Raw genomic sequence first — 975,175 nt, 5'->3', positions numbered from 1 at the left:
GAATTGTTCACGGGAATGTTCACTTGCCTTTCTAACTTTTATATCTGTTTACCTATTTGTTATACTGTATGTTTATGTATGTTTCTTTACATTAGTCTCATGTAAGAGTAATGTCTTTTGTATAGAAAGAGTTCTAGTTACCATATGAATACAGACATTACTGTACAGTTTGTTATTTTTCCTCTTGTAAAATATTCTACAGGAGAAATAACTACAAAATATTCTTGAATACTTCCTGGTTAAAATGACACAGCAATGAGTCATGGCAGAAGAATCAAATTTTGTAACAGTAATCCATAATGTACCATTAGTACTGCAGGACACTTTTGCTTGCCTCATTTTATGAAGCATAAGAACTTGAGCTGGGGGTGTTGTGATTCAGGTTTGCCTTCATGTGTCACCGCTCCAACCAGGTATCTAAGCTACCAATAATATTGATGGAGGTTTCGTGTATGATTCATGGGCCCACATGTGAATGTCTAGATCTCTCTGAGTTGAGGACAGGAATCTCAGAAACTTCAAGAAAGGGAAATTCCAAATCCTCCTCCTGGGGTGGAATGACCCCATATACCTGTACAGGTTGTGCCTTCTGGGTGAAAAGCAGCTTTGCAGAGAAGGACCTTGTGATCTCAGTGGACACCAAGCTGAAAAAGAGCCCACACTGTGCTCTTTTGTCTTGCAGCAAAGACAACCAACTACCTTCCAGGCTGAATCAGGAAAAATGTCAGTAGGTCATAGAAAGCGATCTTTCCCCTCTGTTCTGCACTTGTGAGACACATCTACAGTGTCTGGGCTCTCAAAGACAATGGCAAGAGAGACATGCACATAGTGAATGCATTCCTGCAAAGGGCCTTGGGGATTTTTAAGGTATGGGAACAAATCTTATACAAGGAGTGGCTGAGGCAGCTGGGTCCATTTTGCCTGGAGAAGATGCAGAGCAGAATCTTTTGAAAATGTATAAATTCCTGATAAAGGGAGGAAAGAAGATGGAGCCAATCTCTTGTCCATGGTGCCATGACAGGACTCAATGGGCACAATGGGCAAGGGGCACAAATTGAAAGACAATAGCTAAAAACTGTCTGCTAGCAGTGCTCAAGCACTGGAACAGTTAGCCCAGGGAGTCAGTGGAGTCTCCATCCTTGGAGACATTCCAATACAAACCAAACTTGACCTTAGGAAACTTGCATGCAGTGAGTCTGCTATGAGCACAGGGTTGGTCTAGATGATCTTCAGGGACCTGGTCAAACTTGGTAACACTCTATTTTTTTTTACAAATTGCTTTTAAGACAATTATCATAAACAACTTATTTTCAACATAAAGTATTAAAAAAGAAAACACAACCTTTTATGACTGTACATGTGTTTAAAAAAAACACTGGTAAAATATTACACAAAACTCTTTGTTAATCTTGAGGGCTACAATCAGTGGTTGATCTTATACAAGATACTGTAAATATTGCTATATTCACCAGATCCCTTATTCCAGGCTTGTGAGTGGGGATAAATAGATGACAATGAGACACATATACCAAGCCAGAAATAAGCAGTTACCAAAGACTGAGAAACAGTGTTACCAAACTGATCAGCATAAATGTCATATAATCGGCCATTGCTGTACATCCTGCTCCAGCTGTGCCTAAAGTGCTGCCATCGTTGATTTGATGGATTTGCTTTACGTCACTGAGGTTCCTCTTGTCTGGCATCCCTGCTGAGACAAATAAGAAAATACAGTATGATGCATGCCTTGTCACTGCTGGCAACATACTATAGCTAGAAAAAATTTAAATATCCTCAGCACACAGACTGTCACAGTTTGGTTTCTAATTCTCGTGTTACTGCCAAATTCAAATGCTTTATAATTGCATCTAGAAATATGCACTATACTATATGGCTATTCATAGTTGAAAGCACTTCTGAGGTCTGCCAGTTCTGAACAAAGTTGCTTTTGTAGAAATATATCTCAACAAACATTTGCAGGCTGAAGTGAACAGTTTTGCAAGTCCCAGTAGTACCTAAAAGTCCACTGCTCACATATTTCTTGGATTTGAAGAAAAAAGAAAATAATTGAATGTGAAATTTCTTGTGTCTGGGTCCCAATATTATTGCAAAATAATGTATAACTCAGAAATGCAGAAAAACATAGGTGTTGCTATATAAAACCTCCATTTTGGCACAATTTAAACAGACTTTACAACACTGTAAGAAAAAATTCTAGAACTAACTAACTTTAAACAGGAACCCTTTTACTGAGTTCCCAGCTGAATATTTGTACTTTTTTTTTTTTTTTTTTTTTTACCAGAGTAAATATTTTTCAAACTCAAAACAGTACTCTTATGTCTTGCAGACACACTGAAATTTGGTAGCATTGTCAGCTGCTTGTATCTGCTATGCATGCTTGTAGACTGTCTTATCCCATATAATAACTTGTGGCATGCCACTATCAATCAAAATTAACGAGTCTAAATTCAGTGTTATTACACACAACAAATATTGACATTGTAATTACACTGAGACTGAAAAAAGCTTCATATAAAGCAAAGTCAATATTTATGTAATTAGGTCAATACATATATAATTCAGAAGGTAAACTCTACTGCTGCATTAGAAAGAAGCTCAGCTCTACTGAACTGATATATTGATTTTACAGTCTGAGTTTCTGCATCAGTATTCATTGTTTAGGTGCTTCTTTCTTTTCTGTATCATTAGGAAAGATGAATAAACGAGTGAACTTTTTATTTATTATTCAAAATGACTATAACAAAGTATAAATATTTTAGTCATGGTGTTATCTTCTTTGTTAAGCTGGTTTAACAGAAGCTGCAGAGGACAGTCACTCTTAAAAAGGACAATTTTTTGGGGGGGTGCTTGCATTAAAAGTATTCTTTTCTCTAAATGCAGTTTGAAAGCTGCTTTTTGTGAACTTCTGGTCTATGTACTCAAATATCCTTCCTGCAGCCTTGGAAAAAAAAGCATTAAGGGAAGAGTCAGCAAAAGTCAAACATGCTGTCTGAAAAAACCTGCTGGGTGGTTTTTGAAAAAAACCTACTAGAATGAATTAATCTTCTCTGCTGCTATACTAAGCAGTGTACCCTGCTACTTCGTGTGGATTTATCAGTCCTATTCTCTTTCCTGGAATTTCTCAAAATTAGCTGTATGAGTACAATGCAAGTGGACATACAAGAAGGAGAAGTCAGTGACACAACAGATATTGAGAAGAAGGGAATACAACTTTTCCTCATCGTGGACTTTCAGTAACCTGTGTGGAAAAACATCAGTCAACCAATGCTTCACTGAAATTATTCTGAGTGGACAATCACTATCACTGCATATCAAGGGGTTTTTTTCAAGGAAGGTTTTTAAGTAAAGCAAAAGCAAAAAAAAATTGTTTTCATAATTTCTTCAGGGTTTTAGTGAAGTCTTCTCATATTTAAAAAGACTAACTTCAGCAGACAGTGAAAAATTCATCACTCGCCTACACAACAAAGCAGTTCATCAGGTACTATAGGTAGCACAGCAAGTATAACAAAGTAGATTTTTCCATGTATTCACAGATATGCTATCAGAGTAGTGAAAGATTGAGCCTTTTGCAAAACATAAATTATAAAATGTAATGAATATAAAAATGAAAAATATTCTTAGATCTTGCACTTGAAGAAAGAACCAGCTTCCACTGAATGTGTTTTGAATCTAAAGAAAATATGACTAGATAATAATCAATGACTGGACAGTCAGGTGTAATTTCTAGTGAAAATTTAATTTACAATACTATGGAAAATAGAGATTTCTTTTGATGGGGATTTTTTTTCTTTTCTTTCCACCCTCAAATGAAAACTGCAGAGTTTGGAAGTTCCCATGAAAGCAGTGTTGTTAAAAAAATGATCAAACCTACCTGCATATTTTCCTTTGATCAATCAGAATGCCATAAATCATTATGTATAATCTCTGATCTTAAATACACTGTTAGAATTGTAGTGCAATCATACAGCAAGCCTGTCACCTATTCAGCCCCATAAGTCTATGCTACACTTTGACTTTATTGAAATAAGAAGTCCAAAAATATGTATATCATCTGGTGAAAAAATCACTGAAAAGAAAAACACTCCTTTAAAATAGCCTATTTGAAGAAAGTAGTGCTATGTTGCTGGAGTTTTTTTAGGTAGTTCTAATAAATATAACTATAGATTTAATTCCTGCACCTAGGCTATCTTTTTTTTCTTTTAAATTGTTAGGTTCTGTTGCCCATTATGGATCAGGATTTAAATATATATGACACCTTTCATATATCATAATCTGTAACATAGTTCATAGTTGAAATGAGAGATGTCCAACCATTTTTAGCAGAAGGACCGAAATAAAACAAACTTTTTTGGTTTTAGACTCCTCACATGTCTGAAGCTGTAATTAAGTTACAGAAAAGGGATTTAAATTTCCCAAGTATTTCAAATTATCTCTAATAAATGTCTAGTTTAGTCATAGACTCATACTAGACCTAATATTTTGACTAGAAAATGCTAAAATTCAGAAGTCTCATCTGGGATTCAGAGGGATTTTTTCTGATGAAATTTATAATTTCAGCAGAGCAGAAGATAAATAGCTTGGGAATTAAAATTCACATACCATGTTTGCATAAGTCTACATAAAGCAAAGCTGACAAGTATCACAGACATGTCCCCAGCATCAGCTCTGAAACTGTGTAAATAGCTGCAATTTAAAGTATTTTCCTGCTCTGGTTTAGAAAAAAAATCAGCAAAAGAATTTCTGCAAACATTGTGATTAATATTACAGCATCTCATTATTGTATAACAGTTGCGGAGCATTTCTAAATCTTTTTAACATGTTCTAAACATATTTAAATATGTGAGAGGCAAGGGTACTGCCAGCTTTGAGAGCTGACCTGTCATGTTCTCCAGAATACCTACAGCAACAAGAGTATTTCCTTCCAATATTCAGCAAGAACCTTTAGCCTTGATTTGAAAAGTCAAATCTATAGTCATGGGAGGTTTGCGTTTGATACAGAAGTTTTCTACTGAAGTTGTCAAAATATTACAATAATGGGCCATGACTTTGGAGCAGTAGATGCTTGCCTAGCAAGGCCCATGTAGGGACTTCAAGAATTTTAAAGGTTTTAGATGGAACATCCTCTGACAATGGGCTACTTTGAAACCAAACCAGATGATGTTTATGTGAGAATAATCTAACCCTAACAACCCTCCTGTGTTATCTTCTGTCTGCTGAGCAACACAGAACTATCACAGGTTTTCAAGGAAAACTGGAGGTGCCAAATGAGCCTCTGTCAACATGACCTTGGACACCCAGAGAAGATTTAGAGAAGAGGAAGAACTGTATTTCTCTTTGTGCAACATTCTTATGATATTCTGGAAGATTCAAAATAGGGCATTTGTGGAATCAGATTTTCCTATGAGCCTCAAATATGAGGAAAAAATTGTTTTTAATGAATGGGATAGTATTTTAGATGGGAAAATTGTAATATTCCTTTTGAAAGACAGCACAGTGAAGTTTTAGGCAAAATTCTTCTTAGAAGAAAATAATTATTTAAATAATATGTAATATAAATGTCAGGATTTTTTAAAGGATAAACTGTGGAGTAAAATACTGATAACTGGATGAAGTTCGGTTCCTAAATTTATGAGATGGATCATAAGGAAGCATTAATTCATTAAAAAAAGGGAGAAAAATAAGCATTTACTTTGCATTAGCTTGCATTTCCATGTTACAAATTAATATGGCATATTAGTTCCCAAAACTTTTTTTTTGATTGGTCAATATTTTGCCCTCTGGAATTTTTAAAGCTTCTAATGGATGTCCCCTTGTCTCCTCCTTTTATTTCATGGGAATTTTTTCACTAGGTTTTATTTGTAACTACCCACTATCATAAAAATGTTTCAAAACATAGCCATGCTAACTAAATCACAGAGCTGTGCTTAAATACCTCAGAAATACTATAATTTATAGACAGTGCTTCCTATGAAAACTTCCATGTGTTACTTTAAGAAATATTTATATATATTCCTCTATGGAACAGTAGCTATAGGAAAGAAAAAAACCACTGAGTGTATGTCAGAACATTCTCCAGCTAGTCATTTTAAGCCATTGCTCTTAAATATGTCACAAAATACTTATGAGTATCCAGTGCTTAGAAAGAAAAGTAGAAACAATGGACTAGCTCTATTATTATTATTCAATGACTCTTTCATGTGAAGTTCATGTGATGTTGGCCACAAAGTCTTAATGAGGGGAGGAAAAGATGTGTGAAAACTCACTCATGAAGGGTACCTGGAAAAGGACTAATTTCTGGAGGCTGCCTTCATGTTTTTATGACTGCATCTATACTTGGGAAACCCAGGGGATGTCCCTAAAAGGAAAACATATGCTATATGCCCTTTTTATAAGACACACAGAGCAGTGTGTTTATTCACCGTCTTTGGGAAATATGTTTTTATGATTTAATGCTTTTTTTTTCCTTTCAGTTACACAGTTTAGGTGAAATGGAAAAGAGCAGTATCAGAATGGATGACAGCAGAGATTCCTACCAATCTCAACAATTATGTGATTCTACAAGTGTTAAATGTTTCACAATTCAGCACTAGTCACAAAAAATAAAAAAACCCACTGGATTTCATTAACACATAGTACAGAAGGAATGCACCTACATCGCATTGCCATTCTGTGACTACATAGTGGGAAATATGTGAGATATTTCTGCTGAGAATTGAGTCAGGAATCAATCTAGTGAGAAGTGTATCTTTATTTTATATAGTTTTCATTTAATCAAGGAGAATTTAACAGTTGATCCCCAAAAGTTAAAGAAATGTCAGATATCCAAGCATTTTTTTGATGAGATTTTGGGGATCTTTATGTCTTAATATTAAATAAGAATTACATTATATAGCATTACACATATGTTTGTCATACATGAATTATAAATCGGCTTACTCAGGTGAATTTCTTAATGCTTCAGACTTGTCCTTCAGTGAAGCTCCATTTGCTACCAGATTCATAACAAAAGAGGATTCAAGTTTATTAATTTAGAAAAATAACACTTTTTTCCTTATGCAACCTACTGTTACATGAACATACACGTAAGTGTTGCCCCATCAATCCCCTAATAATGAAACCAATGAACTACACAGAAAACAGCCGTCACTGATACTGAAATTGCATGATGTAAGATGATGTTTATTCCTATCAACTTATGTCTTTCTCGTAGGTCCAAAGTCTTAGTTTAGGTGCAGTCTCATTGCGTCAAAGGTTTGAAAACAAAATTAATGGATTTTGACAAAACAATGATGTCTCTGCTTCACTATTTCTGTCTACCTGTGATAGTTGCCTGATGTTTTGAGGTGGGAGGAAAATAAACATAGTGAAAAATTAAAATAATCAGCCCATTGGGACCTCTAACTTATAACATCCAATGATTAATGTTTGTTTTGGACCATAGGGAAATTGATTATCTTCTTAAAGTAGAGTGAATACTTCCCACAATATCTTCTACAGCCTCTTTACCTTATGCAAGAAGAAACCAAGCCAAAAGAAACAAAAAACCAAAATTAAAAGGCAACCCAACAAGCTAAAATGTGCTTACATTTTCTCAGTTGTATGATCACTTTTAAATATGAAAGCCAGAGTCCTTAAAATACATACATTAAAAACAATTCAGTACACTTTTTTTAAAACCATGCTTAACTTCATACTTTGGCAGAGCAAAATTTCATCTGTTTGCTGTGTTGTTTACACAGCTCAGTTTGTGTCAGAAATGTTAAGCAAGAGTGAGCACCACCCCAAAAGCAGCATAAAGTAGCTTCATATTGATTCTGTAGTGATAAGCTTAAGAAGATAGTAAGAGATGATATGTAAGGGGCTAATAATTACACTTAGTTCTTGGTATCTTGTCTACATTTACACTTTGGGTTCATTTGGTTAAACTTAAGCTGCCTACAGGCATTTTAGGCTGTAGGGAAGAGAGGCACATTTGGCATACAGCTGCTTGTCCAAAAGCAGCCTGATTCTTATAAAACTCTTTAACGATGTCTTGGACATCTTAGAGCATCTCCAGTGACTTTTGACCCTTCTAATTAGACAACTGAATCAAAGTTACTCACAGCTTGTAGTACAGTGAATGCAGAGAAATAGGGAAACACAGAAGAAGGAGGTGGAATACTCAGATATTTGGTCTGAACTTGAGCAGACAAACCCTACACATTGTTACATAACAGGTTCAACACCGAGTGACCAGTGAGTGTTTTCCAATATCTCTCCTGCCATCATGCTTTATATCTTTGATGGAAAACTAAATGTTGAATCAGGTAGTTGTGTCAAATGGATTACCTTTCAGAAATTCTAGGCAGGAAAATAAATAATAAATAATAAAAAAGTGAAATACTGATCAAGTTCATATTTTTTCACCTCTACTAGTACATTTTCACTTTTGTACCTAAACTCTTGCCTTTAATCAATTTGGTTTCAGTATCTGGTGTTGAAGGGCAGGATGGAGGGCTGCATACTGCCATGAAAATAGCCAATATCTGCTGTGTGCAAACATTTATGAGAAGCCAGTGCTTCATGAAAGTGTTTCCTGTTAAAGTACAGAAAACATCATTGCAGGCACATTTGCATAGTTAAATATGTGTCCCAGAAGGAGATCCTTCAGGCAAAGTGCTGTCGAGTGGCTTATGCCTGCTGTGCTCAGGGACAGCAATACCTAGAAGAAACTGCCAAACAAACCTCCTCTACATGGTACAATGCCTTGCATGTCTTTTAAGCCCCACACAGAGATCTCCCAGGCTCAGAGATCCAGTTATCATTTTGTTTGTTTTTAATTCAAAGTGTCCGAAATAAATATGAGGGCTGTGCTGCAACCCACCAGGTGGTGTTTTTATAACATGAAACTGAAGGAACGAGTTACAAGCTCTGGGACATGATATCCAGGCAAGGGAAAGTGTTTGAAAAGAAAAACCCTGCTGTTGAGGGACTCTGCAGGGCAGAGAAACCCAAGCCTTCAGCCGTCTGGTTTGTGTTGCCTCTTGGAAGCACTCAGTCCCTGGAATGAAGTATCCACAGAACCTGAAGTTTATTTTGGAGTGACCAAGATAATTTTCCTTAATGCTCAGCCATGGAGTGAACAAACGTCCATGGGATGTGGGTAAGAAGAGCTGAACCAGGACACAACTCACAAGCTAAGTTGCTTGAAAATATAGACACAGCTAGTGAAATCACTTAAATTTGGAGTGTTGCTTAGTATTATAGGAAGGTTCTATAATGTGATCTAAAACCTAGCAAATTCTGAGAAGCAAAATTCTCAATGCCTTCATGTCTCACCTCTGCAATTGGCCAGTCTATTCTTTCAGTGAAATGCAGTTATTGAGTTTTCATTGCTGTTCCTATTAAATAGCATATGCAGCCTGTATTAGATCCCAAGGAGAACTCTGAGTACCCAAAAGCTGAACCTGAGCTGCATGCCACAAGGTGATATGGAACAGAGAGATCATGCTCACTTAGAAACCAAGCCATCTGCATAAATACTGAAGAAATTTTCTGTAATATATAATAGGTACTTATTTGGAGGAAATAATTTGACCTAAAAGCCTCCTTTTTTTGGCATTGTATATTCTAACAATCATTGTAATAATACACAAATCGACACAAATAGCAATTTTAACTGTACAAGGAATATCAAAGATGCAAGTAATCTCACATACAAACAAAGTAATAGTATTACTGTTATTGTTAGAAACCAATTAAAAAACCTGCCTAATGGTATTAGCTAAGAAAATTCTGCATGGTTAACAATGTATTAGGAAATGAATCCAACATATCATATTTAACTGTGCATATTTTATGAAATCTGCATGCACAAGAAATAGAGTGTAACCAATGATCTTGCCATAAGTCTGGCAAGTCATTTTAACTACAAGAGCAGCAGACATTAAGTCTCTAGTCCAGTACTTGAAAGTTTTCTTTCAAAGTTGACAGTAGCATTTGTTTCACATTATACATTAATGAACTCAGTATTTCCATTGAGAAAACAAAGCTTTTATGAGTTAATGTAACACAAACAAATGGTGTCACAAACCAAAGCATTTCCATTTGTTTCACATTCTTAAGAACCAGAAAGTGATAACATCATTTGTTGAAATAACTAATACGTACTTTTTAAACTTGTAGGTCAGTTTTAGCATAAATAACATATATGTTAAAACTATATTGTTAAAATAGCAAGTCTTAGGTGTCTAAAAGACTTGGGTTTATTTTCTATACAGAAATCAAAAATAACTATATCTGAAGTAGACAGAACCTAGTAACCTAACCAGTAACCTTCATTAGATCTATTCCTATTGCTTTCTTGGGCCATAGTTTCTAAATCCATGTTCATTATAAGACGTGTTCATTATAAGTTCAAGGCTCTAGGGTGCTGGAATCAGCATTGCCAATAATGCCTGTTTTAAATGAAGAAATCCATCTTTTCAATCCTTTTCACTATTGAAGGAGTTTTAACCTTTATCATTAACCTATGCAAAGGCTTTGCAATCAATACAAAATTAAAATAAGGCTAAAGTTCCATAAATCAGTCTGTGTAAAAGTAAGCAAATTCTTCATTCTCTGAATTTTCATCTGATTAGTACTGGTTTCCTTCCTACAAGTCAGATGTCCAGATGTCCTCTATAAATTACTGTCCCTTGAAACAGTTTATCCATTATTCTTTTTTTTCTTTTTTTTTTTTCATTTTGCTGTGGGAGATTTATAATCAACAATCCTGGTTTATACAAAACTACCATACAGAAGAATAGAAGAAAGAGATGCATTTGAACTGCAACTCGTGAAATTAATGTGTGAACTTGGTTTGAGGAAGAATGTTACCAGTCATGGTCACTAAAAAATTGAAATGTTTTTCATTTTTTTAATCATTCAGATTCCCCTGGCCCAATTTCACTGTAGCAGTTCATTACTCTACTGTTTGTCTGTATGCTGTTTCTAAAGTGAAAGTAGCAAAAAAAACCCCACAAAAAACAAACAAAAAAAACCCCCCAAAAACCCAAACAAACAAAAACCAAAAAACCCCAAACCAAACTATTTTCTGGAAAATAATTCTGAACTAAAACAATTTCCATTGCCAAGATGTTGAAGTAACTTGTTATTTTTTTCAAGTCCGTCTACCTAGAATTCCAGTCATTCCACTCTGTTAAAAGAAACATAGTCTGTAGAGTATATTAATCTCCAAACTACTGATACATTAAGTAGTTCTTAAGTTTTCCTGAAAAGCAAATTTAATGACATATTGCCACAGTTTATAACTATTTAAGGCAGAACTTTTTACAGTCATTTCCTTATCATGCCTGCAGATGGGAGATATTAAACTCACCTGTTGCCATGCAGTGGCACATTTAAGACCCTGTCGTGGTTGCGGGGGAGGTGAATTTTTTCCAGGGGGATGTGGGCAGGCCAGTCAGTGATCAGCTTTTCTGCTGGCACCTGGATTGGTCACTCGGAGGTTTGGACACGCCTCTGAGGACACAAAGAGTTAAAAGCAGGACGCCAAGGGGGTTCGGCTCTTTTCAGATCCTGGTTTCAGCAGAGGGACGTGTGAGGCCTCCTTCCCCTGCCCAGCCACGAGGCTGGGTGGGGGAGGGGAAACACGTGGTCGGCTCAGGTAAGCCGGAGCCCTGGGGGAAGAGAAGAGAGTGGACTGGACTGGAACTGAACTGCCCCGTCCAGGATGGAGGGGTGGAAAACTGTGGAAGTGCCTTCTGTGTGTGCTCACCCCCCCCTTCCCCCCCCAAACTCCGGGAGAAAGTGCCCAGCCACGTGGGAGTTGAGGAGCCTGGGAGTGCCTGTGTCTGCACCCTGCCGAGAAAAAACTGTTAACCCTTGCTTGGCAGAAAGAAACTTTTCTTAGACATTGATTCTCATGACTGGTGATTTTGGAAATAAGGAGAAGGAAGCGGCCTGGGACCGAGATGATAAAGCATGATTGGAAGGAACCCGATGGGAGAATGAGAGGAGTAGCCTTGGAGCTGGACTTCTCTTGCATAATGTCAGCCATAGACTGAACTTAAGTCTCTTTTGAACATAAACTGCATTTTTGGGTGGATGCAGCTGCCCCTGCTTTTGCTACAGTGACTGGCACTTGAAGAGTGGAGCGAGCAGAGAAAAGAGGGGGAGGGTGAGGTGGTGCCCTCTGCCCTCAGGGCAGACCTGCTCCTGGAACCCTGGCCCCTGGGTGAAAAGGGGAGAGCTCGGCATGCAGCATCCTTAAAAAGCCCTGTATGCAGTTTTGGCCTATGAGACAGCGGTGAGAGCGCTGGACATAGGAAAAAGAGAGAGTCACCCTGGCAGACTTCTCCGTGCGGTGCCACGAGTGACATGGGAACACATAAGGAGTAGACCTGTGTGTTCTGGAGAACAGTCTGTGGTGCCAGAGAGACTCCTCTCTCCCTTGCTGAATTGAAGATGAGTTTGTTTTTGAGTGGTGATTGTTTAATCTAAAACCCAAAAGTTGGTCTGTGAAGAGTGATGTGTGGGGAGGTAGAGACTGGGAGAAGAAATGTTCTAAAAAGTTTTTATTTCTGTCTCTGTGTGTGTTTAAGAGTATTTCTGTCCCTGTTCTTATGTAATGTAATAAAGTTTTGGTAGGTTTTTTTTGTTTTCAAGATTTAAGCCTGCTCTGCTCTGTTCCTGATCACATCCCACAGTAGCTGTTAGGAAAAAAAAAACATATTCATGGGTGCATTAACATCTGGCCAGTGCCAACCCATGACAGACCCCCTTTGTGAACCTGTTCCCAAAGGTGAGTGATCAGATCTGTGATTTTTCTTGATGATGTTTTACTGTATCTTGAGCCTACTTTTAGAACCACCCCACTGTGGGATCTAGTATGTGTTGGGAAGAGGAAGAAGAAACATGCTGTTATAACTTGGAAAAGAATTTAAGCTGTCAGCTAATCATGTCATTGTATTGCACCCAGAAACAGACTGAGAAAATACAAAATCTGCTGTTGATATCTGACTCAATCCCACATCAAAGACTGGATTACTGACTAAAAAAGGAAGTGTGGAGCAGTAAAGTAGATGTTCTTGTCTCCATTCCTGCACTGTAAACAAAAGCACAGCTTGTCTCCTTACAAATAAAAATGCAACACAGAGATTCTCTTCAGTTGCTGCTTTCTCTTCCTCTCTAGGCTTACTTTTGATACCACAAGTTTTAACTCAGCTACTATGCTGAAAATATATCAAAAGCATAGAACTGAAAAAAAATTTCCAGTATTTTCTCAGAAATGCATTTTCTAATCAGATTATGAAGTTTTAAAAAATACAACTTTTCATAGAAATTATTCCTCTCTGATTTTCATTTCTGAGACAGTTCTTTCTGGCAGGACATTTCAACTTCTTTCAGGCAAGATGAATGTCAGTGATAAACTCTGTGGTGCTTACCAATGATGAATATTGAGCTACATCCCTCAGTGTGTTTAGTGTTATGAAATGCCATAGGAAGTCTTGTGTCTCGGTGCATCCCACAGGTACAAGAGCTTCGATCTGAAGCCACTAAACATAAATAGCTAAACATCAAAATATGTGTCTTCTTTAAGTTCAGACGTAACTGCTGGGGGATTCAAAGAACCAGCCTGATATCTGCAGCAGTTTAACCTCTCCCTAGGAAAGCTGGCCTTGCAGAATTCATATAAATGTGTAAGTTTCATAAATATACAGCTCCAATCCAGCAACCCATGAATAGTGCTGCTTCTGTTTTGAACCCAAGCATCCATCCCTGAACAGAAAATAACTGCTGATCACCCAGTGCTCCCACAGCCTAGCAAGGCTGACCACTGATTTGATGTGGCTGTGGTTGACTGGCTGGATGAAAGTAGTTACCAACAAAAGCAAGATATCAGTCTCCGGGCTAGCAGCAATGCGAGTAATGCAATAACAGGTCTAAACATAACATGTCAGAAAGAGGAAAAGAAATATTGAGGGAAAAAGATTATTTCTTTGTTTCCCAGATTGGTAGTGTGGACATTCAGGAAGCCAAAATGAAAAGCAAACCTGTATGACTTCAAGAGTTTCTTCTCAAAGGTATGGAAGTCATGCCTGATCCTCTCTTCTAACTGAGTGCCCATCTACATTACCTCACTTAATTAACCTAAATATAAACAAAGAAACAGAACTGCTATTTCTGGTTAATTTGAAAATTTAGATATATTTTCAAAACAGGATTTTAGTCACAACACAGCTCTTCAAAGAGAACAGGAACACAGATGGATGAGAAACAGCTGAACTTTCACAGTTTAAGTTTTTAGCCTGAAGATATTGATCCAAGAGAGAAAGAATTGAGTAAATAATGGATGAGGGCTGAAAAGCGAAGAGAAGAGAGAAAGGTGACCTCTATTTAAAGTAATTCTGTGTGGACTGTAAGTTAAAGACACTGAGTTTGCACTTAAGTTGAGCTGTACCATTGTCAGTGAGAAGGTATGTCAAAGTGCAAAAACTGCTTTTTCCATGCACGGGTGAGTCATGGGAGCTGAGGGCATACACTGTATCCACAGACCAACACCACCTTCTCCACCACACTCCTGTTTCCTGTGAAGCATCAGCATGTGGCAAAAGAACGGGAGATGATAACAATGACCTTGGCAGACAACACACTCACCTTTTTCTTCTTCTAGATGAAGAGAAGGAAGATTGGATCCAGATCCCACAGACAGTGCAGCTGAGAAAGGTTTGCCAGAAGCCTCAACCCAAAAGTCTACAAATGTATGCCAGATTACCTGAGAAAAATAATTGATGTCCCAGAGTTTGTTACCCTCAGTTTTATTTAGGTTGATGTGCCTGCCTTAGCAGAAGCATGATTTCTTGGGAGCTAGTAGGAAGGGAAATCATTCCAGTGGAGTAAATCCTGGATATGAGGCAGTTTAAAGCACGATAGCTCTTTGTGCCCTGAAAATGCTTTGTTTTTAAATAGTCCTCTTCCAGAAAAATGCAGCTGAATAATGAGATGTCTGTTTTACAGGCCGCCACAGATTTGCTTTTGAGTCTGATACCAAGGATTTGTGATTTCATGGAGACATTAAAGGTTATGGCATAGGGTTGGGTGATCTAAATGGAGATAACAAAACCTGGTTCAAATTCTATTTCTAGCAACACAAACAGTTCTGAAGTAAGGTATCTTCTCAGAGCAGTTGCATCTTTCTCTGTTGAGGAGCTCCAAATGGCAATTTCTATCTTTCTCTGAAGAAAATTAGCATATCTGTAAGGTGAAGAATCGGAGCGTCTGGTTCCTAAAGTGAAAAAATATAGGCTCAGTCTATGGGGAAAAAAAGCCTGCTTCTTAAAAAAAAGTGAATTAATTACCTAGATCTTCTCTTGCACACTCAAGTGTTAATATAATTTCTTGTTTAGCATTGGATTTTGGGAAGTTAGGTTTAGCCATGTTAGGGTTTTTTTTTTAATTTTATTTTACTATTTATATACATACCCATATATTTAAAAGCTTTTGGCACATTTGGCCACAACTTAAGGTAAAGCAGAAATGGAAATATTAAGAAAAGTAGGCTACTGAACTACTATCATCAATATCTACAACCAGTGTAAGAAGACCAAGACTGAACTTACACAAACTAGATATTTGGCATAAAAAGATGGAAATAATTACATGACTAAAGAGGCAGAACTGGAACACAATGAATGAATATATTCAAAAGCTAATGTAAGTTAAACAACAAAGGAAATTCTCCAAAAATAGTTCAGGAGCATAAGCAGATGAGATAAACTGCTGAAAATGCTGATGTAGGTTTATAAGTCAATAAAACTAAATATCTGGGCATGTCATGTAAGCTTAAGTGGTAATCATGACATCTCTTCCCTTGTGGTGTGCCCTCTTCCTAAGTGCCCCCTCTTTTTCCTTCAGCCTCATGGATGAGTTATATCATGTCATGCTTCTCCTCCACACAGGAGGAGTTCCAGGACATGCTCAGCACACTCCAGTCATGCTCCAGCAGTTTCCACAGTCAGCAGGGAATTAGGGAGCAGCAGAGACTCTCAATTTTCATAGCAGGGAGAAAAGTATCAAATTGCAACACCCTCCCAGACATCAGATCAAGATGGTATCTCCTCACTTTGCTGAGAAAATACCAATTAACAGCTCTGATTTTGGGAGCAGAGCTGTAGAAAGGGGAAAGATGGGATTAACGCTAAAAATGGGTTTACTGCTCTGCCTACCTGGGCTCTGAGGGCGACCCTAGCACAGGCCATGATGGTGCCTGTGGGGTGCCATCCTTAGCACGTGAGAAGTCCTGGGTTGGTGACTGAAGCAGTTTCTGAGCACTGCTCAATCATACGAAGGCAAATTGAAGTATTAAATCAAAGTCCACGGTCCATCCAGTCAGCAGCAAGAGCTGGAAATCAGGCCAGAAAAAGGACTGGAGAAGAGGTTTCCTTCAACATTGGCTTGGGGCCATTCTGGGGACAGGACTAGAGATGATTGTACCTACAGCACAGCTCAGGAAAGGTCTAGGTGCACAGGACAGAGCTGCCCTGGTGCTCTTGGGCCAAGAAGGCATGCGTGGAAACCACAGGGGAGGCCACTCAGGACCATCAAGGCTTGGAATAGGGAACATGGTTAAATCCCAGTAGAGATGTCTGAAATTAGTTCTTAATCTGTATGATTTCCTCAGCACCCTCATCTTTCACCCTGACATCTCATCTACTTTCCAGAGGATTGCCTGATGCTATAAAAGGTTTTTGTTCCACTTGTGCCTCTGAATAGGGCACAGGCAACACAGTTTGGATGAGCAGTTGGTACAGTGCCCCTCACACAGCAGAAGCCTCCCTCCACTCCTCATGGTGCAGGCAGCCATCCCAGCCCTCTCCCTCTGCATTATGGGCTTGAGGAAAGAGACAGGAAGTCATAAAGACAGACCCAGGGAATTCCTGCTGCATTTGGGAGTTCATGCCGGCAGCTGGTAGGGCACTCTCTGAGGAGGAACCTACAGAGTCTGGACACTGATTCCACCAAATGGGCAAAAGAACACAATCTTCTAGGAAGATGCCTCTCCATTTGAGCAAAACCACTGTAATTCCTCACATTTATGCCTAACAAGAGATGATTTCAATAACCTATTTAGTCAAATGCATGCTGATATTGTCACTAAACTGTGCACCTGCCACTTGATCCAATCATCCCTTGCTGTAGTCTTTGCATTCCTCAAGCTTCTCTTTAAACTATTCAGTCTACATCTGGCTTGTAGTATGACATATCTTTCATTGAGATTAAAGACAGATGAATGTGTTGTAAATAATATAATACCTCTTGCTTGATTAGTCCTAGTCTATTCCATGGGAACCTATTCCTTAGTTCAAATCTTAAATTTCCTATTAAAAAATAAATGATTGAGATGAGACTCCACAGGCTTCTACAGGTAATGTTTTACCACACTAGCATCAAGCATAAAGTTAATGATAAACAAAATAAAACAAAAAATCTCAATTTTCAAAAAAATATAATCAGGAATTACATCCCTGTTACAATTTTTGGTTGGTGGAAAAAAAAATCTTAATAATATTATTATATCTTAAAAAAATTAGGTACTAAATTACTTTAAAATTACTTTTCCTGGGAAAAATCATATCTGAAAGACTGACTATTTTAAACAAATTGTGTAAGTTTTCTGCATTCTCAGGGATGTTTTCTTGCTTTCTATGACATATTAAATATTACAAATTTACTAATAATGTAGTCAGTTTTCCAGAGCAAAAAAAGAAAGGTGTGGCATTCATAATGCTTGAAAATATCAAATGGTGTACACAGAGGGAACAAAATTGCTAGATGTTACTGAAAGCAGAGTGATAGCTTGCTGTTTAAACCTTTCCTTGTCACAGTGATCAACTTGCCAGATGCAAACTATTTTTAGTGGCTTTCCCTGCGTATGGAATGTGGAAGCATAAATAAAGGAGATTTTCTCTGTGCAGGTGGTCTGATTTATAAATAGACAGTGAATAACTAATATAGTTAACACCATATATCAATAAAAATCTAAAGGAAATATGATTAGGCATTGTTACAAAATTGTAATTTTAAGGACTAATTTAATTCTAAATGTAAAAAGCCCAGTATTTTACTTCTATATTTAGTGAATTTTAACCTTGGTATTGTTTTAAACCCATCAGTAAAAGAGATTTTTTAATTTAATCGGGCATATAGAAGCTTCAATAATAAAGTATTATAGATGCGCTCTATTTTGACTGTTATTTAAAACTGCTTCTTCTTTTACACTTAAACTGCACCACCAAAAATAGCATGTTAGAGGCAGTGAGTTGGTCTCATTCAAATTTTTTGTTTGACATGAAAAGGAGTTGTAGATGGGAAAATGGAGACACACTGACATAAATAATTATACATTCCCAAGCATATTTTCAGAGGACACATCTGGGCTGTGTATGGATATCTTGATATACTAAAATTCAATGGCCTGCACTATGCACAAATCAGACTAAATGATCAAAATGGAATCCTTTAGCTGTAGACTTAATAAGTTATGTGCAGATTGAAATCCTCTTGAACTGGAATTAATACTTATTAGCCAGACTTTCATATTATATCTTCATCTGAAAACTCTCTAATTATAGGGAATCAGATATAAATGCTGACAAACAGGATAGCCTGAATCAGTGAACTTGATTTGACCAGAGTCATGACGGTAATTTTTAATTCCTGGATTATTTTGAAATTTGTTTCTTTTTTAAAACTGAAAGGAATGCAACATTTTCAATATTTTTTTAAACATAAATTTCTTACATTTACATATTTTGCCATATTTTGTTGAACTTTTATAATTTTCAAGTGACAGTCATCTTTGATTATTGACATATTTTGATTGTTTTTACATATATATAATATATTTAAAATATATGTAATATTTATATTTATATATTTTCTATCACTTTTATTGGTGATCTATTTCTTATCACAAGAGACTATTTTTTCAGGAGAACTTTTGCATTAAAATGAATTCATAACTTCTAAAGAGATCAGTTCCTGAAAATAGGGCTTTACTAGCTGAATGCTGACAGACATTTACCTGAAGCATTACACTCAGCACTGACCAAGTCCCCAAGCACCACCTAAGCACTAGAAATTCTGTACCTTGTCTTTTCCCTACGCTTTGTATTCAGATGAAATTTTTCAATGTGTTCCTCTGTGCAAATACTTTCCCTGGAAAGATATTGTACCTCTGGGAGTGCAGGTGATTTTTGTGTGTTCTTTATTGGTGATAAGAACCTGAGAAACAGATAATTAAATATGAGAAGCCTTCCTCCATGACTATTGTGTCACTGTTCTACACTTTCCTGTATATTGTTAAAGGAGTATCTTAAAATAGTTCATGGTCTAAATGTTCAAAAACAGCATTAAAATTACAGCTAGGTTGTGCTCAGCATTTTTGCCCTGTGAAGTGATTATGAAGGAAGAAAACACATCTACTCAAATCTGCATCTCCTACACCACATTTTCAGCTTGTATAACAGAAGGTATGTAAGTTATTATTATTTTTTAAGTATCTTTTTCAGTATACTGTGGTCCCAGCATAACCATGATTTATAACCTATCATCCCAGGTTTTCTGAAACATTTGGTTTACATCGAAATGCAACTAGAGGTGATCGTTTGGCTTAAGAAAACTCTTTATGCTAATATGTAATTAATTATTTTGGATTTCCCAGGCATATTTCCAGATATTTTTGAAGGAGAAAGAAACAACTACCTCATTTATTAAAAAAAAAAAAAAAGAAAAAAAAAGGCTATAATATCAAGGTTAACATTAATATTAATATTAGAGAAGTTATATATTGAGAAGGTGCAAGGTTAGCATGATAACTGTTTGCTCATGTTCACACTAATTGGTTTAATTATAGCCACCCCCTACAACACTCTCCCCACAGAGAAGCAGTACAGCTATTTAGGGACGTACTGCCCAAACATGTTTGCATGACTATCAGGAGACTGAAAACCCAGAAATCCTAGCCCAGTGGTCCCTCTGCAGCCACAGAAAGACCAGGAAAGTAAAGCATGTGCCACTAAGTCTGCTATAAGATGGATTATATCCACTTTTGAGTCCAGCAGTGATGGCAAGACTGGATTTACAAGGTCAAAGATACACTGGCTATGCCCAAGCATTAAATGTGAAAATGCTGAAATTTTAGCAAAGCTTGCTTGAGGAAACAGAAAAATTATTTTTTCAAGAGAATTAAAAAAAAAATCTCTATTGAATTTATTTTGTAGTTCCTTGGCAAATTTATTCTTTTTTTTTGCGCAACAATGCTTAGCTGATGTACAAGAATTATTAACAGATGGTATTTGTTTATTTACTTATTTAGAGACTGAGTGTTTGCATTTTGTTTTGTATTGAAATCTAAACAAGAGAATATCCTGACTGTATTGTTTCTGTTAAATGTAAAGAAAAGCTGAAAAGTTACATTAAGAAAGCTTTTATTTATATGCACCATTTATGTAATTATTTATGAATGGACAATATAGAAAACAAGTGTATTAAAAAGAACAGTTGCCCTGAATATCTGTTCATGAAATATTTCCAGCATCAGTAGAAAGCTGACTTCTCTCCAAGACTGGAATTCTTTTGTGATCTTTTAAAAACAGTAAAATGTAGTAAAAATCAGTAATGTTTGGAGGCTTTCAGAACCCACTTAATTATTCAGAGAACAATTGTTTCAAAAATGTTTAGATTATATCAAGTCTGCACTAATAATATCTAGCTCGAGACAGTATTTTGTCTCTCTTTTACTAATGCTATCCAAACCACTAAAGCATCCCAAAGGGAGAAGAACTGGAAGAATTCAAAACTGTCATGAAGCTATTACTGCTGGGCAGACTGCTTCATATCCATGTGTTCAGCACATCTATTTCAATTTGTTTCTGGCAAGAAGGAATATAAAATTAAGGATTCACACAGAGGAAGAAACAGGAATAGTGTTCAATGATTTCAAAGTAGGCAATAAACCAATTTATCCAACAGTACAACTACAGATACTTTCAACTGAATGTAATTATGTCAGAGCATCTGGAGGAACATTCTCAGGGCAAGAGGGATTTCTAATATTTAATACAGGTAATTGTGTAAATCTATGTATAACTTGCCTTCTGGGAGTACACGTACATTAGGCAAATTATATACCTATCTGAAAGTTAATATATTTGGGTGAAGCTTTTTTCCATTTGTTTCAACTCTGAATGAAAGTAGATAGAAACCCCACTTCAACTAGAATACAAATGTCATAGTTTTTCAGCTTAAAAAAGTGTTACATTTTTGATTGGTTCGAGGCTGGGTTTTTGGCTGGTTGGTTGGTTTTGTTTTGGGGGGTTTTCTTGTTTGTTTGTGTGTCCTTGAGGAAGATAGGCTTTCAAATACTTACAGAAGAAAACTGATAAGGTGCCTGTGTGCTGTGCTTGCTGCTGAGCTGCTCTGCCCAGATGCAATCAGAGGAGGCTGCTGGGGGCTGGCTACCCAGTCAGAGCACGAATGGCCCCAGCCAAAACCCCTGCCTGTGCCAGGTTTATAATGGGGACAGGAGCCCATCCATACTACAAAAATTCTACAGTTGAGGGGAGACGGATGAACAATCAAAAGGTTCAGAGTTTCAGATCTTCAAAATTATCCCAAATGATGGGTTCAATTTTTCCTGAGCATTGAGGGCAGCTTTACAGTCAGTAATGAAGGTAGTCTGAACAGTAAAGCTGCCTTGGAGCCTTGACTATAGGCCACTGTTGCTGAATAAAATACAGGCCTTGCAGGCTAAGGTGGACAAATTTCCAATAGAAGGCCCTGTAACAGAGCAAAAATAATAAATTGAAGCTTTTCAGCTGGAAGATGTGTTCATCTACAAAAAAGCCCAGCTTTATGTGCATAACTTCTAGCCTCCAACATCCAAAGGTCTATCCCATGACACATGTAATTCCTGCATTTCCAGAAAAGCACATCCAACCCTGTACCCTTGAATATACTGGAAAAGTTTGGTACAGGGTAACTATATTTTAACTACTGTTCAAACAATTTATCAATGCTGATCTCCGAATTCCACTGCCCTGATTACTGTTGATTTTGCTGGGTGTCCAAGAATCCAGATGAGAAAGCAGCTTCTTGAAGCTTTTCTTAGTGCATGAGGGGTTTTTTTATCATCCCTCAGATTTATAGAGACACTAGGGAAAGGTCATGATGGCCAGTCAATGTAAGAAGAAGAAATGGAGTGTGAGCATATGCAGAAGTAAAGCAAAGTGCCTCAATAAGAAGGAAATCCTCATTCAAGTAAACACATTTTTGTGAGCATATCTGGGGCTGAATAGAGTGAAATAATAGCTCAGAAAAAGGGAAATGATTGACAAGTGAAGCAGGTTTTGGTTGAAAATATTTTAGATTAATAGAATCTTCAGAAATTATTTTAAGCTTTTGCAACCGGTGTGGCTGTTCTCATATCCTGATGCCAAAGTGTAGGATGTACCTTTCTGTCAGACCTCTCCAGTAACAAGAGCTTTCAGCTCTCAAAATTCCTGAACAAAGATACTAGACTTGGTGCTTTTAAGCAATCTCTTGGTGATTCATCCATTTGAACCTGAATATGGTACATGCTTTATATTTGTACATCTACTCCATTTCTGATATTTCCCTACAATTCATTGCTAGGTGGTTTTGTGGTTGTTTGGGGGTTTTTTTTCTCTCTCTTTTTTTTTTTTCTGGTACATGTGCTTGTACACTCACTCCCTGGCATATCATGAGTGAGTACTGATATTTCATAAGCAATTCCTTAATTTTTCCAAGCAGCCTATTTCAGTTAGAAAGAATGGTGATGGATTTGATGGGACATGGATTCTGAATGGAACTCAGAAGAGAAACAAACAGATTATGGATTTCCACATTACTTGGCCTTTTGCAATAGAGGCCTTGATGCACAGACCAGCAAGCTACTTACAGTGGGAAGCCTTTCTCACAGTACTGTAGAAAATTCCTGGCATGTAGAATGACACTTCATGGGAGAAGCTAGTGCAAGGGATAAATTCCCTTATGGAATAAACAAGTTCCTAAGGCCTTGCTGATATTCTGTGCATTTCAACTGTGGAACCACTTGTCTGGCAGAATAGCAAAAGCACTCATCTCCTGAATGTGGACACATATATGATTCAGTTGCCCACATACATTTAGTCAGGACTGTTTCAGGCACTGCAGGTATCCTGCTTAGCTACTGACTGCCAGTCGAGAAGAATGGTGACTTTCTGAGATCTGTGTTTACCTCTTGGCCTCCTATCTTGGATACTTTTGTAGACCTTGCAAGATGTTATGTGCCTATCAGTACAGATGTAGAAGAATCCCACTGTTTTTTTCTTCCACTCTGGTGTCAATCAAAATTGGTTTGGGTTGTCATCTTGACATGGTCCATCTCTGCCTACCAGTATTTAGAGGTATTATAAGTATTCCTGGTCTTTGACATGATAAGTTTGCAATTAGGCTTGCTCTTTGCCTGTGGACAAATCAATTTCTTTGAATGACAGCTTGAAATTGAAACAAAGCTGTGTCTCATCCAGATGAATATCCAGATAAACATTTATCAGAAGCAAAATATTTCTAAATGTCTTCCAAGTCTATCAGTTCCAGTATCAGTCAGGGAGAATGTGCAGTTCTGGTGATTGTCTGACAGCTGCTGTACTTGACTTTCATAAATGGGATTATAATTGATGTTGGTGGAGCATTTGAAAAGTCATGAAAGAAAATAATATGCTGGTTGTCTGAAAGTGCTAAGGTGGGTTCCTATTTTTCTTCATTTTTCAGATTGTTTCATAATTTGAAGATATTCACCTGCATTCATAAGAAAGTGTGTGGTGGTGTGGTGGTTAGGTTTTTCCCATTTACTGTATGTTTTTCCCTTTGAACCCCCCAGAGAGAGCTAGACTGTGAGAGAAGGAAAGGCAAGTGATCTGAAGGAATGGGACAAGGAAAAGAAGGTCAGAAGAGAGAGACGATTTAGTGAGAGATTTAAGAAAGAAGGAGAGGGTGCTGAGAGAAGGATATAAGAGAGAGAGAGTTTGAGGCAGAAAAAAAGATGAAGGACATAGGAGTGGTTTACTAAGTGGTGTGGATTTAGTAGTGTAATAGTTGGGAAAATTTTAAAATGATGGGTTCTATATTGTATGTTCTTTGTACTCCCTCCCCTAATTGTTATGCATAAGTTGATACATCCTCCCTACAAGCTCCTATTTTTAGCCCCTCTCAGTTACATGTAACTTTACCCCCTTTTCCTGCCGTTGTGTTACCCCTCCCCTTGTTCCCGATTGGCCCGAAGGTTGCAACTCCTCCCCTTGTCTCCCTAGTGATATTTACTGATTGGATACCACAAAGAGGGAACTCCCATTTCTCCTCCCCTTCCCCAGGGTTTTATAAGCTGTTGCACTCCTTTGTTCGGGGCTCAGCTCAGCTCTGCTCAGTCTAGCCCTCAGTTGCTGTTGGTGAAGTAAAGTTTCTGTTCGACTGCTGACTGACTGAGCCCTCCTTTCTTACACTCCGCTCCGTCGCTTGGGACATCTAGCTGAGGTTCAGGCTTCTCCCAGGCAAAAGAACCTGCGGAGTTGACCTCTCCGATCGCTGCGAGGGGCAACTCTTCTAACACTTGCTCCGGTGCCTGGGCTGGCACGGGGTGAGGCCGAGGGGCTTCATAATCAGCACCGCGACAAAAGTGTGTACAAGAAGACTGAATATCTAATGTTTCATACATAACAAAACCATTCTCTTTCATATCTTTTTAGCTCATATTTTTCTCAGTCTTGGATTGCAATGACTGCATATAAATTTTCATGTCTACAGTTTATGATCCGTTGCTATAAATCACACATCACACAGGTACAGTTATTCACTGGTATTAGTTAGAAACTCGGGTTTTGTTGCCACTTCCAAAGTGGTGTGTGATGACAATAGAATGAAAATGACATTATGATGTACATATGTTACTGACATCTGGGTTTTATCCCAATACCATTACCTGTTAAGTATTTTCTTTCTAGACAGCTATATTGTGTCTAGTCAGCATAGAAGTACATGAAGACATAATTTTAGGCACAATAATCGGGGACTGGTCATTCCATCTCTAACTGAAATTAATTCCAAAAAGTCTGGAAAATAATGAGATATTTGAAAGACGTCCTTTCATTTTAGTGTTAATCAAAATAAACTGATACTTAACAGAATTAGCACTGACTGTTTCTACCAAAAAAAAAAAATCCAAGAACTGTTAAGACCTGCATCTTGATCATAATGACCTTCAATTAAAGTGACTTTCAGTTGCAGAGAACTGGATAATGGATACTAGTGCATCCATTATCCAGTGCATCAGTACAGCTCTACCATTCCTACAGTACATTAGTGCTACATTCGTCTCCTTCTGCAGGTTGTACCTTTCAAAACATAAAAAGAACATTTCTTTTACAGGTCTTTTCAATCTCCTTTTTTTCATGAGAACCTGTCTAGTTTAAACCATCCTATTTCATGAAAGTTCAGAACATATGTTGTAAAGACATGACTGTGCTCTTTAATCTACACATCATTACACATTCTTTGATAGTTTTATTATTCTTTTGAATTTTATACCTGCACAAGGAACATCTGTTTCTCTTTTTCCTTCTTTTTTTTTAACTACATTGTGATACATCTATTACAGTAACCAATTTACTTCCTGCTTTCTTCCTCTATACTGCATGTAAAAATATTTTGTGCATCAAGAACAATGGCTAGTAGGACTATGAGGAGCAAAGTGAGCATCTTGTTTAATTTCTGCTCCAATTGCTTTTACATACAGGTCAAACCTGTGCTTATAGTATTTTCTTCAATATTTCCTGTAAATTTAATCTCTGCAGGGGGTGAAATTTATTTCATTTTCCACTGTTTTGCACACTATTTTACTAGAATCATGCTGATTTTAAGTGTATATGACATTTCAAGTTCAATGGAATGCCTTTATTGGAATATCAAAATTCATATATTTATTAAATCTGAGGAAAAGTTTCTTTTTTGAATACTTATCAAATAAGACTGTGTATTCTGAATAATTCAAGAATGGAAATACATATCTTGAAAGGAGCTTAATATTCTTTGCCATTAGGATATTCGTTGGTATTGTCATTGTCTTCTGTAATTAAGGATTTCTGGACTCGTCATTAACAGTGACAAGATTCATTCTTTCCAGAATTGGGTTATTTATACTCAAGGATCTCTGAGTATTTACTGTAGAATGAAGTCAGATTCAATTATTTATTTTTAAATATTCAGACAAAATTATTTGAATATGTGTGAAAGAGACACACATAAAGATATAAGTTGATTCCCAAACATTTTCACTTTTTCATTTACATCTTCTATTGTGGGATCATTAGTTAAGTTTGATTATGAAAGGGTTTGAATTTTCTTATTCCAAGACTATGAGACTAGGAAAGGAGAAGGAAGATCTTAGAACACAAAGAAAATGTAGGGTGGACTGGAAACTTTGTCTGGAAAAAGGCATTCAGTTCAAAAGAAGAAAGTGACAAGGTGGATGGTGGGTGTGACACGAAAATCAGATTTGTGACTGAAGGAAGCAGCTGAGCAAACAATGATAGAGTGGAATCTGATGAAAAGGAGTAGATCAGCTGGTGGGACAAACTGACCTTGACATGAAGCTAGAAAGGAAGAGGTGAAAGAATGGGAACAAGATGGAAACTAGAAGTTTCTTTAAAGAACATACTTTAAAAAAGAGTTAATTTTTGAAACTGCGGGAAATTATTCAAAAGAGAGATCAATCAAAATCAGTTACCATTGAGTTAAATAAGTACCAAAAACCAACAGGAAGAAGGAGATTTGTATTTAGGAATTGGAGACACAGTGGAATTGTGCACAGAATGACAGCTGCTATAGAGAATTTGTTTACTTCATTCTCTTCATTTTATCTTTTAGTTGAAACAGCAGAGTTTTTGCAGACCCACTTCAAGACTTACTTCAAGACCCACTGATAGTCATCGTAAGTACTTGTATGAAAAATGAGGGAAAAAAGCAACAGGATTTCTTTTTGTTCTGGACTGCTTTCTTCAACTTATTAAAAATAAAAAAAAGAGCAAAATACATAAACCAAAAAATGTTAGAGCATTAATATCTGGCTGGAAAGTCAACCAGTTTAAAAAATTAAAAGTAAGAATCAAAGTCACTTCTACTGAATCAAACTGTATTTTTCATTGCATCTTTATTTCTAATAAAGCACTGTGAGGGAGTATTTTACCCTACTGAAAGGAGACTTGTAATTCTAAATTGTCAGAATGGTCTTTAACCAATAGTCTCTCCAAACCCATTTCCAATCACAGGCTGTAAGGTATTATGAAGCAGACACATGTAAGCAAATTGTCATTTTGGGTCTGGTCACCCTGTCTTGGAGGGAAAGAGGGCTTAAATTTTTCTGCCCTGTTGGCTTTAGTACTATTTAAAAGTCCAGTGCACATTATGGATATAGACAAATCCTTATTATCTAACCCAAGAGTTTTTTTAAGTTCAAATTCACATGCTGTTCTTTTTCTCTCTGCACAAATTCAGTTTAAATTGTCCATTACAATGATAAGTAATACTACCAATCCTAAATAAGTCATCACTTGTATACACAAATTTCCACAAAGGTGCTTCTAGAGTTTTCATTGCTAATCAATAATTCCAGTTTATTTTTGATAATGAAACATGCTCAGAAATGAAGGAAACTGTATTTACGTTAGTATTGATCCAACTAGTTTGTCAGATGTGCATGCCAAGTATGAAGAATACCAAAGACTTAGATGTTGGATCAGATTTGAAATTTGGAAGTTCCTTTATAGCCCTAAGAATTAATCTCCTCCTCTCTTATGTGCTTTTGTAACAGTTCCTTATGTGTCATTGCAAGGTGACAATTAATGACACCGATCTGCCTGAAAAAAATACACCCAGTTTGAATGCTTGTAACAGTGACAGAAAGCATGGATTAGACACTGTCTGCCAACAGCAGAAATTGGACAAGAGCCTTTTTCTAGACTCAGTGAGGAGGAATAATTGCTCATTGCTATCCAACTGAGTCTGTTACTTTAGGAGAAAAGAAGTCTAAGGTTTATAAAATACGCAGTAACTCTCCCCTACAGACACAACAGACCTAAGCCAACTAAATATCTTTAAAAAATCTGGCTAAACACTCAAGATGGACAAAAAATTGAATAGGGCAGTCTCTACCACTAGAAGATTCTTTTGTTTAAAAAAAAAATCCAGATTTATGTATTTTTCTTTATACTGTTACAGGAAAAAAAAAAAAATAAAAAGGTTTTAGGGCCAAGACCAATTGTATGGGCCAAGAGCTGGGCCTTTCCCCTGAGTCACAACAATCCAATGCAATGCTGCAGGTTTTGGACAGAGTGGCTGGGAAGTGGCCCAGCAGAAAAGGACCTGGGGGTATTGGTTGACAGCCACTGACCGTGAGCCAGTGTGTGCCCGGGTGGCCAAGAGGGCTGGTGGCATCCTGGCTTGTATGAGAAATGTGTGGCCAGCAGGACCAGGGCAGTGATTTTTCCCCTGTACTCAGCACTGGTGAGGCCACACCTCAAGTCCTATGTCCAGTTTTGGATCCCTCACCACAAGTAGGACACTGAGGTGCTGGAGAGTGTCCAGAGAAGGGCAATGGAGCTGGGGAAGGGTCTGGAGGGTAAGTCCTATAACAAGAACCTGAGGGAGTTGGGGTTGCTTAACCTGAAGGAGTCTCAGAGGAGATCTTACCATTCCCTACAACTACCTGAAAAGAGGTGGTAGCCAGGCAGGGGCCATCCTCTTCTCCCAGCTCATGACAGACCAAGAAGACATAAATCCCACCTGGGTCAGGGGAGGTTCAGGTTGAGCATCAGAAGACATTTCCTCACAAAAAGGCTTGTTAAGCATTGGAACAAACTGCCCAGGGTGGGGTGGAGTCACCGTCCCTGGAGCTGTCCAAGAAAAAATTGGCCATGGCGCTTACTGTGAGGGTGTCATTGACAAGATGGTGATCAGACAAAGAAAGGTTGGATTGGATGATCTTAGAGGTCTTTTCTAAACAGAATGATTCTGTGGTTACCTAAAAGGTAATGGAGGTCAGTCTCATCTCCTAGGTTATAAGTGCTAGGACAAGAGAAAACAGCCTCCAGTTGCACCAGGTGGTTGAGATTGGATACTAGAAAAAAATTCTTCACAGAAAGGGTTGTCAAGCATTGGAACAGGTTGCCCAGGGGAGTAGTTGAGTCGCCATTGCTGGGGGTATTTAATGGACATGTAGATGTGTTGCCATGAGACATGGTTTAGTGGTGGATTTGGCAGTGCTGGGTTAACTGGACTCAATAAACTTAATGGTCTTTCTCCAAGATAAAAAATTCTATGACTCTTGGTTATTTGATTCTATGCTTTTTTTTGTAGCTGTTGTTTTTCCACAAAAATACAGCAAGTCCATAAATGCCAGAACAAATATAAACAGGTAGATTGTTTGAAAAGAGGTAAAGTTCAAATGTCTGCCCTAAATACAATGGAGACTTGAAGATTAGCATCCATCAGCCTCTACAGAGTCCTAATCTGTATGATTTTGTTCCCATTTCTGTTTTTCTTCTAAACCATTATGAAAACTCCAGTGATACAGTTCCTATCATATTTTCAACAATAACATTTACTGTGGAAAATATCTTTATCACAACCAAGCCAATGAGGCAAATCTTAAAACACTCTTTTCAGGAAGTAATAAGGACGATAAACTTAGATTTCCAGAAAAATTATCAGAGGTATTGTACTTTCATAAATAAATCACCTAGTTTCTGATATTGATTACAGCTTGAGGAATGCTTAATTTCTTAAGTAAAGTTTTAAATAAAACAAAATCAGAAGAAATATTTGAATTATATGTTTCATAAAATTAAACAATGTTTTTCATGCCCTTTTAAATTGGTTTGTGGGTTTTACATTGCTCTTCAAAAGTAGTGGTATGAAACATGCCTCAACATAGAAAAATGTGAGTTCTCATATGTGAACTACCATTTCCCCTGTCACATTGAGTGATATTTTTCCAGAGAGAGAGGTAATAATTTTTCATCTTCATAACTGGTCAGCCTGTCTTGTAAACAAGTCATAGGCTGAAATATCATCTCATTTGAAAGAAACTAGATTATGATTACATTTCCCTCAGGAACAGAGAGGTAAAACAGTCAACATGAGCAAATCTGTTGCAGCTAAACCTCATAGAGGAATAGATTCCTATTCCTAACATCTTAACATTCATAAAGAAATTACAGGGATTAGTTCTCATAGACTTGCACAGGATTCTTTTCCATGGCTTTAGAATAATGGAATCATACTTTGTCACATCTCTAATGCTACAGAAATTAAAAAAAAAAGACAAAGATTGTCCCAGATGGAGAACTGGAAAAAAAATAATGCTGCACGAATTTTCTTTTTCCATACTCTAGTCCAGCTTCATGGAACAGTAATAATAAGTGTTCAAAAATTTAGTGGGATTTGATGTATTACTCTCAATTAATACAACTTCATCTCTTGTGAGAATGAAAAGCACACAGAACTTTCATGGAAGGAAACGTGCATTTACAATGAAGGTTTCCCTAAATCTGCGTGAGTTATCTACTTGTTATTGTCTTAGTATTCAGAAGATGAAATAGAAGGATATAGGAATAACAGGTGACTGGAAGAACTCCTAATTTAATCTTTATAAATACACTGTGGCTTAAATACTTAGTGTTTTGGAAAAGTACAGATTTTTTAAAAATCAATATTTTCCATTCTGAAAGTCTAAATTAATTTTCAAACTGCCCCAATCATATCCTTGAATGGAGGAACCTCTACTATTTATCAAATATTTCAAGCTGTTGCTGCCAACTTTCTCTACTCATTTACTGAGGGTACTCTTCAAAAGTATGGCTAATCACAATTCTGTGTCATTGAAGACAAAAATACCCCAAATGGAACAGAAAACAGGTTTTTTACATACAGGTTTTTATATTTTGCAGCTGCACAGAGTTCCTATGATTTACTGGGTTTTTTTAATCTTGTCCTAGACATATGAAAATTACATTTACTCTTTTTTAGTCATCCAGAAGTATCAGATTTGCATGTGGAAATTGAAAGCAAAATATTTCTAGTTAAAGTGAACTAAATTTTTCCAGGTAAATTTAGTCATTTATGTGAAAGAAAAGTGTTTACATTGATTTCAGTGCAACAACAAGCAGAATATTAGATGACAAATCTATTCAACATTGGTCAAGAGAGTATCTCATTTGAGACGAAAAGACTGATTCATTACAATTGTTGTACATTATTTTCTGAAATGTTTTAGTTCACAATGCCAAGCAAGATCCATCTCTAAGGCTGTCTTTCTCCTCATGGGAAAGAGTACTTCTTGGGAAGGGCCCTTAGTATTCTCCAAATTTTTATGCAGCAGAGGAAGGTGAATGAAAAAATTACACAGATTTAATAAAAAGACTCCTTTTTGTCTCTGTTGGCAAGGAGATTTTTTTGTACCTACCTAGCTACTTATCTATATGTACATAAATACATATGTATATATGTACGTGTATGCATGTACATGTAGCTACGTATATTTATATGTACATATTTATATACATGGCACTTACTCTTTATGTTTCATTGGGTTTTTTTTCTTTAGGCAACACAAAGTTACACAATTTCACGTGGTATTTTTAATTTGAAAAATATTTTATTCTTTTTATGGTTTGTGTGTGTTTTTGTTTTTTTTGTTTTTTTTTTTAAATCTGTATACAAGAACATGAATGAACTGTCTCTGTGCTCATTGCAATATTTCAGATACTTAGAAAATATGTGCTCTGGCAGCCAAGATGGAAAGCCTCATCCTGGGGTGCATCAAACACAGCATGACCAGATGGTCAGAAGAAATTATCATCCCTCTGTATTCAATATTGATGTGGCCTCACCTGGAGTGCCAGTGCAGGGCCCCACCATTTAAAAAGAATGTGAAGGTCCTTGAAAGTGTCCAGAAGAAGTCAGCAAAACTGGTGAAAGGGCTGGAAAGAATATCCTGTGAGGAGTAGCTGAGAAGTTTGGGCTTGTCCAGTTTGGACAGAAGGAGGTTGAGGAGTGACCTCATTGCTGTCTACAGCTTCCTGAGGAGGGGGAGTGGAGAAAGAAGTGCTGATGATCTATTTAGGTCCTTCCAAACTGAAATAGTCTATTCTAAATATATTTTTTTGAGTTTGAAGTATACGCATCCAAAACACAGCATGAATTCTTACTAAATCTGTACAAAACTTGGCAGATTTAACCAAAATTTTAACCTCTCTTTTTCCTCTTCATAACAGGTTGCATGGTTTAAAAGTTCAAATTTTGCTTTGAGTTTTCTAATTACCTGAAAACAAACCTTCATAAGCATTATAAATGCCTTGCCCAAGTTAATTTCACTAATTTTTCTCTCCAGAATATGGAGAGAAATATTTTCAATCAAAAAGATCATCTCTTGATCTCAAGGTATATGCTTCTTTAAGAGCCAGAACAAAATGTTTTGGTTAGTTTGAATTTCCATAAAAGATGCACAGTTTCCAAAAATTTTATTTAACTTATGCCAAATTTTTTAGTCAAAACTCAATTTTAATTGATTTTCAGTTTAATTTAAAGTGTGTTTCCATCTTGGACACTTGTAAATATAATGAAGTTAAAAAAAAAATACAGCAATAGAACAGAATTGGACAAAGAAAACATATTGGTTGAGAAGACCAGCAATTTGGGCATCATTTCAGAAAAGCACTTAAATGTGTGTTTAAAAGGAAAGTAGCTTCATTCGAGGCAGACAGTAGACAGTGCGTGAGAAAATGTAGAAGACTGTCTCAAAAAGTAAAAGATCCCAAGGCAGTTACAATTTGGCAAGACAAGAAAGCCTCAAAATCAAGCAGCGGGAAATTGACCAAGACTGAATAAGCAGAGTGTTTGGACAACTAAGTTATATGGAAAGTTGCAATTGAACTTGCAAGATGTGCTTCAAAGTTTATTAAAAATTTGTGTCTGAGATGTACTAGATGTGGTTATCGTTGTGTATCCCTACTAGCTGGAGAGATCACTAGACAATAAAGCAATCTATAAAATTATTATCAATTGAATAGAATGCAAAGGTTCAATATTCCTGCTGAAGAAGAGGTTTTAGATGCAAAATGTAGTAAGAAGTAACAGAAACAAAACCAAAACCTAGCAAACAAACAAAACAAAAAGAAAGTATATAATCTCCTTTCAAAAAAAGAAGTATATAATTTCACACAAAACATACATGCCACGGGATGTTGTGGACTTGATGAATTACTTAAGTTCAAGAAGTTTTCAGCAGGAAAATCCAGCTGGAACACTAATAAAAAAAAAACCCTCGAAATTTAGGGTTGTTTCAGGCACCCTAAAAACTTGTACGTGGATGTTAAACCTGAAAGACACCTTTCTGTTTTATTGATAGAGCTGGTGAGATAAACTTGGGTACTTCAAGTTACATCAGGCATTCACGCTTATGCATCGGATGTTTACTTCAGCATGAACTGAATCTCTCTTGAGGTTCTATTGACTGTCTGGACTAGGCAGTTCATTAACTATATTTCAGTGCATTACCTATAATTAAAGCTTAGACATGTAGCTCACAGCTAAGCAGTTGCATGGAGACACCCAAATGAAAGTGTATTAATGTTTAGCTAAATACTGAAAGCAGCTACTTCCGAATCAAGAAAGCCCTGAGTAGCAGACTGACAAGAACTGGAAAAATATTCCAGGAAATGATCAATGACTGTTTTAGTTTTTGTAAATTCTTTTCTTTAAGCAGCTACTATTAGTCAATGGAGACAGATGGTAAGTTGTGGGGCTGACATTGGTATGAATTTAGGCTGTGTGAAAGGCAAGTGAGCAACTTTCTCATGTTAGCCTGAGAAATCTTAAGGAGGAATTCAAACAAACCTTGGGAAGTGAGAAACCATCTGCAGGTGGTGGTTTTTCCAACATGTTTACTGGCAAAAGAAATGTTTATAAAAGAGTGTAGAAGCTGAATAACCATGTTCTTTGTACCAAATTACTCTATAAAAGTAGAATTTAGAAGAATAAAGTTTGCTCTCATCTTTACCGTCATAGAGAGTGATCTTATTTCTGTGCCATCTGAAAATCATAACATCAAGTAAAGTACATGAGGCTGAGGGACCCTGAACTGTCTCAGTACAGCAACATAGATGTGCTTGTGTTGTTCTCTGGGAAAACACTATGTTGTGTACTGTTAGGAGTTAAAGGCACGTCAGCATAGCAAAGGAAAAAAAAGGGATTATCAAGAAATCCAATGAAATGCAGGTGAGATCAGTAGAGAAGAAAAGGTTTTTAATATCTGCTGTATGAAACAAACCTTTTCATCTGAAAGGACTGGAAGTTTGTTAAAATAAATATCTTTCTTGCTTGAGGTAGTATGTTGAATATTGTGATCTACTTTATATAAAGGCAGTAACATATATTGAATATCAAGGTGCTACTAAGTCTAAATGTCTGAAACAGATTTTTTTTTCCCATTCTGTGTCATCAGTTATCTCTATACTGAAAACTTTTGTGTCTTTGTCTCACTTCCCTTACCTGATCTAGTAATCTTCCTTATTCTCCCACACTTTCTTTACATGATGCCCCCAACGCTGTTTGTAGCAGCAATTTATACAGACCAAAAGCACAGGTCTGCTCACTGACATCCAGCTACCTGTCCTCAGTAATGGCTAACACACTCCACAGTATGATTTCCATCCACATTTCCAGACAGAACCTAGAAGTCATTTGAATGAGACAACAGAGTGCTCACAACACGAGGGATGATTAACAACTTTTATTGCAGGACTGAAAAGGAGGAGGAGTTTGCTCATCTGACTTTACAATACCTAGATATTTATCTTCTAATCAGACCTGTCAAGTTTAATTTACTAATACAGATGTAACTGAATGGGGCTTTTCGATGCTTTGGTTTTATATTTTTTTTCTCTCCCAGAAATTGTTTAAACCACTCCTCAGCCAAAGCTCCAAGCTACCAGGATACCAGAACATTATCATTTTACACATTTATTGTCCTTTTCTCTTTTACTTTTGTGCTTTCCTTGTGCTTATTTTTACATTTATGTTTTAACTACTATGTGTGTCTGACCCTTCCATGATTTCAGATGGTTAGTGTCCATATTTCACCTCACCATGTTTTCTGTGAAGCAGGTAGTTAAGGCAGTGATCCTACAGATTCTGTTACTGTAATCCTCTCTCTACAGAGCCAGGTTTTAGGAACAGCTGCATCACAGTGGAATAAAAAGACAAACTATTTCCTGTAAATAATGCATGGATTCTTAGAAAAGTCTGCACCAAGAAAAATTATAGCTTTATCTGTAGAAGTGTAAAACCCCAAAACCTTTGGGGAAACAAGATATTTTTATTCTTCTCTCATAAATTACCTAATCCACTGATGTCCACTAGAATGGAGATGAAATAAATTCATGCAGTCATGTATTACAATGCCAAAATGTACAGTGGGTCCTATGCACTAATACATATGTTACAGATAAAAATCTGATAATTGATCTGTTAAATAGACTGCAATTGTCTATGAACACTTAGATTTTTGCAATCATCACCAGCATATCTGATTGTTGCGGTGTGTTTTATGATGCAAGATTTCATTCCTGTTAATGTTTTTTCCCAGTTTGGGCCAGTTCTCCCTTTTCCCCAGACTCCCAGAACTTTCTACACCCCTCCCCACAGACATGTCCATCAACAAAAGGGGCTTTACGCCCTCGGAGGAATTCCGGAGAGAGGCGTCGAGTGATAGGAGAAAAACAAAGCAAGTTCCCCCCCCAGAAGAACACTGGCTCACCTGAATGTCCTTCTACCTGAATTGTCTCCTCCCCTGCCCTCTCGTTGGTGAGCTCCTCGCCCCTTGCTCGCACTCCTCCCCCCAATAAAAAGGACCCCAGGCCGCCTGTTCTGGGTCAGCCGGGTCAGTTGGACTGGTCGTGAGCTGATGGTGGGACTCAAGCTTTGGACTAAGAAAATCCCCCTGCCGTCCGGCTCCTGTCCTTTTCGTCTCATCCAGTTTCTCGGCAAGTAAACACCAAGGAAAGCGGTGTCCTTTCCCTGGGTTCCCGAGGGTCTGCATCTACTGCGTCTGTTCTCGGTCTGGGACAAGTCGGGACTTGGACCAACACAGCTGTAACAGGTCTCAGCTACTGAGCCAAGAGAGGGATCTCTGCAAGTAATTGCAGCAGCTGTCTCTGGGCATCAGCTGGACTCGACAGCCTGTGGAGGTCGGGTTGCGTGGCCGGGCTAGAAACCCCGCATTTCTGGCACCCGGCCGTGCGGTACACGCGACCCCGCGTCCCACCGGGCCCCATTGGACTGCACAGACCGCAGAGAGACTGCGACAGCTATATCTGCTCTCTCGGCAGAAACGATTAGATACCCATTGCAACCGCTTTTGGATTTCTAATCACAGGTTTCGCGGAAGTCCTGCACCTTCTGAGAAAGTAGAACCCCTTCGGCAACTGCGTTCTCTAGGAGGAGGGGTAGCGTAGCTTCTTCGCCCCCCCCGAAGAAGTCCTGCCCGGCGAAAAGAAACGCCCGCTAACCAACACATCTGAACAACCCCGGAAAAGGGTGAGAATTCCCGCTCTGTTTGGGGGGGTGGGAGTACTCAAATTCGCTCTTAATAGAGCATGGGAAGGCTGCCCAGCCCCGTGGGAAGCGGTAGCGAAAGAGCACATGCAGCACAGCTGTTTAGTGTGAGTTTGTCCCCTTTAAAACACGCGGCCCGCAGCAGCAGCAGCGGCGGCGCTGCGGAGCGAGGGAGCGGCGCGGCGACGAAAGCCCCAGCTCGGCTTGCGGCGGTGAGCTCCGCTCGCCCCTCCCGCCCCGGCGCGGCGAGGAAAGCCCCAGCTCGGCTTGCGGCGGTGAGCTCCGCTCGCCCTTCCCGCCCCGGCGCGGCGTGCCGCGGAGCCGCCAGCCCTGCCTGCCCCCTCAGCGCGCTGCGTGGCCCGGGAGCCCCGCGGAGCGGCGGCTCCGAGCGGCGGCGGCGGCAGCCGGGCGAGCAGAGAGCTCTCCCCTCCCCGGCACCCCACGCTCGGCTCAGAGCGGCTCGGCGGCGTGGCGCGAGATTTAAAGGCGACAGTGCCGTGTGAAAAGCTAAGAGCCACCTGGTTCAGCTTCCTACCCGCGGTTCTGGAAATCCGGTTGCAAGTTTAGTGTGCTTTTAGTTAGCGTGAGCATCAGGCTGTGCTTTTAACATCTGGAATGGGGCCTAAATTAAATACAGCACAAAAGGGAATCTATTAGCAAATATTAGGATTTTGATAAATGAAAATGTATCATTCTCTAAAAGAAAAAGAAATTCATACAGTGGCTTTTCCTGCACTTCCCCCAAATTTCTGCAGAGCTAGTCCATAACACCCAGTTTTGGAACACTGTTGGGCACGAATTAATAAAGTTAGAAAAATCAAGAGACAGTCTTATAAGGCAGATTTGTATTTTAGAGTTTGCAAGTTCGGTCCGCTTTGTTTAAACAAAGAGAAGTGAAGGAAAAGCCAAATAACAATGGATGTACCCCTACTCCCCGAGTTTCTCTCCATCCCAGTTCCGAACCTACCCCAAAACTTGGCATTTTAAAAAGAGACCACGGGAAAGTCGACTCCCAGAGCACCTTAAAACGGTCGAGATTCCTTGTCCACAAAGTCCTGGCCAGAAGCCCCCAACCCCCGTGTCCCCAGCTCAGAAACCCCGAGCACGTGGCAGTTCCTCTGAGAGCAGTAACCCCCAAAACTGCTCCCAGTCCCCAAAAAGCCAGGAAAATGGCCGATGACACATGGCACACACGTGGCACCATGCCCTGCCTGGTCACCTCCTTCCCATCATTACCCTCAGCATTCCAAAAACCTCTTCCTGCCCCTTGCCCCTCCTGACCTTCTTGACACATTCCCTCCCCCCACCCTGTCACGCCCTCAGCACCGCCCCTCTACCCCTCCCCGGGGGCGTCTACCGACATGATGTCACCAGATGTCCCCTCTTCCCAGGGTGTCCCCGCCCCCTCTCCCCGTTCCCACGGTGGGAACACGCTCACTGCTGGTTTCCATACCCCTGCAATAGATTCCAATGCTTCTAATTAAGACGAAGAGCAAGAAATCAGAGATCCAATGGACAATCAAGATGTCAGAGCAGTCGCAGAGCTGTCCAGAAGGCCCTCCGCCCCCGCCCGTCGCAACATCGACAGACCAAAGCCAACAGACAGATGAGACATACCAGAAGCCTCCAGCGATACTGTCAGGAGTTCCTCAAGATGCGCTAAGAAAAGCGACCTTCCTGGTACTGTCAAGCGAAGCAACAGGCTGGGAAGATGTTGATGCCACACTTGTACAAGGCAGTGGAGAAGGCAAAGAAACCAGTAAGGAACATCCACCAAGCGACAAGAGCACTGATGAAGAGGCAAGCACCAATATAACAAGGTTGAATGCAAAACTTGATTTGCTGATTTCTAATCACACTACCTTAAAAAATTTTATTACAAAGAAATTCACAGAATTAAATGAAAAGCTTGACAAACTACAAATTGATGTGGCGTTTCTAGGTGCAAGGGCTGCACAAGGCAGACCTCTTACATCAACTATTTATCCATTTGGAAAAGCAACGGTTCCTGCTCAATCATCAGAAATGTTGACAGTGGCCTCTGACACCTCATCAGACTAACTTGGTCTGTAACCAGTATGTTAACATACTAATTTCTGTTAATAAATGCACATTACATAATTTTCACTTTCAAAGTCTGTTTCAATAAACAGTAATTTTTTAGCACAATTACTAACCGAAAAGAAATAAAACTTAAAAAAAAAAGTGTGGAATTGTATTCTGTTTAAATGGTATGCTCTGTCTCACCCCTCAAAAGTGTACCCTAGTCTGTAGCCTCCCCTGCAGTATTGTGTATCTGTAGTCCCATTGGCCTGAGGAGCAATCTGCGCCCACTTCAAATGTCCCTATTAAGGGTGCAGAGGAAGAGGCTCGCTCTCTTGCTCTGGAGGCTCTGCCCTCTCCTGTCCTCCCCTCCTTCCCCCCTCTCCCTCAGTGACCATGCTGCCTTCCCGGGGTCAGACTCCAAATAAGTCCTCATCTCATCAGCACCTCACCAGCCGTTTAAAGTCTTCTTGCCTGTCTGCATGCAAATACCAGCAAATACGGGGCCTGGAGGGCCCCCAGGGGAACCCCCCAAATCTGAACTGCAGTATTTGATAGTAGCAAAGAAACCTTTAGATGCCCAACAAGACTTAAAATTCGTATAAAGAGTTAAAGTCTTGAAAACGTGACATAATGGAAGTAATTTCTGGGCTTGCTACTACAACTCTTCTTAAATGCACACTAAGGAACCTATTGTGTGCTCATTTCATTTTTTAGTAAATTGTCTTTTGAAAGTTCTCAACAACATGCAATTGCTTCTACGGCTTTCTGTACCTTAAAGGAGAAATGTTAACAGGATCAATACTTATTTTCTCTGCTTTTGCCCATAGTTACTTAAGCTACACTCAGTTTTTAATTCAGCAAGGTCTACAAGTCCATGCAAAGTAAAAACTGAAAGCAGGCAAAACTGACATTCTAAGAAAATTTTAGTGAATTACAAGTTGAATTTCATTTACACTAGTGGAATAATTATTTTCCATGAGAAATTGAGTGGCTGGACTAGTGAAGTACACTTTTAGATCCACAGGGAACATGCGTCCTTTAACAGAATCAAACATTTTCAGTGAGGCTTAGTACTTCTTTGTGAAAGTCATATTATGAAAAAGCAAATTTCAAAAAAAGTGTAGAAAAATAACTAAGTGGTATTTCCTCCACACAATATTTTGTCCCAAATAAAATAACAGGAAATTTAAATGTAGGGAACATTGATCCGAATATTTGTTTATATTATTGTCACAGCTGACACGTAGGCAGTACACAATCTTTTTCTACCTCCAAATCAACAGACGAACCAGACCTAAAGTGAGCTGGAGATGAATTTCAAAGGCGGTAGCTGTAATTTCTAACAAGGTTTAGCAGAGTATATTCTTTTTTGTTTTACTGCAAAATATAAATAGGCAAAATATAGAAAGTTGGAGATGAAATTAATTAGTCTGCCATATGTTTACATAGAGATCTAGATGTTAATCAAAAACGACTTGGGAGGGTAAAGTAATCAGTGAAAACTGATGGTATGTATGCATGTTCCAAATTAACAGTGTTATAAACTTACTGTTCTTTGATATGCATATTTATCAATATGCAGAAATATTTAAATATTATACATAGTCTCAATTTAAAAATAGATTTTTAAAACTTTTTAAAGGAGGATAGACCTTATTTGTGAATATACTGCATATTGTTTTTTCCATGTGCTGTACTGATGTCCTATTCAGTATGTGAAATTAGGACATTTTAGAAACAACAACAGTCTGAACCTTCAAACAGAACTGTCTAGAAGTATATGGGCACAATAGATAAAAAGTTTATAACGTTAAAATTTAATTCCTCTCTGAAAGTTGCAGGAAATTACTACACCTAAAAAAAATCACACGTAATAAACATTGTGTAATTCTCATCTCAGATGCATAGAGGGGACTTCTATCCTACAATTCCCAGATATGTGTCAATACTGCCTGCAGAATGCTCAGAGGTGCAGAAGGCCACTAGAAAGAATTTGGGCTGTACTGTTTGCTTCTGCTCAAACTTTTTTGGGGGGATGTATAAAATTACTTATACTTTGTCTCCCATGTGAGTGAAAAGAAAGAGCTTTTTGCCAAGGGGTTTTTGCCTCCTTTGTCTTTTTTGTAATGAACAATTGTTTGCAGAACACTGCTTTATTCCACTTGTCACCGCAGGGCAGTTTAGGGTGTTAAGGTAAAGACCTTCCTTCTGGCAAAAGAACAATTCTTCAACACACCTAATTTTTTCTTAAAAAGAGTTAGAAATACAGAAATACTTGCTTCAATGAATTATATTTATAGTAAAGCAGCTTGGTAGAAACTCTGAAGATATGTCTGTACAATTAAGTAAAAGGCCTAGTCCCTGACTATTCATGTTATTTAACCATTTCTAACCATTTCTAACATGGTTTCTGTCAGTGGTTTTGGTTGTTTCCACCTATTACAGTTCCAAATGATGCCTGGATTATAGCTCCAGTAATTTGGGCACATCCACCATCTCTTTGGGGTGTAAAAAGATTTAGCTGTGTGGATGTGAGCCAAGCTATACCTGTGATTTTGTATGTTCCTCTTAGTTTGTTTCAATCTTTGCACCCTGAAGAAAGAACAGCTAAATGTAAGATATCTCTTGAATATATTTGAGTTAGGTGGAGTACTGCATCTGGCTGAGATAAAGGTAGCTTACTTCATGGCAGCTCCTGTGTTGCTGTGATTTGGATTCATGACCGAAACAGTGCTGATCACACCCCAGTGTTTTAGATATTGCTGATCAGTGTCTGCATGGGTTGATGCTTTCTCTGTTTGTCCCTCTGTCCCCAGCAAGGAGTGGGCTAACAGTGGGCAGAGGTTAGTAAGGGACACAGCTGGGTCATCTGACCCCAACTGACCAAAGGGATATCCCACACACTGGGGTATTGCTATCATCAATAAAACTCAGTGGGTGTCAGGCAGGGACAATGTCTGAATTGCTCAAGAGACCAAATGGATATTGGTCTGCTGGTGGGAGGTGGTGAGTGATTACCCTTGCATCACTTGCTGGTTTTTGAGGTTGCCCATGCTCCCCGTTCATTTTCATTCCCTTATTAAACCCACAAGTTATTCTCAGTTTTACCCTTCTTTTTTCTCTACCCCACTGCAAGGTGAATGGGTGAGCAATTGGGTCAGGGCTTTAGCTTCCACACAGGGCCAGCCCATAACACCTGGTTTTCAAACCTTGCAATGATAGAGTTGTATTGTAGTGGTGTGTAATGAGTTCTTTATAGTTTCTAAGTTTTTCTAAGTTCTTTGTAAGATCATTTTGTTCCTTGTACCCCCATTTTGCCTTCCTGATAGCTGTCCCTGGTAATCCCCCAGTAACTGTTGGGTGTCAATCCTTTTCCCCTCCTCCCTGGAGCCTGCCTGTCACCTCAGAGCCCTGCCTCAGAGCTGGAAAGTTCTGTGAGGGGCATCGAGGGATAGGCTCGGTTCGGGGAAAATTCCCTCCTCTCCCTTGGGTGTGGTCCTCGTTTGTGTCAGTCACCTTCCTGGCCCCTCCTGTATTGAGCCCAATTGGTTGTACTGTCCTCACCACCCCCCCGATAAAAGGGGGTCTCAAAAGCCAAAATCGGTTTCAGCAAGTCCTTGGCAGGTGGGGAGGCTTCTCCTGACCCCTCAACTAAATTTACTTGGCCGGCCCTCCCTTCATTCTCCCACGTTTGTCTGCCGCTTGCCCCCTGTGCCCTCGGCGTTTCTCGGGCACCGAGCCCCGCTGGATCGGCCGGGCCTGCGCTGCTCGCCGGCCACGCCTGCTGCTGGCCCCGTGCCTGAGCCGGCCTGGGCAGGGCGGGACCGCCTCCTGAAAGGCACCTCGACATTGTATAACTCCACTAGCAATCTAGATTAGGGCTGCCTTTTTAGAAAGTTTTGGGTTTTTCCCTGATGTTTAGTTTAACTCTTCCTCCTGCAACTTAAAGCCCATCAATTCTTGCCCTGTCCATGGTGAGTATAAGTGCAACTTTACTACTACCTGTTGTAAAGGTTTTTTGAAGGGAAATATGGATGTTATGAGTGAAGTATGATTGGAAATATGTGTTTGAAAAAGAACAAAAGAAACTGCACATCAGAGTTGCAAGAATGGCCTGTATTGATAACAGATGTCTCATCATTGAAGAACCTGCACACAAGATCCAGGAGGATGCCAACAAGGTTACAGCCTATCATAGATATCAGTCCTTTCCTTTTTAGCCCATCAGAAAACCTTGGTGTACAAAGAAAGAGAAAACATGCAATAGGCAGCAAAGTAGCCTAAGAAGGGAAAGTAAGTTAAGCAACATTCTGGGAAAAATGACCATCCCCCTTTTTCCTCCTACAGTCCATGAAAGATCTGTCAAAAAATTGGTTTGTTGCCACCAAATAGAGAAAAACAAAGATAGGACATGGACTTGTACCCTGCTCTCTTTTGCACACATGCAATCCTGAACAGACCACTTAGGAATGACAACATGTTGAATGAATAAACTTTATGAAAGCAAAAGTGTGAAAAATAAATCTGTTAACATATTTGGGGGATGGGGAGGACAGAGGTAGAGGGGTGGAAGTCACCTTCATTTTCTAGAATGGTTTTGAATTTGATAATCCTTCTTTCATTACAATTTCTCTGTGGGCTACCGTAACGCTTTGGGAAGGCTGTTATTAGAGCAATTTCCAGGCTTTGCGTCTCTGACTTTGCAACCCAAATATTTAATTTTTTGCCTTAGGCCCTTTTTTCTAGAGCTTGTTGGTTTCCAGTATTTCCAAGCCCATCTGCTTGTTTGTTCCTAAAATTGCACCTCATTGGGTTCAGAATAGTGAAAATCCAGATCAATTAAAAAATATGCCTGGATAACTGGGCTGATGGGTCACACCGCACCTGGTAAGGCAGAGAGTCTGAGCAGAAGGTTCAACTACAGCTTCCTTCTAATCTGAACTCTGTTTCTTTGGATCATTGCTCAAAGGAAATAATTGGAAGGGGAGTAAAGAAAGTGAAAGTTATTTTTAAAAAGTTTGTGTAGATTTGTGGATTGTATGGTCAAACAGAGAACCAATTTCTTTACAATACCACAAAAAATTGTTGGCAAATATTCATTTTCTAGTCCGTAACAACCCTCAGGTCCTTCTCTGCAAAACATTTCCTGGTTTGCATTTGTATCATAAGATTTCCCTGCCACCATACAATCCTTTCCTTCCCCTGAGTTATATTTTACTTAAGCACATTACTTAAAAGAGATAATTTTTTCTTAAAAAAATCTTATTTTCCAAAGTATTTGCACACTTGGAGCTTCATAGCATCTGAAGATTTAATAAAGAAGTTTTATTCCTCTATCATGTGTCAAAAATGTTGCAGAGCCTTGGATAGACTTTTGTGACACCACAACAAACGTTTTTTCACTCTGATAAGGAGTCATAGGTAATTCTTTCCTAAAATAGTTTTCCAGTAATTTTATGTCTATATTACAGTTGTTTAATCTGGACAATATTTCCATTATTTGTTTATAAGACTACCATGTGATAACTTCCAAAATCCTTCTAAAATAGAGGTGCAACAACACCGCTCTCCCTCTTTCCACAGGATACATTAAAAGTTAATAGATGTTTAATTGGAGAGTTCCAGTTTCTGTCCATATCTATATTGTTACCAATTACAGAGTGGCAGAGTTCAGTATTTCTGAAAATTCATGCCTTCTCGAGGTATATAATTGAATCCTAAATTTCACTATTATTAGCTACGGTAAAGATTACTAGAAATTACTGCCTGTCTCTTTGAATTAAAAACTATTCAGCAGTACAGACCGCTGACACCACTTTAATTCTCTTTAACCATCTGAAATTCAACAAAGGCAAATGCACAACTGATGAGCTGTGCTTTTTTCAGAAGTGAAAAATTTTTGTTGTGCGGAGTGCTGAGACTAAAGATGACCAATAATTTCTACTGGCACTATGTTGATATTGGCACACAGGGATAAACTCCACTTATATTAGAGACACTCTAAGAAAAGTAAAAATAAAGAAGGCAGACTTCCCATAAAATCATTTAACTGCAGAATCTTTGACTACAGGTCCGAAACAACTTCCTTCTATTACACTAAATCCTGAATTATTTTCTCAAAGAGTGCAATGTCATATTTTGTCAGTGGTGAAGCCCTATGTGTCATTTTCCCCAGCTACATGAATATTTCTGAAGATTCAAAGACATCATATGCCATAGCACTCGATGTCCATTAGCTGCCATGCTTGTTAGTGCTCAGAAGCAGCTGGAAGAAAGAGCAGGAGAGTGCTTCAGGCTTTTGCTTAAATATTTTTCCACCACTGGGAGCAGTCACAGAGGAACGGGAGCTGCTTTGCAATTCATTTCACTTAAAAAACCCCCCAAAAACCATAATATTTAAGTAACACAAAAGATACTGTAAGTTAGATGGTGACTTTGAGCAGGGCCACAGGTAGTGGGTGAGTAAAACTGCATCATTACTATGCTTCGGAGAGACTGCTGGGGCTTTTCTTTCCCCTGCTCAAACTTTGGCACAGGAAAGGAGCAAGGAAGATATTTGCTGTTGGATTAAAATAAGGGGCAGAAAGAACAGAGCCTGGTGATTATTCCCTTGATTCCCTGGCCTTTTCCATATCTCTTTGATAGTGATCAAAGAACATATGAGTATAGCCTGGCACTACATTCCCAGCTGCAGATGCCACAATGAGCTGACCCTCAGCAGTGCCACTGGTGCATTTTCCCATATCTGCAACTCTGCTCAAGTCACCTGCATCTTACCAGAGTGGTGTCCTATCCTTTTCTGACAGAGTTTCAAATACTACACAGACATAAAATACAAAGGGTATTGGCAGGTTGGCAAGTGAGGTAAAACTCCTTACCTACCTGCCCAAGCATACCCAAATGAGAATTTAATGCTTTCAAAAAGCTTTCTGAGGCAAACTGCCACCACAAAACAGGATGAAAATGTTGCAGCTTACAACTGGTGATAATCTAACTTATCTGATAACACAGGATTTACCACACGTTTAATGGAGACTAGGCTTGCCTCTGCAGTAATGAAAAATGTGACAAGCTGCACACTAAACATAAGCAACATTTTAGAAAAATATTGAGAGTTATGCTGGTAAAAATACCAAAATGAATGGCTTCTTTTTGACACTGTTAAAAAATAACATGTGAAAGACCAGTTAATTTTTATTCTTGTTTTCAATCTGTTTCTATTTAAGAGTTGGCAGGCACAGAAATACAGTTGGGTTTTTGGTTCAAGAACAGAGATACTTCTCTGTTTATTTCCTCATAAGTAAAACTGATCCCACAAGAAAGGAAAAAATGCTCTTTTCACCTAATTTTCAATGAAAGGCTTCCTGTTGCTTTGCACGGAATAGGTCAATACCTGCCCCAGGAAGCCCAGTCTCACAGTGCAAGAAACATGAATCTGAACAAGGTGAGTAACATGAGCAAAGGTACCTGAAAGAGTGTATTTTTCTGCTGCTCATGGGATGCATTTTGCAGCTCAGCATTCACACATCATAGGGTGCTGACTCCTATAGGAATTCGGTTAATGATGTGAGGGTTTTTTAATCTTCTCACTGGTAGAGACAAATATATACTCAATAAAAAATTGAGAATTACTATAAAAAACCCTGTTCTTGATTAAAAAAAATAAAAATAAGAAGAAAATAAAAATGAGCTAGAGATATAGATCAACTTTGTACTGTTCAGTTTCCCTGTTAACAAGAAAATGGAGAATGCCCTCATTTCATCCTTGTTAGGACTTCACTGATCAGCTGCAGCAGCTGTAAGCATTTGATAGTATAGATTGGAAATAATCATTCAGAACCACTTACATTTTTTCTGAAAACTTTTTTGAGAAGGTGAGGAGTTTTCCCTAGTGGATTCTTCTCCCGTCCAAAACCTTACTATATTTCTGACATTTCAGAAACTGGAAAATCTCTGAAATCTGTGTAAAGATCTGAAACCAGATCCATCCAATCAGTGGTCAGGTACTTCTGTGCATTCCTTCCACAGAATTCTCATTCACCTCTAAGGATCACAGGCAAGATCCAGCTCTATGAGCTGCCTACTGTCTTCCTGCTTTATAGTTTAGGGAAAGCAAGATCCATAGCAGGAAAACAATGAAGCTGTGGCACTACATTGCATCACATGGTGGTTTTGGCAACAGTTTTTAAAACCAGACTGGAATTTTCAAGGCCATATGGTGTAGTACAGTTGTGTCCAGATAATATTTCAAGACAGAGCATTAAGCAGACCACCCCACCATTCAATATCCATACCAAAATTGCTAATTGAGTCACACAAAACATAAGCAGTGCAACTGAACCAAAAGTAATGGGGTTTTTTAAACTTAAATACTTAGTGCAACCAGTCCTGGGCTCCCTAGTAGAAGAAAGCCATGGAGCCATTTGAATGATTTCAGAGAAGGGCCACAAGAAGGAATCAGAGGGCTGGAATACATATTCTGTGCAGACAGGCTGAGAGAGTTGGGATTGCTCAGCCTCAGGTTGAGGACCCTCCATGGAGACTTTGGAGCAGCCTTCCAATAGTTAAAAGGAGCTAACAGGAAAGCTGGAAAGGGACTTTTGGTAAGGGTGTGTAGTGGTAGGACAAGGGGATATGGTTTTAAGCTGAAAGAGGATTGATTTAAATTGCACATAAGGATTTTTTAGGATAAGGATGGTAATAAACTACAACAGGTTGCCCAGAGAAGTATTGGGTGCTCCATCTCTGGAAGCATTCAAGGCCATGATGGATGAGGCTTTGAGCAACCTTATCTACTGAAAGATGTCCTTCTCCATGGCAAGAAAGGATTAGATTAGGTGACCTTTAAACATTTTGTTCAATTTGAACTACTTGATTCTATGATTCTATAAACATGAATTTATAGACATGCTTCAAGAATGCAGTATAAAACACGTATTATACCTCCAGAAACTCCCAGTGTCTTAAGTTATACTATTTTCACCCATATAATTTTAAGCTTGCAGGAAATAAACTGTCTTGAAACAACATCTGATAAAGAAGAACAAAGTGAAGAGTTTGTAGACAATGGTCAATGGGGAAAGACTGAAAAAGATAATAGATATTATCATTGAACTTGTTAACTTTCTCTATATACCTGAACACTAAAGAATGCTTCTTAGCAAAGTAAACTTAAAGTTCAAGGACACCAGTTTAGTGACAATGAAATGCCTTGATATCCAGATAGCTTAATCAGCTTGCTCACCCAAGAAAAGGTGGGAATAACAGAACAATGTTCCATTTAAAAAGCAGATTAATCTCCTTGTAGGCAGATGTGGCAGAAAACACCAGGTGGGTTGTCTCAAGTGTGGCCAGCAGTGAGGATGCTGCACAACTGAGGTTTGACTCCTGCTCCCAATTACACAGAAAAACCTCTCCAGAACAGTTCACAGCTGCTGTTAGCTGAATTTAGCTGAATCAGGCTGAATTTGCTGAGACTTGAGCCATCATTATTTTATTGCTAGTTCTACTCTACTGGAATCTTCAGCTTTTTTTTTTTTTTTTTTTATGTGGCTCTCAAAATCACAGGACAATTTTGAGATAACAGAGAACTCTGGAGGTTAGCACTGTCTAAGGAATTGATACTTCCTCCCATAAAACAAGGATAAAACCTTCCAAAGATCGATTTTAGACTGCCTTCTAAGAGGAAGTGTTTGTCCCTTTTAAATTATTTGTCATTTATCAATTGATTTCTTTGGATTTATGTCCCAGGATATCCCTTCCTCACTAGCAGAACCTTTCAAAGAACTGTTTGGTCAGATTGTATAAAATTATTAATTTGATCTAGGATCATTAATGTTGGATATTGTAGAAGTGAGACCATAGATGTATTTTGGAAGCTGTGACTTTCCTTCAGAGACATAGTAGTTTTGCTCCAGGAAATTGTTCACAGCGTGGTGAGCTTTTCCTGAAGCTTCCAGGGAAGACTGCTTACATACTTTTAAATAACAAATGAACTTTTGTAAAAATTGACACTATGTATTTATCATTTAATAGTCAAATGGCGTCTGAAACACCCAAGAAAGGGCTTTAACCTGTCTAGCTAAATGTTTTATAAATTATAGATGTTTTGTTCAATCAAGATGAACTCTCTTTTTTCTTAAACCTTTCATCCTTTGCTCTTATGTCTAGTCTGATGAAAACTGTTTATTTTAAACTAAACCTTGAAGTGATTGCTCAACATTCAGATCAATTACTTTTAGTTTTAAAGTCAGGAGAAAGCTTTTTTCAGCACCACAAGGAAAAATTGAGTTTTGCTTTCCCCAACACAGAGGCCAAATAAGTTTTTTTCTGCTCTTCTTGGGAAAAAAAGTACAAATCTCTGGCAGCAGACAAGGTGTAGAGTTCAAGTGAGACTCCAATAGTGAGGGGTGGCTAAAAGGAGCCGCACAGATTTTGAGAAGTGTTTGGCCAGGCTGAGAAGCTGCTGTGAAGAGTAAGGATGTTCATGTCAATGAAAGTAGGCACTGGGTCTCTGAGAACACCAAGCCACCCCTGGGACCTCTGTCCATAGCCCAGGGGCTATCAGGGGCTCAGTCTTGATCCCTGATTCTTGAGAGTTCAAGACACCCATGAAGACCCTTCTGTACTGCCCTTGAAAGCAGCAGCAGCAAAAGTAAAGGACTACACCAATGGGAAACGGAGAACAGCTTTTTAGACACATTTCTAAAATTTCTGATGTATGAAGCTTCCAATAAAGGGAGGTGAAAAGAATCTTGCTTTCATGCAAGATTCCTGCTATTGACGGTGCATGTGTCTTGGATTCAGCTAAATGAATATAACTAGCAGAAAATCAACACTTCCAAAAGATTATTGTTTCCTATGTTCATATTTGAAACAGAGGTTGGCAGAGGGAAAGAGTGGACTCAGAACTTAAAAAAAAATTAACAGGTTTAGTGGTGATTGATGTATTTGATGGCAGAACACTTCAATATATTCTACTTGTTTTCCTGGGGATAATTCTCTGAAGGCAGAAGATTTGGACCAATGTTCCATATAAAGAGTGTTCTCTTAATCAGTCTTTTGCTGGTGGGGGAGTATGGGCAATGCAGGGAGGGGGAAAATATTGCCTACTTTAAGGCAAACAGCAGAATTTCAGAGAGCACAAAAAACAAATACCAATCCAATTAATACTAGGAAAATGAAGCAAGAAATCATGCCCAAAGTCAACAAAGGCAGTTAACTCTGCACAATCTCAAGGTGAATCCACTCAGAGTATCCTTAATTACACATCGTATCCTAGAGCTGTTAACTCAAAACAAATATATAATGTTGAAGTAGGTGTGTTATATTGCAAGAAATGCTTTTTGGCTAATTGATTTACACAATGTAGTATTCAAATTGTACTGATAAAACCAAGATTCTATAAATATACCACTCGTGTAGGAAGATGAATCCTAGGTATAATTTCCTGAGTGTAGGACTTGAGGAGCTGTCCTTGTTATTTATGCTTGCTGACCACCGAGGACAGGGCTAAAAGGTAAGAGCCGGCAATCCCTTGCCAGTCACTTCTGGCATCTTCTCTGAAGGTTCACTTGATCTTCTTCCTGACTGAGACTGTGAAGGAGATCTTTCTGTTGCTGTATTGCTTCTGGTCTTCTCTCAATGTGGTCTGCATGTCCTCTCCAAATTTGTGGCTTCTGCTCACTTCCAAATTACGTAAACATACTAAAGATTTCATTGGATGCTCAGCCGCATTCTGCAGCATTTTGATATTTGCTTTTTTTCCCTCATGTTTTAACGTCAATTCCACCATTTTAACACTTTCTCTGGCTCTGCAGTGCTCACTGCATCACTTGTGATGCTTTCATCTTACTGCCCTGGCCTCTCTCTCATTCTCAAGCACTTGCCAAAACCTTGTATGGCTCCATGGACTGAACTGCTTCCCTGTCTCCTTTTGAGATTCCCAACAGTGATGTGTAAGTGCTCTATATGCGTCATAGTCTCAAATATCTCAAAGCACATTACCAGTTCCATGTACTTGACTGCTTTGATCTGATTCATGTCACCTATTTGTGGCACGTAACAAAAATCCCTAAGGCAGCAATGTAGTCACCCATGGCTTCATTTATAGTTAATGGGAAGTAGCAAAGACCTCAACAGTGCAAATTAGGATGTCATAAAAGAGGCTTTTAGGCAACAACTCCTTTTCTTTCTTCACTGCCTATCTAAGAACCTAATGTGACTGCAACCCTAAGTGAAATCCCAGCAGTGCAGTGGTATGAATGCAATAGTTACTGCTTGATTTGGATTTTCTTCTGATTTATCTTCTCACAGTGAGGACAGACCTTTATGTCCCCAGCCCTAAGGTATATATTCATGAGGATGACTGTGCCTGTTTGGTTGCTAGGAGTTTACTTTCCATATGTCATGACATTACTTATTCCTACTTGCATTACTATTAGAACTTGTATCCATATTTGTCTTATAATTAAAAATAAAAAAAACCCCACAACTAAAATCATGGGATTATTATATTGCTACAAAAGAGGTAAAAAAAACCCAAAACATATAGCACGGATTTATGCTTTATTTTTGTACTGCAAATGTCTTTTAACAGAAGCTGACTCAACCTAAACTATAACATTTTCAGGTACATTAATGCCAGATATTAAAGTCACAATAGTTTATACACTATTATCTGGGAGAATTTACCTGAATATATGTTTCCTGAAGCAATCTCACCATATTGCAATATTTTGACCATTCAGTCAGGTGCTTGTATGTGAAATATATTTAATAATGTATAATGCCATTGTTTTTCAAAATTACAAGGCTGGACAAATGGAAAAGGAAAATGAGCTCCCTGGTTCGTATACATAGGAAGACTTATTTTATATAAACTACAGAAACTTAGGAAATAATGTATATGTGTGCACACAGGGATACCTGTGTGAAATGAACCTTGGTTCATTCATTCACCTGTGTGAAATACAAATGAACCTTGGTTCATTTCCTTCTTTTCAGTTCCATTTATGAATTTATATTTTATTTTGCTAAAAGCAAGATAGTTACCCCAAACTGCCAGGCTAAATGTGGAGTGTAGTTCGACATTTGCTTTGTTTCACTGACTGACAGTGAATACTGGAGCCCATCCTCTCTTATCCAAAGCATTGATTTGTATTCAGGAAGTATGTGAGTCATCTTAGGCTGCTAGACTTAGGAATGTAGCTCTTCTTTTCTAGATAGATATGTTTGGCAATTTACAAGCAGCCTAGAAATATCTTCTTAGTCAAAAATATTTGTCAAGGGTAAGTTCAAATCCCCAGCCAGAATGTCATTAATGCTGTTCAGTGAGAGTGGCAGAGGCTTACAAAGAAATGAGCAGTCCAGCAAAATGTGCAGCCTGTTCAGTTCCTTTTGAATGAGGTGCAAGTTACAAATATTCAACACATAACAGATGAAGCCCAAATGAAAGCATTTTCAATGGTCTGGTAACTCATTTTACTTCTGCTGAGACGGCTTGTTTCTTGGTACTCTGCAAATGAGGTTCCAAAAAAGCAGAGAACACTCCCAGGATAATTAGTAATCAGCACCACAAAGCTTTTTAGAAAATGTATAAATGAGTACTTGTGATCTTTTGCCAATCTATTAATTCCCCAATTAAAAAAAAAAAAAAAAAAAAAAAAGAAAGGGTGATGCCTCATTAGAACTTAAAAGAAGTGAAGAAAAAACCCCTGCAAAACAAACAAATAAACAAAAAGTACCTTGCCTTGAAAATCAAAGACAAAACAATAAAGTACTTTTGTAAAATAACGTTAATGTTCACGAAATATGTTTAAAGTGTAAATTGCTTTGGGAAGTTGGGAAATGTTCACGTAGTGCTGGATGTCACATGGAAGATGCAAAGCACAACACAGTTAAAAAAGACTAAATGAGTCAAATGCAGAATTAAAGTGAGCAGAGTATTAAAAGAATGTGGGAAAAAAATCTTAAAAAGGTTTTTCCATTTTCAGTAGTTAGTTGCCAGACTTTTTGACCTTTCTCAAAAAAAAAAAAAAAATCTCATATTACTCATATTTAACTTATGTAATAGGCAGATGATGTTGTTTGCATGTCCAGATTCACTAGGATTCAGTGAAATAACTAAACCCATGAACTGAGGGTAGCTTCTGTCTTCTGGATACTTTTCCTCAAGGGTAGCATCTGGCATAATAACAGATATTCCCCTACAGCCTTTCTTGCGTTTATGTTTATATGACACCAGCTGAAACACTACCATTAGGAAATATTATTGTTCCAAGGAAGTGATTCAGATCCTCCATGTTATATGCTATTTGGCCAGCAGAAAGCAACAACACTGACATAATTTCTCCAACTGAGCATTGCTTTTAGCACTTGAGGCCAAAGGTGTTTTAAACTCTCCCAGGGAACACCTGCCCTACCAGTCCCTGGCTGGATCATCTCTGTAGTGGAGTTTTGGCCCATGAGACTGGATATCCCTCAGGAATGACTGTGAGGAGGGAAAGCTCAAGTTGCCTGCTCCTAGAGCAACTTGGGTGCAGCAACCTGATAAAAAGCTATATGGGATGTGACACACCATTGCACTTAGGTATGATCTAGGTGTCATCCAGAGGCAGAAAAAGCAAGCATGAGTCTAGCTAGGACTATGGCTCTATGAAGAGCCTCCAAGTTTCCATAAGAATAATAAGAATCCCCATTCTTCCCACCAGGAAATCCACTCTGAATTGACGCATGCTGTTTTTAGAATAACAATCTCTCTCATGTGTACAGTGCACAGCGCACTGTGAGACAAACTTCTGAAATGTACTTGTAGATGAATACACTGTGCCACCTGCAGTTTTAATAAACCAAACCGAATTATTTTCTCTCCATCTCATATAACTTTATTTATGAATAAAGGACTCAGATTTTGAGCAAGAGTTTACTTCCATGAATCAGGAATTAATGAATAGATTTGCAACTGCTCTGAGAAAGGCTCATTGGCTCATCATAAATCACTACTAACTCTGTAATTTGTCAGTATATTTTGTATGCTGGAAAAAGGAGGAAAAAAAAGAGGTAGAGATGGGTGCAAGTACACTACACAAGTGGGTCTTTCAGAATATTTTCAGATGCCAATATTTTGGGTTAAGACTCACAAGAACTACTGCTGCAGAGAAATCCATAACAATTGTCATTTGGGGAATTTTCACTCCTTCTCCCTTTCACTTGTGCCTGCCTTAACAGCTATTCTGGCTCTTTTACAGCTTTACTGCATCTTTAGAATTCTGTCTGGCTCAAGTACATTTAAATAGATAAGTCCGAGGTTGAGGTATTGCTATGTTTCTCCCGGTGCAATTGCCTTTCTTTAGGGAACACTTACTCCTTTTTTCCTGACTTTTTATCTGGAGAAACTACTAACTGACACCAGAAGAATTCTGTGGTGAAAGTGTGCCTATAGGTTTTTATTTTACATAGAAAGAGCAAACGTCTCTGCTACAGTAAAAGTACTTGTACTTTAACAACAGAGAATGTAGCAAGTACAAAAAGGTGAGAATATAAATCACATTCCTTTCCTTATAACAAACAGAATATGTCCATTTTTGTCACCTGAAGAAAGACTCCTACTTTAGCAATATGAGCAGCTCTTGAAATAGATAAAGGCTTTTCAAGATAAGAGTTTCTAGCTGAAACTGGAAGAAATTTGTCTATTCAGAAAATAATATGGCTTTCAGCTTTGCCTATCTAGTAAACAAAGAAAAAAAAAAGGAAAAAAAAATGCTACACAACTTCTGAGGATGAACAAGCATGAGGCAATATATTCTTGACAATGCTATGAGAACAACAACAAAAAAATCTCACTTGGCCTGTCAGTCCACATATTCTATTCTTTTTTCTCCTTGTGAAAGCCAAATTACTACTAGTGTCATTATATTTGGAAGAAAATTAAAAACCCATACAAGCTGGATTTTCCTTTTTTTTTTCCTACCAGAATAGTAGGTTAACTTACATGAAATTTTACTTATGTATACAGCTTGAAGAAGGGAACAAAACTTACCCACTGAATTGCTGTGTGTGTACAAGAGTTTTCAACACAATCCCCTGCTTCGACTATAACCCAGTATTAAATCAGGCTAGTTAGCCAGCTGTGTGGGTTGCCAGATGAAATCTTATGTTTACTGATAGGGATATGTTACCATGAGTTTTCTTAGTTTTCTGAGCATTCGTATTAAAGTAGAAGTTTTCACTTCTCACGCTCTGGTCATGTAAACAAGAGATTGTTTTTGTAAATACTGTCATTGTTTTGGCAAATACAGTCATTGTTTTCGCATTCTTCTTGATGAGAGGAGAGTGCCAATTGACAGTCTCTTTGACCAATGTGCTGGGAGGTGGGAATTCCACCCTCCAATACACACTCACCTTTCTAAAAGTATATAATGGATGAAATAAACAAATCAGGGCTTTTGCCCCTGCTCGTCTTTCTCCAAAGTTCCATGAGTCTGTGTGGTCATTTCAGCATGGCAAACACTGGGATATACTGTATCCACTATCCAAAGCCTTGGTTTTGGTTTTCCTTTTTGTTCAATGCTGTGCTAGTCCTTGACCTTGAGTCTGACTCATCGTTCTTGGTCTCTGGTTCTGAACTGTATTGGTGTAGCGAGGCAGAACTACCCCGTGGGGTAACTGTTTATGACATATGCCAAGTACAGAAGCCTGGACTTTGGGATCTGAGCACCATTTTCTTCCTACAAGGCAACTACAGTCTGCTTTCCTAACAGAATTCCTTGCATCCTCTACAATGTCTGGATAGATGATCTGGTATAGTTTTCCAAAGATAGTAATTTTCAGTAAAGTTTGTTTGTTTGTTTGTTTTAATTTCCTTTTATTTGAATTGCAACTTAAATGGAGATCATCAAAAGAAGAGCAGGCTGCAAGTAAGAAGAGTTAGACATAGGCCAGGAGAAGTATGCCATGGCTACTACTGCTGTCTTTGCAGATGATTATCTGGGAAATGTAAGAAGAAAATTACTTCAGATATTAAAAATTACCAAAGTGTATCTGGAAGCCTTGAAAGGGTGTGAAACATCACAGATGATAAAAAGATGTGCATGGATTCAAGATCACTCCATAGAACAATGAAGAAGAGATTCTGCTTTATTCCCAGCTGTACTGAAGACTTGGTCTCTGATCATATTTTGGACAATAGCTCAGTAATATTACATAGCAGAGAAACTCTGGCTTACATGGGCCTCAAAGGAAAAGTAACATCTACAGGATATGAAGGGAATGCAGTGGGCAGCAAAGATGCCAATCTATCCCTCACACATCTGAAGCAAATCCTGAGGCAGCTAGCGCATGTTGCTGCAATCCAAAAATATGAACAAAAAGCTAAGGAAGTCAAAACAAAAGTACCAGTCCTGAAATCTTACATCCTTCCAATACAATGCCAGGCAGCTGGAAGTGGCTTAGAAAGCAGTATACAAGTACTCCCAAATTAAAAAGCCTGTAGCCCTTAGCAATTATTTCAGCAACCTCCTGCACATACAGGGAACATTTTCACCAACAGAGGTGGTCATGCCCTGGGCTCACCTCTGGTAGGCACTGCGTCACAAGGCAGAGTGAGAGAAAGTCCTTGGAAAACACCAGGATGAAGCCACTGCTAAGGTCACGTGAGCTGATCCAGCTCTGGAACTGAAGACCTACAGTCTGAGGGACAGAGGCCAGGGAAGTCAGCAGTGATGGCAAATACACTGTGTAGGCTGTTTTCTTCCACAGCATTAAACTGGTAACTCTGCAGAACAAGCAGAACTCTGACAACATGCTACAACGAATTCCCACCTTTATTGCATGGCAGGCAATCCAGAGAAGCACCTAGAAAGCAAGAGTTCAAGGCTGGTCAAATGGTTGGGACCAAAAGAGATGAGGGATGATGGATGTGTATAGGATTGGATTTTGCTAAAAAGTTGCTGAGGAGGAATCTCATTGGATTTAAGAGGAGACAGTTGCATTCCAGGTGAAATACAGGCTTGTAGGTAGGTCTGAGTGAGGTGTCTCGCAGTCTGCCGAGATGACATGCACAGGTTTGTTTCATTTATCTTTGAAAGGAACAAAGTGACGAAGAAGGGAGTTCCCATTTTGTCTGCTTTGAGCATCTTCCAGTGGTCCAGAGCACACTGCACTTTGGAGCCCCACAGTCTGGGCTCCACCTTCCTTTGGTTTCTCCCTTCATTCTTTATTTTCTTATATTTGGCTCCTTTTGAGCCACCCAGAGCCAGCAGGAAGTGAGAGCTCTCGGTTGTGCTCACCTGGGACCACATGTGCAGCTCTAGGATGCTGTCTCTGCTAAGATATGGCTCCTCAGTTAGGCTTGGTGAATTTCTGCTGCTATTTTCTAACAGTAGTCTGCAAAATACTTTCTGTGTTTTCAAGGAAATATGTGCAATTTTTAAATCTCCACCTGTAGACAAAAATAGGTGGAGCAATCAATTTAATGGTTAGATATCATGGGTGGAAAACCACTTTCCATCACTGTTGTGCAAACCTCTATTTCCTCCTGTCACAAAGCATCAATAATAATTTTTTCATGCAAAGGGCTTAAATTAAATTAACTTTTTCAGCTGAAAAGAAAGCATTGTTTTTATCAGGTACATTTAACAGAAAAGAATGGTTTTGACAATTGATTAAGCAAGATATTGTCTTTTTTATTTTAAACACCATTTATTACCTGTAGATTTTAGTAGTTTCAAAAATAAAATCAGAAATACCATTTAAGTTCTCCTTGCCTCCTGCTATTCACTTCATGTTATTTTCTCTGGTGTAAGACTGAAAAACCATTAAGCAATTACTGAAAGGATTTGTTTTCATTTTGAAACAAAAACCAAATTTATGGACGTGAAAATATGGGAAATCTCACCCATATTTTATTAAAGAACGTGTTAATATGTCTTCTTCAGGGATTTTCTCAGTGTGAAAAATAAGCAAATTCCATTACTTATAAAAGCACAAAGGGAATTTGATGTACACTGATAAAAAAGTAAAGCCTTTCAGAAAATAACGGGCAGCTCACTGGGGCATCACTGACCTATTCCTTTCTCACTTATTAAACGAATCTGAGGACCGTTTCGGGGCTGTATTGATCGTGTTTTCAAAATGACAGGTGACCTCCAAGTCAGTTCACAGGCCAGTGTCTCTTAGTGAAGCACAGAGCTGCTTGTCAATGGTGCCCTCAGAATTGAAACAGACATTGATGGACAGGACCTTCAACTGGCTGTTTAAAACATGCAGATTTCCCAGATTAGACTGGCCTTTTTGTTGGGTTTTTGTTGGCGTTGCTGTTGCTTGGGAATATTTAATGGGCTTTTATTGATTCCGTGTTTAGCGTTACAGTGTTAAAAGGATGTGTGCAATACCGTAGTTAGGAATTGGTATTCACCAATTTTGTAGTACAAAGGTTTTGTTGTAGCTTTATAAAAAGAATTATGTTTTTAGATATAAATATATGCTCTAGTAAAAATACTAAGTGTACAAGCTTGACTCTTATTTCTGTTTTGAAAAAGGTTATGTGAAATTTCTGTAAGTTAAGCAGGCTGTTCTGTTAAAATGCTATGAGTATTTGCTACTTATGACACAACTCAGTGAGATTAGTGCTACAGGTGTCAGTATATTTGTAGTACCTCAACATTTGCTACAGATTTTTAGTGTTAGAAAGATGAAAAGAAACGATTTATTTTTTATTCAATATCTCCAATATTGTTACAAGGGCATGCATGTCTTATCAAATGCATGCATGTCTTATCAAATGCAGCAACAGTGTAAAAGAAGTACTGTCTTTGGAAAAGATGGGTGTTACATGTATTTTCTCAGAGCCTGATTTTGCTCTTGCGGTATCCATTGTCTGTCTACATTGTCTTTATTCGTTAATAGGTCTTATTCATTATAAGGTATTATTCAGAAAATGAAACATTGATCAGAATTGCAACAAGTGTTTATTACATATGAGTGAAGGAAGAAAAAAAAATCAGATTATGTATAATCATTCCATCCTTCCTGACTTACTCTGCAAAGTTTTTGTGGTTTTGATTTTCCTTTAAGAGAAGAGAAGAGCAAATGTTATGAATGTTATAAATTTCTAATTGAATCTAAGTTCAAACACATTAGCAATTCCTACAGCTCACCAAGATGATAACTTTCGGAAGTTCTTCCATTGAAAGCATTTACCTCAAAAGTATTTGCAATTTCCTCTCCAGTTTTTCCCTCTTTGAATTAGATTACTCTCCTCTGTGTTTCACCCCTCAAAAATGCTGATTAAGATAATCCTGGACCAAAAGCAGAGTGCTCTGTGAGGTCATAGCATATCACTTTCTATCTTAACAATTTTAATGTAACAATAATATTCCATCTGATTTTGCCTAATGTCACTTTCACATACCTGGTTTTTCATATTGTAGAAAAATTTGGACCCTTTCAATACCTTTACCCCTATTTTACAGTTGGGGAACTTTATCAACTCTCATGATTCCTCAATGAAATTATTCACAGTATTTGGCAGGAATCCCATTTATCCTTTCCCAAATCCCATATTTTTAAAAGTTTAAGTGAAGCCATAGATGTCACATATTAATTCCCACACAGGGAAGAATTCAATCTGAAATCTCTAAAGGTAACATTAAGAATATCATATTCTGCCCAAGTGTAGTGCAGGCAGACTTCAGACACATTTGTCTTGGTTAGGATGGACACGAGCCTCTCTCTCTGCAATTTGAGCTGAAGAACCATGGCCCAGCTCAGAAGTCATAGTTGCATTTATCCTGCCCCTGAGACAAAGCTTCTTGCCGTGCAGTAAAGAACATACACTCTGTTGCTGTCAGTGTGTGTGGAGCATGAGCCATACCCAGCTGAAGTTCAACCAGCTTGGAAAAATTTACTTTGCCTAAATTGAGAGCTGTAGGATGTAAGTCAGATTACTTATTTTTCAGGCATCACCATTAAAAAACTGTTTTTAGAAGTATCCCCAGACCAATTGGTTCAGGTGAACACTCTAGACACAGAAAATTGTGTTCTGCCTCACTTTCTCTCAGCTTGGGAGAATTTGTATTCATGGTCACTGAGGATGCATTAAACTGCCTGTGCAGAGCCCAAATACTTGCCTTTACTTATTCCAGACAGGCATTATTTCAGTCTGGGAGGGGTGGGCAACCATAAATAAGGAGCCTGATTCTGTCACCTGATGATTAAGACACGTTATTTACAGGAGGACAGCACCAGGTCCAGGCCCTTGTGCACTTTTGTGCATTTTCCTTCACCATTGGCAGGTAAAAGAGATTTTGAACATGAATTGGAAATATAGCATTCCTTCTCCATATTCTACTAGAAAATACAACCATCTCTGGGTGATCTGAAAAGGTTATTTTTTTAAGTGAGAGAAAATCACAAGAGTATCAGAAAACATATGTTACAGTAAAGTCAATGATTCAATACCTCAGTATTATTTGCAATACGTTGTTGCACCATTAGCAATCTGTAAAAATCTTACTAATCTCATAATAAAAGCCGACAAACAGATTTTGAAGGTTAGAGTGGCTCTGAAATCAAATTGCTCATAAACTCAACAATATTAAAAAGGGAAAATATACAAGAAAATAGGTACCTCAAAATCCTTCAAGCAGTACCCACAGTGTTGGAAAATCTGTGTCATCAGAGTGCCAAAATGCTGGCCCAGAAAAAGTGGTCAGACAAAGATTTTTAAAAGCATGTTTTTTAAATCTTTCTAGTAATAAGAAATTGATATTTTAGAATTCTAAGGAAAGTGAAACCATTAATTGTCAGATTTCTTTCTATTGTTTTCAGGGCATGAAATAGTTGGAAAATTAACTGGGAAATTAACTGGGAAATTAACTGAAAAAATAGGTTTCAATTAAAAGAAAAAGAGAAATAAAACCAGCTTTTCATGACTATGTTTATTTTCACAATCATTCTGTATACAGTTTTAGAATTTGCTCTTGCATTTTTTCTTGAGCAAAGAGCTTAATGCAAGTTCTTGACAGAGGTTGAGAAGTTTATGCTATGTTCTGTTTCATTCTAAGGTAGTGACCAAAGAGCAAAGACACTGAATTTTTACACAAAAAGGGGAACTCACAATGGAATTTTGTAAGTAAATTAATTTTAATGGCTACTCCATCTCTTATTACAAGTTATTCCCACACTGTATGATATTATGTACCTTGGGGGGAAGGGTTGTGCCTTAAATTAAATCTGTGCAGTTATTCTCATGAGTGTAAAGTGTTAATCAAAGTTGCTGTTTCTAGTGACAAAATGACTTCATTCTAACTAATCTTTGCAAGTGAAGGGATGCTAACTATTGAAGTTGTAAAATGTTCAGTACAAGTACATATTCAGAAAAGTTCCTATCAAAGTCCAGATGCTGTACAAATACATCTTAGACATATTTATGAGATCACAATTAAATTAGGGAAAGAGACAAAGAGATTTCCTAGTTGCCTTTGTTACATGTGAATAAAATTTTAAAGGGCTTACTAGCCAAGACACTTATAAATAAAGCAGGGCTTGGGGCCAAAGGCAATCCATGGAAAAGGCAAGTTTTCTGGTAGGTGACTGTGGCTTCACAAGCTTACAGGACAAAAAGAATCAACAATCTAAGGCAAAAGTAATAACTATTCAATTTTTAATTTTAGAAGAAAATGTATTTAAATATCCCATTCTTTGGGCTACAGTAGAGCATCTAAGGAAAAACAATGGGAAACTAAGGAAGCTGATCAAAATTTGTAGCTTCTGAGCTACATGCTCATACTCTTCATATAATAAAGTAACAGCATTATTGTACATGGTAGGGTTGTTCTCTTGGGTTGTCCTTCTGATTGTAACCCTCATATTTACTAATCTGAAGCACACTTGTAATGAAAATGTATTTAATAAATAAATCAGGTAATTTCCCACAGCAAAACCTTTGGGATGAAATCCTACACCTATGTATCCAACAGGAAAATGTCCATTAATCATAAAGCAGGTAGTATTTTACCCTTTATCTTTCAAAACCCTCATGTTATGAAAGCATAATGAGAAGCCGGTTTACTAGTGCCATTAATAACACAAGCCTCTATTAGAGCTTTATACTAATACTGAGCTTCACTCTTGAGGTTTCCTCCCATTTCAGTGAAGCAAAATAGTCTACCTATAATAATATAACATATTCTAATTGCGATGGTGGAAAATGAAACATGCTCCTGTTATTTCATGGATCCAAGCACCTTTAAATTATTCTGTAAATACAGTGGGTGCATTATTTGAATGGAGTCTGTCTTGAATGGTGCACTAAGCCTTTACATACCACTTTCTGTCTTCAAAGTTTTGAGCTAACACTGACGGAGTACAATAGGTATGCTCATAAATTTGAATTAAGTGAAGGAATGGCTTTTCTGTCAAGGACTAGGAAGGAAAATTGTCATGGTAGTGTGAGCTTAAGGGTCAAAAATGAAGATGGAGAAATTGACTGTAGAAGAGGAAAGAAAAAAATCCAGAAAAAACCGATTTTAATATAGACTAAAAAACTAGTGAAAAAATAAATGTGAGAGTACTTTCAGCAACCAGGGAAAAAATACTGTTTAGACTTTCAATATTCCTGTTCATAAAAAAAACCCCTGCTAACACATCTGAGTGCATTAATTTCAATTTCCTCACTCATTTTACACTTCTAGCTAATAATGTGTCTTTGTTTACTTTGCTTATTTTTATTTGGCACACCAAATGTTATGGGTCTCACCAGGAAAATCTTTCATCACAGCTTTATTGCAGCTTCTTATTGACAACCTCAAACATTCAAAAACAGAGAATGTGGCACAAAAATCATAACATTTTCTTTAAATGGTGAAGAAGTGACACAAATCGATGTGAGGTCTCTGTGTAAGCTGCCATCTCATTTCTAAGTTGTTAAATTACACTTGCTTTATCATCAGGCTGTGTATTTGGAAAATAAAAAAAAAAAGAAAAAAAGAATCTTAGACTTCTGCATCAGCAGCTAAGGTTTGATCAAAATTATTTAGTTTTATTTGCACATTAAAATTATGCATGTGGATATTATAGATTACTGAAAGACTTATCTACTCCTGGGTATTTCTTTAAGATATGGAAGATTTTCAAAGATCAAGAAAATTTAAAGACTTCAGCTAACAACTAGACAATAATATTTCAAAGGATCAAAGTCAACATGTACTGCTAAAAGTATCTTTTCCTGAAGTTACTGTACAACTATAAATAATTTCATTCAGGTTATTACTGAATATTATATACTGAGATTAATTATTTTAGAATGAAATGCTACAATAGTATCTATTTTGTTGCATTTTCAAACTACCTCTTCCAGGATACAAAAGAACTAGAACAAGCTGTGCTAAGTGATTTAGTGATTTCCCCAATGTCCCAGTGTGCTTTGTTTACAGCTAGGCATTGCAACTATCAAAGCTTTTTATTTCCCTTTTTTTCTTCCTTGTACAAAACCACTACAAATATTCAGCATTAAGAGAAGATCAGAAGGCATCCTGCAGTCCAGGTTATAAAATTTCTTCATCCATTTACATTTTATGGAGTTCAATAAAATTGGTTACCAGTTGTAAAATGTAAGTCCTGAGTTCTCTTGTGATGGAAACGGCATATTTATGCAATGCATAGCATTGATCCACATTAAGCATCTGTCTATTCACTTATTTGTTTGTTTACATAGTCATACACATGGATTTGGACAATTAGTTGTGTAACCTATGCTAGTTAAAAAGTAAAAACCATAACTTCCATCAAATTTCCATAAAACTTATTGGAAATCTATCCAGAATCTCAGGGTGGTGCATGCGGCAGCAACCTGCCAGAATTCTGAAGTCCATGAACAACATTCACCAGACAGTGGTTTCCTGAGCGTAGCTGAAATTTTTGAGTGTGTCCTGTAAATCCATAAGGGGCTGGCATTTGCCATTTCACAGCTTTCTCCTTTCTTCTGGTGAAAATGCCACAGACAGTTTAAACAATCACAGGCAAGCTTGTTTATACTTGCTAGAAAAGCATGTTCTGTAAAAAGGACTGGTTCACTTGGCATATTTCTTAGCACAGTCTGACACTTTTTTTCCAATCAAAACCAAAAATATCTTTTGAATTTCAGTAACTGTGCAAGCAACGGAATGTGGGATTTTCTGTTTATGAGTGAAACACAAATACCAATTATAAACTATGCTCAAATTCTTGGAAGAAAGACCAACAAAGGAAGGGTTCTCATCTCTCTTTTGATGCACTCATCTCTTTTATGTTCTCTCTCCTTTGGCTGAATGTACCAAATGGTTCTGGTAGTACTGTGGCAGCACAGCTTGAACTTTTTTTTTATGCATCTTTAAAGTTTTTTGAATTTAATTTACTTTTGTAATTTTTACATAACTTCTTATATTTTTAAATTTATATTTAATCCATGATGATAAGCATATCTCTAATTCTGAACAATATCACATTTATTTACCCACAGTAGGACTTTCATTTTGATAGTAAATGCACTGGAACATTCCTCTATAATATAATTCTATTTTCAGTCATTCTTTGAAGTACTATATGGTTATTCAATTTAGCAGCACAGAAGGCAAGTACTGTAAACACCACAATCTATTTATGAAAAGTAAAAATAATTCATGGAGTTTCTAATCTAAGAAAGCAAGCTATGAGTGACCAAATGGAACTGCAGACTAAGACTTATCTACCATAGGTCATGTTGTGTTAAAGATTTACTGTTAAAAAAAAAAAAAAAGGAAATTAGAAAAAAAAAAAAAAGAAAGGTGGTTTAAATATTAGTTACTGGTCTCCTCAAACAATCTTTCTGCCAGGAAATTTGTCTGGGGAAGTTGAACACTTTCCCAGTTAAGCTATATGGGCACAATTCCTATCTTTTGAAATAAATCATCTATAGAAGTGTCTTTGCAGAAAAAAATCTTTACCATGATTAAAATGTAATTGCTCACTGGGAACTTGTTGCATAATTCAGTATCTGTCTCTATAATGGGAACAAACTGTATGGCTTGAGCAAGCTTTTAGATGCAGATTGAGCTCTTTTCTATCTCCAAGATGAAAAGAAGCCTTGGACTTCTCTGATAACTGCATTTGATTTTAGAATGAAAGAAGACAGACAAATTGTGAAAGTAAAATTTTAAGATCAAAGCTCCATCACAGAATCTTTTACAAGCCTGAGAAACAGAATACAATGGTTAGGGTGCTTTTATTCAAAGGTGTATCAAAAGTGGATGCTTGATTTTCGAGACAGTTTTTCTTTATTCTTGGACTAGCACAGAGTGGATGCAACCTAGAAGTCAGAAAAACTAGATTAGAGGAGAAAAATAGCTGCGTTCAGGAAAACCTTTTGCTTGCCCATTCCTGAGGTCACTGAAGTAAACTTCAAAACAAGGTATTCATATCCCTTATACTTTAATATATTAGTCTTGCCTTTGTAATTTATCTGCCAAGCATGATGAAAAGGTAAACCCCAGCAGTGTTCAAAGTAATTTCACTTAAAAAAAACCCAAACCCCTAGCATTTTATTAGTCTTGGTCTCAGTCTAACTACCCTATTTTCTATTCCAAGGCCTTAGAAAAGTAGAAAAATGTGAAGGGGAAAGGTAAGAGATCACCAATAATCCTTTTTCATTTAGTTCATCCATACAATGATTAAACCAGTGTTTAGACCACCTTAACCACTCACTTTTCCTACTACTATTTCCTTCTTAGGTAGTCCCAGTGAACATAAGATAATTTTTTTGTTCATATAAAAATCAAATTGAGAACTAAAATTTCAGAGAAAGAAATGGTCAAGATCCTCAGCATCATATACAGACCATGTAAGTATATAGATCATAGCCTGCTGAACCCAGTACCCTTGTAATATTCCCAGCTTCTCAGAAATACTCTCAGACCACTAATATATAGACTAAACCCCATAACTTTGCATCTACAAAGGTGATGTTGTCACTTTGGCTTTACCACGATCAGTCAGAATGGGGTCTCAAAAAGCTAACTCACCAGGTGTAGTGTCTCTCCCACAGCTCTGGGAGTTCTGACTGCATACCTCACCTCTGTCATATTTCAGTATTCTGAGAAAAGATAGGTAAGACAATTGGGAGTGTTTGCAGTTGCTGATTCATGTGGCGACAGGACATGCCATAAATTGGGAAGCAGGTGGTGTTTCCCACAGTTTGATGTTTGGTGCCCAGGTATGCTGCATTGTCTTAGTCCAGATGGCAAAACACATATATCTGAGAGCAGGATATGGCTTGCTAGGCTTGGAGCAACTGGATATAATGCATTCTTATGACTGCTGATGTCCCTCAGAGAGCAATCCAGCAGCTCTCCCAACCTAATTAATCGTGGCCATGAGGCACCTGGCTGTAGCTGCAAGAACATCTAAGTATTTTCTGCACTTGTCACACCTGCCCTTTTTACCTCCAGTATCAGCTTCTTGACTTCTTCATCTGGGAGCTGGTAACTGGTAAGGACTGAATTATTTTGATGGTGTTGGGGTTTTTTTTTGTGAAAAACAGAGAGAGAGTATCTGTGGTGTGTGAGATGCTCGCACTGGAGGCCACAATACCTCATAATACAAGTTCCTAAGACATTAATGTTAATGTATTGTATTGTTAATACATTAACAGTGCATGTTAGCTGTTACACAGATCAGACACAGTGTCCAGTGGTGCTGCCTCTGCCACCAAGGCAGATGTGTTCATGTTTCTGAATATAAACCTGTGAAGGTACAGAGACTCTTTAAGAAGATGAAGAATAAATACAGCACTTGGTGTGTTCTGAACAGAAAAGATTTGAATATCAGCTTGCAAAGGGAAGTCACTGAGCCTATGAAATAGGCCTGGAAGAAAGCAAGCAGGGAAATCAGTTGACTTTACCTCTTTCATCATAGATGAGGACATTTAACAAAAGAATATATAACCTCAGCATAGGAAACATGATTCAAGCAAGCCAGAGGGAAAGGAAAAATGTGAGAAATGTGGAACCATAGCAATAGGCACCTTCCCAGAGGATTTATTTTTTTTCTGCTAAATGTTTCAAGGCAATTGATGGCTAGTTGTTCAGGTCACTTACTGTCAATTTTTTACAGCTCTGAAAAAACATCCTGATGTAATTATCCTGTGACTTTCCAAATGTCAGTGCAGTAAAGGAAATGTTGGGGCTAGGAGAGCTTCAGAGAAAAAAAATCATAGTTAGTTTTTGGCTTAATAAAATGAACAATTTACTCAGTCAAACAGAACATGTTTTGCACAATGCAGAATGTGTGGTAAACAATATAAGAAATCAGAGGTGGATTTTTTTCCTAAAACAAAAATTTCATTACATTTTGACTAAATCTCAGTTTGAAGTGTCCTGTTTACCCAAATGCCTCCTCTTTTCATGGTTTTACTCCTTTCCATGTAACAATAACAATTTGAGTCACAGCTGCTTCACTGGAAAAAACATTCTCCATTTCAATGCAAAGGAGTAAATCTGTTTAAGAAAGCTCCAGTGTTAGATTAAACTAATCTATTTCACTTTGCACAAAAATGCACTGGAAATTAACATGATCAGTTATGGTGTCTCAGCTGCAAGGCTGGTAACAAGCAGTTGTGAAGGATAATTTCATAAACTATTTCATCCAGAAGCGTAAGAGCATTTCTATTTGTGCCCTGATAAATTGAGAAGTCCTGTAAATTCTTAGTGCATGGGATAGTTATAGGGAATATGAGTTTGTTTACATCTGCTTGTAATTAACAAACAAATCACCACAAACATTTTGTGAAAGTAGATTACACCTTGCAAATGACTGTGGATATTTGGTTACTTAAGACCTTCTGTGCTTAACTGCATCTGGACTCAAATAAAGAAAAGTCAAGAAAGAAGAGTCTAAGTGGCAAGAAACAAGATTTTTTTTCTTTTTTTAGAAAAAAAACGCAAAACCACTATAAACAAAGTAAAAACTGTTAGAATAAGCAGAGTGATAGTGTGAAGCACAAAAAGCAGAACTCAGCAAGTGATTTTCTATCAGCTGTGGAAATCACCATTTGACTGTTGTTTGCCAACCTTGTGGTAAAATGAAGACCTAAAAAGGCATGTCTCAGTTATCGTGGGATAATTGGTGTCTAACCACAGATGTCTGATGCTTTGAGATGCCTTAAGATATCCTCACTGGCTTTTCAGCTGCTCCTTTCAAAGGGTTCAGAATTCCAGTGACTCATGCAATTTTTGCCAGGCTTGTGTAGATGTCTTAGAAATGCTGCAGCATCTCAAGTGGTAGGTGACATATCCATTTAGGAAAAAAGAATATTTGCTTAAACATTTGGCACCTATTCCAGTGTTCTAATAATGCTGTTTAGGAATTATTTTTTCAGTAAGCATATCATAGCTTCAAAAATCTTGTATTCAGTACTTGCACCAGTGGATCTCTACCTTAAATGACCTCTACCATCCTCACATTTGATGAGAAAATTTTGAAAGAAACACCTATACTTAGAGGATAGCTGTATTATTTTAGAAAATATCAGTCTTGAAACCATATGATTTAATACATGTATTTTAAACCAGTTGAGACATACTGGATTGAAGCCTTGAGTGCCACATAATTATCAACTACTATTGTCCAACATTTTACCTTGAGAATTGAAGGTTCAGATGTATTGAAATGTTGCTGTGACAGCAGGACATTGCATAGACAAAACAGTATTAACTCAGAATATAAGGTATTATAAAAATCACAATGAAAACTGTGTTTGAAGAGGGATAAGTCAACAAAGTTTTCCAGAAGGAGGTCTTGTCTAAAAAAATCATAGAAATGAATATTAACATCATACATTTCAAATTTCAGGGCATCCTAGAAAGGACAATAAAAACCCAAATCAAACAAAACAGAAAACTGAACCAAACAGAAAACTCCTAATTATACCAGTCACAGTGGATAAAAAAATTTGGAAAAAACCCCATAAAATAAGCAGGTTTTTCCCAATAGAAGGGACTCAAATAAGAGCCCTCTTTCTCCTAGTATGTGTTGGTCAGCATACTCATTATTATCTGAAAGATAAGGTAAATAGTGAGAATAAAATTTGCTGATAATATTTAATTATTCAGGATTATAGAAGTAAAAAAAATAATAAAAATAGAAGTAATGATGTGCAGAAGGGTGTTCAAATATTGACTGACTATGTAATAAAGTGGTAAATTAAATTCAGCATTGATTAGTGTGAATTAGCACATGTGGGAAAACAAACCAAACTGAGTACAATGACTGATTCTAACCAGCTTCTGCCACAGAGGGCTGGGAGTTATGGTTTACTAAAGATGGTTATATGAACATTTTGATCTCATGTTCATTGCTTAAAAAAGGAAATTTTAAGAACAATTGGATAATAAACACAAAACCAGATGAAATTCACCCTTACAAAATAATGTGTTGAATGTTTAATATCTGGACTTCTGATTCCTCCTTGTGAAAAGAGTACGGTAGAACTCGTAAAGATAGAGAAAGTAAGTTTTATTGGAGCTTTCTATACAATGATTTCTGTGCAAAGAGAAATTAAATATACTAGAACTCATTGAAAGAAGGAGCTGGAGAATAATGTGAAATAAAATCACCTACATGAGAAATTAAATTGGAAGTCCTTATTCTGTGGAGGAAGTTGGATCAACATGATTTTTGACATGATAGTGGACTTTTAAAATATATATGTATATACACACACACCTAACTGAACCATTGCACCCATCATTACCAAGTAGATGTTAAATAATTGTTAAACTTGTGAAAGAAAAACACATTATCTGCCATTAAATATTAAGAAACAACATTGGACTGCTTCAGATGATCCAAAGTGCAGACTCTTTCATGCAGGCAAGCATGACTGTGCATCCTGGTTCTCCACTTGTTGGCTAAACTTTGCAAAGGGGACCCTTTCAAGAGATAATCACTGGAGTAGATGGGCAAGGTAATGACCTGAGTGGTATGCCTGGAGAAACTCTTGTACTCTCACATGTGCATTCAGAAAATAATTCAGTGCTGGACATGGTAGGATTGGACCAAAGTTCCATCCATCAGAACATTCTTTCTTTGAGGAAGAAGTTTCAGGGAAGGGATGCTGATGATAAAGAGACCACTTTTAGTTAATCTGTTTTGTCCCAACTCTGAGTGGATCCCGCTCCCTGGAAGGCCTAAGAGGAGTGAAAGGCAGCTCTGTTCAGTGTCAATCTCAGCCTCCCTGTTTTATGCTTTTCCTTCCTTGATCATCATCCCTTTTTCATTTTAGGACACAACTGATTTTAAGCTGCCTTCACATCCCAGTACCCAGGTCTGAAAGCATATCCAGCACATCTGAGGCCAGCTATAGAGCATGAGGACATCCTCCAACATCCAAGCCAGTGCTGAGATGTGGAGTGTTGCACAGCCTGACACTGCTGGCCACATGTAATGGGAGCAGAGCTCTCAATAAAAGGCTTTACTAGACCTTTTTATGAACACAAACAAAAATACCAAAGTGCTTTGGCTGCAAAAGGTTCTCCTTTTCAGAAAGATACCAGAATGCATGTTAGAGATTGGACATAATGACCTCTACTTCTTTGGTGAATGACAGGGTTTGCAGAAAGGAGACAATTAGAGCCTGCCCACTGGAAGCCTCCCAAACTATAGTAGCAATGATTTTGTAGCAAACACAACAGAAAGCAGACTGCAAACATAGAGAGAAGCTTCTTCTATATTTGGTGCTGGTTATTTTAACAAAAACTTTTTTTTTTCAGAAAGAATGAGTCCTCACACATTATTAACCAGCAGGTGGTAGATACGGGAGCACTGCAGTCCAGGAATGGGGAGACAAATGTCATTTTCCTTGCTTTTTAAAGGCAACTGATGGATCTTCCTTTATGCCTGAATTTAAACTAGAAAAATATCTTAATTCAAAATTGCTTTCACCATGCTTATTACAGGCAGAAACCAGAACAGGAAGCTTTACTTTTGCTTCTGTTTTAAATCTACCAACTAATTCCTCTATTTCACTGACTGAATTGTTATGTTTATTATACAAATACTCTTTTACTTCAACATTAATTATGCTCCATTTCCCTACTTTTCCATTTTAGGATTTTTTTCTATATACGTTGGATTGTATAAATAAATATGCGGATATATACAATGAAACATTCCCAAATGAAACTCCAGATAGTGAAATCCATGCCTGTATTTGATAAATGTCCTATTTTGGAATACTTCTTCAACAGCGCTGCAGTAGAGAACTGGCCTTGTATTGGATGAACTGATTTTAGAGACTAAATTCTATTACTTGTCTATTTCAGAGATGAAAATTCCTAGGAAAGTACCTAAAAAAAATCCCCCTTTTTTGGTAGAAACAACTTACAAAAAATGTCCCTTTGGAACAAACAGTTTCTTAAGGACAATATAATCTGAATTTACAGTAATTTTGCACTGAGGCTGGGTACAACAGTTTCATGTGACATTTCTGTTTGGACCAATTGGTTTATAGTCTTACTGGCAAAAGCAGAGAAAGCATCCTGGAGTGAGAATATAAAATCAAACTGTTGCTCTGTGAGCCAATTTTCATTGAAATATAGGCTCATGTTAAATGCAACATGCTCATTGACATGATAGTAGGCTGGTGTAGTGCCCAGGTACTATTGGATTCAGTGTATTTACGAGGGTGCAACAACAGGCTGGTACAGCCAGCACACATTTAAGGTGCTTGCTGCTAAGGCTACCTGGTAACACTGAGCCTAAAAAATTCAGTCAGGTCTGTGTTAGCTCAGCTGCTCTTGCACTGAACTCTACTATACAGTGTAAGCATGGATGATGGTTTTTTCCCAACAAACTAGATTTGCTTGTTTTTAAAATAAAAGATAATGTACTTTCACATTCTTGGGGTTTTGCACCATCTTGCATTTATGCTTATGTTCCAGCTTTGCATCCTACCATAAAACCTGTTTGTGTTATGAACCCTTTTTACACACCAAATTTATTTTTTATACATCGTTGGTGGTGCTCCTTTAATAGGAAAAGGTTTATTTTTAAAGCTCTTTTCAATGTTACAATATGAAACTGGTTCTGATATTCTATACTTAATATACTCTTAGTTCAGCTATGCATGCAATATTTCTGTAATTGAATCTCCTGTACTGATAGGGCACTATGAAACCACAAACACTCTGTAAAGTGTAAGACAAGAATAATATGTTAAACAAATTGTGCAGAGAAATGTTGCTATGTGAAAAAAAGAGGATTGAAATATTAAGAAGAAAATCAATATATCTTCAACGCTAAAACCAAATTATTTGAAGAAGGTGATACTTTATGTAGTTAATCTTCTATCTCTACATTCTATAGTGTTAAAAAACTTGGGCAATATTACACATTCATGGCAAAAAACCAATTAAGCCCAGGAAGGAGCATAAACTCTTACTTTTTTGTCTCCTATTTTTCAAGAACTATCACTCAGAACCTGAACATATATAAACCCTCTTCTAGGGATAGCAGCTCTATGTCCAAACATAAAGAGCCTGATATTTTCTATCTACTTCATTCTCAAGGTTGTATAATCATGACCATCTCACTTTTCATTGCAATAAACACCTGACTTGCATGTGACACAGTCTCTTACATCGAGGAATATTTTAATGAGAATTGTTTTCATGCTAAAGTTTGTGAGAACCTAATCCATGGTTATGGTATACTATATTGTCAAGTTAACAGTTTCTGTATGTCCCCTGTGTTGTCTATTTCGTTTTTTAATTTGGCATTAGTCATTAGAAACTAAAGCTACTGCTGTATTTTAATTTGAATACAAGTCCCTGTGCTGATACAGTCTGTGGAAGCCAAACTTTGTCTCAAGAGAAATTTTACAGCTGAGTTGCTTGCAAACCTCTCATTTGTTTCTGATGAAGTAGCATGGTACATGCATAACAAAACTTGGAATGACTTAAAAAAAAGGATAATCTTGTCACAGTAATAATTTGCATTAATGAAATGAAATTTCCTAGTCCATGAACTACTGTTGTCCCAAAAGGGCAAGATATTCCAGTTATTTGGAAACTCCAGAATAATTAGGTAATTATTAACTCAAATCTAGCAAAAAGAAAAAGTGTTGCATACTCTTTATGTACATTCTCCATCAGAAAGGCACTAAAACTCAGAAAACGAGCCTGATGCTGGTTGTTAACATTATTTTGAATCAAATATGGAGTAGGCAGTTACATCTATGACTTGTCAAATTCTCTAGCAAAGCTTTTCAAGAGTTTGAGGAAAAAGAGACATCTGTTTTTCTCAGAATAATGATAGCTGGAAAGCAGAACTTTTAGACAATAATGCCTCAGAAGAACGGCAGATTTCTTGAGCAAGATGTAAATCTATACAGCTGTTCCCTCTTTAAATGCTGGGCAGCTTGCAGTGGTGCTCTATGCTTGACCAATAAAAGCAGTGGAGTGTGAATAAAAACACCACTGGCTAGTCTTTTCTCAAAGTGGACTGTATCTACTTTTAAAACCAGTTAATTCCATATACTCATCTTTGGTATTTTCAATGCTATTGATTTACAGGGAACATTAATTTCTTGAGAAAAACTCTCTGTGACTATCTTACTCTAGCTGACTGTGAACTATTAAAATGTGCTTATCAGAGTTTTATGGGGAATAGTGCTGGAGGTTAACTTCATGTAATGCTCTGATAAGTCCTGAAATTTGGCTTGTCTTTCAACCAAAAATTAAGTAAGCTGGCATTAAAAAGCAGGATTTAAACAGATCTATGTCCAAGTCTGATTCATCATTGTTCTTATATATAAGAATATATATATATTATATATATGCTGCTTATATATAAATAAGCAGCAGAGGGTGAGTAAACAGTATACTCCACTCTGTTTGCTTGCTTGTGCAGCAGACATTTGAAATGGCTGTGTCTTAGTGCAAGGTATTTCTGCTTGTTTGCTGAAAGAAAAGAAGATTTGTAAAGGGAAAAGGCAATTGGCTCATGATGCAATCTTTTCCCTTAGTCCACAGGAGAGATGCAAAAGGGTGTCAGCCTTCCTGGCGCTCAAAGCATTCCAGCAGAGATCGTGGCACACAGACCTGGAAAAACCTGTGCTTATAAACCGTATTCCTTCAATCACAGTGAGGTGGCTGACTGTTTTATGTCCAATAAACTGTGACACAGTTTCCTGCCTTTATTTCCCAATGTGATAAAAGGTTTTTCATAATGCACCACATAGAGTAAGTGCAGGCTCTACCACTATGTTCTGTATTTTGCATCCTGGAATGAACTCCGGCAAATGGAAGCAAAGAAAACAAGCAAACAAAACCTCTTTGTATCCTCTTGTCTTCTTCCTTTAATAGAACATAAATGCCACCTTTTATTCAAGCAAAACCAAACAACGCTGTCACTAAAAGATGGTGTCTGTTGTAAAGCTCATGGTGTTTTGAGCTGAGCAAAAGGACAATTAAACCCAATAAAGTAGTAAAGGAAGCCATGGGGAAATTTAACATGAAAGTAAAAGGCAATCCAAAATCCTGAATATAAGATTTGTAATGTAGTTTTCTCTCTTAGGGGAAATAAAATTAGTTATATAAAAATTTTTCACAATATTTTGAAGTTCCTCTTTGCAAAGATGCAGGAATTACAAGTGTCTTACTCAGTACAGAAACATCTGAGGCTATCAGAAGTCTCTAAAACTGTGCTTAGCTTTGGCAGCATAATTTCAGTTATCTATTAACAGATACAAAAATGGTCAATGAAAAATTTATTATTGATTCCATGATCAGTGCAGCCTCCTCTAACAAAAAACTACAACTTCAGCAAAGATGGTCCTTGTTTGAAATGCCTACATGAATCTGTTCTCAGGACTGCCAAGTATTGTAGTTCTCATGAAGAATAAAATAGCAACATACACCGTTCTGGTTGAAATAACTTGTGGATGTGATAATAGAAATATACATGTGAGGTGAAGGTGCAGATAGAGTTACAGTAAATCAATGAAGTTTTAAAATCTAAAGGAAAACATCTAAATTTGCAAGATGTGGCTCAGGCAGACACCACTTAGTGGCAGATTGCAGAGCAAAGCTCCAAGTTCATAGAGACAAATGAGCAAAAGAGATGCTGTACCAGCAGATTCAATTGCTTTGCCTAACCAAAGATGCCTAGAGCTGTTTGATCCACCCTGGGCAATACTCCTGGACCCTTGTTTGCAACTCCAGAACATTGGCCTTCTCTGTATCACATGTGCCACCCCTGTGTGGTGTCCAGGATGCCTTAGGTTATGTCAAATAGCACCAGCGTCCTCTATGGGGTCAATTGGTACCTTCATTGTTCAGAGTACATTTTAATACATGCAGTTTCAGTTTGTATTTCTTAGTATTTATATGATAGCATAGAAAACTTGAATTTTTTCCTTCTTGACTAGTTCTAAATTCTTTACCCCACCCCCTCTTCCTTCCAACTGGTACTACACTAAGGATTAAATAATACAGGAACAGAAGCTTGAAAATAGAACAAATCACTCAACAAAAAATACTAATTACATAGATTAGACCAAAGTTCATGTAGTGTGTTACATGAACCAAAGTTCATTATCATTCACCTGATAACACTTTATAGATGATGTTTAGGAGAAAAAATTGCAAGTGTGATAGGTTTTTTTCAGGCTATTTTCCCAGCTTTAGACAATCTGCACTACAGGGACTTCCTGAAGCATAAGTGATATCTTTGTGTTGATACATTTGTCTTCCACAGCTATCAGAGGTCAACCAATCATTTATTCCAAGTGACTGACTTGATTGTTTTCAAGGAGTTTATTGACAAGAAAGTAAAATTTGCTGTTAGGGTTGAGAATGAAGTAATTGGGCAGTGCATGTGATTTAACCAGTTTCTGGCTAGTTCCTTTAAAGAAAAAAAATAGAATTTCCTGTTTCTCATTCATAATGAGCTTATACAATGTGACTTGGAATGTGTAATTTCAAATGTCAAGGTGCAATTGCAGCAAAATGTGCTTTATATTGGTTTCACAATCAAAACCAGAATCAGTTGCACTTTATCAAAAGGAACACCAATGTCAGGAAGAAGAATGACAATATTTGTTCCAGTGTAGGCCCAGCAAAGAAAAAACTTCAAAAAATCATTTGAAAGTGTTATACAATGTAGTTGAAAGACAAATTTGTAGTAAGAAAATGTCTTTTTTTCATTTTGTCAGAACAAAGTTTCCTGTTTATTAAAGAGAGATAGATATCAAAAGAGGATTTAAATCCAGGATCAGTTCTGCCTCACAGAATATATCAATATCTTGAAACTCATATGGAGTGATAATATGTGATAAACTCTTTGTTTTACATATAATCTACAGGATCATCTAGCAAAATCACACCTTTTTTTAATTTATACTATATACAAATGATAGATATATTTACTAATTTTTACTAATTACACTAATTTTTTACATTCTGAAATCCTTCTGAGAATCTGAAATCCTTACAAACACATTATGAAAAGTTTATGACTTCCATGTAAGTCAGGGAAAAATATTGTTAGTTCATTTTAGTTGAATCCTGTTGTTCATGGGTAAAATCTCACTTTTCCACTTCTTTCCCCAAGGAGAAGCCTAATGTGTAGTTTTTACCAATCTAGCTTCCTCACTATCATTAAAGCTGAAAGGAAGAATGAGAGGAAGTCCACTGTGCTTTTCCATAATCACGAACCAGTGTATTGTTTATTCCATATGGCTTACAGCCCTATCTCAGGATCATACACCTTGTATTGACCTCTGGGTGATCTAAGATTAAGTGGTTACAGGAAAAAAATAGGTAACAAAGGCCAGCTTAAAGCTAAGTGTGCTCCAGGCAGGGAGATAGAAGGCCTTGTTGCACATGCAGTCTAAATAAGCTGGCTGAATAAACCTTCCATGGAGCAAACTGGTGGCACCTTTCCCTTCCCTTGCAGCCAACCACATAAACTTCCCATCCCTCCTGCGGATGCTGTGCTCGTAAGCAAATGAGCTCTTGAAATGTTTCAGGCTTTTTACTGACAGAAATTCCTCAGAATATTTATGCAGAGAATATACACTCTGTTTTAAATGCTCTCCTGGAAAACAGCACAAAACCATCATGGGGTTTGCTCCAGACCTTGCTAGCTTGCTTCCACTGATGAGTGAGTAAGGACAAGTCCTTGAAAGTCTCACCAGAGAACAATGATTACATTTCAGGACCTCTGTGCTTGAAATATATGTCATAGAAAGAAATGAGAATGCTTTTACTGTTGGATTTTAGTTTATAAAATTTTTTGTCCCAGCATGTTTTGGAGAACATAGAGTGGTGTCTGAGTGTCTAGATGCCCCTCAGAGTTATAGCTTAAGATGAGCAAGAGACTGTGTTTGTGGTCTGGGTTTTTATTTTTCCTTTAAAAATTTAATTGTTTCAATGTCTGAATTATTTCTGTACTTATCTCTTTATCTTCCACCTTTTTTTTTTCTTGTAGATTCCTATTCTCCTTTTTTTTTCTCTTGTAGATTCCTATTCTCCTTTTTTTCCTGTGTCTTCTTTTTGTTTTTCTTTCTGATGCTCCAAAGGAACATGAAGTGAAGCTGGTAAATAAAAACAGAAAAAGTATTCTTTGGTTTAAAAAAAGAGTTAATGTTTTATTTTTGGTAATTTTTATTCCTGGATTACAATGCAACAAAATTTTTTCAGCAAGCTATAGTCACTGTCTCATTTTTTTTCAATCTCATAGGATGTGGAATTTTTGTTGTGCTCGAATGACTTTGGAAATAGATAAAGTTCTTAAGCCTCTATCTTTCAAAAACCTGAAAGTATCCAAAGATAATCTGAATTTATGACCACAGCATGAAATATTATCTTGTAGAATATAGTCGTTCAGGATCATCTTTCCCTTCTTTTATGTGAACAGCAATCTATGGAAGATGGGACAGAGTAAAGGGAAAAGTCAAGCCAACACTCTTTGTCTGAAATAGAGTGGATGTTGAATCTGTAAGTGAAATGCTGGCACCATGGAGAGTATGGCAAAACTCTATCTGATTTCAGCAGAGTGGAGCTTTACCACCACTCTAATCAGACAAGTAAAGAGAACTACATGAAATGTATCTTTTTTAAAAAAATAAATGCAGGCTTCAGACTCAGTTTTACATATCAGTGTTTAACCTATCCTTGTTTTATCATCTTTGAATGTGTTTCAATGATGGCAGTACTGAAAAGGAGCCTAAAATATTGTGTGGATCACAAAATCAGAGAGAAAAGTAATATTTGAATTTGAATAAACACTAATTTTTTTATAAAGTTCTATTCCCATTTTTTTTCTTATATCTCTGATCATGATACCAAACTGTGTTTATTTTATGATAGCTTCATAAGTGTTAGTAAATAGGCATGAATTACAGTGACCTTAAGGAATACACTCCCATGCCACTTGATTTTCGTATTGCAGCAGTGAAGGATGCTACCAACTCACAGTATATTTTTCCTTTGTTCATTTTTTTAACAAACTTGCACAGTGTTGTCATCCTTCATGCTGTTGCTATAATTCTTTTAATAGCTAATGTTTTACATAAGTATCTACCTCTTGAAAGTGATGATTACGTAAATAATTTCAGATTTCATTAAAAGCATGTCTAGTGCTTAATCTTTACAGCTCTGAAGACCTAAGTAGTCCCCATCTTACAAGGATGCATTAGAGCCTTTTTCTAGCATTCAAATATCATGACTGTTAGACCTTTGGGATCAGGAATTATGAACCTTTGGGCAGTCTTCCCTATATCATAAGTCTTCCCCTGTTTCAGTCAGACTCTGACTTAATTCTTAATTCCTGTAAGTCTTTTCTCTCTGCTTACTCATTTTTTTTTTCTCTCCCTACACCATTTTCCTTTAGTAACACTTAAAACTTGATGAGGTGCCAGTATCTACTTCCACAGAATTATTCATCTTCCATCCATGCTGATGGACATGATAAGATCATGTCACGTGAGACCACCATTCAGAGAGAAACTCTGAATCCAAACTCCTTTTCTCTCTCTGTCTTTTCAGTGTATTGGTACTCCAGCTCCATTGCTCAAAAGAGATATTTTTTTTCTAATTTTCAGTATGTCTTGTACTTCAAACGTGATTAGATCCTCTCTAACCAATAAACCAATAAACTAATAAGCTGTTTTCTGTTCTTTTAAATTAATGATTGCAGACTTTATTCCCTATAGAAACATGCTTAAAATGTACATAGCAAATAAAGATTAATAGGTAAGTCTTTAAAATTTAGGGTGTAAGAAAGATAATAATAATGTCATCTAAAAATCTGTTGTACTTTTTCTTCAGTTGTCTGTGTGTATAAATCAACAAAAAGAAAAAAGCAATTCAGTAGGAGAGAACTTGCAACACACAGTATTACATCAGTATCATCTTACTGTAGATTTTATTGGCAATAAAAATGGAATAAAACTCAATAAAAAGGAAAATGTGTTAAAAATATAAAACCTTATGGGTTTTTTCTGTGTGTTATCTTATGCAGTAGCATAAGAATTTTCATTTCTAGACAACTATAATGAGTAAGGAAAATTTCATTTTCTTTTGGGTCAACACTTTTTTGTCCTTATGTTGTTCTGGTTTTATATAATATCTCCTAGCCATTTTACTACTAGGTAGAATATCTAGACTCTTATGGAGATAGGGCTTCTGTTTTGCTAAATAATATACTTAAGCAAACAAAGGAGCAATCTCTCATTGCTATTATAAGTGCATACATACATATATATATATATACACACACTCATATGTGTATACATATAGATATATTTATATGCACCCAAATGTGTATAAACACAGATGCTCTTTTTCTCAATGGCATTTCAAGGCATTGTTCTGGGAAGATTGTTTTCTTTACCCTTGACTTGTGTTAAATATTCCACTCAGGTTATGGAAGATGGTTGTCTGATTGCTTGCCCTATTTTTCTTTGCCAGAACAGATAGACTATGCTTATCTATTAAAAGCACTCTGGAGCTACATTAAGCTTGGATACCTGTGGAGCTTGTCAGCACAGGTTCTCACACAGGTCACTGGTTGCTGGGGCAGCCTCAAGAACAGAATAACAAGCACTATTTGATATGGGAAACACACATCTGTGTTTTTTCTTATCACCATGCTGATGAGAAATCCTTTGGATAATGAAACAGAAAAGCTCTCTAGGTAATTTTGGTGCTTTTTTTTTTGCTTTTATGACTCTTGTTGTCTCTGGTGCAACTATTTTTGTTCTTGAATCACAGAAAGATATAACACCTTTGTAGTGGTAGGGGTACTTATGCATCACTTCCAGTTCTTGGAGAGATGTCTCGGTTCAGAAAAGAGATCACAAACACAGATAAGTAGCTGACCACCTGAAAAAACAGAAGGAATGGAAATAAGATCCATCAGAGATGATTTGGCATAAAATTATATGACTATGATATGATTTTAGGGACTGTATTCAGTTTTGCAGGCATAAGTGTCCACCATAAGTGTCCCAGTGGGACATCTGAGGATGCTGTTTATATATTTACTAAATCCCAAGTTGGGAGCCATAGGAGATCTACAATTTTCTAGGGGTGGAAACTAGGTGTGACAACTCTCAACACATAAAAATGCACAAGACACTTACATTCAGAAAAATAACTTATGTTCCATTAAGTTTTGCTTTTTCTTATTGTATTACTATTTAATGTCTTAACCCTGGGCTCAGTTCAGGTGCCCACGCAGAGGTAATGGTTAAAGGTGTGATTAACAGCGATAGTCTGCCCAGCTTTAGATGACCCTGCCATAGGTAGGTTTTCATACAGATCCTGTGTCACAGCTGATAAACCTGTCTCCCCTTCCTGGAGCATCTCAGATTTCACCAGAGACTCGTGCATGGACAGCTGCTTCAAATTTCTGTGTACACCTATCTGTAAGTTTTCCATAGACAAAACACATATTGTGAAGCTACTGGTAAATTTTTTCAGTATTGTACAGGAAGATACTCTCTACAATTCTCAACCATTCTTGCATAATAATAGGTGTCAGATATTGCACTCAATTTCCATGATTCTGGAACTTTTAAATTCCTTTTGAACTGAATGCTTTTATTACAGTTTTGTGCATAATATCAGCCAGGACAGCCAGAGCTGCTGTTTCATCATGTAAAGACCAGTGTACGTGGTGTTTCTATTTTCAGGATATACGAAATACCATAATATTTTTGTTTCATATATGCCTGCTGTTTTAAACCCTTGACCTTTTAAAGCAAAAAATAGCTATAAATTCACCCATTAATGTATTTTCTGGCACTTTCCTTTTAACATAGAACTCTTACTTCAATACTGTTCCTGTTTCAGAGTGTACCAGAATTTACTGTAGATAAATATTTATCTGTATAGCTGTAAACCACAGCAGATGTGCTATCAGTTTATGCTGCATAACCCTGGTCTTACACAATTGTCTAAAAGAGATTCAGTGACTCTCCAGAACACGTCATGCAATGCCTGGTTATTGTCTGAATGACAATCCTTCATTTTATGTGTCTGTTTGATTCAGTAAAAAATCTTAAGGAAACATTTCACAAATTAGAATTCCATTAAGCAGATAATGAAAAAATTATCATAAAATAGAAGCAAGCAAAATTTCATTATCATAATTTTGTATTACTTCATTTATTTTTTATAACTTTTTTTTTATATTAAAGAACTATCCAATTTGACTCTTTTCCTCTCTCCCTTGCAAACTGAGCTCTGCTGAAGTTCTAGCCTTATTTCTAAATTTTGAACATAAATATATATATTGGATGGCTGTACCATATCATTTTTGGAATTAAAAGTTTCTGTCTTATTTTAGACACTAAATTAGAGACAGACATCTTTTGACCATAGATCTATCTTCAGGCAAGATTGCTCAGTAAGTTCTGTTTGTGACGTGAATAGGTGACTGAGATCACCTAGCCTTCAGGTGTTTTCAAGCTGCAACTGTGCTTAGGGATCTGGAGAGATTCTGTCTGTCCCACTAAACAGGAAAGGGGGCAGATATGAGTCCTTAACCTTGGAGTCAAGTGCAACAGGCTTGACACATCTGTACTACTCTCTTCCACCTAAACTACTTAGACCTATTGTCTTCTAAACCAATTTTTTCTTCTAAGATCTAGGTCAGAGTGGTTCAAACTAAATATAGAGGAAACTACCAGTTAAGCAGCAGGTTCAATTGAGCGTCCAATCCTCAATTTCACTCCTTTAGCAGCATAAGTGAATGCAGCCATGAGGGAACTGAAGGTACCACAGTTTTATGTCAAAGCTTTCAGTGAAGAAAAAAAAAAAAGAAAAAAAAAGAAAAAAAAAGAAAAAAAAAGAAAAAAAATTCTTTTCATGTAACTCCCCTATTTGTGAATATATGATTTTTGAGCTTTTGTGGAAGTGATGTCTTAGGGAACCTCTTGGTTTCTTTCCTAGTCCTAATTTGTGTGAAGATACTATTTTAAATTTCACAACAGTGTTTCACTATTTTGTATTAAGCAAATATCATGTGCTGGACATAGTATCTGGAAATGCAAAGGAAGAACTCTATCACACTAATATTTACAATCAACTTTTTAATAAACTAATTTAGAATTAACAGATAGCTAGTAACTAGTAGGAAAAAAGCTTCAGAGCAAGAGTAATGTGTAGAATGACCCAGAGAGAACACAAATGTTAGAGGGGCAGTTCTACTTTGTCCTGTACTAAAGATTCTTGCTGTACTTCATAAAGATTTTGCTGTATCCCTCTACTTCTCTACAGTTTTTCCTCCTAGCTGGAAGACTCACAGGTCAACTGGAGGTTAGTAACTTTCTAAACAGTACGTGAGGTAGCTTTTCTGGAACAGTGTTTACTGTGGTGAATTAAGGACATCTGATGCTTTTCCTATACACTAATACAATACATCAACTAATATAAGTTAAAAATATTTAAATATGCTTAGGAAAGCAAGTTTTTTAATCTTACTTATCAATACAATAGGAAATTTCAAATTTAAGGTCATTAAGTCACCATGGGCTTTTCAGGTCATCAAGTCACTGGATTTTTCAATTCCACTTTTCACACAGTAATTGGATTTTGAGAACAGCTTCTTGCAGTGTATTTTCTTTTTTTAAATTTTGTGCTGTGGTTGTTTTTTTAACTTTTCCTTCCATGCCCACACCTAAATGATCAGTCCAGTAAGTAAGATTTGTGAGACCCAAGTTTGTTTTGATAGGTAAAGGAGCTTCTGAAGTGTGCACTATGAAATGTGGGAGCTTATAGAGTAGTCACATGACAATAATGTTCTATCCAAATAGCACATTCATTAATTGATAACAAACATTTAACTCTGGGGAAATATAGCTACTATAAGAATGTACAGATATAAAAATCAGCAGCCCAATTCACCAGCTTCCCCAATATATGCACCTTCAGCAAAGTAGAGGCAAGATACTACCAAACCAGAGGAGTAGGAACAATTGCTCTGGGAATATCCCCAGAAGCAAGAGGTTAGTCTACTAATGGGCATGTGGCTAACAGGCTCTGTGCCTTAACTGAAAAAGCAAATGAAGAAACTGTTGGGATAGTGGAGAGACATCTATTAAGAGATTTCTAACATTATTTTTGAGAGTCTTAATCCTGCGTGAGTGGATTTGATCTCAAAAATGTTATGTAAATACTTATATGAACCTATTAACAAAGTTAATATTTTTAGTCATAAGTCTGTTTTTTTCTTCTGAAGTATATATTCTTGATTCTTTGGAACCTGTGTTTTATAAAGGTCAGGTCAGTTTCCAGTATCCTGATATCAGAAAAGTGTTCACCTTCTGTGATACTATTCCAAAATGCTTTGCACTCAGCTAGAACAGTGTTGATATTGAATTGGAGGTGATGAATAATTCATACAATCTGACTGAATGTTTTTTTCCTTGACATTAGATGATAATTTAGCATAGGGTGCAATTAAGGATTTCTAAGATACTGACATTTAAGGTTGTGCTTGGTAACACCTAGAAAATGTACAAAAAACATGCTTTCACAATTAATTTAAAGCAGTAGCTACTCTTTGTCACTCTTATGCTGTACAGGATTGTACTGCATGTGTTTATGGCTTCCCTAGATATTTAGAATGCACTCACTAATGCGAGCATGGAAATATAAGATGAAAGGTTTCTTAGTATCCCATCATCAGGTTTTGACAACCTTGGCATTTCCACACTGGCTTTGGGAAGACTTCCAGACCCATAATTCACTTTATGTCTATGTACACTGCCTTTCCCTTTTTGCATTATGATTTTTGATACTATGTCATAAGCAAGCTAAAATCAAGACCCAAGACTGAACTGAGGCGATTGATTATGAAATACTAATAATAGTGTTATTAAAGATGATTGATCTTTGCCACTGTTTAAAAATCTGTCAAGATTTCAATCCTTTTTTCTGGATTCTGCCATAGATTTTATATCAAATTTTGGGGAAGCATCTTGAGGTCAATCTTTCCATATTGGATCTGTAGGTACGTGCCTATTGTGCCTGTTTCTCTTGAGTAAAATATTTATAATTCCTTGTACCCTAGAAGCCAAGAGACCTTGGATGTTTAACATTTGTTGACATCAAACTGAACTGGGGAATCAGAAAGTATGATGGCTTGTGATGGTACCTCTTTTTCTGGGAAGCAGAAAAGCCTGTGGCAGGGACAAAACCTGATGCAGGTTCTCATAGGCTGCTGTGAGATTGCATTTTCATCTGCAGGTTGGTTGTCCCTGCTGCAAGGGCACACTAAGTGCATGTCTATGAGCAGCTTGGTGGTAACTCCTTCAGGTGGCCCAATGTTTTTATGACACTAAAATGTTTGTCAACTAGGCTGTGTTGTCACTTTTGCCAAATATGAAATTACACTTTTTTATTTTTGCTGTTGTTCTTTTATTTTGGGGTTTTTGTTGTTGTTGTTGTTGGAGGGGGGGATGTTTTTGTTTTGTGTTTGTGTTTTTCCCAGAATACTTAGCACAGCCTTTGCAGTAGATACTTGGAAAAAACAGATTAAAGTTCTTGTAGAATACTTATTGTCAGCAAGTTCCGACAACCTTGAGATTCAATGACAGCTTTACTCCCACAGTTTTAAACCCATTGCAGTTATCTGATTTTCATGTTGCTGCTAATGAATCCCACCGGCAGAGTGTACCTTAAAATACACTTTTTAATCATTCCCTGAAACTTTCTGTTGTGGGAGGTGGCAGTGGACAGTAAATTTGAAGAACAATACGTGTCGTGTTGCATAGGTCAGACAACCATATTGGTTCAGGGAGTGTCACTGATGCTCATTTTTTTTATTTCTGAAGACTCATTTATCTTCTAGGAGTCAGCAAATTTCTGAGCTAGAATCAGCCCATTAGTGATTGTCATCAGAATGCTGCTGAGCTAGCACAGGTTGGATAACTTTTTGTTTTACAAAATATGATGAATGAAATGTATGTCACAACAGTAAGTCTAATGATTTAGAGCCAGAATTGCTTTGGAGGTTTCAAAAAAAATTTCTTAGTAAGTTGACCTACACTATTATAAGCTATGAAATCCCAGAATTTATTTTGTGACAAATTCTGTAGTCTTTATTCTACTCTCAAGCAAAATGGTGAAATACCACAATTCTTACTTCTCTGGTTGGGCTAATTAGAATAAAATTATTTATATTAGAATGGATTCTAAGAGGACAACAGCTTAAAAATATTGTTTCTGTTTAGATAATAAATGAAATTATGTTAACTTGGAAATCATAACTTCTAGCACTTAGTTTGATATAGAACCAGTTTGATTCAACACTTTCTTTTCTAAAAAAAAAAATAAACATAAATGCTGACATAAGAGGAGATTAGGTTAGATTAAAATCATTATTCATTAATGTTTCCTTTTCCTTCATTTTGAGAAAGTCCTTATCCTACCTTAGTGTTTAGAGTATGAATATATTTAAAATGTTGCATGAATATTTTTTTTAAACCAAACCAACACACGGCTGGGTGGGAAACGGCAAAATTAACCTTGAAAGATGCACAGTGCATTATTTGAGTATTTTTTGGCTTAGAAGACGCTATTTGTACCCTAACATAGGAGCAACATGTTTTTGGAGTAAAATGTGTTTTGGGAAACTTTGCCTGGTTAGGCCTGAGAGAGTCAGTTTCAGTACTCAAAGTACCCACCTCCTAAATTTCCTATATTTACAAATATCACAACATGCCTAATTTATGAGCTTATTTGCTTTATCATTCTCTCTCTTGCCACAGTAGAGACACGGGTATTTTGAGTGATTTAGAACTTATTTGGATTATTTCTCTCCACTGTCTGCAGAATGAAATGTTATTACATCAAGTGAAAGGCTTAGTGCTGTAGGCAGTGCTTATATGCACTTTGCAGCTGCACTAACAAGCTGCACTACTACTTGTGGTGTGGACAAACACATCTTTAGGTTGGTATAGCTACAAAGAAAGACAATTTGGGTGATCCAGAAGACTGGATGTCTAGATGAGAACTAAAATAATTTAGTTTATCTAGACTAACAAAAAAACCCATAAGCAATATTTGTTGTCTATAGATGTTTTGGAATTCAAAAGAAGCAAGATCTTTAGAGAAAATTTACTTTAGTTGAACATGAACTTTAGAAGTTGAACTTTAGAAGAACATGAGGAGAACTGGACTATGCATAAGATATATTCAAAGAGGAAATCAGAAAAAGCTTTTTAACCACTAGAGTACTGTGATTGTGTTACAACTTTCCAGTAAACCTTCTATTGTCTTTCAGATGAGAAATACAGGCAGATATTCCTGTAACTGCGTTTGAAACTCATATGCACTATTTTGGCACAGTTTCAGTACTATCTGCCCTATAATCCAAAAATCTATAACTTTGTGTTAAGCTGGGTATTTAAAAAAACTAATCAATTTTTTTCCATTGGCAAATTGATTTGTGATTCAAAATGTAATCATTAGGCAATATAATTGTATCTTTTATCAGCTACAACTTATATTATGTGTATGATACATAATTAATTAAAATATATTAAAATGCACTTTTAATATAGTAGATATACAATTTTTTCTGAAGTGTTAGAAAACATTTTTTCTGGATTCTTTTGAAAGCATATTCACATATGTATGTATACACATATACACATATATAAACTTATTTTTTACACAGTCCTTCAACCTTCCTGATTTTAGTTTCCATAATTTTAGATCACCAGCACAAGAAAAATTATCATAGTTTCTTTCCCTGCTGTTTCCCCTCTTATGCTGCCTAACAAGCTGAACCAGATCCACTGGAAAAACAGAAAAGAAAACTGATTATTGGAGTGCAGAAGATGCTTAAGAAGGAAGACCCATGTTAATTTGCAAGGGATTTTGAAGAAGTTCTACACTTCTTTTTCTTTTTTGAATCCATGGGAATTTGTTTAAAATGTAGATAACTGTGGCAGTGTGTTAATTTAATCGGTTAGGCTTTCTATACTTTTGTACTTGTTGGGTTCCCTGTACCCCACCCCTCGATTGTTCCTTTGTTCACATGACTCACATGACTTCGGCACCTGCCATGCGACACACACGGTTAGCTGCCTGTCATGTCTCCCGCCTTTGTAAATCCCTCCTATTTTTCCCCTGATTAGTCCAAGCGATGTTCTGTTACACCTGTATCCCCTGGCAACCTGCCCCGGTTGGCTGGCCACCCCCTTTGTCCCCCCTCCAAATCCTTTGGACAAAAACCCCCCGCACCCCTCTCCCCCGGAGCAGTTTCGGGCTGAGGAGGTGTTTGCAATAAACCCTCTGTTCGTCTGAAATTGTTTCCTCCTTTCTTCCCACTGCCCGTCGGATCTCCATCGCTCGCATAAGCCTCTGCCAGGCAAAGAACCCACAGGGTCAGTACTGCTTGCGAGCTTGCAGACTGACCCCATAACACTCTGTCGCTGTGTCTGGGCCAGCGGTGACAGAGCCCGTTGGCTCTCTGTGAGCACACCGACGGAGATAACAAGTTAAAATGAAGGGATAGAATGAATCATGTCAAAAGCAAAAGAAATAACTAAAACATTTACCAGCCAAAATAGTTGTTGAAGATCTTGAACACTTCCTAATATTATGTATTTCCAATGACTGGCTAGAACTTTGATAGGTTTATAAACTTCAGTTTTGGACCAGCTCAAGTTTGTTCCCATTTAACTGTTTAGGAGTTACAGTGTCAAAGCCTTCTAGGTGCAGGGTAGAAATTACTTGGGGGGAATTAATATAAATAAATTTGACCGGAGTTCGTGTTGGGATTCATTATGTTAAATCACATCAAGTGAAACTAAGTTGAGTTACACAAGTGGACAGAGAAGATAGTTGCTCCTTGTTTGAATGACTTACTCACACAGCATATGTCGCTGTTTGCCATTCTTAAATGACCACACAGACCCTTGGAAAGTTGAGACAGAGAAGGGTGGAAAGCCCTGATTTGTTTATTTCATCCTATTATATACTTTTAGAAAAGTGACCATGGATTGGAGGGTGGAATTCCCACCTCTCAACCACACTGGTCAATAGGACTGCCATTCAACACCCTCCTCTCCTCCAGAAGAATGCAAAAAACAATGACAGTATTTACAAAAATCAATCTCTTGTTTACATGAACAAAGTGTGAGAAGTAAGAACTTCTACTTTAATATGAATGCTCAGAAAACTAGGAAAACTCATGGTGACAAGCATATAGTCATGCCCCTGCTAAACTGCAGGTCAGAAAGTCAGTGAGAGAGAAACTTTTAAATCAGTGTGGTTTTGATCACATCATCCTCATTTACTTTAATAGGACTTGGACTCTCAACCCAATCGACACTGCAGACAGTGGTAAGAGATGGGCTGCATTGAGAATTTCTCCTTTATAACTTGCCTGCTTCCTCTATTTCAGGTGAAAAGTAAAAAGTAACTAAAGTAGCTCAGTGAGTATCATGAAGAATATTTCACATGCTGGTGAGCTTCATATATTCCAGAGCCTAATAGAAGGTGTAAGAAGGGCAAAAATGTATTATAGATAAGGAAATCTGATCAAAATAGAAGCTATGGGTTCATTTTTGTGAGGCCTTCTTTGTGCCTACTGCAGAGAATATTTTGAGTTATTCTATACATTTAAAATTACAAAATGGTTTTTACTGCTTTTTTTCCTCATTCAGCAGAGGTCTCAAAATATGCTCTGTGTATCCACTCAGAAGGCTATTCTTGCTGTCCTGGCAACTTCCCAGTGTAGCTGCTCCTTTTCCCAATGGATGGGGAAAAAAAGATGTAGGCACAAATACAGCAAGACTTCTTCAAGGCATGTCTCATAACAATACAGATTGACAGTGTGAAAGGCAAATGACTGAAAGAATCCCCCAGTCGATTGGAAGTCTTCCTAGGCAAGCTGCTCTATCTGAATACAGCTTGTGAATGAAGCCTGCCTAAAATTAATTCTGATGTAACAACAGGAGAAGTGAATTGTAGAAGTCTAGGGCTTTGCTCTAAGGAGAATGTGTCACCTGCCCCATGACATTTAAACTAAATATAGAGGCTGTCACTGTAAATGTCTCAGTTGATGTCAACTACTGATATAAAACAAAGAAGACAGAGCAGGTTTTTAAGATACTTAGGAGTCAAAAGGTAAAAGGTTTTATGGGCAAAATACCATAACTTGAACTGTACTTGAAAAAAAAATCAGAAGACGCAGAAAATGTTACCTGACTGCTGCAATAGTTCTTTGCACATACAACAGTACTGCAGAGCAAGCATAGTTTTTCATAAATACATTTTCTGAGTGGTTTTCAGATGAAGAATTCACTTCAGTTGTATACATCTGTAAGTGGTCCACTGGTGACTCTGGCAGCATTTGTAAATAAAAAATCTCCAACACTTACTTGCATAAAGACCATAGGCATTCTGATAGAAAGTGAGTCAAATACTGGAGGTACTTCAAGTCATAAGGCAAACTGAGAAGAATTATTCTTTTGTATTCTTTTGTAATTAGATATATGACTTCTATGTGTTTCTGGGGCAAGATCAAGGTATTTTTATTACATCTATATAAATCTCCTGTCTGTTTCATTTGTATTACTGCAGACATGTTATCATGTTGTAATAAGGGACCAGATACATAAAAAACTCTGATGTCCAAATATTTACATAACTGTATTCATTCACCCCTCTAAAAATCCATGACAAATATCACACATAAAAAACCCCAAAACATTTTAAATCTCATAGAATTATTTATTTAAGAAATCAAGCAAAGAGAAGACAAATATATAACTTGTCCTTCAGAACCCTTTACATGCTAAATATAATTATAACTTACTGCTGATTAGCTGTAGAAATATCTTCTTTTTAACTGAATCTTTTAAATACCCACTTTACTGCTTAGTGTATATTTATCTGTTGCAATTATTTTTTTCTGCAGACACATTTTGACAAAATGTCTGAATCTTAGAAAAAACCCTAAATAAAATTAGCTCTCATTTTGGTGATCAAATGCTGGTATCAGCTAGTGCACTAGAAAGAAGAGTCCTAGATTTTCTGAATATTCTTCAAGTGCATACCTTGAAAATGAAACTATTTCCTCTAGAATTCCTTAGCATGCTAAATAGCGCTCATTTTTCAATGCATTGCATTTTTCATTAGTATGTGCTTAAAAAAACGTTTATGAATGAACATCCTAATTTTTCAAACAAGAAACTTAAAGTGCAGAAAAACTCTCATCAAGTGTCCCATTTCATTGGCATAAAAAGGAAAATAAAATTTCTCACATGTATCTTAAATTATGTTCTCTTAGCCTAAATAAAAACCCTTTTTTTTTCTCCTTTACAAGTACCTCAGTGAGTAACAATAACTAAAATGAATTAGCAGATTTTTTCAAACTTCAGTACACTGCAGTAGCAAATTTAAAAGAAATTCATGTGTAAGAATTGTTTAAAAGTTTTTTTTTTTCCTGATCTCTTAGTGAGTGAGTCCAGGTTGTTGATTATCTCTGCTCATTTTACTTAGGTGACTAGAGGTCAGTGCAATGTTTCTTTCCTCCAAAAAATAATGTTGTCTCCATAGAGTATCATGGTCATGTGGCTTTTAAATCCATTAATTAAATTAATGAGACTTCACTCCTTTCACCCATGCACCCTTAATTAAAAAACCTGAGAATGAGAAACACAAAAAAGTAACATATGGCATTATCAGTGTTGTGCCCAAGAGAATTATTTAATAACAGCTCAAGATAATTTATTGTTAATAAAACCTAGTCACTCTCTCAAAATGCATATGATAACATGGAAAATCTGTGAATATTCCAACTTATAGGATCTATTCACTTTTCTCTGCATCAGTCTTGATGACTAATGCTTCATACTTCCAGTAGCAGCAAGGTGGAATATTCAACTGCAAATCTGAATTTGATTGTATCAGAACATATTTGATGAGAAGTTGTAACTGCTCTTCTGCTGATGAGTTTTTTGGGTAGCTAAAACTCTGTGTCAGAGGAGTTTAGCATGTTTTCTTGACAGATCTGCCTGAAGTCTACTGAACAAAATATTTACTCAGCATATGAATTACTTTGTTTTTTACTGGGTCATTTTCTGAGGCTGTTGATGGAGCCTAGATGAAACACTAAATCTTAGAGATCAAAGGAAAAAGCTAAAACTAAAAAGTAGACACTTTGCCATGCAAACAATAAGCAAGTGAGTGTATCTGGAATAAAACAAATGGTGCCTGGAGGTTCCAATAAAGTGAAATTATTTTCTTCTCCTAAGTTAGTGGCTTAGTACACACCAATTTTCATAGTCTTAAGAGAAACTAATTAGGGTTCTGCACAAGCTCTATTTTCCAATATGCAGGTCACCATCCCAAACAGCTCCTGCTGGGAATCCACAGGCAGCTGGCATTGAACCCCTGCCTGAGGTACCCTTCAAGGTGCCTTGAGCAGAGCAGCAGGGAAAAGACAAAAGAGGAGCAACCCTGAAATTACTCAGATAACCAAAGGAATAGGGACAGAAAACAAACAGATAGAAATGGCAAGTCTTTTGCTTACAAACATCTAAATTATCTGAATTTGCCAGTGGTTCCCTCCATGCAACTGCAACTAAAGAAATGTTCAAATTTTATTCACAGGAAAAACTCTTAATTCTTGCCATCTCAAAGATGTATAATAGAGCTATAAGTCCTTCCTTTCAAGGACAGCACAATCAGTCATTTCTCAGTTGCCTTCCTTCACACAGAATCATCTGACTCCCTCTTGGTAGGAGTTCCCAGGTTTCCCCTTTAGGAACAAAATTAATGCTCTGCAGATGGATTTTAATGGCTGAATTCCAAGCTCTTTGTGTTCATTGGCAATCCATTACATCAGTATATATCCAGAATAATTTAGTTCAACTCCATGACTAGTTTTCACTGAATGCTTTAAATACTCAGTGCTGTATTACATTTCCACTAATAAGAAATGGGTGCAAGCTGTTCTCATAATATAAATATGTTAATGCACAGAACTGGGAAGACTTATTTTAACTAAACAAATCTCTACATGAAAACAAATAATAACAGTTATAATAATTAATAATAAATGCAATGGTCTCTGTAGTGTAGGATGTTTTTAAAGTTTTTTTCTTAATTTTTTTTATTTTTAAAAAATGTCTTTATTAATAATATAAAGATATAGTTAATGGCAGTTTTAGAACCTAGTGATTGTTCCTAATTTCAATTCCTCCACCAGTTTCCTAGTGGTGGAAAATATCTAGATCTTGCTTACTATTTTTCATCTTTTCTCTAAATAAAAGTTAATAAAAATGGTGAAAAAGCATGTTATTTTTCCCCAATACCAACCATGTGGGATTTTTCTCCACATAATCTTTACATTTGCTTTTTCAAGTTTAATGTATCCTGTATGACAAGGCTTGCTAAAGACAATATGTGTCAGTAATTAATTCTAGGTGTTTTAATAAAACTAAACCATAATTTAATTCATTGGATTATTCCAAGATGATCTTCCTGCTTCCCAACACTTTGTTTATCATTCTGGCCTTTCACAGTGTGTTCTTTTTCCACCCAGAGACTGGCTTTCTTCTAGTTTGATTCTCTGAAATATCCTCAACTAAGGACTAAGGAGTGTCAGAGACTGCAAAGCAGAGTCAGAAATGCAAGAACAAGTACTGGGGGGGAAGAAGCAATTGCAGCAGTACAACTTTAAATAATCTTAAATTTGCTAGTACTGTACTTCCAGTTGATACAAATTACTGTATTATATGTATTTTATATGCCTTTTTCATTGGCATCTGGAGAAGCTAAACACATAAAGCCATTTTATTTCTTTGTTCTGCATGTGTTTCTTTCAAATCCTTAACCAAGTCATGGTTCTTGAAATATGATTTTGGTGGTTTTTTTCAGCAATGACTGCTTCCATTAGAAATATTCACAACTAGGGAATTTCCTGCACAGAGACTTACTAATACATGTCCAATCCCTGGCTAATTTGAACAACATTCAAAACAGATCTCCTCATCTCTTGTGTGTTTACGGTGAATTCTTTGAAAAATATTAAGAAAGCAAAAGAGAGAATGACAACATAATTGAATTTGGTCTCCACCACTTTGCATCAAAAAAGAGAGTGATATTATGCCTATATTACTCCTGATTTTTTATTTGATCACTTTCCTGACAAAAAGGATTTTAGTTACACACCTACAACATTTTAACGTGGATTTTTTTTACCACCCCTATTCAAACATCTGGTTTGGAATAATATTTATTACTTAATGTGAAACAAAATTATTGAGAGCCTACAACCAAAGGTTTGGTGATACCATCTGCTTTGGAGACAGTTGTTTTTGGAAAGAACTCATGCTGCACTCTGGAAACCCAGAATAATCTTGCTGGCAAACGTACAAGGTTCACACTGTGCAATATATAGGTAAGACAGCAGCCATTTCCAGCAAACACCTTGAGCAAATCAGTTGGACAGTACCAGATTTACCTCCTGCTTTACCATGGAAGCAAGCCAGGGTCCTGCTACTGAGCCACCTCCCTTTTCTCTCTCGTAAAACTCAGAGCCAGCAGCTCTCTGTCACCCTAACTTCCACTAGCAAAATTTATTTGCCAAATAAAATGGAAGATTTTCCCCAAATTCTGGTATCTTGAAGCTCTGTCTTGACTTATTTGGCAGGAGACAAGCTTGGTTTCATGCAGTATGCATGGGGAAAAAAAAGTCAGTGAAAGAGATTTTAATGTTTCACTGGTAAAGAGCCAAAATACAGGGAGCCATAAGGAAAATAAAGACTAGGATATTAAATACCAAAGTGTTCCCTTCTCTACTGGTTTCTGTCTGGGCTATGAGAAATGTTTGTTGTCTATATGTTTTCTTAGAGCTGATCTACAAGTGGCAAAACTTGTGCTCCAGGTGTTTCTTCTCTTAAGAGTTCAAGTACCCCACTCCTTGGTATGATGAAGATTTAAATGAGACTATTTTTAAGCCTTTTGCTTCAGCTGAAAGACTGTACAAAAATAAACATCATATGCACAAATCCAGGGATATAATAAATAAGTGCAGATTTGCCTCTACATCTCAGTTGAAAAAAAAAAATCTGTTTTCTGTTCTATGTTCCACAAGCTCTGTTTTATTTAAGAATAATAAACACATAAACAATATTTGCAGCACAGAACAGCATGTAAAGAATAAAAATATGTTGTAAAGACAGATCAAAAGTTTAATGATGTCAACAAATCCTTTTTCCACTGTTTGTTTTCTGAGATTTTGAGCTAGATCCTACAAAAGGATTCAGTTTCCATGATCTTTTTCATCTCAGATGTTCCAAGTGTTCATATCAAAATATACTGCTATATACATGGATGAACTGACAATTTTGGTGTTTAAATATATAAAGATATGGGTTTTAGTCCTTTTTCCTTGTGCTGGTCTTAAATTGAGTCATTTATGTAGCCATTCATTTATCTTTTATACGGAACTCTTTGGTTTTCAGACAATTCAGGTGTTAATTTTGCATTTAAAAGGTAATTTTGATATTATGAATCCCTGATGCATTATTTTCCCCTACCTGAAGATCATAAAAAGCAGAGAGTGGGGAACTGCAGAACTTAATTTTTTTAATTAAAAACTCAGCAGGTCACCTTCTAATAGATTTACCTATGCAAAGGGATTTATATATATTCAGTAAGGCATAAAAGTATAGATGGCAATTAGGAACTGTCCTATGGGATATTATCATATACAGCCTTCTTTCCCCATTTATATAAAGCTAAGTGTTTCCTATCAGATGTCAAACACCTGAGAACCACAGCCAGAAGGTGTTGAAGGAAAAAATCAGTTTTTAAGGCATGCACAGCTCCATGCAGGATTGAACCCCAGATATGAAGAATAGTCTTAGGTTTCAAAGTATAACTGTCATCATACAAAGAAAGCAGAGGTGTAGATAATTTTGTTCCTCTACATATGGGCAAAAGTCAGAACTGTTGATAACCCCATGGAAATTCAGCCCTGGAACACTCCCATCCAGGGAGTTGATTAGAAGGAGAGAACTGATAAAGAATCAAGATAGCCTAGGATAAGTCATTCAGTAAATGAAGATGCTCAAAACTTCAAATTGTTTTTTTTCTTAAAATACAAACTGATAACTGTAAAGTATTAAATATGATGTCTAGGATAGAGCATGAGAATCTCATATTTTGTTAGGACCATTGGCCACCTTTCAGATTAGTGCTAGGGGAGGCAAAATCTTCCTCAGAACAAGGCAGAATAGAAGTCCATTTTATTGTATATTTAGCCTTTTAGAAGCAGTTTTTTAATTTGCCCTTTGCAAGAATTTTGCATAATATGTCAGAGAGGGAGAGACAAGCAGTGACTTTTGAAACAATGCTTGTTTCAAAAAACACAAATGAAGCTATCCAGTAAAGCAGTGCTCTTAGGCTGAGAATTAGTCTGACCTTTATGAAAATTGCCATGACCAAGCCTTCATCTTGTAATTACAGGAACAGTTGAAGAATTAGCCCTTATAAGAAAAGTCATAATTCCTTTAATCACCGGTCTTCAAAGTCAACAGTGCTCTTTAGAATTAAGAAGGAAAATAATAATTATTGAAATACAAGTTTATTATTAAAATGCTAATGAACTCAAAGTGGGGACAATCACAGTTGACAAGAGTGATCTTGCAATATTATTTACCTCAATTTCCTAGCTTTAGGGGTTGTATTCATTATAATTTAGGAATATTTAAATACTTGATTTGAATGATATCCATAACAATATGTTTGATGTGTTGGTTGCCTCACTATCTTTAAAATGTCTTACACACATGACAACCTTCTATGAGGTTTTTTTCCTCTTTTCACTAGAGCCAGGATACTTTTATTCAAAAAGGCACCTAAAGTAATCCTGAACAGTAAATAGTTGTACAAGGAGCTAATAAAGAACTGTGAAGAGGAGCACAGATATAATAAAAGATTATATCACAATAGATAAAAGGTACTATGGTGTTTTTCTCACAGGGATTTTGAAAAGGACTTGAGTTCAATTACAATGTTAGGTACTTGAATCCTCATTCTCTATTTGCTATAAATAAATCAGAACAAAATTTATTAATGAATAGCATTCATTATTTTACAGTACATTAACCCCCAAAGTTCTTCAGGGTACCAATGACTCATCTCAATAAGTCATGCCCAACTGAGGCCATTTCTAAGAGCTTCAGAGCTTCATAAAAAGGCATCCATGTACTTGCACATAGAATATTCTCTGTTTATATTTACACTGAGAATAAAGGACCCTTTCTTTGTTCCATATTTCTTTTTTAAAAATTAAATCTTTCCTACTTTAACTACAAAGGATTTTTTTATTCATGTCTTATCAGATTTACTGTCATTACTTTCAGTACTTAGCTAAGGTAATGATGTTTGGGGTCTAAAATTGTCTTAGAGTACTCTTGTTGTTGCTGAGAGAGGTAGCAACCTCTGGAACGTCACTTTGAGTGTCCTCTTGAATTTTCTTGTGGAGATACAGGTATAGTAATGTCAGTGTCTAGTACGTAAAATAAAGTGAAAAGAGTTCTGGGCTCCACAGCACAAGGGAGACATGGAGTTCCTGGAGCAGGTCCAGCAGAGGGCTAACAAATTGGTCAAGGGTCTGGAGAATGTCTCTTACAAGGAAAGGCTGAGGGAGCTGGGCCTGTTTAGCCTCAAGAAGAGGCAACTCAGAGAGGTCCTTTCTCTAAATATCTAAAGCATAGGTGTGAAGAGGATGGAGCCAGGCCCTTCTTGATGGTGCCCAGCAACAGGGCAAGAGGCAATGGGCAGAAACTGATGCACAGGAAGTTCCACCTGAACATAAGGAAGAACTTCTTTACTGTGTGAGTGACCATGCACTGGAACAGACTATCCAGAGAGGTTGTGGAGTCTCCCTCCCACAAGTGGAATTATTCAAGTACTGTTTGGATGCAATCTTGTGCCATGTGTTCCAGGATGACTCTGCTTGAACAGGGAGGTTGGACCATTTGACTCAATTTGGTCACTTCCAACCTGGCCCATTCTGTGTTTCTGTGATTCTGTGAGTCCATATCACAATGGCTCACATGAAAATTTGTTTTGATTCCTCAACACACTCTGTTTTGATTCTTCAGGAGAACTCAACCTCCCCTTACGACTTGAAGTGGTGGATTCCACAGGTTCTTATTGCTCACAACCTGTCATGCTACCTGTGAGGGAAAAGCAGGCCTAACCTAAAAAACAGGCTTTAAGACAAGTGAGAGAAGAACACTCCTCCAGGATTACTGGACATCAATGACCTGGCCTGAGCAATAGTTACAACTATGATCAGTGGACAAGAGTTTAAATGTTCTGAATAACAGACTGCTGAGCATATGCAATCACTGCAATGCATCCAGAACACATAAAGCATACTGTATTTGTTCTGGCCATCTGTGCAGCTCACAGGCAGTCGCTCAAGTGAATCCCAGTGTGTCAGGCTAACTGTGTGTGCCTCGTACATAACATACTCCCAGGTTTCCTGAAAGCAACGCACAAAAAGCAGAAACAGAAGAGATGCATGTCATAGAATGCCCGTGTTACAATCCCCTTGTCTCAGCTAGGTTGCTCCTTGCCAGATATTGTTTCATCACCATGAGAAAGGGGCAAACACAAAGAATGCGATATGACCCAAAATGTGCCGAGTAATACATTCAGGTTACTTCTCCTAAGTTAAATAGTCAAAATGACTTAAATATTTTCTGCCTCAGAATCCTTTGTATCTTTCTAAATCTTTCTATCTATAGATTCTTTTTGAAAGCTCACACTCCAAAGAGCTCCAGAAAGGTGAATTGTCATGGAATGAGATCCTGTTTTTCAGAACAGATTACTGTCTTGTTCTCAGCAGAGTCATTTGGCTGTAGACTCTGACTACCGGGGCAACCCTTTTGGTGGTGCAGTTGTGAAAAGCCTGAGAATAAGAAGACAATACATCATTAATGTGTCTTGTAGAGGGTACTGTTAGTTTCTGGATCGATTCAGAATGAAGCCTTTGGGTGTTACTCGAGTTGATTTGTGTAACACTTCTTCTCCTCCCCTCAGAGAGATTCCCACTAGGCTCACATCCAGAGCAGGGCTGTAAATGTGTTGCATACATATGGCTACCACAAGGCATGGGGGAGACAGGTAAATATTCTCCTGAGACCAAGATGTGGGTACCCACTGCAGGCACTGTAATCAGTGGTAAGATGCTGGAAGCACATATTCAAATGACAAAAGCTAATTTACTGACAGATACATGAAAACAAGCTCTTTAAAATGGTACGGCAAACGTGAAAGAAGACTTATTTCTCATGTTACAACTCTTCCCTCCTCTGTGACTGAGATATTTTTTTCAGCTATGAAATTTGGTGGTCAGCAAAATTTTATAAAATAAGAAGGCTTTACCCACAAATACTGTATAACAAATGAATGTAGTGTGCAAAATAAAATGACTAAAATTTCATGCTGCTTGCTTACCAGAACCTTACTGTCTTCAAGCTGTTTGTGGTTCTCATCCTAGAGCATTGGTTCCAGTACTGCAGAAATGGAAGTCACATGTGTGGGACTCATGTGTCCATTCTGTTCACTTCTTTCTATTTTTAGAAAGAAAAAGAAAAAGGAGACTACCTATCTGTGCCTTTAGATTTTTGCTACTGCTCCTCATTATCCATGATTCCTCAGAAATAAAATCATAAAACCACAGAATAGCCCACTCTCTGAAGAGACCTTCGAAAACCATCTGGTCCAACCTTCCATGGAAAAGGGGGCTTAGTTGAGATTATTTAGCATCCTCTCTAGTCATGTCTTGAAAATCTCCAGTGATGAGGACCTCACCAAATCCCTAGGGAAGTTGTTCCAGTGATTGATTGTTGTCAGTGTAAAAAATTTCCATATTACATCAAGATGAAAACTCTCTTAATGAAACTTCTACCCATGCTCCCTGTCTACTCCCTATGGCTCCTTGTGAAGACAGAGCCTCTGTCATCTTTGTAGGTGCCCTTTAAGTACTTGAAATTGTGATATGACCTTCCTGGACCTCTTCTTCTCTAGGATGAAAAGACAACTGGTGTGGCATTTAGTGACCATAGCAAAACATGGAGTCATGAGGCTCTTGACTGTCACTGACTTGCAGAGAGTAGGACACTGTCCTTCATAGCTTTGAAAATCTCTTCCACCTCTTCAACAGAAACATCAACATTTTGGGCATCTCAGCTGACTGATTTGCACATGTTCAACTTTACTGGCAATTTTCCTTGCGAATTACTCATATTACTTCTTTTCTGAAGAATATTTTCTAATAGAAATAACATGGCAGCATTTTTTACCATTTATTTAATTGCCTGCACTACTTTATTCTTTTAATAGATCTACTTTCTCCTCAGTAATTCTTTCACCACTGATGTATTTGTACAAGACTACCTCTTTCCCATTGACCTTTATGGTTAGCCTCAACATTCTTTGATTTTTTGCTGCCTCTCTCTTATCCTCAATACCAATAATATGCATATTATTACCCCTACATCCAGATAGCATAATTACCATCACAAGTCAATGAATGCTTTCACCTTAGATAATAGTTTTGCTGGGGAGTAAATTCAAAGTTAAGTGTGTTAAAAATGCATAAATTATTTTGCTTGAAGCCTCAGCAGGTACTGAGTCACAACCCATTAATCTTTTCATATACTTCTCAGCACGAACAATCACTATCCCAATATAATGAGTATATAAAATAAGTCTAGTGATGTGAAATGTTAAAATTTAGAACAAGCAGATAATCAGAATTTTAAAGAGTACTCAGCGTCTGTTAAGTATTGTTAGATAGAGCTAAAATCAGTTTAATACATATACACAGAATCTTACCATTAATAGGAGAGAATGCATTTTCAACTATGAATACTATCCCATAAGGTCTAAATTAAAAATGCAAATATAATTCATGCTGGTGATAAACTAGATTTATACTGATACAACTTCATTTACAGCACCAAGGATATGTCTGCATAAACCTAGAATAATGCACTATTTTGTTATTCCTTTTACTTGCAATGGATGCAGATATCTACACAGCCACTGGTTCCCTTGTAGAAAACAGAACAATAGAAAAATCATATTCATAAAGATGATTTAATGTTACAAAGCATAATGACTACCTTATAAAAAACCTCATAACAACCATTGCTGCACTTTTCATAAAATCCTGTGTGGGTCAACAGACCCTTTTCTATAAAATATTGTTGGATAATTTGGGTTAGCTACTGTTGACAAAATAAATTTATATATTGTGAAGTGTCTATGAATTTACAAACCTTAGTGAACACTTTCTTTAATTATGTCCATAAAAAAATCAACCTCTGTCACTATATGAAATTGAAACATAAATCTGTCTGTTGGTGTGCAGCAGCAGAACTATTGGAAAACATACTCTGGAATTAAAGGTAGCCACTTACCCTTATGACATTGAAGTATATTGAACTTTTGAAAAACAGGAAATTGGATTTTGTCTTCTCTAATTTTGTCTCTTAATTGAACTCACAGTAAATAGATATCAACATGAGCAAGGAGTTCCAATGCTTGGAGGCTGATTTGTAACAATCAAAGATCAGGGTTTTTTCAACAACTGTAAGAAACTCAGTAGTTACAGCACTCGGTTTTCAAAGACAGAGATCCTTAAAGAAAAGCTCCATCCCTTTTCTATGAGCAAATGAGTCAAACACTTAAATTTATTTCTTAATGTTCATTAGTTTTCAATTGTAGTAGAAAAGGCCATAACAAATAAAATGAGGACTAAACACTAATAAGGAAAACAATGCTTTTAGTTAAGATAAATTTCTACTTGAAGCCTTTCATCTTCTTTGTAAGCTCTTGCTGTGCAGGAAAATAGAAGCTGAGTTCCAGTTCAATGAGTTTTCTTCAATTATGTCTGGATTGTCATTAAAGTCATGTTAAAAGATTTAATATAGCATCATAAGGCTTTAGATCAAGCCTACATTAAGGAATGAAAGACTGCTTTTTTCTCTCACGTAATTTGCTGAAGTTCTCTCTCCTATGATTTAGGGATGAATATGTGTAGCCTTTGGAAGATACATTTGTCCTCCCATGTGGCATTCCTGAATGACCCAGCTTCTCTGTAAGCTTTATGAAAGCCATGCTACAGGAGCTTTATTTATTGGAGCAATATGAAAACTAAACTTACATTTGAATATAGATGAACTCCTCTAGAAGAATCTGCAAGGAAAACAAGTTTATCTTATCTATTGTGGGTTTAGGAAAAAAGAGTCAAACACACCACGGATATTACTTATCCTATTCTTGCAGCCTCAAACAACTGAGACCACGTTAAGCCTTTCTGTAGAACAGGGGGAAAAGGTCTTCCATTCATTTCACAGAAATGCACTTAAAATGCATCTAAACATCAAATTTAACTCAGGTGTAGAGAAAAGTACAAGGCAACCCAGGTCATCTTGGGAAATATCCATAAGAGAAATTAAATACCTTGGATGCTTTGGAATTGCTCTTTCTGTTAGCTGTAGAAGCTGAGGCAATCCAGACATCTAAAGTTAGGTGAAATGAATCATACAAAAATCAACAATCTCTGGAAAATTATAAAATTTTGTTCTTGAAAGCAAAATGTACTTACAGAAAAAGAATAACAAGACATTGTATTAAAAATGTATGGTTTGCTAAGTTTCTTTTTCCTAACAATAAAGTTCTTGTTTCAACAGTCTGTGAACATATGACTTTAATCAAATTAAAGTTTGGCATATTAAGTTATTAGATGAGTAACTCACAAAATATATTCAACAAGTGTCACCATTTTGCTATATGAATCATTTGTACTTTTTTAAAGATATAAATTATCAGAAATAATTACAAAAAATAGAATATGATTCTTTTTATCATTTGTGGGAGTTTCAACAAGTTTATGAGTTATTTTGAATAGATTAGGTAGATCTCATGGACTATTTCTATTCTCTGATGAGATGAATCATGATGAGATCTGATGTGTTATATGAATATGAATTGGAAGTGCATTTCTTGCTTGATTTATATAAAAGAGGTAATTGAGAGAAACATGTCTGAAAGCATTTGTTAAAATAGACATAAAATTCAAAGCACTCTTGCTTTTGAATTTGTTTTAATGGGCTGGGCTCACGGTATTTTTTCCTTACACATATCACACAAAAAAAGTAGCAAAAATAGAAATAAGTTCTGGTCCAGAATAGATATAGAAACACACAGAGCTTGGCCTATAAGTGCTGCAGAGTACTCTCTGAGTACTTCTCTTATTGTCTCTTTCTTTTTACCTCCCTACCTTTTAAATACTTTACTGTCCACAGCTAGCTGCTGGTTGCAGCATCCCTCTGGGAAATTCGAGCACCCAACCTCCTCTTCCCAAATCAATGCTGTCATCACATCAGTTTGGCAATAGGAGAGGTTTGTGACTTCTGTCTCCATCAGAGAAGCTGAAGCCTTGTCACCAGTTCCATAGATGGGTGGCTGCAGCTGTGGTGAAGAGCCTGGGTCAGCCCCATGTCAGAGGTTTTCTTACTCTGCTGTTGTAGACCCATGGTGACTACACACAAGTGAATCATTTTTTGGAGGTTCCCGCTTCTCTGTGTTAATCATTTGACAAGAGCAGCTTTATGTCACTGTGCTCTGCTAGATCCACCTATTTATGGAGATTATGGTTCTTGACAAGTCATCTGACAACATAATCATAATTACAGATTATTATCAGTGCTGAATTTTTTATTTCAGTTCTACAATGGAATGAATTTCTGAGAAGCCACATCGTAAGAGTCTTCAATTAAAAAAAGCTGAGAGATAGTCATAAACCAGCAAGACACAGAGAAGAGAGGTACAATACCAAGAATTTGGATGCTCCTCAGCAAACCTCTCTCTGCCTGCATTATCTTCCCCTCAATTACCAAAAGTAAGAAAGCCAAACCTCCTTATCTGTGGCAGTCAATGAAACTAAATTCAATGGAATATTTTGTGTACATTACAGGTGAGACTATGAGTCATGCACTTTTATTTTCTTATAGCTTTTTCTTTGGTCAACATGTCTTAATTAATTTCTAAGTGGAATTTAATTTTGAGTTTAAAAAACCTAAAGATTTTATGCTAATGCAAAATGATACATACAGAATTAAGTAGGACTGCATGAATCAATTCCATATACCACATGGTTAAATTGTATAAGTTTATTAAGCACAAAAACTGCCTGAAAACTGTTGATTTATTTTAAGAATTTTTAATACTCATTTAGCTCCTGCCTATTCATCTGTTTTAGCTCTAGTTTCAACCTTTTTTGCAAGATTTCTTTCATCTTCAGGCAAAATTAAAACCAATATTAGGAGTTACTTAATGACTGTATATAGCATAGGGCTCATAAAATAAGAAGTGAAAATTAAACAAAAAATCTTTTCTATATTAAATCACACATTTCAGAAATATTTCACTTGAAAATTGGATAGATAGCTGCTTTTAAATATCTACCAACAAAAAAAACCCCTTTATTTTTCTGTCATTTCAAATTCTCTTACAAATTGTAACTCATAACAAGGGTACACAGATAAAGATCATGGTATCCTACTGAGCACTTAGCAGAATTTGAATTGGACTTTGAAAACTAAACTAAAATAAAACTTACAGCTTGCAAGCATACTTCTTTCAACATTTCTATATTTTTATCTGTCATTCAACTGGTAGTTGAGTTGAAATAATCTGATTTTCTAAGTGATCCTCACTTTTAAGGAAATGACCATCAAGATGCAAAAATTAAGCTTTGCATTATACATAATGACTTCTGTCAAGACAGAGCATATTACATCTCAATTTATGCTCTCCAGGAAAGCCCTTTGCCCAGTGAAACGGGAAACCTTCAGTGGTGTTTTTTGTGATTTTTCAGATAATTTTCCTAGTTCTTTTTTGTGAGTCAATTCACACTGCTATCTCATGCAAAATACACGATATCTATAGGCAGGAAATTTCATGCAAGTGCTAAAAGTGCACAGCTGGAACAGATGTTATAGTCCTCAGCAAGGCTCTGTTCATGCATGTTGACAATGCCATGTGGAGCAGAGATCATTACTGAACCTCTAGAAAGGCAGGCAAAGGCACAAGCAGAAAGAAAATTAGCAGGCCTGTCTGCTGCTGTCCAAAACATTTGTGATAGCAACAGAGAAACCTGCCTCTATGCTCAGGCCAGATTCCTGAACAAGGGAAAGGGAAAGCATGATGCTCCAGCAGAATCATACATTCCCGGGGGAAAGAGATCCAAAAATACATGCAGAAAGCCCAGCCAATTCAATGAACACACTGTGCAAAATGGCTGTGATTAGTTGAGGTCACGAGGAGAGGCTGGAAAATGGTTAAGAAAGTGGAAAGCTGTGTCATTCATACACACTTGGCTGGTTACAACAGTACTGAAACGTTCTGTTCATCATCTTGCTCAGGATCCCTTGGATTCTTCAAGACTACAAGCTGTCCTCCCAAGCACTTTGCTTTCTCAGGTACTGGCATAGCATTCCTAGCAATGTGTCCATACTTCCCAACCTCCTCAAGTGTAGGATCAAGTCACAGGTGCTCTTTTTTTCCTATGTTGGTTTGCATTTTAGTCTACTCAGACAGATCTTCTTCCAATCCTGAGTGGCATCAAAAATCAGTATTTTTTCCTCAGTTGGGTCTCTATAGCAGCAATACCAGGCTTTTCAATCAGCTGGTGCTGCTCCGGATGCTGCTGGCTCTGATCTAAAACATATAAATTGATTAATCCTGGGATTAATCCTGGGTAGGAAACCCACAGAAAGGGCAGCACACAGGTGGGGCATTGAAGGAACAAGCAAGAATAAAGGTTGTGGGCAAAATGTTTAACCAGAAATATCTCCTGCTAACTTAAGATTGAAGATTTACAGCTCATGTGGACTTTTTTTTTTTTTTTAAATGAAAGCTCAAATCATTTTGCCAAAAAGGAGAGGAAATGCAAAAAGTTTAATTACCGTCTCCCAATACAATAGGCAGAAATGTTGGGCCAGTGTTTAGGTCTTCTGAATTGCTGTTCACTGGTCACAGTGGATTGCTTTAGCAATGGCAAAGAAAAGAGATATATGAGATATATGCTAATTGGTTCTTTAAAGAAACTTATCCCCAGGAGCTAATTTCACTACTTTTAAACTAAGGATAATAATAACTGCAGCTCAGTTCTGACATATGTAACAGCATTACACTTAAGAGAGATTCATTTGGCTGGTATTATCATGTTAAATGGTGTGTGGTCATTGGTAAACAGATGTAAAATTTCCAGACTTTAAGTTGTAAAATGAAAATGGAGAAATAAAGATAAAATTAAGTGAACAGGATATTTAACTCCTGTGACCTTACTTCTGAAGTGATGTAAATGCAAGATATATTTAAACTTTTCAAATCAGGACATTCCATTAAATGGAAAAAACAGTGACTGTGAGGAATCCATTATATAGTGATATAAAAGTTAGTACCAGACAGCACTTACAGCACAAAAGAAAGTTAAAAAAATCACTTAACATATGTTCTCAGTGTAAGCTGTGCAGCTAAAGGAAAAAAATGGGGACATATGTTAACTGTCTTTTGAATATGGTAAAAGTAAGTTGAAATAACTCCGGACTGAGATGGTGGGAAGTCCCATGAGAAGCCAGGCGTTTTAATTCCTTGTTTCACCCCTTTCCTCTTGCCACTGCTTTTAGCTCAAGCGCACAATATATGTGAACTCTATGGGAGTTTCTTTAGTGGAGGTATAATTTAGTATAATGACTTTAAAGGATGTTTTATACTGTCAAAATAAGTCCTAAAGAGGGAAAAGCTGAAAATCTGAGGCTTCCATTGTAAGGAGGTTGCAATTTATAAATACTTTTGTTGAAAGAAGTATGTTAATTCAATAAACAAATCGCCCTAGAAATGCTCTGACTTTGTGGCATCATTTCTTCCCCCCACACAAATATCCTCAGCAAAGAAACAACTACATCCAGCATATGGACTTCAGATGCTGGAATTTATATATAGACAGTATCAGCTTGCTTTCATGACAACAAAAGAAAGCAGAACAAGCCATTGTGTGTGTTATTATGAGAACAATTTGAATGCAAGTGGCAGTGGGAGGCCCCTTTGAGGGCTTAGTAGGGTTTTACCAGCTGTACCTGCTTTCTAGTTTTGCAAGAAATGTATGTGAGTGTGTTTCAGCATATGGAGAGGCATCCAAAGCATACTGTCTTACACATGGGCCAACACACTAGGAAGAGCAAATAGCCTTTGACCTGTATGGAACTTTTATCCCCTCTTCTTCACTCCTTAGATGAACAGACATATTTTTAGATCATAATGCCATCTGCTTCCACTGAGGAAGGAAAATGATTAAGTGAAAAACCAGACAGCCTATCTGTACTTAGCATTTTTTCTGTGTTAAGAAATATAGAAGCACTCTACCTTGTCGAGAAGAAGCAGTGAAGGCAATATGGAAATAATGCATTCTTCATTGTTCCCTCAAAAAGGTTTTGTGAGCAAAATGAAAATAAGCTGTAAGAAAGCAAGTCCAAGTTTGTCTAAAGACATTGCATGAGAACAGTGATGTCTTCTACAGAAAGTGTTGTACTTTTCTAACTGCTCTGATCAGTAAAAAGCCCAAACCCTCCAATTATTTGCTAATTATATGGTTGTAGAAAAAATGTTGAAGGCATCTGAAGAGTCCATGTCCCAAAGACCTTCCAAATCAAAATAACTTGTGACCTCATGAAACAAATACTAGGATAAATGTGTTCTCTGCTGCTGGCTTACACTTTAGGCAGCTGCTCTTGAGCTGTGGACTGCACAGACAGTAATAAAGATATGACATATATAGCTTATCCACAAAAAATCAAAACCTTTTACTAGTCTCCATTAAAGCAATATAAATAGAATCTGTAGTGAAAAAGTTGAGAGCTCACCCCCACATTTAAAAAACATAGTGTATTAGTGAGGCTACTAAATACTTTTTCTTCAGTGTTTATGTTGATATTTTTAGAAAACAAGATTGACTGTATAGTTTGCTGCAAAATTTTCTTATAGCCAGATGCTCTTTTGAGACCAGAGTCCTGCTGACTGGCACAAGAAGCATCTGGCCAGCTGTCAGGATTGATTTGGCTCAGTAGAAACTGGCAGCAATAACAGAATGGAGGAAGGTGGCAATTACACTAGACAGTAACCCCTCCAATTCCAATAGCTGAGAGCATAACCAAATACCCTTGACATCTGGCAAAAAAAAAGAGCTGATATAATGTTTGGTTCCTGGATTAGTGAAAAAATGCATATAGTTACACCAGCATCACCTTGTCAGCACACTAAAAAATCCTGCAGGAGTTAAAAGTGGAAACCTGAGAAGAAGGATGAGAGAGAGAATGAAAAACAACCTGTGCTTCCTCCCTAATCGTTTTCACTAGCTCCCTCCTGCTTTAACCTTCACATATTTTATTCTGTGTGCATTAATGACTCAGACATGCATTGTCTTTGTAAAACATTCTTTTGGAACTTTTTGAACATTACTTAAAGTACTTGAATCCTCACAGAACAGAAACCCCATACTTTAACGAGAAGTAGGCTGGAAGGATTCTTTCTTCTGCCTTCAGTGAGAGCTGGCACCAGCTGCAGTCAGCTGGCACACGGTGACTGCATGGCAGCAGGTGTGTGTCACTTGTTTGTTGTCAGCTCACACTGACACTACCAGACTGCAAGGTGAGAAGATACAAGGGGAGAGGGGAAAGAAGAATATATCCTCAAAACCTTCGTCTGCCATCTTATTCAGCTTTTTCTGTTCGTACCTGAAGGCCACCCTATTCTCTGGTATTGAGAACACTTGTATAAATACATGATTATTTCATCTGTAAAAATGCAAGATGTTGGGAGGATTTAAAATAACAGAGCTCCTGAAGACAGCAGGAATGTAAAATACCACCATATTGTCTTTAAGAAATCTAGGTCCACCACACAAGATAAAATGAACTGTTTCATACTTAGCCAGGTTTCAGTCTGTTGCAGAGCCAATAGCAGCATAATAACCTCATTGAGAACATGTAGTAAAGTGCAAGAGAGTGCAAACTTCTTGTCTTACAGGAAGGGAGTATAATTTTTTCAGTGGAAATTGTCCTTTTTTTTTTATTTTCCCTGAGTAATGTAGCCTGGAGGTTGTTAAATTCCTTTTAGAGCAAGCAAAATTTTAAAACTCACAGAAAACTTAGATAAATACGAAACTTGGGTAAAGAATAAGATTTTCGCCTCTAAAGAGCAAATTTACATATTTTTAAAAAATAGCTTTCAAACCATACATATTTTATGGTAGAACTATTTCCTCACTGTTGTGTATGTGAACTGTTTTAGTCTAATAGATGTATCTCTGTTATGTAAACAAGCACACATCTCATACATCTCCAGTGAATGTGTAATTAGCACACTAGTTTTACTCTTGGCTGCTAATTGAATATTGCTTTTCATTAGAATAGCCTGAAATTAGCTTAAACAGTCTTTCTTTACACATATAGATACCTCATTCTTTGACAGTCATGGTGGAACAACTGCTTAAAAAGTCATCAATAAAGGTGGTGAGCCAGCCTGCATCCCTGAGATCTTGTTAATGGAGACAGTGAGCTTTTCTAGTTCTACTGCCATTGTCATAAAGACTTGGTGTTTTCCATGGCTAAGCATGAAAGGAGTTAGATACTACTCAAAACCTCATTACTGTTATTTATTGCTACTAAAAAGTCAAAGAAAAATTACACCTGTCTTGTTTAATGTCACCTCTTACTATGCTTGTTTACTTTAGCTGCTAAAATGCTCATGGCAGGAAGCTTCATTGCATTTCTTTCCAGGGCAGAGCAAACTAAAAGTTTGGATTGACTCTGCTATGTATCATAACTCATGTGGAAACCACAAAGGCTTCTCCACAGTGATAAAAATTAGTGTTATCTTAAATGAATGGGATCTCTGAACATTCTTAAAATAAAATTTACATGCTTCGATTACAAAGGACTGAATTTTCATTAACTCTTTCACTGAATTAAAAAAAGGTTAAGGTTGGAGGAGATCTCTGCAGGTCACCTGGACCAATCCTGTTCTCAAGCTGGGCCACTGAGAGATGGTTGCCCAGGACCATGCCCAGGAGGCTTTTGAAGATCCCCAAGAATGGAGAGTGCACAACCTATGTAGGCAAGCTGTGCAAGTGATCAATCAATCAATCAATCACCCTCATGATGAAAATTGTTTCCTGATGTTCAAAGGGAATCTCCTGTGTTTCTGATTCTGCCCATGACTCTGGTCCTGTCACTGGGCACCACTGAAGAAAGCCTGTCTATTGTTTTCACACCCTCCTTTCACGTTTTTGTACATATTTATGACATATTCCCTAAGCCTTCTCTTCTCCAGGGTGAGCAGTCTAGCTGTCTCTGACTTTCCTCACAAATGAGATGCTTCTGACCTTTAATCACCTTTGTAGCCCTTCACTGCAGTCTCTCCAGAATGATCATGTCTTGTGTAGCATACAGGCTGTATGAAAAGTTCAGCAGGTTTTCAGTATGTAGTCATATTTAGGATATTAATATCATTGCAAAAATGTTATATATGAATTTTTAAAATCTGAATAAATTACTTGGAGATTAACAGAGAAAAACAAATTAAACCAAAATACATAGCAGCTAGATGTTCTGTAATCTGCTTTTGGACTTAAGTTTTACAGAAAAAAAAAAAAAAGGTGTAGAAGAGGACAGAATACTATGTCCTATTTTTTCTAGAATGGATTCTATTAAGCAAAGAATAAAAGTGTCCGTTCTCACCCTCTTAATGGATTTAAACCATTGGATCAATAGTAAGGGATAAACTAAACCACTTAAGAAGGTATTGCATTAATAAAATCCTTTGCACCTGTCTCTGTAAAAGAGGCTAAACAGAGCAGAGTTTCAGGGGGTGATTAAGAGAGCATCAGGTTGCAATGAAAGGCTTAAAGGGGACAAATTAGCCTTTGCTGTACATGGAGATAAGGCACAGGGCTGCAAGACTGAGCTACACATTACAAGCTTTTACAAGCAGATTAAAAGGTTTTGGGTTTTTTAAAGATGCCACGGGGATATCACATGACAGAATATCTTGAGGCTGTTTATATAACTAATAAAAAAGATGGTAAACTACTGTGCTGGAGCTACCCTTAGGGCTGCTTGTTGATCTTATTTATTGCAGCCAGAATTATACTTGATTCATAGCTGTTCTTGTATTCATTCTGTAGAAAGCCTTCTGGGAACATGTGGGGAAAATGTGAGGATTCAGTGTGATTTTATTGCACTTTAATATTAAAATGTACTAGTTGTAATACTTTTATGAGCTTGTTAGTTTATAAATACAATCTAGCCACAGTCACAGAATCCCCTATGTTCATGCTCTTCACATTCTTATTCATTCTGAGATGGCAGCTGTCTTCAGAGTTTCACAGAGCTGTAGGCCAAGGAAAATATTTTATCACCTAGTTTTACTTAGAGGTGGATACACACAGAGTTTTACCCCTGTGTTGTCACAGCTAACTTTCTGGGGTTATAACAAGCAAGTGCTGAAGAAGATCTGGCTCACTTCATGTATCACAAAAGTTTATTAGGTAAACTACAGACCAACAGGTCTTGGTAAATATTAAAGATGGTTCTAAAAAAGAATGAGAAAATGGCAATAAATGGCCAGTTTTCACTGTGGGTGGAGCACGTCAAAGATATTGCATAGGACTTTGTATTGGGCCCCATTATCATTCAAGATATGCATAAATGACCTAGAAAAGAGGTGAAAAGTGAAGCAAAAATATTGATGATGTTACTAAGCCATTTGGGATAGCAAAGACCAGGGTCTACTATGAGGAATCCAAGAAAGCATCTTAGGGGAAAAAGCTAGCAAAATGCAGCCAGTGTAAATAAATATAAGGTGATGTTCATGGTAAAGAATCACTTTCCCTTTTGAATTTTGAGTCAATTTCTATCAATCAAACAAATGATCTTGAAGTTATACCAGAGAAAATCGTTAAGATATTAGGTAAATCTCAGTAACAATAACTACTGAGATTTTAGAAATGAAGCATAGAATAAAACAATGTTATTATAAAGGAGTATAAAGCATTTTGCTTACTGTCTGTACTCTAAGTACCCAGAAAACACTGGATAAGGTTAAGAGAAGGACAACAAAGAATACGAGAAGTATGAAACAGTGTCTTTACAAGGAATAAATAAGTAGTCTGGGACTCTTCTGCTTGAAGAAGAAATGACTGAGGGGGAAATGATAGAGCATGTAGAGAACTGATCTACTGTTCTCTGCCCCTTGACAGTAAAGGCACTAGTAGGCATCAAATGAAGCTGTCAGCTGTCAGGTTCAAAACATGGTTACAGATAGAGTGTGTATCACCTTGACATAGAGTATTGTGGATGATAAAAATGTAAATGGGCTTGTAGGAAGACTAGACAAATTCATGTCAGAAAAATCCATACAAACCTTTTCTGCCTCAGGAAATCTTGTAGGCTTGAAGAAGTATTACCATATGCTGTTGGGTTTTTTTCTCTGAGCATTTACTTTCAGTACATTCTTGTACTAAAAAACTCTTATGCCAACTTAATCTTTGGTTAATCTTTTTTGATGTCCTTGTATCAATTGCCACTGTTATGCTGAAATCTACAAACCTAACAAAACAGCTAGGAACAAAGAATGTAGACAGTGGTTGCATATATTGTAAACAAAAGAGTAGAACTCATCTCTCTCTTTTGAATTGTCTTGAGTGAGCTGTTTCACCTAGAGTTATCTCCAAATTACTTTACACCTATAAGATTGCTTTAGGGATAAAATTCGGTAGTCTAATATAGGTAGTCACTCTTACCCAATTCTCAGCCAATTTTTTAGTCAAATACATTGTATGGTAGGCATTTGAGAAATTAATGATAACCTCATATTTATTCATGGGACAAAGAAATCAAACATCTTCTGACTTCAACTCCAGGTGATGTGACAGAGTAATCATAGAAAAATGACTCAGTGGTAAGCAGTGGGCGTGAGGTTAAACCTGACCTACCATTAAGAGTAAAGATGTTTAAACATGAGCTATAGGTATCTAAATTACCATATAAGTGTCTACATTACCACTATATTCAACAGAGACTCAAGAAATACCTCAGTGAGGAGTAAGGGAATGATTGAATGACTGGGATATTCAGATACATAAGCCAAAGAACATCAGACCATTTTAAATACCCAGGAGCATTTTCTCAGATATTACAGATATTATGCTAGACCTACAACAGAATTCTTCTGTACTCTTCTGGACTCACAGCTGGAGGATTGGCAGCATGTGTGAAAGCATTTCTAATGTTTAACCAACTTAAACACATCCTGTATGTTTCCCTGATGATGATGTGATCATTCTCTACACTTCATCAGCAGTATCAACTATAATTTCATTCGTTTAGAATAGCATAGCATATAATAGAACAACTGGAATAGTTAAACACTGGGGCATTGTCCATCAGCCTAGGATGCCTGTTCCAGGGTCTGACCATTCCCACACATCGTGCCATTACATCCCAGGGAGGAGAGATCAGCTCCTCCCTCTCCACTGCACCTCCCCAAGAAGCTGTAGAGAGCAAAGAGGTGACACCTCAGCCTCCTTTTCTCCAAACTAGGCAAGACCAGAGTACTCAGCCACTCCTCACAGGACATGATTTCCAGCCCTCTCACCAGCTGCTGCCCTCCTTCTGATGCATTCAAAGACCTCAACATCCATCCTAAATTGTGTGCCCAGCACTGCACACTGCACTCTGGGTGAGGCTGCACCAGTGCTGAATACAGAGGGATGATCCCCTCTCTTGACAGGCTGGTGGTGCTGCATTTGATGCACCCTGGGATGGGATCTGCCCTTCCAGCTGCCAGGACACTTGGCTGACTCACACTGATCCTGCTGCTGACCACTACCCCCAGAACCCTTTCTGCAGGGCTGCTCTCCAGCCACTCCTCTCCCAATTTATACTTGTTCCCAGCATTACTCTGTCCTAGGCACAGAATCCAGCATATGGACTTGTTAAATTTCATCCCAATGCTCCAATGTATCCCGATCACTGTGCAAGATCTTTTGTCCCTCGAGAGCATCAACAGCAGCTCCCAGTTTGGTATTGTCAGAAAACTTCCTAATGGCATGTTCATATCCTGCATCCAGATTGTTGACTGAAGAGGCCCAAAGACTGAGCTCTGAGGAATGCCACTGGTAACTGGTAACCAGCCAGATGTACCTCCACCCACTACAACCCTTTGGACTCTTTGGACTACAACCCTTTGCCCTTCAGCCAGTCCCTCTCATATCAGTTACAGTGTTAGTAACATGTATACATTCACAAATGGATAGAAAAATAGACAAACCCATAAAAACTATAATTCTAAACATCTACAGTGCACCTATGGTTGACACAAAATCCCACTGTGATAACATAAAATGTATTTTCATATTTCAAAACTCATTGTAAATACTTTAAATACACTTAGAAGCAATGTGTAATGAAAACAGCATTTTCTGAAAGTGAAGTAAGGATAGTTGTGGTAGTTGCTGGTGGGCTAGAATAAACCTTAACACATTCAAAATGAAATAAAAAGGTATAAAAGCTATCTCATAATTTAGTAAGCCATTTATAATGAAATAGACATATTTTAAATAAAGAGAATGCATTAGCAGTAGTTAATGTGTTAAAATTATTCCTTTCTCTAAACCTGTTGTAAGTTATGCATGCTTATAAATGTATTAACTTTTCCTAAGTCATTGACAGACAAGCCTTTAGTACACTTTGAGATATATATTTTTGATTTAAGCCCTTTATCTTCTGCAGTTAAATCAAGACTGTTTTTAGTATAACATTTTAAAATGGCAAAATTCTTTGAAATTAACACTCCTTATTTAAAAAATATTAAGTATGACACTTAGAACACATTTTTTATTTGTTTGTAATAAAGAAGATCGTGCAGTTGTACTTTGAAATCAAATAAATTTTGTTATAATTTTCATGGTATGAGTCAAATTTTCCATTTCTGAAGGATACACATAATGTTGTTAAATTTTGAGATCCTGATATCAAGATGCTCTGGCATACTTCCTTCTTATTCCTTGTAAAAACACATAATGTTTGCAATGTTCTCTTTTTGAACATACAGTCTTCACTTGCCAAAGTAATAAAACCTCAACATTTATAAAGCTGCCTTGAGAACCTTGGAAAATGATATAGAAATCTGGAATATGTCACTTTTTATTAGGTGACTTTGCTGAATATACCCACAAGTTCCTGTCTCCTTTTACAGCACATTATAATTTATGGCTTTTACACTTTGGTATAGATATTGTATATTAGTAGGACTGGAAGTCTTTTGTGGATTAAGGCAGACGCAGAATTTCAGGAACTGGATGTTGTGAAAATGCTTCAGGACTCTATTTCTGTGACAGGATTGCCTGCTGTGGTAGACAGATTGATCTTCATTCTGCCCAAGCCCTTGAAGTGTTGAGATGCAGTTTGTGAGGCCCCTCTTGCACAGCTCTGCAGAGACGCTTGTCTGACAGGGCAGATTTGCCACTGCTTGACAGGAGCATCTCAGAATTAAGAGCAAGGAACTTGTAGGAGCACAGAGAGGGGCAAATGCTGCACCACATGCGCTCTATGTTTGCTGTATGGAAGAATAACACTGCTGAGTGAGTTGGATTTTCATGCTATTTTCCATCTTCTACTTCCTGGCTAAAGCCTGTTTTATGTGTGTCTCTGGTACTGCAGGATAAAAGGCACAACAAGCCAAAGAAGAAAAGGAAGGCTTCTTTGCTTTACATTTGATTTGAGAAAGGTGTTGAGGTTGTGTGGAATAAAAATCACAGCTTCATTTATAGAAAAGAGGTATTGCAAAAATGTGATATGCATTCTTTTTCATAATGCTGATACTTTTCAGCCCTATTACTTGTTAAACTATCCTAGACCTGGCATATTACTGTGTTTATATATTTAAGTAATTTTTAATAGCAAGAATTGCATACAGAAAGAGCACCCTTTGTGTTCTTCATTTCTAGTTTCCTTTTATAAATTGCACTTCTGATTTTGCTCATCATACATTAAGTCAAAATTATGTCTTCCTGATTTTGTTCTTCCTGCCTCAAAGGCCACTGAAGAATATGCAGGCACTTCATAACTTTCCTGTTGCTGAAAAGTGCACAGGAACTGACATTAGTATTTATCTCCTGTAATATATTGAAGAATCAGGGAAGTAACTTTCCTCTCAGCCTTCCCACAGTAGAAGACTTCAAATTAAATTACAGCAAAGGGATACCCATCCAATTTTGTTACCAGTTTCACCAGTCCAATATTTGCATAAGAACTTAGAATTAATTTTGTTTATGACAACGATTTGGGAAAATAATTCCACAATTTTTTATCTCTTTAGACAGCTTGGACTGGCTATATATCTCTAAGTTACGAATAATGGGGGTTTTACCTACAATGCTCTTTCCAACGGAAAGATAAAATAAATGCCAAAAATGCACATTTGTCTTATCTAGGTCTGTAGGTACTTGAATCTTAAAGAATGAAGGGAATTAGTGTTATTTTGGGTGATCTTAATTATGGCATAATTTCACGCTGAACTGCCATAATGTCAGCACTGCTGTGACAACATTACAGTTCTCTTACGGTATCTGTGTGGTGAAAGGTGGTAAAAAAGAGCAGGTACTTCTTTTTATTTCAAGTGATTGTTTTTCAGGGGTGGAAGAATTTGAGAAGTACAGATTAGCTGAACTGCTCTATAATGCAGATGACCAAGAATTTTTTGAAGGATGTGAAGGATGTTCACCTCTACCAACTGTATACATCATAATGAGACTAAAAGTTTAAAAGAAGAAGATAAGAAAACAGGGAAGGGTGGGATTAATCTTATCCAACCTCAAAATACATATTATATGTCATTGACATCTACATATGAATGAATTGTGTTGATTCCACCTATATTCTTTAAAAAAAGGACTGGTTACAGTTCAGTTATGCTATGATAATAAACTCACTTGACATCTCAGGCTAGATAATGTGAGTCCCATTCAATCAGTTACATCAAAAATTTTAGTGGTCACTACATCTAGTTTAAGAGGAACAAAAATATGGATATGGTTAATAAGTCTATAAAGCTGTAAATAAACAAATAATCTAAATTATTCTCAGGAGCATTCTCTACATGTTTTTCCCTAGCATGTGTTGGAGTTTGCAAACCTGAGCCAAACCTGATGAGAAGCAGGCAAATAATGAAGTTATATGGACAATCATTGGACAGAGTTTCAGCCTGTTCACAGGCCCTGATTTATGCACAGTACAGATGTGTCTAATGATCCCTCCAGACTAGAGCTAGACTCCAGAGTGTTTCCAAATACATTGATAAAAAAGAGAGATTTTGAAGTTAGGACACTGAAAAAATCTGTAACAAACCACACCTTATACAGATGTGGAGCAGCCTGTGCCCTATTTTCAGGTTATGGATGGTTCCCTTAAGAGCACACAAAAATTCCTTCATAACATTCCATTACTTGAGTTTTTCTTATGAAGGGTGAGAGTTTAACAGATTTCTGTTACAGATTGATTATTCTGGTTAATCTGAGGTACAGATCACTGTGATCATAAACCAACATAGGGGGAAACCACAATTGCAACACATAGATAGGTTCAGTCAGGTCTTGTCTGCCCTATCCCAAAGGGAGTTTCAAGGGATAACAACCTGGGCAAATCTTGGTCATCTTTTTCTTGACTGGGCAAGGCAGACTGAATGGCTGTGCACAACCTGGCTCAGTATGTGTAGAGAGAGGAGAAAAAGGGTTTAATTTCATGATGCATATATGTCAATTGCTCATTTTTAGGTCTCTTAGTGAAAAGGTCTTACCTTTTAGAAAAGGACTCAGCTAAATCTAGCTATGTGAATATCACGGTCTTAACTCATTCTTTTGGATGCCTTTGATACAAAGATATTCCATTCCATTTCATTGACCTTATTTTGCAATTAGCTTTCTTTACATATGCACTCTCATTAAAAAGAAACCAGATACATATTTGGCAAATGTTAATAACTAAATGATATTTCTATTTGCTCAATTCTGAAAAGTAGATAAGGAAGAAATAGAGCTAGAGATAATTACCAAATTTCAATATTTAGAGAAACCAGGCACTTGTGTAGATAATAAGACAATTCTCAATGTGCTTTGATGATGATGAAGTGCCAGTTTTCTGTAAATATTGAAATAAGGTAATTATCACTTGAACTATTCATTATTTATCTGGTTTCAAATCACAATGAACACAGACAAATTGCCATTTTTTCATAGGGATGTGAAGCTAAAAAAAGTATTGTGTTAACCTTTTATATACTTTCTTTTTGGAAGTAGTTTGAAAAGTGTTTTACAGGATGTAATGAAGGAGAATCTCTATCTACATAAGGAAGGACAAATTTTTAAATTTAGTTTTTAAGTTAAGACAGCATCCTAAAAATGTAAAAACTTCCAACAAGTATTAAATTTTTGATCCTACAAACACTAAGAAAAATAAATCTATTAACCATATATGTGCACAAGTCTAATAAACAAGAGCAAAGGACGTGTCCTGAGTGGTTGAGTTCTCTACTTTATATGCCTACAAATACATTAGTCAATCTGAAAAGCATTTAGACTCTTTTTAAACCAACTGCCTTTGTTGTTTCTGCTAATTTTATGAGAAGGCTGTTTCAGAGTCTACTTTTTCAGAAAGACAAATTTTAATTTATCCTTGAATATAATCCAGACTACTTGATAAATATTTATTCTCATGCAAGTTTTACTCAACACATATGTAGACATTTGAAAGAATAAATCTTGGCTTGTACTGTTCAAGGACTATATATTAGTTTCATTCTTCATACAGCTTTAATTACAAAAATAAATAAATAAAATGTAATTTTCATAGATAACAAGACACTATAGCACTGTCTAAATGTATTTATTTTCAGGATTTCTTATAATGTATTGAGTGACACACAGAACCACCTGCAGATAATAATTTGGAAACAAAATAATAAGAGAAGTATTGAAATGCAAATTAGCACCAAACAAAAATTTCACTTATGATAAAATGATGCCTACAAAATATTAACCTTTGTATTATTTTAGTGTCTGAGCATACTGCACTCAGAATTATATTCTATTAAAACCATACATAGTACATTTATTTAGGTCCAGATCCAAAAAAGTATTTTGCCCAAAGATTGGAGGAAAGTAAATATCACCCCTTGTCTTCAAGGGCAGAAAGAAGGACTCAAGGAACTCAAACTGGTAAGTCTCACCTTGTTCTCAGGGGAGATGATGGAGTAACTAATTCTGGAAACAATTTCCAGGCACATTAACAAAAGGAAAATCATCAGGAGTAGTCAGTCATGGATTCACCAAGTTGAAGTCATGCTTGACCAACTTAATAAACTTGTATGATGAAGTTACTGGCCTGGTAGAAGAGGGGAGAGTGGTGGGTACTACTTGGACTTCAGTTACATCTTTGACACTGACTACCATGAGATGCACATAAAGAGGCTCTTCATGGACTGGCTGAACAAGCAGACTGTGAGACTGAAAATTGACCTCGTGTCTGAGTCTAAACAGTGGGGATTGGCAATACAAAGTCCAGTTGGACACCAATTATAGTGGTGTTCACCAGGAGACGATACTGGGTACAGTCCTGTTTGACATCCATAGTGATCCAGAAGATGGTAAGAATGTATGCTCAGCAAGTCTGTTAATGACATCAGACTGGGAGAAGGGGCTAATTTGTCATAGACACATGCTGCCAGCCAGAGGGACTTGGACAGGATAGAGAAATGGAACAACAAGAACCTCATAGAGTTCGACAAGGGGAAGCACAAAGTTCTGCACCTGGGGAGGAACAGCTCCAGGCACTGGTACATGCTGGAACAGCCAGAAAGCAGCTTGGCAGAAAAAGACCTAGGTGTCCTTCTGCCCATTAGGCTAAACATGAGCCAGGAATGCGTCCTTGTGACACAAAAGGCCAGTGGTACCCTGGGCTGCCTAAGGATGAGTGATGCCAGCAGTTTAAGGCAGGTGATCCTGTCCTTACACTCAGCACTGTGCAGCCACACCCGAAGTCCTGTTTTCAGTTCTGGGGTTCCCAGTACAAGAGAGACATGGACAAAACAAAGACAGCCCAGCAAAGGGCCATGAAGATGATGACAATGAGGCTGGAGTATTTCTCTATGAATAAAGGCTGAGAGAGCTGAGACTGTATAGACTAGAGAATAGAAGGCCTGTGGGTGGATCTGATTAATGTTTTCAGTGGTGCCAGTGACAAGACCAGAGGCAATGGGCCCACAGGGAAAGACAGGTGGTTACCTCTGAACATCAGAAAATGCTTTGGGGTCGTGAAGGTGACTGAGAACTGGCATGGGCTTTCCAGAGATATTGTGGAGATATTCAGAATTTGTCTGCACAGGATCCTGGGCAAGCATCTCTAAATGGCCCTGCTTGAGCAGGAACGTTGGTCCAGATTATCTCCAGAGGTCTGTTCCAACCTCAACCATTCTGTGATTCTGTTTCTGTGATTCTTAAGCAAGTAAGTGGACCAGTCTTCTGTCATACCAGATAAAATGACAAGATGTTTCCCTCCACTGAAAATCAAATAAGTTTTTGTTTAAAAAAATATGATCATGATCTCTTAAGATATGGTTCTTCAAAGTTAAATTTGCAGCAAAAGGAAGGAGTGGCTGAAGGCTGGATGTCCAGGAGTGCTCTCTCAAGAAGGCATTTATCTGTCATAGGCCCTGCACTACTCAGAGTGCTGCCTCCGCAGGGGTTGTGCATCAGCAGATTTTGCCGCGTTGTGAACTCTTCTGAACTCAACAATATTTCTTTTTTCTGAAAAGTATGCTATCCCTCCTCAGATTCTGAAGAACGTCAGTGTGAGAGTCTCACTATCAGTAGGTCCCTTGAAAGCACAGTTAGGTGAGATGTGGCTACATGAGGCTTGGAACATTGAACAGCCTTGATCTAGCATTTAAAGCAAAGGTGTCAGTCTAATATGCATAAAGAGGACTTGAAATATTTTTCCTCTTTTTTCCATGAAAGCTGCAAAATTTTATAAGAGAATTTTTCAGAAATAGAGAAAGACTAATTTGCCAGACAAAATCTTTCAAGTCAATAAGATATTTCATTGAAGGACACTTAAAATAAATAAATCATGCCTACAAGTTCAGGGTCATAAGATCAATTTCTTTTGAAGAAAAACTGTGTTTTTGTTCAAATTAGCAAATTGGTAGACTCTATAGCTGAATCCTATGAGATTCTTTGGACACTGGCTTTTTTTTGTTTCTGGCTAAACAGGGCAGGAATTTTGAAGACACAGGTGGGATTCATGCATCTAAACATAGGCTGGTAACCCCATACTACCCAAAATATCTGCCCAAAGCTGGTTTAATGACAGGGACACAATCTGCTCACTCCAAAAAAATGAATGAGTTTAAACGATGTACAGGAGACAGAACTAAAATACTGTGGTTATTATATGTAAGTGGTGGCAACTTTCTCGTAAAAAAAAAAAAAAAAGACCAAACAAAACAAGAATCAGAGTAGTAGAATAACATTATCACATCTTCAGCACTTAAAAAACTGAGAGCTTCAAGTGATTTATCCTAAGCATTACTATAATATTTTTACAATAACTATCAGATTTTTAATATATACTGAAAAGTAAAAATTACTAGTTAAGAAATCTGTGGGGTGATGTGAAAAATTACATCTCCAAGAAAGCTTACACTTTTTTTTATCTCCAGTCTTACACAATTTTTCTAAGGCTATATGGATTCTTAATAGCTTTCTCATTTCTGCCTTGTAAATGCATGTGCCATGGCTCATAGGCACATGTTGGCATGCATGATGTTATGTACAGCTACTTAAATTTTCACAGGGGAAAAAAAGTATAAATATGTGTATATTCAGGTGGGGGTAGCGTAACAATACTGCAATGATGTGCACTTCAATTCCAGAAGGAAAGAAGGCAGAAGGGGAGTGACTCAATACTGATGAAGACGTGAACATACTCATGTAACAGGCAGTTATATACTAGCATTAGCTCTGCAATGCTACAAATAGGAAACAATTCTTACTCCTGTTTAACTGGTTAAAATCCTGGTTCCACATGGGCTGCCTACAGCTGGTATTTGTCAGATCTCACCAACTTCAGACAAGGATCATGACAGTTCACAGCATGTTTGCAGCACTATAGCTTACTACAGCATGTATATTATTAAAGAACACGTAGAGCATACCATACATAACAAGAATCAGAATCATTATTTTTACAGCATCTTGCTTTTAACTACAGTAAGACAAACAGGATAGGTATGAATAACGACATTAAAGCAGACAGGTAGTGTTCTTTGTTCTTATGTATGCTTCATTGCTAAGAAATTTTGATTTAATATCTTTGCAATTATTTCAAGCCTTACAGGTGTCTATCTGCTTTTCTAACTTAGAAAATGCAAAGCTTAAGAGTCCGTAGAATAGTACCACACTGTGACTTGGGAGTTTCCATAACGCTGAGGAGAAAATATATTTTTTTAACAAAGTATCCCCAAGTTGCATATTATTTAGATGGATCCAAGCTGCTAAATTTACATTACTTTCATTTGCCAGATGTATACTTGACCTTTTGTGTTTGTTCATGTGCATATGTTACATCCAAATATATTAATTTTTCTAAGCATGCTCATGAGGCACGAATAATAGGCAATATTTCTCTGGGTTCAGTCATAGGCACCAGAGAAACATTCTGGCTCAGTTCCCCCCCTTTCTACATTAACAAATCTAGACACCACCATCATATTGGCCTAAGAAGTGAAAGGGCCCCTCTCTTTCCCCTGTTTGTAGGTGAAGAAGCAAGATAAGGCAGATTCAATGTGCACCATCTGATGGAGCTGACTGAGCATGCAGTCTTGCTACAGACAGACTTCAAAAGAGGTATCTATATGATCTGCAAATTAAATAGGTTTAAAAGAGTGGTTATGTCTCTATAGCAACATCAATGTCTGAAAATTAAAGCAGAAATAGCTATTGATAAGCAAATCTTACATCAACATTTTCTGCATCTAATTTATTGCAACAGAAATGTTGCAGGTATTATATTCTATATTTTAATATAAAATAAATTATACTTATTGATTTTTCAAGGTTATGTTATAATTGTATGATTTTTTTTAAGAATAAGTGCGTTTTAAGGAATCAAAATTTTCTCCTTGCTTTCTTCACTGAAGACACATGAAGTTGAATTACTCGTGGCTTGGTTTTGTATTTTTTCTGCATAATAATTCAGCGAATCAACAGAATTATGTATCTTTACCGAGAATTTAAAAATTCAGTCCCACTGAATCAGGTGATCTATTCCCTGCAAACCTCTCTTTAGCCTATGCACACTATGACAGTTAAAGGTCACACTACCAATTTATGTATTCAGATCATGCTGTCTAAAAAGGGAGCAATACTTCCAAAAGGGAGCGTAATTATTTCTGAAAGAGCCACACATACATTCCAGAACTTTTGTAACAAAACTTTGAGCTGACTTTTAAAAATAGTTAGTAAAAAAAGAAAGGTAATTTGTGGATTCTTACAGGTAATGATATGGACTCAAATACCTACTGAACAACAAAAATGCAGTTGTTGAGAAAGCTGAGGGCGTATTAGTAACAAGAATAAACTGAGTAAATTAAGGCACAGAAGAGTGGTGCGGTAAAGAATTCAGGGAGGAAAACCATTTTTGCTGTTCCTCTTACACCCTTTCTAGGGAACCTTCATGCTTCATTACCTATCTGAAATGCCTGTACACAAATGCATGAGGAATAAACAAGAAGAAGTAGAAATCTATGTGGGGTCAGGCACAGCAATCGCAGAGACGTGGTGGGACAGCTCATGGGACTAGAATGCTGCCATGGATGGCCATGAAAAGGACATCCTTTTCAGGACCCCCTGAAAAGGACATGCCAGAGAGGTGAGGGGGTGGAGTGTCTCTTTATAGGAGAGAACAACTAGAATGTATCAAGCTCTACCCAGGCACAGACCAAGGAGATAACAGCTTATGGGTAAGAATTCAGGGACATGCCAATATGAGTGACACTGTGTGGGTTTTCACTGCAGTCCACCTGATCACGAGGAGGAGGTTGATGAGGCTTCTTGTGGACAGCTGGAAATAGCTTTGTGTTCATGGGCCCTGGTTCTCCTGGGGGACTTCAACCACTCTCATATTTGTCAGAGGAACAAGAAGGCTTGATACACAAGGAAAATTACTGCAGATAATTGAAGAAAACTTTTTGGTGGAAGTGGTGAAGGCACCAGTGAAGAAGATGTGTTGCTGGATCTTATACTAACAAGCCAGGGGGGACTGGTTGAAGATGTGAAGGTTGACACAGTTTTGGCTATTGTGACCATGAGATTGTGGAATTCAGGATCCTGGTTGGAAGAAGCAAAGCACTAAACAGGTCTAGAAACCTAAATTTGCAGAGAGCTGACTTTGTTCTCTTCAAAGACCTACCTAGAATAATGGCCATGACCTAAAAGACAAAAAGTCTCACCTCAAGTGAAGAAAAATTTCTTTAGATTGAGGGTGGAAGAGCACTCGAACAGGCTGTCAAGACTCTGTGGGTCACCAAGTCTCCCTCTTTGGATATATTCAAAACCCACCTGGATGCATTCCTGTGTCTCCTGCTCTAGGTGACCCTGCCTTGGCAGAGGTTTTGGACTGGATGCTCTCCAGAGGTCTCTTCCAATCCTAACGTTTATGTGATTCTGTGTTAATATATTCAAATGAAAACCAGTAGAGTTCTATGTGACTTGACAGATTTAATTTTATTATAAGGGCAAAGGCAGCCAAAATCTCATTTGAAAATTTGCATATATGGCCAGGAGGTTGTAACCAAAACATTTCCCTTGGATAACTCATGTATGGGAAGAAAGATCAAACGAGATGAATAGCTCATTTTCTGAGCTGGTGCTTGCTGTGGTCTGTTTGGCATCTCCTATAAAATTCTAATTGTAAATCAAATTAATCCAATAGCGTGTTCAGTTGCCTAAGAATAGGTTTTGACTGCAATTTTAGAGATTTTAGGCTGTCCACATGGCTTCCAGCTGTGTCTCTGGAGGAATATGAAAGAAAGTTCATAGTCACCACAGGGGAAAGCTAAAATGGAAACTGGCTATTTTCAAGCCTATTTGGCCCTTTTTAATGTTTATGAAAAGGAAACCAAATACCAGGAGCTTCTTAGATACACATAGACATCTCTCATCTTATATTGTGTGGAGTATACTGTCCTACATGGCTTACTTTGATTTACATAAATTTCTGGAATTGTCATGCCCAGACTCAGGACCATGTTTAGTAACTTGGGCATCTCCTAGTCAGAATTGTCCCAGGCATCATAGCTGTATTGACAATATAGATAAGGGGTTTGAAACATGGTATAAAAATAAACAGCTTCCTTGACATTTAGCCTGCTAGTTGTAATAGTTGAATTAGACAAAATGTAAATACAGTCTTGCTTGCCTCAATGTAAAATAGGGTATATTATAAAATCTACTCATTCCCATCTGATTTTTATGAAAAAAATAAAACAAGTTTGTCAATATCATAATGTTTCTTACATTCATAATTTACATACATCTTGGGGACACTTCAGAGAGGTGGAAAATTTTATGCAAATACTATTCCTTACAGTCAATGAAGAAAGACAATTCTAGAGACTCTGAATAGAAAACTATTGTAAAAATTATTAACTCCTTCTTCATTAATCAAAAGAGGAGCCTGAAGGATCAGCTGCTTGAGATTGGTCCTGACCTTTTTAGTCATGTCTGTATACTCATACATAAAAGAGGAAGGAGGAACATCAAGCAGGGACTCTGCCAAAGTTCCCAGCTTAGTTCTGGTCCTCACAATCATGCTTCTGGGCAATGCTCAGACACAGTTCAAAGGAATCTATTTGGCAGAAATTACCATCTATGGGCAGTTTTGGTCAAAACTGGTATCCTGTCACCATTACAAGTCTTCCAAACCTATTATAGTAGTCTTTGCAGCTTCAGCTGTTCCAATGTCTCATGCCATGTTCAGAACATCCTCCACGTGTCTACTCTGCCCTCAGTTCCATGTTGTAAAAAATCTCACTGTGGTGAGCTACAAGAGAGTATTCATATTACCTTTTTAAAAACAGTACACCCAAAAAATAATTGTAATTTTTGGAGTCAGAGGCAGTCCAGGGCTAGATGCTATGAATGGAGAACACAACAAGTATGTTTTTCTTCCTTCTTCAAGACCAGAAAAAAAGCTTATGTGCTTTACCTATCAGCATTGTGCTCAAATGCTGTTAATACCCTCCTTTAGCTTCCAGGCTACTCTATTCATGATAAAGTAGATGATTTGTGTCATGCTTTCTCTCCTTGTTTATAATGCAAATCAAAACACTTGTGCTGCACTGATTTCAGACCTTGTGAGCGTGTTTGTAGTGCCATGTCCAAAAATACTGCTCTCAGTTCTTCCCAAAAAGTTCATTTGAAGCTACCTTCTCCAGAAGGCTGGACTTAGTCCCTGAATTATTTCACTGAAGAACATGGATATTCATGGTATCTCAGGTTTCTATTTGGAGAATAAATATATACAGGTATCTATTAAAAATTAGTAACAGAAATGTCATGTCTTATCAAAATTATTTTTAAAATATAGACATGCACTTCTTTCCCTTTTGCCTTCACAAAGTCTCTTTTCCTTTTAGCATATTTATTTCTTTAAAGCACAGAACCTTTCTTGAAGTTTTGCATGTTTACTGCCAAAATATATCTATGAGGGGACAACATTGTCAACCTTCCTTATTGGATTTTTATGAAATAATAACCATACTACACTGATAGAGGTGAGACATACGTTGTGCCCTGAAGTTCTTCCAACACCCTCTTTATTCTTTATTTCCCTCTGAAATCTTCTCTTCAGGACATAAACATATCAATATCAGTAATCCTATTAAACTGAGTGCGGTTCATGCATAACAATCTCTTCATTGTCTCGCTTCTATTTGAGATTTCTTACCCTGGATTCATCTGAAACTTAATTTCAGTTTGTAATTTAAAAGAATGTTCCCACTTTAATACTCTTCCCAATATCAAACATTGCTTTGTCTTAGATGTTTTTTCCAAAACAACCTTTGAATAAACAAAAAATAAGGTGTTTTCTTTTTTCCTTTTTAAGTAAAATGGAAGGAGTTTGCTAAGTTTTAAAGACAGAATTTTAAGTGTTTTATGCATACACAGTCAGATTTGACTGGCAAAACATTATTTGAAACAAGATCCTAATAGAATGAAATTACTGCTATTGGAGATACAAGTGAAGATGGGATGAAGAGGTATGACAATCATTTTATTTTATTTTATTTTATTTTTTTGTAGATCAAATATCAGATAAATACATATTTGTTCTTTGGAATTTTTGTGCACTTTGAAGTGCTGGAGTTGTTGCTATGTTCTTTTATTGTCACACTGTTGCAGTTTTACAAAACTTTACCAGAGGTCCGACTGCTCATTTGTTTTGCAAGACTTTCTGATAAGAGAATGGTTCTGCAGGGTAAGTAACAGCAGGAACTGTATTTTTACTATTTGTGAAGTACCACTTCCTTGCCAGAACAGATTGAATTTCAAAGCCTGACTAAAAACACCATACGCAGTTTATTTGTTTGGGAGATATAAAAAATAAAAGCCAGAGCTAGGGTTGCTACAGTGGTATTTCAAATAAATGATAGTGACAGCCAAGTATTTGTCAAAGGCTGAATACGCTTTTTATCAGCCAAACAATTTCTCTGTTCCTGAACTTAGTAATTGATCGCTAACTTAACTGTTTTATTGATGCTCAAGCTGTCACACTGTATCCAGAGTTCAAAAAACCAAAAAAAAAAAAAAAAAAATTATGGATCTATTCCATCTTTTAGGGTTTTTTTAATACTCAGTGTTTGTAATGGTTGCCTAATCATAAATTCTAGTCAGACTCTTTTAATTGGTTTTTGACCTACATTCTATTATGGGCCTGATTAACAATTCCCTAATCAAAGTTGCAAAACATTCTTCTTTGTGTTCAATAATTTAGATATCCATGTGGGAGTTCTATTGTTGCTCTTAGTCTCACTGTGAATTTAGTTCATTCTGTGCATGTAGTCTTGAGAGTCACTTGAGCAAAAATAATTTCAAACTCAAAAAAACCCCTAATACATCAAAGAATTCAATGAGTCTCCAAACTGTACTTTTTCATTGGGAAAGACACCTACAAATGTAATCACTGTGGATTTTGCTAATTAGCAAAACGGCATATTTGTTCTACCAGAAGCTCCCAGGATCAAGTGTTAGGATGATTGCCTTTAACCATATTGCCAGAATGCTTCTGGAGCTATCAAGATGTTAACAGGCAGGTTTAGGAAGGTTGTTCCCCTTCATGAACAAGGCAGAGATGACACATAATGCCTCCCTTTAGCACCCTCCTTCTCTAGTGCCAGTAAAACAGGAGGAATGTGATGTGGAAATATTTCCTGGGCACAAAATACTGCAGCATTGTGATTAAAGGTTTTACGGCCAAAGGTCTGCCCATAACCCATTGCCCTGTAAATTTCATCATTCCTGTAGCCTCCAGAAAACAAGAGAGTGATGTGGACATCTTCAAGACCAAAAAGTCTTTTCCCAGAGGAACAAATGCCCTTTCAGAGAGGTATAGCTTAAAGTACAGGTGAGGACAAAGGACGAAGCCTGGAAAGCAGCTCACTGGTCTTAACAGACCTCAGTGACTTCTGCCCTGTTGTGTACTTCTTGGTCTAGTCTTCCTATATCAGGGACCCTGCCATGGCAATATCCCCCTGCTTACCCTCCAGTCTTTTTCCTTTGTCCTTTATTCACACAGAAAATTTCTGGCTGGTTTCAGAAGTGTTTTATGTTTAGGGAACTATTTCAAAACACATCTCAGTTGAGTTGCAGCTTATTCCCTATTCAAATTAAACACAGACAAGAATTATATATCTGATCACCATTCTCTTGGTGATTCATTCAAACAGTTGGACAAAGACTTTCACAACTTAATGTGGAAAAAATCCCCAAACCCTTTGTTGTAGCCTAGACTGCCCCTGAGTGTACTGAAAAGAGGAGTTTGGCCAAACATTTTCTCAGAAGGTGCACAAGGCTAAACCCAATGTATTTCAACTAATTTGCTGATGACCTTAGTTAGCTGCCTGGTGAATTAAAGTAATACTGAAACCTTAGAATTACCTTATGAGCATTCTAAGACTAAAGATGAGGGAATAAGATCCCTTGTCAATAAACCTGTGACATATTCTTCACAGCCAGGGAATTTTATCTATTAGAGTAGACTTTTTAAGGAATAGAAAATCTACCTTACATGCATATTTAGTCTGATGCATGATGCTTTGCCAGGCAGTTTTTCCTCAGAGAACTGTGTTGAAATCCATTATAAATATTCAGTGTCTGACATGTCTGCAGATAAATTAATACAATCCAGTAGGTAATACCTTTTTTGCAAGAAACAGACAAACTATTTTCATCACCAAGACACAGAAGTGTTTTTAAAATATATGCCTCCGGAAAGGTGCTTGAGCTGCAGCACAATAGGACTGAATTTCTTTTAAATAGATCCTAGGGAAGAACATCAAAGTTGAAGAGATTTTGTGTCTTAAATTGCTTTATAGTCTTAATTTTTTGCAAAGTTTTAAAGTGTAATGAGTTTGTGTACTTCCGTACACAAACATATCCACTTACTATTATGAAAATGCGTTTGGTCCTGTTATAGGTTAACACAGCTTGGTTTGGTTTAAGTTAGGTTTTGGGTCTGCTTTGCTTTTCTCCTAATCCTATCTCACAGCAGAAAAAGAGTAAATAATGCTAGCAGACACTTAAACCACTACACTAATTCTGGGAAACAGGAATTGGGGATTGTGAAACTGCTACGGTCCTTAATGTTATTTCTCTACACTATGAGAGAAGTAAAATCTGTCAGATTTTTAACAAAACTAAAACTCACATTTTACGTGGCTCCAGGGGTTCTAACGCTATTTATGTAATCAACAAGGATACAAAATAAATACAAGATGAAATTTAGGGTAAATCCTAAACTCAGCAGAAGGATTAAACTAATAAAATTTAAATCATATCAGGTAGGCATTATCAACATAAAGTTTATCAGGAAGTTGATTGTTTGTACTAAAACTCCCAAATTGCATGCAAATGATAGAAAATGTTAGAAAAGACAAGAGAAAACCCCAGCATGACATAATTTTATTTCAAGATTATAAAATCTACTCATTTATGTACCATATTCACTGTGTCTGCAATAAATTAGACAGCATACAATTTAAACTAAAGCACACTTTATGATTTCTGAAGATAATGAAGGATCTGGAAAAGAAACTTCAGAGAGCACACACAAAAATTGCCAGGAAAACACTAGGGGTCTTAAACTACAGAAGGAAGTGAACTGTAATTGCTTAAAATCTTTATCTAAATGTTTAGCTAAGATAAATGATAGAGACCACATGCTCAGAGGACATTTCTTCCTGTTGGGTTTAAAGGGAGTTTTAGATACCAACAGAGCAGGGCATGATCACTTTGGAATAGCAACAATAATGATACATTCTGTGAAATTACATACTGAGAAAACACTGAGAATGTGTCAAGTTCCAGTTTTGGAACACGAATGCTATTGAACTCTTCACAGTGTAATCCTTCATGGAAGAAAGTTTCAAAATTGTCAGACCCTAGAAACACAAAAAAGGACCAAAAAATATTTGCTGACGAGAAAGATGAGCATCTGAATTACACCACAGAATGTGACTTTATGGAGTTTAATGTTGAATATTTTGGGAAAAAAAACCCCAACCCTACTCCCGAAACCAAAGCATCAGAAAAATATACTTATTTTCTCATGATTGTACTAAAATAATAATTGTCCCATCTTCCTTGTTTTATGAGGAACTAAATGATAAAACATTCAGAGTTTTAAAAGATTTGTTGCTCTTTGAATGAATACAGAGAATATATATCTTCATCTGTATTACTATATATTCTTTATTCTTCCTGAGTATTCTAAATTTCCAGTAAATATTGTAACAAAGTGACGGTAAATTTGTACAGATGCAACAAGTTATCATCTATTTCTGATTCTGTTTTGGAAGTATATTACTGTTTTTATAGATGGAGAGATGACAGAAGAAAAAAAAGATAAGGTAGGTACAATATAACACAGATCATCCTACCTTGAGGCATGATTGCCACTTGCAGAACTACCTTTGCAAGGACACATGGTATCAGTATTGATCAGTGTTGAAATTATAGAAATATTTCACTGGGTTCTCCAAGAGCTCAATATCCAGTATTATTCCTCTGTTTTACCTGAAAAATGATGGATTTTGCAGGTAATGGCATCCTTGATAGTATCTATGTCAGAGATGGTTCAAACTCATTTAAAGTTCAGACATGCTTCCAAACCTGGCCAGTTAGAGACATCAGCCCCACAGCTTCTGAAAAATGGCAGTTCAGAATTCACCTCTTGTAACTTAGCCAGTGCTGCCTGACATCCCTCTTTGAGACTGTAAGAGACAATCTAAACTGCCATGCTACATCTGGGTGTGGGCCATTTTACAATGGAGTATGTCTAGATCACAAAATCATAGAAGGATTTGGGCTGAAGGGACCTTAAAGATCATCTAGTTTTAACCCTTCTGTCACAGGAAGGGAATTTTTCCAGGTTCAGGTTAATCAGGTGCAACCTGAGCCCGAACACTTCCAGTGATAAGGTATTCACCCCTTCCAGTGTCCCACCATCCTTATAGTAAAATAATGTCTTCCTTTTGTCCATTCATTCAGTTGAAAACCACTGCCCATTCTCCTATCACTATGCTCCAGGACACAGATACCCTTCCCCTCTTACCCACAGCCTCTTAATGTACTGGAAGGTTGTGATCAGGCCTCCTCAGCACTGTCTCCTCTAGGCTGAACAAACCTAAATGCCTCAGTCTTCATAGAGCAGAGGTTCCAACTCCTGATCCCCTTTTTCAGCCTCCTCTAGACCCAGTGGGGCAGGTCCTTGTCTTTCTTATCCTGAGGGCCCTAGAGGTAGATGCAGTACTCCAGGTGGATCGTCACAAGAGCAGAGCAGAAGGAGAGAACCCCCTCTCTTGACCTGATACCTACTTCTCTTTTGATGTGGCCCAGGATATGATTTACCTTTTGGGCTGTGAGCAGACATTTCTGGCTCATACTCAGTTTTTAATGCATCCATACCCTCAAGAACTTCTCTTCAGGGTTGCTGTCAATTCCAGCATCACTAAGCGTTTATTCATATTTGTGAATCTCTAAGCCAGGAACAGGACCTTGCAGTTGGCCTTATTGAACTCCATGAGGTTTAAATAGGCCTGCCTCTCAAGTCTGTCCAGGTTCTCCTTGATGACATTTATTTTATGTATGTCTCCTATTTTATTCTTATTCTTTTTAAATTTTATTTTTGAGAGCTAGAACATTCTTCACTTTTCCCTTCTGCTCCTCTTCAGGCATTCAAAACCTGTTTTGTAGATTCACTGTTAAAAAAAGGGTAATGTTGAAGTCTATTCTAAATGAAAGAAATCTAGGTTTATGCATTTGGGAAATAAAAGTTCATGTGGTATTTACATTAAAACTTAGGTGACTGGTCTCTGAAAATCAGTTTGTGAATAGAAGTAACATGGAAATATATTAGAACTAGTGCTTGGGGAAGCAAAAAGGCTTTGTTGTTGCTTTGTTTTTAGAATCAATAACTGGACTTTCACAAAAACTGAGGGAATAAAATATTTACTGCTCAGTCCAGCTATTTCACTTTTGCCCTGGTACTGCAATTCCCCTTGATTTAGCACGAAAAGCTGTCAAATTTCATAGAAGTATAGAAATGAAGAACAAAAATCTTCTAGCTTTCAGGAAGATTAAATCATAACTCTGCTTAGACTGGTTTTTAGTTCCACCTATTTCATGCTAATGGGTATGATTTCTGAACTCCCAATAGTCCAGATGGGACACCTCATACCACTGAGATGAAATTGAACATTGACTCTATTTGCAGAATTTTTTTCTGTTTTGGATTGGTAGGCACTACATTTTTCATAAATCACACATAGATCATGCTGATTTTTTTTCCCTGTGCTTCAAATATTTTTCCTTAAAATTTGCATCTCTTGGACTCTGAAAAGAAGACATCAGCATCATATGTTTAAGTGAGATAAAAAAAGAGATACCATCAAAATTCTGAACGAACTGTCTGAAGGTCTGTTTATAGCTTGATGAAAATGATACTGGGTTTATTATAATGGCACAATAAAAACATTTCCCACTGAAGTTTATATCATAAAGTGGTATCAGAGAGTTCAAATGGGAAAAGAATTGTGAGACATTTACCTCATGAATTTAACTAATGTTTTGTATTTTATATTGCAGATTGAAGAGTTGTGCAAAAGCCATTTATATTAAAAGAATTTGGGTTCCCTGCATAACTAAATTCAATTCCTTGTATCAGATAACTGTTGTTCAGAATTAGCAAATTGCCAACACTAGCTCTGTGAGCAATTTTAAATTACAAATCTAATGTGTATGAGTTTGTATCAGTGCACTCTTCTTAGTTTTGACAATTATTTAGGTCACCGAGAAAGATATGCTTTCTTATACCATTTCATAAACATTTCATACAAGTTTATGATAAATAAAAGCATATAAGAAATATATGCTTTCTTATACATTTCATAAAATGTTATCTTTTTTTAATGTTAGCATATACCAACATTTTGACACTAAGGTATGACTACTTCATGCTAGATGCACAGGTAAGCTAGATCCTTCATGCTAGATACAGGTAAGTAGAAAATTGTTCAAAGCAATATCTTGCCTAATTGAAATTTCTGGCAAGAAGTACATTTCAAGTGTTGAGAAACCACTGAAGAAGCATGGGTTATAAAGTTTAATTCTTTAAACATTAAAGGAAAAGTTGTTCAATTTCAAATTTTATTGACATTTGATCATAAAGTACTTTAATTGCTGTACTGTTATATAACTGGGAACATGTCTCACTACAATATGCAGTAGTATTTTCAGTAATACATTCCAAAATAGAAAGACCTCTGAATGTCAGAAAATTTCACATCCAGTGACTTTTAAATGGACAAATACTTTTTGCAGCAAATCTTCCCATCTATTGAGAGAACTGTCTATGTGTTGTGGGCAGAAGACAGGATAGGAACACAACTCACAGAAAGACATGCATATGTTTGCTTCAGAAAAAGAAAAGGTCTTCAAAATTTTTCATTTAGAAACAATCTCTCTTCTCCCCTTCCACCAGGATAGGTTTCATGAATTTAGTCTAGTTAGCCTAACTGGTAGCATAAAGGTGTGTACCAACACTTTTATGTAGTAGAAGTAAGCAAAATATAACAATCCATCTGTTCCAAACAGCAGAATATTTGCTTTGTGAGTTCAATTAGATAGCCAAACTACAAAAGCAACCTGTTGATCATCACATGCACACGTCCTGGAATGTCCATAACAAATAGACAATAGTGACAGCAAACTGGGAAAAAAATGCAATTTGATCAGACTAATCATCAATGAGATCTTTTCTACCTGACCTTACAAATGAGGACATTCAGGAATAGTCAGAGAAGACAGAGAAAAAGATTCCAGCTGGGATACAGAACAAGGAGATCCTGTGAAACTCTGATGGGAGTGCATGACCCTGAAGCATGATTTGGGACCCTGACTCCAGCACCTCAGACCCTGCACATCCCATGGCTTTGATTGCAGCACTAACCTGCACGACTTCAAAACTGCACTGTCTCTCCAATGGAACATGGGCATTGTGTAATTCATAAAGTTACATATATCTATGATCAAATTATTTTGGTATCCACAGCCATTTAGTATTCATGTTGTGATTTGGTCTTAAACCACAAGAATCAGGTTTCTGTTGCTCTTGGGTTTTTTTTCACACTAATGAAAAAATTGGATGGGAGTTTTAAAAAGTAATGGTTCAAGACTTCCTGCTTTCCTGCTCTATTATGAAATATATATTTTAAGTTCTAGAGAGCTGCTGCTCTTAAGACCTTCTTTAGATGTTGAAGAAGCAAGACTGAGTAGGATCACAGTATGCAGAGCCACTCACTAGAGCACTCTGAATGGTTACAGCTTCTGCACCTCTTCTATGCTACAAGCAGTAGACAGTACACAGCCTTAACCTTGCAGAAAATATCCTAGTATCCTGCTCAGGACTAGGTACTTCTCTGTCAACCAGCACTTTTCCTTTGGAGGCTTCAAATATAATAATAATATTTCTGTGTACTTCTCCAAGTGCTGTGTTGCTCTGGGAGCAGTGTGATGAAGCTTGCCAAGCTAGGTTTTACTGTGTGAAACAGGGGATATGAAGGAAACACTAGGGATATGACATGAGGACATACTACCTATTTTGCAGGCCTAGAGGTATTCTGTGAAAGCCAGAGGACATCAGTCAGAGCTGTCTTAATCCTTTTTAGGGTAGAATAATCTGAGGAACAAAATATCCTCAAACTGTTTTGGTGCTTTGAATCTGTGAAAAAATAGTCTGAGAAAATGAGCAGTTCAATGCCAAAGATTTTTCTAGGGACCTAGTTATGCAACACATCCAATTTTGCCAGAACAGTCTAGAATTGAATAGTCATAATGGCATTTTATGTTAATCATAAATCCTAGAGACTGTGTCTCTGCAGGCGTAGCACATGATTTCTCTCTGCTAAAAAGCACAGCTGATCTCATTACCACAGAACCATATCTAAACACATCTAATATTATTAAAATCTGGCATGCCTGGTGTGCTCAGGCTATATCTTACAGCAGTCATGCATGACTACAAGGTTAACATGTTAAATAATTCTCTTTCAATTTGAGAGTAGTATTAGCCATTCCAGGCCACAACTAAACTGTCACTATCCACACTCTTTAGTAGTTTATAGATTATAACTCGCTTCCTCAGATAAAAAAGATAAGTCATATCCTACCTCATTGATAAATCCTTGTTTCCTTTTACAGCAGGCTAAATTTTTTAAAAGAATTCATCTAAAAGTTGAGGCAAACATATCCACACACACACACACAAAAAGCCAAACAAACCCGCCCCCCCCTATATTTTATATTAGCAATCTGGTTATATTGAAAAAAATGTCATCCAGTGAACTGAGGGGTCACAAAAAACCATGTACATTGGGAATGTAAATGTGAAGGTAACTACTATTTTTCCAACAGATTTGACATTTTAAAATATTATTTAAATTACATAAATATCCACAAGAAAGTAATTTGAATATGCCAGAATTATGCTTTTTGTATTTAGCAGCACACTGAAGGAGCTAGTGCTACTAGAACGAGCTATAATCAGATTTCTAGAGGAAACTTTTATTAAATAGATTGTACAATAAAAGAAGCGATGAGTTTAGAATTACATTCCATAGATATATATTTTGCATCTACTCATGACCATATAATTGTTAAGTAGAAAATAAAACACCCACATTTACCTTAGCTGAAACTTTACTGACATATGTAGCATTATGTCAAGGAATTTAGATTGATAGCTACAAAATATCAAGGCTGGAACACAATTATTTGGGATGCTGTAAGTTTTTCTATTTAACTATCAAACGAGATAAAAAAAAAAAATTACCTTTAAGAAAATGCATAAGACACAGAAGGCTTCTATTCCATGGTCTGATTGGCACTTAATTGCAAAATTATCCTAAAACAAAAGTCTCAATTCTTTGAAAGCTGAAAATTAAAACTGCATGTATTTGTGAAACACGAGTTTTCTTTCCTAATTTCTTAAACAAGGTACAAAACTTGTGTAAAATAGAAAACTTCGACCTGAAGAAACTGCCTTCTCTGAGAGCAGAGATAAAGATTTCAACCTGATTAAACAGACTGAAAAGCCACTTAAATTTATCTATTTAAATTTGCAAGGGATGCACTCACTAGCAGTGAAGGTGACTTGATTTCTTATTTTTCTGTCTCTCTCACATTTCTTACCATCTACATAGCCAACATTCCAGTTTACAGGACAGGGATACTGTACAGTGGCCCAGCAAAAATACAAACAAAAGCTTATGCCAACTGTGCAGAGACAATGTCCTGACCTTTGAAGCAGGGTACCAACTTATTATAAGAGGTGTCTGTGTGAATTTGAGCTTGGTACCAGGTGTCTCTTGTTATGATGTCGAGTTTAAGCTTGGGATAATAGTAAGTGCCTTGAAAATGTATTGGAAAACAGAGGACCTAGACTTGCAAACAATCCCCAGATGGTCAGTTAATTACTGGTCACTGAAGATGTACAGCACTGACTATGGGGAAAAGCTCTTTTCAGCATACTAAAGAAGGTAAGCAGGTAAGCAAAACAAACGCCAAAAAACAGTTGAGCAACAGGATAAGGCACCTGCCTGTGAGAGTAACATCTCAGTGCATATTGCAGTCTTGTCAGTAGAGGCTAAAGGCTGAAACTGCCAAGAAGCACAAACATTGTGTAAAATGACAAGACTTGGAATGGGGGTACGGAAGAAGTATTTATGACAGGAATTGCTTCAGCAGAATTGGTGAGATCTCTGGAGTAGTGAGGGAGCTGCATTCTTTTGCTGCCTGCTCCAAGAGCAGCAGCTCTCGCTCTCTCTGCCTGTTGCAAAAGCCTTTCATTCTTTTGACCTGCAGTTGTTCAGGATTGCGTGAGGGAGGGTGTGCATGTGCACTCATGTTTGGGTGTCTCTGTCTTTCCTTGCAATTTCTATGTATTTTTTCCCCGTAACACTCTAACTTGCTAGTTAATCCCTATTGCACATAAACAGTTCTGTTGTTTCCTCAGCTGCCCTTTACCTTACTTGGTTCTCTTCATGTAGCCTCCTATAATATTGTTTGACAGTGCCTGGACTATTTCACAACCCAGAATATATTTTTTTCTTGAATCCAAGCACTCATTCAAAATAATCTGCATGCTGTGTGCCAGGAACACATTAGGAAGGGGTGACTACGTATATTGGCCAGTCACTTTGGTATTTCCTAGCCAGTGGCCTAGTAATGTGTGTAACTACTATCCTCATCCATGCCCCTGATCCATTAATTTGAAAAATAACAACTTGTGGTCTTGCTTATGGAATTTTGTTCCCTCCTTGGGGGATAGGAAGATAATGTCTCATAAAGGTGATAATGTCTTGGTATGGTAATTTGTCTTAAATCCCTTCTCACTGTTTCTAGTAAATCTGACTTAACTAAATTTGGTGATTATGTGGCTATTTCAGCACTTCATTTTCAAGGGCAAGTCAATCTTGCAACTACAATTAAGAAATGCAAAATGAGAGCTAACTGATACAGCCAAAGGGAACAGGTAGGATTTGCCTTTATCTTAAGAAAATTAAAATTAATAAAAATGCAACAGCAGGTTTCATATCACAGGAAATCAAAATAGTATCATAGAAGTAATGAGATTTTTAGAGATGTAACACCCCTGGTTTTTAGAGAGCCCTGTTGCTAGCTTCTAGCCCACAAATATTTTTGCTTCAGCTATGTTTTTCCTCTTTCCTGTTTCAGAGAAGGTGAAATATTTTACTGCAATTGAATAGGGTAAAGAATCCCAATAGTGAAATCTATTACATGGTGACACAGTCTCCAAAGGAAAGTAGTAGAAGCTTTATTGCTCAATACACTTAAGTCTAGATGAGACAAAGCACTGGAAAATATTCTTTAGGGAACAATCTGGTGACTACATGAAATAGAAAACCAAATAGCTATTTTCAGCTTTAATTTCTACTACTAACATCCATGTTATAGTATGATTTGAAGATTATTCAAAGATTGATGTGTTACAGAGCTGCTAGATGACATTAATAATATAAAAAAATCTGCATATCACAACATTTTGCACATTGCTGTAGATTCCAGGGGTAGTAATTTAACCACACTTAAAGCATACAATAACAAGGGCTGAGCTGTAGCCAAAAATAGCCATCTGATTTTAAGTGGTTGCTTTTCACACAGCAACTAGAAAATCTCACCTCTGACTGAGCTTTTCCTCATAATGGTAGATGCTGCCTGGGAATAACAATTCAAATAGAATGTCAATGGATACAGCTGTTAGTGTCCATTAGGCTAAAATGGACAACCAAGACAGATATAAAATGCTTTTGAATAAAAACATGCTGATATATCAAGATTATCAAGATGATCCTTTACTGATGCAACTAAAATGCTAGTCTGTATTAATTACAGGGGTGGTGGTCAAAGGATATGGAAAGACTTCTCTCAGAATATATATAGATCTCATCCAGAGGAAACAATGTTTACAATTTACCTTACAATAGGAACTTTAACATTATTACATTATTATTGTTGTTAGATTTACCTTCCTATTTGTTTCTTTGTTTGTTTTCTTTTTTCTTATGATTTGGGACTGGGAATGAAGTTACTAAAATGATTCGGTATTTATAAATTATACTATCTAAATGTAATAAATGGAAATGTGTAGGAGGACAAAGCATTGGAAGTTTGCTAGCTCTACAATCCTGGTACATAGAAATGTGTCAGATACTAGCCCAGATGCTCTCTCACTCCCATTCCTCAACAGGACAGTGGGAGAAAATAGTATGTAAGATAAACAAACGAATATTGCCTACCAATGGCAGAATAGACTTCATTTGAGGAAGGGTCCATGAAAATTATCAGAAGGCTGGAACACTTCTGCTTTGAAGGAAGACTGAGAGGGTTTGGGCTGTTTAGGCTGGAGAATAGAAGGCTCCATGGTGACCTCATAGCAACCTTCCAGCACTTCAAGGAGGCTTATAAGAAAGACAAAGAGAGATTTTGTACAAGGGCCTGTAGTGACTGGACAAGGTTCGGTGATTTTAAGTTAAAAGAGAATAAACTTAGCTTGAACACAATGAAGACATTTTTTGCAGTTAGAGTGGTGGAACATTGAAACAGGTGGTTGCACTGTCAATGGATGTGTTCACAATCAGGTTGGATGAGGATTTGACTAACCTGAACTAGTAGAAGTTTGCCCTACCCATGGCAGATGAGTCAGACTACATCATTTTTAAAAGTCCTTTCCAACCCAAACCATTCTATGATCTAGGCACACTTGGTTTGTGCCAAATCTCTGGAAAAAGATGGAGCACAGCACTACAAGATGCCATATTAGTGTCCAACAGGCCTGTTGAGTGGGATTGGCTATATTACCAAAGGTGACTTCTCAGTTTATTTTTAAAATTAATGGAATTTATTAGCAATTAAAATTAATTTGGATAGTGAGAAGTAAAGGCAAATTTTAAAATATTTGCCCCCCATCTATTTCCAAGATCCAACTGCACTTGTTCACTCCCAACTCCTATACCTTCCCCTGCTTCATGTGGCACAGGGAGATGAGGAATGGGGCATCATGATCAGTCAACAGCACCTCTCTGCCCATCCATCTTCATCACACCTTTCCCCCATTTATAAGGGGTATTTCCAGGTTCTTCAGGAAATGTCCATGTGTTCTGGCATGGGGTTGTCCCCTAGTCACACTGTGGATGTCTGTTCCAGCACAGTTCTCCATGGGTTGAAGTAGGACAACCTTCTTCACTGTGTTCTCCCTCCCTGCCTGTGGGGGAATCTCCAGGTGCCTGGAGCACCTTCTCCTCCACTCCTTCTCTGACCTTGACATTTTCACTGTTGTTTCTCCCTTTTTTACCCCCATCACACTGCTCTTTGTCTGGCAGTTTTTCCCTTTCTTAAATGTGTTTTCAGAAGCACCACACTCCTGGCTGATGGGCTCAGTTGTGTCCTGCAGTGGGTGTTTTGTGGAGCCAGCTGGAAACAGCTGTGTCTGCCACAGGGTAGCCCCTGGTCTTGCAGAGCCTACCTGCTGCTAAAACCTTGCTGCCCACATCCACTACAGAGCTGTACAACATCAGGTAACCAGTCCAAACTTCTGACCAAGCATATGTTTTAAAGCTCTCTTTAAACCAGTTTTATTGTCTTTACCCTCTACTGGTCGGAGAAGTCACCTTGTGAAGTCCATTGCTTTAAAAGGATACCAGAGACTTTCAAGGTCTATTGACTTCTCAGAGCTCTGTTTCTCAGAATACACATTCCTGATCTGCCTCACCTATGGACAGACAGAGCTGCAAGGAAGGCAAACACTGACATTTGTGGTGTTGCCAGCACTATTTGTTTAAATACTGGGAATGCACATGTATGTGCCTTTTCCTGAGAAGGAAGGACTGGAATACTGAAAGATACCTGCAGATAGAACTTTACTCCATATTTCTCAAGGATATAATGCACCAGCACCTAAAAACATTCCTGAACTCTTTACGATTCAAGTCGTCAACTTGAGACACCAGAGACAGTGTATCTCTATTCAATACCCCTACTAGGGATTTTTTATCCTGTTGGATATCATTACGAAGGAAAAGCAGTATGAATATCATTCAGCCAGAAGTTTGTAATATTCCTCATCACGTGATTGTGAAAAGAAAGTTTTATGTTTCTTCCCTGCCTAAATATTCTTTTTCTGTTCATATGTTTGAAGCTCTTTTGAGTTCAGAAAAAAAACCTTGAAATATGTTATCTCCCAACTCATTTGCAAAAACAACATCACCCCCCCCAAAAAAAAAAAAAAAAAAAAGGAAAGCTGGCTTTTAGCTCTCAAGAACAATGTAGGAAAAGAAGTAAAATTCATACATTTATATCTGCATACATTACAATAACATTCCAAACCATATCTGTTATCATTTTGCTTCACCTTTCATAGAATGAGATTGTATATTTGTTTTGGTGCTTGAAATATTATTAAGATAACCATTCATCTTTTTGGCATAATGAAAGATGAACGCTTAATGTAAGAAGTTAGGGAAATAGATGTTTCTTGGGAACATCTAGTTCTTTTATAGTAATTTGAACATGTACAGTCAAGCTCCTTATCTAAGTGTTAAGATTTATGTTGAAACTGATCTTTCAATGAGATAATGAAAGGATGAGGTAAACCAATGAGATATTATTTCAGAAAGAAAATATTCTCTCTGTACCACTTTAGCAATACAATTATAAAATGAAATGCTCAGTTAGACTGCTTTTTCACTCTGTTCTCTTCAGCTTTGCATGACCATGAGTTTTGTGTGAAAAACTTTTTGCTGAGCTTGATATAATTTTTCATTTACTTTTTGGACTATAGAGTCCAGGCACTTCCAGAATATTTAAATTTGTTCTCTGATACTGAAGGAAACTACTTAAAGGCAAGCCAAACCCAGAAAATATAGGAGTAGTTTTTCTTTGTTGTTGTTGCTGTTATTTTAAGAAAGCCATTAATCTAAATTTATGCAAGCAATCTGGATAAAACCTTATTGTTATCCTTAACATTATTCTGAAGGAATAATTAACATTATTCCTTCAGAAGCACTTTTTAATAAACTTATATTATTAAATGGTAGCTCATTTGACAGGAATCATGTCTGTTGTCTATTTTGTTGCTAATTATTTCACAGTCCTTGGAATATTTGCAAATATCCATTTAAATCTTTCTAGGAATGATAGGAACACTATGCTACAAATTCCCTAATACTAGAACTATGAATATAACCTAATGAAATATGCTTCTGCCTGTGTTTTATAGCTTGACCTGGTTTAGCTCTTCTATTAGAGTTCAGATATTACTAGTGAGAGACATTAGGCTTTTCCTTCCTAAACTCATGTATTTAGAGACATTCCAGCCAAACAAACAAAACTATTAATAAAAAGCTTTTAAACATGAGATTGGTAACTGTTAAAACAGAGCTCATTTAAATGAGAAAAAAAAATTAATAGAATTAAATCAGAAATTATTGAGAAAAACTTCCTTTAGTAGGAAAAAAAAAAAAAAAAGAGAGAGCGAAAAGAGAGAGAGAGTCATACCAGAAAAAAATTATGTGGAAATCACAGATTGGGTATTTCTAAACTAAATTATTTCTCAGATCCTGAGCTAAAATTATCAGGTGGAATATATATACCATCATACTTTTATTACTATAAGAGCAGGAAGAGTAAAGTACAGCACCACTGAGCAGTAGGCCATGACGGTGTGCATGGAAGAATATAAGACAGGATGTGCACAGGGCTTGCCTTGCTATTTCCTCTTCTAGAAAACTACAGCCTGTGCCTTCTACAGCTGGAACATCTATTTGATATGTGGTGTCTGATGGCCACCAGACAAACAATTTCTCTGTAAGCTTGTTGAAACCATTTTGGACTCTTTAGAAAGTCTTTTTTTGAGTGGAAAAACTATTACAGTTGTTTATTTTAAACCTGTTACCTGAGAAATTTTTTAGATATTTCCACATTCTCATATTGTATGATACAGTCCTTATTAACCTCCATGATTTATAACACTCTTATACACCACCCAGGGTCATGTAATGGTTTCTAAAGGATATGTAGAAGAGAAATACAGTATAATAGTTGCAAAGGGGAGGCTTTTAACTCAATCAAATGAAGATGCTTCACTGTAAGTCTTTTTTAGACTCCCTGTTTAAAGAATAAGTTGCAGCATGCAAATCCTTGCCAGCATTCTTTCCTATTTTGCAATTTTGTTATTGTGGAAAGGTCCCTTAAAGAAAGAAACCCAACCAACCAACCAAAAAAACCTAAGCAAGCCAAAATCAAAGAGCTGTTTAGCGTGCAATCTCTGCAAGAACTTTTAAATTCTTACTCTTTTTACTTAGTATCACTATGTGAACTTCCATCTCCTGAGTCTGTTTGCCATCTCTTACTCTCTTCACTGTAAGATACTGCACTTTGTGTTTAGAAATCACTCTGTATTTTTTCTGATTTATTTGTCCTAGAAATAAAACAATCTTTTCCTCATCCTCCAATATTTTCTCTGTTATCAGCTTTATAAGAGTCCATTGCTATCCACCTGCATTTGTCTGTACTGAAGTCACTCTCAAATTTTCATCATTACTCCCATGCATCTCAGATACCTTCAGAGATCTGTGATTTTCCTCTTGCAGCCTTTTCTTGACTTCTCATCAATTTCTTAATTTCTATTTCCTGGAATTTCCATGTCTTCTGACTGCATCATTTTGCATGATATTATCTCTCCTTTGTCAAGTACTTCAAGTACTTGTCAAGTACTTTCTTTAAGCAGAGAGTAATACAGATATTTTGAAAACATTACTCCTATTTTATTCTCAAGCTTCAGCTAGAGAGAGTGTAAATATTATGCTGCAGTTCATCCTTTTAAAAGGCATACCAAGTGTCTTAACACAAGGAATGAACAAAAGTATCTTATTTTTATGGCAGGTTTCAGAGTCTCCCTTCAATTTCTAAAATACTGAGTCACTTAATTTTATATATTCAATTTGTCATTATTTTATGTTGTGAGATGGAGTCAATGTAAACGAGCAACATGCTATTATTCCCTTGTTACAAAAGTTAATTTAAAGTACTGCGGGAAAAGAGTTGAAAAATCCAATAATAAATACTAAAATAGAAATTCAGGTTTAGTGGTGTGCCACACTTTGGGGCTCGCTTTGGAAGAATGTTTGAGACATGCTAGTACAACAGCCACAAAAAGTTTCTTAAAGGGATTTTTCTTTTCAAGCACGTCTCAATTCTTTGGAATTGTGTAGGTACACCATACTGCAAAGGCACTTTCTGCTTTACAGTTCTGCACAGAGTGACAGTATTTTGTTTGATTGGTTTGGTTTATTTTCTTGTCCCTAAAGAAAACTAGAATAAAGATTTCTTGGTTCGCATATTAATAACTGCTTGAAATACTTATATAACACACAATAACAGTGCAAAAGTACTCCTTCCCCATCCCTCCCCCTTCTTAGCTGTGTACTCAGTCTCAGGTCACCATTTTGCAAACAAGAGTTGAATTATTTCAAGTTTAATTCTGTCTTGATTTTTTTTTTTCCTATACTGACAGTAAACTTCTGTCCTAGTTGTGAAAAGCATTATCATATAACTCAACAATATGAAAGCAAAAAAATTTCCTCTGTTTTGCAACTAAACATGGGAAAAAATAGTCCCTTGTAAAATTTACTGAATGAAATCCTGCCATTCCCATTTTCACTGAAAGGTCCCTTATGTTTCAGTAAGCCCTAGCAGTGGAAATCTTACCAAAGCATTTAAAACAACTGCAGCAATAGGAAATGAGCTCCAGATGAGTAATGCTATCACAAGACACACTAAATTAATTAATCAGTGGTTGGACACATTTTCTACACATCTTGAACTCACTATAGGATATTTCAGCTGAATCAAAAAATGGAACTTCTGGAATGCTCATTTAACTTATGGAGGGATCAACCCCCATCTTCAGTTATCAGCTATGGAGAAGCATATAAATTAAAACTTGTAGCACCTGTAAGCCAAACAGCATCTGTATTTCTCAGTGAAGAAGACAATGAAAGAATAGAGTGCTTTTTGAGACATTGTGAATGGTAGAGAGAAAAATCAGTTAGAAGCATCACCTTGGAATTTTCCTTCAATGGGGAATGATTGAGAAAACAGGAATTTCTAATTAATCTACTTCTACTCTTTATAGGTGTGGCCATAAGAAGAGCAGCTGGAGCCTCATGGGTAAAGAATGCCATGCTTTTCAGCTGTGCTTTGAAGCTGGAGATATTTGACCTACTTTCAGCTTGTAGAAAAAAAGTTTGTGTAGGTCAGTTGCCTTACCCTGTCTTTAATGTGTAGGAAAAACATAGCAGAAAGATAATAGTAATTATATAGTCCTGAACAAAACATCCTTCATGCAACACCACTAGAAGGGAAGGTAAAATGGTAAGTTATCTAAGAATACATTTTAGTACTCCACCAACAGACAAGTATTTTTGAAACTTCAGATCTTATCTGCAATTGTCGATATATAAAATCCATTAATTCCCAAAAGCAGGCATGCTATCCTATATCAGCTTTCTGTAAAGAATTTTTACCAGACATTTATTGTTCTCTACCTTCACCCCAGTATTAATAAGACAGTATTTAGCAAATTAGAGAAGTTGTCTATGGTGGAAGAGGATAATTTTTCAAAAGGTTGTAGGCAGAAACAAGATCTTTGGAGCCTTCCATTAGCTAGGGACCAAATTACAGTCAAGCTGTGTATTGTAATGTGTGTATTGTACAACAATTATGGTAGGGATAGAAGAGAATGTGTGGGTGTTTACCATGTCTCCCTCAAGAAGATTGGTGTGAACAAGGACTAAGAAGCAATCTAAATAGCCTTGAAAACAAGCAAAAATCTCATTAGATGCCTCAAAGGAACTGTTTCTAACATTGTTTAGCATAGAGATTGTATGTTTTTATTGATCAGTAAAGTAAAGGGTGAATAAACAAGCCTAAAGACTGCAAATTAGAACAATAACAACAAAAATTAAATCAGAAACCAGATAAAAGAAGCCTGGTTTGAAAGTTTAGACAAACTAGTCCTTAGCACTCCCCAGCTGAAGCCCACTGTAGCATGATGTGCAAAGTATAGAATAACTCCATGTTACATAAAAAAATAAAGGATTTTCTTAGGTACCCGGATGCAAATTAGTTACCTAAACACAAATTATTCATTAGAATCATTTACTATAAAAATAATACATTTATTTTTAAAAACATAATTTCTATCTACTGTTTTAAGGTCTCACTGTGATTTGATGAATATTGTGAAGAAAACTACATTCAATGTACAAGCTGAATGTTTTTACCACTTAAATAAAAAAGACCTTTTAAGTAAATTTACATTTTCCTATTTATTTTTTACTACTACAATTACCACTAAAATATGTGGTAATTGTAGTAGTAAAAAAATGAATAGAGCCAGATAACAGAGATTAAGCTCAATTATCTGGCTCTATTATAAGTCTATAAAGGAATTTCTCTTTAAATAGGAGTATTACAAAAAGTATTACAAAATTTTTACAAAAATTTCAAACCTATGTCTTTGCCAAGTCGATTAGACATTCACTACACACTATCACTTTTCCAAGCTGTTTTAGTGCCAAATAATTCCAAATTTACTATAGCATTTTTTGTCATGGGAACCGCTACTTATCTTTCAGTTTGACATAATTTAATTAAAATGATATTTTCTTCTAAATTGTCTAAAACAGAAGATACAAATAAGCCATTGCCAAATAAATAGGTAATGCTAGACCAAAACACCAGATATTTCTTGATAATGAGGACACCCAAGAATTCTCCAGGTCATTTGTGACACAAAGTAATTTTCTTATTGAACAAGCAGGGAATCTGTTTCACGCAAATTGATTGACACTGCTCAAAGGGGAGATATTGACTTTTATTAGCCTCTTTTTAACTTTTTCTTTTACTCTCAAAGTCTTCAAATAAATTGTTTCAATTGACCCACACACAAAGAAATAACACTCCTCTGCTTTGTGTTAGAGCCTGGGCTACAAAGAGCAACATTCACTGCAGTCTTATCGCAGAAACTCCAACTGAGGAATAATTCACATTGAATTATCCTTTCCAAAGCACCCTGAAAATTAAAAAATACAAATGAAAAATATAGAAAGAAACACGGAGAAAATGGAGCCCTTACTGGATATCTGGAGAGTTTTAAATAGCATTTCCACTTTTTTTCCTAACACAGAAGCAAAACAATACAAAAAAACCACAACTTTTTTTTTTCCCCTAAAGCACGCAGTTTAGTGGATGTGTGTATAAAGACTAAAGAAGTAAAGAAGTGACTTTCAAGTAGCTGCCTTTCTTAATCTGCAGCTGGCTCAGGTTTCTGTTATTTTTATGGTGCAGTGGGCATATTGGCAACAACAGCCTGCTTTCTGACCATTTAGAATTGCTTCCTTAAAAATGAAAAGCCTACAAAACAAGGTTAAAGGTATTTTTTTGGGTGTGTTTGTTTGTTTGTTTTCTAATTAAGGATATGAAGTTGTTTCAGAACAAATGACAGATGTGTAAGGACCATATTTTTATACTTACTGATAATGAAAGCCATCTTTACTTCAGTGATTTTTTTTCACTGACACCGTTTACCGAGGGCAACGCTACTTAGCATGGAAAAGTGTTAAAACTTGCTGAGGTGAGTTTGTAAATGTGTGTAAATACTTTTTTTCCCTAAAATATACACAATTATGAAGGATATTTGGAATAACACTTCTTCTTGGTTGGTTTCAAGTGCATCTGTTTTCCTCCTATTCATACTAAACCCTATGCCCTATGGTTTAATAGCGATGAAACAAAAAACAGGTCTGGTTATCTTTTATCATTTAAAGCAAGCCAAAAAGATCAGAATGTGACAGGATGATATCTTGGGTAGATATGCAAGAAGAACTGTATGCTGATGTATTTCTTGCTGGCTTTTTTATAAGTTTGAATGCTTTCCCTGTTGCTATAAGAATCTCTGATAAAATTCTGAGAATATGAGTGGAGGCAGAAGAGGTGGCCTGGTGCAGTGAAGAGTCCTGGGTAGAGACCTTACATTCAGCTCTAGTTAGTCTATTTCCTAGCATCTCCTGCAATTAAAAGGTTCCAAAGGAAATCTGAAATAATGCATTTCAAAACATAGTAACTTTTTAGTCTAATACTTGGTTGCAATCCCTTTTTTCCTCTCTCTTTTTCTTGGCTGAAGAAACGGAAGATGCAACACTGGAAACATGCATGTTCTGTGACATAAGAAACCATATCTGCTGATATTCCTATGCTGTCCTTTCAAACATCTCCTTTTGAAGAAGAATGATAATTTCTTTCCTATAATAGTGACTATTTTCTAACATTTAACTGAAGGTCAATTCCCCAAACATGAATCTTATATAAAATAATTGACATTACATGTGACACTTCACAGATATCCTGTCTGTATTCTGCTGTTAGACTATGGAAATATATGTTCCATATTCTAACAAGAGACTGAGGCATGTTTAATAAGAACTCAAGAAATGAAACATTTTGATGAAAGTGTTCTCCCTTCTATCAAAATATTTCACAAAGTTGTCACAAGTCTGTTAAAACTCAATGTAAAAATGTCATGTGCTGCTTTCTTTCCTTTTCTGTATTTTTGATTTGAAATTTCTCCCTTAATAATTTCTGAAGATAGTTTTTCATTGTTAACTTATGTATGGGATTTAAAGCTATAAACAAGGTTTAAAATGTTTGCCAGATGCTGTCATAAATGATAAATTACCATTAGTTCTACTTTCTAAATATTTTTTTCAGCACTGGGAAGAGCTGGGTTTCCTTTTTTCATTGATGTTAGAGTCTCTTTCTGGATAAATTTAGCCTGTCATTATCAGAGCAACGTAAAGCTCCAAAAATATTGTTGTATAACTTCTTTTGTAACATAATAAATACCTTGGCACTGTAAAAAGAGTATCTTGGAACTGTAAAAGAGAGAAAAGTGTTTATATCAGAGTAAGTGACCAATATCACTCAGAGTGATCACAGGAACCTACAAAATGGCAGCAAAGGAAACTGTGCAGGCAGTGGTTTGCAATTTCAATTAAGAACATATGTATATATAGGTTAGGATTTCTCTAAAACAAATTAAAAAATCCCACTAGAGGTTAGTTTCATTATGTACTTTTGTAAACCCTTCCTTTGTTCCTTGTTTTCTTAGGTTACAGCTGTCCTAGCCTCATCTTCCTTCTTTCATGCAACTCCTACTCTGAAATGTTGAAGGACAAGGTTGAGTTCACCTACTGTAGTTGTGTGATTTTTCCTTTGTTCTGATTCTTCCCATGAGCTTTAAATCCAATTCTAGACAAAACTCAACTTCACCAATAATTTACCCCAGTGTTGATCCTCATAAAGAGATGTATATTTTAAAAATGAGTTAACAGACCAAGTCCAGCTACAAAAAACAGGAGATAAAAGAAATGAAATGCAAATATTTTGTGTTCTTGTACTGCAGAGAAGAATTTTGAATCAGGTTATAGACTATGAAGTTTCTCATTCAACAGACATTTTTGGTGGTTGTGTGGTTTTGTGGTTTTTTTTGTTAAGATTCCCCATATCATTCCATAATTAGAAAAATTGATATTACAATGACAAGGAAGTTGCAGCTATAATTTTAAAGTTAACACTGTTCCTTGGCGACAGCCACAAAACTACAATGGAAGAAAGGTCTTTTCATTCAAACTTTTCTTCTTTTACAGTATTAATTTTGGACCATTCTTAAACTTTAAACCTAGACCCCCAAACTATGAGTTTCAAAACAAGAAGGTAATATTATAAAAAAATATGCTTCGTATTAAACACTGTAAAGTTGTGTCTGTTCAAGAGATAATAGAGTTTCTTGTGGATGTATAGAGCAGTTGACACGCCTGACCTCTTCCAGAGCTGTCGCAGCTTGCAATGTAAATATGCATGAGATTCACATTTTTAAGCTGATAAAAGGCAAATTCAACATATTTGAAAAGTAGAGCTCAAAGGTAAGTGCTGAATCAATGAAAAGGCAAAGATCATCACAAAGCACAATGAGAACAGAAGAGGCCTAGAGTCTGTTCAAGGACAAACTTTTAGATAAAATGAAGGACCTTATAGTGGCTGTGGCTAATTATGAAAAGCTATAAAGAGCACATGTTGCCTTCTAATTTTATATATTCACAAAATATTCTTTCTGTTGCTCAAAGTCATATTAGCAGAGAGTCTGAAAACATGAACAAGAAGTTATCCCAACACTGACAGCCCGACAAGAAAAGTACTGTAATCAGAGGAATTAAGCAATATTAACCTAATTATTGCTGGTTCCTGCTGAATTTATGCATTATGACATTGCCTTTTCTAAGTGCTATCTGAGTAGAATCTCAGTGGCATAGCAGGTGGAAGGGGCAGTACCAACGTAGGATTTTTATTGGTGTAGTTTTTTCTAATACAGAAACTGCAATAAGGGAAGTAAAACTTCAGGAATGTTGTTATAAACATTAGCAACATCAGCAAACAAAGTACAGTCACAGTCCTAAAAACACACGAGAAAGATAAGCAGATGAAGAATAAAGGCAGCAAGAGACTTATATAGACACAACAGCCCAAGCAAAAAGTGGAAATAGCGCTCTCTTTTTTTTTTTTTTTTCTCTTTTGTCTTTGTCTTTTTTTCCTCTATCTGTGAAACAAAACAGAGAAGAAGTAATGGAAGAAAGGGAAACTGTAAAATATGATTAGTTGTTAGAGAAAAGATAAAAAATAACAAAGAATGAAGAAAGGGATTTAGTGATTTAGAAGGGAAACCATTAAGATGTTAAGAAATGCAATAGGTATAGATTCTGATTTTTGCCATGGAAAAATCAATGGTACAAAATTATCATCGTTAAAACAAATTATATATAACATAATAATAAAGAACCATGATATTGAATCAGGGCAAAAATCATTCTTTGTTCAGTTAAAGATATGTAGATTTAGAATATATGACATAGGGCAAGTATAAATTGAACTGTCACTAGCTGAAGAAGGAGTATTCAGTAACAGTTTCATGCAACAAGCTATGTGCCTGATATCATTGTTGTGAAAGGGGCTGCTGCTTTTGTGATCCCAAACAATGGGGAGAAAATGAGCAGGAAAAGGGTCAATGCAAATCTTTTTCTCTAGCTCTTCTTCCTTCTTCTATACTTCAATTTTAAATCACAAAGCACAACTAGAAACTGACTGCCGGAGAATGATCAGAAGTGACGTGCAAGTTTTGCACTGGCAAGGGAGCCCAAGATATGAAAAGAAACCAATGGGCATGGGATCCATTTGGATATTGTACCCAGGAGCACTTGGTCTATTTTTTATAAACCAGTTCCTCAGCCCACTACCCTAATGAAATATAAACTTCCCTAAATTACTTTTGATGTACGTGATTATATAATTTTGCTGAATCTGTGACTACTGGATGATGTTCCCTGAATATCTGCCTTAGTGAGTAAAAAATCAGAGTTGGATTTGGCAGAGCCCACAAAATTAAAACTATTTTTATCCATGTTTTATAATGATTTCCCATGTGCAAATCTGTAAATTTCTTTCACTCGGTTTTCATTTAGCAATTTAACCTTTTAGAAATCTGCTTTCTATTCTCAAAACACATATCCTCTATTGTAAAGATAAATTGTTCACGATATTTGCAGAACCAGAAGATATGGTACATTTTGAGAAAATCCAGAAAAAAACCCATAACAATGACAGAGCTCTAGCTCCTATGGCTTAGTAAGAGAGTTTTCATAAGAAGAGTTGTTGTAGCCTGAAGAGTAAACTGAAGACGTGATAACTGCCTTAATGTACGTAAAATCTTCTGTTCTTAATGTCCATAGTGGTAAAGTCAAAAAGTATCAGACTTAAAATGAAGTAGGAAAGCTTTAGGCTAGACTTTGAGAAAGATTTTCTATCAGAAGGACTTCTAAGAACTAAACAGGTTACTGAACTAAATTGTAGAGACACAAGATTGGCAGCCATTAAGAATAGATCTGACAAAATCTGTCAGGAATGACCTTCCTGGAGTTGATAAAGATTAACTCAATAAAGCGGAAGGATATGCCTGCAACTGCTGTAACTCCAGTTGTAGCTCATTATTTCACCTGGGAGTAGATTTCACATGCCTATTAAGAAACAGGGAAAAATGGTGTTAAGGAAGGCTCAAAAGACATTAATGCTTAAACACTTTAATTCAGCTTTCACAAAAGAGAATGAATCTATTTACATGGGGATAAGCCTTTTATCCTATGAGCATTAAAAAAATACCCAGTCTCTTTGAAAAGAAACCGCTATTTGTAAACAGGCTGATGTTCTAGCAAATTTATGGAATGGGAGTAATAATTACTGTATGACAAGAAAATCCACTTGCACTTGTGGACTACCAGTGTGTCAGGGCTGTGCCTGTGCTCATGACCAGCACATTCAGTCATTGGTTTCTGTTGTGGCCCAGAACGTCACAGTGATTGTGAGCAAAGATGAGACAAGGGACTGAAGTGAGACGGGGGCTGACTGAGCTGCTATCTGGTTCAAAGAATACCTTCAACAAACTATCACAGAACCTCTTCAGGTGGGAATTTCAGACAGCCTAGGAAAATCACAGAAACTGTCTCAGACAGGTCCTTCTGCTTGTGCCTAAGAAATTTCTAAATAGTCAGTAGAATCTTTTCTGGCAGATATGGAATTGTTCATTTCGCAGAATCTCAGAATGGGTACGACTGGAAGGGACCACAGTGGGTATCTTGGTCCAACATCTGTGCTCAAGAAGGGTCATCCTGGAGCACAGGGCACAGATCTGAATATCTCTGGTGAGGGACACCCCACAGCCTCTCTGGGCAGACTGTTCTTTACCCTTGCAGTAAACAATTTCTTCCTGATATTTAACCTGCTGTGTTGGCCTTTGTCACAAACAGGACGGGACTGCTGGGAGATGCTCCTTGATCTTTGTTGCAACATCAGCCTCATTACAGGGTGAGACAATTAACAGATGGCAACAGCTCACATCTTGCCAACAGCAGCCAAAGATCTCTTTGTTCCAGGGCATTTTAAAAGCTTTCCAGCCAATAGCATATTGCTAAAGCTTACAGACAATTGTTCCAGCCAATCACTAAAAGCACACTTACACGTGCTTCAAACAATGCTTGCTTGTATGCTTTTTATTAACAATACATAATACTCCAACATTAAGCTTAAAACCTTCTACAACCTTGCTTAGCATATTTTTCTGCAGTCTTAGGGTCTATCTTAGCCAAACCTAAAAGCTCAAACTTTTGTTTCATGTCCTTGCTTGCTATATCATTGCATCTTCTCTACTTTCTGGCTTTGCAGCTGCAGCTAGCTCTAAGTTCTCTGCTCCTTCTGTTTCTGAAGCCTGCTTTCACAGCTTCTGAAAGTCTTCTTACCTTTATTATTCTCTACAACCTGCCATCTTCTGATCTTTCTGGTGGGCAGCTTTTGCTTTACCTATAAAACTGTCTTTACCCCAATCTATGAGCCCCCTCACTTTTACCCTTCTGCTTCTCTCCTGCATTCCACTGCAGGGCGGTGAGTGAGTGAGTGTCTGTGCAGGGCTTACCTGACTATGGGGCTTAATCCACCATGTCTAATAATAAAAAACAAATAAAAGTAAACAAAATATTCACTTTTATGACAGGCATATGTATGGGTGCAATTATGCATGTATAACAACCTACCCTATTTTGACCAAAAATATGTTGGAGAAATTCTTGAGTTCCTAGACTAACCCCATTTCTTTGTATGAATTATCTTAGCATATTTATATTCACATTTTAATCTCTTATTTGATTTTTTAAATAGTGAAAATATGGCTTTTGCACTTATAAAAACTAATGTTATTTTTGAAGTATTTCAAATATTGCAGTAACATATTTTGTAATATGTATTTCATATCTTTTAATGTAGCTCTTGTGACTGTTCTATTTTAAACTTTTAATTTTTTTATTTAACCCTGTTAGGCTGTATCAAACCACATCCTTGTTCTTACATAAAATATTCACGTGCTTAACTTTGAGCACAAGTAACTTCATAAAAACCAATGACTTAAGCAGATGTTTAAAATTAATCATGACAATAAATCTTTGGAGACTAGAGACTTTTAAATTATATGTACCAAAAGTAGTATAGTAATTTTCAAGGAACGACAAGAATTTTTATCAAAAAAATATCATTAGCATCAAATTACCACTTGTGTGTATATATTACTGAGTAATAACTTTGGGCATTACTTTTTCCCTTAAAAATCAAAATCCTAGGCCAAACAAAATTGAGTTTGTAATTTCTAGAAAGAAGAGCCCTAATTAAGAAGCATATGTGGTGCAGGGAGGAAAGCAAAAGGGAATAGCACTCAGAAGTCATAAATAACTTTAAAATAATTTCTGAGCCCAATATTATTCAGAAGTATTTTAGAGCTAGATTCAATATTGTGTTATGATCATGAAGTGCAACTTATGTGAAATTTAACACTAAAAATGTGATCCAGATGCCTTCAACTACATTTTGTTTGAGTTTTTGCAGGTGCTTCAATTCCTACTGTGTCAAATTACTTACATTGCACAAACGAGTCACAAGACAAAATTCATAAATGGATTAAAAGAAACAGTCACAACACTGGACCTTTTCTTGTTCCTGGTATGCCCACAAGGCCTGTCTTCAGTGAAATATTTACGCTTTCTTTTTCTTTTTTTTTTCTTTGCTGGTCCAGACTTTCATGCCTTTATTGGTTGTGCAATATGGCCCACCTTCCCCTGTCTGTATTCTGGGTGGAGAGGTAGGATTTGCAGATTTGGGTCAAGGAAGGCATGGGACTCGACCTTTTGATCGCTCCTCTGTGGCCACACAGTGAATCTGGAGACCCATCTGTCAGTATCTAAAAGGATTATCTGAAGTACGTCGGTATGACTCAAGCTAACTTAACATGACAGGCGCCCAGACTGGCAGAAGACAAGCTATTTTCAGTCTGGAAATGGCTTGCAGCTGCACTCTTGCAGGTGATAGCCACAACAGGGACTTATTAAGGCCAGCCTGATTGTTCTATATGCAGGCATAGGCTTGATGTAAGACCTGGTTTTGGACTGGGTGTACCTTATAATCAGTCTCCTCATAGTGTGAGTGGAGACCATGGGTCACGCCTCTGCCTCTCTGTGCTAGTATGTCATGAGGTGTCAGAGTTACCTAGTTACAGTGAGTCTTCCTGGGCAAGGATTTTGAGAAATGTATCTGCTTTCATGGATCCCACTCCAGGCTCCTAAATACTATATGTTGGGACAGTATTTTGTTATACATAAACTGCTGGGCTTCAATTTCTTATTACTTAATCAAAAGGATTTTTCCTGATCAGATATAATTAGGAATTTTTTTGAGGCCACGTGTATGAGACAAAGTTTTCACTTCTTCATACTTGGAAAATTTTTCTAAATAAACAACTCTAGAGAAAACAAATTAGAAAATATCAGTCAAAATTAGAGAAGTGAACAAGCTGTGAATTATAAATGGACTGCCAATCCTGGAAAGACAATTTTTGTCCTCTAAACTTGGACCACAAAAGTTATTATGGCAATGAATATAGTGCCTTTAAGATTATTCTGTTTTGAATTTCAGGGTGGCAAGTCTTTCTTCTACCCTTCCAACTCCTCCTTTTATGGCAAAAGTCATAGTAACGCTGGCATTAATCCCTCAAATAAATCAACAGGTCAGCCTTTGCTATTAGGTAGTGTGATGTTAATTCCTACAATCTGGAGATAAATAGGTATGTTTGAAAAGGAACATTAGGAAAGCAATTTCAAATTCACAGAGTGCGATTTGTTCTTTTCCACTGTCAAGGCAAACCTGATAACTTTAAGATGTTTGCTACTGCCCTGCTAATCTGTTTTTACGAAGAGCTGTCCATCCTCTAATCCTTCTCAATTTAGTGCAGGCATTCTGCTTCTTCACTGCAAGAATTGCACTATACACAGAACTTCTAGAACAAAACAAAGTTCTTGCTACTTTCCTTCTGCCTTTTCAGCAAATTCTGGTCATAATCATACCTACATGGTTATACTCAAACCTAACACTCTTTGACCAGTTTATTAGACTTTACTTGACTAATGCATTTTCATATAATTCATGCCCAGTTTCCTTATTGTGTAACTATATACTTGTACAGGGACCATACAAAACACCTTGCATAATGTGATGAAAATGAGAGAAATTTCTTGATATCCAAGGTCTCTGTGACAGAACCCAGTGCCAAGGTTAAGTCTGTCAAGTACTTTAAGTTCCCATCTCCATGATAAAAATTACTCAGGTATTCCCGGCTGTATTAGACATGTTTACTTCTGAAATCTTATAAGTAGTTCATCTGGCGTACTTATCCAAAATTATTTTTCTAGCTGGTCTGCCTAGATCTGGTCACAATCCAGAATTTTGGGATTGCATAGATCAGAAACTTGTATTAGCCACACATCACCAAAGCCTAAAAAAAAAAAAAGATATTGAGTTTCTGATTTAGGGTAGCTAAGCAAGGATATAGCCAAGAATGACTTCAGAGGATTATTACAAAATCCATGGAAGTAAATATGGTAACAACATGCAGGAACGAATACATTTTGGGCTCAGCAAATTGATTTTCTGCTAAAAGTTGTCTCAGAAAATACCCAGTTAGTTCTGTTTGTTACAGAACTCATCATGAAGGTCTATACCTCCTAGTCATGAGATACAAAACGGATAAGTCTATATAAAAGTATGTAATGCATGATATGTGCATCGGACACATTTATCCTTTTATTACAGTTGCATACAGGCTTTAATGCAAGAGAATATGTCCCAGATATGGAACTTCCAGTCAGTAGGAACAAACACACACATATAAAGGTGAATATATGTAAGCGGTATGTTCAATTAGGAACAAAAATAACAAGTAATCAGAATTCTGAAACAAGCCTAGCATCTTCAAAAAAGGTAATGAGGTTCCAATTGATAAAAAGTATTTAAATGCTTAGCCCTACTTGCTCAGCATTAATCTATTCATCCATGAGCTTTGCCCTGAAATAAGCCCTTTCCTATGTTGTTCATTATTTTCAAAGGGGTTGATTTTTTTTTAGTATGAGATTTAAAGGCACAAAAAGGATCTCTGAAGTAAGCACATGTTCTAATGAAGTACCATTAGGCACAGAAAATAAGCTGAAAATTATTTCAAAAATATTATTTGCTGAAAAATCAATCTACTCAAATACCATTCTGGATGATCAGCTGAAAGAAAAATTGGGTGATTTTTATGACCCATCAGATAAGTCTTGACACAAGGTGAACAACAAAATTGGCACAGTGTGCAGGCTGTAGTTGGCAGAGGAGAAATTCTGTTCTCCTCTGTTCAGAGGAGCATATTCTGTTTACATTAAAAGTGATATAAAGCACAAGCACAGTGCTCAAAATCACTCTGTGAAAGGTATCAATTGCACCACAGAATTTCTGAGGGATTCTGGAAGGGCACAGTGGGCACGGTCCTTGTCTTTTCTTGCAGGGTAGTATCCTGATCCAAGACCTTAATGATCACAGAATCATAGAATGGTTTGTGTTAGAAGGGACCTTAAAGACCATCTAGTTCACAGAATCACAGAGGTAGGCTGGAAAAAAACCCTGAAATCATCAAGTCAAACCTATGACCAAACACCACCTTGTCAACTAGACCATGACACTGAGTGCCACATCCAGTCTTTCCTTAAACACCTCCAAGGATGGTGATTCCACCACCTCCCTGGGCAGGCCATTCCAAGCCCCCTACCATAAGCAGGGGCATTGTCCACTAGACCAGGTTTTTCAAAGACCCATTCAACCCAGTCTTGAACACTCCAAGGTACAGGGCACCCCCAGCCTCTCTGGGCAACCTGTTCCAGTGTCTCTCCACCCTCACAGCAAAAAATGTCTTCCTAGTAAAGAATTTCTTACAATGTTGATGTTGTTTAATTTCTAAGCAATCAGGGCAGCAGTGGAGATGTATTTCCTGGAGGCCCCTGAACTTGACTTTCTGGGAATGGTGCAGGAAACAAGAACTCTGTAAGAAGCTGAAAAAAAACAAATGAAAAACATGCACGATTCACTGAATTGTGAAATGCCTACCTTAAAGTTTCCCTCCTGAATAAAAGGCGTAAATGGTAGTGGGCCCTATAGCCTCAGAGACTAATCTTTCTGCCAATTGCTTAAAAATAGCATACAAGAAACAGACTCCTACTTAAAAAAGGACAAAAACCAGACTGTGATTTAAGCTAAAGTCTTAAATATTAATATTTGGTTTTCATGATATTACTAGCTCTCTGTCGGAAATACCTATCACAGACTTCATTAACAAAAACTAATTCAGTGACCTCCTTATTCAGTTTTAGAAGGGAAGACAAGTCTACTTAATAATGTATTCATTTTTTAAATTACCATCTGCAGTCAGTTATACCAGATTATTGCTTGTGTATAGTGCTCTCTCGGAAATGTTTCGAGCAGAAATGCCATTCATTTATATGATTATTATCAGACTCTTCCTCTGTGCCTCTTTCAGGAAGGAAGTCCAGGGAGTTTCCTCCCATCTGTTTAGCAAAATGCAAAGCACAGGTGAAATCTGTCAGCATTCAAGGGATTTTCGGTTACCCAGACTGATATACAGATTCAGAGTTGAAAGACACATGTTCTGGCATGTCCTATTAGTACCCTTATACAGCTATGAGGGCTTATAAAACACTTCTTTTAACCGTGATACAGCAAACTTGAACCACCAGATCTCACCCAGCAAATCTGCTGATTAGCCATTTAAAACACATAATGATAGGAAGCACAAAGGCATAGATTCCAAAATTAGTATAAACCACAACAATGTTATAGATTCATAACAACTATAGACTCATAAGTGTATGTTATAGAATTTTAATTATATGTACAGAGTAGATAACCTACTTTGAGTCAATCTATGAAAGAAAAGGAGAAAATTCAGGTTTCAGATAAAATTCAGACTGATTTCCATGTTATCCATGTAAGTTCAGCCAAGGATAATAAATCCTTCACAAACTGTAAAAGCATGCATAAGCTTACTTTAGTGAGAAGAATATTATTCCTACTTGTCATAACAGAGGAACATCATAGATTTGTTTTCTTCTGGAAGCCTTTGTATATGCATTGCAACCAGGCCTCTGTATGCTTAAGGACAGGATGAACCTCTTAGAGCAAGTTGCAACATCTGCAATGGCTAAAAAATTTTTAAAACTGTAAGTATTTTTTCTGTTAAATAAATAAATATCTCACATCAACTCAAATCTGTTCCACTTCTGTTAGCTAATTAGGAAATGACTTAAATTAATTACAATGAATAGTTTTCTAGGCTCTAGAATTAAGTTGCAAGCATTGCTCACAGTCTGAAAAATGTTTTTATTAAATTGTCATTTCCAAGATATTACAACCATTAGCAAACTGTTGTGTTAAGCCATAATATATAAAGTACCTAAGAAAAATCTTTCTTTTTCTTACTGTAACATTCTTCCAACTACAGAAATCGCTTTTTCCCTCTAGAGTGGTCTCCATGAATGACATTTGAGTCTTCACTATTTGCTTATGTAAAGAGAAATAATAATAGAAAATGTTATTCCTCATTCAATTCTTATGTCAAATAACTGATTTCTATAACTCCTCCATATAGTCATTATGAAGTCCATGCTTTAATGCTCTAGCTTCAGGGTAACTTAAGAACACTCAATACAACAATTAATGGTGTGTAAGTAGGTAGTACAAATATAATGTTTCAACTGTCTATTTCTTCTTCAAATGGTTATGAGGCGAACTGATTCCACCATCATAGCAATGTATCTTCCTTTTCAGGACATCTAAAGAACAAACTGTTCTGTTGATGTGCATTTTATTCCATGAAGCAGGTCTCATGTATCTCTAGAAATGGAGGGTTTGAAGCTTGGCTCTCAAACTAGCCAGTAACTGTGAAGTTAAAACTGTTATCAGGTAGGAATATCAAGTTCACTGTTCTATCATTTTGATGCTCAGAAGAGAGAAAAGTTTCAAAACATCATAAATTTGAATATTAATTGCCCCGTTTACTTGCAGGGAAAACTTGATCCAATGAAGAATTCACATTACTTTGATCATCTGTAAAAATTCACCACTAGAGAAATGGAACACACATTTTAGAAAACCTGGGAAATAAATTGAACATGTAAGTTTTCTACTCAAATTTTATTAGGTTTGTTAGTCAGACTAGCACTGCATATAGGTAAAACCTTATAAAATAAGGGCCTTGATACCCTTGTAAAACCATGGCTCAGGCCTGCTGCTTAGGCTAAGTAGAAGGGAACTATGGGAGAGTGACTCAGCTGGAATAGGGGTAGAGAGACGTGAGAGACGTGAGATATGTGCTGTGTGACTGCTGCATGTCCACATCGTGGTGTATGGTGGTTGGTTGACTTGGGCTTGTTCTCCCTTAAAACTATGTAAACTGATAACCAGCTAACTGCTGAAAAAGGCCTGGGTTTTTTTGGAGCAAAGCAGCTCTCCTTTGCACCTGCCGGGGGACTCTGTGTCGCTCTGCATCGTCACAGACTAGCCAGGTTGTTCCAGGCAAATGTACAGCGATGAAATAGTCTGACCACTCAAAGGGGTGTCCGGGTAACGATATATCACACACTACCAGGGTTGTGAACAGATCTGTTGATTACAAACATCTGTAATTAGACATTTAGATTACAGTGCCTTCTGTTTTCTGTCCTTACTTTTCCTACTAGCTGACACCTGTTCCCAGGCAGTATTTCTTTGCCAGCAGATTTTGCTGCACCCAGAGAAGTCTTACATTTGTTTTTCCAATTCTTTGGAAATAATAGAGTATGTGACTGTAGAATCACATTTTCCAGAGAAAAAACTGCCAGCAAGACTTTTGAGAAAATTCGTGGTCCGGCTAAACACAGCATTCATATTGTGTTTTTATCTTCTGGAAATATCTGATTCTCATCCCACTTCCAAATTCAGGTACAGTGAACAACGATTATATCTAGAACTATACAACCAGAGTGAACTCATTGTTAAAAGAATCAGTATATCAATGGAAGATCTAGTTAATTTAGAGTGGAGAAAGCGGCATACTCAGTACCTTCCAAATTACATTATTCAAATGCATGTGCTCTTAAAAACAATCTACAAAATTGTCTTTAAACCTTTGCCTTATTGTGTGTTTTAAGACTACAAGACCACAAAATTGACGATGTGCCTTAAAAAATTATTTTCTCCATCCCTTCTTCAGAATATTTCTGAAATTGTCATACAATTCTCCAGATTCTGATGTAGCAACTACTGCTTTTATATGCATTTCTATGGAACAGCTGGTCTATACAACTTTTTGCTTCTGTTTTGATATTAGATTACAAGCACATCTGCAAAGCCTGTCTATAAACCACAGTGTTAGAACAAAAGAAGATCCAGTCAAAATATATTAGTTCATTTCACTTAATTGCTCTTATCAAAAAGTACTTAAAGTAGTTCATTGAATAAAGAAGATTTTTACCTTCATACAACTTGCAAGAGTTTACAGGGGGCAAGTTCTCAAATAGCAACAGACTAGCAGTAGAAATTTAGCATGCAGAAACTGTGAAAGAAGACCTTGTCAAGATCTTTATCCACAGATCTCTAATATGTTAATATATAATTTTTCTGCAGTTCCCTGGCTCTGTTCTGCCTCCTCTCACTCCTAACAGCAGCCTTCTGACTCTTTCCTTGACTTATAATTGCACACTGGCCTCTGTGTCTTCCAGTCTGTTTACTGACCAACAGTACGTGTTGGCATTTTGCGGCTTTTGAATTTGCTTTGTGAAAATATTTGCAAATATTCCTGCATTAGTGTTGCATAACCAACTATGTGAAGAATTATTTTCATTTACAGGAAGAAAAATTATTTAACTTGTAACCTTTCCAGCTCGTCTCTTCTACATATTAATTAAGACCATTAATCATTTCTCCCACCTCCCCTCTTTTTTTAAAGGTCACATTTGGTTTCAAATTGAAAAAGACCCTTTCTTAAATTTATATATGTGTGTGTGTGTGTATAAATATATATATTTGCATATATAAAATTTGTCAAAATCTGTAAGTTACATGTTTTATGTCATCAACTTCGCTAGCAGACCAAGCAGTATTTATTTACCTTTCCTCTGTTACTCAGACCATAAACCTTTTACAACTAATTTCACGGTCTGTGTGACCTTATTCACAGTCACAGTAAAGAATGACTGGAATATCCAGTAAGACAGATTTTACAAATCAGGTGAAAAATTAGGTACATATACAGATAACATTTCAAAAGTTTTGGAAGCCTGAAGGATCTCTAAAATATGTGCATTATGCTTGTATTAGGACTTTTTTTTTTTTCCATTAGGGTTAAAAAGAATCCAGTTCATGTGTATATTTCCATACACAGTATTAATACATTCTCTTAGCTGTTACGTTTTACACTTTTTTTCCTTCAATCTCCTTTGCCTGTGTTCTTCTTAACTGAAGTGCCTAATTCACAGTCTTAATTACCAAGGTTTTCCTCTCTAGCCAGTCACTCCTCAAAGGAATAATTTAGTAGACCTAAAATCTCTGGAGTGGTTTATCACTTCCAATCAGCTATTGAGGCAGCTGAAAGAAGAAACTTTCCTAAATTACATGCACGGTATAATGAGTAGCACCAGTTCATGCCTTCACATTAAAAGGAAAACATGAACCACTTTGCTCTTTGAAAAAGCTTTGTGGCACAACTTTCACCTTAAGTTCTTCCTTGCCAGATGGAGGTAGGAACCTTTCTGTTGTCAATAATATTTCTTTTTATTTTTACTACACTAACTGCTAAAACATGCCTCAGGTGAGTCAGAACAATTCAGGAAACTTAATCTAGACTTCCAGAACCTCTTCTAGTGGTGTTTTTTTCCTTTCCCATTGACTGGAGCCTACATTTGCAAATCTTGTGACTGAGCACATGAGAAGGCATTAAACTTCTGACACTTAAATTTGGGAGTCTCAGTTTAGTCACTCAGTATATTCCCTGTCTTAAAAGAATGCCAACTTTAAGCATTTGTCTTTGGGAACAGATCTGCCAGATTTCTAGATGTCAGAGGATGTCTGGTGTCTAGGTTTCCAGTGGAATCAAGGCAAGCAGGTCCCAAATAACCTCTAATGAAAGGACATGGTGCAGAGATGGAGAAGGAATTTTATGCTATTCAGAGACATTGATGTTAACTCACTGTAAATGTGACAGTCAGTTTTTCTAGAGAGGTTTATTGTATTGTCATAGCTCACAGTATACCCTGAGCTGGAAGGGACAAACAAGAATCACCAAAATCCAACTCCTGTCCCTGCACAGGACAGCTCCAAGAGTCACACCATGTGCCTGAGAGCATTGTCCAAACATTTCTTGGACTCTGTCAGGCTGGTGCTGTGACCATTTTCCTGAGGAGCCTGTTCCAGTGCCCAGCCACCCTCTGGTGAAGAACCTTTTCCCAATATCCAACCCAAACCTCCCCTGACAAAACCTCAGGCCATTCCCTCAGCCCTGTCACTGTCACCACAGAGCAGAGATCAGCGCCTGCCCCTCCCCTTCCCCTCATGAGGAAGTTGTGACTGCAGTGGGGTCTCCCCTCAGTCTCCTTCAGGCTAAACTGATCAAGTGATCTCAGCAGCTCCTCACACGGCTTCCCCTCTAGACTCTTCACCATCTTTGTTGCCCTCCTTTGGATGCTGTCTAACAGCTTTACATTTTTCTTATATTGTGGTGCCCAAAACTGCGCATGAGATGCTATGTGAGGGCACAGCAGCATGAGGTAAAGCAGGACAATCCCGTTCCTTGACCAGTTTGTGATGCTTTTGTAGACACTGAGTGCCAAAGATGCTGCAGATCTACTGTATTTCCCCTTGCCAGTGTTGGGATGACAGAGGTGAGTGCTAGTTTGCACAACAAGGTGTCCTTGTCTGTCTTAGAGAGACACATTGCTGAAATCTGGTTAACCATTAATTAATGTGTTTTAGAAGTTTTCACACTGAGAACCCACCCAGCATTTGATATGTTTATAAACTTACTAGTGTTGTTTCCAAATAGAAAGTTATGATTTCAAAAGTATTGTATGCTTGTAAATTTCTTTTAAATTTAAAATCATAAATTAGAAATTGGGATCTTACAGAGTAAATTATTCTGGATTCTGTGCTGGGCTGAGCAAAATAGTAAATGTGAGGTAAGAATATGTTTTATGGTTCCTGTTAAAAAAATAAAGAATACTTGATATTTTTCAAAGTATTAGAACTCTTTCTACCACTTTTTTCAGTTTTGTTTTACTGCTTTTCTCAATATTAAGTAGAACTGGAAACAAGAAGTTGCAACAGAAATTTAAGAAGCGTGACAGTTGTCATGCAGGTTTTAGGTTAACTATAAAATTTCAAAAGATTGAATTTTCAAATGTGCTTAGCACCATCAATCATGCAAAATCCCCAATGTCCCTCACTCCATCATTTGCTTTGGGTATGATGCACATAGAAGCCCAAGGAAAATCTTCCAGTTCCAATTAAGGGAATAAATGGGAAAAAGAAGACAGCTTAGATCTTTGAAAACACACCCAAACCAGCTTTAAAAATTTGCTACTGTGTTTAAGATCTGGTGTGCAGGGTCTTTTGCAATTTTATGTTACATATGATAAAGATAGAAGCTATTTTTTTATATTGCTGGTAAGGGACAATATTAAAAATTAAGGCAGTGCTAAGAACATGGTTTCTAATGACAAAGTTAGCCATTATCACTTTTTTATCCTTGAGAAATGGCTCATAGATGGTACTAACTGGAGTCAATTACTACCCAGTATCTTGTGCTGACAGATAGCCATTCTGCTCTGGAGGGCACTTGCAGAGAGCAGAATTATTTTTAGTTGTAGATACTTGGGAGCTTCAAGTCATTTCCTATGAATCATGTCACATTATATACCTGCGGCAAGCTGCCACCTCTGACAAACTCCTTACCATGACCCATGAGTACATGCACAATTAATATCAGACTGTACATCATTAAATTTTACTGTCTGACTGAGTTCTGCCCTACAGGCACAGAAAGAAGAAACAACAATGATCCTGCTTACCTGCCCAGGAACAGCTAACTTTTGATATGTCTTCCCCCATGACTCATAAAAAGACTGTTAATTACATTGCTGATATATCATTATACTTTTTTTTTTCCTAATAGAGATTTCAGTAAAAATTTACAGCTATTTATATCAAATATTACTTCTTCCATCACTGACTTAAATTTATGTAATTTAATTAACTTTGGTGATATAATATCGGTGATATTTTGAAAATGAAGTAGCTCTGAAGTAGCCATTGAATGGGACTTAATTGATATTCTATCAGAGTATACTGCACCAAAGATCTCATTCTCTCAATAAAATGACACTCTCAATATATAAAAAAGGAGGAAAATTGGACCTTTCTACTTAGTATGAAAAGAGCATGCAGTTCAGATACCCTAGCAAAGCAATTGTGCTGAAGAGGAAAGACTGATGGAAAACCAAAGTTTACTTAAGGGTAGGTGTCTTCTAGAGAGGGAGCTCCCATTGACAGTGGAAATGCTGTATATTTTGCGTATTCAGTCTCTCTCAGAATTCTCTCAGGGTGCTACAATTAATTCTCATTCTTTTTGGCACCTGTTCAACACAGCTGGTTTCCTTCTTATTCATCTACAGACAGCAGACAAAATAATATTTTCAATTTTCATATTTCTTTAAAACTTGCTCTTTTATTTATCTAAATGCAAACCTAGCTGTCTAGGCAGCATCTGCACTTTTTCTTCTAGCTAGTGATCTAAACTTCCTTTATATTCACCTAGTCATACAGAGCTTTTCTCTGAAGTTAAAAGTGACTGTGTATGAGTCTAGATAATGACTGCAAAATCAAACTTTATGAAAATTAATGGACTAAAAGTTAATTTTTAGTTTTTTATTTTATTAGATAAAATAAGTCCTTGTTTACATGAAAACATTTTCTGTAATTTTAAACTGGCATGTTTCAGAGACTCCTTCAAATAAAATCGTGAGTTTTTTATAGCAAGGGAAGCAAATTACATTACCTTTTACACAGGCAATTAAATATTTCCCACATTAATATAACTTTTAATAGTTTCAGAACATAATATGAGATCCTGATTAGGCAGATACATATATAAGCAGAAGAAATTTTTTTTTCTCTGGTGAAGATAAATATTTCAGGGAAGGAAAAGTATTATTGCCATTATAGTGAATATTTGTGTGATGGATACAGTGTGTAGTCTTTTCACTTAAAAAAAAGCCCTTAGTCAATACAGATTTCTATATTAATAATAATATTCAATATACATCTACTAATTCAGGTAGAAAAGGAACATGTACACTACATGCAAATTAAAGCTCCCTTTTCTATTCTTTTATCACTAAACATCTGTAGAGTCCCATCAAAAGGAAAATTCCACTTAACTTATTTTTTATGATTTTAAGTGATTATTTTATTGATTGCCTGAAAACAGTACATAGCCATGCAGAAGCAGCCATTTTGGATGTTCCTACAATATATCAATTCTACTTGACCTACATCAATATTTATCTATAAAATAGATAAATAATTTGCTTACAGACAGCATACAGCATGGACTAATGCAGCCAAAGCCTTCTGCTGCCATGATTCAGTCAGGCTATTGCTTCTTCTCTTTGTCATCAAGAAGAATATGTTGCATGGTTAAAAGAAAGCAATTGCTCTCTGATTTTTTTAAAAAAGGATGAGTTTGTATTAGGCACTTTCTTGAATCAGGTCTCACAATTTGTGACAGATGCAGAGTGGTAAAAATGGTAGTTATGACTATTATAAGAACTGCAAGTACTGCTGTTTCTATCTCCAGTGAGAATTTTTCTGTGGCCTTTTCATCTAAAGACTATGTTGAAAAAGTTAACACAAGGGGAATCTGTTTTTTGTCCCCTTCACACCAGGGAGAGAAAATACGGCACCCTTTAAGCTTTGTCACAGGAATTTAATGTATTTTTTTAAACAGTAATATTATTAATGGTTGAATTTTCAAAATATGGAGAATACAGCATATAAGAGTTTCTTAAAATCAGGCCTGGACTGGAGATAAGCTTTATGTGGGCCAAGTGTGGGCCATATGCAGCAGATAGAATATCACCTGGTGTGAACAGGCCTTGATGTTACTCTGCTTCTTGGCACCAACTTTATTCCCTGTTGAGGTCATTTCAGTCCATTTGATAAGCAGGAAAGGGCAGCTTCCCTTTATATTTGCAAGCAGAATTAACAAAGTCTATTGCAAAGGTATTGGAGCCAGCTTGGCCATGGGAGGAAATAAAACATTAAGTCATTTCTGATATGACTCAGTTTATAGATAATTGGTAGTTACCCTCTAAACTACCTGGCACTCAAAAGATAACATATTCTAAATTTCTGGCAGCCATTAGAATGCTAATGTTTAAGGTTGGCATAAATTAGACTTACTTGAGCCAATCCATTACACACTACTCTTACATACTTCAGCTGAATTGCTCATGTTTTTGTTACTCTGGATTGCCTCTTTTTCCTTTATTGCTGTGCTCAGACACAGATGCATTTTGTTTTAATTAAGTCATTACTGCTATCTTGCAGATCTGCTTAGCACTTTCAATGTTCAGCTGTTATCTACATCTGTAATCCTCATCTCTATAATTAATGTTATTTTTATGATATTTTAATGTGAAATCACTTTGAGAAAGACAGCTTTTAGCTGCTAATATAAGCTTTAAAGAGATAAAGCTCCAAAGACTGGAAATGGCTGTGATCTTCAAGGCTTATTAATGACAGCAACACACTTACACCTATGCTTACATATTCAAATATTTTCAGATATTTCAAATTGAGTATCAATGCTGTACAAATTTGCCTAAGTGGTTCAAATTTCCAAAAGCTCTCAAAAAACAGGTAGCTTTTTGGAATAATGTTGACTTAGAGTGGCACATGTGGGACAATGTTGAAGAATGAAACAATGGTCAGGCTTAGATTTTGAAACAGGATAGAGTGGAGGAGGGAGACAAATTGGTGACATAGGATCTGAAAAAAAAAATGAACTTTTGCTTCTGGGACCAAAACCTTCTTCACATAACCACCAAATAATTTATTCAATTATTTCTGATTCACACTTTCTTCCCAATTATGCAGCTGAAATTCACTGAAAGTATGTATAAAATGACAAGAAATGGGATGCAATCTGTGCATGTGTTCACTGTCCCAAGTATAAATGATGCAAAATTGTGTTTACCTTCTGCAGTTAGTTCTTTTGACTCCTTCATGTTTCTTCACAAAAGTAATTTTCTCTGTCATTTACTTAGCCCCATATGCCTAAGGATCTTTTCCACTCCCTCCGAGCTGCTGAAAATTTGTAAAAAAATATTCCCTGGCTCAGATACCTTTTGATTCTATTAACTATAAAGCAGATTGAGCATTAAAACTGGTATATAACATCTGAATTCATTACGTATGTTATGTGGAAATGTAATTTCAACTGATTTTATACTGTAGCTGTCCTAGAAGCTTTAATCAGATTTCCCCGTTCCACTTCTAATATAAAACTGTCTATTAAAAAATAAAATAAGACAAAAATACAGCAACTTAAGATCACACAGAGAAACTCTTTGCAACCAGCCTATTATTTTTGAAACAATAGAAAAGTATCTCATCTTAGGGAAGACATCTTTTTATTTCCTGCTGGCAACTGTTTCAGTGTACATTAAATTGCATCTTCTTGTAAGAAAAAGCCCTTGAAGAGAGAAAGTAGGGTATTTTCTTCTGAGATTAAAGGAGGCATTTTCTAGGCCACTGCACAACTGATATTAATATACATTTATTTTAAAACTTTATATTGCTGTATACTTTTGCCATTATTCTTTATATGTACATTTCACTTTGGAATCTAAACATTATGAATAAATAGATGACGGTTTATTAATATATCAGTGAGGGGGAAACTGTTTCAAGTTAAAATGGAAATGAACACTTTGAAAAAATATGACTCTTGTCTTTCAAAAATTATTAATTGATAGTATTTACAGTTTATTTTGAAATTAAATTTTAAATTTACTAGACGATAATTTACTGAACTGTAAACACAGAAAGCATTATGAGCTGTATCTCAATAAATGTTTTCAACTGGTTATCTAATTTTTTTTTAATGATGACATGAGGAAGGTCAACTGTCTCCTCAATGGAACACCTTTCCAACACTTAATTTCTCTATTAAGCTTCCAAAGGAGGAGCTAAGTAATGCAACAGCCTTTGTAATTGTTCTCTGTGCAAAAACAAAGCCATATAATTATTATCTTCAGAGGTTGTAAAAAACAACAAACAAAGCAAATAAAGAAACCCAAATAACCTGCATTCCTTCATAAGAAATCAAAGTGGAATTTAAATTTCACTGAAATGCACTATTGAAATGCACTATTTTTACTATCACAAAAGCAATTTCCCAACATGAGAGCACACTTCATTGTATTAATTAGTAATAACCATGTAACTGCTTTGTACTATTACTTAACAGTTTTCATTCTGAGTATAGTAAAAAGTAGTAGATGTTTTGAAAGTTAGGTGTCTCTGTGTGCCTGACAAACATTTAGATGGATAGACCTATTTTAGTCTATCTGAACAGGAAGCCAGGTCACTCAGTAAAGAATGGTCAATAAAAATGGTGAAATAGGTTTTCTCCCAAGGACTGATAGCTGGATAATTTGAGAAAACGATGGAGAAGAATCATGAAATACCTCTAGATCGATGGCTATTAATTTAAGAGCAGCACATTTCCTGGAATGAAATAGTTGATGTTGTTGTGTGGAACAATTACCATTTTCAATTAACTGACATTTCACACAGCTTTGAGACTAGAGGAAGACAATAACCCTCAGCACCTAATCTCAGCTCTGCTGTTAGGTGAGCCTTTTGTCAATAGTTCTCTGCTTTTATTTCAAAGGCAAACCCAATATACTATGAGAAGTTACTTTCTTTATCCTCAAACACTACGAACTGCAGACACAGTTCAGGCACAGTTCAGATCCAATGAGTATGGAGACAACTGTACTAATGTATATCTATATCTGTATATAGCTATTTATATATAAAAACAAATGTGTATGGGTTTGTTTGTGTGTATGGTTTTAAATAACTGTATATGTGCACTTCTTTTGCCATTTCATTAACATGAGCACCTCTGTTAGCTTTGATGGTTGTTATGGTGTGTCACAAAATAAAAAAAAAAACCAAAACAAAACAACAGTGATACAGCAAGCTTTGAATGTAATGAACTAGTCTGCTCATCATCACTACGTTTCATATCCTGCTATACAAATCTCCATTTAATTTCCTAGGCTAAATTCTTGCCACAGTTTGGGAGATTCAGATAAGCCTCTATAATGACAGAGTCCTTTTAAACTGACTTCAGATCTCCATAGAGTCAAAAATTCAAGAGCAGACAAGAGCAAAGAGAAGAGCAACCAGAAAGAGCCAGATGCAGATGGAGACTATAGCTGCAGCTGTTGTAATTTTGCACTAACCAAAATGTCAAGTATGAGTTGATATATCTTTTCTGGAACTCAATTCAGTTATCATAGGTTCTTTCTGAGTCCCAAATTCTGGGTTTTTTTATGTCACTGAACACAAGACAGGTAAATTAAGGGCCCAGCAAACCCCAAAGCCAGGTCAAGAGGGAAGGTGGAAAATGAATAAGAGATGCAGCAGATGGGACTGCAGCAGCCAGTGCAGCATCAGTTTAGGCTGCTGTGGAAACACAGGATTAGTAACATATTAGTTAAATGATACATCTAGAAAAAAACCACAGCATTGTGCTAAATTCTTTCATTTATTTCTGGTTTCTGTCAACTGACTGTTTAGAATGAAAAGAATAAACAGTCCAAAGATCAAGCCAAGAGCACTGAGTGGTTCTTTGTAATTTCAGCCCTTTGAGAAACACTGTATACTTTCATAATTAAAGACTCAAAAAAAGTTAAAATAAATCAGAAATTTATTTCCAGTAACAAAATGGAGGACAAAAATCAAACCCCAAACCAATCATGTTACCAAATGATAAAAATAATTTTCTGATTTGAAATATAATTAACTGGGCTGTGAAACTACAAAAGTGTGTGTGAACTCATCCTTTTAGCTTCTGAATACTCCTGAGAAATGGAGGTATCCATTGATACAAGGCTTTACAACCAAGAGATAAGCAATTAATTCTATGATGTAACAGAAGAACTTATATGTCCTTTTAATATATTGGACTGATCTATAACTTGTAAAAACATTAACCCTTGGTGCAGTATAGAAATTGCATTTGGTGAAAAATAACACCAGAAAATAAATAAAATAAAAATATTAAAAATAAAAAGGAATATCAATAAACATGCCACTACTTCCCTAACAATATAAATGTTTTTAGTTTTGACCTCCTTCACTGAGTAAAATTAAATTATAATTCTAATCTTGGATCTTCTAGAAAATCAAAAAATCCACCCCTAAACCCTGAAAGTATTTTTATTTCTTTATATATGTAAAATAAATTTTAAAAGTAATGGTTTGGTACAGAATTGCCAGAAAGTATTGCAAGTATTTATTTAGACTGTGTATAGTACTTGAAAGAAATTGTCTGAATATTAAACTAATTTTCATATAAGTCCATTAATCAGCATTATCCTAATGGTATGTGGCCATTGATTTGAAAAAATATTTATTGAGCAGTAATAACAAAACCTTTTCTACACTGTGTATATTCCTACTTAAAAAATACTTTTTTCTTTGCATCACTGTGTGTTCAATAGTGTTCTAAGTGATCGTATTAACACCTGTCCCAAAGGTGTTGTTCACAGGCGTGGTCTCTCATCCTCTCTTTTAAGGAGAACACACATGCTGCTTGTTTTGATTGTTTCCAGTTTCGTGTCTCTTCCACTTCAGCCAGACAAATACACTTTTACATTGGAGAAGTTATGCTGGGTTGCAGCTGCGTTTCATTTAAAGGAAAGAGTAACATAATTTGTGATGAGGTGTAGCTCCACCAAGATTTAGTACCAGAATGCCTGGAAATTTTATACCCAGAAGAAATTATTTTGTTTTTTGAAAGGTTTCTGAGTGTCAGAATTGTGCAAACATCAGCCTTGGTTTTCAACCTGGAATTCTTAGATATCATTAGATTGGTCCATTGAACAAATCTTGAATACCATTCAACACTTGCAACAGAAAATGGTTTCAATAAGTAAAAGATGTGCTAGATACCCTGAAATTCATGTAAGGTATATAATCTTTGTAATAAAGTCCTTGGCAGATATTTCTTGCTGCAGGTAATGAAAAAGAATGATGATCTTAAGGTTGTTTGCTTCCCTCACCATGGATGTAGTGCTGTTCCTGGGAATTTGGTACAACTCACAGGCTTTCAGAGCAAAATCAATATGTCAGTTGCATGAGAATTGGAAGACCTCTCTTCAGCGTTCAAGACAGCATATACACTGTGGTTTAATAAATACTGAGCACTAAGCTGAATGAAAATTTGTTCCTGCATGGTAATCTTCATCCCAGTTTCCAAATCCTATGTTCCATTCCCTCTCTGAATTTGAGAAAGAAAAATAGTCTGAAGCAAACTGCTAGAAGATGCTTTGTTTTCAAATGTAAAGCCAAACATCTTGATGGCACTCTGTTTTCTTAGTCATTGCTAGTTTTCTGACCCCCCAATTTTGTTGCTATCCAGCCAGCCAATGCAAGAGAAATAGGGGAATTCTCCTTGAGAATTCTTTGAGTTGTGTGAAAACTGTACTATATAAAGTTACTTTCAAGTTATTTGTTTAAGTAACCTTTACTGCAATTACTTCATAAAATGTCAAAGAAGCATCACTGATAGATTTTTCAGATTCTTGAATTGGAAATGCTGTTATGTAATTGCATTAAAATTATTCCAAAGTAAAACTAAATTAATATCACAAGTAAATAAAGATATTATCTGCAACACTTAAAACACATCAGAATTTTACAAACATATATGAAAGGCACTCTCTTTCACCTTTATCCATCTGACTTCCTAGAGTATTCATGGCTTGGAGGCATTCCCTCTTTCTGCACTAACACTTTTTGAATTAACTATAGATTAGATTTTCTTGCTGAATTGTGGTAACCAATCTCACTTTTGAAATTCTCCAAGGGTCCAGACAAATTTAATCTTTCTACCTGAAACTTTTATTTCCACCTTATTCAAGAGACAGTTTGCTTATTCTTCTTAATTAAAGTAAGCATTATTTTCCTCGCTTAGGGATATCTCTTTGTTAGATTAGATAACATCTCCTGTAATTTATTGACTAATTAATATTTCCTCAATGAGTTGTAAAAAAAAATCTCATTTCTCCTTCTACTTTGCCAACGAATACTATTTACAAAATAGGTTCAAAAAAGGTTCTGACTTCATATACATAAGACTAGGTACATGAGATACTGACAACAAAAGAGGAAGAACTGTTCCTGCTTCCTGAAACCAGTTCCTTTTTTCTAGTCTTTGTCCCTCTCTCTCTTCCATTCTGCTCCCTTTTCCTTTTCCTTTTCCTTTTCCTTTTCCTTTTCCTTTTCCTCTTCAGCCACTGTATCTGACCTGCTTTGGACTCCTCTGTGCATTTTCTTAACTCTCTAAATCAATTGAAAACTGAAGTGGAAAATCAAAACTGGATTTTTTTTTTTCAGCTGAATTAGTAATTTTGAGCAAATCCTGGCAGTGGCTGCATATACTTGGCATGGAGGAAAAGATGAAACTGCAAAAGCAGAAGAGAAAGTGGAAGGACACAGCTGCAAGGAAAAAGAGAGGAGGAGCAAGAGTGATTGACCCATTGAAGCACAGCTTTATTTTGCCTGTTTCAGGAGTGACTCTTGCACTGAATACTATTTTCAGTATCTTCTGGACATTAATGAAATACATCATATAAACACCCAAGTAGGATAAGCATGTGCAACAGAGATTGCTCTTGCCTAAGATCACGCACAATCGATTTGAGGTGCTTGTTCCTCATCGTTTGTCTTCTAAGCTTTTTCTATAACTCTTTGTACGATTTGTCTTGCTTTAATGTACATGTCCACACTGTAGGCACCTGTGTAATAGTGAGCTTATTTCAGACAGTTAATCATTGGTATCTAGCAGTCTGAAGTAATGTATTTTGTCTGAGGTATTCACAGACAGCACAAAAGACATTAAGACCTATGGAAGTCATGCCCATACACCAAGATGCTAAAAGTGGTACTAGTGACCTACACTTAGATAGCTAAATCTCATCTCCCACCCCATGATTTGAACACTTTCTTGAAGCGTATAAATTCAATCTTCATTTTAGAAATTCCAACTTTTTAGGCCCATCTAAATCTTCTCTTCCTCATAAACAGGAGGGAATTAAGTGTCAAAGATGGGTAAGAGATGCTTGTTAGCTGTGATTCTATAACATGGGGTTTTTTTAACTGACTGGGAAACATTTTAGCTCAGGACATGCATTTATGAACATAAATATACCTTCAACATTGTCATGGGTTAGCACTGGCCAGATGTTAGTGCACCCATGAATATATGTTTTTCCTCTAACAACTCCTGTGGGATGTGATCAGGAACAGAGCAGAGCAGGCTTAAATCTTGAAAACAAAAAAAAACCCACCAAAACTCTATTAATTGCATAAGAACAGGGACAGAAATACTCTTAAACACACACAGAGACAGAAATAAAAACTTCTTAGAACATTTCTTCTCCCAGTTTCTACCTCCCCACCCATCACTCTTCACAGACCAACTCTTGGGTTTTAGATCAAACAATCATCACTCAAAAACAAACTAATCTTCAATTCAGCAAGGGAGAGAGGAGTCTCTCTCGCACCACAGACTGTTCCTCAGAAAACACGGGTCCACCCCTTATGTGTTCCCATGTCACCCGTGGCACCGCCCAGAAAGGTCTGCCAGGGTGACACTCTCTTTTTTCCTATGTCCAGCGCTCTCACCGCTGTCCACAGGCTGAAAACTGCATACAGGGCTCTTTTAAGGATACTTGCATGCCGAGCTCTCCCCTTTTTACCCAGGGGCCAGGGTTCCAGGAGCAGGTCTGCCCTGAGGGCAGAGGGTGCCACCTCACCCTCCCCCTCTCTTCTCTGCTCGCTACTCACTTCAAGTGCCAGTCACTGTAGCAAAAGCAGGGCAGCTGTATCCACACAAAAATGCAGTTTATTTTCAAAAAGAGACTCAAGTTCAGTCCATGGCTGACATTATGCAAGAAAAGTCCAGCTCCAAGGCTACTCCTCTCATTCTTCCATCGAGTTCCTTCCAATCATGCTTTATCATCTCGGTCCCAGGCCGCTGCCCTCTCTCCGAAAACCACCAGTCATGAGAATCAATGTCTAAGAAAAGTTTCTTTCTGCCAAGCAAGGGTTAACAGTTTCTTCTCAGCAGGGTGCAGGCTCAGGCACTCCCAGGCTCGGCAACCCCCACGTGGCTGGGCACCTTCTCCCGGAGTTTGGGGGGGGAGGAGGGGGGTGAGCACACACAGAAGGCACTTCCACAGTTTTCCACCCCTCCATCCTGGACGGGGCAGCTCAGTTCCAGTCCTGTCCCCTCTCTTCTCCCCCCACCGGGGGCTCCGACTTACCTGAGCCGACCACGTGTTTCCCCTCCCCCACCCAGCCTCGTGGCTGGGCAGGGGAAGGAGGCCTCACACGTCCCTCTGCTGAAACCAGGATCTGAAAAGAGGCCGAGCCCCCCAGACTCTTGCTTTTAACTCTTTGTGTCCGCAGAGGCGTGTCCAAACCTCCGAGTGACCAATCCAGGTGCTAGCAGAGAAGCTGATCACTGATTGGACTGCCCACATCTCCCTGGAAAAATTCACCTCCCCCCCTAACCACGACAAACATATATTATATATAAATGCATTGTGCCAAATCTTAACTAAGAACCTGTCCTACTGTACTCATTCAGGTTTTTATGTGACATACACACATTGGTGTGTTTATATGCAGCATGAGTGATTATATGCTTAAAGCTAATCATGTGTGTAATATGTTGCAAAACTGAGATTGCAATGAACACTACTGTTTCAGAATCTGTTTTGTTGAAATCTAAATTAGGATAAAGAATCTAGTAGATTGAACTATAGGTCTAAAAAGCAACATTTCACATAAATTTCATGTTCAGTGATGGGGTCAGAGTTCTTCATGATATACTAAAATTTATCTCCTTTTACCATCCAATGCACATGCAAATTCCACATGAGACAAAACCAGTCACCTATTCTATTTCTTGATGCAAATTTCAATTTCTTGATGCTTTAATAATATTAGGTAAGCTTAGAAGCTAAAGTATTTTCAAAGTTTTACATATTTCTAGAAGAGATGAATACCTTAGCAAGTCAGACACCTACTCCTGAGTTAATTTGTCAGGATGATCTGATGTTCTTTGTAAATCATCGTTTCTGTGAGGATGAATAATAATCTTTCTTCCTGCTATGATATTTCAATTCTTCATTGTTTCTCTAACTAAACATTATAATTGTTTCGATGAATGTTACTTTGAAATGTTTCCTCTTTATTAAAACTCATACTCTTAAGTCTTTATGAAATTCCTGGTTGAAGACTATATATATATCACCATAATGTTATGTCACAAAGGTCCTGATCCTATCAGGAATTCCTCATGGAGTTAACAGAGTGACAAATGTTCTGTTATTTAATTGTCTTTTCTCAAATTTATTTTTACAGGAACAGATGTTATTATTTCCAAGTATACACTTAGGGCTAAATCTTCCATTGGGGCCAAATCAACCCAAAGGTTACTACACAGTGTGAAAGAAAATATTTCCAAGGCACTAAATAACAGTGTAGTGAATCTCAACATCAACAGAATTGAATGCTGTATACACAAATGGTTCCAATAAAAATGTGGATACATTTTTGTTATCAGAAGCAGTTACATTTAGCTGCATGAACTTCTCTAAGATGATGTATTTTTACTGTTGGAACAGAGCCCTATCTAATGTTACAAATGCACTCCAGGTGTTAGAAGTAAAATTCTGCTCAGGAATTTACCCAGAACTACTAGAAACAAGAGGAGATGGATAATTTCCTCTATTACTTGGACAGATGTTTAGGCCTGGCTGTTCTGGAAGCTTAAGATTTTCATTTGTGTCCCCACAAAAGCTATATCTTCAAGGGTACACAAGGAATTGCCAGTCAACATCCAGGAGAAATTAATTTATCAGGTCAGAGCTCCATAGTGAGAATTAAGTGCAAAATGGGTGAATCTAATATCTAGGCCCTTTATAGAAAAGATCAGCTACAACAAAGAGCTTTCTCACTGCAGAATTATTTGGAGAAAAAAATTGCAGACATGAAACAAAAACAAAGGGAGTTCAATCTATTATTTTAATACACTTGTGATTTGGGGAAACAGACTCTCCCCTCACTTTTGTAAGATAGTTTTGGGTATTTTGGAAAAAAAAATGCACTATTTGCAGAATACAGTTATGCAAGTCAAGACTTGTTTCAGCATTCTGCCAGTAGATTGGAGGTGGCAAAATACACAGCCACAAAATATTAATTGATCATCAATTGCTCATATTTTCTTACAGGGATAGCTAACCTGTGGCAACAAACAGTCCAAAACCACACTGCAGCTCCAGTTCATAAGGGTTACTAAAATACAATAGGCAGAGAAAATTTGTGTGGTTCAACTTATTGTGCAAGTGCACACATATAAGGCACACCATCATGAACAGACTGGCATGGCAACTGTAATTTATTGCGAGTCTTAGTATTCTTACAAGGAACTGAGCCTTTGAAGAAACCATCCAAAAGGACCTGATCTATAAAAAGTCAGTGTTCTATCATCAAACTCTCAAGTAACTGCCAGAGGAAGAAGCTGATACCCTTATTCATATTTTAAGAGGACAAAACATCCTACTTGATACAATAATAAAATTTATAGTTAAAGCTGTGCTTTATGTGAGCCTCCTGTTTTCACTTGTATGTAATTTCCTCATATTTTCTTCCTCAGTGACTGAGACTTTTCGTATCAGTTTCTGTATTTTGGAAATACAGCCAGTCAAGGACATCAATACCTAAAATCAAGATCTCATATTTTAGGCAGTCACCTAGAATCCTGCAGTAGCCAGTAAACTCCTGCTGTAGTGTATTGAGAGAGTAAGGCACAGCTAATAAAAGCATTAGTAAGAATTGAATCCAAAACTGTATCCAAAACAAGTCTCACAAGAAAAACTCTCTATTTACTACTTCCCTGAACTCCCTAGGAAACTTGGAGTTATGCTTATGAGCATGCTCTGAGCTGTCCCAATTTAAAAATCTCACTATTTGTTTCCCATCTAAATGGATTCCATCAAGATGTAGCAATGGGGAGAGGAATATTGCCTAACTTGTTCCTTGATTTTAGGGGCTTAAGACTAGGCCGAAGACAATTATTCATACCTTTCACATTCAGTCTAATGGCTTCTCTTTAATGCTTCCAGAGGGAGGATTTTTTCTCCTGGCTTGGTTTTCTAATGTTAGATGGACTGGATCTTATTTTGGGAATGACTTACCTATCATCATCTTTACATATATATATATATATATATGTATTTTATAAGGTGATGAACTCTGTCTTAGACCAACATATTTCTTCCTATTAATAGCAAAGACAGCTTCAGGTAACCGACTTTGATGCAGATACCTGCTCTATAAATTTGGTCAATGAATATCACCTTAGATGCTATTCTTCCTCTGTCTCTTCAGAGGGCCCAATACACATCAGCAACAGTGTCCTGTAGCTTGGACATTTTCTGTCATCGGGAAAGGCAGAAGGGATGTTTCACCCTGTCATAATTAGCAATATAAATTGCCATATCTGGAATAAGTGCCACAAGAGCTCCCTAATGGCAATACTGAATCTCTTTGGCTACCATAATGTTTCATAATTCATGAAACATACATACCCACATATATATACCCTAAAGTGGATGGATGGAGAGTGCACCATGATCAGTTGGAGGTCAGGGCACAGTGGCAGGAATCAGGAGATCCAACTACATACTGAAGACCATGGTGAAGCTGAGAGCTTTCCTTTTCTCTTTCCACCTTTATGAAAAAAGAAAAGCAGGAACTGCAACATTTTCTGGAACTTGATGCTGTCAGTCTGCATTAGGCATCCTCAGCATAAGAAACATGTAAAGCTGGAGCAGAAAAGCTAATGATTCAGACCCTAAACTTATTTCTTGACATATTCCTTTCCATGTGAAAGGCTGATGTTTAAATATAGCAATATCTGAGAAATCTGTGAGTTTTCAAGATATCCACTTAAGCCTACCAGGTTTTGCTGAGATTGTATGGGCCATTCTTTGACTTTTTTCAGGTGAAGACTGCAGGTTACCTAAGGTCACCCTAAGGGCTAATAGGCTAACTCAGGATATCTCAGCTGCAAAAGGATACCACAACTGAGGCTACTTCATTAAATTGTAGACTTCCATTGATTTTGACACGTGGTTTGCATGTGTACACCTAAATCTTGGTATCTTACCCTGGCATTCAGAAGCAAGGAAAGGAATGGTGTTATTTTCAAATGTAGATAACGTCCATCCAGGCTTGCACCAAGTCTAATCCTAGATTCTTGTATCTTAGGCTTTACATATAATACAGATTCTGTTTTGAGTTACATTTTCTTTTTAATTTGGTCTTTATATTTAATTTGGTGTTTATATTAAATTGGTCTTAGTACCACACATGATGTGTGAATTCATTAGGGAAACAATGCAAAAGAAGCTGGACAGTCACAGATTGTCGTGGGAGCCCAAGAGGCCCTCCAGGAGAGTAGCACTCTCTCTTGAAGGGAAAGTATGCTGTGAGCCAACAGTGTTCCCCTTTGGGGAGTCTCCCTTGTTCATGTTCAACTTGTTACGGTGACCTCCCCAGAGCAAAACCCATGATTCCTTTCCCCTATGTTAATTGCTTCTTCCCTATTGGTCCAAGTTACATTTCCCTGTCATCCCGCACCCTGATTGGTGCACTTTTGGATCCTTCCCCTGATTGGCCAAGTTCTCAATCCCTGTTCTGATTGGCCCGAGTGGCTGGCCCTGCCCCCTTTAGTCCCTATATAAGCAGGGCACTTAGAGCCCTCGGGGTTCTTCGGAGGTCGCCGGTTCCAGAATAAAGAAGGCCCTGGAGGATCCATCTGACTCTTGCCTCTCCTTTCTGCGCCGCCTGAGGAAGAAGATCTGCCCGGCTGAGCAGTTCCACCGGCTCCCCCTCAGAGGGCACTGCTGGCCTCCGAGCTCGGGTGCCCCGGCAACCGTGCTTCACAACTGAGCTGAATCACTGGGGAGTGCCTGTGCCTCTGAGGCAAGGAGCGTCCTTTGAAGGACGACTCGCCGCGGAAGGACGCGGCACCCCGAAGACCTGCAGCAGCTGACCAGAGGGGGTCAGTGGCCTTCGGAGGACACCGCCAGGCCGCGTCAGATTGTAATTCTAGGTGGAGAACTTCCCTTAAAATATATGGCCTCAGCACATTCTTCTTAATCTTGGCAACTGTATCATCATAGGGGCTTTCTATCAAATCAGTTAGGTTTCAATTTATCATACTTTCCCTAACTCAGCTTTTGCACTGACCTTTGAGAAAAGTTAATTCATCATGGCCTTTGCACACTCTTTTTCTGTCTTTATCTCAGGGTTAACTCCACTAAAATCTGGTGAGAACTGGGCTATGACAATATATTGCCCAGCCCTTATTTTCATGGGAATTGACAAATTTTCATTTTCACTTTCTTCCGTTGTGGGGAAAGGGCCATAATGGTTTTCTGAGCAAAAAAATAAAATAGCTTTCCTGCTTCAGACTTTAACTCTTGTTCCCCTTGTAAAAAGAAAAGCATTAAAACTGAAAATAGTGTTAAACCAATGGTGTTATTAACACTATAGCACAATGTTTAACGTGTTAGGCATTTCATTAACTCACTTTCTACTAAAATTAATTAAAATTTGGCAATGTGTGTTAGATTAGGAGAGTGAAGAACATTTTTCACACCTCACTTTAAAACTCTGTTGTTATTCCTCCACTTTATATTCTGATTTAGGTTATGTGGACCAAATCCTGGTTGTAGACTCAAGTACTTCCTCAAAACCGTCCTTTGACAATAATAAAACCTAACTCCATTTATCAGATAGGATTTAAATATCAGGACTAGAGCCAAACCAGCAGAATTCTTATTTGTTATTCCAGATGTGCAGCTTCTCAGAGAGCTTTCTCTTTATCTGCTTTTGTCTGCAGGTATTTACAAGTTTTTATCAGTAATAATTTTTAGAGCTAGAATGCAATGGGAAGGAAGGCTTATATTTTATTTGATAAGATTTCATTTGTCTACCTTCTTGAGAATTCTTGATAAATAAATAAATAAATTTCATAACACAAGGAATGCTCCTTCTAGGAAATGAATAATCAGCAAGAAATTCTTGACACATTGGTAGGTCTCTATGACAAACATATGAGACTTCTAAAATTTCAACATTATCAAGTGTTTGCAAACATCTTTCATGGAATTGGATTGCTTTAGCACTTGTCTTTCCCAGAAGTTTTCTATTTAACTGAGAAGTTACTGTTTAACTGAGTATTTGATTTAGAACTCACAGCTGTTCTTGTAAATTGAGAAATCTGCATCTAAGTAATAAATGGTGAAATTGAGTAAATATCCACAATATGCACTCCACCACTCCAGTCAATATCAGAAGCATCTCTAATTTAAACATAATCAAGTGTTTCTTTTCTTGTCTTTGTGTTAGAAAGCCTAAAATCAATTTTATCCAGAAATGGGACAGTGAAGAATTTCATCTGGACAATTTGATAGTAGATTAACTTCTTAATTTTGTTTGTTTGTTTGTTTGTTTGTTTTTGTGTGTGTGTTTTTGTGTTTTTTTGGTTTTTTGTTGTTGTTGTTGTTGTTTTTTTGTTGTTGTTGTTTTTGTTTTTGTTTTTGTTTTTTTTTGAATAAGCATAAGAAAAATCTGTCTCTAGACTCTATACCTCCTGCAGGAACTTTCTCTGCCAAAGATGACTACATACCCATTTTTTTAAGCCAGTAAGATACCAGAATTTGCATGGTCCATTGTACTCCGTTTCTTTGTATTGCTCAGCTGTATGACCAGTGTTCTGGATGGAGCAATGTTAAGTTTTTTTGTTTAGACGTATATGTGAAGTTTTTTACCTGAAAAATTCAGGAATAGTATAAAAAGGGAGGGAAGTATTTGATCACAATGATACACATTCTAGTTTTTTCACCCAGTTTTAAAGACTGGTGTCATACAGAAACTAAGTATATACAGTTATGCTCTGTGTGTGTGTGTATGTTTATGTAAAACTCTTGTGCTGTCCTCAGTAAATGTTTAATTCCAATCCTAGTGTCAACAAAAAATGTTGAAAAGGTTCTTAAAAAGGTATCTTTTCTGTATTTTGTAAATGTAGGAAATGGAAAAAGGAGGAAGAGCTTCCCTGACAGAAAAGCTGAGACATGCAAAAATACCTTCTTCATGAATGTTCATACCTTAGGTACCTTAGGTACATCTCAGTACCAGGATCTCTGATGCACAGAGATCATCTGGTGCACATAACCCTGGCATTCTGATTCCCTGGTCATGGGAGCTCTTTGGGATGCATAAGAAGATTTCATCTGTGTGGATGACAGTGTGAAGAGAGCACATAGCCCTGACAGAGGCTGATGATGAACCCAGGCCTGCAGTCTTTGAGGCCCTCTTGGCTGGTGGATCAGATGTCACCTAGACACAGCCAGAGAGACATTATAAATACATCAGCCAATAATGGAAGTCTATCAACCACAAATACAGAATTATAGGATTAGGCTTCATCTAATGCTCACGGACAAGAAAATTGCCTTTGTGAGAAGTTTAGTATTTTTGCTTTTATAAAAACTTGGGATTTCTCTCTGTGTTGTTCAGGCCTTTGTCATGTGAAAGGGACAGCTTTACTTGAAATGCATAGCAAGCAGCATTATGTTAGAAGTATACCTTTGCTAAAACGTGGCACAGTTCTACACTTTCTGCATAAAATATTTTCCCCCTCTTAAATGTTCAGTCCTTTCTGTCTGTTCACTGCCTTTTGTGGCAACAAGCTTAAACAAGTATCCCCTGCAGTTTTATGTATAAAATATGCATAATGTGAAGAAACATTTTAATTCTCTTAAGGATATTTTCCTTTTGGCTCTTTAAATAGGTACCAAGTTTCTATTCTTGTGCTAAAATAGTTAGGTCAGTTAAGAAACTTAATTGCTAACATCCCTGCTATACAAAACAAAGGCAGCTCTTTTTTCTGTAGTAGATAGAACAAAGGATTACAATAACTATATAATCTGTGATAGCAATATAAAACCAAATTAAGTCTGCCTATGCTGTCTATATTCTTTAGACCACACACAAAACATTTTGAATTTTTTGCTTCCTGGTTTTCATGTAGATATTTATTTTGATTAGAGATGAATCATTTTCTAACAAACTGACATTCTGTTTATTACTTTGCATGACCACCATCAATGCATTATTTCCATGTTTCCCAAACATTACTCCATTTATTGTTACAAAATTCAATGGTGACAGAAAAGTATTATCTCCGTTTCTACAGTTGTGGCCAAAGACCACACAGTTAAGGATACATCAGACCCTGGAACTGGACCAAAAACTCAAAGTCCCAGCCCAGCACCTTCCTGGTAAGACTAACCTTATAAATTTCCCTGCAGGCTCCCTTCGTTTCAAGCAACACTCTACAACATGAAGTGATAATTATGTAACCACATTTACAGCCCATCAAGAATTGCCACAACTTGAAACAAGGAGCAATATTTTGTTTGGTATAAGGGAAACCCATGTCAGATGTTTTCATCTCTCTTAGAAGTTAGGTAAAAATGCTTTCAGTATTGGTGTGTGATACCAGTCCAATAGAGCTGACTATCTGGAGTGTGTGTATCATGACATGACTTGTAATACAAAGAGAAGGGGGCATTTTAGTAGATGGGCCATTTGATATAGCCACAGGTACTCTTATTTCTCAAAGCCTCTTAAAACCTATCCTCGTGTGATTGCATTTGATCCAAAGATCTGTGTTGTGAGACTATTAAGACAAGGTCTTTATTAGGAAAAGAATTTAAGAAAGCATACCTGAAATACACCCTTTTGTTTTTTTCTTTCCTATTTAAAGTTTATATGATTTTTACTGAAAGAATTAGATTTTTATCTATTAGCTATTTCCAATAAATTAAATGTTAATAATATGTATAATCATACATATATACTCATATATATAATTATGTACTAATAATTATGTATTAATATATATCTAATAATAAGATGTTTAAGTCTGAATAAGTTGATAATGACCAATTTTACAGTCAATGGAGAAGAATTTTCAGTCAATTATTCATTTTCTCTTCCTTGGAAAGAAATTTACTCTTGAAATTACTGTATCTTTCTGCTGAGAAAATAAAAATACTTTTGAAGACTACAGTTTTGATACCTTAAGAGGCCTAAATTGGGACAGATTAACTCTATCCATATCTGTAAGAATAGATATGTCTGATCCAAAAGAAATATTCTCATGTTTTTCCACTTCACTGCTATTTTGCAGAATAATATGTATTTGATCATTGATTAGAAGAGCCTTTTTTTTTGAACTCTACTGCTTGGTTGCATAAAAGCACTTTATTTTAGAAACAAAACAAAGGTATTTTTTAGCTATTTCAAAATTTTCATACAATGTGTACAATAGTTTAATTAATTCTTCTGTTTATAAGTCAAGAAAATTCTTTTCATTCAGTCCAAAAGATTATAGCACATCAGAAGTTAGCTTTAAGAAAGATTGTCCTCCAAATTGCATGTATCATATAATGTAGATAATTTCATAATTACCTATTTCAAGAAAACTAAAGAATAGAAACCCTTTAAAGAATGTCCTTTAGAGAGAGAGGACATTAGACAGAAACACTGGGTTTACATTTCATTATCTTTATGTGAGAATAAGAAATATTTGGTAATTCATTACTTGGTTCTATCTGTCAGGCAATACTGAAAGGCAGCCCAGATTGTTGGGACACTTCACCACATTAAGATGCAAGTCATCCAAGGAGATATGGTTTATTCCTCAAAATTGGAATGGAACCCCCTCACACCTCTCAGTAACTCTTGATAGAAAATGATTTTTAAAATATTATCCACAGGACTGGAGTTGTATTTATAGTTTAGACAATATATCTAAAATTACCAGAGCACCACCAAGGTAATTTAAATAAATGCATCTTATTTGCAAAGCAATAGACCAGTAAGAAACCCACACTTGGCAACAGGAACATCAGTGATCAGGAGATGCAATTTAATTGTTTTAACAAAACCACAGTAACCTGCCCAGAGCCTAAGGTAGGAGAGCATATATGCAAACTGGAAATGGAAACTCAGTCCTGTCTGGCATTTTTGGAGCATTGCTACAGGAACAAAAAAATGTCTATGACAATCCCTTGAGTACTTTATTTTCAGTGCTGTAGAGCATTCAGCACATTGGACTCTCAAAACCGAAAAACATAAACAGAAATTATCCATTACTAGTCAGTATCACCTTTTTTATCTTCTTCTGGACCTGTGCAGATACCAAAATACTCCAGTGGGAGAAACAAGAGGTAAAAATATAAAGAGGATATTTTTCTCTCTTGAAGGCAAATCTGAGAGTAATTGTGACCATGAAAAACCTCTCCAGTGTTCACAGGCATTATAAGAAGCTGTGCATGTATTTCACCTTGACTCCTTATATTGTAAAACTGATTTGTTTCCAGTCTACTACATGTGGCTACAGTGCTGCCTTTCAACCAGTAAAAGAAAAGTATTTATTAAAAGTATTTGACCAAAATTTGGAATGGCCAGATGTGTGTTGGATATTTTCTTTATTAAGGTGTCGCTAGGGTACATATACTATAAGCAATATATCCAGTGTTATGTTATCTTAGTAATCAGATACTCTTAATTTACTTTTTGATCAACTTTCAAATGCTGTTTTATACAAAATTTGTGTTGTATTTTTAGGCTTTCTGCATATTGAATAAAGTTATACCTGATTTAAACACTTGGTGTCTGGGCTAGTTATTATTAATAAGTATATATATATAACTATAAAGTGTAATTAAGGCTGTTTATTGCTTGGACTTTTTTCCTTTGACTCAGCAGTCCTTAGAAACCAGTAAATAAACTAAATACTTCTCAAATACACTTAAAACTAATATGGTGTCTGATAAAGACAGCTATTTCCAGCTATCACTGTATATACAATATGTGCCCTGAATGCACACCTCTAAACTGATTTTACAAATGGCATTTGTACTTGTGTTATGCTTTCTGAATATCATTGCCAAGTAAATTATGAAATTAGTTTAAGTTTACAAACTCTGTAATTTTTTAGATTATATTCACATTGACTACAAAAGAAACCCTGAACCAAAACCAAATGAACAAAGCAACTTAATTGACTGCAAATATTTTAAAATCTACACTTTCAGCTCTAAAGTTTGCATCTTCTAAGACTTATTTTTCAGTTATCTAAATACTATCAAGCAATACACAGCATCTGCCATGGTGTACCTGCAGCCTTAATTTTTTATGTAGAAGATGTTCCTTCCCCAGCTCTCTTAAGCCATTTATGTTAAGGAGCTTTATAGATCTGTTACATTTGGGAGCCACATAACTCTAAGCCAATTCAGCCTTATGTTAAAGTATTTTATCTCTTTGCACTATCTGTCATAAGGTAGAACTCCATAAAGGAAGGTGACTGTGCAATTCCCAGGGATTTCAAGGGCACTTAGGGTTCTAAATAACTGAAGGCAGTTGTGTCTTGGTAAAGCATTTTCGGATGTACTTGAGCATTCTGCTGAATCAATACCTAATGTCTGACTTTTGCCTATTCGTTTTTTGCCATTTAATTGTCAAAAGAAAGAATGAACAAGGTAATTCCAGCTTTAAGCAAGCTTTTTGTCAAATAAGGACAGCACAGAAGGAGACAGGCTCCTGTAACTTAAGTGTCAAAATTTGGGTAGGATGAAGTTTCATGAATGTCAAGCAGTAGGGATCTGCTGAGTTTGTATCTTTAAGTAACACCTTCATCAATAGAAATAAGCAATTTCGGTTTGACAAAAGCAAGTAAATGACCCTGTACTTTTAAATTTTTTTTTCACATAAAACTAAGCTATCATTTTAAGTAAGGAAGCAAAAAAGCAACAAAACCCACTTAGAAATGTTGAGCTCCATAAAGAAAATTTTTAGTTAGCTAGTTAGTTATTTTAGTTACTTCTTTCCAGAATAATTTGTCTTTAAGTAGGTTAATTTTAGTAGAAATTTGCTTTGAATACTTTTCTGCTAAGTGATATTTTATTCAACATATTCATTTATCCTCCTCAATTTCATCAGCCTACAGAGTAATAAATACCAGATTATTTTTCCTCTGTATAGCACACATGTAATTATTTTTCATTTACAGTTTGCTAACAATATAGGTTTTTAATGCAGCCTCCAAAGACCAGCTTTGGCAGTTTTTCTAGGAAGATCAGTATACATAGCACGACAGTAATCTTGGTTATTTTAAAATTAGCCTTTCATTAAAAAGCTTAATTCCTGTAAACAGCATGTATTAAGAATATTTTAGAATAATCTATGTTAATTTAAATGGTGGCAAGGCAAGGACTGCAGACATACTGGAATACTATAAAATAAATATTAAGGTTTACTGTCTTCTGAGAATAAGAAATCAGAAAAGCTTTTATAAACTATTAAAATGGTCATTATTTGGTTCAAAACCTAATATTACACTCAGCAAAGGTTTTATCTTCCAGTATCTGAACTGTGATGAAGTCATTGTGGTACTCTTAACATCAATATTTATTATGCTACAGATCTAACAACATACATAAAATTTAATTGAAAGGGGTAATTTTTCTATATGTTTATTGTGAAAATAGGCTTTTAAATGATCTTACAGATTGCTGAACAGTTCCTTTGTGTTACAGGTACACCCATCAAAAATCTGTCTGGCATTACATGGAAAAGAATTAGATTTCCAGTTGCTTCTGCTTCTACTGCAAGGGTATACTGGAATTTTGCCTCCACATCACCGAAAAGCCATCTCCTAAAATTCCAGACTAAATTTATTCTTGATCAGTGACAAATGCCTGTTCTGGTTCAACATTACCCTTTAGCTTAACATCTTCCTCTCTCCCCAGTCCTTATTGTCCCAATGTCTTTCTAATGTAACTATATTTCTTCTCCTAACCTCAAATTTGGTAGGATTGGTAAATTAAATTCATTTACTCTCACAAAATAAAATTTTCTTCATTCTCCTTATTTTGTTAAAAGTCATTTCTACATCTCTTCCTTTTAAAATTAAACTTTTTTAAGTAAGAATGAGCAGGAGAACACACAGGACTCTAGATGATACCTTATGAGTACAATGCCTTGTATTGCAGTGTTTAACAGAAATACAAGATTTTAATACGATTCTTTCCTCTAATAACTTTCAGATTGCACTTTGCTATTCTTCAGATTAATCTTCATGCCAAATCTTTTTCTGACTTTTTCATTTCCAGCTGAAAAGTCCCAGTTTATAGCAAAGCGTGCTGCTTGTAGATGTGTCCCAGTCCTGTGTTCGACATCATTAAGTTTCATGACATTGTCATTGCTCCAGTCCTCAGGGAAAGTAATATTCCAATTGTCTCATATGTAAATGGTGCTTCCAACTTAGGCAGAAGTTTTCTCAGAGTTTTCCTGTATAAAGTATTTAAATTCTTACTGAAAAAAATGTGTAAGCTTAGTCTCAAGGGTAATCGTAAGAAACCCCACTGTTAAATCCACAGTTAACATTTCAGCTCTGTATTTCTCCTGATGGACCAGTTGCTATACCTATTATTTTCAGCTCTTTACCAATTTCATAATATTTTAATTAATCTCCATTTTTCCACCTTGAGATGTGAACTCTCATGTGGCACCAATATATCATATTGCTGACATCCAGATGATAAGGTTTGCTGCATTTTCTTGTTTTAGAGGCTGAGCTGAGATAGATTTTGTTATAGATATATGATATAGCTATATATATGAGAAACATAATGGTATATTAAAAAATCTAGACTATTCTAGCATTATTTATATTTGTAAATCAATGCAGTATTTTGTTCTTTCCTTCCTAATGTAATCTTAATCTTATGGAGAAGAGCCTAGTGAGATTGTCTGCATTGCTTTTCTTGACTTTTTAAGCATTTTCTATTCTTAAGACATATGATAAAACTCCAGATTTTAAAATTATTCTATTCAAACTTCTTTTGATTTCAAATGTCACTTGTGTCAGAATAGTCATCAAGATACAATTCACTTTTCTGGAGAAAACTGAATTTACTGCAATGCACTTATTCCGTTTTATTTCTGTGTTAGCACTGATAATTTTAATTTCTATACATTTATTCCTCTTAACTTTGTTGCCTTTGTTTCCATATCTAACATCAACTCCTTGGAGAAGAACTAGGAATATATGGGCACTGATTTCCAGATTACACAGCATATATCAGATGCAAGCCACCCAAGTAATAAGAAAAAGGAAATTGAATAAATGAAAAGTGGAGGATACTGAAGCACATAGAATTCTGACCAAAGGAAGACCATGACAGAAGGAAGAAAGCAGCAGGAAAGAATGAATGAAGAAATACACATTTAGGAAATATGAAAATTGGCTGATACAAAGACCAACATAGACATTTGTTTGGTTTGCACAAGGAGGAGAGATTTTCTGACATTAAGAATAATCTTACAAAGACCTGTTTCTAGATTTGGCCTTGGGTACAGAAAATAGCCTTACAGTAATAAGTATTCACTTTAGATAAGACATTTTAAAAGCAAGGAAATAACATCAAACCAATTACTCTAAAAGAAAAGACAATGTCCCTGTTGTTAGAATCTATCAAAAATAACACATTTTAAATGACTTTCAGATTTTAGTTTCTTTAATTGTGAACAATGTTTGACATGTTGCATCCCCTGAACAATAGCTTGACAAATTATTTGTGTTTTAAATATTTACCCTAAGGTGTTTTTATTTCAGAAATTGAATGGTTATAATACACTGCAGGTGTTTTCTTTGCTTGCTTGTTTTTTCTTTGCCTAGTAATAATATTGTGCTTCAAGCATTAGCAAGGCTATTTTGTACAATATGTGCTTCTTTGTATTTTCTCACTTATATGTCTTTTGGTCCAATCATCAAATAACAGCCATTCAGCTTTTTGTAGATTTTAAGGGAGGATGTTTGTACCTGGGCAAGTTCTCTACAGAGAATGTAAATTGCATTCTTGAGCTGCATTTTCCTGATACATAACAGGTACCTTGTTCAAGATAAAACAGATTTTTTTTCCTAAAATATACCTTCCTATTTCTTATAGAGCTAACAGGAGTAATTTGCCCCCATATTTTCACCTCCTGTGTTTCAGTACATATGTGCAACATTTTCATGTTTGCTGTCTAATCTTTCTTTAGGGTAATAGATATTTATTCAGGAATACAGCCTCAATGGTGCTGAGGTGAAGAAAAATCTAGTTGTTCTCTTCAGAATAAACCAAATAACTTCTATTTTTGCTCATACTTTAGGCTGCTTTGCATAGGTATTTATAATCCTGAGAAAAAACTAGCCCTGAATGACTATTGGTCATGTATATCCAATGAGGTACCTTCATGCAAAAGTGCATCAGTTTTTCTTTGATATAATAACATTATTCAGTCATTTTTGTGTCAACCTGTTGCAGAAATAACAAGATGGAAGAAAAAAAAGAAACATTATCAGCAGGTCAAAGTGTGTGGAGTGCCCACAACAAACCCTTAGTGTCAGTGTCAAGCCTGAATTTCAGGGTTTGGATTTTATTTTTATGTCCTGAATAAACAAATGTGAACTGCATACCTGCTTTGACAGAACTAAAGCCTACAGAATCATGGAATCACAGAATGATATTGGAAGAGGCCTCTGTAGGTCACCTGGTCCAGCTGCAATTTATGAAAAAATAATGGAAAAGGAGGAAGCCTTATTAGGTTAAATAAACTTTTTTTTTTTAAGACATGAAAAATGGAACCTCCTACTCAAAGCATTATCTCTTGCCCAACTTCTCCCTCAGCACTGAAGCAGGACACTATTTTAGCAAGAGCTAAAAGTCATCTGTTAATTTTTGTGGCAGTAGGAAAATGTTCTCTGGCAGCAGAAACCAGGGAGTGTGGTGGGATTCTGGGTTTCAGAGCTGATCTCCAACTGCTCAAGTATCTAGAGCAGGCAGTATTTATTTTAGTACTTTTCCTTCCACATTGCTATGGCCAGGCTCTGGGCCATGAGAGTAAAAATCCCACATGACAATCCAGGCTCAGATTCTGGAATTACTTTCTATTCTTTTATGTTTCTTAAGGTTAAAACAAATATGTCAAGTTCTTTCAAAATCATTTTTAGAGCACAATCTCCTCATGCATTTGGCTCCCACGTTATCAGTAATAAAATGTAATTCAACAGCAGTTGAATTTTATGTCTGATTGCCAGAGGGATTTACTCATTTGAGATTTATTAATTTGGAATAATTTATTCAAGATCTCTCTTCTCTCCTAGTATTCTTGCTTCTACTCTCCTCACCATGGATTTTCCATCTATATCCCTATTTTTGTACATTTTATCCTGATGTAATGCATTAGTTTTAAATCTTTGATTTTGTCTGGACTCCAGAAAAAGATACTTTCAAGCACTGGGTGCTTGGACATGGATCAGACTACCTTAGCATAAAGTTAAATTCATGCTTTTAAAAGGCAAATATAAGGTTAAGATCCATAGTACAAGTAAATAATAATGAAACCTTGTATAAGTAACAGCCAAAGCAACATCAGAAGAGTATAACTGAAGAATCCTGACTTGAAGATGTTTTGGGGTGAGGTGTGGGGTTAGTGGTTGCTTTGTTTTGTTTTCCAGAACAGGAAGCATTTCACTAGGACAAAGTTGTAACAATCAAACACAAATTCCCTTCATAAGCCATGGAATTTTAACCTATAGAGGGATTAAATAAGGATTGCCTCTATCCCTGTTTGGATCAGAAATCTTGAGTTGTAAATTAATATGAAAATAGATAGGTGTTACACTATATAATATATGAGAGAAGCTGAGGGTCTTGGAAGATAAGGTTAATGAAATATGCATTTAAGATGTAAAGCATATTATCCATTTAAAGAAACAATTTATTATCTCTTCATTGGATGTAAGTATATTAATTATTATGAGATGAGAGCATTTTTGAAATAATCATGGAAAATAACACATATGCACTGAAAATAATTTCATTGTTATAGAAAAATAAAATAACTACAAAGTTTGTCAGATCGTGACAACATTTTATCAGTTCCTTGGGAAGTGAGAAAAAAGAAAAAAACCCAAGAAAATAATTTCCAGTATCAGAAGAGATATTCTAAAATAGAAGTAAAATGCACTTTCGATAAGTCTAAGGATTTCAAACTAAAATGGCCCCTTACATCCCTAGCAAAAAAACAACTCCTGAATGTTCCCATTTGGAGGTCTTTTAGGCCACAGCATATTTTCAAAATACATACGTTGGAGCTTTTTCCAGAAGTAATAAGTTGTCAAAAGAACATGAATGAAGAACAGCTGAGTGTGCAGAGTACCTAAATGGAGTAGAGGACAACTCTAAAACCTTTCAGACATTTTCAGAAGATTTTATTTGGAATAACAATAACATTTTAGCAGCCTGTACAAAAATGTAAATAATATACAGATGAGGGAGCTTATAACAGCTAAAGTTCTGAAAGTCTCACATGGGCTATCAGGATGTTTCCCCATCAAGGAATGCTATTGCTCCCCTCGGCTTTGCGTTTGGCTAATAGTTTTTCCCTGATAGGAAAAGAAAATTGTCTTCAATTTATTTTAGTAAATACAATTCCCTTGACCTCTAGTGTTTCAGGAGGGAGCAATTGTATCGATTTCAGAAACTGAATTAATGATAACAATTTATATGCATAACTATCCTTTAGTGCATTTCAGCACAACATTGCCATTTTTGTTCGATGTGTTTGCAGTGTCCCCTGCCCCGTGTGTTAAGCTTCAGCACAGAACGTATGCAGCAAGGAATTGGCTGGAAAAATATTTCATGTTTCTTGGATAATACTTGTTGTTAAGTAGTTGTTTTATTTGGGAGCTCATTCTCAGGATGCTGATTAGAAAATTAAACATGCTTTGCTTCATCTAGCAATGTATACCAAGTATGTATTCATATATAGAGATAGATATTCTATTCTATTCTATAGATATATATTGTATATATATATTAAAAATATAATATTTCTATATTTATTTATGTAAACCAAATATATATATATAAAGTTTATATATATAAACACACCAATATATATCAAGTTAACATCTTTCTGCATTTACAAGAATGTTTCTGTAATAAAAAATAGTCAGATGATAAGGATTGACAATGTGTCTTTCTTTCAACAGTAGAATGTATCTATATATTTATATGACTAAAAGAATAGGAAGAAAATATTGACATAGCCTGAGGGTATTATGGAGAAAAACACAAGCTTGCACATTCTTCAGGTCATCCCGTGTTCAAAGCTGAATAAAAACCTATTTCATTTTAGCTGACACAAACAGTTGCTTTAATATTCAAATAATTGAGATATCGCATTCCTTCTTTTTCATGTTTTTCTCTCACTGGAAAAATCATAAGGATTTTCTGTAATGAACAATTAGAAGTCAGCATAAATTACAATATATGGTAACACAAACTGTCATATATTTTGTGAATGAGACAGGTCCTTCCTCAGAATTTCAGTCTTTCTTGTTCTCTCCTTTTGCTGGTTCATCGCGTACCAACTTGAGTGTTCTAATGCTCTTCACATGGTTTTATAAACCTAATCATCTCATATGTTTGTAAGTCTATACCCATCAAAATCCTATCTGAATTCCTACTCTTTTCAAAACCTAAGGCCTTCTTATCAGTGCTTGTCTATTTTCCAAAAATTTGCAATGTAATAGAGGAGGTTTTTCTTCCCACAGATTCCTAGCATCCTTTCTGAGTTCCCTAATATGTGCCTTTTGTCTTAGAAGTGTTGCTCAGGTATTCAAATCCCTGTAGAAGAGGTTATTTGCACCAGTGATTACTTTTAAAAAGAGATTCAATATTGGTCCTTAAAATCATGTTACAACTTAGAGTTTCTTGGAGGGAAAGGAGCCAAAAAATCTCATAGCCACTGGCCACTGCCCAGAAGAAAATCATTAAAAATTCAATGTTAAGCTGAGATCAAACTCTCCACAATGACCAAGAATAGACAACAGGCAGCTTTGGAAGAAGCATGAATACTTTGTCAAAACATTTACATATTTCAGCCCAGCACTGAATTCCACAGAATAAGGATTATATTTCATTAGGTATCATATCCAGATTAATTCTTCCTAGTTCTAGATTTATGGCTAAGGTGACTGATTGAGGAGATAAGTTACCTGAACTACGGTTACTGAGAGATAGGCACTCTTTATTAAAATAAACACCTTCCCAAAGGATTCAGAAGTACAAGGAATGTACAGATATGCATAGATTGTTTCCAAATAGTGCCTCAAGACAAAATGAGTCAGAACTCTAGGGATCATCATGCACAAGCACTCTGAGTTTAAAATACAGATTAATTTTTAACATAGCCTCCAAAAATTTCATTTGTGCTAAAAACAGACAATTTAAAATAATGTGCATATGTCAGCTACAATACTGCGAAGAAACCAATTGAAACAGGAATTAGAATGGTATATAAAAATACAAGATATTCCAGCTCTAAAATAAAGTATTTAAATAGATATTTAATCAGGGCAGTTAACCAGTAATGACACCAATTAATCAAGAAGTGGAAGCACATTCACCTTGTAACCCCTCCCCCACACCAAACCCATTACATTTTGAGAGAGATTGATTGTGTTTATTTAAAAAGTCAACAGTGTAATTTAATTATTATAAGACAATGTCAAAGAGCTTGTGAATTCTGTGAGCATCAGAACTTTCTCTATGGCCCTTCTGTACAAACGGTACAAAAGTCTTGTACAGTTTGTAGACATTTTACTGTATAAGGAGTACAGGATTGGCCACTACATGAAATGTAGGAGCTGCATATTAGGGTAGAAAGAGATAGAAAAACAGCAATTTCCAATGTCTAACCTCCCCACTCCCCCAGGAAAATAGAGAGTTTTAAGGTCTTAAATTTTCTTTTTCAAGTATTCTAAAAACCATGCCACATAAAACTTAAACTTCTGTACTTGCCCAGACAGCTCTCACCCTGACACTCATTTTTACACAGATAATCCAAAGAAGTTTTACGTCAAAGCAAGAACAACTTTTCTGAGTCAAATATGTTACGAGATGGAGAAAGCTAGGATTAAAAAAAAAAGTTTGCTAATGAGTCAGTTAAGAAAATAGACCTACCTATAAAAATACAGTAGGACCACCTGCCTCTGACAGAAAACATGAAACCACGCTAGTGGTAAGCATAATTTTTAAATTCCAGTTTACTACTTCTATTGGTTGACATTTAATAAATCAGGATTATGTATTTATTTGCTTATATCTTTCTTTGTCAGAAAAACACTGTGATGACTGCTTAGCTCCTTCTGCTGTGTTTAATTTTTTTTTTTTACAGGCACTTATAATCACAGTGTATTCCTGTAACACCAGAAAAAATAAGCAGCACAAAAACTCATACAGGATTCTGACAGACAGAAATATTCAGGACCAGACAAGAAAGAAAAAATACAGTCAGATAACATGAGCTTGACATACTGGTATGAGAAAAAGAAAATCCGAGTCCAAAAGAAAGACTGAATTATCCTCTTCTCTCTTTAGAATCTTTCTGTAATGTTTTATAGCTTCTAACATTATAGTCACAGATATACCTGACTAGCAGTGCTTTTTAGAAAGAGGAAGCAGGTAAGCAATTGATATTTACAGCAGAAGTAAAGAAGATATGCATGCTTCACAAGAGGATCACTGGCTTCAATGTAAACTGTATTTAGCACCTCAAAAAATCCTAGTATTTGTTTTTGTAATTGGTCTGTATGGCTAAAAAACTAACGAGGAAGAAAGCCAGAGGGCTAATTGTGTCCTGGGGTGCATCACCCATGGCACTGCCAGCCAGCGGAGGGAGGTGATTGTCCCACTCTGTCCTCTACTGGGGTGGCTGCACCTCAAGTTCTGTGTGCAGTTCTGTGTGACACAATGTAAGAAGGACAGTAAAGTGTGTCCAGAGGAGGGCAAACAAAGTGTGAAAGGTCTCTAGGGCAAAAGTTATGAGGATCAGCTGACTTGTTCGTCTTGGAGAAGAAAAGGCTGAAGGATGAAGTTATTGGAGGCCGTGACTTGCTGTTAGGAGGGCAGCAGAGCAGGAGGTGCTGAGCTCCTCTCTGGTGATCAGGGAGAGGACACAAGGAAATGGATTGAAGCTACATCAGGGAAAGTTCAAGTTGGACCTTAGGGAAAGGTTTTTCATTGAGAGGGTGATTGGTCTCCTGAACAGGCTTCTCAGGGAAGTGGTCAGGGCATCAAATCTGTCAGACTCCAAGGAACACCTGGATGATGCTCTTAGTCATGATTTTAGGTAGTCCTGACAGGAGAAGGGAATTGGATACAATGATCCTCATGGGTCCCTTCTACCTTGGATGTTCTATAATTGTATGGCTTGACTTTGAACAATTTTGGATTCGAATTTCCCTGTGGAACAAAAGATATTTCCTATTCTACCTAGCTGAACACGTGCTATTGCACACCACAAAACAAATGAATAATTTTTTTTGATAATAATTGATAACAATTTTTTAAATTGATAATAAGGATGCAGAAGAAGCCCTTTGAATACAGTCTGACATAGAGTAAGCTCTAAAAACTGCCTCAGGAAAAAAATTAAGAGAGACTGAGCAGGCTGAATGGCTCTTTCAACCCTTTAAGCAACTGGACTGCAGCTAAATTTAAGATCATTTGAAGTCTAATAGCTCTTGGCAAGAAGTTTGACATATTCTTCAGCAATTACAGTAATTTAATTGTAGTTATCTTATAGTATTAAAGTGTATTAGGCAATTTCCTGTAATAAGCTTGATTAAGATACCTCTCATATATCTACTGTCAGTTTTAAGTCTGCTTTAGAATGTGAATCATGCCCCATAGAACCTGTTTCTTTTCATTGCCTGTAAAGATGACCAGCTCTTTGGTAGTAAGACTACTTTGTACAGAGATACATTTGGCCAGTTGAAGATTATTCTTCATGTCTACAATACTTGTTTGTACAAGAATGAATCTCAGACTTTGAACTAATACTTTGCCTTTTTTCTATGTAAGAAAAATCAGTACTACACTTTAATATGATTTCCTTAAGTAGGAACTTCTCTTGCAAACATAGCACTTCAAGCCCCAGAATGATAAGGTAAGAAAGTAGTTTACAAGCCACAAAGAAAGAAACACAAAGTCACACTTCAAGGGATGGTGACTCCACCAGTTTCTTGGCATGTCTCTTCCAATGGTTTAGAATACTTTCCTGTAAAGAAATTTTTTTAATATATAATCTAAACTTCCCCTGGTGAACCTGATGCCATTTTCTCTCATCCTTTCCCTTGTACGTGGGAAAAGAGATTGATATCCACCTCACTAAAAGCTCTTTTCAGACTGTGAAGTCTCCCCTTGGGTTTCTTTACTCCAGACTAAAAATTACCAGCTCCTTCATTGTTCCTCATAAGACTGGTGCTGTAGCCCTTCCACCAGATTTGTTGCCCTTCTCTGGATTCCCTGTAGCATCTCAATGCCTTTCTTATAGTGAGGGGTGCAAAACACAGTACTTGAAAGGTGGAAAGTCAGTTTCTAACTGCTTTAATTAACAGCTAAACCACAGCAAACTTCCAGTCTTGACAATACCAAGGATACTATTTCTCTTTATAAAAGCATCTATGTAAAAACAAATAAATAAATAAAAGTTTCAGTGTTCTTCTTACAAATCCCTTTCTCTGTCTATCCAACACAGTTAGAGTCTCTATAGTAAGCAGAATGTCTTTGTTGAGATCATCTTTGAATTTTGTGTTGATGCTGTTTTTAGCTCTCTGAGTTGCAAATCATTAGACAACCTTCTTCGAAATGTCCAGGCTCTTTGTTGTTAAGGTCCTGTGATCTTAAGGTGCTCTTCTTTCATTGATTTAGACTGAGTGAAAAAGATGTATATTGAACTCTTGAAAAACATTTCCTGTATTAAACCAGCTGTCAGTACAGGAAGCAGACTTTTGTTAAGATTCTTTCAGGTTTTAATATCTTTGAGACTGAAGTGAAACTTGACCTTGTCAAAGGTCAGTTTCCTGCCCATCAACTCATGAAGTTACATGGATATTCCTGAAATTCTATTTCTTGTCTTTCTCATATTGTTATCAATTTTATCAGTTTTCTAACTGCTGCAGTTTTGTTTCACATTTTCTTTCCAGAGGGACAGTCCTTTGAAAAAACATTGATATCCTTAATACATGGAATGGGAATAAAGGAGTGAGGCAAAGGCTGGGTTTGATCACTATACTATACATTTATATTTTACATTTATGATAACAAACCACTGAAAATCTAGAAACACAAACTGTTGCTACTAGAGACATGTAGCATATTAGGAAAAGTGACAGAAAATAATTGATAGGCACTCATAAGCAGCAATTCAAGAACTGATATGGTTCATAAGTACCCATGACAAATGGCATTGATCTAGTTAGTAATGCTCATTGCTTTCTTTGGATGTTTAACAGACATGGCACAATTATTCTCTGATGTTTCAGTCTTCTCTGGAAATAAAATTATGATCTGTTATAGCCCTGAAAGCCTTGTGGCTCATCTGCTCCAGGATTATTCTCTTCTAGCATAAAACCAACAGAAAATCATGAAAGAAATAAAGAAACAAACAACCCAAAAATTTCAACACAGCAAACTAATCCTTTTGTTCTTTCAGCTATTAAAGATGGCCCATCACCTCTTCTGGTATCGGTGCAAATTTGGTATACCAAGGCTTTGACAGCTTTAGACTGTGTGTTGTTCATGCAAATTGTAAGAGCTAGACTGAGACCTCTTTAGGGTTTGCTACAAAATTAAAGAAAATTATCTTTTACAAGTGAACTACTTTACTATATAAAATTTGTTTACTTCTTGCTTAGCTGTATTAGCAAGATTTTTTTCTATTACTTGAGTTTTTAAACTGATTGTTTATAGCATGTTGTCATCATGGATAAAAGCATGGACTACAAAGGACCATGTGACAAGATATTTGAAAAAGAAGCACAAAGAAATTAACTTTAAGGAAAGCAAGACATGTTTTTCCTCTGGGAAATGCTTTGTTTTACTACAGATCAGCCCCACATTTCATTGCAGTGTATTTACTAATCACATGTGAAGAGGACACACCATAGTTTTGATTGTCTAGCTGCCTTTATGAATCCTGTGTAGACATTTGCAATGGGAATATGGGGAGAAGTTCCTTACTACACCCATCCAGTGGGTTTACACAAGATCCTTGAGGACATTTTCTGCTTTTTACTCCATTCACTTCATAATTATTGTTCATTTCCACTGAGAACTGCTAGGTTCAAAATGCTGCCTATAAAAATCTTAAGATCAAATTCCTGAGTAATATCACCATTTATTGAGTACTGTGTGGTAATTTTGCATGTGTAACCATGAGCATATTTTTTTTGTTACTAATAAATGTGTTCAATACTCATGCTTTTATTGAAACCTTTTATTATGATGAGCAGCATGGGATATCCACATCCAGATCCATAACTACCTCCTCATCTAGATAAACTAATCATTTGTTCCCTACATTTTTTGTTCTTTTAAAAACTTCATTCCTAAACTTTTTACAAGTCTTTAGCAAGGACTAGTCAGCTTTTTCTTTTTAAATCCAAGAGCACTCTAATGGATATTATGAATCATGGGTTCATTTTACAAAAGGCATTTCAGCTCTTTGTCAATGTATTACATTGTCTGCCTGCTAGTTAACCCACTCTTCTAAACAGTCTCTACATCTTTCTTAACAAACTCATCAGGCTTTTTTTTTCCTTAGGATTTCTTTTGACGTTCCCTTTAAAAATTGGCAGTTGCCACTTTTGTAGCAGCACCTTGGAAACTGCCAGGATCATTTCAAGCAAAAGAGACCATGTCTATTTTTTCAATTAAATGCTTAAAAATGTTAGGTGATTAGTATGTGGTCCTGGTAATTTGTTGCAGTTAATTTGTCAGTCTGTTGTGCAGTGTCTTCCAGTGACATTTTTCAATTTGAGACAAAATCTCTTCTGTTTTTCGCATCTCATTTGGGACCCCCTCCAAGCTTCTCTATGTGAATCAAGAAATAGACAACAAAATTTCTTTTATGCTATAGCTATGGATTGTTTGAGTCTGCCCTCATACTTTTACAGTGATCCTAAAAAAACCCCACATGTTGGGAAGGATGATTATTTGCAAGTGAAATTTGTAATTCTTTGATTTAGAAAAGATAAAAATATATGTAAATTATTGGAATACTGTGATAACATAATTATTTTTATAAGGCATGTTCTGGTTTCACCATGAAGGTTAAAAATGGGACATTTTCTGTTAAACTGTATCTGATACTTCACATAGCAGTTAACATTGCAGTCCAGTACCCACAAAGTAGCATTTTGTGATTCAAACAGTTTTGGTGAAGATGAAAAATTGTGCATCTCTACATCTTACATCCATCCCTAAAGAACCTACCAACCAGAAATCGTCTGTCAAAAATGCATTAAAAGGACATTCCTGGAGATGAAAATTCAGCAGAATATGCAAAGAAAACATCAGAGCAAGCCCTCTCACTTTTTGACCCACCTTTCAGTCCCATCTCATGTAAACAAAGCTGGATGTAGGTCAAAACATTGAAAATCCCACTCTGAGTAAGCTTCACTCGGATAAATAGGATAATGAATACTTGAATACTTCTGTTATTTTTCCCTCATGTAGTATGCTTTCTCAACATGTAAATATATATGTGTATTTTTTAACAAAGGTGATATGGATGTATTTATTTCAGCTAAAAAAATGTTCTGGTGTTATTTGAATACGCACACTCTTCAAGGTAGTAGTAATATAAACTGTCTTTCTTACCTTTATTATTGTAAAAATTTCTTTTCTAGTAATTCTTCTCCTTTCACAATGTGAGCAAAGCTGGGACTATATTCTAGCAACAGATGCTTCAGCTCCTTTATAGTGCCAGGTAACATAAAAATCTCTGTGCACAAATATGTCAAACATTGCTATTTTCAATAATATAATGGGAAAGAAGAACAAAGAGTCTCCAGTGAACTTGTGTATGCATAAGCCAATTTTCAGAAGTGCTAGTCCTAAGAATTGCAGTTTGACAGACCTACTTATCTGAATGAAGTAAATATTTATTTATCAAAGATAAATTGTGAATGTGTGATTCCTGACAATGGATGTGCTACAGTTCAAAAACAATTTCCCACAGGATCTTTTTCACTGCATTCAGACTAATAAGCTTCTTCACAGAAATGCTTCTTTCTACCTATGGCAGTAGAAAAGAAGGTGGTAAAAACAGAGCTTGCCCTGTATTCAGAAAGTACTGTTTGTGACTACATTACAAGACCATCTTTAGTTCACATATCTATGACACAGATACATGAGCTTTAAAAGATATTGAAGTCAATTAATTTAAAACAATTTTAATTAAAATTTGATTGGTTGTGGTAGGCAAGTGGAAAGTCAATTTTTCATCTCTATGATTTTCCCTCAGAGACTACAGCAATTCTACTATGCTTCATTATAACTTTGAACCCCACTGCTGTTTGATCAGATCAAACAGAATGACACAGAATAAAACAGAACATTCTGAGATGCAATGTAGCTCAATAAACTAGCAAAACTTTTTATATAATTTTCAAATTATTTTAAAAGTGAATGGGAAAGCTACCAACCAGTGCTTCAAATGGGTTTTTTTACAGCATTGACATATTATTCCAAGAAATCAACTTTCTTCTTTTTTTTGCGTATAGACAAAAAATTAAATGTTAATTATTTTTTCTAAGATTCCATAGAACTATAGAAGTAGTTTTCACCTTAGCAGATGAGTGTTTTGTAAGGTACTGCCTGAATTTAAAGCGTGAAAGGTACTCTGATAATAGTTTAAAACAATAATTGGTACTGAGGCAATATTTGAGGTTCATCTCACCAAATTTTCAACAATTAACTAATTGGCCTACCTTTCTCTAGTGTCTATAGAGACATCTGAACTTTTTGCATTCCTCTGAATGTCAAGGAGAAAAACCATCCTTGTGTGACATGGGGGCTGACACTGCTTTGAGCAGGTTGGACTGGGGAGCTCCTGAGGTTCTTCTAAACTGAACAATTCCATGATTCCGATCAAAGAATGATAATCTAAACCACATTGTGTGAGGTCCCTTTTAACATGGTATTTATTATGTTTCTGTTTCGATTTTTCACCCTGAAGATGGTCCTGTTGCACCACAGCCCCATGAACATCAGGATGAAAGGTAGGTCCTTTAAAATTGGAGTTATTACAGCAACACACCAATGTGTGTATTAGAAACAAACACAGAGTAGAATGGGAGGGCTCTGGGGTGAAACAGCTTTTAAGCCATCACATACTGGGACCATATTGAAAATTATTATAAGCAGAGGCTTTGAGTGTTTTTTTTCTCTTCTACATATTGCACAGTTGTAATTGCTCTTAATTCGGAAAAGTTTTGTTCCTTGGATTCTGAAAACAAGGTAAATATCCTAGAGATTGTTCATGAAGTAATCAGAAATACCTAAAAATATGCAGTTAAATGCTTAGTGATATGATAATCTGGTTTTAAAAAATGTGCAGCTATTTTGATGCTGCCTACAAACATGTATCACTCCGGTTCTCAGAAGACACATTAAAATCTTATAATGTCTGTTTAAATGAATGCCTGTGTACAAAACAGTGTGGTGCACCTTATGACAAATTTTTCCCTGCTAGGCAATAATTCATTGTGTCTATTTGTTTTAAACAACTACCTCTGAAGGAAATGAGTGATAAACAATTTATGTGAAGGGGACCTGATAGCTATCATGGTCCTCTGGAAAGTATGCTTTAATCACAGGTTTGTTTAACAGTTGTAGTTTATAAGTTCATAAAATGAAAGCAAAGTATTCTAAAACAAAATAAAAGGCTGTTATACAAACCCATTCTTCTTAAATTCTTCCACTGTGATTCACATCACATTCATATTCACATTTAGCTAACTTTCAAATATTACTATGTTATACCAGATTTTAACTGGTTTAGACCTACAGAGTTTTTTTCTTTTTCAAAAGGTTTTTAAGATGGAAAATAACATATATATGTTGTATGTATATATATGTCATATGTAATATGAAGTATATGTTTTTTCTCCAGCCCATTACTCCTTATTTGTAATAGTTCAGCCATTGTGTTAGTTTCCAGGTACAGAGGCTGTTTATGTCAGCAATTTACATCATGCACTTTATATTACTAAAAATTATGAAGTTACCATATTAAGCATTAAATTTAAAGTGTGTTTCCTCTGTCTACGTCCTTCTTTCTGCTTTAGCAAAACAGAAACACTGAGAGAAAGGTACACTATATCATAGGCACTCTAAAGAAGTTTGAAGCACAGGAGAGGACCTTCCACAAAACTGCATGAAGCAAAATGGATTGGAGGTTCACTATGGCTAATGATAAAGGAATATTCAGAAAATTCAAAAATTTGTATTTCTTGGTATCTGAAATTCTCCAACTTTATCCCCAAAATTACAGCATAAATTTAGGAGAAAAAGCTTTCTTTCCCCATCTACACAGAGAACTACACATTCAAGCTGTGCCAAAGAGAAACATAACAAATCTCTAGGTTTTTCCATTTTCCCCAAAACCTATCTCACACACAGCTGCTTTCCCAATTGTCACAGTGAGACTCTCAGATTGCTTCTCACTCAATCCTTCCTTGACAGAGCAGACACTTAAAATCTGTCTTCTTGCCATAAGACTGAGAAGAAAAAACACCATACTTTTTTCTTTGAATGGATGATGGAGAGAAGTTATTTGTGAAGAAAAGAATTAAAATATCTCCAAAACGAAGAAAATTAAAATAATAGCTTATGCTTTCGTGCCACAAACCACACATGCCATCAGTGGCATAAATCATTAAGACACACTTATCTGTACTTGATTTTTATGGCTGACTGCATTGATAATAGTTTTTGTGATTAGCTGAAATGCTGTGTACTGGTGAAAGCAGAATTGTTCTCTAGAAGGCTATCAGTCCCTTGAAAAGACAGTGGTTGCTACTTCTAAAGAACTTGCCTTCTGAAACTCCTGTTCTCCACTTCCTCCAGATTTTTAAACAAATAAACAAATAAATCCAGTCTCTGAATTTTATACTGTCACACACAGGACTATCAAGAGGACGAGACAGAGCAGGGGATGACTATAGTGAAAATTTTACAGGTGTTACAGAATGCCAGTTCATTTAAGCTCCATTTATGCTCAAAGTACTTACCAAGAAACTAGAAGTGAACAAGCCCTGCAGGGCCTATTCAAGAGCATTAGCAATAAACCAGCCCCCACTGTGTCACTTAAAAGTTACCAGTTGTAAGTTCATGTGGGAGTTATCTGGAAAGTTTGTCTCTACTAAGATGATATCAGCCTGATTTCATTCCCCTTGTCATACAAAAATCTATCTTTTTTTTTTCATGCATAATTGACACACATTGTGGGGCTGTCTCTAATCTGCACAATTATCTACCTTCACCAATTTTCAATTAAAGGATCACAGTGCACATGGCGATAGCATATTCTTGAAAGGCCACAGCCTCTATATGCAAGCTAAGAGTTTTGCTATCAGAAAAAGGGTATGCACTGGTTTTTACCTGACATTTTGCCTTTGGTGTAGCTCAGCATGTACAAGAAATATGAAAAGCAATCCTCGGTCTCTTTCACTGACAAATATTTAACAGAACAGCAGGGGCTGAAAGTGTTGGTGGCCTTGGCTCTGAATTGAAATGTCAGTGGTAGCACTATAATGCAGTGTCTATCTGTTCACACACTTCAGAGAATGAAATCTGAGTGCTATCCTTATAGCAAGACAATTTAACATTTACCAGTGTACACATGGACACAGCAAAGAAACAAATGGCACAAAAAATTTCTGAATTATTGCAAGGGGTTTTGTGATATATTATGAGCTACATTTTCAAAGGTCAAAAAGCTCTGAGTTCTGAACATGGAATTAAAGACCATACAGTACTACACGTTAGCTAATTAAAGTGGTTTTAATAATAGATATTTTGTCTTTCCACAGATGAAGGCCATATTCTAGAAACTAAGTAATTTTATTTTGGAGGAAAAAGAAAAGTAATGTTGCTAAATTTTTATTCAGGAAAAAATGCTGCTAAATTTTTATAAGTCTAGCTAAAAGAAGGTATTCCAAACAAGCAGACATTGGTTCAGTGCCACCTTGTTTTTGGCTTGTGTCTTCATCTTGAAGACAAATCACATTTTTCTTTATGACATCCAGCTCAAGAGTTACTTACTTTTGATATCACTTGACTAAAAAGACCAAGAAAACCTTGCCTTACCTGCAATCAGCACAGCCCAATTCAATCCATGAAGAGACTCTGTATGAATCCTCAGGGAAGATTGTCTGGAATCCCATCTATTTAGTCTTTTGGGTAATAACAAAGACATAAGCACTGTCTTCTATTCTCTCCTCTCTGTTTTAGCAACTCATCTACATGGTAATTTTCTTGCCTAATTCACTCTTGTGTACATGTAATTAATAACTTCCTAGGTTTTCATTTTCACTGAAGAAAACCCTTCCTGTAATTTCAGTTTCCCTGTATTTTCTCCTCACAGTCATATGCTTTGCAGCTTACTTCTGTTTCTGTTGTCCAGTGTATCATACATTTTCATCTTGCATTCGAGCTTTAATGTTTTATCTGCTTCACATCACCTGTAAAAATCTCCTCCTCCTTCTTTCTATGTAATCTGTGTAAAAATCACATGCCTTTTGAAAAAAAAATTAATATAATTTTTCTATTTGGTTTATCTGTCATGAAGATATGAGTTAATTCTGCCATGACCCCTGTACACACTTCTTTTTCCAGCTGTGTTGTTGAGATCTTTTAATAAATTAGCTTATTTCCTCTGTCTACTCCTTCACAATTCTCTCATAAAATTTCCTGATTTTCTGTTCTCCTACCTATACATTTAGCATGGACTTGCTCTAGGAAAAAGAGAAGCAGTCCAGTAAATTTTACTTTCCCATTAGATCACCTTCACCTATTACCTATGTCAATGCTTCTCATCTGGCTTTTAAAAGAGATTTTATTTTGTTCATCTGAATTAAAGTAAAAGATTTCAATGCACTGTTAAACAAAGGGCAGATGTTTTGAATAGTCTTCCCTTACAAATCTTAGTAGTAAATTCTAATGTATTAATTTAGTATCACTCTGTGGCCCAGAGAACAGACATAGATTATGCAGATAAAATATGCATAGTTATCATGTCATCCTCTGCAGGTTTCCCCCCCCCAATTTATTATGCTGTATAAATTCTCATATATCAGCACACAATGAAAAAAGAGTGCTATGAGTTTCTCCTTGTAGAGGCCTTAGCAAAGTGGTTTTTAAACCTCATAATTAATTCTAGATTTTCTCTCCATAAAACTAGTATTAAATAATGAAAAACAATCCAAAGCCAGTTCTTTGTCCTAGATGAATAGTGAGTATGTACAAGGTTAGATTCAATTCTGTGCATTCAACATCTAAGTGCCTGGAGGTTGACTATACACTAATTATCTCTGCATCTATCACAGTCAAAGGGCATCTAGGGATCCATTCCATTTCTTTAATCGAGCCACACTGTGTAATTTGCCATGCTTGACTGTCACCACAGCTTCTTTTTCATATCTGAGGTCTGGCACTGTACCACAGCATCCAGGCTCATTGGCTCGAAAGACTCCAACAACTCCATGTTCAGGTGACCTACTTTAGGGATGAAGGAGTAGCTCTCCAAACTGTACTGTGCACAGTTAATATTCTCTTAGGTTCCACCAAAAAAGTGCCCCAGTATCATAGGAAGAGGGGGAATGGGTAAGGAAAGCAGGATATGATACACATGGCAGCAGAGGTATGGCATACTCCTCTAGAGAAATAGCAGGGTCCAGGTTAGATACTTTAGGGCACCTCAAATGGAACATTCTGGTAATTAAATCCCACCTTATATTGTTGATCTTCATTGACTGCAGTAGGGTAGGGTGGATTGACCCTGGCCAGCAGCTTGCTCAGTCCTCTTGTTCCCATCCCCAGCAAGATGGGGAAGAGATTCAGAAGAGCAAGAGCAAGAAAAAAATATTGGATTGACATAAGAATAGTTGGAAGGAAGGAAGGAAGGAAGGAAGGAAGGAAGGAAGGAAGGAAGGAAGGAAGGAAGGAAGGAAGGAAGGAAGGAAGGAAGGAAGGAAGGAAGGAAGGAAGGAAGGAAGGAAGGAAGGAAGGAAGGAAGGAAGGAAGGAAGGAAGGAAGGAAGGAAGGAAGGAAGGAAGGAAGGAAGGAAGGAAGGAAGGAAGGAAGGAAGGAAGGAAGGAAGGAAGGAAGGAAGGAAGGAAGGAAGGAAGGAAGGAAGGAAGGAAGGAAGGAAGGAAGGAAGACTAGATTTGGCTAGACTGAAAAATGGTACCTTAGTATTCTATTCTGACCAAAAAAAAAAGAAAAAAAAAAGAAATATACAAAAAAAGAATTTTTTTTTTTGCTTTTGCCTCTAATACCTTGAAAAAGAAGCAGTGTTTAAAAGACCTGTTATAAAAAAAATCATGAGAATGAAAAATGCTAAGGAAATAATCAATTTATCTAGCAACATCTATACTCTTGTCTCATGGTGGGTTTTTTTGACTCTGCACATGGAATTTTCAAGACACTACTCCAAGTTTTCTTGCTTTTCTTGTGTGGTTAAAGATGAGTGACAAGAGTTTTCTGGGAAAATCTATGCTGCTCCATGTCAAGGGGGGATGAGAAGAAAAAAAATCAACACACACTTTGCAGAGTTATTATTGCACGCTTAGTTTGAGAGGATTTGAAAACTGAGCAAGAATAGTGGGGGAAGGAAAAGTCATTATTTATGTAACTGAGTGATAGGTGAACATATTTACAGCTTTCTTTGTCTTTAGAAAACCTTGTATGTTTCTTATATTTGATAGGACTTACCTTAGATAAATGTAGCTGTCAAAAAAGTAAATGATTATGCTACCATTAGCTTCCGTGTAGATACAGTGGGAAGAGTAGATGTTTCCAGCTGAAGGAGACTATTCTTAACTCAGCAGGATCCCAGTATAAACAAGTCTGTCTTTAGTAGATGCTTGCCTATATAATTCACACCATTACCACTGCCAGAACATAGCTGACATTTCTGTCCCTTCCGTGTGACATTTACATTTGATTCCTTGGTAAGTGCTCACTCAAAACCCAGGAATTCTTTTAAAATAAATATTCTTTATTTGCTGTTTTTAAATATCATGGGTTTGTACCTTAATTTCCTGATGAGTGCTGCAGTGTGGTTACAGATCACTATCTCTCTCACATCTTAGAGTTTTGTGACCAAGCTCTTGGATGTGTATCTATAGCAAGTGTGATGAATGATCACTTGATAAAACTATATGGGTTAGTGAACATGACTTTTTTGCAGAGTGTCACTTTTAAATATGATAAAGATATATTCACTATAACAACATAACTATAATTAATTATGTATTTTAAAAGTGTCTTTACATATTTCTAATTTTTCTCCTCCATACAGAGAACTGCAGAGATACAAATATTGTTATGTAAAGTTAAAAGTACAAAAATCCTACAATTCACATGAGAAGTTGTCCCAAAAACCATATGCACACACACACAAAATAAAAATACTCAAAGGTATACAAATGCAGCAATGAAGAGGCCAAGGTCATAACAAAAGCTTGCTATGTTTTTGCCTTAAGAAAATAATGGCTGACTATAAGTTTTTAGAACTGGGTATAAAACTGTTGTGAAAAGTTGAGAAGTTTGAAATCTAAAGGAATCAGACAGTGCTGTTATAAGTATCTGTGATACAACAGAAATTACAACTAAATATATATTTTTAAGTTTATGTTTCTTAGAAAGGGCTTTGTAATCAGTTCTTGAATGAAAGATGACTTCATCTTTTCAAGTGATGAAGTTGGAAAATCTATGTTTTCATCATCACTAGAACTCTAAAGCCAACATTTATTGACAGGTACTAACTTTTTTAACATTCACGTCTTTTTGCAGAATATAGTCTGTGGGTTCATTTTGACTTCCAGCTGACATGTGGTGGCCCAAGTAATCTTTCTAATCTGCATGTAACAACAGGGTTGCAAACAGATTTTTGATATAATGACTCTTATCTGGGCTTATTTTACCTTTGCGGGAATTTATCCCAAACATATTTAGTTGCTGAAATATTAACCCACTTTAATCCCATCATTGGGCTATTCAAATTTTATAAAAAACCAGAGATACACTTTCAGTGTGATTCATCCAATCCGAAGATAAATATCTAAAATAATTGGGAAGAATAATCACTCTCTGAAAGGGGCTATTTTGTCCCTCTGACTGCCAAGCAAGCCTATATGACTGTGAAAGGAATGAGACAGTGGAAGCAATTCTGCTGATTGACATTCAAGTGTAAGTGTACAGCATAACTCAAGGAAGAACACACTGAAATAACTGAGTAACACAGCATGGTATTTATGTCCATGTATAACTATCTGTTCCAAAATGAATGTCTAGGTTTGCTGGGTAGACAAAGCTACTGGGAATTTCCATGGCTCACTTCTAGGGTAGTGTTTCATGAGATGAAAGTGTTTCACAATGCGAAAGTGCTAAAACCAATGACCGTCTCCGAGTAATATTGAAATATGGGTATTCAAAATCATGCTGCTATGGACTTAACACCCAGGGGACTGCTTTGTCTTCCAGATTGTCCAGCTAATACTTACCATGACCAGTGATAGGACTGGAGGAAACAGCATGAAGCTGTGTCAGGAGAGCTTTAGACTGGATATTAGAAAAAGGTTCTTCACCCAGAGGATGGTTGGGTACTGGAAGAGGCTCCCCAGGGCAGGGGTCACTGCATCAACTGACAGTACAAGAAGTGCTTGAACAATGCTTTTGGACACATGGTGTGACTCTTGGAAATGTTCTATGCAGGGCTGAGTTGGACTCAATGTTCCTTGCGGGTCCCTTCCAACTCAGGTTATTCTATGTTTCTATGATTCGAAGTACCAAGAGTAAAATGTTCTTGGCATAGATTGGTTTTCTTCATCCCCAAGTCAGTACCTATCCATGATTTCGTCCTTCGTCTTTGAGGAAAAGTAAGCAGTATCAGTGGTGCAGCACTCTAACAAACTTACATCAATTTAGACTGATGCTACCTTTCAGTTACTTTAATTAACATTAAATTTATTACAATAATTTTAAATAGAACTGTGAAAAATAGATCCCTTACGCCATTTTCTAGAGTAAAATAGGCCTAGGTCTAGGTCTAGGTCTAGGTGTAAGCGGAGGTGTAGGCATGTCAGGCTTTTCATTGTCTGACTCATAGTTAAGTACTTTTACACACACACATGCACACACTGTCAAGTCACAGTTTAACAGAATTTTAAACTGTGACCTGAACATTAAGTACTCCATGTGAATACCCTGTGTACTAGATAATTCAAGACAATGATTGTCCTTAAAGCACCTTTCATCACCACTCAAAGAAATTTTAAATAATTTTCTTTTGATTCTTCACAGCACAGCTTAGAAAACTAAACCCAAAAACCTGAAAATACAAAAATCTAATAAACATAACCAAGACTGAATCCTTATTTAAATCACATTAGCTAATCTCATTTCTTCAAATAGCCAGCTGAGTGTAACACAAAAAGAAATTCCAAAACTGTATACTTTTATATGAAGTGAGTTTTTCAGTCATGGAAAATAGTTCTAGCTAATGAAATATTTGTTAACTCTTTGTAAATCCAGTGAGTAGAACAAAATATCAAGAGTAAACAGTGCAGCAATTAAATATTAGTCTTAGGGCTTATGTATGAAAAACATTCTTAAAAGAAAATTCAAGATCTAAGAGAAAGAAGTAACTACTATGAGTATGTGCAGCTTTTGAGCAGTTACAACATTAATTGTTTATAACTAAAACAGACATGTTGTATCATTAACAAACAAAACATCAACAGCACTTCTAAGGAAATGTCTGTAAATTAAGGTCTGTGGATTAATGTGTATCCATGGTGCTTCACTGTTAGGGAAGTGCCCAGCTTATCACCCAGCAGATCCACCACAGAAATAATAATGAAAAAAATCTGCTATTTGAAAACAGAAAAAACCCAAAAAGAAACAAACCCCAAAACCTTTTGCAATTTAGTTTGAGAAGGTGTCTTAAGCTAATCTCACAGCAGTGGTAAAGGAGAAAGTGCTCATTTTCCTATGACAGCTTCATGCGATCTTTTGAACTGCATAACCAATTATCAATTTTTACCCTCTATGGTGCCTGGATGAAGAGGCAGACACATTGATCAAAATGTTACTAAAGCATCAATTGGCAAGAGATGTCTGGATGCTATTTCAACACTTTGCCCTTTTCATCAGATTCAGGGGCAGGTGGAAAAAGAAAGGAGTTTCCTACCAGAGCATATATTTTCTGAAATAAACAAATGTATTCATATTCAATTCTTCATATATAAGCCAAAATGTAGTTTTCAAAAATAGAATCTATTATTTGCAATGTAAAATCTTACAGGATTTATATAAGAAAGTAAAAAATTTAAACAGGCCTGTACTATTTTGTACTTCAAAAAGTTGTGAACTGAAAGGTAGTTTTAAAAATATGAATTACAGGTGATTAAACAGCAAGAAACATGTAATGTGACTTTTTCCATTGCAGTGACTTCAGTGTTAGAAGCCAAATAGAAAATATGAGACAGCCTTCTGATAATGTCAGACTCTGCAGCCTTGCAGGGTCCAAAAGGGGTCCTCTCTTTATTAGCAGCCTTCAAGGCAGTTAGAGCTGGTTATTGCCCAAATTGTTTTAGCTTTAGCTTAGCTTTGTACATACATGTGGCACAATGTTTTTTGTCAGAATAATTTTGGTACATTTCTGTACCAAACCAATTGTTAAAAACAGTATTTATTCTTTGTAGTTATAACACCTTGAACTGGTAGAGTAGTATGTCAACAACCCCCAGTTACAGCTGGGCATATCTGACTTATGGAGTCATACCTCCTGTGACATTTCTTCACTTTTTGCTCTGCATCTTGTTGTTGGAGGACAGAAAATAAGGCAAATTTCCTGTCCTGTTTTGATAGGGAACATCCAAATAGATTGGAGGGACTTCCAGTATCCACTAGGAACAAAGCAGTAACTACTCCCAGTTGTTTGTTGATACAATACAAACGCAACAACCAATACATTGAGGGAAAGAAAACAAAAACAAAAACAAAAACACCTAAAAATACAGGCATCAGACAATTCATTCCCTGATATAGAAAAACTGCTCTTAACAGCAATAAGTTCCAACAAATTTATAACTTTCAGGTAATAAAGCAGGTCCTCAGTATGCCTTATCTCATTTACCAATATAGTTTTTAAAACTACCGTAGATCACAGATTACCAAAGAACAGAATTTTGAAGTTATTTCTGGTTTTGCAAATGCATATGTAAAATACACATGGAATCAAAACGTAGTTGCTATAAAATAATAGTGCTATTCTTTGGGGTTCTAGTGCTTTCCCAAGAGATAAGGAAATAATTTTGTGTGTCTTGATTTTATTATCTCACCTGCTTCTTCTTAATTTCATTCTATTTCTTTTCTCTTTTTTATTATGTATTAGAAAAAAGTAATTCCCTTTGTAATATGTGCCCAGAACATTAACAATGCATTCAGAACTCTTTTTATAGCACCTTAAGGATTTGAGAGTGTTTTATTCCTATTTTAAAAACAATTCTTTCAATATCTGGCAGATATTCTGCTGATCAAATTCCAACAAGATGAATAAAAATATTCCCTCTGTTGCAATGACTTACAAGTTTTATCTCCTAACTCAATAAACTCAGAATATATCCTGTATCTTACTGAACATCAGTGAACAGTATGCTATGAAACGTTTTCTCCCAGCTAGTTTTCTATTATCCAGTTTAGAGACACAAAATGTCCAGTTTTACCAACCTGTTGATTTTTACTTTATTTAAACTAAACACTATACTTGAGAAGTATAATGTTGGAAAATTTGGAGACCTACTTTTAAAGACCAACAGTAACCTACAAAGTTGTAAGTAAAATGGGAAAGAGGTTTGACATACTAAAAATGCTTTTCTATCTGTCTATCTATCTATCTATCTATCTATCTATCTATCTATCTATCTATCTATCTATCTATCTATCTATCTATTTATCTATCTGTCTATCTATCTATCTATCTATCTATCTATCTATCTATCTATCTATCTATCTATCTTTCTTTCTATCCATCCATATTTGTGAATATCTACATCTATATCGAGAGATCATTGTGTGGTGGGTTCTAAACCTAATCACAGACCACTATTTTAATTTCAAATATAATCCCCCTTAAAAATCTTCTTAGGAAGTGATATTTTGTGATAACTCAGTATGCTAAATTAGTTCACAAAATGATGGATTTTCATGTAGACACATTTTTTAAATTGAACTGTTTCACTTGGCACCTGCATTAGGACAATTAACTTGTTCAGCTTTATCTATGAAACACTTGTTTATATTCCTGAAAATAGTAGCACCTCAACAGAAATCTGTCAGTTATGTAAGAGCCAGGAAATCTGGATGCCTTGACTTCAATTTCCAGCTGTATCGAGTCTCTAAGTTTGATTGCTGGGTTCTCATCCATTGTCCATTATGGAAAAAAAAAAAACCAAACCCAAGAAACAGTTCAATAAACTCATTAATTTCCTATTTCAGAGAAATTATGTTAATAAAAATTACAGGTCGGCAAGACCCACTTTAATCCCTGGGGAGGTGTGCCAACAACTAATCCTGGAAACCAATCAGAGAACTTTCTATGATGAAGTTACTGGCTGTTAAATGGTCACAAACTAAAATATGGGATATTCTCTCTGAGCATCAGGAAACACTTTTTCACTGTGGAGGTGACCAAGCACTGGCACAGGTTGCCCAGGGAGGTTGTGGAATCTTCATCCCTAAAGATATTCAGAAGCTGTTTGAACATGGTCCTGGACAGCTGAGTGTAGGTGGCTCTGCTTCAGCAAGGGGATTGGTCCATCTGACCTCCACAGGTCCCTTCCAGTTTCAACCGTTCTGTGACAAAACAGTCTGGTCTAGTGGAAAAAATCAGTTTATACTAACTTATTTCTCTCAAACCAGTGGATCTCCTTGTTACAGCCAGCCCTATTTCAGTCCATCAAGATTTCTGTAAAGATGGGTGTATCTGGAACACAGTGTTTATACCACAAAATGCATTTGTAAGTCTTCCTTTCATTCAGGTCTGTCCATTTTTACAATTAGATTTTGTCAGAAATTGGACAGTTTTCCTAACCTTCCTAGTTGAGGGTTAGCAGAAGAGTTCTGACATCTAGCATATCTGACTTGTTTTTCCTTCTCACTCTTTCACTGTGAGATGAAGGATGAGATGATATTCCAGATACCTGAGAGATTGGTTACTATTAGCTTTTGGGTTTTTTCAAACCCCTTTCACTTGAATTCAAGTCAGGATGGAACTGCATTGGAGGAGGCATTAGACAAGTGCACCTAGTGCACTCCAACAGTTAATCACATAACAAAAACAACAACAATAATAAAAATTAAAAAACTAGACTGGAGCTAGACTTCATTAAAACCCCGCATATATTTATAATGCTGGTCCTGAAAAACAAGTGTTTTTCTCTACAAATCTCACCAAGCCACACTACTTGTTCCAATTCAAAGTAGTACTTCAAAAGGGTCAAAAGAGTGGTTGCTGTTAGACACAGAATAAAGGTTAGATGGCAGATTATTTACTCATTTTGTAAGAGCTCCTAAATAAACATATTTTATACTAAAGTTCTAGAAATGAAGCTTAAGTACGTTTTCCTTTTATATAAATTTACATACTTAACCACTGCTGACCTGGACTGGATTTCATGAAGAGTCCTCCAGATAGTGCCAGCACATTCTCTCATTATTGGCCTCTTGGATCACCCAAGGAGTCTACTTCTCCTAAACCACAATAGTCCAAAAGATCTCCTAATCCAATTTTAGATTTCTGTAAATAAATAATATTTTTTCTATTGGAAACAGATGAGTGTCTGCTTATTCTCATATGTGAAATTCTTAACTGTACCCATTACTTGACCGCACACTTGAATTCATCTGTGAAAATATAGTGATGCTATTTACCCAAGAGAACCATTTATCCTACTCTCCCTAAAATAAACATTACAGGAAGATCCCTGGTGTTTTCTCACTGAGAAACTTACCTCATTTATGACATATGTGTTTTCTATATGATAAGGTACTGTATACAAGATGGATCAAAACTGAAATAATAATGAATTATTTTACACCTGAAGATTCAATGACTGCTCAAATGCAGAAAAATAAATCCATGATAAACTGTTTACTTGTATGTTTTATTTAGGTGTGCTCAAGTTTATTATTTGACATTAATGTCATCTGTCAATCTATTCTATGACCATCAATGCAGAAATATACTGTTAATTTTCTGGTTTATTCTCTGCTCTGCTCTGCTCTGTTCTGTGCTGGGGTGGCCTCACCCAAGTGCTGAGGGCAGTTTTGGGCACCACAATGTAAAAAAAAGACATTAAGCTGTAGACAGTGTTCAAAGGGGGGCAATGAGGATGGTGATGGGTCAGGAGGGGAAGCTGAATAAGGAGTGGCTGAGGTCACTTGGTCTGTTCAGTCTGGAGGAGACTGAGAAAAGACCTTATTGTGATCTTCAACATTTTCACAAGGGGAAGAGGATGGGAAGCTACTGATCTATTCACTCTCATGATCAATGAACTCCAGGAAATAGCCTAAAGCTGTGTCAGGGGAGGTTTAGGTTGTATACTAGGAAAAGGTTTTGATCCAGAGAGAGGCTGGGCACTGGAATGGGCTCCCCAGTGAAGTCATCAAAGCAAGAGTCTGTCTGAGTTCAAGAAGCATTTGATTAACTCTTAGGCACATGGAGTAATTCTTGGGGTTTCTTGCACAGGACCAGCAGTTGGACCCAATGACCCTGATTGGTCCCTTCTAACTCAGCATATTCTATGATTCTATAATTGAAGTATTACTTCAGAGCACACACAATAATAAAATAAATAATTCAATAAATAAATAAATAGATAAATAAATATTGACTCTGAAGTTCTTGTACCAAAGTATTGCCCTATTTCAGAAATTACATTTATGGATTTCAAAATACAGACTATATATAGTCCTTTTACATTAATCCTCCCCCTCCACCTCCACCCTCATTCTTTCTAGTGGATAACTAAATTGCACATAATATACTTTTCATTTGAAAGTATATGCCTGTCTAGGAACAGGTAACTGTAACAAATACTTGATATGTATTCAGCCTCCTAGACATTGCTGTTGTTATCTCATTCCTATTTTCCTCTATAGTCACAACAAACAGAAGAGCAATGCATCCTAATTTTTGGTAAAAGAAGCATGATCTCAGCACTCTTTTAAATCCTCATCACTGTAAGAAACTTGCTCCTTCCACTGAAAGACAATGCACAACTTTACAATCTTTCCTTTGTGTGCAATAAGGGGAATGTGGCACACAATCAATGCTTTTGCTTAATATCAACAGAAGCTCCCAGAACTAGCGCTAACAAATTTGCAAAAGAATAATACATTAAAAAATCACACTGAATCTGCTTTTCTCCTTGTAATTCTTGTACTTCCTTGGACAAAGACTTATTATCATCTCAGTGATCCTTTTCCTAGTCCTTTCAGTAGCCCTGCATACCTGAGATAAACACCATTTTTCATGTAGCTGAATAGTGTAGGTTACAAAATGTATTTATTCTCCTTCCACGGGCACTGAAAAGTAATCCATGTGTGTCAATATTTTATATTATATCAAATATCTGACTGCAGAGAATGGTATGATTTGATCAATTCCCGTTACCAAAAAATCCCCCAATCCCACCCCCCAGGGAACCCTGAAAAAAGGCTTTGGACTGGATTTAGCAGTGGTAATGTACTTCATGCTGATAGAAAGCCCAGTTGGGAAGGATTCATCAGGGGCTGGCAGAAGTCCTGTTTCCAGTTCCAGAAAGAGGTTAATGGGAGCAGAGAGCTGTGCTGTCCTAAAGACTGAGTTTTACTTAGTCTCATGATTAGCCTTAAGAATGTAGGAGTGTCAGTAGTCAAACTTGATTATCTTGGAGTAAATATACTTGATTACCTTTACAACCTTGATTCAGTGGTTGGATGACCTGTGAGAACTTAGCAGGACACTCAGGAGCAGAGTGGGTCAAGTACTGTCAGCCAACAAAGTGGGTGTTATTAGCAGACAAATGCACTGTGCATGATGACTGCCTAGACTTGAGCACAGTTTTCAGTGTTGCTTCTCCTGGTGGTGCCTGTAACAGGGACACTGAAGAACCAGGGGATCTGCTACAGGGTCAAAGATGAAAGAAGTAAATAGACCTGAAATCTTCCACTCTTCCTCATGATTTTCAGATTATTAACAGGAGATTGCTGCAAGGTTTTCCATCATCTCTGTGGCTGGCATCATCCAGCCAGTGATGTTCATCAGGTACTTCCACAATAAAAGAAGATGAATTTTCCCTGCACAATCTCAAGAGAAGTATTTTCAATTCAATTCAAAATCACCATTCTTAAACCAAAATATGCATGTGATGGATCCTTTTTAGCCCAAAAGATTTTAAAATATTCATTGAGGCTTAAATCAAAAGACCTTGAGGTTACCACAATAAAAAAGAATGACAGAGCAAAGAGAATCCTTCAGAGCTATACTTTCTTCATGTTTACATGTTTCCCTAGGCATTTTATTTTGGCTGTTAGAACAGGCTATAGAAGTAAAGTAACAAGAGTAACTTTGCAAGCTATCTGTAATTGTAAAACTTAGAAAATTACTTACTGTCTGTCTCTTTGCACTATTTTTATCTTGTTAAAATTTTCTTGCTGTTCTTGATAGATCACATGTATTTATCCCTTCTGGAGTTCACCTTAAGATTGTACTGCATTTTTTAGCCTAGTATTATACTGAAATGTACTGGATATTAATGAGTTATCATCATTCATTCAAACAGAGCTGATATTATTGCAACATCTAAATTGTTCTATCTTTGCACCACATTCTTTTTTTTCCCATTAAAATTCTATGAGCCTACGATTATCAAAAAATGTTAAACTGGGATCATGGTCCTAGAATAATAACTCTGAATGATTTTAGAGGTTTATAGCCTAATCTCTTCTTTAACATTCAAATTATATAAAATGCACAGAGGAATAATGGTGAAAACATTACGTCTTGTAGAGAACAGCTGGAAGTCCTAATTCCCAGCTGAAGAAACGTGTTGCCTCATGAAGCTTTCTCCAGGGTGTTGTGAATCTGAACTTCCTGTATGCAAAGAAGTCTGGCTTCAATGGGAAATAAAGAAGCAACTCCCATCCACACCACCCTAAACTATAGCAGGAGTTTCCAACTGATTTAGGCTCTTGAAAAACTGCCATATCTACAGTTACTACACAACAATTTGGCAATGTAAGGACCAAAAGGTGCCTTTTGAATGAAAAACACAAGAGTCAGGGAATGTAGCTATCTAAATAAAGGAGTGAGTTTCAGAAATTTGCAATTGTAAATTCAGAGCATAAATCCAAGCGAGCCTCCATTTCAAAAAAACTCTCTACTGTCCCTGGTGCATCCATCTCTGTACCATGAGGGCTGTGAGCATAGTCCTTGGAACTCCATTTTCCTGGTTATATGCAATATGTTGAATATAAGATTGAAATTTAATTTAACATTTTTCACAACCAGCATCTTACATGGACTTTGATAGTATAAAAGAAAGGGAATCAGGAGGAGCAGAAAAGGAACTGATGGTCTTGTGAAAGACATGTTCTAGACATGTGAGGCCTGATTATCTTTCAGATATTGAAATGGGGTAAATGGGACATCAGTGAAGTACGGAATTAAGGCACCCTTTAAAAAAATGTTTTGATCACTGCTCAACATTAGAAACTATGCTGAGGCTCTTCCTTCCACCAATAAATATCAAAATTATTTTGAAGAGATACTGATTTTTGACTCAAGAGTCATACTGTGTGCTTCAATGCTTACTTGATACAGTTATGGTAACAGGCCAGACTTCTTAGACTACTTAACATCTACTCTGGCTTGAAATTTTCTATTATCACACCCAGGAAAAAATCAGAAATACAGTTCAATAGGAAGACAAATGGTGGTGATAAGGCCAAAAGACCATCAATCAGCAGTTTGTTTACATGCATGTGGATACCTTTATGTCCTCTCCTCCCATATACATTGTCCTCAGTCTACCTTGACCTCTCCTGTACCTTGCCTTTGGCTTTTCCCATAAGCATTCCATTGTAAAGGTTCGTTCAATCTAACAGACCCCTTCCCATATCCCGGGACAGTTTTTTATGAGACTGCTTATCACCAGTCAAAAATTTGTGGTTGGACATCCTCAAGGATTTGGATGACTCCTTCTAAGGTCTATCAGTCAGTGACCTGAGAGCTCTGGACTTTTCCAGTGTCTCTGTAATGTCCTGGTACTTAGCTTGTGTATCTGGCTGCCGAATTTATTACTCCATAACAAATGGTTCTTCATAGTGAGCAGCCTGTTCACAAGCTGCCTCGTAATGTCCTTATGTTGCCCTTACATACCCTCACACTCTGAGCATGCAGATCTCTCTATTCAGATGCAGAGACTTGATTGTAACTCAAATCACTTAACACGGGACAGGGTTCAAAGAAAATTCCAATTTAAATAAACCAAAGCCAAGAAAGTTAGTGAAATAAGCAACAGTTTTAATAGGCCCAAGACCAATGCAACATGAGAAACCAACCACAGAAAGGTTCCCAGGAGTGAGTACCAATTAATTTGTTAATATCTAAAAGATGTTTTTGGAAAGAAAAGCATTGACTGTTTTGTCAATGACCATTTGGCCAGAAAACCTATGTAACAGGTCACCAATAAACTTTTCTATTTCATCAATAAAGAGAATTATTGTTTTGTTTATGTATATTTTTATTGGACATTTATTTTTAGTATGTATCACTTTTGTGTAGAATAATAGCAGTGGAAAAAACACTATTTTTCCATTTATAAAAAGAAGAAAAGAAAATGTCTTTTAAAGGAACAACACTTTTAACGAAATGTACCCCTTCTATGAGAGTCTGAAATTTAAATATCTATTTTAAAATGAAACAAGATAAATAACAATAAAGGCACTGCAAAAGGCAAAAATAGAATATTACAACCTTCAGACAAAGGTTTATAGAATATAATAAATTTCCAAAATATAATCTGTCTTTAAATATGGTGACCTTGTGGAATGTGCTGTTTGGTTTTAGCAGCAGTGCTTAGGCTTTTTCACTAAAGTTGTAAATGCAAAGACATGCTCCTCCACAATGAGAATTATTTATTAAATCAGTTTTTTCTTTAAAAGAACATATATCAGGTTAGAATTGTACAATCATAGAACCACAGAATTCCACTTGGGTTGGAAGGGACCTTAAAGATCATTTAGTTCCAACCCTCTGCCACGGGCAGGGACACCTTTCACTAGACCAGGTTACTCAATGCCCTGTCCAACATGGTCTTGGATATTTCCAGAGATGGGGGAGATGAGGAGTTCTTGTTTGAAGAACCTGTTCCAGTGTCTCACCACCCTTGAAGAATTTTTTCCTAATATCTAATCTAAACATACCCTCTTTGAGTTTACAGTTGTTGTTAATTTTAAACAGTCTTTGTGCTTATTCATGCTTTAGCAACTCAAGACTTGGACTCTTCTCATGGTGTCTCTGCTGTAACTACTGTAGCAGATATTTTGGTGACCCACTGGGGACCCTCACCTGTTCTGGACTGAAAATGTTCAGGTTACACCTGTGCTCCCTGGTAGTGATTGAAGGCTGGTTATCAGGACACTTCTGGGGCAGCAAGTAGATATCTTCTGGTAGGTGCTCAAAGGGTTGGGTGCTGCTACAAAGTAAGTAGAATGAAGTGGTGGCTGGGACTCAAATGGATATTTAGTTTTCCAGCATGCAGGTCATGCAGGATTTAAGGGAACCAGTTTTAGTCCTTCCCTCCTGTATTAATAAGTAGAAAAACCATCCCACAACTTCAGTTTTTCACTTTAGCTTCAACACTTAAAATGAGCTTTGGTTTTTTTGGGGGGCTTGGGTTTGTGTGTGCATGTGTGAGTGGCAGCCTCTAGAGGAACTAGAGCACTGGCTTCAGGCTAATCTGGCTGCTGATCACACACCATTACTCGGTGAGTGACTGCATGAGGGGCCTTTCCTCTGATTAAGGAGGGATCCAAGACAATGTGGTTTCATGTGTGTCAAGGGTCAACATAAAAGAAAAAGCTTCTTACAGTACCCAAGCTGTTACTCATTACAACCCTAACAAAATGCTTATGAGAGAGAAAAAAGTATTCAAGTAAAGGGTACATTTCCACATTCTTTTCAATAATCAGGCTAAAACATGCAACATGGTTTAGTGGTAATATGGAGGAAATTCTAAGGAAGGAAAATTAGCTAGAAAAAACAGATATACAAAATTTACCTGTCTCCCTGAAGGCATGTCTACAGAGATTAAGGCAAACCCAATGTGCTATATTACAGACAAAATATTTAGTAAATGCTCATATTTAAATATTTGAATGTTCAATTTATGTATTTTGTTTTTTCATCTTTGATAGCACTTCTTCCATGAAAAAATGAATCTGCTAAATTTTTGACTGTATTAGAAGCTCTTCAAAGCTCTGTTCCTGCTGGCAGTTTGGAGAGGAAAAATAATATCATGAGATACCAGCCTTTCCTCATACCTGGAAGGAATTGCTTTGACTCTCAGCAAGAAAAAGTCTGAATGATTCTGTCTCTAATCCAGCTGTAATCAAGTTCATTTACTCTATGCAGCCTTGACTTGGAGAAACACTTTTTTGATGAAGAGCACAGCTAATTACATTGGAATTAAACCTTAATATTTCCACCTACTAAAGAACTGTAATTCAAATTGAAGTGAGAAAAATTGGCAGATTAAGTAAAATAAACCTGATGTGGTTCTCTGGGCTGGAAAGCAGAATGTTGATGGGCAGCTATAATCACTTTTTATAATGGTAATTAATCTTAAGAAGGGTAATCCTTAACATCCCATTTTTTAACTAGATATGTTCTGAACATATGAAAGTCATTATTTTAAGGCCAACGAAGCACTACAGATTTATATGTGTTTCTGAGATTTCAAAAACATGGAAAAACAAGGAGAATGTTTAATAGCTGTATTCAGGACAGTGATAATTGCTATGACATCTATAAAGATGTGGAAAGAATGGTACATGAAAAGAGAAACTCATTTGTTTACAATGACAATTCTGGAGTACCATTAATGGTTATACTGCAGGTTTATCTGAGGAAATGAGTTCTTTGATTTTTTTAGTATGTATTTGATCTTAACTCACACAGGAACTGCATCTTGTCCAAAGGAAATTGCAATATAAGTAGTTTGGACATTCTTTTCCCTGCATTTAATGTGCTATTATTTGGAACATTAAAAAAAAGGTCAATTAGACACTAAAAAAGGAGAAAGGGCTCTGAGAAGAAACACTTATCAGGCATTTAGATGGTAAGCTGAAAATACTTGGAGTTCAGACTGGATGGGAATTTATGTTCGAAAATATTTTAAACATCATATATTGAGGAAACCCTGTACTTCAACTTCTATATATTTCCTTTACTGGAGCTTTTATAGAAAGAAAAAAAACCCCTTTTTATAAATGTATCACTACTCCATATTTTGTTTTAACATTTTGCTTTGGATTCCCTTTAAACTTGTTTATTCATTCAAATATAATTTAGCTCAGTTTATCTTACATAAGAACCCTTTTTTTTCCTTAGAGTTTGCTATTTTCTGTCTTTAAGCTAACAAATGAGAAATGTTGTTCTTCCTTGTTCTTCCACAGCTGTTCATTGAGAAGCTTCTTTTTAATCAATGTCCAAAATCTAAGGATTTTGGTTGCATTTCTGGGATATCATTTCAAACCTATTTTTGCTGTTTCTGGCAACATAAAGTTATCTGCAAGTAGAAGCAAACAGATTATGAATATCATACCTTGCTAAATTAAGGGTTCTGACAAGGAAAGAAAACTATATTTTCAAAAGGTTAAAACAATGGTTAAAAACACTATCTCAATATTAGAAGAGAATGAAGACAGTTAAGCTCATATTTTTCAAAGTTAGCACAAGTATTGAAGAAAAACCCCATAAACTGTAGAAAGACTATATATGAGAAGATACAATAAATAGGAATAAAAAATAATACCTCAATTTGTGATGCGGTATCACAGTAATTGGTTATATTGTGTGAAGTATTAAAACTTAGATAGATGGAATTGATTGATCACAGAGAAATTGAACCACTACTAGATTTTCACTGCTAAATAAAAGATTGCCATGTATCTTCCCTCTCTTACTTTTGCAGTCTAAATGCACACAGAGAGTCAGAAACTTGGTTTAAACCAGTCAAAATAAGACATCATAACCAAATCTTTGTCAGTATCTTTTTCATGTGCTGAAAAGATATGAAGTTCAGTGAGCAATGCGTACAGGAAAAAGTCTGCCTAACTAAATTGCTGTAAACCATTTATTATTACTGCAGTAACTAAGAAAAAGAAACACCAAATGTAAAAGTATTACATTTAGTATTAAATCATGTCCCTTCACACTACATAAGATCTAAGTATGACATGAAAATCGAGGTTTTATGAAACATTTGCAACTTCAACTCTTGGTAGTAGTGCACTGCCATTTCTTACAGGAAACCAGACAGTGGTCAGTATAAGAAGTATTGAAATGAACAGGCTGGGAATGCCTGGGAAACTTCTAGTTGGAAAATGCCGAGTTTCTTAGTTGTGGGAGCAAAGTCTAGTTAAAATTACTGAACACAGACTGGGAAGGGCAAAAGAGGGAGGCTAGCACACTCTCCCAAGTGTTGTAAGCTTTTGGATTTTTGGTATCACATCTCCAGCACCGGCTGAGGAAACAAGAGTGCTTCCAGTACCTTATGTCTCACCAACTTTTTTGATGCAGTTTTAAAATAAAATATTCTCCTCCTCTGAAAAGGCTCAAAGGCTTACACTCAGGCAAGGAATAAGAGCTATATATTATCTGCTGAATCAGGTCCCTGGAGAGATGCTGCAAACACTCCTGTCACCATCCTCAAAATTTCTAATAAACTCATTTCTACAGCTCACTGCTCTGTGTTGGATATTGTTAATATTATTCTAACAAGTTCCAAAGGCACAGGCAACTCTGCAGCTGCTGCACCCTTCTAGTTTGCATGTGGGAGTGAAGGCAATCTTCTGCTGTTTGACCTTGGTGCAGAGTAGACACATACCATGGAAAAACAGATGTGAGGCCCAGATATAGAGTGAATGATTCTTTCTAAGGCAATTGCTGACGGCTATTCTCCTGAAGTTCCTGTGGTGGTGATAATGCATCTCTAAACTGTGGGAAGGTCCTGCTTGGCTAAAACACAGGGATTTAAAACTACTTATTACAGAAAATTCTTAAAGAATAAGCATAAGCTCTTAACAGTCTTAAACCAAGGTATTCTAAAATGTTCTGGAAGTTATGATGAAAATTGTTTTATCTTATATTATTCTACAGCAAGAATTTTTAGCTAAGTTTTGTTTGAAAACTTTGTTTTCACTTGCAACACACTTTTCAATAATCTTCTCATCCACTGGGCAGTATCAGTTGCCCATTAACAAGCATCTATGATAAACAGCTGCACTTGAAAACTGAGCTGGATTTGAAACTAGAGAAGTGGGATTACTGCATTCAGTCTGCAGAAAATAGAAAGGAATATTGCCAAGTTTTCTGCTGAAAGATGTTAAAACAACTTACAATTTTTTGCCTAAACTCAGTAAATAAATACGAGTAGCTTATCTCAGCAGACATCAGAATTTTCACCCTTCTCAAACTATTTTACATATACTTGCATTTTTCCTAGAACATTGATTACAATTAATTATGATTCCTTCAAAACAACAAATTTAAACAATAATGGTAATTTTTTAATAGAAGCTTGCAGGAAATTTTATTTAAAGACTATTAGCCAAAGGCTGTGTAGTCTGAATATAACTGTTATATTCCAACTTGAAGTTTGTTTCTACCTTTCTGGATTAATTCAATTTGGATTAATTATGATATGGATTAATGAAGGTACTTGAAAAATTAAATTAAAAAACATATCACAAAAGCCTTCTGTCATATTCCTTTTTCTTATTCTATCACTTAGATTATATCAGACCTAGGGAGAGTGCAAACTGTGATGAACCTTGCCTTTTGGAATCTAGAATGCAGTGGCTTTGCAATCAGTTTGAAGGCCTGATAAAGGTTTCGCATCTGAAACTGTTCCAAAATGTTGAGAATTTGTAATTGCATCTGTCTGAAAGTATTATTATATTGCCAACTGAATTATGTTGATCCAAGTTAGATTTCAGGCCCCTTTTACTTTGGAAAAAAACTAGAGATACTAAATATAATTGTTAAAGAATATAATTAAATAAGCAAATAATTAGATGTCTCCATAGACTCAGTTAATTGAATTGAAACATTCCATGTTGAAAAAATATGTAAAAGTATCGGTCATTACAGAAAATTTTTAAAACTTGCCTCACTATATTGCTGAAAGCTTTATGAATTTTACCAGTTTAAACTTCTAAGCAGAGAACACACAAAATTTTACCCTGAATTTGCAAACCTGCTCAATGTTTACATAATGATTTCTCTTCAAAGATGAAAGAATGAATGAGGAATAAATAAATTGTGACCTTCCTGCAAAACACCTTTAAAGATGGATCATGTAGGGTGATGCTTCACTGCATCCAATACATTAATAGTTATTAAGCTGACAGAAAGTCAATTTCACCATAACTTATTCTGTACCAGAAAGTAACAGTAAAATGAAGAAAAATAAAAGGAGGACATTCAATCCATGCTTCCTGTAAATGTCAGTGTACATTTTAATAGAAAAAAAAGTCTTCATAGACATTAATGAATAAGCTGTACATAAAACTTTAAAAACCCAAACCCTATATATGCATTCTTATCATGTACTGGTTTAGGTGTTGACTGATTTTGAAGTGCAATGATCCTTTGAAGTCATGCAGGACAAGTGTCTTCAATAGCCAACAGTGCCTGATAGGAGTATGATTTCTGCCACTCCTAAAGCAGTACTGGGAGAACATGAAATCATGCAGTCATCACTACTACACAGGTGTTTAGAAACAAATTATTATAAAGGGTAGCTAATATAATCTGCCATGCCAGTAAGTTATTGCATACTAATAAGGTTATATGAAATAAATAACATTTGACACAAAACAAAAGATGAAGTTTTAAAGACAGCAAAAAGTTGCAAATTAAAATGCTAAAAATATACCCCAGAAATGTAGAAAAAGGGCATTTTGGATTCTGGAAATGAAAAATATCAGGCAGATTTACACAAGGATTGCTTTATCTTACTTTTACTGTCCTGAGATTAATGTGAGTATATACTCAATATATTTCCAGCAGCTCAGTTATTTTAAATAACTGAACATATGCAGTGCAAAAAGAAACTGTTGCATGACATGGTCATCCAATTATCTTGTGTATTATACTGAGCTACAGTCGCATATTAAGAAGGCATTACAATTAAATGACAGCTCGAATCAGGCACTGAAATTCTAATCCCACTTTAACTCTGCCTTAAATGATAATCTGAAACTAATCCTCTGTGCCTGATAGTGAAATTCCAGTGTTTTCGCAACTCGGCCAAACATCTCAGAGTTGTTTGCTTCTAATGAGATGAGTAACACAAGCTGTTCACAGAGATCATAAGAGCTGAGCTTTTCCATGTGGAAACTTTAATGCGCAATCTAAATGCACCTTGGTGAACACTGGTGTTGCAGGGGGTCCAAAAATGCCTTACAGAGAAGGGATAAAGCACTCCATAAATCTTTCTTTTGTTCACAGAGCACAGGCATTTCTAGAGATTGAGTTAAAGTGATAAACACTGTCCTAAATGTTTTTCATAATATTTTAATGTTACCTAAAGCTTTACTCTTTCAAGATTGCTTTTTTTTGTGCAGACTTTAAATTGTTTATATATTAGAGATAGATCATTATTTGGCAACTTACATTAACAGAGATTTGTAATTTTTTTAGGCAAAAAAATACAGTGCAATGGAGTGACTTGCAAACAGAATAACACTGGACATAATAAAGCAGATAAATAAGAAGTTCACTGAGACAAATGGCACTTAAAATCCTGCAAAAACTAAGGAAAGTGAAAAATTCTCTGGCCTTTATATGACAAAAAAGGGACAAACAATTATTTTAAATAATCAAACAAAACAGGCTTGTTTTCTTTCAAATGTTATTTATTTCATACACCCTTGTAAACGTGTAGTAACTTACTGTAGAGAACCACACTTCAGCATGGTTTGTCTCAAACATTCAGAGTTTTGCTACAGCAGAGGTGATCTAAAGTGAGGGTCCCATGGAGGAGAGGCAGGGCTGTTCTGAGCCAGCTTCCTGCTCTTCCTTGAGGCTGGTGCTCAGTCCCACCCTCCCAACTCATTTCCTGGAGAAGGGCTGGCTGTGCATGATACAGAGAACACGTCAAAAGTCTAATTTACACAAGAAGCATGCACCAGGTTAACTATAAAACATGCAGATTAGAAAGATGTTTCCTTGCTGTTTTTCATCCCTGGCATCTCTTTTTTCTTCTCTTCTCTTCTCTTCTCTTCTCTTCTCTTCTCTTCTCTTCTCTTCTCTTCTCTTCTCTTCTCTTCTCTTCTCTTCTCTTCTCTTCTCTTCTCTTCTCTTCTCTCTCTTCTCTTCTCTTCTCTTCTCTTCTCTTCTCTTCTCTTCTCTTCTCTTCTCTTCTCTTCTCTTCTCTTCTCTTCTCTTCTCTTCTCTTCTCTTCTCTTCTCTTCTCTTCTCTTCTCTTCTCTTCTCCTCTCTTCTCTTCTCTTCTCTCTCTCTCCTCTCCTCTCCTCTCCTCTCTTCCCTCTCCTCTCCTCTCCTCTCCTCTCCTCTCCTCTCCTCTCCTCTCCTCTCCTCTCCTCTCTCCTCTCCTCTCCTCTCCTCTCCTCTCCTCTCCTCTCCTCTCCTCTCCTCTCCTCTCCTCTCCTCTCCTCTCCTCTCCTCTCCTCTCTCTCTCCTCTCCTCTCCTCTCCTCTCCTCTCCTCTCCTCTCCTCTCCTCTCCTCTCCTCTCCTCTCCTCTCCTCTCCTCTCCTCTCCTCTCCTCTCCTCTCCTCTCCTCTCCTCTCCTCTCCTCTCCTCTCCTCTCCTCTCCTCTCCTCTCCTCTCCTCTCCTCTCCTCTCCTCTCCTCTATCCTCTCCTCTCCTCTCCTCTCCTCTCCTCTCCTCTCCTCTCCTCTACTCTCCTCTCCTCTCCTCCCCTCCCCTCCCCTCCCCTCCCTCCCCTCCCCTCCCCTCCCCTCCCTCCTCTCCTCGAATCTCCTCGAATCTCCTCTCCTCGAATCTCGTCTTCTCTTCTCTTCTCCTTGAATCTCCTCTCTTTCTCTTTTGTTTTCTTCATCTCATTGCTTGTCCCAGCTCAGGATCATCCACACAGCAGCACCTATGCAGGATCTAAGGACTAATGATATTCTTTGTTTTTTTCCCTTGCTTTGCCTCAGCAAAGCACAACTATCATATTCTATTCCATACTCCACATTAGCCTCTGCTGTGGGAGTGGGGAGTACACTGCTTGTGCAATGGTGTGTTGTGGCTTGTGAGCCAGACCTGTGAGGAGTTTCTGGTGGGAGTTGAGAATTTTTGCAGGGTACTGGACAAAATAAAGGGCTTGCTATCTGTCACTTGTGGAAGTCCATCGTATGAATTTACGAGCTTGTTAGCCAACACCTTTTCAGTCTAAATAGTGGGCTGGTTGCCAGAGTTTGGTGACTGTAAAATAAAACAAACCTTCCCTGACAAATGATCTGGTGTCTTTGTTCAGCCTCATGAGAATTTATAAGGAACACCACAGTCCCCACCAGTGGGTGGTGACACTTACTGGTATGACAAATGATGTTAGCTGCTTATTTATAACGGGAATTATTGATACAGTTTTATAACATTGTATTAGGTATGAGATTTGCTAGAAGAGGAAAGCCTGTAAAGGGGCTAGAAAGAACACCTGTTCTAATAGAAAGTTCAGAAAGATGCCACAAAAGTGAGACTAATTTAGGAATTCCACAGTAGTAGGTGCAATTGTCTTACTTAAAGAAACACTTTGGTATGGGGTCTAATATGAATCAAAATGTTTCTAAAGCACTGCTAGTGTGTAGATTTGAATATAAACTTATTTGATGGGAACCCTGGAAAAAGACAGTGAGTTATTTTCACACTGAAATGAGTGCAGCTAATATTTCCCCTTTTTAAACTTAGCAAAAGCACAACATATTTCTGACAGCAATTCAGCACTTTGTATCTGATCTGGTTTTCCTTTACACTTGAACAGCCCAGGTAGAAATGTGCACAGTACATACAGCCCCTCAGGATTTCTCTGTGTTTTCACCTACTCTCTGCAACACCATGAAGTTATGATGCTGAAAATCATTCATTAAAGGAGAATTTAACTACAGCCTCAAGTTTTCATTCTACAGTGGGACTTAATTAAAAATCTATTATTGCCAATTTATTGGAAATATGAGTACTACCATTTTTCTTTTTAATTTCATTTGATTTATCTAAACAGGCAGATTACATGTCAAGAAGACAACTGATTTCCAAAGAAGATTTCCATACACATGCAAATCTTTGCCTACAGGGAATTGTTTGGTTAAATTTCCCAGCAACCATCCTTATGCTTGAAGACATTTAGCATTTTTGATTAAATGACCTTGGTACAAAGACCAGGACCATATTCATGAGGTCTACTGATGACAATCTCATCACTATGGAGAAGGACTGGAATTTCTCACAGGAACAACTGGAAGTTTTTGATGTATGAATAACAGTAACTGGATGAAAATCACCAATGGTCTACTGACTGAAATACTAAGGGACTGAAGAGGAACAAAAAAGAAATATTTCTTGAGTTGGTTAACTGCAAAATGACTACAAGCCATCAAGATAAGGCAATGATGTAGAACAGCACTGTGCTAGCTGCATCACATAAAGTATTTTTAGCATAGTTCTACAGGACTTCTGTAAAACCACATATTTAAAGATAAAAATCATTACTTCAGACTGGACTTCATACAAAGACAAATGAAAAAAATCTGGTACTACCAGTCTACCAGTAGAGGTGGTGGATGAATTTGCATTATAAAACCAATGCATTGTAAATGGAATATAAGGTAGCCTTTTATTGTCCTCATTGTCCCCAGCTGATTCCCTACTTATGAGGAAATCTGGTTTCCTCAACATTTTAAGGGTGCTGTTGGGAAAAATGTGTGTTTATACACACAATTAACTGTATATACAGTTAATTTAGAACAGCGAAGGCTTTCAGGTAGATAGAAAATATAGGCTTTTTAAAATACAGATAAATTAAATAAAATACATGCTATTCTGCACAATAGTAGTATTTTCTTTATTTTTGCTCATGGAATAAAATATTATTACCAAGAAGAATATTACCTGTGGTAGGGAAAGTATTATTAAGCTGACTTTCATAAAAGTGAATGCTAATTATAGCTGCTAATCCAATGAGACACATTTCAGAGGTGTGCATAATCACTACAAATTTCACCTTTCTGTGAATATATAATGAAGCATGAGAGACTTATTTCTAAGCATATCAACTTCTGTCAAGAGATTTTCATTACATCAAACATTGATTAAACTAAACTTAGGTCTACTATGCAAAAGATGGCTTTGAAGTGCTGGTAGGCATCATTTAAAATGTATCTTTGCAGAGACCTCTATTACAGTGTGTGAAAAGGAAAGACGGGAATATTGTCAACTTGCATAATATACTTGAAAATTACAAAGTGGAAAGTTTTTGTGATTTTTGTTAATTTAAATCTGGAGACTGTGGAGCAGCAAAGGAGAAGCAATGGAGGTAATTATAATTAATGCCTTTGATGGTTATTGTTCTTACTCACAGAAAACTTCTGTTAACAATCTGGGATAAACTATTAGGATCTATGTGGGATCTTGTGTGTGGTAACAACAGCTGAAACATATACATATCCTGTATATGTAGAAGAACATATACACACTGTGCATATACTTACTCTGATACAGGGGAATTCTTCCCTTTAAAGAGAAAATCTTCTGTATTTTATGCCAGTTTTATATTACAGACATAGACAAATGCTGTCCTAATAAACTGGTCTCATTTAACCCCTGTGCCATAGTGTGTGCATTTCTTTCACAGCAATTTCTGCTTATTCATTTGCTTAATAAAACACATGAATGCATGTATTCCAACAAGCTGCACTGTACCGTCATCTGGTCCTGCCAAAATGAAGAGTAGCACATTCCCAGGACTGTGCTATGTATGTAGTATTATCTTTCTGTTTTACATAGGCTGGTTTTGGGTGGGACAGAGCTGATTTTCCTCATTGTAACTGGGATGGGGCTGCTTCGGATTTGTGTCACAAACAGTGTTGGTAACTCAGGGATGTTTTAGCTGTTGCTGAGCAGCATTTGCACAGAATCAGGGCCTTTTCTGCTCCTCACCCCAACCCCACCAGTGAGCAGTCTGTGGGTGTGTGGGGACACTGGGAGGGGGCACAGCTGGGGCAGCTGATCCCAGCTGATGAAAGGAATATCTAACTCCATATAGTGTCATGATTAGCACATAAAAATGGGGTAAGAAGAAAAAAGGGCACATTTTGAGTGATAATGTTTGTCTTTCCAAGTCACCATGATGCATGATGAAGCTAGGCTTTCCTGGAGATAGCTGAATATCTGCCTGCCCATGGTGAGTAGGAAATGAATTATTCAGTTTACAGTAGATTTTACTGTTGTAGTCAGTATAAGTACCCAAAGAATACAAAAGTGGTACTCAATATTTCATTAATGCCCAGAGAGCCTCCTGTCTTCAAATGCAATAAATCTTTTGAAAGAAACAGAGTAATTCCTCAGTTTGTAGGAGGATCCTGTGGTAAGTTAAGCTCATTTCTCACAGCACTGAGACACCATCTTTTTTCACTGTTTCTAATAGCAGTTTAGGACACTATATCTTCTAGGAGCCATTGCTCCAAATTTTATTAAAAGCCTTTTTAACACAGTGCTGTGCTCTGAGGAGTCTTATAGTTCTCAGTACCGTCAAGGGAAAAACGAGGTGCTCAAAATAAAGCCCTTAAAGCAGTTATTATCAGGATGTGGCCTCACGTATTATTTTCTACAATTAATAAGATTACGATTTTCTAGCCTTTCACTGTCACTGTCCTGCTGAACCCCCACATCACCACTTTATAAAACCCCATACAAAATTTTTCAAGTACTTGGTCCTTTTCAGGTTCCTGTTGTAGCCCAGCCCCTGATGCTCTTACAGTCCTGATCAGCTGTCAGGGAGAAATGCAAGGGTAACTCTGAAGAATGCAAAGGCTGTAACTGAGGAGTTGCATACTCTAGGTTAACCCCAAGTCCAGTAGTGTTAAGTAGGGTCATTTTGCAGCTTCCAAGGGGATTCATGGGATGAAATACACATCCAAACTGACTCCAAAGGCTCCTTCCACAGAAAATGGAGAGAAGTGTGCTCAACTAGGAAATTATTCACCTCTGTTCCAGGGATTCAGTTACTTTGTGTAAACAAGTCTACTGAAATTTGGGCTAGGATATGCCACATGGTCTTCCATTGATGCGCCAAAAAATTCTTTTGCAGAACCTATTATATTTGGGGCCGGGTGTTTTTTGGAACTGTCAGGAGAGCAGTTTCAAACATCTGCCAAACCCTAAGTTTTGGATGCCTTAAAGCATCTCAAATATCTGTAAAGACCTCAAATTAGCCCTAGATGTCTATATCAGAATAAGATGTGCCCTAGCAATGCTTATTCCTTTCCTTAGCAAAGATATTCAAGGGTAATTAGATCAGATACTGATGACTGGAGTCAAGTGAGATGAATACCACTCTCAGTGGTAATTAGACACTGCTTTGAAACACACCAACTGCAAAATGTATAGGAGTGTTTCTATTACTCCTCTCCCACCCTGCCCCTGCAGCTATGCTGTAGCAACTGAAACTGCACAACTTCCAGGTCTTTGTGCTGGGGAAATCATGGGGTGTCTGAATACTCTGGCTTGGGGGCAATTTGCCTCTGATATGGTGCATTTCATAATAGTCATACTTTAAGTGGCATAAATCATACCCATTTTCTTTCTTGGGAAAAGGTTCTATAGAGCAAACTATATTTGCAGATATGCAAGGATGGTGTAGATGTGTTATTGTTATTATTATAGCAATAACAAGGCTATAAAAAATTCAGTCATAACATCCCTTTTTCTTTTTCACCCTTTTAAATTTAACCGTAAATCAGTAGTAAATACAACGCTCTTCACTGCTGCTTTGAATTAGCATTGTAGTTTATTGCAATGTCATTGATCTAACAAGATTGTCTGGCCAGCTATCAACAAACAGCATAGACAGGAGGAAGAAGGGAAATTGAAATTAAGTCAAACAGACACCATTTAAAAGCATTAATTAGGATGTTTATAGATAATGCTGTAATTTTTGGTTTTCTACTATTTTCAAGATCATATTAAAACATGTAAAGGGCCTTTGGTGTCTAGGGACACATTAGAGGGTGACCTGGAATGGTACATTCATCAAGTCTGTTTGTGCACCTCTGTGAGACAGGAAATGCTTCAGAAACTGAAGTGCGCCAGCTGAGCACTGTAATGGAATTCCATGACCTGTATTATGTTTTGGGGATGTAATTTCAGTTTATGAAGTCTGAATGGAAGACCAGATTACTGGGAGAGGTAATGTCTGCTCCACGAAGTGGTGCCAGAGCTGAGAGAAGGCTGTTCAAAGTATCTTCAAATAAGAAAGTCTCCTGTTTGGCAGGACAGATTCCATCACACTAGAACTGCTGCACATGATCTGCAAGGGCAAAATCAAGAGACTTTCAAAAGAAATTTCCAAAGAGTCTTTATTTTCTTGGATATTTGGAACTGGCATATCTATATGAAATACTGTAAATTCTTTTTTAAATTATGCTCCTAATGTGGGGAGATTGCAGTTGTATCCTTAGTAATATTTGCTCATGAAAGTTTTGCTGATTAATTGCTTGCTTATTTCTGTCTTCAGTGCTGAAAATCATGATCTGAAATAAGCATGTATCTATTTTTTATTGAAATCTAAAAACAATGTGAAATGAAAATAATCACATAATTTCCTTCAGTATACCAATAATACACTATTTTACTAGGATTCAAAGTACAATTAAACTGCTGAAAAGTCTACTACACAGTAAACCACATTTTTTCTCTAACTGAGAGCCAATACCTTAGAGGATAATATCCCTGTTAACAAAAAAAGAAAGGGAGATAATTAAAACCTTTATAAAGCATCTGTCATCTAGCTATACTCATTAGGGATTGTAAAAACCACACATTTATTATAAAACATTAAAAAAGAAGTGTAAATCTGAAGTTCCCCACAAAATAAAACAGAAATATTAGAGAAAAAATATTCTTTCTAACCTTTGCATAAAAGTACAGATATATTAAACCAAAAAACCCCAAACCCCAAGCCTATAACTTTGAATACAGTTCCTATGTGTAAACAAAACAATCACTATGTAACATTTGCTGAGAAAGAAACAGAATGACGAGATAGAGTGTGGATCACAGATTATTGCACTTTAATTTCTAAATGAGCTTAGACATCTGTGAAATTAAAACCCCAGGGCGGACAATTTATGTGACACTACGTTGAGAAAGGAACAAAGCTTTGAGATGCAAATTCCAGCTTTCCATTGCGTCAGAGCAGGTAACCTTGCAAACAACCTTCACACAGACCAGTCCTCTCCACTCTGACTGATGTCTCCCATATGTATCTGTTTCTCCTCTCCGTTTTCCAATCAAGTTGACAGCAATTCCCAGATCATTTTCTAAAGAGACTGATAAAAGCCAGGCTGGACCTGTACCTGTTATTAACCTCCCTTGTACCATTATTACTTATTTTTCTCCTTTGAGATAAGTGGCTACATTGCACTTGCTGATCTTTGCATGTGATGTGTTATTACATAAAAACGGTACTGCAAATGTCAGCCTGTTACTGGGTCATTAAAGTCAGGTCATGATATTTGAAAATTTGATGTTCTTAACCTTTTCAGGAATTAACCAACATATATTACGGGATTATTTATCTTTGTTTGTTGTTTTTGTCATGGTTGTTGTTGCTTACATCAATTATTCATGAACACAAGGGCATATATTATGCTATAAAAAGCCATGAAGTCTAATTGATTTATTCATATTATTGAAACGATGATTTAATCATTTATAGTATTTACATAATTATTTTCACTGGCCAGTTTGAGTCTCCTTCATCATCGTGAAAGAAATAATTTTGAGCTCTGTATGTGCACAAACAGTCACTCAAATGTCTTTTATACATATACATAATAATGTGAGATAGACCAAGATGGAAAATGACCTCAAGGTGCAGGAGGGGAGGTTTACTTGAATATGAGGAAAAATTTCTTCACCAAAATGTGGAAACAGGCTGCCCAAGGAAATGGTGGAGTCATCTTCCCTTGAGGTATTTAAAAAATGAGTAGATATGGCACCTTGTGGACATGGTTTGGTGGTGGACTTGCAGTGCTGGGTTAATGGTTGAATTTGATCTTAAAGGTATTTTCCAGCTTAAATGATTCTATGAATCTATTATTCTGTGATACCCTCTGTTTTCCAAATGAAAAAAGGCTTTTTGGCCTATCATTGGTATTCCTGAATCATCTTCAGCTATGTACACATTCCTATTTGTTATAAAACAAGGCTAAATGATGGATATTTCTCATTTTCAATTGTAAACTAAAATATTTGATAAAGTATGTGTTTGATAATGGGACACCTTGATATTTTGCAGATAGGAACGAACTGCAAATCTCAGATAATGCTTGAAATGCATCACATGATAGGCATTCTAAGATGCCAGAAATTATGACACTTTCTTATATAACTGCAGCCCCCAAAGACAAAAATCTCTGAAGTTCATTAGTTTTTGCTGTCCCATTTTGTGCCAAGAGCTGAGGAAAAAAAAATTATGTTGAAATATTTACTATGTTTGCTTTGAATTGGAACCAAAACTCTTCTGAGAAGCCTTTCAGAGCAGACTGTATGAACCCAGACTCTATCTTCTAGTCACATAGATTTATTCTCTAAATAAATCAATTCAAGATTTTTTCTTGACTTCTTTACCTTCCTTTTGGGTATCACATTAAAATTATTCTTAAATAAACAACATAAAAATAATATTTTTGCTACGGCTCTGCCTAAAATTTTACTACATTTAAATAAAATTTTATTCATTTATTCCATATACTTGAAGAAAAGATGTCATGTAGAAAGTCATCTATGAGAACCTTCTTTGGTTGCTAGAATTATAATTTGAGGAAAGTTACTAAACAGCTCTGTGGAGGTACCTTTTTCTAGACTTTCATACATGCACTTGTAGAGCAATGGCATGCTGGCCATCTGCTGTCCAGCTTTAAGAAGTGAATTGTCATTCTTCAACACCAAAAGAATATCTTTTTTTTCCTGATGCTTCCTTCATGGATAAATCCTCTTAAAAATTTAGGACAACTCCTGAAGGAACAAATAATTTTTAACAGTTACATTATTAAAATTCATTTAAATCATGCAGTTTACAGTTCCATACTAGAGAAAAGTATTTGTGTGTCTTTTTCACACTCCTGAGAACCCCTACTAAAACAGGGCCATTTTATAAAACATGATTAAAACAATCAGCAGTTTTAAAACTCAAAATATGAACTGTAAGAATGTGTCCTGTTATAGCAATCACTCTTGTTTAGGAGAAAAAATGGCACAAAGCTGTCATAACTTGTAAGCAAAACAAGCTTAAAAAAAAAAAAAAAATCAGAGTAATGATTCTAGCAGTCATGAAGATGTAAGCTCCAGAAGTGATTTATTACCTTTCTGGGGAGGTGAATGGGGAAAAGTATGATAAACTAATTGCAAGCATGAATATTTTTAAGGAAAGCTTTTGCTTCATGTTAACTCAGTAAGCTGTTTCCTCAGTTGCTGATGTGACACTACCAACCAGGAATAGAGATGCATCAAAAGGCCATTCACAGAGGGAGGTGTATTATTCTTACTGGTAGTCCCATGGTGGAGAAGCTGACTCCAAAATGTTAGCAATATGGCCCTTCAGAGAAAGTAGAATATGCCTTCACTCATTTTTCTGACTCATTTATTATAGTAAACTTCTTTTGCCTTTTGTTATTGTGTTATTACTACCAGTGCAATCTAAAATCAGTGGGATGCTCATTAGAGGGTTTTTTTTTTTGTTTGGTTTAGTTTGGTTTGGATTTTTTGTTTAGTTTTTTTTAAGAATTTTTCATTCTTTCATGATTTTTCTTAGATCTATGGACCAAGGCTATATATTTCACGTGTGGTTTGATCCCATCCATCTACAACATCTTTTAAACCTTTGAATTTCTTTTTAAGACAGTGTGTATCTTCACCATTTTTAGGGCAGGGAAGCATAAGTGACCTTTACTTTTGAAATAAACATTTCTCCAGAGATTTGACCATTTCTTCAGGGAAATATTCCCAGACACACTTGAGAGATAAATTGTCTAAATGAACTTTCTAATAACTTTTTACACAGTATCTAATTGTGGACTAACCTAGCAGGCAGCCTCAGCAGGTGCATTTCTATCAAAATAATTTCACTGCATTTTCTATATAATTGAATTGACTAAGTTCTGCTGCATCATGGTGTCTTCTCTCATTATAATGACAGCTGTAATATATTACAAGTTAGTTCTTGAGGAAAAGAAAAAAGCAAGAAGAAAAAATATATATTTCAACCGTAATTCTTCAAACCAATCATCTAAGGGAGAAAAAAAAATCAAATGACAAATCATTAACCTCAAGATAGGTAGCAAATAATCTGAATGGCAAATATTTTTTTGTTCCAGAACTATCAAGACTTTTTTTGGAACATTCACCATATTAAGAGTGAAAAAAAAAATTATTTTAACATTAGTATGTGCCTTCAAAATATCATTCCTTGTGGTAGAAGATAAAAAATATTAAAACCTTAGAGAAACTCATGGTGTTCTTCAGTTTCTTAGCAGTGAAACTAGCTTGGAAATACTTCCTGGTGGTGTAATAAGGCTTTCTTGCACTTTTCTCACCAGTAACACCCAATCAATAAATATAAGCAGAATATATATTAATCATCTGAGTGTCGTACTGTAACTGCAATTTGCAGCCATTAGGAAAGTGCCCTGAGAATAACTTACTCTTTAAAAGAGGAAGCTTATTGACTAAAAGAAAAAAAACCTAAAATTATTCTGTATCTACATCTGTTTTCAAAAAAGTACAAGGAGTAATTTGCTGACATTGGGAATAGTGACCACAGAACTAAAAGTAGCTTTTATAATCCACTGTGTTGAAGGTATTCAATTTTCTAATAGTCAGAAATAAAATTCCATGAAGAGGACTTATTTTACTACCATAATTGTGACTTCTTAGCCTGAATAATACTTTATCTTTGCATATGTAAACATATGTGGCACAACATATAAGGAATTAATAAAATTATTGGGCTATTGAGTAACTAATTACTTTCTCATTACTAGTTCTCAAAGATCTTGCCTATTTAATCTCAACTGAGAAATTGCTATTGTTCCAAGCAGCTTTTTAATGTTCATTGGAAGAAACATTTTATTATTACTTTATACCCCCTCAAAACATGTTGCCTCTGTCAAAACCTTTTACATACACTTAACTACTATTTTTCACTACTCATTGCAGTACTTTTGAGAAACAGAAAGAATGATGGAATGAGTCACTTAAGGGAAAAATTCAGTTGTGGCAGAAAGGCAGGCCCAAGGAAGAAAAATGTAAATTAGTTGTGTTTATTTGAGGCAATGCCTTACACTTCACACGGCAGAGTGTGTAGTGTAGTGTTCTTTTATAGTCCTTCATCTGAATGACATGCAGATCATATGCACTTCTCAGTGGTCAACAGCCTGTTCCCAGCTCTAAAGTGCTCCCCTTTGCCTCAAGTGTCAGCTAAAGGTTCAGGCATGAGATGGTAGAATGCAAGAGAAAGCTCTCAGGAAATAGAAAATGCATACTTGTAGGGAGATTTTTTGCCCCAAGGGTAACTACTCAGATTTACTGCTTATTCACTACACAGACTGATTTTTTAAAAAAAGATGACAGCAGGAATGGGCTTTAACATTCAGCCTTCATTACTGCCTTTAGTGGCAAAGCCCAGTCCATTATCCAGCAGAACTACCAGGAGTTCTGTTCCTTGGTTTCAGATTTGCCCCTTGCACCTCGTGTTGCTGGTTGTGCAATGGCACAGCTTTAACAGGAAGACATTGTGCCTGTGCACTCTCTACTTGAGAACAGTCAGACTCTCATGAGGATAAAACTTTAAAGCCCCCAGGGAAAAGAACAAAGAGCTCCAGATATTCCAGTCCTGAAGCTCTACTTCACCACTCAGAAAACAACTTTTTGTTGAGAAAATTTTGGCATGTCAGCATATGCTAAAGTGTCTCCTAAAATGCAAATTATGTCATAGAAAGTCAGATGCTGATGAAACTCCCTGATTTGAGATAGTAACAGGCTCATCTATGTGACCCTATCAATGTATCTTAAAAGCTGATGTGCCATTTCTTTTCACATTTTGCCACAGACCAGATGTGCTTTGATATGCAACATGTTTGAACAGTTAATTAATATTTAAAAGTGTCATTCTGGCATAATCTGTATAAACACACATTTGGAATTCACAACATCCTGTCAAATACAATTTTTAAAAATTCAGTATTCAGTAAAATGGTTATGAATGCCTATATGGGTTGCATCTGACACAAATATTTCTGACTTTATTGAAGAAACCATAGGATTTTTTCTGTAATTTTTCCTATTCCATCAAAAAATAAAATTCACCTTCAAATATTTAAACACAGGGAAAACATATTCCCAATTAACAGCCTTTTGAAAAATATCCATTATATCTATTTTCTTAAAAGTAGTAGGTTTCTTCTTCAGTCAGAAGTCATTAACAAAACCTTCCTTAGAATAGTTTCAATGTTTTAATTTAAATATAAATTTTAAGATTAAATAATCTCTTACTGAAAAAAAGGAATGAAGTAATTATATAGTTTTGTAGAAAAAAGAAACAAAATTATGTCTTAACTTCCAAAAGAATACCTAGTTTGAATATATATTTAATACTTATATGATTATATTTAGAGTAAACTATAGCCAAATAAAGATTTATGCATTTAAAATGCCAGTGGTACTATTTTCTTAAGAAGTGCTCGTCAGAAGCGTTCTATCTTCCTCAGTGCTCAATGGTTGCCTTTTGAGCTTTACCAGCTCTTTAACTGCTTTCTTTAAGAATTATCTGACTAGAAGAATGTGGATGTTCAAAAACTCCTGAAGTTTTACAGCCAACATCTTCAGGAGCTTTTCTGCAACATTGGTTGGGGTACAGCTACAATCAAAGAAGACCGACCACAACATTTCCTTTTTAACCAAATAGCTGACACTGAATGTAAGCCACATATGGTGCTGTAACTTTTCTCAGACAGCTATATTAAACATTTAAGAAAACAGAATAAATGTATCTGTAAGTATAAGTGTAATCATAAATAGCTTTTCTAGCAGCAACTAAGTCGAGAAAATACTTTTTTTATCCAATTGTACCAATACCAGTAAACCAAAAAAAATCAGTAAGATAAGGCACCTACTAACTTTTCATTAAATCAGGACAGCTTGTGGAGTTTAATAACTTATCTTTAACCACAAAATGATACTTTGCTAGAGTATTTAATGCAACGGTGATAATACATGGCAAATTTTACAAAAATAATAAACAGTAAGCAGTGGTGTTTTGCATAATAACAGTTGAGGGTACAAGTAATCTGGCACACATCATACATATAGGAAATTTAGATCTTTGCTCCCAAGAACTGGTTTAAAACTTGGTCTTTATCATAAGATGTTAAATATGTCAGATGAATAATTCCCTAAAATACTTATTTATTCCCATATGTTACAAAATAACATCGTTTATTTAAAATATAGATGTTCTATATTGCAGAAATTAGGGTAGACAAAATCATAATCAATTTTATCTGATAGTGAGTCTTACATAATCAAAGCTTTACATTTTATTTTGGTTAGATTTAGCTTTGTAATCAGGTATTGCCTGAGATCTTGAAATCAAGCATGCCCCATTCTCAGCCTGACTTCATACTTTCCCAAGCTCTACTTTAAGTAGGTTGGCTGGTTTATAATTGTGTGAAGCCACTAAAAGCTATGTTGTTGTGCATAGTATTCCAAGCGTATTTTAAAATTAAATTTTCCTACACAAAATGTAATGCATTTAATCAAGTTTGGGTGACTTCTCTATTTAATAAAGAAGGACTTATGCATGGCATGCAATAGTTAACAGCGCAATGTTGATTCATTAGGAATTAAGTTATATTATCTGTATGATAAAGTATCAACTATAGATATTTAATTATTAATGTAGCCATGGTTTAAAATAATTTTTTAGGATGCATAATCCTAATAATTACTACATACCAGTATTTTTTTAGTAAGTTTTTGTTGTTTTTTAAAACTCACAGATCACTTTGGTAAAAGCTTCACATCCCAGGTCACCAAGGGCTTATTCATGATCTTCATGTTCTGTAATTTGTGTATTTCACGTGTTTTTCCGTGAAAAGGAAAGGAAGGGAGGAAACAGCTGACATACCTCAATCTATGCTTTGGGGGCTTTTTCATACAGTACATCAGTTGGAAAACTTCCAACAAAAGAAATGAGGACATTTTTCTCCATGTAGAGAAAAAAAAAAGCTATATTTTTGGTATATACATGCTTGGGCACATCCAGCATGAATGATAAATATATAGTTTTATAGATATATGAGTAAAGTAAACAGCACCAGTCAAATAAATTCTTTTAAGTGGCACAACTCTATTTTCTTACTGGCTCTAGGAGCTCCAGGTATGAATTGACTCTAAACTACAAATTAATAAATAAATAAAGTGGAATCACCCCTTTTTAAGAAAAACAAAACATGATAAAGGAAGAGATGTTGACATTCAGTAGACTCTTTTCTCTCTGAACCTGCTGTTAGAGCAATGTAAATTATAGCATTAGCTCATGAACTGTTTCAAGAGCAGACTTTCAAAGGCGATCACTTGAGTTTATTAAGGACATTTCCGCTGTTCTCAAAATGTGTCATTGAAACAACTTTGTGTTTTCTCTAGTAAATAGTTATGTATTGCTGGATTGCTGTGTTGAAAAGTTTAAACCTTTCATCTTTTATACACTTGCATTTCAGAGAAACATGAACTCTATTTATCATATGAAGCTTCTAAAGTCTTTCCCTGTGGAAGACAGACTGTACATAAACATAAGATGCTGCATCACAAAATTGAAGAAATCTTCCTTTATTCATATTCTGCTCATATTTCTGTTCATCCTGACTACTAATGAAGTAAATGGGAATGTTGCCATTGACTTTGTTAGATCTGGAATTTGACTCCTCCAATTTGTTTCCTCTCACCTTCAAAAATCCCAAAGCATTCTTACCCCTTTTTCTTAGACTCCTTCTTTGCTTATAGATCCTTCCCTCACAAATTGCCCCTCAGGTACAAAGAAGTGTATTTTCAAACTAATTTTGTTACGGTGTTTCCTTTACGGTCTAGACCACAAGGCACTTGTGGTCACTGCTTGTTTGTATCACATATAACCCTCAGGTTCCTTCTTTCAATTACTTACAGCCCTCAGGTAGCATTTGACTTAAAACCTTTTTTCTTGATTTTATGTCTAAATTGTTCCTTTTGCTCTATCAATTTTGATTAAAAGCTTCCTTAACATGAAGAGCATTCTAATTTTTTTACATCATCACTTTGAAAATGCTTCATCTGAACAACTGTGTCTCTATTACATTATCTCTGTGATGGTTCTCTGTACAGTTCACGGACAGAAACAGAGATTGCTGGAGTCCAGTTCACTCTTCAACAGATGTCTGAACTGGGTTGCATGAGTTAAGGAGTCTGTACCAGACTAGGTAAGGTAAAGGCGAGGAATTGTAGAATACACCAAAGAGTAGAGTGGGGATGTGATTTGCTCAGTCCTGTTATTTTAGAGCTCCCCTAGCAGCTACTTGCAGGTCTGTAGCTTACTCTGAAGTGAAGTCTTAAGGTTGTACAAGTATGGAGAGGATTCTCAAAATACCTGGAGTGTGTCACACATTCTAACATGGCAGCATTACTCACCACTTTACCAAGAGATGTGCAATAGGTAGGCAAGGGCAAAGCCCAGTTCTCTTTTGCGTCTTCACTTATCCAATATCACTGCAGCCACATGTATTATGAAGCCATGAGTCATATTAAATTTCAGTTAAGTTATTAGCCTCTAAGTTCATGTTATAAAAGAAAGATTAAGATCCAAGAGATGTTATAAATGACAATTTACTGCATATATCTGGTAACTTGGAAAAGCCTGTGAGCGATAGGGGCTACACTGAAAAGGAAACCATTTGTGTTCCTCTGCCACTGGACTCAAACTGAATGCCTGGATTTGATAGTGGGATACTGTGAAGCTAAACTGACAATGAATTCAATGAACTTTCAGCTCCAAAGAACATTAACCACTTCAGGCTCTTGAAATATAAAAGAGATTACTTTTGTTGTAAAGCAAAGAACAAATCTGTTTTTAAATTCCTGCAGTCTATGAATTCTAACTGCATTACAATCTTTGCCTCTTGATTTTAGAGCAAGTACTCCCAATAAACTCCCATTCAAGTTGCTATAGTGAAATCCCTGTTAAAAGAAGGAGTAGACAAACTAATTTAGATGAAATGGATAAGTAAAGATGCTGGATAAAATACATGCTTGATATTCTTCCTTCCATTATGTCCTTTACTACATTTTGTGATATCAATAACCTAATAATATATGAGTAAATCCCTCTCTACAGTGTACTATTCAACTGTAAAAATAAAACTTGAATTTGTTTTCAAAATATTGTAAAACAGACATGTGACTGTTATAAAGAAATTAATCAGAAAAATTTTTATGATAGATGTGTATTTAAAACAAAGCCATTTTTCTGAGAATAAATTGTTTTTCAATTCTATCCATTACTCATTTATTTTCACCCATTTTTTCCACTGCCACTTAACCCTTCTAATAATTCCAGAATTTTCCATATTTTTATCCTAAATATTTAAACCTTTAAATACAGACTGCAATCCTGAAATTGAACTAGCCTACCTTATTTGTCTGGCCTGCTCCTATGAGCCTAAATATCCACTGGCATCTGGTAGCAAGTGAGTTTGCAGCACTGGAACAGAAAATGCTATGAAATTGTAGTAGTGAAGATATAATTTAATGTTGGCCATATGCACAATCCACTGTGCAAGTTCTTTAAACAAAATAATCACCATGTCACAGGTGGACAGAAATATGCACCAAGATTTTTGAAGCATTTAATCTCAGCAGACTCTTCTTTCCTGGCTTTTGCTTATTTAGGTTCTGTTTTCCAATCCTCAAGTCCTAATACATCTCACTAACTTAACTGTAGTGTACAAAAAGATTTTGTGCCATGGAAAATAAATTCTTCTTACTTCAACTTGCATATCATATCTGTTTTATTCATAGGTGAGTGGTTATTAGAAGATATAGACTGATAATTTATTCAGGAACATATAAATATATATGAATCATGAAGAGAGGAAGGGAAATTGTTCCCATTTCCACACTTCCAATACAGATAATATTTTATCAGATTTTATAAATCGAAGCTGCTCCATGTTTTATTTCTTCTCAACAATTCATATTTTCCTTGAATTAAGTTTTTATTTATATATGAACCTCATAGCAAGTTTTGTTATCTTACAAAAATAAGGGTTGCCATATACCTTCATAAACAGAACATTTATTTGCTTTTATTAGCTTGCTGCATCAACACAGAGCAGATTGTTTTTGAAAGATGAAGTTTCATACTGCCAAAGAAGCTCCAGAAAAGAATGTATCATTTCAAAACTAAAGTCTATTTCATGAGGAGCTATATTTAAATGAAGTTTCATTACATAGGGCCAACTGCAATATCAAGACTACAATCTGGGGCTCCACCCTACCTTTTTAAATTTTTTTTCAAACAGCAATATAACTGGAAAAACATGAAATCATTGTAGTAATAAGCATATTGGAAATTATAGTAACAAGCATACTGAACTCTATCTGTTTCCTTTTCTGTTGCTCTACACTTTTATTTGCAATGTTTTAAATACTGATTTCAAGCTCTTCATATCCTGGAAGTTACAGAAGGTTGCTCAATAAAGCATCAAAATAGATACAAGGATATGCATTTGAAATGTTTCTATATTCTATTCTAGATATTTCTAACAGCTAGATTAGATTTTCAGTGACCTGGCTGATATTTATCTGTTCAGAATGCAACAACTCATAAAACAAAACAAAGCTTCAATTCTGTCTGGATTCAAAAATATTCTAATCTCATTCTCACAGGTAAATAGTGATAAACTGTTAATGTCATTTAGCATACTGAACTGATAATTTCAATTTATATTCCAGTACACAGGGCAATATTTTCTTCATTATTTTTGTTTCTTTGTACAGTGTCATTTTGGTTAATAACAGCAAGGTAATTCAAACTTGAATGAGGAAGGCAAGATACACCCTATTATCATTCCTCATAACACCTTATTGTTGACATAAATTTCTATGTTGCTTAAAAATCATTGAAATGCTATTCTTTTTTTTTTTTTCTTATTATTTTTAAGTAATCATAAAATTAGAGTACAAGAATTAGAATGCTGAAAGCTCAGGGGTAATTATATTTGTTACGCTGGCTGCACTGGTATAGAAGTACCATGAAAAATCACAAGTAATAAGTTTTAAAGATTCTCAATGCATATGAATTAAACAGCAGCAAGACAATTTAACAGACTATTCAGTAAAATATCCTTACAGAAAAGGAATCTTCACATCATACCATTATCATGGTGAATAAACTATACACCAGACACTGAAAATTTTAGTGTCGTCATTTAATGAAAAGATAAGAATTAGTGTACCAAATTTTCTTTAATTAAGATGAATTAATTTAAAAATCAATAATGAAAAGTAATGTAATAAACTTGAAATGTAGTGGAAAATAGCTTCTTCTAACCAGAGATTTTATAAATTAGCATTTTCTGAACATTTAACTGAAGAGGGTTTTGGGAATTTAAAAATATATATGTAACACTAAACAAAACGCTGATCTTAGTTTAAGGAGACAAAACACTATTTTTTAGCTATTGAAATTAAGCATTAGGCATTACACCATGTTCAGAGTTAGTGAATAATTCAAAATTTTGGTCTGGAAGAATATCTATTTTTATTGAGCCTCTAGAAGTAATATCAAGATCAATTAGATATATTAGTGCTAACAACAAACACTTAGCATATTACTGGCACATTTTGACTTTACAAAGCTGGGAAATCAGAATTCTCTAGATGTATACCAGCTGCCCCAAAAACATAGGCTTGCTCTCCGTGGTAGTTTGAATAGCTGCCCCTTACTCTCGTCTGCTTAGCCAGGTGAAGTACCCTGCATTCACCTGGAAAAGCTGTGTGGTTGAATAGAAGAATAAATCATTTGAAAGTTTATTTGAATGGTTGTCATTTCAGACAAGTCAGTTTCCCAGTCTTGATTTCTGCTCAGCTGCACAAGTGACCATGCAAGAACAGACCTGATGCAGGGGCAGGAAGAGGCAGCTGGGGTGGAACAGAGATTCACAGGATGGAAAGACACCAAGAAAAAGTTAATGATGAGTTACAGTTGAAATCACATGAAAGCCTCATTAACATTGCAATAAATTACGGCTGCTAATTTAGACATCTGAGTGAAATACATACAGACATGTAGTGACAGCATTCCTGCCCTTTCCTTCCCAAAGCATATGTTTAATGTCAGTAAAAAGGTGAAAGCCAAGAAACAATCTAAAATTGTCACCACTTGTAGGAACTAAGAATTCTACTTTTAAGATGCACTCCAGAGAAATTAAAGGAATGTTGTCAGGTATATCTACCAGCAGGACTTAAAACAAAAAAGCAATTTCTTTTCTTTTTAATACCATTTTTAGAAGTGATGCCTTTTTTTCCTTTCCTTTTCAGCCTGATGATGAAGCTCATTTTCCCATTTCTTTCTAAAAAGCATCAAATAAGAACTCAGTAACATTTTTCTCCATTTACTGCAATGTTTCTTGGGACATTAACCACAAACCTTGTACTTAGACCTTCGCCTCACAGTTCTAGTATGAAAGTCTTCCATGTTTTGCATGGAGATTCTCTATGACAGAGATGCCATTTTCTCAATTATATTTTCAGCTTCTTCTAACCTGCAAACAGTTAAATTGCTGTCTTTTTTCCCTAGTCCCTGTACTAATAGAAAAGGTACCTGTATGCCAAGCAATGTCAAATACATAATTTAGGGATTCAATTTGTGTTTCCAATAAAACAATAGTAACTATGCCTAATAAACTAGCAACTCAAAGGGAGAGTAGCAAGGCATAAATGGAACAATGTGCTCTTTCCAAATGCCACAGGTCACAGTCAGTTTTTATGCAGATTTTGGGAAGCTGGAAATCCTTTACATCTCAGGTCAGAGAAAAAGAAACTTAGGACAAACTGAAACTTTCTTCTGACCATCTTTTTTCAGTTTCTAGGATAGTCCTTTAATTCAGATACATAAATGGCAGATTAACGTTGCTGTTATATATGTGAAAGCAATGTGGTCTGTAGGGCAAGAAGGTTCTTAAATTACACATAGGGAATATTTACTATTTTCCTGAAGGAGTAAGTGTTAAGAAATTGCCCTGAAATTCTACATTATAAAAGCTTGCAGCACAGGGTATTAAGTTCCACAGGATCATTTCCACAGGATCCTAGTACATTCAAGCTCATTCAAGCACATAGGACAAAAATTAAGGTCCACCTCTATTATTCCCTAACTTCCAGGTGCTTGACTTTGAAAATCTCAATTAAATTATTTTAATTTGTTTCTAAATGCAATACAGTATAAAGGAAGCAACTGGATCAGGAAGGCACTAATAACTACACTGAAACTTGTTTGCTTCTGGGCACTCTTTGCATGTAAAAATGGAAATAGTTTAATTTAATTTTCTTTTCATTATGGCACGAGGGACAGCTTACCCTTATACTGAATGAATCCCGCTATTGATGAACAATTTAATTGATTAAGTAATCATGCAAGCATTTTTTTACCATTTTACCATGGATATTTGAAGAAGGAAACTTTCTGTCCTCACCAAGCAAGAAAATTGCAATGTCTGGCTAGGTATTAGCTTCTATAAATCTGAAACAGCTACACTGGAAACACAGCAGGTTGGAAGTCAGTAGGTTTTATATCAGCCACATGTAAAGTAATTCATAATTTACAAAATAGATCTAATTAAAGACTTTATATATACCTACAAATCTGTCTTTCTTACACACTTAGATCATTCATTATCACTTGTAACAAAACTACACCCCAGAGATAAGTGTTGATTGAACTAAGCCTGGATGACAGCAATCAAACAGGTTATATTCTGGGCCCAAGATAAGTAATGCAGAAACTTTTTTTTTTTTTTTTTTTTTAATCCAGTTTGATCAACAAGCAAGTGGGTTAATTTTATGTCTCCCTGTGTTTGGGGGAAGGTATCAGGAACCACCTGAATTCTGGACTTCCTGGAAGAGAAAGTAGAAACATGCAATAATAAATCTATGGTCAATTCTGGTTACTCCTTTAAAATATGGGCTACAAGTAATTTATATTTTAAAACAATGTATGATTAAATAAATCTCCTCAAAAGAACCCAAATTATTTAATTTAAATTGATTTAATTTAATGAAAAGCTATTTCAAAGGCCCTATGGCTGAAAAATGATGAAATGGAAAAATACAGTTCATAGTAAGGAAAAGGACAGATAAAGCCAGCATGTCTGTGCTTTAGCACGCTTCTGAAACAAAAGCACAGGATCATCTTTAACTTACTTTTTTCCAATTCTGCAGCTAAAAATTCTTGCTGAGTTCTCTTAATTTTGTGGAATGAGAAGTCCAGATTCCAAGCTCCATTGTAGTAATTTGTCACAGGTAACTATTCTGTTTTCCATGGTTATTTTTAACCTTCTAACTTGCTGTCCTTCTAATCTTTCTTTTCATTCTGCTGCTTTCTCTTCCACTGATGACTTCAGTTGTTATTTATGTGAGGAAATAATAGAGTATTTGATTCATGGCTATTAAGGCTTTGACAAGAAAACCTCTGAAATGAGAGATTATGTTATGATGGACTAGATATTCAAGTAAAATTAAAATGAAGTGGCTGTTGAAAATGCAAATACCTATCGTTTTCAAGTAAGTTTTCTATTTAAGAAACCTCAAAATCTCCACTCCATGTTTAAGACAGACAGAGATATTAAGCTCTATGGGGGCACCTGGGAAAATATCTTATATTGGAGTAGTGTAGAACAGGAATGCATATATAGGTAAAGTGTAATTCTGCCCACACGTCCCCTGCAGGGGAATACCTCTTATTTATCCATCCCTACAGGGACAGATAAATATGAGGTATCATCCACCAGGTGTTCTTGAAGGAAATCACTGCAGTAATTTAAAAGTAATTACACACTGTATTCAGGAAAACTAGGAACGAGGATTCAAGCCTGAAAGAAGAAAGTAGATTGTCTGGGGTTTGGAACCAAAATGTCAGCAGAATTAAATGAGCATTTAACACATTTGTTTCCTCCAGAAAGCCCCCTAGTGAAATAGGGTCATAACTGAGAATATTTTCTTCTCTGTACATTATAAGTAAATATGCTGATGTCCCAGAACTGGAAACATTGACGGAAAGCAGAATTTTCTCAATGAATTTTGTTTGGCTTTGAAAAGAAATAGAATCAACAGATCTTCCAAAGTATTTTGAACAAGTGTCTTCACTTCAGAAGCAGTGCGGTTAAGAAATGAGAAATGCCTCTGCAACATTTATAAAATGGGAGATGGTATCTTGCCTACCTTGTCAAATGAAATAAGACGAGCATTTAATGAGTAGTAAAAGTGAGAATGCAAATATAATTATCTTATCTTGTCTCCTGTTCTGGTCTCCTGCTTCAAATCCAACAAGTATTCCCCTAGAAAAGAAATTGTAAGTATTTCTACTCAAGCTGCACCACGCTCTGTGCGGAGAATTATCATTGCACTAACATACATTTTAACAGCACACTGCCAGGAAAATCATGCTACTGTGTTGAGATTTACCACTTAGGGACTCAATAGGTTTTCAGGGTTTAGTGTTTCAAATAGGTCAGATCTGGACACACTGAATTTGCTGATAATCAATACATGAACTGCTTCAAATTGTAGAATTCCTCACAGACTTTTTTAATGGAACAACAAGCAGGAAAAAATTCTCTTATTTTTTCTATGTTTTGTAAATGACTGAGATAATTGTTTTTCCTTCAGATTTCCACACACAGATAAATAAACCTTAATCAGAGAAGTAAAATATTTGGCCAATCAATAAACAGGGAAGAGCAGTGATTCATAAGAGAAATTAATACATCGCCTTGATTACCTGTGATTTGCAATAAGTGAAAACTATGGAGATTTTTAAATAATCAAAGTTAATAACCTGTCTTCCTCCTCTTCCCTTAACACATTCTGAATGAGTACAAATTAGAAGTAAAATTATTTTAGAAAGTTAAAAACAGCAATCTTAACTTGTCTGGATAGGACAGATCTTTGATTTTGACTAGCACCTTCTGCTATAAATCCCTAAAATCCATGGGATTATGGTGGATTTAATGACTGTTCAGGGTAAGGCTGGCAGAACTGGGTCCTCGGAGATTTCCTGTGCTATGCAATGATCCGTGAAGAGAAGGAGTAGGAATTACACTACTAAAATTATTAAAGCCAAATGGGATTTATCATTTAACATATAGTTTAAGAAACATTTCTACACTAACATGAAGTCATAGAAGATGACATGGAACTACATGTTTTACTTGTGTCTAATTTTTCACTTTCAACTTAGTTTTTGACAAAGGTATTTCTGTTTAATTTTATTTTTAAATCTGAGAAAGAATAATTATTTCTATTGCTTGAATATATTAAAATTATCGGCTCATAAAATAAACCCATTTACAGAAGGGTTTTTTCATTGCTTCTTTTCATTTGGAGTTTTTGGTTCTTTTTATTTTTAGGATGGAGAGAAGCAGGAGAATACAAAACTATGGCCTATGGAATGGGAAAAAGTAGAAACTGAGAAATTATATTGTGATTTATTTCATGAAAAGAAAATACAACTCCTCATTGTACACTGAAAATGAGACATTTGAGACACTGCACGAAATGAATTTGCTTAATACAATGCATCAACTGAGAAATAGCAAATGCAATACTTGATATTGCATCCCCATCCACTGTAAATATTATCCTTTTATCTTATCTGCTTCTGCTGTACATTTTCTTTCCAAAAAGTAGCAGTATTCAAAAAGTATTCAAAGTGTTTTCTATAAGATTTTTAGGAGAACAAATGAAGCATAGTAAGTGTGCATCAAAAGCACTCAGGAGACCTTTGAAATCGTAAATAATCTACAAAATTGTCTGTCATCCTGAGTTCGTTCATATAATTAAAAGACACAGAAAGATACGTTGTAATCTGAGATATCTGACAATGGCAAGAATCTAAGGGATGGAAAGTTCTCTTATTCTTGTCTTCTCTTATTTACTTTTCATTTATGTTACTCCTTTTGTTTTGGGATTTTCACTGTTACTGTTTAAATTAGCTTATTAATTTTTGAGACTCTTACGAGTCTCTATAGTAATATGTAAAACATAATCCATAAGAACATACTAGTCCACTTTTAAATATGAGGTGGTGTTGAAAGGCAGCATTTCTGGAACCACTGTATCCCTTGATCCTATGATGTGACTGGAGAAGTGGAATCTGTTTACGTGAGGAGCAAGGAGACTGTTGAGTTTAATGGCAGATGTTTCTTCAATAAATACAATTACACTGAAGAAGGACAAAGTTACCTAAGTAGGAAAAGTTAACGTCAAATCACTTTTGATTTTTCTTCAATTTCCTTAATTCATCTTGGACTAACTTAGGTCTTTTGTTGTTGTTGTTTTTGTTTTAAACAAAATAAAAATATTTACATCTAATGGAAGGAGATTTGTGTAAGAGAAATACCTATTTCTTTGTATCTGTCCTATGATTGATCATGTGTGTCAAAACAAGCTCAAATCATCTGGCAGAAAAGACGTTCTCCAGACCCAATGATTTTGGAATGAATATATAGAAAAACATTAAGGACATTAGTTCTGATTTTACTTCCAAGACTGATTAATAGGGTCTCCAAAATCTACCACTCATCATAGTTAATTTCTTTTAATTTTCCTTTCTTTCCCCAACTCAGACACCTTACTGACCCTACAGTTCCCTCCAGAACTGTTCTGACACTGTTCTCATTTTCCTTTCCTCTCAAATTTTTGTTTAATAAAATAACTATAATTTTAGAATAACTATTTTGGATCAAGACAAATTGATTAACATAATAATTTGCCTTAAATTACTCAAGTTACCATCTGTAAGTTTTTTTTCTCATGTCCCATAAAGGTAAGAACCACAGACATGTTGGGGTATTCTTACCAAGTAAGGAGATGTAAAGAATTCAAAGAATTCTCATTATATAGAATAACAATTTACTTTTGGTCAAAACATACAAGGTTAACAATTTGGAGGAATAATTAACAGGAAAGAATATAAGGAAGGTTATAGTTGAAACAAAGATATTGCTGCAGTTTAGAAGACCATTAAATTCATAATCTTAGCCCATAGTCCTCTGTCTGCTGCCTTTACAAATGTCTTAGGAAGTCCTTGAAGTATTTTCATTGTGAATAAAATAACTATTAAATTGTTCATGCTGCTGTAGCTAACATTGCATCAGCAGTTTTACTCTAGCCTTGGTTCCACAGGTTCGTAACTCTGTGGTAAACATGTTCTTCAGTCTGAAGCTCAGCATAGAAAAGAGAAATCATGAAAAGAGTAATTCAACTATCAAGAAAAATATGTTCATTCAGTGTTGGATTTTTGAAAGAATAATGAGTATGAATAATTAAGTATGGTATTCTAAAAATTATTTTACACTTTGGAAACTAATAAATACATAAATATCCTGTATGCCATTTCATGGTTGTCCTGCTTTTGAATGAAAATAGGTTCATCCTGACAGACTGATGTTATTTCAAAATTGTCAGAAGTATTTTAAATTATCCATAGTCTTCAAACGTGTCCACAATTTTATGTCAGCAAATCTGCAGTGACTTTCGGTCTTTAAAAACATGTCCATGTGTGCAAAGGGTATTTTTTAAAGGTTGACTATTAGAGCCTTCAGTTCCTATCATATCAACCACTAAAAAAAATGGAATAACAACACTATTATTATATAATCATAAAAGGTAGAGATAAAGATGTAACACTTTACAGAAGGAATAATGGTTTTTCAGAATTAATACTGTTGTTTTGCAGTACTGATCCTCACAGACCTCCTGAAGGTTCACCCAATGTGGCAGAATAACTGTACTGTATACCATAACAGAGATGAGAACTCAACACAAATAAAGTGAATTATTACCTTAAAAGGAGTTAAATATGGCCTGAAACGCTCAATGAGTCCAAGGAGGGGATGCTTCAACTTCACTAGAAGGCTTCCATTGGGCCGGAGGGAAGATAAAGGATCTCATCCTATTTTGTAGTCTCCTAAAATCTTTGTTAAGAGACCTCTTCTGTTGCAAAGAACATATTTTGCCAAAGCAAAATGCTCAGTAAATTCTCTGTTGTGAACACTTGCACCAGGGAGTTCTTTCAAAGTGATGCACCTCTGTCCTGCTGTTAATATGATAGTTCAGAGAGTCTGTGGCTTTTATTTAAACATGTGCTGCAGGATTTCCTATCAATCCCAAGGTGTTTTTCCCACAGCTAGAAGTCCTGTATTCTGTAAGGAGGACAGTGATTTCTATTGGGATGTCATATCACCACAGTCATTGCATCCTCAATGAGATGTACATTGCACAGTCCCCAAAGAAATATGGGGCTTCACAATTATAAACTGGCTACTTTCAGTTTATTTATTCATTGTATAAGAGCAAAGAATATTGCAAGCACCTCACAAATACCGAAGAGGGGCATTGCTTAGAGCAATTCTTATTTTCAGGCTATTTTATACATTTGCATTTGAATTACTGCATTAAACTCACTGTAAAAAAAATCACCCAAAAGAAAAGTCACAAGATTTACTTTCTGCTATGAATACAGACAAAAAAAAAAGTTGCAAAATACAAAGTTGAAAGGACACTAGTAGGATAAAAGTCATAATTTTTTAGTGGATGTCATTTCCTTAGCTACTAATAACATTAGATTTATATGACTGAGAAAGGAAAAAGTAATTTAATTTTCTCCATTTGTGTTGTATATTGCCAAAGGTCAGCCTCTTCATAGCACAGTATCTACCTGCATTTGATAGTATGTAAATCAATTCACAAACAACTCCAGAAAAAGAAAAATGGCATTAAAAGATAATCTAATGGCACAATTTATAAGGGATAGGAGAGATGTGATTTGTAAAGTATTGAGCTTTGGAGCGATACAAAGCAACCATACTGAGTACAGGGCACATCTCCACAAGGAACCAGCAGGGCTATGTGCTTAGTATTAGGGAAATTGCCAAAATTTTCATCTCAGCAGAGTTTCTGCAGCAAAAGAACTACTCCAGTGAAAGAATTCTTCCATTTTCTCACAGCAGCTGGAGGTCTTCAGACAGTTTAGAAATCCTAGATTAATGATCACTACTTCACCTTAAATTATCTTCTCTGATTACAATAAATGGATTTGGGCTTAAAAGAAATCTTATTGCTGTGTGACTACTTATTATTATTAGTGTTGCAGTATGTAGATGATAGCAACTAAATGCAAAGAAAATAGTTCCCTTTGTTGTTCAATGCTTAAATAGTGACCCTGAAAAGAGCGAACAAAATCTATTATAGCAAACCTCTGATCTGTGTTGTGCCTCAGATCATTGTTGAGAAGTGTCAGAGTACTCTAACATTAAATATTCCCTTCTCTACTGAAGAGTTACAGCAGTCAATACAAGTAGTGGGAAAGATGACAGCACAACAAGACAGTTATAAGAGCTCTTGGCAGCAGATGCACTTGGCTATAAAAATGGAAAGAATGAACACAGAGACCAATGCTGCTGGAGTGCAGCATGAGTACGTAAGCAAGGCACAAGCACATTACAGTGGTTCACAGTGTCATTGCAAAGCACAGCTGGATCAAGACAGAACGAGAGGCACCAGAACAGAACTAATCCTAAAAGAGGAATACAGAAGATAACACACTGTGCTAAAGAGACAACAAGCTAAAAGTCTGGTGCTCCATATCCTTTCTTCACTTTTACAGAGCACTAGTGCTTCTGGGAATAATTATATCTACTATAGGCCACTACTGGAAAGAATGGGCAGTTCAAGCCACTTGAACAGACTCTTATATTAGAATCATAGACTATCCTGAGCTGGAAGGGACTCAAAAGGGTCACTGAAATCCAGCTCCTGGCTCAGCCCCAAGAATCACACCATGTGCCTGACAACACTTCTTGGACTCTGTCAGGCTGGTGCTGTGACCATTTCCCTGGGGAGCCTGTTCCAGGGCCCAACCACCTTCACCAGGGTGAAGAACCTTTTTCTAATATCCAGCCTAAACCTCCCCTGACACAACTCCAGGCCATTCCCTCAGTCCTGTCACTGTCACCACAGAGAAGACACCAGTGAAGACATCAGCACCTAACTTTAAAACAGAATACCTGAGCAAAGTGCCAAAACTTAGACTTAGAAAAATACATAGAAAGAGAGAGTAGCACCCATCCAGAAAGACAATGTTGAAAACCTTTGCAAATGCAATAAAAATAAAGCTTCTGTCCAAAAGACACATTTGATTCTAAACAAAGAGTCCAATTGCTGGTTACAGGGCAAAGGCAAAAGAAATACAACTAACATTTAATTGATACCTAAGAATGTTCTTAGTCTCCCAATCTCATAGCATTATCTGATATTTTGCTTTTAAATAGATATTTTAATAGGAAAGCAATTTCAAAAATGAAAAATTACATATTACTGCTTTGCAAAACTTAATGCAAACATTATTGAGACACTGTAGGTTCATAATGTCTATGTAAGTAGAGAAAAGATTTCACCAGAGGCTAAGGTTTGTAATCAACAAAAACTTAGTTAAAAAATACATGACAGTAAATTAAATACTGTGGAAAAATAAACACATTTTAAGAGTTTATTTCTTTCATAGTTCAATTAATTCATGTTATTCACAGAAGGCATGTTTCTTTCCACAGCTTCTATTGCATGTCCTCAGTCTTAAGATGAGACAGCTGTTTTCTTTGAGGAACTGTTTTAGACAGTTAAAAGTCTGCAGATAATTGACTGGTCAAATCTGCAGGAGTCCCTTAGAGGTTGTAAAACACTCTTCTACATTTGTAATATTAATACCTAGTTTATCCTTGCAAAGCAGCAAAGACTGTTTCCTGCTTAAGTTAGAAATCTCTTTTGTAATCAGTTATGTGAGTATTTCAAGTTCTGAGCAGGGTCCAGGATAAAAAATGGAACAGAGGGGATTAGGTTTATTAGGTTCTTGTAATAATTGTTCGTACTGGAACAGACAGAAAACATGTATGTTTATACTGTGGGACTAGAAATGAAAAATTATACCAATAGTATGAAGAAAATTACATGGAGCCATTATTATACTACATTAAACAGTCTCAAGATATTAATAATTTTCCATCTGTTTACTTATGTTCTTAGAATTTTCCTCATGAATGTACTTGAGATTTAGCTCTCCAGGGTTGCTAAGAAAATTTACCTAAACACTGAGTTCTCAAAGGACTTCTCAGATGTTAGTAATGAAAACTTGGCCAAGATCCCCACTATCAGAGTTTGATAAAGTAAATACAAACATAGTTATTTTTAAAAAAAGCAAGACTGAAATCTTATATGCATAGTTATATAATGCACTGCATGCAAGTTGTTATAGTCATTATTTTTTAAATATGAGAATTTCCTTTGGTGGAAAAGTTTTGGTTATTACTAGCTGTCATTCTTGAACCAGTAAAATAGTACTTTACAAGCAGGTAGTTTTTTCACCAACATCAACTTCTTTGACAAGAAAAAAATGCTAAACCAACCAAAAACAGTAAGCAAAAAGTAGTCATATGTATTGATACATATTGCTAGCCTCTCCACACACTTGGAAGTTCAAATCTCCCAATTATTTTCTCAAAATGCATTCTATGTTACATAACTATAATCTGTTTATCAGTCGAACTCAGCCCTTTTGCAGGTTAAGGTTTTCTTAATGCTTCTGGTTCATCAGAAATCAAAACATATTATTTCCGGTGTTTTCTATTAATTTACTGTACAGTACTTTTCATTTTCTGAGTGATCTAGAGTCTCTCTTGTCATTATGAAAAGATTGCTACATATGGGGAAAAAATAATCCAGGTTTTATTAATTGCATAGTTTTTGATCAAGAAAACTTTATTTGGAATGATCCGATTTTCTTGATGTAATATAAAGTGAATCTAGATTACTCTAGATTTAGGAACCAATCTTTAAATTTGGACCAATCTCATTTTATATCACTTATATTCATTGTTTGAACAAGAAAAGAATTTTTAAAAAATCTGTATTTCTTTCCCACTTTTTTTATACTTGAACTAAAAGTTAATTATATATAAGCTGGCTAATGAAATTTGGACTGCATTTCACTTATGTATTTGAGAAAAAGATTAATAAAAATGTTGATGAGTGGGAAAAAATCAATTTTCTCTGAGCATAAAATCCTAGGAGCCTTTATAGTATGATGCATTGTAACTTTGGATGTTGTTTTTACAGCACAGGGAAAAAATCTTTTTTTATATTGCAGGCATTCATGAGAACATAATAACTTACAGTGGCTACACAGAGTTAAATTCTAGAGTGATATAACACATGGTTTATTTATTTAGTAAGCCAAATAAAAGCTGCAAGAAAATTATCTTTTCCCTGAAACCAAAGACATAGAATAACATTAGGCAGGATCTTAAGTCACTCTTTAATAAGAACTCAGGGTTCATTATAATAAGAAAAGAATCACATGATAATATGTCATGGTCCTGCAAAACGTGTCAGAATTTTTCTTGTGGAGCAAATGACACACAAGAAGAATACACAGTAGAATTAAAAAAAAAAAAAAAAAAAAAAAAAAGGAAATGTCATTGGAATGGTTTTTAGATATTCTGTGGCATTTATAACTGGTGTGTATAGGTGTAATTATCTCAAAATGTATATGTGGCGGGCTAACCTCAGTGACAGCCAAACCCCTTCCAAGACTCTCACTTTGCCACAATACAGAGAGGAAATAGAAGAAAGGCAAGAAGGCTCAGGGTTCAAGGCAATTACAATATATGAAACTGTTTTTTTAAAACATGTCTGTACAAGTCTACATGACTATCTAGTCATAAAACTGACTTTTTCTTATTTCAGCTTCTATGCTCACTATCAGAAAAAAATGACAGCAACTAAAAGCTGGAAAAAAACATGACTATTATAATAAAGTGACAAATACTGAACTACTCAAGAGCCAGAAAACTGTTCTAGGAAGGATTTATTTTTATTTAATTCAGAAATATTTCTTTTATATGAAAAGTAGATTTTCAAATATATTTACATTATTTTGGTTTCTTTGCAAGTTAATGGTGCTTAAGGACCTGTGTAAATATAATAAAATATGTAACCAGTTTGTTCAAAGACAAGGATTTAGAAAAGAATCCTGACAGAGATTAAGCAGCAAATAGAAAATTCTCTGTAATAGAATCTGAGACAATTATAGCACCAGTGACTGAATAACCTATTCATTTACCCTTTCAAAGGACCAAAAGAAAGAAAAGAATTTTACAAGCTGAAAATTTTTAGATATTAAATGCAGCATATTAAATTAAGATCTTCCCTTTCAGGCTGTAAAATTCCTGCAGCAAATGTTCCATCTCATACATATTTAAATTATATGAGTTTATAGCAACCTTACAAAAAGTCAGAATTAATTTTGGTTTTTTTAATGTTTGCAAAATGCAGGTTATATCAAGGTCCGCAAGTCTACTAAATCTACAGATCAGTATGGATCCAAGTGAGAAGAAATCTATCTATAGCAAACTTTGCAACTGAAAATACAAAATTCTTTCACTGACTTCAGTTTGACATATATTTCTGAGTCTGCTATTACACAGTCTTTCCTTTTGGATTAGTACCTGTAGCTAATAGACTTTATGTTGAACTCATAGCAAAATGGAAACAAATGCAAAAAATAAATACCATGTCTTAAATAAACTTACAAAATTTTTATCTTAATCTGTGTCCTTGTACTTAAAAAAAATCACTGAGTTATCAACTCTTGAGCACAAAGAAGAGTATTGTCTATCTATATTTCAGATTTGTCTAATAATCCTCTTAAAACAGAAGAAAAACCCTACAAACTAAAAGACAAAAATTTCCCCATTTATGTTTTTTTTCTGATAGACAAATACAAAATATACTTAAATTTATATTTATTTGTAGATTTTAATACACTTGTTTATATCATTTATAATAAGATAATTTAATGATTATTTAATTTTTAGTTTTATTTTGATGCACTTCTTATATTCAATTAAAATGGAAAGAAAAAAAAAGAATATATAATGCTCTTCAAGTTATAATGCATAATAGGACTATTTTGATTACAGTTTTGAACATTTAGAATGTTTCTTTTCAAATATTTCATAGTTGTATAAATATAAATACAAGCTTTGAGATTATCCATGCTCATGTAATTGTTTCATTCTAAAAATAAGGTTTTTTATACTTGTTGATACAGTTGTTCAAGTATGTGTTTTTTTCTCTCTGGAATTTGATACTTTAGAAAAAAGCATGTTAGTGGCACTGTGTACACTGAGAATTAATTCACGATTTCAATAACTTTATTTGCTTGAAGACCTTCCCCTGGGATGTGGATAGGTTTAAAAAGTTCTGTAAGGACAAAGCCATGCCAGAATACACAAAAATAAGATAAACTCATTTACTTACATTATGGAGATTTCTGTTGCCCTCAAACTGATCTGTCTAATACTCTTTAGATTTGATGATGGACAAGATGATTTTACCATCATAAATATATATATTCAATCAGAACATTTTTAAATATTCAAGGTATTAATCCTAAATCTTGGTCTACGGAAAAAACTTATTTACACTCACTTAATATTTATTACCAAATACATTGTGTGGAGGGTCTTTCTGTATTTTAATTATGCAGTATATAGGCAGGTATGACAATGTTCTAGATCAACTTTTCAGAAATTACAGAAGTAAAATACAGTTACTGAAGCTCACTATATGTGCCTTTAAGAATTATAAAAATACATAAAAATTAATTTATCTAATCATAAATTTGAAGAAAAGGTGTTTTTCAGCAGTGGTTCTATTCCTTTATATGTTAGTTCTCATTAATTACCAAAGGCTTACTTCCTTCCTATGATTTTCCATATGCTTTAGCAGAATAAAAATGTCAGAAGGCCAAAAGCACAACAGTCACCACAGCAAAACATAAAACTCCAAGATAAAACAAATGGGAACAGATTCAGGAGAAGCCTTTCAAGAGAGTTTAAGAATAAGGGCTATTTTGAAGAGTAATCTGGAATATAGGAGAGGATGCTACAGAAAAGGAAGATATAGGAGTAAAAGCCAGGAAATCAGACAGCTATTTATTAAGGATAAGGCAGAGTAAGATAAGCGATGCAAGGCTTTGAAGCATTAGGTGATTTATTGAAGTTTAAAGTAGGAAATGTGATTTAATACCATGGGAGTACAAGGCTGGCACTGTTCTACTCCACTTGAAGTAAAACAAAGGGGTAACAGAAAAGGAAGTACATTATTTAATTTCTAGTTTGGATGTATTCATGTGTGTATGCACAACAGTCTCTGAAGAACCAACATCGATACTGGAATTACAGGTGAGATGGTAAGATCCATAAAGTGATTTACTACTAGAAAAAGCCTGTATTCTGACTAGAATGTTTTTCACAACATTGAAGCACTTGTTCGAGTGAGCTGTTGCACATTCTGTGTTACATAAATGGACAGAAAAAGCCCAAACAAATAAAACAATAAATAAAAGAGGAAAAGCATAGAGACTAGATAATGAAAAGTTATTGCATTCTCTAGAAAAAGCAAAGATTCCTCCTAAAAAGCCAGGATTCCTCTTCTTTGGAACCATTCCTTATTGGTAGCAGATCCACCTGGAAGATTCCTTCTTAACTTAAAAAGATGATGTGCCAGAGGAAGGATGTTTCTGAAATTAGTCTAAGTTTAAAACAAGTTATACTGTCTTGTACCTGGGAAGGGCTTACAGCCTACTCTAAAAAATACCTGCAAAGACTCAGATGTGAAGTGATAATATGTCAAGTCCCTAAAACTCAATTATGGCTTATAAATGACACTAAAAGAAAAGATGTATGCTGATTTGGATAAAAAAAATCTACCACTTACTAATTTAACATCTTCTGTTTCTGCATTTTCCTTTGTAGACATTTTATTTCAATTATTCACCACGGAAAGATCAGCTCTTAATTTTGTAGGCAATGAATGTTAACACTTTGGAAGGGAAGATTTGAAAATCTCTACAGATCTTATAAGAAAAGATAAAAATAAATCTAAAAGATATTATTCAAAACTGTATTTCTTTAAATATGTATGTTAGACAATGTCATACCACACTGCATTTGAGGGATTTGGTTTGGTTTGGTTTTAAATAGGAAACTCACTGGCAGAAACAGTCTTCTCTGAAATAACTTAGTGTGGCCATAATACTTCCGCATATCCATTTTTCCCATTCTCATTTCTAATGATCTCATCTGAATGTAGTTTTTTCGCCAATTGTTTTTCTGATATGCAAGAGTTTAAAACTATCTAGGTATCTTCTCTTTTGATGTTAAACTGTATACTGAGCTTTACACAGTAATGTGAAGAGGTAATGGATAGCAAGCTTAGTATCCCTCAAACTTTTTTTATTTTAAGCACTGCATACATACAGTGTGGATAAGTATAATTTCATATATATATTAAAGAGCTGTGGAAAATAAACTGAGACCAATGTAATTACTTAGGGAGTAAATAGATGAAGATATTTACAGGTGTGTGGTCTAACCCTGGCCAGAAAACACAGCCCCACACAGATCCTAGCTCACCCCTCCCCAGTGAGACAATGGAGAGAATCAGAGGGGTTACAGTGAGAAAACTTGTGGATCCAGATAAAGATAATTTAACAGAAAGAGTGAAAGCCGTGCACACATGCAAAGCAAAACAAGGAACTCATTCACCACTTCCCATGGGCAGACAGGGTTCAGCCATCTCCAGGAAAGCAGGATTCCATGCAGCAGTAGGAAGACAAACACCATCACTCTGACCATCCCTCCCACCTCCTGCTTCTTTCACCCTCCACAGCTCTCATTGCTCAGCCTGGCACCATAACAGTGTGGGACATCCCTTTGTCACTTGGCATCCTCAGCTCCAGGGTGATGGGACACTGTGAAAAGCAGGAAAGGCCTTGATGCTTGACAGCTAATACATTGCTGTGTTATTAATATAGGTTTGGTCACAAATCCAAAACACAGCACCTTATGGAGTATTATGAAGAAAATTGATTCTATCCCAGCCCAAAAGAGCACAACAGATAACTCGTTTAATTCTGTGCAGGGGGAGAGCTGTTAGAAGAAAATATGCAGTTCTAGTCTGGCACCTCAGTAACATCAGTCTTACTGACATCCTTAGCCAACTGGATAAAGGGCATCAGGAGCCCTCACTCTTCAGATGTGAGACACAATTCTTTGACCTTGGTTTGCAGAGAATAAAAAATTCTGGTGTATACACATAGTTCATTCATGAAAAGATAAGGGAAAAGCAACCATGATGTGACAGACTGTGCCATGTTACTTAAGATTATTGTTGACCCTGTGATAACCATGATATTGGAATCTTAGTATAAGCTAAAAGAATAATAAGCTTTCCTTTCAATAATCAGCTAGTAAAAAAGAATAATCTTTTATGTATTTTTTCATCATTTTTCCCTTATGTAGTTTCATCAGACAGCATATGACTTTAAATGATTCACATAATTTTAAAGTACAGAAAAAGCCACTCTTGTTTTCAGTCTTTGACTGTATTCTCTTAAAAAATACATTCCTGTTCAGTGTGGATCTAGTTCATGTAAAAAAGGCATTGTCTTACTTTTATTATGTGGCATCATACTGTGTGTTTAATTAAGCTGTAAAAAGCAAAAAGGATGTATGTTGTTAGTCGGCGCATGCTATCGCATGTATGCTGCAAAACCACTGTTATAAATAGGACATTAATTTCAATGTAAAGAATAAAATAATTCCAATACAGTTGATTCAATTAAATCTTTAGTAGTTTATTGATTTATATTTTTACTGGGCCTCATAATTAAAGAATAAGAGCCTGGTAGTTTAAATTAATTTAGTGGAGGAATCAATATTTGATATTATATGTGCTAAAAAAATAATTTGATTGCTTTTCGAAAAGGAAAGACTACTCAGACCAGATAACCCAACAATTTTCATTCTGCACACTGTGTGGCTCAGCTAAATACGTATAAGAGAAAAATACGAGATCCGAGCATTTTTAAAAAACAGTCTCCAGCCGCTGAAAGTATGAAATAAGGAGCAGAAATCCTTTAGCTGTTTCTTCAGTTTTTAAACTTCTTGGCAGAAAACTTTTTTCATTTATACAGGTTAAGAGAAGAAAGAGAGCAGATATCTCTGTTCTATATTCACTGACTTCAACAACATGATCAATATAATAATTTTTAGACCAATATTTACTGAAGCTAGAGATGGTGTCTTTGGCTTAGGAATGGGGTTCTTGCCCACACATAAATACATGGTAATACCACAGTATGTAATATCCCCTTCCTCCTTTCTCGTCCTTACTCTCACTGACTGTAAAGGTAAACTTGAGAATAGGAATGGATAAAGTAAGGGTTATGACCAGGGCTGTATTTCTCTCTGCTCCCAAAGCCTGTTGAAAGGATTAAGGCAGCTAAAGTTGTGTCAGCTGTCTCAAATGATCAGTTTCTGGATATTTGCTGCCCTTGTAAAGGCAGCGCTTCATGAGTCATGGGGTTACAGGAAGATGGCCTTTGATATATTTTTAGCATTGCTTATTGTTGTGGAGGAAATTTGAAGATTTTAAATTATTATAACAATAAAAATTGAATAAAAGGAAACAAAATGCATTAAAATACTCAGGAGGAAATTCAAACCTATTCAAAATCCAATTTTTGAGCTGTTAATTTTTGCAATGTATATTCAGTGAAACCTTGTTAAAGCAGCATGAGGGATTCCTTATGCATAACATGACAGCACTGAGATTATGCCCAGACCAAAGGAGAGCTAGTAGTTGGCTTCAGATAGACGGGTGAAACTGAAATTTTCTGTGCCAAGAACAGTCAGAGAAGACAGTAGGAATGCAAAGGATATGGTGAGGAAAGATACTGCTAATATACTTCAGAAAAAAGAACCAAGGGACAGAGCACTTTCAAGACAGATGTTCTCAATTATGGACAAAGAAATCTGGTATTTGTTTCTTACTGTACTCAGGAAAATATTGAGACATGTATTTCCATTAATTAAAAAACCAGGTTATTTCAGCGTCAGTTTGTATTCCATGTGAAAGTGTACACAAACCTGAAGAAAGACTCACTAAATACTTAGGCAACAGTAGAAATGAATCACAGATAATATAAGGAAAATTAACATGTTAATGATTGCAAGTTTTCTGTGATAAGAAAAAAAAAATCCATATTTCATGCAAGAATACATAAGAGAAAACACTTTTCTTTAATATTTTAGTATGAGAATGGCCATTCTCAAGATTGAGGATTACATAAGCTACTACTTGAGAAATCTTCTAGTATGCTAAATATACTATTCATTAAAAAAATTGATATTTACAGTTTTAAATATTGACTAAATGACTGGATTAAAAAAACCTGCATACAGTCTAAGAATGCATTTACAGGATATCTTTCAGTCCAAAGAAAAATTCAAATGAAAAAGGTATTGTTGGTAAATATTGAACTTTTAAAAACAAACAAGGAAAAAAAGGGAGAAAGATCACAGTCTGAAAAAGCAGCATGTTTCCACACATGATGCTGTGAGATATTGCCTCACACAATCTTAATAAAATATGCTATATGGCCATACTTCAGTCCTGTATGTAAAGTACTGGTTTAGCTGATTATCAAAATCAGTTCCCAAACATGCTAAGAAAGTTATCCTAAAGTACATTCACGTTGTCTTGCTTTCTGCCTTATATTTCTGATATATTTTAATAAAATATTTGTATATGTTGAATTTGCATCACCAGGGCTTGGTAGCAGGGAGCCTACAGGGGTGGGTACTGTAAGATTCTGGCAGAAACTTCCCCCGCTGCCTGACAGAGACAATGGGAGCTGGTTCCAAGGCAGCCAAGGCAGAGCCCATCAGCAGCAGGGCCAGCACCTCTGGGATAATGTTATTTAAAAAGGGTGAAAAAAAGGGCAGCCAGAGAGAAGAGGGAGATTAGGTGAGAGAAACAGCCCTGCAGACACCAAGGTCAGTGCAGGAGGATGGGCAGGAGGTGCTCCAGGTGCCAGAGCTGAGATTCCCCTTCTGCACCCCATGGTGCAGACCCTGCGAGCCAGGCCGTGCCCCTGCAGCCTGTGGAGGTCATGGTGGAACAGCAGATATCCACTGGCAGCACCTGGAACACCCCACACCAGAACAGAGGGATACCTAAAGGAGGTGATGGTCCTGGCAGGACCTGCGGCCTCATGGAGAAAGGAGTCCCTGTTGGAGAAGGTTTACTGGCAGGACTTGTGATCCCATGGGGGATCCATGCTGGAGCAGTCTGTTTGTAAAGGAATCCGCCCCATGGAAGGGACCCACGAATGGAAGGGAGCAGGGGAAGTCTGAGGAGTCCTTCCTCTGGGGAGAAAGGAGTGGCAGAGACGTGATGAACTGATCACAACCCCCATTCCTGGTGCCCCTGCACTGCTGAAAGGAGAGGTAGAGAAAATAAGGAATGAAGTTGAGCCCAGGAAGAAAGGAGGAGTGGAGCAGTGGTGTTTTAAAGGTTGGGTTCATTTCTTATCACCCTATTCTGATTTCATTGATATTAAGTTTTAATAGTATCTCCAAATCAAGTCCATTTTGCCCCTGATGGTAACCAGTGAGTGACCTATCCCTCTCCTTATCTCAACCTACAAGATTTTCCTTTTATTTTCTCTCTCCTGTCCTGATGAGGAGAGAAATAATAGAGTGACTTTGGCGGGCACATGGCATCCAGGCACAGTCAACTCACTACACAGTTAAATTTAGATTATTTCATAAAAAAGAATGCTCAGAAGTGGTCCATAAAAGTCTTTAATTTTAATTACTTTCAACACTTTATCATAATATTTACCAGTGATGTTTTCCAAGAAGAGATGTGGGCACAGATGTGACTAAATGCTTCATCACAAATGATTTTGGATCCATCAAACTTTTTTATAAATAAAGATGAATTCAGTGCAGCAAAACAGAAATAAGCATTTTGTTGTTGCAACACTGATGTGCACAGTGACATAATATTCACTGCCTATATCAATGGCCCTACCTATGAGTCATAAAAAAATTCTCTATTGCATACTAAACGCCTCAGCCACATTGTGCTTTGCCTCTCATCTAATATTTGGTGCTTCTGAATAATGGATGTGAACATCAGTAAACACAAAACATAGGAACTGTGATAGAAATTGAGTTAGTTTTTGCTAAAATCAAAATTAGGTTTTATGTAATTCCAAATTACATAAACCTATTCTATTTAATTCCAAATAAACCTTTATTCACAGTTATTTTTAGCTGTCTGTAAGGTAGAATAAGTCCTACTTTCCAGATAAAATTGTTGTAATTACTGGTGAAAAAACCCTACATTTGTAACAGATGGGATACAAATTTTATATACTTTAGCTTCTTTGCCAAAAATGCACTCTGCAGATGCATTTAACATGCACTTTCACCTTTTAATTATACAATTATAAGTTAAAAATACAAGTGCTCAACTTTAGGGTGTATTTTAGTATTCACAAAACAAAAAGATGCAAAAAGAGATGCTATGGAGAAGTAATAAAGAAAGTTTTACAATGATACTAAGCAAAACAAAATGTCTCAAGGAGTAATTACTATATAACATTTTATTACTGGCTCCAGTAAGAACACTATCAGTCCATAGGACTGACCATTTGCTATTACTAGACCAATTTCATAGGTGTATTCAAGTAATTTGATTATTTCAGAAAAACTTTTGATAGATGTCTAATCAAAAATAGTCAATAGGCAGGTATGTGAGTGGTTTTGCCTCGTAGTAATCAACTCCACAATAATCTGTCCCTTGACTAAATATCCTTTCTCGTTCCTCCCTACATACTTGAGAAATTCAAAAGAAGGGACACAATGATCAGCTAGTGTTCCATGAAGATAAGTAAAAAGGCATAAATTTCAGTGTAAAAGACATCCCCAATTTCCCCACCCCATGGTGGAGCTCAATGTGCTTTTCAAAGCCACAGCACAGAGACCAGGCTTTTAGTCTGTATGGTAACTTATGAATTCTGGTGACAAATGCTGTTGTTTCACTAAAGAGATGATTACTAACAGAGGAGCTACTGAGTACAGTCAGCAGGCTGAATAGATGTGGATGTGGATGTGGAAACAAATCACTTTTGACCAGTAGACAAAAGGAAGGCAGTAAACATGGGTGTTTGGGATTTTAGAAAAGCTTTTGATACTATCTCTCACAGAATTTTTGTGAATAAAGTATCCATCATACATCTAGACATGCAAACAACATGATGGGTGAACAATTTGCTGAGGGGTCAGGCTCAAAGGCTTATAGTAAATGAGGTAACACCTCTCTGGTGGCCAGACACTAGAACTGCAAAATTCTTAAGTCCAGCTGACAAACCTGCTTGATCTCAGGACATGAGGTCTTTAAATATTAACTGAAAAAAGAGAATATTGATAATACATGGCATAGAATTTGCATTGTGCAGCACTTGTGAGTAATTTTTCCATCTTTTGTGGCAGAAGAACCTGCACAATTTAAATTCCACAACAACATTCTGATTGTCTATTTGATGACAGTCACATTTGACAGTGGATTGCAGTGTCCTTTTGGAAAACTTAAGTGCACACACACTTTGCTCACTTTCTTATGTAGGCACCTTGAGGACCAACAATTAATTAAAGGAGAGCTTGTTCAAAGGAAGTGCTTTTAAAGGGCTTCTTCCGATTGTAATTCTTTATAGATTATCAATTTGAACCTTTTTTGACCATCACAGAGTTGCACAGTAACCTTCCTTACTCTTCTTCCCTGTCACTAGCAAGTAGCATGGCTTTCAAGAGGTAAAATGTTCAAATTGTTCCTAAAATAAAATAAATCAAAATAAAATAAAACATTATTTTAGGTAGGCCTTTTGGGGAAATATTTTCTGGCTTCTTTATTTCTTTATCACCTGGGGGAAAACCTAGTTTCTAACGCTGGTGATGGACTGCTCACTACAAGAATTTTTAAAGTATTTAAAAAAAAAAAAAAAAGGCCCATGACACTGAAGTAGACAGATGATCTCAAACCTCTCTGCGATTAAGTGGATACAGAAGAAAATGAAATAGCAACCTAAGAACACTATTTTTTCAAAGTGATTTATATGGTATATTAAACAGCGGGAAAATCCTTTCTAGAAAAATCCTTTGGAGAAAGAACATGTACTCATATTAGTGTTTGGTACACTTCTGCAGCACATAAATATCCAAGGCAGAAAATACAGGACTAGGACTGCAGTTAATGAAATTATGCCATAAAATAACTATTTCCCTTCATTCCCTATATGCAGTTGTTCTTATGATTTTTAAAAAAAAAAATAAATAAACACTGCAGAATCTCATTCTCTCACCAGATTAAGACCCTGCACTTTTAGGATACTCACAGTAACACCTTCACAGGTGCAATCAGTCAAGATGCTGTATCTGATAATATTCATGTCCTTCTCACCTGTCAGCAGCCTTTACTGTGTGTAAGAGAGTGCTACAGTGGCATCTTCTGGCATACAGAAGAATTAATTGCCTTCTTTCTCTGAAAGAACACTGCTATTTGAAAAGGTAAGTTAAGAAACAAAACTAAGGAACTGAAAAAAAAAGCACCTGCTGCTCTTCAATAATTCTGTTTAGAGAAATTGAAATAGTAATGAATGGTGAGAAATTAAAATCCACTTCTTTGCTAAGTGGCCGTTTGGACATAAGAGTTTATGTGTGAGGCAACTGCTTCTAAGGCTATCAGTATCCTACATAATGACTTACAATTATGTCAGTTGGCATAAAATGACAAATGATAGTTAATTAGAAAAAGGAAGGAGCAATAAAAGAGGAAGAGAAAAGGCAATAGACAGCACTAACTAGAAGAGAAATAAAATCTGATTGTTCTCCTTTTGAATCTAGATCTAAACACTTTCTCTTACATTTTATGATATAGATTTCTTAGAAATTGCTATACAGTAAAATAAATTAATTTTTATGGATTCAAGGATGACGAGAGTTGTTAATGAACTGAATATTACATCTGAAATTTTACTAGAAAACTACTTTATAACTTCATAAAAATGTTACTGAGCTCACAGCTTTTAATCACAATCTCTTTAATTATATATTTTCCTTTTCCATGATATAGTCTATGTCATTATGCATCACACGTCTTGCTTGGTGCATTCAAATAAAAAGTGAGTCTGGCAACTCCTCAGTCAACTTGTAAGAGCCCAAAAGGACACATAGGTTCTGAACACAGGTCATGAGAAGTTACATTTTTTTCTACCATATACTGAATTTTTCCCTTTTTGTGAAAGTTATGTACACCAGTATCAATCACTGGGCCATTTTGCACAATGTAAAGCTACTGGGATTTTGGTAGTTAGTGACCATCTCAAAGGATCTAATCCTGAGTCTATCAAAATACTTGGTAGAGGAGCAGGAGCAGCTGATGTCCTGAGTGTACGTAAGCAGATCTACAAGCAAACACTTGGTAACTCACTGCAGAGAGACCTGTAGAAAAACTAACAGATGTTGCCCTCCACAGGGCAAACCTGTGTGTGTGTGTGCAGCAGCAGACTCTCTGCTGAGTCCACAGGGTTGCCCAGAGAGCTGGCTCATGACCATAGTGAATGATCAAGCTCAGCCTGGCCCCTTGGCCGTACTTCCAAAAGTGACTCCCTCTTGACAGAGACAGGACTCCCCTGTGTTATCTGACACACCAGTGCCCAATGTGCAACCGCACTGGGTTTATATGTCCCAGTGCTGGCAGTGGGGGCTGTAGGGCTGCCATCTGTGAGGACAGACTGGGATGCCTCCTGTGTCACACCGGCATTTTCAGCGGGATTCAGCAGATCCGGCACAGGGCACAGCTTAGCCCCACCTGTCAGGACTGTGGTGCCTCAGGAAAATGTATTTAAAAATGGGCCAAAATTCTCCTTATCACTGAGAAGAAGGAGCTGAGGGTGGTGGAAGTGGGAGAAACCAAGAGGAGCAACCTTCTGAACAACAAGGTGAGAGAAGAAGGAGAGGGAAGAGGTGCTCCAGGCACCACAGCAAATGCTCCCCTGCAGCACTTAGGGAGCAGCTGGATACCACACTGCAGCCTGAGGAGGACTTCGTGTTGGAGCAGGTGAATATGCCCTGAAGGAAGCTGGAGCTTTTGGAGAGCTTCCCACGTGGCACAGGGAAGTAAATGCAAGGAGAAAAGGCAGCAGAAAGGAACTGTTACGAACTGGCTGCAACCAATCCTCTCTCCTTGTCACCCCTGCAACACTTGGTGTCAGGAGGAGGTAAAGGAGCTGGGAATGAAGCAGTAACATAGATTGAAAAGAAGTGGGTGATGTGATTGAAAAGATGGGGGTGAAGCTGTTTGGTTTTTACCACGTGACTCTATTTTAATTGGCAAGAAATTAACTTTCTTCAAGTTGAGCCTTTTCATTTTTGTGATGTTAATTGGTAAGTGATCTTTCTGATTTTATCGTAACACAAGAAAGCTTTTGTCTTATCACACTCTTTTTTTTTTTTATTATTTGTTGAGGACAGGGAGTTGGAGAAGAGCTGAGTGACTATCTGGCAATCAACCAAATCAACCCTGCATGTCTATATTAATGTATAGCAGAAGCACATTCCATTTGCCTCAAAGTTTTGATCTGTATTAAACAGCATCATTTGTGGTTCAACTATAGTGAAGAAGAGATACAGCTCCAGAGGGTGGGCAAGGTGGGCAACAGAGACCACTTTCTCAGCTAAATTAATTTGCAAATTATAGTCTATACTCTTAATCTGCCTGTATTTGAGGTGTGTCTAGGTGCCTTACTTGTCTAAGTCTTGGAACTACCAGAGATAAGCAAATTTTAACCTGGAAACAAACCTATTCAAGTTCTTTATTATCTTTATTTAAATATATGAGTAGGCATTTTCAGTTATTGAAAACAAAATCCCTGATGTGCACTTTTAATTAGCAAGCTGTCAACAAACAATAAATTTTTAAAGAAATCTCAAGGTCGTCTGCAAGCCACAATATATGATCAATATTTTTGTCTATAGCTAGCTTTTGCTGCACAATTTTATTAGGAAATAACTAATAGTTCCTTCCTTTTTTTTTTCTTATTTGCTAATGACTGTGTTTATATATATAAGGCAACAACACAAAATGTAGTAAATTATTATTTTGCAGCCATTTAGCTCATATGTAGCTGCTTCCTTTTAGAACAACTCCCACATTCTGGTTTTGCTCCCTGACATTTCAGAAGTAGTTTTTTTAACAGCTAGCTAGTCCCCACTCTAGCAACTGACATATTTTCCAAATGTCACTGTTACAATACATAAGATTCTCTTAAGAGTATTGTACTTTCTACATCACTATCAGCTGTGCAAGTGCCATAAACTGCGTTTGTCACATCCCAAAGCTGGTCACAGGATCCTTGGCCTCAGAGATGAAGATTACATTTATGAACATTTCTATTTAAGACTATGAACATTGGGGAAAAAATTGAAAAACAGTGGAAGAGACATGGTAAAGGTAGTACAAACACATTTGTACTACCATTTACACATTTGCAAAGGTACAAACACATTTCTGCATTTCTCTCTTACCTCCTTCTCTATTCAGACTTGTTCTCATTCAGACATCTCAATCAAACATTTTCCTCAAAAAAATCCTCTCTTTGCAGAAAGAGAGGCTTATGCCACAGCTCAATAGGCACAGACTCCATCTTATTCTTAGACATTTTATTTCATCCTATCCCTGTTATCAAGGCTACATTTTTGCTTCTCCAGGTTCGGCCTCAGAGACATTTTGGCCCTGAATTAGAATGACATTGATTGATTTATGTCCATAATCCTGATAGCATAAGTGATAATAAAAACAAAGGTTTCATGACCTTTCTAGAAATCTGATATCTCTATCCATATGGTCTTTCCATGTTTATTACAAGCTCAAATCATATGCCTGCATGAGAAATGTAGCAGCTACTCAGGAGGCCCTAAATTCAGCCTGTGCTGTAAAAGCATTTACTTAGGGATGACTGCAGGCAGCATGAACTTGAGAAAGGAATCCAAATGGGATTCATCCATTCATCCAAAATGTTTCAGAGGCATAATGTGGTTGACATAAAAAATGCTAGTGACTACATGGTTCCACAAAAGATACTTTGATGGAGTCTGTGCCTATTGAGCTGTGGCATAAGCCTCTCTTTCTGCAACTGGGTATATCAAAATGAAGCAAGAGATTTTTCCCTTCCTTAAGCACACCTACTGGCCTTGAGAAGTGTCTGTTTAATGAGGCTCTAAGTATGGAAAATAACTCATTTTAAGCATGTCTAACCTCTCTGCTACTGGCCAATATCTGGAGAAGTTGTTCTAGTTAGCCAACCTTTGAAAATCCAACAACTGGAATTTATGTCCAGTTTATTTCATCTAAATGTAGGTATCTAGAGTATAAGGTTTAATAAATCTGAGCTATCTTCTGCTACAGACACTGGAAGCAGAGTTTATATAATCAAAATAAACCAATGATGACAGAAATGGACTCCTGAAATGTTCTGCTAAAATGTCTCAGCAACAGAGTCCCACCCCTCTAATTAGGTGTCTGCTCTAATTTTTGTCTCACAAAAAACTTTTCCATGCAGCCTTGCAAAATCCTTTTCTGTACATTTCATTCCAGAAACTTAAAATCAGTACTAGTGCCTATTACTGGACTGTAAAAATGAGACATCACAATCCTAAACCAGATTGAAATTATACCAAACCACTTCCTTTTAAAATAACAAAAGAAAAGTCCACTTGCTTCCTTCCAGTTACATTATTTTACAGAATACAGGTCATAACTGAGTATTTTGAATAGTTTCACTCTTTTTTAGGGAACTTCTGATGATTTATGTAAGTGTGTATATGTATGTATATATATATAATCACACAAATTTCGCAGATTTTAAGATCTAGATCTTCCTCAGGCTTGTATCTCCCTTACATATTGTTTCTTGGGGAAAAAAAAAGATAGTGCTAAGTTTCTGTAACAAACAAAAATTAATTGATTCTCTTTTATTTAAAAGTTAGCAAATGGTTTGAACATGAATTACTGAGAAGCAGATTAGTCAAGGCATTGGAGTTATAATCATTAATAGTGGAAGACGCAAATATGAAACTAATCTAATTTAAGTCTCTGTGCAGGTTGCAAAGGGAACTCTCAGGAGATCACACACACTTTGATTTTCTAAAAGAATATAATAAAGACTGGAGATGCATGACAGGCTGAAGAGCTACCTTTGACTATAAATCACCTTTAAGCAAATCAAAGTGTGACATTTATCACGGGTACAGTCTGTTTAAGAAATAGAAAGGTAACAGGTTGATATGATTCACAACTTTGAAAAAGGACAGATTCTTTCATAAGTAGATTTAAAAAGTGTTTTACAATTCCTTTTTGATTCAGTGAAATAATTCCTTATTCATGTAATGGCTATGAAAGTTTTGGGTGGTTGTAGTTTTACATTTAGTTTTGTGTTCAAAATCTCAAAGACAAACAGGTCAAAAAGATACTAAGACAGTTTGATAACAAAACACACCATGGGATTTACAGATATTCCCACTTCTTTTTTCACCAGTAGCTATTTTCTCCATCACAGACGATGGAAAATAGGAATGATTTCTTTTCCCAGCAAACTAGGGCTTTGAGACAACATTAATTCTGTTTTACAGGTCTTATTAGCTGTATTTGCAAGTGCCCCCTCTATTTTTTACTGCAAAAAGTCATTAGTGATACTGACAATAAGACTGTGAAGTACACTGAAAGGTCTTTAACCCTTATCTAAAAATAAAAATCAATATTAAATCAGAACCAGAGTGAATGCAAAAGAACCTAACTTCAGGAAGGCATTTTCTATCTAACTTTAGATCTCTGTACTTAAGCAACTGAAGTTTGTCCTTTTACAACCAGTTGAAAGAAATAAGGATTGAGGGCACAATTCTCAACATATATGCTTAATGTTGGCCTAATAAACTGTGACCTCATGTGTTTACTCATTTTCAGTGATACATGTTTGTTTCTTTACAGTAACTATAAAAGTCTGCATTTTTAGCTCATGAAGAAAAGTCCTGTCTCTGTGTTTATTGTTATTAAAGTAGGATTGCATTCCAAGGGAAAAAAAAACAAAACAACACAGTAGGCTATAGCTGTCCTAAAATATTCATGTTTAGATTTTGGATGGTTACAGGTAACATTTTTACGATAAACTTGAAGTAGCTAATCTGATCATTGAAAGCAATTATTGCTAGAATATGATAATAGTTTCAAACTACATAGAGGCTAGCTTTATATTTTCTCTCACTCAAAGAAATAAAACTGGTTAATTTCTACAGAAAAAAAGGCAACTCATTTTGAAGCTTTTGGTCAGTAGTAGAAGTAAACTGGAATCATCTTAAGTGGATAACGAAAGCTATCACAGGCAGTATGGGAAATGGAACATCAAGAGTGAGGTGCTCCTCTTCCCCTCCTCCTGCCAGAAATAATTTAAACATGGACAGATTTAAAATGAAAACTTCAAAATTATGAAGAATTTCTTATATAAAGATCTCCTAGGCACAATAAAATCAGTCATAAGGTTAACTGGAGATGAAAGTGACTATTCAAAAGGTCTGTTTTTTAAAAATACATTGACTTTTGAGGGCTTATTTGAAGTAAAATCTCAGGTCATTGAGGATTAGACATCACCACTTAGAAAAAAGGATTGATTTTAAATAAAATTGATTAAAAGTAATGTATTTTTGCAGGAAAACACCTGCTCATTTTTGTTTTGTATAAAGGAAAACAATACAAATTCTCATCCGCTGAATTAATGGAAGTATTTGATAGAACAGTAAAGGTGGTTTGAATACAGTGATCAAGAGTTATAAAAAAATTTTCCCTTTGTATCCTTAATACACTATTATGAAACACACTTCAAAGAACACATCAGCAAATAAAAAATATTTATTTATAGAAATATAATCAATGACTAATAATGAATTATTAAAATATAATTGTGACATTGGTTCAATGAAATAATATATGCATTAAAAGGGTCCAACTTTCTGGTAACTTCAGAAGCAGTGGTATTATTATACGGTAATGCCTTTAAAAATACAATTGGAACTTTGTAACTCAAACTAAACTTATTATGTGGTCTCCCTGGAAAATACAAACTCATACAAAGTCAGTGAAATGATGACTACTCAGGAAGAAGTCAATCAGAACTAATCTAAGTTCTAACTAATCTGACATATTAGCCTTATTCTTTTCCAATTAACCATATTTTGCATAAACTAGTAGTGTATTTTGCCTTAATTTTGCATATATCAGATGCACATGCAAAAATAAATAGTCCATAACTTAATATAGAATAGTAAGGAATTTTAATGTCTTGTACAAAAAAAAAAAAAAAAAAAAAAAGGGTTACAGTTATTTTTTCAAGAGTTGTTCCCTTGATGAAATTTTCAAAGTTTCTTCTCTGTTAATGGGATGAATCATAAAACTTTAAAAGTTTTCTTAGGAAAAACGAAAAGACCTAAGTTCAGGTCAGATATTAGTGAAGTGGGTATTCTGGTTTTAGTCTATATGCCAGCTGAATGGCATTAATTGTAGCTGTAGAGACTTAGCTTGATTATTATCTCCTACTCTAGCCAAAACACTAAACAGTCTGTGCACCAGAGAGAGACACTTACAATAGGTAAAGGTGGGAAACAATGTACTTGGGACAGTATGCTGCTTTTTGAAGGGTTAGCCTTAACCAGTTTTCCACTGGCTCATTTGAGGGGATTGGCTTAGTAAATAACACAACTTCCATGTTACACAAAACATTTGCATTTGTACTCACATTCTGTTCTGTGTTTCTGGAACAGATGTGGTTAACCATTTCTTGCTTAGCTAGAGGAACTGGCATTTAGTGATTGTTCTTGACGCATTTTAAAGAATTTAAGGTCAGCTTTCCTTAACCTTAGGAATCTATCGAGAAAAAGTCTGCTTGTAGTCCCCATCTCAAAATTCTGTTTATTGCTGGTGGCTTTTCTTTGAGACATGTCTGAAAGGTCCTTGTAGAGGAGGAGTGGGAAATGAGGGAACTCACAAAACAATCCAACCCATTTTGAAAGAGGGAATACAGCTTTGGCTTATATAGGGCAAAAATATTCACACAGGAGGTGTTTTTGCTCTCCACTTTCTTAGGACTACCATTCAGAATTAAATCTTATAGTCCACAGTAGGAAACTTGACATTCACTGTCAGTTCAATTTGAGCAAGGACTGTATCTGTACTTGGCTTTCTGTACCTCTGTAATTGCTTCTGTGCTTTTGGGCATAACACTTAGGTGAAATAAGGAAATGGTACATTAGTTCTTCATTCAGCCCGTAACTTGTTGATTGAAAGCTTTTAAGTGTTTACATATCTGGAAGACCAATCACAAGAATTTGGGGTTTTTTTCCCCTCTCTCTGTCCAAGGAAATAGCCCGAAGGATGTCCATGCTGGTGAAAAGCTAGAAGAAAATGTGTAAATCCGTGGAGAGGGGTTAATTGGAGCCTTAGTGTTCTCTAGGCTGATAAATTACTCTTTTATTAATCCATTACCACAGAAAGTGTCTGTCTCCACAAAGATCCCAACTGTATTCTGACGTGTAGATACCAGTTCAGATGATACACAACCTGCATGATTCCTTGATCACACAACACCATATTCCCTATTCTGTATTTCTCTGATTATTCCGAAAAGGAGCTCTTGAAGAGCTATAGTCTTCACAGGAGAATCTAGAGCAGAGAAGGACATACTGGAGTATATCCTCTGTGCTCAAGTTTGGGAGGCATAAAGCAGTAGGCAGGAAGGGGATTTCGGAAGTTTTTAAAAAAACAAGGAAGTAATAAACAGGCAGGTGCTGTACAATAGCAGTTCTGTAAGAATGACACTTTTCATTCTACTGCTGTGGAAATAAAAAAAAGCATTTAGAACATTCTTTATCCTGATAGGTAGCTATGACATCTATTATCTTATTAATTTTCCTCAGTAAATGAAAAAGAATGGATGAGAAAGCAATTAACACTAGTACTTTGCCAGAAGTTTGTTTGTTTACTGGTAACCATGAGTGCAAATATTTATACATTCATTCAATGAACTAATACATGTAGTAAAAGGCTCCAGATTTTTGATAACTTCAGAATTAGTGGTATCATTACAAGGTAATTCCCAGCAAAATATAACCCCATGTTATTAATGCAGGTCGTTTGTAGTAATTGCACTGCTCTGATGTGCTGTTTTAGACCAGTCAGTTTGCTCATTAAACACTATGATAACTTAAAACCTATGAAGAGCAATTGTGCTTCTTTGTTTGTTTGCTAGCTGCTGTCATAAAAATCTTCACGGGGATGTAACATGTTAATACAAGGCAAAAAATACACTCTTGCAAAATATGAAATTTTATATTATTTGACTTTATTTCTGTCTCTTTGTAAATCCCCCCAGCAAATTTTACATAACCCTTCCCCTTATTTGTTTTTGAATCAAACCTGACAGTACAGCTTCAATCCATTACTCAGGTTAAATTCATCCCTCAAGAAGTACAAATGTTGACTCATGAGAAAACGTGTTGAGAGAGAGAAATTACACTCTTTAAATAGAAAACAACCAAAAACTGAAATATCATCTTTTATTTTTTCCAATGCATAATATCATTATGCAGGTCACACTTTCTGCAAAATACTGCATAAGAAAATTGTATTGTAACTTTTCTCAATTTTTACAAGGCATTTTAAATGGAATACTTTTGGGGTTTTTTTCACTGCTTGTATTGGTTCTGGCTGAGCTGGAGTTCATTTTCCCATTGCAGCCCTCACAGTGCTGTGCAGTTTGATGGCACCTGGCATCTGGCACCTGTCAACCCACCACAGTGCTTTACATTGTGGCATGAAGGTGTTCATACATCTGGAAACTTTACCTGTTCAGACTTCATTGGCGGTTGAAAGTCTATCCTTAGAAATCCAAAGGTCGTTGGGGTAACTTTTTTTTTTTTTTTTTTTTTTTTTTTTTTTTTTTTTTTTTTTTTGTGGGAATTATTGGAACTTGTTCATCCTTTGACTTTGTTTATGCTTCAATAATTTATATCATCAAGTATTTTTGTGCAAAACTCAGTCATGCACACAGAAAAATCTTTGAACGTCATATGTGTAGACGATGTGTGTCTTCTTCTGGAAATGCAAAATTTTCACACAAATGTACTAATTGCGATAAATCTTTCTCCTCAAAAGATTTTCAGCTCCACAAAAGACAAGAATATGAGAGAAAAGAGCTCCAATTATGGCAGTCTTTATGTGAAAAGGAAGGGTGAGATTCCCCCTAGCCTCTCAATCAACAGTAGACTATGAGAATGTTATTGTTAAAAAATAGTGCAATATTTAGACCAAGGCTGGCATTCACAGCAAGAACTTTTATTTTTCTTATTCATTTTTAATAGAATTGAGATGTTCTGAACTGAGTGAACTATGAACAGTGAAGTCATGTAGTCCTTCCAAAGACACCTGAATAACACCTCACATTAACATCCAGGAATTAGGGAGAATACTCTTGTGTGTAAATAAAACCTGAAATCCTACTCAGACATAAGGGATGTCTTACTTTACTGAAGCAGCAGAATGTAGATGAGAGTTTAAAAGAATTTAACAGATGGCAAACATCATAATGGAGATTTTATTGCCAGCTTTAAAGAGTTTTGGTCCCAGAATATGCCACCAGAATCAGATTTAACAATGAATAAAGCAACTATACTGAAATGGGTGAAGGAGCAGGAAGAAGAGAAAGGGTGTTTGAGACTTGAGAATGCAGTATAATGTCAGGCAAGAGACGTAGACTGGTTTATTTGTATAGAGATCACAACATAAAGCCTTTTCTAAGGTATTTTACCTCTACAGCATGATCTGAACAAGAAAATAATAATCTACAGATTAAGAAGCCTGAGAAGTAAAACATTTTAGAGACTTCTTTCTTCAAAGAGGATGACCATCAGGTGAGTTTTAAAAAAAAACAAAAAGTGGGAGACAAAGTTTGCCCATATATATTCATTGTCTTAAGCACAAAGATATCCTCAATATTTCTGCATATTTGAACCCTGAACTAGGAGATCTCTGGCTGCAGTAAAGAAACGTGTGTGTTGCATGTTAAAACGTGCAAAGAAAGACAAACTAGTGGTAGGGCACTTTTCAGAGAATCGGTGGTCTGGCTAGAAGTATTATGAGAATTTTGATAGATGGTATTGAGAACCTCAGTGGAGTGGTATTGGGATCAGTCGTTTCTCACAGAGCTATTTGAAAACAGATGCAAATCAATATGTAGGTGATAAGTATTTGTTGTTATTACTGCTGCATTCTGCAGGGGGCTTCGAATAGGTAATTCATTGTGACTCATGAAATAGTCCTGTGGGAGCTCCCGGGTTAGAGGAGAATAAAACTAGCAAATGAAGTGTCAAGGCTTTATACTACTGTTTATTTTATACATTTAAAGTACACTATCCTTTCTAGTACCATTTCTTCAAATAACTGCACCAATTTACCGTATTTTAAAAGTACTTATGAAAGAGCAAACTAGTCAGCACAGTTGCAGCACTTTGAAACACTGAATATAATGTAATGATTGACTGATAGGAAAACTAGATTTTTTCAAAATAGAGCACATTTTAAACATTTTTGTAATGCAAGGCTATTGCTTCTGTGTTACAAATACCAGATCACTTCACTGGCCTTCTAAAGCCTAAAGGCTGTCACCACACATTTGTCAGTCTTCTACACCAAATGAAATCAATTCTTACATCTCTAGTACTGAGTGTGGAAACAAGCAATCTTTCATTCCTCAAGCTACGTGTGCACATAAAATTGGAACAAGTTTGTTTTGGCAGAAGTATATCCCCTCCCTTCCTCTCTGCTCCTTCTTGGTCTGAGTATCAGACACATGTCCAAAAGGCAATGGCATGCCATCAAAATAAATAAATAAATAAACGAATAAATAAATAAATAAAAAGTGGATGTATCTTTATACTTTATACTATTACTATATATAGTAATAAAAGGGGCTGGTTCTGTATCATACTTTAACAACTTATTAATATCGTTAATTTGTTGCCCATAGGATTATCCCCTCGGTGAAAATGTCTGCAGAAGCTACCAAAATGGGCTATGGCTAGGACCTCTAGACTCAACTACAGAAAGAAATATGTAACACACCCCCTTTCCTTCCTGGCTGGTTATGAGAAAAAGCAAAATTGTCCAGAAGTAAAAGAATGCAGAAAGTTTTCTTGATAAGGAAAAATAAGTGTATGACTCCACAGAGAAGCTAATGCTGAGGATCAAACATTCTGGGCTCAATTTATAGCCTTACCTGAATTTCAGACATACTTTTCAAGGAGCTGTAAGCAATATCATCACAGTGAATCTAACTTTTCAGTATAAAAACAAGGAGTTTAAAATCTTATTTAGCTTTTAATTGATATCAGTCACTCAAAGCTAAGAAAATTACACAAAACTATGTATATTGTATAAAATATCTATATATTATTATATATTATATATCTATACATGTAAAATATAGATATTAAAAATATAAGTCTAAATTCTTATGTTTACATTTTTAACTCTAGTTCTTCACACAAAATCTTAAATCTTGAGAAGATAGGTTTTTTCCTTACTAAAATATATTTTTTTTACTTTAAATCTAATTTTAAATTCCCGAAGTCTTACTCATATATCACAGTGATGCAATAGAAGAATTTTTCAAAAAACTCTTTCATTTACCTTAAACATACACTTCAACATATACTTAAAGACACGAGTGATTTCTGAAAAAATATTTTCTTGACCTGCATTGTAATAAAATTTTACAAAATGGAATGTTTTAACTGTTCTGCTGGACAATCCATATGTGATGCCTCAGAACAAAGTAGGACTCTTTTTGGTACACTTTAAAGACAATTTTAAGTTGAATTCCAGAAAGGAAATGCATGCCAGCATAAATCCATGAAATCACAATAGCTCATGGAAGGTACTAGCAGCTCAAGATTTATGCACAAGTCAAAATATCAAACAGTATGGATTCACATTTTTGTTCTATAATATCTTAGAAAAAGTTCAAAAGAAACAGAATTACATGCAAATTTCACTATGTCTAACACATAGCTTACAATTCTAGCAATTTAGAAGTTGTAATATAAAGAGAATATGAAGGCTAATTATAATTTTGACATTTTGAAAAGATTGCACTAAATATATCAATATGAAGAAAATTCTAATGCAGTAGAAGAGAGTGAAATAAAATATACTGTACTTGAAATTCTTTTGTCATTTAATACTTTCTTAATAGCTCTAGTCACATTATTAGACTATTTTACAGTCCTTCAATACCACAGTGTGTCATTATCAAATAGATATAAGATATATTCAGTATTACAAAGAACATGTGGTTTTAAATATTTGAACTCCTAACTTCTTTCTCCAAAGTTAAACCTCCAAGGGCACTCTAAGGAAGTAAGTGCCTAAACTTTTTTGGATATTGCTCAAAATCCCATGTAGACTTCTAGCAGGACTTGAAAATGTATAGACTAAGTGTCAGTGCAAGAGGATCTCAGGCTGATTCCAAGCTGACTTGTTAAAGCATGCCCCGGAATGTTCTGTCACAGTTTTCCAGCAGCTCAAAGAGAAATGGGAAACTACAGGTTCTCTACAGCCACATTTCTAAATTGCCTCTTTACTGTCAAGTCAAAAAGGACCTGAGGTTCACATTATCTAAGCCTCAAAACGTGCAGCACCCTCAAATTCAGTGAATATACATAATGCAAAATGCAGGAAAAAAAATTGCAAAATGTAGAAACGGAGTTTAAATGAAAAAATTCATCTATTGCCACCATCTCTGCCTATATTTCTACAATGGGAAGAGAAATAAGACATGCTGGAAAATGTCCTGATTCAGAGAAGCAGTAACTTACTTTGCTTATGGTTGGAGTTCTATGCCATTCAAGTCCACAAACACAGGAATATTTGTAATAAGTTTTAATGAAACTTATTACAAATCTGTTTCAGCTAATAAATAAAACAAAAATAAAATGCAAGCAAACAAAACCCCAAACTACATAAAAACAAAACTGTAAGAGAAGTGGAAAGATTAATAAGAAACAGCACTGGCATTATTTTTGAATGCTTTAGTACATTGATTCCAATAGTTCTCCATGAAATGCAGCTGCCTGGATCAAACCTCATGGTTTGCCACAGTTCCACCCAAAATTAGTACAGCTTCTCTTTTTAACTGCCAAATCTCTTATGTTAATGTAATATCTCAAAGGGACATGCCACTTTACACCTATTATATTACTAAAATACCGTGTTAAGTCTATATTATGCCAAGTATATTTTAACATGTGTTATGATGAAACTGATACTCATATTGATACTGTGCTCACAAAAGTCCTATAATTACTGGCCTACTCCTGTAAATCTTGGAAACACTACATGGACAACTTTTCACATCTTTTCTGAGATAATTCAGTGGTATGTATTAGTGGAAAATATGCCAATTCACTTTTTAAATGCAGGAAGGAAACAGAATCATGGACTCACGGTCTGTAATTTTCAGGACTCTCTTGAATTCTCCACTTCCAGATCCTCCGCAACCATCTTCATCATCACAATCACCACTGATTTGTTCATCTACACCTCCACCACTGCCTGTTTGTTGGAGATCCCATCTTGGAAATGATTTGCCCTGCAACTGCTGAAGACAAGATATAGCATGCAAGTTAGCAGTACATATGGAGAACTTCAGTGAGTACCAAAAATTTTGTATACATTCCTAGTAATTACCTGATTTGAAAAGAAAAATTCAGAATGAGAATTCTGATTTTGTTAAAAATTTGTCTTTTAACCCTGACTTAGAGATAGACTTAAAAGTGTGGTATTTGAAGATCTATAGTTTAGTTTTAATTAAAAATCTACTAAATATCTTTATAACTATAAAACAAAATCAGGCACCAATTTCTGGCCCAGAGGTCAAGTCGAATGGATAAGTGCATAGAATCATAGAAAAGTTTGTGTTGGAAGGGACCTTTAAAGTCCATCTAGTCCAAATTCCTCTGCAATGAGCAGGGACATCTTCAACTAGACCAGGTTGCTCAGAGCCCCACCCAACCTTCCTGGGAAACCCATTCCAGTGTCTCATCACCCTCATTACAAAAAAAGTTCTTCCTTATCTTAATCAAACCTCCTTCAGTTTAAAATTGTTGCCCTTATTTCTACCACAACAGACCCCACTAAAATGTTTGTTGCCCCTTTCCTGTTTGTTTCCTGTTTCCTATTTGTTGCCCACTTAGAGCAGACAGCATCTATGGTACTTAACATGCTGGACCTGGATCTTTTAAAGACCCATACGGTGTCTACAGAGACTTAAGATACATTTATTATTTTATGTGAATTTTTCACATTTGAAATATCTGAAATAGTATGACAGCTGTGTTGCAGCTATATATTTGTGAATCCAAAACCTACTTGTCTACTCTGGGTGTGTCACATGGAAATCTGGTAGAAGCTGGAGGAAAAAAAAAAGTGTTGGGGTGATATCAAATGCTTGACCAAGGAACAGCAGACCAAACTAGTACAGTCAGAGGCAGGGCTAGCATGGAGAGAGTTATTTCCAAAGGACCTCCAGGCCTTACTTTGGTAGAACTAACAAAAGTGAGGCAAAATAAAACAAATGGATAGCTGATACTGGCCTAAGCAGAGTGCATGATTTGGCTCCAGTAAATAAGATTGTTCTCTGGCTTCTTTTTATTTCTAACTACAGAGATGGCCAATGATATCTGCATGGTTTATAAGAACAGTAGAAATCTGTTTAACATATCTGTCCACTCAGCTGAGCAGGGCTGAGCAATCACCTGAATAATGTTAATCTCTCTCATTTATCAAATGTACAAGTGCTGCCATACAGTTTTTAAATACTAGGTGGTACAACTGTCACATATACACGAACAATGTGCCCTCTTCCCCATTCAGATTCAGTTCAGTTTATATGTCAGATAAATATAAACATCAAAACCTACAAAAACCCACGTTCTTAAAAATGTTAATAATTCTTATAACCTCATCTCACCCAAAATACTAGTTTGCACAGGTTTGTGCATTACTCATGTTTCAGTCTAGGACGACTTCTTTACACTGGCAAAAACCTCACTATCTCAGATTCTTTAATAATCAGATAGCACTTCCTCCTTAAAGAAAATATTAAATAGTTCAAAACAGACTCAGTTGTTTTATACCTTCAAAAATGTGTTACTTTGTTGTTGAACAAGACATTGGATTCATATTTTCAACCTATAAACTGAGTTTATTTTCAGGTTATGGAGTCACTTCTCAGATGACTTAATTTTTAAGTGCTGTACTGTTAAAAAAAAAAAAAAAAAAATAAATTAATCACTACTACAATGAGATCATTCAGATAATTCTCAATGCTTCTATAAAATCCACTTGCTCCTCTGTGTAAGAACAGGAGAATGCCACTCACCACTCAATTAGCAAAACCAATTTATGCAGCACTTTTAATTCAAAAGTTTTATTAGGCATTTATATGCTACCTGAAAGACAAACTACCTAGCTAAGAGGGAAAAAAGCTCCTTGGTACTGCTGCTCTGCTCTGTGTTCATTGTGTAATCCATGCCATATTTCTACAAAATAGTATTTATTGAAACAAAACACGGACTGTTTAATGGACTACACTCAGTTAAAGAGCACACTTATTTTTCTCCTCAATTCATACTGTGACACATTCCCAGGGCCAGTTGTATGATAAGGATCTTTATCCCTGAGATCTGTGGCATAAATACGGGCAGGAACTTCCAGCAAGACAGTTTTTCAAACAAAATGTGCTGCCAAATTTTCTGCAGTATACACCATATATACCATATATATCTGGTGTATGTATATATATATATACCTCTGTGTGTGTGGTTTTATATATATAAATATATACACACATTTTTTCAGCCTGAGAACATGCATCCTCCTCTATATCTCTGTCTCAGAAATACAGTGACTTGATAAGGTTTCATATTTTGTTGCTTCTTTAAATTCCAGTGCAACTTAGTTATTTCTCTTTCCTCTTTTTTTCTTCATGTTTTTAATTATTATGCATTATTGACTTATGACTTGAAAGCTAAAAATACAGATGATCCCACTTAATTTCTTTAAAGGTAGGTTCACCATTGAATAAGTATTCTAACTTTTTCCAAACTTTTCACTGTACTTGAAAAAGTAGATATTAAATAATGAGTAAGCTCATTTGTTATTTGGATTTTGTTATTCTCTTTCAACTCCTTAATTGTACAAGAAGAAATATTGTCTCCATATAAGTGCACAAGTCTCAGTGCTGGTTCTCTACTAAGCAAGACTTGGACCTAGTATAAATTCTTTATTAAACAGAAATCCATGTAGTTTTTCAACGCTAAATTGATTCACATTATAAATAAAGATAAAAGTTGTTTAAAAGAATTGCTCTCTTCTGCTGTACTTTTTGAAAAGCTATTCTTTAAGAGGAAAATAAGTACATGTCATAACTGGGACATTTTGGTTTATATGCTTACTGGGTCTCCCAGTTGAATGAGGAGGGTTACTAGCTGTATACTATCTGCCCCTCAGAAAAGTACAATGACAGTTTTCCTGTTGTGTCATAGTGTAAAATAGTGTCTTTTATTTTTGTTTTGTCCAAAGGTTTTTCCATTCTATCAATTTTTTTTGTCTCAAAAAGCCCCAAAACCCATGAGTTTAATCACACATTATTGTCTTTCAAGTTCAATGGAAGAGGCAGCAAATATTATTGGCAACTATGTTAATTTGAATGATTTATGGCAAGAATTAGTTCACCGCTGTTCTGAGACTGCAGTAGATACACCAGTATTCCAGATTCGCTGGTTCTTAATGTTGATGAAGTTTATTGAACTAAGACTTTGGTATCAAAAGCATGTCCTCTGCTGGTGGCATTTTATTTTCCCAGAAAATTTGTGCACCACTGCTATGGTACACGTGCATGGGAGAATGATTTGGGTGTAAATCAACTGTAATATCCTTGCGAGTCTTCAGCTTCAGAGCTTCCTTACATAGCTTTGGGAAGTTTGGCCTACCCCTTAGATCTTTTAATGCCCAGTTATCAAAATACCCCTCAGGACTTTCACTGATGGCTTAGGGGACTGCTGTCTTTGACCCAAAAGCAATTCTGAACAAGGTTATAATACCAAAAAGTACCATTAATAAACTTTGTGAAGTTTCACCTTTTAGAATGAAAATATTTGCATTACAGAAGTTACATTGTTGTATTAAATTATTTCCAGGGTTCTGTAAATATATGACTCACTGCTCTGTAGTATTTTGGTAAGAAAATAAACTGTTTGCAGCAGCAAGCTACAGAGGCACCTTATGAGAGTACATGAAGTTTCTCAACAAATCTCAGAGTCTAAGCATTATTAGGAAAATTATCACTAAGGACATGTGATTATTGTACAGTCCTATAGGACTTTATAGTCTTTCAAGATTATTTAAAACTCTTGTCAATGATCTGGAAAGCAAAATGAAAAACAAAGTGGTAATGATAAATCTTCTACTGCCATGAGAACTGGAGAACTACTAAATAACAAAAAGAAGTGACAAACTAAGAAAATCTCATCTGGCAAGTGAAGCAATTGAGTGAATTTTAAAACACATACTATAATAAAATACAGACAAAAGTAAATTTGCAAGTCTAAATATTGTATTACATGCATATTAAAAGACAAAATATTCTGTTTCATAAATTAATTGTGGGTGTCCTGGGTAGCCAGCAGAATATGAATTACCCAGGGCAGTGTTCTAGACAAAGATTTTAATGGGATATCTTTGGGGACAGAAATCGGAATACTAAGTCAGATTAGGGGTGTTATATTACTCCTAAATCTCATTCCCATTGCCTTGATTCAGAAATGATGGCCCAGAAGTGAATTCCATTACAGCGATTAAAATGGAACCAAAAATCCTTTTGTTTTAACCACAGAGCTCATCTTTTAGTACACTCAAAAAACCCCTTGATCTCAAGAATTTATTTAACCAGCCTTATAAGCCTTGTAAATGCCTGTATGGCAAATAGAGATTTAACAGATTCGGTAGGCCAAAGCATATGAAAATAGGAAATAAATAATTTTTTTATATTTAAACATTCAAAGTGAATAAAAATCTATCCTACCATAATCATACATTTAAGAAACATTCAGGTTAGTCCATATAAAAATACTTTTTTAATAATAAACAGTAATTATCATCAGTTGTGGTAAGGTTTTGTTTGTTTTTTCAGGGGGTTTTGGGGTTTTTCGTTTGGTTGTTGATTTTTGGGGGGTTTTTTTTGTTTGTTTGTTTATTTTGTTTCTTGTGTTTCAAACAGGTTTTGGTCTTAAAGCATTAATTAATTTAGAGATTCAAAGACATGGTATGTATGAGGTTCAGGTGAAAAACTAAAATGGTCCCTTCTGCCTCTCAAAACTGTATTAATTCATATAAGTAAATCTGAAATGGCAAGAGCGTACTCTATTTTGTATTTTTCTGCTTGCAGAAAGTTACAAGTGATTCAATTCTCTGTTGCTGTTTAACTCGGCAGGAACACCAGCCAGCCATTCATTCACTCCCCCTCAGTGGGATGAGGGAGAGAATCGGCAAAATGGTAAAACTCATGGGTTGGGATAAAAACAGTGTAGTAGAACATGAAATGAATGGCAAATACTGATAGTAAGGATGACGAAAAGATGTGCAAAGCAAGCGATGCACAATGCAGTTTCTCACCACCCTCTAACCGATGGCCTGAGCAGTGGGCCACCAGCCCCTGGCCAGCTCTCCCCAGTTTACATGCTGAGTGTGATTTTGTATGGCAAGGGATAGCTCTTGGGTCATTTGGGGTCAGCTGTCACATCTGTGTCCCCTCCCATCTTCTTGCACAGCCCCAGCCTGCTCGCCGGCAGGGCAGTAAGAGAAAACAATATAAGTATCACCATGGAGGCCTAGCCAGAAAACAGACTGGGGACACAGATCTGGGTGCATCAACAGCAGCAGGGCAGAAGACCTGGTTCATTTTTACCATTATATACCTGTGGCAAGGTGACCATGGATTGGAGAAGGGTATCGCCACCTCTCCTGCCACATTGGTCCAGGAGGCTGTCATTCAACCTCCCCTTGTCTTGGAGAAAGAGTTCATAACATTGCCAATATTTACAAAACATGGTCCTGTGTTTACAATTCACCAGCGTGAGAAACTGCACATTTCTCCTTTAATATGAACGCTCAGCAAACCAGGAAAAACTCATGGCAACAAATAAGTCCTTGACAGAGTAAGCACTGCTCAACAACAATTAAAATGTTACTGTGTTATTAACATTATTCTTGCCCTAAATCCAAAACACAGCATAATACCAGCTGCTAAGGTGAAGATTAACTCTATCCCTGCGGAAACAAGGACAATGTCTAATGAATGATGAACACTGAAAGGTAATAAAATTTATATTTATACAATTGCAACTGTTGTGATACAGAAATCTAGTATCCGATCCACTTATTCCACATCATAAACCTTCATGGTAAATATGGATTTTCTATAAATTTTATTGTATTGTATTTCACTGAAAATATCTTGATGCTCTATTGCAGTTCAATGTAAACTAAGCTCAGCCACAGTATTTCCTCTCTTTCATTTTTGTGCACATCATAAATACTTCTGGAGGGAATCTTAAATGAGACCAACAGTGAATCCAATTTAGCTAATCAAGTCAAATCCAGAAGAACTATTTCTAGAAGTATTCCTACCTTGAACTCTGTCAAATGAGAGAAATAAACTGCTAATTTATTTACCTGTGCTTAGCATTACATACTCAACTACTTAGAAATCAACATTTCCTTTGGTGACTTCTAAAAAAAGCCTATTCATACATCTGTAAGCCAGCATATACTGCAGGGTTTCATTTCCTTAACAAAACTGTGCATTTCAAATTAGAAGTCCAGTTTATATTGGAGACTGGTATTTAGATCACTACTATGGCAATTCATAATCCCTTATGATAGTGTGGGGATTTTTTTTAATAAAAAGCTGTAGCTTTGTGTGAAGTACATCAACTCCTTTCTTTTTATTTTTTAATTATATTTCCAAAAAAAGAATGAGATTTCTAATCAGCTATAGCCTTTATATCCTTGAGATGATACACAAAGTACAAGCAATACATACAGTGCAATGTCAAACCTACAGCTCCTTTTCTGCAGAGATCCAGGGCTACAGCTCTGTGTTTCAAGTTTGAAAACTCATTCTTCTCCATAAAATCACCAGTAGCCTGAAATTCTGATTGAAATAACACAATATTTCTCTTAAGTCCAAGCTAACTTGGCTGAACAAAGAAAGAAATAGCCATTCATTCTGCTTACTGAACTGCAAAAATTAGAAAGGTGGCTAAATGCCAGCACTGCACAACACAGCTTTAACCCACCCTTTGTGCTTTCTTGATATACATTTACTACCTCAGGATGAAATCAGTTGCTGCCTGAATAGTGGAAATAAGAATCACCCCAGTTTATTATTCCACAACTACTTCAAAATCCAGACTTTTCTTCTCAGTAGTTATTTATGTAGCATTCAAAACCACTCAGTAAGAGAACAAAATTTTAAACGAAAGCTAATTGCTCAATTGGATAGCACTGACAAGCAATTTTCATTGAAGGTACAATTCCTCACAGTGAGACTATGGGTTCAAGCACAAGCACACACTGTACATTTTGCTCTATCCTTAGCATGCTTCCTGACCACCACAAAGTTGAACTGACTTAACTAGCACTCTCCACAACATGCTTGACCCCAATTTGAGCCTTAGCATAGTCTACAGACTATTCTGAGTAGGCAGCCTGGATATGATTATTCTGCTGTAGGAAACAGGATGGGAGCAGTCCCTGAACATTTTTATTTAATATAATAGATGCAGGTTTTTTGGGATGCCTACAGTGCCAAATAAAAGAGAACTGGGCAATAAGGTACAGTGATAGATACCGAATTTCTCAGTCTTTGTAACTTACATCTGTTCACCCACCAGTTCTCCCTAAGGTAAATCACTTATTAAGAGGCTATTTGTAAGTACTGGGGATGTGGAACAGTGTGTTCTCACCCTTCATCCTCTTTTTAGCAAATACAGATACAGCTCCTAAATGGAGTTGTCTGTTTAAAAATACCCTTTTCCTAATTTGTTACTTATTGAAATCTTGCTTTATATCTGGGTGTGCATTTTACAGCTGAAACCCACAAACTCAGGTTCCCACTTGAGTTCTGTCATGGATTCTTTCCAGTTGTTACTGGTTCAGAGTGAATACAGGAGCAAAAGCTTGGGTCTTATCGCTTGGTGCAGTCCCTGCCACCACCGTTATGCACACCATCAATTTGATTTGTTTAAAAATATTTAGGTATTTAATCCATAAAAATGCATGTCTTGCCAATGTTTCAATGCAGGTTTAAATCATCCTCACAAAATTAAGAAAATGAGTTAGACATTTATAAGATAACAAATGCAAGCAAAATTAAACCCCACAACAATAGCATGTACTCTTACTTCTGTCTAGCAGTTGAAATAACAGAACAAAGTCACATTTTATATGATTAATATTTAGAGACTAATATTCTTTGTCTGTTTCACCCACCCATGCATATGCTTGTATTTTTCTGGTCACTGTTATTTTCTATTCATCTGTCTCCTTTTATTCATTTGAAGGTTAATGGTTATAATCCCCTTCACTAGATATTATTATATATTTTTCAGATAATTTGAAAATTATTTTATCCTTTAAATTGTCCTCATCTGAATTTTTCAACCTTTCTGCCTTGGCAAGGGTTGATATAGATAGACATATATGACATGTATTAGATAGTTTTCTTTGGTCCTAACAGTAGACTGAAATTCTGTCTTTCCAGAAGAGAATACGTGAATCACTAGACAGCTTAGTATCGAGTGCTTTAATGAATGATTAATGGTGTCTAACCAAAAGAGAAAGGATTGATTTTAATAACATGGCATACTGTGATCAGATAAAACTCATTTGAACAAACAGAGCCAGGATTTTGGGTGGGGTTGAGCTTCAAAATCATACACCTCAGTGTAGATATCAAAAAATGTACATATTTCTCTGTAAGTGAAGTGTCTAAGGTCCTCAGTAGTAATCTGCATGTCAGAAATTTGATTCAGTTTTGTGGACATGGTTGTCTAGTGCTTTTTGATATTACCTAGAGTATCTGGGGCACTATGCAGTGAGAGAGGAGTGACAGAGCATTTGCAGAAGAATTTGCTTCTTGAGCAACAGCTGGAGGCCAAGGAACACCGAGCAGCTGGAATGGTTCCAGGCATCTGAGCACATGCAACTGAACCATAATCCTAGTTAAAGCTGGGAATTATTCAGCTAAGCAAAGGCTGGAGTCCAAACAGATTTATAGAAAAGAAATAACAAAAAAAAGTTTTCAAAGAGGATTCTTAATTCTTTTAGCCAGGCAGTGCAAGTTTTGTTTGTTTGGTAGCAACACAGCTCGTAGCACAAGGCCAACTGGAGAAAAGCACAGCGGGATCCCAACCATTTATCTAGATACTATAGATATAAAATTCACTGTTTCTCTCTATGTTCCCTCTCTACATAAATAGCAAGAAAAAGATCAAATTATTTGTGAGGAAATATGCTAATTACAACTTAAGAATTAAATTTTCTCAAAGAAAGTTTCAAACCAAACATTTTCAGTGGTAACAAGTAGAACTTGGAAAATCATATGGAGAATTAATTGGAATTACAGCCATTTTCAATAATCCCATGACTATCATTACACAGGACAGTTTTTCAAATAAAATAAGAAACCAATGCATACCAATGAAGAACAGAGAGAATTCACCAACCTGCAAGATTCATATATACGAACATGAGTACATGATCATTAACTCATTATCATGCACTGACTTCTACTGATAGTGACATCAATCTGTTATTAGTATGGCCATTGCTCAGAAATAAAAAATCATGACATTAGCAAAGTGTAAATATTCAATTTTATTTTTTTAAGGATAAAATTTATTCCATGTCTCAACATGTTCATATTGAATTGCTACTGAAAAATAAGCTACAAATGTGTTCTACAGCAAATTATCTATACTACATCAGTGGTGTGTATTTCTGTTTCTATTACCTATCTATAGTATCTATTCTGTGGCAATTTGGAGCTTATGTCTACAAAAGCAGAACTTTGTTTTACTTCTTTGACACAGTTTTTTACTTAAGAGTTAATAATCTGTAAACCCTAGTTTCCTGTCATTATCAGTGGAAACAGAAGTCTGATGTTATAGCTGAAGTAAATTAAACATCATGATAGATAATGAAAATTGCAGACATGCTGTTTCAGATTTCAATTTCTTCAATTTCTTCTTATACTTCACAGATCTGCAAGTGAAAGGGCATAATATTAAGCCATTTAGAAGAAGGACTTTCTGGAACACTTTTCACTTTATATATACTACTTGACATTTCTTCTGGAGGGCCATTCAGAAGACATTATAGAAAAAGCTGCATTGAAATAATCTTTGATGCCATCATGAGCAAAATTGTGACTATACGGTTATCCACCAGCAGCAAGATAAAGCTAGTTTCATCTTTTACTTGGTGACATTTCCAGCCCTCATATCAGTGGACTCAAGCGAGTGAGGAAAAGCAACAGCTGCTGTGTAAAATTCATGAAGACTAAGCTGACAGCAAAGCCAATATTGTGTAACTTCATAAAACTAGTATGCTCCTATCTACATTTGAAAGCAAGTTAAATACAAAAATAAAATAGAAGGAAGCCTTTATTTTTGCATTAGCCATTGCTCTGTAGATAATGCAAGTGAAAAATTGTCCCATATACTCAAAAAATTGAAACATTAAAAATACATTTCCCTCTTCAGCAGCTGCATATGTACTTTTTCCTTAAATCAGAGCATTCTAAATTGATCTAGAATATGATATGACAGTAGGCACCTATAAAATTTAATGCAGAATTCAGTATGAAACGAAATCCTTCAGTATTCATTTATCTCATAACAGACCCTAAAATGTCTATAGAACAGGTTTCGTGAAGAGGGATTCTCTGTGCAAAAGTATTGTCATATCCCATCTCCCCTCTACCCTCCCCCCATAACACGCAAGTTATTATGCAGAACCTCAATATAACTAATATAACTAATAGCCAGGAATCTCCTTACATTAGTGAGACCAAGTATCAATCACAAAACCATACCTCCAGTCCTGATTTGTGACATTGTTTGGCTTCATCCTATAAGAGACTGCCACAAAAGATACTACAGAAAAAACACAGATCCAGAATCTTCTGCATGATTTACCAAGTTTTTCTTAAGGTCCAATATATACTCTTTTCATTTCCAGAATATATCTTTCAGGCAGAATGCCAGTATAAAGTCTAGTACATCATTTATGTCACACTTAAGTCTTACACTGAAAGTTTTCCAGTTGCTGAGATTGCACTCTCCACAAGGTGAGTAAATTCTTAATGAGGTTAAAACAAGGCCACAATTTGCCCCTTGTCCCCATTCTTGACTCATCATTTATTTTCATGATTTCTGCATAACTATACTTCTCTGGTTATATTTGTGTAGTAAGGCTGCTTTGGATAAATAGAGACTTATAAGATATGAAGGACTGTGTTTTTAAATCCTCTTTGCCTCCAAACTATTCTTAAAATAGTTCCCAATGCCTACTCTTGTCAAAATGCATCATGCCTGTTTTTCAACATCTTCAGGAGAATTAAGGCATCCTTGAAATATGAAAGTGTTGGAGGAGCAGACATGCACATTACTTGAGAACAGGTCTCTTGGTGCATAAAGAAGTGGACCATTTACAATCGGAGTCTTCTCAGAAAGATTTGGTAGAGCAATCCTTTAGATCCCATTGGGTCTCTGTATGTGTGATAAGATTACAACTTTTCTCAGAAAAGCTAGCTTCAAGTTCAAGTAGCTGCTTATGCTATTTCTCCACAGCATTACTTATTCAGATGCAATCAAATACCATGGAGAATATTATAAAATAGAAGAAGCCTTTTTTTGAAATTCCTGAGAAAGCCTGGCTCATGCATTTTGCAGCTGTAATATGTGCGCAATAGTCTAATTATAGTAATCCTAATCTATGCAGACTATGTTATTAAATGTGACATATATTTTAATTGTTGACAGATGGCTTTGAACCATGTATAAATATTTATAAAGTCACATTTATTCCTATAGCTAGCACACACAAAAATTCCAGGTATATTAGTCTGTCTTTTCTGAATCATTTTATACGCACATGCAAACTCAGGATTTCCATTTTAATAACTATTTTATTGTTTAGGTTATCTCAAGACATAAAAGGATCATTTTCTTTTTAAAGTGAAATGAATATTGCATAGATTACAGACAGTTTTGGTTACTGTGAAAATCAGAGTACTTTGTCATCAGTATATTGTATTGTGTTAGCACATGTGCTCCCAGTTATTAAATATTGCCATTGTGCTGCTTATTCATAATCACCCATCTTCTCTCTTCACTATAGGGAAGATATCAATAGAAACCTTAAAATCTCCACAAACAGTGCATATAAACAGGCTCAATCCAGCAACATTATTCATTAACAAAATGAACCTAAATCATGTCTTCTTATTTAGAACTCAGAAATCCTCACTTAAATCACATGTAGTGAAAAAGTTGGTTATTAACAAAACACCCAGAACAAGTAGAAAATAGGCAGCATTTACAAGAACTACCATACAGGAAATACATTATCTGAGCTTTTCAGAGATGTCCAAGGGCAGGCTTAAACTAATGAATAAGGTGAAGACTGAGAGATCCCACAAGACAGAATAATTGCTTACACATCTTTTCTGCTCTTAGGGTGGGAGTCACTTCACGTAGCTTTAGCAATCTAAACTTAGGCATCTGTCTGTGCAGAAAGACAGGCAAGTCCAGTGGGTAATTCATCTCAGCCTAAAGTTATCTGTAAGATGTTTACTGAAGTCAAAAAGTCAGATTCTTTGCTGATACGCAGTTTTGCAAAAAATCCCAACCCACCAACCAACCAACCAACCAACCAACAGCAACCAAACCAACAAAAACAAAACTTGTGCAGGTTTATTTTTTCCCCCCCACTGTAGGACATTTCTATTCAACTTTAAAACCTCCAGGCTATTTAAGTGGTACTAATTACCTTTTAGAGTCACTAGAGCTTTTAGAGTCAATGAAAAGAAACAAACATCTTCAAAAGCTTGACCTCATCCTAAAATAAATCATGCACAGAAATATGCATTACTGATTTTGGAAAAGCATTATATGGTACTACATATTCCAAAGAAATTAATTTTTTTTCTGGCTGGATTCTTGCACTAAAAGCTCATTCTGGAACAAACTACTTGCCTGCAGAAAATGGAGGGAGGATGCAGCTATTTAGAACAACAAAGTGAAAATTAGAAACCTTAGGATTTAACTTCAAAAACTGTAGCCATGAAGTAATAGGATACTAAGTACTTTCAAGAAGGTGTGATAATTTCTTCCTTGAAAGTCTGGTGAAGGGATAAATCAGCAAGGAAGGAAAGAAAATAGACATCAGCCATTTGATGTCAGTCTTCCTACTGTCTCAAAGGTAGAGAAAAAGTATTTTAAAAAATTTCAGAGTAAATTATAAAGCTATTTGTTAAATACAATTTCCTTACACTTAATGCAAATTTTTATGGCAAGTTTTTATGCATTTTTAGCATAGTGATGGTAAGCTTTCAATCTTTTCCTTTTATCAAAAATATTTCACATACAATATGCCAACGACCAAACATCAGAAACAGATGAATCAGCATTCTAAGGCTTTTATGAAATACAAAAATGTCTTGGATTCCTTTGAGATGAGCCATATTTGTATTTTATTTTCTCTCATACAGAGCATGTTACTGGGTAAATACTGCAAACTCTTATTCAATGAAGTTATAAATTTTTCATTTTATTAGAAGTATGAATTTCTACCATTAAAAACTTTCATACTGCTTTTTTAAAAAAAATCGTTGTTAAAGCCAAGAATAAATATCATATACTCTTTGTAAGGCACTTTGGGTATTTCTCAATTTCTCATAATCCAATTATGTATGTGCATTTCTTAACTTCTCTGGAGATAACGTATGACAGATGGAGTCTGAATTTTGTTTCAAATGCTAGTAAAATTTATATATTGTACTTAACCTGACACAGATTTTGTTATTGCAATGTGTTCATTTCTGCATGGTTTTGTAATGTAAATTTATGTAGAAATGGGAATCACTAAGAGATCAAGTATTAATGGCAGAAAATACAGAAAGCCTTTGATAAAATATGAGACACAATATAAAAAATGTTAAGTCTGAGGTTTATTTTCTAGAGTTTGGTGTTCCCATTTCTCTTTATATCTTTCAAAAATTGAATGTATAGTAAGTTGCAATCCTAGAAGCTGTTCAAGCCAAGACTTTTACATACAATAAACTGGATATGCACACTATAAATGTTAGTAACATATAGTTGTGATTGTAATAACAGAGCTTCAATTCATCACATATAAAATAATTTGACTTTTTTTTTGTTCTATTGTAGTGTTCTTTTCAGGCAGGGGTGGGCTATGCTGCTCTATGAATTGCAAAGAAAGCAAAGCAGTTCTAGTACACTACAGTGCAATACTGGGGGCTGCCAGCTCCTGTGCTCCAGCCTGGGAGAAAAATTCCCCCTAATCATGGAATCATGGAATGGTTTGGGCTGGGAGGGACCTTACAGGTCAGTTAGTTCCAATCCTCCTGCCGTGGGCAGTGACACCTTTCACCAGAGCAAGTTGCTGAGAACCCTATCCAACCTGGACTGGAACACTTCTAAGGATAGGACATCTACCGCAAGAGGCAAAAAATTATTTGTACAAGCACAGTCTTAAGGAAGAAGGTATGGCTCAGAAATCAATTTACATGCCTCACCCTATGTTAAAACTCTGTCAACAGAGAACAGATATCACTTATTTTCTTTCCTATAATAACTTATTTATTACGGTTATCATGCAAAAAATGAGATACACAGACTGAAACCCACACCCTGTTCACAGTGAATCATATCCTTAATTTCTACCTATTATCCTTTTATACTATAGTCTAGTTTCATTAAGAAAGACATGTTCTCAAGATGTTCTTACAAAAAAATATATCAGTGAAGAATGAATTCTTAATATTTTATGGACTCAAAGCACTAAAGAGAAATCAGAGATTTGTAACCTCTTAGTTAAAGACCTGAAACCTATATTAACTGAAGAATAAAATTCTTCCTCCTCAAAGATCCTGTAGTTTTGATGCTGAGGCACTCTCTGTGTAACAAGCTGAACTAGAATTTCTCAACTTGTACTTCAATCATCAAACCATTATTTGAAGGGAAAGAAAGAAAAAAGCAGCAGTTTCTTCTCTTAGATCAAAGTTTAAAGGCTGTCCTGTTTAGATTAAATTATCATCTCTGCCAATATGAAGGAGCACACAGACAAAATGGCTGGAGGGGAACCAAAATAAGCCAGATAGAGATGAGCCCCTGTCCCAGCCATCCCATAAAAGCTTCAACAGTTGGGCTGGGGTTTATATGTCTTCCAGATTCTATGGGGAAGGATCTCTATGGATCATTAATACACTGAAGGAATTATTTCCTAGGAAATGGGAGACATTTCTAGGATGCAGGAGAAGAGCATTCTGAGATTGTACAAAGCCTCATATGAGATGCTTAGAGGCAGAACCAAAGACGGGGAACGGTGGAGATCAAAGGATTCTGAAGAGGAATAAGCATGGGAAAATACAGGGGTAAAGACATGAAAAGGGCCAGTCAGTTTTAAGCAACTGGCTGTGCTCTATCTATGACCTGCAGAGCCTGCCCTGTGCTCTGTTCATCTCCATCTCTAGGTGTTATTTGGGCTGTGTTGATATGTTGCATGTATAAACACAACACTCTGTTGTGTGTTTATACACATTGGCTTATTGGGAATACGTGCTCAGCCTCGCTACTGACTGAACCTGGGAACACGATGTTGTCAAGCAGATTTGACAAGCCCTAATAAGGCATTCATGTTTTTGTTAAGGACACCTCACACTTGGCCCATGTGTGTTCAGAAATCTTTGAAAATGATTGCTAAAATGGGCTTTCCAGGACAGCTGCACAGAGAGACATTGTATTATTTCTGTATCTATAATTTGTGCTTGTCATGAAGTTCTTCTGGGTAAGACAACTTCACACACACAGAAAGCTTCATTTTGGAAATTTCAATTTAGATTTTCACCTTCTGGGGTTTGGGGTTTTAGGTGGTGTTTTTTTGTTTGTTTGTTTTGTTTTTGTTTTTTGGGGGTTTTTTTGTGGGTGGTTTTTGGTTGTTTCTCTATTTGTTTGTGTCTTTTGTTTTGTTTTGTTTTTTTCAGGGTTATGGGAGGTCTATCTGCCCTTTAAAGAAGATGAAAAGACTCCTGAAGAATGGCTGTGATCACAATCATTACTCCTATCTGGTCAGTGGGCTGTACAAGTTCCACATTCTGTTAGAGCCCTGTGTATATTGGTGAATAAAAGACAGCAGTACAAAGTCAACATAATTTAAAAATTAATATTCCCTGTGAGCCACATGACCCTCCTGGCTTCACCTTCATTCCACAGAGCAATTATTTTCAATGCTTGGTGTTGAAATTAAAAATCAATTTTTTTTTTTTTCCCCCCACAAATAAGTAAAAGCATCAGGCCTGAACCTCAAGATAAAAGACATATACAAAATTTTATTTATGAAAAGTTCCTGCAAGCTGTTAACAATACAAACATATATCAAGGGCTGTAGGTCGTCTAGTCCCTGATATTCTTCAGTATACTTCTATTGTTTTAAACTGGTTTTGATCACTCCTGTTGTTCTACAGCATAAATGAATACTAGAGGTCTAAAAGCTTTTTATTCCCTTAGAACACATTTTCACCATTGTCTGCCTACTTAAAAAGCCAAATCTAGACTATGCACTGTTTGGTACATATCAAAAATCAACACAAATTAGGGTTACTATCTGGCCAAATAAGACATAGAATGAATAACTTATTTGATATGCCATTTTGAGAAGACCCATCACCCAACTAATTAAAATGTAAACATCGGCAGAGTAGATTACGTATCTATGCAGGTCCCAGAGACACATTTGTGTTCCTGCCTATAGTTCAGCCTCACTTATCTGAAATTAACCTTTTCATAGTTCTTTTTAACCTGAAAAAAAATCATAGATTGCATGATTTGTTAATGCAAATTTCCAGATTTTCTTCCCTTGACTTGCAAAAGTTGGCACAATTTGGAGGGAAGTAAAATTAGTTTTGCATATGTATATTTTACTGCATTTAAACAAAAAACCTTTACCCTCCAATTTATACTCACAAAACACTGTGAGGATACACACTGTATAATACACTATTTTATATAAATCCATTCAAATACTCAGCTCCAAGAAGATAATCAGAAGTGTTGCAAAAAATGCAGCTTGCAGTAGCTCACCATATTTTGAGATAAAATGTATTCTCAGTAATAAAACCCATCCGCTTTCACTCTTTTGCTACTTCCATTATTTCATTGAGTCACTGTCTCTTTTACCAGATCACTTCTCTCTGATTCACAGCTTGTAAGCAGCATTAAGTCAGGACTGTTGAAATGAGGGCCAGCTATTATAGCAGATATATTTTCTATCAAGAGAATTCAGAGCAATAAATGATCCAAGAGAACATAATTTCACCTATATGGTTTGGACACTGAGGCCTAATTTTCAATATTCAATTATCCTGTTTAGTTATTACAGTTCTAAGTGTTTTGTGATAATCAGCAGAAACTAATTAGACATAAAACTATAAGACATTCATTTTCAAACACTTAATTACATTGTGAATGCTGATATCAGCAGATTACATGGGATTTTGTTTGGTTGCTTCATTAAATAATTGTTACAGAATGCTCAAAAAGCAGTAACATTTGCCCACCAAAGTCCATAGTAGATGCAGACTATTGAAGGAAAGATACAAATTATGTACATTTACTGTCAAACACACTGGACAGATGAACAACCACTACTTACATTCACAAAGTTGCAGAGTGATGTCAGAACTGCTTTTTGTCAGTAGGAACTGCAAAGCATTCCTGGACATGAATGAATTAGCAGAAATGGGTCTAGCACATTAGCTCAGAATTGTAAACCGTCATCACCACAAAAAAAAAAAAAAAACAAACCCAAAAGAAACAAACAAAAAATCTACAAAAACCAAACAAAAACCAACCAACCAAGCCCAAACATCACAAACAAACAAAAACAACCCTGAAGAGAATGCTAAACTAGGGGAAAAAAAAAAATCCTAACAGCAGCCAAACACATGGGTGGAACAATTCTTTCAATGAAGATAGTACTTCTTCGAGGCCAAATGCTCCAATATCTGAAAGAATATATATTTTAATTTTATTCTGTAAAGTACCACCAAATATATTAGCATGACACGCTACTGGAACAAAACATATAGAGAACCTTGGCTTAACCCTTGCAAACACTCCTGTAGAGTGCAAAATACTGTGTTTGTTCCAGGAGTCTGATTTAATAGCAGAAAAAGCTCCTGAGAAGCAAAACAAAATAAAAAACAGCTGGCTGCATTCCTGCCAGGCACTTTCACAGTTCATAAACCGCCAAAACACAAATGAAATACATTAACATCCAGCAATTCTTAGATTTCAACAAAAATCTTTAACTTCACAGCTGAAAGATATAGCATAATCTAATTTTTCCTGAAACTGACTCACACTCGATTGAAAGTCTGCAAAAGAATCAGCATGCTGAGAGATTCAACAACAATAAAAAAGTAAGTACAGGACTAATTTGCTTCTTCCAGGAAGTCAGGGGAAAATATTAAAGACTTCAGCTTAGTTCAGAGCTACTGTATTTTCTCTGCTTTGAAGGCAGGCCATGTAAATGAATTATTACATTTTCATATGAGACAAAAAGAGAAAGTATAGACAATGACAACGTGTATAGGATGCTATGAAAAGTTAGTGTCTGAACACAGATACTAAGCACTTGTATTATATCCCTTTCCAAATTTGCATGAAACTTGACCACATATTGACAAAGCTGAATTTTACTTGTACCAATGGAATATTAAGTAGTCTACACACTGAGGACTTATTTTAATGCTGGCGCAGATAATAAGCAGAACTCTTTCAAAGACAGCCATGGAAACTATAAAATACATTTTTCTAAAACAAATAAAGCCTGAAAAATTTGTATGGCCTAGCAAAAAATGCTTGGAGGACTGAGAATAGGTGTTGTCTTGATGCCTAATTCACTTTTGACTCTCAGAATTTTCTCTCAAGTCAGGGTCTTGCGAAGTTTTACTTGTGCAATTTATTTACATTCTGAAGACCATACAAAGGTGTCTATGTCATTTAATAAACAAATTGTGGCCATTGCTCAGTTCTCAGCCATAATCATCCCTACTTGCCCCAAAATGCTGCAGAATATCCTCTAGCCTGTATCAGCTGGCAAGGGCCACGACTTCCAAACAAGATAAAAATATTTAAATTGTAGTTGGTCTAAAGTGACACTTCAGGTGTCCCATACAACTTCCTAGTGTGTTTACAGCCATCCAATCTAGCAGGTTGAATACTTTGTGTATCAACATGAATCCCTTATTATAAAAGCAATATTGACAAACAGATGACTGAGATTTTGAGTGGTTATCACATAGCTGTGAAACCCAGAACTAGACCTCCCAGTTTCCAACCTCAAATTCACAGAAAAGGAGATATGTTCAATTTGAACAGCAACTCCAAGTGTTGATACTCTTTATTGCAATAATTAGCCTCATTGAAGTTCCACTCCTAAAAAATTAAAAGCAAAGAGCTTAATATACTTTTTTTTTAAATCAATAAGAAGACTTTATCTGGTTACTGAGGCCTATGAATCAAATTTCAATTGCATGAAACAGGTGTAGTCCAACAAAGTGAAAATTTTAAGTAGAAGAGCATAATTGTTTTAAATCTATCCTCTGTAAAAGCACATGAACGATTTCCTATGCAAAGCTCAGACTAGAAGTAATTGTCAGAAAGAAAAATCAATAATACCAGAAGTATCACAGAGAGACACACATTACATTAAAAACACTTAACAATCTCCTCAGACAAAATTTGAAAATTGAGTTATGTCAAATTTTTCATGCAAAACACAAGGATATAACAGGGAGTTCACTTTCAAGTAAGCTTTTTTTCTCTTTTGAATTCATTGTTTGGCTCCAGGTAAGCCACAGTACAAGCCAGCCTGGAATTCAAGATTCATATTGTTCTCAGTGAAGTATTTCCCAACCAGCCATTATTGCCTACAGGTATGAAGACAAAGAAATCAGCAGAGTAGAATGTATTTTTATATTATTTTTTATCAGTGAAGTTAATACCAGAACCTTTAAACCATCTGCTATATTTAAAGAAAAAGTGTGGACAATTGGCAATTTTGCTACTGAAAAAATTATTTAGACGAAAAACATATGTTCCAATGGCAATTTCCCCCCTGAGTGCAGAGCAAAAGAGGCAAACAACATGTAAGCTCCATAGTTACTGTTCCAGACTTCTGCATATTCTGATTTGCATTCTAAGACATTCAGTTTTGTTTTTTTCTACACCTGCTGATGCTCAAGGGAGCACAAGGGACAGAGTAAGCAACCAAATTGTCTTATGATGTATGCACAGTTCAAAGTGAACACACAAGGATTCCAATGCTGATGACTGAACCAACTATCTGATCACTCGGACACATTCTGGATAAACACCCTGGAAATTAACCTGGCAAAGAGAAAATTGGTTTAGTGTAGATACAAATTTTAAACTTAACCTCCATCTCTGCTACTTTTACTATTTCCTGGTTCATCAGCACGTTAGGAATAACCAGTTAGAAGTACTGTATAAGGCCCAAGGCATTGGAAGAGGGCACAGGGTGTTTGTCAAGGCTGACAATTATTTTCTACCCCATTTGGAACTGAACCCTTCTGAAGCACTGCAGTATCATAACTGTGATAGCTTGCCTTGCCAGCATCTTAGTTGCAATTATTTCCCTTCCTCCCCTATGTTACTGTGACTAAAAAAGATAGACCCCTTCACCTGAGCTTGTGCTAAAGCCTGTCTTTTCACAGGGCACACGAAAAAGCAGAGAAAGATCTCCCAACTGATTAAAAAACTATCTGAGAGATATGTCTATGACACTGGCAACGCTTATTAGCTGATGACAAAGAACCAAACCTTTCTGAGCTTCATATTGCTGTAAGCAAGCTCTGACTCTAAGGCACAACAATTCTTTCATGGGAGTTTTTTAACTTCTGTGTTCAGAAAGAACACAGCTGTGCCAGCCCATCAGATATGTGGGGTTTATGCACTAAAAAGTAAATAAATGGGGCAACTTTTCTGGTTGTGGCATGTGACTGTGTGGTGGTGCCTGGTGGTGCAAAGCCTCCTGAGGCACTGCTGAAAGTCTGCAGAGCCAAATGTAGCTGAATCACAGGACTACCTAAACAAAACTCTCCCTAGAGTGAAGCAATCTTGAATGATGTATTGGACAAAGACTGGGCTTTACATTTGTAAAACATACATTCATGAAAATAGCATTTGCACATATATTTGCTGTGTTTTACAGTCCTCACAGAAAACATTTATTATAAATCAGGACAATGCAGTACACGTCTGAGTACAAGTCATTTAGAGGCCATCCATGTGAAAGGAAGACATCATGAATAGCTTGTGTAGAGAACACAGCTGTTACTTCTTAGTTAGCAAAACTGACCTGAGATGACTGCACATCCTGTTAGGGTTTACATATGACATCAGAATTCCCTTACAGTTTCTTGTACTCAGCAGGCATCACATGCAGTGCTTAAGGAAAAATATTCTTTAGAAAGGATTTTGAAGGAAAATGTAATCAGAATTCCAGTTGCAAAAAAATATTTCTGAAAATTGCTAAGGAATATGATACTTTCAAAATTAAATCTCTCAGCAGAATGAAAATTAATTGGGATTCTATACTCTTGCCTGAAATACAAAGCTGGAAATATGTATCTGTAGAAGTGATATGTGGGAGGTTCTAATGGGCAACATGCCTATATCAAAAGGGAGAGACAGGAATGTCTTCTAAGAATTTTAACACAACTATGTGAGTGCAAGTAGAATACAAGAGAAATAGAGCACAGATTATTACCAGGATCACATTTTCCCTTAATGATATCTCCTAGTGCTACTGTAAGAGTAAGAGTATTGAACCCAATGGACCCCTAATCTAAATGGAAAGGACTTTTCTGGTGTTCATCATCACTTGACACTGAAGGAATAGCCATTTGGGAGGAGTCAGCATAACAGAATACCCTTTACATAGGATTACCTAATAGTGTATTAGTTTGTGGTAAAGGAAAAAAAAAAAAAAAGAAAAAAACCCCAACTTTAACAGGTAGCTGAATTGCTCTGATCTAGGCTAAAATAAGTATGATGCTATGTTCTAATATATGTTTATGTTTTGCATTTATCAGTAAAGATAACCTATTTCTGACTAACATAACATTCTGGTTTTTAGCCTGGGGATACAAACAGACTCACTACACTGTGTTTTTCCAAATACATACAGCATCTGATGACATAGATATCATTGAGTATAAGCACCTTACTGAGCTCCAGACATATGAATTATAAGCTCATGGGGACACAAATACAAGGCAAACATTTGCACAGAAGTGGCTCAGTAGGAACATTTGTATTTGAAATAGCTTTTGAGCATTTGGATTAAAAACCAAAGCTGAGTGGGAGGGATGAAGACAGACCAGACACAGATGTCTTTCAGTAATATGCCTTGAGATGCATAACCACAACGTCTGTGAATTTACACTGGAGACTTTACCTGGTAAGAAAACTGGAAGAAAACACCAGGTCTTAGGAATTACTTCATTTGTCATCATATTAATTTGTCCACATTCAGCTTTTAAACTGAAGTTTTAAGAAACAATAAATCTTATTGTACAACAGTCAAACTGCATTAATTAGGAGAAATGTTTTCAAGAAAATATTATTCATTTATATCTTCAGACATCTACAATACACAAAAAGTCTGAATTAAATACCAGAAGAAACTGGATAAGGGTTAAGTTGATTACATTTTTTGAACAGTTAGATCCACTGGTGTTATTCTAACAAATTTCTGATTAGTCATACTGAAAAAACCAGTCATATTTCATTTTCTACATGCCTGTCATTATTTAGTGTAATGCAAAAATGAAGGAAAGAAGAATCCCTGCATTCCTCTGGATTGGGAGGTTCATGATGGTTCATGCACTCCTTTCTGCAAACAACTTCTTCTCGATGATTCAGCTACTTGGCTGCATGACCATGCACACTACAGATGATTTAGAAGTATATATCCTAAGATTTATTATTGCTAAGTATAATGCAGTGCTTCAACAAGAATAAAACCTAGCAAAATGGGTCAAAATATTAAAATCCTGATTTTGGACATTCTTTGTTTTGCTGTTGGTCACTAGCTTGACATACATACACTAAATACAGTAACTAACAAAACAAAACTCCATTTGGGTATAAAAGTGAAGTTTTTGCAGCTGTATATCAGCTGTGGTAATATCTGTAAGGGATGACCAAAAATTCTGTATAGGATAACCTCTGATATTGGTTGCAATATTAAAAATGCAGACGGAACACGCTGCTAGCATTTAGGACAAAGTGCTGTTTTAAGTTCAAATAGATTTTTCAAACAGGTCTACTCCTGGGTGGCGGGGCTTGACATGCAAGACAGGAAATATAGTTATGCTTTTGTTAAAATATATCTGGCATTCATAAATGAAAATATTTTCACCAACAAATATCTTTTCAGTAATGTTAGAGTGGTAGTTGTCAGAGGGTCTAGGAATATGACTAATGGAAAGAAAGAGAGAAAAAGAGAGAGAGAGAGAGAAAGAAGGAAAGAAAGAGAAAAAAAGAAGGAAAGAAAGGAGAGAGTAAAAATGCCCCACCTGCCTTTTCCCAAAACAACACAAATGTTAATCCAGATTCCACAACCAAGCTTCCATAGCTTTTAATGACACATAATGGGGTCCTCAGTCATAGAAAGACAGTCACATTTCTGTGTGGCACCAAGAACCCATTTACACTGAGGAAAGAAATCGCCACCTAAAACTAAAAGTTTTTCTGTATAATAGTTTCTTATGAAAAAGACATATGACCCAATTTCATTTTGACAGAAATGGTGCAGTGAAATGGCCATCTGAGGTAAAATGCTCCCATTAAAATTCATTTGTGCTGTGAGCTTTAATTCTTAATAGAATTTGGGCCATACAGAATTTAGGTACAAATGCAGTTATTAACTCATGCAGAACTTAGCACAAAAGTTTTACTTACATCTTGAGTCCTTCACTTAGAGGAAGAAATTGCCTACCGTGACATTTGCTGTAGTTAAAACATGACTGAAAGGTAAAATCCTTCCAGGCAGAAAAGGGGACAAGTCCAGAAGAAAACAGTAACTCATTGGTTTTTCAAAAGTTTTGATTTTAAGCAGGCTGACTACATGCCCTACCTTTCTACATGCTTAGCTGCTTGAATATTTCCATCAAAGTCAATGAGACAGTTGAAGTACTTGCAGGATGAAATAAGCATTTGAACCCTTTATACCACTGAAAAATCAGTATGAGCAAAGAATAGCCTAAACACTGTGAACCTTATTCTCAGTAAGTACAAATTCCTATTATCCCCTGAGTTTGTTTTAACTCCATGGGCTTACAGCCATTGATGATGTAGGGGCATATAAATTGTTTAAATGCAACTTCTTGGAAGAGGTGCAACCACTTCATCATTATTTTATCTCTAACAAAGTGGAAAGATAATTTAGAAAGTTATAAATAAGGCTTCACTTATACAGTTACTTGTAATAATATTCCATTCATTTATAGCATATCAGGTAAATAATCTATTAAAAGTGAGTAATAGATTCTGTAAATGTTATAATATAGTAAGATCAAGAAAAAGAGTTAAGCTTTTTACAAATAGCCTATTACAGTTTTGCACAAAGACCCAAAAGCATTAAAGATATGAAAGATTATAAAATACAAAAATCAAAGAAAAAGGATTTGAAAACTACATTATTTAAGCATTGAAATGAATTGTGTGCAAAACCTAGAGAATACAATCTGTTCTGAATTTATTTCTTCTTTATTTTGTGATTAAATATAAGAACTGGCCTCTCCTGACATTTTAAAATGCTACTTTTAGAGTCATGTCATGCTTTAAATAATTCCAGTTTGAAATAATTGATTCATGAGCAGTTTATCTGATTTACTTCACTACCAGATGGCACAAAAACGTTCTGTGTCATGCTGTGCTACTGGATCTGGCTAAAAGATTGGATTACTTTCTGCATTGCACCTGTAGGTGCTTTAAGTAATGAGAGCCCTGGAAATTATCTCAATAAATGAATTTGACATTTATCTTTCAATAATCACTGTTTTTTAGACTACAGGAAAAGAAAAATGTTTCTGGATTTGTCTTAGCAGCTATGGTACAACAAGTTCCCTCCTAGGTATCATGAACCTTGAACAGTCTCATTTAGTGTGATCAAATCCAGAAATGCAAGCAAAACCCTCATTAATGGTTTCCCCCATGGGATATGTAGACTCTGAAAAGTGAAAAAGATTACAATATTAAAAAAAAAAGTATCTTTCTCAAATTCTGTATTTCAATATTCAAATTGAAAGGAAAATTATTCTGCTCTCAGTTTTTGGACCATCACAAAGTGCGATATAAAACTTTATCAAAATCAACTTCCATAGGACACAGTAATGCTTTAAAATAATAACTATATCCAAAACTGGATGTAGTGAACACCTAAACTTCATATAGAAGCATACAGTTAAATTCTTTCTCTTTCATTGCATAATGCCACATAAAAATTTATGAGGTGAATATAGGAAACACAGAATCAGGAACTGTAACTTAGAGAAAACACACCACTTTATCTATTCAAAACATCAAAGAAACACACATCACTGAACATCTTGCTGGCAACAAGGTAAACACACTAGAATTATGCCACCAGTCACCTAAGCAGGAAAAGGATGCTGCAGTCATGAAAATCCCCTCCTGGAAAGTTGAAGAACAAACTCGTTTGCAAAGCTGATTTACTAAAAATCCCCATTGGCATCTGCCAAAACAGAATGGCAGCAGCTTTTAAATCTAAACTGTCACACACAGATAGTGAAAGAGAAAAACTGACAAAGTGTTTATGCCCAGAGCTGCCACTAGAGTTGGGAGAGTATTCTGTCCTTTAGAAATATAACACTATTTACAGTGTTAAATAAGCCGATAGAAGGTATGCAAAAAATTTTGAGGTAGATTCACCCATATGAAAATTGAGTTCTGTAATCATAAATTTTATCTAGATCAGGTGTGGTTTGCATTGTGAGCTATCTGTTATGGCCTTGGGTTTGTGGGTTGTTGTGTTTTTTTTAATTTTTAATCTGAAAATAAAAGCAGCAACTGCAAAGAAAAATATTTTTGTTGGCGCCTCACCTATAACCTGAGAGCTGTGGAATAAGTAACAAGCTGAGACCAGGGATGAACATAAAAGATGCAAATATGGCAACCCACAACCTGATGTTTCCCAAAAAGGTAACCAAGTAAAAAACAGAAGCTGGAGGCAAAGAAAGCAACAGATGGAAGTTATTCAGAGAGGAATTACCTTGTGAAAACCACATCAGGCATGAAGAATTGATACTTCACCTTTGAAGTTTGGAAATATCAGTCACTCTATCTCAAATCGAGCAGGCAAATTTCCACTAAGATCTACCAGTGGTGGAGCAGCTAGAGAGCAATGCAGGGAACAGAGAGACATGGACACACCACCTTGTAATACTGCTGACCAGACAATGAAGAAGTGGCACATGGAAAGCAGGGCCTGAACCATCTTGTCAGATTCCCTGCTTGGGCATTTGCTGGGGAGGAGCCCTGGCTGGCTCCAGGGACCAGGGTACCTGGTGGTACCATTTTGGACAGATTCCTGAGGAACTTCTCAGGGGGATGGAGGAAAGCTGAAGGACTGTCACTCATCCCTTCACCACTGATGAAAAGCATACACTTCTGACATCAAAGAACGGAGAAGTAAACTCCGTGAAATGGAAATGTTAAGCATTGGAAAATGCTCTGAGGCATGTCCTCCTCTTAAAACTGCTGGAGCAACAACAAGAATAAGCAGTGATAGAAAGCACCAACAAAGTTATGATTATTGAGTGACAGCTACTTAAGAAGGCATTCCAACTAGGTGTTTCAGATGTTTGTTTATATGCAAAGAGGGTAGACTTTCTCCATGTCAGTATACATGCTTGTCTTCAAGAAATGGTATGATGTGCTCTCTCAGCAGTTGAACATTGTAGATCTTTATTTTTTAATAACTTAGAGAATTTTGACCTATTCTTTATCAGATAAACAAGCTGAAGAGAACAAAACTGTTTTATTTATTTTATCTACTCAGCACAGTCTGCAGACTTTTAGAGTATATTAAGACTACGTAATGTGGGAACACTTCTGATTTGCTGGACTCAAGCATTAACACCATCCATACTGCCTCTATCCTTGGGGATGAAAAGGGATGATATGTGATGTTGACCTCATCCTACAGGTGAAGGAAAACCTTTGTACAGCATATAAAAACACGCTTGATTTTATTCTGCTTTTAGACAAAGGATTCTGAACCAATGCAGGTGACGCTGCTGCTGTTCATGCACAGTAACAATACCCTCAGTGGAGCACGCTTGTGCTTACAGTCTTCCACATGCCATTGAACATGTATTTATTTTAACAACATACATCTTCCAGATATCTTGCTTGAAACTGCAGATATAGTCAATTTCAGTAGAGAATAGTTTCCATATTTCATTGGCAGATTTCAAATTTAATCTTCCTGATATGTGGATTTAGTTCAGGGATCTCCCAAGCACCATACATCAGGATTTTATTTCTATACATTACATCTTATTTTAAGCTTCAAATAATCCCTATGATTAAAAAACTGAATTTCTGACAATATGTTTCTGATTCTACTTGCTCCTTGGGGCTCTTCAACGCTGTGAGGTATAGGTCAATAGAAAAGTTCATATAATCATGTTGATCACCATTTAGAAGATCACTAAGTCTAATTCTTAAGAAATCTAAAATGATCCATTATCCAGTTGCATAACTTTTCCTCTATCAAACAAAGTACCTTTTTCTTTCTAAACTATTTTTACTACCAGTACCTTCAAAGAAATGGTCTGTTAATTCACTTTATGTATAAAACTGCCTTGTGCAACAGATAACACACCTGTGAATTTTAATTGATTTAGTCTGCTGTACTACCAGAAGACTAACACCATTATACAGGTACTTTGAGCAATCCATCAGCCAGCGCTCCAAGGGAGCAGAAGCTGAGCTTTGGAACCTTTCCCCAGCACGATCACAGCTTCTGAGCTTCTGAATGAAAAAAGTTTTCTTGCTGCTTCTTTCGAACAAAATTAAAAATAAAAATAAAATATAGAATACAAAAAGAAAATCAAACTCCATCCCAGCTGGAGGAAAGGGAGGAGAAAAAGCCAGCAGATTATTCACTGAGGTTCTCTCACCTATTTTTGCTCTGAACAACGTAATCACTCTCTGCATTACCATATTAATTATTTACATTTTCCCATTTGACTGATTTTCAGATGGAATCACTGTCACATAAGAGCACTAGGCAGAATTACTGTGTCTCTCCTGCTAGCTACCACATTACATTTATAGTTCAATATCTAGTGTTCATTTTCTTTTCCCTTTTTACATCCTTATTTTACCTTGTCTCTGACCAGTGTCATCCCTATTCCTAATTACACTCAAGACTTTGCCCACACTTGAAGATGGATTTTCATTTTTTATCAGCAGTTTATCTCCTAAGTGCTTATAATGTACAAGGTAGCTTCACAGTACACTTCATATGGGAATATGCATGTAGGAGTAATAACACTCTTTGAAGTGTTTTCTTCATGTTGTGTTCCAAATCTAACTCCCTATGACATGTTTGCTCCTTTAGTCTGGATTCAGGACATGAAATAGATAAGGCTATTATTACCACAGTTTTTGAGAAATTCCTCTTATTTCATGAATAACAGTTGAAACAGTTGGGCTCAGAATAGCATTTATAAAGTTACCAGCAATTTTTTACAATCATTTGGCTTATTCTGCTTTGTTAGCAAAACTGAAAACATCAAGGATTAAATATCAGAATGTCAGAAATTTCAGATGCCAATCATGAAACAATCAAAAAAGCTATAAAAACAAGGCCTGCTAGAATAAATAACTCAATAAATAAATGACACGTTTCCAAGTTTTTCTGTATATTATGAGCCTACAGTAAACACTACAGTCTTCCTACGCAACACTGGTGCTCACAGCTCATGGTACCGGGATATTCAGAGTATATGGGTCCCAGACCAGCTCCTTTTCCCACATATAAGAAAACCATAGCCTTCATGCCCTGCACTCTCTAACTGCACTATAACCCTCCATTTTACAGTCTCCAACCAGGAGTATAACACCATGTCACTCCCTTTTCCTACCACTCCTTCAAACAGATACCCAATCCACGCATTTACCTTCTGCCACCTCCTTGTTCCTGATAGCTGTAATCATGTCTGGGAAGGCATGTAATCCCACAGCCAGAAGTCAGCACCTCCAGACAGTCAGTTATTACTCTGAGATTGCTAAGTGTCAGAGATTTAGGTTTAAGAACTCCACAGAGGCAATCACTGATCTGTTAATCACTGATATCTCTATTATCTAAGGGATATAGCCTGCAACTAAGGTGAGCTTCTCCATACAGGCAGTGGAATCATATGGATCTGTTCCCCGTAATAACATTTCAAGGTTTACGTGCACTAGGAAGTCTATAGGGCGGCCGAAGTATTAGCTTTTATAAAAGATTTATAAATCAGTGGTTTCATGTGTTTTTGTCATTTCCTAGAATTTTGTAATCTAATCAGGATACTGTTCCTGAGAATCAGGACCTGTCCAATCCAGAATAATATATGAAAATAATTGTTTGCAAGCATTTTTTCAGGGAAATATATTTACATACATCAATTTTTTCCCAGGCTCTGGAGAGCTTAAGTTTTATTTTGTCCCAGAAGAAAAAAAATGAGATTGTGTTGTTTCATTGTCTGCCAGAAAAGCCATAAAAATTTTTTAAAGAATTAGTGAATTCCAGACAAATTTCATAGATGGACTGTCATCTACATTTTTATAGATATCTTTGGGAATCAGTGACAAACAGACATTTCAAAACAGAAGGGAAAGATTAGTTGTATTTGATTAACTGATTAGTTAATTAGCTGTGGAATCAGCAACCTAACACCACAGATGTTAGGGGAAGGAAGTGGAAGTGTCCAGTGAACAGGTGTGCACAATACACTAGTAATGTGCCCGTGATGCTAGTGTGCTGCAACTGTGACTGATTAAAAGTTCATCTGGACCAAATAAAAAATAATCAAAGTCTGTAGCCAATCTAATGAACTAGTGTAGTTTATTCCTTTCGTACCTTTAAATTTGAATTTGAAATTATAAATTAAGCTCTGTTGTTTGCTTTAATTTTGCCATTCAATTTAGTGTTTAGTAACTGAGAAACATCTAGAAATGGTGAAGCGAAAGCAAGACTATTATTTGAGAAGGGGCAGATCTGTTTTTAAAAATCCAGGTGGATTACAAGGTTTTCTCAAAGAGTTTTGTTATTCAAAAACCTGCTGGAATCTAGCAGGAAGAAAAATAAAATTTATGTTGAGAAGCCACAATTCAAGTAAAATTTTTTAATTTTTTAAAATTAGTAATACCGGTCAGTACTGAAAGAATATTTTGTCTTGAATTAAATACAAAAGCACTCCGACTAGAAAAGGTTCACACAGCTTTATTAGGCATTGATGCCACCTACTGGAAACCCATAAAGGCAGAAACCCCAACTCAGCAGTGCTCAAATACTCAAAGGAAAATGAGTGAATTGCTGTCACACACAATCACTAAACATATAAGCCTGGTGTCAAACATGTGGACAAGCTCACTGAAAAAATTAAAATCATGGCACTGTGTAGATGAGTAACTAAAAAGAGTGCTGGCAATTGCTTATACCAAAACAAAGAAATCAGTCACTTCTGAACTTTGAATTCTAAGCTAAAACCCAGAAGTCCTTACAGATTTATGAAGTTTTAAGGGGTTTTTTTGTATAAGGGACAGTCATACAAAATATGTGATCATATGAGCTATTTCCCTCTAGTTTTAAGGCAAAGACAATCTCTTTGTTGAGAGTTGAAACAGAGCTTCCAATTATATTTGAATGCATAACAATATATTTCTGTGATAATTTGAAAAATCATGTGTCTGCCAGTTGTAAAATGAAGTCACCATATTACATCACAACCAGAATAAGGAGAGTCTCTAGCCTATCCTTAAACAGAAATTAGATCAAAATACAAAATTTCTTTAATATTATTTATTGGTTTGAATGGGAGCTGGTATAGCCACCTAACAATATATGTTCTAAAGCAAAAAGTTTAACATTCCTGCTCAGGCAATAATATCTTTTATTCTTTTTTCCTCTCACACACACAGAGCATCATGGGCATATGTATTTTGTGTTAGTTCAGAGTTTCTGAGACATCAAGACATTCCAGGCATCCTCAAACTATATATTACATTTTGATCCTAATATTATAGCCCAGAAATCAGTGCCATGCACAACCCAACTACAAGCATGAGAACAGTTTTTTATGACAAAGAAAACTGTAAAAGTACAAATTATAATGGGAAAAAATTATCATAGAATCATAGAGTCACAGAATTATAGAATATGCAGATTTGGAAGGGATCCATCAGGATCATCAAGGCCAATTCTAGCCCTGCACAGGACACCCTGAAAGTTACACCATGTCCCTGAGAGTATTGTCCAAATGTTTCTTGAACTCTGTCAGGCTGGTGCTGTGACCACTTCCCTGGGGAGCCGGTTCCAATGACCCAACAGCCTGTTCCCTGTCCCAGCAACCCTCTGGGTGAAAAGCCTTTTCCTGATATCCAACCTAAACCTCCTCTGACTCAGATTGATGCAAATTTCTTGAATCCTTTCGCTAGTCATGAGATGGAAGAAGTTAGTACCCATCCCTCCTCTTCCCTCATGAGGAATTTGGAAACTGCAATGGGGTCTTCCTTCAGTCTCCTTCAGGCTGAACAAAGAAATTACCTCAGCCATTCCTCATAGGACCTCTACTCAATGCTTTCACCATCCTCATGGCCATCCTTCGGATACTCTCTAGTAGCTTAATGCCATTTTTATATTGTGTCACCCAAAGCTACCCCCAGCACTCGAGATGAGGCTGCCCCAGTGCAGAGCAGAGGGGAACAATCCCCTCCCTTGCCCAGCTGGTGCTGCTGTGCCTGATGCAGCCCAGGAATGTTTGTCCCTCCTGGCTGCCAGGGCACTGCTGACTCACATCTGTCTGGCCATTAACCATGACCCCAGGGCTGGGGGTCATGAGCAGCAGGGCTGCTCTCTGGCCTTTGGTTCCCTGGTCTACACAGACAACCTGGGTTGCTCCATCCCAGGAGCAGAATCCAGCACTTGGCCCTATTAAATGTCATGCTGTTGGTGGTTGCTCAGCTCTCTTATTTATTGAGGTCTCTCTCCATGGCCTCTTTGCCCTTGAGGCAGTCAAGAGCTCCTCCTAGTTTCGTGTTAGTGGCAAACTTACTTAGATTCTCTTCAAGTCCCACATCCAAGTCCTTCATGAAGATGTCGAAGAGCACTGGGCTGAGGACGGAGCCCTGTGGGACCCCACCAGTGACTGGATGCCAGCCTGATGTCATTCCATTCCCTACAACCCTTTGTGCCCAACCTGTGAGCCAGCTGCTCACTCATTGTGTGACACCCTTATTCAGATGAGTGCTGTATATTTTGTCCATAAGGATATTGCAAGAGACATCAAAAGCTTTGCTGATGTCCAAAATTATTATATCTACTGCCTTTCCTAGAACAAGTACATGGGTTACCCTGTTGTAGGAAGAAATCAGGTTTGACAAGCAGGGCTTTCCCCTTGTGAAGCCATGTGGATCTTAGATATTCTTAAAAGAAATAAATTTGGAGTCATTGCTTCTAAATTGTTCCTAAAATAATGGTTTCTGGTTTTGTGTATTACACTCTTTTCAACAAAAATAAAACATAAAAGGTCATGTTGGTTCTTAGTGTCTCAACTGCTCTAACTATTACAGATAAACAAATGCAATACTCTAGACAGAAATAGAAATGGCAGAAACAAGAAAGGGCTTGGATAGTGTAAATTTGCTAAAATAACTCTATAGAAATATAGAATTATAAAGACAGAAAAGTAGTAAAACATGATAAGAAGAAATCCTGCATCAGATGCTAAGTCAATTAAGAGTTAAATTTATTTTAATATTGCTCTAGAGCTCAAAATTAAATAAAAGAGTACCTTCATTGTATGATAATTCCTTACTAACCTCATACAGAGACTTCTTCTCAGACAAGACTTAGTTAATTTAATACATTATATATTTCAAGAAATAAAAACTTATCCCAAAAAGAACTCTTCTTGCCTTAGTCTCATAAAATTTCAGCATTTTTGCAGTGCCACTGGCAAGGGTAGCAGTAAAATGCAGGGAAAGATTTTAAAATTGATAGTATCCTGCTAAGTTATAAGCCCATTTAGTGGTTATGGCACAGGAAAAAAGCCTTATGAAAGGCTGCAAAAGACAGATATATGCTGAAACCAAAGTGCAAAACTGAGTAAATCTGGTCCTAAAACGATGCAGGATATACTTTAAAATTACTAACTGATCTCATATATGCAGTGACAGTGTATTCCTTTCAACATAAGAGATCATGTACCCAATTTCCATAATCTCAGCATAGTTAAAGCAAGTGCAGAGCTAAAGTCCTTTTCTCTCCAGTGCTGCTTATTCCACATCAATTCTCACTGATCTCAGAAAGAATTTTAGAAATGAGTATGGCAAAGCCCAGCCTCATGTTTCCTGATATTATTTTTTCAAGTAATACAGATGAGTAGAATAGGTCTGACAAAGTACAGGTGTAACTGAATGTAGAGGACTTTGAGGCAGTAAGATCCCTGCAGTTAGGAAATACAAAAAGACAAATAGATCTGCAAAAGGAAAAGAGATAGGAAAATTTAAACAAATAAAAATATGCAACTTTTGGAGTGGAAGAAAAGTTGACCATTCCTTGCCCTCAAGCTAGGGACACTAAGCTCAAACTTACAGCTCCCCCACACAAGCACTTCCATCTCCTTGGATTTTATAAACCATATGTAAGGCTTAATGCCAAACTCATAAAACCTTAGCTACTGGGACAAAATCACTACTAAAATAATTAAAACAATCAAGTTATTCGGATTTCAATGTGGAACTTAAAAATTAAACCCTGTGATCGTTAATGAGCAGGTAACTACAGTATTTAGGTAAAATGTGGACTGAGGTTCCAGACTTCTCTGAGATGAGCAGGGCACAAACAGGAAAATAAAATGGGGAATCCTATTAAATGATTTGTTTTTATTGCAGTACAAAAAGAGAAATTTTGATGTTGAAAATTAACCTTGGTTATTTTTCACTAAGGTGTAGATTACTGATAACTTTCACTTTCCTCTTGGACATTTTATTAACTATTAATTAAATTAATTAAATATTTCTGCTCCAGTAGGTCTATATTTGCCATAGGACCACAGTACTTGGACTGAATTCTCCTTTTCAGTCCCCAACAACATCCACAGAGGTGTTTGTCACACAGTCCTGCTTTGGTGCTATCTGTAGATTGTTTTCATTGAGCTATGCTGTTCTGACAGCATGCAATTTCTAAGTCTAGCCTGTTGTCACTCTTTAATGCTGCTACTCCCAAGAATGGGACATATGTTCAGTTATATTTAGAGCATAATTCAACAAAATATTTAAGTGTATGTTTAAATCTATTGCTATGAGTTATGTACTTAGATAACTTATAGGATATGGGCTTTAAAGTATTTCTCAGGTTTTATAGACAGTATTCTTCACCTTGTGTGTGAAATTCTTTTTTTAAAAAAATATGTATTTATCTTGTCCTTTCAGTTAGCATTGTTTAAAAGAAAGTGTGAAATAGAAATACTGACTGACATACAAATTACAGCCAAAACCTGTATTTTTTAATCTCTAAGAAGTCAACACACAAACACTGAACCATGACTAACCATAAAAAAAAAGGAATATATGATTTAATTAAGTTTAAACCTTGATAACTATTAATTGCATTTTACTCTCATCTATAGCCATCATGATTGATCTTTCATTTTGATACATATGACAAGGAATTAACAGGTTCCTATAAAAAATAATTGGAAGTATTGGTGAAATTATAGAAAAAAAATCTTTTCAGTGTGTTCATCTGATTTATTAGGAATGAAGCTCTGGAAAAGACATCTAGAGCCAAATCCAGCAAAGGTCTCTATGCCTCCAGCTGAATCAATGCCAGCTTGGGTAACAGGGCTCTCTATACTGCTCACAACAATAATGATGTTTCTTTAATACTAAACATGGAGATATCCTTTGGCAGAAGATGCAGCTCATAGAGAAAATGTGCAGAGAAAAGCAGGAGTCCAAAATACCATTTTTTTCCCCAGAGTTTAAGGATTCCATCACTAGGAATCAGAACCATTCTTTTAGATAATTAACCAAAGGACCCACCCTCTCGTAGGCTATGACTTTGATAACACATCCTATATGTATGGTGCTCCTCAGTCTCCTGTTGGAACTGCTAAGCAAAGAATTCAATGAACAAGGTGAGTAAACACATGAAAAAGCCACTTTGGCAGCCTAGTAATTATGCCTGAGAAATACTTGGCATGTGCACTTGCTATGTGTACCTGCTACAAAGGCTGTGTTTTTATGTGGTGGTGTTTAAAATGAGGCTTAATCATTCCTGAAATAATATGCCAAGTTGAGTTTATGTTATGGTCCTGATGAAAAGCCCCTGTGTTAGATTTGACACCTATAATTACAGCCCAATTCATGAATGTGAAAGAGAAATTCATCTTTATTTTGTTTACTGCTTTCAATATTGAGCAACCTGGTCTAGTGGAAGGTGTCCCTGCCCATAGGAGTGGGGTTGAACTAGATGATCATTAATGTCCCTTCCAACCCAAGTCACTCTATGATTCCATGGTATCACCACTGTTGTTATTATAACTATCTTATGAATTACAGATAATTGAAATGCCACACTAATCATAAAATGATGGCTAAACCTAGTTTGTCACAGACAAATGTCCACCTTCCCATATGTTTCCTCTGCCTATTTTCATTGAAATAAAACAAGATCTTACCTTCATCCTATCATTGAAACAACCCCACAGCAATTCTTCAGTTCTCCTCTAGCAGTTCCCAATTCAACAGTAATGACAGATTCTTCCAACATCTCTATCACCTGCTTGTCATAATTTAGCAGACTCTCATCACAAAATCCTCCCTAAAATCCCCTCAGTTTCCCCTAGCAGTCAGTACTCCTCTAGTAGTACTAGATCCCTTTCTCCCTTTTTGGTACATGGATAAATTGAGTCAAAATCACTGCAATGATCCCACTGCTGAGTGATATCTATTCCTTTGTTGAATGTGGATGAAGAAGGGTAAAAGGCACAGAAGTTATCAGGAGCATCGATAAACTTATCACCACTGCACAGGATTTAGTTTCTTAGGAGGCTGAAAAGATGTTTACATCTGATTAGCAAATACATCTTATTGGAGAAGACAACATTTAGATAGTCATGTTTTTCTAGGCAAAACCTATTTCATGTTGCAAAGGTAACTGAACTCATGGTACAAACTGATTTATTCAAAATATTTTGCTGCAGTGCTGCTGGGAAAATGTTTAACATGTCATACTAAACTACATCTATGCCGGGCCAATATCTGTACTGTAGTAAGAAATATATATATATATATTTATTTATTTATTTATTTATTTATTTAATTCCAGCCACAATATGTTGTATGGAACAATATTTATATATCTTACATATACGAATGCATGTTGGTAATGCATATTCAGTTTCCACACTGCAGGGATGCACACTACAGGCAATTCAGTTTTAAAAGCAAAAAAAATTAACAGATTGGCTCCCTCTTGAATCTAAAGTGGTACTCAGACATGTTAGTCAAGCTAGTAACGATGCCTGCTGTTCAAGTTCATCTTGCAATGTGGTTTTGTGGAATTTTAAACCACATCTTTCTCTCATTTGAATAGCCAATTTCTTTATCTAGAAATAAATTACTTTTGGAAGTATTTTAGTGAGAGAAAAAAGTTTCCAGGCATTTCTCATACATAGAATATATCAAGTCCATGTGAAACGCCTCAAACAGAACACTCATCTTGTAGCAGAGACTTTCAATTTTACTTTTTATTCTCTGTAATAGTTACAAGCCATTTCTCCCTTCTTTTCAGTATTTGAATGGTATATTTCATTTCACACATCCATTCCTTTCTGCCCAGCACTGTAATTCAGCTAAAGGAAAAAGCTTAGTATTTGAAAATGTCACCTGCCCAAAAGATATTTAGAAGTCTGTGAATGTTAACCTTTCCAACATTTGCTTAAAGCCATCTGAAATTAATTTTCCTCTCTGCCTTTCCATATCTGAATAAGGAGAAAGAACTACTCTAAGATGCCTATTTAAGCAGAAACTGATACAAGGTGTATGATCTCTGGGGAAAACAGGCCTCCTAATATATGTAAATAACTCCCATTCGCATTACCATAACTGCAGAGGAACAGATTTTCTCCCAAGATTTTTATTCAGTAAATTAAATTCATGTTCACCTCTCTCAGTTCCTCTTACTTATTCTCATAAAAATTATTTTTTCTGATGATCTGTGCACACCTTTCTCATCAGTTCACTGTACATAAAATTAAATTAATAGCGATATACAAGAAGCTTTAAATAATCTTAGTGCTGAGGATATTTGTTTTAACCATTGATTATCAATTCATCAAGCCAAGATCACTAGCAAACACATAAATCCTGAAGTAAGCTTTGAAATTATTATCAATTCAAATAAGACTTCACTGCTTAACCACAAAATATCACAGAACTGCAGAGTAAAATGCCTCAAGTTGCTGGATCATCATTAATGTGAATGTGACACTGTCTATTATATGTTTGATTGCATCCTCTCAACACAAAGTAAAATGAAACTGCAGATCTGATTAAAAATAACACACTATGTAGTCATTTCAAAGCAACACAACAGCTAAAATTGTTTGTAAAGAAAAAATAATGATCTTAAAATGATTTATGCTTGAAGCAAATAGCTTCTTGCTATTGACACAGTTTGTTTTCTATATCACAACAAGGTTTTTAAAACTATATTCCCCAAAATAAATAGTACATACTTGACACTAATAGGTCCCATTCGGATAAAACAATATGAGTTTACAGAGGCAAATCTGAATTTTTCACTTTTTTTTCTTCCCTCTGTGATACTGAGAAAAGGAAAAGTTGCACTCTTTCCTGCTGATGTGCAACCAGAGCCTCCTGCAGAAAAACTACTCTGGGCCACATAAATGGAAAATGACCATGGCAACCAGAAGAAATATTAGACAAGGTGAGGCCACAACCAAAACTTACGTAAAGCCCTACTTTTTACTTTTAAAATACTTAGCTTCTCCTTTTTATTTTAAAATTACATCTGAGCTCCATCTAAAATCCACATCATTCATTATTCATCTACAGTATTATCTTCCAAAAAAATGCTAGAGCTTGATGTCTAACATCCCATACCAAGTGTCCTACCACATCCTTCTCCTTATCCCATGACAGATAAATCCCAAGCCTACCCCAAGAGACAGAGTTTCCCTTTTGCACAGCAGAGTTTCCCTTTTGCACCCTTTCTGTCAATAACTCCCTCTATTTTTGACAGGGTATTTGGCACAAGAGACATCTGTACCTAGATCTGTCCTAAGATGTAGGATCTTATCTTGTGCTGCTGTTCCAAGAAGAACATCAATTTCAAGGCCTTAAATGAGGAAAAGCAGCATTCAAGGTCCTTCCTTAGGAGTCAATACATATTCTTCAGCATTCCAAGAACACCTGATTAGAGAGAAGATGCTCCCCCCACTGTTGCAAACTGTCAGGTGTTCATCTCCTAATTCAATATTAACTGTTGTTAATCAAAGTCTAAAAAAAATGTTCTTCATTACTCCAGACTTCCATGGCTTGCATGAACCACTTCCACAGCATCAGACAGCTTGGTTCAAGCTGAGATCCTCAACTCTTATTAGGGTATTTATGCACACAATCTACAACCAGATTCAAGAGATCTGGTTTCCTTCAGCATTTAGGTCTTCCAACAGAGATTTGTCTGCTTCCATCATCTCCCTCAAAATCCATCAGTCTCTGTGTTACTAGACCGCCAGTGTGCACCCTCCTGCTGTTTTGAGCCATATATCCTTGTCGGCATACCTGCAATTTTCAGCCACTACTGAATCCTGTGAGGCTAAAGATGGATATATACCTTCAGGCAAATTACTCCATGCTGAAGGACTTCTATGGATAGTTTAGAAACCTGCATCCCTGAAACCACGAGGGTATCATGGTTTATTGCACCTTGCATTATTTCTGAGAGAACTCTGAAGAACCACACCATGCACACAAGTTCAAAACACCTAGTTCAGCTTAATAAAGACTGAGCAAACTGCTGCCATCTCCCTAGTACTCAGGAAGGGAAACAAATTAATGTCCCATGAAATATATGAATGTTGAGTCCTAAGGGCTTACACCTTCCCAGAAGACTGCCCGTCCATGCAGAGAAATATAATTGTAGGGAGAGAAAGAGATGAACCACACTATTTTCCAGAGAAGAAAAGACAGCACAGCATGCAGTATCCAAATGCAAACTGATTAATAATAAACCATTCTAAAAGGATAGTGTATCTTAAAATGAAGGCACTAATTGATCTGTTGTTGACTTGCAGGATCAGCCAGTCTGAGAAAAAAATAAGGGAAGGGAAGGGGAAAGAAGGCACAGTCTTCCAACATGCTGCAGACATGATGTATCAGCTTGACTGCCAAAATGAGGTGACAGTATCTGCCTGTCTTGCCTATGAAACTTCATTTATATCTAGTTGTTTAGAGGCTTTGGTAGGGCTTTGGCAATGATTTTACAGTCAAAGGCCTGACAAAAGTCAGTATAGCATATCTACTTAGCAATACCAGACAGCAATTTTCAGAGGTTTTTTTTTTTCCTCCACCCCTAAATTTCTATGGATTTGAGTTGGAATACCTTGTCCCTTGGACAGTGGCCACCAGAGCTGAGCCTTCCAGATGCCAGGAAATAGTCATGAAGCCTGGAGAAGCATTAGAATTCATCCTGTAGAAACCACTGCCTTGGACCTCCGTACTTGCTTCCTGCCAAAGCACTGTTAAGTAAAATTCTCCTCTGTGCCCACAGTGTTGGAACTAAAGAACTAGTCCAGACTGAAGCAAGGGAAGAACACTAAAATAATTTCAGGGCGAATGACTTTAGCCCCATGTCAGGCAGAGAAGTATCCAGCAAGTATCCACCAAGTAAAGCAGAAAATGATCCAGCTAAGGTAATTATTCTCAAACCTTTGGCCACTTAACCTGAAAATCCACAGAAAAGGCTGGTGTGTAAGCCTCAACTTGAGCTAAGTCTGACATAATAAAGTCCCTGAGATGTAGGACTTATCAGAAAAAAAAGAAAATAAACGCATCATCTTATGCAGCTTTATCTTTCCTTCCCTGCCACATTTTTTCTCTCCCAATATAGCTAGCTCTTCTGAACATATTGCTAGTTGTTTTTTTTTTTTTTTTCTTTTTTTTTTGTTTTTTTTTTTTTTAAGTGGAGTTTCAAATGATGCTGTCTAGGATAAATATTGTAATTCTGTTTCTGGTTATTTGCAAAGCAAATGGTGTTTAATCATTGCCAGAGATGATTTGACATGACATTTTCAAAACTGAATTATTGTATTTTTTACACTAAAACCTGACCAGTTTTAATCTCAAATATGCAAAAACCCATGATTGGGATAGCGATTATGATCACAGAGTCTACACAGTACAGTCTACTCTGCTTTATGAAATTAGAATTTATCACCCATTTCTCAGAGAAATGACATCCTCAGGAAGTTTCTCTTCACCAAGATCCTCTATATAACCTGCATGTATAAATTCAGTAAAAGTCTTAAACTGACACAGTATGTAAAAATTCATCCTGTCAAAATTGCTAAAGCTGTAGACAGCAAGGAACTGATAAATCACTTCCTTTATTCTTTACAAAGTTGAAAAAACATCTGCACTGGAACCTAAAGAGTGTTAAGAGATGTATTTTTTGTTTGTTTGTATCTAGTCCCTGTAAACACATGTAGTCAAAAGTCATATAAAAAGACAGTATTTCAACATAATATTTAGAGGTACAAAATCATCAGTCACCTTTGCTTGAAATAAAGACATTGGCCTTTCTATGAAATGAAAACATAGAAGTTTTAAGATAGCTCTTTAAGTGATTGTTATCTGCTCCTTGTAGACAGTTGTACTCATTATATCTGTTATGATTACTGAACTTATAAAACTTAGTTTAGATGGGACAGTTTTGTTGTCTACTGAGTAGCTTCAAGGTTTATGGTTGTATTTATATAGCACTGGATGAAGTCTACACGTTCAATTGTGTACGTGACACCAAGTTAATTTTTCATTTCAGAATTAGTATCTGTTTTTCTCTTTCCTCCAAGACTCAAAATAAGAAAGGTGAAGACACATCTGAGCTCTTGGCTTGCTCTAAAGAAAGAAAGAATATCTAAAAAGCCGTGGTCCTACACTGACCCTTCCTCTCTGCTTTCAGATGTTTATTCTACCTTTTTGTTGATTTTGCAACTCACTGTGTCCCAACACAAATTGATTTAACTGTCTATTCAGTAAAATGCAAGAGGAAAGAAAGTGATATTAATACAGATCCTTTGTGCTGATACTAATATCACAAGCACTTCAATCATTATCATCTTGCATTGCTACTAAAAATTGCCACCTTGCCTCTGACATGTCTGTGACTTCCCCAATTTTTTTTTTCCCTCACAGAGCTTATGCAGCCAGGCAGGGAGTTGAATCTGAAAATTAACTACTGCTAAAAGAAATCCTCCAAATATGTCAAGTTTCACTTGTGTTAGTTGCTGTTCCTGTTCACCACGTGGTCATGTTAACATGCCTGCAGGTGAAAAGCATCCAGCTGTACAGGACAGGGAAGAGTTAAAACTGTCTATCTCAGAAGCCATTTCAGTTGACAGCAACCTAAGATGTGACAGCCCAATGAAAGGTGGGATAAGAGGTATAGCAGTCATAATTTTTTAAATAGTAATTATTTAGGCTACATATCCAAGAGGTGTAAGAAAATGTGGTTGGGAATCAGCCCCTCATTGCAAGCCTAAGAAAGAGCCAAATGTAAGTTACCAGTGTGAAAATCTGTTCAGTCTATTGGAAATTATATAGTTAATCATTCTGAAACACCATTATACTAATAAGATCAAATGTAATGCTTATTTTGATGACTAAATAACAGAGACTGTTATGGGCATTGGAAAACCTCTAAGGTCTACCTAAAAGATATCTGAAAGAATGGTGGAAGCCAAACAACCTTTTATCAATTGATTGCCTTTGCTTTGAACAGTGGACTGATAATAGCAGCATCAAGATGTTTAGAATACTACCATCTTTCCTGCATTTTAATGATAAAAATAGATAACTTCGGGACACGTTGTTATTGTTGTTGTTGTAACATGTAATTAAAAAGTTCTGAAATCCTTCACTAAACTGATTTGTTCCAGAAATTCTCTCAAAGATTTTTTCATCCAAGATACCAACAAAAAAATATAATTTTGCATCCTCTCAAGTATACCTATTTTATGGCAAAATTTCTATCACCAGGCCTTGCCTTCAAACACTTCATACACAGCTCCCATCTGAATTTAGAGCATGTTCTTCTGACAGACCAATCCAATGAAACTTCTTTGAATAAGAACTGTGTACTTGTGAAACAAATTTTAAATGGAAGTATTATAACTGAATAACAGTTTTAATGTGATGGGAGGTGTGTGACTTGAAGATAAAGTCAGTTTACAGTGAAAATGCTTTAAAAACTGCTGAATAAAAGAACCTGGAAGAGTGTGCAGAGCTCTTTGAAATCTACTTGCATGGACAAACTGAAATGGTCCACACAATTTTGTTAAAGTTGTTAAAATTTACGAGATTTTGTTAAAATTAATAAAATTAACTAGTAAAAGTTCTCACCAGAACATGCACTATAACATAAAGCTGCATGATTTCTATTATTTAGTTACCAAAAAGGAAGACAAGCATCAGAAGATGTAAGAAGTGCGTTGCCTGAATAAACAGAGACTTTCAGTCAATTATAAGAAGCCCACTCCCCTTCCAGAGGTTAGGGAATTATAGTTTTTTGTTTCTAATGATTGAATAGTGCTACTCTCATCAGAATTTTTGGGAAGAAAACATTTACTTCTCATATGGTGTTATGGTCTCATGTGGAGTGGAATGAATGGTCTGTGAGGTCTCCTAACTCAGACATCTGTTGCATGGTTGTGGACTGAGGGCACCAGAACTCTGTGACCCATGATACCTTCTTAGCTTATATTTTCATACAGAAATGATGTTGTATAGTTAAAGTTGTATAGTTAAAGACTGAACAAATATGCAGGTAATAGTACTGAAGTTTCTGTTGATGCCAAAAAGATTCAATTTTTGTAATGTTAGCTATCAACAGGGAATGGAATAGAGTTCATATATGAAAGACCTGTAATGCTTTAAATTAGTATATATAGAAGAGATTTACTTGCAAATCATCATGGTTTAGTAATGATTCTCCACAATTCAGTGCCCCCACTGAGACTACAAAACCACAGGATGCTTTCTCTCCCTCACCTGTTTTACCCTCCCCCTTCCCACTGCAGCGGGATGGAGTTGAGAACTGGAGGCACAAAAGGCAAAAATCGGGGGTTGAGATGAGATCAATTTACTGGAAACCACAATGAGATAAGAAAAAAAACAGTAGCAGGAGAAATACTAATAACAGAAGGGAAAAGAACAAAAAGTCAAGAAACTATTCACATGTGAAAAAACCTCCAATACCAGACAGCTTCCTGCACCATGTTTTCTTGGACTGGGAGGAACCATTCCTCCATGGAAGAGAGTTCCTATTCCCTGCCCCTGTCAAGATGTAGATGGTATAGAATAACCTCTGTGTCCTAACCATGCTCCCTTGGGCTATTGAAAAAATTGATCCTGTCCTGGCTGGAACCAGACAAAACATCTGCTCTGACTTTCAGCTTTTGTATAATATAACTGGGACACAGAAATTTGGCAAAAGAAACTAAACCAAACTTCTCACAAAATATAACTTCCTTCCACTTCTCACTTTTCAATTCATCTTTTACCATCACAAAGTCTTAGTGTAAAAGTTTATGAAAACATCGAACCACATATTTTGCATTATCACCTCTGGAACTGTGCAAATGAAATTATAAGAGAGTGATGTTGAATTATTTAAGTCGTAATCCGTTTTCAATCTATGTTAGTATGCAAAAATTATTTTTACGATAGACTTTTTCATAAAGAAAAAATACTTCAGTGTGAATAGGCACAGCAACTAAAAGATTGTAACTGAATCATTGGGGAATCATAGTCTTTCTATTGAAGTAATTGCAGGTATTCATATCAGCTAAGCTTTATTTGGAAAACAATTTAATTTGATTGTGATATATGAAAGTGCATTACAGAAGTTACCTGATATATTTACTTACAATTAAGGTGTTTAGTTAAACCCTGATAATTTAATAGGCAAATTCTCTTGACTTCATTGAGTCTGCACTAAAGGAAATAAAGGGATATAATTGGCATTTACAGGTGTGATTGCACATCTACACTTAACAATAGGAAAATTAGGCTAATTGCTAAATAATATATAGCATTTATTTGGTTAGTATTAACAATGAATTTTTCATTATTATTGTTTTAGATAAATTCTATTTTTGTCATGCCAAACTTCAGACTACAAAATACTACAATTTTGTTTTAAACTAGTAGGAATAAAAAAGAAAATCTAGGGACATACCTAGCAATTGAGGATGTGACTTTTCAGGATGAAACCAGCTACTTACAGCATAATTTGAACTGACCTCCTAAGACCCATAGCCTTCAAATCTGTTCTACAATATCAGCCTATAAATACGAAAATGTAAAATTCCTTAATCACAAAGAAGCTAAATGCAGGATGACATTAAAGAGCAGCAATTGGTGTGCTGGGGGCCAGAGAGAAATGTCACAGCTAATCTTCTGAATTCTTACTCTTTCTCCTTACTAACTATTTTGTAACTTCACTACAGTTATGTGCTTTATCCTTGCAGACTTCTTAATGGTTTAAAGTTCAGTTTAGATTACCACATGCTGGTACTTGTAATATCCACGGGCTTCACATCTGTTTTAAGATGTGAAGTAGTCACAGATGACAGTAGTCAGAGACCATCATGTCTCTGTGATGGCAGTGGAGGTAAAAGCCAACCTGTTGGATATTTCACAGGCCAAGCAAGCCTCACATTCCAGGTGTACGTTGGAAGAAAGGCTTCAGTTATTTCTATTGTAGAATTCTCCTGCCTGGTGTCTTTTTTAAAATCTGTTTGGAGAATCAAAGCAACAAAAAAAAACAACCATGAAAAATCCCAGTTTGCTGGTTAGGTTACAAAACTTGTTTTTCCTTCTTTAAATGACAGCTAACAACAAATAAATCCTAACATTTCCCCTAAAAACAATTTGTGCAGTGAAGCAGTCATCTACAACAACCCCTTAGCTACAGACAGCTCGGACCCAGTCTCAACAGTTTTAATTAATCAATTAGCAAATATTGCATAAAAATATTAAAGAGATCTCTCAAAATTAAAAGGATTGCATTTATTTGGTGGCAAAAGCTTCATATTTATCATTAGAGAGATTTTTTCTAAGTTAGTACACTAAAGACACTATAAAAATCTTACAATGTTAAAAAATGCAAAAAATATTGTGTCCCAGTTACTTGCAGGAGCTTTTTGCACAAATGAAATCTGCTTATAAGGAAGAAATAGGCATAGCATATGGTAGCTTTTAGAATGGGTACAAGAAGAGATCACCAAGTATCCCTGGCAAAATTTCAAATACAGAGGTGTCTCCAGAATAAGTAGCCCTTCAAGACATTTAATTCTGTGAACACTGAAGCAATAGCTAGTCCTGACAAAGGGCATGTGCCTTCTGACTAGAGAAAAAAAATGAAAAAGTACTGATGTAATGCTCAAAAGAGCAAATCAAAATGTTGACAGCCACTAACTAGTCTTGACATTTTACTCCAAATTTAATAATTTTGACAAACTTACAAAACCAGATATTACATGGCTTTTTCAAAATCAGACTATGGGAATTTCAGTCCCAGTGAAAGTCAGTGGTGTGCTTTTCAGGCATTTAGATAACTTTATGGAAAATCTTCCCTTAGTGTACATATGTATCTCCTGCTATATCTATTATTTTCTACAGTTATGGAAGAATGGTTTTGGCCATCACTCTGTTCAACATGCTGCAGCTGTAGATCACCAGCAAAATTGTGCTTATATCCATTGTTTTAAAGGAAAATTAAACCTTGGTTTTATAAATACAGGGTAGAACTTTATAGTTTTATTTAAGATTTTCATGTTGCCAATTCACTGAAATCACCTGAGACAGAGAAACTGAGAGACAAATACATAGTCTTAATAAAAATAAAATAAATATTTCTGGGATTTGAGCTCAGTATTTTCTGCAAATGAACTAAGACATGGTGCTGTGAACAGACCTGAAATCACCATTATCAATTCCTGAAGGTAAATTAATCTGGCAAAGAAAGTACTCCCTTCTACCCCTCTCCAAGACCAGAGAGAACAGTCTTTTTTTTTTTAAATAGCATTTATACAATGTGCAAAATACCTTTCCTGCTCTCTTAAAATTGGCAACTTTATTCCTTTTGGTGTAGATTTTTTTTATGAGTTGTTGTAGTCTCTGTAAATTCGAAGACAGAATGATAGCTCTCCATATCTATCTCACTGAAATGTCAATGAATCATACCAAATCTTCTAACAATGATAGTTTTGACCTCAGGCTATTCCAGTTTTCTGCAGAGACCTCTTCTACGCAGCATGTTTCTTCTAGAGGCCTTGACATATAAGTAGAAGTTATAGCCAGAAGCCTTTTTTTTTCCTCCTTAAACACTTTTTTAAAAAAGACAAAAATGTAGTAAGTAAAAAGACACACAGAAGAGTGCTGTGCTTCTTTGTATTTAAGTACCAGCCTAGTTAAAAAAACACCCAACAAACAAATAATAATTTAAAAAAATCATCAAAACAAACTAGTGAACCAACAACTCCCACACAGGCACACTTGTAATTAAATCTCTGCCCCTTTCAAGCAGTGGCATTAAAAAGGCTTATTCTATAAAATCACACTGTGTATAATAGCTATTTTTAAGAATGATAACTTACAGTCTGTGTGGTAAGTTTGATGATATTTTCAAAGTCAACTACAAGTATAATGCAGAAACTTCATGCTACCACTTAGCACTCAGTCTTTGCAATAAAACCAAAGCTACAATGAGATGAAACAATGTAGTCAGATTTTAAATTCAAATGTCTTCTCAAAGGTAGACTTTACATATCAGAACTGGAACTCTCTTGCGTTACAGACATAAAAATGAAATACATACTCTGCAGAAGTCCTGCCTCAAATAGTATAAAATATGTGCAATGAAAAAAATAGGAAAAAACCTCTGCTGTGCACATTTCAGAATCCTGAATTTAGACCTAATTAGATTAGGTCAGCCAAACATTTACTAGAATAAGATATGGTGGAGTACTCCTATCAGTAAGTACATGTGAAAGATCAATCATCCTCACCTAAAGGACTGATCCATAAAGATCCTTAAGCATTGGTGTACTGAATTCCATGACTTCTTCCTCAACAGGCATTAGACTCTCAGGATACTGGAAATCACTAAAAACTCTCTGTGCCATAGAAATCAGCCACAAAGAAATGTTGAAGATTTATCTAAAGTGGCATCTTTTTGTGGGGTCTAGGTTCTTAAGACATGCCTGTTGCAAGGACTCCTATCAGAATAATCTGGATTTACGTGTTTAGACTGATCTAAGCTACATTTGAGGTTTTCAAGCCTTTGTCAATGTGAATTTCAACACTGGTAATTCATGTTTCTTGAAGGCCAGAAAAGTAATTCAACCACTAAATCTCTACTTTTTAGTATAAAGCCTTAGTTTTGCAGATAATAGATGCACTGATGTTGAGTCTTTGATGCTCATGATCCATTAAAAGTTGCATAATTTTTCTCTATGTATATAAGCATATCTTATTAAGCAATTGCCTCCCTAAAAGACAAGTATTAGTTTAGGTTTTATGAGGTAAATGCATCATGGAAAATTTTAAGGAAGAAAGGCTACCTTTGTATCTTTCTGAGACATCTCATCAGTTCATTAATTGAATTGGACGAAGGAAGGCAGAGAACAAAAAGCTCACCATAAATGGTTACACTGTTGTTTTTTTTGTATGGCCATTAACAGTTCTTTTATAAGAATGCTTTCCTCCCCTGAGATGTATTCAAAATGAACCAGTCAGAACCAAGCCCACAGGTCTGCAGGATCATTAAGTGAATTTAGCATGATAAATAAGCCAACTATAGAAAATTTGCAATAGACCACAGAGCAGGCACAAAACCCCACAACATCCCCAAACCAAGCACACAACGGAGGTGGCAACAGCAGGCTTTGTAAAAAATTACCATAAAGTTATAGTTTTAACAACTGCATTGGGCTGAACATGTCTTCATCAGTAATCTTTCACTAGTGGCTGTATGTTTTCTGCCTGTACAGGGGAAAAATGAAAGATTTTTTTTTTAATTTGTGTAAAAATACTACTTCATTTAAAAAAAGCAATGTTTAGGGATTACCCAAATAAATGTGTGCTTGCTATTTAGCTCATTAGTTTATCTCTTCCTCTCGTAATTTTCTCAAATAATAACTATATCTGAACAAACAAACAAACATTCCCCTCCCCCTATTTATTTTTCTATAGAGTTTCTCTTAAATGCAATTGCTGGGAGTAAATTTTCTGTTCTCTTGGAAGAAAAATCAAAATCAGTATGAAGAAACTATTTAACTGTGTTGCTTTTAATTAGAGAGAGGCAGATCTCATTAGCAATTTTGAACTATTATTCAACTATGAAAGAGGAAAAAAAAAACCAACAACAAACCAGCAGTGATTCATTCTTAATATTCAAAGGCAGAATAAGTGTGTATTCCCAAGACATCCAAGATTCGGCCGATTCTCTCTTTATACCTGGAAGACAAACTGGATTTTCCTTCTTTCAGGTAAAAGGATGCCTAGGCTTTTTAAAACTCAGTGTTTACTTCTAAAGAAAAAGCAATCTTTTTTCAAGATTTTTTTAAACTGTGGTTCAATTATGCAACTGTTCTTTAGCTAAACATGTATAGAAACAGAAGACCATTTAGTATCTTTTTACTGTTATTATTAATGGTTAAAAATTGTCTTTCTATGTGTAAGTACATTTTCTTTGCAAAAATGCATACTACACTCATAAGTTATAAAATTAACTGTTAGCAAACAATCAGAAGAGCAATTCATTTATATAAAATTTAATATAGGATTGGAAGCATGTGTAACCTTTAAAACTTGAAAGTACATCAAATTTTCATTTTAAAACACAAATAATAATATAATTTGAAAAAAGGAGTATTGAAAATTGGAGTCAGTTAATTTGATTAACATAGGGAGGATATATTATTTTTAAAGTATTGTGTGGTTAAGTACATTAAGCTAAGAAATGCCAAAATATCAAGTATTAAAATATTCAGTTGTCACATTTCTTCAACTCTTCGAAGAAAACTCAACGAACCAAAACCATGAAGAATTTCATATGTGTTGAAGATGGTGACTGATCAGGGGAATTAAATGTCTAAAGTGTTGAAAAATACCAAATGAAAAAAAAAAAAAAATAAAAGCAAGCTGCTCCTAAATCAGTCGGGATCTATATTAGCTTTTAACACACAGAAAAATGATGGTAGAGTGATTATGAATAGACTGATTCTTGAACTCAACAAGACAAACAGAATGATGGAATTGTTAGAAAATTACAAGGAAAAAATATTGCTGAAGAATCACAGAATCATGGAAGGGTTGTGGTTAAAAGGGAGCACTGGAGTTCAACTGGCCCATCTCTCTGCTCAAGCAGGTGACGGAGAATAGGTTTCCCAAGGACCAGGTTGAGAAAATCTTTAATACATCCAAGGATGGGAATTCTATCACCTCCTGGGTAACTTGTGCCAGAGCTCAATCATCCTCACAGTACAAACGCATATCCTGATTTTAAGAGGGAAACTCCTACGTCCTCCAGATGGCAAGGACTAAAACTAGAGACAACTGAGAGATTATATTCACATAACAGAATTTCTAATTATATAGAAATTACAGGGTAAAATACAGTTGCTCCCTGGATGGAATGCCGTTGGCATGTTCCCTTATGATCCCCCATACAACCATAAGCACCTGCTAAGGGAAATGGAATGGAGAAAAGAGCAAAGTAGAGGAAACTGTGGCCAAGAATTGGTTGAAATCCTTGCAAGGATGGGAACTCAAAGGTACTTTGCAGCAGAGAAACTGCATAGCACCTGTCAACCAGGGAAGATAGGAGATATCTTGTTGCTGAGTTAAAGAATGAGGTGAAATCATTCTTCTCAGGTAAACTTGATAGATTTTAGCCTAGTTTTAATATTTATGCACACCTTTATCCCAAAGTTATCTGCTTCCAAGGTGTGACCACCCTTCACTGGGTGTGCCCACCCTTCACTGGGTGTGCCCTATTTTTTTTTTTTTAATCTATCTTTAAAAGCATAACAAATTTACACCAATCAGTAACAAAGGTATGCATGACTAGAGTCAGTCAAGCTCCACCTCAAAACAAAGAAATAACATAAAAGTAAGACAAGAATGGGGGGAAAGTTAGGGGAGACTCCATCATAACTGCTGGGATCAGTCAATGAGCTGAACCTATCCTGTCCCTCACTGGGATGCCTGCTGGGTAAGAACCATATTCTGTGCATACTGAGTGCTTTTATTGGGGATTAATACACAGAGCTGGTCTGCATATTGCTTTGAATATGTCTGTGCAGTCAGATGCTTTCACTGACAATCCTCAAATCTTAACCTGTCACACTTTTACAACAAACAGTGTTATTCTGTAAACTCTTAGTGTGAGTCCTTCAAGGGTGGTGGCAGTCACTGTCAGTGAGAGATATACTTGAATAAAGTGGGAAGACCCTCTGAGGGCTCATGAAGTGATGTGGGAGGTGGTGTGTGTCCCCAGGTCAAACTGCCCTCTGACCCAGAAGGACTGTTCAGGGAAGGACCTCTGACAGACTGGTTAGACACAAGGCTCTTGGCTTTTCTGGAGAGCTGGCAGATAAACTGAGCGTTAAGGGTTGAGAAGTTCTCCCCTTTCTTAATATGAGAACTCTGAGTTCTTTCATATCTATCTGTTTTCATAAGGCCTTCCCCCAGCATGCACTAATGTATGGGGTTATTCTTTGCCAGGGAGAGGACTCTGTGTTTCCCCTTGTTAGGGGTCTGTCAGTCCATCTCTGCAGACTGCTGAGGTCCTCCAGAATGGCAGCACAAACACAATGTAAAACTTGCAATTGTCATTTAGTTGGATAGAAAGAATGATCTTCAAATCAGAAAGCAAACATGCCATTGGCATAAACAGTATTCACTGCAATCTACAGAGCAAACAAATTTTTCTGTTTAGGTACGTGGATTACACTACTCAAATAAAATCAAAGTGAGTTTTGGCCTTATCATCTCCTGCACTTTTGTTTGATTTTGTATGATGGTTTTCTAGTGTTAATAACTTTGGCAAATGTCAATCCTTCAGACTAAAACTCTGCAGATTGCAGTCAATATTGCAAATATAAATTATAAAAATGCCCAATACCAATAGCAGATTATCACAATAAGTCTTACAAATCATCAGGTATTTTAAAATTTAAATCATGAATACTTAACCGCCTTCTAATTTTCAATTTTTCTGCAAATAATTTTGCAGGTTCTACACTGATAAAGAAAATGCTACACTTTGTACAACATCACACCTTCACCTGGCCTTTCTTTAGGCTTCCTCTCTTTCCACAGCTGGGTATATTCTCATTTCCCATTGTATAAATGACAGCTTGGTGTGTAAGGACAGAACAAAGGAAGCTGGCAATGAAAGAACATCATGTGTCTGGATCATTTTTCATAAGATGGAAAAATGGAAAATGAAAAGAACCATACTGCTCCATTTCAGCATTTTTACCTTTTTTTTTTTTTTTTTGGTCAAAAACCTGCATTGCTTCTAAAAGATGAGTTTCACTCTATAGGTGATCTGCTTTTTTCTACAAAGTGAGGTTAAAAAAAAAAAGGATGCTCAAAGAGTGTTTACCTCTTGACAGTTTAGAGGCCTTGTTCAGATTTCTCAGATCTGCTGTGATTTGATGACAGAAGTCATTTGAGGCCCTGATAACTACTACATACAGAGTGCTCCAAGTGAAAAGGGAGTGAGAACATCTGTGGCCTTTGTTTCACCTGATACAACGCTTTTGTTCTGTCCTGCAATGTCCTTACAGCCACTCAGCAGCAGATTACTTTTCTCACACTACTCTTCCAGAGATCTGCTTCTCCTCCATAAATCTCAGCTCAAACTGGGATTTCTCTCTATAACTATTCCTCTGCTTCACAGCTCGCTCATTAACTTTGAAATCATTTAGCAAAACCTATGTCTTATAAGCATGTGGAGAGGGCCTACCATCTATTTCTGTCACATATGTAGCTCACTACATGAGAGGCTAAAAGCAGACATAGAGAATCTAACATTGTTAATCTGAGGTGGTTTCAAGGAAATTACAAATGGAGCTGGTTTTGTTTCCCTTTTCAAAAAAATGTTGCAAAGAAACTTTTTCAAGAACAGAAAAAGCAAGGTAATTCAGGCTTGACACCTTAATTGCAAATAGCAGCCTGCCAAAGTGCCATAAAGACAAGTGGTGTCTGCAAATAGGGGATTTAATGTGGCAATTTGTTTGGATGGAGATTTGTCAAGATTAGAGGTAAAATTACAGATAATTTCTCCTTGTAAACACATAATAGGCAACTTAGGTGTAATCATGTCTTCTTCATATCTCCCCTGTTATCAGTGAGTTGTGCAAATCCCAGATAACGCCTCATGATTCTGATTCTGTGACTATGTAGCTCTCCATCTACATTCTAGATTAATGTTTCCCTACTTCCCAACACATTTCTAGTATATATTACTCAGTACAAGATGCTAATTTTTGACAATAACTTCTTTCCTGTTAGACAGCATTTCAAAATGTCCCCAGTAACATTCAAAACTGATTATTTGCTGCTAGTGTGGCTTGGGGTTTATCTTTTTTTTTAGAAGATATATAAGCAGGTGAATATGTGTCACTTTTTTTTTACATACTTATTGAGGACATACATAATTTGTCTCAAAGTCTCATTCCACTCCTTGAAACACACAGAATTTTCTTTGGAGAGGTATCAAATGTTGATAGCTACCATCTACCTCAGCTACCAAGGATGATTATAGTGTATAAAATCCAGGAAGTTGTCACAGACATTGTCAATGAGGAAAGAACACGATATTGAAAAGCACTCATGTGGAGGGCAGAGGGAAACTTAACGTTATAGCTGGTTACGTTAAGCTCTGAACTGTGCTGTAAAAAACATCACAAAAGAAGCAGCAAAAGGCTCTACATGAGATGCTTTAATCCTTTAGACCTGAGGTGAAGAACAAGCTCAAGCACTCCTTACTCAAGAGGGTTAGTAAACACACTGATAAATCTCCATCAGACACACAGATTTCAAGTAAAACTGGTAGGAAAACCAAATTACTTGGCACTGGGTTATTTGGCTCTGCAGCAATATCACAAAAAAAGCCACTGAACAGTGATGGAACCTTTTCCTTCTTTTTAAACCAAATACAAATTTGATATTATAATAATTTGTTATCCTAATCTGAAGATGATATGCAAAAAAAAAAAAAAAAAAAAAAAGGCAAGCAGTTGTAGCTAAGGAAGGTTTGGGGATTGTAAGACTCCACACCATAAAGTATCCATTGAACAACATGCAGTAATCAATCAGCAGAACAAAAATTTGCTCCTAGCCTTTGGTTCCTGGTATTTTTCCTCAACTTCAGACACCATGTCATCTCTGAGAATCTGGGAAGCAGGCATCGTTCAAGCCACATCTCTGACTACTTTTTTGAAAGAAAATGTCACCACTGTCTCTACCTTAGCATGTAAATCCTGTATTGGGCATGTGTAACAAAACCTTCTCCAGTAGGGAGACTAATCTCCTAAAATATGCCAAGATCCTTTTGAAGACCATTTTTCAGTCAAAACCAACTAATTTCTCAAAATTCAAACCAGAAACTTAATTTTTTTCCATTTTCTATATCCAATCTCAGTATTTCAAGTCTTTGTCTAGTCTCAGTATCTGGACAATCCTCTATTGCACCTAATTTATGTTTTTGAAAAGTATTGGTGCAATGTTACAAATTTGTCCTCTTCTTTCAGTACAAAAATGTGCTTTTAACATAATTCTCATTTTTTCACTCACAGCATGTGTTCCCATCCTCATCATATTCACTATGTATTTCTGAAGGCTATCTTTAAACTCACTAACATGTTATGACCTGTGATTTTCATTAATTTCTTCTTTTTGTTCTTTTTATATATTTATACCCAATTGTACATACATACAGAGCATTTGAACTCAAACTTCAAAATGCTGTATAGAATAATCATGTCACCAGAGGACAAAAGAAAATAATAAATGATTGTCTATCCCATTGTGGCTCAGGTGATTGCAAGTGTTACATGGCAATCACACATTCATATAGCTCATATAGACCTAAGTTTGATCATGCTAAAAGTTTTATTTTTATCTCTTATTGGCTGAATTTGATTAATTTTTTTAGGGGAATAAGCTATCTTGCCTGAAAAAAAAAATGTAACCTCTTGTCACATAATACAGTTCTGTTAAATTAAAACAAATATATCTTTTCTTGATCAATTTTCATTTCACAACTTTGACTTGTGTTTTAGAATCTGAAGATAGAAGAGCCTAATCTGTTAAAGTGCTGTACTTCTATGCTGAAAATGCATTTCATGTTTTTCTGTTGATTAAAAAAGCATATGACAAATACAAAAGAAAAAAAAATGTCCACAACCTCCCAACACTCAAAGAAGAAAAATTTAACTGTTTTAATCAACAGAAAAAATGCTTTTCCGTGTGGTTGAATGAGTGAAATACACAGAGGAGATTTATTTTACACTGGAGGCAAGGGTGAGGAATGACACCTCGGCTACACACTTGCATATATATCCACCTAACCAACGTGCAATCGTTTCAGATGCTGGTTGCCCTTCTCTTGGTCTATTTGCTTTGTTTTGTGCAGGTGAAGGAAACCATGGAGAAGATGTTTAATTAAACTCTGGTGTGGTGGACAGACACAGAGAAAGCAGAATGGCTCCAGCTTTCACTTACAAATTACACAAAATCCTCAGGGATCTTTAACCAGTAGACATTTGGAGGAAATTTAAAGCTAATGCGTGCAGTTGTACTTTTTACATGCACAGACATCAAATGTATGAAGGCACTAACTTCTCTTCTGTTGCAGCAAATCTATAATAAATGCACAAGGTATAAGGTTAAATCTTATGAAGTAAGGTAAGAACTCGGTACCAAATCATGCACTTGCAATATAACATGAGCCTAGACATTTTCAGACTTGAACTGTTTAAATAAATGCCAGACACTTTTTTTATGTGCAAAAATATGGCTCCACTGTAGAATTAGAGAAGGTCCTTGTTGAATACTACCATGTGAATTATGCCCAGGAGAATACAGTAAATGATGTTCTGGGATAGCATTAGAGCTCTTATGCATAATCTTTCAATACCTCTATCCAGAGAAGAAAAATGCTTTAAACATTTCCCACTTAAGACTTCAGCAACTCAGGAGAAAAAGTATGTACAAGTATGGCTCAGGGTGAGTGCTAGTCACTTATGAAAGCTCATGTTCATATTCTTCTTTTTTGTAGATTATGACAAATGTGTGCATGTGTATAAAGGACAAATTAGGATGTTATGATGTTTGTTTTGTTACTGCCCTAAGCTGTCAGAAAGATGGTGTCTTTAGGAGACAGCAGTGTGTAAACAGTCAATTGAAGAGGTAATTTGGAAAAATGGTCTGAGAAAATACTGGATGATCGCATAAATGGACTTTTAGAAATCAGTCAGGAGCTAATATATGAATAGTTGATGAATTATATCAAATATATGCTTTAAAAATACAAGGGGAAACAATGAAATTTAAAAGGGAAAGGTTGATTTTGTGGGTTTGGATGATACCAAAGAACAAAAAATTCCATCTGTTCCCTTAGATGTTATATGTTGGGTTAATATATATAAATATATAAATATTGGGTTCTAGATGAACACCTTGCTGAGTTGTTCCTTTAGATTAAAGGGTACCTTAAAAAAGGAATTGTGAGACCTAAATGTTATCTATATCTGAAAAAGGCTCGTTTTGTAGTTAGTGAAGAGAAATAGCTATTGTAAAGACAACTGGGGTTACTGATGTTTAAGTCTCTAATACTAATGGAATGAATTGAAATGGAATTATAATACTGGGATGAATTGTGTCTCAAGTTCTTACCAACACTAATGATGGGCATTACTGTTTTGCTTGTCACAGTTAACATAAGTGTCGTGGTTGCGGGGGGAGGTCAATTTTTCCAGGGGGATGTGGGCAGGCCAGTCAGTGATCAGCTTTTCTGCTGGTACCTGGATTGGTCACTCGGAGGTTTGGACACGCCTCTGAGGACACAAAGAGTTAAAGCAGGACTCCAGGTGGGTTTGGCCTCTTTTGGGTTCCGGTTTCAGCAGTGGGAACATCTCCTCTCCCCTGCTCAGCTCTGGGCTGAGTGGGGGAGGGGAGCCACGTGGCCGGGCTCAGGACAACCACGTGGTGGAACTAAAGTAAGCTGGGCCCCGGGGGGAGAAGAGAGTGGACAGGACTGGAACTGAGCTGCCCCAGCCAGGATGGAGGGGTGGAAAACTGTGGAAGTGCCTTCTGTGTGTGCTCACCCTCCTTCCCCCCCGAACTCCGGGAGAAGGTGCCCAGCCACGTCGGAGTTGCCCAGCCTGGGAGTGCCTGAGCCTGCACCCTGCTGGGAGATAGAAGCTGTTAACCCTTGCTTGGCAGAAAGAAACTTTTCTTAGACATTGATTCTCATGACTGGTGGTTTCGGAGGAGAGAGAGAAACAGCCTGGGACCGAGATGATAAAGCACGATTGAAAAGAACCCGATGGGCAGGGAATTGAAGAAGAGTGGCTTCTGAGCTGGACTTTTCTTGCATAATGTTAGCCATAGACTGAACTCAAGCCTCCTTTGAGCATAAACTGCATTTGGGTGGATACAGCTGCCCTTGCTTTTGCTACAGTGACTGGCACTTGAAGAGTGGAGCGAGCAGAGGAGAGAGGGGGAGGGTGTGGTAGCACCCTCTGCCCTCAGGGGAGACCTGCTCCTAGAACCCCGGCCCCTGGGTAAAAAGGGGAGAGCTCGGCATGCAAGTATCCTTAAAAAAGCCCTGTATGCAGCTTTGGCCCAAAAGAGAGTGTCACCCTGGCAGACTTCTCCGGGCGGTGCCACGAGTGACATGGGAACACATAAGGGGTTGACCCGTGTTTTCTGAGGAACAGTCTGTGGTGCGAGAGAGACTCCTCTCTCCCTTGCTGAATTGAAGATTGGTTTTTTTGAGTGGTGATTGTTTGATTTAAAACCCAAAGGTTTGGTCTATGGAGAGTAATGTGTGGGGAGTGGAAACTGGAAGAAGAGAAGAAATGTTCTGAGAAGTTTTTATTTCTGTCTCTGTGTGTGTTTAAGAGCTTTCTGTCTCTGTTCTTATGTAATGTAATAAAGTTTTGGTTTTTTTGTTTTCAAGATTTAAGCCTGCTCTGCTCTGTTCCTGATCACATCCCACAGTAGTTGTTAGGGAAAAAACATATATTCATGGGTGCATTAACATCTGGCCAGTGCTAACCCGTGACAATAAGTTAGACCTGACTGAAAGTGTTTGTGGATGATCTTTAATTGATGCTATAAGAGATGTAAGATAAGAGAGCAATATAGAATATAGAGAGGTATTTGAGCCTAGTAGAAAAGATGGACAGAGATGGGATTTGTTTGGAACTGCAGATATATACACTACACAAAATTTACTACAGTTTAAACTATCTAATCTTCAACAGATTCTCATACAGCTAGCTTTAAGACAGTATACACAGATCTACAGTTTCACCTACACAGCTTACTCAGCAGCTCCCATTCAAGGTGCATATCTTTCCTACTTATATTTCTTACCTACACATCCTGTACTTTGTAGACCTGCCATCACCAACCTGAAATTTACAGAAGCAATATGGATAAAGGTTAAGTGTTTCAAAGTTGAAGTTCTTTTTGAATCAAATCTTTTGCAAGTATTAAAAAAAATTAAATAGAAACTTATAGCAGTGGCCTTGTAAGAATATTGAACAGTCTGATAAAGCAGTACTTGTGGGGGATAAAAATTGCAACAAATGGAACTGTAAAAGAGCATTATCTGAAAAAACACCCAACTCAAACCCCCAAAAAACCTTCCCCACAGTTGTAATAATCAATATAAATCTTCTGCACTTCCAACATGTTTCCATACTGGTATATGAAAAACCAAATTTTGGTTAATTTTGTCTTTTGATTTACAGGAATGTGAGATCACAGTATGATTTCTCTCTAATAAAGCAAGAAGGTATTCAGATTCTAATGCTTTTTGTATATTTTTGTCTGTAATGGAGTAGAGAGAATGTAGTAATTTATTCTATGTTCAGAATTCTAAATCTGTAATGAAGAGGAGCAACTCATTTCAGGAAAACAAACCCTAAAAATTCTTTTTTAAAACTTCAAAAAGATGGAATAGTTTTACATTTTAAAAATCTTAATGTGTTTAATATTGAAAATACTACAAAAAATTAATTTTAACTTGTATCATCTGTATTTCTTAAATTATTTTTTCATGACATTTTGATAAAATGATCAGATATGTTGCCCAGATGACCTTATAAAACAGTTTTCACCTCAGCAATCCCTATAGCCTCAAAAACATAGAAAAATTCTTACTGCGTTTAAACCATATTTCTCATATCAAAGTATGCAAATACCTAATGGGGATGAGTAAAAAAGATGTTGTCAGACATTTCTTGGTACCACCCCATAACAGGTGAGGGACTATAAGCACAAAGTAAAATTCAGTTACTTCCATCTAATTTCAAGAAAAAAACCACATTTAATAGTGACACTGATCAAAGGCTGGAGGAGGTTGCCCAGAAAGGTTTGGAGTACCCATCCTTATAGATATTTTAAACCCAACTGAACAAAGGTCTGGGCAACCTGTTCTAATTGGCTCTGCTTTGTGCAGGCCTGTCAGCTTAGATGATTCCATTGATTCCTTCCAACCTCAGCTACTTGTCATTCTTCGAATAAAAAGGCAATAAAGCAGTAAAAGTGTTAATCCAGATATTTATATGAAACAAACAAACAACCCCCCAAAACAACAGATTACAATCAAGACATGTTATACTACTGAAAAGAGTTTCCTAACACAGATGATCACACCAAACACTGTCTCACTGGAGCACATTTCATTAAATCAGAGCAGAAACTAATACAGTCCAAATTTTTTGTTTCTATAACTATGCTTTGGAAGAATGAGGACAGTTCTGACTGTGGTACAAAGAGAGAGAGAGAGAGAGAATTACAACACTTTTGACTGGCCAAAAATTGTCTTTGGCTTAGTGATGGCACATCTTTTATTCCAGCCTCTCACTCCTGCTGTTGCCAGGCTTAGTTTCTTGCAGTGCCTAGAAACAGAACCCTCAAGGCAGCCATTGTTCTTTTTGGTCTTCTTTAGTAATAAAACACTCCGTTTCTGGAAGTGTCTTTTTTTTTTTCCTAATGGGTTCAGAATTTAGGATTACAAGGCAGTAGGAAAGCATTTCTTAGTTCTAGTACTAGATATGCTAGCAAAACTGAAGCTTTTTTTTCACATAGATGACATGGAAAAAGGTACGCAAAAATCAAAGCACACCAATTGAGAAAGCAAACTGCAAAACACACCTTTTTCTTTACCTTGTATTAACACAAAGGAACATTTTCCTTAGCAACTGCAATACTGAGGGGCAATGCTCCTCCACTGTATTTCAAGTCAGTAATTCTGATAATGGTTTCAAGAAACCAAGTGAGCAGCAAGACTGAATGCATTTTAATTTTTTTTTAAGAATACTCTTGATATTGTCTGCAAGTTACATCTCCCACTGCATTAGGCTAAGCTCCAACTCCCTCCCATCAGGTAGTTTTAAAATACTAGACTGCTTTAATAAAATTAGAAGACTCACATTATTTTAATATCTAACTCTAGTACATAGTAAGAATACTGCAGACCATCTCTTATGCTCTTTATGTAATTAGATCTTCCACAATTATGAACTTGGAAAGTAGTATCCATTTGAAGAACATAAGTGAGTTTTCCAAAAATCCAAAGGAAAACAGAAAGGCTTGGTGAGTTTCTTTGATACCAAAGTGTCTTTTTGTTCACTGAAAAGCATTTGCTTTCTTAAAAGTTCCCAAACATCCCTCCCTCCACAATAAATAAATTATTTAATACTTTAATTCTTGAGTAATTATTTTCACACAATCATGCTGACTTGTGCCTTCATGGGAGCTGATATGCCAGCCAGATGGTTGGAAGTTATCCAATGGCTACTTAGCAGAACACAGACAAGATTTATGAAAAACTATTGCTCACAGCACAATGTTCATTCTTGTGAAATGTCAGGGAGTTAACTGGCTTATATCAGAAAAGTGAAAATCTTATTGCCAGTCATAGCACATATCAGTTATAGTTACAGCCATACTGACATCCACCATCATTCATTTTCTGGTCAGACATATATGCATTTACTTTTGTTTAGGGATCTTACTTCCCACACTGGTTGTCAGTTACTGAAGGAAAGTTAAAAAAAAATGCTGAGGCATCATGAATTTTTGGTAGTTCACATACAGTCTAATTACTCTTTCTAGGAACTTATGATACCAACTTATTGCAAACACAGCTGTACAGGGTACAAAGAGTATTCTCAAGACCCTCCCATTTCAGGATTTTCTCTTTCATGAAGTACTCAAAAAAAATCTAGGACTCAAGACATAGAGGAGCTGTGTGAATTATTCTTTAACTGCTAGCTCTGAAAAGAATACACATTTCTCTGGACAAAAGAATTAATATTTATGACTGCAGAAGCATAGTCACTCTCTTGAGTTTGCATGCCAGATATGCAAAGATGAGTAATTCCATTGAAATGCATATGATTAAAATGCAGATAGGCTAAATGTACCTTTTCATCCTTGCAGGTTGCAATGTGTTTTGTAAACCAGAGGATTAAATAATAACTTTGCCTACATCTCCCCACAGGAGACCAAATTGTCTTTTAGAAGAAAGAAAGGATCATTTCGCTTTCTTGACTTGAAAGACAGGATAAGCATTATCTCCAGGGCAGACTTAAAACCCATAAATATGGTTCCCTAGGCTGTGAGAAAGACCAGACTAAAACCACAGTACTGTCAGTGTACATATTCTGCTCTAGGTAGTTTGAGGCACTCTAGCCTCTGTGCTGCATATAATAGATCTTGTTCTGAGGCACCTAAGTATTCACAGGATATATATTTTGCTTAAGGTACAATGACATAAAATTTAGGAGTTGCAGCATCAGCTCAGAATTCCCCTTCCAAACCACAAGGAAATGAATCTTTCCTTTCAAAATCCTCGGTTTGATACAGCTTGTTTCATTTGAATCAAACTCAACATTTTCTACCTTTGGGAAAATATCCCAGTTATAAAATCATGGAGCTCTCTTTCCTTTCTGTTTGGTGTTCCTTCCCTCATCTGCAAGAGAGATGTTGATTTTTGTGTTTGTGGCTAGGTAAATGATTAAACTTCTGTGTTGCACAACTTTCTCTACCTTTCTGATCCAAGGCTTGTATTTGGGGTAGATACACATACATTTACTGATATAATTTCTTATTCCTTTCCCCCAAGATTCCTATAGGAACAAGCTCCTCCAAAAATAAATCTAAAATTTATAGAGAAAAGAAATTTATATATCTAAATGAATTTATAGCATAAAAATGTCACCCTGGATTTATCTGTGCCTTTTTTTTTAATGTATAAGCTTTGCTGACTGTAGGTACTTTTCATGCTATTAGCTGTCAGTATTAGGAAGAAAGCTATGACCAACTCTGATTTGGGGACCTACACCTTCTTACAGGACTTTGCACAGTGCTTTATCAACAGCTTTATCATCTGACTCAGAGATCTTTGAAAAAAATTGCAGAGATTTTGCTGTTCACTTCAGGAAAAAAAAAAAAAAAAAAAAAAAAAGTGCTCCTCTCAGTCTTTAGAACTGCAAGCAGAACTGGCCCTGACAAAAGGAGATGAGCTATGGCTGAAGAAGGGGTAAGGGAAAACACAGGGAGCAGATTCTGCTTGTGATACTGCCTGAGCAGAAGTATCACAGAGAGGCTTTATGTACAGAGTGGCACTGCACAGTAGTTGTGCTGTTATGACTGGGGCTAAGAATTGGAATTTATGGATACAGTTGAAGTAACTTGTGGATTCAGCAAAATATACTGACATGGAAAAAAGTCCTGTGCCAGTTTGTTCTGTGTGTGCATATAGATGGGGGTGCGTGTATATATATAAATAACATTTTAATTGCTTTTAATTAAAACAATTTTACATTTACCTAAACTACACTGGAAAGAGTGTAAAGAATAAATTGCATACTTCAAAGAAATAGCATTTTTCAGCATCTTGGGTAAACTAGCCTTCAGCTATTATGAATGCTTGTCTCTCTTGTGCTGGGGAGCCCAGAACTGGACACAGGACTCCAGGGGTGGCCTCACTTCTGAGGGAAAGAATTACATCCCTCAACCTGATGGTAACACTCATCCTAATATGGCCCAGGATACCATCTTTGCAACAAGGACACATTGCTGGCTTATATACAATTTGGTGTCCACCAGGACCCATAGGGCCTTTTCTACCAGGCTTTCTATATTTTTTCTATATAATGTGCTGGTGGTCTATGTTCTTAATGACTTTTTTGCTTGGTGTTGTTAGAATAAATTCTTTTACAAAATATACCTAAAATGGCATAAAAGAGTAGTGTTGTTGAATCCAGTGATTTCGGCTCAACTACCTAAATTAAGTGTCCCATGCTATTTAAGAAGTCCCAGGGTACCCACGACACACAAATTGAGATGAAATTAATGACACAAGAAGAAAATGAAACTTGCAACCTATTGCAGATCATTCCAAATGAAAGCCATCACTGTGCAGAACCTAAGACTTCATTTACAAGAAAATACATTAAAAGCTATTTCCTCTCTCTTTTATACCTGGCCTTTCTTTTTTCCCCCCTTCTGGTAATGTGCTTCACATTGTCTGAAATGCAGTTGGTAGTACTAATAACAGTTATTTAAAGTTTCTACTTTCTCCAGTATGTTTCCCATTTTGTTTGCTAACCTGCTCCAAAGTTCCTTACTTTGCCCTGTCCATTTCCCATTTTGCTTGCTAACCTGCTTTAAACTGCTTTGTTCTCCACCATTTATGGCACAACTATGATTTCAGTCAATAGTTTTACAGAGGTTGCATTCTGTTTAGTCTTAATGACAAGGAACCACCACCAACATATATCACCAATGGAAAAAGGAAGAAGTTGACAGCCATGTGTATACATTTGCAACTGGGAAATATAAGAAATTGCTAAAGGGAACTAAACATATTCATGGAAGTTCTAAGGCCAAATTTAAAGCCAAAAAGAAGTACATGACACTGGAAATAAAATATTCTAACACAGGGATGTGACTTGAATTTAGCACAGATGGCCAGTTCATCATCAGTCATAATACAGTGTTTCAAAACAGTATAGGAATATTTCTGTATTTGGAGCAAAGCCAGCTGGAATATCTCACTGTAAGTGAAAACACTTTCTATCACATCAGTAAACAAAATTATTTCAAATGACACCTGATAAATATTTTAAATGCTGTTTAGATCCTATTTAAAAAAAATAAAATTTGGCGGTTGAATTCCACTATGTTGCAAACTGAAAGCCTGTAGTAGACAAGTCAGAATATATATGCAAGGTAATCCAAATAACTTGTAGGGAAGAACACTGAAATTGTGGATCAGGAAACAGTCTGGATGACTGGTGTTGATACTTCAATAAATGGTAGACTACAGGGTAAGGCCTGGGGAATTTTGACCAGCTAATGTTCTCCCCAACATTTTGAAACTGGAATTGGTGGACAAAGGTAAGCATAGCTCTGTTAGTTCCACATCAATTTCATTAAAAGAACCCTCAAAAAACAATGCACATCCCATCAAAAAACCAAACAAATGCAAGAAAAATGTATATGTGATATGATCTCCAATTATTTAACAGATGGCAGGGAAATAATTGCAAGTTTAGCACTGCTTTTATATATATATGTCTTCTCAAACACGAATTATACATATATAGGTATTCTAATACTCACTCATGTTTATGTGTGCACATATGATCACTTATAAGGGTGTATATATTAATATGCATAATTATCACTCAACAGAAAGAAAATTACTCATAAAATGAGATTTCCCAGGAATAAAGCACTCCAGTTTTAGAGGTATTTATTAACCAACCTACTTTTCATTTCAGCCTTACATGGCATAATATTAAAAAGCTTACATTAAATCATTCTTTTGTCATCTTAAAATATCTGAATCATCTATTCAAACAAAGCAATAAGAAGTTACAAATTTTTATGTTGATATCTCAGTGAGGAAACTGGTTTAACTTCTTCTAAGACTAAGGAAAAAACTCCTATGTGATACTAATATGGAGCTTTTTTCTTTCTTAGGGAAAAAAGGTGTGTCAGGCCTCTGCTTCCTTCTTTTTTCCTATTTTCTTTCATAGAATAAAAAATAAAGTGCAAACATGACAAATTAATATTTTCACCATTTGCTGTTAGAAAAAAATCTTTAAGAGCTTTGTAGATGCTAAACATTATTTACTTGCCAGAGAGTTAATACTGCTGTGGCTTTTGGGATTCCTTGCCCAGAACTAAGTGAAGTAGGAACAGGAAATAAAGGTTGTGCGTCCAAGTGAAAACCTTGATTATAACGAAGCACCTAGATAACAGAGTTTAGGTAGAACTACAGGGAATGCAGACAACAAAGTATGCAGATCATAACAAAATAAGGAGAAAGAGTATCAACTCTAGAGAAATAAATATATGCTGACTACCCAGCAGTGGTTCTCTGCAGCAAAGACTGTGCAAGAGGAAGGTTCTAATTTCCTTCTCATTAGGATTCCTCTAAATCCTGAATTAGATCTATATCCTCATTTAGATAAATGTTGGGTTCACTTGTTTCTCACTCTCACTATGTCCCTTCCTGTAGTTTCACTCAAGTACTTACCAAATTTGCCTTCCATTTAGAACAAGTCTGACCAAAAAATTTCAGTAGAAAAAAAGCGCAGTCTAAGTGCCTTATGTAAAGATCAACAAAGTGATTTTGCCATTATATGCTTTCTCTCAGAGTAAGTTTTGGGTTCAGTTCATTTTTCCTTTTTTTAAAGCGAATATTTAGAAGTCAAAAAGCATTGCTTCATACCTAGAATCTATGAATTACATGAGGAAAAATGCACTAATATGACATAAACCTGCAAAAGCCTATCATGCACATTGCAAAAGGTTCTTTTTATTCCTTAAGATCTCATATAGAATACTATAATTTGTTTCACAATGAACAAGTGGTGAAGCATCTTGCATAATGGATCAGTCTGCCTCAAAATTTTTTTTTTGATAGAATTGAGGGACTGATCTGTGAAGGTCCTTTATGAGAATACACTTACTCATAACAGCAGGACAGATAATCTTTTCAATTTTCCCCTTTACCACCAACAGCTATTTATAAAAACAGAAAGGCTTGTTTTTGTTGTGTACATGCAGCTGTTTTTCTTTTTTTTCCTCCCTATTTTTAGATAAAATGTAGATATGACTTTTACAATCTTTCATAAACAAATTGGCAAAACAAGTCTACTGAACAGTATATTAAGCTGTGGCATGGTATAATTGCCCCTTCTACAGCACACTTCAATATTCTGACCCAAAAATCTGTGGAGAAAAAAAGTAAAGCATCATAGAGTGACAGTTCCAAGCATGTTCTCAGTCTATCATGTTGAACATTAATCTCACATAGCACATCTTTCACAACTTCATATTACTCTTAAATAGAAAACAAGTCCAGTTCTTCAACTCATTCAACACTGAAAAATAGTATTTACATTTAAAGGCAAGTGTGTCTAGTCTTGTTAACACTCTTTTGGTTTGTCCACAACTTCTTATGCAAAAATCAATTCCCTCCAGTTGAAGTACTAGGTTTATCATTTTAGTAGTTTTTTATTAAATCCACTTATCTTAAATAAATACTAATTTTCACTTTGGTTTTCATGGATTTTTAGCATCTTTGGCCTCATCTGTTGTTGCAGCAGCCCTCTTGTTAGAGGGTAGAAATGAGCCAAGACACAGACTTCTCGTTTATCACAGCATGGAAAGGGTCCAGGTTTATTCCTCTTTACAGCTCAGCCACCCAGACTCCAACAATTCACTGACTCTGGCTACAGCAAGCTCTTATTCTAGGTTTCCCTTGCAGTCTCTGACTGCAGGTATTGGTTTGCAGACTGTGACTGCAGGTTCCAACAACAGGCTCCAACTGCAGGTTCCAACTGCAGGTTCCAACTGCAGACCCACACTGACCTCACAGCAGTGATTCTCTCTCCCTAGGATTCTTCATCATTCTTCCTCACTAGCTAACCCCCTCCCTTTTATTACACTTTTCTTTATTGGCTCTAGCTGTGATCCATCAGGGGTGAGGCTGTACTGGGTAATTAACACAACTGTTACTGATCGAGGTGAGGTCACCTGTATTCCCTCCTCCTACAATCTGTATTTTCCTTAGAACCTGTATAGACTCATCTCTTTTTCTGCTGCTCAGTAGTTACAAACTGTTCCCATACTAAGCATTGCTAAACTCCTCTATGGCTACAACTCTCCAGGACCAGAAATTATCCTTGGCTTGATACCTTAGCTATCATATAGACCTACCCATCTCCAAGCTATTCAATGCCTTCCACATGCCCTCCATAGTGCTTTTCTATTCCATAAATGCAAAAAAGATGTGCCAGTTTTTAGATTTTCAGGTTTTGTTTCCATGAGCATAGCCTGGGGCTATCTTCAAGATATAGAGTTGAACTGTCAGCACCTGTTAGCACCACCATAATAACCCCTAACCATATCTCCAAGTGTCATGTTCAGAGGCCTCTTGAACATTTCCAGACTTCACCACATACCTGAGCAACTTATTCCAATGCCCAAGACTCTCACAGTGAAAATAATTTCTAATTTTAAATCAGAACTTCTCCTGATGAATCTTCATGCCATTTCTCTCATCATTTCACCATGGATGTGGCAGAAGAGACCAGCCCCCACCTGACTAAAACCTCCTGACAGGAACTTGTAGAGAAAAATGAGGTCCTCTCTCTGGGCTTTTTTTCTCCAGGATAAGCGGCTCCAGCTTCCTCTACCACTTCCCACAGAATGTTTTCTGACCCTTCAGTAGCTTTGTAGCCCTTGTTTGGACATGCTGCGTCCTTTTTGAAGTGAACGGCCCAAAACTGAACACAGAACTCAAGGATCAGTCTCACATAGTCAGAGATTTTTCTCTGTAGTCATCTCTTTCCTATCTCTCTGCTACGCCTATATATATCTTTAGCATGAAGTCAGACTAAGGAAATTACAGTTCTTTCCATATCATGCACTAGTTTCAAATCAATTGCAATTGCCTCTAGGGCAACAGAGGTGCATATTAAACATAGCCCACTCTGTGTCTCTTAGTTTTTCATTTGGTTTTTTGAGAATCTGTAATTTCTTCTACCCAAGTTTCTTATTTTTTTAGTTTGCTTTCTTTTTCTCCCCCACCTTTCTTTCCTTTCACTCCAAACCTTTAAGAGAGATAAAAAATTCCTGCTTTTGACAGACCGGATCTAGATTCCATCACCTCAAAGCCTACCCAGCATTCAGCAGTAGTCAGAAGCTCCTTCTAAGACAACTTGCTTTTTCTTACCAAGCAAGTAGCTTTAAAAAAACTTGAAAAAATACCCCAACAGACTTGACACAGGATTTAAGTAAAAGATTTTCTCATGGTAAAAAATCCTTTTTATCGAAGGCAGGTGATAACTTTGATGTTTTATATCTATGTTGTCTTTCTTGTTTTTGTAATTACCAAACTCTGCCAAAAAATAATTAAAAAATTTTAAAAAGGAATTTTTTTTTAAAGGAAATAAAAAATACAAGTGATTCACCATATTGTCATTCATGCTAACTTTATTCTTTCAACTTTCATTCCCAGAGTGTGGAGACAATGGAGAGAAATATTAGTCTGCTGGTGGTAGTTCATATCTTTAAGACATATGTTCTACCACTCTCAAAAAGGTTTCCCATTTCTTCCATTTGTTATAGAAAAAAAGCTGGGAGGTGGTGCTCCACGATGTGATTCTTGGACATTTAATGTTATAGGATAAAAATTCGCCCAAATATATTTTTCATTAGTTTGTATTCTGCAATCAATAATATATTCTGTGGGTAAAGATATTTAATTATATAGTTAATTTTGAGATTTAACATGTATTACAGAGTTCAAACATTTTGTTCACATTTGCAATTTAAAGCAGCATTCCTAGCACAATCTGACAAGATATTTGTTTTACAAATAAAAAAACCCCAAACAATTATTTATTGCATCAGCTAAGCGAAAAAGGAAAGGAGACAACTTCCATGAGAAATCTATATAGCTTGTTGCCATTTTATACGGTGTCATTGATAGTATGGGGGTTTTATTAATTAGCATCATTACAAAAGTGAAGTTTGAAATAACATTTGGACTGATCTGTTCAGTATTGTGTTCATTACAGGTCAAGGTAGAGACCCAAAGTCTGTTCTTAAGTATATCACATTTTGAAGAAACTGACAGGTGGTTCATTAAAGTGCTCTTTTATATCAGATTTATAAAGAGGATAATTAAAATACTAGTGACTATATCAGTATATTCTAATTTTTCTCCACATAGTCTTATACATAGAGCTATTTGGGAGATTTTATTTCACAGACATTCTTGTAAAAAGGTGATTTACAGCCAGTTTTGGCAATGTCAGTTCAGTCTTTGCATATTGTGAATGTTACCAAAGACAAAATAAAATGATCCAGTTTGATGCAGATTTCTGTATCAAAAAGATTTTAATTATATGAAATTCACATAGTAGTTTCTCAAAATTCATATAATAGTATTTTGTCACCATTAAACCACCACACAAGAACTCAAACTTGCAAGTCTTAATAAAAATATTTTTTCATTTTTCAAAAGCACATAAACTTTTGCCTATGTATAAAAAACAAAACGAAAGGCATTAAAAATAAATGTACAATATTTTACTGTTCACACATAAAAAGACCCCAAAATATTTTTTTCTTCTCTCCCCGCCCTTTTTTTTTTTTGTTTGTTTGTTTCTTTGTTTGAGTTTGTTTTGTTTTGTTTTGTTCTTTTACAGAGGTGTGGGGGAATGTTCAGTAGAACAATGATGGGGAGAAAAAACATCACAGATCCATAAAAATGAGAAATTTAGTAAATGATCCATACTTGTGGACAATTTCTTTATTGTATTGGTTATAGACAAAGACTAAGAGGTGGCCATGCAATAACAAATATAAATTCTCAAAGGAAGTCTCATTACCCTTAAGTAAATGGTCAAGATCACTGTGCTACAAGGACAAAAACCTTCATTGGCAGCTTAGGAACACTTTCCAGTACTGTTTACTGGAAAAGGGAATATGCACTTTCAATAGACAGAATGTGAAAGAATTCACAAAACCTCTATAATTTTTCAAGGGAGTTTTAAACTTTTTTTAAAAAGTATGTGAAAAAAATGTTCATAAATGAATAGTGGTATTGTAGACCATTAATTTGCCGGTTCCTTTATTGATAAAGTGAAAAATCAGCCCAATTAAGCATTGCAATATTTATGCTAAGTAATGTAATATTTTATTCACTGCACATTGTGCTCAACCACTTTATCACTAATTATTCCCTTTTTACTTTTCAATAAGCATAGTGTTTTTTAATAATGCAAAATTAACCTGAATTGCAAACAGTTACACCTTTCAACTAGACACTACTTAATCATGTCACTGATCAAATCATCACTTGATTTCAGGCTCACCTGATGGAGGACTCTTAGATACACTGGGGCTTGCAGTGAGTGTTAACCTGAGACTGTCTGAATTTAGGGAAATAGAGATTGATATTTTAAAAGTACCACCCTCTGCATATAGCTTTTCTGGTTTTCACAAGATTCTTAATAACCTCCAGAAAGTCCATAAGTCAGATGGATCTGAAACCATTCAAGTCCACAGGAAAAGCTTAGCTAACATCATTGAGCTCAAATCAACCTCTGGATAAGAACAGTAAGACCTTTTCCCCAAGTGTTGCTTCTAAATTCAGCAACATGAAAAAGAATTAAAAATTAATTAAAACTACTATACAAGCATATAATTATGACAATAAAATTATTTTTTTAAAAAGAAATCTTACAGAAAAATAAAGAGAGGTTTTTTGATAGTGTGTCTTTAACCAATGCTTTCACCTCACTGAGTTTCAATATGCTGCACTTTGTTAACAGGTAGCTAGATCTTTTCCCTGTTATAGCAAATCAATAGAAAATGTATCATTGATTTCAGGTAGAAGTGAGAAATAGCAGGAAGTCAAGTCATAAAAGGGCAAAAAAGAGATTTAAACACATTTGTTTTATTGATTACTTTTGCCCATATCTTCAAACCCATGAACAACTTGATTATAAAAGAAGGGGCCTTCATTTTCTCCTTTGTTGGACAAAAATACAAAGAGTACATGGGAAAAAACTGCATGAGGCAGTTACAGAAATGAAAGTGAGGTGAAATGTTGACAGAACTCTCAGGTGCAGTTGAGAAATGACTATCAGTAAGCTAGTGAAACAGCTCATGAGAAGAAATATTTTCTTTATCAGCACTGCCTAACATACATCTCTTCTGCATGAAGAATTACTGATAATATCATAGTATTTCAGTAGTTTAATTAATCTAAATATTAACGAACGTAACTTCTCTACACATAAGTAGAAATGAATGGTTGAAGAGACACACTTTTCCAGAGCGTGTACACCTAATTTCAAGGCTCTGCCATAAAATATAGGATTCTATGTCACAAAATGAGCTGCTAAGCTTAGTGGACAAGAATCTTGCTCTGGTTTTCTCAGAAAAGGTAAGACAAAGCATCAAATATATCCTTAATGGAAAAAGCTGGGGTTGAAAACCTTATAGTTCATAAGCACTTGCTGTCATGGTACACAGTCACCTGTCCTAAGCACAGCCACAGTTGTACAGCTGTGCCTACTTATGTCTGAGCAGAGTCTGTCCTGAACAAATGACACTAGAAAGTGTGAGAATACAGGAGGGATTTTAAATCCACAATGGAAAATCTAGCCTTTCCCAGTGCTAAACAAAAGACACCTTAAGCACAAAAGACCAGAACTTCCAAAATATATACACAGGAAGATACTCTGAATAATCCCCCTCTGGACTGTTCTCCTCAATACCTGGGACAACAGGCAGTATTACTTCACTTGTTTGCAACATTCTCATCTGCTGCACCCCATGTAATCTTGCTTCTATTGTGCCATGATATAGAGAATTATATGGTAGGGACCAGAAAAGCAAAAGTGACTTATTTCACTTGGCATGGCTGAGGGAATAAATAGGTATAAGGGAGGTTTATGTTCCCATAGATTCTGAGGATGCCTGAAGGCAGCTCACTCCACCACTAACCTGAGCAGTGACAAGTCTTCAGATTTACAGTACCCAATGATAATTCTCCAGACACTGTTGTAGCTGCTAGAAATTCCCAAGGCACAGCCAGATATTGCCTATATACCTTCCTTTTCTGAGAAAATCAGAGGAACAAAAACAGCATCACAAAATCACTAACCTAGCCCTAAGCCCAAACATACCTATTATCATTTTGGCAGTGCTTCCAGTCATTGTGTTCTTGCATTATTTCACAGGACTTGTACATAAAATAAAAAGTTTCATCAGTCTGCCTTTATGCACATTGCTAGTCCCCTATGTGAACAGCTCTAAGAGTGCCAGCACAGAGATATACTCAATGTCACGTATCAAAGGAAAGAATGAAGCCTGGTGTTGTGCACACATGATGCGCACAGAGACACCTAAGGTGCATAATGAGCATAATTTTGTGACATAGGCTGAACAATGAGGCAATTACAGCAGCCATCCTGCATTTCACAATCACCACTTCAGAAAACATTTTGTGTACACAGTCATGCTGTTTGGGAAAGAACTTACTCTCAGAAGAGATAAGAGCTGATTGATTGAATTCTCTGCTGAGAGTATTTTAACCAAGCATGCTTTATTACAGTTTACTGCACTTTAGTTCATGTTTATGAACATGCAATGCTGAACACGCCTTGATAGACAATGATGTCTCTGCATGACATGACTGTTATGATGCTGTGACTTTATTAGCAAGTAAATATTATTCCATTACACTTTTTGGATCGTAGTCAATTCTGAAGCAACTCAAATGGTTTCACTAAGCAAAGAGCCAAAACAGAGAGTTTTGCAGTCTTGTGTGATGTTAGTATAAAATTAAGTAAAAAATCTTAAAATGGGTTATTTTCTAGTGCTGAAATCAATCTACTTGTAAAACGTAACTTGAATTTAAATTTATCTTAATTATCAAATTCACTTCCAGTTAATTATATTTAAATCCATTTAATATTCTGTAATAAATGTTATGCTTGTAATGAATAGTCTCAGCACATTAAAAAAATATTTTTTTTATTAGTGAGGTGAGGCCAATTGAAAAGAAAATTAATCTGTGGAAGGAATAAGGATTAAATTCCAATGGTCTAATATCTCAAACATAATACAATCTTACCAAGAGTACCTCCATCAGTATGCAGCATATTATTCTGCAGTACAAAGTACACTGACTTGGAGAGTCTTGTATTCTATTACTAGGGACCCCAAACACTTGCTTTGGCTTTCTATAGAATAATTGTCTACATAAATTGATATTTTAACATAAAAACCAGAAGACAAAACTGAAATCTCAAACCTGAGAAGTTCATTTTGGAAACAATGGTTTTTAATTTCAAAAAGTTCCACTAGAAAATGACAGCCAGCTCTGGACCTCCACATAATTTATGTCCACATTTTCAAGTAAAGCTTGTGTTTTCTATTATATTTGCAGCACAATGAACCTGAAGTTGCAATTTTGTAAGGAAGTTGTAATTTTTGGCTATTTTTTATGTAGGAATCAATCCTTTTTTTTTTTTCCTGACAAATTTCCAGACTCTCTGGAAAAAATGCTAAAATAATTCACTTATCATTCTTGCTAGTTCAGGAATTGTCTCAGTAACAATAGATTGCAAAGTTAAATAAATATTCTGCATACAGGAATCTGCATTTGTACTACCTAGCTCTTCTCTGGAGCTAGCAGTCAGTATTCCATTTGTTCTTAGAGTTGGTATTGTATATAAAAACATATATTATAAACCTTATTTAAAAGTTACAGTTACACAATCAAGCAGAATTAAGGCTGCCACAGTCACATAGTTCATTTTCTTACTTCTATTATAATAATCTGTTAAAATTAAAAAGAGAATCCATGAAATGGCCAAGCAGACATCTCTGTAATACAGGATTTCTGTTCTATACTTTCAACACCAAAGAACAGTATTTCTTCTCCTGAAACCCTCTGTCTCACTCACTATGGCCTGTTGCTCATCTTCAGCCCTGTCTTTGAACAATGTCCTATTCACTGAGTCTCCCAGAAGACACTGTTGTCCTACTGTTGAATTCCACCCTAAAGCCCTTAGCTGGATTTTGGTTAAGCATTTTATTTTCAAAAGAAAATATTACTTTCATTCAGAGCAAATCAGCAGCACAGAATGACTGCTTGTATGAAAGAGAGTATGTGCCCCATTTTTATCCTAAATCCACAGTTTAAGTGAAGAACTCCTCCAAAACACTGGAAAACGTTGAGACATATTCTTTTTCATCTTATGGCTTTAAATGCACATTTCTTCTAAGAATGTTTAAACCTAACAATCAGGTTTAAGCATTTGGGGTGGAAGGGAAGGTACCTATATCCTTTACATGTGAAGCTCATCCTCCACACTTTAACATACAAACACAAATATGTATTAGGTTAGAAAAACCGTGATTCTTGTTTCTTACTGATTAACACACTGAAGGGAGGACATTTCTGAGTCTGTTGTTTAAGTTAATTTTCTTGTTTAAAGCTAATTTATTTAATGGTAAAGACTATATTATTGCTTGTTATATGCATTTAAAGTACTAATTCCATCCTAATCGTGCTCTTTTCCATTCCTCTTCTCTTTTGATCTTACTCATAGGTAAAGCTACCAGATAGCCCACATAATGCAAATTATCTACTCACCATAAATAGAAGTTTTAGATCATGCATCTTAATTCCCATACAAATACAAAGGAGAGGAAATTAGGACTCATTTTTAGTTCTCTCCTCTTATATTAGGCAGTAATAGAGCTTAGTTAATAAAACATGTCTACTATTAGGGCATTGGACAACTACAAATTATCCCAAACTTATTTAACTCAAGTTTTGTAGAGTCACAGTTCTCCAAGTAGAACCTAAATATTGTTTTGATGTGCTTCTTTGTTAGTACTTACTTGGTCATTTAAAATGGGGTTGCTATAAATATTTCCATTACAGCAAGTACATGAGTATTAGGAAGACAACCAGATTACAAAGTACAATGTTCTACCTGTTCACCATTGGGGTTTCTGCCACTGTTCAGACTTTCTTTTTCTTTGTTCTTACAGTCTTTAAAATGTCAACAAGAGACACATTTCTTTCTATGCCAGAACAACTGCTCTATACTAGAGAGAATATATTACTTGGATAGCAGAAATAGAGCTAGAACATGTTTCTCCAGAATTCACTTTAAATCAGATCTTTTATGGTAGGTTATCACCAGGTCTTATTTGATGTGTTTATGCTGTGTTCAATTAGTAACTGTGTTACAGATTTTTAGTGCTACAGATATAGATCACTTTTATTACTGAAGAACATTGCTGAAAAAATCAATTAAAAATAATCACAAGCTTTAATTACATGTCAGACACCTTCCTAAAAAAGGCAAACAAACTCCTCCTATTTTCACTTTTAGTCGCATACAATTCATGTGTGTATTTTGATGTCTCTTTCTGAACTGTGGTATTTTTGCTATAGGAAAATGCCATGGGATTCCTGCAGTCATGGATCAAGTCTGCATGAAAAAAAAAATGGTGAGCAGTAGTCACTGTGGCTCCCTCCCGCAGAGATGATAGAGGTACCAATATTCTAATAGATCCCATGACTTGTGAGACTTTTTGGTTAGGGCCAAGATTAGTGAAGCTCCTTGCAGTCCCTCTGCAAGGCTTCTCAGCCTGTGGGAAGTTACCTCTTCCTCACCACAGGCACCAATCATACTGCCAGCAGTAACCTGGAGTATACTGGGAGCCTCTACGGAGCTCTGGAGTGGAAAGATGTGGGCCTAGGTGTTGTTCTCCCTAAACTTCTCACTGAGTCAGGAAAGGCTTAAACAGAGATGGACTAAACCCACTGGTCAGCACACAACTGTGCAATGTCACAAGCAGAGCTCTGGATTTTCTGACTATGGGACCATCTTTGAAGAACTGTAACTGAGCTGGCATGGGCTGGATCTAAAGGAACAAAACAGCCAAGAAGGGTGTTTTAATTTCATCCCAGGGTGCATCAAACACAGCTCAACCAACTGTGACAGCTCAACAGTCAGAAGAGGTGGTTATGACTCTCTGTTCAATTTTGGTGCAGCCTCATCTGGAGTACCATGCATAGTTCTGGGCCCCACAATTTAAGACGTACACTCAGGCCCTTGGATGTGTCCAGAGTAGAGCAGCAAAGCTGCTGAAAGGGCTGGAAGACATGTCTCATGAAGAACAGCTCCAGGCTTGCCTAATTTGGAGAGAAAGAGAGGGAGACCTCATTGCTCTCTACAGCTTGAGGAGAGATAGTGGAGAGGGAGACGCTCATCTCTTCTCCCTGGGATCCCGTGATAGTGATAGGCAACAAGAGGATGTGTGGAAATGGTCAAAGTTGCCTAGTTCAGGTAACTGGAGAATGTATCTGAGTCCTTGATACTCATGGATGACTTTTAACAACCATGACATCTGCTAGAAGGACAATATGAGTGAGTGGAAGCAATCCAGGAGGCGTTTGTAAGATGTAATGTATGTAAGAAAAATTATTGATGCAGGGAACCAATGAACTGAATGGGGGAGATTTTTTGCTGGGCCTGATAACCACAAACAAGGAAAACTTCATTCAAGTGATCAAGATAAAACAGCAACCTTGCCTGTGCCAACCACGAGACTGTGGAATATAGGTTCCTGAGAGGAATGAGCAAGACAAAGCAGCAGAATTACAAACTTGGACATCAAAAGAGAAGCTTGTAGCCCTTTCAGGAGCCTGTTTGGTAGAATCATTAGAGGAATGGTCCCAGAAAGCAGAAAGGCTCAGAAGAGCTTACTAATCTTCAAGGACAACTTTATCAGAGTACAAATCCAGTTCATTTTAAGGTATAGATAGCATATGTATGTGTATGTCTATGTGTAAATAAATGTGTTCACATTTATTTTGCACTTGCAAAATTACCTAGTGTGCTGCACCCAGTTTTCTACTCCCCAGAGCTGGAAGGACGTGGATGTATTGGCTCAGCAGTCAGGTGTCTCTGGCCACCAACATGGACAGGAAATTGAATAACATGACATTCCAGGGGAGACCCCAGCTCAGAGAAAGGAAGGCCCAGGGAAGACCTTACTGTTTACAGATACCTGATCAGAGGATTCAGAGGCAATGCAATTTCTTCAAGGTGCCTGGAGACAGGTAAAGAGGCTATGGACAGAAGTTGAAACACAGTAAATTTTTATTAAGTACAAAGTATTAAAATTGTTGTGGGGACATTTAAATACTGGCTCAGATTGCATGGAGAGCTTGTGGTATCTCTGTCCTTGTAAGTACTCAGGACTCCAGTAGCTGTTACTCTGAGCTATCACATCTAACAATACCTGCTGTGAGAAGGCAGCTGAACAAATTGACCTCTGGAGAACCCTGCCAACCCAAGTTATGGTTATGGTTTTCAGTGTCATTATGAAAACATGCCTTGAAAAGAACATGGGAATGAAAGATGAAGGATTGTTCACGTTATAAAGTTACTCAGAGTAATAAAGTCAAGGCTCAGCTGTGACGAGTACCTTATGAGTGGCTTGCCACTAAAATAACTCCTGGAATTTAATACAAAAAATATAAATTGTTTCATATTGTGGAAGAAGAATAATTCTAACAATATCTAGGACGAAAGTGTTTGATATGATCATTACCAGTTAAGGACATTTGGCTTATGACAGCTATTTCCACCAAAATACCAAACTAATAAATAGAATATCTCAGAAATACTTACCAAATGCTAGAAATAATTAAGAATTTATTAAAAAGAGAAACCACAATGAATCTAGGAGAACATTGTTCCATATATCAAAATTCAGAAGTCACACTCACATTTAGACCTGTGCAGAATTTGGCTCATTCTTATCTGAAAAAAAAAAGAAAACCTCCAAAACAACAAAAGATTTTTGATGAAAAGTAAGTAAAGATTTTTGTACTTTGAGCAATTTAGAAGGCATTTTCAATAAAGAAAATCTATAATGTCAGGGGAGATGATACTGTAGAGATTCAAAAAATGACTGGCTTAAATATGGTGGATTGAAACAAACTATTCTTTATCTTTTCAAAAGGAAGAAACAAGAACATCAAATAAAGTCAACTGAAGTCAGTGTCAGAAACAAGCAAAAGCGGTACTTTGTGGAATGAGGCACAGAATTGTAAAACTAATTGATATATAGTGCTGTGAATGCCACACGGATTTAGAAGAAAAACATGACCTGTTAACAAAATCTAAGGGTTATTGAATATGTAAAAATGACCCTGCAACTGAATGTGTTAAGAAAATGCTCTTCTTCAGGCATTTGTTTTAGGTAATACTGGAGATGGGAACATGGGATTTCACAGATCTTCCAGTCTGACCTGGGATAGCCATACTGAGTTTTGTGATACAGTTCATCTGTGTTTCAGAATCATAGAACCATAGAATGGTTTGGGTTGGAAAAGACCTCAAAGATCACCCAGTTCCAACTCCCCTGCCATGGGCAGGGACTCCTTACACCAGACCAGGTTACTCAGGACCTCGTCCAGCTTGGCCTTGAAAATCTCCAGAGACAGGGCATCCACAGGTTCTTTGAGGAACCTGTTTCATTATCTCACCACCCTTATACTAAAGATTTTTTTTCCTAATATCCAACCTAAACCTACCCTCTTTCAGTTTAAATCAATCCCAGCTTGTACTTGTAAAAGGTCCACCTCCAGGTCTCTCTGCAGATTTTGTGTAGTTACCATTTAAGTACTGAAAAGCTTAAGACTCCTCTAAGGTGTGCTTGATCCATATGCTACAAGTGAGCTTATCAAATAATACATAAAAAATGAAAGCACATCAGTCAAAAGCAATTACTGTGTTTACTTTTCTTTTTATATTGCAACATAATGAATAAGAAACAAAAAATTCAGATACATTATTTTGTGCTGGATTACCAAGGGATGATTACAAAATCACTGTAATTTAAAATAAAGCACTGTGGTACTCTGGTTTGATTTACTTAAAAATCCTACTTATTTTACAACTAAAAATTCCCAATGCTTTTACAATGGAAGGGAATAATTTCCCTGTAATACATGCAAGGATAAATAAGAGCTGACAGATGGTATAATATACAATAAAAGTTTCTATTAGGTTCATAATACATATTACACGAACACAGTCCTTATGCTCATATATTCCCCTTGGCTTTGGTCTAGGTCTTAGTGAAATCAACGAGACTATTTCCATTAAATATGCTGTATAGCATAAGAAATTTAACTGTTTTCCAGTCATTTCACATTATTAATAAAAAATAAACAAAAATTTATTGCTTGTATAGAGTATTGAGATGCATTGATTTTAATAATTTATGATCCCTCTGTGTTTATGTTCTGCAGCCTGAAACCACACAATTAAGCTAACTATATGCATAGTTAAGACAGCAAGAATATATAAAGTAAATGTAGCAATATCAAAAGTAAATGGTGTTTTCCTTTTAGTTTTATTCTTTTGGCATGCATTCACTCCATGATGCCCAGAGGAAACTCAAAAGCTGTGGATCAATAAAAGAACAAAGAAATTAGGTAAAGCCAACCATGACAAAAATAATAAAGACAAAAAAAGGTATAGTTTTAGTTTTTGATAAATGTTCTAGCTCTAAGAATATCAACTGCCTAGAGAATTTAACCTATTAGTACCACATGTTCTATTCTTTTGGGGTTCTGTTTTAGCTGGTTAACTGTAAACTACATTTGATTAAGCAATGAAAACTTGGAAGATTTTACACATGGCAAAAAGATACATGAAACTGTCCTTTCTCTTTCTATGTCAAAAGTAACCCTAGCCCCTCTAGGACTTATTCTGGCTATAAACCTAAAAGACAATACAAAATGTTTCTATAAATACATTAATAACAAAGGATGGGCTAAGGATAATCCCTCGCCTTTGTTGAATGTGGAGGGAAACAGTGGCAAAGAAGGAAAAGGCTGAGGTACTTCATGCCTTTTTTGTCTCAGTCTTTAATACTAAGGCCAACTGCTCTCTGGGTACCCAGCCCTCTGACCTGGAAGACAGGGATGAGAGCAGAATGGAGACTCCATAATCCAAGACAAAATTATCAGTGACCTGCTGCACCATTTAGGCACACACAGTTCTAAGGGTCTAAATGGGAAATATAGCCTATATTTTAGAAATATAGACTCATTATGCCTTGAAGAGATTGTGTCCAACTATTGAACCTTTCATAGACAGTGTGGGTTTACAAAAGGCAGGTCTTACTTGAATAACCTAGTCCCTTCTATGACAAGATGACCCACTCAGAGGATGAGGAAAAGGCTGTGGATAGTGTCTTTCTGGACTTTAGTAACCCATGTGACACCACTTCCCAGAGAATTCTCCTGAAGAAACTGGAGTGATGGTGAACAGAGTTACAACCAGTTGGCAGAAAGTCACAAGTGGTGCTCCCCAGGGCTCAGTACTGGCAACAGCCCTGTTAATTAGCTTGTTTGCAGATGCTACCAAGCTGATCTGCTAGAGGACAGGAAGGCTCTGTAGAAGCTTCTGGACATGCTGGATCTAGGCTTAGGGCAATGTTATGAAGTTCAGCAAGGTGAAGTGCTGGGTCTTGTAGTTAGGCCACAACCCCATGAAGTGCTACAGGCTGGTGAAAGAGAGGCTGAAAAGCTGCTTGGCAGAAGAGGACCTGGGGGTGCTGGTCAACAGACATGAACAAGAAACAGTGAATGTCCAGGTGGTCAAGAAGGCCAATGGCATCCTGGCCTGTGTCAGCAACAGTCTGGCCAGGAGGACCAGGTCAGTAATCACCCCCCTGTACTCACTGGTGATGCTGTAGCTGAGGGAACTGTAGTTGTTTAGCCCGAAGAAATTAAGGTTCATGTGGGGCCATCACCTTCTACCACTACCTGTCAGGAGGTTGTACTGAGGTGGAGGTCAGTCCCTTCTCTCAGGTAACAAGCAATAAAACAAGAAGAAATCACCTCACGTTGGGTCAAGGCAGGTTTAGATTCAAAATTAAAAGTATTTTTTGCATGGATAGGGAGGTCAAGCACTGGAATAGCTTGCTCAAGGAAGTGGCTCAGTTACTGTTTATGGATGTATTTAAAAGATATGCTGATGTAGCATTCAGGGACATGGTTTAGTGATGGACTTGGCAGTGAGGGTTAACAGTTGGACACGGTGATCTTAAAGATCTTTTCTAACCTAAACAAATCTATGATTTATAAGTGATAGCTGTGATAGAAAAAGAAAGATTTCTTTTGGATTTTTTTTTCCCAAGAAAATTGCTTTCTTTTGAAAAATGAACACAGAAACAAAAAGTAGGATATCCCAGGAAACAAAAAAGAATACTTTATCGTTGGAACACCTTTACAGTTTGGTTATATTATAATCATTCAGTTGATATGCTGAATAAATGAGAAATTACAAAAAGTTGTCTTCACAAAGTCTTTGAATGGGTGACAGACACCATACATATAGATTTTCCCTTTTATTTACCTCTTTCCTTAGTTTTTTTTCAAAAAGCAGGAGAACCATTAGGAAAATGAAATGGTTTGATCTGAGAAGTTTAACAACATGAAATTTCTAACTCTGTGTCAGAACGCAGCTATTGTTTTTGTTGTAGTGTGCAGTTAGCTGTGGATATGAAAAGCCTTAATGAAAAACCATTCCCTTGTAGTCAAACAGAATGAACTCCCAAGGGCACTGTCTTATGTGTCATCCACATTGTGCTTTTTGATCTGATCAAATTGAATCTTTCATGCTTGCTGAATACACAGGTGGTGTCTTATAAAGTTGCCGGCTCCTTGGATTTTCCATAGCTATTTCTAAAATTTATGTTTTCATGTTCTCAGTGACCCCTGGGGCAAACAGAGCTACACCTACTTTAAATTATTTTTGAAACTTAAAGTATTTTTTCAGTATCTAACTATTTTTATGTTTTTTTTTTTTTTACATATTTTCCAAACCACCATTTTTGTGCATTTTATAGACTAACAGGGAGAACTTGGGAGGCCAGTAGTTTCGAATGACACTCAAATCTAGCCCACTTATCTGAGCGTTAAGTGCAAGCTCATGTAGTACATAGAAGAGAAACTGAGTGTATGACAAAACCTTGAAGCCAGAGAGAAGGGAATGTTAGAAAAGTGGGATTTGTCAAAAGTGGTGGTTGAGAGTAAATTTTCCCTTTTTTTTCACCGCTGAACAAAATAGGTGAGTGATTACAAATACAATAACTATGAAGTAAGGAAGGGAGGAATACTAGCTAGTTTTACAAATATTAATTGACAGTACAAAAGGTAAAAGAGGAAAAGTAAAAGTTTACATATCATGGTAACTACAGACAAAGGAATATTGGACTTTGAAATTGCCAGAAAAAGAACTGTTAAAAATTTTTCAGAGGTCCTGGCAATGTTTTGGAAAGTGCTGTGACAGGCTTTCAGAGGGTGGAGGGTGAGGGGGTAAAGGCAGGAGAGGTTTATATTTTACATTAAATATTTGACAAACAATTCTAACAATATTTTGGGAAGAAAATAACAAATGAGTGAACAAATAACAAGAAAATAACAAGCTAACAAATTCAGAATCTCTGATTCTCACTGCTTAGGCTTTTAGATTAACCTTTCAGGAGACCCTGACTTTTTAGCTATTGCACTTCATTTAGAAAGCCCCAACCCAAAAACCACAGACCTCAAAATACCTGTTAAAAATTGAGAAATCAAAAGGATTTAGCAATAGGATAATGACGGAAAATTCTTGGATAATGAGCCAACACTGCTGAGAGAACTGAAGTGCAAGGAAAGGAAACTTCGGTAAAACAAAGACAGAGAATATCTCTTTGGATGAGTTATTTCACAATGTATTTCTAAAGTTTTAACAACCAATAGTTATAGCACCCAAATCCATAATCCATAGCTTTACAGTTAAAAAAAATCTGTTTAACCAGGCTTTTAAGAATCATCCACTTGAGCTTGGAATAAACCTACCATGGTGTGACTGAAGCATACAATGCAAAAATAAATTTAGTCACTACTTCCTGATCTCACAGCATGAAGGATTAGTCTTAAAATTATTGCACTGGCCAACCACCTTTACTAGTAATTTTTTTTTTTCCTCAAACATGTCTAACTGCTTTCTCTCATCATTATTTTTCATAAAATTCAGATTAAAACTGAATTACCAGATTTTCCTTCTGAAAATTATTATAAACCAGGAAAATAATTCCCAAACCATCCTCCATATTCTTTTTTGCTTTCAATAGCAGACTAAACATGCTTAAATAGCAGGTTCTGACTGAGAGTTATCTTTTCCAAGTATAATAGCTTTCTCTGTATCTTCTGTATGTTTCCACACTCCTTTAAAACATTGAGTTCAACTGTGCATTGTAGTATTGGTCTCCTCAAGGACATATTTAAATGAAAAATAGTGTTTCCTGTCTCTACTGTACAGACTTTTGTTTAACCTTTCAAGGATGGCAATAAACGTGCCTACACTTATTGTAATCTCAGACTACTAAACATTTTCCAGGACCACCACTTGTGAAGGCATGGCCACAGTTTCTGTGGGAATGGACTACCCACAAAGCATAGTTATATGCACGGCTTTTTTGCTTTTTTTCTTTTTTTCTTTTTTTCTTTTTTTCTTTTTCTCTTTTTTTCTTTTTTTTTTGGCAACATAAAAGTGAGACACTGACCTGAATTTTTAGTTTCTTTAATAGTACTGAAGCCAGTTCATGTCAGTGCATGGTTTAGGAGTTTTCTACTACTAGCAATGAATAAAACAACCTTAGCTAGTGAAAACACTGCAATTCATTTTCACTCACAGATTATTTGTAGCAGTAATATATAAAGACATAGGTTTTAAGGCTAATGGCCTAATAACTCACCTTTTTGCAGCTTCTTAAGATTAATTTAACTCAGTTCTCTTTGGGAGTGGTAGTTGCATATATTATCATTCAGGCCACTACATCATTTTAAAAACAAACAAACAAAAACCCAAACAAAAAAACTTCAGCTGCAAGTTAATGCACAACAAATTTTTTGTGTTTCCTAGGGAAAGGAAAACGAAGGAGGGGATAGAAAGAAATATTTAACCCACATCTTCCAGCTTCTTGCCACAGAATCATTAACAATCCCAGATCACAAATGAGATTTTTTTCAAGATGCTTAATTTAAACAAAAAGATTTTGTGTGCCAGAAGCCCTGCTTGTGCTACAGCATGGAGCAAAAGATGAAGACTGACATGAGAAACCAGTGTGCGGCATAGCTAAAGAAATATTCTTTCTCACTCCATTTTCTACATGAGAAAATACACTTATGCAAGGATCCTGATGTAGCTAAAAACGCACGTGCCACAGGCATGTATTTATCTCTAAGATAGGAATCTAAACTATCATCACCGTCAGTGAAGATCCACTAAATACAGTCAATAGAGTCTACAGAGCTATTTGTGTCACTCTAAAACCAGACACTGACATTTGATCTGCTGGTTCTCTAGACACTGTTGGTGTGCTGACAAGAGGCTCAATCCACTTGACCGCAGGTATTGATTTAGTGTTGTCTGAGGCAGCAAAGTCTATCCTGCAGGGCCTCCAGCTCTTACTCCTCTGACATCTGTGGGTCCTGTGGCATATTTGCCAGCCCCATGCAGGAGACAGGCTAAGACATTTCCAAGAAGTGTGTCTTTGAGCAAGTGGAGCTGAGCTCCACAGTCTCAATGTTTGAATTGAGAAGAAGGTGAATTCCATGGCTGTCAGGACTAAAAGAATGCAGTTAAAATCTCTCAGCTCACTGTCAAAAGAGTTTCCACAAGATAAACCACCACCATAGGCACAGACTTAAAAGAGGAAGGCATTAATTTCAGGCCTAAACAGAGGTGAAAGGTTTGGAATTAGCACACCAAACAAAATACCACTGTTCAGACTGTGAGAAAAGTGCAGATGGCAGCAAAAGGAAGATGCCAGGCCTCATGAAGCAGATCTAGGTAACTTATCCAGAAAGAAATTCCAGCCATGGCAAACTGTGAGAAAAGGTGATTGTGAGGAAAGATAACTCTCAGTCAGAACCAGCTATTTAAGCAAGTTTAGCCTGCTACTGAAAGCAAAAAAAAATATGGAGGATGGTTTGGGAATTATCTTCCTGGTTTATAATGCTTACACACATGCCATCTCAAGTTATGGGAATGGCACATACACCTCATGGATACCCAGGACTTTGACTGTGTAAGAGCAGTACCTCAAGTAGAGCATTTGGGGACCCCCACCACTGAGCAGACCAGGGTAAAGAAGGGGCAGCAGGAAGCTGCAGGAACCCAGGTGGTGATGATATCTTTTGCTTAATAGCTCTCTCTTACTCCTCCTCTTTCTCTTCCCTGCTTTCTTCCGACTTCTATCTGTCTCTACCTCATATTTACTTTTCAATAAAATACATACTAATGGTCTCATTTGCACCTTAATTTGGGTGGAGGCATCTTTTAATAGTTGGACCCTAACATTATTTCATTGTGTATCACATTATTTTGGTGTCAAAAGTGGGATCTGAACAATGGCATGCCCAGGCTTCCCCTCACACTTTCTCCCCATCATCTAGAGCAAAAGATTTGGGGACCCAATGAAGCTCCTTCATTATCAAGTACCATTATCAAATCAGGGTTTGGGAGGCAAGGAAAAAAACATTTATTCAGATTACAGTCACAAACCATAGTCTATAGTATAAACCATTTAACTAACATTATTTGATACAGCCTTAGATATCAGTCAGTGATACTATTCACACTATTCACACTTAATCTGAGCACTCTTTTAGCACATTAATTGTGATGCAGAAATATCAAATACAGGTGATTAAGCCATAGACAAGACTGACATAAAGTCAATGCAAAAATTACGCATTTTTATTTCTTCAGGTAAATCAGTTTTTTCTACTAGTTTTACACTAAATATTTGCAGTGTGATTTAGAACAGACAGAAGTGAGATTTTAGCTATTTATATTTGGGAATTATATTGTACACACTCCATGACGCAGCCTTTAATCTTTTACAGCTGGGAAGCTTCAGTAAGTTAAGAACTATGAGATGGGTATAAATTAATATGATAGCAAATTTTTATTTAGAGGATTTAAAAAAGGCAAATTTCAATTGTAAATTTCATAACTTTGAATGTCTAAGCTTTACGTGTATTTTGAGTATTGATTTAAAAATAGAAAAACAAGATTCAATCAGTCTGCTTTCCCAAACACCCCCTAAAACCTCCTTATTATTAGATTTAACAATATCTAATACTAAAAAGCACTTAGATTATTAGAAATTAATTTCAGAAGCCTTATTAATTTTTCAGTAATAATGTAATTTGTCTTTCACTTATTTATGACAATAAAACCAAACTAAGTAGCCAATTTATTTTTTGTATGTTTGAGTCTTTTAATTACTAGCTTTGTGTCTCACTTTAGGCTGCAAAATGGAATTAGAAAAAATAATCAAAGTATTTGGAGTTGTGGGTCCAAAACGATACTTTTTTAATGCAAGCACTGTATTTATCTATAAATTAACAAAAAAAATAGAGTTTAATATGTTTTTTCGAAATATTTTCTATTTTGATCATACAAAAGCAGGAGCAGATTTTACAGAAGAGTCAGAAATTCCTTTTTTAAAAAAAAATCTTAAATAGATGTCTTTCTACTCATATTAAGAAAGTTACCATCAAACTGTAGTATTAATTCTAAAAGGTTGCTGGGTGTTTATTCAGGGAAGATTGTGGTGCTGAGCATTACCAAGATAAAAGAATTATGAATATGTTAAGAATGTATTGGAGAAAATAGAAGTTTAGCATAAAGACCCTATTAACCAGCTATACAGAAACATAAATGAATAATCACATATTTAATTTTATTTATGTCATTTTTCATTTACTTACTGTTAATTTGTGCACTGTGCACTGTTACAATGGAATTTACTGGAAAAGCAGCCAAGATTTTTAGACACCTAAGGTATGTGTAAAACTTCATCAACTATTATTCATGCTGAACTAAAAATGGATGATATATTTGTGATGCCTTAATCGCTTCTTTCTGCAGTACACATATTTGAACTAGTGTCAGCAACATTTTACATCTTCAAAAAAACCTCTGCTTTTACTGCTTCTTAGCCTTTATGAACAAAAGTGGGGTAATTCTGTAAGCACCAAGGTTGCCTCTTTTGCTTCCCTTCTCCAAGTTTTTGTGGTTTTTTGGGGGGTTGCCTGTTTTGGGGGGTAAGGGATTACGGTTAATGAAACTGTCATTAAGCTCTGCTAACTGAGCAGAACTTGTACTTGCAATGATCCTGTCTCTTGTGAAATTCTCTTTAAAATATCAGCTGAATTACTGAATTTTCAGTTCAGTGAACTGCTTATCTTAGCATTTGGACTAATGCCTACTTCCTCTACTCTACAAATTAAATCCATTACTTTTCCTTATCACAATATAAGTGGCTTCTGAATCCCCCTCTAGCATATTGACATCAGAGCTGTATTTGTAACATTCTCAGGCATTAGTTTCCATCTTCTTCACTCATCACTGCATTCCTTGCTGGTTCACTCTGCAACAAAAATGTTTACCACACTCTTAATGATTTTTTTTGTTTATCTTAAGATGTATATCCATTTTGAATTAGCTGTCTACAGTTAGTAAGTCCCCATTAGTACCAGATTATATGAGAGATCTTCCAAATCAGGATTTTTTTTTTTTCCTAATGACCATCATTTGGCTAGGCAACTTAAAACATGGTTAGATCCAGATCATATATTGTGAACATGTATGTGGACAAGACATCTTGGTCAGTCTTCTTAGTTCCAATACTAAAAACTTGCTTCACGGAACACAAAATCCTCATTTTATCAGTTTTGATTTTTATCAGTATAACTTGCTTCAAACATTCTATGTTCTCTTTCTCAGAACTTGTGGGGTTTGGCCAAGTTCTTCTGCTTGCAACTATGAAGATAACAAATTGGTTCAAACAGTAAATCTTACCTATGTATTTGGTCTGACTCAATTTTTCATCGTAAAATCAATTTCCTTTTTGACCTTCACCTCTAAGATTTGTTCTCCCAGTAATTTCTCAGTTCTCTAAGTCCCTGACACAGAATATATATACCAGGAAATACACTGGTTTCCTGGTTGACATTGGTGAAGCAATGAGTGTCCTGAAGTGACTAGAATTTTACAACTATGCTTCATTGATGCTTCAATGAAGATTTCATCTCTGACTTTAAGTTACCTACTACAATTCTCCCAGCCAAGTTTTGATTGGACTGATTGGAATAATTTCTCCCCCAGGCTTTATCTATTCTTGTGCAACAGATTACCATTCCTAAATTACTGGCAATTAAAGACTGTGTGCTGGCTGTTCAGGCATTCAAATTCACAGCCTGGCACATTCATTTCCTATGCCACTGGTCTTACTTTAAATAAAAATAGCAATCCACCAGCTGGGAATAGCTGGCATGTACTTGTTTCTAATAACCTTGGTTTTATTTGGAGAATGACTATTTACACGAGCATGCAGTGACAGGACAAGGAGAAACGGTTTTAAACAGAAAGACAGTAGATTTAGTTTAGATATCACAAAGAAATTCTTTACTGTGGGAGGGGTGAGGCATTGGAACAGGTTGCCCAGGAACTTGTGTGTGTGCCATCCCTGGAAGTGTTTAAGGTCAGGTTGGATGGACTCTAGCAACCTAGTGTAGTGGAAGGTGTCCTTGGCCTCAGCAGGGGAGTTGGAGATAGATGATCTTCAAGGTCTAAACAAAACCATTCCATGATTCTATAACTCTATGATTCAGACAACTTCTGAAGAAAGACACAGCAGAAGAGATGACGGACACATTTTCCTTCATTGTGTGAAGAATGAATTTGTCAAGAGTTATTGCCACCTTCTAGAAAAATACATAGACATTGCTTTAATTCCTTTTGTGAGGCTTTTAGCTAACTTTCACTCTTATTTAAAATTTTCTGGGACATATTTGAATTTTTCATCCTCCATTTTCTGCTTCACTTTTGTTTAGCAAGGTACAAGTGTATGCACTGTCTCCATGGAAACTGAATCCTACGATTGTCATCTGTACTGTCTTTTTTGGCTACTTGGTTACCCAAACATTTGGACTGTGTTGGGACAAACAGTCTCCATGCAAACTAGTTCATTTACAAAGAAAAAACAATAAATCTCTTTCAGGCCACACTTGGTCCAATATTTTTCTTATTTAGTTTTCTCCATGTTGCAATCTTTTTGGCTTTTCTCTCCTTTTCTTCTGTCCTTCCTTTTTTTCTTTTCTTCTTTTTTCTTTTTCTCTGCAAATAAATGCTCAAAGACAATTTTCTTCCATGAGTGCCTGCCTGTGTGTTTATTCTGGGAAGTGATACCAATTTGGTGTTGAGGGCAAGCCTTTTATTGTTGCAGTTAACTAGCTCTGTAGAAGCTTCTATCAAATCAGGAAAGAGGTTCATATCCAGCCTCAGTGAGGCTGAATCTGGCCCATAATAGTTTCAGTAGTCATGGAATCATACTGATTTCTAGGCCAGTTTGCATGATGACATTACAAAACTTAGTTAAACTAAGTTTTCCTTTATCTGCCATAAAATTTATATCTTTCTTCTGACCCATCTGCTATAAGAAAAGCTCCTGAGGTTATGCTAGAGTAATACAATCTTCAGTGAATGGAAACTTAAAAATAATCTTGTTCCAGTAGAGCTAAACAACTTACTTGCTTTGCAATTATGTATTTAAAACAGGGAACTAGCAAAATTGTGAAAAATCTCCACAGCTTTTCTCTAGACACAGCTAGATGATCACTCTGACAGATTCCATTCTTTTGGTGCTTGGTTTTCTGTTAGAGAAGTTTGTAATATCTTATTAAAATTCTCTTAGGGTGTAGAGATGTTTCAAGGAGCTTATTTCTTTCCACTAATGTCTAGCTGCCTGATTATCAGTTCATTTATGCTTTCCAAGGATTCATTTATTTTTTTGAGACAGTGTAATTTTTGTGCAAGCCTGACTGTTATCTCATTTGCTTGCAAAGTGACAATTAATTCCTGATATATAGCCTGTAGTGTACAGCCTGTGTCAGCTGCACAATGAAATATTCAGTCACTGATCTTGAAATCTGTAGGAAAACATACTGAAACTTGTATAAGGTTTAGGGAAGATTTGTTTGGTTTAGGTTTTTTCTATAGAAATTAAATTAATGTTGACACATATGAACACATATGATCTGCTCCAATGCAGTTTTATGAATTGCATTTAAAACTACACTACTCTGCATCTGATTCTCTTGTTATTTCATTTTATTTTGAAATTTTCCAGAAGACTGATATTTTAGACAGAAAGTCCCCCTGTGCACTTCCTTTAGATGCTTGCCATTTAGATGCTTTTAGATGAAAAACTAGCTAGCATCTAGTGAGACCATTTATTAGAGTTTGAAAATTATTTTCAAGCAAAAAATTTCAGCAAGAATATTTAAAAATGCATAGGAAATTCTCCTCAACCACTTAATCACTGGTTAAGAAAATTATTTAGAATGCGTACTTCTATGAGAGGTTAACAGGACTTTTGCCTTGACATCGGTGAAAATCTTGTTCAGAAAAATCTGGAATCTAAGAGAAAATCAGCTAACACATCAGATGTCTTTAAATGGATGGTGTGACTGATAAACTTTATGGACTGGGTGATGTGAAGTGTAAAAAATAATTTTTAACTGAGGAAAGAAATTGAGGAAGCAGATGGAAACAGCCTGAAAAAACTTTAGCACAGTATTTAGGGTTAAAAGTATGTGAAGTGCAACATAGGTTTCAATTAAATTTACACACTTGAACCAGTGGGGATAGTCCAGATTTGAAAAGACAAAGAAAAGCACACAACATCATTCTGCAAGCCTGAACAGAACTTTATTCCCATCCTCATACCTGCCTTAGCTTTTCCTCTAATGTTTACACAGATTTAATTTCTTTTGTCTTTAAGTAAGAACAAAACAATCTGCTAAGTACATATATTTTTAAAAATATTTTCCATTAAGGTTAATATAGTCTTCATAGCACTAGTATAAGAGGTCCCATTCCATTCCTGCTGAAGTAGCAGTAAATTTCAAAGTATTTTTAATTAATGCTGTCTACATTAATGAATGTTTAACCAATGTAATACATCTATCCCCTTATCTGCAAAAACGGACTCCAGGAGCAAGAAGACAAGGAAGAAAAACTATACAGTGTTAAAAGATAAGACAAGAATAAGTCCAGAGCTAACATATATTATTTACCAGTCACAGACTGCAATCCAAAGCTTGGAGCAAGAAAAAGAAAATTTTGATTTGATATTGCTGAGCTTAGCATGGCTACCTACGACAATACCATCACTAAATTACAACTGCAAAGATTCATGTGATCCTTTGTCCAAGATTTTTTTCTTTAAAGCTCCTAACCAGTTCCATTTTTTACAAAGTTATGCTCTTACAGAAACTACATGGAACTATATCTGAAGTTCACAAATATAAAATGTCAGAACATCAAAATACCCGGATGTGTGAAAACATTTGGCAGAACAAGTTTATCTATAAGCTCTATCAGGCAATTGCATGAGGACATTGTATGAGGACAGTCTTCAAAAAGTGCAGGAAGGAGGATCCAGGTAACTACGTGCCAGTCAGCCTCATCTCTATCCACATGGATGAAAGAAGGAGAACAGGAAGAGTCAGCATGGATTCACTACAGGTAAATCGTGCTTGACCAACTTAACTGCCTTCTATTCTATGATGAGAAAACTACCTGGATGGATTTGGGAAGAGCAGTGGGTATTGTCTGTCTTGACTTCAGCGAGGCTTTCAACACTGTCTCTCACAATATCCTCATTGATGAACTGAGGAAGTGTGGATGGAATGGGCAGTGGACAGTGAGGTGGAGTGAGGTGGACTGGCTGAATGACAGATCCCAGAGGGTAGTGATCAGTGGCACAGGATCTAGTTGGAGGCCTGTCAAAAATGGTGTCCCTCAAGGTTCCATACTGGGTCCAGTATTGTTTAACTTATAGATGTTTAACATGGATGAAGGGACAGATGCCTCCTCAGCAAGTTCTCTGGTGACACAAGCCTGTGAGGAGTGGTCAATACCCCAGAGGGCTGTGCAGCCCTTTAGAGGGACCCGACAGACAGCAGGATGGGCAGAGAAGAATCATCTGAAATTCAACAAAGGCAAATGCAGAGTCCTACACCTGGAGAAGAATAATCCCATGCAGCAGCACAGGCTGGGGGCCAACCTGCTGGACAGCAGCTCTGCAGAGAAGGACCTGAGTGTCCTGGTGGACAACAAGCTGTCCATGAGCCAGCAGCGCCAGCAGTGTGTCCTTGTCACCAAGAAGGCCAGTGGTGTCCTGGGGTGCATTAGGAAAAGCTTTGCCAGTAGATCAAGGGACTACTCAGCCCCAGTGAGGCCACATGTGAGGTATCATGTCCAGTTCTGGGTTGTTTAGTACAAGAGGAACATGGAAATCCTGGAAGAGATCCAGTGGATGGCAATGGAGATGGCTGCAATGGGCAAAGGACTGGAGCCTCTCTTTTATGAGGAAAGGCTGAGGAAGCTGGGCCTGTTAAGCCTCAAGAAGAAACATCTGAGAGGGGATCTCATCAATATCTACAAGTATCTGAAGGGAGGGTGACAAGATGGTATTTCCAGGCTCTGTTGGTGGCGCTGAGCAATACAACAAGAGGCCATGGGCAGAAACTGATGCACAAGAAGTTCCACCTGAATATGAGGAAGAACTTCTTTACTGTGCGGGTGACCACGCATTGGAAGAGATTGTCGAGAGATTGTAGAGTCTCCCTCGCTGAGGACATTCAAGAACAGTCTGGACACAGTCTTCTGACAGGTGGTCTAGGATGACCCTGCTCGAGCAAGGAGGTTGAGCAACGTGACTCATTGTGGTGCCTTCCAACCTGACCCATTCTGTGATTCTGTGATATTAAGAACTTTAACTATATACAGTCATAGCTGATACCATGAGATGACATGTGTATGTACATATACATAGACTTCATGTAACTAGGAAATTTTACACCTCTAGATATATGCACATAGAGTAATACTATTCCTTTCTTGCTTTCCTTGCTTCTCTTTTTAGCCAAACTCCCTCCTTTGTTTGTTTATTTTCTTTTTTTTCTTTCTTTTTTTTTTCTGGGGCATAGATTGTCTTTCATTTTTTCCAATGTTTTTTTTTCTTGCTTGTCTTTCTCCATTAAATATTTACTAGTATATATCTCATATTTCTGTTTTCTCCCCCAAGACCTGTTGTTGTATTTTTCCACGCTTTTTATCTGCACTTCGGTGACTATTTTCCACTTCTATTCATCTTCACTCTTTTCCAGTTCCTTTGTGGGGTGTTTTGTTTGTTTGTTTGTTTTCTTTTCTTTTTTCTTGTTGTTGTTTCTCCTCCATTCAGCTATTTAGTTATTATTATTCAGCTTTCCATTTGTAATATTCATCTTTAGGTCACACTCTACCTGTGTAGTTTTAGACTGCATGCAGCACACACATGAGCATCGCATTACAGTTTTAGGATGTGTTTCTATGCAAAGCTTAAGTTACATTTCAATTCATTTAAATATGACAGCAATAGATGTGAGTGGGCAGAAAAAAATGTCTGCTTCAGCATATTTGGGAGATGTAGTGAGGGGAGCTATTACTTTAATAAACTATGTATTTCATTCAGTTTCAAGCTTGTTTTAAAACAGGCTCCATTGCCATTCTGCTCATACTCTGCCCAATATAGCACTTCCTGTTGATCTAAAGACAGTCAATAAGAACTACTGCAGCATTACACAGACCTTCTCTGTCTTTTGTTTTCTGCATAGATATCAATTTGTTAAACAATCTGAATCTTTGAGGACTTACAAAACAAGTTCAGCTAATGGTCCATGCTTTAATGCATCTTAGAAGCAGCAAACATCTGCCTAAAAATGGCTGTGCTTTCATGACTGTCAGGCTCTAGGGGAAATGTGAAGATAGATGTCATTTTGCTGATCAGATTTAAAACAAGGACTGAAAGATAAAAGACTCCTTGTTCTAAGCAGCAACTCCATGTAAATAATTTATAGTCCAAAAATAATATGCTATTCAACACTTAGAGGAAGGAATCTTCTTTCTGTGTCTATTTTATAATCATTCCTTTAGAATTCTTCCAATTAATATTCAAAGATTATCAATTTTCTATGTATAAATGAGTTGCTTATTAATAATACATAAGCTGTTCTTCTTTCTTCTGATGAGGCAGAGCACAACATGCTGCAAAGAGTATTGACAGGGAAATACATGGTGATACTGAAGTGATTTACCATTTATGAAATAACTTACTAATAATAGTTGGCTGCTTATGAAAACTCAAATGTCAAGGTTTTAACAGGGCACAGAGATCAAAATCGACTAGTAATAAATGGCCTAGAACTGAATTCTTTTTTATACAGCTGCTTAGAACAAAGTGGTCAATTTAATTTGCACGTGCATGTGCAACACATGCAAGACTTCTAGCTTGTTGGAAAATTCAGCAAAGAAATATGACAAGCAAAAAAAAAAAAGGTTGTAAATACCTTATTTACTGGCCATAGATATCAATAAATAACAACAGGGGGAAAAAAAGGACCTTTACATCAGTGTGCCTTTGAGGGGAATTATTCATAAAATCAAAGAATCAAAGAATATGCTAAGTTGGAAGGGACCCATCAGGATTGTTGACTCCAAGTCCTGGCCCTGCACAGGATACCCCAAGAGTCACACCATATGCCTGAGAATATTGACCAAACAATGCCTTAGCTCAGTGGACAAAAGCTAAGTAAAAGTTGCTTTCCACATCCAACATCAATTTAAAATGTGTACAAATCAAACACAATAACAATAACTGTAGAGCAGTGATGTACTAAATGAAACTTCCTAACTACATGCTGATCATTTTGACATGTTCAGCTGTTTAATATCATGCCTGAAGGCTCCTTTATGGCTGATGATTTTTTTCTGTTAAATATGAAAAGTCTAAATAAATTTGAACCCAAGTGAATTGAAACACTGATTTATTTAATTTGGCTAAAATCGCATCTGTACAAACTGAATTAATGGTTTTACTATTGCTAATTCAATGGTAGAAAATTACAGCTATCTAAGAATTCATCTAATTGTTGCATATTCCATAATTCTACTGCACAAGCATATGTATAGATCTTGTAAGATCTATAAGACAGTCAGACTCTATTCGTCACTGGAGGGACCCAAGACATTCTATGGCCAAGACAATTTTCTTTTTTGCTAGTAGTAGTAAATAGGTCTGGAGGCCAGTGCACCTCCTAAACCAGAGCACCTGAGGCTCCCTTAGAGAGATGTCCCTTAATTGGGACAAATCCCTTCATATTAGGAGGAGAAGAAGCTGCCTCCTCCCAGAGTTCTTTAGTTGTTATTCAAATGTCCCCCAGGTCTGCTCTCCCGGTTGGCCCTTTGGCCTCCCTGCCCCTTCCTTCCTAATATGTTCTTCCCCTCAAATGTTCTCCCTTCTCCGAGGCTCCACTGGCCCTGATTTGGTGCAATCCTTCGCCCACATTCCACCCCTGTTCTCCCATTGGTTCTCGTTGTATGTTGCTCCACCTCTGCACCACTGTCTCCCTCACCCATTGGACCCTGTTCCCAACTCCGCCCCATATATAAACTCTGGTCCCTAACTCATTCCCTTGTCTTTGACCCCTTCACAAGAAAATGGAATAAAACCTCTCCATGGAACTCTAGATGAAGACCCTTCCCTTTCCTACTGCTAAGGGACTTATCACAGCTATCTGATGTGAGTGTTGAGTGATTGTGTCAGTGTGCCTGTGACTCCTGGCGGCTCTTCACTTGGGGTCACTTCCAGAAGGCTGTGTCACCTTTCTACCTCCACCCACCACAACAAATAGGGAAGCCAAGACTTTGCTGGCTCTTAAAAGAAATTTGAAACAGGTTTATATATAGTAAATGTGGCATCATATTGATCAAAGGAGCTAGTATATTAGTAACATTGGAATAATGTTTCTTAAAGGACAAAAAAGGATTGCACACAAATGAGTAGTCTGCTCAGACAGCATCACTACGCCATACCAAGATCTAGTTAGTATTGAGAAAACTAAAATTAATCAGCATAACACTGAGATGGGAAGGAAAATATTAATGAGATTTTGTCTACTTTATAAAATAAACATCAGTGACTAGTTTATTTTTCTTAGGAGATGGCTAGTTTATTTTTCTTAGGAGAATCTCTGCAATGGCCCTGCCTTAAAAAAAGAGCTAGAGTTGGAATAAATTTAATAACAGTCCATCTCTATTTTTCCTTGGATTAAAAGTTTTCCACAGCAATAGCTAGGCACACAGATAGGAAAAAACACATTGCTCTCAAATGACTTTGCACAGTTTTTCTTACATATGTGACATACATACTTGTCTCTTTATAATTTCATCATATCACTTTCTATATTTCCTCTAAATATTGGAAAATGCTGACTGAAAAAAAACCGCAGCAGTCATAATAAATAAGGAACTGTGAAAGACAAAACTCAAGGTACAAGAAATCTAGGAGATAGAATTTGTGTGAAGAAAAAAAAAAGAAAAAGCACTCTTTCTTGAGAGGGAATTATTACTTAAGTTTTCAAACCTACATCAATATCGGTGCAAAGACAGTACACGAAACAAACAAAACAAAAAAACCACCAAAGCCCCCCTCCCCCCAAATAGATGCAAAAATGAAAAAAAGGAATAAATCATTCATGTTTCAATTTACCAAAAAAGCACTAAATTACAATTTATATGGAAAATCAGCTTCTTGTTTTTTCTCTCAGAATTTGTCAAGGAAAAGAAAAGGATAGCAATGTCTTACTGAAGTCTCTATTTCCTGCTAATTTGTGCCTCTTAGAATCCAAAAGGCCAATTGGAGTCTGATAAGAATAAATTGCAATGAAATTGAATATCTGATAGGAAGTCTTGTAGGAAGATCGGAAGGATCTTATTGTTTGAGTTTAAAAGTTAGTTTTCCAAAATAAGCATGACTAACTGCACTGAATTCTATGCTTTCTGTTTAAAACACAAAGATCTAAAATGTGAGTCAAGTGCTGCCTGAGTATCTGCTGCCTTGAATATGAATGTGAACATAGGAACATACAGTTTCAGTGAAATAAATTTCAGTAAAATAGCTTCTGGATAGGGAAGAAAAGCTGCCATCCTCACTGGAGTAATGCCGGTAGGGACACAGAGTTGCAAATCTAGAAATTTAATTTCTGAACACCTAGAGCAGAAGCAGCAGCCATGACCAAGTTCTGTGTAGCAGAAGAAGAACCACATTGACGTGCTAAGGAGGAAGCAGAGGATGACAACACTAATAAATCCATTCCTGAGCTGCTTAAATTCAGTTTCTGCAAGAGTTTGCTCCTTTGGCCCCAAGAATTTTCCTCTCTTGCCCTGCAAGTGATTCTGTCAGAATAAGAGAGAAACTGTTTACTCACAGTTGCCTATTCCCACCCTCCTGCAATAAAAGGAGATAGTAATCATTTTTTAAAAAATTAAATATAATCATATTATATCAATATTTTATTGATCTCTATAATAAAATCCAATATAATAGAATGATAATGATTATAGGCAAGGATGCTGGATGTGTTTATTTGAAAACAAAAAACTTGGGTTTAGCATGCTGGAAGGAACTTCACTGTCTAAGATCTCAACTTGTTTGCTAGTTGAAAGGTGTTAGCGTAAGATGATTTCAGATACACATAAGACTCTGTATATAAAAATAAGAAGCCCCAAAGTCTGTGCAACTGCACAAAGAGATTTCTGAAGTTTTGGTAAGGTCGTTTTATTGCAGCAGGATGGTCAGACATGATTTACTTCTGGTAAGGAAATGGCAAGATTTTCCCAAGGAATGAGGTAAGACAAGCCTGTAGTTCCTTGGGTTGACCTTCAGGCTTCTACTTCTTTCCAGTCACCATGTACCTGCTCAGATCTCCATGATGTTCCAAAGACCACAGTGAGCAACCTTGCAAGGACATCAGACAACTTTCTTAATTCTCTTGGTTGCTGCCCCAAAGTTCGTATGCTGCTACTGCCCTTCGCTGCTTTATTCAGGATACTGAACTCCATGATTTTATGGTGATTGCAGCCAAAGCCACTGCCAAGTGACATATCCCTAGGAAGTTCCTATTACTGAATATCAGTTTTGTCTGAGAGCCTTCATGTACAGAAGCAATAAAAATACTTTCACAAAATTAAGAGCAATGTAGCTATTGAAGTAAATTAAACTGGAAAACGTGAACAAGATTGAAAATTAAAAAACACAAAAAAAATAGGGTCAAACCCTAAGATTTTACCAACCGTAACAGTTTTTGATAAATCTCTAGCTTAAGTAAATGCAAACTTTTATTTTGGTAAAATATTGCATCTTAAAAATAAATTCAGTTTTCATTGATTTTGAAAGTAACACTTGCAAGTATGAATGTAATAGCTTTTTGATTGATTCAGTCAGAAGGAGTTAAGCTTTGTGAATAAAAGGGAAATTAATCAGTAAGGGTTGATTTAGGGCCTCTTTCATTATATGGATTTCCATTTTTGTGTGTCATTGTTCTGTTGTTAAAAACCTGATGGACTGTTTGCACTGAGGTGAATGATTAGATGTCTGTAACTAGAAGTGACTGAAAAGTGAGGCCATCTTTAAAGAATTAAAGCGTTCCTGAAATTAAAAGCAACAATCAAACCTAACATAAGAAAGTCTGCAGGAACCTATAAAGTAAACAAGCAGAAATTATCACATTTTCCATTTCAGATCGAGCAGCTCAGAAAAGAGAACTATTGCAGAAATTAACTTTCAGCAAGTGAAAAAATTGTTTAGGGGGTAATAAAGAAATGAATTGAGGTATTTGTGACAGGCATTCAGGAAATGAAACACTTCCACTGTACACAGGACTAGTCTGACAAGAATCACCACATAAAGTTGTTCCCTACTGGCGTTTGAGTTCCTTTTTTTTTTCCCCTATGTAGATAAATGGTATTTCAGCAAGGGCCAAAACATTATTAGACTTGTTAAGTAAAGCTGTGATTGAAATGGAGGTTATTGGATAGTGAGCTGAACAAGTAGTTTTTCAACTTTTTCCCCTACTAAAAATAATTATTCAGGAAATGTTGGACTACAGGAGCAGATACAAGTTTTGTGCCAAAATTTCTGTAAACTAATTTACTTTCATGCCATTGGACTGGAACAGAACAGAACCCCAAATAAAATTCCAAACATTGCTCATTTCTTTTCCTTTACAGACAAGACAAAAGAGACCCATATTATCTGCCAACTTCAAGCAGAGGACAATTCCACCATAGCTATTTTTCTCTAGTCACACAACCAGACAGATGATACAGGATATTTCAGTGATTATGTATAAAGATGCTTTCTGTATGTTTATGTGTAAGTGTATACATTCATATAACTTGTTAAAAGGACAAAATTGGTAAGAAAGCCTATACAGAACCAGACATTATTAGATTTTATGTTTTTATATATTATCATGTATTTTTCCCATAATTATCTATGAGATAACTAATTGAAATGAAAGAGAATATAACGATCATGGAATAGATTTGTATCATAAGGCCTCATTAATAATAGCACATATGGTAATGACTCATGAACTCATAGCTTACAAATTGGTATTTCATCTATTTCGTGGAACTGATTTAACTGATGATGATCAGCTAGCCACTTTTAGAAATTACTATTTTTTAAAGACAACATAGTTTAAAAAAACCTAGTAAAATATTACTTCAAAACCTTGAGTAGCAATACTGTGACATAAGAGCACGTGAACCAAAACTTGATCCTGGTAAACAATCTGCACCACACTCAGAAAACAATCAGTGTATGCATACTTTAGAGTAAAGTAAGAAAGATGAATGAATATAATTATTCAGTTGTTTGTGTTGGGTGCAACAAGTATGCTTGTTGCTTTTCCAGATTGCTTTATGGTTACTACAAGTTTTCCCTACTACATTCTGTTAATAAGGTTGTGATTAGGCATGGGAGGAAGCCAATTGTTTATGCTGATTGCTGTGTTCCAGGTCAGCCAGATATATAGATAATAGCACAGTCTAGTGAAACAAGATCAATATGCAGTTAGATTCATAAGCAAGCACAAACAATGGCATGAGACTTTTCTAGACAATTCTTCCCTGCTTCCTGTGTTCCAAAGAGGGAAAAATCATAAATACCAAGCACCTCACTGTATTACCATAAGAAAACTACAAAAAAAGGCAAAGAGAACCCTGTGTAGTTCTTCACACAGAAGTACATGGTCCTGCAGGCAATCACCCATACAATAATGAAAATGGTTCCTTTTTCCCTTGAGCATGGCAGATAAATGCCAAATTTACCATAATTTGTATTTGGCACCATGGACAGCCTATTTAGAGCAATTTTGGGGTAAAACAACAATAAAATTATTGTAACTTCTTTCCCAGAAAACCTCTAGAACTCTTCGAAGTTCATAGTTTGCTTTACTCTACACTGCCACTGTATTTTATACAGTGACTTGTTCCAGTTGGCTAAACTAGTTGGAAAAAACTATGTATAGACTACATTATGGATGGAAATACAAAAGTTCTAGAGTGCAGGTGGGTAAGTCAGAGGAATCAATTAAAGGTCTAACAAAGCTCTTGCAGAGAGCAGATATCTGGTATTTTGGCAAACTATGAGGAGACATCAGCTGAGGAAAGTCTTGCATAGTCTAAGAGACCTTCCAAACTTTAAATCAAAGAGCATGGCTGGCAGGCTGGCAAATGCTATTTGGACAGGCACTCCTTTTCCCACCCCTCAATGTTCTCTCACCTCTGTTTCCCATGACTTTATGCTGTGCAGTGTTGCTATGGTTTTCGGACGGCACAGAAATAACAACATGACTCTCCATGATGGTAAAGATGAGAGCAAACTTTATTCTTCTAAATTCTACTTTTATAGAGTAGTTCGGTACAAAGAACATGATTGGTTATTCAGCGTCTACACTCTTTTGTAAATATTTCTTTCCAGTAAACATGTTGGAAAAACACCACCTGCAGATAGTTTCTCACTTCCCAAGGTTTGTTTGAATTCCTCTTTAAGATTTCTCAGGCTAACATGAGAAAGTTGCTCGCTTGCCTTTCACACAGACAGTGGCAGAGCCTGAAGCCTAAATTCAGACCAATGTCAGGCCCACATCTCCCCCTTTTAGTTTTTGCTGAGGGCGGCGTCTGTGTCTGTGTCCTCTCCTGCAGGGCCCTTGCAAGAGAAAAAAAAGACAAACATGACACCAGAAGTCCCATTAGTAATCAACCAATTACTAAACAGAACTTTCATTGGGCACCAACTTAAATGGTCAGGGAAGTTCTGTGGCATTTGGTGTTGACCCTTCATAACCATGTCCATGCACCAGCGTCAAGCTTACCTATTTACTAATTCTAATGCAGAAAAAAACAAAACATCATTAGCCTGCTCAAAAATGGCAGTCTAATTTGTCAAGATCCATCACTCTAGGAATCATCCTTTCAGATAACAAGGGCTTTTTCTGCCTTTTAGCAAAGGACAGTGGTCCTTGCATTACACCTGCAACCGCAAACTGATTTAATTTTCCAATTATTTGGACAACCTGAGTTGACCCTTTTTTTTTTTTTTTTTTTTTTTTTTTTTTTTTTTTTTTTTTTTTTTTAATGCAAAAATGCATGCGATGTTTGAAAGGGCAGAGACCCATTGCAGGATGTGCAGTATTGGACCATCGTTCACTCAATTGGCCCATGATATCTGTAGGATGTCACCTAGAAAGAAAAAAAGAATAATAAAATTAATAAAAACATCAATAAAAAGATATCTGACTCCAAAAAAAATCTACATGATCCCAAAGACCAGAAAGGCAAAAACCACAAAGTGAAATAACAGCCCTTAATAACTACAAAACATACACCGAAGGCACCTGAAATATTACCTAAAATACAACTACATCTATGTAGGAAACTTAAATGAAACAACATCTACTATAAAATTAAAACACATGAAAAGAAAATGTCCATTGAGACAAGATGTTGATCCTTAGCATCACTGGATGTCTTCTTGAAGCCTGGAGCAGGGAGTGACTCGAGGAAGATCGATGAAAACAGGACCATGCTGCTGACACAGGACTTCTGTTGTCTCCATAACTTCCAACCACATGGTCATCTTTGCAGTCTATATGACAGCCACTAAGGCTATGCAATGTCCCTTTTCACTCCTCAGAGGTGATGGGTAAAACGACTGCTGAACCTGCTAATGATAAAACACAGGCACATCTTCCCCTTAAATTAACAAACTTGTCAGACTCCACTGCCCTAAATTTATAACTTGTCAGACTCCATTGTCTAAATTCAACATCCAGGTTTCAGAATTACTTTTTCTTCAGGTTCATAACATAAATGTTACATTGTTGCATGTTATCTTTTTGATAATAAATTTGATCATCCCAGGAACTGCAAAAGCTGAAGTGCTTCTTTACCAGTGAGATCCTGTTCATCCTTCCCGGGCAGGAATTCCAGGTTCACCTCAAAGATCAATTCAGCTATTATATTTAAAGGTCAAATTGTTGAGTCAAATAACTCATGTAATTTCTTGCTAAAACATCTGGGCAAATAGGCAATTCCCATCCAGAGAGAGCCAAGGCATGGCCAGTGCCCAGCTCTAACTGCAGAGGAATCCCTCACACCAATTTTAAAAACAAGCTTCTTAAAAATCTTATAATAAAAACTAATATGGTAATTGACACCTCCTAAATTTGTCAGGGTAGAGATGCTCTGAGCTCAGCAGGCTCCTGAGATGTTCTGTGACCAGGATTGGAACTGCATCCCAAACAGTCAGGACAGAGGAGGCATTCTTACAAACTCAGATAACCTTGTCTGGAAATCTGAAAATATTTAGAAAATCATGAATGCAAAACTAGCATAGACAGCTAGAAAACAAGGAAAAATTCTTGGGTGACACGTGTCTTACAGGCAATTATAGACAAATAGCAAAGTACATGAGAAGAAGAAGCAGAAGCAGCAGCAGTAGCAGCAGCCGGCTGTAGAACTGTAATAACTTTATCATATCAGTGAATTCACATCAAATATCTTAAAAACTGAGATAACACTTAAAACTCATAACCAATGGTTATACTGTAGAATTATTAATAATACTTGTGTTATCTGCAAAAGGCAACAAAGGTTGCTTATTTGTTTTTTGTATTTCTTGTCATTTTTCTTCTATTATGAACAGGCATTTAAGGCTCCAATTCTGTTCACAGAGACGCCTTGAGAAGAAATGTTTTGAGGGAGGGGGGAAGGGAAAAACCCAAACAAAAATCAACTGTCCCTCTAAAAGGAAAAGCTTCTGCTCACCTCAAAAGCGGCGAAGCTATTTGGCCCTCCCTGAGTGGGGCTTTGGGGGCTCAAGAGCCCCAGGGCCACCCCGCAGAGCTGGGGGAAATCCAAACAAACGTGGCCCCCATTTTTCTGTAAAGGAAAAAGCTTCTGCCTGCCTTAAAGGCGGTGAAGCTATTTGGCCCTGCCCTGAGTGGGGCTTTGGGGGCTCAATGGCCCCAGGGCCGCTCCGCAGAGCTGGGGGAAATCCAAACAAACGTGGCCCCCATTTCTATGTAAAAAAAAAAAAAAAAAAAAATTCAAGCGAAGCAACTCCTACAGCATTATCCGCTGTCTAGAGGAACGGCAAGTTCCTCGTGCCCTATTCGCAGTCGCCGCTCGGCCCGCAGGGAAGGAGTGGGGGAGCGAACCCCGCCGCTCATGGCGGGGGGAAGGGGGAAAAGGAGCGAGGAGACCGCTCCTCGGTTCCTATGACGACTTGCTGTGCAAATTCACGTGGGAAGGAAATGAAAACAGCGATGAAGTGTGTGCCGGCGGGGCAGTGGCCGCTGGCCCCTGCTCTCATCGCCACTGCACACGGCGGGAGAAAACCTCCGCCGGGGGGGAAACGGGGAAGGGACAACGGAGCGGTGCTCGGCGGAGCTCAGCCCGCCGCCGCCCTGCCGCCGCCTGTCTCAAGCGGAGAGCCGGTGGCCCCCCTCACCGCCCTGGGGGGAAGGGGGGGGGGAAACGAAGAGGCAAAGCTGCTCCAAGCCGCCCGTCTCAGCGGCACCGCGCGGGGAAGGGATCTGCGCGCCCGCCCGACCCGCGCGCCTGTGGGGAGGGGGGAAAACCGAGTACGGAAAAACGAGAGAGAGAGAGATTTTGCAGCCGCTGCAGCGCCCTGGAGCAGGGCAGGAGAAAAACCGAGCGAGAGAGAGAGAAGGCAGGGAGATCACATCCGTGCTGCCATGCCTGTCTCACCGCACCCCCCAACCCCGCACAAGGGAAAGAACAAAGTTAAAACACAGAGACACAAAGAAAGACAAGCCCTAAACTCACACAGGCAATCATAAAAACAAGCACAGGTAACGTTAAAAGCATAAAACACTCATAAAGTGAACTTTTCGCCCTGAACACACTGAAGGATACAGAGGGATCAAAGGTTTTCGATCCCAGTCCCGTCCGCAGGCCAGATGCTGGGCCACGCCGACGAGGAAAGGATCGTTGTGTCACACTCCGGGTCGGAATCTGACCAGCTGTATCTTGGACGGGCTAGCATCTTTTAAAGTCATGGTACAGACTAGTCGCAGTGGATGATAGCGCAGGAACCACTGCCAGCCATCCGTGGTATGAAGAAAGGAGAAGGAAAAGCCAAGGAAGCGCCGTCTCTGCCGGCCGGGAGAGGCTTACAGACGCTCGCTTTGATCTCGGCCAGACAGAACCGAAAGAGGTCGGGGGAGCGCTGGGCAAGCTGTCGGCAGCGAAGAATTCCAGCTGCTCTTGTCAGGAAAGGCAGAAGCTGTCCTCTCTCAGGAGAGGGGTTCCCCAGGTTTTTCTGGAACCTCTGCCCGGCTGTCTTTTCTAGAAATTAAAGTCCAGCTGTGCTGGGTGCCGTCCGACCTGCTGTCTTTTGGCAGGATTGATCTTTTTCCATGGTCAGCAGGACCAGCATTCTTTAGAAAAAATGTGGAGATACTTCGCTTACCTCTCTGAGGAGGCAGGTAGAATTTTCAAGCTTTGCTGCATGAATCAGTCCTGGCTGTGCTGAACTTCTTCGAAAACGTCGGGTCACCAGATGTTGCTATGGTTTTCGGACGGCACAGAAATAACAACATGACTCTCCATGATGGTAAAGATGAGAGCAAACTTTATTCTTCTAAATTCTACTTTTATAGAGTAGTTCGGTACAAAGAACATGATTGGTTATTCAGCGTCTACACTCTTTTGTAAATATTTCTTTCCAGTAAACATGTTGGAAAAACACCACCTGCAGATAGTTTCTCACTTCCCAAGGTTTGTTTGAATTCCTCTTTAAGATTTCTCAGGCTAACATGAGAAAGTTGCTCGCTTGCCTTTCACACAGACAGTGGCAGAGCCTGAAGCCTAAATTCAGACCAATGTCAGGCCCACAGTGCAGTACTCCATGGACAGTAGGCTTTATTGGGAACATCATGGCCTTATCCTTGTAGATAGTCTGCAAGCTGCTACTGATGCCAATAGCTTGGTTAGTTTGGGTACGTCCTCAGTATTTACCAATGCTTGGTTTCCCATTAACAACTTAGATAAAATGAGAGATACATTTTGAGTGCTTTCAGAAATATTATAAAAACCCCATAAAAAACAGTGCTAAAAATAATAGAAAAGTGGCATGACGGCAATCAAATGCTCTTCTTTTGCTGAAACAGATGTATATGTTATGAAAATTTCAGAGCATGAAGTATTGAATTAATGATTTTTCAGGTGGAATACTTTCAAAGGTCTTTTGATAATAGCTTCACTTTCTTACTTATTTGCTACCTTTCATTTTACTCTATTTTTTTCTTGCTAATACAGCAACAGGCTGGTCTCTCTGGTCACTGTAATAAAGGATTTTTTAAGATAGCAATTTAATTTCATTTGGATATTTCTAGGAGAAAACTGTGCTATAAACACTTATTAATAATTTTTTTGCCTCTTCATGTCAGATAGCATATTGCAGAGACAACTGTTATACTAAACACTTCTGGAGGACACTCTCAGTATTGTCTATTACTATTGCACTGGAAATTGGATATTTTTGTTTTCTTCTACTTGGGAGAGCAATAGACTGGAGAGTTGGAATTGCAATTTTTATGAACAGTTTTGGAGTTTAAAGGTTGAAGATTGATCTAAATAATTTTCTCTTTGAAGGCATAGTATCTATAGTCACCATTTCCCAAGAATTTTTATATACATTTTGAGTGAGTTACATTTTTTGTTCAAGTACGTTATTTATTTCCAAGTGCACAGATTCATTTGCAATAATATAGTGCAATGAAACATGTTGCCAAGACATGCCCATATGAACCCATGAATTTAGAGCAATACATGGGTCCAAAGTATGTATCAAAGGTAGAGTTATTAAAAACACAAACAAACAAAAAATCCTACACCTGGGGAGGAATAAATCCAGGCACAAGTAAAGGCTGGGGACCACACAGTTGAAAAGCAACTGAGCAGAAAAGGACCTGAGGGTACTGGTGGACACCAAGCTGAACACAAGCCAATGATGTGCCCCTGGGGCAAAGACCACCAGTAGTCTTCTGGCCTACTTTACAAGTTTTGCCACCAGGTCAGGGTAGCTCATCCTGGAGAAAATCCAGCATAGGGTAACTAAGGTGATTAAGTGACTGGACTATACTTTGTGTAAGAAGTGCCTATGAGAGCTGAGGCTGTTTAGCCTAAAGAAGGCTCTAGGATCTCATGAATGTCTATGAATACCTGAATGGTATAAAGAATAGGGACCCAGGCTCTTTTCGATGGTGCCCAGTGGCAGCCCATGGGCACGCTCTGGAACTGATGAGGAACCCAGGATGCACTTTGTTCCTGGGAGGGTGACCACACACTGGCATGGGTTGCCTGAAGTGTTTGTGGAGTCTCCATCTCAGAGGTATTCCAAAACTGTATGGAGATGGTCCTGGGCAATTCAGGAGCAGAGGGGTTGGGCCATACAATCACCAGACGTCCTGTCCAGCCTCAGCCGCTCGATGATTCTGTGATAATTTGTCTTCAGGCTCCAATGCTATCAGCCTGAATTGCGCTTGGATTGTGTGTCTTGCTGTGCAGCTGCAACACTGTTTGCAGGATGGCTGTGGTAAGACCCTACTGTTGGTTTGTAGTTTTCATTTCTCGTAACTTGTAGTTGTGCATTTCTGTACCCGAGCAGGTGTTTCCATATAAGGAAGTTAAGCTAGAATTTTCTATACCCTGCTCGCTGCAATTGGCTCAGTCCCAGCACAGACACAGTGATAGGGCTTTGGAAGTGCACCTCAAAGCCTAGTGTCCATCTCATTGGGCAAGGAGCCAAATAATCCCACCTAGACCATCGAGTACTAAAGGGCCTGCATAGAGGGTGCACGAGGCTTTTTGGGAGTGCCTTAGCCTGTGTAACTGTGCTTGGTACACTGTGCTCGGCTTATCTCTTTTCATTTTGTAATGTTTATTATTTTTGTTGTTATTAAAACCTTTATTTTACAAAGCATATCCTGGGAAGCCGTCTCGCTATTTTCTTAAGCCATGACTCCGCTGGCTGGACCCTCGGAGTTATCAAGAGAAATCTCGATAAATGGCGCCTTTGAACTTGGACCTTACATTAAGATACCGAATCGGAGTTTGCTGACAGAGCCCTCACGTTCAGCTAGGCCGTTTTGCTCTTGGTTTTCGTTTTTTTAAAAGCGAGCTCGTGGTGGTTTTTTTGGTCGTGAAAATAAAACCACATTTTTGGGTCAAAAAGGCTGAGAGGGAGCCTTTTGACTGAACCCCTATACTGGTGAGAAGGGGTCTTTGCCAAACACCGATTCTAGTACAAGGTGGATTACTCTTCAAAGAGAGAAGCTGCAGTCTAGCAGAGCTGGAGACAGAACAGCTAATCACCGAGTGACCGCAGAGAGTCGGAGACAAACCAAGAGCTGCTGGGGGATCACAAGAGCCATTCTGGTGAGTGATAATGGGGACCCGGCAATCCGTAGAACAGCGAGACACCTTTTGTTATTTTAATTATAAACTGACTATTCAAGACTATAAGTTTGAGAGGAAAGAGCTTAAAAAACTTGTGAAATGGGTCTATAAAAAGTTTCCGGACACTAATACAGCTGAAACAGTAACAGTAGAATTTTGGGACAAAATAGGATTGAAGTTGTATAATTCAAAGAAAAAATCTGTGTTAAAATTAAGACCCATCTTTAAAACTGTGTTAGACTTTGTAACAGAAGAAGGTGAAAGGCTCAGCAGTGAAAAAACACTTGAAACTGCAGAAAGAGAAACCTGGGGAAAAGCTTTTAAAAGCAACCATAAAAAAGGAGCCCAGAAAGTAAAATGCAAAAAGGCTCCTGCTCACCTTAGACATGAAGATAAAAATCCAAGTTCTGATTCCCCCAAGTCCCAGAAAAAACCGGTTTGATTTACTCCCGAGGAGTAGGCACGGGGCAGCTCAAAGCCCTCCCCCGAGCCCTCCTCAGTCCCCCAGAGTGGGACCTGTGCCAGCTCTGGCCACGCAGGCTAAGGTTCCATTCTGAACGGCTCCCCCACCCCCTCAGTCACCCAGTACGAGATTCGGGCGATCCCGGACCGTTAATTTTGAGTGCGCAAGTTTTGAACAACGCCCTGAAAGCGTGGGCTCACAGAACAATGAAAAACGTGGAACTCTTCCCATCTCTGAGGCAGAAACTGAAGTTCCATGTGGGCGGGCTCAGTACAGCCCGACCCTGCGGCACGCCCAGTCCGATGTGTCACTCAGCTCCTCCCACTCCAGCATGGGAGGCTCCCCCTCCATGGGCAGTCCCAAGCCTCAGGCACCACCATGGGTTGAGGAGCGTGAGAACCGGATGTGACATCTCGGAACTCGCCACCCCCAAGATGGCAGCGCCCATGCCGGAGAAATGTAAACAAACTGATGAAAAATGAGAAGGTTTCCCACACATCCTGCAGCTTCTCTGATGATTCGGAGGATTCATCAGCCAGCATAGATCCCTGGCACAAGATAAGGAAGGAAGCAGCACAAGATGGGGAGTGGGATATCCTTTCAAAACTCAAAGTTTTCCCAGTCCGATATAACAGAGCAGGGTTAAATCCCCAGAGGGAACAAATAAGTTTCTCTGAAATTAAAGAACTTTGCAAAACTGCAAAGTTATATGGAAGAGACTCTACCTTTTTTAGAAGTCTATTGCAAGCCACCTTTGCTGCCAATGTACTAACACCTCATGATCTAAAACAAATAATGACATCTCTCCTGTTTCCTACTGAATATTCTTTATGGGAATTGGCATGGAAGCGTGCTTTAAATCAGCTTTTAAGAGACTATGCCACAAATCCAGCCACTGCAGCCTTAACACTTGAGCAGCTTGTAGGGGAAGGAGTGAATGTAGATCCACAAAGACAAGTGCAAACCCTCACAAGGCCAGTTCTAAATGATATCAAAGAAATGGCCAAGACAGCATTGTTACAGGTACCTGATGGCAATAAGCCTGACTTAGATTTTTCTGAAGTAAAGCAAGGTCCTGATGAACCCTATATCAGGTTCCTAGACCACTAGAAATTAGCTCTGGACAAACAAGTAGCTTTAGAGCGAGCACGAGAAGAACTATTAAAATGCTTAGCAATTTCTAATGCAAATGCAAGCTGCAAAAAAATACTACGTGCTCTTCCCCAAGATCCGGAGCCAACAATAGCCCAGCTAGTTGAAGCATGTAACCGCTTAAATACCCCTGAACATGCAGCAGCACTGCAAGCTGAAGTTCTAGCCAACGCTATCACCATAGCACAAGGAAACATCCTAAAACAACAAGAAAAGGTTGCAGAGCTTCAAGCACAGACTCTAGCAGAAGCCCTTGCTGCATTTAAAGGAGTTGTAGATAATCAGCAGAGTAAAAAAGGGGTTTGCCACTTTTGTGGGAGAAAAGGACACTTCAGAAACAGTTGCCCACAGCTTCAGAGGAAGCCACCCTTAAAACACTGTAATTGTAAGAATCATTTGCAAAATGCTAACAGTTCTCGTCCAGCACAGGATTTCAAATGGCAGAGTTCGGGAAACGGGCAGAGGAGCGCGAGACAGTGGAGCGCTCAGACACAAGAAACCCTGTCCAGCATGCCAGAAAACACCTCAGACCACCAAGTCCACAGCTGCAGCAACTCATATCCGAGTTACCAACCACAATGCCCCCAGGTACCCGACTGGAGCTGTGCACAGCCCACCCAGTAATGCTAACAAACTGTATTCACCATACAATTTCTACAGGACAGTTAGGACCTCTACCACAATCCTGTGAATTTTTAATAATGGGAGTAAGTAAAAATAATGCTGAAGGTTTTTATGTATTACCAACCGTACTGTCTGTAACATCCTCACAAGAAATGACTGTTTTAGTTATCTGTCCTGACCCCCCATGTTTCTTACCCAAAGGACTAATCATAGCGCAAGCTTTTCTCCTACCAGAATCTCTCAGCAACACATCCCTCATCGCTTGGACAAGAGAGATCAGCCGCGGGCGTCCATATCTCAGCTGAACCCTCAAGCACCTCGGGAAGACCATCACCCTCACAGGTCTGATCGACACGGGCACGGATGTTTCGCTGATTTCGAGAGACCTCTAGCCGCAAGACTGGGCCATTGTACCTACGCTGGATCAGCTGGCAGGTATTGGAGGTCACTGTGACGGCTTTCGCAGCTTGCACCCAGTGACATTTGAGGGCCCCGAGGGTCGCACTGCAACCACCAAACCATTCATTGTAAGAGCAGATATAGTGCTGTGGGGAAGAGACATCCTGTCAAAATGGGGTCTGAGGATAGAGACAAATTTCTAAAACGGGCTGTAGATGAAAAAGACACTTTAAAACTAACATGGACTTCTGACACACCTATCTGGGAAAACCAATGGCCTTTGCCAGCAAACAAACTTGCAGTTCTAGAACAGTTAGTACAACAACAATTAGAAAAAGGACACCTAGTCCCAACTACTAGCCCATGGAACACCCCCGTTTTTGTAATTAGAAAGCCAAACAGTGAAAAATGGAGGTTGTTACATGATCTTCGAAAGATTAACGAAATTATTGTTGAAATGGGGTCGTTGCAACCAGGTTTACCATCACCTGTCATGATCCCTAAGGACTGGACTTTAACTGTTATTGATTTAAAAGACTGTTTTTTTAGTATTCGTTTGCATCCTGATGACGCACAACGGTTTGCTTTCTCCATTCCATCTATCAATCAACAAGCTCCGTTAAAAAGATATCATTGGAGAGTCTTGCCGCAAGGAATGCGGAACTCACCCAGCATATGTCAATGGTTTGTTGCAAAAATACTCTCTCCAGTTTGTGCACAACATCCACATTCCCTCATACTGCACTACATGGATGACATTTTGATAGCAGCTGAAGAAGAAACATCTATGAAAGAAACATCAGATCATGTCATCTCAGCAGTGCAGAAAGCAGGATTTACTATAGTCCAAGAAAAAATACAACTCCCTCCATGGAGGTATTTAGGTTACACAATTACTGAACAGACCATTACACCACAAAGACTCCAGCTACTTTGCAATCCAAAAACTCTTAATGAGATGCAACAACTCATAGGAACTATCAACTGGATCAGACCTCTGTTAGGTATCACAAATCGAGACTTAATCCCTTTATTTGATTTATTAAAAGGAGACACAGCATTAAACTCCCCACGGGAACTCACCAAAGAAGCTCAGAATGCTTTAGAAAAAGTGTTTGAGGCCATTCAGTCGCATCAAGCACACCGTTATAATCCTAACCTCTCTTTTTTATTTGTAGTTTTAGGAGAAAGCCCCCAACTTCATGGATTAATGTTCCAATGGGATTTGGCAAAGAAAGACCACCTGGTAATACTACAATGGGTCTTTTTGTCCCGACAGATGAGTAAAACCATAACAACATGCCCTGAAATTATGTCTCAACTCATAATGAAAGCCCGATCTCGAATGTTTTCTCCTTCAGGCAAAGATTTTTCAGAAATATTTTTGCCAGTCAAATCCATATACTTAGAATGGTTGATTCAAAACTCAGAAGTCTTGCAAATTGCGCTTGCAGACTTTGCAGGAAAAATTTTGAGTCACTACCCAAAACACAAAGTATTGAACTCACCTTTAAAATTAATTGAAAAACCTCTAAGGAGTTATACACCCTTAGAGGCAATCACCTTTTTTACAGATGGCTCAGGGAAATCCCAGAAATCTGTAATTACCTGGCAAGATCCTAACACCAAAGAATGGGAATCGGACATTGAGAAAACAGAAGGCTCCACCCAGATAGTGGAGCTAGCAGCTGTTGTGCGTGTGTTTTCTAAGTTTAGGTTTCCATTTAACTTAGTAACTGACTCTTTCTATGTTGCAGGTGTGGTAGAAAGAGCAGAGGGATCTCTGCTCAAAGAAGTTTTAAATGATCAGTTATACTGTTTACTTAAGAAACTAATCTTTCTTCTCTCATCCCGACAGCAGCCGTATTTTATCACACATATTAGGTCACACACTATCCTCCCAGGTTTTATGGCAGAAGGTAATGCAGTCACAGACCATCTAGCAATGACAATACAGAACACATTGACTAATGTTATTGAACAAGCCCGAATAAGCCACGCGTTCTTTCATCAGAACGCATCTGCACTGACAAAGATGTTTGGTATCTCACAAAACCAAGCAAAAGCAATTGTTCAGACATGTTCAGACTGTCAAAAATTAGAAATCCCAGCCATAGCAACAGGAGTAAATCCCAGAGGCTTGAATAGCCTCCAACTATGGCAAACTGATGAAACACAATATCAGTCTTTTGGCAAATTCAAACATATACATTTATCCATAGACACCTTTTCCGGAGCAATTTATGCTTCAGCACATAATGGTGAAAAAAGCAGAGATGCAATCAAACACTTTCTTCAAGCATTTGCTACACTAGGCATCCCACAAGAAATTAAGACAGATAATGGACCAGCATATATATCCCAGAAACTACACCAGTTTCTCAACATTTGGGGAGTCAAACATACTAGAGGAATACCTCACTCATCAACAGGTCAGTCTATAGTAGAAAGAGCACACAGGTCACTGAAAACACTTTTAGAAAAACAGAGGGGAGGAGTAGAAGTGCTCTCTACTGTAGAAAGGCTAAATAAAGCTGTATATGTATTTAATTTTTTAAATAACTCATTTATGGAACAGATGCCCCCAGTTTTCAGACACTTTAGTAACACTACACAAGCAAAACCTAAGGAGCGGCCACTGGTGTTCATCAAAGACCCTGAAACGGGAAACGTTTCAGGACCTCATCCCCTCATAACTTGGGGGAGAGGCTTTGCGTGTGTTTCCACAGATGCTGGCCCCAAATGGATCCCTGCAAAGAATGTGAAACCGCAATTGCAGCAGATAAAAGAGCAGCAGAGCACACCTGAAGAAGAACACACCAAAGATGCTAGATGACCGCGGATGGTGTCTTCAAAAAGACTTCTGCATTCTGACACAGCCCAGCACTATAGACACTGAAATACGTTTGAAGCAGAGACTTAAGTTTTATAAAAGTTGCACTGTTAAATTTTTGAAGTTATTGTCATGTCAAAATTGTTTCTTGTTGTATGTTAAAAGTTATTATCAAATCCTTATGCAGAAGAAAAAGAAAATATAGTTCACTTGAAAAAATCTCCCCAAACAAAAAAGTAAAATAAGATTCATATGTAATTTGAGACTAAATATTAATTTTAAAATATTGGCTAACAAAAAGAAAGTACCAAATTTAAAATTTTGTAATCCATAAAACTACAGCTTAACTATAAATCAAATCAAATTATTGTTAAATAACAATAAGTTATTGACACAATCACAATTATCAACAAAAGTGAGAATTTTTTCAAAGTAACTATTTCTCTTTTTTTTTCTTTTTTTAATATGATTTTACAGGGTGAGATGTAGTCGTGCATTTCTGTACCCGAGCAGGTGTTTCCATATAAGGAAGTTAAGCTAGAATTTTCTATACCCTGCTCGCTGCAATTGGCTCAGTCCCAGCACAGACACAGTGATAGGACTTTGGAAGTGCACCTCAAAGCCCAGTGTCCATCTCATTGGGCCAAGAGCCAAATAATCCTACCTAGACCATCGAGTACTAAAGGGCCTGCATAAGGGTACACGAGGCTTTTTGCGAGTGCCTTAGCCTGTGTAACTGTGCTTGGTACACTGTGCTCAGCTTATCTCTTTTCATTTTGTAATGTTTATTATTTTTGCTGTTATTAAAACCTTTATTTTACAAAGCATATCCTGGGAAGCCGTCTCGCTATTTTCTTAAGCCATTACTCCGCTGGCTGGACCCTCGGAGTTATCGAGAGAAATCTCGATAGTAACTCTTCTTGAGTCTGATCTAACAGTGTCTCACTAGCGTCTATATGCCCACCTTTAATATAAAGCACAGGAGAAAAAAAAAGGCTTATCTTTTTTTCCAAACAACGTTGTCATCACTTTATCTACTACATGTTAATGGAGTAATTGTTTTCCGAATTTTAATACCATCCGTAACAAAATCCCCAAGAGAAATTCAAACTGCAATAAGACAGAATTCACAACACAAGATTTAATATTCTGAAGAGCACCTTAGAATAACAAACCAACCAAGGGAAGGAGAAACATGTATTCGTGTAAAGCATTTTGCAGTAAGCACCATATACATTTAAGCTAATTTATGGCACTTAAAGAACCAATCTTAAATTAAAATTTATGGATAAAGAAAGCAAAACGTAACAGACAGACAATAAACAAATTTCACAAACCATTAGGAACGTATAATTTCCCATCTTCCAGATCTCATTAAGAAAACTGTCCTTTATGGTTTCTTCCTAACACATACATAATGTTGTCTTACTGAATACACTTTAAATCAAAGTCACATTAAAATCAGAAATTAAAGAGAAATGCTGAATTTGTTCTTATCAGTAGACAGTTAATTGTAATAAAAAGAAAATGTCGTGCCTTTTCACAAATAATCGGTTCACTGTCAAAATTTTAAAGATACAAAATTATATTAATTTTATTATCTAATAATGACTTGTATTAAAGTGAAATAAAAAATAATATTTCTTAAGAAAAAATAGGATAAAGGCGATGTGATTATACAGATCCATCTGAGTAAATCTTATTCCAGTGGAAGTAACAATATGTGCAAGCAAATCAGGACTTAGCAAAAAAAAAATTAAATAACAAAAAGGTTTTAATTTTTTTCTTTTTTTTTAAATTTTAGATTCAGAAGTCTTCTTGAGAGTAGTGTGCAAAATCACTCATTTTATGTTAATGCTATGTAAATTGTCCAAACCCCTATCTTGGTAACTAGCAAAGTGGCAAAGGAATTTCTGAATGAAGTTTCAGCACTTTTTTAAACAAAAATTTCATCAGCAGTTTAAAAAAAAACATAAAAATACAAACACTAAAAATATTTTTGGCAAAAATAATTATCACTTATAAATGCAGATACTTGTGTAAATCTATGTCTAAAGAAAAAATGACACTAAATCAAAACAAAGAATACTGCTAATTTTTTTTTTACAGTATTCATAATAATGAATTAATTTTCAAAAGTTTAATAATTCATCATTCAAAACTATTCTTTCAGAATTGACATTTAAATATTTTTCTGTAAAATTAATTAATGAGTAGCATTATACAAGCTTTTTAAAAAAAGTTAAATCCAGATTTACATTAATCATAATACACAGAAAAAGAATACCTGAATGCCATATGTTCTATGCCAATAATGGAAGTAGATACTTTAGTCAACAATTTTCATTACTATTATTAAACTCTCTAAAGTAGGGGAGAAAAGACTTTGATCAAATCTGATATGAATGAAAAAGACACAATTGATAAATATTTAAACATCTTTTTCAAAGCCTGTTTCTACTTTTTCTTATCTCAAAACTGTTTCACCAAAAAATTAGGTGTTGGAAAGTATCTTAAGACTTCAAGAGTTGTTTTTTTCCTAAGAGAGTAACTTTATTTCTACAATGAAAAAAAAGAAAAAAAAAACCAAGAGGGTTTTTATTTACAAGCTTTTTTGCAGTATCCAGATAGAGGGAAAAAATTGGCTTACCTGGACATGGCATAAAAGCAAGATAAATTTTTCTCTTTTTGTTTTGCAAAGACTCATGTGACTAAAAGAGTTTTACATTAAACATGGCTCAAATTTCACCACTTCTGCAGTCTAAATTGTTCATAGTCATCTGGATAGAAAAGCAAAGAAATGTTCTCAAAACACTTCCATGAAATTTTTTTGATTGCAGTTATTTCCTATGGAAAATTCAATGCATAGAGAAGTTCTTTATGTTTCACTCTTACCTTTTTTAAATTATGTAAATGTGAAATTAGATGTAGAAATATCAATAGAGCAGAAAATGGTGAAAATGAATCTACAACTATTAAGAGAGTAGCAGATATTCAATGTTAATAAAATTTAATATATTATAGTGAAGTGTATGGAGTTTGGAAATACTCTGAGCTGTTTTGTTCTACTGAGTTTACTAATAGTAGGATTATTGATCCTGTCAAGGCAATAAACTGTGAAATAAAATCACTTCATCAACTGATGCACTGATGATTAGTGCATCTCAGAAGCATTCAATAGAAAGTGGAAGATACTACTATAGTAATTTTTAAAGTAGTGTTGCTTTTTCTCTAAGTCCTAGCCATTATCTACTTGGTTTCATTAAAAGCTCATCAAAACAACACATCCTCATATTCTAAAAAATACCCAACATTTTTTTACATTGCTAGTACTGAAAAAGCAGTTAAGAGATGTTGAATCGCTTATTTTCTAGAATCAGGCTATGATATCCAACTTTAGAATAGAAGAGTTTAAAATTTATAGATGGTTTAGAAATATTTAAGTGTTTATGAGAAGCAGAAAGAAAATATAGTGAAAATATAAATTCTCACTATCATATTTCCCTTGTGATAATGTGAAACACGAAAATTAAATATGGAGTTTGAAAAGAAATTAGGAAATGTTGACTATAATACCATAGTGCAACTGGATTAATGAAATAAACAGTTAATATATTTATCCAAAGGCTCACCCATCATACTGAAATATACTGTTATACTAATACCATTATTTGGCTTTTATAGAATAAGTTTTAAAAATAAAAATCTACAGAACTAGCGCATAGAATTTGTAAGAAAAAACCCGCAAATTTCATTTTCAATTTGTTTGTAATTCAAGAAGAATATGTAAACTTGAAATAGCTTTTTATAAACCAAAACAATAAAGCCCAGGTACATTCCACCATTCCCTGAGTGCATATGTCACCATATTTAAATACTGTATAGAAAATAATTGGGAAGAAGATGAATGTGTGATAAGAAACTGTTTCTGGACCTAGAGCTGTGAAAAAAATAATAAGCCTTCTAGGAATCCAAATTACTGGGAAATGTAGGTGGCTCAAATTCATCTTTTGATCAGTTACCAGATTTGGGTGTCCCCATTTGCCTCCAGCTATTTCAACCTCATAGAATTTCTTGATTGTAATGGGAAGCCTGTCTAGCAAAAGCTCTCACTTCACATTTTTGTACTTCATTCTATTTCTATTGTTCTGGCCTTCAGTCATGTCTATGTTTCCTCACTTTTCTTCAGATTGCCAAATCTGGTCATTTCCTAAAGTGGTGTAAAACACCACCTTTTTAAGCCAAGATCATTTAGTACTGGCTGCAATGCCAACCTCTGAGGAACTATTCTAGTAGTTTTTCTGCAGTCAAATAATGGCTCTTTAAACATAGATGGTGACACTTTTTCTCTTCCTACTTTTTGTCTTTTTAACTTAATTTCTAAACTACAAACTCTATAATCCTTATTCTTCCAAGTAGGTCAAACTTAATTCATATAACATTTTAGCAACCAGCTTACTGACACTCAGAAATTTTTCAGTGATACTCCTTCAAGCAAAGATTCTACATGATGTTTGAATGCTATATTGACAAGCTATTATACTGCTGACAAGATATTATATTGCTCTATCACAGGTTCTCTGTAAACACATGTTGTCTCTTAGCACATTTTCTGCTTTTTCCTTTCCTCCTTATTTTCTCCTAAATTGATTCATGGTTGTGTGGTCCATCTTTTGGTATATAGAAGCATGAAGTGAAACTTAAATTTTTTTACTTGAACTTGATCATCTCCATTTTATTTCCAAAATCTCATTCCCATCAACCACCCTTTAGATTCCATGATGTTTATATTTGTCAGTTAAATAGAAGAACAGAAGCTCAGTTCTCTCAAAGAGATTTTTTACTTTTCTAGCTGAAGATTTTTTGTTACTATTTATTTTGCTCTTGCCCATGAGTTTAAATCAGCATGGCTTCTGGAAATTTAATGTAATCCCTGCTCTTTCTAATACCTTTCCATGGAGTTTCTTATTTTCACTAGGACTTTCTATTTTTGCTTATCAATTTTGATTTGGATCCTCATTTCATTATATTATTTTCCCTCTGGTTTTTTGATACTTAAACTTGAGTTTCTACAATTCAGATACATCTTGTACTCAAAATTATTACCTTAGCAAAGTTGTTCTCATATCCCTAATTTTATACTGCAAACAGATCAGAGCTGGATAAAAGAAATCCTCCAAATCACCCCAAAGCAGCCTATAGAAAACTCTGAAAACAAGAATAAGCAAAAGAGCACTGAGATGTTTATCAGATGGGTATCATGAAGATTGGCATTTCTGCTAAAATTTTGTGTCATGAAACTATATCCTGACTTAACCATGGTCATTCAAATTACTCCCAAGAAATTAGTTTTTCAGGGGGTTTAAATGAAGTTTATATGTCTGGGGAGTTTCTAATAGGTTTTAGAAACACACAGGATTTTTGTGGTGCAGAAAAGCAGTCAATCTGTTCTTGAAAGACACCTGCCTTAGGTCCATATGAACAAATGCAAACAGAATTCAGTATTGCCCACAATGAAGCAAATTCCTTATCCTTGGCAAAATACATCTAACAACGGTACCTCAGTTTGGACTGTGGTTATTCTACAATGACAAAATAGAAAAAATGAGACATTCTAGAGTATGATTCACACCATCTCAAGCCTGAAGTGTCTCTAGAGGTGTCTTTTTCCCTTTCCTGCAGAGAAAGCAATCAATTCAGAGGATTTAAGATTTAAATGTTAGCGTTTTGAGCCCAGGCTACAATGTTCAATATCAAAGTAGTGATAGATATTCATGTTACTCTGTATTTTTCTACAAATACAAACAATACCAATATACTGTTTTCCTATCCTGAAGGAACTTGCATATATCACAGCCTGAATAATGAAACTGTCATACAACTTAGAAAGCAATAAAGGCAAGACTCAAAAATAATCATTGCGGTGCTTGAAACTTATTATTATTTTAAATGTATGGGAAAAGAAAAGAGAGACAGCAAGAAAAAGGGGAAAAGAGAAAAAAAGTTGAGCAGCATCAAAACCAAAAGAATTTTATAAAATTAAGTCTTCATCTGAGCCACCCATTCCTATAAAATATAGAAATACAGAGGAAAAGAGCACAATCTTGGGGGGCACAGATGAAATTCCTTGTTGATCTATAATAGCAAAATGTCTTAAGCAAAATTGACTTGAAATAATCAAAAGAGGCTATAGTTCTCCATATGATGCAATTTTTTAAATTAAAATTTTTCAAATAAGTCTTTTAAAACTGAATATGGAAACAAAAATCAAAAGAATGGCTGAGGGGAAAGATTTTTAATAGAGACTGTTATACAAATGAAAATAAAATAGAATTAATATATTCAAAGCTTCTTTTTTGTTCCTATATTTCGATTATTACCATTTTATCTTATTTTTTGTTCTCTTAAATAATTTATTTCGACTTCATGGTGAAAAACAGTTTTAGGAAAAAATTAAAAATTGAATGAAATAGGAAATATAAGAAGGAATGAAAAGAATATGAAACGAATACTTTTCCTCTTTTAGAACGTCCAAATCAATGCTTCCTCAAAATTCCCCCAGACTGTCTATTTTATTGCTTGCTATGTTTTCATACACCATTATTTCTTGATAAAACTTCTGTCACACAAAACTTTCTAATTGAGAAGATTTCCTCCTTGATAGGAAGATACACATCTTTTTACTGATGTGCATGAAAAAAAAAAATCTTAAACTTGATGTTTTATGAGTTGACCTCTTCACATATAAGCCCCCAAGATATATCAAGCTGACTATTTTATGAGGTTTAATTTTACTTACACCAAAAATACAAGCATCTGTTTGCAAAACCCACGGAGTTTAACTGTGGCTATCCAGCAGAAAAATACACTTAAATCTGCCCAACCCATTGGTCTGGGATTGTAAAAGGAGACAAGTCTGTTCCTTGATTATTATGGTATCTTCTAAAAAGTATCTAAATGGATATGTCCACACTTCACCAGCTAGATCCTAACTTTGCACTCTGATGTTAGCACATTCCTCATACGAGACTTCCTTAAAAGGGCTGAAGGAAAATCAACTGGTTTGCCAGTGTAAGCAATAAAAGCAATAACAAATGCACATTTAATTACATGTAGTAACTAAAGAAATCACAGTACCTGGCTATTCTGAACCCTGTAAATTGCGTAGATAAAATATGTAATAATTTTTGGATAAGAAGAAGTATTAAGTGTACATGTAGATTTATAAAAAAACAATCAAAAAAGCTCTGAACACAACATTTAAGCTGTTAGGAAGAAAATTGAAGAGAAGCCCTCCATAGTAGCATTTACTGACATAGTTTCAGAATCCCACGTCTCCAAAAACAGAAGTAGAGGAACAATATTAATCTAAAATTGAAGAAAAAGTGCAAGGAAAGAACTCTGATTAATTAAAAACAGTAGACACAAGAAATTAAAAGAGCTTTTACAGGAGGAACTAATTGCAGCTGAACTGTAAAGGAACCAGATGGCTAGCATTTCAAGGCTTCAAATAGGTTGCAAAAGAGTTTTCTTAAATAGAAGAATGGGGGAAAACTGACAGCTATGAGAAAATACATACTAGGTATGTAATGTTGAACTGTGGCACGGAGATTTAGAGGAGGACTTCTAATGAATGAAATGATAGATAACAATAGTCAAATGGAAAGTGGAAAAAAACCAAATGAATGGATTAAATTATTACAGTAAATAATAAACTTCCTGAAGTGCTTCCATGCAACTATTGAGTGCCATCCTTCATGGTTATGATGCTACCTGATTCTTCAAAATCTGTATGAGACTTACTTGGAAGGCAGATTGTTACGTTTTTGTATATGACAAGAGTGTTAAATCAGGGAATGAAAAAATAAAGAAATTAATGGTGGATAGCTTTATAAACAGTGACCTTCTGTGGTACAGGTCTGGTAAAGGAGTTTGCATATTCTCACTAAAAAGTAATGTTTTTATATTTATTGATGTATATGCAGCAGTTTTTTGTTTGCCCAGATCTGTGTGCTTTGATAAATTTAGCATAGACATGAGTAAATAGTTCTGTTGTAAGGCAGGGTTAGGGCAAGTCAGCTGCATTAAGAAGGAAATTACAGTTCAAAGTAACCGAATTGGAATTTTGTAGCCTCTTTCAATCTTATCACTGTGTTTTTTATCATAGTCATTCACTCTTTGCACTTTAAAATGCCTCCCTATCTTTCATCACAATCAAGACAAAGTTGTCACAGAGGCCATAATACACTTCTCTCCTACTTTCCTGCATGACTAGTTAGTAGCTATCAGTAAGACCTTAACTCAGATATTTAAAACTAACTTTTTCAGTTATAGTCCTGACTGACTGGGAAACAACATTCTTGCTTTTGAGCTGGGTTGTCATTGTTCCAGACCTGTGTATTAGGTTCCAGACCTGCGTAAAGGGAACATAGAAGGTCAGATACCTGTTACAAGAAATGTTCAATTAGACCAGGAAGTATTTTATGGAATGAGATGAAAACCATGTGACTATTTGAAAGAAGAAGAGGAACTGGGGAGGGTCAGGAAGCAGAAATAGGAAGCTGTCAAGGGAAAACTGGATCTGGCAAAATAATGCTTAAAGGATTGTAGAAGAAGGATAAGACAGCTCTGTATTCACTGCAAATATACATCCAATTAACAGGCAGAAAATAAAGGAAAACACTTTTATCTAAAGTTAGCTTGCAGTACTTCTATCAGCAAAAGCCTTTAGTCCTCACAAAATTTCATCATTTGCACAGCCTGGACTATGGGTAAGTGTACCAATGAGAAGATTTATACATGTAATTACATGTCAAGTAAACTAGGTGAGCATAGCGATTACTTTAAATGATTTTGCTCAACTAAAGTGACAAACAAATTACAAGAAGTTTCTAATCAAAACATTATCATACATAAAAAACTGGGGTCTGTACATTTTTTTAGGAATTTACAGATATAGGCTTGGCTTAGGGTCCTCTTTAGAGATCCAATTAGTTGTTCATTGCTTGGGGGTTTTTTATCCTACGGTTTTTACATCAGTGCACTGAGGAAGTCCATAGTTCAAGCTAAATGACTCACTGAGAAAAAAGAAAGTGCAGGAAAAAGAGGGAGCAGAGGTGCCCCACCAATATCCCACTACCAGAACCGCACTTGCTGCAATTATCACCGGTTCCAGAGTAGAAATGAGATGGAGACGTCTCCATTTGCTCTACAAAGTATGACCTACAAGGATAGAGCTTTGCAAACAAGTTAGGGGGGCTATTTAGCAGCAGAATGTTTAGATCTTCAAAGCTTTCTTCTGTCTGCTCTTAAAGATGAAGCTTATCAGACACAGACAAGTGTTAAAATGGCCAAAACACAGCATTAAGGAACTGGTAAGTATACTGGATTTAAGACAACAAATAAGATAATATTACTTTTAAGATGTAAGGTTTTGAAAAGTAATTTAAAGAAATGAACACGTTAAAGAATTTAAATTAGACTGCACAGTCTGTTTTGTAAAGTATATTGAGATTAGTTTGTGTTTTTAAAGATGAAATTTGAAAAGTATTTTTCCAAAGTAATAGCTAACCTGTCTTATAAAGAAATATATAAATGTCTATTCAATCAGGTTTGTATCAAAGTTATTTTTTCGATCTTGATAAGTTTTCTTCTGTGAATGTATTTTTTATTATATGCTTGTTTTAGAAGGAATTTAGGATCAGCATATTTATCAGGCTTCTTTTGGTTTTTGTTTTTAAATGTATCAGTCATTTAAACACAGAGCAGTGTAATATTTCTGTACTGGAGAGAAGCTAAGAAACTTACCCACAAACCTAGCACATAACCATAGTCTGCCAGGATATATTTGTATTTTTCTGTGTTCTCTCTTGAAACAAAAATTGCTTTAAAAAATGCACAGCTTGTTTCTGACACTTCCTTTTAATCCATAGTCCTGAACAGCTTTGCTAAGACTTCATGCAAATTAAATACTTCACCTTTGGTACTGATTCTTCAACTGCTTGCTGACTGGCTCTCTCAAGACAAAAGCACGGTTGTGCTGAGCAAAATTTGTGACCCTAAACTATATAGTACAGTTTCAAATATGGTTTGTGTTATCCACATGGATGTCAGACCCACAGGGTTCAAAAGCAGTTGAATGGTCCATGCTGTGCTGCTGCTTTCCACAGTTTCCAAAACTTCCAGAGAGCAGATAAGTTCTTCAGGCAACACACCGCCCTCACAGATAATATGAGATTTCTGTTTATAAGATTTCAAAGCAACAGATTGCTTTCTAGACTGATATTTCTTGTGCCTACAGAACACATTGCTTATTTTACAAACTGACAAGGAGAACAAATTATAATGATGCTTGCAGCAAATGACTTGCTCTGTATTGCTCTCCACAGGTCACTGCCTCCAAGGGTTTCTCAGGACTGAGGCCAAAAGGAAATAGCCTGTCTCAAATAGGAAACATTCAACATGCTCCAAAAGGATGCATGACTTTTTAGGCCAGAAATTCTGTGACCAGCAACTTTTTCCCCTTAACAGTTAACCTCTAAATGCTTCTGCCTTTTTAGTTGTTTTGTGTTGTTGTGGTACCTGTTTTGGTTTAGATATCACAGTTTTGCATAATGACCATTGCTCATATTCTAAGAAATGGCCTTATGATCACTGATGATAAAGAACCCTGTTTCCTTCATGCTTTCTGTTTTATAATTGTTGACAACATTTTTTCATGTCTATAGTATTTATGACAGCTCTTCCCGTGTGTATTACCTGGTGTTAATAGCACGTGAGTTCACACAGTATAGTCATGGAGTCAATAGACTCCTAGAATAGTTTGGCTTGGGAGGGACCTTTAAAGGTCTTCCAGCCCAAGCCTCAACCCCCCCTTAGCATTCTGCTCAGCTGTGACACTTGGACTGACAAAAGGCAATGGATTCCCATCAACATTTTCAGAACTGCTGCTATATTTGAACACTCTCTGCTCCTGTACACAATCCACAGCCAGGAAACCAAGGTGGGACATGGCGCTCAGCCAGCACCAGCACACAAATGGACACACAGCACAGCCATCCTGCTTATTGCCTTGACGTGTCAGCCTAGAGGAACCACTCACATGGAATGTCCATGGTATTGAGGAATATAAAATAAAAAAAAAAAATCGACCTCTACAACTTTATACAAAACTTTGGATGCAGCAGATTGATGGAAAAAGATCTTCCATTCAGTGCTAGATACCTGGCTACAGTAAAATAATTACAAGGCAATAAATGTTCTATTTAATATTAAATACCTTTTCTAGATTAAAAAAACAAACAAAGAAGGGATTTTGTTTAAATTCGGGTACTGGGAGTCTTTCCAGACATGGGACGTAAGATGGCACTTACATCTTAGTAGTACCTGCTGTTAACTGCAGCTACTGTCCCACTCCTCTTTTTCCTTTTTAGTGTATTTGCTTCGATACAAAGTATTTTCTCAATGTTACTGAGATGTTGACAGATTACATCTGTCATTAATTAGTACTAACAGGAACAGTAAGTGGCTTCTCAAATTTTTGTTGATACTTTCCATCCCAATGTGATATTCTATCTAGCTGCTGAGCTTAAGCCACTGTCAATTAAGATAACTATGGCAAAGCTTTGTGATGTGTGTCAGATTTATTAAGTTAGAGCCACTATTTGATTTTCACTTCTGACTAGACAGTTGATATATCCCACTTAACTTTAATCTTTTAAAGCTGTATTTGATACCTCTCTACATTTCACTTCCCTTTTTACCAAACATGCTGTTCCAGGCACGGCAGTTAGAGACTATTCCTCTATCTATTATTAATGAAATAAGAATATTGATTTCAGAAGTACATATTACAACAGTGGGTGGTGTGGTGGTCTCTATGAGGAGCAGTTGGAGCTACCTCAGGCTCTTCCAAGATCTCAAAACTCTCTTTCCTTTAATACTGTTCTTAAAAACGAGAAGGTAGAACAATGGTCCTGTTTTGCTAAAAAACCTAACACAAGCAATTTTCACCAGCTACAACAGTAAACAATTTAGGTGCAAAATAGACTTTTGTAGATAGGATCTGCACCATAATGAATACTTCAGTTAGTGTTACTATCCACCTAAGTAGCTAGAAAAGGCTGTTTTATTTTCTCTGCCACTATTTTCTTCACAAAATGGATAAGAATAGACGGTATCTCTCCACTGCATCAACAAATAAGTTTTCTTGCTGTGCACTGTGCAAGGCTTTATAAGAAATGCAAGGAGAAAAATAACAAAAAATCAAATGTTAAGGATTTTTTTATTAGTCCATTATTAAGACTATTACAGAAATTTGAATGCAAACAATTTCAGAAAGCTCTGTGCAGTGTACACTCCTCATTTCAGCATAAATCCTATTTTAAAAAGGTACTTCACAAAAAAAAAAAAGTTCTAAATGAACAGGACTTTTGTTAGCCCTTAATAACTCTGATAATCTAGTTAGTGAAAAACAAAGTAAGCCAGAGAACCTATTACTGGTGTTTTAATTAAATTACTGATCAGAAGGACTATGTGGCTGGTGACTGTTTTTCTCAATTTACCTCCTAAGCATCCCAGCAGTGGGAAATGCATCAGCTAAACTGCATGCCCTCCTAATCACTTTTTTTTCCTGTCTTTTACCTGTAAACCATATGTAGGTTTTAGTTTACACATAATTTTCCAAGACATACAGTCGTCTCAGAAGGTTCGTATAACTTTTAGTGTTTGACTTACAAATAAAGACCACCTGTGTGAACAACAAAAAGGGTTTATATCTTAATTATCATCACAGAACTGCAAAGAAACCCCTTTCACTCTCAAGGAATACAAAAGCATCAGCAATCCTGCACTCCTTTGTGTACTTTTGAGGCTGGAATTTGAAGTATCTTTTAAAAGGGAGGAGTATGAAACTCAGAAAATAATTTCTCACCTCATTTCTAGCTGCTTAATATTTTTACAGGAATTCTGCCAATATTTTACATGCAGTGGTAATAACTAAGCACTTAGCATATTGTTGGCACCAGCCAGCAGTCAGAGGCAGCTCTCCATAGAGGGGATAAAAGACTGGAACAGCTCACACAACAAATATGAAATAGAATTCTCTGTCAAGTAGGAATATCTCAATGTCCCTACATCACTAGCACTCTACTATCATGCCTTGCCAAAAGCAGAATTTTTTCAAGGGTTTCATTTCAAAAATGTAGTGTTGTATTACTTCCAGTAGTAAAAAAAAAAATAAATTTAAAAAGCAGTGCCACCTAATCATTGGGGAAAAAAATAACACAATCAACATACTGAGTGATTCTTTACCTGCGGGTTTGTTCTAACTTTGGATAAAACCAAAAAGTGTAAAAAAAACCCCAATAAAAAGAAAATTTAAGGCAAAATGAACATTTAGATGCGCATTTGTAATATGAAATACAAAGCATACTCATGAGGAAGTCTTTCCTAGTGCAACAAAAAATAAATAGGCAGTTTAGGAGCAAACACAGCTGAAAGCAATTCTAATACCAGTGAAAGTTGAATGGCTGCTGCATAAAGTGCCCTGAAATTTCTCTTCTCACTTACCCATTATTGAAAGGTGCAAACTGAAGGTTATGTTATATCAACAAAAAGCATTTAAGGAGAGAAAGGCAAAGAAAAGTTTAGAAAGTGAGTCTCCAAGAGCATGCTACCAAAGAGTGTGTCAAACTATGTATCTGTCTAATGCTGTAGTCTTGAGAATTCCCTCATTCCATGAGAATTTCATTTCAGTCATTAAAAAAGTCATCAAAATGTCAAATTTGTGACATTTATACAGCTGTTGGGACTAGTTTATGAGGCAGAGGGGTTTTAGCTATTAGATGGTTATCTTGCTACAGTAAGTAGGCAAAACTGCAAGTGCCACACTTTGTGTATGAATAATTTCAAAACATGGTTATTTGTATAAGCAGGTGAGGATTCAGATAATATATTCCATCCCCATTTCCAATCCATACTTGAACAGCTCTTACAAAAACACGTATTAACTTAACTGTGCTAAGGTACATTGATAAAAGCTTTAAAAAATACAGATGGAAAATTTAGTTGTTAGCATGCAAAATCAGTGTCAAAACAAAGTCTCATCTCACTATTTTTGCAACCTTTTTGAGACAGGTAAATGAGCAAATGGCAGCATGGTGAAACAGTGCTCACCATGCAATAATGACAAGTAGTAAAGGAAAAATGAGACTGTCACTGGCATTTAATATCATATGAAGAACTGGCATTTACTCCTTTAAGTAATGTAAGCATCAATTCCATTAGGGATGGTTTGCAGCCCTTTGTGGAGAAGGTAAATATTATTTTATGCATATCAGCTAGCACTCTAGTGGTATAACAGTGCAAGATGGGATCTTTTCCAAATAAGTTCAGACATGCCTTTTGCTGCACCTAGAAACTGGAAATAATTTACCCTGATAGAAGCATTTAAATTTCCAGTATAGTCACTAATGGTAGGTGTCTCTGGAGATCTCTAGGGGGAGATTGGGTCTGCCTAGTTTAGACAGCCAGACATAGGAATATCTTCTGGTATGGCAAGGTTTCCTAAAATGAGGAAGACTTTATTTAACCTGTAAATACAAGCTCCAAGTAATGTCTACTACTTTCAAAAGCAGTATCTTTTTGAGATTGTCTTCTGAAAGAAGAAACACACTGAAAAGACCAAGGTCCAGTTGCCTGTAATCACAGCTCCAAAGTATCACATTTACTTCATAACCTTGGTATTTGTACTTGCAGGAATGATGAATTAATCGTGGTTTTAAATTATTGAGGAAGAAAGAAAAATAATTCCCAGTTCTATTTATGCCATATAAACCTGACTTTGCTTATCTTGATTAACTATTAGAGTGATTGTTGCAGTTTGCAGTACATAAAATGATATGCACTGAACCCGTAATTTGCCTGTCGTGATGATAAATGAATGTAGAAGAGTCCATCACTTCAAACTCTCCAAATTACCAGTCTGTACAAGTAAGGAGTTTTACAGAAGAAGGTGACTTTTTCAAGCCATATTCAACACTGACTGGTTCAGCAGAGTTCATATCAGTTCCTCTAATTGCACTTTGTTGTTGTGAATATGAGCTTGCAGAGTCCAAGGCACAGATTACAGCTGTAACAGAATCAAAAATTTCTATTGATTTTTTGGTAAATCCACTATTTACAGAAAAAGGAGGATTACTGTGAGTCTCTCACAAAGGAGAACTGCCCAGAAAACACAGCCTGCTGAAAAGAGATACTGTCACTTATGCAAAAGGAGTTGATTTTAGGGGTTTAAAGTTTTTAACAGGAGAGAACTTCAAAACGTTTAAGCATTGTATATTTACATATTTTAAACCTACTTCTTTCCTTTGCATTTTTGTGCCTTTGTACATCCAAGAGGAAAAAATAGAGGAGATGCTAAGAAATCTGTCATTTTCTGTATGCAGGGCAAAATGGTCTTGATCTGTTTTCCTAAGCTAACATTAAATATGAGCAGAAAGGGATCTCAAAAAATATCTGCCCTTTTGCTATTTTCATTCTAAAGATGAATTAAAGCACATAGTTTTGTAAATTTAAGGCAAGATTAGTTTTGAAAAACTTGACGAATATGTTTTGTATCTACTAAGTTAGCTATTTAAAATTTTGAAGTTCAGTAATACAGCTTGGGAAGTGTGTTAGGTTTAAGTATGACTCTGTCTGTCTCTGAGGCATCACTACAATCCACTAAGCTCCCCTTATTTTCTGCCCATTGTAAGCTTAGTATGTGATTCATCTTTTTCCATATCACACAAGACATTGATAAGATCACAAGATCACAAAAAGGTTATCTTTTGTATCTGAATCTCTAATTTACACTCCTCATCTTCCTTTTCCAAGCAGTAAAAGCTGAAGAAGAAAGCTTTTTTGCAGCTTCTTCCGCCCCATTTTTTTTTCCTGGGGAAAAGCAGTTATATGTCAGGTCTCTAAGGATTTTGGTGCTCTCTTTGTCCCCTGACCCTATTTTCGTGCTCAGAGCTAGACGGAAAGAAACTATCCCACACAAAGAAAATATACTTGGAGTTTAGTAAGCATTTCAGTATGTAAATTATATGTCCTTTTCCCCAAGATCCACTCAAGTGTTTAGGGACAAGGCCAAGTAAGCTCTCAAAATGAAATACTTTAAAATGGAAATATTCTATTCCACTCTTTTAGGTACTCACTCAAGGAGAAAACAACACAACTTCAAGTCTCTAGAGGAAACCAACACAATAAACTATACAGACAGTTTTAATATAAAAGGAGGAAAGCATTCCTGATAGATGAAAGACCTTGGAACTTACGAAGTAATATTTGCAAGGTTTATCTTTGTATAGTATTTTGTAGTTATTAATTAAATCATGGCATCTCTTGTAGGGAAAATTGCATTGATTTTCCCACCATTGTAGATGCCATTTTAATAAAGAAGAGAGACAAAAGCATGATGCTGAAGCTGGAGGGATAAAAAAGATATTTCTTTTAAGAAGCAAAGAATAATGATTGCCTTTGAACCTCAAAACTAATGCCACTTCTCCCAGAAAACAATACGACTGATGGAAATAAAATTTTTCTGTTTTTTTTTTTTCTTTTTCCTATTTCATTATTCTTTGTTTTGTTGTCAGAGAAGAGTTATTGTTCACAATTAGAAATGTAAGAACCAAGAGGGTTTACTGGGAGGGAAGCTATCGGTAATATTTCAACTCCAGAAACCATGTGGGAAACTGTATTTAAAAGCTGTCAAGAAGATGTAAAAACAGAATTAAAGCAACTCCTTAGAAGGATCTAAATGCACTAGGAAAGGAGAAGATATTTAATATCTCTAATTCTCTTTTTTGGGGAATGGAATAGAGAAGGGGACACAATAAAAGTGAGAAGCTTCATAGTATCCCTAAGTAGCCTCTCCTTTTACCAGTGCAGAGAAGAGGATACTGGGTTAAATGGGTCATAGACAAGAAATGCCTGTAAAACATTTCTGGTCACTGAGCCTTCAGATCAGAGTGAAAATTTGTACTTTTAAACTGAAATACAGAGCTGTTGGGAAAACAACTGTTGCCTTCAACCGAATTATGTTTCTGTCCTCTAGTTCTGGCTATCTGTGCTTATAAATGTGGCATGTATCCAGGGATACCTGTAATCCTGTAAACTTACAGGATATTATTATGACAGTATTATGACTGTATAGTACCATATTGGAATTGACTGCAATGTAAGCCTTAAATTTAGTAAATCACAGATATCTACATCAGGTAACAAACACCAGCTTGTTTGGCAAGCATGTGATTTTCATTCAAACTTCCTAGTTTTTCTATTTGGCACCTAAACAAAAAAACCTCGCAGCAATATAAGTTAAGAAAGAACCTAGATTTAGTGAAGAAGGAAGAGGGAATTATGTTGTATTGTTATTTAAACACATGCACCCAGTTAATATCCCTAAATCATACTGTTTGTGCTTCTGTATGCTCACTACAATGCTAAGCTGTGGTGATTGCAGGTACAGATGGCCCGGCTGCCAGAGCCTCACTTCCTACTCTTATCTACCATATGCAAGCCTTTCAAATTAAATCATTTTTAATAACTGAAGTGAGACAGAAAGCAACTAGTGTTTTGCTGTGGATGTGCACTCAGCAGAAACTTGAATTAACCTTCATGGTGCAGTAAATTAATGCTTTGATTACTAGAGTGGTAGTTAGAACTATACTGTATCCATAGGAAAAAGCATCTTACCTGAATAATATGTTTCAGCTTGTCAATAATTTGACTTATTACAGGATCTGTTCCCTTCACCTGTACTTCTGGATTTGCAGACTGAGCTTTGATTCCACTGCCAACCACAGGATGTGTATAGCTGGTTTGAAACAGAAACACACATAAAAATGGTTTAGTAACTTACTCTGCTCTCCAAGAGTCATCTTCTATTTTGTATTATCTCTCATGGAACCAACATACCTCTTTAATGAGATGTATTAATTTTGTACACGTATTTTTCACAAAAAAGAAATACAACTAAATATAATTACTACATTCCACAAAGTTCTGATATTTATTAGCATTTTAAGTTTACTGCAAACTTTAATAAGGAAAGTTATCTACATTCTGTAGCATGAAACATCAGCCCTGTGCATGTCTTTTTGTATGTGTGCATAAAGACTGTGCCCCATTTTGATTTTGCTAAATCCAACAACATCATGATTGCCTAAACATGTGATATTTCAGGTTTTTAAAACACAATCCAGATTCCATACATGCTGTATGTTCAGAAATAAACCTGAAGTTTTCTAGTGTTTTTGTGAGTGCATGCGCAGACAGAATATTTATTGAAAGAAAACAGCCACATTGTGCATAAATTATTTAGCATTACATAAATTATATAAGAGTAGGCCAAAATGTACTTGGTAGATAGATACATGTAACAAGAAGAAGTAAAAAACAGATATAAGCTGATTCAAAAAAGAGCTGCATGAGTGAGTAGAACATTGTTTATAAAAAGTACCAAAGTACAGTATATACATCAAAATACAATATACATCAAAATACATCAAAATTCAAAATACAGTAAATAAACCAGCCACCAAGCAGGATTCTGTAGCTTATTAAGAAGCAATTCTTCATTCAACTTACATATTATATGTAATACTCAAATTATGCAAGAAAAACTGAATATCTACCTTCTCATCACAGATATTGTACATTATGCAAATACTCTCCATATGCTATATTTTTTCAGTGTACTCTACAAGAGGATAGCTCTATATGTCTCTGTCTCAAAAGTATTCTGCCAGCTGTTATGCTGGAAGAAAAAGAAAGGAAATGGCCTTATCAGAGTAAAAAAATGTCTAATTCCTTTCTGTTAGATCCACATCTAAGTGCAGATAACACAGCATATTCAAATTTTGCAGAATTTCTTCTATAAAAAACATTACAAGTCCTCTTAGCTCTGCCGAAAAGCTTGCATATATGCTAAACAATGAATGCAGTTCAATAAAACAAGGTTGCCACATAATCACAATATTTTGTCCTTGATCTTTACTTAAATATCACCCTAAATGAGATTTAGGATATTCCCAAGGAAGTGTACACACTGAATAAATGAATGGCTCATATTCTTGAAAAGGTGTGATTTTGATTTACTGCAGACAGCTTTTTGTACTGTCTTGTAGCACTGGAGCCGTTTGCCAGCTTGAAGTGCTGGGGGAAAGGGTGTATAGGGTTGTGTACAATATCTGCAGTCTGCCTGCTAGTCTTGGGCCATTGTTTAATGATGCAATTTGGGCTGGGTCAACAAATCTTCTGGTAATTCTAAGTGTGAAAAAAATAAACATGCAAACATTCAAAATATTATTTGGCAGTCACTTGTATAAAATAAAATATATAAATAAATAAGGAAATAATTCCAGCTGAACAATGCTGTAGTGACCACAAAAAACAACTGGTTTAACTCAACATACTAGTTTAATGCAACACCAAAATTTCTCTTCACACCATAAAACTATAAAAAATCTTGAAAGTTATGTCTATCCTTTCTTTCCAGTGGTCTTGTTCTGTTTCACAGCATGCAAAATCTGTGTTCTCACTTTCTGTCATTCAGAATTCTTCAATTAACACCTTTTTTTCAAATGCTGCAAACCCAACTATTGCACATTTGCCTGTGAACTGCACAACTGTGAAAAAGAATACCCTTTCTCTTTTTTTTTTTTTTTTTAATTCAATTATACTCGTTTCTCTAACCATGCAGGAAGAAATAAATCATGCAGAAGCTGAAACTTCCCTAGACTACAATTTATTAGTTTAAATCACCTGGGAATTATTTGGCAATGACTCATTCAAGACTGACTATCATTTCTTTTTCAGCTATTTCTACAATGAAATCAGAAGCCTTGCACAGCTGGTATTTACTGTCAGACTGACTCTCTTCTTTCATGTGAGAGAAAGTAACTGGAAAAGTAATGCTGTCTTGTGAGTGCGCCTGGTATTAGGAGTTTAAATAATTTCTCTAACCTCTTCAGAGTCAGCATTGCCTAAATTCTTCTTCACTTTTTTCACTTGAGAGTGGGGAAGGGTAAGAAGCTGAATCAGAGGTGATGTGCATGAAACAGTGACAAGTATCTCACTAGTGCTTGTGATAGCACCACATCTTTAAGTCTATTAGCATTGAACAAACATTTGGATCAATAGGTACTGGTAGTAACAACGTTGGTATTACTTTTTCTTAATTCCTCTGAGCTGTTTAGCACCTTTCCACCTTCTTTTTCACTACTGACCTTTCTCTCACCAATGGCTGGCATGATCCTGTCTCTTACAGAATGAATTTGTCATTTGCCCTGCTTTCTGCTGCCTGCAGGCTTCCTTATTGTCCACAACATTTCCAAACAGAACAGTACACCTTTCCACCTAAAACCTTCACAAATACACTGATTACCCCCAAACTCTTCAAACCTTGCTTTGTGAAAACTGACACATTTCATCCTATTCTCCTGACATTTTTGTCTGTTACAGGCTCCAGAAGATACCAATTAACATACAAGTTTATGTCAATAGAAAAAATACCAATCCTTATATACCAGCTCTTTGGACCCAGTATTGGTATAATCACTAGACATTCCAAAGTTTTCTGGTTCATCAAATTTACTAGATATACACCACATTCTCACCTTGACTCTTAAAGGAGTTGATATTTCTGTAAAAAAATCCTTATACTTTTGAAGTGATGTGTTATTATTCAAGCTTTGGAAAGTTTTTACTCATTTGAGGGTTTTTAATTTTGTATTCCATGATTTGAGTCTTGAAATTAATCCTCCAGGTTCTGGATGTGAGTTCTCCAGGAACAAACTGGGAGTAACCATCACATATGGAAAATGAAGAGCTAAATTTCAAAAATTAAGATTAATTTAAATGGAATTTGATTTGGAAGAATATTTTGCCTAAAATGTATTTGGTTTGCTTGGCAAAAACAAATCCCAGGGGAGGCTGCAGGAGTGGCTTCTGGGACAAGATGTCAAGATATTTTCCCAATGTCCAGCAGAGCCAATGCTAGCCATCTCCAAGACATACCCACTGCTGGCCAAGCCCAAGCCCACCAGTGATGGTGGTAGTACTCCACCTACAGTGTACACAGTACACTGTGACAACAGATTTAAAATGGAGAAAAAACTACTGAGCAAGAGGAGGTGGACAAGATGAATTGAGAATATGAAAGCAACAGCCCTGCAGACCCATGGAGAGAGGAGTCGGTGCTGGAGCAGGTTTGCTGGCAGCTGACCCTTGGAAGGACCCACACTGGAGGAGCCTTCTCCTGATGTCCTCCACCCTGTGGCAAAGACCCATGCTGGAGCAGTTTGTGAAAAACTGCAGCCTGTAAGAAGGACCTGCATTAGGGAAGTTCATGGACAACTGATTCCCACAGGATAAACTCCATGATGGAGCAGGGGAAGAGTGTGAAAGACAGTGTAATGAATGCCCAAATGTGAGTGTACTCAATGTACTGAAGTAAATTAATATATATATTTGCGTTTTTCTTGTTTTGGAAATCCTAACTGATATTAAATTTGCTTTCACTGCAAGGTGATCAAGCTTAGACCAACTGACATTAAAAACTCTCATTTAACTTTGAGTTTGTTGTAATTATATGCTCTGAAAAGTCATGAGGCAGATTGAAAACCTTTTTTCTTTCTTCAAGAATAGAATAAGGCATTGACAAAATCTTATGAAATATTGCTTTATTGATTCTTATCATAAAAGTAAGATTATGAAAGCCAACATATTTTTGTTTAATCTACCCTTTATCTGCTTGAAATGTATCTTTTGCCTACAAAAATTATAAATTACTTATAAGTTGTTGTTTCATATTCCATATAATTGTGTTTAACTAACAAATGTCTGTAAATCTAACATCTTCAAATATTCTAATGTAAATTAAATGATCTGTCGAAGCTAAACAGGCTATTGGGAATCTGAGCGTGGTACACAAAACTTCATCCCTGTAGACTCACATTTACATGCAAAATTTGTTTCATTTTATTTGGGGGTGGGGGGAAATATAAAAATCTCAGACTCTTGGTTTGAGAGACTTCATTCATTTTAAAGTTTTAATATGGCATTAATCACTTTCTGTTTCTCTAACTCCTAATGTACAAGTAATGGGAAAAATATTTTAAGGATCCCCACAGAGACAGTCTAACTTAAGCAAGTGTTTCTTGGATTTGAATACTGGGGGAAAAAATGACTAATTTCTTGCTAGAGAAATAATAGACTCGCCATCTGTGCTCATTTCTGTACAAGCATGGTAATGTATCACACCAGTTTAATAGGCAGACTTGGTCCTCAAGTACTATTCATTTTCATCAGCATTAGGAAAAAAACCCCAAGAACCAATATATTTGTACTCTATAAACATGTTTTAAAGTGATGAATAACAAGGTGCCCATTTTCTGAGCTCAATATATGAATATTCATATAAATTACCTATTACTCTCTGTTGTATTTATGAATACAATTGGTGGGGTTTACTTTTGATTCTCTCAAGATCTCTGATAAAAGAGAAAATCATGCTTTATTTGCTATCACCAATTTCTTGGTACATGCAGTTGGAAAAGCCACTAGAAGTAACAAATACATAAATTTTTGTATGACTCTGCCATTATGCATGTGGTGCTTCAGGAAGATCTGTACATGTATATCCCTCCAGCACAAAATAATCTGTAATATCTTGTGATGACAACTAATACAGCATATTTATGGTCAACAATCGACTATGATTTTCAAGCTACTTTTAGGCACTTTGACCATGTTTTAAGTTGGAGGTTAAAGTAACAAAAGGTGTACTATGACAGAAAAGCTATTGTCCAGAACATCCCTAAGTGCACTGGCAGTCAAGCTTCTCCCAAGGGACCTGATGGTATTTTAAACTTTAGCAAGTTTAGTTGGTCACCCCATCCTGATGTATCTCTTTCAGCTGCTACCATCACCACCTGTCACTACCTTCTGGTCACCAGTGGTGTTCCCTAGGAATCAGTACTGGGGTCCATCCTGTTGGATATCTTTATTGATGGTTTGGAGAAGCGGCTCAAATACAGCCTCAGTCAGTTCACAGATGACACCAAATAAGGTGGAAGTGTTGATCTGCTGGAGGGTAGGAAGGCTCCACAGAGAGATCTGGAAAGATTCAAACAATGGGCTGAGGACAATGGCATCAGGTTCAGCTAGGCCAAGTGCCGAGTCCTGCACTTGGTTCAGAGCAACCTCATGCAGCACCATAGGGTCAAGGAAGGGCGGCTTGAGAGCTGATCAGCAGAAAGGAACTTGGGGGTGCTGACTGATGCACAGCTGGACATGAACCAGCATGTGCACAGGTGGTCAAGCACTGATTGTCCCTCTGTACAGAGTTCTGCATTGGTGATGCCTCACGTCAAATCCTATGTTCAGTTTTGGGTGGTCATGTCTAAAAGGACATTGAGGTGCTAGAATATGTCCTGAAAAGGGCAACAAGGCTTATGAAGGGTCTAGAAACTATGTCCTATAAGGAGCTGCTGGGGAAACTGGGCTTGTTTAGTCTGGAGGAGAATGGAGGGTACCTCATTGCTCGCTACAACTGCCTGAAAGGAGGCTGCAGTGAGAGTTTCTTTGCCATGCCTGAAGTGAGCAAGAAGAAATGGCCTTAAGGGGTCCCAAGAGAGGTTCCGATTAGATATTAAAAAAATCATATCACTGAAAGAGTGGTCAGGCATTGGAATTAGTTGCCCAGGGAGGTAGTGGAGTCACAACCTCTGGAAGTGTTTGAGAGGAGGCTAAACGTGTCATTGGGGGATATGGTTTATGGTGATAATGCTGCTAGTTTGATGGTGGGACTAGATGATCTTAAAGGTCTCTTCCAACCTTGATTATGATTCTGTGTGATTCCTGTGCTTTTCAGTGCTTGGGCCAATTGCCACTATCAAGAGCTACTCAGGAATCTCTGCATTAGGTTGTCAAGTTACAGGGTAATGAAATTGAGACAACTGTTCTGGTTGTGAAAGGCTTACGCTGAGGTACATTACTTTACCCCTGAAATTCTGGTGTGTGCCAGGTAGTCACACAGCTGTAGGATGTTCGGTGAGGCCACAGCTACTGCAACTGTACAGAGACACTCCCTGACAAGGCTCGTTTTGTTAATCACTTTGTGGCACTAGGATTCTCAATCTTCATTTGTAATATTTCATCTCAAATGAGATCTTACTGCATTAGAGTAGTCTCCATGACAGTAAACAGAAATCAACCACAAACTCCTCATCTGGTAACAATGGAGAAGTCTCTCTCCATCCACCTAATTTTCTGCATTTGAAACCAATTTGGTGTAAAATACACTTTTCATCTGACTGCTTGAAGTAAGCAGTGAAATGCAAGGGAACTCATTTTAAAAATAACAGTTTGCTTCCGCTGGGTTCTTTGGGAAGATAGATGATGAGAATATAATGTTCAAGAGACCAAACAACTTTTAAAATAATATATTTATTTACTGTATTTACTTTCCTTGTTTTCAGCTCCTTTAACTGCCATTGACACAGTAACCAAACTGCAACTTCTGCAGAATGTTCTCTCCTTCATGAAATGGATTTTCTTTTTTCGTATCCTCTAGTTTTTAAAAGTAAGCCTTCATGTACTGGCCTTGTTAAGGGATTTGTTTTGTTCAGCTTCTCACATTAATTTAACTCTAAATTACTTCAGAACTTGAGTTGTTGGCATTTACAAGTTTCAGGCAAGCACCTGTATTTATATAGTCTCACTGTGTTTAAGAACGATAAAATAGCACAGTGTGCCCATTACATTTTATTTCAGACATGGGATATGATTTTTAATAACTCCTTCTCAGCTTGTTCGCTTTATGATTGCTGATAATTACTGCTTTACACCTGCTATTGCTAGCATCTTCATCATGGCTGGGCATTTCAAAATTCTGGGTAATGTTAACTGAGAAATTAACAATTACCCGAATACTAGTAAAAAATAAACATAAGCAGCAACAAATGAGTAAGAGTGTGTGCTGGTTTTGCACGGAAGTGATTTCTCTGGGAAGAGCTATAGCAAACCAAATCAGTGACTAAGTTTGAATACTGACGTCTGGTGAAGCCAGTAGTAAGGTGATACGCCTCTGCAAAAACACAGGTTAAAAATCTGGGAAAATCCCGGAGAGCTCTCTTTCCTTCTGGTCTGGAAAGAGGTAAGAGGGGCTGGTGGGGTCGGCCCCACTCCGCTGTGTGGCCCCTGGGCCTGGCGCAGCCCGGCCGGGCCCTGCCTCTCCTGCAGCCCTGGCAGGGCCAGGCCTGGCAGCTGCCGGGCAGGGGCAGGGGAGGAGAGAAGCCCCATCCTGGCTGGACTGGGCCCGGCAGCTGTTAACATCCTGTCGCTCCTCCATTGCCGCACCGCGAGGCCTCGCTGGGCCAGGTGGGCCCTGCCGAGGGGTCGGACAGCCCTGCTGCCCCGTGGCTGCCGGGCAGAGGAAAAAGGGAAGCACCATCCGCAGGCATGCTGCTGCGAGATCCTAGCCACCGCTACCGAGACCCCTTGCAGAGGGAGAGGCCCAGCCACCGGAGAGATCCTGGCCCAGCCCCGGCACGGCCTGACCATATCCACCTTCGGCCACTGCCCAGAAGAACCATCACGCCCTCTGCAGACCTGGGAGAGATTTAACTCTTTCCTTACACAGATCCCAGAAGAATCAGCATGCCCTCTATAGATCTTGGAAAGATAATAACTCTTTCCTTGAGAGATGAAACATGTAAAGCACTAATCCTCTTCTTGAGTAAGAGAAAAGGGACAGATTAGAGACATGTAGAGAGACAGTATCAAGATTATCTATCACCGTGGAGGCCCAACCAGGAACACAGACCGGGGACACAGATCTGGGTTCAACAACAGCAGCAGGGCAGAAGACCTGCCCTTAGTTTATTTTTCCATTATATATCTGTGGCAAGGTGACCATGGATTGGAGAAGGGTATCGCCACCTCTCCTGTCACATTGGTCCAGGAGGCTGTCATTCAACCTCCCCTTGTCTTGGAGAAAGTATTCATAACATTGCCAATATTTACAAAACATGGTCCTGTGTTTACAATTCACCAGCGTGAGAAACTGCACGTTTCTCCTTTAATATGAACGCTCAGCAAACCAGGAAAATTCATGGCAACATCTCACCCTTTTAAGTATATTAAAAAGAAAACAGAAAAAGAAAAATGAACAATTCTATGACAGGAAAAAAGAAAGAAAAAAAAACCTGTATAAAGTTCATCGACCTTCATTTAGGTAACGGTGTGAGGGCTACATGTTGGTCTGATTCTGCCTTTGCTACCCAGGGTTTCACCCTGAACCCCTTGCAATAACCTGCTCAAAATATCTCGAGCATAGTCTAACATAATTCAACCAACACCCTCATATTTTTAAATTTTTATAAGATACAAGGGAATATACGGTGCAAAAGGCAGGAGCATTCCAAGAAAAATTTAACCACTCAATTGAAAATTCTGAACCCCAAAAGTTCTGTCCCAAAACCACAACCCCCAAACAACGTGCCCTTTCCCCACAGAGGTCACAATGGCTACCATACATAAAACTGAGCCATAGCAAACAATTCCTCTGAGTCCATGATTAACAGTCCGCTGGCTCTCAGCATCACACTGCTTCAGTCTGTCCTTGTCCAGCAGCTCCACAGGATCCAAAGTCTCTATGGAGGCCATATAGGAAAAGAAAAGATGCCAGTCCGTGTCCATGTCAATCAGATCTCGAAGAGGCTTCTGTGATGGGTGGCACTAGGGTGGCACAGGGTGCACAAGGTTTCAGGATCAAACAGGATCAGTCCAATGCACCTGAGGCAGCTCAGCAGACTTTCAGCGGCCACCTCCATGGCAAAGATCCCAGAACCTGAGGATAGAGAACTTAGAAAACACAAATTGAGCAATTGACTTTTTCTCAAAGAATGCATGCAACATAGGATGTGGACGTAGAAACCCACTGCAAGGTCCAAGGAAAACTGACCATAGCTATGTGGCAACATCAACACTTCCTACACTTGAGATGCTGGCTGTAAACCAGCCAGAGAATTTTGCTCTTGTTCTAGAGCTTGGGAAACTGTTTCGTCCCCCTGACGTCTTCGTCTTTTTCTTCGCCTCCGAGTTTTCGGGCTTGGCGTGGGCTCAGCATGACCCACTGCCTCGCATGTTTCTGCAGTATGGTCTGGACCCACACCTTGTGCGCAGAAAAACAAGGGAGTCACTTTCTGTGCCTCCTTTTCCTGTTCTCCACTAGGCTGAATATCTGCCTGTGTCTCATGTCCATCATTCTGCCTCTGTTCTGCCGGCTGTGAAGCAGCCGTTGGGGTCATCACCATAGAATCACAGGTGTTTAGAACTGCACAGGTCTGGACCATCTCCAGGACAGTAGAAGTCTCTGGAATGGTTTCCAGGAGCTTCTGGCAAGCAGAATTAGCATGGCTTCTTGCTAATTGCTCCAAAATTATCATTGTCAAAGTTACATCCTCGACTCTCGTCTTTAAAAAATGCATCAGACGCGATATAAATTCATTAAAAGCTTCCTCTGGCTTCTGTGCTATGTCTAAGAAGTCTTCCTTTGGGGAGAAGGATAACTTGGTTTTTATCAGTGCAGATATCCCTATGTATCTGCACGAATCTAAAACCCTGAGAGAAAGGCCAGCTTGCACATCAGGGCAAGCATATTGACTCCTCCCCATAAGTAGGTCAACTCCGACCCCAAACAAGGGATCATCTCGAGGCAGGTGGCTATTTTCGACAGCCATTTGTCCAGCTAGGAATTTCCAATTTCTTTCAAAGGTAAAAACCTGTTGAGGTTCAAGCATCATTGTTGCAAGACCTCTTATTACAAAAGGAAAGATCAGATCCTCAAATTCTGCACTGATCCATTGAATTGCCTCAGTGAAGCTTATATCATCTTCTGCCACGTCCCTTGATAAGGGAAGCGGGACTGCCCATGATGGGTCATCATGGCTATGATGCTGTGGACCCACATCCACAGGTCCCTGAACTGGCTCGGGCAAAGCTGCATCTTCAGGCAGCAGCTCTCTTAGGTCAGCAGCCTGGTTCACCTGCGGACTAAAAGCCTCATCCGATTTCATGACAGGAAAAGCGTGCACATCAGACAACGCTTTTGCCCCGTTATCATCTCCCACAGCCGACCCGGCCCCGTAGGGGGGGTGGGCGGGGGACAGTGACTCGCTCAGACTCCTCTCTGAGCGGGGGGGCGATTGTCGCGCTGGGCAGGGAGGCGTGGCCGATCGGCCACAGCCTTCAGCTCCTGCCCGGCCAGCCGATGGGTCGGTGGCCGGGGCCAGAGCCGGCAGCAGCTCTGCGGCTCCAGCGCTCGGCCCCGTCCCCTCTGAACGGAGGGGGCGTGCGGCGGGGCCGCGCGGCGGCGCGGGGGGGCTGCCCAGCGCGGGTGGCCCCGCAGCAGCGGGCAGCGTTGCGCCCAGCCCTCCCCCCGCGGCGCCGGACCGGCACCGGACGCGTGGGGCAGGGCGCGGCGCGGTGGGCGGCGGCGGCGGCTCCGCTGCGGGCACCGCACAGACCGCCGGCGGCGGCGACCCCGCGCACAGCATTTGGCGCGGCGGGGGGACGGGGCAAGGAGGGGCCGTCCCCGCCGCTCTCGCCTGCCGAATCCTGCGCGGAGCAGGTCGCGGCGGGGCGGGGCGGGCCGGGGAGGCGGCGCACGGCGGCCCCCCCGGCTCCCCGCAGGGGGCCCGAGGCGGCGCGGCTCCACGCGGCAGCTGCAGGGCGGACCCCGCAGCGGTGGCGGGCAGCGGGGGGGCCGCCGCGGCACGGCGGCCCGGGGCGGCGCGGGCGATCCCCCGCGCTCGGCGTGGGACCCGAGGCCGAGCGCTCCGCCCCCTCGGCACCCCAGCTCCCCGCCCGGCAAACCGCGCGGGGAGCGGACCGAAAAAAGCTTCCCCGCCCTTCCAAAAACCCCGCTGGGCGCGCCCAACCCCCGACATGGGGGTGGGGGTCTCCTGCATCGGCTCCAACCCTGCATCAGAGCAATCCTCGTCAGAAGCGACGGAGCTCACAGGGGAGCCAGTCCTGCTTCCTGTCGAAAGCCCAGAATCAACTTCAAAGTCCTCTCCAGCCTCTTTTAGAAGTGGGAAGACTGTTGTCCATGCCCGTAAAAGAGTGCCTGCCTTAGAGTTTCCGTCAAGGACGGCAGAGAAAAGGCTTTTTCCCAGGGTTCTCCATGGGCCAATATAAAGTGCCTTTTCAGCAGTATAAAAAATTCCAAGTTTCTTTCCCCAGCTAAGCAGTTCTCTCACGTGTTTCCTGGTTAAGTCAGCGTCACAGGACAACAAAAAGGAGTGGAGCAGTTCCATCATCAATCGTTCTTCTGAGAACATCGTGGGTTTCTTCTTTTTGCAGCTGTAGAAGGCAGATTTTTTTTTCTTTCTTCTTTTTTCTTTCCTCACTAGCTTGCAACTTGACCACGTGGGCGCCAGTTATCACCGTGGAGGCCCAACCAGGAACACAGACCGGGGACACAGATCTGGGTTCAACAACAGCAGCAGGGCAGAAGACCTGCCCTTAGTTTATTTTTCCATTATATATCTGTGGCAAGGTGACCATGGATTGGAGAAGGGTATCGCCACCTCTCCTGTCACATTGGTCCAGGAGGCTGTCATTCAACCTCCCCTTGTCTTGGAGAAAGTATTCATAACATTGCCAATATTTACAAAACATGGTCCTGTGTTTACAATTCACCAGCGTGAGAAACTGCACGTTTCTCCTTTAATATGAACGCTCAGCAAACCAGGAAAATTCATGGCAACAATTATCAAAGTCAGTGAAAGAAGGGTTGAGGCCTAGATGGAAAAGAATGAGAAGATGCCTTAGTTTTAGGCTGAAAATCTTTTGTAAGCTATGGTAATGGACTGTGATATACTAGAATATCCCTTTAAATCATTGAAAATATGCATTGGGGAAATGAGAGTATTCAAACTGTAGATTTGAGCAAATGTATTTGTGGTGAACTAGGTAAATATTGAAGTAGTTATGATTTTATGAGAAGCTTGACCAGAAAGACAGATGAGATGAAGATCTGCCCTCAGAAAGAAAAATAATCTCTGTTCCTAGAGATAAATTCTTTGCTTTTGAACTGTTCATCTTTAAAATGGTACCCCATGAGTATCATGGCCCATAATGCAGCTGTGGGAAGACTACGTAATATGTTAGGGACTTCACACATGCAGATTCTCAGGCAACTTTTGTGAGAATTAAAAGCCCCAAGAGGACTGTTCTTTCTTGTGGGAAGTTTCCATGGAAGACCAAAAGAGACTTCTCTCTCTAAATGAATTCATGAAAGGCTATTTTATGAGTGGTTAACTGACCTACAGTTCCAAGTTTTGTCTTTTTATGTTGTCTGTGAGAAAGAAAATAAGCTGTTGGGGGAGAGGAGAAGTGTTTTAAAAGTTTTATTCTGACTCAATATTTTTTTTCTCTCTTGTAGTTTTGTTAATAAACCTGTCTTTTTACCTTTTTAAGTTTTGAGCTTGCTTTGCTTTCCTCCTAATCTTACCTCACACCAGGAAAAGAATAAGTAATTCTAGTAGGCACTCAAACCACTACACAAAATTTGGGAAACAGAAATTGGCAAACTGAAACCACTACATGAATTGATGTTTCTGCCCAGTTTCAACTTGAAATCGTCACAGAATGTTCAGTGGTGTAAATTTTAATTAGTAAAGATGAACAAATCAAAGAATCACTACAATAATAAAAACCAGTTGGAACTTAGACAGATGTGCTGGCTATTTTTTAGTCCTACGTAGTTTTTTAAGAGTAAATATTGCGAAATTAGCTTCAGAAAGTTTGTAAAACATATCTTACACCTAGGTATCAGAGACAGTACTTGTAGTAATTCTAGGACAGATCCCATTTGTCCTAGAAATTTTCAATACATTTTAATTTAAAAAACCCAGTAAAATAAAATAAAATATAAAATAAAATGTATTTAAATTTTTCAATGAGAATTTATTTTTAGACCCACAATTTAATATATGTTTATAAAAAACAGATTGCATATACACTTGTTAAACATGAAGACTGGGAAAAAACTGAGTAAAAGTTGTATTATTTGTGCTTCAGGAAAAGAAAAGTTCCTGTAAGTATTCTGGCTAAAACATGTCTTTAAAAAGGTATGTATATAATTTTTTTATCATTGAGCAGATCTGTCTTGTTAAAGGAAAACAAAAAATAGCAGATCAACCTTAAGACTTTTCTACATTTGAAGACTAAGTAACATTTTTTTAAAATATTCTTTTTAAAATAGATATTTCATTTTAACAAAGTTATTTGAAACTAGGTTCACATGAATAAAAACACCCCTCATAAATAAAAAAATAAATGTAATAAAGTATTATAAAGTCTTTCAGAGCAATTTTTTCAATGAATTTCCATGTGTAGCACAGTCCTGTTTTTTTTTTATTTCCTACAGCAAAAAATCTTTTATCATCAATAATTCCCATTATATTCTAATTCTACAAAACTTTTTTGAGCTCTTCTAAGGCTCAAAAACCCCAAAATTCCAACACAATCTTTACTTAAACACTAACATTTTTGAGAGGATTCTATATGTGATTGCAAGCTGGTTGGTCATAGTTTTAATGTGGGCTATCTCTTCTAAAAATAAGCTCTTAATAAGCCATAAGAAGTGCTAATGATGCCCTGAAGGCTTCCTTAGGCAGAGACGTCTCCCTCTAGAGACCTTCAAAAGCATCAACTTGTCTCCAGTTGCTATGCATGGAACATGTATTTGGAAGGATTGTTTTACTATGCATCTAAAATCTTCCACAGGATGTGTTAAGTCAGATGATACTTTTTGCAAATAACGTAACTTCTATTAAAAGCTAAATTTTCTTCAGAAGAAAAAATGCTGTAACCTACATATTGAAAATTCACGTTTTAAAGCTTTCTTCTAGCACAGCAAATTTTATACTGTTTCAAAAATTCCAGAACTTTTTAAGAATTCTCACTCGCAAGATGCCATGGAAATTACTCTTCTTGTCAATTAATGGTAATTACTGTAATAGCTATCTATCTGTACCTATCCCTGCAGCATGTTGCTATTTTCTGGACAGAGACATCAGACTTATTTGTGATGCAAAATGAATGCCCCAAAAAGCATGACAAAACATGTTTCTAATGCCCCTTAACAAATAAATGTGTTCTGGTAATTTCAAGGTCTGTCGAAGAGAAGAGCTTTGAGACAGATATTTCATTTAAACTAGGTGCCTTGGGTAAGTCACTTGTTTAAAATTGAGAAAATAAATTCTTATTACATTAGAAAATAACTAAACAGCAGACATATGCAAGTGCACTAAATCTAGATAAATGAGGACAACAGCATCTCCTTCTTCTCATAGTATTCTGGAAATCTCTTAACAACCATCACAATTCCACTGTACCTTCATTTAATGGAGCAAGGAAATAAGAGATATTAATTACCATAAACAAGCACATAAATGTTTGTAGCAGATAGCTGGCAAAACAAAAGGAATTACCTTGGAAAAAAAATTCAAGCAACTTGGAAATTCAAAGCTGTCAAGCCTAATTAGTGTAAAATTGAGAAGCCTGCTTCCCCTATAGGATACTAAAATATTTCTGCTTGGAAATGACAAAAGGTCAATGCAACTGTGGCATTATGTAGAACAACAAACCTTGAAGACAGAAGTATGACATGCCATATTTTGTCCAACATAATGCTTCAGTTCAGAGACCAAAAGGTCCTCTAGGGACCTGGAATGCACCTGACAACTTTGGGACTGATACATGACACAGTCAATATTTATCTCACAGCCTCATAAGAAGTACACCCCTACAAATGATGTCAAAAGTGCACTTTCACAATCTGTTCTTTGTTATTGAATGGTTTGGGTTTTTTTCTGAGGTAATTTATGGAAAATTAGCACAAAATGAGAGTACAGTTCTGGTGAAGGACTATCAAGCAGATAATTAACTTGAATATGATTATTGATAAAAGAAAAAAGGGCATTCAGCAAATAAAGGTCATGTGAGGGAATCAACCTAGGTCACTGTGCAATGCTAAGAGTGAAGTGCTATTTCAGCAAATTCAGTGACATGAGCTACTCGATAGATTTTTTTCTTGTTTATTCTAAAGAATTAAATCCCATATTGTGAAAAAGCTGATTTAGACTGTCCTTCTCTGTTGTCTGAGTACACCCAGAGTTAGTAAAATATTGGTGGATTATTAATAAATCAGTGTAAGTGGCCAATCCATCTCTGTTGCTTTGGATTCATCTTCCTAATTTATCTAAATGTGGATGAATGATGATGATGCAAACTAGGACTTATATATACACATATACAACATATGACACTTTTTATCTTAAATGGTTTTTGAAACAGATGTGCTTAATAGTAATTGGGAGATGGGACAGGGGGATGGGAGGGTGTTTGTTGTTTGTTGTTTTGATTTTATTGGTTTGCGGTTTTTTTCCCTACAGATAAAACACTAGTGTAATGTGTTCCGTTTTCAATGCTACCAAGTCTTGGAGAATATAACATTTTCCTGAGGAGCTACTGGGTATAACTGCCTCTGCATTCAAACCAGTTTTACACTTACTCGAACATCTGTGTGGATGGAAAAGCAGTCCTCTGGATTACTCCAGTTTGGATTGGAGAAAATTTTTCTCAACAACTAGAAGTTTGTTCAGCAGTTAACCCATAACTTTTTTTCATTTCACAGCCTTATTATTCACAGCACCTTTATTGGAAGCATTTGCATTACCTGATTTGCAAAATAGCCATATTGTCTGTTCTCAGAGCTCCATGAATAGCTCATATGAAGAACAAATAGAGAGTTATGTATCAGAAGTTCTACAGCATGCTGCATTTTATTAAATAATAGAACCAAGCATTACACTATAATGCCAGTTATGTGCTAGTGTTACTTAATCTTCATGGGAGATTAAGCATTTTGTACAATGCCATATTTTAGCAACTACAGTAAAGTAACTTCATTTTGCACGGGTGTTTAACTAACTTGATACCAAAGACAAATACAGTTGCCTTAATCTTTGATGCTTTTCACCCTACATGAGAGCCATTATGGATATTTTTTAAAGTATTTCAGGACAAGTCATAAAGAATATGGACCTTAAATAAAGTTGTACTCAAAGATATGCATGAAGAACTTCCATTTCAGAAGCCATTTGTAGCAGAGTAATGAACTGAACTTCTGCTCTGAGTAACAAACTTCTGGAGAAGGCTGAAGTATATTCTGGGAAGTCACTATGCAGCTATTTGGACTGGCCTATTATGACTTGTGTCCTTCACTTCCAATTCTGTCAGACAAAAATATATCAGTACCACAAAAGCAAGTTTTAGATGCACATTTTTTATCTCTAACAGAATAGGAATAATATAAACACTATACACAAAGCATATCATGCCACAAGAGACATAAGTAGGGATTAAAACATGTTCAAGCATCTTTCAGTGTTGTCTGCAACATCTCAGCCCAATGGTTCTTGCATTCATGTGTGGTAAGGAGCCATCTTTTAAAAGATTAATTTATTCTTAACCTTTCGTGGGTACAATCAATAAATATATGAGCTAAGACAGCTGACATACCTCATGTTTAAGTGTTTAAAGACAGGAATTGCATTAGAGATTTAAAAGCTTTAATAAACTTCTGGGTTTCCCTTTCTTCCCAACCAGCTCTTCTTCTATCTTTTTACAAATCTTATCACATTCAGTTATTGCTTTTAGATACAAGTGAGTGGATGTAAATACATTTGTTGTCTCTTGAGTGGAAAAAGGTTCACAGGAACATAGCAGTAAAAATATTTTAATTGAATTTTACAAAGACCATATTTCCAGGTCCTTGGTTCAGTTTTATTGTCCTATGAATCACTGTAATTGTTCTTTGATTGGCCCCATTGTGATAAAATTACAATAAAAATGTGCCAGTGACTCTCATCCAATCAAATCTTAACAAAAAACAGCCTTTAGACAAATATCAAACATTTTTACCCTGAGAATGACCCCCCAATAAGAAGAAGAAATATTACAAAATTATTAACAACTGTATCCCACTTATTTATTTCTAGCTATTTAAAAATTAGGCTTCTACTGCCTAAGCCTCTATTGGCTACAGAGTATGGAAAGAGAAAGAAAAAAGAAGGCCCTCCTGAGGGAAACAAAGCAATGGTGTAGGATGAAATGATGACTTGTCCTTTCCATTGGACATGCCTCCTACACAATCAGTCTAGACACAATACTGAACTTTTAAATAACTAAAATTAGATTGCATTACCCTTGGGGTACTCCTTGCTGAAATGGCAAGATTCCTGAAGCAAGAGTATTATACTCTCTGTTTTTCAGCTTTCCTTTCGAAAGTCATCAGAATTCTTACTTACTTGTATCATGGAAGACTATGAAAAGACAAGAGCTAAATATTATGATATGTTCAGCTATTTCAGTAATGGGACTATATTCCTGAGCATCAATAAAATGTCAAATAACTAGGTATTTTTTTCTGTGACACACAGTTCAGTGCATTCTAGAAAACAGGACAGATAATGACAAGATTTATCTTCCCTTTTGTTTCTAAAGAAGCCCAAAGTATTTAATTTACTGAAATATTCAGCAGAACCAGACAAATGGAAGGACAAAACTTGTTAGGAAGGAAGTTATATATATTGTAATGAAATGCTGGAAGCAAGGAAAAGAAGGGTTCCACTTTCTTCCTTTGGGATCAAAAGGAGAAGAATTTCATCATCTATTATAAGTTTGGAAGCTCTCTGTGACTGCTTAGTATGCATTCTGAAGAAAGAATCAATCTAGATAAGGCTATTCTCAGAGATTTGATTTTTAACTTCACTTGTGATATTGCCTTGGTTACAGAAATTAATGTCAAGTAGGCAACAAGGGGTTCAAGGATAATGTAAGTCAAGCAGGCCATGTTCTGTATGGGAAATGCTGTCAAAGGAAGACAGGAAAGGGCAGTCAAAGTGTTGCCAAAAAACATTCTTCAGGGAAACAGTACCCTACAGCAAATATTGCATGTCTGAAAATACTAAATGAACCTCATATTGCAAAAATATATAACATATAGTTATGTATTTTTATGCATGTGTATGCACAGACATCTCATTTCTGCTGTGATCTACATACTAAGCCAAACTCAAGTATCCCTGTTCTGTATTATGAAATGGTCGGAATGTTTATGAAAAAATGGCTTGATTTTAAAAGCTTTGTAAAAGTGAGGAATTTCACTGAGAAATAAAAACATGCATCAGTATCATGGGAGTTGGGAAAGTAGGGATTCACTTGTGTCTTCAAGTATTCCTGATTTAACAGTGAACAGAAAACTGGAAACAAGGTCTTCCACACTACAAGAGTGTTACAGTGATACTTTAGTCATAAGATTTAGGTCATTGGCTGATGTCAGGAAAACCACGGACTAATTTCTTATGCAAAATCTCTGGAGAGAGAGAGCAGTTTTAAAAAAGGATTCACAATAACCAGCATAGTCACAGAAATTAATGTTTCTTGAGCTAAACATAATTTTGTGTTTATCAGTACACACAAATTTCAAGTCACCTTAAAAATATTTCTCTTCAGTGGGTTTTTTATTAATTCTATCATTTTTATTAATTCTATCATTCATTGGCATTTACTTAATTGTCAACTGATAGGATTAAACATAATGATTCAAGTGATTGAGGTGCCTCAGATTTATTTCATTCTGTACCACAAGAAAGAGCTGGTAATGGGAAATTCTGTTAGTCACGTCAGTAGGCCATTCACCTATAGACTAATTTGATCAGAGAAAAAAACGGCTGTGGTTTGCTGTAAATTATTGGGGAGAAAATGAAGGATGATAGAAGTTCCCATATCTTTACATAAAAGTGCATAGTCTTTCTTTTACAGTTCCTGAATAAAATGATGAAATATGCATGACAGCAGGAACAAAGACATCTAATTCCTAGCAAGCCATCCTAATCACTAGGCAAGAGGCCCATGGTCATTCCTGAAACATTTCCTTCAACTCATGAATCTCAAATTATTCCATGAAAGCTAAAGAAATATAAGTGGGACAGACTAAGAACTGTGTTTGTGATGCCTGCAATCTGCAATGGCCTATATCCCAGTGGATTTTGAAATGAACAGCAGCCCTGAACCCTCAATCATTAGAAATTAATTTCCTCCCTACCCTGGTAGTATGTTTTTAACTGCTGAATTAAAGAAAGCAGAAAACTTTCCCAGTTTGTTGTTTTGGTTTGGTTTTTGCTTTGGTTTGGGGCTTGGTTTTTTTTAATACATCCTAATCCATTATACACGCTCTGATAACACTTAACAGATTGCTTATTGCATATAAAACAGTCAAATCTTCGAACTGTGAAGCCCAAGGAGGCTAGTGCTTGAGCTGGAATTCAGCTGTTCCACACTCTTATCCCTGGAATAGGCTTTTAATAGCCAGGGATGAAACAAAACTTGGCAAGCAGTTTAAAGAGGAAGTGCCATATAAAGTCAAGCAATAAATAGATGGAGCATCATAAATATCCACAGAAACTTCTGATGTACAGAGGGTTGTGCTTTTTTAATTAATTTAAATCAATGCTACTGACAATTATATTTCCTCTCTCTGGGAGCTAGAACTATTGCATATGTGGTCCTTAGTATTAACATCTTAAGGCCATTCTTCAGACTGTGGGGTTTCCTCCCCAGATTTTCTATTTTCCTTAGGAGACTGTAATCTGTCAGTAAAATAACTGTTGAAACAACAGTACTCTGACCATTAAAAAATACTCATTTACAAATGAAAAAAAAATCTTTTTTTTTTCTTTCTCCTTAAGCACCCACCCTATAGCATAAAGCCTGATTTGACTAATTGTACAAAAGATGTTTCACTATGAAGGAGCTGAAAGCCTAAAACACAAGTTATTAGGGAAAGTTTATCGCAAGTCCTGTGAAGCATTGGAATAGTTTCAGGAAAAGTTGTGGACTTCCCATTTGGGATTTCATGCTGGCCATCCCCAACTGCCACGAGTCTGCTGTAAACACTCTAACACAACTTGGAAACAGCAATTTCACCTGAACTGCTGAGCTCTACACACAATAATGCAAAATTCTAATATGCCAAATATTGTGAAAAAATAATAACATAGTCTATCAGTTCTTTTTTTTGCCTCTTCCTACTTAATTTTGAGTGAGCAGTAGGATGCACTTTTCATTAGGATGTATCTTTTCAACCAGTGTAGAAGGAACAAAGTGAAAGTCAAACCAAGAAAAAAAACTTGGGTCAAAGTATTCAGGACACATCCCAGAAACACTCATTATCCAGGTCATTGATCTTATTACTTTGTTTTCAGAATAGGACTGAGTCACCAAATAACACTGAATATTTTTTTCAGCTGGCAGCATTCACAGAGAGCAGTATTAATGCAATCTATACTCTCTGACTTAATCAAGACACAATCTTATGCTCTTCATTCAAAGCAATTTTCAATTTAAGGTCCTGAACTTTCAATGAGTCTATTTAAAGAAGTCTCTGTCCAGGCAGATAGTGAAAATGCAGACCTCAACTGCAAACAGGATTATTTTTGTAATATCACTGGTTTGGACACCCTAGAAAAATACTGAAATAAAAATAAAAAGATGCCTTTTTTTTTTTTTTTTTTTTTTTTTTTTTTTTTTTTTTTTAATTTATTTGCTTGAGTGCTTTTAAAATATGGCAGCAATATTATAAGCCAAAAGACATAACAAGAACTTCTTAAACAGCCTCCAATATTATCAAATTAGAGTGTTGTTCACCACAACGGGCATGTGCATATCTTGCCTTGGGACCCCAACTTTCTTTTGTCTTAGATGACAATTCTGGCAAGTGTCATTCAAGTATACAAATTCAAAGCCATTGTTCAGAGTAAGAAAGAGTTTCAGAGTCCTTTAGACATTCTGCTATACATGTGCCAGCTCAACTGTTTCCAAAGACTTTACCAACTCTTAATGGAAGCAAGTAGGGTCTTGTTATCAGTGACTTTGAACAATCTAACTCCCTTTGGCAGAGTTTGAAAACTAAACATACCTTTAAAAAATATTATTTTGAAGAAAGAGATTGAAAAGAAGTCCGAATAAAGCACAGAAGTGAACTCAGATTTCTCAGTTCTCAAGCTGTGACAATTACTCCACTGCTTATCTGGAATTTCACTAGTTTATAATAAAAAATAAAAAGAAAATAAATTAAAACTACTGGTTAGTGCACCATGGGAATGTAATTTACTTTTTTCCTCTGGAGAAAAGCAATTGTGCAATTTTAAAACTTGACTGAGATGACAGAAATCTGAATATCAACAGAAGCTTCTTTGTACTCAGAGAAAAAGAGACATTAATTACATCAATTATTTAGCAAATATTCAGGTAAAAATTGGCTCTTCAATAAAATTTAGATTTCTGGCCAAGATTTTCTTCTCAGGAATGTTGATACTAAATTTGCTTTTTCCGTTGGTTTTTACTTTAATTTTTTAAATGTAAACAAAATCTATTACCGAGTGAGGGGGTTGTCTTATCTTTCTTTATCTTCTTTGAGGAACTCTATATATATATTATTATTTAATACATTATAATATATAATATAGTTGATATATATATATTTAACTGTAGCTAAGGAAAAGGTTACCAGTTTGCTCCTCAGGAAAACATCAGCTTAATGAATTTAACTTTTTTTTTTTCTAGTTTGTGCCTCATTCTGAGTAACTATTAATCATAGGCAGTGATCAATAAATAGTACCAGGAGACATATTTCACTAAATCATCAAAATCACTTAACTCAGGAGCCTTTCATTATATTTTGTCTGCTCTGTCCAGCTGAGGAGGGAAGTGATAGAGAAGCTTTGGTGGGCATCTGGAGTACAGCCAGAAACAGCTCACCACAGATCTGTGTAAAATAAAATCAAGAAAGCATGGAAGAGTTTTGAGATATTCTCAGTTTTTAAAGGTCCACTTATAGATTTATCTTGCAAGCAGCATGGGCCATAAACTTGGCTGCACAGTGGGCTAGGGGTTCATTTTCTAAACAGCTGAACTCTTTGTGAAAAGCTTTATTTCATTTCACTTAAGGATTTCCTTTTTCATTCATTAGAAGATCGACAATGTCCAGAAGGACTTTCTCTCCCTCAGCTATGTATGTGCTGATTGAGATGCTGTCAAGTACCACAGCTGGCCAACAGCTGCTGCTTCAGACCTGTGCAAATCCCCCACAGTGTGTCTACCTGCTCCAAACAGGTCATTCTACTTACTCTGGGAATTGCAAAAAAGAACATTACCAGCATCGTACCTTATTAAACAAAATTCAGCCTTATAAATCCCTGAACTGCATTAGGAAAACCTAACATGCTTAGCCATAGTTGTAAACACTAATATTAATATATGCAGTGTTTCTAACATCTATATTGAATTTCCTACTTATTATTTAAATCATGACTGCACTGATATAACAATTGGACATAAGTCAGATATAAATTTAGCCCTTGGATTTCTTGCTCAGCTTTTGTTGGGGTTTGAGCTTCTTTTGTTTTGTTTTTATGTCTGTGTGTAACCTTCATATGAAAACTTTTCCAATTTTCAGATTTTTTCTCAAAACCTCTGGGTTTTGAGAGATTCTTTCACTCAAGCTCCAAGTTGGATAGGTGCCAGCCAGTCCTGATCTGAGGGATGTGAACTCAAGCTGCTTTAGTAATCCTAATGAGAGTACAGCACCGTGCTAACAAGGATGCACAGCTTTCAGGCAGAAGCTGGCTGGCCTTTAGCCAGCTCCCATCACACGTAAAGTGAGTGTAGGTTTGTCTGCAAAAGGTCAGGAAGATTTGCTGTGACTTGCAGTAAGCCAGATTCCCAGCACTTCATGAAATGATCACAACACTTTGCATAGCCAGGTGTTGAATGGCAAAATCTCTGGAAGTATCCGTGGCTAATGTTGGAATAAATATGTCATATATCAAAAGACCTTCATTGGCATAATATGACTGCCAACTGCACAGAAATGCGAGGAGGAAAAATTAAGTCCCAGTGAGATCTAGGAAACTAGAAAATGTCTACTTGATATCAAGATTATACATGCAGGGGGTTTTGTACCCAGAGAGACGGTTTTAAACTGGGGATGAGATACAAAGATAAAAACTGTTGTTCATTAGAAGTGTGGACCTGATATCTGGACTATTTCACATGTGGGAACTTTGGAAGCCACTGATGTTAAAATAATCATGTACTTGTACCAGAAAACACTTCAAATGAATTTGAAAAACTACCTGTGTAACTAATGTTAATGCAATTCCATAATTTCATACTTACATGATTTTAAAATGTTTGGAAAATTAAAATTTTGCAGGAGAAAAAATATGGTGTAGGTGGTCATGCGAAATTATATTTATACCATCATGACAACCCATTTTGTCAACCCACATCACTTGAGAAATCAAGATTTTATATATAAGCATAAATAACAGAACTTGAGAAGATTTTGTCTGTTGCTGTGTACTGTTTTTTATGGAAGATAATAACTTCAAACAAAAATAATGTTTACTCATTACTTCATACTTCTCCAATGTGAAATGTATGACATTTTACAATAATTTTAGTGACTGATAAAAAGATGAATGCAGCAAAAGGTTATAGTTCTATTTAACCTGATCTGAACCATTTAAGAACTTCATCAATATTAATTCTAATGATGGTGCCACTTCCAATACATACAAAGAGGTTGTTTTCCTGTGGTTATGCTGTTACATGCATTTGGATGGAGGGAGTAAACAGCACGAGAATTTTTGTTCTTACATAAGAAGAAGGTAAAAATTTCAAAGTGCGTATTTTGCACATACTACATTTTGAAATGTGGTATGACAGAACAGAATAAATAATCAACAATTTTTTTCTGCTTATTATAACACTTGTGGATTTTATATTAACAACATCCAATTGACCAGAGCTCCTTATGTTCAGAGCAAAATTACTTGAGTTCACACCAATCAGCTTCTTCGTACTTAGTAGGCAAACAAAAAGTGCCAATAGATTTTGACTATTGTTTAAGTGAATAATCCAGGAAAAGTACAAAATAAAATATGCATCTATTTCAATGCAGAGAGAGATGAAAATTCCCTGTGCTGCTCACACACTTCTTACAGTGTAGCATAATGTGTGATGCATCTTGTGATGTAGTTCTATGGTATTTTCATCATCTAGCATCCACACAAATTGTTCAGCACCCACACATATGTGAACATGCCCATACCTGGGGAATGCATATGTATATATTCATGAACAGATATGTATGTCAAACAAACTGAAAGTATGGCAATCGATCAAACCCCCAAAGTGGGATTTTACACCCCATTTCTTGGGATAGCCTGCTATAATGTACTGTTAGCAGAATAAAGTGTGTAATAAAGTGGTCAGAGTGATTGTAATGTAGAGGGAAAAAAAAGACTTTTGATCGACTTTAAAAAAAATGGCTTTAGCAGCTGTTAGCTCTTCAGTGGGAGGACATTATCTGGGGGTACGTAGATTGGCCTGGGTTAATTCTGCCTAAGTGTCTAGAAGTGCCAATACTGTTTACTCAGTTGCTGAGTCCATCTGTAGTCAGAGAGACAGGGCAACTTCAAAGGGAAAATTATCCCATGTAAGTCTGATTCAGCTTTTTAAGAGCCTCAGCCTCTCCACTTGTGACAACAAACACACCAGCACAGTGGGAGACTCAGAGGAGGAAGGCAAGAAAGAGGAGCTCAGGGAAGGAGGTAAGGAGTGCTCTCCAGTCACTGTAGAGAAAACTGATTGATCTCAAAATGGCAGGGACAGGAGGGTGACCTTTCTGGCAGATACCCACGGTACCAGTGTGCCTGCAGGCTGTAATCATCGTTCCCCACAATAAGTATGAGCAATGCTTCCTGAGCTAGCCAGACCACCACACAATAGATCAACCCAGCAAAAATTATAAAAGCTGCACAGCTAATGAAAGGAACTTCAACGAGAGAAATGGGCTTGAGTTTGCTTTTACCCACGTGCTTCTTCACAGCAGCTGGGGACACCTGGTGTCATGACATGTCAGTGAGGACAGAGGGATCAGTAATGGGAATCATGCTTGCATTCTGGTTCAGCTGTATATTTCAATCCCTCTGTTATGTTTAGTTGTGATTGCAGAATATTGTAGTATTACTCTCTTATGTCAAAATCACATGTAATGACAACTATCTTCACATAAATAAATTGGATGTTAAACATTAAGCTCTCCTTGAATGATGTACCTAAAAAAACCCAGTCAGACAGTACAGGACTCTGACATCACTGAACATAGGAGGCAGTAGGACACAGAACCCTTGTTTAGGAGGCAGGCAGTTCTCCTAATTAAGATGTGATGAATAAGGGACAAATGAGATGTTCAGGATTCAGGTCACTGGATTTCAAGTAGCATGGTGCCTAACAGGATTTCAGGAACTACACGTAACTGGGTTTAATCAATACAGGACAGTAATTTAGGAAAGAATACAGCATAATTCCATTTTGAGCTGCATTTTTCCAAATGGGTGTATCCCCATATACTGGGTATACTGGCATTGTTGGGGAGCTTAGGATGTTCTATGAGTGATTATCTGTTAGTAAGCAGAAAAAAAAGAAGTAAGGAAAAAAGTCCATTTCACATCTGGGCCTTATCCTTTACCATGTAATAGATATTTTCCAGGTAGTTCTGTGAGAAAATGATGGCCAATGTACACCCTCTAGAATATGTAACTGTATTAATCACATTAAAGAAAATGCAAGTGTTCTGTATGTTATGATAAAAAAGACAGACAGTACTATCAGTACAGGAGTTGCACTTCAGCAATCACTTCTGGCTGTCAAAATAACTGATTCTTATAGGAAGATTCAACAGAGAAGAGAAAGTGCAACCATATATTATGCAAGGAAAAAATTCATCACAGTATCATGTAATTTACAGACAGTGAATTGATTGGCCCAGGTTCCTGAATTTTTAATTTTATCTGCTGTCAGTACAATCACTGTAGTTCATGCCAACACCATATGTTACCTCACATAAATGCCACTCCACTTCTGTGCGCTTTCAGATAATGAAGATCTAGGAGAACTCCACTTGCTTGGCTGAGTCACTTGTAAGGTTTAAAGAAACCTGGCTCTGTGTATTCCTGTTTCTAAAGACTGCACATGGTCCGTGAACAGGTGTGAGTATTTGGTAGGAAGACAGATATATAAACAAAACATTCTTGCTTAAATAAAACTTTGGGGAAAAGGGTTCAAAGACAAGTACATGTAAAAACTTTTCTAGGTAGATATGTGTTTTCGAATTAAAATATTCATAAAATTCATTTGAAATGAGAATCATATAAGTAAAATACTAATGAGAGTAGAGAACAGAAGATCATTTTATATTTTAAATTTTAATTTTAGAACAAAGTCTAACAAAAACTTTAAGAGCAACTGAAGCAAAGCTGGTATGTATAAGAGCTCAAAAACCAAAAGACAGACATGAAAATGAGAACAGCTGTCATTTGAACTGGAAAATGTTATTAAAGGACTTGAAAAAACATGGCATAATTGAGGAAAATTTTAAATATCTCTCTTCCAAAGTCTACAGAAAAACATCTATATCTGTGGCATTACCTCAAGTCTACAGTTACAGACAATTTTAAAACATACGTATATATGCTGCCTTATGCATCTTATAACAATTTTCAGACTTAAAATCAGTGTCACAATTTGTTTCAGCTGATCATTTAAAGCATCTTAAATAATTCAATGCAAACTGAGTCTTTGTTCTCCTACACACAGCATAAAGCAAAAATAAAGCAAGACTGAACTTTGCTTAAAGAAGTTACACTAAACTATAGCAGTAAATGGGCATACTACTGTTTTATTCCCAAACTAGAAATAGGATTTTTTCAAATGCTGAGCAATGAAAAAATTACTTAAGAGAATTAATTAACAGAGAAAGTGGCAGCTACCACCTTCCTTAAAAATAAAACTGGCTATCATTATAATGTTAGGTGTGGATCTCATCCAGAAAGTGTTTGATAGGTTTGTTGAGAACATGCCTTCAGATAGGGCCTGTAGAGGATTTACTGAGAAGAAAACCTAATTTAATGATCAGTGTGTGTGTGAGCAGATAAGATAAGGCCTGGCGCCGCGGAAGATCTCGGGATTGTAATGGAAAGACAGGGACCTCACCCTCGGAGATGTGTAACTAACTTTGAGAACAATGTAGCCCCTCCAAACCCAGTAGTTTTCCACTAACCTTTAACCTTCCCTCCCCTCTGATGTAGTGAAGACCCCTTAGACTATATAACCCCATGTAAGAACCTAATAAATCGCCATTTTCCGTCCACCATATTGGTGTCAGCGTGTCTGTGGCCCGAGTGGCTCGGGAGAAGGTCGAGCCGCCGTGCTGGCTTTCTGAAACCAGGTCGCCTGCCTTTCCATCGAAAGGCAACATCAGTGTTTGGATTTGACATGAGATAATCACGTAGCTGCTCAGCTTGAAACTTTCTAAGATAATTCTGCCTATACAGAGAAGCAGAACTTTTGGTTCTCTGTTAATATTTTGAGGACTGTTGGTGTTGAGGTAGGCATTTTGATTATCACAGCTTCTTACATGTGCATATAAATTCTGTGGGCCAGTGCCAAATTTATTAACCAACTTGTGATGCAGAAAATCTCTGGCAGAGGCAGGGAATGACTTGATTCCTGGAAGCAAAGGCAGTTCATGATTACAGACCTGATCTGGAATTAAGGGAAATGGCTAGTTTAATTCCCTGCTCTGTCACAAACTTTCTGTGACCTTCACCAAGTCCTGCTGGATACATCTATTTATATGTGCAGCTATCTCCAGATTTTTTCTAAATGAATCAATGTGAACCTCTGAAGCAGCACAGTTGCATACACACAGATCTGTGAAGCATGGCACTCTGGAAGCTAATTCACTCAATTTCTCTTCCAGTAATTCCTTATCAGCCAGATTCCAGGATTGAAAATATCTAAAATAATTAAGTTTTAGCAGCTATTAGATCTTTCTCAATGAAAAAAACATTAAAAAGCAAGCCATTCTATTACCTTCTTTTCTGCTTCTTTCGTGCTCAGCAGGAACCAAATATTTATTTAAAGACACTTCCATCACTCTGATACAGACACAATCCAGATGGTATTTCTGGTTGTATTTTACTCCTTACAGAGCTGTTACTTCAATATTGTATGTTTAGCAAATGGAGAAGGAAGCTTCACTGAATCATGTGGACAGAAGACTAAGTTGCTCATTCCACAGATAGCCATGGTTCCCTTACCTTTGGCATTATTGATGAGATTTGAGCTAAGAGGTTGAAATTTGCTATTCATACATCTTTAATAAAAAAATAACATAAGATGACTAGGATTTTGTTTTGTCACTTCTTTGCTTCAAAGCAATGAAAAAATTATATCAAATTCCAAAGAAAGAAAAAATTAAACATTTCAAAAAGTGTTGAAGGGGTTGACTGTGATGTTACATATTTCTAGAAGTCAGAAACTACTGTGGAAGTGACCTAACTAAAGGTTTCAAAATCGAAAGTATGGTTTCTGTTTGATTTCTATTCCTATTGCAGCACTTGCTTTTGTTTCAGGCTCTGCAAGAGTTGGGTGACAAAGAAACTGCATAAATAAACCTGTCATTCTTTTAAGCTGTGTTTTCAGAAAAAAAAAAATCTTGATAGTGAAATTGGAAGACTTAAAGAAGGCCATTCATGTTACCCAGGAGAATACAAATCAATAAGGTTCATGGCTCAGAGGTTCTCATTGATTGGAACACACTGGTAGCACAGTAATTTCAAAAACCAATGCAGGGTTTGCCAACCACACCACATTTTGTGATTGTAGACAATAAAACTCTATGACCTAGAAACAGCTCTCCATCGTGCAGGCCTCTGTATGACTTAATGTGCTTGACTCATGGATCAGCTAAATACTGACCACTTGAAAGGTATTTCAAAGTATATCTTTCAGAATTATAATATTCATACAACATAAAATGTTTAATATAAAGAAATCCATAAATTACTGTTGTCTGAAGAATGCAGACATTTTAAAGCATAAAAGAAAACTAATATTTCAAGGAAAATTCTGTCTTATGAAAATGTGCTTAAATGCCATATAATGCCCTTTAAAAAGGTACCAAACTAAACTCTTCTATTCATTCATTGGATGCTGAAGGCATTATTGGCTGTCACAGTCAATTCATGCATGCTGCTATGCCAGTAATTAACTTCCAGTCAGCAAGGAAAAAAAAATCCACTCCTTTTGCTCAGAGACGTATCTCGGTTAAATTCTCAAGCAAAAATAGCCTTCTCTATCAGTTGTTGCTGTGAAAATGCAGATTATGTCTGAGCTGTACAGTATCTTATTCTGACTCAAGGGACACACTGTGAATGCTATTGCTCGCAGTTCCAAATCATGGAAAGAAACATGAAACAAATTTCTTCATAGTGCATTAACTCCTGCAGAGCTGAGCAGCTATACCTGAATATTTAACTGAAGTATAAACACATAATATATATAAATATAATTATAATAATGTGACAATCTCCAGTTAGGGTTGCTTGGTAAAGAAGCAACCCTAGATTTAAGGCAGGTTATTTGTTCCATAGAGTCTATATGGTACTCAGGCACTCATGCCTCAATGCCTGAGTCAGAAAAAGCTCAGCAAGAAGAGCAACAAACCCATGATTTTTTTTTTTTCCTTTTATATGAGTTTTATGTTCAAACAAAACCACCAGGTTTTTGCATGGATGGAATGCTTCCCTGAACCATGAGGAGCTGTTATTGAGGTTTTTTTAATAATTTCTGATTTTCACAGTAAAATCTGCATATTCCTTCCCATTCCTCCATCACTTGTGCCATGCCTACAGTCCATATCCACAGGAACTGCTCTGCTCTGCAGCTTACGAAGAATGATTCCTTGCTTACCCGAGTCTAGAGAAAAGACTTTATAAGAACCTCCTGCAGTGTCTGGGAGCAGACTTGACAGGGACTGCTTCTTGTTTTTTTGGTTTGTTTGTTTGTTTTTAAGTATATCTTCCAGACTGCTCCAGATAGTTCACGCTTCACCTCTGTCTCTAAAGTCATATATCAGGTGACAGAAATTGCTAGTGTCCAAGTATGGATCTATTGCTGAGTGAATCTTTTCTCACCTGCTACCTCTGCATCCCTTGTTAGAAGTACTGGCTGCCAAGAAAGGCAGATACTCCCATGCCTTTCTATCTTAATTTGATAATTTTTTCTTTATTACTTTCAGATAAATACTTCAGGATAGAAAAAACTCACATTTTATGTGTTTGTATTTTGTAATAAATAAATTACATTTACATGTAATCTAAAGGACCATTAAATACTATCCTCAGTGGTATGCCAGAAAATCATTTGGCTTCAGGCCATGTGACCAAATATTCTGCCAGCCTTTTCCAGTCAGCTAAGCTGACTGCTTGCAGTAGAATTTTTCTTTCAAACACCTGATATGCTGTCTCCAACATATATAGGGTCCTGCCCTTTTTTTTTTACAGAGTCCAAAAAGTCTTCCTATCTTTCTTCTCATCTTTTCTCTCCTCCTCCTCCTAGCAGTCTGCCCCTTAACACCTCACGCATTCCAGAAGTGGAAGGCTGTAGGACACAACCAAATCTGTAAGCATAGCTGAATTTTTCTTAGGAGCACTCAAGGACCAGCAGAGCTTGAGAAGCTCATACATCCTCATTGTTCTGAAGCACCCCTGAGGCTGGTCTGAGCAGTGTGATTTTGAATAGAAATCTGGGTAAAATTTAAATTGGGTAAAAATTAGTACAGAATGGACAATGTCTTTGATAAAGAAATAAAGGCAAAAGCAAGAGGAAAGATAGCCTATACAATATCAATTACCTATTTTCCATGATTATCATCATAAGAATTGTTAAAATCGTCAAGCAGGAACAGATTTTTGGCACTACAGAATTTTGCAGTATCTTGGACACTGAAGGCAAGCTGAGTGCGTGGTCTGAGCAGTAAAATTCTAACATTAACTTCAGACACAAAAGTCTTAGAGATTATACCAATGCTGAGACCAAGCTCATATAAAGCCTGGATGACCTTGATGCTAAGCCAACTCTTTTTAAAGCAGGTTCTTCTGTGAAGATGACAAAGCTGAGCAGAAGTGAACATCATTACAAACACTTAGACACATCCCCACAGCTCTCCCAGGTAGCAGTGTCCCCAAAAGCAAATGCTGAGAACATCTGTCTTCATTATATTTCAGTATACTCCATCAAGGCAGAAAGGCCTTACTACAGTCTCCACATTCTACTGCATTATAGGCTTAAATACAAATGAAGTAAAACAGAGGTTAGGTTATAAAAAGTACCTTCACATGCAAAAAAAGAAACGTAAATAGAGACTCATGTATCAAAATTAATTATGAGTTGTTGAGATTTCTTTGCCCCAGATAACTATGACTTCTAATTACAGTAAGATTTTGTTTGCATATATCCCAACTTTACCAAGCTAAGAACAGTTCAGATATGTTGCAAAAAGATATGGCTAAGAACAGGCACCCAAGAGAGTCATTATAAAAATATGGTTTTGTATCACCTGTCAGTTCAAAACATTTCCACATATGGTCATGGTTTAATGCTTCCCATTGCTCTTTTCATTCTCATGTTCTCTTTTCAAGTCCCCTCTGAAATTAGTAGTATGTGGGAGCCAGAGAGCAGGGTGTAAATCACCCCCAAACTGGTGTTTTTATGATCCCTCCTGCTGTTGTTCTTCCTCTTCCAGCTGCTTCTCCTTCTGTTATTTTGCCACTTCACAGAATAAGGGCAATAATCTGAATTTTGCAGACTCATCAGTTGACAAACATTTTTGAAAAAGAGTGCCAGCCTTTAAGAATTCTAGTTTCCATAATGCTTGCTTGGTAATTTCCATAATAATTTCCAATCTGGTAGCTGGTTTAATACTGAACACTCTATGGAGGATAATTTGGCATTGGGTTTTGCCACTCTAAAGTCATACACGTTGCCAATGAGAGTGTGGCAACATTATCTGTAGTTAAACTTCAAACTGGAAACATGGCAGAAGGAACTTTTAGGAATGGTACAGAAATTCAAGAGACTTTATTTTAAAATCTTGACCTTTCTTTGTCCAATTGCCATAGTGCCATCCAGTATAATTCAAAAAGCCTGTGTTATCTCTTCACTATGCAAAAGCCATAGCTACTGAACGATCCTCTAGACCCACATTCAAGTTTGGAAGTCTCACTTGGAAAAGAAAAGTTGTCCCAGTGTGCCATCTTTTCCTCATGAAGAAACAGCTTCAACAGAAGAGTCATCAAGTATTCTTGGCTATTATTTCAACTAATAGAGCTATTTAAGGAGTAGATAATTGGGCACATCATGGATTCATCTGCCTTTTATTTCCAGTCCTTGGAAGATTAACAAAATTAATCCAACTGACAATAAAATTTTAAAGAATTAAATTAAGAATTAATTAAGCTATCTGGGACTATGCCAGAGCTTAAGGTAGTATCTCCATCTAAAAATCTTTTATTTGCAAATCAACTCTACAGCATTTCTTTACCCTAATGACACTTACCACATGCTTTCCCTTTAGATACTCAAAAGAAATCATGTGTGCTTTGTTGGCTATGCATGTATTTGACTTTTGTGTCATCTTTTATTCTGCATTTAGTCATCCAGCAGAAATCTGAACTGCCATCTGTTTTACAGACAAGACCACTATTAACTGTATCAGCTCAGTGATGCAATTTTAAAGATCTTTTTCTGGATTTACCAACATTGCAATAAATTATCTTGAAATAAATTGTTTTAAATGACAAAATACAAAATTGTGTTTAAAAGGAAAAACAATGCAAGAAAAAGGAACCAGATAGGCCTATTATAAAATTTTGTGTATTTTCCGTTGGAGTAAGAGAACTTAAGTACACTTTTTAAAATAGTTTTTTCCTACTATTTGACCCTATTTAACATTATCTTACTTAATGCAATTCCTTCATTTTTTTTTTTAATAAATTATAGCAGGATATCTCTCCGAATGGGAATATATTTCATTTCTTACTTTCACTGACTTTACATTCCTTTGAATACATTGAAGAGAATCTCTTTTATATTTCAACACAAAAGTTTGTTATCACATCCAATTAGTTAAAACTAAATTGAATTCCCTGTACACTGGTCATATCTTTTTGATGTCTGGGTATTGAAAAAAAGGAACATAATATCATTACATTACATAAAGAAGGACACAGCCTCCTAGTTTCACATTCATATTCTCTTCATCCGCATTTTAGAAAACCACAATAGATTTTTGCTCCTGCCATGTCAAATTGCAAGGTGATACATAATTAGCCAGGTAGGAAAAGGAACAGAAAAGAGAGTATTTATATCCTGCAGGGTCAAATTGTATTTTGAATTGTTCCCTAGCAAGGATTTGGAGTTAGCAATCTTCTCTTTAGAAGACATGATTTCCCCTGGTCTATTCATTTGAAATGCCTGTAGAGACCTTTTTCAGTCTTTACAGAACAATTGAAACTTTCCATCTTTCATCAGAAGTCTATGATGGTGCAATGACTACAGTGAGGTGCAGAATTGAAAAGGCTTCTTCTGTCCTTTGACCTATTCATTACATGAGATATCACGAGCAACCTTTGGAACTCCTTCTGAATTTCTGACCACATGGGAAAGAAATATGGTCATAGAGCACAACAGCTGCTTCCTGCCTAGATGATCCATTTTTAACCCACTCCCTCAGGTTTTCTTTACATTTCTATCGTTGTTGCATGATCTCCCGAACTTGTTTTTTTCTGTATTATATTCTTGAGCCCACATTCTGCTACTGACCTTTGCTTTGCAACCCTTTTGCATTTTTTTACTTATAAAAAACACGCATTTTTTTCAAGAATTTTCAGTCATAGTTGTATCATTATTATTTTTATGAAAATGAAAATAACTTCTATCTAAAATCTAACCCTTATTGTCCTTGCAAAGAACAGTCAAAACTGAATAAACACATGTAAATAGGTATCTAAATTAACCCCACTCACAAGCTTCCTTATTTAGGGCCATCTGGAAGATAAGCATACTGCTGTGTACTAAAAAATGAAGAATAGATGACAGGAAATCTCAAACCAAGTAATCTAATACATATCTATATTTTTTTTAATCAACAAAGGATTCTGTATTATGCTCATAAGTAAATACCTGGTTTTCCAACTGATTAATTAAATTGCCTGTAAGTATAAATATTTCACAGCCTTGAGAAATAACACCTTGTGCATAGCTCATGCTGTTTATCTTGATATTGCACAGTTTAACATCTCCCATTTTGTCTCCCATTTGTTTATCCTTCTTCATAAAGTACCATAGGTATCTGGTGGCCACCTCTATTAATTTTTTAGATGAAATGTAAGTGTGCTATTCATTAGTTCAGGGTCAAATGCTAAAGCTCTCTTAAGTCATCATTAGTAATGTTCTGTAGGTCTGGTGCTGCTTGGCTCCTCACTGAGAGAAAGAAACCTGGCATTGTCCTGCAGGTTCCACCAGGCTCTGTTACACACAACCAGGAGAAGAAATCTCCCACCCCAGGCCCTCTGGATTACTTTTTGAAGGCTATCAGAGGCTCTTCACTTTCTGGGAAAATAAAAAAGGTGAGCACAGACTCCTGATTTAGGCAGCATTAAACATACTGCTTAAACATCACACCTGTGTTTTAGATGCAGAATCCAAAAGCATTTGAGCAACATCTATGAATCAAATTCCATGACATGTAAAGTAAACTATAATGTATACATTGTATTTTCCACTTTAATTCCAAAGTCCACTCTGCTAAAAAGAACACATTTCTCTTTGTTTACAATACTTACCGATGCAGAACCCCATCTTCACTTCTCCTGTTGCACGGCATAGTTATATGTGGTTTGCATTCAATTTAGGACAAGATTCATTGAATTCTACACCCTAATCTGTGATTAAAAAAACCAGACCAAACCAAACAAACAAACAAACAACCCCCCCCCCAAAAAAAACCACAAAAAAAAAAAAAAAAAAAAACAAAAACAAAAAAACAACAAAAAAAAAACCAAAACAAACAAACAAAAAAACCCACAACAACACCAAAAAAAACCCACCAAAAAACCCCATATATTCCAACCCTGCACTAAGAATACATTTTTATTATCAAAAGTGTAGAAACAATCCTGTCAGAGAATATCTTAATTCATCTGGCTTTTCAAGAAGCTCCATCCATATTTTGTTTCAGATTACCTTAATGGATAATTCTATACGCATAATTTCATTCCACAAACATAGCATTCCTTCTACATGGAAAACTGAAATATTTTTCAGTTCTTTTGTTGGCAGATGAGTTCCTTGTTGCTCATTTTTTTTCTTTGTAAAGCAGCCAGGGTATAAATAAAGTGTTTGCATTCTACTTAAAAGAAGCTTGATGTCTGCATCTGCTTTAAATACCTGCAGTTATTTAACTCACAGTTGTTGTTTCCTCTGTCTTCAAATGTTTGAAAATATTCTCACAAGACCAAAAACTGGAACAAGCGTTCATCAAAACTGACAGACGAAAGGCTTTATTCAGAGAACCAGAAAGAAGACAAAATATGGAATGAACTTTTAATTAAAAGAATAAAATCTTATTTGGAATCTGTCAGAAAATATCTGTGGAATGAATCTTCAGCTTTTATTTTTAGATGCATAGACAGATTGAAAAATAGATGGACAATTATCTAGTAAATACTCAAAATATCATGAATTTTATTGGCACTTTGGAGAAAAATATTGGTACTCCTGAGTATTTCTAGCTACTTCACAAGGCAGACAATTCTTAAAAACAACAGCCTATTAAAATATGTGTTTTAAATAATGGGAGGTCACTGGAGATTTAACACTGAGTACTTTATTTTCTCTCTGTAATAATAATCAGGATATTTTTACCAGTGAACACTCTTGAAAAAAATGATATTATTTCCCATATTATGGTGATAGCATGGTGAAGACCAAGACAATCCAGTGGGTATCAACCACAGTTTTTCTTTGAAGGATTACTTGATCAACTCTTTCGGTTCTATATCCTCAAAAATATCTAATTTTTCAGGTGTGCAATTTGGTTTAACTGAACATATCATTTTTGTCCACAAACACATGCTTTGAATGATGCTTTTACTTGTTCATCTGAGAAAATAATGACTTGCAAAATGTGGTACAGAGTACTTTGAATATCCAATTTTAAATCTTCTGAGTCACATAAAATGGAAGAGTTGACAAAAATGTAGTCTCCTGGGAAAGCCATTTAAAATTGTTGTCAGTACAGCATATTCTCATGTATTTAAAACTCTGATAAGAATTTTAAGGAATATTTCAGTCTGTTCTAAATTAATATATTTACTCCATTATGATATATGGACTGCAACTATTAACATGAATTCTGTGACTCAAGAGACATACTCCTTCTCTTCAACTGGTGTTTATTTGTCAACAAATAAATAACACTTTTTAAGCAAACTTTGTCCTACACTGAAAAGGCCTCACAATGTAGACCTTCTTTCAACAACCTATAAATTCTTATTATTGAAAAAAGAAACAAAACTTAGTGATTCCTGGGACACAACCTTGGGAAAAGCCATGCTCCAAATTACTTCAGTCTTTGCAAGAACAAAAAGATGCTTTCTCTCACATTGAAATGAAATAAAACCAACCAAACAAAAAAATAAAAATAACTCCTGACAGATTTCAATAACCACTTGATAGGCTACAAATTAAGTTCTAACTCCATCATTACATATTAATATGCAGCACTGTACTACTCATTTTGGCCTTCTTGGTTCCTAAATAATGCTTTCAGAGTGCTGTATGGTACATAGGGAGGTTCCTAAAAGAGAAAGACTGTCTTCAAATACTCTTTCTGTAACAATATTGAAAATACTCATTCTATAATAATATTAAATCAGGAGGGAAAGGGAAAGTGAAAAAACTTAGTTATCAGTACAAGACAGTATTTAAAGATTGTATTTTAAATATCTTAAGTATGAGAAAGTAAACCAGCCACTGAACAATTAACAGGCTTTGTACATTTCATTCCTCATGTAAAAATTAAATAAACAAAAAAAGAGTGAAGCTTTTATTTTCTTACGACAAGATTCCATAGTAAGCCTGTTTCTCATTTATACTGAAGGCCATTTACATATTACTGGCAGGGTTAAGGGGATTTTCAATGAGTGTAAATGTAATTTACGTTCAACCAAAATTGAAGAGTTGATCTCTCCCTGTTCTGCAGTTCCATTTTAATGGAATACGCATAATTTACGTATAACTGAATCATTAATGTCAGCTAAAATAATTAATTTTTGAAATCTTATACAAACTTAGTACCAAGCGTCATTTTTAAAGATGTTGCTAGGTGGCCTTTAATTTATATGATGTACAGTAACCTTTTCCACTGGTAAATGTGCAGTTTGATCTGCCAATTAATTTAAAAAGCTGTTCATGCTAGGGAAGATGTTCAAAGGATGAGTGCACTTCTGATAGGAATACCATAAAGCTTCTTTTCTGTTCAAAATATAACAAGAAAACTTTTCATCAGTGCCTAGCATTAGCACAGATTTTATTACACTTGATGCTGTCCTTCTGCAAATATCATACAAGAAAAAAAATCAACAGCTTGGTAATAGGTCATACTAACCACATCTAATCCTCTCCACTGCACCTGAGTAACTTCTCTGGATTATTGCTTCCTCATTCTGCTTTATTAAATCAATTGAGCTCTACATCTGAAGACTGAGAGAAAAAAATAATTTATTTTTAGAATATGATGCTGAGTGTTAAAAATAATCACATGAACTACAGAGGTTGCATGAAAAAATACAAACATAAATAACTAACTGAATGTGAATTGTGAAGTCAGTTTTGGTTGCTGATAGGCCTGAAGTTTGGTCTCCTTTCTAATCACAGAACCCATCCATGTATTTGTGGATATTCCTCATTCCGTAGAGACCTGATCATTGAACAAAGACAGCAAAAGAAAGAACATAAAGTTTTGTAAAAACAAAATTAGAAGACACGCAAAAGCAAGAGTAGCACACAACCCTAACTTTTAGTTCGGAAAGAGATCAGGAATGTCTGAAAGAAGCTGCTTGAAGACCTTTGAAAATTTATATAGTAGTAGACTCAGCAGCTTCTCAAGAGAAAATTTGCTAATTTAATCCACTTAGTTACTTTTAGATTTTACTGCAGCTTTCCATTGGCTTCAAAACTGTGGAAAATAATGAAAGAGTGAAACATGTGCCATGAGATTGATCCAGATCTTTTTTGTCACTTTTGTCCCAAATGTTTTTTTAATGGCAACTCGAAGCAGAGGGAAAATCCATTACATAGTACGTATATTGCTGTGCAAACATGAACACGCGAAATTTTTCTTTTCTACTAAATCATTGTGACACCATCTGCTCAGCATTATTTTCATACTGCTTGACCTATTTCCATACATCAAAGCAAAACCAGTCAGAAAACAGAAAAAAAAAAGTCTCTTGAGAGTAACAGATGAAAAAATGGGATTTGTCCTGCTGTTGCTATGATAAAATTTTTACCCATCCCAAAACCTTCCTGAAACAACTGCTTAAACACAAAATCTATTTTCTGTGTTCCAAAAGTCAATTTACTGCTAATGACAAAGACTCAAATAGTGACACTATTCACTTTTCAGATCCACTCACAGGTTTTTATGAGCCATACATACATTAGCAATACAGCAAAATACTGGAGACAGAGCTAAAGAAAACAGTTAAAACACATTGAAGTCAACATGAATACAGATTTTAAAGCATGAGCAATGAAGACACCAACAACATTTAATGTCATTTCCTCTTGACTTTCTCACAACCAGGAAGAGAGTGGACAGCAGCAGAACCACTGCAGTTCTGAACAGTAAATGAGATGCATGTACCCTAAATCCTAATTCAAATACTCCCTGTTTTCACTCTGAGACTGCATCTCAGCCTATCAGACAAGCTTTCTTAGAGCCCCACAGGTACTACAGGAGGATGTGCCCACACTACAGTGTATCCAAGGCCCTGGCTACTCAGATCACTCAAGCAATTGACTGCAGTATTGTGCTTACCTGGGTAAAATCCCCAGGTTTCCTTTTTGATGGAGTTGGTGCACTCGTTTCTCTCATTTAATCAGGATGAAGCACAGATATTGGCATCAGTAAAGTACTGGTATAGTCACAGAGACCAACCATAGACATATTTAGAGACCTTGGGTTTTTTGTTTGCCTTTTTTTTTAAGCACCTTGCCAATTATGCCTTATTTATTTTGGTATTCTGAGGTAATTGGCATATTCAGTTGTGCAATAAAATTGAACATCAAGAGTAATGAATACAAGTATCATTTGAGATGTGATGGAGTAAGTGGACCTGACATAAAGGTGGAAGACTGATAAAGAGTGACCAAGCCAAAGGATAGTCTAAGAAAATGATCTTTGCAGGATGAGTGACTGGGGTAAAATTAGACAAGCCAATTCAGTGACCCCAGTTAGTGTAGCTATGTTAATAATCTTACTGGGTCACTAGCAATCTGGAAGTACATTTGAGAGAATGTGGCAGCACTTGGGGCATTTTCTATGATGCTGTACACCCTCACTGCCAGTTTACACCAAACAGGAGCCAAGTCCAGTTACAGCAAATTCTTTTTACTTGGCTGTGCAAATTCTTTCTACTTGGCTGTGCTGGTTTGGGCTGTGGCAGTTTTCTTCACCATGGCTGAGTTTTGGATTTGTGCTGAACACAGGGTTGTAGAGATGTTTTCGTTACTGCTGAGCAGTGCTTACACAGAGACGATGTCCTTTTGTACTGCCACGCTGGCAAGGAAGTTGGGAGTGCATGAGAAGCTGGGAGGAGAAACAGCCATGACAGGTGACACAAACTGACCAGAGGAACATTCCAGGCCATATGACAGCACGTTCAGTATATATCATGTTCGGAAGGAGAAGGAAGCGGGGGACATTTGGAGTAATGGTGTTTGTCTTCCCAAGCCACCATTAAGCAGGGCCCTGCTCTCCTGGAATGGCTGAACACCCGCCTTGCCCATGGGAAGCATGGGAATTGATGGGAAACATGGGAAGCAGTGAATTGATTCCTTGTTTTTGCTTTCCCCATGAAACTGTCTGTACACCTCAACCCGTAAGTTCTCCAGCTTTTACTCCTCCTATCCTCTCCTTGGTCCTGCTGGTGAGGGAGTGAGCAAGTGGCTGTGTGGGGCATGGATACTGGCTGGGGTTAAACCAAGCCATTAACTAATCCAGCTTGTTGTGTTGAGTGCATTCCATACTCTTTATTAGCAATGAAAATAAAATCTATGACCTTGGCACTTTCCTGTGAAAACAGCCCTTTATCTGAGGATACAGAGATGAAGTATGTGATTTGACTAAAGCTGTTAAATAGAAAGCTGAGAAAGTGCTCTATGGAAAGCGTGGATGAGTTGATAAATCCCCTATGAGCTTTGCAAGCTGGCAGGTGTGACTGAAGGCCCTCTTTCTCTGGAATGGCGACATTCTTAAAATCTTGAGTGTATTGAAAAATATCAGGCTCTTGGAGTATTTTGGTATTTGGTATTTTGGTAGCGCAAGCAGGTTAAGACTGTGACAAAATGTAAAAGCGGAATGTAAAAGAAATAGACTCATATTTTGCAATTTTTTTCTTCTAATATTCTGAAACTTGTGACTGGAATACTTTGATGGTTTCCATTACGCTAGAGTGTGCACAGACATCATATGGGGATTTTTTCCTTTAAGATTTCAGGAATGTCTGTCCCCAAATTGCTTATTACAAATTTATATAACACAGCTGGTGTTCTGTATAAGCCACTGGGCATTTGTTGACACTACACCGAGCAGGTGTATCTACAGTACTCAAGAGAAAGTAGTGTAGTATTTGTTTTTGAAAATTCTGAAGCATCTGTATAGTACAATGAAAAAAAAACAAACCCAAAATAAAAGTCTGCACTGCCTCAACTCATTGAGCAATTGCTGACTATTTAGAATTAATTTGCCTTCTACTGTAAAATTATAGTCATTTATGTTAACTGCCAGGTGAGGGAAAAGGAAGAGCTGAATAAAGTTGCCCTGGCTCTTCAGACATCTCAGAGTGGTAAAAACTATATGAAAGTATAAATAGGAAAATCTGGCACTAAATAATGTTGTTCAGTTCTGTATAGAAAAAGGAATGGACACAACCTAGGTCACTTAGAACTGGTAAATCTAGGAAAGGTTATGGCTTTACTACTTGAGGGAAAAATTTTAAGAAACACATGAAAAAGCAAAAAATGTCACCTTAACCTACTAAGAATGACTGAACCCACATAAAATAAGTCCATGTTTAGAACTAAGTGATGTTACAACATTTAATATTTATTATTAAAAAGTGATAATGAAGTCCATGTCTACAAAGAAAATTAATTTAAAAAAAAAAAGCTGAGAAAAAAAAATGCTAAAGGCACATGAGAGAGCAAAACCCCAAAACTATCAGCATTTCTTATCACTGAAATGTGCATCAGTAATACTGTGCTTTTGCGTACTTTGATATGCTAAGACATATTCCTGTAAATAACCTGAATGAGGAAATGAAAAAAAAATAGCTTTTCAAGACAGTGAAGAGATCACACAGCCAAACTACTTGCAGCACAAAGGTTACTAAACATGCAGGAGTGATCGTGTGATTTTGCTTTTGATAGCAGAGCACAGCTGAGGTTCAGCAGACCTCTTATAGGTCTATGTGATTATATCTGGCTAGGTTTGAGGTTTGTTTAAGTTGCTTAAACATAAGAGTTTAGCACAATTACAGATATCTGGTCTTTGAATTCATCCTAAATATGGCAATGGATTTATTGAATGTGTTTGAAAGATTTAGTAGAAGTACATCCTCCTTTATGCAGCTGAGAGCATACAGGGATCCCAGTCACCTTGGCTGTCACAGAACCATAGAAAGATTTGGGTAGGAAGGGACCTCAAAGATCACCTAGTTCCAACACCCCTGCTATGGGCAGGGTTACCTTCCACTACACCAGGCTGCTCAAAGCCACATCCAATCTGGCCTTGAAAACTTCCAGGACAATATTGTGGATCCTGCCTTGAAAGTATTACAGGATTGCTAAAGACTCTACAAACAATTTCATTAATATAAAATTACTGATTATTTATTCCAGCATTTTGCAGTTTCTGGCCTCTGCTTATGAAAAACTAGTCTGTACATCTCACAGTTTCCATACTGTGAGATTTAAGACAAGCTGCACATTCGTGTATATTTTTTAAGTCACAATTTTATAGGTCCTGTGTTCAATGCCCTTAAGAGGTTAAGTGTCATGTTTCAGCCTAGTATAAAGCTTGAAAATGGTTTTTTTTGTTGCACTCCAGGTCAAAAGTGCAGATCCTGACAGATCACTAGTTCCCACTTGATGGTAAAATATACTCTGTGCTGCAGAAGAGATTTCTCAGCTGCTGCTGAAAAAGATTGCCCGGAACCTGCTTAGGGGCAGGCAATATAGGCTCTACCTCAGCATAATCTCTACTGTTAAAAGCTTAATTTAAAAATATTTTTCACTAATAGTTTATTTGTTGTAAAAAATATTTACTCTTGGGAGGGTAGAAAGAGCACAAACAGCTTTTCTTCTCTCCTTAGATTCTATAAACATACTTACATGTATCCTAGTTTAGACCACCTTTTGCTTTTGTAAATCAGAGTCCTAGAAGAATTTTCTATTATAACCAAACAGGTGAAAATCAATAAATGTTGAACTTGAATGTCTCTCTGAGTGCCTGCTGGACAATGGTTATGAAAAATGCTGATCTTAACAATATGGAGAAAGTCCATCCTTATCTGTAGCAAAAGAAAGAATGCACTGTTTTTCCTGTTACCTTGTATTCTATTTCAGAAGATTGCTATCCTAGATGGTGGAGCACTTGCTCAACTGTCCAGTTTGATTACTTGGTAACAGAACTCAGGAAAGATTTATCGTCATAATTAATTATTTTTGCCTTGCATATAGTACACTGATGCCATCTACAGACATCTGTAAAAGCATTCCTAAATGTTTCCAATTTAATCTATGAAGGTTATCTCCTGGATATTAATTAATATGTTTATTTCACTGACTAAGACTGGAACACTAATAGTTTATCCACTGGAGATCAGTTCCTCTGTGACTGAGATCAAATAAAAGTCTCTCACCAGTTTGGCAGAACAGAATTAGGCCTTGAAACAGTTTTTTTCTTTTTTTATAATACCACCATCACACCACACCCCCTCTACACACACAACCCCTTCCTCTGCAAACCAAATTATTTTCTCAAATTTTGCTGCACAAGACAAACTGTTCCCTTATGCCCAGATGATATATTTTGTTTGATTTGGACAGACTGACCAAGGTCTTATAAAGGTAAACTGTTCTGCTACAGTTTTTCCTGAGAAATTCCAGGAAAATACTAGAGGTTTAATTCATACAGTCAGGCACGGCCCTGTATTGCTTTTATATTCACAGATCATCCAAACTTTTGGGAGATTTGTCTCCTACTCACTTTTCTTGATTTGGGATTTAACAAATGAAGTCCAATCTGATTTGGATTTTGGTTTATGGCCTTTTTTTTTTCCCCCTTTCTCTCAGTTTTCATTACATCCCCTAGGGAATTCCACTATCTCACTTGTCACTAAAATTTTGTTCAAGATATACTTTGTACTGCAAAAACTGCAACTCTATTTCTGCAAATATCAACCTGAATCCAGACATAGTCACTAGTTAATTTCCAGCAGCTATGTTTTATTTGCATTTCTAGTGGAATTTGCATTGAAAATGTACTGCCTGCTGTACAAGATCTGATGAGAGAAGGAAGTTCTAACTGAGATTATCAGAAACCTGAAAGCATGAATGTAACTGAGGTGTTCTCCCTGTTCCGAGACTGTACGTTCTTAAATAAAGTAACGTAAATAAACTTAACAGTCTTTATCATGCATCATGATGTGCTTCCAAAGGTTTTGAAGTTCATTATACTCACAGCCTCTTTTTTTTTTTTTTTTTTTTCTGAATAGGTAGAAACAGGAGAAAGGAAAGCAGCCCTGAGAATAAGCAGCACAGGTACAGGGAAGGCAAACAGCCTGACCGTCCTGGGGACATCACAGTCACGGTAGATCTGTGGGTGAGGGGAGAACAAAGTGTGCTGTACCACCTACTTCAGCAAAGACTCAGAAATGGCCTGGCATATAGTTCTGATAGCCAAGCTGACGAGATATATTTTGGGTAAACGGACTATAAAGTAGTTGTAAAATTGGCTGGATCACTAATTTTAGTGAGCTGTGATCAGTAGAACAAAGTTTAATTGAAAACCAGTTCAAGGGAGTCAGAGTTGGGGCTGATACAGTTTAATGGCTTTATTAATGACCTTAACAAATGAAGGAAACACACTTTGATCAAGTTGGTGGGCGATTCAAATTGTGGAAGATCAATCAATAGGTTGGAATTGGGCTGCAATTCAGAGGCATCCTTGACTTGGAGAAACAGGACCACATGAATCCCTTGAAGTTCACGGAAGGGAAAGGCAAAGTCCTGCTGCTGAACTTCTAGCCAGGTAAATCTAGAGAACATCTGGTTTCTTGGAACATACTATGAGCAGACAGGCATTACTGTGAGAACCTGGAGTGTGAAAGCACACATTAGGCAGGACTCCTGACTCCTACATCAAATGCTAATACCAGGAGGTTAAAATCTAGAAAAATAATTTAAAAAATTAAATCCTAATCACTTGGACTACCCTAATTTCATGAAATACTTTGTCCCATTCTGGGTTGGGTTTAACAGTAAAGGATACAGCTAACTCTTTCTCAAAGCAGAAATCCACATATACATACTTGATAAAATGTCAGCTTTGCAGCTTACAAAGAAAGGAAAATTCTAGATAAAGACTCTATTTTTAGGTATTTTGCATTGCAGACTTATGAAAATATAAAAAATAAATCCCTCTTTACTTAAATTTTTCTTTTAAATGAAGAGAATAGTAAGAACACTCAAGCACTGAGCCAACACTGACTAGAAGATTTCTACTGAAATTTCAGGAACATCGAAAGTCTGGATGAACTTTCCATGATGTCAAATACCTCAAACAGGTAAGAGTTAGATCCTGTGTTTGACACCACTGCTTGGTGCAACCCTGGTAAATATAAAAGCTCAGTAACTGTTGCCTAGACATAGAAGCTATGTATTTAAACACGTTTATTACACATGCTATTATGAAGAATGGTATTAACCAAAATAGAGTTACTATGGAACACAAGCAAACTATCAACTGTGAAGCAGGTAATAAAAAAAAAAGGAGGGAAGAAGCAAAAGGAATAAAGGACAGAAAGAAGGAAACAGGAATAGAGAATATTGAAACTGAAACTATTCTTGGATTTAAGATGTATGAAGCTGAGAACTCATCTGAAAATAAAAACTTGAATACATTAGTTGAGGACAGGAAAATTAGACAAGGGGATCACAAAGAAAGAGAAACTGAATAGACAGGAGGAAAAAAAGTCATTATGAAAAGTCATTCTGTGGAACAATTGTGTACAGTGCCAAAGTTTGGAAATATGAATTCCAGTCATCAGAATGGTAAGAGTATAGCTGGAGTATGATGAAGTGAGGATTAATACCACCAGATAGAAATAGACACCAAGAAAGATTTCATTTTTTAAATCTCAGCAACAATCTAAGATGAAAGGATTAAATATACTTCTATAAACTATAACAGGATATTACAGTTCTTCCTTTAGAAAAGGAGAATTACTTAAAGAGAAGGAAAATATAAACTGAATAATGAAAACAATAAATGAATGTAAATGAAGGTGCTATTAACCATTAGTAAATCACAAACATGAGAAACAGGAATAAGGACTAATCAACTCTAAATAGAACTGACTCAGACTATGAAAGGAATTATATAGCACAGTTGCTGCTGACAAAAAAAAGGGTACATGATCAAAGTCAGCTGCTCCAACCCTAGGCTTCTTATGTTGGCTTCCCAAAGTGGCTCCAAAGCCAAAGCCTTTTTTTACATCATTTCTCCAAAAAGGCAGAAGGACTACCTTGACCTGGTTGAGGAGTTAGGCTCTCACCCACAGCAAGAGAAGACCAAAATGGTGACACCATGATGCTGAGTCTGTCTGGGGTGTTCACCTGTTAGTCAGGGAAATCACTTTGTGTCATCTTGGAGATCTTGAAGATCTGAACTTTAAACATAAATTTCACTTTGAACCTCTCTTTAAGTCCCATTGCAATAAAAATGCAAAATATATTTGCCTGGAGTCATTTAGATAATGATATATCTCAATACCACCAGGAAAACTCTTATTGCCTCAGTGTTATGAACAGATAAGTCCTAAGCAAAAGTTCCACTGTAACTGCTATCAAAACAAAAGTCAACCAAAGATTTAACAATTGAAAAACTGAAGCAAAATATGAGCAGTCTATGTCTTTTGGATTGTGAGCAAGAGACTGGAAGCAGGTTAGTAGGACTTTAAGGTGTTTTGGTGTGTATATTTTGGCTGTTTCAGACTTGTTGTAACACCTGGGTTTCTTCTGTGCTGAAGACCACAACCTAGATATGGAAATAACCACTAAACAGCCAGAGGAAAGGATAACTGTTTGGTCCCCAAAAGACAGATTAGGAGAATTGGTCATCCAGAAGGTGACCAATTTTTGTAACATTTTTAACATGGTAACATTTTTTAAGGGGCAGGAAACTATTACTGATGCAGATGCAGCAGAAAAAGGAAAAGTCTATCTGGTTATTACTAAACCAAAGCCATCTCAGCTGGATATAGCATTAAGTTTACAAGAAGCTACAAATAATCTGTCTAGTCTATTACATATGGTGATGAAGAAAGGATTTAAGGGGAGAAAAAAACCCACTAAAATGTAAGAAACTGAAGCTGAAGCTGAAACTCAATATCTGATTAATGAATAGACCAAGAAATTTAAGGGTCAGCTGTGTACATCTATTGCACAGTTTGCACTGAGCACCCATGTGTGAGCAACTGAAATGTTAAAGATTAATGACTCAAACAGCCATTTGCAAAAGCAGCAGATGCTTTGCTGAGACTAGGTTTGCACCTCTTAGCCAAAGGTGAGAAGAGTTTCTGGGTCTGTGGTAGCAAAACCTCTGATGTACACAAGAACAACCCAGGTGCAGAGGGGCTGCCCTTCTGCCACCACAGGATAACCACGGCAAAACAACCTTCATTTTGCAATAACCTGAGTTTTTAGCCAGGTAAGGGAAAAGGATAATAATAATAAGAAGACCCTTTGGAGCTGGAGTAGTGCCACATATATATATGTGTGTGTGTATATACACATATATACACACATACATACATACATACATATATATATATATATATATATACACCCCCATCATTCAGGGTCATATCACTCTAATCCAGCCCAAGAGATCTATCAGCAGGAATCTCAGTTACCCTCACCTTCAGGGATAGGTTGTAACATCATGGCACACTACATTCAGTAAAGCTGAATTCCAAGGGTGCAAACAGAGGCACAGCAGATGCTCAAACATGAGAGTGAGGCTGGAACTTAGTATTTGGATGGAGGGTAGAGGATTTTTTAACTGGAGAAGTCCTACACCAGACACACACACATACACACATGCACATTCCTTTAAACTCTTGTTTAAATTCCAGAAACATGTTGGCAGGTGTAGCACAGCTCAGTAGTTTCAGAAAAACTTTTTCATTTCTTATTATTTTTATTTTCCATTTGTTGAATGCAATAATATTTCTTTCTCTTATTGAAACTCTAGGAAGCAAATCAGTTAATGGATAAATGACCACCTAACAATACTTGACTGACTGCACAAAACACAAGCACTTGTAAGTTCTCAAGTGCAGTTTGGCATTTGTCTGAATTGGGAATGTTTACAGGGTAAGATAAAAGGGCACATTATCCAACCTCTTGCTCCCTTGCCTGATCATTCCCAAAGAATATCCAGGAAAATGCCAAAGGATAGTAATCCTGGAATCTTCCAGCCTAGTGCAGATGTGGACAGTTACTTTGCTTTTATAGATAAAGCTCAGAAGCTGAAGAGATGGGTTCAAAACTTCAGAAGTGAAAAGGAGCTCATTATGTTAAATATACAACATCAGTTTGTTACCATGCAATTGTATTCCCTGTATCCCTAATAAAAAGACAAAAAAGATTTTGAGTTCTCTAATACTGACACCACAGATGCTGTTACCACATGGTGTGGCCACATCTCAATTTAGAACCTAATTCAGAATGCATCTGTTTAGGTGTATTCAATTTAGGATGCACTGTAATCATTTGCTTTAACAAAAAAATGAGCATTTCAAACCCTTAATTCTCCAGCAAAGACAGTGTAAGTCTGGGAGATGGAGAATTGAAGGAAAGATAATTACTTTGAAATGGTGAGTGTCCAACACGCAGAGAACCTGAATATTTCAATTCATTCTCCAGTATATGTGATCTATCTGTATTAAATTAAATTGACATTTGTGTGCTGCAAACATTTCCTGACACCAAGATAAACAGGTGTGAAGCAGCCCTTGCCTATGCTAGTGAGATCTCCCAGCCTTCAAAACAGGGTGATAGCAGCATATTGCTTATTGGGAACAGTGCCTAGAACCTTCAAACTCCCAAATTATGCCGGGGAATTGCTTGGGGAAGTGCCAGTTGATATAAATCAAAACTCTTCCAGGGACTGCTCTAATAACCTAACAGGACAGGTGATATTTTTCCAAAGCCCTGACACATTCCTGAGCATTAGTTATGTTACACACACATACAGAAAATAAGTATGTACACATACACATATGAAAACATTAAAATGGTTGCTCATGTGACCAGAAATTCTGCTTGGCCAGGTACCCTTATTTCACAAAAACCCTAGTGAAAAACTCCAAAAAATTATTTTGCTTAACTCACCTTCTTCTGTCAGACCCCACTGGAAACTGTCAACAGGAAAGCCGGACTTTTGGGAATGGATACCAGCTCAGCCCAGTCTAATGGGGAATTTCTATTTATAGAAGTGCAGTGTCTGGATGGGGAACTGACTGGTATAGCACATAACAATAATTTAAACTTATTTGTTTCTGAATTTTAAATACCAAATGAGCAATCTCCATGAATAAATAAAAAAGAAAATTATCAGCAGTAGAAGGACATGTTGACTTCTGTAAGAGTACTTATACATAAATTATCCAGACTCTGGTCAGAGCATACAATTTTATTTTAGATCTGTAAATTCACTAATGTCTTGCAACTCACTTTGCAGACTCTTCTTGTCCTCAATTTAATTGTCCTCAATCGCTATGGTGAGCAATGTGTGTAAAAGAATTCCTGTATATGTAAAAGAAATAGCTGCCAAGGCAGCTTCACACATGTGAACTCCTTCCCTTTGAAATGATCCCTTTATTTCTGGATCTAACACACTCCATAATATTTCATAAAAGCTGCACAGTCCATCTTCTCAGGCCTACACTGTGTGGAATTTCTATGGGGACAAAAAGGGATGCAGTGGGAAATTTTTTAAGTCAGTCCATTGCTAATGAGTACCATCTGGCTGGAGGGGAAGCAAAAGCTGCTGGCTTGATCAAATTTGGTTTGTACCTGCTTTTTTCTAGAGTTTTGAAAAGGGATATACACAAACTCTGGAATGGCAATTTTTGGGAGAGGACTTTCTAAAATAAAAAGAAGCTTTAAAAAATACAGAAAAATAAAAGTAGATTTACTAGTAGTATCTGTAATAAGAGTCATTTCCCTGAGTTCCCACTGTATATGCCATATGCAAGGCAATTATTATCAATAGCATTATTTCTTGCAACATACAGATGAAGGCAGTAGGGCTGCATACATCATTCTCTCAGCTTTGCAAGAATGGACACAGCCCTCCTCTAAACAGCGGTGGTACTCTCCCTGAATGACAAAGTACTCTGAAGCAAGTCATGTTTTACAGAAGTATGTGGGGGATAACCTCCACGTGATGCTTTTTAGCAAATAACTATCTAATACAATCTAATACAGTGTTACCACTTAGTGTAACCGTGGACATGTCTACAGCTCATTTACAGTCGAAATCCTGACAGGAATTTGGCTGTGGTGAGTGGGATTTCTTTTTGCAGCCAGAAGCCTGACTATTCACCCAGGTTCCTGTCAGTTCAATGTGTCCTGGACTCCACACCACTTGGTTTTAAATCAGCTCAGTATATATGCAAACATGTATACTGGACAGCGAGTTGCAGTCATGTCACAGAATCACAGAAAGGTTGGATTTAGAAGGGAAGCCTGGAGATCATCCAGTTCAATCCCCCTGCTAGAGCAGGGCCACCTCGAGCAGGTTGCACAGGATAACATCCGGGCAGATTTTGATGATCTCCAGGGAAGGGAACTCCAGAACCTCAATGGGCAGCTGGTTCCAGCGTTCTGTTGCCCTCATAGTAATGAAAATTTTTGTCATGCTCAGATGAATCTTTCCGTGTTTCAGTTTCTGCCCATTGTCCCTCTTCCTGTTGCTAGGCACCACTGAAAAGAGCCTGGCCCTATACTCTTGCCCAGCTTTACAATATTTAGGATTGACAAGATTCCCTCTCAGTTGTGTCTTCTACGTGTCAGAGTCCTTGTATGTAATACAGCTATAGATGTCTATAATGTTGTTTATTGTTTCTAATTCATCCATTTCAAGATATATATTAAATATATATCTGTTTTAATGCTACATACAGGGACCATCACCATTATTAGGCATCACTCCTTCCCTTTTCTCCTTCCTTTCACGTTGGGTTTCAATCTGCTGAAGAAGACTGCTAAATCCAGAGGGCTTTGGGTTGGGTTTCTTTCTTGGCTAACTCTATGCCAGCACTAGGCTGGGTCCCTGCTATACCAGAAGCCCCTGTAACCAATCAGTGAAAATATATTTTAAAAATATGCATGTTGATACCTTTGCTCCTTTCTGGAGTTTAACTCTCCATAATCTGGAGTATAGGGGCTGGCAGTACAAGGTACTGCTATTGCATCACAAGACTACAGTGGCAGAAATCTTGGCAGCCAGACAAAAGGTAATGACAATTTCAAAGGTACAAGGCTCTTCTTGGAGCTGCAGAAAGTGACAGAGCTGTCAGTGGAATCATAACAGAAGCACCTAAGCAAAAAGAAAAACACTACCAATAACAGCAACAAAAAAGAAGGTCTTTTTTTCTGGAGATAACTAAAAGTGAAGGTTAAAAATACTATATATGTATTTTAAGAAGACAAGGTCTTTCCCAATACTCAGGAGGTTGTTTCTATTAAAGGAGCTAGCAGAAGAGGGAAAGTGATTTATTTTTTCCTAAGGATAGACGAAATACCTCTAACATTAAACATTTAACAATCTGTCAGGACCAAAGAGTAGACATACAAACATGCATGGCATCCTGTATTCCTGCAGTGTAAATGCCTCTTGAACTGCAAATATTTAGCTGTTCCATAGCCAGGTCTTTAAAAAGAGAGCTATATTTTCAGCCTGCAAACTCAAAAGAAGTAAGATGCCATGCTATGATATGAACTGTGTTTACATTTAAAATTTCCTTGTACTGCTAAGAAAAAAAATACACTAAAATGATATGAATTTCCACGTACCCGTGAATTGCTTTGTCATGACCATTTTTAAATTCTTGAGAGTTTAAAATTTTTAGCATATGAACCTAACAAGACAAATATGCTTAAGAAACAAAAGCTGTATTTTATATGTTGTTTTGTACAGAAAAAGCTATACTCAAACATGAGTCAAGCTTTCTGATACTAATATTGTGCCTCAAAAGAGAAAATGACAAATCACAAAGAATATCAAATCCAATGCTTTCAGTTCTACATATGTATGTAAACTTTATAAGATATTTACAAAGTTGCAGATACAGGAAGGAATCCAAGAGAGGAAAAAAATCAGTCCTGCATGGCATGCTTTGAATTTGCTCTAAAATGTTGCTTCAAGCACAATCTTTTAGTAATTTAACCTGTAGTTGCATGGGCAAGGAAAGGGTTAGAGGAGAAGTGGCCAGAGGGTCACTCCAAAGCCCTTTAGGAAATCTTCCCTTCTGATATGTGGCTTAAACAAGAAGTAGAAACCTTCCTGCAGCAGTCTTCTGCAGCACCTGCCAGTGCAGCAAGAGCTCCCCCATTTGTTTTCATGAATTTAAACCACTTTGCTCACTTCTGATACTTGAAAAAGAAGACAGAGGGGAAAAAAAAAAGGAAAAGAAAAAGGCCTTATGAGAGAGGAAAAAACATCAAGCAAATGAAAAAACCAACCAAACAAACAAACAAAAAAACCCCACAACAAAAATGCAAAATAACCCCACACTCCAAAAAAACAACCCCAAACTCCCAAGTTCTTTATTTCAACAGAAAATATATAACCTGAGTACTCTGAGATCTTTACAAAGTCATCCACTTCCAGCCAAACTGGACTTGCTTAGACAACAGGCTATTGTGAAACAGTCAGACTGGGGAGAAGTGACTTTTCAAGGCAAATGCTTAGAGAAAGCCTGTCTGATCAGTCAGAATCGTTTATTCAGCCCCAGATCAAACCCCAGAACCTTCTGAAAACAAACACCTGGCATTTCTTTAAAGACTGGAATTTCTCCAAGCTTTTACCACTTCAGTCAATAATCTGGACACTGAGCCAGGGCCTCTCAGGTTGACTGGCTTCCTTATTGAAAATTTATTGAATTTGCTTATTTTATTGAGAGTTTATTGAAAGTTGTTTAAAGGTCTTAAGTATACCCTATGAAAATCAATAATGCACATACACTGAAAAGCAATAAAGATAACAAGAAAGAGCAAACAAACCTGGAAGACCACTTAAGACATTATCTAGAAAGATTTCCTAAAACATCCTAAAAAATAGGACCAAATGTTTAAGAGCAGTAACTGCAACTTCAGTAACTACAGCAATTAAGGCACAGACTGTTAATTCTCTTTCTCTGGGCACAGACTGATGGTAATAAGGAAGATTTCTTATGGTACTCCATTACTGCTTGCTTATGGTAACGTGCCTTAGTTTCAAACTATAGCTGCATGAATCAGAAGGAAAGTTGAAATGTATCTTATTTTTCCAGAGAATGTTTTATCTGAGTCTTGAAAAAAGTAAAAGGCCTTCCTATTAGCATATTATTTTTAAGGCAAAAAAAACCCTAACCCAGAATAAAATTTAAATGCATTTGGACACACTGCAGACTAACTAATGGTCTCTCTCAATTATATGTTTGCTCTTTCAGTGGACCTGGTGGTGCCTCAAAGTTTGACTCATTTAGCTGTAGCTCCACGGTGTGGCCAATGTGAGAATATACCGAAGGAGAGAGAACTACCCAGTGATTTTCTGGTTGCTATGTGCCTTCATTCTCAGTTAGGTATCAACAGCTTTGTCCACAACCCCCTCTCCCAGAAGGAAAGATTACGGGCTAATGCAATCTACTAATGGGCTTGATTTTTTTTTTTCCAATATTCATTTCGGGAAGCTTAACACCTTTGTTATGTCCTGTAAAATGATGGCTTCCATATAAAACATAACAAAAAAAGAGTAAATATAATTTTTATAGTATGGACAAAGACAAAAGATACATCTGCCTCATAAAACAGCTTTTCATTTTTTAAGCAAATCTATGCTCTGTTAAGACAGAAACACTATATGTGAAACACTGTAACCATAATTTCTTTTTCTGTTGGAACAATCTACTAAGTGAGATAAATACATTGCTTTGAATTATATGTCACTGATCATTAAATTCACTTACAAACAATTGTTTTCTTATGCTGAGTTATTTCTTTGAGACTCTTAAAGGTAAAACCACTCAGGTTATTTGTCGTAGTGTCTGTGTGTGTGCACAAGCTTCTTTAATTTAAAGCTGGACCAGAGATCTAGATCTAACATTCCCTGAGGGTGACTGGAGACAATACAGATCTATTGTTCATTCAGTATAAGTACTTTTGGAAATGAACTATTAGAATAAATGCATTAAAAGTTCATTCAGTGTTAACTGCAAAAGTGATGACTATTCTGAAGATTTAATAATACAATCAATGCTGTCCTACCATTGCCAAGCTGATTCATTCTAACAAGAAAGATTTTAAACTGGGAAATTACAATACAGTTAAGGTTGCCAGTTTGCATTATTTTATTCCTAGCTAAACCTTTCAGGCATTCATAAATTGACCATAAAGATTTGCTCTGCCCTGGGGCTACTGTGATACATATATTAGGTTGACAATCTGTTCCTTATTCAGCTTGCTATGTCTAGATATGAAATATCACACGTTATCCTGAGTCTGCTTGCAAAGTCTGACAAGGGTATATGAAGTTAAGAATCCAATGACAAATTTTATCCTGTCTTTTCTCATATCAATTGACAATGCTCTGTGAAATTTTGCTCACCCAGTATTGATTATCCTCATGATAACTAGCAAAGGAACGATAATTTATCAGAATACTTCAGAAGCATGATTTAATTTATATTCATTATACCCCCATAAGGCAGCTAGGTAAGTGATGTTACCCTTACGTAGGGAATCAGAGAAAGTGACTTGCAAAAGGCTGTACAATGATTTAATGCATACTCATAAGAACAAGACTTTTCTAGCCATATATCCTCTCTTCTGGATTCCAGTTCTTGCCACATTTACTGGTCAGCCTGGTCTAGTGGGAGGTGTCCCTGCCCATGGCACTGAGTGTTGGACCTAGATTATCTTTAATCTCCCTTCCCATATACACCATTCTATGATTCTATGATTTTATGATAAAAGTCTTTGATACTAAGGATAATATTTTTACAACATATAAATGTAAGTGCACTGGCATTGTAAAGATGCCTTTTTATTCACATTTAGTTCTGTGATTAAAATTAATTAAAGACTGGTCCTGACTTAGAACTTCAAATGTCCCTTTTAAAGTCAGGCTGGCAACATCAAATATACATTCCTTCCAGTCATCAAGTATCTGAAGTATATGAGAAAGATGGTTAGAAATAACATTATTTTTTAAGTGAATCTGATGGTTCTGGGAAAGCTTTGAGTATTTTGGGTTTAGCTGTTATACCAAACCCAAAAGCTGTTAGCAGAAGCATTGTAACAAATTGTCATCTCTCCTTCTGCTCTTTGATTGATACGACTACATTGTATTGAATACCCAGGAAAACATGCAAGACCTTTAAAATATTGACTCATTATATGCATCCAAACTTTTTATTTTCATTTAAAAAAAAATCTGAGAAAATTTCAGTCTTCACAAGTATGTGCTGTACAAAAATAGACATTTCACTTCACTTCATATGATGCCACAAAGACTTCCTTGGAGTTAAGAACTGCTTATCCTCTGCATTGCAGCAAGGTCCTTGCTATCTGTGGTCTGACTCCCTCACCATCCTGATTTAAAGGCTGTAGTGGTCTCACCTGCCCCATTTCAAAGAATTTGCTTCAACGCTTTAGTTTTAAAAAGGTTTTTACGAAATTGTTAAAAGGAAGAATTAACATTTTTTTAAAAAAAGAATGTGAGAGAAGGAGAAACAGATAAGACATTTATTTAAAAGAAGAAGTCCAGAGAATAATATACCAGTTTTTATTTGGATTTTTTTAATGCAATGCTTGCCAGTATGATATGTAGCCTAGGGAACACACAGCTTTGCTGACTTTCAAATTATTATTATCTGTGTATATGGGGATTTATTTATCTATGATCAGCTGTTGAAGTAATTGAAAAGAGTGTCTTAAGTTCCACTGATAATTTCAGCCATATCCTTCTTAATATGCTCTCTACTTGCATGTTTTTGAGAGCATCTTTTAGTGGTGAAGAGCATATAATTTCCTTTTATCTTCCACTGTCACTTCTTGCCTTCAAAGGCTGTGAATATACCCAGTATTATACTCTGAATAATGAAACATTTGTTTTTGTCTGAAAGCATCTAATAATATCAGTTCAGGCTTTGTATCTATGTTTCAGTGACAAAGAAAAAAAATCCAAGTAACTTTAACTGTATTATAGTAACATATATTATAGTGTGTAAATATAATATTATAGGATAAAAAACAGCTTGAGAGAAAGGAATCACCTTCAAAGCATTTAGAAACTGTGGCCAAGAATCATACCAATTAAAATAAAGAGAGAAGAGAAAAGAAGGGGAAAAAAATCCACATGGCTGAGTATTTTCATTAAACTCAAAGTCTGTCAATGAATATTTATCTTTATTCTTCTGCCTGGAAGTAAGGCTGAAGAAAGACTGAGCAAAAACACTTATTTCTGTCAATGAGGCTTAGTAATCAACTCCATCACCAGAAGTCTTCTTACTGCCAGATGACAGGTTATTTCAATATATCAGCAGAGGGCCAGCTGGCAGGGGGATAGAAATGACAGCCTTACTGGAGTAGTGAAAAATATTTTCAGCAGAATTAGCAAGGCTGAGATGCCTGTATATGCCTGAGGATACAACTGAGGCCAGAGGAGGGATGCATTTGAGCAAATAGGCAGATTTATTCTCTGTCTTCTAGTGAATGTAGAGAAGTGTTTTTTCCAAATAGTATAAAATATGTCACTCAGAGGTAAATTAATGTTTGATCTGTTTGACAGGTTACCTTTTCTCCTTTATGCTTATTTCGTGGTGTTATCCTCCTGTCTCATACATTTAACTCTTAGAACTTTCAGCTCAACTCTGTTTTATTCCATGATGTACAGTGGTTTCTTTGGACTTGCTGTTATCTCAGTGATCTTCCTTTTCCTCCCTTTTTTAAAACCTTTTTAGGGTCTTATTTTCTTCATTACTTCAGATTCTTCTCAGTCTCTGTAATTTGTTCCCTGATGGACATTCATTTGACTTCCAACCCTCTCAGAGGTTTAACTTTAGTTGACTTTAAAATTATGTGCTTGGGAATAATCCTTGTATTTCCAGAACTTCACCACCCAAATTGGAAGGTCCTGTTTGTAGTGCTGCAGTGCAATTACCAGAAACTTGTGCTGACTACTGGGAGATGAAGGTATCAGAAGTTGTTAAAATTCAATCTCTGATTGTGAGTAAAGGCAAATGAAAACTTTTTTCTGCTACTCATTTAGTGCACTTCTTTCACTTATATTCAGGTTTCAAAGTCTCTTTTCATTATTTATTTTAATCCTGGTTTTTTTCCTATCAAATTGTTCAAAACCTACTGAATTCTCCATTTTTATAGGCAGAATGTGGATTAAAGTGATGGATTAGAAATTAATTTGACTTGGAATTAGCTGGTATTCTATATCCTACTTTCTGTTTTCAATTGCAATATATTAAATAACTATTCTCACCTTTAAAAATAATTTTGTAGACTTCAAAATGTAGGGCAAAGGATACACATAGCTTCTACTTCCCCCCAGTTCCCTCAAACCAAAAACTTAATCAACTCTAAAATAAAAACTTATATTTTCTATACCTTAAGTTACCTGAGCTATTTTATATACTACAATAAGTACATTAAACTTCTGTAAATTGGACAAAGGAGGGACCTTATGTAAGGGCAAATCAAACAGTTATTTCTAATGCTGAGAATTACATTATCTACAGAAGAAATTATGCCTAAATTAATGTTTCTTATCACATACATGCATGAGTCCATCTGTTTCCTATGAAGTAGATATCATCCTATCAGCACTGATCAACACAGGTTGAACTGTGAAGAAATAACATGAATTTCTGAGAAACATCTTATTTGACTATCAATAACCATTTTGGCCCACCAACAAGATATTAATATGCCATTTATAAATTTTTAGGCTGTCCTAAGGCACATTTTGCTAGTCCATTTGTCTGTGCCTTGTGTAGGTACAGAAAGTACCAGAACAGCTGCCCCCAACATTCCAAAGCAGTTTAGGATTTTACTAAAAATACCCTGAAGTGTTCTAATGGTATGTTCTAATCTATGTCTAATGGAATGTTCTAATCTATTTTGGTATAGATTTTTCATTTTAAGATGAGATTTCATTAACAAGAGGACATTTAAAACACAGCACCACCTTTCCATTTTGAGACTGTTTAACAGACACGGGGTTTAATGCACTTTTTTTCCTTTTTACGTAAGTTTGTTTTCTTTGCTATCATGATAGTGAAATCACTTCAAGAAAACAGGAAATTGCTCAGTTTTCAGGCATTTCTATAATGAAATTTCCACAAATCTCACTGATACTTACCTTCCTTTACAGGGATGCTGACACTGAACACTCACTGAAGAGATTTACTTGCCATACTTCTAATGCCATGCTGCCAGATTTTAGAGGATAACATAGCAAAATGCAACTTTTCTAAGAAAACTAGCGAACTCCTTTTCTGGGTAAAGGGAGGGCCTACAAATCCCAGTGATCATTGAAAGGTCAGCTGTGTCACATCTTTATCCACAAAATATTCTTTGAGAATGGCCTGACTCTACATCCTTTAACAACCCCAAGCCAGCCTGCATCCCTAAGAGCGATGCTGCTATTTAAAAAAGTGCAGCTAAGCAAACTGCAGGCACAACACTTCCCTGTTCTTCATGACAGAAGAAGACATGAAAGTGCTACTTATACTGTGGCCTAACAGCATTCAATATTGTTTAGTATTTGGATATCAGAGTGACAGGTGCCATATCAATACACAGAATTGCTTGAAGACATACAAAAAAAGAACAACTGATCAATAGTAAAGTAGTCTTTAAAATGCATGACTGCACTGTGTTCCTAATAAAGGCGCCTTGGAGGTAATGCTAGTGCAAGCACAGATGGGTTCTGAGTACCCTCCCCTAATTCTCTTGTGAATTTAGTGCATTATAAGCAGAAAGGAAAAAGGGTGATTCTTCTGAGATGGCACACTGGAGAATTCCACAGTGTAGCTTACAGCACATTCATTAGCATGCTCTTTCAGATACAAAAGAAACATTAGAGGATACTATAGGAAAATGTTCATAAATGAGCCACAAATCATTAAATTATTTTTTTAGCTCCTGGAATGCATCAATCCCTTTTCTCTCCTATCACACTTTCCCTGACATCATCAAAGACCGCTTCGAATCAGAACAAACCTAGCTAAGATACAATGTATTATTCAGGGCTGGAGTCAGACCCAGTTGCACTGGGACAGCTGCACATCATGTGTTCAGCATCTCCATTTCCCGCATCTCCCACACCTGTAGTATCTTACAAAAATTAATATTCACATGGTGGTACCTTTAAGGTTACAAGGAAAAAATAATACAAGGAAAAAAATAAATAAGGCAAAAAATTATGACTCTCATAACGAAATTCAAGAATTTATGCTTAGGAAAAGACTTTCAGAAAAGATAAACATACAAAAATTGAATATGTTATGGAAAGAATTAGGTGTTCTACACCTTTTGAAAAAGACCTGTCTCTGCAAATCCACAGAATAATTACATTAACCTAAGAGATCTTAAATTACTGTGTGGAATGTTTTTACTATATTTAGGTAAAATAGAACCACTAACAATGTTCTTAAAATCTTCTGACAATACATATTTTTTAAAGTTGATTGAATTGTCCTTTTCAATGATTCATGAAGGTCTAGGGCAAAATTTAGTGCTACCAAACAGAGAAGATAGGCACTTTAAATGCTGAGATGACTGTCAAAAGGCTACTTCTGAAAGAGGCAAACTGATAAGGAAATCAATAGGACTTAAGTCAGTAAGGAAAGGAATTCCCTCATATTTCCAGGTAATGCACAATTCTGCTTTCTAGCAGATATCTATTATCTATCTATTATCTATCTATTATCTAGCTAATAAAAAAGATTTCATGTATCAAATGAGTGCTTATATACCAGGCCATTTTCTTCCTATTTTTTAGGAATCTTTGAACAGGAAGAAAGAAAACAGTCATTATGAAATATTATCTCACACAAATATTTAAGGAAAAGGGTAAATATTTGGTTGGCTGCACATGGTAGTTATCACTGTGTAGTAGTTTAGTTATGGAAATTGCTCAACAGCCTCTGCATTTCCTGCATTTCTTTTTCCTCTGATACTCTCTGGGAAACAGTGATAGAAAGCTTATGCATGTTTAACTCCATGAGATATTGACAAGTTGAATTAATTACTCAGAGTTTTCTGTAGTTTTAAAAATATGGATATGACCCCTTGTTTCAGACGCAGCAGGCTTGTTACAACCATGAAAGGACGCCACATTTAAGACAATTAAACTGGTTTAAAAAATTATTGCTACTATGCAATGGTCTCCAACACAGATGCTGAATTTCTGGTCTTTATTGAAATGAATTTCCTTTCCTTTTCTTCCCCCATTCTATACAGTTAGTCCATTTGTCTTTTTAATAATTTGTCTTACTGTATCTTTTATCTTTTGTTCCCCTAACTGAGCAGTAGTGAAAAATCTTCATTTGCACAGTTTTTCCTGCCTGCTACAACACAATAACAGTCTCCAGTTCTGTTCTTCTCTAAATCCTACTCTGTAATTTGGCCATACAACCTGTGCTCTGCTCAGATCCAAACAGTGCCTTTTCCTCAGCACACTTCCATCCAGTGACTGGAGCTAAGCTTGGCCAGAGGTGATTCACCAACCAGATCATCAGACACTGGGCTGCTGTAATGGGCTTGAGCTTTAATCAGGGCATGGCATCATGTTGAACACATCACACTACTCCAAGGATTTTGGGAGCCAATTGGTGGTGTTGGACTATACATACATATGCGTGCGTGCGCGCATGTGTGTGTATACACATATAAAAATATACGGTAGACCATATATATATATAAAACCATTCTGCTTCTGCTTGGTCCATCTTTGTACCATTTTTTGTACCACTTGTACCATTTTTCCCTAAACAAATAGTGTCTGGCAAGTTATTCAGCACAGTTATGGTGAGTTAATTAAAGGTTCTTCATGTGAACATCATTTACATCAACTTAGGTGATGCCCTGTCCAGCTGCACTCCCTCTAAAACTTAAGTGAGGTGAGCCTGAATCATTGTAGGTTGATCTAAAGATAGCTCTTGTGACTGCTGCACAACCTCAGGAGGTGCACTGGTGTTTTATGACATTGCCAGGGAAGAAGAAAACAGCTGATATGGGAATCTGGGAGGCATTTTTATTAACCTTTTTGCTCAATTGATGGGTTTAAACCACAGTTCATACAAAAATTTATGGAACCCAGTATAGGTCCCCACTCTGCATGTTTCACAGTTACAAGCTTAATCATAAATAATATGTAAATAATTTGCATACAGGTGTAAATGCATAAGTAGCGACTTTTATGCACAAATCAATAAATTTATACCCTTTGCTATTTCAGCTATAAACAGGCAACTGCTTCACAACAGTTTATATACATTCCCAACACTCATATACACTTGAATAAAAGAACATTGTAGAGATTAATAATTTGCAGGTATTTGATTTTGTTTTTCCTTTTCTGAATTTTATTATTTGATATTATAAATAGTATTTTGGGGAAATGTTCAGAAAATATTAGTATGTACTGAAATTTATTTTTATCTAGGTAAGGGAAGAGACTCAAATGGCAAGATGAATGGGAGGAAGATAAGGAAAATGAGTTTAAGAACTGAATCTTATCACCCAAGATTTGCTTGTCTGGCTTTTGTAATTACTGACTGATAATACCTTCTAGAATGAAGAAAAACTTACAGCTTAAAATTTAAATAATAATAGCAAAATACAAAGAGTATTGTAGTGGACAAGACCCCAAAAAGATCTTAAATTAATAAAAAATATGGACTAAACAAACAAATACAAAAATTTCAAAATCTGAAGATCTCAAACAAAAAAGGATTTTAATAGGAATCTTTTGAGCACATTTTAATATCTCAGGTAGATTTTTTGTGTAAAAGCTTTTACCCACACTTTGACAAATCACCATCTTCAATGTTAATATTCTCAAATATGTAATTTGGGCATAATTTTCCATTGCTAGCAATTTTTCAGGTAATACCTTACTACTCTGTAAACTTCATTCCCTGCACTTACACAGAAAACACTTAGGACCCTTTTAAAGTTTAACTGAATCTTCATAGAGTTACTGCACTTAGTATTTCTTTCCCAAGAAGATGGATATTTAAATTCCCTTATTTCTGTGTTTATTTTACCTGCCTTCAAAGACCCTTCATCTTTTAATATTTTTATCCACAGTAATTCAGAAATTCAAATTAATAATATGTACGCCACCTACTTATTAGTAAAGGTTCTGAGAAAAACTCATATTGTTCTCTGTGACAGCAAGAGCAAATAGGACAAGATTTCAACAGAAAGAGACACTGAGCTTCAAAAGGAAAAAAATTCTAACCCGTGAATTTATCATTTTAATCACTTCCAAGTCTCCTTTAGAGCTCACAAAATATGGAGGTCATGCTTTTAAAAAAAGTTTGAATCTTGATTTTGATTATGACAAGACTCAATACAATAAAAAATATTCCTTTTGTTAACCAAACATGCATTGTAACTAAACAGCTCTTGATAATTTAATGGTATTTGGGTCCTGGAATGGATATTTAATCTAAAACAAAAAGAAGAAACTTTAAAGTGCTCTAAAATGGCTTTGACAGATAGCAAAATAGGTATATTTTAGATAAATTCAACCAGCTCATGCCACATAAATATGATTTGATAATGGAAATGTAAACATTACCTTATTGTACCCAGCTTGCCTTCATCATGTGTCTGATACTTGCACCAGACATCACAGGTGGTTAATACAAGTGCAGTAGAAGGAGTCACAAATTAAATGACAGAGCTCTGTATCATTCCACTTCATGTTATTTACATTTTTCCCAAGATTAGGCTTATGTACTCAACAGAAATTCTTTTCCCTATCAAGTGTACTCGACCACATAATCACAGTGAGGTACCAAACGTTGCAGCCATGAAAACAGGATCTCCAAATGCAACAGCAGAATGAACACTGGTAGGTGTGACTTCATATTTAGCTATGCTGCTGCCAGGGAATGGCACCTCCACACAGCGCAGGGCAGACATGACAGCTCAGCTAGGAATATTCTGCATTGCAGTCTTTAAGCAGGTAAGATATGTCCTGGAAGAGTTTCTTTAGTTTAGCAGAACCACACACAGGCTAAGGGAAGATGATGGCTTCCATATGGACACGCTGTTCAAAACCAGGAATGGACATGAGGTACATAATCACAATTTAAAAGTCAGGTAGACGGTGGCACAGGAACAGGACACAGACTCAACATTCTGCAAGCTGTGTAGCAATTTCTGAAGCTCAGCTCCCAGGTATGACACCTTAAAGACCTCAAAGTAGGTTTAAAAATATTTTCTATTATTTTCAAAAGCCCTGCTTAACATGGGAGAAAGCAAGAGAGAGTAGACTCTGGTCAGTTCACAGATCTGCTTGGACAATTGTCATGGGAGATGGTTCTGGGGAAAAAGCAGGTCCAAAAATATGGTTCATCTTATCCAAGCGTGAGAACAGTCCACTTTCTTATCCAGGAAATAAAGCAAGGGAGACAGCCAGCCTACATGATGAACAAAGAGCATTTGACTACCTTCAAACACAAAGTGAAATCTGTAGGAGGTGGAAGCAGAGTCAAGGCAACAAGGACAAATATAGAGATGGGGTGCAAGGATGGAGGCAAGTCAAAACCCACCTGGAGTTAAACCTGGAGAGAGTCATGAATTCTAAGAAGGGAAGTTTCTACAGGAGCATAATAAGAAAAAGAAAGCCTAAGGAAAAACTGGGACAGAACAGAAACCAGAACCTGAGAAACTAGCCCTAGGTGATCCTGCTCTGAGCAGAGAGCTAGACTGAATGTTCTCCAGAGGCTCCTGGAACCATCCTATGACTGTGTGACAACCCCAGCATACTCACCTGCTATACGGCTGTAAAATCCCTGAGCCAAGGCAGACTTCAAAGGACTTTGTGTCCTGTTCATCAGGAATCATTGGCAGTGCAGGACTCCTGCTCGCTTCTTCTTTTCCAAAGGAAATGTGAAGAAGTAACTACAATGTTTATCCTAAAGCAGATAAAACCTTTTTCTGTCCTGTGCAAACGCCTATGTAATAATAACTGATTAACAAAATACAGCAATTTGCACCTTTACTGTTGTGCATATCAGAGAACTTAGAGAAGACTTCTGCCTTTGCAAGAGAGAATGCCCTTACCTATTAATACCATTATGGAGATACTTAATTTAATGTGGAGTAAATGGAGTGTTGCCAGAATAAATTAGATGGACCTGAGATATGTGACACCTCCACAAATTACCAATTACTTTCTCATACATAACTATCATGATTTATCTCTGACCAATGTTACTTCTTTCTGTATCTTTCCCATGGTAATCTCTCTCTCATGGTAATCTGCTCTCTTTTCTGTTTTTATAGCAGCAATGGTCAGTATTAAGCTGCCAATATCATAACAAAATGACACAAAAGAACTAACAATTAAACAGACCCCAAACTCTGTGTGTGTGCACAGCCCAACACTGCTTTATAACCACTGTGTCACACAGCTCTCAGCAAGAACTTGCTCTTTCCATGCCCTGCTTACCCTGGCTGGCCACGCTATTCTGGCTGACCCTTCCTTTGTCACAGAGTTGAAAATACACAACAGTTTGTCATCCTGTGACACATGCTTTCCTCTTTCCCCACAGCATGTCTCTCTTGGAATACATTCTGACTTTGATGCAGCATGGCTTCTTCACCTTTCCTTGGAGAGCTGCTACCTAATCAGCTCACCCAGTAGGCACACGACATTTATTTCTGTCCAGTTATAGTTGCTAATTGAAGTTTTCCCTATTAAATTTCTTGGGGTTTTTTCAGATATTTTCTATGCTATGCTAAGTTAATTTAAAATTTTTACTGAGCCATTAGGGATCCTATCCAAATACCCAAAACCCAGAAACCACCAATGCTGCATCTTCCATTCTATTTCAGGGTGCCATTGGTCTTCCACAGCTTAACCTGCTCTTTCTGTCAGTAGCTTAACAGTTGAATTACAGATTCAAATGAGAAAAAAAAACTTGTACAAAACCTATGCTAATTTTATATTAATAATAGAAAAAACTATTACAGAAAAAGTTATTATTTTATAGAAAAGATTTTCCATTTTGACAGTAATCCCAGCTCTTACAGTCTGACTGAGTGCCTGACCTTCATTTTTTTCCTGGAATAGGCCTTTTTATAGCTTGTTTCTAGATAGCTACAATGAAGAAGGGGAGCAAAACCTGCAATTAATCACCTTCCTTTCTAGAGATCAGAAAGGGGTCAAGTGTAACTGTTCAATAACTGGACAAGTATTTTTAAATAAAGAGAATTAATGTCTTTATTTTCTGCATGCTGATATCAAAATATATTTGAAAATTCTTTAAAAAATCAGCCATATCTATGAAATGCAGCAGCATAGTTCTTTCTGTTTATCATTAAGACCCTTTATACAAAAATAAAACTTGTCATCCCTTGGTGAAAAACACATGTGTATTATTTGAGTGACTATGCCACTCCTAAAGTCTCAGTCAGTCTTTGCAACAGTTTCAGCATAAATACATTTTTATCTAAACACAAACACGAACAGAAATACTACAGTTACTGATTCCAAAAGTAGTGCTATCTGGTTACCATACATTTAACAAATAAGTCTGCCAAACAGAGAGCATACTCCTCAAAAACTTCATTATCTAACATCCCAGCTTTTCAAGTACTTTTGTGTGTGTGTGTGGTTACACACATAAGTAGTTCCTTTGATTTCAGCAATACTTCTCTGACTGCATTTACCTTCCAAAATGCCTTTTTCTTGTCTGAATTAAGGAGATGACAAAGTCAAGGGAAAGGAAGACTGCAAGAAAGATGAATCAGAAGGATTTGGACAAGGCTTTCCATGCCTTCATGGGAGAAAGGTGGCTGCTTCTCCAAAAGAGCTGCTTAGAGAAGAAGCTTAACTCAGGGCTCCCAATCACCTTCTTGCAGTCTGTCCAGCCCTGGCTGCTGTTTAGGAGATTAGCCTATGAAAAAGCCCAAAGTCAGATGCCTAAAGCCCAGGTTAAAACCATGCTCCATTATTCCCAGCGTTTGCAGACCAGGAACTTAAGCACATAATCCACCATGTTGTGACAGCATTAAAATGTATTTTTTTAGTCTCTAAATACACTTCCCTGACTAGACCAGAAATCTAAAGTAGCAAACACGAAAGCTTCATCCACAAGATATCTTAGACAGAAAAAGGTTCAGCTTTCTTTCTCTCCCTAGGCCAGGCATGCAGAGATTCCAATTTGAGAAACACTTCCATTCAGCTAGAAAAATATTTCATAATCTGTATTTGTGGTGATAGTAGTAGTGCTGCAGTCAAGCCTCAAGACACTTTCTATAGCTAAGAAGTACTGAAAATCAAACTACTATGATATTAAAAGTTACAATATTAGGCAATTTTAATTAATACATGTTGTAGATCCAACAAATTTGCTATTTGGTCTTTAATATGTGAAGCTGACACACATGCACACATATATGTGACTGACATACCTAGCTAATTAGGTTTTTGTTGGCAAGTATCATGTTAGATTTCATTTACATACTATGTCACATACAGTGATACAATCTTTTGAGTCTGCTTGGAGAATACATTAATGCTGTCAGTTTACAGATTTTCCTTTTTCCTATCCCACGTGTCAGCATACACACACAAAGAATATAGGTGCATAAGTCAGGGTCCTTATCTTTCTAAAAGAATCTCTATTTGTCATTATGCAAAAAAGAAAGTCTTAGTAGTTGCCAATTTTATCATTATTTCTTGTGGCTTAAACAACTGTTGTAAACAATTACGTATTTACAATTTTTAACCATTGTGTAATTTTAGCCAATTGCTCATTTGTTTTGCTGAGGAAAATGATATAAGATAAAAACTTACCTAACATGCAAAATGTGTTTGCCCTCAAATTTTCAAAATTTCTGAGACATAAAAAAGCCTTTTTGTTCATGTCTTTGAAGACTAATAAAGGCTTTGAAGACTTTTCTCCTATTTTCAAAATACTTTTAAATACTGACATCTCCCCTTATAAGCATAGGCAGGCTTTGCAGTCTTCAAAATTGACATTTATTTTACCAGAATGCTTGTATTGCACAGGTAAAAGAACAAAAATATTAAGGAGAAACTATTTCATCTGGATTAATCCCATTTAAAATGCTACCTTATAAATAAATGGGCTTCAGTAATCAGTCTTTAATCCAAAGAAACAAACAATAATGATGAGTTATATTTTAAATTCCTTCACTAAGCAGTATATATAATTCAAATCTGAACATATCTGTCACTTTACCTAGTCATCCATCACTTGGTGATGAAACTGAAGTGTCCCTGACTGTGTACAATTTATTCAGTGTTCCAAGATTTCAGGCAATAGGATAAAACCATCCTTCAGTGTGAGGTTTTTTTTCAGCTCTGAAGCAAACACTAGGGAGTTTAATCCACTGTCAGAGACATTTGCCCTTTCAGAAAGCAATGCAATCTCTAAGACTGCAGAAATGCAAAACAACTGTTTCAAAACAAGATGAAGTAAGTCTTGGTAGTTTTCAGTAGTGGAAGAAAATCAAATCTAACCTACCAAGATCATTTGGCCACCCTTCTGTGAATCCTCTGCATTTCTTCCTTTTCTCTGTCTGTCATGGAGTACAGCATCACATTGTTCATTTGATTTGTCCCCTTTTGTTTATTTATTAGTGTTGGACCAGATAACCTTTCGAAACTGCTTAATGGAATAAGAAAACTAGGGAATACACTGTCCTCAGACCCTCCCCTTTCAAGTTCATGTTTCCTCCAAGAGTCAAAAATTTCTGTGCAATTCTGCTGAGATGATCCTTTTATTCTAGATGATCACATTGGCAGGATTTTGAAATACATCTGCTCCTTAAGTATAATAAAACGATAATGTTGAAACCCTATAAATCAGTAACCACCTGTAAGATCTTGAAAATTACATTATTTCATACCAATAACAACTTTGGTTGTAAAAACTGTAATTTTTAAACCAGTTGTCCTAGGGTGACTTTATGACGCTTGTATCTCCAATTGTCTGTTCTGTTTGTGCTGTATATTGAGTTCTGTGCATTTATGATGGTTCTGAGAGAGAAGCAGGGAGAAGGAGAAGAGTGGAGTTTGTTTTGGAGAAATGGCCTGACTCCTCCGTGTGCTGCTCCTGGACTGTGTTCATCTGCAGCACGGACAGACAGCGAGACAGAGATCTCCTTTGCTTTTAGCTAGTTTTAGCTAGCTGAGGCAAAGAGGCTTCCTGGACTGGTTTTTCTTTTTCTTGGGACTGTTTAAACCTGCTCTGGACTGAAAAACCCAGAGGAGCACCAGGAGCTTGCACCTGCGGCCCACCAGGGCCTGGACCTCGGCACTTTCCAGCAGTGCCGAGGGACTGATAAGAGACTGAGAGAGCTGAGATACACCCATGGCAAGGACTTCCTGAATTTGCCATCTCACTTCAGAGCAACAAAAGGCTTTATTGTTTCATATTATTCATTCATTATGCTTGTGGGCACTTTGTTAAGTAAATAGTTTTTTCCACTTTTCTCTGAGGAAGTTCTTTTCCCAGACCAGTTGGGGGTGGGGCCGTTTGGGTTTGCCTCCCAGAGGGACCCCATTAGGGGGTTTCCTCCCAAATTTGCCCTAAACCAGGACACCAGTACAGATATAACAATTGCTGTTATAGCTCCAGCTATTTCAGAATAAATGCCTAATACATGAAGACTTTTCACTTTATGTTTAAAGGATCCATTCTGCTGCAGGCATCTTTACACCCGTAATACTGTACCCACGCTGAGTGAGTAACTGTACCCAGGGAGCAGAACAAGGAAACCTTAATAACAGGCTCAGCAAGAGATCTCAGTCATTCTGATATCCTTTTGTGCAAGATAGGCTGCGAATGCATAAGGAGCAAAAGCCACAAGTAATTTGTAGTGTTTCACAGTTACATTAACACCTCTAATTGTAACTGACAGGGCAATTAAGGCTGAAAAACATCCCAATACACTGCTTTGTACATGATGATTGTCCCACTGAAACAACAGAGCATGTACTCTGTTTGCAGGAAAAGTGTTTCACTTTATTTTCTTCCACTGAAGTAGATGTCCCAGTTCATCATGCCTCATTAGAGGTTTGTGTTGCTATAAACATGATTATTTCAAACAATCACAAGCCTTCATATCAAGCACATAATTTAACAATTCCCTTCTCAGTACAAGTGTCAACAAGGCTCTTTTTAAAAAAAGAATGTTAATTGTTATATAATCCATTAAAATAATGATTCTTAGAATACTGAACAGGCAATGTAGGCTGAACACAAATATAGCACATATGGACACTTCTTTTTTTTTAATGAAATCCAGACTATTCACCTCATATGCTTGGTTTTAGCAGGTTTTGTACACTGTTTTCCCTGCCTGTCTCCCTTCCTCCCACACACATGCACAGCTCCCTATGGTGAGCCATAACAAGACAAGTTATGTCCAATATTCACGAATAGCTAAATTAAGTAATGACAAATTTACAGATTTCTTTTTGGCAGAACTTTATACTTAGCGCCCAATATCTACACTACAGATATCTGTAGGGGAGAGTATATTTGATCAGATCTATTTTAATCCCAAGATTCTGAATGCCCATTAGTAATCATGTTATCTTCACCCTGAGTAATCTTCAGGCACACTTTACTGTTTAGTTTCATCTAAAAGGAATCTTGTTTATTTGGCCCAAGACTGTTCCACAACATGAACTGAAGTAACTATAGATGACTGAGAGATTTATGTCAAAAGCACATTCCTGATTCAAATTACAAATTTACAGTAGCAAAAATGCTACTGTAACATGCATCTGTATCTGAGTAGAAATACAGTAAAAAGCCCATAATTCAGGAGGAATGAATCCCTCTCCAGTTTCTGCACATATAGTCAGGTTTTAAAATGTGTGGGACTTTTTTTTTAGTCTGAGAACTTTCCCAAATCTAAGCTGCTGTTTATTTTTCTATTATTTGTTATATGCATCTGTATATCAAACATTAATAATAACTAGTCACAATTTACACACCTTTGATGATAGGATACAACCTCAAAGAATATATAAGAACAAAAATAGTCTGAAAGCTGAATAATGAAGTAATTAATTCCAGAAATTAAATAAAATAGAATAATAAAATGACTGATCTTAGAAAAATATTCAGATCTATATCCAAGGTATGACAGAGGTAATTTTAAGGGTAAGCAGTGGATTTCAGAGTGTGCTTTTTTTACCTCGCCCAAACTACACTCAAGACTGAGCATTGAAAGGAAGCAAAAAAGGACATAGCACAAGCCAAAACTGTAATTGCAAATGTCATGGCAACATATGGGTCTTTATGGACCTGAAAAGAAAAGTGAATCCATTAAGATGACACCAAGATATTAAGAAAGCTGAAGAACCTGACATATAAGGAGAGGATGAATGAATTGGTTTTTATTCAGCCTGGGAAAGACCAGGCTGAGAGGGGATCTCCCCATACAATTTATAAAAATATCTAAATTATAGGTACAGAGAAGGAGGGTATAATCTTCTCACAAGGACACACAGTGATGGAACAAGAGCTAACATGCACAAGTTGCTCATGGGAAATGCTGTCTAGATACATGAAATTGAAAAGCATCCGAACAGCTGAACATTGGAATAGGCTGCTATAAAAATTAGCAAAGTATCTGCCATTGAAAATGCTACTTATCTTGGCAGTGTCCTGAATATTCTAATCCACAGCCTTGACTTGTTACAGAACTTGTACCACCAATTCCAGAGGTCCCTTCCTAATGCAAGCTTTTCTATGTTTCTGAGACCTGACTAACAATAGAAATTCTACACACAAGGTGAAAAAATAATATCTTTCTTGTTCCCACTGGAATCCTGAAAACAGCAGTTCATGCATATTTTTACCTTGAAAATGATAAATAATAGCATGTTTTTTGGTTTTCTTTATTCACACTACAGACAATGAGAAAAATACAGAGACATAGGTTTTATATCCTCCCACATTTCTGCCTTATCTGCTACAACCTGGTTACATCAGTAAAGTCTTGATAAAATGAAAATGCTAATGTTAAGAGGGCTTTAAAGAAGAACAACTTCAACTTATGAAGAAAATTTCACAAGATGTCTTAACACCCTCCACAAGCATTTGTGGGCAAAATCAGCCCTGCTCTCCTCTCCTTTCCACTCTTGATAAAGTCTTTGGGGGAAGAAATGGAAAAATTGAGATACCAGGTAGTAGATAATGAGGCTTCTATTCAGCTGAAAATATGAGGAACAATTGAAGACATTGAGTTTCTGTTGTTTTTAATCTTTCTAAAGAAAGGAAGCACTCTTTGAGATTGTTTGCTTGGTAACTTGGCTTTTCTCACAGCAATGGCCTACTACAAACTTCCAAAGATAATAGAATAACCAAATATCTTTCTCCATTTGTAACTGGTCTCCTCTGGACACTGTTAGGGTTGTGGATCAAGGCAAAGTGATGGCTATTCAGGGATTGCTTCTGATATGGAAACAACTGGTTGTTGTCTGCCATCCATATTTCTCTTCCTCAGAGTCCTTCCTTTTTTTTCCTGTGCTCTAATTCAACCTTCTCTTCTGTCTTCCTTCTGCTAAATACTGAGTATTTCCTTATGATACACTACGTAAATACCAGTGACTGCCAAACTTGCCTATAGTAGCTTTGTACAGCAATTGCAAACACTTAGATGAAATAAGTACAGAATGAGTCAGAAAATTCAGTAATATGAAGTGAAAAACAGGTTTGGAGTTTGGGTGGTTTGTTTTTCTTTCCTCAAAGTTGTGAGCTGCTTGTTTAAACATAGCTAAGACCAAAAGACGTTTGTGTTAGAAGAGATTTTAACAGCCCATGGCATAACTTAAAGGAAGTGGGAAATAAGACAACTTTTTTTCTGAAAATATAAGGCACTGTTGCAAATCACAGCTCTGATCCACTGCCACGTTGATCAGTTTTTACGTTAATGTAAATGGAACTGCAGTGTTATTCCACGTTATACGGCATTAGCACACAGGTCAAACTCAGCAAATATGTAGAGAGAAGGGGCAAACACCAGAGCAAGTGAAAACAACAAAAGCAATCAATGTTTCCCCAAAAAGACCACCCTCAAGTATTTGCTTGCAGAATAAAGGGCTACTGTGCAGGGGGTAAGAAGTGGTCACAGAATCAGCCTGCCAGAGTTCAAGAGGTGTTTGGACAACACATGGGCACGTAGCGTGATTCTTGGAGTGTCCTGCACAGGATCAGGAGCTGGACTCGACGATCCTTGTGGGTCCTTGAACTCAGGACAATCTATGGGACAATCTATGACTCTGTGACAAGGCTTCTCACTTTTGGGATTGTGACTAGGAGAAGTTACAGTCTTCTCCACTGGGTGGCAACGTAGGATACAGCAACAGACAGAGCAGCTCTCTCCGCAGGACCACCAAAACAAGGGATTTTTCTCCTGTTGCCGTTTCACTATGCAGTGCTGTGAACACGTAGGGGAAAGGAAAAAAAAGGAAAAAAAAAAAGGCAGTTTTGAACACGGGTAATTGATTATGGGTTAATCAGACTTGGTGCAGTTCAGCAAGTATTACTATAACTCCCTCCCAATTTTTTTGGGTTTTTTGATCATAATAATGTAATGAAATGTAAACTAAGGTTATCACTAGATGTGCTGGAAACCACTGCTGATGTCTCATAAGTGGTCTTGCACACGATTCATGGCTACACTTCTGCAATTTTTTTATAATGAATGATTTTTAAAGTAATTTGAACTAGTAGCAAGAAAATGTAAGACACAAATAAGGTTAAAAAAACCCCAAAAAGACAATGTCTCTGATTTCTTTAAAATACAGAATGTATTTTCTCTGACAAAACTCCCTAGAACATAATTACAGTGTGTATCTGTACCTCTTAATTGCCAGCAGACAGGTGAAGGTGATGGAGCATTACTCTCACATCCACACAAGTTCAAATGCATAAGCTCAGAATTATTTCAAACACACATATAAATGAGAAAAATTAACTTAACACACTGCCTACTTATCAGGAGATGTTTTTCTAGGACATGAATTGTTCTGTACCTAAAGAAAGGTTTTGTTCTCTATGAAATTATTATCTATTTTATTCAAGGCTTATTTAATACTTACAGAAAAGGCGGGGGGGGGAAGGCAATGTAAATTCCAAATAGTTAAAACATTTTGGAGATTGATGCAATTATTAGAGAACACTGCTCATCTGAACAACTGTATGATCTTTTTACATATGGCTTCTCCTCATGCATTCTGGTACAATTTGTGTACACAGCTGAGACAAGAGTTTTTCTTGTCGCGAGCATCTGCTTGACTCGTTGTGTGTGCTGCACCTACCACTGTGAACTGTTCCAATGGCACTGCTGAAGCATCTGCCACACAGGCGCTCTCTACAGAGGAGCTCAGAGCCTAGAGGAATCTAAAGGAAGCAGGGAACAGCAATCTATCTGGAGTCCAGAAAACCTGGGGGTTATTCACCTTCTGATAACATCTAAGGGTGTTGCACAGTGGTGCACTTGTAACTACAGCTCCCTAAGGCAAAGGGTAGAAGTGACCCATTTCTGTACTTTCCTCGTGGTAGCTGTGAAATATGCTCTGAATTATCTCTGTAGGTTTGTGGTGATTTTCACTGGGGTAGAGCTAATTTTCTTCACACTGGCTGGTATGGGGCCATGTTTTAGATTTGTGCTACACAGGGTTGATTATATAGAAATGTATTTGTAATTGCTGAGCAGGGCTCACACCGAGTCAAGGCCTTTTCTGCTTTTCCTACTGCCATGATGGCAAGGAAATTTGGGCTGCATGGGAGGTTGGGAAGAGACAGAGCCAGGAGAGGGGACCCAAACAAACCAAAGGGATATTTCAGACCATAGGACATCATGCTCAGTACGCAGAGTGTAGAAGGAGGAAGGGGAGTGTTTGGAGTGACGGTGTTTTGTCTTCCCAAGTCAGTGTTACACGTGATGGGGCCCTGCTCTCCTGGAGACAGCTGAACACCTGCCTGCCCATGGAAAGCAGTGAATTAATTTCTTGTTTTGCTTTGCTTGTGTGTGTAACTTCTGCTTTCTCTACTAAACTGTCTTTATCTCTACCCCCCTGAGTTTTCTACCTTTTACCCTTCTGATTCTCTCCCCAGTCCTGCAACTGGGGTGCTGAGCAAGCAGCTGCGTGGAACTCGGCTGCTGGCTGGGGTTAAACCATGACAATCTTCCCTCAGGGTGCAAATGTTTTACCATGTTTTAGCTTACCTGCTCTTGAGGGCAAGATTCAGATGATCTAAGCTACATAACCACTCTGTGCTGCATGCTCCCAAGTGGTTACAGTGGTTAGAAACAGCCAGTCCACTAGCACTAGATAGGATGTGTCTCTCTCCATTGACTGCAGACTCAAGAAGTCCAAATCAGATGCCTGTGTTTATAGCTATAGATGTCAGCTGCATCTCACCCCAAAAAATGATGTTGTACACTCAAATTGTTGTATACTTCCTCATGTACTCAAATATGGCATTGTCAACATAATACAAAATAATTAAATATATGGATTGAAACATGAGCTAAATTAATTTTAATTTTAAATTCCTCACAGGTGTCAAGGTAAATAAACAACTTCTGGCTGTTTGATTCAACTCTTTTTTACTATAAATATATTCCTTTACTAAGCAATTAAAATTACATAGAGGAAGCAGGGCCTAGTTATCAGCTCTTGAACTGACTGGTAAAAAATTCTCGTTTGAAAAACTAATTCTCTCTGTATTAAAATATTTATTTGAAATTAAATTATTATTGTAAATCTCTGTGAATAGAGTCTGTGCTGTCAAAAGGCAAGGCAGGGCAAGGGCAGTCTTCCAGAAAGAGCTTTTGTTGGGTTTAATCATAGTAAAAACTTTTCTGTACTAGAAATATATGTTGTCCAGGGCCAGTAATATTTGTCTAGAGATTCTTGTTCAAAAACTTCCTATAATGGTTAATGGCATCTCTATCCATTAGCTGCTGCCTTGTACCCCTGCACCATTCAGTGTTGCTCTTCTACCATTCAGAAATTGCACTGTGTTAACTGACAATGTTTAATACTTCTCACTGCAAAATGAAACATCCTTATATCAGAAACACTGTTTTGATTTTTAATTAGTTTTTATTTAAGTATCTTCTGTTCAAGGATTTCAGGAGGCACTACTTATATAATTTTCTTTCTTAAGTAGACTAGAGCAAGCTGTTTTGATGTTTGCATTTAATAATGTTAGCTGTCTGCTGTGCTATCTTTGTAGAATCCAGAAATACTTAACTAAACAATAATAAAATGCATTTTTATTAGATGTAACATAGGCTAGGCTTGTTACTTCATCTATAACTGTTGTACTAATGTGTGATTGAGATGTTTTAAAGACATCAGAGTATGACAGTGAGACATATTAAATAATTGTTCCTAGATTGCTGGGAAACTATTTTATACAGGAACATAAGAATCTTTCAAATGTTGTCACTGTCATATTTGCAAAAAGGACATGAACGTATCAGGCCTTACAGCACTTCATGAGAACTGTTTTAGAAACTGTTAATAACAGTTTATAGTAACTGTTAATAAGAACTGAGGTGCCTAGAGAGACTGTGGAGTCTCCCTCACTGGAGATATTCAAGAACTCTCTGGATGCAATCCTGTGCCGTGTGCTTTGGGAGGACCCTACTGAAACAGTGAGGTTGGACCAGCTGTACCCCTGTGGGTCCCATCCAGCCTGACCCGTTCTGTGATTCTGCGGCTGAAGACTTCAAACCTGGAGCTCTAGATAGCATAACGCCACTCACCAATGAAAACAGGCTAAGGAAACAGGGAAAATTAAAAGAAAAGTTAATCTTCTTTTCATAAACACTCTTATTCTCTCCAAATCTGTTCCCAACTTTATCTTACATTTAAACTGAAACTTCGAGAAACTATGTGAAGCACAAGGTTTGGTGCCTTTTTCAAGAATATGTTCCATCCTTGACCTACAGTACTGAGAAAGAATTAAACTGATGCTTTGTCTTGCATAATTATTTTATACAGCTTAGCTCAGGGGGCTTAATACATCCCTTTGGCCAGAAGATCAGTACTAGCAAAAATAGATCAACAGTGTTATATGGTATTACATGCATTCGCTACATGGATCAACATGGGTACCTAGTTTTCAAGTGAAATATCCCAAACAGACATAGCTGCTCTGGATCAGTCTACAACCTGTAATGTTTAGTCTTTAGGTTATTTTGGTTTCTTGTCTCAGCATAGATACTTTGTATTAGCTTGAGTTACTAGGTATTTTAAACTTTGATAAATTCTACCAGTACCTTTAGACTGATGCCCTTTACAGATAAAGGAGAAAAACAAGTCCTCCTAGGAAGCTCTATCCAACTATTTGGAAGATTAAACTAATTGCATCCTACAAGGGTCCATCTATATCTTCACTGAAAAAGAGGCCAAGAGGCCCATTCAGACATGCATTTCTTCACACAAATACCCGGAGTATATAAGAATAACACAATACAACATAAGTTTCAACGTGGCAAGCTCTCATTAACGTAAGATATAAACGTTTTTAACATGACAGAGACTCACTCCTGAGGCGGAGAAGCTACATCTTATTGCACAGCAGCTGTACACTAGAATGTAACCCCCTCCATCCAAGGTATTTTCTCAAATATGCACAAAGATTCCCAACAGTTTGAAGGAAGGTCTTGCAGACCTTCTAGGAAGGTCTAGCAGAGATATCTTGTTTATTCTGAATGAAAGAAAATTCATTGTGAGATTGGACTGGCTTTTATGGCTCTTATTTCCTTTCTCTGTCTCACAGGTATAAAGCATGCTTTTAGGAAGAATCTGCACAGTCTCCTGTTGCATGAATGTAAAAATTTAGTTCAGCTGCTTTGACCTGTTCTTCATAATAACTTCTGACATCTTAGGTGCTACCTGAACATGAAAACCTTTCATATTTGGATGTGACTAGTCACATTAGTGCTTGACTGCATCATTTACTAAGGCTGCAGCATGGCATATATGTGTGTACCTATGTCCTTTTCACTTGCTTCAGACTTGCTTCAGTCTTTTTTCAGAGAGAAATGTCACAAAAGCACTCATAGCAGGTAGGCATTAACTGGGCTGCCTCATTAAATTTCTGTGTGGGATACTACACTTTAAAAATTAAAATTCCTTCTGAATTAAAAGTAGCTTCAGTTTGGTTTATTCAATGAACTGAGAAAAAAATGAGCTAACATCACTGATTTCTAAATTCACAGTCTTCATTAATGCAGCTTCATTTTCCTGAGAGTCCACATGTGGACTAGTGCTAAAAAACTCTGACCCTAGAAATGCAGTGTTACAATGCAAACAGAACAAAATAGTAATTTTAATGAATATAAGCCAATTTGTGCTTCCAATCATATAATTCTAAAGGAATACAAGTAGAAGCTCAGCTGCTAAAGAAGATACGAAACCATAACTTTCATTAAGAGGGACACAATATTTTGAAGTACATGCTCATAGACTCTTAGTTCTAAATGGTAGATTAGTTTTACTTCATTAGAGAAGATCTAATGATTTTTTTGACTACAAAAGCAGCAAGAAAAATTTGATACAACTGGAAAGAGTAACATTTATTTCTAGAAATATAATGAATGAACTCATTTTTGAATGCATTAATAAAACTATATTAATATCAATTTTTATCATCTATATTATATAAATGACACTAAAAAAATCAATCTGTACACATAAAAATCTTTGTAATATTCATCAAACTAGGACCACATAAAGAAAATTTTTCTTATATAAAGAAAAACTTTCTGCAAACTGCCACAATTAGACTCATAGGAAAAATTAGTGGTTTTCACATAAGACTCCCAACTGATTTCTAGACCTTTAAAGGCACCCCCCGGCTTGAGTATCTATGTCATTTGTAAAAATCAAAAAAGTAAAACCCTCAGCATAATCTACGTTTCAATAGCACACTTTCACAGTCAGTGCAGGATGCTCAATGAAAATCTGACCTATAGCTGTCAAGAGAAAAAGTCTTCAGCAGATGTTACACAATAATATGAAGGTTGAAAGGAACATCTGTAAATGCTGCAGTGCTCAACATCATTACACTGAAGTTTCCTCTCTGGGCTGGTAAAGTTGCAGAGCTTATAGAAAACTGCTGTGGGCATTACAGTGAAAGAAGACCTCCTAGACAGTATTTCACAACACAGAATATTATTTAAATAATTTATTGAGGGCTGCTGTATTAAATTGCCATGGCTAGAGGTGATAAATAACTTGGGTTTAGAAATATAAAATATTTCGGAGTATCAGTGTGTGAAAGAAGCCCCATCGTAAAATATCACTTAACTTTCAAATAGTAAGAGAATCTGTATCTCTAAGTTGAATTCAGTAAGTTGAATTTCTTTTATAAGAACTTCAATGGAGCATAAACTTTCTGTCTAGTTTGCATAATCTACTACGATTCACAGTCACTTATTCTACGTAACGTTTATTTTTGAACTATGCATCAACTCCTGCATGAGTTTTCCTTGGTTTTAATATGAACGTTTATACAAAAAGGAGACAACAGATTTTTATTTTTATTGCCTCCATTCTTTAATGTTATAAAGTGTAGTAAAATAGTTCTGAATTCACTTGGAAAACCTTTTAAGAGTCATCAGATCATTAATATTAAATTTTGCAGCCTATTTTTCTATGGGTAAAATGAAAGGCCAAAATCTTCCAAGATGAAGGTACAATGATGCAATAATTCAAACTCGGAATATTCTTTTTTACTGTTCTTTCTCATGCCTACCTTTGAACAGTCTTCTGTGACTTCTTTGTAAGTGCTACAGTTTATTTAACACGGCGCTAAGCATGTTTTTAATTTTAAAAGTCAATACAATTTGTAAATTATTACCAACCTAATAGAAATTAATTCACCCACTGTCAGAACCCTTCTATTAGAGCCTCTGCTGTGCACAACAAACAAGGGCAATGATTCCAGGGCAAACACTACAAAACATGATATATTTGCCCAAGCAAACAAAAGGAAAAGTAGAACATTTATTCTGAGGTTATCAAATGCAATACATATTTTGCTGATTTTATGTAATTAAATCCATTCCATCCTGAGGCGACATGAGATGTATCTAAGCATATACCAAGAACAGACATTACCAATCTCACAGCAGGAATGACTTTTATTGTTATAATTAATGGCAAAATAGGGAAAAAAACCCACAACTACTATAAATTAAGGGATCTTATGGCAATTCACGTCTTTTCTACACTGACACAGAAATATGTATCATAAGCCCCTCTTAAACTGACTTAGTGCTTTGGTATCTGAAAACTTCTGGTTCTCTTGTTGTGGAAAGCTGGTGGTATGAAGATTTTTGAGTTCATGGGAAGACTGAATGTTCACAGTTCTGGGTCAGGCATTTGCAAATTTGCATGTTTTGAGGAAGTACAATCTTACAGGTGTTTTTTCTCTGTGATCTGTCACTGGCCCTTGTTGGTAGCAGCCTATTAGTAAGAGCCATAATGGACCGTTCCTACATTTTAAGTTGCTCAGGCACATCTTCTGTATAGGTGTTGAGTGGTGCCTTTGACAGCAGTTTACATTTGTCCTTGTTTTAAAAAGAGATGATTAGTTCAAATCAATAGAAATATTGATTTCAATATAAATCTGTTTATTAATTTCCCTTATATCACCATTTATCTTCTTTTGTTGAGTAAGAACAGGAAAAAGATTGTAGTGGTTTCAGAACATTTAAGAATCAAAAGAGAAAATTTCCCCACCCTAAGAGCTGTACTAAAGCTAAGAATTTATTTGATGAGAGATGCTTATTATAATCACTTTTTAACAATTTGCTCAGCAATTAAAATCAATCATGCTGTTTAATTTCTCTTAATTTGGATATTTCAGATATGTGCTTTATATGAAACTCTTCCTTTAAAACTTGATTAGCTGTTTTTAATAATCTCCATTACTCCTGAATCCTTCAACACACAAACTACTACTATTTTTTTCACTCATATCTATTTTTATTTCTGTTAAATCGCTGGTTTCAATATGTACAGTACATATTATGCTCTCCTCTGCGTATTTTTAATTTATCTCTCTTCGCATTCTAGCCAGGCTCTCTGGACAACCAAAGTTGTATAAATGTTACTTAAAACTCTATGTTTGTGAAGTGGAACAAACTCACTCTATTTGTACAGCTCCCGCTATTTGAACTTTAATGCTAAGATGCCCACTGAAACTCCAAACTCATATGCTTTAGTAGTGCATAACTTATTAATTTCAATTCCTCTTTTTCCACTAAACCTAAAGAATCCTATAACACTAAATTCCAGGTACTTCATCACAACACTCAGCTGTGGCTTTGAAAGTGAAGTTAGAATTTCAATTTCATGCTAGACCACTGCAGTCACACAGTTGGGTAAGGCAGGGGAGGGGTTCAAGACTTCTCTGAGATGTCTTGTCCCTCATGCTGCAATGACACAGACCTCACTGATCCTGTCAGGCATGAATGCAGGAATGTGGGAATTCTGGTCTGAGGTTCTGATGAAAGCATGAGCCTATACTATGTGAAATGCTAGATCCAGAACAATTTCTAGAATTGCAGGATCAAAGGCCATATTTCCATGGCATTGTGACTTGGGGAAAAAAAAAAAAAAAGTCATAAACCAAAAATGGAACAGCTGAAGCATATGAAATGTAAACTGTTAAGTAAGCTTTCATTTCAATAATACCCTTTTTCATTTTCTGACCTTTTCCCATCCAGGCTTGATAATCTCGTGGATAGCATTAGAGAAGGCAAAGGTTATAAGATTTAACTGATATCCAATATTGTCGGTGTTAAAACCCTTGAAATGCTTCCTTTAGAAAGATGCACAAAAAAGGAAAATGAAGAACTGCAAAGATTTTTTTTTTCCCCATTCATCTGTCTTCTGTCTCCATGACTTTTTGCTACTTGCAGCTTGAAACACAGATACAGCAAGCAGTCTAAGCAATCTCCTCAGGATCCTGATACACCAGCAATACATTGTTCATTATATTGTTTTCTCATATCAAGCCTGAATTTCAGTCATCAGCAGCTAGCCATGGCACATGTTTTTGAAACAGAAGGCAAAAACAGATGGAAATAATGAGAAATCTCAAAACAGATAAAATCTCTTTGTCTTTAACTAATTTGAACACTGTAGACTTTTCCCCATCAGTGCCACTGGTGAGATGCACTGATGAGTTCATCAATATTGTTATTTATTATTATACTACTGGGAAGGCAGGATGAGGCGAGAAAAAAAGAGTGAAGAGGGTGAGTGTACAGGTTCTTCACTATTTAGAGAGAAAAGCAGTAATGCCTGCTCAGTCATTATTGCTCCTAAAATGTCATAGTATCCTAGGATCATGACAATAGAAACTGAGCAACACAGGATTTAGATAATCCTAGATTCAGAATCATAGGGCTAGAGGAGATTTTAAGAAGTTATCCAATTTATCTCCATATTTCTAAGAAGAATCTGCTTTTGTTGCATCATTTCGCAGTGCCTGCCTTGCCTATTTGTAAAAATCCTTCTTTATGCAGATGCTGGGAAACAAAACTACTTATTTTTCGTCCTTGTCACTAGAAAACTCTTGGTAATGTTTAAGCAGAATATATTTTAAATGTTTGCTACGCATCCCAGCCATTATAAAAGCATACAATAGACACTTCTTCCTAGGTAATCACTTCTGTAATAATAATGCTAACAGTAAAAATCCCCTTATCTTGGTCAAAGTGCAGGACAGCTTTTCCCTCTTCAGTTACAAAAGAACAAATATAAAAAATAAAATTGAACGAAGGGCATTTTGACTGAATAAGAATAAAAAATGAAGGAGTGGAAGAGGACAGATCTGAGTGCCTTCATAAAGATATTGAAACAGGAGAATATCTATGCAATAATTAGTGTACAATCAGAGGTCTTGAGATTTAGGAACTAATCTGCAGGTCTCAGCTCCATTTGATAATCTAGAGCAATTCAGAGTTTCCCACTCTTCTGGTTTTAACCATCATTCTGTACTTCTATTTCCTAGCCTCATCTCTTTCAGAAAGATGGCACTGACATTTCCTGACCAAAAATATATATACCTTGATATATATACAAAGACAAAATATTTTAGATAAGGAAATTTTAAAATTAAACTAATACCAAAGTGTTATTCAGTACTTTTAAGAGTGCTTTTGTCACTCATTATATCTTGGGGTGGATCCAATAATAAATATATTGTATGCACGTATATATGCACATATGTTTATATAAGCATATATATAGCGCATATATATATATATAACATATATATTAAATTACTTTTTTAAAACATTATGAATTTAGAAAATTTAGAGAATGTTTGATTTCTTTATCAGGACCTCAGTGTCTAATCAATCAAAATCAAACAGTACAGTATAATAGAATAAAAAATGTAATCGTATAATCATATAACATAATCATGGATAGAGTATAATAGTACCATATATATCATAATAAAGGTTTGGAAATATCTAATATATACATAGTAAGTATATAAGAAGCCAAAAGTAATGATAGAAGAACTCTCTTCTTAGGAAATCTGTAATTGCAAGACCCTCACTTTATATTGTTATTGAAATTATTGGTTGGAATACTTTAAATGAACCAGGGAATGGTCAGAAAAACAAAAGCAAGGAGGTACAGTTGAGATTAAATCTCAAATACAGTTACCTAAAGAAGGAACATCTTCAGAAGACTGTTGAAATCCTTGGACAAAGGTTGCCAGTGAGATTGTCAAGGGGGTCAACCACTCACTGGACCTTTAGTGACGCCAAAGCATGGAACAGCCCAGGAAGATTAAAAAAAAGTGGGCCTGTAGCTGCTTGCTAAAAGGGTATCCATTAAGTTTCCTTAAATATAAATGAATAAATGACAGTTCCTACCTAACTTTTTAGAGATACCTAAAGGTGTGTATTGTCCACTGCTCTCTCTATTTGCTATGTCACACTTTACTAACTCTCCTCACAGCCTTCTTTGATATGACCTTTGATACTACCTACTAATAGACAATACATTAACATCATGACTTTTATTACAAATAACCGCAACAAACTTTTCATTATTTTGGTCTCTGTCATCAGGAACAGAAGGGTTTCCTGCTCAGAGAAATACTTCTTTTGGTGATCAAAGCAATAAAGCAAAAAAACATAGAGATCAGCTCTCTGAAAATCTTTCTGCAATCCAAAAATGCTAGTGTTTTATAAGCTGTGTACTATATTGACATACATCTATGACTGTAGCAGTTTTTTATCTCCTCTTTGCCACTGCTGCTGAATGATGTCTCCCAAGCTGCTGCATATATAAAAAAATAAGTGTTTCACTTTTAAAATGTTTTATCCTCACGTTTAACTTTTAGTTCTCTCATGGGAAACCATATATATTAAGAGATTACTTCATACTTCCCATCTAGAAAGGGTTTTAAGCTTGAGTCTGTTACCACACATTGCATTAAAAGGAGCATTTTATAAAGACCAAGCTCAAGCAAAAATCCATATTCTTTTTGTCCAACTGTATTTTGTAAATGCTAATTCAGCTTCTTTTCCAATATATGTTTAGGTGCTGCATATTTGAAGGAAAAATGTCTGAAGAAAGCTGCATTTTTTTTTTAGTTTTCCTAAACAGAGATGCAGAGAACTTTTATTTACTGTGTACAGCTGAAGCCTGAGAGAAGGGAACCCACGCTTATTTATTTTTCAACCTGATCCTGACACGGACACAGGGAGGTATCATACCTGACTCGAAGAGAAGCTGTTTCAGCAAAACACGACTTATAACAGAAAAGAGACAGAAGTTAGCCAGAAAGCTACCTTCTTATTACATCTTCTCCATTCCAGCAGGGGAGCCCATCGGCAGCTGCCAGCTCATTCCCGCACAGCTGATCCGCCAGGCTGCCGTAGAAGGCTCTGTAGAGCCGGAGGTGGCTGACAAATTCCCTGCATGCGGGAACACAAGAGGTAATTGTCACTGTCAACCAACAGCATTGAGCCATCTTGCTGCTGTGGATTTCTAAAAGACAAGGAATATATTTATTCCATTACTCTCCACTGGTTCCAGTGATATTTTAGATTGATCTGTCAATAGATGAGTTTGATATTTTAGATATGCTTCATGAGTTTACAAAGTTGGTACTCCCACTGGTCAAATTAAAAAAAAAAAACAAACCAAAAAAAGCCTGCTTTACATATGCTCTGGAACAGGAACTATCTTCTTTCAACCTGAAATCTTCTTGTATTGCAGAGATACAGTTTGCAATGCCATAGTTGGACAAATAGACAAAAAAAATGCTCCAAAAAAAAGCAAAGCAAATAAAATATAGGTGTCTCTTGTGGTGAAAAATGTAACCAAAAATATGTATTTTATTTTCATCTGTTGAAACTGGTTGGGAGATATTGTTCTTGATCTCTTGTAACTCTAGGGGGGGAAGAGGGCAGATGCCTCCTGTTAATGGGACACCTGATAACACCAGATAAGGCAGTGCCTTCTTATCTGTTCCTCCACCCATCCTCCTCTGAGGGACATCACCTGTGAATGGGCCATTTAAGGCCTCTCACATGACTGACAACATCACCTCATTCCATTGTGAGATGCTCCACCCAGTGGGAGGAGCCAAACCCTTTCCACTGAGATAAAACCACCAATCGCAAACTCCAAGGGAGCCTGTTTCCCCGGGATTCCTAGAGGGCAACTGGACCCTTTCTTGAGGATCATCTCTATTCCAATGTATCCGCATCTGTCACTCTGGGAGGACTTACTTTGGGCTGTTTCCAACACCCTGACCAACAGGGTGTCAGGTTTGCATTCTGATTCTGTCAGTGGTTTTTTGTACTACGGCATTTATCTTATTTTATTTTTACCCTTTTTTCTTGTTTGTTTCTTCTCTCTCTATGAAATTGTGTTTCTGACTTGGCATCTCACTGGTTTTCCTTTCAAATCAGTAAAAGGTGCAAATGAATAAGTCTCCTGTTTTTCAAAAGTGCTCACAAGAAGTCCCCTACATATCTTTACAAATACGACAAAAATGTTTTTTAAAGTTATGTAGTAGGTCAAGATTTAGGTAAAATGGGTTTAAGATGTAGGTGTTAAGTATTTAGTAAATATTTAAATAACTGTCTGAAGGATTGTATCAGTTATACCATGTGCTGTGCTGGCAGGTTATAAATTATGTATTGTTATTTTAAATAATTTTCAAGACGCTCAGAGGTGATGGTAAGGCTTTGTACTTAATTCAAAACAAATAAATTATGTTTAAGTTGGTATGTTCCCAACAGAATTGTTAAGATATTTAATATAAATTGTTTGTTTGTGTATTGAAAATCTCTTTCTGGGAGAAATTTTCTTGGGAAAAATTAAAATATTATTCATTCTGGAATGGAACATGACACAATACTGAGTTATCTATGACGTGCAGGCACACAGAAAAGCCTCACCAAATGCTGTACTCATTGCTCTGTAACCCAGCCAGCTCCACTTTACGTTAACTTTTTTTATAATGTCTGGAGTTGTGAAAAAGTATCAGAAATAGTATATACATTTCCCTATATTTAGTCACTATAGGACTAAAATTCTATAGGGAATTTAATTGTTCAGTATTGTTTATTTCAAATTAAAACAGATAAAACATCAGTGATTTATACGGTCCCTCATTTAGAAAGCCATACATTCTTTCGTGTAATAGGGCAAATATTTTACACAAACTATAGTGGTTTTGATTTACTTTGTCTATTAAATGTGATGTGAGTGTTCTACTAATTCTAAAACTGCAGTTCTGAAAAATCCCATGTAAGGTCAATTTTGACTATGCATCATATAATTGCCTATGTGCATAATGTTTTAAATGTGACCTATCAACATTCTCCTAGCCATGAATAGTCATATCTTTTATTTCTCCACACCCAAAATTGAATCCAGTGTGCACAGAGGGTTTGCAGTTTCCCTCAAAATGCCATTGAGTGGATTGATTTTGATTTTGTCTATGCTTTATGTTTACATTGTAGGTGAAAAATAGTGTTTAGAGAGTCCTCTCAAAGTGAACAGTTGGAATTTCTTCTGAAGAAGAAATAAAAATAAATAAACATAGCTGTCATAATATCTTGTCACAAACGGCATTCTAACACAAATGTCATTCAGTTTATTAGTAAATACATCCTGAGGCAAAGCTACATTTAATAGAGAAGTAATACCTGATTTCAGCCCCTGTTGATGTCTGACCAAAATAGTTAGAAGGGCAAATGGTATGAATGTCAATTTTTACATGATCATCCTCTAGACCAGGTAGCATGTAATTATAGGCAGCAGAGCACAAATGTGCAATTACAGTCAGTGGAACCTGAAGATACTTTTTATCTGTTTAATCAGAAATGTTATTTATTTATTTGTTTGTTTGTTTGTTTTACATTTTCATCCTCTTTACTCGAAGCTGTAGTATGAAGTTCTGGAGAAAAAAGCATTACATACTTTCAAGTTTGTAGTTGCTATGGAAGGCTTTGCTTAGATTTTTTAAAACTCATCTAACAATTTTCTGGCATCAAAAGAACGGAGTAATTTCTTTCTCTTCTTATACCAAACAGTACCAGAAAATAACAGCTTAGGTCCAATGGTAAAAATAATCCAGGAGAAGTTCAGGTAGCAGCAGCCCAACATCTACTTCAAAATGTAGACTTTAACCTGGACATGCATTTGGAAAACAGAAGTACAACAGGAGGTAAATAAGGTGGAGTTAGAGAAGATCACTTCCTTAAGAGCAGGCTGCAAGCACTTAATGAAGTCACACTTGCACCTGAGGTTCTTACAGTTGCTATAGGAATAAAAAGTGAAATGGAAAGTGACTGTGCCCAATAAGGAAGAAGGTGATGCAGGAGGTAGCAAATGCAGATGATAGCAGATAGGAAGTTTTTATTCTGAAATCTGCGTCAGTGGATTTCAAACTTTATTTCCCTTCCCCTTTTTGGTGCAGAGTTTGCATGCCGTGAAATGTCTCCAGAATCTCAGGCAGGGGAAGGGAAGGGAAAGCAATGTTGCTTTGTGTTGCCCACTGCCTCTCATGACCCTCAAGGTCTCTGAGGCGATATCCCTGATGTCAATCTAGTGTTCCATGCTTTGAAACAAGGAACAGTCCTGGTTTGCAGAGTGTTAGCAATCAGAACATCAAGAACTCGCTTAGCTACACATAAATGAGAAACATGCACCCAAGTAATGGGTATTCCCTGAAAAACTTTTGTGTTGGCTAAAGCAAACTTCTGTTCCGCATATCCTTCTGTTACCACAATGTTTTGAAAACATTGGTATGTGGTATTTATATTTTGGATTGGGTTTTTTTCCTCCACTATTTAGTAACTGAAGATCCTTACAGTGAGAAGAATGGCTTGCTTTTAAAGCTCAGAGACACCTTTTCTTTTCCAGACATCAGGAGTGAGAAATTATTCCCTGCATTCCCTCACTTTTGTTTCCTTCTGCACTACGAAGTAAAATGAGAGGAAAAAGAGGACAAAGAAAACTTCTCTGTATTTTAGTGAACGCTATGACAGAAATTAAATTTCTGATTTTAACTTTGTACCTTATTTGCATAATGGATCCTTTAATCTTAACTGCAACACTCTTAATGCCTTACAGTGCTACTACTAGTTACCATCATTAAAAACCTGATTAACTTGTCTAAATATAGACTGGCCTTTGAGATTCCTTCAGCTACCTAAGATACCTGCAGAAAGCTGGAAGCCATCATCAAATCACAGAATCTGCCGATTTGTAAGGGACTCAGGAGGCTCTCTGAGTCCATCTCTTAGCCCTGCATAGGACCATCCTCAAGAGTCTCATCATGTGCCTGACAGTATGTTCCAAACACTTCTTCAATGCTGTCAGGCTTGAACTCTGTATACAACTTATGGGACACCTGCACCCTTCTCAGCAGGAGAAGACCAGTTGGGATACCCCAGGGTATCTCTGAGTGGCACTAGATACTTGCAGATGTGTGGGCAGCTAAAATAACTTCTCCTTTCCACAGACTGTATTGGCAGCTCAAACACCTAACTCATACAGTCACACCAAGTTCACCCTGCGATGCTGAGCCAGGTTTAAATGAGGTCTCCAAGCCTCTGCAGTCACTTCAATTCACTACATACCGGCAAAACAGCCAGAGAAAAAAACCCAGCAGGTCTTGCTTGAACAAGGCTTTCAAGACTTAGTCCCAAATGCTTAGTTTTTACAGCAGAAAGGTATGTAAGAAAAGTCAATCATCTTTTCTGTCTTATCAGCTTGTACAAATAGTTTTCTGTAAAAAGCTACAGTCACTTTTGGCCAGATTTAATAATGCCTGCTGATATGTAAAACTAAATGTAATTTAAAAAACTACACATAGAGCTAACACTCATATTCTATCAATATTATCCACCCTCCTAAATACTTTAATCCACACCAAATGATTCTGCTCATATGTCCATTACTTCTCAAAACAAAATCTCACGAAATTACCCTTTCCAAAATATAAGAGTAGACTGTGTTGCTAAAATTTTTAATTCTTTGGGGACTTTATTCTCTAGTAATAAATGCTATTGCATTGAGCATAATCTACTCTTTTGTAAATTAATGGCTTACTTTATTCTTTCTTTCTGGCTTTAAAACTATGTCTTACTTTCTTCTGTGGGCAAATGTTTCTTCGCTGTCTCTGGAGAACATCTTCAACCCTTGATTATCTTTTTTCTGATCAAAGGAGCAACCTGGAGACTCTTTAGGCTTCCTTACAGGAGGACCACATATCTTATTCACCTAAAAGGAAAAAAAGCCACAAGAAGAAGTGAAGAGCACATGTAAACAATAATTATGTATCTCTTAATTATTGCTTCACTGCATTTTAACAAGAAAGAAAGACTAAGCTATGAAAAGCATAGTTAACTACCATACTGTGTAACACTGTATCCATAATGAATGCAGCAAACACGTAATTAGTCATTTTATAGTAAAAAAAATAGTAAAAGCATTCCTTTTTAAGGGATACCAAGTGTATAAGAAAGTCACCAAGTATTTTATTGACTGTGGCTTTTTTTCTCCCATAAGGAAGTGCATTTTTTATGTAGACAGTATCAGTAACATCAGAGAATATTATGTGTTGTGAGTATATCTCTATTTTTTCTGTAATGTATCCCAATCCCATTTTAATATGCATTGAACTTTGTGCCTTCTTTCAGGGTTGATGAATTATTATGGGATGTTCAGCCCAGGTACACAAAAATATAGTGAACAGTTAGCATGGTAGAAACTTGCATTACAACATTGAAAGACATTAAGGTAATGACCCAAGATGTGAGTTTAATGATATTTGACCACAGATGCTGAAAACATCATTTTATGTCCAGCTTTCTGATCTAGATGTCAACAGATAAACATTCATGAGGCCTCATTTTCTTCTTTGTACAATGTGATACTGAGCATTTTGTATGACAGGACATTAATTCAAATTCATAGCTTATTATTCTTCCTAGTCATTGAATAAAAATAATTAGGAATATGTATATTTATTCAATAAAAAATAGTTATGCTTATAATCACCTGACAAGATACATTAAGCAGACTGAACAGCATGCATTTGTGTAAGCTAGAACTGGTGACAAACTAATACTGTATGTGATTTATGAAAACTCGGTAGCCAATAGGTAGTCAACTTTTAGAGAGAAAAAGGGAGAGGAGATCCATGAGGCCTCTAAGGCAGGCATCCAATTTTGAAGCAGAAACATTCAAAATGCCACCATGTGAAGGAAGGATGCTACATAGCAAAGATTGTTTCCTATTTCATTTTATATCCCTGCATGTAAGAACAGAGACAGCAAATAAATCTCATTTTCAAGTAATGCATTAAAGAGAGAAGTGCAAGTCTTGGGGACCATCTTTCCAGCCAAGAACTCCTGTAGAGCTAGTTAAGAAATACATTTAAAAATTAAAATAGAATAAACACATATTATTTTAATGAGTTTGTTGTCATGCATGTTGTCCGTGGTGATAATGAAAGGCTCATTGAATGCACTTGCTTAGACCAATGAAAAAGGAATCAGCATTATTACTACATAAGAACTAGTGTTCACTTTATGATTTGAAACTGAAGGTAAAGTTGAAAATGAGTAGTCATTTTAGGCTGTGGTTCACATGTCACAACTCAAACAGACAAGTTACAGCTTAAATCCCCTTCAAATGCCATGCATGAGTTTACCTGCAAGGCAATTATCTCTGGACATATGACTAATGTCCTTTAAGGGATTGCACTTTGAACATCACTTGAAGTATTCATTTCACCGTTTCTTCTTAAGAGGCAGTGTCTCCCTGGACAGCATCTTACCACATTCCATCTTGTCCTCAAATTCATTTTCAAACCTCCCTCAAACTATTTCCCCCATTACTTCTTCAGAACACTTTAAAGCATATTCCACCAGCTTAACTGGACCCCCCATTTTCTCCCTGTAAGTCTACACTTTTTCTTTGCTTCATGCATCCTTATGTGAGTTTGCTCTGTCAAGAGCCAGCCTCTGCAGCAGCTTATCCCATCAGCCACTCCACGGCAGTTTAATGGAGGTACATCAGAGACACAAAATGTTCAAAATGTTCCCATCATTCCACTTGTCTCACTTTTATCACATTATTTTATGCTCACTGAGGCAACACAGGGAGCACTATGTTTATGATCAGCTTTGATGAGAAAGCAACTGATTGTTCAAGTTGCCTCAGTTCCAGCTTCACATACACTCTTCAGCTACTCTGTGTCTTAACAAAATTAAAAATAAGGAGAGTGAGAGTGAGATCCAAATGTTTGGGAAGGAAGCTCTGTCTCATGACAGGCCTGGCTCAGGTGTGTAGGGTGTTGTAGGTCTCGGGTGCCTTGCACATCTCAACAAGGCACCTTTGCTGTCCCGGCACTCGCAGAGCCTGACTGCATGGTGAGCGCCTGTGGGGAGAGGAGAAACAGGCTGGAGATGATTTGCTGGCTAATGCAGACCCTGAGCAGATGAGTACCAGTCCTTCAGGTCAAGGGAAAAAAACAAAACAAAAAACAAACAAACAAACAAAAAACCAGAACAAAAAAATGCCAACAAAAAACCCCACAAAAAACCACAGAAACAAATTGGCTCCACCTATAGTAAACTGAAAAATATACGTTCATATACGTTCACCTTCACTAGGAAAACAAGACAGTCCACAGCTATCCATGTTTCTTGAATTTATAATAGTTCCATTATATTTTGCTCTGATTAAAGTGAACAAAATTTTTACAGTCGTAATGCCTTGGGCAATGGAGGATACGTGTTTTATATGTGTTGTACATTAAGAGTTTCAAAAATACTGCTTAACAGCTTTTCTCTGTTCTCTTTGAGTCAATGTCTCAAGAAATGCAATTGCAGTACTAGGAAATTTGCATTCACAGATATGTTCAAATACAAATCTTAGTTTCCAGTACAAAACCTTTCCTAAAAATTAATGGCTTAACTTTATATATGAAAATAACATTAAAAATCAGTAATTATCTGAAATGCCTTTTTAAGGACTGATTTTTTTCCCCGGTGTTGAAAATTCTGAAAATTGTAATAAAAAGCAGTTGACCAGCACCACATACACCTCTGCCATTCTCACAAAGATATGCATGACAGTAATCATGACTGCTGAGAAGTCAGTTCTGTTAATGAGAGCAACAGCACAAAATCAGCTCTTTAGCAGTCACTTAGACACAGTTTCTGAAAGATGAGTTACTTCAGCATTTACAGTAGTGATGTCAGCATCTGTGTTATTTTTCTCATATCTGTGATATTTAAAACTCTGGGACCACTGGCTTTGTGTAGTGGTGCCTCACCCAGCTGAGGCTTTTTAACCGTTCAGTAGTGTCTGTCACTTTTACATCATTAACTTTATGTGCATGACGAATTTACTTTTGACTCCCTCACTAACCCAGTCTTCATTATCAGCTGGTTTCTGCAGTAAACTTGTGCATATGAAAGTGTCATATACTCTTGTCTTGCCTTCAGGTGCCTGTTCTGTCTGTGAGCCAAATAATTTATAACTCAAATATGCTGGTATTTAATTTCCCAGTACAGGGCTGATAACAGTCTAAAAACCAGATAAATATGGTTTCCATAATAATGTCTGCTTTATATTTATTTTTAATGCATTCTTTGTGCATATCCATTAGCCACATTGTTTCTTAATTTTTAGTCTTTGGACTGCAAAATTAATCTTCCAATTTAGAAATCATTGAGTGCTATTATTTCCAGTCTTGAGAGACTGGAATCATAACTTTGAGAGAAGAGCAATGTTCTCACTACCCTTCTGAACTAATAAATGACCATCTTGCAGCAATATCTGACCAGAATGTATTCTTACTATCTTCAAGTTTCACTGGACTAGGATTTCCTCTGAATGTTTCCACAAACAGAGCATTTTTCTTGGCTTCAAAAGCAAAAGAGTGTGTAAAATTTCATCCTCAAATTGGATGAAAAATAGAAAAGTGAAACTGAAAAATAATCAAAAAATAATTCAGTGAGATACTTCCCACTGAATTTCAGGAAGAATTAAAGACTTCCAGAAAAATTTAAAACAGGCAAGCCTCAGCAACTTGCTAGGATTTTTTTCTTTCTTTTTTTTTTCCTTTTTTTGAAATGTTCTTAAATACCACACAATATTTAAGGGCATAAAAAGAAACCTCAGAAAATTATAAAACTCCCGATTTTCACAGTTCAGACAAACCTATTGTCATTATAGTCAGCATGCTGCTATTATGCACAATTTGTATGCCACAGTATGATGACTGAGTTAATTAAAAGCTCTTGTAATAACCACGCAGTTAAATTGCAATTAGTGCCACATGTGAACTTTATGGCAGTTTGATTTGGCTTGGTGCGATTCCCTAAAATGTCTACTTATGATTAGTCACAGTTTGGAAAACTGGAGCATTATAACCTCTGTATTTAAACAGAACTGCATCATATCAATAATGGTCGGACACTGTCCTCTAAGTTCAGACATTCAGTATGAGAAATGAGTCACATTCTTTGTTTCGGTTTTGGTTTGTGCCTTTTGTTCTTTTTTCCCACTATACAAATGGTTCTTTCTGACCTCAGCATTTCTACTGAAATTATTTTACATCAAATGACTGAAGCAAACAAGGCACAGTCCTGTGATGCACTTCAAACCAGATTTACCAAGTCTCAGTAGACTCAAGTTTTAAATGCCTGCATGGACTATGGACATACTGATACCTCCCTTGCAGGTCTGTGAGACTGAATCAATCTAGTTAACACCTGACACATACTCCATTTACAGGAACTCTTAGAGATATATGCATGTATATATGTATATATATGTATATATATACATATATATATGTATATAGCACACTTACAGTGCTTGTTAAAGTTACCAAAACAAACATGAGTTAAAGGAACTCTTTAAATATAGGAAAGGGCAGTTTTCAGACTCCAGATTCTCACACCCAGTCAGATCTGAGTAGAAGACCAAGAGGGTTTGTACCCAGAGAAGTGTCTTCTCCCCTGTTCCTTGATGCACAGCACAGTCTAAGTGATTAGCTATGCCATAATCTGATTTTATGTAATGCATGTTTTAGTTAGTGATTAGTCTGGTGGCTTTCAGTTCTAGCTGTCAGATCACAAACTTGCCACATTCCTTACAGCTAAACCCCTCAAACACTCGTGAGCAAATGGACAGCTGAAATCTAATAGCCCTAAAACAAAGCCAGAATGAAATAGCAGGCTGGTTGGAAATACATTTTTTACAAATGAAAATGTGCTTTTATTTTCCTTTCTAGAAATACACAAGGAATACTTTCTTCTAGAAACAGATTCTTGATGAGTTGTCAGCATTTCCAGCACCAGATTACTAATCAAAAATACCAAAGATTTTGATCAAGGAGAACAATTCATTAAACTGTTATAGCCTCCTTGGTTTGTTTTATTTCAGTTAAACCACGAGAGGGAGCATCAGTATTTCAGTATTCCCAACCACTTCAGTAGCCTTCTATTAGTTTTGGGGTTTGAGTTTTTTGGGTTTTTTCTTTTTTTTTTTTTTTTTTTTTTTGCCCTTGGAACAGTTGCTCATTTAATCTCAAACTTCTGTTTCAAAGAAAAATGCATTTTGATATATGAGAGGGCTCACATGGCATGGGAGATTAAAGTACTCCCTATCAAGACAAAATCCAATGTTTTGAAAACAAGGAGAGCAAGCGTGAGGTAATAAACATCTGCTTTTCCTTCAGAACAGGAAAAATGTTAATATGCAATAGTTAATCTGAGGAGAGAATGGTGGAGTACCACCAGGGTTTGCAACCCAGGAAAACTATGGAGAAATTCTGTATTATTTTCTTTGCTTTCTTTCCAAATTTTGTCTTCTCTACCTGAGACTACTTGACTCTAACAGTAGGTCTCAGACACAGAGAAATAAGCAAGTTCTGGACTTACAGTGGCAAATTACAAGATTCATACCTATGCTTAAGCATTTTACAGAATTTGCAAAAGTCCATGACAAGTGAATAGGAAAACATTGTGAACAAAAGCCTAGAGAATTAGACAGCAAAGATGACACTTAGAATAATGCCTGCTCAAACTACTAACAATTTAGAATCCCCTGCAAGACAAATCTTAAATAGATTTGCCAGCTAGTGATATTTTCAAAGAAATTTTATTCACAATTGAAATTGAAATTTCATATGATACTTGAAAATGTGCAGCTATAATTTTTCAAGAGAGATAGAGTCGGAAGTGGTTTCAAGCTCAAACCCAACCAGGTGTTATTGAGGAAAAATTACTGTAGACTGCAGATGTACAGAATGAACATCCACCAGCAAGGCCGTGGTAACCTCCTCAGGAAAGCACTGAAGTATTGGAAATAAAAGGAAAATAATTTTCTGTGATATATAAATTGAAATACAACTTGGAGATACTGAACTAACAATTCCACTTGGCTTGGCACTATGCAGCACCATTGCCAAGGGGAAATGCCCCATCCCTGGAAGTATTTGAGGCCAGGCTGGATGGGACCTTGAACACCTGGTCTGTTGGAAAGAGTCCCTGTCCATGGCAGGTCTGGGAACTAAATGATCTTTAAAGTCCCTTGCAATGTACACCATTCTGTGAGTCTACAAAATCTTCAGTCAAGACCAAGGAAAGAGACATAAATACAAGGAGCTTTCAAACCAGCTTTTTATAATCAGAATTTTTAAATTCGGTTTTGTAAAAGATTGCTGCTCAAGCTGTTGGATTCTAGGAATCACAGACCCCAAATTTCACGACTGATACTCATATCCTCCTTCGCCTCCTACATTTATCAAAATCAGTAATCCTGTCCAAGTTCTTGAGACTGTTCTCATATCTTATCAGTGTTTAATTATCTCTGCTTTCCTTCAGAATTTTGCATGTTGGGGATTGCAAAATGAAATCTAAGAGCCCATTAAATATGAGCTACTTAATATACTTTTTGTCTTCTGGTCCTTAATTACTGAAATTGTAAATGGTTTTTCATTCTGCTGCTCCATTCATGAGGGACTAACACTCAGCAAGTCTGGCAGTAAAAATAGTTTCTCCTCCTGAATGGAGCTGGAAGGGAAGGAAATGATTTTTTTTTTTTTTTTTACTTTAAATGACTTAATGTCAGGGGAAATCCGAATGTTCTCAGCCAAGTTACCCTGCAGCCAGAACAGAGCAGTGCCAGTTCAAACTCTTCAAAGGCAGTTCAACAAAAACTGCTTCTTATGAGAGGCTGCCAGCTCTCCTGATCCAAGTCTGCTTCAGTGGATGCCAAGGTGTTTCATTTATGTTCAGTGAAAACACTCTGTGGTTCTCCTCCAAAAAGAAATTATATAAAACCAGCAGTAGCTCTTTCCAAAGATCAGCTGCTTGTGTGGAGTTTGACTGATTTATTTATGCTTTCTTGTGGTTCAAATATATCTTATTACTCCTTTTTTCTGTGTGCCCAGCAGATACAGCTCTGACACAGAGGGTTAACATTGTGCTGTCTTGTAGGACACAGGCAGACTTGTTCTTTAAATCTAGGTCTAAGACCTAGGGTCACCTGTGTAAACCAAAAGAAATTTAGTATAAGTGTGATTATCAATGAAAGCAGATTAGGGCCTCTATAACCTTTTTCAGGCACAACTCACTTAAAACAAAAAAAGTATTTCAATTTACAATACATAATGAATTAGTGAAAGCAAACCAAGCTGGCTGCATCAGTACAATGTGTTTACACTTTATTACAGGCTGCAATTTATGTTTGAGAATTGGGAAGAGCAAAGCAGTTTTGTTAGCTAAATTCTGTGACAAAAGTATGTAATTTAATAAAATCATGTCCACTTAACAGTCATAATGCACTATTTCATTTAGCATTAGATACTGTCAATAACTCTTTCTATAATTGGAGGGTCACCTTTTTATGATAATAAGGATCAAAAAAGTCAGAAAAAAAGAAGGGGACAACGTACTATTTAGTTAGTATTTCAGAGAACCTATGTGTTTCTTTCCCCATTCCAAACTTCAGCTTACAAGATCAATGTTTCTGCTTCCTGTATCTGTATATGGGGTTTTTCAGTGCCTTCTCACTCTCTTCTTTGAACCTGGGAAAACCAGTTTTCTTTGAAGATCTTTTGCGACATATAAGACAGTCACTTATTAATACATGTTCATATCATTTCAGGGACCAAAACAGTCCAAAAAGCTCATTTGCTTCAGAATCTCTGGATTTTTCCCTTAAAAGTTTTTCTCTTTCATTACAAAGCATTGGTACTGATTTAAAGGCCAACTGAGATACCAGAAGTCTACTCGGCTCAGTACCTCTCTCTTTGTGAAGTTATTCTGTCTCACAATGAAAAATGAAGAGCAGAGAAAAAACACATACCCAGCCTAAAGAAAGGATTGTTATGTTCTTCTTTACACATGTTCATACCTTCTACTCAGTTTTGGGGAAAGAGTGAAAAGACTCCTTCCTTCTCCTTTTGCAAATATGAAGAATCAGATTGCAGTGTTTTCAGTCTCTTAGAGAATTGTCCTCACCTTCAGTCCAAGTGCCCAGTAGGCACATGGAGACAAAGCTGCCACTGTGCCAAAGCAGAGTTAGATATCTATCATATCACCTAAACCCAGACCATGATGGCAGCCCACACTGCTTACTCCACACTTTTCAGACCTCTGAGTCCCCATGCAGTCAATGGAAAGAGGAAAATCATTTCTGATCTGTGCATTTTGACCAAATTTTGCCTAATCTTCTGTCACTAAAAAAAAAAGATTAAAAACACTTTCCTGACATAACAGATCTCAATCTTAAAAAAGAAATACAGCAAAATGAAACATTTAACCTAAGTTTCAAGTAATTTCAAGTTGTGAAGCAGGTTCATTCAAAACACATTAAATATGAATGCATAATGCATGCCATGATATACTCCTACATTATTTATTTGGCAGTCTAGATTGAACTTGCCTCATGTGGACCTGCACTACTCAGCATTGCTTGCCAAAGCCATTCCTGTGTCTTGATAACCACGGTGGGTTGGACTTGGCTAAGAGCTGCCCTCTCACTTCCCCTCCACTAAAGAACAAGGGGAGAGAAATAAGAAGAAAAAGCTTGTGAGTCTAGATTAAGACAAGGACATCGCCCACCAATTAATGTCACGGCCAAAACAGCCTCAGTTTGGAGAAGACCAATTAATATATTGCAAATTACAAAGAGATCATGACGGTGGGAAACAAAGTTCAGACTAGAAACACCTCCTTCCTAACTCCTCCCTCCTCCATCTCAAGGTAAATCTCATTCCTTCATTTCAAGCTCTTCTGTTGCCCTCAGTCCACCAGGTACTGCAGAAGGCTCAGGAACAGGGGATTGTTGTCAGTCCATGACACTTTGCCTGTGCAACTTGCAGCCCATCAAGTAACTCCACTGTGGGAGACTCAGGGGAGGAATCTGGGCAATTCGGCAAATCAATTTAAAAAACACTTTTCAGAAAATGTGAGATGTAAACTTAGAAAAGTTCAGAGAAAAGGATGTACCTTGAAAATGGTACCATTTCTGGTACCAATGGTACCAAAGCTGAGATACCATATATTTAAATTCTGAGAAGCTGAGGAACATAGCAACTGATATTGTTTAGACAGTCGTGGTTTCAAGGTTTCATGTTCTTCTATTATGTTTAAAAAGTTCTTGATGGCAACAAACACTTCCAGTGTTTGCCACACATCTCCCAGTGTATAATAAACCTTAAAATAAAAGACAAACAGGATATTATCAAGTGTACATCCAGCAATGTGCACGTATTTTGTCTTTCTAATTTGCATTTGAGTACAATGCCTGGATATATCGAAGGAGCAGATCATAACCTTAACACCCATTTTTCCACAGTGTGTGCATAACTGAGCATGTATTATTGCCTCTGCCAATATTCTGTGCATGATTTCAAGCCTGTTTCTACATATTCATAAAAGTAGAACAATTGCACTGTAAAAGGACACCAATTTTGAGGATAATCCAGTAACATCAGGCATACAACTGCCATTCCAACATGTAAAATGCTCTGAGTTGTGATTATGACCATTTTTATATTAAATGTTGTACCGGGTATCTTCTTGTTATTGGGTAACAGTGATATCAGTCACAAAAAAACCAACATAGGAACTTGTAGTAATATATAGTGTGTGGTATAAATGCCAGAAATAAGGGTAATACGTCAGATATCAGTAAATGCAAGCTACTGAAATATATAGAAAGGATAGATCAAATGAAACAAGATGGGAAGAGCTGTCCAACTGCTAAGTACATTCAGGTAGGAATAAAGCCTAGTATGTAATGAAGACAACTTTTCATTAGTTAGAAACAAGCTATAAACATTTAATTTGGTGGTTTTCACTTTGTTTTAAAAGTTCTCCACTCTCTTTTCTGATGAAAAAAACCCATCCTAGCTTCAGAAGAAAACTTTTTGACAGACACAAGGAGCTTTTCCATGATGAAACAATGAGGAAGTGAAATAGAACACTAGAAGAATCTGAATTTGATGGAGGTCATGACTACAGTACTGACTTCATGTTACATTAGAAAAATGACAGATGTATAAAAATATGCCATACTGTATCATACAAGCAGTACAGTTTTTCACAGCTGTGGCTGGATGGGTATCTGAATGGAGAGAAAGGGAAGGTGATGGTCTTCTCTGTGTTAGTTAAAGCAGGAATCTTCTTTTCAAACACAATTGTATTAGATTTTAAACCCAATAGCTGTTCAGCAGTTTTCACAAATCAGTTTCTATTGATCTTGTGAAGTAATTTAAATTCATCCATGTATCAAGTAATTTAAATTCAGCAAAGTTATGATGGCACGGTCATATGACAAAAGCTTTAGGCAGAATTCCACAATTTTATTCCAGAATCTTCTTTCCTAAAAATTATAGGGGTTTGAGATTTTTTTGTTCTTTTTTAAAGTATGAAAGAACTTTATGGCAAGTGGCTCACTTGGGAGTTGTCTTTTACAAATTGGTTGCGGGAACACACACTTGCTGAAAGTTAAAAGAGTACAAGGCTAACTCCAGACAGATAGTTTGGTGACAGGAACACTATAATTAATTTTCCCACAACATCAAATTTAAGTAGTATCTGTCCAATCTCTAAACCAAAGCTCATTTTCCCTCCACAGCTTACCACCAATACCTCCTCATCTCTTGAGAACAAGGGTACTACTGCTGAGTGCTAGCTTGGCTACCACTTCCTTTGAGAACCTCCAGGTTATCACTCCCTTCATCTCAAATTTTATCATCCTGTTGTGGGGAATTTTATCCATGCTTAAGAGACAGTATAAAGATTCTTTTGCTTTGACCAGAGATGTGTGAGATAAATAGTGCACACAAACTTGTGAAGATTCAGTTTTAGCAATGTGCTTGCATGGCAATGTTCACCAGTCATGAGATGAAGCCAGTGCCCATATCCTGCACTATAAGAACACCATGAACATGATGTGTTCCTTCTCTGACCATGATCCCTCTATGTGGGTCCTACACAGTTACTGAGTAAAAGATGGTTGGCTCCTCAGTAAGAATACTCCCCTGATGCACCCACCTTCTAAGCCATTTCACAGAATCAGATTTATTTAGGTGGGATTTTTTGAGGTCGTAAAGTCTAACATCCCCGTTCAATCAGGGTCAGATACAGCTGGTTGTTCAAGTTCATGTCTAGTTGGGTTTTGAATATTTTCAAACATGGAAACTCCAGAACCTCTCTGGACAACCCATTCTACGCACTTTCATGGGTTTTGATTTCTGCTCATTGCCTCTTGTCCAGTCAGTGAGCAAAGCTGAAAACAGCTTGGCTTTTTCCTCTTCAGTGGCTCATGTATTTATACACACTGATAAGATTCCCCTGAGCCTCTTCTTCTCCAGGCTCAACAGCCCCATCTCCCTCAGCCTCTCCAGATATGGAAGATGCTCCAGTCTCATATTCACCTTTGTGGCTGGACTCATTTCAGTCACTCCATACCTTTCTCATACTGGGCAGCCCAGAACTGGACAGAGCACTTCAGATGTAGTCTCAGCAGTGCTGAGAAGGGATGGATCACCTCCCTCAAACTGCTGGCAGCACTCTTCCTAATGAAACCCAGGAGGCTGATGGCCTTCTTTACTGTACAGGTGCACTTCTCGTGTTCGACTTGTGTCCTCTGGGAGTCTCATACCATTTCTTCCAAAGCTGCTTCCCAGTCAGTCAGCCTCCAGCAGCTGTTGATGCACAGGGTTATTCCTCCCCAGGTACAGGACTTTTCATTTCCCTTTGCTGACCTTCATCAGATTCCCCTCAGGTCAATTCTTTAGCCTGCCGAGGTCCCTCTGAATGGCACAACCATCTGGTGTATCAGCTGCTCCTCCCAGTTTTGTACTGTCTGCGAACTTGCTGAGGGTAAACTGTTCCATCACCCCGTCCATTAATGAAGACATTAAAGAGTATTTGCCCCAGTATCAGCCCCTGGGGATCAGCACTAATGACTTGCCTCCAGATTGTGCTACCAATGACAATCCCTTGGGCCCACCCACCGATCCATTTTTCAGTCTTCCTCACTGTGCACTTTGACAGTTTATATTTAAGGATGTTGTAGGAGAGAGTCAAAGGCTTTGGTAAAGGTCAGGTAGACACCATCCATTGTTCTACCCATATCCCATCAATCTAGCTGTGCTATTAAGGGTGTCAAGTAGGTTGACCATTACTTCCAATCAGCTTTTTCTCCATTTGTTTGGAATATAGTTTCCAGGATTAGATACTCCATCATCTTTCCAGGGATGGAGGTAAGAGTGACAGACCTGCATCTTCCTGTATCATCCTTCTTACCCTCTTTGAAGATATCAGTTTATTGGACCAATTCTGGCTGTTTATAGCTAATTAATTCCAGCAAAAATAACCAGGAAGAAAAATAAAGATCTAAATAAAGTCTATAATTTTTTTTTTCTGCTAGCATTCCATGCCACAAGAAATATCTTCCTTTCTTTCCAGTATTTGACAGTTGATTTAAAAAAAAAGAAAAAAAAAAAAGAAAAAAAAACAAGACAAAAGTCTCTCTTAATAGAATTTAATTAAATTTAATTATGCCTATTTTTTAGGAGACACATAACTTAGATATTCTTTCAGGATAAGACTGAGATGAAAGAACTTGAGAGCTTCCACAATTTTGATATTTGTGTTGCTTCCAACTGCTTGGAAAACTCCTAGAATACAGTGAAGACAGTGCTTTCGAAAATCCCGTTCTGAATTTTTGTAGGCTTATACTACATATATATACATATATAAAGTACATACAAGAATTTTACCAAACATGTAGCACAGACTCCTAACTTTCAAAATAAGGAAATTCCAGAATTTGTGTGACCTTATTTTTTTTTAATGTTATGTTTCTGATTCCCACATTTTTATATGCATATGTATCTTTTAGTATCATGGTCACATACTTCATTTTCCTTCAGATCCCAAAATCATCAGTGCTCAGAATAGCAAATGAACAACTGATCAATATTCTTTTTCATCTCTTTTACTCAATATTAAACTCAGACACCATTGATCTTTTGGGAATCAAGAACAAAACTCATATGCAAAGTTTGCAGGGAAGATTTAACTATAAAGCTCTGTAAATTTTAGCTTTCTCTTGTCTCCTTTTCCTTTCCCCTTTTTCTTTAGCTTTTGCCTGACCTCAGACCCATTTCCCCTCCTCTCAGGTACTCTCTTTGGTCCACTCCAGTGAACCTCTCACTTACGGGCTCCCCAACTTCTAGCAGCAGAAATCTTCAAATAGCAAACTCTGCTAAGAGCACAGACACTCCCTCAACCAGCTTGACTTTCAGCTGCCAGGACAGTATGCACGGAGGCAAAGGGGTGGGAACAGAGAGATGAGGATGGTGCCAGAGCAGCACTTGGGTAATCCAGGGTGGCAGTAGCTTGAACTGCTGTTGAATCACACCCTAAGTGACACTGGAGGCTGCTCTGCCATGGCCTAGGGCTGTGACATTAATCCATACATAAAGGGAGAGGGAAAATGCTCTCATGCTGTAGATAGTAGCCTCCATCCACACCAAAACTTTGTAAATCATGCTTAGATCTCTTTGTCCTTCTGTCTTAACACTAACAGTGGTTTCGATAACACAATGGGAGTGACATGAAACAATTTATTATAACTCGTAAGCAAATTTCCATGGGTTGTTTGCTTGGTTTTTGGTTTGTTGAGGTGTTTTGGTGTGGGTTGGGTTTTTTTACATGTATATAAGGCTTAAATGTGTCATAAACTTCTTGTGCGTTCATCAGGCTGTACAGTGCCCTCCACGGGGATTTCCTTGGCTCACAAGCTCAGAGACCAGCCTGTGGCAACTTAGGCCAAGCCCAAAAGAAGCACAGGATGCGTCTGCAAGGTGCTCTGTAACAATGGGCATTTTTAGCTGTTACTCAGTGTGTGAGAACTACATACCATCTTCTTCAGATTATACAAAGAATGCACACTGTTCTTTCTTTCTGTAGTGCAGCTCTCTTAAACCTCTATTACACTATAACTGCACCAGCATTCACACAGCTGTTCGGTAAAAAAATTCTGTTCCAGCTAAAAAGCATAGAGTACACTATGCACTGAGCAATATATGGACATACAGACTTCAGGAGCAGAGGTGGCATCAAATATATGACAATATGTAGGTGTGAAAATACATAGAGCTGTGAATAGTTGCACAACCCACACATCTCCACTAGATTCTACAGAATAGCATCAAATAATGCACAGGTATGAAGATGATGAACAGGTGCTGCACTGATTTGTCAGGCAGCAGAGCTGTGGGAGGCAGGAATTAAAGGTGATTTTGAAACAGTAAGAAGAAAGGAAAAGACAAATTCCAGATGGACACAGAGTGCCACTGCTCTGCTGACCCGAGAGGAAAAGGGAACAAGCTGTAAATTACTAGGAAAAACGTTTTGTAAAAGGAAGACATGGTATATAGGCAGTAGTGTTCTTTCCACACTACACAGAGTTTAGAGCATGAATATACATCAGATTCAAATACTCGTGCAAAGTGTTAGAAAAAATCCTTTACATATGGTTATTTACACAAACAGAGCCTTGAATGAATAAAAGGACTACACAACTACATGTATCATTAAACAGGATACTCTGTAGATTCTCACATTAACATTTGCATAATTATGTGATACTTCCAAACATTTAATTTTTTTTCTCTGTTTGCTTCTTTAAAACTCACAAAATGTAATGAAATTCACTTTTAAAACTGCAGAGACTGATGCGTGCCTAAGCAAACCATTATTTGCTTGCCCATAATCATCTTTTCCCTGTCTGTTAGAGTCACTGATGCATTAATTGCTTATCAAAACCTGCAACAGTTCATGAGTCACTCTGAAGATAAAATAAATATTAATGAGCCAATTTCAATGAAATTCCTTTCCTCTGCCTCTTAAAGCTGAAAGACCGTATTTATTACATGTCAAAATTAGGTCTTGATACCTAATAAATGGGAAAATATGAACCATAGTGACTAGATCATCATTTTTCAAGGGATCATTGCATTATAGTCTTATTTGACCAAGTTAGTGATCAAAGAGAGAAAGGACGGGTCAATTACAACAGAGAAATTAGATGAAAGAGATGTCTGGGTCTGCTGCAGTTGGAGTAAAAAATGAAGTATTTGGGTTTTGAAGCTGGGAAATGTTTCTGTATCAGATGATTTTAATTTAACATTAGTAAACATATAATCTTCGAACAAATACATTGGCAACAAATATCATTACATGAGAAATTTTAGTTTTTACACAAGAAATTGAATGAAGGATGGACAGAAGGAAGGCTTGGAGTTTTCAGGAAGATCAAAATAAAGCACTTTATTTTGGATCCATATGGAGTTTTCATTAAACAAAAACACTAACTGGAGAGCTCTTCACCCATTACATTTTTTACTAAAATTCAGTGAAATACACTATTTTGGACTGTAAAAACTTTCATTTTGAAAACATGACTGTGCTGAGAGATTTTTAAGCCTGGGCTAATGACAATCCACTGTTGAAAATCCAAGTCTAAAACTTTTCAAATGAAATGACCCAGGATGAAGTCGGAAACACAAGTCCTTTCCTTGAACCTTTATTTGTTTGTTTGTTCTAACTTGTTCCTGAAAATGGTAGGTAAAGAAGATCCCACAGAAATCAAAGCAGCAACAGGGTATTTCCCTAAAAGGTAGTTAGAGAGACATCAGTGAGGCATTTTTGAGTCAAACTGTTAGTGAAAAATCCTTTTCCAAAAAAATGACAGCTTTTTTCAGGGAAGTTGAGCAGTAAGATATTATGGCTCATGAAGCTGGCTGGTATAAAGCAGATAAAGTGGGAAATTAGTAGAAATGAACCCTGTTATTCACTGATTACAGCAGAATGAAGAACCAATTTTATCAGACTCTGGATCGTAGTAAGAAATGAAGGAAGCTGTATTTATTATATTAGGCCAAGTTGTTTATTGTCAGCGGTCATGTCAGGTGCTTAGCAGAAGACACTGCTTTAACTTCAGCTCATCACTTATTGAGGCAGTCCTAGAAGTGCTCCTGCACCTCACCTTAATAAAGCTGAACTCAGATACGTGTTCCTCACCATAAAAATGCCCAAACAAATAACAGCTATCAGTGATGCTTTTCCTACTGTCATGTTTGCCTCACGTGTGGATAAAGCCAGCGACTTACCTGCTCCGACAATTCCGGCCCCTTGATCCGAGCCTGTCCCAGGGCATCACGAACAAGGGAATGGAAGTTCAGCAGCACGTGCTCAATGCTGTGAGCTCCGCTCAGGGCTCCTGAGAGCTCCTCCAGGGCCTGGATAAAGCCCTGCCAGTGGAGATCAACTTCTGCCACAGCAGCCAGGCAGCCTCGCATGGTGTTGAGGCAGTAGCCCATGCAGGGCTTGCTCAGCGTCAGCCCCTGGCAGTGCGGGCAGTACTGCATTCTCAGCAGAGCTCTGCTGCAGGCTTTAGAGAAGTGTAGGTGATCTGTTGTATTGATCACTTCAATCCCCAAGTTCAGAGCCTGCAAGAAAGTCCTGCTGGGTAAGAGTGATCCTCCCATTTGCGCTATGGCCTTTTCGGGAATGTTGCCGAAGGGCTTGATGTCTCTTCTCGCCACTCGGAGGCACTCCGCATATTCCAGGGAGATGTCAGTCGGACCAGGGTTAATCACATGGTTGTAGACTACTGGAAACAGGGTGTCAAAAAATCTGTTCACAAATTCCTCTGTGCTGACGTCTGTGCCAAATAAGAAGAGTCCAACTTCTGTGAAAAACTCCTGCACATGCACAGTAGCCTCAGCAGCCATGGTTCTATAGGCATTGCAGAAAAGTGTGCTTGTGTAATTCTCAGCCAGTCTGATAAGCATTTCAAAGGTTTCTGCAATAAATCAATCAATCAGTCATTATTTTTAAGGTTTAAGAAAAATAGATTAAGAACATAAAACAGTTACATTATGACAACTTACATATATCCCATATGAATTTCTGCATTAAAATTTTTGAGGAGACAAACTCCTCACAAACTACATCTGTTTTTTCTATATAGGGAAGCACATTACAAGTAATGTTACAACACAATTAATAATCCATGTTTTCTTTGCAGGTTACATTAAACACAACCTAAAAAAAAATAATAGGAAATAACTGAAAGCTGAGTTATTAATTTACAAAATACAGCAAAGCCCTGTTGTATCTGTCTGTGTATATAAACACATAAGCTCTCTCATCTCACGACTCATTGTGCAAGTTGCAATAAACAGCCGAATGCTCTCAGTAACTCCAAGTCATTCCTCTTACCATCCTAAATGGATGGGCAAAAATAACATTAAACAATCTAAATAACTCTTCAATTCTATTAAAACTTAAATCTTAAAGATCCGTTTTTATTTCATGTCTTCCAGAGGAAGCAAATGTTCCAAACACACATGAGAACATGATTTTAAACGGGGCTGTTTGGTCAGGCAAATGGTGTGGTCAAGAACTGCTTTCCTCAGGAACTGATGGATAATCCCTTGCTAAGCCTCAAGAACTGTATAATGAATAAAAGCCTGAATGGACAAACTTGCATTCATGTTTGTGAAATGTGTCCATTAAGGTGATAATCCTTAAATACACTTAGCAGTGTTTAATAAAGCAGCTTAAGTATACTGGAAAAATATCCTCTCCTGACTTAATCTATGATTTGCAGGTAAGAAAAATCACATATACTTTGTATTCAGTCCCCCATTCTCCAATAAAAATGAGATACATGCTTCTAAATCCCAATCTGCTATCTATATCTCTTAGTTTCGTATTTCACACCACTTTGAAATTGAATTTGCTGTTCTCTTTTCTATTCTTCTAGCATTCACACAAGTAGGAAAAAAAGTGTTGACAGCTGACAGTAAAGAGTCAAAAAGTGCATCCCACTTGTGTGTTTTTTGGTTTTATTCATTGCTATGTCACATACGTATGTAAACATGTCCCTAAGTGAATTTCACTACAATCATTCATAGATGTAAAATACCATAGTGATTCAGCAAGGGGATTAATTTGTTTCAAAAGGCATACTCCTAAAGACAGGACCCTTCATGAAGCTATGTTCCCACCAATGGAGACCTAGTCAACTCAGAAATGCCTCTTGGGTTTATCCTCTTGGGATAGTGCCAACTGAGTACCTCTGCAGCTCCCATCCAACACCTCCACCAGCCCCTCATGCCTCATACCTGAGCTATGGGAGACCCATTTCCTTCTGGAGCAGCAAATGAGGCACAAGAGATCAGACAGGGTAGATTAAATTGATCAAGATGTCCACTTTAATGCAAGGATGAGATCTCCACCAGCTGCACACCCAGCGGTTTTGACACCCAGCTCCCATGGAGGCACAGGTACATGGGAAATTATATTACAGCCCTAAATCATTAAATTTATAGTATTATGTAACTATAATACATGTCATTTTTATTGGGGGAATTAGGGAATGGAAAGAACATGCAGTCCTACTATAGAAACTTTATTTAGTCACCTAGTAGTGTTTGCTAGCATTTTTAATGGTAGATCACATTTCTTATTTGCCTGTCCAAAAGGGCATGTGTGTTTTGCAGATCTTGTGTCATATCTGTAGGCTCTTTATAAACATTTTGCATTTCAAGTGGTACTAGATGGCTGTGCTGAGACCACTGAACTAAATTCTAGATATCTAGTTATCACAGACTTGACAATCCTTCATATAAAGTCCTGGAACAGCCCAGAAGAGCAAAGACAAAAAAATTAAGTAAAATTGATTCTTGGTTTACTTGGCTTAAAATAATAAAATGTAAAGAACATTAAAGCTTTTCTATTATTACTTTTCCTAGATGGAAACGATAAAGTCTGTGATCTAAAATGTCTGTTACAATCCATGGCTGCAGTACCCTATTACAAAGTGCACAAATATCAGTTGAAAGAATAAATCATGCTGCACATGGACAACCAATAGATTTTACAATGTGGTCTAAGCAATAACAAATCTTCGATATTGAACTACTTTGCTAGTGCCTCAGCAACCCCCACATGAATGAGTACAATAATCAACTGCATAATCTACTGACTATTTCTGCCTTTCTAAATAGGATGTGCTGATACTGGCCACTTGTGTTTACAATTCTGCATCATGTTGTGTAATTGTAATTTTATGATTTCTTACGGAATGTTAATCATGGTTTTTTTCTACTTGCACATTTTCTACTTTATAACCACGGCTATTTCAGAGATTTGTTTTGCCCTCAGCAAATTTGCTGACAGACAGCAAATCAGACCTATGTTTACTTTCAGTATTGAATAGCTCCTGTGAATACCTTATGACGGCAATCTGTGTCATTTACAACACATTCTGAAACTCCAGTGACAGATCAAGTTACACTGGTTCAATACTGCAAGCTGTAGCAATGTGTTTATCTTTTAAATCTGTGGGCTGAGACTAACATAATCAGCACTAATTACTCAGCAACATAAAAGAAGTGATGAGTGTTCAATCGGTATAAATCTAATACATACAAAATACATTTTAAGTATAACTAAGATGAGCTAGACAAGCTCTTTTTATTGTTATCAAATGATTTTTTTAATCTTCAGTGTCAGTGTCTCCTATCAATAATTTATGAGATCTTCATATTAACTGCTATACAATCTCCTGTAGATACTTTGTGGAAATCTACTGTTAATAATTTTTCACTGATGGCATGTCAATTTTGTTTTTCATTGGTGACAATTAAAACTATTGTTTTTGCACTCCTAAATCAAATTTCAGGGTTGTCAATATTTTAACCAATTAATTTTTTGAAAGAACAGTAGTATTTATCTTCCTAATTTTACAAAGAACAAAACATAAGGCTAGGAAATTTGTAGATGAGAACTTGTTTATGTATAGCATTTTTTTCAGCTGATACTTCATATCAGTACATATATACATTATTTTTTGATAACAGTGTGTTTAACAAAGTGATTACAAAGTGATGTAAGATAACCATCAGGTCATTGCTTTAAAAGATTTTCTCTCTTACTTTCCTTTAACCTGTCAGTTCCTGAGAGCCATAGGTAGTTCTAAATTATACAGAAGTTCCAAGGTATGAATTAGTCCAGTGGATAAATGGGTTTAAAATAAAAATCGGAAGTATACACATGCCTTGTTTATTAGAACGAAAAGAACAAAAAATTCTAGTTTTTTATTCCTGGACCTTAATCAGATTTAATGGAAACATTGCACAGAATGAAATAGAATTTGGATTAGATTTTAAACCAGCCCTGCAATTCTTATCCTTAATAGTTCTGGCAAAGTATCTTTCTACTATAGGTGCCTTAGAAAATTAATTTGAAATAAATTTCTATGGAACCATGCTATTGTAAGTCAACTATATTTTCTTAAGTTTACCTTTTCTTTACACAGATGTTCTATAAATCTGCTAAATGAGAAAATGTATACTTCTAAATGCTGAGTACTACCTTTTGAAACACATGTGGTACTTAATGCAGACGTAGTCTAAAAACAGTGGCCCAACAAGTTGTGAAGTCTTACAATTAGGCAATAATTCACAGCCTAAATTACATTTTATAAATTAATTCACACTTAGGGTAACATATAGAACTCAATAAATTATAACCAGAAAGGTTAAAATCCATCCTTGCCTTATGACATTGTATTTAGCAAGACTGCCTTTCACAGTCCACAGGAAATCCAAAACTGATGAGCCTGGAGTATCTTAAGGATCAGCCCATAATATACAGAAATCAATAACTAAATCCAAGCAAACCTGGGAAACCAAGCAACGTTATAAATTTATTATGATTTCAAAAATCCTATGGGAAAGTATTGCCAGCTGCCATCAATGTTTAGCAATCTTAGTTTTCCTTCTGTTTATGGGTAGCACAAATAGCCCAGAACCATCATTCTCCCTCTCTTCTAAAGACTTATAGGACAATCAAGTGTACCTGGCACATATTGTCCTTCTGGAGTCACAACACATGTCTCAGGTGCAAGTTACAACTTTTTCTTAAAGCAAAAAGCATTCAAAAGTTATGCAAAAAAAAAAAACAGTGGAGAAGAAATTAACCTACACAGCATTATGTTTATAATATCTTTGTTTAAAATACATCACACAGAGAAATATGTACAGGTGGGAAATTCAGTGTTGCCGTTCCTAATTACAAAGTGACCAATATAATGCAAAATACCTGAATCATTTACCATATCAGAAAAATGAGCTGGAAGAATCATGTCTTCAAGACATATAAATGAATTATAAAGAATGAACTCATTAAGGTATAACCTGGGAAGGTTATATGGGAGAGAGATCAATAGGGTAAGCACCAGTCAAATAGATTTGAGACTCACTGGAACTGCTCCTCATTAACACACACTTCAAATTAATCCATTTCATAGACTGCAGACTCACCAATGAAGTCAGTAAGAAAACAGGCATAACATTAAAGCTGTAGCATAACCAACTTTGTGTTGTCAAAGGCACCTCGGGCTTTTATAGCTCAAAGCACTCGTAACAGACTTTAGAGTTTGTCAGGTTTTGCTTGGTCTTGAATTTATTTTAGCTGTCTTTGAAAAAAACACAAACATTCAAGAAACTTAAATATTTTGAAATTTTCAGTGAAACTTACTGCTGTTGATTTAAAAATATCTAGCGTCTGAATTTGCTACTTAACATACTCCTAAGTCATAACTGGAATGTAAAGTATTTAATCTTACCTTGACAGATCATATTTTAAAATTGAATGTCTGTCGTATGAAAGAATGAATGAATAATGCAAGGTTATCATTTTATCTAGTTATAAGCATTGATTCCACTTTTCTCTCAAAACTGTTCTTGTCTTTTCTATTCAGTCTGGTGTTATCCTTTTAATAGTGATGACTATGGAACCATTCATCTTGTCATTTTGGAAGCAACATGAGGAGATTTTTTTGTGGTGCCACAAGAAGAAATAACTAGCAATTAACAGAGCTTGACCAAATCATCTTTTTCTTCTTGGATTCTGCTTATGTTCTCTCTGATTTTTCACTACTCTCCAGGCAATACTTCCCCACAGGAAAATACTTCTACATTCTGAATATATTGCTTACTAACATGGAACAAAATATGCTCAGAGTTGCAAGTAGAGCACTCCAGGGAATCAGAGCATTAAAACTGGTTATCTTATAACAAAATTGTTTGAAAATAGTTGACATAAAATGCTGTGCAAGGTTTGCAAAAGGACATTAAATTGATACTGACTTAACCATTTTTACACATTTGCCATAATAAATAAGGACAACAAGTCATCTCAGATGTATGAAAAGGGTATTATTCCAAATTTACAGCAGGATGATGTTGAGATAGGAGGGGCAGAAAATTAATTGATTAGAAGGATAAATTCATTTCACATCGTTTCAAACTATATGTATGTGAGTTAAGGAGCACTTCTAAGGCGTGATTCATCTCTCTGACTTGAGATGACTACTTTAGGTTGAAACGAAGTGCTTGCTGGAAGTGCTTGTTCCTCTCTCTTTTACTATAATGGGATGTGACACTGAAGCTCTAAGATTTTTGCAGGGAACTCGTATTAAGGGAAGTGTCCTTAAACATAATTCAGTACTACAATTTATACAAATAATGACCTGAGATGATCATGCTTCTATAAAGTGGTCTTAATGATAGATAAATTACAAACTTCTTATGCATTTATGCAATTTTTTTTCCCTCTTCACACCTGTAATTTGTTGACTCCAAGGAGCTGCTGGAGCATGATGTCTATACACGCTAACTGTATAGAAATTAATTATTAGGGAATCACTGAGAAATTACACTTGAAAAGAAAGAACAACCTCAGGAAGAGTTCCATAAAGCTATGATGATGACTGACATCTGATGAAGCTTTTGTCTTTCTATTTAAAAGTTTAAAACCTGACTTTATTTTTTCCAATTATCCCAGTTTTATGGTGACAATACTCACTCATCTTCAGTAAGTTGGGGGGGGTTATACAAATTAAAATGAAATGTTAATCAGGTTCTAGCAGATGCAACACTACAGATCAACATCTCTTGCACATTGAACAAGTAAATATACTCATTTTTATCACTGAATATTTAATCTCACAGCTTTTTTCTAAGTGTTTGTTGAGGTTTGGTGAATTCCTATATCTGATAGTCTGAGGAATTCCACACTAAAATTTACAGACCAGTCAGTCAAAGGAATTTAAGGAGATAGTTTACTTGACATATGACTGAATGTGATGGGTTTCAAAGATCCTCCAGAGAGCTTGGTAAGGGATTAGATGCATCTTTCAGTTCACTTTCCTTAGCTTCATATTTACTGAAAAAATATTAAAAAAAAAACAAAAAGTCCTTAAAGCTGCATTTCTTAAGCAAACATCCATGTTTTTCATGGAAGATTCAGGAACACCAAATTTTATGACTGCATCTATACCGTACTGAAGTTAGTTCCATGTTCCTCTGTAAATACTGGATATCGAGAAGAAAGACTGCACATCCCTCTGTATAGATCTGGTATATTAGTGATTAGTGACCTTATCACTGCAAGTGATTAGTGGTATGTGCAAAATTCTGCTTAACACAGGTGATACGAAAAGCATTTTGTTCTATGCCATGTATTTCAGTACCTATTTGGCACATGCTATAAAAAGGAATGAAGTACGAACTTTCAAGCTTCAGGCAGGTAAGTAAATGTAGCATTTCTCACTTGACAAGACAGAAACTCAAAGCAAGTGGATAACCAGGCAGCCAAACGTTCTCTTTCCCAATTACAAGCAGAAAACAGCACCTGTCAAAAATTTAAACTCCAGTTCTCTAAACTGGTTAGGAAAGGACATACAGTTTAAGTATATAAACTTATCTAAGTTAAGTGAAATTCAGAAGATATTTGTAGTCTAGGGAAATCCCAGGAAAAATAATTGCTTGTAAAATGACAAATGTATAGAATATTCCATGTAGCTGCTTTTGATGATAGCATCTTAAAAATCAAGTATCAATATGGATTGGAAAGTTCACTCTACTTTGATTCATCCTTCTTTGTCCAGTATGACTCCTGACTTTAATACAAGTGATCTCTACACCAACTTATGACACATTATTTAGAAAATAAGGATTAAATAACACATGTTAACTACTAGCTACTAGCACATGTTGCTAGTATCTATGGCAATTAGAATGAAAGAATAAAATAATTGATTAGGTTCCACTGAGACCCCTTCTGTCTCCTGCAGGCTGTGGATCTCCATGCCCTCCCTCTGTTGAGGCAGCAGAACAAAGGCTCTCCCATCTGATTTTTAAGTCCAGCTCTCTGACCTCATGGCAACAGGGAAGAAGTCAAACCCTGGATTTCTTTATTTAGTCTGAATTTCTTTCTACAGTCTACACGTTTTCAAGAAGCAGATTAATCTTGAATTTTTTTACATCCTTTTCTTAAAAACCAATACATGTCTATATTTTTAATGAGACTATTTGTGGGATTGCATTTTATGGAAATGGTTTGCTCTGGCTCACCCTTGGAAAATGTATGATTTATCCCCAGTCTGTACCCTCCCCGCAGTATCCTGTATCTGTAACCTCATTGGCTGGAGAATGTTACCGCGCCCCTTTGAACCTCTGTGATAAGAATGCTAAGGCAGAAGGCTCTGCCCCTCTTGCCCCTCTTCCCCTGGAGGCGTCCGGACGCTCCTCTCTCCTCTCCCCCCCTTCCCCCTCCCCCCTCCCCTTCCCCTCTCCCTCAGTGAATAAACCCTCACCTCATCAGCATCCCACCGGCATCTGAGTCTCCTTGCCTGCAAGCCCGGGAACACCACGAACCCAAAGACCCCGGGGGTCTCCGGGGGGCACTCCCCGGGGACCCCCCATAAATTTAAACAACAACAGATGACGCACCAACGTCGGGCAACAGCATCAGCGACCCTGAGATAAGATGGACCATGGTAACTCCGTTTCTGTGCCGTCTCCGGTGGAGCGGCCGTTCTGGGCCATCGCGGCCCGGGGCGGCCCCTCCCCCACCGCGCAGAGACCTCGTGAGCCACCACGCGGCTGTCCCACCACCGCCGACCAGCCCGGCGCGGGCCCGGGTCCCGGCCCGCCTCGGCGCTGCGCGGGCTGTGCAGCCCCGCCGGGTGGCGCGGCGTGGGGCCGGCGCGGCTCCGCCACGGCGAGGCTCCAGCGTGAGCCCCGGCGCGGCGGGCCCGCCTCGGCTCAGCGGCGCGGGCTGCGCGGCACCGGCGCGGCCCCGGCGGCGGAGCGGCCCCGGCGGCGGCGCGGCCCCGGTGGAGGAGCGGCCCCAGCCCAGCGGCCGCGGCGCGGGGCAGTCCCGGCGGAGCCAACACGTGGTCCCGGCCCCGCCGCAGCGCGCGCGGGCCCCAGCACCGGGAGAAGCCGCGCGGACAAGCAGCCCTAGACAGCAGCGAAAGGAACTCAGCCAGACAGCCATCAGAGAAGAAAAAAGCAGTCTTCAGTTGTGCCCAAGCCCCGCACCTTCCAAAACTCGGTTTTGTAAATTGTGTAACCTCCTTCCTTGCCCTTACCCCCTCCTCCCCTCGCTGCTCCTTCTCCCTAACCCCCTTTCCCTTAACAAACCCCCGAGAGTTAACCCTTTCCTGCTAAACCCGGCACGGCACAGCTAACACCACGTGCTGCGCTGTGACCGCATGGCCACCATGGCCCCGTGCTCTCAGTCCCATCTTCCGCTTTTCAAGTCCCACAAGGTAAATGCTAAGAAACCAAACCCCAAAGCTAAAGTGAATTTGTAATACCAGTTTTGCAGCCTTGTATAATTGTTAATGCTACTTTGATTCCCTTTCCCTGTTTTTCTGCCCCTGTGCCTTGCTGTTCTGGCCAAACAGCAGGGTGTCCCCAAACCCCTCCATTTCCTTCCCATCCCCATGAAGTAGTTTTACAATTATGCCTTTCTAGTTTTGTGTGTGTAAATATTGCAGATTCCCCTGTTTTCTAATTTAGAAAGCAGAGGCCTTTTCAGGTCACAAGTGTGGATCCAAGGGAAGCAGTTTTTGGATTGTCTTCTTGTAAGGCGCGATTCAGTAGTGTAGACTATTGAATCTGTAACGCTTTTGGGTTTATGCTGTCCTCAGTTAGTTCTGAGGGTGATTGATAACCTAAATTGGTGTCTGAGAAAGTATTTGACGGTTTTTGTAGTTTTTTTTCTTTTGTTTTTCTTTTAATGACCTAAAACTGGGGGTCTTTTGTTTTGGTTGAACCAGTTGGAAAGTGAAAGGAGTGGTTTGGCTCAGATCCGTGAGTGTCAGTGACTTGCTGTTCAGGCCTTACGGGAATTCCGTGACAGATAAATGGCAGCTTGAGTTGATTTAAATTCCTCACTGCCCCTGCCCGGCCCCAATGGGGGAACTGCAGCAGGCCACCTGGAGAATCTGAAGCCGTGTGTGGAGCCCGGGGAACTCCACGCGTTTTCCTGTCCCTAGAGTGGGAGCATAGTCAGCGCCACAGCCTAAACTGGGGGCTGTGGTGTGCTGAAAAGCCAGTTGGAAAAGGCTAGACACTATTAGGCCAGTCGCACTGGAAAGGCTCAAACAAATTTGTTAACTTGTTTCAAATCTTGCAATATAAACTCACATAACCCGTCTACTGCAATTACAAGGTCAAATCAACTGTTCACCTTATAACATAATCCTTACTGCAATTGTATTTGGTTTCATGCTGCAAAACTGTGTAATTACTGTTTCATTTTTTAAATTGTTAATTGTCATATGTCATATTTCTCTTCTCACATTTTAAAGAAAAAAAGGGTGACTTGTGGAAATGCATTTTATGGAAATAGTTTGCTCTGGCTCACCCCTGGAAAATGTATGGTTTGTCCTAAGTCTGTACCCTCCCTGCAGTATCCTGTATCTGTAACCTCATTGGCTGGAGAATGTTACCGCGCCCCTTTGAACCTCTGTGATAAGAATGCCAAGGCAGAAGGCTCTGCCTCTCTTGCCCCTCTACCCCTGGAGGCGTCCGGACGCTCCTCTCTCCTCTCCCCCCCTTTCCCCCTCCCCCCTCCCCTTCCCCTCTCCCTCAGTGAATAAACCCTCACCTCATCAGCATCCCACCGGCATCTGAGTCTCCTTGCCTGCCAGCACGGGAACACCACGACCCCAAAAGACCCCGGGGGTCTCCGGGGAGCACTCCCCGGGGACCCCCCATAAATTTAAACAACAACAATTATTATCTCATCTATTATTTTCTGGTTTTGTTTTGCATTATGCCTTTTTATGATTATTAATGTTTAGTCAGGGCTCACTCAATCGACCAGAGAACAACCAATATTAGATTTAAATGCATATCAATTTTTTACTGTGTAATAACATAAATATGGGTTGAGTATGGGCTGAATATCATTATTCTCTTAAAAATTATATCTTAATGTTCTTTAGACTTCACCAAGTTCTTTTCAAATAGACAAAAGATAATTTTCCTTTTTAAATGCTGCTACTTTTGTTTCAGAAAGATTATGAGTATAATCAGTACTTTTTTTACTTTTAGAGTACAGCTTTACTTGCTTTCACCCTGCCACTGTTTGCAGATGCTCTGCTAAGCCCTGTTCTGCAAGTGGTGCTGCAGCACTGCTGACTCACACATTCCCAAGGGATGTAATGCTTTCCAGGAAGGAGCTGGAGATGATAGCTGATGGAAATATGTGTCTCTTCCAAACTACAAGCCCACAGTAATTTCAATCCCATCATGGGATTTGCCCCATCATGCAATGTGACAAGGGGTATGCATTTCTGGCATCACCAAAAACTGGATCATTACCTCACCACTCCCTTTACAGTTATGTATCCTGGATTACATACGACTGGAAGACCTATCACTGAAGACTGAAACCATGCAGAAACACAGGGCTAGAAGGCACTTGAGATATATTCTAATCCATCTGTTAAACCCAGGGCAGGTTCAATTAGATTTACGACCTTATATTTTAACTTCTTCATCTAAACTATTCTTAAAATATGCACATTAACAGAGAAGCCACAACCTTTAAGTAAATCATTCCAGTGCTCCACCATACTCTCATTTGTTTTTACCAATGAGAACAAATTCTTTTCTTCCTAAAGACATGTCTGAAGACTAAAAGCATCTCCAAAGCAGATTTGTCTACATCTCAACTAGCAGTTGAGAGGATGATGGCATGATTCATCTGACCTAGTTTAGATGTCCACATGGAAATAAGATGAATCATGCTGCTTTCCTCCTCTATTTACACAGATAAAGAGGGTGATTAGTTCAGAGAAACTGGGAGATGAATCTTACTCCTGAAAAATAATATGTTAAAAATATTTTTATTAAAATGGACAATCTTCTTTCAGTCATAAGGGCAGCACAGTCTACCCCAAGTGGTTGAACTTAATTCTAAATACTACCAAAAGGAAGTCTAAATTACCCAAATTATGTGCTTAAGTGGACAAGCTGGATGTTTGAGAGTTCCAAATTCAGCTCTGACTAGCTGCTCCACAAATGTTTTGCTAAACTATTTCAGAATTGCATGGCTTTTCTAAGTTATGTTTACTGTGGGAGACACTAATCTTTATACATCATTTCAACAGAACAGCTACTGAGCCAGTCCTTCTTCAGTCTTCAACTCCATCTTATTCTTGCCTCAGTGCAGAATCCACATATATCTCCATTTTGAAATCAAACTATTTTCCAGCCTATGAAAGAGCCCTTGCTGACTTCCCTCGTTGAGAACATGCTGTTTCTTTCACCATTCAACACAGTGGGAAAATGGTGTCTGTACCTGCCGAAGAACCACATCTGAAGTCTCTTTTTTAGTCTGATTGTGAACACTTGCTAGCCAATCAAATTAACATTTACAAAAGCTTTAGTACCTGTTTAGTGGTAACCAAGATGATTCCCAACTTATTCATGTGAATGCCACATTGAAGATCACAAAGAGACCCAGGAAAGCCAGTTGACTGAACATCCATGCTTCTCACATACACACATTTTGAAACCATTTCCCTACAGGGAAATTAGATTAGTTTAACCCAGCTTGTCACCAGTAAATACAGTTTCATTGTTATTGTTTGGTATGTTCTTGTTTTTGGCTTCTAAATAATTCAGCTTTTCATACCAATAACTGAATTTAGGCTAAGAAGTCTAAAATGCTCTAATTTCCTCCTTTTCTGTTTAACAAAAAAATAGAACATTCACCCTTTTCAGTCTTTCACTACTTCTAGAAATCCAAAGGGCACTTCAGGACGTTTATAGTGACAAAAGAAACCAATCAGTGAAAACCACGTGGAAAACAATTCTGAAGTGAACATGCTTCCACATTTTGCAAATGCTGCTCCATAGCTGTACATGGGCGTCCTTTACCTGATAATGGACTAATCAACATGGGTGATAGATGGGCTTGAACAAAATTAACTGTTTCTAGGGGATCTCCATAGGACATGTGGGAACATTTTGTCCTTTCCTCCTTTTTTTTATGGCTCTGCATGAGACTCTGACTTATGCCCCTGGAGTAACACATATTGTGACATCATCTATTAAAACACATTTTACCTCTGTAATACAAAGTACAAGGTTTACTACGAGCTTTCGGTTTTATATTGTCCAGTTCATATGTATCTTTGAATGCATGCATGTCAATACTGATGAAAGCAGTTGATATTCACTAAATAACAACAATGCCAAACTCAAAATCCTCAAGGCAGCAGATAAAGATCACATCTGCTTATCACACCTGTCACGTAAGTATACAGTGATTCATCTCAGCCACCACCTCAGCTAAATACCATATTCTCTTTTTCTCAACAGTAGAAACTTATGGGAAGTTTAAGGTATGATTCATCTGACACATTTTAGATGTTTATGGCAAAATGAATCATGCAAAAATATTTATGTGGGCATGAATCATGCCAAAAAAGTGCCTCTCTCCATTTTATATTGAGGGAGCTGATGGTGACAAGCTCATCAATTAACTCTATTATACCAATCATCATTAGTTTTGCTATTTCACATGTATAGTGTAGTGGTTATTTGTGAAGCTTCTCTCACCAAATGTCAATTAACGCAAAACCAGTACATTTATCTTGGTTACCTCAGTTAAAAATTTACTTATAACTTCCACACTGTTGTCTTGGAAGACCTGTATCTGAATTTCTGCTATAGAAAATTAGATCAAACTCTGTTTGCTCCAGATTATTTGTCCAGAGATTACTTTCTTGCAAGCTGATAAAATATTTTAAATTATGTATTCATCTAACTTCCACTGCATGAATGCTATCTATATAATAGAATAAATTTCTGGTGAAAGTAATGAACTCTTAGAGAGAATATACAGCCTGTACAGACGATGAACAATAAGCCTCTGCAAGTTGGACATCATGTTCCATTTATTTTTGATGTCACTTAGTTTAATGTTGATCTAATAGTCACATGAAATAAATGTGTATGCATCATCTTTTATATATGCATATTTACCACTGGACATATAATTAATAGCTTACTCCCAGCTATGTTTCAGATCATTCCTACTAGTTCTTTCCACGAATGCCTGTGTGATTGTACAGACAGGCTTACTACAGGGACTACTCTGAAAAAATGTTGCAGCTGAACCTGCGTAGGGTTCAGCACTCCCCACACTTCCAATATTACTCCTTAAAGCTTCCCATTCCCTTTACCTTTCTGACACCACACAGCATATAGCAATGTACCTTGGGTTTACTTTGGTGGGTGCAGTGCATCCTTCCTATTATAGCAGACTAAAAAATGTATTAAAAAAAATCATGTAAAATCAGGAATGCTCACACCACCAAGCAATACATGAAAAGGATGTGGTCATCCTGCTCTAGAAAGAAGCCCTAAGTAGTGTGAACATGAGCCACACTGTATTATTTGGCCTACAGTCTGATTTCTCTTCAGGCCTGTGCAGTTAGCAACGCCAATGCATCAAATGTTCAGTTCTAGGCAATCTTCCTTCTGTAATGTTGAAGAGAGTGTTGTAGTGTTTTCTTCCACTTGTGTACCTTTCATCTCACTTCTGAATATTCTCTATAGTTTCAGAACTCCTCACAGGACTCCTCACCCTCTACTAATAGAGATCAAACAGATAAAAGAGGTACAGGAGAGAAAAGCAATACAAGTTGTGTGCTGCCTATTGTAGGACTGGAAGTAGCATCCCTATTCTCCATTCAATTTAACAAATGCCTTTCAATTCCCTGCCAAATCCAGTTTGACAAGAAGATCAAATGTTAAACTATTTTCTGAACTGACCACTTTCCTAGCAGTGACAAAGTGAACCACACTGGAATCTACGAAGAATGAGATGGGAGAAGGAAGACCAAGAGCACTGATCTGCTGCGACCATCCAAGGAGAGAAATTTTTAATTTCAGTTCCAGTGGTATGTTTCTTTTAAAAGAAAGACATGGAAATTAGTCCTATTTTAATCCTGAGGGATGAGTGATAATTCCAGCTCTTGAACACAATCTGTTACTCTGAACATGGGACATACAAAAAACATAAAAACTTTCTCCATAACCATGAAAATCATCTGTCTTTAAAGCAATAAAAAAACTCCCTTCTCAAACCCCATGCATACAGGAATGATTACATTTCCAAATTTGCAAATAACATAGTGTGAAAACAAGAGAAGGGTGAACAGCAAAGGAATCTTTCAGTCTCTTGAGCCTATTGCAAGTGCCCCACTATTCTCTTCAGTGACCACAAGTTGGTAGTTTGGGTAGTTTGTGCATTTTTAATATTACAGGAATGTTCTGAGGAGTAATTTCCTTCCTCTCTTTATTAGTGGGTCTTAGTGGGATGACATTTACAGCAAAGATACAGGATCATCCTGCTCTTTCTTGAGACTCTTGTGTATTTCTGTCAGAGGTTCAAGAAGACTCCTCAAATGAGTATGACTTGCTGATGAAGGACTCTTCTTTAAAACAGGAAATTGCCCTCAGAAACTGGTCACTTGACCCAGAGAGAACAGCAAGGAAGTTTCTCTTCTAGCTGGCAGATAATGCAAATCAATATACCTTATTTTATCTTAATGCTGCTCTAAAATAAAGATGCAACCAGCCACATATTAAGAAGCTCAAAAACAGAGCATGTGTACAAGGAATAGCACTTCAGAAGTGTGCTTCTGAAGCTTCAATGAGCATTACCTATGTGAAGCTGAGTATCAGAACACTTTTTAAACAATTATTCCTTAGATTCTCTACCTTATTCCTATCATGAGGATTTTTCTTCTTTTTTTTCTCCTGACATTTTGCTGCATGGTTTGGTTCCACGTGCATAAATTAATTTGCTTTCTGTATGGTATGAGCCATAATCATGGGTCATTTAGGAAGCATGAAAAAAGAAGTAGCATGGTAAGAGTCATGGTGGATCAAGTGAAAATATGGGGCTTAGGAAACTTTCATCTACATGAGAAAAGACGATATTCATACATATTTTTCGTGGAATGATGCACCATACCATAAACCATTCCACTGAGCAGACAGAGGTCTGTGAGCACTCGTATTACAGTCATATGTCTTTATAGATGGCACATATACAAAAGGACTTAGAGGAGTAATGAAAAAAGGCAAAAAAAAATCTATATAAAAGAATTTTTTTTCCTATTTCAAGCAGAATGTTCCCTGCTTCTTGGGCTTTACTGGTTTTAGCTTTTCTAAACTCAAAATAAATAATAACACAACTCTAAAACTGGAAACTTCTGGCTTTATTCTGTCTTTTATCTGTTGATGCAGTTTATGCATCATTTATAACTTGCTGCTACAATCTCACCAAATCAATAGTTTTCAATAATAAATAAGTAAACAAATAAGTACTACTGTGTGTCTTACTTTATACGGGCAAGACAGCAATGCAGCTGTATTCTTCCTTTACAGTGTTCTGTGATGGAGGAAAAATGAAGTCAATAATATTATTATATGAATAATAATATGGTAATTTGTAGTATCAAAATAATGAGACAATTACTGCCAAAACATCTTTTTTTTTTTTTTGAAGCTTAAAGCAGGTCTCATTTCACCTGACTTTAGCCATCCAGAAGTCAAACACTTCACCTACCCAATCTATTTGGATAATCAGTGGATAATCAGATAGGCACCTCCTCACTTTTTATCCCCGAGACAAATCTAAGGTTACTGATTAATTAAAAAGATGTTTTAACTGTGCAACTGTGAACTCCCACTCATGCAATTCATCCTGATTGTGGCAACCATCCACCTCAGGATGGGATAAGCTGAACTCTGGAAATCCTTCTCTTTCTTCATGAACTAGGCTGAGCCTAAATGAGACAATTGAATAGACACTCTTTTAGCTACTTCATAGGTGACTAGAATTAGGGAAGATTAATCCCACTCTTAGATTATGCAAATTCAATTAGGTTTCATTCTAGATGGATTTAGTACTGAGTTTACCTAGCTCATAGGTCTTTAATTGTCACAAAGATAATTTCTACTAATTAATACACTGGCAGGGGAGAGGAAATAAAAAAAAGGGAACAGTATTTTACTACTATATTCTTTACTGTTTGGGAACCTTTAGATGTTAAACATCTTTATATCTACCAGTAATATATTTGTTTTCAACATCAATAAATGCATGTTGCTTGATATACAGGTCAGCTACAATCCATTTAAGAATTTAATAATATCCGTTTTCCGTTCCTACAGTAAAGATGCTATTTCAATACATTTTTTCCTAAAGAATTCTCTACCATATTGAAATAAATTTTTTATTCATCTCATAAAAATAGATATAGTTCCCATAGAATAGTTCCCACAGAAAAGCAATACTGCAGTGAAAAGTCAGTAGCGTGCTGACTTTAAGGTACTTTTATGAGCAAACTATTTCCACTGCAGTCCCACTTGAAACAATTTTGTGAACTAAATCATTATTTCCAAAAATCCACCTAAAATATTTTAAATACCTGTATCTCCATACACATTAAGATTCCAGATTTTTTTTCTGGGTCTGGCTGCAAGACAAGCTAATTTTCTGAATTTAGGATAAAATCCAGGTATGCAGCAATTCCCTGTTTCAGAAAATAAATTTCCTAAGAAGGTCTGTGACCAAAACATGCAGGAGAGCAAGAAGTGAAAGTAGGAATCCACTAATTATTAAATAACACTTCAATTTTTTAAGAATGCTGGTACACGAAGTTGAGCCAGCTCCACAGAAAGATTTCTAAGCATGCTGAAGGTGAATGAAAACTTCTTTGTCCACCAGTGTTCTCTAGCCTTTTCAACTTAGCCAGAATCTGAACAGGACTATCTGAAGAGTTTTACCAACACCTGGGCCAGCAGAGACTTCTCTCTTCTGGAAGATGGAGAAAACAGCTCACCCAATTCTTCAGAGCATATTCTTTTCTGATAATCACTTCTATCTCACTTTAGGAAGACTATTTATTATTTAAAAGCTAAAGCCCTAAAAATATTCTGAGAGTTATTTTGAGTATCAGTTGAAAATAACACACAACACAATATACTGTTGATTTGTAAGTGTAGCCAAGGTTGTGGCATCCATCTGTGTCCCAAAGTGGCTTCCAGTACAGCATGGGGCAGAATAAATAGCCTAGTTCCCCTTATGCTCCACAGATAATAGTTTTCAGACCAGAAGAGAAATTACCCAGTAACAGTTTCTAAGTTCCACTGAGAAAAACAATGCTGTGTGGGATCACCTATTTCTGTTTTATCACACAATCATTTGCTGATGTTTGATCTCAAGGGTCAGAAGGGAGACTGAGCTTAGAGTCTCATACTGGTCACAGTGATATGAAGTCATTGTTTATTGATGTTACTGGCCCTTGATCTTTTTTGTTGTGCTGTACTGCATCTGATCCTTAACTGTGAAACACACAGGAAATTCATTCATGTTATGCATTTATGGAACTCAGTGATTACTTCTTCCCAGGAAAGAAAAATCTGAGCTAATCAGAGAGATCCTGGATCAAATGCTGACAAAAAAACATACTGCATTTTCAAATAATATGCTAAGTACTTATCTGAAGGAAATCAATTATTTGGCTTAACAGTGAGAACAGTTTTGTTCTATTATTTAGAAAGCAGGAAAGAAATCTACTTTGGAGAAGAGAATGTGAAAAGCTTTCAAAGCTGCTTGAGTTTCAGCTTACATTTTCATGCTCAATGCATTAAAAATTATGAGATAAACATACTAATTCCTTCAGGTAGAAAGCAAGTGCAGCCAGATTTTTTATACTCTGTTCGGTGTTATGGATTAGTATACAAAATGAGATCAGTATCAGTCCCTTGGAAGCCTCCAAGAAAAGTCAGGGCTGTTACAGTGTTTTGTGTTGAGATCAATGTAGCACACTGTGAGAACCAAGGATTCAAGACATTTTGGCATGGTGACCTCTAATTTTGGATGCCACCACAGTTAAGTTAAAAGCTGAAACATTTGGAATTGAGGCGTTCCTACATATTTATGGAAGTACACATTTTCAGCACGTTCGGGAATTTAGAAACTGCAGCACCTGTAGATTTAGGCATCAGCTAAATGGCATGTTTTCAGATTATAGTTCTGAAAGTAGCCAGTGAAGTTTTCTCCTGCTTCTGGTATTTGCTATCAAAGATAAGTTTGTGAATGAGTCATCTACGAATATGACTGTTCAACAGAATTTAACTTCTTCCTGGCATCACATAAAAGACAGTTATCAGCTGGACACACTAAGCCTATTCACTCACTTGTATTGAGAATGTCTGCCAGTTTACAGGTTGATATAAAATATTATGCTTCATCAGTCTGTCACACATCACACTGCAATTTGTGTGTCAGATCTTAATGTGGCAGCCCACTGAAGTCAGTGCTTAACCACCATGTTTGGTGTTTAATTGCTTCTTTAGATGTAGTTTCTTGATCTAATGTTTTAAAGATGATTTGCAGACTTAGAAGCTTTGCTTTCACTGAGTGTCAAGTACTAAAATCTGAACAAAAATCTGAGTTTTCTTACTGTGTGATAATAAATAATACATTGTACAAATCACTTGTCAGCCATAGTTACAGCAATAGTGAGCAATTAAATATCACTTTGAAACGGTGTATTGAATTGAGTGAACAGGTTAGACTGCTTATGCTATTAAAAGCTATCCAATCTAAGACCAGATTTTCTAGATTCTTGGATAGGTGCTAACAGCATAGTATTTTAAAAAAAAACTTTACCAGCTTCTACATCATGCAAAAATGGCTCCATTTTCAAGTAAAGGTCTACTTCTGAGCCCTGTGTGTTTCAGTAACAGAAATACCTGGCAGACTCCACACAAAAATAATGGGTACTATCACCATACATGTATGATAGGGTATTGTACAGAGTGTGTTTCATAGTACTGCAATACAGTGAAGCTATAGTGGGAAGCTGTCTTCTGACATGATAGATTGAAATGTATGTTATGTTATTAAGGACTCAGAACTGAAGATATGGAAATAGAAATAAAATAGTATTTCCCACAATAATGTAGGGTAGTTAGGATCACTGAGTGGTACTAAGACTTGTGAAGACTCAAGTTCCAGTGTCCTCGAAATTACGGGATGCTGGGAAGATTTGGGGAAGTCCTGTAACTCCCTTGGTTAGAAGACACCTCTTAGACCAGTAAGTGTAAGTATTAACCCAGAACTGCAGTGTCCACCACCAAACCATGTCCCCAAGTGCCAAACTGACATGTCTTTCAAAAACCTCCAGGGATGGTAACATACCACGTCCCTGGGCAGCCTGTTCCACTACTGGACAACCTTTCCAGTGAATAAATTTTTCATAATACCAAATCTATACCTCTTCTTGCACAACATGAAGCCATTTCTTCTCATCCCATTCTATTATCTGAACAGATAATTTTTACACAATACATAATATTTAAGAAATACTGTCTGAAAAATATAATCTGAGACAATTCTGATCTCTAACAAACCAAACATCTTTCGGGAAAGTAATATAGAGAAATGTAGACTATTCATCAATCTCTCTAGATGGACTGATAATAATTTGTTACACAAAACAGAAAGCAAGAAGACATAGACCTTACAAAAGAAGACAGATGGAAGCACACACTGAGAAAAGGTACAAAATGTGAAACAGCTAGTAAGAAACATGCAAGGTAAACAAAGAAAAAGATCAATAAGAACATTAACTGCAAGGAGAAGACAAAGGAAACCTGGTCCACTATTCAACAAGGAAAAAAGCTATCAAGTCATCAAGCTATCAAGGTACTAAGAAAACTTTAACTTTTAGTGCATTTAATGCTTCAGTCTTCACTAACAGAGTTAGATTTAATCAGGCAGATAATGTAAATAACACAAACAACAATGCATTTAAGATAGAAGAAAGGAAGCAAGTTAGAGAATACACCCATTAGTTGGCTTTAAATCATTCAGAAATTATTAAATTCATGGAGCACAGAGAATTTGCTGAAGCAATTTCAGAGGCACTTCAAAACCTCATGGATGATGAATGGGATTCTGGAAGACTGTGAAAAAACCAAACAAGTCACCTATCTATCCTTGAAATAGGGTAAGCAGAAAAAGCTGGAAAAATATATATATCAGACTACTCCTCATTTCTAGAAAAAACAATGGAATATAACAGCAAACAAAACACTGCAAGTGTCAGCAGAAGGGATGATGAATAGGAGAGAAACAATTTTTAAGCCATTTTCTATGGGGGGGCAAAGGGAGAGTAAAACAAGTTTTTACTTGTTTAATAGGAAAAATCAAGCTTTAGTGAAGCTTCTGGTACATAATGTTCTCTAAGTTCTCATAAGCTGACTTAAAATGGTCTAAATTAAGTTACTCTTAATTAGCAAAACCAGTTGGACAGCTATATGCAGGGAGATGAAAATCATTCCCTGCTAAACAATATACAGAGATAGATGGAAATGGTTCCCTGATAAACATGAATATATTGTTTAGTGATTCCTGGGAATCTACTGTTGGCCTAATCAGTATTTTCCTTAATATGCAAAATTTTAATAAATTTTAAAATTTAATAAATTTTAATAAATGTGAAGTTATGAAATATGAAGGTATTGCCATGTTGAAGCTAACAGTAAGCATTTTTGCTGACAGAACTAAAATTCACAATGACCATAACCTATTGGATACATGTTCTGCCAAAACAGAATTCATTTCCCCAGAGAAGTGAAAAATACTTCACTCAGTCAGAAGTAGTCAATGGCATAAATCTACACTCTAGAATAACTGCCTGCAAGAAATAAAACATCTGGGGGCTTTTGTGTATATGAAGTAGAAAAGGAGTCTCCTATGCCATGTAGGAAAGGAAGAACCCCGACATCTAGTGCATTAAAAAAAAAAAAAAAAGAACATAGCCTGTAAAATATGTAAATAATCTTTCTGCTGTAGCTGGCACATTTTTAAGACACATTTCCCAGCAACAAAAAATTTGATTTTGGAACTAGAATCACCAAAGTATCTGGATTGTCTAGAAGAAATAGAGGGCACAAAACTAAAAAAACCCCACCATCTGAGATGATGATTTAAATATGACTTGTAATGAAACATACAAATAATATAAGTCAAATCCAGCCTAAAACAGAAAAGGCATGATAGAAGGTAACTGCAGAGAGGAACAGAAAAAATATTCTTCATGTCTATTGTGGGTAGTGCAAGTAAAAGGAAAGGAAGATTAATTTAAGCATAAAGAAAAGCTTACTACAGGTGATAGCTATGGTCTGGAACAGATTGCCTTATAAGAGTGCAGAGTAAACATCAGTGAGATTTTAAAACACAAGTTAGACAAAATCTGTTTAGTTTTGTCCTTTGTTGCTTGAAACCTAAAACATTGTGAGAGATTCTGTCTTGGCATTTCCCAGACCTACAGTTTCCTGAATTCTCGAGCTGGTTACGATACTTGGTACCATCATGACAAATCAGGAGAGGCACCTGGTGTTTCTGTCAAGATCATGTTAAGATGGGAAACAAGATGCTATGAGGAAATGCTAACTGTTGTCTACAAAGGCAAGAGAGAAGCTGAGGCTGACCTAGTAAATAGCCCAGCAAATACAGAATCCAGGGTTTACCTGAGCTCAGCTGTCTGATAGCCAGGATGCCTGATAAATGAACATTTCAGCAATAATCATAGGACAAGGAGGAGCCTGGAAGACAGATCAATACTGAAGAGGGAGAAAAAAAGTCACAAGATCTTGGGTCAAAGACCCAAAGAGAATGTAGCAGGCCTGCAGAAAATGAGACCAGAAACAGGTTAACTCAAGGACAGTTACTGATTTTTATGTTGAAAGGATTTTTTTTTTTTTGATCAGTATATGCCAGTGGAATGTGTGAACTGCCACTGGATCAAAATTTCTAGTGAAACTGCACCACCTACCCAAATACTGAAAAGCATTTTTCTGTAATGGAACAGCATGTCACAAGGGACTGTGCTAAATTTTAAAGAAAAAAAAAAAAAGGATTAAATGCTTGTTCAGGTGACAATGAAGTGATTAATAATTTTAAGTATAGGAGGATCACTTAAGTGAGTGCAAGTAACATTTGAGTAAAGAAATGAGAAAGACTTTTTGACTGTTCATGTTTGATCTTCTTACTCATGTCATTTTCATGTTAAGATAATTATGGCGATGATTGGGCCATGTTTCACCCAGATTTCTCCTTAGTGATTCTATATTGCTTACCTGTCCCAGAATTTCAGCAGGAAGAACCAAATCTGGAGACAATTGCTGCCAGTGGTTGCACCAATGAGGGAGCTCAGCAGCTGTGAGCAGTGCAGAGGGGCACAGACACGGATGCTGGCAGCACAAGTGTCAGGAGAAGCTGAGCAGCCCTGCTGAGGGTCCTGGGGTGAGCAACCTGCACAGGCAGGGCGTGCATTTGGAGGAATGGGGAAGCCCTGTGATGTGTTAAGCAGGTTCACAAGAAATAAAGTCTCAGGACCTGCGGTAGGACTCAGTGTGGATAAGGTTTGGGAGACTAAAGGTAGAGCTGGAGTCTCAGACAAGGTGGAATATGGGGTGGTCTGAGAGAGGGAATTATAAAGAGTTGTGGGGCTTTGACTTACAGAAACCCAGGCTTTAGAGCTAGCAGGAGAGGGAGACACGTGAGACTTAATGAACCTCTGCACTGAGATGTCTTCAAGGTTCTACTACAGCTCTGGCAATAATTCAGTTCTGGGCAGAAGAATTATGATTTGGCACATGAAAAGCTTTGAGTCAGGACAATAATGAGTTTTAAAAACTTCTTGCCTCTAAACATCTCTAACGTGATCTTGAATGATCACACAGAGAGATTGTCCTTAAGTTGGGATAAAACTGCTGTACATGCTTTTACCTCCTTCCCATGTTCTTTTTTTTTTTAACTTTCTTTTTTTAAAAAAAACTTTTTATGTTTTTAATAGGCAATGTGATAGCTTCACCTTACACAGTTATGAATCTCACTCCCAGAAGGATGGCTCAATTTCAAAAGTTTCTATCCTGAACGTTTAACTTATAAGGAATATTTCTGCCCCCTCACATTATCAATGTAAACAGTAAGATACAAGTTGGCTGTATAACCTCTCTTTATAGAGAGAAATATAGAGAAACATACTCTTGCATGAATCCTCCCACTCTAAAATGTATAATATGGAATAGATCAGTCATGACCAGCAGATGTCCATTTCCTTCCCCAGCTGTAAAAATTATTACCCAAGCTGTAGAAAACTATGCTGAAAACATCTATAATTAGATCTGCTGAATCACAGCCCTTTGCATTATAAAACATCTTTTAAAAATGTTATTCAGAGCCATACATGTACATTGGTAGTCAAGCTATGTACCTAAAAAGTGGTTGAATTCATGGCAGAATTAAGTAGGTCGATTTTTGTGGTTGTCATAAAAATTAAATATCACTAAGATTCTTGAAGTCTGAGTACACGGTCAAGGATCATTTTTTTTTCTTAAGCCAAATGTATTATTAACTTCCTATTTTGATGTGAACACAATGGTTATTATCTATAATTGCATGCCTGTGAGTGTCTCCTAGGCCTTGATTAAATATGGAAGGCAATCTTGCACAAACAAGTCACCACCATCAGACTTGGATACCTAAAACTCATGTTACACAGGCTGCTTTGTAAAACTTTCCCTTTACTCTTTGTCACATTAATACAATTCATTCTCACTCATGCAGCCAATAAATGAATCCCTGCAAGAACTCAGGAGTACAGCACAAGTTCTACATATCACCCAGAAAAGCCAATGATGGTAAGTATACTGCATCAGAGGCTGCTCGGTTTTGCATTCCAACAGCAGCAGCCAGTGCTCCATCATGCATTTGTTACCACAGTATTAGATTGAAATTTCCCTCATTAATTAAAAACACAATGCTGTTTGTTGTATCACTGTCATTTGGAATTACTGCTCTGCTGAACCTTGTGGAATCAGTTGCTTATGCAAATAGTTAATCAAAGGGTAGCAACTCCTTTGTGAGGTTAAGATTTCTAGACCTGTCCCTTGCTTGTCAGAAAACACCAAAGCAATTATCAGAATTGTTCATGAAAGCCTGCTGCAATATTTAGTTAAACTACTTTACCTACTTTACCAGACATATTCTATTTATTACTTACAGTGTATTTAAAAAAACCTCCACAAGATTATTTAGTCTCTCATCTGCAATTATTGTTCTATATCAGCCATTTTAAAGCAAACATCTTGAATTCAAAAAACTACATTTCCAGAACTTTTCTACAACAGGCAAGTCATTAAGCACAGGTGATATTTTCGAACAGAATTTTCAATATCATATTTGGGGGAGGGGGTGTTTTATATTAAAAGATCCCTTAAATATGTATTCTCCTTTCCTCATTTCTCATGCATTCTCATGAGACATTCTCATGTCATGTTCTTGATGCCAAGATATAACAAGTATACTAACAATAAATATAACACACTAAATTATTAAGAACATCACTACCTTACTTTTTAAATGCCTCAAATGCCTCAATTTGCTTCAGAAGTAATATTCAAAGCATGACAAAATTAGCTCTAAAACAACCAGTTACTGAAAAAACAGAAAATGTATCCACCTCGAACTTTTTCATATTCATGTAATTCGATTAACAGACAAAACATGCTTGAATATAAAGCCATCTACTGCTAGAAGCATGTACTGTTACCAAGGATGCCCATAACAAAGTACTCACACTATTTCAGTGACTTCAAAGTGCCCCTTAGGTCTTCTAAGATGGGGAGTGGGAAGATGACTGGGATGACTGCTTAGGGACATGGTTTTTTGACAGACCTGGCAACGTTAGATCAATGGTTGGACTAGATGATCTTAGAGATCTCCAGCCCTGACAATTTCAAGATTCTATGATCAAAAATACAGGTGAAGAGGGCTCTGTCTCCAGAGCCCGTACAAACTGCTGGAATTCTGCTGACTGAATAGACTTTGGACTAGACAATAAAACTGCTCTTATGTTCTATATCTATCTGTATACACTGAATACGCAGGATGCACATATCACATAGAGGAATACTGTCCGAAGACCAAATTTGTTTCCAGGAATATATTTCCAAATAATTCTTAAAGTGCAAAGAAGGCAAAATTGTATGTATTAAACTAGTTTTTATAGTTTTAAACTAGTCACCAAAAGAAAAAAAATTATACATATGTATGTAGGTATGTAGGTATATGTATAATAGTATTTAATCCACTGGAATGTTCTTGAGCAACATTATTACTTTATGACTGGACATACGGTTCTTTTACCTTTAAATTCTTGTATCACAGCTGCTTTAGCAATGACATGTTCATTCATTTACTTGTGTGGCTGGCTGCTGAACTGAGAAAACTTACATTCACTTCCTTGTCTGCTGCCCAGAGCAAATTAAAGGAACTTATTGGATGAAAAGTAATTTAGAATCCGGCCATATATATGATTATTTTGAAGAAATATTTTACTACATGTATTTTTTGAATGAAGAGAAACTTCTGTGGTTTTTGAGCTTAGTTGGAAAAAAGGATTTTTTTTTTACATACTGGGAAAGAAAACAGATGACTAATTTAATAGAAAAGGAAAATATAACAGATGAAAAATTCTATTTCACTTAATGTAATATTGCTATTTTACTCCCTTTCATTCCTCTCAAAAAAACAGCTTTTAAGTAGAAGCTTTACAACATGTGAACATACTGCTGTATGCACACTCAGTGGAAACAGAGCTTGTAACACTTTTACACTGAACTAATATACCACCATTATGATGGGAATATGAAGTCTTATGATGTCTTGTATTTATGCTGGTTATATCAAAACTTTCAGTTCTTTTCCTCAGAATAACTCCCCTTTATCTCTATCTAACAGTCCCTGGGCATTGAGATGGCAGGTGGGTCTAGAAAGCATTGATCTGTTTGGCTTTCTAGATAATTCTGGGTTTAAATCTTTCTGTATTTCTCTCTTCTGTCTCAACCCATCATTCTCTCTTTTAATTAAAAGTGGTGTTTTGTTCGTTTTTCTTTTTCTCTTGGTACTTAGAATCATGAACCGGTGCTTAATTCACAAAAACATTGCTTCATACAAAAGAGATGGATAAGCAACACGTGTCCTACTGCCCTGCTTCTGAAGTGGGCAGCCTGAGGATGCAGGCTCAGGTTAGAAATGCTGAGAAGATCATGTATAAAATTCAGTTGGTGAGTTTGGCATCTCTTTGGCATCTCTATTATTCTACATTGTTTAAATTCCATATTGTTACCGTGTATAAACACTTTGGCTATCTATTCTGCACATATTCTAGTATCTTCACCAGATCTGTACGAACTGAATGATCTGTATAAACTAAATATTTTTAAGTGTCTAGCAACTACAGGCACATGACAAAAAAATTCTGAGCACATTTCACAACAATGTAAAAAATCAGAGTCACTTTTATCTCATCTTTTCATCAAGGTTTACCAGTCATGGTACAATTAATCTAAGGAAAGACAGACATCTTCAGTATAGGTGTGTATTTCAGATACAAATTCTAGATTTTGGTTTTACAAAATAAGCATCCAATACTGTTCCAGTGGAGTAAATCTGGACTATGGCTCATTTTTTTCCATAGACTACAAAAAGAATGGGAACTACTTATATTTTAAACATAAAAGATACAACGAAGAAACTCTAGATTAAGTTTCTGAACGTGATTTTTTTCTATTGCCTACTGTAAGGCAAATTTTCTTGTCAATACTAGGACACCTGCACTTTAGTGCCTCCAGATGTTGGAAGCCTTGTAAAATACTTAGTGATGAAATGTGCTACTGTACACAAAATCTAAAACCTTACCTGAAGTTTCTTTAACTACAACATATCCCATTTTCCAAAGGTTGTTATGTGGAGAATAAAATTATTTTAGAGGAATTACAAGTTGAATATAATAAAATAACCCAACACCCTGATAGATTTAAACCTGGGTAAAACATGTAGAAGCCCAAAAAGCAGTTTATGACAGTAAAATGAATTAATTCATTCCATATGTTACACTACAGTAGGTTATATGTTTCTCCCAGATGTTTCTCTTTACACAAACTTTATTATGCCGCAAAGGGCAATTTCTTTTAATGAGAATATTTTTTGAGGATAATATTTATTCTGGAAAGCAGTACTTCTCTAGCTCCACATGCTAATGAGAACAATTTCCTTTGATTCACTGGTGTTACCATTCATATGTTGACTCAGTCAAAACACCAATTAGCTGCACACATGCTGCAAGAGTGAGAAAGCAAGAAAATGCTGATTAGGGTCCCAATCCTGAAAACTCTTGATTAATACCATTAACTTAGTGGAGTTCTTTGCATGAACTGATTGCATGATTAGGAGCTTTAAAGAAGCAAAATTACTAAATAATTTGGAATAAATTCCAAGTATAGGATCAGTTTCTCTGCTTCTGCATGTGAATATACTTCTGAAGTCCATTTTAAAGCTGTTTTTCTTCAACATGTATTTAATATGAATTTGTCTCTTATGTCTGCTACATATTACTTAGGTAGTGCTTCAGATATAGAATCTGAATTCTGGTATTGACAAAATTCAAATACACATATACAAGTGCTCTCATATTTTAACCTACATCTCACAATTCCAAGCTGATACCAAAAATACTTCCTAAATTATGGGATGAAAAGTTGAAATCTAAAAAAAGGGATTTTTCTTAAGAAAATTAAATTGTTTCAATATGGCTTTAACTTGCAGGGGTTTTTACATCTTCTATATACTTGGCCGACACAGATTTTCTCACGAAAATATAAGTCAGTATTAGATCTAGAAAGACTCAGATGCTTAAGGAAGCAAAAGAAAGCCTAGTTTATCTTTCAGTGCACAAATGGGTCCCTTGAATTTCTGTATGTTTTATGAGGTGTCTATCTGAAACTGGGATTACAGGAAATTTATATCTGGATCATGCATAACTCAGAATTGTTCATTTCTTGAATTAGCAAGGCAAATAAAATGGGTTTTTCCCTGCAGAGCAATCTCTATAGGTAAAGTTCAGTTATAAAATTACACACTGAAAATACATTGCCTTTCAGTGAGTACTATAACTTGTCATGTCAATTTTAACAACTTAATTTCTAAAGATTTGCCTTCTGATGTTGATTTCAAAATTATAGTGTCCTCTGGCCCCACATCCCAATTATAAAAATATCTGGTAGAGAACAGATTTTAGCAAACTGCATATAAGGAGGAATTGAAGTGATACAAAATAGATTTTTCAATTTTTTTCATTTTAACTTACAGTAAGAAGGAACAAATAAAACAAATCTGCTGACTTAATGATGGGTTTTGTACACAGTAGTTCTGAGTAATACATAGTAAGTAGCTGTAATGAAGTTAATGAAGTTTAACAGTTTTGACATGCAGTTTTATAGTAAACTCAATAACATTATTATAAATGAGATCTTTGGTTTCACACAGAAATTAAAGACAGCCATTAATCTGAAACTTTTATTAGTTTCTCAGGGTTATTTTAGAAAAAAAATCACTTATGTAGCTCAGAAACAATCAGCTTAATTAAGCTACATTAAAAAATGGAGATCTACTTAGCAGCAATACATAAATGACTTTTTTTTATTTGTTAGGAGGAATATGATTAAATTTATTTACAAATGCTTGTTTTCAGGGACCATTGGGGTTCATGGTTTTTTGTTTTTTTTTATTTAGAGGAAAAAAAATTATAGAATCAAAATTTCAGTTGGAAAGGGGCCTTAGGATCTTTGTCCAGCCATTCACCTACACTGCCATGTCCCTGAGCGCCACATCTGCATCTCCACATCTCCACACCTACAGGGATAGTGACTCTACCTCTTCCCTGGGCAGTCTGTTCCACTATTTAACAGCATCTTTCCATGCAGAATTTTTTCCTGCTATCCAATTTAAACCTCCCCTCATGTAATTTGAGGCTCTTTTCTCTCCTTCTATCAATTCCTTACTTGGAAGAAGAGGCCAACTCCCACCTGGCTACAGCCTCCTTTCAGACAGTGTAAAGACTGCTAAAGTCTTCAGCTGTCTCCTTTCCTTCAGGCTGAACAATTCCACCTCAGCTGCTCCTCCCAGGACTTGTGCTCCAGACCCTTCACTGCTCCCATTGCCCTTCTCTGGACTTGTTCCAGCACCTCAATGTCTTTCCTACAGTGAGGGGCCCAGAACTGAACACTGAATTGGAGGTGTGCCCTCACCAGTGCTGACTACAAGGGGACAATCACCACCCTGGTCCTGCTGGCCACACTATTGCTGATACAGGCCAGCATGCCATTGGCCTTCTTGGCCACCTGGGCACACTGCTGGATCGTGTTCAGCCAGTGTCAAACAGCACACGCAGGTTCTTTTCTACTGGACAGCTGGACAGCTTTTCGGGCACTCTGCCCCCAGCCTGTGGTGCTGCCTGAGGTTATGACCAATGTGCAGGACCTGGCACTTCCCATTGTTGCACCTCAAGCCATTGGCCTCAGCCCACTGATGCACCCTATCCCCATCCCTCTGCAGAGCCTTCCTACCCCAGCAGATCAACACTTCTGTCAAACTTTGTGCCATCTACAAACTGACTGAGGGTGGGCTTGATCCCCTCGTCCACATCGCCGATAAAGATCTGAAACGGGGTTGACCCCAATACTGAGCTGTGGGGAATCCCACTGACGACTGTCCATCAGCTCTGTCTAACTCCACTCACCAAAATGCTCTAGGCTCAGGAACCTACAAAGATTTTTATTCAGTGAAAACTGTGTCCATCCAAGAGCAGTCATGCTTAAAAGCAGTATGGACATCAATTGATATATTCCTTCTCAAGTTACTTCTCTGTGCATTTTTAATAACTAATTATCTTGTTGCACAAATTAAAAAAAATTAAATACATCAAACATAATTATTGTTTCTTTTAATTTCTGATCCCTTATGTCTATTTTGATTTTTAAATTACTGTGAATGCACATTGCTTAAGGTAATGACCCTAAGCCCATGAATAAGATTCAGAAGGAACTGTGCATGCAGCAAACTGATAGTAATCAAGGAAGGTAATAAGACCCAAGTGCAAGAAGAGTTTTCAGTCATTTGATATGTATGAATAACAGTGTACCTAGCAAATATATCATGTTGTACTTTGAAGTGAGGTTAAGCTGGTCATATTGATGGCTTCACCAACAAGTGTACTGCTGTTGGTTTTCAAGAGCACTTCCCACAGAACAGAAAGATGAGAATACCTGGAATGTGCTAAAGATGAAACAACTACAGACTGGGCAATAGGTATGATTTTTACTTTTGCCTTTGCAATTCAAAGATGAAACAGAAAGGAAATCCCTATGAGTCATGCTGTAGGACTGACCCATAAGCGACTGGCTAGTCACTGTATCTAGTGACTTCCTCACTGTGTCATACACATGGCTGCCTTAACGAGGAAATTGCGGTGTATTCTTGTAGAACTTGGCACTGTAAGCATTTCTAATTTCCTGGATATTTATCATTCCTACAAATACTCCTCAGTATTGGTGAGATCTGCAAGAGGTGTCCTTCAGCATTACTTGCTAGAAAACTGGTGTCCATTTCAATAAATGGTTTTCAATATTAATGAAAATATTATAGAAATAAATGTAGATTCAAGTTTTTTAAGGCACCAAACCATCTGACATAACTGTACAGATGTTAATGTTGAAAAAGAGGCACAATTCCAATAAAACTGTTCTCATTCTTGGCTGTGCTTGAGATCTTATTGTGAATTTTTTTTTACAGTTTTCTTCCTCCTTTTCTATCTGAATTAACCTCCCTCAGACCCACTGAATTGTTTATAACCTAGCATACTCTAACTTTAATACTATTAAATACGTAAACTAAAAGTTGATATAAAATAAACTCATTTGTCTTACCCTGTGCTCTTCCTCAGTAGATGAATAGGTTATTCATTACCTATTATTATTATTCTGTCCCATTCCAACTGTGCCACCTGAGAAATAACTGAAGAAGGGAAAACCCACAAATATGTGTATTTACACATGCAGAAAGACAAATACTGCAAATATACAATGCTAATCTATATGCAGAGATATCCAATGTATACATACATACATGAATGTAAACCTAGCTTGTACTGCTTTGAGTGGATACAGAGTGAGTGATGCCTTCTGATTACCTTTTACATTGTAGAGTGTTAGGGCTTGGCAGACAATTACCAGTATCCCAAGTTGCATCTAGAAAGGATAAGGACATCTACATACATCAGATCTATTCCCTAATTCTTTCTTTTTTTAATCACTGACACTAATAACATTGTGATAATCTGATTAAATGATTAAAATATCATTTTACTTAGTGCACAGAGGGTTTTTTTGCTAAACTAACTGCTCCTACGCTTCATTTTATGAGCTGTTTCTAAGGGAGGGTATTCTTGTCTTCATTAAAGATTTAATTTAGATGACAGAATTCATAATAATCATTTCCGTCCTGTCTCCTTCATTTTTTGAAGATCAGTTCCACCTTAACTTTCTCTCTTAATCCTCCAGTGCCTATGCACTTTTTCTTAATTTTATTTTCTTTTTTTTTTTTTAGAATTACAGTTGGAACAAACTGTGTTTAAATTCACTGGGTCTATTCATGATTTTACGGTTTGCAAATTTCTGTCTAACTTAAGGTTTAAGTCCAGCTGCTATCTACTAAGGGCCAGGCCATAATGCAGGTTGTAAAAGAGAAAGCAGTGTGAGGAGTTTGCCTGATCAGCCAAAGCCAGGCATCGAGCAGCCAGCCATGCGAAGGCAGCACTGCCTCATCAGCTGCCATTCCTCCCTCCACAGCTGAAATAGTGTGCACTGGCAGATAAACATGAGCATGATTTGAGAAGAAAATGCAAGTCATGGTCAGATGTGGATCACAGCCCCCTGATTCAATACCTGTTTCTTACCCAGACTGCATAACTGTGTCTCTCCTGAGACTTGGAATAGATCCTGATGTGCCAATCTGATAGTGTTTGCTCATGATCTTCTGTTTTCTTTTTTTTTTTTTTCCCCAAGATTGATTTTGGTTTTTTTAAATCACTTAAGGACTTGGCTGCATAAGAGTCATTAATCATTAATTTAATCTAGCTTATTTATTAATAAGCTTTCTCTCTAGTCCTCCACTTTCCCTTGATATTCTTGTAAAAATTGTATCGACTGTAACTGCTCCAGGTGCCACTAATCTGTCATGTTTTGCTATCCTTACCTTTTACCTGAATTATAATAACCCTAAGTCCATTCAAACGTACCCCAAGAAATGACTTGTAAGTAAGCAACACCACTGGGCTTCTTTCTTGCACAGCCTCATGTTAACATATTAAATAAAGGGGTGAAAGATCACACATGCAGTAATCGCTTTATTGCCCGTTACCTACTTGATGGTCACTCAGAAAGGCACTTGCAGAAATAGCTCCAGCCTGGGTGGCTGAGAGCAGCAAACACAGACGAAAAGAGAAGTGACTGTAAGAAGAGACTGTGGAAGACAGGCCAAAATGTGACACTGAAACACAGTTCTGTTCACTTTTGATCAACGTTCAGTTAATGCCGTTTGTTTTTAGATCCAAATATGGATCCATTCCTCAAGCAAGCTATAAATAAATGAGCAGAATCTTCTAATAAAAAAACCCCACAGAATTACAGTGATTTTTAAAAACCGTCATGCACAATAACATATGTAAGTAATAAAAAGCAACATGAAATTAATGCAGATTTCAACTCTGCAGGTTTAAATGTATGTTAATTACAGGAATTAAGATGCAGTTTACACAATAGTTCTTCTCTGAAGTATATTCTTTCATCTGGAAAATTTTGGGCACCACACACACCTCTTCACACAAGATATGAAAACTTTTTTCTTCCATTTTTAAGAGATACTTGCAGCAGCTTGCAACACAAAATTATTACTCGCTCTTTGGAAAAAATCTGCAACACTGAACTGGAAGGACAGTAAGGAGCAGTTACTTTGCCTTAATAATTGCACACATCTAATGCAAAAAACTTTTGTATACTCTCATGTAAACCTTGAACAGAATGGCAAAGAATTCAACAAGAGATGTCATGCAGAAAAAGGCATATAAATGTTTTACATTCAGTTTCAGAAGTAACAGCTCTACTAAAACATAGTCCACTAGAACTACCAATTCTATTTCCTATGAACATGACTATCATAGCATCACTGTGGAAAATACAATTGATTGTATTTGTTGCCTTCTAATTGACAGATAAAGCCCAACTGATTTGAGAACAGGGAATGATGCTGGTGTGGCATGAAATCTTGGCCTTAAATTTGGACTAGAAAGTAGTCTTCAGAGAATCCAGCATTTCATAGCTGACCTCTTCTAAGTAGTGACAAAAAAGATAGGCAATAATATCTATTCTAAATCCACATTAATATGTCAGAACCAGATAAGTCACTACAAACTCTTAATGATCCCACAGTATCCACAAGTGTACTAGGAGACACAGGGTTTTATTCAAAGTAAAAAAAATAATTTTTTTCAGTACTGTCATTTACCTCGTTACAAATATAAAATTAATAATGAAAAGAGACAGGCAAGCTTTCTATGTTTTCATAGACATGAATGTCTTATGTATCATGTAAAAAAATTTAGATGATTGCTGGTATCAGTGCTTACTCTAGTCTGTGCTTTAAGGTAGGTAGGAATATTTCCCACTGAGATTGACCACCTATGCCAAAGTTGCATTAATCTTTAAAAGGAAAAAATATTGTCAATAAAAATAATAGGTTGACTGATTTGGGACTTTTTTTCCTGCTGCACTTAGCTAATATCCTTAACTCTAGGGTTGATTTTATTTATCATTACAACAAAATATTAACTGAAACCAGCTGAGAGATTTCATACTGTCTGATTCATGTAAGAATTAACTGAACAATTCTTTGGTGTTCTAGTATAGAGATGTGAATCACCTGACCCTTTGTTCTTTTAAAAGCTACCTTGGTGATGATTTAATAATCCTATCATCACTCTTATACAGATTATTTCACATGTTGAGCATCATTCTTACATGAACTTTGGTATGTTAATATACTTTGTTTCTGCTATGAATTTAACCTGTAAGAGGTGACAACTACCTAAATATGTACCATTATTCATGGATGCTTCTTGGTATGCAGAATTATCGTGCTAAGTCCGTTCTACTGGGACAGATTAGCCCCAGAGTCAGTAATGCCCTGGAGCTGCAGTGCCTTTGCAAAGGCATGTGAAGACGTGAGGAATCACTGTATCCTGTGTCCCCTTGCTAGGGCTTCAAAGCCATATTTCATCTTTTACAGTGCGAGCATTAAGGACATCTTTTTGATCATCATTTCTGATATCAAATTTATCTTTTATTTTGTGTGATTTATTTCATGTGATTTGTTTAAAATATTCTTCAAAGTCATGAGATCATTTTAGTGGTAAGATACAACTTAATGTACTACATGAGAAAAAGAAAACCAAAGTAACATCTCTAACCAATAAAAAGGCTGCTAAGAAGCTATAAAATCAGTACAAATCAGCTGTGGGCAGCAATATAGGATTGACACTGAAAGGATGCATTAAGGATGGCAATTAGACAGGGTTCACACAGGTGTGAAGATGAGACAAAACACAGAGAAATAACACCACGAGGGTTGAGAGATTTTCTGTAGGTGTATGAAAGCAGACAGAATTAAGAATGTAAACAAGAAATGAGATAGGTAGGTAGAAATCTACATTACTATTACATATGTAGAGAAAATCTGCCATACTCTTAACACTTCTCCTTTATGAAACACAAGTACAAAGCATCATTCTTTATAGAAAAGCAGGTCAAATAAAACCACCTCAAAATAAAGTGTTTCTAATAGTGTGAATCACTCAAAGTTTGACTCAGGCTGATTTACTCCCATAACCCCAAGCTAATGCTCTTTCTTGACGTATCATGACAGAGGGCCTGCCCATACTGCAGGGTGTGCCTGTGCCAGACTGATGGGACCAAGGACCACATCTGAGTTCAAGGAATTCACAAATGCACGTAGCTGCAGCCACTACAGATTGATCAACGACACAGTACAGGGCTCTGGACATCACATAATAAACCAAAATGATGACTGATAAATGTCTGATGAGAAGTTAACAGCAAAAGAGGGATTTTTGGTCACACACACACCCAAAATGCTATCAGTAACTGAAAACTGATTCCAGTCCTCCTTTATATTTTTATCATGAAAACTCTGTAAAGTTCTATCTTCATCAATTAACTTAGGTATTAAAAATAACTCTCTGAAACAGCTAACAGCCAACTCCTTTCATGGTCACAGTACACCCCCCCTCTTGTTTGTCAAATACAAACAGCCTACAACAGTCGAAATCAGTCAATTATCTTACAATCTAGCTATTTATACATGGTTTTAAAAATGTTTTGTCATATATAGTTTTGTATTAACCATAGATATAATGAATTTCTACAGCTTTGTAGTTTCAGAAGGTAAACATCTGTTGTTTTGCAAGTGGCAGAACTGGCCACCCATCCAGGTTCCCCTGCAGTGAAACATTGCTGCGTTAGGATGTAAAGGAACAACTTGATAATAAACTAACTCTTTACAAGTTACTTTCATCAACATTTTCAAATAAAGACTTTTTTTCTAAAAGACATAGTCACAAATCATTGCTGGAAATTCTCACAGTTAACCACAATGATGTGAATTTTTCTATTACCCCTGGGTATTAGACAAAAGTCTTTGCTTACTCAAGGAATTCCATGCTCAATAGAAAATCTGAAGAACAAAAGAACTAAAAAAACCCAGCCCAATGAAGTTCAAAAGGAGTTCAAAAGGTGCAAAGAACTGCTTAGGGATTCTACAATATTACAAGAATGTCTCTGCTGATCTACATGAAGCATGACAGGTATAATCCAAGCTGCGACAGGAAAGATTAGTAAAAATCCTACCACAAAGACATGCAAAACACCAAACTATGCTGCTATTAAAACACTGCTTTTTGATATGTATGCAACAAAATTTCAAAAGAAGTAAATGACTCAGTATTGCTGGGGGAACTTCTACTGCATTTTGTATTATATTGCATCATTCATTAAGAACATGAGGAGTGGAATGGAATAACATTAATACCCCGTATGTAATGAAATCCAACTAATGGACTCTAGATTGAAATTCGGAAAAATACTGCCTTGGTCCTTTCATCTGCCACTGATCAGTGGCTTAAAAGAAATAAAGCCTTTATTTCTGTGAGATTTAAAGGAAATAAATTTACTATTTGTTCTTTGCTTCTCTTTCTCATTTACTTACACTGTGAACTTTTCATGATCAAGACTATCCTTGTTATGTCTCTGCACAGCACCAGTAGCATGGGAGACTTGGAGAAATATGTTCTTCAATGTGATCCAGCAGCAGTTTTAGACATAATGAGCTCTTACATTTATTTTCCATCACTGCTTACTCTTAGAGCTTTAGACACTCTTTTACATACTTCCTCTCTTGTCCTGACAATTTTCTCTACAGCCATACTTTGATATTCACATATCCTAGGTCAGAAGTGTCCTGAGACAGGAACACAGCCAGCTTTTTCTCTCTTACACTCCTAAGTAACCTAAGGTCAAATTAAATTACATCTTCCTCCACCTAAAGGTGTGGAAGAACCCTTACTACTGAGTCTTCACTGCAGCTACCTACATCTCCTGTAAAGTGATGCTAGTTAGACAATTTTGCTTTAATACCAATCAATATTTAACACCATTTTCCTAGCAAGTAGGACGTTCAACTTGATATAGTTTGAACACAAATACTTCATCTCAGGTGCATGTTCCCTTCAGGGTGTATGTGACAACTGCCTGCTCCTTTTGAGAGTTTCTGGCCAAAGAAGCCATGAAGACATGAACAACACATAGTAAGGGCGGTCATGTTAAGAGCAAAGTGTGTCAGTGTCACACCTGATAAGGGTATGAGGGGTGCGAGAATATTTTTTGAGTTGGGAGGATAAGGAAAGGAAGGGACAGAGAGACATAAATCCAGGCCTATTAACATTAGCAAACAATAACCAGAAACTAATCTGGTCACTCACACTAATTGATGGGCTATCAAAGAACTGTACTTTTCAAGAGGTGAGGATGCAAACCTGGGGGTCCTGCGTTTTGGAAGAGTTTTGGTGGGACTGTGTCAAGTGGTGGGCAATGAGCAGGGGAAGCAGGAGCAGGAGGAAACAGAGGGGTAGGCAGAAAGGGGTGTAAACAAGACAATTGCACTGCTAATCAGTGGTGGACAGAGGCAGTGGGCGTTTTTATCCTACAGCTGATGTGAATGGTGTACATTCAAAAACAAGCTTGAGGTTCCTGGATGAGTGAGGGATTCAGAGCTGGTGGCTGGAGCAGGACCTGGTTCAGAGCCCAAATGCCTGGTGTTGGCTGATGAGGTAGTGTGAGTATTTGTGAAGGGCCTCAGATCCTGGCAGAGGTCTCAGAGAGGCAGAGAGTCCATGCTGGTATTTCATGTGGGGTATGTGTGTTTGCAGTGAGCACCAGCTGCACCAGCAGCCTGTGGGGCAGGTAAGAGGGGTCAGGACGCAGGCAGAGGTGCCAGTTGTGTAAAGGGACCGTGCTGGTACCCCAGGGATGTCACAAATGTCCATGTGCTTGTGAACCTGGTGAGCGCTGTGCTCCGCTGGTGGCCTCCTGAGGCAGCCTGTGTCATCAGCCATGCCGGTGCCTTCAGCGCCTGCGTGCGACCCCTCGTCCGTGCGTCCCTGTGACACAGAGTCAGCTTCACTAGAGGCTGAACCAGCACACCTAACAACCCTTAGCAGCCCTAACACACATCACACTGCTTCAGACAATGCATCAACAGCCCTTTTGTCATTGGAGACAAAGGCAGAAATGCAACAACCCTTGTTCTAGCAGAGCAAGAAAAAGGAAACCTGACTTCTACTTTGTCCCAAGGACAGTAAGCTGAAAGGGAGAACACTAAAACTCTCATTTATTTTCTATGCACAGAATCATGGAAAGTGCCCAAGCACTCAATAGGTAGAAACTGATGCCTGCCTCTGGCCTCATGATTTCTTGAATGGTTGACAAAAAAGCATTTTTCAGGTTATCAACACAATGCCTTTTTCCACTCAAAATGGAATAAAATCTAGCTACCAACAGTCCATATTTAGAATGTTCTTGCTCTTTTTTTCTTTTTGGCAATAGGTTAAAATTTTGAATTTTGCAATTCTCACTTGCAGTTTATATTTATTCTATATTAATTATTGCTCAGGAAAATGACAAAAAATTTAGTAAACAGAATCCATTTTAAGTTAAAAGTTACAAGATAACAAAGTGGGCTTTTACCTGCTTGTCATCTGCTGGGAGACAAAGGGAAAATATACTTTTATCTTTTAGCATAAATTAAATAAATCGAATAATATATACATGAAAAGTAAGATTTATAATTCAGGTAAATATATATGATGCTTAGCATCTGAACTTCCAGATACTTCAAAAATGTCAAGAGCAAAACCATGTAAAATAGTGTCTAACAATGTATTTTTGGAACATCACCATCTGTTTCACCTTGTGTAAGGCATGTGAAAGTATACATTACGTACTGTATACTGCCATAAGCCAATTAAGGTAGGCAAACTCATCTTAAACTTAAAAAAATCAAATATGAAAACGTATAATAAATATTTTTCTTCACAATCTTTTACAATGCTTTTCTCAGTTCCCTCAAAGAGAAAATGCTTTAGAAAAGAAAAATGGGGGGTTCCTCATTTCAGCCTCAGGAAAGAAATCACTGAAGTTGTGACATTTATCATCCTGGAAGGTACTGTATGTATTTCAGGTAATGGTGAAAATACCATGTTTTGTTCGATAATGCAGTAACTTTTAATTTGGTTCACTCTGCTTAAGATGGTGACTTGGATAAGTTCAAATAAAAGAACAGAGCAAAAAGAGAATTAAATAAGACGTACCATCCTACAACAGCCCAGGCTGGAAGGGATCTTGAAAGATCAAATCGTTCAGCCTTTTGTGGGAAAGGGAGCCTAGATCAAATATCAAGCAACCTGACCAACTGAATCATGAAATCCCCCAATGATAGGTACTCATCTGTTAAAAAGTGCATTTACTCACTGTAAAAACTTTATTTCTTATACTGAGATGAAAGCACTCCAAATGCTGCTTGGAGCCATTTCCTCATATCACCTCCATGAGGCTTTTTACAGAGAGCCTCTGTCCTCTCTGTAGCTGCTCTTTTAAGTACTGCTACACTGGACTTCAGCTAGTGTTAAAAGCCCACCCTTTTGATAGAAAAAAACAAGCCCTCTTACTTTGTTTGTTTTGAACAATTTCACTCAAAAATTTCTGTGAGATGCCAGATAAAGGAACGCCAACCATTCTTGGAGTCCTTAAGAGAGCTGAACACTGCCAACACTACTAACAACACTGCACATGGAAACCTCCAGTAACTCTGTTCAGGTGCATTAGCTTTACTACCTGTCTTGCTTCCATCAACTCTTACATGAGCCTGCTAAGTTCATTGGCTTGGCAGGATTAAAATTTCAACACAACTGAGCCATTAAATACAGCGTTGCATACATTGCTGCTTTGGAATGGATTTAAGGGCACAGTTAAAGTCTTGGCATGCCATGCCATAATCTCTGCAGACCCCAAGTACTATGCCATTTCTGTACTACAACCCCTTCTAAACACTTCCAAAGTCATATAAGATAACATGTACCCCCTCATTATCTCTAGTTGCTTAGCTGTCATAACTGACCTATAATAAGATATGTATATATAGAGAGATAATTCTTTGAAGAGTTTTAATTAAGAATGAGACTGCAGAGCCCTATCAGGCTCTGATATTGCCCAAATTTGCAGCTCTCAACTCACACTGTTCTCATTTTACAGTTTTAGATGTACTTTACATCTACAAAACTGAGTCTAAAGAGATCCCAATATACAGCCATAAACCCATGGGTATAACTGTTAATCTCTTTCAAGTTTAGTTAATTTGATTCTTTTTTGTTACTACTACTTAATACAAAAAAATGACTAAAAAAAGTCACACAATGCTCCCAAACTAGCAACAGATGTACCTCATCTCCATTTACTTCAAGAAATCAGAAATTAAATTTATTATTTCACCTCTTGCCAAAATGACTGCTGTCCCAATAAATAGAAATCTTCATGACAAACAATCCAGATGTTCCAGGATGGAACTGGCTTTGCATCTTTCCTCTTTGAATGCATGTATTCTGAAAATAATATCATCCCTAGGAACAGAATCTTACACCTCCCTTTCCAAAAAACAGTGCATTCACACTGAAAACAGCTTTTTACTTACCTAGAATAGATTAGATCCCCAGCCAGATGGGAACAGAAAAGAAAAACATATTAAAAGTGCTTATCTCCAGTATAATCCAGACCAGGGATGAGAGAACTCCTCTAGGATGTAATGAAAATAAATTGAAATGGCTTATAGTCTTGACCACAATTAATTTCTCTGTTTCTCCAACTGGAATTGAAAGAAATCATATGTCTTTGCCTTAATCTGGAGAAACAGGCAGTAATGGTGGGACACTTAGTTAAAAATTGCCTCATATCATAGAATCACAGAATGGTTGAGGTTGGAAGGGACCTCTTGAGTTCAGCAGGCCTGATTCCCCACCTCAAGCAGGGCCACCCAGAATTAGTTGTCCAGGACCATTTCCAGATGACTTTCTTACTCTCCAAGGACGGACACTCCACAACCTCTCTGGGCAGTCTGTGTCAATCTTGGGCCACCCAACACGAAAAAGTCTTTCCAGATTTTCAGAGGGAATCTTCTGTGTTTCAGTATGTGCTCGTTGCCTCTTTTCTTGTCACTGGACACCACTGGAAAGAGCCTAACCCCTCCTCTTCACACCCTCCCTTTGGATATTTCCAGATATTGGTAAGATCTCCCTGAGCCTTCTATTTCCAGGCTGAATGGTCTCAGCTCTTTCAGCCTTTCCTCATATGAAAGATGCTCCAGTCTCTTCAAATTTCCTTGTGGCATTTTGCCACAGTCTCTCCAGTATATCCATGTCTCTCTTGTTGGCTTAATCTATGCTGAGAGGAGCAGCCAAAATAGGATATTGGTCTTAGTAGTAAGGAATGAGGAGAAGAAGGAATTGAATCCCTCAGCCTATTCCACGTCCTTTGTCACCGCGACCACTGCTCATTCAGTGGCAGCTACAGGTTTTCCCTAGTTTGCATTTGGCTGTTTATATATTCCTTGATTCCTTTACTGTTGCCTTTGACATTCTTCCACAGTTTCAACTTCAAGTGGGCTTTGGCTTTGCTAACTTCATCCCTTTAAAACTGGACAGCAATTCTGTGATTTCACATTCTGGATACTTCCTTTTTAAATCTGACTTTTGTCAGCAACTACTCTTAGCCTCTTTTTCCTATCTTCCTGAGCAGTGGGATGGACACTTCTTGAACTTGATCTTGAACTTGAACTTGATATCAACCAGCTTCCTTGGCTCCTCTGCCTTAGGGACCTCATCCCACAGGACTCATTCAAGAAGATCCCTGAAGAGGTCAAAGTCTCTCCTGAAGTCCAGACTTGTGATCTTGCCTTTTGCCCTGCTCTGTCCTCTCAGGATCTTGAATTCCACTATCTCATAGTCACTGCAGCCAAGGCTGCCTTGTCATCTCATCCCAAACAAGCCCTTCTTCATTCCTGAGTATGAGGTCTAGTTACACACTTCTCTATCACTTGTGTCAGGAACTGGTCATCAGCCCTCTTGAAGAACCTTCTAGATTTCCTATGTTCCTCCAGCAGATACTGGGATGGATGAAATTCCCCATGAGGAGTAGGGCCTGCACGTGTGAGGTTGCTTCAGGCTGTCTGCAAAACTCCCTATCTGTAGAGTAAGACAGGTGCTTTCCTTTCCTTAGCATAGGCATTTATTCTGTTGCAGACTAAATTTGTGCTAACGAGTGATTACCAGCCAAAATCTGAAAGCACCTAATTTGTCAAGCCACAGAATGCTGGAAGGGAAACAGACTGAACTGTTGACTAAGATTTGGGAACACTACAGGTGCCCAAGACCCAAATAAACAATGTTCAGGTGGCCTGGAATTATCGTAAATCTTGAGGAATGTTGTATTTCAGACTCCTACTAGTAAATTAAAAAAAAAAAAAATCTGGTACCGCAGAACTTTCTCTACTGCAGCAGATTAAACTGTGTATTTAAAGCAACTTCAAGCATTTATACCAATGCAATCTCTCTCTGCCTCACTAGTATATCTTAAATTCACTATTCATTTTTATCATAATTGGGTTTTTTTCAGTTTTTAAAACAAATATTAAGACTAGTTTTCCATAAAATATAAATAATTATGTACTTTTCATTTGTTGAATAATAGGATAAATTAAATGAGAAAATATTCCTTATTGTGAAATTAATGATCATGAAAATACTATAGAATGTGTATCAGTAAAACCATTATTCTGTAATAACTAAGAAATCAACTGCAGTGTCATCCATTTTATTTTGTTCTGCTGCCACTAAACTAGCAGGAAAGAGTATTAAATTAGGTATAATATTTTCCTTTTAAAAAACAGTTGATGTAAGAAGAGATAGATGAATGTAGTGAAAAAATGCTTGACGTCTTTAACTTTTGACTTATTTTTTTCTTATTAAACCAGTTATTCCTGAACTATCTAAATCCTTCCAAAATAATTTCCCACTGGCTGAAGTAAAAGGCACTGCAGGGAGCAAAATCAGCCAATTTTTTAAAAGCTGCCTTCACTGAAAACCTACACAACATGCTACAGAATTCAAGCAGATGCTTTCAGGTTCTAAGATTAAGGAAGCTTTGTATTAATGTCTTCCAGTGGCCTTATTCACAAATCCTGATGCCCTTTACCTTCACTGGAGCCTGAGGTCAGCAAGACTGTGATATAAAAATATTACGGTTATTAATCACCAACAAGTAAATCTGTGAGCTTGTAGCAAACTCTAAGAATAGTATTTGTATTACAGTCTGATCCATTTTCTTTTTACAGTGCAGCAAATTGAAAGGCTTTTGTCTTCATGGACTTTTGAAGTGTACTTTCTGTAACATAAAAAAATAAATACTGTGTAATCATGTCTCATACTGAAAAATAGAAAGTGAGTAGTGTCACTAAACAATATATGGATCTGATTGAATACAACAAGAATTATCATCATAATCTTTTAGAAAGATACATGTGAAAGCCTGCAAGGAACTGGAATTCTTTACAGAGATCCTCATAATATAAGCACAGCTTTCCTCTTTTACACTCAGCTTTAGGTAATGTACTGCAGATAAGTCTGAGTAACAAAAAAGGAAAATTGTAGCTTATTCTCATTATGAGACTTTTTTTCATCAGTTTGCTTGGTAATAAAATTTGTTTGTTTCTAGATGCATTTTCAATATTTAGAAAACAAAGGAAATATGAAGAAAAAGAAAAGGAAATAGAGGAAAAAGAGCGTGAGGGATGTTGTTTTGTATGGTACACTTGCGTGCGGAAACTAAAAAGTTGTTACTTACTAAAAGGATGGCCATGAATACTAACTATCATTCACGGTAGCCAAGTGGCCAGTCATGAAACGGATCACTTACTTTTTAAATGAATTTACTTATTTGACTTTATGACAGAAAATTAATATGGGAACTAGTTTATTTAAATCTCCTTTATGTTTTCACAGGGCTACCAAAAATAATTCAGAACATAATACATTCCCCTGCTTTCTGAGTCTGCCTAACTTTGTGAGTGCCTATTCATGCAGCATCCTTTTTGCTCTGGAAGCTCTTTTGCCATTTAATTACAAACCACTGCATTTGCTTATTTCTGAGAGTTTTACACTTTTTTACTTCCTAGAATGGCATTTTGATGCATCTTTAGATAGATGGACATCCAAATCCCACCTAAGACCCCTAGGGAAGCTCCAGAAAATTGCATCATCTGCAGCAGGCACCTGCAGGGTAACAGGCAATATCTAAATTTTCTATAATAATTTTGATACCAGAAATAGCTGTCAACTCCTAGGCGAACCAAAGGAAAATCAATCTTTCTGGAACCAGAACTGACAGTGTTTTTTCAGCTGAAGAAAGAATCTAAAGTACGCAGATTCTTGTGTTTCTCAAAAAATAAATAGAACTTCTTCCATACATCTAAATCAACCCTATTTACTCATAACAATCTCAAAAAAAATTAGGGAAGTATCTTAGAAAGTTTGATTTTTCTCAGAGTTTAGCAAAACAGCATGTTTACAATGAAGATTAAAAGCTCCATGACAAATTAATGCTGTCCCAAGGTAATCACTTAAACCAATAAAAAAAATCACGATAGGAAAAAGATACTATTTTTAATTACACAAAATTTAAATTCAAGCTTGAAACTATCATATTCATCAATAATTTCTCCAAAGCCAAATAAGATATCAAAATCCAAATCAATGTATGTGTTATTTTGGGCATCAAGGAAATTTTAAAGATAAAGCTTAATTTAAAATCACAGACAGAGAGGCTTTACAACTCAACTGAAGATTAAGTATTTGTACAGCCACTGAGAGTTTTGAGGATCAAAATAATGAAGAGCATTTAAACTAATTTCTGTTAAACTGTAAAACTGTATGTTCCCACCAAATGAGGATTACATCTCTATCTTTCAAATCTGTAACATTTTGATACTTTGAGCTGAAGCCTTTCTTGTTTTCCTTTTTTTTTTCAGTAATCACTATGTATAAAGTGAGTAAAAAAAAATTCCTAGGGTTTTTTCCTTCATTTTAGTAATCTGCTATATGCAGAGCTTTTGTTTTATTTGAATTTCCTAAAACTCCCCTCTCAAAAATTAGACACCATCGGGAACAAAGAAGAAAAAGCTTAGGGGAAGGAAGTGAGAGCACTAATATTTGTGTGACATTCAGTGCTCCTAACTCTCTTTGGCTTTTTTTTTTTTAAGTGGATCAAAGACCTTTCCAGATATTTTGTACAATAAATTCTTCTAACATCAAAGTACTATTAGATGTCAGTATTTTCATCTAGATTTCCTCTAGATGAAAAATCTCACTGGTTTCAAAGTTTGTTTTTACTGCTTAAGAATGAATTGTAGTCAGGTAAGTGTGACATGAAATAGCACAAATTCCCTTAATTACTTGATTTTTAATTCATTTGGCAACTTTTCTCTTCTATAGGCTTGATCCTTGTATTTGTTTTCTTTCATATTGCACTGAAAAACATTAATTTATGGCACAAATAAGACCACCAACAAAAACTAAAAAATAACTTCATTGTCTCTATTAAGTATCTACTAAGATGACAAAATGAGATTGCAACTCCCTGAACTATGAATTTTGGATTGCTTTAATGGTTTCCTAAACTTTCAACTCTAATCTTAATTTACTCCAAAGAGTAAGATTTAAATTCTGGGAGAGCAAATCAGCTTGAGGGAAGATGCTCAAGAGCAAGCAAACTAAGATACACTGAAAGTGATGCTTCAACAATTTACAGTAAGATGACCTCGGCTTCAAAATGTCAATCCTTACCTAACATAGAGCATGAACTACTGAAAACTGTGGCTTCTTTGACCTTGTGTCATAAAAAATCTAGAAATTATGAACAACTTCCATAAGATGCATCTACCAGTACTAGTTAGTGTACACTCCATTTGTTTGTTTGTTTGTCTTTATCTAGATATAGAATCATGGATCACTGAAAGGTTACAGCTGGAAGGGACCTTAAAATCATCCAGTTCCATGCTCCCTGACATGTGCAGGGATGCCATTCACTTTATCAAGTCACACAGGACCGCATCCAGCCTGGCCCTGAACAGTTTCAGAGGTGGAGTATCCTCAACTTCTCTGGGCAACCTGATCCACTGCTGCATTGCCCTCTGAGAAAAGATTTTTTTTCCTAAATCTAATTTAAAACTGCCTTCTTTTAATTTAAAACCATTGCCCCTTGTCCTGTCCATTGCAGTCAACATATCTCAAGTGTGAATTAAGAAAAATAGTGAGCTGAATACCACTTAAGCACATAATGGTCAAATTTCACAGCTACTGTTACTCGTATTGTGCTGTTCATATTTTCCCTCTTCACACCATAATACAACATCTTTTTAAAGTCCTTAAAAGAGGTGATAATTTACATCATATATAGTAACAGATTTTGAACATTTTATTTACATGCCAACCTTTGCCTTTGTTTTGTTACAGTTTGATTTGATCCTGCCCTGGGGAATGGAAAAAGGATCTCTAATAAATCATTCCAAGAGATCATGTTCAGTTCTCTAAAGCACTGAGTGACTACAGAAGCTGTTTCAGGAGAGAATTCCATGTGAGACTGGCAGGTGTGACATGAGCCTTTCCGAAGGCACAGCTAATGGTCAGACAAGGTACTATAGAGGCCTCTAAAATGGCACTTTCTGTATTTTGCTAGCAAATCTTAACGCAGTATCTGCTTAATCTTCTGAGCGTCTTTTCACATATTGCTGGATGTGTAAAACTGTTGTTCTCTTCTCTGTGTAAAATGTAATTATCTTTCAACCACAGCACATCAAAATTACTTTTACAGCTACTTGCAGTGATGTTCTGACAGCTTCTGCCCTCTCTGATGACTTTGCTTTTGAGTATTTTAAAGCAAGAAGAATGTAAGAAAAAGTATTTGATTACAGGAAAAAGCAGTGTTTTATCTTAACCATTAGCAAGGAGAATGGCATCCCTTGCAGCTCCATAACCTGAACTATGGTAGCAATGAGCTGTTAACTTGTTTCTTCTTCATTCTGATATCTCTGGATCTTGATCTCTTACTGTTGTGTGCCGCATTTTATCACTAGACTAATTTTAGTTGAACAGAGTTGGATGTTTAGGTTTTCATTCAGAACCATCTTCATAGCAGGTATTTGAATTAGCTCTGTCTTAAGCAAAAAATTCACATACTATGTCCATCCTTGATGGAAATTAGCTGCACACAATGAGTTTCTCATCTCACTGAGCATAATACAGTTGTATGAAATAATTTTATTTTAGTTAAAATAGATTCTACACATTCACTTTACAGCAAATAAAGAGCTAAATCCAAAAGACAATTCACTCCATTCTTTAACAGGTTAAATGGATTGAACAGTGCAAAGTTCTGATGATTCTGCAGAAGAGCCTTTCATATATATACATACATAAAAACTAGGAGAGACATTAAAATTCATCTGTCCTGATTTAAAATATTTGCACCTGAACTAATCCTACTAGTCTGTACTTGTACAATCAATATGGAGAACTTGGCTGTATGAAGCACCATTTATCTGCTCCTAAAGTATGAACATGTTGCTCTGTGTCTCTTTCTCTCCACTGACTTTAAATGTTACCTGGGCACCTAGCTCAGATGTAGACCTCCAAAGCTTTGATACCTAAATTTGTACTAAGTTCCAGTTCCCCAGAAAATGAAAAATAACCCAGACCTACTGTGAGAGATTAACCTCCCTGTGAGAGCAACAACAAATGGGTTTAACAGTTACGAGTTAAGGAAGAGTATTGACAGCCTTCAACGAAACTGTTAGGAAAAGGAATTCTGTTACAGAAATAGACACTGAGAAAGACATTTTATTCTGAGTAATAACAGACATTATGATATTCTGTAATGACAAGAAAATATTTGATTTTACTAAATGAACAAAACAACACAGTGTTCATCCAAAGCTATTAAAAAATAACCTCTGGAACAAACAATTTGGATCTTCTAAAAATATTTGATTCCACAGAATTTCAGAAAATATTCATAAATGTATATTGTAACAATAATTATATATATTTAAAAAAAGAGCTCCTAAATACTATGTATACTAACTGGATATTATTTTACTAATCTGTTATTGATTACAGACAAAATAATGCTTTCCTGGGAAAACAAATGTTCTTAAGTAAGAGTAAAATCACAATTAATTCCAAGAAGTGTGGCTTTGTAGAAGATAGGTCTTCTCGGCAAGATTGCTACTTTATAATGAGATCACAAGATCTTTCAGTTCACCAAAGTAAATGAGATGAAAACTTAAAACCTGTGAATAAATAATTAAGACAAGAACAAGCACCTGAAGTAAAAATGAAGTAAATACCCCTCTTGGATCATTAAAATTAACTAGAATCTCTAAGATCTTGTGTTGACTAACTGCATTTAATAGAACAAAAGATAAAATCTTTGCTGATACAATTTGCAGCTGACATAAAACTGGCAGGAATACAAATAATGGTTTGGTGAGGCCAATCATACAGCTAAATCTGGGTCTTTCAGTAATATGCAGACATTTGCAAAGAGATGAAATATAGCTGCCAAATGCAGAGTTCAAAGGAATAAAAGACAGGTAATGCAGTATTTTTAAATAATCTGATACTGAGGGACCTAGAAATATTGGCATACAGAGAGCTGAGTTCAAATTGCTTTTAGACAGTACATGTATAAAGGATAACTCAGTCCTTGGGATCATTTTATGTCAGCATTGATGTGCCCATACATAAACCCCGTGAAACCAGCATTAAAATCTTGTGCCATCTTTTTGAGAAGAATTCAGGAAAGTTAGAAACCATTCATCAAATCAATTCTATAAGCTACACTTTATAGCAAGAGATTTAAGAAGTTCACCCAAATTAAGAAGTCAAGTCAATAAATGGCATGATAATGAGTAACACATTTCCATAGGGTTTTCCATATTTTCATAGCTTTAGCTGCACATGAATAGTGACTGCTATGCCTCCTGAAATCCTCAGATACAAGGGCCAAAGACGTTTCCACTAAGTTGTCACGGTAACTCACTACAGACCAAGCACATTCATTACCGGCACAGTAACAAGAGTTTATTTCTTCATGTCTATACACATGTAACAAATGTCAGACCCCTGAAAATGGTGCTAAAAGTACAGAATCTTCAAAAGGGCCTGCAAAAATTTTCCAGGCAAAAACATGCCTAGGAAATATCTTACCCCAGCCTGCATGGGTAAGAGATGTCTGACAGTGAATGACTGAAGACAAGACTGAGTGAATGAAAGCTCACACTAGGCTACATAGTAAGAGAAATAAGGTATACCTTTTCCAGGACTGAGGACACTAATTACTGATGTAATGTACTTTAAAAATAACACAAATCCTTTATAATTTGAATTTTTTCATTCAAGAATGGAAACCTCTTTATAAGATAAGGTAAAGATCAAAAAAATCCACACCAATGCAAAAATTACTAGATGAAATTTGATGCCAAGTATATTGAAGTTATTAACATTAGATTAACTGGTTTTTCAAAGCTCCCTATATGCAGTCCTTAGATAAATAGATCCCTTGGTAATATTAAAATGTTTCCAAAATCTTTTACATATATCTGAATCTTTATACACTGTTCAAATGAACTGTATCTCAGTGCTCTCAAAAACAGATAGATGTCTGTCTGCATTTCATATTTTTAACGCTTCTTGTTTTATGCTATAATTTGGCATAAGATTGCAATAAAAATTAAGAATTTCCTAAAAATTCTACGAACGATGCCGTAAAGTGAACTGAAACCACGCCTCTTCCAGGTCAAGACTCTGTGGTGGGTAACCCGAAATGTTAACTACACCCGCCAGTCCCTGGGGCCAGCTCACCCTGCCCCGCGCCCACAGACCCGACACAAGTGCGGCAGCACAGCTCCGGCAGAGCCTGGCGGTCGGCAGGAGGAGGCAGCAGCGCTGGCCCCGCGCACGCCGGCACTCCTCATCTGCCACTCGAGCTCCTCTGTAATCGCCCGCATTCCCAGGAGGGCTTGCTGCCATCCTTTCCCTTTGTCCCCCGAGGGCACAGCCACCTGCAAAGGTCACCATCTCCAGGGAGGGTCTGACGCCACCTTCCCCATCTCCCCACACACGGTTGCCCGTGGTGGGCGCCATCTTGGAAAGGGTATTTCTGCCATTGTGAGTGTCTCTCTCTTCTTGGGTGATGAGATTTAGGAATTTTGTATCTAGGGATTATTTACTGTTATTTTTTTCCTGTTCCAGTTTCACTTGTTAACAAATTGTTATTTGTTCAGTTACATCTACTCATATTTTGTTTCTCCTTATTGGTGGAAAAGGATTGCTTAAAACCAAGGGGAAGAACTCATTTTTGAGTGTTCCCCTTTAAACTGTTTTAATCAAAGACAGAGAAATGATTCTTTGCAAGACAACCATTGGACAGGGGAAAAAAAAATACCACCAAAAAAAACCAGAAAAAAACCCAACCAACCAACAAACCACCACAATAAGCAAAGCGTGGCAAAATAATTTCAAAAGTGATCTCTTAGAAGTTGCATTTAATATTGGTAACCTATGAGAGATTTTATGTGCATATACAAGAATAAACATGTCTTGATGAAATATATACAAACAGGCAACCTCAAAAATCAATTCCAGAACTTTTAACTGACAATACAAGGAATCACATATGTCTTATATTGGCTGTGTCCAAACTTTGATACTAATCACAAAGCTGACAAATAAATTGGGGGTTCAAGGCTAAGAAGTGAAACATATAATTCAGGTACTTGATAACCTCTCCTGACAAGTTCCATATTTTCTCTGCAGTGTTTAACAGTGACAGACACCTCTGCTTCAATCATTATCAGACATACTGAAGTAAGACAACAGATCAATTCTGCAGAGATTACTCTGCACAGATGACAATAACACATCATTTCAGTATCTCGAGCACAAGGAAAACAAGCAAGACATTTTAAGTCATTAATCTTTCTGCATGTAGTATTGACAGTATTTAAGGACTAGGTCACAGTACCTAAATAAACTGATTTTATTCGTAATTTTTTCCTTCAAATCTCCTTTTAAGTTTCAAAAGCAATTTTATTTATTTTTTTGTCACTGGCAAAATTTTATTTGCTTTATCAGCAGAGTTAAGGTTTTTTGACAGTGTGAACATGTCTTATTAAAATAATCTTTAGGAGAAACTCCTTGTCACTTTTTTTAAGTGAGATAATTAAGAGAGATAATTTATGAGTATAAATTTATGAGTATAAAAATAGCTTTAGGAACTTTATTCTGTGTGGTTACCTTTATTCTAGTTGGCTAGACTGTACTTGCTGAATATTATGCTTTCAGTATCATTCATTGTGAATGATGCTGAAATATTAAAACAAGTGAGTTCTGATGAAGTCTTGGGATGCTAAAATTATGCAATACTTATATATCCACAACTATGTTATAAAGAAGCTAATGAACAGAAAAGCCGCATTATCAAAACCTTACAGGCTAAAAAAGTAGCTAATTATTTTTAAGAAGACCTATTTTTAAGAAGTTATGTTCTTGCTATTATGTACCTGGAGAATCTATTAACATTCCCTTACGTGAGTACAAATACTTTCAGTTCCATCCTTTTCTTTATTCTCATTCAGAGATCACATCTTTTAACTATAAATAAAATGTGTAACCTTATCCTACTTGAGTAATATCCAGTGCTTCAGCTAACTTCAACGGAGAAGAGAATATGCACAAAAGAAAGCATTACAGATCCTATACATGCTAATGTTTAGAAAACTCACGACAGCTGCTGCTTGCTTTCTTTATATACACACTGTAGAGGTGACAGAACACCAAAGGATTTCTCACAATTCTTTTTCCTCACACTCCCAGTCCTATGCAAATTTTTTATTCTTCCAGCTCTTTGGCACAATCTGCAGGGTAAATTTACCATTACACAGATCTTAACCTCTTAGAATCAACTAAGTCATCACTCTGTACTGACAAATAATTAGATCATTATAAATAGTTTAATATTTAAATATATGTTAACTGAATAAACAGAATATACCAGGCTTCCAAGAACTTACCAGAAAAAACAAGACGATTGTTGCCTTACTTTTCTCAGCCATAACTGGTTCTTCACTTCTGAAGCAGATATAAAGTAGTGCCATTGCTAATGAACTACTTTTTCATTAGGATTAAGTTTAAGACTTAATCACTTTTATGGTAGCATTTCACTGAAATTACTGAAACTCTGAGCTATGGTTTATCACATGCTATTTCCCTAATATTTTCTGAACAATGTCAGGCTCACCTTCGGATTGAGGATTGTTTTAAAAGCCTTTATGAAATACAAAGCATATGACTCCTATACTTCAGCAGTGATTCCTTCAAACAATAATGAACTGCTCTGCAAGCAGTTTGCTATTAAATGGCTTTGTGAAACCTTCACATTTGCTCAGCACATTCTTTTGCAAAGTCTAGGAGACTTATTCAATTGACCAACATGTTGCTTGGTAGCAGCTCCATCATTTGATTCTTACTGGGAAGATTAGAACTACAGCATTTCATCATTGTACTCAATTTCTACCACCGTGAGTCAAGAGAGCAAAGGCAAAAAAGAAAAGACCTAATCTTAAATTCGCATTAACACAATTCCTAATCAGATGCAGCTTCTGATAAAAATCCCACATAAAAGCTCTTTGCTTTAGATATCACAGGCAAAAAGATAGCTCACTTCAGCACAATTTTAAAACATAGCTTCAAACCTTTCGTGGTTAAAAAAAAAAAGAAACTAACAAGCCCCAAAGGCCAATATTATCAAGAATTCTAATTATTATGTGCTGGTATAATAGTGTTTTATTTATAGCAGACTATGAACTGTAATTTTGAGAACTTCAAGACTACAGGTTATCTGTGACCCTGTAAGCTTCATCCCTACTAATGAACTGAACATGGCTGTGTACTTTGTCACAGAAGACAATTTGTGTGGAATGGTCCACATCCCCTCTGAACCGGCATGCTGGCTTCCAGCAGTAGGTGTTCTTGAACCATAATAACTGCAGAAGTATACTCAGGAAGTTTTTCATATTGTTCTGGATGACTAACAAGCAATTACATTCTGACATAGTCGTCAACCATAGGAATGGTCAATTCCACAACACAGGCATTTGCCTAGATATTCTGCTACTGATTAACTAGTAAAAACACAGCTTGTATTTTCATAGACTTGAAGTTCTTAGCCTGACCCTTCCACAGGTCAATAGTGACAAGTGGAAAGTCATTAATAAATATACAGTGCTGGTGAATGCAGAGAAAATGCTTTAGCATTTTTAACTTACACCAGGAAATATTTAAAGGTTAGTCAGGTCCCTGACTTTGGAAAGGTGATTCACAGGAATGGCAGTAAGTGACTGAAGACCCCATATGTGAGAAATGGACTTGTAGAGAACTTTCAAAGCCTGACAGAAGGCTCACATAGTATGCATCTGTATGCAAACTTTGAGATAAATATGCTGCCTTAGAAAGGCTATGGAATAGGACAGACATTGTTGAGAGAAAAATGGAACTAGAAACAAGTTTAAAATGATGACCTTGTAAACAGACTAGATACTTTAGAGAAATAGAACTATGAAAGATGTATTGCAGCAGGACCCACGAGGGTCCATCTTTAGATGATTGGCTTAAAAGCATTAATAGCATTGTGTGGCAAAAGCTGATAGGCCAAAAAATGCTTATAATATATTGTAATTAGGAAATAGTTTGGTTCTGATTTTGGTGGCATGGATTGTAACACCTGTACCATCTCACTCTTCACGCGACACTGAAAATGGAATAAAAGTCTTTAAAACGTGTCTCAGGAGCCCCGTATCTGGGTCAGAAAAAGGGATAAAATAATAAAAGCCACACAAACAGGCTAAGTGAAAACCTCTGAGCTGTACAATGATTTATTAAATATTAACTTATTCTTTTAGTAAGGCTGGCTAGATAAGCTCTATGGCTGTTCAATCTGCAAGACACATCTTCAGTAAATGCTGGAAAATGCTAAACACAAAATTCTTCTGGAGTTCCAATCTTCTGTGGAGGTTCTGCACCTTAGTCAGAATTCTCTATTAAGCACGTCTAGTTGCCACAACTATTTGCCACTTAGCTCTCCATAACCAAAAATCAGATTCTGAAATTTGGAATTAAAGTGATTAAGTCCTAAAATGTCACTACTGGTGGCTGTAGCAGTGTACAAAACCTTCATCTTTTTCAGGAAAGAAGCACTGTAACATTAACTCCCTGTGCTCTAGAAAGTAAGATACTTAGATATTCAAATTCTTGGATTTCATTTTCAAGGAAAATCATAGTTTTTAATGTATAAAGGCATAAAAGCTTGTCAGCTGTGGTGACTGATTATGTTTTATTTTGGAGACAGTGCATTATAGTTTCAAATTCTAATTTCAGAGAAATATACAGCTTCAAACATAGGGCTAACCTTAAACAAAATAACAAAAAATATACCAAAATGAAACAGGTCATTACTGACCACAAAGACAAAAAAGTACATGTGTACTCTTACCCAAGAAAATTATTCACAGGATATACACAGGATATAGTCAGTAGGATGAAATATAATTCCTTTAGTGAATAATGAAAGGAAGTAAGGATAAATATATCAAAGCATGAGATTAGCAATCCAAATGCATTCTAATGTGCCATTGTAGCTTTATTTTCCATTAATAAGCATGTACTGACCTGGGACATAATAAAAAGAAGTCATGCTTTGACAGATTTTTTTACAGGACAGAATTTCTAAAGTTCACAACAAAATCTGGCGTAACAGTTATCAGCACCTACAACACTACAAATCAGCATTTAAATGCAAAAGAATACATCATTCACCACAACAATCCTTTGAATGTTTTTAAGTGTATTTCAAAGTACCTCTGTTAAAAAATATATTAATATAGGATGTTCTTTGTAAACATGCCACACAATGCTTGCAAATCAAAAAAGTCTTTTTAACATGATCTTTAGTGAAACCATTATGAAGTGTAAATTTTAGTAAGTGTACACAGGATTGATTTCCATGTGAATTCATGAAATGATTCCTTGGTGAATACAGCAACTTTAAAAAACACATATTTAATTCTAAATTTCTGAAATGTATCCTTCAAAAACTACATCAATTTTAAATCATATTTACCCTATTACCCTGTTTTAAAACACAGTTTAATCTAAAATTACACTGAACTTTCCCAATTAGCATACCACAAACGTAATCACACTTGAACAGAAAGAAAATGAAATTTGCTTTACAGCATAATTCTCACAAGTGTGAAACTTACAGGAAAATATCAATACTTCCTCCCACAGCAATATAAATGGCAACTTGTTTTCATTTAATTTTGTAATAGCATGGCTGGCTCCTTTCTTTTTCTAACATAACTGAAAGGACTGTGGACAACATAATGTACTAAAAAAAAAGGAACATTTCTGTCGTTCCTTCCTTTTTTGCACATTTGGTGATAAAATGTTTTTGCATCCTAAGACACTCATACAAAGGTGTTGGTGGAGAGCCCCTTGACTTTCTGCTCTGGAAAGTGCTTTTTTTACAGAGGGGGAAAAAAAACCCAAACCTTTCTTTTAATGCTTCTCTCTCTGGTGGTGTAGAGGCTGAACAGAATAATTAGAGTCTGCTGCTTTTCCAAGTGAAGAGTTTTATGAGCTTTAAATGATATTGCTCAGGTCACCAAGATGTGCAAGGTCAATATCCGGCATGTGATCCTTCCCATAAAGCTCTGCTGACAAAACTGAGCTGTCACCTTAGAATAAATAATCCTTTCCAAGTAATAAAATAATGAGGTTCTTCACTTTTTATGTTCTGTTTTGCATTAAAAATATATAATAAAAGTGTAGACATGTTTTTACATGAATCCTTCATACAACCATGTAACACTTTACAAAAATTCAAGAACATACATTATTCTTCAATTTATTTGTAAAAATCCTATCACTAAAAAAAAATCAAAACCAACAAAAAGAAACAAACCAAAATCCAAGCACCCAGCAAAGCAATAACATATTAAAATGTAGAAGCACAATGCTATATGCTACTCACTGTAATAGCACAGCACTAAGCATTTCTATGAAAATATTCAGGATTCTCTTTACACTTTGATGTGAAGTGTTTGTTTCTTGAAAGAGTTCTGCATTGCGCTGATAATTCCCTGAACTATTTGATGCAAGGCTGGTTTCATGAGTTGTACTTAAAGAATTTCCTCAGGGCATAACCTATGCTCTCATATTAAAAGAACAGATTCACTTCTTTTCAGACCAGAAGGTTGAAATCACAAATCAGTCTATAAATAAAATGATATTTTATACTCAGAACCCCAGAACATTTGAAATTTTGATGTTTTCTCCATCTTTTGTATTAACAGAGTTTCAGTTGTAGTTTTCTCAGAAAAATCACGGTATCTGAGTCAGTACAAAGGTATGGAAAACTGTTTCTCACATAATATTTCATGCATTACTAGACCACATATTAGTACTTGATCATACTTCCATTGACTGGTAATAGCAACCAGCTTTATGGAACAGGAGTATCCTGTAAACCACCAAAAACTACTGCAGTGGATTTCCAACAGAAGACAAGTGTGAACAGAGAAATCAATAACAGCTTGCAGCTCTGGATTGATTTTGTTATAGCTCTTCAAACTCTTCTTGATTAAAAGGAAAACAAAGTTTATTCTTTATTCTGACTCAACACCTGAAAATCCTCTTTTTTAAATCAAAAATCGTACTATTTACAGCTACAATCTGCCACCTTCACGCCATCCTCATTTCTCTGCCATATTTTCTGGAAAACTACACTACTTCTCTGTCATCTTAAAAGCTATTTGGTTACACTATCATGAGTTTCAGAAATCCTCTCAGTTTAGATTCACTCTCACAGCAACTGGAAAATATTGTAAAAAATGCAACTTGTCACATCTCATTGAGCACATTTTTATTAACGTGCAGCACCAGTTCTATCTTCTGTTACATATAGGAACACACAGGGTATCTTTTCTAATGCCTATTAACCTATAAAAAGATAAGAAAAACGTTGATGAATTTTGCACTCTGTCAGTTCACTTTCAAGTACTGCTTTCTTGGACAATGTAAACTGGACTATCATCTCAAGAAAAAAATGTTTTTTTAAAAAAAGTTTTTAAAAAATATACTGAAGAATTTGAAAATGGTTTAATTAGTCCTTTATGAAAACAACTGACATGATCCCCATGCAATATAATTTTGTGCTAACCCATTAACTTGGTTTAATCATTATGGGCTGAACAGAACCGAAAACAGAAATCTGCTGAAATACTGATGGGTCTATCTTCAAGGGAAGATCTAAGATAAAGAGTAGGGATTTGTGTGTATGATAGTAAGAAAACTTTATCAACTGCCAACACTGTGCAAAGTCAACAAAATACACACAGACAAGACATAAGTGTACCCAAGTCTAAATAAGACCTTCTTGTACATACATACATATATATCCCTGTGTAACATTCAATTTTTCTTCCCTCCTGAATGGCTTTAATAATTATTAGTTATTCTCTGAGATTTCTGTTAAATGAGAAATGAACTGAATCTCCACGGACAGCCAAACCACAGCCACTTTTAACATACGTAGTATTTTAGAAGAAAGAAAAAGATGCCAAATGTGGGGGTTTTTTTACTTGTTAACTAGTGTTCATTAACCTTTGCAAAGATAAATATTCTATGGTTATGATTACTTCAAGAATGCTCTCCAGTCATGCACAGGAAAACACATACACAATTTAAGGTATCATCCTTACAAAACTCTGTTTTGTGTGTGTATTAATAGGACTCCTGGGGTACAAGCATTTAGGTTACTATAAATAATCTAAAAATGTAGAATAAATTTTAAAAACCCACATACAGGCTTAAAAAAACCCTAAACAACTGTGCTACCAGAGATACCAATTAGCTTATGATCCAAATTGTTTCTAAATCAGCTTGCATAGGACAAACAAATACAGAATATCAAAAACTCCAGAAGGAAATGACCATGAGAATGTTTAAAAGGCAAATATGACTCTGTTTATACAATGTTCTCCTTAGAGATTTAAGCTGTCAGAAGATAAAGGGATCTAGCAAGACTAATGAAAATAAAAGATCATATTTTCCCAAAGGAATTAAAATAGCTTTGTAAATTAATAAATAGAAGACATTAATATGCCCCTACAAAAGAAAGGCTTCTTAATTTATTATGATGTATGAATAAATGCCTTTTATTCACACTGTTAAAAGGAAGATGAGCAATAGCTAAGGGCAAAGGCTGTACTTTCCCTTCAGTAAAACAAAATGCAAACGAATGGGAATTAGATGAATGTATCAGATGCAGATAGAATACATTCTTTGGAGAAAAACTTGTAATAGGCATCTAAAAAGGAGTGGTTTTGGCATTACCGTGCCAAATAGATGCACAGACCAATAGACGCATAGCTACACATAACTGTCACAGAGGCAGACGTCTTTCAGTCATTGAATACATCACAATTCAGTGTGCTAAATTTGTGGAAGTAAATTATCAATAAATACACTGCAAACATTAAGAAAGATCTGTGAGGAATAATCATTAAACACAGGTGCTTCCCTGATCCAATCCTCCGTGACATGAAAGTTTGACTTATGGTATGGTCAGGACAAGGGATTTAGTCTACTGTCCTGTCCTGTCTGCTGTGACCTGACAGGTGCTCTTAGCCATGATCTATGACACAGCTTGAACAGCATGTTATCCCTTCTGCTATTCCTGTGCTCTCCTTTTCACCACTCTTGGGTCTCCTTGTCTCCACCCAACCTCCTCTCACACAACTCATCTGCAGTTTTTCCCCTTCGGTGCCTATTTTGCCATATTCATATTCAAATCTGGAATATATGATACCATTACCAAGTAGCTGCAACTGGTATGTACTGCCAGCCTGGCAAGACTCTGCTCCTCTAATGATCTTCAATGCCCCCTTCCCATATAACTATGACATTCAGCCATTTCTCCCATAACTCCTGCTTAACTGCCTAAGAAACCCAGCAATTTCTTATCTGCAGTTTCTGTCACCGACTGTCATTTGTTATGAACACCTATTTCTCATGTCATTTCAAGAAGTCTCTAACATTCCAACCTCAGAACAAGAACAGTCATGTTCCCATAGCCCTAAGGGTCCATTCTACTTCTCTCTCTGGACTGAACAAGTAAGACCACTGTGTTTAACCTAACAAGTTACATGACTAGGAGGAATGATTATGAGTGGAAGGACATGGCCACACAGAACTCTAAACTATCTAGGCCTGAAGTCATCTAAGCTTGGTTTGCCTACAGACTTGAACCCACACACAAACCACATGACTGGGCTTTTTGAAGTTGTTCAGCTGCCTGTGCAGCCTCTCAGAAGGGCAGCATTTCCCTGCACTCCATATTTGTCCATATTATGAAATTCTTGGCTTCCAGCTTGGATTTCATCCCTCATCTCCCTCCTCACAAGGAAAGTAAAAACCCAACAGGATTCCTTTACCTCTCAGCTAACATCTTTGCTGAACATTCCAGGAATATGGACACCAACATTTCTTTTACATACCAGAGGTGCCAGAGGTAGTTGCTACGTATTTTCAGTCTAAGAAGTCTTGAAGATGCTCTGTGTTCTTCTCTTTACCTAATGTGGGACATCAAGGCCTTCCTCTTTCCCTATATACACTGTGAAAATAAAGAATATGGGCCCTGTTTTTCTGTTAATTTTTTTCAAAGATGTTGGAAATGCTAGGAAAAATCTCAGAAAATTCTCTTCATTCTCTTGGCACTGGAAGAAGATGGCTGGATTGCAAGAGCACTTCATTTCTCATGTCAAGAAGGGCCAATGGGAAATATTGTTCTGATTAGCACTGAAAGGACTGTCATACTTTCATTCCATCTTGTATTCATCCTGAATGCACAAGGCTTACAACCAAGTCTTTCCTAAACCCTCAGATTCTCTGTGTTTTCAGGGGGCCGAATGCTTCTTGGTTATAGAAAAGAAAAAAAAGCAGTTTTTTGGACTTGTGATGATTTTATTTGCATGTAACTTAGCTGGGTTGAGTTTTCAGCTTTCCATCTAACTTTTTGTTAGTGTCAGCACTACTTTGTATATTTCCAGGATCAGAGTAGAGTAACATTATCTGTACACTACAAGTACTGCACCTAACAAGTTCTCCAGAAGCTCCACTGAGCAGCAGCTGAAAGCTTTAAGTCTTCAGGACAATAACACCATAGATGACACTGTGGAGGAAGAAGGGCCAGTCACCCCTCATCGCACTCAGCTGATCATGGAAGGAAAAGCTGCAGCACAAGATATGGTAACAAATATCACAGGCAGGTTCAGGAAAAATCTCAATATAAATATGTATTATTAAGAGTGCAGAAGAAACACAGAGAAAATTTAACCTCGATATACAGTGCTATGGTGATTTGTATACATAATTGATACATAATTTCCATCAGTGAAACTACTTCACAATTAGGTAAAATGTTTTACTGTAAAATACTTAGTGGGTTGATTAGCTTAGTGAAACAATTATTGAGAATGATATAATTGCATTCATATGGAGAAAATGCTGGATATTAAAGGGCTCCTTAATAGAAAGGGCTCAGAAAAGATGTTCACTTGCAGAGTGATTACCTACCGTATCAAACTGTCAAAGAAAACAGTGGCTCTATATCTTCCTCCTTACAGCTTCAAAACAAAATTTGATACCTCTCTGGAAAAGAGTTTTAGCTAGCTAAATTTTACTTATTAAACTCAATATAGATGTAAACACACAATGTTTGACTAGACAATCTACTGATACATATTAGTGAGATACTTTGTCACAGTATGGACAGGGCTTCAACTGTCAAAAACCACATGTAAGGAATTATATGAACAGATCTGTGGAAGAACCATATACTTTTTTTCACATGCCGCTAATGAGAGTGATGGTGATTCTCCCAAACTTACCCCTGGTAGTCAGGAAGTACAAACCAGCCACACATATGTATGTATTATGTATTAATACTGAAGTGGAGCAAGACACCCAAAATAGTGTCACGTGAAATAGTGTCATGTGTCTTAAAAGATCTGGATTTCTGTAGAAACAATAGTGGGCACAAGAGGAACACCTCAGTCTTGTAGGCTTGACCTCATTTGACAGAAAGCACATCTGTCCTTTCCAATTCACAGTCCAGAACCTGTACATTAAAACTACAACTAAATTAACACCTCTAGGTGTTACAACATAAAATGGAAATAAGCTTACTACATTTGATCCATCACATATTTTTAATGTTGTTTTTTTCTTACATTCATTTATTTGCGTATTTTAATCCAAGGAATTTTAAAACAACAAGAAGAGATTCTGAATATTTTAACTATTATAAGAATAATTTGTGATTTGAAGGACAGCTCTAATATCAATTTCTGCAGTGTGAGTGAATTTGCACACTATATAGACAAATAAGGTTAGTATTCTGGATTCCACATTTTTAGTGTACATTACTAAAAGTCAGCTAACTGACTAGGAAAAAAAAAAAATTTAACAGATGTAAACAACAGAATGCATCTGTTCAGGTGTGATGGTAAGTGGAAAAGTAAAGCATGCAGTAACTGCAAGATACCAGACTGTTCTGAACTAACACAAAAATATTTAAGGGAATACTTTAAAATATGTCAGCCACAAAATGCAGTAAGAAAAAAGATATGTGTCATGTGCTCTACCTATCATACTCATTGCCATAGTGTATAAGCAATTCTAAGAAAATTATATTGACGGCAAGCTACTTTTTCCTCTTCAGGTACCTCAAGCACAGACCTCTACAGAGAACCAGAAAGCTCTTATACACGATTGACAAGAAAAATGTACTAGTATCACTCAATCTTCCACTTTTTATATACTTTGAAAGCTCATCATGGTCAGATATAAAAAACTCAGAGATGTCCTTATATTAAGTTGGGGTTGAGTGCCTAAATGAAAACCAAAGCCACTTCAGACTCTGTATCCAGAAGAGAGATATCCTGGAGAGCAGGCTGGCTTCGAGTGGTCTGTACCATCTTTGAAGCACAGGTCTGGCCCACCAAGTAGCTGGTGAACCTTATGCCATCAGCACCTAATTTTCACTTCCTTTTTCATATCAGTTCAAAAGTGTCCGAATGTGTGTCACAGTCAGTTGCAGCATCTTTCCATAGCATAGAACATAACACATATAATGTGTTATGTGAGGTGATAATGTGTGAGGTCCACACAGGATAAATACAGCCAAACATACCACAGTCTCATCCAAAAGGCATTTCGGGATTTGTCCCTGTGATGAACATTTTAGCAAGCACAACATGGCACAAGTCAAACACTATCTGAGAAAACACTAACACTCAGGCAACACAAAGGAATAGTAGTTCCAATCTTCCTCCCAGGCAATGTGCTATTTAGCAGCACAGATGCAGCTCAACTTAAAGCCAGGAAATACGAATATGAGCCCAAGATCTTAGTACTGTCACCCTGAGTGAGAGTAACTAGTTGCTGAAGGCATGGCTGCATTGTGATATCCCATCTCTGTGACTATCATGTGAGCGAGTGTTTCACCTCTGACAGATAAGTCTATCCCTATGCTTGCTAGATGGATTAGTTTCCTTTTGTTCAAGAGCTTGCTGATTTCCCATTTTATTACTTTACTACACTTTGTTTACAAATTGCTGAGAGATGGTGCATCTGCAAGCAGCAGAAGCTTGGTTAGGACAAGACTTCCTGCCACATCTTGATAAAAAAGAATGTTTGTGACCCCAGTTAATACAAACATTTGCCTCTTTTTTCCTTCACTTCTAAAATCCCTACACTACAATTTTGCAATACTTGCTCCCCAGAAAAAAAGACATATTTCACACTCCTCATTGATAAGAAACACAATCTTTTGAAAACAAATACACTAAAACCTAGCAGAGTGAGAGTACCCTATGACTAAGGAGTATTACGAATCTGCTGAGAGGTAGTCCCACTTGACTAAGAACAACATATGTATGCTTATTCAATGATAAAATGAAAATACAATAACTCTTTCAGATCATAATGCAAAAAGTGAATATACATCATCGATCAGTTCCAAGCTTATTCTGTCCAAAAGTCCCCAGAAAATGTCTGGAGTATATGTGAAGCAGGAGTTGGATGGGAAAGACTTGAGACAAAAAAGTAAAATAGAGAAGAACTGATGGTATTTGAGCTAATTTTTAAATAAATATTACTTACAGATTAACTCCTACTTCTCAGATTTTGCTGGTCAGATACAAGAGTAAAGAAATATATTCCTTCTTATTTTGATTCATAACTGACTTCTGAATTAGTAATTATCACCTTAAATAGGAATATTTTAGATAAACCACATCTCTGTTTTAAGCTGAGACAGATGCTTAACTTGAAAACTGTATTTTCTTCAGATGGATGCAACTTTACAGGATAGAAGAAGTATTTTAAGTATTATTTATATCTTCCATGGCTGTAACTTCAAAGCACCTTAACATTTATTCCCAGATAAAGTTCTGCTGAATTTCAGAGCTCAATTCAGAAATTCGACAGTAATTTATAGATCTAATTTGTGTAGTTGTCCCATTTTATACTAGAATTGTTTTTGTCAATTGTCTTGAGAGAAGTTTTTGTATTAATTAAATACTACTATATTTTTTAGTCTGCACTGTACAGAACTCATGCAAAAAATTTGCAAAAAAACCTGTATGAAGTAGAATACAGTTCTGATGCATTTATAAATAATCAACAGGAATTATATTATACTACAGACAAACTACGTCAACCTTTTAATTGAATTACACATTTTAGCATTAGTTATACAAAGCACTGGAAGTTACAAGACTGCCCTACTGCTTCCCTTCCCTGGGCATAAAGTAGCCCATTTGATTTACAGTAGAACAGATCGGGTTAATAATTACACTGGGATGAATGCGAGTTCCTACTCTAATAAGAAAGACTACAAAACCAGAAGTTATGACAGACATGTAATCATAGCTGCCTTTTAATTAAAAGCACTGGAGGTAGCTCAAAGGCACCATGACTTAGGCTATGGTTTCACAAGTCTCTGGCTGCAGCACCAGACAGACACACAACTGTTTGTGCAGCTGCTCCATGAAGCAGATCAGGGGAAGTATCCAACTTAAACATAATACAGAAAGAAAAATTATCCAGTGTTAAGTTTCCCACTGTACTTCACTTAGAAGCCACAAAAGTGGTTGGGCTACTACAAAGAGCAGAGGACTGCATATACTGTCAAAAAGTCAGCAAGGAAGGAACATGAATAACTTAAAGTTCATATTGATGCTAAAAATAAATAAAGAGAAAAATAGGAGCTTTAGAAATACCCATGATGAAAACTGGCACTTAACTGAGAAACTGCCAGACAAAGGTATCCAATTCTGTTTGAACAGAATACTTTTTGTTGGCATAAATGTTTCTGATCCAAATCAATGAAAATGAAGTGATCTCCAATACATAGCTGGCTCACAAGCCTTCGAATAAACTTTATCCTTCCAGTACCAAAGATACTTAAAAGGTAGGGACGTACACAAGCATGAAACATGAAAATAAAAGCCATGCTTTAAAAACTCATACTGACTTTAATTCCAGAACCTACGTTACATAAAGAATCAGGATTACAGGGCACCTCATAAATCCAACAGAGAGAAGCAGATTCTTAACTGAATCTGCTGAACCTCTACTTGCACAAGGAGCTTGAACACAAATGTTAGAAAACAAAGATAATGAATATGCTTTTTAATACTCAAATTCATAATGGTAACCCAATTCCTACTGAAAACTACATGACTTGATACCTCAATTGACATTGTCTAACTTCAGGGAGCAACTGAGGCACTGAAGTGGGAGATAAAGAAGCAGGCTAATTTTCCTCTGCAAGTACTTTCCCTCACTCTTGACTACAGAAGAACTCAGGAAAGCTAGGCTCCTAACTTAGTTGTCCAAATTATGTGGAAGGAAGATGGGTTTTGGTATTCTTGTGGATTTAATCGAGCTGCTCAAATGCACTCCACTTAAGTACAGACAGCGAGGAGTCTCATGGCTCTAGCCTTTTTCTCTTGTTAATAGAGAAACACACCTCTAGAATCATGACTGGTGCATCTCACTGTCCTTTCTCCCCACGCCCTACACTGAGGGCTAAACTGCCTAATTTAGGACAGAATTTTCAGCAGAATTTCTAAAACTTAGAAGCACTAAGTATGAGTGAACAGTAAGAAATAGGTATCTTTCCATGGCAAATTCAGATGCTATGTCTTGGCAAAGCCTTTCAGCAGATCCTCAGCAGATGAACTAATTATCTCAGTGACTCTACCACCCAGCTGTCTTGAGTAACTCAATGCCAAATCATCATGTTATGAAACTAATCTCAATGAGTTGTACTTTTCACTTGCAATCTCTCAGATGAAAAGTATAAATTGTGGACTTCGCATATTCATGAATTCATTCAAGGTCTTCACATATTCAATGTATGAATGGGAGGGTGGGAAAAACACCTATCCCTTCTTTAAGAACTGTAAAAAAAGAAAAAAAGGATATAAGCTGAACACATTAGTGCATGTTGCAAACTCCACTTTTACTGTACCAGAAAAGACAAGAAAATTTGAAAATTGATGAATTACTGTGCTTGTGGGTTCTGAGCTACTGTATAGAAAACTCTTTAGCTATAGAATGTTTTTTTAAACTACTTTCCTTCAGATTGATACTGCAGACATTCAACACAAAGAATTTTAACTTTTGAAACAAATATAACCACAATGGTTTTCTTTATTCTTTGTGGAAGGGAAGTATTAGTGTAACTATATTTATAAACCATTACATGCAATACTTCATGGTTATTCTTAAGAGAGCTTTAAGTGAAAACTCACAAAGAACAGAAAACAATGGTTTTCACTTTCATGTATTTATAAGTGTGAAGGAAAGGGTCAAAGGCAAGACTAGAATTTCTCACAATACTTTCCTTGTGAATAACAGCTGAGAAGTCTGGAAAGCAAACTAATTGCTTAAGTTTCACATGATCAACAAAGCTGTCTTTTGAAAGTGCAGTTAAAATCTCCATCATCTGTTATGTTTGATCAAGTTAGTTTTGACTGAAATACTCACACTGTCTAAAAAAGTGAGCTCTGTTTTTTAAAGGGTTTCAGAGACACCTAAGGAAATGCTGCTTCTTTGACTTCTAAGCCTTTTTGGGAAATATGCAGTAACCATAAGTACTGCTATCAGAAGAATCTAAACCATGAAACAAATGGTGTCTAGTTGCAAAAACAGTACATTGAAACAGTTAATGAATGTTATCAGGTTATTTGGAGTTTCTGCTACCTTAACACTAAACATTGCAAGAATTACAGAATCCATTACGTTGAAAAATCTCTGAAATTATTGAGTCCAACTTCTGACTGAACACAACCTTGTCAACTAGACCATACCTCCAGTCATTTCTTGAACACCTCCAGGGATGGTGACTCCACTAAGTCCCTGGGCAGTCCATTCCAACATTTAACAATCCTTTCAGTTAAGAAATTCCTCCTGATTAATTTCTCTTGATATCCAACCTGAATCTCCCCAGATACAGCTTGAGGCCATTTCCTCTTGTCCCGTTGCTGGTTGCCTGGGAGAAATGGCTGGCCCCCACCTTGCTACAATCTCCTCCCAAAGCATTGTAGAGAACAGTAAGGTCACTGCTGAGCCTTCTTTTCTCCAGGCTAAATATCCCCAGCTCCCTCAGGAACAGCCCCAGATGCCACCAAAAAGAGGGAGCACATGATTCTATCTCTACATATGGCATATCAAACAGAATGAATGTTTCAAGTCTTGATTCACGTCAAAGCATTGTCCAACATTCCCCCAATGGGATTTGAATGTGACTCCTGGGTATTTTAATGAGCAACAATATCTGAAATAGAAAAAGGAGAATTTAAAAAAAAAAAATATGACTAGACATTAACCTATCTGTGTAATTCTAACGCTGACATCAATCCTGTCTTTGGAGGAATCAAAACACATTCTAGTCACTATGCGACCACTGAAAGCTTTACGTGGCAAAACAAGGTATAACTTCAGTAAAGACCCTAAGAGGATGCAACGGTACCATGTACCTTGTTCTTCCTTGGAAAGCCAGATTTCTGCATGCATCCAAGTAAACTATAGAGATATACTAAACTTTTCATGCCTGCTGAGTAAAAATAGCTTATTCTTCCAGTCTCATTGCCTTCAGCTAATTCCTAAATAGCAGTGTTAAAAATGCTACTGTCCAGCACCTTAACTGCTGTCAACGCTAATATCAATAAAATCTGCTTAAAACCAACTTGAACAACCATACAAAAGCAACTTGAAAAACTATACAGAACAACAGAAGGAGCCCCAGAGTATCTGTGATAGGAAGACATAGCACAGGATTCACAGGAGACTTGTGTGTCTCCAGAAGAACCCCTGAGGCCAGGTAAGAGGTTTCAGGTCACTGAATATAGTATTAATGTTTGTGCTTAGGAAACCAAAGTTTAAAAAACGCTTAATTTGTGTAACACACAGCAACAGAATAGCTTTTTCTTAGTATTACTGATTTAAATGTCAAATGGAAGTGCAAACTGAAAATAACCAAACTAAAAATAGATAAAGAAAGTAAAGTTATGAGCATAAGAAATATCGGGATTTCTCCCGATAACTCCGAGGGTCCAGCCAGCGGAGTCATGGCTTAATAAAATAGCGAGACGGCTTCCCAGGATATGCTTTGTAAAATAAAAGTTTTAATAACAGCAAAAATAATAAACGTTACAAAATGAAAAGAGATAAGCCGAGCACAGTGTACCAAGCACAGCTACACAGGCTAAGGCACTCCCAAAAAGCCTCGTGTACCCTCTATGCAGGCCCTTTAGTACTCGATGGTCTAGGTAGGATTATTTGGCTCCTTGCCCAATGAGATGGACACTAGACTTTGAGGTGCACTTCCAAAGCCCTATCACTGTGTCTGTGCTGGGACTGAGCCAATTACAGCGAGCAGGCTATAGAAAATTCTAGCTTCACTTCCTTATATGGAAACACCTGCTCGGGTACAGAAATGCACGACTACATCTCACCCTGTAAAATCATATTAAAAAAAGAAAAAAAAAAGAGAAATAGTTACTTTGAAAAAATTTTCACTTTTGTTCATAATTGTGATTGTGTCAATAACATTGTTATTTAACAATTTGGTTTATAGTTAAGCTGTAGTTTTATGGATTACAAAATTTTAAATTTGGTACTTTCTTTTTATTAGCCAATCTTTTAAAATTAATATTTAGTCTCAAATTACATATGAATCTTATTTTACTTTTTGTTTGGGGAGATTTTTTCAAGTGAACTATATTTTCTTTTTCTTCTGCATAAAGATTTGATAATAACTTTTAACATACAGCAACGAACAATTTTGACATGACAATAATAACTTCAAAAATTTTAACAGTGCAACTTTTATAAAACTTAAGTCTCTGCTTCAAATGTATTTCAGTGTCTATAGTGCTGGGCTGTGTCAGAATGCAAAAGTCCTCTTGAAGCTACCATCCGGGGTCATCTAGTGTCTTTGGTGTGTTCTTCTTCAGGTGTGCTCTGCTGCTCTTTTATCTGCTGCAATTGCGGCCTCACATTCTTTGCAGGGATCTTTCTTAGAGTCTGTACCTGTGGAGACAAACAAAACCTCTCTCCCTGCCATAAAGGACAGGCTCTAAAATTTGTCTTGTTTTCAGAATTTTTATGAATATGAGAGATTAAAAAACATATATATAACTTTGTTCAACCTTTCTATAAGAGAAAGCACTACACCCTCTCCCATTTTTATCTTTTAAAGAGCATTTTTAGCTATTTGTGTGCTTTTTAACAATAGATTGGCTTTTGAATGAATTAGTTATAATATGTGGTAGATTTGATATGTTGAAAAACTTCTGTAATTTTAAGAACTGTACATTTAGGAATGAGAAATGTTTACAAGAGATGTTTTAATTGTCTTTTTTGGTCTTTTTCTCCTTTATGTGTTGAGGTAGAACATACTTTAAAAAGTGTGTGGTTAGACAAGTGAATTTGTTTGAATTGTTTAAATGGTTGATATTGCATGATACTTGTTTTTAATTTTGAGGGTTAGCTTTTGCTGCTATTGATGGCGTAGTTAGTGTTTGGTAGTTTGGGCATGGTTGCACAATTGTCTTAATTTGACTTTGAGATATATGAGACTTTTTACAAGAGCTGATGTATTTTGATGTATGGTTAAAAGTTTGCTGTTACATTGCTATTTGCTATAAAACTTAGGAGTTTAGTGTTTGCTTTAACATATGACACAATACAGTTGCTGTTGAGAAAAAAGGAAAAAGATTAGTATTTTAATGTGAATTTTACAATTGATTAGAACTTTTTCTTGAGAGGTCTCCGCTCCCTCTACCAAACTTGCAACATAAAAATTTGTAAACATAAAATATGAACTTTGAAAAACATGTAGACAGTTGTTCTTTTTTGGTTTTGAATTATAGTTTTTAGACTTCCTTAAAATCTGATTTTTATTTTTTGGTGTTAGGATTTTACTACACGGTTATGAGATTTTAGATTTTCTTGACTTATTTATAAAACGAATTGTTTTTAGAGGTGTATAAATTTTGAAAGGTTTTCAATTTAATTATAGAGATGAATTTAATAATTAGAGATTTTTTTTTGTAATATTTATACGGGCCATTTTTAAAAACTTTTGAATTTTGAATTAACTATTTCAATTAAAGATACGAGCAAGCAAAATATTTTTGCAGAATCTTTTCCTGTAAAGGAAAAATTATTTAGGAATTAGCTTTTATAATTAGTTTGGAATATAAATTTTTGGGCAAGTTATTACAATCTTCTTGCTTAACTGACAAAACAGAAAAGAAAAACCTTTTGTTTTGGAATTACTTGGTAGTCTTTTTCAGATCTTAATTAAAAAATTAACTTATAAAGTTCTGGGTTTCTTGTTAAAACTGCAAAATAAAAGAATAGGTCAGGGTTTTAAGGTATTTTGAGCCTGCTGCTTTGGTGGATTCTTGTGGTGGTTTTCATGACAGTCTTCTTTTGGACGAAGTCTACTTTGTATCTTGGCTGCTGGAATTGAACTGTTAGCTGTCTCTGTTCTGTTTTCTTGGAGGGTTTTAGACGATGATAAACTTTCACTGCTTCAGTCTTGCTCTGTCCTTGTTTTTGTTTTGTTTTGGTCTCCTGTCGCCAGAGCCGGGCTGGCTCTGGGGTGCTGGTTTCTTTCCTTATCTTGTGCCAGGGATCTATGCTGGCTGATGAATCCTCTGAATCATCAGAGAAACTGCAGGACGTGTGGGAAACTTCCTGATTTTTCATCGGAGTTTGTTTACATTTCTCCGGCATGGGCGCTGCCATCTTGGGGAGGGCAAGTTCCGGGATGTCACATCCGGTTCTCACGCTCATCACAGCCAGGGCGTGTCTGTCCAGGCTGTGGGTGCCAACCCGGGGCGGTGCCCGAGGCTTGGGACTGCCCATGGAGGGAGAGCTCCTTGTGCTGGAGTGGGAGGAGCTGAGTGACACATCAGATGGTTCGTGCCGCAGGGTTGGGCTGTACCGAGCCCGCCCACGTGGAGCTACAGTTTCTGCCTCAGAGATGGGGAGAATTCCACGTTTTTCATTGTTCTGTGAGCCCGCGCTTTCAGGGCTTTGTTCAAAACTCGCGCGCTCAAAATTAACGGTCCAGGATCGCCCGAATCTCGTACTGGGTGACTGAGGGGGTGGGGAGGGCGGTTGGAATGGAATCTTTGCCTGCTTGGCCACGGCTGGCACAGGTCCCACTCCGGGGGTCTGAGGACGGCTCGGGGGAGGGCTTTGAGCCCTTCCCTGCCTGCTTCTCGGGAGTAAATCAAACCGGTTTTTTCTGGGACTTGGGGCATCAGAACTTGGATTTTTATCTTCATGTCTAAGGTGAGCAGGAGCCTTTTTGCATTTTACTTTCTGGGCTCCTTTTTTATGGTTGCTTTTAGAGGCTTTTCCCAAGGTTTCTCTTTCTGCAGTTTCAAGTGTTTTTTCACTGCTGAGCTTTTCACCTTCTTCTGTTACAAAGTCTAACACAGTTTTAAAGATGGGTCTTAATTTTAACACCGATTTTGTCTTTGAATTATACAACTTCAATCCTATTTTGTCCCAAAATTTTACTGTTACTGTTTCAGCTGTATTAGTGTCCGGAAACTTTTTATAGACCCATTTCACAAGTTTTTTAAGTTCTTTCCTCTCAAACTTATAGTCTTGAATAGTCAGTTTATAATTAAAATAACAAAAGGTGTCTCGCTGTTCTACGGATTGCCGGGTCCCCATTGTCACTCACCAGAATGGCTCTTGTGATCCCCCGGCAGCTCTTGGTTTGTCTCCGACTCTCTCAGGTCACTCGGTGATTAGCTGTTCTGCCTTCAGCTCTGCTAGACTGCAGCTTCTCTCTTTGAAGAGTAATCCACCTTGTACTAGAATCGGTGTCCGGCAAAGACCCCCTCTCACCGGTATAGGGGTTCAGTCAAAAGGCTCCCTCTCAGCCTTTTTGACCCAAAAATGTGGTTTTATTTTCACGACCAAAAAAACCACCACGAGCTCGCTTTTAAAAAAACGAAAACCAAGAGCAAAACGGCCTAGCTGAACGTGAGGGCTCTGTCAGCAAACTTCGATTCAGTTACCCTAATGTAGGGTCCGTGTTCGAAGGCGCCATTTATCGGGATTTCTCCCAATAACTCCGAGGGTCCAGCCAGCGGAGTCATGGCTTAATAAAATAGCGAGACGGCTTCCCAGGATATGCTTTGTAAAATAAAAGTTTTAATAACAGCAAAAATAATAAACGTTACAAAATGAAAAGAGATAAGCCGAGCACAGTGTACCAAGCACAGCTACACAGGCTAAGGCACTCCCAAAAAGCCTCGTGCACCCTCTATGCAGGCCCTTTAGTACTCGATGGTCTAGGTAGGATTATTTGGCTCTTCACCCAATGAGATGGACACTAGACTTTGAGGTGCACTTCCAAAGCCCTATCACTGTGTCTGTGCTGGGACTGAGCCAATTGTAGTGAGCAGGCTATAGAAAATTCTAGCTTAACTTCCTTATATGGAAACACCTGCTCGGGTACAGAAATGCACGACTACAAAGAAGGAACATCACATAAATCAGACAGGAAAAGTACATGGATGAGCAAGAGAATGATGCATGCATATTAAAATTTCACATAAAGAAGGAGAAGTACATTAAAGAGTAACCAGGACCCTTCCTGCTCTATGAGCTGGCTATGAATTTTTATCTATGACTGAATGTTACTCATTCATAGACAGAAAGGAAAATGACTAAAACAAAAGGTCTGTACACATACTGCAGCATTCACCTGAAGTTAGGTATGCTAGAGTTTCCTAGCACAATACTTATCAATAAAGTTTAAAATTCTTCCCTGAAGAACATATTTCTTTCTCCAGCTTCACAACAAGCTTTTCAATTACTTTTTAGCTCATTGTTCAAGCTCATCTGTATTTTAGGCCCTGGCTTTGTTCTTAGCCAAACCAGTGATCTGTGGCCTCCTCAGGCAAGTAAGAATATGATATCTGTGCTGTACACAGACAGAAAAAAAGCAGCAACAGAATAGGTCTGGATGTCCATGTTGTTAAAATATCGAACACACAGAGCATTGACAGTTTTCTTTAAGATGTATTAAGATGTAAAAGTGGATTAACTCTTTTGTCACAACACTCAGAGGAACATTATTAAAGTATACATACATAAATATTGATCTAAACCACCAAACAGCAACCAAAACATTTTACCAAATCTCAAATTATTTTCTTTAAATCTAGGTTTCTCCTTGGGATTAACAAGCCCTGTGGAAGGAAGTACCTCTCACTAGACCTGTGAAATGTCAGCCCGTCACCCTCTGGCCTGCGATGTAAAATTCTCAGGGTGAGAAGGAGAGCAGAAATCTCTAGTAGAAATCTCTAGTATTATCATCAATAACTCAGAGATAAAGGCATAAAGAACTGCAGGTTTAGGCCCTGCTATGGAGACACAGTACTAGGATGCCTTGTCAGTGTTTGAAGCATTACATGTTTTAAATCCACCAGCTGTTCAAAACAAAATACGTAAATATAAAAGACAACAGAGTCCAAGTCCTCCTACTGTCCATTTCAATGTAGTCCATTTCTTTTCCCCCCCTGAATAGAAAAAGAGGGAAACAAACACAAAGTTTTGCAGAACAACTAGCATAATTAAAGCGTTAGGGAAGATTCCGGCTATTGTGCTCTCACAAAGTAAATACTTGGAAACAGTTGCTACATATAATTTTTGAAAACTCATCTAACCAACAAGAGAAAAACATAAATCACAAGTAAAAATTATTTCACTTAATGCCTATCTCAGAGGTCCTCCAAGGCATAACTTTACTAGAGTAGTAACTACAAATAGATTATAACGAGCCTTGATGTTCAAAGGGCAACTAGATACCAGTGTTGGAACAAATCTTGGAGTGGACAACAGAAAAGACTCTTTCAAAGAAAAATTCCTGAAGTAGAACTTATTTGAGACAGCATGGAGTAAAAGAATCTTCTCTTTAGATTAATTTTCTTACATCTAAAGTAGGCTATGTACTGCTATCCTGTTCTTGTAACTCTGGTGATCTCACTACATTGTAAGACTAGGATTTCTAGATAAGAATAACCTTTTATAAGTTAAAAAACATAGTTGGAAGTTTATCAATAGAGATCACAAGAGAAATTATCTCCATCTACAAACTTCTGCTTAGTTTATTTTATATAATGAAATCCAGTAAAAATTAGAATTTTAATGATGATTTATACAAGTCCTACTTGTTCTTCCTACCATTTGTTTACTTCCTTCAGCTGGGAATGTTGTCCATCCTATATATTTACTGTAGAAACAGTCATGAATCAAAAAAGGTAGTTGAAAGCAAACCCAAACAACTGCTCAAAATAATACACACTAGAGAATCACAGTAAAATAACCTGGTTTCACTTAATAAGGCATGCTAAACTTTAGCCTGCTAAAGAACAGAGGTAGAATATTACTTAGGGGAGGTAGAGACTCATTTAGCAATTAATAATAAAGCATGGAAGTTTGCTTCCACTGTCATACTTTCCCTTCATATTGCTACAAATTTAATTTGATAAAGGGAAGATGACTCAGGACAGGAACAGGCAGAAATTGTTTCTTCATGGCAAAATAGCAGTGTTGTAAGATGTCAAGATGCTCAAAGTATCTCAGTTTTGTAAAAAATAAAGTAGTTGTCATGCACAACCTTTCTCCATCTGTGATCAAGTAATAAAAGCTGTGACAAAATCTTTAAAGTCCTGTTTTGTTGTAAAACTTGACAGTTTGAAGTCCCATCAATGGATCTCAGGTTTTACTACTTTCTTAAAAGCCTAAGACAAATTCAGTTAGACAGTATAAATCACAGAGAAGAGTGCGTAATAAAAGGAAGAAATTTTGGCCGTTATCTGTTCTTTTAAAAAGCCTTAATGAATAACTATACAAAAACTGACTGCAAAGAGCAATAACATCAGTGGTGTACAAGTCTGTGATGTTGGAAGAAAGAGATGACTTCAGCACCTAAATAGGTAACGTGACTCGATACTCCTAACGCAAACCATCCAGAAAGTATTAATACAGGATACAAAAACGCACAGATCCTAAGGTCCTTAAAATTTTAAAAAGTATGCAAAGAGTATCTAAATCAACCATAAACACTTGATGTAATATTTAGACTTTTGTCTAAATAAGAAAATAAAAAAGAATTTTGTGATACACATACAATGCTAAATCCCACTTAGCTGCAAAACTCCCTGGAGAGACTGAATAACTTAGTGGTCTTCCCTTAAATTTCTGCATGAAGAAATGTGGGGAGAAGTGTGTGGAGTAGGCTGCATTCAGTTTTCTGATTAAATTGACACTATGCATCTTTCAAAGAATCATTCCGGTGCCACACTGTACTATGATGAATGTTTTCCCATATTCACACTCACCATTTTAAAGACTGGAACAAGATTGTAGATCTGACTGCTGTAACACACCTTGGGCCTGCAAAAGAATTCTTTACAAAACAGGACAGTGGCTGGCGTTTGATTGCAGTGCATCTTGAAAAGCTGATGGATGCTAAATCTGAACTCAAGAACTTGAGATGGGGTTGATACTCTATCATGCCCAAACAGCCTGTTCCAGCGGCTAATCACCGTGACTATTAAAATGTATGGCTTAGTTCTTACCCCGGTCCATCTGGCCCACGTATATTAACCAAATGGGGAAGCAGTGGCCTAGATACTGCTTATGCCTAGATCCTGGAAATGCCTCTCAACCAGCTGAGTACCTCCTCATGGCCAGAGATCACCCTGCCTAGAAGATGCACTCACCACTGCAGATTCACTTAGTAGCTCACCAGGTACATATGCTGAGTATTTACTCTCTCAATGTGGACCCAAGGGACAACAAAAGAATGCCACTAACACTGCATTAGAGAGGTAGTGTCAACTTGTGAAGGTTAAATAGTAAAGGAAAAAAAGAAAATAGGAAAATAGAGCTGTAGAACAAACCAGCACATTCTTCCCCAGAATTTGTCCCTGCTCTAAAGCTTTGAGTCAAGAGTAACCAATACCACTTTTTCCTGTATTATGAACAGAAGTAAGTTAGAAAGTTTTTTTGAGAAACAAACTTTGAATTAAACTTAACATGCTCTCTTCAGAATATTTTTCTTGCTTCATCTTCCTAGAAAAATAAATAGAGCTTTCTTGGTGTTCAGAATTTTCATTTTTTTAAGTTTTCAGGAAAATGCTGCAATGCTGCTCTCACACTTTATGAGGTTTTACATTTTCAGGAGTGATAAGTTAAAAACTATCATTTGTTCTGAATTTTCAATATGAACAGTGAGAAGATACCAAGGCTGGACTTCCTTCAGTGTCACAGAAGTTACTTTTATGTAAATGAGCCAAGTTAAGGCACTGCTCCCTCTACTACAGCTGCAGCTTCTAGCTGTACTGTGTTTCACTGACATTTAAAGCTAGATAATGCAGGCAAGACAAGAATCAGTCTCCTAAATAAAATCCAAACTGTTTTTCTTTAGGTTACATAAGGAGAGTAGTGGCCTCATTTGAGAAGCAGAAAAGAGACTTTCTGGATTCTCTGCAAAAAGCAGTTGATGAATTCTTAATACTGCCTTTGATTTTCACCTTCATTTCTGAAACTTACCATTATTTTAGGCTGTGATCTTCTCAAGAAAAGATTGCTGGGTCTAGTCATATACTGAGCAGGTTAGGGAACTGAAATTGTAAAGTTCCAGAGAAATTAAGAAACTAAAAAGACACACCTATTTCTTTCTGCATAATGTCCTAATTTTACACCTCTCTTATTATTTTTCCAAAGATTGGCATTTTAGGATTCTTTAATCCACTATGACAGCTAAACCAGCACTAGATACATGCCTGTTGTGTACCTGAACAAGCTCTGAATCTCATCCCAGTGCTCTACTGTTAACACCTTTGCCTCTGAAAGGTTCACACTGAACTATGTCATTAAACCATTTTGTTCTTAGGCAGTTACCTTTTTCTCTCTTCATGGTGCCCTTCTAACCTTTCACTATTTCATCTTCCATGTTCTGGGCTCGTTTGTACCACAGTAACAGCACCAAAAGAAGAAACAAAACCAAAGTTCTTTAAACCAAAGGAGTCATTAATCTGCCACACAGTAAGGACTAAGTGCAGTAAGTGGAGGTTAAACTATAAAAAGTACTCAAAAAACACTGTCTTTAAAAGAAAACAGCAGGCTTATGATCCCCAGGTGTAAAAAAAGGGGGAAAAAAGCCAGCTCAATAAACCATTAACTATAAAATGGAAATATTAAATGAAGAACTAAATCTTTCCCATCGGAGTAATCACTATGAAATTTCCTTAAATATTAGCTTCTACCTAATAACAGAATAAAAAAAGAAAATTACCTTGCATAAAACAAACTACAGATTTTAATCCTCCACTCTGAAGGAAACCCTTAAATTAGATGGCTATTTCAATTCATTTTCAAAACAACAAGAGTAAGTCATGAAGAATCAAGTCTCTCATGGGACTGATCAAAATTGAATTTGGAGTTTCCTGTACTATGCTGACAATCATTTACAATAAAATCAGAATGAGAAAGGGAAATTGTCTGTGGGACCACTGAGCCAGGTAATAGCTTCAGTATAACATGGTCACACAGTCAAAATCAAATTACAATGTACACAGAATTTTAATATGGTTGAACTAGGCCTTACTTTGTTTACAGGATTCTGGATTGTAACTTTTAAGTAACAGATCGGGAGCAAAAAACCTATTCATTGTGATCATCAGGCATTTTACGTTACCAGCAATTTGTTTAAAATAACATGACATTAAAATTGTGGTAGGCAAAACAAAGAAAATTAGCTTGCAAACTATTTCAGTTTGAAACTGTTATGACATAATGGAAACACAAAGGAAAAACATTTTATAACTTCAAATTTCTACTCCTTCTCTGTACACTTACAAACTTTGTAAATTATAATTATATTATCACATCTTACAATACTCAAAAAACTTCACAGGCACAACATAAAGAACAAGGAATGCTTCAAATATTTAATTATTTTCAGATGTCTAACAATAAATAAACATATTTACATATCCATAATGTGTTTTACACAAGTAGGGAACAAAGACTGGTATACTTCAGTTTAAAAATAATACATTAACTTGATTTGAAAGAAATACTCTCAGCCATACAGCAAGCCTGGTCCTGCAGAACATCTTGGCTATATTTTGCACAAGTTTATTTCCACAAGCAGCCACACCATGGCTATCACAGTGGCAGCAGTGGAGGGAAATGTCCACTGGAATTTAGATACATATCTCTTTGTTCTTAAGTTAGTTAATTGTCTCCTAATCAGCAAATAATTCCTTTTTTAGAAGTCTGGTGATATTAGAGGATTCACTGAAAAGGGCAATAAAATAGATGAGATCTGGACTCTGGAAGTATATCCAGCCCATAACTCCCACATTTCTTGAAAAACACTTTTTCTAAAGTGTTTCAGGCCTGCAAGTCCAGACTACATTTATAAATACACAAATAATTAAAAATACTCACTGGAGCAGTATCCTTGCTTTGTGGCACACAAGTACCCTAATCACCAAACTACAGGGCTAATTTTTCACTTTGCTCCTACCACAATGGATATTAAGTAAGTATAGAGACAAAGACAGCTGGAACCGGGAAGAGTTACACACTGCAAAATAAATAACCCAGAAAACAGCCAACTCTTCTCAGTAAATTCTGCTGTATTTTTAGACACTGTCAAAAATCCCTACATAAATGGCTATGTAAAAGTACTGAATGGCTATGCAGCTGATCTACAGCAGATCTGTAGCATGTTGTATTGCAACCTGCAATGCATATGCATTTCAAATGCACTGAAATAGTGAATACAAAATGTTCTCTTCCAGAACTCGAGGATCGGCAGAACTTTGTCATGGTACTCCTCTAGTCTGCACAGACCTAAGTTTATCTTTAATGCAAGATGAAATTTATAGCTTTATTAAAAATGGATATTAGTTGTATCAATAGCTCTTTTAAGAATCAAAGTACAGCTACTTATATTTATTCATGATGTGCTTTGTATTAGTAAGTTTGTTTCATTACCACTGTTAAAAGCACTGTCACATACTTCATTACATGACACACATACATTTCTGCTTAATTCAAGAAGAACAGAAAGAAAAGTAGGTATTGACTTCTTATTTTGAACGTAAGCAAATTGCCACATGATAAGCAAAGTGTGAGCAATAGATTTTGACAATATGTTTACAGAACCTTCTTGCACATTTCTACCTCTCCAGCAGGAGGGAAGCTCCAAGCAGTGAGTCAGGATAAATTCAAATGTGAGCGTAACTGCTCAATAATGCGCTTTTGTTCCCAAACTTTACTCACACCTTTGCACAGTCAGATAGGGTCGCTGAAAGGTTTCAGAGAGTAGGGAATTTCTGAGGGCTCTTACTTTGGTGTGTAGAATAGAGTCACCAAGGCACAGCTTCAGACACACCTAAGTGTAGGTATCCAAACAGATGAAATTTAGCAAAGTGTCCAAGATGTCATTACAGTCAGTTTCTAGTCCTGGGCTCTGACACTGTTCCCTGACACTGGGCTCAGCTCAGTTGACTAACCATAGGTTTCCAGTGACATCTGGCCAAGTCCTGAGGTCTTCAGCAATAACCTTGGATTTGGAACACAGGAACAAAATTCTCCCCCCAGGTTTATGCGTACAGTACAGTCTGTACTAATATTTATTACCTGGCATATTCTCTCTACTATACCTCAAGTACAGGTATAATTTTTACAGGAAAAGTCAGTGCTTGGTTTCTTAAATTTTTTAATAATGTATTTTAATGTTTGATTAATTCCAATTTGATGCAATTCTCTTCATTATTCCTTTTTGCTGTTCTGACACAATGGTTTTCTAATCTAAAATGTCACTTAAAATACAATCAGAATAATCCACTCTAGATGTAAATGTACCTATCTTTAAGAATTCCATGTAAGACCAGATAACGTTAGGTTTACTTCGGTTAGGAAAGCAAACTGGTTTTACCTCTTACAAAGCCTTTGAAATGCAATACATGATTCTACTTCTAAGTAGTTTGTCAGGTTCACCAAGACAGAATTTGAAAAAAACCCCAGAAGTTTAAAAATAAGACTGTCTGCACGGCAAAAACTGCATAGTTCTTTGAATTTCCCATGTAGAATATATAGTTCATAATAGCCTAAGTATCTGTTGAAGTGACAGTGTACAGACCTATCAGTTCTCTATGCAATAGTTCCACTGTAGGACTAATAATGAAAAAAAAAAGTACCACGTTATTAAAAATTCCTGTTAATACTGATATGTACTATTCTAAATTTAACCCCATTCTGCAAAATTAGTTTTATGACTGAAGCAATCCATGCCATTATGTTATAGTAAAGAACTAGATAATCTTCTTGGAGAGATTAATGAACAAACCCTTTTTGCTAGACCATAACACCCACAGATTAATCTTAAAACTAGTTAAAACATTCAAATCACTTTGCTTTTCTTTATAAATCACATTTTAAACCTGTCCTAAGGCCAAGAAAAGTCTGTTGAGCAGTTCAGTCTAACCCCTGGCCTACAAGCAGAATTAATCTTATTTACAACATAATTCTAGGAAACTGTTTTCTTGTGCAGCTTGTTTCTAAGACACAGAATCCCCAAAATTTTTAACCAAAACTATTTTAATATTGTCATCGGAAAATATCTTCTAATATTGAGCCTATATTTTCTTTGCTGCAGTACGACACCATTGGGGGTTATCTACTATAAAGAAGTACAGATAAACCCTTTCTTATGTGTAGTTTTTTCTGTGTAGATTTCAGAGCATATTTCTTCTCTCTTCTTTCCAATTGGTCCATGTCTTTCAAGTACATTACCCAAAACTGAACAATGTTCTCCAGTTTACCAGTGCAAAACAGAAGTTTCAATTCACAGATCTCTGCTTTCTGTTGAAGAATCTTAAAATAGTTGTCTGCCTGACAACAGTATGAAAGTGATGAGTTTTGTTATCTTTTGATCTATCATTATTCACAGAACCTTTCCTACAGAACAAATCCATTGCAAGATATCCCCCATACTATTATGTCTTCCACTGTTCCTCCCCAGCTAAATGGAGCACTTTGCATTTGTTCCTATCAAACAACAATTTTTTCACGCTTTGTCTCCATTGTGTCAGGACTATTTTGAGTTCTGTTTTTCAACAAGACGTGACTTGCTAACTTTTTGGGGTTTTTTTCCTTTTCTTAACACAGAATAAAATAGTAAAGTGAAAACATCCATGTGTATTTGAAAACCTTGGAAATCTAAAAAGCTGCAGGCAATTCTACCTTTGAAATAATACTAAACATTCATTCAAAACCACCAGCTTTATGCTACCTTCTCTGCTAGAGTTCAGTCTTTCAAACTCCTGCATTTTGTCAACTATTAGCTTCCCAAAGTTCCCAGAATAAGCAGGAAGCAGGGATCCATGAACATGCAAATTTTCTATGGCCACTGCTCCCAAGAGAATGATGCTTTAAATTTGTACTTCACTTCTTTTTTCAAATGCATAAGAACTTCATAAAGCATAAAAAAATCTAAATTAGCATATGTCTATACTGATCACTGCATTACAGAAACATAAACCAAAACAGTAGTTAGCTGGGTACTAACAAAAATATGAAAAAAATATATCTTAGTACTCACCAAGAACAAGACTGAACAGTGCACCGACATCAGCTTAATTGTAACTCAGACATTATTGTAACTAGGAGAAATAATTGATGGGAAATGAACAGGCTGAGACTGGAATCCAGGAGCACAAGTGCACACTTGAGAAGAACAATTTAAGTAAAGATTGATGGGGTGAAAACTATTACAGAAGTCCATTAAACCCCTATGCATAAATAGATAGATAGATATACCCCAGGAATGCCTACAGGCACAGTACACATATAGGCAAATACATATCTAAAGATAAGAATGAGATAGAGTAGAACCAAATCCCTTTGGAATGATGAAAAGCTTGCTTGAAATACAGAAATAAAACTCAGGATTAATAATGAAATTTTAGGTATTAATCTAAATCTTCAGATTTCTTCCCTTACAGCAGTCCCTTAAGGCTGTGTTTTATGTATATACAGACATATTGGGTTCAAATCTAAGTTTTATTAGCGTAATGTTTATCCTGCTTTTTTAATAGAAAGGGCTGAAAATACCATATGAATAGATAATTTCTGAAGTTAATAAAGTCCACGTAATAGCATTGTTTTTTAGACCAATCAGTGGGTATAATGATGCTTCTGTGTTATTAAAATTCCCTGCTTCCTCAGTCCAGTGGAGAACATGATCATAGCTGTGCAAAGGGATGCAGAGCAACCAAGAAAGAGGAACGCAACTTTGGTGAACCACAAATATTTTTGAGACTCTCATCCCTCACTATAACAGAGTGACAAATGGAGTCTCTCAACCTGTCCACTTTTTTGTCTTTTAATAGAATCCTAGAGTTTCATTTAATTAAAAGAAGTTGGAATTCACCACTATTTAGATTTAGACTTATTTATATCACACTTAAAATATAAAGCATTATGGGGATGAGAAAGAAGAAAATGTTGGAACATCAAAGCAGTTCATATTACAAATGATCTGAAGGGCAACATATAATTTGAAACCATGAGAGACATAACAGCTCTAGCTGGAAGTTTTCTGATCTTCAAATCATTCTTCAGAAAACTTCACAAATGGAAATCAATTGAATCAGTGCCAGGGCACATTTAGTTTCACAAAGATGAACAGAAATGCCATTATTTCTTATGGCTTACCAGAGAAAGCAGCTCAGATGATTTCAACACATTTTCTGGTTCACACAATTTACTTTAGCTACTGACTAAAAACTTTATCCGATTTAAATGTAAGAATTGTACTGTGATCTCAAACAATATGATGCAACAATTTGACTTCATTTAATTCTGCTCTAGGATAAAGTGGAAATTGAGCTACTGTGTAGCAATAATTTCACAGAAAAACATGAAGCTGCATCAAGAAAGCCTGATTCAATATACTTCAGAACTTACATGGCAAAGGCATTAAATTTCTCCTACACAGTAGGAAGTGTCAGGTAATGCTCCATTGAAGAGTGCAGTTCATTACCTATTGCATACAGACATACACTTGCCAAGTCCATGGTTTCAGTGACAGGCAGTCCCATTCAGAAATGATTGATGCTTCCATATTTATAAAAGCTGTGCTACAGCACTATAGTTGCCAAATATTGTAACACAAAGAAAAGTCCATTTGCTTTGGACTCCACAATTAAATTCTTATCTCTAAAATTCCATTTCAACCAGACAAGCTGTAATCTTGTTCTATTTCATATATGGCCACTTTTTAAAGGGTTAAGAGCTCTCTTGTGGAAAAATAGTGAAGTGACATAAGATTTGCTATTTTGTTGCACAGCACTGGATCCTACTGCAGATCACCAGATTCTTAGATGCCTATTCAATTCCTCTCCAAATTTTTAGAAATTGTTGGGATTTATTTCTTTCTCTACACAAAAACTGGCACTGCAATGTGATTACACTTGTAGCCCTAGTGGCACTTGCTAATCTTTGGATTACAGGTATAGACAAAGGTCAGTGTAAACTTTGAGTACTGTCTACGAACTACACAAAATGAGTGTGTACATATTGAGAGGCATCTAAAGCATGTAAATGTAAGGTTTTAAAAGGATTCAGGTTTATGGTTACTAGAATGGAGATGTTACAGCGATCCCTGTACAGCAGCAACAATCTCTTCCTCAAATACTACGATACGAAATACTAAACATCAGAAATGTGCAAGAACGTTATCCTATCAAAGTGACTGTTTTGAAACAAAACTATCATACAACTTAAGTTTTCTAGTCATCTTTCCCAAAGGAAAAATGGTTTTTTGCTCTCCATAATGTATCTCCCACTTACCGGATTAATATCTTATTTAACTTCATTGTCACCCATCCTTCTGTTCCCTTACCATTCCTCAAAGCTATTAAAAGAAATAGATTCACAGCTAAAAAGAAAACACACATTCTGAAACATCCCAAAATAAAAGGAAAAGACTGTAAGAGTACTCAGTAGAACCAGTACACAAGCGGAGCTTTTGCACCATGTAGCTTGACACATCCTAAGAGACCTGGAATTTTTGCAACATTTGAAAATTGCCAACAGTTACTGTCAGCAGGCAGCACTTACCACAATACAGAACCAAGGAATGCTGACACACGTTAGACGGTGATAAAGGTATGTCAATATATATAGATGAATTTACTCTCATATAAAGACATATGCACACACAAGTTAATAGTCAGAAGGGCAGACAGCTGCCTTATTTCACCAACATGGTCACCACAAAGTCCCTCATGGTTAGACGCCCTGAAGACTCAGGATCTCTAGACTGTATTTAATGCTGAATGGAAACACACCTCTGAAGACCTCGAGAGTCAGATACAGATCACTCATTTAGCTGCCTACTTCTACTTAAGAAACTGAGACAAAACATTTGCTATTTGTTCTTCTGAGATCTAGTCCACTCCTTTAAGGCCAAGCTCAATATAATCTGAGAAGAGGCAGTTGACAGCAGTGACAAAATCCATGACATCTTCTCTCTTCTCTACACACCCCCACAATCCCCTTCACACTTTCTGTGTGACTCTTGAGATGTCTGACCAGGTGCCAGAGAAGCAGAAGAGATAATCACACTGGTAGCTGCCCAGCCCAGCCTTATCTAAACATAAAAGGAATGCTTAAACATTTCGTAGTGAGATAGGCACCCTGTCATAATATAATTCAGATTGGAAAGGACATCAAGGAAGTCTCCAGCCCAAAGTCCTGCTCCAAGCAGGGTCAAAACTGAATTCAGATCAGATATAAGGTCTTAATATCTTCCTAGAATTCCAAGATGAAAAAACATCAGCATCATCTTATTATTTTTTCTGAATCTGAAATCATTTAGCTTTTAGTTAGCAATGGTTGCAATTCTTCAAAAATTAATGATATGTTCAACAGCATGTTTTTCCACAAATAATAACACTTCAAGGTTAAACAAGTTTTAAATCTAAATAACACCAGAGCCATGCAATGTTCCCTCTGTTATACTTCTTTACATAAAAGGAAAATAAAGACAAAACTACTAAAGACTAAAACATGTACTTTGAAAATATATGAAGTGTGTAAGATATATAAAATAGATTTAGCTTTTAAGTATATGCTTTGAAAAGGTTTTTTTTTTAATGCAAATGATGGGCTAAAGACAGCAGAACAAATTTAACATATTATAATATGTACAAAACTCTAGGTTAACTCTTCTGGTACCAAGAAAAAGATAATACACAGAAGATGAAAGGTAAAACAAAGGCAGAAGAGAGATGGCAAGATTTCTTTGTACATTTTATCAATGATCCCCTGATTGTAACATCGTTTGACAGCTGCATTAGGTAGGCTAACTAATAAAACTCTCAAAAGGCAGAGAGCAACTCATAACTCCAGCTTGTTTTTAGCATTAGACAGACTAAATTTTAAAAAAGAGGAGGCTTTAGGACTCCAAAGTCAACTTTGCATTTTAGGACCCCATTCTGCTACTTATTTCAGCATCACAGGTTAAAAACAAGAGAGCTGCCAGAAGGACAACTTCCCAAGCTTGTATTTACTACGGTATCCCTTCCAATAAAGTGGTCATAAAGGTTAATAAGCTCATATTAACAGACAAATGACAAGACTTTAGGGCTTTCTCCTCAACACATGTGAACTCTGTATCTATTTCTATCACATACAACCTCGTATCTCTACTAGTTTCACATCTTCTCAGTGTCTTGACTAATTTCTGTATGAACTTATGCCTAATTAAATCAAAATGAAATTAACAGCATATGAAGATTAATTGCAAAAAGGAAAGCCCACCACCAGTCTAAATAACTATTATTTATCAGGTAATTTCCTGTTGTTTACTAAAACAATTGCTCAACCTGCATTTTTTCAATTAAATTTAGAAACTCGAAAGTCTGCAAAACTACATCTTCAGAAAGAACCTCAAAATCTTGAAAAAAAATTACCTAAGAATGTCTACTAGAAAAAGACAATGAATATAGTGTGTGGAAATAGTGGTATAACAAAAATCTCTCTTTTGTAGCACTCCAGGTATTAATTTTGCATTTTAGTATGGCCCAAATTAAAGAAGTTAAAGAGGAATGTCAAGTCAGAGGTTTCAACTAAAATAAAAGCATCTTACTGGAATGATGTCACTTTTTTCTCAAATGATTTTTGAAAGCCACAAATTCGAAAAACAATGCAGTTTCTGATCACCTGCATGATTTAGTACTCTTTATTTGAAAGCATAAAAGCATAGGGAGAAGGTAAAAATTAACAGATAATTTTTATTACATCATAAGTAATCAAAGATTAAAATCAAAAGTATAAGCAAGTTTGGAAAGCAGAAACCTTTACCTTGAAAAGCAGCTGCATTACGAGATATCAAAAATTTCAATGCAGCGCTTGATGTTTGGAGCACTTGCTGTATATCTTGCTTTGCTGCAGTCTGATACCTTTCTTCCATCTTTTTGGTACAGCATGTTGGACTTTTAGAAGTACAAACCTGGAGATCAACACCTGAGGAAAAGGCAGTTACACTGATTAATATAAAACAGAAGTATGTAAAACACAAACACCTAGAAGACAGCTAACTTTTTTTTTTTTACATGGGTATTGACAATAGAAGAAATACCCAAAGCTTTAGAACATTTAGTCTTGTTCAACAGAAGGGGATACTAATTAAAATTCTGTGGGAAGAGTATACTTATTACACTTAATTAAGGTCATATAATATAATTTCCCTGACACTGTAATCTTGTTCCAGCTGTGAATATTGCTAACTAATGTTGATAAACTGCATTGAATGTGCATTGTACATCATGATACAAATGTGTATGTCCCACTCCAGGAAGTACTCAAGATCTGGTTAGATGGGGCTCTGGGCAACCTATCTAGTTGAGGATGTCCCTGCTCATTGCAGAATAGATGACCTTTAGAAGTCCTTTCCAACACAAACTATTCTGTGATTCTGTGATCCTCTAGCTGAAGCAGCTCATGGCTGGCACTCCTGTACTTCTGTAAATCTTGGACTAGAAAAAGCTAACAGTTTCCAAACATTATAAACACACCAAAGAAACCCCATTCCTGACAGGTTCATAATCAATATGCTTATATTAATTTATACACGGAGCAGCCCTAACCTCCAGTCTGATCTTCCTAACTGCCTTTCTCTAATGTCAAACATTCCCATGAGTCCATGACACCGATTCTCTACCGCCCTAATAGGTTGGGAGACATTTCTACAAAGGAGTTGAGTTTTTTTTTTAAGATTTTGGGCATGCTGAAATCCCAGAGGGAAAATTCAGTACTTTTATAACTTTACAACTAGAGCATAATCAAGCATAAAAAAACATTATTCAACTTCCTTGTTATCATGTGGTATTCATTTCTTTTTTTTAATACTGTATCTAAACAATGCTTTCTAATATAAAGAATAAACATATCTTAAAAGAATAAATATGAGAATCTAAACTATATTATTAAAAAATTTACAACCCAATCCTATTTTTGTTCTCAAATATGTTATTTCACTGACAGATATGACAAGATTTTGCAGAAACACAGTGAAAACTTATTTTCATCTGCATGACCTTTCAACTTCTCCATTTTAGTTATTAACAAATAATATACAGGGTAACTGCTCACATGCAGTTCCCTGTGTACACACAGGGACAGACACATGTCTGTGTAGACACAAACATGAATAATACTTGTCTAATATAAAAATGAAATAACCCAAAAATTAGCTCTGTTACCCAAATTCTCCTTAGTATTTTAAACAATTGTTAGGCACTATTTAGCTTTCAAACCTTTGCCTCTTGTAAAGCAGAAGCTAATTTGGAACTTCATTGAGGCTTTATGGACTTGAGTATAGCTTCAAGAAGACAGACTTTCAGCAAAACCCTAAAATAATAATGAATATTTGTATAAGGCTTCAGATGACTCTTCAGCATTATTTTACTCCCCTAAATTAATGAAAAATACTTTTTTAAACAGCATCTTTTGTACATGGATCTCATTCCCAACCCTAAGGGAATTTTATTTTATAGTTTTAGGACTGCTAATCACGTACATATAAAGTACATTTTATTGACCTACTTTTGTTCCAGCTCATTAAACACAGCTGCTTTCACTGGCCAGGAAAAAGTAACCAAATACAACAAAAAACCCAACTGACTAAAACTGAATTGTTGTTCAAAACCCCCAGAGTGGTTTTGTAGTTGTTTTTTTAGAGATCTAAGGAACAGCTTACAGATAATGTTTCAGAAGACATGTAAACCAGAAAGTGAAACAAACCTTCCATTTCAGCACAAGCAGTACTAAAAAACCCACACAAATTTTCTGGGTTTTCACATTTTAAAAATTTTCTATCTTCCACAAGCATTGTTTTGTCAATAACCAATTTTGAAACAGAGAGAGAAAACACTTTCTACTCCAAAAAGGCGTATTGGCTCATTTCAGTACCAAATTCTCGTGGCTCTACACTGTGATCCCCTTTGAGACAAGATCACAAGACAGCTAGGAGTGAAATACCTTAGCCTGTAACAAAAATATATTGAAGTAAACAGTTATGGTATTGGAAAGGTTTTAGAACTGAAAATAATCTAGATGAGTCTAGGAAAGACAGTTTGGGTTGAAAAACATAATTGTTCTGAGGTGCAAGTTTACCTATGTGGAACTGATTTCAAACTTTTATTCGTGGTCTCAACTGTACAAATGTGTATTTTCAAAACTTTGTGATAAACAAATGCTGACAGGATGAGGACATGAACTGCCAGAAAGCGAAAATGCCAGATCCGTGGTAAATTTCTGCCTGTTTATTTAGACTTCCAACAGATCAAATCCAGGGTCTGAAAAATCCCAAAACAGACCTAGGATTGTCATGACAAACAAAAGCCAGCACTGAAATGCCATATGGCTTGGAAACAATCATCAAATCAGTCGTTTGTTTCAAAATGGATTTGGAACCTGTATCAGCCATAAGTCCTTCTCATGCTTATCCTTTAATATTTCTTATTTTTGTTACAAGAACCACTCCAGACTTAGCATTACTTGCTATTACTACTATTGTGGTAAAGTACTTCAGCTTTGCTCAGTAAGAGATGGGGTCAGCCTCAAGCACCTGTCCCTGACCGTCGATAATGTTGAACTACCACCTCACTTCTTTCCGTGGCTCTGTGCAGCAAACTCCAGTATTTCTCTCACCTGCACTTCAAGAGATGGTGCATTCTATATTCTGCTTTCAAAGGGCACTCCAGACAACACTGTAGTACAAGTTTGGCTCCTTCCTTATACACTCCAAGCTCATCTTCCTGCCTACTGAGAAGAATTCCAGCAAGATGAAGCCATCCCTGCATACACTCACACTACAGCTCACTGAACAAAACATGTCATCCTGTCCAAAAGCCCTGCTGTTTCTGAGACTGCTTGGATTTTGAGGCAGGGGAACCCACAGTGTCTTGGCATCATAAAAGCATCATATTAGTTCTCAACAAGATTCATGAGAAAATCCCATAGAATGAGGACAGTCCATTCTTTCTACAGGACACCAGCCTTAAGCAATCTAGACATGACCCTGGCTGTCCCACTTGGCATAAGTCAGGAGACAGTCCTCTGTCTTCTACTGAGCTGCACCACCTTTCAGGCCAACCCAGCCAGATCAAGGCCTAAGACTACTGAGCACTGATGACTTCCTAGAGAAGCTGAAAGACTGGAGAATGAGAGAGGGAAACTGGTATACAGCTGAGCCCATTTTATTGTTGATTTTAATCTCCAAGTATTGTAAATTTTTTTCATAGTTATCATTTTGCAGATCCAGAGGTGAAATGTTCACATACACAAAAAATTATGTTGCTGGCAACAATCCTTACAAAAATAGATGTGATATAATGAACATCAGTAACTGATTTGACAGAGCACTTCACTTACTGTCTCTGACTAAATAATTTTCCAGAGCTTTGAATGACTGTTAAACAAATAGAGTAATTAGAAGTGTCCCTGCCTCCACACAACAAACAGAAAAAAAAATTAATTTGACTTGAGATAGAACCAAAATCCAAAATACCTGAATGTAAATTATACTAATTAAACCCAAACTAAAATTCAAATATGATCTTGGAATTACATTAAAGTAACCTGTTGGATTTTAAACTGACTTCTATTGTTATTCTAAGGGGAATTAGCAAGAATATTTTAACTTGAATTAACAATAGTACCACAGACCAACTTTTTCTGACATTATCTTATCTTTCCAGCCTAGTTTTTCTCATTTGTTCAATCTCATATTCATAATGGTTCTCCACCAAAAAGCCTTTGCAATAAAACTCATACTAATCACAGTCTTCACTTTCTTTTATGCTTTTTATTCTCATAACTGCATACATGCTCTCCCAACATTTGCTGAAAAGCCTAGATTGATTCCCGAAAACCAACCCAAAACCAAAAAAGCAAATGAACAGAAGCCAACCAAAAAACAAACTGCTGAGAAAAAATATCTCCAGCACTTTTCCCCCCACTTCACTGGGAATTGTTTGATTCTACAGTGACAGCAAATGTAACATTTTTCAATAAGCCACAGAATGCGTTTTTTTGGTGCAAACAGAAGCCTGAAATTTGTTCACCAACATACCTACCAGAGGCTCTCGGTTAAGAAGGCAAGAGTGAATGATTTACCAGCCATCCTATTATTCTGCTGTTGCTAAAATCCTATAATAGAATGGTTTGGGTTGGAAGGACCTTACAGAATACCTAGTTCCAACCCTCTGCCATGGGCAGGGACATCTTTTATTAGACCAGGTTTTTCAAAGTACCATGAAGCCTGGCCTTGAACACTTCCAGGGATTGGAGATCCACAGCTTCTCGGTTCTATGTATTCTGAGAGAAAGAAACCAGGAAAGAAATACTATTTGCAACCAAGATAACAAGAAAAGCTCAGAACTCCCATTTAATCTATGTGAAAAAAATGAGCTGCTGAAATTAGCTAAAAGCTCTCGATTAATTAGCATATAGGGTGAAAGAGTGGAAGTCTTCAAGAAAATTGCTTAGGTTACAATACCAGAAAGGCTATACAATACCTTGAACACAGGAAATAAAAATATGTAAAAAAGTATTTTGCCGACAACAATTTCTTTCCTTTTTTTCAAATAACCCAAGTCATATTGATCCACAAAAATAAAATAAAAAGCTCCAAACCTAACCTTTAAGTACTTTTTACATTTATTTCGTTCTTCATACAGCAAAAGAGTGTCTTTTAAGATTTATAATTACTGAAGTTATTCTGTACAGGCCCACCATAAATGTACTTGTAGGACAGAACCAGACAGGAAAAAAACCAAAGAATTTTTGCAACTAACATTTAAAATCAGCATGAATGCAATAAATGTTCCAATATGGTATATGATGGGACTGAGCATAAGTCTGTACTATAGTTCCCAAATCACATGTACAAAAGACTGAGAACAGTTAGTCAAATGTCTTGACTGCTAGGGGTAGCAGTAAGTATCTTTGGATTAGTAAATATATTAATTTATCTTGATTATTAGTTGCCATTTTTAACACTATTATATCCTGTCCTATGTGAATGGTAACACAAACTCAAATTTGTAGTTTCCATATCCTTCAAGATCACCTTCATGTACATAGATATGTCATTTTTGCATAGGATAATAGTGGTATTTTTTTCTCCCTTAAAAATATACAACCTTTATACAATAGCTGCAAAACTAAGTATATAAAACAATGCATAGATTTTTGAGCTAACATACATTCAAAATACAGACACATGACAACCTCTAGGATCAGAATTTGTATGATTTACTGATAAAAGGCTGCTGTTTTTATTTCTACTAAGAAGAGGAAAAATGTGAATGATACAATCTGGTTTTTTATACATTCAATGAAAACAAAGCAAATATAAGCACTATGATTTTACTGACTTCCACTGTATTCAAATTCATACATCAACCAGCATTCCTGCTCTTCTTCAGCTGGTGATCCTACTCCAACCCAAAGATTCAGTTTAAGAAATTTAAATGAAAGTGTTCTTAAACAAGTTATGTGTAAGTTCCACTACAATAAAAACAAACAGAGGCAATGTCATAGGGGCATTTATGCATCTTATTCTAAAGAAAATACTTGCATTTAATAATGCTGTAGCTCGTGGTTGCATACAAGGAGTACATTTACTTTGGTGTAAGATGCCAAAAGTATCCCACCTATCACACACTACACTACCAGAAACATGTAAGTTTCCCAGAGTTATTGCATCTGTCAGCCCCATTGGGAACATTACAGAAATCCCAAGCAAATTAAAATGCTGCCAGATGCCCTACATTTCAGCACCAAAATGAAACCTTATAAAGGCAGTTTGGGCACCTGTTTTCCTAAGTGGACACATACAAAACAATGTGTGTGTTGTACAGGTGCACATGTGTGTCTCATACATGGGTGCATGTGTGCATCTTATACACAAACATTTCTTAGAGCCATCAGAAAAGGATTTAAAATATTTTTACATCCTACTTCAAAAGAAGGCTTAACATAGAAGATCAGTAGCAAAAACTGACATTTCTCTTCACATTATGTTTTGAGCCTACAAATACCTTTAATCACACCTAAACTTTCTACAATACTCACTTAATCCCTGTTTTCTTCTCATTGCCAGTTCTGGATATATTTTACTGCTTGCAATTGTTTCATGATATCTGAGATCGATGCTATTCAGAATAAGAACTCTGGCTGCCCACAGCAATGTAATTCCCTCAAAGAGTGAAAGGCTGCTGACCATGCAGCTGTACCACACCTCCTGCTGCCCACAGTTTGCAAGGGCAGCAGCAGAGAATGGAATTCTTTTATATTCTTACAATTCAAACACAGCTTTTCCTTCGAACAGGAAATGCAGAGAATTCAAAATCAAAAGAAGAAAGTGAGTGGTGGTATAAAAAAGTATTATAGGAGAAAGGAGGAAATTGGAGGAGCAGAGCAGAAGAAATATATATGAGGCACTGTAGTTCTTTTCTCTTGAGTCAACATATTTCCTCCCTATCCCTAGTACACAAATGAATGGTATAGGAATCAAAATAAATGACAATGATAGAGAAAGCGTAAAAATTACAATAGGCTACTGAACTAGAAGAACATAAATAAAGTGATACCATATCATTCATACTGAGATTATTTACACAAATAATCAGCACAAAAAAACTGAATTGCCAACAGGGTTGTAACTCAAATTTCACTTTCTACACATTTTGATTTGCACAGTACCTGTCTCATCAGGCTTTCCGAGTGTTTATTTTCTTTTTAGTTTTCTTTTTATTATTAGACAATTATAAAATCTTTAGGTTAGGACAATGCAAGAAGACAACAATGCACACTGATAAATGTATTAGTGATAAATATAGTAAACTACACAGTGCAGTATTGACAGTGTTAATCATTATCTGTCACATTTAAAGTTAAGAGTCATTAAAAGCAGTATTTTGGAGGGGTGCCTTTAAAATAAACCTAGTATGTCTTATCCCAACTTGCAGAGTTAGTAAAAAACACACAAATTATCTTTAAAAAAGAATGAGGCTACCTATTGATATCTGAAAGTGAGGGGGACATTGATTCAGCTTATGTTGCATTTTTTGTCAAAGAAGCACTGACTCACATATACTAGTTAACTTGTCATCCAAACCTGAACACACTTTACAGATGTGTAAAAAAATAGTTGTTTTCTCATCCTATATCGCCGATCACTAAACTACTTGCCTTTTAATCCTCTGAGTTCAACTGAGATTCTCACAAAGCTGCAAACAAAGCCTCAACCTAAAAACGTACACCTTACTATAGCCGCGCTTTGCAGTGTCCTTCAGTATCTACTTAAAAAAAAAAAATTTCATTGTTGATACAAATGCTAAATATACTCGAACCGCCATAAAGACTCTACATAGCCGGGAATTTTATTCCATTACATCCAGGTGACAGGCAGATACCCAGCACGGGCAATGCGCAGCCCGACCACCTGCAGCGGTGTAAGCGGTTCTCGTGTCAGAGCAGGGTTACTCCGGCAGCCGCAGACGCAGCCCGGCGGCTGTCCCCAGCCTCCGGGGTTCGCGCCGGCACCGCTGCACCTGTGCCTGCCCCCGGCCGGCTGCACGCAGGACGATCCCAGCTGCAGCTGGCTGGCCCTGCTCTGCGCGATACGGAGTGCAAGTGGGTAGCACAAGGGGGCTTTAGGCAGGTGTCGGGGTGCTCCAGTGCCCGCAGCCCGACAAGAGCGTTTTCTCTCTTGACTACGGGGCCAGCCCCGCTGTCGCTGCGGGGAGAAGCGGGGGACCCGACGTGCCCAGCACCACGCACCCATCGCGGCCGGCGGCACCAAATTCAAAGCCGACGGCCCCGCCGCTGCCCGTGCCTCCTGCCCCGCCAGCTCTGCCTTACCTGCCCGCGGGGACTCCGGGACGCCGCCGAGCGGGCCGAGCCGCCGCAGCTGGAAAACTTTCCGGACCGCCTCGCAGCTCGGCGGCGGCTCCGCACCCTCCGTGGCGGCGGCCAGGAGCAGGACGGCGAGGGTCAGGACGGCGAGGCGGCAGCTCTTCCCCCCCATTGCCCGCCGGCAGCTGCCGTACGGAGCGCGGCCCAGGCGCCCCGAGCCGCCGCCGCGGGGGAGGCACCGCCCGCCCCGCCGGACCCTCCCCCGGCCCGGCCCGGCCCGGCCCCGCCCGAGGAGGGGCCCCGCGCCCAGGGTGGCAGCTGGGACGAGAGGAAACCTCCCCGCCCCACCACGTACACCCGGGGTGCTGGCAGTGCGGGCTGCGGAGGAGAAACCCAATGGTAAAGGAAGCGATGGCATGGTAGGGGAGCCGTTTCGACCTACAAACACGCAAAAGAAAAAAAAATTGTAGCGCTTTGGGAAACTACTAGCAACAGGCTTACACTGTCAGTAAGGTACCATTCAGTTTGGCTTGAAATGCCAAACTTTTGTTTTTATGACAGAAGTTTCCAAGAATTCGGCAGTCTTCAAGGCATCTTCGAAAGTTTCTGTTTCCTGAGACAAACGTGACACGGGACCAATTTACAAACCCCTGTCCTATCTACAAGCTGAAGTCCGATAAGAACTGTAAGAGCAGCCAAGGAAGCAGCTGGGGGGCATCAGGTTATCTTTAGAACAGCTTTCTTGATGCCAAAATCAAGAATCTTCTCCATGCGCAGATTTTAAATGACACACTCCTCAGAGCCAGATTTTTTTTTCTTAGCATGCTTCGAAACTGCAAGTGGTTATTCAGCACTGTAAAACATAAGGCTTTCAATTTGAAAGAAATCTTTAATCCGTGTCAGCAATTTCAACATAAGACTGCAAAACCAGTTCTAAGTGTGGATTATTACACACATTTATTTGATTACAGTTAACAAACCAAAACATAAGTTACTAAAATTTGCACTAGAGATCAACCACCACTGAGCAAAGCAATAAAACAATGCCATTATCTGGTCTACTGAATGGCAGTTCATATGAAGGGGAACGGACTAGTATTTCTGAGTCATCAATACTCCTGGGCTTGGCAATTCTCTTCTGTCAGCAAGCTTCAATGTAGATTATATGAAAGGTCCTTTAACAGAATTTGTTCTACTGTTCTTATACATTGATGTATAAAGAGTGAACACAGATGACAAGTTACAATCTTCTTGATAAAGCACCCTACTGCAAATAAAAAGATTACTGCAAACAAAAAGATTTAGTTTAGATTAAAATAAATAAATAAATAAATTGCAATGTCTTGTGTTGAAGCTAGTAGTAGGCAGTGAACCCCTTGTCATTCAGTGAAATATTCTTTTTTAAAATATTGAAAAGTGTCAGTGGGGAAAACAACTTGAACATGGGAGCCGGAGAACATAGGATCTTGTTCAGCAATTTGAAGATGGTAGAGCAGTTCTGGAAATGATGAAATGCCTTCCTCAACATGTAACGCTACATGTACAGCACTCACAGTAAGCTTATGAAAATAAAGTATTAGTATTCAGGGAAAAATTCCTGAAAATTAAGAAAAACATGTAAGTATTCCTGCTTACAGATTTCTCCTTTACCCCACAACCACATCAAAGTTTGCCTACAGCAACAAATGATGTTGGGAAATCTCTAGAACCCCCTTTGCTTCAAACAGAACCAGTACTTTCTCATATCCTCCACTGATGGCAATTCAGAGAAACCTCTATCCTTCAACTCTACTGTTTAAGGGAACAGGGAGGGTTTTGGTACAAAATAGAATGTACATATTTTAATGTACATGTTTTTCATCTTACGAGATGAAAAAGATTCTAGTTTAGTCCAAAAGGTGAAATGGGTTTTTGTTTGTTGGGGGATTTGGAGAGTTGGTTTTTCAATTTTTAATTTTTGTTAATAACTTTAGCATAGGAACTGAGAAGGAAATAATTATTTTTGGCTTTATTAGGAGACTGAATTTAATTTCAGATTTTATGCTTCAAAGCTTCCCTGATTTTAGTCTTAAAATGTGTGTTTTAGCTAACAAGTTTTAATGAATTAATTATTCTAGGGTATACTAGACTGAATTTTTGTTTGCTAATGCTGTTTAGCTAGTAATGAGCAGGCTCCTTGTCTCTTGCCATGGGGCTCACTTTTGTGACTGTATTTTGAATCTAGTGCTTTTTAGTGGACACATTTTGCTTTTCCTGCTAGCTGTAGTGCTTATCACCTTACAGTATCGTGCCCGTGCCTGGGAATGCTTTGATAACAGCCATGCAGATGTGCCTCCATGGGATGGCAGGTGGCCAGTGTGGCTGCTGGTCCTGTCCTGTACTGGACAGGCTGGAACTTCAGTCTGAACTTGAGTTGAAAGGACTGTGACCTGTGAATGAGTCCATGATGGAGAAGAGATCCACCTTAAGCCCATGGAGAGCCCCATGCCAGAGCAGGTGCATGCCTGGAGGAGGATGTGACCCTGTGAGATGCCTGTGAGGAAGCAGGTTTGCAGAAGAAAGTAACTCCTCTCATTTTAACATGAGAATATATATACATATATATGAAGTTTGTAAGAGAACATTAACATTGGCTGGACTTGTATGTTCTTGGCCAAAACCTTAACATACACAGCTGATGGCTCCCCATGGCTATCTATGTAGCTGTTAGCACAAGATGACTTAGGAATACCCCTTCTACAAATTCTGCCTTTGCCTCTTTTCCTTAATCACAAATAATACCACTCTATTACCTGAAATACTGGTGCAGTGCCAGAGGAGGATCTTCAATTTATCCCTCTAAATCACAGGAAGCTAAAATGAAGCTTCCTATTATTTTTGGCACATAGCTAAGTTTCCTCCTCATCTACACAAATGACATTCTCCTTTAGACTGTCATCTTGTAAAGACTGAAAACACTTTAAATGGCTGTGTCACCTTTCCTGTTTTCATCCCTTCAGAGAGCTACTACAAAAATAACCCTTTCCAACCTGTTGCTTTGACCACATTCACTTTTCTCATATTCGTTATTGGGTCAAACACAAGTTGCTTGGCTTCAATTTCATATTCTTCTAAGTGGTCCCATCTCAGGATGCAAAGGGGAGTTTCTACTTACAAAGGACAACAGCACCTGTCTCCATATTCCAAGTTCTGAAATGATCCTATACTTTCATGCTATTTTGTCTCATGCATTTGAAAGTAGTTCAAACATCTATTAAACTGCCTCATAGTAAAAAAATACTTGAACAGTGATTTAGAAGATTAAGTGTCTTTATTATTTTTATACACACCACAGTAATGTAAGTTCTTTATTGATTAATAACATAGACTAGTGTCTGTGTTGACTGGTATGTTCACATCATCTCCCAGTGGCAAATTATATTTCTGATTTAATATATGCTCTCCCTAAGTTCCTGGTTTTGATACTATCCTTTTGATTTTTATGTAGTTTTGAACAGAGTAGGGATCCTAGCAATGAAAGAAAACTTCTTGAAGTTACAGCAGCAGCATGGGGAAGAACAACAAAAAAACACACAACAAATCACCAACTTTTTCTTCAGTTATACAGAACTATTATAATGATTCTATAGATAGTAAGAAAAAAAAGAAAACAAAAACACCCCAAACAGTTCTCCTATTTTAGGTTGGGATAATAAAGCTAGTAAAGTAGGACTAAAAGCTACACAGCATTTGTGTTCATAACAATGCCACACTTACCAACAATACCATAAACTTAGTGAGGCCTGTAAAACTTCACACACAACTGTTAAATTTAATTCACCTAATTGGTCGTTAAAAATAGTGCTGAAAGAATTGATACTAGTCTTGCAAAAGTGTTACCTGATTTTGAGATAAATTCTCAAAAATGTAGGTTGGGATATTTTGATTTTTTTTAAAGAAGGGAAAAATATGAATTTTAACTGAAAATATTTTTGAACTCTTAATGAGAAAACTGTATTATTGTTTCATGCTTGCAACAACCAATAGTTGTCAGCTGAGAACTCAGGTAGGGATACATGAGAGAGAGAACACTGGGGAAGCAGATGCAGACCAGAGAGGAGTACATTACCATCATAGCAAAGTTTGGAAGGGACTTTGAAAGGTCCTGTAAGTCCAATTCCCCTGTGACAAGCAGGTACATCTTCAACAATCACAGACAACCAGCACTGCTCCTCCCGCCCCCAAGCATGCAGCAAATGCTATTTTTCCATTAACTTCAGTTGAGGCTTCCCCACGCATTATTGTCTCAGCATCTCTTCCGTCCCAGCTCCCAGCCTCTCTGTAACTCTACACACTCTTCATCTTCCCGGTGAAACCAGCCAGCCGGCGTCACCCAGGAAAAGCCACTCGCAGGCAGAGCCCAGGAATTGCTGCGCCCCCTCAGCTCGGGGACAGGGGCTGGGGGAAAGGTTCTCTGCCCACCATCCGCCACCACACCCCCCGATCTCTGCAGTACTGACTGCCCCTTGAAGAGAAAGGGGTGCACAAGTGCAGACCTGGGATCCTGCCTACGCAGGCACAGCTTTCGTTCTTCACAAGAATTCCAAATTCCTGTACTCACTTCAGAGTACTGTATCCAGAAGGTAATTGCACATCTATTTTCATAAAGATTTTATTCATTTAATAATTTATACTTCAAACAGAGCTCAGCAGTCAGCCATTTACTTTCAAAAATACTTCTCCTTACTGCTAGGTACACTGTTTCCATGGAGACTTCCTTAGATATTCTGAGGTGAACACTCTTCATCTCTTATTTTCTCTTCATTTTAAAAATCAGGACAGAGCTAGGCACTCCTGAAAGTCAGTATAGGTTTAAGTTTCCATTACTAACAACTCCCAGGCACCTATTTTTAGATTACTAGGAGCTACACCCTACCACTGTTGAACAGGTAACCTACCTCACCATCAGCCCCCCCCCCCCAAATTGATGCACTAAGGTAAAGAATTCATACGAGGTCTTGAATTTACATCAAAACACCACAGCTGTGTCACAGCTGATGAAACTGAGTATCAAAGAAAACTAATGTAGTCACTTTCATTTTCTTTAATACCATTCACACATTCAAGATTCAAGTGATTGGCTGTCTCTGCTTGACACAGATCCAAACTTTCCCACCTCTCTCAAGTGAACATGCAAGATATTAATGAATTTTCTGAATGACAAGGCAATGCAATGAATCTCTCATATTATCTTCACATGCACTGCAGTAGTTGTAGCAGCTAGTCTGGGGAAAACCAGAACACCAGTGGGATACCCTTTCTACATGACCAGGAATTTAACCTAAAAATGCTAGCACTGATTTTTCCCTGCATTATAAATACACAAAACACAGCCACAGCTTTCTATTCAAAGGCTGTTGAACCTCCTGCTGAACCCACATAATGAGCTCTTTTTATGGATTAGTCTATATATACCAGGACACAACATCCATCAGCACACAAAAACTTTATTAATTTGATAATGAAATTCACAATGCAAAGTTCATTTCCAGTCTTCTATTTTATTTTTTAAAAATAAAAATCACTGTGTAATAATATTAATGGCTGTATGACTAATGCCTATAGTTATTTGTTAATAGGTGTTTCTTTGCTGTTACAGGTATGAGATATCCAAAATGCCTGTTACGGGAAAAGTCTTCAAGTGGTATAATGTGAATACTAAAGCCATTCACCCACACAAGGTTTCATGAATACTGCTATCCTTGAACTTGTTGTGAAGTGTACTTCAAGTTTATTTCTCATTTTGTATTAAAGAGCAAAATGAAACCAGTATCTGGAAAAAGTAAGGCCAAGGTCCTCATGAAAGAAAAAATATAGTGTGCTTAAGGAGATACACAGATACCACAAATTTTCCTACTACATTTTACTGCCACACAAAAGTCCTAAATTTTTTCTTAAAGACAAAATCTTTCACAAACTGAAACCAAACTGATCCCCATTAAAAGAAAAAAAAGCTAAGGGAGTTCTCCAGTAAATATTGTATCTCTAACTATATTCCAGCCTTGTCTTCAAGTGCAGCTCTTAGATGACTTTAATATAAAGAAATTAGTTCAAAAATCTTAACTAAAAAAAAAAAAAAAAGGGGGTAGGTATTGAACTGATTTTTTTTTCTTCTTCACCTTGCTAGTCTATGTTGTCTAATGAAATACTGCTAAGATAGTATAATACTATACAGCAATGAAAACGTACATAAAAATTTTGGTCAGCAGGGCTATTTTTGTTCATCTCCTCCAGAAACAGAAGGAAATAAAAATGAAGGGTCTTAATAATTTTGCACATTATAAGGACTCCTCAAATCTCCACCCCCCGCTTTTTTCAGCCCCAAACAGAACTTCTTTAGCACTTAACATACAACTGTACAGAAAGAAAATGCTACACACCCAGACCACACTTGCATGTAACTTTGAGTCACTATCTGATCTCATTCACTGTGTCTTCTCAAACTGCTCGTTACCTCACTCTGATTTGGAGGGCCATGCTGTACCTGCAAGGCTGCATTCCCTATGATTGTCCTGCAGTGCTGTTTCTACCATGAACTACAGAAGTTTCAAGAACAACACATTTCAATACAATCCAGATGAAAAAAAAAAGCAGAAAGGAAAACAGTAACAGTACCTATACTAGTTCAGGATGGCATTATACAAATATTTCATCGAAAATAGACAAACTGCAGCTTTTCAACACTGGTGAACAAAAATTAATTCTACATTTTGCTTTTCTCTAGAACCTAGAAAACCTGTGGAGTAATGTTGCATCTCTCCATTATTTTGGGGGTCAAAAAACTGGAAAAAATAATCACTGGAAGTCTGAAGTCTCATGTCCACACATTTATCTAAAACTTTCTCCATACTTCTCAGACTAACATTTTTCACCTTTTTCATCCTCTTCAAAGTTTTGTGTTTATTAAATGTTCCTGCAATGACTGAAAAGACAGCTGAAAGTAGCACCTGCTCTTCTGTTAAGAAGTTGCCATCTTCTTGCTTTATTAAGTACCAGTGCTCACTAAATCCTTTATTTCCACACCCAAAAAACACTTTCCCTTTTAGGTACATAAGCACTTGAGCAAGTCTCAGTTTAAAGACTGTCCACATGCTCATCTCTGCCTCTTTCCCAGAAATGGATTGATTATTCTCTCCCTCATTTTTCTTGGTCAGGATAACTGTCATCTCTCCTACCTGGATAACCTTGCAATATGGAGGAGGGATGCTGCCAGCTATGCTGCTTTTAACAATATTGCTGCTGATTATGAACTAGCACTTTGTAAAGGAGCCCCTTCATAATTTATCTAAGGCTAGACAGCAATAGTGGAGTTTATGCTTATCTAAGAACTAAAAAGGGTATATTTACCTAGAGGCTTAAAATATAAGTTGCAAGTGTTTGGCTATTTACTAAGTTCCTGACTCCAATTTTCCTTTTACACTTCTAACTAGTTTGGTACAGCTAGAGTTGAACTAACTTGTTTCAGCAGTATGTATTGTGATAGCTGCAAAGCATTGGAGACACCAACTGTTCAAACATGGCAACAGCTACCTAACTTCTATTCCAGAATAGTAAATACAAAACACATCATTCTAAGTTTTGGGACCACTGAGTTTCCTTCATTACTTAAGACATAAAATCATATTTATCCCATTAAAATGATGAAAACTTTGTATTTCATAAAAAGAGTATCTATCTCAAATTGTTGTATTGCATCTGTAAAGATATAACATTTATCTAATGCCCTAGAAGCTCTTCCAGTTCTCCTTTCAATTAGACACTCAAACGAAAGACAATTACATATAACTATGCAGCAGATGCACTTCCTCGCACACTAGGTCATAAGTTCACACAAGACTTTCATAATGGATTTTATACATTTGTTACTGCAAACAATTATATCCAGAATTTTAAAACACTTAAAGGTAATTATTATATATTAATGAGCAAAATGAAGAGTGTCATTTCAGAGTGCTCTTAAAACACCTACATGGTCTGCCAAAAGAACATCTTGATGTTTTTGAAGTTTACCTTGAACTTTTGCCTTCAAATCTATGTTTTAATTCCCTCTATTTCCTTTCCTACTTTAACCATAAATTTCTGTCATTGAGCTCTGTCAGCTAAGACACCCAAATATCTCAGTTGTCTCAAGCTCTGACACTCTGTGGAGTCTGAACACACTATTCGCAAGTTTGCTGATGACACCAAGCTGGGAGGAGCTGTTGACTCTCTAGAGAAACAAGAGACTTTTGCATAAGGATCTAGATAGACTGGAGCACTGGATAATCATCAATGAGGTAAAATTTAACAAGTCCAAATACCAAATTTTACCAAATTCTCAGGACAAACTGGGAGAAGAGTGGCTGGAGAGCAGCCCTGCAGAAAGGGGTCTGGTGTTGCTGGTTGGCAGCAGGATCAGTGTGAGACAGCCATGTGCCTTGGCATCCAAGAGGTGAAACCACATCCTGGGGTGCATCAAACATAGCATCATCAAACTGTTAAAGGAGGGGATTATGCCTCCATATTCAGCACTGGTGTGGCCTCACATTGACTTCTTTATACAGTGCTGGGTCCACAATTTAAGAAGAATATTGAGGTCCTTGTATGTGTCCAGAGTAGGGCAACCAAGCTGGTAGAAGGGCTGGAAGGGATGTTCTATGAGGAGCAACTGAGGATTTTGATGTTGTCTAGATTGAAAAGAAGGAGACTGAGGAACAACCACATTGTTCTCTACAGCTTCCTGAGGAGAAATGTGGAGAGGTGCTAGGTGTAGAGATAGGACACATCAGAACAGTTGGGACAGTCAGAACCTTCCCTGCACCAGGGAAAGTTCAGACCTTCAGGAAGCATTTCTTTACTGAATACTGGTCAAACTCTGCAACAGGCTTCCTAAAGAGGTGGTCAATGCTTTGAACCTGACAGTGTTTTAAGAGGCACTGGGACAATGTCCTGAGAAACATAGGGTTTTTTTAAAGTGGTCAAGGCAGTTGGATTAGATGATTGTTGTAGGTCTCTTCCAGCTAAACGTTTTGCCTAAATTCAATCAAACACAAGAGAAGAAACACCTGAAAAATGAGCACAACCGAGTTTGAGAATTTTAACCAGTAGGCAACAGTATATAGTGCTAATTTCAGCTTGCAAAGGCATCTTGGAACAAGATGAGTTTATATTACAGCACTGCAGACTCCAGATAGAAGACAGAACAACGAAGCTGTAAGTTAACTGCACAGTTTAACTATGAGAAACCCAGAACTTAGTTCAGTTTCACTTTATCTTATTGCCATGTTGCACTCATAACCATAAAATAATGGATCAAGCATCTATATCCTGAGGCAGACTCCACAGCAAGAACCATCTTACTAAATCAACTACAAGAAGCTTCAGGACACAAAACTTTTTTTAGCTATTTAAGCCATCCTAGCTCTGTTAATACTGCATAACCAGCCAATTCCTTGATGGAGACTCCTGCATGAGCATGCAGGAAGAAGGGCTGTGGCAAGGTGAAACTGTTCACTCAGTACCCCAACTGTAATAGCAGATCCCTAGGAAAAAATACATTCTTATTTCATGTGCTTCCAACGATCTCTGACTTTGGGAACTACTTGAAGAACTGTTCACACTTTCTTTTGTCATCCATTAAGGGATTCCATCCACATCCTCCCCCTATTTTCTCCAATTGCACCCCGCAGCATTCCCGGGGTATTCTGCCATCTTCCCATGTTTGCAGTCTAGCTAAGGCAGAACAGTTCACCCTGCCAATACTTCAGGATTTCAAAAAGAGCAGGAAAACCAAACGAACCAACACCCACCAAACTTTGTTCCTCTTCCAAACAAGTTTTCCTGGAAGAACTTACTTTCACAGACACCATCAGTGAGAATGAGGAACGTGCAATGTTGATGTTGTGTCAAACTAATGATTCCTTCTCCATTTCCTGATCATTTTTAGAAGATATTAAGCAGCAAGTGATTTTACTTGTTCTTTGCCTTACATTTTGTGGATGTAAATATATACCAGCTTTCGTTTATAAGAAGCATTTCCCCAAATATGTTTATATAGACAGTAAATATATATACCTATAGAGAAACACAGATATATATTACAAAACAGAAAAAGTATAGATTATGGAAACAAGCAGCAGCTGCAAAGAAAGTACAATTCCTGAAGTTTGAAGTAAAAGAAAAGCTCCTGGTTTTTCTATAACCCACTTAGGCCCTTCAAGGACAAAGAGGAAACATCATTTCAGAGCATAGTTACTTTTTTTTGACCTTGTATGCTAATGGGAAGGCTAGCTCTAAAAGCAAGTAAGAGGAAATTAGAGAAATTGCAAATATCTGTGGCTTTACTAAAAGCTTCCCCAAAATGTTCCCTGGAATCCACAGCACTTATTAAAATTCTGACTAAAACCCAGCAAGTTTAAACTAACATTGTGATATTCCTAAACAATGCTATAAAAGGTTAATTATCCATGTACAAAGAGTGGACCAGAAAACTTTTAAACATTGTTTAGGAAAACCGATAAAAATGCTGCACTTTAGACTTGTTGGCAGATCTTTAAAAAGGAGCCTGAGAACTCTTGGCAGAAGACAAACATAACCCTGATACTAGAACAGACCAATCAAATGAATCAAGATTATGAATGTCTATATCCTTACCACGTATGTGCAAATTCCCACCTATCAATCAGGAGCACACCAGAGACCTAAACACAAAGGAAGTTTGATTTTGTTGGGACCATAAAAAGCCAATAAATGAGGATGTTCCCAGTGAGTAAAATAGAGATAAATCTCTAGTTAGAGAAAAGACCAGTGTAGCAAAGAGCTGCAGCTATGACAGAGTGTACAAATCATACAGGAGGTTCAATTACTGATTAATGCACCAGTTCTACAAGTTACAGCTTCCACATGAAAGAACACCACTTGCACTGCCTTGCCAGTCAAACACATGGTGGTGTTGCTGCTCTATGGAAGCTCAAGTTGTGACATCTTTATCAAGTATTGTAAGAAAACTTCCCACTCTTGCCATTCACAGGCTCCCTGGCTGCCACACTCCCCAAGGCCAGACTTCCACTGCTGGGACTGGTGCCCCTTCCCAGCAGGTGGCTCCAGTGACCTGACGGGAGCCTGGCTTGGCTCCCCACTCACCCAGTCAGACCAGGTTTTGCCCAGCAGAGTCTGGGATGCCTTGTTCCAGAAATCCATTTATTCTCGGCACAGTACCACAGACACAGCCCAAGCTGGTGCCTCTGAAGAGGAACCCCTCATTAAGGAACCTCTGGGCTTTTCCCCTCCGTTTCCCCATGCTCCTGGCCCCCTCTCCATGTCCATCCACCTTGCTGGGTCACCAGTCTTCATTTCCTTTGGTATCCAAACGGTCAGCAATTCCCAGCTCCTGCTGTGTCTCTCAGTGACCATTCACCTGGCTGGCACCACCCATCTTCATGGCCTTTGTTATCCCAAAGGGCTGGCAGCTCCTTGTCTCTAGTCTTTGGCTCCCAATTGGAGCTCAACTTGCATCTCAACGTGCAGCTTTTAAGCCCAGCTACCTGCACCAGGTGTATTCCTCAGCAGTGCTGCTGTCACACCAAAACCAGACATCCACAGCAGCTTGGGAGTGCAGCAGACTAAAAGACCTCACGTTCATGCAAGGGGCCAATTTTACCACACCACCAAGGACCACCTAATCCCAAGCAATGCTTCCAAGCAGCCACACCAACAGGCAAGACCTGCAGATTTTTATAAAATCTTGATCTAGGTTTTGTTCCACTGTGCTTCGTTAGCACTCCCCAGAAGATGATTAGTAAACTGATTTTTGCCATTTGTTGTTTAAATTCTTTGGCCAAGGCTGTCTTTAGGCTACAGGGGAAAGGCTGTTTATCACTAGCAGAACTCTGAAATACAGTTCATGTTTTATGAATATAGCACATCCCTGAAATTTTTTAATTCTAGACAGTTCTTTTGTTTCTGATATGTCTGTAAGAACATGCTTACATTCCTGTTGGCTCCCGATACTTATAAAAGAATATCAAGTAGAATGTAACCTAATTTAAGCGTCCTAGAAATCAGCAGATTTCTAGAAGTAGGTGATCCCTTAACATCCTATAGCTCTCCTATCCCCAACGGGGAGCAGGCCTACAAATCTATACATTTTAGACTGAGCTCTTAATTCAGTACTAGAGAAGCACTTACCAAATGGAACTATATATGCACAGATGGAGCAAATAATTTTCAAGTTTAACTCCACGTGGTTGCAAATACCCACACATGGCTCCCAGCTGTCAATATTGAATACCTCAGTATGTACAGTGTTGTTGGCAGTTCCCACAAACTATTTTCCCAGGTAACCACTCATATGTCAGAGCACGAAGTATGTCTGTCAAGGCTAACGATGCTGCTTAGGTTTGAAAGGGAATTTTCTCAGTAGATGAAGGATAGAGCTCAAATTCCAGGTTAAGTCCAGATACGTTATTTTGACAGTTGCTACATCAAAGTAACCCAGAGAAACATCCAACCAGTGCAAGAAGGCTTACTTTTTGATATGCTAGGTCATGTTGCCAGGAAACAAATTCATGATTTGGGGCAGAAGAGAAAGTGGTGTTAATACAAGAGTACCATCATCTTCAGATGGAATCCAGGACAGTCTTTGAATACTCTGTCACAAAATACTGCAGAAATGATTCTCCAGTGCTCTGATTCCTTTTTAGTCCACTTCATTTTCAGCGAAAATTTATTAAGATAGAAGTTTTTGATTTTTACAAGAAAGAAAAGAAGTTAGAAAACCACCAATTTGAAGTAGTAACTTATAAAGATTCTATTCTCTGTAATCAAGAAACTCATGTTAAAATGAAAAGGAACCCTTCACTTACCCTATTAATGGAATAGTTGAAAACTCTAACACTCTCAACATTTTCTCTTATAAATGCCAAAAAAACCCTTCCTCCCAAAACTAATAAGCCTCTCTAAGTAAAATACATCACCAGAGTAGAATGGACTACCACAGAAAAGTCAAAATGCTCTTCGGCACAGTCAAGAGCTGTGTTAATAAAAACAAGTATTGAGACTACTCTACTAGTCCAGCAGAGTTCTGCAGGGTTTTTTTTTTTTTACCTCTCTTACTTCTTAGAATGAAACTTAGTTTGCAATAAATACAACTATTGCAGTATTATGCACCCAAGGATGGAAAACACTATTTATCACTCCAAGCACAGGTTACACAGGCTTTCTAGGCATTCTTGGAGAGATCACAGTTCTAGTCTCCCAAATACACTCTCCCAAATAATTTTCTTTTCTAGAAATTATCCTTCTCCCTTTCCTCCCCTACTCTACCCTTACGTTTTAACCTCCATCCACCTCAACCTTTGATTTAGAAACATGAAAATACTGTGTTTTCGTTCCAATTTCAAGCGCAGTACGTACTTAAATTCATGTGTAACTGCATCTTTCTACTGACTGTGTGTTTAATTACTGACTGAATTTAATAAACAAACCTTCAAAAGGGACAAAAATAATTTTGAATAGTAGATACCAACAAGTGAACATCTGTTGTCAAAGTGATTTGTACAATCCTTGGACATGAGTTGCTAGGAAATAAAAGGTAAGAAGAATCATCCTCATTCAGAATACAGCTTCAAACAGGAGCTGACTCAGACCTGGCCAGACAAAGAACATGCTCATTTTTGTTTGCACTGATCTCCATGGATAACCCATATTACAGACTGCTCATGCGATCTCCCTGAGCACCTTTCACTAAAACCTCCTTTCAACATACTGCTAAAGCAGCCTCTCAAATGCTGCCTGCTAGGATCTGTTCCTAACCCAACCATTTGGATTTAACCTGTGACTTTCTGCAAATCAAGACACATGAACAGGGAGAACTGGAAAGAACTACCTCCCTAAACACCTCCTCAGGTACCCAGTAATTAAAGGACAGAGACTGAGCCAAATTTTTCTTTTAGCATCTCTAGTTCCATTTTCCCCCAAAGTCTGAGGTATTCCTAACTTCTTGGCTGACCACTGAAAATACTCCAAGAACCTCTGGTAGGATTGTTAATCAAGCAACCACAAAATACTCTACATTCATTCTCATAATTATGTAAGTACGCATATTTAGGCTTTCCAACATATAATCAGTTCTTACAGAATACTCACCTGCACACAAATCCAGTCCAACACTTTTAGAAGCACCACATATCTGTCAATGCAAGATCCAAGCTAAAGCTCTACCAGAAGATGCTAACAAATACAAAGAGCACAATTTGGTGACATACAGAACATTTAAAACCAGCTGTAGAACCTTCAGACTGGAGCTAAATTATGAACTGAGCACAACTTGCTCATGAAGTTAACCCTGTGCAGTATTAAGCTGCAAAATTTCCCTGTGATGGCTGAAAGGGAGCACTTCTTAAAACAAAATCCTCTACAAGCCTTGAGAACATAAGCATGTGAATTCAAATAGATTTGTGACTTGCAGTACAGCAGTTATTTTGATAGACACATATATGGTAATGATTTGCTTTTATGCTTCATCTGATAACACTGATGCACCACACTACATCCCAAAACTGTAGTATCTCACTCATTAAATTACACTCTATCAAAAATGATTTCATATAGCACAACCACACCTTCACACCACACAGTAATTCCAATCATAAAATCTGGGTATCAATTGCTGTTAAATCAACCTGTTTTTCAAAAACTTTTGCTAGGTAAGAATGAAAGATTTTTCCTAAATTAGTATCTTACTAGCAGAGCTTATCACACACACTGACAGTCTTGCAGAGTTAAGAGAGTTGCTCCTAAGACGTTCTTGTTTCATTATGAAACCTTTTATGTCAATGTTTTATCAAATTAAAAAAACCCCAGCAGCCACCTAATAGTGCGAAGTTCTGAAGTTTGTCAATGGAAAATGAGATACACAGAAGTTGTTCTTCAAGACACATTATTTTTGGTCTTTGTAAAACTACTAGGAAAGCTAAAAAATAAAACCAACTTGAACTGAGAGTTTTACAGCATTTAACATAAGTATCTTTTATTTCCAACTATTACAATAATATTCAGGAACTACAGTGTTATTTCCCACATAAAACATGGGCCTTTGCCAAAGTAGTATGGAGTGAGGAAATAAAAATGATACACATATATCAAAACAACTAACTAGTGACTCAGTACTTCCAAAGTGCTTATACTTTACACCTCTGCAGAGGACAGTTAAAGAATTACAGAACTAGAAAAATGCCAGTCCTCTGCAACAGTAGAAGCAGCTTTCTCTCTGCATCAAGTACAATAAACAGGAACTAGTTAATTTGGTCTGCAGCAGGAAAAAGGACTACCATAGAAGCACTTTAAAGATGTGGGTATCTGGAATCTTTTAAAGATTCTATAATGTCACCCAAGGGATTTCTCATTGTTGTGCATCTTATCCATTGTTACATTCCTGATCATTTTGGTCCCAACTGCTGACATGCCCCACAGCAGGACAGTTGCTCTAACATTCTTGTCAGTCACAGCACCATACAAAACAGAAATTAAGTAACCCATATTATGCTAGTCTTCTGCCTTAACTGAGCTTTCTACTCTTTTACCATCCATTCAGTTTTTTATCGTCCCTACCTTTACTCGCATCCTTGATCACCTTCTTCCTCCCAGGGAGTATTCACACTATTTCCAAGAGGAAATAGGCCAACATTTTTCTACTAAAAGTAGACCAGCTACCACATATTTGTAGGTCAGATTCCTCCGAACACACTTCTAAATCAACCAAAATTACTAGAGATGTATTTTGCACTAACTACAATATAGATTACTTGTATAGCACTTAAGCATTCATCAAAGATTGGGGTTTTTTTTGGTTTTTTTCCAAACATTGTCCCATTAATTCAAGCTATACACTGATAGCCAGCAATAATTACCTGAGTCAGCTGACAGTAACCAAAACCAGTTTGAAGCCCAGATACTACCAAAACACCGATCATCCAAGTAAGAATTTCTTCAGTTCAGAGTCTCAGTTTGCTGTTTACAAAACTTGTGTAAAAATTGTCCCATGCAAAGCACGTTGGCCACATATAAAAGCCTTTTTTTTCCTTTAATTAAACTAGGGAGATTGCCTCCCTCAGCTGAAGTGGATGTCTGAACCTGGTACAAATTCGTAATGCTTGAAGGAATCGGTCCTTCAAGTGCTAATCTCCCTGAGTCATAAAATGCCATCGAAGGCCACCTAACTCACAACTATTTGCATTTACAGCTTTGCCTATAGTTTGTTACCAATGTGAAGAACCTGACTCACTCACAGAGCCAGAATATTTTTTTAGTATTATGATTTTTAATCAAGCGTTCTGTTTGGGCATTTAAGAATAGGATTACACGTCATGTCATCCTAGCAAGTTACGTGTAATGAAAACCCCCAATATCCCACCCCATCCTCATAAAAACACCCCAAAACCCCAACACTTGAGCCCAAAATTCACAGAATTGCTCACCCATTTAGAAGAGGAACTAGGCAAAATTAAGTTTTGTTTAACAGTAAGAATTAAATGCTTATAATGGCTTTGGTAGTTTTTGTTCAGAATAAGAGTTTCATTTTATAACTCCCAGTCTCTACCTACTAGTCAGTTCTCCTCCCACCAAGAGCCCAACTGACTGTAGTAATACAGTATTGTATTAATCCTATTGGAGTAAGTGCATGCAAATTTTGTTTGTCCTGATCAGAACTGCATTCCGAGTTTCAGAACCTGCAGCATTTAATGGCAGGGTGGGAAGGCAATCTCATACTCCAGACAATTCCCATGCACCACATTAACAGGTATCTGTTTCAACACTTCTCTTGCTGTATCAAGACAGATGCTACAGATACAAGAGAGACAAGCACAGAGGATACCCATCAGTAGATATAGTAAATGGAGAATTTTAACAGCACACTTCTATTTTCCTCCAGTATCTTTTCCTTTAGACATCACCCAATAATGGGAACAGGAAAGGAAATTACCCGAAAACGGCTCTTTAGAGAAATGTAGATTTCACAGCAAGGCTTCTGAGAAGCGTCACATGATGCAGTCCACTCCTTTCCATTCTGGATCCATGACACTTCCGTGTTTCATATACTGAATGCTATTAGCCTGTTCATATGAAGCTACCAAACCAAACAGGAAAGGCTTCAGGGAATTCTATGATTCTTGAGGAACGACAGGTAACAGCAGCGTGGAAACAAATTCCAATAATCCCAGATTTAAAGAAAGCTCGGTCTTTACCAAGACTTCATACACAAGACCGCTTATGAATTACACAAGTGATGTTCTGCAGAACGTAAGAGCTTTACAATAATTTTCTATGGTAGAAAGTCAGCCATGCCAGAAAAATTCAACTCTGTGCCACAACAGCAGGGGAGATTCCCTCCTAGTCCTGTTTATTTAATGCCTATGAACAAGCTCAAAATGTCTGTGCCTGACAGTCATCTCACTAGTCCATTTTGATATTCAAATGTCAGCATAAGAAAGTCAATTCTAAAGAACTGACCTTTTTTTTCCAGTATCACCCTGTGACAAGTTAGTGAAAAAAATGTTTCATTTCCCAGCATGCTTTTAGATACTGAGTACACAGAATTTTCAATGGTTAACAGACAAGGTTTTTCTTATAAGGCTGTGCCATACTGGGGTTACTTGGAAGTGTTAATACTGCTTGGAATTTCTTACTTTTTTGTTTAGAAACACAGCATAAGCTACACTCTTCCTACATAATACACTTCTAAAAATAACTTTATTTTAGACAATTCCTAAAAATCCATGCAGGCTTATCTTTATTATCTATCATTATCAAATCTCCTGGAAAGTTGTACGGCTCAGACTAATTGACAGCAGTTCACTGTAAAAACGAATATCTGTATTAGAGCCAGTAGAAATGCACTCCTCATACATGTGACATTTTTAACAGAAAAGCTGAATGCATCTGCAGAAAATGCCTCTTGGTATTTCTGCAGGATTTTAAAACTGGCACTTGTTTCAGCCATCTAACCACTCTTCTCTAGTCACATCCTCTACATGAACATCCGAGACAAAGATAACTTAGTTCAGTTAAGCCAGCTGAACTTAGCAGCATTACCTCTCTCCCTACAGTCAACTACTTCAGTGTCTCAGCTACACTGAAACCAATGTACAGAGCTGATGATTATTATGAGGAAACATTCAAATGACTGAAAAAGCCCAGTTTACACAGAACTTAACGTAAGACAGGACTGGATGTACATATTATATATAAATGACAACACTAAGTTGAAGTGTAAAAATATTAGGTATTTTCAAAAAAACCCCATGACTAACTTGAAACTTTAAAGTTCTACAACCAATAAGCCAATGCTGTTTTGAAAGCATGCAAGTAAGACTAGTATAAGAAAGGCAGTGCTATAACTGCTTATTGACTAAAATAGAGCTTACTACATCTCCAAGATGCTTTTTAAGTTACAAAATCATTTCTCATACCAGTACCGTGTACAAGTATTTTCTTGAGTCCAGGCACTAAAAGAATTGATGATGGGAACACAAAAAAATGCCAGTTTTCATTTTCACACAAGGGTATTAAAAACTAGGTACACTTCGACACACTCAATGGACAAGGCTCCACTGGCACAAAACTTGCTTGTGCAAGCACTTGGTTTTAAAGGGCTTCATCATCCAACTAATACACATCTTCAGGAATTTCAAACCTTGATACTTACATGGAGGTATAAACATGATCACTTATTAAAACATTTTCTGCATTTTGAGAACACTGCTTTTACACTTTAAAGGGTTAAACCTGCCATCACCAGCAGATTACTGCAGCAACTGAGCATCCAGAAATCAGGACAAGACACACACCTCATCTGCTGACTCCACAGACACAAGCTTCCTCTAATCAGCAAGACTAAGAAAATTTTTAACTTGGGAAAAGAATATTTGGGGCAAGAAACCTATCTGAACAATACTTCCTGAATAGTGACAGCAAAAGCAATAGAAACTAAGCAGCATGCAAAAGTCCAACATGGCTTGGTTACTTCAGAAAGAAGTTTAAGGATGCCAAAGCCATCTATGTATTTTCAACTTCTTGCTAGAGGGAAGAGTAATATGGCAAGATAGGATTGCAATACCCAGTGTTCAACACTCTTTAGGAATGACCCATTTAGCTTCATAATCCATTTGAATTTAAAGCAGGAAGAGCAAGGGCAGCATTGACCCGCTTCCCATCACAAAGGAACTCTATTCTACTTCTAAGTACTATATAGGATCTAGTGGCTTAAAGCAGCAAAATTTATAGTGTGAGTCCTCTGGAAGCCTGTTTTAGAACTAAACACATCAATTTTAGAGCTTCTAATGTAGTTTACCACTATGCAGCTCATTTAACCGTGCAAGATGTGTTGCATGCTGGACTTCCAGATTTTAGTGATTCGTGTTTATAGGGCTGGTTACCACATCTTTTCTAAACAACCAATCTCAGCTTCTTTGAAACAGTTATTTGGATGAGTTTTCCTTCAGATAAGTTCTTCAGGAAGCTCAAGAAATGTTGACTTTGACTGCTATGTGTCACATGCTAAATGATTCACTAAAAAGGTTACACGCTGACCATTACACTCTTCAATGTAGATACTCCACAAGAAGCAGACACGAATAAAGATTCCATAGGTGATGAATAACTAAGGCTCTGCCTATAACCTCATTTGTCACTCTTTAATTTGACCAATTCTGGATGGAAGGCTATACAAAGGCTATAAATGTGCCCCATTTAGAAAATGCAGAGTTTGAATATTGTAAGAAACATTACAAAAGGAAGCTGCTGAATCTTCCATGTAATTTGAAATTACATGGAAATTACATTGAAATTTGTAAAGCAAGCTTACACCGAACAAGTTTGAACTTTCATTCAGGTTTTTTGATACTCAAGATCCATTTCTTCCCAACAAAATCATGAAGAAACTGTAAACAAGCATCCACCTCATTTTAATAGAAAAATTATATAAGCTTAAAAAGAAAAAAATCCACACTTAAGAATTTCAATTAATACACACTGTCAGCAACAAATTCAATACATACAAACAAGAAGCCAAACACAAAAAAAAAAATCCAAATCTGGTTACAGAGAAAATTACATGACATTTCTTAAAACAAAACAACTTAGAAATTTAAAGTTTCATGGATCACTGAAGGAGAAAAAGCTACAAGGGTGTTTCAGCCTCTATCCCCACCAACCTCAACAGGCCGGGACAAGTGCAATACCACAGACACACACAGCATTGCAACTGATCCCAACCTGTGTAGAAAGGGGTATAATTTTTCCACACTCACTGACTGACTTGTCACTGCCACAGTCAGTTTTGCATGGATTTGCACAGCAGAGTATCATACAGCTGGATGCAAACCTGCAAAACTAACCAGAGAACAGTGTTCAATAAACAACAAAAATTATTAGACATACTTAATATGTAGTTCTACAGCTAGCAGTACTTTAAGTGCTTATAATGCAGTAGATTCGTGAACACTACCTGCACTATAAGCACTTTAGTGCTACAAGAGCTGTCATTCATTAGACTGCTGTTAAAATAAGGAAGGCCACAAAATATCCCATAACCAGCAGAAAGCATTCAAAGTCCTTGATGTAGATTATAACAGGCCACCATCAGCTTTGCATAGATTTGCACAACCACTCTCTTCTTGTAGTGCAACTATGCAAAACTAACAGAAGTCTGCAAAGCAGAAAACTACTGGAACATCTACAGTCTTAACCTGAGTGACTGGATGAAGACATAACTTCTTATGCCAGAAGGAGCACTTAGGGCAGTAGATGCTAATCTACTTCACTATCTGCACTAGATGCACCTTAGTACAAAAAGCACTTGACACCACCACACTGTACCTTTCCATTCTCTGAAGTCCTGCAAGATGTCCTGAGGCAGTTGTCAACATAATGCTACAAGTGCCTTCACTGCAGTAGGTTCTATATATCACTACCTGCACTGTAAGCACTTTGACATTACTCTGACGCAAACAGCGTTTTTTAGTAATTCAAGATATGTTGTCTACCTTGTACCTGCTGGAAGAAAAGAACAAAGTAAGTATTTTATCAGGTTTCAAATTACAAGGCTTGGAACAATTATTCACATTTCTGGGGTAAAGATCTCCTCCAGAACAAACAGAAACAGCCCATCAGCCCAATCCAGGACACTCATACACTATACCAGGGAGTATCAAAATCAATGCTGATTCACAGTAGGTAGAAGACTCAAACGAGAAAATTAAATAAATGCTTCTCCCACACTGTTTTCAGAATGCCACAACTTGAAGAGTTAAAAATAACCAACTTTTTAAAGACAAACCTGAATTTGGTTAAGAGCTCTCACCAAATCTCTTTAAAAAAGTACACACACAATTCCAGAAATTGAGAATTTTAAAATTAGATTGAACATATCCTACCATCAGCTTTCTCAAGTCCAGAAACCACCTTATGACGTGGCAGGTATCTTCTAAGTTTTCCAATTACTTGCTTTGCTGTCCAGTTAGAATATTTGCTGCTACTGCCACAGATACCCCGTCTAAAATTACAATTCCTACCATGGCATTTAGATTGGTCTATCTAGCAACAAAAAGTAGGTTCTAATGATGGCTGTAAAATATACAACCACAACCAAACTACATCTTACTACAGACCCGTGGTTCAGTAATGCAGGACAGTACTATATTCAAAATTTGAAAACATATTTTATTTCTTCTTTACTAGGAATACAGACTAGAAGGAACGCGTAAATACATCTCCCTTACGTGATACTTACAGCCAATTGAACATAACACTTTAAAACGATAATAAAACAAGCTTCTGTTACATTGACTAAAAAAAGGAGATTTGTTAAAAGAAAAATTCAAGATATCAAACCTAAAGATTTTTAAAACTTCCTCACTGTCCAATTGCTTTAGTCAAACAAATGACTGCTTGGGAAACTTGAGTTATTCTCCTCTAAATGAGTGAAATTGTGGACTGCTACACATGCATCCGATCCCAAGGAACTATTTGGAATTTAGTGGTCCTAACTGTAGCCTAAGCTTGAGCCTCAAAAAACTGCTTTTGCCCCTATACTTTAAAAAAAACAAATAAAAAATAAAAACTTACCATCGTCCGTTGAAACTAACTTCCTCCACAAACACACTGCTGCAACATCCAGAGAAAGCTTCATTACGTCCAGCTGCACGTGTGGATACTGCGAAAAAAACCACGGAGTTACTTGCTTTTTGTTGCCGAGGAGTGAACAAAGTCACCGAGGATCTTCCCAAACCCAGCGCTCCCCATCCCCACTCCACCCCTCCGGGGAGGGCGCGAAACGCTCCATACCCCCTCGGGCGGCCATGAAGCGCTCGGTGCGACACACCGCACGCCGGCTCGCACTTTTTTCCCGGTCAGTGGATGCCCCGTGCGCCCGGGCGGGATGGCTCCCACGCTGCCGGGAGCGCGGCGGCCCGAGCCGGGCCGGGGCCGGGGCCGCTGCCGGGCCGGGCCCGCTCCCCGCACCGCGCAGCACGTGCTCGCCGAGAACACAGAGCCGGCCGCCAGGGGGCGCCGCCGCCGGCAGCGCGGAGGTCACAGCCCGGCTACGGCGTGACGCCCCCCCGCGCGCCCGGCCGGGCCCCGCCGAGCCCCGCAGCCCGGGCGGACGCGAAAGGGTCGGGCCTGCCCGCGTCCGGGGGCCGCCGGGGCCGGGAGGGGGCCGCGGCGGGGGGAGGGGAAGCGGCTCTCCGGGCCGCCGCTGCCCACACGCGGCTCCGGGCCTAACAGGGAACAATCGGCCTCAGCACGCAGCCGCCGCCATGTCCCCCGCCTCCTCCCCCTTCCCAGCAACATGGCGCCGCCGAGGGCCCGCAGCTGCCGCCGCCGCGCCGATTTCGTAATGAAGCTCGCGGCTCCCGAGCGGCGGCGCGGGGCGCGCCCGCCGTCCCCCGTCCGCCTGCCCGGGAGAAGCGGGAGGTCCCGCACCTCGGCGGAGAACTGAGGGGGGGGAGGGGGAAGAGACGGGCCCGCCGCCCCCGCCCCTCCTGCGAACAAAAGCCCATGCGGAGGGGCCCGGGACGCGCTCGGAGCCCGCGGCGCTGCCCCCTCCCCGGGGCCCCGCGCCCCCTCCCCCGGGGGGCGACAGAGCACAAAGCGCCTCCGCCGGGAACTCTTCGAGAGCCCCCCTCGACCCGCGCCCTCCCCCCGTCCCTCCCCGCCCGCCGCCTCTTTTACCGCCGCTGCCGTTCCCGAGCTGGGCGTGGGCGGCGAGCGGAGCCCCCGCGCTGCCGCCGCGGCCTCTGCCCCACGTGCGGCTTTGTTCTGGCGCCGCCAGCTCCCCCCTGCAGCCGCGCCGGGCACGGCGCAAACTTTCCCGGACGGGCCTTCCCCCCGCGGGCCGCGGGGGCAGAACCCCCGCCCGCGCCCACCGCCGGCCGCCGCTGCCATTGTGCCGCGCACGCCGCCCTGCCCGTCCCGGGGGCTCAGCCGCTACCCGCGCCACCCTGGCCCGGCGAGGCGCCCCGGGCCCGGAGCGCGGCGGGATGAGGGGGGGGCGGGAAGGGGGCGGCGGGACTCACTGCAGCGGCGAGCGGCGCGCACGCTTTTTCAAATCTCCCTCATTCCAGCCCCTCCCGCCCCGTGTGCGAGCTCGGGAGGCGCCGCGCCATGCGCCCTTCTTCTGGCTCCCCCCGCCGCCCACCCACACCCCCTCCTACCGCCCCGGCCACTCGCAGCGGCCCCACCAGCTACCGTCGCCGCCGCCTCCGAGCCGCCCGCCCGCCCCCCGTCGCCGAGCTGCCTCCCCGGGCTCGCCCCCCGCGCCGGGCGGCTGCCGCCGCCTCACAACAGGTTTCCTGTCAGCGACACGCGCGCGGCAGCGACACTCACCAGCCAGCGGCCGCCGCCACCATCTTCCCTCCTCCTCCTTCTCTCGCGGCCCCGGCGCGGCGTGGCCGGCCCGCTCGAGGGGAGCCGCTCCGCGCCGCTCCCCGGCGGGGCGGATGAGGGGGGGAAGAGGCGGGGGGGGAGGGAAGTGGCGCGAAGGCAGGTCCCGGCGGCAGCAGCGGCCGGGCTCGGGGACCATGTGGGTGAATGAAGGGCGGCGGCTCCCGCCTCAACGTAAATATCCACAAGCCCCGCTCCGCCCTCATTAGAATAGAAAACAAAGTGCTTCCGAGCGCCGCGCCGCCCAATCGCCGGCCGCGGCCCCCGCCCCCGCCCGCCGCCGCCTGCTGCGATTCATCCACGCACCAGGCATGCACCGAGCCCGCCGCCCGCCCGGCCTGCCCCGCGCTCCGCGGGCACCGCCGCCGCAAACTTTGTCTCCGCGGTTCCGCTGGGGCCGGGCCGCGGCGGGGAAGCGGCGTGCCCGCCGCACCGCACCGCACCGCGCAGGGCTCCCGCCGGGGGATGGCGGTGCCGCGCGCATCCTGCCTGCGCAGGCGGTGGGGAAGGGGAGGGAAGGAGGGAGGGAGGAAGGCACGGGGTGGGAGATGCACATGGTGGCCCCGCGGTCACGGGAGGGCCGGGGCAGGCCCGGCCGTGGGGGGGCGGGCAGGGCAGGGCAGGGCTGGGCCCGCCCGCCGCCGCCGCCGCCCCGCGAAGTTGCGCGCGGTTGGGAAAGCGGGAGCGCCGCGCCCGTCCCGCCCCAGCCGTGTCCCCGGCCCCACGCGGATCCCTGGGGTGGAGGGAGTGGTGCTGCATGTGGCTGCACTTGCCCGGAGAAAACTCCTGTGCTTGGGTCTGGCGGAAAGGAAGGATAGGAAACCCGAGTCCGGAGGGTGCTAGTGGGAGAGGTGTGGGAAGGCGAGCAGCATCAGCAGCATCCTGGGCCGGCGGTCTCGCAAGGGGGTCCCATCCGCGACAGACGGACCCCAGGTGCGGATCCCGGGGGCTGCGCTGGGCTCTGGCCGGTGTCACCCGCCGTCTTGGGCAGGTTCTCTGCGGCCGAGCCCCAGTGAGGAGCTGGGTCCCGCTCGGAGTCAACGTCGGCTGCGGCTGCCCCGAGGGCCCGCGGCCGGGGCCGGCAGAAAGTGCCAGGACTTGTGGCACGGATCGGTGTTCATTGTCACAAAGCTGCGTACATGAGGGGGCAAGTGTGTGACTAGGTTTTCCTTTGGCCCTGTTTTATCCTTGACTTCGCCTCAGTTTTCTGGACTGGGATAGAAAATGATAGTTGGAGATCAACATACGTTTCCATTACATAGATGCTTATTTTACAGACTAGATCAATCCTGTATTTTAAAAGGTGGAAGTGCCTGTAGTTACTGGTATTATATTACATTATTTTGCACAGCAGTGATATTTTATAGATGAACATTTACAGATCTACAGATCTTTGCCTCATTATAAACAGAAAAATCGCTTTGCCTTCTGAATAAAACACCAGAAAAACTGTAGCCTGAATTTCCCATTTCTTATGCACTTCGAGGGTTTGTTTGCTGTTGTATTATGTTGTTGTCCAGTCATTTCTGCAGACAGTAGCATATTTGTTTTTATAAATTATTCTAGTAACCTTCAGCGCATGTCAGAAAATGTTTGCCTGTTCTCAGTTTGTCTTGCTTTGCAGCTTTTCAGAATAGGACACCAGTAGTTCCTATGCTCATAAATGCATTTTAATAAAGCTACAACAGTATCTTTTAGATGGCTTTGCTGTGCTTGAACCTTTGGAATGTGATAAACCAGAGTGATGTTTGGGGGTTTCTTTAGTATTCATGTTATGTCAAACTTCACATAAGTAGATTGTAAGTTTTTTCTCATCCACACCTTGTAGTTTGGGTTTGATTCTTCTCTTAGATACATATTTACTGATGTACACAAAATATATTTTACAATTCTGTGTTTGATAAATGACCTTTTCAGAGCCATAGCTGCTTTTTAGAACCACAGAAATGGAAAATGCAATTGGTTTTACATTTTATTTTAGTAATACAGAAGTTGTTCTTCCTTGTATCTGAGGCCCCTTTCTTGCATTTTAGCCCTGTTTACCTATCCGCACCCCCAAAATCATTTCTATTTTTTAAATTTTTTTTTCTCTGTAATCCTCTAACTTTTGGCAAAAAGGCCAACAAAAGATAGTAGGATGCAAATAGAAGGATGTTTTTGTTCTTGCTGCTTTGGATGAACTCCATGCCTTGCCAAAGTTAGTGGCAGTAGTCCGACTGATTGAACAGGTAAAGTTTCAACTCTTGTCTTATATCCAAAGATTCCAAATAGCTTTTGCAAAGCTGGGCAGGCATTCTCCTCAGAATCTAGAGTAAATTAAGTGATAGAGAAAGTAACATCACAGCATACCAAACTTTCCACTGGCTGAAAAGAGCCAATAAAAGCACAAGTGAGGAAGAAGACTAGACTGTTTTTTATTTCAGTGACTTTATTCAAAAAGGATACTACAGTCAGGACCTAAATGTCTTGTGTTCTCCCCACACCTAGAAGAAATAGGCTATTGATGAAGAAAAAAGTATTACTTCACTGATTCAAATGGTTGGGTTCATAGAATCCAATCTGTCTCCTACTGAAAGCAGTGGAATGATCTTCATAAAGCCATTGTGTGCACTGGCCATCCACGAGCACACAAGTCACTGTTTCGTGTTTCATGTTTCATAGCTCTAGTGGTTTCTTCTACAGATAACTTCACTTAAATGTAACTTCGGAGTAGAATACACTAGATTGAGAACAGCTTTCCTAAAGAGGAAAAAGTGACACAACTCTAAATTCTCTCAAAGGGAAAAATTTTAAAACAGTAAATACTGTTCTGTATCTTGAAAAAAATTAAGAAATTTTTTTCTTAATTTTGTTTTTCACTCAGAAATTAAGGCCCTAAGGTCACTGTCCTTTAACGTGTATGAACTTACCTATTGTCCTTTATAAATCACTGTCCATCTTATTTTTCTTTGCTAGAGTAGGTGAGAAAATCACATCATAATATTTAGCTTCACAGTAGTGTGATATGGCAGTTACTATTCCTGTGTAACAGATTAGGAATCGGATGTAATAAGGTACAGAAGTTAGCATGTTCAAAGTTAAGGCTAGCACCTTACCAAAGGCCAGTTAGTTCTGTTCAAATTGATTAAAAAAATATGGAATAAATCAGTATCCTTTATACATCACTCAAGATTACAGGTAACATGTATGTTATGCAGTACACAGTACTGAGAAATCTTAGGAATTAGCTACTTTATCAAGCTACCTCTAAAAAGAAAAGAAAAATTACCTGAAGGAAAAATAAAACTTTTAGAAGTCTGTTAAACAAACAGCATTATCTAGTGAGATGTACAGTAGTGATGTCAGCTCCTTGTCCTTACTCTCCTTATTAGAGTGAGATTTATTAAAGAGAATTTGTAACATTCTTTTTGGCGCTTTTAGAGTATTTTATTTCTAAAAAATATAAATAGACCAACAGAAGGTGCTTGAGTTTGGTATTTTACTCCCAACCTTAAAAATTTCCCTTAAAAAAAAAAGTGTTATTATTTCAAAGTATTACAAACTATTTATCTGTAACAGAGGTGACAGATTTTGTAGATTTTAGTCAGAAAGGAGAAAACAGGACACACAATTCCCCAATACGTTTTTATATTTACTTACCTCTGCTAATACATGAACCAGTTTAAAAAATGACTCATCTAAAGTGAAACATTTTGGAATTACTGATTTCTTCAGAGCTAGTTGTTGCTATTCCACATACAGTTTCAAAAACACCATGTAAAATTGCCCAAACAACCAACATAACGGTGCAAAGAGGCTTCTTTGTTTTTAGGATTAGATTATCCTTTTCAGTCATACCATTTGTTTTTAAATCAAGCCTTTAAAATTCCTGCTCATTTTATCATACTCAAATACATATGAATCATAATTTCAAATATTTATATTTAGAAGGAGGCATGTACTCTGTAGGGAGGTGAGTTATAACAAGATACAGGAGTCCTCAGTCACAGGCAGTTAAACATCTATATCTGATTATTATTCTTGGGAGCACAGTACTACTATCATTCAACCATTAATTTTATTTCCCAGTGTTTATGATGTTATCCTATCTGGGTATCAGTGTTTGCACAGACTCTAGCTATTCATTTCACTTGTAAAAATGTTCTCCTTTATATGTTAGTTTCATTTGAGGTGTAGAAGTCTCTAATTTGTGGGTATTTTTCAGTATCTGCCAAGAGATGAAAATTTTAAGAGCTGAAGCAGCATGAAAAGAAGGAATGTTTATAACCTCTGTCCTCTGCAGCTCAAGTTTTGTGCACTGAGGCTGGAGTGGCTGGGTACAGGCAGGAGGACCCTTACATCCCTCTCTCTTTCTCAAGCTGTCCAAAAGCCTTTGCTGCTGTGTTTTTTTACACAGACAAATTTTTCTGCAAGGTCTGCCTTGGGTTTCTTGAGAACGCTAATAAGGAACTGGAAATATTCTCCATAAGATGTTGAGCTACTATGAAATAGTTTGGAGAGATGTTTCTGTGTACTGTGATCCAGACTCAGCTGTAGGAAGCAGACATTGCTGGGGAGAGAAACTGAAGATAACACTGCTTCATCTTCAACTGTTCTGTCCTCTGTCTCATAATCTTGCTTTCTTGGCTGTTGAAACTCTCTCTCTTGTTTACTGTTTCAATTTATTCACTGTCTTTCCTTTTCTCAATTCCTAAGAGAAAAGTATCTTACCTGTGTACTACACAGTCTAGAGGGAGCTAGCGTGAAGAACATTGAACAGCTGGAAAATAAGAGAAGCTACAGGATTTACTTCAGACCAAACTGGATCTAAAAATATTGTGAGGGGAGGGGGAAAGCCCAGGTGTGAGCATGGTAAGAAGGAATTTGGAAAGTAAGAAAAAGATGCTTGAGAACAGACTCTGAAAAGAGGGAAGAGAAAAAGTTGAGAGAGATTGGGACAGGATCTCTCCAGGATGAAGTTGTGCTCTAACATGGTTTTTATAAATGTTCGATAAGTCAGTCCATACTTCAGCCTTTCCAGGTACGGATAGATGTAATTCTTGTCTTCTGTTACCTTGGCATCCATGCAAAAAGCAGATCCTTCTTGTTTTGCTTTGCAAACATTCAGAATGACTAAGAGCATAGTTTCAAGCCTCACAGTGCTTTATTGAGGCTAAATACATGAACATGCCAGGAGAAAGCAAAGTGGCTGTTGTACCCTTCCCGATAATCCCCTCTCCACACTCAATGGGGAGTTTATCAACTGTTGTGTAGGAATGAATCCTGGCACATTAATGCAAATAATTATGTCATATACCTTCACAGTTGTGTAAGAGCAGTTAGTGAAATGCATGTGGTTATAAGAGAGATGTCTGTCTTTTAAGGATTTCTATACCTGGGGTAGCTAACCCAAATGCTTAATACAGCCACCTGTCTCCTAGATTAATCAGAGAATGAAGATTAACAACGAAGGAGTGGAAAAGGATAACCATGGTAGGTGGAAGGACTGGGGCAACATATGTACTGCAAGGTTTTGGGAATATGTTAATAGGCTAAGGGAGAGAGAGAATTAGTATGGAAGAGGGAATTATTGTGTAATGAAGAGAAAGTTATGAGTGGTGAAAAAACTGGGAATTTGAGAGTCTTATGTTCATGTGAGAGTATGAGCTGAATACCAAGGCACAGTGGGACCTTTTGAATGTTACAGTAACACCTGTAGATATTATTAGAAATGCTCTTCAGAATAATATCTGTAAACTCTTTATATTTGTACTTAAAAATTTATACCTTTGGCTGTCCCCAGAATCTGAAGTACTGATGATAAATTGTACTTTGGGTCTTCTGTTCCATTAGTGGCCTTTGACTCTGAAATAAGTCAGTGTGTAAAGGACCACTGTGGCACCAGGATCAAAGTAGTACCTCAGAGGAGCTGATGCTAATGTTTTTTGAAGCATTTGGCAGTTTTTTTGGCCAAACTAATCATAAAGTTTCCTGCCTTTATTTAGTGCTTCTGCAGACATTCAGTCCTTTTCCTCTCCAGTGCCATCCTCAGTTCTTACAAAACTGTGGAGCAACCATCTCTTCTTCTGAGGTGAGGAACTGTGAAAAAAATATAGATAAGAAGGATATACATACTCATTTAAAATAAATTTAAGACATTAGTCAAGGTAGGAACAAACTTCAGGTATTTATTTTCTCTCCTTTTAATGTAGCTTTAGCTCAAACCACTTACTTTATCACAGGAAAATAAAGCTGGGTTTTTTTCCCAACATTATCTGGGCAGGCAAGCTGTGTGCAGACGTGAGAAAAGTCACTGAATTCAAGTATATGGCTGTTCATTTTTACATAGTGAAGAGCACAGTGACTCTATCCTTCACTGTGAGACCATGCTGAAAATACTATACAAAAATAAACATGTGTTGATGCATATATCCACCAATAAAAAAGGTAATGATGTCATAAGTATTCAACCTGCCCTAGTCTACTATAGAATATTTGGCCAAGATTTTATCTTTCTTGGTAGCTTTGTGTCAGTGAGACTGATGGTGCTTGGTGACATCAATGTGCACATTGATTAAAATCCTTTGTCAGGTCAGCAACCTGTGAGAATTTTCAACAGTTGCAAGCTGGGTTGAATGCACGGGTTCCAGAAAAATGATAGGTCATTTAAGAGGAATTTCAGAATTGCTTACCTCCCATTTTAGATGTCTGCAAGCAATGAACAAAAAATATTTCCATTATTCTAATGGTGATTTTCACTAGATGTTACTAGCAATAAGATGTCTGTGTCAGTCAGTTCACCTGACTGATGGAGAGTGCTCTGTTGCTTGGAAGGTATCTCTGACTAGTCCATAGCACACAGTAAGTACAGAGCAGATAACATCACTGGATTTTGCGATTATTCGTTGTGGTTTTGTCTCCTGCTCAAAGTGGTAGGGAGGCTACTGAGAGGTTTAAAAGTGTGGTAATATAATAGATGCTGTCACTGCACTGACAGCAAAACCCACCATTCCCTGTGTCTCCTATTCTACATTCATATTGCATCAGTAGGAAAGAAAATTCAATTTCTTCCAGAAATGGAGACTTGGATAAGAGTGATGTGGTCAGTGGCAGAGTAGTAACAGAGTGGGAAAAAGAAGAAAAAATGGTTCTGTGTCAGCACCTTTGATTAATTAGTTTGACTACCATCTGTGACACATACTTTAGACATGCAGTCCACTTGTGCAGATAGGTACATACATATCAGATGCAAATAAAGATGTGTTTTCAACTACATTTAGACAAATTCCATCACCTTTTTGTCAGCTTCTTAAATCTTTTCCATTTGTGCATATCTCAGCTATGTTTTTGCAGTACTGTCTGCAGCTACTTCGAAGCTAATCTAGATTCTTTCATGAACAGAGATTTATCTTCACTGAATATAGAGTGTTCAAAAGCTGGGCTGAAATTTAGCATGGAACTTAAAATATTGAACTACAGCAAAACAAATGCCACATTTGGTGAGCTTTCATATACTACAAGTCACTTTCATGCCCTTGACATACAGTGTTGATTAGCAGAGTAAATTTGAAAAAAAATAGTACTGGTTTTTCAAAACAAAATAAATCCACACTTTTTAAAGTCTCCTATATTTATCTGAAGATAGCAAAATATAGAAACAATTATGAATATGAATGTAATGAGTGAATGAAAATATAGATATAAAAATGTAATTAATAAATGCTGTTCTGGAGGATCTGACAAATACTATTTGAAAATTAAAAATACGGGAATCAAAACTTTCATATTCAGAGGACACAACTTTTTATTAAATTACAGTAAGAATTCATTTTAAAAATAACTTTGTTTATTCAAATGTACTAACAGTTTTGCATTAAGACACTCCTTCAAATTCTCTGGGAAGTAATATCTTTTTAACATAAACTTAACTTTTGCTTTTAAATGTTGTGCAGATCTGTAAAGACAATGAGAGATATCCCAGTTTTTCTAATGAAATGAATTCAGTTAAGGAGTTCTTGTTACAATAGGATTGAAGTTGATCAAGTGTTTTTATAGTGTGAACTATGCTTGTAGAAATAGACTCTGCTTATTCAGTGGATCTTCTCCTTGCATTTAATCCATATAAATCCATTTAATCATATCTAGTCTACTGATTAAAAAAATCTATTTGATTAGTCCTTGTTCATTAAACCCAAGCGGAAAAAAGAATGTTCATGAAATCTTGTGGTGTACTTTTCTCAGTTTTACTTCCATCATCAATAGAGCTGTTAAATGAGTTTAGTTTGTAAAAGCTCTTTATCTCTTCAGGGACATAAACAAAAAGCATTGTTTTATGCTATTTCAATGTTCAGAAGCTGCTACATTAGGATTTTAAAAAAACCCACCCCAAATCAATTTGAGTTAACATTTGCTATCTTCATCTTTTTATTTAGGATAAATTAACTGTATATCATTTAAGTGATAGATTTCCTTAAATGAAAGAAAGCGTGTGAATGAAGTTAGATAGTGTACAAATTCAAAATTCTAGTTTGCTTATGCTACACAAGAGTTTGACTGTGAAGTCAGAGACTTGCACAACGTATTATAACTCTTAATCTTAACTGACAAGTTAAAAATTGAAGCAAGTACTGTTGAATTATTAGTGTTGTACAGGCGTGTGTGTAAAAATAAAGATCTTACAGTTTTGAAAATAAACAAGCTGTTACAGTTTCAGTTAGTTGATTGGTCATTTTTACAATAAAAAGCCTGGCAGTAATGTTAAGTTCCATCAATGGAATATGGCCTCAGATTTATTAAAATGAAAAAAAAAGTAAACATTGAACAGTGAAGAAATCGAATTTTTTGCCATTGAATGATATACTAAAAATTAAAAATATGCAAAGTAATTTGGTTGATATGCCAAATAATTTGTAATACTTTGACCTACCATTATGATTGGAATGAAAAAAATATAAGACAAAATAAGAGGTAAAAAAGAAATTTTATTAAGAGAAACAATATCCCATTCTGCTCTAAGAATTTATTGTAATCATTAAGAGACATAACAGTTATGACTGCTAGATATATGTTTAAATTTTTTTTGTAGAATTACACATTAATTAAGCTTAGTCATATTCCTTTTGGAGCAGTGGTAAAGCTATTTTTGACCTCAGCTGCACCATTTCCCTACATGAGCAAACAATATTATAATCTCTATTTTTAGCTCTGATGAAATGCTGATTGTCCAAGAAATAGCTTACTTTTTTTTTTAAGAGAAAAAAAGTCATCAAAATGAGCAAATCTTGTTCCATCTTGTAAGATAAAAAGTGTTTTAATGAAAAGATTTTAAGAAAAGCCTCAAATGTATACTTTCTCTGCTTATCTTCAAAATATTTTCTCGTTTTATTCTATCATCTCTTTTTCCATCTGCATCACTCTTTAGGTTCTTCCCTCAAGAAGACTTCTCAGGCTATAATTAGCCCAAGCATAATGAACATGTTTCTGGTACACAAACGAAGTTACTTTAGGTATCAGAGCACCATGCTGCAGCATAGTGCCCTGTGGATGCACTTGCAAAGCACTTTTTGTGTTTCCCCTTAAACTGCTGAGCACCAGTACCTTGTAAGATGCTAAATGCCCTAATTGCTCCTGTCGGGGTTTTAATACACTCATTGCCTCCCTATGTGCTCAGATAAGAACAAATCAGAAATATGAGCAACATTTTGACCATAGTATTTTACTTTATTATGAATTTCAGAAATGTAATTAAAATATTTATTGCATAGCTGTATTTGCAAACTGATATTAACCGCATGCTTTATTGTGTCTTTCAGTCTCTAAGACTGAAAATGATGTTTTGATGTAATGTCAAAACAAAAAAGCCATACAAATTTATTTTCATAATGCACCTATATGCATATATTATTGGTCAACTGATATTCGTGACAAAAAACTGCAGTGAGAGTTGTGTTAGACAGAGAAATATTTCCGTAGATGTATCATTTTTCTCTGTTGACTGCAGCACAGGAAATTACCCATACTTTTTATTTTGTACAAAACAATTTCAGCTTTGGTCAGTTACACCAGTCAACTTCCCTGCAGTAATCTTATCTGGTCAGCAGACAAGGAGTATGCATAGCTTAAAATGAATCTGAACGAAAGTCTTGCATTTTATATTGGATGAATTGGATATTTTGGGGGTTGCAATGTACCTATGCCATTGTGGCACCTACAAAAAAGGTTTACTTTTTGTCACAACTGGGAAGAAGTTTTCTAGGACCTATAAAATGAGAACGTGAGGCTCAGACTCACTGAATAAGAAGCATAAGCAATATTGAAATAACAAGCTTGTACAATATGTACAAATTATTAATTTTTAAAAATTTGTAATCGAAACCATTTTAAGATAGTGCTTTACTAAAAGGGGAAGAAAAAAAAAACCAAGTTGCTCTACTCTGCTCTACTCTGTCTTTTTCCGCAGCCCAGTCTCTAAGCAAAATATTTAACATAACATTGACTCTTCTCAATAGCTTTTTCTGGCCAGTAAACAGGAGACAGATTTATCAGTATCATAATTTTAGTAGACTTTGACACCTTATGGTAGCTAGCAACTTGATCCAACAAATGCAAAACTGAAGATAAAAACAAATTCCTTGCAGAATAGAAGAGGGTGTAGTCAAACTGATACTGACAATGGATTACAGTGAATTGCAACCTAAGACCTTATGCTCTATCAAACTGAGGAATCAGCTTTCAAAGACAACAGAGGAGAAAAAGAATGCTATAGATGTAATGATAATAATAAGGAGAACTAGAACAGTGGGAGAAATGTGATGATATTTATTCATACTTTTAAAAAATACAAAGGTGTTCAGTTAGTTCATCTTTAATATCTTTGTCTTTATTCTGATTTTGAAGATTATGGATAATGTAAGAAGTGAATTCCCCTGTTTCTTTCCATATGTTCCTAGAGCAAAAATAGTTTCCCTTCTTCATATGGATTTCTCCAAATAAGGAATGAAGAAGCTGTAAATTAACTCCTCATTACTACAGTACAAATGCATACTTCCAATATGCTGATTTGAGGGGAAAGGAGAAATGAGGAGACAGCTCTTTGGAAAACTCTGTTGAAATCTGTCTTCCAGAATTTCCCACTTAATTACAGATTTTTTTTTTTTTAACAGCATTTGATTATTTGTGTTATGTGTATTTGTGTTATGTGTTATTTGTATTATACATAAGAAAGGAACAAAGAAAACAACAACAAAATCCCCCAAACACCAAAAACCCAGCCCAACACTTAATTAACTGGACTTTGCAGTGAGTTTCTTTACATTTGTAAGTCCTTGATTCTGGTAAGAAGGTAGTGCAACAATGAGATAGGATGATCCTGTCGAAAATCCCCCACTACAGAACATGATTTAAACAGCAGAGGTGACCAGATACGAAACCAAGATTAGAATGTCAGACCAGAATTGAGCAACAGAGCTGTAAAGACATCCATGACAGAGAGCTAAAAGTCCTTATTGCCATCTCTGTTGTTCAAACCTGTCGATCTCAAGAAGTTATCTTTGTGAAAGGTGGTTCTACCTTCTCTTTTTGTTTTTGTGATTTCTTCAGTACCACTTGTAATTTACAGTAAATACAACATCTGTTACAACATGTAATAACATCTGTTTTCAACTAACACAGGCAAATAGACTGAGCTAGATGCATCAAATGATCCAGAATGACAGCATTTATGGGTCTCTAACACAACTAGATATAATAAAAATTAACAACAAACACAGACTTTTGCATCCACTAGGACATTAATCTCTACTGCTCTTCTCTGAAAAAAAACCCCACAACAACAACAACAACAACAACAAAGCTGGATTTTTTTCAAATGACCATGCTGTAGTTTTATGGAAAACAAATCCCAAAGTAGACTATATTTTGGAAATGTGAGTATGCACATTTATGCTTAGATTTAAAAACATCAGCCATCATAGTGTTCTATTTAATATCATTATAGCCTAGAAAGTGCTAATGATTTTTTTCTTTTCACATGTATACATTTTTGTAATGAAGTTAATATTCAAATAGTTAAATGTATTTTTGTCTTGTTAATTCAAATATTTTGACTTCTAGACACAGCCTTTTTTTTCACATTCTGGCATGATACTCTGCTTGAGTTCAAAGCCAGTGTCTCTTTCCCCATTGTTTTACAAGAAGTCTTCAGCAGAACAAATAAGTGATACAATTAATTGCAAGCATGGAGGTTAAAAACAAGTTCCTGACCTTAAAAGTCAGTAAATAGAATTATCTATTATAGTCCTTTTACTTTTGTCATCTTTCATTACATTAGCAAAATGTATCCATTATCTCCATTATTTAGCCCTCCTTGTTGATGACATTACCTTTTCTGGAATCTTGATCTTGTTTATTGAAATCCTTAAATATTTTATTGTAAACAATTCTGTGCTTCTCAAGATTTTCAATGCTAAATTTTCAAATATATCTATTTTAATTTCCCACATGTTAGATTTACTTGTTCCTACATCTTCTTTCGCACAATAATCTCTAATTTATCTACTTCCTTGAAATAAATGCAAGTTGCTATATGAGCTTACTTAGGGCTTTTCTCCAAATTCACTGTATTCTCAGTTCATCATTTTGAAAATTAACTGTTCACCAGTTATGAATTGTTGCTAAGTAGAGCTGAATTTCAGCCTTGTGTAGTGTGCTGTCTCACTATGTGATTCCATGTATTACCAAATACAGAAATTTTTGTGGATTTTTTTTAGGTGCCTCTCCAATCATATGATCAACTTTCCTTTAAAAAGTTTTCGTCTTCCTGGATGCAGAGTAAAACTTGAAGCCCTGGATGCCGTAAAAGTGAATGTAAATAAGAAAATTACATTATTTCATATTTGAATCAGTGTTTTGGTTTAGTTCAATGGGGCTCTATTTTGATTCTGTGTTTTGATTTTTGTAAAAAAAGATTTGGGCTTTCAGTACAGTTTTTGGTTTTGACTGATGTTTCGTCTTTGTGAGTTTCTGTCTTTTATTTTCTATTGATTTCTCATTTCTTATACGTGATTAATAAATAGATATGCATATCCAATTTGGTAATAGTTCAAACCTTTTAAATCCAGAAAATGGAAAAAGTAGGACAAGGCTGCTGCTTATGATAAGGCAAAAATGCCATTTGGGACCGAGTTTCCCAGACATGCTGGACACCCTGCTTGAATACTCTGTCTTTATATGTACATACCTAGCTGGAAATGGATAGAGAATTTAAAAATATCTCAAGTATTGTATACCATAAGATACTGGGTGCTACATATAAATCCTCGCAGTGCTAACCCATGCCGCAAAATTAGTTCTAGCAATATAGGTATCCTAACTGGCACCCAGACACGGTTTCTGTGCAAAGATATCCAGTAAAAAAATCAAAGGCAAACAGCAAGATTCACATATTCAGCTAGGAAAAGCTGAGAAACCGAAGGCATAACTTAGATGCCTAAATACTGATATGATATGAAAATGTGTGTGGTTCTCTAAGTTGCTGTTGGTTGACTCCAGGAATGTTAAGAAATTGTTTCATTTTTGTATGGATGAAATGGAACACACAGTTTATGCATCAATACTAACAATACGTAAGCATCAGCAAGCATGAATAGGAAGGAAATTTTGCTTTTATGTCATGCCTGTAACTGCTTCTATTTCTTTATGGAGGGGCATGTGCTATTAACTGACATTAATCAGAAAATAATACTACCATTGGCAAAGAAGATCTAGCAAATGCTTTGCTATATCCTGAGAATATGGAGTTTATTTATTCATAGTTATAAATACAGAATGTAAAGGCCCCATAGAAGTGAAATGAAGTGAAAGAATCTACGTAGATGATAGGGGAAAAATGCTCTCAAAGCAAAAGTGTCTCTATGTTTCTTAAAATATAATAGAAATCTGACTATTTTGTTTATTCTGGACTCATTTTCAAAATCTCAACTAGAAACTAAATAAGTGTTTGTATGTCTGCTCTATTTTTATAGTTGACACTGTTTCTATAGCTTGACACTGTGATTTAATAAATTTTCTTTCATTTGAAATACAAGTTTAGATGTAAGCAAGGGTCTACATTTACCTTATATAATACAATGGGATCATTATTAAAGTACTTAGTATAAAATCCTGGCAAACCAAATTCTAGTCCATATTTAACATTCGTTTTGTCAAATAGCACTTAGAGAGCATGTTTTGTCTTGTCTTGATATTTGTTCAACAGAAACTGAAAGGAAAAGTGTGGGAGTCATCTCTACCTGTGGATGAGTAAGTGGAAGAAGGAAATAAATTAGGCCTTTAATCTTCAGAGCATGTGAGACTGCAAAGCCTCAGTACACCAGAGCTTAACCTCTCCAGGTTACAGCAAATCTGTAATTCTAGAGGGCTCTTAACGATGACCACTTGCCTGCAGTGTTAGCATGGTTAGTGTCCAGTTGGTTCTAAGTATGTGTATCATTTACTGTGTTATTGTTAGCTTTTGGCATGTTTTAGTTTGGTACAAAATACAATGTGAGGCCTCTCAGGGCCAAGCTTCACAGAAAGGATATCCTGTCTTTATCGGCTTGGAACAAGACATAATAAAATAGAGTTGTTGCAAGCACCATCAGAGATAAAGGTGAAATGCAAAAATGCATCTTCATTTTTTGCTGCCAGATGTACTCTTGGTGCTGAAGTTCTGAAACCTGAAAATACCAAAATCTTCAGTCACCCATCTTGTCTACAGCCATGTGAGATTCAAAGTGTCTCCACAGCTGCATGCCAGAAGAACACATATATGGATAGATGACATTACATTTAACAGCAATAATTACGAGCATGACTTCTATTACTCTGTGTGGATGCTGGGTCCTGCCTTTTGCTAGTGCTAAGTTACTAGCCTTAGTCAGTGCTGAGAGACTAGACAGAGTGGGAGACTTGTGTTCTTAAGTTTAATAAGAATCCAATTCTCAGCTTTCTGGCAACAACAACAACAACAACAACAACAACAACAACAACAACAAAAAAAAAAAAAAAAAAAGGGAAGGAAAAAGAAAATAACTATTACATAACTTAATGGTGCTGGTATGACACACCTCCACTTCTGTTGTGATAATGTCCCCTAAGTGTAGAAGACAGTTTAACTCATTCATAGAACTCTAGGTCAAACTGATTAACATCAAAGGAGCCTGGGTTAGTATATTCAAAATTGTTTCACACATTTAGAAGTTAGACAGGAAGACATTAAGTTTTGCGCTGCAAAGTTATTTTTTGGATATGGATCTTGAATACTCAATGACTTCTATTCTGCCTATTTTTATGCTACTGCACAAATTGGGAAGCAGTGTAGTCTGTGTTTTTTACAGAAGGGTTCCTTTGGATGTTTCCCTTATTCTAAATTTCAGTATTTTTGTCTTGATGTTTTTTTCCACCCTATGTAAAACCTATCTCAAGTTTTCTTTAAAATCTGTTTGGTTTATCTCTGCCTTCTAATATTCTTATGAATTTAATTTATGTAAGCATGCTGAATATGTTGGTTTTTTAATGTGGATTCTCTACCCATGTTCATACCACAAACTAGATTAAAAAAACAAAACAAAACAAAACAAAAACAACAACAACAACAAACCACAACAAAACAAAAAAACAAACAGACAAACAAACACAAAAAACCCCAAAAACAAAACAAACAAAAAAAAGCTAAAGCAAAACAAAAACCCTATTACATGTTTCCTGAACCAAAAGCAGCCAAAGAGTTAATGTGAATTCCAACTGATTTTCTAATTAGTCACTAACTGAGAAATAATTTTAATGTTTAGTTAATGAGAGGTGGTCAGCCAATATAAGTCAAGTACATATAAGACTTAATTTTACTTATAAGACAATATAAGACCTTTTTTTGGCGCTAGATGAAGTAAAGTTCAGCAATGTTGCTAGTGAATACAAATTGTTTCTTAGTAAATACACATATGTAAACTGTAGGACTCTACACTTGACGTAGTCATCTGGCCTTCCTTTTTTGCACTGTAGAAAAGAGTTTCTTCTAGAATGGACTTTTTACATACTGATAAATGCATACATAATAAATTCCTAAAAGTGCCTTTTCCTTTCCTCTACATATAAATGAAGTCTACCCTGACTAGCTCAAGCTTAGGTATTGCGGATACCTAAAAATAGCTGAGTTGTATTTACTATGTGCTAGCAAATGTTTCATTTTGTTTTCCACTGTCGTGGTTGCGGGGGAGGTGAATTTTTTCCAGGGGGATGTAGGCAGTCCAATCAGTGATCAGCTTTTCTGCTGGCACCTGGATTGGTCACTCGGAGGTTTGGACACGCCTCTGAGGACACAAAGAGTTAAAAGCAGGACCCCAAGGGGGTTCGGCCTCTTTTTAGATTCCGGTTTCAGCAGAGAGACCTGTCAGGCCTCCTTCCCCTGCCCAGCCACGAGGCTGGGTGGGGGAGGGGAAACACGTGGTCGGGCTCAGGTAAGCCGGAGCCCCCGGGGGGGGGGGGGGGGGGGAGAAGAGAGAGGACAGGACTGGAACTGAGCTGCCCCGTCCAGGATGGAGCGGTGGAAAACTGTGGAAGTGCCTTCTGTGTGTGCTCACCCCCTCTTCCCCCCCCCAAACTCCGGGAGAAGGTGCCCAGCCACGTGGGAGTTGTGGAGCCTGGGAGTGCCTGAGCCTGCACCCTGCCGAGAAAAAACTGTTAACCCTTGCTTGGTAGAAAGAAACTTTTCTTAGACATTGATTCTCATGACTGGTGGTTTCGGAGAGAGGGAAGCGGCCTGAGACTGAGATGATAAAGCATGATTGGAAGGAACCCAATGGAAGAATGAGAGGAGTAGCCTTCTGAGCTGGACTTTTCTTGCATAATGTCAGCCATGGACTGAACTTAAGTCTCTTTTGAACATAAACTGCATTTTTGGGTGGATGCAGCTGCCCTGCTTTTGCTACAGTGACTGGCACTTGAAGAGTGGAGCGAGCAGAGAAGAGAGGGGGAGGGTGAGGTGGCGCCCTCTGCCCTCAGGGCAGACCTGCTCCTGGAACCCCGGCCCCTGGGTAAAAAGGGGAGAGCTCGGCATGCAGCATCCTTAAAAAGCTCTGTATGTAGTTTTGGCCTATGAGACAGCGGTGAGAGCGCTGGACATAGGAAAAAGAGAGAGTCACCCGACTTCTCTGGGCAGTGCCACGGGTGACATGGGAACACATAAGGAGTGGACCTGTGTGTTCTGGAGAACAGTCTGTGGTGCCAGAGAGACTCCTCTCTCCCTTGCTGAATTGAAGATTAGTTTGTTTTTGAGTGGTGATTGTTTGATCTAAAACCCAAAGGTTGGTCTGTGAAGAGTGATGGGTAGGGAGGTAGAAACTGAGAGAAGAAATGTTCTAAGAAGTTTTTATTTCTGTCTCTGTGTGTGTTTAAGAGTATTTCTGTCCCTGTTCTTATGTAATTAATAAAGTTTTGGTGGGTTTTTTTTTGTTTTCAAGATTTAAGCCTGCTCTGCTCTGTTCCTGATCACATCCCACAGGAGTTGTTAGAGAAAAAACATATATTCATGGGTGCACTAACATCTGGCCAATGCCAACCCATGACATCCACTCAAAATAGTATGCCTTCATATATCTGCAGATCAGTCAGCAAGATCTAATCCAAAAAAGTAGCTGTATTTGCAACCCACAAATACCTTTGATCACCCTTTGTTACCCCAAAGGTTAACATTGCATGTGACATTCACAATAACTGATGGATCATCAAACTCCTCCCGGACACCTGTTGAGCAAGTCTTCTGTGTCTTCACAGTCTCCTATACTTTCACACATACACACTGTTCTTGAGCTAAACTCTGTCTAAACATGATCCAACTCCCAAGCTCCTTCGTGTCTATCTTCCCATCTCCCTCAATATTTCTTCAAGTTTTATGTCTCTGGAGTTTGGAACAACAGGATTATTAGTTTGAAACAAAAGGGTTATTACTGCTGTGCTGGTGTATTTATTGTCTGAAAACAGAACTTTGAAGAGCTTCAAACTAAAGTGAGAAAATGGTGTAACTTTAAAAGTTCAAAGAAGAATATTGAATTTTATCAAAGTATACCTGAAACTGTAAAGTTTCAGTCTGGGACTACTCAGAAAGGATGTTTCTCTAGAAAGAAGATAAAGAGGTTCAAAGGTATGTTTCTAGAAACAGAACAGAGGCGGAAATAACGACCTTCTGGTGCCACACCATTGTTCATTTTATGATCAGTTGTGGAGAACTTTGATGTGAGCAAAGGAGCTCACTTAAAGCAAGGAAATGCATAGCTTTGTAACTTGAATGATTGGGAAATGCATAGCTTTGTAACTTGAATGTTTGTGAAAATGTGATTAGACATAACTTGATAGTAATTGTTCTGAAAAAAATTACAGTGGTTTGGAACCTGACTTTCATAAAAAGATGTTTTCTTTATCATTATCATGGACTGTATTATGAAATATTTCACTTGTATTTCACTTGTTACCAACCCTCAATCTTAATATCAGATGAGGGTAGCTGTGATACCAACAAGTTTGTCTTTTCACTCACTTTCACTCTACTTTCTTTCAATTCTTGCTTTCAGCTATGCTCTTGTGGCTAGGGAAAGCAAAATGTATTTTAAGATTATTTTGAAACAGAAGAGAACAGCAGTGCCTTAATAGAAAGAACAGCAATATTTATACAGAGCAACAGTATTTATGCCAATATTTAAGAGTATACATATATGTCTTTAGCAAACAAAAAATTATGAGAAAAGTGTGATTAAACATGCTCAGTATTATCTTAAGCTCCTTGAATAATGCAACAACCTCTTGTCAGCATAGCAGTCGCTCTATCATTGTTCTCACTTTAGCCAGTTTCTGTAAATGATGGAATAAGCTTTCCTAACTCAGTAAGAGATACATGAATTCTGATATTTGATAAAACAAGCTTCCTTTGTATTTTCATTGTAACTTGAAATCCCTTCCGGTTACTTTTTTTTTTTTTCCCCAAGGTTTGTAGAAGTTGTCTCGAATAGCTAGCCTTTCGTCCACTGGATCTTGAAGCAGAACATCCTTTTAACATTGCATATGCATTAGAATGATAAGCTAGTTCCCTTTATGGGCAATGATGCATGGTCTTTCAAAAGAATGACTCCATTCTTTCAAAAGAATGTCTAAGGACAACTGGCATTCACCATCCTCACATTTCTATTTTTCTACAGTAAGAAGCCTCTATGAAAAGTATAGGCCAGCTACAGTCAGACCTCTTAATCCGATCCTCCTGTTGGTTATCCTTCCCAACCCCATTTCTCTACAGAAATATTTTGATTAGATGGAAGGCAAACCAAATTTCATGTGTCTTTGTATTGTATTTTTGGAGAAAGACAACAAATATTTTTTTGTTCCAAAGTTTCTACCATTGGTAAGACTGTGCCACTGGGGACTAGTTTGACCTTGTGAAGAACATCCAGCCAAGGTTTGGCCACTGGATAATCACTCCAGAGATTGTTTAATGAATCTGAAGCACAACAACAGAAGCGGGTGGTTGTCTTGACAATGTTGCCAGAATTCAGGCATGCCAATGAGATAGGAGACATCCAGGAAATAAAGAAATGAAGAATGGAAGGCAAAGAGATTGAGGAGAATCACAAAAAAAAACAAAAACAAAAACAAAAACAAAAAAACCCAAAAAACCCACAACCCAATATAATGCTGCTTCTAGAGGATCTCTGATGTGATTATGAAATGAATGGGCAAGACATAGATCTTTCATGGGACGTGCTTAAGAGAGTATGCAGTTAGAAGAGGGAAACCTCAGTAATACAAACATCTGTGGTTTTGTTTCTGCATAATCATGGACTACAAAATATGCAAGCAATATTTTGGAAAGGAAGAACTAGCAAATGAGCCACAAACTGACAAACTATTAGCAACACAGACTTCATTCTGTCTTTAATCAAGGCTCTGAAACAAGAGCAGATGCAATATAATAATTCTCATAAGAACCCCTAGTTATTACATAGGATAAAACCCCGAGGTTTTACCCTATATCTGATGCTTACACATAACTGATTAGTTTAGTGCAACTGTATACTCACTTTTCTGGATGAGTTGAGTTTAAACAGAAGCAAAGAGAAAGGAGATTTTATTTTCTTAGTAAGTAAAAATTATTAGAGTTGGATACAAAGACAGTGCATTCAATGTACCATATGACAGGCCAAATTTGCCATGCCACCTGATTAGTCAACCTGATTATAGTCTCCAGGCAGCTTGCACATATGACTTAAAATAGCATCTCTAATGTCTTTGTAGTAGCAGACCATGTCAGGAAGAAATTCAGTCGATTGTTTGTATGGAAACAACAGCTTTGTAGCCCATAATTCATAACATCCTAAATTTAGGGAGGTGATCTACCTTCTGTAAAGATCACAGGCATCATGATGTACTCACCATGACTCAATCAAATGAAAGGCAGCAATGTTACAGTTCAGATGAGTCAATTAGAAATGCCATCTTGCTAGAGGGCACCTTTCATCACAATCTGCATTGCTCAGAAAGCAGTTCAATTAGACAGATAATACAGTCCAAACAGAAAATTTCCCAGCTGTCCAGTTTAAAAACCAAGTTTAAAATTGCTGTGCATCTTATTTTGAATTTGATTATAACATGGATTTCTGCCAAAAGGAATAAAAGGCTGTTTTACAGAAATATTTTAGTCATATATATTATTTTCTTCAAGACTTAAATGACAGCATAAAAGAAACCATAAAATTGAAGGCAAGAGAATTTAAAATGAACTGGTTTAGACAGAAATTTTATAGGAAAGAGTGGAAACAAAAAAAATTATTTTCCATTCTGTTTATGTTAGGGTATTGCTCCTTCCAGCTGGTTACAACATTTTTGGCCTTTGGTCTTATGAAATGGTACAAATGACACTAGCTGAAGTTGAAAGGTCTCAAAGAGAGTCAGTAACCTCCTAGCATGATAAGCTAGGAGAAAAGCACATTTCAGAGCTTTTGTGTCTTTTTCACTACATGAAACAACTATACTTATGAAGCTTTCATTTTGCTCCAACTCTTGGGAAAAATATACTGCTATTTCAGTCTATTATCACCCTGTTGGGCTCTTCCTTGTATTCGTTTGCAAACAGTCAGCCAAAGAGAATATATGTAGAAAACTTTCAGAATGACCAGTCCTGTGACTCTAAGGATGGAGGTGGATTATGTTAATTTTTGGAAAAATTTATTACATGATGTCTGATGCCTTTCTGTATGCTTAATATGTGTTATTATTCCAATATTTTTTCTTATTAAATTATTTCCTAATAAATCTGATTTATTAAAATATTGGAATAAGTAAGCTAGGATGACACGCAATGATAAATTATTATCAGGCCAACTGTGCATGCATTCTCATAAAATCTGAAGACATACAGAAAGACCACTTATTTTTTAACAAATATCTCAAATTCTTGTCCCAAAACCAGGGACAAGATCATAATTTATTGATCATTGGTAAAATATCTTCAGATAATCCCCTAAGGAAGCAAGACTCCTGTGGCAACACTAGTTGTGTGGGTATGGTATGTATACGCTACTAGCTTAATTTCAGTCACTTTCTGCTTGATCAGTTACTTCTGACAGGCAGCTGGGAGTACCAAAGACATGTAAGCTCTTGGAGTTTTCATGAAAATTGGTACTTGGGGAGACAAGACCCTATTAATATACATAAAAGAAAGTCTTCAGCATGAATTCAGCCCATCATAAAGGCCAGGGAGTGCAGAGGGGAAAGAGCTGTAAAAACAAATCAAACCAAATAAGCAGCTTTGGTAGGGCTAGCAATTCACTGCCTATGAATGAACTTGTCAGCACAAGAATTTAATTTACCTGACCTGGATATCTTGTTCCCACCTCCAGCTTAGGTAAGAGTTACCTCACCAACACTGGCCATCTGAGAATTATTTACCCAGGCTAGTCGTATTGGCTATGCCTGTAGTGCTGAGTGAAACATGGCTAAGGACTAACTCTGACTAATAGCACTGCTCACTCTCCAGGAAACTTAGGTACTTTTTTGAGAAGGTCTGTTTCTACAAACACACAACACCTAGGTATAAGGTATCTGATAAAGATGGACAGAGTTCAGCTTCAAATTTTTATTGCTTCTGGTGCTCACTGAACAATTGTAATGTCTACAGTTGTATCCACATCTTATACCGTGGCTTTGGCTCGGAGAAAATAGGTTGTAAATCTTTCAGGCACTTTCAGACAGCAAAGAAATAAGTATTTTAAGTATTTATCCAGTATTTGAACTCATTCTCTGATAATTTTTTATTTCACAATAGGGTATCCATGGTCAGTGGAACTGACAAACATCTCTAGAGAATGAATTGTACTAGAAAAGACCTTTGCTGTTGATGACAGCTGAAAATATATGCAAACAGGTTAGACTAAACACTCTGATTTTAAACAGTTTAAATCAGGTATGATTAATTCCATCCTGGAAGTTACTGAAGTGTTCTCACAATACCCTAGTTCCTTAGAGTCAATGATGAAGACTAGGCTTTTCTGAAGGTACCATAAGGAAATCCAGTTAGCTTAACTTTGCTTGTTAAACTTAATGAGACAAAATCACCCTCTTGAGAAACAAAATCCAACTACTGAATATCCAGGAAATTTAACCACTTGCTTTAGAAAGATAGCTTCAACAAACTCAAGGCATTTAGGTGTCTAATAAAGATGAGCCGATTTCTTTTTTTAGATTTTGTTAGTTCTTGTGCTTGTTGAAGAACCTTAACAACATTAGAGTTAAATTTATTATTTAGTATTAAAATTAATGTGTATACTGTAATATGTATGATCTGTTACCACAATAGCAGAAAATTACAAAAAATTACAAAAGATATGCAGGAGAAGGCAAAACATGTCTGATTCTAACATGTCCAATTTTTCACCTATACTGTTAATATAATTTGTATTATTAAGAACTTACCTAAATTGAGGAACCGAGGAACATTTTCCAACTAGTTGATCCAGGTGTTTGATCCAGCTGTTTTCTAGTTGGATGACAGCAATTATAGCTCTTTGGATGAGTATAGAAGAAACTGTGATGTATTCAGTAAGACCCCTTGCTTGGCACACCATCGTCATAAAATTTAGAAGATTTAAACAGAAGATGTGAAGACTTAAACAGAGGTTTAAGAATGTCAATTTTTGTGGGGGATGTGTGTATATGCACATACATATATAAAAATGCTTCTTTAAGAATATCCATAAAACATTATATGAGTTTTGCAAGCAGTTTGTTAACTAGAAGATCATTTGAGGTAGAAGAAAAATGCAAATAAATAATACACTAGGAATCAAACAAGCTACCTGAAAGAACAATGAGGTCTACTTGATGGATTTTCTCTGAACAGCAGATATGTCAGACTGAGAACAGCAGCAGAAGACAAAGAAAAAAAAAAAAGAAGAAAGAGAGGATGTATTTGTACCAGACAGAAATAAAATTGCTCAAGGCTGCAGCACTGTGGAGGCTTGGGAGAAATGGTAGTGTTTTCCTGTCCCTGGGAAAGCTTGGAACTGATTCCAAAAGGCAGTACTCAGGGATGGGCTGTAGCTGAATTGTTTCCTCAGTCTCTATGGCTAACATATATACTGGGAAATCCTTATGATTAAGCATGAGCAGACTTTAGGGAGATGTTTAAAGGCATATTCTAAATTTCCCTCTGACTTTTTTTACACCTTTTCTAACTTCTTAATTCTTTTTTCCAATTATTTCACTGAGCAGTTTATCCTACTTTGCTAGGACAATCTTGTTTTCTCCTTCAGGCTTTTCTGCAAACTTTAGCAGAATAACAAACAGGTCATAGGCCCATTAAACCAATGGCACTCCCATTAAAGCAATGAACTTTTATTTGGTTATCATCTGGCTGCCAATCTTCTAGGGCAAAGCTTGAGGCTACAGCTACATGAATAAATGACATGGATATGGGCTGGTCTACTGGTCCTGATGGCAGCAGCAAACACACCCACAACGATAAAGTAATTTCTGATTCCCACAGGAGATGGCCTCTTGTAAGTGCCCAGCAGAGAAAAGTCTCTGTCCAGTGGTATTTCCTCGACAGCATCTAAACATTGTCCGACAAAACTTCTTGGAGGACCAAAAGCAGAGAAGCTTGTGTGCTAGCAAATCACATTTTACAGGAGAACATTTGCTGGTGGCACTTGAGTATGTAGCCCTCACCCTGTTTATTAATACTACAGACATAACAGCAGGGTTATAGGCATAACTGAGGGAATAGCATTTTTGAAATTCTTGTTCCTTTATTATCTTAAGTTAATAAAGAATTTGTATCTGTCATATAATAGAAGTTGTCCATACTAGGAGTTGGGAAGTAGAGTTAAAAGAAAGAAAAATATCAATACTGTTCACTTCCCCCGTGTATATTTTGGGCTTCCTTCCAAGCCTGTTTTTTTCTCCATCTCCTTCCTCCAAAGGCTTGCTAGAAGAAAATAGAGGGAAACAGCAACCTTTAATGTAGAGTCATTTTTTCCAATATAAAACCAAAACCAACCTCCAAAAAAGGAACAGAAGTGCAGTTATGTAGAAAGCCCCATTTAAAACATATTAAAAAACACATCCTCTGTTAAGTAGTGGTATTAAGGAAAAACCCTACATAATAAATACATCGCATTATAGAAAGGTATGTTAAGATATTCAGAATAATTAATCACTTTGGTTAATGGCATACAACATATCACTAGCCTTAGCTATTGTATGCCACATAATACCTAGAATATTTTAAGTATTCACAATGGCTGCATTCATCAATTTCTGTACTTTAGGAAAAAGTAATGAAACACACAGAAGAACAGACATGCTAGAGAGTGGATCTATGTTTTTAACACATTTTTTTCTGTAGTGCAGTTTCCCAGTTTCATCTGGAAACCAAGAATCAAGAGGTTTAGCTCATCATGGATTTCTAAAGAATCTGGTTCAGAGGAGCTGCCCCTGTCAGTGCTATTTGAAGGGTAAGATTCTAACTCACAAGACATGATTTTATCTTTCTCAACATTTATGTAAGAACTCAATGGATTTTTCAATCTATTTTATAATATCTGAGATCATTCTTTTACTCATAGCAAAGGAACAGCTAACAAATAATTCAACCAAAATCCAGTTTCAGTTGGCAAAGTTTTGTCTGTAATGTACTATACACAATATTTTCTCTAATGAGTTCAAGCATCCTTCACAGATAAATATGATATTAGGCTGTCAATTCCTCAGCCAAAACTATTCACTAATACCACTGTGCAAATTTCAAGGAGTTTGAAGTGAAGTAAAACTGAGCCACACAGTTTTTGATTTCTGGAGAACCATTTGTTTAAGACAGACAGAAATTTTAGGGTAAGCGAAGTAAGTGCAAAGTCAGACAAAATGAAATGACTTTTCCAAACAGACATAGCAACAGTTACTGCACATACTTTTGTCAGTTCTATAATTTTATTTTCTAAAAATAGAAAAGCTAGTAAGTTAAATAATAGTTTTTTTGAAAGTTTCTCTAAGCAATATTTTGATAAAGATGTCACTTGAAGATGAGAGTGCTACTGAAATTTTTAGAGCTGCCATGGTGGAAAATTAAAGGTTCAGCTGGAGAAGAGACATATATTTGTTTATGAAAATATTAATTATGTAATAATAATTGTTTCAAATTGACATCTGATGCATTGCTCTACATCTGCTATAACTAGCTCTAGAATAGATTTCAGTCTATAATCACCCAATATTGCAGGATTTTCCCCCTAGGGAAGATATTAACAGAATGTATGTATTGTACAACAAAGACTGAAACAGCTTCTCATTCTGATTTTAGGGGACAGCTGAACATGATTGGCAAGTCTCCTAAAAATTTGAAGGACCAGAGAAAATCCTTCAGAAGATGAAGGCTTATATATGCCTGGAAGCCTGGACTTGAGATTTTGTTGAAATAATTCTGATATAAAATGGATAAAAGAACAGACCAGGACAATGCATTTAGAACCTCAGATAACGGAAACAATTGTGAGGAGACAGTAGAAAGGGGAATAATGTGAGAATAGAATATAGTTCAATTGGAAGGGACCTATAATGATAATTTAGTCCAATTCCCCCTGAGAGTTTTCCTCATCCATCAGGGATGAATGTTTAATTTGTAAAGTTAGATTTACTTCATTGAAGAAGTCCCTCTTTCCTCCACATTGCTGTAAAAACATGGAAGTATGTATAAACAATCTGTTTAAAATTAGTTGCATTAGAAAGTCAGATTACATTAACCACTGCTTTTTTCAGTTGTTAAGGCAATGCGTGCTTTACTGGGGGTTTTGAGGTTTTTAGGTTTTGGTGATATAAATGCCGTAATACAACTTCACATTTACACAAAATAAAATCTTCTGTTACATTTTAAATTTTCACTCTTTTTTTTCTTTTTAATTTTTCAGGCTTCTACAAGGAATTGTATTTCTCTGATATGTACAAGTTGATGCTGACTGCTCACATCAGCTCTTATAAATATATATAACTCGTTTTTACTTTACCAGTCTGAAATAGTTTTGATCATATTTTTTAGCTTTGCCAACAAGGTAAAGTTATGAGGTAAAATTCTGTAAACTGATATATCTGTCAGTGATACAGATGAGATAGATCTTAAAATTACAGACTATGAGTGCTGTACTGGGATTTTATGTATGGTTTTTGAGGTAGTGGTAACATCTTCCATGCAGAAGAGCCCCAGGTAAATGCAGCTTTGGAACATGCTCGTGTTATACTATGTCCTTCCCAAACTCAGTATTTAGTACAACACTCTCAAATTCTTGTTCATACAGCACAGTTCTAGTTACATACATGGATCTTCCTGTTCAGCAATATTTGTATAAATTTTGGGATTTATGTGTATATTTGTTCTGATGAAGATTTCAGTTTGAGACACCCATAGAAACAACTTTACAGTATCTGTAAATATTCTAAAAAACTACTGAAAATCAGGGAAAGAAAAACCCAAACAAGCTAAGCAGAGAAAGAAAGGCTAATACTCAGTAATCCAAGGTACTGTAGATAAAACTGATTATGTATTTTCATGGTTATTCAGGCTCCAAGAAATCAAATTATGTTGAAACAGTTACATGTCAAAATATATAATCCAATAAATCTAGTTTTTAGGAATGCAGGCAGAATCTACTCTGCTGATTATATTTAAATACAAGGCAAATCTCTAAAGGACAGCTGGGTGGCAAAGGATAGAATATGTCCCAATCCTTTCTCTTGTAGTCTGTGGAAAGGAGCAGGTGATTCTTTGATGTAATTTACCACAAATGACTAAAGAAACCTTAAGCTGGTCAGATGAATTGTATCCCAAAAGTTCTCTCCAAGGAGAGCCTATGATGACTGTTTCAGGTGCAACTGTTTACATGACTGATGTCTACAATCTGCTGAGAGGAATTTTACCCTAAAAATCACTATGGAATGAAGGTTCTTCACTTTTGTATACCTGAAAGTCTTAAGTGTAAAAAAACTGACACCTTTAGGAAAGTTTCAAATGAAAGCTGAATTTGTTAATGTAGCTATTTATCTCACATGTAATATAACCTATTCATAGAAAGAATAGTTTGTCTTCCGGTTTTAAAGTAAAAAGCAGTGCCAGCTGGTACAATTTCCAGCTGTTTTCAAAGCAATGCATTGGAATATATGGAGTGTAATCACGTTCTCTATGGAGCTGGGATGAAGAGGGAGTATTAACTCCATTTTATTTACACAGTTACCAATGCAGTTTTAAATTTAGCTGAAATAGTTGTCCAAATATGTATTTTTTTCTAAAATTCCTTTCTTAATTACCATTTATCCACATAATGAATAAGGGCTGTTTGGTTAATTTTCATAAACACCATTTTCATGCCTTAAAAGTCAATATAGTCTTTAAAATTATTGCTACCATTTAAAAATTATTTCTATTCTTTTTATATTCTGAAGAGATCTAACATGATACTTGTATTAAAGTTAATTTCTTCCATTTGTATAAGTATATTGTATATATATTATTATTTATATTGTCTTGTAGTAAACCAACAAGGTTTACTAAGGTATTTTTAAACTAATTTCTTAAGCTTTAAATATAAGGCCTTTGGCACATTCTGAAATATGAAGAATAACACTTTGATTATCATGAAGCTGTTCAAAGTTTAATGTATGATTGGATATTGGAATTATTAAGTAACCACTGAAGCATTGCTAAAATAAAACCCCTCAGTTTATTGTTTTTGCTCAAAAATGCACCCTCATAGAAAAAAATGTAGAATCCAACATTATTAATAGCAATAATTACCATTTGGTGTAACTGGTAAAGCGTTCTCTGTCCAAATGTCATTTAAAAGCACAAATCTGACTAATTCCAGAATTGCCCAACTCCATTATAATTCCATTATAAAAATTATGTGTAGAATTCATCATTCATATTTCCTTACCATTTTGAAAAGCTGAAAAAAACCAAATCCATATAAGCCATTAAATATTATTTAAATTTGGGGTTGGATGATGGTATAAATCTCAAATTAAATTAGATTTCAAAAGATGTATGAAAAGTCATACCTCCCCAGTTTACTTCTGAGCCCTCATCTCCTTATCATTCACACTATATAAGCATTAACTCATTTATCGTCTTTTTTCTGGACCAAAAAAAACCCCCAAACAAACAAGCCCAGTTTCTTCTGCAACAAAGCCAACAGCTTTGGGGACAGTTCACTCTACTGGCAGTTCTCACATTTTTTAGGTGTAACACTACACAGCTCTTAGCAGAAACCTTTGTCATCTACTTGTGCATGCATGCAAATGTGTATCCACACCAGAGGCTTGATAAAACAAATCTGTACAATGCATAAACAGTACTAGTTATTCTATCTATTATCACTAGTTATTATCACGACACCAAAAAAACTTGAGAACTTTCAGCCATTTTTTGTTGGAAAGCCTAAAATTTGGCCTTTATCTTGTAAAAGATGGTAACATTTTCCTACACTCACTTTTTCATGTTTAGCTTGGTGGTGCCAAACAATAGGACAAGAGGCAAGGGGCAGAGACTGATGCACTGAAGTTCCACCTGAATATGAGGAAGAACTTCTCTACTGTGCAGTAGACTGAGTGCTAGAACAGGCTGCTCACAGATGTTGTGGAGTCTCCTTCCCCAGAGACACTCAAAAGATGTCTGAATGCAATCCTGCGTAAAATTCTCAAGGAGACCCTGCTTGAATTGGGAGGTTGAACTCAATGACCTCCAGTGGTCCCTTCCAACCTCAACCATTCAGTGAGTATGTGAAGACCTTCATGCATTTTTTTGTGCTTCAGTACAGGCTGTAGAACAATATTAAGGTCATAAGGGTGAAGAAAAATATCATTCAGACATACCTCTTTTTTTCCATTACCACTTTGCCTTTAGAGAAGATTGAGAATGTCCATGGGGAAGTAATTCCCTGAGGCCATTCTGCATCTCTTAGAAGGGTGTTAGTACTTGTTTCTTGCTTAGTTAACTTACATTTTGAAAAAGGGGCTTGTGCAGATGCCATCTACTTCTTAAGGAAAACTTGACATTCATGGTTTTCTGTGGAAGAAGTTAACCACTTCTGACAGAAGTCAGCTGAGGGCCTAGAGCACAGATATGATGTAGAACATAGTGGTAAATATTATTTAGTATGAGATCCAGTGCAAGATGAGTTCATTTTTAATTTCCCCAACTGACACAGAGACATTAACCCTAAAACAAAATTCAGCAGGTATTTGGTTGAAGAAAAAAATATCATGAACTATGTTGGGTCACTTATGTAAATGAGATGTTTGAAGAATGAGAAAAAAATATAGAGTTGAAGATTTAATTATAAGAATTTTTTATTAATACATTGTATTAATACACGTATGTTTAGTCCATGACTCCTGAACCATTTAGTCCATGAACCTGCACCATGATAACTTTTCAGATCAAATCTCACATTTCCGGATCCTACAAAACAGCATGTTTTTTCTTGGCTAAAAAGCAGGAAACCTGGGATGCTCTTTTGCTATATTGAAATGTACTGATTACTTATAAATCAGTAAGATTACAAAAAACCCTAATTTCTTAGCTATCACTTAAAACACTTCGCAAAAAATGTAAGGAGATTTCAGCCCCTTAGTCTTTCCTTCCTTGTTAAATACTGTAGTTAAGTATTTGTCATTGTAGGGAGCCAACAGTAATGCTTTAAATTTCTACTTTTGACTAAAGTTAGAATTTCTGAGGAAAATATAAGTCAATTTTGCTTCAAAAATGAAAAGCATGAAAAACCACACATGTTGGGACTACACTGGAATTCGCCAGATAAAATTTTTGTTGTTTAAGACTCATGCCTGCTTCTGGAGGAGGCCACTTGAATAAAGTCAAGTGTATTATCACAAATTAAATCGATTTTGATTATATGGTATCTTGATAAATTAGATTCTGTAGTCAGGAGTTAATAGATACAGTTCTCATTGGTAATGCTGCTCCTTGGAGGTACTGAGGGAAAAAAAAAATCACTGTTTAGATTCAGATTTATCATTTGATTACTCCGAGTATCTATCCAAAGATCTAAATGCAACAAGGAGGCATAACAAAACACAACACCTGCTTCACAGAATTATTGTCTTCTAACAACAGCACCTGATGTCTGAGGCAAAGTTTTTGTCTATTTAATACCAAGATACAAAGTGCTTTCAAACTACCCACACCTAGTGAGCCAAAGGTTCAAAAGGGGCCCACTAATTTATTTCATAAGTATTTGCAGGACAGGGACATCTGCAAGCTGAAAATTCCTGTATTAAGATATCATAGTTAACCAAGTGGTTTAAACCAGGATGTAAGGTTTATCCCAAAGGATTTTTCTTCCATCATAGAAACAAATGAATTTTTAATCTCATTTACGTAACGATAAAGGCACTTACAGATGCTGGGACGTACAAAAATAATAAACCATGTGTCATACTGTCCCCTTTGTACAACATAAACACAAATTTTATTAGTAAGTTACACTACATTTTTGTCCTTTTCTGTATATTCTTAATTTGTGTAGAGAGACCGATGTCAAAGTTGACAAGCATACGAGTCACGGAGTCACTAAATAATGGTTGGAAGGTTTCTGGAGGTCATAAGAGTCCAAATTCCTACATGAAGGAGGATTGTTACCTCACTCCCAGGTCGGGAGTGATGTCTGAAGCTCCCCAAGGACAGTCATGACAGCTCCTTGTCTTCAACAATCCTCCTGACTGAACCTCCCAACACTTTCCTGCTTTTTCTACATCATCTACATCATCTGTCACCTTCATAGTGGCCCTTCAAGTAGTTAGAAGAAACCACTAAGCCCTTCATTAGCCTCTTCTTCCTAGGACGACCAAAGCTCAGTTCCCCCACCCCATCTTTCTTGTAGGATATATTTTAGGCACCGACTATCTTAGACACCCATTACCAGACAAGCTTCTCCTGTACCTGGGGGCCCCAGCACTCCCTGTCATCTGCCAGCTTGCCAGTGTCCAGAAGAGGGGCACTGTAATTTTCCTCAGTCTCTTGGCCACCCTTCCTGCAGGATGCTCTGGCACCCGCGCCACGGCCTCCCCCTGGTGCTTCCCTGGGGCCAGCCCATTGCCCGGGAGCAGTCTGATGCCACAGTGGGTGCAGACCTTGGTCCTTCCCCGCAGCAAGCCACTGCCAGCCCCGCCACTCCTGGGAGCTTTCTGGCCGTGACCCAGCCGGGAGAAGGCGCTTCTGCAGCCGCAGGAGCGGCCGGGACAGCTCTGAGTGCCGGTAAGGGGCTCTTTGTTCCTGGCACAGCAGCGCGGAGTCGGGGCGGGAGGGCAGCGGGCACAGCGCCGGCACCGGCGCCGGCACCGGCAGGCGCTGAGATCGCTCTCGGCCTCCCCTGGCTGCCATTTGCCGAGGAAAGGGGTCCGGGAATCGCCTCCCGGTTCCCGCTCCGCACAGCTCCCCTGCGCTCGCCTCCTGCGGGACACCCCCGCCCCGCAGCCCTGACGGGAGCGGGCTCCGAGCGGCCCCTCCCGCCGCCGCCGAGCGCCCGGCTGCCCCCCAGCGGCCGCGGGCCGGGCCCGCGCAGCCCGGCAGCGGGAGAGGCCGGCAGCCCGGGCGGCTCCTCCCCGGGGCGCGGAGCGGCACCGGCGGGACCGCCCGGCCCGGCCCGGGTGCGGGGAGGAGCGGCTCCCGATCCCTCGAGAGACACGCTGCGAGGGCGCCGGGCTTTCCGCGGGAGAACGGGCTCCAAGGAAGTCGGAGGAATCAGATGGAATCAAAGGGATTTTGCCGGGAGGGAATTTTGCCTGCGAAGTGTGAATGTCAGTAACCCCAGGTTCACACTGCTGGCAGCAGATTGGTAACACAGAGCGGGTTTATATCTGAATTGGCTGGCATTCCCATATACCCAGGTCTGCTCATTCCGTTTGTTTCAGGAACAGGGTTCCCCGTTACTTAAAGAAGGGAGTGATCCATTGTGTTTTGCCTCTTTAAGATGCTATATGTAAAGTTTGGTTGCTAGGTCCCTTTTTTTTTTTTTTTTTTTTTTTTTATGGATACCAGATGTCGGGAGAAAAAAGGAGTTTATTTTCCAACAAGCCTACAGAGTGGATGTGCATTTCTAGCTGTTAGCAAAACACTTGCTAATTACAATGCTTCCTTCTCTTTAAAAGCACGGATAACTTGCAGAGTCCTTTTTGCTAAACCGTGACTGAACGACATGGTACCAGTGCTATTTTTTTTTCCCAAAGAAACGGTGCAGTAAATGTTGAAAATTCAACTAAATTCACTAAATGCCTTAACTGAGACTGGGAAGAGCTAGTTTTGCTTTTTGTTTTCCCTGTTTGAAAGCTAGAGAAAGTAACATCCGAGTCGTGAACAGATGGCATCAATCAGTCAGCACAAATCCTGCCTAACGTTGGTGTTACAGTATAGTACTCTACTCAAATGAACATTAATTTTGGAAACCAAAATGATTTTTAAGGAAGTGGGTTGTAGTAATTTTGTCCTTGTGGTATATAGCTTCAATTATTACAAATTTTTCTTTTTTGGAGTTGCTGGGCAAACAAGTAATTTTAAACTAATTTTAATTGTTATAATTCTTAGATAAATTGAAATATTTTTATTTTATTTAAGAAACTCAAGTTTTAAGTAAAGCTTTTGATAAATGTCTGATAAGAAATATGCAATGGACCACTTCTGTTCTTGCTATTATTCACTAGGCAGACTGGTCTGTCTTTACCTCTGGGCTAATAGTGTTTTTTTTCAGTCCTGTTTAGTCTATTTTGCCTTTTCAGTAGTGTATCAATCAGTCTTTCTCCTATTTTTTCCCGTTGCCAGCCCACCCTCTGCCCACATGCATGGGAAAGGGGAAAATTGCCTCACGTATTCTTCTCCTTCCAGCCGGCGAGTAGGAGGTGTTTTATGATATCTTATTCCTCTGTAATAGGGAAGTCACAGATTTGCCCTGCTACATACAGTTATTTAAATCTCTTTTTAATCCAGAAATCTATGTATGCAATTTAGGGGAAAGGGTAGTTTTCAAGAAAGTAAACAAGATTTATAACTTTGGTCAGAATCTAGTTTGTGTGTACTTACTGATTAGGGTTATGGTTCCCCCTTTTTTTAATAAACGCTTGAGAACAACTGGCGTTAAGGCTCTTCTTGTTTTGTTTAATTCCGTGCAAGCTGCTGATGTGGTGTGAAAGAGCTTATATGTCTTTCTCATGCTTCAGGATGGGGAAGGGAAAGCTTTCACTGTCTGCACAGCTTCTCTTATCACCCATTTGCTGTGGGAAGTGATACTCCATCACCACCTGGGAACCCAGGGAAGCCAAAACTCACCCTCTCACTCCAACCCCTGGAGCTGTGTAATAAACACCACAATCTGCTCTATGGTCTCTGATCCCCCTGGCTCACATTTCTTATGCCACCTACCATTGCTGCCATTTACCCTGTTTTTGTTACCAGTCACAGCCTACTTGCACCTTTCAGTTCTAGTGAGCAGACCCCAGGGCTTCTGCTTTCCCACCGAGACAGGAGAACAAAGCTGCCTCTTCTCTGGCTTTCTCTTTTGAGTTTGTGGTCCTGTTTCTTGTGGGGTGACCCAGCAGCCTTGCCATACTTGCTCTCAAGGCACCTTCCAGGAAAACAGTGTTACTGCTTGAAATCCCCCCCTGAAGTGTACTGGCCAGCATCTCAGGCACCTCATTTCCCAGGTAAGTCCCCTAACCATGAGCATGTTCTTCACCAGTGCTCCTGCTTTTCCTACACTGCACCCTGGGAAGGGGATTTTGCCTCCTGAACAAAGAGAAGTGCTGTGAATCCTGGGGGTCAGGACCTATTTCGGTCACACTTCTCTCCCAACATCACTTGCTGACCTCTTTGGGTAACTCACTGTGTGGTGACTCCATCCTTCTGCAAAGACACTGAGGCTTACAGTACGCAGAGAGAATGAAGACACCAAATTACTCTTTGTACGACCACAGAAATGCCTTAGGAGGAAGCTGTAGAGCTTTTTTCACTGATAGGCTAGTAAAAAGTTATGATTAATGTTTTTAACTCAGATGAATGTTTCATGTAACAGCAGGTGGAAGAAAAAAATTAGGAAAAATGGCTTGTGAGGAAAGGAGAAAGATGTCTTAGTCATCCCAGCCTCTGATGTTAGCAAACCACATGTATTTTGTTATAGTAGGTGATAAATTTAAACCAAAGCCTTTTCAAGAACCAGTTGTGTTAGTTTTTCACTACCAGTTATATTCAGAATACAGGCTTCTAATTTATGTGCTAACAATCAGGTTGCTAGGTTTAGCTGACTGCCCTTCTTAACCTGCAAAAGTGAAAATTCAGAGCTAGTCTGGACAATTTGAACATGATCCAGAGGCAGCTGCCTGCCAGAGAATAACCTATCCAGATCCTCTCATGGCTCAGTATTCTTAACTCCGTTAGCTTTTCCCATACCACCCATAGGAAACACCTGTTATGCCCCTAACAAAGTATCAGCTGCACAAGTAGTATACAGAACAGCCTCATCTCATGAACTGTAGGTTGACATTCATGGAATATGAATTTCAGAATATTATAATAAATCTTACAAAAAAATTATTCCTTTCCACACCGTGCTTGTTAATGTGGATTCAGGCTAATGTAAAAAGAGAACAGGGATTGTGATTGCAATGGGTTTGTCTGCTTTAGAGGAAAGTAGCATTTGAAGTAGGAGACCAAGTTTAAAAAGGGTTGTATTTTTCCCCTTGGATGAATAACCTGGAAGGGAAGCAAAATCATAGCTGTTGAAAGCATGATAAAAAAATGATTTTGAGTGCTTAGCTGTAACCAAACAGGAGGTGGTGTGTTTTTTACTTTAGACTCCAAATGTTGCTGCATTTCTAAATCCTATGTTCATGATCACTTTGGAAATACATACTAATTCTTTTCCCCTAAAAAATACTACTCATCTCCTTTTGAAATTATTTTCAACCAGTCATAAAGCTTGAGTATTTTATTCCGCAGCATTCCACAGCAAATTACTTCTACTTAGTTTGAGATTAGTAAAAAGCTCTATGTATGATGATATTCAAAGAAGGCATTAAAGCAAAAAAACCAAAACAAACCAAGACCAAACCCAAAGAACTGAACCAAACCAACCAACATCCCCTCTTCCCTTCCCCCCAAAAAGGGCAATGGAAAGTATAACACTGAAATATTTTCCTAAAATGATTAAAATTTAAATGTTAAATATGTTCTCATTTGTATAATTTATGTGTGTATTTGTGCATGGATGTGTGCTTGCAGATGGATGCTTTAGCTGTGAAATATGAGACATGTATTTCCACTTATGCTAGGAAAGAAAAAAATACTGATCTTTCAGTTGTTGACCATTTTAGACATCTGTATTATAAACTGAAGAATGTGGAATTATCAAGATTATGTTAGAACAGAACAGTCTAGAAACAAATGTAACCATCTTACTTGAAAAACTGTGTAGCAAGCAATAGATTACAAAAGCATGCTTTGTTTGCTTTAAAACTAACATTTTTTAGCTTCCAGAAAAATTGTCAGTAAATACAGTGGAAATGAGAGCATTCTCCTATGAATATTAGCAACCTCCCCACATTTCTGTGGTTCTACAGTAAGGTTAAAAAAATCCTCAGGACAAGGAAGCTTTAACCTGTTGTGGTTGAAAACTTTGAGGAAAGATGTTTTAAATACTTTGTGAAGGATCAAATATTTTATCATCACCTTATTTTTTCATCAGTCACTTCAAATTTAATTTGTCAAACCCAAGATAGATGCCTTGAACTTCAAGAATCTAAACATGATGTAGGTAGAACAGATATATTCTTACCTCCTTTCCTAAGAAGAAGGTCACTTTGACAACAATCTTCAGGTAGCAAAGTAATTCAAAACCAACATTCACAATTTTGACACAATTTTAAGGCAAGAGTCACAGCTTAGCTTGTTATTGAAGGCACAAAGTGAAATGTAAGAAGAAATACACAGCTGCAGCAACAATAACAGGAAACCAGAAGAAAAAGGGGGGTGGGTTCTGTCTCTTGATCTGAACATGCTCAAGATAAAAGTAGTAATGCTTTGGTGAGTAGTTTCATAACGGGTGTCCTGCCATTTGGAACATCCTACACACGCAGAGACACACACACCAGGTACATAACAGTGAGAATTTGGCATCTTTATCTCTTTGATATTTTTGAAAGTAGAGTCTTAAGTTTTCAGGCAGGCCTGGAGTGATTTAAGAGCCTGAGTAAAAGGACTTTTAAGTTTGACTCAGGAAGGAAGAATGCCCAGGAACCATGCACACTAGTGTTTCACTTTGGAAACAACTTTCCTTCTGCTTCTTCTCTCCTAGATTTTCATTAAAATTTGTAAAAGTTTGTGTTACTGCTCTTAGGAATGAAAAAGAAATGTTAGAAAAGTAGATTATTTTAGGAAGTGGGAATATTCTTTTACAAATTCGGATGATTGTAATTTCTCTGAACCTTTCCAATTCTATTTGGATGTGTAACTGCTGCAACAACAATCTTATAGGATGGTGGCTACCTCCAAACTCTAACTCTTGATACATTTAAAAGTTGACTTTAGTTTTGTTCATTCTCGTAGGCTAAAAAACATAGAGTTTCTTGAGGAATATGCAGGAAACATATGAAACAAGAAAAAACAATATCCTTCATTCTCTTATGGGTACCTGCAAAGTTCTTTAGATTGTATGTTCTTTTTAAGCTGTGCATGCTATGCAGTATGTACAAGTGTGTAAAATATTAATATTCCTAAAACTCCAGAATTCTGACAATCTGGAATCTACCTGAAAAAAACTAAATTCCAGATAACAGGACACTTTATTTCATTCTACAGGTTTGTATAAATTACACAGACACATAGAACTGCAATAATGTAGGAGTGTGTCTCTCCACACCTGCAGTGTGCAAACAAGGAGCTCATTCTGGCATGTCCTGACTTCAGCATTGACCAAAAAGAATAAGGACAAAAACCACTGAAATGTTCTCACCAACACTTGCCCAGCAAAGGGAATCTGGGCACTGGATAACAATCTGTGATGGCTTTTGTTTCTATAAAATTTACAAGGTAGTATTTTTCAGTGATTTTGGCTTCCTTAACACTAAAAGAAATATTAATTATTTATTTTGCCATACTATTTACTGATTTTTCCTTGAAAATTTGGCCAGATACTCTAGCAATAGTCAAAGAAGACATGATTAGATTTAACTATTAAAACTGTCAATTTAAATTTTCTTTAAGGAGTAAAGAACTTCCATAAAGTATTCAAACTTAATTGAAAATGTTAACTGATATTTCTGATATGCTCTCCTTTAATTGGATATTTTTTATATGTGACAATTAAAGAGAGATAATTTAGTCCTATGTTTTCTTTCACTCAAGATGATCTTGGTCACCTGCAGTTCTCATGGTGCACAGAAATGCCAATTAACTTGGAAGCAACAATAAGGATAAGCTCAGTTCTAGTATTGAAACCAACTTTTCCTTGTTCATTTAAATACTGCAATTAAAATAGTATAGTATTAAAAAAAATTTAAAAAGCAACATTTTTTAATAATTTGTCTCTCTAGAAGATACTGCTCTTTCACCCTTTCATGCTGAGTATGAAATTCAGAGGATTTTTTTCTGAAGAGATCCATACTCATGCTTGTAATGACAGCAGGTGGCAAAATAATCAAATGTAGCTGGAAAAATGGGCTTCAGTGTTACCTACAGTGAGTAACATGGCTTTGGGGTTTGGGTTTGTTTTAAACATGATTGCAGGATCAGAGGAAGTGGCAGGATCTCTCCTGTGTGCCTTTACTAGAGCAGATACTTCTGCACTGGCTTCAATTGAACTAAAAAAGGTTTCAGATTAAACTGGTGCATTTTTTTTTTTCCAAATTCAAAGGAGAAGGAAATTTGTTTTCTACTAGGAAAAATTGCTGCTATGGTCAGTTGATTCCAGTAAGTTTGAAGCAGACAGTCCTTAATTGCTGATGCGTGGTGATGGCAGCAGTGCAGGTAGAATTTACAGCAAGTATTGTACCAGAGGAAGAGTGCAAAGGGAAGGTGGCACACACAGTATAGAAATGATACAGGAAAGAAACCAAGGAATAAAATATAGGTTTGCCATGAAGCACTTTAAGGAAGATTGTGCAGAGACAGCTGCAAGGAGAAAATTGCTTGTAGTGAAATATAGACCTATGAGGGAATAACACATCATGAGTTATTTGGGACTCTTGGAAAGAGAGTTTTTCTTAGAGAAAATATTTGATGTTCTTGGCTGTCACTTCTTTTACTGGCACTCTTTGTTATAGCTAGTTATTTATTATCAAATGACTAATTACTGTAATAGTTGGCATTAACTTAAAATAAAACATATTACCTCCATCCTATTCTAGATTTGGTAGGACAGAAGAAGAAATATATGGAATATAATGTGTTTGCTTTTTAAAAATACATACAAAACAGGCTAGCTCTCTTATTTTTTCCAAATCACCCAAATAACTGATGAGGAAGTAAGAAGTGCCTTTGGAGACTTTGTAAAGTGATGCAGATTAAGAGATGAGGTTTGAACTTGCACTTTCAATGTGCTTCTGTCACAGGATACATAAACCTATATGCAGATTGGGTTTCAGGAATGTACACGTTGTCTACGTGTCTAGTTTTTCAAGCCTTGTGCTTATCCTCATCTTTTCCATATTTTTGATTGCTTGCCTGTAGACAGGACCCGGATTTTCAGATTTCATTCTTTATCTGTTTTAATTAGATCCTGTTACAGCAACTCTGTTTCAGGACTGAACAGCCACATCACTACAGCCAAAAGCAACTTCTGAAAGTCTTGGGTTTGACTGTCAGAATATGCTTTGTAAGCAATGATTATCTAAACTTGGCAAAATGATGCTTTTAATGGTTGTGGGTTTTTTAATGAAAAAACAATAGTATTAAAGTAATGGATGTTACCAAGACTAGCCAATCTATGATATTAAATTCACTCAGTATCAGAGTGTAAACCAGTTATTTTTTCATGTTTCTGTTCATTAGTACAAATTAAAGCAATCCAAACAAATTCTATGTTGTTTTTAACAAATCTCAGTGTACTGATAGTAGGTGCAGTAGGAACTAACTGTACATCACCCTAATTTCTATAAAGGGTGACAAAATTCTGTAAAAAAAAAAAATCTGGCAATTCTAGTATTTTCAAATCTATCAGCATGTTTAAGCTGGCTCCCAGCAATGACAAAGCATATGTAAGCAAGATAACAAACTATTATCAAGCATTTAAGAAAGTTCACTTTCTTGTCTTCTAATTTAGGTAGATGCTGTGGTCATTCGTGTCCACAGAACTGTAACAGAAGGTATATCTAATATATCTAAATACATACAAAATTCGATAATTAGAACAATTGACTTCAGAGAAACTGTGCCTGTTAGTCTCATAGACTCCTGACTTGTATGAAAGTACATATTAATCACCAGCCAGTAAGTCTCTGCATATTGTCTAAAAAACTAGCTTTCCAGTTTCATTTGTCATTTTCTTTATGACATTTTCTTGCAGTATATTATTTACTAGCTATATTATTAGCTTTAAGGTTTTTTAGTGAAACTCCCACTGAATGTCATATTTTATATATTTTTAGATAACTAAACATGAGATTTGCTTTACCGGACTCTCACTTAAATATGAAAACAGAAAAAATTAAAGTATTAATATTAATTATTTTTATTTTTCTAACATTAATGTATAATACAAATGGACGCTGACAGACTTAAGTCTCTGTTACAAGTATTATTGTCATATTATTACCTAAGTTACTACTGATTATCTTACAAAAATAACAGTTTTAAGAAAAGCATGCAAAACACAACTGGAACAATTTGATTTCCAGAGGCCATCCAAATTCCAAATGCAGCACTCATGCCAACAAAGGCAAGTTTTCCTTTATTTTGAAAGTGTCTAAGTGTTTTAATTAAAAAATTATTCACTTAGTCTCCTGATAAAATAACCAGACCCACACTTCTTTGTGGCCTGATATTTAATTTTCAAATCAGTTTCAAATGCAAGGAAGCAGTCTATAGGGAGTCATCAGTTTTGTTTTTCAGGAGAAAAATTACCTGCAATGAAGCTCCTTGCTGTGAATGCATGATTTTCTTTATTTCCTGACAAAACATAAAGTTATGTGATTGTATTGCTTTGCTTCAGTGAAAAAAGAATTTGGTAAATACAGAGTATATAAGTATAGTGTATGTCTCAGAAAGTAGCCAGAAGTGAAAATTAGTGAATTCTGCACTTCCATCTCCTCTGAGGGACATACAAAGACAATAGTAAAATAGAAGTGGGGGATGGAGATCCCCCCACTGTCTGCACTGGTTGTCAATATATATATTTTTCCCATCTTGAAGTGTCCAGATACCAGCAATATGTATTCATATCACAGAGTCACAGAATGGCTAAGTTTGGACAGAACCTTTGGATGCCAGCTGGTCCAACCTGTTTGTTCAAATGATGCCACCTATGGCAGGTTTATCAGGCATGTGTCCAGATGGGCTTAAAATATCTAAGGATGGAGACTCCACAGCCTCTCTGAGCAATCTGTGCCATTCCTCGGTCATCCTCACAGTGAAAAAGTGTTTTCTGATGTTCTGAAGGAAACTCCTGTGTTTCAGTTTGCCCACGTTGCCTCTGGTCTTGTCACTGGGAATGACTGAAAAGAGCCTGACTCTATTTACTTTGCACCCTTCCTTCAGGTATTTGTACACACTGATGAGTTACCCCCTGAGACTTCACACCAAACAGTCCCAGCTCTCTCAGCCTTTCCTAATAAGAAATATTCTCCAACCCATTATCACCTTTGTGGCTGTTTGTTGGACTCACTCCAGCATCTCCATGTGTCTGTTGTATTGAGGAGCCCAGAACTGGATGCAGTGCTTCAGGTGTGTCCTCACCAGTGCTGAGTGGAGGAGGAGAACCACCTCCCCTGACCTGCTGGTAACACCACCCTTAATGCATCCCTGCACACTGATAACCCTCTTTGCCTCAGTGTCACATCTCTGCCTCATGTTCCATTTGGTGTCCAGCAGGACACTCAGGTCTTTTCCATTTAGTGGCCCCCAGCCTGTCCTTGGTTGTTCCTTCTAGCCTAGAGTTGTTCCTTCTCAGGTGTAGGACTTTGCACTTCCCCTTGTGGAACCTCAAATGCCAGTGTCTGAATTTTTCTTTTTCTTCTAAAGAAGGAATTCACATTCTCGCTTCTTTGAGGTAGTTAATATTCGTATTTTTGCCACATTTTGGAAAAAGTAGGGTCACTGCTTTGTACATACGGATCAGTCTGTATTTAACTGCACTTGAGGTGTCTGAGATAAGGAGTACCTGCTGTGGATTTTGCTATATATGAGTTTAGTTCACTGATTGACCTCTTACTGGGTTAGAGGGTTTTAAACTCCATTTTCTATTTCTCTCACTTGTGTATTTGAGTGTATTTTTTTCTATTTTAATATTTGAAACATAGCTAGAAACTGTTAATAAAAAGGAATTGTATGTGTAACAAAATATTTTTTCTTATTAGTTAATATTTAAAATATCCTTAGAGTAGTCATATTTAAGAAGGACAGTTGAAAATAGAGATCTTGATTCAACAAAGTATTTAATGCCTAATTTAGTCTTGAGACCTTGACAGTCCAAATGAATTCAATGTCTAAAATGCTTCAGTAACATATACAGTATATTTTTATTATATATTACATGAGAGAACTCAGACCTAATACCCTCAGTTATTTGTATTAGACTCATATATCCCATTTATTTCTAGGTACAATCAACTATGTAGCTACAGGGCTACCCTGCAGTGCATCTCAATTATTTCTATTCATCTAATCAGTAAATTTATTATTTTTGGTGCCACTATCTGGAAAGAGTGCTACTTAGCCTTAATTAGAAATTCAGTTAGGGGTTTGTGAAAAAAGTGAATTATTTAGAAACTGTTTTATTTGTTGCAACAAATTGAAATTTCCAATAATATTTGTTTGGCTTATACACATACATATATATGTATATATGTACATATATATGTATACATATGTGTGTGTGTGTGTGATTGGATCACATACAGCATTCAACAACTTCATACTTATGTCTTACTGCATGTTTTGTGCTTATGTGTTTATATCCAGCTGATTTTGTGAGTATGACATATCAGTTTGCCTTAAAAACAGTGTGTGATTTCCACACTAAAATGCTGGAACTATAAATAGCAGCTAAACCCTCATATTTATTTTGTAGCAGCATACATTTTTTCCTCTAGATGGCAATATATTGCAAGAAATATTGTCAATCTGTTTGCAGTAGTTTTACACATTGAATTTGGCAGTCTCCAGAAGATATTTAAAGTGAAATTACTCACTCTTTTCACTTGAATTTTTTTGAGGGTTGTTAAGTGTAACATAATATATAATTAAGAAAATCCTATCAAATTGGAAGAAGTAAATGAGTTTAAGAAAACTGAACAGTTATAGTACATTCAGTGCATAAATACTTGCCTATAACCAATGGTCACATGGGCTTTTATATCAACATAAGCTGTAAAAGAGTTTCCCAAATATATTAGTATTTTTCACATAAATTACCATAGGAAATGTGACTTTTACTTTTCCATATCAAGACTTTGAAATTCCATATTGACTCATTACATTTTCTGATTTGATCACTAATTAATATACAGTATAAAAATAATTTTCCAAAACAATGAGTAATACTAATATGGAGAATTATGTATAATTTATTGGAGGTAGAGATGCTATTGTAGAAGTGATGATTAAAGAATATAGGAAGAACTAACCAGTCAGGATAGGTAGTATCTTTCATACACCAGCTAATATAAGGAGAGTGTTAAAGTAGACATTTTTCCAGGCATCTCAGTCAAAACCTTGTATTTTCCCTGTTCATACATTTTAAACCTGGCCTAATCTTTTTCTGTTGTAGTATATCATCATAAAAAGATAGACAGTATTTTCTTGAAAACATTACATAGAAACTCAGGGGTTTCATGCACATCTGGAGCTCATATATTTTTATATACCCTTTTAGAAAATACTGTGTGCACCTACTGAAAAATATATGAATTGAGACACTATTTCAACCATATAACACACTTGAGATATCCTTGTTTCTATACATGAGTTTGACTTTTTTCTCTATAAAAATAAATACTGATACTTTATTGGAAGACTTTAATCTTCCATTTCAGCAGAATCTGACAGATCAGTAAAACAGCCCAGAAGATTTATTCATAGCATCTTCCACTGGAACTTCCAGGGTGGACTCCTGAGGAATTACTCAAAAGAAATATTTTCCCCCTATCTTTAGTTAAATGACGAGGTCTTCTGGTGATATGATCCTGAGTATGCTGAGGATAAACTTTCAGCTGTGAGGTGTGGCCATAAGAAAAAATGGGGGCAGTGAGAGGGGGTAGACATGGCACTTTTATGGCAACATGTCTGCATATGTTTGTAAGTTAGTCATACAGTTCACCTCAGGATAACTCTGTGGGTTTAGGGATAGATTTCTTAGCACTATATATTTACCCTCTTAAAAAGGAAGTGTTGAATGGTATTTTTTGCCTTCTGGATCTGATTAGGAGAAACGCAGCGGTACCTGATGCTAATAAATATGGAAGGGGAAGGCACAGATCAAGACATCTGGCCTTTGGTGAACACTGATAGTGGCGAAGCTGTGGACATTTCCTTTGAGATGAAGATGAGCTCACTGTTGACTACAGATTTTAAGATGACTCAAGCAAGCAAGACAGTAGAAAAAATGTTACTTGATTTCACTGTACCAAACAGATAAAAGCTGCAGGTATGTGAGAGTTAGAGTGCAGTAGAGGAGTTTGCTGGCTGGTTTCTTTGAGATAAAACCCTGAAAGTTGAAAGACTAGTGGGAGAGGCTGAGCTGTAAAGCATAAATAGCCTAGGGAGGTCTATAGATCTTTCTGTGGACAAACTACTTATAAAAGCAAAGAAATTAGTGCAAGAAGAATGGAAAAAGACAGAACTCCAGGATGCCTCTTAGCTACTTGGAATGCAAAATTCTCAGTTTGAATGGTGGCAGTTTCAGAAATTGCCACCCAAATTCAGAATATCACACTACTGTCGTGTACTCAGACTTTTGGAGCCTGCTTGTAGTGTCCAGCCACAAAGTACTTGAAATGCAGGCAACAGTGGAGCTGAGCTATGTGGTGAAATCCTGTATGTGTTATAGAAAGAGACCAAGTGTGACATTGTTGCAGTGCTGCATCTTCTGCAGAAGGTATTGGTGTTTGGTCAGAAGTCTGAAAATGCTTCATGTAATACTTATTTATTAAACTCCTTAAATGATTACTGTAATGCATCAGGAACACCATATTTGCCTTTAGGAGTCAGTCAACCAGCTCTTGTTCCTGTTGGTAGGAAGTAAGCATTGCTGTACTCCTTAATAAAACCTTGCCCTTGTCACTGAGGAAAGGATGCTCATTTAAGGTAGAGCACTTAGGTCATCTCCAGCTGCTAGATGAGCCCCGTAGGATAACTTACCAGTCTCGGGCTTCTCCTGTCAGTACTGAGACCTTGTCACCTTTGTCTCTGGAATTAGTGAGATGTGTAACAAAAGCATCAAACTGTCTTTACCACCGACATCTTTGTCATGTATATTGCTTAGATCAGGGAGTTATGCCAAAAGCTGTTAGTTGCGAAGTATAAAAAAATGTATTATTTAAAAAGTAACTATAGATCCAAGGTGACTGCATAGCAGTAATGGCTAGAATTAATCTGGTTAAACTAGATTTCTAAGAGGTAGTCATCCATTGTTGGAACTGTCACCTCAGACAGACTTCTTCCATCCTTTCCTGTGAAAAAACAGATAGATCCAAAAAGTAATTAATTTCATCCTAAATTAAGCATTTAGGAGAGATTTGGTCAGAAAGCATCTCCTTCTCTCTATTGACTTGTTTTAGACACTAAATGACACTAAATTTAGGTAAAGTGAATCACACTCTATATCTGCCCTGAACAGCCCTGGCCTGACTTGGTATGTGATCTTCAAAAAAAAAAAAAGCTCTAAGATCTCTACATTTGAGGCCTTTTGGCCTTTTTTTTTTTTTAATTGCTGTAATGATGCTGCAACAGAGTTACAGCAGTTCCATTTGAGAAAGATCTGGCCTGCAATGTTCTTGTAATGTCTGCCACATTAAATGAAATCACCTTATTTTACTTAGAATGGTACTGGTAAATGATATATGGTTGCTAACCTATTATAAACTGGGGGTTGCACTAAGACAACTAAATTTTTTAGATATTTCTATATGTAAATTTCTGTAATGTGAAAATAATACTGTACTGTCTTGAATCTTTTAAACTTTTTTCCACCTGTGCTAACTTGGAATGTAAAATGCCGTAAAACAGCAGTATCTGCTCAACTTTTAAAACAATTACTTGTTTTAAAGAGGGATAGTAAATGAGATAAAGAGCAAGGAAGATAACAGTGATATACTTTGTTGCAGAGGGTTAGAAAGAAAATGAATTGATTAATAAAGAATTTAATTTTTACTCCATGTTCAGAGGAGAAATTACTTCTATAAATTATTCTTTAAGAAGTCTGATTGTTTAAGTTAGTTCTAGAATAGTTATCATACAGTTATACACTGAGAAACATCTTTTATCCCCTTGAAAAAATCCTTTTTGATAGTTTCATCCTGTAGATTCCCTTTGAAGAACTGGTTCTTCATATGTCACCTCTGACAAAACAGGGAATGTATAATTCTTGAAATGCACATTTTCTTATTTATATTTTAAAGATCTCATGTAGTATCTATACTTATTTAGGGTTTTTTTCCATTTTCTAGAAAGTATGGAACATTCTCAATTCATTTAAGAATAACGTAGGATGGGTGTTGGAGCATTATGCACAATACCAGCATATGGATAAAATCACAGGAATTAGCAAAAATCTACTTGGCTTTTGAGGAGCAGATGCTTTAAAAGGTGGCTGCTGTTAGGGGTATGACCTGTACTATGGATTTAAACCATGGATTAAAAGCAATTCTAAAATATCCTAGACAGCTTTCTGCAATACCAGCTCAGAAAGGGTCCTTCCTTCTTCATCTTCCATACAGGTTCACTTGACCCTGTCCCTGAGCCTGTAAGGGGACTGCCTTGCCTTTGACTTTTGCCAAGAGCCTTTATGAAATCTCTGATCTAAGACAACAATGGTCACAGCTGAGTCAGAGCTTGAATAGTTATCCCTACCCAAAAAAATAGATAGGGTACAGGATGACCCGAATCATGCTAACTATGTGTACCCTGGATTCTTAAATCAAAGTTTGCTTTGTGCAAGTATTAAACTGAATTGTAAATGTTTTCCTCTAATATTTCATGGAACAAAGATGCCTTGTTCCTCTAGAAGTGGCGTCTGCCCTCCCCAGTCCGCACCACAATTTCCACCACTTTGCTTTCAGTGGTATGAGTGTTTGCAAGACCATTGCCAAATTGGGAGCTAATCTTGCAGAGACCTTGCACTACTCAGAATGAGCTTGTGTTGGCTCCAGAGCTGTCTCAGTGCCTGACTCCTTGTGTACTCACAAGGAAGACAGTTGGAGTAAGGGAAGGATGACCTTTTCTCATCAGCAAGGTCAATTTAGTTTAGATTCACCTGTGTCCTCAGTCTGTACTAGCGTGGTTCAAAGTTTCACACAGCCAGTGTGTTCGTCTCATCATATTACTTAAATTCCCTGTGGAGAAAAAAAATACTAAAACTTTCAGAATAATGTCCTTTTGCACATTTAAAAGGAAGATAAAACAGTCAAACATTCTGACAGTGTATTTCTATTTTAAAGGATAAACCCTAAACCCATTGGGTCAGACAGCAACCTCTTCCTCTGTTTTGCTATTTGGGCTTCTGTCTACTGATGTTGATTAATAATCCACTCTTACTTTTTAAGGGTAATTACATACAACAGGTCATTAGGATTGCCTAGAAGGAGTGATGGAGGATGTCATAGCTTCTGATATTTTTTAAGACAGATTTTGCCAAGGGATTCTGTTTCCAATAGTAAGAGCCACATAATAACTTACAAATTATTCTGACATAAGACAGAGACAGTAAATAAAATGTATCGGAATAGTTCAGTTGCTTTTGATTGAGTTGCTATCAGTTGCTGCTTTTTTGCTTGCTGGAGGGAAAAAAAGCTGATGACTCTAAGTCCCCTATTTTAATAGTCAGAATACTTGAATATGTTTTTGCAAGTTTTTTGTAATGATCTGGGCCTCAGCTGTAAAACAGGATTAATTTTTCACAGGGGTTTAAAGAGACACAATTAACTAATATTTAGGAAATACTTTGAAATCCACAGATGGAACTTTAAAAAAGTTAGTTCTACATGAAGTGTGTTCCAGAGATCTGTGTATGTTACTTAGATAATATTCTGCCAAATTATTCTGCCAAATATGTAAGTATCAATCAATCTGTAAGAATGCAAACAAATTCGTAATTGCTAAAACTCAGTACATCATGGAAACTAATTAACAGAAGATGAATATTTTGCTCCTACTATGGAACAGAAAATACCTGATATGATTATTTTGAAGCAGACTTCATCTTCCATATGTCAAGAATGAGTTTTTCTTTACAGACAGACCATAATGTGACAAGATCTGGACACATAATGGTAAAAAAAGATTTTTACTTTGATTAACAAAGGAACAGGCAAAGAGATATTTTATCTCTAACAGTGGTAAATACAGGTTGATGGAGCTAACTCTGAGGGAAGTACCCAGTTACGAGTGCAGTTGTTCAAATCTGCTTGAATATCCACTTAAGAGAAGCATAAATCTCCCAGTGTAGGAGTAATTGTAAGTTATAGCCTGTTTTACTTTGTGAATAGGGAACTTGCATTCCTGCTATGTTTAACTGTAGTCCTAACGTGATGCCTCCGTTGCTAAATTTATATAATGAAATACATTACCTATTAAATGAGAAGAGAGCTAATAGCAAGTCCAGCTATTCTTTCTGCTTGAAATAAGTAGAAAAGAAGGAAAACAAAATACAGAATGTTAAACAACAACAACAAAACCCCCCAAAAATGATGGCTTTCAGGTTATTGAGATCTATTTATTTTTATACTGTTACCCTGTTCATGACAAGGTAAATCAGTAAAAACACCAAAATAACCAGACACACTATAAGCAATGGATGAATGTGCCAAAATTCTATTTGTGTTTTATACATAATGGCATAACAGCAGGCAGCTCAAAAGCATGCAGATGAACCCTCAGTTTGTTACTAGTTCAGGGAACACAAAAGCAGTCTACAGCTTGCTTTCTCCACCTATGCCTGGCACAAATACAGTAACTAAATGCTGTATTTTATTGCTAAATAGAAAGAAATGAACAGTGAAATTTTAACATTGAGCAAGAGCTAAAGCTGGCAGAAGAAGAAAAACAATAGCACTCAAAGAAAATAATAACAGCAAGGAGGGAGTAATATGGTCCAAAAATGAATAAAAGACAAGGGACCACATCCAAACCCAGAATAGGTTGTAAAACATGGTCAGAGATAAAATATTCCCAGTGGAAGTAAGCGGCAGAGGCACTATTATCTCATGTTGTGGTCAAATAAAGAATTCTGCAAATCATCCTTTATACTGCCACCAAATACCATTTTGTGACTGTGCTGTTATCCATTTTTTGGCATTGCGTATTTCTTTCCATGCTTTTTAGGAGTTACTATTTTAATTATTTTAATCCCCTTTTTTTTGGTGGTGGTGGGCTGTTATCAACAAAAATATGTAGCATATGCCTACTATTGACCTCATCAGTCGGACCACAGCAAATTTTGGATAGGTTAATATGCACTGAATGAGGCATGTGAGTGAAGGGCATGTGAGTGAAGAATTTACTCTTCATTTAAAAGGCTAATTTTAATTTTAAGGGCCTTTTAGAATCCCTTATAATTATCTCCCAGTAATAAAACAAAGTCCACAGCTCAAACACACCTGCATGTCAGTACCCCAAATGGACACAAATGGGAGGTTATCTGACAGAAATGTAAATAAAGCAGGTGAAGAGATTGTGAATCTTGTTCTAGTGAGATGCTGCATGTGTAGATACTGATCAACAAAATGGCTAATACAATATCCATCTGCTACCTAAGTGCTGAGATGGTTCTTGTTCCTCCTATGCCCATCCCGGTGATCCCTGTTCCCGGTGGATCCTCTGCATCCACTCTAACACTTTTCGTATTGTTTGATAAATTAACAGAAAATTAGCATGATAAAGAAAAGCTTAGTTTTCAGGTCTTTCAGAGGCTGAAATCAGAGGCCGAAAAGGGCATTTCCAGGAAGAGCCAGAAATATAGTAGTAGAGGAATGTGACCTGCACAATTGGGTATGCAGGCAGAAAATGAGGAGGAGGGCTTGGTGTCCACAGCCACTTCCTGTAGCAACCACTGGCTCATATCTGTCACTGAACTACACCTTCAGAAAGAGAAAATCCCTAAGAGCAAAAAGAAGGAAGTAATAAAGCATGACATAACCTCTGTGATACTGTATCTGTCATTGAGTAAAAGCTGAAGAAAGTGAGCTTTTATGTGAAATGCTGATAGTTCTGACTTTGGAACTCTAGGGATGATTAGACTGTAGAACCCTTAAAAGAAAAAAGGAAAATTACACCAAATAAGTGACTCATCAGTTTCTTTTCTGCATGGAAACAGTTTATGTTTTGTGATTTGTTTATGACTTTTAGCTCACAGAAGGAATAGCAAAATTGTCACTGATGGGAATGGTTTTAACAAAATGGAAGCAAATTCTGCTGAAACAAAGTAAATTAGTGATACAGGAAAAATGCCTGGGGAAATATAAAATGGGAAAAAACCCTAGGTATTGAGATGAAGGCAAAATAAAATTAAAGACAATCTGACACTGCCCTCCTCTCAAAAAAAAAAGAAAAAAAAATCCAGAACCAGACTATGTGTTTCATGCTGTGTCCAAGAAATTTCTGTGGGTTTCCATAAAGGCCAGTGTGCTTGCTTGCCTTGTCCAGGTGGAGCAGATTGTGCCAATGTAAATTCAAGGTAGTGTGCCAGGGAGCATCATGCCAAAATTCCACTCGACAGCTCAGGGTAGGCTTGGGTGAGAAACTTTCACTGTAAAGTCTTATGGCAGAGAGGAGTAAAGTAAAATACATAGGGGTGACCCCTAAGGCAGGAACAGATGAATTTGCCGTGAATTGTCAAACTCAAGACAGTGACCAAGAGATTTTCCTAGAGATGAAGATCTCTAATGAGGTATGTTTTTTTGCAAACAAAAAAACCCACTGAAGTTTGCTAGATGGAGACCAAGACTGGAAAGATGTTGTAGGCAAAACTATTTGCTACATGTATCTCATCTGTCTTATTGGATGGATTCTGCATTTTCATGAAGTATCTTGTTCTACTTGGTTTTACAGCAAGATCAGAGATGTATTTTCTTGAAGAATGGATTCATTGAAAATTCTAGCCCTACCAAATTCATGAAAATATGGTAAGGATTTTCTCTAGTTGTATAGGGAAGCACAACTGAAAAGATTCCAGAATAAAACAGACAGAATAAGTGGCCAGGTACATAACTGTCATTTAGAAAAGGCGTCCTCCAAAGAAAACTTTGGTCAAATTGCTGACGAAGACAAACTGTAGAAAAGCCTGATTTGAAAAATCAGTTGTAGATCTCCAGGAAGGAAGATCTTGCTTTTATATTTGAACCACACAAAGAATTTGCATAGGATTTGGGTATTTCTGCAACAGTTATCTATTTTTTATAAACTGAGACCTTGCTGGAACCGGTTCAGTTTGGACTGAATCAATTTTAAATATTTATGTAGAATTGTAATTGCATTTGAAATTGCTTGAAAACAAGATTGGATCCCTCTGAGTTGTGATATTTGTGAAGCTACAAACCTTAGAAGTGCAGCCCTCTGATAGAAAATTATTTTGGCTTCTGACTGAATAGCGAAATCTTGCCTCCAATTTGTGGAACAAGGGACTATAGCAGTAATGGGAACATAATATTTGAGAGCTGATAAGTGATGGCATCATCATTTTAAAAATGAAGACAGGTTGGTGTGTAAGAGATAGAATGTGGATATTGCTTTGACTGAAATATTAAGAGCATGTGTCTATGTTTTAGGTTCCAGCCCCCCAATAGTTATACTTGCTTGCTCCTTTTGTGATGCAACAAAAAGAGTGTGTGTGTTGTCTTTGGTGGGTATATGACACATTTTTTTTCTCTAAATATCTTGTTGGATCACAATATTCCTTAGTTGCCTACAGAAGGAGCTTTTCATGATTCAGCTTGTAGAAAACAGTAAATGTCACCATGATATTTATCTGTGTATATTTTTTCAATCACATAATATTATTTTCCTAGATCTAGTTTTTCTTCCTCATATAAAAACTGCCTTCTTTTTGTAGGCAATCCCTTTGACTACAGTGAAACTAAATATGATCAATGTTACTATTCAGAGGGAGTAAAAGTATTGCAATCTTGTTCTTAATGTGTATCTTTTCCAAAATTTATTTATTAAATGGTCTTTTTCATTTTTTCCTCTACCTTGGGAAAAAATTATCATAAGAACTATTTTTCAATTGTTTATAATAAATTCTTTAGGATATAGCTAAGGAGAGGAGAAATTTTCTGATATTATTGGTTCATAATAGGTATAGTACACACAGAATTTCATTGTGGATTTTGATTTTTCTTAAAGCAGTTTTTATTATAACATATTTGGTTGATACAGTAGTTATTAAACCACAAATTTAGTGAAAATGTTAATGTTTTCTAAGCAACTACCCAGGGAAAATGCAATAACCATTACTGCTAAAGCTTCTGCATTGGCAGAAAGGATGACAGATAAACTGGAATGTGTCAGTACTTTAATTCAGTTACACTGAAATGTAAAGACTCCAAAAGAATCTTTGTTAGGTTTTCAAAAAGCTAGCACTTGGATTCCTACCCAGCTGCAATGGCACAGTGCGGTACTGTCTGTTACTGGTGCCAGTTTCAACGCCATTGCAGAAAGGTTACTGAATATCCCTAGCATTATTTGGGCTGCAAAATAAACTCCTCACTCAAATGAACATGTCTTCTTTCTGTGAAGACAGTACAGTGAGAGCATTTGCTAATTCATTCTCATTCTGTTGTGTTTAATTATAACTTTCATCCCTTTTTCTTATGTACTTATTTTTTATTTTTCCTCCATTTTTTACCTGAAACACAGTAATGTTCAATGAGATAAAATTAATATTTACAGATGTTACCTTCCAATTACACACTCCATCAAAATTTAACTTGATAGATTTCTGCTTTGGTCATTGAAAAAAAGGATGATTGTCGCAATTCGACATGAAAGAACTGCATGAGGAGACGGTCATGATCAAAGCAGGAAAAGGGATGAGTTTATTTACAAAACTCAATTTTATACATTTCCAAAAGTGCCTGTGGATTGGAGGATGGAATCCCACCTCTCAAACCACATTGGTCAAGCCAACTGGTGATCAACTTTCTCCTCCTACCTAAAAATATGTAAACAATGAAAGACAGCAAAACATGGCCATTGTTTATAGTAGAAAGTGTGAGAAAGTAAGAACTCTGACTCCAATATGAAAGACAAATCAGAAAGCTTAGAAAAGTTTTCAAAAACAGGGCGACAGATGCACTGTATTTTATGATTGTATAAAAGAAGTCTCTTGGCTCTATACATGAGAATCAGACTGGGAGAGATTTGAGTTCTAGGGAATTAGTTATAACAGCTAGGGTAGGAGCTCAAATATGTGCATGGATTGAGCTGAGTTGGGTCTAACCCAAATTTTTCTTCCCCAAAAGCCTACCTTCTGTACTGAGCAGAACTGCACTTGTACCTGAGCAGGTGCAGTTTACAGCCAAGTGAGTAAAACATAACACACCCCATTTCCATTCAAGTTCTGAACTACATACGCTGGGGACACTCAATTCACCCATACTGCTTCCCCTCAAAGATGAGCATAGCTAAAAAACCAGGCCATCTACTGTCGTAACTCCCTGTTCCAAATGGCACTGTGCCAGCAAAGAGCTGTTCTGAGTTGCAATTAGGTCTCATTGATTTCAATGAAACTTCATTTTTCATAAAACTGGGAAATTCAGTTTCAAATCAAACTCCATATATTCTATCACTGAAAAATTCAAGGACTTCTGCTGTACAAAGCTGTGAAAGGTGTGGAAAAGCAAACTCTAGAGTTCATAGGGTGTTATAATAAAGTTCTTCAGATGCTTAAAGAGCAATTGCATAACTTTTAATGTAAAGCAGTCTCAGTATTTCAGTCTACTTCAGATAGCAGGAAAATACAACCCTACAGCAGGATTTTAAAGTCAAATCAGGTGCAGTAGTGTAACCTTATCTGGAATATGAACAGAAGAGTGGTTGCCAAAAATTAATGAATGATCTGCTTCTGCCCATAGATGGCTGACAGTAATGGTAAGGTAGTTTCCAGCTGTTTGGTACAATGTCATTGTAAATTGGGGTGTGTTAATGATTTAAAAAAGAAAACCAAACCAACTGTTGCTGAAAAAAAATGTAGATTATCTTAAAGGTAAATCTTAATCATGTTCCCTAGAACATTTTTATGGGAAGTCTGGGGGATGCATAACCTACGGTGTGAATGAGTCCTAGATTGCAAGTTTTTGGGAATATGTCGGTTTCAGTTGTCAGGCAAGAAGGGATGTATGTGCTTCTTTTTGTTAAGATATGTTATGATGTTATATTCAATGTCCTTGTCTTACATATGTGGTTTTAAAAACAAACACCCCCCCCACCCAAACAAACAGTGTTGTTGATAAAACTGTAAATACTCAAAATTATGATATTATGAGGCATGCTCTCATTCTGGCTTCTGGGGAATGGGGATATACTACGTATTTTCTCTTGTATTTATTGACTACTGTGAACACTGGGATCCTGATCTTCTGTTGCTACTACATAAGCAATTGTATTTATTTAAAAAAGAACAGTAATTTTTTATTACCCTTATGTTTTGGGTTTCATGATACAAATTCCCAGTTCATATTTCCATTCACACTCTTAACATAGGAAGAACACTGAAAGTCAATGAGTTTTATATTTTTCCGTGTATTAACTTATACACCAAGTATAAAATGTGAGTTTGTGTTTTGAACACGTTTTCTCTGAACTATGTAATTTTAGTTGTTAGTTTTGTTTAGAGATGATCTGCTAAGAGTTTAAGTGGAACAGTTGCTCATTAGTGTGTGACAGCGGTGAACAGGTTGATTGAAAAAAGTAATCAAAGTAGGCAACTAAATCAATATGTTTTCAATGCTCGTCTGTAGTTTGGACAAATTACTATGCCAAAAAAAGGGTATAAATTAAGTTGGATTAAATTCTGATTTCTTCAGAAGGATTGCCTCTGTCTCAAAAAGCATTGATTAAATGTATTGAAACAAAAATCTTGCCAGTTTCAGTGTTCTTTAGGGGAGTTCCTATAGTAAGTATGTAAAAAATGGTATGATTTATTTTTTTCATAACACTAGCTCCATCCCCAAAGTGACACAAGTGGGAAATCCCATCTGTGAATATCATCTGCTGCATGTTAAATTACTTTACTCAAATTGGGTTTGGTTATATCAATCATCCTCATGCTTAATGCAATTCCTGAGGAGGTGGTTAACCTTAATATCAGTTACTGGCAAGAGTATAAATTACTATTTTTAACAGGGTACTGGGACATCTTATTTTATAGGAACATATTAGGTTTCCGCTAGTTAAACTAAATACTGGAATATAGGTTCAAACCAACAGATCTGTGAAGAAACAAGTTCAGTTCAGGCACAGTGGAGTGATAAGACAATATTCTCTGCATTTAGAACAAGACAGAAATACTTGAAAGAATTAATGAAATAGTAGTATTTTGAGAACTTAAAAATGCATTTAATAACTTTAATTTGCTGAACTAAAGTATTAGTACAGATATCTCACGGAAAGGATATAATTGCTTTTAAGCAAGGAGCAGTTTAATGGTGAACCTTTCAAGATTTGAACCAACAATGACCAGAGGCAGCTGCTAATCAGTTGACAGAACCTCCTCAAATCCTCTGAAGTTGAATCAGCTCCTTCTGGATAACCCAAAATTGGACTTTGTGACAGACCCTAATTTCTCAAATTGGATCAAGCTGACCAGCTGAAATGTATTCATTTATTAGCCACTGTCAAATCAGAAATTTGAACCTTCTCATACCACTGAGACTCCAAAGAGCTGGGGGTGACACAGCACTGTGTCTGTACTATGTTTCAGGTACCCTTCTATTTTTATTATTTTTTCAGATTTTAATCGGATTGTATCCATTCAGGCAAAACAGAAATTAGCATAAATTAATCCTTTTACTTTCTGATTATCTTTTTCTGACTTCTTATAAGGATCATATGACAGGATAATTTGTTTACTTTTCCAATATGGTGGGGGGGAATGTACAGAACAAACCATTTGAGGGTCTAAAATGATGAAAAAATAATAACACCATAGTATGTGTACTAAAAAAAAAGAATCCATTCAACCAGTGAAGTCTGGAGACATAATGCCAGATTATGAGTAGGCAGTAATGACGCCAAATAGTAAAAGGCAAAGCAGTCAAGCACAAAGTGAATGACCAAAGTAATTTAAAATACAACAAAAACAAAAAATAAAAATTGTTTTGGATATTGTTCTGACTAAAGGATGACTGGAAGGTTATTTGCAGAAGATCATATTGAATATATGTATAAATTTTTGGCTATTATTTTCAGATTGAGAGAAATAAAATATGAAATAACAATTCATTCCAGTTGACTAGACTTCATTTCCAAAGCACTCTCAACATATATTAAATATAATACACTAGAAAAAACACTGTAGCGAAATTTATAGAAAAACTGCATATAATTTGATTAAAAAAAAAAAGAAAAAGTAAACATTTACATCAAGCTACATACTGTTCTGGAAGGAAGTTAAACAGCGTTGAGGCTCACCCAGAGGGATGTCAGAGATGTAATCTGACACATTCTAAGAGGGCTCTCTCTGCAAAGGCCTTTGAAAGAAAATGTGTTTCCTCTCATTCTCTCAAGATTATACAATATTTAGAAACAGTCGGTAGTTCCAACTTTAGTACTTCCAGTTGGTCCCTGATGTAGGTTAGTCATGTATCATTTAAAGCTTGCAATGCTAGAATAGCAAAACTCTGAGGCAAATTTTCAAGATTAAAAGATAGATAATTTAGACTTGAGAATGAATGTAGGCAGAACTGTACATAAGAAAGTGAAAATACTCAGAATTAGTCTTTTACATCTTGACAGCTAAATTTATTGGGTTGTGGAATGGTGTCTTCAAAAATTCAAATATTTCATATTTTAAAAATAGGTTTGGCAAATGCATAGTAGATATACAAGAGCAAACAATTACTTAGGCAAACAGAAAGACCATAGCCATCACCCAAACTATCTCATAATCTTGATGGGTTCACTTTCTGTTTAACACTGGCTCCAGCATGTATCTTTTGCTCAACTAAGCAATTGCTCAGTAATGCAATTTTGAGACCATACCAATGAATTTTGCAGTTTTGAAATAACATGGATAAAATGGGCCAAATTAAATGGAGCGGGGCTTTTCACACATGCAAAAATCCCCATGTAGAATCTGAAAACTATTTCTTTCACTCTGTCTGGGTCATAGAAGACTTTTTCTTTGTTGTCCTAGATCAACAGATTTCCTTCTCTTCTCCTGAGTTTGGGATTTGGGAAATAGTTTATAAAATATATAGATGATCTCTACAGGTCTCTTCCAACCCTAGCAATTCAGTGATTCTCAAACATGCTTTTCTAAAGAATGACCTTTGGCATCCCCATAGTCAGGACCTAGGACCTTTTTTGGCGTTATGACATAGTGGGAAAGCAGCGGGATGCATCACTGGCACAATCTTCTCTGTGACCTTTCCTGAACAAACTATGTGTCAAATGAATTTGGCAATAGAGGTAAGTAGAATAGTTGGTTAAAATAATTCATTTTAGGGCTGATTGAGGCTATCACTATTTATTTTCAGTGAGGCTTCCTGACAAGGAGATCAGAGCCATCAGTTCCTTTTGCCTGACACCAAGGTCCAGTTTTTGTCACACACCACCATAGAAAGGTATTCACAGTTTCCCTATAAGGAGCTGAATTTTCAGGTCTTGTCTGTTAGTCAAGACTTCTGCAATTATTTGATGCACTTTTTTTAGTTGTAGATTCCCTGCTAAATTCCCACTTATAAAATACCCCAGTTGCATCTTCAACCATTTCACATCTATTTTTCCTTAGTCATCTCCAGATCTCCCCTCTTACACTTCAGATAGGACTGAAACTTCCTTACAGAAACTTTAGCAACTGGCAATCAGCATGGAGCTTTCTAACACACTGGTGGTACAAGATGCAACTTTTCATAGAAGATCCAAGCAGTAGTGGTTAGCCTCTGAAAACTGTCATAGTTACTAATCCTCTGACAGAGGCATTGTCTCTGCTAAGGAGAACATAGCTGTTACTGTCTTACTGCCTTCAACTGAAACTGACACCATCAACAAAAATTAACAATTTTAATGTCTTATCTATACAGTGCCATATTACAGGTACTGTCATAATCAGCAAATCAGGCAGTCAGTTGTACTGAGAAAAAATGTGACATGTATGTAGAGGAAATATATTTTCCTAGAATAACCTGTATATTTGGAAAAAGAACATAGAATCTCTTAAGTCTCTTGTAGAAACAACAGACTCCAAAGTTAAATATGAGTTGACAATGCCTGCTCAGTTTAATTTGTTTTGATTTCTCTTTACATTTGTGCCAAAGTACTGGCTAGCAGTAACAGAAAAAGAAAAAAGAAATGAGAAAATTTTACCTTTTTATAAGCTTATTTGAGTCATCTTTGCTTCTTTCCTATACTTGTTACTGCTCTCAGCTGAATTATTTACTCTTGCCTGGTACGGCTTTAACATTCTGTATCTTTAACCTGGCTGAATCCTCCCTGCAGCCCTTGTTGGTTGTTGTTGGTGTTTTGTTTTTTTGGGGTTTTTTTTTGGGTTTTTTTTTGGGTTTTTTTGGTGTTTTTTTTTTTTTTTTTTTTTTGGTTTTTTTTGTTTGTTTTTTTTTTGTTTGTTTGTTTGTTTGTTTGTTTTTGGTTTTTTTTTCTTTTTCTCCAAAGCTAGAGGGGTTTTTGCCATTTTAATGAAGTGAATCTGTTTATCGTGTGATCAAATTATCACCAGCATTTCTTGAAGCTGTAAGCTGTAGGAGTGTGGGCTAGTGCAGATGGAAATGAAAAGCAAAAGTTTCACCTTTGAGAAAGAAAAAGCTTTCAATCCCTGCTGTACTTCAGAAGCCTACCCTGAAAACCCTATGGACAACTTGATGTTTGCTCTCAGAGGTAATGGAAAATGTTTCTGAAGCTTATGGACATAACTTCTGCCATATATCCAGGATAGATGTGAGAGGTAAATACATTGGTTTGTGAAATGATAACTCAAAAATAGTAGCCAGCATTCAAAACACAGACCAGCTTCCAAAGGTGGAAGTAAATTGTTTACTTAACCTTAAGTAACTCCTTAAGGAGTTTCCTTAAGACAAAAATTCAGATTGAGCAGTGTACCAATACTTGCTGCAGCTAAATGCATGATGAACTAAGAAAATTACCCACCTATGGAAGGCACTGAGAAGGACCCACAGACGGGATAGAGCATGGTACTAATAACACCAAAGTTGTGGGTTCAGTCCCCATACACATTTACTTAAGGGTTGAACTCAATGATCCTTGTGGATCCATTTCAACTCAGATTATTCTGTGAATCTATGAATATAGGCCCTTATCTTGCAACACACTGCTTTAACCACCAGAGACTAGAGTGCTAGCAAAAATGAGATTTGGGATTCTAAGCAACAGTAGTTGTTTTAATTTGTTGATATTTTCCAGAAAGAAAGTCACGAAAATATTTTCTTTACCTAATAGAAAAAAAACCCCCACTCATAAAACTTTGGATTCAGCTGATTGCTTGGATAAAATAAAGGGTGAATTTTCTTTATGGATAAAACTATAGACAAAAATATTGCTAACACATGCTTGTCTTTCTTAAACAACTTTACCAAAAAAAAAGCTTTGAAATATCAGAATTTGTTTATTTGATCCCTCTCTTCACATGATTAGGACATTTCATGTGGAGAAAAGCACATGAAGGGACATATAAACCTGTTTTGTTTGGCGCTGTTGTTTTTTTCCCTCTAACTCCTCCAATCGATGGTAAATCAGTTCTATGTATTCCTTTAGGTACATATCTCTGGATCAGCTGCAAAGATAAATGATATTGGAGGAGGGTAGCTGTATGAACTTAGTGAGAAAGCTAAATCTTACTAAAATAAATCCCACTAAAGTCAACACTTCGACCTTGAATCCATTTTTACTTTAAATGGTAAAAGAAAAAAAAGTTTTTGAAAGAGAGATATATATTTATTTTCAATACTGTAACTTCTTTTTAGGATTTCTTTTTAGAAAAAAAAGAATCCCTTAGAAAGCCCTTTTTAGGGCTTTTCTTTCTATTGATTCCCTGTTTCTTATGGCTGTTTATCTTAGAGAAAAAGCTGCATTTTTGAAAAAAAGCAACCAGAGTAAAATTGTTTATTTTAAATGGTCTTTCCATCCCTCTACCTTCGTTTCTTCTAGAAAATTGATTGAAAAATTCCTTTTGAATCCCACTTTTACCTTCCACTTCTCATTCTTATCTTGCCTTTCATTTCTCTTTTAGCATTTAACATTACATTTTAATTTTCAATGAGGAAAAAGGAAGAGAGTAAGTGTTTTGATTCTGTTCTCCAATTTAATTTTTTTAAGTGAAAGGAAACATGGAAGGGAAAAAATCCCCTTTGAAGCATTATTGTTTCTAAATTATAAAAATTCAAAATAATTAAAAATCATAACATTTTTCAAATTAATTTTGCATAAGCATTTAGCCATTTTACTTTTTAATCTAAAAAGAATAAATTATCTTTCTCCTCTTTGCTTTTTTCTGGTTTTGGTGAAAGTCTGGTAGTTCAGGATGTCATATTACTACATACATACAGCACTCAGCAAATCTGAAATGTTCAAACCTTAGATATGCCAGAAACAAACTGTTAGTAAGTGAAGTGACAGTAGGAAACAGAGTATTTAATTATTTTAAAGTGGATAAATTTGATAGAAATTAAAATGTGGAAGTTACCTATTGAAAATATATATCTATGTAAAAAGTTCTTTAAAAATTGAAAAAAATTATACCTAGAGAATTATCTGATTTTATTTAAGTTCTGAGAAATTAGTGTATCAAGTCACTAGGTATTCATACCAAAATGTATGCCATTAATTTGGATTTATTATGCTAATTAAAGTGAACTAATGAATCACATGGAAGAGATTATTTTTTAAAAGAAAATGAGCATTGACTCATTATATTAATCATCAATATTAATATATATTAATATACAGTTGATTCAGGGAAATGCACAATCTGAATCTCCTGTTCAACAAAAATACCATGTGAGGTAAGAAATTGTTCTTAATGTAGTAAAAGACTCAGAAACATTGGCCTCCATTTTTGTTTCAGTTTCACTGCAATTTAGGCTTAGTCAATTAGTAACTGCTTTAGGGTGATACTCAATTCTGGTGCATTCTGTTGCCACTCAAACCCGTGCTGCTCCCTGCCCCCTGCCCCATCCCGTTCTGTCAACAATGAGCTTGTTTTTTCTCCACACAGCAGCTTCCTGCTTTTCATGAAAGCACTTCTTTCAGCTACCACCTTAATATTCCTTTTTCTGAAATTTGTATAGAGTGTGGAGTTCCTTTGAACAGCAGAGAGAAGACATACAGAGAGCAGGACTGGGAGAAGAACAGAGATGGCTGCCATCTGCCACTTTAGCTAAACTGAAGCAAATTGAAAAGGCTCTTCAGCACAAGTTCTTCTTTCTATTTATTTGTTTAAGCCCATCTCATGGACTAGGGAACAAAAACCCTTCAGTTAAAAATGCTCTCTTTTTCTGACATTTTATCTTTCTTTTACTGATTGAAAAGGGATATTTTAGAAAATCAGGGTACTGTGTATGACACCAAATTTAGTTGGAACTGGGAGAAAAAGATCCAATCCAAAGCCCAGTGACAGAATTTAGAGTTTTAGAGCAAACAAACCCAAACATGCCATATTTTCAAGCTAAATGCTACAATACAGGAAAAGTAGCCCTGTAAAGGAAAGGAATATGCTGTTAGGGTTAATGCAATGACAGAGAGAGTTAGGAAACTGAAAATTCTAACATTAACCTACATGAGCAGCCCCTATTGTCCTTATTATCCTTAGAGCAAGTAGGAGCACAGAACATGTTTATGTCTGTTGGAGAACACAATGTGTTTTGGAACTTCAATCAGTCACTAGCTGTAGTCATTGTGTGTGTCTTTTGTCTCTGTGAGTCACAAAAGACTGAAATCACTGAAGGCAAGGCTCAGTCTTATTCCATAGGGTTCTGGAAGATTTGTAGGTTTTCTGTTATTATCCTTTTCAAATCTGTGCTTCAGATCTGAAGAAAATTAAACTAAGGGAAAATTTTGGCTAAATTTATAGTTCAGCATAATAATGTCACGAGATGCAAGGAAGTAATAATGATTTTCAGGAAAATGCCCAAGAAGCATGCTGTTTATGCTGAATGCAGAATCAATTTAGAGTCCTTATAAACATCTGGATAAACTTGTGCATACAACAAATAATTAGCCGTAGCGGTGACAGTTATGAAGATGAATGGGAAAGTTTTAAAATTGGAAACCCATTACTTAACTTGTGAAATTTACTGATTTAGGTGATAAACGGTTTAATGGAATATAGAATCTTTTAGGTAATACTTAAACATATTTATTTTCTGAACCTTTCTCTTATTTTGTGATATAATTTAAAATTATATCTGTAAAGATGTAATAAGTCTTAAAACAATATTTTCAACCTGAACGTCAAGCCTTAAATAGAATATGAAATGAAGAAACATAGTAAGAAATAGGACCATATAAACTCACCAGTTATGTATTGTAGTGTGACATTAGAACTATAGCTACCTCTAGAAATCCCAGGAGTGATATAACAATCCTAAGCTGGAAAAAATAATTTAACTCACTACATATTGATTACAAGATGTTCCAGATGATAAATCTCTAGGTGTCTTTAGAAGTCTAAGAAGAAGAATAATTCTAAATATCAGTGGGTTGATGGTTTATAGAATACTTCTTAACCTGTCAACTTTTTTGGTTGTATGTGGTTTTAATATTTTTGAGATAGTCACCAAGAAGAAAGGTAATATATGCTGTATCTTCAATGTTCTGAAATTAGTAAAGAGTTTTTTCCATATATTTTGTTTTGTTTGGGTTTCCCCCCTTCTTTTTCTTATTTTGTTTCCTACTGTGATTGCTTTGTTATGGAGCCAAGATTAGTTTCTTTTAGGAACAGTCACTTTGCTTCCAATTTAAATATATGTGTTATGCTATTTTTGAGATAGAGCAATATATGAAATTGATATTTTGGAAACCTTACAATTTAAATAAAGAAGAAACCTAGAATTTAGAAGAGTTTATTTAGCATGAGAATATATATTGATCAAACAGAGAAAACAGATTTGTGTTTGTTAAGAGATTGTATAGCTATGGAGAGATGCTACAACAATAAAGGAAACAGAGAGAATGAGGGGAAAAAATAAAGCCAAGTAGTTAATAGCCAACATTTACATTAGATTATAATTTTGCAAAATGTGAATTAGTACAATGCACTCAATCAAATAGATATGTTTCATTCTCTATCATTATCTGTGGATAAGTCCCTTTGATGAATTGTGACACAGATCTTATCAGGACAACCCATGCAGATAAAGTGTTTGTATTTGATTGATACCATGTTCACCAAAAGGGAATTCCAGCTCATTTTACAGACCTTTGAAGTCAAGCTGCTCAACACCAGTTGTGGAGAATGGAAAGTAAAACTTTGTGGTACACTAAAGTTGCACGTCTGACAGTTTTTAATAAAAGGTATCAGTAATCTGACAGGAGAGAAGTCTGAAAAGCTAGTCATTGTGGACTCAAGATGACTTGAAACTGAAAAACATGGAAAAACATTAGCCCCAGCACATAGGCATTGGCAAAGAGCTGGGATATAAGATTTTTCCTTTTTTACTGTGAAATTGCTGAAGTGAAAATTAGTTAAAACTTTTCAACAAAAATTATAAGTGTTGTCTCTGTGAAGTACTTGCTATCTATTTTACTCAAATGGGAGAAGCAACTTGCACGCATAGAGCTGAATTTGAGAAGAGCTCCTAGTTTTGATCTAACTTGTTCTCTCATGGTCAGTGTAGATCAACAAGATTTCAAAAATAATTTTCAAAAACAACATGTACAAGCCATGGCTTTAAAAAAATATATGTATATGTGTATGTGTATGTGTATGTGCATGTGCATGTGTATGTGTATGTGCATGTGCATGTGTATGTGTATGTGTATGTGTATGAGCATGTGCATGTGTATGTGCATGTGTATGTGTATGTGCATGTGCATGTGTATGTGTATGTGTATGTGTATGTGTATGTGTATGTGTATGTGTATGTGCATGTGTATGTGTATGTGTATGTGTATGTGTATGTGTATGTGTATGTGTATGTGCATGTGCATGTGTATGTGTATGTGCATGTGCATGTGTATGTGTATGTGTATGTGTATGTGTATGTGCATGTGCATGTGCATGTGTATGTGTATGTGTATGTGTATGAGCATGTGCATGTGTATGTGCATGTGTATGTGTATGTGTATGTGCATGTGTATGTGTATGTGTATGTGTATGTGTATGTGCATGTGTATGTGCATGTGTATGTGTATGTGTATGTGTATGAGCATGTGCATGTGTATGTGTATGTGTATGTGTATGTGTATGTGTATGAGCATGTGCATGTGTATGTGCATGTGTATGTGTATGTGTATGTGTATGTGTATGTGCATGTGTATGTGCATGTGTATGTGTATGTGTATATATGTACTCAGAAATCTTGACACGCTGATTAGAGTTTTCAAAGTACTCTGTGAGCATGAGCTCCAGAAGGAAGTGATGAGTGATAGAGATCAAAGATTCCCTCCTGTAGGATATGGAGGCACCCATCTGCCAACCAGACATGATTTCATGGGAGTTTTGTTGCTCTGTAACATCTGGGATATTTTATATTCATATATCATTGAGTAATGATAATCGGAAGGTTGTGGAGATTGGGAAAATTGTCTGATGCATGGAGAAGGTAATTGGTCCACCTATCTTCTAAAACAGAAAAAAGTATCTGGCCAGAATATCTGGCAAGCTAGAAGTTGCTTGTGTTACAAAAGGACTTTTCTTCCTTTGGTCTCCTGGAATACCAGAGAACTCTGGTATTGATAGATATCTAAACAGATGTGAGCAGAGTGACCTGAAGTGACTGTAGCCAGGGGGCTGAATATCCCCCTTAGTCTTCCAATTTTTCAGGCCAGATACAGACCACTGTTCTTCACCCAAAGCAAGAATGACATTATCAGGCTCGGCCAAACCTAAAGGATGGTCACAGGGCTGGTTGGAAGTGGATTACTTGCCCTGTGAGGAGAGGCTGAATCTCATACATATCTGGAAAGCCCTTTCATTTAGGGGAACAGCAGATGTTTTGCATTGCATTAATGGTAAAATTGAGCTATTTAGAGTCCAGGAACCTACTGACTGTTTGCTATTGCTCAAAGAAAGCACTTACTTTATAATAGCAACATGTCTACCTAGGAATGTCTTTTCCTGGTACTAAAAAACCATTTTGATTCTAAAAGAAATTGATTGACAGCCTTAGAAGAAATCATACACAAAATTTTTATATGAATTACCAGAATTGTTCTTGTCAATTTATATTTAATTAGTTTTCATGCAGAAATTGAGAGATAAGTTGTACATTTCACACATAGGTCAAGAACTCATTTTAGCAGTTAAAATGAATTGCCTAAGTCAAGCATTTTGGCCTGAAAGGTTAAAGTTGCAAAAAACGGAAAGGCTTTTCTTTTCTGTTCCTTCAATAATTTCTAGTTAAATCCTGAACAGCTATAGATTATGGCACGATTGTGTCACTTTGCATGTAATTAAGAAGATATTTATGAATTGTGATAAAAACATTCCATGTAGGGCTAACACACATCCTGAAAGTGTCATATGTAGTTCCTCTTAATAATTTATTATGGCTACTAACAGTGTGGCACATTGACCTGTGGTTTGCATTGAACACCAACTGCCATCTGCACTGATGTATTATCTGCCAACATCATTGCCTCCAGATACCAAAACACATTTAGTAGAGAGTGGCAAGGCATTTCCTGTTTGTGATATTCCAGGTTAAGGAAACTTGTGAAATGATTAGAAGAAATAGCAGACAGTTAGGTGGAACAGAATTCTTTCAGGGTTGTGAATTTCAATGAGAGTAAAGAAAGCAGAAAAGCTGAAAAATACTCTAATTTCTCTTTCACAAGTTGTAGGTTTCTTGGTATTGGAAAACTAAATGTCAGAGTGTAAAATGAGAGTTTCACAGTTATGGTATTTCAGATTTAACAGAAAAAATAAGCCTATTCTTACCAGTGTAATGAGACTTCAAGAAGACTTCTAGATTTTATTTCATTGTTTTATTTAAGCACACTCTAATGGTTTTAAATTTACTTCTTCTTCATTAATTAACAATTAGTGAACATGAAAGCAATGAAACCAGTGCACTGTGAAGCAAAAGATACCACTGACCAAATAAACCTTTGTTTATCCTGAGGCCAAAACCAGAAGTGCTGGGAACATGAACCAGAGACAGATTTTATTTCCTTATTTTTTCCATGAATAAAATCATACATGAGTAATTTTTGTAGTTAAGTTTTACCATCTTAAGATATGCTCAGACTTTAGCAGGCGTAAAGGATGTGTCCTAATTAATGAAATAGGAGTCAGGAATTGGTTCTGAGGTTTGTCTCTGCATTGACATAATTTGATAGATTTTGATTTGCATGTGTGCAAAAGTGCTTGGCTTATAGGGTAAGCTAGAATGTGTCCTGTGAGAACACCCAGATGGAAATAGTGTTGAATGCCTAATAAAATCATGTTCAAGAAATTGTGATATTACAGGTGGCATTAGTTCAATGTATGCTATGTCACTGGATGGCGAGGCAACCTGTGCACTACACACACACATACACATTAAAAAACAAACAAACAAACAAAAACCCCAAAAACCCCACCAAACAAACAAAAAACCCTCCACAAAACAAACAAACCCCCCCCCCCAAAAAAAAAAAAAATCCTGGGAGCATCGGGGTCTAACTCTGCAACCTACTCACAGTGGGTTGTGAGGATGTATCGAATCTGAACATTTGGTATTGGTGGAGCTACTGCACATTATCTGTAATTTATCAGAATATTTATTCTAAATATTTTTGGTTTTAAATGGGAGAAATATATTCATTTTAAGAGGCAGACCTGAAGTAATAAAGAACAAAAACCCAAATATTTTGTGAGCTAACACCAAAGAAAAGTACCTGCATACTTTGCTGTGGTAAACCACCCAGAAGTACAGTTTTTGTTTTCCTTTTAAGTTAAATGGGAGGTGGTGGAATGAAAGTGCAATAGAAAATTATATTGTTGGCTATTTGCATTGGAAATCTGAAATAAAAATAAATGGAGAATACAAATTAAGGTTTCCATAGCAATAGTAGTTTATGTATTTGAAACATTTGCAACTGTTGACTGGACTACTGTGTACTTTGCTGAATAGTTTGTGCATTTACAAGTTAATGACTCTATGGAAATCTTTAGCTGTTACGTTTATAGACTACAGTGGAATAAATCAGCTCATTTCCAATTTAGTATTGTTTTTCTTCAGTTTTCAATAGCTGAAAAGTTCCTATTCATTAAAGAATTCAAGCTTTGGATTTTTTTACTATAGTTGCCTTAGTTTCTGACATATTTACTTGTAAGTAAGATCTGGGTGTAGTCCCCTTCCTGTTCTTGGAGACCTTTATCTCTTCCCTCCCTGCCCCATAAAAATGAATTACAATTAATTGTAAACAGAACTAGTTGGAAAAAACCAATAATTGATTCTCTATTGCCCTTAATAAATTAAAGCTAAGTACACTTAATTGGTCTTGTGGAGCATGTTCTCTCCATTGGCACCACAGTGATCATTCAATTGTTTTTAAACTGTATATACTTAAATGTTTATATATTTAGGTGTGTTTACATATTCATAAGCCTTTTGACCCTTTTAATCTTGAAGCTGTTAACAAGTCTCACCTTTAGTTTGGTATCTAACTAGCTTAGCTAGCCCCTCCAACTAAACCAAGTAAACACAAAGGAAGACTGTTGCTTTAATTTCATAACTGAATCCTCAAAACCAAATGATTTTATAACCTGAAACATTAAAGGATGTGGTGAGCGGCGTGTCAATCACAGCCAGAAGATCACTGTTACCACCGGATCTGATTACTACTGGCCGTTGTCTCCAGAACTGGGGTTTCAGTTCAACTAAATTACAGACAACTAACATCTCATGGAATCAAGAGGCGAGACTCTCACTAACTCTTATCACAATCCCAGACTCCTAAACCCCGGCAAGCTTGGTGGAGTGGATTGTGATAAGGTAAAAAGAAGTGGGGTGGCAACAGAGGGCTGATAAAGGACCACGCGGGGCCTTAAGGGTTGGCAGTTCCAGAGCACCTTTAATATCCAAAGGCAACCGGCACCATAAGACAGAGAACAAAGAAATGCGAGCCTCTTTAAAGAGGGGTGGTACAAAAATCAGGAACCAATCAGTAACTTTCAGGGCTGGGGTATGGGATCACCTCATAGGGGGAGAACCAATCAGGGAAAACACGAAGGTGTGATTTGAACATATTGCCAAATGGGGAACAGAGCTGGGGAGAACATTCCAGAACTGGGAGGTGGGTCTGGGATGATGGACATGGGGTGGGCGTGGGATGAGATAACAGTTGGGTTTGACAGACATGGGGGCTGAACCATGGATGTGGTTTGGGGGAATAAACCATTTTTCAGGGGAATAAACCATTTTTCAGGGGATACCACATACTCTGATAGATATTTAGGTATTGAGTAAAAATTTAATGCAGTAGTTGAGATGAAAATGAAAATCTGGGCTTTTTAACTTGCTGCTGAGCATAGCATGGCAGCAACTATTGTTTGATTTTTAATGCTGAAGGAACTGAGGCATGGACAATTACCTGGACTCACAGAAGGGGCTTTCCAGAGACATTCTCAAAGAAGTTGCATGAATATTAAAGAATCATGATTCTCCTTTCCTGTTTTATGAAGATTTTAGTTTACTACTGTAATGCTCCAAACCTGCTGGTGTATATATGAAGACCTTTGATTACTCTGGAGTAAATGAATACATAATATCAGCTACAGAATAGTCATCTACATATATATGTCCTATAGACAAAAAAAAGTGAACTATCTTACAAGGTCTTGAAAGGTGTGAGAAAATCATAAATCTAATTTATTAAGAAAAAAGTGAAAGGAGTTTAAGGGGGATGTGTGTTTGTTTGTTTGTTTTCGTACATAACCTGGTTAACAATGATAATATGGGGGCTATGGGTGGTATCAAATACTGCATTACTGTTGCATCCCCTGTTGTATGTTCAGAATTAGCCAATGGTGAATGAATAAATAAGAATTTTCTACAGATATATTAGACAAAAAAGAAATCTCGACTTCCTCTTATTAAAAAAAAGAAACAAAACAAAAAAGCTGTGTATTGACATTCTTTGAACAAGCACTTATATGGTGAGGAGATCTGAGCATAAAAGAAATATATCTGCTGCTCTCTCATTCCTAACTTAGGTATTCTTAACAAAATACTTCAGACTAATTTTTATATTCATTTTTAAAAATTGATTTTGAAATAATTATTTGTTGTAAATATTTTTTTGGTCATCTCCCTTACTCCCCACCACTACAGGAGTTTTAGTATTTAGAAGGAAGATTTGTTTTTTTGGTAGGTAGTTTATATTTGAGTTAAGTGACTTACAAGACTGCCTGAAGACTCAAATATTTTCATATCCTTTGATGTTGAATCAAAACCAATATCAAAATAGAGGGTCAGGCCTAGAACATTGACTAGGAAATAGTTTAACTCTGTAACCAAGACTGTGACCAAGACTATTATATTTTTCTATTGTTTTAGTATTGTTAAAACACTGGAAAAATATAATAGGCCCTGAAAAGTAAATGACCGTATGCTATAGTCAGCTATGCAAGTAATAACTTTGATTCTCTAGTTACTATTATTATTATTATTATTATTATTATTACTATTATGTTTGTTTATTTGTTTGTTTCAACTCTGATAGTAGTAATTGACCTTTTCCCCCTTGATGATCCATGTCTCAATCCACTCCAATCTACACCTCAGGAAACCATTCCATGGAGAGTCATCCTTCCTCAGGAGGCATAAACATTTAAAGGCATTGTAAGGACAGCTCCAGCAGAGCTGTTTTAAGAGAAACATTCTGAAGTCAGCTCATGTGCCCTGAGTTAAAGGCCAGTGACTGCTGTGCCAGTACATGGACTTGAGAGTAGGATGGAGACAAAACCGTCTCAGCAGCATATTAAAAAAAATCTGAGGAAAACAAGAACAGGAGAGGTGAGGTGTGCCCCAGATACTGTCCAGTTTAGGCAACAAACAGGTCGCCTTAGAAAGTGACTAATTCTGCATAAAAGATGAAGACACTCAGGGAAAGCTAAATAATGTAATAAACTCCTTCTGACCTGAAATCATGATATTAAATGATGTTCACAGGCTCATGCAGAGAATAACTTTTTAATTTCTGTCTCATTCAAGCTGTTTGAAGGTGCAGGTAAGCGCCTTTTTTAATTCTCTCCTGAAGAGTTAGGACACTTGTGCCCAGTCATAGGTCAGCGTGGGACGTTAGCTGGCCCAAGTAACTGAAAATAATTTTTTTGCATAAATGGAGATGATCAGTACTGTATTTGAATTAAAATGAACAAAGCAATGCACGTGCTCACACAACCATAGCCATGAGTAATCAAGTGTATTTACGTAGGTCTCAAAACTACTACAGTAAGGAAAGAAGTGGGAGCATTGATTCAGGAGGAAGCCAAGAGGGAGATAAGGAGAACTCCTTTTAGGCTCAGAGCTGACCAAAAACCAGACTTGGATTTACGAATAAAGAGGTAGCCTCCTCTAGTTTATTCACTTTGAAGAAAGGATAATCTGTACTCTTCCTTTAAAAATAAGCAGAGTTATAATAAAGAGATAAATGAAATAAGTTTCTTTGTTTTGGTTTGTTGTTGTTGTTGTGAACAGCCTGACACTTGTTCATTCCCAGCAGCAACCGCAGCTCATCTGGGAAATTATCTTTGTAAATAGCTTTGCATACCTCGAACTTATCTACTTACATTTGTATTAATATGCAAAGGAACACTTTTCAAGAATATGACTTGAAAATAATTTATACTAAACTATACACACTAAACTATTGCACTTTGAACCAAAGCATGTTCTTGCATGTTACCGAAAAGTGTCCAGTTCCTCTGAATAAACAATCTTTTCTCTCTGTGCCTCTTTTTCTTCCACTCGTTTACAGATAGCACATCATGCTTCTTTAAAGAGAGATGCATTGTTCTTTGGGGGGGATAGACCTTTCAGCCCAGCTTGTGTGATGGTTTTATAAAGATTTACATGGAAAGATGCCACACAGTAAGAGACTATCACCTCTGCTGAGCCATGCAAGGGCTTGGGAGGAGGCATTGCTGTCTCCTACATGTCTGCAGAAAATGAGAAGATGAGATGCAGTTGTGTACAAGAACAAGGGACATGTGCAAACATGTTAAATAAGTGTATTAAGCTAAAAGATGTGGTAAAAACGTGTTGTCTTGAAGGCATAGCTACTTGTAGGTGACGCAGTAGTTTGTCTCCTCTGCTTGTATGTCTAGAGGCACATAGATATCAAGCAAAACTGTTCTCTCTGGGATAAAATAAAAATATCAAGTAAAACCTGTCAGATTGTTACCAGCACGGAGGTTTGATCTACTCCTAATCACGCAGCTTAGCTGAAGAAAGCATAGCACAAGGTGTATGAAAATTTTTAGGTAATGCCCTGTATAACTAAGAGGAGATTCCCATGTGGATAGAGCTCCTTGGCTGAGGCTAGTAGAACAAGTCCTTTCTGGTTAAACAAATAGGGTCAGGCTTCTCTTTTACTGATGCTAAAAATTTCTGCTGTCAGTGGAGTTTAACAGCTTTAAAATAGGCAAAAAGAAACATCCATGGCCATAAATCTCAGTATTTTTCCAAACTGAGAAATAAACTATTTCTCGTGGTAATTTTGCTTTTTTGTAGCATTTATACATTCAGTGTAAATTAAAATGTTTAGCATCACAGAAAAAAATGGAGAAAAGACAGTGGAAACACAGAATCATGTCAAGCAGACAAACTGAGATCTGCTTTACACATCACCAGTGCTTCTCTGTTGAAATTGTGCTTGCTATTAGCTACCACAGTGCTAAGTGCTTTAGATAATGTACTTTTCAAGGAAATTTAAAAAACCATCAAAAATATCCAGAGAGTGTGTAGGTAGCTTCCATTAGCAGTAATGGGAGTTTGGGCACAGTCGCAAATTACAAAATCCTCAGTTTGAAACCTGTTTATCAGATACTTGTTGCAGGCTGCGAGTGGGAGCACAGGAGCACTAAATTAACACCTTTCCAGATGCACAGTCTTTACAAGAAGCTGATTTATTAGTCCTTGGTTTGGTTTGTTGTTGTTGTTGTTGTGTTTTTTGTTGTTTTTTTTTTTTTTTTTTTTTTTTTGGTTTTTTTTTTTTTTTGGTTTTTTTTTTGTTTTTTTTAGGTTCAGAGTGTGTTTTCTTTTAAAGACTTTTTATCCTGAGTAAACTTTTAAAAAATGATATAGGAATTGGAAAAAACCCCAAACCTTTGCTATCTGTTTTTTTCAAGCTAAGAGAGAAGCCACAGTTTTTATTCTTTCAGTGTCATTTAAGGCCAGTCTGTCTACACACGAGTTTGAAAGCCCTTAACGAAGTGATGAAAGTACATTTAGTTATTTTAAGGGTAAGACTGACTGTGTTGTGTGAGATGTAGTACAGACTGTGTCTTTAGCTCAGGATTTGTGACGCGGACGCATGCCAGAAATCCACCAGATGTAATAAATTGTCTCGGGAAGTTACTCTGTTAAATAATTGACAGTAACCTGAGGCTGAGTATTCATGAATTTGTTCAGCTTAAGTGGATGTCTTAAAAAATCGTTTACATTTGGGTATTTGAACAATATTTTACGTAACAATGAAACTCCCTTCTGAGCCTGGAAGGATGGTCGCTAAAAACCAGAGCCTCTTGCGGCTGCCACCTACCGGGACAGAGGGAAAACACCCGAGTCCAGCAGGGCAACCCAGTGCAACAGTGGTGCAGCTGCAGGATTTATGCCGTTTAGAGAGAGTTTAGGTGCATTTCTACCACCGCCCTCCTCCCCCATTAAATTTAGGAAAATATTATGGATCAGAACTGTTGAAAAATCTGTTTTTCAGACCAAGACTCTAGGGTCATTTGAGAAGTATTTGCAAATATTTTTTTTTCTTTGTATTTGCAAATGCCAGTGCAACATCATATTTTCTAGAATTGTTGAGCTGTGTGTGCATGAAGTCAAATGTACTCAGCACATCCACGGCAGCTCTACAACTATATTTCAGGCTTTATCTGCACAGAGCCTCAGCTGTGGGATCTCAGGGTTAGGCTGAGATACTAGTACAGATATTAGATTTGCTACATAACTGGGCAGCACTCACAAATGAATTTTTTAGAGAGATCCTAAATTTCATTGTGGATAATGAATATGACTAATGCTTCTGGATAGATTTGATTATTTGCATGTGTTAAAAATCCCCCAAGAATCGGAGTAGTGAAAACATCAAAAATTTGGTTAAAGAAAAAAACATGAGATAAAGTTTTTCCAGGATTCAGTTTAAATAAAATTGGAAACAAACAAGCAAGCAAACAAACAAACAAACAAAACCAAAAAACCAAACCAAACCAAACCAAAACAAAAAACCAAAAACACCCACCAAAAAACAGTTTCAGTTGAACTTTTTAGCATTTAAGAAGGACCTAATTATCAGAATAAGTGAAAATCATTTCTTGGGTAGAAGTTGAAAAAGCTGCTTGGAATTTGCATCTCTTTCATTCTGATTCTTCTGTTCTTCTCACTTGTCAGAGTTTTTCTAATTCACAGTTTTAAGCAAAGCATATTTTGCATATTCTTTAAAAAGAAATATTATACCCTTAATATTAGAGTACAAGTAAAAAATACCCAGAGATGTGATTTTGGTGTGCAGAGATTTATCAATGTACAAATACTTTTTCATGAAAACATCATTTTCACAGTGCCTCACACAGAAGATAATGGACCAAATAGTTGCCTCAAAGTTAGAGCTGATGCTGGCAGTCTGACACAAAGTCCATATGATCTTGCAGGTATGTATACTGTGAATTTCTCCTGAAGCTCAACATCACAATGATAGAATTTGGTCTACATTCTTATTATCTCTGCATCGGGACTTTACAGAGATCAAAAGGGATACACAGCTTGACTTCTGTCACTTTGCTTCCACTGGACTTCTTAATTGCAGTAGCTGTTACTTGTCTCCACTGTTGTGAAGGTCACAGAACAATTTCCATGATATCCTGGGGTTCTCACAATTTTCTGACATATCTCCCTTTGGAGCTGAAGTGTTCTGTGGTCTCTGTACCAAGAGCAAAGTCCCTGTGGTTGTTTTAAAGTCCTGAGAGAATTAAAAGAAGCACATGTTCTTTTTAAGCTGCCCTTTTAAAACTGCAGACCAGGGAAGTTACACTATTAAGAACTGCTGAAACAATGGTCCAGACTTCTATGGAGTAAATGACATGAGACAAACTGTGAAGTTTTTATGAATTTGGCCATGTCTGCTCTAAGCTGGCACTTTGTGTTAACAGTGCTGAGATAACTGAATTGTATTTTGTTCCTAAGTCTTAACTTCATAAAACTTCTAGTTAAAAAAGATATTTTTGCACTGGGCCCTAAAATATTAATTGTATTTATCTACTGATTCATTTTCATGTTTTATCTCAAGAGGACTTTAAAATCACATTTTGCCATGTGGAAGGCCGGTAAAATAATTTAATTTTTAAATTGGAGAGTTGTAGTTGATTGTGTTAAACATACTTTCCAGCTGTTCGAAGTTGTAAATAACTGAAAAAAAAAGCTGAGGAAAGCAAGTATTTTCTCTTTTCCCTGCCAAGTGCCAAATAAGTCCACCCAAGTTGCTTCTAATATAAACATAGCCCATATATTTTGATCAGCCATAGCTTGTATTTGTTCCTCGCTATGAAGTTTTTAGGCAGGGTAACATGGACAAGAGAGGAGATCAAAGAGAAATTTTCTTAGAATTTAGCTCAGATATCCTATGAAATATGACTGTAAATTACTTGCTTGATCCAGACTTTGTTTATTCCTTTTCCTTTTCCTTTTCCTTTTCCTTTTCCTTTTCCTTTTCCTTTTCCTTTTCCTTTTCCTTTTCCTTTTCCTTTTCCTTTGGGACAATTGTGTAGAAGCAACAAAATAATGATGGAATTCAGATAAGACATTACATTTTACAACAAAATTTTTTTACTTAGTGTAACACCCAAATACAAAGTAGATGCAGGAAAACTTCCAGGATCCAAGACATCAATAGCTTTAGCAGTCAGTTCGGAACACTGAAATTAAGTTCCTAGGTTTTTTGGTTGGTTTTTTTTTTTTTTTTTTTTTTTTTTTTTTTTTTTTTTTTTTTGCGCATGTGCAAAATATTAAATAATTTATTTTTTAATAACTTAATTTCAAGATAAAAGTTGAGAGTTTTTCCCTAAATTTCTTCTGATTAATCAGCAAATACTTTGTGGTGAAGAAAATGCCCATACTAAGAATTTTTCCTAAGTTATTTTTCTTAAAAATCTCAAAACCCCAATTGACCTTGTAGATCAACAGGAAATCTGGAGAAATGTTCATGTAATTATATTTGGATTGGTATCAGAAGTGCAGATGGTCTTTGGGTTCTTTGGAACTAAGGACCTGCTGATTTTAGGAAATTTAAAAAAAGCATAGTTCTGTATGATGGATTCTGCTCTTCCACAAGTGTTCTTTTTAAAAAACCCACAGCATTCATCTCATGAAATGCAAGGAATAAAATTGTGGTTATGGTGGGTTTTTTTGTGTGTGTTTTTGTGGTTTGTTTGTTTGTTTGGTTTTTTTTTGGTTTTTTTTGTTTTTGTTTTTGGTTTTTTGTTTGTTTGGGGTTTTTTGTTTGTTGTTTGTTTTTTGTTTTTTGGTTTTTTTAATATATAATGCCATATATAATGTTAACGATGTTAACTAGACTACTTAGGAGAAGATAATTAAATATTCTCCATTATGACTTTCATATATTAGATCAACTCCTCAATTGACATAAACAAGGAATTTATTATTTGATCTCAGAGGAATTACATGCCTGGATCACTTTGCCTATGGAGATATGCTGCTCTACAATGGTACTACAGTATCTCACAAGAACATGGCTTTTTTCCTATGGATGAGCTCTTAGATGCATTGTCACTGTATCAGAAAATCATGTTTCCAAAAATAATAAAAGCCTTGATGCTTAAGATTTTTTTTTTGTTTCAGATGTCATATTCTAGTTGGATGTATGTGATGTTTTATGTCTAGGTAAACAATTATATCTTAACCCAGTTAATTTAATAAAAGAAAATCAGATTTTTGAAATTCAAGGAGTATAATTTTAGGGATATCTGCCTTATTTATTAGGTTGTGGGATTTTATTCAATTAAATGTATCACAGGTGACTGGGGTACTCACTGTGTTCACAAACCCATGACTTCTCTTTCTGAGCTTCATTGGACATTACAAGAAGTTAACTTAGGAAAATAAATTGCCTAAAGCAAATTCATATGCTACTCAAAAAAAATAAGGTGCCATAAAATCTGGCTTTGCCGGCCCCTCACAATCCTGAAACAGATAATGGAGATATATGCACTTAATCTTTTTTATCTACAAGACCATGTAGTTGTATATGCTGATTTCAAAGTGATAATTGTGATTATTTTGTTTCATATTGAATTCAGAAAAAGAAACCCAACAAGAAATGAGAGTTCCTGTGACCTACATACTATATGCTATAAAAAGGGACAATTATTAGTTATACATAGTTCTTAGAATATTAACTGACTATATTATCCAGTGTCATTTAATTATTCATTTTAGAATCAAGTAAACAATTGTTAATAGCAGAGCAAAATTGTCTCTTATATGCTTGTCTGTCCCCCCATAAACTTTAGCATTGTTGTTTACATTCAGCTAACAAAAGGAAGTTAAATTAATTTGTAATCACAGCCAGAAACAGAGAAAAATGATCATCCCTTTGCAATCTGTGTGCAAAAGAAGGAAAATATCAAACCAGTAGTCTGTAGGTAATGGATTTTCAAGGACAGAATGTTTCTATAAATGAAGTTAATTGGGCAGTATTCATTCTTGCTCATCATAGTGTTTAGCAGCATTTTAGAGCTCTACACAGTGAATAGTGAAGGCCTTTGATTTTTTATGATACTTCAGGATGCCAAGTGGTAAACAAAAGTTATAAAAGGCATAATACGGTCCCAAAGTGCATGCAGAGCTACATTCATTGCTTTGGATTTGCTGACTCACAGAAACTGATTCCAGTTGTATTCTCATGATGATAGCTTATGATAATAAAAAGACTCCCTAAATAATTTCAGTCCTCGCATTCATTCTGGAGCTATCTTTTTTTTTAATTCTGTAAGTATTGCTTCTAGAATGTGCAACTCTTACCAAAATATGTATTAAATAAATGGCTCAGGCCACAGCTGTTCTGAGTTCTGTCTTTATCTCTGTCACAGACAGAGTGGCTTTCATTTTCTCCTGAGTCCATGGTATCTGGGGAGTGTAGATACCACGTACAGCCTGTGTTTTAATATGTATATTTTAGAAAGATAGAGTGAGATTCATCTTGCTTGCTGTATTTTAGAACTCCACTTCTCAGCTAATCATTCAGTATGAGCTTCTGGGATGCTGTTTAACTGACGTTGCAGAACAATTTTATGATAAGGCAGATAAAGTGTGCTTGTAAGTCCCACTTTTCTCCTGTTGACTCTGAAGGGAGCCTTAGGTGACTAGTGAGAGATCTGCAGTCTGAATGTGTGACATTCGTTGATATAATTAGACATTTACACTGATTCAACTCATGGTAAGCATAGCTGAAGAGTGAAAGCCCCAAGATGCTAGTAATACAGTGAAAAAAATAGCTTTATAGAAAACTGCAAGCAGTTTTAAAGTCATGCTGGATGGAATGATCACTCAGGGATTGTTCCATTGGGCCAAAACCACTTATCTTTTACTTCCTCTTCTCCCCTTGAATTCTCTTCTCACTGGAAGATAGCAAAGCAGAATATAAGGAATATATCTGGTTTTAATCATAAAAAATGGCACTAACTTAAGTTTTCACTTAGAAAAAGTTGTTCCCTTTTTTCTCAGTAGGAGAAGTAAGGGACCATTAATTAAATCCCTTTTTTTTTTTTTTTTTTTTTTTTTTTTTTTTTTTTTTTTTTTTTTTTTTCCCACTAAACTAGCTAGCTGTGCTAGCCTGGTCTTTGTGGCTTCTTTCCTTTTCCTCTTAAGCCCACATTATCTCCTCTATGTCTATTTGAAATTTTGTTTTATGAACAACCCCTTTCTTCAACAGGCCCATCAGAATTATGCACAGTTCCCCAAATTCTCAACAGGACAACAGAACTAACAGTTTGTTAGCTGGAAAGGATTACATATTTGCTTTGGCTGTACTATGGTGACAATTCATAGGATGGGAGAAATAATATTGTTTTTTGTCTCTTTCATTTTAAGGCTGTTAAATTTTCAGTTCAGAGTATCAGTTTTCTTGTATGGGTCTCTGAATGAAATCTGCCATTTTTTCACTTCTATGCTTCCCATTTCACTAATCCAGTCTTTAATACTGGTTCCAGTATTGAATATCCCCATTACACCATGTTCAAAATCCATCTACAGTTCCCAGCTTTTAGTGTGATGCTCCTACAAGCAAAATTTTATACAAAATCAGTTTCAAGAATGATCTGGACTAATGTATTTTTCCTTTGTTTTCAATCTGGATGGTGAAACTTCCCTTTCTGCATAACTTGTTGCCCGCTTCACATTTAGGAAGTAATTTACTAAGCTCAACTAATTTACCAATTCATCTACTAATCTCAGTTCCCTTATGAAAACAACAAGCTTCTCAATATGGGATAATATCAAGTATTTTACTAGCTTTCATAGAGTTGAGACCTTTTCACCACTTTCATCCAGTCCTCTTTCATCCTGCAGTTTGAGCCTGCAACAGTTTTCTCTTTTGGCAGCTGACTCTGTGAACATCACTGTGAACAAGATGGCAGAGTTAAGCATGGACATAGGTATTTCACCATTTCACCATTTTCTGTGAAGTGCTCCTAGTGCTATTTTTATTTTGATGGTTGTCAAGAAGGAAGGAATAAAACATCATATCTGAATGAAAGCTTAGTTATTAAATCCAATGAACTATTTTACCCTTGTAATTTTGTAGGAGCTGCTTAGCACAGTGATAATGATTCACAGTATTGTGACTAGGTATAAAAATATCTAAAACAGTTAGGCTTATAGCTAAATTAAATCATGGTGTAATTCTGTAGACCAATTCCATTTGTTTTACAGAAGTGTATGAAAACAAGGCTTTTAGAAAACAGATCCCCTTTTCATTCCAGGGTTATGAATTAGGGAAGATGACTTTATGATAAGTGTGTGCACTGGAAATATCTATGTTGTTTACTAATACCGCTGTTGGAGTAAAGACTGAATTTCTAGGGAATTTGTCACAGAAATACAGGAGGAAGACCAATAATATTCTTAGTGCTGAGTAGGTTTTGGAATGAACAAATTATAATCTCTTTAGAATGATAATGAATAGATTCTGCTCAGGCTTTTGTATTCATTCAGACTTGTAATTTTTTTTATTATCTTTCAGACAGTTTGTGCCCAAGAGGTTTAGCACTTCCTTCCCTCTTCAGTCCCCCAAACTATCTGCCTGCCATCCTATGCCCTGACACAAAACACTTGCAGGCAGTGCAAGACTCGTTGGTAGGACAGATGCTTTTAATATATGCCACAGTCTCTCACTGATGGAAAAAAACCTAGCAGGAATTCTGTTGGAGGAAGGCATTTCAAGTTTTAGGATCCAGTCCTCTTAAAGCTAACATTTCACTACGTGTAAAATCAATGGAGAAAAGCAGATGCCATTGAAAGACTCCTGAGAGAGATATGTTCAGTATTCTGACTTTGAGTGTAGACACAAATGAAGTTATTCTGGGACAAAAGGAATATAATTCATGAATTGTTAAGACAGATTTCTTACCCTGAAAGTGCCTGGACACTCATGCTTTAGCTTTATTCTAAAATAAAATTATATCCTTGCAATTATTTTATAGCTTTTGAGATAGGATTGGTCTTCATCCCCTCAAGTCAATGGCACTTCTCTACAATTTTATTTCTTTTCAGAGCATAAGAAAAAATCCTTTGTCATATAAACTGATGCTGGGAAAGATATTCGAGAAAATGAAATGTCTACAAAACGTGAATAAACATTCTTGTTCTTGTTAAATAACAAATTGTTGATTTTTTTTGTTTGTTTTGTTTTGTCTCTATATATTCCTTTATGGGAGAAAACCCCCCCAAACATTTCTAGTAAGTGCGCTATTTGGCACAAAATCTAAATTCATCACGCGGAACTAGAATGTAATGTTAAATGACAGTTTCGGAGCTATCTCCTTACACACTTCACTGGGTGCCTGCTCCGAAGTAATCGAGCCACGGAAAGCGCTTAATGGCTCTCAAGTAGGTCAGGGGCTGTAATTTCTCCGGCGGGCGCTAGACGGCAGCATTACCCAAGCATTAACCGAGTACTAACCGAGCATTAACCAAGCACTAACCAAGCACTAACCAAGAATTAACCAATCATTAACCAAGCACTAACCAAGCATTAACCACTGCAGAGCTCCGGGGCATTCTGCTAAGGGCGAGACACCCCCGGGAATCCTGTGAAACCTTCAGATTTATTTCCTCACTCTGAACAAGACTCCACATTAAATATTTATTGCGAATGTATGCAAGTTCCAGGGCTTATGACCATATAAAATCTGTTTGTGTGAGTGGTACAGGAAAGGGCTAATAGTGCTTTTGGAAAGATTATTCAAAAACCCATGAGAATAAAGAGGGGGAAGTGGAAAAAGCCTTGATATAGAGCTGATACAGGTGGAAGGGATAGAGGATGCACATGTCTCAAAATGATGAGTAAAGGTTACAGAGGTCACAGGGAACGCCAGAAAAAGCAGTGGAGATTAGTGAAAAAGCATGGGGGATCAAAAGATTTTGAGTAAAGGATCTGGGCATCAAACTGACAGAATTTGCTTCTTACGTATCAGAATTACTGATCATTTAACTGACTCACCTTCAGTGACCTACTGCTATTTAAAAAGAAATTTTGAATTCAAGCTTTGTATTTTCTCTATAATGGGCAAGGATGAAATCATAAGCTACGCAGTTGTTGCCCAGTGCTTGGGTTTTCAAAATGAGTCATTACAGTTTATTTGCTTGACTCATGAGATGATGATGGCAAAACGACTCACCCACCTGAGTCACTCCCAAATCTTAGCAACACTTGCTTCAGGACAGCTTTCTACCTTGAAATCCATCTGCCTGCATTCCTGTCACAGAACTGCTGCTCAGGCTAATTCCCAACAGGATGCTAAAGCTGCCTGCCAAGCCATCACCTCTGTGCAGCTGGTGCCTGATAAACTGGTCAAAATTCTGTGAACTTACGTCTGCAAACTCAGGCGACCTCTGTCTTTGTGACCATAACCCCCTTGTTCAGTTGAGAGAACAAAGAAGAAATGCCCTATTCAACCTAACAAGTCTCTTTAGTTTGTTTTTTTTTTGCTGAACAGTAAAAACAAGTGGTGGTGATGAATCAAAATTTTATTACAGTGATGAAATTACCATGAAATTTGTGCTCAACATGGTCACAAAGCCATAGAAAAAAGGTTTTGGTTACTTCTGGTCAAAGTGGGAGTTAGTTTTAGGTGGGTTTAATGTGTTGACCTTGGCTGGATGCCAGGCACCCACCAGTGCTGGTCTCTCACTCCCCTCTGCAGCATGACAGGGGAAAGAAATATAATGACAGGTTCATGAGTTGAGATAAGGACAAAGAGAGATCACTCACTGATTACTGCCATGGGCAAAACAGGCTAGAATTGGAGACATGAAGTGAATTTCTTACTAATAAAATCAGGGCAAGATAAGAAAAAGTAAAATAAACCCTTAAAAACACCTTCCCCCCATCCCTACCTCCTCCCCCAGCAGTGCAGAGAGACAGGGAATGGGGGTTATGGTCAGTTCATCACACATTATTTTTCCCATTGGTCAGGGAGAGGAGTTCTTCCCCTGTTCCAGTGGGACAGTTCTCCATGAACTTCTTCAGTCCATGGGCAACAGCTCTCTGGGTCACTCTTCCATGGGGTGCAGACCTTCAAGGACAGGCTGCTCCAAGCATGGATCCCCCATGAATTCACAAGTCCTGCCAGGAAACTGGCTGCAGTGGGAGCTCCTCTCTCCAGGGGCCTGCAAGCCTCTGCCAGGACCCTGCTCCAGCACAGGTTTCTCCCTGGTTCACAGCCTCCTCTCAGGCACCCACCTCCTCCAGTGTGGATCTCCTCCATGGGCTACAGAGGGATCACTCCACTGCTGTGTTCCTCCATGGGCTGAAGGTGGATCTCTGCATCCCTGTGATCCTCCATGGGCTGCAGGGCTCTGCTGCCTCACCATGGGCTGCACCAGGGGCTGCAGGGAATCTCAGCTCTGGCACCTGGAGCAGCTCCTGCCCCTCCTGCTGTATTGACACTGGTGTCTGCAGAATTGTTCCTCTTGCATATTCTCACTCCATTCCTCTTTGGCCACAATGACATCTGCACAATGACCTTTTTTTTTTTCTCTTCTTAACTATGTTACCATAGAGCCATTACCACAATTTCTGATTGTCCCAACCTTGCCCAGCAGCAGGAGCTCCATCTTTGGAGCTGCCAGGGATTGCCTCTGCTGGACGTGGAGGAACCTTCTGGCAGGTTCTCACAGAAGCCATTCCTGTAGCCCCCCTGCTACCAAAGCTTGGCCATGCAAACCTCACACAGTGGGATTGGAAGTGACATGATCCTGGCATGTGGCTGCTCTTCCTGTTCTCCAGGAGCTGTGCTGGCAGCCTGCACTGGCCAGCTCTGATACTCCTTTGGTCTGTGGCCTTGAACCCAGCTGAAGAAGTGTGGGAGGAGGAAGAGCTGGGAGAAATTAGGGAGAAGTAGGGATGCTCCTGCTTCCCACCCTCAGGAACTGCTCAGGCCTGAGCTATCATGTCTCTGACTGGCCTCATTCCTGATGATCCTGGCCCTGTCTTGCTGGCCTGATGTCCTGGCTTGGTCTTAGCCTGTCTCCATCCCCATTTTGTCCCCATCCCCAGGGATGTGCCCAGTGCCAGGGGCTGGGGCTGCCCCAGTGCCCGAAGTTGTCCTGCTCTTGGCAGGGAGCTGCAGTGATCCTTGGCTGGCCAGCCCCTGTCCCACTGCCTTGGTGGGGAGCCCTCAGCCTGAGGAAAACCTGGATAGGCAACAGGACTGGGGAAAGTAATTTTGAAATCATGCTTGAACACAAAACTGAGTTGTCCATGCTGTGTGCCACTAAACACTCAATTCCCACTCTGAAGTGCATTAGCAGCAACACTGCACATGAACCATGGGGAGGAATTCATTGTCACACTCTGACCAGAGCAGGAGAGGCTTCACACAGAGTACTTGTTCCACTTTCAGCACCAGGTGTTAAAGAAGACGTAAATGGTTTAGACAGAATTCACAGGACAAAATAAAATATACTAGAAGATTGGGAAAGCATGAGGCAGGCAGGGGGAAAGCCTGCTCTGCACTATTTGATCTTGAAGATGGTTAACATGGAATTTTTAGGAAATGATCAGTTATACAGAGAAAAAGTGTATGATGCTAGTTTAATTGGAAGAGAAAAAAAAACAGCTTTATTTTTGGTATGAGAAATGTTATTCTAAGTTTGAGAATGGTGCAACACTGTGAGACTGTGATATGTGCTTAATTGAATTTTTGCACAGTAAATATAGAGAATGATCTGCCTCCATAATTTCTGGTCTCTTGAAAGATCTTCCAGACCCTCATTGCTATGGCACGACAGATATGTACCACTTCTTCTTTATTTAATTTTGTTTTAATATGTATATATTTTTCTTACTTCTCCAACATTAGTGGCAGTTCTCCATTTTAGGGAGACCTGAGCACTTGAGGTCTTTAAGTGGAAATGTTATGATGGAATTTTGTACTAAAATGTATGCACAGCTCAAGCCCTCAAGAGCAAGGTCACATTTAATTACACTTCATTAACTGCTGTTAAAGTTCCTTGAGATACTGCAACATAGGTATCAGTAGCATCAAGTACACATCATTATGAGATATTTTTTGCATTACCTGAACTGCACAGGTTATAGCTTGGAATTTTAATAATTAGAAGCTCAGAGATATCTTAGAGTGTCTGGAAACTTATCTATTTGGTGAGTTGGCTAAAGACAGCTAGCTTGTTTTGTCACTGAAGGTTGTGTTTATAGCTTAATAAAACATGGCCTGTAGCTTTATTACAGCAATCATCCTTGTGTTTTTTGTTTGTTTGTGCGTTTTTTTGTGACCACAGTTGTTTTTTTCCTTTCCCCCTGCAGAAAAAAAAAGATACTGTATGGTTTAAGAGTATGTTGTCATCCCTAGAGATTTTTTACAGAATACTGTGACAGGAATACTGGATTCTATAAGATGGTTTAAAGCTCCATAGGAAGCTTCTTGTTCTATTTATTCTAAGCCATCTTAGTGTAAGAGAGACACATCTGTCATGTAGAATTCTTGCTGTATATAAAGGTTATTTTTCAATATTAAATTGCATGAAGATCGCTGAAAACATTGCTGCATAGCCAAAATCAACTTGAAGTAAAATCATGAAGTAAAACACCCCAATATGTATTTTATTATTAAAGGAAGCTAGATTAAGAAGTCAGAGATCAAAAGGACTAGAGAAATATGTGTTCTTCAGTTCTTGTGTTTCAGTTTTTATGTTTAGCTAAGAATGGCATAAAACTCTAATTCAGAGGTTTCTCCCTGTTTTTCTGCTTTATTTTCCATTCTAACCTTTTATTTCTTGATTTGTAGGTTAAAAATATTTTAATATATGGTGTTAAAAGATTTTTTATGATTTCAGTACTGAAATTGTTGCAATTTGCTTTTAAAACATTATTTGTGTGATTGTTACATGTTGCAATCAATTCTAAATGTTATACATTAAAATAAGTACAGTGTCAAACCCAATAAAAATAACATTAAAATCTAATTTAATCTTCTCTAAATTATGACAATGCAGGATTCTACCAATAAATATTTTGTTAGTGTCCCTAATACTGCTTAGATACTTACATTGCCACAACATGGGAATGCTGCTAAGTTGTTCTAGCTACTAATCTCAAATAAACCATTAGATGGCAATGTTCACATGGCAGTACCTTTGCAGCACTGCTGGAAACTTTAAGGCATTTTGTATTTCTATACATTCATTTATTTCTTATTCTAAAAATTAGTGCTTTATCACTTCTCTACTTTTTTTTTTCTTTCTTTCTTTCTTTCTTTTTCCTTTTAATACAAAGCTAAAAGAAACCAGACATGAAAAAAACCCTGAGGTTTTCTTCCTGTAATGTCATACATTACAGGACTGCTTCAGAGTTGCAGCTTAGTCTTTATTATTATATTTTCCCCAATAAAACTTCATTTAAACAATCAGGGCAAGGCCAGGCAGAGTATCAAGTAGTGCAGATTTATGCACACCTAAGCTGTGTAATGAGGCATGAGACAAAAAGACCATCACCACCTCATTTTTTTTAATGCAAACAAAATAGCCGTTAAAAAAATTAAAAGCTGGAATTTTAATGTTTAAATTTCAAGGTGACTGAGCTTTAATGTCCTCAGATTTTAAAAATACTTTGAAAATATAAAAAATTGCTGGTAAACTAATTCCTGTGTATCTCTGAAGTTCTTTGATTGCAATTAAATTTCTTCTAAAATGTAATATTATTTATTATGAATAATAATTATATTATTATTATTAATAATAATCTATCAGGCTTTTATTTAAAATTTTAATCCAAAAAGGTTCTGTATTATATCTGCATTTTGCTTCTTTCTGCCTTATATAGGCTGTAAAGTCCAAAGATATTAGAATACTGATAGCAGGATTCACACTGCCTTCTCTACCAGGTTATTGCTGTGGAACTTCTGTGGAGGTGAGTGACCATGTTAAGTTACTTGGCTGTGTTTTGTCTAAGGCTCAGCCTGTGAGGTTCAAAGAAGGGACCACATCATCCACTGGTGCAGAACAAACTAGTATTTTGGCAGAAAGCATTTGACTATTCTTTATGGTGATCAGAAGGGAATTGTATGAAAAGATCACATTTTGGAAACATTCAGAAAGCAAATCCCCTAGAGCCAGGAAAAGGTAGTACATTTCAAAACATAAACTGCCAGGACAGCTGTCCATTACATGCCAAAGGTTCCAGTAAAACTTTCTCTGTTAAATACATTAATAGGTCTGAAAGATAAAGCAGAAATAAATACTTTCAGAATATGAAGAAGTCAATGCTATTTTAATAAGGATGGTCACTTTAGCACGTGTGTCTAAGTGTAGTGTCCTCATTGTTCATGTCTGTGCTAATAAACTTAGAATTCTTAAAGAACAATAGAGAAAAAATAGACTGTGATGAAGGGACTGGAGCACCTCACAAATGAAGAAAGGCAGAGGGAGTTGGGGCTGTTTACCCTGGACTGGAGAAAGCACAGGGGAATCTCATTGAAGTTTATTAACACCTTCAGAGAGGGTGTGTAGAGAAGAGAGCTCTGCTGGGTGGTACCCGCTGACAGGACCAGGTGCAACGGACACAAACTGAAACACAGGAGATCCTCTCTGTGGCTTCTTTTTTCTTTTGCTTTGAGAGTAAATGAGCAATGTCACAGGTTGCACAAGGAGGTTGTAAAGTCTCTGTCCTTGGAGATGTGAAAAAGTCATCTGGTTGTGGTCCTGGACAGGAGACCCTATGTGGGCCTGCTTGAGCAGGGGGTTTGACAAGCTGACCACCAGATGCCTCTTCCAACCTCATTCTGTGATTCTTTGAAATTTTTCAAGTTCTGTTTAAATGACCCATTTTAAATAGCTAATTTAGAATCAGTCAAATTTACAAAATAGTTTCAGTTTTAAAAAATCTCTTTTATGTCTATATTCTAAAGTTTAAAATTCAGTACTAACATTTTAATTTAATTTGATTATTCTAGGAAGAGGAAGACAGTTGTTTGCATCATATGCCTCTATTCAATCTCTTACTGAGAAAAAGGTAGAATAATGCATGGTGAAAGAAAGAAGTATCAAGGTCCTTCCTTTCTATTACAGACTCCCCTATTTTACAGTTGTAAATTCTTCCTTTCTTTTAGGCAGGCTAAGGGTACTCCTGCATATGTTATCTTTCTAAATTCTACTAAAAAGACCCTGCTCTTTGGACTTTACTTTTTTTCTCTATTTTCTTTTCCTTTAAGAAAAGCAGTGTCTTGGTTAGGGGAATGCCATAGGCATTCCATTAGTGAAAATGAAGCACTTCACATTTTTTTTTCCCTCAGGATGTTTCACTTGTCAGAATAGAAATATTCTTCTGCACTAAATACAATAAAATGAACCTTCTAAACCAAGAAATAAAAAAGGAACTAGCTGCATCCTTTGATTTTCTAAATTAAGTAGTTAAATTTAGTAGTTAAAGCCTAAAAAATGGTGTTGGAGACATACGATATGGGCTTGAGTCTGGGTGGGATCCTTAACATATTCTTCCTTAAAGACTGTTCAAATTGTTCATAGAGAGAGGAAAATCTATCTAGTCAGAAATTTAAGGAAATGCAGTGTTCCTCCATGCTATCAAGCCATTTTAAAGATAGACAGCTTTTTTTTTAAGCAACTCTTCAGTTGTTATGGAAATTTTTTTTTACCCTATAACTGTGAAACTTTGCATCGATGGACCCTTTGCACCATAAATTTCAAATGCTGTCTATAAAAATTTCCCATTGCCATCACTAGAACTTTGACATGAGACATCAAATGTGGACAGAAATTATCACCACAAAAGAAATGGGTAAGGTCTGGTAGTCTGCCTTAGATATGAAACATTCAGGTCTTCAAGAAAAAAAATGCCACAAAATGGCTTTTATTCGCTTATTTGTTGGTTTGGTTTTTGTTGTTTGTTTTGTTATAGTACACCTCTGTCTTAAGTGTAAAGCTGTGTCAGAAAAGGTCATTGTGATCCCCTTTGTGTATGTTTATACTGTGTTTACCAACAGCAGCTTTTTTGTTCACCTGAGTTTAAAGTGCCTGTGAGACTCTGTCACTAGAAAGTAGTTTTGAAAAAGACAGCCTAAAACCCCTCTAACTTCTTAACAGATGCTTTCCCTTGCTGCACTTGCATTAGCACTGGTCCCAGGATTTCAAAAGAAAGTCTCAAGCAAGAAGAAAGATGGATGTGCCTCTGGATCTGTGCTCTGGATCTTGTTTCATTTCACCCTGATATGGAGCACGATGGTGGAATCAAGAGGGGCTAAAACTAAAACGTGTGTGTTTTCCACACAACCTCATGCTGTGGTTTAACCTCAGCTGGTGACTAAACCCCATGCGCCTCTTTGCTGACTGCCCCTGCCCAGTGGGGTGCAGAGGAGAACAGAAAGAGTTAAAATGAGAAAACTTGTGGGTTGAAATAAAGACTGTTCAATAGGTAAAGCAGAGGCTGTGTGCACAGGCAAAGCAAAGCTCATTCCCCTCGGTTTATAGTCTGAGCCATGTGCTGTGCTCCCTCTGCTCAGTTGTGGTCAGCGGTCACAGCTGTGACCCCTCACAAATCCTTGTGCCCTCCAGCCTGGTGGAGCGGGCTGAGAGGCAGAAAAGGCCAGGAAACTGTGCAAGCATTGCTTAGAAATAAGAAAAACCTCCTTGAGTTGTCAACACTGTGTTCAGCATGAAACCAAAACACAGCCCCACACCAGCTACTGTGAAGAAAATAACTCTGTCCCAGCCAAACCAAACACACTCCTTTACGCTAACAAGCAAAACTCATCTGATGTTATTAACTTAGTTTCCCCAGCTGCTTTTTCAGGAAATTATGGGAAAAACCCCCAAACCCTTGGCTTTCACCATCATATTAGCAAATATATTCAGAGGAAAAAAATATATATAACACATATATTTTACATTTTCTTGTTTTGTCAATCATACTTTTATTTAAAAATGAATTATTTTAGTGCATCCATGATAGATATAATTGAATGACCTATTCACTATGACTTTACATTTATATATGTATTTATGAAGGCACAACACCATGATAAGTATTATTTATATTTTCTCAAATGAATAAGAGAAGTGGATACAATATCTTAGGACTGTCACAGCTAGTCTTTCAGAGCTGTTAATATGCTCACGGCAAAAAAGACAGGGAGAGGCTTTTTAATACTGCTGAGAAAATTTTGTTTGGGTGAAATCTGTTTCTCTATTTTCAATTATTTTTGAGTATTTTATTTTATTTTATTTTATTTTTTTGCAATTTATTTAATTTGATTCCCAAAGAGTAAACAGACATTTAAAAATATTTCTAGGAAAGGGAAATGTAAGTCTTGAAGAAAAAAATATTTCTCATAACTACTCTGTGATTGGAGGGACCAGAGCATTTTATTTCAGAAAGAAATGGCAAAAACCTAACTTGAGAAACATTTTTTTTCTCAATTTAGCTACAAAGCACACATCAAAACTTGATCTAGTTCATACTAGGTCACCTTGGTGATCTATGGAGAGAAAAATGTCACCTCTAAAAGGCAATACATCTCTCACACACCTGTCTTAAAATCACATGTATCCTCTCCTGAAAATGCTTACTTTTCTCATTTGGTAAAAGGCGCATATGTGATGAACAGACACACAGATGATTTACTTTCAAATTTTCGTGTAAGAACAGGTTGCTTATACTTTGCTAATTGGGTTTTTCTGTACTATTCTAAGATCAAGTTCTCTTTCAAGATGCCTTTACTTCAGGTCAGAAGCAATGTCACTTTTAAGGGTTTGGCAGCTGAAAAAATGTAGCAAATGTACTTTTTATGGTACAATTATTAATTTCTCTCTATATTGCTGTTGGCTCACTTATGACTCAGATTAAAGCCTCTCACTCTTGGGGTCCCTACAGTGTGAACCTCTCAAATTGATTTGGAAACAGGATTTGCCATGGCAGCTGCCTTTGGAAATTTTCCATTTGGGGGAGCAAAGACAAAAAGGCTGGACATTGCTGACTTCCTTGGGTGTCCTATCCCCTGCTTATTCCTTCATGCTAGAGAGGTTCCAGGGCTAAAACAGTCCCCCAATATGCTATTTATCCTCTGACACTTCTTCCACATGTGAGCTATACATTTACATCTGTATTTCTGCCTTGTTTTCCATGGAGAGGTCTGCCCAGTTAGAGATGTGAATTATTCTCTTAATGTTTTTAAGAGAGAATTCTAAAAGAAAAACATATTATTAATGAGTTTAGATAGAATATATTTCCATTTTTTAATTCTTATTTTTATTAATGCTGCCTCTACTGAATTACATTAATGTTAGCATCAATCTCTTTTCTTGACATCTATGAATACAAAAACTACTGTACTGGTGCTTAATTTCCAGGCTCAAAGCAAACTGTCTCTTTTTTTAGATAGTTTCAAATCTACTTTAAGATAACCTCATCTTCCCTCTCTGCATTTTTTTCCCTCATGAGGATATATAGACCTTTTTGGAAATTCGCTGTAAGTAGTAAAACTCCAAGTTTTTCAGCAAATCAACAGTAATTTTGCAACAGGCTTTGTAATCACTGTCATTTAATAATCCATGCTAATAGGGTTTTCCATTTTTCACTTTCTTAGTTTTCTCTAGGGCTACTCTTTCTGAAATAAAAGGTTAAAGGTAGTGTAGGGCGTGTCACATCATGAGTGTTTATTGTGGGTTGTTACAAACATAACAGAAAGCTTAACTCTGGTTAATGGAAATTAATTCAAATTAAAGAATCTAAATGATTCTTTAATACCATCGCACAGATATATTAATGGGTCATTAAGATAAATGAAGAGCTTTCCTAACACATCAGTGTTTATTCTGTTATATAAAATATATACATTCTCTGAAAGTAGTGAATTTGCACATTATCCAAACAATTATGATTAATTTTTGATAATTCTACCTCTTCCTTAAATACTGTCCTAATGCATTTATTTTCAAGGAAAATAAAATGAAATTATATTTTGATTCAGAAAACAGATCAAGATCACTGCTTTTCACTCCACGAAGAAAACTTATGCCTAAACCTGTTGGTCCTGACAAAGCAAAAAATTTCTTGGAAATCAGGCTGGTTTTCTCTGGGAAGGTGGGCAGGAGCAGGCCCATGAACAGGAGAACAAAAGCCACGATAATCAAAGGGCAGCACGAACAGAGCAAAGGCCATTTTGCCGCCTGCGCGGCGGGAGAGGCCGGACTCCCCGCGGCTTCCTTTGCGCTTTTCATTTCCAAAGGCTGACACAGACACCCCGAATGCAGCCTGGTGTTCGGTGAAATAGCCCGAGTGAGGATGCTCAGCACCAGGAAATGAGCACACCCACAATTTTATGGAGCTAAATTAGGTTCCTCTGGCTTCAGTTAACCCTCGGAGAGGCTGCAGAGCTCGTCTTGGAAGTAGCCCACACACTCAGGCACAGATTTTCCTTTTATTACTGGTGATAGACTTGCAGCAGTGCTGACCATGGATGCTGTGCTTGGCACTCTCCACCCAGGCACACAAAGGAAGTTAGCCCATAGTGTGAAATTTCCTGTGGTAGATGGCTGGGAAAATCCAAAGGAAATTATGAACAGAAGATTTTTCCTAGCAAGAGTAGAGGAATATTAGAATGAACTTTCAAGGGGGTGATATAATGAAGGCAGATTATTAAGACTGGAAGTAAGTAGATGAAAATTAGTGATCTACAGTTAAGGAAAGATCAAAGCTGTGTCCAATCATTACTTGTAGACTGAAAATCCATGAAACTCATCAAATCTATTTCTGGTTATTCAAAATGTTTAAAGTCCATTGAAATAGTCAGATAAATGGAATTAAGAGTAGACTATCAGAAGAATAATAAGCAAGCAAAAGCATGCTGCAAGGAGTCAACCTGGATTTAAATAATTGGCCATAATTGGCCACTATTTTGCCACTGCTTATCTCTGGAAAAGCAAATGCATTCTCAGACTATATATACTCCAGTTTCAAAGACTTTCTCCAAAACAATGCTATTTTATGTGTGTTGGAAGTGTATGGTCCATCTTGCAAATTTGCATAATCTACTTCTCTGTAGATTCTGTTTTGCTTGAAGGTCAATGAAAAAACTCCAGTCAATCTAAATGAAATCTGCATGTAACTTATAAACTTCTTAAAAATAATGGGATTTATCTATTCCTGTGAATTGGAGAGGTTTCCAGCTTATCTAAGTAAAATCCTAGAGCTCAGGAAAAAATCCAGGGGAAGCAAAATGTTATTATCATATTTTTAATGTGTTCTATGCCACTGTTTTAATTATATACAGAAAATTAGGATAGATAATTAATATCAAGTAATCTGAGATCTGATACTGGTTTGTCCTGAGAAAGAGGATATATTACTTAGTGACTGTTTTCTTGTACTATCCAGGGAAGATCTCACGTAATCTGGAAAAGATCATATAAAGAAGTAACTCATAATATTATAATTTTGTTGTTGATGAATTTTAAAGTACTTAATGTGAAAATGTGCCCTACTGAAATGGTCAGTGGAAACAAAGTTTTCAGCTGCCTTAAACCCAATGCAACCATTGTACTTTCGGACTTTCAAGTAACCAAAGTATTCAAATTTGTCTTTTAACATCAGCTGGAACTCTTTTAAGTTCAGCAGGAAATACAAAAATTACCCAAGGCTAAAATTGGTTAAAGAGGAAAGTTCAGCAGGACAGGTGGAGGTGATGATCTCTCGCGACATTTGTCTGTGTTTTCTAAGTTATCTTTCCTTGGATGATTTCTTCTATCCTCTGTGATGTATTTTATTCCGTGCCTCATTTTTTGATAGCAGTTTCCTGGATCACAGGTGACATTTCAGCAGTGGGTTGTTTCTTTGTGGGGAGAAAATGATTGGCACGCCACAGGATAATTTATCTCAGCTGATGTAATTCTGCTAAATGAATAGCTCCTCTTACTAGGTTTTCAACAGATTTATTAAGATGAGACAGGTGGATTAAAGATTATTGATTCAATCTTTGTAGTGGAAAGTCCTCTGAAGGGGTGACTGTGTTTTGTTTTAAATTTGACTGTTCTGGACACAACAGACTTGTTCTTTCATAACTCCTTAATCAGATTTTAGACAGTACAGCATTACAAAGTATTATGATGTACTTAGAAGCATAGTTAATAGAAGTTTCATAAGATTTTAAAAATATTGACTTTGCTCCATTTCTCCTTTTTTTTTTCTTGGTTGTTTAACTGATACTCTACAAATCCTTATTCATGTGTGAGCATACTTGGACACTTGAGAGATGCAAATTTTAAGTATAAAATAGACCAGCATTTTTCTTGCTAATCAGGATAAAAGCCTTTTTTTGTTTTCTCCAAAGATATTGAAAATTATTCTTCATATGAAAAGTTTATGTCATTTGACTGGTGCTTCTGGGCACCAAAGAGTCTTAATATCAAGCCCTAAACCTTCTGTGCTGTTGCCTTTATCTGAATCACTCTTCCTTTGGCAATAGACTTGTCAAACTTGGCTCAGTACTGGAATGAAGGGGTTACGTATCTACAACTCTTCAGATTCCTGTGCCCACCCATAAGGAAATAATTGACCAGTATTTCCTTTGAAGTTGTAAAAGCCAGTAGGAGGTATAATAATGATTACCTAAAGAGAGGTACTTCTGAGCTCTGCATTGTTAGCTTCCTCCGTGTGGGGTTGTCTCTACAGCATGAAGACAGAACTTATTGCAGTATTTTAAAAAATTGTCTCTGATATTGAAGCATATCAGTAGAACATTATGAAAAATGCAATTATTATTCTGTAGAAAACCTTGCCTGAAAGCCTCAAAGCTATAATTTTCTGTCTAGATTAAGAATGAATGTATTTTCTTTTTTAAAAAAATATAAACATGTGTATGTAAGTAAGTCTAAACTGTTTGCATCCAAAGGTAAAAATTGAAAGGTATCTCAGACTAAATAAAATTCACATTAAAGAATTTCACATTTAACTCTCAAATAGTCAGTGTTAAAATAGTTTTACTTCAAGTTCTGGAAATAAATGAGAAATATTTTTTCAGAGTAATAATTTTTTAAATAAAATAGCGTAAGTAGCTAAAGATAGGTTCAAGAAACCAAAGGAATGGTCACTAAAAGAAGCCAGAATTAATTTGTAAGAAATCCTATGCAGACAAATCCCGAAAAGTTTACTTCTAGAAGGCCTCTTGCTGAATCAGTGCTTTGCTGAACACAGATGCTAATAACGGTAAGATATATCTGAAAAGAGCTGCATAGAATGCTTTTCTGTATATGAGAGACCTGTTTTTCAAGCATCCTAAAGCATAAATTCTTGGAGTTCTAACATGTTTTAGAAACAGAGACAAATAAGACATTTCGCAGCTCATGTAAGGATCTACAGGAAATCCTAGTGTATGAACACTCCCTGGTCCCCCTGAACCCTACCTCCGAGTTTCAAACTTCTTCTGTACATTTTGTAGATGTGTTAAATCTGAAGCATATCTCTGCTCTTCTGTCAGGGTTAAATAGAAAGAATGCCAGAGATCATTACCCTCCTCCATCTTCTCACATAATGCTGCATCTGCCTACTAATGATAATTATCGTCTTTAAGACACCTCTTTCCTGAATCCCGTGAGCTGATTAAAAGTGATTCAGATGAGTTAATTCTACATGGATACACCATTTATCCACCCAAAAGAGTACAGCCAGTGAGATGGGGTTATACTCACAATGTACACATCTCAGAGATGTTTGCCCTACTAGTAAAACACAAATAAGGAATTTTCACCCTTTTCATCTCTTAAGGTTTCTTGGGCCTCTGTGTTTTTCTGTCTGATATGATTTATTTCTGCCTTTTTTCTTTTTGCACAACTCCTTTCAGTCAAATCACATATTTTCAAATAGTTAAACTGACTCAATTTTCAAGTAACACAGGTCACTCATTTTCTGTAGTGTTGTCAAATATATAAAAGCGATCAGAGATAGACTTTGGCATCTTGTTACTCCTAATGTTATATTTGAAAAAATATTTGAAGATACCATGGATTTTGAAAGAGTATTTTTGTAATGTTTGAAATATACAGTGATACACTGAAAAGAGAGATTTAGAGTACTCTATGTAGAAAGAACAACAGAAGTCTGAATCACAGACTATCATAGAGAGATAATGAGTGTCTGTGTGGAAGCAAAAAGACCCTTGGATCCTTATGGGACAGTGAGTTGATTTTGGGTTTTATTTATTTATTTAAAAAGTTTTTAAAATTTTAAAATTATATTTTCATAGAAAACAGAACATCATCTCTTCTACAACATGATACTAGATGATTCCTGCAAGAAAATCTTGGCCTGTTGTTGCTTTTTTCTGTTTTAGGTTATAAAGGCATGACTCAAGCTTATTGCATGACACAAATATTCTATCCACTCCTGCATTTCCAGATTTTAAACATATGGGGGAAGCAGTGAACCTTAGCTATCAAACTATTGTCTTCAAGGATGCAAGCAAATCATTCCTTTGTCCTTTGACAAGATCTTCCTGTGTGATCATGCTGGTAAATATGATGCTTGAATCCATCTTCTAACTTTTTGCTAGAGTTTGATTTTTTCATAAGGGCTCCTCTGTAAATAAGGAGAACTTAGTCATTACTGAAGGAGAATAGATATCGCACTTTCTCTTTTGCTTTGAGCATCTTTTCGGGGCAGGTTTGGTCATAAGCTTATTGAATGAGTAGTTCAGATAGTGAAAAAATCAATAAGAAGTTTACAGTCCAAGGAAAAAAAATAGAACAGAGGATTGAGAATAGACGAAAATAGAAATTCTAGTTTGTTTTCTTTATTAGTTCATGGGGCAGATACTGATTTTCAACAGCTGACTTCAAAAGCCTTTTTGTTTAAAATGAGACTTGCAGCTTTGTCACTCAAATTAGAATATCTGCCGCCTTCATTTTACTGGTGCTTTATTTCTTGATGCAATGTTTGGTATTAATCTTTCTGGCAAAGGGGTAAGAATTGTGGATGAGTAGATGGATCCTTTACATTGAGCTCGTTGTGCAGCTGGTTCATAGCAGATTGTTCATGGAGTCTCTGGAGCCTCCACCCTTGGGATACTAAAAACTGACCTGGACATAGTCCTGGACAATCTGCTCTAGCTGCCCTGCTTTGAGGAGGAGGATTCAATGATCTCCAGAGGTCCTGTCCAACCTCAGCCATAGTGTGATTTTGGGGTAGAAGTTAAGATTAGTCTTTACTCACGTGAACCCTGGGAAATCTAAATGATATATGTTGACAAATGTGAGGAATAGAATAACAGCTTCACAGGAAATGGACATTTTAAAATTAAAAAACAAAAACAAAAAACCCCAAAAACCCAAAAAACCCAAAAAACCCGAATCTTCTCTGAAGTACTAAGAATTAAAGAAATTAATTATTTTGAGCTTACTTGAATGATCTTATTTAAAAGTTTTTGACATTTTATAAATTGTATTATTTTTTGTACTAGGCACAGTTTAATAAATCAAAAAGACAGATGAAATGAGAAAATAAAAAAACCAACAGAATAATTACTGAAGTCAGTCATAATTTTGGCAAAATGTGGAACGTATTCTTTCATCTCAAACTTAATTCATACTTGACAATAAAAAACGATAAAAGCTCAGTTTGAAATTGTAGAAGGTGTGAATAAAATGGTTTGTACCTCTGGGGAGAACCCTGATTATGTCTGTTTTCAAAGTGAATGTTCACACTGCAGAAATAATTCAGGAATGACTAAATCTGCTTTCCCCTCAGCCACAGACCATGCAAATAAATCTTCCAAAAACCTAACCCATCACTGAATGCCTCTAGAGCTGTAAGTGGCCATTCACAAGTTGAACAAGTTCAAAAACCTTTCTGAATTATACTGGGAACTGCAATAATTTTCATTTGCCTGGACAGATATGCCTTTTGTTTTGTGCCTTCCCTCTTCATAATGACTAATCCTTCAAGGTTTGAAGCATTACTCATGACTTAACTGTGTATAGCAGTTGAGCTGGCAGTTTATACATTTTCATCAATAATGATTGTCAACCCACAACTGAATGAAAAAACAGTCTCTAAATGGTTCAAGTGTTAGCAAAGCTAACAGTAAGAGCAGACACTTTCCATCTTAATGACTGACATAACTACAACATGGTAATATAATCTTTGGAATGGTGCCATGATTTTACATCAAGTTTTAGTGATTTGAAGATACATAGCCTTTTTCATTCCAGAGAAGTGTTATACAATGACTGTAGGTACAAGATATAAACAAAAGTTTTCTTTATTCTTGAGATCTTCATATTAAGTTGAAGCAGTGGAATTAGAGCCTGAAAGTATCAAAATCAAAATGATAGGCTAGAATGTTCAGTTGCTCACTACATTCTGATGGTTTTCTCTGTGAGACTGTTACATTTGGCCTTAGAAAAGCCATTCTGCCTCCATGTCTTGTATGTGTCTCAACATTGTTTCCATGAGATTCAGCTCTATGATCTTCTCATGGGATGTTAATAGGTTTGCAGTTCCTTGCACCTTCCTTTCTCACCTCTTTAAGAAAATTAGTGATATTTTGCCCGGTCTTCAATCTTTGCTAATAACAATCATTATTCAAATAATCTTTAAAAAAATCAAACCCATGAAAATGTTGGGGAAATGCTTATGGAACTCAGTTACTATTGATTTTGCTAGGTTTTTTTTTTTTTCTTTTATTAAAAAACAGATAAAAGTGGTACAAAATCACCAATATACTTTTTTAGATCAATACATTTATTTTTGCTTCATCATTTGCTTCATTTTAAAATTATGTTCCTTTCTGAATTTGTGAAGAGAAATATTTTTCTCATTTTCTTTCTTTTTTTTTGACAAACACCAGTTTTTATAAGAATTTGATTACGTTTATGGTACACAAAATTATTAATCCTGCTCCGATCGGCATTACCAGTTGAGGTGAAATATTTATGCAACTGATTTCAATGAAGTGCAGTTCTATACAGAAGTTTTAGATACCTCACATAGCTGATAACCACCCAAATTTATTCTGAGTGCTCCCATGCAATTTTCTTTATTCAATTTTTTGCCAGTACATCTGTTACTATTAAAAGCTCCAGGGCTATGGTTAAACACTATATACAAAAATACACTTCTGTGCAATTGTCAACAACTTATGTGTGTATTATAAAGTACAGCACTCCTAAATAAAACAGAAAAACCTTATCTGCTTAAATCTAGCTCTGTGTTGTAATTTTTTGTGGAATAACTATGAGTAACAGAATTAGTAATGAACTTTCCTCTCTTCAGAATTCAGCACCCACTGGATCTGGAAAGTTCCTTTTAAATAATAAGCAATTTCTTGCTGTAAACCAAGACATGACTTTTTATTTATTTGACAGATGAGTTTATAAATGTAATTAGTTTGGGGTGATGTGACATTGACAAGCTTGTCAGAATCTGAACTGGACAAAGTATCATTAAGTGGAATATTTTTTTTATCTATAAACATGCAAGTCCCAGAAAGGTTGGACTCTACAGAAAACCAAACCCCCTTAATATTTTTCTTTAAATGAATAACAGTGTTTTTCTTATACATATATCAGCCCTCTAATTATAGATTTTGGGATCATATTGAGCTTTTATTTCCTCCCTGCATTTTACACTCGTGTTTAAAATGAGTACAAGTTTTGTTGAGGTAACAATAAAATGAAGCACAATCTGTTAAATTGAAAGCTTTTTAAAAGCTGCATAGGAAAATTTCTTTTAACTTAATTTCCTTATTCAGAATGGAAATGTTTTTGAAATAAATGAACTAACAAGGAGCTAATTCTACTTGTGTTGATTGCTTTTCAGTTAGTTCCATGGTGTGAAGTTTCCCATTTCGAGATCCTGCTGTCTTGTACCAATAGAAATGAATAATTATAAAAGATACAATTGAAAATCAGACATAGAAAGGGCTTGGAGTACCAAAGAAAGGTCTTGGAATGTCAGTTGATTACCATATAACTCTTCAGCTGAGAAATAACAGTCCTTTTCACTGTGAATTAGAAAAAAAGAGAAAATTTTATATAAATAAACATATATGTACCTAACAAAATGAATATGTATATCTTAATATGTTTGTACATATATTAATTTGAAATTACAGCATGTCAGAGCTTAGTTACAGGTCACTAACACAAGTTCAAGATGCAGCTGGATTTCTCTCACTGCAATATCCTTTTTTTAATGCATTACAAAGAAAATAATTCTTTAACCTCTCTCAAGGATACAGCATGCATTTTCTCATTTGTTCTTAACTGTGATTTTATTACCCATGTAATGTTTTTGGAGGACCATTTTTCTAGTAATACTGGCCAAGAGAGTGAGATGAAATAATAGTTTTTATGCTACATGTGAAACTGATTTAGTGATTTTCTTCTGTTCCTGCAAGGGCCTGGTAATTGCAGTTTATAGGTCAGTGGAATAAATACTGCAGGTTAAAAGTGCTGACATCCAAAATTCTTTCTGATGTTAACAAATATCTTAGTAAATATTTATTTTTTATATTCCCTTAGTTAATGAAGATGTTACATAAGTATATAAAATAACAAAAAACCTGTACTTTCTTCAGAGATCACTCTTCACTATAATCCTTTTCGTATTTAAAAACCCTAGGAAGTCTGTGACCTCTTGAAGCTTTTCCTGAAGAAAGTATATTACATATAACAAAGCCAAGTTTTATGATAGGTACAGATAAAATGAGACCTATTTTGTGGTCCTAGACAAGATTTAGGACCTTTGATGTTGTGGTGGGTTGACCTTGACTGGATGCCAGGTGCCCAAGCTGCTCTATCAATCCCCTTCCTCGCTGGACCGGGGAGAGAAAATAAGATGGCAAATGACTCTTAGGTTGAGATAAGGCAGTTTAGAAAAGCAAATATGAAAGTTTACACCCTCACAAGCAGAGAAAATAAAAGTTTATCCTCTACTTCCTATCAGCAAGTGATGTTCAGCCACTTCCCAGGAAGCAGAGCTTCAACACTTGTAGTGGTTTCTCTGGAAGGCAAGCATTGTAAATAATAAATGACACCACCTCTTCCTCCTCCTTTCCTTAGGTTTGATATCTGAGATTCCAAGGAGATTTTACCTACGTGGCTCACTTGTTTGCAGCACATTTCACATTCATGAATGATGTCTTTGATAGCCTCTATGGTCAGGTCTACCCCTCAGTCTCATGCCCATCTGTGTGTTGCATCTCTTCTTAGATGTACTGATATTTCATGGGCCCATGGGGCTATACATAGCTCACCCTTCCACTCCCAGTCCAAGTTAACCTGAGCTATTTCAATTTTGGCAGCTTTGTCTACTTGTTTTGATGTTTTTCAGTGACACTGTTTTTGGGCATGTGTACATCAGAGTTTGGACGTGTGTGTGAGACCTTCAGAGTCATACTTTCTACCTGTGCAGCAAAGTCTTGCCCCAGTGCAGCAGCCCAGAGGCTGCTTACCCCTGCATTGCCAATTGCTCTTCAATTGCTGCAGCCACCCTCACAGGGCATTAGCCACCATCCAGGAGTCAGTGTGGCCAGGCCAGTGTGGCCATAGTGAGTACAGGCCAATTTGCTCTTTCAGCAGTCTCTGGGGCCAGCTGGATGGCTTTCCCTTCACCAGATTGGCTTGACTTGCTTTTTTTCTTCAGCAGCCCCAACAACTCATTGTGTGGGACTCCACACAGCAGCTCTTCACCTCTGATAGTTTCCTGCCACACAGCAGGATCCATCAGTAGATAAGAGCATACTCTTTTTCACTTTCTGATAACTTGTTATTTGGTGGGACATCTTGGGCACAAGTCACCTTCTCATGCAATACTCCCAAATCTCTTCCTTCTGGCTAGTCCATAATCTCTTCCTGGGGAATTGGGCTGTCCCATTTGGTCCTGTTGTGTAATCAATCCTATGTAGTGTAGCACTGGTTGTGATGTGTCAAGGGGATGTTTCCTTCCAACATCCAGTGTAGCACAGCAATCACAGCTCCAAGAGGAGACAGCCTTCTTCCCAACAATTTCTGAGATGGCTCGAACCTCCTCATGGCATGCTAATGTCTCTTTTTCTGTTGGAGTGTAGGGGGTTTCTGATCTGCAATTACTCTGGCTACAAAACCCTAATGGTCAACCTTGCGTTTCTCCTGACGTCCCTTTTCAGAGGTAAAAATAAACTAAAAATATTCTGGCCTTACTTTGAGTTCTGCACTCAAAACTGTCAGTGTTCTTGACCATCACTGAATTTCTTTATCGATCTCTACACTGTCTCTGAAGGTACAATCAGAGTATCTGAACTACAGAAAAATGTGCTAGCTTACTTTTCAACTCTATTGGTTCCTAACCTTTCATGAGCACTTAATTCCTCTCATGGTAGGAAACAATCACACTGTAGAAGCCTCTGGACCATGAAGGGTAATTGGATAAGATCTTTTGAAAGATTTACAAGGCTGCCAAGGATTGAGCCAGCTTAAAACTGTTTGATTCAGTGTGAAAAGATCTGAACAATTCTGACCTAAAGGTTTAAAGAGAGACCTTTTCTGTGAGAGTGTAATTTAGAGACTGTAATAAAAGCGTATTGAAAAACACCAGAAGGAAGAAAACAGCCATAAATTTTAGAGCTTAATATTACATTACAGGACACTTTTCAGTGACATAGTCTCTTGTCTTGCAACAAACCTCCTTTGCCTCAAACTGTTTTAATTGTTCCTTGTAAGGGTTATGATGGTAGCTCATCCATAAAAAGATAATAAGAAAGCCATTTGTTTAACACCTCTGAGAATGTGAACTTGCTTTCTTTCTCCATGTAGGGAGTACATGAAGTAAGACCAGGTCTTTGGACAGTATCACAAGTAAGAAATAATGAGAAGACTCATAAAGAAAATGAGGCAATTTATGTACAAAAGACAAATTCTCAAACACCTTATTTAATATCTAGATTACTTTGAATACCCAGAAGTTTTGAATATGCACTGAATGGTAAAATTCTCTGTACTTAATGATTTCTAGTCCTATGCAGCTCACTATGGGCCAGTGCAGTGCCCAAACCATGGTAGAATACAGAAAAAGGATGATTTCTCCACTCTTCTCACCTGCAAGCTCCAGCTGAGTCAACCCATGGCTCAGATAAATGTAAAGTAAGGCAACTTCTGGTCTAGAGCACAGGTCCTATGAGGAGCTGCTGAGGGAGCTGGGGTTGCTTAGCCTGTAGAAAAGGAGGCTCAGAAGAAATTTTATGGTTCTCTACAACTACCTGTTGAGGTGGGGGTCAGTCTCTTCTGCCAGGTAACAAGTGACAGGATGAGGAAATGGCCTCAAGTTGTGACAAGGGAGGTTTGAATTGGATATTAGGAGAAATTTCTTCACTGAAAGGGTTGTTGAGCATTGGAACAGGCGGCCTAGGGATTGTAGAGTCACAATCATTGGAGGTATCTAAAAGATATGTAGATGTGGCACTTAGCAAATGGTTTAGTGGTGCACTTAAAAATGATCAATTAATGGTTGGACTCAATGATCTTAGAGGCTTTTTCTGACCTCAGTTGTTCAGTGGTTCTGTTTTATGACTCAAAGCTTCCCAGTGATAGAGCAGTAACAAATCATGCAAAAGTTTCACACAAAATTCTTAGGTGGCACATAAGCATTCAGCTCTGCAAAGAGGCATTTCACTTATCTTTGATTACAAAAACTTTACACATAAAATAACTTTAAAACCTTTGCAACTGAGATGTATTGAACACAATGAGAAATACAATATAAATTGCATCTGGAATTTCTTGAAAATATGCTTGTGTAAATTGTTATAAGCGTATGTCTGCATAGTAAAGATCTCTGCATTTCCACCATTTCTTTATATATAATTTGAATAGTTTAAAAAGTAAATCACTTAGAGTTGTCATCGGTTTTAATGGAGGGGACTAAATTTGAGACATGCAATTAATCAGTCCTGGACTCAAAGTGTATGTACATGGACAGCATCTCTCCTGAGAACCACATGCATTACTTTGCTGTCCCCAGACACACAGTACCATTGTTTTCAATGAAGTCCTTCAACTTTTCTTCCACAGGTTTTTTACTGACCTTCAGATAAGATTGCCTGTCTTCCTCCGTACTTTCTGATTGCGGGCCTATCAGGGTTGTTACTCATGTGTCCTAACTTTATGGTGTGTGCCCATGAGCAGAGATTTTTGGAGGCATGTGACATGAATATAGGAAGGAGTAGTAACTTCATTCAGACTCACAATTGCTGAATTTTAAACTAAGATTTGCCCTTAGGCTCCTGTTTGAATTGCAGTGGTGTTACTAACATGCCTCTAGGAGAGCCAAGAACAACCTCTATGTGGATACCAGAGGGGAGGGTATCCAGACATAATCACAGCAGGGACCTACAGCACCAGCTGAGGAGGTATTCTTGTGAGATAAAGATCAAAGGGCAACTATGAGATAAGGGGAAAAATCTCTGGGCACTTTCAAGTTGCAAAAAAACCAAAAAATCATCCACCACAAACAACAGCTGGAGAAGCACAGGGAGAGAGCCAGTGAATCTGCATGAAGAGGATAGACAAATAATGTATTTGCAAATTCAGAGTTTGTGATGAGGGGATGGGACTTTCACAGAGTACCTAATTTGCTGTTGGCTGAGGAGTTTTGGGTTTTTTGTGCTTGGTCACTTGGTTTTTTGGGGCAGTGTGTTTGGTTTTGTTTCCCCTGATGAAACTGAGAAAGATAGCTTTCATGCTGGCCAAATGTATTCTGATGTATAGTTTAATTCCATTAAAGCACTACTAGAGGTGCCAAAATTCAGAAAAACAGGTTGGAATCTGACCACAGGGCTAAAAATTGGTTAATTTTTTTCCCCTGAAATACTTCTATCTATGTATCTACCTATAAATTCCTAGGCATAATTTTCTAAACTAGCTGTATCTTGGAAAGTATGAAGTAAATTAGGATTAGCTTCATAACAATCCAGGTCACCTTCCTGTTTTCACATTGTGACAAAATTTAGACAAAATGGCACATGGTAAAGATGACAGCTGAGCTTTTTTTTTTTTTTTTGATATTTCATTTGCTGTGGATAAACCTTCAGAGTGAAAGATTACCACAAACAAATTAGAGATACACTGTCATGAAAATAAATTAGAGTTTGGCATTTTGCAGGTATTCTGTGACATGATGATTGCTGCTTTAGGAATATTTCAAAGTACAATTAAATTGCATCTCTTACCAAGAGACCATAAATCATTATCTGTAGTTCAGTGGGATATCTTCAGACCATACATTTAGAGGATTTATTGTAGTTTATCATATTGTATGCCTCTAGGGAGTCTTAATCTTTAAATAATTGCAGTAATAGTTGATAGGAGACCTGCATTAGATATGCTCAGTAAATCAGGTTATTGACACTTTAAATCAAAGGAATTATGTTGTACTATTTTCTCAATATTTACGTATATTTGTGCTGACAAAAATACAGTCTATACAAGATCATGCAAGGTAGTATTTATTTATCATCTTTGCTTTCTTAATCATCTTTTTATCACCTTTGTTTTCTTAGACATTGCTCTACAGTTAAGTAAACTATGTATTAGAACATCAAAGATATTTTATGCTCTGTGAATCACAAATATAGATTAATGCCATGCAAGCATGCATCTGCTCTTCCAAAAGGAAGATTTCCTCAATAAGCACTACCCTTATGCTCCCTTTGCACTATTATGCTCTGCTCTACCCCATTTTGAACAATATAGAGAAAACCTATCTTTGAATGCAAACTTCATCTAACCATTTTCTTTTCAAGATTATGCTGAGTGATACCACTCGACTCAATCATCCAAGGAGAATTGCAGACGGTGGAAAACCCCACGGAGAATATAGTGAGGAGAAGTGCTAAGGCTGCTCTAAAAACAAACATGGCAGATGGAAAAGTGAAGAAGACAGCAGAGTGACTGGCTGACAACCAGTTTCACTGCAGTCTCACTGTCGTTCCTAACAGAGACTGGGTAGGAAGGCTAAGTCATGCCTACCGCGTTGAACAACTGTGCTCGGCTGGCCTTGGCTAAGGTTTACACTCCCACCCAGACACTCCCTTACTCTCTTCAGTGGGGCAGTGGAAGAAAAAAGGACAAGAAAGCTCATGGGTCAAGATAAAGACAGGGAGAACACTTGCCAATTAGTATTGCAGGCAAAATCTTTTTTTACTGCTAATTACAATAGATTCAGGGAGAAAAAAAAGACAGACCTTAAACCAACAATTTTCCTCCACCCTGTCTTCCCAAGCTCAAATTCATCCCAAACTTCTCCATCTCTTCCAGAGAAGATCAGGCTGTGGGAGATGCTGGGAAATGGAGGTTGTGGTACTCCTCCTCCCTCATCACACTTTCCCTCTGTTCCTGTGTGGGCTCTCCTCATGATCTATAGCTTCCTTCAGAGATATCCATCCACCTGCTCTAGAATGAGATCCTCATGTGACTGCAGAGAAATACCTGCTCCAGCAAGGGTCCTTCATGGGCTGCAGGAGAATTTCTGCTCCTATGTCTGCAGCATCACCTCCTTCTTCTGTGTTTTTTGCCCTTTGTTAGATCTATCATCACAAAAGTACCACAGGCTTGGCAGATGAACTCAACAGTGTCATGTGGTGGGTCCATTTTTTAGTCAGCTGTTCTGGCATTGCTCAGTTCCTGCTCTCATTTCACAGAGGCCAACCCTGCAGCCCCCCAGTGCCAAAGCTTTGACATCTACACATAACTACATATGCAATCTCCCTTTCCCTTGCTTGTATAATAACCTGGCAAATACCTCAAAATCTTGCAGAAGAGGTAAAAATCAGATTGTACTGGCTATAATAATTGTAAATAAAATAAGTTTTTTGAGTTTTGTTATTGGGATGATCTGGGATTTTTATGAGATTTTCTTCTCTTCTGTATTTCTAGTTGGACTGCAATAACGGCAACTGTAACCCATCCAATCTTGCCCCTGTTGAGAAGAAAATAACTGGAGGAGCACAGAGAAAGTAGGAAGTGCTGAAAGATACAGAGGATTAACCTAATTTAGGACCAGTGTGCAGAGAGCAGCTTGCTAAACAAAAAAGGAGATTGTTGATATTTTACTCATTTTCAGAATTGTTTTAATAGGCAAAAACCCCATACATGGACAAACAGAACAAGTCAATGAGGTTTTCATGCCATGCCCTTGGAAACCAGTCAGCTTGTATATGTCACAGAGGTACCACACCTCATGGCTGCAGGATACATGGCCTGGCCCTTAACTGTTTGTCTGTTCTTCCATACCTCCAGCACACAGATCTGATTTCTCATCCTCCCTCTGCAGCAACACATGACCAAAGAGGCATTTGACACAGACTATATATGAATGTCTTGGTTTGGCAAGACAGGTATCTGTCAGGGAAAGTTGGAGCTCTCCTTGGAATGGAGAGTGTAAACCCTCTCCCTCCAAATTATTAAAATTTTTAAATTAGCATCTTTCAGGCTAAAATATGGGAATAGGAATAACAGATTTTTACTAGGAATATTAAAAATAAAAATGCAGTAGTACAAAACAACAATAACAACAACAAACAAACAAAACCCCCTAAAAAACCACCAAAAAAACAAAACAAAAAACAAGCAAACAAAAAGTCCTAGAAAACTCTGACACAGTCAGAGATATGACCTGACACCCTGTTGTCAGGGTGTTGGCAGCAGTCCAAATAAATCTTCCTGGAGCAACAGGTGTTGTTCTGTGGAGTAGAGATGATCCCATAGAAAAAAAAAGTCCAGTGCTCGTGAAATGAGTCTGGTCTTCCTCTGCAAATCCAGTGGAAAACAGACTACTTGTCTCTGGGTCTCTGGGTCTCCGTTTTTATCTGGGTAGGGAATGGTTGGCTCCTCCCCACTGGGTGGTGCATCTCACAATGGGATGATGTAATGTGTCATGTCATTGGTGAGCCTTAATGGCCCATTAACAGAAGATATCCCCCAGAGGGGGAGACAAAGTTGATGAAAGAGATGAGAAACACTGCCCCACCTGGTTTGAACAGATGGTCTGTTATCAGAAGGCATCCACACCCCTCCCCCTCTAGTTACAAGAGATAAAGAAAAAAAATAAACCATCCCCCAACTGCTTTTTACAGATGAAATAGAATACACTCTTTTTTTGGTTACATAACCCAAGACAATGAACAGTGTAAATTTCTACAAACTGGGATGGTGAAATCAGTCATTGCCCAGGATGACGAGGGATATGTTTGTGTTTTGGGGAAAAAATATCAAAGACCTTTAAAACTTGATTGTTTGGTGGTTTTGGGTAGCCACTTTGGTTCAGCTGTCATAAGTTGCCCAATAAGACCAGATGCTGATATATATAGATGAGCTATCAATCTCAAAGTCCTCTAAAAATGTCCTCTACAGAGAGTTGGGAAAAATCAGGAAGTTTTGCCAGATAAAATACTGAATTGCTCAGATGAAGATGAAGGAAGCACCTGAGGAAATTATAAGAATAAAAGGATTTAAATGCTTTCCTATCACTCTAATCATCCTTTCTTGACTTCATTTAGGACTTGTACATTTATACTTAAAATTTTAGCCTTGTTGTCACTAACTTTTCTTTGTCTTAACAATTGTTCCTGATATTGCAAAGTTATTGGATTCTCTAGTTCTCAAGTTCAGTATATTCACACAATCATTCACAGTGCACATTTCAGATCTAAACCCTGATGACTAGTCATCTTAAGAAAACACAGGAAGCTCTGTATTTTCCATTTCCCAAAGACTCTCATGTTCATGTTCATTTCCAGCAGACTCTACTAACTGAAAGATGTGCTTATTAAATACTCTCTCTTATGGGTTATGACTTTTGTAGTAATTATTAATGCTACACCAAAGCACAGAACAGGAATTACAGTCATGACTGGGGACTGGTGTTAAAATGTACATCTGTCTTCCTGTATATTTCAAAATGTGGAGATTGCATTGCAGTCTTCTTCAGCACAGCCCCTAACTATAACACATTTAAGTAGAAGTTTCTTTTCTAGTTTTTCTACTTTCAACTGTTATTCAGCTAATGAGTTTTAGACACTTCTAGACATTTGCATCTCTTTTTTTTTCATGTACTTGCCTCATTATTTTCCCTTATGACCTCCAGAATTCATTCATCTTAACAAAAGTAAGTCTGCAGTTGTGAGATTGTACTACCTCCTCAGAAGTAGGGACCACTCCCAATATTTGTGCTTTGGCTCACTCACTTTTTCACAGTTATGTGAGATTTGCATCTAGAAGTTCTATATATTCAACCAGACCTTTATTTCTGTCTTACGTGTGGCTCCTGGTTATATGCCCTTCTTCCAGTCAAATCATTATAACTTCCTATAATTACTGATCTAATTCAGCAGGTTTCTAATCACGGATTTTCTTTTCATGGATTTGCATTTGATGAGGGAAGATGCATTACAGTTATTCTCTCTATTAGCTAATGTTCACTTAAATATTCTCTAGGTTAAAAAAAAAAAAAAAAGTTAAAAGTAGGTGATGATGATATGGCCTTTTAGGACATCCTTGTTATTTTGCAGCCTGAGGGGCGACACAGTCTACAGAGGGCAGGTGTAAGGCAGATACGAGTTCAGTGACAGTGCAGGTGTGAGATGATTACAAAAACCTGACATCAGTGAGGCTGGTATCATACCCAAAGAGGATGAGTTTATAAAGTTACAGCTAATACAGACTTCAGGGCTGGAGCTGACCCACCTCTTCTCTGAAAAATGAGAAGAATAACTGCAGATCTACTCAGAGCTCAGGCAGCACTTCGTCAGCAAAGGGTTATATGTGAATAAGTTATCTCCTGCCACAGTGGATGTATCTTGGATATACTCATGACATTGTGAAGTGACTGCTCCCTGGCCCTCTACTCCCTAGGGTCTGTAAAGCAAAAGCTCTTTAAGATACACTAAAGACTTTTTTGCTGTTTTGGCTTTCTGGTGAACATATCTGGAAATATCTTGTGCTTGTACAGGATTTGACTCATGACATCTGAGAGTATTCTTCCTACCCAAGGAAGGAAAAGCTGTGATCAAAACAATTCTGACCTCTGCGCCATACATGATGTCTCAAATGTATCCTGATAAGAAGAATCCTGGAGATAATAAATTCCAAGGCCAGCTAGCCTGACCTCTTGTGCAGAGCAGGTCATAAGATTTTATTCTGCAACTCTTTCAAACACCATAAAATTACATTGGTGCTGAGCTCTTCTATGAAAGTTTAAATCTTTTGAAGTCACTGTCACAAACTATGCATTTTCCAGGTGAAGTTAGCACAACTGACAGGGAAGGAGAGGATGTGAACTCTGACCATTGGATGTGACAGGGCTGAGGTTGGAGTGGGGTCTAACTTCACTGTAGCACAATATGAAGAATAGCAAAGCAAAAGACTGCTATTATGCTGGCATCTGATTTTGCATTCTTTTTGTTTGTTTCTACCTAGCACTCATTGTATGTAATTTGAAAATTTTTCATTGCTGTCCTGAGCAGGTCCATTGCTTTGATGGAACTACTCGTCTCAAATGGAAGGCTTACACTTTCTTTATTTTTATTTTTTAGTGTATCAATCCTGTTTCCTCATCCTGTACTAAATAATACATAGAAATGGATTCTGAACCAGTATAAAAACATGAATACATAGAGTGCTTGTTTTTCTTAAATGTGAAAAAATGCCCAGATTTATTTAATGGGCAGCTCATTTCTCAGTACAGGCCAAAAGCAAGTAGGAATAAAATATGAACATATTCTCCATGTAAGAGAAAAGCATGACTGAGAAGTAAACTAAATTGGAGGTAAAGAAACTTTGAATCTTCTAAGGTTTTGCCCTATCCACTTTCAAGACCTTAAAATTAAGACTGTGGAAACTATCAATCAAGTTTTGAACTATTTCTCTCAACACAAGTTCTCCTTCATGTAACATATTTGGTAAATTCCTTTTTTCACTGGTGGAACTGAGAGGCATACATGAACAGTTTTTTAATTGAGTCTATTTAATTAAGATTTTAATCCTAATGCTATATAACAATAATACAGGTAATTTATCAGTTACTGTTGCAAACTTGATTATGTTCTTAACTGTCTCAATCAACATAATTTCAGGAAATTAGAAAAGAGTTACAAGCCAACTAAAAAATGCACATTGTTCTTATTATACTGCTGAATAAAAAAAAAAATCTTCTGGCTTGAAGGTCAAATTTACCTTCATGACCATTTTCCATAGAAATTTTCATTTCTTACTGTCTTCTCTTTGGTTATCTCTAAATCCAAGTGGTTGTGTACTTGTAGTTACACTTCCACAACTGCAAATAAACCCTCAATGCTATTGAAGTACAAAATTAATAGATAAGTGGAATTATTTATGACTTTTTTACTGATGACAGTTGGTGAGTATTTTAGATGTACCTCAGTTTTTTCACAACTTCTGCCCTATTAACATAACTAAGTAGGTCACAGTACATGTGCATGCAGATGCATACATATCCTTTTTATCTCTCTTCAGAATTCTTTTAACTTATTACCATGAAAATGAAAGCTATAATCAGAACTTTTTAATATTTCCTATGAGGAAGAAAACAAGTGCAAAATTGATACAATTGACATGCATCTCAATGTAAAAGAAGAAAAAGTATGAAACAGGATGGGTAAGCAAAACTACACTTGTAGTTATACTACTATAAAATTGGTCTAATTCTGTGCCTTTTAGAGAACACAGCTTGAAATCACTGAAGAATTCTTAAAGAAAAATATTTTTCCTTTATTGTTTCCTTACTGGAGACATTTGCTACTCATATATTATCTTGCATAATAGGATTATTAGTTGGTGCTCTCTACTTTCAGTTTGGTATCATAAAGAATAATTAAATGGAGCAGAAAGTCTAAACCTCTACAATAGAGAAAATCAGCTTTAATATCCAATTCTCTTTCTGATGCAATTCATTATGCAAGTCACAACTACAAGTGCTTCACAGGAAAAGGAAAAAAATTGTGGGTATTCTTATGTCTCCTCTCTTGGATTCTTTGAGTAAGTTCTCTCTTTCTGTCCTGCTGTTGCATCTACCCTGTTTTCTCTTCTAGTCCCCCAATATATGTTTGTCTTCAGAACACATCAAATCTGCAGTTAGAAGTAAGATTTTATTTCTAAATATACGCTTTTCTGAAAACTGAAGGTAGAAGTCTGAATTTGATAAAGACAAAGATGCTTTGTTTTTAGAAATTTCTGCCTACCTTGTAACAACACCATGGAAAGATATAAAGCAGCTCAGATCAAGAGGTAATATAGTGACATTGCTGCAACTGTTTGTGCAGGGCTACCAACACTGTGAGGTGGGTACTGTAAATCCAAATGGGGAAAAACATACCTACAGTACTTTCTGTACCCGGTGTGGTTAGGCACGGAAATGTGCTGAATTGCTGCCAGCAGGTTTTTTGGCTTTGGCAGGGTCAGAGATACACACATCTGTAAGCATGCACGGGGAAAACCGGATTCTGAGGATTATTTTAGCAGGGGTCATTATATTGAGAAGTAGGATGTATAAGTTAATCAACAGAAAATATTAAAAAGGAGAACAATTTCCTCAGGCTTTTCCACAATGAAGCAGCACAACAGGGGATTGTGCAATGGAAGATTAAGATGTCCATATCTGGAGTTCAGAAAATTGCTTTTAAGTCTATTTTGACTGATTTGGAGTAGATTCTTGAATTCCAACTCCAGCTTTCTAAAACTGCTTCCTCTTTGCTGGGCTATGGGATGTTTTGAGGCAGCATATTCCTCATGGATGAATTTATTCCACTTCATACAAAATAGTGGTATCTGGGGAATATGATTTAAATTCTTCTGTGCTTCAGCTGATCTTTGTCGACTCAAGCGCATACTACAAGGCTGCAGAATGAGTCTTTTGTTTCCTTTTTGTTTTTCTTCTTGTATGACTCTCTCCTCACTCCTTTCAGAAGGGATTTTCTGCCTTAAAATATGCTGTATTTGTAGGCTGAAGATGTTCTATATCTTCTCAGGTCTAGCTGAGAATTAAACTTCTGAATGCTGTCATAGACCCAGCTGTCTTCCCTGGCTGCATTTTGGAGGAAGCTCAGTGCAATGGAAAGGGTCTCACTGTCCATGGCCAGTCATTATTGAGTCAAAAATTGACCCTTGGCCTTATAAATTGTGTAATGCTGATTGCCTCCAGGCCAGAGAGGCCCTCTATGTTGCAGATTCTTCCTTAAGGGGGTGAATTGGGATGGCACAAAACACATCCAGGGAATAGATACAGGGTCAGTTTCTGTGCCGAAGGGCTCAGTGCTTGAGCTGGCTCCCTGGTCCTTATGTACCAATGTCTTGGGTTGAAAAATGTAACCAAAAATGTGTATTCTATTTTCATCTGTTGAAACTGGTTGGGAGATATTGTTCTTTATCTCTTGTAACTCTAGGGGGGGGAGAGGGCAGATGCCTCCTGTTAATAGGACACCTGATAACACCAGATAAGGCAGTGCCTTCTTATCTCTTCCTCCTCCCATCCTCCTCTGAGGAGGAGACATCACCTGTGAATGGGCCATTTAAGGCCTCTCACATGACTGATAACATCACCTCATTCCATTGTGAGATGCTCCACCCAGTGGGAGGAGCCAAAGCCTTTTCTCCCTGGGATAAAACCAGACATCCCAAACTCCAAGGGAGCCTGTTTCCACTGAATTCCCAGAAGAAGAGTGGACCCTTTCTTGAGGATCATCTCTACTTCAACACATCTGTCACTCTGGGAGGACTTACTTTGGGCTGCTTCCAACACCCTGACCAACAGGGTGTCAGGTTTGCATTCTGACTCTGTCAGTGGTCCTTGCACTATTGCATTTATCTTATTTTATTTTTACTTTTCTTGTTGTTTCTTCTCTCTCCATTAAATTGTCTTTCTGACTTAGAGTCTCACTGGTTTTGCTTTCAAACCAGTACAGCCAAGTAGCACAGATGTCCCTGCAGTGGCCCTCTCTTTGTGCCTCCCAGCTGCTTGAGGCAGAGCAGGTAAGACAGTGTGTTGTTTGTAGCTCCCTGTAGGACACAGCTGTGAAACGCTCTTGATGGCCCTGAACAGGATGTTGCCTGGGGATTTGTGGGCATCTCTGGAAGCAGAGGCTCAGCTGCCAGCCTACCTGCTTTGCAGAAGCTGTTTGCATAAGTAATTCAGGAGCCCTGAGGATGCCTGGCAGCTGAGGCAGGCTCCTGAGGACCTACTTTTTAGACCTAGGCAACTACTGACACACAAATGGCACTTAGGTGGTTTTATGAGCCCCAGCAAACATTTCACATTATTGAGGTCTGAGGCTAGTAAAGAGTTTTACATGGGATTTAAGCCAATACTAAGAAATCCCAAGAGCTGCCAAAATATTTTGAACGTAAGCTACCTAGGATTCTATTTAAAATGCCACCTTAATGTGAATTGTTATTAGCAAGGAAGAAATAATTTTATTACTCTATTGTAAATCACACATATTTGTTTGTTCTTTGTAAGAGCAAAAGTTCTGAGAAAAAAAAATCTGCTTCACACACAAGTCTTAGGCTGAAGTGGGTGCAAGGTATCCATTTGAGTCTAATTACCCAACTAGGCTGAGCACAGCCAGTCCAACAAAAACCCAGCTGTAGTTTTTAATTGCCTTAAATGAGCTCCTAAATAACTATGTGGAGTTAAACCACAGCACAGAGAACACAATATAAGTGCATAGAAATTCTGAACACCCAGGGCTCTGGAGTGCTCTATTAAACTTTCCTTGATTATTCAATACAACAGACGTGTGCAAATTAAAGGCTTTCATGCTACAGCAGGCTACGACCTCATTCTCAGGTTTCAATATTGCAATGTAACTTAATTAAGATATTCCCCATACAAAGCATAACCCTAGAGGTAACTTTTGTTCCAAATACCTCATATAGGTATCTCTCCTGCTGCTAAGTGAATGGCTCCTGGTGAAGCAAATAAATATTATTCTGGCATAGACTCACTTTTTTGTATACACAGAAGAGAGAAAGGAACGGTATGAAATCATTAAAATGTTTAAATTACCATGCTGAAATACAGTTGCTAAATGGACTCATTCTTATTGCATTCAGACTGTAAAGTGCCTAAAATAGTTTGTGAAAAACCCATACTAATTCCTGATTCTGTGATAGATGCTCAGTTTGAATAGGCACAAATTGTGTGTAAACTTGCAAGTGTAATATTTTTGCCCTTTTTAGGTCTGTGATACCAAACCAGTAAAATCAATTTGCAGTAGAAAGAACACCTTCATTGCAAGATGTTTATCGGTTCATATGGTGTCATGAAATGTTGGTGTTTTTCATAACTGTGAAGTACACTGGAGTCACTGCATGAAAGGTCTTTTAAATTCAATGAGGCATTAATTATATGGACAGAATGCCAAACACATGGGAAATGGTTGTTTGAATATGCTGGTTTTGTCCTTTATACTTGTTGTAGTTGAGAACCACTAAAAATTCTTTAAACGCTCTTTTTAAATTGCACTATTAAAATGGAAATCTTAGACAACAGAATAATTTGACCTCAGTACTAAGTTACACTTCATACCAAAAATCTTTTTATACATTTGGAACAAGTTGTGCCTTTCTAAATGTTTAAATTAAGAGCCAAATTATATTGCTAATAATGATGTAAACAGTGTACTGTTGCTTTGCTTTGAAAAGTTTCTTTTCTCCAAGTAATAATTAGTGAATTCAATAACTGAAAGCAAAATATATCTTAATTTTATTATGCTGTTTGTTCGACCACATTCGCCTGAGCAGACTGAGAAAGCCATGTCACTCTAAAGTGACAGTTTTGCCTCAGTTATTAGACAAATTTATCTGCTGCTTTGTATTATTCACACCTCTTTTTTTGACATTTCCCTGACTTCTATTATCTTATCATTGTGTTTTATTTTCTATTCAAAAGGCAACATTAGAAGCTGATTAGAAGCTGGTTTGATACCATTTTTTTGACTCCACATTAGTCAGTTCTATTTTTTTCAGAATGAAACTTTCAATACCATTTCAGGAAATTAAAAAACAAGAGTTCAACATCCACACAAGAATCATTTCCTTTGTCCCAATATTTTCTTCTCTGTAGTATATAAGCCTAAATCACCCCGAGGCATCGAAAAGCCATGCTTTGTAATCTCTGAATTTTAGGTATATAAGAACTGCATTAGATCTTGGTATCAACACTGAAGATAGAAATCTCATTTCAGCAGGCTAAGACTCCAAATGGATATTTTACTTCTGAACATGCATGCTTAGTGTATTCTCTAAAAAGATTAGTATTTTTCCTCTCAAATTAATTAAAATACAATAGATTCTAATTGCATAAAAATAAATAAACAAATGACAATTTCAGATACAGTTTTCTGATAGTTCTCTTAAATTTGTGGACTTTGTGAACAATGTGAAAATTATGGCCAGCTCATAGCAAACTCAGTAAATGGTTGTGGTCCCACCTGAAGCACTTTGTAGCAACCAATGGACTCAACAGCTGATGTCTGTACTTTCTCACTTAATGTTTGGGTGTTGGTCATGTTTTCACAGAACAGCACCGGGCTTTTCTCAGTCTGTGTATCCTGCCAGTCAGTTCACAAGCTTTTTAAAAGCCAATGAAGCAGCAACACTGAAGGCAGAAGAGAATTAGATTAGGAAAAGGGGAAAACAAAAAATATAATTTTGCATCAGGTACAGATAAGGTTGAGGTAGATATTTTATCTCATGTGTATTTTTCATCATCATATTTCACATATATTTGAGAGTGGGTTTTGACATATCTCTGTAATCTATAATACATTATCTACAGTGTAACTTCTAGATATAGACATAAATCTACAGAAGTGGGAAATCTTTCTCTTCAGCTTGCTGTCAGATTCTTTGGTGGTAGGGTATTCAATCAGGAATATAAAAGTGCCTCTTCACTCAAGTTGTGTGTGAAATGACATTTGCAAAAATTCAAAGCTAAATCTAAAAAATCTGACCTTAGGTCTGTTGGACATTTGTATGTGTATAATGTCAGCATTGGTCATTAGAAAACATCTCTAAAATTACCCTGATAAAAATGTGAATCATCCTTATGAATTTAGTGCTGTGAAATGTTAGAGTGTAAATAAAATTCTTCTAAATATTTCACCAATTGGAAAATAAATAATGTAAAATACCTGATCATTAAAATGTCTTCTGGAAGGACAGACAATATTAAGTGAGTTATTTTATTGTTAGATCTTGATAGGATCAGAAAGAATGAGGGAGGAAAGCACATTCATTTAGTCAACAGATGATTCTTCAGAAGAATTTTTTGTTTCCTCCACTGTCTGATTTTTTTTTTTTAACAATTGCAGTTGAAAAGCATTATTTAATGTTTAGTAACTCTAGCAAATGACTATGCAATAACCACCTAACTGATGTTTAAAACCAATGCACAATTATTTTTATTGTGCAATTTTACAGTATATGAAACTGCTAATGAAAGTATTATCACTAGCTTCCAGTTTTTAAATGAGCTAGTAGCAGTGCAGTATTTTCAGGAAAGCAAATGAAAATCAAGCATTCTTTGTTAAAAGAGAACTAATATGGAAGTATTATTAAGGAACATCTGTTCTCTTACCATTTTCATCTGCCCCAGTTACAAGTATCATCATTTTTAATTGCTAAACACTTGCCTTTTATTATATTTGATAGCAATTCTAAATTTCATTTAATTTCCAGTCTCTTATCTAATTTTGAAAATATTTTACTTCGATAATGCACCTTTACATGGTTTATTACCTTAATTCTTCTATTTAATCTTGAGAAACTTAAAAATGATTATGGGATTAATTGTGCAGGGAAGTAATATTTCTCCCTTTTAGTGTAAATCAGATACCTGCTCTCCAGTCTCTCTGGGAAGAAGAGGTGTCCTGAGAATTAATAGTTTCTAGTGCCAAACATAGATTAGGATGAAGATACAATCCTGCTTCTCAAGGTACTGCCACTGACTACTTACTATCACTGTTGAACTCATTAAATGTCTGAGCATTGCAAATACAAACAAGCAATAAAATTGAGCTAAGGCAACCCATTCTTTCAATAAAGAGCAACGGGGAAATAGTATATGTGACACCTTGGTCTCACTTGTTTTGAGCATTTATGTCACATACTAACCCATGAAGTAATATTTGGCTTCTGTATTAAAACCCATGACATAGGACACAAATTTGGTATTCCAAATTAGGTGATTTGACAAGACTGCTTCTCTAGTGTAAATAATCCTCTTTGGTATGTGTGGAAAAAAAAAAGCCGATAAGTTACTTCCTCAAAACAACAAACACTTAGGTCTTCCTTACTCATACCTGGGATCAGGATCTTGGAAAATGTCATAGTCATTCTTAGAATCACAGAATAGATTGAGTTGGAAGAGCATGTTTTAAATGCCATCTAGTCCACCCACTCTTGTACTTGACGAAGCCATGCTGTATGTCTGGAGTCACCTCCCTGTTCTCCATTTGCCTTAGCACAGCTTCTGGGAGGATCTGCTCCAGGATCCTCCCAGACACAGAGGTGAGGCTGACAGGTCAGTAGTTCCCAAGGTGCTACTTTCTACCCTTTTTAAAGATGGGTACAAGTCTGGCCCATCCCAGATACCTGACACAGGAAATCTTTCAGTCAGCAGATACAGTGTGTCTAGGGGTAAAGTTTCAATTCTAATCTCATTATTATTATATACTCTGAAGAATGAAAACTAGTTTCTATTTTTTTTTAAGTGTAGAAAGTTTGTCTCTATGGGATGTGTGTACATCCACATATTTATGTATGGGAGAATTCTACAGAAATAGAAGTAGCAGGGCCTTTTATTTTGTCTCAATAGTGCAAATATTATGCAGTAATGCAGTTATTTTCAGTAATGCAATTGTTTATTTTGTATCAGTACATGCAATTATTAAACGTGAAGATTCGCACATCAAAATTTCTCAAACTGAAAAAGGTTAAATATTAATATCTCTCTTCAGGTAAAAGACTGTTGGACCTCCTGTTACTATTTTCATGACTGTTTAAATTTAAAGCTCAGTGAGAAATGCTCATGGGCTACAATCACAAACATGCTGCTTTTAGCGCTGTTTGCTTTTTATGTTCTTATTGATACCTCTGACATTCCTGCACATAAACAACCTGCATAACACGATTATGCATTTCTATAGTTGTTTGCATTTTTAGGTCTCAAAGTGTTTTATCAAAGGAATTTGGCAGAATTTTCATACTATGCATGCAAAAGGTAAGGTGAAGGAATGTCAGCATTTTTGCTCTCTCAGCTAAGACAAATGAAAAAACTGGCAGCAGAATTGCCTCTCAAAGCTGAATCATTTGCAGTTCTCATTGCAGTTATGAGTCTTCCAGTGTCAGCTCTAGGCATAAACATAGAAAACACTGGCTGAGAGTACCACATTCTGGGAATGGCCTGGGTGAGCCTGTGTCAGGCTACTTGGACACACATCTTTGCCACCCCACAGTGGATACTGGAGAGCTGCACCCGTAGTTATAAGCCATGACAGCCATAGATCCTACAGGGCTCAGCCCCTGGACCTGCAGAACATAAAGCTGCTCAGGTGTAGCCACAGAGTTACAGTGAAATCAGGAGTCCACCTACTTAAGGTCAGTATTGTGACTGAATTTATTTATATTCTACTTTGCTAAATTTCCAAATGAATGCACAGAGTGTTTGTGCCTTTTCTGCCACAGAATATCTGGTTTTGAGCTCTACATTTTCTTCGTTGCTGCTGTTATTTTTGTTCAGTTACAGATTTAATTAGGCAAGCCCAAATCCAAAGGCAGACCTTCATTAATTGAAAGTTCAGTCTCAGTGTTTCCAATAAAAAGCTTGACACCAACTCTAATGATCTTCAGCAGTCTTTAATTCCTTACAGAGGTACATCTTTCCTGTTTTTCTGTCTTTCTGTTTCAGATGTTAATGGCAATTTCATTATTAATAACAAGGAAATTGGAAGTCTTTAATGTGATGGTTATGCAAGGCAGTTTGAGATTTTATCAGAGCTAACATTGGCAAATCTTAGCTCTAATAGCCTGTGGCTCCTCTGAAAATACTTTGATTTGTTTGTTTCTCTTTCTGTGGCTTGTACTGTTATCTAACTGCCAGTGGTGTGAATGAGAGCTCTCTACAGATAAGTATTGCTAGAGCCAGATGACATATCTTTATCACTCTCCTTCTCTAAAACAGAGTGACAAATTCAGATGTTTGGATGTTTTCACATTTTTAGATATTGCAACGTGATGACTATATGGTTCAACACTTTAATTTGCTAAGTGCTTACTTACTTGAACACACTAATGAACTTGTAAAGAATATTAAATTTGTCTGTTTCAATGAAAAAGGTGATAAATAAGCCCCCAACAAACTGAGTACTGTGTCAGCCATCTTACCCTGTGGGATGTGGGTTTTGTTCTGAAAAAATTAATTGACCATCTTTAGAAATGCCTAAATATATAAGTAAGTATATTTAGTTATCTTAAAATTGTCAGTAAATCATATTAGATATTTTTTGTAATTTCTACCAACCTAGTTCCATTTAATTAAGAACTTTTTGAATTTTATATGGGATTCTTTCCAGGAAGAAGAGGAGGGGAAGGGTGAGAGGGGGAATTAGGAGGGGAGACGATTAGGAGGTGGGAAATGGAATAACGATAAATTCATCTTAATACATTTTTTCACTCCTACTTCTAATAAAGTTTGGCTTTGAAAAAGTATTCTTTGAAAAAGAGCACAGTGTTAACTGTGATTAATGCTCACCAGTAGGTCTAGCTAAATTTTTGGGACTGAAAAAATGGAGAAATCTAATGAAGAATTGATGCTGTTGATAAATGTACCTGTGACTCAGAAGTGCTATAACAGATTGACTTAAGATAATTGGGAAATTAATTTTACCCTCTGCTGTGTTCTAAGTGAAAAGGAACCCTTCTCTTCTTCCAGGAAAAGTTTACTACCTGCTGTCTTTTAACATGGTGATTATGTCTGGGCAGGTTTTTCTCTGCTGTTAATCTATGTCTTGAAAAGTTTGATGCCAGTGTGTAAATATTAAATTTTCAGACTAGGAGTCTAATAATTTAACCGGTTCACCTGGGGAAAGACTGTGAAAGGTAGTGCTTATTTCAGCAGATGAGGATATTGTGTCTGTTTTTACATAACCGTGTAGCAGCTAACTGAAGGCTACTTCTTCCCGATCTTAGATTTGACCTGCATTTCTCCAGGTTGCACAAGATTTTCCATTCCTAAAGGTTGTGGCACAAATATTTTCAGAAGAAACAGGAGGATTAATGCTGGTGGCAATAAACTGTCTTATGTTATGAAGAAATTGTATAAATTTTTCTATGAAGTATTTAAATTTATATTGCTGTAGGGTCTTTAGTTTAGCCTGATAGCACAAGACTGTGACAAAGTCAATGCTAACTTTCTACTGTTTGGAAAACTCTAGACATGCAGAACACAGCATGGGAGCTTCACACTGGATAGATCTCTAGCCATCAAATTCATAGAGATGACTACTATGAAGAATTTTTTTTTTTTGTTTTCCGGCCAAACCCTGTAAGTTGTGTGGACAATGAAAAGAGTGGTACCTATTATATTGTCAGAGTTTTAAGTGTCCTTAGAGTGAAAATATACTTTTATGTACATTAAAACCTTCATGCAGCCTAAAATCATTGTCACTATTTTGATTTAATCAAACTGGGTTGGATTTGCATGGCCATGGGTTTGGTAGTGGGAGGGCTATAGGGGTGGCTCCTGTGAGAAGCTGCCAGAAGCTTCCTCAGTGTCCAGCAGAGTGAGTCCCTGGTGGCTCCAAAGATAGACCCACTGAAGGCCAAGGCTGTGACAATCAGAAATGATGGTAATGCCTCTGTAGTATCAAAACAGAAAGTGAGGGGACAGTTCTAATTGCAGCCAGAGAATAGCGGAGTGAGAATATGTGAAAAGAACAGCTCTGCAGACATCAAGCTCCGTGCAGAAGGAAGAGCAGGAGGTGCTGCGGGTGCCAGAGCTCAGATTCCCCTGCAGTCTGCAGCATTGACCATGGTGAAGCAGCTGTGCCCCTTCAGCCCACGGAAATGCATCACAGGGATGCAGAGATACCCCTGTAGCCTGTGAAAGTGCCTGTGCTGAGGCTGGTGGATACCTGGAGGAGGCTGTGACCCCATGGGAGATCCATGGAGAGAGGAGCCCTGCCCCCACGCTGGAGCAACCTGTCTTTGGAGGACTGCATCTAGTGGAAGAGTGAGTGATCCACACTGCAGGAATTTTGGGAGAACTGTGGCCAATGGGATGGACCCATATTCTGCTTGTGAGATGGAGCCACATCAGAGAAGTGCATGGAGAACTGTCTCCTGCAGGAGGGACCTCATGGTGCAGCAGGGGAACGACTGCTCTCTCTGAGCAGCAGGAGATGCCTCAGGTGATAAACTGACCATCACCCTCACTCCCTGTCTGCCTGCACCTCTGGGGTACAAGGAAGAAGGGAAGGGTGGGGGTAAGGTGTTTTTTAAGGGCATATTTTACTTCTCATTATTCCGCTCTGATTTTTTTAAGTAAGAAATTACTTTCATATCCCTACGCAGAGGCTGTTTTGACCATGATGGTATTTGATGAGCAATCTCTCTCTGTCCTTATCTCAACACATGAACCTGTGGTGGTGTGGATGGTTGGACTTTCCCCATTTCAGTATGTTAAACCTCAGTTGGACTCCACAAAGAAAGTTGGGACAGTGTAAGCAGGAACAAGCAGGTGCTGTGAAGGACTGTGACAAGGAAAAGAAGGACAGACGAGGGAGAGGATTTAAAGAGAGAGACTTAAGGAAGAAGGAGAGGGTGCTAAAAGAAGGATATAGGAAAGAGGGTTTTGAGGCAGAGAGAAGTTGAAAGATATATGGGTGGTTTACCAAGTGGGAAGGATTTAGATATGTGGAAAAGATGAAAGGCTGGTGGGTCCTATATTGTATGTTCTGCACAATGTTGTATGTTCTGTACACCCCCCCTTAATTGAAATTCATAAGTTCCCCTTGGTCACATGTTACCTTTTCCCCTCTTCCCGCCACTGTGTTATCCCTCCCCTATCCCCTAACTGGTTCAAGGCTTGCAACCCTTCCCCTTATCTCCCAAGTGTCAAGGTTCCATTGGTTGCCGCAAAGAGGGACTCCCATTTCTCCTCCCCTACCCCGAAAGCATATAAGCTGGTGCATTTCTTTGTTCGGTATCCAGTTCAGCCTGGTTCCACTTCGGTCTGGACAGTGCTCTGTTGGATTAAAGTTGTGGTTTCTCTGGCTGGCTGGATCCTCCTTTCTCGCTTTTAGCGCGTCGCTTCAGTTATCCTACTGCCGTTCAGGTCTCTCCCAGGGTCAAGAACCCACAGGGCTGACCCCTTCGTTCCGCTGAGGGGCGGCTCGGATTCCGCTTGCTCCGGTGCCTGGGCTGGCTCGGGGTGAAGCCAAGGGGCTTAGTAGCGGCACCGCGACAGGTGGCTGGCACCCCAGATGGGACCCTGAGGAGAAGCCTTGAGTTTCCGTGGAGGCTCTTGTCTTCCCTCTTTGTGGTCCCCGGAAGGATTGGCGGTGCTCGCACCAGGCGCGAGCACCGAAGAGTTTCAGATCCAGGGCGGTCCCACCGCTGCGAGTCGAGCAGCCTCTTCGGAGGAGCGCTCCTCGCAGATCCAGGAGGCAGCTTCGTCGGCAGCACTCCCGGCGAAGTCTTCTGTGCGCTGAGGGTTCCCCAAGACCGCAGGTAAGTACCCTCCGTCGGGGGCACGCGATCAGGACCCCCTCTCCAAGCCACGGGGGAGGGCTCCGAGGAGAAGTCTGCGCAGGACCGGGGGGTTAACGCTTTCGTTTTCGCTCCCGGTTTGGTCGTGCCCAGGCGGTTTTTAGTTCTTTTCGTTCGGGTTTGTTTCGTTTGAGTGCTCCTGCCAGCTCTCGAGGGAGGCTCGGAGCTGGGGGAGAGTCGGGTTTTTGGGGACGTTGCGCGTGCCGCGCGCCGGGAGGATCGGTGGCTTTAGCGAGTGCAGGGTTGCCCGGTTTTTAAGTTGCGGCAGTTACGGTTTTCTGTTTGAGATTTAGTTGGTCCGGTCTTGGGTGAGGGTGGTTTTTCAACACCGGCGAGATGGGTGCCTCGCTTTCGACCACCCAGAAAGGAGTTTATTATGTTCTTGTTAGGGTTTTGGAGGAGAACAAGGTTCAGTTCTCCCGCGGTTCGTTAAAACGGCTGGTGCGGTGGCTTTCCGTGCAGTTCAGTAACACGTCTGAGGAGCTTGTAAGGAACCCCCGTTACTGGGAGGCGATCGAAAAAAAGGCGGCCAATTCGGATAAATGTCCCCAAGATTTTATGTTTTTGATTGTCAAATTTAAAACGATCGCTAACAGCTCTCCCCTGCATGAAAAGCCAACGCGACCGCCCGCCCCAGTTTCCCGTTCCCCTTCTCCCAATCCCCGTGTTCCTCGGAAGGGAATTCTGAGGAGAGCCGCAGACCCTAGGTCTGCCAGCCCAGGCTCTCACCAGAACTCCCGGTCCCCCAGCCTCAGCAGTCTTGTCCGGACTGCTGAGGAATCCTCGGGTCGCCCTGGACAAGCGACCCGGGGACGCAGCCCTTCCCCTGTCTCCCCACGTTATAGACCGAAAGTTAGATTTAATCTTGCTGCGTCACAGGAGCCACAAGATGGCGCCTGCGACACACAAGATGGCGCCCGTTCGCGCCGTTCTCCTACCCCTCCCCCGCGTCCCCCTCCCCCGAAATCCAATCCCTTCCTTGACCCAACCCCTTCATGCCCGCCCAACCCCTTTTATCTGCCCAACCCATTTTACCCCTTGGTCCCTCCCACACCCGCCCCCTCTGTTCCCTCCCTTGCTCCACCCATGGCTCCTCCCACATACCCGATGTTTCCTCCCTTTGTGGCCGCCCAAACCCCGCCTTCGGTCCCTCCCTTTTCCCACGCTGACACTCCTCCCACTCCTGCCCCCTGGCCCGCCCTAGGGGCGGAGCCAGGCACTTCTCCCCACCCCGGAAGGAGGCCATCTTGGAATGGTAGTTCCCACGCTGCCTCTTCCGGTTCCCACGGTAGGGAACCGGAAGACAACAGCGATGGAAACCAGGAAGTGCATCTCTCAGCTGCACCTGTCACCTACCGAAGGGCTCGCGGGGGTGGCGACCCTAAACCGAATTGGCAGCCATTTTCACAAACTATAATTCGAGATTTATGTAAGGCACACAAAGAATTTGGGAGAGAGAGCCCGTACTTCCGCGGCCTCCTTCAGGCAGACCTAGCAGCTGCGACAACCCTTCCTGCAGACTTAAAGCAATTATTTTCTTGCCTGATGACACCGGCTGAATTTGAATTATGGCTTGCTGCATTTAGGCAAGCCCTGCGGGAAGAGCTGCCGAACCTGCCACTCCCAGCAATTGATGAGGGAGGTAATCCCCTTACTGTTGAATTGCTGGGAGGAGAAGGTTCCTTCGAGTCCCCTCAAATTCAGGCACTGCTCATTCCACCAGCAGTTTTGCCTAGGGTGCGAGACCTGGCCTGCAAAGCCTTTTTCACGATGCAGCCTCGTGCACCCCTGCCGCCATTCACCCAGATTAGGCAAGGGGACACAGAATCATTTGTAGATTTCGTGGACAAGATGACTAGAGCTTTAGAAATACAAGTAACGGACGGGCTTGCCCGTAAGAGAATTTTGGAGGAGATTGTTTTTGCTAATGCGAATAATGTGTGCAAACAAGCGATTTTAAGTCTCCCTCCAGAACCCCCACGGACTCTACAGGTGATGCTGCAAGTTTGCCAGCAAAAGGTCCCTTTCCTGCTTCAACATATGACCACCGCAAGCAAGCAGGGAACTCGGCAGGTGCATGCTGCGGAAGATGCGACTCTTCGTCGCCCACAGGCTCGCAAGCTGGCAGCGTCGAACCCAGCCAGAGCACGGGTCGAGTGCTACCTCTGCCATGAAAAAGGGCACTTTGTGAGCCAATGCCCGCATAACTTGCTGGCAAAGCCTCGGCCGCAGCAGGAGGACTCCGAACACAATTCAAAAAACTAGGGGGGGAGTGCGGGCCCACCCGGCATGATGACCCCAACAGGGTGGGCAGTGCAGAAGAGAAGGCAGTCAACGCCTTCGGGGGTCACTGGACCAAGACAACTATCTCGGACTGGCATTTCCTTTACCCTTCCCAGGAGGGAACTTTCCCGGACTTGACGTTAACACCATTTTGTAAACCTTACAGGTTGAGGCTCACTCACAGTGCGCACCTCAGAGATACCAGCTGGTACCCAGTTCGCGTGGATTGCGAAGACCTTCTGGACTGGCCGTTTCAAAGGAAAGGTAAGTTCATTGTTGTTGGGGACTGTAAATACACTCCGCAAGACATTGAGGTATACCCGGGGACCTATAAGGGTGACCCCAGGTTCCTCAATGTCTGGCTGCGTTCCACTCATCCCCCAGCTTTCCACCCAAAGGGACAAATAGTGGCCCAGGCAATTCCACACACCAGGCCAGATCAATATCAGGTTTACCCTGAGGAAAGGCCACTTTCAGTCAACGCAGTGCATCGGATCACAGAAGAAAAACCTATAATACAATGTACGATGTCCATTGGGGATGAGTCCGTTAATAAAGGTCTTCTTTTTGACACAGGAGCGGATGTCACGGTCATTCCCACCCGGGAGTGGCCGTCACATTGGGCCTTGGAGGACGCGCCGGCGAATATCTCCGGAGTAGGGGGTTTTCAATCGGCTAAGAGATCAGCGCGCATGGTGAAATTCACGGGGCCGAAAGGGCAATTGGCATATACGCGCCCTTTCGTTTGCAAATATGAACGGCCCCTGCTTGGTAGGGAGCTCATGTCCCAATGGGGGGTCACAATTAGTATCCCAGACCCCCCTCAGGTTTTTTGCCTAGCGGTCACTGAGGAGCGCCCAATCCTCAAACTGAATTGGAAAACGGATAATCCAGTGTGGGTTGACCAGTGGCCGCTATCCAAGGAGAAATTAAAGGCGCTCGAGGAGCTCGTGGAGGAGCAGTTACAGAAGGGTAATATCGTGGAAACGAATTCCCCCTGGAACTCGCCCGTCTTCGTCATTCGAAAGAGTGACGGAAGGCGCTGGCGCCTCCTTCACGACCTTCGACAAATTAATAACGTTATAGAGGACATGGGATCCCTCCAACCAGGAATGCCATCCCCTGCCATGCTGCCCCGAAATTGGAATCTGGCAGTTATTGATCTGAAGGATTGCTTCTTCCAAATTCCCCTACATCCGGATGACGCACCGCGTTTTGCCTTCTCGGTGCCTACCATCAACCGAGCGGCCCCAAGGAAGAGGTATCACTGGAGGGCTCTTCCCCAAGGTATGAAGAACTCCCCGGTGATGTGCCAGCTGTACGTCTCTTCCTTGCTGCGTCCTGTGCGCGCAGCCGCGGAGGAGGTTATCATCCACCATTACATGGATGATATCCTCATTTGCGCCCCAACAACAAGCGAACTGGATAGAGTCCTCACACGCGTAACAGATTTGTTAGTTGCTGCAGGGTTTGAGCTGCAAGCAGAGAAAATTCAGCGGATGCCACCCTGGAAATACCTGGGGCTGGAAATCGGACGGCGGACCATTGTTCCCCAAAAATTGGCTATCCGGACATCAGTCCGGACCCTTGCGGATGTCCATCGACTCTGCGGAGAGTTGAATTGGGTGAGGCCCTGGCTGGGTCTCTCCACGGAGGATCTAGCACCCCTCTTCGATTTATTGAAGGGGGGAGATGAGCTTAGCTCTCCCAGGGCGCTCACCGCGGAGGCAAGGAAAGCACTGGAGAAGGTACAACAGGCGTTGTCATCACGCCAGGCGCACAGATGTGACCCCGGCTTACCCTTTCGGTTCGTGGTGCTGGGTAAGCTCCCGCATCTTTTTGGGGTCATTTTTCAGTGGGATTCGAACACCACACAGCATGACACCAAGGGCCACGGGGGGAGAGATCCACTGCTGATCATAGAGTGGGTCTTTCTTAGCCACCACCGGCCCAAGAGACTTACGAGGCCACAAGAAATCATGGCTGAGCTGATCCGCAAGGCACGTACGCGCCTTTGCGAGTTGGCCGGTTGTGACTTTGAGTGCATCCATCTCCCCATCAAATTATCCTCGGGCCAGATCACCAAACCCATGTTGGAAACTCTGCTTCAAAATAATGAAGCTCTACAATTCGCTCTGGACTCTTTTACGGGCCAAATTTCAATTCATCGGCCGGCCCACAAATTGTTCAATCTGGATGGAAATTTTGAATTGGCATTGAGGAGTGTCCGAAGTGTAAAACCACTCCAGGCCTTGACCGTTTTTACAGACGCGTCCGGGGCTTCTCACAGGTCAGTGATGACCTGGGAGGATCCCGAAACTCAGCAGTGGGACAGTGATGTTGAAATCGTTGAGGGTTCGCCTCAAGTCGCTGAGTTGGCCGCAGTCGTCAGGGCATTAGAGAGATTTCCCGGACCGCTAAACATAGTTACCGACTCTGCCTATGTTACAGGGGTAGTGTCCAGAGCTGATCAGGCAGTATTACAGCAGGTTTCCAACGACGCGCTTTATGCGCAGCTCTCGAAGCTTATAAAGCTTGTGTCCCACCGAGAGCACCCCTTCTACGTGATGCACACAAGGTCGCACACCGATTTGCCAGGGTTTGTTGCAGAGGGCAACAGGAGAGCAGATGCTCTCGCTGCTCCTGTGACAAAGACCCCACTGCCTGACATATTTCAACAGGCACAGCTCAGCCATGCTTTGTTCCATCAGAATGCACCAGCCCTGGTCCGCCGATTTCGTATCACCCGGCAACAGGCCAGGGCGATTGTGGCTTCGTGCCCATCGTGTCAATCCCACTCCGTGCCGACCATGCACGCCGGAGTCAATCCCAGAGGGCTGGGAAGTTGTGAAATCTGGCAGACCGACGTCACCCATGTGGCGGCGTTCGGGAGGCTCCGGTACGTGCATGTGTCCGTTGATACCTTCTCGGGTGTAGTCTATGCCTCCGCACACGCAGGGGAGAAGGCCTCCCACGTCATCCAACACCTCATTCAGGCCTTCTCTTTCATGGGCATCCCCAAGGAAATTAAAACAGATAATGGCCCTGCGTATACTTCCAGGGAGCTTGCAGATTTCCTGCAGCAATGGGGAGTTGAGCATAAAACGGGCATCCCTCACTCCCCCACGGGTCAGGCCATTGTTGAAAGGACCCATCAGAACGTCAAACGGGTCCTTCAACAGCAAAGACCAGTCCTGAAGGTTGAAACTCCATCAATCAGATTGGCAAGGGCACTTTATGTGTTAAATTTCCTAAATTGTTCTTATGAAAAACCAGATCCGCCCGTTGTGCGGCATTTCAATAGCAACCGCGACTGGGACCTGAGTGAGCAGCATCCGCCGGTGACCGTAAGGTTTCCCGAAACAGGGAAAGTGGAGGGTCCACTGACGCTTTTGACGTGGGGGCGCGGGTACGCCTGCGTCTCCACTGATGCCGGGCCGAAGTGGATACCCTCCAGATGGGTAAAGCCTTATATCGAAAGAAAAACAAAAGTCCGAGATAACGAAAAGCCTCAAGTCGCCTCCGCGGCTCTCCGCCGCAAAAGGCGTGAGTCCAGTGACTCAGAGGAAGAGGAGGAGCAGTCAGAAGGCTGGGAGGACCCCTTTTTCTGTGATTTCCCACTTTGTAACGATTTGTTTTTCTGAGTTTCTGTTTAGATCCGTCCAACCATGAGCGCCAAGACTGCCATCAGTTCAGCCGTCCTCTTCGCCAGTCTCCTGACCATCGCCCAGGCGTGGCTCGTCCCCCAGCCACAACAGAACGTCTGGGCTGTTTTGGCCAAATCACTGGGCCAAGACCACATATGTCTCAACCAAGCGAGTGCCGCGAATCCCATGGCATCCTGCCTCGTGGGGATCCCATTTAAAGATCGTGAGATGCCCAAGATGCTTCTAGGTTATGCTCAAAAACTTAGACAAGAAGCTGCTAAAATGGAGCATAACCTAAAGCATGCCCATTACATCGTCGCGTGGTACAATTATATTAAAAGTCTTCCAAAGTTAGAAAACGAGCCTCAGGAGCTGGAGCTTCTAGGTTCCGCCAGAGCCGAATCTTGTTTTCATATCCGCAACGACCACGTCCAGCGTCACCACCGTCATTTTGTCTCCTCCAAAGCCCATTTTAATACTCATTGGTGTAACGCTGTGTCCTTTAGTTATCCTCCAATCCCTCCCCAAAAATCAGCCCAAGTCTTTGCCCATCCCCGCCAGCTTCCTAGGGGAACATTCTTGATTTGCGGAGACCACGCATGGGCAGGTATCCCCTCTCACCTCTCCGGAGGCCCGTGCACCTTTGGGACCCTCGGATTGTTTTCACCCAACAAATCACAAATTTTGGATTGGGTTACACAGAATTCTACAAATGGTGCACATATATTGGCACACTCTAGAAAGAAGAGAGAAGACTACTCTCTCAAAAAATTGGCAGACAATTGCGATGAGGAAATTATCCATTGGAGCAGATCTAAAGGCATCGCAATCACAGTATTTGCGCCGTGGGTCGCCATTGCTAAGACCCTCGGAGAATTAGGCCATTTGGAATGTTGGGTAGCTAAGCAATCCCGTTTAACTTCTAGGGCCCTATCAAACCTCCTGAAAGATGAGGAAATTACGAGGCAGGCAACCCTCCAGAATCGTGCAGCCATCGATTACCTCCTGCTCCTCCACGGTCACTCGTGTGAGGAGTTTGAGGGGCTCTGCTGCTTTAATTTGACATCTAGGGCCAAGGGGACTCGCGAGGCACTCAAACAAATGGAAAACATGATAGGAGACATCAAGCAAGAATACGGGGACTGGCTCAGTAATTTGTTCAAGGGATGGGGGATCTCGGGTTGGACGGGATCGATTCTTAGAACTGTTCTGTTAATTGTTTTTGTGCTTTTTGTTGCTATTGCCAGCCTTGGACTAATGAAAAAGATGTTGCAGAATTTGATTTCTTCCTCCACATCACCACTCAAAGCTGAAGTCCACCGAGTAGCCGTTGAAGTAGGCCCAGAAGTGTTCAAGGAGGAGGAGGAAAGCTTCGTTGATGAGGACGAGCAGGCTGAACAGCTTGAAATCATCGTGGAAGAAGTGCGCAGCTTTCCTCGAGAACAATGGCCTACTCAACAGCAGTGGTTTGCAGAATCATACCCACGTTCTGAATACCTGGTGGACCCCCCTCAATTCGGATATCTGAGATAGGACTCACAGGGTCAAAAATAAAAGAAAAGGGGGAGATGTGGTGGTGTGGATGGTTGGACTTTCCCCATTTCAGTATGTTAAACCTCAGTTGGACTCCACAAAGAAAGTTGGGACAGTGTAAGCAGGAACAAGCAGGTGCTGTGAAGGACTGTGACAAGGAAAAGAAGGACAGACGAGGGAGAGGATTTAAAGAGAGAGACTTAAGGAAGAAGGAGAGGGTGCTAAAAGAAGGATATAGGAAAGAGGGTTTTGAGGCAGAGAGAAGTTGAAAGATATATGGGTGGTTTACCAAGTGGGAAGGATTTAGATATGTGGAAAAGATGAAAGGCTGGTGGGTCCTATATTGTATGTTCTGCACAATGTTGTATGTTCTGTACACCCCCCCTTAATTGAAATTCATAAGTTCCCCTTGGTCACATGTTACCTTTTCCCCTCTTCCCGCCACTGTGTTATCCCTCCCCTATCCCCTAACTGGTTCAAGGCTTGCAACCCTTCCCCTTATCTCCCAAGTGTCAAGGTTCCATTGGTTGCCGCAAAGAGGGACTCCCATTTCTCCTCCCCTACCCCGAAAGCATATAAGCTGGTGCATTTCTTTGTTCGGTATCCAGTTCAGCCTGGTTCCACTTCGGTCTGGACAGTGCTCTGTTGGATTAAAGTTGTGGTTTCTCTGGCTGGCTGGATCCTCCTTTCTCGCTTTTAGCGCGTCGCTTCAGTTATCCTACTGCCGTTCAGGTCTCTCCCAGGGTCAAGAACCCACAGGGCTGACCCCTTCGTTCCGCTGAGGGGCGGCTCGGATTCCGCTTGCTCCGGTGCCTGGGCTGGCTCGGGGTGAAGCCAAGGGGCTTAGTAGCGGCACCGCGACATGAACCCTTTGTTAAATTTTCTCTCCTCTGTCCGGCTGCAGAGGGGAGTCAGTAAGTGGCTTTTGTGGGTGCCTGGCATCTGGCCAGCATCAACTCAGGACACAAATTTATAGTGTTTAAAACAGCAAGAAAAAGAATGTCTTAAGGTCAGTAGAAAATAGGATTTGGAATCCATTGCAGCTGTTCTCCTTATCCAAATAGTGTGTACCAATCAATGTCATATACCAAACCACAAAACAGCTTCTGATCCAGAAATAGAAATGGAAATCCTACAGTTCTGCACGTGTAGCCTGTCTGGGAGCCTCGCAGGCTCCGCTCCACTGGCAGGACTGTGAATGGTGTACACAGGTATGCAGAGACTTCTCTTCATCAAGGACAAACAGTGTTTTTTTCCTCAGGTTGTGAACTAAAATAAAAACTAACCTTTACTGGGCTCACCTGGGTTGACCTCAGCACTGGAATTTCAGTATTCTTTGATCCTTTTCTAACATTCTCCTGAATGTTAAGAAATATAGGATGAGGCTATGCATTGTCTTGCAAGAGCAAGTAGTGGTCCCAGCTGACAATAGCTCATTTGTATATTAAAAGAAAGAGTGGGGAAAGACTGAACTAAATCCCATTTTTTTGCCTAGATCCTTTATATCTTGAGATCCAATGATCACCTAGAAAACCAAAAAGAGCTATTTCTCTGATTTTTTTTAAAAAATCTTATTCAATACTTACCTACCTTTAAGAACAAATTAGCAGTCCTGTTTACACAAGGATAATGTACTGAAACAAATATATGAGAAGGTGTGGGTAGTCCTTCATTTAAATGCCACCAACATTTCCTTAAAGTTCAAATAGTCTTTCTTCTTATCTTTAGATTGCCTTATAAAGTGTATAACTAACTTCAGAAATTTCAAATTGTATTGCCCTATAGGGATAATGATAACTTTCAAAACTCACAGAGTGGCCCTCTACAAAAATCAGCTCTTTACCATTATTGTGCCATTTTTATTTTATTATGCCAACTCCTTTCTGACTTATTCTTTGGAGACTCTCTAAAATGGTTATATTTGAAATGGATGAAATCAAACCCCAGAAACACAATACCAAAGCCCCAAAAGCATTTGAATAATATGAAAAAATGAATTATTAAGTAAAGATACAGTAAAGACAGTTATTGCCTGAGAATGTAATTCAGCAGAAGAGAAATAAAATTATATTCAAATTACGATTTACAAAGAAGTTTCCTGTTATTTTACATATGAACTGTAGTTTCAGAGTAAGAAGTTATAGAGTCTGATAAGAAAAAGACTCAATGAATAATTAAATATATTATTAATTATTTTTGAATAAAAGTTGGATGCGCTCTCTCTTCAGTTGTTTTAAATACATGTTATATTACTGTTTGCTGTCAGGAATGCACTGTATAGGTCCATAGAGGCTTCTTTGATCCTGTTTGGGAAAGAGTTGCCATGTGGAATTTTTGCTGTTGAAGTAGTATTTTTGCAGCAATGTTTATTTGAAGAAATTCAATTAGTAGCCACGGGAGGCTGATTACATGACAGAAAGTTCCTTCTTTGCTCTTACCTGTTTTTGTTCCTTCTTTGCTCTTACCTAAAATCTTTGCCTCACACAATCTTCTTAAATATTTTTTTTTAATATATTGCTGTCTTTTCCATGTAAAAGTAAGTTATGTGGGACCAAAATCTTGTCTTGTACAGCCTCAGGGGGCATTAAGCTAGAGCGAGTCAAAAAAAGAATGCTTCATCGTTGTCTTGCTGCTTATGAAGTCATTTGCATGAGTGCAAAGTAGTCAGAAAATGCTGCTGTTCTTATCAGCAATGCAGAGAAATAAGAAGGGGCAGCTGCAGCTGTGCTATTAATGGTAGGGAGTTGTGCTTCTCCATAACCACTACTATGTTGTGTAAGGAGAAGCTTGTATATTGAGTTGATCAGTCATGTTATCTGAGTTATTCTGCTCTTGATTTATAGTTTGCAAGTAGTGCAGAATCAGCCTAAAGGCATGAGCACAACAAAGGATCACAGATTTGAAAGAGTTAGAAGTTTAACTACTTAATGAACAAAAGTTTGTGTTTTGTTCTTGTAGATAAGTATAATTGGTTCAATAAAGTTTGTAAAAAGGAAAATCAATATTTTTCAGGTAAGGATATAAATTCTTATACCTTAATATTCTTTTAAAATGAATGATTAGTTTCTTTACAGGTTATTAAAAATGGACAGAAAAAAAACAGTTGATGGACTGTTGATATGACTTCTATATGTACAGAACTGAGCTGTAATTTATCCATGACTCCCTAGCAGAAGGCCTGGAGACCTTGTGATAGCTCTCTGACAACAAGAACTCAATGCTCAAGAGGTCAAAATGCAGTACAATGTTAGGAAATGTTAGACTTATTAAGAAAGCAAATTACTTGCTATTGCATATCCACCACATATAATGTATCTATGTTGTTTTATATAGATATATTTAAAACAAAATATAATCACCCACACCTTGATTAATGTATGCAGTAAAATTCACAGCATTTAAGTAGGACAAGAAAGGCCCACAATATAATTAGGGAAGATAAGAAACATAAGGCAGTACTGGCCAAGATATGGAAGAGTTTCAGAGAGAAGGAGCTTTGTAGATAAACTCTTAGTGAAAAGAAATTCAAGGTGTCAGCCAATGAAACAATTGCACAGTAGATTTTAAAACAGCAGCAAGTGTGGGGTTGTTTTTTTTTCTTTACAGAGATGGAACATTATGTTGTAGGGCTCATCTGTGGCAAGGCATTGTGGAAATCAAACGTGTGTGTTAGTCCAAATAATAGTACTAAACAAAATTATCTATCAAACACAGTGTTCTGGAGTCAACATCTGAACCTGGAAATCCTAAACCAGAGGATTTCTAGACTTTGGAAAGAAGTGCCTGTGGAACCTTTTCATACACATTTCCTCTTAACATCTGCTACTGGTTAATGTTGTGAAGATGAAAGGATAGGAGGATGCAATGACTGCTTCTCTACTGCTAAATAAACATGATAAGGGACCTTCCTCTGGTCTTAAGGCCAAGTATTACCTCTTGGCTGAAACCAAACTTCACTTGGCTCTGGATTCCTTCTGGGCTTCATGCCATGCTTTTTTGTTGTTAGAAAATAGTTATAATTTTGTGGGAGTTTTGTTTGTTTGGGGTTTTTTCTTTTTTGTTTTTCAGTTTAAAGTTTCTGAAACAACATGAGAGCAGATCACTATGTTGGTAAATTTATACTACAAGTCTGAGAATATCTTTTGCGAGGTCTGGGATGTGTCACAAGGGCCAGCAGAGACAGTTCAGGCTCTGCAAGCCCTGTTGAGATACAGTGTGTGAAGGGAGCCAAGGCTAATGCAGTCTAATCCGGACCACATATTAGGAATGACAGACAGCGTGTGGTGTCTCCTGAACTTTGCCTGGGCACTGCCCCAGGGGATGCTGCTTGGCACAGTTTAAACCTGACCTCTGTAGCTAAGAGTTAAGCAGTTCAGGTGATGGAAGCACCACTGCTCAAGCTTCTTGCCTTGAGTGTTTTTGTTTAGCAGTATTTCAGATGCACAGACTGACGCCTTGCTTTCCTAGTGAGGTTATAACACAGCTTCTGTTTGAGTTTCTGGGAAAGGTACATTGAAAGTGTGATGTGTTTACTTTTTATCCAAAGGGAAATCCTGGCGTAAGTTTTTACAGGGTCAAACATAGTTGAATATTTTATTATTCATAAAGACATGTTTATTCTTTGAAGCTGCTTCAAGTTAGGGTAAGGTAACCACAAAGCTTCTTATCTCCAGATTTTCAAATCCCTGTATGAAGTTCCTCCTAGCACCTTCTTTGTTTCTTCTGTAGAATATATTACTTTTATAAGTCTGCTGTCCCAAAAAAAACCTTGAAAAATTATTTAATATGCTCTCTCCATTTTCTGTGTCTTGGAGATGTCATGTACAGGCTGGACTACCTTACAGTTTGCCTAAAATACCGTATGAAAACAGAAATTGTGTGTAACTTGTCAGTGACTTTCACTATGGCCTGTATTTCTATTCCAATAAATTTCAACAGTTATTTTATTCCGTGGAAGAGAGATTTTAGTCAGCAGATACAGTTAAGTTTAGTGTAGAACAAGGCTTTTACCAGGACAAAGAGCTGAGAAGTTTAGCAGAGTATGTAAGTGCAGCTATGGACAAAATTAATTGTTTATCTGATCTAGCAAAAAAAAATACCTATGCTGGAATATGGTTGAGGCAGTTAGGGCACAGTAAAGTAGGATTTTGGAGCTTTCCCAAAAATTAGTTGGAAAATAATTATTTTTATTTGGTTGAGAGCCTTGAAACCCATTCTGGATGCTGAATGCATCTGCAGGGACACCAGAGGTGGTAATAACCACATGAAGAAAGGGATGCTCTCCTCTCTAAAACCAGTGAGGGTCCTTGACTCATGGCAAGTACTGCCCTTCTCAAGCAAGATGTGCTGCTTGTGACGGTAGCAAGTCTTGTGCGTCAGACTCGTGAATGTCTTGAGAGTCAGAAGTTGCCCAGGAGCCAGAGACTTTCCATCTTTGCATGACAAGAAAGGTGGACTGCAAAAGAAGCAAAAGTTTCAGACTACAGAAGCACCTCTGGAGGGTAAAACCAGAATGCTAACCCAAATTTTCCCTTGTGCCAGGCAGCAATAGTGAGCACACAAAAGATGAAGAAAACATGGGAACCTGCAGAAAGAAGGAAAACTGTGAAGAAACTTATTTACAAAGTAGAAAAATGATGGATGTATTCATTGAAAAAACCCCAACCCAGCAGCTGAAAAACAAACAAATAACCTCCCAATGTTAAAATTTGATCCAGGGGACTTCATATTTTATTTCATCTTGAAAAGCTTAGCTCCAAGTGCACATGTTAGAGAGAAGTACACAAAACAGTATCTCTGGCTTCTCAACAATGTGTGGTCTCTGGGGCATCTCCTTTGAAATCCCTCTGTTCACCCCATGAAATGACTGTTGCATTGTTCTTGGAGCACATTAGTTGTCTGCAGGCTCCATCTCAGCTATTCTTTGAGTTCAGGGAGGCACTGAAGTGCTACTCCAGATCTTTGCCTGGTGATTCAGGACTACAGCAGGTATAATTAAGCTCAGGCATGCTGGTAGGAAACCCAGGACTGCACTTACAGTATGTGTGCACTATAAATGAAGCTCCTGTTGTTATAAAAGAGTCTGTTTTCTGTATCCTGCCATTACTATGGCAGCACAGGAGTGTTCTGCAGCAGGGAATCCTTTTAGGTAACAGCAATGAGAACTGACTGTGATGGGTCGCTTGACATGTGTCTGCAGCATCCGGGTAAGGAGTTCAAACAGGAGAATTACAGGATTTTGAAGCCATGAATACCTAACTTAACTCTTTGATGCTTACAGTGAGGATTTTCTGATACATAAACAGCACCAAAATAATTCATGTTAGCAGTAGGATTGTTATTATTAAAAAAAAAAAAATTACAGAAATTATATATGAGGTCCTGGACTGTATGAGTGTGCTATGTCAGTGTGCGTGGTGCATTATCTGAGGAACTTGTTTAGTATTGGGGTTTTGTCTGAGAAAAGCCCTGGTGGCATTTGTCTGTAGATGTGTGTTCAAATTGCTACTGCCCTAATTTAAATAAGTAACTGTTTCTGGTAAAGTTAAATCTGTCTGATATGCATACAGATATGACCGTGCAGTACATTAAAACGAAAATGTCCTTACATGCCTTTTTAAGAACATAGACTGTTGCAAATTTAATTTTCTTCATGAAAAATCAATGGATGGATTTTGCTATTGTTAGAGCAAAACTCCAATTCCAGAATTTTTAGAAGAGCTATAAAATTCCACTGGTACTGCGGATGAAACACCCACTAAAGGAATCTTAGGAAGAGCAGAATATTTGCCTTCTTTAGAATCAGTTCTATAAAAACATATAATAACCTTGCTAAATTCAGTTGCCTAATGGCCTTTTATTCATTTAGGTCACAGTTCACCAGGGTACCAGAGGAGATACTTTGCTTCAAACACTCAAATAGCCCCCATGAAATGAAAGAAAGTATGCCTGAAGTTAACCACCTGTTAAAATTCCCTAAGGAGTAGAATCTTAGAATATGAGCTGCTTTTGCAGAGAATTTATGTATAATTAACCTCTTTTATGCCACTGTGCAGCTTTAAAGTACTATTGAAATTCACATTAGAATCAGCCTGAGAAAATAATTTGATTGTTATATGGGATGTGCCTGTATCAATGAGAACTCTGACAGGATCTCTGTTCTCAGAACTAAATTCCTCTATCTTCTGCATACTCAAGGTGATGAACATAAGAGCATTAAAAGTGAAATATTGTATGAAAAGAGGTATATTTTCTGTGTACATAAAAATACTGTGAATGACTCTATGGCTAGAGATTATACAGAATGCAACAATGCATTCTGGCATTTGCTCTTAGATGAGTGTTGTTTTCCTTGATATTATTATAAAAAAGCAACAGGCCACTAGTATTGGAACAGTTTATTAGGAATAAACTGTCTGAAATAAACTAAAGTCAATAGAAAAAAAAAAGCAGTCACTATATGACAACATACTGCTTGCTATTTTATTCATATTCTCTGAAGGGAAAATGGGAGTGTCTGAATGTCTCAGGTAATTTTAACTAACAAACCAATGAAACTATCACCTCAACATTAACAACAAATATAGTTTCTCATCCTTAAAAAAACCCTTAAAAATAGAATTACAACTTTCATATGTTGCAATCACAGGAACAGATATCATTCTTCCACTCAGTCTAACATTGCTGTGATTCATTTTGTGTTCAAAATGACCATTAGAATCCCCAAATCTCAAACTTTTTTCATTTGTTATGACTCCATCACTTTTGTGATTAAGGTAGTTTGCTAAAATAGTGTCTGAAATGTTCTGAGTCCCACAAGAGCTGGTAAATTGCAACCTTAATGTGCTGGTTGCAGAGGGGTAATGACAGCACAAATTGTGACCAGTTTTGTAATCTTTCTGTACAGCTGTATCAGGAAATGAGCCAGTTTGGAGCAAAATTCTAGTCAGAGGCTCTTTGATGAAGCATGAAGACAGCTTTAGAGTGTAGGTCGGTTTTGAGCATCATACTGATTTATCAGGTTTTTTTATTTCTTTACTTTTAGGTTTTTGATAAATTTGCTCATTGAATTTAGAATATTTTAATTAAAATTAAGACAGGCACTATGGGCAAAAAATTCCCCCAAAGCCAGCTTTTTCAGTGAATACAGCAGTGAGCCATAAGAGCACTGTGATAGTTTGCCAGTGCTTCAGCTTCTGCTCTTTGCCTGCCTAGTGTGTGGAGACAATGGGCCCTCGGGAGCAGACAGCGTGGGTGGGGTTCAGTTCTCAAATCCAAACTTCTATATGTGCTCTAATCACTCTAGACCCCTTTCTAGGGTGCAACTCATCTTATCCCAATTTGCAGGTCTGAAATAAATGGCAAGGATTGTGCTCTAGAGTTGCCTATTTGTCTCCCTGGATTTTCTCAGCACCTGCAGTGAGCAGTTTCTGCCGTTGGCATCCCAGGTCAGGTGAGATGTACCCTGTCCTTGTGTTGGTACAGCAGAGCATAATGCACACAAGGGACACTTCTCAGTGCAGGGGGAGGCTGCACTGTTGCAGTGCTGTAGAATAAATATTATTTCCTTTGAGATAGCCAGACATTGCTGTAGGCGGCACGTGTTTTACCCCCTTGCTGATTTGCTCTGTGTGTAAGCATTTGCAATGTAAAATAAAATAAAACAATATGATGATGATAATAATAATAAAAATAACAATAATGCCTTTTTTTGTGTTGCATTTTGCACCTTTGCTCAGAAGCTACTGTCTTTGTGGGTGTTATGTCATTGACTTTTAATCAGCAATGAAAAATTTTAGGCTTTTAGAAACACTCATTTTGAGGCAGAAGGGTTTACACAGCATTACCTGTCAAGGGACATCATCTTTCCACTCATTTTTGTGAGTTTCATGCCATAATCCTTATCTTTAGAGCAGAAACACCTCGGTTTTAATACGTGTAAGGGACCGTGCAGGACTAGCTATCTCTTTTTAATGCACCATTACAAAGTGGGCTCATTTATGTGGCAGATTTATGGATCTGCTGTGGAATCCATCACCTCTAGTCTATATTTTCATTGAAAGAAGCATATGCCAGAGCAGAACTCCTGACATCAACTTGTACACTTATCTGAACCATGCACAAAGAAGACAAGACTATTAGAAGGAACTAATTACTTTTCAAAACTGATTTTAATAACTTCTTCAGTGCTGTCTCTAAAAAATAAAAATGCAGATTTCCTGTTTGTCTGTCACTTACTCATCCTGCCCCCTCTGCTGGCTCATAAGTGCAGGATCACTTTTCACACGCCCTTGGTTCCCAGGAGGTAGCACATGAAGACCATTTTTTATGCATGAGTGCACTATGAAATGCACAGGAAATCCAATAGCACCTGTCCTACACTACGTAAAATGCATTTTTTTCCTGTGCGGTGAATTTTCTAAGTAATTTTCTTAGTTAAAAGCCAGGCAGACCTTTTGTAACATAGTTAGCAAACCAGAGGTGACGAGTCTAGAAGTTTTTGAAGTATTCCTTTCTCCTTGAGAGTCTTCATGTTCTAAAATATGGGTGTATAATCAGCTGGGTGCTTCCCCATAAGGCCATCCTCAACAGAAAAGGGGGTGAAGTCTTTTGAAGTCTGGGAATGATTGCAGTAGGTATGTGCCATCCATGTACTCCCTTGGGAAGAGGGGATCCCAAAGGAGACAGATTCACCGACTTGAAAATTATTTCTCTCCGTAGGAGTGGCACAAAGCAACTTTATTTATTTAGTTAGTTATTTAGTTAGTTTTCAAGAGGAAACCATGATTCATATTTGTGTTTCATCTGGGATAATCAATTTAATCTGAAATCTAATAAAATACTCATAGGGATTCTAGAGAATCCTGAGAAAGTAGCTATGTAGCTTGTTTTAATAATAGATATTGAAAATAAATTGAAGAATCGAGCTTTTGAACTTTTTTTTTTCTTATAGCCTCATAGTACAACATAAGGTGAATGATTCTGCTCTATTGCCCTTGTAACTAGAAGCAGTAAGTTTCACTGACCAGGGATTAGAGAAAAGAGAGTGGAGGGAATTAGTCTATTCTTTGTGATTGTAACAATGGACATTTTTATTTTCAAAGGATCTCTGGCTTTGCTGCGTTCTCCAGCGGTAACCCTGAGACCTATAATTTGTTAGCAAAGAGTCCTTTTGTAAGGTAGTCTTGTCCTTTGACTCTATGACACTTAGCAGGTTGATCTCTTTCTCATAGTTTACTCAGTTGTAGGTTAATTTAAGTGATATATTTAAACCACGAACCAGTGTGGGACTGTGTTGCCATGAATTTTCCTGGTTTGCTAAGCGTTCATATTAAAGGAGAAACGTGCAGTTTCTCACGCTGGTGAATTGTAAACAGAGGACCATGTTTTGTAAATATTGGCAATGTTATGAATACTTTCTCCAAGACAAGGGGAGGTTGAATGACAGCCTCCTGGACCAATGTGACAGGAGAGGTGGCGATACCCTTCTCCAATCCATGGTCACCTTGCCACAGGTATATAATGGAAAAATAAACTAAGGGCAGGTCTTCTGCCCTGCTGCTCTGTTGCACCCAGATCTGTGTCCCCAGTCTGTGTTCCTGGTTGGGCCTCCACGGTGATAACTGGCGCCTACGTGGTCAAGTTGCAAGCTAGTGAGGAAAGAAAAAAGAAGAAAAAAAAAATCTGCCTTCTACAGCTGCAAAAAGAAGAAACCCACGATGTTCTCAGAGGAGCGATTGATGATGGAACTGCTCCACTCCTTTTTGTTGTCCTGTGACGCTGACTTGACCAGGAAACACGTGAGAGAACTGCTTAGCTGGGGAAAGAAACTTGGAATTTTTTATACTGCTGAAAAGGCACTTTATATTGGCCCATGGAGAACCCTGGGAAAAAGCCTTTTCTCTGCCGTCCTTGACGGAAACTCTAAGGCAGGCACTCTTTTACGGGCATGGACAACAGTCTTCCCACTTCTAAAAGAGGCTGGAGAGGACTTTGAAGTTGATTCTGGGCTTTCGACAGGAAGCAGGACTGGCTCCCCTGTGAGCTCCGTCGCTTCTGACGAGGATTGCTCTGATGCAGGGTTGGAGCCGATGCAGGAGACCCCCACCCCCATGTCGGGGGTTGGGCGCGCCCAGCGGGGTTTTTGGAAGGGCGGGGAAGCTTTTTTCGGTCCGCTCCCCGCGCGGTTTGCCGGGCGGGGAGCTGGGGTGCCGAGGGGGCGGAGCGCTCGGCATCGGGTCCCACGCCGAGCGCGGGGGATCGCCCGCGCCGCCCCGGGCCGCCGTGTCGCGGCGACCCCCCCGCTGCCCGCCACCGCTGCGGGGTCCGCCCTGCAGCTGCCGCGCGGAGCCGCGCCGCCTCGGGCCCCCTGCGGGGAGCCGGGGGGGCCGCCGTGCACGGCGTGCACGGCGCCGCCCCCTGCCGCCGCCTCCCCGGCCCGCCCCGCCCTGCCGCGACCTGCTCCGCGCAGGATTCGGCAGGCGAGAGCGGCGGTGACGGCCCCTCCTTGCCCCGTCCCCCCGCCGCGCCAAATGCTGTGCGCGGGGTCGCCGCCGCCGGCGGTCCGTGCGGTGCCCGCAGCGGCGCCGCCGCCGCCGCCCACCGCGCCGCGCCCCGCCCCACGCGTCCGGTGCCGGTCCGGCGCCGCGGGGGGAGGGCTGGGCGCAACGCTGCCCGCTGCTGCGGGGCCACCCGCGCTGGACAGCCCCCCCGCGCCGCCGCGCGGCCCCGCCGCATGCCCCCTCCATTCAGAGGGGACGGGGCCGAGCGCTGGAGCCGCAGAGCTGCTGCCGGCTCTGGCCCCGGCCACCGACCCATCGGCTGATGGAACAGGAGCTGAAGGCTGTGGCCGGTCGGCCACGCCTCCCTGCCCAGCGCGACAATCGCCCCCCCGCTCAGAGAGGAGTCTGAGCGAGCCACTGTCCCCCGCCCACCCCCCCTACGGGGCCGGGTCGGCTGTGGGAGATGATAACGGGGCAAAAGCGTTGTCTGATGTGCACGCTTTCCCTGTCGTGAAATCGGATGAGGCTTTTAGTCCGGCATCCCAGGTCAACCAGGCTGCTGACCTAAGAGAGCTGCTGCCTGAAGATGCAACTTTGCCCGAGCCAGTTCAGGGACCTGTGGTCGTGGTTCCACAGCATCATAGCCATGATGACCCATCATGGGCAGTCCCGCTTCCCTTATCAAGGGACGTGGCAGAAGATAATATAAGCTTCACTGAGGCAATTCAATGGATCAGTGCAGAATTTGAGAATCTGATCTTTCCTTATGTAATAAGAGGTCTTGCAACAATGATGCTTGAACCTCAACAGGTTTTTACCTTTGAAAGAAATTGGAAATTCCTAGCTGGACAAATGGCTGTCGAAAATAGCCACCTGCCTCGAGATGATCGCTTGTTTGGGGTTGGAGCTGACCTACTCATGGGGAGGAGTCAATATGCTTGCCCTGATGTGCAAGCTGGCCTTTCTTTCAGGGTTTTAGATTCGTGCAGATACATAGGGATATCTGCATTGATAAAAACCAAGTTATCCTTCTCCCCAAAGGAAGACTTCTTAGACATAGCACAGAAGCCAGAGGAAGCTTTTAATGAATTTATATCGCGTCTGATGCATTTTTTAAAGACGAGAGTCGAGGATATAACTTTGACAATGATAATTTTGGAGCAATTAGCAAGAAGCCATGCTAATTCTGCTTGCCAGAGGCTCCTGGAAACCATTCCGGAGACTTCTAATATCCTGGAGATGGTCCAGACCTGTGCAGTTCTAAACACCTGTGATTCTATGGTGATGACCCCAACGGCTGCTTCACAGCCGGCAGAACAGAGGCAGAATGATGGACATGAGACAGAGGCAGATATTCAGCCTAGTGGAGAACAGGAAAAGGAGGCACAGAAAGTGACTCCCTTGTTTTTCTGCGCACAAGGTGTGGGTCCAGACCATACTGCAGAAACATGCGAGGCAGTGGGTCATGCTGAGCCCACGCCAAGCCCGAAAATTCGGAGGCGAAGAAAAAGACGAAGACGTCAGGGGGACGAAACAGTTTCCCAAGCTCTAGAACAAGAGCAAAATTCTCTGGCTGGTGTACAGCCATCATCTCAAGTGTAGGAAGTGTTGATGTTGCCACATAGCTATGGTCAGTTTTCCTTGGACCTTGCAGTGGGTTTCTACGTCCACATCCTATGTTGCATGCATTCTTTGAGAAAAAGTCAATTGCTCAATTTGTGTTTTCTAAGTTCTCTATCCTCAGGTTCTGGGATCTTTGCCATGGAGGTGGCCGCTGAAAGTCTGCTGAGCTGCCTCAGGTGCATTGGACTGATCCTGTTTGATCCTGAAACCTTGTGCATCCTGTGCCACCCTAGTGCCACCCATCACAGAAGCCTCTTCGAGATCTGATTAACATGGACATGGACTGGCATCCTCTCTTTTCCTATATGGCCTCCATAGAGACTTTGGATCCTGTGGAGCTGCTGGACAAGGACTGACTGAAGCAGTGTGATGCTGAGAGCCAGCGGACTGTTAATCATGGACTCAGAGGAATTGTTTGCTATGGCTCAGTTTTATGTATGGTAGCCATTGTGACCTCTGTGGGGAAAGGGCACGTTGTTTGGGGGTTGTGGTTTTGGGACAGAACTTTTGGGGTTCAGAATTTTCAATTGAGTGGTTAAATCTTTCTTGGAATGCTCCTGCCTTTTGCACCGTATATTCCCTTGTATCTTATAAAAATTTAAAAATATGAGGGTGTTGGTTGAATTATGTTAGACTATGCTCGAGATATTTTGAGCAGGTTATTGCAAGGGGTTCAGGGTGAAACCCTGGGTAGCAAAGGCAGAATCAGACCAACATGTAGCCCTCACACCGTCACCTAAATGAAGGTCGGTGAACTTTATACAGGTTTTTTTTTTTCTTTCTTTTTTCCTGTCATAGAATTGTTCATTTTTCTTTTTTTGTTTTCTTTTTAATATACTTAAAAGGGTGAGATGTTGCCATGAATTTTCCTGGTTTGCTAAGCGTTCATATTAAAGGAGAAACGTGCAGTTTCTCACGCTGGTGAATTGTAAACAGAGGACCATGTTTTGTAAATATTGGCAATGTTATGAATACTTTCTCCAAGACAAGGGGAGGTTGAATGACAGCCTCCTGGACCAATGTGACAGGAGAGGTGGCGATACCCTTCTCCAATCCATGGTCACCTTGCCACAGGTATATAATGGAAAAATAAACTAAGGGCAGGTCTTCTGCCCTGCTGCTCTGTTGCACCCAGATCTGTGTCCCCAGTCTGTGTTCCTGGTTGGGCCTCCACGGTGATAGGACTGAGTCTTCAGAAATATATATATTTTTAATTAATTTCTAACATATTTTTGTCTTACACTGCTAACTTCTTTTATGTTCAATTTTGAAGAAAGACTTCAAAGACAGAGATGTCTAGAAGGTCACCAGCTATCCTAAAAGTCATCTGCTATAATGTGCAGGAAATTACTGGGCCAAATTTAGCTCCTTTTTGAACAAGAATATGTCTCTGTGGCAAAACTAGTAGTAAGGTTTATACATGCTCACAGCATACAAATTTGAGTTCTGTGTCAGAAATAGGCAGCAAGCCTTGGATCAATATTTGGAAGATAGAAAAGAGAAGCAACTTTCCTCTCTACCCCACTGCTTTTAATGGAGAATAGCCACTTGTTCCTGCTTTCTGGTGCTTAACTTCAATTATTAAGAAACTTAGTAGTGGGCTGAGCAAGCTACAGCAAGCTACCTTATTTGCCTGAGGGGAATACTGCAACTGTATAAGAGAAAGGGTGTTTGTGTGCTCACAGTGTGGACTGAAAAAATTAAAATAATGGTCGGTGGTATCCAGACAAAGATGTGCTATAGGAGTCCTTCCAGTGGTAAATGGAAGAAGCAGTTACTTTATCTAGTCTTGCAATTTTAACTATTTTTTGGGGGAATTATTGCTTGAGGAAGAAAAGAGATGCATAGTGTTCTCAGATATTTAAAGTAAGAGAAACTTTAAGTTGACAAATGTCTTTTCAGCAGTTTCTGTGTGTATGAAGAGATAAAAAAGTTTGGGCATTTGTAGTTTCTCCCATCTGCACTCTTCACTTGAAATGGGAACAGAGCAAGGTACTCCCCTGCCATGAATGCATTTTGACTGCATTCAGCTGTGATTTTCAGAGCAATCCTCTCCACAAGTATTGAAATTCCAATGCCGCTTGGTGTCGCAGAGTGTTTAGGGAATGGCTCTTCTAAAATGGAAAGAGTGGATAGAAATTAACTCCTAATGAGGAAAACCTAATAAGGAAAAAATAAGAAATATAAAGGTTATTTCTGAGATGATACATCTTCTGGTACAGTAGTTTTCTATTGAAATTAGTGTCTAGCACCTGAAACACACAGGTGGTTAACAGTGTGGCATTAAGATGACTGATGCTATCTGCAATTCAAATCCCCTTCTGCAGAGGGAGGGGGGTAGAGTGAGAGAAAGAAATTCCTCTTAATGCAGGGCTTGGATAGCAGCATTATATGCAGTTATACAGGTCGCTGCCTTCTGCATTTTTATAGTAGCAAATCTCTATAAACCATGCTGTACTTGCTCTGCTGTTCAGAAATATACAGTAAATCCTCTAGAGACCATACTGAATTTCCAGGACAGGTATGTCTACTGCAAAATGTGATTGGATTTTGAATATTCTAAGTCTTATAATGTGCTTTTATTAACACTGGGCCTTCTTGAACTTGTCTGTATATCCTGGATGTTAAATGAGGCATTGTATTTGCATAAACTAGTCCACGCGTTTCCCCGACTTACCTCAGCTGGAATCCTCATTATTTGGATAATGTAGCTTCCTGTCATGTTTGGGAGGGATTCTTGTCAAACAGAATTAATTCTGAAGCTCTGCTCATATTTGGTCTTCCACCAAAAGATAGGCCTTTTTCCATCAGTATTCTCTCTTCTTGTTTTCTTTCACATATTTTTTTCAGCAGAACTGAATGCAATGGTACACAAGAGGGCTTGGGTTTTACGGTGAGTACCCAAGAAGAAGCAGCAAGTGGGACAGAAATGAGGTGCCTGGCCTGAGATTACATTCTGAATGCAGGTGATGTATGATGTGTATCATCCTCTACCCACCTATTCTCTAGTCTCCATGAAAGAGAAGACGGTTATCTGGGCCAGGAATAAACAGCAGCATCTCCCTGATCCAAGTGGAAAACACCCATGTTGAAGGATGAAATACCCATCTGGAAACAGTCTTGTTGCAAACAGTGTTAGCAGAAACAAAATCCTCAGTGTCTTTTTTCTCCCCAGGAAAACATAAGTAAAGAATGAAAGTAACTTAACATTCTGATATTTTAGTGAAAGAGACCAGTGTGATAGCTGGACTTGGAGGGTGAGAACTGAAAGTTGACCAAGAACAGAAGAGAAAAAGAGAAGACTAAATTTTGCTTGATGCAATCCCTTCAAGTGGGACATTGTATGTTCACAATTTAAAAGCAATTTTGAGCAATATTTAAAATAATGAAAAGAAAAAGGAACATGAACTTAAATGCTTTCATAAATATATATGTATATTCTATATATAGTCCTAAAACACTTGACATACTTCAAATGAAACACATTCTGTAAAAATTCCACTTTCTCAATAACTTTTTTTTTTGAAGGTAGAGGTCTCATTCATGAGACATCCTTGTACAGAAAGAATGATATAAAAGTTCTAAGTATTGTGGGCATAATAAATGCTGAATAAGTTTAGATGGATGCCTGGAAAATGAAAAGTATTCTCTTCCCAGGTAGAAATAGATTAGAAGGATATTTTGTGATTAAAATAAAAGAATCCTGACATCTGTAATGTGGCTTAAGCTTTACTCAGCTGACAGATCCTTTTCTTCAGGCATTAGTCTCTTAAAGGGTAGCACTCAAATTTCTTTTGAGAGGTAAAATGAAGATGTCTACCACTAAATGAAATAATGCCTCTGTGAAGGCTTGTCAGAGTCCAAGCTAACTAGATTTTAATTTAATTCTCTTCTTCATATGGGTTTCTAAAAAGTGGTCTTTGAAATCTAACAAAGCCATCTTGGTTTTTGTCGCGGTGCTGATTATGAAGCCCCTCGGCCTCACCCCGTGCCAGCCCAGGCACCGGAGCAAGTGTTAGAAGAGTTGCCCCTCGCAGCGATCGGAGAGGTCAACTCCGCAGGTTCTTTTGCCTGGGAGAAGCCTGAACCTCAGCTAGATGTCCCAAGCGACGGAGCGGAGTGTAAGAAAGGAGGGCTCAGTCAGTCAACAGTCAAACAGAAACTTTACTTCACCAACAGCAACTGAGGGCTAGACTGAGCAGAGCTGAGCTGAGCCCCGAACAAAGGAGTGCAACAGCTTATAAAACCCTGGGGAAGGGGAGGAGAAATGGGAGTTCCCTCTTTGTGGTATCCAATCAGAAAATATCACTAGGGAGACAAGGGGAGGAGTTGCAACCTTCGGGCCAATTGGGAACAAGGGGAGGGGTAACACAACGGGAAAAGGGGGTAAAGTTACATGTAACTAAGAGGAGCTAAAAATAGGGACTTGTAGGGAGAATGTATCAGCTCATGCATAACAATCAGGGGAGGGAGTACAAAGAACATACAATATAGAACCCATCATTTTAAAATTTTCCCAACTATTACACTACTAAATCCACACCACTTAGTAAACCACTCCTATGTCTTTCATCTTTTTTTTTCTGCCTCAAACTCTCTCTTTTATATCCTTCTCTCAGCACCCTCTCCTTCTTTCTTAAATCTCTCACTAAATCGTCTCTCTCTTCTGACCTTCTTTTCCTTGTCCCATTCCTTCAGATCACTTGCCTTTCCTTCTCTCACAGTCCAGCTCTCTCTGGGGGGTTCAAAGGGAAAAACATACAGTAAGTGGGAAAAACCTAACCACCACACCACCACAGGTTTTCCCCAGCTCTGATGGTGAGTATCATAAGAAGGAGCTGACTTAAATGTTGGATTTGATGACCTTTGTGGGTCCCTTGCAGCTCAGAACATTCTGTGAATCTGTGAACAACTGAAGAAGTTTCTTTGCTGTTCAGGATCTGGGTCTATTGATGGGGGTGCCATAAGGAATGTGCCCGAATCTACCCATGTAACACTAAGTTTTTGTGTGCTCTAAAGAAAGCTCTACTAATACAGCACTCCTACTAATATTTCTTTGACACCATCTCTTTTCCCAGGTGATGTTTTCCCAGGACAGTGATGCTTTTACTGTCCTGATTAGGTAAAAGAAGCTGATGACTGTGCACCACTGCAGTCAGTTCATGCAAATTTGGTCTCTGCTGCTAAACAGGGCAGTCAGAAAAAGATCCATGGCCTCAGAGCCTATAGACATCCATATGTACAGTTGGACTCATTCAACACAGGTCTGTGGAGAAAGGTAAAAACTGTATAGATGATCAGGAATCAGTGCTAGAATGTGGACGTATCTGATATATAGGGGTGATCCAATGAAAAAATCACACCACAACTTGGAGTTCTTTTACACTGTCTCTGCATATATTAATGAAATTTTAAAGCTCGAATTATATCTATATATTAAGAGACGTATGCAAGAACTGAAGAAAGTCCAACATTCATACTTTTACTATGATGCTTATAGTTTTACTCATATGCAATTTCCCAGTGGTGCCAAACACTCTGAAATTATTGACTAATTTTCTTCATGATGTTCGAACCCCATTTTTAAAATTACAACAAATAAAAAATACCTTTTCCAAACTATAGATGTATATATTTTTATAGTAAATGAATGATTTCATTAATTAAATTTTTATTGCTAATTCTTTATTTTTCAATCTTTAATACTAATTATTTAAATTTATTTTATTTATTTGCCTTTTTATTATTGTAAAATAATCTGATCTTTCTATTTTGGTTCAGGTAGAAGATCTGAAGTATTTTATTCTTACAGTAGGTGGCAGATGTAGACTACATATTTCTTTGTAATTTTGGAAATATCTAAACCAGAGGATTATTCTATTTTCTAAAAAGCTGTATTGATGTTTACGAGCACCTGCATGTTAAAAATGTTATTCCTTCCTAACAGATTTTGTTTTAAGTACCACTGAACCTTCACAATGCCTTAAATATTAATAATAATAATTAAATCACAGGTTAGAAAGAGAATGGATTGAAATGAAACGATTTCTGCTGCATTAACCTTAAAGTCGAACTTGTTCATTTCTCATGTTTTCATTTTCCTGGAGTTAAGAGTGGGCAAAAATATTTCTGTAAAAGAGCAGTTGTTTTCATATATATAACAAGCACTATGGTGGATCTCATAAGCAATACGTTATCTGGAGCTGTTTCAATTTCTTCTAGTGGCTTTATGCAACAATACTGAGCCTCTTTTGATTAGAATAGATTTGCAGTTGTAGAACTTTAAAGACCAAATTAAAGTATTACACAGATATTTTCAGTGCAAGCTGTTGAAGGCATGGCAGACACTGTGTCTTGTTGAGCCACTGATGACCTCAGAGAGGCACATAATACTTAAGTACTCTGAAAGACCAAGGGGAAATCAATGTCAGGAAAGCAATATGGGTTAGTGCTAATATGAATGATAGAAAAGAAGCATGGACCTAGGTTTTCAAAATCTGTTAAAGAACATTTCTCTAGTAGAATTATTAATGTTTGCTTGCTGCTGCAGCTTTTAATTTATTCCTGCTTTGTCAGACTCTTGCAGTGTGGGTTGTTCTATTATTTTATATATGTGCTCTTACACTGTGCTAATTGTCATAATACCTGAGTGTCTTATTGTAAGTGCATTGAATAATTAACAGCCACTGCATATTTGTGCTGTCAGCTTCTCCCAAGAAGGCAAGTGTGTCTGAGAGGATTTTTTTTCAGGCAATTAAAGCAATGCACAGGCACACAGCGACGTGTGTTAGAGAGGGCACACTCTGAGAAATATGGTTTGTAATTAGAGTGATCTGATGATTCTTTAGTTCCTGTAGTAGGGCTTCTAGTTTTTTGTTAGTGGTATTTTCTGTACATTTGCGTGTTTTGCAAAAGGGTGAAGCACTATTGTCTCATGAGAGCATATTTATAGAAATTTTAGCTCATATGTGTGAATGTAGAAATGGTGGATACTTATTTAATAGGTCTGCAATGAAATCAGTAGAATTGCAATGGGAATTGGAAGGAACTCCTATACTGTTCTCTGAACAATTTATAACTCCATTAATTGTTGCAGTCTTACTGTGCCAGTACTCTTCAGAGAATTATTTAAGGTTCTTCTGTAGGAAGCAAGTGTATTATCTTGATATGCATCCCATTTTGTCTTTTTCTTGTTTTGTTGTTCCCTCTGCCCTTGCTAATCAGATGGTTGTATTGACAGATTAGCCAAGGGTGATCCATGTTTTCATGATTGCTGTTTCTGGAATTAAGCTATTTACTGGAACCTGTGTGCATGATAAATTCTTCTGTAGGTAACCACCTGACCAATTTCTATAACGACTGCCACTGTGAATGGAATAGATGAGAACCCTTGCCATCGAGAATGAAATCTGTTTAGGCAGTGATGTTGGATCCTATCCAAACCTGTTCTGGATTTTACTCTAACTACATTAAAAAGAAAGAGCAGATTATCTCTCCCTTGACAGATTCCACTCTTCACCATACCTTCTTCCAACTGACATTATAGATGATTCCTTTTGATCTGATGCTTGATCATAGTTAATATTAGTCAAATGTACTTGTATCCAATTACCAATGTTTTGCAATACCAAGTAGAGAGGAATAGCAAATTCTGTGATCATTCTGTGTTTGTCTTATTCCCATTAGACTGCCATTCAGAGTCTGGAATCTCAGCCTAATTTTGTTTCTTTAGCTAATGAATAAAGACACAAAACTCTTGTTTACCCCTCATAAGAAAAACAGAACAAGTGAATCAGGTATTTTGTTTTCTGTTTTTCTCATAGATATTTGTTTTTGTTGTCATAGAATCTAAGAATCACAGCCCCAGTAATTCTATTACGTGCAGTACTGTAAAAACAAAAGAATTCTCATAGCCTACATCAATATATACAGTAAGAAACAAGAAGTGAATTTGTATTAAGAAAAATAAGAGTTCCATTTTGAATTAGGCAACTCTGGCTTTTTATTCATCCAGAGAATGAAAAAAACAAGAGCAAAACATTGAGAACCACCCAGTGAAAAAGACATCTATAGTAATGCTAAACCTGCCTTCATGAGACACTTAGGCTGAGATGTTGTCTCTCACCTCTGTTCATTGATGGCTTTGCTGACTTTTTACTGGATGTTGGGGTCTTCATGGGGTAAACATTGTCATGAACAATATTGAAATAGATGGATCTTCTCTTATTAACCATAGAATGGCCTTAAGAAGAAATTAAAATAATAAATAATAATTGTTGTGTTGATTTCCATTTCAGCATGATTTATGAGGCTTGTAAGAAGCTGACTTTAGATTTGTCATAAGAAAGGGTAGAAGAAACATATTTCTTTTTGAATTATAAATTCTATCTTTCATTAAAACCTCAAACACAATCCATTTTTTTACTAAGCTGAGGGAACATAGTCCTCAGCCATTAGTAATTGACAGTAATGATGAATCAAAATGTTGGCCAAAAGCTGTGATGACATTTTAAAAATATCTGGTGATTTTGGTTGCCTCACAGAAATAAAATTTCTGACAGTCATTCAAATCAAATATAAATGCATTAATCTTGTCCCTAAAGAGAAAGAATTTGATCTAGTCTTTGGGTGGTATTTTCTATTTAATTACATATTAAAATTATGCTGCTTTATTCAAACTGTTGTGCATTATCCAAATCGGCATTCTGCTTTTTTGCTTTGGATTACTGTGCAATGGTTTATTGTCTTTTTCTAAATTTGTCTGACTCCATTTAGGCACTATATTTAACTTTGTCTCAATTTGTACTGAGGTATTAAATTGTTACCACCTGAACTAATGTAAGATTGTGAAAATAAATTGGAATTATGCAATTTTTTTCAAATTAAACACAGATTCCTGTAGATCTGTTCATTTGCTTTGATGTTTTTATTAGCAGAGTCAGGCTAATTAAATTCTGCTCACTGTATTCAAATTCTTGAACGTATTTTGTTCATGGTCATCCTTCAAGCAAGAAGATAATTATCTGGTGAATCTGAAAATATCTTGAGCTATTATTCTGGCACTTGGTCCTTCAGATGTTTACATACATTTTTTTTTGTAAGACATGCACTGCAGTTCTGCTAGGTAGGATAATTACACTGAGTGGATGGTCACTGAGTATAGTCAACTCTGCAGACTGTGTTTGGGTCTAAATTGCAGCTAGAAATGATCCTTGGTTTACATTTAAGTGCAAAGTGAGCCCAAATTGTTCGACTCCTTGCCTCCTCTGCAGTTCACAGGGGACTCTCAGCTTGCTCTTACATGTGCAAATGTCAAATTAATTCAATAGTAGGCATGACTTAAAAGGCACATGTAATCCAGGACCTCACCATGAGCCTGAATAATATTTATTGTTTGTACATTTGTGTTGGAGTCCATGTTTCCATGGATCCTCCACAGAGAGTGAGAAGTACAGAGATAGAATTAAAACCTTTAGAAAAATTAGAATATATAAAAGCTTTAAATGCATAAAGTAGAAATCTAACCCTTAGCTTTAAGTTTTACATGCCCTAAGTCCTAGTTGTCAGTGTAGAAGGACACAGCTTCAGGCCTAGTCATAGAGTATAGACATAACAAAAATAGAGTACTGTTTATAATTTTTAGTATGAATTTTATGTACAACAAGGTAGAACCTTATGCTAGTAAGATAGAGTTTTGCGTTAATAGATATGCTATGTGCGTAGGTTTTGACGCTGATTTTTGTAGTTTTACGAACTTTAGAATTGTACCTAGATTGGTTAGTGTGTAGATAAAAAATATGAATATGCATTTTGTGATTTGGGATAAAAAGCCTCTGGGTTAGTTGGTCAGGGGTCGATTGATCAATCCGATCTATCGATCCAACCTCCACCTCCTGCAGCCTGAGGAAGGAGCCTTGCCAGGGAGCCGAATGGGATTCTAAAGGTATCATCTAAAGGTAGCCTGGGATCTGGGCCCTGGGGTCCCGTCCCTTCCCCCTGCGAGGGTTCGGGACCCCGGGACCCCTCCTTGCCCCTGCGATCCCGTCCCTTCCCTTTCCCCCTGCGGCGTTTGCCCCGGGACTCTGTTCGGGGCTGCCGGGGAGTCTGTGAGGGTTCGGGACCCCGGGACCTCCTTCCTGTCTCTGCAACCAGGAACTGTGTGGGTTTGGGACCCCGGAACCCTTCCTTGTCCCTGCGACCCCCCAGACGGGAACTCTGCTGAGTTGGGGACCCCCCCATTGCCACTGTGATCCCTGCGGCCGGGACCCCTGTCTGGGATCTGTGATCTTGTGTTCCCTTTCTGTTATTGTGACCCCACGGTTGGAAAACCCTGCTTGGGGTCAGATGGGAGGCTGATTTACCTAGAGGCTGTAATGTCAGATTTATGCTTTGCTTATAGTTTTACTAGAGTTTTGCTTGTTAGGAATTCTATGCTTTGTTTGCTGTTTCATTAGAGCTGTGTGTGTTAAGATTTCTATGCTCTGGTTATTGTTTTACTTAGACTTTGCTTGTTTATGTTTATAACTGATCGTATTGTAAGACCGCTCTTAGAACTCTCGCACCTTCAGATACATGCTTTGTAAATAAACAACTCTATTTAGATACTAAAATGTTGTAAGACCTTATAAAGACTTTATACCCGTACAACGACCTCGGCACATTTGCAGAAAGACAAATTACTTTTTAAAATCATGATGAAAACCAAAATATGCTCATCCAGAAGTTGTTTAAAACAATGAAAGACAGTTACATTAACAAAAATGAAAAATGAAGATTGGCTTTATAGGTAACTCTTTCCAATGCTGTGGGAACAATTGGGAAGAAGTTGGGATAGGACAGGGAAGAGTTTCAGAATTACCAAGAGAAAGTTGCTGTGCTGATGCAGAGACTGGTCAGCTTCTCACATTTTTCAGACTGTCATAGAAAATGTAAGGTACTGCAAGGATGAGATGGGGATATTTTTTTTCCTGTCCTGATGGAAGCTCTTCCAGTGACAAATAAAATGTGGGCAATGAACCAGTGACAAAGAATGCTGGAAAGGCTTAAAGACAGATCTTTCTTCTGGCAAAGATGAGACAAAGCTCCAGCCCTGGTATTGCTCTGGGATCATTCTGCATATTTTGAGTTAAAGCATTAAAGGTGGAAACAAAACAGGAATTCAAATTTTGGACTGGAAAGAGGCTATGTCTCTTTTGTCACCAGTTGCCTGACTTCCTGATTTTTTTCATTGTCTTCAGAAATCAGGTCTTAATTATCAAAACCATGCTTAAGATTCACAGTAGGATAGTGTTTAAAAAACCTTTTTGATTTGTCTGTATATAATTTTTTAATTCTAAATTAAATTCTAAATTTATTTAAAAGTAGGCATACTAAAGCTTTAGTTCAATAAACTATGTTCACTAAGAGCCAAATTTGACCCACTTAAATAAGAAAAATAATAAGAACTATAATAAGAAGAAAAACCTTAGAAAAGTCAGAGAAGGGAAAGAAGGGAAGCTGGGTTTTTTTATCCTGCTCATAGCTGACGCATTGACACCAAACTCATCATTACTAATCATAGTACCATAGAATTAGTGTCATGGACTGGTTACGGTTGGAAGGGACCTTAAAGATCATCTAGTTCCAAATACTCTGTTGTGGGCAGGGACACCTTCCACTAGACCAGGTTGCCAGAGCTCCATTCAACCTGGCTTTAAACCCTTTCAAGGCTGGGACATTCACAACTTGTCAGAAGCATCATTCTCCCTAAGAACTGAATGTCTTTCTGGACTTTTGGCAAATATATAAAGCTAGAATTTCCATGTAGTTATTCTCAATTATGGTTTTATTCAAGACAGAAGAAACACTTAAGTGAAATCCCAGTATAGAAGAGAAGCTGTCTCCACTTGCTTTTGGCACAAGATAAGATTGGTTGTAAAATACAAGTCAGAAGAGACACATGTAAATGCGTGTAGATGCCTGCAGAGTATTCTTCAGTTGGGAATTCTGTAATGATGTTTTATAAGGGTCTTTAGGTGACAGCTTAGTTCCCTCAGTTGAAATGACATTAGTGTTAAGGAGACCACTCTAATAACTTAAATAACTCTTGATATTTAATTTTAAGCAGCTGTTGAAGACTTTAGCACACACAAATCTTCTTAGGCATCAAGTCCAATTCCTTGAAGTTTAAAAGGAGTTTTATTTTAGGTTTCAGCAAAAATATTTATAGAGCTTCTATTAGAGTGGCATCAAGAGATACCATTTTGCTTACTATTACAATTAGTTGCTATTAATATTACTATTATTATTTATAACTATTCTGGTTAGAATTGTATAATAAATTATAAGAATATTTTGTAATGCTTTATTGAGTTCTTACATGTTTAGAGATCCTTCTGGCATCAATTATTTGCTGCTATTATTGTTATCAATGGTTATGATCAATGACATTTTGAAAAATATTTCAAAAACGTTTGGAGTCCCCAACTGAGCTCACAGCCTCTTTTTGACTGGCTTTAAACACAACAGCAGATTATGCCTCTCTTTCAGTATAAACAGATGTAAAACATAAGAAGCTGTTGGCATGATTTGATTAGGAAAGGAATACTTTTAGGTAGTACAAGATTAATTCTTATTTTAGTTGACTAACACAATGACTTAAAAAATGCAAATCACTCTGGCTTTAGTAGAGCTTTAGTTCCGTCTTTCTGGTGTTGTTCCAGAATAGAGAGGATAATTGTTAATGTGTTTTCTAATTTACTCTCTTTAAAATGCATTAATTCGGTTTTAATTAATAATTTAATTAATTTGACTTCCGTCTGACTAGCGGTAGAAATCCATTGGTACAATATCTAACAATTTTCAGCAGTTAAACCATCAATCAGATGACAGAAAAAAACCCCAAGAAATATTATCAAAAAAACCCACCTTGAAAAGTTCTTATCATGTACTCAAGTGACACAATATGAATTCATTGGAACTGAGTGAGCCTGTGGAGGATTTAACTCAGTGTGGTTATTTGGCAAGTTACTGTCTTTTGTCAGACCTTTTGTGTTCTCAAAGAACATGGAAAAATGATTTAACTTTGAATACTAATATCTTCATGGTAACATCTTCAGAAGCACAGAATGAAACTGTAGTAATTTAGAATTTAGATATAAGTCATGCCTAATGAAAGTCTCATCACAGACTGATCACAGAAGATGATAAGTTGTCTTTCTGACTCCTCATAATATAAGAGAGGAAATGGAACCACATCCTGCAAAACATAAATCAAGAAGTATTTTCTTTCTCAGTTCCATAGAAAGTCCTCTCAGAATGTTTAAAGAAACTTCAAGTTTGATCTGTTTATTTGTTTCTTTTCCAATGTCTGTCTCCATTTCTTTCCTTTTTCATTTCCACCATGCCCCTGAAAACAAAAAATTGTGGGTTTTAGTGATTATTTTTACATCAGGTTAGAAATAATCTATTATTCTCAAGATTGGATTAAAATTTTCTGGACTCTGGTAAAATACGGGTTGCTTTAATTTCACTTCCTTATTTAGCATGGTCTGGGAAAGTTGCAGGTTGAGAGACACTTCATGTTTCAAAAGTAAAATGCTGCAGTGTGTATGGGGTGGGTCAGACTTGTACAGTGGCCAGGATAATGTCTCAGCTCAGCACTGAAAATGTTTCATTTGCATAGACATTCACCATGTTGATTGCAACAGAAAAGACAACAGATAATAAATGTGATAAAAGTCAGTGCTGCTCAAATGTTTTTAGCCTGCATGAAAGCTCAGTTGGAGCTTCTGTGATAGGCCTCGTCTCTGAAAACATTTTTCTCACAAGCATTTTTAGAAAATCTGCATGAAGTGATATAGAAAACCAAAGGAAGTCACAGCTTTATGTTCATGACAGTGAGACAGCACTGTAATTTGAAAATGCTTCCAATAAAATAGAATGAATGTTCTTTCCTTTATCTGACATCTTCAAAACACTTTTTTTTGCTACTGTTCTTTACAGATATACTGTGGCATGACACATGCATATTTGGCATGTATTGCAGTAGCAACAACTTTACATTTCCTGAAGGTTTGCAGCATTGAGGTAGGTGTAGTAGCTTTCCCTATTCCTTGCTGTCTTTTATTACCTTATCTGGCAGTTGAAAAGGACATCTGGTGTCTGCACATATAGCAGGCTTCAAATCTCAGATTCACATAAGAAATCTTGAAGGATGTTGCGCAAAATGTTTTTCTTCAATGGATGATAACCCTTGTCTCTATGATTATTAACGGCAGGAAACTTAGATGTTTCTATTGTAACAATTCATAGTGACAATTAAACCCACAGACAAATGTGTTTGGCTTCCTCTGTCCTCTGTTAAACGTCTGAAAGGCAGATGCTGAAATATGATCTAGTCAGCCTAGACTCCCTTGTCAGCCAAGTAAGAAAGTTATGCACCTCCTAAGGGTGATTCACTCCTCAGGAGTGTTTAAGATAGGTCCCTTGAATTGTCTAGGAGTGTGTCTTTCTCCAAGTAATGGAGCCTCTGGCTTCAGATGTGAATGCAACTTTTTCAAGTCTGAAGGTAATTACACTTAAACCTGTCCTTGAGCGCCTCAAGATTTTGATATCTAGAGACAAGAGAAACTTCAGATGGTACAAGAGACCATGTGAACAGTCCTTGCCCAAATCATGTCAAATATAGCAGTTTAAACAGCTCATAAAGATGATTTTATGCTGTGGGTTGTTTGTTGGTTTTTTTTTTTTTTTCTTTTTTTTTTTTATTGGAATGAGATAAGGAACTCTCACAGAGAGACCTCAGTACTGCTCTTTTATAGCTTGCAACTGCAATTGGGTGTCTGCAAGAGGCAGTGACTCAAGTGCTTTTTATCTAGTGGGGATGTCAAAAAAATATTTAATGGTAGGGGTGTGTGTGTGCACGCCTGTGCATCCCTACATATAACATACTTGAAATTTAAGAGAACAGTATTGTACAAAAAAAAAAAAGAACAGTATAAATTACCACGTTATTTTGACAGTACTAGCTCAAGGAGGATATTTAAAGGTTATCTGTTGAAATGTCCCAAAATGACCCTGATCAAATTTAAAGGACATTGCTACTTTCTCTTTTTTCCTCCTTTTCATTCTTAGCCTGTGCTGCCACAGCCCCATTTCCGTGAACTTTGGGCACTTGACAACATTGAGCTCTACAGCACAGGTGCATGGAAATATGGACGCTGCAGCACTGTAACTGAATTTTTTTCAGCACTAAACACCTGTCTTTCAATTTCATAATGCAAAGGAGGGTCAAAGGAAATAGTTACAGAATAAAGTCTCACAAATCACCTCATGCATGAACTCACAGGAGAAAAGGGGTAGCAGGACCAGCCAGCTCACTGCTTTTCCTGCTCAGCCCCAGTCACAGCACACATACCTCCATGGCTTTGGGGGCAGCCAGGGGAATCCCAGCTGTGGTCTGTGCTCCCTGTGCCACAGTGCACTTCCTCTGGTAGTGTGTCACGGTGCTGGCACTGCTGCTAGCATATGTCATCTGCCCTTAGCCCCGGAGGAAAATGAACAAGTTTTTAGAGGTGTCCTAAAACGTTTTTGCAACATTTAATGGGGATGGACCCCATTACACCCAAGGCAAGAGATACAACTGAGATAAAAAACCCTTTGGTTGGCAACAGCTTTTTTGAGTGCTGCACCTAGTGCCAACAGATTGATTTGAGTACAGCTTTATCCTGGACAAATCTGTGGAAGATGATGCATTACCTGCAAAAAAAGGTAAACAGAAGATTTGCAAGTTTAAAGACTCAGGGGGAGCACAGATCTCTCCGCTGGAATGTGAAGAAACTGATCTAGGGCCAGTTAATGAGAAAGTGGTAAAATTCACTGGATGATAATAAAATTAACAAGTATGTGAGTAGAGAGGAGTTGTGAATTCAGAAATTAAAACCGAGTTTTCAAAATTTCAGCCCAGTGTCTAAACAATCAGACTTATTTTTCCTTTCCAATTAACCATCTGAAAGCACATTTTATTGATACCTATGAGAAAAGTTAGTAACTTTTCCATACTTTTGCACTATAAAGAAGGTATGAACATAATTGATAATTCATGCTTGTTTTCTCAAGAGGTTTTATCCTCGAATATAAGGCTGGGCTTTATGGTAAAGTAAGATATTAAACAACACAGGATCAAAGTCTTCAGTGTTTGTTCTGCATCAGAGGAGAATGCTATACTGACATAAAAAGTAAATTTTATTTTTATACATCTCTCTATCTTACTGTTCTGCTTATAACACAGACTGTTGAAATGGGAATAACACCAAGACTAATGTTTAAAAACAAAACTAAAAAAAAAGCAATTTTTTAAAGAAATATTTTTATCAAGACCTAATAGCCTCCATAATGATATTACAGGTGGGTTTTTTTGGAAATGTTTTATGAGTTTCTAATTTATTTTCTCTCTAGTTTGGGTTTAAGAAACTCCAAGCAGAAGACCTTTGAAAATCTTCAGTTCTGTTTATATGTTTCTTTTTAAATCACTGTAAAAACCCTTGGCTTTAGCTGTCAAAATAATGAATAAATTAATTATGGATTGCTATAAAGTGTGAATGCTATTACAACTGTTTGGAGTGTGATAAAAATATTTGTTCACCTTTTCAAACAGAAAATACAGCATGTATTATAACTTCAATAGCAAGTGAGTATATTTAATGTTGAGCTTCCTTGAGATTACTGCAGTGTTATCTTTTCTGACACTAAGCACCATTTTTAGTCTAAATATAGTTCTCTTCAGAAGTAATATGTTAGTATTTATGTTACCATTAGCATGTAAAAATGAAGGGCATTTATATTTATTATTAGTAAATGAAAATACTGTTAAATTCACATTAATATTAGTCTTAGAATCTTCTATATTTAAAATATTCTGTAACATAATTATATAAAGGAAATTCAGTTTTAATATGTCAGTTTTATCACCTTACAGGCAGCCCTCCAAAGTTAATAATGTCAGGAAATATTAAGTGTTTTTGACTATAAGATTAGACTTTTACTTTGGGAAAGGGCTTTAATTTTCATTTCAAAAGTAGATTTCATGCCCCATGAAATTTAAACAGTGACATTTAGAAAAAGTTCACTTTATTATAATGTAGTGAAAAATTGTAGTATACCTGTTTCTTGTTCAATCCATCAAGACTGCCTCTGGAAAGACCAGGAATCTTTTTGCAGGTAAAAAAAAAGTCAGATTCACTGAATAATCAGTTTCTCAAATTGTTCATTCTCAGGAAGCATATAGCTTGGCAGAATTATTTACTTCTTTAATTGTATTCACTGGAGTTTGAAAACAAAACTTTGAAATATATTCCAAATTTTAATTTTATTTAATGACACTTCTTTACTGAAAAGGTTTAACTTCCACAGAGAAATTCCAAGAATACCTGACAAAAATTAAACAGACAGTGCTGGCAGCTCTTTATTAGACTTGACTAATCAATGCTGTGATCCCACATCACCTTTTCAAGAAGTGGGAGCCGTCTTACACAAGAAAAACTTGTACATGTGCTTCTTCATCAGAAAGTTAATGGAGAAGAGTCACTTACCTTTGAAAATATGCATGTGAAGCCTTATAGACCAGTGCTCAGAATCTCTATACACGTCTTGATGTTTATCATTTTGTAAGAAAGAGAGGTGAACATTAAAAAGACTGAAGCAAAAGTGTTTCAGTTAAGTGCATTGCCATAGGCCATCTCTGCAGAAGTGGAGAGCACCCCCAGCAAAATTATGGCCAGTCCTCTGTGCAGGAAATCAGTTCAGTGGGTGTGCTAATATTGTCTGGGGTGGAGTAAATTGCTTTCATAGTAACTAGTAGCAGTTGTCTTGGATTTGTGCTGAAAACTGTGTTTATAACACAGGGATGTTTTTGCTGGTGCTGGGCAGCGCTTACACAGTGTCAAGGCCTTTTCTCTTTCTCTTATATCCCACCAAGGAGTTGGGGGGCACATAGATGGGACAAGTAACTGCATCTGATCAAAGGGATCTCCCAAACTCTATTGGCATCGTGTTCAGCATATAAAGCCTGGGGAAGAGGGAAGGAGGGGACATTCAGAGTGATGGCATTTGTCTTCTCAAGTAACTATCATGCATGACAGAGCCCAGCTCTCCTGGAGATGGCTGAACACCTGCCTGCCATGGGAAATGGTGAATGAATTTCCTGTTTTGCTTTGCTCGCGTGCATGAGTTTTTCTTTCCCTATTAAACTGTCTGTATCTCAGCCCATGAGCTTTTTCTCTTTTACTCTCCTGATTCTCTCCCCAGTCCTGTGGGCGGGGGAGTAAGCGAGTGGCTCGGTGGTGCTTAGTTGCCAGCTAGGTTTAAACCACAACAGCAGGCTATCTTCAAGTAACATTGATTTTAAAAAAATATTGTAAGGAGGAAGCAGGCCAATTTACTGCCCTTCAAGTGCCCTGGCTGTTCTTCAAAAGGAGGTGAGCAGTAAAAAGCAGCCATCCCTTACATTCTCCGGTTGCCCTATTAACAATACATTTTTGTTAAGCATGTAGTAGCAATGCAGCTGTGACCTGTGATTCATTAGTTTTGTTGTTGGAGAGATATATATGAATCCTACTGCTTCAGTTACTATCAGCCAGAAACCCACCATTAATTTCATCAATCAATGACTGAGCCTCATGGACTGGTTACAATTAGTGTTAACTAAATGGTGTATAACAGCATGTATAAGCCCTGGCAGATGTTGTGATTCTCACTGGGCCTTGCTTTTTTTTTAGAGAAACTGCTTATGTCTCAAAGAACATTTTGATATAAATGAGAAAAAGAAAAAATAAAAAAGGTGAAAGAATAGATATCTTCATATTAAAGCAAAGGTTCAAGACCCAAATCCAGTAAAGAACATATTCAGCTTCACCCTTCCCAAACCTTTGGTAAAAGTGCTATAAAAAGAGATTTCTATAGAATCATGGAATGGCCTGGGTTGGAAGGAACTTTAAAGACCATCTAGTTCCAGCTTCCCTGCCATGGGCACGGACACCTTCCACCAGACCAGGCTGATCAGATTTCCATCCAAGATCACCTTCAACACTTCCAAGAACTAGGCATCTACAGCTTCTCTGGGAAATCTCTTCCAGTGCCTCACAGTAAGGAATTTCTTCCTAATAGCCAATCTAAACCTAGATGAGAGAAGAAAACAGGTGACAACGAGGAAAAAGTCATGACTTCACTGCATGAAATACAGAAACAGGAATGTAGTGGATGATCTGGGTGTAGAAACTGCAGATCAAATGGGGGGAATTTACTATGTTGGCTTCTCTTGCTAGTTTAGGAAGAAGTTTTTGCATGTAATTTTGAGAGAATCGGTTCAATGGAACATGGTTGCTTATCAAAAAAGGAAGGATTGCCCTGACAACTTTTTTGCAGTTTTCCTCAGTTTGTGAAGACAGTTGCTTTATCTAGTGTAAGAAATAAATCAGGGGTCTGAAAAAAGGGATAAAATTTACAGGCATAAAACTCTAGCCAAGGAATAAGAACATATAAAATTAAAGTGACTTTTAATTCCTGAATACAGAGAAACAGAAAAATTGCCAGTCTGATGTATGAAGTCGCAGGTAAATGGGAAGACTTTACTGGTACCTGTAAATCATCTGTGCATTGTTTACCTATTTCACCTCAGGTGTTAAGGGACCCAAATTTTCCATAAAATTAACAATTAAACAAGGCTGCTGAAGAGGAATGCAATCTTACATACTTGTCTCGACACAAGTTGTACCCCATGAGCCCCACAGGTTAAATCGTTCAGTAATCAAGTGTGCTTAAAAGGTTTTATTAAGAATAATCCTGATAGTATTGATTAATTGATGAAAAGATAAGATTTAGGAGTGCTAAAACTGTTTGCCCATCTCTTCAGTTCATTCAAAAGGAAGTCTATTTTCCTATCCTCTGGATTTGATTTTCTTATAGTGTATCATTCTCATTTGAGAGGATCTATTTCTCTGGATGTGAAATGCCATAATATCTGTTACGTGACACTATAGGAACTACCCTGCATATTTGATTTCCACATCCCAATGGAGCCAGAGCAGTGGAGTGGCCCAGAAGCAGGCAGCACTGTGCAGTGCAGATGATCCAGCTTTCCACGGGTCTGTCCATCACTGTCGATCATTGTCTCTGACTCTGGGAACTGAGACAAGATGGTGAACATCTTTTTTGTATAAAGCACCTATTCTTTTATATACTTTTGTTGTTAATATTGTTACTCTGTGCATTATTTCATTGCATTCCAGTAAATGTTTTTTTCAACCCATAGCCTCTGCCTCTGTCCCTCTCTCAACAGAGGGGCTGGGGGCAAGAGGAATGGCTTGTTTGAAGTTTAATTCCTAGCTAGTGTTAAAGCACTCAGATACTTTATATACAGAGGCAAAGAGATTAAATATCTCTCCATTAGTGTTGTTAACAATAACCTTATTTGTCTCTGAGTATTTGTTATTTAGTTGCTCCTGAAAAATACATTTTGTTTCTCTTAAGAACCAACATCATAGTTGTACATTGTTTTCATGGTATGACCTAAAATTTTAACAGATTTTTCTACCATTCTAAAAACTTCTCCCTGTGGACTATGGACTTCTTATCTACTACAGAAGAATCTACCTAAAGCATAGAGCACAAGAGGAATTTCAACTCTCTCAGCTTGTTTTCTTTAAAATAAGACTTTTACCAAGTATTCTGTGTACTGAATATTTGTACAGAAAAACACAGATAGTTTTTACCTGTGTGTTCTACACATTAATTTTTATAAAAAGAGGACAAAGAGATGCATCATAACAGTTACAACAAATTTGGCCCCTATTCCACAGATATACCTAACTGAGTTTTCTGTTCAAGAAAGCTGCTTTGCAGCCAAAAAAAAAGATACTTTTTACCAATATCTATTTTCTCTCTCATTTTATTTTGTTTTCACTCTTGATAGGAAACAATCACTGTCCTTATCGCTTTGGGAAATGAATTCTTTTTAAGCACAGATTAATACAATGCTGACAAAAGCCATTGTTATGTATATATGTCTGTAGTGAACAAAAGTAATTTTGTTCCTGTAGACTTTTTAAAGCTGGAGTATTGTTGGCTGTCTAGGTCTCATTGATTTTTTTCATGTAAGCTTTTTGTAAGTAATGAAATGATAGGGTTCAGTGTGGTGCATCTTTCATTAAATCTGCAGTGATGAAATCTGTTTAATAATGTGTATGACATTGTTTTCCCCTCCCACAACTTTCATCTAGGATGGAGATGTAATTGAATTGCTTTTCTTTAATATTTTATAATGACAGGTAGTAAAATCCATTATATTTTTAAGACATTTTGGAATTCAACTTTCTTGTCAAGTTAGAACCTTGCTTTTATATATATGTATGTTTGTCGTGAGGAAATACAAAATTGTTCAGAAAAGACATCTGTTCAAAGATTGGATTAGTAGCCAGAACTAAAAAAAGAGTAAAACAAAAAGAGAAGGAGAGTAATTGTCAAAAAACCACAGGCTCGGTCCTCAATCCCCAAAAAACTTTAATCCTATGGATACTTTTATAGAAAAGAATAATCCATCTGAACATCATGGGATGATTGTTGTAAAAAAACCTGAAGCTTTGCTTACAATGAAATGAATAAGTGTAGCTACAGATTCAGTTGTATCTCACGAAAAAGAAGTCTCTAAGCTTTTATTGTTTTAAGAATGGATAATAATTAATCTTCTTTTTTGTTATTGAGCACTTGGAATATAAGCAGCATTATGTTAAAACATTCAAGTTGATAAAGCAAGATTCTGAGTCTGGATCAATACTTTAGAACATTAATCATGTGATATGGAGAACTGGAACTGAAAAGAATGGAAGAAGCTCTCTTTTGCACTGCATGGACAAATATATATTAGTTCAGAGAAAATGTTTTGTTGGTTAAAATATTTGAGCTTGAATTATTGCTATGTCAGTGATATTGATGACTTACAGATAAAATTTAAAACCTCTTTCCATAAATAACTAACTAACTATATAAATAAAACAGTCTCTTTAAATATTAATCAGGTCAACTTATTAAGCCCAACACTGTCTTTACAGTGTAGCACACTTTATTTCTTCAGATAAGGATGCTATGCTTGAACATTAATTTAGTGCTGTCCAATGTCAGAACTTTGTGTCCATTTTAATATCCAGATGAAGCTAATAAAAGAAAGCCTGTTTCTACACTTTCTTTCCTTCTATCAGATAGGACAGAGTTTTCTATTTCAGCTACACACTGACACTTGAATTTTTCAAAGCCACTAATACTATGCCATAACATAACTTAATACCCAGCTCTGATGGATGTAGTGTAGGGATCCAGTTCTTCAGCTTCCTCTTTTTTGAATCAGCTTATGGTTTCAGTATCATCAAATATAAATCCTCTGGCCTCCTTTTCTGCTAGTTACAAATTCATTGATGTGATACAGGTCTGAAAATAATGGACTTGTAAGCTGTTGTATATTGAAATAAAGGAGAAGCATGGGATTTATTTCTAGGAGAAACAGTTGTTGCAGAACTATGATTTTAAGAGGAGAGAACTCTGCACTGTGATACAGCAGAGTTGAACTGTTAAAGAGGTTGTAACAGCCTGAATTCTCATATTACCCTCCCTGTTCCCTCTCTGTTACTTTGCCTTTCCAGTAAGCTCTCTTCAGAGGTAAATACAAATATGAATAGCTCTTATAATTCAGTCTCCTGTAAAAGAACATTTCATTAATTTCTCTGTATTTTTATCTACTCATGACATCTGTGTACTCTGCTGTTGTTCACTCCTCTCTTGTTTGCTTTATTACTTCTCTGACATGCAGGTTTTGGAGATTTCCTCTGTCTCTTGTGTGATGTGTGATGGAAGGCCATTTAGTATGCATTTCCTTTCCTTGTCCTTTTTTTTTTCTTTTTCTTTAATCCTGCTCTTTTCTTCCACCAATAAGCCACTTATCTGAAAAGACTGAATGCATTTTTCCTGAACATAATACAATATATCTTTCTTGTATTCTGAAGAAACACTGAAATGAAGCAATCCGGTTAAAAAAAAAGGAAAGAAAACCAGTCTATCTCTATGTATAGTAGAGAAAGCATCATTAAAATAGTCTTAAAAAACCAAAATCAAAATTCTGTTTTTTTGACCTTAAACAATTTCATGGGAATCAAAAAGAAAAGACCCATTATTAAAACATTTAAAGTTCTGCAGCTTTTATTGTTTTATTTTGCAGACATTGTAGGAATGATACAGAAATTATCAGCATGTACACATTTCCTGGGTTATGTTTTGCTAACAATGAATTTATATTATTTCTAATATTCAGTTTAGGCAAAATTTTATTAGAAAGATAGAAGAGAAACCAGCTGGATAAACAACCTCTCTTATATATGCTTTAATAAAAATCACACTAGCCATATCACATTAATTACATTTTTGAACTCTTGTCCTTTTTCCACACTAGCATTAGTTTAAATGTCTTTTGCTGCAGTTTTCTTAGAATGTACCACTGTTGAACAACACATTTTGGAAGCTTTCTGGAACATCCTGCTGGTATTGACTGGACTGGATGGATAAGAGTTCAAATTCCCATAAAAAAATAGATTTTAGAAGAGTCCAGTCACTTCAAGAAAACTTTCCAATACAGAGGCCACTCATAATAGGCAGTCTGTGTGCTGACCAGAAACCTCACTCAAAAGCTAAAAATTCTGTCTCACCAGTTATTTGTCAAAAGAGAGGAAGCCAGGTCACAATCGATCTCTACTTGAGAAATTGATTCTGAAACATTGTTGCTTTGGAAGTTTAGTCCTCCCAGTTTCTTGTCATCCAGTCTCATCTAGAACATTGTTTTTCAATGAGTTTTCTTTTCTGTAAGACAATTTTGTTTCTTTTTAATATAGTCAAGCCACATAAACCTGTAGTCAGAAACCACATATATCACAGAATCACAGAATAGTTGAAGTTGGGAGGGACCTCAGGAATTAATTTATTTCAACCCTGTTGCTCAAGCAAGACAACCAATCCATGAAGTTGGATTTTAATTTTTCAATGAAATGTGTGGAAATAAGGAACATGAATCAAATATACCTGAGTCAAATATAGGTCAAATAAATCACTGCCTTCCAAATCCTGGGTTTAGCTCGCTATATTGTGCTTAATTGGATTGCATTTAGGTGTCCTTTTGATCAGGAAGGGAATTCTGCTAAATCTAAACTTTGGAGATGGAGCAAAACAGTGGCAGACTAGGAGAAGCAAGAAACGACAAAAGCATAGTCCAAAGGGAAAGTTTTCACACTCTTGTTACTAAGTAGCAGAACAGTTTTGAAATTCACTAATTCACTGCTTTTTTTTGAGGGAAGAAGGAGTAGTTTATTCGTGCAATGTTAAGAAGTCACTTCTGTCAATAGATGGGAAAGATGGGTAGAAGAAATGGGACCAGGTCAGGATTCAACATCTTCATGAGTAGTCTAGGATGGTGAAGAATGAAGAATGTGAGGTGTAGGGATGTTTTGAAAGAGGGTATGTATAGCTTCCGTGAGAAAAACATGTCAGCTTTTGCCAGTACTTATTAAATGGAAGTGACTTTTTTGTCTTTTGGAACACCTGATATACTTCTAAGAACTTAGCTATTGGTAAGGATGGTGGGAGTGCTGGGAAGTGTAACAGCTTCATCTTCTTTGAGGCAGAAAAGGTAGGAAAGGTGGAAGGCCAAATAGAATTATAGAATCTTTAAGTTTGGAGAAGATCTCCAGGATCATCAAGTCAAAGCTTTGTTCAAACACCCCCATACCAACTAAACCATAGCAAGTCTGGTCATTTCTTGGTAATTTTCTGGGGATGGTCATCCCACCAATTCCCTTGGCAGCCTGTTCCAATGTCTAACCACAGTTTCAGTGAAAAACACAAACCTGCCCTGATGCAGGTTGATGCAGCAATTTTCCTCTTTTGTCCTGTCATTTGTTGCTTGGGTCAACTCCCACCTTGCTACAACCTCTGTTCAGGTTGTGGTAGAGAATGATAAAATTTTCCTACACTCTGCTTTCCTCCAGGCTAAACAACACCAGATGCCTGCTGCTCCTCATGTCTTTCTCTCCAGACCCTGAAACAGTTTGTTCCAAAATGATTAAAGTCTGATTTAATACAACTGATAGCAAGCAATGGAACAGATTACCTGCTTATGCAGTACCAGTTGCCCTCGTTGTCTATTCCTCTGGTTAAACTGAGCAATTCCTGTCCTTTGGCAAAGCAGCTTGACTGATTGTAATTAATCGTTGCTGTAAGCTAGCACTTTAAATGCCAAGAGTAGTTATGCTTAGTGGAGTAAGGTAAAATGAAAATGAAATGGATAGTTCCTTGTCAGAGGAGGAAAAAAATACAAAGAACACCCAGTCTAGAGGAACTGTATATAAATATATATAAAAGAAAGCAACTGGTATAACTTATTGGAGAGCATGAGAGAAATGTAAAGAATAAATCAAAAGAAGTCTGTAGCTGAATAGGAAGCTGTCCTAGTTAATAGGGCCAAATTGTTTTCCCTTATGTTAAAAAAAAAGCTGAGATAAAGCAGAAAGATGTTAGAGGAAGACATTCTAAGAAGTTTAAGGCAAGAAGTTAATGAGAAGTCTTCTGGGAATGCTAAATGAAAAGGAAAAAATGTTGCATACTACTTTAAGCTAGGCTGCTGCACAGACTTAATTTTTCAAATTTCAAGGACAGTTACTGCAGAAGGAAAGCATTTGGTGATAGAGAAGGACCTGATTAGTGATAAAGAATGCTTTTAGAATCCCCAGAAACTGTACATTAATATTTAAACAACAAAGATGAACTTGTATGGGGGTAAAAAGCTAGTAATGATACTGTGCATCAACAGACCTCCCATTTTCCAGAATACCTAACAGTACCTAAAATCAAAGGTACTTTGTACAACAGTTGTCAGCTTAGTATGTCAGAAATCTGTTAGAACTGTATTTGAAGAGCTTAGTGTGAATTTGTTGTGCAGGTCCTAAACAGCTTTGGAAACTCAGGTGATCTATTGTCTTTTCAAACATTACACATTAGAACCTGGAAAAAATATTAATTCAGCTCTGTTTATTTGTTTTTAGTGGAGGGCACATCCAGTTAATCCCCACAGTTACCTTAAATCCAGATGGAACTTGAAGTCTCCCTGAAAAACTTTTGCACCTTATTTTTGTTTCACTGCTGCGAGGATTTCTATGGCTAAATTTACCAGAGCTATAGAGGGCAGGATTGAGTCTGTGGTTCAGACTGAACATATCACACACAGAGTTTACAAAAAAGAGTGCAAGATTGAGGGTACATCAAGAGAGGGACGGGAAGAGAATATCTTAGACCTGTGGGACCTATTTTTATTGAAACAACTATGGACTTACAGACTGTGAGAGAAGGCCAGCACACTGATACTTGCAGTAGCTGTCTCTGTGTGTCCAATCTGTCCTTCTGGCTCTGTCTGGTGAGCAGTAGTGAGTCTCTGGCTTAGCTTGAAAACTTTACTAGATCAGTAAGAATTGTATTTGCTTTGGTAAAAGAACTCTATTTTCCTTCCTGTTTGAAACAGGACAGCTCTCATCAGTTTTTTGTTGTGATTTCAACTAAACTTTTCCTGACTATGTCTGTATTAAGAAAAAACAAAACAAAACACAAACAAAAAGAAAGAACACCACCACAAAAAGATATGCCCAAGGGATAGCCTTCTGCACCAACCTGGGATAGTTTTGGCTGTTGAATTCTTAGTTCCATCACTGATACACTTTTGGCTGTGCCAAAGTGTTTATTCAGATTTTGTCTGAATGCAAACTGATGAGAAGGATGCCAAGAAACACTCCTAAAAGGTGTTATGGACAGCACTACTCCTTATTTGGGTCTCTCTGCTCTGTTTAATTCCCTAGCACTATGCCAGCAGACTTCAAATCCTCAAATTCCCCCATATATTTTTTATGATACACTGCAGATCTTCAGTGTATGTGACATGTAATCTCAGAGTCAGCTGTTGATTTTTCTTCAGAGATTTTGAACTAATAAAAGTAGGTAAAAATAACAACCAGGCCTCCTTGCCAGGAACGTACTACATAAGAAAAAGATATGTAGCCAAGCGCTATGCTGTGAGAAGGAGGTTCTGCCTTGTCTCTCTGCCTCAGGGACAGAGAATGGCTCTTTCTTCAGCTTAGTGTTCTAATATCCTTGTGCCAATGTCTGCGGTCTGCTGGGCACCCAAAAGAACATTTGTTGTGTGACAGCTCTCTGAAGCAGAAAAAAATTGAGCAAGATCTCATCTCTTGCTGCAAAACAGAGGCATCTTGTCATCCCTTTCTGATTCTGTTTTCTGGCACCTATAAGACATCACTGCTGTGTCTAGCATGGTGAAAGGTAATTTTTCCTGCCAAATACCTTAACTTCCTTTCTGATGTCATTTAATATTAAACATAAATAATTGATGCTTCTGTTTTAAAAACATTTATCTTAAACTGTAACAGAGCAGGTGTGCATTCTGAAACATTCAATAAACTGTCCTCACAGAGGGCTCCCTCTTTTCTGCAGCATCTAAGGCCTCTCTTGACAGTCTCCTCCCTGTTGAAAAAGAAGGACCTTCTGAATTCTTCATTCCTAAACACTCCATAGACTCCATCAAGAATTCTTGGGAGAGGGGGTAGAAACCTAAATGCACACAGCCTTCCACAGAGGTGTATATCCCACACTCTCAGCGAAAGCAACAGTTTTGTACATCATTACAGTTACCTTTAGCCTAATAATTAATCACTTATACAGAAAAATAATGTCCTGGTTTAACTCCAGCTGGCAACTAAGCCTGACACAGACATTCACTCACTGCCTATGGTGGGATGGAGAAGAGTGCTGGAACCCTGGAAGCTGAGTTTAAGTGAGTTTAAGACTTTCTATGTTGACAGGCACTGACTATAAAGAAAGCACTATATTTGACCAGAGGCTGTGGAAAAGGCTTCCAAAATTGAGTTATAGCACTGGGATTATCGGTGTGTAGTTTGAATAGAATTGTGTGATATCACAGGGTGCAAAACTTTGAGTTTAAGATTTTAGTATATAGTAATATATATAAAACAATAGGGAGGATTTAGGGCATAGGCTAAGTTCTTCTTTCACCTTCTTCTTCATAGCGTTGGGTGGTATCTTGTAATTGGGTGAAAAGATGGTTAGTAATTGGATTAAAAGTAAAAATAATTTAGGTGTCATCTCATAATTGGTTCATTTGTGCTTAAAGGACCTTGGAAAGAGTTACAGATAGAGCCATTTTCTAAAGCAAAAACCATACACACAAGCAAAGCAAAATAAAGAATTCATTCATTTCTTCCCATGGATACATAGGTGTTTAGCAGCCCCAGAGAAGCAGGGATGCATCACACACAATGGGTGCTTTGGAAGACAAATTCCATCACCCCCCCTTCCTTCTTCAACTGCTTTTATATGCTGAACACAATGTCATGGGATATCCCTTGTATCAGCTGGTGTCAGGTATCCCATCTGTGCAGTGCTGTCCATCAGCTATCCCACTAAGCTTAAATGCTTGATAGCTGTGGCTAACTCCTAGGAAATGGGAGACTAGAACAGCAGTGAAGTGATAAAGCATTTTAAACACTGTGTACAGCAGGATGGATTCAGCGGAATCCAGACTGAGCTTCTCAGGGAAACTTAGAAATACACTCAATTTGTGGGGAGCAACAACTCTTACAAAAATGATATCTATGAAAACTGTGGGTTTGTGGAGGAGAAAAAGACTGGATGGGTCAGAGCAGCTTTCAGTACAGAATTAGATGCCTAAAGCTTTAGTTAGGGTTTTGAGGATTTAAATTACACTATGATCACATTATAACTTTCTTTTTGAATCCTAGTTAAGGGTCTAAACCAAACAAAACATTTAAGTTCCAAAATTAATTTGTAAGCATGAACAATAACATGACTGGCTAAAAGCATATTCAAAGATGAAGGTAGAGACAGCTTCTATTGTTCTTTCACACTGAAAACCACAAAGAATATGAAAATTATCTAGATAATATTTCTGGAGGATTTGGCTTAGGCTGAAATTCAGTGATGCATGCCGAACTGCCAGGACTGCAGTCTTATTTATGGGTTAAAAAGAATGAGCTAGACTGGCAATACATTTTCATGGAAAAATCAGGAACTGTTTAGGAGAGAGCAGGGAGTTTAAATTTGTGTATACTCTTAGAAGTAAGTTATGGAGCCATCACTATGAAATTAGCATTTACCAAGCGTAGCAAAGTTGTTCAGGACAATTAGTTAACATGGAAATAAAAGTGTATATGATGAAGAAATACTGGCCTAGATGTTCTGAGCCAAATCTCAAATCACAGTGGAAAATTTAACTGCCAAAGTGCTTTCTGTGTTTATTTTATGCCCTTGCCCTTGTCTGTGTGTGCTGTACTCTTAACCATCATTCTGTTTCTTTGGTAGAAGTAGTGCTGATTGGAGAGATTAAACAAATGATAGAAAGTTAATATCCATTAAAGGACTATATAATTTTCTTTTGAGAATTCATTGTTTGAGTTACCCAAATCTTGAACAGTAAATAGCATGTCTAGCAGAATGATATTTCTACAGTGTAATAGGAAATACACCAGAGGACAAAAGTTAATTGAATTAAATATTGTTTAAGATAATTTGTTCATGTCAAGCTCAAATTGGTTGTAGGTAATAACTAGTTCAGAAAGATCATATTTTTATCATTTATTTTCTTGTTCCTAGATTTTGAGTAGTGTATTTATCTTGTCTGCCTAATTATAAGACCATCACATTTTATTTACGGAATAATAATTGGAAACAAATCCACTACCACCAATGCACATTACTTAGTGCTTTTAAATTATAAAATGCCAAGACTTTGAAATCCTTATGAGAAATTGCATTTAATTATGTGGGTACTTCTCCTGCTTTCAAAAATAAATGAGCGAAAATAGATTTAATGGATTTATAAAAGTTTGAGTCTCTGGTAGCAGCATACTGTGGATATTATAAATATCAAAGGCATAATGAATTTTCTTCCAAAGTCTCAGATTATAGAAAAATTACCACAGTTTTCAGAGACAGCTGCATTATGTCACAAAACAAGGCAGAATTGTGCATACACATTTTTTTCCTTTAATTCTTGTGTCAGTGTGAAATCCATTGGACTTACGATGATTTCCATTTACCACAACTTCTTTGTTAGGAAATCTATTTGGCTGAGGTTTGTAAAGTGCAACATTGTGTGGATATAGATGACAAAAACTGAAAAAGAACTGCATAATGCTATATTGTTCTCTTGAATTAATTTCCTCAATGCTTTAATATAGACCTCCAATGTTTTGATTATTAGACGGCATTTTAAAAATTGCTGAAAAGTTAAATGCTATTGCAAATCTTTACAGTGTTTCATAGAATCAACTCTATTTGGACAAATACTCAAAACCAGAATTTTTGTCCAATGCTACAAGGCAGAAAAAATGTCCTTTGACAATTTTTTAAAGCTACCAAGGGGGAAAAAAAACCCCCAAACAACTCTCAAGGATTTTTATATTTCAAACCAAATTATAATTAAAAAAAAAAAAAAGAAAAGAGAGAGAGAAAATTTTGTATGCAGTCAACCAGATTGTGAACTCTCTTAAAAGTTCTGCTCTGGATTTTCCAGGTAGGTTTTTCTGTTGATTTTAAAGCATATGCTGGGAACAGAAATGATTGAATGTATTTTCTCTTTATTATGGGGCATCTACAACTTCTCCGGGCAACTTGTTCTAGTGCCTCATCACCCTTAAAGATTTTTTTCCTAATAGCTATTCTAAATCTAACCTCTCTCCGTTTAAAGAAATTCCCTCTTATTACATCCCTTGTAAATGTTTCCTCTCCATCTTTCTTTTAGTGTCCCTTCAGGAACTGAAGACCTTTAGGTTTCATTCCAATTGTCAACAAATATACTATTTTTACCTCCCTAAAGAACTTGTGGATATAGTTTTAGATTTGTATTGTGAATGTTCTCATAGCAATATCCCCTAGAAGCTGTGTCCACAATCTGTGTAACACACCGTGTTTGTCACTGCACACTGTAGGCAGAGCTGCAGGGGATGTGTAGGATGACAGGGGAGGTTCTGCACATTCCCTTACCAGAACATGCCAGCTGAGTGAGCTTCCCAGATCCCTCACTGATTAATTTCCAGTTTGTATGTTCCACTTTTCTATGTAATCTTTTAGCTAGAAGACTGATGTTCCTTGAATTTGATGAACCTAAACAAGAATGCTGCAACTACTATTGCACCATACACGTTTCCTTCCATACATTCTATACAGAGAAACAGAAGATGTTTCTTAACTCATGTTCTACCCCTTCTATCTCCCTCCATTTTTTTTTTAACTTGAAGAATCAATTTATGGCTAATAAAGAATGCAAAAATAAAATTCAAAGTGCACTGCAAGTAAAACATAATGATGCGAGAGGTAGTAACTGCTCTCAGTCACTGCCAGATCACCATAATCGATCATCTGACTTGTTTAGGATGAGTATGCTCCAGTTATGAAAGAGATGGATCTGCTGGCAGGCACTTTTAATAATGTTTTAGGAAGGTGAGAGGGCATATTAAGGTGTAATATAGTAAAGCTGGATGAAATCTGTTTCAGTAACGCAAAGCTGTAAGAGTGTGCATGAGTAGCAATTCAGTAAGTATTCTTGTTCAGTCTTTATTAGTGCTATCTCCTTAAATTATTTTGTTGGCTTAAAAATATGTTATAAAGTGGCAGAAAATTCTCTATGTTGTTGAAAAACCTTTGGAACATTCTTCTAGATGATGAAGGAGGCAGATGAGATTGTTTCCCTCCAGTCTCACCTTAACCTTCACTGAGAGAATGGATTTACAAAAATTTACATAAATTTGCAAAACCAGGGCATGTGTGAAAGCTTCTACCTGTGCTCATTGCACAATTTTACCTGTATCCACTTTCATCTTAGCAGACACTCTGAATTTGAGCTGGAGACTGCTGGAGATCGTGGTATTGTTTTCTGAGATACAAAATATACCATGTTTCTGAACTTAGATCTGTAGCAATACCCTATGAAAAGCTCTGTAGATAGGAACAAATCAAAATTCCATACCTACAATTTAAAAAACCCAAAAAATAAAAAAAAACCCCACCAAAACCATCACCAACCTATAAATGTGCTTGAGTGAAGACTCTACGAGTGGGGGCTACAACCTTTAAATACCTGATTGTATCTGTCTCCGACTGGAGCTGAAATGTATCCCAGACTAGACTTTCTGACCAAGAATTTAAAAAGCTAAAATTTGCACCTATGTTTGTGTTCCTCTTCTGACACTGATATCTATGATACCACTCTTTCTCATGTAGCTTTTACCATTTATCAGTGTTATAGCTGTTTGTAATATTTTTTCATGTGTTTTTAATTTAAAAAATATCCACTAACCATCTGCTTTAAGCAAAATTAAAAATCCTCAATATGATTTTCTCTCTTTCTCTTTTTTTCCCCCCCTGATTATTATGGAACATTTGTGAGATTTTTTTAAACCTTTTTTTTTTTTCTATCCTGTAGACAGACAATTTATTTCATCTATTTTATATGAATATTTTGTAAATCATCTGTGCTTTAGAAGAATTTGGAACTTGTCATGAAAAGCATTCTTCAGATTTCACAGAAGAGAAATTCAGAGATTAGCTTCTGAAAGATCCAAAAGACTTATTTTTAAAACTATTTGTGAAGCTAGCATCACTGTAATCTAGACATTAGAAATTGCCTACTTAGTACTGGTACTTTATCTGTATTGAAATCTTAATTTCTTTTTCTTCAAACCTTTTAGGAATGTCCCAGTTGATTGGATGATCTTCATTAGTGGAAAGAAATTGCCTAAAACAGAGAACTTTAATGGGGTTTTGCTGTCACTAAGGGTTTTGCAAGTCTGTGTCTTTGAAAAAGGTTTGCTTTAACATGGAGCAGTATTCTAAGATTACCTCCCACAGAGAGCTGAATAACCCATTTCACTGTGCATGATGAGTTATCAGCATCTCTTTAGTCAATTGGGTAAGCTTTGCTCTATTTGCACGGAGAGCATTTCATACTTAAAATGTATAGAATCATAAGTCATTGTCTATCTGTTCCTGTAGGAACAGAAAATAATAATTTAATTAAAGAGCCTATGGAATAATTTAATTAAAGAACCCATGGAATTTTTAGAATGCACATACCTGTGCAATAGCACATTAAATAATGATAATGCAAAAGAAAAAAATCACATAGCTTCTAAAAACATCTTGTAGTAAAATTGTTGTGTTTCATTGAACTTGGGCTTTTTCATGTTCGTGTTGTGGCACATCTATACATAAATGTTCCTACAGGGGACTTCAAAGCTATACCTAATACTAAGCTGAAAACTTACAGCCACACTTCTCTCAATGGCATAAATTCAGTTGCAGATGGAGCATTCCCTGTTCAAGTTACATGAGATATTTGAGAAGTTTTTTCTGCAAGACTACACAAAACCTAATGAATATTGTAGGATGTAATGCAGATGGATAGAAAAATTATTTTTGTGGATGCAGACAAATGGCAGACAACAATATATGGAACTGCAGTGGTGATGATACTTCTGAAAGCACTGAAACCTAATGGAGGCAGCAGGTCATGAAGAAATATCAAAGACAATGTGTTGAATCTGAAAATACTGTCAGCTATCTTTATTGTGGTGCATAGGAAGGAACATATTAGGATGTTCCTTCACAGCCAGACTAAGCAATTTGGTGTTAAGTCAAGTGTTAGTTGTTTGCTGCTGACCAGGAAATTTCATTCTGAATGAAAAAAACCCCAAATTTAAGGGAAATGTTGAGGGTGTCAGCAGAGTCCAAAAGATTCATTATGCTCAATAATTTTTTCAACACTATCCACTCACATTTTTGTTATGGTAAAGCCAACACAGTTATGTTAAAATGCAGTTTCATAAAGAGGTTTATTGGCACAAGAGAAAAAGAAAATCTGTAAAAAGAAATAACTGTGTTATGTATCAGGCAACTAGTCCACTTTATATCATATACTATAAAAATAGTATAAATTGCCAAACTGGCAGTTTAAAAGTAAAGAAAGACATTCCCACAAGTACTATTTTTCTTTAAGGAAACACTTAAAAAGCTGGTTGATTTTCACTTTGTTTACAAGCTCCCTGGGAGATCTTGATGTTTAGGCATATTCTGCAGTATCCAGAAAAGCATTTAAAAACCTGTGTTTAAGATCAGGCACTGGTAAACATCTGTTTGAGAGAATTGTGCTACATTGCCTCTGCACAAAGTGGTCCATGGTGATTAAAGAAGAAAACAGAGTGACATTGAATGGTTGCTGGGTCACTGTGCCCTAAAAAGATGGTTTGCAATGTGTTGTCTAAGATTTTTATTTTTCTCCCTTAAAGAATGGAAGGTGTAGGTTTTTTGCTGTTTCTAGTCTGAAGCTACTCTTTGCATCAGACAAACTTCAACAGAAATTAAGCAATATTTTGTCCTGCACGAAGAGTCTAGAATTAAGTTTATGGTTACCTGGATCTTATCAGCTCCTTAAAACTGCTGCTTCATCTGTATTATAAAAACTAAAAAACAAACAAACAAACAAACAAACAAACCAACAAAAAAACCCCAAACAAACAAACAAACAAACAAAAAGTCTCATGTACAGTTTCACTAAATATGGTCTGGATTTGAAAATTCTTGCAGTGTGGTATACACAGACTAAAAATTCCTTTCTACAGCTAAGCCTGAATATAAGCTCTGGGAGCTTTCTTGAAAGATTTGTCACTGCCACTTCTTATCTTTCAGAAGTGACATTATCACTCCACTGTAAATGTCAGTTAGCCTTTAGTAAGTAGGTCTAGCTCCCAATCTGATCACAGATAAAAATTGTTGTTAACAGTCCTGGTAAATGACTGGACGACACCACATTTCTAATATAACGTGAATACAGTGTATTATCAAGGTGTAGAAGAGAAGACTCCTTATCATATTAGCATACTTTGTATACTTAAATCTATAAAGGGATTGCATGAAATAGTTGCAAGATATAAAAGACATTAGTTTCAATGTCTTAGATGCTGGTCAAGACCAGAGACAATTACCAAACTGTTTTTGTGACAGTGAGTTTCAGATCTACAACTCCAGTAAGCCTTTTGAGAGAGCCTCCTATCTCTAAAATGTTATAACTGAAAAAACTATCACCTAGAAATACCTAAATGTGCTGAAAGAAATATATTTTAAATCCTGTAAAAGCTGGGCAAAGAACTAATGTATTGATTTTTTCTTTATTAGGTTATGAAAGAGAAGACAGGTCAGACAAAATCTCTGTTAAGCTCCACTCAGATTTCAAGAATCAGTTCCAGAGGTCAGATTCAAGATAACACTGTAAAATTTATCCACACTTTTAGAGTAAAAGAAAAAAAAAAGGATTAGATGTGTTTAGATCTGGAAAAATACTGAATTTTTTTGTTTCTGTGTTAGTATCTTGTATCTATGCCACACCACACCCATCCAATCCACAGTTGGTAATCTGTGCTGACTAAAAATGTTACTAAGAATGACACACTATACTGTCCAGCTGAATGATTTCTGTGTAAGGTTTCACTCATCATATATTTGGGGTTCAAGCTGATGAGAAATCTCATATGACTAGATATGAAAGAATCTCATTCTGTCCTGTAATGTCCTTTCACATACCATTATCAGCAACTAGACTGCAAACTATAATCAGGAAAAAAAATACTTATTGACATGCTGATGAGTGCTAGTGCCATAAAAGGATTTACAGGCAGGCAGAAGTGAGAGTTAAATAATTTCAGTGAAACTTTTTTTTTTTTTAGTTGCAGAACTTAACCTCAGGACAGAGACTTAAAGGAGTGAGTTTAAGCAGATCAAGGAAGGCTTTGTCAAAAAGGTAATAGACTCTGAACTTCTCCTCTCAGCTAAACTTCGTGCTGTTTCTGAGAAAAATTTTTCTAGGGTATAAAATCTATCACTTGGCAGCCTCATAAAGTCATGAGACTATATTTAAGTTGATGAAAGACACAGGAGGAAGGTAAGGAAAAATACTGATGATATAAAATCTCCATAGCAAACCCTAGATCTAGATTTTTTTTTCTTTTTTATAAAAACATTAGATTTAATAATTTAATATTTATTGTAGGAAAAAAATAGAGGTTATACTTGAGGATTTCACTGAAATTAAGAGTTAATATAGTAAAGGATAGATTCTGATTGAATCTCATAACCATGTATTAAGACCCCACACACTTGTCCTCACCTGGACGAAAACTGGAGCTCAGTTAGATTAATTCTTTAAAATAATTTCTAAGTCATTGAGTAAGTCCTAAAGAAAGCATTATAGTGGTATTTTTCAAGGGTTCATTCCTGCAAACACATATAGTCTTACATACTTACGAACCTATGCACTTCTAGCAGATCAACAGAAGAGAAAGCTCTAAGGCAAAATACAGTTCCCTTCCTCTGCTATCCCTGAGAAGAGACTGTTCTCTTGCTGTGACACAATAACAGAAATACACAGTGCTTCAGAAATACACAGTGCTACTGCCAAAATGACATGCTCTTTTTTTTCCTCAAATAGACATTACTTATAATAAATTTTTCAAGTTCTGCTTTCTGAGTCTTTTTTGAGAGGTCAGAATGACTTCAAATAACATAAAGGAGCAATAGTGAATAATAAGGAAAAAAAAAAAAGTATTACACATACAGTCTTATATCCATGTAAGGTGTACCAGAATCAGTAGAAAAAATGCACTACAAATTAATACACACTGTATGAACCCAGCCAGAAAAAGGGATAGAAAATGTTCCATTTAAAAAAATATACTAATATTTTACCAAAGAAAAGTCACAGCGCTATAGCTGAAATAAGCTACAATAATGACAGCTTCTATAATAGTTCATGTTGAAGTCAATAATTCTAAAGTTCAAATTTATAAAGTAAGGTTTCTCGGTTTTCTTTTTCTCTAACTAGCAATTAACTCACTATAGCCATGGTAAGGCTGGGTGCAAAAAGAGTTCTAATTTTTAATGGTACCTTATTTTGGATTGTGATAAACACTTCTCCATGTACATACTGTAAAGGGAATGTTAAACTGTAAGTCAAAGAATCAAAAATTGTACTGAATTAGAAGAGAAACGCAAGGATCATCGAATTCCAACTCTTGGACCTGCACAGCATCTTCCTCAAGAGTCACACCCTGTGCCCAAGAGCATTGTCCAAACACTTCTTGAGCTCTGTCAGGCTGGTGCTGTGACCACTGCCCTGGGGAGCCTGTTCAGTGCCCAAACACCCTCTGGGTAAAGAACCTTTTCCTAATATACAAATTAAACTTCCCCTTACACAAGGGGAATTGCCTGGGGGTACCTGAACAAGAAATATTTTTGGGCTGTAACAAAAGAACTTGTTCTGCACCTCAAGGGTGTGATAAGAATTTGGATAATGTTTCAATATAAAATTATTAATACTGTGGATCTGTCATTGAGTAAGATACTGATTAATAAAACAGAATTTCCTTGTAGATTTGTCTGGAGTACACTTTTTGGTGTCTCTGAATGTTTTTTGTGATTTTAATTCTTTTGAATAAGAAATGTGTAGGAAGTCTTGGCTACATGCATCTTAAAATTTTATCTAGGCATGAGTCTAGGCATGTCTAAATTTACTTCATCAAATCTCTGACTTTTCATCGATCAGTAGATATGAGAATCTCTTGTGTTGATACATGTAAAAGTCTTCTAGATTTTTTCCACGTCACTCTCTCCTGGGGCCATCAGCCCATGTGCCAGTGATGCTGGAGCAGGGCTGGCCTCAAGTTCAGCCCTGGCCTCCCCAGCTCTGGGCACCACTGAGCTGTGCCCATCTGCAGGCACTGGTTTCCTACAGGTCCCATCTTATGTCAGTTGCCATAAGGCAGGTGATTTGAAAAGCTTCAAGTATTTTGTACAGTGTTAGAGTCCCATGTTTAGGAAATGGAAATAATCCCTCTGAATACAATCATGAGTCTACAGGGATATTCAGATAACAAAAAATGAGACAAAAGTTGTGTATAATAAATCTGCCCAAATTCCACCTATTGTGCTTATTAGATTTTCACTCAGTATGATAGAAACATAGTAACCTAAATTTAAGGGAGTTGAAATTCATGCTTGAACTCAAGAAGGAATTCAATTACTAAACACTTCTAACTGGCAATGGCATTAAGGCACACAGGCTGTTTGCAACAAGAAAACATTTTGAAGTAATATTGGAGGATCTACTGAGGACAGAGGGAATCAACCGTGGATCAGATTTCTACAAGCTGTCCTTTCTTAAACAATGAGTGGGATGAATTTACTCCTGAATATGCCCTACTTGGATACAGAAGAGTCATTTGAGCACCTCGTAACAGAGCAATGGACTAATCCACTTTGTAAATGCTGTGTGGATCTGATCAACAGGCTTGGATCAAGAGATTCCAGGCTTGACCATATTTTATTTGCCAGAAGAAATAGACCCTTGGATTACCCCAAACTGCAGTTATCAGCCTAAACTGTTCAAATCTAAGAAGAATGTGGGAAAGACCAGAAAAATAGCATTTCTTCATTCAGTCACCAAGAACATTTACACACTTGCAAAACTTCTTCAAAACTGCATAACACAGCCTACAGGACTGATTAATAAATATAATTAAACTGACACATGGCTCATTCCTCCCAGTTACATATTTAGCTTCAAAAAATACATCAAGTCAACAGGATTCTTTGCTATGCACACGTCTAAATCTTTGATTTGCTTTCCTTTTTAAGTAGGGACGACAGCCTGGGCTCTGAACACACAAACAAGCCTGTGGGGCTGCCACTCTGAACAGACTAGCACCAGCAAAATTTGCAAGGAAAGCTTACAACATGGCTACCTACTTTAGCAATTTTCAAGCCAGTTTTATCTGATTGCAAAGCTATGAAGTTCATGTAGGTTTTAAAAGTAACAGAAATTATTTGCTAGATAGCAGAGTGACAAAAAGAGGGCAAACTCCTTTGAGCATACAGGTGGCATTTTTAACGAAGTTGATGCACTGCATTTTGTAAATGATTTTATGCACTTTTACATACAATTCATAATAATTCAGTGTCTTTAGGAATAGTTGTGAGATAATGAAGGGAATATCTAAATCAAAGAGTAATATCTAGCTCAGCTACAAGAATTGATCCTCATAAGAATTAAGAAAAGTTATGTTGAAAACTGAGAAGGGTATGCTGTTTAACAATATTATATTTAATGTCCATTTGACTTTTTAAAAAAATTATGTGTTTGAAGTCCATGGGCTACACAGTGCAGACAATTTACTGTGACAAGTAAAACCCCCAAGTGTTTGAATGTGGTAAGAGAGCTCCTGTAATAGAGCCCTTCTGCAAAATGTTTCACTTGCTGTTTTGAAACCATGGGAATGGCTGTTACTGCATTATCCATCCAGAAACTACTATAGCTTATGGCAGAAACCATTCAGTTTAATGACCTAAATGAGTTTTATTTCATTAATTCTTCCACACTGAAAATACTTAAATGCAGTAAAGTAGTTCTTAAAAGGACTCACAGCTCTTATATGATTCATGTAGCATGAAACATATATTCTTGAAATGCTATTTTAGTATTGGAAAATGAAACTGTTACATTATTGTGATGTAAGTAACTTGAATTCTTTCAGCATCTGGCTCAGAAGCATGGAAGACTGAGCTGGGAACTGTAATCATGACACCTAGTACTGCTTATAAAGGAATAATAAAAAGAAAAATAGCTTTTGCATGCAAAACACTTAAAATGCCATGATCTATCTTTGGGAATGTACTTTTTCAGAGTGTCCTTCCCATACTATATTCCTCTAGTATGCCCTAGTTTTCTGGCACCCTATGTCAAATCAACTAAATGAAAATTATGTTCACAATGTTAGACAGAAAAAGAACAATGTAATTTCCTTTTGAAATGGAGGAAGAGATTGTAGAGAGGAATGATCTTGCAGAGAGTTCTTACTAAAATTCAATTCTAATATATGAGATCTTCATATTCCCTCCACTTTGTGAAATCTCTGATCTGGATTCCACAGGCTCCTACAAAGAGGTCAGACTTTCAGAGGTGTTTGAATGAGACCATGATGTAGAAAAGCCAGGTGAAATGTACTCCTAGTTTTTGAAAAGTGAAGACAATGAACAGACACTCACTGTTCATCTTCTTTGTGATGTTCATGACTTCACATACTTCAACATCTCTCTCTCTCTCGTGCTCTTCCTTTTGCTTTTCCAGTCTATAGATTCTTAGTTCCAAGTTCCTTCAGATCTTGTTGATGATGCCTTTTCTCCTCTCAGATTTATTTAATAAGGATTTTATTATTTTTGTGTATAACTGCAACTACAAAAAAATTGTCTACCCTGAACTTCAGTGCAAACCGTTGAATTTAATCAGGCTGTTACATGAAACCAAAAATTTGACTGTTTTGAACTGCAACAAAGTTCTTAGTTGTAGCAGGAACAGGATAACTTAGATCATAAGGCAGAGCTATCCACAGCTGGGCCTCAGACCAGGCCTCAGGCCAGGGCCTAGTAGGCCTAGTACGTCCAGCATATGTAGTACCAGATAAGGTTATCTGTTACTGGGAATGTGTTAAGGTAGTGGTTCTTCTAGCATGGAACAGTTACTGCGAAGACACGGTGGCTACCTTAAACTGCAATAGCTTACATACTTCTGTATGTCCACTGCCTATCACAGTGCACCTGCTAACTGTAAACTATTCACTCTGTATAAAACCCGACATCTCGCGGAATAAAGGAGGAGAACCTGCGATATAACCATATTGGTTTGGACCCTCGTTTCTCTAGTCCCCGATCTTATCTGATCCCAGGTTTCACTTAGTGTCATCTTTTTTCTACATGAGTGAAAAAGAAAACTAGTCACTTATTTCTGCAGATACTGGGTGAAGTATCTAAATTGTAAAAAAAAAATAAATAAAAAGGAGAGGAAGAAATGGGATCATATACTGAAAAAAAAAAATATATATAGCCTAGAAGAGCTGCAAAAATATTTTCATTCTGGAAGTAATTAATTTATTTTTCATTATTATCTTAATTAAATGAAAAAATAATATATTTTCTTAAAGTTGATTTATAATCAAGTATAAGATGATTTCCTATATTTTCAGTACCAATTCACTGGGAATTATAGTCTTTAAAAATACATTAATAGCAATCAATGTCAGCTAAGCTTTTTTCCCCCCATCTTCTAGTTTTGCCTAATTAAATCTGGGTGACATGACAAAGACATTTCCCCAAGGGCTGTCTTGATGTCACTTTTCTATCAGCATAATTTCATTGTACTGTGCAGCTCATCTTCAGAAAGGAAACAAGGCATAAATAGGCAGTGACCTCAAATCTATCCAAACCACCAACCCATACCATTGAAGGTAGAAAAAAAGGAAATTAAAAATCTTAGCTGGCATAAATCTGGCAATCTGTACAGGGTTATCTGTACTGACATTAATGTACCACGATGATTGACACACTGTTGGGGAACACACCTGATGCAGGTATTTGAGTTTGTGAGATGCAGGTTGGGATGCACATTGAGATGGGGCTTGAGCTGAGTTTCTTTTCCCTTGTGCTTCTTAGCTTGTATGGCAGATGGTTAGTATGAATTGGTATTTTAAACTCTAGCATTTATATAATCAGATGTTCTAATTAGCTATATTATGTAATTCGTCTTAAAAATAGTAAGGGAATTTCCTCTATGCACTGTTGCTCAGGTGATTTTGAAGAACTGGATAACAGTAGGATCTTGTCCTGGTCTTTACAACTTTCAGTATCCTAGACTGACTTTAATTTGTCATTCTAATGTAAATAATAAGTTCATCAAGTCACTGGGGCTACAGGACCACTGCAGAATTCTAAATAATGGTTGATGATACATCTGGAGTCATCGGTTTGGCGTAAGGATGCCATATGTGTTAATGAATTGATTAACCAAAAGTAGTAGCATGAAGTATTTGAAGGTGTATATTCATAATTTTCAATGACATATGTGTAAATCCTGTAAAGGCCAGAAAGTAATGGTCTGTCTGAGGGAGGGGAGGCTTTCCAATAATGTCTTTGTGCAGAACCAGGAACTGGACCATTTTCTTTAAGTGTTTTATTTACAAGCTGTGTTTTTCTGTGCTGACATGACTTCATAATCATGTTGGTAATTTTCTGGATGTCTAGGTAGTTGCTTAAGTAGTGGTGGTGGGTTTTTTTTGGTGTTTTTTTTTTTTTTTTTTTTTTTGTTTTTTTTTTGTTTTTTTTTTGTTTTGTTTTGTTTTGTTTTGTTTTGTTTTTTGGTTTTTTTTTGGTTTTTTTTTTTTTTTGGTTTTTGGTTTTTGGTTTTTGGTTTTTGGTTTTTTTTTGAAAAGACTGCTCAGAAACTGACCCTGGCTGGCTTGGCTGTCAGTCAACATTTGGCAGAATGGTTATTGTGCTTGTCTTCAAAGGGAGTCAGACTCTCTGAGCAGTATATGGAAATGGATAAACTGCTAGTCAATGCAGACAAAAGGAAATTGCCTCTACCTGTTAAATACTGAAAAAATATCTGCTGTCTGGGTCCATATGAGGATTTGCATGAGATTTAAGTATCTGACTATCTCTACATATTTTCCTAATCCAAAACTGCTAATGCCTTCATGCCAAGCCTGTTAGCTGCTGACTGACCATGTAAACATTTATTGGTGCAAAACAGAGAGATTTTTAATATGAGAATCTTAGTGTGCCAAAAACATTTTACATCTAGTGCAACATAACAGATCTCCTTCTACACTAATATCTACAGCCTGTTCCTTTGCATGCCTTGTCTGCCAACTCAGATCTGTCCTGTTATCTCAGATGCTATTAAAACAGGCTTTTGATGAGACAGTGAAAAGAGCCAAGTGGAGACTCAAGCAACAGAAACAACTATAGAAGCATCCAACACAGTCTTTTTCACATTTAGATTTGTGCTTTGTCCTGGACTAGTGGGTCTGTTTGGAACAAAATGTTCCACAGCTAAGGAAATATTTGAACTTACTATTCCAGAATCTGCAGCCCAGTATCCTGGTTGGAGTATGGTTAGTTGAACCTACCTTATCCAGTAGAACATCTCATTACATCATAACATTATAAGATTTTGTCTTAAATCTATTCAGATTCATATTGGCAAGATTATTTTACTTTTCATTAAGTAGTTAGAGTATGATTTCCAGGTTCAAGTCCTTGTTTCTCTGGTAGTTTATGTATTTACTCAAAGATCACTACATATGTATCCTTCTGCGATAAATAAACAAATAAATGTAGAAATAAATAAATAAAGGGGAAAGAGTAAGGCATGGAATGACAGTCTTCTATGCTCCTGCAGTGTTTGGAAGAAATGAGCCACTCTTTAGAAGAAGAAATTGAGATATCAGTTGCAGTCCTGTTCTAAAGGGTATGAATTCTGAGAACAGATGGAGCATACTGGAAGGTGTACTCTTAAGCCCAAGAGTTCTCTGTTCTCATTAACTGTCTAAAAGTTATTTTGCCATTCCAGTCAATCTTTGTATTGAAAAGATTCATCCTTAGGGGGTGCAAAAAGCTGAGATAGGACAGGTAAATTATTCTTTTAACACAGCTATCTCTTCCCAGTGATTAGAAAGGGTGAATAGCTTGAGTATGAGGCAGGTAAATTCCATCCCTACTGCATGCAGGGTCTTCTTCTTTTCTTAACCGATTAACTTTTTTATTATTATTATTATTCTGGGTGTATCAGAACAAGCTACACTGCACTGGACACCTAAATGTCTAAAAATAAGATGTAGTAATATAGACATTGAAATGATTTTAAGAAAAGAAGGGTAACTTAGAACCAAGGGAGGTGGATGGGAAATTTTCACAAAGAGATGGAAAACTTTCTGGGAAGGCATTTCTGTTTGCTTGTTTTGTTTTGTTTCATTTTATTCATTTAGACTGGTCATGAGGACTCCTAAGGATTTGAAGAACTAGAAAAGGGAATTTCAGAGCTCAGCTTGGTTTCATACAATTGGCACTACTACCCCCAAAGCAGGCTATATTGTTTCTAGAAAAAAAGTGTAGAAAACAATATAATTTTGGAGTGCTGTGGATTTTTTTTCTGCAGCAGAGATACTTTAGTTTGTAACTCAATAGGAATGTACATAGTAGAGAGTGAGAGCAAGAAAGCACACGCACAAAAATTTTAATATATAGTCATCCGTTATGTCTTCCTTTAATTTCTAAAAGAGCATTAATTTCATTTCAAAATTATGAAATTGTACCTAGTTTATAGCTCTGTTGATATGGAAAACATGCTCAGTTAAAAAGAAGTCTATAATGACTGTTTATATTTGAAATGATAAAGACTTGTTTGGCTTTCAGGATTACATCTGGCTGGTTATTCCTGCCTTTGTTATGTTTGGTGGAAAGAGGGTAGAGGAGATGAGAAAATTAGCTACTCTTTAAAAACAGTTTTTCCTATTAGGAGGAAATGCACAAGCAAAGATGATCTGTGTGTAAGAGGGCATACAACATGAAATAATTAAGACAAAAATGTTCATTTCTTTCTTCCCAGATGCTGAAATTCAGTTCATGACAACATTTGCCTCCACTCTCTTTACAGTTCACAGACTACTGTGACTGGAGATAAAAGCCAAGAATGTCTTCTGTTTGTTTTGTCGTGGTTATTTTTGGTGGTTTTTTTTTTTTTTTTTGTTTTGTTTTGTTTTGTTTTGTTTTTGTTTTGTTTTGTTTGTTTGTGTTTTTTTGAGCATTGTGGTGGTGCGTTTTGGATTCCTAACTAAAATTGTTGCAATAATAGGTTTTGACTATTGCAGAACAGGTAGGTTCCTACCCCTCTTCCACTCCAGTGGATTTATGGGAAGAAGACAGTGAGCAGCTGTGTGGGTGCTTTGCAGCTGGCAGTAGTCAACCTCTCACACAGTGGAGAAGTTTTAGCTGGTAAATACTATAGTGGAAGTAGCCAAAGCAGAATTCTTCCAAGTAATTCAGGTAACATGTATTGTTCCTTTGTATTGAATGGGAGAAACAGAAAATGAGTCATCTAACCTATTCCAGATTTCCAACACGAGATGGACCACCCTCTCAAAATGTATTTCTTACTATTTAGTCAGTTGAATTCCATGCTTTATGTCAGTAGTTGAGGTCTCATCTAAGGTTTTATTAATGAAAGTTCAACTAAGCAAGAAGCTGAAATATAAACAATTTATCATGGCAAGAAGAAAAAAGGAACTAATGGACTTGGATAGGTTTGAAGAACTGAAAGGCCAATGACATTATCACACAAGAAGAAAGTTCCATTTTGGGAATACATATCTAGAAATTAGCAGGAAACCTATATATTTCTTTGTTTCCTGCTGTATGACAATGCTTGAAGGGATTATAGTATCCATTGGTGGATGGAATATAAATTTATATTTTAAGAAGTTGAGAATGAATTAATCGGCTCATTCAAATCAGATGCTACATTCACAAGAGTAGAATGGGAAAAAAAACGTGCATGGAACCAAATGACTGTGGTGGGATAAAGTGAATCAGAGCTGAGGTGATATAAAGTGAAATAAACTTGAGCTAAAGGCCTCTGTAAGATGTAAGAACTGATATCTAATGCAGTAGAACAGAATTTTCAGCAGATAAATGTGCTGGACTGTTATGGGAGAGTTTTAATAACAGACATATGAAGAGTTCTGTGGAAAATGTAGGTGTCAAGAAGGCTATTAGTAAAAAATAAAGAACAACAAGAAATTGTAAGGGACTTGACAAAAGCCAAACAGTTTATTTAACAGATTTTAACAATCAGAATTGATTGAATACCGTAACAGTATGTTATAATTAAAATTGTATCCCATATAATTCCTTAAATATTTGATGTTTTGTGTCTAGCCATAGTATCTGTAATATATTAGTGGCAAGGTAAGATGTAAAAATTAAAGTTAGCTTAAATTCATTAAGACTGTACCTTTTAAAAGACGCCTATAATTATTTTAATAGGATGATATGGTGGAAAATCTATTTCAGAACCTTGCCTATATTCAAATTAAAATGAAGTCAACAGCTGTAGGCTTAGTGTGAAATATTATATAATTCAGCATGCTAATTTAATTTTAATTGATATTGAAAAACAAAAGGTTAATTATAGAGCAGGAGAATAATGTTGTGGAAAAGGACACCAAAACTCTAAATAGATCCATACTTAAATATTTCAAACAGGTAGATGAAATGTCACAGTTGTACAGAAATTAAGGCACATCTTAAAGTCATGTTATTTGTGTTGTGTCTGGGAGTAATAAAAATCCATGCCACAGAAGAATTCATCCATTATCAGCAGAAGTAATACATAGCAGACAACTTTTTTGTCTGGCCGGCTTCATGGGCAATGCTCTATGCTCTTTGCCTTCTAAATGCAATTGAACAGTCCTTTCTTTCCTCTGAATTCCCTCATCAATCCTGTGTAATAACATCTGCCAACGCACTCTTCCATTTCAGCCATTCTCATATGGAGTCAGTGACACAATAAACAGACTTCACTTCTTGACTTCTGAATACTTGGCCATACGAATTATAGAATTATTTCACTGTTTCAGATGAAAATGCTTAGGTTCTTTAGAAGCACAGAGAAGCAACAGATGCTTAGGGATCTAATTTAAATACCTTAAACATTTTTAAGGTATTTACTGTGAAATGCTAATTTCATCACGGTTCTGCACTCTAATTTAGAATATCACCTTAATGAGTGGAATATGGAAAAGGAGTGAGCTGCTACTGCTTTATTTTCATTGTCCATGAAAATTCATACTGTTGAGGTTTTTTTTATATACAGTGAGCCAAAATCTGCTCTCAAGTATGTATGTATTCATGACTTTTTTTACAGCAATGGAAATTGTTCATCATTATATTCAAGTTGATTTTGTCACATTGATTTTTCTTGACATTTCATGTAAGCCTACAGAGAAAAAAAGCAATAAATATAAACTTAAATGTGAGAAAACTTGCGGATTTATTGACAGTATGAAGTTTAGAACTACTCAAAGTAATTTTCCATGTTAGCAATTATTTTTGAGAGAAAGTGGTCTTTGGATGCTATTTGACTTGCTGCTTTCATTTTTGGGGAAATGGAAGCCATGGAAACCTGCTTTTAAGATGACTGTGAAAGAAGTTGTCTTAGAGCAAGCTACAACATTCTCACAGTAACTTTGTCAGTTACATGTATGGCTTCCAAGATGGTTTCTGAAAAGTAAATTTCCTTTTGACAGTGTCCGTAAGTTCAAATCAAGAAGACTGAGTTTTGTTTTCTGGTTGTAGGCTTTGTTTTGGGATTTTTTGGTTTCTTTTTGTTTGGTTGTTTTTTGTTTAAATAGTAAATGACCCTAAAATAACACAGTACATTTTAAATTCAGTGATATGAAGTATTTTGGAAATACTTGATGTTGTTAATGTTTCCATGGTCGTGCAAGTATTTTTCTATATTGATTAGGTTATTTCTAAATACATGCACTTTAAATATAATACAAAATATCTGTAAAATTTTTAATGAAAGCAGTTACATAATCAAGTATTGATCATGCTTAATTTTGGTTTTCCTTCAGAGACTTTACAGCAATGAGCTGTCTTCTTCTTTCTGTAAAGGCTGAGTACACAGAGAGAAGGACTAGATCAAGTTATATGAGACATTTTTTCTGTGAGATTTCCCATTGTTGTCTTCTATTACTTTCACTTAGAATCACGGAATCAAGATTGGAAGAGATCTTTAAGATCAAATCCACCTATCAGTCCCTGACTCACGAAATGATATTACCCAATGTCAGGTCCAGACATCTGTTGAACACCTCCAGGGATAATGACTCCACCAGCTTCCCAGGCAACCTATTCCAATGTCTGACCACCACAACAGTTAAAATATATTTTCTAATATCTAATCGGAATCAATTCCCTGTCTCAGTTTAAGGCCATTTTCTCCAGTCCTCACTGCAGGCATGGTAGAAGAAACCAGCCTCCACCCGGCTATAACCTCCTATCAGGTAGCTGTAGAAAGCAATGAGATCTCCCCTGATTACACGGGATTATAAGAAAAAGGATTTCTTCCTGTAATTTGAAAAGTCAGGGAAAAATTAATTTTTTTTACAGCAATGTTATCTCACATCATCCTTGTTCTTACAGGATTACATATTCTGAAGCCCTACAAGGAGCTGAAGCTTTCTAGTTAGGCACTTAAATCCCTCACCGCTCATTATCTTGATTGAGTTGATTTTGCTAGTCTTATTTTAGCCTGGTAATGTTTTCACCACTCCACTGTTTGCATTAAATATTGCTGAAGTCCAAATTTTGTAACTTTAATTTTAAAAATAATTCTTAGCTAGTATTGAAAAGTTTTGTTATTTATTAGTATTGTAAGTTATGTAAATACCTAAGAAAGAGCATAACACTGTTACTCAGAAGTGGTATACCATGGGTCTTTGTTGCAAATGGAATTTACACTAGTTTATTAAAACCAGTATGATTAATCTGATGGAAATCATGCTATGGACACCCTTTATTTTAACTGAGAATGTTTTTTCTGCATTTAATTTTAATGGAATGAAAATATTTTTTATTTCATAAATGTCTTCTAGGACAGTTGTTACAAATATTTAGGATAAATATTTATCTACAATAATCTGATATTTATCTACAATAGGATCTATTGACTCTGCTGTATTTATGCTAGTCTTATGCCTGATCATAAATTCATCAAGGCATACAATGAATCCTCTAGTGTAACAGTCAACCCAGCACCACCATAGTCATCCCTAAGCCATATCTCCAAGTGCCAATCCAAACATTTCTTGAAGGCTTTTGGAGTTGGTGACTCCACCATCTCCCTGGCCAACTTATTCCAATACCTAACCGCACTTTCCATGAATTATTTTTTTCCCAGTATCTAATCTGAACCTGCCCTGATGGACCTTAACACCATTTCCTCTGATGTTGGTTTTTTCAGCCTGAATAAGAGCAGCCTACAGCTTCCTCATGAGGCAGAGCGGAGGGACAGGCACAGATCTATGTTGTGACAGTGACAGAACTGAGGGAATGGCCTGGCGTTGTGTCAGGGGAGGTTTAGATGGGATATCATTTCTTCACCCAGAGGGTGGTTTGGCACTGGAACAGGCTCCCCAAGGAAGGGGTCACAGCACCAGCCTGAGTTCAAGAATCATTTGGACAATGCTCTCAGGCACATGGTGTGACTCTTGGGGTGTCCTTTGCAGGGTCGGAAGCTGGACTTGATGGTCCTTGTGAGTCCCGTCCAACTCAGGATATTCTATCATCCAATGATTTTTCTCAATTGTGTCTTAAGTTTTTCTAGTTTCTCCATTGATTTCAATTTAAAATTTTCCAAATAATTCAAACACATTATTTATGTTTTACAGCATCCTTCTGAGGTACATAAGGATCACATAGAAATAGTATAGTGTATTACTGAAATTCAACTAACAGTAATGTGATACCTGCAGCTGAATTAATAAGGTATGCAAAATAATTTTTAACAATTCTGAGAAGGAAATGGAAAACAGTTGTATTGACTAGAATGCCCAGAGGGGCTTTAGGTTTAGTTTACAATGTAGTGAATTAGAATTGAATTAACATAGTGTCATTGCTATAAATAATGTTACAGATGTAAGACAGTCACCTGGTATTATATCCATTGACTGAACTTAACTGCCCAAAACTTAGGTGAATCCTGCCAGATGTTATTAGTAAAGTTCCTATGGCACTTTTTCTAAGATCTTTTTCTGCAAATGGATTCAATAATGTTTGTGATGCTATCTTGCTCATCTTATCTACATCCCAAAAAGGTCTTGGGATTGTATTGCCCAGTTTTGTATTTATTTAGTTCAGGCACTCTATTTTCTTGTGTTGTGTGGATGTCCTGGATACCTTAGATGTCTGAAATTAGTCTAGACACCTGTGTTTATGCAAACAGAACAAGCATGAAGGATTTCAAAATTACTTCAGAATGGAGATGCCCAGAGTGGGATTTGGCTCCAAATTAAGCAGATTATACACAAACATTTATATTTAAATGATATGTCTAAGGTCTTGTAGTCACTGGAAGTCAGCAACTTAATTAACTTGCCCAAACATACGCATCCAATGCCCTATGATGGGTCCCAGAAGATCCTCCTGACTGTTCTCTTACCTTGTATTCAGAACAGCCATATCTTCTGTTGGTGTTATTTTACATTTGGCAGCCATATCTCTGCATCTTTTGTTCCTCAGACTGTCTGAACACTCCCTAAATGCCTACGTGTATGAAAGTAAATAAAGTCCTTAACATGAGGAATAAAATCTGAAGATGTATTTAGCTTACTATGTACCATAGCTATAAATTCTATAATCTGGAGTTTAGGTGGATTTACAAAGTCTAAAGGACATAAATTTACTAATATCAAGAATCTTGTTATTGCATCTTACCTGGAAGAGTGTATATCCTCTCTCCTGCTCATTAGGCATGGCAAGTACTTTTTGACTTATGAAAGTCAGTGTTGCTCCATTCAATGTAGTAATAACAGAAGACAATACTTGGGTGGCTTTTTAGTCATTTAGTGTTTCTATAATTCAACTTTCTAAGGGAAGAAGGAACTTGGCTATGACTTGAGGCAATTTCTGATTTTACTACGAAGAAGTGACTAAGTGGTTTAGTGTAATATACCCTGCAGGTCTAACACAGTCTAGCAGAGATTTGTCATATCTTTGTACACAGTTTTTGGTCCTGGGCATTCTTCTAACCCTTCCAGCCTTCAGTTACAATTCTTAATGTGTTGATGTTTTTTATCTGTTAAAGTGCTTGAAATAATATGAAAGTCTCTTTTGGCTCATTAGAATTAAGTTGATATAATGTAAAACTGAAGGCATACAATGAATTTGCAAAAGTGTTGTACGAGGGATATGTGTGGTCCTTTCAGACTACAACATCTGTAGAATGCTGGGAGGTGAAAGGATAAAGATGCTGTAGTTTTGTTCCACATCCATTTCTCGTCTTGACAGTCAACTCTGGAGTGTCTTGTCCTTTGTATTATGCTTTGTTTTCACCCTAGAAAGATCTATTTACTTCATCTGTGGGAGCTGGCCAAGCTGAAGCAAATCTAAACCTAAGGCAATGGAAAACCCCTTTGTAGTTGTGGCGAGTAGTAAAGGTTCATGGGAATTTGCATGTTAATGAAGTTGTTCCATATAAGGTTATGTTTTTATGGTTGGTCAGTTATGTTGTACAAATATGGTTATATTCCCAGTTCGAGTTTCTGATTGGACCCTTACTCTATATCTTGTCGTGCCATTACTTACCCTATATATTGTCATGCTTTCCTCAGTTCTGGGTCTTCAGTTGGTTACCCCCACAGAGTTCTCCTGGGCACTGTGCGTGGTTTTGGGACACCACCCCTATTTTCTTTTATCAGTTATTAAACTGGAATTTTCCTAGTGCCAACCATGGTTTCTGCTCCTAATTATTTTCTTGCCACTTTCTGCCCTGAAGTCAGGGGACCTAAAGTTTTGTCACAGCTACCCTCATGCAACATTCACTTAGGAAGAGAGGTTGGTGGTGAGTTAATCCTTGCCATGGAAAACTATGGGAGGAGGATGCAAGGAATCAAAATTTTAAATTTCCCAGAAAGATTAAAAAAGTTTTTACGACAAGTTTAATGATTGTTAAGTATAGTTTATTTCAGGTTATAAGCATCATGACTCTAATAGTATATTTTTTATAAAAAATATTGAAAAGTGAATTTCTATGCAAGGACAATGTATCTTTCCCTTCATGCAATTTAAAATTAAATATCAATACTATTTGGTTTTGCCACCATCAATTCTATTATCTATTTAAATTTTCATGTAGAAGTTGTTGGGTTGACCAGATGTTAGCCAACCTGAATTCAGGCATTTGAATTACAGACCTAAGTTAACATTCTAGTTAAGCTGTCTGTCTTCCCTACACAGTGTATTGGGTTTTCATGGTAAGGTTTTGGTAAAAGGGTGGCTTCTGTGAGAAATGCCAGAAATTTCTCCTTGTCTGATAGTGGTCATACAGAACAAAAGGTGAACAAAAGGTAAGAAAGCCTACTCATAACAATAAAAGATTTCAAAATAAGAAAAAACAGTGAGAACTTAGAGATGCCAAAAACCAGAATTATGTACTGATTAACACAGATCATGATATAGAGATTCATCAGTTTTAATGCAATACAAGAAAATTACATTGGTGTTTGAGGGAAGAAAAATGTGGATATGTAAAAGGTAGCTTAATTTATTTATTTCCTTTGCATTTACTAATCACTTCCAGTCAGGAAATGATAATTTTGAAAAAAAAAAAAATTGTTGTTGGTTACCCTCCTGCTCTGAAAATATTAGTGAATCTGTAGCTCCAAAAAAAAAAAAAAAAAAAAAAAAAAAAAAAAAAAAAAAAAAAAAAAAAAAGAGGGTACGATGTCTTGAGACATCTTTCTGAGAAATTAAAAAAGAATCAGCAAGAAAAGTGAGATAAATGTGTATAGAATATATATAAATATAAACAGATGTACATGTCTATACTCATGCCTGTACATAAATGTATATGTCTATACTCATCAGAAAATGAGAGAGATCATGTAGGTAATATAGGACAACTCAGAATTACTTAGAAAAACACGTGAAAAAAGGAGAATGGAAACAGCCATCCCAAGTTAAAAAATGGTAAAATATAGCACTAAAATTAGCTGCACATATATGCTGATTTAGATTAGAAAAGATGCCTTGACAATACTCTTATATAATCAACCTGGAAAGCAGGAGGTAAGAGCTAAAACTTATGTGCACTAAGCTTTTATATTGATTTCAGGCTTGAAGAAAGTCTAAGGCCATCATTTTTTTGGGAGGATAATAAGAGTAGAATCAATCAGAAGGTGAATCTTACATTTTTTTGCTGAAGACTGTGGCTGATTTGATTGTTGCTTCTCTCATTATTCTGTACAGGAGAATATAGAATAGGAAACTATCAAACATAGACTTCTCTGAAATGTTAAGGACATGGGGTATAGCTCAACACTGACATCTTTGCCAAAGTGATCTTTGGAATATGATTGGTTATATATAATATTTTAACAATTTCATACAGCAAAAATGTAATTTTTCCTGCTATATACTTAGATGAATACTTGTGCTTCCTCTGTAGGATATACTAGTTCCATACAACTTCTCTAGTGGCTTCATTCAGAGGTTCAGAGGGAGGCTGGAAGCATTATGTTTACCTAATCCAATCTTCCAAAGGTGAAATTTAATGTAGAAAGTTGCCGACAATTTCTAAGAGTCTGTCTAAAAATTGTCATGAAAACTGCAAAACAGAAAGATGTTTCTTGGATTGTGAACATTTTCAATAAATCCTTCAAAAAGATCACTTGTTCATATGCTCTAAATAACATAAATGTGCAAGTAGATAATGGAGATAAAGCATTAGGAAGGTGTCATTATCACTGCCTCTGCTCTTGGTGAATGTATTCTGGCTGCACATGTGAAAAAGACTGAAAATACACGTAGATTCTGAAAAGAATAATAAGAAGTTCTAGGCACAAAGAAACCTGCTTCATATAGGCAGACTGTAAAAGAATGTTCCCTAATTTTTCCAAATGAGGATGAAAAAGTAATTTTATTGCAAATGCTCATGAAACAGCTGAAGCCAATGAGCGAATCTAATGGTGTTACATACTTATTTAACCAGCGAGTTAATATATATTTATTGACTGGCTGAAGAAAATACTGTAGCTAAAATGGTCATAACTTTCCTCATTGACTGACCTGAGGAGTCGGCACCAGAGTGTCTAATTCATTTATGGTTGATAAAATAATACAATAACCTTCTGAAAATATTTCTTATTTCAAACTGGTAAAGGAAGATCACAATCCAGTTTTTAATGAGCACTTGCTATGACTTTTTCTTGTATATCTGTATCCAAGCCCAAGTTAGTGATCTGAATTTCATAGTACTGCAACATAATTAGAATCTCTAGAGACTTCGGAAAGTGGACAGTTTACCTAGACGCCTTAAATAAGTTTTCAAAAGTTTAAATGCAAGCATCCAATTTGGAGTCATGGTGAGAAATTATGATGAATGTTGTGCATTATTCTTTCAACCTATTGAACCTCTACCTCTTGAAAATTAATAAAAATCCAGTAACTTCTTTGTTTATTGAGCTACTGATTCACAGAAGCCAAATATATTCAGACAGTTAGTATTAATTAAACCACAGGACTTCTAGGAATGCACAGGAAGAGAAGGAAGTGTGACCGTGCATATCTGAAGAGTAAGTTTTGGTGTGCATTAATTTCTGTTGGCCTGAGGAAACAGGTGAGTCACTCACATGTATGGACCTGAGGTTTGGCTTAGAGTGAGTCACTAAGGATATAGATAAAAATTTTAAATTTGTAGCATGCAGTAGATATGGAAAGGATATTTAAGAATGTTTTTCTTGTTCATGTGAAAATACTGACATTTTATGCATGTTTTTTGCTCCTGAACCCAAACAAAATTTGACAGTTACCATCAGTGTTCATAAAACTTTGATACAGTAGTATACCTATGTTAGCAAAAAGCATATTTTGGGAAAGTTTTGTTATGATTGATGACTTTTTATGTATTTTCCCTTTTAAATACAACATAAAGACTCTGCATTTACTTAATTATGGTTTACAGATTTATGAATCCTGTAATTACAATCTGTAGTCCAAAATACAGATTGTCTCCGGTCAAAGTAATTATTAGTCTATCAGGTGATGGTTTCTTCCTGGGGTATTTGGAACAGTGGAGTAACCCTGTGGGGTGTCAGGGCAGGAACCAGGGCCTGTCCCACTCCCCAGTGAGGAGCAAAGCAGCCAGGGCACTCTGAGGCAGTCGCAGCCCTGAGCTTTGTCACCTCCTTGGGGACATGATCAGTTTAAGGCTGTGCTGGGACATGGGCTATGGGTAGCCAGGCAGAGCAGGACTTTGAGGAATTGGAAACTGGCCCTGCTGTAATGGGATGGGGGCTTGCACATGAAGAGCAATGTGTAAGAATCCTACTGTTTCTACCTCTTTTCTAGTCTGTGAGGAGGACTCTTGTAAAAAGGAGATCCTTGGTGCTCATTATAATTTTCATGTGCTTAAACTCATCACAATATCTTAATGCAATAAATTGGTCAATAAATATATGACAGTTTAATATTTCTAAATTGGTGTGTCTGGTCTTTTAACACCATAGTGCCAAGACTCAAAAGAATGATAGTATATGCATTGTGCAGTGCACAGTGATGGATATGCATAAGTTCTGTAATGACTGCTCATAGTACGCTACCTCAGTTGCTGGTTCCAAATTACGGCCTATAACACTAGTCATGCCCAAACATTCCTTATTTCAGAAAAGGCATCTCTTTTTTCTCCTGTTCAGTTTTTCCTGCTGGGTTTAAGAAAGTCTGTCCTCTTAAAATGGTTTTTAGAGACTACTTTTTTACTCCTTAAAATATGTTTAACATTTTGCAAAGACATCAGAGAAGGTGATGGAGGCTTAATTCTTAATGAAAACAGGAAAAGTATATTTTATTTATGGAAATCCTCAAATTTTTGTGATGAATGCCAAAATGCTTTTTAAATCACTGTGCTTTTGAGCAAATCTTTCAATTTCTTAGAGGGACAAAGAAAATCCTCATTAAACATATTCGTCAGTACTTTGCGACAGTAAGTAAAAGAAATTCTTTTGGTAATATCTCAGTGTAGTTTTAATTTTTTTTTTTGTCTTTTTACTGAAGATTTCAGAAGAGGTGTTTAAAAAGAAAAAAAAAATAATTAAATCTATTTATTTTCACTTTGTTTCTTTATTATGGTGATTATATTCCCCCCGCTCCTCTTTTTCTGGATCTGGTAGTATCAATGTGATTTTTTTTTGCCACAGATCTGAGGGCTAAATATCTGTCAGATTTAAAATCAGATTATAAATCTTTTTCTAGAGCTGAAAAATAAATGACAGCCTAGGGTTTACAACAGCTGCTGTGGTTGAATAAACCATGAACTTTATATTATCAAGTGAATATCTATATGAAGGCTTTAGGCACATTTCAAATCTGTAGAATACTAAAAAATAATTTTGTTTTTTATTAATCATGGCATCCTACTGAATAAATTAAAAGTAACTTTTTATGGATGATATGAGAGTTTTTGTTGTCCTTTAAAATGTATCATGAATTTTTCTCAGATTAAAAAGGTTAGTTGCTACCTTTTTATCACGCATTTCTGCTTAGTATGCATCTCTGGTCCCACTAAAAATGAGAACTTACATGCTCATTAGAGAATACTGTGAATAGTGTTTCTGGGTTTTTATGGTTTTCTTTTTGCTTTCTGAAAGTGCAGACACCTGTTTATCTGTTCATTTTTCATAACGGTAACGCACAGATAATGGGGAGACTTGTGCCAAAAGATAAAAAGGTTTGTTGAGTTGGTGAGAACACAGCAGAGAGACTGGGAATGCAGTTTCCATGCTTATTGATGAATGTGGGAAATGTAGTAAAGAGGTGAAATGCTTATAAGAGGCAACTATATCATGTAAAGATTAAATATTTTCCAAATATGAACTCCAGTATTACTTAAATAGAGCAATAAAATTTAATTTGAGGTAGACATGCCAAAAATTAAGGAATAATATATTAAAATCCACAGAAGGAACAAAAAGGAAAATGAAACTTTGATTTAGATCATAGCTCATACCATTGGCAGAGCTTTGTTTGGACCAGATCTTCCATCACCATAATCTTAATGTTCCTAATAGTATCCAAATAAGGCCTGAAATCATTGTAAGTATTGAATTATTTTGTTTAATATTTTATTGGACTAGAAAAAAAAATAGTATGTATGAGCAGCATCATAAACACATCTGTTTGAATTCCTAAAACAACTAAGAAATTTGTTCTGTACAGGAGATCTTTGGATAGAATACGTGATCAGGCATGCACATTCTTTCAGTTTTCTTAGAAAGAAGTGCTAGAAGTGCTGCTCTAACAAGGACACGACTTGTGAAATGCACAAATGGATGAATATTGGATTTTTCGATATTCTGCTAGATTAAGTGCAGCTGTCAGCAGCCTTGTGAGTTCTGTGTAACTTGTGAAGCACAGGTGAGGGTCTATGAATATTTTTATAAATGGCTGTGCAAGTCTTGCCTTGGGGGCTTGTCTCATAGGTACAAGGGATGTGCCTCATACTGAGACATTGATGCTGTGTCAGGTATTCATGTGTGAAGCCACTTCTTCCCTGTATCTTTTGCTTTATCTATTTACTTTTTTATAAATGAGATTTTTAGCTAATGCCACCAAAGGCAGCTTAAGCCAGCATCACGTAAGCCCAGGTCAAGTTCTTGGGCTTTCTTCACATTTAAGACCAACCAGCAGTTGACATCCTACTTCCTACCAGCTCCTTGGTCTCCTACCTCAAATGTGTTGCATTAACTATGAAATCAGTGATGGTTTTATGACATTTCTCTATTGCCATTTCATTTCACAATGATTTGTATATGAATTAACCCAGTCAACTAAATATGATAACAAATGTTAGAATAAGATAATGAAAAAGAGATCCATAATAGTAAAAGGAATAACGTTTTAGAGAAGCCTTTCACACACAGTGCTGGAAGGACAAAAATTGGGAAAGTTAACAGCTTTAAAAATGAAGTAGATTATGTTATGGAATTTGCCATATGGCATCTTGTCTGCAGGAAAATAACTGATATGGTAATTCTCTGAATTCCTTTTGACTCTACACTCAGTTGTTTGTTGTAGTTTTCTAAAGACTTGTCAAGATTTCAGATCATTATAGAAATTTTCATGTCCTATTCATGCAGGCTCATGTACAAATATTCTGCATCCACAGATTTTTTTTCCCTAATATATAGCTTATTAACATTTATGCAATCTCTGGGGTAGTGTCTCTTTCCCAGACTGCCTATCCTGGAGAGAAATATGTAGGTTTTATGCTTCACACTTTATTCAGCCTTGGCACTTCCTTGTATCTCTGTGGATTTTCCTTGAGCAGAGTGATAGTTTCTCTAATTCATAGTTCAGTGTAAAATATAATAGATGTCAAAACTGTTACTACTTCTGTTTTCTGTAGAAGACAAACCTTCTTCACTACATTCCATCCCACCATTTCTTTTTTGAAGAGTCCTCATTTTATCTGCTGCCTCGCTTTTATTGTGTAACATCTACTTGCAAAATTTTTTTTTAATTGGCAAAAAATTCTCACAACTAATTTAAAGACATGTACATTTTTATATTCAAGAAAAAAATGTGTTCTCATTTTTTGCATACTTTCATACATATGAAGAAACTGCTATGTTGGAAAAGCAAGTGCAGAATTTGCTTTGAAAATTGTATATGTAAGGAAGATAAAAATTCTTCCTGGATGTAGATAATATAACAGCTCATAGTTTGGAAAGAATTGCTAATTTTTTTTTATTATTATTATTTTTTTTTTTAGCTTTTTTCAGTTCAAATCTTCAATCCTTCTCAAATTTGTTGCAGTCTTATTAAAAATACCTTAATTTACAAATGATATCAAACTAGAAAAATAGCCAGAACCATTTGGTGTCTAAAACAGGAAAACTGGTGCAGGTTAAAACATTATGAAATACTTAATGTCCTTAGTATGGACTCAAGTTTTCAGCAGTTTTCCCCACAGTGTAGAGGAGGAGCAACAGATTGTTATCCATGGAGAGGGTGCCAGTGACACCAATCATTATGTTCATATTTATACTTTCTCTGTCAAGGATTGTCAAAAGTAGATGCTGAAGGATTAGTGCAGACTCAGGCTTCTTAAAAATCTTGTAGAAAAGTAAACAAAAAGTAAAGCAAGAAGATGCATATTGCCAATCACAGTTAATCCCCCTTGGTCCTAAATCCCTGCTGAAATTGCTTATCAGCTTAAATGCAAATGAGTTGTGGAAATCCAGGCCCTGAAAACAGTGATTCTCTTCCTACATATACTGACTGAAGGTATTCCTTGCTGTAAACTTTCCTACTTAGTAAAACCATCCTAGAAAATTATTTGAAATATTGACAAAGTAATACAGGGGTAATTTTATTTGCTAGGCAAGCAATGGTTTGTGAAACAGCATTCCATTTAGAACAGGAATAAGCATTCCTCTACGATAATATTAGTAATAGGCATTTTACTTTTACTCTGCTTTCTACATGTATCCATAAAATTTGTGCAAAATACAGTCTTGGTATCAAATCATACAGAATTTGTACTAAATAAACCAAAATATATCAGGTTTTATTTCATTTTTTTGCAATGTTTTCATTACGAGGAAACATAACATGAATAGATTTACTAAGAATGTGCTTTGGGTAACTTGTGCTGTGAAAAAGCCCCTATCTTTCTGTTGACTCATGCCAATTAGTGGATTGAAATTAAGAAAGCTGACTCAGAAAATATTTTTTTAAATGGTCAGCAATATTTTAACTGAAGATGTACAAGCATAGCTCCTTAGAGAATGAGGCATCAAATATCACTTCTATGAAGGAAAAATGAGAAACTGTCATCCTTTCATGTTCAATTCCCTTTTTTCAGTTCAACCCAGCACTTTTTATCTTCAAGTTTAATGACAATTAGAGCATAAAGAGATTATCACAAAAGGATATATTCAGAAAATTTCAAATTTATTTCTTCTACAATAAAATTTTTAATGCTCCCTAGATTGTGAAAGTAGTGATACTTCAAATTCATCATTATAAACTGGAAACAAGATCACAGGTTTAGCTGGAGGGCAGAAGAACTTGGCTTTAATAGAACACCCTATAACACACATCAGTACATTTGCATTTGTACCAGCCTTTTTTTAAACTAGAAAGGCAGTAAACCATTGCTACAAAGACATTCCTCTGTAATTTGGATATTCTGTTCATTGCAGTATATACTTGACTATTTTTAATACAAATCAGCAGTCATATGTGCTAATATATGCCATGCTAATCATGACATAAATTGTACTTTGTTTCACCTGCTCAATAAATGTATTGTGTGCATTAAGCATATTGTGCATTTCAGCTCATCAGTAAATGTATTGTGAATACATTCATAGAAATCAGCATCTGTTTACAAACAAACTCCTTAGGGAACAAAGAGACAAAATGATTTAATAGTTTTATTTCAGGAATAGTAACACTGGTGCGGTTTAGATCTTTCTGCTCTCTGTCTTTCATTATAATTAATTTTAAATAGAAATTTATCATAGATTATTCCACAGCTCTCTTTGCTTTTAAGATGAATACAAATGATATTTTATAATATATAATGTGATACTCAAAACTGAAATTTATTCTAGTTAAATGATCTAGGAAACGATTTTTGATTATGGGGCCAAATGGCATGGTAAGCCCATATCTATTCAACTCACATACATACATCATGCACACATCTTCTTTTCCTCCCCAAACAAGGGAGAGAATTCAAATATTTGTTAGGATTAGCTCTAACAGATAACCCCAAACTTGCCCCTGTCTTAATCTATAATATGTGGTATGGCCTGTGCTAATAATCAAGAGTGTGGACAATTATGTATCACTGCTAAGGTCCATGTGTGTGTCCTTTTGTTTTAGAGGTGTACATTTAGTCTTCCTATGAAGCTTTAAAAAATCACTAAAAAATCCCTCCTCTCAGAAGAGGGAGAAAAAAAAGGTAACTAATCCTAAATAGAAGTTGCTTAGTGCACCACAGTAAGCAAGGAACAAATACTGTAACCTAATCAATTTATAAGGTGATAGAAAGCAAGGTTAATCAATTCATTGAGCATTTTAGTTACAGACTTTCCACAAAATGTCTCAATCTGTGGTCTTTCTAGGTTACTGCACAAGTTATCATAAGCACATGTCCTATTGATATCATACAATAGAGTGTAATAGCATTGGAGGCAGCAGGCTTCTAAAACACTGCCTTCTATTTGAGAAAAAGAATGATACAGGGGTTAATTAGCATTCCCATCATTTTGGTCACATTAAAAGTTTGAAATATTTCCTTGTAAATGGAAACAACTGTGTTTGAAATATCTGCTTTACTGACACTGGGAGTGTTTTTCTTCCCTGACAGGTGTAAATCCTAGAACATGAGTCCTTCTTACCAAGTGGTGTCAGGGTGTGCTCCCTAAAGCTCTCATCCCACCTTAGTCATAATGCCTCAGTTTGTAGGAAGTGTTCTGAATAACTCTTCTGACTATTTCTAGACATCTAAGTAGAGGATCCTGATACTCAGATGTAATGATATTTGCATTCACCAAACCTTTGCAGGAACCAAACATTTTAACTTGTCTTTTCCTTATAGTATCTAAATTCAGTACTTTTGTTAAATAAATGGAAAAGGAAACCATTTTAGAACATAAAACATTGAGAGGCAAAGAATCTTAATCTTGCTTTTGATAAGGGTTCAAAACTACATTGACTTCAATGAGAATTTTACAAAGAAAGTTATTATAGATTTGAATCTCTTATTACATTCTTCCTGGATTCTTCAAAGTTCCTAAAAATTGGAATCACAGAATGTAGGTATTTTTCTCAGAAGGCCTTGTAACACTCCTGCTGTATTTTTCCAACCCTATTAACTCATGTACTTTTTTGAAATTGTGCTACAAAACCAAAATACTTTATATTCAATAGTGTAACAGTATTTAGTTTGCAGTGGCATAACTGAGAAGATAATTTAAAATAAATAGGTCATGGAAAATGTGGCTTTTTATATCTAACTTTCATTTAGATTCACAGAAGCATGAAAAAGAATGTCTGCCTGTGAATCACGAAAAAAATAATAACACCCCCTCCCCTCCCAGCTCATGTTAGATAGATAGGTAGTGATTGATATCTAGATGACTTAGTGTCTATCAAACACAACTACTAAGGTCAGAAATTGGCAAGAGCACAAGTCAAAGGCATGTGCTCTCAGGCTATCTTGTGCTATCCAGTTGCTGAATTGTTCTATCTTGCACTTCAACTAAAAATTACTTCCTTTTAATGATGCTGAAATAGCACTTGTCACCCTGATGTGTCTCACATTGTACACTAGGCTTTCTATCCTTTCTTTGGTGATAACTAGAGTGGCAACTTTCACCCTTTCACATCAAGAGACTTTAAGATGGAGAACAGAGAAAAGAGGCACTAATTCACTGCAGCAAAGCTAGTCCCACCAGCTGAGTGATAAAGTGTTTTGACAGAATAGTTCAAAAGTCATGTTGCAGTAATTTTTCATTGAATGTTTTATGTTCTGTAACCTATCAACAAAACTCTACAAATCTTTAAGCCCATACAAGATAAACTGCCTTCAAAATGCATACTTCATCACTGAAAGCAAATATACTTTAAACTCTTAAAACATTTTTAGATTAGGTAATACAAGCCTTCAGGAGTTGTGTGGAGCAATTAAAAACTAAATGTAAAGACAAATGTAAAGACAAGGATTATTGCTGTAATTTTAACATTATAATACCAGGACAGTATCCATACCTTCTTATACAAACCTTGAAGAACTTTTATTTCATGTTTAGAAACAAAATCAAGTTGAACGCCAACACAAAAAACTCATTTTAACATAAAAGTAGAGACATAAGAAAACACCAAATAAAAGCAACTTTTTCAAAATCTTCAAATGAAAATGAGGAGTCATATAAGAGGCTATCTACTTTAAAATTGCTATTTTGAATGATATTTTAAGTACCTAGGAAATCCAAGGAATCCACATGCAGCTGACAGATATGGCACAGAGCCCTAGAAGGCTTCAGGCTCTTCCGGAGAACCAGGCTGCTAGGCAGCCAAATGTGTGGAGAAGATCTTTGGAAAATGATATGGGCCAGATGACTGGGCACTCCAGCAGAAGGGCCCAGTGTCATGGTAGAAGCTGCAAGCCCCCTGCCAGGAGGAACAGCCTACTAAAACAGGCTGTTGAAGTGCCAGCAAGTGATGGTGCAGTTGCACTGCTCCTGAGGACATAGCTGGCACTGAAGGAGGGAGCTGGGTTAGGTCTTTGGAGCAGCTGGTGTCTAAAGAAATAATACCAGAAGTAATTCTAGTAATGAAAACACAGAGGTGAGCTGTGTAGCATTCTGTGTTCTCAGTTCCTTGCATGGAAATGTTGATTAGGGGCTATCTGATAATTAATATCATTTAATTTAAAGAAAGCTGTTGTAATGATTTTCTAGTTGGACAAGTTGGCAACATTCATGGCTGTAGAGCTCCATGTATTTACAAAGCAACACAAAGAGGAAATAATGTTGCAAGGTTCTTGACAGAAAGATATCTCGGTGTTAATACTGTCTCTAAGGGTTTGCCTAATCCTTCTGATAAAATTGATGACAGTTGCAGGTTTTGTGGAGCAATTGTGTTGCAGGAATTGAATTTCCACCACGGGTTAGTTTCACACAGATCACTGAACAGCAGAAGGCCATTTGAAAACAAATGATTCTATATTCCAGGACCAGTTCCATGAGATAACTGAGCTCTTGTGCTAGGCTGAAGAGAAAAACACTTAGGAGTGGAAAGAAATGTTTGAAAGGAAATGAAAGATGTAGCCTGGACACCCAGAAATGCTGGACAACGACAATTCTGGTGTGGTTGTAAAACTGGCTACTGTGCTGGAGAAGTAATGAGTGACCACTTCCAATTAGCTGTAAATCTATGTGTGTAAATGAAAAATAGTGTCTTAATATTTGGACCAAACTACTTGCAACAAATGCGCTCAAAGTGCTAGAGCAGTAACTTGATACAGAAACAAACATACAAAAAATAAACAAAGCCCCCATCCTCTCCACCTAAAAATATTTTAAATTATTTATATTCTTTTGAGGGGTCAGCTAAGGATCATTTTATATCCCAGTCCTGTAGAAAAATTGGAGTCAACTGTATGTAGCTTCTGGTTCAGACTGTCATTGTCCCTTAATGCCATAATTTTTGGGACCAGTATAAGAGTAATTACATAAACTGGTAATTCATGGACACGAATTTGTCCTATGCTTGTTGTGTGACTGTTAAGAATGAAGTGACAAAGCCAAAGATCTATGTCCTACAGCTTCCCCTTTGGGATTAGCTGTTTTGAGCAATATTTTATAAATGAGTTTTCTTTCCTGATTCCTTCTAGTGCCATTATTAGATCACAGCTTTGTCCTTGCAGAGCTAATATGCTCATATCCAGAAACATGATGACTATGCCATCCTTTTAAGGAAATCTACTCTTGTCCTGCTCTCATCTAACACTTGCAAGTGATAAGTGTGGGGAGAGGTTCTGTGTCAGTGATTAAGGGCACATGCCATTATGGGTCTAACACTAAGGAAGATTAATTTCAGAACTGAAACCAGTATATGTCTTTTATTTTACAGCAGGTATATTAGTTGTGCCAATTCTGATTATCAGTTCCCAATGGAATATAATTATGTTGGTATCCTGTCCAAAAAAATGTAAAGTACTGTGGTGGTGTACTCCACACCTCCCTCACCTCTGTGCTCCTATAGAGCACAGACTGCTGTATAGTGTCAGAAATTCTTGTTAGCCTTGGCCTTGATAAATGACTCCCAGGCAATGCTTTTCCCCTTGAGGTTATCAGAAACACTGTCTGTACTAGGAACTCCTGTTGCCTAACCAAGAAAGAGGATGAGACAGAATCCGTCATCCCCTGATAGCCTTGGAACAACATTGCTTTACTGAGTCATAGTCAGAGTGGAACAGTATTGTTGTTACTAGAGTTTTGAAAAATTCCAGCAGTTGCCATCTTGGATTACAGCCAGGATGGAAATTGACAGATGACTTAAGCCAAATGTCTTGTGACCCTATAAAGAGTGGTCCTAAGTGAAGGCCTTTGAGCTCTCCTGGATTGCAGCAGGCTGTGACTAGCATCTCCTGTATGTGGAATATCTTTCAGAGTTCACTTTTAAAAAACAATTAAAAACAGTTACACAAAGTAAAACAGAACATAACTGAACTGAAAAATTCACAAGAACAATAGCTGCAAATGTCTGATGATGATGATGATGATGATGATGATATCAACTCTGACATTACATATTTCAAAAGTAAAATATATAAAAAATTAGCAGGATTAGGACCCGAAACACTGCTTAATAACATGCTGTGCCACAACACCCTTTCCAGCTGGTGGCTTGAGATGTACTTTTAGGTGTAGAATGTAAAGCTGTATTAATATTAAGTCATGGCTCCTTTAGTTTCTTAGGAGCTTTATCCAGTTTGCTAAGAAAGAAATTGTTAAGTCACTAAAATCTATACACCACCCTGATTTCCTTTGAAATTCTTGTATAGAATTTTTAGGTGGAGTAATTTCACACTTTTCAAGATGGATATATTTTTTAAATTTTTTTTTAATCTGAAATTTTCCTAATGACAATAGAACAGACAAGAACAGAAATGAAAGAGAAAGATGTTGAACAAAGACTAATTAATGTAAATCTCAAGTTTGAAAAGGACAACAACTATTTATGAGCATCTTGTCATCTGGCAGCTAAAATTTATAACAATATCAATCACAGAAAACAGATTTGCAGACAGAAATACAGGTTATTGACTTTTAGATTATTTTCGCATAGGAGTTTTCCACCAAGAATATTCAATGTGTTGCAATTAATAGCTAAAAGAGTAGCCAAAACCATAGAAGAAAAGGCAAAATTAAATACTAGAAAAAAAAATTAATATGGCACTAATTTTAAACATTAATTAATTGGGCAACACTTTGAAGTTTAGTTTTACTTCATTTAATAACGTGAAAACTAAAGATTTAAAAAACCTACTCTAATAGTTCTGATTCTCTTCTGTCATATATAGATCTCCCAATTACTCTTTAGTTGCCTAAATGGAGAGTACTTAAGCACTTAAGTGCAGCAACAATTTTTCCTGCTGTAATTACTGCAAGATTCTATTTAAAATCTAATTTGAGTTAAACCTGTATATCTTCTGCTGTAAACACAGAATAAGATCTATACTGCTGTAATGGGAAGAAGTCCTGGAAGCCAATTTTACATGACTAGTGAAAGTAATCATTGCTCATGATTACTAACTAAAGTTTAGCACTTAACTAAAATGTTAGATGTGTTCCCAAAGAGTGCTGATTCCATCTACTTAAAAAAAAATCCCACCTAAATTCCCTTTAAAGTCCAAGGAGGGAAGAAGGTACATCTAAAAGTAGAGAATAATTGTTCTTTAGTCATCCAGTCTACATTGACTGCTGGGAACATAGATATGTCAGAATGGTCATGTAGGCACGTAGGGAATGAGTCCTGTTCTGAAGAGGGTCACCAAAGAGAGTGATGCAATAAAACAGCATAAAGGCAGCACTTCCCACCTTCCACATCATGATCTAGTTCTTTGAAGCTTTCCTCATGGAAACTGAGAGATTCTGTTATGGGCTGGTTTTTCATCTGACACTGAATCAAAGCCTTGCTGTAACCAAGTATAATGGAGTGGGGAGGGAAAAAAAAAAAAAAGGAAAAAAAGACAGAACTAGTACACAGATAAATCACGACTCCTGAAAATGTTTTTGTTTAATTCACTGTTCACGTAATGTAAATTGCACTCAGGGGAATGAACTTCCAGGTCACCATTCTGCTGTGCCTTCACTTTCAAAGTTATGGGGAAAACTTAGGTTTTCCCACATTGCAGACTTTTACCATGAAACTATTTTTCCGAAACACAGTCCACAAAATAGGTGCCTGCCCAGAGTTTCAGTGCTGTTCTCTTCAAGAGGCAGGGGTCTATCTCCTCAGAACAAGTATGCCTGGGTGACATAATTAATGTCTAGCTAAAACGGGGGAATTACCAGGGTAAACTAAGCTGGAAAAACAGGCAGACTGAACAGCTGTGTGACACTCAGTGAGCTTTAGGCAGACGTGCCCTGACTTTCCTCTATCTATACAGAATCACATATATACAACAACGAACAAGAGAGTTTTTGGAAATGGGAGGATTTGAGGACTGGTTCATATTTTGTGATATAGGAGAAAAGCTGCTTTATCTGCCAGCTCCCTGCTCCATAGGGTTAAGGTTAGGGTTGGTGTTCGGGTTGGGTTAAGGTTAGGTTTGTCTGCATATACCCAAGTGAGTTTTTCCTGTTTTAGCCAAGCATTTTCATGATATTATAATTAAATATCTTGAACATTTTATTGCCAGTTCTCCCACTAGTTTTCCTTAAAACATTAAACAAATTTCTTAACCTCTCTGAGCATCTTTTCTGGTTTCTGAAATTTGGAATTTAACTGGAAGTTACACTTCATATTTATCAACTGATTTTAGATTTTTAAAAAGAAACTGCAATAAAAATAGGAGGACTTACTGTTCCCTCATCTTTTCTCTATTGCAATAAGCAAACAGAGGATCACATTTGTTAACTTTTCATTTTGAATTGTATGTATTGCATCATTAACTTATAATCTGTTCTCATTTTCAATTCTTGAAATGCAACTCAAATGTTCTGAAGGTCTGAAAAAATTAAATCCTAAATATTTGATTATTAAAATTCAAATGAATTAGAAACAATGTTAGAAAATGTTGATTCAAACACTACAAACAAAAAGTTTGCAGCAGAAAATACAGTTCAGAAAAGCATGAAGGAACATAGTATAAATTTAATATAATTACAGATTGCAATTCAATGGGGAAATCAGTATAGCCTAATTTGCATTTTGAAATGAAAATTAACCTCACAGATTTTTTCTCCTATTAGTTGGGAGAGAAGAAAACTGCCCACATCTGCACCACATTTGTAAACGTTTAAATCAGCTAACAAGAAACATTGTTGTACCAAGTAAAGCAATCTGTCAATTTGTGACATAATTAAATATGCATTTCTGTGAAAGCTCAAAACTGCAAGCATGTTTAATGAAATTTAAATGACATTTATTTTGCATATCCAGATATGTTATTAATAAATGGAGTAATTTAGACCTAATTTACATAGCAAGTGAATATAATTAAAATCAGACCTTCATTAAAGAATCACAGGAAATCTTTAATTTCTAATGTATTTTAAGGATAGAACCAAGGTTAATTAAAGAGTAACGCCAACAATGGCCAGTAATACATATGAATCAGGAGAAATTAATATTGCACATGCCAAACCATGTTAAAACAAACAGACAAGAAATTAAAAAAAATCTGATAACTCATGACCATAATTTTTGCTTTTCAGAACTGTTTTAATTTTGTCATGGAGATACATTACACAATAAGAGTGAAAATAGCAAATGATAATAAGGATATAAGAAGTGCTCAATTTCTGCTATTTTAATTTTTTCTTTTAATTGTAGATATTGGGAAGCATGGGAGCTCTTTTTCTTCCCGGGATTTCTTTTGTACCTGTTAAATTACAAAAAAATAAATCAATATAGAAGATTTTTAGCTTGTCTTTAAATTTCAGGACTTTAAATTTGGACTTTAAAAACTAATAAATTTAAGATGAATAATGATCAGGATATGCATGTTTACAAGAAAGGGATAAGATGTAATACAGCTGTTTAAAATTATAATCCTGTTGTCATCGTTATGCAGGAAGAAAAAGTCATTTAGTAAATACATTGTTTTTTCAAAGCATTCTTCAGATGAATGAGACGACGGTCCCTCAGGTCAGTGAAATTCTATTGACTCAGTAAAAAAAATCATAAAAACCTCTTTTCCAGTAATAGGGATGATGTCTTCAAATTGCACACTAGCATGGTTTTCAGTGTTTCTTTTTATACATGCAGTAGAGTTAATTAAACTCTTGGTAGAATGCTTACATACTATTTCTACTACTTACTAAATTTTTGCTTTGTCTTGTAGTCTCCTGATGTTTCCATTCAGGAAAATTTTGTGTTTTGTGCATTTAACACGCACACAGTCAGGAACTCCAGCTTGGGCTTTATCTGGAAGTAATTGTAATGAACAGGAATGGGTGACACAGACCCAGAGAGGGGATGAACTATTGGGCTGGCAGACCACAAGTGCAACCACAGCACAAAGTAAGGCAAATCATTGCTTTATGAACCAGTGTTCAAAATTATACTCAAAAATTATCAGAAAAGGGCTTGTCAAAGTGACTGTGACCAGTAAGAAATAACAAAATTGTTCAGACCTTTCTGACTTCTAATCATTCTGTGCTAGTATTAGATCTTTACTGGCTCTTCATGATTCAATGAAGATTTGGATAATAAATTTCTGCCTCCAAAGGTATTTCAGATCTCAATATGTGTAATAAAAGTAGAGAGAACAGAAAACCAGTTGTCATTATGTGATTTTATCTTTTGGTTTAATTTGCTTCCTTTGCAGACTTGATATCAAATTCTCTATTCAAATCAAAATGAACACACTTCAGCTTTATTTCCTATTGTAAAAATCCTTGACAAAGGAGAAATTATTACTGAGACAGTCTAAAAAAATAAAAGAGAGATTCCCAACAGCATCTTTGTATTTAATGGTTTGTCAACATTTCTATTATAAACCCAGAATTTTTTTTAGTCTATTGGCTTTCTACATGAAACTGAGGATATCAGCTGAAATGTAGTTTAATTACACAGAAAAAAAAGCATGAAAATCTCCAAAATTATTCTGACATTAAAGAATGAGAGATAATAAAAAGTTAAAATCATTAAATATTTACTAAGCAAAAATATTATTAAGTTTTCTCACAAAGAACATTGCTCCTGGAGAATATACATACACTTGTTCTAATCTCACAGTTACTTATTAAGGATTCAGAGAAAGTCCAGTAACCTACCATATGTATTCTGTACTGATTTTTACTTACTGTATGTAAAAATTGATATGGCAGGCCTCATCATGTGGCCAGTTTAATATAAAAAACATGCTTTTCACTATTAAAATTAAGTACTTGAATAAAAGTTTGCAAGACTGGGAATTCAGTGATAACTGCATTAAACACTGTTAAGTCTAAACCATGCATGAGTGTCCTGTGAACCCTGTCATTGTTAATGAAAGCCAACATTGCTATTTATCTGGTAAAAGCATATTTAGCATGTGCCAAGGTATGACTTATATAAAGCACTTATGTGTGTATAATATAATTGTATAAATCTAAGTTATAAATCTATTATTATGACAAATAGTTATTTACACAAAATTTCAAATATTATTGGTTTTATTTCCATTGTTTGTAGATACTGCAGGAGAAGGAACTGAAGATCCTTGCCTTCCTCAGGGTCTTCGCCTCATATCTATTAACAGAATTATAAAGAGAATCTTTTATTTTCTTCCTTTCGGTATTAATGCTTCTTGCTTTGGGCTTACATGTGCATTATCTTTATGCCAAATAAGTAGGCTATAAAAGAAAAGTCTTAAAGTGGCATATGAGTGTGAAATATCAATATAAAAAGAAGTACAAACACTGTGATTGTAGCCCTACCCATATAGAAATGGAGAAGCAGGTAGCAGGTATTTCTGAGAGACTTCTGTGGAGTAGGTATGTCTCTGCAAGCCATGGAGGGGAGCTCAGTGCAGCAGATATTTACACTGCAGCCTGTGGATGACTCCAGGCTGGAGCAGGGGGATATACCCTGAAAGAACAGTGGTTTGTGGAGAGCCCACATTGGAGCAGGGAAAAAGCATGCAGAGGAAGAAAGGGAGATAAAAACTTTTAAAATTACCACAACTCCCCCATTCCCCAGCACCCCTTTCTTTTTCAGATTACTGTGTATGAATCCTTAAAATACCTACTTTTGTTCTGCTACTATTGATTGTCTCATTCAATATTTTCTATTTTTTCTGGCATTTTCCTGGCGTTTAGTAGTTTTTTGGCTAGTAAACTACCAATAATAAATAATTCTTTCAAGGAACTGTAATTTGCTCTATTTCAGAATAAATTCAACCCCACATTTTCTTCAAACTGTAAGTGAGAATATGTAACTAAGAAAAGACTGAGGTTTTTCAACTTAGTGTGTGTAGATTGAGTTTGGGATAACTTTTTTCTAGATATTTATTTTCAATTATCCATATAAGGACAATGATAATGATTTTCAAAGTCACCAATGATTTTTAATGTCTAAATCATTGAAACCAAGGAAATTCTTACCAACCACTATGTAAGAATATTGGTAGATATTGTGGTTTTTGTGAAAACATAATTCATATTGCTGTAAACAGTGACAAGTAAAACCTACACACGAGATTTTAATATTTCCTTCTCTATGAGAACATAGATTGCAACACATATAAATTTTTCACCATTGAGAAAAAGCTATTAGCAGTGCTAAACCATTTATTTTCTATGACATCTTTTACATTTCTAATGTAAATCTTTTTTCTTCCCCTTGAAACAACACTAAATATTTTTTTAAGCTATTTCAAGAATGGAGGAAAGTTTTTCTGTATTTCTACTATGTGATGTTACTTTTTTTTAATCTGTATTGTATCTATCGTTAATTTGTGATGTGTTAATTTTTGTCTTCCTTTTAGTGGGGGTAATACCTCATAGATTATAGTTACAGGCACATTCACTTTTGAATTTTAAGTGTTATGAGCTATTTAATAATTTCAAGACTTATCAGCAAGGAGAGCTGATTATTCTTCCTGCAGAGGTGCTCAAAGGAAAAAAAAATCACAACACAGAGATCACTTCCATACCTTCTATCTCCTGACAGTAGTGCTAATTTAAAATGGGAACGCTCTGTCAACATTACCCTTGAAAACATTTGTAATGTTCTTCATCTTCAGGCTGTTAACAATGTCCTTTCATGGCTCATTTTACTCAATTTAACATCTTCTCTAGATACCATTGACCCTGACATTATTTTACATCACCTTCAGCACTTTGTAAGTCTCACTGGCACTGTTTTAGCCTTGCTGATAACTTTCTCTAACTTGACCATAACAGTGTAAATTACTTACTATAGGTATTTTTTTTCTCTGAACTTATTTTCAATTGACTCAGGTATCTAGACTATGTACTATAATTTTTGTTATATTCCTACTTCCTTATATTTTTGTTATGGTTAATACAATGCTAAATGATGCTTGATATCTGAACTTACTGTTGATTCTTCTTAAGTTTAGTTATTTTACTGCACTGTCTTTGTATATGGAAAATTATATAACAAACTCAGTTTAATGAAATATTTATATATTACAAGGAATTTCTATTTGGCAATTTTAAGTTAGTCTTGCTTCTTTGTTTGATAGCTGTAATCAGAAGTTACAATAACCTAAAGGCAGACAATCTATTCTACTGGGAATGCATTATTTGATGCAATCTGCAAGTTATTTCCCAAGAAAAGCATCTTCCTGGAATGCAATGGTTCTCCAGCAGTGCACTGAGTTCTTGATCCACATGTGTTCCACCCAGTGATATTTTCTGTCACCTCAGAAGTCAGATCTCATGCTGTGTAACCTAGCGCATGGCCATGTATGTACTAAGTCTTCCTGTTGCATTAGTTGTTCATATCCTTTCTCAGCAAATGGTTCTAAAATAAAACCAAGGACAGTTAAAAAGTAATTAGAAAGATTAGAGGAAACCAAAGTGAAAAAACCCCAACCTCTGAGAACCAAGAAAAGAGGATTATGTGCAGTAAGTAACTTCTAATAAAAAGTATTTAGACAAAATAAAAATAAGGCATGAAATTAATAATAGCTGTTAATTACATTATCGTCTTATCAGGACTTTTTGCATTAGTGGAAATACTGGAATTATGTGGGATTAGCTTCTCTCAGATTCATCCAGTAAGGTCATTATAGCATATTCGTGCTTGTATCAGATGCCAGTTTCAGAGTTTCTCACTCTGCCTACAATTATTTGGCAGCTCAACTTCTTCTTTTATTATATTTTTTTCCTTACTCCTTTTCTAGAAACTTCTTCCTTCTTTTGATTCTTATTCTGTCTTCCTATTTTTCTTGCTCTGGGAGCATGCTAATGATAATGTGGGAAACATGTAAAGAAACACTCCAGAGAAGGCATGGAAAAGGCCTATTTTATAAAGAAGCGTGTTGCAGGTGAAGTGAGAATTTTGGAGAGACTTTAATAATAAATTAAATTTTATTTTAAATGCCACTGAGTTGTGAGATGCCAAGGATACCCCCTTGCTTTCTAAAACTCTTCTCAGAGGGAGAAGTCTATGGGAGGATGGATCTTATCTTAGACTCAGACTAGCAATGGTTTAGGTTTTGTGGCTTTGTCCACAGGTTTTAATGATGGCAAATCACATATATTTATTTAAAAAAGTTATTTATTAAGACAAATCAAGAGACAAAAGAGAATGGATGAAAGACCTGGATCATAATTACTTACTTCACAATATAAAATGAAAAGAACTATTATTACATTACTTAAAATAGTGCACGATATCAAGGTACCTTTATTAAAGCTAGCAAAAGAAATGGTGCTGATTAGGAATTAAATGTAACTTACCACTGGAATGACAATAATGTACACAGATTCCTTCACTTAATCTCTTGGGAAGCAACTGTGAAATAGGCATTTCCACTCATGGGAGAAAATCCACGCATTTCCAGGAAAATATATAGAAGCCTTCTGCTTTGTGGAAGTTTGGTGTGTGACTTTTACAGTTATAAAGTGAATGGCTGTCTGTCAGAAATCCAGCTTACCTGGTCAGATCTCATTCCAGAGTAAGATGTTCATTGGCAGCTGGGAGATGCCAGACCAGTGTTAAGCCCATGGAGCCAAAAGAACCCTCTGAGAGACAGCTGGTCTTGTTTGAGTTATCTGACCAGATAACAAATAATAGGGTAAGCTCTTGGGGGAGTTAGATGTCCTGCTACAGAGCTGCAATGCATTATACCTATATTATGCCTTAGAAGTTTATTGCTTCCACAGTCAGCTCAGGTCTAAAAGGCACTTATACCACTCCACTGTGCTCCTGCAATAAGCATAGAGGAGGATGGCAGAAACAGATCCAAAGGCACCAGCAGTTTCAAAGCTGCACATCTTATTAGCTTTGGTTCAATGTCAGCTGCTCTTGGCCTAGGTCTCCAGAGCATCAAGTCTTGATCAAGATGACTGGGTCGGTCAGAGTTCCAGTTAAGAGCTGTCTCTGTGTGTTTTTCCAGTGTCCCAGCTAATGAGCCCTTCTGACTCTGGAGCTTGGGAGAAACAGTTGAGTTGCTCTGCAAGAAGCTGTCTGAGTCCTGCAAAACTGGGACTGAGGCAGAACTAATAACCTGTGCTAAATGAAGCCGATTCTATGTATTGGAATGCCTCTACATCACTATTGGGTCTGGGAATGTAATAAAACCATCTTTCATATGGTTATGGATGGTTTTATTCTCTGCTCCTGGCTTATTACATGTTCTTTGTACAGCACCCTTACTTACAACAGCAGTAGCAGGGTGGTAAAGCATAGGGCTGCCTGTTAGGTCCCACTGTGGCTGCAATAAAACTAGCTGTGTTTTCTCACAGCTGGTTACCAGCCTTGTTGCTACGTGGTGCTTTCCTCTTCTCCTTTAGCCCCTGGTCTATTTATTTGCGCACTAATATTTCTGTATTTTATGTCTGTAAATTAGCTGAATTAGATATAGCAGAAAATAAATACCTTTATTCTTTCTCTTTTAAATTTTTTTTCTTTTCATTTTTGGTAGGCTGTGTTTCAGCTGGGTCAGTTCCTAGACTGTGTAACTGTCTAAGTACTGGTGGTGGTTTAAGGGAGGTAAATATCAAACTACAAAAGCATGTACTTAGAGCTGATTGCCCAGGACCATGTCCAGACTGTGTTTGAATATCTCCAAGGATGGAGACCTCAAAACCTCTCTGGGCCATCTGCTCCAGTGCTCAGTCACCCTCCCAGTGAAAAAGTGTTTTCTGATGTTTACGTGGAAACTCCTGACTTTGTGCCCATTGCCTCTGGTTACTGGGCACCACTCCAATGAGCCTGCCTCTGTCTGCAGGTATTTGTACACATTGATGGCATTCCTCCTGATCCTTCTCTTTTCCACACTGAAGCATCCCAGCCTCTTATCCTTTGCTCATTGAGGAGTTGCTTGCAGTCCCTTAGTAAGCTTTGTGGCTTTTCAATGGTCTGTCTCCGGTAGTTCCATACTTTTCTTGTACTGGGGAGTCCAAAACAGGACAATGTGCTTCATTTTTGGCCTCACCAGTGCTAAGTCAAGACAGGACTGTCATCTGGTTTATTTTTGTGTCTCCATCACATCATATAGCACACACCCAACAAGAAATTTCTGTTCATTCAGTACCAGCTGCATTAATATTGACCCCATTGTATGAGTGTCCTTTCTAAATGTTCTTCTAAATGTAAGTTTGTGATTTGGGAGCAGAATACCCAAATTACAAACTTACATTGTTCTCCTAGCAATTTCCTTTATGGTAAAAGTATAAACTGGATTACAGCAAACTGCTCCTAGCCTACTCAAAATGGAATCTTTTCCTTGTCTTTACAGATCAGTTTTCAAAGTCAACTATAATCAGAGAACATATATTATCAAGAAAGGCCGGAGGAAAACATTTTAAAAAGAGAGAGAAAAAGGTTTCTCCCTCAAGGATTGATTGTAAATGTGAAGATTTTTGACAGTTCCAGGACAATTTTTTTGCCTTGTCTTTGATAGGCAACGTCTCTGGTCAATCTGAGATCCAGCTGGATAGAAATCTCTCTCAGCGGGTGATTAAAGTTTCCTCTTTTTTCCTAGTGGCATTAGACAATGCAGAAAACAAGCAACAAAGAATCAAACAAAGAATCAAAACCTTCTACCAAGATTGTATAAGTTTCACTCTTAAACCTGAAAAAAAAGCTTTGGCTATTCTCCTAGCAGACCAAGAAAATGGGGAAGAATTTTTTTTCTTTTGAAAAGGTGACATACAGGAGAAACACAATAAAGTCAACTAAAGAAATAGGATAAAATTTCCTGGAATTACTCTGTGAAAATAACCCAATAGAAAAGGGTTTTTTTTTGTCTGCTTTCATTTATTTTATTTTCGATTCTTTGCACCTCTTTTCCCTCAAGAACTAGATCAATTTACTGTTACAAAATAACTACATGAGACTCACAAACATAAATAATTCTGGCTTTGCTTACTTAACTGCTAGAAACTAGAAATGCTAAAAAGCAAACAACAAATGCTGAGACAGAGTATTGTGGACTTTTTTCCTTAACGTAATTTATTCTAAATAAAGAAGAAAAAAAAGGCAGGGTTTTGAATAATCTAAACCTGTTTCACTTTATGTCATTTAAATTGAAAACCAGTATGTCTGTTTCAGAGAAAATTATTTACATAATTCACTGTACTAAGTGATTATACATCTGGGAGTGAAAAAATTTAAAATGTAATTTTGTTTTCTTTTTTTCCCCACCCAATTTCACTCAATGATTTGATAAAAATGCTAACTGCAGCTGTAGACTTTGTTTTCTTTAATGTGTTCAAATAAATTTGGCTAAAAAGTTATACCTGACCATCCAAACCAGAAAGTTGATGCCATCAAGACAAATGAACGGGTGCTTCATTTTCTACACCTCAGAGCCAAACCCCAAAATCTAAATGCTGCTGTCTGCATATCCTATTCAATGTATAAGGAGAGCTTCTTGTCCAAATTACATACCAGATATTAGGTGGAGTAGAGGTAGTCAAGAAAAAATGCAAAGTATGCAGGTTTCCTTGAAATCCTACCACCCCTGAAAGGTTAGGCACTTAATTATTTGGCACAATTTACCTTGAATCTTTTTATGATCATGGACATTTAATAACCACTCTTTCAGAGAAAGGAACCATTTGCTTTCCACTTTGAAATAAAGCAGTGCATACATCAGTTCCTTACATTCCCCAGTACCAATGTGAGCATGAAGCTCAAGGTCTGGTTAAATTGCTCCTTTCTCCTGAGTATGGGAAGAAAAAGAGGATTCAAGGTTATGCTTGTACCCTCCATGTTCAGGTTGAAAAGATCACCAAGATTGAGGACTGCCTGTATTACTGTAGATAAACATTGAAAATTGAAGGTACCATGAAGTGAGAACAGAAGTAAAATCTGTTCCTAACTCAGTAGATGAAGAATTCACATTAGAAACAGGTGTTCTTATATTTGCTCTATTGAAGGTTCTTTTTTTTTTTTTTTTTTTTTTTAATTTAGTATCTATATAATAAGAAACACAGTTTGGGTCTCTCATTGAGATCAAACCAAAAACACTTTAAATGAAATCCCATGCCATGTTCCATTTCATAATACCTTTGAATTTCTTTCTTATGTTTTGACTCTTATGGGAAAATACAGGTGACCTACTAGTTCAAGGAAAAATTACTCTTGCAGAATAATAAACAGCATCCTAGAATACAATAAAAACTAAATCAAAGAGACAGGAGCCCAAACATGTCAACTTTCAACCAAAAACTTTACACCTGGAAATGTTAAAGAGAATTAAAGAATGGTAAAGAGTGTAAGTTCAAGTAAGTTAACAGTGTACCAGCTTTTATTCTACTATAATTTGACTTCCCCTCCTATTAAGACAAAGACTAACTATAGTGAACATCTGATTTCAGGAGTAAAATGGACTAGTATGGCCCAGACACTATCCTTGATCAGTTAAGTTGCATTTACAAAATAAATCTAGTTTATCTCATGTTTATTCATACATAAATTTAGATGTGGAGTTCCTCATGCTGAGTTAGAAAGCTCAGCTATTACTGGAGTGTTTAAGACTAATTTTTTTATTAACCTTAGTCATGAAGCATATGCTTCTGGTGTCTGCACTGATTGGCAGAAAACATACTCCTTAAGTTTTACTTATCATAAATGCTGAGCTACATTTTTTGTCAAAACTGACCATTGCAAAGAACACTGAATTACATATAAATATAAATCTGTTTTGTTTTTACAAAAATACTCCTGCAGTTTGTTATTTTTTGAACATAATACAAAGACAGCTCTATAGATGCTATTTTGGTTGTGATATTCTGTATTAAAAAATCTATCATGAAGTTTGAATTCTCTGAGAATGATTCATTCATGGATTGGTAACTGAAGTGATCAGTTTTGCACTGTTGGTGTAACGAAGCCTTATTATTTTGTAGTTTATGAATAATGGAAATTTGCAATTATATTAATGATGATGAAAGTAACTGTTACATCAAAACATAAAGAATTCATTGAGACAAAAAAGGCATAACCTGCCTAATTATTTCTCACTAATAATTCTGTGACTCAAAGTTTGAATAGACCAGTATTATTCCTTCTGCATAAGTACTACCATCAATAAGGAATATTTAAAACATTGCCATTTTAACAAGTTGAAATGACATAAGTAAACTTAACTGTAAGTAACATGCATATTCATTACCTTTACTAACACTTTCATTGGTAAGCTAGCAAAGAATATAGGTTTTTTCCTTGTCTTTTCACACTCAATTTTTATTTTTCATTGATGTCTCAGTCTTATTATAATCAACCTTGCATTGCTTGCAGCTTAATGATTTCTTTTAAACTAATAAACTGATAAACTTCTCTTATCAATCCATATAGATGTGTGCTGATTTCAGGTATCAATTAATGGCTGACAGAACATAAGACATTGACCATTCTTAATGTTCTCTTCGAATAACAGAATACAGGACCTTAATTAGCATATAATCTTGCATTTCACAGTAACAAAATGGAGACTTTTTTTTCAAAAGAGACTATTCTATTGGTACATTATGTGGACATGAATTGGAAAACGAAATCAAATCACCTCCTGACAACCAAAGTCTTTATTCTGAAGGCAGTGTAAAATGTTGTCACTGGATGGTAACAAGAAATAATGATTGTTTTCAAAATCCCTTCAACACAACAATACAAATCACTCAGAGTTCAGCCATCTGTGGAACTAGCCCTTGGAAAACCCTTTTACTTTCAACAGAGGTGATATAATCAATTTCTGATTTGAGCTGCAGTTACAACCATATTCATTTAAAGTCAAATGAAGTACTTCCCTGTTAAAGAAAAAAAAAAGGGAAGTACCATCTATCTACAATGTAGAATTTTGATGTTATAAAATTTTTGATTTACAATAGTTTTTGAACAAATAAATACTTGTGCTTTAAACAAGAGAAAGGCTCATATCCCATGCCCTATTTATGCACATTCTTAACCTGTAGTATTTCAGTAGTCCTAAGGAATTCAACAATATTACTCAAGCTCTCTTAATGTTTTGGGTTTTTTTTCTATTAAGCATAAGAGCAATAAACCATGATATTGGTAAGACTAAAATACAAAATATTAGTGATACTAATAACCAACAGAAGATGTACAGACTCATCCTGACATCATACAACTTTTTGATTTTTAGAAGACTGAGATTTCTTACTTTCCTGAGCAAGATATTCCATTTTGCCCACTTTCTCTATCTACATGCCCTTTACTCTCATTAATTTGTCTACTTGTCCTTACTTGAACTCAAACATACTTTTTGAGTTCACAACATCCTGCAACTGTGAATTCTACATGAATCACACACTGCGTGCAGTATCTGTATGAATCAGTGTTAGCTCCTTCTGTTTACACAGGAATCTCATCCCATGTGTATTCTGAAACTGGAGAGAATTTGGTGGTCGTTGCTGAAATTTAGTGAGCTGGACCTTTGGAATGTTAGCTATATCTGAATAAACAGAAAGAGAAAGAAGTTTACTTATCTCTTTTTTAATTTAAATGAGACTGTAAACACCCTGAATTGTTGATAAGTTCACATATATAAATAATAGTAATGGTCTGTTTTTTCCTTAAGATGTGGTGCATATACTTTTCCATCGTAATACTAGCATTGAAATCCTGACAAACTTTTGCAAGTAAAAGAATGTCTTGTTCAAAAGTTTGTCAATTACCTACTGATGGAAGTTCCTTGACTTTTGTTTGAGAAACCTAAGGCAATAAAAGAACCAGAATTCTAAGGAGTACTGAACATGTGTCTTCTGGAAAAAAACTAAAGCTTCTTGAATATAGATCAAATTCAGCTTTGGATGAAGCTTATCTAGACTGGTAAAGCATTTGTCACTGTTTTCCACAACATCCTCAAATATAAGCAACAAACTGAGTTATGTAAGTACACAGCGAGGTGCATTGAAAACTGAGTAAATAACAGACATATTTAGTTTTGATCAGAATCAAAAAATCTGGCTGGAGGCAAGTAACTAGTGGTATAGCCTAGGGATTGATACCAAGGACAATATGTCAATACCTTCATTAGAGACCAGGATGCTGAGACAGAGCAAACCCTCAGCAAGCTCTCACAGATAATACAAAACTGTGAGGAATAGCTGATGGATGGTTGTATTATCATCCACAGGGGCTTAGACAGGCTAGAGAAATGGGCTGAGAAGAATCTTGTCAAGTTCAGCAAACGGAAAAGCAAAGTTCTCTTCCTGGTTTAATAACTCCAGACACCATGATTCTCTGAGTGCCAAGTGTCTGGAAAGCACTTCTCAGCCCTACAGAGAACTTTAGGGTTCTGGAGAGCAGAAATCCTTTCTCATAGCAAAGAAGGCCAAAAGTGTCCAGGACTGCATTAAGGAGAGTGCTACCATCAGTTCAGAAGAGGCAATCCTTTTCCACTAAGCTCTGGCGGGACTGCATCTGAAGTACCATGTTCAGTTCTGAACTGCTGCGTATGAGAAAGACATAGACTTACTGAAGTTAGTCCGGCATAAAGTCTTTGTGGTAAGGAACTGGAACATCTTTCGCATGAGAAGAGCCTGAAAGCTGGTACTGTTCAGCCTGGGGAAGGAAGACTCTCAGAAAACATTCTCAATATGACTCTGCCTGAACTGGGGAGCTGGACTGGATAACCGCAAGAGGTCCCTTCCAAAATACGTGATTCTGTGATTTCACCATTCTTGAATCTCATGATGTTTCTGTTGATCCAGACCCCTGCTTACTGAGGTCACTCTGAATGGACACTTTGCCATGTATTTTGTCAGCCACTCCACCCAGTTTAGTGCCCTTAAAAGCTTTCCTGCTGTTGCACTTCTATGGTTGTTCAGTTCATGGATATTGAAAAAACAGGCCTCACTACTGACCCCTGCATACTCTGCTTGTCAGTGCCTGTCATCTGGACATTGTCCTATTGCTCATATTCTTTGTACACAGGGATCCAACAGCTTTTCTGCATACCTAAATATCCATCCATTCATTCAGCCATTGCACGTATCTTCAGCTTCTGCTCAGTTTCTGGTATTGCTGTTATTTCTCTTATTTAGGACAGAACATAGTGCATAAAGTCAAATGCCTTGGCCAGTAAGCACTGCTTTCTTTACGGAGAAAAGGAAAAAGGGGACTGAAAATATTATCACTGCTTAACTAGTGACTTCTTTAAAGAAACCTGTCAATTTATTTTCTGATAAAAGAAAATAACATACAATTTATTATTTTAACTTGATTATAAACATTTTTAATGACTGACATGTTAACAACTTGCATATATATTCTTTTTTTTTTTTTGTCAAAATGTAGTGCAATTAAGATTGTAAACTAATTAAAAAAGAAGAAAACCCAGTGATATTATCTATGTAATGTTTCCCTGAAAGAGATTTTAAAAATTTGGTTTAGCTACATATGTAGTACAGAGAATAATGGGGCTTAGATGGCCTACCAGAGTGCATAATTATTTGGATAATGAGGAATTCTGTGACAATTACTAAAGTCTAGTACTGGGAATTATACTAGTATTTTGTCACAGTATTAAAGGCTTAAAAGTAGAGAACAAAAAAAGACTACCAGTAAAAAAGGTTAACAAGACTTACACAGGTAATGTGCATGGTACTTAAAATGCAATATTTGGGACATTATACTCCTTCTGGAAACAAGGAGTGGTCGTATGAGATCATTCTTAATTTAGAGTCATAAAAAAAGCATTAAAAAATACTATACAACCACAAAAGACAGATTCTAGACATGTGATGCCTCAGGGAGAGTTACATGCTGGCTACAGAACCATTAAACTCTTGAAAGTTTTATTTGATTTTTATGCATTGGCTCAGCATTAGAAATGTGTAGATCTAAATATCTGTCCAGGTTAAATTTTAAAAAAGGAAACAACACTAAATCTCCAAAACGACATTATCAGCTATATTTTGTAATGCCTCCACAGTCATCAGAATTCCTAGGTAACTTATAATTGGAAGGACAGGGGCTGAGGGCCGAGGCACAGTATAACCTAGTGCTCGTGATTCTGTTTCAGTTTTAAATCAATGTAATTTATAAATGATATGGGGAGACAAAATGCCTCCACAGTGAAAGGAAGCTCAGAAATATTATCTGACAATATTCTCTTTGAGAAGAATTGTCTCTCTGATCCTAGCAACAGTTCAGTCACATTGTAAATTCAGTCAGCCTGATGCAAGCCCATTTCATTATAATAGCTTAAAGTAAGATGTACTGCTAACAGAAGTGAGATATGTCTTCTGCTTTTCATAATTTTCCACATTTTGGTCAGATTTTTATAGGTGTTTAGACATATCAAGATACAGCAAGTCATCTAGTGGGATTTCTGTGGCATGACTTACACGCACAACAGTTTCTAAATATCTAGAGGGTTTCTATCTACTTAAATATTTTGAAGTCTGACCCAGTTTTGGAAGCATGTTGCAAAGAATTGAAAAATGAACATCATCAAGAGGGTGGGTAGAAGATAATTTGTCTTTTCTAGACAAGAGCTAGAAAAGCATTGAAGGATAGTGCTTACCCATAGCCTGTGGAACACTGCCAAAGGGAATTGCAGGTTCAAGCTTTCAAGGTTCGAGATGTTTGAACAAGTATTCAAGGCCTAATCAATTGTTGGTCACTATAAAGAAGATTTAACAGGTCTGAGACAATCCTCAATCCATGGATGTTGTTTGGGAGCTGAAAACAATCTTAGACTGCCAGAGTAGTGGGAACTGCATTATATGTTTAGATATTGTTCTTCATAGGTGTCCTCAAGGGGTCACTTAAGGAGAAAGTTTATTGGGTTGATCCAGTATGGACATACATGTACAAATGCAATAGTAGTCCTGAGGCTATGAGTAATAGGGAAAAAAGCAAGGTGTGATTCTTAGGAACAAAAGTATGCACATCATGCATAAAAAAGTCTGAAGTTTAAGGAGGACCAATTAATTATCTCTTGCTGGCAAACAAACAGAGAAAATCTGCCCGCTGTGTCACTGGGTTTAGGGACACTTACTGAGCTCCCCCAAGGGGGTCTCCAGGAGGAAGTGGCAGGGAGGGAAAAGAAATATGCCTTCAGAGACCCAAACAGGAAAGCAGTGGGACCATGCCTCTGCATTTGCCCCACTCATTGCAGAGGGCCCTGGCCTTCCTGAGGATGGCTGAAATGGTCAGCATAAAATGCCCCCAAGAAGTACTGGACTGGGAAGTGCAATACTAGGGAACAAATGGTAGAATCTAAGGATTTTCTCTTTAAAAGTTGTAAGCAGATGATTAATGAGGCTTTCTGTAATAATTAGATTATGTGGACCCTTAGTCTTTTAAGATCTTAGTTGGACTAGTGATAAGTTTGTGGCTCACAGGAGAAGTGCGTTGCTTATCCCGTAATGAGGTTCTGGGAGTTGCAAGAGCAGAAGATGCACCATAGGGCTGGTATCACAAAGTCCATGGCTGGACACAGCCAGGGTGCTTACAGGACCTGGCATAGCTCCTGGCATTAGTAATGAAGAAAAATCTCTTGGAGGCAGCCTTGAAGAAAGTGTCCTGTTCTCACAAAAACTTCAGTTTATGTCTAAGCCAGAGGCCAGTCTTTCTATTTTCATTCAGCCTTCCACTTCCAAGCCTTCTCAACTGAGCTATGACTATGGGAGCAGTTTGGTACTGTGGTGATAACATGATACAACAGGTGATCTGCCTGTTTGAGATATGTATGTTTCTTTTGTAGGTCTGTGTGGCTACAGCAGCCAAACTTCCCATCAGAATGTTCATATAATATGAAAAGGGTCAAAATATTTGCATGATTGCCTTAGGAACCAAGTATTGGGGTATTTACTTGTTTCTTTTACTAGTGCCCCATGAATTATTAAAGTGTTTTACTTTTGAAAATATCCCAAGTTTTCCAAGTTCTGTGGAAAGGATAGTTAATGCAGTAAATGGAACCCTCAGTGAGAAGAGATCTATGCTTTACACAAGGTGTCTATCACCTGTGGCTTACTGTACCTGTGTCTGTACAGAATTAATTATAGCAAAAGCATAGAGGAAAGACAAGTGGAGGTCAACTATTTTAGCTAAGAGTAGAGTGGCTGATTCCTCTTGTGCCCCTATTCCCTCATGAGAAAATCACATTGCTGAGGAATCTAGAGCAGCTGTATTTTTATCTAGCACTACTAAGTCATTGCCACCAGGCTTTTTATAATTTTTCTCCTAAGTGAGATAGGATGATAGTTTTTCCTTTATGTATAAGCTACTTCCTTATCTTGTAAAGTCATTAATTTCTTTTCCTTATTGCTTATGAATTTATCTTGAGGGCCTGACAGTCTTTTTCTAATATTTTTCCTCTCTCTTTCCCTTCATTCTCTTCCAGACATCTTGCTTTCTGCCTGAAGCTGTCTGAGTGCTTATGGATTATCTTCTTTTCCAAAGTAAATTCTCTTCAGTTACATTAAAAAAACCCCAAAAAACAAAAACAAAAACAAACAAACAAACAAACAAACAAACAAAACCCACAAAAAACCCCCCCCACAAAAACCCAAAAAACCAAAAAAAACCCCAAGCAAACCACCAAAAAACCCAAAACCAATCCCAAACCCACAAAATAGAGCAGTTTTTTTAGCCAGTCAGCTTTACCATACGGGTTGTCAGATTTTTTATTATTATTATAATTTTTCTAGATAATAAGTATTTCAAGAAGAGAAATTTTGTCAGTGACCATGTATATTATGGTATCAGAAAAAATTCATGCACAATTTGGTCTACAAAAGTCAGAAATTTATATTTGGAAATTTTTAACAAGCAATATTTATCTTACAGACTCAAGAACACAGTTTAAAAATCCAACTGTAAATTGCTATATCTGTCACCAAAATATATTCTGAAAGTGAAATGATAGGTTTCATTTTCAGTTAAAAAAATCAATGAGACTTTCTAGACCATGAATTATCTGAGATAACACTCTCAATTTAGAGACTGAAGAGAAGCACATATTTCTATTTAATCTATGAGTAAAACCAAGATATGCTAACTTATGCCAAAAAAATCTATCTATTGATTTGATGAGCATTTAGGATTGTCTACTATCTATCACACTTGATTATAGAAAATGTAATTATCTCCAAAGTATTTTGTTAGGACCTCTGAATGGCAGTTTTATTAGATGAGAATCAGGACACAAGGGGGCTCACTTTCTTTACTTTTCTGGATTTTCTTGTAATACTGATATCCTACAAAAGACAGTTTTCCTTGGAATTATCCAGGACAATTTTTATAAACCTATAAATGTAATTGAATTATAGGGTATTCTACTTTGAGGAAGAGAAAAATAAGCTTATAATTTTTTCTTTTATTCAAAATATATAATTTTTCCTTAATTCAGCTTCCCACAAAACAATTACAAAAATGAAACTCTATTCACTAATGCACAATAAATTTAATATGTATGAAGACATTAATTTCAAAATAGTCTTTTAACGAGGTGGATGAGATTAGTCCAATCTTTGCAAACATTTTGTCTTTTATGTGTGAGCCTTCTTTGACCTATGATGAAGTGTTCCACTTCTGGAAAATGTTAATTGCCTTTGCCAAAGTAAATAGAGTGGGTTAAAAAAAATTCATTATTACCTGAGCAAGACTGACTCCTCTTTTACTTTAAAGGAATAAAACTATTACTCTTGTATGACAGTTGCTTTGCCAGAGAAAAATAAGCTTTCCACTTTCTGAGTTGCATCTGATTGCCTGTTTATACACTGAAGGTGATGGCTTCTTCACAAAGGAACGGATGAAGGGTTTTCTTGCATGGATCTGTTAAAGCATGCAGTACCTTTGTCTCTTTGACCTCCTGTGCTGAAAAGCATTGTTCTTCAATGCCTTCTTGTAGTTCAGATTATCCTGTGCTTGCATTTTAGGCAGAATATATCTATTTTCAGTGACATTGCTTTGTATCCTTATATCACCATGAAAAAGAAAAAATTTCTTCCCTAAATATTTAAACTGAATTTCTTCCTCAGGAGGAAGAAAATTCATCAACAAAAATTATCTGGTTTTCCCTATTATGCTCTTGAAGCATTAGTTGACAAATACTATCCCAAATACATTCAGACATTTTCAATGATGCTGAGAAAAATCAAAAACCACACTAATAGTGAAATGATTCTGAAACCTATGCAATGAAAACATTTTAGGTATATTAAGTAAGCAGAAAAAAATATTTTTGCAAAATGAAAAAAGGTGAAAGAAATGTCAAGAAAAATATTTGCAAGTCTCTCAGATCAGTAACAAGAGTTAATTTGTCATGGTTTTACAGAGATGTTAGAGAATTTATTAATTTGATTTTGATGATGGATATATAAAATGTTTCTAAAATGTTGGCTCACCTTAAGAGATGAAATTCTCTTTGAAAGAAACCAACTTCAAATAACTTACCTGTTGAGGTGCTTTTTAGTTTGAGGCATTTATTTTTGCTAAAGCTCTCGGAAGTTTTAGGTCCCTCTGGGGTCTTAAAGCTTGTGCTGAGCTGGATAAAATATTTGAAAGCAAGGAAAGAAACACAACCTAATAACAGTAGTTACTAGGCAAAGTCGTGCTTCAGCCAAGGAAAACAAGCTCTGGACAGATTGTGGCTTTTTCACAAAAATGAAGGTAGGCCATTCCTTTACCCCTTTCCAGCCCCACCCTCCTTCCCAAATGAGATTAGATCTATCAATAGAAAATAGACATTCTGTGAATAATAGCTTTGTGATTTATATTTATCAGTCCATAATATTCTATCTAAAAAGGTCCACCACTGCATTTTTCCTTCAGATATTTTCATTAGACTCAAGACTTTTTGCCAGAAGTAGGAATTCAGGTTTGTACACAATATCTTCTCCTTCTCTGCATCATGGGGATTTTGACAAGTCCATTAGCAAAAATTTAGTTTGAAATATAATTTTGGATTGAGTACCAAATGTTGAAACTCTTTCTCATATTAGTTACCTCTGTATGGGCATTGAGAACTTTCTTTTAAAAGGTTTCAGGTTATAGAAAAACAATTAGTCTCCATTAAAATGGTGTAGCTGAAAAAATACTACCCTGGGTTTAAAGCACAGTCTATGAATTCCAACTGTAGTTTCTTTGGTTAAGCAAATACTATTCATGTACTTTCAGAAAATAAGCAGCACTCAGCTGATTGCATTCATACACTTGAGCATGTCAAATGCCTGATGATAAAAAAGCCAATAGTATAACAGATTCAGCCCAAGTAGCTGGAAGTGTTGAAATAGGTAAAGATATGAGGAAATAGGTTGTTAGATTATTTAATGATGCATAAAAATACCTTAAGCTTTCTGTAGACAACCAGAAAGTATTCTATAGATTGTTTTAGCAGAAATAAGATATGCATGCTGGCAGAAAAAGGATAAAATTGAAGTATTCCTGCTTTCACTTTTCCTGACTACTCACTTATCACATAATTTGACACAGAAATGTTAATGTCCTGATAGTTCAACAATTCCAGTAAGGATTGATTTTACATATTCAGTTACACTGCTCTTGCCCCTACAGTGTTAGTTTCAAGTAAAATACACCAAGTGGATTAATCCATCTGCCAGTTGAAGAAGTTGACAAGGTTAGAGGTGGCAATAAGAGTCTGTCACGTTTGTTTGCTTTCAGTACATTTGTTTACAGTGTATGGATTTGGTGAGCTGAGGGAGTCCCTGCACTGCAGTCAAGCAGCTGAGCATGTCTGTGTTCAGATTTCCTTCTCAGACAGCCAACTCATAGTTCAAATGACTTGGCTTCTGCTGTGCACCATCAGTCATGAGCTGTTCAAGCACCAATGGCTCATCAGAACACCAGGTTCCTGGAACAAAAGCAACTGTCCACTCAAGCCTTTTTGCCTGAAGTGTACCTTCCTTCCCCCATTATATGGTTCCTTTTTTTATTGTTTTGTTTCAGCCTCCTCTCTGGTTACTCAGAGTTAGAAGTCACTCTTCCAAAGTTAGTGAGAGAAGAACTACCAGTCTGGCAGTGTCAAGACAATAGAGCAGCAGGGTAACTTCACTCATCTGTTGGCTTTCTTTACTGTAGAGCTTAAAAGAGGTTCTTATGAATTAAGAGACTAGATCAAGGTAATCTTTTTAAAGAAATCACTTTAAAAAAAGTCTGTCTCAGTTTTTAAGAACTGTCAGACAGATTTAAAGAAAAGTTACCTATAAGAGGACATGAACACTCACTGACTGAGGTTTTCACTAGACCCCTTGAGAGTTATAAGTTTTATCTTGATCATTCCTAACAGGCGTCTCTCTGTGAATTTGCATTTTTTTTTGAAAATTGTCCCTGGATTCTTCGCTATCACTGTTTTTCTTGTATACCAGTCTGTTTTAAATCACTAAAACCACACGAAAAAAACATTTCCAATCAATTTATCATATTCCACTTTTGCAGTCTGTAATTCAAAAAAGTTTACTGTAATAAAGAACGTAATGATAATGAAAACCACTGACAACTTGTTTCTAGTTTTAGATTTCTAAGCAAAACCTTGTTTATGGTAATGCAAATTAAAATAAACTTGTAAACTAAAATAAACTTGTAAACTTCAGTAAGTGAATGACAGAACTGAATTGATACAGCTCTGTTAAAATTCAAGGGGTTACTTTATTTATGTGACCCAAGAAACTTACCTTAACAAAAATTTCAAACCATATTATCTTTTAAATTCTCTTAAAAACTAAGAATCATATCAGAAGACAATTAACAAAATGAAGTCCAGTAGAAAAATTTCTGAGTTAGTGAAGAGCTGGCATGTATTAAAGGCATTGTACAAGAATGTCTGGATCACCTCCTACCTGAAGCCTACATATTAATCACTATTGTGAATATGAAATTGTGCTGCACCCTTGTACGCTTTCCCTGTAAATTGAACTTACAGATTTCAGCTCATTGCTATTTAAATGTAGCTATAGTATTTATAGGACTAAGTTGCCACAAAGATTAAGTATTTTGGAATCATTACAAAATGTCTTTGTACACAGCTACATAGATGTGCCTGAAGTGTGTATGGTTTGAACTTTAGGGTTGTTTTTCCATGTTTCTGTATAATGAAGAGTGTCATGGCTGTATAAACAACCATCTAATGAAATATTCTTAGTTGAAAAATAATTTTAGATGATCTAAAAACATCATGCTCCCATGCCAGATAGTGAAATCTATGTCATATAATTCTCTATTTCACTGTGTGTTATATTGCAGCTTTGAATATCCTGGCACGCGGGAGGCTGGTTGAGGCCCATCATCCATAAATACAAAACCAGTTATTTTGGGGAAGTGTTATGGGAAAAACTATTGAATGTTTCTCAAAACATAAAGGTTAAAACTGTCAGTTATATGCAACAGGTTGACAGTGTCGTTAGAATTCTATAGGGATGTCTTAGAGAAATTTTGGCAGTATATCAAAGAGTGAAGGAATAGTGATTGAATATGCAGATTTTTTGAAATTGTCTACAGCCTTTAAGCTGGTATACTGAAAACAAACTTCCATGTGCCTGCCAGGATTTAAGAAAGAAATATTGTGAAGAACCAAACTGCAGTCATTGATGAAACAGTCTGAAATAATTACAGGGTGTTGCAGCATTACAGAGCAAACTTGTGCAATTTATGGATTTCAGACTCTGTAGTTGCAGTGGACATCAAATAGAACATTAGAGTAAAGTAAAGTTTACAGAACTTGGATTATATGAATTCAAAATTGTGTAGACTTCTCATCTGATATTAAAAATTCCATCCCTGAAAGGTTTTTTTTTAATATATTTTTACATATTTTTATGGTTTTTTGTAAAGCAAATAGATCAACTTCTAGATGTCTAGTTATAATTGTAGTACACTCAAGTAATTCATCAATGTGGAAGAATAAAAACAGTTTACAATTCTGAATGGAGACATAAAAATAAAATGTAACTTTGTTCATTATTATATTGTTTGTATCTCCATGTTAAATTTTGCATATATTTCTGCCTATTATTTATAATGGAGGTGGATTGATAGTTTAATGCAGATCCATGGAATACTGTAGTATGTGCATACAGCATTCCATTTCTTTGACCAGACAATCCTTTTTATGCATCAGGCTGGAAGAACACTTCCCAAACTTGCAATTTAAAACTATTTGAAATGTTCTTTGACAAGCTGGGGTTCTAGCAGGCATCATCGTTTAGCACTGTGGTGTTTAACTCTTCTTGTGGGTATCTGACTAAGTTATTAAGCTTGCAGTCATGCTATTTCTAGAAAGTTTTCTGCTTACCTAAAAGCTTCCAAGTGAAAAATATAACTTAAAAGAGGAGAAGAAAGAAGTTTTACTGTGTGGTTCAAGCCATTTTTTCAGCTTTTTTTTTTTTTTTTTTTTTCCTTGAGAACTGAATGCTCATGCTGGACTGAGCTCCCTAAAGAAGTGGCTTGCATACTGTATACGGTATTTGATTCTCTCATTTCAGGAGTAAAGACTTCAATATAGGAAGATAACCACAGTTAGAAATAGACCTTTATCACATCCTTCACAGTATTAAAAAAAGAACCATAGCAAAGAGTTACTTTTTATTTGAAATAGTATGTATAGTCAAATGACTATAGAAATAACTGAAGAAATTATTAGTGCTATATTAAATTAAACTAACACCACCTGTAATAAAATTTATAAATTGACTTCACTGTTTTGTTTTCTTCAACCAAAAGACTAAAACTTTCATTTCTCATGGCACTTAAAATAATATTTATCAAGAAAATTTTTATTTTCATTCTTTTCATTCCCTTTTTATTTCTCTTTCCTTTGTAAATGATCTGGAGGCTGGAGTCAAATGTATATTAATTTTGCTGATGGTACTAAATTAGGAGGAGCTATGGATTTGCTCAAGGGTAAAGAGGCCTTATTGAAAGATCTGGATAGAGTAGGGAGTTGAAAAATTATATAATTTAGTGGGTGGCATCTCTACCTGTGGTAGGGTGGTTGGAATTAGATGACTTTTAAGTTCCATTCCAAACCATTCTATGACTCTGTGATTCTGTGATTCTATTATTTTTTGACCATCTGAAATTCAACAAGAGAAAATGCCAGATTCTGCATGTTGGGCAGGGTAATCCTGGTTGTACATACAAATTCAGGGATGACAGGCTGCAGAGCAGCCCCGCTGCAAGGAGCAGGTCCCTTTCAGCCTGTGATAGTCTTTGATTCATACCAGGTCTAGTTTTCTTTTCTTGTTAAAGAACACATATTTACTTAGAGAAACTCTATCCTGTGCTGAGCAGGAAAGGTGACTACATTAAGCTTAGCAATAGATTTTTAGCTTCTGGCTGCTTCTCCCTCCCTCCCTCCCTCCCTCCCTCCTCTCCCTGCCCTTCCATTTCTGATATTGGCTTTAAATACCTAGCTAGATGTAGGTAAATAACTGCAACATTGAGGCAGAGAATTCAGTGTTTGAGCTAGAAAATTCAGGTTCTTTCTGCATTCGGTTCAATTGTGTATAACCTGATACTTTCTTGTTGTGACTGATAGGTGAAAATGATTTGAGTCCCAAAAAATATTTTGGCCAGTGATATTAGCTTAGCCAACTCATACCAGGAGTGCTACCCCGTAAAATTGACATTATTCAGTGATTTGTCTTCATTGTTTTGTTACCAAAACTTTTTATTATTTGAATAGATATTAAGAATTGGTTATTCTAGAAGTGGTAAACAGTATGTTGTTTACATGTGCAGTGACTCAACAGTAGTCAGCAACTGATGATTCATTACCATATGCTACAATTTTCACAATTGCTGGCTAATATTAGTTGAGATTTTTGATTCAATCTTAAAAGACAAGTTACAAGTTTGTGAATATTCTGAAGGTGAAGACCCCAGGTGGGATTCATCTTACTTGGCTTTAAACATCTACAGTTGGAATGTCTGCCCTTAGCTCCATTTCTGTTCAACTGAGAGAAATATGTGCATCTGTTGCATAATTCATCTGATCAAATTTAGCTGATCCCCCTAAAATGAGTTATACTGTAGAAGTTGTAACTGCTCCCCATGTTCTCTAAAAGGGAATCTACACAGATGATCTGAGATACACTGTCTGCACTAAAATGCAAATAGAAACTCTCTTACCCCTCCCACTACATTAACTGACCAGCTTGCCCTTTCAGTTCACAAACACTGAGATTCTCTCCTCCAACTTAGGCTTCTCTTGTCCTTCATTCCTTCATTAATTTTCTGGTTCAATGGTTCAAAGCCACAACTTGAAAACTGTCTCATACATGCAGTTGCTAACATTTCAGTGATGAAAACACTTTTCATCACCTTTTAGAACAGTTTTTACTTTTTGGTGTGTGATGGAGATGCCTCTGCACTTGTTGGTTCCAAAGTTCTGCTAGAGAAAAATAAATATTTTTAAAAATATTTCTAGGCTGTAAGGATGGGGTGTGATTGATCTGTCCAACAGCATGTGAGGCAGTAGCATTTTAGTGCACAGAAACTCAGCCCTTTTTATTCATGTGCTGATATGGTGGAAGCCTCTAGCCGACAACCTTTTATTTCTCTTAGCAGGAAACTGTATTGAGCCAGTCTGGGAAGGAGTTAACTTTCCTCGTCACAACATTTACACTGCTGTGCTTTGTGCTAGTTACCAACTAGAACAGTGCTGGTAACACTCCAGTGTTTTGGAGACTGCTGAGCAGTGTTGCACATATCATCAGTGCTGTCTCCTCTAACTTGCCCTCCAATGGCCCTCAGGCTGAGGGTGAGCAAGGCTGAGAGGAACACAGCTGGAGCAGCTGACCCAGGCTGACCAGAGAGGTCCTCCTACCAGACGATATCGTGCCCAGCATGAAACATTAGGAGAAAGAAAGAATGCAGTGGGCATTTTAGTAAGGCATCTGTCATTAAGGTATTTTTCTTCTGGAGCTACTGCTATGCCCATTGAGGCCCTGCTTCCTAGGAAGTGACTGGGGAAATAGAGAATTAATCTCTCTCTCTTTTGCCTAAAAGCATTGCTTTTTCTTTACTTTGTTAAGCTGCCTTTGTCTCAAAGATTTTTTTTTCTGCTTTGTCCTGCTGAGAAGGGAAAGGGATAGAGCAGCTTGGTGGACACTGGAATCCCACCAAGATCAACCCACTGAAGGACCCAGATATTGTTACTCAATTTTCAAAGAGAAGAAGGGGATGATTTCACTAGGAAAAAAAAATTAGCTGCAAATTGTTTATTCAACTTTAATTTTCAGATGAAACAGGAATGAATCATTTAAGCTCTCACCAATTTTAAGCTGTCTTGAAGCTGTGGACACTTAAAAGTTTGTTCTTTTAAAATTTGTATGTTTAATTAATAAACATTTTTTATATATATCATAAATGGTTGGGTTTTTTTTTTCTGAAACTATGCTCAAAATTTATTACTTTATAGTGAAAAACTGGAAGATTACCTTTCATATGTTAAAATAAACTGAAATTGATGACCCTGAGACATATAAATGGAAGCAGAACAGAAAACCTACTTCTGAAACTTGCTTCATAAATAATTCATGACTTTTTGTAGAAATAGTCCATGAGCTTTTAATGACATTTTGTAAGCCCTAAAGTTTTTATTATCACAAGTTCTACACTGCTGCAGTTGTAAGCTACTTCTGAAAACATACAGTTGGAAGGGCAGTAAAACTAGGCATCTTTGCCCCACAGTGCACATTTTCTTATCTTTAGGTTCTATTCTCAGGCATTTCTAATTAGCTGAAGCATTCAACGTAGTACCTGATACATTTGTTAACTAACTAGGAAAGAACATAACCAAACCAAACCAACAAAAAACCCCTAACGAAAAAAATACAACCCCTAACCAAAAACTGAAAAAATATATAGCTTGCATCTTGAGAAAGTTTAGAGCTGATAGACTTTCACTAAGAATTCACAAAAATTAATAAATTTGATTGTTTTTCAGGTTCTTTCTCCTTATGTAACATATCTAAAGTCATGGCATAACTTTGGGGACTGATCTCCCACTTTGTGTTTTACCTCTTTTCCATTGTGATGATTCAAAGCTTAGTTTTTGTTTCATAGTTACGACTGAGAAGATACGTACTTTCTAATATATATAACACAGTGTTCGTATTAATATAAAGTGAAATTCTTGCAAAAAAGCTTCCCCCAAAGAATTCATTGTCTCTCAGTAAATTTTACTAGAGAAATTTTGTCAGAGTGTTTTCAGAAATCAAACCTATAGGAGGAGAAGAGAAAAATCGTGATGTTGAAGCTTTTTTTTTTGTTTGTTTGTTTTCTATTTTTGGCTATTGTTTGTTTTGCTGTTTTTAAAGAAAGCTTTTCTTCTCCCTTTATTTCTCAGTTCTGATTTACAGCAGAAAAGTTAAAAAAAACCCAACAGAATTATTAGTGCTTTTTTGGAAGCAGAAGTAATAATACAAAACATCATACCTTACTTGATACATACAAAACTGGGAATTACACTTAATCAGGGTCTCAGATTTAAACTCAGCAATACTGGGGTACATGTGCAAGACCCATGAGGATTCAGGAACAATACTTCAAGTCTTTCCAAATGTGTTTAACTTGGGACCCCAGCTTTTTCATGTTGTTTAAACTTACAGAAGATGTCTCATATTTTCAGATGCAAAGTTATAAAATATTTTAATTTTTTTTCATAGTCTTGTCAGAGAGTAAGCCAAACTTCCCACTCTGAGATAGTAATATTAAATTTTGTAGTCAATAAACAAGGAAAAATAAAGGAAAAAAAAGGAAGGAAAAAGTAGTTCTATGAAAAAAAAGATTTTTATTCTATATTTTCCTTATATATGATTGTGTCCTAGATCTCAAAGTCAGTCTGCACTGGTTTATGTAGTGGCAGCCTTGTTTTTGCAGTTTCCTTTTAAAGTCTCCCTTTACTTCTATTTCAATAAAAATTTTTATCTTCCCTTTGCCCAATCTCTTTTGCTTTGACAATATTTCACTTCAGAGCATTCATATATATTTTTTTATATTTTTGATTTATACATACATTGAGACATGCACACAGTCTACCATTATCAGAGTAATGTCTACCATTTTTAATAGTGAAACTCTTCAAACAGTAAGAGAATTTTTGAATCAATCTTGGACCCTAGTTCACTCATACCTTTTAAATATATTCTTAAATTCATCTTTATTAAGCAAAACACAATAACCAAATACTAAGATGCTGCTTGTTTCACAAAGGATTGAGCACACACCCTAAACAAAAGTTAAAACTAATGCTTGAACTTCTGAATTAGGATATTAACAGAATCACATTAGCGCAGAATTGTTAGGGTTGGAAGGCACTTCTGGAGCTCACCCACTCAAACCCTCTCTGCCAAGGCAGGGTCTCCTAGAGCAAGGGACATAGGAATGTGTTCAAGTGGGTTTTGAATGTCCAGAGAGGGAGATTCTATTACCTCCCTGGGCAGGCTGTCCCAATGCTTTGCCACCCTCAATGTAAAGAAGTTCTTCCTCATGTTGAGGTAAAACTTCCTCTGTTTTAGTTCTTGGACACTGCTCCTCATCCTGTCTCTGGGCACCACTGAAGAGTCTGGCAGGATATTCTTGACCCACATCTTTGAGATATTTATGTGCATTGATGAGATCCCCTCTCAGTCTTCTCTTCTTTAGAATAAACAAGCCCAGCTCCCTCAGTCTCTTCTGATAAGAGGTACTCCAGACCTCTCATCATCTCTGTGGTCTCCAAAGGACCCTTTCCAGTAGTTCCTTTTCTCTCTTGTACTGAGGATCTCAGAACTGGACACAGTAATCCAGATGTGGCCTCACTAAGACTGCGCTGAGTATAGGGGAGGGATCAGCTCTCTTGACTTACCAGCCATACTCTTCCCAATTCACCCCAGGCCCTCCTGGCCACAAGATCATGCTGCTGGCTAGTTGCCAACTTTTCATCCACCAAGACTCTCAGGATTTTCTCTGTACAGCTGTTCTCCACAAGGTCAACCCCAAGCTCCTTCAGCAGCCATGGGTGCATCCCATCACAGCCCATGGATTTATGGATGTTTAGTCAGCCCAGCTAACCTGTAACTCAACCCCCTACAACCAAGGGGAAATCTTCTTTTCTCCAGCCTTCTTCTCTTACCTCTGAGATCTGAGACTCCTGAGGGGTGAGCTTAGCAGTAAAGACTGAGGCAAAGATGGCATTCAATACTTTAGCCTTCTCTGTGTCCTCCTTCTCTGTCCTGGACACCCACATGCTTCAGCAGCAGCCCTACATTTTCCCTTATCTTTCTTTTAGTGATGATGTACTTGTCGAAACCTTTATTGTTGTCCTTCATGTCCCTCAGTTCCGAGTGGGCCTTGAACTTCTCCATTGCATTTCTGCATGATGATGTTACTATAGTACTCCCATGTGGACTGTCTCTTTTTCCACATCCCATAAATTTCTTTCTTCTGTTTGATATTTGCTAGAGATTGATGCTCAACCCATCCCCTTTGTCTGATTTCGTCATCATGGGATATACTGGTCTTGAATTGGAGGGAGTAGTGCTTAAATATTGGCCAAGTCTCATGGACTTTCTACTCTTCTAGAGCCCTATCCTGTGGGATTCCTCTAAGCAGGTCCCTGCTCTGATATCTCTTCATTCAATGCTGAATGGGACACAAACAAGGATGATAGTTCAGCTTTGTATGCAGGTGACTGTAAGGTGAGTTATAAATGTGGTTTTTTGTTCATCCATGATGTTCTTCTTACAATGCCACTTTTGCACTAAAACTGCTAGTTACTATGTCTGACTGCCAATTTCAATTTTTTCCACATACACCAAATAGATATGTCCAGAATTGCAGGCCTTACAGCTGCTTGTGATGTTGTGGCACTAAAGAACAGAAATAAGTGTGCTTTTCATCTTCCATTCTCCACCCATAATCATGGCTGCAGACAAATATATCCATCTTTACGAGTAGTATATAAGAAAGGTTCTTTCCACATGATCATATACTGTCTTCTTTCAGAAATACTGAGTTTTCTTCAGTTTCTTCAAGAAAAACAAAAAAGTTCTGTGCAAAATCACTCAAAGAAAAAACATAACATGTTTCCTGGGCACATAACACAATCCTTGTTCTATTTTGTTTTGCATAGAACAAGAGTTGACATGTTAGATAGATTGTGAAAGCAAGAGAGATGGAAGGTGACAAAATTGGGAATCAGTACGTAAGCCATTCAGGCTAATAGACAGACTATATTTTAAAAAAATGTGACAAACAAAGAGTAAACATTGCAGTGAAATCCGTAAATGAGAAAGAAATATAAAGTTCAAACTAATATTAAAGCAATATGAGCCTTCAAGTATAGAAACATGTAAACCATATTGAGTTTCAGTTGGAGATGCTGTGAGTGAATATACAGAAAAAATGGAAACACTGTAATGAAATAAGTAGAATAAAGCAGACTGAAACACTGTGTATTTTTTATTCCTTCCACCCGACAGTCCAAGCTCAGCATAGGCAAAACACGATCAAATCCTCACTCTCAGTAAGTATTCACATCATCCTGCAGAGACACCTTGGCAAATTAGAGGACAGGACAATCACCAACCATATAAAGTTCAACAAGGGAAAATGCCAGATTCTGCACCTGAGATGAAGCAACCCTGGATGGACAGGCTGGGGAATGATATTCTGGAAAGAAATGCTGCTGAAAGGGACCTGTGAGTCTTGGTCAGTGGAAAGTTGAATGCGAGTCAGCAGTGCCCTGGCAGCCCGGGGGGCCAGCCCTGTCCTGGGGTGCATCAGGCACAGCATGGCCACCCGGGCAAGGGAGGGGATTGTCCTCTCTGCTCTGAGCTGGGACAGCCTCACCTTGAGTGCTGGAGGCCGTTCTGGGTGTCACAACATAAAGACATTGAACTTTTAGACAGCATCTGAAGGAGGGCAGCAAACATGGTGAAGGGCCTTGAGGAAAAGCTGTATGACAAGAGGTTGAGGTCACTTGGTTTGTTCAGCCTGGAAAAGAGGAGACTGAGAGGAGATCCCATAGCAATCACAACTTCCTCATGAGGGAAAAGGAAGGGCAGGCACTGATCTCTTCTTTGTGGTGATCGGTGACAGGACTTGAGGGAATGGCCTGAAGTTGTGTCAGGGGAGGTTTAGGCTAGATATTAGAAGGAAGTTCCTTACCCCGAGGGTGGTTGGGCACTGGAAGAGGCTCCTCAGGGAAGTGACACAGCACCAAGCCTGACAGAACTCGAGAATCATTTAGACAATGCTCTCAGACACATGGTGTGATTCTTGGGGAATATTACTTTGCAGGGCCAGGAGTTGGACTTCAATGATTCTTGAGAGTCCCTTCCAACTCAGCTTATTCTGTGATTCTGTGATTCTGTGATTCTGTGACTCAGAGCTACATGGTCTAATTTCATACTCTTCAATGTGAAGAACTGTCAGGAGATTGCTTTATAGGTTGTCTGCCTTGCCCTCTTGATAATTCCTCAGGCTAAACTTCTCTCTCATAATATTCAATATCAGAACAGTTGACTCAGAACATCTATAGAGACATCTCACTGCTCTCCCAAAAGAAGCATGGAACCATTAAACTCTCCTTTGCTCCTTTACATCTACGTGCAGAAAAATCATGATGCATTTGCAGATACAAAAACCAGGGTTTCTCCTGTTCATTATTTTAATCACAGTGATTGCTTGTGCTTCCCTTTTAATTTGGTATATTCACTATTACCTTTTCCACCTCTGAGCAAAAATTTTCGTATTGGTTTTCTGGTCATAGATGTATTGGAACAATACAAGGAAATTTCTTATCAGTTCCCAATTATGACTGATATTTACCCACAAATGGCAACTCCAGAAGACTTTTTCTGTACTATCTCATCAGTGAGGCATATAATTATAAAATCATCAGTGCTCTTTCTCCTTGCTTTAAAATAAGTATGACATTTAATCATGTGGGCATGGCATTGACCTAAGAGTTTATTGCACGGCTAATTTAGGTATTTCCAGAATATATACTCCATTAGCTGGCATTACTTGTTCTGAAATATTATTGCTTTGTACCTGGTCTTCTAGAATTAATTTTGTTTGAAGAGTGAAAATTTTTTCAAATTCATTCAGTCTGACTTTTCTGTTCTGTCGGTCTTTACCTTTCTTATCAGTGTTTTGCCGTCAGAAAGTTTACTGTTATTGTGTTTTCTTCCTTGACAACAGTGAAAACATATTTCCTGCTCTGGAACCAAGGGAAACTACCCAGTGATGAAGATTTTGCATGGGTGGCTGTTGTGGAGATAGCAGTCAGTTCTCAAAATGTTTTCACATAATGAATGCTGTATTTTTACTTTAAAAAGATATTTTAAAATAAGTCAAATGTCCTCTACTAAGTTTTATCAATACCTTAAAAGGTCTTACTGTATCTTTGTTTATGTGAGAAGCTTTTAATGCCTCTGAAAAATGCAATATTATGGGAAACCCTCCAAAAATAAAATTATAAGAGATGAGACAGAAAGGGAAGAGTGAGTCTGAATAACAGGTAGCAGTAAAAATAGGATGGATCTAAATATATATATATATTCTTGAAAGCTAAATTGATATATTTTACCTTTGTCTAGAGAGGAAAGTGTAAAGTAATGTCCAGGAAGAATACAAGGACACAGGGTCAATATATCATGGTATATTTCAGGAAACTTACAGAGTAGCCTGAAAAAAAGGATGAAGGGTCTTTTTTAATATTTGATGGTTATTCTCTGGAAAATATGTTCAAGTTTTCTTCTACAGAAACTAAGGTGCAGAAAGACTCTGCAAGGACTGGCTCCCTGTTGTGGAGCCAGTATCTCTATGGGACAAATACTGAAGAACTGAAAAGCAATCCTAATTCTGCTGGTAAGATGTTTATTTCTACAAGCTAGAAAAAGAGCAGACAAGGGCATACGAGAAAGCAAGAGCAATTGAAATCATAGAAGGCAAAGAAATCATGTTTATCCAAAGGCTTTTAACAAAGCAGGAGTCTCCAAACACTAATATTTTAATTGTTGCTGATTTTTAACAGAATGCATTGGAACATTTTTAAGGACACTTCAGCTTTGATTATAGAAAAAGCTGAAATGTAACCCAGAGAAGTCTGAAGAGAGATAAAAAGACAACAGAGGCCAATTTAGATTGGAATATAAAAAGTCATATCAAGCTGCAGACTCTTAAAAATTTAAACAATATACTAGTGGAAAAGATTAGTACAGAAATAAAAATTAAAAATAAAAAAAAGCTGGTTCCAAATCATAAAGAATAATGAATGCATCATTGCAAGAAATTGTATGCCAAGTAATTATGGATTTTTCAAATATATACACAGTAAACTACATATGTTTATATGCAGCTTTTTCCCTATTTTAAATGTTGTTTCCCTATTTTGAATGTCAAGAAAATGGATAGACAAAAAAGACAAAGAACTGACAAACTTGTCAAGTAAATATAAATATTTTACAGAGTAAGAAAGTTGCAAATCTCTCTGCTAAGAATTATATTTTTCTCTCATGCCGTGGGTCTCCAATTAAGATAATATTTCTTGGAGCTGCCAAAGCTTCCAAATATTTGAACACTCCTTTGTGTGCATATTGGCATTCAGGTCCTGGGACAACCAAAGATCAGGGTTATGTAGAAGATGCCATGGAATTCATTGTTTCCTCCCCTTTCTCTACTCTCAGCTGGTAGTTCTTGGAGAAACATTTTAAGACCACTCTGATTCACTGCTGAGAAATGCAGTTCAGTTTTCAAATGTGAAATAGAACATGCTCATTCAAGTTTGTAGATGATAATTAAAGAAACATTAAAAATGTCAATGAAACAGCAATACAATAAAGAAATATGAAAGATCAGAAATTAAAGCAACATAATCTTTTTGTGGAAAAATATTTGGGGCATAATTATTAATTATGGGGATTCTAAATCACTGATATTCAGTAAAAAAGTAGGAAGGAAAAATTTGGAATGAAGACACATGAAAAAATCTTCAAGGTCTGTACAAGGGCACATTTGTATCAGAAAAAAGGACATAATGCTTTTCATCTTCTGTAAAGGTATAGAATCACAAAATCACTGGAGCTGGGACGGGTCTCTGGAGGTCAACCCCTTTCTCAAGCCAACCCAGCTCTCTCAGCCTTTCTTCATATGAGAGATGTTCTAGCCCCTTAGTCATCCTGGTGGCTACTCTAACACAGAACCGAATTTCTAACGTAGAACTGAATTTCTAACATAGAACTGAAATTGTTTCCTCCAGCTGAATTCTTCTGTTTGCCACCTCATTCCAGACTCATACTGACAATTTAGACAGAGTTCAGAGTATAAGAAGATAATCCCTATCAGTGGAGTAGAAACAATGACTTCTCAGGAGTTCACTTTGAGAAAAGACTTCTTAGCATCTACAAATATTCAGAAGACAAAATTCAAGGAAGAAAGTGCAATGATTTAGGGTGATAAATGAAGGTTAATATGAAATAACAGAGTGAAACAAAGGGCAGAAAAATTAGAATGAAGAGTACAAAATTTCCTGATGGAAATCAATCTCTGGGCTAACTTTCTAAGACTGATTTGTTCAGGACTATTATTACTGCTTTGAACAAAATGTATCAGACCTTTCAGGCACCAGTGGTACAATAGCAGTGCAATGCATCAGGTGATTTAGTGAGTCTTATTTTTCTCTTTAATTATTGTTTTATTACCTCACTCTCTGTTTGCAGTAATGTTTTCCAAAGTAAAGTACTCTTCAGTATTATATATGATGCATTAAAGACAGAAGAGAATGATAAAGTAATAATCCAGATCTATGCATTCTATTATAATTTAAACATAAAGTTGTCTTGTAAAAGCTATTAGTTACCAGAAATGGCAAATGCATTTTCATAGTATTAAAAAAAAAAAAAGAAAAAAACAACCCCAAAAACCCCAAAACCCCCAAAAAACCAAAAAAGCCCTCACAAATTATTTCATCTTCAATAAAATTCACTGAATCTAGTTTCCTAAAAATTCCTGTTGTTTGTTCTCTAGAAATATATTAATATCTTCAGGCTTCTCCATTTGGAGCAGTCCATTGCAATGTCTATAACTGTTCTCTTGTCAGTTTTAATCTTGTCTCCTTCTGGCCTGTTCCTCCGATGTGCCTTAGTGACATCTGGTCCAGCTGATCCATTATCTTACATGTTAGGAAGAAGCTCTTTAGAGGGTTCTGAGACACTGAAGGGGGTGTCCAGAAGCTGGAAGTGCTGGAGGCTTGGTTTGATGGGGACCTGCGCCACCTGATTTAGCAGGTGGCATCCCTGCCCATCATGGAGGGTTTGGAAATGATTTTTAAGGACCCCTCCAAGCCAAACCACTCTGTGATTCTGTCATCATATTCCTTGGGCTCCTATATTTTCTTGCAATCTTTCCTTCATGTCCTTGCCCATGTACAATAAAAAACTACCCTCATACCCAGTGTTTCACCTCCTAGTATCATATACCCTAACTAGAGATTCCTTGAGTGGACAAAAAGCATTGTAAAGAGTGAAGATATTTTGCAGCTTTGCAAGGATTGGGCAGCTGGAACAAAGGGATTTGTCTTGTTTGCTTACATGTTATCCATGAAAGGCAGCAGAGATTATCACTTGGAAAAATTTCCTGCTTAAGAGCCACATTTCCTCATTGCATTTTTCCTTTGGCAAATACTGTGTATTTAGTGAGTTATCTCTGGTATTATCTGTAGAAATATGAGTTATTTCCATTAGGACTAAAGATAACTGTTTGGCTCATTGAAATCTTTTTCTCACCTTTGAACTGTGTGTTTCCCACATTGAAAGCAATGTCACATAAGGGATGCTACAGAAGTGCTTCTTCCTTCCTTTACAGCTGTAAAGACAGATCCCATCTCTGATTCACAGACTGCTAGATTCACTAGCTAGACTTATATATATGTATAGTATCAGTGTATCAGTCAAGGCTACTTCCCCAACCAGATTTTTAAAAAACTCTATAATTCCTGAAGATAACATTTTATTTTCTAATTCTACAAAACAGTTTCTTTCTGTTTACTGACAGGCATGACAACTTCATATAGATTCATAGGAGGTGATAAACCCTTCATTGTATTTCTGTAATTATTTAAAAGTTACTTTACTCACTTTCAGGCTAGGGAGATACCCCTTACAAAACCAATGCTGAAATGAAAGCAAAGGATTTGTTGGAAATTGAATCCATTTAATGGTATATACAGCTATAGAGGTTTTGGTGCTATCTATGTTACTGGAAATTACACTTTTAACTGATAAAGCTTCCTATCAGAAAGAAGGTTCTAAAGAAAGTGTAGTGAAGAAAAGCATATTTTCTGTTACAGTAGTTAATACTGACTAAGTAAAAAGATAAAGTGGATCTCTGTCAAGGACCTTGAGCTAGAAGTGATTAAAGAACATGAGACCCTTCTCACCAGTTTACAGTGGTGAAGGCAGGATTGGTTTGATTCATTTTCTGAGTGAAAATCTATCTATCATTAAGAAACAGAGTTTAATTTTTTGTGAGATAAACTAAAGTACTTCATAAAAAGGAGAGATTGTCCATGAGAGAAGGAAACTGATTGCTTTCCAGCTATAGAAAATCAGTAGTGCTAGTGGGAACATTATAGGAATCTCAACTCACACTCTTAAGGATTTAGTAATTCTTATGTACCTGTGATGAGGGTGGCTGGATGGTTATATAACAACCATTGAAACTTTTGAAATTGGTATCTTGAAGCCCAGACACAGTTACTGGATCAAGAGTTCAGACAGGTCTCTGACTAAACTGATGCACATAACTTAATTGATTCCCGATTTAGGTGAGCACTTCAGTTGAAAATTTCTCCTTTTTGTATGATGAAACTGTGTTCAGAATTATTAACCATATTCAAGTTAAAAAGTCTGTATTCCTTCATAAGAATTTCCCATGTTTAATCATAAATAGTTTTCTAGGAGAAAAGAGTAATTTTTTTCCCTACAAGCCACACCAGAAACAAAAAAAAGGAAGCTGAATGTATACATATTTAAATATGGAACATTTTGTGTTGTAGCTTGTGGTTTTTACTGTAATTGTGTTCAAAACTGGGCTGGGCACCCTGAGGCAAGGAGAAGAAAGAAATTTCTTTAGCTGATATTTTAGCTGATAGTCTCTAAGAGGCCAAATAAATTTTACATCATTTGTGAAATCTTGATACCAGCCTGAATTAAGAAGAGGGCTTATCTGCAGGCTTGTAAAGTCCTTTTTCATGAGGAGATAAGTTATACTTGTTGTGTGCATATATGTTCTAAATATCTGTTTGAAATAAAGAAAAAAACCTCACTTATCAGGGTTTGGTGAATAAGTGCTCCTTTTTCAGGAGTGATATGTGTAAATAACCATTATGATCAGATGTGTTGTTGAAGTTTTGGAGTTTTTTAAGACCAACCTACATTGATTGTCAAAAATTGTAAGGTTTTGTAGTAGATCTTACCTTAATTTTATAGATGCATAATGATAAAATTTAATATCCACATATTAAAATTTAATATTTTAATCCACGTTTTTATAGAAGTTCAGAGCATTGGGCTACTTACTATGTTTTTCAGAAGTGGAAAATACCTGATGAAGATTTTTTTCTTTTTGGTATAAAAACAAAAAGAAAAGAATACCCTAAACAAACCCAAATCTATAATCTTTGTTTCTGCTGTTCTCTTGTCTACAACTTGAGCAACATATGAATGAAAGGCAGGAATGCACTTTCATTGGGTTAGATATTATCTAACCCAAGCCCAGGCATTAATTCTGGATCACTACAGTCACTGTCAGAGACATTTGACTTATCTGTGCCTTAAAAATGTCTTGTAAAGAAGATTGAGATTGGCTCTACCAGTAGAACTTCAGTACCTTTTCCATCACATAGTTTTTTCCTGTAGTTTTCCATAAGCCTTCACTACTATCTGTCATCAGAACACAGGTGTTGTCAGCCTGTGCTCGGAAAAATTATAGTTTGACTCCTCATGCTCTAATATCTCTTTGAAAACAGTATGAGCATGGGAATGAGATTTTCAGCCAGAATAATGGAGTTCATATCCAGATAGCCTCATGAGGGATTCACCTGTCTAAGCATATCTGTCTAGTATCATTATTGATGCCCTAATAGTTCTGAGGCACCTGCAGACATTTGAAAGATAAAATATAGAACCTGTGGAAGACCTGTGGCTTTCTTGGTGGGAGCTGGAGACCAGACAGGGTGCAATAAAGTACACAAAATGTGTAAGAAATCAATTTTTTGAGAACAGAGTCTTGCCTACAATATCTAAAATATATCTCCCTATGAGGCTGGGACTCCAGCTTAATGGAGCTTGGAGATGTGTCCATCATGAGGCTGGGCTACACTGAGTGCATTGGCGACCTCCACTAATTGTAGTGCACATCTAGATGCTGAGGTCACACATAGGTACAACTATTGAATTCTGTGCAATTGTACTGAATTGAGCTGGAAAGCCAATGTTCGGAACCCTGCTCTGCCTGTGAAAGATTGTGAACACAGATGTGACCTTTCTGAGAAAAAGACATAAATATTACCAACAGAAAACACGAGTATTCCAATCTGAAAACAACAAAGTGCTTGTTTTTTATGAGCCATCTGACATAAGAGATGTGAGTTTAAATGGTTGCTACAAATCACCCAAAATAAAAATACTGCAGGTAAAAATGATATCCCTAAGGCCCAGTCTGTAGATTGCACTGAACAGCTGGTGTTCTGGTGCTAAAAGAAAAAATTGAATTATGCAAAATAACAGGTTATTTTGTCTTGACTATGATAATTATTGCATGACTGTTCATAATAATATTCTAAAAATCCTCTCCACCTCTCCTGAGCAAATGTAATTGTCATTTAGAGGTAGAAGAGATACCAACTGTAATAAGCAGGTGTTTGTGTCTTCTGTAGTAAGAGAGTCCTATTCTTCCCAGAGAAAAAAAATCAGAGGAAAAAAAGGAAATAATTAAAAAACCAGAACAAACAAAAACAACAACAAAAACCCCCCAGTCCAAGCCAAAGAAAAAAACCAACCAAACCAACAAAACCAAATCAAACAAATCTCCCCCAAAACAAAAACAAAACAAGCCAACAAAAAAACCCAAAAAACCAAACAACAACAACAACAACAAACCCAACCAAACAAAAAACCACCAAAAACAAAACAAAAAACCCCACAAAAAAAACAAACACCAGTAAAAATTCTACTGAGAGTCTTTAGAAAGTGCCTGGAAAGAATAAGATAAAAATTCCTCACAATTTTGTGAAGAATTTGCAGTTTAATAGACTCTTATGTGTGCCTTAAATGTGTGCCTTAAATGTGCCCTTAAATTACATAGAAGTGTGTATGGAATAGCTCTACATAAAACATAATAATTTAAGATGTAATTTATGCAGGACTGTTTGTGCTTGACTAATAAGAGGATTACAGGATTGATAAAAATTATAGGACACATTCTTTTAGTGAAACACATCTTACTGATCAAAAAAAGGCTTTATGGTTAAAAGAGTCCTAAAGAGAGCAATTATTAAGCCCAGTAAAAGCAGTCTTGCTCCACTACATAATATGAAAACTAATAACCCCACCCACCTACCCTACTTTATCTGTGAGGTGTGAAATATTACTGTAGACTTAACTCCAGACACATGCAACCATCATCTGCCCTGAATGAGTGTCTAGGGATGTGAGGAAACTGAGGTCTGTGTGTGACTCACTGTGCTTACTTCACACTTATAAATCAATAAAAATCTGTAATGACTGTAAGCTACAGAGATAAAGATATGAGGAGGGTTTTAGCACTAAAAGCTCTTACTATAATCCTTCTCAGTAAGTTTGACTTTATATGTATGACTATATGTGGAATTCTCATTCATATCTGATACAGGTTAACTTGGATACCTTCAATATATGCTTTCCATATTTAAAGGCATCTCATGGCTAGTTAACTTCACAGAATTCAGTTCAATAATTTTAGACAATTCATAATTTTTAAAAAGCTTTTTAAAGTATTGGTTTTTATAAATTTTCCAAAACATTTCTTGATTGAATATTAAGAATTTTGAAGCTACATTTACAGGCATCTGAGAAGAAAAATCATAAGAAAATAATCAGTTTTTCATAATGTCAATGACAGTTGTCACTACTCATGTATTCTCATTGATGTGCTAAATACATCCTTTATAAGGTTCCTTATAACTTTATGTTTTGGTTTTTTTTTTTCAAGTTGTGTTCCATTTTTCTCTTTATAAATTCATTGAGACTGGCTGTAATTCTAGTACAGGACTTAGGGTAGCTTCTGTTCAGTTCCTAATCTTTGGCACAAATCAAATTTAAAAAGCCCTCAACTTAGTTATCAAATCTAAAAGACTGTTTCTTGGTAGCTTTTTAAAGAATTTTGTGATAAATTGGCCAAGCAGGACCAGAAGTAGACAGGCCTGGCATTTTTGGGGATCATGCATCGTCACAATATTTCCTATCATGTGGAGTGAGTATCTGTTGTCTCTCAGGAAAGAACTATCATTAGAAAGGGAACTTTACAGCACTTCTCAGTAATTTCCACTCTGGGTCAGTAGCTGTGCCTCTGCTATAGGTATATTACTCCACATTCATCTGGCATGCAAATCATGCATATGTATAAATATGCAAAATAGTTTAATAATGTAAAAGTGTTAGATTGCCTCTTAATGTTTGCTGACTTGCATTTTTAATCGGTAGAATTTATATCAGTTCTGACAGGTCAGCTACCTATTTTCTTCATGCATTTAACCATATGGAAGCCTTACAAGGAGCAGCTGAGGTCACTTGGATCCTTCATCTTGAAGAAAGGAGACTGAGAGGAGATCCCATTGCAGTCACAACTTCCTCACAAGGGGAAGGGGAGGAGCAGGCACTGATCTCTTCTCTGTGGTGACAGTGACAGGACTGAGGGAATGGCCTGAGGTTGTGTCAGGGGAGGTTTGGGTTGGATATTGGGAAAAGGTTCTTCACCAGAGGGTGGCTGGGCACTGGAACAGGCTCCTCAGGAAAATGTTCACAGCAGCAGCCTGACAGAGTCCAAGAAGTTTTTGGAAAATGCTCTCAGGCATATGGTGTGACTCTTGGGGATTTGAACTTGATAATCCTTGTGGGTCCCTTCCAAATCAGAATATTCTGTGACTCTACCATTTATGATTGTATTATACTTTGAAACTACGTATGAATTAACCATCATATGAAGTACCTGCATAATATAATGCCAAGTAGTAGCAAAGGGGGAGGGAATTAAAATTCCCAAAGATCACAGTAAGTAGCAATAGAAAATACCTGTTGAAGCAGCAAGAATTTTCAGACTGGTAAAAGTATTTTAAGTTACAAGTGTCAGAGGCATGATTTGTAAAATTCAGTAATGCAAATAATTTCAGATAGCATCTTAAATGAATCTATCTAGTGTCCAAATCATAGCGATTTAAATTAAAGGTTTTCCTTTATTTACTTTTCATTTCAGTGGGATCAAGCATGTCTTTGAGAAAACGAGAAAATTTTGAAAACGTATTTCCCAGTTTTATAAGAAATCATCTTGGACTTGGTGTGCTGAGAAATCCAGACCGCTCTTCACTTAGAGGAATGACAAAATAAGTATGTCAGGTACATCCAGATTATGTGTCAATGAAGGTAGGGTGAAAAGAATCTATGGGGAGAGGTAAATATGCACAAAATCCTTCTAGCTAGACCTACATTAAGCACAGAAGGATTAGAACAAAGAGCTAGAAGCAGAGATGGGGTAGAGAAGAAAGGATGCTCTTTCCTTTTTACCCCATATACGAGGTTACATGGTGAGTGTTATGCTACTCCTTGCTATGACTGGTACTAATTAATTTAGCAAGTGTTTCAGCTTGACCTCTAAAGTCATGGGGGTCTGGAGAAAATGATAAGAAAAAAGCTGCTCACTAAAATGTGCAGAGGATGATAGCAGTATGAAAAGGGCAGGGATTCTTCCTAAAGGAAAGAAGATCTTTTCACGTATTTCCAGTCTAAACTTACTTCTTACAGACTTTGCAGAAAAGAGATTGTCTTGGCAATTGGCTTCATCAAGAGGCTTTATTAGGTTCTCACAGATTAGGGAAACTATTTAATTCAAAAGCCATTCACATTTCCTATCTTTGTGAGATAACTCTTTTGTCCAGTCTTCCTTATTTGAACATATACTCTTGGGAAATATCTTTTTCTCTATAACATCATTGTAGTTTTAAAAATGTTTATATATTCATAGATATTCATCATTCTAGCAATTTAGATTCATATTTTGCATTTCCCCTTTTGGGAACATTAAAAGTTTATTATGCTTCATGGATCACAGTCATAACGATGCTTGATAAAAAGTACTGGAAGAGAAATCTGAAGATTTAGTTTTAAGTAAAGTTTTGAGACCTGGAAAAAAACTTCACCAGAACCATGATGTGAGGACTGCAGATAACTATTTAAAAGAGCTGTAGCAGACATGAATCTGTCCCTTTGAGGCATAAAAGCATATAAATATTAAGCCTTCAAAACATAATTTTAGATGAAAAAAACTTTTAACACTTTCTTACCATATACATTTATAATCTCTCTTTATTTGGAGCATAACTGGTGTATTCTTCCATTTATATTTTTTTTTCTAACTTGTACTTTAAAAATTATTTTGAGTCTTGAATTGTGAACTAGGGTTTTCAAGGAAACAATTTCTTTACCTTTGCAATTTTTTACATATATACACAATTTCTTAGCAAAAATATCTGAAATAGGAAGACCTTTTTTAAAAATGAGATATTCTTCTAGGAAATTATTCAGGTGAGAAAAGTGACCTCCAGTTTCTTAAACAGGTTTTGAAAGACTATCAGTGAGCAACATGAATGAAACCATCATCATAAAAAAATGCAAGGAGAAATTCAATCTCTTATTAAAAACCAGTTTTTCATCCTTGGTTTTGTTATTGTTGTATTGTTGAGGTTTTTTTAAATTTTTCTTTTTGCAACGATTTCTACTCTCTAGCCTCTTAATATCACTATACCTGATACAGAGACTTGTGATTTTTCAGCATTGTTAAAAGCCTTTGATGGCTTCAGTAACATCTATAGTTACACAATCACAAGAAAGTAACCTCTAACCCATCAAGAGATTCTTCAACATCGAATCCTTGAATCTTAAACATCATTAACTTGAGTTCTAAGTTATCAACTCTCAACTATGTTAAAACTCCATCTTCTGTGAATACAATTCAGAACAGTTTTTTCAAACATTTAAGTCATTTCAACAGGAATTGTTGAAGAGTGTTCAACATTTGTATGCAATACCGTCTCTGTGTGTTTAGCAGCAGTTATTTAACAATCTGTACCCATTGATTATTTCTTTAATTGATGTTTTTAATTTAATTAATGGTTATACTAAGTCCTTTGTAGGAAAGTTCAGTGTTGGGAATCAGGTAGTTTTCTGACCCTTTCAACATATGATTCAGCCAGGCTACATTTACACCACAGTATCAACATTCACTATAACCTGCAAATGACTTTCCTATATCAAATGTCACTGAATAGAAAATACTTTATTCTCAGGACTGATGGCTAGGCAGAACTACCACAATCCAAATTTGTCCTATGGAGTCTAAGGATTAATTTAGAAAGAATATTATTGATCTGATAATTCCATTCATTTTGTAACTTGATAAAAACTTTTTCTAAAAAAGATTGTGTAATCCTCCTGGCAGGAATTGACAGACAGCAACAAAAGCTGAAATTATGTTTAAGGGCTTGCTTCTAAAATACCAGCTCAAGTAGACCTGGCATAATTATATTAAGCTTTTGTGACTCAAATATCTAAGTCTTCCATGTGCAGGCATGATTTGAAATTTTAAAAATAATGCTTTTATTCAAGGGATATATAAAAATCCCCAACATAGTAAGGGTACAAATAAGAGGGGTAATAATAATTAATCCTTAGTATATAATTACAATGGTTTTATTGTCTTTCCTCTAGCATTAAACCATCTAGTTGATTTGCCCTTCCTGCAGTAACCTTCATTTACATTTTAATGTTTTGAAAACTTTTACTGGGACTTGTTTTTGCCAGTTGTACACATGTGCATTGTTTCCTCTACCAGGTTGTTCTCCCACCTGCAGCTATCACTGCCCACCTTACCGTGCTCCTATGTCTTCTAGCAATGGCTCTGTCAACCCTGCACTCTTCCAGCCCCTCTGAAAAATTCCAAAATATGTGCTAAAATTTTTATGTAGTTAATAATAAAAATTATGATTGTGTTTTTACTAAAAAGAATATGCACAGAATTGGAAAATAAATTGGTAAATAAGTGCCATCTCCCACTACACAGGACGTGTACTCACATATTTTTCCATTTCCCCCTAGTTTGAAGGACCTTTACAGAAAAGCTGCTGAATCCTTTGCCTCTTGAAAATTTGTATGTCAATAAAATAAGCCATTTCTATAGGTCGAACCTACCTTACCACACTTAGGTAGAGTTAGATGACTTAGATTTCTGTGCACTGCTAACATACTCTTATGCTATAGCTTGATTTTTAGCAGGAATATTTTTCAAACATAATGACACAACACTACCAAACCCAAGCATGTCTAAGGCCTTTCCGTTTGTTTTGTTTCCACAACTGCATCTGTCACTTAAGTTACTCCCTTTTCAGGGTTGTTCTCTTCTCTTCTCTGGATGTCTGGGATGGAATTGTTTTCTTGCAAGATTGGAGGATGGGATGATTTTGCTTACTAGTTGAAACCTGAGACATAGTTTACATGTATTACTCATGTATTTAGTTCTTCTGGTCATTTGAAATAATACAATCTGTAAATTGATATGCTTTGTGTTAATGCATTCTCTTTGCTAGGTGTAAAGAAAGGCTGACAGAAATGAAAGACGTTAATATTCCACATGTGCATTAAGAAATATTTCACCCAGAGAGAGAAGTATCTCTGTCATCCCTTAACCCCTCAAGCAGCATTCACTCAGGACAACAAATTACTGAATATGAGATAGTCAGATTGTAGACATATAGACTTGAGATTTCTCAGTGAGAAAAATCAGTAGTCTCCTTTTAAATGGATAAAATATTCCTCTAAAAGAAGGTGGATTTTGTTCACCTGAGTCCATTTTGTTCATTTGGGAGCATTTGGAAGCCCTGTAATTACCTCTTTGCCAAGCTGAAATAAGGCTCTTTGTAATGACTGTCCATCAGCCTGATTCATCTCAGTAGGATTCAAGGACAACTCGAAATATGTAGGCCTTTGAAACCGAACTTCTACAACCTGCTGTAAAAAAATTATGTAACATTACAGTGGAGGAGGCAATTTAAAAGATTTTAAGAGATTTAATTCTTTGCTCATTGTAAAATATATAGGCTTATCTTGCTATTTTATGATTTTCTGCCTGTGTAGTTTGCTGAATTCAGCTCAGCACTTGAGTAAAGACGGAGTAACTAAACAAAGGTTTGTAGTATATTTAATATCTGATCTGCCAAGTTGCTGTCCATCCTTCAGCCATATTTAGATGGTTTGTCAGCCGAATCTGCATTTTTTACTTGCAGTGGCAGATGAGTGCTATTACTGCCTCTCACATGTGACAGACATCAGCTCCCAATCCCCTAGAGTGCTTATTGTATACTGAAAACAGAACAAGTAAAGCAAATGAAAAGGACATTGCTAAGGCTCTTGGCTTGAATATTTCTATCTAGAAGGCCAGTTTGATATGTAACATCAAACATATGGCCCAGACATTTCCCTCCAGATTTTCTTGACACTGTTAGAAATACATGGTGGACAGTTTCTTTTATGCAAAGGCAGGACATCTGTTACATTGTTCTACATTTGTGTACTCCTAACCCAACAAATCAGGAGGGAGCACTGTGATTAGGTTATTGGACAACCCAAAATTAATTTTGTTTAATTAATTAATTAATTAATTGGAACAGCAGTACATGCAGTAATAAAGACAAGAATCCTTTCATCCTTACACTTTTTCTTTTGGGACATCTATGCTACATGGAGGAGGTTTTGCATAATATGTATGATTACATGTAGGAAGAAGGAGTCTGGAAAGAAACATCATGACAGATTAAAGCATTATATTTTTTTCTATTTTTTCAGTAGGCATAGCAGAGTTCTTCCTACATTGTCAGTTCTTATTTTATTTTTAAATATTTTGGTTTTAAATCTAAAAGAAAGAAATATTCTCCCTTTGAAACAAATGAGCTAATATTAAGGGAATCTCAAAGAAACTTTAATCAAAAATGTCAGTTCAGATGAAATGGATGTAGTATGATACTATACTGATACTACAGATGAGTTTTACTAAAGGAAAAAGTATTATAAGTAAAATAACAGGCTCTGTACTTAATGTCTGTCACTACCCTTACTCAGGGATAAATACTGAACAACAAAAAAACCCAAACAGCTGGAAATATTTAATACACTTTTCTATAGCAGTGTCACAATTATCTCGATCATCTCTTAGAATTTTGTCCATGGTTCCTCTCAGATTCTTTCACATATATTATCTTTTCCTTCTGTGGACATAGCTTTTCTGCCCAGTCTGGGTGCAAGTAGAACACTCAGACTGACAGCTCCCTGAAACAGCTTCCTAGAAATTGCAAAACACCATACAGGGCACAAGAATTGCAAAATGTACAGTTTACTTCTTTTCACCATTTTAAAGGAGTGTGATGGATAGGAATGTAGAAAAGTGAATACTGTTTGTGAAAGTCATTAATTTTTCCTGTTTAAAGTCTCTTCCAGGAGTAATGAGTTTCACAGGCATCTTTTAAAATGTAGGATAGATGCATGAGAAAGTATCTTTATGTAGTAGAAATTAAAACCTTTAATCCTATATGTGCCTGTTCTACTTAATTGTTCATAGAATCATGCAATTTTGTCTTTTCTAAAAGATTCCTGAGCAAGGATTTATTCTTATTCCTGCCAACCTCTCAGTCTATTGCATTTTAATAATTTTCAGCAACATGAATACAGATTGAAATCCTCAAGTAGATTGCTTCTATCTACAATTTAAAAATGTTTAATTACAGGGATAGGGCATCTATTACATGACCAGTCACCTAAAATGGAGCACATATTAAGTTTACCCCTTAAGTCTGAAAAATTTAAAATGTTTTAACATTTTATCTTGGCAAGAGCTCCCACAAACATGTCCTTTGTTTAGAATTTAAATTCTCTAGTGGCTTTTATTAATCATTATCCAACATGATTTCTTTGGAGTAAAAGGGAAGCAGATATGAGGACAAAATTAATTTGGAAAATTGAAGTATCAAAATATGGCATGTCATCTCAAGGCTGGTGAATAGATGTGAAGTAGTTTTCAGTATGAAAAAAATAATCCAGTAGCAACAACTTTTTAGATGCCTTTGAAGTCTGCTGACTAATTTAAAACAGAATTCTATGTATTCCTGGCTTCTATTACTACTTATTCTACATTATTCTAAATCAAGTATTTTGGTTTCTAGCACTCATCACTTAAATCCTGATAACAGGATTGTCAAAACTGTGAGACTGAAGATTCAAACACTTAAAAAAAATTATGGTCTTTTACTTTGCTAACATTTTCACCTTAATTCAGGAAAAATTGAAAAGAGAATACTTCTGGAATACAATCAATAATAAGATAGACTTATCTTGAAAAACAAACAGAAAATATCAGTAATTTTGTATTTTAAAAAATATTTCATTCACAAAGGATCAGGAAATTACTGAAGACCTGATGAAAGAAAAAATGTAAGCTTCTTGACCTAGTTCACCTAGACTTTGTACTGTTTTCCAACATCTTTGTTTCTTCAATGTAGATTCTAGCTGTAACTTGCCACCAGAAAAAAATCCTATTTTGAACTCTCTTTATAAAATAAAAAAATGCTGACAATATTAAGCCAAGTCAAAGAAATTCTTTTCAGTCTTCCCTCAGGGTATGGGAGACATGTACTGAATTCCATGACACTATGTACATCTCAGACACAGCAGAATCCTACAGTTATGATGATATTGCTAACAAAGGGGGACTGGAGCTTAGCCAAAACCCAAAGGACAAGTGTGTTTCCACCCACACTGCTGAGGACTGGGCTTTTCTGCAGCACATTTATTTTGAAGAGAGCTCTTTAAGACAAATGATCCTGACAGTGATCTGATGTGTATAGGATTCAGTGTCAGCATCCTAAGTTGCCATATCTGTGGTTAATTTTGGGCATGACCTAGAAAAGAAAAAAAGAGTTCTAGTATGATTGCTACTGGACTGTGCTTGGTATGAAAATATACCTTAGAATGAAACAGATTCAGGACCAGCATTTGTAGCTGGGAGTGTTACCTGCCACTTGATATGAAAGGCTGGAATTTTATAATTTAGAGGAAAAAAAATCTCTCTTTACAGGTGGATTTTAATTAAGTTCTTCAGAAAGCCTATTTATTTATTTTATTTCTGGGGATAAACATTGGTCAAATCCCTAAGAGACTGACTGCTGAGTGCACCCAGAATTCGGCATTAATACCTGGTGCCAAATTTCTTCTTCAAATAATCTGTTAAATTAAGATGACTTTTACCAGATAATATGTTCTCTTGTATTTGAAATTGTAGTTTGACAGAAACATCCCTAAATAGAAACAATAAAATATTAGAACTGACAGTTTAAAATTATTATAAACTATTTTGCATTTTGCTGACATCAAATTGCTACTAAACGTATCATAATCTTAAAACTTCCTAACCCACTTAACATCTTATTTTACACATTTTACACATTCCGTGGATTCATGGAACAGTGCTAAAATAGAATCAAGGTAGGTAGTACAGCAAATGACAGGTTGATGAGAATAATAGGATTATGTTTGATTTTCTCCAAACTGAACTTCATTTGTTCTGATAAACAGCAGTATGACAAACAACATGATTCACTATGAAAGACCCTCTTGATATTTTGAAATAATTATGAAAGGAATTCATTGTTGTAAATATTCTGAACCATTCAGAGGATTTCATATTGATATTGTTTCCTTCAAGAATTTGAAATTATTTTCCAAGTGTTTCGTATTTAAAAAAAACCCAGATTTTCTATGTAAGATGATATCAATTTTCATATTCTTTAGAATATGAAGTGGCTAAAATTGCTTATTTGCTGCTGGAACTTCATAAAGAAGAGAAACTCAGATGGAAATTCTGGAGAAAACTATAAAATGTATATCAGGAAAAGTTTTATGAAAATGTGAGAAAAGTATTCTCCAGGTTAATTATGTTTATTTCCTTTTGTACTGAAATGGTAGTGCTATGTTTAGAAATGCCATGCTTTGTTGTATGGGAAATCTTGTATGTACATCTCTTGAGGTAAATACTTTACAATCACAAAAATTTTATTTCCCATAAGAACAGTACAATTAAAAATTCATTCTACCCCTTTCGTCTTACAATATTCTAAACATTTTCTCAAAGCACCTTACAAGGCTAAAAAGGACTGAGAAAATTAAGAATAGGCTGTATGTTAAACGATTTTGTGCCACAGAATGGTTGCTATGGTGTGCTTGGTTTTCTTTTATGTACATGGGTTGCTTTAAGTGTCCTTCCAAACTTGCCTACACTTTCTGATATCTGCCTTTAAAATAACGCTTGTAAATCCCACAAGCACTTGTTCCTCAACAGGTTTCCTCAACATCAGTTTTTTGTTAAAAAACCTCTGAGGCATTTACAGCAATTAATTCAGACCTCTGTGAGTGTGCAGTTCTGGTAATTTTTGCTATCAGGGCTTAATTGGTGATTGCTAAAAGCCATCTTGTGGAATCACTTCCTTTGTGCCACATCTAACTCAGACAGAATTTTATTTGGAGACATCCATTTAAACACTTGGGAAGAAAATACTGCGCTGTAAATCCCATCAACTGAACTAGCAACAGGAGCAGGTTATCATGCTGAGGTTTTTTCGCATATGGGTTCACGTGGATTTATGCAAATAAGAATATATGCATAATGCCATAGTAGTCTTAAATACAGTGTGACTAAAGTGTGTGACACATGAAAGGAAATGAATGCATGAAATTTCTCCATGCAATTCCTTCAAGACTGAAACTATCTTCTACTATTTTTTTCTGAATTCTAAAAAAGATAAAATGGAAATTATTGATATTGTTGAACAGAATTTTTTTGATACTCTCAATTTTGTGTAGTCTTGATATTTTGAGGGCTCATTTAAATTTTGGAGGAAAAATAAAGTTAAAATATGAATCACTTACTCAAGTCCTTTGTGGTGCTCATCACAGTAATTGACAAGCATACTGAGATGGCAGTCCACACCTTTGAAGCAATATATTTAAGGGTAGTAAAAAGATAACTGAGTTTGAGTAGACAGTTATGTAAAACAAAGACTGCAGCTATCCTCTAACTCTGAGCCCAAGTCTGAATGTCTTCATGATACTTGCCTATGGGTTTCTTCCAGGGCACATGTAAGCATAATTGTGGGAGCAGGTTAGTCTGGAGTGTCTGCAGGAAGGGAAAGCTGAGCCACAGCCCAATGCCTCCTAGAACAGTGTTAGAGGACTACACAGGATGGAGTATAAATTGATACAGTCTTGTCCATACTGCCTTTTCAATGTAGTAGTTGAAAAGGTCCAAAAGTAACCAGGGACTATGCTGTTCATGCAGAATATGCCTATACTAGTCAAAAAAAAAATCAGATTAAAAGTGGTTCTCTGACTCCTCTGACCTTAAAAATAAGTTGCAGGGCCCATCTTGTGTCCATGTTGATGAAACAAACAATCAAACCAAATTATCTATTGAGAACAATCTCAGTTACATTCAGAGTTTCTCTTACCTGAGCATTTATTCAAGACTGCAAGTTAGGCGAAAACGGGATCAAGGACAATGCTAATAATTTAACAGTATGAAAATTTCATACCAGTGCTAAATGCAGTCTGTCCCCATTTAGTTTGCAAATATATCCATAGAAACAAGGGGAAAACCTCAGTGGCTGGATGATTAACTTATTCTGAATTGAACTGAAGATTCTATGACCATCCACATTTACATAAGAATAGAGCCCCAAACCCTTCCACACAATTTCAGTCCTGTACTCTCAGGTGATCTACAACAAAGCCAGACTGATCCCATCAGTATGGGCTTTAAACTGGCTGGCATACACGGGGAGATCAGATGGACCCACTTTAGTTAAATCTACCCAGATACAAAAACAGGTTTACTATTCTATGAATTTTGTTAGTATATTTCAAAAACCAAAATCAAATATGAGAGTTTTCAGAGGTAATTTAAACTGTTCATCTTTGATCTGGCCCACAGCAGGATCACATATACTCAATCATTGTGTCTGGAAGTCATCTGACAGGATGTGGATAGCAAAACCTGAGCTAGGTATTTTAAATTTTTTATGCACAATATAAATGAATAGACACTGTGGGCTCACATCTGTGTTAAAATTATGTGTATTTGTTTGTTTATCTGTATCTGTTTGGTCAGATGAATCTCAAGCTCCCCAAAAACGGATGCAATAAACGACTCTGGTGTGGAAGTTATGGAATGTCTACCCTAACTTTACAATTGTCTTTGTAGACCATCTTCCAGTATAAGTGATCAGATCTTCATAGACATCTGCAGGAAATATATCTTTGTTGCTATTTTATAAAGAAGCTGCTGAGAATGATTCTATTATTTCTGAATCTCTAGCAAAAGCTAATTGTTTTATTGATTTCATTGCATCTGTATGTTTGGTACCCCTGATACTGTGAAACCAAGTAAAAATTAAAATAAACCTCGTAATTGTTGAAAGGGTTCATTAATGAACCAGTTGCATACTTCTTATGACTACTGTTCTTATATCATTCTAAACTAATTTCTGGAAGGTTTTTCTTGATTAAAGGTGCCAAGCCAGGGACATCTTTAATCCTATAGATTTTCTGTTATTGTAATATCTTATGAGGTACTATCACAGGCTATATTGTAGTATACAGTCATTAGACAAATGAAAAATAACCAAAACAAACTTTTTTTACAGAAAATATTACTGATTTTGTCTCCATTCTCCATATTTTGTTCAGACTTATTTCAGATTCAGAGTACTTGAAAATCCATCTACATTTCTTTTCAATTTAATTTTCCAGCAGAAGATTGCAGGATTGCAAATAATATGCTGTCAGTTTCTTCATTATCACATGCATATCCTTTCCTTCTCTGCAGTTATTTTACTTGTGGGTCATTTTATCTGAATTTGAGCGAGAGCAAAAGGGCTAAGTCCTCCTGCCAAGAAACAAATTAGCTTTTTACGTTGTTTAATAACTGCATCCAGTTCCAAATGCCACCAAACAGCTATTAAACAGCAAGCCCCTTTACAAAAACCCAATGGCGCATAACACAACTGATTAGATGTACTCTTTTCTGAAAGGCCCATTATTCTTAGTAGGCATATTTCATTACTGTTAATCTGAGTTTAAATCTAGGCGCCCATAACCCAATAACTCCATCTGAATTGTCTAATGTTATCTAGCTAATCTTAGGATGTCTTCTAATATTTGTGGGAGATATTTATGAGGCTGGAGAACTGTATTTAGTGTTCTCTGATGCTGTTTCTTCAAACTGAGATCAATTGCACCTGAAAAGAAAAGGGTTTTGCTATTTTACTGCATACTTTTTTTTTCTCTTCAGTTGAAACAATGCAGTATTCTAAGCAATTCCCAAGCAAACGCATAATTTCCAATTACTGCTTGGTACTGGTTTCTGTGCCTGGATTACTGAATGTCTTTCCTTTTAATCAATTTTCTCTATTTGCAGAGAGTAACATAGGTGTATTGCCATGAGGATGTGTGTGGTTTGTCTATATGTATCAATAAAAAATATCAATAAATTATGCTTTCAAAACCAATATCAGATTGCGTTATGTGTTCCGCTGCTGACAATAAGTTCCCTAAATTGTGAAGGAGGATTTCCTAGTTTTACTGGAATATTTATTTAAATGTGTTTCCTGATTTGGTAGTGGGCAAACTCAGAAAAATATCTGCAGGTGATTTTATTCAGCCAACCAATTTATATCCTTGTATTTTATACCTCCTCAAGGCACTCTTATTAGCAATTAAAAATTTAAATATCATTATAATGTAATCACTTAAAGATTGCTTTGAAAAGTAATTTGGCATTATGTGAATTTACTACATTGGGTTCATATTTAAATTTTGATAAATGAATTAAAAACCTTATAAACATACATCTTCTACGCAATAATTTCCTTGGGAAATAATGCCCTAAGAGATGAGAAAGGTAAACTTCAGCATTGCAAGGTTATCTAGTAGCCGTTATTATTGTGTAGAATTTGCACAGGATATGATTTTTCAAAGACATGCATACACATGTCAAGTTTCATGTGGCTGTTGCTACAGTACAAACTTTTCTTCTTTGCACTACCTTCAGCCTCAAAATAAATCAAATTCAGAATGTTAGTTGAGTGCTTCTTTTGAATATGAGTGACTTTTGTGGTTTTGTCCTACCTTGGAAATCTCTGATGGCTTCAATTGTTCACTGGCCAAAAAAGACCAACACATATTGAGCAATGAAATCTGAATATTCATGAAGGCAGGGGAAAATATCACTAATAAAGAAGACTGCAATATTAAGTGGCATCTTAGCCACATGTTTTCATTGTCTTGAAATCAATGATGATGATGATGAAGGCAATGACAAGGTTGAGTGCCTGTGGGTGAAGACCAGGGGGAAGGACAGCAGGGTGGATGTCTTGGTAGGTGCCTGTTACAGACATTCTTGCCACCAAGAATGGGCAGATGACACGTTCTATGGGCGGCTGGCAGAATTCTCACCGTCACCAGTTCTGGTACTCCTGGGAGCCTTCAATTTGCCAAATGCCCAATGAAAGTACAACACAGCAGAGGATGAAGTCTAGGAGGTTCCTGGAGTGTGTGGAAAAGGATTTCCTCATGTAACTGGTAAGTGAGCCTACCAGAGGAGATGCCTCACTAGACCTGTTTAACATCAGGCAAGAGCTTAACAGTGGTCAAAGGGTGGTCACTGGGGCTGCAATAAACACCAGATCTACTCACTCGAGCACACTATCTCTTGCTTGATAGAACAAGGAAAATAATCCATATTATTATGAAAAAAACCCAAAACCTTCATATTCCAAAGAAGATATGAACCCACAGTCTCTGCTTTATTGTTCATTAGACCAAGAGTGATGCAAAAGGAACATTAGCTTTTTAGGAAGATTAATGAAAAACAGAAAGAAGATCAAGTATATGTATTAAAATATATTAATATCAAAGCTATGCACTCTTGTCATTCAAAGGATGATGTTTTTAGAGAACAATGACCATTACAGTATTGTCTTTTCATAGTATGAACTGCATTTCGTTAAAAATACTGACTTGGACAATTTTATTGACATTTGCATGAAACTTCCATTGCAACAATTTTATATGTGATATATAAAAAAGAATATTAGAAAAACAGGTACATAGTTAAGACAGTTAAAACTGAAGAGTTAAATTAAATAGCTATGTAAGTATATTAGAAAGTCCATATGTGTTTTCCTATGTTGCAAACCCAGTTCTTTAGGGAGGGTAAATCTGAGACCAAGGTGACTATCTAGGTCCCTGTGAAGAGCAGGTATAGAACTGAATCAGAGTAAGCTGAACTTTCAGAAAGCCTTTAAGTTATATAAGGAGAAGGCTAGAACTTAGCACTTTGAGCATTTGCAGCAGCCTTTGGCATGCATCTTGTGAAATATTTTGCAATCAGTGATATGCAAATATTAATAGTTTCTGCTAAGGGGTGGAGGGAGCAAAAATCAGGAAACTGCTGGTAGTCACTCTTAAGCAAATTCAAATGTTTTAAGCCTCTGAAGGATGATGCTTCTATAATCTGAACTAGAATAATTCTCTAGGAACACAGTAAAGCTTTGTCAAGACTCTAATTCTTGATTAAGTATTTGTATCAAGTGCTTTTGCCTTGCTTGTTTTTCCTAGAATAATGTCATTTGACAGACATGAAGGACCTAATTCTAAAGTTGTTATATCAATTGGTTCCTATGTGAGAGTACCCAAAGACAATATGCATCCAGGTTTCACAGCTCCCTTTAGCATCAAGAATGAAGTTAAGAAGAAGACTTAAAAAGTGCAGCAAGGCAGCAAAATGACAATGAACAATGTAATAATCCTTAGGGATTTACAAGTGTTTTATGTTACTAAAGAAAACCTGAACAAATGCAATAAAACAACTTAACTGGAAAATAAGACTTGTACAATTTTTCTAAGTTCTTACACCATCTTTTGTATATGTTTTCAACTTCTATGAAACTAGGACTTCTCAGACTAGGTTGCATTTAATATCTCAACCTGTGCATGTTTATGATGTAATGCTTTGGCTACTTGTGTGAATCTCCACACAGGGTGATGTGCAAGTCTCAGTCTTATCAGAGCCTTAATACAGTATTTCACATGACTAATTTGTTTTACCTTTTCTTATAAACTGGATTATTACCAACTTTTCCAATACATGCTTTTTGTTTCTCAATGTATTTAGAAGTATTTATTCTGGGGATATGGGTGGATGAGGGTTTTTATCTTCTTGTCTCTAGCTATGATACAAACAAATTTAAGTACTCCACTTGGGGGTCTATCTTCTCTTATCTGAGTCCCCAGCATATTGCACTTAATATTACATAACAATTCTGTTATTACCAAGAGCATTGGAAACATACAAGAAGACTGTTTTTGTTGAACTCCTTGCAGTCACAAAAAGAAACAAACAAACAGACAAACAAACAAATAAATAAAGATTTTTAAAAGCTCAAAAGGAATAGAAGGGAATCAGAAACAGCAAGGTGGTCAAGATCACATCTTAGGACAATGGCAAAACGTTGCCCAGGACAGGGATTTGCAGAGCCTCATACTGACTGTGAAATCAGTGGATGAAACAAAATGTTTTGGCCTCTTTCTACTACATCAGAAGATGCTGAAGGACTCACTGCTTCTAAGCACTAATTCTACTCCCACCCTATATCTGCATTAATTATTTTTCTCTTACTTTTACATTATAAGAACCATTGTTTCTTGTCTCTTGTAGATCATCAGTTACTAAATCCTCTTAGAAACAACAGGTTTTTATTCAATCTATGTAATATATTACTTGAGTTTCTCACACTGCTTGTCAATAAGTTCTAATTTGCAATGTAAAGAGGAGAAAAAGTATAAAAAGTTTTTCACTGAAAGGATGAAACTTCTTCCAAATTATTGTAATATAACCGAAAACCTAGCCTTGGATGTTACCATGGGCTCAAACAGGACACACAGACCAGCTTCTCTCAGTCTCTGTACGTTTCAATTAACAGAGTGCAAACCTGTAGGTCTTGCATTTGTCAGTACTATGCAGGCATTGGGGTTTGTCTTACAGAATGAGAATGAGTGGCCTGCTCCATACAGTTTGGAAATTAAAGAACACAAGGAAAGAAATAGAATAAATTACCGTTTTTTAAGTGTTAAAAGAAAAAGGAACAAAAATTGAAAGTCAAAATAATCCTGTGAATTTGGAATTATTTTTAGCTGCATAGATTTTTTGGCAGAAGAAAATGAGCCAACCAGCCAACCCCTCACAGCATGAGTTAAAAAGAATAGAAGTTGTCCTCCAACACACTCTAATCCTGAGGCAGTGACAGGTCACACCACTTTGGTATGACTATGAGGTCCTTGAAGGCCAACAGCTCCCCCCTGGAGACATGAAATGGATTTGTGGCTTTGGCCTGGTGATTAGAAAGCACGTGTAGATGTCACCATTGACACCAATAGTAATACTTAAGGCAGGTAGAAAGATACAAACATAATGGTAGAGGGTGTTTAACACCTTTTGTAGTAGTCAAAGACTTCTTGATGTCCTTGCAAACTTGAGTAGGACAAGTGACACTGCACACAGCTAACTGGAGTGTACCAAATTAATTATATGTGTGCTTTAGAACTGCATAAATAAATCTTCACACCACTACTGACAATAAAAGTAATTACTCATAGAATTTAATACTTTTAAAGTATCTAGTTCAGGACAAAACTCTGGTAAAAACTAGCATGACTGCCCTCAAAAATAAAAGGAAGATACTTTACTGTAATAAGGAAAATAGAGACCAAAACATGAGTTAGGAAGTGAAAGCTATACTTAAGCTTAAGCAAAAAATCAGAAAGAATTGAAAATGTAAGAACAATGATTTCAATACTTCTGAGACAACAGCAGAATTGAAGTGATAAAGACAACTTTTGTAAAGCATGATGAACCATTCCATTCCCCTATCTCGGATATTAAGTCCTAAAATTTTTTATATGGAATTCAATATTTTTTATTTGAAATTCTATATTAAAATTTATATTATCTTGTCAAACTTCTAACCTTTTCTGAAAAAAATGGCATAAGACTGTGCTGATTCTGTAGGGTGTGTATGAGTATATACCAATTCTGAATCCTTAAAAATTTCTACTTTCCTGAGTCCTTAGTGCCTTCAGAAAGCAGATTCATAAAAATATTCTATTAAAATGAATATTAAATTCTATTAATATTCTATTCACCAATTTCAATCTCATACCAGTATACTGTAGTTTATATTCAATACTTTGATTGTTGTTGGAGAATAAACAAGACATTTTTTTCTGGCAGTTTAAAATTATTTTGTTAACTTCAGAACCATCAGGCTGATTTTTTTTATTATACTATTTCTATATATGAGCCATGAAATAATTTTACAACTGTCCTTTATATAACAGTGAGAAGAATAAAAAAGTAATGATATTTATGAGTTAATGTTTTCTGTTATTCTTCTTGTTCTGTAGCAATTTCTCTCCTGTTAGAAACAGAAGATAAAATGTAAACAAAAGTTATGCACAAGTAATAAAATTTACATATTCCACTGTGCATTGAAATACTGGAAGAGTTTCTATATTGGAAAAATAATGCTCTTTGTAAAAGCCTACACAGTACTGGTAAAGTACACAACTGCAAAGTGCTGCCAAATGTGGTGACATTGATTTTGTCCCTATTCATACTTTGAAGAAAAGGTATTCTCCGTATAATTGTCATTAAGGTACAAACCCATAAACATGGTAAAATTATATACAAACTTCTTAAAAACTAAACCTGAGAATGTACTTATAATAATACTGTATTACTTTTTTCTGATAAACCAAGAAATACCAGAGTCAGGAGTTGTTGCTGCTCTCAGAGGTGAAATCAAAGCTCTGATCAGCCCAGACCTGGCATGGTAAAACAATTCTCCAAAAACAATTTAAAAAAAAACATTCAGGGTATCTAATTCAGAAATGAGTGTCTTTTCCCATCCTGAAAATGCATGTTTTTCAATTGGACCTCCATGTTTGCATTGTTTCAGTTTCAGAGTAACACAGAAGAATCATTTTGATTGGAAAAGACCTTTAATTCCACCAAATCAAAACATAAACTTAGCACTGTCTGGTCGACCACTAAACCATGTCTCTAAGCACCACATCTGTACAACTTTTGAACAATTTCAGGGTTGTTCATTGCACCACTTCTTTGGAAAGCCTGTTCCAATGCTTTGGTCCACTTTCACTGAAGACTTTTCCCAATATACCAGTCTAGACCTGGCAGAACTTGAGGCCATTTCTTATAATCTCATCTCATCTCACCTGGAAAAAGACACCAGCTTCTTATCTTGATACAACCTCCTTTCAATTATTCGTAAGGAGCAATGAGGTCTTCCCTCCTTTCAGAATCTTTTCTTCAGGATAAATAACTCCAGCTCCCCAACCTTCCCCTCATAAATCTTTTTTTCTAGACCCTTTGTCAGCTTTGTCACCCTTCTCTGGACTCACTCCAGCAGCTCAGTGTTTTCTTGCAGAGAGGCCCCCAAAACTGAACACAATATTCAAGGTACCTCTCAATGTGAATTATTACCATGGGATGTACCTATGTGTAGCTTTACACTTGTGTTTGGTAGAAGTGTGAAAGTCATCCTAATCACCATTTCTCATTAAAGGCTTCAAATTTTCACTTTCTGAAGCAGAAAAAAAAATTCTTTTGCATGTGACCATAAATTCCAACTCGATCACTTCTATTTACAACTCAGTCTCCAACTTCAGGGATGTTATTGCAAATATTATGGGTAATACCAACATAACCCTTGAATGAATGATATTCATCTCAAAGTGTTTGAGCATATTGAGACATAGCTGCTTAGTTCTACATCATGCTGAGTAAAAAAGACCCCAGTGTAACATTCATCCCACAGGATGGATATCACTAATTCCTATTTAGAAATGTATTTTTGATTAAAAAAAAATTAAATTCTACCACTGTTACAATAGTCAAAATTCTTGAAATGTTATACAAGAGGCATTCTAACAGTAAACTAACAGTTTGAAAAGGGAAAAAAGTGTTTAGATCTTGACATGAATAAATTACAGGATTGACTGGAACAAAAGAAAAGATTTTATTGATCTTTATCAATAAAATTCTACAAATTTATATTTCAGTTTGCTCATATTTGGTATTGATGATCTGAGATTAAAGTTCTAGACGAGTTTTTAATCAAGCATTTAGGTAAATCAGTGAATACATTGGGGTTTGTGTGAATCAAGAACTGTTTTCTTTTTCTTTCAAATGAAAGGGAAATTAGATAAAGCATATTTATATATGATATCAGATAAAATATATTTATTCTGAATAACACAAAAATGTTGTCTGAAGTCATGTGACTTTCCAGGTTATGTGGCTATTTGAAAAATTTACTATGTAAATATGTTTATTTGTGATTTAATTCAGATGTGTTTTCATCTATGCAAATAAATGCATTTGAGCATGTCTTTTAAACACATTAGCTATAACACATATATTAAAAAAAAAAAAAAAAAGGTAGTGAGCAACTGATAAGGTGTTAAAAACTCTCACTCTGTCTCAGGTTGTCAACTGAGCCAAAGGCAACATTTCTTTCTAAAAGTTGCTGTGCCAGTCTGTGCAGAATCCTGAGCTGTGAGCTCCAGGATGAGCCCTGAGCAGGGAGGATGGACCAGATGAGCAGGTGGCCAGGACCACTGTGGGCCCTTCCAACCTGACCCATTCTGTGATTCTGTGATTTTGTGATTTTGTGATTTTGTGATTTTGTGATTTTGTGATTTTGTGATTTGTAAATAAGGGAAAGAAGAACGTGCAATTGGCAAAGGACGAGACTGATATAATTTTAATCCATGTTGAAGTTGAGGTAGGCTTTGCTAACTGTAATGTTTTAAAGGCAAAACATCTAACCCACAGATGAGGTAAAACAGGGAAGATGGAGACAGAAAATGCAGATGTTAAAAAACAAACAAACAAACCTCCCCCCAAAAATCTCAAATACGACCAGGCATTGTTTTGCACATTTGAGTGGAACATTGCAGCTAAACTAAAGTGAATGTTCCCAAATTCTTTAATTTTTATTAAGCTGTTCATCTCTATCCTTGAAATTGTCTGTTCAAAGGACTAAATTCAAATTGCATACTCAAAATACTTAGGTAAACTCTGCACTGCTAGGAGTTTGAAAACAAATAAAACAATGCTGATTTCATCTGTGCAAAGGACATTTATTTAGTCTAGACTAATCACTGCAATTTTATTGTCAAAAGATAGAGATATCCACAGAAAAAGTTTGAAAATTTACAGAAAATAGGACTAAATTGTATTATGATTACCTGTAAGACCATATAGTAGACAAATTAACATCTAGCCCAGTGAAAATTACTATCGGGAGTTCGAACTCTTAATTTAACATTCTTGGAAAAATAACTTTTATCTTTTTCTTTTGTTTTCCTTTGCAGACATAGATGACCTCATAACTCAAATACTCAGATTCTTATAATACAAGATTCCAAGATGCTAACAGTTAATACAAGTTCATTATATTACTATTGAGTGAGACTAGATAAAAAAAATCCATTATAAAGATAAAACTCAATAAAATAAACTTACTTATTCCCAGGTCTTTTCATGTGGTCTCCAATTTAATTTCAATGGAATATGAAATTATCTTCTTAATTATCTCTGAAGGGAAATTAGAATTTTTACTTACAGTCAATGGAGCCAGGAGGAGTCACAGCACTCTGTCAAATTGTCAGTCATGTTGTTTGTGGAATACTAACCTTGGGATTGTTTCTGTGAATTTTTCATCTCTAAATAGTAAGCAATTTGTAACTTGGTACATTTTATACCGTAACAAATCTCTTCCTAAGAAATATTTGCCTTTGTATCGTACACATCTATTAATATTGTCTTTATGTTCCTTCTGCCTTGCCTAAATCAATTCTGAAGAAAATAATCTATGCAAATACTTCACATTCCCAAAGATAGGGAATGTCATAATTTAACCCCAGTAGGCAACTCAGCTCCACACAGCCATTCATTCACTGTCCTCTGATGGGATAGGGAGAAAATCAGAAGAGTAAAAGTAAGAAAACTTGTGGGATGAGGTAAAGAAAAACCACATGCACAAAGCAAATCAAGGAATTAATCCACCATGCCCATGAGCAGGTAAGTGTTCTCCCAGAACACTGGGATCTGCCATGAATAACAGTTACTCGAGATGACAAATGTCATCACTCAAAATGTTCCACCCCTTCTCCTCCTTACCCCTAGGTTATACCACTTACTGCAATTTCTGCTACTTTCAAATATGTTAAGATATGAACAAGGTAAAATACTTAATTCATTGCTGTCAGATTTAATTTTGAGCATCTTATATTTATTTCTAGAAGTAATCAATGTATCCAGACTTTTATTTTTAAGGCATTCCTTAGTAATTTGTTTATGTCAAAGAATGAGTCAGAGGTAGAACCTGGAAAAAATCAATTATCAGTTGTGAAATCTAGGGTAAATTTTGTCACTTAGACCTTCTCTCTATATCACAATGTTTTCATTTTTTGGGGGTTGTTTTTGTTTGTTTGATTGATTTTACCCACTATTGAAAGAGCAGCATACATGATTATGGAGATACACCACAAAAATATTTTACAAGCCATATTGAAAATCTGTATTGTGTTCCAGGACACGTTGCAAAAGAAAAGTAAACCTGATTTTTAAAACTGTGTTAGAAACAAAAATTAAGTCATGGAAATTTTTCTATTCTTTGCTTTATTAAGAATTTTTTGGAGTTACTTAGTGTCAAGTTGTTTTGACTCAGTATTCTGCCTATCACATTCACTTGAATTTAGGAATATAGACTGATAAAATTTTATTGGTTATAATATTATTATTATCATGATGCTTGTCTTTCTAATTTTTTTTGAAAAGATAACTGTAAACCATAAACATTTCTGCTGAAATGTCTTACTGTCATTCCATAATCAGACCTCCAATGAATAAGAAGAAACAGAGTAGGTTTAGATTAGACGATAGGGAGAAATTGTTCACATTGAGGTGTGTGAGACGTTGGAACAGATTGTCCAAAGAATTGGTGGATGTTCCATCCCTGGCAGTGTTCAAGGCCAGATTTATTTGGCCTTTGAGCAGCCTGTTCTAGTGAAGGTGTCACTGTTCGTGGCAGGGGCATTGGAGCTGGATGATCTTTAAGGGCCCTTCCAATCCAAATTATTCTACATTTCTATCCTATGAAATAAAACATATATGGTACTATACAATGAAAACTTTATGTTCACATGAACTCTTTGTGTATTCTGTCTTAAACTATACAGATATATGAGCCAAAAATTTGCAGATTAAAAAATTCATTATTAATATAATAGTTTTTGTCATCCTTTTTTTTCCCCCATAGGAAAATCCAAACATTCATGAAAACAAAATGACAATTCCATGATTGTAGTAACTCTATTAAGTTTCATGGACATAACAAAATTATGCAACCATATCATAAGCCTGACATAAAGGTTCTAGGGATTGCTATCTATTTGTTTCCAACTTGTAGATAAAAATATGTAGATAAGATATAAAGGAAGGTATTCCTTCTGAAAAGCTGTAGTTGCTCACTTCAGGAAAAAAAGATTACTTTCAAATTGATTCTTAGAATTTTTAAATTTGAAAATTTTTCTCTCCTTTTTTAAAGATCAAGTAAAATGCCAGTTGAAGTTTTATTTTTTTGATATATGAATGTGTGCTTTCTTAACCAAACCAAAACCCTTCATAGTACTACTTAATGTCATTGGATGAGAACCTTTTAAATACCTCTATTTTCAGGTCTTATTAAATAAAAAAGTGTAAAAATTGAAAAGCAAAATCACAACAGATTTTAAAAAGAACATCAGTGCTTACTTCTGTTTATGCTCTTTTTCACGTGAACATACAAAATAGATTCCTAAGTAATAATTTTTAAAATGCATTTTCTTATAAGCATTAAGGTGCACCAAACTGAAATCAGAATACCAAATTTTAACTCACTTTCCATTTGATAAAACATACACTGGTAATATTTTTGACAACTGTCACCTTTTTGACAATATCTGCATTATTGCTAGTATCATTTGCTATTCAAGAAAACAACTTTTTGTGTGTGAAAGAGCTGAATATTCCTATTAGAACTGGACTAATGCCCAAGATTATGCAATAAATTTAAATAGTAACATTTGCAACATGAAGCCATCTTAAATTTAACAAAATTATTTGTACCTTTGTAACAAAATTTTTAATGATGTTATATAGGTATATTGCAGTATTACTTGTCGAATTCTCTTATTTTACAGAATATGTGCTTGCTTGTACAATATCAGCAGTTTCATGAAAAAATAAAATAATTTTTTAAAAAAGTATCTACTAAAGCTAGCTCCTGTCTTTATATTATCTTTGTCCTTGGAAATGTTTCTCCCCATTAGCCAGTATACCAGCTGTTAACTGCTGGTAACAGATTTTGAGAAGCAATTTCTTAAGAAGGGAACTAATTGTTAATTAACTTACATGTTTGTTAAGTATCTGAATGTTCTTTTATATTGACATTTATTATCACCAAACTTTAGTCTTAGACTACAAAATAAGGTAATTAAATTACATTTGTTTATGTAGCAGAGGACCTGATGAGTATTCTGGAACCATGTGCATTTTTTAGGACATTGAAAGGTCAATGAAGAAAACCTTAACAAGAACTACTTTTCAGTAGGTCAATTCATTAAAAAAAAGAGAGATCATAACAATGACTGCTTGAAAAAAAATTAATATTTAAATATTGGTTGCTCAACTGTTGGAATAGGTTTCTCACAAGAACATGATAAGTATGAGAAATGGTATACTGGCAAAAGGTTTCCAAAGGGAAATCCAAAAGCAAAGTAAGAAGGAAAGGATGTGTCTTGAACCCCATCCTTTTTGGATTAGATGTCTTGCACATTGAACATTTAGGATCTTCTACTTGTCACAACAGCTTATAACCAGCCACAGCTAAAGACCTTTTCTTTAAAAATTAGACAATAGTCATTCTTTTTGTTGTAAACAAATTCTTTTAAAGTATGAAATAAAACACTCTAGGTTCTATTTCATACTTTGCATATAGGTACATATACCTACAGGTGTATACATTATACCTTACATATAGGTATGTAAGAATTTGTTAGAAATCTATTTAACATTTTAGTGATAATAAATCCAGTTATATTAACACTAAGAGCCATAGCCTGTATTAATATATAAGAGCTTCATAAAGCTCTTGAAAATGTTACAGAGGACAAGTTACTGAATCTAGTCCTCTCTGCCATTAGGCTCACCCTTCCAAACACTCCCTCAGTTTTAAAGTCAGTGCAGACTGTCTTCTTCAGGAAAAGAGACGCATTAACTCAGCAGGTCATCAAGTGTGCAAAGGAAGGGTTCTGTACTGGTCCTGGGGGCCTGCAATCTTGCATCTGCATGGATGATATGTCACATATTTTCTTAAAATAACCTGATCTTTTCTTTTTAACTGCTGGTTAAATTTTGCAAGGGGAAAAACAGCCTTTCTTACTCTCTCTGGCACAGCAGCATTTTCCTTAGGCAAAAATTGCTGGCCTTTTACAATACTAAGACACAGTTTAAGCTAGAATAGTTTGGGCAAGAGGAGTAGATTAAGACTCTCTTAGTCTAAGACAGGTTAGGCAAGTCCTGAAGCACTGTACTGACCAATGACTGTACATCTTGGGTCCTGCCATTTTTTCATATCTGGAGCAATGGAATGGACTTATGGAGCCAGGTAACTCTGGGTTAGGTTGAGGAATGAGAGTGTGAGGAGTTCCATCTGCATTGTAGGAAATTTTTCTGCTTGGTCTAAAGCAGCTCTGGACTGCATTGGAGAAGACAAGATGGGATAAAGAAAAAGAAAGAGAACAAGGGGTTTAATTTAGTGCTTACAACTTTCCTCTGGGCCATCTGGAGTTTGCATTCAGCTTCGAGGGCTGATTAAGTATTTGAAATGTAAAGCGCATAAATAGAAAGCCTGGTTTTAAGTCTCCTCACGCAGAGGAGAAATAAACCAAGAACATTTCTTGTACTGGATGAATGTCCTAAACACTAAATCTTTATGTAAAGGACATTGATAACTCTTCTGGTCTCCCTCTTCAGGAAAATAGTAGTTAAGTTTTGGGGTTTTTTTATGGTATTTAACCGGTAAATGTATTTTGTGAACACCCTCATGCCTATGCTCCTTCCAAACCTCTGACCTTCAAGGTGAAAAAAGTAAAAGGAATGAAAAATTTGGGAAATTCTTGTGGAAGACAGGTTTGATCGAGAAAGCAGTAAATCATTACTGTCAATTTCAGAGTGCCTTTAGACATAAAGATAAGCAGAGTTTTGATTACCTGAAGAATTTGAGTTTCCCAAGGGTTTATATTCTTACAAAGTCTTGGGAGTCACAGTACAGACTTAGTTATCTATACTCCACCAAAATTAGTCTCTGGATGTTGTTTTTCAAACTAATTGAGCATTGAAATGTTAACCCGAGGTATGGTTAAATATTTTTGAATAGCTGTGTTGCTGGATTGGTGGTCTCAGCTAGAAAACAATACATTTTGTTTTTAAAGGGTTATTTTACACTTGTTACATGAATGTGAAGACTACTGTGCATGCCATTAGGGGCACAGTATCCTACAGTATTGCATACACCAAAAATGATCAATATTAAATAAAAAATAAATTGGCAAGTATAAATACACCTAGTGATGACTATCAAATTTTCTGCATCATTTCAGTACTATATGCACTGATATCCTTTTCCATTTAAGGGACATGATGGTAATGAAGGCCCTTTCAGAGCCTTGCATTTTGTGGGCTTAAATGATATATGGTCTCTGATACCCAGGAGCCAAAATCACCACAATACTAAACTTTGATGGTTGGTAAAGAAGCCTGCAATATACACATTTTTTATTTTTCTTTTCCTTAGGGGATTCATTTAATAAAAAAACCTTAACTTATATTTTCATGGATAAATTACATTTTTTTCCAAGTTAATGAGGGTCAATGTAGGAAGGATTAAAGTGTCTGTTCAGAAAGAAACTCAAAATATAATAAAGCATTTTAATCCAGCCAATTTAGTATTTTATGTAGTACCCACACACACTTCATTCCATCATCATAGAATTTACATGGGAAAAGTCAGAGAATAGTTTGCTCCTGTTCGTGCTCTTAAAACCTCTCATTCTGCACATTTTTATAATATACCCCTTGGTTAGGTTTGCTTTTGTATCCCTTTGAAATGCTTGGGGTTGTCCTGTATCCTTTTTAGAGCTGAGGGAAGAAGAACTTCACAGTGATCTAATGTATATATGTATATTTGTGTAATGAATATATATTCCTTAATTCCTTCCTAATAATTCTTTGCACTTCAGCTGGGGTTATTTTGACTTCTGCCAAATAGTGAGTTGGTATTTTTATGAAACTCCATCTGAGTACTAATGGTCATTACCAAGCCCAGATTTCAATATGAAGGTTGAATAATTTCTCTCTCTGTGTTACATTTTTTAATAATCTACAGTCAACTTCATCTTCTATCTTATTGCCTTAAAATAAAACATCCTTCATAATCTGCTGTGTCCTTACTCCCTTGAATAACACCATATAGGCAGCCAACTTTTCATTCTTTATTAATCATTCCAAATATTTTATATATAAAAATACATATTCTATGTACATATACATATATACAAAATATATACACACACATATATATAAATTTTTATATATGTACATAGCTGTTTATATATGTGTGCATTTATATGGGTATTTTAAAACAGTGTAGAAGCTCTTCAGGTGGCTTCCCTGCACTGTGACAATAACTTTTTACTCATATCCTCTGCTTTCATTTCTCAGCCAATGGTGTTCTAAAGGAGTGGTGGCTCCTGCCCCATTTGACCACAGCCTTCATTGTCAGCTGGTGTAAAGGCAACTGCTCAGTGAGTGCAATCTATGACTGCATAATGCCAGGTGAGGTAAGGTCCTGCTCTTGGGAGACACTGAAGCATAGGTGATGCAGATAATTCAGCTTCCAAAAATCTCTGCCAAGGTCTGATTGTGCCTCTAAAGCCAGAATCACACCACTGCCTGGTTCATCATGCCTCAGAATATTAATGTAGTATGAAATTATCCTTAGATAGCTCAAACTACTTTTACAGTGACTTTGGGTGTTGCAATTTGCTACTGACTGTTCCCCTTATAAAAAATTGACGTATAGAATCACAGGATAATTAAAATTGGAAAAGATCTCCAAGGTCATTGAGTCTGATCTTTGACCAAACACCAACATGTCAACTAAACTTTAGCCACGTTAAACCAACTGCCACGTCTCTTTGTTTCTTGAACACTTCCTAGGATTGTGAGTCCACCACTTTCCTCAGCAACTCATTCTAAGGCTTAAGTACCCATTCAGTAATGAAATTATTCCTGATGTCCAGCCTGAAAGCCCCCCGGTGCAGCTTGAGGCTATGTCCTCTTGTTCCATTGGTAGTTACCTGGGACAAGAGGCTGCCCGCCACCTTGCTACAACCTCCTTTTGGGCATCTGTAGAGAGTGATAACAGCTCCCCTGAGCCTCCTCTTCTCCAGACTAAACACCTGCAGCACCCTCAGCTTCTCCTCATTATACTTACTTCTGTAGACCATTCACCAGCCCTTCTCTGGAACTGCTCTAGCACCTCAATGTCTTTATTGAAGTAAGGGGCCCAAAACTGGACACAGCACTCAGAGAGTGCCCTCACCAGTGCTGAGTACAGTACCAAAGTAGGCATTCTTCTGGAGTGTGTCTTCTTGTTTCATTTAGAAAAATAAACCATTTTGGTGATACAACGTATAGTAAGTGGAGGACATCAGGAAATCTGTTTCAAAATAATCTTTCTGGAACTAATATTCATAGATGTATGCACAGCAGGCAATGCTGAATTCAGTGCCCAGCAGCTGCACTGGCTGTCAAAGCAAAACAAAGACAGATGATATACTGCTGTGTGATTCTTGATAAAAATATTCTCCTAGGAAGAGTAACAGCTTGATTCTACCCCACGTCACTTTTTGCCATCCTCCAAGAAAACCCCTTGGCAGTCAAAAGACTAGTCTTGTGCAGTACAAGATAGTCTTATGCTCTTTTTCTTTGATGAATAATCATAAAAATACAAGAATGATAGGATTAAAATGAGAGCAGGAGAGCAGATATACTGATCTATACTGATCTATACTGCCTAGCAGTTAAGGCTCAGCCACTGAGAAAGGTTTTGGGTCCTTCTTTCAGGTGTATCTTTTTTACTCTAAGGCTATGTTTCTGGGGGCCACAGCTAAAAGCTATATGCGTTTGTTCAAAATACAATTTCAGTGTTTAGTTCATGTGACTTTGTGTGTGGGATAAATGCCTCAGAAGCTGGATGAATGCCATTAGGTGTGTCATGTACTGAGATGAGTACATTTTTTGCAAGCTGAACATGAGGTCATCATCACAGATTGAAGATATAATTACCTCTAATCTCTATCTGAAATGATTTAATGTTTGAGTGTACTTAGAGAGGTGTTCTCTTTCTAGAGAAAACAACCAAATCTAATAAGATGAAATAAAAACAAAGGAGATGGAAAGTGGCCTGTGCACCTCTCAGAAATGTTTACCTTCTCGCCTTGGAGTAATCTATTACTGCAGAGTCACAAAGAAGAGCTTTTTCATTAGCCTGTATGGAAACCTCTGAACCCCTCAGGGGAAGCTCCAGAGCTTTGCCCTGGAAGAATATACCATAGAGTTTCCCCTCCCTAGGCTGAAAGAAAAGACTTCTCCCATGGTGCCCTGCAACACTACCTTGATCTACCCCAGTTTTGCTTTCCCCATATGTCCCCAGTTCTCGTGGTTTCTCCTTTCCCTGTTTCCCCATTGGTGTGGTATCCCTGGTGGCCTGCCCCCATGTCCCCTATAGGTCTTTGCCCTGCCCTTGTACTGCCCCTTGCCCTCAGACCATTGGCTCCTGACCCCCTACTTAACCTTGTGCACACCTTGATCTTGGTCTTCTGTCCCTGATCCCTTTGGCGTGCTGGAGGTAACAAACTTTTGCTGGATCTTACCATACAGAAGGCCCTTCTTGCCTCTCTTTGCTGAGCTGGTGTGGTGTGTGTGGTGTGTGGGCCTGACTGCTTTGCCTGAGTGCCTGCCCAAGCGGCTTTTCCAGAAGAGATGCTTATTGGGGAAAGGCAGCAGCAACCACCATCTAAATTCCGTGTTGCTACAAGCCTGAACTGTTTTTCTTCTACTCTAGAGATCCTCTACCACCGAAGATAGGAGGTTCAGTCACAACCTCTAGAATATCCCACTTTTCTTCCCGTTTTGTCTGTCCTTTTCTTCTTGTAAGGTCTCAACTTATGATTCAGAGTTTAGCTTAACACCATAAATATAACACTATATAAGTTAAATCATCTGCCAAAAGAACCATAGCAGCAAATAACTGCTAGCTTATGAAGAATATGGATGTTTTTATTTTGCTATTTATTATACTAATTTATAGAAGTAGGAAGGAGAGTAAAAAATGTTCCTAATATGAGTAAATTCTATTTTATTTCATTTTACATCTTATTTTCAAGTCTGACAGCAAGATGAATCTGCATTTAATATTCATTGCTAGTGCATAGATGATATTTATTATTATTTAGGATTCAAGGATATCTGAATTTCTGTGTGATATAAAGTTTCCAACATTATTTTGCAATAAATTCCCTTTTGTCCATGGAACAGAATTGCTATGCTCAGTAACTGAGAGACTGATTTTGACAGTATATTAGTTTTAATTTGAAGTAAAATTACAAAGGCTGCTAGGAAGGTCATATTTCAAAAACAATTATGTAAAATCTCTCCTGTAGGAAAGGTCTTATGGTTTGAGATTTCTTTCCTTCTACTTAACTGGTGACTCCTTACCATCATTATTAACATCTGAGCATTGCAGAGTAGCAGGATGAAATATTCAAGGTTATTGGAATCAACCATTTTCTATTACTTTTCTTCTGATCTAAAACATGTACTTAATGAATGTCAGTTCTTCAGCTTTGAAAGGTTAAAAGAAACAAAAATGTGACACAAGACAATGCTATAAGCTTTGTGACCTGACATAATGTGCTTTAAGACAGAAATCAGATACTACTCCCTCTCTTTGTCCAGAACACTGCTTAGTGGAAGAACAATATGAATCTAGACATAAAATATTTCCCCTGGAATTTTAGCTTTAAGTTTCACACTATTTTTCAATTCCCACATTGAACTAAAACGTTCAATCATATGAGATATTTACAAGGATATAGAACTTAGCTGTTGAGGTTTTATTTAGGGGAAAATAATATATGTATTTAAATTTACTAATTTCAGATTCTGAAGGGAGGAAACGAGACATTGTGTCTCTAATTGTTCAGACTATTTTGATGAAAGTTATATCCAGATTGAAATGAGTTCTCTTTCCTTCAGAAATGTGCCAATAACAAATTGTGAAGAGACACACCTTGTAAAATGTTAGATGTATTTTACTCAGGTCAGATACTGAAGAAACTGATAGATAGAACAGTATTTTAAAAATATAGTAAAGCATGTATGGCAAAAAAAGTATGATGGCGTAACTGTGGAAAAGTAAAGAACATTTAAGACTTAAAATTCAGAAGAGGCCTTACACTTTTTTTAGTAGAGGTTTCTAGAGCAAAGTAAAATACTCAAACTAGTTTCACAGGCAGTAACCTGTTTTAATGTTAGACAAAATGGGACTATATTTTCATACAAGTTCAAAAATGTTGAAGTTGCCCTTTTAGCCATTAGCAATGTAAATTAACATAATTTGTGTAAAAGCCTGTATAGTCTCATCTCTTTAAGTCCTTCCTTTTTCTTCTGGAAAGATCATAAAGCAACAAAGATTATTTTTTAAAGAAAGATGACAGAATTATTCATTTTTATTTCTGGAGCACTGAGAAAAATAATGATCAGTCAGGAGAACTTGAAGTTGTCTACTGATAGATGTAAAACTGCTTCCAGTTTCCTAGAGGGACTAACAGAAAGAATAACACACTGATTAAACAGGTAAGTATAGTCTTTTTACAAATTTCAGAAAAATCAAAGAGATATTTTTATTTATCTTTCTGTGATTTATATCAGATTCTATATTTCTTGCCCCTTATGTTCAATTTCCTTTACCAGTCTGGAACAAGAGGAATTTCTAGCATTTACAATATCAACTCCTGTTCTTGATTTCTTGACCTTTTTGAAGACCTAGTTTATATATTTTCCCTTCTTCTCCAGTGTTCAAAGATCTTTGCTCCTCAGGGCTTACACAGAAGGTGCAACACTGAAAGCTTTTTGTAAGAAGGCTGCAAGATCCTCAGGGCAAAGTGTTTTTCTTGATTCTGTCTGCAAAGCACACTTTCCACAGCATAAAAATAAATCTTACTCCCCATCATCCCTGGTAGGCAGTTTGACAAATTTTAAGTAATTGCTTTTGGCTCGCTTCTTCAAGGTTCCATGCATCTTTCAGTTCATGATGGACTTCGGGGGAGGGAATGGGGTTTCTCAGACTCTTGTAGCAAACATCCAGCATCTTTAAATATTGAATGCTCTCCAACGACACTGTATTTGTTGAAAAAAATACCCTTTTTTGCATCAAAAATATTTGTGGAGTTTATTACATTTAAGTCTGCATTTTATTTACATTTTGGTTTTTGTATGACAACTTTTCCTAGATTAGAGAAGTATTATCCTGTTTTATTGCATTCAGTCTCCTCTGTTCTGGACATACAAGAGATGACTGAATCCATAGTGTAATGTCCTGAATGCATGCACTGCAGACCAATTGTTCTGAATATAATTGGTATTATACAATTTCTAAGGCCTGATTAGAAATGAAATTTTTAAGGAGTGTCCAAACACTTCTGTTAACATAGTTAAATTTTAATAAAGGTTAATATGTGTTTTGTATAACATTCACATTTTAGCTTAGAAAATGTTTTGACATGGCACCTGACATAATGAAATACTTATCAGTGTATGTGTTAAGTTTTAAATCAAAATATAATGAGTCAATAAAAAAAAATTACTCATAGCATCTATATCACCAGATTTATACCCTATCGATGGTACAGTAAATAGAAATCTTTTAATTTTATATATCTTTAAAAAAGAGTACAGAAAAAGATTTCAAATTCAGATTAGGGACACAGAGAATAAATAAATATTTTCATCCAAAAGTTCTTAAAAGAAGATTTCTGAATTTTATTCAGATATTTAGTAAAGAATACATCCCAAAAGTAAGTCTGTAATGGTATTCCAGTGAGAACTAAGATTTAACGGTAGATGTGCTGAGTGGTCTAAACATCTAAGCAATTACCTAATTTCTCTTAAATTTGCAAGTAATTTTAAGTAATTATAAAGCATTTTTGTATTGATGATAAGACTAAAAGAGTTTTTGAAAACCTAGATTTAAATTCGGTGTGATTTCTTCTCTGACCTGTTTGCTGACATGCTAATTAAATAAATAAATAACAATCCCCAAACAATGCTCAAACTACCAGTACAATTAATTCACCATGCCTATTAATTAGGGATGAGTTCTTTGCTTGGTTGCAAGGTATTACTCAATTCTAATTTATAGAATTTATAGACCTACCTCCCTATATAGAAATAATATTAGGAATAAAGTTATGTTCCCTTTCATTTTCCATTGTTCATTGAGTCAGACAGGAGAAGAAGCACAAATATCATCTACTTGGATTTGTCAAAAGCCTTTCAGTATCTAAAGGGGGCTTATTCAGAAAGATGGAGAAAGAAATTTTACCAGCTCCTCTAGTAACAGGACAAGAGGCAGTGGATTAAAATGAATGAAAGTAGATTTGGGCTGGAGATTAAGAAGAAATTCTTTACTGTGAAGCACTGGAACAGATTGCCCAAAGAAGCTTTTGATGTCACATCCCTGGAAGTGTTCAAGACAGGTTAGATGGATCTTTGAGCAGTCAGATCTCATTCAAGTGTCCCTTCCCACAACAGGCAATGTAGTCTACATCATCTTTAAGGTCCTTTTAAACCTATTTTATCATTCTGTGATTCTAGGATTTATCTGAGGTAACATCACAAATATTCTTTCCCATAGACTTGTTCATATGTAGGCTGTATGAAGATACCTGTGGTCTCTTTTGCAATCAAAATACTTTTCCTGACGCATCTTAATATACATTTATGGAAGTCAGAGGACATCAAGTAGAAAAGGGTAACATTTAAGGGAAGGTCAGGATTAATTATGATATAAATGGATTAGATGGGTATTTTGGAATCAACTGTGAGAGTGAAAAGAAGTAAGAAAAGTGACTGATATTGCTTCCCACTGTGCATTCAGATGAGTCTGAGGACCATGTCATTATTAATTTGCTCCTAAATATATCACAGCTTCTAGGCTTGTCACAGTAGGAAATTTTAAAGGCTTGTTTTGCATAAGCAATCACTTTTATTCCTTTTCAAGTACAATTATATTTTTTTCTTACTCTGTATGGAGTCTCAGGCAGGATCAAAGTCCTGAAGTTTAATGTTTCATGGTGTGATTCAGTGTCCTGTGTAGTGCTGCTAGAATGCAGATTTTTAATTTGATGTGTTGTTTTGTAGAGTCCTTAGTTAGTGCTTGGGCACTTAAGATGCTTGGGCATCGGTTACTCTTGAAATTTCAGTCACAGGAGGGAAGGGGAAAGGTGTTTCCCTTGCAGATGCATTTCAAGGTTCAAATACTTACACAGTGTTGCCATGAGGTTTTTTCTTGGTGTGCCAGTTCATGTTGAAGCAGAGACGTGCAGTCTCTCGTGCTCGTTAATGTAAACACTGGCCATGTTTTGCTAACTCTCTTTCATTGTTTACGTATTTCTAGTTGGGAGGAGAAAGGTGATTGACAGTTGGCTTGACCAGTGTGGTGAGGAGGTGGGAATTCCATCCTCCAATCCGCAGGTATCATAGGAAATGTATAAAAGTGGTTTTGTAAATAAACCTGAGGCTTCCTGCCCTGCTCTGTGGAACCCAGAATGGTCTCCTGAGTCTCTCTCTTACTGGTCAGGCCCCGTGGTGATAACACAGCAAATGTGTTTTAGGGTCACAGCTCCTTTGTGTTGTCTCTTCTTACTTTGAGGCCAATCAAGGGCGCAAAGATTTTTCTGTGGCAGCTCCTGGCTGCTCAGGAAGAAGAGGTCCCAAGGCTTTTTGATGTTGGTTTGGAATTTCCTGCAAGAATAGACAGTATTTATTTTTCGTGATAAGCATCTACTTCTTCATCAAGAAACTCTCCAGAAACACTTTGCACTCATAGAAATAATTAGCATTTGCAGTTTGGGGAAATTTATATGCATAAATAATTTTGATTTAATTTTTTGGAATGGCATGATAAGAGAAACTAGAAGAGAGAATTAGCAAGTGAAAAAACAATAAAATCATCTTAAAAGACTCAAATTTGGATTAAAGTAATCAATTCATATTATATTTGTCTTTCATATTTTATATATAAATGCAACTCTCATTCATTTTAGGACTATAGTAGATAAATGAAACACTAGAATGCTAGCATAAGTATAGGTTTCTGTCTATTTAGCCAACATTTTCCTAAGTTTTAAAATTAATTTTCTTGGTTTTAAATAACACAGCAGGAAACTAAATAAAAAAATCTATTAAAGATTCCTGTCTCCTACCAAAATATATGTATATAATTTAAAGCAATCTATTTATACAAAATATCCACTAGGCAAAGAACATAATTTCTGAGTGTAAATTGCTGAGTGATAATCCATGAGACTGGATCATCAAAATGGGAGTCTATAGCTGAAAAAGATTACTAAATTTGAAATTTAGAGACATCATTATAAAATACAGGACATCCAGAGGGAGAGAGGGAAGTAATGTGCCACTACATAACAGTAATATTTTATTCCAGCTGTAAATGTTGCAACCAATTTTAATAAAGTATTTACATTTTGTAATATGTCTATTGTTGTGCATTAGGTAGTTTCTCTGTTAATTGAATAGGCAAACTACAAAACTAATGAAAATTCAAGTATTTGCACCTTGTTGTCTCAATCCAACACTGTAGAAATCCAACACTGATAAACTTCACATTGATAAAAAGCAAATCACTGGCTCCTCTGATTTCCTCCTGGCAAATATCTGCTGAGTTCAGGGGTGATTTTGAGACACAGGGGACACGGAGAGAGAAAGAGGCCACTTGGATTGTACACAGCTGTTTTGATCTCATGGAAGTTAACTGGAATAAAAACCACAAACAGCCATCTCAACATATTCTGAGGCACAGAGATGCTTGCACACACAGACATGCATGCAAAAGTGTGCACACACATAGACATACATACTCAGCCTGCTTTAATTTCTCTAGCAATTCCAATGAATTATGTGCTGGGGAAGTGGGAGCATGCCCCTGAGCTCCTGTTGACTCCTAGAGCTGTTTTGCAAGAAAGCAGTGCTGGGCTCTGTGCAAAGAGATATCCCTGGCACTGACTGACTCACGATAACTGATTGATAGTATCTACCTTGCAGGACTCCTGCTGGTCTCTTGATGGTGGGAGTACTGCCGCTTTACATGCTGCAAGCTGTCAGTCTGTGCAAAATGGGGACTTAGAGAAACTATTAGGTAGGAGCTGGTGCCTTGCTGCATGTAGACAATCATCTGTTCTGGGAAAAGGAAAGCCTTCCTAATCTTGCTGAGTTCTCTCAGATTCAATGAAGCAGACTGCCTTTCTCTTTGTGAAGAAAAAACTCGGTGCTGTCAGAAAATAAAAGAAAGGAAAAATACGGAATTTGTCATTGAGAATCAAAATCTTTGTCTGTAAATGCAGTGTAGTGACATTTCACTCTGCTTCATCTCCTATTCTGAAGCCTTTCAGATTTTTCCTGGCTTCCATTATCTAATTTTAGTCCTCTTTGCACTTTTTTGATGTCCTCACATCCTCTGTAGACTCCATCCAACTACAAACCTGCTATGCCTTTAGTGTCTTTTGCTGTTACTGGTAAATCATTCCTTGAGCAATAAGCAAGCATTCAAAGCAAACTACCTCTTCCTTGAAAGCTCTTAAAAGCAGAATTCTGCCCCAGAAACTCTGGACTGATCTTATGGCCCACAGGAAAAAACAAAATAAAAAAAAGAGAAATCACAAATCTTCATCTCTCCTCACAGACAGCAAGGGGAAAAAAGGAACTATAAATATAAGAAAGAAACCAACATTTATCCAGAAGTGTTTGGAAAAAACTTAAAGAAGAAAGAAATGGTTTCAGCCTGTTTGATAAGTTGAAGGGGTTATGCCAACATATGTAAATAGGATACTCTTAAACCTGATGAGCAAACCACGGAAAGTATTTCACAGACTGACTGAGGATTTCATCCAGTGAAGGAACAGTATTTCTTTTTAAACTAAAGAGAATTACTTCATCTGAGAAGCCTTAAATGACATGTTACAATCCTTTAAATTGTTGGGTTTTTTTCCACCAGTTATGAGTTTTTATCTTAGCAATAAACAAGGAGAATTTGAAAGAAGAATGCTAGAATGCTTTTCAATAGGAACACGGTTTTGTTCATTTGTTGCTGGTGAAATGGAATGTTACAACACTGGGTAAAATTTGTCAGTAGTTCAAACCAATATGGCAAGCAGTCAGACTGCTTTTCAGCCCTGTTCAATTTAAGACATTTCTTATTTTAAGTTTTATGAATTAAGCGTATCTGCAGAGATGTGTTAACTAATTTGGTTACTAAAAAGCTTAAGAATGTGGAACTAATATGAAATGAGTAAAACATTATCATTTATTCATAGTGCTTTCAACTGTATCTCATTCTCCATTGTTCATCTCTAAAATGTCAATCTAGATTAAAAATATTTGAGATAAAAACATTGATTCTTAAATCTGCTGCTGTGTACACAAAATACCCAGTGGATTTTTTCTTTTATTTTTCAGGGTAACTAACTCACTACAGTTCTTAAGGAAAATGATAGTGACAGATGATAGCTTCAACTTTATTGCACTTGCCTTTTCATTCTTTTAGGATTTTGCAAATGGGTTTTCAGTAGAAGCACAGGATGTCCATGGATTGAAGGGCCACTAAGACAAATTTCTTTCTCTCAGAAAACTCTATGCCAAACATAATCACGTGAACCTTCTCCCAGTTTCTCTTTGTGTGATATCTAGCATATAATGATCCCCATCATGCAAACATAATTAGAGGGTTCATCCAACACAGACTGCATTAGAGAAGCTTAGCATTGCCTGGGAACTTGAGAGAGGAAGAAAAGATATTATGGCAGAAACTGAGTCACTTGACCACTTGGCATTCAGGTTTTTCTCAGCCGTGGTGGCTGTCTGTGCATCCAAAATCAACAATAATCTAGGAAGAATTTAGGACTGTCCATAAACTTGGAATTCCTTTGGCAGGTGCTTCCAATAGAAGGTGCAGTCATGGCCATCAGCCACTGCTTCAAAGAATTTTTCTTGCCAGACCGCATCAGTATTTAACAGGATTTAGGCTAAACCAACCAGCTTCCTCTCAGGACTATGCCAAACACAATTACTGAAGAATCAGCTCTATTTGGTTTTGATGTGGAAACCCAGAGCTGAACATTGTTGGAGTAATGATAATAATGGCACTCATCTCACCTCGCACCTCTGTTTGACAGGTTTGTGCAGCAAGAGATTGTGTCAACCGACACGCGAAATGACAACGCGGAGGCAAGGGGTCTGCAGTGCAAGAGCTGCTTCCCCAAAAAGAGGGTGAACTTGTTTATTTCTTTAATTTTTATACATTTGGAAGTCTGGTTGTGGATTGGCCGTTGGGGTTACTACCCCTTCACCCTACTGGCCAGACCAGCTCTCAATCAGCATTATTTTCAGGCTAGAGAATATGTAAACAAAAGACAGTGAACAGAAACAAAAGGGTTTGTTTATGTTCCAAGGCATGAAAATATGAAAAACTGACTCCTAATATTGTGCAGAAAAGGCTGACTCCATCTTATGAACAAGGCAGAAGGCTTTACAAAAGCTCAGAAAAACCAGGGCAACATGAGATAAGACCAAATTCTATCTGTGTTAATCTTAAAAATAGAGGGCAAATTAATCAATATGTTCAACTCTGGTTTCATAACAAAGGGTGTGAATAAACTCACCCTACTTTAATTTCATAAAACTGTGTCAAATCTGTAACTTTATTTTGAATAGGTAATGATTAAATTATAAGTGTTGTTTTTGCACCTAATAGAAATAGTGATGTCACTCGTGGTTATTGCATGAACATATTTGCTAGCCAGAATTACTCTTCTCTTTTCCATAGCCAAGTCTGAACCATTTACTTAGCCTATGCTACTGGAATGAGTCTGCAAACACATACTTCTCCATTTATAAATTAATCAATTAATTAATTAATAAAAAAATTAAATTAAAAAATTGTGAGGTTGCAGAGCAGGGGAAAATTGGAAATATTAGTAACAAAGATCAGTCTCTGAGCATTTAAATGTGAAGTTGAAATAATTCTAAAAGGATCACATTTTGGATAAACTTGATAATTAATCATGGCTGACAGAAATTAAATGATAGTGCCTCATAAGAGCTAGTCTTGGGTGATATTCAAGACTATTTCCTCAAATCAAGTTATTTCTAACAAAACTTGTTTCCTACCCTTCAAATATATTTGCCATGTTCTGTCATCAAATGCATGGACTATCATGATGTATGGCTCTGATTCACTGAAAAAATAGAAAAATTCCAGTTCTGGTGTTAATACAAGGTCTGGGTGGTACTTGCTGCATTTTACTAGAAATGAAAGACATAGACTAAGTTATGTGAGGAGGGTATCTAGGGAGTCTCAAATCTCTGGCTGTGCTATTGAGTGAAGGTGATATAAGGACAGCAATGCATTAGCACTTTCATGTCCATTTATATGTTATGTCAAGTTTGGTAAATTTCTCCTTTGTGTGTATCAAAAGGCATTTCCAATTCTATTCATTTAGATTTACTGTCTAGTATAAAATGTTATTTAATTACTGAGTTGTTTTTTAGCATATATTTACCTTTCATTGTACAAGATTGCACTTGTAATCAACGAATTCCTATGTATTTCTAACTTTTCTACTTAATGCAAATTATTTAAAAAACAGGGCTTGTTATTTAAAACAACAAAAAGGGCTTTCCATTCTGCCTCCAAGAGACTATGCTTATTCAAATACTGTGTTTCATTAAAAAGTCAGCAGCTTTCTTTACTGGTATAGCCTGTGTTTCAGAAGCATTTTTATCCAGCCATAACTAATGTGTATTCATACCTGCAATGCTAAGGGTTGAAGTGCTGTCAGCTTTTGTTGGGGCTGCCCTCCTTTACCCATTAAATTACCTCAGGGAAGATAGGACTTCTGAGGCAACCTAAATTCCCAGCAAACTTCTCTCAGAAAACTTTTTTGGAAAAGGCGCTGTGATCAAGCACTGGGCATAAGACATACTGGGCTTGTCATGTTTTGTCCAGGTATGGAGCAAATGCTGTGCATCCTGACAACTGCAGGCAGTGCTGTCAGCATTGTTCTACCCAGGATATAAAGATAATATTTATGAATTTATTTCGCTTCACCTCCAGACACTGGCTACTGGAAGAACTGTCTGTTGGTTTGCTTCTGCAAACTCTGCACCTGTAGCCAGACATAATCCTCCTCCTCTTTCTTCTTTCATCTTCCTTCATTCTGGTGGGCTAGGCGGAGAAACAAATTGTTAGAATCTTTAAAGTTTGCTCTTTTAGGAGATTTATTTTACCTGAAAATGCTTACTTTTGAAGATGTCATTTCACCTTGGTTTTACAGTAGGATTGATAAAACAGTAAAATCTCTTTGAAGTAAAAATAGGCAAAATTAAAGCTTCTTCTGTTTAACCCACTTTTTAGAAAACATTTCAAGAGACAAAATGGCTTAAAAGCAGACATTTTGTCAGGAGCCATGAGCTTCAGAACAGCTGAACACCAGCTCTCTAGCACATTTCTAATTAAATATGCAATTAAAAAGCTTTCAGTGGCCCCTAAGGCTTCCCAGCCTAGTTAATAGAAAACTCCTCATCTTACTTTAACAAGCAAGATAAAACTTTCTTAAAAAAATATCCAGTGTTAAATAAAGTGCTTGCCTACTTTGTTTCCTCTGTGCTTCAAAAATTTATTTTATGATGAATCAAGAAGCTTGGGATTTTAAAAGCAGAACAGTAAAGATAATGAACATTAAATAAGTTTGTTGGAAAGTTAAACTAATGCAGACTACATATTAGGAATTTTCTGGGGGGTGAAATAATATTTAGGTTATGTGAAAGAGTCCTGTCTATTTAGTAATTATTTAGTTGGTAATTTAAAAATTTAGAGATTTGCATTTCAGTAAAAGAATTCAGATAAAGTATTTTCAGATAAAGTGTTTTCATTTCAGTTGGACTTTCAAAGTTGTCCCACTGAATGGTGCAGATGGTGGAAGTTCGATCATAGTGGTATAAATTATAGGATGTTTTTCTTTTTTTTACTTAGTCCTCCAATTAATTAATTATTTAATTAATTAAGGTATTATTATTTTAGAGAGACTGTAGTATTGACAGTGAAGCATGGATGAAAGATATACATGAAAATGCCATGTGGATGCCTATGAGGGATGAGTGCTGTCAGAATGCGAGAGAGGAATGGCCACGGTCCTTGTCTCGGTAGGTAGAACTTGGAAAGTGTACACTGGAAAGCAAATACAGAAGAAATGAGCCTATGGAAAGTGCCTAGCGATATACTGAATGTCTTTGTGCTGTCAAAGACCCAGTTAAAATTAATCCATATTGTAAAAATTTTATGCAATGTTTCTGTTTTTTGAATTGTGGTGATTGGAATATTTCTCACACCAGCATTAATCATACTAGTCAAGGCATTTAAGTTTGCTGTCAAGTTTTACATTTCTTGTATTAATTTTCTCTCTTTACTGTTAATACTTTGCACATGCAAAGTATTAACAGTATTTCTTAAAAATAGCAAACATCACCTCAAGCCGCCATATGCTCATGGGACGTGCAACAGGTGAACAACTTGTATATAGCTCCTAATTCCTCAACTCATATGAAAATGAATCTCCTTAGGTCCTACAATACATGTTTTGTGTTATAGTCAAACAAAAAGTTCTCTGGAATATTACAGTCTTTCTTTTGGCATAATAGAACTCTAATTAATAAAGAAATGAGAGCCTCACTGACAGATTTTTTAGTACAATAACTACCTGGAGATGTTTTTCCCTTAAAAAATGTGGTCACTTTTGAAATGTGAATAGCTTGCAAATTATGTAGAAACTTTCTACAATGTTTCAAAACTGAACAGAGGAGATTACTCAGAAAAACAGGTGGTTTTTTTTCATTTATATCTCCTCACACATGTATTTTTCAAAGCTTCTTTTTAACATTTTATCTTTTCTAGTATTGTTTTTTTTTGACAGTTGATTCATGTCTTCCTGTGGCTACTTATTTTCAATATTTGAATGTCATGTAGACATACATGATCAAGTAATAATTAATTTATTAATACTAAAGAGCAGCAAAAGAAATATCTCTTAGAGATAAATGCATATTTTTAATCAATAATGCCTCTGAAAACAGAACTGCATAAACACATTCAAATTAATCCAACTGAATCATTTCATGTTTTCTCCACTGAAACTCTAAGTACATGATTTTTAAGATCCCAATATTCTGAAAATATAAAGACATTCAGTACATTGTATCTTGAGATCTTGAGGGCTGTGTCCAAAATAAATTCTTTTCCAAGATAAATTCTCCCCTTTGTAGCTGCTTTTCTAGAAAAAAACCACAAATTTTGTGTCTCTTTGGATTTGCAAATATAAAAAATCTCCCTTTAATTTAGTGGCAGACCAGTTCTTGTGGTGAGTGTTTTGCAGTGGTTAGAGATTTAGATTCTATTTCTTCCCTTTTCAATTGATTTAATTGTAATGCAATTCAGAAGCAAAATGTACCAGAAAATCAAAAATAAAATATTCTCTTCTATGCTCTCAAATATAATTGTATATATATTGTATGCATTTAAGTTGTGATGAGGACAGGTTTTGTCTCAATAAGTGAGTATAACACAGTCAGGAACACATGGATTGCCCTTGTTTCCTTTCTTGACAGGTTTACACAAGCTTTTTTCATCCAGGGAAAATAAAAAACTCTGAGTTAAATGAATTTTTTTGGTTATGTAAATCTTGGAACTCACTGACTAAACTAGTAAGTAAACTCTTGGGATTGCAGTTCTGTATTGAATATTCATGTTATTGAGTTAAAAATCCATGTTTTAGCAGTATTTTCTAATACACCCAGAAACATTCTTGTAGTCTAACTATTGACTAAAAAACTAGTGTCAAGAGATGAACTCAGCGAAAGCAATTTCCTTACAGAGCTCAACTCTTAAAAATGCAAGCGAAAAGGGTATAAAGAAGCACTATCTTACTGTGCATCTTCATCAAGACTTACTGCCATGGAATTTTTGTTTTGGATTTGGAAAGACACATGGTATCACTGCGGGGCCTGACCAGTAAGAGAGCAACTCGGGAGACAGTTCTGGGTTCAGAGCAGAGCAGGGCAGGAAGCCCCGAGGCTTATTTACAAAATCACTTTTATACATTTCCTATGATACCTGTGGATTGGAGGATGGAATTCCCACGCCCCTACCACACTGGCAAGGCCAACTGTCAATCACCTTTCTCCTCCCAACTAGAAATATGTAAACAATAAAAGACAGTTAGCAAAACATGGCCAGTGTTTACATTAACAAGCACGAGAGACTGCACGTCTCTGCTTCAACGCGAACGCTCGGCACACCAGGAAAAAAACTTCATGGCAACATCATGGGGTAAAGTTAATTTTAAATAAATAATAGAATTACAGTCAAAACCTGTATTTCAGTGACTCATCCAAGGCCAATGTATTGATGTTGGAGGAAAATTAATATTTCTAGAGTAAGTTTAATTTGACCTATGTTATTCTAGAGAATAGTGAAAATATGTAGGATACTTCAAGGGAATAAATAATAAATAAATATTTGAATGAAAGGAATAAAGACACATAAATGAATGAGAAATAAATGTCATCTTCTTGAGACAATGTAAACTACAGAGGAGATTTCTGAAGCAACCTCGATAGGACTGTGTTAACAAAATGGAAATAATAAAAATAGAATAAGGAATAAAAGTTGAAATGCAGACGATACATCTGAAAATATGACTACAACACTTATATATTTGATGCCTTTGAGGGCAGTTGCTATTTTCTTTTGTGTGGACGGTGATGTTAAGAAATTCCAGAGTTTTTGTAGGTATAAGGAGATTGATGATATCAGACAAGTTGTAGTAGAAGAAATGCACAGATGGAAAATATTACTGAAGTAATCTGCAGTTTACCAGATGTGCATGAAGAAAAGGTAGTAACCTCATTTCTGTGGAGGCTTGTGGCCCAATATCAAAAACATATGAGTCACCAAGAGTGTTTAAAACTAGGTAGTGTTTATGCCAGAAAAATACATCAGCTGCTATGGAATCAATATTATTGAAAGGTTTCAGAATAAATTCATTTGATACCAGAAGAAGAAGCTTTAGGCAATATGGTAAAATTATGTCCAGCAGAATATTTTCTGAGTTGAACTGATCGATTCGGTACACAATTCTGGAAGAGTTCAATTCCAAATGTAAAAAAATTTATATAACCCCTCCACCAATTCCTCAATGCTAATTACTTATTTCTCAGGAGTTACAAACTAATACTTTCAAAAGTGAAGAAGTCCACAGAAACGCTTTCTCATATCTTCAGAAGACTATTAGTTCATCATTACCTTAGTCTTTGTCTTCAAAGTTTCTAGATTTATAATAAAAGATGGTGAACTAACTCAAAATTTTGAGCCCTGTATGAATCCAGAAACACATAAAAGAATGACTTTTAGCACAGAATCATTTGCACTATGTGAAGACATTCCTATTAAACTGAATAACTTATTATTTTAAAAAAACTCAAACAAGTCATTTTTTTTCTCTAGGTAAGGAATAAAGTAGCATTACATCTATTCGTAGAAAAGGTCCAATAGCTTAAGCCATTTACACATCATAATAACTATGATAGTATTATGAAGAAAAGCTTTAAATACCTTATCTTCCATATCTCAATTTTCAATGGTATTCACAGAGATTTAGTGCCATGTCTTGTATTAGAATATATCACATACCTAAATGAATGCACTCTACCCTGAAAATTGAGATGTTCAGAGTCAATTCAGAGATCATATATTCAGGCTAGTAACTTATATTTACATTTTCATTACATTCAGTAGAACTACTGAATTGTGCATTTTCAAGGATCAAGCTATTGAATAGAGCACAGGAGACCAAACACCTTGCAATCCTAATTCTAAACGGTTGAACTTTTATATAATTGTATGAATAATTTCCTGCAGCATTGTGGATTCATTGTTTCTGAACTGAGCATAGCAATTTTCAGTTACCAGAAAATCAGTTAGGTTAATTTTTGAGTGCTGGTACCTAACTGTTTTGTCCTTCTTGAAGTTTGTCTTACATAATCAGCTGGCAACTAGTTGTTGTTAAACATTTCTATAAAATTAAGATCAAAGATTTTCACGTGTGTGAGGTTATTTAATTAATGACAGAATTACAGAGGTTTGGAAAGGACCTTAAAGATCATCTAGTTCCAACCTCCCTGCCACTGAAAGGAACACCTTCCATTAGACCAGGATTCTCAAAGCCCCATTCAGCCTGGCCTTGAACATTTCCAGGGATGTGGGCATCCACAGTGTCTCTGGGCAACCTGTTCTAGTGCCTCACCACCCCATCCTATCACTACATGATCCCGTGAAAAGTCCCTGTCCAGCTCTCTTGTAGGACCTCTTTAGGCAGTGGAAGGATACCAGGTGGTATCCTTCACAAGAGGGGAGTGGATGGGGAGAACCACTGCCCTTGACCTGTGGGTCACACTTCCTTTGATGCCGCCTAGGAGATGATTGTCTTTCTGGGCTGCAAGTGCACATTGAAGGCTCATGTGTTGTCCTGTGCCTGGTGATGTGGCACTTTTCAGGGGAACAGCAAGATCCCGGGGGTCCTGAGAGTCCTAAGCAGTCACTGCTGGGTCAGTGTAAAAAGGAGAGAGGTGGGCTTCACATGGAGTCTGAGATCTCTTTATTATCACATCAGATAACTTGAATACTGAGCAGAGGTGAAGACGGGGGAACAAAGCCAGGACCGTGGGTTTTAAGGGACAGAATCTAGGTGGGGTTTAGGGTCAAGGGGCCAGTAGGGAGAAGACCGGGGAGGGATCCAAGTTGCAGTTTACAAGCTGTAAACCAAGGAGAAGGCTAACGTAAAGAGGTTTATAAAAACAAACCAATGGAGCCTCAAAGAATAGAGGGTTCCCCAAGGGGCAGTCCAGACAGGGGCTGGTACCAGGGAGGATTGATAGGGAACATTTAGGAATAGGAGTGTGTATCAGGGAAGACAGACAACCCAGACTAAACCACCACCCCAGGAAGGGGAAGGGAGTAAATTGTAGTGTATTACAACACAAAATTACACATAGTAACACTCGTCAAGTTTTTCATTCACTGAGACTTCCAAGTCCTTCTCCTCAGGGCTGCTCTCAGTCTATTCTCCTCCTTATTCTTGGCACCCTGCTCCCTGACATCCTGCCCTTTGGCAAATGTCAGCAGTCGAGGCAGGATGCTGCCCATATTATACATGCAGGTCATGCCTGTCTCAAATCACAGTGCCACCAATTGGAGCCAAGGGCTGGTGTGGTTCCTATTCACCTTCACATGTCATTTGTGTCATTAACTGTTGCTGCCAGATGACCCAGACTCAGCATCCCAGGCAGTCCAGCAGAGCCATGGCATCACTTGTGACCCCCTGTTTTCAGAGTCAGTCACTGTGTGAGCACATTGTGCCTTGTCTTTTTCCAAGCTTCACAGAGTCATAGAATATGCAGAGTTGGAAGGGAGCCATCAGAATAATCAAGTCCAGCTCATGGCCTTGCACAGGACAGCCCAAGAATCACACCATGATTCAATAAATCTTTCAATAAAGGCATCAGTAAAATTATACTTTACAATGTCATACACCAATACTATTTAAATCACAGTCAGTCTTACATCAATCAATTTTTTAAAAGTATAGACAATTAAAGAAAAGCTTTCATTATTGAAAAAACATGGGATATGTTATTGATTAAAACGCATGAAAATCAACAGCTATTAAAATATTAAATCACAGAGTTCCTAGAAATAAGTACACTCACTCATTCATCTATGTTTTACAAATGTATTTTTTAACATTTTATAAAGTTTTAAGTATATAAAGATATACAATGTCCACTTCTTTTTATAATCTCTAATTCTGCAGTCTCCTTACCATTAATTTCAGAAACAAAGCCTGTCCCATACTAACTTACTTAACAGCATGCAAGTTAATATTCAGATTTTGCAGCAATATTCTTTTTCATTTTTATATAGGAGCTACTGGCTTCTTTTATTTCATACCCATGACTCAATCACTGCATAAAAACTGAAGAACATGGAGTAAGTCTTGATGGACTTTACACTAAGTATATATGATCAGGAACTGTATAAAACAATAATGTCTTAAGCAAAGGAAAATCACAAAATGCAGATTCTGTGGAACATATTTCTATTGCAAACTGTGATGTGGCGATGAAATGGAGTGTAATGGTTGGCACTTGGAAGTGATAGATCATTCCAGAAAAATGTGATTTGGGCAAATTCCAAGTCTGCTCATTCTTTCAGTCACTCTTGGATGTAGACCATCCCTTGAAATGATTTCATGCATATCAGAAAAGCAGTAGCTTCTCTGCAGTAAAAAGTTCTTTCTTTGAAGGAACTTGTTCTTTTATTATTAAAAAAAACCCTAAAATTAAACCACCACAAACCAAGCTAAACACTCATAAAACAAACAAACCCCCACTTACTCAGGTTTCCAGTGAAATGAGAGCTGGATTAATGTTGGTGGCCAGGAAGGTGTTGTCATCTGTGTATATATGTACCTCAGTTACCTGAAAGAACCTATAAATAAAAATATCATGGTATTTCTCAATGCATGAAGTCTTTAGTTACATTTGGTTTAGTTTCTGTAATTAATAAACCATTCTTTGTAATGACTAATGGGAAATGTTTTTTCTTTTTCCATGGTGAAATTGCTGACCACATTCTGTATTAGAAAAATGTGATAAACAGATTTTATGCAGAAAAGCCTCTTTGAAATATAGGCAGAATTTTCTCTGAGGTAAACATCGGTGTATTAAACTCATTTATCAAACTGGATTTTACCTGAAACAGGATGCAAGCAGCCTTTTTAAACACTGTGCACCCACTGTAATAAACAGCAAAACAAAAGCTTCTTTCCTCTTACTAATTTTTTTAATCTCCTAGTTTTAAAAGTTGCACTGTACAAATCATGTAAATAACAATAAGATAATCTGGGGTTTGGGGTTTTTCTTTTTTTTTTTTTTCTTCCTCATACAAAAAAAGGTTTTTTCTTTCTGTCTTTTTCTCTCAAACAAAATTTAAGTTTGAAATGGGAAGCAACTGCTCTGAAACCATAACTATTACTTTTGATTTTTGTGCTCTTATGCTCACATACAGAAACCAGGATTTAGCTTGCGATGACTCTTCACAGACTAACTTCAAATTTATTTCTTCTTTTGTGAAGCCTGAGTTTTATCAAAATCTTTCCGTCACAAATTTCATATTCTCTTAGTGCTTCCAGAACCCTTAATGTTGTGTTTCAAATGTAATAGAAAGCATCACTACTAACTTATTTGAGAAGATGAGTTGTGAATCTGCAGATGCAGAAGGTAATACAGTCTCTCCTAAATATAAAACACATCAATATTACCAAGATTTCTATGTGTGAATGAAATGTGCAGCATTTTGGTGATCAGAATGAGAAGAAATGATTAAAAATAAATTCTTTATGTAGTTGGAATATTCACTTTAGCATAAAAATATTTGAAGACCATCACTGAAGTAAAAATATTTGGATTAGATTATATCAGTGAGTCATCTTAATAGTACCATTCCCTGCAATCAGCCCTAGCAATGTCAGTCATACTATTTTTGGACAAATATGTTATTATCTTAGGCAAGACTAATATTTAATAATTATGGATTATTCATCTGCACTAAAACCATTGTTTTGAATTTTTTTTTCTTCAGAAATTTTAAATCAAAATTATTATAAAATCATTTAATCTAGAACCAACTTGCATTTTTTCTTTCTTAAAAAGTTTAATGAGTATGTTTAGGAAACATCCTATGAATGCAAATATGCTTAGAGGAAGGGACGCTCCACTGACACTTCCATATATTTATTATACAATATGATGCTCATCAGCAAAAAAATCTGCAATTAGTATATTCTAAACAGAAACAAGGGATTGTTAAATTTATGGTGACCTAAGGGATGCTATAACTTATTTTAAAACCATTAATTTGAAAACTTATGCCAATCCCTCTGGGCTAAACACAGAAATAAATACATAATTGTATTTTCTTTGGCAACAACATTTATTATCTAATTTTTAAATCTCCACTAAAAAGCCAGATTGGTACTTTTAATGAGTCCCAAGTCATAATGCAGAGAAAGACGAAGATTAATAAACACATGCAGCATCATACTACATATTGGTTAAGTCTAATCTGAATGGAGAAAAGGATCTATTTGTTCTGATTAACAACATCAAGATCATGCCTAACAACTGTAATAGAAAAATATTTACATTTTTGGATATATTCTTAAAAGTGTCTGAGTCGTAAACAATAGTTCCAATTTATATGAGGCCTAACTCTGCTTTATATTTACTTTAGGCAGCTATAGCAACTGATCATAGTTTTTGCTGTTATCTCAACCATGCAAAAGTAAAAAAACATTACAAGACCATCTGTTTATAACTGTGGTGATAAATTTGTAAGTAATATAATATTAATGAACTTTATAAATCAGCTTAATTTTGTGAAATACATTTTTTTAATGAACCTGTTTACATTGCCCCACAGCAGAAAATGTAATGGGTAGAGTAAAGGTAATCAGAGATTTTGAAACATGAAGATTGATGATTTTTTACTTACAGGTAAATTCTGCTTATCTCTTAATTAGCACCTGTCTCAGAAAAGTCAAGCATGACCTCATAGAGCATCACTTTACTGCTGTAAATTCTGAAGTAGCTATGGCAATATTGATATCACTAGAACCTTTCCATCATAGCACTGAAGAGATTCAATTGCCTCTGTGAAACGAGGAGTGAAATAACTATACCTGGAGTCTCTCTTCATGTCTATTTTAATGATGTTAAAGGAATCAAAGGGAGTTTCTGTTCTGCCACCATCCTGTCCCTGTCCTTGACTTCCTAGAGCAACATGGGTTTCTCTTCCAGCCTGGATCTGTGTTTTCAACTTAATACATCAATGTCCTATCTAACTCTTTAGGTGGAAAAATACATTTAACTTCATCTCTGCTTTGAAGGCTAAGCTGAAGCTCTAAATAGCACACCATCAAAAACCTAAATAAAAACATGAGTTCTCTGAACCTATTTACACCTCCAGTGTCACCAGGGTGAAGCAACATAAATGTACTCAAGCTGGTGACAGCTGTCTACTACAAGTACCCTTATACCCTGCTGTTTCAGACTTCAGAGGAAAATGCTTGCAATCATCCACTTTTGCTGTGGAAGTTCCTAGCCTTACTCAGTCCTTGGCTCATGTACTGCAAGTTGTCAAACAGTAAGAAAACACAAGTCCTCCGTAGTGCTTTAAATAATTTACTGGTATTGAGTAGCTGAAAATTAGTCTAGCCCACAGATGCAGAGTGAGTTAGCACTTTAACTAATTGCTAAAAGAGCTGATGATACTGAATAATAGAACAGCCAATAGTTGTCCAGAAAACATATATTGTAGCAAGTGGTCATGCAGTCGTACCCACAAAGCAAAACTATATTCTGTATCTGGTTCACAGGTACAGGTCAAAATGCAATCAGCAACAACATCTTGAAACAAAACTGGCCTCCTGTCCCTTCAGATAAATGAGCTGCAGGGGAGACAAGCTTCTTCCCCTGGTGCAGACTATGTCAGCATTCTCACCTTGTGGTGGGCTTTTCCCCTGCCTTGGTACCCTCTGAGATGGCAGAACAGACCAGGAGAGCTTCAGCTGGGCTGTGTGTGGTGCAGTGCTGTGGGCTGCTGTCTCTGGGGAGCTGGACCACCTGCCCTGAGGTTCCTTGGAGGCTTGCAGCTTCCTCTCCTCTCCAGGAAGGGTCTGATGTAGCAGGTACATTCTAACAGGAGGCATGTGCTCTAAGCCCCCAACAGAGGAGCCTGGAGGTCCTTTCAGATCTCCCAGCTGGGATAAAAACATACTGGGCTAAAGCCTGTGACCTCAGAGACTGCCTGAGCCTTTCCTCACCTGACAGCAGCATGTCTTGTGGTGTGCCTATTGCAGCATGCCATTTACAGTTGGATGTTCCTGTGCACTTCAGTGCCAAGTCTAATTGCATGTTGTTGTATCACCTTTCCTTTTTGACTGCTGTCTTGCACTTCATGTGTTAGTGAAGTCCTTTACTACTCCTAGAAGGAGGTAGAAAAACATCAAAGATAAAGGGAGGAGAGAGAGAGAGAGAGAGGATGACTCAGACTTACAAAAGTTTTTGAAAAATTCTGTAAAAAGGATTCTATGGTAAAACCTTTTATAAATATGTGCTGTGATGCCGAGAAAATCACTGACATTTCTCCCTTTGCTTTAATGTAGTACACACACATTTTTCAAGATGAAGTACATAGCATTTATTTTCAGAAATGTCTCATCTTGACAACAGTAGTCTGAAACCTGTGAGAACCAGGAGAGCTCTTAATATGTGCATTCAAGTCCTATTAAAGAGAGGAGCTTTTGATACGAATGTTCCATTTCCCAGAAAAATATATGGCTGCTAATTTATTCAGTAAATGAAAATGTTACTGTTCTTCAATTTATATTTTCTGTAAGGTTAAACATCTCTGAGAAAATCCATTTTTAACCTTAGCTGACATAATAGGGAAAATCCTTAATATTAAATTCCAGTTGTTGCTGAGATGGGGAAAGGTCTGTTCATTGTTCACAAAACACCGTAATTTGATGCAGATACTTAAGCATACCAAAAATTATTACCAGTAAAAGTTAGTACCTCTAGGGTTGAAGGGAAACTGGGCAAAAGGTTTGACAATATTTATTTTGGAATTAGAATATCTCCTTGTAGTGTACAAAAACCAGCAAGGGGCAGAAACACTACCTCCAAAAGCAAGAGTTGCTGAAGTAATTTATCCTTCTGAGATTGCTCAGGTGGACTGTCATTTCCAGTATTTTGTGGAGTACAGCTGCTATCATTGCTCCTTAAAGAAGTTTGCTTCCTTATTTCAAAATACCAGCCTGGATTTGGGGCTTCCATAGGCATCTTTGTGCTGTGCCTGAAGTGCAGTTTAGGCTATGCTAGTGGACACTCACACTCCTGGGCTGTAGTCCTTAAAGACACCCTAGTATTTCTACACGGTGTGTAGTTCTCACTACATCAGTTGGAACATGGATATTAAACACCTTTTTTCTCTCCAACCCTTAATTCCTTTTAAATATCTAGCCCTCAGATACAGAGGTGAGCAGTATAAAAATTAATGTGTAAACTTCCTTCCAGTACAGGTTTGTGTATTATGTAGAGACAAATTGCAGGAGGAGGGTGAGGGAATACTGAATTGCAATTTCTCCCTTTTCTAGGCAGTGGCCATCCTCCTGTACATAGAACAAAGCAAACGTCCTAAGAGGAAAACAACAGTATGTGATAAAGTCATTGTTACTTGTAATACTTTGTCACAATAATTTAAAATTTTGCCTGAGAATAGAACTAAGATTAATGAAACAATTTTGTGAACTGTACTTTTCTTGATGGTTTAATTTGGTTTACTTTTGAATAAGAGTTATGTACACATAAATATTTGCATGAAATAATCAGTTTCTCCACTAAGAGCAGCACATATTGAATAAGTAGCTTCATAGTTTGCTATAGGCTTAATAGAACCACATAAACTACTATGTGGTACTTTATGTGATTGTATGTATGCATTCTTAACTTCTGCCCTTCTTCCTTCTACTTATTTGTCTCAGAAATAAAAAATTCAAATAGTCAGCTCTTCTGAGCTGCAGTAGAGTGTCTAGTGCATTCACTCAGCTTTAGAGCCTTTTGGTTTTAAGGAAGAAATGAGTAGTGTAAGTATATAAAGAATAGAAAAAAGAAAGTTAGTAAAAAAGTGTTAATTTCTGTAGAGTTTGAACCAGCAGGAGTCTCTCTTGTTCTGTTCTTCATGAAAGCAAGGTTTCAGGGGGGTGTTCCAGCTGATAACGAACAGTAAATGGTAATGCATTTCTTACTGCAGAAGTAATTACAACCATTGTAATACTGCTTACATGTATATGTTTTCCTATTCAGCACAAAAACTCAGAGCTGCAACATAATGAATGTGTTTTTGTTTTTTCCTTTTTAATCTCAGTGTATTAGGGAAGTCATCTTGATACAGGCTGAATTAGTCACAGTCATACCTGCTGTTACAAGGAGAGTGTATGGAATAACTGAAGCACCGACAAATCTTTAGGCTCTTTGTTTGATCAAAGATGCATAATGTATGTAAGAGAAGGCATTAGGATAATATACTGTTAATAAGAAACTGATATTAGCAAACTTCCAAACTGTTGTAGCTATGTGAGTGATGACTTTGGCTCTTTACAGTTAATCTGAAAAAGAATATAATAAAAGACACATTTTAAGAAAATGGCTTTTCCTCTTTTAAAAAGAAAACCTAGGGCAAAAGAAAACCTGTTTACTAACTGAAGTGCAGTATCTGTAATTTTTTACAAAAATAATGCATAGGTTAAAAAGAAACTGAAAAATTAATGCTAAGATTTTTTTTTACTCGGTGTTTTAGGTTCTCATGAGTTTGGCTACTTTTACAGAAGGGCTATTGTTGTTGTTTAAATTTATGGGGGGTCCCCGGGGACTGCCCCCCGGAGACCCCCGGGGTCTTTTGGGTTCGTGGTGTTCCCGCGCTGGCAGGCAAGGAGACTCAGATGCCGGTGGGATGCTGATGAGGTGAGGGTTTATTCACTGAGGGAGAGGGGAAGGGAAGGGGGGGGGAAGGAGGAGAGGGAAAGGGAGCATCAGGAGGCCTCCAGGGGTAGAGGGGCAAGAGGGGCAGAGCCTTCTGCCTTAGCATTCTTATCACAGAGGTTCAAAGGGGCGCGGTAACATTCTCCAGCCAATGAGGTTACAGATACAGGATACTGCAGGGAGGGTACAGACTTGGGATAAACCATACATTTCCCAGGGGTGAGCCAGAGCAAACCATTTCCATAAAATGCAATCCCACAGGCTATTAACTGACATCAATTTTTCTGAACATTTGCAATCATGAAAGTGAATTCTTAGGCAGTTATTTACAAGGATGAGTTACTGTGGTATTTTCTAAGATTATATTTTTTGTTTCGCCAGAAGTCCTGTGAGAAATCCAGCTTTTGGCAAGAAAAAGTGTATCATGTATATGAAAAACTTGATCAGTATTCACAAAGCCTATCAAACATGTTTAGGGCAAAACATGTAACGTAATGACAATGAAATCATTTTCCTGAATGTGTATACCAAGTAATGATTCTCCAAACAGAATATAATTCTTCAGTTGAGTAATGACAGAAGAGAGGGCTCACATATTTTAAAAAAAAAGTTTTTGAAGGAAGTGAGGGACAGGAGATTGACACGAACAAGGAGCTAGGAGTAGGATAGGAGATGGCTTTATAGCTACAGCCATGAGAGTGCTGCATAGTAAAAGGCTGTTGAGGGTGGAACTGGGGCCATCACTGAGTAGAGAGAAGTGGCATAAGCTTGCCATGGTTTGAAGATCAACTCTCCAGAGGCCTCTAGTCTGTATAAATCATGCATCTGACACACAGAAGCCTTTATTTAAAATATTAAAATAGTGTTGGAAACACACCAAAGCCAGACTGCAAGAAGGCCAGAGAGGGACTTTCTACAAGGGCATATTGTGGCAGTAGAACAGTTGATGGCTTTAAACTGAAAGAAGTTAATATCTAGATTAAATATGAAATTCTTTATTGTGAGGCTGATGAGGCAGTGGAACAGGCACAGTAAGTGTTCAGGGCCAGGCTGGATGGGCCTTTCAGCAACCTTTTATAAGGCAGGGAAGTTGGAACTATGTGATCTTTAAGGTAGTGCCTTCCAACCCAAGCCATTCTGTGATTTATGATTTTCCTTCTGCACTAACTGAATACCTGAGGTGACTCATCTGGGTAATCCAAATGTCAGGGGCACTGTTCCCTTGTTGCTCTCACCCACGTCCACCATGTCTGAATCATAGTCAACACCCAGCCTTTTCCTCACAGGTGTCTTTCCCCTAACATGACACAGCTGTATGAGAAGTCACAGCCACAAAAATCCTCTCAACAGTGTCAGACAAAAATTCAAAGCAGTGTCGAGTGCAAAACAGAAAGATCCAGAGTATGTGGGCAGATCTGACTGACATACTTCACTGAAGTCCTGTTATGCCACCCTTGATTCCCTGATTAGTTAACACCACAAAAGAGAAGAATCATAACACCCAGAAAATGTCATGCATTAGAGAAAGAGCAGGTGTTCATTTTAATGTTGTAATGAGAAGGCAAGTCAAGAGCAGTCAAGTTCACAAATTTCCATTTTCTGAAAGTTCATCTCTGCTTTGAATATCATCTCAATACTTTCAGGGTTGAAACTTTTTTTTTGTGTGTGTGTGTGTGTGGACAGGAACATTACACATGACCACATTACAAAACCTAATATTCACCTAAGTGCTTAATTGAGCCAGAGAAATACCTTGTGGAAAAATTTTCTGCTTAATTTTATTCAGCCATTCACACTTTGCATGATCTGTGAGGACATCAGATAAGACCAGAAGTAACTTCCCAGATGCCTTTCTTTGAAATGTTTGATATATCATTCCAAAGGACACTCTGTTTTTCATTAACCTTTCTGTCTATGAGCATGTCTTATTCAGTAGAGACTAAAGCTCCTTGTGTTTGAATTACTTCTTTTGTAAGGGAAGAAGAATTTCAGGGGTGGTAGAAGGTATTTTATCTAATGTGAAGCATAGGATTAGTTTTGGTTTGGTCTACTTTTGTTTTTAAAATGCTACGAAGAAACTGTATTGCAAAAAGACTAGACACTCATCCAAATATTTGGGGTTTATTCAAACCAGGCCCAACCCCAAATTTTTAAGCACCCACCCAGCATTAACTTGAAACTTCCAGAAAAAAGGTACATCTTGTGTATGATATGTCTTACAGGCTGATTTAGAGTACGTACTTGTAGACTTGTACTGCAGAGTACATGGTCTCTGACAGTGTAGCTTAATAAACTTACTAAGCATATACATGCTTTAAAGCACCACACTAGCTTAAAAATGGACAAAAGGCAGTATAAACTCAATTTGATCCCAGTGGTAGTAAGGACTGAATATCTAGCATGAGGTACAATTTTTTCTGCCTTCATGCAGTTTGCAGGGTGCACAAGGACTGAAATGCCTGTCTTATTTGTTTTTGCCCTTTGGGTAATCACTATCATTTTAGTAAGCTTCTGACTGTACTCCAGGATATTGGTAATGAAAGCCAATATCAGATGCATACAGTATAAGACAACCTTATTGCAGTGCTGCCACCACACATCATTACTATCAATTTGACCTTGTCAGCACAGTGTGCAATATGTTCTTTGCTTTAGGTTTTATTACTGCTATTCTTATTGTCTGCAGGAGTTACGTGATCTAACTGATCTCTACAGCACACTCACCCACACAACGAGAATAAATGTTCTGTCTTCGGGCATATTATTCTAATGGTTTCTTGCATTTATCCACAGCTCATAAGTAAGCAGACCTGTTATGTGCATTATTATGCAGTGCAATGTATTTTGCCTTTTAGATAAGATCTTGCACTGCCTTGTCATTCACTCTCCTTTAACATGAGTAAAGAGCTTATTAGGAATGCATACTTCATCCTCTGAGATTAGCTGCTGTCAACACATTTATGCCACCATTTATTCTAAAAATGTTGCGGGGAAAATGCCATTCAAAAAACATATAGTTTTTGCATGCTTATCTTCAGTATATTAAAATTGCATTCAGGTCAGTAAGTCAACTTAAACAGCTCCTGAGACCAGAAATACATAATGTTTTCCATTTCAATAGCAGTGTAATGAAGAACTAAATGCATTCTAGAAGGAAGAATTATAAAATTGCAATAAATAGATTATCAAAATTATTTCATATTGTGAAATTGCAAGGAAGAACTTAACTAGCTGTTACAGCAGTTGGAAAACTTTTCAAGGGTCAGAGAAGGAAGACATTTTTCTGGAAAGAAAAGCCAGCATCTGTTAATCACCTATTTGAATGGTAAGAATGGAGAAAGCTGATGAAGGGGAGAGATTGAGACAGCAAGAGGGCAGAAAGAGATTTAAGAACGAAAACAATAAATAATGAAGGGGCATAGGAAGAATTAGGAAAAGAAATAAAGAAATGATTGCTTTGGAATAAAGAGTCAATTCTAACTCATTTATTTAATCTCGTAAAAGCTGAAAATTTGATCTGATATGATCATCTTGGTTCCCTTGATAGTCTGCAGAGAAGGTTATTCCAAAGACTGGCTCCTGCTCTTCCCTCAGAGATATACATTGCTAAGCAGTCTGAATTATAGATGCTTTGTGGATTCTCTCTTTCGGCAATGGCTCTGATGAGAGTTTAACTGTTGACTGGCTGTCAACATTTTACACGGCTTGTGTTAGGAGGGGTGCACTTCCCTAACAGTATCAAGATGGTTTTACACCTAAGACAGTACAACCTGGCAGGCAGAAGCAGCTGGGCTGATGCAACAAAATATGAAAAAAGTAAGGCTATACAAGGTTAAACCTAGCATGAAGCTGGCAAAAAACAATGGAAGAATGATTCCTCAGTGTCATTATCAGAAGAGCTGATAAAATCCCCGAAACAACCCCCCTCCAAAAAAACAGTCTTCAGTGGATTTATTACAGAATTGCGGGTAGATGTTAATTTTGATAATCTTTAAACAGCCTTATACTACACAGAGGAAGATATGAGAGTGCATTTACTTAATCTTATTTTCTTCCAGAGGAAATGTGGTGTTGTCTCATGAAACAGCTTCATTCCTATGAGATCATGTGCTTTACATTCAAACCTTCAATGAAACAATTTGGTAGATTTCCCCTCACTTTTAGGGGCAGCAAGTTAGTGGTGGCAGTACAAGGAAAGGACAATAGGAATGCTAGACCCATAACATAGTTCAACACAGGAAAAAGCCTAGATATAGGTATTTCTAAAGTCTATTTTTTTCTAAAGATTTTTTTTTCTAAATATACATGGGTTTAGGTTAAATCAGCATTATTTGCACAGGCATTAAAATTATTAGCAGTTCAATCTTTTTTAGCCTTAAGCTGAAGTACATCACAAACATAACATTACATATCCAAAAATCATTCCAGTAATATAAATCTTGTGGACAGAGAACAGAAAAAAACCATAAAAGGATGAAACCCATAAACAAAAGGAAACAATAGAATATAACTAGATACAGTAAAGCATTTTACACATACTTTCAGAAATCTTCCATTTTACCTGTTCTTTCAAGTGCATCTATAGCTTTGAGAGTTACATTATCCCTGTTAATATAATATACATTACTTTCGATATTCATTTTTTAGAAAACCATGGAAAAAATCTTTTCCCCTGTTTTTATTGAATAAAATTTTGCATTTAGAGATTTATTCAGTGCTGCAGTATGATTTATTAATTTATAGATTGTAATAATTCTACTGTAGTGTTACTTATATAAAAACCAATTCACATCCAAAAAGCAATTTAGGAGGGACAAAATTAATTCTGTTGTAGATATACTCTGTATGTTCTGTGCTATATTTAAGTAATTGATGCCTTTCTAATGTCGTTTCATTAGTTGTATTGAGAAACTGTATAATGGAATGTGCATCTGTGTCTTTAGCACAATAAAACCTGTCTGTAGTTGAAAAGAAATGCATTCTACAATGGAAATTCACTTAATCTTTCAGGGCAGAGGTACAATGTTTGACTAAATGATGGATGTGTGTACTAATCATCACAGGTCAAAGCAGACAAAGTTAAGCAAGAGTCTTAAGACAGCCCAAATTATTTCCAAGCTAAAAGAAACTAAAAAACAAACAAACAAACAAACAAACCAAAAAAACCCAAAAAATAAAAACAAAGAAGAAAGATGTGAACTTGCTTTAAACTGGTGGAAATTATATTAGCTATTGGTATGTCAAAAGCAATAACATTACACTTATCAAAAAAGAAACAAGTGAAACCAAACCGAAAAATAATAAGTTCAAAAATGAAGCTGATGGAAAGTTGAAAAAAACAGATTATTTGTGAATAATTGTGGATTGCAATTTTTTTTCTGCAATTTCACATCCCTTTGTTGCTAAGTATATTATTCCTACAAATAATGTGTGTTTGAAGGTCGAGCTTTTAAAAATCTGTTAACATGGTTTGTTATTATATTTCCAAGTGCAACAGCTTACATTTATAGAAAAAAGTAACTAAAATAAAACCACAGACATCTGTTAAATGTCTGTGTCCACATTAGTGTGCTTGCTAAGAGTGGTAATGAGGTTTCAAAGTGAATCCTCTGGTTATCCCTGAGCATTGATTCAGTTTGAAAGGAGTATTCATTTAAAAAGTATTTGATTATTTTTGAAGTTAACCACAACAGGAGCTCTGGTCTCAGATTGGCCTCAGATGCCCTTACAGTGCTGGGGCGGATTTAAATGTTTGAACCAATGATTTCTTCTTTTGGACGTCTTCATAGCAGGAGGATGGTGGGGACATTTATCCAGTGAAAATGAGTAACACTAGACTAGAGGAAGTAAAAGACACATTGAATACAAAATATTTCATATCTTGTCAGTGTGGGCACTTTAACATTAGTATTTTGATGTAGAAAACCTGTCCTATGGTACAAAATTGCTTTCTGTTGTGGACATTGCATTTTTCATGCACTTTCCATTATTTACTTTCCACCTAAATGAGACAAAGTGAATAGAAGTGGAAACAATTAAATTTAATTGGTCATCAGATACCAAAAAAAAAAAAAACCCAAAAAAAACCACAAAAAAAACCCAAAAAAACCAAAAAAACCCACACTGACTGCAAGCACTTAGCATGCATAGTTTGTGAAGAATTCCAAAGATTAATTAACCCATACTATGTATTTCAACCCACACTAGAATAGTATCAAAAAATAATTGTCCAGCATGTCTGGAGAAATCAGAACAATTTTGCAGTTCTTTATTAAATGAGAGAAAAATAAAGATATAAAGATATTTAGCTGCAATTGATAATATGGGCAAAACTCAGTTATATAAAAAGTTTTACTGATGACTTACAGGATGGAATTCCATGTTCTTTTTCCATCAAATTACAAAGGAAAGAGTTTAACTGATGTCACCCCTTTGCAGCTAGTTACTGTGGATAGACAACCTATAAAATGTGGTTTTCTGATTAGGATTTATGGATATTGTTTGCCAAAAGAACTGAAAGAATTTTTGTCAATAGAATTCTGATCCATCATGGTAAATGTGTACTTCCAGATCTTCTGAGCTCCAATTAAATCCTTTTCTCTTTGCAAACAGCCACATCTCTTTCATTCAGGACTTACCGTTTCTTAGCCACAACTTTTCAGTGCAGACATTAATCTCCTTGGCTTTCAGTGTTGAAGTGTCCCTAATGTTATAATCAGTTTTTTATTTAGGAGGAACAGGAGGCAGTTCCCAATAGCATAGACAAAGATGATTTGTTTTAGCAACCCAGCAAGATTTGAGGTTTTGTGGCAAGAAAAAAAGGCACAAAAGACTTCAGCACATCTGAACTGTACCCGATCAGTATGTTTGTTCCTCAAAATTTACAATATGGTCTGGACAAAATCCTAGAAATATTCTTTGCAAAGAGGAAGTAGGTATAAATAATGCTTGTTAAACATGAAAGGCCAGAAGTTGGAGGTTTCTAACAAGCTTGTTTAGAAAAATAGTGGCTGAAACTCCTTTGCCAGAAAAACTTTATGCAGCTTGGACAGCTAGAATGCAGAGGGTGTTCTTTCATTTTGAGAGGAGCCAAAATAGAGGACTGTGACATCTAGGAATCATAAATGTGTTGATCATCATACAACTAATTTTAACTTGAATATAAGCACACTGAAGCAATGTAAGCAAGAACAGTATGTCAGCATTTTGTAGCATTGTGGGGCATAACACTGTGAGGCAGACAATTCAGCAATTTACATAAGAATGAGAATGATGTGACTACCAAAGGGGAAAAGAGAAGTTGCATATAAGAGGCATCCAAGTAAGACAAAGTTGTAGAGGAAAATATAATCACAAGGATCTGCAAACCACAGGACTTCCAACCAAGTATACCATGATAACTGGAAAGATATCCTTCACCTTCAAAGCAGAATCAGGAGGAGATGATTTCTCTCCTGAGGTTCAAGAGGGAACTATAGCAGCAAATAGCGTGAAAACAGCAGGCACAAGTGAGGAAAACTGCCGAAAAAACAAGATGAAACAATGCACATCTGACTTATGCTGTCAACAGCTCTCAAGGCTGATCACCTTTTTCTCACCAAAGACCACCACAAACCACAACCAGCAGTGGCATCAGTGATGTGGAGTTGCACACACACAGGTAATTCAGAGTTCAGGAGTTGAAGACATGTTGTACACTTGGTGCTGAGGCTTTGTTGAAGGCAATGCAATAAACTTTAAAATATTGATTGTTAATGAGCAATTACTAAGCACTGTCATGAAGTGTGCTGTTAATGAGTGAATTTAGTAGACATAGTTTTTGAAGTCTAAAGGCCACCTGGCTTGTCTGTTTTCTAAGCACTCTTGTCACAGTAATCAGGTTATTTTCTTTGTTTTTCACTGTGTGTATATGTATACACACATATATTCAGTTGTAAAGTAATATAGAGCTGCTCTTGTTTTTTCAACTTTACACTCAGATGTAAAGAGACAGACCATTTTCATAACAGAAGAGGAAAACCAAATCTTAATCTTTAAAGGCTTTTAGTTTACAGGCAGGTGTAAACTAGATTCACTTACATTATAATATCTAAAATCTTTACCTCTGTTATTCCTTTACTTACATTTCCACTCTGTTTCCTGTGGACACAATATAAATTAGTCATCTTTGGTAAATTGCTTAAATAAAAAGTTTAGCTCTTAAGTTTGCTGAGTTTTTCATTTTCTTTATATCAGAAGTCATGAAGTCAGTGAAACTATTCAAGAAGGCATAGTGAGTTCTTGCTTTCTCATAGATTAAATGGACATAGATGAAAATTTTCTCCATTCTGACTCTAAAAATAAAAACAACTCAAGAACTTGTTGAAATTATTTATGACATATAAATTAAGACACCTTAGATATTCATGTTCTTTGTACTTTCTTGTTTGAATATCACCAGTTTGTTGTAATATCACCAGTCAGACAATGACTCAGAAGATATCACTTTTATCTCAAAATATTAGTTTTTGTTTGCTGATTAAAGAGCTGATTCTTGGTCTTTCATTCCTAATTTGCTGCCCACAAATTCTTAACCCTGTATATTTCTTCCCTTTGAAAAACACCCTAAAATGAAACAGTTCTTAAACACAAGAGAAGTATTATCCTCTCCAAGCAACACACTGAAAACAATGATAGGCAATATGTAATTCTGAATATTTATGGCATAAATAAACCTCATGTAAGAAAAAGCCAATTTTATATCTAGTAATGAACCATATTGATCAAGATATACAAGTCTTTATTCGTTGTCTAGTAATTTTATTTGTGTTCTCATCTGTAGTTAGCTGTTTATATGGTAGCCATTGACAGCTTTAAATTTTGGTTTCTTTTTTTGGTCCCTTGTTTTTTTCATCCCCCTTGCTGTCTCCCATAACTCAGCAATTTGTTACTTTTGCTATATACCATCCACTTGGTCTTGCTTTTCTTGACACAGTTCTGAAACATAAAGCCAGAAAGAAAGCTACTTTAAAGATATATCTTAATTTTTCTTTTTTTTTTTTTTAATGAAAAAGCCATTCTGACAGGGGTTAGCTTTTGGCTTCAGAAATTTCAGGAAAAATAGGAAAAAATAGCAAGCAAAATAAACAGTTTACAGAATTGTACCATGCCATCCTGTGGCAAAGGATAGCAGACAGGTCATGAGATCAGGGAATAGATCAAGAATGAACGATTAAGCCTATTTAGGACAAATTAATGAAGATATACAGTTAGACTGGCATCAATCACCTAAATTCTTGTGCTTAACATTCTGATTTTTTGGTATAAGGATTACAAGAATACCAAATGCATGGGTGGACAGAAAATATTTTCATTTGTATATGAGATCAACAACTGGATCTGCAGCAAACATCCTTCACTCAGATTATGCTCTTATCAAGTTATATGTATTATTATTTTTTAAAAAACATTATTTCACGCTCCTAAAGAACATACCAAAAATGACAATTAGAACCAAAGAAAACTGGATATCAATTAAGAATAACTTTTCTAATGACATATTAAATAATTCACTGAAAACAAAAAGAGAAATATACTAATATTTTAATTTTTTTTCCTGCTGAACAGACTTTTAAAAATGAAAGGATCAATGAAAATGTTCTGATATTTTTAACCAGTTTTAGTCTCAAAAGTGGAACCCTTGGAAGTACATAATATGTATTAACTGCATAAAATATAAAATATCTTTTCTGAAATTTAACTAAAGCTTAAAAAATAAGCCAAAGAATTGAAAATCACAGGCATAAAGCTTTAATAACTTCACAAGTAATTCAGTTCCTTGAGATACCCTGTCAGACATTTGCTTTGAGTTAGAGATATCAGATTGTCTTCTTAACATGTGGAGAAAAAGCATACCTCTAGAATAGGTTTATTTTGTTTTCATCCCAAAATAGATGTCCAGGATGACACTTCTGTGCAGAAGCCTTTTTCTTCTCAGAAGATTAAATAGAAAACCTAGAGTGGTTTGCACAGTTTAAAGTATTTCTTTAAGCTCCCTAGGTTTTATGTGCATGAAGTCAGATCAGAAGAATCATCTCATGTGCCTCTGATTTTCAAAGTCCTTGAGTTGCAGTAGAAAACCTGGGGGAGTTTAATCAACTGATTGCTATATAAGTATAAAGAAACTGAAAGACTGCATAGAAAAATGTTAAAATGAGCATGACTTTGAAATGTAATCCTTTGTTTCACTGCATTGTTTCCTAACAAATCAAAACAGTCATATTGTATTGTCCTTTATTCCATAAACAGGTGACTTACAAGTAAGAAAAGAGCTTAAAGAACAGAAGCTTGAATCAAGATCGTTTAAAGAGCAAAAACAAGACTGTCATCCCTGTGGAAGACTAAAAGAAATAAGGAACTATTTTCTAGAAACTAAACAAATACATCCATAGCAGGAAGCTAATACATGTCAGGGACTAGTAGTAAATTTACTACTAGTTTTGCAGAAATTGAGGATAACATAGGTACATATTGTACATTCTTCTTGTTAAAGAATGTAGAAGTTGGTAGCTGTGGGGCAAAAGAATGAAAGTCTAGTGAAGTAATACTATGGAAATAAGCAGAATTATGAAGGGACCAGAACTGCCATCTGCCTACTCTCTCATCTTCTAAGGGTTCATAAACAATTCTCTAAACAGTTTAACACCCTATATCCTTGGTATTATTTCATTTAGCTGGAAAATAATATTTTGGAATACATTATAGAATGTAACCCAGAAAGAAAAGTCACACCAATATTACTATGTTATATGAAAGAGGGAGTTATCCTATATTTCTTTTAAAATATGGATGCCAGTTATGGACAAAGTTTAAAGTTTGCATAAAAGCAGTTTTTTGTTGTTGTTGTTGTGGTGGGTTTTTTGTTTTTGTTGTTGGGTTTTGTTTGTTTGTTTTGTTGTTTTTTTAAAAAATAAAGAATAAATTTTAATGGCCTGGTGTTTAGCTACCTGACTAGGATATATTGCACATTCAAAATCCTAAGCATATATTCATTGTCTAATATTGATTAACTTATTTTTAAGATTTTCAAAGATATAGTGATATGAAAGTGGTATTATGCTTAAAATTTAAATATGTTTTAATTGTATTTTTTACCAAAGAGAATTTTTTTCCTGTATATTTCTAGAGAGATAAAACTTATATAAAGATATGAATTTAGATTATTTATGTTAAGTAATCTCAGACTCACATATGTGATTTCTTAATTTCTTTTCTTCAAGCAGAAATGTCCATTTTAAGATAAACCCTGGAGAGGAAAACAATAATCATGACAGTTCCTGCTAATAAGGATCCCAGGTCAGTTATTCTATTCAGAACCAATACTCTAGCTGAAGAAAAGTTATATACCCATTCTTGATGTAGAATTTGGACTTAGGTGTTGGATTCTGACTCAGAAATCGTTCAGAAAATTTTCTTTGGATGTTCCCATTTTAGTTTCCTCTTCCTCTCCCCCTCCTACACCCCCCCACCTCTTCCCCCTGATGACAGGTTTTCGGAGAATTTTAAAATACTTTGATTTTGACTATGTTAAAATTATTGTAAGTTGAATCAATTTAGAGAGTGAATTCAACATAATGCAGATATTAAATCATTTTCCTACTGCTGCTGAAATGCTTAATATCCCTACTATGAGGTGAAAAATCCTGTAATCTAATGAAACAGAAGAAGCAGGGGCAATGAATGATGCATAGTAGAGACACCATGCATGCAACTGATTTTGTAAATGCTTAATCCCCTGACTCCAGCTCTCAAAAATGCAAATAGTTATATCTGTGTTTTCTGCATTTCACTGGCAATCAACCCAAAATGCTACATATTCCTCACAAAAAAGAATTATTTTCAACTGTTATACAGAGAGGTTTTACACAGTATGAAAGTGTATTGTTCTCTCAAGCTGAGCATGGCTAGAACAATTCTACTAAGCAGTTTAAAACAGAAAATGAATAATATTATTGAAGGCTGTGCTAATCCAAATCTGAAGAGGTCTATGAGGGGATATTTGGATATGCTGTTACTGTTTGGAGAAGAAAATACAGTGTGTGGATTGTTAACTCACATTTTAAAAGCTATTGATTTAGCATAATGGACCACAGAATATTTCTTGAGTAATTTTAAGGCCGAGCAGGAATAGTAGTTGCAGCAATAGCTTGATAAAGGGATTTGAGTTTACTTAAATAAATCAGAATATGCAATACACTTTATCATATTATTATGCAGAGATCACAATATGTTGTTAGATTGTGGAAAGGAGAAGATACTAAACCTGAAAAAAAACATTCACAAAAGAACAAAGGCTGGGAAACAAAACAGAGACTGTGATGTCCTCTGAGCCAAAATAAGACTTTCTTATTTCAGTGACCTTAAGGACCAGAGATATTTAGTGCTCCTTATATCATGGTTGTGAAAGTAACATTAGCATTCAGTGCCTCTTGGAGAAGAAATATATCCGTATACATATTTAAACATAAATGATCTATTTACACTGTGTGATTGATTGGGAAATTAAATGTGACATTAAAAGGATTTTAATACATATTAATGGATAAATATAAAGAGCAAGACCTCCAAAAGTAGATAGATAAAGCACCTAGTTGCCATTGTAGGTGAAAAATCAAAAATGCTGATTTTCAAAACTCATCCAACTGTTGATTGATATTCAAGGTGATGGTGAGTTTCTCAATCTCTATCAGTGGACAGTCTAAGTCTTGTCTATAAGAACCAGTGGAGGAGTTGATTTTAAACCAAACACACTTGTAACACATTATTTATACAAAGATACAAAAGATATTATGCAAAATTGAAGGAGTTGCTAATTTTGCACCTTGTAGGCTGGATGTAAGCATTCACCTGGCATATGGATAATGTAGACTTTTTTGTCTATGGAGTAAGTAAAAGTTGTAAAATCTTAAGTTTTAATTTAGTCTTTCCTGGTTATCTTTAAGAAAATCCCTTTTTCAAAGTTTATCTGTCTTTAAATGTTTAATTTTTCTAATTGGCAAAGCACCAATCCATGCCTTTTTGTGTCTGTTGTTTTCTATCATTATGTGAAGAAACCTTGGTTGCTTATTTTTCTTGTCAATTGTTCCTGGGAATCTTAATCCACATATGTTCAAACCACCACCATCACCTCCCCCTCCTCCCCCCAAAACAAACAAACAAACAAAAGGTAAAAATGCTATTCACATAGCCAATTTGCTTTAAGGATAAATTCAGAACTGTGCTGTATCTTACATGCAGAAATGCATTTTTCAGTCTTGACCTCCCTGACAAAATTTTGTATTTTGATTGACTCTCAGGTTTTAAATTAATTTACATTGGCAGCAATTATTTTGATACCATTGGAAAATACCACTATTGCCACTTGAGGATTTAAACAGCCTTGGGCACTGCATTCTAAAATGAGTCATAGAGTCATGTCACTAATTTTCAAACTGTATTTAGACTTCTCAGCGTGGATTTCATTGTTCTCATTAGTTGCAAGCAAAGCTGTGACTCATATCCATCAAAAAGGGATTTTGGTTCTTGTAAACTCTTAAATTGTTCAAGGACTCAAATATATTTCAAAGGAGGTAAGAAAATGTGAAATTCCACCCTACTGTTTATTGAGAATTCTGTACTCTTTTCAGAACAGTGGGAATTTTATTTGGGAAATTTTTTTCTGAGACAATTGAAATGTCTCACCTAAAAGTAAAGCTAATATATATTAACTTTAAAGATGGAATAACATTGTGAAGAAAATAATAAGCTTCTCTTTGACAGAGAAATGATCTTCCAAATGCTTCCCAAGACAGCCCTCAGTTTGAAACCTGCAGTGTTTTGAGATTCCTCATCCTGCTGTCTCCCAGTGATCCTTCTCTGAAGGGTCTGTTCACTGTATTTGGAAAATATGGTGCTCTTTTCTTAACCATAGATGATAATGTACATACCAAGACCCTAAATATTCCTTTAAAAGATGTTGTATTTCTGAACAGTATTTTTGATTTGGGGGCAGCAGCTGACTTGCACTACCTTATTCTCAAAGGAAATCAGAGTGTTGAGGATTATTTTAACAGTGTTTTTTTTCCTAGCATATTATAGCCTAGTACATCATATTAGGCAGGCAAATTTTGCAAGTGGACTTCAGCAAAAGGCATGTCTTAATCCTCTGTGATGTACTACGAAGTTTCTCTAAAAGAGAAGAGAGTCCTTCCCATTGCAGAGGGAATCACAGCAATATTAGTCAAGGTTTCCTCTCTGCTGTATCTTCTTGAAATTTATTGTGGTTTTATTTTCCTCTGATGCTGAATAAAAATTATCATAAACCAATGCTCTGGTGCAATCAGCTGTGCCTTTGCTTAAAGGGTGGGCCCCATTCGCAGTCAGATCAGTAATACCAAAAAAACTGTCGGAAAACCTAGAAATGTCAGAGCATTCAACTCAAGCACGTGGCTGTGGTTGTGGGTATTCTTAACTGTGGGGAAGCACAGTTCAGGATTCTGCTGGTCAGCAGGCTGCCAGCACACAGATTAATTATAGGGTTCAGGAAAGGCTGGAAATTTTCTTCTATATGTAGTCTGTGTGAGGTCACCTTGGATTAGGAGAAAGAGCCTTAGGCACAAAATCTGAACCCTGACATTTCTCACAGAATAAAACTTGTTCTGTTTTATTTACAGGAATTCTATTCCCTAGAGCTGAGAAGAAAGAAATATTCCCTTCCCAGACTCAGTCACAAACCCGCATATTTTATTTAGTGAACAGACCACACAATCAATACAGAGAAGTTTAAACCATATTCTCATAGTAACAGACGTATAACCATTTGGCTGATTACAAATAGCTTCCATGTTTATCATGCATGTCCAGTAAGAACAAGACATTAGAATTATTTCTTAAATGGATCTATCCTTTGATTAGATTCCAGATACAGCTTTTAATTTTTTAAAAAGAAAATTATTCTTCAAGTGGTCTATTGGTATATGGTGCACAAACTTTAACACTTTCAACCTCAGTGGTATTAAATCCCATTGAGATAAACACAGCAGCCTGCTTTAGTCAGGAAAAAATGTAGACTGATTTTTTTTTCTTTTTTTTTTTAAGCATAAGTTATAATGCTACCTGATTGACAATTCCAGTTAGAATAGAGTTCTTATAAGAATTTCATACTGTGTGTGAAAGGTCAGAATCAGAGGTTAAGTGTTCTACAGTCAAGCTTTAGGCTTGTTGTTACAGAAGCCCAGAGGAGTAAAAACATTTTCAAGTGAAGCAATAATGGGTAGAGATAAACAAAACAAAAAAGCTCTGGAGGAAAAAAACCACAACAACCCAATTTTCTGTGTTCTAAGAGCAAGAACAGAAAGTAAAAATAAACAAAAAAATTCAGAAAATCTTTACTCCAGAAGATTTAAATATAAGAGTCTGTATGGAACAATATGAATCATTTACATTAAAAAAATCCAATCAAACTACTACCTCTCTCTGCAATTTTTAATTGGAATATATTACAATTATCTGCAAACTAAGCTGTAGAAAAGAGTACTTAAAAATTAAAAATATTAAGGCACAGAGAAGCACAATGAAATTATTTATACAACTTAACTTTGCCCCAAGTTGATTTTATACATTAACGATATGATTCTATTTTTCATTTGTGTTCTTGAATGAACCTTAGGAGTGACCTCTGAGAACACTACTTATTACTCACTCCTCTGCTGCATGGACAACAGTGAGTAAAATAAAGACTGAAATTATAAAATTTGGACTCTTGTGTAGAGAGATTACTATCAGCTGTTAGTTGTCATATATTTTTAATTGTAGATGAAAAATATAATTGTTTCTCTTTCACGTCTTGAGACAAGGTCACTTTACTCTGCATTATGGCATTAAGAGATGTGTATTTTCTTATCCTCACAAATGCAAAAGGCATTACAATGGCTACTCTGAGTACCAAGTTTATGCAGGTGTGTAGGAGCAAAAAGCAGGCTATAAACAATGTAGTTTATTTATTTTCTGAATATAAGAACCATTTCTATTCAGTATTACTGAATGTAGGACATAATTGACAGATATTAACCTGTACAATATTTAATATTTGTCTTGCAAATGGAAGTTAATGTAAAAGCTTTTGCTGAAATATGAAAAAAAATTCTGATGATTCATAATTAACACACAAATTCGGTTTCTGATAAAATTTTCCCCTTATTATTACAAGCTATGCCTAATTGCCACAAATTAAGAAAACCTGATTGGTCTCTCGAGGTCGTATAGTTATATTTTTGACACAGGCATTTCTACTGTATTCATTTTCTTTTTTTTACATTTTTTGAATACATTTCTGAAATATTTCTGCTGTATATACTTTGCTTATATAAACTGGATATATATGTACATCTGTTGAATGAAGCTCTGTGTACATTGTATTTTATTCTGAAACCTAATATTGAACTACCTAACTTCAGGCCAGTTAGGATTAGCCGTTTCAGCCCAGAACAAAGATCTAAGTACCTGGCAAAGTTTTAAAAGACAGCAAAACTAGTAAATGACTGAGATGGACAGCATAAAGTGACCTCCTTATGTACTCAGTTTTCTCAAAAATTGAAATTCATCCCATGTGGTTTTCCTTCAAAATATGGCTCAAACCACAGTAAAGGTATTTATCTTTCTATATAAGCAATCACATCTACTTAGAATTCCTTCTCTCTGATTTTTACCTTCAAAAAACAAGAAACTGAAAAAAATCTACCACAAGTATTCAAATTAGATAATTTTCTTTCTGGAAATTTAGTTCATCTCTAAAATTGAAACCCCTCAAAACTGAGAATTTAACATCCATGGAAACAATACAGGTTGCCATTAAAATAAACCATAATTCAGCCTTTAATATCCTCACTGGGGCATACTGCATTTTCTTCCTTGGAGAACATCTCCTATCCATGTGATATATTGCTTTTGTAGTTTCATTCCTAAACAATTGATTCAATTAAATATTTAAATGTCTCCTAATTCCAACCACTCAGTACCAGTGTTGAAAATTTAGAAAATACAGGAAATGTAAAACACCACCAGGAATTTTAAGTATACCTGATGACACTGAAATAGAATTCTGCCGCTGTTCTGTTTCTTTAATGGAAAATATTTAAAAAGCTTTGCTTTCACAGTTTGTCACTTTCATCTCTCTTCCCCTCCTACTTACAGAACTTCATAACATACAAGGATTCCAAAAAGAGCATCCTCTTCAAATTTCAAAGCAAACCCCTAACTCCATCAATGATTTTATCTGTGCTCTCCTTACCTAAGTCAGTCTTCTCTGCTCCGGCCTGAACCTTGAAGATTTTGGCTACCTATTCATGCCAGTCTGCAATATGATCCACATGAACCTTTTCCCCTAACCATGGAATACAACAATGCAGCTATGATGCAGAGAAGATATCTAGATTTTTATTTATGGCTACTGAGAAAAGTCTCCTTTTTTTACCATCCACATGCTTTTAAGTGACATTGGGACTTTCTTCTGAATAAAAGGATGATACTCTTGCTGGCATTTTGCAGCATGAGCCTTTAGGTATGTGCCTTGAACAAAAAACCAAAAATTAAAAGAAAAATCACATTGTTGTTCATAACATTACAAAGACATTATAGAAGTCAGAGGAATGTTCTGCTGCAAAATAAGCTGTTCCACTTAAAAGATCAAAATTATAAGGGATGCCACTCTGATTCGGATGTAGCATCAGAAATCCTATAGTTATCTCTGGAAGAGTTTCAAATAAATAGAATACAAGTTATTTCAGAAGAGAGAGGACAAAAGTGAATATATATCTTTTAAACTGTTCACATATTACCACAGAGATGTATATTTTAAATCAGCTACAGATACAGAAAATGTGTAAAAACGTTATGATTTTATTTTTAACTTGGTCTGTCAAGGCTCTGAGTAGTCCTCATAATCCTGAAATACTTCTAAAATACTTCCAAAAAATATAACAAAATATAAATGTACATAGAAAAACCAGTCTGTCATATTGTTTATTTCAGAAGGAAATCCTAAAAAAACCCTTTAATGACAAAAAAAAGCTTTTAGACTGAAATGTTAAAATTTTGTTTTAAAAATTAATTTTTTTCTTCTTATGAGGAAGTATAAACTACCACTTTATTAAATGGAGTGAGAAAGACAATCAAGAGAAAAGGAATCCCTTTCATTTTGCAAATGGAAGTACAGAGGTCTCCCCATTTATTGTAAGTGGAGCTTGATGAATGAGTATATTTAGTGGCCTGAATTTATAGGCTAAAATTGATTGAGATGGATCATATCTTTTGTGACTCTTAAGCAGAAAGCCTCTTTCTGCAGCTTCCATCAAGACACACACACAAAATAAAAACTTATTTAGTAAAATTATGGTGATGCGAAGAAAGATATATGTAAATAAGACTGCTTCCTCTGTTTTCTGTGCTGGTTTTATTTGTCTTGTTTGTTTCTTTGTTTGTTTTGTTTGTTTGCTTTAAGTACCTTTTAAAAAACATCTGACTGTGGTCTGAAAAAGTTTTTACATAAACTAGAGAACTCTCAAAACTAAATGCACCTTACTGCACAGCCAGGTCTATCATCCCCTTATCTGGTCATTAGAAGTGACAAAACTTGGGAAATAACTTGCAAGGATTTTTTTTTTTTTTAGATCACACCTAAATCATACCTAAAACCTAAAGGCAAGTAAAAAGTCACAAGAGTAGATTATTTTGAAACATTTTTGACCTAGAAAAATGGGCAGTGAATCTTAGACTGACCATTTTCTATGATTTGTGCTATAAGAACCAGCACTGAAATATATATCAAGTTATACATTGATGAATAAAAAAATACTTTCTAAGATTTCTGAAAAAATGTAGATTTTAATAACTAATTACATAAAATTAATTGTATGGACTTTCACAATGATAAAATTATAGTTCAGACTGCTTTTATACACGAGTATGGTTTTCACTCGAGATGTTCTCATTTTAGAGTGAATCCACTGCTATTTGTAAGTAATGCTGTAATGTAACCTTCTGAGAGGAGTACAAATAAGAGACTTGTAAAATGGAGCCGAAAACCCCCCACATAACAGATTCTGCAGGATAAACTGCTGCACCCATGTCAGAAAGGCATTTTATCTTCATTTTCTATCAATTCACAAACTTAATTATTGGTTCAAAAATTTTAAAGGGTATCAAAATATAATCTAATTTTTGTTTTATTCCATACTTAGTACTACTATTGTGTGATAGTGCTGAGGAATCTCAGTTCTCATCACTCCTGACAGAAGACAAGATATTTTGGTGTTAGAGAAAGTGGTCACAGTTGTAGGACCTGGAGAAATGGGGTATGTTTTTTAATCTAATATGGTGCCATAAGGAGCACTACACTGGAGTTTTATAATATAGCTGTAGTGGTTAAGATAAGAAAGACAGTAATGAAATATTAATCTTAGAACAGGTCTAGAGACCCATGTGACATCCACTGAAAATCCAGGTCACTGGGTTGAATGTCAGCTGTGTGAAGCTAGGTATCCACTCCTGTTCATGATTTATTTAGGTTCATTTTCTCCATCAGTTAATTACTTAAGTAAATTCTCATCTGTTCAAGTGTAAACAGAAAATGGCAATATCACTTGTGAAAAACAAAAAATCATTACAACAGATATTTAGATTTAAGATTTTTGCTTTCGGCCATGTGGAGAAATCATTTTTTTCAAAAAGGATAAGCTAGAAAAATTGAAGCAGAAAGTGAAAATTATTATTAATGCTTTATATAACATATTCTGAGTGTCTTGAGTTTGATAAGTAGAGCAAACCCTGAACTTATCCATAATATAATGGAATCACACTGGTATTCTGGAATAATTGGTGTGTTGGGAGCTGCTGTAAGACTACATTTATTCGGGGATAAAAAGAACTACCCTTCTTAGCGATAAGGAATATTAATTGGCCTGGCAAGGTTTGAAGAGCAAAGAGGATAACAGCACAGAACACAGAGGCAATAAATAATCCTTCTATGCAGCTTTCATCATAAAAACAAATCAACAAACAGAGATGCTGCTGAACATTATAAATACTGGGAAATGTGAGCTTATAGTTGTCACTTAATCCTTGATGAGTCAGTATCTTCAAAGTTACTCCAATACCATTACATATTTTTATGGTAAAGTGACTAAGTATGACTTCTGTCTCCATTTCAGCATGTGCTTGAATTTAGCAAGCTACCGAGCTGCATGTAGAAATACATGAATTTCTGTGTGTAATCACTGTTGTAATGCTCAAATCAAGCCAGAATAATACAATAATCTTGTCTTTTCAGCTTGCATTACTGCTTATACCTTGTTCAGAAATGGGCAAAATAACTTCTAATAAGTTAGCACGTATTAGGTACTTTTGCATCATCTTGCTCAGCTACTAAATGACTATATAAGTCTCCCAATTGAAGACATTGAGAATTAAAAAAACCCTTTGCATATTTAATTTATATAGCTTCTCACATGTAACCTAAGTTAATGCTGAATTGTGCATATAGTTAATTTGTTCTTATTATTCTACATGGAACAGAGCCATTCATGAGCCAGACACAAGTTTCACCTCTGAAAAGACCCTAACATGTCCTTTGCAAGAAACCAGAAGTGTATGAGAGGAAAGGAACCAGTTTAAGTGCAGAATGGATCAGTTGGATTTTTAGTTTACCAGCAACTGTCATGCAGACTTACAAAGCCACTCATCCATGTAGTCCTCAAAGGCAGAGAAGTGCACCTGGTATGTAATGAGACATCCTGTGCTGTTAGAAAACCCCTTTTTTTCAAAACAATCCAACAAAGCCCAGGGAGAATGGGGGAGGGGTGTTCATGAATTTCCATGAACAAATGATAATACTTTGCTAGAATTAATCTTGTCCCATGTTTCAGTATGGCATTTCAGTTAATTTATTGATGCATCCAAGAGAGTAAGATAGTAGAATACAAATTATGAAAGATCAGAGGGAAGCTGGGAGAAACAGTACAGAAATAATTCTCAGTCACCAGCTGTGGAGGCGAACTATAAATGATGCAAGGTAATGGAGAAAAGCATGTTCACATTTCTTCAGTGGCAATGTAGTCAAAATTGTAGCAACCTACCTGCTGTTTGTATTTTTCTTCTAATCAGCAAAAGGAGACCCAGTAACAGCTGTGCAGAAATACCAGATGCTGTACATGTGCTTTTTCTTCTCCCTAATTAATTTTTTTGACCACCCTCTGTTTTGCCATTGACTGATCTCAGGAAATCTGAGACCCTTAGACCAGTCATCTGTGCACTCATATCTATCTCCATTATCATCTTCTGCCCTATAGTCTCCTCCTGAATCCATATTTCCCACTTTTCTTGTCTTTACCTACTGCTTTAATCCTGGAGCTCTGTTATTCCATTGTATCACGTTGCATTGTATAACTCAGGAGAGTCTGCAGATGCTCCCACAACTGCAAGCATGGTTATTTTCTAAAGTGAAATTCAAGACATTCCAATTAAAGGAGTTTATTTCAGATTAATTTTTTTTGCTAAACATTTTTACCAAGTTCTCTCAGTTATATAAATGCCATTAAATGTCTCTTCCTTGATTTGTGAATTTTTGTGTACCATTTAATGATGCAATGAAGATGGTTTGGTTTTGCTGGTTTTTGGGGTTTTTTCCCTGTTTATTTTAATGTGAATGTAGAGCCTTCAAGACCTTCCTTTAAAAAGTCTGATTTTCCATATATATTTAAAGCTCACAGTGATTATTAGTGTCTGAATGCCTTCATAATATATCTGAAATACCGAAGAGTATTGATTAAATGCCATTTTTACATTTCTTAACTGTAAGTCAACTCAATAACTAACTAATTGCATCGCTTTTGGAGCTATATGAAACCTTTAAAATTTTTAAAATTTTTTTGTAATTATAATAACACAGTATACACAAATGACTTGAAAATACTGGATAGATCAGTCATAAAATATATACAGATTATTCTAAGTTTAATGTCATTATTTTGAAATCAATTCCTCCTAAAACAGCCAAAGGAGGGAATGATTTCACATAAAAATCTTATTGTGAACATTCATTAAAGCAATCCCAACTCAGAAATACAAATGAAATGTTTAATATGACTTATACATGCAGGACAAATGACATAAAAATATGCAATAATTGCCATAGAGAAGTAAAAATGTTAATTACTTTTTTAAAAGACTTGTGTAATGAGTTTTGTATTGTATAGTTGCTGTCTGCAATAAAAGAGAAAAAGGCCGTAAGAAACTATTAGGCACTTAAAATACTTAGTAATAAACACATAAGCAAATATATGTAAAAAAAATGTACATCTGTTCAACTGAGACTTTAATGAAAGAGAGAGAGATTTCCTGTATTTCAAAGAATAAAAGGGGCAAAACACCCAGAAATCTTACTCTTATGTGTGCTAAATGTGGAACTTTTACTACAATAAATGTTTAGTTGACTGCTTACATTCAAGCATATGAGGTGTCTGAAAGAATTATTGTGTTTGACATTAAAAAATGGGGAATTAGAGCCTGAATCTCTAAAAATGAGTATATGATTTTGACCAGTGATTAAAAAAAAAATCCATACTAAATAATGCCCTAAATATTTCCTAGAGGCTAAACCTTTGTAAATGTTAACTGAGGTAGTATTGGAAATAAAATCCAAATATTGGATTGCCTTTTATACAGAATCCATACACTGTTTTCCAAAAGGCATGTGCCCTGTAAGTTAGTTAAATATCAAAGGGTTGAATTCAGAATCCCAGGACTCTGAATAAGACAGAAAAAAATGTCCCTTTTTTCCCAGTTATCTTCCATTTGTCAAAAATATACATGCTTTTTATATTATATGGGGCCTTTTTGATTAGCAGAATCAGCTTGTCACAGCTGCTGGACTTCTGGTTTTGTATGGTGTGTTAGGACATAGAAGAATAGCTACTATTTTTTGTATGCAGAAGTACTCACAAAAATGTATGTTGCGTGCCTGACTTTTATTCACCCAACAATTATTTCATAAGAGACATTTGCTCTTCTCTATACTATATGTGGTAGAAGAGACTGTAATGTCTTCAGTCACAGATATTTTTCTGTTCTAGATTTAGAACTGAACTCTACTGCATATGGAACTTCATGCCAACTATTATTAAGATAACAGGGTCCCTGTGGAGACCAGGGATTAGATTCAGCTATCGAAATCGTACAAAGGAACAATAAAAATATCCTTGTGAGTTTGGTAGATATGGCACAGAACTAAAGGAAGTCTGCAATATTGACCCACCAGTCACATGTCAAAGTCATGTTAATAGATAGAAACATGATCCTTCTGTTTGGGGAGATAGTTTAGGAGGCATGGATGCAGATCCTTTTCTCCCAGGAACAAAAATTCTTGTCCTTTTTTTCCCATGCCTTTCATTTGAATGCTATTTGATAAGATCCATAGTAGAAAAAGTGGTGAGTCTTTGAGGCCACACATCGATGATTCATATTTTTACATTATCTCTTAAATTGCTATTTACTCTACATTCTTAGAGTGGCAAAACTTTCCTTACTTCTAACAATAGATGGAGTTGTGGTGGATGGAAACTAGAGCACTCACAGAATCACAGAATCAATGACAGAACACTCTCAATAAGACAAACAGGTTGAAACTCAAAGAATTTATTAAAAAAAATATCTTGGGCTATGTAGAAAAAGGTGTCATCCCTTCTCCTGAGAAAACATGAAAATGTACAGAGTAGCATTCAAAGGCTTCAGTAACCTGGATTCTGCTCTGTGTCAAGCACTGTCAAAAAAAAAAAAAAAAAAAAAAAAAAAAAAAAAAAAAAAAAAAAAAAAAAAAAAAATTCTATGAAGTCACCACAATGAACTAACTCCTTCCCAAAGACTTGCAAAATTAATCCAAATGATGTCTGCAAAAAGCATACTTATTTTGTCCACATAATGAAACCCTACTGGAAGAATCTCATTATTCCATTTCTTTCCAGTAAGATAAGCATTACCTATTAATTCAAACACAGTGTAATACTTTCTTTTCAGAAGTTCAGTTCACATGATAACTTATCAAAGTTTCAAAATATTTTATCACTAATATTATAAATTTAATTAAATATTTCTAGAACTGACATTCTTTAAGTTCTGAATAAATATGCAGGGCCAAATAGTGGAAGATTTACACACGCTGAGCATCAATTAACTCAAATAATTAGGGTTTTTTTCTTCTATTGATGTAATCTTCAAAACAAAATATCATTGAGTATGATTAAGGTATTGAACTCTGCTGGAAGTAACTAGCAGTTTGTACTCTTATTTCCTGTTAGTTTTAATACTTCATAGCATTCTATTTTTTTTTCCAGTATCAACTGAAATGTTACTGACACAGAATGGTGGATGACTGAAATTATTTATTTGCAAAACTTTACTTCCTTATTCTCTCAGACTCTATATTAGTTTGTCAGGAGAAAATAGAATCCTTCAGATTGTATTTATTTTTTAAAAAATCATATGGTACTTTATACCCACCCAAAAAGAGAGAGCAACATGAGAGTTCTTTAAAGTCTAGATTAGAAGTATGTATAGTTCTGGTGATAAAAAAGTCCTTTATCTAAATAAACCATGGTTTTCAGACAAGAATGATAAATATTCTATTTTTATAGTATAAATTGATCCATGGGATATAAATTCTTTCTTTTTCTAGCAATTGCTTTATCACTTTGAAAATATTATTTCTAAAAGGTTCAGAACTGTTTTCTGTACATGGCAAAGATAAATAGTTTTTTCATTAAAAAGAAACTCTAATATTTGAATCTCCATTGTATCTAGTTACAAGAAATGTACAACCCTGTAAAAATCAGCATATAAATAAAGGGGATATCTTCTATTTGCTTTCAAATGCCATTCTTTCCATTGTTAAGTATGATGCCTACCTGAATATATTTTCTCCACTATTTTCTCCCTTCATAGGAGAAATTAAAATTGAAAAATCAACAATATGCTTAAGACAGAATTTGCAGTGAGTATCTCCCTGTCTCAAATTGCTTTTTTGTCATTTAATTCAGTTCAAACCCCAGAATCATAGCATCTCTAAGGTAGGAAAAGACCTTTAAGATCATCAAGTCCTACAGTGGCTACAATTGTCTGCACTCATTCAAAGAACATAGGCAATGTCTTTACCAAACACAGTGAAAAAAGACAGCACAGACCTACACACACTATGTATATATCCCAGTAGTCAGTCCTCTTCTTGCCACATTCACTCTTCCCCTGTGTCTCTGGGTGTTAAGGTAAATGCAATTTCTTTGGTATTGGTGTATGTGAGGGGTCATTAGCATCCCCATGTGCTTGAAAGAGCATCATGTTTTTGTCAGCGATTTCCCTTTCTACCATCAAGGGTCCCCCTTTGTGATTTGGGGTTTTGTAAATAGGTTTGATAAAATTTAAACCCCATTCTTGGTCTACAAGCTACATGCAGCTTTACACTACAATGTGGTACGTTTTATGTACGCCAGAGCCAAGTCTGTTGTCCTCTCATGGCAAAAAAGTATTCAGATCCTGGGCTACATTTCTTTAACCTACCATGAATGTGTTTCTTACAACCACGGGATGTCCAGTGTTGACCTTGTCTCTGTTTCCCATCATCGCTGTGCCTGTGTTCCTTCCTCCACATTGTGTATCCCCAGCTCCTGGGGCTTCTACTATGAGTCCAGGAGTTTATTTCTCTGCACAACATCAATACCTCAGGCATAAGTAGCTTGTTGTAAAAACACAACATATTTACTGCTACTATTTGTAAAAAAACCTGTAAGCCTAGCATATAGAAATAAGCAAAGATAGATTAACTAAAAGTCATGGGAAAGCAAAAATTGTATCATTTGTTTTAGAAGAAGGAAGAAATTGGAAAAATATTTTCACAACTAAAATAAGTAAAATTAAAGCTGCATTCACAAAAGGTTCAGACAAGTGTGACAAGCACCTGTTCTGAAAGATGACCTGCAAACTCAGGTGGCTGTCCCTAGCAATTATTAATTATTATTATTAATTATTAATTATTAATACAGTATTACTAGGCTAGAAGCCTACAGCACCTTTCAGTTTGCCTCTGCTGAGCAGAAAATGCATCTAGTATCCCTCTATGGGTTTGTGATTAGGAAACTTTCCAAATTCCATGTCCTTCACTACAGATTATTATAAATAATTTCATTTATAAAGTAACTGAAACATACCCTGTATCTCAGCGATCCTTTATCCAAGGTGCAATTGTATAGAGTACAGTGAGTTATTCCAGCAATATATAATACAAATACTTCAGTTTAGCTGCAGGGAACTGAGAATCTTCTTGCCTCTGTCGCTCCAGACAGCCTTTTTCATTTGTTTTCAGTGATGACGGGTAGTTCCTGTCCCTTCCCCAGAGGTGAAAGGAATTACTTCATCCATATCCTGTAAGAGATCTTTAAGCAACCAACCACTGGATATATTTAGAGCATGTTACTTTTTTCTTACTACTACCACCTTTGACCAAGAAGGTTGGAGCAGCTCATTATGCACAAAAAAGATAAATATACATACATAAGTATTGTTGTTGCCATGCTGCTTTAGATATATAGGAGTACCTAGACTTTTAATGCAATGGCTGCAGGTTTTTTGACCTAAAACAGAGATCTGCAAAGTAACAGCTAAGCAAATATCCTCAAGTTTTTTGGTTAAAATATTAGAGCCCTACTTGTTTCTGAATATGTAATTACTTATTATGAAAAAAGATATACATCCTCTATTCTGAAAAGCACAAAAGAAACTTATTTTTGAGAAAGGTTTTCTTTATTCATAGAGCTAAACTAGGAAAATCATTAGACCCTGTGATCACACAATAGGAGGTATACGATATTTGGCAGTAGTAATAATTATTAAATATTCAGATAAACCCACTTGTTTTTTTATACCTGAGATGCTGTGGATAGATGTTTTCTTCCGGAAGACCTCATATTTCTCCCATGAGAGCAGAAAGAGCTTTTTATTTTTATTTTTTTCTTCTCTCTCTCTCTCTCTTTTTTTTTTTTTTTTTTTCCTTCCCCAGAGGAAAAGAATCCTGACCCACAGGTAGATAATTGGATTTAGTTGTGTTAATATTAGAAAGAAACTTCACCTGGCAAAAATGAAGGCCAAAAAGAGTTAGATTCAATTAACTTGAAATAAACTTCCCATGACATTTAAGCTATCCTTGGACAGCCCTCCTGTCTTTCTGCTCTAAACAAGAATCATTCCATTTCACACTGGTAATTTTAAGGAGAACTGATATGGCAGGTTACATTAACTAGTATAATAATTGCATATTTATTTTACAGTTACAGGTGTGAATGACCTTCTATAACAGTGTTTTGAGGCCAACAATAGTGCTTTAGAATTCTATGTATTCCATAACACATCAGCTTATATGTAATTACAGGCCTTTTGCTCAGAGCAACTATTGGATTTGGCTAGTTGAGATCAATTTATGAAAAATCCATGTAATAGAGGAGCTAGGAGATTATGAAGAAAGCTAAATATTTATCTCCAGAAATAAAACCGTCGGTTTCCTCTTTAATGTCTGATAAGACTCACAGTAAAGCAATTATATAGATGAAAAGAAAATGTCAGAAAATATAGAAACACAGGTATTGGACCAAGAGATACGGTAAATTTCAGAACAAAAAGAAAGAAACCCTTTATATAGAAGGAGACCTATTAGAGAAATAAAATAGGGGTATTAACACTGAGAAGTACCCAGAACCAGACTGCAGGCATAAATTGTAATAACATTTTATGTAACTTATAAACAAAGTAGGTATTGGAAAATTACACAAAAAGTTACACCTGTTGCTAATCTCAGCTGATAAAAAGGATTACTGATTATGGCTTTGTTATAAACATGTTCACACACTAGTTAAAAAAGTCTGAAAGAAACCTAACCCCACAACATATTTAATTTCTGTTTTTAGCTATACATGTTCTCACAAGCAACAGCACAAACAGAATGAATGTTATGATTAGAACTGGACCACACAGGTGTGGTTGTATGTTAATAATTTAGATGCACTAAGTAATTATGATGTAATTTATGTTTATCTTGTACTCCTTTGCTTGGGACCTGTAAGTTTATAAAGTTATAAACATAAAGAGATACGTTTAGTACCTGTCAAATTAAAAATAAATAAAATTGAAAAAGAAATAAAGGACTTAATCAAAGAAAAAACCCCATATATTTAAAGTTCACTTATTAATGTTTTTAGTTTACTGATTACAAAAAACCCCTTCATTTCTTTGAGCTGTCCACTTCTAAGTTATGTATTGATGATTTACTGTAAAAACTTCATAAAAGTGGGCCCTAAGAGACTGAAGATAGGAATACACTATATTTATCAGCCAGGTCTAGAGCACTGCCTCATTAGGAAACACAGAGATTTTTGTCAGTAGAAAAGCAAGAAACCCACTAAGGCTGGCATCATCTGTAGAGCAGAGTGCATTGATGGCAATGTGATTGTCCTGGTTTTGTCAGGGACAGAGTTCATATTCTTAGTAGCTGCTGCAATGCTGAGGGTTTTTGATTTAATATGAGAACAATGTTGGTAACACCCTGATGTTTTGGCTGTTTCCAAGCCAAAACAGTCCTTAGCCAAGGATTTTTCAGTGTTTCATGCTCTGCTAGAGAGGAGTAGCACAAAAAGCTGGGAAGAACATAGCCAGGACAGGTGACCAGAACTGATAAAAGAGATATTCCATATCACAGATCATAATGTCCAGGGGAGATTCATGGAAGGGGGAAATTCAGGGTTATGGTGTTTGTCTTCCCAAGTAACTGTTACGCATGACAAAGCTCAGCTTTCCTGGAGATAGTTGAAGACCTTCCTGCCCCTATGACGTGGTGAATAAACCAATTGTTTTGCTCCACTTGACTATATGGATTTTACTTTTAAATATTGAACTGTCTTTTATATCAGAGTGCAAGTTCTCCCACTTTTATACTTTCAATTTCTTTTACATTTTCAATTCTCTCCCTCATCCTACTAGAAGGGAGGGAGTGAGTAGCTGTGTGGTTTTAGTTGCCAGCTTGGGTTAAGCAACAACAGATATGAGATGAAAATCTGTAAGTAAGGGTAAATTGAGCTGAGAAATTTCTTGAAAATGGGAGACCTTAATATAGGGAAAAAATGCTTCAAATTTCCAGAATAGAATGTTAGCTGGTCTAAAGAGCATAACAAGTAATTTCTTGTTTTAAGTATATATTTTTCTAAGTAGATAACAAAATGCATTGCAAAAACTTTGGTAGTAGTATCTTAAATCCGGGGAACTGAGAACTAAAGCTATTTTGAGGCTATGACTCTACGGGTAAATAAAGAAGCCAGGAACATTTTTGCTGGTTTTAGGATAAACCAGCATATACAACTCCCCTTCCAGGCTCTTTCCCAAACCCCAGACACCCCCAATCCATGTGATTCTCCTTAAGGTCACCCATTAACAACAGTCCCTTGCATATAATGTTCCTTGAACTATATCCTGAATTGTCTGTTTGTTAAAAATACCAATTGGAAAGCAAAAATAAATAAAGGAAGATAAATTCCTAGATTTACCGAAGTTATAGTTTTGCCACCAAAGTGTTAGTACTTCAGTTTGACTTCCTGTGATTAAATCATTTCCAGAATGAGAGATACTGACAAGTTAAGGAGTTTATTTTCTCAGTAAAATATAGAAGCTGTTTCCAACAAAGACCTCGGTGTCTGCTATCTGTATTATTAGCACATCAAATTCTGTCTCTACAGCTGTAAGCACGGAACACAAGACAAAATTTATATGGAGACCAAAGAGAGAGAGAATCAGCTTTATGGTTTAAGGTTTTATGTTGCAATATATGAAGTAAGCAATTACCTACGAGAGGCATGACACTGCTAGCATAATTCATTTCAAGAAAACTCTGCCCTTCAGAAAAAAATAGTGAAAAGGTATCAGTTTGAAGAGCTGACACACAGATGGGTAATCTGATCCCTTTGTAACCAGAATTGTTTAGTGAAGAGAGAATGAATTCCCTTCTGTTGAAGTGAACTTCTAAGCACTGATTCTCCTAAAATGAGTGTTTCTAGGTTTAACAAGATGACTACTTTAATTAAGGGTAGGTAATTAAAAAGCAAATTCTAAACATTTAATTTAACCCCAGAAAAAGTTGCAAATGTCAATTATAAAACCAAATTGTTATGCCTATTCATAAAATACAAGTTGAAGATAGTAATGGACTATTTTTCCTTGCAATAATTTCACAACTCAGGCTATTAGCTATTTAGCCTCCTTTGTCTACCTAGGAACTGAATTATTTCTTAGTTAAAAAGGGACAGGACCACTATTATCCTTTAATTGTATCACCAGATCTTGTTACATTATATCCAGTGTGACATCACATGGTAAATGGTATAGCTTCAGCCAGCAATGTTTTTTGTGGTGCCTGGCAGCTTATAAATCCAATAACGTTCTGTTCTTGGTGATGTAGGTGTTATCCCTTTGCAATATAGTCTTTTCAGCAAAACACTCAGCACCTTAGAGATGTACAATTTTCTATAAATTGGATTTGATTAGGGGATGAAGCAGAATTCAGGTAATGTATCTTGTCTGCTGAAGATTGCAGATTCTCTTTTAATAAAATTTTGCTGAT

General features: G+C 36.8%; 2 protein-coding genes across 2 annotated transcripts; one reads left to right on the top strand and one right to left on the bottom strand.

The window, feature by feature from the left end:
- Positions 1–861: 861 nt before the first annotated feature.
- Positions 862–616,237, bottom strand: GPC5 (glypican 5). The gene is made up of 8 exons (XM_063392300.1): positions 615,984–616,237; positions 607,914–608,075; positions 520,786–521,480; positions 504,211–504,344; positions 499,391–499,516; positions 415,091–415,211; positions 283,970–284,123; positions 862–1,705 (listed from the first exon to the last, which is right to left on the bottom strand). The coding sequence occupies exons 1-8, from the start codon at positions 616,147–616,149 to the stop codon at positions 1,548–1,550; spliced, it is 1,716 nt and encodes a 571-aa protein (XP_063248370.1). The 5' UTR covers positions 616,150–616,237; the 3' UTR covers positions 862–1,547.
- Positions 616,238–764,927: 148,690 nt separating this feature from the next.
- LOC134548017 (uncharacterized) lies at positions 764,928–771,360 on the top strand. Its single transcript, XM_063392299.1, has 2 exons — positions 764,928–765,584; positions 768,977–771,360. Exon 2 carries the CDS (start codon positions 768,989–768,991, stop codon positions 770,498–770,500), a length of 1,512 nt encoding a protein of 503 aa, XP_063248369.1. The 5' UTR covers positions 764,928–765,584; positions 768,977–768,988; the 3' UTR covers positions 770,501–771,360.
- Positions 771,361–975,175: the final 203,815 nt, after the last annotated feature.

This window comes from Prinia subflava, chromosome 3 (assembly GCF_021018805.1).
Source record: "Prinia subflava isolate CZ2003 ecotype Zambia chromosome 3, Cam_Psub_1.2, whole genome shotgun sequence".
Lineage (NCBI taxonomy): Eukaryota > Metazoa > Chordata > Aves > Passeriformes > Cisticolidae > Prinia > Prinia subflava.
This window is presented reverse-complemented; position numbering and strand designations above follow the sequence as displayed.

What these genes read in the sequence shown, in the direction of transcription:
- GPC5 (XM_063392300.1), bottom strand. Translation starts at nt 616,149, where the DNA reads ATGGGGGGGAAGAGCTGCCGCCTCGCCGTCCTGACCCTCGCCGTCCTG. An exon ending in GGAGAAGATGTAATAAGAAG is followed by an intron (nt 415,212 to 499,390) that starts GTAGCTTTCTGG and finishes GTTTCAAACCAG; the next exon opens with CTATACACATCCTGTGGTTG. An exon ending in AGCTGAAACATATTATTCAG is followed by an intron (nt 284,124 to 415,090) that starts GTAAGATGCTTT and finishes TCTTGTCTTCAG; the next exon opens with CAGTTGCAGGGCAAATCATT.
- LOC134548017 (XM_063392299.1), top strand. Translation starts at nt 768,989, where the DNA reads ATGAGCGCCAAGACTGCCATCAGTTCAGCCGTCCTCTTCGCCAGTCTC.